General features: G+C 38.4%; 2 protein-coding genes across 2 annotated transcripts; both read left to right on the top strand.

Moving 5' to 3' along the window:
• The first annotated feature begins 122,944 nt into the window (after positions 1 to 122,944).
• On the top strand, positions 122,945 to 641,102 carry LOC113197473 (alpha-N-acetylgalactosaminide alpha-2,6-sialyltransferase 3). The gene is made up of 5 exons (XM_026409812.2): positions 122,945 to 123,050; positions 334,345 to 334,539; positions 432,714 to 433,123; positions 637,716 to 637,823; positions 638,898 to 641,102. Exons 1-5 carry the CDS (start codon positions 123,033 to 123,035, stop codon positions 639,082 to 639,084), a joined length of 918 nt encoding a protein of 305 aa, XP_026265597.1. The 5' UTR covers positions 122,945 to 123,032; the 3' UTR covers positions 639,085 to 641,102.
• A 244,453-nt stretch (positions 641,103 to 885,555) lies between these two features.
• On the top strand, positions 885,556 to 1,029,715 carry LOC113197691 (alpha-N-acetylgalactosaminide alpha-2,6-sialyltransferase 5). Its single transcript, XM_026410166.2, has 3 exons — positions 885,556 to 885,570; positions 886,379 to 886,618; positions 1,029,650 to 1,029,715. The coding sequence occupies exons 1-3, from the start codon at positions 885,556 to 885,558 to the stop codon at positions 1,029,713 to 1,029,715; spliced, it is 321 nt and encodes a 106-aa protein (XP_026265951.1).
• Positions 1,029,716 to 1,071,455: the final 41,740 nt, after the last annotated feature.

Consider the following 1,071,455-nt stretch of genomic DNA (forward strand, 5'->3'; position numbering starts at 1 on the left):
GCTGTTTTTGTTACTATTGCTCTGTAGTACAGTTTGAAGTCTGGTATCGCTATACCTCCTGATTCACACTTTCTGTTTAGAATTGCTTTTGCTATTCTGGGTCTTTTATTTTTCCATATGAATTTCATGATTGCTTTATCCATTTCTACAAGAAATGCCGTTGGGATTTTGATTGGCATTGCATTAAACCTATAGAGAATTTTGGGTAATATCACCATTTTGATGATGTTAGTTCTTCCTATCCATGAACAGGGTATATTTTTCCATCTTCTAAGGTCTTCTTCTATTTCTCTCTTTAGGGTTCTGTAGTTTTCATTGTATAAATCTTTCACCTCTTTTGTTTGGTTGATTCCCAAGTATTTTATTTTTTTTGAGGATATTGTGAATGGGGTGGTTGTCCTCATTTCCATTTCAGAAGATTTGTCGCTGATATACAGGAATGCCTTTGATTTATGTGTGTTGATTTTATATCCTGCCACTTTGCTAAATTCACTTATTAGCTCTAGTAGTTTCTTTGTAGACCCTTTTGGGTCTGTTAGATATATTATCATATCATCCACATATAGTGATAATTTAAGTTCTTCTTTTCCTATTTTTATGCCTTTAATTTCTTTTGTCTGTCTAATTGTTCTGGCTAGTATTTCGAGGACTAAATTGAATAGAAGTGGTGAGAGAGGGCATCCCTCTTTTGTTCCAGACTTTAGAGGGAATGCCTTCAATTTCTCTCCATTCAGAATGATGCTAGCCTGAGGCTTAGCATATATAGCATTTACAATGTTGAGGTAAGTTCCTGTTATCCCTAGTTTTTCTAGTGTTTTGAACATAAAGGGATGCTGAACTTTGTCGAATGCTTTTTCTGCATCTATGGAGATGATCATGTGGTTCTTATGGTTAAGTCTATTGATGTGGTGAATAACATTTATTGATTTCTCTATGTTGAACCAGCCTTGCATCCCGGGGATGAATCCTACTTGATCATGGTGCACAATTATTTTGATATGCTTTTGTATTCGATTCGCCAGGATTTTATTGAGGATTTTTGCATCTAAGTTCATTAGAGATATTGGTCTGTAGTTTTCTTTCTTTGAGGTGTCTTTGTCTGGTTTCGGGATCAGGGTGATGTTGGCCTCATAGAATGATTTGGAAGAGCTCCTTCTTTTTCTATTTCTTGAAATAACTTGAAAAGTATTGGTATTAATTCTTCTTTGAAGGTTTTGTAAAACTCTGCTGTATATCCATCTGGTCCAGGGCTTTTCTTGGTTGGTAGTCTTTTGATGGCTTCTTCTATTTCCTCCTTTGTTATTGGTCTGTTTAAATTGTGTGTATCTTCCTGACTCAATCTGGGCAGATCATATGACTTAAGAAGTTTATCGATATCTTCACTGTCTTCTATTTTATTAGAATATAGGGTTTCAAAATACTTTCTAATTATCTTCTGTATTTCTGTAGTTTCTGTTGTGATATTGCCTTTTTCGTCCCATATGTTAGTAATTTGAGCTCTCTCTCTTCTTCTCTTCCTTAGCATGGCTAAGGGTCTGTCGGTCTTATTTATTTTTTCAAAGAACCAACTTTTAGTTTTATCAATTTTTTCAATGGTTTTTTTGTTTCAATTTTGTTGATTTCCACTCTGATTTTAATTATTTCTTGCCTTCTGCTACATTTGCTGTTGTTTTGCTCTTCCTTTTCTAGGGTTTTGAGATGAAGTGTGAGTTCATTTATTTGTTGGTTTTTCCTTTTTTTGAGGAATGAACTCCAGGAAATGAATTTCCCTCTTAAAACTGCTTTCATTGTGTCCCATAGATTCTGATATGTTGTGTCTGTATTTTCATTCATCTCCAAGAATTTTTTTATTTCCTCCTTTATGTCTTCTGTAACCCATTGATCATTCAGTAACATATTGTTCATTTTCCAGGTGATGTAGGATTTTTCCTTCCTTCTTTTATCATTGATTTCCAGTTTCATTCCATTATGATCAGATAAGATGCATGGTATTATCTCCACACCTTTATATTTACTAATAGTTGCCCTATGGCATAATATATGGTCTATCTTTGAGAAGGATCCATGTGCTGCTGAGAAGAACGTGTATCCACTTGATCATGGTTGATATATTCTATATATGTTGGTTAAGTCTAGGTTATTGATTGTGTCATTGAGTTCTCTAGTTTCTTTATTCAGCTTTTGTCTGGAGGATCTGTCCAATGGAGAGAGCGGTGTGTTGAAGTCACCCATAGTTATTGTGTTGTGGTCTATTTGACTCTTGAACTTGAGGAGAGTTTGTTTTATGAACGTTGCCGCACCATTGTTTGGTGCATACATATTGATAATTGTTATGTCTTGTTGGTGGATGGTTCCTTTTAACAGTATATAGTGTCCTTCTTTACCCCTTTTGATTAACTTAGGTTTGAAGTTGATTTTATTCGATATTAGGATGGCCACTCCTGCTTGCTTCCGAGGACCATGTGAGTGGTATGATTTTTCCCAACCTTTCACCTTCAATCTGTGTATGTCTTTGCCTATCATATTAGTCTCCTGAAGGCAGCATATTGTTGGATTTGTTTTTTTAATCCAGGTTATTAGCCTATGTCTCTTAATTGGTGAATTTAAGCCATTAACGTTTAAGGTTACTATTGAAATATGGTTAGTACTACCCGTCATGCTTGTTTATTTATTTATTTTAATATGGCTAGTTTTTCCTTTTTGGTTATTTTTTTTCCTTCCCTTTACTGAGTTACTGCCCACTATTAGTTTTGGGTGCTGTTTTTCAATTCCTCTTCTTGTAGTGTTTTGCTCAAGATGCCTTGCAGTGCTGGTTTTCTGGCTGCGAATTCTTTTAACTTTTGTTTATCATGAAATATTTTAATTTCATTGTCAAATCTGAAGCTTAATTTTGCTGGATACAGTATTCTTGGTTGGAATCCATTATTTTTTAGCGTTTGAAATACGTTGTTCCAGGATCTTCTCACTTTCAACGTCTGTGATAAAAATTCAGCCATTAACCTAATTGGTTTACCCCTGAATGTAATCTGCCTCCTTTCTCTCATAGCTTTTAATATTCTCTCCTTGTTCTGTATGTTGGATATCTTCATAATTATGTGTCTTGGAGTTGGTCTATTACGGTTTTGAATGTTTGGGTCCTGTAGGCTTCCAGAATTTGGCAATCCATTCCATCTTTCATATCTGGGAAGTTTTCTAGGATTATTTCATTCAATAGATTGTTCATTCCTTTGGTTTGATCCTCTATGCCTTCTTCTATCCCAATGACTCTCAGGTTTGTTTTTTTTTTATGACATCCCATATCTCTTGGATAGATTGCTCGTGTATTTTAAGCATCCTTTCTGTGTTGACTATATTCTTTGCAAATTGATAAACTTTGTCTTCATTACCTGATGTTCTGGTTTCTACTTGATCCAGTCTATTTGTAATATTCTTGTTTGAGTTTTTAATTTGATTTATGGTTTCCTGCATTTCTAGGATTACTGTTTGATTTTTTTTTTTAAATCTCTATTTCCTGGTAGAGCTTGTTCTTTGCCATTTGAATTTGCTTATTTAATTCGTTTTCAAAATATACTTTCATTGTTTGAACTGCTGTCTAAAGTCTTCTCTAAGATTCCATTCCATCTGAGTTAGGTATGCCTTGTGTTCTTTCTTTGTCCATTTTTTTCTGATGCCTCTAGGTTCTCCTGTGTATTCAAGTTGTCTTGCATTGTTTGTACTCCTTTTTTCCCTTGTTTTTTCATGGTGCTCAAGTTACTTTCCAACTCTGTTTGACTGCTGTGTTTCTGTTTTCTCCTTTAAATTTGTTTTGGTTTTTATAGTTCCACTATCTCTCCTTTGTGTTAGGAGACAATGTTTAGATATGTTGGATTTAATTGTGATTTAAGGTAAATTCATTAGTTTCATTAAAGGCCTTCAGATTTTGATGGCATATAGAGAATTGAGGTTTGGACTTAGGATTTTATGTTAAGGTCGGGCAATTTGATGGTATGGAGGTTAGTATATGTTAGCTTCTTTGGGGGGTTGCTCAAATGCAGGCAGATATTTACAAGAGAATAGACAGGAGTACTTGGGGTTAGTTAAGGGCTTAGGCGGACTATAGACCTATTCACAGTATTCATCTATTTGCATTTAGTAAATTATATGTAATCTGGGTGTTCATGCTGTTTTATTGTTGCTATCTGTCAGAAACTGGTGATGGTGAAGTCAGCTCTCCAAGATGGTGGCCTGGCCACTGGCTTCCTTGGTGGACTGTCCGGTGTGGGGAATAGAACTGGACCGCTTCCTTCCCCCGTCTCAAACCCCGAACTCAGCCCGGAGCTCAGTGAGGGCACAGCCGGCAGGACTCCACAGAATCCACAGCGCAGTTTCTCTCTGCTTGCTGGCCACTTCTCGGCGCGCCCCACCGTCTGTAGCTGTGGGGCAGGCCGCGGATCAGTCAGCCTGGATCTCCGATGGCACAGTTCGCTCGAGTTTGAGACCCAGTAACCGGTCCTCGGTGATGGAAATCCTTCCTCTAGGTTTTGGTGCACCCCAATTTTGCTGGAAATTCCTAACAAGATAGCTTTTGGTCTTTCTAACTCGTTATTCACCTGCACAGTGACACGGTACATGGGGGTGATGCACTCTATTCGTGGCCATCTTCCCTTCTCAAGATACTCATTACTTTTTAGCTTCCATTTTTATTTTTATTTTAAATTGTATCATGTCAGATTGCTATTTAACTGGCCTCCTGGCTGAAGAGATGGTGACTACATTTCCCACTTAAATGGAAGGTCTCAGGGAAAGAGATGGAGCAAATTATGTTATGTACATGAATGAATAAGGCACAATGAATCTCACTATTATGTGTAATTATAATGCACCAATAAAAATAAAAAGAAGCAGGAAATAAACACTTAAATGTCTCCTTATAGCATTCAATAAGTTTTTTCCCAAAGGATTAAAGAGCATCTATTTAATTTGGCAAGTAAGGTAAGTCTAAGGAAAAGAGATTTTCTGCCATGGTGTGTGTGTGTGTGTGGGGGGGGATTTTGTTTATTATTTAAAAATACATTTGTCAGGTTCCTATTCTGAACAACATCTTGTTAAGTGTTTTATATTTATTAATGCATTTAGGCCCACAATAATCATCAGAGGCTTATTTCTTCTGTTTTACAGATAAGGAAACTGTGGAAGTGGAGTATATGACTTACACAGTCTGCAGATCTGTTTAACCAGAAACCAGGTGTTTTGAGCCAGCATCTCATTGTGTCTGTGTTCCATGTTCTGGGCAGACCAGACATTCTTGTGGAGAAGAGGATTGATTTCTCTTGTATTCTTCAGGGTTCCATCATAGTTCTCCGAAGGTCTATGTATTTGTGAAATTATTTGTTTAAAGTTAGAGAAGCCTTGAGCATGTTTCAAAGAATCAAGCAAGGATTATTATAGTTATTGAAGATGCTAGAGCTGAAGAAATTATCATGGTTTCAAGGTTAATAATCAACAAATTTATTGACTATATATTAAATATATATTCTTCTGCCTACTATATATTGAGATAAAGTAGGACAGAGCCCATAGGAAAAGTTGCCTTTAGAAAATCTTGGATAGATTCTTCTTTAAAAGCACAGGAGCAAATACACACAGAGAGATGAAGCAGATATACATAAATAGACAGAGGAGAGGGAATCCATCAGCAGTAAAGGAATTCCAAGGACAAACCAGTCTTGTTTCATTCAGTTCTGGGCAAGTATTTCATTTTATTGTGACCCAAAGTTTTACATATATCTTCCCATCCCTGTGGTGATTACTTGCATACCACTGCAGCTGCCATATTATGAAAATTTTTATATTTTACCACCACCTAGTTTCTATAGTCAATTTTCTTCACTATCACATCCATTTATCTTACATTTCAAAAAATCTGCAGATATCAATCAGCAAGACAGTATATTCTCATGCTAAGTATTTGTGCATATTAATTATACAGACTATTGGGGTTTATTGGGGTTTATTCATATGTACATAAAAATGTAATTTGATAAGTTTCACTCCTGAATACCTCCCCCACCTTTCCTATCTCTTTCCTGTTTATCTCCTTCCTATCTTAATAGTTTCCCTTCCCTTTTATGGTGTTCCTTCTTCTTCCTTTGAGCTTCCAAATATGAGAGAAAATATATGATACATTTTTCTTCTGAGTATGACTTATTTTACTCAAAATTATGTTCTCTAGTTCCATTCATCTTCCTGCAAATGACATAATTTCATTACTCTTTATGGCTGAATAAAACTTATCATGACTATATACCACATTGTCTTTATCCACTCATCTGTTGATGGATGGATACCTAAGCTGGTTCCATAACTTAGCTATTGTGAATTGTGCTGCAGTAAACATGTATCTCTATTTTGTTTATTTTTATGTGGTGCTGAGGATCGAACCCAGGGCCTTGCACATGCTAGGCGAGCACTCTTCCGCTGAGCCACAACCCCAGCCCCGTAAACATGTATCTCTAAAGCATGCTGACTTTCATTCTTTTTGGATAAATACCAATGAAATAGTTGAATCATATAGTAGTTATATTTTTAGCTTTTTGAGGAAACTACAGATTGATTTTCATAGTAACTGTATTAATTTACTTTCCCACCAATAGTATGTCAGATCTCCACCCCCATTCTTGCCAGCATTTATTGTTATTTGTATTCTTGATTATTGCCATTCTAACTGCAGTGAAATGGAATCTCAATGTAGTTTTTATTTATATTTCTCTGATGGATTAAGATGTTGAACATTTTTTTTCATATAGTTGTTGGCCATTTGTACTTCTTCATTTGAGCAGTTCAGGTCATTTGCCCATTCATTGGTTGGGTAATTTATTTTTTTAATGTTAAGTTTTTCAAGTTCTTTATATAGTCTGGATATTAATCCTTTGTTAGAAAAAGTAGCTGGCAAAGATTGTTTTCCTTTATGTAGGTTGTCTTTTCACTTTGTTAATCATTTTCTTTCCTGTGATGAAGCTTTATAACTTGATACTGTTCCATTTATTGATTCTTGCTCTTACTTCCTGAACTATTAGGGTCCTATTAAAGATGTTTTTGTATGAGCCTGTATGTTGAATTGTTTTCCCTCTTTTTTTCTTCTAAAAATTGCAAAGTTTCTGGTCTTACATTTAGGTCTCTGATCCATTTTGAGTTGACTTTTGTACAGGGTGAAAGACAGTGATCTATACATGGATGTCATTCTTCTACACATGGATGTCAAATTTTCCCAGCCCCAGTTGTTAAAAAAAGCTGTCTTTTCTCTAGTGTATGTTTTTGGCACCTTTATCAAGAACCAGATGACTGTAGCATACTCAGTAAAAGTTGAATGTGTCAGTACAATAAAAGGTAAATATTGTATGTTCATGTGTATTTCTGATGTTTATTTCTCAAAGAAGTAACTACCAGTAAAAAGTGATGTAATAATTTGTCTTTATTTTTTCAAGTAGGTCAGCATAATGTAAACAGGGGGTGGTGGTGGTCATTTTGAGTGTAATGTTCTATCCCTTTATACAATCTCTTGGAGTAAGTATTAATGGAGGGAAAGAAATGGGTAGGATCCTGGCCTCATGAATAAACCCCCTAGTCTATTTATGCTCTCTCTTAACAGAAAGGAAAAGCTTGATGCATGAATAAGGAAACCTACCCAGGAAAGAATATAAGGGTCCTTTGCAGAATTGATAAACGGCATGTCTATGTGACTCATTTGGGTTTAGCAGAAGAGAGTGGCCTGAGCTTCCCTTGCCCTGTTGTTGGTACACTGGCACATTCGAAGTATATCTTAAACCCAACATCTTGAGTTTGATTTTTCTATGTTATTGTTTGGCACTTATCCCCTCTGTGTACATAAATGTCCTACTTTGGATATTACATTTACTAGCATTCTAGCTTCAAAGCTACAAAGAGAGTTCTAGTCTCCTGGACAAGCTTTAATTAATTTAATTTAATTCACATTATCCTAGCGAATATTCTAATGGTTGGAAATTATTAGACTATAAAGATTTGACTATGGAAATATATGTTGAAATTGACCCAAAGATTATTGGCATTGGATAGATTTCTACTTGAAAAAGGCCCAAGGATTCCAAAAGAAAATGAAGAAGGACCTCTTGTTTTCAACAGGGAAAACTAAACCTTTTTCAATATGTATTTTGGTATTGGCTGACATAGGAACTGAGACAGTAAGTGGCTGAATAAGGAATTAGTAGACTAGCCTTCTGCCAAATCTCTTAAGCAAGGTAGACATAAATAGGAAAATATAACTGCATTCAAATCATTTGTCTGAACCAGAAAATACATTCTTTATGAATGCCACTGTATTTAAATAGCTTTCCTATGCTCATAGCCATGATTACCTAACTGCCTACTCTGAAGATTTTGCCAACTTACATTCCCACCCCTATTTTGTGGTATCCTTTTCCCTTCATCCTTGTTAACCATTGGTGAAAGTGATCTATCCCTTTTAATAAATTGTTTACATTTTTTAAAAAGAAGGCAGGTTGGCCAGGAGTACCCACCTGCTTATCGGGGCTCAGAGGAAATAATTAGGGGAATGTTTTCTAGATTTTCAGACTTCTTTATAATTTAGTAAATTAAAAATTTGGAAAATCCCCATTTATAAGACCTCCATTAATGGTTGATGTCTGGGTGCAAGAATTGGCTTGCATAGGTCCCTGTTTTACTTGAACAATGGGGTAGTTCCATATTAGAGTTCACTGGTAGGTCATTCGCTGATAAATCAGCCAATTCTCCAAACCTTACAAATGATTACTGATTTAGAAAGTGAAAAAGAAGTAGATTTGGAAATGATCTTAAAGCCAACAGTGAGAAATACTTTGTGTCAGTTTTCAGATAAGCATGACTGTCCATTAGCTCCCCTAGTCATTTAGTGAAACTGAGCTATTGCCCATGAAGCTTTCTGTTCAGGGTCTATGGAGAAAGCTCTGTATGGTTGAGTGAGCTGAAGAGTAGAATGTCCATCCTCTACATGTCTCAGGATCATCTGCAATGTCCAATTTTCCACCTGACCACACAGAAAATGGTTTTGGGTATAAATTATTGTTTAAGTGTCAGCAAATAAAGTTATCATGGACTACATTTTTGTAATATACTGGTCAGAGTTTTCATTTTTTAAAAAAATATTTTTGCATAGTGTATTTTTAGTTTTTTTTTCAGTAAATGCTGGAATGTCAGAATTGAACAGCTTCTGTTTAGCCACTTTAAAAAAAAATTGAAATTTCCTGCTGCATTTCATGAGAGTCCTAATATCCTAATCTAGTCTCAGTACAATGATTTTCATTTGTAGGATGAAATTGCAACCACAGTACCAAATTTAACTACCTTTTTAAATGAAATCAGTAGTTAAAAATTAAGCCCTTGAATAATAAACATGTATATCTTCAATATATGTAATAACATGTGTTTAACAGATTGTAGCTAGTTTACAGTGCCTCTTTATGCATATTTTAACCACAATTACTGCAATTCTTTGAAGTAGATGTTATTTTCTTCCATATTTTGCAGATAAAAATTGGGTCACAAAAAAAGTAACTTATCCAGAGCAGAAACCAATAAATAGCTGGTGGAACTGGAACTTACATCTATTTTTTTTCAGATACTAAATCCTGTATGTTGTCTCTTCAGAGGAAGAAGGAGTATGGGTTTGCTCACTGTTCATTTATTCAAGCATTCAACAAACATTAATGCATGCAGTGCTGGCAATGTGCTGTCTTGAAAGAAAAGAAGCAATGGGACACAGTCTTGCTTTGGTAAAGTTTACAATGTAATGGGGAAAGACAGTCAAGTAAAGAGGAAATGGTAACACAGGATGGTCCATGCTGTTAGAGAAAATAAGGGACTAATGGGATCCTGAGAGTGGCACTTCACCCAGGAGAACAGAGGAAGTAATGGATGGTACTAGCTGGAAGAGGCAATATTTAAGATGAGACAGGATAAGTAAATAGAATTTGTGGTGAGGAATGGGAAGCAACTTTCTAGACTGAGAGGTAGGCATGTGAAAGGCAAAGAAAGACCTGGTGTTAAACAGGCCAGCATGGCTCAGTCACTGAATGAGGATGTGAGTCAGGAAAGAGTTGGGGAAAACTGAGCAAGCTGAGCCTTGAGACCATGCTAAGGAGTGATTTTTAATCTGGAGAGTGATGCATTGGCTTTACTACTTGTATTTGGCTGCTCACGCTGAAATGAAAACACCACAGTCTCAGTGGCTTAAACAATAGAGACTTATTTTCTCACAGTTTTGGAGGCGTGGAAGTCTAAGATCAAAATGTCAGTAGGGTGGGTATCTGGTGAGACCTCTTTCTGACTTGTGGGTAGCTAGTCACCTTCTTGCTGTGTCCTCATATTAAATTTCCTGTGTGTGTGTATGTGTACAGAGAGCTGATATCTTTTCTTTTTATTATAAAGTTTTAAAGACCCTAATCCTATCTGATTAAGGCCCAACCCTTATGACATCATTTAACTTTAATACCTCCTTAGTGGCCACATCCCAAATGCGGTCACATTAGGGCTTCAGTACTATGAATTTGAGGGACATGAATCAATCCATAACATGACTTTAAAAATTCCACTCTGATAGGAGCACAGAGAATGAAAGGGAGAGAAAATGAGACTAGCATATGAAAGGACCGGAAATTAAAAGAGGTAGTGGATGACAGTGGCCTGAACTGATGTTTAGTGACCAAATTTGGTCATCAAATTTGGCATTTCCATTCAATGAACAAAAGGTAGGCCTGCCTGAACACCTGTAAGGCAAACAATGTAATAACAGGACACCAAGCACTTAAAACAACCCATCAACAACAACAACAAAAATGGGGATACCAATAGAACCAATTCTGCCCAGCTGGCCAGTCAATTAGTATGATTTATCTTTGAATTGGTTTGTCTTTGCCTACTTGCTAAAATTTGTCATTGCAAAAATCAATAATTGTAGCACTTTCAAAATCATTTGTGGTCATATGCCCAATGGATTTCCAGATACACAGAAACTCCCTCCTGGATGGTATTTTTACCAGCTTAGTCAAAAACACTCTGCCTATATGTAGCAGACATCATAGCCACTCTGACTAGATTGAGTGGTAGTTATCTGAGGATTAGACACATTTCATGTCTTGAATTCTCCTCAAGTCAAACACTTTGCCAAAACATTGTCTCCCAATTGTGAAATTGCTTAGTGAATAAATTTTAATGTGAACCTTTCAGGATAGCCATATTTAGAAAATGAAATTTAAGTAGAAGAAATTACAAATGAGACAGGCAAATAATTGCTCTTCGGAAATAATCATTTATATTCACCTGATATGACAAATCTGGGTGACAAATTTTTTCCATTGTGCATATGGCCACAAATGATTGCTACTCTGGCACCAGAGTAGCAATGTGGCAAATAGAAGGGAAGTGCAATTGAGAAGTCTATAGTATATTCAGTTAAGCAGGATATGATATCATTCACTTCTATTTACAGAGAATAAATTCTAACCTCCTTAGAATAATATATAGGGTCTTTCCCTCCCAGTCCTCTCAGTTTTAAATTCTTCCCATGCACATTTACCTCTTCCTAAAATATCTTCTGCTTGTTGCCTGTGGGTCAAATTCTGTTTATTCTACAAAACTTTGCTTAAGCATAATTTCCTCTCTGAAAGATTTTTCTGCCTCCCCTGAATTCCCCATTCACTGAATTATTAAATTTGCTTTCTCTGCATTTCCACTGTACCTTGTTTTGCTTCTATTACAGCAGTCACCCATTATGGATGCTGTCTTGGTTCATTTTGTTTTGCTGTAGTAAAATACCCATGGCTGGATACTTTATTAGGCCCCAATTTCTTTAATGAGACTCCTATAGAGCAAAAATTAGAACCAAGAATCAATAAATGGTATGGAATCAAACTAGAAAGTTTCTTCTCAGCAAAAGAAACAATCTGTGAAGTGAACAGAGAGCCTACATCCTAGGAGCAAATTTTTACCCCTAACACATCAGATAGAGCACTAATCTCTAGGGTATATAAGAACTCAAAAAGCTAAACACCAAAAAAACCCCAAATAACCCATCAACAAATGGGCCAAGGACCTAAATAGACACTTCTCAGAAGAGGATATACAATCAATTAACAAATATATGAAAAAATTCTCATCATCTCTAGCAATCAGAGAAACGCAAATCAAAACTACTCTAAGGTATCATCTCACTCCAGTCAGAATGGTAGATATTATGAAGACAAACAACAGTAAGTTGTTTGGCGAGGATGTGGGGAAAAAGATAACTCATACATTGCTGGTGGGTCTGCAAATTGGTGCAGCCAATATATGGAAAGCAGTATGGAAATTCCTTGGAAATCTGGGAATGGAACCACCGTTTGACCCAGCTATTCCTCTCCTCGGACTATACCCAAAGGACTTAAAAACAGCATACTACATCAATGTTTATAGCAGCAAAATTCACAATAGCTAAACTGTGGAGCCAACCTAGATGTCTTTCAGTGGATGAATGGATAAAAAAAAATGTGGCATATGTACCCAATGGAATTTTACTCAGCATTAAAAAAGAACAAAATCATGGCATTTGCAGTTAAATTGATGGCATTGGAGAAGATAATGCTAAGTGAAGTTAGCCAATCCCCAAAAAACAAATGCTGATTATTTTCTCTGATATAAGGAGGCTGACTCATAGTGGGGTAGGGAGGGAGAGCATGGGAGGATTAGATGGATTCTAGATAGGGAAGAGGGGTGGGAGGGAAAGCGAGGGGGCAGGAGATTAGCATGGATGGTAGAATATGATGGACATCATTATACAAAGTACATGTATGAAGACTTGAATTGAGTGTCAACATACTTTATATACAGAGATATGAAAAATTGTGGTATATATGTGTATTAAGAATTATAATGCAAAAAAGTACATGTATAAAGGCATGAATTGGCATGAACATTCTTTATATAGAGAGATTTGAAAAATTGTGCTCTATATGTCTAATAAGAATTGTAATGCATTCCACTGATGTCGTGTATTTTTTTAAAAAATAAAATCAATAAAAGATAAAAAATAACAAGAATTGTCTATATTTATTTATTTGTTTGCCTATAGATTTCCTTGAGAGACACTACCATCATTTTTGTATGCCTGATAATACATTTTGTTTTTTCTTCATTAAGGAGCAAGTGACAATTAGTTTGACTAGGGAAAGATTTAGGTTCATTCGCTTTCAGGACCTCTTTTAGGTATCTCTCACTGCCCCTATCCCATGAAATCCAGTCTGATATTTTGATTTGGGGATTCTCTTAATGCTAAGATTAAGGGTGCTATCAGTATAGGCTAGGTGGTTATACTAAGGTAACAAATAAATCCCAAATTTTCTGTGTTTGAAAAAATAAAAATTTTTTTTTACCATATGTTTTAACTGCAGTGGCAGGGGACAATGTTTATAATGTTCCTACCCAGAACCAGACTGGTGGAAGCTTTATCATTTCATAATATTGCTATTTCAACATAAGGTTTCAGGATTTTCTGTGAAAGGGGAAATAAGATTGCTTGAATCTTAAATACATCTGCCAGAAGTTACACATTATTTATTCTTACATTCAGTTGACCAAAAAAGGCCTTGGCTATGCCAAATTTTGAGAAAACAAGGAAGTGAAATTTACCAATATTCCTAAGTGGGTAGAAGAGAAATATTAGGGCCTTCTTGAAATGCCTACCATAATCTGATAACCATATTTAAGATTTATTTTCCCCTACCTTCAGAATATACATCTCCCAGCACCCTCAAGAGTGAGAAGACCAAATGCCCCTTGAGACAATGTGAACTTAAAAAAAAAGGTTATCTGTTTCTCTCATGTTGCTCTCTCAATAGAATAGGGATAGGGTAACTTCAATAACTTCACATTTGGTAGGAGGAAGAATGGGAGACACAGCAGTTAACTAGTCTGAATCAACTCTGAAAACTTCCCATTTACCTAGGAAAATTTTCCAGTCCATCAATCTTCACAGCCTTTGAATTGGCTCTCTCAAAGGTCCTTCCTTCTGTTGTTATCCTTGGCCCCATATTTGAAGTGGGCATTGGTTGATGCTGCCATCTCAACATGGGGCTTTTGGTATTTTTGTGGTAGCAGAAGTGGAGAATGAATGTCACACTGACTCTTAAATACTTCTGCAATAAAGTATATTATGGCATTTCACTGAACAAAGTAATACTTCAGTGGGAAGAGTCACATAATCCTCCCAGAACAGAAGAGTCTAAATACATTGGAGAACTGTGGTGTTGTTTCAACTCTTAGTTTCTGCTTACACGCTTGCTCACAGTATGGAGTTCCCACAGAGAATCTAAGGTTCAAGACTGGTGTTGCTATTTGCTATTTGCTTTCCCTGAGATCTTAAGAAATTATTAGTATGTTTAGTAGATTTAGGTTTTCTTCCCTATCAAATAGAGTTGATAAGAATATATCCCTCCCCCAACCCAGGTGCTTTGAGGATGAATGCATGTTAAGTACCTAGCAAAGTTCTTATAGTAAGTACTGTCAAATGTTAACTGTGTTTGTAACCTTCCTGAACACATTGTTCTCTATTGGAATATTTAGGTAGCAACATATTTTTTTTCACAGAATAGGTATTCTCTGTTGTGGGAAGCTGCAGTCCTTTCACTGGATTATTATTGGGTGTGGTAGGATGATGGAAAAGGATTTTTAAAGTCCTTTGTTGGGCAGGTCCTCTTTTGGAGAGTCCCCACTTGTGTGGCACCATGATATTTGCTATGCATCTCATTAAACATCTTCCTGGCATAGTATTTAGGGAAATGTTGTCCATTTAATTCATGTCTACCATAGCAAAGGGCACAGATTCCCTATAAACACCTCTATTTCATTGCTTGAGTCATTATACACAGAAGGATAATACACAGGATTTGTAATAAATGGGTGAATTTTAGCAAATTCAATAGAAATTTTAGGAACTTAAAGGATTAATAACACTGTGAGTGATGAAGCATTTTGTGAAGGATGTTGTCCTTTGAGTCTTCTGGATGTTGCTACTGACTTTCCCTTCTTTACTATTCAGAAACAAGATTTTATAATCAAGGATGGTTTATAATTCCTCTGCACAAATGAGATCCAGCTGACTCTCATGAATCATCTTGGAAGTTTGTGAGGTATAGGCATTATATTTACCACTTGGAATACAAAAACATACAAGATGTGGTTCTTTCCCTTGAGGACTTCCCAATCCAATGGGGAAAAGATGAAAATTCCATACAGAAGGGTTAAGGAAAAATAATATTTCAAGACAGCCCCAGGGAAAAACGGAGAGACACATGGCTCAGGAGGAAGGAGGAAAATTAGCCAAACATCAAACTTCTCTCAGTAAATCCTTTCTCAGTAACAATGGGCCCCGAGGGAAAAAATGTGAACTTTCTTCCTTTCCCTGAATCATTCCCAGCATCTTCATTGTGGTTCTCAACCACAATGGGTCCTGATGGGAGGAGGCAGATACTGGAATACTGGGCCCTCAACTTTTACCCTTTCCCATTGCCTTTGAGTCCTGGGAGGAGAAAGGCAAATAGTGAAGGTCTGGGTAACAGTAGTTCCCAGAGGAAGCTTTTCTAGGCTTTTTACAACTTCTTTCCTTACTGTCCAAACCAACATGTTCACAGTTTCCAATGATTAAACCACCTTCATTGTAAACTGTAAAATTCAAAACCTTTCTGTAACTGCCAGCCATTTTTGTAGCCAGAAAATGAGCCCTTCCAGTGCCTGATTGATGGACTCTACTGAGGAATAAAGGAAAACTTGCTGATCCATTTGAGGTCTGTTTCCATCCCGGTTATTTGTGTTTTCCTAATTCTGCCAAAACCGTGTTGGTTATTTTTGCTTACACATACAATATACAAAATATTCCAGCAGAAGAATAAACAAAATACAATGGGTTCTCCAACAAGAGCATAACTTAGTTATGCCTGTGTGTTAAGATTTACTGTAGAGGACTGTCTTGATCATCAAAGTAGAGTTGATGTTTGTTTACTGTGACCTTTGTATGCAGCCAAATCATCTTCATTTTAGTATTGTAGGAATTAAACCAACTGTCTGATTTGCCTTCTTCCTTAATATATTTTATAACAGCAAGGCATCCTGTTACATTCTTTCTTGTCCATAAATATCTCTGTATAAAATAAGACTCTCAGTTACTTTATATATTGGTATCTGGGTGTCCCTATTGAAAGACTATTCATGATTTACATTTCTAGTCTCTTCCTTGGGAAACTTAGAGATGCATTGATTAATGTTATCTACTGTCTTACCTTTCTTTTCCTTGGAAATGTGGAAATATATATTATTTTGACATGCTGAATTTGACCTTTTCCAGACCAGTTGTTTTGTCTGGGACAAAGGAAGTAACACAGGCTGTAAAAAGCAGGTCAGAGGGGAAGATTACTGATGAGAAAGAAAGCTTGATTCAGAAGGGAGGCAATGGCATCCACAGTGTTTCTAAAGTACTTAAGTTATTGTTCTCTCAAGAGAATCTGTCTTCAACAGGCAAAAAAGAATGTCAGGAAATTGTACAGCTCTTGAAAATAGCTCTCCATCAAGGAGTGCTAAGAGTGCTCTCTGAAAGCATGAACTTTGTGGATTGGAGAGCCCGGGTTATACCAAGACTGTCATCTAGCAAACTCTCTGAGACTTTGGCCATTATCTCAAAGTTGAAAAAAGTGGACTAAGTAAGGAATTCAAAATGAATATGGGTTAAAATTCAGAAAATAAGACAAATCAGACTCCAGTACCTCATTAGACAAAAGTGGTCCTAGGCAGAGCATCCACACCTCATGTGCCACCTTTAAGAGGACATCATTTACATCAGAGGCATCATAGACGTGAACATTTATTATTTTCTGGCAGATGGCAGCAAAGTGTCTTGTCCTAACAAATCCATGTGCTAGGACAAATTTCTAATAGGTGGATGAAAATATCTTGAGAAAAGGGCTACTTTTCTGATTTGCACAAAAGCACCATTTGGGCTACAGGCAGCCCTGGCTTCTAAGAAATAATAAGTTTGGGCATATTGCTTGGCAATCTTTGATGCTGTGTCCATTATGTTAGGATCCTGTCGCCTGACCTTATTCATTCATTCACTCACTATTCATTCAAACAAATAACTAACTGGATATCTGCCACACACCAGCCCCTATTGTGGGCACTGGAATACAAAGGAGAACAAAACAGGCTAAACTCCCTTTATGGAGCTTTGATTCTAAAAGGAACTCTGAGCTGAAGAAGTGGGAAGAATAGAGGACACAAGAATGTGATGTAGAGGAACAAGATCAGGATTTGAAGGGAGGAAAGACATTGCATTTAGTCCCAGCTCCACAGTGAGGTGGCCTTAGGTGCTTTGATTCTTCTCATCTTATTCCTCTATAGAAAAGGTTAGCAGTGCTTTTTTCATTGGGTTTGTTGGAAAAGTTAAAGATAATACATTTCAAAAAACTTTTAGTGTGGCTCCTACAATATAGAAAGAATACAATTGATGATAGTAATGAGTATTTTTGTTGCAGTTATTATCGGAGTAGTGATAATAGAATGGACAATCTGATACTGAGTCTACTCCTGGACAGCAGCATCTGATGATCCTAGGTGCCCTGAGATGGAGGGAGGGTGTTAGAACTAGAAGTTTTATTTTACTTCTCAGGGATTTATCTCTCTCCCCTACTGTGTAAAACTTGTTCTCTAAACCTCACTGAAGAAGTCTAGTATTAGTGAAAAGTGGACCTCATGACCTACATGCGAAAAGGGAAGGAATTAAGACCTTAATAACCTCTGTGGGAAATGGACGTTGAAATGAGATTCATCTGAGATGGCAAGGCCATGCTTAGTTATGTTTCTCCATGTTTCCAGAGGGGATGAGTTTTATAGGCAAGAGATTGAATCAGGAGGTTGTCACAGGTCAGTTCCAAGAGACTGACTCTGAGATGGAGATTTGCATGCAGGAGGATGATAGGATGTGCTCCTGGGATCAACATCTGTGGGAGGCAAAGAAAGCAGGATTGAACAGAAAGGGAATTCAACTGTGATGTACTGAAACAGAAGCCTCAGCCAAACTTACAGGAGCTTTGGAGCTGGGGTGGCCCTTTCAGCTTGTCTAGAATTGTAAAGAGGAGGCCAGGCTGAACAGTTAATGCATGCAGGCTGTCCTTGAGAAGGAAAGTGACCTTGAGTGAGATGGCTCTCTTTAACAGAGGGTAAGCCTTATAGAGGAACTGAGCTGCCAGCTGTCCCCACAGCTTGGAAACAAGTGCTTCATTCCTGGAGGGGGAGTCACAAGCTGTACATCCATGGCAGGGGTGAAGACCACCTCCAAGGCAAGCCCAGCCATAGAGAATCCTGCAGACAGATGAGTTAGCAGGACTTTTTAATCTTTTCCTCATTGTGCCAGGTTTAAAATAATAACATTCTGGATAGTGCATCGGGGAAAACACATTAGACTACTGATACCGCTGGTGATGAGAATCAATCAGAGCTCGTTTCCCCAGATGTGACGATTGAACCCCCGAGAAATGCCGAGGCAGGTGTAGAAAGCAAGTTTTATTTAAAGGATAGAACAAAGACAAACTTCTCGGCAGAGAAGGGGTCCCAGAGCTGGGTATCCAAAAGAGTGGGGGTGTTCTGCCTCTTTTCTACACTTTAGATTTTCTTTGTTCTCATGCTCTCTCCCTCCCCTTATCTTGCCTGTGTGACCAGGGATCAAAAGATAGATGAGCCAAAAGGTGAGAAGGAAGCCTTCTAGGGGTGCCTCTCAGGGTCAGGAGGTGCTTCATTAACAACATTTTTGGAGGAACAGTTCCCTGTAGGCAACAGCTTAAGGGGAGGCAGGGGAAGGACTCTGGAGGTATTAGCATTTCAATCCCCTCAGAGGGAAACCTCCATCTTCCCAGACCCAAATCACCTTCCATTTTTCCAATCCAACCCAATTATTTGTTATTCACACTGGCTGTCTTTTTGTCCCCTGGCCTCACTACTATGGTCAGAGACAGCAGACTCAGGGGCTCTGGCTGCCACACGACCCCCAAACCAGACAACTCTGAGGGCTCAGAGAATCAAGGTTTTAGCAAGTCCATTCATATAACCTGAGTCTAAGCACAAGACTTGGGAGATGCTGGATTAAGGTCTTAAAGGGAAAGTCTTTTTTTCCCGTATTTTTAAAAATTGTTGCATTATAGTTGTACATAATGGTAAGATTTATTGTTACATATTTGTACATGCACATAATATAACACTATAATTTAGCCAATATCATTTCCCAATATTTCCCCTTTCCCTCTTCTCCCCCTGATCCTTAAAGGGAAGGTTTTGGTGGATGCAAAGATATAGGAATCATTTGGGAAAAGCACTCAGTCACTGGCCTATAGGATCATAATTCTTCTTGTCACATTTGTGTAAGCCTCACTCTTTGGCTAAGCTCCAACTCATAATATCTTCCTTTTGGACCCACCTCCCAACCCCACCCATAACAAAGGATTTGAGATCCATGAATCACCCTGGTCAAGAGAAACAAATTAGTTTCTTTGGGACTGCCTACTACTTTGGAACCAGAATTCGGCTCATGATTATCTAGCCTGATTGAGGTATTTCTAAAGTGTAGTTTTGAATTCCTCTTCTCTTTTCTGTTTTTTATCTATCTATGGGGAGAAAAACCAATAAAACGGAGTAATTTTCATCTATTTTGTTCATTACAATACAACAAAAACTGGAGAGCCATGCTATGGATAGTAGTTATTACCAGATTGTTGCTGTCCATGGCTTCTCAAGTGATTGTCCTGTTGATACTTCAGTTATTAAGCAACACATCTGGCATCACAAACTGGCATTACATTTGTATTTTGTTGTTTGGCCCTCATAGTGTTAGTTAATATCTATATCTATATGTAGATATAGATATATATGTTATGTATGTATATAAATTAATGTTAAATTAGTTTTAGTTTTAAGCAGAAAAATAGTGAGTGATTTGTGAAAAAACCCAAACCAAACAAAAAAACAAAAAATGACAATCTGAAACAGGTAGGCCCTGATTTGTATTCATATGGTGATGACTGGTTCAAGGTGAGTTTTATTTAGGTCTTCTTAAGATGGAGTCTGGTCTCTGATTTGCCTCAGTACCCACTAGTGCCTCTCTCCCCAATTGCTTCAATCATTTATATTACTTGTTGATGCCTATATGCACAAGAGTTTGATATTTGATTAGTATCTATGGGGGGGCACTCAGGAGACTTCTAACAGGTATGAAGGAAAATGGTCAAAATTAATTTGGGGGACAAAATAGGTATTGTAATTGACTGATATGACTTTTATTCATCAGCAAGTGTGCAGTGTGGCCAAGATCATTGGTGTCCATCAGGGAAGAAGACTATCAAGCAAGAGATGTTGAAGGAAAATGGCTGTGGGAAGGGTGGGACAGGGGAGCCCTCCAATGGGAGTTAGCAAGGAAGGTTCATGGTAAAAAAAAAAAATAGGTAAATATGAAGCAGCTGAAAAATAAGTCAGAGAGTTCAGGAGATGAAGCAAAGGATGTGTTCCAGGTTACTAGAGTATGGGGAAATGGGCTTGGAAAAATGCATACTTGGCTCTGGTGGTCAGGGGTTCCCAACATTGGTCTTATATCCCTGTGTGTCAGACTCTGCCTGTGATTTCTAAGAGCATAAGGGTGCTGACACTGTGGGGAACTCATACAGCTGATAAATAGAAAAGCTTCTGATTAAAAACAAATTTGTTCAAGTAGTATTGTGTTCTATCCCAGTCTAAAATATTAATATGTGAACTGTTAATGACCAAATCAATGTACTATTTTTATAGATAGTGTAAGCATAGGAACGATTAAAATTTAAAAATCACGTAACATGTTGTTGGGTAACTATTCTAGATCAGGTCCAGGGGATAATGGATGAAATCAGCCCACTCCCAATAGCCACACATGAATTCATGAACTCAGTAGGAAACTTGCTGCTCTTTTCCTGTTTCTGTTCAGCTCTATACCTCTCACAAACATGAGGAGTTTTAAGTCATGCATTAGGTAAAATGCATGATGTTGGGTAGTCCTGCTTTCTACAAAAGCTTATAAATGCCTCAGAGCTTATTATCAATGAAGGAGTGGATACACCATATTCTGTGATAGGAGTCACTGTGAATAGTCTTGTCTTTCATATTAGACTTCTGAATGCTCCTGAAAAACAATGCCCACCTTGATTAGGCTATCTGCAACTCCCTCTGCCTCCCTTCTCTCTTATCCCCCTCTCTTTTTAAAAATTTTTTTATTATTATTTTTAAGTTGTAGATAGACACAGTATCTTCATTTATTTTTATGTGGTGCTGAGGATCAAACCCAGTGCCTCACATGTGGAAGGCCAGGGCTCTACCACTGAGCCCCAGTCCCAGCCCCTTACTCCCCTCTTGTCTTCCTTTTCTCCACCTGCCAACATTCACCTTCTCACTCCTCACTCATCTTCCATTTTTCCTCTTGTTGTTCCCTATCCCTTTCTCTGACAGATAACTAGCTTTTTTTTTTCCTCTTGCTAGACTTTAGAACCCTATACATTCTGTGGCTCCTTTCTCTGTTTTTATTCATTCAATGAGAACAGCAGTCCCTTGAGTCTCCTAGGAGTTGGAGCTTCAGAGACTGGAGTTCTCACTTCAGTGTAAGGCAGCTGACCCCAGTTCTCACCTCTTTTGGGGAATAGGGATTTCCCCTATTTCCTACTGTTTGGGTGGCCCATAGCCAGGTATTTGGGGCATTAGGGTGCAATTGTCAACTTAGTTGCATTTGAGCCATGGAAGCTTATCATTCCCAGGCAGGTTGTGGATCAGCCACAGTGATCTATCAACATGGGAAGCTATGAAGTCAGTAGGAGGCCAAGACATGACCAACGGAAGGATGACTCCATCCAATTATATCAGGACACAAGTTTTGTACAAGGATATACCAAACAGAGACAAAATATCTTGAGAAAGATCAGGTAGAATTTCATTTTAGTTTCTTTAATTACCTGTTCATGATTTAGGAACATGCTATTTAATTTTGGTGTATTTGTGTACTTTCTATTTTTATTGTTTAATTGTAATTTTACTACATTATTGTCTGAGAAGACATATGATATGATTTCAATTCTTAAAACTTTATTGATTGTATTTGTGGCCTAACATACCATGTATCCTGGAGAATATTTCACATGCTGATGAGAAGAATGTATGTTCTGCTACTGTTGGAGGAAATGTTTTGTAAATATCTGTTAGGTCCATTTGTTTTGTAGTATAATTCAACTCAGATATTTCTTCAATGCTTTTGTTTCTGGGTAATCTGTCTATTGAGGAAAGTGGGGTGTTGAAATTCCTTACTATTATTACATTATAGTCTATCTCTCCATTTAGATCTAATAATATTTGCTTTATATATTTGGGTGGTCTAAATTAGGTACGTACATATTTACAAGTTTTATATATTCTTGATGAATTGATACTTTTATCAATATGTAATGACATTTACTCTCTCTTTTTAGTTTTTGATTTAAATTCTATTTTATTTGAGTATAGCTACTCCTGTTCAAATTGGGTTTCCATTTGCATATCTTTTTCTAACCCTTTATGATTAGTTTATGTGTATTGTTACCAGTGAAGTAAGTTTCTTGTAGGCAGCATATAGTTGGGGCTTTTTTAAAAATTTCTTCATTTAGCCAATCCTGTGATTCTGGAAAGGTCAGTGGATGATGATCCTGGACAGGCAGAGCTTCCTGTGGCTTCTCTAGTTGGCCAGGTTGCTGCATTACTTCTGATGTTGGGTGAGGCTGCTGTCTAGTTGCTTCTTTCTGTTGAGAGCACTGGCTGGGCTCTGCTATCAGGTGGAGCTGCTGGGTGGGTACTGTGATGGCTTCTGGTTAGGTTGGTCACAGAATATATTTTCTGACCAGGCAATTCTATTTGGGGGGGTTTGAAGTTGATTAGGGCTGGAGGCTGGACTCTGATATTAGGCAGAATCACCACTTAGAATTGGTAAGGTATTATATTTTCTAGAAATGTGTGATTGAGGATTGCTTCCCTGTCAGGGTGAGATGTAGGGTGGGATTTTGGCTGAGCTGAGCATCTATATGACTTCCTAGGCTAAACAGCACAGGTCTGGTTCCTATATTTCTCTAAAATATGTGGAGACTGTCATCTTCCTACTTGAGAGAGGTCATTGGAGTGAACTTTGAGGCTGAGCATGAAAAGATTAGTTGGCTAGGGGCTCAAGCTAAGTTGAACTTCTCCACCATCCTTCTGAAGGCAAACAGCTCAGTTTTGCAAATGGGCTATGGAGTTTGGTGGTATCTCCAAATCAGATGCTCCAGCTGGCAGGATCACAGAGGTAGCAGGACATTTGTCTTTGCCTCCTCTTTTTTATTTTTTTATTTTTTTGAGTGCTAGAGATCAATTCAGGCCCTGTGGGCTTGTGTGCTAGGCAGGTGCTCCACCATTGAGCCCACATCCCCTTTCTTCATTTCTACCAGACCCTAGGCAGTCTAACCAAGCTATTACCACAGTGTCCTCCATAAGGTAGGACCAGTGTTCTTCCTGAGACCTGTCTTCAAGTTCTGAGGATGCTAAAGACTGCCTTGTATTTCCTTTCCCCCTTGTAGAAACCATGGGCCCAGGGAAATGCAGTCTTTCTGGTATTGTGCCAACTTTTGGGAAGAGCAGGATGACATGGTCAGAGTGAGGCTGTTCTTACCCTTTTATATTTTCATTCAGTTCTGTGGAACACGTAGATGTTTCGGGCTTGTTTCGAAGTATTAAGGCTTTCTGAAAGATGTTCATGTCTGTGGATTGTTGCTCATTGAACTTTCTGCGAGGGACAGTAGAGCCAGAGTCTTCCTGTTCTGCCATCTTGCTGATATCACTAAGGAAACTTTGTCACTTGCAATGACTGTATCATCTTCTCAGGAAGTACATGAGAAAAAAGAGTAATTATTCCCAAAGAATAAGAACAAAGTCATATTTTTTTCTTTCTGATCTTTAATATTTCCCTTTGCATCATCAGTTTGTATGTCTCCTTCCTTCTTAACAAAACAAAATAAAAAAGATTCATCTTTAACCATAACATTCCTTGCAGCTGTAGTTTTTTGCCCACCTCCTTTGCTGTACTACCAACCTCCAGACAGTGGCATCAACACTCATTGTTTCCACTCCATCACTTCCTGCTCCTTCCTCAACCTCTTGCAATCTGACTCACTCTCACTGTTCAATCACAACTGTTCTTTGAAAGATCAAAATGATCTAATTGCCAAACCCACAGATCACCTTCTCGTTATCCTCACCTTCCTTGCACTATTGAATGCTGTCCTATTAAAAACTTTTAAAATTTTTTCCTTGATGTTGTGTTCTGCTAGTTTTCCTCTTATATCTTTCTTTCTGAACTTCTCTTTCTGAGTTATTTTCATCTTTTGGTCCCTTGAATAGAGGGTTTAAAAAAGCGATTCTATTTCATACACATAAAAAAAGAATGAAGGACTAGGCATCTACCATCAAACCTATAAAAAGTTTCATAGCTTTATTGAGCTTCACCTATACTACCACTGAAGTCCCCTGTGTCCTTTCTTGATTGTTTTACCTCCTTTCCCTCAAAGAGGTAACCAGTGTCCTCAACTTGGAGGCTATCATTCTCGTATATGTCTTCATAGTGTTACTAAGAATGTTCATTATGATATTTCATATCATATCATTTCATGGTGCACTTGAGCAGCTGGTATTTACATGAGTCTGGGAGGCACTGTTTACAAAGGCTATGATAGGGAAAATATTCCCTAAAATAGTGCTATGTTCAACCTACACACACAAAATAAATGCAGGACATTCATTGTTTTGCCTGGCTTTGAATTTTTATAAATGGTTTCATACCATACGTGCATATGTATGCATATAACTTGCTTTTTTCCCCTGAATATTATTGTAAAGATTGAGGAAAACATACAAGACCAGTCTGTCTTCTGATACCAATTACAAGTTCAGGGGGTTCTCAACACCCCATATACACTAATTTGCTAATAAATTCACTTATTTCATTGAATGTTGTCATAGTCATGTTTAAGATATATTATAGGAAAAAATAGGTAGGATCAGCCAAGGGAAGAGGTATATATGGTAGAGTTCAGGAAAATGCCAAACATGGAACTTCACATCATCTTCTTCCCATGTTATCATGGCCAGTGTTTCTTTATCAGCAACCATATATGATGACAGTTTTATTCTCTAGCAACCAGATATGACAATATTCAAGGAGTTTAACCCACCTGGGAAGTTCATCCAGACCTTGGTGTCCAGAGTTTGTATTGGGTCTCCAGGGTTGACTGCCCATGTAGCTGAATCCTAGTCTCAGCCCATCTGGAAGTAGAGGGGATATTGGGGAGCCCAAAACTCCCCTCATAAATCACATTATTAAACTATCTGGTGGCAAATTAGGACACCTTTCATCAGCATGATATTCTAAAGCCCTAGAGTTCTATTCCTTCTGCCCAAGAGCCAAAGCCACACATCTCTTTGGGAAAGGTTAATTCTTTGGGCATGAGGAGGGCGGTTACCAGGGATTGAATTTAGGGGCATTCGACCACTAAGCCACATCCCCAGCCCAATCTTGTATTTTATTTAAAGACAAGGTCTCACTGAGTTGATTAGCACCTTGCTTTTGCTCAGTCTGGCTTTGAACTCGTGATCCTTCTGTCTCAGCCTCCTGAGCTGCTGGGATTCCAGGTGTGTGCCACTGAGCCCAGTGGAAAAGGTTAATTCTTGACTGCACAATTATGTTTGGGACATTTATTCATTAGCAAACTTCAGGTTGCTGAAGTTGTTTTGTTTCACTCTTAAAATATTGGGTGATTTCTGGGTTTTGGCTGTTAAAAATAGTGCTGCTATAAACATATGAATACATGTATCTTGTTGCACATATGTGAGAGTCTCAATGGGGAGAAAGTTGCTAGAGCATAGGCTATGTATTTATTCAAATTTACTAGACAGTGCCAAACTGTTTTCTAAAGTAGATTTACCAATTTGCATGCCAGCAGTGTATAAATTTACAGCTGCTCCATGCCCTCTCACAAACTTGCTATTGTCAGGTTTTCTTATTTTTTAATTTTTAATGGGTTCATAATAGTATCTCATTGTTTAAATTTGCATTTCCGTGATTACTAGTGAGTTTGAGCCTTTTTTTTTCCGTAAGAAAAAGAACACAGTTTTATTATTGAATAAGCATTAAACCAGAATGTGATATGTGTCACAGGAAATCTACTGAGAGATTGCAAAGACAGAAATAAATCTCACCCTTTTATATAGTTAAGCGAATTCAATCCATTACTTTTCATATTTTTCAAGATAAAATTTCTAATTTTCTCATATCTTTACAACTGGAAATAGACTGCAATTTGGAGTCAAGTGACAGCTGACAAATTTTCAAATACCCCAGGGTCAATATTGTACCCTTTGAGATCCAAACCTAGAAATGAAATTGCTGAGTTGACTCATGAGCTCTCCTTCAGCTCTATTACAGGCAGCTGTGTCTCTCCAAGTGGCCCTGCTGACTTACAGACCCACCCACAGTGGATTCTCAGTTTATTCTTGAGTTGCTTTATTTATTGATTTATTTGGTCTTGGGGGTTGAACTCAGAGGTTCTTTACCACTGAGCTACATCCCCATGTCTTATCATTTTAAGACAGAGTTTCCCTAAATTGTTTAGTGCCTTGTTAAGTTGCTGAGTGAGATTGGCCTCAAGTTTGTAATCCTCCTGCCTTACACTCCTAAATTGCTGGGATTACAGGTGTGCACCACTGTGCTTGGCCTGAGCTACTTTTTGTATTGTTGTTGGCTTTTGAGTTTTCTTTTCTAAGAATTGCCTATTTGTACCATTTGCTCATGTTTCATTTGAGTTGACTTTTTTCTTATCATTTTGTATGAATCTTTTAATACTATGATATTATGGGTACTATGCTTATAAAGTTATGCAAATTACAGATACATTTGCCGTGTGTATCTTTACATTTTATTGTATGTAATTAACTGAAATTGCCAATTTTAAATCACTTGAGCATATTAACATTTGCCTTCATAGTTAATGATTTTTGTGTTTTGTGTAAGAATCACAAAACCTATGATCAATATATTCTAATTTTTAAAAGTTTGGTTTTTCACATTCAAGTTTATAGTCACTTGGAATTTATAGTATGAAGTACAGATATAATTTAATTTTTTCCAGGAAGAAAACAATGTTTCAGCATGACATTTTGAATAGCTTTTCTCTACCCAGTGACCTATGATGCTACATATGTCATATATTAAATTTCTAGATATGCTTGGGTCAGTTTCTGGGATTTCTGTTCAGTTCCACTGATCTTTTGTTATTTCTGGCCAGTGTCACACTGTCTTAATTACTACAGATAGATGATAAATGTCACAATTACAAAGGACAAATCCTTTAACCTTGTTTTTCTCCTTTGAAATTTTCATTCCATTTTTGGTCTTTTGTTCTCTCATATGTATTTGAAAATCACTTTGTTAAACCCATGAAAACATTTGGATCCTTTATTGAAATTACAATGAATTAATAAATTAGTTTTAAGGAAATTGATTTATATTATTTATAATATTCAGGCTTTATTCACAAGCATTGTGCCTATCTCTATTTGGGATATCTATGATAGCTGATAATATGTAAAAGGTCTTCTGCATCTTTGGTTTGGATTTATTCCTTATTATCATATGTTTATATGTATAAAAATGTCTATAATTTTTTGCTGGTCTTATAAATGGTATATTTTAAAAAATATAGTTCTCTATTGGTGTTTAAAATGTAATTAGTTTTTATATAATGATCTTATAGTCTGAAATTTTTCAGGAAAATTGTTGTAAATGATTAATGATTTATTAATTTTAAATTTCGCTAAAGATAACGTCATTTTACTTTTTTAAAATTTTCTCTTTGTTTTGTTATTTTAGCTTGGGCCTCTAGTGTAATGTTGAATAAAAATGATAATAAAGAGTGTTTTTGTTTAGTTTCTGATTTTAAAAGAAATGCTTCTAATGTTATACCAGTGAGTATAAGGTTTGCTATATATTTTGGTAGACAGTCTTTATTTTTGTCTATTCCAGTTTGCTAAGTTTTCATTTAATATAATGAATGGATGTTGAATTTTATTGAATGTTTTTTCCTACATCTTCTGAGATAGTCATTTTTGGTTCTCATTCTAATTGGTAATAGAATAAATTATACTAATAGACTTTCTATTATTAATCCACCATTGAATTCATGGAATATCTTAATTGATATTCTCTCTCTCTCTCTCTCTCTCTCTGCACAAATACATACATTACTAAATAATATCTGCTAATATTATATTTAAGGTTTTCTTTTTCTTTTTCCAAAGTGAGCTTGGAAATAGTGCTTTTTTTGTCTTTTACTGTCATAGCTCTCTCAGATGAACTTCAGATCATTATCAATAGTCTTGAGATTGCTCTTGATCTTCAGACCACACATTTTCACTTGAACAAGTCATTTGCACATGCTCAAGAAATCATCTTCCACCACTGGTTGCTTTTTCTCTCTTCCTTAATTTAAAAAATCATCTTTGATCCCTCCTCTTTATTATATTTCATATCCTGTCAATTTCCATGATCTGTTAGCTCTGCCATGTGACGTCTTGACTCCCTCCATCTCTTCATTTCCCTCTGGACTGTCATAATCCAGGTCCTCATTGATGCTTCCCAAGATTATTGCAAGGGCTCTGTAACTAGTCTTTCTCACTTCCATTCTCCTTTTCTGTTCTACAAGTTGTGTCAGGTAATCCTTTAAAAGCACATCTCATTAGATCAATCTCAAGGGAATGCTGTGGCTCTTCTTGGTCCATACAATAGTCACATGCTGTGTGCTCTAGACTTGACTGTGCAATCATGGTTCCCATCTGTCCCCCTCAAAGCCTGTCCTAGTATTTTCAACTGCTGAGCTTCCCACATTGTACTTACAGTGTCTCTGGCTCAAAATCTGAAGTCATCATAGTTTATAGATAGTGTTCACTGGTGATATGCTCTCTTCCAGGTAATGATCCAGTTGCTTAATGGACATCCCATTTAGTTATCACCATGCTCCTGCAATGGTAAAAATTGTTGCATTTACTATGTGCTTGTGTGTTTCGGGCACTATTCTATAATTTAGTTTAATCCACACAGCAATTTGCAAGATAGGTTCTGTTATAATCCTTATTTTATAGATGAGAAGATGAGGTATAGAGAACTAAAGTAAATTTCCCAGGGCTGTTCAGTTGGTACATGTCAAAGCCAGACTTTGATGCCTCCCTGGAGGTTCTGGAGTCTCTGTGCCTTACCATTTTAGGTGAGAAAACTGAGGTGTGAAGAGGTAGTGCAACTCATCCATTTGTGCCAGGGAGTCAGGTACATTAGTTAATGACTCTCAGATTCTCTTCTTTCCCTTTTCAAACTTTCATTTCCCAACCAATTCTCATGTTTAGTGTGAAGTCTCATTTCTATACTAAATCCTTTATTCTCATAATACAATGGAACCCTGACACAGTCAGTAATTTCTAGTCTATAACACAACTCTCATAGACATGATCTCATTTATTCCAAAGCTTCCCAGGGATTTAAATTATTATTATTTTTCTTTATGAGTCCCCCTAAACAAGCCATAAGCTTCTCAAGAGTGCAGATGGTAAAAGATGAGGGAAATGCCCTTCCTGTAGTGCTCTCAAAAGCCTTAAGTGAGAAAATAGATACAATATATAGGAGTCATAGCTCACACATTTGCCGTATGAAAGTAATTCTGAACTTCCAGATGCTTTTTCAAGAAAGTGGAGGTTTTCAAGTCTGGAGGACAGCTCCTGGAGAGTGAAAATAAATTCTGCCACTTTCCGGGAGAGTTTTATTTCCTCCATATGTTTATACATTTTTCTTTCCTTATGTTTGTGATTCATCTCTGGCTTGAGAGGTGCATGCTGTTGGGGGGATTGATAGCTGGGAGGGCTGCAGGAACAGTGTGGACTGTTGTTGCAGTGATGTGATGCAATTCTTGGCATTTGCACAAGGATGGAGAGTTCAGACAGCCACGGGTGGTGGAAATAACTCTGGGAACCCTGACTTTTGCTGAGAAATCATTTTGATTTTACATGAGAACAGGAGATCACACACACAAAAAAAAAATAAAGAAAAGAAAAAGATTGGAAGTAAATTTTCTAACAACTCAGAAGAGTCATTGCTATGAATGAACATCTTTACTAGCAGTAACAAGCAGTAACAAGGATTTTAGTCCTTGATCAGGCCATCAGTGAAGGTTTCTGTGCTTGCTGTTCTCTTCTGCTTTTATGCCCTGTGACATATGAGATGTTCCTTGGGGATTAAATCTCCTTCCACCTCTAGAATACTGCACAGGTAACAGAAAGGAGAGGCAGACACTCTAGGCCTGGCCTAAATTGTTTCAAGGCATACGAGTAGTGCCACCAAGTGCACTGGGTAGTGGTGATGAGTGATGAGTCTAGTGTCATGAAAAGAGGAGGTTTCTATAAACAAATGTAATTGATTGTCCGTCATATTGCAGGTGTAAAAAATTTAAAAATAGTAAAAAATTTCTATTTCAGCCCTGACACACACCAGCTATGTGACCTTGGGCAAATTATCTAACCTCCTTCAGCATAATTTACTAATGGAATTTTAATGTCTCTGTCATAAGTTATACTCATAGGTTTAATGTGTCTCTTGTGAGGTTTGGATGAAATAATCTACACAGAGCATCTTGCACAATGTTAGACTCAGATACCTACTACAGTGTTTGCCACATAATAAACCACTGATTCATAGCAAAACCAGAAATAAATCTAAGGGCATCTGACTTCTATTCTAATGCCCTGTCCACAGTAACTTAAAAAAAAAAACAGTTATGTTACACTATGATCAATCACATATTGCCTGCATAATCCCATGTGGTCAAGCAGATGCACATGTTGTAACACCTCATCTTGTTAAATCCTGCCTTCCTGGCTCTATTCATTGCATTCCAACCTTTTTAATATCCTTTAAACTTTCTTTCTCTCCATAAATCTCTCTTTTTCCCCTCAAGGCTTTCCTTCAGCAGGGCACCTGTTTGTTGCACCTATTTATGTGGACACCAGGTGGCGCCCGGCATTAGATTTAGAGAGGCGGTTGTCAAGGGAACCAGGCCTTGGGCCAACTCAGGAGGCAGACAGCCTTTTCTCCTCCAGGGATGCTAATCCACACCAGAGAAGTTGCATGCAGGGCACACTAACCTTCAAAAATTCCCCTCTTGTCATTTGGTAGGGAAAGGAATTCTTTTTTTTTAAGGGAAACAAATTTTACAAGAAAATCCATCTTTAAACAGGGTCCTATTATATACCCTGCTACCAACTAAAACAAAATTGATATTTTTTTAATGTACATGCAAGGCCTTTACTGGGAAAGACTATTCAAAAGGAGCCTTTTATGTGGCAACAGGAGAAGGAAGTAGAACATAAGCTCTAACAAGAAAGGTAGTTACTGAGCCAGGGATAAAGAGACTCAGGGGGAACTGAATTACAGCCTTGAATGAGAAATATTGCCACATTTCATAGAAGCTTAGATGCCTCCCCATTGTTTTACTTGTACTGAGAAAGAAAAAGTCCTGACAATTAAATTGAATCATTGATTGTAAGACCCAGCCTGACTTCAAAATATGAGTAAAACTTTTTCTTTGAATCAATGAAATATGGTGTCTCTGAGGACAATATTCAGAACCAGTGGTCTCCCAGTTGTCTTAGCCTTCCTTGTATTCCATATTTTAGAACAAGTGTGAGTGGGTTTGGAAACTCTTAAGGCTACTAAACTGTCAAGAGAACATTCTTGTATTCAGTGAAATTAATGCAATTTACTTACTTCCACTTCTCCCTGGAAAGGTAAAGGACCCCAGTAGTCCATGACAATTCACTACAGCCCTAGGCACTGAAGAAATATGGTCCTTGGGTCAAATTCAGTCCAATGCCTGGTTTTGTATATCCCAAGCAGAAGAAAGGTCTGTATTCTTATATTTAATTTTTAATTTTAATTTTTAAAATTGTGCATATTCATGTGAGTACAGCATAACATATCAACACATTTATATAACTTGCAATGATAAAGTCAGGGTTATTAGCATATCCGTTGCTTAAAACACTAACCATCTATTTGTGCAGGAAATATTCACAATCCTCTTCTAGCTATTTTGAAATTATTGTCAATCATAGTCATGCTATCGTGCTACAAAACTCTAGAACTTAATCCTTGTAACTGTATTTTTTACCTGTTTAGCCAATCCTTCCCTGTTCTCCTCTTCTCCCTATCCTTTCCAGTCTCTGGTAACCACTATTCTACTTTCTACTCCTATGAAATCAACACTTTTAACTTCCACATGAATGAGAATATGCAACATTTATCTTACTCTTTTCTTATTTCATTTAACATAAATGACCTTCAGATTCATGCATGTTGCTGCAGATGACAGTGTTTTATTCTTTTTAGACTGAATAATATTCCATATATGTATATATGGAATATATATATATCACATTTTCTTTATCCATTTTTCCACTAATGGACACCAAAATTGATTATATGTCTTACATATTGTGAATAGTGCTGCAATAAACATGGTTGTATAGCTATCACTTTGGCATACTGATTTACTTTCCTTTGGATGATTCACAGTATTGGGATTATTGGATTATGAGGTAGTTCATTTTTAGTTTTTTTGGGGAACCTCCATATTATTTTCCAAAACGACTGGACTAATTTACATTACCACTGTCAGTGTGTAAATATTTCCCTTTCTTTTCATCCTCTCAAGAATTTATCTTTTTTTTCTTTTTGAGGCTAGCCAAAACATGGTTTTACAGATGAACCATTGCAATTAACTTGATATAGAAACCTTTACTTAGGACTCCAACTAAGTGAAATATTATCACCCCTAAAAGAAACCCAATTCTTGTCATGAGTAGATCTGTTATACTAAAAGACATACTCAGCTATTATTGTTATATTTTGAATTTCATCAATAATACATTTTGGAGATTGTCTTTTCTTACATAGATATCTATATAATGGTCTCAGATTTGCTGATTGGCCTGCAAAACCTAAAAATTTTACTATCTAATCCTTTATAGAAAAAGTTTACCCTCTTCCAGATCAAAATGAAAATTACAGATTAATCTGTAACAATTATTAATAGGATAACGAGAAGTCTGAGCAGAAGTTAGATTGGATAAATTAGCTGCTGCAAATGCTTAGATCCAATCAATGAATATCCATTAGGAATGTGGCTATCCAGAAATGAGTTTTAAAAAAACAACACTAGAATGAACACATATAAAATTAGTGCTATTCCACCCAAAGTACATACCTGGATGAATTCTGTGGGTATACTCAGATTCTCAGAATGATCTCTAGAACTAGTATATAAACTATGAAATAAAAACCTATTCCGACAAGAATGTCTTATATTTTAGTAAGCTTTTTCACTGCTGTGACCAAACAAGAACAATTTTAGAGTAGGAAAAGTTTATTTTGGGACTCATGGTTTGAGAAGTCTTAGTCCAAAAATGGCTTACTGCGTTCCTCAGGGTCTAACGTGAGGCAGGACATCAGGGCAGAAATGTGTGTAGGAGGAAAGCAGATGGGAACATCCTATTAGGAAGCAAAGAAAGAGCTCCACTCACTACAGACAAAATATAAACCCAAAAGACATGTCCCCATTGACCCAGCTCCTCTAGCCACAACCTACCTGCCTCTGGTTACTACCCAGTTAATCCATATCATGGGATTAATATACTGATTAGTTAAGGCTCTTATAATTCCAATATAATTTTACCTCTAGATTTTCCTGCATTGTCTCACATTTGAGCTTTTGTGGGACACCAAATATCTGAACCATAACATTTTGAATATGTGCTAGGTAGAATCTTAGACATTAAAAGTGGTAAAAGATTAACAATATATCCCTGGCTAGAACTTTATAATCATATTTCATTTTGACCTCAAAAGACATTTAACCAATTTTAATCACTAGATTTAACTTTACATGCCTTTGAATGGATTTCAAAAATGCAACGTCCAGAGATTTCATTTCAAATTAAAGATGATATTATACTGCAATCCCCAAAGACAATTATTTAAAAAATTTCAAAAATATCTGGAACATTGGCACCATTACACAGCCTCCCCAAGTGATGGGAAAGAAATACTCTCTAGACACTCTCTAGCATACACAAGCCTGATATTTTTGATGAAAAGTTCATTCTGGGGGCTGGGGTTGTGGCTCAGTGATAGAACACTCACCTAGCATGTGTGAGGCCCTGGGCTTGATCCTCAGCACCACATAAAAATAAATAAATAAAATAAAGGTGTTGTGTCCAACTATAACTAAAAAATAAAACATTACAAAAAAGAAAATTTTGTTCTGATATTTTATGATCACATTTCATATACTCATACCATAACAGATGACAACTTGCTTGCGGATTACCAGTTACATGTTTTAGTTGGAAGAAGCGCTGTATAGAAGGAGATGGGGTGGTTGGGGAAACAAAAATTTAACTCTTGATAGGGGTTCCTAGGTGCTATCTATTTGAGATATTGTAGTGCTTTAGAATTAATAGTCACATAACTTTCAATTCCCCATTCCTGAAACCTGAATTTTCTTTTTCTGTTTTTTGAATTTTTTTCTTTTTTAATTGATTTTTAAAATATATGTGACAGCAGAATGCATTATAATTCATATTACACATACAGAGCACAATTTTCATATCTCTGGTTGTATATAAAGTATATTCACACCAATTCGTGTCTTCATACATGTACTTTGGATAATGATGTTCATCACACTCCACCATAATTTCTTTTTGTTTTTAATTTGCTTTACTTAGTTGCACATGACAGTACAATGATCTTGACATATCATACATTTGAATCAGATGGGATATAATTTCTCATTTTTTCTGAGTATACAGGTTGCAGAATCACATTGGTCATGCAGTCACATATACACACACAGAAATAATAATGTCTGTTTCATTCTATTATCCTTCCTATCTCCCCAACCACTCCCCTCCCCTCCCATCACTTCTCTCTACCTAATCTAGGGTAATGCTATTCTTTTTTTTTTTTTGGTCATATCTTCATACATGTATTTTGTATAACAATGAGGGTCTCCTTCCACCATCCATGCAATTCCCTTTCTCCCTTCCTTTCCCTCCCACTCCTCTTACCTATGTAGAGGTAATCTTCTTCCCAAGCTCTTCCTCTCTTCCCTATTTGGAGTCACCTCCCTTATATCAGAGAAGACTTTTGGCATTTGTTTTTTTTTGGAATTGGCTAACTTCACTTAGCATAATCTGCTCTAATACCATCCATTTCCCTGCAAATGCCATGATGTTATTTTTTTTTTTAGTGTTAAAGTAATATTCCATTGTGTATATATGCCACATTTTTTTTTATCCATTCATCCATTGAAGGGCATCTAGATTGGCTCCACAGTCTAGCTATTGTGAATTGGGCTGCTATAAACATTGATGTGGCTGTGTCTCTGTAGTATGCTGTTTTTAGGTCCTTTGGTATAGTCCGAGAAGAGGAATAGCTGGGTCAAATGGTGGTTCCATTCCCAGATTTCCAAGGAATCTCCATACTGCTTTCCAAATTGGCTGCACCATTTGCAGTCCCACCATCAGTGTATGAGTGTACCTTTTTCCCCGCATCCTTGCCAGCACTTGTTGTTGTTTGTCTTCATCATGGCTGCCATTCTTACTGGAGTGAGATGATACCTTAGTTTTAATTTGCATTTCTCTGATTGCTAGAGATGATGAGCATTTTTGCGTATATTTGTTGATTGACTGTATATCCTCTTCTGAGAAGTGTCTGTTCAGGTCCTTGGCTCATTTGTTGATTGGGTTATTTGTTTTTTTTTTTTTTTTTTGGTGTATAGCTTTTTGAGTTCTTTGTATACCCTAGAGATTAGAGCTCTATCTGATGTGTGAGGGGTAAAAATTTGTTCCCAGGATGTAGGCTCCCTATTCACCTCTCATATTATTTCTCTTGCTGAAAAAAAAACTTTTTAGTTTGAATTCATAACATTTGTTGATTCTTGGCTTTAATGCTTGTGCTATAAGTGTCTTGTGCTATAGGAAATTGGGGCCTAACCCACGTGATGGGGATTAGGGCCTACTTTTTCTTTTATTAGATGCAGAGTCTCTGGTTTAATTCCTAGATCCTTGATCCATTTTGAGTTAACTCTTGTGCATGGTGAGAGATAGGGATTCAATTTTATTTTGTTGTGTATGGATTTCCAGTTTCCCCAGCAACATTTGTTGAAGATGCTATCCTTTCTCCAGTGCATGCTTTTAGCACCTTTGTCTAATATAAGGTAGTTGTAGTTTTGTAGGTTAGTCTCTGTGTCCTCTATCCTGTACCATTGGTCCACCAGCCTGTTTTGGTGCAAGTAGGATGCTGTTTTTGTTATTATTGCTCTGTAGTATAGTTTAAGATCTGATATAGTGATACCACCTGTTTCACTCTTCCTGCTTAGAATTACTTTAGCTATTCTGGGTCTCTTATTTTTCCAGATGAATTTCATAATTGCTTTTTCTATTTCTGTGAGGAATGCCATTGGGATGTTGATTGGAATTGCATTGAATCTGTATAGTGCTTTTGGTAATATGGTCATTTTAATACTATTAATATTAATTCTGCCTATCCATGAGCAAGGTAGATCTTTCCATCTTCTAATGTCTTCTTTTATTTCTCTCTTTAAGGTTCTATAGTTTTCATTGTATATATCTTTCACCTCTTTTGTTAAGTTGATTCCCAAGTATTTTTTTTTTGAGGATATTGTGAATCCACCATAATTTCTAACCCCCTGCCCTCTCCCATCCCCTCCCACCCCTCTGCCTATCTAGAGTTCATCTATACCTCCCATGCTTCCCCTCACTGCCCCACTATGAACCAGTCTCCTTATATCAGAGAAAACACTCAGCATTTGTTTTTGTTTTTTTGGGGGGGGGTGGTTGGCTAACTTCACTTAGCAATATCTCCTCCAACTTCTTCCATTTACCTGCAAATGCCATGATTTTATTCTCTTTTATTGCTGAGTAACATTCCATTGTGTATATATGCCACATTTTTTAATCTATTCATCTACTGAAGGGCATCTAGGTTGGTTCCACAGTTTAGCTATTGTGAATTGTGCTGCTATAAACATTGATGTGGCTGTGTCCCTGTAGTATGCTGTTTTTAAGTCCTTTGGGTATAGACAGAGGAGAGGGATAGCTGGGTCAAATGGTGGTTCCATTTCCAGTTCTCTAAGGGATCTCCATACTTCTTTCCATATTGGATGCACCAATTTGCAGTCCCACCAGTAGTGTATGAGTGTACCTTTTTCCCCACATCCTCACCAACACTTATTGTTGCTGAAATTGAATTTTCAGATGATTTCATCAAAACTAATACAGACTGCCTAGGAGTCATTGAATAAGTTAATTGTGACTAATTCAGACCATATTTCTGAAAAGAGAGATTGAGAATAGGAAAGCAGTGAAGAAAAGAGAAAAACATACATTGAGAGAAAATGAGACAGAGAGGGAGGAGGGAGATTTAGAGAGTAAATAAAAAATGCAAGAGTTTAGTGTGTTCTGCATGTGCTTGGGAGTTGGGATTGGATTTAAAGTTTGATTAAAAATGAGAGGGTCACTCCATCCTCCTATCTGTCCTATTTATTGAACTAGGGATACAAATAGGCAAAAGTTTACATCTCTACTTATTCCACTTGGCCTGATACACTGTCTAAACTGATTTCATTCTTTTTAGTAATTATTTGTTCTTAATTTCTTTCAAAATCATGTCTCTGAAGAGAACCAGGGGAATGCTACATTCAGGGACCACTGTAAATTCACTATTATCTATTATCAGTTAGGATCTTTTTTTTATTGGTTGTTCACAACATTACAAAGCTCTTGACATATCATATTTCATACATTAGATTGAAGTGGGTTATGAACTCCCAATTTTATCCCAAATGCAGATTGCAGAATCACGTCGGTTACACATCCACAATTTTACATAATGCCCAATTAGTAATTGTTGTATTCTGCTACCTTTCCTATCCCCTACTATCCCCACCTATCCCCCCTCCTCTCCCCTCCCATCTTCTCTCTCTAACAGTTAGGATCTTGTAGTGAGTAAATTTGATTTCTTATGACTTTAGCTCACCTGGTACTGTTATTCATCTCTGAAGTCTCTGGTTTGGGGGCATGGAGCTGGGGTCTTCATCAAGTTTTTCTTAAGATCCAGATATAGAAGAAATATCAGTATAATTATATAAAAATGTACAACTTTCTTAGGCATTTGAAAATAATATTTTATTATTTAGAACTTCAAGGATGCTTGTGTCAATTATTTTTCTTTGTTAATCAGCTTGTACTAACAAAGGTCTTTCACTGAAAATGTTCTGGTACAAGAGAAAAAGGGCTCAGGAAAAAGCAAAATGTTAGGGAATGGATGTATTCCAGATCAGGGGGTGTAGTGCCCATCAACTTGCTAATGCTTTGGGGAACATGACAAGATGTACCATGTTCAAGCTGTCAGGTATCAGGTCTTTCTTGGCTTTTCAATATGGCAGTACAGTTAGGATGGGGTTGCAGACTTGCTAAAGTCTTTGTGGTATATTTCACCAAAATGGCAAATATCACCTTTAGATTGCTCCCACAAAAAGGCCCACAGTGAAATAACACTTGTGATAAAAGAAGTCACGAATCTTTTATGCATTGGTCTTTCTTTGTCTTAAGTCATTCATGCTAGAGTACAAAACCTCACCAGAAGCATACTTCATGTCACATAGCCACTCAAGTGTTTTATTTAGGGAGAAAATGGTTAGTGCTTTTGGTTTTGACATGTATTTAAAATATTCTGCTGCATACTCATCAGCTATTCAGGAGGCTGAGGTAGGAGAGTCATAAGTTTTAGGCCAGACTGGGTAACTTAAAAAGACTCTGTTTCAAAATAAAAATAAAGGGCTGGACACTACAGTGTTGTAGCCACATCAATGTTTATAGCAGCTCAATAGCTAAACTATGGAACCGACCTAGGTGCCCTTCAATAGATGAATGGATAAAAAAATATGTTACATATGGAATATTATTCAGCCTTAAAGAACAATGAAATGATGGCATTTGCCAGTAAATGGATGGAGCTGGAGAATATCATGCTAAGTAAAATAAATCAATCCCAAATAACCAAAAGCTGAATATTTTCTCTGATATGTGGGTCCTAATTCACAATAAGTATATGGAGGGGGGCTAGGGAAGAATAGAAGTACTTTGGCTTAGACAGGGTAGTGAAGGGATGGGAGGGGGTACAGGGGTAGGAAGGACAGTGGAATGAATCAGTTATTATTATCCTACGTACATACATGATTATACAACCAGTGTAATTCTGCATCATGTACAACCAGAAGAATGAGAAGTTATACTCCATTTACTTATGATATATCCAAATGCATTATACTGTCATGTATAAATAATTAGAATAAGAAATAAATAAATAAAGGGAGAGAATGTACCTTAGTGTAGATCACTTGCCTAACAAGCATGAATCTCTGGGTTCAATCCCCAACACCACCAAAAAAATAAAGAAAGAAAAGAAAGAAAAGAAAAGAAAGAAAATTTATGTGCACAGAGCTGCTTGAAGCTGATTATTCACTGACAAATTTAATTTTTGGCTATTTTTAATGTTCATTCAGAAGATTCAACCCTGTCTCAATAGATAAAAATTTCATATTTATACATTAAAACATTTTAATAACTATAAAATGCAGAAAAGTTGAAGTGGCTTTTTAATAAATTGATGCCTGTTTTATTTCAATTTGGGAAAGTCATGAATTACTTGCTTTCTACTTCTACAGAGGCTTGTGTGATGTGTCCTCTGTTCACATGGTGCACAAGGCAACAGCCTCTGAAAGTGGATATCAGTGAGAACAGGCCACTGGGATAGTCCGTTGATACGTCTCTCTCTAATAATATAAAGAAATATTACTCTAAAGGATTTAGCACTATCTAGATAAGGTATTCATAATGAAATCAGCACATAAAAGCTTTAAGTGACACCTGAAAATGTTAACAGCTGTGGGAGAGATAGAACTAAGAGTACAATGGTTCATGATTGCCAACTTAGAATACAAGGATACAATTTATTCTTTTATAAACTCTTCATAACCTACTGCATATTTAAACCTTTCCCCTAATATCAGTGGATAGAAGAGAAGGCTTTATAGTGCTTTGGTTTTCTTCCTAAATCATATCTTATGGACCATAGAACATTCTCCTATTCAATCTATTATTAACATTATATATACTTTTATAATAAATTGCATTATTGTTTGGATATATAAAATATATTGGCTAAATATACGTATATTATTTATATATTATTGCCTACACAAAAATTTGTAGGTACTGTTCCAAGCAATTTCCATGTCTTAATTATTTAAATTCTCAAAACAACTCTGAGTTATATGTCTTTTTCTTTCCAAAGGGATGGATACCACTACCTAGTCACATACTAGTCAGTGCTAGTAACTTATTGATTTATTCCTGTTTTTCATATTTAACTTTTGAACAGAGCCACTATGGGTAGGAATCTTTGGTATTGCAAGATGCTAGCAGGAGAGACACAGCAGATGGTAGTTCTGGCATCCCTAAAATTTCATCCTCCTCCTTGTCACATTGGCCATGCACACTGGCCTGGCATTGCAGATATTTCCTGGAAGATTTCACAGAATCATGAACCATGGCTAAGGCACTACGAGTCAAATAGAGCATTTTGGTTCTGACGCATTTTTGTCACATTGCCTATTATAGCACTAATGCTAGATTTGAGAGATAAAGATTGCCTACTTTTGTAATTTTTTTATTATTGTTTGGATAAAGGGGGCCATGGGAGTACAAAGTTTTATACAGTAAGTATACATTTTATTTAGTCAGGGTCAATGCTAATTTTTATGTTTGAAAATTAACTATTATTAGGGTGTCATTTGAAATTTTCTAAAGGATGAAAAATGGCTTTAATGGAGACCTCATCTGCAATCATGCCTGTAAGCAAAAGCAATCTCATTCTTTGACATCTATTCACATATTTGAAAATTATATAGGTTGGTCTTAGAAATAAATTTAGTGTGTCATTGTTTGAATATGAGATGTATTAAATATTCCAAAGGAAATGTAAAATCTTTCTTCTTAAACTCATATTGAATCAACATCTCGAATCTAAAAGAGAAACCTGTGAAAACCGAGCAGCCACCAATTTAACAAACTGCAACAGAAAATCTTTACTCAGAAAAACTTTCTTCCCAAACAGATTAATATGTAAATAAGCCAATCAAGGGGCTGGGGATGTGGCTTAAGCGGTAGCGTGCTTGCCTGGCATGCGTTTGGCCCGGGTTCGATCCTCAGCACCACATGCAAACAAAGATGTTGTGTCCGCCAAAAACTAAAAAATAAATATTAAAATTCTCTCTCCCTCTCTCTCTCTCACTCTATCTTAAAAAAAAGAGATTAAAGTTTAAATTTAAATTAATAAAAATTTAAAAAAAAATAAGCCAATCAAGTGGTTTGCCTTAAAGGACATAGTCATAAACATAATTAACCCCTCTGTGGTTGTTGCAAATTCAAATTTTGTGTTCTAGAGGACTGAATATCTCTTTTTAAAATAAGATAGTGAGTGACTTCATTTTGAGGAAAACTCTGAGAGTGAAACCTTGGGTATTGAAAAAAAAAAAAAAGCCCCTGTGGTTGTAAATTCAGTTGAATCCATTTTGAATTTATTTTATCTTTACATTTTGGATCTTTTTGTTTGAATTCTTCCTTCAAAATTTGCTTCTTCCCTTATTGTTATTGCCCTTAGAAAGGCAAATACTTAATTTCTTTTAATTTTAATGAGATCTTGCTTTGTCAATAACCAAGTAACTATTAATAAATACAACAATGAAAATAAGCAATTTCCCCCTTAGAGTATTTTCATTCTTTGCTTTCTCATCCATGAGATTGTCAGTTGGATGGAACTTAATTGTAAATCTGCAAAACATTTGGTTTGTTATTAAGGAGGGTCAAACTACAAAGTGCTGGTCTGCAGAGTTTTAGAGAATCCCTGAGAGAATTCAGAGGTGCTATTTTGGGTGGTATTTTAGAGGGATGAGTGCTCCTGGAAATAGCTGTTAGGATGTTGGTCTTTAGAGCTTTAATACCTTAATTTTCTTGTCATTTTTATTTCCAACTTCCTCTCGCATTGTTTTGCCTGGACAAAATTCACCCTTCAGTCAAGAAACATTTAAGATAATAGTTGTTGTCAGGAAATCAACTTGTTTCCAGGAGGTTCTTAAAAATGTTTCAATTTCTTTAACTACTCTAAATTGATGGGAAATGAAATTTTTCTTGCTAATATGCAATTTATTAAAATATTTAAAATTTGCTACTAAGTATGAGGAAGCCTTATCATGTTTGGTTTCCTAACTCGATTTTACCATTGCTTAGTCAAGAGAGAAAATTGAGAAAAGTCTTAGAAAAACACATTGTACCTATATTTGTTCATATCATATTATCTCTTAGTGTATCTCTGAACTTATGAAGTCAAGAGAATATTTTTCCAGATTTTACCAATATTTAGAGCTCATTAACAGTTTAATTGAGGGAAAAGTCAATTGTTATTTCTTAAAATGAACTTTTACATTCTTCCCTTAATATCCGGGAGATGGCATCTTGTTGGTTTTTCTCCTACCTTGGTAGTTGAGCCTTCTTAGTCTCTTGTAGAATTGGAGCAGTTCAGGACTCAGTCCCTGATCCTGTTGTGTGCTCTGGGCTTATTCACTCTTGCACTCTCAACCAATCTAATTGCTTTAAGTACATTCTATATGCTGATGACTCCTAAATTTTATCTCCAGGCCACTCTTCCTCCCTAACTGTAGACTTGAAGAACAAAGCTCTTATTTGACATTCCCAGCTTGATTGTCTTGTTGACATCTTAAATTCAACATACCAAAATTGAGCTCCTGATCATGCTTTTCCAACTCCTCCAAAGTGAAGACTTCCCCATTACAGAACTTCATCCTTTCAATTGCTCATCCCAAACACTTGGGGGAAGCCTTGATTTCCTCTCTGTTTCTCAAACTAGAGAGTCTATATAATTTATTGTGCAATCCAGAGTACTTTCAGAATGAAAATAAGTGCAATTACCTTACTCCTGGAAAACAGGTTTAGAGTGAGATCGTCTAGAGCAAAGCATATTTGTGACTGTTCTACTAGCCTACTCATAAACCATGAGGGAATGTACTGTGCCTTCAAAATGGACCAAAATCTACTTCTTGCTCCCCTGGATTACTGCAATAATTTCCTGATTCCACCACTTTCTTGCCCTGCCCAGACTCAGTCCCAGATAGGCCCTGCGTGGCTAGGCCTTTGTGTTGGCACTTTCTTAGTGTCTCTAACCCCTCTTTTCTTGGCAGCGAAACAGTCTTCTATTCATGGTGTGTCTTGAGTGGAAGAGTCCCTTTCTCTCCCCTACTGGTTAGAAACCTCAACAGGGAGCTATGGGATTGTGGGCTTAGAACTTTTCCTGTTTCTTCTCCATGGATGGAGGGTTTATTCTTCTATCCTTCTTCTGGTAGCTATAGGTCTTTACATGTGAGTTGGGGAAGTACAATAGGATTTGCTGTCCTTCTTCATTGTTTTAAAGCTTTTGCTTCTTATGGCATAAGGGAACCAGGAAGGAATCCAGATTGGGTTCTTCTGTCTTCAAAGTGAATTAATCCCCTTCTGCACACTTGCACTAACTCAGCAGGCTCTCTCTAATCTGTCCTCACTTTTACGTGTGGCAGTTGGGGACATGAGTCTACCAGGAGCATAAACTCCCCTGTGTCTGGGGCTCTTAGGGTTCATCCCTGTCATGCTAGCTCACACTTGACCTTTGGCAACTTGTTAACATTTTAGTTGATTTTTCTTGCCCAGTTGCACAGTGGCTAGTGCCTCTTTCATCCATGCTCTGCTTCAGGGATGCCAGTCTGTGAATCTTACTCTCTTTGATGGGGCCTGCCTCTATTTGGAATTAGGGTAATTGTGTTGCTTTGCTGCCTTAGTCCTCATTATTCAGATAAGGATGACATCATGGTTTCCAGTTCTTTATGCAACAAGTAAAATCAGAACAAGGCTTTTATTTTTATGATGGTCATTTGATCAAAATTTTCTGGAACCCTTTTTTGAGAATTCTCTTCTACATTGAATATCCCTGATTTTAAGCAAAGTGAATTTACTCTAAAAAAGAAGCTTAAAGTAATTTTGAATGAAATTTAGCAAAAAGGGAAAAATAAAGTGCAATCATGCTGAATACTGTTGCTTTTTAATAACCACAGACTCTTATACGGATTTAGTTAGCAGTGACCAGAAAGACTTAGTCCAATACAAGTTTATTTCTTCTAAATATTGCTTTGATCTAATATTGAGACAGCTGAACTGGGAACTTTGAAAGATCACTGAGACAAGAGAAGAAAATAAGAGAGGAGAGAAGAGGAGGGGATAAGTAGTGAATAAGCATATTTTAAGGGGAAACTCCACCTACCATTTGCCAAATCAACATCATCAAAAATTCATTGAATTAATTATAACAAATTGACTTTAGTCAGTCAGGCACATGCCTACCTACCTTTATAAAGTGTGGTGGATAGGAAAATAAATTTGAATGTGAAGGTCATCTCTAGTACTGAAAGTTGTGAACCTCTAGCAAATCATTCAACCTCATGAGTTTAATTTCCCATTCTAAGAAAAACAGAAGCATACTAGTCTTATAGGATTGTTGTGAGACTCTATCAAAAAATATATATGGGGAAGTGCTTTGAAAAGACCTAATCAAATGTTAGCAGTTAATAATGAAATTCCATTATTTTGTTTGTGAGAGACCTATCACCATCATAATTACTACCAATGATAAATGTTTATTGAATACTTATTATATTAAGCTATGAGGTTAATAAAATTATTTTAATGGCTCTACTTGATACTAAGTCCTTTTTTTTTAAAGAAAGTATCAGCTCACTCTCTGTTGGGATATATCTGGGTCTTGAGAAACTCCCTTCTTACTCTCATATTATTTATAAATTTGTAAAATTAACATGTTAGTTCCACATCAGACTTTTTATGCAGTTGTATGTGTTTTTCACATTGGGAGACCTTTTATTATCTCTGTATATTTCTTTGTTTTGTAGGATTTGAACCATATCTTTATTTGTCAGGTAATTTCACAGAATATGCTAGTTTTATTTAGCTTTTTGACTATTTTCATATATATCTTATTACATGTATTTTATTGCATATAATGTTTATTATAACATTTAATTTTGCTTGGCTTTATATATATAGCTGGAATATATCTTCATATGTGTTTATGAATCATTGAATATTTTATATATGTTGATCTTTCCTAACATATATATATGTATATATATATATATATATGTATATATATATATATATATATATATAAATTTAATCATCTGACGGTAGTAGTATTCCTATTTTACAAGTGAGAAAACTGAGATATAAAAAGCTAAATTATTTGTCCTGATCTTATACTTACAGAGTGGAGGAGCTTGACCTCACCACTGACTATAGATTCTCTGCCCACTAACCAGTATGTAAACTCTGCAGGGACTTCACAGATACAAAATGCTCTGACAGTTTACTTAGAATTTTTCTTGAGCTTTTAGCTATAAGAAGGTACCCTTTCCCTTCCCTCTTCTGTTTTCAGAATAGAAGATAGTCTCTGCCTTCCTTCCAAGTGACTGGCTTCTGCTTTTGCATCCACGACAGGCTGGTTGGTAGGTGTTCAACAGAGATTCAAATCTCTGTTGAGGCCTTTCTAACTAAATCAGGAATAAAAGTTGGTTTTGACAATAAATCACTATTGTTTTCTTCTGTTTCAACAAATCACCAGGACCCTGATCCTTCCTATGTACCAGAATAGGTCTCTGTTCAGGATGCAAGATGCAATGAGGTAATGATGAGGTAGGTTCTCTATCTTTGATGTTAAAGTGAATGGATAATAGTGAGTTGGCTCAGTAAAAAGAGGTATTCAATTGTGTTTTTTTTGGGGGGGGGGCTGGTTGCTGTTCATGTTCATTTTCTAAGTCAGTTTAGAAAACTATTGGCTTGTCCAATTTCAAGCCCACTCAGACACCCATCACCAATAGGCAAATTGATGCTGTGCAGTGATACGAGTGACATTTCCCATTGGAATTTAATGTCTCTTCTTGGAAAATATCCCCAGCTTTTATGCATATGTCTTTTAATTCCCCTTTTGGCTACATTTTGCAAGTGGTAACTTCATCTGATATTGCATAAAATTTGGTTATCTCATCTTTGACAAGTTTGCTTGTCAAGAGCTTTCATTTGAATGACTTCTACGATCTCTGGTAATGCTATTGGCTTAAAAAAAAAAAACTCTCTGTAGCCTCCAAGGAGGTGCATAGGAGGTTTTCTCCTGTTTTTATTAATGAATTTTCAACTTGAAATAGGAAAGTGGCTACATTTTGTAGCATTTGGCCTGTTAAATTTTATTAGTGGAGATTCAGGTGACAACATTTCTGGATATTTTTGAGTTTATAGCTTTGTGGAGTACAGCGCTATCATTCAGAATCTGCCCCAGGGTGGCATTGTGGTTCACCTAAGAAGCCAGTACTTTCAAATTGCTATATGTGAGATTTTAGAGTTGTTTACAGTGCGGATTCAGTTGATGTTTAATAACATGGTCTGGTATCCAGTCAATGATATATTTACAGAGTCTTGAACAAATATTTGAAGCAAAGAAAGTCCAAAAAGAAATCTAGAACCTGCATTGTTCAGACCTAAGAGTACATAATGTCCATGAAGAACTTTATTTCATGATGAAGCCATAGCCAGGGAAATAAGTAAATATTTTCTCCTTTTTTCCTGAGTAAGAGAGAATGCCGGCAAGGTGCAAGCCAAGAGAGAGATCTTATTGAATTTTAAATTAGTTGTCCATACCATTAGAAAAAGAACAGCAAGAGAAGCAAATAGCTTGTGTGAAATTCCCTGTCCATAAAAGGGTATCATTGACTAGAAAGAACTGTCTTTCTTCCCCAAAGGACAGACAGAGCAGCAAAACCAAAGAGAAACCTTGCATCAGACAAGGGGGAAGCCTCCACCAAATTGGAAACCCACTGGAAATCCTTTGGAGTTGTTAGTTTATTTCTGTGTCAGACATTTTTGTGTACTCAGGCAGAGCTCAAGTGTGCCTGGAGTGGTGGCCTTCTAAAGCAGGCCTCAACTCAGTGGAGGGTTCCCTATGGGAGGTGTCTAGGCCATATCAGACTTCCCAGGAGATTGTTTTATGCCCAGCTCTTCCTTGGCATTCTCAGAGGTTTTCAAGCATCTTGATGAGCCTAATAGATCCACATAATAAATATCCCTCGAAGTACTCATCTCTACAAGTAGGATAACATGAATTTAAAATTGCCATTTCAAAATCATGACTGTAATGGAAGAAAATGACCACAGTTTTAGTATCAAAGTGATAAAGTGCATTACTTCCCTGGAGTTACTTCATGACCCCTCCAGATGCTCCATGGTCAGTGAAGGGTGATGAATGAACACCCCACCTGTCAGGGTCACTTCAGGAGCTGGTCAATGTCAGTGCATTAATTAATGCCTTCTTTCACACAGCCAGGGGGTTGAATGAAGATGCAGCCTCTCTAGTCTTTTCTAAGACAAGAAGAGAAGAATATCCTATCACTTGGTTATCCCCTAGTAAAGGGGGCCTTGGTGGAGAGAAAGGGTAAGTTCAGACAAATGACAAACTGCTATAAATAGAACAATTAAAGAAGCTGGGAGGAGGTTTACAGATCTACAGTTAAGAGTGATCATCAATCAGACGTTGTTTTGCTTTGCAGAAGTAGACACAATTAACAGTTACACGGGACTGTAAAATTCTAGTATTGCCCTGAACTGGTGTGAGAAACAGACTCCCCGTAATAGTCACATGGTTATCACCTCAACTTCACTCTTCCCTTTGTTCTATAGTCATGTAGAGAACTGTTCCCCCATCAGGCGAACCCTTCCTCCTTCAGAGACAAATAGGTCTTAGCCCATTTTCCTCTCATAATTATGATTTTAGTAATAGGAAGTCTAAAGACAAATCAGGACAATGAAACTCAATGAAAGAATTGCTAGAGGCTTCTGGGAAGGAATATCATCACTCTTGAGACAACTTCTAGAAATCACCTTCACCTGCTGTACATGAACAAAGCAATGTGTCATACTGATTGCTACCAGAAGCTTTCCATGTCTGTGAGGGAAACCAGCCCTAGGAGGTTTCCTAGGAGGTGAACAGGAGAGTGGTGACATGGAAAAAGAGCCTGGGTCCTTGATGACAGTGTTCGAGTCCCTGGATAAACCAATGCAGATACATGCCTTAATTCTAGTCTTCTTTTTACATGGGCTGATGTATTTCTTTATGTCCAGTATGAGTTTAACTAATTAATATTGCTTCAGAAAACATCCTGATATGCCTTTTTTTAAAAAATCAGATACTTAGGCAAACACCAAGAGAATTGACCTCTCTGGCTAGGTCAACAATGAAAGAATATGATGGTTGTTCAGTGCACAAAGTATTTAAAATTGTAACATGTGAGATTTCTAAGAGGACAGTAGTACACTTGGGTGAGTCAGTTAGTGTATAAATATCATCAGTCACAAGAAATATTTTGTATAATTGATTTCTGATGTGGTAGGATTTGTAGTCCAGGAACCAGACCTTTCTAGATGGAATTAATTATGGAGAGAGTAGCAAAAGTCAGATGAGATATTACTAGTCTTAAAACATTCTAACAGTTTTCAAACAGGGGCTTGAAAATATTGATTGAGGTTGTCCATTGCATGGGGGGTAATGGTTCACAGGTGGTACAGAAAATATGTACATATTGAGGAAAGGGAGCACCACTCTCCATTGTGGAATGTCATGGGAACACTAGACTCAATGCACCTCTGTTCTCAGGCCAATGATAACAGAAAGTCATCTAATATTAGAGGTGACATGAATTTATAAGATATGTGAGGCAATTTATTAGGAAAATTTTCTGTTTTTTCAAAAAAAAGGCTAGAAAGGTCTCAGTAAAGCTTATGCTCTTTGTGTGTGCATGCTTTTTCTTTCTCTCTGCCTGTCCCTACCCCCTGTCTCCATCTTAAAATTGGCTCCCTTTGCTTTGCTTCTGTTACCTATTGAAAGAACTGATTCCTGGTATCAGGAATGAACCATGGAAAATTCTGGTTGTTTTAAGACAAAAATCATTGATGGTCTCCAGCTAGAACTACAGCAAAAAGAACAGACATTTGGCAAGACCCAAACAAGATAACTTTAAAATCAACATAGCTAACCATTTTCAGGTATTCTCTCTGTCACAAACCTTTCTTGAACCTCTCAGTGATAGACAATCATTTTATCCTTTGTTCTCTCCTATACACCTTACCTGTGTCTCTATTCTAAGATTTGATTCTGATTTACAATATATATTTTGAGTTGTCCTTTATTCATCTCTGTATCCTGGCAGCTGGTATAGAGCTAAATTCATCGTACATTTGGAGTTAATACATGTCTACAAGAATATGGAGGCAGTTAGACCTCATTCACACAAGTAAATATTTACTGACCACATACTCAGTACAAAGCAACATTTTAGGCACTGGATATACTGTGATGAGTGGAGTAGTCAAATTCTCTGTCCTTGTGGAGGCTTCACTGTGGTATGGGAGACTGAAAGTATACAAATATATATATTTTGTCATATAGTATAGATAGATGCCAGTCAGTGAAATGTTTGCAAGGAAAGAAAGGAGGCTAAAAGGAAAAAATGGGCAGGAATAGGACACTATTTTAGGAGAATTTATAAGAGATGACAAGAGATAAAGGAAGCCATGCAGATATCTGAGGGAAGAGCTCCAAGCAGAGGGGATAACAAGAATGGAGAAGAGCAAAAGGCCAATGTGACTAGCAAGAATGGTCAGAGAGAAAAATCAGCTCATGGAGGATTATAATCCATGCAAAGATTCATTTTTAGGGTAATTATCAAGAATAAAAAAATAAATGCTGATGAGGATGTGGGAGAAAAGGTACATTCATACATTGTTGGTGGGACTGAAAATTAGTACAACTGCTCTGGAAAGCACTATGGATATTCCTCAGAAAGCTAGGAATGGAACCACTATGTGATCCAGCTATCCCATTCGTTGGTATATTTCCAAAAGAACTAAAATCAGCATGCTAGAGTGATACAGCTACATCAATGTTTTTAGTAGTACTATTTACAATAGCCAAGTTATGGAACCAGTCCAGATGCCCATCAATAGATGAATGGATTAACAAAATGTGATATATATATATATATATATATATATACACACACACACACACACACACACACACACACACACACAATGGTGTTTTAATCAGCCATTGTGTCAAATGATGGAAATCGAGAATATCATGCTAAGTGAAATAAGCCAGACCCAGAAATTCAAGGGTCAAATAAATTCTTTCATATGTGGAAGCTAGAAAAAAATAAGAAAAAAGAGAGAGATTAATTCTATGAAAATAGGAGAAAGATCAGTGTAACAGTGGAAGGAGAGGAGGGAAGGAAAAAGTGAGGAATGGTGGAATGAAATTGACCAAATTATCCTATGTACATATATGAATATACCATAGTAAAGTTCACCTATATATATATATATATATATATATATATATATATCACTAATTTTAAATTTTATTAAAAGATTTGTTTTTAGTATGTTGAGAAGCTAATGGAATATTAAAAGATTATCTTGGATGCAGAATTCCAGGAGGGATTGTAGTAGGGTATAAGTGGTGCAAGGAAACACATTGCAAAATGTGTTTTGCAGAAGTGAACTAAAATATAGATGACAAGTATGGTGAACTGTGGTTAGATTCATCACATAGTGTGGAGTTCAAACTATCAGGACTTTTTTAATTTTTAATTTTATTTATTTGTTGTTTTTAGATATACACGAGTAGAGTGTATTTTAACATATTATACACACATGGGGTACAACCCATTACAATTTTGATCCCCTCTTGTTGTTGAACATGATGTGGAGTTACACTGGTTATGTATTCATATATAAGCATAGGAAAGTTATGTCTGATTCATTCTACTTTCTTTTCTGTTCCCATCCCATGTCCTTTCTCTTCATTTATCTTTGTCTAATACAATAAACTTCTATACGTCCTTTCCATACCCTTCTTGTTATAGGTTAGCATCCATATACCAGAGAGAACATTTGACCTTTGGTTTCTTGGGACTGGCTTATTTCACTTAGTGTGATATTCTCTAGTTCCATCCATTTACTGGCAAATGCCATAATTTCATTCTTCTTTATAGTTGAGTAATATTTCACTGTGTACACATACCATATTTTCTTTTTTCCATTCATCTATTGAAGGGCACCCACGTTGGTTACATAACTTGGCCACTGTGAATTGAACTGCTATAAACATTGATATGGCTATGTTGTATGTAGTATGCTGATTTTAAGTCTTTCGGTTTAAGCCAAAGAGTGGGATAATGGGTCAATAATGGTTCCATTCCAAGTTTTCTAAAGAATATCCATACTGCTTTCTATAGTAATTATACCAATTTGCACTCCCAACAGTAATGTATGAGTAAACATTTTCCCCCATATCCTTGCCAACATTTATTGTTACTTGTATTCTTGATAATTGCCATTCTGAATGGAGTGAGATAAAAATCTCAGTGTAGTTTTAATTTGCATTTCTCTACTTGCTAGAGATGTTGAACATTTTTTCATATATTTTTTGACCATTCATATTTCTTTTTCTGTGAAGTGCATGTTCAGTTCCTCTGCCCATTTATTGAGTGGGTTATTTGTTTTTTGGAGTTAAATGTTTTGAGTTCTTTGTATATCCTAGAGGTTAATACTCTATCTGAGGTGCAGGTGGTAATGATTTTATCCCATTTTGTAGGTTCTCTGTTCACGTTCTTGATTGTTTCCTTTGCTGTGAAGAAGCTTTTTTGTTTGATTTCATCCCATGTATTGATTCTTGATTTTACTTCTTGTGCTTTAGGAGTCTTAACTGAGAATAACATAGTTGAGCTGACATAGTTGAGATTTGGGCCTACTTTTTCTTTTAGTATGCACAGGGTCTCTGATCTAATGCTAGGGTCCTTGATCCACTTTGAGTTGAGTTTTGTGCAAGGTGAGATAAAGGGGTTCAATTTCAATCTATTACATATGAATATCCAGTGTTCAGGACTCATTTTTTTAATATTTATTTTTTAGTTGTAGGTGAACACATTATCTTTATTTCATTTTTATGTGGTGCTGAGGTTTGAACACAGTGCCTCACATGTGCTAGGTGAGCACTCTGCCACTGAGTCACAACCCCAGCTCCATCAGGACTTATTTTGACTTACTAAAATATTCTGTTGTAAAGTTTTACTTAATGGAAGTTACTCAAAATAGAAGACCAATATTTGACTTCTTGGCTGTAATTTAACAGTGATTCCTAAACTTTTAGGACCAAAGACTATGAGACCCAGAGGGTTTTTGTTTATATGAATTAGATCTATCAATAAATACTCTAAAAATTTATTGATTGATTTATTAAAGGACAATAATAAACCATAAACCCATCACATGTAAATAAAATAACATATTTTTATGAAACTAAACATATCATCTAAAACAAAAATAATAGAATAATGGTACTGCTTTACATTTTTATAAATTTCTTTAGCATCAATTAAAATAACTATATTCTCATATCTCATGTACATTCTGGAAAACTTCACTGAATACAGTGAAAAATAAGGGTTAAAAGGTAAAAATGTAATGGAATATCAACATTTTAAAGACTGTCTCTCTGAAAGGACTTCAATGACCTACAGAGTTCCTTAGACTGTGATTTGAGAACTACTGATTTAATGGAAAGGTGATCTTGGTGACAAGATTTCAACTCTAACTAAAGGAGAGATGTAAGCATCAATCCCATTAGTTATAATGATAAAGCACTATTATTTATAGTTACCAACATTGAAGATCTATTGAAAACTAGAGAACAATTTAAAAGATCACTTTAAATTATAAGCCTGTTACTATTTAGCCTCAGATAAGGTTAACAGGGTAAAGCATGAAACAGCAAAGATACAGAGAACAAAGAAAGAAGAAAAAGAAACAATCATAGACCAATGAGAAAAGAATAAATGACAAAAGATAAAGGATATATATATTATGGGAATTGGGGACTAATGATAAAAATTGCCTTTGGATGGCTCAGTGCCTCTTATATCCATTATCCATTCTGATGTAACAGGTCAGCTTTGCTTAGAAAGCACAGTTCCAAATGGTGTGCCCTGAGGCCTTCCCCTCAGAAGGGCCCCAAAGGAGGAGACACTCATATGTCGAAAGCCATATGTTGGTGTAACATTCATTACTTCACAGGGAACAAAAATAACCTCTGCCTAAGCTTTTCCAGCTTGAATGCCAACACTTCATTTCTCCAAGTGAAACACTCTGACTTTAATACCATAACTGTCATTAAAATCCACTGGAGGTGAGTATGACCAAAAATAAAATAACCCAGTGTCTCATTTGCTTGGATCAGAAATCCAGGGAGATTGATCAGACAGCCTCAGGAGTGAGGAAAGAGGGAAAAACATCATCCCCTCCAATCAGAGCATAGGCCAAAACCAGTGTTTCCTTCCAGAATATATAACTGATCAGTAAATAACATTTAAAAATCAAAACTAAATTAATGTTCAACTTTTGCTGTAAGGAATCACAGGATTCTACAACACTGTTTCATTGCCTTGAACTTCAAGGTGATACGAGACATTCCAGAATAGGTTTTAAGGGGCCAGGAACAGGTTTCCAAAGACGTTCCCCTGGGTTCTACTCAGCATTATAGAACAAATGGTCAACTTCTGGTAAAGGTGAAGGAGCTTGAAATTTATGTGGTCCATAAATAAAAGTCTTTTTGTGCTGGTTCAAAGTTTCAGCGACCTGTTTACTCCTCTTGCTGGCCTGGCTCTTGGTATTCTGCCATACATCTGATACCACTGAGAAGGGTTATTTAAACTTATCAGGCTAGTGTCAAAAATCTAAATGCCTAGATTTTTTTGAGCTAGAACATGTGAGTCCCAATGGATTGTCATCAGGTTGTATGGAATTAATTAGTTTATTCTTTTTAATTTGGCACATGTCCTGCTCTTCTTTCTTTTTTTAAAAATGCAAATGAATATGGCACTGGTGTCTCAGGGCTCCAAGAGGAGAGAAGCCTGCTGTGCAGTGATCCAAGGCTCAGGTCAGGCATAAAAGGTAGACAGAGGGACGTTTTTAAGAGCAAAGTGCAAATCCACAAGTTTAAGAAAGTCATGACTCACTTACAACTTATTTGCCACTGATGTCATTAAAGCTTTTATAGGTTTTAATAAGAACAATGCATGCATGTTGTTCTCTTTGGGAAAATAAGCATGTCTGAAGCATTCCTGTGATTCTTGTAACAGTTATCACTTTGCTTTATTTGTAATTCCAGGTTAGCACAAAATATAACCTGAATGTCTCTGAGTGAGAAGATTTTGTGTTGACATGGTCATCAGATAAAATTCGGTTCTATGTTGTGGAAAGAGTCCAAACTGGAAGCACTTAGCCAATGGTGGTGTTGTATTAGTTCATTTTGGTTCAGTCTAGTAGCATTGGAGACATTCATGAAATGGGGAGCCAAGGCCACTTGCTGGCAAATTTATAAAATAGAAAGAGATTCTCTTTGGCTTACTTCCTCTTAAAGGTAGTGAGTATGGTAGTGATAGTGAAAGAAGTTTTCTTCACATATTTTGCAATCAGAGAGATTGATAACCAAATTCCATCTAACCATTTATTGACTCAATAAGCATTGACTACCTAATATGTGGTTTACTCTGACCCAGACATTGGGATGTCTGTAGAAAACACCAAACATTAGTGCCTACCTGCCAGTCCCCATGGCAGCCAATATCATCCAAATGACAGGCTCAAAACTAAGCCTTATCGCTGAACTAGTTTTGAGGTTACAGCTTTTCAGCTGCAAATGTGCCCTTCTAGGCACAACTCCATGGGGCTGGGCTAGAACTCTAAAATCTCTCTCCATTGCCTGCTGGCATTCCATAAGTGTTCGCTAACAGGGATGCTAGCAGGGTTCATAGGGAGATGGAGAAGGGACTTTCCCCTCTCTGTTTTCTCATTGTTCTTAGCATCATCCCAGCAGTGGCATTCTTGCATGGAGACCAGCTGATTCTGGGCTCATCTCCATTGTAAGTCTTAGAGCCACCCTCACCCCAAGTTGGCATGTTCTCAGAAGTACTAACAGTAACTGAGTCATGCTCCTCTTCAGGGTCTGAGCCCCAGCTTTTTAGGACACTCTGAACTGTGGGTAATTCCAAACCCTTCCTTGAAATAGCAGCTGCCCCTTCTGTTGTATATTAAAGTTACCTTGGTGATTCCTTTTGCCCATTCATCATCTGGGAAACCAATAGCCCTGTGGTAAATTTCATGTTCAATGCCTCATGAAGTTTTTGTTTTCTTGCCTAGACCCTGACATACACATACCACACCAGTTTATTTCAGGATATTTAAGATTAGTAACAAGGATGCTGGGAATATTAATTAGTTATGAAGCACATCATCTTGACATATTTGCCATTTTCAATAATGAAGAGCAAATGAATAGTTTCAGTGTCATATTTTGCATGATTTCCAAGAGAGAGAAGTAAAAACATCCATGTTTCAACAAATCAACATTACATTTTTGCAAAATGAAACATATGATAACACACATGTGTTTAGATTGTAGAAGAAACAATATCTTGACCTTTTATCAAAAAAAAGATATTATAAATCTATACTCCCCCCACTTTTTTTTTTTTTGCCTTAGGAACAGGGTTCTGCTTGCTGTCATTTTTCAACCTCTTTTCTGCAAACTCATTTTATTTCTGTCATCTCCTTACATAATTAATTTAACCAGAATATGTGTGGATTCTATAGTAAAGAATGCACTTACAATAATGATTAATGCACCCATTAATATACCCATATTCCCTTTTAAGTTCTTCCCTATCACTTATTGATGTTAATTGCTAAAAATTTCCCTAAATGCAACCTGGCATGTAATGCACTGGACTTTGGAAAACCAACTTCATTTACATAGAATCATTGTCTCTGCTGTCCCAATTCTGTCGTAATAATTATTATACACTTAATAATCTTCAATTATGAAATGAAAATTATCTATCTATATGAATATCAAGTGTCTGTCTCTCTATCTAAATTTTAAACAGATTTAAAAGGTCATGTCAGCTTGTCATGACCTTTTAAATTTGTTTTAATACGTTCTAATAAGTGGATGTTTGACAAGAAGGTAAAGGTCTTTGTTTATAGGCAATAGGAGAAGCCTAAAATGTACAAGTTCCAGTTTTGTCTAACCTTAAGGAGGTATAAAGAGCCTCTAGTGAAAGATTATAATGAGTTTAATTAATAGCTAATAGTCATTTGCTAAATCTCTAAAAAGCTTTTTTGGTTTGCGATTGTTCCCAGAAACTAAAAAGTAAGTCGTTGTAATGACTTGATAATATACATTCTTTTTTTTTTCTTTTTTGATATATATATATATCAAAAAAGAAAAAAAAAAATATATATATATATATATAGAGAGAGAGAGAGAGAGAGAGACAGAGAGACAGAGAGACAGAGAGAGAATTTTTTAATATTTTTTTTTTAGTTCTTGGTGGACGCAACATCTTTATTTTTATTTTTATGTGGTGCTGAGGATCACGGGGCGAGCGCGCTATCGCTTGAGCCACATCTCCAGCCCCTATACATTCTTAAAAGTCAAAATCTTCACTTCCTTGCTAGCAACAAAATTGAAGAGAACTCTTTGATTTGTTAGATGAAATGTTATGAAAAATAATTGTTAGTGATAGATCTTTGGTGACTTTTAGCATCTAACTTAGGAGTTTAAAAAGCTAAGTAATTATTTTAAATAAACTTCATCTGTTTCTACTGAATGATCCTCAGCCTTTATGTATATTTGTATATTAAAAGATAATTCAGATTGAACTGATGTTTAATTTAGCATTAAACAATATTCACTCAAACTTAGGTGAACCAAGGAAAAAAATCTATTGCATTAAGAGGTGGTTTCTCAGAAGCATTTTACCTTTTTTTTTTTTTGGTCGAATTATTACATTTCGAGATTTGAAACATAGCTATTTTTCCAATGAACCATGTACAACTAATAACTGTTAAGAATACACAATACAGAAAAATAATTTAACACTCAAAGTTTTATACTTAGAAAAAAAAATAATTTTTGGCCTAAAAATTTACAGTTTCAAAATATATTTGTAACAGAGCAATATAAGTCGATCAATAAAATGTTTTCAGTTATAACACTGTATTGCATTAGCATCAAATTTTGTGAGGGAAATGGAGTGGAAAAACTTTACAGTTATGTAAAACATCCAGCCATCAAAGAGCATGTTCATGTATCTTTGAAATAGGCAGTGATGGTTGTCACCAGGGAGGTCTGGGGAGGTTCTGGAGGAGAGACTTCTTCAACTTAGGACAATGAGGTCCTTGACAAATGCTATAGAGAAGAATTTCTAGATGTGTCAGATCTTGAGGCACTGAGATTTATTTAGGAAATTAAGGAATATACATTCAAGAAAGAATGCAGACAGTCTCAAGTAGAAGACATTTTGGGGGTACTCAGGCATATATATATATATATATATATATATATATATATATATATATATATATAAGTTGTTAGTTGTAGGTGGACTTAGTACACTTATTTATTTATTTATTTAGAGGGGGCTACCAGGAATTGAACTCAGGGGCACTCAAACACTGAGCCACATCCCTTTTGTATTTTACTTAGAGGCAGGTATTGCTGTGTTACTTAGCACCTCACTTTTGTTGATGCTGGCTTTGAGCTCGAAATTCTTCTGCCTCAGCCTCCCCTGCCGCTGGGATTACAGGCGTGCACCACCTTTCCCAACTATTTACTTATTTTTATGTGGTGCTGTGAGTCAAACCCAGTTCCTTACATGTGCTAGGTAAGCGCTCTACCCCAGCTCACCCAGGCTCTTCTTTCAAAGGAAAATTGGTGAGGGTAGGGCACAGAAAAGTATATGGGATGACATTGGTTTGGTGATCACAAGATGGTTAACGGTGGTCTGGCAGTTCTCAGGATCTTTAGGTTGATGTTTCTATGTGATAGGCAACACTGAAAAGTACCCCCTATATTGTAGTTTCTGGGGAAGTACCCTAGTATAAGTTTTATATTTCCCCTTGCTCAGTCTATTCTAAAAATGCAAGTTTTAGTGGGCTAATTAACAGTGCACAGGGCAATTTTCAGTAACTTTAAGATTGTGAATAAAGATTTAGATTTCCAAGAAATTTGGGAGTGACAGGCCTGGAAGCGAGAGCTGGCTTGGGGAATGACAGGCATGCGTGGGAGGAACACTGGCTCTGAGAGCAATGGGATGAATAACATTAGCACAAGGCTTCCAGATTAAAGTGATATTTTCCTCATCTTTCCTTTTGTCTCCTTTCTCCCTTTCATTTTTTAATTTATTCTATCCAACCTCAGTGGATATCAAATCATTTTGATATTTAGATTCCATTGTATTTATCTAAACATACAGTGAAACACTTGCTATTTATAAATGTGAATATTTGCAATATGGAAATTGTGTTCTTGCAACTACTTAAGTTGATATTGAAATAGTCTAGTCTGTGACTATATAGAGGCAAATCTAGGTTTTTATATTTATTTTAGGGGACATATGAGCAAGAAAGTTTGAATAAAACTGACATAGAAAGACCAGCAAGTAGCCAGTATGGAATAGCTAATTCAGTTTTTACATAGTAAATGCTGCCTATGCATCCAGAGATCCTGCATTCAGCAACAAGGAATCATTCACAGGATTCCCTTTTTTTCAGGGGCCAGGATACCATTTCTTAGAGCCGGATTACCATAAAACAATGTGATTATAAAACTGCATTTAGTATTTTTCTTTGGTGGTGGATGGGGTAAGTGGGGATTGAACTCAAGGATGCTTTAGCACTAAGTTACATCCCCAGCCCTTTTTACTTGGAGACAGCTTTTGACTTAGTCGTCCAGGTTGACATTGAACTTGTGATCCTCCTGCCTAAGCCTCCTGAGTCACTGGCATTATAGAAGTGTGCCACCACCCCTGGCAGCATTTGATATTTTTCTTATACATACAGGTTAAAAATAGCTTTTATAACTTAAATATTATTTGGCATTCTATTTTTAACACCATATGCAATGTTCCTGTGTCATACACTACCAGAATGGATCAACAACTTGGTATGCTATTTTAGTCCAATCCATTAGTAAACATATTATTCCTTGGCACACAGAAAATATCCAGTGAATCTTGAGTTTAATTAAAATAAAGCACAGTTCTTTATGTTTTAAAAAAGGCAGACTTTCAACCTCAATACATAAATAAAATTCTAAGAAGGTATAGAAAACTGGTGCTTCATTCCATAGCTAGCACAGTTTAGTTAATGTCTTCGAACTAGCCAAGTTGAGCTGGTCAACAGAGGAATACTGGCCACCTGTTACTTTTCATTCTATGCCAGAATTGAGAGATCATGGATGCTTAGTTCTGAATGAAACTTTTAATTTTTCCAAAAGTTGTACATTGCTGAGCCTAACGACCTATATACCCTGAACCCTGTAAGATCATGCCTGAATTTATAGATTTTTGTCATAACAAATAGATTATAAAAACCATTACTCTGGGCTGATATACAGGTTTTTTTTATTTTTGCAATGCATATAGTAGTGGAAAATTAAATTTACAAATGTTATTGGAATATAATTGTCAGCATTTCTTCCGTTGGGTATGAGCATTCACAAGCTCATTTTCTTTTGAAAAGCAAGACCTCAACTCTAAAAGACAAAGGCAAAAAATGAAAATGGTTTCAATATCTTCTATTTTCGAATGTGCTTAGCATAGGTTCTGTCAAGTCTCAGAATCCAACTTGAGTCATTCTGTTTAAATAAGTTGTCAGTATCTTCTCTCTTATTTTCTACCAAGAAGTGACTGTATCCTTGAAACTGCTATTCCATGAGATTTTTTTCCATTTCTTGCCTCTAGCCTCAAACATTTTTGCCCTAAAATTTATTCCAAAAAGCAGCCAAAAAACAATACTCACGGAAAGTATATTCCATCCCAACCCAGCCTTTCTAAAATGCCAGAAATCTTTTTGCCCTGGGATTCTGCATTCCCATACCATAAATAGCCCGTTGCTGATAGTATGATTCTTCTCACTGACACCTTTACAAGGCTGGTGGGGCCACTGTTCACCAAAATAATTTCACCAACTAAGATAGTCACAGTGCCTGCATACATGTCAGGATGTCTGTTAGTTGTAACCAAGAATTAATTCTTTATTTCCCTAACACAACCATGAGGATTGAGGAGGAGGAGGAGCCAACACAGTGGTTGGGGTCTTTTGCAAGAACCATAGGTCAGGAGTCCAAACTGTGGATTTGACTTTGTCCTTGCATATGTTATTTGAAAAGAATTTTCTTAAAAGTATTCTTGTAAACACATTCACTTCCTCAGAATTGTAAATCTAATGAGTCTAGTTTGGGTTTCTGTACTGCTCATGTTTTCAATAACCTCTGTCCTTGAGTATCATATTTCAGTAGACATGTTTGTTGGAAGATCAGGAAAAGGCAGCATTTCCAGACCTAAAGGGATAAGAGAACTCATATAAAATATATATATATATATATATAGCTTTGAATTCAGACGTAACGGGAGATAGAACTCCTCCCTCAATTTATATGACCTCTCAGTGGCTTCTACAAGTATCTCTCCTTCTAAATATTTCATTAACCAAATCAGAGCATTCAGACATATCTTCAGTAAGAATGGATTTTTAAAGTCAGAAATTCAAAACTATTAGTGAGTCTGATTGCAATGCTACAAAATAATGGAAACCCTTAGAAAGACCCAACTGGTTTAGTGCTGCTTAGTGTGGGCAGGTCAAATGCTTCAAGTAACCCCTTCTGCAAGTGACTTAAGTAGCAGTAAGATGTGCCCCGGAGGGTCTGGGTCACAGCTGCTCCTGGCCCCATCCGAGGAATCAATCCTGACTGCAGACTCTTGAGCACTCGCTATTTTAACCACACAATGCTCCAGGAGCAGTTTAAGCTGCTCATGTGATGAGTTTCGAGGTGCTTGAAACTTCTCAGGAGAAAGATATTTTCTGGGCATTGATCACTGCATCAGTGAGGAGGAACACGTGGCTGCGGAGGTCAGAACAGTTAATAGTCTGCTCTGCTAAGAGGGGAGAGGGTAATAAATTAGAGAGCACTTAATATTGACATCACTGAAGATGGGATGGGAAATGACAGGTCTAGGGGTAAGGGAAGATCTTGTGCCACTATTAACAAAACTCCTGAGTCTTTAAGCTCTCTTCATAGAATGTTGCTTGCCCCCTTATATCTGGGCGGAAGCATTCTCTGCCCCTGGTGCAAAACTGCCCCCCCCATCCTTTTCATGCAGGCTATTTCTTCCCACAGTGTGCACACCACAGGTGGAAGGAAGGGAGGGCTCACGTTCCCAGGGACCCTGCTGCCATGGTACACAGGCATGCATCAGCTTTGTGTAAATCCTGCCCTTCAGGGAGGTTGATACCACTAGGCTGTACCTGGCACACTGTTGCTTATGGAGCCCCAATGTCATTCTAATTCACAAAATCCCTGGCTTCCACTATTCGTAATTACAGGTATTTCAGAATCCTGGAGGACAGATGTTTGACCCCTATTAGGAGTTCACAATTTCGCCGGATTTTCTCTACTCATTCTACTTCATCCCTTTAGGTAGAAGCCTGTGGATTCTGCTGGACGTTCTCCTCTCCACATCGAGCCCTCCCTAATGGCCTATTGATTCTTGAATTTGTCTTTCCACTCATGCCCAGTTCAAAATCTGATTTTAATTTTATCTCTCCACTTTCTAATATGTTCCTCCCAGTCCCCCTTCTGCCTAGCCACCAGTGTGATACATTTTGTTCAAATGTAGTCGTGTTTGTTCTTTAAGTTCTTTAATTGCATTTCCTACCAGTTTTCTTCAGGGCAGTTTTAAAAATCTTTACCTTGACATGGCTCCATGAGTCAACCTCATGAGCTGCTTCCTGCTGATCTCTCCAGCTTCTCTCTTCATGTTTACCACTCTGTGCCTTGGACTTGTAGGCGGCAACACTGAATGGACATTTTGTGGCTTGTTTTCATGCTTTTACTCATGCTGTTCCCTGTACCTGCACTGCCCCTGCACTCTCCCCTTTCCTGAACTTCCATTTGCCCTTTCTGACTTCCTGCGTGATATTCACTGGGAAGCTTCTCACAGCCCATGAGCTAGATATTTGTCCTCCAAAGTCACAGAATATACCAGGAACCTGTCCATCATTGCTCTCACTACTTTCTGCTTATTCTCTTGTTGGGATTGTCTCCTCATGTTTCTCTTTCCTCATCTAGTCTTGAAAGTGTCTTTTTCAAATTCCTATTTTAGTGCTTAGCAATTACAAGGTGATTATAAGTGAGAAATAATGATAAAAATATAACAAGATAGGATACAATATGAGAGCTACTTATATAAAGATGAGGCATGTGTATTATCTATCTGATCTTGTTAAATGCTCACCACTGCTCTTAAATATAGTGTTTATTATTTCCATTTTGCAACAAGGAAATTCAAATTCAGAAAGATAGAGTATCTGGACCAAGGTTTCCCTGCCAGTGAGTGGCAGAATTAGGATTTGAATCCCTCCATTTATCTGACTCTAAGAGCACACTCTTTGCTCTCTGCAAACACATGTGTGGTCGATCATCCCTGCTTTGATTCCTCAAGTACGATGAGACGGAAGGCAGTGAAACCTGCCGATAAAGTCAGTGCAGTGAGCGTCTGGCAGGTCACCACACCCCAGGGCCAGGGCACCATTCCATCGCTGTTTGCATTTCTGCATCCTTCATTCAGGATAGGCCTGACTGAGGACACTCAAACATATTTCACTGGCTGACTTGGCTACCAAGTCGAGAATGGCACACAGATTTTGGTGATGTGAGGATGCTTGTAGCCCTTCCAGAGAAAGGCTACCTTGCAGACACCATTTCACTTGGGGTTGTTTTTCCCCCACGATTTGTTAATTTACTAATATGAAGAATTCTTCAATATAAAATAAAAGTTATCAAAACACATTTTATTTTGAAAAGAACAAAAATCTGTGGATTCAGGAGTGTTCCAGAAAAATGGAGAAAACATCAACATTGTATCTTAAGAACCTCAGTGTACTTACAGTAAGCATTATATTGATGGAATCTATGGGTGTTTCAAAACAAAATTTCTGTGACTTAAATTAGTATCTGACATTATGACAGCTGCAAACCATCCCCAAAGCCTCTCATCTTTATGTGGATTCTAAGCCAGCCCATTAGCATCAGATCAAAATCCCTCTTCACTATGCTGGCAAATCGATCTCATTTAATTGAAGAAATCCAACAAACGTTTACTGAACATCTGTTGTAAGACTTGAGCTAGGCATTGTGGATGATACAAAGATAGTACATCTCTCCCTTAAGGCTCTTTCAAAACAGTTTCAGATCAAAAGTTAACATGGAATACAAGGTGTTATATTGGAAGTGAGTGGCACAGACAGTGAATAGTAAAGATTCTCCTGCCTCAGCTTTATATTTCCTCAGCACTACTTCCTGAAATCATGCTATATAAATATGTCTATTTGTGTGTGTGTGTGTGTGTGTGTGTGTATTTGTTGTTGTTATCACAGTCTCCCCATTTATATTTTAAGTTCAACAAGAGCAGGGACTTTGTGTGTCTTGATCAAAAATACATCCTCAGCAACCATAACAGTGTCTGGCACATAGTAGGTGATCAATAAATGTTTGTTTATTGGACAGGTGAATTTGGAGAAGAGAGAAATTACTGTAAACAGAACTGATTAAGGAGAAGGGGGCACATGATGAAGTTTGTGATGAATGGTGACTACTGGGTAAAAGGCAGGGAGGCATTTCAGCAGTGGGTTTAATGAGAGCAAAAGTTTGGGAGTGGTAAGGAGCAGTGGGTAGGCCTGCCTAGCTGGAGGTATATTTCCTGTTGTGGATTATTTAGCCATAAGATCAGTAGGGGGTAAGTTGACCAAGTAACAAATTACTTCTGAAGCGTAGGCATTAGAATTATTTGAGAGACCGACTCCTGTCAAGCAATTTTGTTTCCCCAAGTTGGAGACAGTCTGTGTTCATAATTATGGTTTGTTGTACCTACCTGGGACTACATGTTTATTGTTTGCTGACAGCAAATGGCTAATAAGGCCTATATTGAGCATTGGTTCTGAATGGTTAAGTGTTGTACTCCACTGAAAATAACACTTTTTCACCAATATATTTTTTCAGAAAAATACTTCAGAGTGGTAACAATGGTTCTTTCAGTGTGTTTTAATTCTAATAATTTCCCCACATGCTAGAAGATACAGCTATCTTGATTTTTCTCCCAAAGCACCTCCAAAGATTAATAATCAGCAATTGAGAGTTCAAAATCCCAATGTAGCTAGGAACTTAGCTCAGGAGTAGAATGCTTGTCTAGCATGTGCAGAGCCCTGGGTTCAATCCTAAGTATAACACACACACACACACACACACACACACACACACACACACAATTCACTTGAAACCCCAGTGCATCCCATTCACTCCTCCAGATATTTCTGCATTAAGATTCAGATACCTGCCCTGCTGAGTCACTGTCACGAAGGTCATCTTTAAGGAGGATTAAGTTTATATATCCCCACTTTAAATTCTAACTTTTGATGATGCAGGCATTCCATGGATCACTTGGATCCTATGTAGAAACTCTAAGCTATTAATTTTTTAACTCTTTTACATTATTCTTTGCTCCTGAAGTTTTATCAAATTTGATTTTTGCTTCATATTCTTGCCTCAAGTTTTAAAAATGAAGTACAGAAAAGCTTTATATTTTACTTATAAAGATAACCTTAAAATTGCCCAACATGTATAGGATCATAGGTTAATGTTCAAAAATAGACTGTTTGGATGGAATCCTCTAAGCCCCAGCAATATATAGAACAACAGAATAGAATTGCTCTGGTCAGAGAAGTGAGCTAGAGCGCCCTCTGGTGGTTGTTTCTCTTCTTCGTCCCCAACCTCACCCCATGGCAGACACCATTCTTGAATTCCACTAAATACCACTTGATAGCCACGCATTAAAATGATACAAAAAAATACTTCATTGTGTCACTATAAGTACGTTAATTCATCCAGGGTAGGATCTAGAGTAATTTCCCCTACTATTCTTTTCTCCCGTGACAAATTATGCCAAGTGCTTATCCTGCAAAACACCTTCTTCACATCCTGGGAATTTAACATGGGAAAGCACTGCCTGCATCATGTTCTAACCAAACTTTCAGCATCTTTGAAATAAATATAAATGGTTCTTGTGGAAAAAAATATTTATACTTGCAAAATTCTTTAGGTTTTTCCTGTACTCTTAACATTTTGATCATTTAGTACAAATCTACAGTTAGTCCACAAAATGGGTGATGGGTCTGAGTTAGGAAATGTTACACAGCCCTTTCATGGCCACCAGGCCCTCTATTATTTAGAAGCTTTTGTTAATCTTCAGTACCACCTCCCTCTCCTGTTGGTTAGTGATGTTGGTACTCCTGTATAGATGGTGCATGTGGCTAGGGAGGATGTAGAAAGGAGATGAGTCTTAAGACAGACAGGTACGCAAAGGATTGAAATTAGGTTTAGCTTTTACCCTTTTATTTTATTCAAGAGTCATGATCCTTTCATGTCACCCACAGTGATTTTAATCATGTTTGAAAACACAACGTACTATGTAAAGTACTAGTTCAAAGTAATTAAACAAGAATTTACCAAAATCACATATAACTAATTACATTTGGCAAAGGGAAGCCTTGTGTTGAGGAGGGGTAAACAAGGTGACCCAAGGGTTGAGAGAAGAAAAAAACTAGGATATATTTAAATGTTTATAGTATTTTATTTTTCTAATTTTGTATCTTTTACACTAGAATTATAATTGTGCAGCAGCACCAGTTTATAATTTAAGGATACATACCTATATATGTATTGAAGTATGTTCTTGAAAGATTTTAGGGATAGAAGAACTATTTCACGTGGCTCTCACTAAAGAAAAATTATTCACCACTTTATCGTTTAGTAGTTCAAATGAGTACATAGCCACAAAGAGGGACATAAAGACACAATGAAGACTCTCGCACTACACAAACCTCGGTTCAAATCCCAACTTGACTTCTGCTGTGGTTTGTTCTGATGGGGTTTGTCCCCCAGGGTTCATTTGTTAGAGGATTGGGCCTCAGTGCAGCAATGGGGTAGAGCTTATGCAGTCTTCTAGAGGTGGGGCCTAGTAGGAGGTCCTTAGGTCACTTGGAGGTGTGCCCTCTTAAGAGATTGTGAGACTCCAGTCTCTCTCTGGTTACCTGTTTGCAATCTGTTCTTTGCCTCCCACGTGAGTTCCTGCCCATGCCCCACCTACCCACCCATGATCCAGTGAAGCTGAGAGGGCCCTCATCAGAGCTGAGGCAATGCCAGCGCTTTATCCTGGCAGTTCCAAAACTATATGAGTTAAACAAGCCTCTTTTCTTTATAAAGTTAGCATTCCACAGGTAGTTCATTATTGTAATGAAAAAAATGAATGAACACAGCTGCTTACCACCCTGGTTATCCAGGACAATTTTATATCTTTGAACATCAATTTTCTCGTCCGTGGAAAAGGGATAATAATCCCATTATTTTAAATGGGGTAATTCATTTAAAGTGTATACTAGAATGTTTGGCACAATAAATGTTATCTATTTTCATTTGTAAAATCCACCATTCAAGTTGTCATCCAATCTGCCACATTTTCAGCTCTGTCCATGTAATATGGTTACATTAAAAACATAAATAATGTCTAGTCCCTTTGACTAGAATGATACATAGAATTTCTTGTCCTCTTCAACTCTTGGACCACCAAGCCTACATCCTGCACTTATTAATTTGTGTGTGGAGGGAGGAGGTCTGTTGGTTCTTGTCTTCAGTGGGCTCCGTTCTGCTCTGCCGTGGCTAGATTAATGCATGTCCACACCCGCATTGCAAGATTCATTAAGAAAAGAAAAGTCAGCTCACACTATGTGGTTAAAGATAATGGAAATTTGCTTATTAGAAGTCTTCCGGAGAGCAAATTTCTTAATTACTTGCTTTTGATTAAAATGAAGGTAAATAGAAGCAATTTTCAAGTGAGCCTGTGATTGTGTTTTTCCGAACACAGTGTGGGAGTCTGACAATTAGGAAGCAATTTCCTCCAGTTCTCTTACATTTGTCTGAGTCTCAGACAGTTTACAATCAAACTAATAAACAGGGGAGTCACTGAACATACCTTTTAGAAGAAGGTGATATACAAGTGTAGACTTTACCAAGAGCAAATCACAGCAGATCCGTCTAGAACTTTTTATTGGGGTTTCTAGGCCAGTTAGTCAACAGAATGCTACAGACACAATGGGTCTGATTTCAGAAAGGCAGTTACTATATTGACTTTGTAGTCAACATGGGAAAATGTGGTCCTCACCATATGAGGTTTAGGTACATAGGATCCCAGTTGACAAAGGACATAAAGTGATCTCTTAGGTAGTAATGCTCTGAGTGATTATTTCCAGGGGCATGGTTAATGATACAACATTTTTGCACAACAGGGGATTCTATTTTTTGGTATGGACTATAAGAAGAAAGTGATTCTTCTAGTTTTCATATTTAAAATGCTCCTTAAATTACTACAAGTTTTAGAAAACTCTGATTGCTTGAGAAAAAATATAACCATGGAAGAAAATGCAGACAGACATTCCACATAAAAAGAGATCCAATAGAAAAAAAGAAAGAAAAACTGTAGTTCCTCCATTGCACTTAGCAGTCAGAAGAAAGAGCTATCAAGCCATGAGAAAACATGGAGGAAGCTTAAATGCATATTACTAAATGAAAGAAGCCACTCTGGAAAGGTTATATACTGTGTACTTCTAATTTTATGACATTCTAGGAAAGCTAAAACTGTGCAGATGGTAAAGACTCCTGGTTGCAAGGAGTTCAGAGAGGGCAAGGATGAGGAGGCAGAGTACAGAGGATTTTTAGGGCAGGGAAAGCATCTGTACTGATGGATGCAGATACTGTCATGGTGTGTACATGTCACCATACATTGGTCCAGACACAGGCTGTACAGGATCTGTTGTTGCTCTTTTCAATGCCAAGAGTGAACCCTAATGTAAATTGTGGACTTTGTGTAATCATAATGTGTCCATATAGGTCTACCCATTGTAACAAATGTCCATTCTAGAGGGGGAGGTTTATACTGAGGGAGTCTAGACATGTGTGGGGAAAGATAATATATGGGATATCTTTGTACTTTCTGTTCAATTTTTTCTATGACCTAAACCTGCTGTAAAAATAAGTTCATTAAAAAAAGAAAATAAATGAATTTTAAAAAAACCCACACACACAAAAGAACTCCAAAGTGGCCTCACCATGAAATCATTTTGTTTACAAGTAAATCAGAGGATGAGATTCTCCCACAGTAATCAGGGTTTAAAAAATGATTACTATGGTTGAAGGCATGAGTAAAGACTATTCTTCTCCTTAGCAATGAAAAGTCTTGAAGAATCATGTGCTGGTGTTTAACAGCAAGATATTTGGAAAAATTGTGTGAGTATGAATATCATAGAAGTAAATAACCTCGAAACCAAAGGGAGATCAGTAGAGGAAAGGGCCCAGGCTAGCGGGTGAAGTGCTAGGGAGTGATATTGGCCCATTATACTGTTACATTGTGTATATACATTGTGTATATTCAATTTATGTGGATATGTAACAACAAATCCCATCAGTATGTGCAACTATAGAACACCAATAAAAAAAAGGAAGTCAATAACCTCAAGTACATAGATAATAGTAAAACAATTAGGAAGTGATGAATTTAGAGTATATGTTGCTGTGAAAGTACCTTTATTATATTTATAGCAGCACAATTCACAATAGCTAAACTGTAGAACCAATCTAGGTGCCCTTGAATAGATAAATGGATAAAAAAAATGTGGAATATTACTCAGCAATAAAAGAGAATAAAATCATGGCATTTGCAGGTAAATGGATGTAGTTAGAGAAGATAATGCTAAGTGAAGTTGAAAAATACCCTCCCGCCAAAAAAAAATGCCAAGTATTTTCTTTGACTTAAGGAGGTTGATTCATAGTGGGATAGGGAGCCGGAAAATGTGAGGAATAGATGAATTCTAGATAATGCAAAGGGGTTGGAGGGAAAGGAAGGGCATGGGGTTATTAATGATGGTGGAATGTAATGATCAGTATTATTCAAAGTACAGCTATGAAGACACAAATTGTTGTTAATATACTGTGTATACAGCCAGAAATATGAAAAATTGTGCTCTGTATATTTAATAAGAATTGTAATGCATTCGTCTGTCATATACAAATAAAAATAAATTAGAAAGAACAAAATAAACTTCATAGGGTAAATAAAACAAAAAATCTATTGAACACTGAAAAAAAAAAAAAAAAAAAAAAAAAAAAAATAAAAACTTTTAGAACTCAATATTTTAAAATAATTTTAGAATTACATAAGAGGAGCAAGATAATACCAAGAGATCCCATGTACCTTTTGCCCAATTTCCCCTATGGTTCATGTGTTACATAACCATGGTTGTTCATCAAAACTAAGAGAGTAACATTGTTTTAATACATTAAATAATCTACAGACTTTGAATTCCACCAGTCTTTCTACCATTGTTCTTTTTTCTATTCCACTATCTCATTCAGGATACCATGCTGCATTTAGCTGTTATGTCTCCTTATCAATCTTTGATCTGTGATAGTTTCTTAGGCTTTCCTCAGTTTTTCATGACCTTTAATATAATTCACTTGTAAGTTTATTTTTTATTTAGGTACTTTATAGGTTAGTAACTTATGAAAGCACAATACCCAGAAAGTAATTTCATGAATCAATGTCATATAGATAAGTTTCTAGGGTTGTGCTCAAGAGAATGCTGCTTATCTTTTCCCTCTGAAATTTTTATTAATAATTTATAAAAGACAATCACTGCCATGAGAATCATATTGGCAGATGGTAAAGATCTGAAAATATAACAAATATCTTAGACAATAGTTGAGAACCATGGGGACTACAACATGATAGACAAATCTAACAGCACGAAGTTTTACAGGGATGAATGTACTACCCAACATTTGTGTACCCAAAACTACTTTCATAAATACGCCTGTGGAGATGTGCTTTAACCGTGCATGTTAAAAACATGGGTAGGGCTTTTTGGTCATCCATGTACCTATAGTGAACAGAACAGGCACCCTGGGGCCTGCCAGGAAGTAACTTGGAGGCCACTGTGCAGTTCAGGAGAACTATTACTCCTGGATATGCAAGAATAAATCATAGCAGATCAGTCTAGAACATTTCCAGGGACATGCCATTCCAAAATCAGATAAGTAGTCTAAAATGTGATATAATAAAAAGGATATAATTTTCAAGGGAGGGCTCAGAATTATAAATAGGTGCTAGTAAGGTGTGTAGGGGACTGGAAAGAAGAGACAAGGCAAAGTTCCCTTAGTCAATAGCCACAGAGGCCTTCCTCAGTAGCAAAGGGCAGGGTGTGCCCCAGGGCTGGAAGATGCTCTGGATGATAAAGGCATAAGTAACCAACGATAAGTACCACATGAGCCATCATGGGAGTTGACTGTCTAAACCTACCCAGCCTATTCTGTACCCACAGAAATGCAGTGTGTAACTCTGAGGACCTGATAGTCTCACTGTATCTACTACCCTGAACATTTTACAGAAATATAGGCTGAGCCATTAGAGACTCTAAGCAATGCCATTTGAGAAGCATATATAAAATCGGGATGGCTTGGCCTGATGAAGAGCAGGTGGTGAGGATCAAGATTACCATTTCTGAATATCTAAACAGCTCTCTGTCAGGTGGAAGCATGGTTGGATATGGATTAATGGGTAGGCACCACAGAAAGACAAATTTCACCTCAGTGTACTTAAGAGCTTTTAATTATTACAGCTCTCTAAAAGTTGAGTGGGCTATTTCAGGCTAAAGTGTTCAAGTAGAAGCAGAATAAACACTTGGAAGAAATGCTATCTAGAAGATTGATTTAAGTCTCGTATGATATGACACGTGTTGCTAAAAGTGACTTAGCTCTCAGGAAGCTGTTCGCTCCTGGAGTGGTTTCAGTTTAACATATACATTATGTTGGACTTTCAGGACCTTCCCCAGGCCTTCGTTGATTTGTACCACCACTAAATGCAATGTGCCTCCCTCCACTGAGCACAGCAAGTCATGGAGAACAATGCAGCTCCCTTGCCTATTCAGTCCAGGGTCCTTGGGCTCAGCTTGACCATGGATTCTGACTTAGAAGTGCTTATTGTGCAATTCTTCCTGGTCTTTGTAATTTTTAAAACTTGGTAACCTTTTTCACACCATCATAAAAAAAAACTCCTTTTTCTTTGTTCCTTCCTCCCTCCCTCCCTCTGTCTCTTCCTACCTTCCTTCCTTTCCCCTTCTTTCCTTCTTTTTCCTTATTTTCTCTCTCTCTTTTTGCATTTAACATTTTAAAAACCAAGCTAGTGTTTTTCTATTACTATTTTGCTAATGTTTTTCTTACCCAGTCGCATATGTGTTCAGCGGACTATCCCTATGTCTATTGTGCCCACAAGCTCAGGAAGTTTTAGTGTGATTTGGAAGACTAAATGGTGAGAGAACAGAATTGTCAAATTCTTCAAAACTTCAGCCTCCTAAGACTCACCTCCAGTGTCCCAGAGGCAGGACCTGTGACATTGTATTTTTTTTTAATTTATTTTTTAGTTCTAGTTGGACACAATACCTTTATTGTATTTATTTATTTTTATGTAGTGCTGAGGGTCGAACCCAGGGCCTCACACGTGCTAGGCGAGTGCTCTACTGCTAAGCCACAACCTCAGCCCGACAATGTATTTTTAACAAGTTCCTTTGTAGCCAGCCTGGAACCGACTGTGAAGCTGCACTTTGGAATCACTAGACAGATGATCTGTGGCTCCACAATTCTATGATGCCACCCACCTCCCCTGACATCTATTAAGATGAGACATATGCTATCCTTGAAATAGTAAAGGCACAGAATAAACACTCCAACGTTGACGTTGACAGCTGCCCCGACTGCAGGGAATTTTAAGTGTCAAGCACAGTGTGCATATTAGAGTCACGGACATTTTGCAAGATAAGCATCTCTGGTTGAAACAGCCTTGAAGTCACAAAAGTCTTCATATTGTTAAATTTTAGCTCTCAAGAACATTGTGTTTATTGGGCATATTTAAAAGGTGAGTTTATCTTTCAGCCAGTCAGAAATTTAAACAGATGAGGAATATTCTGAGGCCAGAATGCAAATTGGGAATTAGACTTCAATCCGTGACTATTTTCATTCCAGTGAATTCTCCATCAGCATGGGCATTTTGACATTATCGGAAATCTTTATGTGTGAGAGCTGTTAGTGGAATAGGAAGGGCCGTGGGTGGAGGGGGTCAGCATGGAGGTATGTTGACTCTGCAGCTGGTCGTTGGCCTGGGACTTGCTCAAGTCGATTTTATGGCCATTAATTTCAATGCCCTGCTTATAAAATTGACTTCAAAGTCCATTTGGATGACATCTGCTCCCCATTTCAATCTGGTCTTTCCCCCTCAGTAAACACATTTCCACGACGGCTGCTTAACTGACAATTTAAAGCCAGCAAATCTTGAACTTTCCACGTTAAATAGGGATCTAACTTTTTAGGAAGTTATCTATAGCAGTGAAATGTTTTCTCGGTCTTGTACTAAAGCACAAATAGGCAGCTGAGCTACAGGGCTGCTGCTGTTGAATCTTGATAAGAGAAATGCCAGGAGGTTTGAAGAGGAATAAGAAAAACCTGATACAAAGCTGCGCATCAGTACTTTCAGTAAATTATAGGACATTTATAACCCATCCCCGGTTGCCTCATATGCAGTAGGTTTATTGTAGCAGAACAGAGATTATGCCCTCCCCTGTGTACTTCGGATGTTTGGTAAAACACATTTAAAACAGGAAACTTAACTGAAAAATCAAAAATGAAAAAGAATTCCTTTTAAATATCTTGAAATGACTAAGCTAATTTGACAACTGCCTCAACTGCCACAGAATCCACATCATGTCAGGATGACTAGTGACCTGGTCTGCAGCCAGGAATGCTAGGCTTTGCAGTGACTTGCCCCAAAGTTGTTACCACCTTCTCTGACTTCTTAGCCTCATAGTCTTTACAATAATGGATCAGGTCAGAATTGCATATCTCCAGTTCTTTTCTAGAATAGCATGTGCACAAAATCATATTTTCCTGGATACATTTCCATAGGTAAGACAGAGAGCCAAAGATTTATCTAGATAACCAGAAATGAATGATTTGGGAAAGGGAAAGAGGTGAAAGCAAATCCCTAGTAGAAACCAGAATCCTTGTCACCCTCTACTCTGAGCAACTAGGTGAGGTTAAATGCAAAAATTTACCGAACCCTACACCCCTTTAAATAAGCAAACCTGAATTGGAACCTTCAGTTGTCTCTAGGCTATTTCTTCCTTCCTTCCTTTATTTATTGATTGATTGACTGATTGATTGAGATGAGGTCTCACTATGTTGCCAAGGATAGCATAAAAGTCCTAGGCTCCAATGATCCTCCTGTCTCAGCCTCCCCAGTAGCTGGGACTATAGGTGGGTCACCATGCCCTGCTCTCTAATCTACTTCTTAAATGAAGAACCCTTATCAGAAACAATCAATGATTTCACAGAAAAATTACTAAAAATATGGACAAAGAATTAGAGGAGAGGAAGAATAGAGAAGGTTAAAAAAGGGAATAAAAGAAAAGAATGAAAAGAGAGGATAGTATTTGATGTGTTTTACTATATTTGGTGAATTATGTACTATATTTGATAGACTGTATACAGAAACTTCTTAGAAACATCATTAGAAAGTGACTGCTCTTTTTCTAGAGAATTAAGTTAAGCACCAAAACCATTTTGTAGTGAGTTTTGTTACTCTAGTATGAGTTCCTGCTATTGAAATTAATTTTCTAGAGTACTACCAGAAACCTAGTACATAGTAGATACTCAAAAATTGCAGGTGCTATTTGCTTTTTTATCTTATTCACCTGTATTGTGGATTGAATTGTATCCCTCCCACCCCAAACCCATAGATTGAAATTTTAATCCCCAATGTGACTGTATTTGGAGATAGGAACTTTAAGGAGATAATTAAGGTTACTTGAGGTCATAAGGGTGGCCCTAATCTGATAAGACTGGTGTCCTCACAAGAAAAGGAAGACACCAGGGTGCACATATGCAGATGAAAGACTATGTGAGGTGCAGTGAGAAGGTGGTCATGTGCAAGCCAGGAAGAAAATCCTCACTGAAGACCAACTCTGTTGGCACCTTTGTCTTGCACTTCCAGCCTCTGTAACTGTAAGAAAGTCAATTTCTGCTGTTAGGCCACCCAGTCTGCAGTATTCTATTATGAAAGCCCCAGCAGACTAAGACAACATGGTTCTAAGATTAAAAGGTAGTAGTGACAAGTCTCCCTGGGCACTTTCTCAAATGATTATATCCTTTCCTACCTGTGAAACAGTGGACAGAATATTCCTGAGTGATTTTCATGTAGACTCATGACTAATATGTCTAATGGTAACCGGATAGAAACTAACATGCTGTAGGACAGTGGTGTCCTATGACTGTGAGGCAGCGGGGCTTTGAGCCTTCATCCTTTTTACTCCTACATGGTTGTAACTTTCAATTTTGGAATTTTGAAAACTGGGTTTTAATTTTTTTTCCCTCAGACATCAGCAGTTATTGGGCCTATTAATGTGCTTCCCATAGCATCTGCTACAAATATTACTGATAACCAGCTTTTAAAAATCTTGATTATAAAATAGGTGTCAGTAGGATGTAAGGAAGAGGCAGCCTTCTCTGTAGGAGGAATACACGAGGGCTTTCATTTTTATTTATTTATTTTTTTGGACTTTTGGGGAGTCTTTTGCCTTTGTTTTCTAGTCTCTGGCTATATTCTGGGAATTGGGGTTGCCAAAGAAGTAATTTCCAGTTAGTATTTTGTATTTATAACTGACCAATTCTCCTCCATAATTCAAGTGTAAAATTGGCTCTGCCAGGAGAAGATATTGGTTTGTCTTGTAGCTGAAACTTAGGGCTTTGCCTTCGAGAGTCATTTCACAAATGTCCACTTATTCTCAATGCCATCAGTTGAATATTTATTCCCAGATGAATTGATACACAAATTAAGCTATTTGATGCAAATGTGACCAATTGAGTAAGGACTTCCTTCCTTCAGTGTGAATATATCTACTAGACATTCATGTTATGCTCTCTAGAAAGGGCCATAGTGAGCAGCACTCAGGCTAAGCATGAGATTTATAGGGACTGTCTTGTCACCAGAGGGGGTCTAAGGAGATCCTCAGAGAAAGGAACCCTAACTTGGAACCATCTAGGTTCTTCTTTTTTCTTTTCTTTCTTTTATTTATTTATTTATTTATTTTTTTTTTTGGTACCGGGGGTTGAACTTAGGGGCACTCGACCACTGAGCCACATCCCCTGCCCTTTTTGTATTTTATTTAGAGACAGAGTCTCATGAGTTGCTTAGCACCTTGCTTTTGAACTCGCAATCCTCCTGCCTCAGCCTCCTGAGCTTCTGGAATTATAGGCATGTGCTACCACGCCTGGGTCCATCCAGTTTCTTGACACTTGTCACAGAAAGAATTTCAAGAGGCATCAGTATGCAAGGCACAGGCAAAGATTCATCAAAGGACAGCAAAGAAGGCATGTGGGTGATCTTTGTCGTTAGGAGAAGATAAGTGACACACCAAAGTTTAAGTTGTCTGATTGGATATATGCCTTTTAGGACATCGAATATGAAATTCTAACCAGGTAAGCCATTGTTAGATTTGGAAAATATTCACAAACTTCCTTAGAAATCAGATCTCATGGTGATCAAGTTGCATGATGACCTCTCATCATGGTGATCAAGTTCCACAGCAATCACCATCTACTTGGAAGGCATAATGTTCCTTTTTGGTCAAACAGTCTAGCCATTAGTCACTCGTGGGCCCTTGGTTAAGTTCCTCAGGTTGGCGACATTTTAATTAATGATATGTCTAATTTCTTATAAGCATACATCAAATGTTCTGTTGATCTTTAAACAAACAAAAAAACTTGAAATAACTTGTCCTGTTTTCAGAGGTATTCATTTACTAAGGGTCTTCCCACAAGGACCCATTTTAGTTTATCTACCTTACTCTGAACCACTGACTTCTATGTACGATCACTGTCATAGATTACAAAGTAGGAGAAAACTGTTCTTTAATTCTCTCTCCTAGTCCAGAAAGGAAGGAGCAACTTTCTTGCTTCAAAGCTGTGGAGTGAGGCTCAGATAACTTTTATTTCTCCAGAAATCACTATTCTGGAAATCCCGATTTAATCAAAGGTTTATCATTGCTAAATAATCTGTCTCAAGAGGAAGCAAATATCATTCTTTTGTTCATTCTTTAAGGTAGATTACAGCATTTTTTTTTTGTACTATGAATTTAACTCAGAGGTATTTGACCACCGAGTCACATCTGCAGCCCTTTTTTTGTATTTTATTTAGAGACAGGAACTCACTGAGTTGCTCAGTGCCTCACCATTACTGAAGCTGGCTTTGAACTCATGATTCTCCTGTCTCAAACTCCCAAACAGCTGGGATTATAGGCATGTGCCACTGTACCCGGCTAGATTACAGCATGTTTTATCCTATGATAGGTTTAAAAGAAAACCTCATCCCAAAACTGTTTATGATAGAGAATTTGATACTTAGAAGAATAGTAAGCTATCTGGAGTATATAGATTCCATATATAGAATATATCTGGAATCTTTAAGACCAGTCTAGAAATTTCAGTTTTGCAAAAATCTCTTAATACTCCAGAATATGCACAAGGAAGTCACATTCTCTTTGTTGGATTAAATCAGACTTTTGGGATATCTTTAGTGCCCAATGTAATAGTTCATTTAGAGTGATCTGTGACATTACCTCTGGAGTGACCAATAGCCTTAAAGATGAACATTCTACTTTAGCTCAGAAAAGCCACCTTGCCAGTCTTAGGTCATCCTTCATGACTATCACCTCAACTGACTAATTTATTTTTTAAATTAAATGATTTGTCTTCCATATAGTTGGAGGAAATCAGTTATCCTGAAAACATCACTGTCTTCTTATTGGGTATCTTCACTAGTGACACACAAATACACATAGGACAAAGAATGCTTCTCTGAAGGTCCTGATGAAGGTAGGGTTCTTTTAAAATGATCCAACTCAATACTCAACTTCTCAGCAGGGAGCTGATGTCCTTCCTGTGAGAGGAAAATTCCATATCCAACAAATTTATTGAGTTCCAGTCCAGGTCTCAAGGCACAGTGAATGTAGTTTTATACTTTGCATGAAGTCACATGTAGGGAACAGACACTTCCTTTATGCATGTGACACCTTAGGATAAGGGACACATTATTAGGTAATGAACATTGTATCACAGGCTCTCCATGCAGGAAAAAAATTTACTCTGGTTTGGAGGTGATAGTGGGAGAGTTGGAAGCTCAGGGAAAGCCACACAGGACAACAGCTGCATTTTGGTTGGAGGTGATTTCCAATGCTTGAAGGTTGTTTGTGTCATATGGAGCAGTTAGGGGACATGTGTGGTGAGGAGAAAGGTCTACTTGTTCATTTTCCATCTCCAGTGTAGTATTTGACTTCTGGGAGTTCAAGTTGGCATTTTAGAAATTTCATTTAGACCAGTCTTATGGTTTTCAATTGGCAGTAATCTGAGATGTCCCAGATGATCTTTTACACTTTGGTTAAACATTGTGATGATGCCTTTATAGCCCCTGCAAATGGCTGAGCCACTTGCCAAATTTTGAAATGTAGATTGTTAAACCAAAGAGTATGACATTTGGTTCACATACAAAGAGAATTACAAATGCAATTTTAGCTCTAGACTCTTCATCTAAAACAACTTGCCAGAACCCTTTGCATAATTTAATAGATAAGATTATTTGTGAACTTTTCAGCAATCTAAAAGTGGAACTTCTCTGATTATTGACTGTGCACAGACATCAATAAGATACAGTCTATTTAATGTGTCCTATTGATATCCTGAGACCACTGGAGAGACCCAGGAATTTTCAGGAAAGGGTTAGTTACCTCTAGGAGTGTTGTTTCTTCCCCTTTCTCAGATCACCGAATACTTTTGCATTATCTTGCATTACCTCTATAAGAAAGTAATCTATTTGCTCTATTGGGTCTTTTATCTGTGATATCTTATGGAAAGATAATTCTGCTGAGTTTGCTCTTAAATTTCTGTGAGTTCACTTAACACAGCCATAATTCTCTCCCCATCTGACTGAGCAATGTTCTTAGACTCCCTTAATCATTCGGGACTGCATTCTTCCAGTGTAGCAGCATGTTTGTAACTCTTGCTTCTTACTTCTTCACATTTGGAGTTTATCACATGATATTCAATGACCACCTTTCATGGAGTGAACTACATAATATCACATATATGATATCATATATATATATGATCAAATGAGATGATGGGCCAAATGAGATAGTGAACATTAAACATTAAACATGTATGTATATGTATATGTGTATGTATATATATATATATATATATATATATATATATATATCTGGTTGGAGGTGATTTCCAATGTTTGGAGGTGTGTGTGTGTGTGTGTGTGTGTGTGTGTGTGTGTTTGTGTGTGTGTATCTTTTTACAGGTGGTGTGGTGGTAACCACACTTCAAGGACAGTGACCCAAAGTTACTCATCTAATGAATGATGAGTTTGGGACCACAGTCTTTAGTTTCCAAAGTCTATTCTAAGACTCAAAATAACTCTTCGGTTTAGCTAAGGCCGTTGCTTATTTACATAAAGCACTTTGAACTTTTTAAGTATCTTATTTCAAAATATTTTGACTACTATTGAAAAGGCCTCACATCAAAGCAATTTAGTAAAACAAAACAAAAACAAAAGAAAGGAATTTATTTATATTCAATTTTCTGCAGAAGAAAGCTGAGGGTAACCGAGAGCACGCACACAGAGACCAGGGATTCTTGCCCTGCCTGGCCTCTCTTGCCTTTTCTTTTTGCATACCACCTTCAGTGCTTTTGTTTTTATTTTTGTTTTTCCTCCCAGACAAACTTACTCACATAGTGGGAAACAAAGCCTCCACCAACAGCCTGTTTTTTTGCATCACTTACTCTCTGGACTCATCAATTGTGTCTAAAAGAATAGGGTCCTATAACATTAGGTTTCCATCAGATCCTTCCCGTATCTGGAATCAGGGAGAGAGAAGCATTCCACCCTGAAGGAGGGTGGCATGATCTCCCTCCTGGGAGACTTCAGTGAGATGTTAAATTGAAAGCTCCAACCTCACTGTCCCTAATTTCATAAGAGGTTATCAACTTACATCTTCATAGGGGTAGAAATGCACTTCCATGTCCCTAATTTAAATCAGAATTTTGAATCTTCTTATGCCATACCCATATTTCCTTGTGTGACATTGCACCTAGCACAATTCTTGACACCCAGGTGTTCAAGCACTGTTTGTGAAAGTGTAAATACATGTCACCATTTTCACCTTCAGCCCACTGCCTCATCACAGATGTGTCATGCCTTCTCATATTCCATCTAAATGTCTAAAACATGGTTTAGTACCTTGTGAAATACGGCAGTTTTTTTTACTACCACCACTCTAAGATAGTATGCTAAATTGTAAGAATCCTGTGGTTTTCCTAGGGAGACATCTTTATATGTAGAAAATACAGTGTTCTATCACTAGCTGCTCATCACCAATAGCCACAAACCCAGTTCTCACTCTGGCTCTGAAATTTCTTAAATGACATTAACTTCTCAACATAAAGGTATAAATGCAACAGGAATCCAAGCCAGAACAGAGTTTCAAAGAAAAGAACTCCAGTCCTTCAAACAAAGCTAACTAAAAACAACTCAAATTTTTATCAAACTTTCAAATATAAACATGTTGACCTAATTTGTAATCCCACTGTACTCAGATTTTCCCCATCCATTCCTCTTATTCTTAATTAAGTTTCAATAATATTTATTAATGTCTCTTACATGTCAGACATGCTCTAGAGTGAACCAAGTTTCCATTGAGCTTGCATATCTCCCATCCTCTCAAATCTCCTGACCACCCCCTTGCATTCAAGTCTCAACTTCAAACTGACCCAGGTCCAACCAGAGGGCTCCTGACATCCTTGTTCTCCCTTTCAAGGTCTTGCACTTTTCTTCTTTTAGTTTTTTATAGCAAGAACCCTTCTCATTCTATGTAAAGTCTATGACCTCATGGGCAGCTCTCGTCCTCCCTGGGGAGGTTTTGGGGGTGGTAAACAGAGAAAAAGAGCTATGCTGCCTAGGAAGGGATTTCTTGGGTTTGGGTGTTTAGTAGATGGGGATGTGGGTGTGGGAGGTGGCAGAGAGCAGACTTCAAACATTAACCAATCCATCATCTTTTACTTAAGGGATATTTTCAACAAAGTTTTTTCCTAAGTTCCAGAGACCCAAGAGGGGGACAAAAACAGGTGGGAAAATGGTAAGAGAAAATAGGAGAATGAATCTTGATAAACTGAAAGGAAAAGAAGAGATTTCAGCTTCTAGGTAAGCTCTCTTCACCTCTGGTTCCTCTCTTCATTTTATTTCATCCCTCCCTACCTTATACACTAGCCCCCTTGTCCACAGGTGACTGTCATGGGGGTCATGTAGCATACCTGTCTCTTACCACTGAGGGAGAGAATTTCATTTTGGAAAGGTGTGTGGTGGGGGAAACAGTGGCTGGATGCCAAAGGAGTCATAGGAGTTAACCAGTAAAATTGGCTTAAAATCAAAGTGCAGGTGTGGGGCCATCTAGTGGAGCCTAATCTGGAAACTTCCCTTGGCTTTTATCCAGTCAGGCATCTCTTTTCCAAATAGTTCAAAAGAAAGTAAACTAACAGCTTTCGAACAGCCAATTGTCATGTACTTGAATGAAATGTACAGGTTTCATTTCTTCAAGTCCAAAGTCATTCCTTTCCATACTCATCAAAAATACGTCTAGATTCTTGAGAAGAATAAACCTTTATCTGAAAGAAAGACAGGTAGCAGCTGTTTCAGGATGGAAGGAGAACTGTCTTGGAGTTGATGCTAAGCAATGTGAGGAGACTGTGTGTATTTTCAAATAAACTTTAAACACTCTCGAGATTTGGGGAAGGAGGCAATAATACGCTGCCTATAGCTGAGCCTCATGGAAGCTTTCATGGGGTAGAAGAAATTGATCGAAGACTCACTTAGGGCTAAGAGATCTTTTATTGGAAACTTCTGCAATTTTAGAGGCCCCTTATGATTTAAAGACTGAGTTGTAGTCTAGTTAACAAGCAACTAAACCTGGCGGTAGAAGGAGTTGAGAAGAGTTTTTAGTAAATCTACCTACAACCTCATCAGATTTTCTTGGTGCCTTCTTATTTTTGACAGTTGCCTTACTCAAATTAGGGCAGTCTTAAATTTCTGCTTAAAATAAACTGGCATCTTCAGGTACATTGGCATCATTTTATTTTATTTTTGGTGGTGCTGGAGATTGAACCCAGGGCCTTGTGCATGCAAGGCAAGCACTCTACCAACTGAGCGATATCCCCAGTCACCATTGGCAGTATTTTAAAAATCCACTTTTTAAAGAGTATTTGTGTAAAGAAATGTATATGCAAACTTTTGTATCAGGCAAGTTTCCTGCAGGATGTCTTCATGTGTCTATCTATAGCATTTGGCAAATACCTAGTTGTCACTCATACAAAGGGCTAATGTTCAAGTTCATCTCAACTACCTACTCAAAGTCTGATTTGTTTTTGCCAAGCTGGCAAAAGAAATGAAGCAGTTTCTATGTGAGGAATAGCAGGGAGGGGAAATAAAAGGAAGTGGTTCCAGTGATTTAACTTAATTCATATACTTTAAAATTTACATTGAACATTAGAGACTTCTTCAAGCAAATATTGAATATTAGTCTGTCATTTAACATTAGAAGCAAAAATGCTTAACTCCTCAAACCAGATTGTGTTAGTCATTCTTACTATTAATCAACTGCAATCTTCAGGCCCAAATTCTTTATTTACAGTCATGAATAGCCAAATATTAATGGCCAGCTTTGCTGACTTAACTCTGTGGATCCTAAGTCTACAGGCCATTTGAGGATCAAAGTAAGGGAGTTCTCGAGGTGTCATGAGGCTCAAGCAGGGCTGCCACTCACTTCCTTATCTCTGAATTGTATTCACAGTGGACAGCCTGGGTGTGATGAGGACTGACTCTATTGAGTGCTTTTGGTTTACCTACACTGTATCCTTTTCTTTTTTCCCTGATTTAGGAATCTCCTCCTCCATGCAGTCATGTGTTACACAGGACTTAATCCCACTTAGGGCTAATCCCAGCCCTAAGGGTGGGTGTGCTGGGAGAGACAGGGATATCATCCCCTGGCTAATGTTTGGTTCAGTGGTTTGTATGTGACTCAGTCCTGACAAGTGACGAATAGGTATCTTCTGCTGACTGAGGGCAGAAAAATAGTTCTGAAGAGCATTCCTCAGAGAATTATAAAGATACATACATGCCTCTTATTCCTCTGAATGCTGTTGTACTGGGCTGTGATGCCTGGAGGTACTGCAAGCTCTGTTGAGACTGGCCTGAAGATCATGCTGAGACTGAGGAAGGCATGGCAGAGCTAAAGAGCATCTATCTCCTCACGGACCATGAGAGGCCATAGAATCAGCTACCTCTACACTTCTTTCTATGTGAGATAATAAATTTCCCTATTGTTAAAATCACTAGGTTTCTTTTACTGCCAGCCAAATGGACCATAACTGATAAAACTGTCCAAGGGGATTTGGAGCCTTGGTCAATTCAGTTGCTGAAATCGCTTTTTAGTGCCAGAACTTATAATAACATAGACTTTAACTATTCTATCAAAGATGAAAGCTGTATGAGACAGCTAAGTTGAGTGTAGACCATTTTAGAGCAAGAATCAAAGCTAGTCTGTGTGATCTGGGGTGATCCAACAAACTTCAGTGTCACTCATTAAATTGGGTGAAAAGAACCTCTATTTCTCAGGAGTGCTTTCAGGATAAATTCAATTATACGGTTTTAAAGCTCTTTTAGAAGAAAGGTATGTCATGAATTCAAATAATGATAGCCTTTTCTGACATGTCTTTATATCCACATAGGAACAAAGGCTACTAACATTTTCTTTCACTTGAGTCCACAGAGTAATCATGCTTGTACGCCATTGCAATTTCAGTGGTAGCAAAGAAATAAATAGTTAAGAGCTTCATAGAGCAAATCATTATAGAGATGTATTTCCCAGATCCATTCCCATTATATTAAAACCAAGTATCCTCACGTAAGCAACACATGAAGCATATAGTTTCAGAGCTAGACTTTTGGAATATTAGTTGATGGCTTGTTCTGTGACATCATGCAAACATTCACAGAATGTTTTTTGAAGCAAGCTTGAAGAAATAAAGTTATGATTTAGTTATTTATTTTAAGAGGAGAAACATACCATTTTTGTGAACAGAAGGATTCAAATGGAAGCATGCTAAATTTTCATGAGCAATAGAATGATGAGTGAATATAACAAGCAATCTTATACATTTACATAAATGGATCACACTTACATAACAACGAACAGAAAGGGAAAGTTGTGGAAGAATGTGCATAATCTTATTGTATTAATGTAATGCATAGGACCATGTAACAAAATATTTTTGAAATAGGCATGTTTATAGCAAGTATAAAGAAACCCATGCTGATGGTAATCATTGCACTCAGGATAATTGAGTGTTAGGAAAGGAAATGGGATCAAAGGGAGATGTACATGGAAACCTTCTTTTTTCCCTCAAGTTGAATTAGCACGTGAGTCTGCAGTGTTGTTTTAATAGATTTTGTGTTAGTGTGAAATTTTATAATGTGTTTAAGACAAAACAAAAAAAGAATCCCTATTTCTCCCTGTCAGGCAACACAATGGTTCTGACAATGTCCTTGGCCAAGTGAGAATGAGAGACTCACTTTTTAAAAAAAAAATGATATTTTCACATTTTTTATTGTTTTATTTTTTTTAGTTATACATGACAGTAGAATACATTTTGACATAATTATAAGACCATGGAATATATCTTGTTCTAATTCAGTCCCCAACGTTCCCTTCCCCTCCCCTCCCCCACCACCTGCTTCCTTCCCTCTGTGGATATTTCTGCCATTTGCCCATAGTTACTTTATTTTTTTAAGTTAATTTCTTGTGGATGTTCACAATATTAAAACTCATTGTGGTGTATTCATATGTGTACATGAGAAAGTTACATGTTAGATTCATTCCACTGTCTTTCCTCTTCCTATCTCCTCCCTTCCCTTCATTCTTCTTTGTCTGCTCCACTGAACTTCTATTCTCCCCACCTTACTCCCACATATCAGGGAGAACATTCAACCTTGGGTTTGGGGGGATTGGCTTAATTTACTTAGCATGATAGTCTCCAGATCCATCCATTTACCAGCAAATGTCATAAAGTCGTTCTTCTTTACACCTGAGTAAATAGCAGATTCCAGGTTCCCCATTTATTGTCGTGTTTTCTAACTATATTTACACTGAAGCTCCTTGATACTTGTACAGAAGAGCTAGACTAACAGAGGCCATGGTGGGTTTCTTCTCATTGATTTTCTTCTAATGCACTGGACAGAACCCTAAAAGGCAGATGATGTCAGTTGGGTACTCTATTTCTTGCCAGTTAATTGTGATGGCTTATTTTATAGGTTAATTTGTCAGAAAATACCCAAACAGCTGGTTAAACATTATTTCTGGGTCTGTCTACAAGGGCACATCACTCTCCCAATTCTAGCATTTTTTTTTTAAATTTTCTGGAGAGCTGATTTTCTTTCTTTCTTTCTTTCTTTCTTTCTTTCTTTCTTTCTTTCTTTCTTTCTTTTTTTTTTTGAATTTGTGGATGATGGAAAGTAGATGACCTTTCCCAAATGTGGGTGGACATTCACTAACCTGTTGAGGGTCTAAATAGAACAAAAATGTGAAGAAGCTTCAGAGTCCACCCACAACACCCCTTCTCTCTCTGTTTCTGTCTCTCTCTTCTCTCTCTCACCACCTAAGCTTAGACTCAGTCTTCTGCCCTTTGACTGGGTCTTGTAGCATCAGTGCCCTGGCCCTCAGGGCCTTTAGACTTGGACTAGAGTTTACACCAGTGTTTCCTGGGTCTCTAGCTTGCTGATGGCAGGTCATGGGACTTCTCAGCTTCTGCAATCATGTGAGCCAATCCCTTACAGTAAAGCACAGACACATGGTTCTATTTCTCTAGAGAAACCTAATACAATAATTATAACAATTTTTTCTTATACTACTTTGGCTCATTGTCCCACTGCCATCTTACAATAACTTTTCACCACATACTTCTCCTTCATGGTATTGAGTGTAGTTGTATCTTAATTATTTTTTTAAAATTATTTGATCAATGTTTGTCTTTAAGATAGGACTGTTAGCTCCAAAAAGGCAGACAATATCAGTTTTTTTTCATTCTTGTATTCCCAGAACTCAGTAAAGTGTCTGGCACAGAAAAAGTGTTCAATGTATATTGGCTGAGTAGATGGAATAGAGTAAAATACGACCAAAATGTTTTTTTTTTAATTTTTCTTCATTGCAGCCTACTGACATCAAGACCTCAAATTTTCCCCAATGACATGAGAAAATAGTTTACTATCTTCCTTTTCACCAAATCATTTTTTTCTTGATCATTTTTAACACTATTTAATTATTTTATTTTGTTTCATCAAACAAAAGCCTGGCTTGGGTTCAAATGGTACCAGAAAAGATGAAAAAGGAAATGGGATGAATGAGACAGTAAAGAGGAAAAGCCACAGAAGAAAAGTGACCCAGCTCCAGACTTAAGAGGAATGGGCCCAGAAGTCCATACCACCAACTGACTAGCGGGCCTTTATTCCCTGAGTGAGGAACTAGAAATTAAGCAACCTAGAGGAAAGACCAGTCAAGCCAGTTGGCCACTACTTCATTGCTTTGGTAGGTTCTGGGGACTTAATGAGATTTGGTAGCCAGCCATAATTCAGACAGGTATGATTTTGAGTTCTGCCTCTGCCACTCTACTTGTTGGGATGCTTTGGGCTGCAGGTAATGGAAAACTTGACTCTGAGAAACGTAAACAATAGAGGAATCTATTGACCTAGCTGAAAGTTCAACATAGGGTAGCCTTCAGGTCTGGCTTAATCCAGTGACTCTGGCTCTTTTCTTCATTATATTTCTCTCCCTCAAGGAAGGAAAATCTCCAGCTTGTTCCTCCTTGATGACTCTACATGTATATCACCCTCCCAATTCTAGCATTTTTTTATTTTCTGGAAAGATTATTTTGTTTTAAACCTTCCTATACACTCAGGGAAGTCAGACCCTTTGCAATTTAAAGGGGAATTTTAATTAAACCAAATATGGCAATTCTACTCTTCTTGCTAGAAATTGTGATGCAACTATGGCCAATGATTAATAAGAGAATTCTTTTGGAATATTATTGAAAAGTTTTCTCTTGATTGGAAGGAGATACACAGGAGGAAATATCTGATTATCTCAGGAGATACTGTTGCATGCACCTGTGATTTGGAATATAGGATCGAACCAACATGCTAAGCATAGATAATAAATATGGGAAAACATGGGTTGGTTATTTTATTGCTAAGCCATTAGATTAATCTCCATATACCTAATCTTGGCCTTCTATTCATGAAACAAATTCTCCCTATTGTGTATGCTACTCTTCATTTGGTGCTTATTTGCTGTCAGAAGTAGTTCTAACTGATACCAGGGCACAAACCTCTTGTAGTTCCAAGCTTTATGTCTGCAGATGACTGTGTTCATGTAAAAAGAGGGACTCGATTACAAGGGCTGTCCTTTCAAAGTAGGGAGACTCTTGCAGGAGCTCCAGGCAGACCTGCCCTTGGTGCCTCATTGGTTAGATTAGGCAATATTCCCATTCTTGAGGCAATCCCTGTGTTTAAGGAAATACCAAGTGCTAAGAATCATAGCTTTGGGATCAATTACTGTGTTGAGGGTGCTGCTGGTGGTGGTGGTGGTATTGTTCCTTAGATACATGAAGGTCTTTTCCTGAAGGTCAGGCTGAAGTATGATGGAGGACATGGAGTAATGTTAGACGACAGCTGGATGGATGCTAGGCAAGCAATGTCTCCTTCCTATAGCACTTGCAAACCATAGCTATAAATGAGGCTCCTAATTATACCATCCTTATATGAAATAACATTCATCCTTAAATGAAATAACATTCTCACACTTAGCATAAGTGCTAAACAAGTGTTTGTTATTATTGTTGTTGTTGACATTCAGATGTTTCTCTCTTTGCATAGTCCAGAGGGCATTCAAATAGCCCATGTTTTTTTTTTCACTTTACAATTATAAATTTATTGATATTCATTTCACATTGTGATTTGTAAAGAAAATACAGTATTGGTAATGAACACAAAATTTCATAGTGATACAAAGGATGTAGTATGAACAACTTGATTATATCACATCATCTATAGGTTCAATCATTGCAACTTCTTTCAGAAATGTTAAGAACTTTCTTTTTTTTTCAAAAAATTTTAAATTTGTTCTTCTTAGATATATGTCAGTAGAATGCATTTTGACACATTGTACACAAATGGAGCACACACACATTCTCATTCCTCTGGCTGTACATGGTGCAGTCACATCAATAGTGTAATCATACATGTATATAGAGTAATAATGTCTGTCTCATTTTATGGTCCTTTTTATCCCCACAGCCCCTCCCCTACCCTCATTCCCTTCTGCACAATCCAAAGTTCCTTCATTCTTTCCTCCCCCTTCCCTCCATCTATGGATCAACATCCATTGATCAGAGAAAACATTTTATCTTTGTTTTTTGGGGATTGACTTATTTCACTTAGCGTGATATTCTCTAGTTCCATCCACTTACCTGCAAATGACATAATTTCATTTTTCTTTAAAGCTGAGTAATATTCCATTGTGTATATGTACCACATTTTCTTTATCCATTCATCTGTTGAAGGGCACCTAGGTTGGTTCCATATTTTAGCTGTTGTGAACTGAGCTGCTATAAATACTGATGTGGCTGCATCACTGTAGTATGCTGATTTTAAGTCATTTGGGTATAAACCAAGGAGTGGGATATATGGGTTGAATGGTGCTTCCATTCCAAGTTTTCTGAGGAATCTTCATACTGCTTTCCAGAGTGGTTTCTCCAATTTGAAGTCCCATCAGCAATGTGTGAGTATACTTTTTTCCCCCAACATCCTCACCAACACTTGTTATTGCTTATATTCTTTATAATTGCCATTATGACTGGAGTGAGATGAAATCTTAGAGTAGTTTTGATTTGCATTTCTCTAATTGCTAGAGATGATGAACATTTTTTCATATGTTTGTTGATCGATTGTATTTCTTCTTCTGTGAAGTGTCTGTTCAACTCCTTGGCCCATTTATTTGATTGGGTTATTTGGTTTTTTTGGTGTTACATTTTTGAGTTCTTTATATATCCTTGGAGATTGGTGTCATATAGCCCATGTTTTTAATTCCATCTTATAGTTTGGCAATTTTAATAGCAAAGAACAGAGAGAAGTTCATTGAATGTTTGTTAAGAAAAAGAGAACTTAAGTAAAGGGTCCAGATAATCAAAAAGTTATGCCTCTCTTTCCATACATCCTTACTTTAACAGTACTAACTGTCCTTGGGGCATTGCAAATATCTCTTGTTGATTAAGAGAAAGACTCCAAGAAGTGCAGGAATCTCTAAGCCACAATAAGGTGGGAGAGATGAAGAAAAGATATTCAGTAGATTTGACAAAGGGGAATGAAGGAAAGGGAAGGGGGAGAAGAAAAGGAAGGACGGTGGAATGAATCTGAAATAATTTCCTCATGTAAATATATGAATATACCATAGGGAATTCCACCATTGTGTATATCCATAAGAATAGGGTACTGATTAGAATAAGATATATCCTGTGCTTGTATAATTATATCAAAATGAATTTTATTGTTGTGAATAACTAAAAAGAACCATTTTTTTAAAAAAAGCAATGCAGGAAACAAAGCACATCGGAATGCTTGGGAATATATCATCCTTATTACAAATATCCTTAATATAAGTAGCTGAAAAAGAATCTAGTTGCTTTGGTTCTCAGTTTAAACCATGTCATATGGGTTACTGACTCTCTTGGTTGGGTGTCCTCCTACACCAATCAGCTATAGAAGACTGAATTACATGATCCACACAAATGGCAAATTTCATGGGATTCTGCATGGGGCAGCAGGCAAGATGGTTATACTGAGGCCTTCCCAGGCTATCAAACCAAACTGTGGTCACAATCCTTCATCTCCTCTTGTTGACTACTGTTCAGCTACTTCCTCCATCCACACCTTCCTGATGCTTCTGGCTTGAAAGAGCAGACATCCCCCAACACAGAAACTGGAAATGCAGGTGTTGCCAGCACATTTTACACCTGCAGAACGAGCACATGGTCTTAATATGGCCAATGACACCCGAGCTCTGTACCTGAGGTCTAGAAAACATTTTCCTTCCTGACACAAAAATGAAATGATTTTCTCTCTCTCTCTCTCTCTCTCTCTCTCTCTTTCTCTCTCTGTCTCCTCAGTCTCTCCAGAATGTGTTTTATCTGAATATAATGCCTACAACTGCTGTGGCCATCTTACAATCAAAAAAGAGTGAATACTGATGATATTCAGGAATTTGAACAAAAAATATGGAAAATACTGAGTCCTAGACCTCTTTGAGCACTGCAACAACCTTGGGACTGCTGAAACTCTAGCCTTTTTGTTATGTGATTCATCAAACGTCCTTAGACACTTTTAGTTTACCATTTTGTTCCTCAAAGGCAACTCCCTTCCCTGTCCTTATAATCTACTTACATCATTCTATCTTCATTTTATACACCATCTAGTATGTGCTTCAGGCTGATATGCTATTTGTCACCCCAGAGTCTGCTGTTTGACATTGAACTTCCATTGTTCCTGCTTGCTGGTGCAAGGCCTTGATGGGCACAGATTAACATTAAAGGAGGATTCAGATATGACTTGAGGGAATAAGAAGGTTAAAGAAATGCTTTTAGTGAAAGTAGGAGAAACTGAGCATGCTTTAGGCTATATCAAAGGAGGTGGCACAAAGGCAGAGACGAAATCAATGAAGGGGGGAATATGTATCCAGAGATATTGACTGAGCGCTGATGGTATCTGGGCACCATATTAGGGACTGAGATACACAGATGCGTAAGACACGAGTCTTTTTTTTTTTTTCATTTGTTCTAATTAGTTATATAGGACAATAGAATGCATTTTAATACAGCATATATAAATGGAGTGTAACTTCTCAATCTTCTAGTTGTATATGATGTAGAGTTATACCAGTGACAAGACTCTTATCTTTGAGAAGATTTCTATGAACTGGAAGATACTACTATTTCTACCACTACTACTACTAATAATAATAATAATTCAAACTAATGTGACAAATTTATGATGAAGTTTTGCACCAGAGAGTGTAAGTCCAGAAGAACTGAATGAGCTCTATCTGGCTTTTTCTGCTTTTAATCTTTGCCTAGGGAGTCGTCACTGATGGAAGTCAGTAAATAGACCCCCATAAGATCTTACTGACATTAGTTAGAACTTCACTGCTATTTGGAAATTTTTATGCACATTTAAGTGAGCCCAGTTTTCACTATTTAAAATAACTGTTTAAACCCTTTGCCATTCCTTAGGCCTTGATCTCACTCCCACAATCCACATCATTGTCCTACCTTTTAATGACAGGCCTTGACTCTCATCTCATGAGCTGTCAGGATTGCTGCCTCCATTTCTTCAGCACCCTCTTCATCCTCCCCTGCCTCTGAAAACGTGTCCTTTGATCTCTCCCAGGCTAATATTTTCTCCTACCTCAGCGCCATTCATTTAGCAAACATTTGTTGGGTGCCCCCTATATGTGAAGAACCAAGATGAAAAAGATACAGATTTTGCTTTCTGAGAGTTGATATTTATTTACAGTATCTAGCCTTGGTCTGACACAAGTCAGTGTTCAGTAAATGTATTTTTTTTCTTTTTTACCTTGATTCCCTTATTCCCCCTTATTCCCCCTTATCTCTTCCTTTCCTCTACCTCCTTCCACACAACCTAAATCATGCTTGGGTCTTCCTCATTTCACTAAAACCTCTCCCTTGAGTCACATCTGACTCCTTTAAGGTTGATCTGTGCCCATCAAATTATCTTCTTTTCCCCTCCTTTTTCATTTGTTCATGCCCTTATCATATCTGGCCTAAACCACCGCCATTTCTTCTAGATGGTCTTCTTAATTATAGTCATCTTTCCTGCTCCAATTCATCCTGTTTAAAGCACCACTTTGATCAAGTCATCCTCTGGTCAAGATTCCTCAATGAATTGCTATCCTTGCAATAAAATCTGTCATTATACACTCACTACCAGAGTCTTCTACAACACGGCCCCAAACTGCAAATGTGGCTCACTTTTCCCTATAGTTCGGCACCACACTATCCTCTGGGACATCTGCTCTCCTTTCTTCCTTCTCTGCATTCTCATAATTCATCGACCTTTATTCCCAACTATCAAAAATTCCTGGCTCTTTACTTTCTGATGTGTATGCCTAGACTAAGAACCTTGAAAAATGGGAAATTCACACACTCTCACCAGACAATGGAGGCAATATTTTGAACAAAGGAACATTTTGGTGCCTTTCATGGTTTGTACATCCATGCCTAGGGAGACGCAGTTATGTAGAATGGCCGGCAGGAAGGAAAGGTGTTGGGAGGAGGGTTAAAAGTATGACAAGTTAGAATTGAGGGCTTCATTTACTAAATCCTGGATTAACATGGCTTTGCAACTAATGTTATTTGAAGTTTCAGTAATGTTGAATTTGTGTTGAATTCTAAACTTAAGTAAGAACCACAAGATTTTGTGGAGTAAGTCTTATTGAAGGCTGAGAACAATGGCATTGAAATCAGCATCAGTGGCCCACGTAAGTCTTATTTATGCTATTTTCTTTGGACTAAAGTTCACTGGCGCTGCTCCTGGCATCTTTGTAAGGTATGTCTGCTGTATAAGCACTTTTGAGTAATCAATTGAATATTCACTGCTGTGTTTTGGAGGGTTCCATAGCAGGAGATATGACTAAGTAAGGACTAATTTTACTTACGTAGCTTATTGAGAAGCAAGTTCTTTATTTTATAGAACATCTCAAATTTCAGCATATGAGGGAATTAATCAGCTTGCAATTTTAAACATGGAAATATTAAATTTTTCTTATAAAATTGTATTGGTTGATATTAAGAATTTGGAAGACACAGAGGATAATAAATAAAAATTAAAATGATTGCTAATATCACTAGTAATTCTATTTTGGAAAATTTTTCTATGAACTTTTTATATTACATGTACACTTTCAAGATATGTCTATGTTGGTTATCTGTATATCTGTCTCATAAAGTATGATTAAACAGTTTAGCTTTTATTTATATTCAGTTGAGTTAGCCATATTTAATTTTTTCTTATTAGATATTTATTAGGTTTTTAAAAAGATGATATTATATATATCTATATTTTTATATATGAAATTTATATAGTTATTTAAATCTGCATGGCCAGGTTATGTTTTTTATGTAAAAGTATTAAGTGTAAGAAATTTTCTTGCAGTTGATAGTATTTTTTTTTTTTAGTTGATAGTACTTATCTGTACTCAGTGTACTTACTTGGTTTGAAATTGACTATTAGTCCTCCAGTTTTGCTTTTTGTTGTTTGATGTTAGATTGGAGAATAGCTTGCCTGAGGCCTTCCTTAACTCACACTGAAATCATTTCCTTGACTGGTGATTTTTATGTCAAAAAAGTTCTGTGAACTTGTATCACATCTGCTCCCTGGTGCAGCGTTATCGTGCTATCTGGGGAGCTCCTGGAAACATACATTTATGAGCATAAGGATGGTAAATTGATTGTGGAGAATTCCCTATATACATATAGAGGAAATACTTTCTAACAGTGTATAACTCCTAAGTCTTAACACCGCCACGAATATGAAATCCCAAATCTCTAGCCTGTGTAAAGGTGTAATTATCTGTGAAACTAGATTTTTTTTTGCCTTGCCTTTTCTTTTGTGTGTGTGTGTGTGTGTGTGTGTGTGTGTGTGAGAGAGAGAGAGAGAGAGAGAGAGAGAGAGAGAGTCAGGATGCAGAGCTTGGTCCCCATCACCTGTAGGTAATTAGCTGGGATTTCAGGGTGCATGTGGCCATCCTTTTAAACATCAGTCTCTGTTATGTAGAACAAGCAAGGGTTTCTTAGCCTGAAAACAACCCTCCACTAACCTTGGTGAAATAGCAGTAGCGTTCACAGCAGCTCTGCTTTGATTAAAAATTAATGGTGATGTGGGCACTGGGAATTAATTATGAGCTGTGAAATCTATGTCTGATACATTTAAGAAAAAATGAAAACTATGACTGCTCAAAATAGACTATTTTCAATGCATAATGAATGTTCCCTTCATACCAAAAGAAATTTAATGGATTTTGATAGTGGGTTTTTTTTTTTTTTTTGCTCTTTTTATTAATGAACACACAGTGCTAACTGCTTGTTTTGCTCTTCTATGATTAAAAGAAAAAAAATCAAATAGTATTTCCTTCCAAATAATTCTTTATAATAAAACTGGTAATGTGTTCTTAATTTTGCTGGCAATTTGGATACAAGAATGCTAATTCTTATTGAAGGCTTAGAACAATGGCAATGAAATCAGAAGAGATTTGTTGTTTGCTGCTCTCTGTTAATTGTTTAATATTTGTTTCTGTTAATTATTTGAATTACATGAAATATGTTTTGCATGAAATATTTCAGTATGAAGGAACAGATGCTTGGGAAGATAGAAAACAATCCTTTTGCCTTGGGAATTTTTTTCTCCCATTTTTCATGATTTGGTATTTGGTACTTTTCCAAGGTATTCTGGATGCTTAATGAGGTCTGGTAAGGATGAGATGACAGGCCTATAGAAGGTGCTAATTTTTACAAATGCTTTCTTTCAGAATCTGCCCTCAAGATTTTACTACCCTACATTTTAAAATAAAAAGCTCAGAGATACTTGTGTGCTGAAATATCTGAGACGCACATTTTTTTTGCTCTCACTTCCTTCCCTCCTTCTTTCCACCCCTCCCTTCCCTCTCATTTGTTTATTCCTTCCATCATTTATTTATCCTCCATATTGATTACCTCAGGTGCTGCAGGGGGTTCTCTGTAGGAGGAGAGGATAAAACAAAGCCTTACTCTTCTCTAATCCTTATAACAACCCTTGGGTTAAGGTTATTATTATTATTTCCATTTAAGAATCAAGGCTTAGAGATTTTAAGTCCTTTCATGCCCAGGGTCACCCAAGGTAGTAAATGATAAATCAGGATCCCTTTTTCTATCTCTGCTTTCCCTGGAGCAAACCCTCTTTCTGTGTGTCAGAGAGAGCTCGGAAACTAGGTCCTTTGATTTCCAGAACATAGGCTCATTACATTACACTATTATTTATTCTGTATTCACACACAGAAAAATGTTTGGAAGAGGAAAAATCATTTAGACAAATTAAGCTAAAATTTACATAAAAACATGCAGAATAAAACCTTCAGGAAGTTAATGTTAAGAAGAATAAGTACCCTTACTGAGTGCTATTATGTTCAGGAAATATTTACATTTGCCACCTCCCATTCTTCCAGCAGTGCTGCAAGGGTTGAACCATCTACAAGTGGAAACTGAGGCTCAGTTTGAAGGATTATCTTTTTGAAGATCACAATGCAGTTCTAGGAGGATATTTTGAATGTAGGTGTTTAGGTTCTTCACAGGACAACATGTATCTTTGGAGGACGAAGTCTTAGCAATTTGGTGTGGCAGAGAGAAATCCACCAGTCAATCTTTTACATATTCTCTGTTGAGTGCTTGCCAAGCCCAAGCAACAGTGACTGTGGACAGAAGAATCTTCCACTCACAGAACCTTCTTCCAGTCCTTCCAACATTGAAATAAAAGCTGGTTTTTAGCTCGATGCCTACGGGAATATTTTTTAAATGCTTAACTCTTTTGACTGCAAATGGTGCATTAATAGGGTCATAGTTTTGAAAATGTTAATTAGGAGATCAGTTTTCTGTTTTCATTAAGGGCAAGTACTTTTGGTAAGGAAAGGGAAGAATAAAAGTTAGTTTTTAATGAAACACTGGGCTACACTAACCCTCACATTATTCTTAGGAAGAGAGTTGACTTTGGTGTGAAGTAGTTGGGGATTTTTAAATGTTTAGAGCCCTCTCGTAAAAAAAAAAAAAAAAAAAAAAAAGTCTCTTTGAAGTTGCTATGGTTACACCTTATCCACAAAGGTGAAATAGTTGAGAAAGTGACCTAAAGACAAGATACTGTGCCACACATCTACATATGTAATTTAATGTAATCCTCACACCAACCCCAACAGATAATCTTAAACTTCCCATTTCACAGAGGAGGAGACTGAGGCAGGGAAAAGTTAAGAAGTATGCCCAAGAATCATGGGAAGGGTGGATATTTGAAAGCCTAGGTAGTTTATGATCCAGACTGATCAAAAGTACTCAACAACTGCTCATCTGTCTTTTTATTTTTGCCAGTGTATTTAAACATAGCAGCATTCATTAGCTTAATTTAACAGACAATTTTGCTTCAAGTTTTCTATAAAGTGTTATAATTATTTATTGTTATTTCAAAACATTTATTTAGCACCAACTACATGCCAGACCTCATACCAAGTGGCCAACACAGTGTTTGGCAAATGCTAAGGTAATGTTTATGTTCCCAGATTTTTTTATTCAGGTCCTACAATGTTGTATCTCCTCATCTTTCTGAGAAAACTACAAGCCAGCTGCAAAATGTCAATGAGTCATTCCTTTCAGTCCTTTCGTCTAAGCCATAATTCATATTATGGAAAGGGCTGATTTCTAAGTTTAGGTGAGGTAACATAACACATGTGGTACTCATTCACAATTTAATTTTTACAGCTTTCTAAAATCCATATAAGAACTCCAATCCATTTTGCTTGTTATTATTATTATTATTGTTGTTGTTGTTGTTGTTGTTGTTGTTATTGTTGTTGTTGTTATTGTTATTATTATTATTATTGAAGGATAAACTAGAGATGAGGTAAGAATGAGGTCAAGGAAGCAAGAGTCCAAAAAAATTCATTGACAGGCTTTGGTTATTGTGGCGAGGTGCAATTGGACAGTGGTTAGAGAAGGACCGTTGCAGCATCCTGTCTCCTCACGTGGGCAGGAGTGAGGTCAACACTGAGCTGCCTGTTTTCAGGCCACTCCCTATGGATTTGATGTGCTGTGTCTGCATGTCATTCCCCAGCTCTGACCTCCAGCACTTCATTGTCAGATACCCTGCTGCCTCTCACTTCCATCATAGGGCCAGCCCTAGGCAGACTGTTTTAAAAAAGAAATAAACCCATTTTGCTTCTCTGCAGATGGAACATTTGACGTGAGAAATACTCCAGCTGAGTCTTTGCTCCACAGTTGGAATAAGAATGAACTGGTCTGTGGTTTAGTAGTGGTTTGGGTCAGGAATGTGCTAGGCCTGTCAGAAGAACAGGAAGTTATGGTGGGAATCTGTGAACTTCTGGTTTGGGGTGGACACAATGTGGTCTGGTAGTGTTAGGTGTTGATTCTAGAGTTGGACACAAGGTCAGGTTCTCATGTTATTCACTAAACTAGTATCTCTCTTAAGCCTTAGCTTCCTCTCTTATGAATTCAAAAGTTAACGCAAGGAGAGATAATGTGTTCACACAGAGTTTAGAATATTGTCTGATACATGCTGAGTGCTCAGTTGATATTATTTTTCTTTATGATATTTTGGATTTTATTTCCTAAAAAAAAGGAAAGTAGCCCACTTGTTTTTAAATCTTCCACCGAAGTACGGTCACCAATGTCCTATAGAGCTGCTAACAATGTTACCGCCTTCACATAAAAGTCCCCTTCCTGCTGCTGTTATTCCTAGTGTGCTTTGCTGTCTAAGCATGTAAGTATGAGAGGACCTTCTACTGACAATAAATCGCCTTTTCACAGATGCCACAAATGATCCTCTTAGACTGTATTTCAACAGCCATCTCCTCTGTTTTCTATATCCTTACTCATTTTTTCTGAAAGAAGTACTTTTAAAAAATTGTACGAAGATGGTGGATTTTAAATTTTCTCCTTGTTATTTTGTCAGATTTACTTTAAATGCCCTGTGCTTACATTGTTAGAAGAATGCAAATTTATATTTATTTTACTCCCCTGGAGTAATTGTAATTTGATGCTGCTTATTATGCACAGTCCCTTTTAAACTTGAATAGTACTTTCTGATTCAAATTTTCTTTTGTCTAAAATTAATATTGAAGCATCAGTTTTCTTTTCCTGTACAATGAACTATTTCTCAGCAATAAAAAGAAATGAACTAATGATATGTATAACATGGATGAATCTCAAAAAACATTAAACAGCATGAAAGAAACCAGACGCAAAGATTACATGCAATGTAATTCCATTAAAAAATGTAGGGAAAAAATGATCTAATTTATAGGGACAAAAAGCAGATTAGTGGTTGCTTGGGGCCAAGAGTCGGGTGGGAAATTGCCTGGGAAGAGACATAGGAAACCTTTCCCAGTGATGAAAATGTTCTGTATCTTGATGGCAGTGGTAACCATTGCAAGTTGTGTTTATTTGTCAAAGCAGTGTACTGTCAAAATGGACATAAAATAAATTTCAGCAAAGTTGAGTAATAGAAAAAATCTGAGTTGATGATTTCTCTCTTTTATAAGGTGAATTTATTTTGCCGTCTCATAAATGATAGTTTTTGTTATCAGATTACTAAATGAATAGCATTTTAAACATGTCATTTTATTATATACATATTATTGCTGGGGAGAAACCAGTCCGTCCAATTGTTGATGTGTCTCATTTTCCTTCTCTAGTAGGTTTGAAGATTTACTTTTTAGTTTTGGTTGCTGTGCATTTTCCCTAAATGAGTCTAGTTGTGGATTTTTTTTTTATTTGTCTTGCTTAAAATGTGGTAGGATTCATAAATGTAATGACTTCGCTATTCAGAAAGTTCTTGAAAATTCTCAGCCATATTCTCTTTGGATTTTGTTTTTTCTTCATCCTCTTCCTTCCTTACTTTTGGAATTCCTATTAGATGTATGTTAGATTCTCTTATTTTAATATTCACGTTTCTTAAAATCCCTCTAATAATTCACATTTTCAATATTTTTATCTATTTTTATTATACTGATGCTGAAATTATTTCCTCAGGTCTATCTTACATTTCATTAATTTACTTTTCACTATGTTGGGATTCTTATTTCAATTAATATGTTTTTTTTTTTACCACTACAAGTTCAATTTCAGACTTTTCAAACATGCCTATTTGGTTCTTATACTGTCCAGTTCCTGACTCATGACTTCTGTTTCTGCCTTTAGCTTTCTGCACATTTCAGAGTTTAGAATATTGTCTGATACATGCTGAGTTCTCAGTTGATATTATATGTGTTTATTTCCAACTCTCTTTATTTTCTTCCATTATTCCATGTCCCAGTGTGCTGTGCTAGCTGTTGTGTCTGTATCTGACTTTCTTATGTGGTTTCTGACTTTTGATCACAAGCTCATTTTCAATGAGGCTTGTTTACCATGTGACTACCACAAGGCTTGTGCTGCTGAAGTGGTTTTGTGTTTGCCTCTCCCAGGTTCCTAGAGGTTTTATTGATCCCAGCACAATTTTTATGTTAAACTGCTATGGTAGATTGTGTTTCCAGAGAAGGCCACAATAATATCTCCCTTCCTGAAAGCTCTTTTGCAATTGATCTTGCCACTCCTCTATCAGGAGGTGGAATTTATTTCTCCTTCCCTTGATTCTGGGCTGCCTATGACTGGTTTTGAGTAATAAAATGGGACAGAAGTGATACTATGTGACTTCCAAGACTGACCTTATGAGATTCCTGAGTTTACCCTGACCACTTGGCATGCTCCCTCTTGGAGACCAACCATGCTGCTAGAAGTCTCCTCTGAGGCCACCATGCTGTGGAGAAGCCCATACTGTCTACACATAGAGAGAGAGGCCAAGCAGAGGAGCACCAGCACACAACCCTGTGAGAGACTTCTTGGTCCTTTCACCCTCTCTCAACCCAGTTGAGCCGACTGCAGATGAATGAATGACTCCAGCTTCAAATAAACAGAAGAACTGTTCAGTCAAGCTTGGCCTGAATTCCTGACTAACGGTTCATGAGCAAATAATGTGACTCATGACACAGCCTGAGGATTCTGATTCCTACTGTTAGTACTTTCCCATTAAAAGTGTAGGTGATGGAAAACTGTGGTGGTGCAGCCCCTCAAGCCCATGAGATGATTGGGTTATGAGTCTCTTAACTGGATCAGTAAATCGATTCCCCTGATAGGATTAAATGAGCTGTAACTGAAAGCAGGTAGGGTGTGACCAGAGGAGGAGGGTCACTGGGGCAATGCCTTTGGGGTATATATTTTGTATCAGGCAAGTGGAGTCTGTTTTCTGACCATCATGTGAACTGCTTCCCTCCACTACACTCTCCTGCCATGGTGTTGTTCCTCACCTTGAGCCCCAAGGAATGAAGCCTGCTGCCCATGAAACTGTGAGCCCTCAAAATAAACTCTTTCCCCTCTAAAGTTGTTCTGGTCAGCTCTTTTAGTCACAGCAGCAAAAAAGCTGACCAAAACAACGTTGATCATAATAAGGACAAATGAATAATTATGTCCTCTCTCATGACATCTCTCTGCCCACAAACAGATAATATTTTCCAAATACCTATGAAATGGAAGTTTTATTTTTAATTTGAGATATTTTTACCAAAAGAAAAACCATTGTTTCCTATCTCACTGTTCTTTAAATATCTGTGCCTTAGTCAGACTGAACCACCTCCTCTTCCTGTACATATCCTACTTCACAGTCTGCCTCCATAATTTTGCTCACATCTTTTCTCTTTGCATGAAATATCCAACCTTTTGGGGATCACATCTAGACCTAACTCATTTCAGGCACTGCTAAAATGCTTCCTCTTAGATACAGCTTTTTTTTTTGATAGCTCAGACTATAACAACAATTTAAAAATATATAACTGTCTTGTAATTTTTACCATCTTCTGATTGTAAAGCACAGTGTTTTAGAGGAGAAGTTGACAAATGACAGCCCACCAAACAGATCCAGCCAATGTCTGTTTTTGAGAATAAGGTTTTATTGGAAAACAGTCACACTCAGTCATTGATATATTCTCCATGATTACTTTTCCACTACAACGGCAATGTTAATTATTTGTGACAGAAACTGTATGGTTGGTAAAGTCTAAAATATTTACTCTCTGGCCAATTACAGAAAAATGTTTGTGATCACTGGTTTAGAGCATGAGAACTGGACTTTGCATCACCCCTTAGGTTTTCCTAGCTGTGGGATACAAATGGGCTATTTTGGAAATTTTTTTTTTTAATTTTTTTTATTATTGCTCTTTCAAAATATTACATAGTTCTTAATACATCATATTACACGGTTTGATTCAAGTGGGTTATGAACTCCCACTTTTACCCCGTATACAGATTGCTGAATCACATCAGTTACCCTTCCATTGATTGACCTATTGCCTTTCTAGTGTCTGATGTATTCTGCTGTCTGTCCTATTCTCTACTATCCCCCCCTCCCCTCCCCTCCCCTCCCATTTTCTCTCTCTACCCCTTCTACTGTAAATCCTATCTTCCATTTGTATTATCTTGTCTTACCCCTCCTTTCCTTTTATATGTCATTTTGTATAACCCTGAGGATCGCCTTCCATTTCCATGCGATTCCCCTTCTCACTCCCTTTCCCTCCCAACTCTCATCCCTGTTTAATGTAAATCTTCTTCTCAAGCTCTTCGTCCCTACCCTGTCCTTGATTACTCCCCTTATATCAAAGGAGTCATTTGGTATTTGTTTTTTAAAGATTGACTAGCTTCACTTAGCATAATCTGCTCTAATGCCATCCATTTCCCTCCAAATTCTATGATTTTGTCATTTTTTAATGCAGAGTAATACTCCATAGTGTATAAATGCCACATTTTTTAATCCATTCATCTATTGAAGGGCAACTAGGCTGATTCCACAGTCTAGCTATCGTGAATTGAGCTGCTATGAACATCGATGTAGCAGTGTCCCTGTAGCATGCTCTTATTAGGTCTTTAGGGAATAGACCGAGAAGGGGAATAGCTGGGTCAAATGGTGGTTCCATTCCCAGCTTTCCAAGAAATCTCCATACTGCTTTCCAAATTGGCTGCACCAGTTTGCAGTCCCACCAGCAATGAACAAGAGTGCCCTTTTCCCTGCATCCTCTCCAGCACTTATTGTTGTTTGACTTCCTAATGGCTGCCAATCTTACTGGAGTGAGATGGTATCTTAGGGTGGTTTTGATTTGCATTTCTCTGACTGCTAGCGATGGTGAGCATTTTTTCATGTATTTATAGATTGATTGTAAGTCCTCCTCTGAGAAGGGATTCAGATTCATTTTGATGCAAATGGATTTCTAGTTTTCCCAGCACCATTTGTTGAAGATGCTATCCTTCCTCCATTGCATGCTTTTAGCCCCTTTATCAAATATAAGATAGTTGTAGCTTTGTGGATTGGTTACTGTGTCCTCTATTCTGTACCATTGGTCCACCCGCCTGTTTTGGTACCAGTACCATGCTGTTTTTGTTACTATTGCTCTGTAGTATAGTTTGAAGTCTGGTATCGCTATACCACCTGATTCACACTTCCTGCTTAGCATTGTTTTTGCTATTCTGGGTCTTTTATTATTCCATATGAATTTCATGATTCTTTTATCAATTTCTACAAGATATGCTGTTGGGATTTTGATTGGCATTGCATTGAACTTATAGAGAACTTTGGGTAATATCGCCATTTTGATGATGTTAGTTCTGCCTATCGATGAGCAGGGTATATTTTTCCATCTTCTAAGGTCTTCTTCTATATCTTTCTTTAGGGTTCTGTAATTTTCATTGTATAAATCTTTCACCTCTTTTGTTAGGTTGATTCCCAAGTATTTTATTTTTGGGGGCGGATATTGTGAATGGAGTAGTTGTCCTCATTTCCGTTTCAGAGGATTTGTCGCTGATATACAGGAATGCTTTTGATTTATGCGTGTTGATCTTATATCCTGCCACTTTGCTGAATTCATTTATTAGCTCTAATAGCTTCTTTGTAGACCCTTTTGGGTCTGCTAGGTATAGGATCATATCATCTGCAAATAGTGATAATTTAAGTTCTTATTTTCCTATTTTTATGCCTTTAATTTCTTTCGTCTGCCTAATTGCTCTGGCCAGTGTTTCGAGGACTATGTTGAACAGAAGTGGTGAGAGAGGGCATCCCTGTCTTGTACCAGATCTTAGAGGGAATGCCTTCAATTTTTCTCCATTCAGAATGATGCTGGCCTGTGGCTTATCATAGTTTGCTTTTACAATGTTGAGGTATGATCCAGTTATCCCTAATTTTTCTAGAGTTTTGAACATAAAGGGATGCTATACTTTGTCGAATGCTTTTTCTGCATCTATCGAGATGATCATATGGTTCTTATTTTTAAGTCTATTGATATGGTGAATAACATTTATTGATTTCCATATATTGAACCAGCCTTGCATCCCAGGGATGAATCCTACTTGATCATGGTGTATAATTTTTTTGATATGTATTTGAATCCGATTCGCCAGAATTTTATTGAGGATTTTTGCATCAATGTTCATTAGAGATATTGGTCTGTAGTTTTCTTTCTTTGAAGTGTCTTTGTCTGGTTTCGGAATCAGGGTGATGTTGGCCTCGTAGAATGAATTTGGAAGGTCTCCCTCTTTTTCTATTTCCTGAAATAGCTTGAAAAGTATTGGTGTTAGTTCCTCTTTAAAGGTTTTGTAAAACTCTGCTGTATACCCATCAGGTCCTGGGCTTTTCTTAGTTGATAATCTTTTGATGGTTTCTTCTATTTCCTCTATTGTTATTGGTCTGTTTAGATTGTCTATATCCTCCTGCCTCAATCTGGGCAGATTGTATGACTTAAGAAATTTATCAATGCCTTCACTATCTTCTATTTTATTGGAGTATAAGGATTCAAAATAGTTTCTGATTATCTTCTGTATCTCTGAAGAGTCTGTTGTGATATTGCCTTTTTCATCCCGTATGCTAGTAATTTGGGTTCTCTCTCTTCTTCTCTTCGTTAGCATGGCTAAGGGTCTGTCAATTTTATTTATTTTTTCAAAGAACCAACTTTTAGTTTTGTCAATTTTTTCAATTGTTTCTTTTGTTTCAATTTCATTAATTTCAGCTCTGATTTTAATTATTTCTTGCCTTCTACTTCTTTTGCTGTTGTTTGGCTCTTCTTTTTCTAGGATTTTGAGATGAAGTATGAGATCATTTATTTGTTGGTTTTTTCTTTTTTGGAGGAATGAACTCCAAGCAATGAATTTTCCTCTTAGAACTGCTTTCAATGTGTCCCATAGATTCCGATATGTTGTGTCTGTGTTTTCATTTAACTCTAGGAAGTTTTTAATTTCCTCCTTGATGTCTTCTAAAACCCATTGATCATTCAGCAACCTATTGTTCATTCTCCAAGTGATGCTTGATTTTTCCATCCTTCTTTTATCATTGATTTTCAGTTTCATTCCATTGTGGTCATATAAGATGCATGGTATTATCTCTACCCCTTTATATTGTCTAAGAGTTGCCCTGTGACATAATATATGGTCTATTTTTGAGAAGGTTCCATGTGCTGCTGAGAAAAAAGTCTAACTACTTGATGTTGGGTGGTATAGTCTATATATGTCAATTAGGTCTAGGTTGTTAATTGTGTTATTGAGTTCTATAGTTTCCTTATTTAACTTTTGTTTGGAAGATCTGTCCAGTGGTGAGAGAGGTGTGTTGAAGTCTCCCATGATTATTGTATGGTGGTCTATTAGACTCTTGAACTTGAGAAGAGTTTGCTTGATGAACGCAGCTGCACCATTATTTGGGGCATATATATTTATGATTGTTATATCTTGTTGGTGTATGGTTCCCTTGAGCAGTATGAAGTGTCCTTCTTTATCCCTTTTGATTAACTTTGGCTTGAAATCTATTTTATTAGATATGAGTATGGCCACTCCTGCTTGTTTCCGCAGTCCATATGAGTGCTATGATTTTTCCCAACCTTTCACCTTCAGTCTATGAATATCTTTTCCTATCAGATGCGTCTCCTGTAGACAGCATATTGTTGGGTCTTGTTTTGTGATCCATTCTACTAGCCTGTGTCTCTTGATTGGTGAGTTTAAGCCATTAACATTTAGGGTTATTATTGAGATATGGTTTGTTCTCCTAGCCATGTTTGTTTATTGATGTTACTAAACCTGATTTGTTATCCACTTTCACTACTTTCCCCCCTTTACTGTCCTACCTCCCATTGTTGGTTTTCAATGTTATTTTCCATTTCCTCTTCCTGAAATGTGTTGCCAAGGATTTTTTGAAGAGATGGTTTTCTAGCTGTGAATTCTTTTAACTTTTGTTTATCATGGAAGGTTTTAATTTCATCTTCTATCCTGAAGCTTAATTTCGACGGATACACGATTCTTGGTTGGAACCCATTTTCTTTCAGAGTTTGAAATATGTTATTCCAGGATCTTCTAGCTTTCAGAGTCTGTGTTGAGAGATCAGCTGTTATCCTGATTGGTTTACCCCTAAATGTAATCTGCTTTCTTTCTCTTGCAGCTTTTAAAATTCTCTCCTTATTCTGTATGTTGGACATCTTCATTATAATGTGTCTAGGTGTGGATCTTTTATGATTTTGCACATTTGGCGTCCTGTATGCTTCTAGGATTTGGGATTCTGTCTCATTCTTCAAGTCTGGGAAGTTTTCTCGTATTATTTCACTGAATAGACTGTTTATTCCTTTGGTATGGAGCTCTGTGCCTTCCTGTATCCCAATTACTCTTATATTTGGCCTTTTGATATTGTCCCATAATTCTTGGATGTTCTGCTCATGGTTTCTTAGCAGTCTTGCTGAGCTGTCTATGTTCTTTTCCAGTTGAAATACTTTGTCTTCATTGTCTGATGTTCTCTCTTCTAAGTGGTCTACTCTGCTGGTAGTATTCTCAACTGAGTTTTTAAGTTGGTTTACTGTTTCCTGCATTTCTAGGATTTCTATTTGTTTGTTTTTTATTACCTCTATCTCCCTGTGAAATTGATCTTTTACTTCCTGGATTTGTTTGTCAATGTGATCTTTCATTGTCTGATTTTGCTGTCTCATGTCTTCCTTGAGACTCCAGATCATCTGAAGCATATATATCCTCAACTCTTTATCTGACATTCCATCTGTTGCAGCTATTACCTCTTCTAAAGTTGAGTTGACCTGCATTGCTTGTGGTCCTTTCTTTCCTTGTCTTTTCATACTGCTCGCGTTTCTTTCTGCTTGGTGCAACTGTTGTGTTTTTGAAATTTACCCCCTATTTATTTATTTTGCTCTTGTATAGTTGGGCAGTCTCCCTTGCAGGGCGGGTAGTGGCTCTGCTCCTCCTCTAATTAGGGTGATCTGTCTACCCCGCTGATTGGTCGCAGGTCTGCCCCCCCTGCGGGCACGGGTGGCAGCTCTGCTCTGCCCCCACTCCAATTGTGGTAACGTAACTACCACGCCCTGGGGTCATTGGTCCTGATCTGGATGTGGGTGGCGGCTCTGCTGGGTCCCCACTCCAATTGGTGTGACGTGTCTACCGCGCTGGCAGACCTCTAGGCCGGTGGGTCGCAGTTCTGCACAGCCCCCACTCCCAATGGGGGTACCTGACTACCTCTCCAACGGGTCGCTGAGCCCTCTCCGGACCCTGGCGGTGACCCTGCTCCACCCCCACTCCAACCAGTGTGACGCGACTGCCTCGGTGTTGGGTGTCCACCACGCTGGCAAGCTACCTGGCCTGTCTTTCCAGTGGGCCGCAGGTCTGCCTGCCCTGCTTGCTCAGATGGCAGCTCTGCACAGCCCCTACTCCAAATGAGGTTGCTTAGCTACCGCGCCTGGGGTCGCTGGTCCTATTCTAAGCGTGGGCGGCTACTCTCTTCAGCCCCAGCTGCGTTTGGTGTGTCATGATACCACGCCGGCGGGTCACTTGGCCTGCTCTGGGCGCAGGAGGAAGCTCCACTCTGCCCCTCCGCACCCAGCAGGAGCCTGACTGAGAAACAGTCACCTCTGGTTCCCTATCCTTGGGCCGAAGCAACTTCGGTAGCCAGAACCCCGCCTCTCTGATCCTGATACACTCACCACTGGGAGCTGGCTCCAGCGAGCGACCCCCACTGGTTCCCCTGCCCCCAGGCCAAAACTGTTCCGGGAGTCAGAACCCAGTCGCCCCAAGCTCAGCGCACGCTCCACTTGGAGCTGGCCTCCACCGGCAGTCTCCGCAGTTTCCTCAGACCTGGGCCAGGTTAGCCCCGGGAACCAGAATTCAGCTGCTCAGTGCCCGGCGCACGCCTTGCCAGGCACGAGCCCCTAGGAGTATTCTCCACAAGATCCCCAGTCCCGAGCCTGAGCAAGAAATCTGTCTGCTAGATGCAGGCCAATACCAGCCTGAAATCACCTGTTCCGTAGCTTAATGAGCTGAGATCCCAGGAGAGCACTGATGGCGGATGCCGGCTGCCGGTTCGGGCGGGGCGGGCCAAGCCGCTCGGGTGTCAGCCGCTTGCAAAAGTGGCCGCTGGTTTCCGGACTCGACTTCAGCACCCGCCGCGGGGCCACCTGTGAAGCCAGGTAGCTGTGGCAGCGTGGTTAGGTACCGGCCGCGTGTTTAGGAACAGGGCGGGTGAGGCTGCTGCTCCCAGAGCGAGCTCTATGCCTCCCAGGGGAGCCCTGATGGCGGAGGCTGACTGCCGGTTCAGGCGGGGCGGGCCAAACCCCTCGGGTGTCAGCCGCTTGCAAAAGAGACCGCTGGTTTCAGGACTCGACTTCTGCACCCGCCGTGGGGCCACCCGTGGAGCCAGGTAGCTGTGGTCGCGTGGTTAGGAACCGGGCAGGTGAAGTGGCTGCTCCCAGAGCGAGCTCTAGGCCTCCCGGGGGAGCTGCTTGCCGAGTGGCTGATGGCTGGGGGACTAGACCTCTGTGCCCGAGTGGCTGACCAAGATCCACTTCTCTGGGACGAACTGTCACTTCCAATAAACCTACCAGTTCACGGCTGCTCTCCTCTTAAGGGAATTATGCTAGAAGTTCCTCCGTAGGTAGGCTGCAGCTGTTCAGGTGGGTCTTTCTTATCCCGTTAAAGTGGAGACGTTGGAATCGCTGCTTCCTCGCCGGCCGCCATGTTGGATCCCCTATTTAAATTAATTATTCTACTTAGATTCCTAATTCTGAATTTCAGTTTTATCATCTGCAAAATGGGCATCATCACCATCACCATCAACATCATTGTCACAGGAGAGTGGGGAACTGAAACTCCAAACTTGGTTCTTGTGTTCTAGATCTGGAGACAAAAGTTTGGGAAACAGCTCAGTAAGTAACTAAAAAGTCCAAGAGACGAAATCATCTTCAGTCTGAAATCCATTCCTCCATCGGACGAGGGTCACAGCATTAGAATTTTAACATTATTATTATTTATTTGTCCACTTTTTGCCCCACATGTTTTCTCTGTTATATCAGAAACAAAATCACCGTTGCATTAGTCACCCAGTAAAGGGAAAGGAACTGTCGCCATTTGCATGGGATTCCACCATGGCAGAGAACTCTATTTTGGAAATTTTAAAGCACGAAAATAGAGAATTACCATTGTTGTTACTTTTGCTCTAACTTAAAGTATGTTATGGTTTGCTTCTAAAATAAACAGCACTTACAAAGAAATAAAACCAGATCAAAATGGCATGGTGGAATGTTAGATGTTGTTTCATGCTTTTTACAACAGTGTATATGTGTGTACCTATGCAGTGCTCTACACATAAGCTTCATTAAGCAAATACCCAGTTTAAACTTAAAGAGATGGAAGAATTTTCCTCAGTAAGCTCTAACATGGAACATTGGGACTGCAAAAGATACAGGTTAGTGTGTACCAGCATGTCTTTGGTTGTTTGTGCAAGATGTCCATCTAAAAATTAGGTTTAGAATCTCAAGAAGTTGACATGCCCATGTCTATCTCTCAGCTTTTGTGGTTTTGCAGAGCCAGATTTTGTAAAATGGAATGTCAAAGTTTTATCAGTATGGGTGAAATAAATAAGAAGTCACTGCTACAAACAAACAAACATAAGAAAAAAAAAACTGACTACATACTGATAACTCAGAAAGAGAGGTGTATGGAGACCTCTTTCGAACCAAATCCCCTAGTCAGTGGTACTTTAAAAGGAGGAATCATGTGCCATCAGGAAATCTTGCCTCCTTAGCTTTCTGGAATGTTATTAATTTTTTTTTCTACCATGAAGATTCCAGCAAAATACAAGTTGTTTTCTCTATAGTTTGTGCAGTGAGATGATGGGTTGGGGGAGGGTGTGCAAGGAGTCACATTCTGCAGAGCATCAAGCCCTCTTTAATTAGTGGGAAGCTGTCAGGGAAGATGGACAATGTTCCCTTTGTTAGGGCAACACAGTGTCTTTCAAAATCATATTTGTTTTTAAACTTGGTGTATTTGCACACAAACACAATGAGAAACACAGTTTACACCGTGCATAAGAATCTGCATGGGAGTTGTTTGCTTTCAAAAATAAAACAAAAAATGATGTAGGATTTTGAAAACCCAAAGTTGCAATGAGAGTGCTGTAAAAAGTTCACTCTAACTTTGAAATTTGCTGGTAAATGAGTTATATGGGCTTGAGGGGAACCATAACACACATGGATACTTTGAATATGAAAATGGAATGGAAACTATTCTCTTCTGAAAGTGGAAGTACATTTTATGACCATAGATTCTTAGTTGCTTTTTTTCTTAGGCATCTTTGATTCTAAGCACATTTATACAACAGTAAAATGCTATAAATTGTGAAAACTTTTCAATATCTAGAAATTTCATTGACTTGGGCAAGAATGTTAAGAAAGGTTGCTGTCTCCCAGCAGCTTAGTGATGAAAGTCACATCATCCAAGAAATTTTATTATCTACAACAAATGGTCTATTATGGATACTCAGTAATATACTGATATCTTTATTAAATTTTCTCTGAGTGAAGTTACCCAGGGGCAGAGTCAGTTGTTGAGATTCAGCCCAGTTCATTGTGCATTTAAAATGCCTTACATTGTGTTTGTTTGTTTCAATGTAATTCTATCATATGCAATGCTGTAATAACCATTGGGCAAACTGAATTATTCTAAAAACATCAACAAACTAGTGGCATCAAAAATAAGACAATTGGGGTGATCAAGAAATGGATAATGCATGTGTGTGTGTGTGTGTGTGTGTGTGTGCGCGCGCGCGCGAATCATAATGTACAGAATATTTTCAAAGCTTAGGGCTTTTATGAGTCACAATCAGACCTGATGACCTGCCTTACATTACTCTACGACTTTCTGAAGCAATTAAAGAAAAGACACAAATCATTCTCACAAGGAGCCTATGACCTACACAAGTATGAAACATACATGCAGAAAACAATTACGGATCTAGTCAGTATGTAATTTAGTTATAATTGTCTTTAATGTATTATGTGATTTGACTATATTATTAACTTTCATATTGATGGAGTACTTTTTAAATTGCTAAATACCCATTTGTTAGAAATATAGATGATTTTCAGTTACTGATTACATGCCATGAGAAATGACGTACCACCCTGTAAGCAGATGATCAAAATCTTCTCATGACAACTGGAGTTTTCCTGGTTGTAACCTGGTAGACTAATGACCTTGGAAATAAACTGTAGGCTACCCAACTAACTGGAACCTTCAAATAATTGAATTTCCTTCCTTGTATTTTTGTTTGATGAAAAAGAAACCATACCAAGACAATAACCAATTGGAGACATTTTTCAGCAAGTGCCTGAACAAGGTTCTAGAGCACTCTATATTAAGTTCAACTTCCAGTCTATATTAAGTTCACCTCCATCTATGGCTCGGCTTAGTGAAAACTATTATTGCTAGGAAAATTCAACTTTCAAAGACATATTAATTTTATTTGCACTACTACACTTAATGAAATAGACAAGCAGATTCAGACACATTTTCTCAGTCATAATAAATGAGGCAAAATAATTTTTGATGAAATTTTTAGTTCATTTTATTGAAAATACAGTTTTTCTTATTTAGCTTTACCTGTACCATTGTGGTAATTAAGTTTTATAGTGTCTGGCAATATGCTCTCTGGCCTGACATCTTTCTCAGTATTTCTAAGGGTGGTGATATCTCCGAAAAGACCTACCAAAGAGATCCATCAATAAGCCATGTATATGCTGAAAAAGGGCTTTTCCAGGGGAAAATCTTTATCAATGGAAAAAACTCATTGAGCTCAAACGTGAGGTTGGATGCTGGTCTAGAAAAGAATCACAATATGGGGAACTGTGACTGTGGCTCAGCAGTAGAGCACTCATCTTGCACATGTGAGGCCCTGAGTTCGATCCTCAGCACCACATAAATAAAATAAACAGGTATTTGTGTCCACCTATGACTAGACAAATATTAAAAAAAAAAAAAGAATCACAGAACGGTAGGAGAACAAATGTTTGGTGAGCACCTAGTGTTTACCCATTAATATGTCCATAGTTCTTCATTTACTTCTCACAGAAACTGTGTTTCATAGAAGAATGCTGCAGCTCTATTTTTGCTACAATATTTAATCTAAATCTAATTATAGAGAAACAATCAGACAAACTAAGTTTGAGGGACGTTTGGCAAAACGACTGTTTCAAAACAACTGTTCAAGGCGACTCTTCAGGGTTAATGGTGTAGCTCAGTGACAGAGCACATACTTATCATGTGTGAGGCCCAGAGTTCAATCCCCAGCACCAAAACAAAAAGACAAACAATAACACTCTTCAAAATAGTGAATGTCTTGAAAGACAAAATGGAGGAGAGCTATTCTAGATTAAAGGAGATGAAAGATAAATGATAAATCAAAAGCAATACTTGAGCGATCTTTCTTAGATCCTGATTAAAAACAACAATGCAGAACATTATTGGTACACATCAGAATGTTAAAATGTGGACTTAAATGTAATAATGATATGGGGTAATCTTCTAACATCTACTGAATGTTAGAAGAGATGTGCTAAGGTATTTAGGGGTGATGTTTCTTAAGGTCTACAACTTATTCTTAAATGTAGATGTGCATGCATATGTGTATGTGCGCACATACATGCACATGTGGGAAGAAAATGGGACAAACTGCTAAGAGCTATTGAATTTTTGTGAAGTTGTTCCATGTCTTAGTCTTTCAATTCTACTTCAGGTTTCAAGTTTCTTAAAATCAAAAACCGAGCTTCAATACTGTGGCTGGTGATATGAACTGGGTTCATAGGAGCTGGCTGTGTCAATAACTAAGAAAACAGTGAAGAAACCATGCAGCATAGGAACATAGGTTTCTAAGGCACGATGGCTCCGCTGATGACCCCAAGGGTCAGCTCCAGTGCTGGAAGGAGCAAGAGAGAACATGCCTAAAAACTTCTATTTATTGGGGGTAAAGACATTTGAGAAAGTTCCACCCAAATAAGGCAACGGATTGGGTTCAGGGGGTTGCTTGATGGTATCCTGTGGTCTGGTCAGCAGATTGATTGTTATCTTGGAAAGCCACACCCATCTCAGGTGCCCTGCATCAAACTGCCCAAAGAGCTCCCATTTGAACATGTCCTCCCACATGCTCAAATGCGCATAGCTCTCACACACAGCCCGTGAATGTCTCGCTACAGTAAAATAACCGGCTGCAAAACTGAGATTTAAACCCAGGTATTAATCCCCTTACCAAACAAAAATGAAAACAAAAACAAAAACAACCCAGGTGTTTCTGTCTTATCTTTGGCCTCATCTCCCTGTATGTAAGTTACCTACCATTTGGATGGTAAAATGAGTGATCGCCCTCAAAAAATTGGCTTATGAGATCCACTCCCCACACTTATTTTCCCTTTTTCTCTCTGGCTTCCACATATGTATCTCCTCACAATATATGAATAAGTATATCCTAACTTCCAAATGACTCAGAGTTACAGTAAAGACCCTAACAGTGCAGAAGAGGAATTGAAGGCTGCCAGCACCAGAGGCTAGGAATTATATCTGCCTCCTTTAGGGTTACCTGTCCAGCTTCTAGCATATAGTAGGTGTTCATAATTAGTTGAATAAATATCTCCTATTTGGGTGCTCATCATATAGATTGTAGCTTTCGAATTAGGCATTTAAAGGTGAATTGAATATTGATTGCTGAAAAGGAGAAAGGAGAACATTTAGGTAGAGGGATGGCATGTGAACAAATACAGAGGTGGGAAGAAAAGTGAGGAAAGAAGGGTGGGAGAGAAGACTGCATCAATCTGGTAACACGATTTGGTGGATTACCCTTCTCTCTTAACTCATGCTTAGACTTGAGGATGATTTTAGAGAGATTTTGTGTTTGAGTTTTATTTCTTTCTACATATTGTTCTTATTGCCATTCCCCAACATACACTTTTAGATTAGGAGAAGGACTATTGCTTATTGCTAGGTTCAGCTTGGATTTTAGCCTTAACCAAAAATAATATCTGGGCACATCTGTTCTGAATCGAGAGCTAAATGAAGGCTTTGAAAGACTCCAGGAATATTTCATCTGACAGAATATCTTTGCTTTTTTCCGGGGTGAACCCTTGGCTAAATTTTATTTTGCTAATCCTAACTCATAAAGAAGACACTTGAGGTGCCCCTAAAGAACACCAGCATGCCAATTGTTACCATGGCCGGATGGGTGCATGAAGTCTCTGTCACTGTGTCCCCCACGGAAATGCCATCTCAAATGCATCATTTTGCTAAGTGCCCCCTGCTCAATGCCAACATTGATTTGTCTTTTGAATAGGCATGCTTCCTAGAAATTACCCTTCAGCTGACCCCACAGCACACCACACATTACATGCCTAGTCATGTCACTCCCATTCCCTGGCTGCAGACAACAGATGCCTGAGAAGAGGAGGAAGTCTACCATTAAAGGGAAATGAAGAGTATTTATTTGATGTCTCTCATCAGAGGCTCAATGCCAGACACACATATTTCAGGACCCAGTGCACTATGCAGATACATATGAATTCTGTGGTGAGAGTGTGGCAAAGTCAAGTGGAATGTGGGGCTAGAGAGAGACTGGAAACTCTTGAGTTATGTGTAACATGAGAGCATTAATTTGTTGCAAGAAAAATTTCAGGTTTCACATAAAGGACGATTTTGGAAAGATTGTAGCTATAGAAGCTGAGGGTTCCTAAAGAATGTTGTAAAATTTCCTCCTCAAATATGAGAGGTTCTCTTCTTTCTGAGGTAGATTTAGTAAGTGCCATCTTGCCTAAAATCTGGGGGCTAATTTAGATATCTGCTTAAGACATTGTTATAGTTTGGGATCTGTAATGTCAAAGACTCATATGTTCAGGCTTGGTCCCCAGATGGTGGTGCTATTGGAAGGTGATGGAATGTGGGGTGATGGATGGTGGACCTAGTTGGAAGAGGTGGATTATTGGGGTGTGCCTTTGAAGGGTTGATTTTATCCCTGGGTCCTTCCTCCCTTTCTCTCTCTCTCTCTCTCTTTGTCTCCCTTTCCTTCTTTCTCTGCTTTCTGGCCACCATGAGCTGAGCAACTTTGCTTTACTGTGTGCTGTCCACAGAGCTGTTCTGCCTCACAACAGGCCCAGAAACAACAGAGCCAAAAGATGAGCCAAAATGAATCTTTCCTCTTTTAATTTGTTATCTCAGGTATTTTGTCACAGTGACAGAAACCTAGCTAACACAGACATTAGTAACATTTGTGTGGTAACCAGACTCATGTGACTACTTTATATCACTAAAAAAAAAAAAAAAAAAAAAAAAGAAGAAGAATATTTTTGCAAATAAAGGGCTCTGTTATATTTACTTTCTCTGGCTCCTTCCTGGGTAGGGCAAGTAAAAATTTTTTAGTCTCCTGAAAACAAGAGAGGAGGAAAAAGAAATGTAATTTAGAGGGAAAATGCCTACTTGAGAAATATGAGCACCTTTAATGTTTAAACGAGTATTAGCTAAGTTATTCAACAGCAATTCAATCACCATTCTCTGCATAGCTAAAATTTTAGAAATATTTTATGTAATCTCTGGTCAAGAGAAAGATAGAATGTGTATGTTTTTAGTAGAAGAAAATGGAAAGAAAAATAAAATAAAGGATGTTTTTGGAGTCAGTGGGTACATATTTCATTTTAATGCATAGAGTATTTGAATAGAATATGATGTCTAGGACTTAAAGAGAAATAAAATATGGACATTGGGTATATTTTATAATTATTTATTATGATTGTTACTTTTAAAAATTATGCATACTAAAAAGTTATGAGGTAACTCACACGCATTCAACAAACAGAACTGAATGCTTCTTAAGTGCTTTTCCAGTTGCTTAGATTTAATAAAAGCTTGTACAGAGCACATGGACATTATCAATCACAATTCATATTGACATATATAATGAATGTGACTCTAGTAATAAACAGTTCACAGTGGGTTTTTATGTTTCTGTATGTTTTGTGAAGATGGCATAGAACACCTTTGTTTTACATTGGTTTTTCAGGGATGTTTGTATAGATATGAGTCATGGAAGACAGTGAAAGTATTTCCCTGAGGTTTAAAGGGCCAGCATGCCTAAGCCCATTAAAAAGGGTTTGAATTCCTTAAATTCAGAGCTTTTCTCTTCAGCACAACTCACAGTGGGCTGGCCTTGTTCAATTTGCCTTGAGGGAACTGGGGCTTGGGAAATGGGTACAAATGTTGATTCCCTGCCAAGGAGTAATTGCTATAATAAATAGTACTATGAATGTAAGTCATTAATCCTGCATCTCTGATCCAGAATGGGGGTCTCATATCTTTATCCAACAACCATAAAAATGTGTAGGTAATTTCTTAGTTTGCATGTAGGACAAAATTTCAGACCCTTCATAAATCTTGTCAGTTGCTTTGAGTATTTGCATTTTATTCAGACAAATACTTGAGCCAAGCTAGTACTTTCTCAAGGCAAACTATCCCCCACCCCCACGGTATGTTTCTTGTTAACTTTCACCTGGAAAGGGTTAAAGTGGGTTGTAAAAGAAGAAAGAGACAAAATGGAGTAACAGGAATACCAAAAGTAGTGGGGGAAAAACAGATCAAACAAAAGAGTCGAGGATAAAGCATTTTTTATATATTTGGACAATTTTAAACTTTAGATTCATCCAATGGCTATGCTAATAGTGTACTTTTATTGAAAATACAAAGCGGTTACTTTATATAGAGAGAAGTGAGACATCATTTTTAATGTATTTGGTTTTTAAATGGCAAATTTTTATTGCAAGTCAAGAATGAAGACAGATATGAATAAGTCTTTTAAAATATAAGCCTATAAGAGAAGAAGGAGGGGCTGGGGATGTGGCTCAAGAGGTATCGCACTCGCCTGGCATGCATGGGGTGCTGGGTTTGATCCTAAGCATCACATAAAAATAAAATAAAGATGTTGTGTCCAACGAAAACTAAAAAAATATATAAATATTAAAAAATTTTCTCTCTATCTTTAAAAAAAAGAGAAGAAGGAAATAGACATTTTTCTAATTTTCTGATCATGCAGTGCTAAATATTGCTCAACTCACCACTTGAAAGGAAAACTAATCTTAGAACATGCCATTATTTAGTATGTAACATCTTTCTATTTCTTAATTATAAAGGTGTCAGCAAAAACTGCAAACTCAGTTATTTAAATGTTTGTTGCTTTTGAAAAATCTAGATCTCTCCTGATATTAGACAAAATAGATTTATTTATAAGACTCTTTATTTTATTTTAATGAAGATAAAGTGGAGCAAACTGAAAAAAATCAGAGTAAATCAGTGAATCATACTCAACTAGAATAAATATCGGATAAACATAATGCACTGTGACTGATTAAAAAATATAGTACAGTGATTTAAAAAAATGGTGGAAATAAGGCAGATAACTACTTAGAAGCAAAGCATCACTGATTTCTCAATCAACTGATAACACCCAAAGGGATAATTACAGGCCACTCTTGTCGTTAAACATGGACTAAAAAATCCATTTAAATATGTAATCACCCCATTAATTAAAAAATAAAATACAAAGATGATCTGATACATTCCTTATAGAGAATTATTAGATAATTTGACAATATCATATGTGATGAGGAAATTAATAATAAACCAAAATTCTTTACTCAAAAGTTTTGAATGGCACCTAGAATTGTAAGACAATTTGGTTTTCAATTTTATAAATTTATGGTTGCTGACATCTTGTCACCTGACATTGTTAGTTATCTCTTCAGAGTTGAATGAATCAAATCAAATTAATTGGCATTTACTGAGAATATTAGGAAATGTATTTTCTTGCTGGGAGCACAGATAGGTGAAGAATGCAAAGGAAAAAAAGAGAATGAAGCTTGCAATCTATTTGACAAGTAAGGCCTAAAGTAAAAGCAAAATGAAGATGAAATAATAGGTCAAGTTAATATTAGAATGAATGCCAACAGATGATATATGATTAATTGCCAGAATAATTTTGCAAAGATCAGTTATTGGAAACCAAGGAGGAGAAGCTATGCTAGAAGAGAGTGAATTAACAAGACATCAAGAACCAAATAGGTTTTGAGTTGGGCTTGAAGGATGGTGAAGTCTAGATGAATTAAGAGTGCAAAGGTAAAGCTAAGGGTTGGCAAATCTGCAGGGACCAGCAGATTGTTTGTGTACTCTGAAGAGCCAAGAATGGATTGTGTGTTTTTAAATGGTTGAGGGAAAAAAAATCAAAGAATGAAATATATATTTCAGTCTCCATAAATTAAGTTTTATTGGAACACAGCCATTGCCCATTTATTTGTATCTATGATGGCTTTCATACCCTAATGGCAGAGTTCAGTAATTGTTGTGACAGAGACCAAATGGCTCCCAAAGCCTAATATTTATATCTGATTTTTTACTGAAAAAGTTTTCCGACCTCTATGTATGACAATAATGGGTCTTCATGGTGGGAAGCAGTGTTGCAGGACTATAAATATATCAAGCTTTGGTGACAAAGAGAAGCAATTGCAATTTCAATATAGGAGAAAGCTCATTCACAGTAACAGTTCTTGTGGTTAAGGGATTCTCTAAGAGTGTATTTAGGTGATGCCCCCTTGGAACTTTCTTCTTTGGATTACATGTTGTTGTTCTACCTTTCCTTCAGCAGCTCAGACATGTACAAAAAGTGAAGATTGGAAACAGTTCCCTAGAAGAGGTTGGTATTGACACACAGTATTACCAAAAATCTTACCTCTTTCTGGAGGGTCTGTGAGGCCCAGATCACTCAAGGGGAAAAAATGTGTTTCAAGCAAACAGACTGCAGGGGGCTCCTGTTAGACCCCCTTCCTGTGAGTGTTTCCATCAGATCCACCATGGATGCATTTCAAATACCAAATTTCTACTCTAATGTTTTTAGGGAAGCATGTAAGAGGAGGCATGACTCAGAGCAGAAATCTTAGATGAGTGTTGAGAAACACATGGGAAGAACCTCATAATAAAAAGAAAATAAACTCTGGGAAACGTGGTTTAGAAAATCAGACTCAATTAATAATGGAGCCTTCAATAGCCCTGGAGAAATCCAATACAAACCAAATTCAAACTACATGCCAGTGCTTCTGGCCATATTTACCTTCAATTTATTATGTTTAAAAAAGATTTTAGGGGGGATTCTTTAAGAAAAACAAATTTGGTTAAAAACTACATTTTTCTATGAAATGAAAATTAGGTAAAGAGCATTAATTTTAGACTTCTCTTTAAATGAGAAACAGATTTCTTATTTTTTCTTATTTGGTTCATTTAAAAATTTTGAGAAAAGATGAGAACTTACAATAGTAAAGACAGAACTAAGATGAAGTTAAGGGAGAATGTAATGGAATGGGAAAATATACAGTATTTAAAAATGCAATTTTAAGTCATGCATAACTTGTCTTGGAGTTCATCCCAGAGGAGTATCAATACAGACAGGGATAATGGTGAAATCTGAATTAGAACTGTGCAAGGTTTGAAATAGCAATAAGCTTAAGTCTTGGGAATGCAAACTGGATAACATTTTGGAATGAATGCTATCCAAAATGAGGGGAATGAAACTTAACCCCATACCATTCTTATTATATATACCTTAAAGGCACAACCACAGAGGCTTTTGGATACAGATGTAGATATAGACATACATAGGGTTATGGATAGACAGACACCTGCTTTAGGGTATCAATTAGTTCCTAGGTCAAAGTTGTAATAGTGCAGCAGTTTCTAGGGGGGAAAAATCATTTCCTATTCTGGCTAAGAATATTTAAAAAATGACTTTCCCATAACATTTTCTAATGGATCTTCCAGTCACAGTTTCAGTCTTCTATGGAAGCATAATTTATGTAGTGGATGACAAGAAGAGTTTTATGATATCTGGAATTCATTTTAAATCTGTAGATGGGAAAAACTGAGATCCAATTAAAACCTTAATAAATGACTGTGTTGAATATAAATATATTAAATTAATATGTATGCAGGATGAAATTGAAAAAGTTATGGGAGTCTGCATTTTAATTCTATCAGGGAACTGTATGTTATAACTCTAAGAATTACTTGGTAATGGGGATGTTTACAATGAAACTAAAATGAATTTAAATAGCAAGATTTAGCCCATGACTTGCCATAACTCATAAGGTCTCAGTCTTAAGGCAGGTTGAGATCTCACTGAGAAAAAGCCTCAAGGAGAGGGAAGATGTAGCAAATGAAAACAAGAACCTTTGAGGCTGATGTAGGGATAGGGCTAGTTTGCAAGATCTTGCCAGAAAGGGAAGCAAGGCCAGGCAGGCTACTATGTGGCAGACCCCATATAGTAGGTAAGATAAAGCAGGGACAGTCTTGGATGGGAAGAAAGTCTCATGGGCGGAAGGTGGTAACAGTTTGGTTGTGTGGAAACCTGGCTGGAATGTGCAGAGTTTTTGTTAAAGTATTTCCCAGGGGCTAAGGGTTGAAAAATATAAGACCGTGTTTACATTCAGATAGAATGTAACTATCCTCCACAGACTTACATACTAAACCTACCTTTTGTATCTGAGTATGTATCCTAGAAATGTTACATTCTTATGTAGGTGTTCTTATGACCAAACCTAAATCTGAATGGTTCTAAATGGTAGAGACTGCCCTTCTCACATACTGGCCAAGTGAGTATAGCAATGAAGAAGACAGATCCAAGCTGGGCGTGGTGGCACACGCCTGTGTGGCTTGGGAGGCTAAGGCAGGAAGATTGTGAGTTCAAAGCCAGCTTCAGCAAATCAGCAAAGGCCTAAGCAACTCAGAGAGACTAGGTCTTTAAATAAAATATTTAAAAAGGCTGGGGATGTGGCTCAGTGGTTAAGTGCCTCTGGGTTCAATCCTTGGTACCAAAAAAAAAAAAAAAAAAAAAAAGATCCAAAAGTATGTGGGTTCAAGCCCCTGGTCCCCGACTTACCAGTTGAACATGACATCATCTACAAATGTTGGAGGGTCAGATGAGACATTGCATCTAACTCCAGAATGCTTTAATTTTCCTATCCTTATTTTTGGAACAATCTATTAGCTTTATATTTTACAATTTGAGGGTTGAAAATTTATTCTACACCTATGGGTTAGCCTAAGCTATTCCTGTAGTTTGGCTTGTTTTGAAATAAAAAATATCCTGAACACATGCTCCCACCTTCCCACTTTCATTCCCTGGTTGATTCAGAACCTGTTTTCATTCCTATCCAAAATATTTTTTGAATGGTCCATCTGAGACAGTGATTGTTAATACTATTTTATAAATTTTCTGGTCCAGATTTATTCTAGAATTTATAGTTTGTTTTTATATTTATTTTATGAATGTACCTTCATTCCTAACTATATTTGGGCATAAGTTCTGGATGCTAGTAAAAATTAGCATTTTGGGAAGTGTGGACATGGTTGGTAGGAGTTTGAGAAAGACTAATGTTAGAGTTAGTAAAGCCCTCATCACGGCATACCCAAGTCACAAGATGCTAAATGTTTGCCCCTTGTTATTCATCCTTCTGAGACACCAGGAAGGGATGGTAGTCATCATCCTATTCATCTTCTGCAATCTATCTTCAGTGGAAAGTTTTCTTCTTTAGATAATGAGCTACCATTTAAAAAAATTCTTGTAGTGACAGGAATTGAGTGCATTCACAAACATTTTTTTATTTATTTTAATAGGGATATACACTATTATATAAGGTAAGGATAAAGAAAGGTTAAGACACTTGGTCAAGCTCACTAGAGTCTGATGTGTTGCTTCCCAGATGTGCAGGCTTTCTGGAGAAACCATGATGTGCCCTGCCCACCCTTGCTCCTCCTTTCTTAGAGTTTTGCTTCTGCTTTGGCTAAGGCCCTTACCATATTGTGTTCTCATGCATCTTTTATCTTTCCCACTTAACTGTGAGCTCACAGTTAGGATAATATTAGAGAGCATGAAAGTTTTTCTCATTTCCCTGACAGGTCTGATAGTGTCTTAATAAAGATTTTTCCTCCAGTTCATCATAGCTACAAAAAAAAAAAAAAAGTTTATTCTTCTATTTACTAGTACCTCGAAAAGTTTGTTGATTAATTCAAGGAATTAAGGAATGGATGAATGAATGAATAAAATAAAATAATTGAGTTTTCTGGCCTCTAAAGACCATGAGCTAAAACATCAGTTTAAAGGATACACACAGTCCAAGAAGTTCTTGCTGAAAATACAACTGATCTCCAAGGAAGAGGGAGGGCCAGGAAAAAGGGTTGGCAGTGCAGGGTTTGGTTTCCCAGGGAGCAAGGAGTTTGACCAGCCTCCCTCTTTTCTGTGGTTCCTCCAGCTCTCTCAGGATTTTGAATGCTCTCATCAACAAACTACAAAGTCCCTTGGACACCTGGTTTCCACCTCTTGGTTTGTGAGCCAACCACTACCAGCCCGCAGTGCTTTTCCTAACTCCATGTCAGCAAATTAATCAGGGTTTCTCCAAGGGAAACTTCTTTTGGGTAAATATTTTGAGCTACTTTTTTAAGATTTTCTGACAAATCAAGTGGGGAATGTATGGATATTTGCAGAATTCTCTCTCTCTTCTGTATGTAGTGTTACTTTCTTTGTGGAAATGACTGCTTCTGTTTGTTGGCTCTGGCTTGGGAATCTGGCTTTCCTTTTTATTGTCAAAGAGCACCTAGAGAGAAGGAGTGGAGAGAGAGGACTGGGAACATCTTTTCCCTGACCACCTGACTCTCAGGTAAAGCTGCCATATTGTCTTTAGTTTTAGTTACAGTTCAACTTGGATGCTTGAAAAACGACCTTCTGGATTTCCAAGTCTATCAAGAAAGCTTATATCTAGTTTTGTTATGAAATTGTAACAAACTTCTTTAAAATCCTAAACCTGTAGAAGGGAAAAGTCCTGTGTATATACACATATACTCACTTCATATACATATACCATCAATATATATATATATATACACACACATATATAACACAAGATATATATGTGTATACATATATATACACACACATACGTTGTTTCTACATAGTATTTTTTTAAATAAAAACTTTTTCATAAACTTAAATCAGAAAGAGCAATGGCATGTGTGTTATGAATTGCACACGTAAGTATATGTGTGTGTATAAAATATGTTTTTACACACACAGTCTACCACTGTATGGTTCATGACTTCTTTCACTGATAGATATTTGTGCTCCCTGATCAACAGAGAATATTTTTACAAATAATTTTACGTAAGCCCATCACAAGAGTCTTGCAAAGTGAAGCCTCCGTTCTTTAAGAGCCCAGGGAAAACTTGCCTTGCTACTTCGAAGAATCCTTTGATGCGCCCAAAGCCTTGCAGAAGGGCGATGCCAAACCCGTTTAACTTTTTCAAAAAAGTGTGAAATGTCTGTTAGGAGTTCTCTGATGTGTGAGGGGGGACCGAACCGAGAAGAAAAGGCCGCTTTCTCTTCCCAGCGGGACCCACATCCCTGCCTGCTGCAGAGAAGAATTTGCAGACATTGATCCACACAGAACATTTACGCGGGGGAAGAAAAAAAAGAAGAAGAAGAAGAAAAGAGGTAGCAGGCACCCAGGGCTGCGGCCGCCGGCGCCGGCGCCCGGGACGGCACGTGACCCGGGGGCGGGGCTGCGCGGGCCGCGGGCCAGTGGACGGGGCCGGGGGCGGGGCCGCGGCGCGGGGGGCGGGGCCTGGGGCCGCGCAGCTCGCGCCGGGGTCCCCTTATTTGGATCTGCGGGAATGTGGGCTGGAGTGGTCCTGCCACGGTACCAGTCTCCAGCCCGCCGTCGGGACTGCCCCTGACCCAGGCGCGCCCGCTGCTCGGTGGCAGGAGGGCCGGCGGAGCGCCATGGCCTGCATCCTGAAGGTAACGACTCGGATCTGTGGCTCGGACGCGTGGTTGGCCAGCCCCTGGCTGCTAAGAGGCACCGAGTCAGCCGCGGTCCCACCGCATCCTCATCTCAGTTGTCTTTTCCTGGCGTTGATTTTCTTTTTGTTCCTTTGGCAAATGCATATGGAGGGAGATTCTGAAACATGCAGCTGGCACAGCTTCTTTCCCCACCATTCCTGCCTGCTCGCGCCTGCATTGAAGGAGCTGCAGACTGTTGGCTCCAGGGGAGAGCAGGGTTGTGTGCCGAATAAAGGGGATGGCAGAGAGAGGAAGGGGTGCTCCCGCGAATCCCCGCAGCTCTGTTGAGCCCGAGGCCTTTCGGGGGGCCACCGACCGAAGAGGAGTGCCTGGGCGTGGGTTGTTGCTAGTGAGGGGCTTCGCGTTTGGAATGGGGGGGAGGGAGAGCAAGGGAGTATTTGATCGTGTGAAGACAAAAACTTCTGGGTTTACAGGTAGTCTCTGAGGAATGAGTTTTCTGTGAAATCTGCTCTCCCTATGTGACATTAGCTCTACTTTGGAAAAGTTCATAGGAAGATATGTTCATCGGAAGAGGACCTTGGGCTTCTGTAGGTTCATGAATTTGAAGGGACGAAATGATTTTACAACCTATCAAAGTTCACCCAACCACCTCTTTTTGGTTGAGTTCCTTTCTCCAAGTCTAAGTTCTTCACCTGTACTGAGTATCTATCTGGGTTCACAGCCTTGTGGCTTCAGGTGATGTGGGGGCTCCCTTAAGAAGAACTTTCTCTCCATCCCCTGGAAGTGCCCCTCCCTTCCCCACTCCTTGCCCCATTTGCTGCTCACTTCTATTTCTACATATGCCTAACCTGACTGCATACTTGAAACATTCACAACGTGAAGGTTTCCTTGACCTTGACTGGAGAAATGTGAAAGCCTGTTTGTTCCCAGCTTGAGGAAGCTGTGTGTGAAAAACAAACCACACCAAAAGACAATTTTTTTGGGTTTTGTTGTGTTGTTGTGAAATAGCTTTTTGTTTTGTTTTGTTTTTCTGTAGGATGGTTTGAATCACCTACTGCTCTTCTACCTGAATCATCTTCCAACATGGCTTGGTGTTAATGATGCAATTAAGAAAGTAACCTAGTAGAGTTTGTGTCCCTTTCTTGGAAGTAAAGGAGATCAAACATTTCCTGTGACTTTTCTGAACTTCCTCTGTTTGTTTCAGAACATATTCTGGGACATAACAAATGGTAGTGAAATCATGAGGAAATAGTATGTGTTATAATACAGGATCTTTATTTATTTATTTATTTATTTTTTTCATGCAATGAGCAGGAGGGAGTTTATTGAAGAGGATCCTAATTCAGCGCGCTGAGGCTCAAGGCTCACTCAGGAAGGGAGAGCGGCCCAGAGCCAATACAGGATCTTTAACCTCAAGACTCTAAGAAATGAATATGAGTAATTTCTACTACTTTTTTATGCTATTCACTGTGGAATAAATTGAGGGACATAACATTTATTGCCCCTTTTGTATCTTGTGTGCGTAATTCTGTACATAGGTTTTTTTTTTTTTGAGCAGATTGCTGGGGATGGAACCCAGGGCTTCACACATGCTAGGCTAGGCATGTACTCTACCATAGAGCTACACTCCCAAATCTTTCCAAATATCTTTAATGCTTATCCCATGTTACATATGAGTATAATCTAACCTTTCACTTCTTGCGCCTCATGTTGACCTATATTAAGGCATATCTGATTTTATTTATCTTTCCTCAAAACTAATCTGGGATGCTAATACTGCAAAGAGCAAAAACTTTGGATGCACAAAGACATTAGTGTGCAACTTATATGACCCTGGACAAGTTAGTGAAATGGCTGTGAATCTGTTTTCTCAACAGAAGATCAAACTACTAGCACCTATTAGTGGGGATGAAATAAATTAGGATAGGAAAAATACTTTGTAGCACAAGTATTTAATATTTGCCAGTTTTTCTTGATATATAATAATAACAAATGTAATTAGTACCATATCCTTAGAGTGTTTCATATAACTCTTATTCTTACATAGAAAGCCTGAAGAGGTACATATCATTGTTTTCAACTCCATTTTATAGATCAGGGAGCTGAGGGTCCTAAGTTTAAGAGATGTGCCTAGGGTCACACAGGGTTAAAGACAGAGTGAACTTGGATTTAGACGCAGGAAAGTCTGCCAACTTTCCTTTTACTTTAAAGCCGTTCCCTTTACTTTCCCAGATGACTTTCTAAGATGCCGTAATACCATTTAGTCCTTGCTGCCTTTCTGTTTGATGGACTAGATGGTCTGTGATGGGCCTTTACCCCTTGTTGTCTTTGAAGGCTACACATAGTAGAGTGGTGAGAACAAGTTTCCAGAGACCTGCGTTCGGGGCAAGCGTGGCTTCATGCTATGTTTGTAGACAGTCATTTTCAACTTGGAGCCTTCCATTTCCCCAAGTTGTAGAGTATGTACAATTATAATAATTTCTAAAAAGGGTTATAGTAAAATAAAATGTTTTTATTTTATTTTTTGCTATGAAACATTTTCTTCTATATTCCGGCCCTAGACAGATGTTGGTATCTGCGAGGGAGGGAGAGGAAAGACTCTCTTAGCTTCTTTGCCTGAGCCTGATAATCAAACTGACAAAACAGGAGAAAAGCATACAATTTTCATTTGATATTAATATTTTTATGTGTGCAGAGACGTCTTCACATGTATAAGAAATGAAGACTCAAAGAAAGTGATAGGCTGAGAGCTTATACACCATTTTAACAAAAACTAATGAACTGTGGAGATGTGAAGAGACAAAGGTAAAAGGGGGTTTGGGGCTAGAGGTGGTAAATTTTAGGGAAGAGGTTGGGGAAACTAATGGAAAATAAGTTTTTCTTATTGTAAGTTTGTACAGATTTATCTTAGTGTTGACCTTCCACCTTTGATGATAAAAAAGTTCTTCTCTTCCTTATATAGAGAAAATACCTTTGTCATGGGAACTTATATGCCCTTCTTTTAGGTAGAGGGAGACATTAGAGGACTGTTCTTACATCTGCTTTTTCTCAGTTGCCTTCCGCTCAAAATAATCAGTATTCCAAAGCAGCATATATTGGAGTGGCATGTCCTAATTCCCTTCATATTACAAGATATATAAGCCATTGACCCCATTTTCAAGTGGCTTACCATATAGTAAGGGAGATGGAAAAGCAAATGATTGCTTATGTTATAATGTGAAGAACAAAATAGCATCAGTTTCTGGAAGCATAATAGAAGATAGAGGAGGAGAGCAGCGAATGCTGTTAGGGAGGTCGTCAAGACAGGCTTCATACTGATGATATTGGAGCTGAATAGGATTTATTGCAATGGAGCTTTTGTTTTAAAAATAACTTTAGAGGTGATGTCAATTTTATTCTGTGGGTGAAGATTTTAATTTTCTCAAAAAATTATCGGAGTAGATTTTACTGTTCACTTTTCCATATAAGAAAACCAAGATATAGAGATATCTATGGAAGTATAATTTTGCCTATACAATGGTGACTCAAAAAATGCTTATCTTACCTGTAATCCCAGTGGGGCAGGAGGCTGAGGCAGGAAGATCGTAAGTTCAAAGCCAGCCTCAGCAAAAGCGAGGCACTAAACAACTCAGTGAGACTCTGTTTCTAAATAAAATACAAAATAAGGCTGAGGATGTGGCTCAGTGGTCGAGTGCCCCTGAGTTCAATCCCCAGTACTCCCCCCACAAAAAAAAAATGCTAATCTCTTACTAGCTGAGAGGAGAAGTTCATGTTTGGTGGCTAATGTTGCTCTTTTAAGGAATGGAACTGTTCTTCAAGGCATTGTGCACACCCAGGACCCATTCTGTCCATGCACAGGGCTTGTTCTCATAACAGAGTGGTGGTCTCCTCAATTATTTAATTGTGGGGTCCAAATTCGCTCCACATCACATGGGCCTTCAAGCCAAAAATATGTGGGTTTTAATTATGTCTTCACCTCTTTTTACCACTTATTAATTATAGAACCAGAGCAGGGTTTTTTTTTTTTGTTTGTTTGTTTTGTTTTTATTGAGAATGGGTTATTGTAGGAGTTAAGTGAGGTGATCGGTATACTCATTATCCTGAATACACAAAAACAAAACAACTCCAAATCTCAATAGGTTTATTTCTTGCCATACTCTTCTGGTAACTCTGTCACAGAGTGAACAAGCAACACAAGGATTGGTGTCTTTAGACAAATTAGTCATTTGTCTTTCTTCTAAGTTGTAGATGTTTATAATTTTATGTGATTAAAACTGCATATATTGTGGTCTTTTATGATTTCTACATTTGGTCAGCAAGTACTTTTTGAGCACCGTATCTTGTACAGTTTCTATATTTAACAAACATTTGATGAATTGTATTGAATTTTTATTTGCTACTGAAGTGAACATTGAGTGGATATGTGGGTACAAAGTACTTGTGAATTATTTCTGCCTTAAAGAAGATTACAGTTTTGCCAGGTTGATGAGGATTATGAAGATGAGGCAGACAGAACATGGTACAGTTGGTGCATGACTGACCTCCTGTTATCTTTTCTCTAGTCATGTGTCCTTGACTATTTATCGTGATTGATAGGAAATTGGATGAGTTGTGATCTCAAGTTATGAACTTAGTGTCTTCTCATTTACTTGTTTTCCTCTTGCCCCAGATCTAATCCTCCACCATATTGCATCAATTCTGACTCAGGAAAGTCTTTCAGATCTGCCCTTTACTCTGCATCTTTATTCCCTTTGCCTTGGTCTGTCTTTTGAAGTAGGCTCTTTTCTTGAGGCTCTTCACGGTTCCGCCCATCTTCCTTATCACTTTCAGAGTATTGTGTAAAATGCAGTACCAACTAAGCATTTTTTTTTTGTATTAAATGCTGATTTTGCCTCCCCAACCCCTGAGTGATAAACTTGTTTAGCATCCTTCAAATTCCTTTAGAGTCTGTCCCCTGCCCATGTATCTGGCCTTACCACTTATTGATCCAGACACATATTTAAGTGTCTAGATGTATTTCTTCCCTTCACACAGCTCTTTGCTTTTGTAGTGTAGCATAGGAACTGGGAGCCTGGGCTCAGGATAGACCAGTGTGTTCTACCAATAAGCTCTCTAAGTCTCAATATGCTTATCTATGAAATGGGAGCAAAACTGGTGGCTACAGGAAATAAGAGTTAATTTCTATAGAGGAGAACCTGATGTATATTAAGTCCTTGATAACTGTGAGCTACAGATATTGTATATCTGTTTTCTTTGCAGAAAATTACCTCTGTTATCAGTTTCCACCACTGACAAACATTCTACTCATCTTTCAGCTCCTAGTTCAATATTCCATATGCAGTCAAGCCTTCCCCTGATTAGCAGGCTTCCTCTGTGCTCCTGTGGTGTTAGCTCTTATCTCTGAGGCAGTGGATATTATCTGTACTGTCCATGAACTGTTTGCATATTCACACTCTTTTGATTATAAACACATAGGGGTAGGAGACTTCTTTAGGTCAATCAGACTTATTGGGAAAGCAAATAATTCAACTAATAATTAAAAGTATACAAACTACTGGTACACCAGTGGTGGGGGAGTATAAGGATGGGTTGTAATAGTTGCTCAGTTGAGTCTCAAATGAGAAGAAGCCTTGTCTTATCCAACTTAGTATCCCTAAGAACTAGCCTGGCTCTCAGTAAATGATTGATCTCTAAATGTTTGTTTAATATATTAATGGAGTTAATTTTTTTTGAAACTCCAATGACAAACATGAGCCTGAACTAACTTTAATAGACAGCTAAATTCTTCATGGATATAGCATGGATTTTTTTTTAACCTTAAGAGATGATAGCAATTTAGAGTTTATCAATTAGTTTGCTCCTTAAATTCCTTCTCAGTGTGTTTCTTGTAGGTCTATTATCTCTCCTTGGAGCCAATTTAAAATTTGGTGGGAGGGATGAGAGAACTGGACGGGATGGAAGAAAGATTGGAAGTATAGGAATGGCATAACTTTTCTCATGATCATTTATTCCTAGATTAGTAAAAACATACAATCAACCCCCCCCCAAAACAAAACAACAACAACAACAACAACAACAAAAAAAAAAACAAATAAAAAAGCAAACACTCATGACCATACAGGAGTATGGTTTTGCTAACTATGAGGTCTCAGAGCATTTGAAAGCCATATGGCTTCCCTGAGCCTGGAACATCACACAGACTTTGCAGGTACACAGATTGAACTCTGAAACTTCTGGGACAACTCCAGCAAGTAGATAAGACAAAGACAAAGCGTCCTGTCTAACACATCAGTGATGACATTTCTTACCTGTGCTCAAGATGTCTGAAGTCTCAGTAGCTGCCTGGTCTAATTTCCAGTCTTTTGTTGACTGAACAGATGCTGTTGCCATGAACATGAGTGCACTTTGGGGAGTAAGTGACTGTAAAAGTAGTGCTTTGGCTGAGTTGATAACTACAGAAGCTGTAGTTGTGATTTATGAAACAGTTAGAATGCTCAGGCTTGGTCTTGTACTAAGGAAACTTATTACAAATGAAGATACCGAGGTTTAGGAAAACTTAAGTAACTTGTCAGACGTCCTGTAAGTGGTGGGGATGAGCTCAATTGACTTTCTGTGGTCACACTGAGTGTCTTCTCCCTTCATTGTCAGTGAAGTGAAAGCTTGGAGGGCCTTTGAGTTTATTTCACCATCTTCCATCCCCGGCAGTTCTCAGTCTAGACAGCTTCCTAACAACCGCCTGGCAGGGGCCACTTTTTGCTATGTTGGTTTTTATTTGTTCCTTCCTCTGAGTTTCCTTTGTGACAAGGGGAACTAGAGGGGCCAGAGAGACTAGGGCATGAGAAGGTTTTAATTCTGTGTCTAACACTGAATAATAGCCCCTTGACTCTGGGCAAGTCACGTGAATGCCCTGCCTGAAGAACCCACATGTGCTATCAATTTGGAAGCATGCATTTGGAAGCATGCATGGAGGCGAGGGAAGGGGAGGGAGGGAGGGGGCTGTACAGAGTAGGAGTTAACTCAGGACCCCTCCAGGGCTCCGGAAAAGGCCTTAGCACTTTTGTAGTTATAACTTTCTATTCATTTTCTCAAAGAGACTCACAAATTGTGTTAACTTCAGGTTCTTCTGCCCCTGAGGTAGTGTTGACCAAAAGAAAGAGTGCTTGAGTGTATATTTTGCAGATCAGGATGTGCTTGTACACATATGAAGGAAAAATGGCCCATTATTATTATTAGTATTAATAATGATAACAGCTGGAATCAAGAAAACCTATATTGGGGACTAGTGGGGGAAAGAAGGGGTTTAGGTCAAAAGAGAATAGGGGAAGCCCAGGAATGACTTCCAAACTCATGAAATCTCCTCTGAGCAAAGTTATGAAATCTCTTCAGGAGGAAAATTTCTATCATTTATCCAAATTTAAGGCACACATGCCTGAGGCCTGGGAGTTGGATGAGTTCATTTTTTTCTTTTTTCTTTTTTGTTTTTGTTTTGTGGCTTTAGGGAAAAGTGGTAGAAGGCATTTCTTTAATTGAAGAGAGTAGATTTACAAGTACTACCAGGATCCTATTACCAAAACCTGCAGTTAGCTCTTGGTTATTAAAAGGCTCATTATTCGGGTTATGGATTATCCAGACCCATTCTCCAGCCACTCTGATGTACACCTTTTATGTATTTTACTGCCAATTAGCACCTCCACCTAAGCTGGAAAAGGAAGAGGTGTTAAGCTTCAAATTGGTTAATTCCTTTCCTTGTTAGCAGCTCTGTAAAGGTTTGTCAGCAGGAACATGGTCCAGGTGAAGGGATTATCAGTGCTTTTACTATTGCTGTCTCTCTCAGTTCAAGAACTGAGAGTGGGCTCTGGTTTTGATTTTAAATAGACTTAGAGTGGCTAAGTCAGAGACCTTGACCCAAAATCTCAGGAGATTTCAATAAACAGCAGCCTGGGGGTAGGTAACATTTTTTGAGAGATCCTTTGTCCCACACTCCATATCTCCAGCCACTTTTTAATTTCCTGTGAGATGTGGAAGGGTGGGGGCCTATAACATCTGGTCCTTGGGTGAGTCCAGAAGTTAACTCTAAAAGAGAGTAATGGAGGACCAGTAAAAGGGGCCCCTGTCCTAGGGTCATTCTGGTATTTGTGTAAAAACTGTGTCTCTGTGTGTGTACAGTAAATATAAATATACATCCACATTCATAGTCTCATTTCTTATTATTTACTCAAATTTAAAAACTGTTGCATGTAAAATCCTTTTCTGGAAAAGACTTCTTTCTAATTCCAAAGACTATTTTGTTTCTTGGTGAATTTCTTAACTGTGCATTCATCAGACATAAAATAAAAACTTCCTTGGTCAGTTGTAAAACCTATGTTTGAATCTTACTCTTAGAAGAGTATTATCACAAAGGAATTGGAAGTAAAATTTGTTCGTCCAGAGGTGGACATGAGTCATGATCTAGAATTAAAAGCCCGTCCTGGAGTTCATCTTAGATTTTAAGAACTGAAATGAGCAAATTACTTTTGATGTGATTCCTCTCCTTGAGGCAAGTGGGAAACACACCTGTGGAGAGCAGGGTTGGGTTACCATTTTTGGTTGGCCTTAACAGTGGCTGGGCTCAAAGAGCAGTGAAAACCTTTCAGTGAAGGGTTGCCCTATCAATCAGGGAAAATTGTATCTGAGAAGAGAGCAACTGTTCTCTAAGCCATCAGCAGTAAAAAGACCAGGAAGTGCAAAGGTCAGAGCTGAACAGATTTTATGTCTGATTCTAGCTTTATGGCAGAGGTGATGATAAGTTTATTTAACGTTATGAAGCAAAGCTAAAAGTCAGAAATCTAATGTAGCACTTATGCAACCATACCTTTTTCTAAGAGCCACATTAAAAAAAAAGCAAAACAAAAAGAAGCATGTAGAATTACTTTAGTAATGTATTTTTTAACCCAACATATCAAAAATGTCTCCATTTGTCCATGTGATCAATCGATAAAAAATTATAATTAAATGTTCATTTCCCCCTTTTCATAAGAAGTCTTCAAAATTTGGTATATCATGTACAATTAAAACATTTCTCAATTCACATGCTAAATTTTTATCAGAAATACTTAATCAGTATTTAGATTTTACTAATTTTAAATGAAAAGGTAGATTCACATATTCACGTTGCTCACACATATTTAAACCTTTTCCAAAGGTTGAGTGCAGCATCAGTTTTTGAATATAAATTCATTAAAATGAAATTAAATAAAAAATGTGGGTCCTTAGTTGTACCAGCTGGGCTTCAATGTTCAGTAGCCACATATGGTTAGCAACTGTTGTATTGAAGAGCATGCCTGCAGGTATTTCTCCTCACCATCAGAAGAGCCTGCCCAACCCAGAGACAATGGGAGTAGTGTGAGGGGATGGGGGAAGGATTGCCACTGGGTTGGGATCAGAAGGGGAGGACACACCTGTTGGTTAAACTCTTGGCAGCCAAAGGAAGGCGACTAATGAGCAAATAATGAGTGCCTGACCCCAGGACGTATTTCAGCTTTTGAGGAGCCCTCGAAATCTCATCTCTAGATGAAGTCCTAGGTTTCTCCATATCCGGATCCCAATTCCCCTATCCCCAGATGTTGTGCAGCTGTGAATTCTCCCTCGGGGTGCTGTAGTGTGGGATGTGTGAGTTGGCTCTTTGGTCTCAGTGTGGTGGTGTGAACTCCTGGAGGCTTTGAGGTTAGTGATGGACTTTATACACTTTTATTGGAGTTGTTTCATTGCTGCAGGAGGGTAGTGCACATATGGGAGCAATTTAGATGTCCAAAATAAACCACATCTTCTTTTAAGTCCACAGACTAAGGTGATTAAAGTTCCTTTGTATATTTTGCTTATTTTTCACCGCTTATTTGTGTGTAAATAAGTTAAACAATATGTTAATAATAGATGCATATCCAGTGGTGACTAGAGTGAATAGGTTTGTAAACTTACAACTCTGTTTTGCTTACACTTTTGCATTGTGTTTCTGTCCTGCTCCGATACTTTTCCAATTTTCCTAGATTGTAGTGTTAGGCTTCTTTCTTTCTTTTCTTTTTTTTCTGTGAGCAAACATTTCATTATAATAATGACAGTGGGTGCCATTTGCCAAGTGTCTTCTTTGTGTCAGGCAGCTTACCACATAGTTTACAGATATTTATTTTCACAACAAACCTTCAGAACAGGCAGTGTTACTTTCACTTGACAGATGAGAAAGCCCAGATTCCTATAGCTTAATAACTTTACTTAAATGAGAGTACTAGACCAGGGTCAGCAAAGTATAGCCCCTGAGGCATATCTGTACATTTAAATGGTTAAGACACACACACACACACACACACACACACACACTGAATAAGATCTCATGACACAGAGCATTATATGAAATTCAAATTTCAGTGTTCTTTATAGTTTTATTGGAACGTAGCTACATTTATTCATTTCCCAGTGCCTATGTCTGCTTCCTGCCGAGGTGACAGAGTGGAGAAGTTAAGACAGGGACCATATGGCCCACAAAGCCAAGGATACTATCTATCTCTTTACAGATGAAGTTTGCCAACCCTGTGCTGAGAGTTAGGGTCAAGGGCCATGCGGATCTCTTATGTATGGCCACCACTATTCCTGGTGCCTAGTACCATGAGTGTTAGGGACATTTACTGAACATAAACCCAGAGATCTTCTCTTGGGGAGGGATACTGGGGATTGAACTCGGGGCACTCAACCACTGAGCCACATTCCCAGCTCATAAACCAAGTATTCTATATGAAGAAGAGACAGAAGCTTAGAGAGGAATAGTAACTCCCCAAAGTCTCATAGTGGAACTGGAATTCAGACCAAATGTCGGTGCTCCTAAGAGATGTGCTGACAACAGCATGTTCTACTTCAACTGCATCAGAAATCCTAAAGGGCTTATTATACTAGAGATTGCCAGGACCTGCTCCCAGAATTTCTCATTCCATTTGTATGGTGTGGGACCCAAGAATTTGCATTTCTAACAGGCCCCTAGGTGATGCTGCTGATGCCCATCTGTGCGCCATACTTTTGGTAGTCCTACCATACGCTCAAGAGATAGTTGTTGAGTTATGGAAGCTCCAAAGCAAGGAATTGAACCCATGCGTCATCCAAAAGAAATTGACTAGAAATTTACATCAGTTTAGAAATTTAAGTCCTACATGTTTCAGTCAACTTTTTAGACAATATAATCATTTGATTTCAAATGATTGTTGTCTTTAAATTGTTCTCTTTAAATTACCAGCTTTCTGATTCTCTGGGGGTTCAGGCCACATGCATATTAAAAAGATTGTGCCCAACAGCAAGGGGCTGGGACAAAAATTAATCCCTCGCCCATAGTGTCACTTGTGCATTTCTGGAAAATCAGTTTATAATGATTTATAAACCAGGGAATTTGGTTCCTGCTGACAGTGTGTCAAGTCTCATTCTGTGCCCCCCGCCCCCATTTCTCTTCTGGCTAACAGTAAAGATTGGGGGTTCAGAAAGCAATCTTTAGTTAACTTGTGTTAGCTTTGGTCATAAAAGTTAATGACCTGATGTTAGAGTTCACTATCTTAATTATTGGCTCAGCCAGTCTCATATTTAAAAAGTCATTATTTAAGGATTAGGAATGGGGAGAGTGAAGACTAAGGAGAGATGATACTTATTTTTTTTCCATGTTGACAATTCAAAGCTTTGTTTGGGATTTTAATAAGTAACAAAGAACATTGGAAGCGTCTGATTTAATCTATTCCTTTAAGCTCCTATTACTGTCAAGAAGGAGAAAGATCTGTAAAGTTTTCCATTTGTTTCTCCTGGTTCTCAATTTCTTACGCCTCCATCTGTTGTGCAGCTCACTTTTCTGATTTTCCCCCTTTATCTCTGGCTTCCATGTCCCTTTCTAATACTGGCATCACAGGGATCATTAATTTGCCTAAAGAGCCATCATCTCAGCCCCAGAGCTGGGAGGCTTGTAGAACTCTGTAAATGGATAGGTAAAGCCTTCTTGCAGAGTCCCAGGAAGCCATTCCATTAAGAGGCAAGAATTCTTTGGGAAATGTGCATCATTTCTATGCCTGGTGTAAAGTCATTGGCCTGATGTTTGTGACAGCCTACAGGTGTCATCTCTCATACCTATACTGTGGCCTGGAGGCTGACTTTACTACTACTTGTGTTTGCTCTGTTATTGCTGACCTTCACCACCCTGTCACCTTCCTTCCTCCCTATTTTTAGGAGGACATTCATTCCCCAGAGGCATCGAGGGCTTGCACCGTGGCTGCTGAAAGGTTGCAGCCTTATTGATTTTTCCTCACATTCTGTCATCTGGGAGTTTGAGAACCTCTCTCACCTACCTCAGTTTATGTCACTTAATTATTTGTTCCTTGGCAGGTTTGAAGTCTGTTTAATTTGGCCATGATACTTAATCTCAGCAGCCTGGTTAATGTCTGGATTTGAGCCAAGATTTCACCATGTGATTTCTAACTTGTTGGTAACTTAAAAGATTTTTTTTTTTTCTTCTGACCCATATTTGACCCAGGATATTAAAGTCTTATTGAAAGAAATGCTATCCAGACCATATACAAGACCTGGATTTCTTTATCAGAACAACTGAAATTTACTATATATTCTTCAAGATATGTAGGTGAACAGGGTCTGTGTTTAAGCCCTCCCCACCGCCAACTTACCTTTAGCAAATAGAGATGTATGAAAAGGAAGTTTATCAGGCACTTAGAATCCACTCACTGTGAGTAAGAGGAGAGGTAGAAAGAATGGAGTTGAAAGACAAGTAGAAAATCTGATTCCTTTTTAAGGGAATTATGGTCTGGTATGAGTGATAGAATACTGATAACATTTGCTGAGTGCTTGTATGTAGTTTGTTGGGGCTTTATAATTGTGCATTAATTCACTTAATCCTTACAAATGTCATAAATTCCTATATAGATGAGGGAATTGAAGCTCAGAATAGGATTGGCTTCCCAGTAAAAGAGTGGCCACAACAGACATTCCCTTCTGCTACTAGTAAAAGACATGCTAGGATTGGAATCCGGGAGTTTGGCTATCATAAAATGCATTTAATAGAGTTTAATTTTAAGGTCATATACAGACAAACCTATTTCCAACTTTTTCACAGTAGCAATAGCTTTAGTTAAAAAATAACATCTAGTTACTATTGTTAAGATATATACATGATCTCCTTTCATAGTCAACAGTCTACTAGATAAGTACTTTTGTCATGTTTATTTTACCTGTGAGAGAACTGAAGCTTAGAGAAAACTCTCAAGTGTTCTGCTCAAGGTTCCATGGTAAGTGAGTTACAACAACAGTTGGGCTGGGTAGCTCATGCCTGTAATCTCAGTGGGTTGAGAGGCTGAGGCAGGAGGATCTCAAGTTCAAAGCCAACCTAAGCAACTTAGCAAGGGCATAAGCAACTTATGAGACCCTGTCTCAAAATTGAAAAAAATAAAAAATAAATAAAAAGGCTGGGGATGTGGCTTAGTGGTAATAAAGCACCCAGGATTTAATCCCTGGTACTGCACAACAATGACAAATCAGATCACACATAGGAAGACTCACCAAGGGCATATCAGACCTGGCAGAATTATTTTCTTTGCAAAGGTGGTTCAAGGTGGTGTAATTTGAACTTGAGCCCATTGTTCTGGATGGGTAGGGCAGTTTTTCTGCTCCAGCTGTCTCCTTGTTCTCCCTGTCATCACTTATCCCCCGACATAATGCCAAGAACAGCCAGAGTCCTTGTTTAAATCTTTTGATTCCTTTCTGTTTCACTTTTGAAAAATCTGAATTCCTCCATCAGGTGCACAGTGCTCGTGACCTTGTTCCCACTTAGTCTTGAGACCTAATTTCCTGGACCTTGGTCCCCTGCTTCTCTTCATTCCACCGGTTCTTGGGCCCTATCAAATTCCTTCCTGTTTTGCTCTCCTGGCTACTGTACTTTGCCCTCCACTTCTTTGCAAAGGTGGTGCAAGGTGGTGTAATTTGAACTTGAGCCTATCTTTTCCCCCACCTTTCAAGCCCCCAAACATAGCTTACTGCCTTTGCTGATTATGCTAATGAAATAGATCTCTTCTTGATACCCCTCTTACACTTCCTTGTTTATTAGTGTTGATAGCATTTTCTTAGCATGTGAATACATGCATATTTGTTTGCCTATCAGCTGTCAAACTTAAAGGGCAGCGTTCATGACTGTGTTGTTCATCACTGTGTGTGTAACATCTAGCACAGTGTAGTCAACAAACAAGGGAATGATAGAATGAATTAATTTCAAGCAAATGAAATATCATATGCAAAGATAAGATGCCATGAAGGAACAAGACATTTTAGGAAAGTGAAAAATTGTGGCTGGCTGGAATTGAGCTGGTTTTGAGAGCTGAAAGAGATGATATAGTTGGGGGCCAGATCTCAAAGGATCATGTGGGTTCTGTGAAGGACTGGAGATTTTGTCCCCTAGCCACGGGGACACACTGATGGTTTTTAAGTAGAACATTAAATCAGTGGAGGTGTTGAGCAGAAGAGAATACTCTATTGTCTTTTCAAGTACTCAGAGTCCTCGGGTTGACTCTGGTCATTGTTCTTTGTATTTTGAAATTACTTATCTCAGTTCCGATTTTATGACAGTGATTACATATAATTTTAAACAGAACGCTGACAATTAAAATGTGTCAAAGATGTAAGTGTGCCTGTTTAAGGAAGAGTTTGGAGTTGTATGTATCAAATTGGGCAAGCCAACATAAAATGAACTTAAACATTTTATACAAGTAACTTATTAGCTATTGTTCAAATTGTTGAATTTTCCATTTAATGAAGGGAAACTTAAGATTCATCATTATTTCTTGTCCTGAGAGTCTATATATGATTAGCAACTGTCTTTGAGCCTTGCCTTGGGAGGACAATGTTATCATCTTTGTAGCAGCTACAGTTTATTGGTCAGCTACTATGGCAGGTGAACCATTATATTATGTGGGCAAAATGTTACAGCATCCCTTTGAGGTATGTATATCCTCATTTTATAAATGTAGAAATTGAGGCTCAGGAAAGCTAAGTAATTCTTCCAAGTAAGTGGCAGTATAGCAAGTTAATCCAGTTTAGATCTATCTGACTCAAAATGCCCTGCTTTTAACCATTTGCTTTTGGAGGGAGGAAATCATACAGAATTATTGAAATGAACTCAACATCAATATATGTTAAAGCAACTTATGGAAATAATTTTGATCTGAGTTAAAACTGAATATTAAAAAATCAAGGAATGTTGTGAATTTTTTTTTTTAACTTGGAGAACTTTCAAGCTAGATTACACTTGGGAAAGTAGTTCTTTTTTTATTATTAGGACATTATAATAATAGATCATATTGGTATTCATTGCACACACACATAATTTAATTTGGTCAATTTCATTCCCAGGACCTTTTCTTTCCTTCCCCGTTTTTTCTCCCTGACTTCATTCCTCTACTCTACTGGTCTTCCAGTAAGGTTGTTTATTTAACACTTAGCTAAATTTGGATCAGTTTCATCAATGACCAGTTACTTGCATATAATCTTGATGGATAGGTATGAGCACCTGTTATGCTCGAATTCAGGATCCCCAAAAGACCACCAGAGACCAAGATCGATGTAAACAGCAAAGAGGTGTTTATTGCGAGCTAGTGGTCTTCCACGTGCACATAGCAACTGGTGATGCTGAGAGGCCCCCCTGAGAGGCCCCGAGCCCAGGGTTTGCAGCAATTTTATACATTGTTTGGAGAAGGCAGGGACCCCCACATACAACATAACATCTCTTAGCAAATCATCACACACCGCGGGGAAATCAAATAACAACTCTAAAACATATTAGCACATTCACTGGCGGGAACAAGTTGGGTAGGGGTGATTGGTTACTACAAGAGGGGGATTCGTTTGAACTGATTGGTTTAAGCCAAGAGGGGTGTACATGCTGAACTACATAGTTTCCCAACACGTGATCAACCACCATAAACCACTGGGAGGGTCATCTGGCATCCCAGGTATTTCCCTGTCTCATGCTGATTGGTGGCTGCTAGGAGGTTGCTATGGGTCCCCACCTAGCCTGACTGAGTCAGGGACACCTGGCTCAGCAGCAGCAGATCTCTCCTGTTATTTGTAGATAAACAACTCAGCAGGGTGGGTATGTGCCTAAGAGTGCTCTGTGGGTCTTTCCAAGGACAAAGGTCATGTCCCTTCCTTGGACAGGCTTTGCTCTGAGGTAGAGGCTGGTTTTTCACACCTTCAAGCTAACTAGTTGGGATGGCTGTGCAACATACATACACTGCCCATTCCCCCAACCCCTAGTTTCTTCTTCTTTGTTCGTGACTCTTGTATTAGTTCTTAGCACAGCACCTAGAAGGAATGTTTTCAAAGTACGGATTAGATTATCTCATTCTCTCTCTTCAGTGGTCAATGTCTTTCCTTTTCATTTGAAATAAATTATATTCTTTTTATCATGACTCCACAGGCCCACATGACATCCCTCCCAATCTCCTCTAAAGCACTCAACTTCTCATTATCTTTGGTCTCATTATTTTGGGTTCTTTTCAGGTCTTGAATCTAAAACATGACATTTGTGGAAAACAGTGGGCACTTCTGTTTGGCTGGAGCTTAGTCTGGACTCTAGGGAGAGGTGGGGTAGACTGAGTTTGACCTTGACCTTATAGGTAATGGAATGCCTATGCCTTTGAGACATTTTAAACACAGGAATAAATTGTGGGAGAGCAACTGAGTTGGGCAGTAGAATATCCTGTTGTCTTACTGCCTTTTTATAATGCTCGGAGACCTTGGGTTGGCCCTACTTTGGTATTTGGAAATTAGTTCTGTAATCATGACTGCCTTAGTGATAGCACAGGCAGAATTTCCACCAGAAAGTTATAAGTTAAAGCATGGCAATGGCACCTGGGTAGAGTGCAGTCAGGCACATTTAAGGCACATGCTTCTAGAAATGAATGAAACTGAACTGACATTTTGTATTGGCCCCCAGAGCACAGTCTGGGTGACTACTCTTCAGTGAGAATGTCTCATCTATAAAATGAGGGTAAGCAAATATATCAATCTGTTTGAAAGTACTAGTAAAGAGTAAAATATTCTTGGCAAATTAAGATATTGATACAGGTGTTGAAGTTTTTATTTGGTCAGAGCAATCCCAAGTTTGAAAGTGATCTTTTGTACTTTGATTCTTGATGGACAGTCAAGGTTCTTTCTCATATTATTGAATAGTCCATGCTTGGGATTTTAGGCTGTAATTTGGGGGGAGTAGGGTATTTCTGGTCCATTGTGCATTTAATGCTTACTGTTTGTATCCCAATACCAGCTTAGGGCATGGTTCCATATTATTGCCCTCAAGGCAGCTATTTATGAGCAGTAGTATGTGCCAAGCCTTGAGCTAAGCTCTGCACTTTGTATATATCAGTTAAAGCTTATGAGAACCCTGTGAACCTGTTTTTAAATTCCTCTGTGAGTTTGGATGGTTAATGAGGAAATGCAGGCTTATAGAAGTTAATTGTCTGAGGTCAGAGAGTTGGGGGATCTAGAGGCAGAGAATCCAACTCAATTCTGACTGACACCAAAACTTGGCTATTAACCCAGCCCCATCAAAGACATAATAAGCTCATCCTACAGATAGGCCAGAATGGCATGTGTATAAACAGAAAGGGAGATCCTGTCCTTGTAAACCTTAAATTAAAATATCTCTTAGATCATCTTGTCTGAAGCCCCTCTTCCTTTCCTGGGTTTGCTTCTTTGATTAGAGTCATCCTTTGTTTTGCCCAATATGTTCTCTTTTAGTAAGTAGCCCAGGCATCAATCTTTTATAAACTCAATCAGAGTTAAATAAGGAAGTTTGCTACTTACAGGATCTTAGGACTAATTCCTTGGTGAAATAAGAATTATTTGTAACTGAATATTAATGCCTTATTTATTCTATTTCATAGGTTGACATTTAAAAAATGATAATGGACAAAGCTAACATTTTTTATGCTTTTCTCCCTATGCTGGGGTTGAACCCAGGGCCTTGGCACATGCTAGGCAAGTGCTCCACTACTGAGCTACATCCCATGATGCTTTTGTAAACAGTTTTTGGGAGACTTTACAGCATTCCTTACAGCATCCCTTTGAGATTGGTGCTGTTTTTGTGTCTATTTAACAGTGGAGGAGACGGAGGTGAGAGGCTAGGTGTCACACACTCTGGAATCCCACAGGAGCACATGCTTAGAAGTGTTCACTCTTGGTATATAATATTCTGTAATTTCTGCCTTAATATTCTTTTTAAGTTTGAACATTGGCTTTGCATTTTACTTTGCATTTTACTTTCCCAATTAGGTTTGTAAGAGAGCAGCAGTAAAGATTTGAACATCGGCAAGAATTGTACATCCCTGTGAAAAAATCATAGCTTAGAAAAAGATGGGAATAAATTGGATACACTGTAATGTATTTGTTTTGAACAACTTTAACGGGGAGGAAATGAAAAGGAGCAAGCGTTAATGCATATGGAAAGCAGGCAGCTGCATAGCACTGCTTAGCTGTGTGTGCTGCGGACTGGTGACACTTAATTACCACATACAGTTTTATGGACTGTTTTACGAGAAAATGCTTTTTAGCCTTTTGTGGACTGTAGTAAAGGGAAACATAGAAAGGTAGAAGAGAATTTCTGTCACTGTGGCAAAAACTATCTTCCATGTTCTGTGACTAGTGCCTGAAACTACCCAAATTCCATCCCTCAGCTTGTTCTAGAAACTTTTGGGGAAGAGGCAGAGGCCAGCTAGTCCTGAGAGCTCAAAAGTTTAAGACAGTGCAGGTAAACAGGCATCGTCACTGCAAAATAGGTGTCTTTGTCATAAAAATAATTTTTGAGGTGAAGGAAATGAATAAGCAACAAATGGAGGAAAAATTCTGTCTCCCCAATTTTCTGCCTAAAGACAACACCACATGAAATTCTTCTTTCCTGGTGACAGCTCTAGATCTTGTTAGCCTAGATACAGCACCAGAGGAATCTACAAACAAACCCCATTCCATTAGTTTCCTCCCATATATTTACCTTCTCAGAGTTGAAAACTGCTTTCTTTGCCCTGTAATTTCTCTATGAATTTATTGTTCTTTGTGGAAGATGCTGCATAAGCCAGAGTCGCTAAGTCACCACTTTCTGTTTACTTTTCATGGAAGTTTTTTCCACCAGTGATGATTGTGTGTGTGAATAAACTTGTTTGTCTTTTGCTTGTTAGTCTGTCTTTTGTTACCAGGGTGTGCCTCAATAAAGAACTCATGGCGATTAGGGAAAAAAAAGTTATTTTTATTCCTGGATAGTCACCATAGGTGATGGGGGATCTGATAGAGACAACGTGGCTTTAGGAGCACTGGGAAAGCATCCGATCCAAGTTAAGAGGAAGAAACTCTAGGGAATTATCCTGGCAGAGAAGTGGGAAAGTGTCCTGTTGGAGAGGATGGGAGGAACAAAAGCAGAGAGGCGAGAGAGGGTAGCCAGGGTGAACTGCAAGTGTATCAGAGATGGTGTTTGAGAGGAAGGTGGGGATTAAACGCGGGTGGGTTTTATGTGCTAAGTTAAGGGTTGTGGATTTACAATTATGATGATGATCATAATAGCTAATATTTATTAATAGCTAGTATTTATTAAAAACTACTATTTATTAAAGAGCTAGGCACTATATAGCTTAATAATATTGTTATTCTTAATACCCTTCTGGGGTTGATATCTAATCTTTGCAAAAAAGGAAACTGAGGCATAGAGACCTTTAGTAACTTGCTAAGGTCATAATGGTATGTTTCAGTGCCAGAATTGTGAATCTAGGAAGTCTGACTCTAGAGAGAGTTAGATGCAATATTGCACTAGTGCAATATTGTACTAATTCCAGTGAAAATGATTTTAAATAGGGAGAAAATGTATATAATTTTGTTTGTATACATTAAGATTGTTCCAATGGAAGTGTGTTCGTTAGATGCAAGGAGCTCAGGTCTTTGGATTTACCACTACAGGAGGGGCTTTGAAGGTGTGTTCTTCAACAATGCCTTCTTCTCTTCCTCCCCACCATGGCATGCTACTGAAGTCAGTTTAAATAACTTTCCCCTCTGTTTCTCAGACACCTTCCTTTCTCTGCTTCTGTCCCTTACCCACTGACCTTTTGGCTACTTAGCTATCATTTGACATCACTCACCAAACCTTCTTTCCTTCCTCTAGTGATACTGCTACATATATTATAGATGTTCATGTGGTTTCTCATCACCTGAGATGATTAGGTACCTTGGAGCCAGGATTGGAGTCCTTGCTTTGTTTTTTACATTTGTGGGATCTGGAGACAAGTAGCAACCTCTTTGTACTTTATACATTAGAGAAAAACTGGCAAAATAATCACATCTGCTTCACAGGTGGTTATCAGGAGCAATATGAAGTTGGTATCACTAATGTTTACTGGTTAATTGTCTCTAGTGAAAGAAATTTTATTACTAGGTACACTCTTTTTGTATCATTCATGGCAACTTCACATATTGATTGTATCATTTCAAGCTAAAAAAAATTTAGGCAGGCAGTGGCTAATTAGTTGCCTTTTAGGAAAACCTGGTAATTCATTGCACTGATGGAGATAGGGTAGACCTGGAGGCTAACAGTTTTCTCCAGGCTGGATGTGATGGTTCAGCCCTGTAATCCCTGCAATTTGGGAGGCTGAGGAGCAAGGATTGCAAGTTCAAAGCCAATCTCAGCAACTCAGGGAGGCGCTAAACAACTTAGAAAAAAAGAAAAGAAAAGCACTGGGAATGTGGCTCAGTAATTAAGACCCTCTGGGTTCAATCCCTGATACCAAACAAAACAAAAACCAAAAACTAAAAAAGCAAAGAAACAAAAAAATTAGTTTTCTCCAGGCCAAGAGCTGGTCAGACTGTTCCCGAGGTATGATGTTGGAAACATTATTGAACTTATCTGAGCTTTAATTTCCCCCTGAAAATGAAGACAAAGCTACCTACATATAAGGACAACCGTGAAAAAGATTAGATGATGTGTGTGTGTGTGTATAATATATATTAGATTATGTATGTATATATATGCATATATTTATTTTAAAACATACATAAATATGCATATAGCAGGTATTCAATGAATGCTATCATTATTTTTATTCTGGGAAAGGAAAGAGTTAATCTTCCAGGGTTTGGTGTAGGAGGAGTTGGTGTACTTCTGTTCCTCTCCTTGCAGTTGTCCCCTTCACTCCCTCCATTTCCAATTTTTTTCTCCCCTCAAGGATGAATGAAATTGGATGTCTAGTAAGGTGAGCAGCCTTGCCATGAAGCCCTTGGGTATGCCCTCCTGGCACTCTTACATAGTCAAAACATGAACAGCTGAGAGCCACTGGTTGAATTTTCTAACTTTCACCCACACCTGTGCAGGAATGGTGCCCACAGTACCTGGTGAACCTGCCTGGACAGATGACAGAGCTGGTGGTTTCAGGGCTTGCTTACCCAGGCAGCGATTACCTAGGCTGATGACAAAGGGGCTGTCACCTCTGCCTGATGCATGCAGAAGTATATCAAGTTACAGGGGAGATGGAAAGAAACAATTTTCCCTTGAAATGAAGTAGATGCAGGTGTTAATTTCTTTTGAATGGCAGCTAATTTTCTGTTTTCAGAGAGGGAGGGTAAAGCTTACATATAAACTTCTAGCTGAAAATACTCCATTTATGAACCTGGCAAACCTCTTAAGAAAAAAAATGTCCTGGCCCAGGGATTGTTAGGCTTCCTGTCTTTTCCAGCAGCTTATTGCATTTATTTTACTGCTTTGGGGGATTAGAAAATAGTCTCTGAAGGCCATTTCTTTAATGACTTGGAATATTAATGTGGAAAACTTGCTTGCTGGATAATACAGCAAATGCTATAGCTTTTGTCTCTAATTGGCTATCAGGTCCTTCACTCCCTGAAGCCTTTTTTTTTTTTTTAAAAAAGTATTTTCTTTATTGTGAAAGATAATGTACATTAAGGAAAATGCACTGAACAATTAAATAGGGCAATGATTTATCATAAAGTGAATATGTTTATGATCATTGCCGCTCTCAAGGTCAAGATAGAACATTACTGCTATCTCAGAAGAGCTCCTTCTACTCTTTCCCAATTCTCACCTCTCTTGCCTGTACAGGCAACCACTATGCTGACTTTGAATAACAAGCAAAGAAGTTCTTATAGAATCTTTGTCAACTGATTGTATATTTCAAGTGGTTTACTTTTGTTTCTTTTTTTAAAAAAAAGATTTTATATAGTATTATTTTAAGTCTGGCTTCTTTTTCGCAGCATGATTAGTTAATTCATTAACTAATGAGGGAACCAGGAAGGTGTTATAACTTGTTCAAAGGAGAATTGAACGATGTAAAGACCCACATAAATATAGGCAGTAAGAGAGGTGGTAGTGAATTTATGAGTAGATGAAAAGTGCTGTTTACTCACAGGGCATTTCATTCCACCAGAAAATTCATTTGCATTTCTCCTGGACAAGAAGTTTTGCTGTTGTTACCAATTTTCTACAATTTAACTAGTTGTAGAATAGTTCAAAGACAATGAAAGGCAAGGTAACACAGAATGGTGCACTTGACTGGACACTCAGTCCTATTTTTTTCTCCCCATTCAAAGCCTTTCACAATTTTTTCCTGATGTCAGATAATACTAAACTGTTTCCAAAGTGATTATATGAATTTATTCTTCCTCCAGAAGTATAGGAGTCCCTTTCTCTGTATTCTTGCTAATAGTTGACATTGTCAACCAACCTGCCCCACCCCCCTTTCTCTGGCACTGGGGACCAGTGAACCCAGGAGCACTCCACCATTGAACTACAACCCCACCCCTTTTTTATTCTTTGTTTTGAGACCAGGTCTCACTAAATTGCTGAGGGTCTTGTTAACTTACTCAGGCTGCCCTTGAACTTATGATCCTCCTGCCTCAGTCTCCCAAATATCTGGAATTACAGGAACGTGCCTGTGCCTAGCCAAACTTTTAAACTTTTGCCACTCAGGAGGAATTTAATGCTATCTTTTTATTGTTTAAATTTGAATTCCTCATATTACAAAATAAATTGAACATTTTTTTTCAGATGTTTATTAGCCATTGGAATATTTTCTTCTTCAACAGCCATTTTTAGTGTTTTTCACATTTAAAAAAAAATCTAATTACCTGTCCTTTTCCTTTTTTGGGGTGTGGTAGGAATATATATATATATATATATATATATATATATATATTCTCTATGTTGATATGGTATATAATTATACTAATTACATGTGCTATAAATATGTACTTTAGCTTTTTAACTTGCCTTTTCATCCCCTTACTGGTGTCTTTGATGAACAAAACAATTTCAATGCAGCCTATTTTAGTAATCTTTTATAATGACTTTTAAAATACCTACCTATGAAATTTTTCACCAACTTGAATTCATGAAAATATTTTAGCATATTAACTTCTGGAAACATTTTGCCTTTCAAATTTCAATCTAAAACTCATTTAGAATTTACTTTTTTTTGAAAGATGTAAAATAGATTTTCAGCACCCCTCTCCCCACCCCCCTGCTAGCTAATTTTCCTGGAACCATTCATTGTAAAGACTGTCATTTCACTATTGGTTAGCAGAGGTGCCCCAATGTTCATGTATGTTTAGAGCTATTTCTGGACTTTGTTAAATTCATTGATCCACTGCTCTATTTTATACTCCCATACTAGTTTTTTAAAAATATTTCTCTCTCTCTCTCTCTCTCTCTCTCTTTAGTTGTAGTTGGACACAATACTTTTACTTTATTTATTTTTATGTAGTGCTGAGCATCGCAAACCCAGGGTCTCGCACGTGCTAGGCGAGCGCTCTGCCACTGAGCCCCAGCCCCAGCCCCATATTAGTTTTTTATAAGAAGTTGTTTGAGCCAGACTTCCCAATTTTCTCTTCTTTTATAAGGTCATCCTCACTCTGTACATTTTCTTTTGAATTTTTGAATTAGCTAAGTTCCACAAAAGCAAAGGAATTTTTTATATTGGGTTTAATTTAACAGTGCATTGAATCCTCAAAAATTTTCCTCCTATTTATCTAAGAGAAATAAAGACATAATGTCCACAAAGTATATATATTCATAGTAACTTCATTCAAAATTGCTCCAAACTGGAAACAATCATCATATTTATACAATGTAAAATTATTACTAAACTATTAGTTATTATTTATATAAGGAACAAACTTGCACTGGACCATGAGTGAATCTCCAAGACAGTATGTTAAATACAAGAAGTCAGACACACAAGAGTACCTATGGTAGGGTTCTATCTAAATAAAGTTTTCCAACAGCTTCAACTACGTTCTAGTGATGACAATCAACCAGTGGTTGCCTGGAGTTGGGTGTGGAGGGAGGATTGGGGGATGAACTACACAGGGGCATGTGGGGATGGATTGGGTAGCTATAGAAATCACCAAGCCATATCCTAAAAATGTGACCATTTTTTTTTTTTGTATTTCAATTAAGCTTTCATAGTTTTTTTTTTTTTTAAGATTCCTTTAGTTATAGAATTAGGAAGAACTAACATTTTTATAAATCGACTCTTCCAACCAATGAATAACATGTATAGATCCAAATATTATCTTTTAATTCTCTCAATGATCCTTTATTGTTTTATACATACAGTTATTTTACATTTTTTTTAGAAAGGTTAATATGTACTTTTTTTCTCATATTTTTGAAGTAATAATGAAAATTACTTTTAAAAGTTTCTTTCTGTTGATAGCTGGTGTATAAACAAGTAGATCTTTTTGTTTACTGACCTTTATATTTAGCAGTTTTGCCCATCATCTGCTAACAATAACACTTATTTTTTTCTTTTCTAATTTTTTAATTTATTTTTCTTACCTGATCACAGTGGCTAGAACTTTAAATAGAGAAAACATTTCCCATTTCATCAGTATGTATCAGGCTTGCAGGAGGCTTTCTGAAGACTTCCCCCTTTATTCTTTTGCTCAGAGTTTTAAATCATCAATGGGAGATGAGTTTAATCAAAGATGTTCTTGCATCTACTAAAATAATTATATGAATTTTCTTCTTATTTATGTCAATATGATTAATAAAGTTAAAAATGTTAGAGAACCATGCATTTTTAAAAGGGTCAAGGTTGATTAATATCTATATTTTGCTGTGTTTGGTTTCCTAGTATTTTGTTTGAGCTTCTAATATTTATGTTCATGAGCAAAATAGACCTGAAAATTTCTTTCCTCACAAAGTTCATGTCAGATTTTGGTTATGAAAATTATGCTTAAAGTGAATTAGGAGATGTATTTTCTTTTTCTATTCTCTGGAGGTATTTGAGAATTGTCAGCGTTCTTTTAATTTCTCACAGAATTCTCTGGTGGTTATCAGGATGTTTTGTTTGTGTAAGGTTTTAAATTACAAAAGTTACAATTTTTGATGGACTGTTTTTTAAATATTTGGCTATAGGTGGACACAACATCTTTTTTATTTTATGTGGTGCTGAGGATCAAACCCAGTGCCTCATGCATGCTAGGCGAGTGCTCTACCTTTGAGCCACAACCTCAGCCCCTGATAGACTATTTTGTTTAGAGAAGTTTTAGGTTCAGAGCAAAATGGAGCTGAAGATAAGAGATGTCCCATGTACTCCCAGCCCACAGGCACATACAGCCTTGTCATAGCAGCACCATTCCACCAGAGTGGTGCATTTGTTACAGTTGATGAACCTACATTGACACATCATGATCACATAAAGTCCATAGGGTTTGTTCCTTTAAAAAATACTTTTATTAGTGCATTATAATTATACATAGTATTGGAATTCCTTGTGACATATTCATATATGCACATAACATAGTTTGCTTATTTATTTCCCCAGTACCTTCTCTTCCCCTTTCCTCTACTGTTTCCCTTCTATTTATTTATTTTTAATTGATGCATTATAATTATACGTAAAGTGAGACTCATTGTGCTATATTTACACTTGCATAATTCAGTTGATTTCATTCCCCAGTACCCTTTCCCTCTTTTCCTCTTTCCTCCTTGATTCTCTTCCTCTTATTCTAATGTTCTCCCTTCTGATTTAATGAAATTCTTTTTATGTTTGTTTATTATATATTTTCTCTCTCTAGCTTCTGCATATGACAGAAAACACATTCTACAAGTTGAACAAATATATATAATGACTTGTCACTATCATTGTCGTATTATAAAGAATGGGTTTCACGGACCTAAAAATTCTGTGGTCTGCCTGTTTATCCCTTCCTTCTCCTAATTCCTGGAAACCACTGTTCTTTTTACTGTCTCCATAGTTTTTGCTTTTCAGAATGTCATTCACTTGGAGTCATGCAGTATTTAGCCTTTATTTAGACTGAGTTCTTTAACTTAGTAATATGCAGTGTTCTTTGCATGGCTGGATAGTTCATTTTTTAGCAGTGAATACATTTTGTTGTCTGAATGGCCTACAGTTTATTTAGTGATTCATCTACCGAAGGACATTTTTGTTGCTTCCAGGTTTTGTGAATTATGAATAAAGTGCTATAAATGTGTATATAGATTTTTTTTTTTTTTTGTGTGTGTGTATAAGTTTTCAGCTTCTTTGGTTAAATACTAAGGAGTGCCAGTGTTTGAATCATATGTTTATGTTTGTAAGAAACTTCCAGACTGTGTTCCAAAGAGGCTACTCCAGTTTGTATTCCCACCAGCAATGAATGAGAGTTCCTGATGCTCCACATCGTCATCGGTATTTGGTCTTTTCAGTATTCTGGATTTTGGCCAATCTGTGTACAATGGTATCATATGGTTTTAATTTGCATTTCCCTGGTCACATGTTGTGGAACATCTTTTCATATACTTATCTCCCATCTGTGTACCTTCTCTAGTGAAATGTTTGTTAAGGTCATTGACCAGTTTTCTAATTGGTTCGTTTTTGTTCTCATTGCTAAGTTTTAAGAGTTCTTTATATATTTTGAATAATGGTCCTCAACCTAATATGTCATTTGAAAATATTTTCCTCTCAGTTTGTGGCTTGTTTTTCATTATCTTTTCAGTGTCTTTTCACAGAGCAGAAATTTCTGATTTTATTAAATTCCAGCTTATCAATCCTCATGGACCAGGCCTGGAGTGTTGCAATTAAAAGGTCATTGCCATACCCAGGGTCCTCCAGATTTTTCTCCTATGTTATCTTTTAGGAGTCTGTATTCATATTTAGATCTATGATTCATTTGGGTTAATTTTGGAGAGGGATGTAAGGTCTATATCTAGAATTGTCTGTATTTAGATTTTTTTTGTATGTACATTACAGTTGAAATATTTATTGACACATGAGAATCGTGCATAGTTGTATGATTTTGTTGTTGTTTGTATGTTTTTTTTTTTTAAATTTTTTGGTGGTGCTGAGGATTGAGAGTGGTAGGCAAGCACTCTACTAATTGAGTAGAGTGCTCTGTGATGTTTTGACGTAGGTATACAACTGTGTAAACTGTGTAGTGTTCAGCTCAGAGTAAGCATATAAGTGTTCTCAAACACTTATAATTTCTTATTGTTGAAAATTTCAAAGTCATTGTAGTGTCTTTTTAAAAACTATGCAGTACATTATCATTAGCAATAGTCATCCTACCATACAATAAAACGCTAGAACTTATTTCTCCTAACTGTAACTTAGTGCTTGTTGACTAACCATTCCTCATTTCTATCTCCCCTCTACTGTCCCCAGACTCTGGTAACCACTGTCCTACTAATAACTTCTATGAAACTCATTTTGTTTTTTGCTTTCATGAGTGAGATCATGTGGTATTTGTTTTTCTATGCCTAGCTTATGTCACTTACCATAATGGCCTTAGTTCCAGCCATGTGGTTGTAAATGATAGAATTTAATGCTTTTTATGGCTAAATAATATTCCATTGTGTGTGTGTGTGTGTGTATATATATATATATATATATATATATATATATATATAATATATTAGATTTACTTTATTAATCATTTGATGGGCACTTAGTTTCATTCCATTTCTTCATTATTGCATGCACTATAATTTTTAATAGGTTTAAGATTATTCAGATTTTCAGATTTTCTTTGTGTCCATTTTAGTGAGATTTCTTTTTCTGAAACTTTGGCATTGCATCTCAGTTTTCATGTTATTAGCATTAATTTTTTTGGTAATATCTTCTTCTATATTTGATGCCTGCATGATCTGTGGAGAGGTCACCTTTTGAATTTTGAACGCCATCTTTTCCTGATCGGTCTTTCAAAAGGTTTAGTATTTTATTTTTAATATTCCCTTGTTCTAGTTGTTAACTTTCTATATTGTGTATTTCTTTTTCATTTCTGCTCTTGTTTTTATTCATTTTCCTTTTTTACTTTCTTTGAAACTTGAGTAGTCTTAAAATGAAAGGTTTGATTTGTAGATTCTCAGTTTTCATCTTAATGTAATGTAGATTTTAACTAATAAATTTCCTTTTAAGTACTGGTTTTGTTGTAGGATACAAAAAAGTTTTATATGAAATCACTTATATGACTCTATAAAATTATTTTATATGATTTATATAAACTCATCTTGTAATCATTCAGCTAAGAGTATTCTAATTTCTGCTGAGGATTTCCTACCCATCTTTTTGCTGTTCATTTTTAGCTTCCAAGCCTTGTGAGCAAAGAGCAAACCCTGCATTGATCACTACTTTGGAATGTGCTGAGATGTGTTTGTTTTCATAGCATATGGCCTGTTGTACATTTCCTATGTGCATGGAACTAATGTGCATTTTCTAGTTATCTGTGCAGAGCTCTATACATGTTTATTTGGTCAACTTTGCTGTTTATGGTTTTTTAATTGTCTATATTCTTATTGATTTCTTTTGTCTTTTTTGTTTTATAAGTTTCCGAGAGAGATCTGTTAAAATTTCATACAATGAGGGTAGACTTATTATTTTTTTCCATTACAAAGTGACTCTCAATATACCTAGTAATACTTTTTTTCTTAATATCTATTTTATCTGATTCTAACAAAGCCACAACTGTCTTTTGGTTAGGATTTGCCTGGCGTGTGCATGTGTGTGCAGGCATATAGTATATATGCTACATATAATAATATCTATATTAATCTTTATATATACATATATAAATCTATTAATTTTTTAAGTTTTTACATTTATGTAGCCTGATTCTTTAGGTATGTCTCTTGTATGCAACATATAGTTGTATTTTTTTTTTTTTTTTGAGGTGCTAGGGATTGAACGCTGGTCCTCACACATACTAGGCAAGTGCCCCACCACTGAGCTACACCACACCCATAGTCTGTCTTTTTTTTTTTTATACATTTATATATTTTTAGTTGTCAATGCACCTTTATTTATTTATTTTACTTATTTATATATGGTGCTGAGGACCGAACCCAGTCTCTCACACATGCGAGGCAAGTGCTCTGCCACTGAGCTACAGCCCCAGCCCCCCCATGATTGTCTTTTGATTAGTTCACTTATTTTTAATGTAACTTCACCCAGAATTGGGCTGAAATTTACAATCTTCTTTCTTTTAGTTCTGCTTTTTCTGTGTTCCTATTTCTCCTCTTTTCCTCCCTTCTTTTGAGTTGTTGTTATAAGTTTTGCAATGTTATCCCTCCACTTTCTCTCTCTATGAGCTTGCAAGTTTTGTATTCTTTCATTTCGGTGCTTACGGTGGAAATTACAGTGTGCATGTTTGGTTTATGTCTTAGAATACTTCCTGGCAGTTTTCTCTCTGGCTTACATGTCACTTATGTGTGTTTTGCCCCTTTCCTTTCCAGGCCCCAGATGTCTCTACTCTTAGAGACTACTCTGTTTAGAGTAGTGCCTTTGGTTTGCTTGTACAGTCTTTCTTCTCTTTGCACTCTGCTTCCTGCTTCTGATATTCCACCTGGGATCACTTTTTAAAAAATTTTGCCTAGAAAGCACTCCTTAGTGCCTTCTGTATTGAAGTCTGCTGCTAACAAATTCTTTCAGCTTTTGTTCAACTATAATGCTTTATTTCACCACCATTATTAAGGATATTTTCTCTGGGCATAGAATTCTAGACTGTTAAATATGTTCTTTCAACACCTTAAAGATTTTTCTTTGCTTACTTTTGATTTCCTTTATTTCTGTTGATAGTATAGCTAGAAATCTAATTTTTGTTCCTTTTTCTCCTGTAGACTGATTTTAGGTTTTTCTCTTTGTAGTTTTAGCAGTTTTATTATAATGAGCCTAGATGAAGTTTTCTTTTTATATAGCATGCTTGGGGTTTTTAGGCCTCCTTGTCTGGTTTCTGTGAGGACTGATATCTTCTTTGGCTTGGGAAAGTTCTCAGCTATTTATTATCTTATCACGTGTTGCTTTGTCCGCCCACTCTCCTTTTTCTCTTGGGCTATAATTACATATGTGCTGTTATACCTTCTTACTGAATTCAATAATGTGTTTTATCCTATTTTTTCCATTCTTTTGTCTTTCTGTGCTTTATTCTCATTGTTTTCTTCTGGTTTCTAATTCCTGCTTTGACTGGGTCTCTTCTTCTAAAGTTAAATTCATTTGATAAGTTATTAATTATAGTTAATATGTTTTTAGGTCTCAAGTTTCCATTTGACCCTCATTTTTGAGTTCATCATTTATATTGGTTTCATGGGACTGATGTAACAAAATACCAAAAACCGCATGGCCTAAACAATAGGAATGTATTTTCTCAACAATTCTGGAGGCCTTTAAGTCAAAGCATTAGCAACCATGTTCCTTCTAGATGCCTTGGGAAGAATGCATTCTTTGCCTCTTTCAGTGTCTGGTAGCTGTGGGCATTTGTTCATTTGTGGTTGATTCTCTCTGTTCATTCTTCACATTACTTTTTCCTCTGTGTGTCTGTCTTAAAAACCTGCCACTCTCTTATAGAGATATGTGTGATTGCATTCAGAGCTCATATCAATGATCCAAGACCAGCTCCTCCTTTCAGCATCCCTAATTTTGCTATTTGTTTTTCCATAAAAGGATGTGTTTCTGTTTTTGTTATTTCTGGTCATCTTTGTTTATATCTTCTTGTCTCCCCATGAGCTTGGGTATTTATAATTGTGTGAGATTAAATGTGTACAGTATTTTATAGATAGAATTTGATACGTGGGGTATTAGCTTTCTGGAAACACCGTGCTTCAGTTTTTTAGACTAGGTGGTGTGAAGATGGTCTGTAGTCCTCTCTGAGGGCCTACTAGCCATCTCTTCTCCCTTCCTGCTGGGGAACAGGTCCATGGGGATTCCAGTCCAGAACAAATGGCATGCTCAGGTATGTTCTTCACCCCCAGCAGGACTTAACACAAATACCAATTTCATTAGCTCCTAAATGCACACTCATACATTGCTGGTGGGACTGCAAATTGGTGCAGCCAATCTGGAAAGCAGTATGGAGATTACTTGGAAAACTTTAAATGGAACCACCATTTAACCCAGCTATCCTACTCTTCGGTCTATACCTGGAGGACTTAAAAACAACATACTACAGGGACACAGCCACATCTATGTTTATAGCAGCACAATTCACAATAGCTAAACTGTGGAACCAACCAGATGCCCTTCAATAGATGAATGGATAGGGAAACTTTGGTATATATACGTAATGGAACATTACTCAGCATTAAAAGAGAATAGAATCATGGCATTTGCAGGTAAATGAATGGAGTTGGAATTTATATTGCCAAGTGAAGCAAGCCAATCCAAAACCAAAGGCCAAATATTTTCTTTGATATGAGGATGCTGACTCATAATGGCAGTGTGTAGGGGGGAGCATGGGAGGAATGGAGGAACTTTAGATAGGGCAAAGGGGAGGGAGGCAAAATGCTGGTAGGAAAGACTGGTGGAATGAGTTAGACATCATTACCCAAAGCACATGTCTGAAGACACGAATGGTGTGAAAATACTTTGTGTACAATCAGTGACTTGAAAAACTGTGCTCTATGTGTGTAATATGAAATGAATTGCATTCTGCCATCATGTATAACAAATTAGAATAAATAAATAATTTTTTAAAAACTTGGAAAGAAAAAAGAAACTTCCACAGAGGGAAAACAGGTTCCTAATTCCTTGTTCTTTCTCTGGACTTCTCCCTTTCCTTGCTGGTGGCTTAACCCACCCTTCAATCTTATTAACTTTCACATGTTTCAAAGCATTTAACAAATATTTTGTTTCTCTTTCCTACTTGTCTTTGATGAGAAGGTTTATCTGATATACATAGTGGGTCATTGTCAAAGGCAGAAAGTCTGTCCAAAGCTCTTCTCCTCTAAAATTTGTATGATTAGTAATATCAGATGTCACAAAAGTAGGGAAAATAGTGAGAGAAACCTCCCTCCCCATATCATCAGCAGATTCAACCATTATCAAGATTTTGTTATGTTTGCATGGAAATTTTTTTTGTGACATAAACGAGGAGGAAGTTCTAAAACAGGGCAGAGTCTCAGCTCACCTCTGTTCCATTTGAGGTCCAGCGTCAGACCAGGGGCTTCTGCCTGGTTGCTGTGGTGTCCTCTGCCCCTGGCACAGGATGTGCCTGGTTTGTGCTTCTTGAACTGTTGTGGGATAAGTGGTGAAGCTTGAAAGGGTCTTAACTTGTCCTGGTGAACCTCAGTTTACAGATGGAGATGTTGAGATCCTGAGATCTGGGATGTGCTGTAGGTCACAATAGCACATTGTTGTAGAGTTAGGCAAGGTCTTATCTCAGGGCCCTCTCCTCAACTTGCTTGCTTGTTAAACTTGCTTGCTTGTTAAACCGCCACTTTTTCTTCTCTTCTGATAACAATGCAGTTTGAAAACATTTCATTATACGTGATGATCTAATATGGCATTAAGACATGACAAGGCAGGTTTTATTGGCCATTACTACTTGCCACGAGTGAGTGGCAAAGCCTTTGACCACTCCAGGCATATATTAACAGCTCTATAAAATACATCCTGGATTGCTGGTGCTATTATCATGTGGCTATTATATTTCCAAAATTATTGTACAAGTACCACCTCAAACAATTTTCTTTCATTCTTTTTAAACTGGAAAGATTAGCTTCCTTTTATGAGAGACAATTCTTCACATGGTAGAGAAATAGAATTGTCATGTTAGGTAACTTGGAAAAAAGCTGAGCTTTGGCATCAAACTGATCTTTGTGTAAGTATATGCTCTGCTATTTACTAGTTTTGTAGCATAAGGCAAAAAAAAACCCAAAAAACAAAACAAAAACTTAACCTCTTTGAGGCTCAGTTTTCTCCTCTGTCAAATAATAACAATGGTATTTGACTTTTAGAATTCGTATATACAAAAACATCCAGGCTGGGATGTGATAAGCAGTCAGTGAATCACATTTTTTGTTGTTGTTATGGTGATGATAATGAAAGCGAGTGGGAATCTCTTTTAATTAATTGGCTTGTTTGTAAGATTAAAAATTGTTGTTATTATTAACAGATATTCTCTTTCAGAGCAAAATTTCCATGTTTTCTCTCCAGCCCTCATTCCATGAAAAATGAACTGAACAATGTTGATATATGCAAGAGGGGCTGATAAAGCAGTTTTGAAAAGTACATAAAATGACCTTGGAAACTGTGCTCTTTCCTTTCCAACATATGCTTCTAGGAGGTTGTGCTGTGACTTTAGTGCTGCACCTTGGGCCTGTTCTTTGTGTATTTTGTTGATGACTCCCAAAGCTTAGTGCAGCCCATTTTCCCAGGAGTTCACCTCACTTGCAGGGTGAGGCAGAGCAACAACAGCAAAATACATTGCTTTTTCTTTTTCTTTTTTTCAATTAAACAGAAAAATCCATAGTTTGAATATGAGAAACATCAAGTGGGGGATGGAAGAGCATAGATCTCATAAGAACAACATCAAAAATCCAAATAAAATTTATCCAACGGAAACAGTGGCCTTTCCCAAGTGTCTCCCCCAGCTCGCTGCATCATGGGAGGTGTGTGTGGGAGCACTCACCCTGAGAGGCGGACACGGGCACGGATTTCCTTTTGTTCAACACTCATATGTTCTAAGGAGCCTGAAGGAGTTTCCTTGCTCTCTGCCTAAGAAATTAACTTCTCTCTTTTCCTTCCTGTGAGCCAGGATAGTCATCCTCACATGCTCCTGTCATGATTTTATAGGAAGAAACACAGGCTTCACTTGGGTCTTCACCCATGGGGTAGGTTTTACTTGGTCATGTGGGGAATTTTCCTTGCTGGTTTTCCATTTCTGCAAGTCTGAGGTGAACTGGGCTTCACTTTCCTGACTGACTTCTTCCCTGACTAACCCAAAGAGAGCAATGGCTGATGGGGGTGATAGCAGATAATGGTAAAAAGGACTAATCAAAATACACTGTTCTTTAAATGCATCTTCATTTTTTTCTCATAATAATCAATAATCCAATGAGATCTGATCTGTATGTCCCATTTTTTTTTCTCACTGTTTCACTGAGGAATAAACAGGGACTCTGAGGAGTGAAGTAATTTGCTCAAGCTTCCACTTTTAGGAGGTACAGCTGGCCTCAACCCCAGACTGGTCTGCCATAGAGTCACATTCCACATTCTTAACCACTGTATTCTTCTCTCTTGATACCACGATGGAGGGATCCTGGCCTTAAAAATCTTCTTGTCTGTGGTATTTGTTTTCTTATTGCTTATGCAGGGTCTAGCCTAACATAAGGCTTACATAAAACAGTTTCAGATGTAATTTTAGGGAATTTGCAGGCCCTTTGAAGCCCCTCAGAGGACCGTAGCTGGAACACTGAGCTCTGTGATGTGCCCCTGTCCTTGTTTAATCATATTTCTCCCCATCAAGGCTTTTTTTATTTTTCCCCATCATGAACAGAGATAGAAACTCAGCCCAGACTTGATGAGTTTGTAGCACATACATTTCTTCAAGTCTGTTCAACCAAGTTCTGTATGCTTATTGCTGAAATTTTATGAGATGGTTAAAAAAATAAACTAACTGTGTTGAACAAGTCCTGGTTAACAAGGTGTACTTAGCAAAAGCTCCATTCTTCATACCAGCTGTGGTCTGAGCCTTGGTGTGAAGGATGTCTAAAATATTTTATGGGAGATTTAAATCCCTGGATTGAAACACATGTTGAAGGAGGGAGGAAAACAATAATATCAGTAATAGATGCAATGGGTTAGGTATTTGCAAACGTCTTGGTCATTTTGAAAAAATACCTGTATAATGAGTTCTCAAATCTGTAGGGGTGTGTGTGTGTGTGTGTGTGTGTGTGTGTGTGTGAAGAAAATGAAATTTTCCACATCTAAAATGAAGGAGCATTTTTCCCTTTGCGGTTCCTTGCTCAGAGCAATATGACAGCTAATCAGAGAACTGCCACACTATGATTCTGTTTTCATATTATTTAATTAGGTGATTTATAGTTTCTCTGACAGATCTGGTGCAGCCTCTGTGTTCCTGGGAGGAATCGTATATAACTTGGAGTCCGAGAATACAGGGAGAGAACAACAGTTGGTAGGCCTCACTTGCTCTTGTGTTCCATGTTGTTGACTTGATAGGTGTGACTTCCATCAACACAAATATGAGTGGGCTGATGACAAAATAGAGTAGACATAGTTTTTTTTTTTTTTTTGCTGACTTTCCTCCTAGTTATACAACCACTTCTCCCTCCTCATTAAGAGTAATGGAGAATTCCTGCACTAAAGTGGTACTGTTTCCATGTAGAAAACCAAAGCCTCCTAGAAACTGAGCTGGGGGAGACGGGCATGAAACCCAGGGGCAGGGGGTTAGTCCCTTGTTGTTAGCAATTATAGCATAGTTGGTCAAGGGGCTCATTTTCAAGAGCTACCTATATGTTATTTTGGAATGTTCTGTTCAAAGGAGAAGCAGCCAAATTCCATCTCCACATGCCCAAAGTTTTTGGGGAATGCTGTCCATTGGGCAGTGTGTGTGTCCTGATCCATGCCTGATAGTTTTGATGCAGCATGTGGATAATGCAGCTTTCATCTGGCCTGGTGGGTCAGTTCTCAGGCTCAGAGGCAGAGCACAAAGGCTGAGCCAAATCTGTATTGCTTGCTTATGGCATTGCCTGTCTGCCAGGGCACCACGCAGAGTCTGGGCTTTCATGTACACTTTGGGTGAAGTCATTCTTCCCTGAAAACCAAGATGGGAAATCATGAAGGAACTGATGAAGAAAATTAAGCAATGCTAGCTGAGAATTAGGCTGGGGAGTGTGTTCTTTCAAGCATAGGTTTAGGGAGGTGTCACATTGCTCTTCTATTGTTTCCTCTACTAACAAATTATTAAGGTAAATTTCCATGGAAAAAAAGGGCCAGTATTTGAACATGTACTAAATTGCACATTCATTTTTCAAAGGCAGACTATGAGAAGACTATACAGTGAGCCGGGAGTTATCATGGAAGTTTGATTGTTTACTTGTTTGTTGAATATCTGGATGGAAGCCTGCAAACTGACTATTCTCAGTTCCTCTTTTTCCTTCTTCTGCCCAAAGAGCTTATTGTAATGTTGCCCATTTTTTCTAGTATCCAAATATTCCCCACACCCCTTCCTCCCCTGGAATCCCGTTCTCAGGAAAGAAATGGATCTCAATCACTATACCTTATATACCTTACCATTCACAAAAGGATATCATGAAATGTGCATATTGATACTTCCAGATCCATTTATTACGAACTGTGACGTAGAAGACTTTAGCTCCATTACAAAGGAGGTAGAAACCAGTACCTAAATATATTTCAAACATAAGCATGTACCTTTTGTGCTTTGTCCTTTTTGAATTGTCTGCATTAATACTGTGACTCGGTGAGCACAGAAATGTAATTGAGGAACCCTTGTTAATAGGACTATCCTGGGAGAGATGTGGACCTGTGAAAGTCTGGCTTGCCACTAACTTGCACTGTGGCTGTGGGAATGTCAGCTCACTGCACTTCTATAAAATTAGAGGGTTGTGTTAGATAATCTCTAAGTATTTTCCTAGACCTGAGAATCCAAGGATAGAATTGAGGCTTGAAAGAGCAGGCTGTGTGGACAGATTATAGATGTCCACCAGTGGGGAGGGGGCAGTTTGGAGAAGCAAGAACTGCCTCATCATGGTCTTTGGTCCTTACCAGCCCAAAATACAAAGAGGAAAATAGTATAATTCTAACAGCTGACACCAGACTTTTCCTGAGAGAGGGAATTGCTTTGTTTGGGAAAATACCATAATATGTCATTTGGAAGAGATGGTAAAACAATGAAAATATTGGTATGTAGGGACCCAGGCCACAAAAAGAGATGGTTAATCTTTTGTAGTTGAGAAAGTAAAGGGAATTTGTGTTTTGTTCAACTCTGATCAGTGGTAGAAAAGAAAATGGAGGAGCAGAGACAAGAGAGGGAATTGGGGAAATTGGCAGAAGACTAGATGCTGTGTTCTAAAAGGTCAATAAGGGACACCTAGAGATACCAGGGACTATAATGTCTAATGTGAGATTTTCAATTAGTTTGATATGTGCTGTGCTATCTGGTTGATTATGATGATGGTGGTGGTGGTGGTGATGATGATGATGATGACGATGACCATTCTTTAGTAACTATATTTACTTACTTTCTTACTTTCTTTAGTAAATATATTTACTCACAGAGGGTTTTTGAGGGAATTATTTTTGTGGGAACTGAAGAAAACATTGAGATTTTGTGTCTAGATTAATGGGAATGGGTGAAACAGAGATAGCAAGTGTGAAAGTGAAATTTTCTAGGCAAAAGAGACAGAGAACACCTCACAGCTCCACCTAGAACATTGTAGATGTCTTAGTTAAATTTCCATTGAATGCAGAGTTTTGCAAACCCTCCCAATCTTACCTGTATTTTATGGGGCAGGGCAAGTTGAGGAGATTTCCAATGATATTGTTATGAGGTCTTATCAGCAAACCCAAAGCTCTGTGATAAAGTAATGGCCTTTTCAACGAATTTGCAAGAGCCTGGAAGAAAGAAAAAGAATCTGGAATGTGTTCTTATGGACTTTCCATTGTGCCTTTGAGATGAAGTGATGACCTCATCTTGCTCACCATACTGGCCCCCTTTTGGCCAGGGGTGATTCAGTTGCTTCAGAGAGCTACAGAAAACACAGTTCCTTGATTTTTATCTGTGGTCAATTGTAACTCAGTGATGGCTCTCTTGCCACCCATTGTTTCCTGGGATTTCTGAGGGAAATTCTGAGACAAGCAACTCCCTTGTTTGTGAAAGTTAGCTTTGGAAAGGACAAATGAAATTTCTATTGCAAAGTAGTATGCACTGTGTAACCCAGCTGGTAAAAAATAATGTATACCCAACAGTTACAATGGAAAAATATAGGAAACATGGACCTCAAAATATAGAATAATAGATCTCATCATGTTTTCATAGCATCCTAGCCTGGATATTTACATGGTAGCATTTATTAGAATTGAAAGTCATTACCTGTGTGGTTGGCTATCAATTTCTTTCTTGGAATAGGGACAATATGTCCTGCACCAGGCCCAGAGTAGTGTAAACAAAACCTCTGAGTGGTAGAATGAGAGGTGCCTATTTTCTTCTTTCTGATTTTTTTCTTAGATTTAGTTTCTACAATGAACATATTATTTTCCCTGATTACAAAATAGGAATCTTACTAAATAAAGAGCCACATAAGTAGTACTCTATTACTTTTAAGAAATTACACCTGTACAGTTGAACAAGAAGCTTCCATGGAAAGAACTGGAGAAAGGGGCAGACTGTGGAGTATATAAAAATGGTAGGTTCCACTCCTGGATCCATGAGCTGGAATAGTAGAGGAGATATCCTAAAGAGAATTCCAAGTGTGCTGAGAAAGCAAAACAGTCCACACCCATAGTAGCCAATAATCCAGGTGGCAGCTTTATCTGATCTTGAAAACAATGATAGGCTTTATATTTTGTTTTCTTTACCTTTTAGGATTGACTTGTATTTTTTTCAAGGAAAAAAAAATGAGACTGCTCCTATAGGATCACTTGTTGAATATATTATGTTTTAGAATTTATTTCCAGGCACGGCATCCTGGAAATTTAACTGAGCTTAGGCTTATTTTTGTTGTATCTTTCTACGTCAATATATTTTACTACATCTCTAAGTAAACAGGGACGGTCCCCACTCCCCACCATCTCAGCACCTCACCACCTGGCATGATTCACCACTGATTTGGGGTAGTTGTAATTTTATTTAAGATGTTAATTTGAAGGGGAAATTTTTTAATATATGCCAACCATGTTCCAAAGCCACAGTTAGTGTGAAAACCACAGAAGGAGTCATTTATATTTAGTGGGAGCTGTGGGTCTTAAGTAATGACTGGTGATATATCTTTGGACTTTAGGTTAAAAAGGACCTTGATATTCGGGATTTCTGGTTTTTAGATGAGTGGTTGATGGCCTGTTTTTTGAAAATCCCTGGGATGGGAGCGCACACTTGGCCTCCTCCAGTGTAGGAGTTCTGCTTCTTGGTGGACCACAGTTTGACTTTGTTTTCAGGGTTGCCTTGGTGTAACAAAGCGTCCCTTATGCCTCTGGGATTGTCCTTGCCAGCCGTCACCTGCCAATTGGTTCCTGTCTATGTAAGTGTTTTGAGTTGGAAAATGAGGTGTGAGAAGTACTTTGTTGAATTCTAGACCACACCTCCCTTTTGGGTACTATTTGAAAGTTTAGGACTTGGCCTCCCTCACTTGTTCACTTTTTCTCTTGAAAATATGCGTTAAGTTTTTTCGAGCATTTACCATCACAGGGTACTGAACCAGACACTAGAGAATTAGATACAAACTGAAAGACAGGCTTTGCCTTCACGAAGCTTGTAGTATGAGAGAAAAGAAAAAAAAAATCAGCTCAGAAGCTGCCAAACTTTGTCACTGCAGTTGTGACAGTCTGCTCTGGAAGAGTGGCCCCAGGGTCTCCAAGAAGATACGCTGAAAGGAGGTGTGGTGTGGGCAGAAAGCAAAGGCGACCTTATATAAAGGCCTTGACTTCAAAAGAGGCTCCACCTCTGAAGAGATGAAGAGAAACTCAGTGACTAGATCCAAGTGCAGGAAGATGAGTGTGTTCTAAGGGGGACAGAGCCGCATCCCGAGGCCCCTGAGCCATGGTCAGGACCTTGGTCATGATGAACTAGGAGCTTTCTGCCTACTTAAGAAAAGTGTCTAACTCAGGAAGGTGTGGAGGGGACACATGTTAAGGCATTGGCCTGCAGCCTGACCACGCTTCCCTCAGCCACCCTTCCCATTCTGGAAATTGCTTCTCTGTTATTCTCTCTCCATAGTTACCATGGAAGCAGCCATGTGGCTTCAGGCTGCTCTCGTCCCAACCACAGTTGATCCATCCAGGGTCTTTTCTTATTTGGTTCCTTGGGGATTGGAACTAGAGTTGAGAAAGAGAAGGTAGTTTCCTGCCTAGTGGCTAAAATAAGAGGACCTGAAAAGTGAAGAGCTGTTGAAGTCACGTTCTGTCAAATGGCCGGAGGAACTGAGATGGAGGAATGAAGCCAACCCACAGAGCACTTGAGGTGAAATCAGCCGGGGAAAGAGAGTGAATTCCTGGGTCTTCCACATGCCTCAGGCCCTGATTCTAGCTCTTTCCAGCATATAATCAAATCTTGGATTCTATAATATAATAGTATTCCTCTAAAAAATGTCCCTTCTCCACTTTCTGTTTATATTAGCCAGTGTTAGTTTCTGTTACTAAGTAAAATTATTTTCTCTATGTATGCAGATATTTTTAGACATATATAATTATCATGCTTCAGGGCTGATTTTAAAGGGCTTCAAAACTTAGCAGTTCATGGAAAGTCAATTGTCTACTACTTTAGGTTGAAGATACATACAAAGCATCAGGAAAAGTTAATTTCATGTCATGGTTTCCAAGAATGGAAGCATAATGGAAGGGAACTTTTCTGCATAAACAGAAACACTTGAACAAGGTAATTTATGGGGTTGAGTATAAAAACTTAATAAGAAATGAATTTTTACCTGTGATATTCTGAGTCTTAATAATCCACTGAAGTCTTTCTTTTTTGAAAGTGATGCAAACAGCAATAGTGTCAGCATAAACCTAAAATGTGTGCATTTGCAAGCGTGAGCAATTTCATTTTCCTAATGCTGTCTTTGCTGCCTTCTTAGCTCTCAGAGGAAGCAGCTTTGCAAATGGCGGGGCCACTCCTGCTGGACTGGTCTCTGGGCCTGCTAATATGAATGAATGAACAGAACATGCCAACTGCTACTGAGCTTTCAGAAAGTCCAGCCTACAGATGGGCAAATTAAAGACAGTTTCACACTGTGATGTGATAATCAACTAGCCGAGGTACCTAGTGTCTGAGCTAATTGGGAGGCAACAAGAGCAGACTCCGTGGATTCAGCCCTGTGCAGAAATCTTGCCTCTGGGTGACGTGGGCAAGTTATCGGATCATTCTGAACTTCACCTTTCTTCTTGTTAAAGTGAGACAATAAGAGTATCTATTTTATGGGGGTGTTATGATCTAGTAAAATATTATTCATGAGGCACATAGTAAGTTTTTAAGTATTAGCAATGGTTATGAATATTTGTAAAACAGTTACTCCAATATCTACAATTTGATGAATGCTATGGTTCTTTTACCCTCAAAATGTATATATCCTTATCTTTGAAACTTCAGTGGGTACACATCTCCCCTGACTTAGCTGTCTCTTGATGGCAGGTTAAGACGCCCTGGTGGGCGTATGCCTATAATCCCAGTGACTCTTGAGGTTGGGGCAAGACTGCAAGTTTGAGGCCAGCCTCAGCAATTTAGCAAGGTCCTGTCTCCAAATAAAATAAAATGGGTTGGGAATGTAGCTCAGTGGTACAGTGTCTGCCTAGCATGTGTGAGGCACTGGGATTTCAATCCCCAGAGGTAAAGAAAAAAATAAAAGGGGGTGGTGGTAGTGAGAAAAACAATCCTTGACATAATCCAGTGTCCTTATTTTGGGACAGGGAGATTAGAACTCAAAGGAATCAAAGATTCTCAAGGTCAGGCAGTGTCTGGCAGAGCTGGGTGAGTCCAGGGGCCAGTCTCCTAATTCAGTGCTATACTGACTACCCTGCTTATTTCCTGGGCAGAAGACCTGGAGCTTTCTTTGGCTTCATTGATTTATATGCAGAGGACACATGACATTTGCAAAAGGTACAGTTAAGAGACCTTCACCAATCTCCAAACTTGTGAATATGGAAATATTTGTATGGCACCTTGCTTTTCCCAAATCACATTTCTATAAATATTCTCCTGTCTCTCGTGCAAATCCTTTTATGTAAATGTAATTTTACTAAAGTCTTGCCTTTGCTCAGTGGCAAATTTTTGTAAGGAAGCTGAGTTTATAATCACATTAAGGGCGTTATTGTACCCAAGGACCTGGAGGAAATCTCAAGTTTTGTTGCCTGAAAAATGCTGGGCCCTTGGGACCTAAATAGCTACTCCAAACATTGGTTGTATCATCTCCAGGATCCAAATTTACACTTAAGTGAAGTTTCACACACACCGGGTTATGCCATGTATCTTTGAAATTTGGTGGTGAATAATTGAAACAATGAGTCCTTTAATGCTAAATATTTGCTCTACGATAGTCCCAGTACACTTGACATCGATCAGACCGCTGTGTTCCATCAAAGGCCATGTTTTAAGAGAACCGTGGCCAAATGTAAGAACCCATAAGAATAAGCAGTGAGGATAGGAAGGAGTTCTGAGAGTTATTATGAGGGATGGGAAGGAAATTGGCTCTGTTTTCCCTGGAAGAGAGGTGGAGAGGGGTAATGAAAGCCTTCTTCAAATATTTTAAGTCTGTTGGAGGAGAAGGGATATGACTTACTCTGTCATAATGGAGATTTCAGAGGACCTATTTTTTGACTGATTTAAAAAATTGGGGTGAAAGTTTAAAAACAGTAATAATTATAATGATTAAGGCAACTAGTTACTGAGCTTTGAGTGAGTACCTCGCATAGATGTAAAGCACTCTCCTGGGATTGTAATCCTAGTTCATGGATGATAAAACTGGTTTGGTAATTGATGGACCTGCTACTGAAGGGACCCCGGCCTCATCAAGAACAAATGTTTCCCTTCCTGGGTGGAGAAGAAGTGGTAGGAAGAGTAGTTCCAGGACTACAGGCCTTGCCTGTTCTAGGCCCCATGGGTGAATGAATCCTGTATTTGGAGGAAGCTTGGGCTTGTCTCACTGGACTCCATAGCCTTTTCAAACTCACTAATCATTTTAGCAGTCAATAAAATACACATGCCCGCTGCTTGGCTGTTGGATGTCAGTTTGTCACAGTTAACAGTCGGGCAAGGCTGGACTGGAGGAGTGAGTGTCCCAGTCACCCAGAGCTCTGAGGGTGGGATTTTCCTTACAGTTCAATTAATTGGACATATCCAGAGTGATCGGGTGTTTCCCTGAAAATTGTAGCCATTTACTGCCTAAGTGCTATTCTCTACGTTCTGTGGAGCCTGATGGGATGTAATGAGCTTTGTGGAGACAGAAGACTTTAAAAGGTCTCTGTGAGAAATCACTACCACTGTCTTTGGGTTAGAGGCCAATTTATCAGAATAACAAATACCTTATATCAGTGGCTCACTTTGAGCGCTTGCATACACTTCTCCCTGAATCTATCTCCTTGAGGTAGACGAGGAAGATTTAACCCCCAGTTTAGAGAAGACACTAGTGCTTACAGGAATGAAGGGACTTGTTCAAGGTCATGTGAAGAAGTTACACTTTCTCTAGCTCCAGAGTTGGTCATCATCTGTTCACTTGGTATCTCTGCTTGGAGAGATCATGGGCCTCTCAGATCCAGCCCGACCTCAGCAGAGCTCCTGACTCCTGCTCCTTTCCCAGTGCTCTCTGTCTCAGTAACTGACATTCCAGGGAACCCAAGTACATTAGTTTCCTTTTGCTGCTGCTGCAAGTTACCACGAATGGAAAGCAGCATAATTTTATTATCATTTATTTATTACAGTTCTGGAGGTCAGAAGTCTACCATGGATTGGCAGCACCGTGTTCCTTCTGAAGGCTGTGGGGAAGCTGCTGTTTCCTGACTTCTCCAACTTCCAGAGCCTTCTCACACTCTGTGGCTCATGGTCTGCATCCCTCTGACTTTTGCTGTCATTAGCACATCTGGTTTTCTGACTCTGTCCCTTGTGACTCAGCCTTTCTGTTATGGGGGTGCTGTGACGATGTTGGCCCACCCAGCTAATCTGACTAATCTCCCTAGACCAGGCTCCTCTTCTTCATCCTGCCTGCAAAGCCCCTGTACTGTGGAACATAACACACTCACTGGTGTTGGAGGTTAGGATGTGGAATCTTTGGGTGAATGATTTGCTGGCTGTGCCAGCTTCTAGGGCCAAACCCAAGTGTCACCCTTTGTTCTTTTATCAATCCATCAGCAAATCCAGTTGGGATCCCTGTTGCTACTGCCTGCCTCTCCACCTGTCTCACCTGGACTATTTATGACAAAACTTCCCATCTGCATCCACCCTTGCCCCTCCACTGCCTGTTCTCCTTGCAGCCATACTTTCAAGTGCCAGTCAGACCACACCACTCCTTGCACACAGGCCTTCCAGAGGTTTATGTCTTACTCAGAAAGGAATACCCAAATCCCTCTCCCTGGTTCTGGGCCTTGTCTTCTCCCCTCACCCCCTGTTGGCTTTGCAGTCCCTCCCTCCTCTCTCTCTTTTTCTCCTTGTGGGGGGTGTAGCGGGGAAGGAATAAATAAATAAAAACAGAAGGAATAAATAAAAACAGAATGTAAAAAAAAAAAAAAGAGGAGAGACCAATAAAGTAGAAGAAGGCTGGATAGGAAGGCATGGGGAAGTACTGGGGAGCATACTACAGTGAATCATGTATATAATCATGATTGCAGTCTTCCTCTACCTCCCCTTGTCTCATTGTGTATACACACACACACATATATATGATACACTAATTTAAAATAATAATATTAGTAGTAGAAGTAGAAGTGAGAACAGTAGGGTAGAACAAGCAGATCAAGGGGAGAGAAAGAAAAGGTAGTGGGAAATAAGATTGATCAAATCATGTGCATGTATGAATATAGCATATCAAATCCCATTATTATATATCATTATAATGTGCCAATACAAAGATATAAATAAAAGAGTGGGAGGAGTAAATGCACTGGCTCAGGGAGGGTCATCAGGTCTGTGTCAGTGTGTGGCAGGTAGGGAGTTAAAATGATGACTGAATAGGAAACCTAGCAGAGTGAGGTAAACCTTGAAGGAAGGAGTAAATATTTGAATACTACCACTAGTAATCACAGCTCTCGTTTATTGATTACTAGATAATGGTGTGGTAAGTGCTAGCAATCCCTAGTGTGGGTCTCAGCATGCTCTGGGCCCAGTTCTAGTCCTAGTCATTTTAATTTCCAATGCACTCACTTTAGTGCATCAACTCATTTTAATCTCCACGTCTCTGTGAGGAACACACAGTCAGTCATTGTCCTGGTTTCTTAGAAGAGGAAGCTCACTTACCATGGTCAAATAATTGCCCAAGGTCACACAGTTAGTAAATGTTAGCAATGGGACTTGGGTTTGTCATCAAAGGGGGGTGTGCGTGTGTGTGCATGTGCGGGGTGTGGGAGAGTGAGACAGAGGGAGAGAGCGAGTGCCCACTGGCTGTGAAGTATTACTAAAGGCCAAAATAGGAGAAGGTATGGGCATGTGGGCGAGGAGGTTGGAGAGGTGGACAGGAATCTGCTTCCATTTTCCAGGTGTAGGGGTCAATGTTTTGCTCTTTTGCTCTCTCACAGGTGAAAGTTTCAAAACAAAACAACTTTGGGGGTTATCTGAAGAGAAAAAGAATGTTCTTGGTCCAGGTGCAGCTGTGAGGGGCTCAAAGCTGGAGAAGAGAGGAAACAGACGGTGGCTGGGCTCCCGAGGGGCTGCTGGAGTGCCAGGGGACTCTCACAGTAGTCCATTTGCCTTCCTCCCCTGGAGCCTGCCTTGCCGGAGGTAGGGGGCCCCAAAGTGAGTCCTGCCGGCAGCCCTGTGACAAGATGTCACACGCATTCTTTCAAAGTTACGTGAAGATGACTAAAGGATTTTGAGTCTTCCAGACAGAAATTTTAGGTGGCATTGATGGGCTAGGGTGGGGACCTGTTTTCGTGGGTAAGTTGCACTGCTCCTCTACTTTGTATAAGGTGGCATGTCCCTTGATGGGGACAAGCAGTACTCCACCCACCCTGTATTAAAAAGCTGTGTTGTTATTTCTAACAGAAGACTGGCTCTGACTTCCATTTCACAATAGCTGTGATGTTCTGTACCATTCAGCAGAAAACACAGGGTCATCCTGTCCCCAACATTTTGTGTGTGTGTGTGTGTGTGTGTGTGTGTGTGTGTGTGTGTGACACACCCCAGTTGTCCCAATTTTCCTATATCTGGACTTGATATTCTGTCTGCTTTTCAGAGAGTTCCTGTTGATTGTAAATTCATCAGAATTTTTTTTATTTGATTAATAAAAATTTTGAGAAAAGATAAAGTGCTTGTATATAAACCGTGAGGTAATATATGAACAGCCACTGTGAGTAGTTGTACTGTGGATATTGTGAGCCAGATGTGTCAAAATAGTAAGACACCCACCAGCTTACAAAGAGGATACCAGAAATGTAAAATACCTGTCCCATTAATAAAGAAGGTAAAATATCTCATTGATAATTTTTATATTGATTTCCTAATCAATATTTTAGAAACATGGGTAAAGTATGTAAAAAACTAATTTCACATGTCTTCTTGTTAATGTATCTACTAGAAAATTTAAGATTGTGTATTTCTCTGAGAAAGAGAAAATGACAAATTTCATATTGCTCTGGGACATCCTCTTTCTAAACCTGTTTGGCCAGGAACAGCCAGTCAGGTTTCTGTCTGCCAGAATTGATATTTATAGCCAAAGATCAAGTAAATTTAATTCCTCACTTAGGGCTTCCCCTTCCCTCCTCCTTGTGAGTTCCCTGGACTGTTGAGTTTTGGGGCACTCAGGCTGTTGCTCACGCAGTGGCTGCTAGTTGGCCCTTTGTCTCATCTTCCTCATCCTCTGGCCTCTCTGGGACTCCTCAGCAGCTCCTAAACGTGAGTGAAACTCACAGTGCTGACCTTTCCACCCTGCCCACCCTTCAGCTCCCCACTTGTGGTTCAGGACTCAGATTCACACTGAATCCTTTTCAGCTGGCCGTGCAAGTCTCTGTGGTGCATCTGGAAAGAGCCATAAAGCATCCTTTGTCATCTTATTTTAGTACCTAGGGTATACTGAGGAGATCAGAAGCTGGTCTCTGTACAACAAGGCATGTGTTTCCCATCAGCAGACAGCAGACTCTTGTAGAATCTTTGTTGTTGGCTGCTTCTGGCATCTTAGCTTTTACAGATCTGGGGATGATCCCTTTCAGTTTCTCTGGCTTTTCTTTAACACCAAGATCGCCTTCACCCTGATGTGTTTTTAAATACCAATCAGGATATGCCACTTGTGTCCATGCCAGGTATTCCCTGGCACCCCCAAACCAATCTCCTACTTTATTCCCTGCTTCTGTGTTAGATCCTGTTTAGATGGATGGAGCCAATTGAGCAGGCCCTGAGGAAAGCCATATTCAGTTAGTGTAAATCTTCCTGCTGCTGTTGGACATAGCAGGCTCCCCTGGGATTCTGTCTGGAAATCTTATTGGATTTGCAGGACTTAAGTTGATATAGAAACCCCCCAAATAGTATAGGGCCTCATTTCTTTGCCTTGAAAGATGTTTTTAGAGGTCTGTCTCAAGAGTCTTGCTGATAAGGAAGTTACTTCTAATATTTCAAGAGGAACAAAGAACAAAAAGTCTTGTATTTTCTTAATACTTTTTTCTTTCCATGTATCTCCCTCTCTAGTGCCTCTTTCTTGCATCTCTTCTACATTCTTTTCCTTCTTTCTCTCACTCACACATTGACCTTATGCTCCTATTTCAAATGGAATTAATTACTACGAAACTTGGTAAGTGACAAGCTTAAGGAAAAAGCCTCTTAGTCTTTTTGTCTTTTCCCCTCAACCTCCTTCCTTCCTTCCTTCCTTCCTTCCTTCCTTCCTTCCTTCCTTCCTTCCTTCCTTCCTCTCTCTTTCTCTCTTCCTTCCTTCCTCTCTCTCTTCCTTCCTTCCTTCTAGACATGTGTGAATTTGTTGCATCATAAAGTGTTTCTTATCTTTCTCAATCAAGTCAGCATCCTCCTCACTCACATAAAGGATGCTGTTCACTGACTGTTGCTCTGGGAAGAGTGTGGACCTTGGATGAGAGCCATGGGGTTGAAACCATAGCTCTCCCTTTGTCCTGGCAAGTGATACCCAGTCTCTGTATTTCCATTAACTTGTCTGTACACAGGGATGATAATCTCTACCTTGCATGTTGTATTAAGAATGAAAGGACACATAAAGTACAAACACCTAGTGGACTTTCAAACCATGATTCCAAACAACTCCCACGAGGATCTTTGACAAATGTGTCACCTTTCTTGAGTCCAGCAAGGATGTAACCCTCATGTCTTTGGTTAAAAACACAAAATGATTGCAATAAAGTTCAAAACTTATGAGTGCTATAGTGTGATGTTTTGAGGTGGGAAGTAGATTTCTGAAATCATCTTCAAGATTTTTATGAGTTCCTTGTGATATGGAGTGAAAAGCATGTCCTCCAAGATGGGAGGGTGTTTGTGTAAATGAGGAATATGGTGTCACTGGGCATGAGTGGTACAGAGGGACCCTAATTAGTGCATATGGGGAAGACTGACTGCTCCTGGTGCTTTTTTTTTTTTTTTAATTTTTTTTTTTTTTTGAGAGAGAGAGAGAGAGAGAGAGAGAGAGAGAGAATTTTTTTTTTAATATTTATTTTTTAGTTCTCGGTGGACACAACATCTTTGTTGGTATGTGGTGCTGAGGATCGAACCCGGGCCGCACGCATGCCAGGCGAGCGCGCTACCGCTTGAGCCACATCCCCAGCCCTCCTGGTGTTTTTTATCAGCATGAAAAGACACCATGGGGCCCCAAGCTGTTAGTATATTTTTATTGGCAGCAGAGAATACTGTATCTGCTTGGCTTAAAAATATAAACTTCCTGCTCTCTTATGATAGATGTTGGTGAGGGGTGCATGGTAACTCAAGGGATAATGACAAGAACTATTTTGCTCAGAGTGTAGACTTTTGAAACGGAAATAAAGTCAAGGCTGTGTTTTCATTTATAATAAATTTTATGTATTAAATGGACTTGTGTATTCTTAACATTTTACTGTGACAAAATAATAAACATTTGTTATGTGCAATGGCATTCACTGTGTTTAATATTTTACATGGATTATCTCACTTCTTGCTTGATTTTAATTATTACTATTTTCAGTAGCACTGAAAGTTGGAATAAAGTCTGCCAGGGGGCCTGGTGATACATAAGTAATGCACATCTTCTAAGGTGGCAGTGATGAAGGGCTGACTATCCATTTAGCGAGGCAGCCATGTCTTCTATTAGTTTCCAAGAGCCTTAACTTGTGTGCCTGGAGACTCCATCAGCACAAGGTAGGTGACCACATGCACACCCTCCAGTTATACTCATCATATCAGAATAGCATCTGCACACTTTACTCACCTTGAGGGCCTTGCATGATCCAACTTTATCTTCTGTTCTCTCCATGTCCTTCTTGTTTCTTACCCTCCATCATGTTATTGCTATCTGATGTTATGGTATATGCTGAGCAGGAAAGCTCAGCTCCCAGTACCAATTAAGGGTTCCCATCCCACGGAGGATGGCACAGAGTATAACAAGCCAGCCACCAGAAACAGGAGCCCACTGGCCTCGGCCCAGTGTATCATCTATAGGTTTGGAGTTCCCAAGGAGGACTCAGCACACAGGGCATTGGGTGGAATAAGGATTTATTCACAGAAAGGAGAAGAGACAGAGCAAAATCAGCATGCGCAACATGACAGTCTCCTATCACAGGAAGATGGACTGCAAGTGAAGACCTCATTCCCTCCTAAGGGACAGGATATACAAGAGAAGTGGGCCCTGTACCACTACCATGACATTCGCACTTAAGCAATATAAGGAAATTGCACATCCAGAACAAAGAAAGATTTCTCCTAAGAGGGAAAAAGAATGAGGGAGTTAGTGGCAGCTCCAGGGTCTGGATTGAGACAACAGGTCAGGCAATGGCTGTTTCCCCCAAAATCCATCCCCTGACCCTCATTGGGATAGATGGAGGGAAAAAAAATACAAAGCATGTTGCACTTGCTAGGACCAACAGCCAAACCTGAATGTGGTTTACTTCCAAATGTACCATGGAAGATAGCAATGTCTTTGGTGTGTTTGTGAGTAATTCATGTGATTCAGAGTCGTCCTGCCCAACTGAGGTAACAGAGCCTTTTAGGACCAGCCTGAGGAGGATGACTCCCTCCTTTGCTTATCTTCTCTGAATAGTGGATGTACACACAGCAAGAGGTGTTGACCTTAGCACAGATCTTGCTCTGTCCTGCTGGCAGATACTCAAGGTCAGTCTGGCTCTCCATCACTGTTTTTGCTGGCAAGTTCAGTGAGCCTTTAAAAACAACAACAACAACAACAACAACAACAACAAAACATTTATTTTTTAGTTGTAGGTGGATACAATACCTTTATTTTATTTATTTATGTTTATGTGGTGCTGAGGATCGAACCCAGGACCTCCTATGTGCTAGGTGAGTGCTCGACTGCTGAGCCACAACCCCAGACCCTCAGTGAGTCTTATTGGTCTTCAGTGGCTCAGGGCTTTGGTGTTAACCATTTCTGCTGTGGTCAAGGAGGGTTTTCCTATCATCTTTTTCTAGTATTTATATGTTTGTGTCTTTGGACAGGTGAGTGAAACTAACTGTCGGTTTTGTCCCTAGGAAGGTTATCAGATGTCACCCTACAAAGGACAAGCAGAGGGGGTGTCTCTGAATCTCTGTTTCACCTGGTCAGTGCTCCAGGAAAGTAAAACCCTTATCCAGGAGGAAGGCATTTCATTGCCCATTGAGGTCCATAAAGAGACATATCTTGGGAAGTTACTTATTGTCTCTACTTGTTGCCAGATTGTGGCGTAAAGAGAAAAAGTACACATTGATTGCTGCCCAAAGTGCCAGCATGCATCTGTAATGCCTGACCCATGTGGAGTCCTTTCCACTCATATTATATTTGACATTAAAGCAGGTGATGCTGGAAAAATCCAACACCCAGTCTTATGTCAGTGGTGGTGATTGGTGGGTGGATCTATTGATGACCTGAGGAAGTCATGTATTGGCCATATTGCCACAACTGAGATATGAGACGAAAAGACTTTCAACTTGGGTGACAGGCCTGGCTTTGTTTCAGGTCACCTTCCTTCACTATGGTCATGTGATTTTGATTAGGATATCACTAGGGAGGAGGAAGAGGGAGAGAGATCAGCATCCTCCACCCCAGGACACACACAACTCCATTATTCCTTCCAAGACCAGAGATGCTCCTTTCCTATCACTTGAGATATGCAGTTTCTGGGGATTATCATCCAGGCCAATTGTTCTAAGCCAGGAGCCACTACCTTTACAAGAACACATTGATTTTGCTGTTTGCCCAAACCTGTCATCCCTAAGCATTTAATCCAGACAATGAAATTATGTCCTATACAAATTTTGCATGCTGGGAGTTCCTGATGCTACCAGGAGGAATCTGATACTGTGGTGTTCTGTGAGCCTTTCCTTTCCCCTTGGGGTCCCAAAGGAGGTAAGTACCCCGAGGCAGCTTGACCTCCAGGTTAGGGTGGAGGGTGGGGGAAGTCAGTGTCATGGAATGCTAACCACCCTGGACAGAGTGTACCAGAGGGAGAAAAGCAAAGGAATGCATGGATATGCTGAGTTTGGGATCCCTCAGGCCTGGCCTAATCAGGGGACTGCCTGGTCAAGCTCAGTGTTCCCCAACACACATTCTGACAATGAGCTTGCCTTTGGTTGAAATGCAGTGTGGGTGTCCAAATAGCCTTGATGACGCAAGGACACTACCCTGCTAATAATCTTCTTGATGTCCCTTTTTAAATTGTGGTTGAATTTTCCATTTCACTACTTCATGGCCCTGTTAGCTTATTAAGTGTGGAAGGTCCAACATGGATTTGGACCCATTGTTTTGAGCCTTGTGCTATAAAAGAAGTACCCTGATCTGACTGGATTTTGGTAGGGAAGCCAAGCTCATGCAAAGATTTTTGTTCAGGGCTACTGTGGGCTACTGTGGTGGTACTGTTCTCTACTTGCTACATGGAGATGACAGTTCTATATCCAGACTAGATGTCAACTGCTGTGAGAAACCAGCCCAAACCAGAGGAACCCGGACTGTTAAATGTGGTCAATCTGCCAAAAGCAAGCCTGCTGATGCCCTTCTCCAGTATGTCCTAATTCTTGTCCTCCTGCTGGGACTTGTTGGCAGCAATTACAAGACTGCATCACATTCATGACTTCTGCAGCTTCAAGGATTACTCCCCTGAAATTGGCCCATTCCTGCATTTGAAGTGTGGTTTCAAGACTGGTTTGCCAGTGCTCTCCACAGGTGACCACTGCAATGTTGTTTTTCATGGGCTTTGTCACCTGGGGATTTCTGTTGGAAAGATCCTTTGCTGTGAGGATCCACATGAGTTACTAGGATTGTATCTGATAGGTTATGCCATAGTCCTTCTCCCGAACACAGGAGTGTGTGTGTGTGTGTGTGTGTGTGTGTGTGTGTGTGTGTTTGTATTATTTATGGACCTTTATTTTATTTATATGCTGTGCTGAGAATTGAACCCAGTGCCTTACACATGGCCAGGCAAGTGCACCACCACACACACCACACAGGATTCTTAATAGCCCAGTCACTTAGTCATCATTATCCTGACCAAATGGCTACACTATTTGTTAGGACCCAGGAATCAGTAAAAATGCAATAAGGCTGTGGACTGAGATGACTTACCCAGCCATCATTACTATATGAAATTCAGCCATCAGGCCACACATCTTCCTCCAGTTTCAGATAAGAAGTGGTTGTCCTTGGGGTGCACGGCTGTGGTGGCCTAGCAGGCTCCATCAGCTTCCAGTTTTGTGGAATCATTAGTAAACAGGGCATTCCTTCAGCTGGAACTTTTTTAAATTGCAGCCCCAGGTGGCTAGGGGAGGGTGCAGGATTCTGTTAGCCCAGCAGGGTGGCCTCCTCATGGGTTTGACTGACCTCTTGGCATCCCGGCTTGTCTCAATCTTGGATGTACCAGTTCCATTTGATGATGCAACTCCACTGGGCTTGTCCAGTTTTGTTAGTGAGATTGTGAGAACACAGGTAAAGATGGGCATCTCAGGCCTCAGAGTTACATAGTATGCTTTAGTGATGAGATGTTCTGTCTCCCACCCTAGCCCAGGAGCAAGCACGAAGCTGCCACTTAAAAAAAAAATATATATATATATATATATCTCACAGCAGTTGACATCTAGTCTGTTTATAGAACTGTCATCCCCATGTAGCAAGTAGAGAACAGTATATATATATATATATATATATATATATATATATATATATAGAGAGAGAGAGAGAGAGAGAGAGAGAGAGAGAGAGAGAGAGAGAGAAGAAAATCAGGCAACAGCTTCAGGCAGTTTGGCCAGAATCAGAGAGTTGGCACTTTAGTGGTGGTTTCTGTGTGCTGGGGTTGTGGACAGCTGCAGAACCACTGGATTATTAGGCTTCAAAGGATGCTCCTAGAACCAGTGCCTGGGCCATGGCTTGTTGAACAGCTTTCAATACTCATCATTGAGAAGGGTCCCTTTCAAAGGTGGCTAGATTGGAGCGTGAGAAGTATACCCAGATGGAGGATGTGTGAGCTTGAGTATGCAAACAGATCCCCCAGCTGCTCTGCTTCCTTTTTGTTAGTGAGTAAAGCCAGAGGCAGTAACTTCTGGTTGATCTTCTCCATAATGCTCTGGTGATTTCCTGCCCAGATGGCCCTGAGGAATTGTTGGGTGGGTTTTGAATCTTATCTGGACTTTTGACCCAACCAGCATTAGACCACCTCGCAGTGGTGATTGAGTGAAAATCCAAGGCCACTAGTTTCTTAGTGCCACCTACAATCAAAATGTCGTCTATGTAATGTATGAGAAAAACTTGTGGTGAGACTTGGACATGCTGCAAATTGAGTTCCTACCTGTCAGTGACAAGTGGCAGGGCAGTTAAGGCAATCTGGGGGAGGACAGTGAGTGTCTTGCAAGGCATTCCACTGGAATGCAAATTGGTCTTGGTCTTTCTCCTGCCGGGAAATTGAGAAAAAGGCATTGGCCAAGTCCATGATTGCATACCAATCCCTGTTATGTGCCCTCACTGACTGGAAAACGGTGATACTATCCAGCACTTAACCACCAAGCCACCGGTCATCCTGTCCTAGTTTGCGGCAGCCTCCATGCCCTGGAGGCCTTTATGACCAGACTGTTAAATTGTTACAAAGTAGTCAAAAGCTTGGATTATCTCCGTACCACTGTAGGGGACTGGGCGGTTATGGGCAGGGGCAGAGTGTAGCCCGCGTGGCTCAGATATTGCCCTGGGGAGGTGCATATCCATCATGTTCACATCCCAGGCTGCCAAAACATCAGTGCCTATAATGCTTATAGCCATGGGACCTGTGACCATCAGTGCCTGAAAGGCATAAATACATGCCTGTTCGTCTTGTATGGGTTACTGCTTCGTCCCCCAAACCACCTACTGTCTCAACTGTCTCTCCCAAGCTGTATGTTACAGGACAATTTCATGCAGGGTCTTGGAACCAAGTGGCTGAGTCCTTTATCTTAATGGTCAGATGCCTTTCTGAACCATTTTCCAGGAAAATCCCCCGTGGTGGATGCACCATTGTCATGCTCCCAGTCTCCTCAGTTTATCATGGTCACATCATGCAGTCCTGTTGGGCACTGGGGAAAATGTGCTATTTTAGAGAAGGGGTTGGCAACCTCCCCCAAATAGGCTTTCTGCCGGAGACATCTGAGTCTGCAAGGCCTTCTTATCAAACAGACACACTGACCAGGCAGCAGGGATCTCTGGCTTCTGCCCATACCTCTGTTTTATTGTCTTTATCTCACTTCCAGAGAATGAGCATATTTCCATGGTTTTGTCTTCAGAGATACCACTGATGTTCAGCCTTGTGTGAAAACGGGTCTTGTGTGAGTAGCTACTGAGAGTTGCTGCTTGGAGCACAATCCTGGGGCTTTCAGTTTGCATACATTGAGATCCCAACCATTTGGGTCATCAACATATAAGCAATGAGGTAATCAGCAGCCAGGGGATAGACTCTCTGATCTTTTGGGGTCCCACTTTCTATATCTTCACCCTAAGCTGTTGACCCAATTCACCTGTTTATGGAGAGGTGTATTGAATTCCTTTTGTCCTCGAAGGTCTAGAACATGGTCCAAATTTCCCTTATCCCATCACCCTCAGGATCTGGCAACAGAACCACAAGCCCTTGCTTTCCTCTAGGCCATATAAGTCTCTTTGGTAAACATGCTAACCGTGAGAAACTGTCCAACCGGAAGATTCAGCTACCAATCCCAGATGAGGATCCGCATCACCTGGTAGTCAGCAGAGAGCATGCAAAGTCCACCACCAGAAGTAGAGCCCATGGATCTCTGCCCACTGCATCTTCAATGAGTTCAAAATCTCTAAGGACTCAGCACATAAATCTGGTTGGAACAACAGTTTACTCATGGAATGGAGACAGGTCCCTCCTGGTAGTCAGTGCAGGGTGATGGACCCACATAAGCTGCAAGTGAAGATCCTAGTTCTCAACCCCATTTCTTGAGTGGACAGATGTAGAAGTAAAACTGTCCAGGTGCCCTTGTCCCCCACACTAAAGTGGTGCAAGGAAGTTCTTCACTGGGTGCCCTCAAAAGAGAACTATTTTTCCTAATTAGGAATAAGACTGTGGGGCTAAGGGATGACTGGGCACCTGACCTTTAGAGAAGGACTGTTCTACTCCTGGGGCACTGACTGGGCAGTGGTGGGGAATGGCAGGCAGGGTGCAGGATGGCTGCTTCTGCAACATGCATTTTTATCATTGGCTCTCCTCTCTGTTCGTCCTCCAGGGGGCAAGGGTTTTGCTCACAGCTGTGTCTCCATCCCTCAGCTGGCTCACAGAGGACACCCAATTGAAATCATTGATGAAGCCAAGAATAAGTGAACGTCACTGGGTCGTTTTTAGGTTTGAAGCTCCTAATCTATGAAATGAGGGCTTCCGAGAGATGACCCCTAAGTTTCCTCCTACTCTAACATTCTGTGACTGTCTTGCTATTGAGGGATGTCCTACCTCAACCAGTTGTGGAGTTGGAGATGGAGGTAGGATTTGGTTGTTTTCTGCCCCATTTCCAGAAGTCCTTTTCTTTTCCTGGCCTCTTCCTCCCTGCTTGCCCCTGGGTGTGAGCCTTTCTGGGCATGGCCACTGCTTATTCCTGGGTATGTGTCCCTGACTACGAGGGGGCAGCAGCTGTGCTCCCATCATGCTTAGTGTATACTGGCTGCTGGAGAATGGTGTTGGCCTTGTCTCTGTCATCAAACCCACCCACCTTCAGCCTTAATAACTACCGGTTACTAAAATCATACAATTTTGTCATTATGAAAGCAATACTTTCTTCTTAAAAGAGAAATTGGAAAAGAAGAAGCTGATCACTCCTCCACACAGAGGCAACTTGTGCATTTCCTATTCTATTTTGTATATATGGTTATTGCAAAAAGCTGTATTTGTGCTGGTTATTTTTTTTTTAGCTTAACATATAAGTATTTTGCATGTTGTCACATAACTTATTTTAGAAAGGAGCCAAATAGTAAGGATTAACTTACAGGATCGAAATTCAACTGGATGTGTTCACATGAAGTAGCCCATTTACCACAGCACACTAATGAGATTTTTGCAATTGAGGGAACTAAGTCTTAAAATGTTTTTTTGTCATTTGCTCAGACCATATAGCTCATAATATGGACCAGAGTCAAAATTCATCTGACTTGGGACTGACTTCAAAATCCTGTGTTCTTTTGAATTATGGATTTTAATTTTATCACACATCCCATCTAATTATACCATATTGTGAACTAAGCATCAGAGGAGGGGCGCAAACTGGAGCTGCCTGCCACCCAAGACAGAAGTCCTTTCTCCAGGCTGCTTTGTCTTCAAGGCCCATGTGAGCGCACAGACACATGGGTAGAAAGGTAATTGCATTCCCTCCTGGCATAGGTTTCCACCCATGGACCTCATCTCTAATCTTGGGTACACATAATTGATTCCAGGTGTCACATGTGTCCCTGTGTGTGTTGTCTTGAAGGAGCCCCACAGCAGTGTGCTTGAAAGGCTGGGCTCTTGAGTTGTGCCCTGGAATCTGTGATTTGATTGCAAACCCCAGGCTTTTCTGCTCTGGCTGCATGAAAGGCCTCTTCTCAGGATGGGGGCCCTTTTGAGGTCAGGCCTTTGTGCTTGCTCACGTGCAATCAGCTGCAAGGGCCGGAGAGCAGCACTGCTCACAGGCTCAAGGTAGAATTTTTAACACAGGTGCTTTATTTTAGAAGTTTATACTCTTCATTGTAAATAGCTAATAAAAAGAGAAAGCTACAGGCCATTTATAAATGCACTTCCAGAAACCAAATTCAGAGGGTTTAGTAAATGGCAGGAACTGGTCAATAGTTGTTTTAAATGCATTTATTTCTATTGGGAGACAAACTTTCTCCAAAATAGCTTTGTTGTCAATAGACTCTTTGTTCCCTGATATACAACTTACAAATAAATGCATGCATAGGACTTGCTAATGTAAGAGGGTTTTGAAATTTGTGCCAAATTTGCAATCTATAATGTATCATCTAGTCATATTTGACAAATTCAATTTTAATCTCATTAAGTGCTACCTTTTGCGATTCTGTGAAGTGATCTCTAAGCTAATTCTTCCCCAGTTGGTTTTAAGAGGAGAAAAACAAAATTTGGAAGGGTACTGATCAAGTGTGTGTGTGTGTGTGTGTGTGTGTGAGAGAGAGAGAGAGAGAGAGAGAGAGAGAGAGAGAGAGAGAGAGAGAGAGAGAGAGAGTGCATGTGTGTATGTGTGCTTGTGTGTAAATATCTTTTTTAGAGAAGCAAACCCAAAAATAATTTTCACAGTTGGCTAACTACCAGAGTTAGAGAGACAACTGACACCCACATTATACAGCATCTTGTTCCATGCCAATTCTAGGAAGCTTATTGTTGCTTAGAAAAGGTTTAAATGTTTGGAAGTTTATTTCTTCTTTTCACTCCCTTGGTTTGGATGATTGGGAATTGCAGTCTTTGTCAATAACCCTTTCGTGAGATTTTTTTTTCTCCCCAAATCTGCCAAATCTATGGGCTCCAGAAATGGCAGTTTGCATACAAATCCTAGTAATGATCCTAACATTATTTACCCACTGTGAGTGTCAATTCTAAGTACTTGAAAAAATACATCTTATTTAATCTTTACAATAGCTTATGAAGTTGATATTTTGAATTATTTGATAAAAAACATAAAAACCTAGAATGATTCATTAACTTGGTCAGGATGACAGAGCCAAGATACAATAGAGGAGGGATTTGAAATAGGTTCTTCCCACTTGGGAGCCCTTGCAATTTGTGTTTTCTCTCTCCTGCTCTACTTCGTTGCTTCTGTGTGCAGAGAAGAGGTAACCACTAGGCTAAATGACTACTTGGCAAAGAACTCCATGGTATGCGTCCTTTATGTTTTATCATATCTGTCTGGGAGGCCTGAGTATTTTCAGAGATTTTTTTTTTTCCTTTTTTCACTCACTGTCAGCCATTAACTGCTACGCAGATCTGATGTTTGGAGGAGATCTGGGGATCCAGTGGTGAGTTTCACCCAGATGTGACTTGCTCTAAATAAACATTCCACAGTCAGGGTGTGTTGATAGAAAAACATTTCTGAGAAGCAGGTGATGCACAGATGGCAATCAAGAAGTGTGAAATAGATGGAGATGATATTCAAACAAATGCAAAGAAGCTTCTAGTAGAATCTTACTCTCACTCACCTCCATCAGCTCCAAGGAGATTTTGATTTAATAGTTCTTAGTCTTTAATAGTGTCATCTTCAATATTTGAGCAAAAGGCTTTTCTGGCTTTCCTTCTCATAGCTTCCAAGTTGAAGCTATGTCTCCAAAGAGAACTAGTTTGTGTGTGAGCTGCCATGGATTCAAGATGTTGGTTCTCTAGTAACAAAAGTGGCATGATATTAGCACCAAAATAGACATGTAGACCAATGGTACAGAATAGAGGACACAGAGACAAATCCACATAGTAGACAAAGGAGCTGAAAACATACACTGGAGAAAAAGACAGCCTCTTCAACAAATGGTGCTGGGAAAACTGAAAATCCATATGCAACAAAATGAAACTAAACCCCTATCTCTCACCATGCACAAAACTCAACTCAAAGTGGATCAAGGACCTAGGAATTAGACCAGAGACCCTGCGCCTAATAGAGGTAAAAGTAGGCCCAAATCTTCGTCATGTCAGATTAGGCCCTGACTTCCTTAACAAGACTCCTAAAGCGCAAGAAATAAAATCAAAAAATAATAAATGGGATGGATTCAAACTAAAAAGCTTCTTCTCAGCAAAAGAACCAATCCGTGAGGTGAAGAGAGAGCCTACATCTTGGGAGCAAATTTTTGCCTCACTCATGTCAGAGCACTAATCTCCAGGATATATAAAGAACTCAAAAAACATAATACCAAAAAACCAAACAACCCAATGAATAAATGGGCTAAGGAGCTGAACAGACATTTCTCAGAAGAGGATATACAATCCATCAACAAATATATGAAAAAATGTTCATCATCTCTAGCAGTTACAATTCACCTAATCCATTTTATCCCATCATCTCAGAGGTGAAACACCTATAAAAACTAATATACAAATCGCAACTACTCTAAGATTTCATCTCATGCCAGTCAGAATGGCAATTATCAAGAATACAAACAACAGTAAGTGTTGGTGAGGATGTGGGGAAAAAGGCACACTTACACATTGCGGTTTGGACTGCAAATTGGTGCAATCACTCTGTAAAGCAGTATGGAGATTCCTTAGAAAACTTGGAATGGAATCACCATTTGAACCACCAGCTATCCATCCTCATTCTGTACCCAAAGGACTTAAAATCAGTATACTATGGTAATGCAGCCACAGCAATGTTTATAGCAGCTCAATTCACAATAGCTAAACTGTGGAACCAACCTGGATGCCCTTCAATAGATGAATGGATAAAGAAACTGTGATATATATATATATATATATATATATATATATATATATATATATATATTCACAATGGAATATTACTCAGCATTAAAACAGAATAAAATTATGGCATTTACAGGTAAATAGGTGAAGTTGGAATGCTAAGTGAAGTAAGCTAATCCCCCAAAACAAAAGGCTGAATGTTGTTCTCTCTGATAAGTGGATGCTGATCCATAAAGGATAGTGGGGAAGGGGAAAATGGAGGAACTTTGGGTAAAAGGGAGGGAAGACAGGGGGAGGGTGTATGAGGGTAGAAAAGATGGTGGAATGAGATGGACATCATTACCCTAGATACATGTATGACTACACATGGTGCGACGCTACATTGTGTACAACCAGAGAAATGAAAAGTTGTACTACAGTTGTGTACAATGAATTGAAATGCATTCTGCTATCATATATACTTAATTAAAATAAATAAATAAGAAAGATGTTGGTTCTCTAGGTTGGGAATCTTTTTGTTTTAAATTTTATTTGTTCTTAGAGATACTTGGCAGTTCAGTGTATTTTTGACATACATACATGGAGTATAACTTATTCTAGTTAGGATCTCATTTTTGTGGTTGAACATGTTGTGGAGTTACACTGGTTGTGTATTTGTATATGAACACAGGAAAGTTATGTCTAATTCATTCTACTGTCTTTTCTATTCCCATCCCTCTTCTCTTTCTTTCATTCCCCTTTGTCTAATCCAACGAACTTGTCTTCTCCCTTATCCCCCAACCCCCTCCCCCCACATAAGAGAGGACATTTGGTGTTTTTTTTGGGGGGGATTGGCTTATTTCACTTAGCACAATAGTCTCTGGTTCCATCCATTTACCAGCAAATGCCATAATTTTATTCTTCTTTGTGGCTGAGTAACAGTCCATTGTGTATATATACCACATTTTATTTATCCACTCATCTGTTGAAGGGCACCTAGGTTGGTTCCATAGCTTAGCTATTGTGAAGTGAGCTACTATAAACACTGATATGGCTGTGGCCCTGTAGTATGCTGACTTTAAGTCCTTTGGGTATAGACTGAGGAGTGGGATAACTGGGTCAAATGGTGGTTCCATTCTAAGTTTTCTAAGGCAACTCCATACTGCTTTCCAGAGTGGTTGCGCCTATTTGCAGTCCCACTAGGCTGAAAATCTTTTCAAGGAATTCAGTCCCTTACCTGAAGCCAAGATGCTTCTTTGGCTGAGCAGAGAATGTCTATTTGAATATAAGTTTTCTTGCTTTCAGCCATCACTCTGAATTCACTGGTGCCCTAAGAAAGATTTCCCTAAATCCTTGATCAAAATACTCCTTGCTAGACCACTGGCATAGCCCAGGTGACTTAGGGTATTAATCTAGACGTCGCTGTGTAACTGTGAGAACAAACCTTCATTCTTTTGTGGCAAAACTTCACTTTACATTCAGGCATATGTTAAGCAGTATCTCCATTCACCTAATCCAGTTTATCCCATCATCTCAGAGGTGAAACACCTATAAAAACTAAAATACAGCATATAATATGTAATATAATAATATACAATAATACCAATGTAATTATGACAATATCATTATAATAATGTATACAAACTTGAGATTCTTATTTCCAACCATTTTTAGTGTACTGGTGTCAATTTTGTTGAAATATTTGCAGAACTTGAAACTTGATATGTTAAACATATGCCATGCTGGGAATATAGAGTAAAACATGTGGTCTTTGTTCTCAAAGATCTTACAGTCCAGTGAAGAAGTCCATATTCTGAAGTCTCAGAATTTCAAAAAAGGCTGGTTGAAAAGATGTCACCTTTCCTTAAACATGAGAAAAGATAAAATTGGTTCCAGAAGGACTTATGGAAGGAAGATCTCTGGATCTTTAGAAAGAAAGGTCATTGAACCCCTAGTGCTTTAGTGAGATGACAGAGTGATGTGTCCCCTGCAAGCTTCTTCCTGAGGACACAAGGTGGGGTGCTTCCCAAGGACAATATTGATATAGCTTGCCTGAGCCTGGTGAGGTTGAGAGGAGCCAGGAAGTTCAAACAAATGCATGATTCAAGACCAATATTTAAAAGAGGCTGCATTTGCCTCAGGACCAGAGCCGGTGCTTAGATCCTTGTGTGTCACAGCTGTCCTAACAGTCTTCGCGGGCACCTCCCCAAACTGGTTGTTATGTGCAATTTTAGATAACCTTCTAAGTAGAATTCTGACTCCCCAGCTCAGCAGATATTCAGCAGCTTCTCTCTCAAACAGGGAGAAGTGAAGCCTCTGGAGTGTTCCTCTACTTGTGCCGTTGTCTGTCACGTTTCTTCAGGCCTCGGTTTGTTCTTTGGTGTCTTATAGTGGATTTTTCTATCCACCAACCACAATGAAAAGGACTACCAGCTAAGTAGACCCCCGCTCCTTGCCCTCCCCTATAAATGCTTCAGCATGAGGAGGCAGAGCTTTGTAAAGGCAGCCAAAAACAGTTTGTGAAGATTTCATTTCTTCCTTTTTTTCCCCTTATGAAGATGAAGTTTTGATACATACACCTGCAAATGCATGCATACACAGAGAATCACATGCATATATATGCACACTTATATAAAAACCCCCACAAAAGACACTCACACACAGTCACACCTCTTAGACTCATATATGTAGCACCTACATGCTCTTACATATGCGTGTGTGTGTGCGCGTGTGTGTGTATACACGCACACACAAATAGGTGCACATATAAACACACACACTCTCACACTTGTACTGTTTCCTGAAAAAATGCTCATTCAGTGACAGTGGCTTCCGTTCCTCTGCAGCTTTGCTCCTTGACCTTCATTCCTGTGGGAAGCCAGGCTGAAAGTTGTCTTGATAGCCTTATCCTGCCGATATAGATTCTGAGAGACAGGGAGAGATATTAAAGAAAAATTGCCTCTACGAAAATCAAAATCTTTCTCAAATACGTGTCTAGTGCCAGGTTTCTGGGCTCAGAGTGGATTCGGATTTACCGAATGAGAATCTAGGGCCTGAGTTCTAGTTCCGACTTTGCCACAGCCCAGCTGGACAAGTCACTTACCTTTTTTTTGAGCCTCAGGTTCCTCACCCATAAAATGATGCTCTCTCACATTTTAGCTCTGAAATCCTATGCATGTCTCTTTCCCTGAGACCACAGAACAGGGTAAGACTAACCCACGAAAAAAATCTAATCCTCACCCATCCTCACCTCCTCTAACTCAGGAGGAATAAAATCAATTCTAATACCCAAACGACAGAACCTCTTTATCCTCACTGTTTTGCTAAGTGCTCATCTTAGATGTAGCTATCAATCATTGCTTGATTCATATGGTACCTCTCACTGTGAAATTTAGGCTCTTGAACAATACAATTATTCTAATTTTGGTTCTCTGACTTCAGAAGCGGATGCTTCCCCTGCCTGTCTCTTGTATCAACTTTTATTGATTTTGATAGTGAAAGAGATTAATCCGATGCTCCGAGAAAGTAGATATCAAGATCTCTTGAGCACAGAGAAGTTTTGCATTCTGCCTGTTAGGTGTTTTCAAGGTATGTCATTAACACTGTGGGTGAGTCACACTCCCCCTCTTTTTTGGCTGCCCTTGCAGTGCCTCTGAAGGATGGCAGGTCTTTCTTTTGCCAGGTAAGGGACAAGAAAAGGGGTGAGTCCAAAGCCCACCTGGGGCCTGATGGGACTCCTGTTGTTTGCCGCCCCTGATAACCAGATGACCCCTGCTTACATTTCTGTCTTCATCTTGAGCTATTCCCATTGACCCTTGAACTTCTTTTAGCAAAGTGTATATCAGAATATATTGAAATTGCCTGCTTATTTCTGTCTCCTACTAAATGGTAAAACCTTCAAAGATGGACTTTGTCTTCTTTCTTGTGTAGTTGGTAATTTGCCTACCTTAGGTATTCAATGAATATTTCTTGAAATAATTAATGACTTTACTTGGGTGGAAGCAGGATGGATAGAGAATATTTGGGGGTATCCTCTTGGAGGCTTGGTTTCCATGCCCCCTTCTGGGGTGTTCTGGGTAGCTCCTTCTACTAAGCAGGCACCAGGGTGTCTAGCAGTTTCCTTTGGGACAGGTCTGGAGTGTGTTCCTGTTGGTCATTGTGGTTTATTTCACAATGCTGAATTGCAATACTCTGCATAACCAGGGGTTTTTATAGGGAAGACTAGTTCTAAGGGCTGGTTTCCAGAGTAGAGAGGTTTCCTCTTGTCTGTAACCCAGAAAAGAAATGAGTTTAGGTGTCCATCTGCCCAGGGTCATGTTGAGAAATGGCCTCAGAAACTGGAATGCCCAACTCAGAGAGTCTAATATTCCTTCCCTGACAACCCATAAAGCAAACTGCCCTTCCTAGAAGCCACAGGCTCCTGTGACGGTTCTCCTCAAGTGATTTGAACTCCTAGAGAATCCAGGCCAGAGGAAAGCATGCATTTAAAAGGAATTGTGAAAGACTAAAGCTTATTTTTTTTTTTATACAGATGGTCAGCATCATGTTTACTTGTGTCAAAAAAAAAAATTAAAATCAAATGGGGACTTTTGTCTTTTAAAGCATTTGTTTTATACCCAGATTTAAAACAATGTTTCAGGAGGATATTAAACATCCAGCCTTTCCTGTCTAGAAAAGAAAGGAAGAAGAAAAATGGATCAAGCAAGAGACTTTGTCATAATAGGAACTTTGTTTATTTTCAGTACCAGGGATTGAAACCGGGGACACCTAACCACTGAGCAACATCTCCAGCCATTTTTGTTATATATTTCTTTGAGACAGAGTCTCGCTAAGTTGTTGAGGCTGCCTTTGAACTTGCTGTCCTTCTACCTCAGTTTCCCCAGCCACTAGGATTATAAGTGAGGGCTACTGTGTCTGGAGGGACTTTATTTGTTTGCATTGGGGACTAAACCCAGAGGCACTTGGTTACCACTGAACTACATCCCCAGTCCTTTTTATTTTCATTTTGAGACAGGGTCTTGCTAAGTTGAGGAGGCTGGCCTCGAACATGCCATCCTCCTGCCTCAGATTCCCGAGTCACTGGGATTACAGGAGCGCGCCACCATACTTGGTTTACCATAGGGACTTTAGCATGTGCTTCTGCTCTTCACAGTAACCCAGATTTAAGAATAGGGAAAGTAAAAATCAAGAGTCTGTTCCCCTGCCCTTTTCCAGGCCACAACTAAGCTCTGGAGTTGATACCAAACCAAGATTCCTGCCTGGGTCTTAGGCCTTTTCCATGTGGGGCTTGGCCCTCCCATGAAGACCCTCCCAGGTGAGACCTGTGCTTGTCAGTACCTGATCAAGGGCCAAAGCTTCACATCCAAAGGGCAACAGAAGCTGGCTGAGAGGGAGGGAGGAGAGCCTGGGCCTTGGAAAATGGAACATTGGTCAGGAAGTGTCCACTATAGACCAGCTATGGCAGGTCTCCCCAGGTGCCAAGATGTGGAGATGGGAGAGAAGGCTGGCAAGGGTGGAGAAATTCCATCTTTGTTGGGATAGAGTCAAGGAGGAGTGAAATTGTTGAGGAATAGGCTAAGTTGTTATAACAGAGAGATTAAAAACACCTGTCGTTTAATGCAAACAGACCTAGGTTTCTCTCTCACATGACAGTGCAGGGGTAGAGGGGGTCTGGACAGCGCAGTGGGCGCGGCTCCAGCTGCCTTCCAGGAACCCAGGCCACTTTCATCTTGACTGTACCATCTCCTAGGATGCTGCCCACGTCCTTGTCGTCACAGCTGGCTTCCCGCAGCTGCCAATGACCAGAGAGAAGAGGTCACACTTCTTTTAGTGAAGTGTGAAGATTCAGAGGACACTGTCAGCCTGCACCCAGAACTGAGGTGTCAGGACACCTCTAGCTGCATGAGGGACAGAAGTGTGGCCCCCAACTAGGTGAAGTGGGAGGATTTGTTTTTAGAGAAAACACGTGACATCTATCTCTATCTCTGCCATCGTGAGATGTGTAGGATGGGAATAAATACTGTGAAAGACCTTTGACCCCTCCAGTGAGAACCAAACAGTCTAAAGACATTGAAGGATCACCTTTTGGACGATGTCTGCCAGTGAGTGGTGGCCAGCCTTGGCTCTCTGGTGACAGCAATACGCAGAGCTTGCTGGTGGAGGCCGCGCTTCCCTGTCTGGAATGCCTGCCTCCTTGTCTTTTAACATTTTGCATCTGCTTCAGGATCACATTGCTGTGAGCCACATCGGGTCAATTCACATGGAGGATTAGATCTGGGTACACCCTGTCTTTTACTTCTCTGACTCTGTTCTGCTTGAAAATGTTGGCCTGCAGCCAGAGCAAGGAGAGGGCAAAAGAGGGATTACTTTCTTATCACAAGGAAATTAGATGCCTAAGCTAGTGATATTGTGACTTTTTTTTTCTTTTAAAACAATTTTTAGGAAAATTGAACTCATCCCGTTTTACCCTTATGGCAGGCTTTTTGGGCAGTGGGAAGGAACCTATTTTTGCACTTAATGAAATGGATCTTGGCAGTAAAGGGTTTAAAACTAACTTCGGATTTATTTAAAAAGTAATCTCCTTACCACTAGCTTGTCTTCTGTCCTTAAAGGGAAGAGAATTTTTATAGTGCTTATAGAACATGCGATTCTTTCCAGCTCTCTGACAGTCCCATTAACAAACTCATTTGTCAAAGCCTTGCTAGGTGATTGCAAGGGTGCTTGTCCAGGACCTAAAATGGACCTTCTACCAAGGGATGTGTGTGTGTGTGTGTGTGTGTGTGTGTGTGTGTGTTTGTGTATGTGTGAGTCCATTTGTTCACATGTATATTTGAAATGAAGTGTTTGGGGCATATGACAGTATAGAGAGACTTAATGCACTCATCTATCTTCAAGTGGTCCCCTGTGAAAAAAGTGTGTTCTGGATGAGGACTTAAAACATTGGGGAAAAAAAATTCATCCAACAGTTCATTTGGAAAATAGTACCAAATGCTATGTGATTATTATTTTTGCTTCCTTATGTTCTATGAATATTTTTCAAACAATTCAATAAATTACTCTTCAGCCCACTCCCATGCTGAGAGAAAAACTTTTGGAAAGAAAAATTACTACTTAATAGCAGTGTGGGGTCTTTGAAAAGAAATCAAGACTCTTTCCCACTGACAAGTATGAGAATGCCTGTTTACAGGCTCAGGTGCCGCTTGTGTCTGGAGATGCAGGCTGAGGATCTGATGGTAGGGCAAGGACTGTGGCTACTGAGAGGCAGCTTGGAGCGAGGTGAGGTGAATGTTGGGCTTCCAGATTCAAATTCTGTGTGGCCATATCCCGGATGGCTGCTGTGGGCCTGTCTCTAGCCTTCCTGGGTCTCACTCTTCCCATCTGTGCAATGGTGAAATACCACCTCAGTACAGTTGGGCTGAGGATTTGGCTCATTGGTAGAGTGTGTGCTTAGCATGCACAAAGCGAGAGAGAGAGAGAGAGAGAGAGAGGAGAGAGAGAGAGAGAGAGAGAGAGAGAGAGAGAGAGAGAGAGAGAGGGAGAGAGAGAGAGATTGATTCATTGTTGATCCCTGGAAAGTGCTCAGAGTAGCATCCAGCACATGGAAATGCTCAGTAATTGATCCAGGCTCTCAAACTTCTGAGCCTTCATTTTTCCCTCTTCACCACTTAGAAACATGGGCTTGGGAATAGCAGAAGACTCTGGCACAGAAGGAGAGGATGGGGAAGCATGTTCTTTGGCCTCAGTAATAAGAGGAAAGTCAAGGAGCAAGGTCAGGAATGCCTGCTCAGAGGCCGAGGAAAGGAAAAAGAGGAGGAAGCAACCAGAACATCAAATGTCGCAGGAGCAAGAAAATTTTCTTTCCAAACAACTGATTGAGAAAACAGATGCTAACCTCTTGAGGTCAGGGACTATATCTTTTTTATTTTTATATTTATAGCCCCTGGCTCCTAATAGAAGCTCAATAAATGTTGGAGAATGTTGGCCTATTCCTTGTTCATTCATTTGCTAATTATTCAACAAGCACCTAGCACAGACCAGTCACTGCTCCAAGAGCTCACAGTCAGTACTGAAGGGAACAGCCATGGGACAATCCATTTGCCCTGGTTCCATCTGGGAGGGCGGATGGACAGTGAGCCCATGGTGACTTCTGATTCTCATCTCTTCTTTTAATAAATACCATTCCACCTTATTATTTATTTTATTTTTATTTTTAATTTTTAGTACCAGGGATTGATTCCAGGGGCACTTAACCACGGAGCCACATCCCCAACCCTTTTTATATTTTATTTAGAGAGTGTCTTACTGAGTTCTTAGGGCCTCACTAAGTTGCTGAGGCTGGATTTGAACTCCTGATCCTCCTGCCTCAGCTTCTTGAGTTGCTGGGATTACAGGCATGCAGGGCTGTGCCTGGCTTTCCCACCTCATTTTTTAGAGTAACTTTCTGTATAGTTCCTGGTATTTTCCTTTCTCAAAGTTTTGACCTTGATGTGAATTGTGTCCCAGAACCTGGCAGTTTCTATAAATTTCTCAAATGTTGGTTGCCAGAAAAAAGGTTTGGAATCACCTTGACAAGAGGTGTCATTTGGGGGAAATGGCTCTTTTCTTGCAGTCAGAATATGTCCTGCATTTGTACTTTAGATCTGTGACAAGTTGGGTGGCCTTGGGCATCTTTTGAATTTCCAGTTCCTATTGCAAAATGAGAAGATGGCCTCTATTGCTGTGGCTTGTTCATAACTTGCTTGGTCCTAAGAATCAGCTGGGCAATGTTGAAAATCCAAATCCTGATCCACTCTATTACTAGTAGTGCAGAATAGATAGTTGCTCACCAACTGGACAGTGTCATTCCAGTTTCCTGTTTCTCCTTACTATTATCCCTCTACATTTTGCACATGTGATTTCAGAAACTGGGCCTTCGAGTCTTCCTAGATGGCAGGAGGAGGTGGTGGTGCTTTTCTGGAGAGTCCAGGAGGAATCACTGTGCAAACCAAAAAAATAAGTTGGTCCCTTTAACCAAGCTTAATTCACCAAACCATGCAGACATCCTGAAGTCCTGGAAGATGATCTGTTGCCTGGCTGCTCAAAGTGTGGGGCATGGATAAATGGCTTGCCCTTGTCAGAAGAGTGAACTCCCAGACCCCATCTTGACCCAGTATCAGCATCTAAATCTGAACAAGTTCTTGGTGTGCTATCTGTGCACCTTGTGAGATGCTCCAATCTGTTGAAATACCTCCACACCAAAAGACTATTTGGGTGTGTTGCTCTTTTCAGTTATGTTTTTAATGAGTGACTTGAAACTCACTTCTGACTCAGTACTGCACAGCTATTTAAGTTGGCATATGCATTAATGCTGTGGTAATGACATCACAAAACAACATTTATGAATTAGAAAGTAAATTCTTTTATGTTTTGAAAAGTTGGACAAATATGAATTTACATGTCAGTTCTATATAGACTTTAAAATTTGAAGGGGGGGGGAGTATTGAACCCAGGGGCGCTTAACCTCAGAGCCACATCCCCAGCCCTTTTTTGGACTTTATTTAGAGTTAGGGTATCACTAAGTTTCTTAGGGCATCACTAAGTTGCTGAGGCTGACTTTGAACTCATGATCCTCCTGCCTCAGCCTCCTGAGCTGCTGGGATTACAGGTGTGCGCCACTGCACCTGTCTGGCTTTAAAACTTTAGCATGTACAAGTCATTATCTATTTCTTAATGGATTTTACTGAGCAGTGGAATTATTATGTTTTTAAAACACGGACTTACAAGTGGTTTAGTTTACAAATTTGCTCTCTGGCTAAGAGGTGACATTGATTCTCTGGGCCTGTACCTAAGACAGCTTGGCAAATAAACAAAAATGACTAATTAATTCTTTGCTTTTTAAAACTTACAGTCATCTAAAAGGCATAAAGGCAATTTAATAAATACAGACTACCTGCTAAAGAGCCAAGGAAAAGAGGTGCCTGAATTAAGAACGTCTGTGTGAGTGGACAAAATGTACTTTTTCAAGATTAATGACTTAAGATGTTCTTTACATTCTTACCCTGATTAAACAAGGCTTGATTCTGAGCAACACCTTCTCTGTGTCTTTGCTTGGTCAGAATTCACCGTCCTTCTCCATCCCTTCAGGATTGATTGCAGGGTGATCTAGGATGGAGCCTGTCTAAAGCCTTAACTTCTCCCTTTTTTTTTTTATTTTAAATAAAAGGAAGATTATCCCTTTCTTAATTCCTTGTTTTCATTGCTGTCAGGTGGGAGGCGCTCGGAAGAGACTTAGCATTCACTGTGCCTTCCCTGAAGGTGGCTCAACTTTTGATTGAGATATTCTTGAGGATTCTGTGTTAGTGGCTCTTGGCACCCTCCCATCCTCTCTGACTTTGACAGTTCCTCCCTCCTCCTGCCCGCCTGCCCGCACTCCTGTCCACCCTCCCATCCAGCACCTGCCAAAGCCTGCCATTTAGTTCTCTCTCTCATCCGCCCTCCCCTCTTTCCAGTTTTTAGGATTTGATGACTTTTCCTCTTGATCAGCATTTCACAGGGTTCATGCTGCTAAGTTTTAATAAATACTCTGCCTCCTCCGGTCCCTAAACAAATTAAGTAAGTGGTCAGGAAAGAGTGGAAAAAGTGGGTTCAGAGTTAAACATGATTTGTTTGCTGGTTTATCTATAGGACAGATCAGAACCTTTAAAATGCTGCCAGGAAGGGGTTGGGTGGCTGACTCATTTCTACATTTATTCCCAGTAGAATTGTCTTGCAAGACCAGTGTTCAGTGAAATGTACTTTCTGGCCCCCCTTTTTGAGTACCTCTCTGTCCCATAGTGTGTCTAACACTTCCACCTGCTGCTTCCAATTTAGCATCCTCAAAGGTACCCCCAAATTAAACACCACCACCAACAGCTGACTTCTACTGATCACTCTCTCTCACTGCCAACCCCCTTAAGGGTATTTTCTCAGAAAAGCTCCTTTGGCTCTTTGATGTCCATGAAGTCAAGTTCAGATGCCTGAATCTGCGATTCAATTGCCTGTTCTTGAGACTAGCAACTTGCAAGCTTCCTTCCGCCTTCTCCAGAACTCCTTTTCCTCCTCTGTGCTTTCTCTTTGTTGGGGTAAACATTATAGCATCCCTCCTAATATACCCATTTACTTATTTATTTTGTTTTCTGTCTGTCTCACCTCAGCTAGAACATATGCTCCTTGAGACTGGATGTCTGTTTTGTTTGTGTTGTATCCCAGGCACCTACAACAACAACGTCTGCCTAATAGGTGCTCAGCAGATGTTTCCAATGCAGGTTGAGTGAATGTGCCTTTTCCTTTCCATCTCCTGCTGGTGCTCATGCCTCCTGTATCCCTTGCTCTGTCCTTGCCTCGTTCTTAGTCCTCAAGCCTTCATCCGTCATCATCTGTCTCTACTCGGCAGAGTCTAACTTTCTAAGCAGCATCTCTTCCAGAAAAAGTCTTCCCTAATCTCTTTGTATGGTTTCCTCTCTTTGGAGGATGGTCATTTATACCTGCCTTATCAGGAAGCACATTCTGCTGTGTAGCAAAGTTACTTCTTAGTTGAAAAAGGAAAATGGAGTATTCATGTTTGCCTCTTACATCACTGTGGAACATGCTCAGTAAATTTATAACGAATGGAACAAACCCAACATTGTGCCTCCAGTGGCCCCCAGTGGTGTCTGCCCCATTGGACCACTGCAGTGGCCATATGATCTTCGTCCTCAGTTGAGCATTTCAGATGAAAGCCTGAGATCCTCAGGAGGCTGTTAATGGGGATTTCTATTTCCCTGAGGTTTCTTTTTCCTAAAAGGTATTTCATTAATAACAAAGCTCTGTTGCAAATATATCAGCTGCTGACCTCGGAAGAATAATCTAGGAATTCAGAGATAGAATTTGGAGGGATTTGAAGTTCCTAATTTCCTTTTGGTTTTTTTTTTTTCATATTTTATCTACTTTTTCCACTTTGGGGAAAATACGTTGCTCTTATTAGGGAAAATCTGTTTGTTTTTTCTCCCAGTATCTATTTTTCTTTTTTTTTTTTTTTTTAATTTGTTTCTCCTTCATTCTCTGAGAATTCATATACTCTCCACAATGAATAAACACATGCTGGGAAATGGCAGTGCTATTTTTGCAAAGTAAGCCTGTGTGTGTACCAGGCTGCTGACTCTGGATTTCTATCCAGCCACAGGAAAGTGTGTCATTCTTTTTCTTCAATGGCAAAACTCCTGTCCCCAGGGGGCTCAGCAGAGGCCAAGCAGAAACCAACCCCCAGAAACCAAGCCCTCCCCAACCCCCCAGGTTTCATTCTCATATCACCACCTGAATTTTTTTTCTGTTTGAATGGGGAATTCACTAAATGAGTGAAAATATGCATTTATTAGAGAGGCAGGTTAGATAAGGCTTGGAATCCAGGAGATTGCACTGTAGCCTCAGTTTTTCCCACTCACTAGTTGCAGGACCACAAGCACTCTACTACAGAGCTACACCCTCAGCCTCTTTTTAAATTTTATTTTGAGTCAGGGTCTTGTCAAGCTTCCCAGGCTGGCCTTGAACTTGCTACCCTTCTACCTCAGCCTCCTGAGTAGCTAGAATGATCACACCATCTGGTTTCTGTTAGTAATTCACTTTTCTAAGCCTTCATTTCTTCATCTGTAAAATGGAAACAACAATACCTGCCTCATTCTTGCTGGAATCATATAATTAATGCAAAGTTTGGGAGAGAGTATGTGATACCTGGCTGTCACTCTTTAAATGACAAAGGTACTGCTAATGTTGCTGTTTCTTGTGGTATGTGGGGTCCTCAGTTTCAAATCATTTTCATTTCTGTGTGCTTGACACATAATCGTCCAATCATTTTTTGCTTGAAAGACAAATAGGCAGAGTCTGGCCATAGCCAGCCATTCCAACAGGCGTGGTGAGCAGCTCCTGGTTCTGCCCTGTCTAGGCTCACATGTGAAGGCTGCTCCTGGAGTGCATTGTGAGAGCGTGTGTTCCGAGAAGCCTGAATTTCCTATTAATATATAAGCACACCTGTAACAAAGGAGCAGCTCCCTGAGATATGATTGACAAGCAAAAATTGTATGTCTACGTGGGGTCCGCCATGGTGTTTTAATGTATGCAGGCGTTGTGAAGGGATTATCACAAAGAAGCTAATTAATATGTGCATTACCTCACATAGTTATCCTTCAGGATCATCCCTGTTGGTGCAATTGAGAGGATTTTCTTTTTTTAAATTGAATAATACTTTATTGTATGTGTAGATCAATTTTTTTTGTTAGCCAGTGATTGTCCATAGATACTTAGGTTGATTCCCTCTCTTGACTGTGAACAGTGCTTCCATAAAGATGCTGACTTCATTTCCTTAGGATGTGCACACCGAAGTGGATTGCTGGATAGTATGGCAGTTGCAGGAGTTGTTTGATGTATTGGGTGACATTTCCCGAGTGATGTAGTGAGATTTTTAAGTACCAGGGATCTCCTAGGGTTGAGGGGAGTTAACCTGAGTTTATTCTTCTAGGAGTGAAACTGTAGCACAATGGGGTGACCTGGCTGTCCAGTCGCTGTTAAACGGATTGCATGTCCTTCTCTGCACAATGAGGAGGCTGGGTCAGATTATCTCTAAGATCTTAGAGCTCTGCAGATCCTATACCTTTATTTACAGTCCCCATTTAAGAGCCTCTTTATTAAAGTTCCTGTAAGGGCATCTTCATGAATCACTGCCCTGGTGGGCTGGCTTTTACAATGAGTGTTGAGTGCTTTGGTGGGAGAGGTATTCTTTCAAGTTAACTTTAACTTTCCTCTTTAACCTTTTCTCCTTTGTTCTTGCTTACTTTTCTTCTTAAATGGTGTCAAGTAAGGTCAACAGCAATAATCAGGTTCACTGGTCTTTTGCAGATTGGAAATCAACGAGTGGACTTGGTTTCCACGAAGCTCAGTCTGGGTAGACTCTAGTTCCTCCTGTCTTCTACCTGTTTTATTATTCACATCTCCTGCCTTGGTATTTCTGTGAAGTTTTACCATATTCTCCCCTTATCACAACCTTCCCCCACACCCCCATGACTTCAGGTTTTCTGTGGACAATTCCAGTTTCCTGCTGCACAGGGCTCAGTAGATTCCCTCCCTGTGAGGTGGCTTGTGTGTTGGCATGACGGGGACATCGCCCAGTGTGTGAGTCTGGAGGGTGATAAACAGGGTCCACTCCCTGCTTGGGTCCCACCTCTGTGTCATCCAGACATGGCAACCAGAGCACCTTCCACAGGCACAGAGATTTCTCCAGGAATGGTCTCATGGTGGACTATGTGCACCGCAGATTAGGGACAGAGCTGGCTATTTCAGAAGATCCTTGCTGCTGTTGAGTTTTTTTTCTGCTCAAACAGTGATAATCTGGAGCTCTGCCTTTTGTACCATCTTAGCTGACTCCTGCTCCAGTGCTCTTCCACTTGGCTACTCGCAGCAGAAATTTAAATTCGTGGTGACTCATGAGTCCTTCTGTACCTGATTCATGGAACAATATTTCCCTTCCCACCATGGATTCCTTTGTCTTTCTCTGAATGAAAAATTGTCAAAGGGATTAACTTCTCATTGAGAGCCAGAGAAAGCAAAAAATGGCTGAGTGTATAAATAAAGTCTCCCAGGAAGATCACATTTTTTGAAGGCATTTATTATTTATGTCTGTTTGTCATTGTCACGCCTTAAGTGTTGACTTGGGCTTCTAGCTTTTTGCTTTTCCAAGGACACTGTTGATCCATTCTAGAAGAGCCCCACAGCCATTGCCTTAACAAGGGCTTATTCCTGTTCAGGTTATTCTTGATGTGGAGAAAATATTTATCACAGAGAAGCAACTTTTAAACATGCCCCATCCGCTGGGTGATGAGGCATGTGACACCTGCCCTGTGCCCATCACATTTGGGGAGCTCCTGGAGGTGAAGGGTCAGGGTTGTTTATGAGGCATTGCAGGTAAAGATGGACTCTTTCTTAGATTGTGAGATGCCCACGGGCCTTTGGCAAAGCTCAGAGTGAAGCATTTGTGTGACGCCTGTGGCTGTTGACTGTGGCCTCCTGACAGAAACAAAATGACCCCTATAAACCACAGTCCTTTAATTTGGAAACAAAATGCTTGTGTATGATTCTCAACTTGTAAAACTACCTAGAACCCAAACAGGTCATTGGCAGAAAAGGCTCCAACAATACTTGTGCTAATTCTTTAATGCTTTTTGGCTGTTGAAATCTGTCTTTGTTTTCTTATTTATCTGGAGCCATGAGTTTAAATCCTACTGTGTGATCCATTCATAAACTTTTAGAAAAGGGATATTCATGTTGGAAAAGGCTGTTCAAGTTTTATTTTAGAATTCCCAGAAGGGAATTGCTGGGTCTTAAGATATGCACATTTTTAAAGGTATTGGATACATCTGGTGTCCAGAAATGGGAAACCCATTTTTATACTCCCTGTAGTAGTGGTTTCTGATGTCTCTTTCCTCATCTCTCTAGTAACAAATATGTCAGTGTGTCTTTTTTTTTTCGTGATAGGTGAAATCATATAATGTCTTTAATTAGCATTTCTTTGATTCTTTGAGAATATATATATATATATATATTTTTTTTTCTTGTGGCTACTGGCTATTTTCAGATCATATGAAGCTGCCTGTTTTGGAAGCATACTGTCAATGTCCTGCCCCCAGCCCTTTCTTCTTTTGTTGACACAGTCACCTAAACAAAGCCAAGTGCTCCATTGCTCCTTTCTTTGGGCTCCTATGCACCTATGGCTTTCCAGAGAGTCCTTGTGAAACCCGGGACAGAGGTGCTACCCCAGAGCTGCTTCAGCTCCTGGCCTCACCTGTGTGGGCATGTAAGTTAGACCAATGGCTGCATCCAGTTAGCAAGCCTGTTTGGGGGAGGGAATGTCAATCGGGCATATGGGCATATTCAGTATTCCTTGTCCATTTCAGTAGAACCTGGAATGAATTCAGGCAAAGGAGTGTTTACTTTTTATGTTCTGAAGTCAGAATTTTCTAGGTTTGCTGTTGATACAGTTTTTTTCCTGTGTCTCTAACTTTTAAATGGAAATTATATTTTGGATAAAGCATTCAACATGACTTTTTGAGTGACTTATTTTTGTCCTCTAATGTGTCCTCTAATGCGGTTAGTCTTCTTCTGTATCAGGCAGAGCTTCTGAACCCTCCACTTTCTCATTTTCCTTTGTCTGAAATGAGGCTGTTGCCTGCTGAGTTTTGACGGTGTCCAGAGGTGGGGTTCTCAGAAATGGGGAACTTTTCCTATTTCTGTGTGTTCATTAAGAACCTTCCCCCTGGCTTAGAGTTGGCTTGGTCCTTATGAATGGTACTGAGATGCCATCCTTGGGGTCTGAAGTGAGGATGGCTCTCTTAGTGACGAGGGTGAGCTATACACCCAGCCAAAGGCTGACTGATGAGAGAAGTGAAACCAAACTTCCCCAGTGCACCTGAAAATGGGTCTATTCATTTCCCACAGGAATTTTCTTGTGCTTAAGTGAGTGGACCATTCCCTTTCGGAACACCACAAAGATTGTGCAGAGGAGAAAAACAGAGCAGGAACCAACTACACGAATTTGAAGAGCCTGCCTTGACCAGGAATAGTGTGCCTGGTCCAGCACAGATTTGCACCCTGCATGCAGGGCTCAGTCTTCTCCACAAGAGGGCACTCTCGTCACTCTCAAAGCAGCAGTACTGGGAAAAACTCTGGTTGGTCCTTAGGAGCGCACTGCGTTTAAGATGCTAGGTTGTGTCTCAGCTTCCACTTTCCAGGTGTGCTGAGAACATGAGGACACTCTCCAATCCAGCCAAGCTGGGGAAGACGAATGTCTGGAAACTCCTGTTGTAAATTAAGCAGTCCCTGCTTATTTGTGTTTCATTAATGAAATGTGATTGTAACCCAGGGGCTTTTTACACTTGCAGGAACATTCACATTTAGCACGCTGCCAGTGTCTGCTCTTCTCTTTCCCTCCTCCCACGCTTCTGGTTTAAACGTGGCAGTAGCATGCTGGTACAGAGTTCTGACAGGAGATGAGCACTCGGCTTAGCGTGTTGTTCTTGCTCATTCTGGAGAGAGCCGGAGTGCCCGTGGTTGGTGTGGTCAGTTTCCCAGGAGATTTCCCACTTAGACTGGAGTTTAGATTTCAGCCAAGATGAATATAAGCCAAGATGCACTAGTCAGGAGTGCTCGAAGGAAACCACGACTTTGACTTGTAGGGTTTCTAAGTCATCTGGCAGTGCCTGGGGGGTCCGTTCCTTGGTGCTTGTCAGAAGTTTTTTCTGCATATGAAGCATCTCTTGATTGAAATCCGTCCATTTCTACTTTGTGGGGGAGGGGGTCAGTGCTTCCAGTTCTTTTACCTTGGAGGATGTGGGAGTGACCTCCCCTTAATTTGTGCGGATGGGGAGTGCCCTGTTCCCTAGAAAGGCTCCAGTGTTGATCCACAAGGCTACTGGCAGCACTGCTATTCCTGGTGCAGAGTTTGTGATCCTTTGTCCTGTGGTGGCCTCACAGTGACGACTTCCTTCCCAGGCATTTGAACTTAGATTTTCATAGAAGAAAATAAAGGATTTGCTTAGTAAGTGCTCGCTATCCCAGCCATGAATACCACCACCATCAGTACCAGCTAATCATGTACAGAAGTGCTGTGTGCCAGGGATGGTTTATTTTTGCTTGTTTAATAAACTTTGTTTTAAAGCCATTTTAGATTTACAGAAAATCTATGCAGACAGTACGGAGTTCCCCAGTTTTCTCCATTCATGTCTTCCATTAGTGTAGCACATTGGTTACAATTAGTGAACCCTATTAAGTTTGTTAATAACACTCTAGATTCAAATGTCTACTCTTTACTCAGATTTACTTAGCTTATGACCTCCAAGCGACCATGCAAAGCATTTGCTTTCATGTCTCTTTGGGATGCTGTTGGCTGTGACGGTTTTTCAGGTTTTCCTTGTTTTTGAGCACCTTGATAGTTTTAAGAAACACCAGGGATTTCTCTGTTGGAATCTGTCTTGAGATTTTCTCATGATTAGACTGGGCAAATGAGTTTTTGAGGAGAGGTTCACAGAAGTAAAATGCCATGCTTAGCATATCTTAGTAGAGTACATGCCATCAACATGACATTTCATTGTTGGTATCCCCCTTCTAAAGTTGCTATCTTCCCACCAGCCCCCTTTTATACTATACTCCCAGAAAAATGTGGCCACCTGTGGTCCAAACTCAGTGCATGGGGAGTTACCCCCACCTTCCAGTGGGCAGAGTATCTACACAAGTTCTTTGGGATTCCTCGGCACAGGAAATTTGTCTCCTCTCCCTCATTTATTGACATATTCAATTATTGTTTTTCTATAAGAATGGATTCATAGAGAATTACTCTATAATATCCAGAGAGTAATTTATATTATCGAAATATTATAATCTAATATATTGGGTTTTAATCATTTATAATTTTATTTTGTTTATTTTGTTCCTGCTTTGGCCACCGGGAGATTGCCTCCTGTGTCCCTTTGACATGCTGCTGTTTGTTTTTGAACACTTTCTTACTTTCTGGCCCCACAGAATACTCCAGGCTCATCTGACAAGTACATCCCCTGCCCTAGTTCACAGAGTCTTGGCTTCTTTTATTAGAAGACGGTAAAACCAAGATCTGGGGTCCTAGTGGCTTGTTGGTACTGGGTGATATTGTTTCTCAGCCCTGACAGAGCAAGGAAATATATGTGTGCATATCAATCTACAGATGTGTGTTTTCTCATCTGTAAGTGGCAAAATATGAGTTCATATGCATGTCTCCAACTCTAATCCATCTGCTCATACATCATCTCAGCCTCTCCCCTTGCTTCTCTGTAACCCCCCTACTCCCAATATGATAAACTTTGCTCCCTGCATGTGCCATGCATGTATATGATTGTTCAATTCCAGTATACATATTTAGCAGTATCAGAATTGTTAGCCTGTACCCCTGTGGGAAACAGCTTTGTCCACTGGAGTACGGTGCTTATGTGCAGTTTATTTTGCCTTTGGTTTTACAGATTCCACTCATTTCCAAAGCCACTTGCATAGCACCTTTTCCTCCACCTCATTCAGTGAGGGTGGCCTCCTCATTTGTAACCCAGTTAGATTGATTTGTCACATCCTGCATTTTATCCTTGGATTATCCTGACTCCCTAAGTAAATTTTCTTTAAACTTTACATATGTTAAGGTTTACTCTTTGTGCTGTGATTTTCAGTGGGTTTTGACAAATGCATCCTGTCATGCATCCACAATTGTGGTAACAGGCAGAATAGCTACGCCACTCTAAAAAGTTTGAGTGCAGCATCTCTTCACCTGTTCAGCCCTCCTCAAATCCCCAGTGATCACAGGTCTTTTTCGCTGTCTCTATGGTTTTGCCTTTTACAGAAAGTCATGTAATTGGAATTATATACCAAATGGCCTTTTCAGACTAGCTTCGTAGTGGGATATATTTAAGATTTATCCATGTCTTTTCATGCTCGTTATGCCTGAACCATGTTCCATTGTATGTATATAACCAATTTGTTAATCTCTTTCCCTATTTAAGGACTTGGTTGCTCCTAATTTTTAGTGATTCTGAATAAAGCTGTTGTAATGTTTGCAGGCAGGTTTTTGTATGGATATAGTTCTCAAATTATATGGGTAAATAGGAGTGCAATTTCTCTATAAAGAGTTGCCAAACTATTTCCAAATGCCTGTACCATTTTGCACCACCACCAACAATGAATGAGGTTCCTGTGGCTCCATTTCTTTACTGGCAATAGGTCTTTTCAGTTTCTTAACTATTCTAATAGGCATGTGGTTGTATCTTGTAGTAATTTTAATTCAAAATTGCCTAATGAAAAATGAAGCTCAGCATTCTTTCATATGCTTATTTGCCACCTATATTTCTTCTTTGGTGAAGTCTCTGCTTAGATCTTTCATTCAGTAATGATTTTTTTTTATTGTTGAATTTATGAGTTCTTTGCATATAAGTCAATGATCAGATACCTGTTTGCAAATATTTTTTCTGGACCTATAACTTGTCTTTTAATTCTTTTAAACAGTATCTCTTATATCATGGAAATTTTCCATTTTAAAATAAAGTCCAACTTAACAATTTTTTCTTTCATGGAATAATTTTTTTTTTCATGGATCCTGATTTTTATATCATATCTAAAAACTCATCTCCAGTGGTCACCTAGATTTTCTCCTTTGTTCTCTTTTAAAATTTTATAGTTGCATTTTACAGTTAAGTCTGTGATACATTTTGAACAATTTTTATGAGATGTAAGATCTGTATTAGGTTATTTGTTTATTTATTTATTTTGTGCATAGAGATGTCTGGGTGTTTGAGTACTTTTTTGTCAAAAGGACATTTCTTCATAAATTACCTTTGGTCTTTTGTCAACAGTCTCTTGCCTTTGTGTGACTCTGTTCCTGAGTCCACTATTCTGTTCCATTGGTCTAATCTAATATGTATATATATATATATATATATATATATACACACACACACACACACACACACATGCATACATATATATATATTTTTTTCTTTCACCAATTTCAAGCTCTTTTGAGTACAGTAGCTTCGTTATCAGTTTTCAAATTGAGTAGTGTTATTTCTTCAGCTTAGTTCTTCTTCAGGGTTATATTGACTGTTGTGGATCTTTTGCCACACGCATGGTTTTAAGTTCTTTCAATACTTTAAGAAGAGTCCCAAGGAGTTAAACAACACTCAGTCACAATGCTAGTAAATGGAGGAGGGAGAATCCAGGCCTGGCAGGGTGGCTGCTGCTGGCTCACAGCCACCCACGAAAGTCCCCTGAAGGTAATTAAGGTTGCATTGGTGCTAAGCTTCTTAGAGAAAATATTTGTGGGGTGATTTCCTGGACCCAAATTTCTTTGGAAAGTAGGTTTCATAGTGGGGAGATTCCAAATTCTTGCTTTAATACCAGTGACTTATCTTGTCACCTGGCTTCACAATTACAAGCCGTGGAACCTTGGGCAAATGCAGGCTCTAAGGTCAGACCTTCACCTGTAAAATGGGAATAAAATAGACTTTTTAAATGGTGTCTTTTGGGCTCACTAGACAAGCCCTCTTTTCATTAATATGTACCACTGGTCAATTGGCTTCTCTGGCCTAGGGATTTGAAAGCATGAGATAGGGCTCCATCTCACTGGAGACACTACTCAATTTGAAAACTTAGAGTGAAGCTGCAGTACTCAAAACATTGGCAGGAGGTGCTTTTATATCTTCAGTCTGGGGGGCGGGGCCATCTGCACCCACCTCTGCAGCTCCTGGGAGCTCCTGTGCCTGCCTGGAGTTATTAGTTCTTTGAGCAACTTCAGCATCTTGTAAAAGTCCATTCTCTCTTCTCCTTGTCCTTGCTTTGGCTGCTGCTGTTGTTCTACTTTTGTTCCTTCTCCTCCTCTCGTCCTCTTTCTTTTTCTTTTAGCTTAGGCCAGGCAGAATCAGCCTCTCTTGGTTACAGTTACCTTAATTACTGTGGGAGATGATGGCAGCTCTTCTGTTGGTTACAGGATTAAATAAGATAAAGCACAAAGCACTTAGCGTAGTGCTTGTCGGTGAACGAATACCTGGTAATTAGTAGCTTCTACCAACATCTACTAATAGCTCTTGCTATGTACTTGGTGCTTTGTACTATAAACTACAGATTCTTGTGTTGCTTGCTTATCCCCATAACAAGTGGATGGAAATGGTGTCTCATATTACGGATGAGGAAATGGTCATTAATGTTTAGGGCTTTGCCCCAGATCACAAAACTGGCCAGTGGCTGAGCTAGGAATTGGCCCTTTGCTGGCAAGTCCAGGGCTTTCGCCACTGTGCCAGGCTCCTATGTTTGAAGCAGGGTCTGAGCGACAGTGGCTGGGGAGGGCAGGCAGATTTCCTTTGCATTTTCTGGGACCAGAGTGGAGGTTGGAAAGCACAGATGCTTTCCAGGGAACAGAGAAGAGAATAACAGTCTGAGTTGAGGGTGGTGGCTATTTAGATATGTGACTTAAGATGGGGAACCTAGGCCTGGAGTCATTTTCTAAAAGGCCTCGGATGGTGGCTGGAGTCACTCAGCTCCTGGTTCCACCCACCTGTATCCTGTTGCATTTCTTGTACAAACATTTTATTTAGTGCCTTCTATGGACCAGACACTGTGCCAGAGTAGATATGAAAGCTCTACCTTTCAAAAAGCTTACAATGCATTGGATAAAACAGACATGAAAACAAGTAAAATACAACATAATATCAGAGATATGGCATTTACAGAGAGAAAAACCTGTGAAGTTCCCATCATTCCTATCCAATGTTCACATTATAAGAAGTAGTAGGGACACATTAATTTACAGAATACTCACTGTACATTGTGCACTTTTCAAATACTTTACATAGATTAAGTTCACCCTCATATCAACTCACAAAGGAAGTACTGTTATTGTTACCATTTTATAGGAAAAGGAATTGAAAGATGTTACATAACTTGCCCAAGGATGTCCAGATAGGAGTTGTGAAGTTCTGGAGTTAATAATGTTAATAGTGATGCCAGTGAGGTGCTTCCCAGCAAGGACTTGGACACAGTTCATTTTGGGGTAGTTGGTGAAAACTTTCAGAGGCATTATGCACTGGTAAAGGATGAGTTCAGCGGATAGAAGGGAAAGAATATTTGAAGCAGAGGAGCAACGTGAGGGAGGTAAAGCACAGAGGGATTTAAGAACGTGATGTGCTCAGGGAGTACCTGATAATCCCAGGGGTGGAAGAGGGGCAGAAAATAATTGGTGATCAAATTCAAAAGGTTAGGGCTGATGCAGTAGTCACGGGAGCAATCCCAAAGGATTTTAAGCAGGGAAGTGAGTGTTTAGAAATGTTCCAAAAAGATGCTTGGAGCTGTGGAGGTTGGCTTGGAGCATCTGGAGTTGAGCAGTCTACTAGAGAGCACTGCAGTTGACTAGGTGACGCCAGGCAGCAGCTTCTGCCTGTGACAGTGGATGGGCCTCCTCTGGGAGATTTTATGGGTTGGAGCTTCATGCGTGAAGAAAGAATTGTTACATGGTCATTGGAATCTCATGTGCCTATAAGTATAAAACCCAATTTGCTGGGCACAATGGAGCATGCCTATAATCCCAGTGGCTTGGGAGGCTGAGGCAGGAGGATCATGAGTTCAAAGCCAGCCTCAGCAACTTAGCAAGGCCCTGAGCAACTTAGTGAGCCCCTGTCTCAAAATAAAACATTAAAAGGTCTGAGGATGTGGCTTAGTAGCTAAGTGCCCCTGGGTTCAATCTCTGGTACTTCCCCACCAAAAAAAAAAAAAAAAAAAAAACCACCCAATTTATTATTTTCTAACATTGCTCCACAAAGTGGCCCTTCTGTTTATTACCATTTGGACGAAGAGGGTTTTGCGCCAGAATGTAGATCAGTGTGCACTTCTTTCACTGAGAGTGTCCTGCATGAGAATGCCTGCTTACAGCCACATGCACACAACCTACTGAAGTCAACTGTGTGCTCAGTGACAGACTCGCTTTAGATCCTAGTGCAAGTTCCTGTCTCCCTGCAGCCTGATGACGATTTGTGGCCCTTCACCAGTCCAGAGCCATAATTACAACAACACTGCCCTGTAATCAATTCATTTTATTTGTTACATGGAAGCCGTATACTTTAAATATCTTTTTCTCTAGATCTGAATCTGGTATATGAAAACTTTGTTTTAAAGTCTCAAAATTGAAGTTTTCCTTTCACTCCAGGCAAGTCATTTTTTTGTAAGGGATTCATTTTAAAAAATTTTGCTTGGAATTACATGACTGCTTAAACTTGATTAATAATGGACAGCTCTTTCCATGGCGATGGGCTGTGACCTCTCTCTCCTCTAGTATTGTTAAGATTTTTAAAAGCTGATGCCTTTCAGACTTTGGGCTCTTTCCAACCTCCAGGCCTTGGGTTATGATGATTCTTTCTCCAAGGTTCTCAGAGGTGCTAGAGCACTGGAGAGGGACTGGAAGCAATGATTTTCCCAGCACTTGGGTATAAAGTGTAAACTCAATTGTCACTTGGCAGTCATGCTATGAAAGCGATTCAGTTAACTGTCTGGACTAATAAAACCTTGAATATTCTTTCAACTCTGAGATTCTCTGACTTGTCTGAGGTCACAGAGCTAGTGAACAGCAGAATGGGACCAGCATCTAGGTTTCCTGCTTCTCTATCACACTATCCAGGCCCCCACCCTTATTCCTTCATGTAGCACTGCAAGACAAGTGACAGGTTCCCCAGAGGATGGAACAGATGCTGTGGGTCTTCATTTAATGATGGGAATTTTGCAGGTTTTCCTCTCTGCTAATGACCACAGCCTAAAGATTTCTTTGCATTCTCTATTGACATCTAAACTTACCTTGCAGGTGGGCTGAAACTCATGTTCCAAAGCCCATGCTGGGAAGATAATACCCAATCTCCTGAGCAAAGAAGTGTCAAATCCAATTTTATTGCAAAGCTGATCCATAACTTGGCTCTTACAACTCTGGCTTGCCCCAGCATTGAGCCATATAATTTGCCTGGAAAGGCCACTCCTGATTTGGATATAGTCTGAACATCCCCCAGTTCCACAGAGTGCCTAATGCTGTATCTTTGCTTTTTCATTGGGCTGCCTTTTCTAAGTGGTATTTAATTTTCATAATGTTCATCAGTTAAATATTATCAGGGTTTGGTCAACAACACTCCCTGAAGATTGGGATTGGTCAGAAAAAGTTGTGGGAAACTGACATCTCTCAGTGCGAGTTGACCAAAGAGTCAGCATTCAGATTGGGGGACAGGGTTGGGGGTAAAATCCTCCAAAATCTTGTTGGTGCATAGTTGCCCAATTTATAGCTCAGCATGTTGACTTTGCTGCTTACCAGCTGTGTGAGTGGTCTTGGTACTTAGCTTCTCTATTTTTCTATCAGTGAAGCAGAGAGGATAAGTTCAAACCTGGAGTGATTGTGAAAATAAATAAAATAACCTATGTGGTGCTCAGCCTAGAGCATGACATGTGGTAGGTACTCAAAAAATGTTCAGTTTGAATCTGATGCATGTGTATTGTCCATCTCAGACAGATAAGCCTCCTGGTACCTGGAAATATCCCTTCCCCTCTGGTTGCTGCATTTGTCTACCAGGTGGAGGGCTGGAGACTGTGACCCGAATGGTCAACAGCATGGTCTTTGGTGGTAGGCACACCTGGCTGAAGTCTTATGTTTTCTCTTATGGGACTTGGGTAAACTAATTTGTCTCTCTAAGTCTCAGTTTCTTCAATTCAAATAATGGAGGAAATAATGGTACTGGGTTTGTCATATGAGGATCAAATGAGATCAAGCTTGTGAATGTTTAGTCTTGACAATTAAAAGCCAACTTGTAGGGCTCCTGTTATGTGTCAGCTCTGGAGGCCCAGTGGTGAGCAAATGGGACAGCCCCTGACCCAGAGTGGCTGGCTGTAATGGATGTATAACCGTGAGCAGTTCCAAGTCTTGAAGTGAATAATTATAAGAATTACAAAGTGGCAAAGCTTTGGAGTGCTATGGCATCGTTTAACCAGAAGCCCAGTCTCTTCTAGGGATCACATAAGGTTTCACAGAGGATGTGGTATTGGAGGTTGATGTCAGGAACAAAGAGGAGGAAACAGGACCCAGAGCTGGGGGAAGGCTGTGGCAGGCAGAGGAACAGTACCTTCTTAGAGGTACTGTTGCTGTGGTTCAAAGACAGAGAAGTCCAGCATGCAGCTGGTGGGTATGGGTTATTATTCTAGATTCCCTCTTGGGCTATTGCTAACTGCTTTGGGGGGCTTTCCGTAATCTCCTTGTTTTCTCTGTTTAAGGAAACTTTCTTTGACTACCTCAGAAACTGATTCTACTCTACTTTAAAACCCTACAGCATTCATCTCACTCCAGTCAGGATGGCAATTATAACACAAATAATAAGAACACAAGCCAGGTGTGGTGGCGCACACCTGTAATCCCAGTGACTAGGGAAACTGAGGCAGGAGGATTTTGAGTTCAAAGCCAGCTACAGCAAAAGTGAGGTGCTAAGCAACTCTGTGAAATCCTGTCTCTAAACACAATACAAAATGGGGCTGGGGTTGTGGCTCAGCGGTCAAGTGCCCTTAAATTCAATCCCCAGTAGCAAAAAATAAATAAACAAAAATGAGAACACAATAATTATAACACAATTATAGCACAAATAATAATAAATGTTGGTGAGGATGTGGGGGTAAAGGTACACTGATATATTATTGTTGGTAGGACTGCAAATTGGTACATCTGCTCTGGAAAGCAGTGTAAAGATTCCTTAAAAAACTAGGAATGGAACTACCTTATGACCCAGCTATCCCGCTCCTTGGTACATATCCAAAAGGTCTAAAATCAGCATACAGTAGCCACGTCAATGTTTATAGCAGCACAGTTCACAACAGCCAAATTATGGAATCAGCCCAGGTGCCTGTCAACAGATGAACGGGTAAAGAAAATGTGGTCTATAAACACAATGGAGTTTTACTCAGCCATAAAGAGCAACGAAATTATGGCATTAATGGTCAATGGATGGAAATGGAGAACATCATGCTAAGTGAAATTAGGGAGACTCAGAAAATCAAGAGTCAACTTTTTTCCTCAAATGTAGAGCAAAATAAGGGAAAGAAGGTGGGCAGGGGTGGGGGTGAATGGGATATCCTAAATATATAGGGAAGACCAGTGGAGTATAGGAGGAGATTGAGAGGGAGGAAAGACGAGTGGGAAAGGAGAGGAAATTCAGAGTGAAATCATATATATATATACCACAAGAAATTTTACCTTCATGTATATGTAGACAAGTACAAATAAATAAATAAATAAATAAGGGAAAGAAAGTTTAGTAGAAGAAGGAGAAGAGGGGGAGGGTAGAGAGTAGGGAAAGTGGGGGAGGAATGGGGATTGAAATCAAATTCCTTGAAAGTATGGCTTTCAAAATGAACCCAACTAATATGTATAATGCACTAATTTTAAAAAAGTATGAACTTTTTGTCTGTGGTACATGTGTGGTACAATTTTAAAATTGTTCATAAAGTTTTACATATTTTTCTTGAGTCATAGAATTAATAGAAAGGGCTGGGGTTATAGCTCAGTTGGTAGGGTGCTTGCCTCGCTATGCACAAGGCCCTGGGTTCAATCCTCAGCACCACAAAAAAAAAAAAAAAATGATTGAAAGTTCATCAGTGGGAAGAACTGACTTTTCGTGTTTTGCAAGTCTCCAGAGGCCTTAGCACAATAAAAAATCTGCAGTGACCAACCAATATGTAATGTGTGATGTTGAAAAGAGATCATCTACCTAAAACCTTGTAGTGCCCCCTGGGCAGCATGGGGAGGTTGTGCCCTTGGAGATCCCAGGTGAATGACTTCACCATTTTCTGTGGATGTAATCTTTACAAGTCACTCTTTTCAAACCTAAGTTTCCTTGAATTAAAAAAAAAAATGAAGCTAGTATCACAGTTCATTGACTGTAAGCTTCATTCTTTCTTTCTTCACATTTTAACATCTTCACATTTTAACATCTCTTCATTCTTTTTTCTTCACATTTTAACTTGGATATGTCTTATACAGAATGGCATGTTATAGATGGCAGTGTTTTTTATCCTTTCTTGGCGATATGTTAAATTAAGCTGTCTTACATTCAGTGGCATTTTAGATTTGATGAAATACAATAACCTTTATACTTTAGGGTTGTTATGAATGTGCTCAATTCTTCTGCCCACAATTCATTTACATGATGTTGCCATAAACGTTTAAAGGTAGCTATAGACTATAAAAACCAATCCCATGACCAGTACAAGCTTGCAACCTGCCAAAGTTAAAAACGGTTATGGCACATTCTTAGTAAAGCATGCCAAAGCTCTAAGCCACCACACTTAGCCTCAATCCCTAAAAATGTTTTTTTTTTTTTTTTTTTGCCAGGTTTACATATTGTTAAGGTTCGTGGCAGAATGTTCAAGTTTTGGGGGTGTTGGAGCAACTCTTACCCTCCTACCAAATTGAGAAATGAGAAGAAAGAACCAGCAGATGGAGAATCAAAATGTCACCATTCTAGATTGGAGTGGGCAGCTTATACTTGTGGTTAAGTGGGTTTCCTGGTACTGCAGCCCAGGATTACCTAAGCAGTCACTGGTACACTGAAAGACCAGTCAAATGGATGAAAGAAAATTAGCTTACAGGCAATCTTTACATAGAGTATTCAAATTGTGTAGTTACATCAAGCCCATAATAATCTGGCATTGCAAACATAGGGATTGCTATTGTAATCTTAAAAATAGAAATAATAGGAGCAAATAGATTAGGAAAAAGAAAGAAGGATGGTAGTCAATGCCAAGGCTGTTTTTGTAGAATCAGAATAAAAATATGTAGTAGATTGAAAAATGGGGACATCTTTTCCCCATGCTTTTATTTAAAAAAAACACAGATAGAGGTAATTAACTGCATTGCTGGAAAAAGGGGGGAAAAAGGATTTTAAAAAGAAATTATCTCAAAGGTCTATGCAAAGCTTTGGATTCTGTAAAGCCCAGTTCAATTTATCTATCTATCTATCTATCTATCTATCTATCTATCTATTTATTTATTGTTGGTACCCAGCTTATTCATCTCCGCACAAGCCTGGGATTCGGCATGGGAAGAGAGACCAGTGGTCCTTAGAATAAGCCATGAGTGCGGTTTGCACTGCACATGGTTTAGCTGCGTTCCTGTATCAAACAAGCTCTTCTAATTTACAAATGGAGTTTTGATCCACTCAGGATTGTGAATAAATGTTGGGGTGGGTGTCTGGGGGAAGCAGACAAGCCACAGTAGCTCATTTCCTTTTATTGATCTGAGCACAAAGCATTGCTCTTGCATCTTAGAAATTAAAATCCTTGATTCACAGAATAGTTTGCTGCAATCTGAAAAGATGTTGTGGTCTCTGAGGAGTAAATAATATGAATTTTTAAACATTCCCCAGGAATAATTTACATGATTTCAAGTGTTCTAAAGCAACAGGATGTGTAATATTTCTTACAGTACAGCAAACAGCCAAATGCTTTGGAAAAATATGAAGGTAGAACTGTGTGTTTGTAGGAATGCCTTTTTAAGCACTTTTTCTTTTGTTTGTTCTTAATCAAACAGTTATTTGTGAGGTCAGTGTGTGTATTTGTGTGTGTGTATGTGTGTGTGTGTCCATGTGTGCTCTGGGGAGAGTATTACCCCAAATAGCATCATATAGAGTCAGCTACAATTCAGACTTGCACTCTCCACCCTTCCACCTGATGACTTTCATCTCCCACCCTCTCTTGCTGTTTCTCTACTGGACCTATTGGTATCCCTGTTTTTAGTGGTCCTGATGACTTTCATCTCCCACCCTCTCTTGCTGTTTCTCTACTGGACCTATTGGTATCCCTGTTTTTAGTGGTCCATATTAAATTTTTAAAGTAACATTTTCTAAGTAATTATAGAATGTCTTGTTTAATTTTGTGGTTAGTAAAGAAATCCTAAAAATCACAGAAAGCATGCACACAAAAATAAAATAAAAACCCAGAGTTAATCACTGTTCACATTTTTATAAATGTCTTTCCAATATTTTATATATTTTGTAAATAGAATAAAATAAATCTTACTGCTCATAATATATATTTTGTGTATATTTTACAGATTTTATGTAAAAAGTCTTCCTTTTTTTTTACTTGGCACAAAGCAGGAAAATAAATATTTTTCTATGCTATATTACTTAACAGTACTTGTATATTTCATTGTATGGAAATTCTGTTATTTACTTAACAATCTGTTCTTGATGGGCAATTAATTTTCAGGTTTCTTTATTATATAAACAGGACATCTTAAACATCTTTGTGCATGTTTTCAATTGTTTGCTTTGTCTGGTTTTTAGTAGTCGATGGGTCAATGTTACACTCACATTTCTTTCTTTCTTTTTTCTTTTCTTTCTTTTTTTGTTTTTTTAAAGAGTTTGGTTGTGGAGAAGCAAAGTGCCTCCAGAGAGGTTGAACAGTTCAGGCTGCCTCCAGGAGTTTTTTGGGAGTGTTTATTTTTCATACCCTGTCATGCTGCATAATGTTATTTTTTTTTTTGTTTTGCCATTTTTAGCCCATTGGATGACAATGTATGTTCATATTTTTATTTGCATTTCTTTGACTTTTTGAGGCTACATATTGCAAAGTTATTATTTTAGACCCAAGCAGGGAACATGTTGTCTTGTTTGATCTGTATCTTGGTCTGATACATTGGCTTTGAAGGACTTGAGGCCAGCTTCCCAGAAGGATGACACGTCACTGGGGGTGGGCTTGGCCAGGGTGGGAACCCAGCTGGGAAAGAAGTGAAATTACGGCAGTTTGAGAGAATCATGTCCTTAGGAGGCAAGTACCAGAAGGTGGGTAAGAAACACAAAAATGGGAAAAACAAATAAATCAAAAATTTTTTTTCCTCTTTAAAAACTTCTCCCAGGTCAATGCTTTCTCATGAAAAGAAGGAAGGAAACTTCTTTCTAGTTCTATGGGTCATTAACCCTTGACCACTACTCCAGATGTCAGGATAGGCTATTTGTCCTATGCTTTGGCTACATATAGTTGACATTTTTGTATGCTCTTTTTAGGAGTAAAGATTCTAATTGCATTTTTGACATGGGTGTTCAAAAAAAATTATTTCTATGTTAGTAACTTTGAGAACATAAGTTATTGATCATTCGACATACCCTCTTATTTTTCCAAATGAAACATTAACCAAGGCAATCTGAGCTTTGCCTTGTTTTTTTATTCTTTTGAGTAACTTGATTCCCCAATTATAAATAATGATTATTTAATGTCTGTTAATTCTTTCACAGTTTAGGGTGAATTCTAATTAGCTATCTCCCTAAGATATGTGGTTTGTGGCTTGAGAGGTTTTCTAATGCCTTCCCTCCCCAGAACTAATGACTCAGAACTGAGAAAGACTGACAAGAGCTTTATCTTGTGCTGGGCCTGCAAATGCTCCAGAGAGCACCCACGCCCTCCTGCAGGCTTGCTGTTGGATGAAGACAGAAATCCACCATCCAGCCTGCCTCACTACTGCACCTGCTCAGTTCTTACATAGAAAAGCCCTGGTTTGACTCGTGGTGTGCTCATTTATGGGAGCCCACAAACACTTTTTTAGGATGGAGGTTTGGGTGGTCATTTTTCCTAGTGCTTTAAAGAGATTAAAATATGGTTTTATCATTATTCATCTCCCAGATACTTGTGAAAACAGCTCTGATCTTAATTGATGATGGAAACTGATTCAGAGAGTCAGTATGGGAAGGTTTTTATTTGCAGCTTCTAATTCATAATCGGCTAACCATATCGATTGGTCACTCATCTCGATGCATTGGCTTGTAGAAATCTGAGGCTTGAACCTGACTTTCTGGAATAAAATAAGAGTCTTTCCTAAGTATAATGTATAAATCAGACAAATATGATATAAAACCATAAAAGAAGATAGGCCTAATTTTACACTATCTAAGGGAAAAAAAAACTCAGCCATTTTATTTAGAATGAGGATTTCTATTTAGTTGAATTTTCTGATTAAGAGTAAAATAGAGGAGGAATGACAAGTTATTGTTTATGGTACAGAATTTGAGTTTTGCAAGATGAAAAGAATACTGAAGGTAGACGGTAGTGATGGTCATGCAATGTTGCAAATGTTTTGTTTTTCGTGTGTTTTAGTACAATTTTATGAAAAGGGGTAAAATGGGGACCTCTTTTGTAGAACTTTTTGGTCTGGACTTCGACTAAATATAATTGTACATTTGTTGACTGTTGGAGAGTAATTATTCTGGATGTCTGTTCTCATCTTTTAGGACCGGAAAAGATAAAATGTGTTTTAGACTCAGAACATGTTTGAGAAAGAGCTAAAAATTTCTTTTTGTTGTTATGCATTCCTGTGATACATCCTCCTCTGAAATATACAGGGAGAAAAGTAATTTGGATCTTAATTAATTGGATTCCAATTTATCTGGGGGCCCAATTGAAGCTGTATATTAAAAGATCAGCGACCTAACGTAGTATTTCATTTTAACTGGTTTTCCATCTTACTGTACAGGAGAAAAAGGGCTTACATAAGGCGCTCTCCATCTCCAGGACTTCCCTCGGCCACTGTGCTTCATGTTCTCAAGGCTCAGTAAATGTTTTTGAAGGTCAGCTCTGGTGCAGAGGAGAATTAATATTAAAATGCATTTAATAAATAAGCTGTCAGATGATTCCCTGAGATACCGTAAGCAGCAGAAAGTCTTCTTTCCTTTTCTTCCAAGTCCTGGTGTGCAGAGGGAGTGATGGTTGATGTGGAGTTTGCCGGCTTCTCCTAACGGGCCTCCAGTAATCATTTCTAGCCCAGTGCTGCTCCGCTGATTTCATCCCTCTTGAGTGACGGAGCCATTTGCTCACAGCATACGGCCCCTCCCTGGGAAAGAGGGAGCTGAAATAGTCATCCACAGTGCAACAGTGGAGAATAAAAGGAAAATGATGGATTTGGCAGAGAAAGCCTGCACAAAGTGACCCAGCGTCCCTCCTAATCTGAATGGGGACTTGGGTTTTGGTCTTTCCCCTGAATTATTGTGATTACTTAATGTCAAACCTGCAGAAGATCATGAGCCAGTGATTTTCAACTCTGCCTTTCACAGGCTCTGCTTCAAGGCACAAACACGGGAAGATTAAACGTTAATTAGAGTATTTATATGGGAGAATAAACAGTATAAAGAAGTAGAAAAATATCTGGCTCCCCACCCTCCCAAGGACAGCCATTTAGAAAGAGTGTTCTCGGATTGGACACTGGCGACAGATGGAACAGGCCTTCCCTAGACCCAAGGGCAGGAGTGATTTCTCTGGAAAGTATTCAGCCTCCGATTCCTCAAAGAAAAATTGGAAAACTCAGTGGATTTGGGACCAGCTCAGAAGCCCCAGTTGGTACAGAGTGGAAGGAAACCTGACCATGCTCAAGTTGTGAGCTGCCCTTTCCAAATCATGGAGTGTTTCCAAACCGGAGTTTCTCTCCTCCCTTTAGGTTTTAACTTGGTACATCTGATTCGTCCTGATAGGTTTTGTGCAGACTTCTCAGCAAATGGCCCTTCCTCAGAGACATTCTTACCTCTGTCTTTCACTCCCATATCTACATAGCAAATTCTATACAGTACATCAGAAGCCCTCTATTTTCACAACTTCCATTGTGAATGTCTGAGTCACCTTTCTCCATTGTCAGTCCTCTGACTCACCTGCCACCTTCTACCCTGTTTCTGGAGTCTTTCCCCAGCATAGGGTTTACAACATAACGCGGATCTCTTGCATCTTTGCTCAGAACTCTTTGTCTCTTAAACTTCCAACCAAGCCTTTATAACAGAGTCCTCTAAAGCCATATCGTAGAGTCTTTTTTTAGGACTCTGTCATAATGTCTCCCATCCTGATCTCTCTCACCTCCTCTCTGACCTACTGGTCCTTGATCACTCAGCTCTGGACATAAATCCCTCCTTGCTTTTTCTCACTGGGACAAGCCAGCTCTGGACCACTTCTCTTATTTCCTGTGCTAAAAGATTTTTTTTTTTTAAATCAGGTATTTGTATGGTTCTCTTACTTTCTTCAAGTGTGACTAATTTTGCCTTATTAGAAAATTGGTTCCAGACCAGCTTATGTGAAATTGGAACTCCCTCTCTTAATTTCATATTTTGTCTTTTCCCTTACTGTTTTATTTTTCTGCATGGCATACTTGTTTTTATTGGCTTGTTATTTACAAAGCACTAACAAAGACATTAATATAAGCTCTGTGAAGACAGGGCCCCTACTTTGTTCACTGGAGATCCCTAGTATCTGCAAAAGTACCCAGTACATAGAAGGTGTTCAAAAAGTATTTATAAATGAATGTATTATAAGTAAATCTGGGTTTTAAATTTAGTTTTGTCATTTATTAATTGGGTGATATTTGGCATTCTCAGAATTCTGGTTTTGTCATTTGTAAAAGAAAGATAGCTGTATTTTGTGGAGTTGTTGCAGGGTAGAATGTATGCTTGTTTCCCAACTAATGTTTTAAATTAGGTTTTTACTAAAAATACTGTAGCTATTATTTCTATTGTTATTGTTAGCACCGACTGAGCTTTGATTTAAGTCTGAATTTATTTGGGTATGAGAGGTTCCCTGGAAGTGGAATCCAGGAACTGGCTCTAATCCTGACTTTTCTGGAAAGTTTCGATTGCTTCTGTTTTACTTCTTTGAGAAGAGTGTGGTGGGCTGCCTGTTAATGGCTCCTGGGTTTCTGCTTGAGTGGTCTTTGACTCCATGAGGGCTAAAGTATAAATTTTCCCATTATTCTTAGACAAGTCATTAAAATTAAATATAACTGTAGAATGGAGAGTAGTCTGTTCTTTCAATTACATAGGATTTGTTAAGACTTTCTTTGTCTTCTTTTATTTAATCAACATTCAGTATTTTATGTACTTTTATCATTTTTGTGTTAAGAAGTTAATATTCACATTAAGTAGCTATTTTTTACATTAGCAAAAAGAAATGTGTTTAGAGCTCAATTCTGTGAAGAACATGCATGCAGGTACTTTGCTTATTAACCAGATTTGGTGTCAGCCACACACTGATAATACTAATAATTGCTAGCTATTAATATTATAAATTTAGTTCAAATATTTTAAATGTTTCTTCTTCTAAGACTGAATGTTAAAATTAGAATTTAGAATTGAGTACAAGTATGTATAAATCATTTTGAACAGAAAAAAATGAATGCAAATCAGAGACCAGCTGGAGGCAGATTTGCATGATTATTTTAATGCTATGACAGGACATGAACACTCAGAAATTTGAATTAGAATGCTTATTTCTCATGCTTCTGAGGGTCACTGAAACTCTCTTATGATGGGGGCCGGTATCACCCTGCTATCAGCAAACCCTACTGATAACAATTTGAAAGTCCAGTATGAAACTTACTCTGCCTATTTGTTTTCTCTGCTCCATGAATTTGAAGACAGAAATGAAATAAGCAGTTTCACTGTGGCGAGCTCTGCTTATCGTGAATGTTATTGGGGTTCCTTAGAAATTGCCCCATGGCTTTTCAATAGATAAAATGGTATCTGATTATCAGCAATCACTTGTCCAAGCAGAACCTAAGTACAGAATATCCACTGTGCACTGGCCAGCCACTCTGAAGAGAGCATAAAAGAGTAGCAACAGGTCATTTTTTGCAGACAAGTCTAGACATGGTCTCTTCTGCAGCATGAAACTAATATCTGACTGATTGAGTCTTGCTGCACAGATCGTTTCTCATACATGTACTAAATCCTTTAGTGCTATTCATAAAACTGTTCATAATGAAGACTTTCTAAGAGTTTTTTTTTCTTTTTAGGGATTTTATCTGCTTTCAGATTACCCTGTTGTGCTTATAGTGTGTGATGTGGGTGTCCATGAGTTAGCATGAAAATTGTGTGCGTGTCTGTGTGTGTGTGTGTGTGTGTGTGTGTGTGTGTTGGGGGAGTATATGCTTGTCTTTTGCAATTATTTTCATCTTAGCTACTCAAATGAAGAGCTGATTAAAAATAAACTTTGATGGTCATGAAAATGGGAGCTGATTCTGGTTTAAAAGAATAACTAGGCAGGTATTTCTGAAAAGAAATAAATATGGCTATCATGCTGTATAAATAAACTGATTGATTTTTTTTTTTTAGGAATAGAACAACTGATGCATTGGTTGCTGCTTCAGTCTGACATGGTATTTGAAGAACATGAAGTTATAACATAGATTTTCATTTTAATGGGAGTGGTGTAATACCCTCATAATTTTTTTTCACTTCTCATTAGTTTTTACAACCTATGAATTATCTAAAACAACTTCAGTCATTTGAATTTTGACTTACCACTTATTTTACTATGTGCAAAATTGTCATTTGAGAAATGGAGTATGTATTTATGGTATTGGTGTCTAAGGTTAGACATTAGGCCTATTACAGAGTTTGTAGATGCTGCCTGTATAATGCAGTTCTTTTTTTGGGGGGAGGGTCTGTTCAGTGATTATGGAGAATAGAAAAGAATGTCAATAAAGGGGTAGTTAGGGCAAATCTTGTGGTAATGTATTGAGAATTTAGGAGATTTTTCTTTACACCAGATAGATCTTCTATTTGTAGTCTCATCTAGAGAAGATCTGTATAGTATATCTTTAAAATTTTTTTTTTTAGTTGTAGTTGGACATAATACCTTTATTTTGTTTATTTGTTTTTATGTGGTGCTGAGGATTGAACCCAGAACCTTGCACGTGCTAGGCGAGTGCTCTACTGCTGAGCCACACCTCCACCCCCTATATGGTATTTCTTAAGCTTATTTATAGCTCATTCATTCATTGGTATATTATTACATTCTTATTTACTTAAGAAAATGGCCCACACTGTAGGACTTGAAGACTTAATATCCTCTTTTCTACTATCGTTGATTGCCACACTTAATTTCAGATCCACCTGTCTTTTATCTCTTGGGTGTGGGAGGCAGATAATGACTACACAGTGCACTCTCCATCTCTCCATATCTGTGAGTTCCATATCCTTGGATTTGACCAACCATGGAACAAAAATATTCAAAAAATTGTGCCTGTACTGAACAAGCACAGAATTTTTCTTGTAGTTTTCACCTAAATGATACAGTATACAACTATTCACACAGCATTTTTTTAATATTATGTTAGGTATTTTAAGTAATCTGGTGATTATTGAAAGTATATGTGAAGATGTGCATAGGTTACATGCAAATACTATATCACTTGATAGAAGAGACTTGAGCATCTATTGTTGTGGTATCTTCTGTGGTAGGTCTTAAAACCAAGACCCTGTTGATACTGTGGGATGACTTGTATATGTGATTATATATATTTCACACATACATATTATTGAAATATATATTTTATATGTATTATTAAATACATAAGTCGGTGTTTGAGTGGATAGAGATACATAACAACTCTATATACATATATATGTAACATATCTCGTTGAAACCTCAGTTCATTGCAGTATATACACATGTATAAAAATATGGTTCTACTTACACATTTGGGTAAAGCTAGATCTACTGATTTTTCTGTTAGTCTCTCTTGTTTATCTTTGCTATTTCTCTCTCTACCCTGAGCCCATTTATGTAACCTACTTTAATAACTACTTATATATTCTTTTATTTTATTTTTTAGGAGTAGAACAACTGATGCATTGGTTACTGCTTCAGTAATTTTCTCTCTTCTAGTTTATTGGCAGTCACTGTATTATTGATCATACCTCCTGTGAACCAAAATCATCTCATTAGAGATATTTCACTGAGAGGGTCATTTCTACCTGGTGACAGCTGACCTCATCAGCTTATCTGAGTCACCAGAACTGAGTCAAAAAATGCAAGAAATGTACAGACTTCCCAGAGGTTTCTAGCTCTTCAGAATTTGTGTACACCTAAAAATGGAAGTGCAGACTTGAGAACTGATCAATTTAAGATGGTCTCCAGGAGCACATCAATAATGAGGATGAGTAATGGGAGCTGATACAGTTCAGAACTGGACTTGAACTCAAGGTTCACTCCAGAACTGATCTTGTGACTGACATACAAAACAGATTCTGCCAGTTTGTGTATGTGTCGTCCTTTAGACATAGAAATTAGCAGGGGAAATTCTTATGTACCAAACTGTCTTTTCATGAGTTAAAAGTTTTACAGGTGAGGATTTGCTCTAATTTTCTATTCACACTCTCCTACTGAGCACAGTCATCTGTGCTCCTGATGAGGAATAATAATGACAGTGATCATGAGAGCATCAGGTACCATTTACTGACCACCTGGTGCCCTCCTCTGTACTAATTATGTTAAAGAAAGCTCCTCTTTTAACCCCATCTTGAACTCTATATCACTAAATATACTTTACAGATAAGGAAACTGAGGGTCAAGGTGGAAAAGTAACTTGCCCAAGATCACCAAGCTGGTTAGTGTTAGATCTGAGACTCAAATCCAGGCCCACAGTACTTCCTATTCCAAGTCAATGTGCTTCTTGACCTTTTGAGTTCAGTTCAAAAAATATTTATCGTATCCTTCCTGTAAGCCTATAGGCACGTTGGCCAGTACTGAAGACTCTGGTTGACCAAGACATAAGCCCTGCCTGGAGAAACTCCTAGACTAGTGGGGAGACAGACATATGAACCATTTAAAGTAATGTAACAGAATGTCACCAGTATATAAGCTCCAAATGATGAGGACTTTATTTTGTTCTGAAGCACTTTACCTAATTTCAGTAATGTAGTAGATGCTCAATAAATATTTGCAAAATGTATGTATGAGCAGGTGATGGATTCCTGTCCTGAGGGGTAGCAGTTTTGGCTTTACCATCGTTTTGGTTGTGTGTGTTCACTCTGAATCCAACTCCCGGTTCCTGATTCCTACCTAGATGACTTTGTCTGTAGCTCCTAGAACACTCTGATGTCTTTCCACAGTACTCTGAGAGAACATACTGTGTTCCAGGTATCATCTTGGAACTAGGAACACAGAAATGGACCAGACTGGACAAGTCCCATCCCTTATATAGAAATACTTTTATACTTGGTTCTCCTTTAGGTATTCCTGATTCAATCTAGCTTCTTGCCCACACACATGATTTTCTGTCACTCCCTGCCTTTCTATCTTTAGCATCATTGCTTCCTAGGTGTCTGAATAGCATGATAGTCCATGCACCCCAATTCTGACTTGCCCAGAGGGCACACCCAGGAGTTTCTTTATTTAGAACTCCTGCCATTAGAGTCCAAATCTATTTCTTGCTTACCTAGGATGCCCACAGATGGAAGAAACCAGACAGGCCAAAATACAACCAGTGACTACTGAGAAGATAAAGAATATTAACTCAAGTGAGTCACCTCCAGAACATGCCAGGCCAGGTTCTGGGGCTTTTCCTCCTTCATTAGATTTCACAGTAAGTGCCTGAGAAGGAAGGGGTGTTGTCTTTGTTTTTCTGGGTGAGGCCCAGGGAGGTTAGTAGGGTGTCAGACTTAGAGAGCTAGTACGTGTAGAGCTGGGCTAAGAAAGGTAGATTGGTCTCTCTGCAAACCTGCTTACCTGGGACTGAGGTGTATTCTCAAGGCCACTGGAAAGGACCAAGGAAAGGACCAAGGAGCGGGGGAGAGTGAGCTGCTTTGTGCTGCCTATTTATATCCATGCCTTGGAAATTGTACACGTAACTCATTACGGCGGTCGTCTGCTTTCCGTGCCCTTGTGGGGGGCCTTTTCTCGTGTTCCTCTGCAGATTTATGAGCTCGTACGTGGCACCTCCACTCTGCAGCAGTCTTTAGGGTTCCCTGAGGATTCTCATAGAGATCACAATTATTTAGGTTCTCAATTACCCTTGTCCGGCTTTAAGCAGATGAACAGTTATTTTCACCCCCTCAACAATGATTCCTGAGGCTTATTGCTGCAATAATATCACATTTAGTTTCCAAGGAAACGGCCTCTCTGTCCCATCCCCCCACCCCTCCCACTTCCTCAAGCCTGAGTTTTTTTTTAAAAAAAAACTCAAAATGTGCCATTTCAACCTCTTGCCATTGTTAAAGTTTTAGTTCTGGCACCCGTTCCTAGGAAATTACAGTTTTTCCTCTGATCTTCTTCTTAATGTTTTGGATGCTTTTCTGCAGAATAGCTGTGCATTCTAAATGGCATTGAAATAAATTACTGCCTTCATTATGACACACAATAGATGAATGTATCATGCTTCAGAGTCACAGCTTCTTTAACCAAAATACCCTGGTTGTTTTCCATCCTGTAGTTCTATAATTACTTACTTGATATTTCATTGTGTGGCCTGGGAATAAAGTAAAGGGTAGACTACAGAGTATATGCATATTTTTTACTCTCAGTGTGTATGTGCATTCCAGTTAACTGGGTAGATTCCATAAATTTATAACCTCTAGGTAAGTTGATTAAGTGAATCCAAGCATCATTTCTGTAGGTTATGCTACTGGTGACTAAAAATACTCTTGGGCATTGTAGAGACCACTCAATGCAGGCAGCCATGTTTAATGTAACAGGCGATGAAGTATTTACTTGCTGCAAAGCATTGTGGAGTATTTTGTAATCCTGCTGGGAGCCAGGGGGAGATATATGACATAGGCATGTGAAGTCACAGGATGTCAACATGCAGTCCCACTGCTTAGACCATTGAGCTTAGGCCAGTGACTTGACTCTCTTCATTCTTCAGTGTCCCCCACCCTACATGCCCGTATGCATTTCTGTGCACACACGTACACACACACACACACACACACACACACACACACTTCCTGTTTTAGTCAGCTTTTCCTTTAACTTTAGAAGAGTTAAAGTCTATTTGGTACTTCTGGTTTCAGAGTCTCAGTCCGTAGATGGCTGGCTCCATTGCTCTGGGCCTGAGATGAGGTAAAACATCATGGCACAGAAGTGTGGTAGAAGAAAGCAGTTCAGGACTTGGTCATAAAGAAGCAGAGAGAGAGCTCCACTCACCAGGGACAAGACACAAACTCCAAAGGCAAACCCCCAGTGAGCTACCTCCTCCAGCTGCACCTTACCTGCCTATAGTTACTGTCCAGTTAATCCCCATCAGTGGTTGAATGCACTGATTAGGTGAAGGCTGTCATACCCCAGTCATTTCACCTCAAAACTTTCTTGCATCATGTCACACAGGAGCTTTTGGGGGATACCTCATGTCTAAACCCTAGCACTTCTCATTTCAGATGACAGTGGTTAGTCACCCTGGGTTTACAGGGAACCACTCCTGGCAGCATCTGTGCAGCTAACTTCTGATCACTGTGTTCATTCCAGAGTTGCCATGAGCCTGCAGGCCTCCCCAGGCTCTGGGTTTTTGATATAGAGACCTAACTTTAGTCCCCCCAACCCCAACCCCAGCCCCATAAAATGTCTCTGAGATTCTACCCTTAAAGAATGTAGAACTCGGGATCTGATTTGTTTTCAAAGAAAGGAGTAACTAACAGCCTGTGAATAGATAGACTTAGATTCAGAAACAAAGTGGTTGCATTTTGTAGGTTAGGGTTCAAATGATAATTATAGCACATGTGGAGTAGGAGGGGATTAGCACCTGTGGGATTAGATTAGTGAGGTCTGTCAAGGGATTGTGTGTGGGAAACTGATCTCCAGTTGCCTTGTCTTTTAAGTGTGTGGGCCTGGCTAGGGTTCTTACCAGACACTAGCTGCCGGTGGGCAGCAGGCATGGAGCCAGTCTCTCCAGTAGAGTTACACGGTGCCAAGAGCATATGTCTCTCATTCCATCTTCTCCAAAAAGAATGTAAAAGGGAGCTTCCTCCTATCATCCTGCCCTGTTACGCTGTATGAACCTGTGTGAGCTCCTGGGGGAAACACAGTGGCTGTGTTCATTTTTATGCATGAAAATTCCTAATTCCTTTCTTACTGTAGCATGATTTGTATCCTTGGCCTGTATATACCAACACCCCTTCTGTGATAAGTGTATGGCTCCTCAAACCCCAGGGCATGAGAACTTCACTGCTTTTTTGGGTATACTTCTGTGTGCAGTCACTCTGAGCTTCTTGGTGTCCCCTAACATGGCCTGAGCTAAAGCCAACACACCAATAGACAGTGGAGTGAAATATGGATGGACTCAAGATCACTTAAGTCACAAGTCATTGTGATTAGTCAAATGCTGTAATCTCAGACAAATATACCCTTGGAAGGGCAGTGAGCAGAATGAGTAATAAGAGATCAGAAGCCCGCAAAGAGTAAATCTAATAAGAAGAGTCAAGAGTGAAATTTCATAAGCTTAAATGGGAATGCCAGCTTGTTTTGCAAATAGGTTTGTCTTCTGCCCTCTCCTGCCCTCCCAGATCCCTTGTGTGTGGGGGGTGGGGGGTGGGGTGGGGAGGGAAAGGCTCTTGAAAGAAGTATTAGCTATGCAAGTAGAGAGGGAAAGGGCCACATTGCTATAGAGACAGGTGGGCCAGGTTCACCTACAGCTCCGGAAGGGTATTATGGTCTAGGCTACAGTGTTTAAGCATTACCTTGGAGGACCCCCGAAGGCCATTAGTGAGGACTGACATTGTAAGACCCCCCGCTACACACACACAAATGTGGCTGGGGATATGAGTTTCTTCAAGTTACTGGGTCACAGTGGATTGTGACTTCTGAGAGCTCAGTGGCAGGTTATGGAAAGTCTATCAGATGGGTACTCATTTCCATGTGAGATGGGATAGAGCTGAACAAATCTCTTTTTAAAACAATTCATTGTGTCTAATTGGTAATTAATGCAACAAAAACAATGTAGTACATGACACTCATGACATTTCACCAATAAGGTCATTCATTATTCTGTGATAAGCCAATAGGACACAGGGTCTATTTTACCTGCTGTTTGCTCATTAGAGGCTAGAGTTGGAGAGAGGCAGATTGAGAAATATTTCTGCATGGAAATGCAAATCTGTTAGAAAAGTGCATGGAACTCCAGCCTTCCTGTTTAGTGTCTTCTTGTTGCTTTTGAAATGGTTAATATTTCCTTCTTTGCAAGCTTTGGGATATTATGCCTAGATGCTGGAAGGATTTGGTTTACATTGTATTGAAAAATAAAACAAGACAAACAAAGTAAAATTAAACAACATCAAACAATAAGATCCATACGCAAGCATAAATAAAATGATTTAGTGAGGCAATTTCCCAGAAATTTCAGACTTTTTTACAACTGTACGGAAATCGTTTTTGCCTGTGACCCACAAGGCTTTGAGACTTTAACCTACCCTGGCTGACCAGATTCCTAACCCAATGGTTTCCATGGTTTGTTGAAAACACTCTAGTTGGTGGATTTCTGGAGTATTTGTTGATTTCCTCTTTGTGACATAAAGCTGGTTAGCCATCCAGTCGCAACCCTAGAACTGAAATGTTATTTATCATTGCTCTTACGGCCATGAGATCACTAAGAGTATGTTACATTTATTTAATATTTATACTCCCATTTCTAGAAGCCCATTTAAAAAGTGATATTAATTTTAGTAGCAGAAATAGGGAAAGTGAACTTAGAGCACAAAAACTGACTTTTCTGAGTGAGATCTGCAAAATAGCAGGCAGTGTCGGTATCTCCCTGGAGCTTGTTAGGAGTTTGGAATCTCTGCCCTGTCCCAGACTTCCTGAATTAGAACCTGTATTTGACTGTGGTCTCTAAGATATGTGTGCACATAGAAGTTTGAAAACCATGGTGTAGGTTGGGTGTGGTGGCACATTCTGTAATCCTAGCAGCTTGGAAGGTTGAGGCAGGAGGGTTACAAGTTCAAAGCCAGCCTCAGCAACTTAGCAAGGCCCTAAGTAACTCAGCAAGACCATCTCAAAAATAAAATATAAAAAGGGCTGGGCAGCTTGGGAGGCTGAGGCAGGAGGATCATGAGTTCAAAGCCAGTTTTAGCAAAAGTGAGGCATTAAGCAACTCAGTGAGACCCTGTCTCTATTAAAATACAAAACAGGGCTGGGGATGTAGTTCAGTAGTTGAGTGACCCTGAGTTCAATCCATGGTTCACCCCCTCCAAAAGGGGGGGGTACTGAGAATGTGGGTCAATGGTTAAGCACCACTGGGTTCAATCCCTACTACCAAGAAAGGAAAAAAGGAAGGAAGGAAGGAAGGAAGGAAAGAAGAAAGAAACCACAGTGTGGACTGTCCTTTGAAGAAGACTGGCTGTACAGAAAATGGGATGGGTGTGGAGAAAAGTCCTAGCTGGCAATGGGACACAAATCAGGGCACTGGAACATGTTCATCCTTGTAAAGGAAGCGTTTGGCACTAAGAAGTGGAAGAAGAAGGAAAGAAGAGGTGGCTGAGGTCCCTGTGGAGCTGGAGGGGCTGAGATGCAGGCACAGGAGGGAAATTAGGTTAAACTGGATGAGTGACACTTGTCCTTCAGAGGTGGGTGGGAAGGATGAAAGAATGGAGCTGCATATAATTCAGTGTGTGTGTTGAGGAGGTCAGAAAATTGGGAATAGGAAAACATAAGGGCTTATTTTACTGACAATGAAGGTGATATCATCTCCTGAGTATAAAGAGCAGATCTGGTCATGAGACTTAAGTGCAGGAGCTCCTGTGGGAATACAGCAATGGAGCCACCAAGAGTAGATGAGAGTTACACCTTGTGCTGGTCACACTCTTGGACCATTCAGAATGTCTTCTAGATCTCTAGAATGGAGAGGCGGTCCCCTACATCTATGTATATTGAATTCCAGCTTTGAACATGAGATAATTGAATACTGGTGCAAAATGTGGGCCTCTTTTGATTCTGATAATGCATCTTATTTCTAAAAATCAGAGCTTCTTTATAGATGAAATATTTTTTTTTTCAAAAGCCATCATCCTTGTGTGAGACATGGCAAACCTTGGACATTAGAAACAGCAAATTTTTCCCATGATTGTGAACTGAGATTGGTACCAGGCTCTGCTGAACCCTGACCACAGGTTCCTTCCACCAGGTTACTGACATATCATGATTTATCAAGAACCTGCACTCTACTAGACGTTGAAAATTTTTTTTTGAAGATTCCTGCTCTCACAGGGCATCTGTGGGCATGTGGAAGGAAAAGGTGAAGAGAGACATACTTTAATATTTTATTATTTTGACATGCAGCCTCAGAGGTCCCCTCCATCGTCTCGGCCAGCAAGAAGGCACGGTTGCTTTCATTTCTCTGTTGGCTTCTTGTTGCTGGGGCCTGTTTTGGTGAGAAGATGTTTTGTTACTGAGGACAGGTGGTTAAAATACCCTGCCTTAAATGGAATAGTTGCAGTTATGTACTCTCAGTCCTGTGGATCATTTTTTAAAGCTTTCCATTGCTTCTCCACTTTGATCAGGAAAAATCACTTAACAGTGAGACTGGAATCCACTTTCATAGACTCCCGTGTGTCCTTGTTCTCACCTACTGGTCTTTTCTTCTCTGAAGAGTCTGACCTTATGAATTAAATTTTTTTCTGATTGTAACATTAGTCAGGTGAATTGGGAAACTGGGGACTTTTGTTTATTGATCCTTTTATCTTTAGCCTTTTTTCCTGTAAAGGTCATTTTTCAATTTCCCCAGAAGGTAATTCTACTTCTCTTAGTAATTCTCAACGAACAGCAAGCATAGGCCATTCATACAAAAGCCAGAATAAACATTAAGTTTAGAAGTGTCATATAAAAAGTACAAAATAAGCTTTTGTGCTTCTGAGTGTAACTTAAATCAGGTAGAAAAAAATATCTAATAATGAATATAGTCAATTCTTTCACCCTGTGAGGCATCCATGAGGCAAGAGGTGCCTCTTTTCTCTAGGAGTCTAGACATGAAAGATGTCTATTCATCTTTTTGTGACAGCATATATATGCCACTTTCTCAAAGATGCCTTTCTTGATGTGTAACACCCAGTGTAAATTAGTCTCCCTTTTCTTTGAAAAAAATTGCTTAATTTTTAATTGAACATTGAATATATTTATCATGTATAATATATTATTTTGAAGGATATATACACTGTGCAATGGCTAAATTGAGCTAATTTTGTACACATACCTCACTTTGTGTCTCCCTTATTTTTTATCTTCTTTTAGTGTCTTTGATTTTTTCCTCAACATTTAACACCACTATAGGTAGATACTTATTTGAATGATTATTTATTTAAACATTCATTGATCTAGACTTAAATGCCACGATAGCAGGAGCCTTAATAACTATAGTAGTTAATAAGCATTTGTCCAATGAATAATAATAATGATAATAATAATAATAGTAATAATAATAATAAAATATTTATTGTGCTCACTATGTACCAGGAACTGTGCTAAATGCTGTACCCATCATATCTTACTAATTGCTTTGACTAGGACAAGGACTGGGTGACTTGAACAAGATACATTAATTTTCTCACAGTTCTGGAAGTTAGAAACTAGAAACAAGGATCTGGCAATAGTTTCTAGTGAGAGAATTCTCCATGGCTGCCTTCGTGTTGCATCACATGGTAGATAGAAAGAGAGAATGAACTCTCTCTGATGTCTCTTTTTGGCAAGGATGCTAATCCCAGAAGATCAGGGACCCATACTTATGACCTCATTTATACTTAATTACTTCCATACTCTAAATAAAGCCACATTGGTGATTAGAACATCAATATATGAATTGGTGGAATCTATCATCTATCTATCTCTATCTATCTATCTTTGATCTATCTATTGATCTATCATAACACAATGTATATTATAACATTCCACACCTGACTCCTCCAAATTTATCTTCTTGTACACAAAATATATTTATTCCATTCCATTAGTACCAGAAGTCCTAACTCATTCCAGCAACAACTCATCCAAAGTCCAAAGTCTCATCCAAATATCAGATATAGGTGGGCTTAAGGTATACCATTTTGAGACAAAATTTCCTCTCCAGTTGGGAGCCTGAAGCCAAACAAGTTATGTGCTTCCAAAGTACAGTGGTGGGATATGCATTGGCTAGCCATTCCTATTTCAAAAAGAAGAAATCAGAAAGAATCAAAGAATAATGGGTTCCAAGACAGTTCCAGACCTAGCAAAAGAAATTCCACTAGTACTTCAGGCCCAGACGTAATCCTCTTTGATTCAATGCTCTGCCCTTGGACCCATGAGGCTGTCTGCGTTCATGGCCCTGGGTGGTGGTAGCCTGGCTTGTTGAAACCACTGCTACTGCTGGTGTCTCTACCCTGTGAAACTGAGGCAGAGACAGTCCTGATGATCTCTAAATCATCCTCTTTCTTAAAGGATAGTTTACACAGCTGAACAGCTCTGTGGTCTTGTTCTGTTCAGTCCCCAAATCCAAGAGCCTTCATTTCATCTCATCTCTGCATTTCAGTTCATATTAGCATTGTTTCTGCTCATAGTATCCCATAGCTTCGTTATACAGAGTCTAGCCATACCCTGAAATATCTCTTCCCAAGGGGACTCTTTCCTATTTTCTAATCTGAAAAGGTTATTTTGAACATTCAAAATCTTTAACTTCTGATTCCTTTTTGGTTTACTAATTCCATCTTCCATTTATCTTTCTCCTCTCACTTTTTATCAAAAGCAGGCAGGAGGACTACCTTGCTCTTTCAACATTTTGCTTAGACATCTCCTCAGTGAGTATTCAATTTTATTGTTTAAAAATCCTGCCTTCCACAAGACATTATAATACAGTTCAGAAAGCTTTTTTGCCTTTTTATAATGAGGATTACTTGTCTTCCAGTTTCCAATAACATTTTTCTCCTGTCTAAAACCTCACCATTTTGGTCTTTAATGTTCATATTTCTACCAATGTTCTGTTCATGATTATTATGTATTCTTGACAAGACGGATACCTTATCACCAGCTCTCCTCTTTTCTTTTTGAACCCTCACCAGAATCATCTTTAATGTCTATATTCCTACTAACATTTCCTTGACAGCAGTCTGGGCCTTTTCTGAAATGGACTTAGAAACTCTTTCAACTTCTAACCATCACCCAGTTCCAAAACTAATTCCATATTTTTAGGTATGTATAGAAGCAGCATTGATTTCTTAAATACCAAAATATGTAGCAAGGGCTGCTATAACAAAATACCATAGACTGAATGGCTTAAATAATAGATTTTTTTTTTTTTTTTTTTTTTTTTTTTACAGTTCTGGAGGCTGGAAGTCCAAGATCAAGGTTTTGACTGATTCATTTTCTGGCAAGGGCCTTTCTTTTGACTTGTAGATAGGACTGTGTCCTCATATGGTGGAAAGAGAGAGTTCTCTGGTGTCTCTTCTTACATGGACCTTAATCCTACTGGATCAGAACTCTACCCTTTGACCTCAGTTATCCCCAGTCACTTTCATACACCTAATACAGCCAAGCTGAAATTCAGCATATGAGTTTGGGGTGTTAATTAATAGACAACCAGCCTATAGCTCTAATGAAGGAGGCTTATGATTGTCTTTGTTTTGCAAATGGAGATTTTAAGGCTTAGAGCAAAGAGTTTTCCTAAGGCCACTGTAATGAATGAACAAGCTGTACAATACAGGTCATGTTATTCAAACTTGGGCTTATAGATATATAAAGATCTGAACTATGTTGCATGCGCTATAGAGGATTACAGAATAAATAAATTTATTGAGTGGAAACCAGGGAAGACTTGGAAGAGAGGTAATTTGAGCTACTGAGTAGGAGCATAAGGAGGTATATGCAAAGAAAAAGGTCTATAGGTTAATGACAGTAGTTCTTAAACCTTCTGTATTAGGAAATCTTTACACTTAAAAAAAAATATCGAGCCTGGCGTGGTGCCTATAATTCCAGTGACTCAAGGAGGCTGAGGCAGGAGGATTGCAAATTTGAGGCCAGTCTCAGTAACTTTGTGAGGCCCTATGCAACTTAGAGAGATTGTGTCTCAAAAAATAAAAAGGACTAGGGATATATATCAGTGGTAAAGTTTCCCAGTATCAAGAAAAAAATAAATATTGAGAATCTCAATAATTTATATGAACTTCTGTTTATATGAGTCATATCCATTGATGTTTCTAGTATTAGAAATTAAATTTGGGAACATTTAAAAATTTATTAGTTCATTTAATAGTGATAATAATAAACTCATTATATGTTATCACAAATAACATATATTAAGGAAAAATAGTTACATTTTCCAAAGTAAAAAAAAATAGCAAGAGTTTTAGCATTTAAAACATTTTTGCAAATTCAATGTCTTCCGGTATGGCAGACAGCTGGATTCTCATATTGCTTCTGCATTCAATCTGTTGCAATATGTTGTGTTGGTGGATGTAGATGGAAAAAAATCAGCTTCATGGAAATGTAGTTGGAAAAGGGAATATTTGAATAGCCTTTTCAGATTATTGTGGACATTCTGCTTTTTACTACAGCATAACTCCACTAGGTAGTTTTTTAAAGGTTAGTTGCAATGTGGAATCTGAAACCAAATCAATGAACTTTTCATTTTCTGTCACTTTAAAACCCATTGGTCTAGCTTGTCCTTTGGGTTTTTCACCCATGCATGATTTGGTAGCATCTTGCATGGTCATTTGAAAATATTGGCTCACTAAGTTAATGTAGCTCTTTCAATGTTATCATTTCATTCTATGATAGCAAAAAAACAAAAACACAAACAAACAACCCCCCCCCCAAAAAAAAAACACATCCCTTAATATCACCACTCAAGTATATCATCAGAAAAGAATTTAAGTACTGAATAGTTGCCAAGGTCATGATGGCAGAGACAAGCTTTTATAAAATCCTAATTTTCACTTGAAAAACTAGATATTTGTCATTGGTATCAAATTCTGTTAGTTGTTTTTCTTAACACGATAGGATGACTTCATTCATTTTCAAGTAAACATCTGCCAAAAGGCCCAAGTCTAAATAACTTTACTTCATTAGTTTTCCTTTCAGTAAAAATTATGTTCAATAAAAAGCAACTAGTTGAACTTGTGACTCAAACAATTATATGAGAGTGTTTCTTTGTGACAGTTTTATTTATGCATGCAATAGAAGTGCTTTATGCATTTTCCCATTTCATCACACAGAATATTAAAAGCATGTGTACTCAAGGTTTAATAAAATTAATAATTCTTACTACTGCATCAAGAACTTCTTAATTGAAACCAGTACTTATTTTATTGAGAGTACATGACCATGAGGAACACAATGGCTACTAGTACAGTTGGGAGCTGCTGTAGTAATTCATGCCAAAGTGCTGGCACTTCTACCTACCATTGTTTTGTATCCTTGGTGCATATTTCCGCATAGCAGCAAAGGCAAATATGCCTTAGTGTTATCACAAAAACAGTTTTGATCTTGTGGTTCCTTTGCAGGGTCTAAAGGATCTCTCCCTGCTTTCCCCAGGGGTGCATTTGAGAACTATTGGTCTAAAGGAAGTAGGTCCTGGGGATGAGTTCTATATAGGAATTAAGGAACAAGCATGTATTTGGTGTGCCTGTAAAGTTCAAGGGTCAGGGAATCTGAAATGAATGTGGGGTAAGAGACAGAGAAGCCATAACTGAGGTTGGTAAGAGGGAGAAAGGTTTTGCAAGGAGTCCTGCTGCTCAGAAGGTCAGATTCTGGCTAAGTTATCTTCATGGGAAACCAGGAGTCTCTATCATTTGTTGAGAAGGAATAACACTGTGTTTCCTCATCTGTGAAGTAGGAACATCATAGTATTATTATTGTGTGACTTAAGGTATGAACAACTTAGAATGGGGTTTGGCACATAGTAGGTCTTATATAAATGTCATTATTTATGAACATGGAGTTTTGCACTTGTTGTCTGATGTCCTCCCACTTCAGCCAGTGGCAGGATGCTCTGGAAGGCTTGTGAAAACAGATTGCTGGGTCCTGCCTCTGAGTTCCTGATTGAGAGAGAAGGTTTTAGACAGGGCCGTGAATCTACACATTCCTTAAGTTCCTGGGTGATGCTGATGCTACTCCTCTGGGTAGCACATGATAAGAAACTGAGTCATAGGAATTCATATGGCGTCCTTTTATGTCTGTTATTCATGTCCATGGATGGAAAGTCATGTCCCACTAATCCTTCCTGTTTCACTTGATTAATTTTGCCCAAGAATCGAAAATTTCCCCGTGTTTTATTTTTATGTGAGCAATAAGTTGGAACAATAACTGATTCAATATTTGTATCTTTTCGAACATGTTCTATTTTGCTGTGCTTAATTGCTATTATAGCCAGATGACTGAATTCCAAAGATGTGCCTGACTGCCCACAGTTTTACTCACCAGCATGATTTTTACCAGTCTTTAGCTCCCCTAATGTCACAGGGCATTCTTTGCCACTTTCTGAATTTATCCAAGCTTATTTTCTTGTGGAGCTTGGGATGCATACTAGTTTTCAAGATTGCTGAAACCATTGTGCTTAAATGGGAAATGTTAGTAACTTGATGAAGCTGATTTCAAATCGTACATTCATTGAACAAATATGTGAGTGCTCACTCTGTGCGAAGCTTTGTGCCGGAAACCGAGAATGATATAGAGGACAAGATAGGCATGAACTCTTATTTGTAGTCTGGGGAGATGCTGATAAGTCAACAGGCAATTATAAAACAGTAGGATGACAAGGGAAGGGCAGAGAGCTAACTGGGCTGATGGGGCATCTAAATCATGGGGCAGGGTCAGGTTCCCAGGGTAAGTGATGTCTGAGCTGGAAGTTTAAGGGAGAATTTTAATTAGGTAAAGAAAGCAGTATGAACAGTATTCCAGGCTGCACTAACAGTGTGTGGTGAGACAAGGGAGAAGGAGAACACAGTGTCTTTGAGAAGGTTAATTTGGCTCATGGAGTTTAGCTCAAGGTGGAGACGTAGAAGGGAAGGAATGATAAGAAGGTAGAAAGATCAGGCAGGACCCTCTCTGCCTTTCGTGTTTCTCATTCTCAGCACTATTGACATTTTAGGCTGGGTAATTCTTTGCTGAGATGGGAACAGGGACTGTCCTGATCATTGTGGGATGTTTAGCAGCATCCCTGGGATCTGTTTTAGAGGTCACTAGCAACTCCCACTCTTTCAGGTTTTTTTTTTCTTTTTTTCTTTTTTTTGTACTGGGGATTGAACTCAGGGGCACTCAACCACTGAGCCACATCCCTAGCCCTATTTTGTATTTTTATTTAAAGATAGGGTCTCACTGAGTTGCTTAGTGCTCCGCTTTTGCTGATGCTGGCTTTGAGCTTTCGATCCTCCTTTCTCAGCCCCCCCAGCCACTGGGATTACAGGTGTGTGCTACCATGCTCAGCACCCCTTCAGTTCTGATAAGTCAAAATGTCTTCAGATATGGCCAAATGTCCCTTGGGGAAGTGAAATTGCCCCTGGTGGAGGATCCTTATTCCAGAAATTCATGTTTATTTCAAGAGCAATGGAGGGCAGTTTTAAAGTATACTCAGTTGGGTGACATAACTGGATTTATATCTTTGGACAATCACAATGGTTGGTAGCTGTCTGGAGAATGAAATGGAAGTCAGCAGGATTCAAAGTAGGGAACCATTAGGGGGTTATTGCAGTTGGGTGGAAAAAAATCAGCCTGGTGTAAGGAAGTGGACGTGGAATGGAAAGAACTATTAGGCCTCAGGTACAAGGAGACTCAGTAAGGTTTGGTGACTAATTGGATGAACTGGTGAGGAGAGAAAGAGGAAGCCAGGCTGACTTAAAGTTTTTGGCTCAGGCACTGATGTAGATGGTGATGCTGTTCACTGATAAAGGGAACACGGGGGGGGGGGGGGGGGGGGGGCGGGGAGGCCAGATTTATTTGGGAAGATCAGATGAGTATGGCTTACATTTTAAATATGTTAAATTAGAGATGCCTTCAGAGAGCCAACAGGAGATTTTCATCTATTGGTCAAGCTCTGGTTCAGGAACATAGGAGTCAGATCTGAGCCACCCAACAACTAGATGGTTGAACTCTGAACTAGACTGAGAAAGATGCCTTGTGTAGGAAGGCCCGGAATTAAGGGCAGATCCTGGCTGACACCAGGTAGAGCCTGGCAAGAACAAGAGGGGCTGACAGTGAGAGGGTGGTGTGGAAGAGCCAGCTCAGTAAAGAGAAAAGAAGCACATTTTCCATCCGTGGTTCAAATTCTTTCCTTTCCTTCAATGGATGAGAGTTTCTTGGGTCCCCGTTGCTTATTGGGATCATTTTGAAGTGACTGGGTCCCGCAAGAAGGGTATGGCTGCTTATGGAGATTGCCACATTTATCTCTGGTATAACCCAAGTCAGAGCTCTGATTATAAAATCTAGACTTGTAGGACAGATGCTGTGCCACCACCACAAGATTGATGGTGAGCCAGGATGATTGTTATGGTTTAGATGTGGTAGCCCCCAAAAGCTCATGTGTGACACAATGCAAGAGGGTTTGGAGGAGAAATGATTGGGTGACAGCCTTAACCTAATCAGTGAATTAATCCCTGATGGGATTAACTCCAGTGGTAATTGGAGGTTGATGGGGTGTGGCTGGAGGAAGTGGTTCACTGGGTTCATGGCTATGGGGTATATATTTTGAATCTGGAGAGTAGAGACTCTCTCTCTCTCTCTCTCTCTGCTTCTTGTTCAACATGTGAGCTGCTTCCCCCTGCCATACTCTTCTGTCATGATGTCCTGCCTTATTTCAAGCCCTGAGGAATGGAGCCTGCTGCTTGTGGATTGAGACCCCTGAAATCGGGAGCCCCTAAATAAACCTTTCCTCTTCTACACTTGTTCTGGGCGGGTCCTTTCACCACAGTGGCAAAAAAGCTGACAAAAATAATGTTGGATTATGTAGGGGGCTTTGTATTGGAGGTATATCTCCCCAGCCAGAGATCACTGGCCACTTCTCTTCTTAAGGAGAATTCCTTTTGAGTCGATGAGTCGTGGGACTGCATTTCTGCTTAATAAAAGCTACTTCTGATGAAAAATTAACAATTTTAATTTAGAGATTGTACAGCTATTGCTGAAGGGTTATGATGTCATATAACCAAGTCTCAGATATCAGTGTTGTACAGTGTTGCGTAATTTTTTTCCTGAGTGGTGTGTGTTGTAGACACTTGACCTTTGAAGGTGCTAATGTATTATTTACATGAAACTAAGGCCTAGTGCATTCTAAATGGCTGTGATTTATCACGACTATTTCAGAATTGGGTCCTGTGGCCATATGCTAATTTGACTTGAAGGAAATTCTGTGCTGTGTGCTTGAATTTCATGCTTAAGAATTTCAGCAATAGTTTCAATGCTCCATTAATTAAAGTAAAATGCTTCATAACTTTTTCTGCATAATATGGAATGCATTCATAGCTCATACTTGAATTAAAACCCTTAGAAGCCTTACATTTTCTGGTCTGGCAACCTTTGTTTTTCTAATTTATGTTTCCCATTTGTCCTGAAGGAGTTGGGAAGTTGAGATTTACAGTCATCCCAACTGGGAGAGTTAAAATTCTTGATTAAATGAGAGCTTGTTTGTGTATTCAAATGGAAAAATGTGATTGAACCAAATAAAATTTGCATTAAATCTGTTGTGGGTTATCTCCTGAACTTAATTCAGTTTCTTCTTTTCTGATGCTCTACCTAAATAGCCACGTGGTAGGTATTTTGTATAATACAACTTTTTTTTTTTTAAACAGCAATGGATTGGATCCAAATTATTCTAAGGACCCCCCCCCCCTCCCTTCATAAGGGGCTTTTGGGGCTTTGTCATTGGTTATACCAGATTCCCAGTATGTCTTTCTGTCATGGCTAATTTCTGCTGTAGGTGTAGAGAAACTGCTGGGCACAGTGGCACATGCTTATAATCCCAGAGCCTCGGGAAACTGAGGTAGGAGGATTGGGAGTTCAAAGCCAGCCTTGGCAACTGATGGAGACCCCAAGCAAGTCAGTGAGATCCTGTCTCTAAATAAAATATATAAATAAAAGGGCTGGGAATGTGGCTTAGCAGCTTGGTGATTAATCCCCAATACCCACCCCAAAAAGAGAAACTGTGAGATTGTGTCTGCAGAGACAAATGAGGGTGGGGTATGGAGAGAACGGGGAAGACAGAAGATTCCTAGGGAGTTCTCTGTGACTAGAAGAGAATCATGATTTCTTCACTTAGGAAGTCAGGATGTGATGGTAGGGAAAAAAAAAGACCACAAAGAAAAGGATATTTCTATTATATTTCTGTAAAGCCACTAAATTAAAAGAATAAGGAGAGAGGGAAGAAGGAGAAAAAATCAGAAGGACAAGAAGATCTCTTTGAAGCCGAGTGGCAATCTCACTTTTACAATTACCAAAAACCCCCATGTACATAACATTCAGCATGGGCAAAACATATTGGTAAATTCATTAGCAAAATTTAAGTACCCTAAAGCCTCTGGGAGCATTGACTCAGTAAAATAACGGAACCTGCATTAAAGCAAAAGTAATTAACTGACTCAGCACTCCTTCTGAGTAAAGTGACCCGATGTCAGAGATACCCTTGAAGGATATGAAGAAAAAAAACTGGTGAATTTTCTGGCTACAACGGAAAGGGTAACACACAAAGAGAAAACTATGCACGTGATTTTGACTTTGAGTTTTTAACTCAAAGACAATGTTTTTTTACTCAGAGAGCAGATGAACACCATTGATGTTTCCAAAGAGATCCCCTTTAAGAAAGCAGGGGTGGTATATGCATCTTATGGGGTGTGTCTATGTGTACGTATATACAAGTATAGGATTAGTTTCAAGACATTAAAAGTAATCAGCACAAATATTTATTGTGAACCTTGATTGTATATGGCCTCTACAAGGTCCAATGGGGATCCACACATAGTGAAGCCTTAAGCCTTGCTGAGAATACAGCATGTTCCCACCTCCACCCCACGTTCTCTTCCCACATTCTTATAGTCATGGCTTTCGGGAAACTCTGCAGTTGCAACTCATGAATGCTAAGTTGTTGGAACAGGAAGCAGAGGTAATGCTTAGACAACACGGAATGAGAGGGGCAAAGTGTCAAGTGTTTGCAATCAGAGACTTCCTGTTAAGTATTAGAAGTTGAGATTTTTGTGTGTGTGTGTGTGAAAAATCTGTATACAGTCTTAAAATTGCAGACAAGTCATCTATATGTGGCCTTAGAGCATAGCATTTTTCAATGTACTGATTTATTAGATGTATTTTGATGTGGCCTTTGGGTCCTTGATGTTAAATATGGAGATCAGTTCATCTTAATTATGAAGAAATTACCTGTCAAGGAAGTAAATACTCTTTGAAATAATCAGTCCGCAGCTTTAGAGGGATCCAAGTATGGTAACTTTTAAAATATAATTAGACTTTATTGGTTCTGATTAATTTGTGTGGAATTGTAGAATTGGGATTTAGAATATTTTAAATGAAATTGTTTTATTATATATTAGAAAAAAACTTAAAAAGACACCCAATTATGTACTTACAAATACTGGGCCAGGTCCTAGGGTATATGTAAGGACATTCTCAATCTTCATGTTAGTCACGTGGAGCACTTTAGAAAACTCTTGAGATGCAGGCAACACTCAGATCAATGGAGGAGGCACTCAGAACAGTGATGGCCACATTCAGATCAAGTGGCACTCAACTTACATCTCTTCCAGGGAACTCATGCATTGCTGTATTATAACCACCCCCACTCTGCCCCCATACAGTTGTATGTGAGAGAACTACCACAAAGTTCTGGGAAACTTTTAAAAATCACCTCAAATCAATTTACAAAACAATTTCTGGGGATTGGGTTTAGATTGGTAGGTTTTACAGGCTCTTTTTGTGATTGTTATGCACATGGATGATTCAGAATCAATGATAGTGACCTTGCCCTCCAGACTATTACACTCAGTAAGGGAAAACAGTGACTCATGTGCACTTTGCTGAAGAAAAAATACATGAAAGTCTATGCTTGAATGCCAAAAAAAAAAAAAAAAAATGAACAAAAGACAACAAAGAATGATAAGAAAATGTAAGTGGTAAACATTTAATGAATAAACTGAAATGAGTTGTATTTAGCATATTAATTCAGATGGAAGTTGTGTTTTTAAGTGTAGGAATTCTTGAAAATACTTTTATCCACTCTATTCTATTGTGGTTTTTAAACAGATCACAGTGGCAGTTGCAAAGATTGGGTGTTTTACTGGTGGCACCTGTATGCTCTGGAGAGCTTTTGTCTTTATCTGTTACATGGAGGCCCAAACACCATGATAACTTTGCCAGCTAGACAGGTGTTTCCAAAACAGGTTCTGAGCTCATCAACAGTTCTTTATCACATACTATCAGATTTTCAAGATGGAAGTGGCCCTGCTTAAGTCATTTTAGGAAAAGAACTGTCCAGAAAAGTACAGGGACTTTGTCAAGGCCCTTCTAAGAACCGTGAGCACCCTACTTGAAATGAAGAACTTTCCTCAAAATTCCCATTTTTTTTTTCTTTTGAAAAGGGTGGATCTGGACAAGCAGGCAAAAGCAGTGTTTAATATAATGGTGTACTCCAATTAGCCTAAGCTGTAGTAGCCAGTGGGAACAAACTGATTAGTGGGTAACCTCAAAGTAGAAGCCAGAATGGTAAATTCACTCTTCTTTGAGGACATCCAAACTGACACTAATATCGACTTGCAATCAGATGCAATCAGATACAATATCTATATATTATAGATATTGCTTTAATAAAATATCTATCGCCTTCCTTTATAAAATTGGCAGTTGGAAAAGGACTGAGAAATGCTAGTGTAAGAGGGTTTTTTAAAGAAAAAAGAAAATACTTTTATCCAGTATATGTTTTCACCATGTATCCTGTCTTAAAGAGGGAAGTTCAATTCTCTTAACTGACAGAATTACTTAAAATTCTTAAGTGGAAGCATTGGAAATGAGAATCAGGTACTTCATCTGACCTCTAGGCAAGCTGAGTGTCTGTTTGCAGAGCGGAGTGACATGGAGCTGAGTGCTCTGATGGACTGTGATGGAGGTGAGGTAGGGTGAGGCTGGGCAGTGTTGTTGCCTGGGTGTCAGAGCTGTATCTCCTATTGCAGTATATATATCGTGATGCTAAAATTCAGGTAATTGCAGGTTTTTTCTATGTGCTGTAGGGAGATTTGACAGAAATCTTGGGAGAATTTCTCATCTTAAATTTTACTCCCCTAATATTCTCCTAGCCCTTTGGCAACAACTGCTTCTGATAGAGTCTTAAGAAAATAAAATGAGAGATGCCATGAGAAAAATCCTTGACTTTCCATAGCACTTCATCTGAGTCCTGATAGCCTTGGATTCTTATAGGAGACAGTACTTTACCTCATACTTAGTTGACTTGATATATGCAGACTCAGATCAATTGATATAAGAAAATGTGCTGACGACAGCGTGGGGCAGACACTGAGCACGCAGTGAATGGGAGCAGTTGTACAACTTCCCACCACTGCTGTTCTTCCCACCAGAATTTGCTTCCTGGACTTCGGGGTCCTTGGGAGCAGGCAAGAGCTTCTCCTTGTCTTTATTTCCCCCAGTTCCCTTGCATGAAGCTTGGCTCAGAGTTAGCACTGTTCAGTGTGTGCTGAGAGCAGGACTGGCCAGCTAAGATAGAATTTAGCCACCAAGACACTTATGAAATTATTTTAAGAGTATTCTATCAATATTAACGCTTTATAGGTGAGTGAAGAGCTTTGTATCTTCCCAATGATCTGCCACGTGAACTCTGGAGAATGGCTGCTCTACTCAGGTGTCCATAGCTTCCCTTTGACCATCCTGATGTAGGCAGTCCACTACTCCTCCCCATCCATCTCCCTGCCTGCTCAGGGTCCCTAAAGCATAGGTCGGGGGACTCACTGTGCCTACAGAAGAACTGACCTCAGGGCCAAAAGAATGATGTATGTGATAGAGGAGAAGGGGAGAGGGAGAGATACTAGTGATGTGATAGCCATCACTGAGTCCCCTTTCAAAAGAACATCTTGTTTGGTCCCATCAGGCAACCTCAGAGGGAAAGTTAGTGTGCATTGATGAATGGGACCATTGCTGTTGATTTTATGTTATAAAGGAGGAGAGAAATCTACAATGGCATTGAGAAATAATGAAAGTACATATATATATTTTTTTTCCTCCCAAAGAAGCCAAAAGCATTTCCATGGCTATATTATCCAATGCTGCCAAGTTTATGCTTCAAATAATTGAGAATGAATACCTGGCAGTAAGTACTAAATCTGTGTGTGGTGATTGACAGATTAAGCACTAGGGACGTTAAAGAAGATTAGACCATGGATTCCCCCCAACAGTGAATGTCAGTGTTATTTTCCATCTTGGAACTGAAGGAAGTTGCCTTTTATGTTTCTCACCATACTGGCAGCACCATTATCTCCTCCCAGTTTGGTTCTTACCTTACTTCTCTCTTTAGAACATCATTCATTTATTCAAATAGTCTTTCTTGAGCTCCTTTCATATATGAGTTGATGCTAGCTGCCGAGAAGAATATCACAAAGTAGGAAACGTAGTCTTTAGAACCTAGAAGCTTGTATTTCAAGAAACAGGAAAAAAAAAAGAGACCATAAAATAATCCCAGGGGACCTATGTGGTGAAGTGCTATGTTGCCTTGGTGAAAGGATTCTTTGAAGTGAGGGGAGCAGCACAGAAAATAATGCCACTTTTCAGGATGAGCACAACTGTGCCTCTTCTGTTGTCAGTCTGAGACAGCAGAGGAGGGTGGCTTTTAACTCTCTAGGTTGTAGAGGGTGGGGGCTGGAAAAGGACTGTGGTCCTGAGAGTGATTTCTAGATTCGAATCCTGACCCTGCTGCTTTCTAGCTGTAGGGCATTAGGCAGGTGACTTGATATTTCTGAACAATATTAAATACATCTACACCTTTCAGAGATGTGAAAAGATGTCATTTAAAAGGCTCTCTATATGTGGTCAGTGTTAAGCATGATTGATAACTGTAAAGATATTTCTTTGGGGCCATTAAGCTCACACTTAAATGGGAACTTTCAGCAAAACAATTCCATTCACCTTGCTCAGGTCCCACTGTCTTTCTTTATATTCATGATTAGTACCGATTTGGGGGTTGCCCTTCCTCAGTGTCTACTCTCTGCTCCTGTCTGTATGAAACTTAGTACCATTTAGGAGATACACATTAAAGATGGTCTCCACCCCCTTCAAATCAACGCTAAAGAATGGATGTTAAATCTATCTTGTGTCCATTGTTGATTCCCCACAGTCCCTATTCTTTCTCTACTGTTAAATTTTTCCTTACATGCCCCAGATTGCCTAAAATAGAAAATGACCTTGAAAGCATCTTCAGGAAAGTGCTGCACCATCTTTAGTCAAGGGCAGAAGGAGCCAGGCCCTTCACCTTCCCTGTGCTGCAGAGTTGCCTGCATTAGCCCTCTTCTGGCTGCTCCATTCATGGATGGTCTTCTCCCTAGGGCCAAGGAAATGGCTTACCAGTACCTAGGTACCGTTTTATGGCATTGGGAGCCAGGATCCCAGAAATCCCCATTTATATAGGCTTTACTCAACTTAGTGCCTACAGGGACCTTCCCAGGCCCGCCTCCCAGAGCATGGCTGGGCACCACTGGTGGGAGCACCCCTTGTCCAAGGGGTACAGGTGCCTATTGGGATAGTGCTACAGCTTCAGGCAGTCTGGATGATCTTGGAGACAATGATTCTGTATGAAAATGCTTTGCAAATGATAAGGTGTCATGCAAAGTTAGTCACTGTTTGTTAATTTCTACTTTATCCACAAAAGTTCATGTTTTTAACCAATAAACATTTGGTTGGAGAATTACCCAGTGAAAGGACCAGGGTCTAGTAGGCCACAGCCTACTAGATGCAGAACAGAGTCTCAGACCGCACACTTCTCCTTCTAGAGTCTTACTCTTCATATAAAGTTGATGTTCTGGGATTTTCAGTCTGACTCTCTGAGGGAGGCATTCAGGGGACATGTAAGCCTCAGTCTTAGCATAAATAGTACTTCCTGCCTGTGTCCAGGGTAACCGATTCCTGGCTCTCTATGACCTGAACATCTCCTTTTGCAAATACCAATTTGAAGACACCTCCTGAGAGTGGGGCTGGATGTGATTTTGATTGCTCATCATCACCCAGGAAGTCAACTTAACAGTGTCAAGCCAATGGTTCACACCTCGGAATGCTGAATGGGCCCAAGCGAGTCTACCACATGAGGGTCTGGAAAGATCAGTGGGAAACCCCACCTGTCTCCGGACTCTTGTGCTCAGGTGGGATCTGAGCCCCACTGCGTTTTATGGGGCAGGATTTTCTTTCCATTACTATGATGTGTGTCTAAAGGAGTTATTGACTTATTTTTTTTTTAAACATTTACCTCCATTATCTCCAGTTACACTGTGCCTGGAGTCATTTGTATCATAAATATTTTTTCACATATAACAGCCTCTTCTATTGGTTTTTACCTGAATTCTTAGGTCTTTACTTGTTTTTTTTTTTTAATATTTCTCTAGGGCCAATTAAAGCTAATAAGGATTTTTATTAGCGCACACTCTCTCTTTCTCTCTTGCTTTTAATTCTTCTTGACTCAGTTTAAACTTTCTTTGGTCTCCAGAAAGCTTCCATGCTTCGTCTGGAGAGGTACATTCATCTTTTGTAGTTCTCATCTCAAGGCTTTTGTGTTTAGTGGTTCATTTTGCCTGTTTGCTGCAGCTTTCTCAGGCCTTTCATTGTCTGCCCCTGCTATTCTCAGAGATTTTGTAGACTGCGCAGGCAGTTACTGTAATGCTTACTTGGTAAATTGCTATGTTGCATTGTCTTGAGAATAGGTTCATGATGTCGTGCCAGTTAGAATGGCTGCTTTCATTCGGGTCCGTTGGAGTTGGACTACTTCTTAAAGCCACTGAGCTTGTGCTGTGATAAAAGTTTGGGTGTTTTACTGTCTCATCACATGGTGGCTCACAAGGCCGGCTGCACAGGCTCAGGTTTTTACATCAGTTTCCCCTATGTTTATGCAGACTGTGTCCTGTTCAAGCATGTTGGGGCCTGGGTGCCAAGTTGGAGGTAAGAACCAGCCTGCATTTCCTGGCTAAGCCTTGCACCTGGCATAGGGCTGCATCTTCACAGGGACACCTTTGCCTGATACTCATGAAGGTGTCCTGTGAGCTAGTAACTGTCCTCCTTTCACTTAGCCATTGGCCCTGAGGGGAGAAGTCTGAGGAAGTGGTGGGTATTTCTCCTGGGGATCCAAGCTCTGCTTCCTCACCAGGAATCTTGAAGATGAAGTCATTAGAGACAAAACAGCAAAAATGCAAAAAACTAAAGCCAACCCAAACAAACAAACAAAACCTTTAAAAGTAGCTAAAGAACTGCTTGGCATTTGCCAGCATTTTATATACCCAGGATGATTTTTCAGGTTCCATGAGCTATTCTTTACTTGGTGCGGAATTTATAGACACAACAATTCTGATTTCAGCCTGTATGGCCCCTGGATCACTCTTGCTATTAAACCAGAGTCCCACTTTCCCTAGGGAATTATCCTGGGGTTTATTTTGGCTCTTGGCCTTGAGTCAGAGTTGCTGCCCCTCAAATTATAATCAAACAACTCCATTCCTATAACCATATTCCCAGGGGGCTCTGACCAGCCACTTCTATTTTCCAACCTGTTTGGTCAGTCAGTGCCCAGAGTAAAGCCCACTTGCAATTAGGATAGCATTTTCTAGAAGTCAGCAATAACGTGTTTTGAAAGCCTTCTTTGGCCTCTGATAGTTGTAGCTGAGATCTGCATGTACATTATTTTTTCGTTTTTGTTTTTTTCTTCATGTGAGCTGCAGATACCTTTTCTCTGACTAGTGTGCCAAAATGGTAGTGCCAGCATTCCTGGTGTTGCCCTTCATTCTGAGATCTATGACTTGGACCTTATGTGTATTGGACTGAGTTTGATTTGTGCTCACCTGGACACCTGCGCTAACACAGTTGTCTTTATGTATTCACCCTTATGTTAATGTGGTAGGGGACATAACAAAACATTGTATGGACTAGGTATCCTAAACAAAAGAAATTTATTTCTTTCTGTTCTGAAGGCTCAGAGCTAAAGATGAAGGTGTTGGCAGGTTTGGTTTCTCCTCAGGCCTCTCTTCTTGGCCTGCCAACAACTGTGTTCTGTGTCCTCACATGGTCTTTCCTCTGTGCATATGGATTTCCCAGGGTCTCCTCCCCTTATAAGGCCACTGCCTCTATTGGATTGGGGCCCCAAGTTTAAAACCTCAGTTAATTTTAATTAACTCTTTAAAGGCCTTGTCTCCAAAGACAAACACATTGGGGATTAGCTTCAATGAAGGAATTTGGGGGAGGGGACATAATTCAGTCCATAACAACTTTTGCTTGCTCAGCTTGCTCACTTAAACACGTCCAGTAGGTATTAAAACAGCAGAAACACTTCTGTTACACCCTTTCTGGCCATTTGGGCTCTTGCAGCCATGTTGAACAGTTTATTTCCACCCCCCAAAAAACACTCCATTTAGTAATAATTATACTTGGATTCTGCCCCCTAGACAGCTTCCTAATTGTTTTATCCAGAAACCTAAGCCTCATTTTTGGAAACTGCTCCCCTATGTTAAATGTAGTGAAATGCTTCCAGACAATCTCATTTTGTTGAAATTAAATTGGTGTTTTCTGGACCGCGTTTGTCCCATAAGCGGCATTCTCAAAGGGCTCGGCAGGCTGGTGCCCCAAGCCTGTGCTTTCAGTAATCATGTTGATTTTTAATCAAGAGCCTTCATTTGGCAGCTTCTCTTTTTTTTGATTGCTTGAAAAATACTTTTTGATGGCTTGGAGTTTAGAGTCTCGGATGTTGGATCACAGAGAGGTTGAGGCTTTATTTTTTTTTTTTTTTAGAAAAAGAACCCGACTGGTGCATAATATTAATGTGCAATTTTGGTAATGATGATAATGAAGACGATTTGATTATCAATCCCAAACCTCTAAATATTTAGGGAGCATAAGGATATATTTCCACTTTAGCATACAATATTAAAGAAATTTCAGCAATTGATTTTTTTTTTCCGTAAGAGGATATTTTTCAGGTCACTTTGGAATGCAGGTACTTCATTAAAAACTTCATATTCTTTGAGGATTAATCATGAAATGCCTCAGGGTTTTTATGAGGAAGCTCTTCAGTCTAGTGAAATAAGGACCACCCTTTTCATCTATTTATACTACTTTGTGTGTGTGTGTGTGTGTGTGTGTATTTTACTCACTTGATAGTATTTGTGGGAATCAGTGACAGGTCTAAAGTATACTAGGGAGACAGCTGAGGCTTATGTAATAAAGTCAACTTGTTCTGTGCTGGAAAGAGTTAAATTTACTGTCTCTGTGTCAAAGGAATAACTGAATGAGTACATTGATGATTTCATTAATTCAGGCTGGCCTGTCTTTCCAAATAATTCAAATTAGTGATAATGGCAGAGACAATACTGCGTGTTTCCTTTTCTCTCCGGCACATAGCTGGAATTGCATAACCCGCTCTCCTGTGTTGTCAGGCAGGGCCAAGGGATTGAATTCTGATAAACTTCAAAACCTAAAAATCTACTGCATGACCCTCCACATCTTCTCTTTTCCCTTATCTTCCAATTGGATGCAGAAGGTGCAGTGGGAGAGCCGTAAGATGGAGGCATACTGGATCCCTGAAAACCCTGCATAGAACAGAGGCTCTATCTACTTACAGAGGCTGTGATGTGACTTGAGTGAGAAATAAATATTTATTGAGTTTTAAGCCACCAAAACTTGGCTGGGAGGTTGTTCGAATGGGTTGTGTTGATTACGAAAATTTCATTATAGTTTCCCAGTATCATTATGCTATAAAATGTGGAATCTGAAGACAAAGAATGCTACAACCACATCTAACTATGCCAGGTTCTGTCCCATTCTAAAACACATTTCTTTTGTTCAACTTATTTCTAGTAGAATCATGAGGGTGTGCTCATTTACAGGCCAATTGAGCATTTGTCACATATACACATTGAAACAACCAACCTGCTGGGTGCAGTGGTGCATGCCTGTAATCCCATCAATTTGGGAGGATGAGGCAAGAGGATGGCAAGTTTAGGGCCAGCCTAGGTAACTTAGTGAGATCCTGTTTCAAAATAAAATCAAAAGGGTTGGGGATGTAGCTCAGTGGTAGAGCACCCTGGTTTCCATACCCAGTACTGCAAAAGCAAACAAACATGCTCTCTGTAGAGAGGTAAATATTGCCAGGTATCTATTCTGATTGAAATATGCCCAGCAGCCTGCTTTCCCCAGGCACAGCTCTGGAGATGAAGTCATCTACCTCTGGTGGCTGCCACCACCTGATGGATTAAAGAAAGGTAGGAACCAATTCAGACAGCTTCTCCTAGACTGAAAATCAGAGGCAGATTTTCAGAGGCAAATTTCATGAATTCCATGTATGACCTGATTTGTTTTAGGTCCTAAGTGAAGGCGTACTGTTTATGATTATACTAATGGCATACCAGCCTCTCAGAATGTTTTGGGGAAAGATAATTCAATGTAATTATAAGAAATCCTAGGATAAGCAGTGACCAAAGGCCATACCAAATAAATTTATAAGGTTTTATTTCTCTTTCCTTCTCTTTTGAGAGTTTGTCAATTTTTAATGTAGATCCCTCCAGAGCTGTGAAGCCCAGGATGCCTGCCACTGACTCATCAGATGTGATGGATAATTTTAGATTAATTAAAATTAAATATAATGAAAGCTTTATTTTCTCAGGCACACTAGCCACATTTCAAGTGCACAACAGTCACATGTGGCTAGTGGCAGCCTTAATGACAGCCCAGATACAGAACATTTCTGTTATTTCTGGAAGTAAGACAGCACTGGCCTAAAGAGCTGGTTTGGATATTTTCATCTTTTCATGATGCAAGCAAATTCCCAGAATTTCTCACTTCTCAGATTCTTACGAGCACTATGTCGTTTACTTAAAGCAGGTGAGATGTTGTTAAGATTGTTGCAATATAAATTCTGGAAAAGGTTTTGAAACAAATTATAAAAGGTTGATTTCTGAGTACTTACAAAAGGAAGTTGTGATAAATAGAAGCCACCAAGAGTTCACTGAGATTAAGATATGACAAATTTACCTCATTTCCTTCTGTGATTGGCATAACAATGTAAGCATCAATAAAAGAAGGATTTTTCCCCCCATGTTTTCTTCATTGCTGAGTCCTTATCATTTGCAGGGCAGGCATGCATTAGATCGTTAATAAATATTTTTTGAGTGACTATCAGAGAAATAAAGATGATGTGGTTAGTTTCAATTTTATCCAGTTAAAAGGGAAAAGCTCTCATGCTATCCTTGAAAAAATGGCTGCTGAGTAAGAACAGTTGAGTTGCTGATTAATTAACCAACCATGAGAGGCAGCTAATGAAGAGAACATGAGACTTGGAATCAGATATAGACTTCTCTTCAATTCTTGGCTTTCTCTTAACTTCTGTGATCCCAGGCAGTCATTTCACTTCTCTGAATCACCATTTCCTTCTCTTCAAATTGGATGTAACAGTATCTACCTCAAAAGGCACTTGTATCAAGTATGGTGATGTGGAGGGCTAAGCAGGATGACTATCCAGAAGGAAGTCTGTAGCGTTCTGTGGTGTGGCTCTTCACTCTGGCCTAGCCAATGTGTATATCACTGATGTCAACAATAATAGAAAGACTGACTTTGTGGATGACTCAAGTTGGAGGAAGAATCAGAATTCAGAAGGACCTTAGTAGACTTAAAAGATAGGCTAAATCGAATCCTTCGGTGTTTCCTAAGCAGAAACATGATGATTGCTTTTGATTTAAAAGAATTCATGACAGTAATGGACAGAGGACATATGGCTTAACCTTAGTGTACATTAAACTGGGGTTGGAAAAAACATAGTGTCATTCACCCTGTGAATGTGTGGCTCCCAGAACGTAAGCTTCAGCAATGGGAATAATGAAATCCAGAGCTACCTACTGGAACTCATGGGAAGTCAAAATGATGCTGGATAGGTCATTGATGGAGATTCTGAATTAGAGGGTATAGGCATAGTTAGGCACAGGAGTTTTTAATGCCCTCTCCCACCCTAAGTGATCCTACTGTGCTGCTAAGTTTGAGAACTAGTGATGTAGGCTGAAGGAGGCCCTGCCTACTTTTGTTCACTTCATATTTGTGCAGTCTATAAGTGTTACTTGCATGGAAAAATGCATGCTGTCTAATTTCTGAATGCCCCACTCTAGGCTTGGGTTATATTTAGGAATCGTCAGGACAGTGTGGTTTGGCAACTATAATGTTTGAAGGGAAGAGTTCAAGAAAACAAAGAAGTTTGTCTTGGAGGACAATAGAAAGAGGTACAGTCTTGATTATCTCTTGCTTGGTCTGTCTTAAGGAGCCAGATTCAGTTCTTCTCTCTGGGTTTCCCATTGTAGAAAGAGATCTGTGCAGCAGAAGCCTCAGAAGTGGATGTGGGGAAGTACTTGGGGCAATAGGGCTTTCTAGTGGGACTGCCAGGCCCTGGGAGTTTACAGAATCCCACAGACTTACACATTCAAAGGGACTTTAAATTTCTTCTCCTGACTTAGCCACTGTGGTCTCATGGATGTTATTTGAGACCTCCAAACACCATCTCAGGATCTTCAAGTTGTTCGGTTGTCTCAGGCCTTTGTAGTCGCTGCCCTTCCTGGTCCAAACACTTTTCCTCCAGATACCTGCTGAATTGACTACATCTCCTTCTGGTTTTTGCTCATATTATAATCTCTCCCTCAATTCCTAGCCTTACCTTTCTTATTCATTTTTCTCCATCATCATCTGAAATTACACACATACATGCATGTGCGCACATGCACACACACCCCCCCCCCCACACACACACAAATATGCATTAACTTGTATGTCTTCCACTAATGGATTCAAGCCACACATGGGCCAGCATTTTTATCTGATTTGCAGCCATTGAATGAAATCCAATGTGTAAAGGAAATCCAGAACTTTACTGCAGTGTAATTTGTTTCTTCTGAGCTGCTTTGTGTACAGTAAAGGTCAATAATGCACAGGAAAGCTGGGTTTAATTTCTTTGATGTGTGAAAATTAGTGCTTCGTCATCAATTACAGTTTCAGGAGGACAAATCACTGGCACATTAAGTTGTTCCTGCTACATAAATTACAAATCTTGTTAGGAAAAAAATATTGGCATCATCCTTTGTTATTTTAGAAATGCCAGCTCTGATAAACAGTCAGCCTTGGGCATATATTAAAATCCTTGAATTGTACTAAAATAAATTTAGCCTTTTAAGATAACACCTCATTTTAATTTCATACATGATTAAATCCATCAATTCAAAGGTCTTTTAAGATATAAGTTTTGAAATCATAATAGTACCCTTTAACTCGCTGTGGGAAAATTTTAAAACCTCTCTCTACTTCTTTAATAACAATCTTTATTGACAGAAATGTTTAAGAAATCCTCAGCTACTTTGTTTTGTGTTCCTGTGTGTTTTTCTCCAGAAGAAGAGGAAATTAAATTGTGATCCTAAATCCCTTTCATTTTTAGAAGTAGGTTTTTCTTTTTAATCGTAGTCCAGAAGGAGGGTGAAGAAGCTTTGTGAATCAAATATTTTCTCTCTTACATGATGGGTAGTCTAAATTATTGTTCCAATCCAGAAATATCTTTATTCCTACATCTGGCAGAACTTGGGAGTTTTTCAGGTGGAGAAATAGAACTTCTTCTATATCCAGGGTGACTGCTCCTCAGATTCATTGTAACCTGTAACTTTGAAAAGATAAAACAGATGGGATCACCAAAGGTTGGGCTTGGATATGATTCACATGGCCCCTCCTCACCCAGGAGTCCACAGTGGACCCAGCAGCTAGCCCTGCAGCCTGTCTAGGAGGAGACAACCTCCTGCCGGTGTCAGAGACAGTGCAGGTTGGAATAGCTGTTCTTAGGTTCTAACCAAAATCTCCTGCTGAAGCTCAGTCAATAAGTCTTTATATTGAGTATCTTCAGCACATCAGATTCTGTGCTGGGGGCCAGAGATACAGTGGTGAGGAAAGCAATATTTTCAATAAACACCTGACGGAAAGAACCAATACAACATTGCATTACTATTTCTGGAGAAAGAAAAGCTGTTTACCATTCTGCAGAAAAATTTTATATATATAAAATATATGTAATTTTATATGTGTATATTCCTATGTTTTCATATGTATCCACATTTATCAAATATTTATCTTGTTCTTTCCCTGCTTTTCCCCTTTTTCTCTCTCTCCTTTACTTTCTTCTTCTTTTCCTTTTTCCTTCTGCCCATGGATCCATCCATTCCTGCATCTTAATCTTATTATCTAGGTAGTGTTATTTATGGATTGTATGGGTCAAGAGCAAAGTGTTTAGAGTTCAGCATACCTGTGTTTGATCTCTTTCCTCTGTCACTCCATAATAATATTGTTGTATTTGTTACTACTCTATTATCATTGTTGTTTTTATTTTTATTATAGACCACAATTCTGGTACCTATATTTATTAGTCACTTACCGTGTCAGGCATTAAGGGATTTGTATGTATTTTGTATTTAATCCACACAACAATCATTTGATGTAGGTGATATTTTATCCCCAATTTTGGCTAAGGAAATTGTGTCTTGAGATTTTGTGGAAAATAGTTGCCAAGGTCACATCGTTAAATAAGTAAAGGAACTTAGTGGCTAGCTTTGGGCTTAGAACACTCTGAGATTTGCTTCTTTCTCTGTAAAATGGAGATACTCATTCCAGCCATGGGAATTGGCTGGAGGATTTGATGAGATAAAATAATTTGCATCTGCAGTTTGATTCCTGCTGAGCAACATGTGCTGATCCTGCTTCACTTCAGCTGAAAGTTTTAAGTTTTAAGGAGGAATGATATGCTCCCTCTCTTCTCTCTCATCTATTTTCTAGCCTTTCACTTAAGTTTGAGACTATTCTTTTCATTACTATAGAAAGTTAAGCAGAGCCAGAAGTATGGAGGACTCTTGAGATACTTTCAGGTTCCCATTGGTTCGGTGACCAAGGTCAAGGGGGCACAGAGGTAGACCTCTGTGTTCCTAGATGTGAAATTTGGGCCAGGTGCTTTCTCAAGTCTATATCTGTAGCACAGCAGGTGCTGATGGCCAAGAGATTCCTCCAGGCCAGCATTCCTCTGTGCACAGAAGTAAGCTCTTTTTAGATGCACTGTGTGAGCTTCTCCAGTGATCAGGCCCCCTGAAGCATGAAAGGATTTGACCACATGCAACTAAGTGACATGCAGCAGCTGTGGGTTGGATATGGTGGACGTTTCATAAGACATATGAAGTAGCATTCTTTATTAGTGTGCCAGTATCCATCTGTAACTGAATCTTTCTATGGTAGAAAATGGCCCATGCATAGACTTGATCTCTAACCTAGTTATAATTCAAGTTGGGATTGGAGAGTTGGATTTCTAGAGGATGGGAAAGTGGTTCTGAATCTTGCTCTGAATTTCTCAGTTGCTGCAGCATCCCAGCTCTGAGAAATTCCTGCAATGCATGGTGATTGTTACATAGAAGGTAACTTATAATTTTAGTTTGTAAATGCCATTTTTGGTTAAGAATCCAAGCAAATGGCTAAGGTAGAAATGTTTTTCCTAATTATTTGCTTTTTTGGTGGTAATTTTCTTTTATTTTTTGAGGGTTCTTAAATCAACATTTCACAATATCTCATCTAATAATCTGATAAATTTCATCAGAAGTATGAAGCCAGAGTAAAACTTTCTAAAAAAAAATTTCCTGCAACTGAATAGTCTGTTTATGGAGGATTTCTTAGAGAACAATTTCCCTAATTTTGTATGTTTTGTGAGACATTAGAGACAGAAAAATAAATTAGTTTTGAGGACCTGACTATTATATAAGGGAATGTCCCTTGTTCACAGTTATTCTTTCAAAAGCAAGCATTTTACACAGAGTAAAAGTCTTTCAGCAGTTTGAATCATCGTTTGTTTTTTTTTTTTTTTTTCACAAAAATCTCATGCCTGGATGCATGATTGGGTTTTGTATTCCACTTAGCTATTATTGGAGTGTCTACCATCATACCAGATAATGGGACTACTCAGGTGTCACATTTCTTGTAATCTATTGATGTTAATCAGGTGATTATAGTTTCAGGAAAAACACTGTGATAGTACATGTTGAGATGGCTTGATTCTGACTTGGAAGAAGGGGCAAGGATTTCCTCCTGAGAAGAGTGGGGTTTAAGCTAAGTTCTGAGGAAGCAGTGAGCAATAACTTCTAGGGTAGAAAAGGAATTTTGGATGAAAAGAATAGCTCATGAGGATACCTGGAATTGAAGTAAACCTTTATGTTATTGGGGTCTTCTTTGAAATGTTTATAAGAGCAAGAACTTCAGGTCATTCTTAATTGTGACACTGCAGATTTAAAAATGATGTAAAAGCTTTCTGAGAAAACCATTCCAGCTTTGACAGATGCAAAGTCTGATTATGTCCAAAGTAGCACTTGCCACCCAGGTAGTCGCTGTCCTTAAAAGCCCACCCAGTGACCAGATTGGTTTTGGTGCAATTGAGCAGTTCATCCCCATTCAATGACCAGATTGGTTTTGGTGCAATTGAGACAGACTGGAGTAGCCTCAATTAGGAAAGTTTAATGAATTTCCCTAGAAACCTTAAGACTATAGTCATAATACATCAAAAAATTACAATTTTTTGTTTGTTTGTTTTGTTTTGACCAAAGAACCCCGGGCTTGGGAAAAGTCTAGAAGGCATGATTTTAGTTCCAACCACGTGCCCTGGGGCAATTATTTAATATGCTCTAGTGGAAGCTCTTATTGTCATTTTGTACACCATGATGGGTTTGATTGTACTAAGGTCGGCTGCTGGATATCAGCTACCTTAAAATGATGTGGAAAACAAATGTGGCTCTTACCCAGCTCGAGCCTGTACCTGGGTTTCATAGCTTCTCTTCCCCAGTGCTGGAATATGTCACTCAGGTCATTGTCCATCCATCATTCCAAGTCACAGTCCCTTGCCTAAGAGATTCTATAACCACAATCATGATTCATTTTTTTTAAAAAAATTGTTATATATGAAAACAGAATGCATTACAATTCATATTACACATATAGAGCACAATTGTTCATATCTCTGGTTGTACACAAAGTAGAGTCACATCCTTCGTGTCTTCTTACACATACTTAGGATAATGATGACCATCGAATTCCACTGTCTTCCCTACCCCTATTGTCCCTCCCTTCCCCTCCCTCCCTTTTTCCCCTTTGCCTTATCTAGAGTTCATTTAATCTCCCACCCCACCCCCACCCTCCACCCCCACATATTATGGATCAGCATCCTTAAATCAGAGAAATCATTTGGCATTTGTTTTTTTGGAATTGGTTAATTTCACTTAGAATTGTATTCTCCAGCTTCATCTACTTACCTGCAAATGCCATGATTTTATTCTCTTTTAAAAGCTGAATAATATTCCATTGTGTATATATACCACATTTTCTTTATCCATTCATCTACTAAAGGGCATCTAGGTTGGCTCCACAGTTTAGCTATTGTGAATTGTGCTGCTATAAACACTGATGTGGCTGTGTCCCTGTAGTGTGCTGTTTGTACTATTTTGCCTGCTTTCTCTCTTACTTGCATTTCATATGTTCAGCAACTCAAAACAACAATGGATAAAAGTCTGATGTACATGCCTTGTCACACTTGAAAGTAAACTTTGGTAAGATCAGCTTTGTTTTTGTTTGTTTTCCAAATAAGTGATAGAGTTCTCATTTAATTTTATTTAAGTGCAAAGATCATTGTTAAGTGTTATTAAAATAAAAGTACTTTTGACTCAAGAGTATCTTGGCTATTATTTCATATTCCCTATAAAACTTTATTTATCCAGCCTTTGGTGTGAGCTTTGATTGTGTTGAAGGAATAAACTTGTTTTTTGGCTCTGTAATGTGAGTAATGGAGGGGGAATGATTTCTCTGTTGCTGGGAGGCCATCTTCTTGAAGAGGAGATTCTAAAATTTTGTTTTTATCCCAGTGTATGTATTATTGCTTTGTTTTCTGCTTTTGGTTAGAAAGTGAAAACTCTATCCCTAACTGTTAAAAATTAAACATTTGAAATGTGCTTTTGGAAGCATCCAGGCCAGGTCAGAGCTTATATAAATCCGTGTTACTGTCTTGCAATTGTCAATACAGTTAAGAACTTGTGCAATGGTTTTCTCCAGAATATTCCAACAACTTTCTGTCTTCCTGACTCTACTAATTAATTCTTTTATTCTCTCCTGCTTTATTAATGCTGGTATGATTTTTTTTTCGGAAGAATTTTATCATGAAGACCTTTATGGCTAAAACCTCTCTACCTTTACCATTGTCACTAGCAGCCGGAGTTTGTAAACCTGTGTCCATAAATAACAGTCAAAAAAAAATTGTTAAACTCTCTGTATGTAAAATTTTATGTGAAGAGGATCCAGAGTTAGAATCTGAGTCTCCAAGGCCTTCTGGACTTATTCCAGAATATCTTAACATTTTAGTGCAAAGCCGAGTTCTCCAGCCTCACAGCACCACCAGCCATCATCTGATGTTGACTGCACACTGACCACTGTTCAACCCTTCCTATTTTTTCTGCCTTTGAACCTGATGCCGATTCTTCTTGTAATATCCTTTCCTCATCCATGGCTTTGCCTGTTGAACTTATGTTTTACCTTCAAAATTTTACTCCAGGCCACCTTGTCTCAGAGATTTTACCTACTTTGTCAGAAATAAAAAAATAAAGTGTTGCTCTCTCTTCTTTTGCTTTATTCAGGACACTCATTACATCTCTCTGCTAAGTATGAAAACAAGAAATGTATTTGTTGATCTTTATATCTGTAGTCCAGAGAATGGTGTTGGTCCAAAATAAATGTTCACTAAATATTTGTTGAACATATAGGAAAAAGGATAGAAGACACATGCTTCACTCAGTTGGAATTAAGACAGACTTGGCCCGAATCAACATGGTCTTGTTGCAATGAGCATTTTGTGGAATCTGGACATCAGGTTGCCTGTGCCCTGGATGAAATATTTTGGTCCCCTCTATTAAATAATAGCACATCAATTCTCTGTTCAGCACAAACAGATTATAACAAATACCTCTAAGTTTTATGAAACAAAAGATTTCTGGTGCTAGAGATTGATTTTGGTAGTTATAAGCTTCTCCGTAAATCTCTAAAGGGATGAAAGGCCTATGTGGATAGAAAGATTTCCCCTAAATCAGCCTGATAAAAAGTTCTGCATGACAAGATGACTTTGCCTCATATTAAAATGCAGTTTTCTCACCAAGTGATTCAGGCAGGACGGTGAATCCCTTAAGAATAGAGAGAACTGGTCAGGCATCCTAGTCCCCTGGAGATTTAGTTGATATTGAAGGCATCTGATGACAGCAGAAGACCCAGGAGTGGTTTATTTCAGGCTGTGTGGATGTCAACTTGGTGCTATAAGACAGGGCCCTGCCTGGGCAGATGGCTGCTTCCTGCCTGGTGGCTTGGGGATGCAGGCTGAGGAATGGCCAATACAGTGACACTTTTTTAACACTTTTCTGAAGCTCTTTTTTTTTGTTTGTTTGTTTTTGTTCTATTGAGAAATGGTACCCAACTGTCTATCCAAAGGCAAAGTCATCTTATTTCAAAGTATATTTGATGCAATCAAAATTCATTATGCTGGAAGACTTTAAAAGGCCTCTAAATTTCCTGAAATGGGATTTAATCTGATGTTTGCCATCCAAAGAACGACTCCTCCTCAGACTCCATTCCTGTATATGGATGCCAGAAATTTCATAATTAGAACTTTGTTACTTTAGCTTCAGGCTTGGTCCCCTGTGAAGAGCGCATTATGCTTTTTAAGTGGTATGTGTATTAGTCTGAAAGACTCTGTAAGTTCCTTTACTGAGATTAGCCATTGATGGATGCAAGAAAGAGACCTAGTACAGAAGTGGGGGTGGGGGAGAGGACCATTAAAGAAGGAAAGAAACCCCACCCTATCCTCAAGTAGCATTTAAGGCCATCCTAAGCAGCCTTTGGCTATGTCACTGTTTGTTCTGAAGGCAGTTTCTAACCTGCCATATGCTTCACTGGATTTAGAGAGCCTAGTTAATGTTCTCTCATTTTGTAAGGAAATAATATCACTTAGATAATAGCTTGTGGAAAAGTAGGGGAAATAGTCTGTTAATAAGTTGCATGTGTCTATGAATTGCACAATGGAGAGGAAATGATGACAAATTGGGATGAGAGGACAGTGAGTTTTGTATGGGAGCAGGCAAGATTTAAGATCCGATAGGAGCCATTTTATTAAGAGCCTACTTGCTCATCCTTACCCATCCTAGGGTGGGGACTGTGTTTACCCATCTTAAGGCCCCATCACTACTTACTTGTCTCTTTCTACCCTACTCTACCCACCCTTATACACCCTCTCACCAAGAATCTCACCAAGTGGTTTCCTTTAACATTTTTCTTGTATTTAATCCTCATGAAGGTTAATAAAGTCCTCTCTCTCTATGTGGTATGAAAGCATAACTGATGACTTTATTGGTGCAAATATATTATGGCCGCTTTGACATTTATGTTTTCAGGCCCTGATAGATGAATGATTCCAATGAAAGTAAATCAATTGCACCCAGACTGTGGGTATAAAACACCACGTTCAGGGTTTTTCTTCTTGTCTGGCAGATAGTGGAGGGTGTGAAATATTGAAATTTGACTTAATGCTGTGTGTTTCTTCTGAAAAAAGGAATTTACTTTGTCTCCTAGAATACTTCTATGATCAGTGTTTGGACTGGCATTTCCTGCCAACCCAGGAATGGAGGTAAACAGGCTCCGTAAGAAAGGAGCCTGTTTACTCTCCAGGGGGACCTCTGTGGCTTCCTGTGGTCTAATTGGAATGACTTCTTTTTTCTTATAGAGTGGGTTGCATTGTATCATAAATGATTTTACAGATATACTTGTTAGGAAAATTGTTGGGGATGGTGAATTGAATTTTACTGCATTCTCAACAATTGGAAAACCCAGAGAATGATTCTAGTTCTTAGACACTAGGTGGGGTTTCACTGACATTTCTGATAAAAAGATAAATCCTTTTCTTTTTTTTTTTTTCCATTGCTGGGGATCAAACCCAGAGCTTTGCACATGCTAGGCAAGAGCCCTACCACAAAACTACATCTCAGCCCTGAGAAATATTTCTCGATCATGCAGACATACTGGTATTTGTTGTTGTTGCTGATTTTTTTTTTTCCTTCAAAAATGATTCAGGAGCACAATGGAAGTCAAAGCCTGATACAACTGTAAATATCAACTGATGGTTCAGACTGACAGGTGAACCCAGGGACTTTATCCCTACTTTTAAAAATTCCGTGTCCTGGAAGGCCCTTCTTTATGTGCCTTCCACGTCTGCATTCAGGATGCTATGGCCCTGATGAATCAAAATGGACTTCGGAGGTAAACAAGACCCATGGTGGTGGTTCCATGGCTGAATGTCAGCCTTCCCTCAACCATTCTGGAAGAATTCATTAAATCTTCATTTGGGAAGTCTGAGAACTTCAAGATCAGTTTCTCTTGTGGCAGTTATCACATTGTATTAAAGTTATGTGTTTGTCCTCCTTATTTTCCCTCTAGACAGTGAAGTACTTGAGAGTAGGGACTGTATTCACCCATCTTTGTATCTTTATCATCGACCTGGGGTCCAGGACAGACAGCATGCTGGTAAATATTTGCAAAAATTAATTAAAACTATAGAGGATATTTATGATTTTTATTCAAAGAAAATGCAAGTATGTCAGTGTATCATGCACATATTTAAATTCCACTAGTGGAATATATCGTAGCAGCAGTTGAGTCTGCCACCCTAGCATTGATTGGGTATATATCTTATATTTTAAAAATCCCTAGGGAAAATTCCAAAACCTCCTTGTTGTTCTTTTTAAATGTTCAGTGACAGCAATAATCAGCAGGTACTAACTCAATAGGATGTTTCTACTATTATTTGCTCTCAAGAGACCATATATTATAGTACACATCCAAAGTGTTGCAAGAGATTTAAAGCTATGACTATATGGAAAACTTGGAAAATATTGTGCTGAGCTTCTTTTGAAAGGGATGTGCTTTCTAGAATCTGTTTGGTGGGAAGGAAAAAAAAAAAACAAAACCTAAAACCTACAAGTACTCATTTGTGGAACATTTAATTTCATTACTTTGTTAACAAAGTGTGTATCTGGAGGTAAACACCAATCAGCTGCAATTATGCTTCAGGCCCAAGAGAATTGAGGTTAGGATGTCAAGGCAGAAAGATGTCTATTGTAGCAAAATACATTTGCTCTAGACGAGGATTGATTTTCCTATTGAAATGTGGAAATGGACCATTTTATAGAGCTTTGTCTACCACTTAGGAATTTTTAAGAACATTATGGTTCAGGGGTGCCAAATTTTAAGCAAAGCCCTGCGGTTTCAGTAATACTATAAATAAAATCATGACACCTCTAAGAACAATCTCTCTCTTTACAATATAACTTTTTCTCATATATACATTCTCATATTATAGGTCTTCTGTCTTTCATTAATCTAAATTTATGGCACAAATATGATTCTTTTCCCCAAACATTTGTATTAATTAGGTTAATTTATAGGTGACTCAGTAACCTTGGAAAGAAAGGTCATTTTGAGGTGGAACTTTGTGAAGCCCTCTTTCAGATTCATTTTTGGTCTACTTCACGTCTGACAATCTACCACATTTTCTGATCTACTCTGTTCTCTGGGTCAAACCACAGCAGCACATTTTAAAACTCAGTAGGAAGTGGGTCTCAGAGCTCCGGAGGTACTATTATGTCAGTCTTATAAATTATTTTTTAATTATCTATTCCTCAGATATCTCATTGGTTTCCTTTTAAGAAAAATGTTATCTCTATAAATGAAAGGTGCTTTCTCCTGTCAAGAAACATTAAATGTGTAACCTTTTTTTATTTCAGCTGAAAGTAGATTTTGATTCAAATTGTTTGCCCATGTCTAAGTTTGAAGCAACATAAACAGTAGTTTCTGCTCAGAGGGGTTCATGCCAGTCAAGATAAAAACCCTATGCATTGATGATCATCTTTAGATGATAAATGTTGATAGACACCTGAACAGATACAAAGGCAGGGTGGGGAAGGGAGCCATCCTCTGTCAGGCTTTATCAAATTCAAATTACATTCACCAGGTTAATGCTCACGGCACCTGCTCTGGTTTCATTGAGTGCTGAGAGGCTAAATATACACAGACAATGTCCAGACCACGTATAAGAATAGAATCCTGACCCACAACCTTCAGCATCCTGTCTAGGACTTCAGCCCCATATCCACAGTCAACAGTCCAGGAAGCTAGCTTGCTATATAAGCTATTCTTTAGGAATTCAGACTGCCATCTCTAGTACCAATCCTGGTGGCTATACAATAACTTCTGTAATGATTGGTCCCAAATGGCCAGAATTTGATTAACAACTGGCAATTTCTGTCTCCACATTCAGCTTTAGGACCAGCTAGAGAAAGCCTAACCCATCACACAGGATGCCCCTCTGCCCATCTACAGCTTCCCTTTTTCTGCAGCCTATCAGGGCACACTGGAAGCTTTCCTTTTTTTTCAGGATAAAGTTTTCCAACTTCCCTGGCTAACTCCCTGGCTAGCAAGCTCTGAATAACTAGCCTTTGCTTGTTCTCATTTGGTTGGTTTTCATTTATTTCCATAGGGCTTTGTTGGGCAGGCAACAATATTGTCCGGGAGCACTTTTTAATTGTGTGGTTTCTGTAAGTGGACAGTTTCATATATTGTTGTTCCTTTGGGTACATTAGCATTTACTAGCTCTGGAGGGGAGCTTTGGCTGGCATGAGAGAGATGCACCAGGGGCCTCCATTTGCCATTCCCAGTGTGGAAAGTTCTGAGAGGTGAAGTGAATTACTAAATGTCAATGCGTGCATTAGGCATTATTGTCTGACCCTGAACCCATTCTCATGCTACTGAGTAGGGAGGAGCACAGGGGCCTTTTTGTAACAGAAATCAATCGCCAATGGCTTCCCCCCACCTTCCCTTTTAAAAAATGTAATAGTATAAAGGAAAACCTTTTCAAACATTATTCTCAAAAGATTTGGAAATTGGAGATCTGAGCTTAGCAGGTCATCAAAAGACTAGGGCATGCTTACATAGGAGTTAGCTTAGAAGTTCCAACTATCCCATACCTTTGCTTATATGGATAATAGGGCCAGATAAAACAGGAGAAACAAAGCCAGTTGTTCTTTTATCTTTTTCTAATCAAAATTCAATGACATTTCAGCAATGACTTCTCCCAAACCTTAAAGAGTACGTATAAATGTTAAGATGAGAAGTTGGACCAAATGCCTAAAAACAGTTTGAAATCAAATTGCACCTTATTTTACTATATTTGATTTCTTCTGCATTGAGTTTATTATCCATATTCACTCTGTAACTTTTATACTTAAGAACTGCAATTATGGAGCTTTAATATGATGAAAGAAAAGAAGGAAGCAAAAGTACTTAAACATTGTTCATAAGCAAAGATCTACATTGTTTTTGAATTATTCTTTATTTTATCAGTTGAGCCTTTAGGATCTTCTGGCGATATACTAGGGTTCAAGTATTTTTTCAAATTAATTTAATTTTATGTAAGATTAGGTGAACCTACTGAATTGAATCAATTTATGGAAAAAGTGTGTGATAAGCATTATTAAATTTCACAATGTGATATTTGGTTTGCATTTATTTAGACTTTAATTTGTGAAATACAGACTCCTAATAGTAACTGATGTCTTTTCCTCTTCTCTGATCAAAAGAAATATATTAGAAGGTCTCAGAATCAGTCTGTCAATTGGCAAACATTTCAGGAATTTTAAGAATTGTAACAACCACAGAAATAAATACTTGTTAAGTGCTCACCAAGTGTGAGCCACTGTTCTTAATGCCCTAAGTGGTAGTGTATTTGTGAAGAGCTCTATAATAATTCCTTCCCATCTCTATGCATGCACATTTGCAATGTAAATTTACTGTCTGCCTCTCCCTCTTCATGAGGGAAATCTGTTTGCCCCTTCTTTGAGTCTGGACTGGCCTTGTGACATTCTTTGACCCATAGACTGTAGTGAACCTGACATTTTGCAGCTTGCAAGACAAGGCCTCAAGAGACCTTGCCACTTCTCTCTCTCCCTCTTGGAACACAGATCTGGAATGAAAGACCATGTGCAAATGGAGGCCCAGCTAAGAGATAGCACCAAGCTATGCAAGAGATGCCGTCTTGAACAACCCAGGTCCAGCTGAGCTACCAGATGGCTGTGGGCAAGGAAGAGCTTAAATTGCTTTCCACAGAATTAGGAGTTAAGAAAACGGTTGCTTTTTAATTTAAATTTTTATTGTTATTTTATTTTTACACTCTGGTAAAATATATAGAATGTGAAATTTACCACGTTAATCATTTTAAGTGTATAATTCAGTAGTGTTAAGTACCTTCACATGGCAGTACAACCAAATCTCCAAAGCCTTTTCATCTTGTAAAATTGAAAACCTAGCTGTTAAATAACTCCCAACTTCTCCCTCCTGCTACTCTCTGGCTACAACCAGTCTACTTTCTGAATTTGACTACCAAAAAAAGATGTCCTATATGAGGGAAATCATGCTAGAATCATGTTATTTGAGTGACTTCCTTATTTCACTTAGTTTAATGTTCCTTAATAATTCATCCATGTTGTAGTATGTATCAGAATTTCCTTCATTTTTAAGGTGGCATAACATTCCGTTGTATGTATATATCGCTTTTTAGCTTTTCCTTCATCTGTCAAAGGACATTTGGGTTGCTTCCATCCAAATGGTCACTGAATATAAAACTGCTATGAACATGGGTATACAAATATTTCTTTGAGACCCGCTTTCAATTCTTTTGGATAGATTACATGGAAGTTCAAATGATGGATCGATCATTTAGAAATTATATTTTAAATTTTTTGACAGTGTTGTTTTAAGCTATTAACACTCAGGCTGGTTTGTTGTGTGTGATAGCTGAGACATCGGATAGAATCTTGACAATGCTTATAGGCTGACACTCTCATCATTCCCATTTTACAAGGGAATACTCGACTTATCCAAGCTTCTATGCTTTATATAGAATAGGGCCAGGCTTTGATGCCGTTAAGTCTGGTTCAAGAACCCAATTCTTTAGCACCCTGTAAAACTTTACAAAAAAGCATCAGCATTGCTTAACCTATAGTGATCAACACTGCACAGAGAGAAGCATTAGCAACTGGAAATATTGAGAAGATGCCTGTCTGTGACTAATGTGGTTCAAGGAAGCACCTTATCTATCATATGTGGACTTGAGTTCATTTCTGTGTTGTCAGCAGTTTTACCCCGCTGTAGGTAGGAATGGTACTGTGTGATCTTCCAGGAGATCCATTTACCCCACCTCCAGGGTTGTCGGGTATAGTTGAGCAATTTTTACCTGAACCAAGTCCTTTGCTGGAGGGAGCATAATTCTGAATCTCAGCCCACATTCCACTCTGATAGGACCAAACCTGTGGTCTGGCCATAGGAGTGTAAAGGGCTCTTTTTCTGATTGGGCTTCTACAGTTTGTGTAGTTCATCTGACCAAATGAGCTCCTTTCTCTATGTTTCTATTCTCCTGCTTCAGGTCTCTCTTGCTCAGGATAACTGGGCTGTATTTGGACATGAATAAATCGCTTCACAACTTCTTCTCCTCTCTGTTAACAAGTCCCTGTTTTCCAGTGCAGGGAAACTTGTCCCCCTCCATCATGAGGAGTGTCTGCCATATTGGATCAGACAATCAAGTCTCAACAGGATTGGAAAACTACCTACTGCCCAGTCAATACATGTTTGCTGCTGCCACACTCATCCTTCCTGGTTCTTTCCCTCCCTCACTCCCTCCCTATTCCTCTCCATTAATAATATTAATACTGCACCTATTACAACTAAAACCCCTCCTACTACTTCCTATAATATGAACATTGGATGAGGCCAGTTACAAACAGTGGTATCCAATATAATGAAAGTTAAGAGAGTTATAAATAAAGATCTGCTATGAGTCCAAATATTCACCTGCATAAGCATAAAATACATGATAGGGGGATTAACAGCCTCTTTAAGACTTATAAGTTTTAGGTGAGAGTAATTTAACATGCATTGGTCAAATAAAGCACATGAGCCTGCCAAAAAAATCAAAGTGGCGAAGGACATCCACCAACCAGAGGACCAAGGTAAAGTGTGGGTGCATAGTGCTTCCATAGAATTGTGACCTGTAGTTCAGTCTATCTCATGGGATATGCACTGGTATGGTTGACCAGTTATTTAAGGTGTTTATCCCTTTTACATGGGCAGTGCCTGTGCTTAATCAGTAAGACCAGGGTAGAGACTGTTGTTAAATATTTTATGTTGTTTCTGCTGCCAAGCAGTGTGTGGAGAGCTCCATCTACAGTGTAGCATTTACTTATAACAACAACCATATACAATGTGCATTTTCAGTGGGGTAACATTGCCCCTGAGGTCAAAAATTACTCCTCAGAGCAAAGGAGTGTACTTTTTAATGTACAAAGCACAGATAAAAATATAGTATGTCAACAGGTCACTGCTTTATCAGTAGCATTAAAATTTAATGAGGGGGCAATTAAAAATATGTCTAAAAGAGCTCCTTAGTGGGTAATATGCAGCCCAAGAAGAAATGCCATTCAATATTGTTATTTTTATCAAATGGATGTGAAAATGTAGACTGAGAGGTTAAATAATTTGTCCAAGAACATAAAACGATCAGAGGGGAAGGCTCTGACTCCAGTGTGCTTCTGTGTGATACCAAAGCCTGTGTTTTTATCCACAGCATCACATTCCCTCCTGGGTGCTTGCTGCTCCTTCTGCTCTTCGATCTTCTATGTCTCTCCAGGTGGTTTTCTGCTTTCTTTCCTCCTAGATTCCTCTGCACCTTCCCCTAGCAATGGACTGGGTCCTTCTAAATGGCTGTTTCATAGTGTAGGTTCTGAGACTATGTTTTGGCTTCATTTTCAGCTGAGGGAAATGAAGGAATGTTCCTATTATGGTTTAGATATGAGGTATCCTCATAAGGTTCATGTGTGAGCCAATACTAGAACATTCAGAGGTGAAATGATTGGGTTACGAGAACCTTAATCTAATCAGTGTGTTGATACACTGATAGGGATTAACTGGGTGGTAACTGTAGACAGGTAGGCTGGGACTGGAGCAGGTGAGTGTGCCTTTGGGGTATATATTTTGGGGCTGATGAAAGGTGTCTCTCTGCTTCATTGTGGTCATGTTCCTAGCTGGTTTCCTCCACCACACTCTTCTGTCATGATATTCTTCCTCACCTCAGGCCAAGAATTATGGAGTTGGACATTTATGGACTGAGACCTCTGACATATTGAGCCCCAACTAAACTTTTCCTTCTTTAAAAATTGTTCTTGTCTGGTCTTTTGGTCACAGCAGAGAAATAGTTAACTAAATCAGCTCCCAGGGAAAGTTTTGCTCCTTAGCATAGGTGAGGCCCTGGATTCAATCCCCGGCACCAAGAAAAGAAAATTTCTGCTCTTAGGTTGGAGGAATTAGTGTTTGCATTTTAATGCCCATACGGAGGAATTATCAAAGAACTGTGCTCTCCAATTGGGATTTCAGGATCTGTCTCTTCCAGTTGGAAGCAGTTTGGAACGGTGTGCTTTGTACACCAGTGAAAAATCATAGCAAGAAGGCAGATTCCTATCTGTACTGAAGCCCTATGTACTCCCGTATCTTCATCTGACCTCTTTTCTAGAATCCCCTGCTGTTACTCTATAAACTGGGCTCTACACCTGAGTTTCTCTGTATAGCAATTCCAAGAAAATTCAATCTTCAAAACACATTTTGTAGTAAACAGAGGCAGCCATGAGAAACACTGCTGTTGCTTTTAAAGGTTATTGTTTGAAAGGACTGAATAGTCCTTCTCAGCTTCTTAACTAGGTTTTTCTAGGACCAATTTATCAGGAAGGAATGAATTCCTTTCTCTTCTTCCCACAGGGCCTGTGGAAGATGAAGGATATGCATAATAGTAAATCAATCAAATTTACATTGAAAGGCATCCTTCCAAAGAGTAGCCTGAAGGTCTCTATGCAGGCAGTCAGATCTGATGTCTCCCACCACCCAAATACAGCTGCTCCAACCAGAGAGATTGGGCTTCAGCTTCTTCACAGAGATGGAGTTGCTTAAACCCCAGTTAGCAGGGTCCGGCATTTGGGCATTTCCTTGCAGTGTGCCAGGAGTCAGTCACTCTGCTGATGTTTTTTGGCTTTCAAGGGAAAAGCAAAAGCTGTTTGGAGCTATTGTTCAAAGGGGAAAAAGATTATCTCACAAATATCATTGCCCAGATGTATATAGGTGAGTGTCAAGTGATAAAGCCGGCCTGCATTGGATTCATTAAAAGCACTATAAGTAAGTAGGTATCTTTCATTGAATATACTGGATAAATTCCTGTGCCTCAGCTTCCCCAAGTTGAAATGGGGATTGTGTGAATACCTACCTGTATAAATTTGCAAGGGCTGTTGTGACAAAGTACTGCAAATGGGTGACTGAATAAGAAATTCACCGTGTTACAGTTCTGGAGGTGAGAAGTCTGAGTGTTGGCAGGGCTGGTGTCTTCTGTGGACTTCTGGTTTGCTGGCAATCTTTGAGGTCCTGCTCTCTGCAGGACATCATGGTATTCTCCCAGTGTACCAGTCTGTGTCCTGATTTCCCCATTTTATACGAAAATCAGTTGTATTGGATTAGGGATCCTTTCTAGTCCAGTATGACCTCATTTCGAGTTAACTAGTTACATCTGTCATGCCCTAATCTCCAAACGGTCACATTCTGAGGTGCTTGGATTTAGAATTTCAACATTTGAGTTTTGAGAGAGAACAGGTCAATCTGTGGCACTACCTCATAGGGTGAGGTTTGGATGACATGAGTATAATAAGCACTGTGTGAATTTGCCGTAGGTACTGTTGGTGAGGAGAAACCTTAAAGGACAACCGTGTCTATGATGCTCCTTGCTACTTGAGGACTACTGTCAGCCACTGGGTCAGCCTTCCCTCCTTCTAACCCTCTTAGGAACCTTCAAAGGACATTCTTTATCTGATTATCCACAGCTTACAGATTTCTCAACTGATAATTAGAGTGGTGGGATGATTTTGGCTTCTCTATTTCTTTGTGATTGTAAACAAGACTGTCATCCCAACCTGTGAAACTCTTTGAATGATGGCAGAAAATTTCACAAATTCATAACTATCTACTTTGGCTTTTGTATGTAAATGCGATTTTCTGAATAATGTATTGAGTTTGTATAATCAAGGTTCTACCGTAATTTTTAGATAGGAAGCTCAGTGGTTGCATTAAAAACTGTTAATTAAACAGACATAAAGTCGTCACTTTGATCTAGTAAGTAATGTATTTAAAATAGTGGCAAGTTCCTGATTCAGTTAACGTTCAGTAAACAGAGTCCCCAAGCCCTTGTTAAGAATGCCCAGACTAATAAAAGCTGGCTCCTGCCTTCAGAGAACTCGAGGTTAGTTTCAAGAGTGCCTTGAGAGGAAGGGCCCAGGGCCAGGCAAGCATCCCTGAGAGCCATGGAAGCAAATAGTCAAGTTAATGGTATCTGGGAGGGATGCAGAGGCTCACATGGAGTCAATGAACCACTTCAGACATTCTTATTTTAAGGAGGATCTTATTTGTAGTGCAGCAGAAGAAGAGAGGGCCTATTTGGGCTCATTAAAGGAACTATTCAATAAAGCTGAAAGGTTTATCAGGTGCATGATGCTCACCTGTGATCCCATTGACTCAGGAGGCTGAGGCAGGAGGATCGAGAGTTCAAACCCAGACTCAGCAAAAGCAAGGTGCTAAGCAACTCAGTGAGAACCTGTCTTTAAATAACATACCAAACAGGACTGGGGATGTGATTCAGTGGTTTAGTGCCCCCAAGTTTAATCCCCGGTACCCCCACCAAAAGAATCTGAAAGGTTTAAGGTATACTTAAGAGTATCCACCCATGACTGCTTTTCCAGAAATATGGTGGAAGCTAAATGTGTGTCATAGGCTAAGAATTCATAAGGTAATGTCTGTAAATGGAAGAAAGAAAACCAGTTTTCTCTTAGGGCCATCCCATGGGAATTCAGACTAGCATGGAAGGAAGTATGAGGATATTAAATTTACAGTCGCCCACTAGGATTCCAGATAGAATGAATATGCTTCTGGAGATTCCAGATAGAATGAAGATGCTTCTGCAGGATTTGGTATCATTTGGAACATTCTGTTGGGGACCTAGCCTGTGTGAGAAATGAATACAGTGTGGTCCTTGCTTTTGGAGAACTTATAGTTTAGCAGAGGAAGATGGATACTCTGAACTTTCCACCTCACTTGCCTGGATAGGAAATACTTCCTGCTACTGAATGAATTATATTAATGTTGATTAATGATAATGGAATAATATTACGTTGCATTTGTAGTATGCTTTTATCTTTTCAAAGTGCTTTTCATACTGTTTCTCCTGTCAGACTGCCAGACAAACCTGGTGAGGGTGGAGGCTGGGCGGAGGCCAGGATTGACATGGGCTCCCAGGAGTCTGACCTGGCTGCTACTTCTCTGAGGACAGTGGTGCTGCTTTGCAAATCCTTCCTGGCTTGCATCTTCTTGTCCTCCTCTCCATTTCCCACACTGCGCTTCCTTTGTTCTGGTCTTCTTTGCCGTTGCCTAGGAGTCTCTGCATATCCCACTGTGCTCTTTGGAACAAAGCTATTACAGAAATCTAATAAATAATAAATTTCATCACTCAGATCAATAAAATGCATGAAAAGAAGAGGCCATTATGGAAAATGAAAAATGCACGAGATGGATGCCCCCAGCATGAGACAACCTTCAGCCAGGAGAGGCTGAGCCTCCCGAAACACCAGCGACCAAGCAGGCAATCCTAGGGCATTCCCAGGCCTTCATTGGTTAGTGCATCCACAGACGTTGGTGAAGGGCTCGTTCCCTGACAGGCAGGTGCTGGGCACTGGACAGAAGCATCCTGTGTCCAGGAGCTCAACAATGTAGCGGAGGAGATGGATGGTGCTGCTCGGCTGGTTGTGAGGCTGCATCTCGGCCTCTGTAGACAATAAACAAAGAGCTCTGAGATTTCAGAGGAGGAGGAACCAACCACAGAGAGCAGGGAGAGGGTTTCATTACAGCCACTGCTTTGGACTTCAGCCACAAAGGATGAGTAGGATTTTTTCAAGTGGAAGAGTTGAAGTAGGTGTGAGAGGAAGCTATTTCCAGGGCAGAAAAATAGCACATGCTGTGCGTCTGAGTGTACACATCATAACAAATCTACGGATTTTTTTTTTTTTTTGGTCCAGACGTATTTATCAGGTATTTTGAGTCTTTTCAATCTGGGGCATTTTAGGTAACTACTTTTACTTTCTAAGACTGCTCCTGTATCTTGGAATTTTACTGTTTAAAAAGAGATAAAGCGGGCTGGGGTTGTAGCTCAGTGGTAGAGTGCTTGCCCCTTGCATGTGTGAGGCTCTGGGTTCGATCCTGAGCACCACATAAAAATAAATAAATAAAAATAAAGATATAGTTCATCTACCACTAAATTATATTAAAAAAAAAAGATAAGGAAGAAGTGAGCATAAGAGCCAGGGGTCTTTGGGCTCTAATGACATTGGCAGATTGTCCTGGCCACTGTGGTGCCCTGGGGTTCTTTGGGCTGGAGTCCTGGGACTGCCCTCTGTCCTTCTGCCCTCAATGGCCTCCTAGAAAGAAGCATCTGAAGGTCTGGCCTTATCATCACTCTGGCCACATGGAACAATACAACAAAGGAACATTTTGCCTCAATAATGATTTCTCCCCCCTAACTTCTGAATTTCTCAACATGTGATCCAAATCAGCACCGTTAAACTTGAGCAGCCAATGATACTCCTTTCCATGGGAGAGGAAAGGAAGATGTGGGAGGAGGGGTCTTGAATTCTCCATAATGAAACACCAGCTTCCAACCCCAACTTCCTTTAGCAATCTGATGCAGAGCCACAATGAGAGGCAAAGAGGTCCTGTGCTAATGGGAGGTTCTTCTATCACCACCTTTCATCTTTCTCTTCTGTATCCTCCTCCCTTATTTTGCTGACTATTTCTACTTCTAAGGCACAGGGCCTCATTTTTTACTTTCCCAAGTAAGGTGTCCATTGGTAAATTAATTCTGGAGAAGGAGGGTATAATTTGAAGTCAAATGTATTCAAATCTAGAAACTACCATGGCTTAGCTACATGACCTTGGGAAAATTACTTAACCTCTCTAGTTTCTAGTTTCCTTAAATGTAAATTGAGAAATAAATTTGTGTCTTTAGACTTTTCCAGGAAGATTAAATAAAATAATATATTTATATGTGTGTGTACACACATGAGTTTGTGTGTGTGTGTGTGTGTGAAACATGTACAATATATACTTCATGATATACTGCCTTATAGTTCAGGTATTCAACAAATGGTAATATATATATATATATATATATATATATATATATATATTTTTTTTTTTTTTTTAATTGCTGGTTCTTTATTATTGGTGTGGTATTCAGGAAAAAGCTTTAAACTGAGAGACAGTTATTAGCTGTTTGTCCTTGGACAACTTCTTTATCCTTTACCAGTTTTAGGGTTCTTTCTTTCTCTCCATCTTTTCTCTCTCTCTCTCTCTCTCTCTCTCTCTCCATCTCTTTCTCTCTTTCTTTAATAAATTGAGAAAAAAAGACACCATCTCATCAGATTTTTATGATGATCAATTGGGAAGAACACATAAAATATTAACATGTTGTTGTTTTATGTAAAAGGTGCTTTAAAATGTGAGCCCCTCCTCTTCTTTCAGGCCTATTTGAAGTTTCTAGCTTGCACTTTTTACCAGCATTTCTGTCTCGGTTCTTAGCGGGATCATGTCTACTTGGCTAATGTTGAGAATAAGATGCTGGCTCTTCACCTCAGTCCATTCTCCTATTCTTTTGTCTGACCATCTTCTCTCCATTTCTCAGCCTTTGTAGTGGTAGCCTGATGACCCATTCACCAGTAGAATGGGATGGGAGTGACATGTGCTACACCCACGCTTGGCCACTGACTTCCTGCCTGCAATCCTTGGTGTGCTTATCTTCCTCCTGGAAGCTGAGATGGGGGTGCCTAGAGCAACCTTGGAAGGCAGCCAGCTGAGCTGCCTCCTCAGCCGGAAGCTCTGAGTGACTAGTGAGCCAAGTCCCCTCCACCACCATTGATGTATAAACATATGTGTGTGCTAATGTGTGTGCCACGTGCACACATGGAAATGGAACATTTGGAAATAAACCATTTCCTTTGAGTCATGTAATTTTGGGTCTTTTTGTTCTGGCAGTTTATCTTCCCTTCATATTCTTTTTTTTCCCTTCTGTCTTCAAGTTCGACTGAGATAACTGGGAAAACTCAAACTATAAAACACTTTTGAAAAAGCACTGAATTTAGAAGTACAACTAAGTTTAAGTTGGCTTTGCACTTAACCACTATATGATCTTCCTATTTATTATTCGACTTTCTCCTTATTGAAAAGGAAAGGGTGCTATTCTATGTGATTTTATGGATCCAGTTTACTTTCGGGGCCTCAGATTATTCACTGCAAAATGTGTCATGGAGTTGTCTTGGAGACTAATTAGGATGATGCATGTCTTAATTTTATATTTGTAGAATGCTGTAGAGTTCCCCATCCAAAATGGTAGCCACTATATGTTGCTATTGAGTCATGAAATGTGTATACTTTATAAGTATACACGCTGTATTTCACAGAGTTGGCACACAGACACACACACAGACACACACAGACACACAGTTTAAGGCACGTTGAAACTTTTAATATTAACTGCATATTGAAATGAAAATATTTTGGATATATTAGATTAAATAAAATAAATTGTTGAAATGAATTCTTCCTTTTTCATTTCTAATGTAAATAATAGAAAATTTAAGATTACTACTATAGCTCACAATGCATTTCTTTCTATTGGACAGCCTTCTGGTGAACATTGAAGTTTTACTATTTAGTGTAAGCTCATGTCCTATAACTCCTCTGAATGTGGTCATGGGGATTGAGAAGCAAGATGTCTTTAAATGGAAATGATGCTGTTCAGCTTGCAGGGCGGTTATTGGGATTCACGATCTCACACGTGCAGTGCCTGGTATACAGAAGCTGCTCAGCAAATGGCAGCTGCTTTGATTCACCCACCCTTTTTCTTTTATCCCAAAGCAGTTTCCACAATCACAGGCTACACTGGCTTTGAATTTTCTTTTTAAGGAAAACATTCTCTTGTTTCCTCTTTGAAAAAAAAAAAAACTTTAAAATGTGTTTGTAATATCAAAGCTGAGACTGGTTTTGTTCCTCTTTTCAGCATTTGTGATGCTATCATCTCCCTAAGCATGTAGTTATAGCAGCTAACCTCTCTTTGGATCTAATCTTAGGAAACAGAGCAATTAGCTTCTTTGGTATTAGGGAAATGGGTTTCGAGTCTAGCAATCTCTACTTAAGGCCCTTGCTTAGCTGATGCTTTTCTTTAATCAAATCACTACCCCTTAGGTTCTAAAGTAGTGGGGGTGGAACTAAACAGCGATTATCTCAAATTGAAGAATGTGTGATTTTTCTTTGCTTTTGGTTGAAGATCCTTAATTTTGATGGTCTACACGAAGCGTGTGTTTTCAGGTCCTGATGTCTCAGAACTGAAGACTCGTTTCCCTCTCTTCCTTTGCCTTCCCTCCTCACTCCTTCTCCCCACCCTTCCTCTACCCTATTCTCTCATTCCCTTTTCTCTCTTCCATTCATGCCTATTCCTTTGTTCAAAAAGACAAGAATGGAAAGAGAATGACACAGTATAAAGCTGAAAAACCGTGCCACTTGAGGCCAGCTGGAAGCCAGGGGACACCAAAACTCCACACTAACAGTGGCTTCTCTGGGACTGCCTTGCTTCTCCTGATGGGGCTGTCTAGGTTCTTTCCAAGCCAGTGTCCCTTCTTACATCCTGAAAGGAGACTGTTCATGTTCTCATGTGCAGGGGTGACCCTGAGAGAATAGGACATTTAAAAAAATAGCTTTATTGATAGAAGGTCCTTGTTTAGCATCTGGACAGCCATCTTAAGTGACAGCTGTCATTTTAAGGAAAAGGTTTTGTTTTCCCACCCAAGGATGTTTCTAAGAAAGGCTCACCACTCCCTCATATCAACCCAAACTCTAACTACCTTCATTAGGACCCACCCGGTTCTGATTCCTGAACCTGCCCCATAAAAGTCCTGGACCCCAAGCCTGTTTTGCCTCTCTCTGCTATTGTCAACACTGACAAATGTCTTCATCTTTCATTTCTCGCTTATCCGTCTCTTGTTCCTGACTTTTCTCTTCAATTGAGGTAGAATCTCCTTTATAAAAAACACACCAGTTTAAATTTACCACTTAATGAACTTTAGGATAATCATGGAGTTTCACAGCCATTTCTAATATCTGAAGACCAAGCACGTTTTAGCACTCATTTCCTATAGTGCCTTGCTCAGAGGGGATGTTCCCCTCCCCGCCTACCCCCCCACCCCCAGATAATTACTAATCTACTCTCTGACTTGTGGATTTGCCTATTATGGACATTTTCTATAAATAAGATCATTTAATACAAGACTTTTTTTTTTCAACTAGTTTCTTTTACTTAGCATATTTTGAGGTTTATGCATATTGTAGTTTGTATCAGTACTTAACTATTTTGATTGTCAAATATATTCCACTGAATGAATTTACCATCTTTGTTTATTCATTCACCAGCCTTAGTCATTTCTAGGATATAATAATGACACTGCTATGAACATTTGGGTGGACATAGGTTTTTTGTTCTCTTGGGAATATATTTAGGATTGGAATGCTGCATCATATGGTAGCTTGATGTTTAATTGACAAACTGTTTTCAAAAGTGGCTGCAATTCTTCTAGAAATATATGAGGTATACATTTCTCTGCATCCTTGCCCAAACTTGTTATTGTCTATCGTTTTGATTTTAGCCATCCTAGTGAGTGTAAAATGGTGTCTTGTGGGTTTGATTTGCCCATTTCTGTTTATTACGAACATCTTCTCATGTTTGCCAGTCATTTTTATATCTTTAGAGAAATGCCCATTCAAATTCTTTTCCCCATTAAAAAAAAATTCAAGTTGTCTTTTCGTTATTAGGTTGTAAGAGTAACCTTGTATATTTTGTATGCAAGTTTCATATCAGATATGAGATTTGCAAATATTTTCTCCCATTCTATGGATTATCTTTTTACTTTCTTGATGGTATTTTTTTTGAAGCATACCTTTTTTTAAAAAAAAAATTTTGATGAAGCCTACTTTAACTTTTTTTTTTTCCTGTTTGTACTTTGGGTGTCACATTTAAGGAATCATAACCTAATTCAGAGAAGTTTCAGATCTTTAATAACAGAGCTATACAAAACGGGATGGTTTGTATTGTCTAACCAGCTCTTGTCAGGCCTCAATGGCTTCCAGACCAAGTTTTGGCTGAGCTATCAAGGAAGTGTTAAAATCTTATTTTCATAGCTCATTGATGGTGTGAGGATGGCACAGCTGCTAGGCATTTGGACAGTGCAGCAATTGCTTTAATTGGACATTCCTCAACCCTCTTGTCTGACTTGTTAATGGCTTTTTAAGTGAGACACACCAGCCAAGTGAATTAGACTACTTGGCAAGTCAATTCCTGCTCACTTGGAAGCGTTAATCCATGGAAAATAAGCAGAGGCCTTCAGCCAGGAGGAAACCTGAATTGTATTTGCAGAGGTGAAAGAGAAAGAGCTGTTGTCTCTTTCCAGCAGTTTCCAAGTGCACTTCCAAGGGCCATGTGGAGGCAGGGCTTCTTAGCCCTGGCTGCTCTCGGGATCTCACTTTCTTCAGTGCATTCCTGTTTCTAAGTGCTTATAAGCCACCTGCTTGAAGGCTGTCCTGGAGTCTGCCCTGAGGAGCTTCTGTTCATGCAAGAAGTAGAGAAATCACAGATGAAACAATTAGAAGTAATTTGCTGATGATGTAAAAGACTATACCCTCTCCTTTGTCTAGTGTATTCTGACATCAGTCAACCACTCAATTTTTTCTCTCAAAAGAACAGTGACAGCAGTAAACTCTTAGGTGCCAAACTTGATGATTTTCTAACCCTTTACATACAGCCTTGACCTTCCTATTGGGCTCCACCCTGAATTTCCATCTGCTGTGCACACTGTCTTTACACAGAAATCCTGGCAGCACAAATTCACACACCTAAAATCAAATTTCTTTTTTTTTTTCTTGACTCTTCTACTGCCATCCATCTGTTCTCTTTTGATCATGGCCTAACCACCTCCCTCAATGACCATGTCCTCCCATCGTTAGTCCCATGTCACTACCATAGTTATTTGTTATTTCCTTTCAATTCCCACTTTATTTCTTTCCTGAATATTATAAGTCGACTTCTTACAATATAAGGCTTCTTTCACATCCAATTTCTTCCCAAATCCTTTGTCTACATTTTTGCCAAAATTATTTTCAAAATCATTATTCTTATTCTGCCTTTTTCCCTTTTTTTTTTTTTTTAATGCATCTTTGTTACTTTCCAAAGCCTGGAGAGTAAGGTCTGATTTTTTTTACAGCTTATGTAGACTGTGTCAACACTCAAGGTCTGGGAAATGTGGTGAAGCATTAGACATCTTAGGATATTCCAGTGCACTTCTAGGGTGTGTGTCATATTTGGTCAAATTACACTCTTCTTGCCTCAACCTCCCTTCCTAGCCATGCCTACCTCATTCAAAATCCTTCACTGTTCTCTCATCACACATCGGTATAGTGCCTCCCTCAGAGGGGATGTTCCATGAAGGGCCTAAGGGATGGACTTACTGAACCAAATATGATTCAAACTACTGTCCTCACCCACCTAAAGGCAAATGTGTTCAAATTTCAATTAGTCTTCAGTGTGGTTTAAGTGCTTTTAATGTGATGATCGGTTGTCATTTGATGGTGGAGGGAGTGGTGATGGCAGGAATGGAAACCAGAGGACACAATGGTGAGAAATGGAGTGATGCCCACCGAGGGCCCTGCCAAGCCTGGAGTGGCTCTTCTGACCTTTTTGTGGTGCCAATCAAGGTGGGTGGCATTACAACATGGTAGTTACGTGGACACTGGCTGTAAATTCAAAAGGATTTTGAATCCAGGTTTATAGATCTCATTCGAGGTCATCTGCCTTGCTTTTCGGAACCACAGTATCTACCTTGTGATGTGAGACAAACACTCCCCAAAGGGGTTTGTAGGAATGAATAGGATAACAGTGTGCTATATTGAGCCAAGTTCTCTCTGTGGCAAGTGCTTATCAAATAGAGCTGTATTCTGCTTATGTTTAAGGGAGTGTGTATATGTGTGTATGTGGGGTGAGTGTATATAATGACACTAGTTTTTTGGGAAAAGGTGATATTTCTGATATATCTTGCCAGTAGTTCCCTTGAGGACAGTCCTTTTTCTTTATTTCTTAGGCTGGGGGCCGAGATTTCCTCTTGCTATGAGTGCTATGAGGGATGTGATGTTAAAGCCAGTGAATCGAAATGGTGCAAAGTGAAATTCTTCCTCGAATTTATCCTTCGGGGTATTTAAATAGCAATGTCCAAGGCTGTAAACACAGCTGAGAAATGCTGTTATTGCATTTAAGAATCTCTTTTCTGTAGTATTAAGACATCTTGATTTAATTGGTAAGCTGCTCTGTGATAGCGTTCAATTGAAATGAGGTTTGTGGAGTAGAGAATCATAAGGCAATCTCTCATGGAGCAAAGATTGCTGATGAAGTCTACCTTATTGCCGTGTGTCAGAAATTAAATCACTGTCTATTGTCATAAAGCGATCGATCAGATTCTCTTTTTTGATGGTATAACGCTAGTGGGGAAGATAGAAAAAGTAAGGATATAAAATAGAATTTTACCACTTCTCTATTGTGCTGCTTACTTTATGGTATTGGAGGTGCTCTTGGCTTGCTATACTGAAATATAAGTTGGTATTTTCATAGGACACAAAAATATAGACAACACAAACACACTAAAAGCTCGGAAAAGTGATTATATTATAGTATAAAGAGAAGTACAATTTGATCTTTAAAAATATCTCAGGTTTCTTGGAATTCTGTGACGAGTTATTTTCAATTTACACATTTTTTTTCTGCATCATTATTTCTTTAGTAAATTGGGAATAAAGAATCTGCCCTATTATTTTGTTTTTCCTGAAGAAAGAAGTAGAAATGTGTTTGCAGAGAGCCATGAAATCCTAGACTACAAAATAGTGTCATTACTGTCTTTGGCTTGCACGGAGATGAAGGTGCTCATTTAAAATGTAAAGCCATTTGCCATTAAAGCTTCCCATGAACCTGAACTGATATAGAATCAAAGGTTTTTCAAGAGCATGATGGAGAGATTGAATGTGTCAAGACTCAAGGTCTGGGAAATGTGGTGAAGCATCAGATATCTTAGGATACCCCAGTACACTTCTAGAGTATATGTCATATTTGGTCAAATTACAGAATTCTTTCATTGTTTCTTCATTAAGATGGGTTCAATTGGAGTGTTCCCTGCAAGGAAAAGTCATCCATTCAGCAACATTAACCCTGATCACCACAGTGCTGTCTAGCTTGCTATACACTTGATGGAAAGCACTGTAAGGCAGTGAAGCCAAGAATCCTCAACTCTTCTAGCACGGGTGATCCTCTCTGCACTTTCCAGTATTCTAGCAGACAGTCTGGGTCTCATCAGTCTCCTGTGCCCTAATTGACTCATCTCTTCCAGTGGGATTCTGTGTTAGGGTGGTGTGTGAAGCACAGGCCTTGGGATTCCTTGAAGAATTCTCCAAGCCCCTCAGTGGCCCATTGGCAGCTTAGAGGGAAATGGTGGTAAATGAGGTAGAAGCCCTCTGTGAATGGAGTAATGATCTGGAAGGGGCTATAAGTTTGGATTCTCATTCTAATAATTTTCTCTATGACCTTGGTAAATGACTTTATTTCTCTGCCTTTGCAGATGGAAGGAATCATGAAAATGCTTCTATGAAATCTTGAATCCATAAAATGCTCTAGAGATGCTAAATATACATCATTTATTATGCAGTTTTCCTGTGTTCTTAGGACAGTTACTATTTCTAGACCTAAGTGGATCAGAGGAGAATAGTGCTCTAATGCTCTAAGAAGAAAACGAATGTTAAGCTGGATACTGGTGTACTTAGCTGCAATTAAGGAAGCTGCTGTGGAATTAGTGACTCACCCTTCATCAAGATGGCAAAGCTGTCTCATGCCTTGTTTTTGATTTTTCTCCCCTGTTCAAAGTCTCTCCTTTGTGATAGGAGAAAATGACAATTATCCTCTGCTTGTGTTGTTTCCATTTTTGGTAAGCAGTGGGCAGAGTTGACATTGGATAAAATTTCAAAGACTGTTTTGTGAAAAAGCATTCCCTCTTAACAATGGTAAAATGGTAGGGGAGAGAGAATTGCTGGTTTTTATTTTACCACATTCAATTTTCTGCAAAGGCTAAATTCAAGACTGTCCCATAGACCTTGGGAATCTGGTTTTTGTCACTACTTGCATGTGAATTTACAGCTTTAAAACTGTTGGCTTATGATGTGTCAGAAAATGACCTTTCAACACATCGAGTTGAAAGATCTAATTGACTTTGATGAGCAATTCTTGAATCCGTCCTTTATATGAAATGGAAAGTTGTTGCCTTGGGTGTGGCAGAAGAGACAGATTTTTAAGATAGTTTGAGCCGAAAACAAGGAGAGAACACAGTGCAAACAAACAAAAACAAAACAAACAAAACCCCTAGGACTAACATATTTCATGTTGCTTTCTCTGCATAGGTTAAAGCAAAAGTGGCTTCCTTATCATGCTGACTCAGGTGACTGGGCCCATTCTGAATATGCTGTGAATATGCTTTTTGGAAAACTGGCCTGTTTCTGAGCTTGATTGAATGGCAGCTAGTATGAATGATTCCATTCTGGTAGGGTCTGTCTGTTGGGGCCTCATTCAGGAACTTAGTCCAATGCAATGACCTCCTATAAATTTCACTTCATAGATGTTGCCCACACCCCTGTGTCAATTTCATCACTTATGTCCGTTCATCACCCTGCCTCCTATCCCCCATAACTCACAGAGTTGTTTGTGCTTGGGAGGAATCCAAGAATCCAAGGCATTTTAAATACAGGGTTAATATGAACAAATTTTAGTTAAATGATAAATTTTATAGAAAAAGCAGAGCACACTGAGGCCATCTGCATACAAATTTTGGATTATCTGCTCTTTTGTGTTATCTATGCTATGATATTTTTCCATTGGTGCAAATAAAAACCAATCAATTGAATTCCCTGTTTGGAGAGAGAGAGAGAGAGAGAGAGAGAGAGAGAGAGAGAGAGAGAGAGAGAAAATGAGATTGGGAATAAAATCTTGCAGAGGCTGCAAACTGGTCCTTCAAAGCTGAACTTGACCCTTGTGTGTTTTGTTCAGTTGGTATGAATTTAAATATAAATGCATTTAAGATGCTTTCAAATTCAGTTGGCTACAGTCCTCCTGGCTCCTAATGTCATACATGCTGCCTGTTTTGCTGCTTTGCTACATGCTTGGTCCTTAAATGTTACTGAGTTTGCAATTCCTAGTTTAAAGATTTGTTCCTATTGAGCTGGGTTGTGGCTCAGTGGTAGAGTGCTCAGTTAGCATGTTCGATCCCACATAAAAATAAAATAAAGATATTGTGTCCACCTAACAAAACTAAAAAACAAATATTTTAAAAAAAAGATTTGTTTCTATCATGAAAATGTGGGTGTTTCAGATAAGGACTTAATTTTTCTCTTGTGTGTGGCATGGAAGTGTATCTATACCAGAACAATAATTAGAAAGTAAAAGAGTGCAAGGAAAAGAACAAAACTGAAAAGCAATACAAAAGGCAGGCAATAATGAAATGAGGAAAATATAATAGAGATTACGTTTACTTTTTACTATAAGAACATCTCTAAAGGAAATGGAAAAAAAGTATAGTGACCCAAGGCAACATTAAAATTAGAGAATTTTTAAGATAGTCAATAATAACACATGCCAAAGTACAATTAGGAAAAGCAACAGAGGGGTAGTGAGCCTAAACTGAAAGTATGCAATATTTTTGCAATAAAAGTTAAGGTACTTTATATTAGTTTAAAATGTATTTCTACTTTGTGTACAGCTGTACTGTTTGACCTGTTATAACAAGTATTAAATTACCTTTGTAATTTAAAGAAGAAAAGAAATAGGTAACAGTCTTCCCTCCCTCCAATTCTACTTTGGAAGAGCCATTGTTAAATAGATTGCAAATCTGTGCACTTTTCAAAATTGTAGTAATTTCAAAAGACAATCCTCATGTAAGAGAAGGCCAGGTATTTGGAATATTCCTTGATCATAACAAAAAGGCACTGAAACTCAGAGGCAGCAAGAGACCCCATTATGGGCGCAAAGAGTAGCAATGGAAATAAAAGTGAATTACTGAACAAGTTGCCTTCCAACTGGGTAGGTGTGTGTTAAAGTGGCATTGTAAGTGGCGTCCCACTGCTTAGTGAGTTTAAATTGTATCAACCAAATATAAAATACAAGCCAATTTAAAAAATGAGAATTTGGAGGATACATGTGTTTAGGTTAGAGGGGTTTTCTTTTTTTTTTTTTTAAGTAGGATTTTAAAATATCTTGGTATTTATTTTGGGTTTGTTGGATGGTGGCAGACACCTTCAAGGAATGATGTGGTTGGAATACATCAAGTATATAAAAATATTTGGAATTAAAAAAAAAAAGTCCAGGAAATTTGAGAAAATAAAAAGAAGTGCTGTTTATAAACAAGACTTGTTGAATAGTGTTTTCATAGAAACAGGGATAATATCCCAATCACAAAAGTTAAAATCAGTGTAGCATGAGGCATTCATAGCATTTTGAATATTCTGTTCATATTCAGGCTTATTGATTATATTATTTAAGTTTTCGGACTGGCAGTTGGTTTTGATGAACCTCCAAATCTCAGCAATGCAGAAATTTGACAGATGTCGGAAAGTAGGTAGGTGTTTCAAGTAAGCCAGGGAATTTTCTTATCCATTGCAAGGATAGGAAGGTATTGCTTTATAATGTCATGTTTATAAGGAAGGTTTCAGAGCATATGGTTCACTCCCCCAATCTTTAAAAATGACAGTTCATTTTCTTGGATGTTGAAAGGTGCTTTACTTACATGAATATGGTTTTATTATAACCAACCAAAATGTCTTGCTCTTTCTTATTTTAAAGAAATTTATTTTATAGGAATTACTTTGCTGAGAATTCATACCATGACACGGATGTGGTTTAGAGTAATGACTTTAAAGTTTGGATGTGCATCTGAGTAATTTGGGGGAACTTATTAAATAAACAGTTTCTGGGTACCTCCCAGCCCCTTGTGATTCTGGATTTAGTAAATCTAGAATGGAATCCAGGCATCTATCTTTTAGTAAGCACCATGACCAATTCTGCAGCATAGTCAGGTTTAAAAAGCATTGACTTGAGCAGAACTGATTTATTGAAAAGAATCTTCAAGCGTCCTTAGTTGTGCTCTTCAGTAATGATAGCTCCTCATAGTGCCATGCATATTCCATTAAATCTCTCCACCCTTTATTCTTTCATTGCCCCACTTTCGATTCTTCTGCTCAGTCCCTGTCTTTGTTAGTCTATACCCACAGTTCACTAATGAAAGCCAGTAGCTTCTAAAATGAGCTGAGATTCACAGTTGATACAAATTGAGAAAGAGTGACAGGTTATTCTGCTGAATGATATTGGGAAAAAAAAAAGGTGTGATAGAAGCCTAATGATGTTATTTTATTTTGGCCCCATATCTTTTACACTCTTGGTTGCTTTTCCTTTCACCAAATGGCATCTTATGCAGAAACCCACTCTATTGAGTAGACAAAAGAACAGGGAGCTGCTCTGGCTGGGAGCCCTGCCCTCTTGGCCTCTTCTGATTCAGGCACTGCTGTCCCCAGGCTCCTCTGCCTCATGTGAACCTGAAAACTGCTGTGACTTTTAATTAAGCTTTTGTGTCCCACATTAAGGCAATAAGCATACTGCAGTGGCCTTTTCATGTTTAAGTAGTGTCGGATCACTGTTATGTTCTCAGTGTAGAGTTGGTTGTTAATTTAAATGATTCATGTGTAATTTTAAGTGTTTTCATCATAAACCTATCTCCGACTTTTATAGGGAATTTCAATTGTAAAATAAGATAAGGTGTTAAGTTTAATTTTTTTTAGAAGGAAATATTCATTCAATAACTATTAAGCAGCTTCAAGTATGACACAAATTCAGGCTATAAAGTACAGTATACCTCCCTACAGAATTGTCTGATTTTTAAACTGGAAGGCAGGCCATTCTCATCAAAGATTGCTTTTTCTGGTCTTTGTTTCCTTAGCTCTTTAAAGAAATGGGCACCTTTAGCAGGGATGGGTTTATATCCAGATGATAATTCCAGAGCCATCAGGGCTTCAGGTTTGGCTGGGGAAAGAAATCAATTTTATTGTCACTTGAAGGCTCCCCTGGGATGTAGCAATATTGAAGAAAGCTGTGTATTCTAGAATGTCGACTTTTCAGAGGCTTGGAGTTTGCTTAAGAAGTAAATGATGTTTGACTTAATTAAACTCCGAGTCCCTACTCTATACAAGCTACTGTGCATGGTCTGGGCCCACATGGCATCGTAGGATGTGGCTTTGACCCTCAAGGGCTTTGCAGTCTAGCTGGAAAGAATATTCTGGCAGGAAGAAAACCCAGGAAGGTGTCAGACTGTGTTCTACAGAATGCATAATGTAATTGAAGTCATGGAAGTTGCCAGATTGTATCACAAACTTAAGAAAATCTAGCAAGTCTTTATGTATATATTTGTGACCCCCCCCCCCAAATTTACCACCTTCAAAATTTTCTGGTGAAGTGAGAAAACTCTTTCACATGTGGTGAGAGTGTTTGTCTTGTTTCTAGGAAAAGATTTATATTCTCCCTGTCTTTTCAATCCTGTTTTCCTTGTATGCTACAAACCAAACTTCATTCAGGAAAATAAAAGATGAATGCATGCTCTGAAAGAATACAGAATTATGATGCTCAGCTGAAATGGCCATGATTTCTTTTAGAAGATGAAAAAAATTAAGCATGTGAGTGAGAAGCATAAGAATGAAATTCTCTAGGTTGCCATGTGCTTACAAAAAAAAAAAAAAAATCAAAGGCAGCTGCAGCAATGGCGGAAGAAACCAAATGCCATATTTAGTGGGGGGTAAAGACTTTGGAGACTTAAATGAATGGTAATGAAGAGGAAAGCGTGTACAGTCTGAGGAGAGAGAGCCTGAATAGACATCCTGGCCTGATTGCTGACTGGAAATGGTTATGTGACCTCTCTCTGTCCCCATTTCACGTGACAATATCTACATGTGTTGTTGGGTAAAGCACTTAGCATAATGCCTGGCGCCTAGTTAGTCAGTGCTCAATAAATGTTAGCTGTTCTCATCATCACCACCAACATCATCATTCTCTAATAAAAATTAAGCCCTTCTCTCTTGGATAAGCCCATAATTTAATGCCATTGCCTTCTTTTAAACAGTTTAAAAGCACTAGCACTTTATAGATTGCAGTGGGGAAAATTGTAAGAGAAATGGGTGCCATGACCTTTCTGGAATTGGAAACACCTCTCTCTACTAGTGTATAAAGACTGGTGCTGAGTACATATACCCCAAAGTTTACTTGAATTTGGGGCAGTAGGATTTTTGGTGCTAATGAGCTTGTATTTATTTGCTCTGATTTACAACAGTGCTGTTTTTTTTTTCTCAAAAATTTGGAAAGGGAACCCTTTCCAAATTTAAAATTATATCCTTCCTCATATCTAGAATCCTGGGCAGCACTCCAGGGGGTGAATGGAAGCTGGACCTTCATCTTCTTTTCCTCCTTCTTGCCCTAATTTTGCTTCTTTTTAACCTTTATTTTCTAACTGAAATATAGAATAGCTGGGCTGAGTTTTTCAAGCTAATTACCTCACCAGCTTCAGGGCCTTGGAGCCCAAAGACCTGTGGGTGATCTGTGATGGAGGCAGGCAGGACGCTTTGGGGACCACGCTTCACATTTGGAAAAATCCTGGTTTGAAAATGTGGGAGGGAAGCTGGGCAGCTTGAGAGAACCATGTGGCTGCCTAATCAGAAAATGTTGAAATGGAAAGATGTTGGAATAGAAAATCAAATGTCATTTATTCATCGGCCCACGCTTTCACAAGTACCTTCTTGGAAGCTTAAGCGTATTCTTTTGGTGGTGGCCTTTTAAATGTCAGACTGCAGAAGGATTTCTGTTTTTAGTGAAGGCTGATCTCTAAGGCAATTAGATAATAGTTAAAGTAATAGCCACCCTGTATTGAGCACTTGCTATGTGCCAATTTCTGTGCTCAGCACTTTCTTTACCATGTTTCAATCAGAACAATATTCCTCTGAGAAGAAGGGCATTATTATCATCATTTTGTAGTCGAGGAAACTGAAATTTAGAGATGGATAAAGAGTCCAAGGTCATAGGAAAGATGTCTGTGAGATGAGACATGAACCTGGGTCTGTCTGACTTCAAAGCTTGTGCCCTTAAACACTTTGCTGTATTTCATGTACATGTCATGGGGTGCAGTTTCACTGAAAGGATGTTTTAGTTTGAAGATAAATCAGGCCAGGCCGAAAGATAATTAGGTGTAGACTCGGATTAAACTTAATATATTCATCTCTTTCTTGTTCCTGTTAGGCTCATTTACTAAAAAAAAAAAAAAATGTTTTCTAAAGGGTTCTTTTGTTTTTTAATCCAATATACTGTGGGTATCTATCGAGATTAATTCATATGTGACTTTAAAATTTTTAAAAAAGGTTTTTAATTGACCAATAAAGTTGTATATATTTATATGTGCAACGTGACATTTTGATATTCATGTGCATTTTGGAATGGCTAAGTCAAGCTCATCAGCCTATGTATTACCACAGTTACTTTTTTTTTTTTTTGATGAAACTACTTAAAATCTAACCACTTTGCAATTTTCACACATACAGTATATACTTGTTATATAATGTTATGAACTATTATCTCCTTTGTACAGTAGACCTCTTGAACTTATTCCTCCTGTCTAATTGGAATTATGTTCTTTGACAGATATCTCCCATGTTTCTGTATCTGTCTTTTTTTTTTTTTTTCTTTTTTCCTCCAGTGCTGGTGATAGAACCCAGGGCCTGATAAATGCTAGGCAAGTGCTCTACTACTAAGCTATAGCCCCAGCCCACTGTGTCTGTCTTTTCATGGTTCTGCAGAATGTGGTTTGGTTATACTAAAATTTACTATAATCAATCTTATATTGGTTTGGATACATCATAGTTTAGTCAACTATTCTTTTTTTGATGGTCATTTGTTCTGTTCCTCTGGAGAACCCTGACTGATACAGTGATTAATCCTGAGGTTCTGGGAAAAATGACAAAATATTCATATTCTGCAAAAGCAGATACTTTTCTGGTAACAGAATTGGTTTAGTTTCTAGGCTCCAGAGTTTCCTTCTTTTGGCAGCTGCTGGGAAAACACATTTTTGCCTCTCTGAACACCATCTTTCTTTCTCTGTTGTCTGACCCGAGCAGTTGACATGCTGTTTCTGTTGACATGGTAGACTCACTCATTACCTAAGTCAGGGGCACCCTTTGTGTGGGCCTGGGAAGGACTCTTTTTCACCTTCCATCTGTTGATGAACCTTTGTGTCCTGGTGGCATCTTGCAATGAATGGCATTTAGTGGAGGTAGAAAGAGGTTTGAACTGAAACAGCAACTGAGAGGCTTTGGATGGACAAGTTATATTAAATGTAACTGCTGCAATCAGGGTAAACTGAAGTGGGAAGATAAGAGGAGGTTGCCAAAAGTCCTGGGACAGTTGGATAAGGTGTTATTTCGCACAACATACAGCAACCAGCGTGTACTCCTACTGGTGTGAGGAGACATTACCCACATCCCCTCATTTTACAGATGAGGAAACTTCTTAGCAAGTTAGTAACAGTCTGAGATTCTATTACTTAGAACAAGCAGAGAAGTGTCAGGAAGGAGTTGGGGTTATCTCTAGGCAGCTACATCTGCAAAGTACTGGTAACTTTAAATTTTTGTTTTCATTACTGCCCTGGATTCATTTGAAGTAATGGACCTATCTATCTCTCTATATTATAGTCATCAAATTATCTTCGGTAACTATATAGGTGTTATTAGTTTAAACCTTTAAGACCCATGAAAATACTTCAGTTCTCCAAGCACGTCTGCCACGTGCACTTAAGAAGATTCTGCACTGAATAGTAATTGTAGTCGCTGCTGCCATGCTCTTGTAATATCTCCTATAAAAATAATAATTTGCGCTTCAAATGTCTCTTTCTGTGAGTTGCTCAAAGTGCCTTGCAGGAATCACTTACTTAAATCCATCTTTCAAGATGGTATGTGGAATAGCTTCCAGGGGAGCGGCTCAGTAGGAGGTGAGGATGAGTTCCAGAAGTGCCTGGAATCTAAACCTAAGCCTGGTTTTGCTCAGATGTGATCCTTACTCATCACTTAGAATAACAACTTCTGTGGTCAAGCTCTTGTGTTTATTGACTTAACTCACGGAACCCTGCCCCGAAATTGTAGCAGTAGATATTATGACCAGTCATTTTAAAAAGGTGGGGAAGTCATTTTTGGATGGCACATGGAACTGATTAGTGATGGAACCATACCCTAAGACTCTTGACTATAACTCAGTGCTTTTCAACTAGATTTCATTACCTAGAGATGCGGTGGTACCTTTAAGGAATGCTCTTTATCTCTCTGGTTTATAAAACATAAATTATCTATGCCTCATTAGTATGAAGCCAGTTAACAGGAGCATCACGACACAATTCACATATCTAGCAATAAAACTCAATACCATTTTAACTCTAGGAATGTGTATACAGTTGATATTTGACAATGACAACTGCCTTGAAAAGGACTTTTTTTTTTTTTTTTTTTTTGCCTGGAGGTTACCAGGGATTGAACTCAGGGGCACTCAACCACTGAGCCACATCCCCAGCCCTTTTTCATATTTTATTAGAGACAAGGTCTCATGGAGTTGCTTAATGCCTCTTCATTGCTGAGGCTGGCTTTGAACTTGTGGTCCTCCTGTCTCAGCCTCCTGAGCCGCTGGGGTTACAGCCCTGTGCCATTGTGCCCTACTAAAAAAAAGATACACGTGTGTCTATATATATGTGTGTGTTGTAGACGGACACAATACCTTTATTTTATTTTTATGTGGAGCTGAGGATTGAACCCAGTGCCTCACATGTGCCAGGCGAGAGCTCTACCACTGAGCCTGAGCCAAAGCCCCTGAAAAAGGGCATTTTTTTACTAGAGTAAATATAATAAAAAATTGGCTTGGTAGCTTCTGTGAGTCACGTGTGTGTGTGCACACACACATCTGTTTGGTACAATTCAATATTTTGAGACCAACTGTGGCTATATTAGCCATCCAGGTTACCTGTGTGAGTGATGGTTATATGGGATGGCGCTACTGGTACAGTGTCATGTCCTAAGTGTATTTGACAGTAATAGATGTAATAGATGTAGTCAGACACATGCCTTTATTTTATTTATTTTTTTATGTGGTGCTGAGGATCGAACCCAGGTCCTTGCATGTGCTAGGCAAGTGTTCTACCATGGACCCACAACCCCAGCCCAGTTGTAACATTTCACTTGGTGAACAAACATGCTCCTGCATGTTGCCATTCTCCTCCCTCTGTTTTTTTCTCCCTTACTGTTCTTCATATTGATAGGCTGTGAGAACATACACGTCTATCAGATGAAACCATATTTTCTCTCAGTTCTTCACCACAAACATATATTTTAATCAAAATTAAAGTAAAAAAATACTGAAAATGAGGCACAAAATATTGCACTTATAGCCAGCATTCACTCAACTCATTCCCATTTGTAAGAGCAGGGGTTTGGGCTTAGGCAGACCTGGGATGGATCCTGGCTCAGCTGTTCACTGGCCATTGTAACCTTATTTACATCAGTTTCCTTATCTATGAAATGAAGAGGCTCATACTTGCCTCATAGGGTAGTTGTAAGGACTAAATGTGCGTGAAGTTGCATGCTTAGTGCTAGAATGCAGTGTTGTTCCATGTTAAATCTCCATGTTTCTCACAGTGTGGCATTGCTGGATATCACCTGCATTCCTTGTGAGAACTTCTGATTCCTACACTTAGCCCTGCCACATACACATACACAAAGAGAATTTGGTGCAATAGGTCCCGTGAGGCCCCAGGAATCTGCAGTCTCACTGGTGAATGGTCTAAGGATCACAGTCAGGAATATCATGCTTTTGGTTCTAAGCAAATGGGCTGTATAATGAATTCTTCAAATATTTCTGGATTGTGGTCAAATTCTACAAATTTTGCAGAGGAAGAAATTATAACATTAACCAACTATAAATAGCTAGTAGAAGAAAACTGGATGTTGTAGAATCCATTTATTCATTCATCAGACATCATCAGGGCACCTTCTCTCTGTCAGATGCTCTCCTCACTGCAGGGAACACGATGATAAACAAAGGCAGCACAGGAGGCAGAGGACTAAATAAGTAACTTCCTTTCCTAGGAGCCCTCACCTGTATTTCCCAGGACATGCTGTCTTCCTCAGCTTACAGGTGACTCTCTCAAGTAGGTCTGTAGATACTCTAAAGCCTCCTCATTTCACAGAACATTTGCCATTTCTTCAGAAAGGTGGTGGGTCTCCAAGGAGACAGTCTCAGAGGAAGAACAGCCTGAAGCCCCTGTATATGGGGGGCCCGACCCAGCATCCCTGACTCAACCCAGTTGTACTTGTCTACACATGGAACACAGACTGCTGGGACAGCAGATGTCATTTCCTTCTGGAGCCTAGATGATGAGATTTGTTCTCTCATGGTTAAAGAGCCCCAGATGCTCCTAGGACATCATCTAGCAATTGGCTCAATGGATTCTATATGCAGTTCTCTTCCATCTGCTCCATCTCCTTCTGTCCAACCTTCTAAGTCTCCTGCTGCCACCCTCCCAGTGAGTATCCCAGCCACTGATCTTTCCCTTCTGTCCTACTTGGGGCACAGATAATCCAGATCAGAAAGTTGGAAAGTACCTGACTTCTCAGTCACATGTCTCCCCAGCTATGGATTATGTTCAGTGGCAGCACATGATCTCAAGTTCAGCTGCTCTATAGGATTAGCCCAAGTGGCCCAAGGAAGAATTTTCTTTGGGTTGTATCCTACGTAAGGCCAGGTTCAGGTCTTGTTGAAAGGCAGCATGTGAATGAATGGTGAGAGAACTGGCAATACCAACGTGAATGTCGTTCTGTTCAGTTTACTTTCCAACCTTGTCTGGGTGCCAAGTCACTCAGGAACATCCCAGTTTTCCTTCCAGCCCAGTAATACTCTGGATCATGGCAATCAGTGTCCACTGGGATCTCGTTCTTATATTCTGGTGATTCTGGTCCAGGTCTCTGATCCCTTCCTCAGTTATCTTCCTCAAATTATGGATCCTCAAGGTTCAACTTTTTGATCATGATCCCTTGTGTGTACCTCCTTCTCTCTCTCACTGACCTCTCTGGACTTGGTCATTAGTTCGCTTAAGATTTTGCTAGGTTGCCTCCTCTGTTATCTCCCTTCCCATCCTGTCCAAGATTTGCCTAAAGTGAGATGAAGCAGGGCTATATCATTGCTGTATTTTTTCCTTCAACTTTGCTTTTTTCTTCTCTTTGCTATAGAAGAGCACCTGTAACCATCTTTGCTGTATTTTTTGCCACCTTTTCTTTAACAACATGAAAATACAGTATAGATTTTTGAAGGAAAATATGTTAGCACTGAGGCTGAATAAGAATCTGATCTTCAAAATCCTAACATTTGAAAAGAATACACATTTTCTAAAGAAGAGTAGACTGTTATCTTAATTATCACCTCTGTAAAATTGCGAATGGTCAGAAACCCAAGAAATGGCTTTGCTCTGACTGAGTGTAATATGCAAATGAAATGAATTCAAGGCAACGGAGACCCCAGCTTTAAAACCAGCTCTTTGTGAATCAAAAGCAGCCAATATTCTGTAAATCCTCCCTAGATAGGATTTCTTACAGAAAGACTGGCTGACTCTGTAATGACTATGGCTGCTTTGATATGAGGATGTAGTCAATATCTCATGAAAAAAGATTTCAACTTTCTACTTTCTGCAGTATAGGGGAGAAGGGAAGTACGTGATGTTCTCATGTCCACCTGACTCAGCGACCAAAATGCTTTATAATTTTTTAATTGATTCATCTGAAAAGTCTACTCCCGGTAGCACTCACAGATCTCCATTTATGTAGGGAAGAAAATTGTAGTCCCATCCCCACAGCTGCTTGAAATTCCATTATTGATGTGATGAGCTCTTTGTTCCTCATTTTGATACAGATAAGATATTGAACTGAAGAAAATGCACAAAATATATCTTTCTCCACTAATAAACCAAGAAGTGGTAGCAGTGCTGTTTGTTAATTCCAGATTTGTTTTGCTTTGCCAAATGGATTTGCCATTAATTTCACTGAGGCCACACAAAACTCTCCATCAGTGACATGGAGAAATAGAGGTGGGATTGTTGAACAGTTGCTGAATTTGTCTTGATGATGCTTGATGCAGATTCAAGAGCGAGGGAGAGTAAAAGCAATCCATTCTGCCGGGGTGCTGAAGCTGGGAGGACAGGCTGCCACTGTGAGTGGGACCCTTTCCTTTGTGAGCTCTGCTGGGGAGCAGTCAGTCTTCCCTTTAGTATTGCATGAAACCAGTGGGGCCAGCCACGTACCAGTGATCTTGATTGGAAGAGAGAAAAAAGAAATCGAATCCCAATGTCTCAAAGCTTCAGTCCTCATTCACTAAGTTCTAGGGGGCATTTCATTCTTAACTAGCTTAGTGTTTCCCATAGTAGCTTGACAGTAATCCAAGTAAAGAAAATACCTAGGAAGCAAAATAGACTTGCTAGAAATAAAGGGTGTTACCTGATGGCTGAATAAATTTGACTCCCTTTTCCCCCTATTGTTTTGACACAATCCTCTTCTCTTTCAGGCAGTCTGTGGGCTGCTCTGCCCCAGCGTGATGCACCTGTCTTATGAGGCCTGGTTGAGGGACGCTTTGTCAGAACTCTCTATCTTAACAGCTTTCTCATCACTCCTTGATGCCACTCTCCCACCTGGGACCACTCCAATCACTTTGTCACCAGGACCTCACATTTTGGCACTTATATGCTGCCTTATATCATTCTATGTTAATGTTTAATTGCTTCATGGGATTTAATGTTATTAATAGAGTAAAACTATTTTATCTGGGGATGAAAATGTAACTTTTTATTGTTGTTGTTCTTGTTCTTAGACTATAAGCTATGGTGATCTGTTAAGAAGCCCAGAACCAAGTTTGCAGCCCATCAGCAAACCCTGCAGACCTGTGTGATCAACACTAAGGGTCATGACTCTATTCCTGGCTTCGTCTGATTGTTCCTTCTCCATCTTCCCTTTTCTCTTTGCTGTTGATCTTTTCTAAGCTTCTTTCCATCCTGATAGAAATTTGGCAGATGCTTATAGATGCCAGGCAGGTGGTGTCATAATCAGCCCAGGGAAGAGGGTCTGGCTGTCTGCCCAGCTGTAGTCACTGGTGTTCACATTGGAGTGAAGGTCCCCTCGTATATACATGTTTTTTAAGTGCCCCCTCCAACCTGAAAAAAATATTGGAGGGCCCTTTTTAGCTTTTTATATGTTGTAGAAATTTGGATTGTACCTTCCGATTTAAAGTTTTATTTGGTAGTGAATCAGTTGCAATGGAACCTACTATTCTACCATGACTCTTAGGACAAGACCATTCATATTTAGTCACTTGCCACATGCTATTTGCTGATCAGCCCAAGCTGTTGAAGAATTCTAAAAGAAATAGGAAAAATGAAAGCTAGTTGCTCAGTTCTCTATAAAGACCCTGGATTGGGTCACATCCACTGGGAGAATACCTTCCAAAATTCAAGATCTTGATAATGAGTCTTTCTTCTGTCCCAGACTCTGAGTATTCTGGAGTGCTGACTTAGAGGGGACACCATAAGGCATATGTATCTGACATGAGAGAGAGAGAGAGAGAGAGAGAGAGAGAGAGAGAGAGAGAGAGAGAAAGAAGAAGAAGAAGAAGAAGAAGAAGAAGAAGAAGAAGAAGAAGAAGAAGAAGAAGAAGAAGAAGGAGAGAGAGAGAGAGAGAGATCTTCTCTTTAGCTCTAATGTGAAGTATCCAGTTAGAATCACATTCCTGCTTCCCAATGGAGCCTCACAGTGAGAGCTCATCATTCCAGAGAGGAGGTTCAGAGACACTGCCATCAATGTTTCCCAAACATTGATTTCTAAGGAAATTTTATGACATACAATAAACAAGACTTTCATAAAATTAAAATTATTAGACTCATTTTGAGATTATGCACTTTTATATTTTTTTTTCTTGCGAGTATGTTAAAATATGCCATAGGTGTATTTATTTGACAGGATAGAATGTTGGCAGCCATCTCTCCTTATCCATTTTATTTCTAGATGGTGTTGTTCTGTGAAATATATGTCTGTGACCAGACTTGAGCCAGATCTGAATTAAAGGCAGGTCAGAGAGCTGGAGGGAGGGATGGGAATGGCCAGGAGCAGCAAGTGCAGGTGAGAATGTCCAGTCTCAATGAGATTGGTCACCTTTGCAAGGGGTGCATGTCCTCATTCAGTCCACACTTGAAAGAGATTTATCCAAAAGCTACTGCAAGCAGCTCAGGTTTGGGGGGATTTGACCTTTCTTAGTCTTAGAAAGAGAATGTATTACTCTTGAGAAACACAAGATCTTATTGTCAGTGTATTTGAATTCAGCAAACAGATCTGGAGATAGCCTCTAGGGATGATGGGCTTAAAGAACATAGATGATACCATGTAACTTTGACCTATGTCATATGAGCATGCCAAGTCTGCATCTTGGACCTGGCTGCCTTGTTTGTGTTATAAAATGGATCCTTGTATCTATTCCTTATTTGATGGCTGAGGAAAAGAAGTCACCCTCCTATTTCAACTGTATCTTTGTAGACTTGTCACATAAAAGTCTCTCCGACTCTTGCTGGGAATTCTGCAGGGTGCTGAGAGGGTAGGGAGCGGTTGGCTGGACTGGGAGAGGTTAGAGAAGAATTCCTATTTTCATTTTAAGATGCAGCTTTCCTGATTTAACATCTTAGAACCAGAAGAATTTATTGTAGGAGAGAGAGAAAAAAAATCTTTTTTTACAGCTTTGTAATTATTCAGTTATTTGTTGAGAGAGCACTCTGTGCCAAGGACTATAGTAACCTCTAAACAAAACAGACAAAAATGCCTGTCCTCAGTGATCTTACATTCTTGTGAACTGAATAGACCCAAAACAACACAGGCAAATGTAATTAGGGGTTTGGAAAACATGCTATTTCAAATAGGGAAGCTAGAGTAGGTGTTTATTAGGTGATGTTTGCATGACAACTTTATGCTTTAAAAGACCACTCCAGTGCTTTCTGTTGGAAAAGACTGGCATAGCTAGGGTGGAAAATCCATTAGGGGACCACGGCACTAATCCTGGTGGTGATTGGAAGCAGGGTGGTAGCAGTAGGGGTCATGAGAAGTGGTCACATTTCAGGTATACTTTGCAAGTCGAGCCAATGTGGGTTTTAGAGAGACTGGATAAATTGATAATGTTGGGAGGGACTTTAGAGATCATTTAGACCCTTCTGTGGACAAGTAAGTAGCACAAGTGAATGAAACCAGCTGCATGACAATAATAGGGACTTCTAGAAACAGAGTGCAATATCCTATTATGTTAAAAAGTTAAAACAGCATTCAAACCCAACTAAATATATCTGCATGATTTGCTTGTAAAGCTCCAAACTGTATTCTCCACTAGTCAAGCTCATTAATTTTAAAGATAAGATATTCAAGGTGCCATTAAGTCAATGACCTCTCCAAGGCATTCAAGGGTGAATCAGGATGGGATCCTCAGGCTTCCTCATGAATAGTCCAGTGTTCTTTCATTATACCCATGCTTGAACCTTGAATAGCTTTCCTACCTTAGTGACACTCTCTGAGCGAGTGTCAGAATGTCCTCTTTCTTCAACTGGGGCAGCATGATGAGTCTATTATCATCAGGTGCCATATTCTTAAATGGCAAGACCTTGGCTGTCCTAACCACCCCATGGAATGCTCTTGAAACCACCTGACCACTGTGAGCAATGAGAAGGCAGGGGGAATTCAATGGCCTCACGAGTTTGATGGGTCACTGTAGCGAGAAAATAACAGAGAAAGCCTAGATAAAACAGGAACTGAGGGCTGTACCTGGCTTTAGGGAACTTGATGGGTGGATCACTATTCACGTAATGTAGCTAGGGTAGGGGTGAGGAGAGGAAGAGCCATTTAAAAAAGTGACAAAAGGGTTCACTTTGTAGTCCTTACAGTGACAGATTTTTGTTGCATTTATAACCTTAAAAAATAGCATTTTTCTCTTATAAAAATATATCCTGGTACATAGAATAATTTAATATACCTGATAAAGAAGATATTGCCAGGATAAGAATGTTGATAAAATTACATATCTGGGGAAACATCAAGTTGTATTTTCATCTCGTTTTGTTGACAGAAATAAAAATCTACATGGATTAAAATTTAAATGGATAAAAAAAATCATAAAAAACTCCAAGGAAATTTAGTGAATATTTATTTGATCTCTGAATTGGAAAGTTTAAAAGCAAAGAACAATAGGAGAAATCAAATATTTATCATATTCAAAATTAACATACAAACCAGAAAAATATTCTCAAAGAATATTGGTTAGTATTCTTAACATAGAAAGTTTATGTATATATATATATGTCAATATATCTACATATGTACCTATATCTATATGTCTATTCAAACAAAAATCCCCAAACATAACAGGTAATAGAGCAGAAAGGAACAATTCATAATATCAGAATTACTGATATTGTAAATAAACTTCTAACAAAAGGTGAAACCCTTCCTAGTAATCAAAGGAGACAAATATTAAACTAAAATGATGACCATTTTTGTTTGTTAAATTGGTAAAAGTTTAAGTAGAATAAAATTCAAAATTTAATACTTAAAGTTAGTAAGTTAAGATGTATCTTTTAAAAAATTCCTGGTACGATTATTTGCTGGCATAACAATATGGAAAGCAAAACTAAAATAAGCATAGGAAGCTTAAGATACTGATATTACTGATCCATTAATCTAACTTTGGGAAATTATTTCTAAAAATAAAAAAACAAAATTTGAGCAAACATTTTTATAGCCATCATGTGTAACAGGGAAAATTGAAAACAGTCTATGTATCTACTCTTCAGATGTGTAAGTAAATTTTGCTACACTTCTGTAATGGAATGATGTTTCTAGAAGTTCATCTCCCCCAGGTACCATGTATTCTCTATGCCATACCATGCTTCATATTCTGTGCAAGGCTATTGCTAAACTCTCTAGCTACTGCCTCACTGCTTCATTCACCAGCAACATATTATATGACCTAGAGGCAAGAGTCCCATTTATCACAGGATCTTTGAAACATACATAAAACTAAAAGGAAGAAAAAGACCAACTTATAATCTTGACATTCAAAGTCAGATATAGTTAATATTTTAGTATTTTCCTTTCTAATTTTTTTTGCAAACTATGTTAATAGTTCAAGGGAGTTTAGCTTAGTTGTTATCTCTGAATAATGTAAAACTCCTTCCAACTATTCATAGATTATACATGTTTGCATGTGTGGGTAAATTATGTGGATATATAAAATACATAAGATATGCACATATAAGCAAGTTTACATCCTAATTTTCCAACCTGATATTAGATTCTGACTGAACCTGTTCCATCTCATCTTAAATCTTTAAAGATTTTATAAAAATTCTAATTGACCCACTTTTAAAAACATACTTGCTGTGCAGAGGTAAGATACAGGACCCCACTGTGAAATCTGTCTCTGTAACTATTTTAACAACACAGTGGCTGGAGCAAACCTGGGGCAGTCTTTTATGAGTTTGCCCCCACCCTCCCCAGTCTCAGTAATTCAGGCATTTCATTATGTTCTGCCTTATCTCTGATCAGCTTCCTCTCCCATTTCTCATCATTCCCCATCAGGAATCCACAAGTAAGCAATTCCAGAATCTTGAGTGGAACATGAGTGAAAGCTATTTCTGTAGCCCAAACCCCTTCAATCAATAGAAGAATGTCAGCAGTTCTCTAGTCTGAACTTATTACATTCTGATATTATTCTGATATTATTTTTAAAATGCTAGTGCCAGTCTTCTTGGTCTGATTTCTAATCTCTGAAGGAAACGGTAAATGCAAACAAGGGTGTTTTAAAGGATGGGAGTTGGGAGGGGGTGCTTTCCCATGGTGCTTTCAGAACATTTTCCTGACACACTCTTGTGATTTAACAGTTTCTGGTAAAGCCTGTGACCAACCGTTTGTTACTGTGACAGCAGAAGCACTCAAATCCAGGGAATGTCGAACTTTATTTTGGGGTCAGTTCAAATCTGGCAGACAGACATTGTTTCACCGGAATATGGGAAAATGTCACTCTCTGAGACCTCAAGAAAAGCAAACCAGGGCTCTGTTCTCCATACTGGTGAGCGAAGGAGGCTTCCCTGCAGACAGAGACTGACTATGCTGTATGGGGATGGTGTTTTCCAAAGTATGCTGAGTACACTTCCAGCTTCCTGATTTGTGACAGATATTCCTGTAGAATGTTCATTGCCTAAAGGCATTTAGGAAAAGATTTGTTACAAGATTTTAATATGCTAAAGCATCTTATCAATCAATAAACACAGGTTGCAATATGCAACATTTTAAACCTATGTGATCATGAACACTTCTTTAAGGAAAATGAGTGCCTTCGAAGGCGTACTTCAGGAAATCTGTGGTTAGGCCTCGGCCTGTGTAGTAGATTGGAAGATTGGCTCAGATATTAAGAAGTAGCATATATTTTGGAATACTGAATTCTGATTTTAATGCCCCCATTCCTCCCATGTCACAGGAAACAACTTTGGCCTTTCTTGGTGTTCTACACTCACCTGTTCGCACTGTGCCAAAGTTCTGGACATTTGTCCACACTGAACCAGTTACCCTTATCTTGGATAGTACCCAGGTCCCATGGATAATACCTGAGTCTTTTCTTGATTCTTACATGAGTTTTTTTCTTCTCTTGTTGAGTATGCTAGGCACTCGTTCTAATGCTTTGTTTTCTTCTTAATTGATGGTTTTCTTAGTGTTTAAGGAATGTACATGTCTTTAGTCCTTACACATTTTAGGCAATAAGGAGGTTCACTGATCTGTGTGTCTGGTTGTACCACAGGTAGTGAAAGCTTCAGGTTTGGTTTGGTTCCTTAGTTCAGCAGTGTTATCATCTACTAAATTCATTCTTCCTCTATGTTTTGTTGACTGCAATATGACATTGAAACTAAGAGATATTCTTTTATGAGAAATAAATGGCAGAAATATTTCTAGACTTTATTTTTTTATATCATATCTTTTCAAAGTAGAGACATAGAGGATTTGGGTACCTTTTCAGAATGTGAAGAAAACTTCTCTGAAAATGACTCCCATAAAACCTCTCCTAACATCTTATTGGCTTTCACTGTATCCCATAAGTTCATCAAAATCATTTGTGAATATTTTTATGCATATGAAACAACATGTGCACTATACAGTGTATGTGAACTACAATGTAATGGAAACTCATGAGGCTACCACCCACATTAGGAAATGGAGTTTTTACCATTTCTTTGGGGAATTCCTTTCAGTCCTCCATAGCTTTGCTTCCTGCATTCACTACCAGGGGAAAGGTTTCTTTGTGTTTATAGTATCTGCCTTTTCTGAATAGTTATACCCCATGTGCATGTATTTCTAAATAAGCTCTTTATTAGCATCTCATGTTATTGAATTTTGTATTCTTGGTACCATCTATGTCCATTGTTCTGAAAGTCACCTTTTTCATTTCACATGGTTTGTGATATTTGTCCACACTGGTGCATGGATGTGTTTATTCAGGTTTACTGTTCTACAGTATTCCATTGTATGATTGAGTCACAGTTGATTTGTTTACTATTGTTGGTAGACCTTTAAGTTAGTTCCACTATTGGACTATTCTGAATAATGCTGTTGAACATCTCTTGTAGATCTGTTGTCTGCATAAAAGGGGGGTCCAGATGTATATTTAAGAAAGACATCGTTGAATGAGATGATGCACAATTTTAATGTTACTATTAAGTGCAAAATTATTTTTTAAAATATAACATAATGCCTTTTATTTTAGAATACAATTCTTATTAACATAAGTAGACTATAAGAAGTTCTTTGCCAATACTTGCTTTTGTCAGCATTTTTAAAAAAATTGTCAAGTTGCTGTGTATGGAATTATACTTTGGTTCAATTTGCCTTTTTGGCAAATGAATTAGGCATGGAAGATTTTCGATTGTTTATTGACATTCCTGTTTCATCTATTGTAAAATGTCTGCTCGTAACTTTCACCCAGATTATCCTGTTATATGTGGTACACTATCTTCTCTTGATTTGTGGTTTATATTTTCACTTTTAAAAGTAATTTCTTTTAATAAATTAAAACATGTAAGCTGGTGCAATTATTAAAATATTCTTTACAATTATTAAAATATTTTGGTATCTTACTAAAATTTTTTTTCTACTGAAACTTAATATATGTATGTGTCTATGTGTATGTGTGCAATGTGGTACTGACACAAAGACAGATAAGGACAAATAGAAGACAGCAGAGAGCCCAGAAATGAATCCATACATATATGGAAACCCGGTAGATGACGGAGTGTCACTATTGATCCCTGGGAAAGGATAAGTAATGTTGAGACAACTAAAGTCCATATTCGAAATACAGATGGAATAGAACCCCTCCTTCAAGACAGGTTCATTAAGGGTGTGTGTGTGTGTGTGTGTGTGTATGTGCATACACATGTATGTCTGTACACATACAGGTGTTTATATATGTTTATGTGTATATATTTTTATATCTATGTATGTTTCTATATATTCTATATCTTTATAGTAAACTTTAAATAAGCTTTTAATAAGTATTTAATCTGATCAGACTGGTTTCTATCCACCGCTTCACCCCCTTCACTTTGTTCTTCAGGAATGTCATGCTCATCTGTTTGCTCTTGTACATATTTTAAAAATTGAATTAGAAATTTCTAATATTTTTTATTGAATTATAATAAATTTGTAGATATAGGGAACGAATGACATCTTTATAACATTATAATGTTGTCATCTATATCTCTATCTGTATCTACTCAGATAGGTCTTTAATATTTTTAGTTGCTATTATTAGTAGTGTCTTTCAGCATCACTACATTTTTTTTCAAATGGACTTTAGTGTTTACATATGTCATGAAGAGTTGTTGACATCTGGTTACTTCTCATTTTTGAGGGGCCCAAAGTGTGCAGAAAAAGAATGATAAGGTTTGCTTATCCACTTGAAAGGAAAAGAAAGAAAAAAGAAAAAGGGTATTGCGGGAGAGAAAAATGCAATTTTAAAGTAATTTTAGTCAATTTGCTTGTAATACCTACAGGATCCTATTTAATCCTCTCCCAGCCTTTCGTGTTAGCTGTTATTTCTTTTCTTGTATTTCCTTTTTTTTCCGTTTGATTCCGGTGATTGAACCTAGGGGTACTTAATTGCTGAGCCATGTCCTCAGCCCTTTTTATATTTTATTTGGAGATAGGGTTTCACTAAGTTGCTTAGGGCCTCACTAAATTGCTGAGGCTGGCTTTGAACTTGTGATCTTCCTGCCTCAGCCTCTTCTTTGGGGAGGCTCACACTGCACCCTTCTAAGTGTTATTTCTTCTATTTTATTAAAAGGAAATCAAGGTTTAGGAAAATCCAAGTAATTTGCTTTAAGTCACAAAGCTAATGTGTTTATGGTAAGCCCAGATTTTAAAACCAGGTGCATTTTGCTCCAAAATGTTTCTGTTCATCTCTGTGTGCTTTGCATCAGGCAAAAAGAATGTTTAGAATTTTCTAAGCATTGAAGTCAATGACTAGAATGGATAATCCATTCTGTGGCCCAATTATATAACTCTCCCCTCCCATCTCTAAAATCATCTAAGGTTTAATAACTACTTTATCGGCCCCTCTTGTCACTGTCACTGGCTGAGGAGTCCCCAAGGAGGGTCTTTGTATACCTGAGACGACAGATAGCAAACATTACCAAACATGTTTTCCTGGACTGCATTGTGATGCACACAGCAAAACCAGGAAATGGAATTGTAAAACCACAGTCTATGTGGAGTCCTTTAATATTTACTTAAACTGCGAGTGATGGAAAGCTGATAACAACTAAAGTGAGAGTAGGGCAGTGAACAGGCTCCTCTATGGATTTGATGAGAAAGGACTCTCTGCTGGATATGGCTCTGATGCCTGAGCCCAGTGTTCTTTCATGAGGAAATTGCCTCAAGTCATCTCCCTGTCTGCCATCCTCCAGGGTGGAATCTGCTGGAAGACATGCTTGCTATCAATCAGCCTGCACTTCCCAACAGGCCCCTAGAGCTTGGAAGGATGGCAGTGGATGTTGTTGCAGAAGAAATGGGGAAAAAGAGCCTTTGTGGGAAAAGGAAGACTGGTATTTTTCATGGCTTTCAGAGGCAGTAGTGGCTACAGTCAAGAGAGCATCGCATTTGAGCTGGGTTCAGAGTCACAGTGTCAAGTAATGTCCCAGGCACAAGTGGAGTCCACGTACTACAGCATTTTCCAGGTGACCTCTTCACTTTCTAGGACTGGAGCATAATCATGATGCCTGTACCAGCCAGGCCTCAGGTGGTCTTCCTGATTCTCTGCAGAATTCAAAAATAAAATAGCAAGACTTAGGAAGAAGTTTGTAAAACACCAATAGAGATCTTCACAGATGCCATTGAGAAGCAGAGTGTGTGCTATGACCTAAGAGAGTTCTGTTTAATCTATCGTTAGGGGTTTTGAGTCAGTGGTTGCTCAACAAACACAGTCTGTTTCTTCTGTCTTTACTCTCATCTTATGCTTTCTCTTCTCCCCCTTCTCCGTTCTCATGTTTTATTCTTATTTATTCTGCCCTTTATTCCTCCCCTCCTTTCACTTCTTCCCTCTCCTGTTTCTTTCTCTGCTTTTCTGTTTCTCCCTTTCTCCCTCCTCCCGTCTCTCCCTTGACTATGTTCTAAATCAGTGATTCCCAAGTAGAAAGTGGAAAGCCATTTCAAAACTTCTATTTATATTTGTTTTATTTTATCTGTTATAAATGTTTGGTTTTTTTTTTTTTTTGAGTAAATAGAGGATATGATCTCAAAAATCTGTTGCTTGTAAGTAAAGAAACACTGGAGGCTGATGCTCTCAAATGCCTCTATTTTCATCCCAGGGTTGTTATATCCTTTCCAGTTTGGTTGATGAATTGTAATTTCTTGCCTAGTACTTTCAGCATTTATTATTTTTAGTAAATGAATACCTAGTGTGCTCTTTGGGGAGTCAATTCATGCCTGTTGCAGTTGGGGGTAAGGACCATGACCTTCTGCTCCACTTCCCTGTTCTGGCCACTGGAGACAGAAGATTAGGTTGAATGTACTATGGGATATGTGCAGAGGCTGGTTCTAGCTGTGAATACCATTATTAATATGTGCATGGTATGATACAAAAGATTTGAATTCAATAGACCTCTGCTCAGATTCCAGCTCAGTAGCTTACTAGCTGTGTAAATTTGGGCAAGTCACTTTATTCTATTTGAGCCTTGGTTTTCTTTTCTATAAAATGGGATAAATAATATCTACTTACCAGTTGATCCTAGAGGTAACTAAGATAATATACAAAGTCACCTCACAGACTAGATGCTTACTGAATATTGCCTTCCTGCCCTCCAGTGATATGGTGTGCATATGTATTTATATTTATCAAACATAATCTAATGGTGTGCATATGTATTTATATTTATCAAACATAATCTAATGCTTACTTTGTGACATGTACTAATCTAAGCAATTTATAAATTTGATCTTCAATATCAAATAAATCTTGCAGTACTTTTTATTATTATCCCATTTTGCAGATAGGGAAGCTAAAGCACAGAGGCTAGAACACATTTTCAAAGCCATGTGAACAGTAAGTAGCAAGGCCACTAACTGAACTTGTGTGTGGATACCTTAATTCTGATTTTTTTTTCTTTTTTTCCCCTTTTAACTGAAGGATAAGTGAAGGTATCCTTGCCTTGAGATATTGCCTTGAAATCAATATGGATTTTTCTCTTGGGTGTGCACATTTTCTCTCTTTGAAGCCTTAGGAAAAAACAATATTAAGCGAAAAAGCACACTTACTTATGAGTTCATTTTCTGTGTTAGTAAAGTGGTGAATGAATGGCATAAAATATATTCTCCTTGGGCTGCAGTCTGAGGAAGGTGTCGGATTGCATTCCTGGCTGTGTCTCAGCAGGGAAGCTGGCCAGAGATGCCTGTAGCCTGCAGGAGACTGTGGCCAGCACCCAGCAGTGTGCCTGTGCTCCTCATCTGCACAGAGCACACAGTGTTCAAAGGCACACAGATGGGAATTCAAGTGGGGTCAAGGTCCCTGGGAAAACTGTTCGGAAGATGAAATCTGGCCAACAGACAGCACCCTTCTGTTCAACCAGAATGCTAGAGCAGGTCTAGAGAATAATGACTTGTGGCTTGGCTTTATTCAGCATCTTGTTTTCATTTTCAAATATTTGGCCCTTGGGAAGGTCCCAAACCTCACTGTGCTACACAATTACAGAGCCTGTTTAGGGGTTTTCAAGAAAAAGTTAGTAAATGTGGCCTGGATTCATTATTATTTAAGATCATTAACACAATTTGAGATTCAGTAGACAGGAGAAAAGAAACATGGGATGAGACCAGACCACGTGCCAGGTGCTGTAGGGGGTACTGCTACATCTGTTAGCTCAACTGATGATAGGAGCAAAGTGGAAATGTCTTCAGACTGTAATGGAAAAGGTAGCAAAGGACGAATGGAGAAGTAGGATGCATCTAAGTTGGTTTAATTCCAAAACCACTGCCCTCAAGTCACCTAAGGTGATTAGAAATAATTTATAATTACTCTAGATTTGAGAAGGCAAAAATTATGTGTTTCTCATCTTTTTTTCCTCCTTCCTACTGAATGAGATCTTGCTACACTTGTTCACTTCATTTCCTTCCTTTTGGCCTATTTTGAGAGACTGATTATATTAAACATTTGTGATGAATCTTGAGGGGAAAAGGGGAAAAGAATTTTTTGGACACATACATAATTGTGTATGAATGTGTGTATATGTTATATATATGATTTCATACACATGAAAAACGCATGATTATATAATACAATTCAACCTTAATCTTTTATCATCTGTTTTATGTATTATGAACGTTTTCCCACCTGAAATCATTTAAAATCACAGTATCATTTTTATTATTGTCTAAAAGTTTATATTGAGTATACACCAATATGGATGATCAGGTGGTTTCCAATTTCAGATTTATTAACAGTACCATAGTAACATCTGGAAGGATTTTCTTTCTAAGTGGTACAAATTCCTATTTCTCAGGAGCAGTTTTACTAAGGTTTTTCTAAGGTCAGAGGAATTACCTCTACCTTCAAACCATTTTTTTTTAAAGCATTGGACTCATTCTTGCAAGATTATCTTATGGATAACTCTTTGTATGAACCCCTAAAAATGGTACTTCTCTACTTTGTTTCCCCCTCACCTTACACCCTAGTGACCTCTGGGCTTCCACACTGCTTCAGAGTGTTCCAGACCCTGGCAAGACCTCTGAGCTAGATACTAACTCCACCCGCCCTCTGCTTGCCCCCCATGATATTAATACTGACTGATGTTACAGAGATTTGAAAATTTATTTTTTCCTCTAAAAGAGGAAATTTACCTTTTATAAATTCATATTGAGCTTTTATGTACTACTTTGTCAGCTGAATTGATAATAGTATTTCTTGTTCTTTTTTTATCAATTTAATGTTATAATGGAAACTTTATATTTAAATAAACTCAAATACACTCAGGCAGTCTCGTCTAGAGCTCACTGAGTTATACACATCTGAGCAGCACTACAAAGTCCAATCGATGTCTTTTATCCCATCAACTTGGGGGGAAGGCACGGTAGGTCAGGACCTACCAGATTTCCTGGAAATTAGGAATAAAAGGAAGATCTGTTCTGGTTGGTATAACTGTACTTCTCTATATCTTGCCCTTTTTGATTTCCTGCCTAAGATTAAGTTTGAGAGGTCACCCTTCCTCATCTTGTAATGAATTTAAATGGTCAGATTCTTTTCTCATTCAACAAAACTCCTTTTCTCCCAAGTTTTCTGCTTCTTCAGTACTCCTGGGGCAGGAGGAGGAGTGGAATAGAAACACAGGGATCAGCCTTAGTGTTTCTATTACGGCCTTTTGTTTGTATCCCCAAGGTGAACCTCTCTGAATGAGTCTGGTCATATCTATCCAATAAATAAATGTGTGGGTGTCTTTTCTTCAGGTATTGGCATTCAAAATTGTTTGGAAATTTCACAGATCAAGACTAATTTATAGACTTCATGTGACCACGTATAAGGGAACCTTCATGAATACGTTATTAGGAACCTAATCTCTTTGTCATTCATCCTTCCTGTGCCCTTGCTTCTTGGAAGATGAGAATTTTATGATTGGTTCAAACCAATGGAAAGGCCAGAGAACTGAGTTAGATATGCATAGGATGTTGAAAGGACAGAAATTTATATTTAAAGTATTACCATTATTAGATTTATAATTTTAATTTTTTTCCTCTGGTCTTAGATAAGGTGAATTGTTCACAAGTCTCTGAGACCAGAAGAAAATTAGGAGGTATATGTGTGCAGGTAACACCGAAGGATCAGAGAGGGAAATCCATTAACAAATGAAAGCAAATAGGAAGAGCATATCATTGTAGGCAGAAAGTGGCAAAAAAGGGAAGGTTTGGGGCCAGAAATAGCCAAATAATCTCTCCAAAAGTAAAAATACTTTTTAGAAAACACATTGAACATTTTTTCTATTTTATTGGGGCAAAGGAAGATAGATTAAAGTATTAACAGGTGGGATCTACTTGTTTTTCAAAGCTTTAATAAGAAAAAAAGGACTTTTTTTTTTTTGGTCCAATTAGCAACATTAAGATAAATTTAATGTGCTGGCTTCCTGGGATTTGCGCCTTCAATTTACAAGCTTTGCTGATAAAGAAGAAAAATCAATTTCATTTTATTCTATTTCCTAGGGAGATAGCAAAAAGCTTGGGGATTTTTTGGGGGGGAGACTTTTTAATTAGAACTATTATAAAAACAAGTTAAAAAACTGAATATCAAACCTAAAAACTATCTCTGGAGGATCCGGTGTGGATGACAGTTGGATTTGGAGGCAAACTATTGTTAAGAATTCTCACTAAGGTATCTTAGTCTTCACAAGCACAGGTGATCAAACCCAGTTGCTTGTGAGTCATATACCATGTGTCCTGGTCCTGCCAGTCCTCAGGCAGACAAACTCAGCCGTATTGCATATGAGATGCCGGGACTTCCTCAGAGAAATGATGGGGTCACGATGGGTCTCCAGCTTTGTGTTTGTGCATAGTCCTGCTGCCTTCACCCAGGTAGCTTCCTGGGGAAGGAGACAGGGGACAAGACAGGAAGAAGATAGGGGTCCTTCTTGGGTTTTCAGCTGCATTCTAAGGCAGGTGTCTGGAGGACTAGACCTGCTTCCAGGAGATCTTATACCTGATCTGGAACTATAGCAGCCAGGAACGCACTTAAGCTCATTCCTGTCCTGAAGCTCTAACCAGCTTAGATCTTAACATTCCAACCTAAGGAAGGGACAGGGTTACCACCCTAACCTGTGAGAAATAGCCCTGAAGCCCAGAGTAGAAGTGAACTAGCTGAGCTTGCCTAGTTTTCTAGGCTAAGATAGCAGACCAGTATCCTGGTTGAGAGAGAGACAGAGAGAGAGAGAGAGAGAGAGAGAGAGAGAGAGAGAGAGAGAGAGAGAGAGACTGAGACTTACCTGTGAGGTATCACAGGCACAGTGCCACAACATTTTGGGGGCTCCCTTGAAATGTTATAATTTTATTTTTTTTTAAACCAGGAGGAAAAAAAAATGAATATACATTAATGAATCCAGCCTGAGTTATATTTACCTTATACTGATGTAGTCATAAAATATATTTTAATATTCTTTTCTATGCTGGACGCAATTGAGCCCAGGGCCAGAAAAGTCATCATGTAGTAGTGCCTGTTGAATGCCCATGAGAAAGGCACTGACAGACAAGCTGAGAGAGGTGCAGAGAGGCACACACAGGAGAACAGAGCCAGGAAGGTGCATGCAGAGTAAAAGATAGTGACAGAGACAGAGCAGGAAATAAAGACAGACACACCCCTGGAGAGAATCAGACATACACAATCTCATACACACACATACACCCTAACAGAAACGGACAGGCAGAGAGGGACACAGAGAGACAAAGAGGTAAGAGAGACATCCAGAAGTGACAGATAACCGGCAGAGATTTCTCAGGGAATATTCTCAGGAGAGGCAGCCATCAACTTTGTATGATCTGGTTCCACCCTCCTGGATCAAGGGTGTCTGAAGGGTTAACAGGCCTCTCTAACCACTCTCTATTCCCAGGCAGGGAGAAAAAAGTGAGAGCAAAAACAGAGGGTCAGCACCCGCCCCAAAGCCTTTATTTTCTTTGCTTCCAGATCCATGTGAGTCCCAGAGGCAGGTTTGATGTCAGTGCCTGCCCCCTATCTTGGGCAACACTCCTCCACTTTGTGAATTAAACAAGATGCAATGATTTTTCCTCTTTCTCATGAAGTATTTGGCTGTTGCTCTGAAGCCACTGACCTTGTGACCATGCTTCAGTCAGGCCAGCTTGGAACTGTGAAGCCAAAATTGAATTGGGGAGGAAGTGTCCAGACCTGAGTACCAGGAGTGCTGCCTCAGTTGTGGGTGCCCCAGGAAAGGAGGACAATTGCAGCTTGCAGACCTTGTCATCTAATTGAAAGTCACACGGTTTCTTTTCACCTTTATTGTCTCTGCAAAAGTGGGGGTGGGTAGATGGGGGATTTTAAAATGACCCAGCGAGCTATATACTCTATTTAAAATGCCCTACAAGAATCCAGTGAAATGAAACAATTTACACTAAAAAGTATATGAACTTCAATCTACTCTGAATTCTGGTCTTCTAGCCTTGCCAGAGATGTTTGTAGAAATAAATCAATAATAGTTTTTTTTTTTTTTTTTTAAATAGAAAAGTATTACATCAGTGCTAGCTTGGCCTTCCCAACTTTCAGGGACAGAGAGGAAGCACTAGGCAGCACATTCTGGGAGAAAATGTACCAGTGTTAAGAATACTTGTACATCCTTGCTCATGGAAAGTGTTTTTAGGTGAAGTGATCCCTCATTTTGCATAAATGATCACAGCATGTGTCCACTCGCAAAGTTAGGCATAGTCCTCATCCAACATCATTATGAAGATAATTTGCTCAGTTAGGACAGTTGAAGTTCATTTTTAACTTTGCTTTTTGTCATTTGCAAGTCACTTTTCTGCTGTCTGTTGACACCAGTGGAGTGTGGGATGGTACATAAATCCCATCACAAATAGAGTTATCTGGTCACAGTAAACTGGGGCCTTCCCACCCCTAACAAATAACAGCAATTACTTGAGATTCATTTTAGCAGGTGAGAGAAGCTCATCTGTTTAGAAGATGAGTAGTTTATTTAGGATCCTCTGGTGGCATCAGGTTAATTAAAGAGGGACTCTTTCCTTTGGCCCAAATCACAGGCATTATAAAGGCAAGCCTGTGTGATGAGTGTCACTTGAGAAATGTGTCACTGATATCCAAAGAGCTAAAGCATTGTAAAAAGTTAGATCACCTCGTGGGTTTGTTCTTCCTTAACATTATGCATACATAAAAAGCATCAGCTAGTTCCTTCTTTTCTGATTATATGCACTTTCACAAACAGCAACACAGCTAGTAACGTGGTTCAGTGTGCCACATTTAATTATTACTACAATCTGAGAAGTCATTACCCCATTTCACAGATGAAAAAAATTGAGGCACAAAGTTAAGTAACTTGTCCAAGGTCAGATGGCTTATAAACAGCAGAGCTGGGTTTAGCAGGCAGCCTGCCATGGGAATCAGTTATCAATGCCTGCACTCCACTGCCCAGCTACAAGTGGCATGGAAAAACTACATCTCCTGCTCTGCTTTGGGGTATTGATTCATTTTTGGCCTGATGGGCACACTCTTCTGCTTGTAGAGATTTGAATCTGCTACCTTGATAACTTGTGGCCTAAGCTATGACTATGTCTAGAATTTTAGGAGGAAAAGTAAAATAACTGTGTAAAATCATTGTGGAAGCTGAATGCAGAAATATTGATCATTTGATCAACTCCAAAATTATATCCCCCATAATGATTTTAATCCAGTGGGCTGGTTTCTGCCTGCAGAGAGGACTTCTCTCCCACCAGATGTTTTAACATGCACATTCTAAACAGTTGACCATATCAGACATCAGTCTCCCCAACGTGGCATCTTTGGGGGAGTCACACTCTATGCTGGGTCTGGGGAGAGTTCCCAGAAGTGTAAATTCTATCAGTTCTCCACACCAAGGAACCTGTAGTCTAAGAGAGGAAGTGGCATACAGAATCATTCAGTCAACCTGTACAGCAAAAAGATTCAGACGAGTGGGGGACACAGTTAATACTGCGGAAGGCGGGATGAGGGACAAAGTGGAGCTTGCTGGGTGGTCAAGGTCTCCATGAAGGGGCAGGGTGTGGGCTTGTCTGAGGTTGGGATGAGATTCACTTTGAAGTAGACTCTCAAAAACAGGTCTCACTTGAGTGGAGAGAAGCACATTACTTGTGCAGACACATGTGAGCGAGACTCTGGGAATAAAAAGACAGGGCAGAGTTGGGGAAGTGAGCACTATTTTGGGAGTCCTGGATCACTAGTTGGAAAGATACCAATTGACCCAGACTCTACTATAGGGAGCAGAAAAATGGAAGTGTTGTACTTTTCTCATTTGGTATGTGAAGATGTGGGGCTCAGAATTTTTGTGTGTGGCGTATAGAAACAGTCTTTGCTGTCTCAAGTGTGTCCTGACCTATTGTATATGCTCATCTTGTCTACGAAGCTGTATTTTTTCAGTGCCATAAACCCCAATAAAAGCAGGTTTGCTCTTTCCTCCCACTTATGCTCCTGAAACCTATGTTTACAGGACCCTGCGTTACTTATACTCTGGAGTGTTACCTTTAATCTCAACCTCTATTTTCTACAAACACCACCCAAAGCTGACAGTTTCATTTGGGATAAACTCCATTGATCTTTCTCTGTGAGACAAGATATTTTTCTCAAGCATTCTTGGGCCCATTTTATTTGAGGCAACAAAGGGCAATGGTCATGAGCATAGATAGAAGTCAAACTGCCTGGGTCCGGATCCCAGCTCAGGCACTTAGTTTTGGAGAATCTAAAGTAATCACTTACCTTCTCTGTGCCTCAATTGGTCTTGTTGAAGTTTAAACATGTTAATTCAGGTGTAATGCTTTACGTGGTACCTGACACGTGGCAAGGAACCATTAGCACAAACCATGTGTTCTCAGAGGGGTTGGTGTCACTCACAAGGGAACAAAACTAAATTTTGTGAATGGTGTGACTAGGAAAACATTAACTAGAGAGTTTTTTTTTTTTTTTGGGGGGGCGGGAAGGAGGTACAAAAAGTCGTTTGGGAAATGCTGGATTAAACTAGCCCTTTATATTAGATCCAATGAAGCAATAAAATCCCCAAAGAGGTTCAGATCTCCTATTTTGAGGTCCAACATCCAATAGCCATTTACCAAGGACCTGTTATAGGCTCAGCCAGGAAGACTCTACATTCACTCTTTGGTCACCTGCACAGTGAGGTAGGTGTTGAAGTGCACACCTTCTTTCTTTCTCATAACCAGTGTGGGATAACAGCTGGAGTGGGACTGAGTTGCTTTGTCTGCATGTGTGCGTGTGGTTTGACCTGGGAGGGCTGATGGGAAAAGCTTACCTCTTCCCAGCCTTTTTTTACTTTACAGAGTAGTTTCACACACATTATCTCACTAGCACGCTTTTCCTTTTAAAATAATTTTAATAACACATTTAGTAAAGAAATACACAATTTTATAAGAAAATTGGAATATCACAGATAAAAGTAAAAATCCCCTTTGAGCAGCACTTCCATTTCCAATTCCCTGCTCTCCTCCACGGGGCTAATCACTGAGAATATACTATGTGTGTCCAGCACTTTTTTCTGTTCATTTATATACAGATAAATCTGCAGGGAAAGGAAGTACAGTATTGCTTCGTAGAAAACAACATTATAAATAACTTTCTACTATAAGCCTGTGTGTCTGCCTCGCCCTCTCTTGCTTTCTTCCCTCCTTCCTTCTCTCTTTTCCTTCCTCCCTTTCTTTCTTCTCTTCTGTATCCTAGAAATCATTTCATCATAAAAACACAGATCTTCTTCACCCCATTAAGCTGCCACAAACCTACAGAATGCATACCCATTATACATCTATTCAGTTCACCTTTTGGTGGATACTTAGGGGTTTTCATTTTCCACAGCTAAAAGTGCTATCTCTTTGGGTAGTTGGGTATGTTTCTACAGCTTCCCTTTAAAACAGATATGATTATCTCACAGCAGAGGACACTGAGGCCCAGGATGTGCCCCCCCAGAGAGAGAGAGTAGTAGGTCCAGAACCAGATCTTTTAGATGAGGATTGAGGTTTGATGGGTTTTCTTCCCCTCCGCTTCATGCCCATCTCAGGCCTGTGCCATTTGTGGTTGGCAGCTTGTTTCCTGGTAGTAACTTTCCAGGGTCATCCTGGGCATTGCTGCTGCTCATCTCCCTTCTGAGGATAGGTGAGCTTGTGTGTTGCCCTGGAGGGAGGTGGACGCCCTGTGTGAGTCACTGCTGGTGGTGGTGGTGGTGGTGGTGGTGGGGAACTCACAGGTGACTGACCCAACCTATTTATCACACTGCTGTGCTGCCCTGTCTTCCCCACTCATGGCTGAAGTTTGAAAGGTCCAGCTGAGAAATGTCAAGAGGAAGTAACTCTTAAATAATTAAGGAAGGAGGTCATAAAGTGAATGGAGAATAATAGCCCATGAGATTCTCTTGTTTTGAACAGGAAAGGAGGAAGGAGATGGATGTTCTAAGGGAACATCATACTTGAAAATAAGAGTGGTTCCTGGGGCCTACCAAAAGTTTAAATTTCAGACACTCCAAGCTTCTCTTTGATGATCAGTCTTCTTCAATATCTTGCAATGGTATGTTGACAGAATTTCAGCACATCTTAGGGGTGGGCTGATTGGGACAGTGGTGTCAGGGTCAGAGGGCCCACCTCTTTGGCTGTCCAACTGAAGGGGTAGCCCTGTAACTCTGTCAGAGGGGATTCCAGCTAGAGCAGAGGCTTCTGACAGCATGGGTCCCAGCCAGTTCAATGTGGCCTCACTGTCCCTGCCCAGCCAGGGCACTCCCTGGGTTCCAATTAGCAGCTTGGAAAATGCATCCAAGTGTGTTGCAACCACTAAGTTAAAGAGGAATAACAGGCATGAAAGATTCAAATGGGAAAAGAACATTTTGGATCCTGAAAGAGCGAGTTGCTTGTCAGAGATCTAACGAACCGAAACAAAATAAGTTGCTGCTCCTTAAGCCTCTTTCTAACACTGCTAGGATTGGTTAGTTTAGGGGAAAGTACCAAATTGGAAAAAAAAAAAAAGAAAGAAAGAAAAAGAAATACTTATTATTCCCCAAATGCTTATTGTTCTCATGTTCAATTTCTTATTTAATAACTTGGTGGGTTTTTTTTGTTTGTTTTTGAGAGGATTTAATAAAAAAAAAAACGGGAGGGCATCATTAATTTTAGAGTCTGCAAGAAAATGAAAAATGATGTGCTGATTAGTGATGTGCAATTTGTTCCTCGAACGTCTTCAATAATGTGTGAATGTCACATTACATAACACTTATAATGATTAAGCCAGAAGATGAAATAAGATAGGATAGATCTTGTGTTCTTCCCTTGACTAGTGGACAACTCATCTCATTAATCTCTCTCGGGCTTGCAGCCTTAAATTGAATAAGCAGTGTTGTTGGATGAGATTTATAGCCAAAAGACTTAGCAGCCTCACTGAGGAAATCTTGCAGCAGTACTTTGAGAACCCTCCAAGATAATTCTTGGGATTTGTATTCATTGTAGCCTGTCATAAAACATTGCCCTAACCAGTAATGAGCAGTGAACCTTCTCAGGAACTTAATATTCTGACAGCAACAGTAAAAATGGGCAATTGTTGATGCTTCATCTCCTGGGAAGTTGAAACACTATCAGCCCTGATTTAAAATTATTTTGTTAGAAATGGTGGTTCCAGTATAGTGGGAAAAGAGGCACTGGTATGGTTTGCATCTCTAATGTCTCCTGAAAAGTTCATGTGTTAATGCAGAAATATTCAGAGGTGAAATGGTTAGATTATTAGATTATGATCAGTAGTTAATTCATTTGATGGATTAATAATTTGGTCTACTGGGTGGAAATTGTGGACAGGTAGGGCATGACTGGAGGACAAAAGTCACTGGGGTCATGCCATTGGGGATTATTTCTTGTCTCATGAGTTGACAGTTCTGCCATACCCTTCCACAATAATGCTCTGCCTTACCCCAGGCCCAGATCAATGGGGGTTGGCCAACCAAGGACTTAACCTTGAACCCATGAGCCTCAAATAAACTTTTCCTCCTCAAAGTTGTTCTTGTCATGTATTTTGGTCACAGTGAGAAAAAGCTGACTGACATGGCCCGTGATATACCTGGACTCTGAGGAATGCTTATGAAAACAGTTGAGTTTTCCACATTACAAGGGCAGGGCTACCTGAAGCAGCTATGAGGAGGCCCTTATGAAACACTGGCTGTAAATGAACTGGTAACAGTGAATCCTCCTTTTTCATTTAAGTTCTCCTTATGACCTATGTCCTGGCACATTCTAAGTACCTTTAAGTAACATTGGCTCATTTTATGCAATTTTTAAAGGAAGTACCTTGCTACACCTTGGACCAGCAGCCTAGAATAAAAGTTAAAAGGAGATTGAATTTGGCAACTCACCTCAAATAAAATTTCGCTTTAAAAGTCATCAGTAAGCCTTACTTGACAACTTCCTCCTTTGGGGTATTCTCTGTCTCTCAATGTAGTATGTTTCTTATTGGACCCTGGGCTCCTCAAATGCAGGTCTGTGCCTGTTTCTGTAGCCCCACACCTCATTTATGCCCGAGGCTTATTAAACACACTATAAATGTTTTCTTATATATGAAACCAAAGTTATTATTAATATGAAGTCAAAATTCACCTCCTTGAACTTCTATTTGGAAGGCCTTTTTCTACCATCCAGGTACTCATTAGGTCTGACCCTGCTTAGCCTCTGAAGTCAAAAGAGAGCTGGCATGTTCAGGGGGGTGTGGCCATAGACTTGTGGACCTATTTCTATCATCTACACAAAAGAGGAATACATCAACTGTCATTTCTTTGATACTTAATCATTCCAGGTCTCTGAGGAATGATTACTTCTTAGTCCTCTAATTATTTTGCATCTATGTCCATCAGTTTGCATTTCCTGGTCAACTAAACCTTAGCTCTTTCTTCTCCCAAGTGATATCAAAGAAATATCAGGGAAACATTTCTAACCATCTTTCTATCCATCTTTTATTGGAGCAATTTTTTTTTGTGGTGGTGCTGGAAGTTGACTCCATAGCCTCATGCATGCTAGGCAAATACTGTACCACTGAGCTACACGCCCAGTCCAGAGCAATGGTTTTAAATGTTTGTAACTGAATTTGTGATCTGTCCTACTTATTATATCATTTAATGATAGTATTTTCTAGCCATTTTTCTATCTTATTTCAAGTTTTTCAAATACTGGCTTATCAATAATGTCATTGCCACAGTGTTATATGTTTTGTAAATTTAATCAACAGAGTAAGTAATGCAAAATGTAGATGGTCTGATAAATGCTGCTGGGGTCCTTTTCTCCCCTGATGGGAGCATGGATCTATCATATAATGTGATCATTAGGCCTGCACATATTCCCATATGGGGCTAGGAGTGACTTAAGGAAATATTAGTTCCATTTGTCCTCTTTACTGATTTTATATCTGAGGAACTTAAGTCCAAAAGAGCCCACGACCACATTGCTGGTTAATAGAAAACACTCAGGTTAGAACCAAGGCCAAATGATGGCAAACATGGGTTGCCTTTCCTCTACATCACAGTTGCCACTCTTTGTGTCATTTGCAAGGTCAATTCAATAAATGATTTTGTTGCAATCCCGACTTACTGTGTCAAGCTTCCTAGTCTTTTATACAAAGACTAGCAATTATATGTTAATTTGAAGGTGAAGAAAAAGTAATGGCCTTTTCTTCTTTCTTCTTTTAAGACTGTTAGTAAAATTTCTTCTGTTTCTAAGCATAATGCTTTCAAACAGGTTGGTGGTGTTTCCTAAGGATGCACTGGAAGCACAAGTATGTGCATGTTCATGTGTGTGTGAGGAGTGTGTAAATGCATTAGGTGGATGGGCAGGATGATATTTGGGTCAGTGAAAACTTTTAACAGGAAAGAAAATTGGCCACTTTTGTGAAATCATTTTTGGGCACATAGTCTTGCTTTGTGCTCACTCAGAAAGCTCTGTTTTGATGAGGGACTGTACATTTGTTCAATGAAAAGAAAGTCGCTCTTTGTACCTTGCTAACAGAATTGCTAACCATTCCTCAGTCAAAAATCTCATTCTTCCCATTATTCAGTATTTAAATATACATAATGTCACGTCTTTACTGCCATTAGTCAGTATTTTCAAAAAGCTCCTTTTCTTGAATTTCTGAAACCCAGGACCCAGGACCACTTTTCTCTTGGTTAGAATAGAAACAGTCAGTACAATTTCATTGTCAAAAAGCACTGAGGAAAAGAAAGTTTCCCTTAGAACTAAGAATCTTCTTAGAACTTTAGTATGAGAGCAAGATTTCTTAAAAAAAAAAAAAAAGCCAACCCAACCCTTTAAAAATCTATTGTTTCATCAGAATTGTTTCTAGGGAAAATGTAAACCTCAGTATCGTTTAACTGTGGTCCAACAGAGGACTATCATACTGCACTTCTAATCAAAAAATAAATTGAACATAGTGGTAGGCTTACAGAAAAAGAGAGAATTAGATTTGATTAGATTAGCTTTAACCTGCCTGGAATAAAACTGTCTGCCTTTCCTGTTATTTGTCAGTGTTTATAGCAGATTTCGTCTACAGTGCTTTCACTATTATTTCCAGGCGGTAAAAGGCAGTCAAGCAGAAAAGACACTCATAAATGTCAGAAAAGAGTAAGTTTTTTTGCATTTCAAGGGCTTCGAAGGTCAAGTTCAACCCACTTAAGGGAGGCAGAGTGATGGGTATGTGGTAGTGTGTTGTTAGCTGGTTTATTTAGGCATATAATTTATGTGAAGTTAATGCACTTGTCCATCACTCTAAGGAGGCAAAATGTCCTGGGAAGATTCTATTTACTTTGTATATTTTGTTCGCCTTTTAGATGGTAAAATAATTCACATTTCCATAATTTGTGATGAGCAAGGGAAGATGTTCAACTTGTTAAGAACTGATCAGGTTATGGAGTACTGTCATTCTGCCTCCTCTTGTTATAATTTGGTTCTTCTGTCTGGCAGCTGCCCCTATCCATGCTATGCAAAGGAAGAGCTCTGTTAAGACCTTTAGCAAATCAGTGAGAGGCCCCCTACCCCGACCTCTGAAAGCCTTTATTGAGATGTTTTCTTCTTCTTTTTCTTTATGAGACTTTCTTTTTTTTCCCACTAGGGAGCCTGAGCAATTATAGTTTAAAGCTACGAAAAATAGGTTTGTTCTTTGATATCAAAGAGCTTCTTGAAGATTTTTCAAACTAAAGAGACCCAAAGGTTGTATTTCAAGGTGCTGCTAGCATGGATCCTTTGTAGTTAAAAACTCTGAATGTTCTACCAAGTGTATTATTCTTTGTTTGGAGATATTGTCTTTAGTACTACTGCATTTGGTAAAAGGTAGGATGTGTGTGTGTGTGTGTGTGTGTGTGTATGTGTGTGTGTGTTTCCCTGCCTCTTCTCAGTTAAGTCACAGTTATAAGTTATATCCATCATGATGAAGGATGAATGCAGAAAGGATAGGGAGTAGTGAATGGGGTGGACATTTATTGAACACTCACTACATGCTAGATATATAATGTATGTAGGAAAGGCAAAAATTTATCTCTATCACTTTGAGGTTGTTTTTTTTTTTTTTCTTTTCCCCCTGCTAGGCCTGAAATCAAATTGACAGAAGAGGAATCAATAGGAGAGAGACATACAAATGTGTTTAATTCAGGCTTTATGAGGCCCAGGCACCTTCATGAGAACATGACCTGGATGCACAGTGTTGAGCACATAGTATTAATTGGACAAATAACAAAAAATGATGGAAAAGCAAATTGTTATGAGGGGGGAGGCTCAAAGGTAAGAGCTATTTCAACAAGATATATACAGGGTTCTTTCAGTCTGGACCTGCCATTCTTGATAAGAACAGTGCACCTGGCATTCACATGGGAATTTCATGTCCTGCTTCTAAAAACAGGAAGGAAGTTTATATGATCTCACTGCTGTTTTTTTTTTTTTTAAATGCTTTCAGCTCAAAATCATTCATGTGCTTAAGTGGCATATTTGGGGGTGGTTTGCTCTGAACTCTGTCATGTATAGAATTTTATTTAGTCTTCTCTTCAGTGTGAAAAGTGGCAGGTTACTATCCTCCATTTTCCAGATTAGAGATTCAGAGAGGAAAGTGTGCTTGTGTAGGGGTCAAACTCAGGATTTTCTGACGCCCATGGCTATCCCACCAGGAAGCATCTAGAAAGGAGGGATTAGAGAAAGATAAAGAACATCTGGAAAGCAGAACAGACTCCTTGAGAAAAGTTTGTGGGGCAGGTGGGAGGGAGAAAGTCATCTTCATGCATGGAAATGCTTTGAGAACTGTAACATCCCTAGATGGAAAAGTCCAGATGGTCTCTTTTCTTTCAAGGAAATGTGTTTGGGTCTCTTTACTCCACTTGCTACTTTCTTGGACGTCATTTCTTTTATTGACTCTTTTCCTCTTATTTGCTAGTTTTTAATTTGCAAATTTCTATTCCTACTCATCTGTAGAAAATCCACCCTTTTCCTTTTTATCCTCCACTTCCAGAGCATGCCTTATCTTAGAAACCCAAAGTGCCCATTGCATTTTATTAAATAATGATCCATGAATGTATAGTCCAGACTGGTGAGTGGAGCACCACCGTGTATCAGATGTCCTGCTAAGGTGATGCTGAGGCAGCTCAGACAGTCCCAGCCCCTGTGGGTTCCAGGCCTGAGGAGAATGAAAGGCATCACATTATTGTATAATAAATAACTGCTATTTTTTTCTCCTTTATGTTTTCCGCTACTGTCATTCTTTTATTTTATTTTTTTATTTCATGGGACTAAATTGAACTCAGATTCTATGATTTTCATAGTATAGACACTCAATAAACGTACGCGGATTCGTAGAACATAAAAAATCTTTAACCTTCATATTTTCTTCTTTTAAAAGTATAGTCATAGTTTGAATAAATGATCTTAGAAAAATCACCAGGTGTGGTTAGCCATCAACATCAGTGTAGAACTTGAGAGTTAATGAGGGAAGGAATTTTTATAGGTGATATCAGGGTCACATCTCATATATCTGTGAGGAGGGGTTCTTATCTCCATTTTCAGAGTTGAGAAATCTGTAGATAGGACCTAATTTGTCTAGTGTGGAGTTAAGATTAGAATCTAGATTTTCTTATCCAAATTTTCTTTTCTTTTGACCATATTGCCTCATGAAAATGATTAAAATAAGACACCAAAAAGATATACAAGCATATCCATTTTCACTCAATAATTTTTTAACCTGAAAAAAACACAAAGCAAATTATTGTCTTCACTTAATTTATTGATTTGGGCAATATATCCTTGTGCCTGGTATGTGCCAAAGAATGAGTTTTCAGGGCCAGGGATAGAAGATATGGTCCTTACATCAAGGCATTACACTTTATTAGAGCAGGTAGATGTAAGACTAGATAAGATAAGGTAGCCTTAAGATATAATACAGGGATCACCAGCTTTTTAAAGTCAGGATTGAATCTTGACTTCATTACTTACCAGTTGTTATCCTGGGCAAATCATGTATCCTCTTTGACCAGGATTTTCCTCAACTGTAAAATAAGGGTCAAGGATATTTACATGTATTATAAAGTTTAGAGGTGATATGTGTAAAGAACCTCACATCATTCAAGAAACATAGTAAGTATTTACTTATTGATTCTACCATTATAATCTGAAATAGTGAAGATTTATATATGAGTGTGTGTGTATGTATATATATATATATATACATACACACACATATGTACATAGATGTACATACATGTATATATCAGATTTCTTTTATAATTTTATCCTCTCTACACTGATTTAGTCAGCTTTATTCATCACTGTGATATAAAGACCTGACAAGAACACAGTAGAAGAAGAAAAGTTTATTTGGCTCATGATTTCAGAGCTCTTAATCCATAGATGGTCAGCTTCATTGCTCTGGGCCCAAGGTGAAGCAGAACATCATGGTGGATGGTCGTGGAGGAGGAAAGCTGCTCAGGACATGTCAATCAGGAAGCAGAGAAAGAACTCCCTAAACAAGGACAAAATATAAACTCTAAAGGCATGCTCCCAGTGACCTACCTCCTGCAACCACACCTTAATTCACATCAGTGGAACAAGCTACTGATCACCTTGAATCTATTATAACCCCCAAATCTCACCTCTAAACATTGTTGCGTTGTCTTACACATGAACTTTTGGGGGTATATCTCATATCTAAACTGTAATACCCTCTGTCCCTATTGCTGTTATTCACCAACCCATCTCTTTACCTGGCTATGGACTCCTCTAGAACTTATGAACTAATTTGTTGATTATAAATAGAAAAGCTAGAAGAATAAGCAGAGATTTTAAAAAATAGTCTAATGACTGTATTTTCCCTTCCAACTGAAATTTTACATGGAAAAAAAATTATACAGGTTGAGCAGCCTCAATTCAGAAAATTGAAATCTCAAATACACTGAAATTCAAAATTGTTTTGAGCACCAACATGATGCTTAAAAAAAAATTAGAGATTTTGGAGCATTCTGGATCAAATTTTTGGATTAGAGATATTCAACTGGTAAAGTCTATGGAAACATTCCACTCCCAAAAAACTCTGAAACACTTCTAATCCTAGGCATTTCTGATAAGAGACACTTAATCTCTACCAAGATACAAGGAGATCAAAAGCAAGGATTTAACTGAGAGCCTCAAGAAGGTTACTATGGCTGCAGTGTGAGGTTTGATTTGGGGGAGGCTAAGAGATGAGGCTCGATGAAGAATCAGAGGTCAGGTCACAAAAGAGTTTTTTTTTTAATATCATTTTAAGACACTCAGACTTTACTATACAGAGAACTTCCTCTCACTTGAAGAGAAATGGAAAACTGGGAATTGAAGTGCTTGAAATAGCATATCATGGTTTGTGGAATTCTTATGTTCATGGAAAGAAGAGGAAGTCTACTGAAAATTTAACCCCCAAATATATATATTGTAAAAAAGAATCCCATGATTGATGGACAGTGGAGAGATGAGATTATTATTCAAATATACTATCATTAGGACATATCTTAAACTGAATCCCAGAAGGAGCATGCAGTGCCAATATGTCCACGCCAAAGGACCCTGGGGCAAATTTTTTCCTTTACACAGCAAGTTCTGAAGAGGCAGGAATAGGACCCTGAGTGCCTGAACCCCAAATGGAACACTTGCATTTTTTCTCTGAAAGTCAGCATAAATATTTGATGTTCTCTCCCTTCCTATGAAGGGGCCCTCTCTCAGTGGGAGTGGTGTCTGGCATCCCTTTGCAGAATTATTTGTTTTTTTAAGCTTTTCTTTATGTCTTAGAGGTAGACTCTAAAAGCTCTTAAAGTATTTTGATTTTGAATTCTCACAAAAGTATTTTTTTCTTTCACAGTAATTCAATATAAAAGGCAATAAAAGTGATATATTCAGAAGTATTCAGGACCCACTATCAGCGCCACATGGGAATAAACTATCTTGCCACTTGCACATCCCACGGGAAAAAAAAAGAAGCACAATTCACATATAGGAAATATTGTGTGTGTTTGCCTCCGTTTTGCTCGTATTGTCTGCTCTGCTGAAAGGCAGATTTTTTTGCAGATAAAAGCTGCCCTGTCTTGCTGAACTGCTCATCTATTTTACTCAGGAAGAAAAGGCTTTGTCAAAACAGGAGCAAAGCCTGATTTGCAGAACATCACCTAAAAATAAAACACAAAAATGTCAAAATATGCTAAGAATATGGGCCAAACTTCATGCTTTGGAACATTACCTAATGAATTTGGTGAAAACAGTTTTTAAGTGAATGTGAATTACATGTTTCTAAGCATAGTTGGGTGAAGTGGTGGTTAGATGCTGGAGAGGAAAGAGGGTGTGGAGGTGGCTTTTCTTGCTACATCAAAGAGAGAGATCTGTGGTTAAGATAGACACACTGTGCAGCTCACACTCAGACCTGAGTACTGCTCCCATCTTCTAGGGTGTTTTCTAGGTTTGTAGACTCTTGGCTTTGGCTTGGTTGTTTTAGCCATGGAGAGGCACCAGTGAAGAAAACATACAAATTCAGGTCTCAGTCAACTTACAGCCCAGCTGGTCATTCCAGTGGTGATGAGAATATGTGGTAATGGTTCAGGGTGCTGGTAGTTAGCCCCTTGGGGTTTGTAGAAGTTTAGACATTGGGACCTTACTCTGCAAAAGAAGAATTTCCACTAAGGGTGGGACACATTGAGAGTCTTGGGTACCAGAGCTCATGTTTTAGTTAAAATATTAAGATTCAGCACAAACTAAGTTCTCAATAATTCAGTCTGTTTTCCAAATTTGGAGAAATGGCCTTTGTTTCTCCACAACTATTTATTGGTAATTCCTTCCCTGGGAACTAGCTTCATGTATATTTTCAAGATAATGTTTACTGAATAAATGTGAATATTTGGCTTATGGAATCAACAGATCATCTCCAGAGAAACTTCCATCTTTATGCAGTCTTATACAAAATATGAAACCAGCTTTCTCTCCTTATTTTAAGAAATAAGCATAGAATGGATATTCTGAGGCTCTTTTTTTGCTTCATGTAGCTCTATTTCCAAGAAGATTGCAAGTTTTCGACAAACTGGCTCAGTGAACATTTAAAATTCCCACTGTGATTGCCAGTGCTTAGTGGAAGTTGTTTGACCATGTGTCTTAACCCATCAGTGTCCGCTCACATATGAGAGAATGAACCCAATATCTATTCTGTATAACTGGGCAAAAAAGAAAATAGAGGCTTGCTCTCAGCCAAGGGTTAAAGAAGGAAATAATCTCTTTTGCTGCAAACTTTTTCTCAGCAGGTGCAAAATAGCAGCAATCAGGTAGGCTTTGGTAAGTGGCAGCTGCTATCTGCTAAGTTGAAAGATCATAAATTCTTACCCCGTTTCTATTTCAATTACGTAGACACCTAGACACCGGCTTCAATTTGCGAGTGTCTATAGGCATGCCTAACTCTGTGATAAGAAATGAGCCTGGATTCAGTTTGGTAGCCATGTGCAGAGCTATGCTGTGAACTTTCCTTGTTAGTGACACCAACTCTGGCTAATCAGGGTGGGTCATTATTACAGCATCATTATTAGATTTGGGAACCAGCAGGAATTCTTAAAAAATATGTATATAGATTAGGAAATCCTGGAGATACTAATGGTCAAACATGTGATCACATGGATTATAGATTTATTAAGGTACAACCTCTGACCTTAAGCTGCCACCTGTTTAATCCCGAGTGGTAACTTGATTAGTACCACCGTTGTCTGGAGCCTTGTGTTGAAAAGATTCTGAAATTGCATCTTGGCTATGGGGAAATGGTGCTGTGGTTGACTAGCAATGTCTGTCTGAGGAGAAGGAGAGGACATGGAGTGTAGTAGAGTTCTGAAGTTGGTGGAATGAAGGTTGATTGGTAACCAGATAATTACAACATGATTTGAAGTATGTTTGGATTAGAAAAAAAGTGCCTTGAAATTTTCAGGGACAGGCCAGTTTCAAAGATGACATTGGGATTTAGCCTTGAAGGATAAATAGCTGTTTTCCTGAAAGAGAAAGAAGAAGGAAAGAAGATGTTTCATGGAGAAAGAACAGCTTGCATAGGAGAATTGATATGTGAATTTAAAAAAGAAGATTAATGATCATTAATTGACTCCCATGTTGTGGGTGGTGAGACCCATTCTGTGTTATCTCATTATTTAATTTTCATATGATTTTACAGATGAGGAACCAGAGACAAAGAAAATTAAGATGTCCAAGTTCATATAGCTATTAAGTAGAGTTGAGAATTTAATTCTCAGGACTCCAAAGCAATTTCTGTGGGAGCTACTCAGGGACACATGGGTGAGGAAGATTGGACTAGGGATGGGCAGAACATTGGTCTGGATTTGGACTATTGAATTTGAGTTGCATCCAGGACATCTAGATTAAGGTGGGTAGAAAGCTGTTGGAAAAAAATATGGCACTGACAGATTTGGTGTTGATAAAATAAATATCAAAGGCTTGTAACAGACCTTTATCTTGTAATTTCCAATTTAACAGTGGGAATCTTTTTGCCTTTGCTATTCTAGCACAGGAGACTATTAGTAATAAACGAATATGCTTTATGTTGTACAAACAATTCAAATTACTGCCAATGCAATATTAAATCTAGAATTGATAGGAAAACTGTCCTACTTAGAAATTCAAGTGCTCTTGGTACAATAGTATTTATTATCACCATGAGACCTATGCTCTGGCAAAACTCGGCTTGTGTTTAAGTGCAAGACTGTTTAATATGTATGCTTTACTCTGCTAAGGTTCAACTTTGACCTACAAGAGGACAGTGCATATTCCTTAGAGAGATACTGGGAGGTGTCACAGTGGATTTGTATGCATAGGGATGGGATGGAATATGCCTGCCTGTGCAGGAGAAGGAGAGGAGAGTTTAACCATCCTCAGAAAAAAGGGGGTTTTTGTTTGTTTGGTTGGTTGGGTGGTTTGTTTTTTTGTTTTGTTTTTTTTTTCAGGTGCAATCTCAACAAAAAGAAAAAAAAAAGACCCAAAGGCTATTTTGCATTGGTAAATTGCATTGTCTCAGACAGCTTTAGTTATTCTTTCCTTATTATGCCTTCTTTAGGAAACAGGATGAGAGATAATGTTTAAAGTAATCCAGGCACCAGGCACCATTCCTGATTCTCTTTGTTCCTTAGGGGGTTGATGATAATGATGGTGATTACAACTATGACCATGAAACTGCTGCCATATTTCATTGATTTTTAAGATGTTCTTCCACATTGCACATATCCGAGAGTGGAGTGTATCTTATACTCAATACCACTTTGCAGTCCTTATCAGCCTGCAACAAAGTTTGATTCTTTTTTATTATTATTATTTTTTTAGCTGTAGTTGGACACAATACCTTTATTTATTTTTTAAAAAAATATTTTATTTTATTTTTTTTAGATGTAGATGGACACAACACAATGCCTCTATTTTTATGTGGTGCTGAGGATCGAACCTAGGGTGCGCACATGCGAGACGAGTGCTCTACTGCTGAGCCACAGCCCCAGCCCCCAAAGTTTAATTCTTCTAGGATTCTCCCTCAAACAGGATTGGTGTTGTAACAGATGGTCGTCTGGGATCACTACCCACCTGAGACCATTTAAAAATCATATTGGTACTAAAAATGTATCCAAAACCTGCATGAGTAATTGTTTGTGATTCAAATTCTCCAGGGAGATTATTTTTCCTCTTTCTCTTCTTCTGCCTCTTAGAAGAGCAGCTTTATTTCTAGAATATTCTAACTCTAAAGAAATAGCCATTTCAGCTTTTTGCAGAGGTCTCCTCTTAGACTCGCCATCTTATTTTTTTTTATCATATTGAAAGTAACAATGTGACCAGCAATTAATGGTGCCTATAGCTGATAAAATGTGATAATTGAAGCTCACATTTATTGAGACATTCCTTTTGCCAGACAGTGCTCTAAGGACTACGTGTAGTAATTCATTTAAATGCTTAATAATTAAATAATAGATACTATTGTTTTCTCCAATTTCAGGTAAGAAAACAGAGGTGCGATGGGCCTAAGCCATGTGGCAGAGGTTATAGGTATTGACCATTTAGTATCGCTTGGCCACCCTGAGTCCACAGGAACTCTCTTGGGAAAAATCCATTTTCATTCCTGAAGAGTACTTGGCATGGTACCTGGTACTGGCTGAGCAATAGCACACTGCTGCAAGTCTCTCCTCTTAGAAATGGGCTATTGTCCTTGTCAGAAGGACAGGATACTCTTTTGTTATCCATTTCTCATTCTATGATATAAGATTCTAGCCTTAAGTGTTATCATCCTCCGACAAGAGTTGATTTTCTAAAAAATATGTATTCTTGTAAGTCTTTTCATTATGTGCCATATAAAGAATGTTGCTGTAAGCAGGTTTACTAGTTTGCTGCCATTCAGATTTACAAGTTCTTTCAGGAACTTTGAAGCAGTTTCTCAGTGAAAAGTCCAGTTTAGCAAGTACTCAATTTTTTCTTCACTTTATATTCCATATCCTAAACTTCCCCTACTTCCCCGACCTTCCCACCATAGTCATATCACATGTACAAAGAAATTTCCAAAAGATGAGAAAAAGAAAAAAAAATTTTTGCGTTTTTTTTTTCTTTTTATACAAAACACTCTTTTTGCCCTCAATAATATTAATGTGAAGTGTTTCGGGTAATTTAGCACTTACAATGGAAAAGAATAATATTTAGTCTCTCCATCCTTCCTTCTTTCATTACTTCCCAGATATTTACCACCTTCTATGTTCGAGATACTGTGCTTGGTGCTGCCACTTAGGAGATGTTTCTCAGACTTTATTTATTTCTAGGAATTTTCAAAGGCAAAATTAAATGGCAATCTTTCTGTGCTAATTTTCTCTTCCTTCCTTCTCCGTGCACCTCCTCACACCCCACTCTCATCCCTGCAAATGGGAGCCAGGGAGGAATGAGGAGAAACCATTTGAGCTGAGTCATATTTGAACTTGTGGAGATGGAGCTGGTGAAAAACAGGAACAGGCAGGGAGAACAAGAAGAACAAAATCCCAGGATATATGCAGCAATGGGGCTCTGGAGAACGATGAGGAGTCCAGTTGGAAACATGGAGGGCATGGAAGGGAGAGGGGAGAGATTTTTAAGCACTTCTTATTTCACTGGTGATTGAGACTTATGTGAGGTGACAGTTTTGAACGTGTTTGAAAAGATCAATGCTGTATAATGTAAAGGTCATGTTGATTCATATAAAAATAAGAGTTCTCGGTTGATGTCCTCATCAGTGTTCCATTGAAGTCATTGTCATCGTTATGGTGGTTCTGGGTAGCACTCCTTCTCTAAGGACACTAGGGCTACCAGAATTAATGCTTCTGCTCCACTTCTGTGTCCTGAACACCTGGAAGTAAGAACTGGATTCTGAGAGGCAAATTGATCTCTTAAAGAGAAAAAGACACCATGTAGAAATTTGCATGTGCCATAAAAAGCCAATGAAGACTGTAAGGCGGCTGAGAATTGAACAAAAGCCCAGGTCTGATTGGGTTTGATCACCTGATTCCTTCCATCCTCCCTGGTTGCTCAGCACTTCTTTTCCTTCAGCCCAACTCCAGGGGCACAGAGAGTCCCTCAATGTGGCAGCAGGTGCTCAATATGGAACAAGATTTAAGGAAAAGAAAAGGAACTTTAGGGTCATCTGCTCTGTCTCTGTTGTTCTTCTCATCATCGGAACTAACCCCATGGGTTAAATTTCTGTGTGTCTATTTGTCCTGCCACACCAGGAGACTTTGCCTTCTGGGCCCTTCATACTGTGCATGTAGTATTGATCTTTGGTTCTATCCTGTGTTCCTGATGAATTTTGATTTCTTCCTGCTGTAGGAAAGAACATATATTGAGGCATTAGGATAAAGATGAGCAGGCCAAATGAGATAAACCGGGTTTTTATCATTTTACTAAGTAAGACAAACTCAGTGAGTGTGATCATAGTGATTTTCATGTGGTATTTTTTTCATTATGGTTTTAACATAGGTGTCAGAGAATTCAGCGTGACCTCTTGCCATGTCATCTGACAAACTCGTAATGCTCATGTTAGCTTGATGTTTGTAGCCACAGGAAGTCTTTGGGAAAGAAAAATCTCTGAGGAAATTCTGGCCATCTATGTGTTTTTCTAGGACTAGTTTCTGCATAGAAGAGTTGGTGCCAGTGGTGCCAATGAGATTGCTATTGCCTTGGTTTTTGTTGGATTGGTTATTTTTACTGACTGTACCCATGACTGCAGGTGACACGGTGACATGCGTTCCAAATTCTTAAATTTAGTAGATTGCTAGTTTGCAGGAGTTCTATTGCTTTTAAACTCTTTTCTTATAAAACTGCCAAACATTTTATTGTATACCCTTTTATTTAAATAAAAGGGTGGTAGAACTGAGAAGGGAAGACACCCATTCCCTCAGTTGGGACCTGCAAACTACCACAATAAGAGAGTACCTAGTGTTCTCTAATAGAAGTGGAAGCATAATTGCTACATTTTCCCTGAGTGCTAACCAAGGGTAACCTGTAGTTGTCTTTTTAATTCTGGGAATAAAGCCAGATTTAGGAAAAAAATGAATTAAATTTGTCCACAATTACTGATTTTGAAGTAAATGTAATTACCATGTTTCACATCAGCCTCTTAATTTTCCATATGAATTAGGTGTTGTGTTTATTGACAAACTACATTACCAAATCTATTTAAGGCTGGTACCAGCTCTTAAAATTTCTGAATTAGTTCTTTAAGAGTGTTCCCATTCGTATGAATAACAATGAGCAACTTACTCATTTCACACACTAGAGCCTGGTTCTGGAGTCAGAATATCTGAGCTCAAGTCCTATCTTTACATTTCCATGATCAGTGACCTTGGACAAGTCACTCAGCTTCCATCTGCCTTTCTTTGGGAGAAGGAGAGTAGATAAATATTTTTATACTGGATAACACTCATTAAATATTATCTTCTGTTAAGACTGTGTTAATCATTTATTTATTTATGCTCTATCTTAACTTATTCCCCTACAAGGTACCCCTACTGGGAGAAGAAAAGCCAGTCTCTAAGAGTAATAATTGTTGTTTCTCATGCTGATAATATCATGATGGGTGTCCTCTTCCAACTCCATCCAATGGCCACACCACTTCTAGAGGGAAATTTCCAAAGTCAGACCTGATCCTGTCTTTCCCAGGATCAGGTCCCTTTGGATTCTACTGCGTAAGTTCAGACTTTTTGGCATGACACAGAAGACTTTGCAGGATTATATCTCGCCCTCACTCCCTAGCGACTTTCCTCCTGCCTTCTTCAAAGCCTATCCTCAAAATCTGTTTACTGTATTGCATCCGCTCCATCAGCCTCCTGCACTCTCACATGCTATTAATTCTCCTCTATTGGTCTTGTTTGACATTCAGACTCTCTGGTTGATAACCTGTGCTTCCAGAGGCTGCCCCCATAAGCTCTTGCGTGGACTTGACCATCAGGACTTCTGCCTTTTTAGTACCCTCCTTTCTTGACCTCTATCCCACAAAAAATGTGTGAGATTTTCCCCAAAGTTCACTATGGCTTAATAAGCAGGATTCAAACTGATTGTTGATTCAACAGATAAAACAAAACAAAGGGAGGCTCTGCTTATATACTCTGAGCTTTGCTAATTTATCTTTGTGCAAATGGCAAGAAGCTTTATTGTATTTGGGGAGAATGAGACTTGGAGCTTGGCCTATGGTACAAGGTAGAACTATGATTTTTATATAGGAGAATTGTCATTTGTGATAAGATCACAAATAAGCAATGTGTAGGGATGTTCCAATATGTGGAGTGACTGAGCACTGCTATAAATAATCCAGTTGATATTGTATCTCAAATGTATTGGCTAAATAATAGCAAATGGACAAAAGTTAACTCCACTTTACCCTGGTAAGCAGCTATTTCGAGTCAATAGATAATATTACCTAAATACAAAAGTACACCTTTATACTGTTGGTCATCATTTATGGAAAAGCAAATTTTAAAAAATTCCACCAACTGACTGGATTAGTAGTTAAAGAACATTCTGTAACAAATGACTAATCCTGTGGTAGAAGGAATTAAAACATAAATAAAATTAATACAGTTTGCAAATTTGCTAGGTCTAAATCTCTGCAATTGTCTTCTCTCTCAAATCATGAGCTGTCTGTAGCAGAAATAGGCATTTTTGATATAAAGTCTGATAAGTGATATTCTGCCTTTAAGGAGTAAGCAACTGGAATGTCACATTTTTGATGCATATTTTTGCAATAGAGATGGGATTAAATTCTAAATTTTTTCAGCTGTGAAAGACGCCTTCAGATTTGTGCAAAATGAAGAATAGAAAAGGAGAAAGCTTTCCCTAAAGCTGTTCATAAGATCTATTTAGGCACAGTGACATTCTCCTGGAGCTTGTATGGATACATTGCACTGAGTAGTTCAAGGATTTGCAGCTGCTTGGAATATTTGAGAAAGAGATTCCTCTTGTTTTTATCATGTGGTTCACAAGGCCGAACCAGCATTTGCCAACTGGCTACTACCCATCAAGGATCTAACAATTAACAATTGTATCATGATAACATCTTGCATTTCTTGAGTGCTGACTTTGCGCTTCAGATGTGCTCTGTGCTTTCTACTCTGTGTATTATTTAATGTCCATGCTTCTGATCTTACAGGAATGGCCACTTATTACATTTATGTTTGCTTTTTGTAGTATGGATAATTTGTTAAACCAAGTCTGAACCTTTATAAGCTGACAGATACTTACAGTTCTTTGTTCCAACCTAACTGGTGGCAGTTGAATCTGAAGGATGTTCTGATGACTTCAATAAAGGCAACACTGATCACATCAATAAACAAATGGTTAGACACAGTGCACAGGTCTAAATAGGTGGAGGCTTCCAATTTTCTGAGCAGTGATGGACTCAAAACTGTTTCTAGAACAAGCCACTGATGATGTATATTTATTGATGGAATAAGTCAAACAACTGGAAACAGGACTTTAAGGTGTGTTGATCTGGTGCATTTTCACTTGATTGGAAAAGGGAAGATATTTTAGAATTATGAAACACAGCACTTTCATGCATTCATCCTCTCGTTATCTGAATATATAGTAGGTAGGCTAGATAAATGCATCCCATTTAATATATTTGGCTGATTGGTTTTTGTTTTATTATTTGATCTCTATTTTGTATCTTCTCTTGCCACATGGAATCTTTGTAGCCTTCTTACCAAATGACTTGGAGGTTTCTTTCATTTTCTTTTCTTTTTTTGTAGTAGGGATTGAACCCAGGAATCAGGCATTTAGCCACTGAGCCACATCTCCAGCCCTTTGTATATTTTATTTTGAGACAGGGTCTCTCTAAGTGTCTTAGGGCCTTGATATGTTGTTGAGGCTGGCTTTGAACTTGTAGTCCTCATGCCTCAGGCTCCCAAGCTGCTGGGATTACAGGCATGCACTACCACACCTGGCTGAAGGATTTTGATCAAATTATGGACTTTCAAACCACTGTTTTCTCTGCCTAGAATGTTCCTCCTGTCTTCACACTGCTAATCCTCCCCCACCCGAACACACACTCTATTCAGGCAATCATTTCAAGAAGTGTTGCCCCTCCCACAACACTTCCCTGGAGATCCCAGTATCCCATGCATACCTCCTGGTACCTCATGTGACACATGAGTCACTAAAAGTCACTAAATAACTCTTGGGAAGCATGGACTTTCTATTATAATTTCTGGACCCAATGAACAATTGTGACTTGAAAGTATGAATACATTCATGTAGATCATGTGTATTAGTACTTCGTTTGCTTCCCCATATCCTGCATCCCTAACAGACAGACAGACAGACACACACACACACACACACACACACACACACACACACACTCTGCATTTAGCTATGAATAGACTTCAAAGTGCCTCATCCATGGTTTTCACTGTAGTTGCTGAAGCTCAAGGTCATGATCAAGCAGAAGTGACTCTAGGAGAATAAAACCTTGGGTTAGGTTCTGTTGTCCTTGTCATCTGGAGCATAGAATGTGCTTCAAGTTCCACCTTTTCTAGTGGAGTTTCAGGGTGGTTTTGTGGCAGCACTATGACAATGCTTTCAGGTTACACAGGGATTAGAATCATGAAGAAAGGCGAATAATAAGGTCCAGGCAACACAAGAGGGTCTGCGCTGGAGGTCTGAGCTGGGAACAGCTCTGCCCACTGCAAAATGCCATTCCAGGGGGAGCACAGAGGTATCAGTGCCTAAATCTTACTCAGCTCTCTCCATGCTCATTACTTAGTTCCCTTTGATAGAACACAGGAGGAGGACATGGATTGCCAGGGAGCAGGCTTTTACCACTGTGATTTCATTCCATTTTGAAGTTTCTCTCAAAATGGTTGATTTATTTTCTTCTCATGGATGCATAATGTATGTGTTACTACTCGCCATGGGCAGATTCAGAAAGGCACGCCTTTGTCCCTAAACCCCCCACTCATGCAATGCAATACAGTAACTAAGAGAACCAGAGACCCATGCTGGGTTCTGGAATAGACAAAAGCACAGATCCCATCTGGGTCTCCTTCAAAGCAAACTGCTGTTTTGTAAGAAGCTACTGGATGGTGATTAAAAAAAAAAGAAAAAGAAAAAGAAAAAAAGGTTCTTACCTGTTTACTTAATGGGTGACTGGCCTCTTTGCTTTTATTTAGCCATCTGTTCTGGTCTATGTCCCTTTAAACTTGTAAGATCCATCACCTCATTTAAGCTGTTACCTTGACACATTGCAATGTTGTGGACATAATGATTCCACAGAGGAGCAAATTAAAACGGTTTTTCATGATTAGAAGGTTAAATGAGGTAAGGCTGTGGTAGTTAGTGGTGAGATAAGGGGTTTTGAGGAGGCAGAGCTCAGGGGACTTTCAGGTGATTAGAAAATTAGGCTGGCTAGACGGAGGAATGTAGGTTTTACAAATTACAAAAGCCAAGAAGGAATGAAGACTTTCTTTGGGTGTCTCCGACCTCCGGTTTTGCTGTACAGATAGCGGCTGGGCCCTCAGCAGACCCAGGGACCATCTTTGAGTTTCTTTACTTCCTTGGGGGATTTTGTGAGGGAAAAAAAAATGAAGTTCATTATACCAAGAAGTGGTAAATTCAACACACAGTCACAACAACAAATACTCAGTCATTCTCAGAAAATTATTGGCTTTCCTTAAGTTTGAAGAGAAATGAGAGGCCAAGTCCAATTTCATGAGGGAACGTTTCACTGTCTTTGCCCTGCCCTTGTGGCAGAGTTGTTCTTGAGGTCCACCCTTAGCTCATCTTTCTTCTTGCTCTAGCATTGACCTTCCCCCTGACTCTGTGACAATTTCATGAGGTTGATCTACCAGACCCTGAACATCAGCAACAAGAAAGCCAAGGTCATTGATAAATTCCTGCTCTGGGCACTCTGGTGTCTCCTGATACGACTGGTTTTTATTTGTTGCAATGCCTTAGGCTCAAAGTCTCGGTCGTGTATGAGTTTTGGGTCTGCCATGTGTGTCTCATCCATGGTCAGGTTCTATTCCTTCTATCTAAATTGAGTCTTTCATGTCTTTTTCACCTTTTATTTCCTCTGCCTGTGTCCTCGTTTCCATCCCTCGTTACGTCTGCCTTGACCAAAGAGAACAGCCTCCTAACTAGTCACTCTGTACCTTTATTCTCTCCCTGCTCCAAAGCATCTTAAACACTGATGTTTGATTATAAGTGTTACCATTAGCAAAATTAAATAAATAGACAACAACAAAAATCTCCTTTAGCTTTCTATTTCCTAGCAAACTCAGCACACACAGGTTTCTTAGCTTGGTGTCTGAGCAGTCTACCATAAGGTTATCATTTATGTCTCTAGCTTTTTCTCCTTTGTGCTGTACAGTTAAGACAGACTGCTCTGGGCCTATGAATTACCCCATGTTTTCTAGTCTGTTCTGTTTCCTTTACCTAGGTGCCCACACATCCCTACCAGTTTAAACTCATGCCTTTTATTAAGATCAATCTTAAATACATCTCTGCTTTCTCCCACCTGATAAGATGCATTTGCTCCAGCTTTTATTCCATTGCAGAACACTGAGCAGAATGTTCTTATGCTGCTTGGTCTGAAATGTTTCCTCCCTTTGTGGTTATCATTTTGATTTTCACTTTTGCACATGCTTTATTTAGCACAGGTCATTTCTGTTGGGTGTGTGGGAGACTCCCCGGATGAAGTTAAGTTTTCATCTCAGGAGAACATCACGGAATCCCTTACCCCTCCCCCTCCACTCCAAAGGGCGCCAAGCCAAAGAGCGCCAAATTCAAAAATTTTTTCGACCAACCCCCACAGGACACAGTGTTCACTCGCTCTTTCTGTGTCACCCTGCCAATCCAATCAGCACCTGCCACGTCCCTTACTCAACCCTTCTTAAGCCGAAGCTTGCAAGTTCACGCTCTCTACCCTCTTCCTCTCTTCCCCTCTTCCCTCTTCCTCTTCTTTCTCTCCTCTCTCTACTCTCTTTCTCTCCCTCTGTCCTCCTCCTCTTTTCTCTATACTCTCTGCCTCTCCTTTTCTTCTCCTCCAGGCAGCCCCCCAATAAAATCTCTTGGTTGAATCTCTATCTTGGGTGAGTCACTCGCCTTTCAATTTCCTGCACACAAAGGATTCTAGATACAAAAGCACAAGAGTGAGCCATAATGAGACTGAGTGCAAGAATGGGGAAAAAATGCATTCATTCATTCATTTCACTCAGGTATTTGTTGAATGCCTGTAGCATTGACGTCCTGCATTAAGGTCCTGGGATACAGGGAGTTATACCACAGAGTACAACCCAGTTCTACAGGAGCTGACAATCCTGTGGAAGGAGGATTCCATAAACACACAGTGTTGTGCAGAGATGCCTTTCAAGGAAAGCAGGGGACTGACGGGCCTTCTTGTTCCATTGGTGGGGAGGTGGGGGGTCAAAGAATGCTGGTGGGAGGGATTGAGCCATTAGGAAAGGCTGCCTGCAGGTGGAAATTTCTGATTTGGGTTTTTCAAACTGAATAGGAGTGTGCAAGGAAGATAGGAAAGTAAAGAGGAGAAGAGACAGAAGGGAGGAGTACAAGAAAACCTCTCTGCTTGATCTCAGAGGCCCAGCACACAAAGGTGACCTGGTCACTAAGTCATTATTTTCAGTCTCAAAGTGAAATATTCTAAGTGACAGAATCCTTTTTTTCCTTATGAAAGAAAAAGAGAAAGGAATAAAGGAATCTCCCTCTGTGACTGCTTTTAGTTGAAAGTCTTTTTTTTTTTTTTTTTTAATGTTTTGTAGAGAAAGTCTGTGATTGCGGTGAGCTTCATAGCTGCATTCCTCTTCCTGCTGGTTGTGCGCCTTGTAAATGAAGTGAATTTCCCATTGCTACTAAACTGCTTTGGACAACCTGGTACAAAATGGATACCGTTCTCCTACACGTACAGGCGGCCCCTTCGAACTCACTATGGATACCTAAATGTGCGGACACAAGAGGTAAGACCCCAGAGGTTACCCAGGATTCCGTGGGTATCCATGGTAACAGCTTTTCTTCAGGAGCAAGATGGCTTCCAACTCACTGAATTACCCTCTCTGTCCCAGAGAGCTTGTTTGGGTCCTCGACATCTTTTTTTCTCATTCTTAGACACTTCTGACACATGTCTAAAAACCTACCCCCCCTCCTACATCAGATCTTCCAATTCAGGGGCTTCCTATGGAGTCAAGGAAGCAATTACCTGTTTTCCTGGTGGTTTGTGGCATAACATATAGGTCTTTCCATTTAGAAACTCTGATCAGCACTTACCAGCTGGAGAACTGGCTGGCTTTATTTCCTCTGGGTCCACGGGTTGGGGACAGCTCTTTATAGAACTTCAGAAAAGCATTTGTACTCTTTAAAACTCTGTAATCCTTAGACCTGGAGCTAGGAAAGGCCAAGCTAATTTCAAAATTCTCAGTGGCTGCAGAGATAATGGGATTTAAAGAGTTTCCAAATTTAAAGGGGTTAAAATCATTTAAATCCTATAATCACTGAACCTTTAAATCTTTGTAGTCAACTGGTGGCACAGGAGAGGATGGCTGCATATTGACAACTAGAAAGCGCACGCTATGCTAGCAATTTTGCCAGCAAACATTTGTCTCATGAAATACGGTAGAGTAATGAACATCAAAAAATGTGTGAGGCATAGAGAAGTGGTTAATAAAATTGTTTTCACTGTTCATTGCTGTGGAGTGGAATAAATGTGAGGCTAATATCCATAGATGCAAAGTCTAAGCCTGTTTGATGTTGGTGACAAAGAAGCAGGCCACTGGTGTGTATATAGTCCTCTGGGGAGAGGTTTTGGATCAGATCCTTTGAAAGGTCATTTTGTAAAGATACTAGAGAGGAGAGGGGCCCAAAGGAGGCTGCCCCTCCTGAGAGTTATTCTTAGCATCCTGTGAGAGATGTTGCAAGCTGGCTTGGTTCATCCCTTTCGTGGGTAGTATCATACCTGAGTCATTGCTTCTGGTTAATTTGATTCTTTGAAAATTGTTTCTGTATCTACAGGATTTACAGGCTTTTTATTAGACCTTTATAGTTGGGGGGAAAAGCACCATTAATAACACATAAATTCTTGGGAGCCTTGCTTGATGTTTATCCTTTAATTGGTTTTAAATTAATTTTTTAAAAGTGCCTATTGCTTGAATTTGTTGAGTGTCCTAATAAATTGATTACCTATATAAAATGTGTCTCTCAGAGAATAGTTTGTCTCACTCTCATTTTTTCTTACTTTTATTTCTGGCTGTCATTTAATGTTCTACAACTCCACAGTATGGTGTTAATCATTTCACAAGTGCCTGTCACAGGCTGAAAATGAAACATGTGACTAAAATGTTCTATGAATTACTCTCCTAAGGGAAATCCCACCACATATCAAAGACCCTTTCATTTGTTTAAATATTTGTGATTTGGATTTTGAAGTGTTGAAAGAAAAATGGACCTAGGGATTTGGTTATTTAATTAGTTATATTAATCAGGCTACCTTTGAACTTCTTTTGATATAGTTTTTAATACAATGATTTTATCAAAGAATATCAAGCATCATTTTTCTCCTGTATGGGTTATTTCTTATGAAGAAATGTGATTACTGAAAAGAGATCAGGCTTTGGAGGCACCAAGGCATGGTTTGAGTTTTCACGCTGGGCTGTACTTACAAAAGGAGTATGTTTGTTTTGGGGTAACTTTCTTAACCTCTACGTCTCAATTTCCTTATTTGCAAAATTTGGAAACAGCATCCATCTGATGGTTATTAGGAGCCTTCAGTAGGAAAAAGTGCATGAGGTACCCAGCTCCAAATGGATGTTCAATGAATGGGTGTATGTTCCTTTGCATTCCCTGAACTTACCATCATGACACAAAATGTTCAGAATGATTCCTGTCCAAATACCAAAGTTCAGAGTACCAGAATTGATATTCACATTTTACAGACCCTGGACTTAGGTCAATAAACCTACAAAGTGCTTTCCAACCCCACTAGTACTCAGCATTCTGGAAATTTAAATCACAAAGAAAAAAATGTTTAAAGTACAAAGAATTATCCCTGTGTCCCAAATACCAGATTGGTTTTAAAAAATCAGAAATCTGCAAATATTGAATATTGGTGAGGATGTGGAACAACAGGAACTCTTATACATTAGTAGTGGGAGAATAAACTAGAACAACCACTTTGGCAAAGCCACTTTCCCATTATCAAGTAAGGTTAAAGTCTGCATTCCCTATATGACAGCATTTCTGGTGATCGGTATCTCTCAACAGTAGAGATGTTCATGAACTCAGACATGGGAGGCATAGACAGCACACACGGCACAATGGCCAGAATTTAGAGTATACTCAAATAGCTATCAGCAGGAGAATGGATTAAAATTCTGCTACGTACACTGGAATATCATACAGCAATGACCATGGAGACGCTGCAGCCGTATGTGACAACTTGGAGGGTAAGATTGTGCACACAGTGTGAATCTATTTGTAGCTCACAGGAAGGGGCAAAACTAAATGCTTTACAGACACATAGAAAAAGGGGAAAAAAACATCATTAAAGAAGTGATAGTAGCAATTACGTTTGTGAGGAACATGTGCTTTGTGGTCAGGCTGGGTTTCTGGGGCACCAGTGATATGCAATCTCTTGATCCTATTGGAAACACATATGTGTACATATTCTAATTATTTGTTAAGCATACATATATGTTTTTTGCATGTCAATTTCATAATAAAAGATTAAAAATATCTTCTGAGCCCAGGTAGGATACTTATTGAGTACTTACTGTGGACCATGAATCCCACAAAGCATTTCATCTAATGCAACAGCAAGAAACCACTAAAAAGAGGCAATAGGATTATTAAGCTATTCAAAGCAAACCAGAATTACTGAAAGAGGAAATTTCATTTCTCATAAAGACAAACATATAACACAACATATTCCTTTAGCTCTGATCTATGCATAATAGAATGAAAAGTCCCATATTCATGTTACAGATGAGGAGGAGAAAGGATGAGGAGAAAATTTTACATCAAAGTTGAAAAACAACATATGAACACTCAAGAGAATGGCAGATTTTTCTCAAGCAGTCCCAGGCTAAATTGGGGGTTTGGTGACTTTCTACCTCCCTTCTCACTGATTTCATCTTTCCCACTGAGAGTCCCACCACACATATTCCCATGTCTGGGCTTCACTCTTCCAAAAGTTTGTGCATTGATCCTCTCCAAATAATGGTCTCAGGGGCAATCTTTTTCAGAGAAAATTTAAATAAAATATTTAGGATGGAAAAGGCTTCAAGAGTCAAAGTAATTTAAGTAAAACAATACTTGGTGGATTCAATATTTTGGGGGCACATAGCTTCAATATTGACATTCAAACCATGCTTCTATAGGGGTGGGAAAGGGGGCTGCCCATTTCCTTCCCATCATTAAGATCGTGGGCAAACACCCAATAGTCAAAGACAGGTTAGCAAGAGAAAAGCACATTGCATTTATTTGATCATATTTTGCATGGCTGGGGAGGCTTCAGATTGACCATCTAAAGACCCAGGGTGAACTCTGAATTTTTTATGCTTGGGTTTGGTGACAAGTGGGCAGACAGGTAGAAATATGATTGGACAAGAAGGTATGAACCCATAGTACCAGACTGTGGGAGGGAAGTTCCGTAAGGCTTGCTTTCAGGTTCTTCTTGATCCCTCAGATGTAGCATTTCTTCCTCTTTGGTATGAAGCAGGACCGTTTCTGAAATGGGGAGCTGATGACTTCTCAAACAACGTAGGACAGAAAACTTCTTTATGTCAATTTTTACACAAAACATGTGGGGGAAGTTAGAATATTGTTTTTAGGTTTGATAGCTGGCTTTGGGGAAAATGGGTTCTGTTTTCTATGATCCACCTTGAGGGCATTCTAGTCTCTATTCTTGGCTTGGGGGATAAGAAGAGGTGAAAGAGAGTGATGCAGGAGGGGGTCGGAGAGAAGCTTGGCTACTGAGGCCTTGACTTTGAGCTGCACACCTCCAAAGCAGCTGCATCCTTCTGTGCCTCTGCCCCTTATGCTCTGATTCAAGAGACATGTCAGTAACCCTGGCTGAACTGAGGCAGGTATGATGATCTGCTTACTTCAAGGTCTTGATCCTTAAGGTTTTCTCATAAGTTTTTTTTTTTCTTATAAAATGTATATTTAGTGGCTTTCTAGAAACCACTCAACTTCCTAGAGTTGCATTATTATTTATTATTATTATTATTATTATTATTATTATTATTATTTTCATCTATGTAGATATGCTGGCAATGATTTCCAGAACCAAAGCATCTGTACACGTGTTGCCGTGGTAGATGGCTCTATGACATAGATGTTTATGAGCTGAAATGCTTATGAGAGGGAATATCTCTTCAGTACTATCTATAACAAGGTGGGGTGGGAGGTGACAAAGATTTAGTGTTCGCTCTGGAAACTTGGGCTTCCCTGGTGCAAAATTTGATTCTTTGATTATCTATAATCAAAATCCTTTGGATATAATCCCTTTGGATCAGCCCAACCAGAACTATAGGCTGTCAGTGAATCTATGACCCTCTGTCCCGAAGATCTCAAAGTACAGTAAATTATGCCCAGTTCGAGCTCCACTTCATTGTATCAGTAAATATTTGCTTTTTGAATAATTTTCTTCCAAGGGGCATGCAAAAGATAAAAGTATAAAGAACACAGAAAAGTAAATATGTGGCTTTACTTATATATTGAACTGAATATATGAATCCAGACTCATAAAAAGCAGCATATTGTGAAGACTATTAGAATTGAAATAATTAAAATATTCCAACTATAGTAAGGACAATCCAATAATGCAGTTGGTGATTGGTTCCTCTTCTTTAACCCGTAAGTACCCATTTGCTTTGTCAACCGAAACAAGCTACAATTCTTATCCTGGGGGAAAGAGAAATCTTGAGAAACAAAATGAGTGCAACAAACTAGGTGGGTACTGAAATATTGAAAGTCTTCTGGTTACAGAACCCAGAATTCCTCATTGGTACTTATATTTGAGCTGACAACAACCACGAGATGTTACCAAACTGAAACTTGGACCAGGAACAATATTGATTTTGCAACAGACTACCCCTGCACCCTACCTCTCCTTAATTTCTGACCCACTAGGAGCTCAGGCTTGTCCTGAATTCCATTATTATATCAATAATGCAACCCCCTATTTCTGACACTACTGAATATACAGACTCCACCTATAGTATTATGGCAGAGTTACTGTATTATCAGTTGACCTTGGACATGACAAAAATAATGCCATCCTTATGTGGTTAAAAAACAAACAAACAAAAAACTCAAAGCCATACTTGGAAACATATTGTGAACCCAGTTTTCTTCCAAACATAAATTTTAACTATTCATTTGAAATTATAGCAGATAAGGAAGGTATAATGGATTTAGGCACCTCAGGGCTTGATTCAAGGTGTCATTGTTTCATCCTGCTGAGATCATGGCAGATTTGGGGGAAAAAGAAGGAAAGGAACTTCAGGCTAGGTTCTGTCTGTAGTTTCCTATCATGGACTTGGTCATTGTGTTGTGCTTTTCTGTTATGTGACATAAAGAGGAGACCCTGCTCAGAGCAATCAGCTTGTGACCTATTTTCATTTACTTTTAGAAAACGGAATTAAGCTCTGATGATCAATGAATGGGATGCCACAGTCAGTCTTTCTTGTGATAGGTGGGGTGGCAGATGTATCCCTTGGATCTGTGAAGAGAACCATAGACTGCTGGAGCTGTGGAGGATTTCTGGTAGTAAGGGAAGGGCACAGTTTACACAGTGCCTAACGATGTGCATAGTGGAGAAGCACCGGATTTCCAGAACACAGCATTCAAGTGTAGGGCTTCATTTTCATTTACTGAGCAATTTAATGAGCTGAAACATGCCTCTTTTAAAAATGAGAACATTAGAAAGCCTCAAGTAGACTAAATAAGAATATTTAGGATCAGTTGGTGTGACAGACAGGCCACACTAGCCTAATTAAAGATGTGCATAACATATTGATGTTGCAATAGAATTTCCCAAATTATAGTTATAGTAACAATTAAGAAATAGAACTGACTTCCTTGGCCATAAAACCACACATTACACACATTCAAATAAATGTATACATGTAACTAATGCTGACATAAATGGGTTTTCTATATTTAGGAATATAAGCTTAGGATTTTACATAAGTATATCGAGAACAATTATATGCAAATGTATGTTCCAAAATTTCTTAACAGATCAATTTAATTGTTAAAAATCTGAATATTTTCATTTGTGTAATTGTAAAGCAAAAATTTTCAACTATTAAATTGCTTTAGAAAAAGAAACAACTAAATTAACATATAATAAAGATTACTTATTTGACATGTGCATATTTGATTCATCATTTAAAAATAGTAGATCATTTTTTCCAAGTACATGAGGGCATATATATATGTGAGTGGAGGAGAGTTGATTACGTTTCTCCATCTGGTTATGAAATAAAACTCTCCATCAATGGCCACATCTCAAGACAATGTATAAATGTGTGCCAAATGGGAGGGACAGAATGGGGGTTTGAATAATTCTAGGAAGCTTTCCCTTAAAAAGGAGAGGATTGTCCTGGGGCACCGAGAGAAAGTGTACAGTTGAGGAAAAGAGCAAAAACAAGAGTTCAGAATATACACTGCACAGTTTCCTTGAGCTCTGTCACTCCAAGTAGACCAAAGGCTCTACACCAAAAGTCACAGTAAACTAATATCTCTACCAATAATCAGATTGCCTCATAGCCCATAGATCCATTTCTCATCTTTTCTCTGGATTAACTACTTTTAATTCTAATCTTATGGTTCTTTGCTTGTTTGGCTGGCTACCCAGTCTTGGAATGTCTCACCCTGGTCTAGATGCCCTGCAACCTAAATAGAGGACCACTTTTACTAATGCTCTCTCTGAATCTCTAATGTGGACACAGTGCCTCTGTCCAGGAGTCCCTGAAGCACTGCCTCAGGACTACATGATGCTTTGATTTTCCAGAGAAGGAAATGAGACACATATAGGGGTCATAAGTAGTTCAATCCAGCTAGAATTAAACGTGCTCTGGGGTATGAAGAAGATAGAAAATGCATTCATTGAGTAATTAAAATCTAGGATATGAATAAGCTCCATTGAAAAGAAAAGACCACACTCATACATGCAAAGATAATGATACATATATACATGCAATGCAATATATATATACTTATATTCATGAACCAACATTTACACAAATGCAGAAAATTCATGCATGAAGTATATACCTGTGCACAAGTTCCCAGAACAATATCTACTTTCCTAAATACATACATACTATATTACATAATAAAATGGCTCCTATATAGAAGTAACTAGGTAGGTAGATATAGTGCCTCTTAACGTTTAATTGCCCTCTACTTTACCTTTATTAGAGAAACTGGCCTTTTCCTCCTAACTAGAGGGGTAAGCAAAAAGACTAGTGATCAACCAATCAAGTCATGGGTCAAGAGGTGGACACATGCTAAGGATGGGCCATTCTGAGCTCCACCCAGATTGAATGGTTTGTTTGTTTTTCCTTTCAGTCACACTTTTAGGAGGAACCCTCTTTTCTGGGGTATTAGACTTACCAAGATGCAATTTGCTGGATCTCAGTGGCTAAGTTCCTGGGAGAGAACTAGACCATGATGCTGAGAGGAGCAGAAACAAGTTACACCATTGGCTTGAGGTCTTGCACTGTATTCCAGATCCTGAGCCCAGCTGTTTTTAAAACCAACCTCCCCACACTCTGTGATTTGTGTATACAAACCAATAAACCTCTCTTTTTCTTTTCTTATTTTTGCTCTTTTGAGCTGTGTGTTTGTCAGTTACAACCCAAAGAGTCCTGACTGATGCATCAAAGTCATTTTCAACCACCGCCCAACATTCTGTACCTCATCTTTCAGCAAGTTGCAACCTGCAGACAAGAGCAGCTCTCTTTTCAGACCTGTGCTCTCAGACCTGGGAGTCTAGTGCAGCAGTCACATTTGTCAGTCGGCTTAGGTGTCCATAAGGGGTAGACACTGTGTATCTTTCTGCTGTGGTACATACTGCCTAGTAAACCAGCTTGTCCTTCTGAGAGAGATAATGAAGGCCACAATTTGCCAAGGTCAGACCACCAGCAAATGACTGGACAAGAATGATTACTTACTGAATTCTGGTCATACTCACTTAGTTTTAATATAATTATCAGATGAAATTTTGCTATTTCTAAGAGGCATCAGCAGTCAAAAGAGATTGATTTTCACTTTATGCATCATATCTGTTATTGATGGAAGATTCATTATTATCATAGTTTTTAATGCAGTAATTGGTTCCCCTGGAAGATGTAAGGGAATTTTATTTATTGAAGAACCTTGGGTAGAAAAATGCCCATTTGCCAATGAAAATGTTAACACATTTGAAAGGACCTTATTAGAAATGCAAATATCAAATTACATCATTTGGGGCAAGCAAAAGAAAGCGAAGTAGTGCACCTATTGCAAATACCTTGATTGAATAGAACTAGAGTCCTGATGGTCAGAGTTTCTGTTTAGCTTTTCTTAAGCTGATAGCCTGGCAGAGTAACTAGCAAAAGGGAAGACAAAAAAAAAAAAAAAGCATTCATCTAGTGGCAGTTAGTATTATCTATGAATATTAGTAAATCACCAAGTATTTAACAAGTGCTTACCCTGCTCCAAACTATGTGCTAAAGACCAGCAATGAACTCTACTTTTAAAAAAATAAAATTGGGGTTCATCCAGGAAGAGAACTTGTGGACTAGGTTACAAGTCTCCTGGAACAATACCACCTAGTAGGCATTGACATTTCAGCCTAGAGTTATGAAGTGTGAGTCACAGTGATCTTACATAACAGATTCATTCTGATGCTGCTGAGAATAGTGAACATTCAAAGGATTTCAATTAAGCAATTGTATTCAGTGTCTGGAAGATAATTTGTCACTAAGTAGATGGCTTCAAATTGTGATTTCTCATTTTTCCAAGTAAGCTATACAAAGGATTACTCACAAAAGAAAAAAAAATCACTGCTGAATATTTTATTTAACAAATAACTTTATAAAGTCAGACTCAGAATCCCAGCCATTTCGAAGGCTGAAGTAGGAGGATTTCAAGTTTGAGGCCAGACTCAGCAACTTGGCAAGACCCTGTCTCAAGATAAAAACAAAACAATAACATCAAAGAGGACTGGGGGTATAGCTCAATGATAGAGTAGCCCTCGGTTTAACCCTCAGTACCAGAAGGAAAAAAAGGAACTGTATAGCTCATATACCAAATATTATCAACAAGGCTTAGTAAAAGATATATCCGATTTGTCAAATGCTCTGATATTATACATTTTCCAAGTACTATGCTTTGAATGAATTTACCCTAAATATCTATGTATTAAAGGCTTGGTTCCTATTGGGCACCATCGTAGGTGATGTGGACCGTCAGGAGGTGAGATCTAGTGGAAGGTCTTTGGTCATTGGGGCTATGCCCTCAAAGGGGATTATGGAACCTGGGTCTCTCTTTCTCTTAAGCTTCCTGGCCATAGGTGAGCAGTTTTCTCTGCCACGCAGTCACACTGTGATATGCTGCCTCACCATAGGCCCAAAGCAATTGGCTGCTCAATCTTGTACTGGAACCTACAAAACTATAAGCCAAAATAAGTGCTTTTTTTCTTTATAAGTTATTTGTCTCAAGTATTTCATTTAGTAACATGAAACTGACTAGCCCATCAAGTATTTAATAAATAGATTATTGACTTAAAAGGAGAACAAAATTACGAGTCCTAGTCTGGCAATACATGATCTAAGATGACCTGACAGCCCTCCTGCTATACCAGATAAAACAGATGATAGCTAGCCTTGCCAGGAAGCAGGAACATCTTTGTATGTCAGAAGCTGAAAAGGAAGAAAAGAGAGGCAAACATAGACAAACAATGTGACTATGGATACCGAGGGCTTATCAGTGTCCATAACTGAGGGAATTGGGTCAAATGAACCCCCAGGACAGGAAGTGAGGTCTAAGTTCAGGCAAGAGAAAAAATGAGTTCCCTCTCATACCTACCAACCTAGTGCAGAGCATTCAGAAGCTAGAAAGAGCAGTAGAATAGCACAGAGAACAGATAAGGAAGCTCATATATTGAGTTGGTCTCTGAATAACAACAACCACCAAAAATTATCTCTGGAAAATCAAAATACGAGGCCTGTATTGTAGTGTGTGCTTAGTAGGAATTTTGCTACTTAAAGTTTAGAAACCTAGCAAACTGAGAAATACACCAAAAACTGGTCCCAGCAAGTGACAAACTTTGGCTAGAGACATTGGAAATTCCTCTAATGAGGACAGTGTTCACATGATCCAGACTCAGGGATTCTTAAAATGCACCATCAAAAAATTATAAAAATTTATAATTAATTCTAAAAAATTATAGAATGACTAGAAACAGTCTATTTATTGTGATTTTGCATCTTTGCTACAGAAAATATTATGGTTTGATGGCAACATGTTTCACCATACTCTGCCTTGATATTTTATAATGTGTTGTGTATTTGCTCTATTGTCTTCTCCAAATCTGAAAAATTTTGAATTCTATAATGTTCCTGGTCCAGATGACTTGGGATACAGGAATGTGAACCTGTGCAACAAATTCTAAAATGATTTTTAAAAAAGAAACCAAAAACTGGGAAGCCAAAGTCTAGTAAGAAAAAAAAATCACATAACTTTCCAAAATAATTGAATGTGCCTAGAAACAAATAAATGAATTAATAAATAGATAAATATGTAAAATGTTCCATTATTAAATTAAATGACATTCACTGCATTAAACAATTTACATGCAATTTCCTTTTAACCTTTACATGATATGTACCATAATACTGACGGGACTAATTTTCCAAGGCCCCAAAGTAACATTTCTATGCCAGTGACTCTGGTTGTCCTTTGTGGGCAAAGAAAGAGTCTGAGATTGTCTTGCTCAGTTTTAAATGGTTCCTCTGAATGGTTTTACAGAGGGCTCTTCAGTTCATGAAAATCTGAAAAATTTTGAATTCTAAAATGCCCCTGGTCCAGATAACTTGGGATACAGGAATGTGGACCTGTGCAACAATTCCAGAACCTAGCACAGTGCCTGGATAAAAGGATAAAACACTTTGTCTAAAAGTACCTAACAGTTTTTCATAATATTAAGTGGTAAATAATAGAGTCGTACACCCAGAGGATTATGCCAACTCTTTAAATATAGTCATAGAAAGAAGGTTTGGAGACAATACTTCAGAAACTAACTGTGGTGGCTTATGGGCTGTGAAATTTAGGTGATCTGTTTCTTAGATGTAATTCAATTTTCCCACAATGAATATATAGTGCATTTATTACTAGAAGACATATTTTAAAGCAATGTCTGTCTCTGAAACACTCCAGAGCTGTTCCTATCTTCAGAAAAATGGAACCTAAACTGTCTAGGTAGACATATTATTTGGAATACTTTTAAAAGTGAGTACTCTCCCATTGCTTAAGTGTGAGTCAGTCATAGTGAGTCCCTTGCAAAGAGGACACTATGAGATGGCAAAGTAATCATGTTACAGCATGACACTTGGAAACACTACCCAGCAGGTGATTGAGGTCAGCATCAACAGAGACAACTCTGTGGGCAGAATGCACTGTTGGCCTGATGTGATGGAAATAGTGCTTTGCTTCTGTAGCCTTCTTTCTCAAAACCCATAAGCCTGCCAAATCATGATAAAAATGCCAGACAAATCCAAATAAGGGACATTCTACCAAACATCTGACCTGTACCCCTCAAAATGTAAGGACAAAGAAAGCAAGCAAGCTGGAATCCGTGGATTGCAGCTGAGAGAATCCCAAGGAGACATTGCTATGAACTATAATGTGGTGTCCTGGGTGGATTGCTGGAACAGAAGGATGTTAGGTCAAAACCATGAAATCTTCCCTGTGTGGTGGGGCGGCCTACAATCCCAGTGGCTTAGGATGCTGAGGCAGGAGGATCTCAAGTTCAAAGTCAGCCACAGCAATTTAGTGAGGCCCTAAGCAACTTAGTGACACCTTGTCTCAAATAAATAAACAAACAAACAAACAAATAAATAAATTTAAAAGGGCTGGGGATGTGGCTCAGTGGTTAAGGCCCCTAGGTTCAATCCCTGGTACCAAAACCAACCAACCAACCAAACAAACAAACAAAAACAAACAAACAAAAACAAACAAAACTAAGGAATCTGAATCAAGCATAGACTTTAGTTAATAAGAGTTTATTAATACTGGTTCATTAATTGCAACAAAAGTATCAGACCAACAGAAGATAATGGAGACTATGTGAGGTATATGGTGAGGTATATGTATCTTTTCAATTTTTCTGTAAATCTAAAACTGCTTTTAAATAAAGTTTATTTTTTAAATGACTATTTTTTTTTTTTGACCGGGGTATTTGGAAAGGTGGAAATGGCATTGAATAAGATAAAGAAGACCACAGAAGTAGGTGGTTGGAAATAGTGTGAAATATTTTAGAACAGCTCCCTAGGAAAGGGGTAGATAATATATGTATTCAAATGTATTATGAATACATTCAAATGTATTATAAATTATTAAAATGTACTATGAATACTTATAATTGTTTTAATTTTCTATACTGAACGAAAAAATAGTTGTGGAGGAAAATGTTAGTATTCTAAAAATAATTCCTTCTCTGCTTATAAATACAGGTTCTTCAAAGAGCCCCCAATAACATACATGGAAGTTGCTGAGAACTTTTAAATCTTTCTTGTCTATACTCATACACTATGACAGTTTCTTATATTATAATGAAACCCATGTTTTTGTACTGTAAATCATTTTTTAAATTACTAGGAAGGAAAGATACAAAGTAAATAACTTTTTGATGGCTATGTATTGTATTTTGCCAATAACTGTTTCTTTGTAATAAAGTTCAAGAGTATTTATTGGACTGAGGACTCTAAGCTGCCTTTCAGTTATCTTTTCCAAAGCTCACAGAATATTTTCATCATGTTCCCAGAAATGATAACAGTCATAAAGTAATGACAGTAATAATGATGATGATAAAAATAAATTAACATGGTTCTTACTCTGTGCCAAACATTATTCTAAGTTCTTTATGTGGACTAGTTTATTTAAACCTCATAACAACCTTGGAGAATAGGTATTATCATCCCTTTTCACAGATAAGGAAACAGAGGCCCAAGATCACACAGCTCTAGGTGGAGAAGATGAGATTTGAACCTTGGCTCCAGGGTCTGTGCTTTTCACCACTAAGAACACTGCCATGTATACTCACAGCTACCACCTATTTAAAATATTTGTATCTCCACTAGGAGAGGACCTGTCGAACTTAGGGGTAGAGAGAGGACTGGTGCACAGATCATTGAGAAGACTTTCCTTCCTCTCCCATGTCTTTTCCACATTTTGCATGTGTGCTGGGTAAATACTACCAGAAGCATTCTGATCATCTGTTAGTATGGCCTCTATAGGCAATTTTGCACCTACTGTTAGTATGTGGAATTTAATATTTTTCTGGTTTTTGTTGCATCTTCTTGAGACAATCTCATTTAAATAGCCTGTTACACATTCATTTTCTATTTAGTCTTTCCCTATGTGCAAACGTATTTATGAAGTTATCACTGTGGTATATATACAGGTTTATTTTTATTGTTTACATCATTAACTATCATTACACTATTCTATAATCCTTTCTCTGTTTTGGACAGTCCACTTTAATATATGTAAATTGCATTTTTCTCATTAACTCTTTTTGGCATCATTTTGTTTCATTGTTGAAAACTTTACATTTAAAAAAAAATCAGTACTACTTGTGAGCTAGACCTGCTTCCTGTTTGCTCATCTGCCATTCAGGAGTTTCTAAATTGACTTATGTATTAATTTTAGCATCATTTTGTTGGATAAAATAAGAAATCTTGGGGCTAGGGATAAACTTAGTGGTAGAGGGTTTACCTAGCATGTGTGAGGCCATAGGTTGGATCCCTAGCACTGCCAGTAAATAATAATGATAATAAATGAAACAAAATGAAAAATCTTCATTGTGGGAACAACTATTTGCATAACACTGCTGCAAAACAAATCGCCCCAACTTGGCGATTTAACACAGCTATCAACTGGGCTACAGCCAACATAGTCTATGCCAACTGCACTTAATCCAGAGCAGCAAGTTGGTTTCAGTTCTGCCTCATGTGTCTCTAGTCACTGATGACTTTTGGACCACCTGGAACATATTCTTCTCATGGTGAAGGCAAAAAAGCACAAGAGATGAAACCCCACTTTAAAAGCACATCATAAGCTTTGGGTGTCTCATGTTTGCTAACATTCCTTCACCAAAGCCAAGCCCAAAAGGGCAGGAAAGCACATTCCACCTACTCTGATGCCCAAGCAAATTACACAGCCATGTCCAATATTAATGGAGTGGACAGTGCACCCCTCCTATGGAGTTTAGTGAGAAGTGAGTAAATATTTGCTGAAATAGTTTCATCTACAATTCTAGTAGGAGTTAATATTATAAAAATAGACATTACTATAACAATTTCTATCTATACAAGTGATTGTTGAGTTATTTATTGGAAAAAGAGCATAAGTCTACCTTTTAAGCATAGTTCTTGTGACATTTTGGGGAGTAATATTGGGGAGTGAACCCAGGGGTACTTAATTGCTGAACTTCAACCTCAGTCTTCTTTTGCTTTTTATTTTTTATTTTTTTTGAAAGAAGGTCTTGCTAAGATGCTGAAGGACTTGCTAAGTTTCTCAGGCTGACCTCAAACTTGTGATACTCTTGCCTCAGCCCCCTCAGTTGATAAGATTATAAGTGAGTATCACCAAGGCAGAAATGATGCTAATTTTATGTTTTTCTTGTATTTGGTCATGATGCTGAACTCTTGTGAGTTTCTAATTAAGTTTTATAAATTTTGTTTAGATCGTTTAGGTGTGCAATCTCAATTTTTAAATGATATCTTTCTCATTTTCTTCCAATATAGTTTATCACACCATAACAAATAACAGCACAAGATATTTAAAGAGACTGCTTCTAATGTTTGATTTCTCAAACATGTTTGAATGGACTCAGTTTTCTTTACCATATTAAGCAAGAATCCAAATGTTTTCAAAATCATTTTCCTAAAATACCTATGCCCATATGTGTTTAATTTTATCAAGTGACTTTTGTCATCTATTGAAATGATCATGTAATTTTTCTCTTGAAACTTAACAAGGTGGCACTTCCTTATTTTGAACTGCTTTTGCCAAATAATTTATTTTTCACTGGGTATGTATCAGGGTGCTCCAGATGAATAGAATCAACAGGATGTGGTGTGCGTGTATTTGTTTGTGTGTGTGTGTGTGAGTGAGTGTATGTATGTATTTGTAAAGAGAGAGAGATTTAGGAATTGGTCTATGAGACTGTGGAGTGAGTATCTGATGGGATAGGCTAGCAAACTGGAGACTCGGGAAGACCTTGTGCTTTTAGTCCAAACACAGTCTGCCTACAAAACTCCTTCTTGCTCAGAGAGATCAGTCTTTGATCTTGTAGGCCTTTACAAAATGAGATGGGGACTACCTATTTTATGAAATGTAGACAGATATACTCAAAAGTCTACCAAATTAATGTTACTTTCATCTAAAAAGAACACCTTCATAGAACATCCAGAATAATCTTTAGCCAAATATCAAGGCACGATGGCCTACTCAAATTTAGGTGTAAAATTAACCATCACAGGTATATAATTCTTTTATTGAACTCATGGAGTTTAAAAATTTCTCACAAATTCCTCTTTTGGTTATGTAAAATGATTATTCCAGGTTATAGATGAGGAAATTGAGGCTAGGACAAGTTCTAGAACTCACTCAGAATCACACATGCTCAAAGCGCCAGTGATGAGTTTTGAACCCTGACTATTATAGAGCCCCAGGTTTTAGTTTCATGATCAAGTGCAGAGAAAGAGCATCCAGTGTGTGGGCACATTATTCTCTCGATGGTCCTCCTTCCTTTGCTCAGGATTCAACTGCCTGTGACTCATATTTGGTTTAATCTTGATTGCTTTTGTGGAATCGGGGAACTTCATGGATGATGAGCACAGGAGTTGAGGCTTTTACTTTCTGATGTGAGCTTCTGTTAAGTCGGTTATCTTATTGCAGTCCACAGCTGGACCGAGTACAAAAGCTGAGCTCTCCTTCTGTCTTTGTACTCTATTGCACTGGTAGGGAAGAACAACCACAACAACACCATTCTTGGCATCTTGCTGATGAATTGACCTCATATTTCTCTCCCTACATTTTTCAAAAGAAATGGTGCTGTTTTGAGTTACTTAAGCCCTGTTTCAAAGGCAGTGTGGTTGATAACTCTGTTTCATCCCTGGCTGCACTGAGCCTTTTTAACCCTGTATTCTTGAAATAATATGAGCTTTCAGACAGGATGTGTTCAGGACAGGATTTCAGAGTGAAAATGTTGGCTTTCCCTAAATTAAAGAACTAGTGGGATATGGTAATATGTGCCCTTGATTTTAAATTAGGTGGAAATTGACATCGTTCATCAGAAATCCGCTGAAGATTAAAAATGAGGCAAAGTTTTAGGTCCTGAGCTATGTGCCAAATAGCCCTTGTGTTTCTTTCCTGAACATCTACTTCAAAGAGGCTCCTTTGTCTTTGATATCCATGGGCGCCACATGAATATGAACTGACTCCAATTGCCCTCATCATCTCCGGAACTTATTTATTTTTTTTAGTGCAAAGGCCTATGGTCAATTTGCTTACTGGCTTCTCAGACCAGCATGATCATTATAATTCTCCTTTCCATTAATAACCTCAGCCTGTTGTTATTATCCCTATGTGGAGTTTGGGAATGGACTCATCTAACACGAGGTCATTCTTTTCTTCGGTGAGTGATATGTCTGTGTCAAAAATTCTTATGTTGACAAAAACACAGGAATCGTGGCAACAGAATAATATTCACCATCTGAGCCACCTTGACATTTTCTTGCTGGTAGGAAGCATTCTTTTTTCTCTTTTGCTTTTAACATAGAAGAATGCATCTTGAATTCTGTAGGCTACATAATCATGCCCACGAGCCTTCTCTTTTCAATGCATCCTGCCCCCATAACCATTTTTCTCTGTAAGTGATGTTAACTATGCAGAAAGTCAATTTGGAGATTTCACTTAGCATCCCTTGCCTTAACTGTTCTCAAAGCATGTGTAGCATAAATGCTAGACAGAGATGTTAGAAAAATAATAATATATCTTATGTTGGTCCTTCAGTTCCTCACTGTCATGTCTTAGTTCACACTGGCAATTGTCTGTATGACATTTTTACTTGTAGAATATCTACTTATTCCTCAAAACCCAGTAGAGGTCATCATTTTGTCCATGGTGGTTTGCTTTTTTAATCAGCTTTTTCATCATTATGATCAAAATACTTGGCAAGAAAAAATAGGGGGTGAAAAGTTTATTTGGCACTCACAATTTCAGAGTTCTTGGTCCATAGATAGTTGACTCCATAGCTCTGGGCCTGAGGTGAGGCAGCACATCTCAGAAGGGTGAGGTGGAGGAAAGCAGCCCACGACACGTACACCAGGAAGCAGAGAGCGTGAGCTCTGCTCACCAGGGACAAGATATATATGCCAAAGGCATTCCCCCAGTGAGCTACCTCCTTCAGACACAATTTACCTGCCTACAGTGACCACCTGGTTAGCCCATATCAGTGGATTAAGCCCCTGTTAGGTTAAGGATCTCATAACCCAATCATTTCACTCTAAACTTTCTTGCATTGTCTCCCCCATGAGCTTCTGGGGTCACCTCATATCTAAACCATAACACCAATTCTCCTACTTAGCAGTCATGGCTTTCTCCTGTGAATTGTTTGGCACCTTTCTTGTTATAACTCATAATTATGCACATTTGTTCACTTCTTTGTGTTTTTTAAATCTGTCGACATCACAGTTGTTAAATAATCACATGGCCTTGATTACATGACTATATCCTCAATTTTCAACCACAAATGTTAACTAACTGAAGACCAAAGAGATTATGTAATTTGTTAAATGCCACATAGTTGTCTTCTGTCTTCTGACATCAAATTTCTTCCTTTAGTAGCTAGACCCTATGAGTCTCCAGTCATCACTATCTTAACTAACCCTTATTGAATACTTCTCTATGTCAGGCACTCTTCCAAGTAGTTCATATGGAGAAGCAGTAACAGGTAACATCTTCTTGCCAGATATGCAGTCTTCAAAGCAACTCTATGTAATAGTACCATTATTATCACAGTATAAGTAATCCAGGAGACAAAAAAAAAAAAAAACCCACTTATTCAAGGTCATAATGACAACAGGTTCCTGAAAGTGTAGATTTTTCTGTATCACAGGTCTAGGCAGTGAAAATGCTGCAAAATCACACAATGGTCAGAAGCCACCCTTCAGCCACCATTGCTACAGGAAGATTGATCCCATCTCCTGCATTTCAAATTCTGCAGTATTGCATTCCATCAGCAGTATCTAAATGGTATCAAATACTGTAGTGGCAAGAAAGTCTAGGACATGTAGTTGTTAGATTTCTATTGCTCTGCAGAATCAGAGGAAGAGTAGAAAAGGTAAAAATGGATAGTGAATACCAGTAGATGAGACTTAGAATAGCTGTGATAATGATGTGATGTTACTGGCATGTGACCCTGTTAATTTGACATCTGACTTTGTCATACAGTGGTATTACCTGATCACTAGGAGGAGATGAACAACTACATAGTTGGGTACTTTAAAGAAAGGTTACTTGTTAATGAGCAGTAGAAAAGGAATGAAAAAGAAGTGGATGGTGTCTGTGGCTTATGGGGAAAAGCTTATGCTATGGATAATTAATCAGGAAAACAAATGCCAAGAGGGCTGTATCCAGATGCATTCCAATTTGCAACCACCCAGTGGACATGCAACCACCCAAATGCTTCCTTAATCCTTCAACTGAGCAATGATTGATTAGGACCTGTGCTCTCCCTTTCCTGTTCAAATGTTACTTCATTAAAATTATTCACCATTTACTAAGTGCTCTGCAACTTGATTATGTAAATACTAGATAGACCGCCATCAGTTCCTCATCTGATCAGCCATTCATTTCACCCATTGCTTGCTGTATTCTGGTAACAGTTCCAGTATGAAAAGTTTCCTTCTGCATATTTTCTTCCATCTTCAGCTGAACAAGGCAGAGTTTGCTCTGCCGAGCTTATATCTCCAATGGGCCTTTGTTCCAGAAAGATATTCCTTTTATGGAGAATAAATGTAAATGTAGATATTTATTTACTAAAAAGAGTGGCAACTTAATACTTACTAGGCAATAATCACTCCATTGTGTCTTTTTGATTATTCCTCTGTTTTTCAAAAGAGAGCTGCCTAGACTATCTCATGGATTTTTCTCCCGTTAAGTGTGTGTTTCATGAAGTTTCCCAGACGATTGATTGGAACACAAGGATTTCAGTTCGTGGCATTCTGTTAATCAGCTCAGATTTGTTAAAGTCATTAATGTTATAAATTTCCTTCTGCTCACAATTTCTCTTACCCAGAGTTAATTCTATGCCAGTTTGTTGGTGTCAAAAGAGTATCTTCTGCCAACTCTGTGTTTATAATGGAGCTTACTAAGGTTAATGACAATGGGGATCCCCAAAGGGGACCAGGCACTTGGTTCAGATGTCTTGTGGGAGCTGAACCTGCTAGAATGCTCTTTTGGGGTCTCATCACTAATCTGCCAACAACTGGAGTCTGCATTCCATTAATTCCTCTTCACTGAAGCTGTGAGATATGTTTCACTTTCTTTATCTACTCATTCCTTTTTTTCCTGGTCTTCTAATTCGGGAAAGGGACATGGAAACATTTAGAAAAGTTGGAGCTTGGCAAATTGTGAGATTGATTTTCCCAGGTTCATCCATAGAGCTCAGATTGAGATAAGGTACTTAACTTTAGCAAGCTCTAAGCTGCCTTCTATAGAACAAAGTCAATACCACTTCCTTGGAAAGAAATAAGGCTGTGATGAGTCAGGGTTTTGCCATGCAAAGGCTACACTAAGTGTTTCAGGGCTAATGGAATTCTGTGAGGTAGTGGAAGTTGGTTACAAGATAGAGACTGTGTTCTGAGTCTATCCATATGTGGTTTTTGAGACTGTTCAGTGTGCAGATTCCAATATCTGTCCACCTTTCCAGGCTTATTATCACTCTTTAACCCTCTCCCCATGGTACCTGATACTTTAGCAATTTTGAATCACTTTGACTTTTAAAATTCACAAAATTCTTCATACTTTTCTGAGTTTTCAAATGCCTGCTCTTCCCCTCATTTGCCTGTTGAACTATTCATCTACTAGGCCTTTTCTAATTGCCTTCTTTGGGGGTTCTAAGTTCCTAGTGTATACCCTGTTTCTAGAACAGCAATGGGTGTGTATGTGTGTGTGTGTATGTGTATTTATTTATTTATTTTTTGAGAGGGAGAGAGAGAGAGAGAGAGAGAGAGAGAGAGAGAGAGAATTTTAATATTTATTCTTTAGTTTTCGAGGGACACAACATCTTCGTTTGTATGTGGTGCTGAGGATCGAACCCGGGCTGCACACATGCCAGGAGAGCGTGCTACTGCTTGAGCCACATCCCCAGCCCTGTGTATTTATTTTTGCCATTCCTTGTGTGTAGACTTGTCTCCCTGTACATAACCATAGCTCTTGAAAGTTCAGATCCTCTATCTCAAGTTCCTTTCCTCATATCCTTTCTTCCAGTGGTGCCTTCACTTGGAAAGAACACATCCCTAAATACTCTGATGTATGCATTTCACTGAAATATTAATTTCAATCCTAAGAGAAACTAAGATGACTTTTATCTAGATATGTGACTCTCCTAAGTTATGGTATGTTTGATGGGTAAGAATGCTTAGCAAGATTTGCATTTTAGCTGGGCATGGTGGTACACACCTGTAATCCCATTATCTCAGGAGGCTGAGGAAAGAGGATCAAAAGTTCAAAGCCAGCCTCAGCAATAGCAAGGTGCTAAGCAACTCAGTGAGACCTGCTTCTAAATAAAATAAAATATAGGGCTGGGGATGTGGCTCTGTGGTTGAGTGCCCTTGAGTTCAGTCTCTGGTACCCTTCCTCACCCTGCCAAAAAAAGATTTGCATTTTATAAAAATCACAAGAAGTGGGGTAGTGATTGGAAGGTTTAAAGGCAAGTTTGAGCTCAATATAAGTAATAAATTTGTGGGCATTAAAACTATCCAAATTCAGAATATGCTATATTGTCAAATAGTATCCAAGACTGGAAATATTTGCACCAAGGCTCATAGGAATGAAATCATATATATATTCAAATTGGTGTGGTATAGGGGCTTGCCAAGATCCTTTCCAATCTTAAGATTCTTTTTCTATGTCTATAATCCAGTTCAAATATCACTACCTTCTTATAATTATAATTGTAGTTTTTATAGAAATTAATTTATCTCAACTATCACTTGAAAACTTTTTACTAATCAAAGTTAATGAAAAATTATTTTTTGCATGATTCCCCAATGAACCTGGTTGTCCTTGTTTATCCATGTTTCCTTTCACTTCTCTTTATGTATCAGAGGATCTCTAAGATTTAAAAAAAAAATCTATCAGTTTATGTAAAATACTTGAACAATGAACTGGATACAATAGGAGATTGAAAATTTATGTACCCAGAAGCTATGATAATGATTTTGTTAGCTAAGTGGTATCAAATACTAACTGGCATTTTAAATTTATGAACTTATTTGTTTCCCACAAAATGTTCTATTATGGGCACTCTTTTCCCATTTTATAGATGATAACATTGTGGTAAGAAGAGACTAATTAATTTCCCCATGTTCATATTGTTATTAGGTGGAAGGAAATAAGCAATCTGATCTAAAATCTGAATTTTATACATTAAGTATTATTATCTCTTGATGAATTAATTTGAATCTCTTTCTTTCCATCAAAGATGATTCCATATGGTTGAAATTACATGTATTTAAAACCAGTCCTTGCTTTTACTTATTCTAAAAGTGTTTTCTTTCAATCTTCTCTGCATGGCTTTTTCTCTATATTATTCCAGCATTGGATGATCAAATCCATGTTTATCTTATCTGCACTATTATTGATGTTCTAAACTCATCTAACTACAAATCTTACTTTTGAATCATAGGGATGTGCTTTTATTTCAAGGACTGTGTTAGTTATCCATCCCTGAGACTTCTCCATTCATATCTTACTTTTTTAAAAACTATAATACCATACAATAACAAATGGATTCTTATTTTGGATATAGTTGTTTTTCCATATTACTGCAAGTGTTCTGCATGAAGAATGTAGTCCAGGAGTATGCAGAAGATGTATATATCCAATAAAGGATGCCATGTGAGAAGTACAAATTAGTATTGGACACTTGAAGGGAAATGGTCAATCACAAAAGTGAGCTTCACCAATATGCGTCATAAGAGTCTCCATTGGTATTTGTTTAGAACTGTTCATCATGTTGGTAATCTCACAACTGGCAGATAATTTACAATAATTCTTTCCAATGTTGACTGATAGACTCCTATAAGAACTCTTAAATTCCTGGGAAATATAATGTAGAGGAGTGATTTTTTTTAAGTTTTAACATGTCCAGATTCACCTGAAAATTTTGTAAAAACACCTCTTGCTGGCTCAGCCTCGGGGTTTCAGATTCAATAGATCTGAGGTCAGTGTTGAGACACTGTAACACGTCCCCAGATCGTGTTGCTGCTTCTGGTCCTGAGGCATACTCTGAGAACTGTAGATTTACAGGCTGGTCTGGGTCCCTGGAATCAGTTTATTTAAAAAGATGTGCAGGTGATTCTAATGCACATGCAGGAGTTACATATATTTGTTGTATTATTCCAAACCTTTCAAAGTGTTTAAGTGAATCTCATACAATCCTCTACTGACTTTGTTTGGTCCAGAACATTCTGTATTTTTTTTTTAACTATTTGATAAAGTGCCTGCATCTATTTGCTTTAAAAAATCATATGGGAGTTGAACTCTGCCTGAAACCTACACAACAAAGACCAAGCAAGCAATTAGTTGAGGGTTTTAGAACTTCCTTTCCCAGTTGTGTTTTCCATTTACTAAACATTGCCTGGCACATAATAGGTGCTCAAGTAATGTTTGTTACAATAAAAAAAAATACTCTGGCAGGCTAAGTTGACCGACCACATATCTGTAACAGTGTTAGAATAGGAGTGACTTATTTCTGATAAATGTTAGTAATTTTATTGATCCAAAAAGAGCCATGTAAAATTGTTTCCTCTCCTTGCTTGCTATTTTCATCTTTCCAATTTGGGCTCAGCCAGCAGTGCCAGAGCTGCACAGACTACATGGATTTTAATAAGGACTCATTTCTGGGAAGGATAATAAGCAAGTCTGGAGGGCAGGTCACATTCTCAAAGCCTTTCTGACAGGAGGCAAAGATTAAAATGCGTGAGCAGGCTGAGAAGGCCCGAGGAAGCTGCAGTTTCTCACTGTGGATTTCCTCAGAGTGCCATTAGCTTACCAAGAAGAACACAAGGTAGATTGCATTTACATGAGGCAAGCAAGGTAGAGCATGGTGATCTTGAATGTTTTTGGCATCATTTCAATTACTTGTTGGAAAATAGAACTTTGACCCAAAACATGTTTCTTAGTATAGTGTAGACTTGCTGTTCCCTAATGATTGTCAAAGGAATGCCCTTGAATTTAGTGTATAAGTGAATCCCAAGACAGCAGCATAGAGGTCTCCAATTCCAAGTCCTTGTGTACATGGTGGTATAAACAATGCTTGTAATATTCCATATGATTTCTTATCATTGATGGAATCTCAGCACATTAAACAGTTTACAATGCAGTCATATAGTTATTTGATCTTCATTAGAAATTCATGAGATAATCATTGAGATATTAACCCCAGAATATAGGTGAAGAAATTAAGTCACTTGAAATTTAAATGATTAGTGAAAAATAAAACCGCTAATGAGTCGCGAGGGCTACGGCAACATCTCAGGTTTTCCCTCTTGCTAAACACCCATGTTTTGACAAAGGACACATCCCCCAGCACCTTGATTAGGAGGGGTTCTTTTATGTCTAATTGTTTAACAAGAAAAATATGAGGCGGGGGCAGGTGAGTGACATGGTCAAGGACAGAAAGGATGACCTTGTGAGAGCTGCTTAGGAATCACATCTTTCAGATCTAGGCAGAAATCCCCCTGACACTGCCATACCAAAGGATTTCTTAGTTATTCCCCCTCCTCCTTTGGTCAGTGGCATGTTTGTGAACAGCAGCTGCATGAGCAAGTAAGCCAGGGCTTCTTCCAGACGAGCTAATGTGCTGGCAGAGTGGAGACAGGCAGGGCTCACTTCAGAGGCCCAGGAGGACATCTGCATTTGCCTCTCAGTCCCAATTATTCAAATCTGCTCAGGCTGGAGGGATGACAGGTCCCTCATGCAGAGCCCGGTCCCCAATCTCTGGGCTCTCTGTTCTCCCAGATCCATCCCCTCCTGTTGCTTAAGCAAAGGCCAAGCTGAACCCCCTTGGACTTGAGCACGTTCCCCAAGTGCTCTCTGGCTGCTGTGTCAGCAACTGGAAGCTGGCCCAGGCGCTGCAGGAGCTGCTGGCTTGGAGGCAAGAGGAGAGCCAGATGTGCCTGCTAATAAGTGGCAGGAGCCTACTGTGCAACTAGAGTGACACAGAAAGAAGTTGAGAAATTATCTCTTCACTGGGTCTGGAATCCAAGGTAACCAAGGCAGCACAAAAACTTCTGTTTCTGTGTGAGGTGCAGCCGGTGAATCCGTGGTTTGCATTCAGAGGTGTCCTCCTTTTGGAAAGAGGCCTTTCTGAGCAGTAAAGGTGTTAAATGCATGTCATCTAATACTTGACACCTAGAGCATGGACTGTGAGACCATCATCGGGTGCCCGTTGGATGTATGGAATCCCAGGGCCTATCCCAGATCTACCAAATCAAAACCTGCATTTTAACAAGATTGCTAGGGGATTTGTCTGTGTTTGTAAAGGCCTGCCTACACTAATGAGCCCATTGAGAGATGACAGGAGACCCTTGAGTCTGGGACACATATACTTTTGTAGTAGACACTTCTGTATACACTACTAGTGGGGATCTCCCCCTAGAATCTGCGGTGGGGTAGTACTAACCCTACTGTCTCTTCTGTCCCAGACTCACATATCCAAAGGGACGAATTGAGTGCTACATGTCCAGACAAGGAATCAGAAGTCACAAGAGCACTACAAAGCTTTCTCCTGGCAGCGCCTGAGCCACATGATCCTCAATGGGGCTGCTATATACTCTATTGCACCTTATAGTTAGAAAAGCCAACAGCTGCCCTGCATGGAGGACCAGCATAGCTAATAGAGGAGCAGCATACTGAAAATGATGTTGTGGCTATTAACATTTTTATGGGTGGACTGCTTTGCAAAGCTTAGGAAAAGTATTACTCTTCTAGGATTAATATATTTAACAAAAAGTCTGCCAGGAGAGGAGGCTTTTGCTGATAAATATAATTCAGCTGTTGATTTATCTAGTAATAGAGACTTGAAATTATAGGAATCAATGTGGATGTGAAAGCCATTGTCATTTGGTTAATTATGTTTTGCCAGCAGGATGGGAAAGCATTTTATGCTTGGTGTAGCCAAATGTCTTTCAGCCAGAATCCTATATTGTAAATGACAGGCACCTAAATGTAGAAAAAGACAAAGACTCCAATCATGCCAGATTCTTGGACAGGGATGCCCGCAGAGGGTTGACTGTCCCGCCCCCTGTCCTGGTGGTAGCCTTTGGCAAGGGTGGGTCTGATTTTTCTATAGCAGTGGTTTGTAACTGGAGTGATTTTGCCCCCTAGGGGACATTTGTGAATGTCTCGGGACACTTTAATTGTCACAACTCAGCGAGAAAAATTGGGCACAAAAGATGATGCTGATGCTAAATATCCTAAAATTTATAGAATAACCTATAACAAATAATGATCAGGCTCAAAGTGTCAATAGCACTGAGATGGAGAAACCCTGTTCTGCAGCACCCCGGCTTGTGGGTCTGACCCAAAGAAATGGACCAGATTCTGTTTGTCAACAGATAAATAAATTAGGTATTGGAATCACTTCTGGTTATCTAATATTATCTTTGGGTTACACACCCAGGATGGGAATACGATGAGTTTATGATACAAGAGACTAGAATGGTGTCCATCCACTGTCACTTGCCTAGAGAAGTCTGACATTATCATTGGTTCCCATTCTGCCATCAAGGTCATCCCAGTCTTCATTTCCCTTTATTCTGATGAATCAGCCATGAGTTGGAAACCTAACCCATACTATGGGCTCAGCTTAGCTCTGCTGTTTGACTTTAAGGGTAGTAGACAGTTAAATGGTCCCCAAACATGTTTATATTCTAACCCCTGGAACCTGTGATTATGTTACCTTCCGTGGTAAAGGGGGTTTTCATATGTGATAAAGTCAAGGGTATTGAGAAGCAAACATCATCCCAGATTAGCCAAATGGGTCCTTATTAGTAAAAGGTAGAAACAGGAAGATCAGAAGCAGTAATTTAAAGAGATTATGATGCTGTTTCTGAAGATGGAGTGAAGGTGGAGGAAAGGGCCCTGCTTGAGCCATGAAACATGACAAACTCCTAGAAACTGGAAAAAGGCAAGGAAATAGACTTGTTCCTAGAACCCCCAGAAGGAACACAGCCACCTGATACCTTGATTTCAGCTCGGTAAGGACTATTTCATATTGTGACCTCTATAACTGTGAGATAAAGATTTGTACTGTTTTAAGTCATTAAGTTTGTGGTACTAAGCTATAGTAATAAGAGAAAATAGTTCTTCCTCTTGAATTTGCCACTGTAAAATAAGGCTTGATCTACAATAAAATAGGCCTTGAATATTCATTCATTCCTCCATTCATTTATTCATTCAACAAACAGTTATTGAGAGCCAACTATGTGTCCATCATTCTTGGCACTTTGGATAGAGTAGTGAATACGGACCAAGCTCCTCTTCTAATCTAGTGACAGGAGACTGATAATAAGCTACCAAAAATACATAGATAAATGGGATATATAAGTGACAAATGTTATGATGAGAAAATGAAGCAGGGAAAGGAAGCTAGATTCTGTGGCTATTTCTTACGGGGCATTCAGAGGATTGTATAATATGGTGCCATTTAGTAAAAGCCAGAAAGAAATGAGAAAGACAGCATGTGAATATCTGAAGGAAGAGGAAACAGCAAGAACTTCACGCCCTGAGCTAGCAGGAGCTTCAGAGACTCAAAGAATAGAAAGGGCCCTGCCATGGATAATGATAGGAATTGCTTCACCAGGCTGTGGTGAGAATTTGGGGCAATATACAAGAAACCCTTCGAACTTCAAAGCACTATGCAAAAATTAGTTATCATTGCTGTGGTCCCTAAGAGTACATCTGTGGGCCTGACAAGTAACCTGTGGGGTGACTTTTATTTTTTTTGTCTACACTAAAGTGAAGAGCAACAAGCTGCCGGCCAATGTCCTAGAAATTGTGCACAGAGCCCAGAAATTGGAGTATTTTCCCAGCCTGGAGCGGAAGATGATTCTGTGTGTGCCTTTCACACAGGCGTACTTGAGGTGGTAGTGATGGGAGATGGCTGGCTTTGTGGCCCTCACACCTCCATGTCCAGGAGGGTATTCCCCACCAGTCAGGTAGGCTCAGAGAAGTTCTCTCACAGGAACATACAGACGTTCTAAGAGAGAAATCATCAAGGAATTCAAGACTTCTGCCCCTCTTGGCCAGGACCCAGCAAGAAGCACTTAGGATAGTCTCTGGTCCAGCCTTGCCAGCAACTGACCCTTCCAGAAGGAATCAAAGCTCTACCAAAAGATGAAACTGAAGCATTTGAAATTAACCCATATGCTACGTTTTCCAAGGTAGATGGTGAAATGGTCTGAGTTGTTTGTTTTACAAAAGGCTGCAGAAATGAAAGTGCTAAATTGTTGTTCTTGGCTTTTGTGTCTAGGAGTAGGACTTTCCTTAGAAACTGGGGTAGGATGAGAAGACACTCAGACTGTGGGGCACCCAGAGGACTCTCAAGGTCAAGAGCTGACCTATTAACACTTCAGGTTTCAGGAACTCTGTCAATGCCTTCTGTACCTCTAAGAATGAGCAAGGCAAGGTCAGGGAAACCGTGTGTGTTCTCTTTCCTTTACGCTGGAATATCCATTTATAAGTGAAAGGCATTTTTTTTCTCATTAATTTGATTATCATAGGAGAAACCTTTCTGTTCCTAAATGAGTTTCTCTAAGCTTATATTTCTCAACTTTTTGATAAGACGAATGAAATATTTCCAGAATTGTCTGAGTGGGAAAACTTTCCCTTTTTATATTCATAGTAAGGTAAGCAAACTGAACATCTTTAGCTATACCACTGCTTCCACAACAGGACCTCCCTCTGTGACCTGCACTTGGGTATCAGTTGCCTCTGCAGCCTGGAGGAGCCCTAAGAGGAAGGAAAGTACAGGAAGGCCAAGCAAGACGGGGAAACTCCACATCTGGAGAAAGGAAAATAGAAAGAGGGTCAGATCAGCGTGTTCTGTGAGTTCCGTGGGAGCTGAATCTGTATCCTAGAAAGCTCAGGAAAGTAGTCCAAACCAGAAATAAACCAGGCATGCAGCCAGGACGAACAGCTAAAAAATCTCTCTGGAACCATGGCCTGTCAAATGCTGGTGTGCAGGCAGCCTCCCCTGCCTGCAAGGTTAGAACAAACTCCTACCTACGGTACTTTTCCTTTCTTCTCTCCTTCGCATCTAAAGCAAAACCCTGCAGAGTACAAAGCAGGAATGGGGACCAAACAAGGACTTCCAGCTCAGAAGTCCTTTGATAGTCTTTGCCTTCTTTTTCTTTTAAAGCCTCCAAAGTGTGTTAATGCCGTGGAATAGCGGGATGCCCTTGCCTTGTATGATAAATGTGCTGGTGTAAAGCAATTGTCAGAAAAGTCTCTACAGAGGAATTAAGGCAGCTACGAGAATTGCTTCAGATGGTGTATTCATTCATTTATTCATCAAAGTGTTGTGGCATCCACTCCATGTCCGGCATCGAGCCCAGCACTGGATGAGGAACAAATGTGAGACAAGACCTTTTCTTGTGACTTGTGAATTCATAATGTATATGGTGGGAAAGTCAACTAGGCAAATACACAAGTATGCAATTAAATTGCAAATTGTTGAAAGTGCTATGAAGGAAACAGCCATGATGTCAAGCTAGAGTTAAGACAGGCAGGCAGAGGAAAAGGGAAACAACTTTAGACAGAGTAGCCAGGGAAGACCTTCCTGAAATTTAATCTGAGACCTGATGGGTGAGATGGAACTAGGTGTATTATTATAGGTCAGACATGGAAACAATTTTCACTCTGGTTATTCTGGGAACAGATGAAAGCATGTGTTTACAAAGAGAGATCTTGATTTACAAGGTCACCCGGTCTAAAGAGGAGAATTTCACCCCTATACTTCTGAAGAGGACTTTTCTGGTTCTCTTGCCTCCCTGCCTATATTTTATATTCCTTTTTACTGTGTTATTTTTTCCCCCTTGATATTACTAATGTCTGACACACTCTCTAATTTACTTATTTATCTGGTTTGTTTCCTTATATCAGTCCATGGTGTTGCTATAACAAAATGCCTGAGGCTGTGTAAGTTATCAAGAGGTTTATTTGGCTCACAATTCTGTTGACTGGAGGGTCCTAACAGGACAGTGTGGCATCCTGGCACAACGTGGCAGAGAAGCAGAAAGGAAATATGCGGTGTGCCCAAGGAGTCAAGCTTACACAGTGGCCTTGCTTTCTAAAGACCTGCTCTTTTGAGAAATTCACACCATCAGACCAGCACTAATCCTTGCTGTGAGTAGTGGCCCCATGTAGGAAGAGACTCTTTAAAAGTTCCACCACTTCAACTATTGAACTGAGGATTAAACTTCAGCATGTGAACCTAAAGGGGACATACTCAGGCCACATCCAAATCACTGCACTCCACTAGTGGACTGTGAGCTCTTAGAGGAGCTGAATTCATCTGTTCTGTTGGCGAGGACTGTGTCCCAGTGCCTGCAAGAGTAACTGGCATGGAGCAGGTGCTCAGTGAGTGCTATTGCTACTGCTCTGAGCGATTTCTCGTGGTTCCTCGCCTCCCAAGAGGAGAGTGATAGAGAAGAAAGATTAAGAGTTTTGAAATTGACCATATCTGGAAGAATATGCTATGCCTTACAGGGTTGTTAGATTAAAGCCAGAAAATGTACAGAGTAAATGAGTTTCATCGGGTATACATAAGAGCCAACTAAAGATCATTTTCTGGAGGTTTCCCATTTGTTTCCTCCCTGGCACATGCTGTGAGAGTGAGAGTTACAAGGCACTGGAGTAGGCGAAGGTGATGTCTAACACTCTCCATTCCCTTGCTGGGGTCCCCCTAGTTTCTTTCAGTGCCTTCCCACAGCCTCCCTCTGTCACACACCCCTCACCAGTTCTTCTCTTTCCTCTTGTCCCACCAAGAACTCCCATCTGTCTTCCTCATCCCTCAGGGTCCTTGCCTCTGGTTGACAAGAGAAAGCTGATTAATCTGCAACCAGTTTGTTCTAAACCCCGAGTATGACTGCCAGTCCTCGGTCTTGCGTGAGCAAGAATGGGTACAGCACGCAGAGACACGACCCTGCTGCTCCTGGGTTCAGGTTCCCCTTCTGCTGGGCTTGAGGAAACACTGCATCCTTACTTTCCCATTTCAAAGTTTGCTGACTAATCTCAAGAAAGCTTTTTGAATTCTTTTGCCTCAGTAAAGGGAAAGGAAGAAGGAAGAAAGCGAAGCTAATGGTTATGGAGGAGTAGAGGGAGTACAGAGAGTTGAGAGGAAGTGGGGGAGAGAGGAGATAAGGGAATGAATGAAAAAAGAAGAAGAAGAAAGGCAGAGAGTAAAGAGAGCCTCTTAGGTGTTGGCTTAGCTTTTATCTAGTGATGTTGACAGCAAGTTCCATGGAAACCCTAGTGCGGCATAGTAAATTGCTCTACTTTATAATAGTATTTCTAATGATAAAAGTAATAGAAAATAACTTTCATCAAATACCATGCCAAGAGCTTGTATTAGTTATCTTCATCAAATGTTCCATTCCTTTGAAGGCAAATCCAATCATGCCTCTGCTCAAAATTCTTTAATCTGCCCCATCTTACTGAGAGTGACAGCCAACATCCTACTAGGATCTGACCCCACCCCACCTCCTTGCCATTTTTGAGCAAACTAATTGTCCTGCCACAGGGTCTTTGTATTGGTTATTCTTTGGCCTGGAATAAACTTCTCCCAAATGTAGTCATGACTTTCTCCTTTACTCCTTTTAGACAGGTCTTCTTCTTTCACTTTCTAAGCAAACGCTCCCTGAACACACCTTATATAAGTCCACTCCCTCTACTGGCAATTCCTACATTATCTGCCTCCTCACTTTCCTTTAATGTCCTCTATACTTCTTATCACCACCAAGTATATGATATTACTTTATACCCTTTGTTTCTCTTTGGCTTCTAGCAATGAGTTCAGTGACTATGACAGATTTCTTCTTGATTCATAATGGGCACTCACTATTTCCTAGTGTGGTAGACAGAAAAATGAAGCCACATCAGGTAAGTCAACTTTTCAAGGTTGCCAACAGGAGGTGGCAAAGCTAGGCTTCCAGTAGTGTTGAGAGCCACAGCCAAAGGGGCCCCAACAAACTTCCAGCTGCCAGCAAACTTCCAGCTGCCGGCTGATGATTGGCTCACAGCAGCCCCAGCAACATCTAGCTGATTGGCTCCTCTGTGGTGATGTTCATTGGGCTGTTTCCCCGCCCTTCAGACTGCCAGCTGATGATTGGCTCACAGCGGCCCCAGCAACATCTAGCTGATTGGCTCCTCTGTGGTGATGCTCATTGGGCTGTTTCCCTGCCCTTTCAGACCACGGAGCTGCTCATTGGGGGACTTCTTTGGCTCTGCCCATGTGACCCAGCCAATCGGCCTCAAGAGCAGGAGGATTGTGGGAGGTGGAGAGGCTGGGGTCGGGGTGAGAGGCTTGTGGGAAGCCCGTGGTGGCAGTTGGGCTCTGAGGGTTTTTTCCTGAGGAGCTGTTTTGTTTGGCATTTGTAGTTCTAAAAATAAAGTTAGTTTCTTTTGACAAGTGGCTCCTGAATTGTGCCCAGCCAGACTGCAGCACAGTAGAGCTCTGCCTATGTCCAGAGCCCCTGCTCTTCACCCCTGTGCTAGAGGGCTCCCCAGGGGTTTTCCACACTGTTAGGACACCTGACCCAAGGGGCAGGTTGGTATTAGGAAATGCCTTTTTTTTTCACAGTCAAATGTAATTGTGTAAAGCAAGACCAGAGGGAGAGACAGCAAAACCTGGACTGTGAGGCAGGGTGGGTGGCAGCCCACGTGATAAAGCTTTGCCTGTCTGATTTATTTCGGCCATAGGCTGGGAAAGCAGTGGTGTGTGGCAGGTAGAGATTTGGGGAGATAGAAGTTATGGATTCAAAATCTTACTGATCTATTTCTTCAGTTTTGAGACTTTGGCCAAGTTATCTAATACTCTTGAGCATCCACTTTCTCCTCCATGAAACTGAGTTAGATAAAAAGGAAAAATGCCTACCCTGAGGGTGAATTTAAGCATTAAACAGGACAGTATACTCTATTCTCAGCACAGTACCTGGCTCATGTAGGGCTCAGTATGTATTATGGTTTAAATATCCGGTGTTCCCCCAAAGCTAATGTGTAAGACAATGCAAGAAGGTTTAGGGATGAAATGATTGGGTTATGAGAGCCTTAACCCAATCAGTGACAAAATCCCCTGATAGGGATTAACTGGGTGGTGACTGACATTGGGTATGGCTAGAGGAGGTGGGTCTTTGGGCCCTTGCATTTGGGGTATATATTTTGTCTCTGGGGAGTAGAGTCTCTCTCTCTCTCTCTCTCTCTCTCTCTCTCTCTCTCTCTCTCTCTCTTTCTTTTTCTCTCTCCTTCCTGATGTGATAGCCTAAGCCACTTTCCTCCACTGCACTCTTCCACCATGATGTCCTTCCTCACGTTGAGCCCTGAAGAATGGAGTCCGCCGTCTATGAACTGAGACCTCTGAAACCATGAGCCCCCAAATAGACTATTCCTCCCCTAAAATTGTTCTTGGTTACACCATTAAAAAATGACTCAAATAGTAAGCACTCAAGAGACTAATGTTGTTATAATCATTATCAAGTTTTTTTACTACCTATATATTGAGAAAGTTTCAGAGTGTGTGTGTGTGTGTGTGTGTGTGCGCACACACATGCAGAGACAGAAAAAGACAGATGGAGAGACAGCAAAGAGAGGAAAGAGAAGATAAAGGAGAGGAGAAGATAATGGTTATTTCATACTGGATGATCTACAAGGAAAAATTTGGTAGCATGTAAGCAATTTAAACTTTGGTGACCCATACCCAATACCTAGTTCCTTTGCTGCTACTCCTGATTTAATTGAATACTTATAGTAGAATTTACTGTACATTTGCTTGCTACATATCAGAAGGTATATCACAGTGGTTAAGAAGTTTGGCTCTGGGCTGGGGTTGTGGCTCAGCGGTAGAGCACTCGCCTAGCACATGTGAGACCCTGGGTTTGATCCTCAGCACCACATAAAAATAAATAAATAAATAAATAAATAAATGTATGTATTATGTCCAACTACAACTAAAAAATGAATTAAAAAAAAAGAAGTATAGCTCTGGAGCTTATATGCCTGGGTTTAAGTGTTTGCTCTGCTCTTATTAACTCTGATGTGGGACAAGTTTCTTAATCATATCAACAAAGTACAATTTTGAGCAGTAAATTGAAATAATGCATATACAGATGCCTCTCAATAACGATGGAGATACATCATAATAAGCCTATTCCAAGTTGAAAATATCAAGTCAAGAATGCATTGAATCACCTAACCCACTGAATAGCATTGCTTAGCCTGGCCTACCTTAATAATGCTCTGAACGCTTACATTATCCCCCAATTGGGCAAAATTATCTAACACCAGCCTATTTTGTAATAAGGTGTTAAATATTTTATGTAATCTATTGAACAGTGTACTGAAAATGAAAAACAGATTGGCTGTCCAGTTGCACTTTCTCATCATCATAGAGTAAAGCAATTTGAAGTCAAACCATCATAAGTTGGGGACCTTCTAAAAAGTGCTCAGCATGGAGTCAGTTCCATGATGTTTAATAGATGTTACTTATAAATTGTCCTTGATCTTTATTTTAGGAGCTAAATGAAAATGGAACTTTAAAATTTTGTTAATGTTTGATTTTAATACTCTCTCTGCAAATGCTGGCAATAATTGCACAACAACATTCTTCCTGCTTTTCATAGAAGCATACCTATGAGAATCTCTGGAAATAAGTGTTTACCATGACAAGCATATTTGGTTCTTAGAGAGCCCTACAAATTAAAATAGCCCATGCAGAATGGATTTGAAAAATGGCCTCCACTATTTATTTTCTAACTTTCTATACTGTGTTGCTGGCAGAGATAACTTATTATTTAGCAGCAACTGGTCTCGTCTGTAGTTTTATTGCCTTGTGCACTTTCTGACCCTATTGATTTACCCTGAAAGTCTAATTTAGTGTGAGAGAGACCACCTGTGATTTTTGTGCATTTCAAAACATGGAAGTATCTTTCCCAGCAACTTGTACATTCTGATTTCCTTTGCACATGAGAGTTGATGTAGAAAAGGCAACTGAGCAGAGGTTGGCAACCTTTTAGAAGTGCTATGCCAAGTCTCCATTTATTCACTCTAATTTAAGGTTTTCAGTGCCAGGATGAAACTCCTCTCTTCCAAACCACTGGAGACTGAGGACTCCCAAGACAGAAGGAGGCTACAGAAATTGAAATTATCATTGCGTGATGGATTTTCTAATTTCTTTTCTTTCTTGAAGACCAAAAATTTTGAAAACACTGATGCCAATTTTAGGCCAGCCAGAATGATCATATGTGGTGAGGTAGCTAGAGGAGGAGATTGCAGGAACCTCTTGACGTTTTATATGCAATATCTGTGCACTCATTTAGTAGTCCACTGATTAAATCAATGTTGATTCCCTGATAATGTGCCAGCCCCTTTGGTTATGGCATTGCAAATGCAATCCTTTACTGTTGAAGGATAAGTCAGACAATGTATTGAATGCAGCTAGCAGAGTATTCAGTAATGAAAACCTTTAGTTTTCATCTCCCTCTCCAATTTTACGTAAGTAATAAGTGTATATAGTAAATAGTACAGAAGGGTTATCAGGGGAAAAAGCAACGACTCCTCATGCTGCTTCTGCTTTCTCCTAGTCATTGTCTTCAGAGTCTTAAAAAAAAAAAAAGAATCATTCAGTTCTTCTAATTCTTATGGTGCATTAAATAGTACAAGCCCCTGAACTCTTGTAGGGAAATCCCCTGCTGGTCCAAGCGAAGCTCATCTTGGCCAGGGGCAAAGGTCCCTTTTTCAAGTTTTCCAGGTAAGATTCTCACAGGCCCCCATGATTGCTGGATACCAGAACAGTTGTCTAAGGAAATGAGTTGGCATGGGTAGTGCACAGGAGAGGACTGCCCATCTCCCAAGTCCATTCTGCAATGTTTTCCAAACTTACCTGGGGGGATCCCCTTTTGTCCTTTTTTTTTTTTTTTTTTTGAGAGAGAGAGAGAGAGAGAGAGAGAGAGAGAAAATTTTTTAAATATTTATTTTATTTTTAGTTTTCGGTGGACACAACATCTTTGTTTGTATGTGGTGCTGAGGATTGAACCCAGGCTGCACGCATGCCAGGCGAGCGCGCTACTCTTGAGCCACATCCCCAGCCCTCCTTTTGTCCTTTTGATATGTAATCCCTTGCCTGTTGCTTTGTTTCCCCGGTCCTCTCTTATGCCTTTCTTTATGTTTTGGGGTCTCCAAGAAGAGAAACCCTCAAACAGACTTCTTGATCTGTGACTTTGAATCTTTGTTTTCCCCTTCAATATGGAGGAGGGGAAGGTGCCTGGGGAAGGAAAGTAGCTCTTGGGGTACAAATGACACAAAAGCTCTGGAAGGAAATGCAGAGAACAGCTAGATTAATATTTCAGGACAGGACCATCCTGCTAGCATAGTCCCTGCTTATCCACAGAGGGTATGTGGCAAGACTGCCAGTCTTGTCTGAAACTGATACTCTGAACCCCATATATACTGTGTTGTTTCCCTGTCTTCTCTGTAGTGTGGCTATAGAGGACCAGAGCGCAATGATCCTTACGTGTTTTATGCACTGGTGCTTCCTTTGCAGCACTGCTATTTTGCATTGGGTATTATGAGGTGAAACAAGTGTTAGCTTGAACACAAGCGCTGAGATACCATGACAGTAGATCTGATAAAAGAGACTGCCACTGAGTGATCAACCGGTGTTTAGCTCCACTGCATGGGTGGGCTGCGCCCAGGGCTGAAGAGCTTCGGGGTTGGGGCAGCAAGAACTCCTGAGTTTTCATCACCACCACTCAGAATGGCGCATAATTTAAAATCCATGAGTTGTTTATCTCTGGTATTTTTCATGTACTATCAGGCCACTCTATTGACCGTAGATCATTGTGGAATGGGAAACCATGATGTTAGGGGATCTCTGTATTTTCGTATTTTACTATTCATTGATTTATCAACTTTAGATGTTATCTGTCGATGCCGCTAAAAAAAAGGGGGATTCATTCATACTTCCTTCCTAACTTCCTTTTCCTTCTCTTCCCAAAGTTTGATTGACAGTATTATTTTGATTTTGATGTTTTCCTTTGTAGTTTTTAGTCATGAACTGAGATCTCCTGTCACATCACCTAAGGCAGCCTTTCTTGAGTGTCCACCTGACGACGGGGCATTAGATCACTACTCCGCACTCTCCTTCTTTCGTTGTCAAGGTCAATGTTCTGTACTGCAGCCATATTTAAAGTCTGTAAGTTTTATAACAGCTTTATTATTATGAAATGCAGGAAATTGGATTTATATTATTATTTTGATTAGCACAATTTGGAAATGGACTGTAAATTAGAAAATATTATTTCAGTTAATTTTTCTGAATTTGTCATTAGATTTAGAATGTGCATCCTGAAAGATCACAAGGTCTGCAGTATATTTTCAAATAGTTTAGCAAAATATGTTTATGAATGGGACTGCAAATTGGTGCGGCCAATTTGGAAAGCAGTTTGGAGATTCCTGGGAAAGCTGGGAATGGAACCACCATTTGACCCTGCTATTGCCCTTCTCGGACTATTCCCTGAAGACCTTAAAAGAGCATGCTACAGGGATGCTGCCACATCGATGTTCATAGCAGCACAATTCACAATAGCTAGACTGTGGAACCAACCTAGATGCCCTTCAATAGATGAATGGATAAAAAAAATGTGGCATCTATACATAATGGAGTACTATGCAGCAATAAAAAATGACAAAATCATAGAATTTGCAGGGAAATGGATGGCACTAGAGCAGATTATGCTTAGTGAAGCTAGTCAATCCCTAAAAAACAAATACCAAATGTCTTCTTTGATATAATGAGAGCAACTATGAACAGAGAGGGAGGAAGAGCAGGAAGAAAAGATTAACATTAAACAGAGACATGAGATGGGAGGGAAAGGGAGAGAAAAGGGAAATTGCATGGAAATGAAGGGAGACCCTCATTGCTATACAAAATTACATATAAGAGGTTGAGAGGGGAATGGGAAAATAAACAAGGAGAGAAATGAATTACAGTAGATGGGGTAGAGAGAGAAGATGGGAGGGGAGGGGAGGGGGGATAGTAGGGGATAGGAAAGGTAGCAGAATACAACAATTACTAATTGGGCATTATGTAAAATTGTGGATGTGTAACCGACGTGATTCTGCAATCTGCATTCGGGGTAAAATTGGGAGTTCATAACCCACTTCAATCTAATGTATGAAATATGATATGTCAAGAGCTTTGTAATGTTGTGAACAACCAATAAAAATTTAAAAAAAAGAAAAAAAATATGTTTATGATTGCATGAGTGATCTGACCCTACTTTTTGTACAGAGAAGTCAAATATGGTGGTCCATTTGTGTACAGTGAATTAAAGAGCATTCTGCTATAACTGATTCAAATAAATAAATAAATAAATAAATAAAACAGATAAACAACCATTAAAATATGTTTATATAAAAAATAAGATAAAGTAAATGTGACAAAATGTTAATATTTGGTGAATCTAGGTGCAAGGAGTACCTGTGTACATTCTCTTATTCTTGTCACTTTTCTATTGGATTAATTCTTTCAAAATAAAAACTGAAGGAAAAAAAACAATCCATTTTGAAATAGAGATGTTTAAACAAGTTTAAAATAAATGAATGTAAACAGGCTTACATCCCCTTCATACAATTTACTAAGTACTGGAATCAAAAGGGAATGTTTAAGATTTAACTTTTTGAAGGTATAGCTGTCAATAATTATAAGATCAAGAAAAAAGAATGTGAAAATGTCCTTTGAATGACACATTTTAAAGCATTAACTTGAATCATATTTCTTCAGCTCAAGTGCAAGTAATAATCTTCATAATCATGATTAAGATGGGTAAAATGAGAATCAAGTCTTAAATTTTTAAACCAAGACAGGTTTGAAAATAAACATGTTTCCCATCTTCTTGGATAATTTTTCTATTATGCCAACCCTGACATTGGTTGCATTTATGATAATGGATTAAAATAATTGGTTTATCTTATCTAAACCATGAAATATTAGTGTCATAATGTCTTTTAGTATGTGTGCTATTATAAGGCCTGATGGTTGTGGAACAAATAGTAGCTTCTTAGAGCTTTCCCAAGCATGATTATACTGATAAATGATCATACTATTTTCAACACATCTCAATTTTCTATATTTATTTCCATGGCACTGGGGATTGAACCCTGGGCCTTGCCTGTGCTAGGCAATTATTCTACTGCTGAGCTATACCTCCAGCCACATCTCAATTTTCTGTCATATTTTTAAACTTTCATAATTTTTTAAGTGTATATTTCTTATACATTATTTTAAGTTTATTTTTTTTGTGGTGCTGAGAATGGAACCCAGGGCCTCACACGTGCTAGGTGAGCACTCTGCCTCTGACCCACAACCCCAGCCCCTACTTTCATAATTTGAAGGATTTGCAGCATCACATTCTTCTCTCACTCTCTGCTCATGTGACTGACAAAAGTGTTAAAACCGAGTACAGAAGTTCAGAGGGTAGCTTAGTGCTGAAAAGCAAGGCAGATTTCATTCAACCTCGATCTTGCATACTAAACAGCTTGTGCTGAGATGTTAATTCACTAGATTTTCTTTAGGATGTGCATGTCTATATTCAGACATGAGATTGGGTGAGAGTTTTCTTTATTGTGTATTAACTTTGTCACGTTTGGCATCAGGCTTATGTTAGTTTCATAAAATGAATGAAATAACTCTATATTTTGTTCAGCTTGGGAACAGACCAACTTGCCTTGTTGCATTATGTATTTTTAAGATTTAAAAGAATTCCTTTTCAAGGAAATATAAAGGTCTAAATTTCATTTTGAAGATATTTCATGGATAATATTTTTAATTTGCTTCATGATTGTTGTTAGGGTTTGGTTCGAGATGTCCTCCCGAAGCTCACCTGTGAGACAATGCAAGAAGGCTCCGAGGAGGGATGATTGGGTTATGAAAGTCTTAACCTAATCAGTGAGTTAATCCCCTGATAGGGATTCAGTGAATGGTAACTGAACTGGTAGGGTGTGGCTGGAGGAGGTGGGAATTGGGGCATGGCCTTGAGGTATATACATTTGTACCTGGTAAGTAGAGACTTCTGTCTGCTTCCTGATCACTGTGATGTGAGCTTTTTCTCTTTGCCACCCTCTCCCACCAAGATGTTCAGCCTTACTTCAAGCCCTGAGGAAGGGAGACAGCCTTCTATGGACTGAGACCTCTGAAACTGTGAGCCCTCAAATAAACTCCTTCTCTGTAATTGTGCTGGTCGGGTCCTTAAGTCACAGCAGTGAAAAAGCTGACTAAAACAATTGTTTGTAGCTATTCATTTTTACTCTCAAGTCAGTTTTTAAATTTTGTACATTTCTAGAAAATTATCTTTTTATCTAGCTTTTCAAATTTCTTAGTATAAAGTGTATATAGGATTCTATGATACATTTTAAGCCCAATGTGTCTATGTTTTTATATTCTGGTTATAATTTCTGATTTGCTTTTTGTTTTCTCTTTTTCCGTCTTAATTAGATTTTCTATGTTCACCCATTTTGTTCATTTTTCTGACATAGCAAGTCTTAGATTCATTTGTCCATTTTAGAATTATATATTGTCAATTTTATCTTTCACATTTTCTTTATTTCTTTTCAGATTTCATGATGAGTAGGATGGTCATCTATCCCAGGATATTCTAGCGTATTTCTGTATCCCAGGGTAGTCACCAGTAGTACCACCTTTTTTTCTCAAAAATTTGTCAGTTGGAAAGTAAACTAGATGGCCAATCTCATGATGAGTAAACTATATAATTTCCCCTAAACACAGTGTTATGCTGTGGATAGTTATACCCTAAGAGCTCATCATTAGAATAAGATAGCTATAATCTAATAAGTGGATTAATCCATTTGGTGGATTAATAATTTGAAAGGACTACTACTGTCCTGGGTGGCAACTATAAGCCTGGAGGAGGTGTGTCACTGGGTGTGCCTTGGAAGGGTTTACTTTTCCCATGGTCCCTTGCCCAGTTCCTCTCTGTTTCCTGGCTGCTGTGTCCTGAGCTGCTTTCCTATGCCATGTACTTCTTCTTTGATTCTCCTTCTCAACTCAATCCCAGAGCAATGGACTCTGCCAACCATGAACTGAACCTTGAAACCATGAGTCCCAAATAAACTTTTCCTTCTCTAGATTGTTCTGGTCAAGTACTTTTAGTCACAGCAATGCAAACTGACTAACCTACAGAGCAATAACCTGTAATTGTAATGCATGTATTCTTGAGCAGGGTGATGTCACATCCATAGAGGATATGAAAATTGATTCCCTGGGGGTTGGGGGGGATGAATTACAAGTTCCTTGATATTACAGTTTGTGCTATCTAAAGGGCAATAGTGCATAAATAGATACATAGCAGCATACACAGATTTAACCAACCATTGATTGAAAATATTTGGGGAAAATAATTGCATCTGTATCGAATATTTTTTTTCCTTGTCATTATTTCTTAAACAATACAGTATAACAATTTGCATAGCATTTGCATCATATTATGTATCATAAATAATCTAAAGATGATTTAAAGTATGCAGGAGGATGTGGGTAGGTTATATGCAAATACTACATGAACTTATATAAGACGTTTGAGCATCCTAGATTTTGGTGGCCATGGGGTGACCAGTTCTCTGGTAATGTATCAAGTGTTGACTGTAAAGTTTATCTATGGTATTAAATTTTCATGAGGGTGGGGGAAAGATGGTCTAAGCCAGGCCCCTTAAAGGGACGAAAGTGAAAAGAAAGTTAAAAAACATTGACATAATGCTGTTTAAAAGTTGTGTTTAATTAATTCTTTTTTAAAAAAACTTAATTGGTATTTAGGCATTTAATAATTTGTAAGTAACTTTAGCTCCTTTTAAGCAAGGCTTGCTTTATTTTGTGGTGGTAGGATCGAACACAGGGCCTTGTGCATGCAAAGCACATGCTTTACCACTGAGCTATACCCCCAACCCCCAAAGCTAGTCCCATGCAACACAGAAACACCCTTGTGGACATCACCAGTGACATTATCATTGCCCACGTGGTTATCCTTTCTGTCAAGAACATCTGAACAAATTGACTACTTCCTCCCGTGAATATTACCTGCCTCATAGGATAAAGGAAATTAAGACAGTGAAGTGCTCAGAATTGTGCTTGTCTCTCACTTTTCCCTCTGCCTAACTGGCTGTTTTCAGACTTGGCTTGCTTTTCCATCTCTGGCTAATATCTAACTGCTGATGTACTGAAGAGCCTGAGCCTTCATTTCTCTACATCCCATTCGTAGGTGACCTCATCTGATTTCATTACTTTAAATCCTTCTGTATAACTTTATGCCTGCAGCCATAATGAAACCCAGGGAAAACCTGACCAAACCCACTAGACTTAACCCATTTCACCTGCTCATAGTTCCTGAATAAGCCCTCTAGACTTAATCTGCCCTTAGTTAACCTCCAATCACCTTTCTCCAACCTCAGCCTAGAAAATATCCTTAAACCATATCTTTGGGGAGGTGGATTTGAGACTGGCTCTTCCATCTTCATATGCTTGGCTGCCTTGTGAATAAAGTCTCTTACAAAACTCATTGCTTCAGTGATTGCATGCTGTGTGATGGGCAGAGTGGGTCTGGTTAGTAATACTCGACACCTGTCATGAGTTTGTGACTCGCATATCCCATTGCCTGCTTGACATCCCCATGTGGATGTATGATAGTTCCTTAATTAGGCACATGTTCAAAATACAGTGTTCTCTTCACAAATGCTCTTCTCATGCCTCCTCATTTCAGTAAATGTTACTGCCATCTACTGAGTTTTTCAAGCCAGACACTAAAATGCATCCTAGAAATTTTGCTGCCCAGACTTCCTCCATATTCTATCCATCAGCATGCAGGTCAGTTATGTCTCCAGGCCTGTCCTCTCTCGACTTTCCATGTTCCTCTCTAACCCATTAACTTTTGATTTGGTTCCTGACTGGTCTCTTGCTTTCCACTCTCACCTCCCAGCCCATCTTCATAATTGATTCCCCACAGAGCCACCCAAGAGATCTTTGAAAGCTATAAAATGCAAATATAAAGATTACTTGATTCCTCTTCTTAAAATTTCTACTGGCCTTTCTCTGCAGTTGGAATAGTGGTCATCCTTCTCATGGCCACTCATGTACCTCCCCTCCAGCCTCACTGGCCTCCACCTGCTCCCAGAACATGACACACCAGTGTCAGCCATGGAGTTGCTGGCTGCTAACTCCATCCAGACACTTGAGGTCCCCTTCTCCAAGTGGCTGGCCATGCTTGTCTGAGAAATTTCAGTTTATATGTCATTCCTCCAGAGACTAGATCTACCACTACTGCCATCTCTTCTCCTCCAGTGAGTTAGTTGCTCTATCCAGTTTGTTTGTTTGTTTCGAATCAGTGTTTATTGCAGAAATTTGCCCACAGTTCTAGTTGTGTGGCCCAACTGAGGTTGGTCTGGGCCCCTGCACTGGGCAGGGCCGTTAGCCAGGATAGGGTGATGGGAGGGGGACTGAGTGGGTCTGAGTTGTGAGATGGTGTTTGAGGAGAGGCCTCAGTATGGTCAGGCCCACTCAGGGCTTTCATTATATGCTACCCTCCATCACTCCGGAGAAGCTTGTGATCCTTCATCCCAAAGAGCATCAGCAATGAAATCATCTAGACACAAAATTGTCTCCTTCCCAGAGGCTCCACATTGTGGGCTTGTCCCCAGTAGCCAGTCATAAGAACACACACTCAGACATGGACCTCCACGCCGTGTGGTCTTCAAAGGCTCACAGTATTCAAAACCCTAGCAGGTGGGTCTTGAACAGCCAGGGGCAATGCCCCAGGGACTCCAAACAGCACCCCTTTGTTGCCCTGGCACAGCTTTCTCAGATTCACTGGGTCCCCTTTAAACACCACTAACACGGGTATGACATATCCCCACCATTATAGAGACCATGGCTGGGGAGGCACTACTGAAACTGAGGATAACAGATATTTATTTACCCATCCCTTTCCAGTAGCTGTCCTATTCCTGCCAACTACCTCTGCTATGACTCCATGATGGTGGTCCCAGTGAAGGTCATGCCAATTCCACATCCCGTAGCAGGTATTCCCACCAGCTTCAGTGGGACCCTGCAGCCTACTGTCCTTCCTCCTTGGCCAGGTGTAGTCTGTCCTATATGGTCTTCTTAGAATTATCCTAATTTTTGGTATAGCTCCATGTTTTCTCCTGACCTCCTGCTGGGTCATGTCAACTCCATGGGGACTTGTTTCTACATGTTCAGCACATTATTTTTGTAGTATCTCAAACTGTGCCTATGTACATATTTGTGTGTATTTTTTTTTATTTTATGGACTTTGGGCTTAATTCTCATAGATGATGTCTATGAAATCATTCAGTATTGAGGGTTGACTATATTTAGAGGGTTTTTTTGATTGACCGGTTGGTTGGTTTTAAAATCAAGGTATCCATCAGGTATGCGAAATTTTGTGGAATTTGATGAGGTGTGTGCTGGTACTGGTGAGTGTACTGGAGAGAGTTTCTCTTTTATTTGTTTCAAATGACTAGTTATGCTTTGCCAGTACTGCCCCAGAACTTCTAGGATTGCTGGTTTTGGGGAAATGTATCTAATATAGACAATTCTGTGTATATCTACATTCAACTGTCAGGTTGGTTATTGAACTCTAACCCAATCTGCTGTTTTTCTTTTTCATTATGGTCCTTTAAAACAAAGCAAAGCAAAGTTGGGTGTGGTGGTGAATGTCTATAATCCTAATGACGAGGGAGACTGAGGCAGGAGGATCACAAGTTCAAGGCCAGACTGGGCAACTTATCAAGACTCTGTCTCAAAATAAAAAAGTAAAGGAAAAAGGACTGAGGATGTAGCTCAGTGGTAAAGTTCCCCTGGGTTCCATCTCTCCAGTACAAAAAACAATAAAAACAAAACTGTTTTGGTAAATAGGCATTGAGATCAGAAGGAACATTTTAAAGAGGTTAAAGCATATGAAACAATTTGAAATAATTTTTCATGCAGAGGTTGACTTTATTGACTAAAACTGAATTTAAGAAGTATCTATGAATTTGATGTAATGTACTTAGCATCACATCTGGGTGATTAGAATTGCTGGTGCTTTAGTTGTTTCCAAACCCATCATAGATTCTTTTTTGCTTAAATTCAAAATGATTTAAAATGAAATGCATCTCCCCAACCCCTTGGATTAATTTCTTCTCTCAATGGAGATGTAATGTTGTCAAAATTTCTTAAAAAACAACCTACAAGCTTATCCCCAAGCAGCTCTGGACCAGTGAACATTCATTAAAGAGAACCTTTTATTTTTTACTCTAATTGGAGAATAATATATATTCATTGTAAAGAAATAAAATAGAAATTATGTATATTCCTATGAAAGATAATTTCCATTTTAGTGTATTTCCTTTCAGTTATTTTTCTGATGTATGATCATTTTGAGAAATGCATTGTGATTTCCCTGTGTGATAAAGAGGATAAATCTGCTGGCTCATTTCCTTTTATAGACTGCCACCTTCTCTACCAAGCAAGAAAAAGTGAATTCTGGATTTTGCTTGGTTTGAAGCAATTTATGCTGGAAGAATTATAAAATGTAGAGTCTGTAATGTGAATTTGGCTCAGTCTGTTTCAGAAAAAATAACATTCACCACAGCCAGAGAGGAAACTTTACATATCACCCATACAGCCAAGGCTTTTGATACATATTTTATGATCACGGCTGAGGCTTTTCCAAATGCAGAGTGCTGTATCATTCATTCACTCTTTTAAACTACAAGATTATTTTTGGCTCTTCTTGTTGGCACGTAGGCCTTCCCGTTACTGATCTGCATGAACCATTTATCAAGTCGAGGGTTTAATCTATCAAAGTCAGAGTTTCTTTGTTCTGCCTCCCTCTGTCTCGCCTGCCCATATGCTATTGTCTCACATGTGTACACTGTTGGCTTAAAAAAGGTTATTTGGAATGCAGAGGTTTACCAGGTTTCTTCACTTTTACAAAATAATACATTATGGAGGGAAGTGATATTTTATAGGAAATGATATTATAAAGTCGATTAGTTTCTAGAACATTACTTTATGACATTCCAATTCTGCTTCTTTGCTAGAATTCCTGGATCTGTTTTTGCCAGTAGCTCCTACTTGTCCAACTCATTCATTATGAAACCCTGAATCATCTTTTGATTTCCTTCTCTCCCCTCTTCCAGACATTTATTGGACAGTCCATTCCTTTGGATTCTTTCTCCTGCTGATTTCTTGAGTCCACCCTCTGTTGTCCTTGTTTCCTGGACTCAGGATACTGCTGCTATCCTCATAGAAGGAAGGTGATCTGTTTTAGAATGCTTTGGGGTGATCCAGTTATAAAGTCCAAACATATGAAGTAATTAATAACACTGACTGCCTAACCTGCACCAAACTCCTGTCTAGACTCTGGGGATATAACCGTGAGCAATAGAGTTAAACAAATAATAAAATTACCTAATGGGGCTTATGTTCTAGAATCCAGACAGAGATAAGAGAAAATTTAAAAAGAAAGAAGATATAGTGTTTGGATGTTGTTAAGTGCATGAAGAAAAGTAAAGCAGTGAAGGATCATAGGGAGAGCTGGGGGTGGACAGGGAAGGTATGGATGGAAAGCAGATCATAAGAATAACAGTGAAAGGTAGTGAAAACTCCAAGGAGTGTTGTGAGCAAAAAGAATATATCAAAAAGCATCCTGATTCTATCACTTAGTTTCTTGAATCTCCTAGTCCTGATACCAAACCACAGAGATCACCTATGCCTAAGCATAATGCAACAGGAACTGCAAATGCTCCTTGACATGTGAAGGGAATATCTGATAAACCTACTGTCAATTCCACATACCCTAATCTGAAGAGGCATGGGATGCACCTGACCCTTTTAGCCTCACAGAGCAGCACTGTAGGGAGTCAGTTGTTTCCCCTTAATAGTGGGGCTGGCTGGGAGCTGTGGCTCCTGCCACTGCCCAGCATCAGGAGAGTATCTGATCACATATCTCTAGCCTGGGAAAATCTGAAGTAAGAATTCTACTGAATTCATGTCTCTTTCACACCACTGTGAAGTCGAAAACTCATAAGCATTGACAGTATTAAAATAGCCACCAAGCTCTTCTATCCCTTTGAGACAACTCTTGCTGCAGTTTGAGTCTGAAATGTCCTGTAAAATTCTGCCTGTGAAAGGCTTGGTTCCTGCCCATGGTGCTATCTGGAGGTGGTAGAACTTTCAAGAATGGGGCCCAGAAGAGGAAGTTAGGTGACTGAGCACATGCCCTAGCAGGAACCCTGGCCACATCCTGCTTGTTTCCTCATGCTTCCTTTCATGCCCTCATGCATCTTCCAATTCCTATCCCTGCTGCAATATTTGCTTTTCTTTCTTTCTTTTTTTTTTCCCCCTAGCTGGAAGATCCTTTTCTATCATCTCTTCAATATCTATATTCTATCTGCTTTATTGGATTCAGATTGGATATTTTCTCTGCTATGAAAACCTAAGAGAAATAATCTCCTCCTCTTCAGAATGTAAACAATAAACACCACTTTTTTTTTCACTCTGCATTGTGTTTACTTACACAGGTGTGTGCCTCCGTGTTTCTTTCAAGCTTAAAGGTCTTTGAGGGTGCGCTTCTAGTCTGACTGGTCCTTTATCCTTCTACCATGCCAGGACTGTGCAGATTGTAGATAAAGAAGCTATTAACAAATGTGCTCAGTGTTATATTCACTCAGTGACAATTAAAAAATATGGCCACACTGGAGTTCCACCAGATGAAGCTAAAATATAATACCTGCAATGGTAAAATGTGAGGTGCCTCACAAGTTAAAGACATGGAATGTTTGGCTTGGAGAGGAGAAAAATAGTGATAGACAAGATGCATTAGTCCCACCCTTCCCCCCACTTTTTCAGTCTTTTTCTTAACTGATCTCTGGCAGTATTTATTAATGATGATAACTTCTTCTTTTAAATATTGTTTTTTCTCCCCTGAATATCCATGATATATTCTGATCCTTTCTATCTCTTTCAGTGGCTTTTCTTTCCCTATTAAATGTTTAATCTTGAAATTAAAGGTGAACCTAAGTGCAGTCTTAGATACTCTCTCTTTCTCAGTTCTGACTTCCTGATGTCTGTGGCTTCAGTTTCAATCTACCTGATATGAATTGACAAATCAAAGATATTTCTATACATTAGTGATGAATCCTCGAAAGAGAAACTAAGAAACCACCTCATTTATTATACCCTCAAAAAAATAAAATAAAATACTTGGAATCGACTTAATTAAAGAGGTAAAAGACCTCTACAATGAAAACTACAGAACACTAAAGAAAGAAATTAAAGAAGACCTTAGAAAATGAAAAGATCTACCTTGTTCTTGGATAGGCAGAATTAATATTGTCAAAATGACCATACTACCAAAATCACTATACAGATTCAATGCAATCTCAATCAAAATCCTAATGACATTCCTCATAGAAATAGAAAAGGCAATCATGAAATTCATCTGGAAAAATAAGAGACCCAGAATAGCCAAAGCAATCCTTAGCAAGAAAAAGTAAAGCTGGTGGCATTACTATTCCAGACCTTAAACTATACACAGAGCAATAGTAACAAAAATAGCATGGTATTGGCACCAAAATAGACCTGTAGACCAATGGTACAGAATAGAGGACACAGAATGGAAACTTTGGTATATACACACAATGGAATATTATTCAGCTTTAAAAGAGAATAAAATCATGGCATTTGCAGGTAAATGGATGGAGTTAGAGAATATAATGCTAAGTGAAGGAAGCCAATCCCCAAAACACAAAGGCCGAATGTTTTCTCTGATATGAGGATGCTGACTCATAATGGCGATGTGGGGGGAACATGGGAGGAATGGAGGAAAAGGGGTAGGAAAGAGGGTGGGATGAGTTAGACATCATTACCCTAAGTACCTGTATGAAGACATGAATGATGTGAAAATATTTTGTGTGCAACCAGAGACTTGTAATATGAAATGAATTGCATCCTGCCATCATATATAACAACTTAGAATAAATAAATAATTTAATAAAAAATTATACATCAACCCTGGACAAGAGCTCTGAGCCCCTATTTTCCTAAGGTATCTCAAATGCTCCTTAGACTCAACAAGTACTTACAGAACTCGTGAACCTTTTCCACTCTTTCCAGTGTTAATGAATGGAAATGTAGGGCTCCTCACATATGAGCCACAATTCAGTAAGTGACTTCTGGCATCTTCATTCCTCATATCAATCTACCCCAAGCTCTCAATTTTACCTTCTAATGTATCTATTGTTCATTTAAAGATAGATCATCCTCATATGGGGTACCATGGTTCCATTCCTAGACTTTTCCAATATCTTGACACTCACCTCTTCTATGCTGTTTTCCAGAGTGATTTTTTTACAATGTAGTTGCCAGGGTGATTTTTTTTCAAATGCATATTTAATTATCATGTTTCCCTGGGTATTCTCAGTGGCTGCCTGTGCCTTCCTAGGATTCCTAGATATAGTCCACAGGGGCCTATTCAATTTGGCCTTCCAACTCCTCCAGCCTCCAGCCTCATCTCCAGCTGTGCTCCTTTGGCCGACCTTCAGTCCATCCTTCAGGCAAAGAGGACAAATCACTCCCTCTGTTTGGAATGCTGTTCTCTCCAGTGTCCACCTACAAACCTGTCAGATCTTGTATCATTCATATATATATATATATATATATATATATATATATATATATATATCTTTATTTTATTTTTATGTGGTGCTGAGGATCGAACCCAGTGTCTCATGCTCGAGTGCTCAACCTCCGGGCCACAACCCCAGCCCCTGATCTTGTACCCTTGAGGAAGCATCTTCTTATGTCCCTGATTAGGTCAAAACTACTATTAGACTCTCTCCTAGCACCATGTTGTAAAAACATTGCTATTATAACTTTATATTTGTTGCTGATTATTTCTGGGAACAGGGTGAGGAAAAGGAGAGTTGCAAAAGACAAACTAAAAAGAAAAACTAAAGGCCAGACTGTGAAGAATTTAGTAAACCAAGTTAAGCCAGGCCTAGTGGAGCACATGTGTAATCCCAGCAGCCAAGGTGGCTGAGGCAGGAGGATCGCAAGTTCAAAGCCATCCTCAACAACTTAGCAAGTTCTTAAGTAACTTAGCAAGACCCTGTCAAAAAGCTAGCATGGTGGCACACGCCTGTAATTCCAGCAGCTTGGGAGGTTGAGGCAGGAGGATCATGAGTTCAAAGCCAACCTCAGCAAACAAGAGGCACTAAGCAACTCAGTGAGATCCTGTCTGTAAATAAAATACAAAATAGGGCTTTGGATGTGGCTCAGTGGTCGAGTGCCCCTGATTTCAATCCCTGGCACCACCACCCCACCAAAAAAAAAAAAAAATACAAGCTGGGGATGTAGCAGAGTTTAATCCCTGGTACAAAAAGAAAGAGAGAGAGAGAGAGAGAGAGAGAGAGAGAGAGAGAGAGAGAGAGAGAGAGAGAGAGAAAAGAAGAATATAATAAACTAGATTTTAAAAGTTTTGGAATTTATGCTGGAAACCATGAGGAGCCTTTAGATCATTTTTAGAGGAAATGACAATATCATATTTACATTTTGCAAGTGTTATGGGTTGAATTGTGACCCCTCATAATTTGTTTTTTAAAGTGTTAACCCCAATACTTCAAAAAGAGACCTTATTTAGAAACAAGTCTTTGCAGATATAATGAATAAGACAAGGTAATGCTGGAATAGGGTGGGCATATAAACAAACGAGAGTAGTGTTTTTATTTTTACAATTGCTGTGTGGAAGAGATAAAAATGCACACAAGGAGAGCACTACGGAAAGATGGAGTTACAACTCTTCAAGCCAAGGCCCCGTCCGAAACTGTGAGAGAGGGCTGCAACCGTCCTTCACTAGCACCCACAGAGGTAGCCTGGCTCTGCCCACAAGGTCACCTCAAGCTTCTAGATTCCTTTGGTAAACAGTCCTGACAAACTCATATATTAAGGACAATTCAGAGCAAGCAATAATGGCTTGGAAGTGGGCAAACTGAATACGAGGAGATGATCTAAGGCTATAAAAATAAGAGATAATAGTGACTGTGGGGAAGATTAGAAAAGTAATTTGAAAGGAGAATCAATTGAGACAGATGAATGATTTGCCCGACCAAGTTGAGAAGAGTGGCTTGAGAATGATGGAGGATTTCAATTATCATTTATTAATCAATGCCTCCCAAACATGCATGTTTAGTTATGACTTCTCTCTACTCCTCCAGATTTTCATATGGGAGTGCTAATTCAACTCACTTTGCCAACTCTACATAGTCACTTTTATAATTAATGACTAATAATAAAGGTTACCATGTAGATGAGAAAGAAGTCTTAATATATAACTTCTCCAAGTAAAAGTTAAAGGGAAGTTAAAGGGAACTATACGTTCATTCTACTTTAAAAAAGAAATTTTCATCAACCAGAGCTTCCCAAAATGAAATGGGCTCTCTTAGGGTGTAGATTTCTATCTCTGATGTCAGTTCTGAATAACCACATGTCTAAGATTTTAGTCTGGTCATCCTTCTCTTCTGCATTCTTATAGCGTTTTGTTTATAGCTCTCATATTGTTCTGTTTACATTCTGATTATATAAAGGCCTAGTGATCTTCTTCGTTTTGTGGTCAAATTTCTAAGAGCAAAGACCAAGTTTTGTTAATTTTGCCAGCAATTGGAGCCTAATGCTAAGCTGTATACATAATCACTTAATAACTGCTGCTCTGTTGAGATGCATAAGTGTGCACCTCAATTTCAAATATTCTCTACCTCAGCTATTTCATTCAATATTTTAGTAATAAATATGCCTATCCATTTTCTTGCTTATAATGAAAATACAAAGTGTTGAGATAAAATATTTCTGCTAGCTAATCAATATTCCTGTTATCAATTATCCATGTGAGATCATATTATGCATTAATTTGGTTCTATGCTCTGCAGTATATGGTATATGTGTTGTGCAAAGGCATAATTGCTTATGTTCATACATAATAAGTAGATTGGGGAATTCGTCTGAAGGTATATCTTAGTTATTAATAGTGATTGTCAAGTGTACATTTCAAGTTTAGAACCTCATTGGTCTTCTGGGAATTTGTGCCTCAATTTCAAGGAAAATTTAAACCTTTCCTTTCATGTACTCTTGTTCATTTAATCCTGTCAAAATACAAAATTTTGTGTCTAAGGAAAAAGAGCTAGAGGCTAATTAAAAGACTGAAGGCAAGGGTTTCATGGCCTTCTGAGTCCTCTGCAAACAAGCGATAAATGTAAATGAGTCAGAAACATACCTTGGGTTTTTTTTTAATTGGGTTAAAATTTTTAATACAAAACTTACCATCTTCACCATTTTTATATGTTCAGTTCTGTGGTGTTAAGTGTATTCACATTGTTGAACTGATCTCTAGGACTTGCTCATTTTGCTGATCCATTAAATAGGGACTCTTTCTTTCCTTCCCCACACTCAGTAACTGTCATCTGCAGTGTTTGACTCTTGGGATGCCTATTTTATGTGTAATCATGCACTTTGTGTTTTTTGGTGGCTAGCTTTTTTCACTTAACATGAAGTCCCCAAGGTTTATTCATGTCCCTCTATATGACAGCATTTTCTTCCTTTTTAAGGCTAAGTAGTATTTAATTTTGTGCATATATTATGTGCCTACAGATATTTGAGGTACTTATACTTCTTTGCTACCCTGACTTTTTTCAGCTACATGTGCTTGAAAATATAAAGTTCCTAGGTCACATCCATTTTCAATTTTTCTTCTATAGGAAGGACAAAAGAATATTTTAATGCACTTGAAAAATTCTTAAAACTGTTTGTCACTTACCACTTCTTATTCTAAATTGTTATCCTCTGGTAAAAAAGGGTGCCGACCATTTATTTAGACAGAATAATATTATGAAAATCAGTATCAGAAACATTTAATACTCTGAAAATTACATATTAAATGTGGTTGTTAGATAGTTAAATAGACTATGGAAATAGTTTTTAAGTTCCCAAAGGACCAAGGACATTGGGGACAGATTTTTTTTTAAGACAAACCTATTCCTTTAAAAGAAGTCTTTGAAATTAAATTTCTTTCCACACTATTGAAGGTAAAGCTTTTACTTTTGCTTTAATACTATAGTGAGTAGAATTTCCTGTGATATCTTAGCTAATTCCATGAGTCACGTTACTGTAGTGTAGAAGCCTGTGCCAGTGGAAATCAGTGCCTTGTCACATAATCATAATCTTTTCTAAAAATTCACAAGGTCTTTATGTATGTAAAAATAAGTCCTAGCATTCTTTTATAATAATGACAAGCATAGTCTTTCAATTTTTCACATTCTGAAAATTGATACACTAACAGTACCATTTAACTGGTCTCTAATTTTCTGAAGATCAGTTTCATTAATTTACTCCATTGTTATAGTTCTTATGTCAACTGTATTGATGTGGCATCGATAAACAAAATCTTTCACTTACCCTCACTTTTCCTTCTCTACTGTCTCTCCCTCGTCCCTGTCTTATCCACAGTCCTTAGCGATACAGGTATTGGGTGTGAAGATTAGAAATTACTATTACTTTGCTATTTCAAACTGAGATCCTCTTTTTAAATTAAAATTCTTTCTTCACTTAAAAAAATTAATGTATTGAATTTGTTTTCAATGAATTCTTTTCAGAATCCCTTGCCCCTATGTCATGTTTCTTTATAAATCAACCTGGGCATAAAATATTAAATTTTCTACCTTGCTTAATTTTGTCCAGTGATCCTTTTTTGCTTCCATGGCAGTTAAGAACTCTGTGAATTCAAGCCCATGATCTTTAAAAAACTTGATCTGATTGACCCCTCCAAATTTAGTCTTTTCTCTTGGCTCTTAATTTCACCCAAAAATTAGTTATCTACTATTTTTGTTGCTAGAAGTTTGAAAGTAGATCTTAAGTGCAAAAAAAAATTTGCATAGTCAATTCTAGTTTATTCCTGTTTTGGGGGAAAGAACAACTCTGATATTTTCCCCTCATGAAGTCTTTACCAAAAGCATTAAATGACAAGAAAAATAATTAAAATAAAGTTACTGATTGCAGACTGCTATGTACTATCTTTCTCCCATTTTGAACATTTTTTTTTCTGACACATTTAAGATCCTTTCCTATTTTGTTTGATTTCTATGTAATCATTGTATAATGACAAAACAGAAAGTTCCTACCCAGCAAGTGTGAAGGTGCCCTGATATCATAACTTGAAATCAATCAATAAACCACTTTCTCTACTGAGTAAGAATTGTCTCCTCTTCTCCCTGGCCTGGCAAAAAAACATAGGTCCTGAAAACAGAAAAAATGATAAAATCAGCTAAATACTACCATTGCCAGGTATAAAACATGGAAGCCAGCACATTGCAGGGCAAATTAATGTAAACATACTTCCATAGAAATATTATAGTTAAATCTCTATAGTATAAATTATGAACCAAAGTTTATAAACAGAGAGATTGAAAAGGCTTCATAGTATGTATTGGAAATTCTGACATAAGAAAGTGACCACGATTGTGGGTCAGCATTAGAACATGACAGTGCTGACCTCCAAGGTAAAATCTGCAAAATCTGGGTAAAGAAAGACAGAACAAGATGACACTCTACCAGCAAACATTGTGAGTGGCACCAGGCTCAGTCCTTGGTGTGAAGGAAATGGGAGTTAACATCAGAAACATATGGCTTATTGTTCATGTAATCATGTTGGTTAACTATTAACTATATACAGAATTCTTATTCCAAAGTATAAATCAGATCATTATTAGTTTTTCCTTTTTGTTTATAGATTAAGTAAACATACAATGCAGACATCTCAGGCATGGAGCTACGGTGGTGAAAAGGATGTAGCTTTCCTCTCAAGGATCTTACAGGAATGGAGCAGATGGCAAGGACAGAGACATTATGTGGGAGCAGCAGGTGGGGTCACCAGTCTGAATCTGTGGGCAAAGGAAAAAAATCCACACTCACCAAGACCAAAGATGGACATATTCCAGAGGACAGAGGAGAGGGTTTCAGGCAGAAGCTGGTGTTAAATTTTGGATGGGCCAAAAGTTCAGTGAAGCTTTTGTTGTTATTATAAAACTCTGAAGTATATATTATAGATAGCTCTCAGCACTAGATGAATGCCAACTGTGACTTCAGTCAAGAACTGATGTTGGGGCCAGATGGAGTGTGCCATCCCCCTTTAACATTTTTTTTTTTTTTTTTTTTTTTTTTTGCTTAAGAGGTCTTGTGATGGAGCTCATCAGATAGTGTATTTATTCAGCATGATGCTGGAAATTTGAGCCTACAAACTAGCAACACAGATCTCAGTCTCAGTGGCCTGTAGTGAGTTAGTGGTCCCCCCACCCCACCCCCAGTCCCTTGGATAAAAATATATTCTACAAACAGGTTTCATGAAGTACAAACATAAAATTGTGCTATGAAAACACCTCTTCCTTTCCTAGTGCCATGGGGGCAATTGCTACAAATCTGACTTGTAAAGTGTGCAGAAAAGTGAACCTGTCGACTCATCCATTCTACTTTATACTACTGTCACCCAGCACCTGAGTGATGCTGAAGGAGCTGTGCCGAGAGATTGCTCACTGTCCCCCCATGCTCTAGCCCAGGGTTGGCAGTTTTTTTCTACAAAGAGCCAGCTAGGCTTGTAAATATTTTAGGTTTTATGGACCTCATAGCCTGTCACAGCTATTCAATTCTGTCATTGTATCATTGTAGTATAAAACCAGCTATAGTATAGAGATATGCAAATGAACGAATGCAGTTGTGTCTCCATAAAACTAAGTTTCCAAAACCAGAGTTGGGCAAGGTCTAGTTTATTGACCCTGTCTAATAGCCGTCTTCTAGGGCACTATGTCTGGACCCTAGTGCATACCGTTTCCATGACTGGGGGGGTGGGGGGTTTCTCCTCCCTCTCTCTGCCTCAAATCATGACCCATTCCTGGCTGGCTAGCTGGTGACTTCTCTCTCTGTGAGCCCTGGGAGGGCAGAAATCTGCTTGCTTTTTCTCTTCCCTTCGTCCCTAGCACCTAACACACAGTAGCTGGAACACAGGGGGTGCTTAATATTTGTTTAATGCTTAATAAATGGAATTATTTTTTACATCCTTACTGTGTTAAGATCATAAGTTTAGCAGAGGAAATGTATTTATAGCTCTACAGTTTAAGAGCCACATCACCATTTGACCAAACTGCAAGAAAACAAAGGCTTGCATTCAGTAGCATTCAGAAAGCTGTGGGAATCATTCACTCTCATCCTCTTTAGCCAAGTTAAAAAAGCTCTTCTGGCAAACGACTTTGCCACCTGCTCTGACATCCCTGTCCTGCTGCTTTGCTCTCTCTGGTGGAGGAAGCACTTCTCTGTTTCTGTCAGTGTGACTTTCAACTCTTTTTTTACAAGGGGCTTCAGCTTAGAACAATCTGTGCTCTGGTGTTCTATAGAATGTTTAGAGAAATATCTCTTTTCCATTTTAATGTAGCTCACTGTCACTCTGGTACCCAGACAAGTGCTTTTGATCAACCAGAATTAGATGTCAGCAGAAAAATTCTTCCCTCCACCAAGACCCGTGCTTTGTTACTGGGGCCAAATTGTTGGCTGGACCCTTGGGAAGCATTCTTCCTAGTAAACTTCTGTAACCCTCTAGGGCACATACTTCAAGGTCCTGTCCCTCCAGTGATGAGCATGCTAGACCGTCACTATAAATCCTAATGAGCTAGCCAGGACCTTGGCCACTGTCTTATTCCTCTCCCTCTTACAGGGGAAACAACAACTAAAAATAAATGTTTATATGTGCCAGACATTTACTATTTGTAAGTGATTTATTTCACCCTCTTAGAAATTTTGTCACATTCTTTTTATTTTATCAATGAAGAAACTGAGGCACAGAGAAGTTAGTCATATTACCTTAAGACATAGAGCTAGTAATTGTGGAGCTAGGAATTGAACTTGCATAATCTAAACCCATGCTGCTGGCCCAGTGATTGCTGACTACCTCCACCCCCATAGAATATCCAGCATCCACTCTACAATTTCTGAGGGTCTTGGAAAATAGGAATGAAGGAGGGACAAAAAAAAAAAAACTTAACAGCATAACTTGCATTAGAGGCTGAGACTTAACTGGAAATGTTCAGAGGCCATATTGGATATTAGCCAATGCTACCTCCATAACAGGTAGACAGTTCCAAGCCTGGGATAGTCTAAGCTTTGCAAATCATGAGGGAGAGGGAAATGCCCATGACTGGCTGTGCAGTTGTTTTTGTTTTTTTTTTTTTTTTTTTTTCAAAAAATGAGCTTGGAACACCAAGAGTGTATTCTTATTCACCAAAGTGATTCTCACTGTTAGAGATGAAGGAGAGTTTTCACTACAAATAAATGTTTTCCCTAAAATTGAAATCAATTTGTGAAATAGTGTGGAGAATATAGTGGTGTCCTCTCCAGTGGCAAAGCAGCAGGGACCAATCATGAGAAGCATGGCACCCCTGTTGGCCTTCACACTGGGTACACAAACGCTCCTTTCCAGAATGGGAGACATGAAGCCAATCTAATCCATGATGCAGATGAAAATGAGTCAGTGGGTAGGAGATGTTCAATGTGCTGATTTGTGACCCAGGAACTGGTCACTCTGGGTCTGAAGATACCACATTCCCGATGCTTATTGGAGGGATCAGGTAACTCATCCACCCACAACTTAAAAGGCTTCCTTCAGTCCACATAAACTTTTTCCTCCTAACAGATTCATCTTCAATCATTTATTCTCATTCTCTTTTGTAGGAACATCCCAAACTAAGACATGCTCTTTCTGACCCATGCACTGCTTCTTCACAAACTCTTAGGAATTAACATATTTTTTTTAAAGGTCATCCAGAGTTACTTATTTAGGGGCATCTGAAGTCAGAATAGTAATAAATTGAGAGATCCCATTCTTTGTTCTTTATTTTTCTAAGATTATTATGGATGAGATGAACCATCACCTTTTAGCTTCGGAAGCTGATTTATATAGAGAATGGAAAATGTTCTTGGGTGGTTTATTTTCCCACCCATAAAGCCAGTTTTTTTTTTTTTATATATATAGTGTAATGAATCCATTCACCTCCCCATCTACTCACCCATCCAATCTAAACATTCTGGCCCTTTCTATATTCCTTCTCTGCTTTATTTTTACTCCTTGCACTTTTCATCTTCTGCTATTTGTACAACTTTTTAATTTTGTTTATTGCCTGCCTCCCCCTTTGGAATGTCATGCCATTAGATCAGGAATACCAGTCGGTCTTGTTCATGACATGTCCTTAGGGCCTAGAATACTACTTGGCAATTAATGATAATAAATTTGAGGAACATGGAGTGAATTTTTATTAGCTAAATATTTCGTTTGCATCCAGTTCTTATTAAGGCACTGAACTGAGTACCAAAAAGGGTCTAAGATGAAATGGACATGAATGCCTGTCATGGTGATTCTAGACGAGTGATGTCATCGTTAAAATGAATCCTTTTAATGGCATCAGTATGCAGGAGGAAGATGTTTTCATTTGAGAAATGTAATGTGTTATTTATATTTCTGCCTGAGGGAAAAAAGAAAACCTTCCTTGAAGAGGTCGCATAAGACACTTTGAACCAAAGGAAGAAATTGAAATTGGGGACTTGTGGTGGAAAGACTGTCTAGGAAAAGGTATCAGTAGGAATTAACAAGGGGAGGTGGGGAATGCAGGGTATGTGGCAGGTGGAAAAGCAATTGTTTCCATTTAGAGTAAGCCTGGAAACCTTGCAGATTGTAATGCAAGATCTACTGGAAAGAGCAGTTGGGCCAGACTCTGGAGGACTTTGATGTTACCTGTTGCGAAGGTGAATTCACCCTCTTGGTCTCCCCTACATCATAACTTCTGAGGAACAATATTTTATGCTTCCTGTTTTGGGTTTCAAAGCAGCCACTTGGGCAGCCCAGTGTACTGGAGCCTGGAAGGAATCTTATGTGAAATGCAGATTTAGTCTTTGATCTACATTTTGTAGGTCAACAAGCTCAGTTATTTGGCAGTAATTACAGGGCTCACAAGGATGTTGCTCTTGAATAATTTATCTAATATATTAGCCACAAACAAACTCTCATTGCTGAGCATCTCACTTCCATGCTCTGGCCTTTCCTTGGGGAGCAATGAATTGTCCCCAGTTCCTAGAGATTTATGCAAAGTTGATGTGGAGTACTGATTTCTACCTTCACAGACGTTAAGCCTGCAGCCCTAGAGCGGTGTCATGACAGCGAGTGTTTTCCAAGGCTAGCCTCATTTAGGGAGGACACCAAAGGAGTGTTTCTATCTTGGCACATGAGCCTGTTGAGTGCAGCCTTGTTCCATAAGTGTACTTTGGCACCAGGAAGCGGAGGCATTGGCTTTCAGAGTGATGGGGAAAGTGGGAGATTCAGAGCTTCGCGCAGACGGACATGCTAAAGTTGTTTGCATTATCCTTGCCGAAATAACTTCAGTTGGGGCTTATTTTTCTTTAAACTTAATTTTTTTAAAAAAAAATTTTAATAGACAAAAGGTAATTGTGTATATTTTGGGGGTACAATGTAAGGTTTTGATACACGTATACATTATATTGTGGCATTATTTCCAGTAGCCAAGAGAGTTTGAAGGTTATAAGGGGAAAATTTCCAACTCAGGATCTTTTGGTAGTTTTCTCATTTCTCTCTTTCCAGATCCTTTCCCTCTAAGTTACATTCCTTGTCACTTAATGCCACCTCTGTCCTATTATCACAAGTGCCCAGATTTGAAACATGAATGCCAGTGGGAAAAACTGGTGATAGCAGTTTTATTTATTTTTAAAAAGTTCAAGTGATTTATTCACTTAAATAATAAATAAGAACAATTGGCTAAAGGCCAGCATTAATTTCCACAGCATGGATTTGGTTTTGTTTTGTTATTTTTGTCATATTTTCAGTTCATCTTCTTACATCCTTTTCCTTCCTATCTCTTGAACAAATTCTGTAGGGGAGGGATATCCATGGTGATCAGAGAGTGCTCACCTCTTACACTTTGCTAGATGTGGTTTATCTCCTCAAGAAGGCCCTTGAATTCATTTCACTGTGACTTTCCTATCACTAGACACATGCGCTCTTTGCCTTCTCTCCAGGAGCACATCCTAAGAGGAAGGGTACCATGTTTATTTACACTGGTCTTGCAGTTCTGACAACCATGGCTTTGATATATCATCCTTGTTGAAAGAGCTCAGGTCTGTGACCAGATATACCTGGGTCCAAAGGATGATTCTACTGCCTAACTGATAGCTTGGGACATGCCTTCCTGGGACTATTTTCTAATCCTTAAGATAAAAATAATAATAGTCCTCTTTTGAGGTTGTTGTGGAAAGTAAATGATACACAAAGGCACATGCATATAGCATGGGGCCTGGCAAATAGGTGGACAGTTGTTACTCTTGTGTTGTTTTACTAATATTAAAATGGAAGTTTCCCCAGAGGCAGAAGCTGCACCTTATACACTGTGAGGGGTAGGATGTTTTTGTTACTGTTTTTTTGTTTTGTTTTGTTTTGTTTTTATAAGCAGAGGTGAGCCTCAGGGGTAGAGTTTGGACACTAGTTGTTGACTTTTTAGCCTTTGCTTTTCATTTTCTAGTAGATTCCCTTTAGTACTTTGCCTCCTGGCAATGAGGAGGGGAAGAAGGCAACTCAGAGATGAATTTGGTTCAGCTAAATCGTTTTTCATCTCTGGACCATGGATGTCTATTTGCAGAGACACAGTCTGTGAGAACTAAACATTTGCTTTGTTTTCCAAAATGAAGCTAAAAGAAACAAGGTCTCTTTAGGTTTGACATCCAAAAAGCCTTTTCATGAAAGAGGGTGCTGTAAGTATTTTCATTTCCTTTTAAACATCCTAGAGGCTGAAAATGTGTTTTCTAACCACCTCCAAGCACCAGAATTCCTTTCTTTTGGCTTCTGTTGAAGATTACATTAGGGCAGGAAGGAACACTCCAGGGTGCCCAATTGCCTGCTTTCAGGGGCCACAGATGAATTTCTAAGTTCTTTCTCCTGTGATTTATGTTTTCTATAGTTTGACTACTGCTAGTTAGAGAGAAGGAAAGCTCACACATTTCTCAGTGAGCCAAGGTAAAAGAGAACTCTTTTGTCAAGGTAATAATAACACTTAGCACTTATATAGGGCTTTTTATCTTCAAAGGGCTTTCCAAACATTAGCTAATTAAGAAGTCTGCTCAATGTGCAGCAGCTGTTGAAAAAATAAATGTGATGCTTGGGTGTATTAAAAATGGGAGCAAAAACATGAGGACATCCTATATCAAGCAGCTGTGGTGCTCTGTCTAATTTGTTTGCTTCACCTGGTGGAATAGATCAGACGGTCCTGTTGTGCAGAGTCATTATGGTGAGGATAAGGCAGAACTTGCACACAATAGAATATCCTAAGGGTTACAGAATATTTACCCACAGAAGAGAAGCCAAAGAGAAACTTCCTCACCTAATTTTTATTAATCTTTCATAATCACAGACACATGCAAGACTAATGAAATAGACATGTTGACACAGGGGCACTAAGAACCCATTTGCAAGAAACAGGCATTCTCATTTATTCACTCAAATTCACACAACCAGTGTGTATTGACCATTTACTAGACACTGGAGATGTACATTTAAAATAACATAGGGACAGTTGTAAAATGATTGTGCATATATCATGGTGCACGTACCTTAACTTTACAAAAATATTGACACACATGCATGTGCACACACACACACACACACACACATGCACATTAAATCCATTCAACATTTTTGTTTGTTGATTAATTGGCCGAAATGAGCTAACCTCCTAGTGCAAAAGTTGAGTTGCACCTTTAGTGATGAAACAATTTTTTTTTTTTAAAAATGCTTTTTGTTGTAGCTTTTGGCAACGGGCATTGAGAAGGGGCCAGCTTTTCTTTTCCTTTTTCCTGTTTTTGGAGCAGTGTTTATTGATCTATACCTGATATTCTGTTTAAAGTGTAAATTCCACAGAGATGAGAGAAGGTGGTACATGAGAAAGAGAAAAGGATCATATGATGCAAAAATCTAAGTGCCTGCACCCCACTTGAGTGTGTACCATATTATTAATACATGTTTATGCATCTGCAAGGTGTATTAGAACACCTTCCTTTCAATATATTGAAGAATAGAATTACACTTTTGATTCAGCTGTTTGTCAAATGGGATTTGTTATGTTTTGGGTCTAGAATGTCCCCAAAACTCATGTGTTCAGAGGCTGGACTTTTAGGAAGTGACTGAATCACTGGAGATTGGACCTGATTAGTGGATTAATCCATTGATGGCTAAATGAACTACTCAGAGGTGGGATCTAGTGGCAGGAAGTCAGTCACTGGGGATGTTCAGCAGCAAAAGCCTCACTGTACTGTTTAACTGTCCCCCCAAAGAACTTAGAGAACTCAATGGAGATGGTTTGGACATTTTATTACTCATGTGCTCCTCAGTGACAGCAGGCTGGGACAAAAGGGAAGGCCACACTGTGCCTACAAAACAGGAAGAATACATAGGATAGGTCACAGGCCCACTGTGCAAATGAATTTCTTCAGATGTTTTATGATTACATTCTTTTACTTTACAACCAAGTTTGTTCTGCTTTGATCCCTACCTAAAGATTGGAGATAAGGAAGGTGACCAGTATTCCCTCTCCATTTCTTTTAACATCATGTTCTTTGGAATCCTTATTTTAGCACCAGGAACAACAGGTCTTCCTAGTCACTGATTTGTTTCTATCCCAACATGGGGTATGCTTATCTTCAGCCCCCTTCTCTCCCTCCCCCTCCCTCCCTCCTCCCTCTCTCTCTCTCTCTCTCTCTCTCTCTCTCTCTCTCTCTCTCTCTCTCATTCTCTCTCTCTCTCTCTCTCTCTCTCTCACTCTCTCTCTCTCCATTTCTGACTTCTGTGAGCTGAGTAGCTTCCCTCTATCATGCCCTTTCTACCATGATGCTCTACCTCACCTCAGGCCCAAAGAAATGGAGCCTGCCAACCAGAGACTCGAACCTGTGAATCCATGAGTCACAACAAATCTTTTCTCCTCTAAGTTGTGTGTACCACAGGTATTTTGGTCACAGCAACAAAAAAATGGACTAACACAAAATTTTTATAATAGAAAAATTATTTCCTCAAAGAGGACAAGTCATAAAGAGGTAATAGGAAAGTGATAAAGACAAGGCTATCATAATCATAGTCTAGGTATTGTGAGAGAATTCAGAGTGAAAATATTTCTATCTTGGAGAACAAATTGTCTGACAGAAATTATAAGTAGGTTCACTTTTTTTTTTTTTTTCTTTCTGGTACCAGGATTGAACCCAGAGGCACTTAACCACTGAGACACATCCCAAGCCCCCTTTTAAATTTTATTTAGAGGCAGTGTCTTCAGAGTTGCTTAGGGCCTCACTAATTTGGGTCCTCCTGCCTCAGCCTCCTGAGCTGCTGGGATTAGAGGCAAGCACCACAATAAGGTCCTTGCTTAGCATCTGGATGGTCATCTTAAATGACAGCTGCCATTTTAAGGGAAAAGTTTTGCTTTCCTGCCCAAGGCTGTTTAAGAAAGGCTCACTACTCCCTCATACCAACCCAACCCCTAACTGCCTGCATTAGGACCCACCCAGCTCTGATTCCTGAGCCTGCCCCATAAAAGTCCTGGACCCCAAGGTAATGTTTTGCCAGAGCTCTCCGCTATAGAGAGGTGGCATTTATTTGTCAGTTCTGACAAACTCTTGTGTGTATCTCTGCCTGATCTCTGTCTTTCATTTCTTGCTTACTGGTCTCTTGTTCCTTGCTTTCCCTTCAACCATTGCATCCAGCTAGTAGGTTCACTTTTGCTAAGTAAAATTTAGAGTCCTAAAATAAAGTAAAATAACAACAACAAGATGCCAAGTGATGCAGAGTCTCGGTCATAATCATGAAAACAAACAAGACTCTGCTCAGCATCTCCTAAGTAAACAGAGTGGGGCCCTGTGAAGTGATTGGAAAGCCTAGACCTGGCTCCCAGAATCCCAAGAGTAAGCATTGCATTGCAAAGATATTTGGATGGGATGGGATGACATGGTTAGAAAAAAATCATTTCAATGATCACTGGATTACACTGGAATATTGTTTATAATAGAAAATATTTAGAAATAAACCAAATATCTCTTTTGTATCGGTTCATGTTTTTTCTGTGGAAAAAGGATTGAATTCATAAATCAAGATTTATTCATAGGATGGACTACTATGCAGCTATTAAAAACAAAGAGCTTTGTCACTACTTTTTAAATCAAATGTAAATTGATTTAAAAAGAAAGGGGCGGGAGAAAGTGTTGTTAAGGTTTAGATATTAGGTGTCTCCCAAAGGCTTATGTGTAAGACCATGCAAGAAGGTTTAGAGGTAAAATGATTGGTTGATGAGAGTCTTAACCCAATCTGATTAATTAACCTTAACCTTAACCTTCAGATGCCACCCAGTTAATCTCTATCTTAAGGCAAGCAGGGTGTGGCTGGAGGAGGCAGGTCATTGGGGTTGTGCCTTTGTGGTATTATATATTTTGTATCTGGAGAGTGGAGTCTCTCTCTCTCTCTGCTCACCAATCATCATGTGAGCCACTTTCTTCCCTCTGCCACATCTTCCTCCAAGATGGCCAGCATCACCTCAAGCCCTGAGGAATGGAGCTGGCTGTCTATGGACTGAAACTTCTGAAACTGTGAACCCCCAAATGAACTTTTCCTCCTCAAAATTGTTCTTGTCAGGTCTTTAAGTCACAGGAAGAAAAAAGAAATTAACAACACCAAAACAGTATATAGTGTTAGATTTTATGTAAAAACTGTAAACTTATATGAGTGTGTACATCCACGCATGTTGATATGTGAAGAGAGTATAGACTATCTGTGGAAGGATATGGAAGAAAATGGCCAATAATCATTCCTGGGAGGAGAATGGAAGGATTAGGAGACTGGTTGATGGGAAACCTGCTTTTCAGTATACATTTCCTCCCCTCCCCTTTAAAAAAAAAGAAAAAAAAACTTTTTCTATTTTTAGATAATTACAGATTCATATGCAGTTATAAGAAATAATTCAGAGAGGGCTGGGAGTTGTAGCTCAAGGGTAAAGCATGCGTCTAACATGTATGGGGTCAATCCTAATCAGAAAGGAAGAGAGGAGAAGAAAAGAGAAGGAAAGGGAGAAGAGAGAAAGAAAAGAAATAATACAGAGATCCGATATAACTTACATCCATTTTCCTTCAAAGGTGACATGGTGCATACATTCAGTTTAATATCGTAACTAGAAAGATGATATTGATATAATTTACCCAACTTGAGTTTTATCAGTTTCACATGCATTTGTGTGTGTGTTTTAATGTTTTGCAAATTTGTCATGTATTTGTGTAACCAATAATATAGTCAAGCTATAAAACAGTTTCATCACAAGTTTATCATCAGCTGCCCCTTAGAGCCAAGCCAACTTCCTCCTTCTCTCCCCTCCTTACCTCTGGCAACCACTAATGTATTCTCCATAGCCATGATTTTTGTCCTTTCCAGAATGCCCTATAAATGGAATCATACACGATGATATCTTCTGAAATTAGCTTTATAAACTCTGCAAAATTCTCTTGACATTCATCCAAGTTGTTGAATGTATCAGTTCTTATAGACAGAACATTGTTGGAATGTGGTTTTTCATCCATTCTGCAAATCTGAACTTTAATTGGGTAGACCATTCACATGAGGTAATTATTAATATGTTAGGGCTTAAGTCTACCATTTTAATATTCTTGGTTCATCATTATCTCAATTTCTCATGCTTCTCTTTTTTTCTTTTCTTATCTGTCTAAGGGTTGCTTGAACATTTTCTTAGGATTGTATATTTATTCATTTATAGTGTTTTTGAATAGTTTTCTTGGTGGTTACTCTAGGTATTATAATATACATATACGAATTAACAAATTCTATCAATATACATTCCCTGTTTACCTTTTGGGTTACATTTTATTATCATACAAGTTAAATTTAAGAAAATAAATAAATCTAGCAAGCCAAAACACTCCCCCATCCACACTCACTCAAATAAATCCCACAAACAAACATTCATTTAGGTACAGTCAGGTTGTAGACAAGGAAGAGAAGTGAAGATTAAAGCCTTTCAGATGGAATAGCTCAAAGAAATCCTAAGAAGAAAGCATTAAAGGAGATTTTTTCTCCCCCAGGGGAAGCCTAAGAAACAAAATCAAGGGCTGCCCAGAACTTCTGAGGCATGGAATTGAGTACCAGTTCTTAGGTCCTTAGGACCTGCCACTTACTATCTGGGTGACCTCACTCCAGCACTTAAACCCCAATTATAATGATAGAACCTCCCTCCTAGAATCACTGTAAGGGTTCACTGATGAGATGATATATGTAAAGTTCTTCGTGTCTTGTCCGTCAATGAAAATATTCAAACACATTATTATTGTTATATAGCTGAACTTTCCGGAGGGTCCACTGGGGCCCCCAGGTTGCAGGTGCACAGGGACATGTGCCATTCTTCAGCTGGGGAAGAAAGCACCTCCAGACATGCATACAGATCCTTTAAACACTGGTCATTCCTCTGACTGTGTGGATGGCATCCTCCAGCATTTCCCAGGAAGGCCAGATGTTACCATATCCTATGCTTGGGGTGAGGAGGAATTTACTCCAGGCCTTTTGGCCCATTTCCCTATCCTTAGACTAATGGCTTTGGTATTTGGTATGTGAAATAGTAGTTTTGATATGAAAAAGAAAGAGTCAAAAGTAGTTGAATGTGAACTTATATTTTGTTACCGTGGGAGGATGAGAAGTTGTCAGAACTTTATCTCTAGCAATAAGAATTCTGATCAGTCTTTTCCATCTTCTCATGAATACTTGTTAATTGATCTTTGGAAAAAAATCTCTTGCAGAAAATATGTGAGATTTACTTATTTTATACAGGACCCTGGAAGTATATAAATAACTCTTTGAAGTATTTTTTGTTCTTGTTTTTTGAGGGCTTTTTATGGGTATATGTGTGTGTCTGTGCGTGTGTGTGTGTGTGTGTGTGTGTGTGTGTGTTAGAAAAGATGGTGCATCAATCAGAATGATTATCCTAATCTCCTCTAACCACAAAGAGGGTACTTCCTTGAGAGGGTCTTTCTTTCATTCCCCTAATTTCTTACTTGATATACAAAATTATAGTGTGAAGTCCTGGCTCCACTTCAGACCAGCAAAAAAAAAAAAAAAAAAAAATTATCTTTGGACCTAAGACTATTTCTCTCTCCTTGGGCCTTTTCCCCTTATGGGCCCTTATCTTTTGTTTAACCAATTCTGATTCATTTTATCATCTATCTACACATTTTCTTTCCAGGGCTGTTCTTCCATTCATCTTTCCAACATCTCTAATCCCATCTCACTCTCCAACAGACCCTGCTAAATCTCCTACCATGAATTTTATTCCCAGGTTAGAGGTTTGGCCCCATCTTTCATGTTACTGAGCAAACTGCAGAAAGATTAATACTAAGGGCAGTTTAGAGTCAACAAGAACTGAAGAAACTTGCAGCTGGTGGTACCATCTGTGCCTGTCAAACGGTGGCCAAGTAGTTTTCCATGGTGGCAAAAGGCAGAGAATTTGATAATGGCTTTTGCTTTGGGGTTAATGAGAAATGAGTCCATTCTGGAGGAAGTTTGGGAAGCTGGGAGGCAATGTGTGGCTCCTCTCCCAGAAAAACAAGCTTCTCCTGGCAAATGGTCAAATTTGGCATCTGAGACCTGAAAGTAGCCCCCTGTGGGTATCCTCTCTCTCCTAGTCCATCTGCAGAATTTAGTCCTTGCCAAGTGCCCAACATGGCACAGGGGAGTGGTAGAGTCACGAAAAGGAATTTTTAAAAACTCGAAGAAGGTACAGGAGATGTCTGAAGGAAGCTCCCTGGGCTTTGGTGACTCAGAAACAGGAGGATGGTGGACGGCCATAGTGGGGAGGGAGTGGGAAGGATACCCAATGGCTGCCTCAGTTCCTAAGCTCTCTTGTCAGAGAGAATCTGAGTATTGGAAGAAGCAAAGAGATAAAGAAAAAAGTATGGCATCCAGCCCATGTCTCTCTACATTAAGGAAAATAAATGAGAGGAATTTGGGGAGAGGGTCTTGAGTGAACATGAGAAGGACAGAAGGGGAATTTTAAGAAGTGTTCTTAGAATGGACAAGAAATGTGAACAGGTACTTCACACACACAAAGAGGGAGAGAGAGAGAGAGAGAGAGAGAGAGAGAGAGAGAGAGAGAGAGAGAGAGAGAGAGAGAGGAGAGAGAGATATGAACAAAAAATAAATAAAAGGGTACTCAGCCTTATTACTAATCAAGGGAGTGCAAGTTAAAAGCCTAATGGCATGGAAACATTCCCATAATTGCTAAACCAGACATGATTGACAAAACCAAGTGTTGGTAAGAATATGCAGGAACTGGAAACTCTTTTGCACTTGGTGGCGTGAGTATAATTAGTACAACCTGTGTAGTCAACATTTTTCCATCTGCTAAAATTGAACCTATGCATATCCTACAACCTAGCAATGCTACTTCTCAGGGTATACTCAAACACAATGAGTACATATGAGTGCTGAATATCATGTACATAAATTGCGTTAGTAGCATTATTCATTATAGCCATATTTAGAAATCATAAACATTTTCATTGACAGTGAAACGAATAAATAGTTTGTATAGTTATTATCATGGAGCAAAACATATGGACCAGTCTCACAATGATAAGAACAACAACAACAACAAAAATCAGATGTTAAAAGCTGTATGATTCCATTTATACAGAATTCAAAAGCAGTCAGAGCTAATCTGTGTTTGAGATAGTTGTTGCTTTGGGGGAGCAGGGAGAAGGTAGTAACTGGGAAAGGGCCTAAGAGGTTTCTGTAGACCTCAGACCATTCTATTTTAAAAAATTTGGGTGGTGGTTACACACCTATGATCAATTGAAATGGTCCATTAAACTATAGACTTATGATTTCTTTTTCTGAATTTTACACTTCAACTTTAAAAGTTTATATAGGGAATAAGAGGATGAAATTATGAATTAGATATCTTTTAATATACTTGTGTATTTATTTTTGAGTAACTGACTTAGAATGGAATTGTTTTAATCACTGTTTTTGTCAAACTCTATTCCTTACAATCCAGTCTCACCTGGGACCTAGAAGGTTCACCTTTCTGTACAGCGTGTTTGCTTGTTGGTCATTTCCCTCTCTCTCTCTGTCCTTGTGTTTTCACACTGCACACTTCTGAGTTGTCCTCTTTAGCCATGAAGAGCATCCTGAGTCAGAGTTATTGTGAGTGCACAAGATGACTCTGCTGCTTCATCTGGTCTTGGTTAATTCTGTAGGATAAATGGGGCCAGTACATGGGGCATTACACATGTTTAGCACATTACAGAGGAAGTGTAATAACCTGGATTCTGCTGAGCACTCCAGAGATGGAGTGATATGTATAAATCACCAGAAATTTTGGATGAACCATACTGGGCCTTTATATAATGAGACCTAAACAGGATAAAACACCTGGTAATGTTTCCCAAATTATGGCATTAATGTTTAAGCATTATTTTTCTCTAAAAGATGTTGTGTCCTGAAATTGTCACTAGTTTTGCAGCAGTTTTCTTAATATAGATTGCACAAAGCTCTTGGGCTCCATGACTAAAACTCAGGAGTGTTTATCTGTTATTCTGTCTATCTTTCTATCGATCCATCAATTGTAGGGAAGGTTGAGATAGGAGTGAGCAAAACAGGCACCTCTGGATTCATTTCTTGGAGATCCGCATAAAATTTTGCTTGAAAACACTTTAGTCCGCTACAAGAAGACAATAAGAGATTTCAAGACACCTGGAAAATCTGCCGCATAAGGCCAGCTAACCTAAAGCAATATCTGCATACTACAGTTCCAGGACAAGTGCTGAAATAAAGAACATTTGGAATTGGGATTTTTGGAGTAAGGATATTCCTGATATAATTCATTAACAGCAACAACAATATTATCAGTAAATATTTATTCACGATATACTATCATTTAGTAAAGTTTGCTACTTCATATGTATTATTTAATCCTAACAAGGCCACAGTTGCTTGCAGTCGTGATGGAGTAGCTGTTTTCAGGCTAACCTTCTCACCGAGAAGCTGGATAAGCTACCATTTGAAGGGATCAGAGGGCACCCAAAAGGGCTAGACTTTGAAAGTCACCACCATGAACACTGAGAGAAGGAAATCCACTGAGGTAAGAAAGACTTCTGTGGCTTTTTTCCTATAATACAACTGCAATACATAAAGGGGAAAAAAGGCCTGACCACAAAGAGTGGCCTCGATATACAGGAATTCTATTGGGCATGGTAGAAAACAACAAGGAGGGCCAAATCCTAAGAGAAGGGAATCACCGAGATCTGAGGCAGCATTCTGCACTTGACTTCCCTGAGGAATCTGTGGACTTCTGCACTGTGCAGGAGCAGACTGAGACACTGAGAAACCAAGAAGATGTAGCAGTTAAAAGCCTGAAAGTCTAAGCAGAGAACTCCAAAATTCTATGCAATCCCATAGAACTGAAGGGACAGAAATTGTAGTCCAGAGTCCCCCAAGGAAGAAGGACACTAGTAAACATCCTCAACTCTCAACTGAAATCCTGAAAAGCCAAAATGTAATTGCAAGGGCAAACTTGAAACAGACCATTCTCTACTGGATTAAGATAACTCTCTGTGTTCCAGCTTCCAGAAGAAAATGGAACCATTCTTGTAGGAGGATAACATTATCCAGAGGATATAAAATTGTTTCATTTACAATGTACAATAGTCAGTAGAAAATTACCAGGCATGTCAGAAAACAGGATCAAATAACTGTATTTCTAAGAGAAAATAGAAATAAATTATAGGTTATTGATTTAGTGAGATTATCATACAGACTTTAAAATAATAATTAACATGCTCAAGAAAATAGAAGCAAAGGTTGATTTCCTTCACAGTCAGAACCCATGAACACCCTAGAATTAAAAACTTTAATAATGAACATAAAAGATATGTATAGTAGCAGATTATACATAATAGGGTCAACGAATAGTAAAGTTGAAGACGTTAAAAAATAACAAATTGAAGAATCAAGAGTAAAAGGATCAAAGATAAAGAAGAGTACAATAGACGTGAGAAAAAAACAGTAAAAAATCTAGCATGGTACTTCTCAAGGTGTGACCATTTCTAGTATAAAGAAAGATAAGAAAATAGGTAAGTATGTTTTTTTTTTAAACAGCAATTGACTGTCCCACATCTTTAATTTTATGACATAACTAATTTTATGACATAACTAATCAACAAAGGACTGTAGAAAAATGGAAAAAACTATTTGTTTCAAATTGTTTGAGAATCAGATACAGCATAAGTATATTTAGAAGCCCCAGAAATCAGAGAGAGAAAGAATGAGGCAGAAGTAACATTTGAAATGTATTGACTGAAGATTTTTCAAAGCTGATAAAGACCTCAAGGTACAACTTCAGAATCTCCATGAATCCTAAGCAGCATAAATGCAAACAAACCAACACCTTGGTACATCAGAACGAAAATGCTGAAAATCTGGAACAATGATAAAAATTTTAAAAGCTTCCAGAAAAATGAAAAATCTTCAAAGGAACAATAGTAAGATCGAAACAGTGTATTCCAGAAGTCAATGGAATGGCATCTTAAAAGGGCTGAAATAAAATAACTGCCAACCTAATTCTACATCAAGTGAAAATATCCTTCAAATGAACAAGAAATAGAGATATTTGCAAACAAAAAGAAACAGAGAGTTTATTGCAGATCTGCCCTAAAATATTTAAAGGACTTGATCAGGCAAAAAGAAATGATTCCATATGGAAGTCTAGAGATGTAAAAAGCATTGAAGAGCAAGATACTTGGATTGGTACAAAGGAAAACAGAGATAGGCATTGTAAAAAGCAAAAATGATAATGTCTGGTGAAATTTAAAATAATGCAATAGTAGCCAAAAATGCAGGAGCAGGATAAGAAAGGTGTAAAGTATTATTATGTCTCTACAATGTTTGGGAATTAGTGAAAGTACTGAATTATACAGTAAAACAAGGATGAATATACAGTTTCTAGTGTAATCACTGAAAAGAATTTGAAAAAGAATGTAGAAATATCAAAAATGGCAAAATTTTTTAAAGATTCTTAATTAATTCTTTAAAAAAAGAGAGAAACATAGGAACAAAGAACAAATAGAAGTAGAAAATGAAGAGGAATGTGGTAGATTCCAATCTAAATCTAACATGTATATATCAAATATTAAATTAAATGCCCTAAGTGTTCCCATTAAAAAACCTATTGCTCAACTACATAAAAATAACTTTAGAGTATCTAATGAGATGCACTCTAAATACTAGGACACATAAAGGTTGAAAGCAAAAGAATGGAAAAAGATATGCCATGCAGACATTAATCAAAAGGAAGCTGGGTTACCTGCACTGGTATTAGGCATTGCAAATTTTAAGGAAGGAAGTCTCACTAAAAATGAAAGAGGCCCTGTCACAGTAACACAATGAACAATTTGACAGGATTATCCAATAGCACAAAATGCTTAAAGCAAAAAATGACAAGACTAAGAAGAGAAGTAGGCCATGTGGTAACCATAATTGCAGATTTTAAAGCACCTTTCTCTCTTTAACTGCTAGCATTAGCAGACAAGTTATGAATAAGGATATAGTGGATTTGAGAAGCACAGTTTGAAAAAGTTGACCTAAATGATATGTCTGCACCTAAAAGCTGCAAAATAAACATACTTTTCAAGTAAATATAAAATACTTAATGAAATTGATTTAAGATGGTCAATAAATTAAGTCTTTAGAATAATTCATTGGATTTAGTTTGCACTCTGATCACAATGGAATTAAGCTAAAAATCAATAACAAAAAAGATAACAAGAACATATACACATCCTATGACCCAATAATTCCATTCCTAGATACCTGACACACATGGGTACATTTGACATGAAATGAAATGAACAATGATGTTCATAAAAACTGAACATAACACCATGCACATCAACAGTGGAAGGGAAAAATTGTATGTTATACTCATGTGGTAGAATAATGAATGAACTACTACTACTCATAATAGCTTGGGTGGTCTTGTGGATGCAACGATGAGCAAAGCCAGACACAAAAAATGCATACTGTATTAATTCATTTACAAGCGCTAAAACAGGTAAAACTGATCAATAGTGAAGCAAGAAAGAATAGCATTTTATATACATGTCATTGCTAAAAATTAATTAATTAATTAATTAAAATCTCAAGATTTTAAAAAATTCAGAAATGTTTCCAACGGAAGAAAGATGGCAAACACTAAAAACAGGAAATTTTGTTGGGTTCAAGTTACATACACTCTACCCCATAATAGCTATTATATATTATAGAAATGAATATACCTGCTAATGGTATTATTTAAGTCTCAAATCTTTTTTCTCCCCATCTGGATTACGTGTGGGTTAGTATAGGCAGCAGTTAAGGGCATAACCTTGGAGACAGACTACTTGGGTTACTCTCAGCTCTGAAGTTAAAGCAAATCCCTTCAATTCTGTGTCTCAGTTTCCTCACTTGCAAAATAAAAGTAATAGCAATACCTATGTCCTCGTTGTGTTTTAAGAATTAAGTGAGTCAATAATTATTTAAGACAGTATCTGGCACAAAAGTCAGCACTCTACAAATGTTTGTGATTGTTGCTATAATTACCTTGGCAGATTGGATCATTCCTTATATTTGTTTTTAATCCCTCTAATCTCTAGAACTATGCTGAGCAATCAGGAGGATGGGCTTTCTGGAAAGCTGGAGGCAAAGATATTTTGGGAACTGACTGTTTTCTCTCTGTGGATGAGGATGAGTTTACACTGATGACAAGTTTGGCTCATGAACCAGGAGCTTTCATAGAGCTGCATAAATCGATGTGTTAGGAATAAGACATGAAGAATTTGTTTTCTCAAGCCTGGCTGGCCCCTGCGACTCTGAGGAGGGTCCTGAGCAGCTTAGTGGTCCTCTGCTAAGGTAACCAAGGCTGAATGTCAGGGAGGTGTGGCCCCAGAGCCTCCCTAGGCAGACACTTGCTTTCACTACACTCTTCATTCATGGCTGAGCAAGGTGAAAATGTCTAGAAAGGGTATGTGTGTTGTTTTGGAAAATATGCAGGCTACCTGAACCATGAGAAAAGTCTGTGGATTGGATTGGATTGAATTGAATTGTACTGATTGGGACTGAAGTGAATCTAGAGAGATGAGAAAAATCCAGAAAGGCTTAGTAGTTTAATTCATAGGCTTTGGAGTCCAGATAGATTTGAGTTTGATTAACCAGATGCGTGAACTTTCACAAGACACTTTAAATTCTCAGGACCCCAGCTTCCTCATCTGTAATAGATGGCTAATAATCATAGGAACCCCACAGGAATTGTGTAAAGGTTCAGTAGGAAATGTGAGTGGTCTACGTTTAAGCATTTGGTAAATCATGATGTTTTTATTTCTTTCAAGAGGATCAGACCAGGCTGAATGCAATTGTGAAAATTAGCTAGGTAAGCTTTCAAATGTGTCCCTTTCTTTAAAAAAAAAAAAAAGTCTTTTAATTTATACAGAAAATGTATTTCATTGTGGCATATTCATACAGGCAAATAGTATTTGTTTTTATTTCCCTGACAAAGCTGGGGAGAGAATAGATGTGTTATGTGCAATGAGCCTATCAGGCAACAGAGATAAAGATAACAGAGTTTGCTGAAAATCTCCAAACTATTGATGTTCTAGATGAACCTAGAACACAAGGGTCATCAATGCCAATTTTGAGATTTTTATTCCTTTCCTGTTTTATCAACATTCTTTTTTTTGAATTTTTTTTTTAATATTTATTTTTCAGTTTTCGGTGGTCACAACATCTTTATTTTATTTTATTTTTATGTGGTGCTGAGGATCGAACCCAGCGCCCCATGCATGCCAGGCACGCGCGTTACCACTTGAGCCACATCCCTAGCCCCATTATCAACATTCTTATTTCCTAATACAGCCAGTAAGGTGATATTCATCACCTCTATGTGGACAATTCCTGAAAGAGGAGTATTATCCTACATTGCTAGGAAAAGGAAATCTTATTTGTTTAGATATAGTAGTTATATATTTGTTTTAGGTTAGTAGAGCTTTTTAAGAGGTCTAAGAGGCTTGGTGTCCAGATTTCCTTTAAGGACTTGCCATTCTCAACCTCCCACACTGGGGCTCATTTTGGCCTCAACCTCTTCCCTGCAGGACCTTTCAGCTTACTGCATTCTTCTCACTCCTAGGTGGGCTTCTGCAGGTTCTCTCCCTATCTGGCTGAAATTGATTATTTCCCGTTTCTCAAGATATTTCCTCTTTATTTCAAGCCATCAGTTGAGACTTAGCAATGATTTTTTACATTGGGGACTCTGGGGCTACAGGAGGTGTTCTTCAGTTTTCCCATCAGCACTGAGTGTGAGCTCCATAAGGACAGGGACCTTGCTGTCTGTCTTCCCACAGAATCCTTCAGGGTATGAAACAGAGCCCAGCACATGGTGAGGGCTCATAGTAATTTGCTGAATGAAGGGATAAAGTCCCAGCTCAGAAATCCTTCATAGTTTACTTGCATTTATATTTTTTTAAATCACTTTTTGAGGTACATTGCTGATTTTCCAATTCGATTCCATTTAGATGCTTTTGGGTTTGTTTTTGGTATTGGTAAGCTTGGGATGGCTATAGAATTACTCTGAGTTCTAGTTGGATTTTAAACTTCCTAGCTTCCCAATAGAGTTTCTTGACTAACCCTTGATTGAAGTGTTTATGAGCACAAACTTACTGCTTTTGAAGATTGGATTTTGTAGTACATAAATTAGAAATAGTCATTACTTTGTTTTAATGAATTCCAGCACTAAGTTATTTTTAAAAATTTAGATACAGAGTTTTCTGTTGACTAAAGTAATAGGATATTCTTAATTTTTTTAAAAATCTGTAGCTGCTGAGTTGCTACATTCTATTATCCTTCCCAAATCATATGGAACAGCATTTGCTACCATTAGTTGTATTTGATATTCCCTTACAGTACATTTGGCAGAAGCAGCCTTTTCTGGCCAAATAAATAGATAAACCTAAACAAACAAACCAAGGAGAGAGAGAGAGAGAGAGAGAGAGAGAGAGAGAGAGAGAAAAGTAGTGAGCTAGCTTGCCCTAAGTCTCCAGGCAAGTCTCTGGTAGATTCTGGTCCAGAAATCACAAGTTTCCTGACTCCTTTGCCACCCGACTCCCTCAAAGGTGCAAGGGGAGATTTGCTCTACTTTCCTCCGGTGTCAAGGCAGCCTGGGAAGCTTTTAATCCACTCTATTTTAAACAGCTGCAAGTAGAGGGGGAAAAAATGTCATGGGAATATCCAGACTTGGGCAGATAACAACCCTACTCTTTACATCCTACTTATTAATCCATAGGAAGGAAGGGTGAAATGGTCTTTGGATGTTAGCTATCCACACACAGTGGTTGGATGCTGAGCCCTTTTCAAATGTACTCAGAATAAAAATGAAACCCTACTACTTGTTTTGCCCATTAGATAGCATTATCTCCATGGAACACCAATTCATATCTCTTTGTGCTGTGTGTGGTTCTCACATATGGGATTTTAATAACCTCCATGCTGTGCTATGAATTTATAAGCAGAGCTGATAGAGGAAAAGCACCACAGGATTTTATTTTTTTCATTATTACTCTTTTGAAAAACAGAGTCTGCCTCATTTTTGTAAGGTTCCTCTGACAGCACTGGCGATGTTGTGGCTAGAGGTATAGTTGTTACTATGGAAAGGAATAAGCTCTTTATTTGCTGTATATTTTTTTTCCTGACTCCCTTTCTCACCTCATCCTGGCTTTAGCCACCTCCATAATATCCTATGGCATTGTACTTGCAGCTTCAGTGAACTGATTGAACAGAAATAGGTCCTGTTCTACTGCTCTGCAGTTCATCTCATTTTCTGATTTCTTTTCCTGCACATCCTTTTAAATGTGGCCACATTTCTCCTCTGTGTAGTTCTGCATGTTCTAGAAGCCTGTTTAGAGCAGCAATTAAGAAGGCAGACTCATGTGGTCCTGGATGTGAATGCTGGCTTTGCCCTCTGATCTTTGAGAAATTATTTAGATTTTTGTCAACTTTATATTACCTTTACAGTGGTAATAACAAAACTTCCTCCAAGGTTGGAGTGATTGTTAATTGGTTTATTTTCTAGGAGCTGCTTAGCACAGTATTTGACACTGTTAATTGTCATCATTATTAGTCATTCAACAGTATTTATTAAGTGCCTACTAGATGTCAGACAGTAGTCCGGATGCTGGAGTTATACTGAAAAAAGTAATAATTTCCTGGCTTTTATAAGACTTACTAATTATTAGTATCAATGAAATTGCGATTGAAAGTTACACTTTGTGGCTTTTTCAAATTACACTTAAAAACCTCCCTTTAGCCCTTATTTTTTTTTTTTTTTTTTTTTTTTTTTTTTTGGCCTTCAAACCCCTCTTCTCTTTTCATGTTGCCAATTTGGACTAAACTGCCCAAATAAGAAAAATTCTGTGTCTTGCTTTGTGTGGCTTCTGCAGTTATCATAGCCTTTTTATTACAAATTGAAGTCTGTGATAGATTCACTCCCTCTAACTCAATATTGCCCTTTATCTGAAATTTCATATTCGGTCTCATGGATGTTAAAAGGAAAATGCAGGTTATGGAAACAATTTTTGAAAAGTTCAGGGTAGGAAAGGACTTGGATGCTAAGCCCTCACATATCTACTTCAGGACAGTCTGTCTAGCAAGAGCCCCTGACTGCTTATAGGTGTGTTTTGATATGTGTGCTCATATGCTCATATCCATGTAGACATGTATCCGTGTGCTTAGTCACTGACTATACTGAATATATTTTATGCTATTTCTCAGTTCAATCGGAAGTGGATCAACTGTATGCCCTAATAATAGCAGAGGTCCCCCTATTCTTGGATTCCTCAGAATTCACTTCACTTGAAAAACAAAACAAAACAAAACATTGAAGTCATATGTTCTGAAAAATATCACATGCTGTGCCAATAAAGTGGGACTTTACTTAACACTGATGTGGATAATGGTGTTAAAACCACTCTATTGGTAAATACATCTGAACTTTTAACCAATGTGAGATTTATGGTACATCAGACTCTGCTCCTATATATTCAGAAATACTTATTGAACATGTGCTTTGAGCCCGGCCTTTGGTTAGTGTTGTGTATACAGCGGAAAATGAAATGTTCTCTTCTAAAAAATCTGATGCCTAATGGGAAAGACTGACCATAGACAAATAAATGCAACAAGAAGAATTTGACTATAATTACAATAAATATCTCCAAGGACACAACAGAGTTATATGCAAGGGCCTAATTGGGAGCATTTGCCCTGAGCTTCATTGGGAAGTCAGGAAAAGGCTTCTTGGAGAAGCTGATGTTTTAGCTGTGTCCTGATGCTGATAAGTACCTGGAAAATGGGAAGGGAAGTGAAGGACAAAGAACTCCAGAAATAAAGACAGAATGTGCAAGTTCTTAAGCTGAGGCAAGAACAGGGCATGACTGAGAAACCTTAAGAACTTACATGTCCTGGCTCACTATGACAGAGAGGGTAGGCTCCCAAAAGCATGTGAGGGGTTTGAAGTTTATTGGACACACTTTGAAAATCTTGTTAATTTTTGAGTTAATGTAAGTAACAAAGCCATTTCCTTGAGATTTTTTTCCCCTACCAAAAAGTGCCAGAAAACTGTGTCTTGCTTTGTGTGGTTAGTGTTTTGATTCATTTACTTTTATGGACTGATGATATGCCTTGTGAGAGTAAGAGATGTGGATTTCAGAGTTTAAAATCTCCACAATTATTTTGAGAGCTAATTACCACAAATATGTTTTTAATTGGTAACTGTGTATCTCAGACACACTTCATTACATTTAATCTTTGATATCACTTTAACTTCATCTTCTTAAAAGAAGTTCTCTTTTAAGAAAGTATGGCACACATCAGTGACATTTTAATTAATTTTTTCTGGAAGATTTTTGTTTTGGACACAATTTATCTGTCAAGGAGAAAGTGAAAAAGAATTATCATACTTTGGGGAAAGAATGCAAACTAAGGCCAAGTGCCAGACAGTTCAGTGCATTTGTTTTCTGGTTGATGTAGTATTCTACAGCATTTATATACTCAGCCTTAGCTTTTGGGGTACTATTTATTAAGAATGTACATAGCTTAATTTTTCCTAATAGTCGAAAATTTAAAGCAGCTGTATATTTGCTTTCTCCCCTATGAATAATCTGCTATCACGTCCTATCATTGTATCACACTGACCTTTACTCCAGTTCTTACATGCAAACTCAGTTTCATACACACACACACACAGACACTTCATTATGTAGTCTAAGTTCATTTTATATATATGATCCTTGTTTTTAATGGGTTTTGATAGATTTCCCTGTGCTCATTTATTCATAGAAATGATTTATTATTTATGTTGGTTTCATGGTATTTTTATTTATGTGGTTTTATTGTTTTGGTGGACCACTTCATATTCTAACAATTATTTCTTCATTGGATATGCATGGATTCTGAATAAGCTATTCCATATAATTAATGCTCATAATTCTTTCTTCTATTATCTGCAACTATTATCTTTAATCTCCAGGGTTTTTTTTGTTGTTGTTTGTTTGTTTGTTTGTTTTACTTTTGGAAGAAACATTTTGAGTCAGTGAGAGGGACGTTGGTATTAACTAAATAGAGATGATTGCCTCTCTCTGACATCTACATTATTAAAATGTAATTGACTATCAAACTCTGGTGACACTAAGATTCTTCAAATTTCAAAGGGTAGCTATAGTTGACTAAAACCTCTACTCCTGGTAATCAGCTTTTTAGCTAATGGAGCATATATTGAGTTTTTGCAGAGAGGATGGTTCCCTCCCAAGGGCTCTTGGCTCTGAAGACTAAAGTGTTGCTTGGTGGCTTTGGCAGGACTCAGAGGAGCCTGGCTGCTGGGAACTGAAGTGCTGACAGCTTGCCAACCTGAAGCCATTGTGTGCTTCACAGCTCTCCCGTGCCAGGAATTTCTGTGCCAAGGAAACAGAAACCTGTCTAGAAAATAAACTGTTTTCTCTTGGACTTGTCCTCTAGGAAGAATAGAAGAGGGTGAACCTCTAAGTTGTTTTATGGTTATGAAATACGTTAGGACTTCACATTGGAAGTTTGGTGTTATCACCTCATATGTAAAACAAAATGGTATATTAGGTTGCTCTCCAAATCACTTAACTTCCAACTACCAAAATGTCTACTGATTTTTTAAAATGGCCATTGTAGTTGTTGGGATGACAGTCATTTCAGCCCTTTCACAAAGGCCATTTCTGTGTGCGAAATTCTTCTGGTGTGAGTGTGTGTGTGGTGAGTTTGTAGCAGGAGATGAAGTAGAGAATAAGTTAGCCAGCTAATACAATCCTTGCAGAATTGAAGATGCTTTAGACACAGGTTATAAAGCTAATAGAAACATCCATGTTTCTCCCTCCCTCCCTCTCTGTTTTTCTTTTTGATCTAAAACATTAGGATTGACTCTATTCACTTTCATTCAACCATCCTATCTCCCTTTCTTATTTGCCCCGTGTTTCTCTGCTTTTCCTACCTTCTCCACCAATACATATTTTTATCCATCCAATTTTCATCACATATACAAAAAAATGTTCTACTTATCACAAAACTGAGATATAAATGTCCAATCATATGAAATTAAGGGTTGACCTACCTTTAGTACAATTAGCATTGTTCTAAGAAGATAAACTCTTGTGGAAAAAAAAAAAGATAAACTCTTGGACCAAAAAGAGATTAATTTCATAGCATTTATGTAGTCTAAGTTCATTACACCGATTGCCAAATTACTTAAGAGGATTCCTTTCTTTCTTTTGGATATGGGTTTCCCAACATCAGTACTGTTGACACTTTAGACTGGATAACTCTTTTTTGGAGAATTGATGCCATACTCTTTATTGTAGGATCTTCAGCAACATCTTTGGCTTTTACTCACAAGATGCAAGTTAGTATCCCCCCAAATTTTAATAGTCAAACAGTCTGCAGACATTGTCAAAGGTCCCTGCAGGAAACAAAATCACTCCCAGGTGAGAACAACTATTTTAGACCCAGGTACTTGGGCAAATGATAATATGCATCAATAAATTAAGTATAGGTTTTATTTTAATAAATCAGTTTTTAAAGACTGAATTAGCCCCGTCTTTGCTCATTATTTCCAACAGCATTTGGAATTCAAATTCAAATTCAAAACCAGATGTCCAATGCTAGTAAAGTCTGAATAGATAGAAAGTAAACATCTTCCTTATTAGATAAGATGTCCAGCAATGAAAATCCCTGGATTTAAAGAGCTTGTTAAGACGTATTATGCCAGATGAAAAGTGCTATTTTAATAACTCATTGTTATTCTTAGCATGGACCTTTTATTTTAGAAAAATGGATAATTAGCATTTTGGCTTATCACTTTCTCTCCATGAATACAAATAATTTGATAGACAGACAACCAAGGGAGACTTCATTAAATAATAGGTCTAATCAGCCTGGACTGGAGTAAATTAGAGGTTAGACTTCCAGCCGGAGAGCTGGAACTTCGGGTTTGGTAGTAATGTCATCTCATTCATCCAGGATGTTTTTGTTGATTGACCTAATGTTGCAGTAAAAAAAAAAGCAGAGCACAAGTCAATTGATGAGAAATATAAGTCAAAATTCAGCTTGGGACATTATAGGCTACATTGCGATTAACTTGCAACTGGATAATTGTAAGAACACATTCAAAGCTTAACTACAAGGCCTGTAGTGTTCAGACTTAGCTGCTTCAATTTCTAGATAATGGCCCATTATTAATGTGGAAGTATTAGAAAGTTTTCCAGGGGGAAAAAATATCAGCCTGGAACCATTCCTCTTTGCATACATTATAAACTCCACTGCCATCTGTAGTTATCTATAATACCCATAATACCCTACCCGTTTTCCAAAAAGGACCACAAATAACACATTATATTTTGAGAACAGTCTTCCTGATACCCAGCCAGGAAATCTATTTTGAAATTAATTTTCTTTTAGAAACTTGAGGATATTATATCCTTTTATTTTTAAGAAACAACACCCTATGCTCTGTTTCTGCAGTGATTTACAACTGTCTTCTGGTCACTCAGGGGAGACAGGTACAGTTACTGGAGTCTTCCAGGCCTTGGTTATCTTTTGAAACCTCATGCAGTCTTAACAGCAGATCAGGATTCTTATTTAGGATTTCCTCTGTGGGGCAGTGGGAGAACTTAGATCTGAAGAATTATTCCCATCATGAATTGGAAGGAATGATTTCATTCACAATTCGTACTCAGCATTCATTATCCAACTCACATAAAAGCGTTAGCTCTGTGTATCCTTAAGCTGCAGCTGACATTCTACCTCCTAACTAGCATTTTTCTACCAAGCAGACGATGTGTAAAAAATGAAGGTATCAAGTATATAGTGTGTTCTGAAACACATTTAACTTTATTACCAGCATCTTCTAAGAAAAATATGAGTGCTAAAACAAAAACAGGATGATTTTATAAGTCCTGAGGGATCCTCATGTGATAACAATGCAGGAAGTTGAAGGCCCATACTTGTTGTAGAATGTGTATGGCTGCACTTTTATTTATGAATCATGATTTTATATTGATAAGGCCCTAATATCGCCTAAGAAGGGTAGATCATGATTACTAGAGAGTCTTTGGTATGCTGAGTAATTGACAGCTATGAGGTCACAAACTTGGAGAAATCAGGAGAACTGAACCACTTTGTAAAGAAATGGAGAGGGTTGGGATTATCCTCAGCACCACATAAAAATAAATAAAATAAAATAAAATAAAATTTAGTTGTAACTAAAAAATAAAAAGAAATGGAAAAAAATAGAATCTGGGGTGTGTGGCTTGGGAAATATGAAGATGTGGGAGGAAATACTTTCTTCCATATCCCCAGAGCATCACCAGCTAAGTTTACACCATCTGCAATGCTCTGTGGGTTAGTTTTCCTTTAGTGGGGGATGAGTTGTAGTAGTGAATTTTCCTCATGGCTACTATGGGACAAATGCAGAAGCTGCTTATGAGTTACAAATAAATGGGTTGCAGAACTTAAGAGAGAGAAGTTGAGAAATTTATGTGAAAGCACAGAGCTTGACAGTAGCAGAGTTGTACTTGAACCCAAGTCTGATGACAGACAATGCTTGCTTTTATTCTTCTGTGCTGCTAGAAACTGGCTGTGTTAGTCAGCTTTCCATTATTATGTCACTATAACAAATACCTGAGATAATCTACTTCTCTGGAGAAAAGGTTTCTGTTGACTCACAGTTTCAGAGGTTTCAGTCTGTGATTGGTTGGGGTTGGTGCTTTGAGCACACGGCAGAACACCATGGTGATAGTGTGTGCAGAAAAACAAGATGGCTTACCTTGTGAGTGGGAAGTGGAGAGAGGAGGAGAAGGGGCTGGGTTCCACAGTTTCCTTCAAGGGCACTCCCCAGTGAACTAAAGACCTCTCACTAGGCCTACCTCTTAAACTTTCCATCACCTCCCAATAGCACCCCTTTGGGAACCAAGCCTTAAGCACATGGGAATTTGGGGCACATATAAGATCCAAACTGTAGCATTGCTTCTATGATAATTTTCACAAAACATCAACTCCTTTGAGGTAAGAGGGACGTGGAGTATGATGAAATTTTCAAAGTTGTATTGAAATTATTCTATACAATTGCATGTTTCTTTCACATTAGATTTTCAAAGTCCTGGTGTTAATAGCTTATATTTTAAATCATGTCTTCATTGTTTAAACCATACTGACAAATATCACTTATGTGCAAATAAATATATGCTCTTGGCCCCCAAAAGATAGAGAAATGATGTGGCCATAGTATGTTAATTTTTTTCTTCTCTACTAAGAAATAAAACATGTATTTGAAATAAGTCTCAGTGTTTGAGGTGTTTCCTATACTCTGCCTAAAACTCTATGCTTGATAATTAGTCACAGTTATTTGTAACTGACAACCAACAAGCACTTTTGTTTGTTTATAGTAGTTATACACATGCACAAGTTTTAATAAAAATTAGAACTTTTTTGAAACCGTAATTTTCTTTTTGTTGTTTCTGCTTTTGTCAACCCTTTTCAACCTATAAAACCCAGCCCTTCTGCTCAGCTCATAGGAACATCTTTCCATTTTGCAGATGAAATATTACTTGGTTCATGAGTAACTAATGAAAGCCATTTAGATCTTTGAAACTAAATTTGGTGAAATTTTATTCTCTGAAACCAGCATTAGATTTTGACAAAACTATCCCATGTTGAAGCATCAATTTGAGATCCATAGATTTAGGAGAATGTACCAAGAGTCTCCTGCTATGGTTCGAATATGTCTCTAAAAGTTGGAAAGTTAATCCTTAATGCAAGAGTGTTGAAAGGTGGGACCTTTGATTTCTGGTGGTGGTGGTGGTGGTGGTATAGGAGGAGAAGGAGGAAGAGGAGGAGGAGAAGGAGAAGGAGGAGGAGGAGGAGGAGGAGGAAGAGAGGAAGGAGGAGGAGGAGGAATATAGAATGAATGGATTAATGATCTTATTGTGGAAACTGGTTACTGACTTCCAGAGTAGTACCTGATAAAAAGGATGAGTTCAGTCCCTTTCTCTCTCTCTGATTCATGTGTGCACATGTTGTAGTAGACTTCTGCCTTTTGCTTTCTGGTATAGGATGACACAAGTAAGAAGGCCCTCACCTGACCTTGGGCTTTCCAGGCTCTAGAACTGGAAGAAGTAAATCAGTTTCTTATAAAATTATATGATCTCAGATATTCAGTTATAGCAGCACAACACAGACTAAGACATCTACTAAGTATGATATATCTTAAACCTGTGGCAAAGATGCACCACAGCATCTGACACAGCACTTTGGCTTACTCACCCAATGAATGAATGATCATTAATTTATTGTGTTTTTGATCTTCTAAGCTCTGAATGTAGTTATAGTTTGTGTAGTTTCAGCAGTCTTGGGTAGTCGAAGGATGGTCATTTTCAGTTTTAGCTAATAACCATCTTTACATGGTCACAGGGACTGAGCATTTTGGAATACCACTTCATTAAAGCATTAAAAACACTGTGGGCTCAGTAATTTCATTTACTGGGTCAATAACCCATGATATCTAAAGGAAGATTTAACATAGTTTAAAAAATAATTATTCAAACAAGAAAAGGATTTTAAATTATAATTACCATGGCAGCAAAGGAATAGGAGATGACAAAGCAAGCATAAATATTACATTTAAATCTTAATGTCTGAATCTTATAACTCGACAGGTTTAAGCTCTTCCAAATGTAAAGATCACAAAACCTTAAACCTGAAATGAACTTCAATAAGCATCTAGTCTGGATATAGAGATTAAATTTTTCTTAAAAACTTTTTAAATTAAATATTCAAACTTATACCCCATTGCAACTTGTTCTTACGTAAGGTGCTCATTTTTTTATAGAGTATTTGCATATTTCTTATTCAGTATGGCCCCATGTGGTTTGCATTTTTGTTTCTATTATGTATATTAGATTTCTTTCTTTTTTTTTCTTTTTTCTGAAGTTCTGTGATTTTGTGTATCCATGTCATAGTTGGTCACCATTTTATATGCTATTAATTATAATGATTTTCTTCTGACTTGTTTTATTTGCAAGGAAAACTACTATATCCTTTGTAAATAACAATGACTTTTTCTTCCTTTTTTGGGTATTAATACCTCTTTTCTCTCCACTATTGGATTTCTATTATTACATTGAGTAGAACTTCAAGAACAATGTTAAATAAATATGGTATCAGTGGGCATTCATGTCTTGTTCACAACCCTAATAAGAATATGGCTCAGAATTTCCAGTTTATAATCCAAACCATTATCCCACAAAATGGTAATTGATTTCTTAGGGGGTTGTGGGAGGCTGAGGTTTCCAAATAATTTTCTGAAACTGAATTAACTGAAATGAGACTGATTTCTTCAGTGAATGAGCCTTTTAGCTTTTAGCATTTAATTTCTATTGTTAATCTTCTTGAGAAGGAGAAAGTATCCACCTTTTCCCAACATATTTATCCAAAGAACATCATATTTGAAAAACAGCTACTAACATCTTAAAAAATAATACACTAGTACTGCTCTGATACTGTTGTGATGTTGGTTTTGATTTCAAAATGATATTCTTTAATGTGTTAAGAAAATATCCTGCTCTTAACTAGTAAGATAGTTATATAAATAGAACCTTCTCTATCTGGCTTTTGCTCAACATGATGTTTTTAAGATTTATCCATGTTGCTCATTTGTTTTCAATGCAGGATAGTATTTCCTTGCATAAGTACACTGATAAAAATTTGTGTTGTTTGCAATTTGAGTGTGCTATCAACAATGCTACTTTGAATATTCTTCTATACAAATGCAGGCACATAAAAGAATGGATTTTAATAGGATAGCACATATCAGAATTCCTGGGTTATGGTTTATGTGTGGCAGGGGTTGGGGTCACAATTTTCTGAAATGTTAATGATAAATAAACACTTCCACCAGTCATTGCACCAGACTTCTGGTCTCTGTTCTGTTAGCATTCCGTATTGTCAGACATTTTATTTTCAGGTTACCTATAGATGTGTGGTACCATCTCATTGTTTTAGTTTGCTGTTTCCTGGGTTCCAGTGATAAATACCTTTTCTCATGCTTATTTGAATTTCCTCTTTAGGAAACACTTTTGTCTTGTTTCATTTCATTGTATTCTCTGTTTCCTGCCTTATTTTTCTTTTTAATGTTCCTTGCTTCTACCTTCTGCTTCATTAATTCTTTCTTTAACTTTATCTAGTTTGTTATAAATGTGTTTATTGAATTCTACATTTCATGTATACTTGCCATTTCTAGAACTTCTAAGTGTCCTTTCTATACATATGTTCAATTAATTTTTATAATTTTTCTTTCCCTGCTATAATTTTCACTTGAATTTCATCACCTTCAACATGGTAAACACAGTTATTTTAGTCTATTCTGTAATCCCGAATGTGTCACTCTCATGTGACTGTTTTGGTTGCTTTTCCCCAATGATTTATTTTTTATCATTTGTCTGAGATTTTTGTGCATCTGACATTGTACTTAAAAAAATTATTTGTAACAAAACTTTAGGCCTGGGATGACATTAAGTTCCTCCAGAGCATATTTTTCTTCACTTGTGACAGATATCTGAAGTCATTAATTAGAAGTCCAGAACCACATATTATAATTTCCAAAACAGGCTTGCGGAGATGACAAGAAACATGTAATAAAGTGGCAAAGTTTGTAACACTTGTTTATTTCCAGTTCAGTCTTAATTTTAGAATACATCTTACAATTCTAAGAATCCTATACAAAGTAGATGTTTATTTACCCTTTTGGGGCAAATAAATAGATTCTGATTTCTGTCTTCTTCCAGAGCCACAAATGCCCCTGGAGAAAAAGTAACACTTAGCTCTTAGTGAGTCCCGCTCTTCTCTATCTTGTTAGGACTTTGATTGTTTTAAAGAGATGTTTCCCCCCACCCCAACTCTTGAAATTATCTTCTCCCCCCTAAGATAATCATACTTCTTATCTTTTCAATATACACATTTGCCATGATTTCCTTCTGCTTTCAGTTTTGATTTCATATTTACTAGTGCCATGACTATATGTCAGATTCAAACTTTGAATACAAGAATTGCCATAATCTTCAGCCCTGGATCAAGCTGGGTACCTTTTTTGTTTGTTTGTTTGTTTATTCTTGCTTGTGTGCTCCTGAGCACTATTGGAAAAAATATATACTATCACAGGAGGTTCATCACACATCTATAACTTCTAAATCCCAGCTGAGACATTGCTTACAGTCCTTTTTTATTCTTAATATCCTTACTCAAAATATTCTCTTCTTCACAGCTCATCTATCTGAAGCCTGTAAATACCCTCCTCTCAATATTTAAACCTTACTTGCTTTATAGGAATATAAGGGAATCAGGAGTAAAATCTAATAGCTGTCCTGTCTTGTAAAATCATCTGTTTCTCCTTGCATTTCTAATTGTAGTTGTTTTCCTGTTTTATCAAAAGAAGCAACTCTGCCTTTTCAAAGGCTATCCATCCAGCTTTGATCGATTTTTTTTAAAGAGAGAAAGAGAGAGGTATTTTTTTAATATTTATTTTTCATTTTTCGGTGGACACAACATCTTTATTTTTTATTTTTATCTGGTGCTGAGGATCGAACCCAGTACCCCACGCATGCCAGGGGAGCGCATTACCACTTGAGCCACATCCCCAGCCCCCCAGCTTTGATCTTAAATTATTGAGTCTTATCTTCCATATGTTCTTATCCCACTGGTGTACCCTATAAATCACTCCATCTCTACCAGCCTCTGCAACTCAAATTCCAAACCCACAACAATATCTTCCAGCTAAAAACAAAAACAAAATGAACCAAAAATTCAGATCTAATAAATGTCCATGAATATCTAAGTTACCACAAGCTTCATATGCTGATGGGAATGGCAAATGACAGTTAAGAGAATTTATATAAGGAGAGCAACTAAGAACAGAGCAGGGAGGAAGAGCATGAGGAAAAGACTAACATTATACAGAGACGAGTGGTGGGAGGGAAAGGGAGAGAGAAGGGAAACTGTATGGAAATGGAAGGAGACCCTCATTGTTACACATAATTACATATAAGAGATGGTGAGGGGAAAGGGAAAAAAAAAACAAGGGAGAGAATTGAACAACAGCTGATAGGGTAGAGAGGGAAGATGGGAGGGAAGAGGAGGGGGATAGCAGGGGCTAGGAAAGGTAGCAGAATACAACAGTCACTAATATGGTATTATGGAAAAATGTGGATGTGTAACCGATGTGATTCTGCAACTTGTATTTGGGGTAAAAATGGGAGTTCATAACCCACTTGAATCAAATGTATGAAAGATGATATGTCATGAGTTATGTAATGTTTTGAACAACCAATAAAAAAAAGAGAATTTATAAAGTAATGTAATTCTCCTCATTTCCAAAGGATATTTTAGCCAGACTATAAAACATATAAGTAACAATGATCTTACAGGAAATAAACATTCTCAGGCTTAGTACCACATGTTAATTTCCAATATCTTCTTTTGCTCTTCAAAATCTGACGGATAGCACTGATTCCATGTGTAACAGCTGCTCATCAATTTGTTATATTTGAGGTATAATTAGAAAGATTTCCTACCCCAGTATCTTCCCCATCTAGAGCCCCAGGGATGCAAATTTTACTATTTTTTTCCATCCCTTTGATAAGACAGTATGGTTTCCTCTTTTCATTGCTAATTCCTCTAGGAAAACGTTCCTAAAACCCAAATGCCCATAGGAATTGTGTGGAACTTTTAAAGAAAACACTAATGGGTAGGTGCCAAACACAACATTTGTCTATGTCATTTTGCCTGAGATGGATTCCAACCATTACCATTTATAAAGGATATCCTGATCATTATACTGTGAAGCCAGTTGAGAACCATGTCCCTAATTGAGTGACATGTTATGACACTAGTACCATAGCAAAACATCAGTTTTCTCACTTGTTCTACATAATGTATTTGGATCATATGTAAGCAGCAGGTTCTGAGTTTTCTTCCCGAAAGAAGAGAAAAAATAATATAGAGATAAGTTGGCCACAAATATATCCTGATTGTGATGGTAGAATATCAGTTACTTCTTTTATTCAAGGCAATAGGAGAAAATTCTTTTCTGGTTTGAGAAGCCTTGTTTTTGCCTCTCATTCTGGAGAAAGCAAGCTGTTTGCCTTTGGCACACCTCCATGATTATACAGATCCATTCCCTCAAGGAGCTTCCGAGTAAAGGGAACATATCAACAGTGGCAACTGAGAAACCTAGGTTTTATGTTTCCTGTTGTAGAATTATTTCTCAGCATTAACATTTTTATGCACCCCCATATTAAGTTTTATGCTTTGGATATAATGCCACCAGGTAGAAACCAAGGTAAATACCATATCCCAAATCCATAGGGAGTCGGAGCCTAACAGTGGGTTATCAAATCTGTGTTTTTATATGCTGTTTCTTGTAGTGTGTGATTTATACACACTGTTTTTGAAAGCTGTATTAACCGGAAGATGCTGGTTTGTGGAGGGGCAAAGAAGTACATTTACAGGCTGGCTTGACTGAACTGTGTTGATTTCTCTCTAGAACAGTCTTCACAATTCTTTGCTCACAGTTAGAGGTCTGCTGAAAGTGACTCAGTGTAGATGAAAACAGCTTGCTTAATCATTCCTGAAACACGGGAAAAATTAAAATACATTTTTTTTTCTTTGTTAAGCAATAAAAACAATGCCAGATTGTTAATGCCTCTTTTGTACCTTTCACTTGAAAGACCTCAAAAGAACATCAAGGAGAATAAAGGCAAAATCTATTCCCCAATGGCATCATTATACATGTTGAAGCCTCTAAAACTAAAACTCTAAAGACATTCAGGAAGAGTCGAGGAATAAATGACAGCAAACTGAAGAGTGTCTCTGGAGCTTTGTTCAACCTGCTTTGTTCAAATTCATTCAAATTGGATGATGAAAAGCAAAGATCTCATTTGTTTCAACATTAAAGTAGTAAATTAGTGAGTGGCGAGCTGCTAATTGTCCTGTAAGGCATTAAGGTGCCGTGAGCGCCCCATCTCCCGATTTTTAAATTGCTTTCTTATGGTTGAAATGAAAGCAACCATTAGAGTAGTGTAAAACAATGTTTTTAATAATTTAGGCTGGTTCGATTCAAACATGATTCTTGTTCTGAAATATTTATTGAAGCTCCTGTTTTTATTTGAGATGAGCAAGTTTCATTTTAGATTTCAAGACATCAAAGGGAAATTTGTTTTTAGTGTAGTGCTAAAGTAGGGGAAAGATTAGAGCTGTCCAGTGGTTGAGTTCCATCTCTGGCTATTTCTGCTTGCTATGAAGGTATAGAATTAGCAGGTTTGGTTGAATTTTGCTTAGATTTTTGGTGACCTTTTCTAATCCTGACTGTCTCATAATTTAGTGTCTTGACCTTCATTTTCCATAGAGCCACCTTAATGATAAATGCAGAGATTTAATAACTAGAACTAGTTGACAGGTGACCTTTTACACATGGCCATTCCTTTTTGCTGGTGAAACCACACTGTTTTGTAGGTTTATTTCACAGATTTTAACTGTCCATTCTATTGTCTATAAACTTATTCAGAGAGAAAAAAGTAAAGGTTAAATATTTCATTCTTCTTACTGATTAAAATGTAAAGTGCTTGACAGTTGTCCCCAGTATATCATTCAAGAAGGATAGGGCAATTGTCAGATTCATACTCCAGGAAGAGACAAGAACATTTTCCCAGGTCTCTTGGTGAAGAGCAGGATGAAGGTTGAGTTATCCCATCAGCTGGGTGAAGATGGTGGAGTATATCATTCTGAACCTGTGTGTGCAAATTTAGAACAGGGAAAGAGTGACTTAACTATACCCAATTGAAGAAGAAAGTGACTCAGTGAGAGGTGAAACTTGCCCATCGGAGTGAATGACCTGTTAGTTTAGACCACTGATCTCTTTTCTTCTTTACTTTTTGTTTTGTTTTGTTTTTAACCAGGCAAGAATACATTGGGAATATCCTGGTAAATTGATTTCTGGAGTCTACATGCAAATATTGTTTAAACACAAGGAAATAAAGCTGACTGATTATAAACATGCCAAGGACTCTTAGAAAAAGGATAAGAGTATCTATGTATTTACACCTTTCCTCCCACCCATGGTCTCAGAGAACAAAATCAATTCCCTAGTGCATGCTTTCTTCAGCATTTTTCAAAAAAACAGAATTTGTTTTTGTGCCTAAGACTCATGCTCATAATAAATTTAAAATAAAAACATGCATGGTGTAGAACAAATCTGTAGTATGAGCAGATGATCCCAAAGCCCCAGTTCCTCATAAGTATAGAGGAGAAAGCAATTAGCTCATGAGTTGGCGGACGAGACAGTGGATTCCCAAGGATTTAAAATAGGCAGCATGGATGTCTAGAGAGAACACACCTCAAGGAGGCTTTAGAGCAAGGGGTGGCATTCCTTTTAGCCATGGGACCAGCCTCAAAAGCATCCTCTGCCAAGGTCTGTTGTTCTCCCCAGATGTTGATGGTAATCATTTATTGCTTGAAAAGGAAAAACAACTCACTGCTGTTTGTGAAAGAAACAGTTTGAAAAGCAAATTGAGTAAACAGATGTGAAGGACCATTTTAAAACTAATAAAATTGGTCATGATTAGTTTATCTCAGACTGAAATTTCAGCCATATTAGAAACTGAAAATATGGAGAAAAAAATACTCACATAATTTCTCATACCATGTCAGTACTATTGCCAGAAAAGAGAGGTTGCTTTGCTTATGAACAAAGCCTAGCATGCCTGTAGAGCTGTTCATCAGCAGAAGGACTTTGTCCTGTTCAGGTGAAATTCTTGGCTAGCTGCATGTTTAAAGCATTAATCTATAATTTATTATAAATAGTTTTGATTTGATACTGGCTAATATTTCAGGTGCTTGTGTATATGTATATTAAGAATACAGCAAATTGGGCTGAGGATTCAGTAGTAGAGCAATCATGTAGCATGTCAAAGTCCCTTGTTCCATTCCCAGCTTTGCAAATGGAAAGAATATTTCAAATTAACAATGCTTATTTCTGTATATCCCCCATTTCTTAATGCTGCTTTAAGTTCATTTCATAAATGACAACATATATTTTATATGAAAGATCTAATCCAGAGGATGTCATATTTACCTTAATTTCTCTAACTATATAATGGGAAACAAAAAATAAAAACAAACTCATGTAAAATAAATCTATTTTGAAAGTTAAATGGGATAATATAAGAAAATGCTGAAAAGGATGACTATCCCATAATAGGCAATCACATGTATATCAATAAATATGATACACTATGTTTTTATGTCTTAACTCATACCATTTCTTCTCCTCCTCTCTCACCCTCCTCCTGTGGCCTAGCCAGCAATCAAGAAGTTCTCTTTTCTTGTAATAAGGCAAAATGTCAATGTTCATTTTACAGAGAAACACCTTGTTTTTCAAGGCAATCCCTTAGGCCTCTAAAATCACAGAGGCATTAACCTTAGTTGGTCATAGAATGGCCCCCTCACATCTCAGAGCTGTGCACCAAGATTAAATTTCACCTTCATTAGAATTTTAAAACTATTTTACCTTTATAAAGCATTGTGCACAATAGGATCTAGATAAAAAAATATTTGATTATTCAATAGATGTCACCAAACTTTTAACTCCCCCCAACATGAGTGTTTATAACCAAATATGTTGGCATAGAGTTAGTATACTACTTTGGCAAAGGAAGAAAATATCTGAGACAAATATCGTGCTGTTTCCATTAAAAAAAAAAAAGTATTCTATATCTCAAATAAAGTGAAATGTTGAAATTTTTGGACTTTTTTTTTAACTAGGGATATAGTTGCTCAGACAGGATTCATTAAATATTTGTGGTGCTCTTGGTTTAGACACAGCCCAAGCCTTACCAAAGTATCTTGAATGATGTTTTGAGTATACAAGAGACAAGATAAAGAGGACAAGTTTTTTTTTTTTTAATGAAAATAAACAAGAATAGCAACAATTAAGTTGAAAAGGAGAATTTTAACTTAAGGTAGAGCTTAATAAATTGGAACCAGATAAATCTTAAAGGTCTGGGAAAATCCACATCCTCAATCTGGAAAGGAGGGGTGCAGGGACAGAGAGAGAGAGAGAGAGAGAGAGAGAGAGAGAGAGAGAGAGAGAGAAAGACTGACTGAGGCAGTCAGAACTGAGCTAATGGAAACATATGGAATAAACTTTCAAGTAAGGCCCCCAAATCAAATAATAACAATGTGTTCAAGAAACAGCAGTACATTTCAACAAAGAAAATTGAGATCAAAAAGATGAAAACAATAAAGCTAATAAAAGAAACTGAGATAACTAGATAAGGCAGCTCTGGGGTCAAACCATCCATTCATACCTAGGTATTTCTTTCTTTTTATCCTGAGTTACTGTAGTTTGAAGGTGCCTTCAAACATATAAATGAATCACTTGGGTCCTTGCCAGCTATTTTTGTGGCCTGAAGCATCTGATTATGATTAGGAATGTTTCATTCATGGGGCCCTGCACTCCTACCATACTTTACAAATGGTTCCTGCAACCAAAAGCTAAATAGAACAGTTGTCATATTCAATCATGTCTCCTGATACTTCCTGCAGGAAGTCAGATGGCTAGGCAGGACTGTGACCAAATACACACATGTGAAATTCTCTTTAAGACTCTAGCCATGATGACTGTGTGGCTTAGTGAATAGTAAATACAAGGGGACAATTTAAAGATCATCATCAACCCCCAAAGCCATTGCATTTATGGCGCTCTTCCCAATTACATATTTATCACATAAACAAGAGACTGTTCCTAGTATTTGCCCTCAAGTTGTTAGTCAGCTGCTGACCTCATAATCTGCACAGCTGTGGTATCCCAATATGTTGTCATGGAACAGATTGTGATGTCTTAATTGATCACTTTCAGAGGTTGCGATTGTCAAGTGAGACCAGTATGCTGATTCTTATTAGTTAAATTAAGCCTTGTTATAGCAGAACCAGCTAATTCACTCTAATGACTGGGAAATCCAACACAAATTGCTGCATTTTATCAAACACATCCAAGCCTTTTTCTTTCTTCTTTTTGATTTTTTAAAATTTTGTAGAGACTCTACTCCAAACATGTTTTTATTATACAATGAAGCAACTTGTTGGAACAGTAAATGGAACATAACCTCCGCGTACCATATGTATCTTGGTGATAAGTTGGAGGGTGCCATATGACACACACAGTTTAAATTAGACATTGATTTGCATGACTCTGAGTGAGCTTGGGGGACTTGGTTATATGTGATGGGTATCAGGCCCTGCCACAAATTGTTTGGCCAGAAGAATATTGTGTTCTTCCTTACTTCCCCCCAAAATGTAGGCTCCTAAGTGGATGAAGGACAGTCCTAAATTAATGCCTGATCCTAAGAGGCATGTTCTTGGGCCTCCATCTGGCCACTAGTGAAGTCTTCATATGGCACCAACCTATAAAACCCCATTTTCAAGTCCTGGCATACTCACCCACTTTGAACTGACAGCTCTGACCTGGTCCCTGGACTGTCGGCTGCTGGCCTTAGTTCAGCATTCTGACAGCAGCAGAGGCATCAGACAGCCCCTTTTGCAGCAGAGTTTTAAGACACCTTATAAAAAGACCTTTGCGGGTTTTGTGAGTCGTGTTTTTTTTTTTTTTTAATTCTTGGTTTGGACAAATCAAACAGATGTCTTTGTCAGTCTAGTATATTTTATAGGAACACAATTAAATCAAATTAAAGAAACAAGTCTAAATTAACATGTTAGCATCCAAAATACAGAAGAAGCACAAGGATATTTATCCAAGTATTTTTTATGGTAGGATAAAATAATAGCTAAATACCCAGCGGTAGGCAACTAGCTATGTTATGGTATATCCATATGCCATATGGATAAGGGAATAATGATATGGCACTGAAATTACCCCTAAGAACTACTTACTGGCATGGAAAAAACTAATTATTTAAAATTAAATGAAATATCAATGCTGACAAATAGGATAAATGGTATTTTTCAACCTATCTAAGGTAATAGATATGGAAAGAGGTAAATATAAGACATAAATATAGTGGTTGTCAAGTGATAAAAATTTGGAAAGTTTTTATTCTTTTGTCTATTCCTTTTTAATTTTTCAAGTTTTCTATAATGAGCCCATATTACTTTAATAATCTGGTCTGGGAAGTTCTTGAAAGCAGTGTGAGTAGTTTTGTGATAGTGCTTGCAAAGGTCTGTGGCAGGTGTCTTAGATCTTACCCAGTTGGGGAGGAGGCCTCACTTTCCTCTCTGCTCCTCTTCCTGAAGCATGCCTTTCTCCTTCTCAGTTAAAGGTGGCTCCAGGCCTCCAGTTGCTTAGGCTAATTGCTGAAGTCATTCTTGATTCCTTTCTTTCTTTCACACCCCACATTCACACATCCAGTCTGTGGGTCAGTCCAGTGGGTGGTACAGTATGTTCAGAATGCATTCTGCCTCTCTCCATCTCCTTTGCTCTCACCATGTTCCCAGCCACCATTGCATCTCATACCTTTGCCTCTTTTTCATCAGTTTTCCACACAGCAGCCAAAATGATTAAATACAACTCAGGTTGGTCACTCTGTTTAGAGCCCCCCCCCCCCGCCCATTGCACAGGAAGTCAAAGGTCCTAACTGATTCTCCTCTTCCATGTTTGGCCCCAAGATCTACTCACTGTCCTCTCTGGCTCTGCCAGGTCACAGTCCTCTTCCTTATTCCTGGTTGACCTAGGTACTTGCATAAGCATTCACATCTCTTTATTCATGACTTTTCTCAGTAAGGCTTTTTTTCTGATCATTCTCTCTCTCTCTCTCTCTCTCTCTCTCTCTCTCTCACACACACACACACACACACACACACACATACACACACACACACACATACACACTTGCTAACTTCCTTCCTTGTTTAAATTTTCTTCATTTAAACTTCCTTGTTTAAATATAAGAGGATGTTGATTTATTTATTGTTCCCACCCCCAAGTTGAATGCAAGTTCTATTGTGTCAGGAATTTTTGTTTATGATTTTCCTAGCTCAGTTCTAACTCTTGGAATTGAACTACGCCTGATGCATAGTAGGTGTACACTAACTACTACAAGTTCCTACCATGGCTAGGAAAGGTGACTTGTTGCATTTGTAGCGTGATTGCATGATTGTCAGATGACTTTGCTGAGGGACTTCCCTCTCTGTTGAACTACCCGGGTTATGACATCTGGAGTGATCTTGAAGACCCTCTGTGTTGATATGTTTCATTTGAATCAACAAGTCTAAATTAATTGGAAAAGCCCATTTGTTTGCCGGTATTAAATTCAATGCTCAGACTCCTAATAAATTATTTTAACTCAATTTCTTTCTTTTCTTAACTTCACCAATCAAGCACATACTGTATTCCAGAGTCTGCTGGGAAGTGGGTTAAAATGAAGAAGACAGATGTTGTTCTTACAGAATTTATCTAGAAGACAGACATAATTCATCAAGTAAAATAAGGCCTCTATTTGGGAAAGAGCTGTTTCCAAGTAGGCACAATAAAATTCAGGGTCAAATTCAGGATCAAAATGTGGACTCTCATAGAAGGGAGATGAGGAAGATGTGTATCAACATTTCTTTAACAGTGTTGAAGATAGGGTGACTTTTTCATGTGGGACTGAAGCAGCAAAAGTAATGTATGTAGCTGTTTTAGGAGGAAATAAGGCAAAGAATGATGGAATGAGCAGTGGGCTTAGAGTTTGAAGACCTGCATTTAAATCTGCCACTGCAACATTGTCATTTCTAGGTTCTGAAAGCTGATGCTTCACTTTGCTGAGTCTCTGTAACCTCCATGGTTAAATAAAAAGTGAGGGAATTAGACAGGCTCTAGAGACCCTCTGTGTACATGTCTTCCCTGAGTTTTTAAAAGAGGCCTTTCCTGTCCATCTAGAATAAATGTAGGCACAAAGGCCAGTTAACATGGTGACTTGAAAGAATTTTTTTTGAGTCTGCTCAATATTTTGGCCAGTGTGGGGTTTATCTTAATGTAGTTCTGAAAATCTTCTTTAGAACTTCATCATGTGCTGAACTCTTCATATTTTTATCAACGGCTACCTATCCATGCATACATATAGCTAAAATGCAGACTTGATACCTAGATATGTTTTGTTCGTATTTTTTTATAGCCACCAATCACTTTATTCCAGAAGTCAAAATTTTCCATATTTCCTTATTTCATTTGAAATTGCAGTTCTAAATTTAAAAATTCATCATTTATAGTGGAAAACAAATGAATATTTTTTCCACATGATTTTAAACCAACATGTAAGGATACGAAAATTTAAATTATTTTAAGAGTATACATTTTCTTTTTTAATGGAAGTATTCTGCTTACTTGATAACCTATAGCAGAGACTGTAGGGTTGGTTTATATATTTCAGAAGTATTTCCATGTTCAGAAGTTATGCCACATCCGAAATTTTTTGTCTTCCCAAATACTATATTGACTAGGTGAATTTACCAGCTGCTTTCTTTCTCTTTCTGTTTTTCAGCCTTTGCAATTGGACTGTGACCTTTGCGCCATAGTGTCCAACTCAGGTCAGATGGTTGGACAGAAGGTGGGAAGCGAGATAGATCGATCTTCCTGCATTTGGAGAATGAACAATGCCCCCACTAAGGGTTATGAAGAAGATGTTGGCCGCATGACGATGATTCGAGTTGTGTCCCATACCAGTGTTCCACTTTTGCTAAAAAATCCTGATTATTTTTTTAAAGAAGCAAACACTACTATTTATGTTATTTGGGGCCCTTTCCGCAATATGAGGAAAGATGGCAATGGCATCGTTTACAACATGCTGAAAAAGACGGTGGATGTTTATCCAAATGCCCAAATTTATGTGACCACGGAGAAGCGCATGAGCTACTGTGATGGAATTTTTAAGAAGGAAACTGGGAAAGATAGGTGAGTCACCTCTGAAGCAGCCTTATTTTCTTGTATGTTAAATCTTTGCTGAGTCCTTTTGCCAGCTATCAAATGAACAGAGTTATTTTTTAAGCTGATCGTTGCGTGTTTTTGACTATTATGATTACTTGATGAGCCAGCAGCCAGGTCCCATTAATTCCACCTACACTACCTTCTGTTCTCTTCATTTTTAATTGGCTTGATACTCCTAGAAATGCTGGATGCTTCTCCAAGATATCTTTAGATCTTTTTATAATGTGGCTCCATTTGCTATTGATTAAATTGGATTTTAGCTGAAAGAGGAAGTCGACAACATTTCTGTTTCAAAACATAAAAATATTAAGAAATTTCAGGATTATGCATTGGCCTAAATGCCGCTGGAAATTGTGGCAAATTTTTTACCTACATCATAAAAAGAACAGGCTATTGATTCTCTAATAAGTTTGCAAAGGGCTGGAGAATATAGCCCAGTGGTAGAGTGTTTGCCCAGCAGGTATGAGGCCCTGGGTTTGATTCCCAACACTGGGGGAAAAAAAATTGCAAAGCTTCTTGCATGCAAATATATTCTCTGATCTCGAATACCATACTTGGTATCTAGCACGTTAAGCAAAATACCATATTGAAATTATGCATTACTTAAAAACATTAGCAGTTGGATTCCTGAAGAGAAACGAGGTATAAATATCCTTCACTCAATTATCCTAAAACCAATTTACATTTTTTATTACTTCCATTTTTTTCTGCAGCATGCTGTAAACCATCCTTTCCCTTTTTCTTTTGGGTCCTACTTACCTCATTCTTCTTCCTCTCCTGCCTTCTCCTATTTCCTCTTTGCTCACCTTTTAGATCCTTTGTTGCATGACTTTTTTCTTCCTTTTCAGAAAGATAATCAATAAAAGGGAGAGAAGATGAATTACAAATCAATCAAATCTTGATTCATATGTTTTAATTTAATAAAGAACTATTAAGGGAAAATACTGAGACCAGTGGCTGAAGTTTGAAAGTATCTGTGAATTTCTCTTATTTGTAAAATGGATAAATTGAGCACCAACTATAATTCCAATATTCACATTGTGATTTTTCTCAAAATGTGTATATTTCCTTATTCAGTGTTGTCAAATCTACAGTGTTAACTATACTGGAGTATGGTTTTGAGGATGGCAAGTTCCCAGTATCTCTGGATGTAATTTCAATGCTGATAAGTATTTTAAAATCTTTGATGGACTAACTCTGCTGTTGATAATGTGGGTTGATTTGAATTTAGCATTTTATGCTTCTAAGCACTAAAATGCACAATTTCATATGAAGTGTAAGACAGAAAAATGTATGATACAGGTCCCTTCTACTGGTAAGTATTGGCGAGAACAATCCTAAAGGTTAGGTGTGAATCTGCATAGCATAAGCTGTCCAAAGAGACAGGCAGGAGAGATAAAAGAACGAGTCTGGTGCTTCAAAGAATTGCACTCCTGTTAGCACCATTCTATATAAATATGACCATTCTCATGAGGTTTTGGAAACCTCTGGTCTCTGATTATCCCGGAGCAATGCAATTAATTAGATATATTTGGTTTTTCATTAGAGTTAGTCCTCAGGGTATCCCTCAGTCATAACTCCAAGGCCTAGAATCCTTTGGGGGTACCAGAGAAGAGCTTAGTGTGGTGCTTGTTTCTGTGTGTTTGTATCACGTTGGTTTTTGCTATGAGCAACACTGTCACAGATGTGTGGATTATACAATAAGAACTGGAGACAACAGCATTGGGAGATTGTTTTTCTACTGGCTATGATGAGAACAGTGTTTTTATAGTGAGAAAATTACTTGGCAAATTTACTTGCTTGGTAAAATTAATTTTCGGGTACTATCAATGGGTAGAATTGCCAAAGTAATTTTTTTAAAGTACAAAACAATTTTATGATACATTCTTGCTGTTGTTTTTCATTGAGTTCATTGCTGTGTGCTTGCCCTGCCGGGTACTATAACCAGACAGAAGGGGTCAATTATGTGAGTGTTTTAGCAAAGGGATGATTTGAGTAGAGTCTGGTCAGACAATAAAAGGTTAACCAAAATATTCTCAAAGACTACTCTCCCCAGTTTGATTTAAATCTACATCCTATCAATATGCTAGAGACATATTGTCTAAGGATTACCCATGGTGTTCTGACATTCATTGACAAATTTCAACCAACAATATCTACAAATACTTTTAATGAAGAAAAATATTGAACTTATAAAGCAGAGAGACTAGGAGTTCAGGAAACCTCTGTGTAGCCACCACTCAGCTTGATAATTATCAACTCATACCTGATGATGTTCCATCTATCCTTTATATACTTTCTCCCTCCCAAGCATTTTGAGGCAAATCTCAGATATCATATCAGTTCATTTATTAATATCTTAGTGTATATCTGCAAATGTTAATCAAAAAATTCAATGTGACTATCCTACAAAAAAAATCAACAATATTTTCTTACTATTATTATCTGTTTAGTCAATTTGAAAATTTCTCCAGTTGTCTCATTAATAAATTTTTAACAGTGAGTTTGAATGAAGATTAGCACAAGTTTCACATATTGTGATTGATTGATTTGTTTCCTGCATTTCTCTTAACCTGTATGGCTCCTTTTTCCACACTCTTTTAGGCATTAGTCTCATGTCTTCTACAATCTAAATTTGCTAATTGCAGCTTGTGGTATTTCTTTTGAATTAATATTTCTGCATTGGGGATTGATTGGATTCAGATTCGTTTTCTTGCCAAGACCATTAGTGGTATTTCTATCAGGAGTAATACTTTCTTACTATGTTAGAAGTCATTAACAATCATTGACTAGACCCAATAATTTATTAGGGTGGCAAAATGGTGATATTTCATCATAACTTTTCATTTATTATCTGAAATACTTTATAAAGAAAATGTGCCCTCATTTGCCATTTGGTTACTATGAGACATAAGATAGTACCAGTCTCTTCTCTTTATTTACTGGTTTTAACGCACTAGTTTCATAGCATCTCCCAAATCTACCTATAAGTTTGTTATTGTTAATATTTATATATTGATCAACAGACTTAAACATATTTGAAGTAGAGTATTTCAGTTCATTAAAATTATATCCTTATGCTAAAATTATCCTACATTGGCCTATAGCAACTTCTTCAAATTGGCTTTGAATCTTTTCAGTGTTCCTTAGTAATGTTTAGATCTCTGCTTCCTGGTGTTGTAAGATGTTTTTGGTCTTCTTGAATATAACCTGAAGTAGACCTGCATTGAGACTTTTTTCCAAAGGACACCAGTTTCTTTCAATCATTAAAAAAGCATTATTTTGGCACTTTTGGAGCCCATTGTTGCTGAGTTGGTATTAGTTTCATAGTCCTTACAGTGGATGAAGCTGGAATACAAACAACATATGACTTGTACATTATTTACATGTAAAATAATTATGAGTTCAAATTGAAACTTTTTATTCAAATTGTGGGCCACTAGGTTTTTATTCATGTGCCTTTCCACCATGCCAACAATCACAGGTCCAAGCAACACCAATGTAATTATTCATCTGCTTCATCCTGCAACGTACACACAAAATCTTTGAGTAAGAACAACGTCGCAACATGCTGTGGGATTATTACAAACACTTCAAGATTATTTTGCATCAAAGAAGATGATTTCATGTCAGGCGTTCAAGTAGGTCTATACTCCCAGGGTGTATATTGGTTATTACTAAAAAAAAAAAAGTTTCTAATATTTCCCCCCCAAGTAACTAGGAACAAATCAAGTGATCTACATCATTGTAGGAAAGAGGGAGTAAGGAATAAAAGGGTGTCCATTTGACTTTAGTTTTGTTGTAAAGCTTTTTTGCTTGATTAGCCTGGACTTATTGGAACTTGACAGCAATTCTCATTTTTGTCATTATGTTATTTTTTCTTTTTTAATGGAGAGATCATGTCAAGATTATGTATAATTTATACAATTTTTTAAAAAAAATTATAAAGTGATTCATGATAGAAAAATTACTAGCTAAGAAAAATACTCTTCTTAGCTTCTTCAAAGTAGTCAAAGTCCATTTAGCAAAAACAACTTTCCAATCTAAAGTGGGCATCTTTTCATTTTCCAATGTTTTTATTTTTGTCTTAAGGGATTCCTAACTAAAGAAACATAAAGTACTAGCAGAAATGCATACACTGTTGAATTTTTTAGAATAAATTTAGACCAAGCATGTTAAAGTTCTTTTTCAAACCAAATGAAATTTAATTTGTTTTCTTTTTATTTACTCCCTACAATTATCTGGCTTGTCAATTAGAGAAGGTAGCTTTATAGAAAAGGCTGGCAGAGTAGAACAGTAGTTCATTTGCCCTTTATCTTCTTCTTATTATTATTATTATGGTATTGGGGATTGAACTCAGGGGAACTCAATCATTGAGCCATATCCCTAAACCTATTTTGTATTTTATTTAGAGACAGGGTCTTACTGAGTTACTTAGCACCTCGCTTTTGCTAAGGCTGGCTTTGAACTTGCAATCCTCCTGCCTCAGCCTCCCCTGATGCTGGGATTACAGGCATGCTCCACTGTGCCCGGCTGTCCTTTATCTTTTAGGACCCAATTTTCTTTAGAATTGTAGGTTTTCTGGGCAGCAGTCACCTTTATAGTTTCACTTACCAAATATATTTCTGGAAAATTAGAATTATAAATTCTATAGAACTTTTATTTCTTCCAGAAACCTTTGGAATTAAAGGTCTTATATTCAAGACAATCTGACCAAAATGAATCTTTTTTTTTTTCCTTTTGAATGTTGGTATGCATAAATAATATTAGCCTGCTGAATTTTATACATTTGAATTAATACATCTTAAGACAGAAATGCCCTGGAGGTGCTGTGGGGCTGACAGCTGCACATGGCGCCACACTCAACACTGAAGAACGTGAGTATGTGCCTGGCACGTGCGGATGCGAAAGGAATGCTAACTTTTCTGGCAAGGCAATAGAGAGCTGTCGTGAGGTATTTTGCTTACCTATGGCAGGTGGGCAATTTCAGCTCTCACTGCACTTTAGGAATTCGTTGGCAAATGTAGGCACATTATTTAATTAAGTAATAATTGAGAAAACTACAGTGCCCATTAAAAGAGAAAAGCTAATTCTAGTCTGATAAAGGACTCTGTGCTGCCCTAAATAGGTCTTAATTAGCTGGCACCAATGTGGCTCCGCCTTCAGGGATGGATGAAATTAATGAAAGCTAGCAGCAAATAGATCAAGGTTTCAAGATGTTCCTGCCTCAGGTTGAAGAGGGTAAGACGAAAGGGAATCGCTCTTAAGGATTGTTTAGGAAGCCAGATGCACAAGTCACTTTTGGAAAACACTGACAAAAATGGGACACTGATTTGTACTCGTCAGAGTTTCTACCTGGCTCCTCTTGGCCAGTGTGCTCTATCCATTCCCACTCAATCTTGAGGAGAGAAAAAGAAATCAGTGATGTGTCATTCCTCACTGCTGTTTGTGGTGACAGTTTTATAATCTAGCAAGGGTTTGAAGTGCAGCCCAGGTTTCGCTATTTCAGCTTGGCCATTTTGAAAGCTTCTTGTGCCATTGCGTTGATTGACTGTAGAATGAAATTGGCTCACATCCCTTAGGTTGGCAAACTCATAGTAGTTTCTAGAGTGGGAAGGGGTTTCAAGTCTTCTCCCCTGAGAACTTGAGAGCTCTTCCGAGTTCCTCTGTCAGCACAGGAGGCAAGCTGTCTCCACAAGCACAATGAGGCAAGTAGAAAGACAAAAAAAAAAAAAAAAAAAAAAAAAACAGAGACAAACAACGCAACTGTGCCAGCCCTGGGAGTCAGCCACAGGCACAGACATGTGCCAAGTTTATGCAAAGGAATATTAATACTGGACCTGGACTCTGAATACAAAGATCTAGTTATTCCAACTTCAAATAAATAGCCCCTAGCCCCAGGAAAACCTGGATCAAGAGAAAACAGGCAAAGTGGAAAAAAAAAATCTTGGATTTGAAGGACAGGACACAGTAGTAAAAACAGTATCATTTTTTTTTTTTCATTTTGAAGACTGTCTTTGCAAATATAGCATCTCAGCACTTTTTCAGGAGCATCGTTGACACTCTTCTGTTAAAATGAATTAATGTTCCTACCCCCGTTGATATATTTGGCAGGAACAATAAGTTCACATAGCAGTAGAGGGCAGGCCCATAGGACTCCTGAGTCAAAAAGCATACTAAGGCATCCAGGGCTGCGTTCTCATTGCTAACAAGCATTGGGGAATAGGGACTTCCTTTTTCCCATTATTCAGGATGACATCCAGTGACCTATATTGAGCCTCCTCTGTAATATACATGTGTTAGGAATTAAAAATTCAATAAAAAAAGAAAAGATCTATTTTAACAGTAGGAAGATAGAAGGGATGGTTTTGATTTATCAAGGCAGCAGTACCAACCTCTCATGTTTAAAAACATACATTTACTTGTGCGCATGCAAGCTACATTTGACAAGACATTCACTTAGGATTACAACAAGAGCAGCATCTCAAATTCAATGAGTAGGTTTTTAAAAGGAAGGCTGGGCAGGTCACCCATAGTTGTGGAAATCAAGATTTGCCACCAGTCCACTGAGGAAAATAAGGTTCTCCTGGGCCAGATGATATGCCTTGACAGCCAGTTGAACACACAGCCAGATAATACTATATAGAAAGCCCCAATAGACACATGTGCTAAAAAAAGACACACTTTGGAACATTACAAAGAGTGTGAACCTCAAAGACAAATATGTCTTAAATTGGAAGTCTCATTAAAAATATATCCAGACTTTTAAATTTTACACACACTTCAATCATTAATTATCTGTCATGAGATGTACCTCTTCAGTTCACTGAACTCCTGTTTTCTATAATTTGGATTTCTTCTTTTTTAGTTAATGATTTTCTTTTCTTGGGCCCTTTTCTCCCTTCAAGATTAGGTCAACATTTAAAAAACTAAGAATGATATATAAATTTTAAAAATATATGAGCCAGAAGCAGTCTCTTTCCCCTTCTATTCTTGTCTTAACTCTTTTTCAGAAAGAGTTGATCATTTTGAGAACTTTCATTTTACATTATGTTCACCTGTACTGTAAGATTTTTAATTGCTAAGACAAGCATTCGAAAATACCATTCCAAAATTGACTTCCCTATTTAACTCTTTTTAATGAAGAGGATGTCCTTTTAGATCATGATAGTACTTTCAAACTTTAATGTTCATCATGTTGCCTATTGATTCAGGTGATCTGGGACAGGGCCTGGGGGTTGGCATTTTTAGCAAGATCCAAGGCCAGTCCAATGCTGCTAATTTGTGCAATTTTAGCTTGCTTTGAACAAAAGAACAAGACAGTATTTTATTATTTCTTGAACTGGAGAAATATATAATTCAAGCATAGCTATTTCACAAATAGCCTTGGTAATCTGTAATTGAATTCCAATTTTGTGATCCTGTCTTATTCCTAAGTTTCTTAATGATGATGCTCAGAAATTCTTAAGAATTCAATAAGGGACTTACTTATCAGACTTTTTATATTACTTTTCCATTTCTCTCATGGGACAATACACTTAAGATTAGTGATTCTGCCTGTCTTCATCTTATTCTTAGACCTTGTATAGGACCTATGCCTCCAATATGTCAAAAAAAAAAAAAAAGGATGTTTTTACTCTGCTTCATTCAGCTAAGTGGCCTACAGCTTTTGCAAAGTTACTTTGCTCTGCCTAAATTGTACTTCCTCTATCATGTTGACTCAAAACAGCCCAGACATTATGAACAAGATCCGAGGCCAAATCAGATGTTACTTCTTTCATGAAGTCTTTTGTAATATCCCTAAATTGAATTCATATCCTTTGAAAGCCTCTAGTATTGTAAACTAGAATTTTTATAGGAAAATCACTTTTTACCATGCATTCTTTTTGTCTGTCTAATGTGTTCAAGTGGTACACAAACCTCTTGAGAGAAGCTCTCATGTATTTGTTACCCTGAGTGCCATGACATAATGCTTGGCTGTAACAGGTATTCAGGAAACGTTTGATGGATGAATGAAGAAAAAAAAATACCATCTGATAGTTTTTCAAATTTGTCATTTGGTGAAATACTTGTAAATTTCAAAACACTTTCATTCAGTAAAGAAGAGTCACAGCAACGTGACATATTCTAGGAGTTGACTTTGGTAAAAAAGTTTCCACTGTTCTCTTCAGAGAGATCACCCTTGCTCTATCTTACCCAAAGGTTGTCAAATCCATTACCTTCTCCAGGATTTTTGTGACTGGGCACTGGGTTTTTAATAAGTCGTTGACAGAGCCATTCCTCAAATACAGGTTTCCATTTTAGTTTCACTTCAGTGTAGAAGCAGATTCCAAAACTTCATTCACAATTCTGTTAGCTTAGTGAAAAAAAGTAGCCATAGAGCCAAACCCAAAGTTACACCCTTGAGTCTTAAGAGGCAAATATGACTCTCACCTCAAAGGGCGAAAACAGAAGACCCACATGGAAAAGAACTGAGAACTCCAATAAGAACAAGCTGAGCTTCACTTCCCAACTTCATCTTTTAATAGTCTCCAAATCAACAAACATTTACTTCTTTGATAACAAAGAACATGAATTTCCCTAGTGGGAACCCTTTTGAATAACTTTATGATGAACATAAAGAAAACACAAAAACGGAAGCAGAGTTTTCTAACCCCTGGTATATATGGCTGATGAATTTGTACATAGGCTTAGAGAAAAATTACTGAAAGCGGTTTTATACAGTTCAGATCATGTCATTCTTTTCCTCAAAACCCTGCAGGAGTCCCCTTTTATCTTAAAATAAAAGCACAAGTTGTTTAAGGCTTACCATGACAGCCCTGGTGATCTGACCCTCTGTTTCCTCTGACCTTTATTTATTTGTCTTCCCCTGTGCTCACTTCCTCCAGCCACTGGAGGACACTCACTGCCAGGCACTCTTTCTCCCATAGGTTGCATGACCAACTTCTCTAGCCTTTGCTATTTTCACCTGTTCAATGAGTCTACCATGATATTACTTAAAATTGAAATCTTGCCTCACATACGCAGCATTCCCAATTCTCTTTACCTTATTCTGCTTTTCCTTTTGTTCTCCATGGCATTGTTTATATTCTAATACTTTACTGATTTTATTCTTAATTGCTTTTTATATGTCTCTTCCACTAAAATAGAGGTTCCTTAAGAGAAAGGATCATCATACGTTTTGTTCAGCAGCGCAAAATAATCCAAGCATCTAGAATAGTCTGTGGTATGCAGTAGGTCCTCAGTGTTTGCAGATGGAATGACTTAGATATGGAAAACAATTAAAGAACTTAACGGATGCAGGCAAACCTGCAAAACTTGTCATGCAGGGTCTAACAAAGCAGCTTAAAGAAAAAGAAACTGCACACTTTTATGAATAAAGTAGAAGTTTAAAGTAGTTTGTTCTGTTCTTGTTCTACAAAAGAGTATGAGAATGGGAGCTCTTTAATTCAAAAATAACATCATCTCACTCAAGGAACTGGAGTTACTGAGTTTTATTCTTCAGTACTTGAACAAGTTGTTTAAAGAATTGACCCAAGTAGTTAATCTATTTGTTATCCAGTAGAAACAGCAAAACTTTCAAATTCTTATTTGGATTGATACAACAGTGGTTCTATATGAGCCTATGCCAAAATCACCAGAAAAGCTGATTATTCCTAGATCTCTAGGCTTACCCCTAGTTTCTGAGTTGGTGTCTCTTTGCTATGGCCCAATAATTTTGCATTTCTAACAAATTTCCAAGTAATGATGTTGCTGCTGGTCCTGGGGCCACACTTTGGAGACCAATATGGTAGAGAAAGATTTTAAGATATTAGGAAGCACATTCACTTATTTTGAAAGCATTTGGTCCTGTGATCTTTTTACTGTTTGTGTATTGTAATGTGAACACCTACCATTGTTTTTTGCTATATTTTTAATGAAAAACAAAAATTTAACCTCTGGTGAATATCCTCCTGTAGCTCTGTCATTGTATGCTTTACTTTCTTAAGATCTTGCTCCTCTGTAATCATGCCAGATGGTGCTGCTCATTAGCTTATAAGAAAGGGATGCTTTATCATTCTGGATAGAGATACAAATCATTCTGTTCTCTGACTTTTGAGTAAAGAACCAACATTTCGGTGTATGTTCAGCCTACTATTTGCTTTCCAATTTTGCTCATTAGGTATTTATTACCCTGACAATGTATGAGCTTGTCATTTTTCCTCTGTCATGTATTTCCTTTAAATTATATTCATTTAAAGTTCAGATTGGCACTGTTTGACAACTGCTATCACCACAGCATTGCCTCTACTAATATATAATTTCTATTTTGCCCAAATTATCTGGCTGAGGTAGTTATCTAGAAAGTATGTCCATAAATTTAAGACACTGAATAATATTCCATTCTTTGACTCATTTCTAACAAGTGGATCTTGGGGGCCATTCCTCTGGAGCTGTCCCCTCTGGGGTTTGCATTCCTGATTTATGAGAAATAGTAAAACCCAAGGACAAAAAGCATTATGACAAAGTCAAGCATTATTGGACATTTATTATATGTTTTCCTATTGATAAAGATGGAATGAATATAGCATATGACTTAATGAAAGCATTAAAAAAACTGAAACACTTATAAACCAGCAAAGTAGATGTGGATGGGAAACTTTTCTAGAAACATAGAAACCACACGTGCAGTAGAGAATGGGTTAGAATTCAGGACATGGTAAAACAGTCCTGTATGAGATGTTCAATCATTGGAGCAAAACACATTTTTCTTTTTTTTTTTAATAATGTGCACTAAAATAAAAATTAAAGTCATTACTAGATATCTCATGCAAAGATACTATCATAGTCATAGATGTGCAAAGTTTTAAAATTGAACTTGTGAAATTTTCTTGAACTGTTATTGATTGGAGGTGGAAATAGAAGGGACTTAAATGGGGGGCTTCCAGAAAGCGTTGCCAATCTGGCTTATTTTTTTCTAGTTGAGAGTAGATCTTTGACCATGAAATCTTTCTTAACTATATGTTAATAACATCATAATGAAACGAGTGTCCCATGGAATTGTGGGATTAAGCTCTGAGGGTAAATTCAAAACAAAGAATAGTTGCTATTTCAAGGTGACAATTTTTGCTCCATGTTTGTTGTTTCTGATTCAGTTCTATAGTCCCAACTGTCAGTGCATAGCAAATATAGTTAGTTTTACTTAGGAGTGCATTAATTTTTCTTCCATCAATGGAGTGTATTTCACTTAGGCTTCATGATGACTGTAATTAATTTGCCCTTTATCTTCTTTTTGTCTTCATCATAACTCATCTGCTAGCTCACCATCCTACCTTAATTAGGAAAGAAGACCCTTCCAAAAGTGAACCATTTGCGACTCTGTTACCTGGAAAAAAGTACATGAAATATGTTAAAAACAGAAATGACTATAAAACCGGCTCATCATATTTCCTTAGCAGGTGGATTCTTGGTGGGTAGAGAGTGTTTTTCTGGTGTTTTTGATGCCAAACACATTGTGGGTGTTCAATAAATATTAAATAATAAGAAGAATTTGCTAATTAAGATGAACATTTCTCTCTATTAAGCAGATGGTGCTCAATAGGAGTTGCCCATTATTTACAAGTGTGACACAAGGTGCTGGCAATTGTCTAGGAAATCTGGCTTTCACTTCAGATGCTGATTATATGTTAAAGCAAACTTTTGTGTCTAACAGCTTGATCAATATTGGTTAATGTTTGTGATAAAAACTGTAAAGAGAGATGGACTTTGTGTGTATACGTCTGCAATCTTGCTGTTTTGATTATTAATATTGGCTTCAATTATGTAAGTCTTTCTTGCTATTTGAAGCAAAACAAGTTTTGGCAAAGCAGTGTGTACCTGATTTTGTACCATAGGCTCACCATCTTATTTGAATTCTCATCATTGTCTGATTTATAGTGACATCTTCCTTTCAAGTCTTTGGAGCATCTCTGTGGTTACCAAAGCTAGATGGAAACACCTCTATGATATTTGCAATGCTTATAGCCGTAGCTGAAACCTCGGTGGAACTAAGGAAAGTTAATTAGGTGTTCCCAAAATACACATCATTTTATGATTTTGCAGATCACCCCGATGAAAATAACGGTCTAATTTCGTCAAGTCATGTAAATTACAGTGAGAGGGATGATGAGAGTAGGCAATTCTCAGTTCTTTGGAGGAGTTAATTTTGTTGTCAGCACATCCACATTTCCAAAAATCACAAACCATAGGCAGAACTTTCTAGCACAAGTGAGATTTGGTGATCAGATACTATTTCCATTTCTAACGTCTGTCTTCTATAAAGGGTCTATGCAAATAGGGGCTTTCAAGAATGTAAAACTAACAGCTTCCCCTATTAGGAGCATAGCAAGCAGCTGCCATGCTTTCTCATAAAAGATAGAAAACATCCTGTTTACTAACATAACGCCCATATGCCCTCTCCCACACACACTCACACCAAGCTCTTCTATTTAGGGGGAGCTTTTATTTTGGCATGAGACAGGGAGCCCAGAAATGGAGCTTCATTCAAGTCTTTTGCAAACGTTTTTTGAGCACACACTCCCGGGGTGCTAAGTAGGTGTCAGACATTGTCCTGGATGGGAAGAATCCACTGATGTTTGAAGCATACTCTCTGGCTTGACTGGGAATCTGTTGAAGGTTCTGGAAGTGTTGGCAGGTTCTTTGCAGCCGGTCTCACCTCCTTATTTTTAATATTTATAAACTATGCTCATCAAGATGTCAGTAGGTAGGAAATGAAAGTAGCTGAGAAACCCTGCCAAGACAGCACAAATCCCAGAGTGAGCTAAATATATATGGCCCACAAGGATGTACGGCAAACCAAGATATGCTCTTAAAGCAGAAAACTAAGTTTTGTACCAAAGTCCAGGTAATGATCTCATTGTCAGACAATCAATGGGCTACAGATTTCACCCGCATTCCCCACAGACCTGTTAAGAAATCAAGACCATGTACTTTTTCTATAAGCCTGGAGTCTGCCCAGAATATGAGCTCATTCATGTGTTAGCTTAAGTAAAACTCATGATAATGTAGAAGATGAATCATCTCCCTATTTTGAAATGCATATATTCTATAGCTCAATATTTCTGGAGTCCCTCCTGATATCTAAATGATTTTTCTCCTTTGTTTCTTTTAGGTCTTGATTCAAATGCACCTTATTGGAGAGCCCTATCTTTTTGGGGGGTCAGGGGTACTGAGGATTGAAATCAGGGGTATTCTACCACTGAGCCACATCCACAGCCCTATTTTGTATTTTATTTAGAGACAGGGTCTCATTGAGTTGCTTAGTGCCTCACTTTTGCTGAGGCTGGTTTTAAACTCATGATCTTCCTGCGTCAGCTCAGGAGCTGTTGGGATTACAGGCATGTGCCACCACACCTGGGGAGAGCCCTGTCTTGACAATAACTCCCACTACTCCACTCCCAATCTGCTTATCAAACTATACTTTTTCCATGTCACTTATTATAGCCCAATATATCATGGTGTGCTCTTGTCAGTCTTTCCTGTAAGATTGTAAGCATCAAGTGAGCCGGACTTTTGTTTGCCCAGCACTGTATCCCTGTACCCTCAAAGAGCACCTGACACATAGGTGTCACTCACTACCCAGTTTTTGAGGGAGTACCCAGGGTGGCTGTTTGGATTGTTAGTTTACTAACTTAAGAAGCAACATTAGTCAAGAACTCTTAGAGTTAGATCAGAATTTAGGAATCTCTACAACCCTGTGTTACAATATCTTTCCCTCCAGTATTCCTTTGTACAATTTTACCACTGTGATCTTTACACTTTGAAAGATGTAACCTGGAAACTACATTTATTAAGTAACATTTCATTCTTTCTCCATTTTTATAAATTTGAGACAAATATAACTGCTCTCAGAGTTCTGATAACCAGAGGAACTACATTGAAGTGATGTAGATCTAGCCCCGAATGAAAAATGCAGATATTTCAATGTTTCTTTTTTCAATTTTTTACTAGATCTTTGTGATTATACATAGTAGTTGGGCTTATTCTGAAAAAAATCAGACATGCATGGAGATTGATTTCAGTTCATGATCCCCCCTTTTTCTCTTCTCCTTTTCCCTTCCCACCTCCCCGTCCTCTTCTCCTTCCTCTATTAGACTTCTTTTCACCTGTCTATTAATTTGTATTTGATTGATTCTTTATGTAATCTTATCCTCCCTTCCCCCTTTCTTTTATTTTACTCTAGTTTCCACATATGAGAGAAAACATTTGACCTTTGAGTTTGACCTTTGAGTTTGGCTAGTTTCATTTAGCATGATCAACCCTGATGCCCATCAACAGATGAACTGATTGGAAAATTTTTGTACATATTGTATACAATGGAGTTCTCTTCAGCCATTTAAAAGAATGAAATTATGGCATTTGCTGGTAAATGGGTGGAAATGGAGAATATCAATAAGGTGTTTTTTTTTTATTAGGTAAATAAGTGACGACATTTATCCTACTTGACTTTTTGAGATTTCAGACATAGTTTAAGAATCTCTGTTGCCAACTTCTTGGGCCCTTAGTTGTACAGATATCCTGGTAAAGAATCTGGGAAATGAGCCCAACACACTCATTTTATAGGTGAGAAAACCTAAGACCAGGCAAATTTAGTGACTTTCTCAAGAACCCTTGTTGTAAGGCTTCACTGACAGGGACTTCTGAATCCTAGGCAGAAACTGTGTTTATGGGTCTGCGTGTCTCTCAGCTATTGAACTGAGCACCACCTGTAGTGTTTCTCAAGGTGTTCTGTGGACTACCTGTTTCAGAATGTTCTGGAAAGTCTTGCATAGCCTCTTGGCCCTGCAGATTCAGAATTTCTGGGAAGAGGACCTGAGACTCTTGTCAGTTATCAGTTCTGCAGGTCTGTCTTATACATACCAGAGTTTGAAAACCAGTCATCTATTGTGTGCAAAGATTCTTGATTCTTCTCCACTGGGATGGAAAAATTTAAATTTTTTTAATCATATCACCAAATGACATGAATGCATATTTATTGAGCACTTTGGTCAACAGCTTTTCTCAAGTAGGGAAAATGGCCTGTTGAAAATCTGGTTGTCATCAAATTAGATAATATGACTAGTTCATTAATCTTGGTAATTTATTCATTTCTTCTGCAAACTTTGTAGAGTGCAAGGTGCCAGGGATTCACAGATAGTCTTTCCCTCTTATAGTTGGGGGAGAGAGGCATGAGTTCACAGGGCTACAGGATGAAGTAGTGCAACTAGCAAAGGTCAGGCGCTTATTAGGCCACATTCCTGAACTTCTTCACATACTCCTAACATCTTTCCAGATCCACCGAATAGTCTCGGTCTTTAACCAAAGAATAGGGAAGAAGCCTTCTAATTTAAATACAAAAACTCTATTCATTGTGTTTTGATTACTGCTTGCTACTAGTTTGCAGAAGCTATTCCTAGCCCCTTGGTGCTATAATGACTGTCCAGTCCAATCACCCTCCGCCTTTGTTCTAATAAATTTTCACCACTCTTCATCGTCTTTGGGGCAAATCATATAGTTCATCAGCATTTCACTTCTTGACATACAAGCCTGAAATTGAACAATTCAAAAAATTTCCCAGAAATGGCCTTTGTGGGATTTTAATTTAATTCTCTGCATGGTGAAAACTGCTGAAGACATTTTTCAAAGGCTAGACTATTGAATATTTTATACCATGGAAACAGTCTGAGGAAAGGGTTGGGGACTTAAGGCCACAAAAAAAATAATGGAAAATATACTTGGGGAAACCTTGTAAATGAGAACTTCTCATAAGAATATTAATATCTTATTTTCCTCCTCTTGAAATTTCCTCAGGCGTGTGCTGAATGAGCTGCTTCATGGTTGTAGTTTTGTTGTTCTTTCCATGTTACTTTGAAATTCTCCCCGTGGCTATCATATTGATTTCAACACTGTGGTCATCACTATAGGAAAATGGAGGCATTAATAACTTGGTCTCTATGGACAGATTGTAATAGAAAACCTTATAAATAATTGCCCACTAATGGGAAAATTGAAAATATGCACTGTATTATATTGGTCATAATGTAATCATTAAAATTACAATTATGTGACAATGAAAGAACTCATTACGCATTAGTTTATCTTTACATAATGTTAATAGCTAATGAAAGTGTGACAATTACATCTAATTAAGCTTAACAACATTTCTGCACTTCTTATAAACTGGCTATATTTTTCTCGAAATACTTTATGTGGAGACATTAAGTAAAGCTGAGGTCTATCTTCAATATGAATTTTGCAATGTAACAAAAGGTTCCTTGAAACACTGTGACTTACTGCTTTTTTATCAAATGAACTGAAAATATGAGTTCTTACCATTGATAACTTATGCAAAGGTTTCTCCAATTGTGTCATTGATATAGTTAAAATGATCTGGATGTGTACTTAAATCGTCTTTGTTCTGTTTTTAGCAATGGATTTGTTATACCAAATTCTGAGATTAGAGGAGGTTTACCTAAATTAAGACTAATTTTAGAAGGAGCAGTATTGGTTCTTGCTATAGATTCTGGTGCACCACTATTCACCACATCCTGTATGATCTAGACCAAGGGTAAACTTTCAGTTTTCATGTGTTCAAAATGAGGATGAAAGTAATACTGTATTCCATCAGCATTTTTTTAAAAAATTATACTAAATATTTATAAATTTCATAGCCATTGCCTGGCATGTGATAAGCATTAGTAAACATTATTATTATGAATTAGTGTATCCATTTTATAATATTATATCTGTATTATAGTATCCAAAGTATAATCCTTAGCTATTGTCACATTTTACTCTAAATAACATTTTGTTGTATATTTAATCACTTGGAGTTTTATTTTTCTCTCCTTTATTAAAAATCTTTAGCTATATAATAATGAAAACAGCATAGAGTCCCTCAATCTGCAACTGACATTTGTATTCTTCAGAATGGGCTTTGAAGATTGGAACTCTGAAAGACATTGGCCAAGTCACCAAGGTTTCCAACAGGTTTTCAAGTCTCACTTTCAGATTGGTAGACTATAGTGCTCCTTCTGGAGAATGGGATGACCTGTGACCACCAGCATCAGCTTTGTATCATTGTTCTAGAAAATCCAAGTAGATGTTTGCAAACTCAATTGGTGGCCTCTATCCATCTAAGAAGCCATGATGCTGGTCTCTATTTTTTTTGTTGTTGTTGTTCCCTTTAAATGTTCTTACCAAATAAAACATTTTCTGCCCAAGAGGACTCATTCACTCCCATGGTGCCAAAGAGCTAATATTGTCTCCCTTTCTGAAACACTCCTAAACATGGTGTCTTCAACTAGATTGGCTATTGGGCATTTTCTATGTGAATCATGATCTTTCTAGGTTTGGATCAACTTTCCAAGTCAAACTCTGACTGAGTTACCAGGTCCACAACTACTTCCTTCATAATTTCCCTTGATTATAGGCTTTATTTATATTTTAAGGCTCTTATCTCACACCTAGTTTGTCATAATATTCTCCACCTTTTCTCATTTCTCATCTTTTGACTTTCATTCCACATTTTGTACACCTACCAGAATAATCTTCCTAAATCTCTTTGCCTGTCATTCATCTACCCACAACACTTTGATGGCTTCTCATTGCCTATAATCTTTCATCTGGCATTCTTGTCCTTATGAAAATTTTACTCAACCATTTCTCTAAGTTTATGACCATCCAGTCCCTGCAGATAGTCTGTAGCCTGAGCAATTATGCCTGCTCACGATTCCCCAGGACACATTCTGAGCCTGGATCTTGGCTGGTTCCATTTTCCAAACTGAACTACCCTTCCTTCTATATTCCTGTCATATAAATCTTTTAAGGCACAGCTCAAGAATCAATTCTTCCATGCAGCTATCTCTAACAACCCCATTTATCTCTCCTTCCTATGCGTGACTTAAGAACTTATTTTTCCTGCCCTGTATCTTGTACCTTGTACAGACTGGTTTGACTGTCTATCTTTTATGTATGCTTCTGGCTGACCAACAAGACTGACAATATTGGAAACCCCCAAAGCTCTCTTTCAGAATACCCGGTGTATATTAGTTCCTCAACAAATATTTGTTGATGAGAATGTCAATTTTGCAAGCACTTGGAAGCGATACTCAAAAGCCTTTTTGCAACTAGTGGAATCTGCCCGAAGCTGATTTTATACTGAAAAGTAATTTTTTCTGAGCCTTGTTCTTACAGGAGTCTTGTAAAACCTCTTGGCAGAATCAAGCACAATCCCCTCTGGCCTGAACTCAAAGACCTTCTCCTTGGGGAAGTATCATTTTAGCTGAGAGTTTATGGGCAAGGATGGACAAGAAGGGGTCAGCATCACAGGTCTGGCAGCCTCTCACCTGCTGAGGAAAGCAGTCACAATCTCCCATGCTAGAAAGGTCCTTAACTTGCTTGGTTTCTGCTAGAAGCAGGTACTGGATCCTTTCTAGCTAATGCTACTTAGTGAATCCCAGAAAAATACAAGGGAACACTAAGAATGCTTATTTCAACTAGCTAAACTTTGGCAGGTCACATCCTGCAACCTCAAGGATTTATTTCCTCTACTCAAAAGTGGGAAAAGAGCTCCAGAATTAAAACTGAATGATAAAAAAAATCATAACCTGTATAGATGCAACTAAAATGAAAACTGCATTTTGGTTAAAATATAAAATTCAAGGAAAATCCACTTGATTTTTGTTTTTTGTAGTTTGTTATTTCATAGAGGTGAACCATTACAAATTCTTCCCTTTTCTCCCCTCCTCCACAAATACAACAGGTAAAATTTTCTACAAAATTGTTTTTTTTCCAAGAAATTTCTTCCATGCTGTTCTCTCATCTATGAGGAGTTACAAATAAAACAGAATAGAGGGATAGGAAAAGAGGCTGATCCCCCCCCCCTTTGAAAATGTATTATTTATTTATTGGAGGGTCTGCTTTTTTTAAGACTTTATTTTTTAGACCAGCTCATGCAAAATTAAGCAGAAGGCATAGAGAAGCCCCACATGCCCCTGGCCCCACACATGCTTACCCTCTCCCACTGTCTACCACTCCACCAGAATGGTACATTTATGACATCAGCCTGCATCCGCACACCATGATCTCCCCAAGCTGACAGTTTACCTTAAGCTTCACTCCTGGTGTTATATATTCTGGGTTTGGACAAATGGTTGAAATGGTATCCACCTCTCTAGTACTCAAGCCCAGAGTATTTTCACTACCCTAAAACTCCTCTGGGCTTTGTCGATTCATCATTTGCTCTCTCCCAATCCTGAGCACCTTCTGATCTTTTTATGTTTTATAGTCTTTGCCTTTTTCAGGTTGTCACCTAGTTGGAATCATTCAGTATATGAACTTTTCAGGCTGCCATCTTTCACTCAGCAATAGGTATTTAACGTTCCTCCATTTTTTTTTTCATGGCTTGAAACACATTTCGTTGAAATATTGGATAATATTCCATTGTCAATACCACAGCTTATTTATCTACTCACTGCTGAATAATATTTGGTTGCTTCCAAATTTTGTCAATTGTGAATAAACATTCCTCTGCAGAGTTTTGTGTGGACACCAGTTTTCAACTCCCTTAGTTAGAAATGTTTTATTAATACACTAAAAAATTCCAGTTGGCCTAGGTAGCTAAGTAGCCTTTATTGATTTTTTTTCTTTAATTCTGAATGATTTATCTTTTTTTTTTGACTGGTGGATAGTGAATATAATAAAGTCTTTTCCTTCCTTCATACCATTAAATATGTTTTTGTTGCTTAATGAAATTTTTTTCAAAACAGAATCTGGCAGTCCACAAGCCTCTGAAGCTCATCCTAGATGGTAAGCTGTGGGGCATCTTTCTTCTCATGCTGCTTTTTCTCTTCTGGCAAAGACCTCTTGCCATCCCTCCTGCTTCTACCTCTCATGTTTTGTCTTTTCTCTCCTCTAATACTTGTTCACTCTGACCCTCTGTATCTCTTTTTGTATTTTCTCAGAACTTTTTAAAATATTTATTTATTTATTTGTTCGAATTAGGTCTATATGACAGCAGAATGCATTTTGATTCATTGTACACAAATGGAGCACGACTTGTCACTTCTCTGGTTGTATGTGATGTAGAGTCGTACTATATGTGCACTCATACATGTACCTAGGGTACTGATTTTCATATCATTCCAACATCTTTCCTGCCCCCATTCCCCCTCCCCTCCCCTCCTTCACCTTTTCCCAAAGTTCCTTCATTCTTCCCATGCCCCCACCATTATGGATCAATATCCACTGATCAGAGAGAACTTTTGGCCTTTGGTTTCTGGGGATTAGCTTACTTCGCTTAGCATGATATTCTCCAACTCCATCCATTTACCTGAAAACACCATGATTTTATTCTTTTTAAATGCTGAGTAATATTCCACTGTGTGTATATACCAAAGTTTCTTCATCCATTCATCTATTGAAGGGCATCTAGGTTGGTTTCACAGTTTAGCTATTATGAATTGTGCTGCTATAAACACTGACATGGCTGCATCACTGTAGTCTGTTGATTTTTAAGTCCTTTGAGTAAAGACCAAGGAGTGGGATAGCTGGGTCAAATGGTGGTTTCATTCTAAGTATTTTAAGGAATCTCCATACTCCTTTTCAGAGTGGTTGCACCAATTGCAGTGCCACCAGCAATATAAATGTACTTCCCCCACACACATCCTTACTAACACTTATTATTGCTTGTATTCTTGATAATTGCCATACTGACTGGAGAGAAATGAAATCTTAGAGTAGTTTTGATTTACATTTCTCTAATTACTAGAGAAGTTGAACATTTTTTTATGTATTTGTTGATCTATGGTTTATCTTCTTCTGTTCTGTGTCTGTTCAGTTCCTTAGCCCATTTATTTGATTGGATTATTAATTTTTTTGGTGTTAAGTTTTTTGAGTTATTTATATATTCTGGAAATTATTTCTCTATCAGTTGTTTGTGTGGTAAATATGGTCTTCCACTCTGAAGGTTCTCTCTTCACATATTGATTGTTTCCTTTACTGAGAAGAAGATTTTCAGTTTGAATTCATTATTTATTAATTCTTTATTTTATTTCTTGTGCTTTAGGAGTCTAGTTAAGGGAGTCAGGAGCTAATCCAACATGATGAAAATTTGGGTCTACTTTTTCTTCTATTAGGTGCATGGTTTCTGGCCTAATTCCTAGGTCTTTGATCAGCTTTGAGTTGATTTTTGTGCCAGGTGAGAGATAGTGGTTTCATTTCATTCTGCTGCATATGGATTTTCAGTTTCCCCAGCACCATTTGTTGAAGGGTCCCCTTTTACAATGTATGTTTTGGACACCTTTGTCTAGTATGAAATAACTGTATTTATGTTACTTTGTCTCTGTGTCTTCTATTCTGTACCATTGGTCTACATGTCTGTTTTGGTTCCAATACCATGCCATTTTGTTTGTTTGTTTGGCTGTTTTTTGTTTGTTTGTTTTTACTATAGATCTGTAGTATAGTTTAAGGTCTGGTTTTGTGATGCCTCCTGCTTCACTCTTTTTTTTTAAATTTTTATTGTTGGTTGTTCAAAACATGACATAGTTCTTGACATATTTCACACATTTGATTCAAGTGGGTTATGAACTCCCATTTTTACCCCGTATACAGATTGCAGAATCACATCGGTTACACATCCACTGTTTTACATATTGCCATACTAGTGTCTGTTGTATTCTGCTGCCTTTCCTATCCTCTACTATCCCCCCTCCCCTCCCCTCCCCTCTTTTCTCTCTACCCCGTCTACTCTAATTCATTTCTCCTCCTTGTTTTTTTTCCCCCTTTACCCTCACTTCCTCTTGTATGTAATTTTGTATAACAATGAGGGTCTCCTTCCATTTCCATGCAGTTACCTTTCTCTCCCTTTCCTTCCCACCTCTCATCCCTGTTTAATGTTAATCTTCTTCTCATGATCTTCCTCCCTACTCTGTTCTTAGTTGCTCTCCTTATATCAAAGAAGACATTTGGCATTTGTTTTTTAGGGATTGGCTAGCTTCACTTAGCATAATCTGCTCTAATGCCATCCATTTCCCTGCAAATTCCATGATTTTGTCATTTTTTAGTGCAGAGTAATACTCCATTGTGTATAAATGCCATTTTTTATCCATTCATCTATTGAAGGGCATCTAGGTTGGTTCCACAGTCTAGCTATTGTGAATTGTGCTGCTATGAACATCAATGTAGCAGTATCCCTCTAGAATGCTCTTTTTAGGTCTTTAGGGAATAGACCGAGAAGGGGAATAGCTGGGTCAAATGGTGGTTCCATTCTCAGCTTTCCAAGAAATCTCCATACTGCTTTCCAAATTGGCGGCACCAATTTGCAGTCTCACCAGCAATGTACAAGTGTACCCTTTTCCCCACATCCTCGCCAGCACTTGTTGTTGTTTGACTTCATAATGGCTGCCAATCTTACTGGAGTAAGATGGTATCTTAGGGTGGTTTTGATTTGCATTTCTCTGACTGCTAGAGATGGTGAGCATTTTTTCATGTACTTGTGGATTGATTGTATGTCCTCCTCTGAGAAGTGTCTGTTCAGGTCCTTGGCCCATTTGTTGATTGGGTTATTTGTTATCTTATTGTTTAATTTTTTGAGTTCTTTGTATACTCTGGATATTAGGGCTCTATCTGAAGTGTGAGGAGTAAAAATTTGTTCCCAGGATGTAGGCTCCCTATTTACCTCTCTTATTGTTTCTCTTGCTGAGAAAAAAACTTTAGTTTGAGTAAGTCCCGTTTGTTGATTCTAGTTATTAACTCTTGTACTATGGGTGTCCTATTAAGGAATTTGGAGCCCGACCCCACAATATGTAGATCGGAGCCAACTTTTTCTTCTATCAGATGCTGTGTCTCTGATTTGATATCAAGCTCTTTGATTCATTTTGAGTTAACTTTTGTGCATGGTGAGAGAAAGGGATTCAGTTTCATTTTGTTGCATATGGATTTCCAGTTTTCCCAGCACCATTTGTTGAAGATGCTATCCTTCCTCCATTGCATGCTTTTAGCCCCTTTATCAAATATAAAATAGTTGCTTCACTCTTCTTGATAAGAATTGCCTTGACTATTCTGTGTCTCTTATTTTTCCAAATGAATTTTATGATTGCTTTTTCTATTTCTATGAAGAATGTTGTTGGGATTTTAATTGGAATTGAATTAAATCTGTATAATGCTTTTGGTAGTATGAGCATTTTGATGATATTAATTCTCAAACTATCATTACTTGCCGATGACATGATTCTATACTTAGAGGATCCCAAATGCTCCATCAGAAAACTTCTAGAATTTATAAATGAACTCAGCAAAGTAGCAGGATACAAAATCAATATTCATAAGTTAAATGCATTTCTATACATCAGTGATAAACCCTCTGAAAGAAAAATTAGGAAAACTACTCCATTCAAAATAGCCTCAAAAAAAAAAAATACTTGGGAATCAATATAACGGAAGAGGTGGAAGATCTATACAATGAAAACTACAGAACAAAGAAAGAAATACCCTGGCCCTACGAAAAAGATCTCTTAGAGCTATTGACTATGCAACTTGGGCTGCTTCATGCTGCCATTTTTGGAGATGGACAGATTTGATCAGTTTTTTCTTCCTTCTTTTTAAAGCTTTCTCTGTCTTGAATATCTTTTAGGTTCCTGATGATGCTTGTCTTTCTTACTAGATTTTGTTCATGTTTTTACTTCATTTTTCTTTGAATTCTTTTTTGTTTGTTTGGGTTTTTTTGTCATTGTTGTTTTGGTTTTTTGTTTGCTTGTTTTCTAACTGTAAGAGAGAGAAGGGGGTTTTATCCCCATTCTTTTCCCGGGTTTTCCTCCATTGTATTTTGTAATGTGGATATATAATATGTTCAAAGTCCAAAAGAATAACCATGGGTAGGGGGAGTCAAGCACAATTTCTGAATTCTTTTTTACAGCATTCTATGTTTTCTGAAATTGTCTTATACAAATATAGGTAGCTAGAACACACTACCTAGTTATTTATATTTTGTCCAGGGGAAATTTTTTTTTTAAAAAAAGAAAATTATTGGTGGTACTGGGGATTGAACCTGGATCTTGTGCATACTAGGCAAGTGCTCTACCACTAACCTACACCCTGGCCCTAGGAAAACAATCTTAATGAGCACCTGGCTTTAGGTCTGGCTTCTAGTTTTCCCTCAAACCTCCTTTTCCTTGTCTGCCTTCACCACCAAACATAACCAATGGCTGGCTGAGTTGGATATGGGAGCAGTCCTTGGGAACTATGGAAGTGATCTGATGGTTAGCAGGACCTTCACAACTGCAAGTCATGGGTCACTTCTGTTGATTCCCCAAGGCTCAGCTCCAGCTGCCAGTTGTTCCTAACTGGAAGAAACACATGGAAATTAGTACAGACTGCCTTATGAAATCCAGGACCCTTAATCCAATACAACAATTCTTTATAAAAGCTGCAGATGATAGCAGATAGGGGTAAAACATAGTGATGCTTATTCATTAGATAATGTTATACTGTGATCACAGAGTTTATTTTTATTTTCCCTATTCAGTCATTCATTTATTTATTTTAGCATTCTTATTGACTACTCTTATTGACTACTGCATCCTCATTTAGTTTCATGATTAGTGTTGCGATTTCACTCCTCACATATAACCTCAAATAGTAAACCATGGCCGGTCACCCAGTAACTAAAGAACCCTGAATAAAATGTAGATTTCCAATTTTCCTTCCAACTGGTGGACTCATTAACATTGGTTAGCTCCTTTCCAAGGAGGCAGGAATCAGAGACAGATGTAATAAATCTTGACCAGGCACACCTTAACATGCTTACAAATTGGTTGCCACTCCTTGTATTCACACTCCACTATGACTGTGGTGCCGCAGTCTGGCTGGGCACAATTCAGGAGCCACTTGTCAAAAGAAACTAACTTTATTTTTAGAACTACAAACGCCAAACAAAACAGCTCCTCGGGAAAAAAACCCTCAGAGCCCAACTGCCACCACCAGCTTCCACAAGCCTCTCCCCACACACACCAAACCACCTCCCACAACCCTCCTGCTCTTGAGGCCAATTGGCTGGGTCGCGTGGGCGGAGCCAAAGAAGTCCCCCAATGAGCAGTTCCGTAGTCTGAAGGGCAGGGAAACAGCCCAATGAACATCACCGCAGAGGAGCCAATCAGCTAGATGTTGCTGGGGCCACTGTGAGCCAATCATCAGCCGGCAGCTGGAAGTTTGCTGGCAGCTGGAAGTTTGCTGGGGCCCCTTTGGCTGTGGCTCTCAACACTGTGGCTTGGTATTTCATGAAAATCAACCATTCTGTTCTAAAACCTTTGGGTGGTTGGAGTATTAAATAAAAGTAAGCTTCTGTCCTCATGAATCAACTCACATATTCTCAAAAATCAACATTTCATTTATTTATGCAACAAACATTTATTGAACATCTACTATGTGCTAAAAATCCTAAAACAATGAGTAACATGAAAATTTCCTTGAAGAACTTCTTTCACTGAGGAATGCAAACACATTAGTGAATAAAAGGGCAGCAGAATTATAAAACCGTATTGTGGAAAATGTAGCTATTTATAGGAGGGAGAAGGAGAGGATAGAGTTAAAAGGCTGTATATTAAGCTTTCTTATCATTGTATGAACAATATTGTCTTTGAATTGAACTCACTAAAATTAGTTAATATATTTATATATCATGAGCTATCACTGGAAGATGCCTCTTTATTGCCATTTTATATTTTGGTAATTCACATTTAGTACCTCTAATCACTTTGTTTCTCAATATCTCAGTTTTCTTATTTTTGCAGTTAATTATTTATTCAACATTTTACAAGTATGTAGATTAGGCCAATTTTAAATACATACTTACATATCAAAGAGGTAATTGAAAATATCAAGTAAAACTATGAACCTAAAAAATTTGAGAATGATAATGACATAATGTAAAGTACATATTATAATTATTATTACCTTATATGGGAGGGGGGCGAAAGTGATAAACCCAATATACACATAAAAGGAAAATTTATGAAGTGAATATATGCATATGATAAATGGTGAGAAAAATCTATTTTCTATTTTTTTTTTCTGTCTCTATTTTCAGAAATAAGGAACACTCTTATCCATTTGCTACAGCAAAGGCTAAAGGAAGTTTTAGAGCCTTTAACATTTCAAAGTCTGAATGATAGATCATAGATAATAACTGTCCTGGATGCTGGGTAAATAATTGAATAAATCTAAAAATGGGAAGTGCATTATCCTTATTATTATAAGGCCCTGGTGATACTCTTCCTGAATAACGTTATTCAGTCAAAGCTAACAAGACTTAACTTTAATTCCCTCCCCAAATTAATATTTTTCTCCTTCCTGAGAAAGTAGTTTCCAGATGATTCAGTCAATATTGCAATGTAACTTCAAAATAATAATAGTTTTGATGTGTTCATGGTTATATGGGTAACTTATTTTCATTGGTAGTTAAATTTCTATGACACAGAGAATATAGATCAATAGTAGCCTTGTTATTACATTATGTCTTGCCCTTTTATAAAAATCTTCAATATGGGATAAAATCCAAAATTACTTTTTTCATTTTTAAAATCCCTTTGAAGGAATTTGTAACTTACTCTTTTGCATTAAACTATTTTAATGCAAAATATAACTTTTCTCTGTCAATAAGCAATCTTCTAAACTCAAGCTGCAACTGCTAATATCACAGGAGACCCAGTCCTAAGTAGATTAAAGGACAGCTGATTGAAGATGACAGCAATTTCTGAAGGATCTGAAGGTCCATCAGAATATCACCTCTAGGAAACTGCTGGCCATTAAGCCATTGGGTTGCGAATTTAAGCTTAAAGGGACATTGCTTTCTTTTAGAATAAATTAATCATATTATTACTGAGGTATTCTGAGTCCCAGTTTTTTAATTTTGATGAAAGCTACATAACTCTTAAGAAGTCAAAGTCAATATTTTTATGTCTTACTCATTTGTGGTCCACCAGTCATAATTTAATGTGTAAAATATTGGAAATAAGTTCTTAACCCAAACTATGATGGTTATATAAGTATTAGGTATTTTTTAGAAGCGTTTAATGAATCCTGGAATTTGTACGAAGCACAGTTCTAATTATGTTCTTACATTAGTTCATTTAATTCTGACTGTCACTTCACAAGGGAAACAAATTCCTTCTTTCCTCACAGATGAGGGAATTGAGACACAATGACATTGTCCTGGATGCTAAGTAAATAATTGAATAAAGAAGCTATGCTAAGTCATTTTCTTTTTCTAAGATATGATATATAGCACAATCAGGGATTCCTTTTCTTTTTCTCTTCTCTTTTTATTTTTATTTTTACCCTTCTGAGGACTGTAAAAATGAGTCCTAGGCAAGTGCTCTATTACTGAGGTTCACCTCCAACCTTAAGGAAAGCTTCTCTTATTTAAAAACTGAAGGAAATTCTTGATTATGTCAGCACCTTTCTTGGAAACTGAATCTTTACATATACTAGGAATTTTATAGCAGTCTCCAAAATCCTAGTGGCTTGTTAGAAAGCCAACTCTGGTTCTATCCAGACCTTTAGCCCAGGTGAGCATAGGTTTTATTTACTTTTTAATCTTTATTCTTTGGTACCAGAGATTGAGCCCAGGGTTGCTTAACCACTAAGCCACATCCCCCAGACTTTTTTTTTTTTTTTTTTTTGAGACAGGGTCTCACTAAGTTGCTTAGGGCCTCACTAAGTGGCTGAGGTTGGCTTGGAATTTGGGATCTTCCTGCCTCAGCCTCCTCCTCAGTCTCTGAGATTCCAGGTATGTGCCACCACACTCAGCTCAACACAGGTTTTAAAAACTCCTTTTTAAATCTAAAATCCCATGCAACTCTGGGTATACATAACTGAGTGCACAGTGCTTCAAAAATGAGGGGAATTTTCTTTCTGATACTCATTTCATTATTATTCCTGAGGTCTTCACTTAAGGAGATATATTTCATAAATCAAGTCTGAATGAAAAGCACAAGTCCCACCCACTGGATAAGAAGACTATGTACTTAGAAGGTGGTTTCTTCAGTCCAGCTTCCTTAAGACTCTCAAGATGGTGTTGATAACCCTTTTGGGGAAACTCTACACCCTCAATTTGAGCATCTCTGTCAGATTTCAAGTCCTTGCCTCTCAGCAACCTTGCCCAGTAAGATTTTTGGTGGTCTCATTGTTTCAAATGATCAAATGTTTTTTGTGATTTCCAAAATGAATTATTTTCTCTGATAAATACAATATTCTTTGGTTTACACTAACTGTCCTGTGAAGCCTTTTTTTTTTTTTTGATTTGCCAAATCACTTATTACAGAAAAATACATACAATTTCTTTATGGAAATAATATTATTTTGTTTCATTGGGCACTCTTATTTTTGTATTTTCTCAATTTCTTAAAATCAATTCTAAGAGTTTACTTAGTAAATAATAGATAATTAATTATTTATTTTAAAAATTAAGGTCAAAATGACAAGACCTAAAACATTAGGTGTGCATGGGCTTAATTCAAACTTATTTTGGTCTAAGATAATCATTCCTCTAAATTTTTTGAATAAAATCTTGATTTTTTAAAAATTTGTTCTTAGTTGTTATACATGATAGTGGAATATATTTTGACATATACTTATATGTAATTCTCATTCTTCTGGTAGTACACCATGTAGAATTACATTAGCCATGTAATAATATATGCACATAAGATAGTAATGTCTGATTCATTCTACTATCTTTCCTTTTCCCATTCCTTCTCCCTTCCCTTCATTCCTCTTTGTCTAATCTGAAGTACTTCTATTCTTCCCTCCATCCCCCCTTATTGTGAATTAACATGTATATCAAAGAAACCATTCATCTTTTATTTGCAGGGGGATTGGCTTATTTCAATTAGTATGATATTCTCCATTTCTATCCACTTACTGGAAAGAATCATAATTTCATTCTTCTTTATGACTAATATTTTGTTGTATATATATATAGTACATTTTCTTCATCTATTCACCTGTTGAAGTGCATCTACTTTGGTTCCACAGTTTAACTATTTTGAATTGAGGTGCTACAAACATTGATGTGGCTGCACCACAGTAATCTGCTGATTTTAAGTCCTTTGTGTATAAACCAAGGAGTGGGATAACTGGGTTAAATCGTGGTTCCATTCCAAGTTTCCCGAGGAAAACTACTTTTCATATTGGTTGCACCAATTTGCAGTCCTACCAGCAATATATGAATGTACCTTTTTCCCCATATCCTGACCAACACTTATCGCTTGTATTCTTGATAATTGCCATTCTTACTAGAGTGAGAGGAAATCTTAGAGTAGTTTTGATTTGCATTTCTCTAATTGCTAAAGATGATGAACATTTCTTTGTATGTTTGTTGATTGATTATATTTCTTCTGTGAAGTGTCTGTCCTGTTTGTTAGTCTATTTATTGATTGGCTTATTTGGGTTTTTTTATGTTGAGTTTTTTGAGTTCTTTTTATATTCTGGAGATTAATGCTGTCTCTGAGGTGCATGTGGTAAAGATTTTCTTCCATTCTGTATGTTCTGTCTTCATGTTCCTGATTGTTTCATTTGCTGTGAAGAAGCTTTTTAGTTTGACTTCATCCCCTTTATTGATTCTTGATTTTAATTCTTGCACTTTAGAAGTCTTGTTAAGGAAGTCATGAAATTCATTTGGAAAAATAAGAGACTCAGAATAGTCAAAGCAATCCTTAGCAAGAAAAGTGAAGCAAGAGACATCACAAAACCAGACCTTAAATTATACTACAGAGCTATGGTAACAAAAGGCACCAAAACAGACACATAGACCAATGGTATGGAATAGAAAACACAGAGACAACCCCACACAAATATGGCTGTCTCATATTAGACAAAGGTGTCAAAAAACGAACTGTAGAGAAAAGATAGCCTCTTCAACAAATGGTGCTGGGAAAACTAAAAATCCATATGTAGCAAAATGAGATTAAACCCCTCTCTCATCATCCACAAAACTCAAAGTGGATCAAGGACTTTGGAACTGCAATAGAAAAAAAAATAGAAGAAAAATTTGTCCCAAATCTACATCATGTTGGTTTCAGAATTGATATTAGTTTTTCAAATGCTTATAACTTGTGGTTTATTTAGAAAGCTTAGAATTTTTCTTAGTTCATTCTGACACCATTAAATGAAATGCTATCAAACAACATTCTTATCTTTCTAATAAATAATTTACTTGTATTTCACTCCTATAGTCCTATGCATTTCTCCTCCTGCTATAGGCTCTACCTTTCTTATGTAAAGGACATTTTTTTCTTTCTCTTCCACACTCTTTTCCTTTTAAGTCATGAATCATCCTGTGCTCCAATGTAACAATATTCCTTTTCTGCACATGAATATTTTTTTTCTAATTATCATTCCCATTCCCACACCTCCTCCTTTGCTCTCCACCTAGCCAACTCCAGTGTTTCCTTGATGCCGAAAAGTGGCTCCACTGCCATGGACCCTCCCTGCCATGTCTGTCTGTGTCTAGGCAGAATGGGCTATCACATATATAATATCAACATATAATACAACAGAATAATCATTTGAGCAAGGATCCTCATCACTAACTAGAATGACAGGCTTCTTGAGAGCAAGTGGCTGTGTTATTCTTTTTGGATCTGTAACACCATACTCAATAAATGTCAACTTGGAAATCAGAAAAGTGATATTATGATGCGTTAAATGCCCCGTGATTTGCTTTTTTAATCATTGAAATACTCAATTTTTCATTGCTGCATACTTTTCTTAAAGACCAAAGTGGATATTGAGATGTTGTCTTTGAAGATATATGATAATTTTCCATAGTAACATGGGGACTCTTTACCTAAACCATTGGTTGAAGTGAGTGATCTTCAGGGGAGGACATCAGCTGTCATATATCATTGGTTTTCCTTTGATGGCCAAGTGGAGCAGAGAGTCCTGGAGGAATGGTCCAGTAAACAGTCTTTGCAAGAGTTACTATCAAAACTGAATTAAACTGTTTTGAGAGGATATTAACCCTCTCTAATATGCATGGCTTAAAATAAAATGTAATGTATAGAAATGAAGAAAGGAAGTTTGTTTATAAAAGTTTGGGACTTTGAAAAGCTGTGTGTTATGTTTTCAGTCTCTTCTTGTATGCTTCAGTAACTCTTCAGGATTTAGAAGTGTGTGGGGCATTTGATTTTTGCTGTGGGTTGAAGGATGCACTTTCACAAAAGGGTGCCATCTCTAAAACGGTTTATGTGCTTTCGTCTGCCCACTCTCATTCCTATTCAGTTGCCACGGAACCCAGTTTTTGCAACCAAATGAAGATGCAGGAGCATACCTGATGTTGGGAAAATCTGTAGAGAATGTAGCTGTGTTTTTCTTATATGAATTCATTCAGTTAAAACACTAGCCAATTATGAGGTTCAGTGCTGGGCACTGAGGATTCAAAGGTAATGAGAGAAAGAACCCCTAACACATCAGACTGTAACAAGCACTGAAATGGCAATATAAGCAAGATTCTCTACCTGAGGAGAGAACAGAACGAATTCTGACAGACACAAGCAGCTGCCACTTACCCTCAGTGTGACTGTGGCACATTTCTTCACCTCTGTGTGCCTCACTTTTTTCTTCTGCAAATAGAGATGATAATAATACCACCCCATAGAATTCTAGTGGAAATTAAATTAGTTTAAGTGTTGTAAGTGCCTAGACTAGTTCCTGACACTTAATATGTACTCAACAGAACATAACCTTGGTAGGTTTTATGAAGTACACTGTGGACTCTTTAGGAGAAAAATGGGAAAGGACTTTCTCTACAGAGGTTAACAGCCTGAATAAAACACAAAAGCCTGGTGTATGGAATGTTCTGGAAGAGCTGGTTGGTGGAAATGCTTTAGTGGAAAAGAATGGAGAGATGTCCTGGAAATGAAGGTAGGCATCAGGGAACACATTGTACCTTGGATTAAGAATGTGTGACCCTGGGCCAGGTAGAGAGACACATGCCTATAATCCCAGCAGCTCAGGAGGCTGAGACAGGAGGATTTCAAGTTCAAAGCCAGACTCAGCAACTTAGCAAGTCCCTCAGCAATTTAGCAAGACCTTGTCTCAAAATAATAACAACAACAACAACAAAGGCTAGAGGTGTGGCTCAGTGGTTACATACCCCTGGGTTCAATCCCTGGTTCAAAAAATAAGAAAAGAAACAAAGAATTTGCCACCCGATGTTTAAATTTTTTCAAAGTGATGGCCAATAAAATAATGTAATTTTGTGACAAGTCAAATCATAGAGCTCAGTAAGGATGATGGCAGAAGTGAGTGGGCCAGGATGGGGACATGCAGTCATAATGACAAACATGAACAAGGTTTTTGAAGCAGAAGCTACTACGTGGCCAAAATACTCACTACAGGTTTGTCCTTTCCCTTTTCTAGAAAATAGAATTTTATCTGATAGAATCTTATTGTTTTTTAGCAAATTCTATTTTAGACTTTTACCTTCAAACCATCCAGGAGCATAATAGCCTTGTAAACTATAATTGATTAATTTTATGACTCACTATTTAAAATAAATGGAAATTTAAAACACATTTTTATCATGCAAGACCTGTATGGCAGGAACTAGGCAGGAAAACAGGATAAGAGATGGACTTCTTTCAGGATCTGCAAGTAGAATGAGAAACAACAAGCCTAAGACTTTAAGAAAATGTAAGAGGGTGGGTTTGTTCAACAACTACTGACAGATATGTGGACCTATAATTATTATTGCAATTATCATAAATATCATTTATTGAAACCATGCCAAATACTGGACCATGATTATATGCTTTATCTCATTTGATCATCTCAAGTACCCTGAGAGGCAGGTGCAACTATTATATTTATTCTTTAGCAAGGCAATTTAGCCACAGAAAGATTGTGCTCCTTACCTAAGCTAGCCTAAGCTAGGAAGAAGGATGGTCAAGGCAGGATTCAAACCCATTCTGATTATAGCACCCACATACTTAACTGTTTTATACTGAGAGCCCCCAAAACACTAGCATCAAATACAGTTCTTTCCCTCATCAAGCGCCCAGAGAATCCACTTTGAAAGAGTAAGCTTCTCCTGATGTCAGTCTCAATCTTCAAAGCATTTTAATTTTTGTAAACAACAATTTGAAACTATCTTGCTCATCAATTATTAGGGTCTTTGAGTGTTTATTTATGTTCTTCCATTCCCCCATGGTAAGTGCATTTGCATGGGACAAGTGGTGTAACTGGTAAGAAAACAGAATAAGAGGTATTGGCCTGGTGTGGTGGTGCGCACCTGTAATCCCAGCATCTCAGGAGGCTGAGGCAGAAGGATCGCAAGTTCAAAGCCACCCTCAGCAATTTAGTAAGGCCTTATGCAACTTAGTAAGACCCTGTCTCTAGACTGTGTGTGTGTGTGTGTGTGTGTGTGTGTGTGTGTGTATAAAACAGGCTTGGGATGTGGCTCAGTGGTTAAGCTCCCCTGGGTTCAATCCCCTATATCCAAAAAAAACAAAAACCAAAAACAAAGGTATTGTGTGTTCTAGCTTAGGTAAAATAACTTGTTGTTCTTTCCTCTTCCTTGAAATGATTTTATGTATGTCTCCCCTTAAAATTTAATGATTTGCCAACTCTAAATTTTCCTCATGGAATTTATCTACAGAAATATCCCATTTTAGTTTGATTTATTCCTCTTACCCTAATTTTCTCCTCTATCAGTTGATGTATTCATAGGGGTTTCACACTAACTTCCACATTTCCATAACCAAAGCACACAGGTAAAGGGGCACCTCTCAAGTAATACTGTATATACTGTAACCAAAATTAAGTGATTTTCTGATTTCGTACTTTGAGAACCTCTACATTGCTGTTTGCATTCATAAGCATGACAGTTTGGAGTTGGATTCTATTAGGTTTACTCCAAATATGCCCAAGTGACAATATGCTGTGACATAACTGACCCATTTCAGAGTTTAATGAGTCACGGTTTGGACATGGGAAATAAATATTATGTACTTCTTTTTTGACCAAGAGCACACCATACTTTTTTACAAGTGTTCCCAACAATAGGTCTGGTATTTGATGAGAAACCCTGATTTGCACACAGCCTTTCTTTCCACTGAGCAAGATGCCTGACTTAGTGGTACACCTTCACATTGTCCCTTTCAGGACTCCTTTTTTGAGTTTGACCAACTCAAAGTGACTGACAATCAGAATATGTATTTCTTTAATGGAATTTAAAATTCAAAATTTTAGTTGAAACAGCTTAGCTATTCCTCCTCCATCAGACTCCTGCTGAATTCAGCTCTCATTTCTTCATACCTAAGACAGATAACAAAGATCAAAATGGTCTCCTACTGTGTTTAAGAGTTTTACTTTTTCTTCTTTAAAGTACTGTCTTTCTTTAACTTCCTTCTGTGATCTCTGACATCTATAGTATTACAATTATGATTACTCAAGATTTCTTGTCCTTAAAGTCTCATGGCTGATGTCTTGAGAGTACCAGTCTTGGACTTATTCCAGCATATTAACTAATATAAGTTTTAATTGTAAGATCCAAGTGACTTGGCCAAACCAAAGCCAAAGCAGACCTGTCATTACTAATTCAGAAGCTTCTGGGATAGGTAAAGGCAGTGGCATCTAATTTGGCTTAAAGAGTGAGGAGTCTGTGAGTTCACTGAGCCTGGAGTTGGGAGGGGTCTGTCTCCTGACTGAGCATGCAGGGAACAAGGCAGGCTGGTCAGAAGTGCTGATAGGCACAGGGGATCTACGGTCCCCTATAAATCCTAGGCAAATTCTCTGCTCACTCTCATCAAGAATTCCAGCACCAAAAAGGATTTTGCTTTCCATTTACATTATCTTTGGCTAAAGCATGAGGGAGAATGTACTTCGGCTCTCTTGAACTTTTCACATTTTAAAGCACTCAGTCTGATGCTCTGTAAAATTATTTTAAGAATTTTGAAACAAAATTATTTGAAAATCAAAATATTATGATAGAAAGTAGCCTCCTAGTTTTGCCTTTTGCATGACAAAGAGGTCAAGTTCCCACCCAAAAGAGATGGCAAGAGAGTTTTAGTTCACATAATTATTGTTTAACTCTTGAGAGACTCTTGAATGGCAGTTAAGGCAATTTGGCATCTTAATAAGTGTACATATGCAGAAAAGACCATCTCCAACTATTTCTCAATAGAAATTTTCATTAGAATAGCTGGGACCAGTGTTTCAGGTGATTGGAACTGACCTACTTGTCGTTCCATCAGAAGCAACAAAAGTTGGCACCTTTCTAGAGAAGGAGGGTCATTGTTTAATTTATGAGAGACTCGGCCAACTATTGGTCGTCACTGTGTCCACCAGCAGGGATTTTTCCTCTCCTAAGGAGTCACTGATAACTACTAACATCACAATCCGTCTTTCACATTCACATTTCTACTCTTTAAAAGTAGACCTGGTTATAGACCTTTAGAGTTAGAATAAGGGCTATCAGAAGATTGTTTTCCAACTTGCTGATGCTATAGGAAAGAATATCTCTTGTGTCCTTTAGACACAAGTTGCCAACCTGACCATGGCTACAAGTATTTATTCACTTACTTGACAACTCAATACTAATTTCAGACCTGAAATTTTTGTCCTTAGGAAAAACTTTAAAAGGTTAGAGTGAGAAAGAAACTAGCTGGCTAACACATGAGCAGAGATTAATTTTTCTGATATTTCCTTAACATACTATGCACCTAGAGATGCTTTGAATGTTGCAGGAACTGTCTAGTGCATGGCCCAGTGTGTGGACTCTGCATGGAGCTACTAATGTTCCTTCTCCACTTTCCACATTTGCCTCTCCTCTGGAGAAAGGAACAGAGGGACAGCATCGCATAGTTAGCAGGGAGCTGCCCTGGCTGTCTTGTAACCATCTGGCAAGTGTGTGTGCTCTCTCTTTATTGGACTGAGTCAGGACTCCCTTCCTCTCATCAAAGATACGAACTTACTCTGAACACTCCCAGTCATTTCTAGCTTGGAAGATTCTGTTTGTCAAATTTCTGTTCTTAAAAATAACATTTTTATGAGTCTATTTCCTTCCTTCCATAAAAGTGCAGAACACTGACACTGATTTGTATGAAATACCCAGTGGCAAGTAGACAATTCCAGTCCAGAGCAAGAAAATGTGGCATTCAGAGTAAGTATGGGCAACCTTCTTATTGGTAAATAAGGGATTTCCTTTAAGATCTGTTAGTAGCTTTCCAAATTTTTGAGAACTATTCAGAGACTACTGAGAAACCCTGAAGATATAATTTGGGACCATCTCCACCAGGAAGCCTTGCCTGGCCTCCCATGCTGGGCAAGGTGTATCTGAGACCCCTGCAGGTAACCATCTCCATTGTGTAAAGTGGAGTCCTAGCCCAGCAGCAGCTACAGCCCCAGGAATGTGTTAAAGATGAAAATTATTAGGCTCCCTCTCAAAACTGCCAAATCAGAAACTCTGGGGTGCAGCCCCTGAATCTTTGTTTAAAGAAGTCCTCTAACTGATTCTGAAGCACACTCAAGTTCACAAATCCCTGCATCTGATTAACAAACTCATCACATTAAAACTGTCAGCTTTTATCTGAACCTTTTACTTGATTGGAAGTTTTTTGATGGAATTGAACATTAATTTTTATATCCACAGTATACACAAACTGTGTGTATTTGTGTTTAAAAAAATGGAATCACACGATATCTATACTCTTTTCACTCCTTTTATTTTTATGGTGTCAATATATTGTGGACATTCTTTCTTTTGGATGCAGATATTCTTCAAAATGTTATATAATGAATATGTTGTATCTTATTTCATTGATTATTTCAGAAATATTTGAATCCTCTATTATGGGACACCATGGAGTGATTTATTTGTTTGTTTGTTTGTTTGTTTGTTTTTGCCATACTGGGGATTGAACCTAAGTCGTTTTGCATGCTAGGCAAGTGCTTTACCACAGCCCTGAAATTATTTTTAAAATTAACATTTTTAATAATGAAAATAATGCATGCATATACTTAAAAATATGTTTAAAAATAGTAGCCTCCTGCAACTCATCTTTCTTTCTTCTAGTGACAATCACTTCTGAGACCTTTGGCTGATGCTATTTATCTCCATTTTTCTAAGTGGCATATGTATACTTCTTTTGTGTCTCAATTTAGATATTATCTATGAAATTCCTTTGATGGCATTTTGAGAATTGATCTTTCATGTCCCCATACACCTTATTGTCTCCTTTTCCCAATATAGCTTTATCATAATTTTCAGTTAAAGCAACAGTTCAGCATTTTTAACTGTGTAAATGTTATTCATTGAAAGAAACAAGCAATATGCTATGGTTATATTCTTTTCTTAAAAAAACTTTTTTTGTGTGTGATATTACTTGTTTTTTTTTTTTAAATAGGTGTCATTTTTTACAACCATTTTAGATTCACAGAAAAACTGAGAGGAAGATCCAGAGATATCCCACATGCCCCTTTTCCCACACATGTTCAGCTTCTCACAATATTCCCACCAGAGTGATGAATTTGTTACAGTTGATTAACCTACATCCACCCATTGTTGTCACACGAACCTCGTTGTCACACGAAGTTTATGTTTGAGTTTCACTCCTTGTGTACATTCTGTGGGTTTAGACAAATACATAATGACATGTACCTATCATTATAATATCATGTGGAATAGTTTTACTGCCCTAGAAATCCTCTGTGTTTCTCCTATTCATCTCACCCTTCCATAAACCCCTAGCAACCCCAGATCTCCACTGTCTCCATAGTTCTTCCTTTCCCAAAATGTCATGCAGTTGGAATCATTCAATGTGTAGTCTCTTCAGACTGGCTTCTAGTTTTAGACAGCTTCTTTCACTTCTGTGACCAAAATACCTGACAAGCACAATTTTAGAGGAAAAGTTTATTTTGAGGGTTCACTTGACTTCAGAGGTGTCAGTCCATTGGTGGTCAACTCCATTGCTCTGGGCCCAAGGTAAGACAGAATATTATAGCATAAGGGTGTGGTAGAGGAAGACAGCTCAGATCATGGAACCAGGAATCATAGAGGAAGACTCCCTTCACTATGAACAAAACATACCCCAAAGTCATGTTACAATGACCCACCTCCTCTAGCAACATCCTACCTGCCTATAGTTACCTCCCAGTTAATACCTATAAGAGGATTAAGTCACTGACTAGGTTAAGACACTCATAACCCAATCAATCACCTCTAAACTTTCTTGCATTATCTCACACATGAGCTTTTGAGGAACACCTCATGTCTAAACCAAAACATTTCTTTAATTAGTATTGTGCAATTAAACTTCCGCCATGTCATTTCATGGCTTGATAGCTGCTTTCTTTTTAGTACTGAATAATATTTCACTGTCGGATGTTGTATCACAGTTTATTTATGCATTCGCCTACTAAAGAGCATCTCAATTGCTCCTTTTTTTGGCAAGTATGTACAAATCAATATCCTTATGCATATTTTTGGGTGTACATAAGTTTTAAACTCTTTTGGCCAAATGTCAAGGAGTACTATTGCTGGAATATGTTTAATTTCATAAGAAACCTCCAAACTGTCTTCCAGAATGGCTGTATCATTTTGCATTGACTGAAGACATTTTCCAGTGACAGAGTTTCTTTGGCCATCTAATACATGTGTGGTATGATCTCAATGTTGCTTTAATTTGAAATTCCTTAATTACATGATTGTGAACATCTTTTCAGAAACTTATTTGCCTCCTGTGTATCTTCTTTGGTGTTTAGATAATTGGATTGTGAGTTTTGTTATTAAGTTTTTAAAGTCTTTTGTATGTTTTGGATAATAGTCTTTTTTCAGACATTTTTTTTTTCAAATCTGCCTTGTTTAGGTATAATAGACATATACAGATATATCTTTTGTAAATATTTTTCTTCTCATCTTCTAGGTAATGTATATAGTGTATATGTAAAATGAAAGCTTTTAGTCTTAATGAAATCCAGGTTGCTGATTATTTCTCTTAAGGATTGTGCCTTGGATGTTATATTTAAAAAGTTACCATCATACCAGATCATCATAGTGTTCTCCTTTGTTAACTCCTCATACTTTAATAATTTTGCATTTTAAAATGAAGGTCAGTGATCCATTTTGAGTTAATTCTTTGTGAAAGTTGTAAGCTCTGTTTCTAGATTTGTTTTTTGGATGTAGATTTCTAGTTGTTCCAACAATGTGTTAAATGGTTATCTTTGTTCCATTGTATTGCTTTTGCTTTTTGTCAAGGTCAGTTGACTGGGTCTGTTTGTTTGGGTCTGTTTTTGAGCTCTCTATTCTGTTCTGCTGATCTGTTTGTCTACTCCTTCATCAATACCACACTGTCTCAACTACTGTAGCATTAGAGCAAGTCATGAAGCCAGATAGTGTCTGCCAGTCCTTTTTGACTTTGTTCACTGTTTAGTTGTTCTTCTGGGTCTTTTGCCGCTTCAGTTTGCTGCACATATTATCCTACAGGTTATTTTGTGCCATTTCCTTATTTTATGAATATTTGGATTTGTTGGCTTTCCTTTTGACATATTTCCTCAATTTATGGTCATTTTCTGCTGCTGATTTATATTATGGAATAAAACAATGATTAAAAGCTGGTTAAAAGCTGTGTGATGAGTGGTGGGGTTTGTGTTCCTTGTAGCTTGATTTTGCTGAGTCAGCTCCTTTAAAGGACTCTTAATTTTACTGCAGGGAGACATTGAACTTCTTTAGAACACACCACAATCTCTTATGTGTAGGCATAACTCTGGCTGCTCGGATGCCAAGATCCTTCCATTCACTGTGAAGATTTGGAGGTTTCTGCTACAAGGGTTCACCCCCATCCTCAGTTGTGCCTACTGCTCTCTTTATTTTTATTTTGCAGAAGAACCCTATGTCTGTTCTGTGGAGTACATTGGATATAAGTTTCAACCAGTACCCCACCCCCTCTCTGAACCCAACATTTTGCTTCTCCTTTTAGGGTAACTTTGACTCTGAGTCAGACTGTCAGTATCTCTATAAATGAAAATTGCTTACATTTTCCGAGCCTTCTTATACTCATCTATAAAATCACAACCCCACTAGGGCACTGGCAGTATAGAATGAATAGAATGTGTAAAAATACGTTGGCAACTAATTCTAATGCACAATACAAAGATTGTGACTTCTCTGTGGCATTAGACAGGACACTAGAAATTTTCCACCAGCATTATGTGTCACATTACTGCAAATTTGTGTGATCTGTTGCAGGTCACAACAGAGACATGTAAGAACATGTTTCTAAAGGCAGAGGAGAATGTATGAGTCCTTTCAGAATCTAGAGGCTAATGAGAAATTTCTTTTAAACCTTGTATGATATTAAAAACTCACATGGATCTTGCATCTTGCTCCATAATGTATCTGTTTTAATGTGAAAATTATGTTTTTACATCCTCTATTTTGGATTGAGATCAATGATTCAGGAAAATAAATGATAATTATTTCCCTAAAATCTATATACAGCCCAGCATGTCTGTCAACCTCCCCATGAATTCGTATACTTCTAAGTTGTAAAGAAAAAACTTCTAAGGCTTCAATTTTGAGAAGTTTGGTTCCTTTCATTGCCATGTTTTTAAACTTAGATCCAGGATGGGCTGACAAATTAAAATAGTGTCCTTGGACAATAAGGCATCACTGCTTAATATAGAGAAAAATTTGGGGATAGGATGGAATTGACTGTTGGCTGCTGAGAGGAGTAGCTTATTACAAGTGTGTAAAACTGCTTGCTCCCCTGTTGTTATACAGAACAATAAAAATTGCTAGGGGAGTAGAGAAAAAAATGAACAATGTCTCCATATTGCAGAGGAGAAAAGTGAGGAGACAGGGAACAGAAATTGAAGGCTAGCTATGCTAATATAAATAAATAGAGGTTATGAGACACAAATCTGTTGAACAAAGTCTGTTATATTCTCAGGGCATCTACTACAAGGAATAATATTCCATATTGATTATTTTACATTTGAAAATCTGGATGCCTCTATTAGGTGTTTCAACATTGGTGGGGACATGGGGTGATTTCCTTATTTTGCCTTTCTTTTTTCTCAAGCCAAAATTTTTCAATTTTTATTTTATTATTTTAATTTTTTTTTCAATTTTCCCCTTTCTTAATTTCCATGAGTCACTTCCAGACATTCCATCAAAATAATCAGCAAAAGTCATATTCATTCTGAGGGACTTTGCTTTTGAAGCAGCCCCAGCCTCTACAACCCTTTCAAACAGGTGCCACCTTGCCCACTTCCTTCAATTCTTTACAGAATTTCTGGAGCTGCCATGGTATAATGTGTGTGTTCATGTGTGTGTGTGTGTGTGTGTGTGTGTGTGTGTTGTGAGCTTTTTTTTCATCACTCTGACTAAATACCTGATAAGAACTACTTAGAGGAAAGAAGATGTCTTTTGGCTCCCAGTTTCAGAGGATTCGGTCCATGGCCAGCCACTTCCATGGCTCTGGGCCTGAAGTGAGGCAGAACATCATGGTGGAAAGGCATGGTGGAGGAAAGCTCCTCAGCTCATGGCAGCTAGAAGGCATAGATATCATTGGAAGTGGGGGCATCAAGGGGAGGAAGGAAGGGACTGAGGTACTGAGGAGGAGACAAACCCTTTTGGGGTATTCCACCGTTACCTACTTTGTCCAACTAGGTCCCACCTCCCCGTCATCCATTCAACTGTGAATAGATTAATCCACTGGTGAAGTCAGAGCCCTTGTGACCCAATCACTGTCTAAAAGCCCTGCCTCTGAACCTTGCTGCACTGGGAACTGTGCTTCAGGAAGAGACTTTGGGAGCCTTCCAGATCCAAACCATAACAATGTATATATTAAAATACAAATGATACAAAATATGCTATTTTAAAGTATACTATTCTGTACCATTTAGTACATTTACAGTATTGTGTATTCATCATCATTATCTGGTTTCTGAGCAATTTCATCACCCAAAAGGAAATGTCACACCTACTAAGAGGTTCCTCCCCATTTCCCCTTCCCTTTGGTCCCAGCCAATAGCTCACTAATCTGCCTTTTGTCTCAGTGAATTTCCCTGTTCTGTATGGTCCCTAAGAATGGAATCATAATATTCCATTTATACACACACATATGTGTGTGTGTTTGTGTGTGTTTGTGTGTGTGTGTGTGTGTATCTCACATTTTTATTCAGCCATAAAGAAGAATGGAAGAATGACATATGGCATTTGCTGGTAAATGGTTGGAACTGGAGACTATAATGCTAACTGAAATAAGCCAGTCCCCCGAAGTCAAAGGTTGAATGTTTTCTCTGATACGAGGAAGCTAATCCAAAATAAGAGTGGGGGGAGTTAAAAAATAGAAGAAAGATCAGTGGAGTAGATGAAAGGGATTTAAGGGGAGGGAGGAGAGATGAGATAAAGAAAGAACATGGAATGACCTAACTTTTATATGTACATATAGGAGTAGACCATAGTGAATCTCATCATCATAAACATCCACAAGACAGTAATTAAAATATATATATATATATATATATATATATATATATATCAGAAGATCAATAGAGTAGAAGGAAGGGAATTGGGGGAGGGAAGAAGGGTGAGAAAGGGGAAATACTGGAGAGTGAATTAAAACAAATTATATTTCATGCTTTTATAATTATGTCAAAATGAATCCTAATGTTATATATAAATAAAAATAACCAATAAAAAGAAAAAAAAATCAAAGATACCAAGGAACATGAAAGATGGCCATCATAAGCCTAATAAATGTCAATTATAAGCAAAGTAAATGGAATCATAAATATGTGGCCTTTTATATCTGACTTCTTTCACTTAGCATGCTGCTTTCAAAGTTTATTCATGTTTTAGCATATATCTGTATTTCATTCCTTTGTATGGGCAACTAATATTCCATGATATGAATATGCCAAATTTTGCTTATTCGTTCACCAGTTGATGGACATTTCAGTTGTTTCCTCTTTTGGACTATTGGAAAAAAAGTGCTACTGTGAACATTCTTGTACAAGCTTTGGTTTGAACACCTGTTTCTAATTTTTTTGAATGTGTACCTATGAGTAGAATTGCTGGACCATCTGGTTATTCTACGTTTTACTTATTGAGAAAATGCCAGACTATTTTCTACTGTGATTGCACCATTTTACATTCACAGCATAGGAAGGCTCCCGTTCTTCCACATCCTTGCCAAAACTTGTTATTTTTCACTTTTGTTTATTTTTAATAACGATCTAATTAGCATCTCATTGTGGTTTTGATTTGCATTCCCCTAATGACTAGTGACACTGGGCATTTTTTTCATGTGCTCATTTATCATTTGTGTTTCTTCTTTGGAGACACGTCAAATCCTTTGCCCATTTTTTTAACTGGGTTGTTCGTGTCATAGTGTTTTAAACACAAAACTTTAGATGCATAAGAGTTACTTGTTGGTCATTTTTTAAGAAATCATACAACTCAAAAAAAAAAAGTCTCAAGGGTAAATTTTCCCAAATTCTTCATCCACTATTCACTAAGAGGTCCCTTTCCTAATTCTTTCCCTTTGATCATTGGTCCTCTAGTTTCACCTGTCAAGAAACAAGGCAGCCTTTGATTTTAGCAAATAAATGAGACACTGCTGAACTGAGTCCCATTATTGCATCGGAAACGTCTCTCACTGTGGGTTTCCAGGAGTCAGCATTACCATCCAAGACAATTGCTAAATGGCCCTGAGTTCATTATTCTTCATTTGCATTAGCAATTGCTCTAAGCAGTAACAAGATTATAACCCAAAGCTGCCGCCCGTTATCTATCATTTATTTGATTTAATACATAGAAATGGATGTCTTTTAAAGAGCGTTTACTTTTCTTCTTCACATTCTCTTCCAAAATCATTCTCAATGGAAACATTTAGCTTGATAATATGGAAGAATTCCTCTTTTATGTCCAAGGACTAGGTGGTAGACTCAGAATTTCTGATTTTGTTTCAGCATTTTGAGTAAATGGGCAAGAGGGAAATGGTGACAGGCTTTACAAGGGTTGGGTTAGACTTCTATAGGTTTCGGGTGAGGTGAGTGGGAGTAATATTTGTGATCATTTTATTTGAATGTCTTATTTATTAAAGTAAGTTCACGGCATGAAAAGACCCAACTCGGGAAAGCTGCAGGCAGAAACTGCAACCTGGGAGTCAAGATTGGTCATTGTCTTATTTAATCTAAGTCTGCTTTATTCTTCCTACTATAAAATTGTTCTTTATGATACTCCGTATCTGCTGGTAGTTCATATCCTTCACAGAATCCTCTAAATATTCAAAACACATAGTGATCAGTGATCAGTTATCATTTGGATCTTTGTACAACTTTAATAAGCTGTGTTTTATATTTAAGCAGTTTCTCCCCTAGAGGTTGCCCACGGCAGACTTTGGAATCTGATAGCTCTTCACTCCTTTTTTTTTTAAAATATTTCATCTCCAAGTAATTAGACCCTGTGCTATTAAGCCTTAAAAGCACCAAAATATTTAAAACCACACAATTAGTTACTTTACATGACAATGTTAGAACTTCGGGGGAAAAGACATTCACTTCAGAACAGTGGCGCCCCCTGCTGGGCACTTTATTCCACTTCCTTCCCAGAAAACATTGGGCTGAGATTTCTATCTCCACATGGGCCTCTGTGGGGCTTGTTAGAAGCTCAAGGTGACCCTGGCTAATAATGTGGGATGCTGATGTGTGCAAGGGAGCTCTTGCCACTAGCTCTGAGAGTACAAGCAGATGATCTTGGTGTTGACAGCAGTTGTATAACAGCAGTGACCATGTGTTGTCCACTTGGTGTTGTGGTAGACTCCTTAGGTACACGGCCCTGCCTAATCCCCACGGAAACCGCACAGGTTGGTGTTCTTAGCCTTTCATTTTACAGATTCAAAGACCAAGGCTCTGAGGTGGTTCAAAGACATTCAGGTAGTTCATGGTCAGAATAAGGATTCCGACCTAGGTTATCTGACTGCAGCCTTGAACAAGACAGCTGGGCATGTTCTTGAAGATACCTCCTGTGTATTTAACTGTCATGTCCTCTGAGTGAAGTACCTGAGTTTCCCCATCAGACCGGTTGTGTGGCCTTCTGTTTCCTCAGTGCCCTGCACGTGTCCCTGAGGAGCTGTTGTCGTCTGCATAGTAACCGGCTCCAAACTCATCTCCATTTTCCCAGAACATGGACTTGGGAGCATGACACTTTTACCTCCACACCTTCAAGACCCAACAAAGGGTGGCAGCCTTAAAATCTAACATAAATGGGTAAAATATAAGAAGATGTGCATATGTAAATGAATAGGTTGTTTCTTACTCTCTCTCCCAACTCCTCATATAAAAAGGATCCAGCCATTTCTATGGGTCCCACAATAGATTACTGCATTGCATTCCGACCCCCTTAATTCATTCAGTCCCCACTGTTTTTATTTCCTTTAGACTACCTTGTGCTTTCTTATTTTCTACCTTTGGCACTTATAGATGAGCCAAACAAAGCAAACCTTTTGAAACTGTAGCATCCTACCCATTACCAACTCTTAAAATTAATTTAGTGGATGACAGCAGTTTTTTTTAAAGGAAGCAAGTGGAAAAGAATACAAGTCATCGGCATCCATGGTATTTAAAAAGACATAGTGTTTGTTTCAGATGGATAATTAAATAGCACTGATTAAATATCATTCATTATGGCAAGCTTTTAAGCAGAGTAAATGTCACATTGGGATGCTTATTTAAGATAGTGATTTTCAAAATGTCTGACCACTGTGCACACTAAGAACACATTTGATAGTGAAGGACTGGGAGTTTAGCTCAGTGGTAGAGAACATGTATAGCATGCACCATTGTGACCCAGTACAAAGCTAAGTGTATACCAAATTACTATGTGAAGTATATTGCTTATTATTTGAAATTCACTGTCTCAAATGACATGTTTGACTTATGGTTAAACACCACTTGCCCTGCTTCAACAGATTTTAAAGTCTCTTAGTTCATCAAAATTATTATAAAAATTATCACCAAAGTTTTAACAGATTAATCCAAGTGCAGTTATTTCAATGGTGTTAAAATATAAATACTGCAGAAAAGCTAATAGGAAAAAAAAATACCACAGAAAGTTCTAATAATTTTAATAGTGAGAGCTTAACTCTGAAATTCACAGAATTATTTCATTTTGTACTCTTCTTTAAATTTGCTTTTCCAAATGTTAACCTAAAAGCCCTACTGCTTTAGGTAAATTATGGGGGCTCCATTTATATCAGCCAATGGAATTAGGAAAGGATTTAAACTTTAACTTGCTGTGAAGGAGCCAGACTTTTCTGGGGAATGTATTCATGTGCAGAGCTGCCTTGCACAGCTCATTGGAGATAAGACAGTTTTGACTTCACATGCCAAACTTTTGTCACTTTGTCTATTTTCATATTTCTCTATGACTCTGCAGAGACATGCTTTTGATCGGTTGAGCAGCAAATTGAAAATGCTCTTCTTAAAAAATCTAATACTGAAGTGAATACCAAACAATGCTGCCTCTGCTGGACCAGATATTTGTTGAGTACTTACTCTGAGCTCAGAAATTGCTGGACATTTGGGTTACAAAAGTGAACAAGATTAATTCTCTGCTCTAATAGATATTTTGACCCAGGGCTTTCCCACCAGAGGGCATGGACTCATCTTGCCTGGGTATATGGGCATAATAAAGATTTTCTGTTTGTCCTCCGAGGCCCACTCTGAGTGTCTACCTTCTTCTCTTCCCTGAGACATTGACCCTTATGGATAGGATGCATCCAAGAGCTATCTTCTGTCTGCCTTCTGGTTGGATTTAGCCAATGGAAACATGATTTAGTCCATTTTCTGTTAATATAACGGAACACATGAGATTGATAAAGTAAAGATGCTTACATGGGCACACAGTTCTGGAAGTCCAGAACATGGTACTAGCATCTACTAAGTCTGGTGAGGGGCCCCACGGCTTCAACTCATGGCAGAATGTGGAAGGAAAGAAGGCACCTGAGGAAGAGACGAAACAGGATGGGCATCCTTTTATTATAAAACCCATCTCATGATCCATTCCTGAAAGTGAGAATTCACTGGTCTCTGTGTGACAGCACTAATTGATCTATGAGTGCTCCTACCCCATGACCCAAGCACCTCCCACTAGTCCCCACTCCCAAAACTGCTGCTTTGAGGAATTTAGCCGTAGCATGAGTTTTAGTAGCAGAAGACAAGCAGGAGAGGAAAAAGAGAAGAGGAAGGTTGGCGGATGTATTTCCCCCAATCCCTCTTTGCAAGGTCCCCACAGGTTCTGTCTCTCTATGGGTTCCCTCTCCGTGCATTAGTTTATGTCTCTGTGTCCCAGTGACTGTCCCACCATTCCTTTTGATCTTCTGCCCCACACTGCTACTAGGCCTGGGGTACTGTGCCACCCCTCATGGTTTTGCTACACCTGGTCACACCTTGATAAATTACCCCTTTGGCAGTGACTGACACCTCACTGAGCACCACTTAAACTCTAAGCTCAGGACTTAAGCCTTATTTTGTCTTCTGCCATACACAGTTGAAACAATTTCTAAAGACTTATTTATTTTTATATATGTTTCCAGGAAACCACCTCCTTAATCAATATGGAAAGGTATTTAAAACAACAGCCTCTGGTTACCCAAAATATGTTTTATTTTTAGCCAACTGATACATGGAAAGCACAATAATTATTTGCTGTTGTGGGTGATGGTGATCATGACCCATGAATAGGTCAGATCCTTCGTTGTTAATTACCCGGTTCACTGGGCTTTGTGGACAGGCTGGAAGTAAATGTCCTGGAAGAAAGAGTCTTGCAGAAGAGTAATGGAACTCAGCACCTTGCTGGCAACTGACTACCAGCCTCCACTCTGGGAGCCCTATTTTGAGTGTTGCCATCTGATCTCAGGGAAGAGTGGAAAAAGAATGAGATAAGGATTTAAGCCTCTGGCCACAGCAATAGCAGAATTAGTGGCCATTTATTCATTGCATTCTGGATGCCAGGCATTGGATTTGATAGGTGCATTAGTCAGCTTTGCATTCCTGGGACCAAAGGACCCAAAGGCAGCAACTTAAAGAAGGAACAGTTTACTTTGACTCTCAGTTTCAGAGGTTCAATCCATGGTTGTCCAACTATAGCTCTAAGCCTGAGATGAGTCAGAATAACATGGCGAAAGGGTGTAACAAAAGGAAGCAACTCAGGACATGACAACCAGAGAGCTCTGCTCACCTTGGACAAAATAGAAATCCCAAAGGTGTACCCCAGTAACCTACTTCTTCCAGTCACACTCCATCTGCCTACAGTTACCACCCAGTTCATCCATATTCATATTCATATTCAATTAGATGACAGCTCTCATAAACCCATCTTTTTACCTCTGCAAATTCTTGCATTGCCTCACACATGAGCTTTTGGAGGACACCTCACATCTAAACCATACCAATAGGCTTCACACTACAATCTTTAAATGATCACCTTATATAATAATCACAATTACTCTATAAAGTAAATTTTAATTCTGTTTTATAGAAGGAGAAGCTGGGAATGATAAGGATAAATAACATTTTTAGGCATGTACAGCTAAGAATTTGCAGGGCCAAGATTTGAACCTAGCACCGTCTAACTCAGAAAGGTTTCTTCTACTAATTCAGCATATACAGCCTGTTTTGGGCATCAACTTTGTCAAAAGTCATGTTTGAAAACACATTTGGGCCTATCAAGTCTTCAAACACATTTTTTAAAATGAAGCATTCTTTCAATTGATTCATCTCCTTCTACTGGAAAAGAAGTAGAGGGCATGAAATTGAGGAAGAAGGAGCAGGAATAAATGAACTGCATATTAGATTTAAAAAAAAAAGCTTCAGAAACTCATAGTGAATAACAGAAATTGAATTTTCTGCATTTTAGATTTTGAGTCATTTGCTCTGGGATCCAGTGAGCCTCTCTTCTGATTCCAGATTTTAACTTGTGTCCTTAGGGAATAACAGGAATTACCATTGCCTGGCTGAGTTATTTCTATGTGGTTTTAGAAGAATTCTACCTAACTTTATTCCCTTGATGCAAGTATTTCCTACAGTTCCTGTACTAGGTGAAGGACTGGGGCTACAGGAAAAGAGAAAGCCAAGACATCTATTTGCAAACTGTCACCTCATCTCAATGGGGAGTAATGATGTTTTGACTTCCCTGAAAAAACAAAAGAAAGCAATCCAATGCCTTATAAATTTAATTTATGAAAATAATACCGCAGACCTCAAGGCATCCAACAGTATAGTCATTGATTCTTTTCTCTAGTTCCTGGGAGAGCAGTTACTGTATTTGATATGGTGGACTTCAAATTGTCTTACTTTATCATTTAAATGTCATATCAGCCGAACACTGAGGGGTTGCAAATGTACTGGGAAAAGACAGGAGAACATTTTTTCATTTCTTTGAAGGAAAAACAAAACAACAACAACAAAAACTTGCTTGTTTGACAGATTTTCCCTATTGGTGCAGATTGATTCTTTTTTCCTAATTTTTTTCCTCTCCTTTGTTTTCACCACAAAGTTGCATTTCCTTGATTCTGTGTGAAGTATTAGAAAAGGGTAAATCATGGTGTTCCGGGTCCATAGTCCTTCTTAACCTCTGGGATTATTTTCTTGAACAGAGTTGTTGGAAAGTCAGCTGTTACCTACCAGAAAATAAAACAACCGATTTTTCATCACAAGTTAAATAAACATTGAAAAAAATCAGCATTCTACAAGGACCATTAGCTTATGTATCACTGTAAAATGTTTTATGACTCTTGGTATAAAGGATGTTCATATAAAAATAAATTGTGTCGTAACAAACATGTCTCCCTGTCATGGTTGGTAATAGCCCTAATCTCAAATAAATCTAGGTTGAATATTGTTAGTCTCCAGCAAAACTGACCTTCAGTTTCAAATGGTTGGATTAAATCATTGTGATGATGGCACCGTCTCCAATATAAGGAGATACAAACTTGTATCAACTCCCTGGATCATCTTTTATTTAGTAGCGATGTCTCAATGAACTGGAATTGCTCTTGAGTGACCCATTTTACTTCTATGTCTGTTTATTCTAGCTACCAGATCACACAGGGAGCCAAGGAGAATTTTGCATATAGCTCTCCAGGGTTCTTGAGAGAGCAACCCATAGATATACATGGATTAAAAACCTTGGGCAATTACCATTGTACATCTGTCAAATGAGAAAACATTTTTAAAGTGCAATACTTCCTGCTGGTACAATATTGGTGAAGCTTCTGGACTCGTATATTATTGTTGGCAATGTAATGACTTTGGAAAGTATTTTGGCAATATATGAAGGTGCCCATATCCTCCAATATTATAATTATACTTCTAGGAATTCACACTAGGAAATCATTTAGAAGAATTTTAAAAGCTAAGATGTTCATTGCAGAATTTTTTACATATGAACTGTTGGAACAACATAAGTACTCAGAAATGGAGACTTTGGGGGTCAATTTTTGTAAAACCTGTTGTGTTATTCTGTGAAGTCTAATTGGTGATATACAAAATTTTATGATATAGGGTCAGTTAAAAAGTATGGCCACAGTTATTACTGCATACACATGAGGAATGAAATTTGCTAAACTGTATTCAGACTTAGCATTTAAATTTGTACTGTTATTTTCTATTTAACAATAATTAGGATCTAAAAACTACTTGACTATGAAGAATAATAGCATGGAAATTTTGTTTCTTAACTGAAACTTTCTTTAGATGAACTTTTGAAGCCTGAACTTGTGAAGGATTTGGAGAATTAACATTTAAATAATTAAATTTACAAGGGGAAAAAAAAAGGACTAAAAGAAACCAAATAAATCAACAGAAGGAGAAGAAGTTCTTTCAAAATAATCAGATGTCTTGTCTGGTTCTTTGTGGGGTTTTAAAGTTCGCACCCAAAATAAGACAATCTCATCAGATAATTTAGACTGAAGTAATTTCCTTTAACATGTTGAAATGGTGTAGCTTGTAATCATGAACTTTGAAGTGTCTTGATATGAATGGGGTGTAAGCTTTGTTGAAGGGACTGTATCCCAAATAACTATTAGACAGAAAGGAAATATGAGTGTAGGTGATCTTTTCCTGATAGCCTTGAATCAGACTTATAAAAATCTCATGGGAAAAAAATATCTCTTAGAAACAATCTAAATACCCAACAATGGAAGTTTTGATCAAGTAAAGCATGCTATACTCATATGGTGACCAGTTAAGGAGGCATTGGAATTAAAATAAACAAATAGATATTAATTTGAATAAATGTCTTCAGTAAAGTTATGTGAAAAGGGAGTATAAAACTCTGCATAGAATAAGATTCTAATTTGCATACCCTCACTTAAAGGAAAAAAATTAAAATGACATAAACCTGTCAATAATGGTCATAGGAACATTGGGTAAAAGAAAACTAATTCTCTATTCATGTCCTCATTCTTCAATTTTTTTTCTTCTATATATGTGTACTTTTAAAATAATTAGAAGAAAATTGTTTGTAATAATTGTTTCTTGAATGGAATTTAATACAGATTCCCAAAAGCGTAATGAATGAACTGTTGCTTAAAACAAATTTAAATAGGCAAACATGAAAATTATAATAAATGAAACACAATTTTTATTCCATTAGTTAATAAAAGTCTATGGCAATGTTCAGGTCAGGATATTCCTTGTAGTATAATTCCACTGGTGAGGAGCTTGTATGGAAATGACAAATATTGGTATTTATTTATATATAATCTCTATCTGACAATCTATTTTTTTAACTTTTTTAGCGAAAAAGTTCTGTTTTATATATACACCATTTTTTTTTCTTTATTCCTTTCTCTCTTCCATCTTTCTGCCCTCTTTTCTTCTAATTTTAAAATCATAGGCAGAGTGAGTGGGGGATGACTTTATCATTTTTTTAAAGGTCTTGGGTTCATAAACTCCTGGGGAAGGAAAATGATGTAGCAGACAGCAAAGACCCTCATTTAAGAACTTACTGGCTAGCAACTAGATCAGTCTTTGTCCCTAAGTACCTAAATATAGTGCCTGTGATTTAAATAGCTATTTGTGGCATGTTTTAGTCAGCTTTTTGGTCAATCTGACCAAAAAGACCTGAAAAGAATAACATAGAGGAAGAAAAGTTTATTTTGGCTTTTTCAGAGGTTCAGTCCATGGTTGGCCAACTCCATTCTCTGGGTCTGAGTAAGGCAGAGTATCATGGCAGAAGGGCAAGGCAAAGGAAAGCAACCAGGAAGCAGAGAAAGCTCAGCTCACCAGGGACAAAATACAAACCCTAAAGGCACATCCCCAGTGAGGATCTCCTGTAGCCACATCCTACCTACCTACACCCTACCTGCCTATAGATACCACCCAGTAAATCCATATCTGTGGACTGTTGAACCCACGGGCACTTTATCATTGAGCTACATCCACAGTGCTTTTTATTTTTTATTTTGAAATGGAATCTTGCTAAATTGTTTAGGGTGTCGCTAAGTTGCTGAGACTAACCTCAAATCTGCCATCCTTCTGCCTCAGCCTCCCCAGTAACTAGGATTACAGGTGTGTGCCACCATATCCAGCAAGCTTGCCCTTATTGTTTGTGAAACCAAAATATTTGTTAAAGGTTACTGACCTCCAAATTTGCCAGTTTCTCATCACCAAGTATGTTACCCCTGAAGTTAACAAAATGATACAAATTCTACAAAATTTTAAAGTCTGCTTTCACACACTTGTCCAAATGTACTAATAAACAGGGAGTTTATTTATGGTTCTGTGCCTGAGCTTTACTCAGTTTTTACCAAAAGATTTTTTTTCCTTATAATATTGGAAGATCTGGATTTCTATCATCCCAATGGAGGACAAAGGACTTTAGGATTCCCTGTTTCACGGTGTGAGGGGCCAGTGTAGTTAATCATTAGAAGAGATTTCTAACCAATATAATTTAACAATATAATTAGCAAAACCTATGGAAATTTCTTCTTCTTACCTCTTTATTGGTTGGCGATAAATATTTATGAAATGAAGGAAGGAAGAAAGGAAGGAAGGAAAGGGGAAAGGAGGCAAGAAGGAAAATATTCTAGAGTCTCAGATGAAAATATAAACTTTTGCTAGGCACAATGGTGCATAACAGTAATCCCAGCTACTCTGGAGGTTGAGGCAGGAGGATCACACGTTTGAGGTCAGACTGAGCAAATTAGTGTCTCAAATTAAAAATAAAAAGGTCTGGGAATGTAGTTCATGGGTGGAGTGGCCCTGGTTTCAATCCCCAGTAGTGGGGGAGAGGGTCTTTCTGTTCCACTGTGTATGCTGATGTGGACTCATTTGCTTTTTCTACCTTGGTTATTTAAAAAGAAAGCTTCAAAAATGAACCTTATGGATTATTACAATATCATTTGCTTGCTAGTGTAAGAATGTTACTTGTACCGATAGCAATTATTGTATTGGTTTCTTTTAAATTCTCTGATTACATGTTGCAATGCCTTAGATTAGGGGTGAGCCAAAAATGATTTTTCTCCCTATTAAAAGACTATTGATGAAAGGCTACTTCTCCCCTATTTAATGCTACCCAAATACAGCTCACCTCCCCCTTTTTTCTCTTCACACCCTCAGCATTTGTAGTTTTGTGGCTTCCTTGTGTATTTGAAGGATTATCTAATAGTACAGAATGTGGGATTGCCCCAGGACCTAAGTGTCTTGCACAGTGTAGGTGTTCAGTAAATACGGAATTAATTAAAGTCAGAACCCTGAAGAAAAAAGTCACACATGTATCAAATAAATCACAAAGAGACATTCCCCTGACAGCTAATCCAGTTAACTGTATTAAGGTAAACTGAATCCTGAACAAGTTTCAATCCATTTCTGTTCTTATAAGAGTTCTGTTTAGTGGCTGGAACACTTGTTTCTCAGTATGTTGATCGAATGTGACTTGTGCCAGAAAGATTCACAATAAATAACACCAGGAGGTTTATGAATGATGTATAAAGCCCGCGAATATAACAATAGGTAAGGCAGAGATGAGCAGTTACTTTATTTCAGAACAGCCAAAGCCTTGGAAATGTAATGCACCCGTGAGAATACTGAGTGGCTGTGTCCAGCTTGTAGTTAGCCCCTAGAATGAAACAGGTTTGATGGGTATTTGATGTTTTGCATTAATGGAGCCCTTGCTTCAGGTAAGCACAAATGAAAATCACTCCTCTTGCTCCTCTAGCAGTTACCAGTGGAGGTTATTTGAGTCAGATGAGTGGTATTTACAGTATTGCACATTTTTTTCCCTTGCAGTGAAAGTCTATTCTTTTTATGTTTAGCAACATTAATATACTAAGATTTTAACTACTAACAAAATATCCTTATTATTATTGTTATTATGACTGTAATTTAAGACAAGTGTCACCATCTGGAAGAAAAGGGTGAAAGTTAACTTTTCACTCCTTGTTGCTGTGCCAGGGCCCAAACTGATGGTTTGTCGACAACAGTGATCTGGATCCTACAGCTAATACTTTTTTTTTTCTTTTACTAAGAGGATCCTTCATAACTTGTTTTCTTTCTAAAATCTAGGTTCTGCAACAAATTGTCCAAAGGACTTAGTGCATGCTACTGTGTGCCTAGCTCTATGATTCTCAGTGATTGATCCATTGAAACATAGATCATCATGTTAGGAGATGAATCATGGCTTGTAGGTGAACAGGATTCCACAGGAAACTGCTGATGTCTAGAGATATCGCAGACTGGCCATCCAAAGATTGGGGTCATCTCCCACTAGACTATGCTGTTTCCATATAGAACCCAATTGCCTGTTTTATGTCAGTTCATTAAATAAATTTCCTATTGTATCAGTCAGGATCCTTTTTGATTGAAAATAAGAAGTGAGGAAGATATTATATCACAAATGTGAAATGTGTTATCTCCTCTTTTGCCTTCATTTTCAAACAGGTTTTTGTCTTAAGGTTCCCCAAATCTAATAAGAGGAAAATTAGGGGCTTTTTTTTTCTCCTAAGAGTTTAGTTTAAAAACTCAAAACTTTATCTCAGTTCAAATTGGGTCATTGTCTATCCTAAGATCTTCCATCTTAAGGATCCTGCACTGAGGCTAAAGGACTGCCTGGGCCACAGTTACTGGACTCATCTGGAAGGAGGTCAGCTCTACATGAACTAAGATGGACACAGGGCAGGAATGACTCTGCAAAGGTACTTTTAGCAGAAGCAGAGGCTGAAGACTTCATGTCAATGACAGACATGCCCTATACTTGCCAGAGTCTGCAGATCATGAATACAGAGGCAGACCTGAGTTGATCTCCCCTCTTAGAATCCCACCCCACAGATAACTGTGGCTCAGTTAGTTATCTGCTTATGTCAGAGTTCTAACCCTGTCCTTCTATCTTCAATAATGTTGCTGGTTCCTTATTACCCATTCATCAAAACACTCGCTCCTTGGTTAACCTCCCTTTTATCTACCTACCAATTCTGGCAAAAGCAACTGGTTATGTATCTTTGGGGATCCCCTGCCTCTCTGACTTTGTCCTGGAATGGGTGTGCCTGTCACCAGTACTCTGAATCTCTTTAAGGCCCCGTTCAGATGCTGTTTGTATGAAACATCCACTTCCTTCCACCTAACATGTGCAGCACTTAGCATGGACCTATTTTATAATGCTTACTGTTTATTTAACAAATATTTGGGAAATGCTGACTCTGTACTTATTGCGGTTCTAAGTGCTTAAAAGTATGTTTTCTACTTTGTATTATTGATCATGATGTTTTTGTCCCCCTGCCAATAAGATACAAGCTCACTGAAGGAGGGGGTCTTAAAAGCAGTGACTTCTGACCCATGGTGGACAGTCAGCATCTGCCTCGTGAATGTACAAGTGTCCATCCAATTCACACATTGAAAGAGCAAGCGGCATTTAAGGCCTAGGAGAGCAGAGCCCTCTTCTCAGGTCTCTCTCTGCACAAAGTATGGTGACATGACTGTGGTCAGCACACAATAAACATTTGCTGACTCTTTGAGTTAGAAATGTAACAGATGCAAATATCTAAGAATAAACTACTCCCCTTGGTTTTTCATTTTTCATTCTCTTGGCATAATTTTTGAAACTCTGTGTTGTCATTATACTTTTGCAAGCGGCTTTCACAAGGATGTCTATTTCTGCTAACTTGGGCAGGATCTGACCTTTTTATTTTTTTCTAAACAATGGTACTTCTTTGAATAATTGTACATGCCAGCACTGTTGACCCATCGTTAAAAGAGTGGGTTTTATAAAATGTATCTCATAGCCAAAGGGCTTTCCAAACCCATGTTCCATGAGGTATTATTAAGAATTCAGTGGCCCTAGCATACTTGGCGTTAATGAGGTAAAACTGGGTTTGTAAAGTCTCTTGCAAATACTTTTGGGAGACCTGCCTTCACTTGTGAGTTTGTGATCTGAATTGACTAACAGTTCAGGTGTGGAAGTTTGGTCTAAAATACCTGAAACATAGGTGAGTAAGAAAAAAAGATTTGCTTTCTTGGTCTTAGCCATGCTGGACTAGACAGTCTCTCCTGTAGGAGAGACTAGAAGCTTCTTTTCTCTTTTTATTTTTTCTTTCAATTTCTCTCTCTGTTGTTCCTCTTCACATACAATTTTTCAGCAGAGTTGGACAAGGACCAATAGGTATTAATTGATACTGGCAACTAGAATGAAGTTGGTGACCTGGAGAGCAATTCCACTGGGGAAGGCAGAAGGTGAACTGCAGGGGACTAAACAGCATTTGAGTTAGTAATCTAGTGAGGGAGTCATAGACTCTGGAGCCAAGCCACTCAGGTTAAACCGAAACTCAAACTCTCACTCACTAGTTGTTGACTACGGATGGGATACTAAGTGTCTGTCTCTGACTCTTCTTTTTGTTTTTTCCTCTCTTTAAAATGGGAATAAACATAGCACTATCTCAAAGTTGTTATGAATAGTAAGTGAGCGCACATGGGGAAAATGCTTAGAACAATGCCCATTTTATTACGAATCCTCGGTAATGCTAGCCATTGCCTTTGATGAGTATGTTAAGCCTACAAGCTAAGACTACTTTGGAAGTTTGACTATAAAGATTGAAGAGAAAATGAGAGCATAGTTGGATAGTGGGCAAGGATTAGGAGTCGGGTTCCTGATAGATGAAGGATGAGTGTTTCTTATTCTGAAGGAAAAGTGGCACTCACAGAGTGGGATGTTGTCGATCAAGTATGGAGAGAGGCTGGGGATGTGGCTCAAGCTGTAGCGGGCTCACCTGGCATGCGCAGGGTGCTGGGTTCGATCCTCAGCACCACATAAAAATAAAGATGTTTAAAAAAAAAGTTTGAAAGAGATTAATGGATAGAGTAAGATGACTGAGAGGTGAGGAGAATGTGGCTCAGATGTGATGTGGATGGATAGATGGGGGGGGGGGACCTTGGGTAGGAGGGACTTTTTTTCCCTAAGGCTAGGGTGAGGGTAATAAAGAATAGTAGTGAGCTGGGACAGTAGGAAGCATTCAACACTAACAACTGTTGTCCTTGTAAAATAGTCCCGAGCTCATCTGGTGGGAGACAAGAGGTAGCAGGAGGGAGGAATAGGGTAGGATAGATAAATGAAGAAGTTATACAGCAGTCATTTCTGGCGACAGGATGACACTAGCCAGAATGTGTAGTCTGACAAGAGGAGTGAGAATTCTCATTTGATAAGAAATTGCTCACAAGGAGAGACACAGGTGTATTTCCACAGGTGGCACATTTCTGGGTGATGACAAGTCTAAAACCATTTGACAATGTTTGTGATCTGCAGTGTGAAGTTAGAATTTAGGATGATTTCTTTAACCACAGAAAAATGACTGTTATATCCGTACATTTCTTGATTTATTGATTTCTCTCTCTTTCTTACAAATTTGCGATACTATTAGGATGGTAGACATTAAATTTGAATTAGATCCTATCTCTATTCCTCCCAATTCATCCTTGAAAATGCTTGTAGATGGGAAGTTCACCTTTTATTAAGCAGGTCATTCTATTTTTAAGTAGATTCCATTCATATTGAAACACATATGATTTTATCTTTCAATGATCACACAAAAGCCCTCTCATTCCACATGCCCTCTTGCAAAGCTGTTTTGTTACTCTTTCCATCAGGAAGTGGAGTCTGTGTCCTCTCCCCTTGAACCTGGGCTAGGTTTACGAATTGGTTTGATAAAGATGAGGCAAAAGTGACAAATTGGGCCATAAGAGACATTGCAGTTTCCACTCTTGCCCTTCTGAAATCCTGAGCTACTATGTAAACTTCCTGGACTTCCTGGAGTGTGAAAGAGAAAGAGCAGCCAAACAGAGGCCCTGGAGGACACAGCATGGGAAGAGAGAGGCCAATGTGGTCCCAGAGGGTTCAGTTACACCCTAGCAGAAAGGCCAGAAGCATTATCACCAGCTCAATTCCCACAGAGCCAAGTCCAGCTGCCCCAGGTTTCACCCACCCACTCTCCAATGCATGTTGTTGTAGAGAGCAGCCACTGCCATTGAACTCTACCCACCATGCAGAGCTTTAAGCCAGTAAATGGTGGCTGTGGCTTTGATCTGAAGAGTTTTGAGACCTTATTATGCTGCAATGGGGTATGAAGGGGTAGAGTCTTCATTATAAGGAGGAAAATTAAGACGACTGATATAAGCCGGACTGTCAAGTGGCAAATGAAAAGTACAGAAAGAGAGGTAGAGGAAGAGGTGGGAGAACAGTAGGTGGCATGATCTGGTGACGGGATCAGGGGCAGAGAATAAGGAGAAATAAAGATCATTGTGAAAATCTGTGACTAGGAAAATACTGTTGTGAGTGGATGGCAATATGGCCTAGATAGAGATCTGGATGTTTGAGGAGGATGCCTCCAAAGTGCAGTTGTTATTTCTTGACAGGATAGCACAACCACCATGGAAAAAATGTGACATCAGCAGTTGGACGTGCTGGCTGGGAGCAGGGGGTGGAGGAGGGGCTGGGCTCTTAGAGGCCTCAGACAGGAAGACACAGCTGGTTCTTCTTCCCTGTTGTGGTAGCCTAAGATTTTCTAACTCCCTTTGAACTCCTGTATTTAATAGTAAACATGGAGGTAAAAATGAAGGTGGAAGGGAGAAAGAAAGGAGAGAGGGAGAAGGACTCAAGTGAAAGGGAAAAGCCAAGCTGCCATCCTGTGGGACTGCGCCTCCTTTTAGTTCCACCTCTTGGCAGGCCTTATCGCTGAGGCAAAATTAAGGATAGCAAACACACGCTCTCAACCAAAAGCATCATCGTTACTCAAAGGTTTGTCCTTTAAATAGCACCAAACCAAATAAGAAATCCTAACCTCAGCTTTTTAATTCACAATGAAAAGAACAAGAGACACCTTCCTTTTATGGATTTTAGAACCTTCCAAAAGTTCCTTTTGTTCTGTGTGTGCACTCCAGGGGTGGCTACAGATGCAGAAGTGGGGAGGTTTCACCCACCCACTCCCCAAATGGTGCAGTATTTGCAAAAAGAGTAAAGAATAAAATGTACTGTCTCTGTAGAGGGAGACATTGCAGCACACAGAGCACAGTGCTGTCCGGCAGCTCACGCTGAGACCTGACCAGCTAGAACTGAGTTCAAGTCTTTGTCCTAATGCTTAGTAACTGGGAGACCATGCACAGGGTATTCATTCCTCTGAGTCTCAGTCACTTCCTCTATGAAATGGGAAGAATGTATTATCTGTCTCATGTGGTAGTTTTGAAGACTGAAGGAGATGCTGTATGAGAAGCACTTCATCTGAGATGAGAACAATACAGGGTGACGATAGTCATTGAAAAGAGTCACAATTTGAGCCTTTCATGTATTGAGATTACCATGGAGACCATTTTTCAGTACTGTTTAGAACAAAGGAAGGAAGTCAAACTGCATTTTGGTCAATGATTTCAATGTGATCAATGTCCAGTACAATATAAGAAATATAATATTATATAGAAACAAGTCATTTTGCAATTTATAAATGTCATAAGATTTCCCTCTTGGAGGACCAATTCTATTGCTTCACTGAATTTTTGTAAATCTTCAGGCAAACTAAAACTGACATCATACTGGCTATTCGTGTCCTTTTTTTTTTTTTTTTCCTTTCATAATCTTAAGACTTCTAAGAATTGTAAGAAGAAACAGTATTGTAATGCAAGAGTGCAAACTTTTTCTGTGAAAACTAATAATTTAGCCTGATAGGCCACAAATGATCTCTATTGCATATTATTTTCTTTGTCATTTTTCCAAACCCTTTAAAATGTAAAAACTACTCCTAGCTCTTAGTTCAAAAGGAGCCACTGGTTGAATTTGACCCACAGACTATAGTTTGCTGATCCCCACTGTAGTGTAAATTTATCTGTATGAAGGTGCTCATGCCAAAAAGTATTTTAAGAGAGGATGAGAAAATATATTAACAAAATAACATTTAAAAGATTCAGGCATATGCTGAACTTAAATGAGACCATGGATTGTTTTCCTTAATGAGTTAGGACCATTTTCATTGAAATGCAATGAGATTAGGTATGATTTTGAGGAGTAGGACCCGTTCACCACATTAATTCTAAATAATATCCTTGTGTTTTGCACAAATTTCTTTCTCTTTCTCAGAGGAGCAGTTTGGATGCAGGGCTTTATGGCATCAGGCAGAAGCTGCCATTAAAACCCTAAAGTGAATATCATGCTGCCCTTTATGTAAATGAGCAGCTGGTCAGCCCCAACCCACTGTCCACCCTCAGCTCTGTTTGTGTTTTGTGCAAATAGCTTGAACATCCCTTCACAATCAGAAGTTTTTAGGACATTTTTCTATCAACCATTAGGAGGACATTCTTCAACCACCAGTTTGCATTTGGTTTGGTCTTTGCCCTTACTTTGCCTCTGTCCCTCAGTGGACCCAGGAGTAAAATATTGTCCCCAAAGCCATGATCCAGGAATGCTGCTTCTCTCTCTCTCTCACACACCCCCCTCTCTCTCCTTCCTTCCTTCCTTCCTCACTCCCTCTCTTCCTTTCTTCCTTCCTTTGTTTTAGTACTGAGGATTGAATGCAGAGGGCTACTCTGCTGAGCTGTATCCCAGCCCTTTTTATATTTTATTTGGGGACAGGGTCTTGCTAAATTGCCAAGGCTGGCCTTAAACTTCCGATTCTCCTGTCTCAATCTCCTGAGTATCTGGGATTACAGGTGTGTGCCACTACATCTGGCCAGGATTTAGTGATCTTTATTTTCTCTCTGACCCTTGCCCCAAAATATTTCCCTAGTGGTACCGGTAGAGCCACCCCCACCTCGCCTTTACCCTTTTACTGCCTTTCTCTCCACTTTCTATTGACTACTAAGACACATATAAAGAAGAAATAATTTTCAAGCACATCAAGTACTCCAAAATATCTATCCCTGGATATGTTGAAAGCAGATAAGACTCTTATCTTTCAATCCAGCATGTTTTTGATGGATGCTGTACTGTATGTTTAAAAAGACAATGGAATCATGACTCACAATCTGCTTCTCCTGATCCTGCCCACAATAGCCAGGCAGAGGGACACCTTGGCTGGTGAATTGGCTCCTCACCTGAATGCAGGTCTCTGTGAGCCATGCTGGACCTGAAGAACCTGGGTGGGCTGGTCTTAGTGGAAGGTAGCCAGAACAAATTAGGTCACACAGGTTTCTTGTCCCTTTTGCCCTCAGCCTACACTGGAGCCTGGCTTTTGGCATCTCACCAGTGAAGGAAGGCTGTCTCAGGAAAAGTACACTTTCCAGAAGATAAACATCTCAGTACCATGTGAGCCTTAGAACATCCGTCCGGGTGCCTAGCACAGAGCTGGCCTGGTCTGTCTCACTCCATCTTCTTGGGGCTCTTCACCCCAGGGATTCTGGAGCGAAGGGGTACACCAAGGGACAGGGCACCCTCCAGGCTCCTCTCACTGATGCATTCAGTTTCTCATTCACTCAATACAGATTTAATGAGTATCTGTCATGTGCCAGATGCTGTGGTAAGTACTAGTGACCAAGCAGTGAACTTGAGGGACAAGATTTCTGGTCATTTTATTTCATACCTTATTCTGAAGAGATCCTTCTGAAGATATTGCTTTTCCATGGGCTCTAGCCTTGATCACTTTTGTTCTGCATTGTGAAATAACCGAGCTTGTGGCCAAGAAAGTGTCTTTGAACTGGACATATGCGTGCCTGGCCATTTTTGGAAGGGTAGGTAGTACCAAGTAAAGAGAAGAGAACTGTGAGCTGCTCCTGCAGAGGGGTCTGGCTTCTTACCCTGGATACTAGAGCTCTCATTCCTACCTTCCTCCAGGTCTGGAGAATCTGTACCCTCCTGTATGTTTCTCTCCTAATCGCCTCTGTTTGCCTGGCTATGGACTGACTGCCCTTTTTGTCTGCATTGTGATTTTTGAGTTAGGTCTCAGCCTTTTTGGGCCTGGGCTGTCTCCCTAACAGCAGTTGCCATCTTCACCATGATCTGGCAGCCCGAGGCTATTTCATTTCAGTCAGGGAAGTTGCTGAATGGATTGGAGACCACCTGTCTTGCTTTTTCAAACATTTCCTTTTCTGTTTTGTGGAGTTCTTTCTGGCTTATTCTCAACAAAATTCTGTGGACTCCAAAACTGAACCAACACTTGACCTGTTTGCTGGATCCAGGCTTTTCTCTTCCAGTTGATTTACTGTAACTAATATCAAGAGAGACTTCAATTGCTCAGTGAAGCCAGGTGCCTTGCCATCAGACCCAGTACCTCTAACTCTCATTCATACAGAGACTGGATTTTATTCCACAAGAGAAAAGGACTTACTTTCCCAATTCTACAATCTAGATACCCTCAGGACTATCATTTTTTTTTCCAGTCATGTGCATCTAGATGCTTTTCCTCTGATTGACCTTCTTCTCCATAGTCAGATTTATAGTCATAGCCTTGCCCCTAGTCCATCTATTCTAATACCTTCCCCAGAACAGTATTGATGTGCTTAAAATGGTATTGTGGAGACATACAGCATAACTGAAATGCTTTCCATGCCACAGGAGAGAATATTTTGGTCTGCATACTTTTTCACACCACTCAAAAAAGTTACTTCAAGAAGTAGGTTGTGGGGAGGGGCCATCAGAATGCACAGATGGACAAAATCAAAATGCTTCCCTCCTCCCTGAGACTCATAAAGCTTCATACAGTTAATCAAGATCTTGGTGTCCTCTTGCCAAACTTATCCCTTTGGCTGGTCAATCCACACATAAAAATTTTTACATTTTTAAAAAATAACATACTAACCTGAGCATAGTAAAGTTGTCCGTAACTCTTGGTTGATAAAGACAACAGAACTGATAGTTCCTGGGTCTGTAATTAAATGCATCAAGCTAACAAATAGAAATAATAGAGAAAAGTATTTTTTTCTTCATCAGTCATGCTGTGACATCAATTTGTATTAAATGAGAGAATGAGAACTTAGAGGATTTGCTTTTCATTATAGTGCAATTTGATGTTCCACTACCAAACTGAAATTGATTTGCATAAGAGTTACCACTACCAATAATCATTTGAAACTCATTTTAGCCAGATAAATTAGAATCTCTAGTGATAACAAGCAAGACTTATCTTTGGCATTTCTGAAAAAAAATTAAAAACAATAGCAATTTCTTATAACTGGATCTTGAGGTTAGACATAAACTACAAGTGGCTTTCCCTATCCAATCTTCAAATTCCTTTAAGTGTAAACATGAGTGAATGCTACACGAAGCAAAATTTGAAGATGGTGTTAGATAGACAAAAGCCAGAATATCACAGATGTGAAGGAGATGGAAATGTTACCCCGTCCAGTCTCCTGGTGGGGGATATAGTACTTCTAGCTGCTATCAACACTTCATCTCCAAGAAGAAGAAAGAAAAAAACCCTTCACAAATCAGCAGTACTCCTCTCATCTCTGCTTGAATACTAGTCCTCCAAATTCTCTTTATAAATGTAATTTTTATGTATGTTTATATCTTAAATAATATATTTGCTAGAGACGATAAGGGTGGTAATAACAAGCAATCATTATCATTTTCATTTTATTATCTTGCAAATATTATGTATAAGAAAAAAAAAAACAACCATAATGAGTAAGTGAGATACTCCTGGGTCCTCATTTAGCAATTCTATAGTACCTATTGCTAATGTCCAAGAATATGCAGAGTCTTAAAGAAAATAAGGGATTTGCCCAGTTCTAGTTTAAAGAGACAGAGCTGAAGTTCAAGCTCAGAGTATACATGTCAATCCCCTCTGCCCCTGCTTCTTGGTAGAATAACAGCATCCACTGGAAAACTCACATAAGGTCCCCCGTGAGCTTTCTGAAATTGAAATGATTTTGCATTTCTAATGTGGTGTCACAGTGCCATGTTCTAGCATTAGTCATTTGCAGAGGTGTATGGCATGCAGTTACTTTCATTCCATCAAGAAAATTAGCCTCATTGGTGGAAATTGGGGTAGCTGCAATTCTTTGAGGGTTAAACACTAGTATATGTTGCTTAGGGAAGTTTTAGAGTTTTTTGTGTTATTTTTTCCCAAAAATCTAAAAGAAAATACAAATAAAATTTGCATGAATTCTAAGTAGGACCTCAATTTCTTTATTTGTAATATAAAATATTTGGCATAGGTGATCTCCTTTCGGTCTCCCCCAGTCCTAACATCCTACAAAATTGTAACTTTAAGTAGGGATTGGGTGTTATTACCTTTCAAGGTCCTTTTTAGACTTTTGCTTTTATGCTTGAATGATTCTTAACTTTTCATTGGTTCAGATCCACCTTTTTAAGTTTCTTTCAAATGGAGATCTCCTAAGAGCCATTATTTAAGGATGTCTCAAATGTGCAACATAGAGAATTAAATGTAACTTGCATTTAGTACTTCAGCAGTCAGAGCTCATCGGCACTCTCTGTTCATTCTCCTATGTGATTATGGTTAAACAACAAAATGGTATTTCTTCATCAGGTTGTATTTTTAAAGTGCATTGTGTATGTGACAGATGGGAATCTTATAAATGCATTAGGCCTGCTTATTTTAATATCTAAGCATATGCAAAAGTTCTAGGAACATTTTACATGCAAATGTCTGGGGCTCCACAAGGGCCTATAATAGAAATCCATGCTCTGTGACTTCAAAGCCTTAGTCTCAACACCTAATCACTTGACTATTTCCAAATCAAATTTCTTCAAACAAATCAAAGGCATTTGTCCTACCCAAGAACCAAGTTTGGTGGCACGTTTGACATTTGAAAATCATGCTGCTTATTGAGATATTCTTGCACTGAAAAAGGCACCCAAAATTTCTTTCAAGGGAAGAGAAACACCTTTTTTTTTTCCATGCTCCAGTGACTCAGACATTTGTCAAAGAGAATTTTATCAAATTTTCTTCATACAAAAACCTCACCTTTGCAGTCAGAGTCAGCATTCAGAATTTCAGCCCAAGAGATTTTTTCATTTTCTGAAAGGTTATGAGCCCCTGAGATTTCACTCCTTTTGGAGTTATAATCACCATGTTGCTTCTGAGTTGTTAACAATAACACTGATTAAGAGGAGAAAAAAAAGAGGAGATATTTCACATACTGATATTAAGCAGCTTCACCAAGGAGAAATATTTCAAACACTACAGCATTTGTGCTGAGTAGAATAAAGTGCCCAATTTTCCAGGAAGTGCAGCAGAAAAGAAAAGAGGAGAACAATAATAACAAATAACTAACCTGTACCCAGAACTTCTTATGCACAAGGTCCTGGACAAGGGCTCTACATGCATTATTTCATGCCCTCTACCTAGCAGCCACCTGGCAAGGCACATTTCTACCTGGGAGGAAAGCAAAGTTCAGAGATATAGAGTTAGTCTACTGGAGTCATCCAGACCAAACCCAAATAGGGTGTCCACAGCCTTGTCCATAATTGTTCAGCTACCCTACCGTCTTCTCCTAAGAACAGAACAGAAAGCCTTGGGAGGAACAGATACCTAAGATCCATGAAGATCAAGGTGTGCCAGCTCAGAGCCAACATTTAATAAATATTTATTGAGTGAATGACCATATGGATGAAAGCAAGACTATTTAAGACAACTTACAGGTATTCAGGCCCTTCGGTCCCCACTAGTCATGCTTTCTAGCCCATTTGAGCATTCCTCCATCATCCATGATTCTGTAATACACTTTGGCTTCCACTCCCAGAAACAGTTCTGCACAAATACATAAGGAGCAAAATGCTTGTTTGCTTCCTCTGCCCTCTCTCATTGTTTGCTAGAACTGCTGTTTTCCAAGCCTGTGTTGTCCCTCAGGCTGGCCTCTGGCCAACCAGAATTCAGTAGAACCAGGGTAAACCCTACTTATGAAAATCTATGGTCGTCTTTCTTCTTCCTCCCTTTCTTCTCTTCCACTCAGAAGTTTAGCCTTTCTAGAAGCAATTGCTTATTTTCTGGTCTGCCTTCCCCTTTGGACAGTAAGATCTGTGAAGACAGGAGTTTCCTCATTGTTACATCTCCAGTCCTCAGCATAGTACCTGGGATAAAGTTGTTGCATAGTGAACATTTATTGCATGAATTAGTGGATGAGTGAGTGAATGCAAACCTTGATTATGAAGATTGCAGGTAATTGGATATTATTATCATTAGTAATTACTAGAATAATATCTTTATTTGGAAATATTATTTAAGGAGCTTTATACATTCCAGAGTTGTAGGTGTGTGTGTGTGTTCGTGACATGCTATTCATTTATTCATGAAATCTTTTATTGAATACCCACCCTGTGTCAGGACTCTTCTGGGCATTGAGGTAAATTATTGTTGACCATTATCAGTTGATAGACCTAACTTTTGTCTTCCACCATCCCCTTAAGTATTTTAGAGAAGGAGTTCTCATTCCTTGCTATTGGATGACAATTCTAATAGGCTCTATTATTTCTTTGCTCACTCATGGAGGATAAATACACTGAAATGCACTGAAGTCACAAATTTGGTCTCAATTCTGTTAATTGTCATTATTATCAGTTTCATGGAATAATCAGAACTTGAACTTGAACATATTCTCTTCTTCCTAAGATAGGGCCTAGGCTTTCTCAGTCCTCTCCTTGTTCACCTCTTTTCCTCACCTGATCACTGCTGTATCAGATTCCCCCAACCCAACCAGTGTTAGACAAGAGACAGGAAAGAAAAGACAGTAATACCTTAGTCTCAGTTATTACTTGGCTCTGAGTCCAGTGGATGGTTCAGATTGATGTGCCTGATGGAGGAAACTTTCATGGGCTTTTCAAAGATTCTCCTGTTGGGCCACTTCTTCTGAGGGCTCATATCCCAAGCATCTGTTCTAGTCTAAATGGTCGCTGTTGTTGGGGCTGGGGATGTGGCTCAAGTGGTAGCGCGCTCGCCTGGCATGCCTGTGGCCCAGGTTCAATCCTCAGCACCACATACAAACAGAGATGTTGTGTCCGCCGAGAACTAAAAAATAAATATTAAAAAATTCTCTCTCTCTCTCTCTCTCTCTCTCTCTCTCTCTCTCTCTCTTGAAAAAAAAATAAATAAAATAAATGGTCGCTGTTGGCCCTTCACTCAGTACCTACAAGGTAGAGGACATATATTCAGTCTTGAAGCAGGATTTTGTGGGTGATATTTTTTAAATCCCCTATTTGCTGTGTCTTCTACTTGATTCACTAATGCTCCATGGGAAATGTTCACGTCTTACAAACAGCCTCTGGGAGGGGAGGCTGGTTAGTCAGAGGCTGGTTGGGCATCAGTCTTCTCTGTCCCCTGACCTGGAAATGTGGCTCACATGTCTCTCAGTAACCCCTAAAAGTTCCCCTCATCATATTTGGGGAGGTGAAGATTGTCAGCAAGTCAAGAGCTTTCTGATGAGACTCCTTCACCTGGATCCTTCTTACCACACTCTACACACTTGGGTTCTCGAAGTAGAGAAGTAGAGAAGTTAGTTCTAGGATTTGGGCACTTTTTTTTTTTAATCTTCATATGGTGAATCGGACTTGGAAATTTCCATTTTTGTTGACACCTCAGTTATTTTTAAATTCTATTTTGTTATATATGACAGCAGGATTCAATTCAATTCATATTACACAAATAGAGCACAATTTCTCATGACTCTGATTATACACAAAGTAGAGTCACACCATTTGTGTTTTCATACAGGTACTTAGAGTAATAATGTCTTGTCTCATTCTCCCATTTTTCTTCTAACCCCTCCTCTCCTTTTCCTCTCCTTTGCCCTATCTAAAGTTTCTCTATTCCTCCCACACTGCCCCACCATCCCCATTATGAATCAGCATCCTTAGATCAGAGAAAACATTAAACATTTGGCTTTTGGGGATTGGCTTACTTCACTTAGCATTATATTCTCCAACTCCATCCATTTACCTGCAAATGCCATGATTTTATTCTATTTTAATGCTGAGTAATATTCCATTGTGTGTGTGTGTGTGTATAATATATATATATATATATCACAGTTTCTTTATTCTTTCTTCTACTGCAGGGCATCCAGGTTGGTTCCACAGTTTAGCTATTTTGAATTGTGCTGCTATAAATATTAATGTGGCTGTGTCCCTCTGTAGTATGCTGTTTTTAACTCCTTTGGGTATAGACCAAGGAGTGAGTTACCTGGGTCAAATGGTGGTTCCATTTCCAGTTTTCCAAGGAATCTCCATACTGCTTTCCATATTGGTTGCACCAGTTTTCAGTCCCACCAGCAATGTATGAGTGTGCCATTTCCCCCATATCCTCACCAACACTTATTGTTGTTTATATTCTTTACAGCTGCCAATCTGACTGGAGTGACATGAAATCTTAGAGTGGTTTTGATTTGCATTTCTCTAATTGCTAGAAATGTCAAACATTTTTTCATATATTTGTTGATTGATTGTATATCTTCTTCTGAGAATTGTCTCTTCAGTTTCTTGGCCCATTTATTGATTGGATTATTTGGGGGGGGGTTGGTGTTAATATTTTTGAGTTATTTATATATCCTAGAGATTAGACTTCTCTCTGATGTGCATGTGGTAAAAATTTGCTTCCAAAATGTAGGCTCTCTATTCACCTCACTGATAGTTTCTTTTTTTTTTTTTTTTTTTTTTTTTTATTGGACGTTCATAACATTACATAGTTCTTAATACATCATATTACACGGTTGATTCACGTGGATTATGAACTCCCGCTTTTACCCCGTATACAAATTGCTGTATCACATCAGTTTCCCTTCCATTGATTGACATATTGCCTTTCTAGTGTCTGATGTATTCTGCTGTCTATCCAATTCTCTACTATCCCCCCTCCCTTCCCCTCCCCTCCCCTCCCCTCCCCTTTTCTCTCTCTACCCCTTCTACTGTAAATCATTTCTTCCATTTGTATTATCTTGTCTTGCCCCTCCTTTCCTCTTATATGACATTTTGTATAACCCTGAGGATCGCCTTCCATTTCCATGCAATTTCCCTTCTCACTCCCTTTCCCTCCCACCTCTCATCCCTATTTAATGTAAATCTTATTCTCAAGCTCTTCGTCCCTGCCCTGTCCTTGTTTACTCCCCTTATATCAAAGGAGTCATTTGGTATTTGTTTTTTAAAGATTGACTAGCTTCACTTAGCATAATCTGCTCTAATGCCATCCATTTCCCTCCAAATTCTATGATTTTGTCATTTCTTAATGCAGAGTAATACTCCATAGTATATAAATGCCACATTTTTTTTATCCATTCATCTATTGAAGGGCATCTAGGCTGGTTCCACAGTCTTGCTATCGTGAATTGAGCTGCTATGAACATCGATGTAGCAGTGTCCCTGTAGCATGCTCTTGTTAGGGCTTTAGGGAATAGACCGAGAAGGGGAATAGCTGGGTCAAATGGTGGTTCCATTCCCAGCTTTCCAAGAAATCTCCATACTGCTTTCCAAATTGGCTGCACCAATTTGCAGTCCCACCAGCAATGAACAAGAGTGCCCTTTTCCCCGCATCCTCTCCAGCACTTATTGTTGTTTGACTTCCTAATGGCTGCCAGTCTTACTGGAGTGAGATGGTATCTTAGGGTAGTTTTGATTTGCATTTCTCTGACTGCTAGTGATGGTGAGCATTTTTTCATGTACTTATTGATTGATTGTATGTCCTCCTCTGAGAAGTGTCTGTTCAGGTCCTTTGCCCATTTATTGATTGGGTTATTTGTTATCTTATTGTCTAATTTTTTGAGTTCTTTGTATATTCTGGTTATTAGGGCTCTATCTGAAGTGTGTGGAGTAAAGATTTGTTCCCAGGATGTAGGCTCCCTGTTTATCTCTCTTATTGTTTCTTTTGCTGAGAAAAAACTTTTTAGTTTGAGTAAGTCCCATTTGTTGATTCTATTTGTTAACTCTAGCGCTATGGGTGTCCTATTGAGGAATTTGGAGCCCGATCCCACAGCGTGTAGATCATAACCAACTTTTTCTTCTATCAGATGCCATGTCTCTGATTTAATATCAAGCTCCTTGATCCATTTTGAGTTAACTTTTGTGCACGGCGAGAGATAGGGATTCAGATTCATTTTGGTGCAAATGGATTTCCAGTTTTCCCAGCACCATTTGTTGAAGATGCTATCCTTCCTCCATTGCATGCTTTTAGCCCCTTTATCAAAAATAAGATAGTTGTAGTTTTGTGGATTGGTTATTGTGTCCTCTATTCTGTACCATTGGTCCACCCGCCTGTTTTGGTACCAGTACCATGCTGTTTTTGTTACTATTGCTCTGTAGTATAGTTTGAAGTCTGGTATCTCTATACCGCCTGATTCACACTTCCTGCTTAGTATTGTTTTTGCTATTCTGGGTCTTTTATTATTCCATATGAATTTCATGATTCTTTTATCGATTTCTACAAGATATGCTGTTGGGATTTTGATTGGCATTGCATTGAACTTATATAGGACTTTTGGTAATATCGCCATTTTGATGATGTTGGTTCTGCCTATCCATGAGCAGGGTATATTTTTCCATCTTCTAAGGTCTTCTTCTATGTCTTTCTTTAGGGTTCTGTAATTTTCATTGTATAAATCTTTCACCTCTTTTGTTAGGTTGATTCCCAAGTATTTTATTTTTTGGGGGGATATTGTGAATGGAGTAGTTGTCCTCATTTCCGTTTCAGAGGATTTGTCGCTGATATACAGGAAAGCCTTTGATTTATGCGTGTTGATCTTATATCCTGCCACTTTGCTGAATTCATTTATTAGCTCTAATAGCTTCTTTGTAGACCCTTTTGGGTCTGCTAGGTATAGAATCATATCATCTGCAAATAGTGATAATTTAAGTTCTTCTTTTCCTATTTTTATGCCTTTAATTTCTTTCGTCTGCCTAATTGCTCTGGCCAGTGTTTCGAGGACTATGTTGAACAGAAGTGGTGAGAGAGGGCATCCCTGTCTTGTACCAGATCTTAGAGGGAATGCCTTCAATTTTTCTCCATTCAGAATGATGCTGGCCTGTGGCTTATCATAGATTGCTTTTACAATGTTGAGGTATGATCCAGTTATCCCTAATTTTTCTAGAGTTTTGAACATAAAGGGATGCTGTACTTTGTCGAAAGCTTTTTCTGCATCTATCGAGATGATCATATGGTTCTTATTTTTAAGTCTATTGATGTGGTGGATAACATTTATTGATTTCCGTATATTGAACCAACCTTGCATACCAGGGATGAATCCTACTTGATCATGGTGTATAATTTTTTTGATATGTATTTGAATCCGATTCGCCAGAATTTTATTGAGGATTTTTGCATCAAGGTTCATTAGAGATATTGGTCTGTAGTTTTCTTTCTTTGAAGTGTCTTTGTCTGGTTTCGGAATCAGGGTGATGTTGGCCTCGTAGAACGAATTTGGAAGTTCTCCCTCCTTTTCTATTTCCTGAAATAGCTTGAAAAGTATTGGTGTTAGTTCCTCTTTAAAGGTTTTGTAAAACTCTGCTGTATACCCATCCGGTCCTGGGCTTTTCTTAGTTGGTAGTCTTTTGATGGTTTCTTCTATTTCCTCTATTGTTATTGGTCTGTTTAGGTTGTCTACGTCTTCCTGACTCAGTCTTGGCAGATCATAAGACTTAAGGAATTTATCTATGCCTTCACTATCTTCTATTTTATTGGAGTATAAGGATTCAAAATAATTTCTGATTATCATCTGTATTTCTGAAGTGTCTGTTGTGATATTGCCTTTTTCATCCCGTATGCTAGTAATTTGGGTTCTCTCTCTTCTTCTCTTCGTTAGCATGGCTAAGGGTCTGTCAATTTTATTTATTTTTTCAAAAAACCAACTTTTAGTTTTGTCGATTTTTTCAATTGTTTCTTTTGTTTCAATTTCATTAATTTCAGCTCTGATTTTAATTATTTCTTGCCTTCTACTTCTTTTGCTGTTGTTTTGCTCTTCTTTTTCTAGGATTTTGAGATGAAGTATGAGATCATTTATTTGTTGGTTTTTTCTTTTTTTGAGGAATGAACTCCAAGCAATGAATTTTCCTCTTAGAACTGCTTTCAATGTGTCCCATAGATTCCGATAAGTTGTGTCTGTGTTTTCATTTGACTCTAGGAATTTTTTAATTTCCTCCTTAATGTCTTCTAGAACCCATTGATCATTAAGCAACCTATTGTTCATTCTCCAGGTGATGCTTGATTTTTCCTTCCTTCTTTTATCATTGATTTTCAGTTTCATTCCATTATGATCAGATAAGATGCATGGTATTATCTCCACCCCTTTATATTGTCTAAGAGTTGCCCTGTGACATAATATATGGTCTATTTTTGAGAAGGTTCCATGTGCTGCTGAGAAAAAAGTGTAATTACTTGATGTTGGGTGGTATAGTCTATATATGTCAATTAAGTCTAGGTTATTAATTATGTTATTGAGTTCTATAGTTTCCTTATTTAACTTTTGTTTGGAAGATCTGTCCAGTGGTGAGAGAGGTGTATTAAAGTCTCCCATGATTATTGTATGGTGGTCTATTAGACTCTTGAACTTGAGAAGCGTTTGCTTGATGAACATAGCAGCACCGTTGTTTGGGGCATATATATTTATGATTGTTATGTCTTGTTGGTGTATGGTTCCCTTGAGCAGTATGAAGTGTCCTTCTTTATCCCTTTTGATTAACTTTGGCTTGAAATCTATTTTATTAGATATGAGTATGGACACTCCTGCTTGTTTCCGCAGTCCATATGAGTGGTATGATTTTTCCCACCCTTTCACCTTCAGTCTATGAATATCTTTTCCTATCAGATGCGTCTCCTGTAGGCAGCATATGGTTGGGTCTTGTTTTGTGATCCATTCTGCTAGCCTGTGTCTCTTAATTGGTGAGTTTAAGCCATTAACATTTAAGGTTATTATTGAGATGTGATTTGTTCTTCCAGCCATATTTGTTTATTGATGTTACTAAACCTGGTTTGTTATCCTCTTTGACTACTTTCCCCCCTTTACTGTCCTACCTCCCATTGTTGGTTTTCAATGTTATTTTCCATTTCTTCTTCCTGTAATGTTTTGCCAAGGATTTTTTGAAGAGATGGTTTTCTAGCTGCGAATTCTTTTAACTTTTGTTTATCATGGAAGGTTTTAAATTCATCTTCTATCCTGAAGCTTAATTTCGCCGGATACACGATTCTTGGTTGGAACCCATTTTCTTTCAGTGTTTGAAATATGTTATTCCAGGATCTTCTAGCTTTCAGAGTCTGTGTCGAGAGATCAGCTGTTATCCTGATTGGTTTACCCCTAAATGTAATCTGCTTTCTTTCTCTTGCAGCTTTTAAAATTCTCTCCTTATTCTGTATGTTGGACATCTTCATTATAATGTGTCTAGGTGTGGATCTCTTATGATTTTGCACCATCGGCGTCCTGTAGGCTTCTAGGATTTGGGATTCTGTCACATTCTTCATGTCTGGGAAGTTTTCTTGTATTATTTCACTGAATAGATTGCTTAATCCTTTGGTTTGGAGCTCTGTGCCTTCCTGTATCCCAATGACTCTTAAGTTTGGTCTTTTGATATTATCCCATAGCTCTTGAATGTTCTGCTCATGGTTTCTTAGTAGACTTGCTGAGCTATCTATGTTCTTTTCAAGTTGAAATACTCTGTCTTCATTGTCTGATGTTCTATCTTCTAAGTGATCCACTCTGCTGGTAGTATTCTCAATTGAGTTTTTAAGTTGGTTTATTGTTTCCTGCATTTCTAGTATTTCTATTTGTTTGTTTTTTATTACCTCTATCTCCCTGTGAAATTGATCTTTTACTTCCTGGATTTGTTTGTCAATGTGATCTTTCATTGTCTGATTTTGCTGTCTCATGTCTTCCTTGAGACTCCAGATCATCTGAAGCATATATATCCTGAACTCTTTATCTGATATTCCATCTGTTGCAGCTATTACCTCTTCTAAAGTTGAGTTGACCTGCATTGCTTGTGATCCTTTCTTTCCTTGTCTTTTCATACTGCACGCGCTTCTTTCTGCTTGGTGCAACTGTTGTGTTTTTGAAATTTACTAGCCTGAAATCACCTCTTCCGTAACTGAATGAGCTGTGATCAGTAGAACATGGGGATGATTACATCATCTCTTTGAAATGGCGGCTGTTGTCCTCCTCTGTGGTCCGACCAGTGTCTGGAACCAAACTGGACCACTTCTCTCCTCTGTCTCAAAGCTGAAACTCCGCCCTAAGCGCTGCCAAAGTCCTAGCGCCAAACCGCTAGAGGCCGTTCACAGACTCAGCCCTGCAGGGCCCAGATCAGCTGCCGCCGTGACCGGCAGGATTGTGTTCCTGATCCGAGTTGCTCCGAACCGGCTGGAGTGGGGTGGGGTGGTAGGAGTGTGGATCCTAGCGCTGAACCACCTGAGGCCAATCCCAGACTCAGCCCTGCAGGGCCCAGATCAGCCGCTGCCGTGACCGGCGGGATTGTGAACCTGATCCGCGTCGCTCCGAACCGGCTGGAGGGTGGTGGGGTGGTAGGAGTGTGGGTCCTAGCGCTGAACCGCCTGAGGCCGATCCCAGACTCAGTCCTGCAGGGCCCAGATCAGCCGCTGCCGTGACCAGCGGGATTGTGAACCTGATCCGAGTCGCTCCGAACCGGCTGGAGGGGGTGGGGTGGTAGGAGTGTGGATCCTAGCGCTGAACCACCTGAGGCCGATCCCAGACTCAGCCCTGCAGGGCCCAGATCAGCAAACGCCGTGACCGGCAGGATTGTGTTCCTGATCCGAGTTGCTCCGAACCGGCTGGAGAGGGGTGGGGTGGTAGGAGTGTGGGTCCTAGCGCTGAACCGCCTGAGGCCGATCCCAGACTCAGTCCTGCAGGGCCCAGATCAGCCGCTGCCGCTGCCGTGACCTTCGGGATTGTGACCCTGATCTGCGTCGCTCCGAACCGGCTGGAGGGGGGTGGGGTGGTAGGAGTGTGGATCCTAGCGCTGAACCACCTGAGGCCGATCCCAGACTCAGCCCTGCAGGGCCCAGATCAGCCAACTCCGTGACCGGCAGGATTGTGTTCCTGATCCGGGTTGCTCCGAACCGGCTGGAGGGGGGTGGGGTGGTAGGAGTGTGGGTCCTAGCGCTGAACCGCCTGAGGCCGATCCCAGACTCAGCCCTGCAGGGCCCAGATCAGCCAACTCCGTGACCGGCAGGATTGTGTTCCTGATCCGAGTTGCTCCGAACCGGCTGGAGGGGGGTGGGGTGGTAGGAGTGTGGGTCCTAGCGCTGAACCGCCTGAGGCCGATCCCAGACTCAGTCCTGCAGGGCCCAGATCAGCTGCTGCCGTCACCGGCGGGATTGTGACCCTGATCCGCGTCGCTCCGAACCGGCTGGAGGGGGGTGGGGTGGTAGGAGTGTGGATCCTAGCGCTGAACCGCCTGAGGCCGATCCCAGACTCAGCCCTGCAGGGCCCAGATCAGCCGCCGCCGTGACTGGCAGGATTGTGTTCCTGATCCGGGTTGCTCCGAACCGGCTGGAGGGGGGTGGGGTGGTAGGAGTGTGGATCCTAGCGCTGAACCACCTGAGGCCAATCCCAGACTCAGCCCTGCAGGGCCCAGATCAGCCAACTCCGTGACCGGCAGGATTGTGTTCCTGATCCGAGTTGCTCCGAACCGGCTGGAGGGGGGTGGGGTGGTAGGAGTGTGGATCCTAGCGCTGAACCGCCTGCGGCCGATCCCAGACTCAGCCCTGCAGGGCCCAGATCAGCAAACGCCGTGACCGGCAGGATTGTGTTCCTGATCCGGGTTAGTCCGAACCGGCTGGAGGGGGGTGGGGTGGTAGGAGTGTGGATCCTAGCGCTGAACCACCTGAGGCTGATCCCAGGCTCAGCCCTGCAGGGCCCAGATCAGCAAACGCCGTGACCGGCAGGATTGTGTTCCTGATCCGGGTTGCTCCGAACCAGCTGGAGGGGGGTGGGGTGGTAGGAGTGTGGATCCTAGCGCTGAACCGCCTGAGGCCGATCCCAAACTCAGCCTTGCAGGGCCCAGATCAGCAAACGCCGTGACAGGCAGGATTGTGTTCCTGATCCGGGTTGCTCCGAACCGGCTGGAGGGGGGTGGGGTGGTAGGAGTGTGGATCCTAGCGCTGAACCACCTGAGGCCGATCCCAGGCTCAGCCCTGCAGGGCCCAGATCAGCAAACGCCGTGACCGGCAGGATTGTGTTCCTGATCCGAGTTGCTCCGAACCGGCTGGAGGGGGGTGGGGTGGTAGGAGTGTGGGTCCTAGCGCTGAACCGCCTGAGGCCGATCCCAGACTCAGTCCTGCAGGGCCCAGATCAGCCGCCGCCGTGACCGGCAGGAATCTGTCCCTGATCCGAGTTGCGGAGATTCAGTCGCCTGGGACAAACTGACCCCTCACACAGACTTACTAGTTATCGGCAGGTCTCCTTCCCGTGGAATATTGTTAGAAGATCTTCAGCAGGTCCCATGCAAGTGTATTTATGTGTCTCTCTGATCCTGTTACTGCGGAGGTATAGGAAATGCTGCTTGCTCGCCGGCCACCATGTTGGATCCCCCACTGATAGTTTCTTTTGCTGAGAAGAAGCTTTTTAGTTTGAATCCATCCCATTTATTGATTCTTGATTTTAATTCTTGTGCTACAGGAGTCTTATTAAGGAAGTTGGGGCCTAATCCAACATAATAGAGATTTGGGCCTGCTTTTTCTTCTATTTGGTGCAGTGTCTGTGGTTTAATTCCTAAGTCCTTGATGCACTTTGAGTTGAGTTTTGTGCATGGTGAGAGATAGGGGGACTTTTCCTTTTGTTGCATATGGATTTTCAGTTTTCCCAGCACCATTGTTGAAGAGGCTATTTTTTCTCCAATATATGTTTTTGGTGACTTTGTCTAATATAGGATACTGTAATTATGTGGGTTTGTCTCTTTGTCTTCTATTCTGTACTATTGGTCTACAAGTCTATTTTATTACCAATACCATGCAGTTTTTGTTACTATTGCTCTGTAGTATAATTTAAGGTCTGGAATAATGATGCTACCTGATCCACTCTTCTTGATAAGGACTGCTTTAACTATTCTGGGTCTCATATTTTTCTAGATGAATTTCATGACTGCTTTTTCTATTTCTATGAGGAATGTCATTGGGATTTTTATCAGAATTGCATTAAATATGTATAATACCTTTGGTAGTATGATCATTTTGACAATATTAATTCAGCCTATCCAAGAATAAGAGGGATCTTTCCATTTTTCTAAGGTCTTCTTTAATTTCTTTCATTTGTGTTCTGTAGTTTTCATTGTAGAGTTCTTTCATCTCTTTTGTTGATTCCCAAGGTGTTTTTTTTTTTTTTTTTTGAGGCTAATGGGGTAGTTTTTCTCATTTCTCTTTCAGAGGATTTGTCACTGATATACAGAAATACCTTTGATTTATGGGTATTGATTTTATATCCTGCTACTTTGCTGAATTCATTTATTAGTTCTAGAAGGTTTCTGGTGGAATTTTCTGGATATAGGTTTAGAATCCTAGTATATCCTAGGTATAGAATCATTTCATCAGCAAATAGTACTAATTTGCATTCTTCTTTTCTTATCCATATCCCTTTAATTTCTTTCATCTATCTAATTGCTCTGGCTAGTGTTTCAAGAACTATGTTAAATAGAAGAAGTAAAAGAGGGCATCCCTGCCTTCTTCCAGTTTTTAGAGGGAATGCTTTCAATTTTTCTCCATTTAGAATGATGTTAGCCTGCGGCTTAGCATAGATAGCTTTTACAATCTTGAGATATGTTCCTGTTATACCTTTTTTTTAATGATCAACATTTTATTCTCTTGCCTTTTTTTAAAAGTTGTAGATGGACACAATATCTTTATTTATTTTTGTGTGGTGCTGAGGATCGAGCCCAGTGCCTCACACATGTGAGGCAGGTGCTCTACCACTGAGCCATAGGCCCAGGCCCTGACACTTCAATTTTTTAGCAGACTATTGTATAGGAAACACACAATATACAGGTATGTGTTTATGTTTGAATTATGTTGAATAGAAACAACATATTTTTTCACCTCTCCCTTTACAATATATTTAATTCTTTCCCTGCTGCTGAATGAAAATTTAACTTGGGTATTTCCATGGGATTCTGGATATTTTTCAGATAATAACATGTATTCTTGTTACTTTAAAAAAATATTTTCCCAGTTTGGTACCTTAAATGTTTGGTCCCTTGTCACAGGGAAACTTCCAGCTTCATTCGAAATTGAAGCTGCTTTCTATTCTCCCAGTGGGTCTGCAACCTGAGAGTGTAACGCCTTTGGTTCCTTTTTTCTCTTTCTTACTAGCTGCTAGCTGCTATTTATAGACCATTTGGAATTGGAGCAAGAGGTAAGGATGAGAGGCAAGTTCTTACATCAATGGTTCTGCTCTAAGTTGGCCTGGTGCACTCTGGACCTGGCCAATATTAAACTGGTCTCTCATGAAACAATTTCATGGTTTCTTTGGGATCCTCCTCCCACTCCTAAGGCTGAGAACCTCTCATCTGCAGTTCCATTTCAGGTAACCTATTTTCCTGTGACTCATTCCTTACCCATCCACAATCCCTAGGAATTATCTGGGGGCAGATATTCATCTCCAGCTTCCAGTTGCTGAATTTTCATTCTGTCTCAAAGCCTCCCCTTGAGCAGAGTGGTGGTAGCACAACTTTATTCTTGTTCCCTCATTTACTTAGCCTATGTTTAATCTAAGGAAACACATATCTCTTGGCCCAAGAACCTGCAGGAGACACTTTTGCCATTGTTGCTAGTGGCAGTGAGCTACTAGGTCTCTATGTCTCCCCAGCTGCAGGAGATGGAGAGTGCAATTCCTGTTGGTCCCATTGAGCCAGCTCACTAGAGTGGAAATGAGGGGTCAAGTACCATTTTGGGGAAGAGACCTTAAGGCACAGTTCTTGCCAAAGAAATTCTCCCTTGAATTCTTTTAATTCTCAAAACGTTTATGCCTTCATTGTGGCTAAATTGTTTATGAGCCATGTAATTAGCTAAGTTGTCTCCTTTTTAGTGTCTATTATCTATATGAGCTTAGTGTTCAGCCCAAACTTCCAACCCTGATCTGTCTTTGCCTTTAGATGCACAGATATCCTAGATCATCAGTAGCATATACTATCATTTTTATTTGACCTATGAGTGAACTAAGTTTCAGAAAAGCCATGTAACCTGTACTGTGGTTAATTAGTTTTTCTTACCCCATGACTACTCCTTACCTGCCTGTAAGTTAATTAATTTCCCTTTCAAGAATGAACTGGAGGCCCGTTGAGAAGTTAAGGGTGATGAATCCTACAGGTGTCACATAGGCCTGCAGAAATACTAGGAAGACCTAGTATCAAATAAACAAAATTCCTAAGAAATGGGAAGTAAAATAAAATAAAATAGTAGACTTGATGATGGTGTAGAATTAATAGCCTTAATTGAAGAAAATATGCTTACATCAAAAAGAAACAAAACTACAAACTTTAAGAATATGACCATGGGAAAAAACAAAATTTAAAAATCACCTATTAGTGAAAACAAAATAACTGATTATTTGATGATAAAAATCTCATTTTATTGAAAAGAAATAATAATGATGATGATCATGATCCATAGCTTATCGCCAATAATCAACTCTACTCATGCCATGACAAGTATTTGAGGACATCAAACCCCCCCATACATTATAATGGTAATACAAAGATGAATATGTGTGTGTTAGTCAGCTTTCCATCACTATAACAAATACCTGATACAATCAACTTAAAAAAGAGGAAGGGTTTATTTGTGCTCACAGTTTTGGAGGTTCTATTTTGGATGGATGGACACCTTGCTTTTAAGTCTTTGGTAGGAAGGTGGCACATCATCGAGGGAGTACATAGTGCAGCAGAAAAAAAATGAGAAAGAGGGAGGGAATGGGGTCCCACTATCCCTTAAAAGGCATGCCCCAATGACCTGAAGACCTCTCACCTGTTAAAGGTTCTACTACCTGCCATTAGTGCTATGGGTGGGGACCAAGCCTTTAACATGGACCTTTGGAGGACATTTCAGATCCAAACTGGAGCCATGTGCAAACCTAACTTAAATATGGAACTAGGCCATGGTGTAGGACTACCCAGCATACATATAAAACATCCAAGGAAAGTGCTGAGCAAGAATATAGCTGTTCTCAAGCTAAAAGAATGAATAAAAGAGGGGTCAAGTAGGAATTAAATCAATATGTAAGGTTAAGCTCACGGTTGGAGAAATTTGGGGGTCCTACAAATCTGTTGCAGGGTAATGTCAATAATGACATTCATGAATGAACTTTCTTTACCTGTTCTACCAACTGGTTGATTTTCTCAAATGGAGAGGTCTTTTCTGGATACCCTGGTATTGGAGCAGTCTTTTCTAATCCTGCAGGCTTGCACCACTTTGAGGCTTGGATCAGGGGAAACAGAGGGGGGATGATGTAAAACAGAGTAGACATCTTCTTACTCTTGTTGAATTATTTTGTTTTTATCTTTCCACATTTAAAAAAATTGTTACATTATAGTTGTACATATTGATGGGGTTTGTTGTCATGTATTTGTACATGTTGTCATGTATGTATATATGTATACAATATAATAATATAATTTGACCAATATCACTCCCCAGGACTTCCTCCCTCCCTCCTCTCCTTCCTCCTCTTGGTTCTTTTCTTCTAGTGATCTCCTTTTGTTTTTCATGAGATTCCCCCCCTCCTTTGTTTTCCTTCTTCCTTTCTGGCTTCTCCACATGGGAGAAAATACAGGATCTTTAACATTCTGAATTTAACTTATTTCCCTTACCGTGATGATCTCAAGTTCCAACCATTTTCCTGAAAATGCCATAATTTCATTTTTTGTTATGGCTGAATAAACTGCATTGTGTATATATATATATATATATATATATATATACCACATTTTCTTTATCCATTCATCCATTGATGGACACCTAGGCTGATTCCATAGTTTGGCTTCCTTTTAAAGTACCTATTTTATTTCAATGTTGGGTTTCTTATTCATTTGGTTACATTATTCAGCAGCCTTTCAAAATCAAATGCTATCTTTGGAAGTAAATAATGTCTACAACAAAACTACTTGTGCTGAAGATTTTTCAAGTTGCTAAAGAGGCAGATGCTGCTGTGAAGCATTGGCAAAATCCAAAAGATGGTAACTATGGGCATACCGGACCTGGAGAAGCTAGAGAGGTAGTACTACAAAAATAACCTTTGAAGGGAGACTTGTAGGCAAGAGAGAGATTTGGGAGATAGCAGAAGCAGCAATGTGATCCTATTAGGAAACGAAGACACAGAATCTGCAGCTCTAATCCTTCCTCTCCAGTCTCTTTTCTCAAGTCTACCTTTTGCTTCGGATGTTTTTGCTGTGATCTGAAATCACTAATTGCAGATTTTGATTAGTCATTTCTCAAAATACTCTCCTCTTATTTCAAAATCTTAATAGTTTTCTAAAATGAGCTTTTCTGGACCATTCAAAGGGAATGCTTGCTTATCTCTCTCTTCAAATGGAATAACAGAGACATGTTTTTCATTCTTCAAAATAACAGGCAATGTAAATCTGGGTGTGATTTATATTTTTTTTATTATTCAGTCCTTCCTGAGTTTAATATTTATGTAACATGTATTGATTAAATAATCATTTTGTCATTTTAGTATTGTACTCAAGAAGAGAAGTTGTTTTCAGTCATTCAGAATGTTCTACAGTGGATATCAACAAACATATCTAGAAACTTCACAACTGGATTCTGTCGTGTGTGCCAGGACATTTCCTCAGGGGATCTGAGTAGATCCCACATCTCTATATTTGCTTTTTTTTTTTTTTTTTTTTTTGGAGGGAGGCCAATATCAGGGATTCAACTCAGGGGCACTCGACCTGAGCCACGTCCCCAGTAGTCCCATTTTGTATTTTATTTAGAAACAGGGTCACACTTCAATTAATAGCCTTAATTGAAGAAAATATGCTTACATCAAAAAGAAACAAAACTACAAACTTACGAATATGACCAAAGGAAAAACCAAAATTTAAAAATCACCTATTAGTGAAAACAAAATAGCTGATTATTTGATGATAAAAATTCAATTGGTTTTGTTATTTAAAAGAAATAATAATGATGATGATCATGATCCATAGCTTATCACCAATAATCAACTCTACTCATGCCACTCCTAAGGCTGGGAACCTCTCGGCTGCAGTTCCAATTCAGATAACCCAACACTGAGTTGCTTAGTGCCTTGCTTTTGCTGAGGCTGGCTTTGAACTTGAGATGCTCCTGTCTCAGCTTCCCAAGCTGCTGGGATTACAGGTGTAGACCACCATGCCTGGCCATATTTGTTTCTTTTCTCATCTTGATTCCTTTCTCATCTCTGCCCAGCCCTTAGTGGAGCTTTCTGCATGGTCAAGTGTCTCCATAAACTTCTGCACTCTGTCTCATCACAACCTGACTTGGCAGCCAGATTTCTAGACACATTTTCCTAACGTTTCTTGTCCATTTTGAGAACTAAGTGATATCTTGATCACGTCTCATGCATTCTGAAATCAATACCACCAAACTCTCTGGCAGTCTCATTTCTGGCATTCTACAGGGGGATGGGTCCCGTTTTTAAGTAAAGTTGCTTTTCTTTCTTAGTTTGGTAGCCTCTTCATAGTATTTTTGCATATGGATTAGGCAGATATTTAAGGGTAGGGTTTCTTGTTCTGAAGTTGGAAAATACACTATGACTGCCTTTGTTATCTTCAACAATTGTAGGAAAATTCTACAATATTCAGGTAAGTAATGCTAGGTACTATGAGAGTCACTCCCTAGTTTAATAAAAAGTTATTTCTTACTTTCTTCACAGTCTAATAAAAGTCAAAAAGACTTCCTACATAGCTTCACCTCCAGTTGGAAATCCAGGTTCATTCCCCATTTTTATATATAAATTTTTAAATCAATGAGTCTATAGTACTTTGAACCTCAAAATTATGTATTTAATTGATGACTGGCTCCTATAATTTAGAAATTACTTTATTGGGCAAATAATTTTAATTCGCTGATGATCTCCTAGAAACCAATTAGGAAGAGTCAATGCTATTGAAGTAGTAAATTCAACATTCAAGGACCTTAGTTACTTGGGGTAACTTCTTTAATGTAGAACTTTGGAAATATACAGACTTGTTAGTCCAGTATAGCAGAGGAAACCTTCCAATTGTGTTTTTGGTTCAAGTACCAAATTTTCATCATCAAGCCTGGTAATCTGGGCAAATAAATCCGCTCTGGGCCTTGTTTTCCTCATTTGAAACTTAGGATGCTAGCCATATTTTTTTCCCAAGGTCACTTCAAAATCAAAATTGCAATTATCCTAATTGGACAAACCTCCCTTTAGATTTGGTTCAATGAAAGGTCTACTTGAAGCTCTGAGACACAGCAGGAAGATGGTAGATGGCTCCTCCATTTGTATGACAATCCGTCTGGGATGTAGACAGGTTTATTCAAAATAGTAAGTCCCCAGAGCAGAAATCGTGGTACAAAAGTGCCCTGTAAGAACAATGCTAAGTTCCCAGGTCTCATTTACAGAGTATTGGCTGCTTGTCAGTCATCAGGTTCCAGCGATTCAGCTGGAAAGCTGAGGCAGAAGGCAATTCTGTAACTCTGTCCCTATCACAGAGCTGCATGAGGGAGGCATTTGAACCCACTCCAGGCATTCTGGCTTCTGGTTAGATTTTAGTGCTAGATTAGATGTCCTTTTAATCTTTATTCATTGTTTCAATCTGTTAGTATTGTTATATTTCTGAGCTCCATGCAGAATGCAGATTTGCTCCACTGAATCCCAAGAACTTGCAGCAGGAGCAATGAAGACTGACCTGGTGACATCCCTTTGCTGTGCCTTATGCACGATGCTCTCAAGGAGTCCTATGGACACTGCCCAGGAGCTTTCTACCTGCTTGTGCTTTGCTGCAACCCCTAGGGAAGCCACCCCTTTCGACAGGTTTCCTTTCCTGTAAAGCGACAGGTATAATTAAATTGTGTCCCAGCAGTGAAGGTTCCTTAATGATGATGAGCCACTACTAATTGTATTGATTTGTTTATCACTGGCTTAGGAGGCCCATCAAACAAATGGACTGAGACTATTTCCATATTCTTATCTGTTGGGTAAATGAGAAACAAATGACCTCTCCATATGTCTGCATCCGAAGTCCATGCCCTCTAAGGCTGACTGCTCAATGGCCTCTGGTGGGAGTGTTGGGGGCCACTCTGTTGTCTTGCTACTTCATCTGGATGAAGAAACTGACAAGGCTGGTATCCATTCTTTTATTTTTCACTTATTTGGGGGAATTTGATTTTAATATGTACAAGTTGGATCCTTGCCAAAGGTGCCAGATGGTCTGCTTTCTTCAGGAGACCTGGTCATGAGTATTAATAACCCTAATTAGGGATTCTCTGAGGAAGGGGGAACCACAATTTCTGTGATGACAGGAAATAAGGAATCATTGAAATCAAATGAATTCAAAGAAAGTCACTCTCTATTCCTGGCCAGGAATATATAACTATAGGCAGGCAGCTTTGTGGGAACCACAGGAAGAAAAGAACCTGCACTTACTGGACACTGTTGATCTTGGGGAACCCACCCAGGCTATTGCTCCACAAATTAAGAACAGTGGGGAGGACTAGAGGAGGAGTGTGAAGAAGACCGTGGTAAAGTCCAGGATTAGATTCTTGAGCTCAAGAGAAATAGCATAAAAGAAATGATATAGTCATCCCCCCTTGCCCAAAGGGGATATTTTAAGACTCCCCCAATGGATGCTCAAAACTGAAGATATCCCTGAACCCTATACCATTGTACCTCAGCATCCATGGGGGATTAATTTTAGGATTCCCATGAATATAAAACTTTATGGATGCTCAAGTACCTTCATAAAATTGTATATAGTATTTGCATAAAACCTGTGTACATCATCCAGTATACTGTAAATCATTCACAGATTACTCATAACACCTAATACAATGTAAATGGTATATAAATAGTTGATATACTATATTGTTTATGGAATAATGACAAGAAAAACATCCAGTACATGTTCAGTACAGATGCATTTAGAAATATATATATTATTTTTGATCCATGGTTGGTTGAATCCACATTTTTGAAACCTACAGATCCAAGAACCAACTGTGTATACTGTGTCTTTTCCTATACATGCATACCTTCAATAATGTTTAATTGACAAAATTGGCACAGTAAGGATTAACAACAATAATAATAAAATGGAGCAATTAAAATAATATCCTGGGCTGGGGATGTGGCTCAAGCAGTAGCGCGCTCGCCTGGCATGCGTGCGGCCCGGGTTCGATCCTCAGCACCACATACCAACAAAAAGATGTTGTGTCCGCCGAGAACTAAAAAATAAATATTAAAAATTCTCTCTCTCTCTCTCTCTCTCTCTCTCTCTCTCTCTCTCTCTCTCCTCTCTCACTCTCTCTTTAAAAAAAAATAAATAAAAAAAATAAAATAATATCCTGCAATTAAGGTCATTTAGAGTATATGAAATATTTATCTCTAGAATTTTCCATTTAATATATTTGGACCTTGGTTGACCATGGGTAACTGAAACTGTAGAAAGTAAAACTACAGATCGGGGGAAACCTCTGTATTTAGCTTCAAAAATGTGGATCTGAACAGCAAATTGGTCTGGTTGATCTGTGATTTAGGTTTAGAGAAGGTGATAAGATTTTCCACATTCCCCAATATCTCTTATCCTCACTAAAGCTGGTACTCTATTTTGATCACCAATTGGCTTCTCCATTCCTCAATTTTTTAGAATCCCTAGAGAGAAGGAATGAGCGATTAAGGTTGTTTTTTTTTTTCCCCCCTAACCAACAGTCTGTAGTATTAATGAGAATGTGTGGATCATTTGTGTGGCCTGATGGCTTAAAGTGTCTGGAATGGAGAGTTTTGATGCTAACAGGCTTTAGAAAAACCTCTTTTCACTTTGTTTTAAACTCTAATTAGTTGATTCTCCAAATTTGTATTACTTTTTACCTAATTCAAGGAAGGTATTCCTTATATGAAAACACTTTACATTTTGTCATCCCATTTGCAGATATGAACTACTTTGTTATTTATGTAGATCATGTGAGGTCAAGAGTCTTTGAAACCTTGCCTCATTCAATTATCAAAACAGCAAAGAGAAACAGAGAAGTGGAAAAAGTTTCCTCTTTGTAAAGGAGGAAAATTATGGAAGTTTAAATGACTTTTCCAAGATCACTTGACTGGTGAGTGGCTAAGGATGAGATAATTTTCTCTATTCATTCTGTATAAATTAACCAGGTAAACTTCATCTACAACAACACTTCACAAACTCCAGAAAAATATAGTTTTTAAAAAATGATAGATTTGATTACATCAGCATATAACTCTGCAGAGCCATAAGTACTAAGTAATTAAACAACCTAAAATGATAAATAATGAACTGAGTAGTAATTTGCCCCAATTGACTAACAGTTAATTTGCTAATATATCAAGTTCTTTATAATATCAATTAGAAAAATATAAACAACCAAATATGAAGTAAGTAGGCAAAGAAGAAAACATATTATTGGTCAAAGACCATGAAAAGATGCTTAAACTTATATAATTAAATTGAGATATTTTTTGCTAATTGGCAATAATTAAGGAGCTTAATGATATGAAATGTTGGTGAGGCTATGGGGAAAAAAAAATGGTGGAGTATAATTTGAGATAGTTTTTCCGCAAGGGAATTGGCAGTATTTATTATAAAATCTTAGTAATGTCCACATTATCTGGTAGGATGTGAAAGTCAAGTACCATCACCAGAAATAAAATATTCATGGAGCATAGAGGAAGGAGTGAAATACATTTTCCTCTTCCCTTTGGGACATTTATCAAGCTAGACAGAGTCTAACTCAGATGAAAATAAGGAAGCCTCTTCTCTAGTCTCCTTTTTTAGTCTGTTTCTGGGTTCTCTCCCTTCCCAGTTGGTCTTTTTAATCCTTCAACAGTTTCCCAGGGTTTGCTCAACTGTCTTCAGTTCTCGTCTGGTGGGATACTATTGTGCTCTTTGGGCCATGGACTTCAGTGGAGAGGAAGGCTCCCTATGGTCTTACGAATGAAAATACATAAGAAAATAAATCATTTCCTCTGCTGATTATGACAACCACTCACATTGTAACTCAAATACGCTATACTTAAGCACCAACATTTTGATGCACAAGAAAGAAAATAAAGGAGTAGAAAATTCTAGACAACTACAATATGAATTAACCCAAAAATGACTCTTGGAGGAACTTTTTCCATAGACATCCTTGCAAGAGCACCTGAAATACATATGAGGAAAGCAATTACAATCTTGATAGTCACTACAGACATAAAATGTAAAAGGTCATCAATAAACTGACAAAATAAAACATGGTGCATCTCTGTTATGGAACACAATGCAACTGGAAAATGTGGCAAACATTTGTTGCTTAGAATATAGAATAGTCTCATATTTTCCATTGTAGAGATTTTTTTCAATGGCTTCAACCAACTGAAATGCACATGCTTCTGAAATTATAAATAAATTTTTTAAGTATGTATTTATATTTATCAATCTAGTTATATATTCAAGATTATACATAGCTATATATTTAGTATACATAGTTATACCATTTATGCATATAAAGCTACACATTAAAGATCACATATGACATATTACTTTAGAAATATTTCTACTTTTTGCAATCTTGATTCAGTATTGCTGCTATACTTCAGTGAATCTTTGACATTAGTCTCTTACAAACTGGGACTGCTCTCTGAATCATCTGACATATTTTTCAGAGTACATCTGCCTCATTTCCATCTGTTACTTGAAATGTACCAATTGTGGGCCCACATACAGTGCTCTCCCTAGAAATTTTATCCCTAACCACAAGTAATGTTCAAATGAATACCAGAATATAATTGCTTTATTATAATTCTTTCTGTAGGTGTGACTGCAAGATTTCACAATACAACCACTTATTTTATTGTTTGTTAAATGATCTTTAGAAGTTTTGTTATGCAGTCTTTAATTTTTTACTTAATCCCAGGTCTAAAGACTAATATATGATACATTGTTTGTCCCCTTTTAAAATCAGTGTCATCAAGCAATCCTAGTAGGTGTCAAAACATACTGCTTGAAGTTTTACAGACTAACACATCTTTCCCCAAACAACAACATTTTCTTCAGAATTAAGTAATGAAGAAAGCTTACTATAATCTCAGACACTTTGAAATGATTCAAAGATGATTACCTTTCCTTTCTGAAGAACAGTTTTAGGAAAGTAACTTTGCTTTTTACTTGGACAATTATGGGATGTATATAGTAGTGGAAAAAGCATCCATGACATATTCTCAAGTATAAGAACAGATTGCAGAATATTTACAGTGAACCCATTTATACAAAAATAAGAGGCTGTGCCACTAAATGTTACCTGTAATTATATGTGACCACATATTTGCAGACCTTTTCTGGAATATTGCATCACGGCAATGAGGGGAAGACCCCTGGAGAGCGAGCGGGGAGATGACTCTGCTTCTCTTTTACCCTTATTCTTGTGTTGGCAGTGGTGTGTTAAATGGAAATTAGTTTAGATACACTCCCTTCCACTCCTCTCTCCCCTCTTTCCTCCTACACTCCATTTCTCATTTTGGAGTTTTGCATGCTATTACCTTCAGTCAAATTAAGCCATTGACCTTGTGGTGGATAAAGCCAGAGCCTGCTCAATGACTCTAGCCTCCTTCCCATCCATTCTCTCTGTAGCCACTTGCCAAAGCTCTGGTCATGCTCTGTCTAATCTGCAAATTCCCAAATGTATGCATGATGGCTTAGGAGGCAAATGATTCAAAAAGCAAGGTCCTTATCCCAAGAACTTACATTCCAATTCTCAGGAAAACAAACACTAAGAAAGAAGAAATCATTTTGTTGAGCTGAAACAGCAAGAGAGTAAGTCAGTTTGTGGAAAATGGACTGAAGGAAGCAAATTTTATGAAGCGGGTCAAAGAAAAAAGAACATGCCTATTGGGCAAGCTAACTGTAGTTTTCCCAAATAAATGGAAGCAAAGGTAGAGAAGCAGGATATCAAGGTAGCCTAAATGAGCATGCATCAAAAGGAAGAATGTGGACCAAAGCTACAGAAGCTGCACCAGGAGAACAAAGGAGCAAGGACCCAGTGTTGACTGAGTGCTCACCATGGAGCAGCAGTCTTGTTGCTTCAGTTCATTCTGAGAACCCCTGACCAACAGTGCACAAACAATAGATGTCTATTTTTTTTTTCATTATTGAAGCAGTCTGGACGCAGGCAGTCACTGGAATTGATTCAGCAAATCAATGAAATCAGAGCTCCCGATCAGTTCAGCATTTCTGTGATAGTTTCGGCCTCCCCCATGTCCACACGTTCTGAGGCAGCTGCATCAGCATCAGGCTCTGCATCCTCCCATGATCCACTTCAAAGCCTGAGATGAAGGGCAGCAAAGGGCAGCACTGCTCCTTCCTGGGCGCCTCTTATCAGGGTAAAAAATATCTTTCTCAGAATCCCCAGCAGCTTCCCTGTACAACTCTTCAGCCACCACGGGGTCATGTGCTCATCCCATTTCAGGGATAGCATCAATCTTTTCTGAGATCAAGGAATCTCATCCTGATGCCTAAAGAAAGATCAGAGCTCTGTTAGAAAGTAAGAAACAGAGGTGGTCTTGGAGAAAGCAGCGACAATGTCGGCTACTGGGAGCCATCCTTGGTCCTAGTGTATGAGCTACGCACATTTGAGCGATATGAGGGGACTAGTGTGACATTGCTGTGTGACACATGTGTGCCTTTTCTATCACTCTGCCTGTGATCCCACGCAGCACCTGAGATGGGCCTGACTTGCCAAAATGTCAATCAGTCTGCTGACTACAAGACATCACCAAGCAAGACACCACCCTTCGAAACCCAATCCCTTGCCTTATTTGGGTGGAGCTTTATGGAATATCCTTTCCCCAATAAATAAAGAGGTTCAGGGTATGCTGGCTCTCTTGCCTCCTGCTTCCCTTGCTCCCCTTGCCCTCCAGCATGGGAGCTGATGGCTGAGGTCTCAGAGCTGTCCCTGACCCCAGCAATTGAGCAAAAGTTATTTTCACATTTGTGTTGTTTCTTCACCATTTTCATATTTATTGATAGAGCCAACTCCTTTGAGCCCAGCTCATCTCGTCAGCCTGGCCAGCTGGCAACAGTCTGCCTCTCAATCTTTGGAGGCATCACTACTGCCATTTGTGTTAGTTTGGTAAGCTTGCCATTAACAAGTACCACAAACCAGGTGGCTTCACATCAGAATTTTACTTCTCCTGGTTCTGAAGGCTAGAAGTCCAAAAATTAAGGTGTCAGCAAGGTTGGTTCCTTCTGAGGGCTGTGAGAGAAAGATATGTTCCAGAACTATCTCCTTGACTTGTGAGTGCGAGACTTTTTCTACCCATCTCTTCCCATTCCTTTTCATTTCTGCATGTTTCTGTGTCCAAATTACCCTCTTTTATAAGGACTCCCTCATATTTGATTAAGGATCACTGCAACAATTTCATTTTTACTCCATTACCTTGTAAAGATCTGTTTCCAAATAAGGTCACATGCTGATATACTGAGGCTTTAGATTTCAACATATAAATTTTGGAGGAAAAAAAATTCCACCTAAAATACTATTGCACAGAAGAAATTAGGGCTCATAAAGATTAGATAACCTGTGCAAGATCACGAGAGCTTCCAAACTAGTTCTGCCTTACTACTAACTTGTGTTCTTTTCTCTGTAACACAAGAAAACAAGTCAATGCTTGAGAAATGGAGTGAGAGAACAGAACTGCAGTGTTTCTAATGTGTGTGACTGAACAACTGTTGGAATATTATAGGGATGTGTGGCAAAAAAAAATACAATTTCCAGCTAACACATTTGAATTAGTATCTCAGTGTAGATACAGTTCAAATTATAGTTGTAGATCAGATAACTTGAAACATAATTTAAAACTTGTATGCTTTGAGCTCTATATGCTAAAATGAATTAAACTAGTGAAAAAAAATTGAAGGCAGTAGAACCAAGAGAATAATTGGCCCACAGCATACTATGAGCAAACTGGATTTGCCAAAGGTAAAGGACCGATGCTGAAGACTGTCCTAGAGCTCATTCTCCTTCACTTGTTTGGTTGTTTATTTCCGAACTTGTGTCTCACTGATTGTCTCATCCCACCGATTCTCACCCTGATCCCCCAGCTCCCCTGTATTTGGCTTAGCTCTGTTTCAACCAGACAGAGCAGATGCCCCACTGTGACCTATCCATTTGTTTTAATACCACTGCCAAGTAATATGCCTCTCTTTCCTACCAAAAATAGGTAGGTGTTTTAGTCCATTTGTTTTTTCTGCTGTGACTAAAAGACGTGACCAGAACAACTGTAGAAGAGGAAAAGTTTATTTGAGGGCTCATGTTTTCAGAGGTCTCAGTTCATAGACAGCCAACTCTATTCCACAGGGGGCTCAAGGTAAGGCAGAACATCATGGCAGAAGAGTGTGGCAGAGGGAAGCAACTCACTTGAGGATCAGTAAGCAGAGAGAGAGAGAGAGACTCCAATCACCAGATACAAAATATATACTCCAAAGGCACACCCCCAATGCCCACCTCCTCCAGCCACACACTACCTGCCTTCAGTTACCACTCAGTTAATCACATCAGGGGATTAATTCAGTGATCAGGTTGAGAGTCTCATAACCCAATCATTTCTCCTCTGAACATTTTTACATTGTCTCACATGTGAGGTTTTGGGGGAGACCTCATATCCAAACTACAACAGTAGGACTCAGGTAATAACTATTGGGTGAATTCCTGCCAAGGTATAACAGACAGCCAATTACAAAGTATGTTCCTATTTGCAGGACAAATATATATTTTTATAGAAAAAGATCCAACCTCAATCCAAACAAAATGATTCTGAAATTCCAGACCCTCAAACAAGATGGGTGTTAGAAATCAGCATTTCCAGTATTTCTAATGTCTAAAAATAAGGTGAAAGACTTGCTCTACCAACTGGAAAATGAAAACTTATAGTCAGCTCTCTATTGAAATCTTTATTTATTTGTTTGTTGGTTTATTCCTTTTTTTATTGTGAAGTGAATGGTCTGATAATACCTAGTGGGAAGGGACTTTGAAGAAGTCAGAGGAATCTTGAAACCAGAAGAATGTGGTAGCATACTCATGATTGTTTGCTCTAACATTCTGTCCTCTGCAGTTGCATAGTCATTGGTTGTAATGTGTTTGGTGTTAAGTAGGATTGAATGACCTAGGAAGACTTCATAAACTCAGCTCCACTGTTGCCTCTTCCTGCAGGCCTCCTGACTACCTCCTGTTCACCTCTGTTTGGTTGTCCTCCTAGGCATTCCCCCAGTTCCTAGCAATCCCAAAGGATTCACTGGTTATTCCTCTTATTTGACCACCAACTCCCAGGAGAAGAAGCTGGCATTTTTCATTTTTGTATGCCCAGCACCAGGCACATTGTTGATATTTGTATTAGGTTTCTGGGTTAGCATAATAAATTACCACAAAGTTGTTGGCTTAGCACGGCAGAAATTTATTTTCTCACAGTCCTGGAGACTCGAAGTCTGAAATCAAGGGGTCTGCAATATTGGTTTCTTTTGGAGGCTCTGAAAAGCAATCTTTTCCATGCTTGTCTTCTAGCTTCTGGAGGCTCCTGGAAATCCTCAAATGCCTGGATCGTAGGTGCATAACCCCCATCTCTGCCTCCATCTTTCATGTGGTGTTTTCCTCTTCTCTGTGTCTGTTTCTTCCTCCCTTTTAAGAACTTGTCATTGGATTTAGGACTCGCTTAATGCAAGATGGTCTCATCTCAAGATTTCTACCTTAATTACACCTGCAAAGACCTTTATTTCTTGAAACATATTTTTTAGGGAGGCAAAATTCAATCCAATATAATATTAAATAGAAATCTAAGGGAAAAAAATGAAAAATAGTCAATAAGGCTTTAATACTTAATGTGAAGAAATGTACTATACGAAAGTAACATGCACTGAAAAGTGTACAAAAAATTAAATACGAATCAAATAAGCAAGTAGCATAGGACACCCAATGGGTACTCGAAGAACACTTAGATGCTTGTGTTAGAGGATAACACCACGTTGTTTTTTTTTTTTAAGTCTTCACTGTATGGAGTGATACATTTTATAGAGCTTAATGTAATTCGTGACCCAGTAACATGATAGATCATATTACAGTGAAATTTTACAATTGCTAAAGATATATTATTTGCCTTTGGAGCTTTTTTAAACTACTAAGTCCTAGCTGAGTGTGGTGTTACATGCCTGTAATGTTAGTGGCTTGGGAGGCTGAGACAGGAGAATGGAAAATTCAAGGCCAGCCTTAGCAACTTTAGTGAGACCCTCAGCAACTCAGCAAGATCCTGTCTCAAAATCAAAAACAAAAGGGACTGAGTGTGTGGCTCAGTGGTAAAGCACCCCTGGGGTCAATCCCCAGTACCAAAAGTAATTTTTAAAAAAAGAACTAATAAATAGTACTATCTACTAGTATGATACTAGATAATTGGTTATTTTTAAAAGTTTTAGATTTTAGAAAGGCATTCTGATGAATGTAAACTTTTTCATAGGATAATGCCCACTGTTATTTTTTTTTCTAGCTTACTTCACATGTGGCATTGTTCAAGGACAAAGAGAGGCTCTAGCCCTCTCTTCTTACTGTAGTTTCACATATGAAACCCAACATATACACTGAGGTGACAGATAGCTTTAAATCATAGTCCTACTAGAAAACTGTGCTCTATTGAGTAACATGGCAAATATTTTCAAATAACTAGTAAAGTGTTAAAATATTTTCATTTGTGATAAACTACTTAGGATACTTAGACAAGAATTGAGCAGCCAAAACTATTATTGAAAAACTCAGGGTAATATATCAGAGCACTTCTAGACATGTAATCAAACTCGACCTTGTCCTACATCAATTATTGACATTATGAGGAATGATTGTTCTTCACTTTATTAATAGAATGAAGTAAAACCTAGACTGGTAAGACTTAGTCTGTCTAACTTGAGAATTTTATTTCCAAGGAGACAAGGTCTTCAATAATTTTAGAGGCAGAATTACTTCTGCCTTCCTAGAGGCAAAAGTTCCTTTGGTGGGACATTTTTTGAGATGCAATAGAATCTATTAAAGGCACTGAAATTGAAACTCTAAATGGAAGACCTTAGACTATCCTATCATCATCTTCCACCTTTGCCAATACTAACAGTTAAAAATAATTTTATATGGACATGTGAAATAGCATGTGCACCGGGATAGACTTTGTCACTTAGTTTCAGTGTCTACCATTGTTAATTTGACTGTTCCTACTTGTCCATAGTTGCTGATGTGAATCTCCTTATTGAAGAACACAGGAAAATAGTTCAGCTCCTACTTGGAGACATGATCTTTATTTTATAAAGTGCTATATATGAAACTTAACACATCATATGTTAATTATCTCCAGAATGTTGCTGAGGTTCTTTGTAGTGGAGCCTGTGAGATTGTAATGGGATTCTGTGTAGGTGACACATAGTCCCCTTCAACCTTCTGAATCTTGGGGTCCTTACAAATTTTTATTCGCTGCTGTAAACCTGGGGTAGAGGAGGTAGAAACCACTTCTAGTACCACTGAACTATAACAGAAGTTTAATTGTAGTAGAGTGATATTATATTGACATGGAAGAAAGACAGTCAGTATTCATGTCCTAGTAAGAAAGGAATCTGGTCCCAATGGTGAATTCAGAGAAAGATCTCTTCCACCAAAACCTTATATCTTCTTTAGCAGTCCCCTTCTCCCTCCCAATAACCCACTTAAGTAAATTACAACTGCCCTGAGGTTCCTCTGGCTCTGTGCATCTTCCAGTCACCTTTGCTGAGGTTATGAACACAGCAAAACCTTGCCTAGGTTCTGCCACATGCTATAGACTTCCCAACCCATTCCTAAAAATATTATTGAGTAATTATTATGTTTGACTTGATATTGGGAGATATGTCTGTCTAGGGTATATCAATATTTTTTTCTTCCTGAATCACATTAATATTTCAAAAAAATTTTTTTGTATTGGGGATTGAACTCAGGGTCATTTTACCACTGAGCTACATTCCCAGACCTTTTTATATTTTACAGATGTGCACCACCAGGTCAATTCTACTTATTCTAACATAGAGACTAATAATGGGGTGTTGGGGTCTGAGGCAGGTGGTTTGGATATTGAAAACTGTAATCTGCAGATAATTTGTCTGTCTTGGATCAGAAGACAACAATCAGATCATTTCATAAAGGCAGATGGTTTTATGTAGGGCATGGCCAAATGACTAGGAGTGACTAGAAGTCAGAGGAAGTAAATACATATGAATATTGACATAATGGAGTGTAGCCTTGGAGCATGAGTGGACAGGAACAGAAATAAATATTTAAGGTGAACATTTCTAAGAAAATAATGAAAAATGGCTTGCATTTTGATTTTGGCAGGAGTTTTCAGGAAGAAGCCAGTAGAATCAAGCAAATGCTTCTGCTGTTGGTTATTTCACAAACTAAACAAATAAAATTCTGGCCAATCTAAATCTGGGACCTTAGGAGCTGATGCTGATTTTGATTCTGTCAACTCAAAGTAAAACATGGTGAGGCTAATGGTAGAGGTGGCTGGATGAGGCAACATGAGCAGTTAACCAATGAAAGCTAACTAAGCATTGTGGGAAATATCCATTTCTTCTACTTCTTAAAAAAAAACTCTGAAGTTATAATTCACATGCAACATAATTCTCCCATCTAAAGTTCAGAATTCAATAACTTTTGATATATCTAGAGTTGTAAAATCATCACCATAATCAATTTTGGAACATTTGCATCCAAAATGAACCCCCAGGCCCCTTATCCATCCTCCCTCAGTAGCCCTGCTCCCAGCACCCTCTAGCCTTAGGTAATCACTCATCTACTTTCTCTGTATAAAATTGCCTACTCCCAATATTCCATGCACATCTCCTTTGTGTGTTGTCTCTGTCACTTGGCATAATATTTCAAGATTCATCTATATTGTAGCATGTAACAGTACTGCATTCCTTTTATGGCTCAATATATTCCACTAGGTGGATATACCACATTTTGTGTACAATCTCATCAGTTGAAGGACATTTGGGTTGTTTTTACTTTTGTCTGTTATTTATTAATAATGCTATTATGAAAATCCATGTACAAGATTTTCTGTGGGCTCAAGTTTTCATTTTTCTTGAGAAAGTGTTTAGGAGTAAAATTGCTAAGTCATATGGTAACTATAGACTTTTGAGGAAGCAGTAGACTTCAGTACCTTTTTACATTCCCTATTAGCAGTGTATGAGGGTCCCAATTTCTCCACATTCTTATTAGTACTTGTTACCTCTTTTTTTATTTTAGCCCTCATGGTAGGCATGAAGCGCAATCTCACTGTGATTTTGATTTTGATTTTCCTGATGGATTATACTACTGAGCATCTTTTCATATGCTTATTGGATCCTTTTATTTTCTTTTCTTGGTTAGTAGACTTGTCTTGGAGGAATTTGGCCCATCACAAAGGTGAAGTAATGTCAGGAAAGTTTTAATATTCTAATCTCTACAACAGCTTCTGGAGTCTGTGCAGAAAGACACAGGAAAGTTGCATCATTGCATTTTGCCACCTGGCCCCACTATTGCTAAGTTATCACCTGCAGAAGTCTGTCGTAGCACCTTAGAGTTGTTGGGAGGTACCTAGAAGAGATTCCAGAAAAGTATGGAGAAAGGGAAGGGGGCTTTCCAGCAAGCATCAACCCAGGGCTGAGCCAGATCCCAGACTCCTGGGAAAATATCAGGCAGCTTGTATCCCATGATCTCTTTCCCATTTTATGCTCTAAAATTTTACAGCTACTAGAACACACTGACGCTTTTATGTTATGGAAATGTTGAAATTTTTCAGCTGATTTCTGAGACACAGGGCATATTTCTTATTTAAGAATCAATAAGAAAGTTTTTTTGTCACATAAAAATATATGTAAATTGCCGGGAAAAACCAGATGGTGAGCTTAGAGTGTCAACTTAGTAAGGACAATGTACATAGTATACATACCTTAAGTAGGACAGAATTTTCTAGGTCTGGGATGATGATTCTAATGTAAGAGTCTTAGAGTTGAATAGCTTCTCATCTTTAAACTCAGTGGAGAAATGAAAATGGAATTGTTTATTCTAGAAAGACCAAGAGAGTTATTCTTTAAGTTTTGATTTAGTGTAAAAAGATTTGAATATCAGTGGTCCAAGAAGATATCTTTATTACTCAATGAAGCTCCCCCCCAAAAAACATTCAAACAGGGAAACACAAAATGAAAGGTAAAGAAAGGGGGTGTCTAGCGGTGATTGTACTTGCTGATACAATTTGCATTCAGAGAATGGTTCATTAAAAAGAGATAGAGAATATATTGCCAGGAGTTCAGTTTGGATCAAATTGAGTTTAATATTAAAAACAGAGAACTTCTAATATTGGGATTGTTCTGATTTATACCACACCTGTTAAGGTCTGTAAACAAGTCAGGATGGCCCCTGGCATTTTGCCAGAGGGAGTGGTTTGTGAAGTCACGCCAGTGATCCATTAAGTGTGGAGATTCCTTATTGGTTGACTGCTGTATCTAGTTTATGTTAAATAAGATAAGCTGTGTGGAATGTATATATACCCCTCCTGTCCTACAATAAACAGCTCCCACTCCTGCTGTATCTATTTACACAAGTTGTTCGTCACCCCCCGGTTAGTTTGCTGCAGCTGACACCCATATCTTACTTAGAATTATTTAAAAAAAAAAAAAGAAGAGAAGAAGAGGAAGTAGCAGCCATGCTAATCTTGACACTTCAAAAGGTAAGAGCAGTTCTTGAGGGATGGGAGCTTCATCCAAGGGAATAAAGAGACTGGAATGAACTGTACTGAGTATGTGTGACTTGGGGAAAGTGTTAGGTTCCCATTGCTGTGGTAACAAATTACCACGAACTTAGTGTCTTAAAACAGTACAGATTTATTTTCCTGCAGTTCTGAAACTTAGAAGGTAGTTCTGAAGTTAGAAGCCTTAATGGGGTTGGCAGGGCCGCATGCCTTCTGGAATCTATGAGAGAGAATCTGCTTCCTTTCCTTTTCTAGCAAGAAGTGCAGGGCTGTCCACATTCCCTGGCTCCTGGCCCCACTTCACTCTGACCTTAGCTTCCATTTGCACATCTCCTTCCCTGACTTTCCTGTCTTCCTCTTCCTCTTTTAGGGAACCCTGTGATTAGGCCTCAGTAATCCAGTATAATATCTGCAGTTCAAGATCCTTAATTTAAATACAACTCTAATGTTATTTTGCCTATGTAAGGTAACATTCACGGGTTTCAAGGGTTACTGTGGGAACATCTTCAGGGGGCCATTATTCTACCCACCACAGGGAAGAAAGGATTTTCTCAGTCTGTTTGAAGGTGTTTTTTTGAGGACTGAACTGGACTCTACAGGGACAGTTAAAACATAGCAAGCTACCTGAAGTGTCATCTGCTGCTGCTGAAGTCAAAGGCTTGAATGGCATAGCTTTTCCATGTTACAGTAACAGATCCCAATATAAATATGGACCTGATTTCACCTACAGCATACTAGGAGCTCTAGACAAGAACTTTAGAATGGATGTTCACACTAAGTTTCATTTCTTTACATTTGAAGGCCTCTTGAGCTAAAGAGAGTATGTGTAAAATATTTCAGCCTTTGATTCCTGCTTTTACCAAAAATATCTTGAGCCCCTTGCATGAAGTGATGTGCTCGGTATGGGTAAGGAAGTACAAATGAAATACTGACTCTGCAGTCTGAAAGCCTGCAGCCAGAGACGCACATACAGTATCAGAATGTGTTATGACAGGAACAATAGAGTGAGCTGTGGGACCAGAGGAGGTATGCGTTGGGGGAGGATGGTCCTACAAGAGGAAGCAGAAAGTATAAAGAGACAGAGACAGCATGGTGGATCCAATAATCATAGCCACAGTTACACAGTGTTTCCTATATGCCACGCACTCTTAAGATCTTCCTTGATGTTGGCTCATTAAAATCCTCCCAGCCCAAGTCTGGTAAACTGACCTCCTAGAGAGGTTTCTCAAACACATCCTCACCCTCCTTTTGCTACCGTAATGCGGGAAATCAGGGTCTTTTGCCACTTTCCTAACTGAGGTCCTTGCCTTCTTCTACTATCCCACACCAGGGTTATCCATTTATAAAGTTAAATCTAACACTGCAACTTAAAAATCCTTCGAATTTTGCCCAAAATAGAGCTGAAGCCTTTAACTCTCCATCTGAAGCCTGCAAGAGTCAGTCAGACCTTGGTCCACCTCTCTGGCCTCACTTCCACCCCTCTCTTTCCCACCTGTGTCACCAAGTACAAATCAGAAAGAGAGGCTCTGCTTCCCTGCAAGCAGCCCTGCTGTTTCATGCCCATGCACCTGCCCTCCACCTTCTTTCTACCTTTTCACCCTAGCTAACTCCTGCAGCTCTGTGCATCCCCAGCCTGCTGGTCTGCCCCTCCCTTTTCCCCACAATGCCCTGAATGCAGCTCGGATGTTTCTGCCTCTCTTCCCCAGGATTTGAAGATTCTCCAGGTTGAGGACAGGGGGTTTTCTTCTTCCCTTCTCAAGGCTTCGTCATCCAGGACTTGGCACACTAAAGCCATGCAGGCGACATTTGCTGGATTCAACTAAAATGAGCAGGGAAATGTCGCCCTTTAGTGTGGCTGTGATTTTTGCCAGGGTGGCAGTACAGTCGTCGTGGGTGATTTGAGGACACTTAAAAATGGAAAGGCTCCACATCGAAGGCCTCTTGAATGTCACGAAATGGATTCCAAAATCAATATGCTGCTCAGTTTAGGGATATGAATAAATGATTTCAAATGAATTGAATCTTCCTCTCCACGTTAAGTGGTAGAACAAAATGAATTATTAGATAACATATTTGAAGTAATAGCTCTCTGCTGGCTTCCCTGAAGATTTGTTTTTACTTCTCTCATGGACCTCTATACTGTGTGTCGTGACAATCAGAGAAACATTTCCCTCTCTCCTAACCTCTTGAGGGACGGGGACTGGATCTCAGGCTCCAACTTTGGACTTGTCTCTTGGCATTAGTGTCTTCTTTCCTTGTGCTCGCAGAAAATAGTTTCTTCTTTATTTTTTTTTTAACATGGAAAACATCATACTTGAATGTTGTGATTTTTGTGGGGATGGAGTGTACTACTCTGAAAAATAGAATAAAAAAAACATGAAAGTCTGCTTCTAATTCTTCAAAGTTGTGCTGTTGTTCACAGGTCACCCCTAATAAGAGTCTAGCCCTGTTCTATGGACGTGCACACACATGCACACTCAAGGCACTTACATGTGTTTGTTCATTCTGCTGCTTCAGATATTCTGCCATTCAAATATTTAAATATTTTAAAAATATTATTGTCACTATGTCTTGGACATTACATAGAGCTAAACGCACACATATATAGACAGAGATAATGAATATACACACACATGCACATATATACACATACACGTACACACTTCTTTTTTCTTCTATTTATTTTTAATGAGTATGTGGTTTTTCTGACTGTGTTTCTGCTTAAATTATTTGAATTCATTTTCTATAGCTAGCAACTGAAAAAGAAATCCTCCCTACATTTTTTGCTATTACTGAGAATATATGACTTTTGGATAACTGCAAGATTTTTGTTAGGAAACATTTCTAGAAGTGAGATTGCTAGATCAGGGAGTATGTGCATTTTATATTTTGATAGCTATACCCTGACAGCTTTCTTCTAAAGGAACTGTGCCTGGATAGAATCTGATCTTGCTGTTTTTGTCACATTCTAAAAAACTTGAGCAATTTTTTTTTTTTTACATTCTCAATCTACTGAGCAAAAGTTACTTTCTTCTTATTGTGATTTTATTCCCCTGTACTAGCAACCTTAACAAATTGTGCATGTTTTTTAGCCCATGTACTTATTTTCTTGTGACTGGTCCTATGCTCAGGTATTCATTGGCTTGTCTTTATATTTTTAAAGAACCATTTAAAAGGAATATTATGGCTTTATTACTCATAAATGTTGTAGCTATTTCTTTCTTGTCATCTTTTAACTTTCATTCATTGTTCATTGTCGCTTTCTCAATATTGAAATTTTTAATACTTTTATTATAAAAACTTTCAGGCTTTTCTTTTGTTTGTTCTGAGTCCTTTTATCATTTTTCTTTAAAATTCAATTTCTGCTAAGGCAGATCCTGATGAATTATGTTTTAATCTCAAAATTTTCCTCGGGATTCTTGCACATTTTATTGATTCAAATAAGCTAAAAGACCATTTAAATTGATTAATAATCATGGGATTTAGATTGAGATTTTATTGACTCTATAGCCTTATATCAGGAGAATCAACACATTTAAAATATGTACTTTTCTCCCTCAAGAACATTGCTTCGTTTATCCAAATCTCCTTTTATGTCTCATAGTAAAATTTCAACATTTTCTTCATATAGGTCTTGCACATTTCTGGTAGCTTTATAGTTTTAATATTTTAGTGACTATGACTTTTTAAGTGTGCTTTCAATGTTTTATTTTTGGCGTGCAGAAAAGTTAATCATTTTTTAATTTGGCTGCACTTACAGTTTTTCATTAGACTTGTCAATTTTTTTGTAGGTATTATTCATTCTAGTAAAATGTCACTTTTAACTGTGATTAATCAAATCTATCTTTTTAAGATTTGCCATCATTATTATTGTATTTACTTTCAAACCTTATAAATTCTTTTCTTCATTTGCCTAATTGATTATTAAAATTGATTATTTTTAACATTTTTCATTATTATTAATTGGTACATTCTAAGGCTGTGCTTTTTCTTCTGAGTTTGTCTGTGGACTAGCCCACTTTGATATGTATTCAGTGCTATTCACTGCTAAATAAATTGTGATTTTAATTGTGATTTCCTCCTTAATTCATATTAGCTTTCCATTGCTCTGAAAAAAAGACCTTTGATAGATCAAATTAAAGGAGGTAAGGCTTATTTTGGCTTTTTGGCTTACAGTTTTAGAAGTTTCAGTCCATGGTCAGTTGATATGTTGCTTTTAGGCTGTGGTGAAGCAGGAGAATGTGGTGGAACAAGTGCTCTCCTCCTGGCAGCCAGAAAAGTTCTAGTATCACCCTCAAGGCTACCTATTTCCTCTCACTAGGCTCCATCTCCTAATGATCCCACCACCTCCCAATGGCACAACAGACTGAGGACCAAGGCTTCAACACATGGGTCTTTGGAGGAAATCCCAGATCAAAACTATAGCAAGTCATGATTTAGTAAAAGTGTGTTTTTTAAATATTTACAATTTGGAGTTTTCTTGTTTTTGGTTTTGGAGGGTGCAAAAAATAAATAAATAAATAAATAAAATATATATATGTATATATTTATATTTTATATTTATTATAACTACATTTACATTTATCATATATGATATATAATATATATTGAATCATAAAATGTAGGCCTTAATTTCTACTTTTTAAATTGTATGAGATTCTTTTGTGACCTTAAAGAGTAAGTTTTTATAACTAATTTAGGGATATTAGAAATAATTCATTTTTGTCTATTAGGTATAATTTTTAGTACTGAATGCTCTGTAATACTACTTATTTCTGACTACTTCACTTTTATATCTTTAAGAGAGGTACATTGCAGTGTCCAAATATAATCATAAATTTGTTTAATTTTCCTTATAGAATTCTGAGAGGTTCAACTTATTTTTGATGCATATTGCTCAGTACAGCCTGCTGTATCCACAAATTCTACATCCTTGGATTCAACCAACCACATTTCAAATGTACTTGAAGAAAAATTGTATCTATAACTGAGTACATACAGACTTTTTTTTCTTCTCATTAATCCCCAAAATATACATTATAATGCACATTTACATGTAATATGGAATTTATTTAAAATACACAAAAGGATATACATAGATTACATACAAATATTATGTCAGTTTAGATGAGATTGACAAGTGTTCACTAATTAGAGAAACTATGTTCAACTGTTGTGTGCCAATTTCACATAGGTATGACTATAGTAAAGGGCATATAAATGAAATTATTTTGTGTCCCCTAAATGGCTCCTATTTTAAATAAAGCATTTTATTTAATTTACATTTATCATACTAACTGAAATATTGTATCTTATATATTCTAATTATTTCATTTTCCTCCTTTTTTATATTATTTTGGTTTTGTTGGGTTATCTGTTTTCTTCTTCCTTGTTTGGTAATTATACATTTCATTTTTTTCATGAATTATACATTCATTTATTTATTCATTTTTTAAAATTTATTTCAGTGCTAGAAATTAACCAGGGCCTCATGCATACCAGGCAAGTCCTTACCACTGAACTATATCCTCAGTCCCCATGTAATATATATTTAAATACACTGTGTAATCTTACAATTTCCAGTTCTGTGTTGACACTAAGTACTTTCTTCAACTGCTTCTTCTAAATTAGACTCTTAATACATTTTCACTTCCCTTCCACCTTCCTGCCCTTTTCTATATTTTGTTGAAATGATTAGATATTGCATATTCATTTTGTTCTTCAAAAAAAAAATGTCTTAGGAATTGTTCTGGAGGAAATTGCCTTAAGTATCATAGCCTTATTATTATTATCCATATTTTAGACTTCTCCAAGTGCATTCTGATTAAATTCTTACCCATCTTTTATTGTATCTCACTTAGATTCTTTTCATTTTTGGTGATATTGTTGTTTTTGTTTTTTCCTGAATGTGTCTTCAAGTAAGTACTCCCTTAAAAAAAGATCCTATGGAGTAAAACATCTTGAGATCTTGCATCTGAAAATGTCAGTTCTATCTTCACACATTAAACATGATGTAAAATTTTAGAATGAAAATCATGTTCTGATCAAAATTTGAAAACATTGTGCATCCAAATTTTCTGCTGAAAAAAAATGATGTCAGTCAGTTCCCTGTTCTTTTGTAAGTAATCTCTTCTCACTGCACTGTTCAAAGTGGCAGCCACTTATCATATGCAGCTCTTGAGCCTTTGAAATGTGGGTAGTAAATCGAGGAACTGAAGTTTTAAAATTGATTAAATTATAATTAGTTTAAAAAACCATGTGTAGATAGTGACTATTACATTAGTTCAGCTTTACAATCATGGAGATGTGTTGCTTATTAAACTTTACTGATGCTCAATATTGGCTTTCATTTTCCATGACTTATATCTTCTTTCAACTCCTTTTTCTGTTTGTGCTGTTTTCTGGAGGAGTCTCTCATTTTGAACTTCTAGGTCATTATTCAATTTCCAACTGTTCTGCTAACTTATCAAGTTTATGCTAATTGTGTCTTTAATTTCTGAGGACTTTTCCCACTTATTTTTCATTGAAGCCAGTTGCTTTTATTATGGATATTTATTAAATTTTAAGGTATATAAATATGTATCTATATTCACTCACACACACACACATTGTTTCCTATGTTAGTGTCTTTTTCCTGATTAATTCTTCTTTTTATTGAGTCAATGACTCTTTTTTTTTCATTCTGTAGTTCCCTATAATATTTAGAAATTCATGGATGCTTGCTTATATTTGTATATGAGAATCCTGATTGAAAAGTATTGATAGTGACATCTCATTTTCTCAGCACAGATGAGAATCCCTATTGAACCAGCAGCAAATATAAACTCCAATAACAGCAAAGGAAAAGAGATACATAACTAGAAAAGTTCTTTAAGGAGATTTCATAGCCTCTCATCTTAGCACAGGAGAACATAACTTATCAGAGGTACTTTTCAGAATTCCCACTTATAAAATCATATTTTCAGTATATTTCTAGAAGCATACATTGCAGTCAGCAGCTCTAAGAGCAGGGAATTAGCAGAGTATATATACATATGCACTTGCACATTCACACCCAATCTACTACTTGTAGCCTTCACTACTACTTCTGATCTTGTAATTACTTAAGAGTTTGATTTTTGAAAAAAAAATCACTTATTTTAAAGGCTCTCTTATTCTGTATGACTTAAGAATCTAGGATCCTACTAATTTTTTTTTTAACCTGATATATCTAGAATTCATATATCTTCCTAGTGTTCTGGCACTTTATCTTAGAATATTCTAGTAACACTTTGACTTAATTTTGGCTAACATTAGTATAGTTTCACCACTTTTCTTTAGTTAGTAGTTTCATGGCACATGACACTCCCTTACTGTTGTAAACACATGATTTTTGAAAATTTTAGTATTAAATTATTCATCTTTTACTTGGACCTTGAAGTAAAAGATACTGATGATAGTCTTGAACTTGCTATCCTCCTGCCTCAGCCTCCCCAGCTGCTACAGGTGTGTGTCACCAAATCCAGTCTATGTGAAGTTTTATTTAAATGTCTTTTGCTTTCTTGCTTTATTTTGGATTAATCAAGTTATTTTTACCATTCAATTTTTTCCATTCTCTTATTAGTTTTACATCTTAACAACTCTTATAATGATTCAGAGTCAAAATGTGCACCCATGACTTATTATAGCCTAGTGCCAATGGTTACTTTTACCTCTTTTATAGTAATGATAGAACCTGACAACACTTTAACTTCATTTATCCCTAGGGTTTATTGTTACTAAGCATTTTACTTCTCTGTATATTTTAAATTCCACAGACGTAATCATTGTATTATTTTATGCCACTAATATTTAAGTAGATTTTATATATTTATTTTTTTATTATTTTTTATTTATTCCTCCATTTCTATATTTTCCTCTATGGTTATGTTCTTTTTTTGCCTGGACAATTTCCTTTATTATTTCTTTTCAGTTCTTAGCTCTTTAGCTCTACTTTGCACACCGTCAGCATTTGGTAAACACTTTGAGGGTGAGTCAGTGGCACCCTCAGGCTCCTCAGGTGCTTAATTTTGTGACTTCATTCCATTGAGATACCAAGAGGGTACTGTTTCTCAATCTCTGGCAGTGGCCCCCTTCTCAGTGAAGGCCCAGCTTCCCAGGTGACTGATGGCAAGTATCAGCCTAAGCTTCTAGGGAAAGGGAAACTAGAGATCATTATCACACCTTTCCAAGAGACTCCAGTTCCCATTATTTTAGTGTCTCTCATCCTTATTTTTTCAAACACTTTTTAAAATAAATATATATATATATATATATATATATATATATATATATATATATAATATATTAATATAATATATATGCATGTATATATGTGTATATACATATATGTGTGTGTGTATATATACATATATATATAGTTGTAGATGGACACAATATCTTATTTAATTTATTATTTATTCTATGTGGTGCTAAGGATTAAACCAAGTGCCTCACATGTGCTAGGCAAGTTCTCTACCACTGAGCTACAACGCCAGCCCAGTCTCAACCATTTATCATGTAATTTAAACATGATTCTTGTGTCTATCTTAGTTTTATTTTTCTTCTTAAAATTCTTCTAATCAGGTAAATCGACCTAAAGAAAACTATCTTAGTCTTCATGGAATTAGTACACTCATCAATTTATGATGTTTTTCCCAAAGTTCTGTCAACATGTGCTCTGCCTTAGAGAGACAAGTTTTCCCGTCTTGCCGTGGCATTTACAATGGTTTGTTAAAAAAAGTTCATAGCAGTGATAACTTGAGAGGGAAAAGAGGTAAAGATGTACCCTCAGCAAACCACATTGAGATACAAATCTAATAGCATTTTGAATCTTTTGCCCTATATTAGAGAGTACCTGATAATATTGTCTCTACTACTATATTATAAATTAATGGCAAAAATACTTTTAAAAAGTTGTTAATGGCAAAAACTACGCGTTATGCCAGGTGGGTGATGCGTGCTTATTATCCCAATGACATGGAAGGCTGAGGCAGGAGGATAGCAAGTTCAAAGCCAGTCTCAACAACTTAGCGAGACCCTTAGCAACTTAGCAAGAACCTGTCTCAAAATAAAAACAATTAAAAGGGGAAGCTGGGCATGGTGACACACACCTGTAATCCCCTTGGCTCAGGGGGCTGAGACCGGAGGATCGAAAATTCAAAGCCAGTCTCAGCAACAGCAAGGCACTAAGCCACTCAGTGAGACCCTGTCTCTAAATAAAATACAAAATAGGGCTGGGGATGCCCCTGAGTTCAATCCCCAGTATCCCAAAATATAAATAAATAATAAAAAGGGCTGGGAATGTGGCTCCATGGATAATCACCCCTGGATTCAATTCCTGGTAACAACAACAACAAAAAAAAACTATATGTTATTCATGTTTGTTCTTACCATAACTCTTATCAAAGTAGGTGCTTATCATTTATTTAGTTAATAATTATGAAATAAGTAATAAATGACTATGTGAAGTTCATACTCAATGGTTTCACTGATATTTTTCATACAATGAGAAGTATTGCTTTTAACAGTCCATAATATTATATATAACATTAGAAAAATGGAATATTTTGATTCATTATAGACCTAATATATTCTATATCCCTAACAAAACTTAAGCAATAATGAAAACAATCCATCTCCACCTTCTGAGGTTTCTCAAAGCAAGTTCTTTAGAAATGAAAAACTTTAATCATCTGGTGCCTCTAGATTTTTTAGTAGTTCAAGAAATGTATGTATGTATATATGTATATATATATATATATATATATATATACACACACACATATATATATATATATATATAAAATTGTTCTATATATTTTAGTCCTCTCCTGACACTTATATTTCCCTTTAGAAAAGACAAAACAATCACATGAAAGGAGAAATTGAAGAGAAATGTTACCTAACACATAAAAAGTCATGCTTTTCAAAGATTATATTACCATTTCTACATAATATACTCTCATTATGAAATCATCAGTGCATTTTTAGTCATAAACAAGGCACTGAAAAGAAAATGAATAGCAATGTAAATGACTTTCTGGAAAATGACATCTACTCCAATTTCAGTAAAAAGTTAACTCTCTGAAATATTAATTGATCAAAATGAGGAGACCAAAACTTTATCTGTACAGAGGAGCCAGAGAGCACGTCCCACAGGTCTGCAGCTTGTGTGAAGGTACTTATGAACTCCGGCTTTGAATTTAAATCGAAAAATAAATAAATATAGATCAGAGTTTCAGACTGTCAACTTGAAGACCTTCAACAAAGAATGCTATGCTTCTCTTCCTTTGCAATTCAAACACGGAGGAAGAAGAAACACACTTCTATTAGGAAATGAAATTGTCCACATTTCTGAATACCAGAAAGGAATCATAAAAATGTCATGATGTCTCTGATTTCCTCTAACTTGCAAATGAGTTACTAATAGATCATCCCAGGAGTCAAAGAACAAGTCTCCATTTTTGTTTGTTTGTTTTTGGCAGTATTCCAACCCTCAGGAAGTGCTATTAAACTAATGTCTTTCTCACAAGTGGTTCTAGAAGAACCACTACTGTCTACAAACTTCCCTGCCCCTTTTAATCCTCACATTCTGGACTTTTGTCTAATTTTTCCCCATATATCACTTTTTAATGAAATAATTATTTTTCTCACTTGTTTTCAAGGATCAAGACAATTTATTCATCATACTTCCTCCAAGCACTAAATTTTGGTTTCCAGAGACTTTAAAACGGACACACCCCTCTCAAGTGAGCCTAATACGTGAAGATGTTAAAGATAGAAGCAGTCTGTCAAATTCCGAACTCAAGAGCAAATGCCCAAAACAGTGGCAGACTCAGCTGTGGACTTAATAGCATTCAGAAAAAGATGGCTGAGCTCTCTGCATCTTTCATTGACTTCTGAGTTTACTACCATTATATTTTAGAATATAAACTTAGTGGAAGGTAGGCTTGTCTTCATTCTTTTGCTCACCATGGTAATAGAATTTCCCCCTCTCTCCAGTGTTTGTCCTGACTTTATCATTCACAGCACTCCTAGATCAATTGACTAGTGGATACACAACTTCATCCCCAGCCCTGTGAGCTACAGAATCAAAGGGGGAAAATTGTTTTAGAATCTGGTCCAAGAAACATGATATCCTTGTGGTTATAGCTTCAGGTGGTTTTAAATCCAAAAAGTGAGTTACAGCTCTTTCCAAATATTCATGCATGAAGCTCATTAATCATTTTCTTCTCTCAGTAACTGAAGATGAATCCTTTAATTTGAAGTGGCCTTAGCACTAATGAGTCATGTCATTACTCTGGAATCCTTTAAGTTGATTTTTTTTCTCATTGACTCGGTGAGGTTGAAATTAAAGACAGCTCCCATTAGCTCTATATATTTCCTGAAACATCTGCTCATGGTTGCAAATTGATCCATCCTAAATATTTATTTGTCTGCAAATGCCATTGAGTGAATTCTTCACTTTAGACTTGTCTCTTTCTTTTATCTTTTACTCAAATGCAAAATTCCTTTTAAAAGTTCCATCAATAACATCATTTGCAATTTAAATGCTTTAAAAATATGATCCTTCCTGCTGTGTTTTTGAATACTTCCTTCATATTTAATTGCTGTAGACACTTTAGTTTCTAATTAAACTTTATTGTTTATGATGTTGCAGTCATTAATAGATGTGATAGCAAAAAAAAAAAGTTAATTCCAGCCAATTCTTAATACTTCCCATAGCCATAATGAACTCATGAGGCTAAGAGGAGGATGGGTAGAAAGTGAGACACAAAACAAGTACACAATTCATGTTTTTGAAGATTTACTAGATGTTCTGGAAGACAAGCTTGAATTGGACTTGAATTGAATTGGACTTCTTGATTTGTAGGGGAGATTAGCTTAGAAATAGCATCTCAAAGACTTGCAAGATGAATATCCCCATTTTTTAAAGCTCTTTTTTTTGTGCACATCCCCAGGTTTTGCATTGGTGACAGAGAGAACCATATATTGCACACACAAAGCTTCCTTCATCCTCAGAGTCTTAAAAGACTTTTATTGTGAGGGAATGAAGACACTTGATGAATCTGATGAGTTTTGGTCATGGAAAGATTCGCTATGAACCATTGCATCAAGGTTGAAATGCCCAAGAGGCTGACAAGCTTATTGCCCATTTCAGAGATTAAATAGTTTTGAAAAAATTTTATGCCCTGGCAGTTGTAATTGTGTCTGCAAAATAAGTGTTCATCCGGTTTCAGCACTATCGTTTGAATGCTTCCTTCTATTTTTTTCTTCCAATGGACAAATTCTTTTTTTAACAAAAAGGGGGTGTACTTTATTAGATATGGAAAATTAACCCATGAACTTGATAACACCTTCCCCAACTCCTAACATCCTTGCATGTCTCAGGTTAAAAAGGAAATCTGAGACATTACCATGTTCCTTTATCATGTATTATCTTGGTAGCTGTTTGAAAGGAGGGGAAGGAGCTGAAAAATCACTCTTCCAAGTTAATAATGTGATTATAGAAAACAGGCAAAAGCTAACATTAGGAACCTTTAAAGTCTTAAGCTGCCAGAGTAGTGCTCATGCGTAGGTAAAGTGATCATTTATTTGTTGAATCTTCCAAGGCAGCTGAAAAGCCCTCAATTTCCCCCCAATAAAATAGAATGAGGACAGCATCCCAAAAAGAGGGAACAGGGCACTAGGAGAAAAAAATATAGGCTCGTGATAGACAAATCGTCTATTGCCTGACTTTGCCCAGGGTCGACGTTGCATATTAGTCTGCTAACTGCTGACAAGTATCTGACCTTTTGGGTGATTTAGAGCATTTCTGTTGCCAGCCATGTTGGATAAAGATCCTTATGCATTAACGCAGACCACAGTATATTCCTGTTTCATAGGCCATAGGCCATCATAGCTAGAATTCTTGGGTTTATCATTTTCAGGTAGTTTGAATATCATACCTTAAAATGGAATTTGAGACTATGAAAGAAACCTGGAGACAGTAAATCATATTTACTTCTGAGCGTTCATTGCATTCCCCACTCTGTGCTAAGCCAATGAATGATTATTGAATCTTACCACAATTCTAGAAGTAGGCTCTGAGGTTATTCTGTAGAAACACGCTCAGAGAGAGTGAGCAACTTGCCTGAGGTCACATAGATACTCATTAGTTTAATCAGTTTGAACCCTGGTCTTCCTAATCCTAGAATATGAGTTTATCATTATTGTCCTTTGCTGCCTTCCCTTTAATCTTTAGCATCCTAAGAAGGCAAGAATGAGATGATGCTAAAAAGAAGATATTTCTTCACTAACCAGACATATGCACTGTATGTCAGTCTGGTTTGGGTTTGATTTTAATGTCATTCTATTAATGAGAATGCCTCCAAGTTACTTGGAAACATAAAGAAATCTATACCCAGCACAGTTAAAAGCATACCAGATGTTAACATAAAGCAAATTTGTGTGCTTTTTGGTTTCTGTTTTTTTTTTGTGTGTGTGTGTGTGTTTGTGTGTGTTTTTTTAAGAGAAGTAGAAGTTGGGGTGGGAACCAGGGCTTGGAATGTAAGTATGCAAATATGAAGAAAACTTATAACTAGAAGCATTTTTTTAATCAGTAGAGATGGCCATTTATAGGGTCAAGCTATTGAGGTATAGGTGTTTGATGTTGAAGATGCAGCTTGGTTGCTGTTTTCTTGTAGTTTTACCAATCAAAGGTGAATAACTGTTATTATGTAGACATTGCATGTTGAAAGTTTGTGTCAAGGACAAACCTCTCCAAAGTCAGAAGACACTCCCTTTACATTCTCTCCCTCCCAGTCTCTGTCATTCTCGTCTGCACGTTGCCTTGCTTGGTTTATTTAATTCTTTTCTTCCTTCCTTAGGCGGCCAAGTGTTTAGATACCAGGTGGTAGAGAGAGATCAGAGGCAGTATCAGGAATCTTTCCTGTCTGACATGGATGTTGTGGGGATTAATGAACTAACATATTCTAAAATGATTTTAAAAGGTGAAGTGCTATATAAGTGTCAAATATGATTAACTAGCAGCCAAGTTATTAGGCACCTGAATATTATGCATCTTTTCTGAATTTCAGAAAAATGGATGTACATATTCATTTTCAACAGCACTATTATTTGAATGATATTCAGACACTCAAAGTCTAGCCTGATCCTAATTATCTCTACTCTTCTTAACAGTCATGTAAACCATAAGATGGCATATTTATGCAACTATGACTAAGATAGACCCAATTACCAGTCTTGTAGAGTCTTCAGTGCATCAAGGAAAAGATGCAGAGGACAGAGCAAAATATGAGTATTTTTGCTTTTTTGATGGTGCAGGAAAAATGGTCAGGCAGCATGGCCTTGTGGTTGGTGTTATGAACTCTGGCCCTACCACTAGTTTTTTGACTTTGGGAAAGTTGATTTTCTTTCTCTGCATCATTTCACTTATGTGAAAACTGGAAATAATGATAGTACCTATTTCACAGTCCATATGTATGAGATGTTAAGAAAGCAATTCATGACATATAGTAATCAATTGCTCCTTCAGTGTTAAGTATTATCATTATAGTTGTCATTGATACCAGCCTCAGCAATTTTTGCCCTAAAATAGAGAAATAATAAATAGAATTTGATAGCTGCTCTTTTAGGGCTCATAGATAACTATTGAAGGTTTATAGGACACATTCAGCACCACTGCATGCTGGGACCTGCACACCTAGGTATGGAGGAATAGTTTTTATTTTCATCTTGTTTACTCCACAAGGATTTTTATCCCTATTCTTCTGGTAGCTCACTCTGACTACTACCTTTTATATGCTGTGGTGGACACGACTCTACGTCTGATTTACCTATTTGATCCCATCCTCCCAAATGTGGAACAACTATAAATACTTAAACTGAGCAATTAATATATCATTTACTGTAACTTTGAAATAATAATTATGTTTTTAAAGATCTCTTTTTTTGAGGCAAATAATAAGTGAATGATCAGAGAGTTTGAAAATATATATGTGTACATATATTTTATTTAGATATGAAAATTTATATGAAGGATCTATAAGCTCTGGATTATGATTTCCAATCTATTTTAAAGTGCCTGTGTCAATTTTATTGAAATATTCACAGAATTCAAAACTTGGGACTGTCATAATGGACCTCTTATCCTGTGATAAGCATATAAACCAGCAGGGCCAACCTGAGGCCTCCTGTGGAATACTATCTAAGCATTAGATTTGAATGCAAAGAATAAGCACCCTTACCTGTGGGTTCATCATGCTGTAGGAATGTGATACTGGGACTAAGAGACCCAGTGCATTGATAAGTGATGAAAGTATTTCTTTCTTCAATGGATAAGTGTGAAGTCTAGTAGAGATGAGCTGAGAGAGACATGAAGGAAGAAGTGGATTCTTTTTTTTTTTTGGAACCAGGGATTGAACTCAGGGGCACTCAACCACTGAGCCACAACCCCAGCCCTATTTTGTATTTTATTTAGAGACAGGGTCTCACTGAGTTGCATAGGGTCTCGCTTTTATTGAGGCTGGTTTTGAACTCATGATCCTCCTGCCTCAGCCTCCTGAGCCACTGGGATTGGAAGAAGTGAATTCTGGTGGCTTTACTTTGATCCTAGCATTTGAGGCCCTGGTACCCATACTTTGATTTGTATGATTTGTTCGTATAGCTTAATAACCGTCCTCGCCCTGTAGACCAATAAAGATTCTTTGTGTTTCTCTTAAAATAGTTTGAAGTGAGTTTTTGTCTCTTACGACTTACAGAATCTTTAGAAGACACCCGTTTCATAGATGAGGGGATAGGGGCCCAAAGATGTTAAGTGACTTGTTCATGATAACATTACAAGTGGTTTTCAGAGGCAGAATTTTATGCCCTCAGTGATGACCTCAAAGCCTCTATTCCAGTCAAGAAAGGAGTGTCAGGCTGCTGGAAGAGGGAGCTGGTTTTTAATGCAACAGATAGAAAAGTTATAGGGCATCATCAATTCATGGCTGTTCTCATAGCTAATTTGTTCATGGATTTGTCAAAAATTTCTTTGGGCATTAAGGAAAAAACTAAGGCAAGTTGTTGAGAAAATGAGTGGTCTGCTCGTACCACCATACCTTACCAGTGGCCATCTGCTGGAAGACACTGTGCACTGAGTAAGAGGTAAGAAGCTGCAGAGCCAGCCTAGCCTATTGTTCAAGGTGCTATTCCAGTGAATGCAATATTTGCAAATACCTGGGCCTTTCAGAAAATTGATTATGGAGTTTGCTCCTTCCTTAAAAAGCAAGCTTTTGTTTTTATTAGCATGAGTAAATATGGAATAACTTTCTAATGCAAATATGGACATTTTATTTTTCTGACATGTTTGAAAGCAGCCCCCGGGCAGGGTGGCAGGGAATCAGTAAACATCGTGAGTAGTACATTGGGAATTCATCAACTGTGCACAGTATTAATGGGCTTATGCCATATGTTCCATAATAGCATGTTTGCTAACATGGAATTGGGTTGCCTGGTTGTATGACAAAGCTGCCATGTCAGTTTCTTGATGTATAGAAACAGGCTCTGTTAGCCAGACGTAGAAATTTAGCAAGGTCATTTTAGGAGTAATTTCCATTTTGTGTGCTTTTTTTCCCCCTCATTGACTGTAAGAGAATGTGATCTGCTTCATTACAATGTGATTCCAGGTGCAAAACACAATAATGACCTTTATGCCAAAGGCAGAAGTTCACAAAATTGATCAGATAGACTCAATTCAGCAATGTTGGAAACCATTAGCGGGAGGCAAGAACCGTGTTAACTCCTTGGCATATGAGGTCAAAGGTCAAGGGGAGGGCCCCAGGCTTCCATCAAGACTTAACTCAGGTAGAAAGAGGAAAACAGAACTTCCCAGCAGCATTGGAGTTTGCAGCCTTCCCTGGGAAAGTCAGAGAGATGCTGGAGCCTGTGGAGAGCAAAGAGGAACTTTATCAGCCAATTCCAGCTTCACAGTGAGCTCGAACCACAGCCTCTCCAGGCAGCGATGCCATGATGACCATCCCCTGCTTCTCTTTTCAGATCCTTACTGATTTCCTCTGCCTCCCTTCTGACCCCAAAATCATGCCGCTTGTTTTGAAGCATGGATTCTTTTTCTTCTCCTGGTTTCTTGAGCATTGGTGCTCAAGTGGGAAGTCGGGAATGTGTTGTGAACTCTTTTCAGTAACTTGGGAAACTTAAGGATTTCATTTCTCCTTTCCCAGGCAAGAGTTGCCTGCCAAAACCAGGGGGTGGTTTGATATCAGTCTTATTAAACACGCATTAACAAATGGCATCTGAACATGAATGCCATGCCAGGCCTTACAGCCCTTCTATAGCACTTCTGCTAGAGTTAGGAGATACTTAAGGCCAGCTCTTGCATCCCCTTTACTCTGTTTGCAGTTTGAGAACACAGTGTTTCTTATCCTCCATACACTGCAAGAACCCAGACCTAAGAGAAAAATGGGGAGTGAAAGGAAAAAGGGAAAAGTCACACATTATCTGAAAGCTGGAGCTTATAAGTAAAGAAGGAAGTAAAAAAGGAACCAGGATGTATTTGGCAAGAAAGAAAGAAGTGTGAATTTGAGAGTAGTAGGCGGAGGAAGAAAAGTGATGAAGCTCATGAGATGTTTTCATTCCTGGCACCATAAGTATCTCTGTCTGACCTTGGGTTCAAGGTATTAAGGAGGGGGACTATAGAGGATGTCTATCAATGTTTGATTTCCAGAGTTTCTAACCCAAATCAAGGACAAAGGCTGCATGTTCTGTGGATGCTCATAGATGAATAATGCTTTTTTAAAATATTACCAATTCTACTGTCATTTCAGGACCCTAGAGACTCTGCTTATTAGGATGGCAGGCAAGCGAAGAAATGAGGTGGGCATAGAGGTGGCAGGGGTTAATTTCATATTTATCATGAGATCTTGCATGATTTCCCTAAAAGATATTTAATTTCCACTGGGCATAATAACTTGCAGCTGCTGGATTGTGCTGTGTACCAGTGGTGAGTTCTTGTCTTTGGAGATTTATGCAAGTCATTATTTAAAAATAGAGATCCGGGAGTTACAGCTGGCTAATTAATCTACCACTAAGGAAAACTAAGCAAGTGACCCACTTAACTGCTTTTGGGTACCACGGCTACTCAGAAGCAAACTTTTGACAATGTCCTGTACAAAGAATCAAACGATTACATCCCTGTAGCATCATGATCTTCTCGGGGAATGCATCGGTTTTATGTGTTGTGTTGCTATAACACAATACCTGAGACTGGTCATTTAAAAGGAAGGAAGTTTATTTAGCTTATTTGGTTATGGAGGCTAGAAAGTCTAAGGACATGGCAGTAGCATGGTGAGGACTTTTTATACATCATCACAACATGGCAAAAGGTGAAAGGGCAAGCAAGCACCCAGAAAAGAGAAAACATGAAAAAACAGTCTCACATTATAATGATTTACTCTCCAGATAACTAATTCAGTCCTCTGAGAGTAAGAACTCACTACCATGAGAAAGAAAGTTATCCTTCTCAGTGACCTAATCACTTCCTAAAGGCCCCATATCCAAAGCTGCCACAAGGGAAATCAAATTTCAACATGAGTTTCAGATGGAACAAACCAAATTCAGACCACAGCAATGCTCCTGGTTCATCTCTCTCTCATTCCCCTAGTCACCACTATTTTAGGCCCTCATTCATACACAGTTAAATGTCCACAGCTTGGATTCCTAGATGCCTTACCATCCCGGTCTTTGTCCCTGCCTATGCTGCCAGACTCCCCTTATTCTCCTTTATCTCTGCACCATCCACCTTCTTGGGAACTCCACTTGAGTCCTTGTTTTCTACCACATCTACTCTCAGGCCTCAGTCTGGCTTCTCAAGATTCATCTAAAAGGACCAAGCCACATATCCACCCATATTTCCTCCACTGTCTCTACTGCACGAGGACAGCAGGTCTTTATCTTCTCATCCTGAGGGCCTTTCTCAGTCTTCTCTTAGCCTGAATATGGCCCATATATCCTTTCAATTTATACTGTGTCTGTTCCAGACTCCCTCGAGTTTTTTCCTTGGACTTAATGATAGACAATTGACGTAATCAGGTCAGGAAGCCTTGGTCTGCATGGACACTGATTTTTTTCAATGAATCAATTAACTATGGCACCGATTATCTTTATTCCTATTCTTTTACTCCCTCTCTGTACAAGCAAGCATTCCATTATATTTCTTATTCTTCCTCCTCTCCTCTTCCTTCTCCTTGTGCTGAGGATTGAACCCAGGGCCTCATTCTGTTATGTGTTATATGCATCTTTTCTTATTGCATACATTCTTCCCCCCAAAAAATATTTTGTTAAATGCACATTTATGTTAATTTACATAATGATATGTTAAAACCCAGTTGTCTCTTACTTTATTCACTCAGCCCTATGCATTCAAAGTACACCCATGTCTCTGCATCTGTAGCTGAGGCATGCTCCACATAGGCAACCATTCCATTCACGTTTGCTCTCTCACAGTGCACACACTCAGATTTCATCTGTTTCTTGGATTTCCCTGCCTTATTCCACTTACTCCTATATTCACAGAATTCCACAGACTGGGTAATTGATAAAGAAAAGAGATCTACTTGGCTTATAATTCTGGAGGCTGAGAGTCCAGGAGGATGGTGCCAGTGTCTGATGAGGGTCTTTGTGTTGCCTCATAACATTGCAAAAGGGCAACAATCAAGCATCACACAGACTGAGAGGAAATCAGGTGGCATTTTCTCTCTTAGCAAACCTAGTCTTCCTCCTAATTACTACTCCCTCAATGACAACAGACATCCGTTCCTGAGGGTGGAGTTCTTCTAACTTCATCACCTTTGAAAGATCCCAACTTTTAATTCTGTTAGGATGGAAATTAAATTTCATCATGAGTTTGGGAAGCCATAGCATAGCACTCCCCTTCTCTGAAGTCCCTTGGTAGTCACTGTCTACACGACTAAGCTCATAATGATATGTTGTTTTGTGTTTTCCTGCAAGTATTTCATGCCTCTTCTGTCTTTTATGTAACCCTTTTGAGATCAAGGATAATTCTTTACCTACCTCCTTGCCTACTTCACCCACACTATCTCTGAAGAACTTCTCTAAAGCTCAGGGCATACAGGGGACTCAGTAAATCCCTATTTACTTAGTGATTTGAATAGCATAACTCAAAAAGTCTTCGTATTTTCTGTCTTCATATCTCCAGTGTATAAAATGCCTGGCATGCCATAGGTAGTTAGGAAATAAGTTTGAAGTAAAGGAGTTCCTCATCTTTCATATAAGAAAAGGATGTGGAATAAGCAAGTTAGGTGTGTGTGTGGGGGGGGATCAGGACACTTGTGTTCTAAGTTCTGATTTGCCACCTGTAAGATGTGTGACGTAAGGTATATCAGGTAGCTTCTCTGGGTCTTGGTTAGAACAGATGTTTTCTCAGATCCTTGTCCAAGACTGTAAATTCATAAGAATTTTTTCAATATGAAGCGGGACCATCTACAATATGAAATCATCTCCATGAACCACGCTTCAGGCAGTAGGCCTGGGAGAGGCAGTGTTGGGGAAAGGAAGAGCATGTTCTATGGAAAAAAAACCATGGAACATTCTCTCAGAATGGCTGAGGGAACAAAATGAACTACTACCTGTAAAATGTTAGAAAAATTTCTGACACACAGTAAGTGCTCTGTAAGTGTTTACTAACATTTTGGCGCATTTAGAAATTCTGTGTTCTTTGTGATAATCTCTCGCCTGGCATTTGGAAGACATGATTATGTACAAACCAGGATACCAGGAATTGTAGCATCACTGTGGAACTTTATAAGTGTTTTTTATAGAAAGACAATCACCAGACAATAGTATGATTTATTTTAGGCCCTGTCTTCTTTCTGGTAATCCATAAATGCCAATTTCCATGACTTCTTCTTTCTGGTAATAGATAAGTTCTAATTTCCATGACTTTTGCAAAGTGAAGGAAAAGAAAGAATGTTGCCCTTCACAGTTACATAGGAACAAAGAAAGATGTTGGAACCAGAATGCTGAGCTCTGTATTTGCTATCCACCCCCAAATGAGTGTTTCTTCTCTATAGCAGTCACTTAGAAATGGAAATGGAATAAAACTGTGAATTTATTGATATTGTATGCAGATGATATTTTTCCCTTTAGTAAGGAAGTACTAACTAAATAATCTAATTTGGTTTCTCTTATCCTTAGGGAATTGAATCCAAATATTGAACAAACCATTATTAAAATTCTGAACAGCATTTAAAGCATGAGCTTGTTTGTTGCTGTAAGCCTTCTTTTTCTCTAGGTCAAAAGGTAAAGCTATTTGTCTCAAAGAAAACACATTAAATGTATTGATAATAGGCTGCAGGTTTTATAACTTAACTATATTTGCTTCATGAGCAAAAATGGCATTTGATAACGACTATTCTACTGGGCAAAAGAAGTCTTAATCAAACATCATTTCAGTTTAATGTTTTTACATACAAAATCCAATTTGTGAATTCATCTGCCATCTAAAAGTTAATCAAAAAATCAGATAAAAATACAAAAATAAGAATTGGCAACTCCATATGGACTAGTAATTTGTGGATAAAGGAAGAATTAAAACTTCTACTGAAATGATTGTAGAAATAGGTAAAATACTCAGTTATCAACATAAGAAAATGACCACACACTATTTTTAGAACTCAAAATGGAGTAAACTACAAGACTTCAACATGGTAAATTGGAATTTCTTGTTTTTTAATTCCTGAGCTTAATTTGGGGGACAGTCATAATTCCTTATTAAAATAATTGTGGGCTGTGTTCTGATAGCCTTTGTGCTGTGTTCTTCAGATGGTTCTCAGCTAAAGTGTCCCTTTTTTAATAAATTAAAATATGCAGTTTACTATGAGTTAAAGGAGATGTTATGTAGGAAGGCAATTTGAAAAATTCCAAATCCTGTACATGTATTTGTTTATGTCAGTATTTTATTGCATAAAAATCAGAAAAGTGCATCCTATGTCCTAGAATCTGCTTCAGGCACTTAGGGATTCACTAAGAAATAATAATATAGACCTTTGTCCTTAAGGATTTCATACTTATATTGGGGAAACAGATGTATAAACATGATGTTCACGTAGTGTGGTGAGCACAATGATAAGAGACATGCCAAGGTGCTTGGTGGCATAGAAAATGATCCAACTAAATTTTTAGAGTCAAGGTGTTCAGAAGAATTTGGGAGAAATGGGGGAGGGGAATCAGGGTTGGAGGGAGATGGCAAAAGTCTTGCTTTGAGATAAAAATAGTATGGGGTATTCTGAGTCATTAAACCCATTCGTATTACTGGAGCTTAAAATATCAAACAGAGACTAGCAGAGGATGAATTTCTGGAGGTGAGATTATAGGAGGTCTGTGTCTTAGGTTAAAAGTTCAGATTTTATCCTGTTGGTGATGGAAAATGAAACAATAATGAAACAATAATGATGGTTACTCAGTGATAATGTGGTCTTTCTGGGGAAATATGGAAGGTGGATTAAAGGTTCAGGGAGAACAGTGAGGAAGATATTGCTATAATGTAGGTGAAAGAGCTGAATTAGGAAGGGATAATCGAATGGAGCAGAGATGACTGATTTAAAACATAGCCTAAGAAAGTCATGCATTGTGACTGATTTGATGAGCATTGGTGAGGATGACCCTCAAGTTTATAGCTGACTCACTAGACAATTTGTTCTACACATGCATACATATACTGAAGAAGAATCCAGTATAGGGGATCAGGTAGGTGCTCATTTTTGTCATGTTTACTTCAAGGTTTCTCAAAGGCATTTGAGAAAATATGTCCAAGAGGCAACTGGATATGAGCCCCTGAGTGGTGAACAACAGTTCCTACTAGGAAACTCGAATTCATAAATTATAAACACCTAACACCCTGAGAGAAGATGAGGCATCAGAGCAGAGGCAAGAACAGAGTCCTGGCTTCTAGAGTGGACCAAAGAAGAAGGAATTAAGAAAGAGTGGAACAATGAAGATGGGACCCACGATAGTGGCATGTCACTCAGGCCAGAGGAACAAAGGTGGTTCAGAAAGGTGGTGTGATCCAAAGTGAAACTAAAGCTTTGAGATCCAAGATCAGGGCTTCAAAAACCCTAAACTTAGAAAAGCCATGACTTCAGGTGACTGCGTTAGAGCAATCTCGCTGCAGGAGTGGCTGTAGCCAGTTGAGGAGAGAATGTGGAGAGAGATAGCACAGAGTCCTCTGTGAAGAACTTGGGATGGGAGGAAGGAGGGAATGGACAGGATGGTGGCTGAAGGAAGTGCAGGGTTGATCATGGGTCATTCAAAGAGTGGAAAAGCTTAAGCCAGGCTGAGGCTGAAGAGAAGGAACCGGCAGTAGGAAAAGGTAAAAGAGAGGAAGAAAAAAAAAAAAACGAATATAACATGGTCCATAAGAAGTGGCAGAAATGGTGGAATGGGATCCAGAGGAAAGTATGGCATTAAACAGGAAGAACCTAAAGTTTTACACTTCTGCCTCTAGAGGGATGGGTGGAAGGAAGGGAGTGGGCCATGGGGAGTGGAAGAGGAAGTGAGGTAGGTCATGCTGCAAGGCTGCAGGACAGAGGTGGTCAGTATCATTTCATTCCCCTGAGATTGAACAAAGTGATTACACAGGGCAACCCCATCTTGAGAAGTGTCTTACCATCCTTGTCAAGATTCTCTCTCGCCCGCTATTTTAGACAGCTATTAAATTGCTGTGACCAAAAGACCTGACAAGAACAATTAGAGGAGGGAAAGTTTACTTTGGCGCACAAGCTTCTGAGATCTCAATCCATAGATAGCTGACTCCATGGCTCTGGGACCAAGGAGAGGCAGAACATCATGGCAGAAGGGCCTGGCAGAGAAAAGAAGCTCAGGACAGGGAAATGGAGCTCTGCTCACCAGGGACAAAATGTAAACCCCAAATGTACAGCCCCAGGGTACATCTTCCAGCCATACCCTACCTGCCTACAGTTACCACCCAATTAATCCATATCAATGAATTAATCCACTGATTTGGTTACAGCTCTCATAACTAATCATTTCACCTCTGAACATTCTTGCATTGTTTCACACATGAGCTTTTGAGGACACCACCTATCCAAACCTAACCAAAACTCCATCATTTACTCATATTTCCATGCTGCTTCCTAGGGTCTCCGCCCAAGCGTTTGGTCCCCTCTCTCATTCATGCATAAGTTTTACTCCAGCAGTGCTAGAGACCCTTTGCTCCCACCATCTTCCCCTTAAAACAGCTACTGATTTCATTATGAATGATTTCATTTTAAAATATCAATATCTGTTACTTCAACTGGATCAATCTTCTCAGGAGTGTCTGCTTTTTCCACTGGTTTTCAGGCCTGATCATACCCACCCCCCTCTATTTAACCTGTCTCCCCATAACTCCATCAACATACACCCTCTGCCCTGATCATGAATAACTTTTTTCTTTTGCAAAAACTGAACCACCTGGTATGAAAATCATGGGCCTGGAATAATTATTCGGACAGTCAAGATTTCCTGAGGTGTGCCCATTGTCACATCTGATGAAGAATGCCATAGACAGTTCTGTGCAGTGGGTGCCACTGTTTCTGAGATGTCATATTTCAATCTATGTTACCTTGATTCATTATGAGTTTTCAGATAAATATGTGGAGTATTAGTCACCCCTTTTCCTTAACAGAGTCAGGAAATTTTGAATCAGTGCTACTTTTAAAATCAGCCTTACTGCTATTTATGGGTTACTATTAACAATCACAGGCATAAAGGCAAAGCCATTTCATCCTAAAAATAATAGTGTTTTCCAACATGTCTAAACCATATACAAACAAATAGAATATTCAATAAATATTCATCCAAACGAATACCTGGAGGCCTTAAACTCAGATGTACAGCTATACCAAGGCTAACAGAATGGACGACTGCTAAAAATACTCTGTTGTGTTTGGACCTAAAATGTACAGGTTTATGATTAAGGGTACTAGTTTTAGAGTCAAACTGATTTGCTTCCTGATTATCACTTGCAAGTTGTGAGACGTCTTAATGGGTTATTATTGTGAGGATAAAGTGAGATTGTGAATTTAAAGAGCTCAGCCTCACTGCTGGGACATAGTAAGTGCTCAATAAAGGGAGTCTGCTATTGAATTAATACTATTACTAATTTATATCCTGATTTAAGAAACTGCCTGTTTAACCAGCTGCAGGCAGAGCTGGGGCTGCTTTCTCATCCAGCTTCACTATGCTACTGTGAAATGGAGTTTCTTTTTCAGATACACATCTATTTGCTTCCCACTCATCACTGATGCCTACTCTCAGTAGTCAATTAATATGGTCAGCCACTTAGGCTAATCATTTCCCTAAGAACCAAATGTGCTTACATTCAGTGGCACCCACTGTAATGCAATTAATTTTTTCCAATAATATCCTTCTGATAGATAGGCACATTAGAAGTGAGAGCTGTAATGATAAGCTACCTCCTGTTTGCTCATTTTGAAGAGACTCATTAGGGACAGTGGTCCTCAATGTTAATGAAATGGCACAATCCAATTAGAGAATTGCAGTTGTATACGGTGGTGCTGGAATGAGAGGAATTACCACCTCACCATTAACGTCACTGTCTGAATCTTGCTCTTGCCCTCCTTTATGTTGGTATTTGTTTTAGTTAGTTTTTTGTCACTATGACCACTATCTTTGCCTTTCCTCAAGCCTCTTTTGGAATTCAGCCCTCTTCTGAATGCTGAAATGCCTCAGCTATACATGGCTCATTTTTCTATAGAGAAACTTATGCCAAAAAAAGTTGGTAATGAATTCAAAATTTCTTTTAATGGAGTTTTTAATTACAACTCAGATAGCAAATACCCCATTCATATGTAACTTTGACAACGATGATAAGCCATTTTATATTATTTGGAGAACATTGCCAAGTGTGGGACCCTCCAGTTAAGTACCGACTGCTTTGATTTTGGACAGGAGTACCTGTCAGCCGCTCACTAAGGGAAGGTCGGGAACCAGAACATCTGGATCCCAATAAAATGTTTGATATAACCATCCAAGTGCTAGAATACAAGCTGCTGCTAGGGATGTCAGTCTGATTGGCTGGCTTAGAATCTTGCTTTTCTAATTGATAGCCCAAAATTATGAAGTGGAATACTGTGGAGCCAAATGGTATACGGGCACAGTTTCACTGTAAATAGATCTTTCTTTCTGTAGAATTTACCAGCAAATCAGACACAATTATGCAGCAAAATTCCTCCAAAATGCAAAACTTAAATTTGACATGGATACAATGTGTATTTATTCTTTTTCTTTTGGACACACTTAAGAGTTTTAGAGCCATGCCCAGCATCTAGAGCTCTGGAAGTTCTACAGCTAGAATTAAATTTAAAAAAAAAAATCCATCCAGAAAGCAGAGAACCAGCCCACCATTAGCTATTCCTATTAGCACCTCCCACAAGCTCTAAAAGACCATTTACTAAGAAAAGATGCTTACTTTTTTCACTCATTTAGTATTTGTTTTAGTTAGTTTTTTGTAGCTATGACCAAATACATTACAAGAACAATGTACAGGAGGAACAGTTTACTTTGGTTCAAGGTTTAAGAGGTTCAATCCATGGTACCCCAAAGGCATGCCTCCAGTGGACTATCTCCTCCAGCTATTATACCCTGCCTGCTTACAGTTACCACCCAGTTCATTAAAATCAGTGAGCTAATCCACCAATCAGGTTCCAACTCCCAAAATTTAATCATTTCACTTCTGAAAGTTCTTACATTCTTGCACATGAGCTTTAGGGGGATACCTTAGAAACAATATACCCTAAAAACAAATATTCACTGAAACAATATTTCAGTGAATATTTACTGAACACATTCTATTTGTAGCTACTAAAATGTGCCTTGGGAATGCAATGAAAAACAAGCTAGATACAAGTCCTAAAGTATCATAGTCGGATGGGGGGGGAATATTTCAATCAATTATATTTATATGTGTTTGTTTGTATTTCATGTTGAGATAGGTTCCCATATAAATAAACATCACCCTGTGTGAGCATGTAACAATGTAACACATCGATTTTGTATGGACAGAGAGTGTCAGGGAAATCTTCCCCTTTAGAATCAACACTTGTAGTTAACAAACCTGAGACTATGCAGGGCCTTGTAGGCAGTGGTAGAGATTGTGAACTTTATGCTAAGAGTAATAGAAGGCCATTAAAGAATTTTAAGCAGGATCAATGTTTTTAAAAATTCCTCCAGATGCTATTAGAGATGGGATTGGAAGGAAGCAAGAGTGCAAGGAGCAATTGGTATGAGATTTCATTGGCCTAGATATAACTGGTGGGTGACCATGATGCTAATCACTAGCTGGATTTGAAACATATTTTGGAACTAAAGTCACCGAAGCTTATTGATAGATGAGGAAGGGAGAAGGAAAAAAGAAGGATACTTCCTATATATCTGGTGGCCAGAGCTACTTGCCATTTAATATAGCAGTTTCTGAGACTGAAAACCAAGAGAAGAACATGTTAAGGAAAAAAGGGTGAGTTAAGGATTCCTTTCTGGATTTGATAAATTTAAGGTGCCTATGAGATATCCAACGCAGGAGGGTATCCCTGTGGGAAGTTTGAGGACCATTTTGCCACAAGACATACATTTAGGAGTTATCAGCATTATCAATGGTGTTCAAAGCTATGGAAGATAAACTTTCACAGCAATAAGCACTATGGAATTTACTTCAAGACGCAATCTAAGAAGGGATATCATCAGAGCATCTTTTTTTATGAAAGAGATGACATTTTAACACCCACAAAATCGAAAGAGCACACAATATCAGTCCTTTAACTTAAGAACTCTTGGTTGCATGAAATCCCATCTCCACTGACCTTATTCTCATTTTGCTGCAGATAAGTGAAAACTTTGTCATGGGACAGCAGCTTCTTACCAGTACCAAGGACTTTCTGCAGCTATCCTAGCCAGGAATGACCTCATTTTGGTAGCAGAAAATCTTACCCACACCTCTTAGACTCCAAGCTTAAAATGCACCTGGAGTTTCTGAATCAATTTAGTAGGAGACCAAAAGTCACAGAGTGGTACAGCTCCTACCACAGGACATCAGATTCTTCCTATCCTACAACACAAAATCAGTTACCTCCTGTGCACTTCGTGCCATTCCCAAGGCAGAAGATCCCATTGCACACAGCAGCTTAGTTATGTGTATTTTGCAAGGTCAATAATCACTTGCATAAGTATCTCCTCTTCCTGCCCATCCATGGTATTGGCATTCATCACAGTATTCTCTTCTATTGAACCTACTACATGTTTCTGAATTCTATAATAGTACCCAACATAGCTGTGGTCAATAAGATTGACTATGGGCAATAATAGTAATAATAATGATTTCATTATTATACTTACAGTTACTATCATTAATGACAACATTCTCAGTACTTTGTATTTCGCATGGCAATAAGTATTGTTTAGCCTCTCACTTAGAACATTGGTGCCATTTTTCAGATGAAGAAACTGAGGGTGAAAGATTGATAGTCTAGGTATATATTTCATTATGGTTCTTACATTTCATTATAATCACATGCCATCATATGTACAATGAAAACTCATAAAGGCTGTTTGGAATCTATCTAACAATGCTGGGATCATTGAAGATGCTTATTAAATATTAAATTATGAAAAAAATTAATTCCTCTGTAGTGAGAGAAGCCTTTTGAAGAGCAGTAATTGTGTCTTACATGATTTGGACTCTCTCAAAGTACCTAGCATAATACTCAATAAGTATTTGCAAGGTTGAGTATGTAGATTTAAAGTTGGCTAGAAAACTTTAGTAAACTAAGAAGTTTCAGAGTGGTGATGCTGGTGGAGAAATTACTATTCAAAGAGGATCAAGATGCGCCACCTAATATGTTGTTGCCTCAACTGTGGTTCTGACTGTTATTTAAGCATTCTTATTCATGACCTGGATGGAAAAAGGGAAGAAGCTGCTAGTTTTTGGAATTCACTAATGATTCCAATTTGGAAAGGATTGCAAACAGCTCGGGCAACAGAAATAAAATGTAAACGACCTTTGAGACTTGAGGTATGTAGGCTGGGAATAATAACTTTGTGAGCATTTGAGAAAAAGGCAAGGCAGTGAATACACCTGGGGAAAGAGAATCCAAACACAGAGCTGTTCTCTGCAAAGCAGACGCCAGATCGCAGAGTTGCCAAAGTAGGCCCAGGAGGCGCAGTGGTCTGCAAATTAAATTCAGGCCAGCCATGCAGTCTGGCAGGATGGGAGGGAAGTCCAGGTTGAGGCTGGCTGTGCAGAAGGACACAGCATAACAGTTCCTTTGTGGACAGTTCTAGCTGAGCAGCACCTGGCACCACACATAGTGTTCCCACCACTTCATTACCAGGGAAGCTCAAGCAGTTTGGAGGAAGTGCAGAGAATAGCAACAAGAGTGAATAAATTCAGGAGCCTGAGGAAAGGATGCCCATGAAAGATTAAAAGGATTAGATAGCTATAGTTTAGCAGCAGAAAGCGAAGGAGAAGAGAAAGGACAGGCCTGGAAACTAAATTAAAAAAAAAAAAAAATCCAGATCTGTTCTAAACTAGCCAATAGAAACTTGCAGAATACCCATCAAATTAAGATTTTTTTTTTTTCAGATGAAAATGGATATTTCCTTCCAAGCAATAGGCTTCTTGCCTGCAACGGCACTCTGCTTACCCAGGTGTTCAGTAAATACTATCTTATAAAATCACCTTCTTTTTGCCAAAAGAGTATAGGATCCAGGAACTCGACCAATTGGAAGCATATTAAAAAAATCAGCCAACCCATTCCTTAGTGCCCATTGAGGACAGGATTAAGGGAGCTAGATTTTTGTTGCGTTACTCAGGTCAGGCCTTTCAACAGTGAAGCTGACTCTTCCCATTCAGACAAATACAGCACAAAATAGAAACCTTTGTAACACAGGGAATGCCTCAGACACGGTTGGCTAGACTGTAGTTAAATCCTATCATTGCAATTTATTTTATGTCAAAGAGAACAAGATGCTAATCCCCCACCTACCACCCCACCTTAAGCAGTTGGGAGGGAGTGGAGAAGGCTATACTCCTGGACTCAAGGAGGACTTGGCAGACTTCACTGTCAAAAGATCAACCTACAAATATCCAAGTAGATGAATTAAGGGTAATTCTTTGTTTCATAGAAAGGAGTCTAAAAACAGCAACTCCCCTTGGTGCGATTGAATTGGTCTTTGTTTACAGATCATTAACTGCACTGTTCTTAACCTAGCACCTAAGAGAGTCAAATATCCAGCTTCCCAGCCAATTACAAAGCACTCACAGTGCCATTATTAAGCACCTGACTCAATGGGTTTCCTTGAGTTTTTCAAAGGTGCCAAACTTCTGAAACCTACTGTTCCTCTCTTTGCTAGTGTTCCCTCCCACCTCCTTGTTCTTTCCTGTTTTCTGCATGGTTAACGCTCTCATTTCTTGCCTCTCAACTTAAATGTCACCTCTTCTAAAATCCCACCCTATTTTTTGTGTATCTGTTTGGGATCATTTGAACTGCAAAAAAGAGAAAACTGTACTAAGAGAGGCTTGAGCCCATAGGTATTAATTTATGTGTCTGAAAAAAAGTACAGTGCAGGTGCCCCAACTCAGCAAAGTCACCCAGGACCTAGTGTCCATCTATTTCCCTGTTCCACTCCCACACTTGGCAGTGGCTTCCAACTTGATTATTTTTTTCCAGTGGGTCTTTGCTTTTGTATTCAAGAAGGGGCATTGTCCCCAGAGACTCTGAACTCTATGTAATTGGTGAGAACTGTGTCACTTGCACAGAATATGCAAAGTCATGTTTAGCTTTCCAGTCTCCAGGGTAGAGATGGGCAAAGAAGAAGGAAATGTCAATCATTTTCCAGGGTCACCAAACCTTAGTGTCTGCCAAGACACAAGCGTCTCCCACTCCCCACCCCACTCCAGTTACCCTCTGTCATAGTTCCCTGCCTCTTCTCTTCATGACATCTATCATAATTTATGGTTGTACATTTATAATTTGGAATTATAAGTATATAAGGACACAAATCATGATAGATACAGATGTAGATATATATATATATATATATATATATATATATATATATATATATATATATATACTCTATATCTACAGCTGGTTCTATCACCACTGCAAAACCTAGCTGCTAGGTCAGACTTGGATGGGTATCAGAGGTCCAGGTGTGAAGGCTTGGTCTTCAGGGTGGTGGTACTGGGAATGCTATGGACCTTCCTAGTGGGAGGTCCTTAGGTCATTAAGGACATACCCTTGAAGGATATTGTCCTGGCTCTATCCTATCTCTACTTCCTGGCTCCCTTGTGATGTAAGCAATTTGCTTTGACACTCCTACCATGTTGTGCCACCCCTGCCAGAGGCCCAAAGCACAGGTGCCACCCAATCTTAGATTGAATCCTTCAGAACTGAAATAACCTTTTGCTTTGTATAGGCAATTTGCATTACTTTTCATAGTAATGAAAAGCTGACTAATACACCAGTTTTGTCCCGATGAGTGGCAGGCACTTAACACTGCTTCATTTGTGGACTAGGTGACTTCTAGAAGACAAAAGGAGGAAAAAAATACCTCTGAAATTATCATACAGTCACAAACACCTGAGAATATAGGAATCTGTCATCAAAATTCGGTGTACATATTCCTCTTTTGTATTTATTGTAAACATTTCAAACATAAAGAGACATTTATATACATATATATATATATATATATATATGGAATGAAATAATGAGCATTAAAATGTCTACTGCTCAGCTCTATCAAATTCACAGATTTTACCCTAGACCCCCTTTTGGTGTTTTCATCATATTTTAATAAGTGAAATATCTCATGCTATTCAAGTCCCGAGTCTCTGTCCCTGGTTCCATGCCCCTGCCTTTCCCTCTGGAAGTAATCCCTGCCCTTAAGTTGAATCAGACTACTATGTGTTTTTGTACTATGACAAATTGGGTAAATATCCAAAGCCATATGAAATGTCAAGACATTATTTTGCATATTTTTAAGCTGCATGTAAATATTATGTCATATAAACACTATAAAATTAATAAATATTAAAAGTCTGATCATTTCAGTCAACTTGATTCTGATGTTTAAGGACAAATTTGCATGTGTCTGTGTAATGTTTTATTATATGAATATACTGTTATTTAGTTTTCCATTTTTGCATTGATAAACATTTTGATGTTTATAGTCTTTCCCTTTTGCAAATAGTATAACGTACAATTAACATTCTTTTATATACTTCCCTGTGACACTTGTGAGAGTTTCTTAGTTTAAGGTTAGGTACCTATAAATAAAGTTACAGGGCAAGAAAGAGATTTCTTCAATTTTATTTTGCCTAATGTGTTCTATCAAATAATTGTTCTAATTGATACTCCCACAAGCACTGGATGAGAGGAACTTGTTTCTATCCTCAAAAGTTCCTATTATCAAGCAGATTTTTGTCAATCTATTAGTGTCAAATAACACAACATTATTTTCAATTTTATAGTTCCCTGACAATGTGGAAGATTAAAGATCTTTCAATAGATATGTTGACCAATTAATTTTCCTTGTATGAAAATTACCTGTTTCATTGCCCTTTTTGGGGGAATGGGATTTTTTTTTCTTAAAGATTCATAAAGTTCTTTATATATTCTGGATAGTAACCCTTCGTTGTTCATACACATTGCAAATATCTTTTCCCAGACCATTGCTAGATTTTTCATTTCTTGCTAGATTTTACTTTATGAATCAGAGTATTAGATTTTAATATAGCAAACATTATCAACTAATTACTCTATGATTTGGGGTTTCTATTATATTTTTATTTAAACTGACACATAGTAACTATACATATTAGTGGAATATAATATGGCATTTTATTACACATATAAAATGTGCAATGATCAGATTGGAGTAATTGGCATTATCTCTCACCTCATTTATCATGTCTTTGTGCTGGGAATAGTCAAAATCTTGTCTACTGGCAATTTTGAAATATTCAATTTATTATTATCAACCATAGTTATTTGCTGTGCTGCAGAATGTTAGAAGTTATTCTTCCTGTCCAATTGTTCTCCTCTATGTGTTAAACATCTTCTTTTCCCAAGCTACAAACTTCCAAGGCTCTGGTAACCAGCCAACTCCACTTTTTTAAGATCAATATTTTAGCCTCTCTATATAAGAGGGAACATGGGTGTTTGTCTTTCTGTGCCTGACTTTATTTCACTAAATACGATATCCTTCATTTCCATCTATGTTGCTGCAAATGACAGAATTTCATTCATTTTTATAACTGAAAGACATTATATTGTATATAAATGCTGCACATTTTTTCTTTTGTTGATGGGCACCTAGTTTGATTTCATATTTTGGCTGTTGTGAGTAGTGATGCAATAAACATGCAAGTGCAAATGTCTCTTCAACATACTGATTTCAGTTCCTTTGGACACATAACCTGTAGTGGGATCTTTGGATCATGTGTTGTTGTTTTCATTCTATTTTTGGATTTTTGAGGAACTTCCATCCTATTTACCAGAATAGCTGTATGAGTTAGCATCTCATCAATGGTGCATGAAATTTCCCCTTTCCTCACATCCTTGCCAGCATTTGTTATTTTTTGTCTTTTTGATAATAGTCATTCTAACTGGGGTGAGATGATAATTCATGGTGGTTTTCATTTGTATTTCCCTGCCAATACCATGCTCAATTATGTGATATATATAAACTCAAATTTTTATATATGTATATATAATTTATTATATAATGTTGGAACTAAATATAAATATATGTATATATATATATAATACTGGAACTATATAAATACATATCAATTATATATATATATATGAACTAAATCTCTTGTCAGATAAACAGTTCGAAAATATTCCCTCCCATTCTTAAGTTTCCCCTTTACCTTGATGGTTCTCTTTGTTGTGCAGAAGCATATTAGTAATACTATTAGTAATTAGTAATATTATTGATGTAATACTATTTGTAAATATTTACTCTTGTTGCTGTGCATTTAGGTTCATGTCCAAAAAGAAAACTCTTTGCCTAAACCGATGTCCTGAAACATTTCCCTTGTGTTTTCTTTTGGCAGTTGTGGAACTTTGGATCTTACATTTAACTCTTTGATCCATTTCAAGTTGCTTTTCATACATGGTAGAAAAAAGGGATTTAGTTTTTTTTCTTCTACATGTGGATATCCAGTTTTACCAGAACCATTTGTTGAAGAGACTTTCCTCCTGTGCATTCTCTTATTGCCTTTGTTGAAAATCAGGTGGCTATACATATGTGTATTCATTTGTGAGTTCTTTATTCTTTTTCATTGCCCTACGTGTCTGTTTTCATGCTAATACCATGCTGTTTTGATAATATATTTTAAAGTCAGATATTGCCTCCAGTATTTTTCTTTTTGACTAGGATTGGATTTGGCTATTTGGGGCCCTATGTAATTCTGCATAAATTACAGGGCTGTTCTTTTCTTTCTATTGTTGCAAAGAATGCCATTGGTATTAAGTTGGATAACATGAACATTTTAGCAATATTAATTAACTCTGATCCATGAACATGGTGCACACATGCATGTGTATATTTGTGTTTGTGTTCTTCAGTTTCTTTTATCAGTGGTTTGGAATTTTCATTATAGAAATCATTCACTTCTTTGGTTAAGTTTACTTTCTATATTCTTTATTTTATTTTATTTATTTTTAGTTAGTTTCTCAAGACAATACAATGATCTTGACATATCATACATTTGATTCAGATAGGGTATGAATTCTCATTTTCCACATGTACAAATTGCAGGATCACATTGGTTATACATCCATGTGTATACATACAGCAATCCTAGTGTCTAACTATTATGAATGAGATTGCTTTCTTGATTTCTTTCTCAGCAATTTCCTTGTTTCTGTATTTTAAAAAGCTACCAGTTTTTTTGTTGCTTTTGAATCTAAAACCTCACGGAATTCATTTATCAATTCTAACAGTTTTTTGGTGGAGTCATTAGGTTTTTCTATATATAAATCATCTTGTCTTCAAACAGGGATAATTTGTTATTTTAGGTAGCTTTTCATCACTGTGGCCAAAAGAACTGACAGAAAAAAATTAGAGGAGGAAAAATTTATTTGGCTAATGTTTTCAGAGGTCTCAGTCCATAGAAAACTGAATCCATATCTCTGGGCCCAAGATGAGACAGAACATCATGGCGGAAGGGTGTGACACAGGAAAACAGCTCACGACATGGCCTCCATGAAGCTGAGAGTTCTGCTTACTGGGGATAAAATATAAATCCCAAATGCATGTCCTCAGTGACCTACCTCCTTCAGCTACACAATACCTTCCTACAGTTCTCACCCAGTTAATCTATTCATTTATAAATCTCATAATCTAATCGGCCTCTGACTATTTTTGCATTGTCTCACACATGAGATTTGGGGGGACACTACCTATTCAAACTGTAACGTTTCTCCTTCTCCTTTCCTATTTGATGCACTTTAATTTTCTCTCTTGTTTTGTTGTCATGGGTAAGACTTTATATTAAATAAGAATGGTGAAAGTGGATTTCTTTGTTTTCTTCCTGATCTTAAAGCAATATCAGCTTCTCTCCATTTGGTATAATGTTAACTATGGACTTGTCATATGTAGCATTGATTGTGTTGAGGTATATTTCTTCTGTGCCTAATTCTTTGAAGTTTTTAGTTAAAAAGCATTGTTGAGATTTGTCAAATGCTTTTTCTGTATTTATTTTTCTTGTCTTATGTTTACTGAGACCTTTTATTATTAGAGGAGTGGCAATAGCAGTAGCAATACTATTATTCTTTCAATTTCTATGCTTTTAAAAGCGTGGAACATTTAAAGCTTATATAATAGTAGCAAAGGTATGAACAGAGGGAGATGTGGAAGGTAGAAATGTTAGGTCTGTTTATTTTAGGCCGTGGTTGTGAAAGATGAGTAGAACTCCTCAGTAATCCTGAGATTTGAATATCCGCCAGCCAAGGAATTCTGGGATAACTTGGTCCAGTGCCATAATTACCCTATTTGCTGATGAGGTGAATTATGCTGGCACCTGCTGATAACTGCATGTAGAATCTTTTAGGATATAAACCCTTAATTTTTCAAGGTAACTAGGTTCTATTTGTGAATTGGGTGAGCATGTCTTCTTAGAAGTTGTCCTAGGTGGCATTGGTGATGGCTTGTGATGAAGACTGGCTCTGCTCTTTTTTAATATACTTATATACACATAAAATCTTTTGTAGTTTGGATGCTTAGCAGAGCAACTATGTTCTGCTCAATAATTAGAGCTTCAATATCACAAAATTATTTCAATGTAATTGCTCTTGGTGGTAAAATGCCAAGCCAATGTAAAAATATGGTTTTGATCGTTGCTGAGCAGTTCTGTTTCTGAATATCTGTCCTAATTACATGCACATATTCATACAATTACTGAGAAATTACTGTACCAAAAGAACTGTGTACACACAGTGATAATAATGTGATGACCTGGTCTGTTGACTTTAAAAAAGATTTCAGAAAATTGATTGGAACATTTAATGCTATTTCTTCATTCAAGGATTTGTGAACCAAATACCTTATTCCAATTGGAAACATGTTGCAAAGAGAATATTCTTTTCTCCTTCCCCCTTATCATGTGGAACATTGGGAGAAAGATACCAAAAACTCCTGGGAGTTATCTCCTTGATTAACTGTGAAGTAATAAACATAGAAAAGCAGCAACAATTCATGCAGTTGGGTACTAAATCTCCACCTTTATGGCCTGCATTTGCCAACTGTCTCCATATTTGACAGATAAAGTGCATCTGTGAATTTTAAGCTTCTCAGGTTACAGTTAAGATATGTAATTAGATTTCCAGATATACATCTTCCCCAAAACTTCTGCTACAGGGGGGAAAAGCCAATTAAGCTAGCTTTACTAGGCTTCAAGAAAAAAAAATACTGCAACCTGAAAATTGATGGAAGAGCTTAGCTAATGAGGATGCTTTACGTGGGTCATGTTGTTTCTTGAGAGGAAGTATGCTCTGGGACATAGGTTCTTCCTTCTCTGGAGGCTGGAGTCAGAAGATTTACTTGGTTAATAAAACCAGCCCCTTTAGACATGTGGCTTGATGTGGAGGTGGGTGAAAATTAGTGTTTTCTAACATTTGTTGCATATACTTTTCTAAGCATGTATAGTTATTGGAAGAAAGTTAGCAATCTGGGAAACTCTATTAACTCAAAAGGCTAATGAAGAGCTGCTTCAATGCCCTGAAGCAAAAATACATTCCAATCCTTGGACTGCTAAGGACTAATTCCATCCTAGACTACTTCCAACATCGGTAATGACTATGATGATAAAATTAACTAATATTTCCCAGAAGATATGACATGCAAGCACTCACTAAACACTAAATAAGTACTAACTATTTAATACTTAAGAAAACATGCAGAGTAGGTATTAGGTCATTTTAAGTTAGAAACTGAAGTTCAAAAAGTTTGAGTAATTTTCTCTAGGATACCTAAATGTCTCCTTGAGCAGATTAAACCCTTTCTCTTCTGTAAATTACAAACAGACCAGTTCATTACTGTCATTTATAAAATAGCCTAAATGCTCTTAAAAGTAAAAGCTTCCTTAGGTAATATAAGGAGACAATTCAGGAAAGCACTAGAAATGCAAGCTTATTAGAGTTAAGTATGTATTTTATTGTTAACAGGCACCAAAAATAATCACATGAAATCAAGTTACTATAGATCCTCAAGAAGATTATTATCTAATCAGACAGAAAAAACAAATGCACAAGGAATTATTCGAAATAATTAAAGAATAAAATGTCAACAAATGCAAAGTAGGTAAATACTAGGAATTGAATTGTCATTTCTCTAGACTTCATTAATATGAGCAAGAAAATGATGGGATGGGGCAGGAAGCTACTTTCCCTAAAGGATTCTTCCTGTTCCCAAATCTCGGTTTGTTACTCCAATGAGTCTCGATGAACAGATCAATAGAAGGATGCACATCAAGTGGTGCATGATTAAAACAAATTAAGTCTGGTTATTAAAGTTCTCCTGGAGATGAGGTTCATGGAGTCCAAATGTAAAAGCTACAGCCATAGGTAGCAGTGAACTGCCAAAGAATTTTGAATGTGAAACAAGATGAACTCTTGGATTTGTGTGAGAAAAACCACTCTTTCAACAAATAATGTTAGGGAAATTGCACATACACATGAGAAACAATGAAATTGGACACTTACATCACACAATACACACAAAAAAACTAACTAGACCCATGGATAGGAACTCAAATTATAAAATTCCTAGAAGACAATACAAGAGTAAGTTGTCACAATCTTGGGTTAGTCAGTGATTTCCTACATTTAACAGTAGAAGTGAAAGCAACAACAGTTTAAGAAATAGATGAGCAAGACTTTATTAAAATTTAAAAATTTTGTGCTTCAAAGGACACCATCAAGAAAGTGAAAAGACAACTCAGAATATGAAAAAATATTGACAGATTATGCATCCGATTAGAGCCCTGCATGGATAATAAAGAATTATTGCAACATAATTTTTAAAATGGTTCAAGGATTAGAATAGACATTTATCTGAAGAAGATATACAAATAGCCAACTCACATTATTAGGATGCTCAACATGATTAGGCATCCTGAAAATGCAAATCAGACCACAATGAGACACCTCTCCACACCCACTAGCATAACAGATAGCAGCAAATATTGGCAAGGACAGAGAACCTGGAGCCTTCACGAGCTGTTGGTGGCATGTAAAATGGCACAGCTGCTGTGAAACACAGTCTGGGCATTCTTTAAAATGTTAAACATAGAGTTTCACCCATGATGTAGTCATTCTTTTTCAGGAAAAATGGAAGCATTGCCCACACAAAAATTTGTAGATGAATGTTCATAGCAGTATTATTCTTCATGGCCAAAAGGTATAAACATGTTCATCAACTCTCAAATGGATGAAAAAATGAAGCATATCTATATAATACAATATTATTCAGCAATGAAGTACTGATACTAAAAAGCATGGAGGAATCTTGAAAATATTATGCTGAGTGAAGCAGACTGGTCAAAAAAGACCATGTATTGAGTGATTCTATTTACAGAATAGACAATTCTATAGGCACTCAGGAGGCTGAGGAGGGAGGATTTCCAGTTCCCCTCCAGCTGTGGTAACATAGTGAGAACCCATCTTTTTTTAATATCATTTTTTAGTTGTAGTTGGACACAATACCTTTATTTCACTTATTTATTTTATGTGGTGCTGAGGATCGAACCCAGGGTCCCGCATGTGCGAGGTGACCGCTCTACCACTGGGCCACAATCCCAGCCCTGTGAGAACCCTTCTTAAAAAAAAAAAAGCAAAAGAGGGGGATAGTAGAGGATAGGAAAGGCAGCAGAATACAACAGACATTAGTATGGCAATATGTAAAACAGTGGATGTGTAACCGATGTGATTCTGCAATCTGTATACGGGGTAAAAATGGGAGTTCATGACCCACTTGAATCAAATGTGTGAAATATGATATGTCAAGAACTATGTAATGTTTTGAACAACCAACAATAAAAATTAAAAAAAAAAAAAAAGCAAAAGAAAGCCGGGCATGATGACTCACACCTATAAGCTCAGCAGCTCAGGAGGCTGAGGCAGGAGAATCACAGGTGTGAAGCCAGCCTCAACAACTTAGCCAGGGTGTAAGCAATCTAGAGACACTCTGTCTTAATGTTAAAAACACTTTTAAAAAAAGAGCTGGGGATATGGCTTGGCGGTTAAGCACCCTTGAGTTCAATCCCAGGCACCAAAAACCAAAACAACTACAACAACAAACCAAAATAAATAAATAAAATCAGATTGTGGTAAAACAGGTACAAACATGTTCATCAACTCTCAATGAGAGTTGCATTTTTTTAAAAAATTTTTTTAGTTATTGACGGATCTTTATTTTATTGATTTGTATGTGGTGCTGAGAATTGAACCCAGTGCCTCATGCATGCTAGGCAAGCACGCTACCACTGAGCCACAACCCCAGCCCCCTGAATGCATTTTAAATGGGTAAATTATTTGGTGTGTGAGTTACATGAGAATGATACTGTTAAAAAAAAATAATCACTAAATATCCTGGTGGAGGGCAGCCCATAAGGGATCATAGACAAGGAAACAAGCAAAGAAAAAAATGTGGATGCAGTCCAGGGAAACGATAAACAGGGCTCGAGTTAGCATAATGGCAGGGAGAATGATAGAGTAGAAACGGGTACAGAATTATATGGAGGTAACTAGGCAGGCTATCTCAACATTATCAACCTCAACACCATCTCCATTGGGCAGTAACCACTGCTTTGTTTAAAAACGCCCAGTGCTAGTGTCTCTCCACCACCTCCTGAGTTAGTCTACCTAGTGAGAGAATCATTCTGACTGATTTTACTGTTTCAGACAAAGTTCTGTAACAACCACCCCATTATCATTGATTCTGCCTGGTTAAAATAGATATTTTATCATGAGCACCTTTGAAAACTTTTGTTAGTTTAATAAGTGATCGAGATCTGTTGTGGATTATAGAAGGAATAAATCTTTGCACAATAAAGGTCACAGAGACAATTTCTGCAGTTAGCATTCTGTTTCTAAAAATCTAAATTGTTAGATGCGCAGATGAAGGAATGGAGCCACACGAGGGATTGGGCAAGCTCTCCCACTACCAATGCATCCAGGTTGTGCATAAAAGGCAGAATTGCCTCAGTGCTCTGTGGGGCTTTCACTGATGGTAGCTTTCTGGAATACTGAGAAGGTACTCTCAATACTCCTGACATTCAGCTTAATCAAGATGTGACCCTTTCAGGCAACCCAACAATATGTTTACATTACACAGACAAAATTATTCTCTTAAGATTTCATTAAATATTTAACTAACACCACTAAAGAATAATATAACCAGCAATGTAGCTGTATCAAAATGGGAAATCAATCGGTTTTCAATCTTGTTTGGCAACTTCTCACGAAACCAGGCGGGCCAGAGATACGGAAAACAGGAAGAGGGCATGTTAGGCTTTGAGCCAGTGATGAGATTAAACCTTTGTTGATGCATCTGTTTTAAAGTTTGCATCACTTTCCATGTGCGGACAGAAGGACAAACTAGGAGAGGCCGGTGCCTGATGCCTCTTATCCAGAGGTATCTCTAGAAGTCATAGTAATTGTTTCTGGAACTTTCTTTCACCCATACAATTTTCTTCATTATTCCCCAAAGGAAGATAATCCTTGGATTTTCAAGTCTCAGCAACACTCTGGTGGCAAAGTCAAGCATATTTAGAAACCAATTTAGCTTTCATGCCCCAAAGCAGTAGAAATAATGACAACAATAACAATAATAAAATAGTTTTACATTTATTTAGCAGAGTATTGTTACAATGTAGTTCACATATATTGTCTTATTTCATTTACCCAATGGAGAAAATGGTGGTGTTTAGCTGTTCCATCTATGTTTCGTTTGATTTTCGTATGGAAAAATATGAAGCAAAAAGTTCTTCTCCATAGAAAAACAAAGCTCCTAGAGTGGTTATTGATGCAGCTTCTGAGAGAATGCTCAGCAAATTCTCCCTTCTGCCCCTTGAAAGATACTTAGACTAACAGACAGGAAATGCTCCCAATAATACCTCAACATTAGAAAATTGTTTTTATTTGCTCCAGTTTGTGCAAGAAGGATCCACTCAGCACCCCAAGTCCAGGAAGGAGAAAAGGGTGCCAAGAAGTAGACAAGAGGTACAGGAGGGAGTACTTGATGAACTTGACCCCGTTCCCCTGGTCTGCTGGTTTGTTCCTAATGAGACCACAGATTTTACCTGGACCATGGGTTCCTGTAGAAAACAGGATAACCTATAGAGATCCAGAAGTCTCTATTAATATGAAGCTGATGTAGTGTAAGCATCAGTGTCCCTCACTTGCAAGGGCCCCACCGAGAAGAAAAAAGATCACAGAAGAGAAAGAATCTCCAGTAACTTTCTGTGATTTATTATTTAACGCTAAATATTTTCATTTGTACCTGATTTTCACTTGTTCCTTTAATGACCTTCACTCCCCACTCATGTAGGTTTTAGGCCCCCCACAAACTGGATTGACCCCTGCAGGGGACTTAATTCAAAAGAACACCACAGCAAATGGCTTTACCCTTCACTGCAAGGCCAGATTCAGGATTCAATGCTAGCGAAGGGCCCACTGACAAGGCCAAACTGGTAAGATCAAAAAATAACACACCAGACTCAGAAAAGTCAATGCAACTTCTTCATTTCACTGGAACTGATCTAATTTTTCATGAGCACTCAGCTACATACTAGGTAACAGAAAAACTTCAACTTGGTGGTTGTCTTAGTTTTTTTTTTTTTTTTTTCCATTTAAAATACTTCTCTGGGGCTGGGATTATGGCTTAGCGGTAGAGCGCTCACCTTGCATGTGCAAGGCCCTGGATTTGATCCTCAGCACCACAAATAAATAAATAAAAGTTATTGTGTTCAACTACAAAAAATAAATAATTTAAAAAAAAAACAATAAAATACTTCTCTGCAGGAAAATTTAAAGTCTTTTCACATTTCTTTCTTACTTTTCTGTTCCCAAAGATGGTGTCTGGGTATGTTGGAAGGACTAGGCATGGTCCTAGGTCCGAGGGGACAGGAGGCCCCTCTGATCCCATTGATGGGGCCAGTGTTTTCTTTATGGGTTCCCATTGGGTGAGCAAGCTTTAAAGACGCAGGCTATGCTGGGAACAACTGAAGGGAAGTCCCCTCAAAGCTCATCAGGCACGCTTCACCTAGAGTCCAGAAGGATGCCTCTGGATACCCAGTACATTCACAGGATTTGAGGAAGACTTTGAAGATCTAATCTCAGGCCATTTCACTTATGTGGGGCCACTACTGTGGTCTCCACCTATGGCACAATGGTCCCTTCCCCTAGGAAACAAGAGGACAGGTCTTCTCTTGACTCCTCCTACCTCACTTTCTTCTTGCTGGTCCCCATAGGGAAATTCTTCAGGGAAAGAGGAGCTCCTTTACTTTCTCTTTCTCTCTTGAATGAGCCTCTAAGTCATATCCTTCTTCTCAGGACACCAAGCCTTACAGCTCAGCTGAAGTGGTAGAAAAGGTGTCCCCTCCACATTATAGAAAAGATACAAACATTACTGGTTTGTGTTTCAGGCCTACTTCTTAATGTGTGTGTTAGCCAGCTTTCGACTACTGTGACAAATTACCTGAGATAATCAACTTATAAGGAGGAAGGGTTTGTTTGGGCTCCTTGTTAGAGGTTTCAGTCTAAGTTCTCTTGGCCCTGTTGCATTAGGCCTGTGATGGCAAAGTATGTCATGGTGGGAGCACAGGGTAGAGGAGACCTGTTCACTTTATATCAAGCAAAGACAGAAAGGAAAAGCAATGGGCCAGGGCCCCAGTACCCCTGTCCAAGGGCATGCCCCTAACATCCTTTCTTACCTCCTAAAGATTCTGCTAACTCCCAGTAGTGCCCCAGGCTAGTGGCCAGGTCTTTTAACAAAGCTTGGCTTTGTTTAATATGTTTGACTTTGAGATCCAAACCAAAGCAGTATGTTAGTTGAAGCCAACAGATCCTGGAAAGTCTTAGTCATTTCCAACAGATTAAGTTGTTTAAAACTATTGTCTTGTTGCTAGTGCCAAAAAATCTGGATGTTCGAACCTATATACTGACTCCTCTTTTACCTTTGCAACCCTGCCCAACATGCCTAACCACACCCCTGCCCCTCCGCCTGGAGCTAATAACTGGAACAATATGGGGGCGTACACACAGACATTCAGAGCAAAAAAAAAAAAAAAAAAGCACATTAATACAATTCAAAATTATTATCTCTACCAAACACTAGTCAGAAGCCTCTTTTCAAATTTTCTTTTGAAAGTGTTTCTATTTTGAACGGGGCTGTCTTTTTATTTCAGTTATTGTTCCAAGTGACAGTTTGGTATTCTGATATCACTTAGAGACTAGGTCAGGTAAATGGCATTTAAAAAAAAATTGGTTAACAAAGATTTTGTTTCTGAAGATTTTGTTTTGTAGTGGATATTAGGTAGCAGTGAATGGGGGTGCCCTCATGAATCCCTGGAGCAAAGGCAAATCCCAAACAGGAAGTATCCCCCTGATTCTATTCTGAAATGATAACATATCCCAATATACAGAGTAGCTTGCAAAGGGATCTGGCTCGACAATCTTTTATAGAAGATGAAAAGCAATTTATGTTCAAAACACCCAATAATAGAAGGAATATGAAAAACTATTAACTATTTTCCCTGCTTCTATTCTTCCTCCTGACTTATTCTCTACACATCCAAAAATCTCCTTAAATGATCTTCACCCTCCAGTGGTTTCCTGTGGGCATTAAGAAGGAAGGCTTCAGCTCTGTAGAGTGACGGGCAGGTGCCATGTCCTGCCTCCACCTCCCCTCGGTCCACTTCAGCCACACTGGCCTTCTTCCTCTTCCTTCATACTTCCAACTCTCTCCTGCCTCAGAGTCCCTCCACAACAGATGGATTTTTCCTTGTGCTGTCCTGTGTCTCACCCATCTCCTCCTTCACACCCTGCTTGATGCCACCTAACCAGAAAGCTCTGGTCAGACCACCCGAAATAAAAGAAAAATTTCTTGCCTTACCCATTTCTCTCTTCCTCTGATCCTGTTTTATTCTTCTTCCTAGCACTGACTCATGTTGTTAGAATTTATTTTCTTTCCTGGTTGGGAAGTATCCTACATGAGAGAGGGACTGCTTTATTCAACGCTGAATGTCCAGCTTCTAGAATAATACCTGGCACATAATTACAATGTCCAATTACAATGTCCAACTCGTCCCAATTTGCCCAAGAATTTCTGCTTTAGTAAGGAAAGTTCCACATCCTCCACTTCAGGCAATACCAGTCAGGTTGCTGCCTGCCTGACTCTCAATAAGTAGATGATGAGTGAAAGAAAGAAAAAAAGGCGAGCAGGAAAGGAAGAGGATAGGAAAGACAGAAAGGAGGAGCAAGATAGAGCAAGGACATTAACATTTTACTGTTACATATGAGGAAAGCAAGAGAAATATTTTTTACTTTATTTTGAGGAGATGTCTGGATCAAATTAAATATGTTGTTTATAGTCATAAGATCTTCTTATTCTTTGTTTTGGTTGTTTCATAACACTGTAACACATCTGATTGGAATTTCAATACCAGGTTTAATATACCATGAAAGCTAGAGTAAGCTCTAAAATTATGCATATCCATGGGATCAATCACACCCTTACTTTTGAAATGGCTGCCAAGGTAAGTTATCAACAAGACAGCAATAATCAAAGAAACAGGGGGGAGTATCAATTGTTATTTACTTATGACATTTTACTAGAAAAACAAGCAAAATGGAAGATCATTTCTAATGATATAGGAAAAATAACAAAACATGTTATAAAATGTCGCACTTTTCATTCCTTTTAAGCAACAAAGTATTTTAAAGCAGAACCATGAGGCAGATACCACCAGTTGCAATAATATCCATATGAGAAGGTAGTTAATAATATTGCAGTTTGAAATACCCTTGGTATTTCAAAGATATCCTTTGAACAGCCCAAATCAAATCAAACTGATACTTATGAGAAATAGGTATCTCTCACAGATATCTCTTTATATTTTGGTTCCCAACAACCCCCTGTGCACTTGGGTTATTTACCTTGACTGCAGCCTGTCCAGAGTGTGTAGGATGTGATAAGGGAGACCCTGCCTTTCCAAACTCCCAAGCAGGGAACTGTCAATTTGGTGTCGGCACCACAGGCTCTCTCCGACGAGGAGGAAATGTTTTATTTGTTCTGAGCAAACAATTCTATACCTCTGTGCCTCAGTAGTTCTGCCTGTGTGGTCAAAGGAAGATTATTGCTACCTTGAGTTCTTATGACAATGGAAGGAGAGGCTTTAGAAACTGAAGAAAGGAAGAAAACAATTTAAACACAAGACAGGTATCCTATCTTACTCTGTATCCACAGTGCCTGGAGGAAGACCCAGTTGACTCACTGGGGGATGTGAGGAGAATTCCTTATCTATTATGTAGTTTTATCTCCCAAGCCACCTTGTGAAGCAGGTGTCATTGAACCCTATTTGCAAAGTTCACTGAGGTCCAGTGGCTTATCCAAGATCGGACCACAAGGATCCAGTAGGGGCCTGATTTGAACCCTTCCCTACTTGCTGCAGTCTGTCACTTTTTCCAGTCATTTAACTGATTTGTATGTTAAGCATTCCACGTTGCTTTAACCCACCAAAACTTATCTACAGAAATGCTCCGGAAGGTTTGTGCACAAGCCGGCTTCTGTGTCATGTATATACTTTCTTCCTGGCACTCTTTTTGCGGACCATCTCTGTCTCAGCATGAGAGCTGTCTATAAACCCTGTGCAGTCTCATTGTAATTTGGAATCTCTACAGGAGCCCAATGACACTGAACCAATGCATGGATTAACACCTACTTCAACACCCACAACCATCCCCCATGTACACTGGCAGCTTTACCCCCCCCTTTCCCTTCCCCCCAAAACAATAGCAGGCTGAGGTTCTACATTGTGAAGAAGAGGTGATGGAAAGGCACCGTGGAAACACTGACACACGGTACATTACTTAGCGTGCAGGTGCATTAATGAGCTGTTGCCTCAAATCCCAGGTTTGCCAAGACTGTCACTGCCCATGCATCAAAGCAGTCATCTTGGGTGTGAGTGAAAATACTAGTCCTATTCCTGCCTGCACTAAACATTTCCTAGAACCCATTACAAAAGGTTCATTTTCCAAATGGATTTTGTTAATTTAATTTATTTTGTTCTTTTTTCTTTTTTTCTTTTTTTTTTTTTTTTTTTTTTTTTTTTTTTTTTGCGGCTAGAAACCTAGAGGAAAATTGAGAAGAATAAATGGGGTTAAAGTGCCCCAGGGGATGGCTTGCCTGCAAAACCATCCCTGGCATTCAGAACTGCATACCGAACAGACCTTAATGACTACTGCTTGTTAGAGGATCTGAAATGCATTTTGCAGAAAAAAAAAATAACTCCTTTTATAGCAGTTGATAAACCATTCTCTAGGGAAATGAGTGAAAGGCCATATACTCCTGTCTCTGCTGCCTAAACATACACTTGTTTGAAATAAAGGCAACGAAAACAAAGCAAAACAAAAACCCTGCTGATTTCTCTACTTTCAAGTTAATGTTTTCTTCCCAAGACATATTTTTGTTGGATTGGTACAAAAATGAGTTCAGTGAATGCAAGAGGGAGGAAATATTCCAGCCCAAATATGAATTTTGGCTGGGCAAAACTGAGTTAATTGAAATATGGTGGGTCACTTCATTTAACCAAGGACAGGGGTTGCAGGATGAGCCTTGTGTGAGCTGAGACAACTATAGAACTTTCTGTGTTTGTCCTACTGTAAAATTAGCCCAGGCAAATCAAAACGACACTCCTAGGCAAATCAAAATGACACATTCAAAATAAAATCATGTTAATGCCAGTTGCAAATGCAACTTTATTAGCAAGTCAACTTTAGAAGAAGTGCTGCCTGGATGTGAAAATCTGATTGCTTGAAAAACACACATATCCCCTTTCCAATTAGTTACTCTCCTATTAGGATTACGATTAAGACCACATAAGGCAGCACTTAAGAAACTTCTTCTTCCTTCTTTATATTATTCCATATATTATTTACGGTTAGAGGTTTGGTCATACCCCCACGTCATATTTCTTAATAGAAACAACACTGAGTAATTGGGTGCTGCAGGGCCTACTGTTCAATACTGACTCAGTCATTTTGATTAGGCACATATTTTATCATTTGTGCTATTAACATCAGAGAATTTTTGTAAGCTATGAAACTCCTGTGTTTTGGGATTTGATTTTCAAAAAATTACGGAAATCAGTTTCTATCATCTACTTTTGAAAATCAAGTGACTTGACATGTCATCCATGTCAAGGCGGTCTAACTCAAAGATCATTTTCTGTCTGAGGCGGGGTGTAAAACTGATCCATTTTCTGTAATAAAGCTGCAAAGTTAAAGAAGGGCTGTGTCATGCTCTGAATATGGAAGGAAGGGATCTAATTTAGAGAGTTAATCCAGCCATTTATGAGTAGTGTGCACTCATGTTGGTTGAGCTAATAATGTCCATCTTAAATCAATAAGAATTTTAAACCTTTTTTGAAATATCTATATAAAATATCTTTGTAAAATAGAAAGCTTTATGGAATATCATTAAAAATGTATGTAGAGTAAGGGGTGATTCTTCACCTGCACTCCAGATCATCTGTCCTCAGACCAAGGGGCATTATTTTATCTCCTGTCTCCCTTTCTTTCTTCAGTTACTTCTCTGTACTATTGATTTTTTTCCCTCTTGCTTTATATGAAGCTTCTTAATTCCATCCATCTTTGTTAATTTTTATTTTCTCAATGATGCATCATCCTCTATTTACCATGATAAAACTCCTTCATGCTTCAAAGCAAGCTACTTAAAGAAGTATAAGAAGTAGGTACCTCCAGTCTCCTTCCCTAAATATTCATTCACTTCTAATTCATACAACTAGATTTTCATACTGCCACCACAGTAGGTTTATCAATGACATGGACATGGGCATTTTTGTTTGTTTGATTATTGTTGTTGTTGTTTGCTTTTTGTTATCTTTTGAGGGCACCTAGCTCACATCCCTTTATCAAAATGTTCTCTTCTCTTTCCTTGAGGAATACCAATCAGATAGTTCTTTCTTTGTCTGATTGATATTTTTTTTTATCTTCTTCTTAATCCAGAAATATCATTCACAGGATTTTCCTTTGCTTCTCTCTTTTTCCATTCAGCACCAATCCCTGGATGACTTCAAGCAGACCATGGCTGTAGATACTACTCATACCTTCATATTCTCAACTGAAATCCACTGGCATCCCAACCCAAATATCAGTGATCTCCCTTACATCAGTGATGTGCCTTACAGGCGACCAAGAATCAAGCTGTCCAAAGTTGAACACATGCTCTCCTCTTCCAAAACTGCTCCCTGGCTTATCTTCTGAAACTTGGTGATGGGAGGGGCTTCTATCCAGGAAAAAAGCCAGAATCTCAGTTCTCCAAGTTTTTTCCTAAGTTTTATCTTCATGTCTGTATAGTTCTCTCTCTCTCTCTCTCTCTGTGTGTGAGTGTGTAACTGAGAATAAATCCCAGGGGTGTACCTGAGCTACCTCCCGAGCCCTTTTTATTTTTTTATTTTTATTTTGAGACAGGGTCTTGCCAAGTTGGCCAAATGACCGCTATGGTCCTCCTCTCTCAGCCTCCTTGGGATTACAGGCATGTGCCACCATGCCTGTTTTGGTGGTGGTGGTGGTGGGTCCCCCCCCCCCCGTCTTTTGTTGTTTTGTTGGGAAAAAAACCCACCACCACTTTTTGTGGTATCAGGGACTGAACCTGGGGCCTCATACACACTAGGCCAGCGCTCTACCACTGAGCCACATCCCAGCCCCTCCCACTACCATTCTACTGCCATTTCTCCACTGAATCCTACAATATATTCTGGAACATTTTTCTTGCTTCTGGTACACCCTCCTCCAAAACACAAACCCAATGGTCTCCACCCTGGGTTAAAAATCTCTCCATGGTTCCCTATTATTCCTAGACCTTAGGTTAGCATATGAGACTTTTTAAAAAAACTCATCCTGAACTAAGTTTCTCCTGCCCCTTGGTTTCCTCTCCCATCCCTACAGCTGCACCAACTACTTTTATGTTCACAGTTATGGTGTATTTTAACTATACTGCCTCCTTTTGCTGCAAGGTAATTCCTATACTTCAACCCTCTTCTTTATCTTCTTAGATCTGCCATCACTTTCACGGAGAAATCTGGTTTAGAGCCCCCCCTGCTGTTCACATACCCCTCAGCACCCCCTGAACTTCCTGTAGAGATTCCACTTGGCTTCATAGTCCTTTGATCTTTAACAGCCAACTCCTCTAAGATATTTAGTGTTTTTAGAACAAATGAACGTGCTAATGGAAGAGTGAATAAATGACTTAGCCTATCAACCAAAAAATATTGGCTACTCAGTATCCATCTACTTTTAAAAAGGATAATTTCCATATTTGTAAAGGCCAGTAATCCTTGTACCAGTCGAAGAATTTTCTCAGCCATGATTTTATCACAGGTTATAGAAACTGGATCGTCTTTCTTTTAGAAATCACATTTTGTTAAATTCTTCACCTTCATTAAACTTTAGTTTAAACCTTCAGAGCACTAGAATTATTTACTATCTTGTAAATGCAAACATTTCTCTTTCCTAGATAAAGGAATACAAAAATAGCTAGGATCATAAATAGGAAAGAAGGGTCCATTCTGCCTGAGTGAGGTTGTGTTTCTTATTTGTTATATATAAAGAGTGATTGAACTCATTACCACCCTGCTAGATATGTGTTAATTTAAAACTCTTGTGATACTCATTGCACTTTGTGCTATTTAGATCTGATGCTTTGTAAGGTAATGATTATTCGATATCTGGACAGGCTTATCTACTCCAGTAATACCTTAGCATCTAATTTAGTTTGTAAACCAGATATTTTCTTAATCCCATAGCATTCCTTTTCCTTGTTTATAATGAAAGAAGATAGTTGATTGTACTGCCATGTACTGAGCGCTTATTAAGTGCTCAATAAATGTTGCATGACTGAATGATCTCAAGCCATGTGTCTCATAAGGGCAGAGAAAATTAAGAGTGAAATCATGATTAGTAGTTTTTTTTTTCTCCTCCTTGGTTTCCATCATCTCTTGGTAGTCTCCCCGAGAATTGTTAAATTATCCATGTGACAAGGACTTTATATCCTTGTGTTACCTGCTTCTGCTCCCTTCCCTCACCAGTTTTGCAAGAATTTTGCCAGATCACCAGATGCACACTGTTAGCTACTGAAGAATCTCTTGTCTATCTCTTTAGTTTCTCTATAAATACACCCATTTCTTCATTTGTCTTTAAGGCAATGCTGTATGTGTAATCATGTGTGAATCTTTATTGAACACTTATGGAATGAGCCACCTGTTCTCACAAATTAGCTGCGTTCTCAAGAAGGCCCAAATTAGTGAATTAGTTGATGAAGGAAATTTGTTGCGGAGACAGCAGACAACTAAGGAATTTCTCTGCTTGTCAAAAGCATTGTTAGTCTCGCAGCCTGGCAAGAAGACAAGAAGATACCACCGTGAACAATTGTAGGTAGTGACTTAGTACCTTAAACTCACTAGGAGAAGAAAATGAAATCTCTTGTCTTATCATTTAAAGAGAAGCTTTGCTGATCTCAGGCCACAGCTTAGAACATTAACCAAGTTTTGTAGAAGTGATCATCTTTCTTGAGCAATCCATGTGGCTAGATTAGCAACGAGTCCACAGGGGACTTTTGGGAAACAGGTTCCATCCTGCCATTATACTCCTGAGGGTGATGCTGAACCAACCTGAGAGATCCCTTGGCTATGTCTCATCCAGAAGTAGGGCAAGGAATCTTTTGATGCCCATAGACACTTTTTAAGTGATTGCCAGTACCAGTGAGTAGAATTACTTTTCAGGTCCTCTTACAAGCATCCTCTGAAATGTCTGAGGCAACATAAACCTGATGATAGGTCATTGTGTCAACTTCCACATTAGAAATCCCCTTGCTGCTTATCATATAGCAGTATATGTCACATAACATCAACATACAGTGGTGTTATTCTGAGGGATCAGGGCTCTGTGTGTGCCTTGTATAGTGGGGGAAGGGGGGCAATCCATGAAGGGGTCCTAAGTGCTTAGCTCCCTCGCTGCCTATATCATTGTGTGATTCTGTGACCTAGGTCACTTTGCTTGTGCTTCACCTACGCAGAGAATAGGAAAAGTATCTCTTGATTCCATCTTTCCAGAGACATTGGCTCAGTTTGTATGACATTGCGAAGGCAGGATCTTCCCCTTCCCTCTCCTTTTATTTTTTTTTTTATCAAACAACGAATAAAATTTCATTTCAGAAAGGAATTATTAAAAAGGGAAAAACACAAAGAAAAACATTGCAGAACTTTATATACACACATATATATATATGCATGTGTGTATATAACATATATATGCATATATACATATATGTCATTAACATTTTAAATTTATCTTCTTGTCTTGTGCTTTTGAGAAATTTTGAGTAGTCTGGTCACATTCTAGGATTCCTTAGAGCAAATATGAATGGGCATGGGTGGGTGGCAAAGCAGTAGAGAAGACTCCAAGAGAGATATTTGCTCTGGATAGATAGATACCTTTATCTTTTTCATTCAATCTTGTGGGTAAGAAAATTCTCATAATTCAATAAATATTCATTGACTACCTACTGTATGCCAAGGAGTGTTTAGATATACTAGAAATACTTCCATGAATAATGCAAGATTGCCTTGATGGAGGTAGAAGAGAGAGGGGAGAAATACAAAATTTGACAATCTGATAAAAAATTTTGTAGCCAAATTGCTTTAGATAAGCACTTATAGGACCTGGTATCTGGCACAGTTTAGAATGATTAAGTGTTAAATTCAGAATCAGGGATTTTTATCTAAACTATGTGTCTAAAATAGTAGATTACATAAAGATGAGACAGTCATATCAGTCTTATTTCTAGATGATATTTTATAGCTTTTGACATTAATTTAAGTCTACACGTAGAATCTAGCACCAATTGAACAGAATCTATTAGGATCACAGAATCGCAGGGATGAACTTACATGGCATGCCCTCCTTATTCCTACTACCCCACACTCCTTCTCCCCGTGGCTGTCTTCTCCCTAACCTATTAATCTGCAAAGATCAGCCTTTTCTTGAAATCTCAGCACAGGAAGCTCTATACTTCTTAGGCAGCTCATTCTCCCAGCCAGTAGCTACAGTTTTTAAAATATTCTCCCTATATTCATCTGGAATCCACAGGCCCATAGTTTCTTTGGATAATATACAAGTCCCTGGGAACTGCCTCAGACAGCAGAATCAGGGGATGCACATATTTCCTTCCCCACCTTTCAAGTTTAAATAGCCAAGAAGAGCCCTTAGATACTTCTAAGATGCTAAATATTTCCATAAAACTGGTGATAAAAATAATAGGGTATACCAATGAACACCAACATCACATGGAAGGACTGGTGATGACATCAGTCACTGGTTATAGGCAGACCAACTGACTCATTTGAGTCAGGTTGAGAAGGTGGCCCCTTCTTCTCTGAGTCTCTGGATGAGCTAAGGCAAAGAAGTTCACCTTCCAAGCTCTGTCTGGACTCTTACATTGGTAAAGGTTACTTGAATAGCTGAATCATTTTAGTAGAAACTCTGAATATGCAATTGCACTTGAAGCAGCCAAATACCGGATTCTATGGCTGGGGAAAGACTCTTGAAATGCAGAGCATGCTATCATGGAGAAGCCCATGGTGAAATGTCTTGATTTGAGCTGTAGAAAAAGTTTATCTTTTTGTGCAGAGGAAATGGAAATCCATTTTAATTACCAATGGGAAGATAATCATTCTTAGGTTCTTTACCAACATCCATTACAAATGTACTAACAGTTTCCTTGTTTTTTAAAAAAAAAGGTTCTCTCTCAATCTTGTGGTTTCCAGTAGCACCCAAATGCTAGAATAATATATTTTATGCTTTTAATGACCAATGAGGAGAAAGACTTTATTCTAATTTGCATCATTGATTTATTTGCCAAACATACTTTGAGAACTGAGGCTGTGTCACACTGTCATCCACACTGAGGATTCACAGATAAGTTAAACAAAGCACTGCCAACTCCATCCTCCAAAGGAGCCCACGGAAAGAATCAAGTAAAGAGTTATTTTAGAGGTTAGCACAGGCAAGAAAAGACCTCTGTAAGATGTGTGCACAAAGACAAACCAGGGTTACTAAGAAGGGGAGTAGCATTTCAGTCAGCACTGGCAAAAGGTTCCTGCATCATCTGAAGGCCTAGAGTTTCTGAAGGGTCTGGAGGGTGGGAATAACAATAGCGGATTTGGATTTCACAGCAATCATTTGGACTAGAGAGTCTAAAGACAATTAAGAATAGGAGTAAGGATAAAGGCAGGGAGATCAGGTACAACTAAGAATAAATTGCTATCTATTTTCTATAATCCCAATGAAAATAACAAGTCTAAAATCAAGTAGTAGAGTGTGGGTAGATTGGAAAGGACAGGGTTAGAAGACAACAAGGTGGGAGATTTGATGGTAACTAATATTGGTGTGGTAGAGGCTCAAGAGAAATTTTCAGAAGGGAATTGGGAGATGAAGATGGCCATCCAAACACAGGTAAGAGGTCATGTTGTGAAGGAGTGACATACTGAAGGATATCTGCAGGCGGTGGCCAATGGTCCAGGCAGTGGTGCCTCAGGGTCCAGGAACTCTTTCGTTGTAAAAGCCTAGGCTTAATGGTGAGGTGGACTGCATAGTAAGGGACTAGAATCTTTTCTTTGAAGCATCCACTTTCCTTTTTTAAATAAGAGCTCCTGGTTAAAAGCTGTGTGTCAGATCCCATATGGGGGCTCTAAGATCTAATTTTACTTAAGGGTCCCAAGGCACAGAGGCTAGCCAAGATTCTGAGAAGATATCAAATAAAAATCTTGGAACCAATGGAAAGCAATTTTCATAATTAGGAGGAACACAGCACCCCATATATCATCGTTAGTCTGAGACAAGGAACAGAAGGTTGGTGGGGGGAAAGGATGGTTTCTCTGAACAGGGAACAGGTGGCCAGTGCAGTCAGGGCCAGCGAGGGAAACCTTAGGCAACTCTGCTCAAAGAATTTCTCTGCTTCTCCCCTGGGCACTGTCAAATGCAGCAGAGAAAAGGATTATTAGTTATTTGGCAGTGGGCATTTCTGACCATGATAGTGCTTTTATTCTTGCAGAGGTGCATATAAAGACCAGGGAATAGAACTTAACGGCATCCATAGACATTATGGAAAATGAAGTGTTTTTGCATCTCTCCATAAACCAAAGTTTCAATATCACAGAATGTCCAAAAAACAAATTTGGCTTTCATTTGAATGGCTACCTGAAAAGTTAATTGTTTACTCCCAATCCATAATTGATGATAGCTTTCCCCCTGCTGCCATTAGACCAAGGAATCTTGGCAGCCGAGTGCTATAGAAGCCAAACAAAAACAGGTAGTAACACCCCAAGAATAGCTAAAATATTAGTTTCCCGAGGTGCAGGCTTGCAAATTTATCTTGTTTACAGAAGAGACATTGGTTACCTCTTAAAACTTAGTTTTATAAAAGTTGTATAAACACTGGAATGCATAGTACACTTGTCAGAAGAAATGGCAGAGGTGAACACGGGAGCCTGATAATCATTTCCAGGGTGGTCATCAGGAATGAGAGTCTTCACATAACTAAAGAAGTTGAGGGCTGCGGATGTGGCTCAAGCGGTAGCGCGCTCGCCTGGCATGCGTGCGGCCCCGGGTTCCATCCTCAGCACCACAAACAAAGATGTTGTGTCCGTCAAATACTAAAAAATAAATATTAAAAAAATTCTCTCTCTTACTCTCTTTTTAAAAAAAAAAAAGTTGATTTGCTTATATCATATGTTTTTTGAATCTACCAAGTTTACTCAAGATCCACCAGCTCCAAGTGCTGTTATTGATCAGCAGGATCTCTTGCCAAGAGTGCGCCCCTCCTCCTCTTGTAATTGTCAAAATTCTATTGTCTTCAGTGCCCTGTGCCTGCCTCTAAATCTTCACCTCTTTACGGAACCCATTCCTGACTGCTGAGGATGTACTTGGTTTCCTTCTCCCTGAACTATTTAGACTCTGCATCTTACTACAATGTGATCATCCACTTGGAGAGCTTGTTCTGTCATGTTACTTTCCCCTCCCAACCTACACCTGGAGACCAAAACCAGCTCTGACTTACTTCTCCAACCCAGTCTAGAGGTCTAGCAGGCAGAAAGGATGCAGTGTTGATTGACTGAGCAACAGCCACCAGGCACCCTTTCCCCTCCCAACCCCCACCCCAAACAAAGAAGGAAGGAAAACAGAAAGAAACTAACCAAGACCATTCTGGGTTTATGCCGAGTTCTTTACCTTTATAAACTTTCTGCCTAATGAATGAGATATCATGGCAACAAAAAAGCAGGAGATTATGCTCAGTAAATATTTTTTTAGTGTTTTCACTTCTTAAATTTGTTTTGATTTACCTAATTTGTTCTCGTTAAATTTTATCCACGTAGAACCTGTTCATCTTCCCATTGCTCTGATTTTGATTACAAGACTGTAGAGTGGAGAAGGTTTTAATTCCCCCAATTGAGTGGTTTTGTAGAAAAAGGCAGTGCTAGGTTTCTGTCTGCCCTGCCTCCTTCTGCAGGGAAGGTAACCTTTAGCAAGAGCTATGGCCCCTTAATCCTTTAGTGGAAATTGCTCTTGTGAAAACGAGGCCCGATAGTATCTTGGCTCACTAATTCATGCCATGTGGGCCAAAATTAAAGCATTAAAATTTCATAGATATAATATCATTTATAAATCATGTCATAAAAACATTCATTTTTCCCACAGACCTTGAAAACTGGCATGTCTTCTTCTCCCAGCTGTTGCTTAAAGTTCATTACAGCACAGCAGGATTTGTCAAAAACAAAACTGTAGCATGATGGGGAAATATTTAGCATCAGCTCCCTCAAAACATCCAGGCATTGCCCTCCCAGCCCTGTGCCTGCACACATTGCCCCTAGTAGCAGTGGTGCAACCTGCAAGCACACCAGGCAATAGAACCCCAGCATTTCTGCATTAACCAGCTCGCAGCTCTGCGAGGGCAGATGTCTCATTATTTTTATGCCCTATTCTTTTCGGTTGGAGAAAGAGACTATTTACTATTTTCTCCAAGTTTCTCTCCTATAAAATTTCAATATGTTTAGTGGGTGAGGACAGCAGACTAATGAAGTAGATGGTCAACATTTGCCACATTTAAAAAAAAATGACAATGACAGAGGATTCTTTTCTAATATCCTTAGATAGCAGATGGGAAGTTGATAATTGTTTAAGTGACAGAAATAACTCGCCCTAGTTTACTACCCAGTTTTGTCAAAGTTGTCATTGGCTCTGCCTGGATAAAAATCCTTTTGTGTGCTTGAAATAGTGAAAATTAGACCATCCTCACTGAGGAGTTTTTGGTAGGTATGTGACATGTCTGTTTGGCTTGCAGATGCTAATGGATATATAATCACATTTGCCAGCCATAAAATCCCTGTTGGTTAAATACTTTCATCTGCAATAATCCAGGACTGTCATGAAACATGCTAATTTGCTCTCATAATGCAGGGATCCATAAGGGTTCCTGTGTTGTGTAAACAGCTAGATGTGGCAAACAAAAGGAAAGAGGCTATTATATTCATAATCTGGACTTTGTTACTTTTCAGGAGCTCAGGGCTTTTCGTTTGTTTGCATTGTCTTGCTTCAATTTCATTGTGCTAGAATTTTATAATGTACTATGAAGATGGATGCTTTGACCTTTAATATGAAAAGTAGGTGAGCCATCTTTTTATTGCCTGATTTGTTGAATTGCAGAAGGTTCTATATTCTCAGTATCAAAGTGGAACCCCAGAAAGCTCAGAGCTAGTCTAAGGTATGGAATTCCTGGATCCAGTGCATTTTCTCTAGACGGAAATTGACCTAGACACAGCCATTTTATAGAGCTCCCTTAAAGTTTGAGGCGTAGTGTCTACATGGTTATTCACTGGGACTCATTTTATAAACACTAGCTACCCAAGCCACAAAGATCATTTGTCTGGTACACAATCTGAATTGTGTTTTGGTGCTAATTGAAATATTGGTTTATTTGTGGTCAGTCTGAGATGCCTTCTCTGACAAGGTTAAAAATGGTTTCAAGCAGAATATCAATATTATGCATCTTGGGATGTATCTATGCATACATAAATTTGTGTGTATGTGGACATACATGTATTCTGCACGGACATATGGAGAGAGAGTGTGTGTTCCTGCTTGCTTTCTGTCAGGCTTATGTATTCAATATGGATTCTTCCACATTAAATATAGCTATGAATCTGAGAAAACCAGACATTTGTAGGTAACTTCTTTGGAGAATCTGAAAGAGCATAAAGTAGACAGTTCCTGCTGGTATTTTGTTTATAATAGTTTATACCTCCATTAATTTTTCCCTTTTTTATGGAGAAATTCCAAACATACACACATGTAAGCAGAATAATATATAATGAAACTTCACATGTTTATCACCAGCCCCAACAAATATTAACTCAGTCTTCAGTGTCCCCACCCCATTTCCATGATCAGTCATATCTCCACAACCTTCATCCACAACCTCCTATTATTTGGAGGCAAATACTATATCATATTAGTCGTGCATCACTTAGTAAAAAGAATGCTTTCTTTTTTTAAAAAAATTATTTGTTCTTTTTATTTATAAATGACAGTAGAATGTATTTTGACATATCAATATACGTGGAGTATAACTTCCCATTCTTGTGGTTGTACACAATGTGGAGTTACACTGATCATGTTATTCATATATGAACATAGGAAAGTTATGTCCAATTCATTCTACTGTCTTTTCCATTCCCATCCCCTCTTCCTCTGTGCCCCACTCCACCCTGTCCAATCCAGTGAACCTCCCCTTCTCCTCTCATCCCCATTGTGAGTTAGCATCTACATATCAGAGAGAACATTAGCCTTTGTTTTATTGGGATTGGCTTATTTATTTCCCTTAGCATGATAGTCTCCAATTCCGTAACAAGTATGTTTTCTGAGAGATGCATTGTTAGGCAACTTTGTCATTATTGAAATGTCATATGGTATGTTATGGCTGTGATGTCACTGGGCAATACAATCTGTGGGACTGCCATCACAAGTGCAGTCTCTCATGACCAAAATGTCATTATGCAGCTCATTACTGGAATTAATAGTTATATCTGGAGTTTTGATCATACTCAGATTTGATGGTTTTGACAAGACACCTACATATCTGGTATTGTTGGCTGAATAGAAAATACCCAATACCTGTGCCCTGTCTGGAGAGGTGAGCCGTAGTAAAAACGTCCTATATCTACTCTCTAGTTAATAGTGGTACACTGTTTCTACAGTGAATGTAGAAAAATTCTCAATGGAGAGTAAATTCTCGATTCTGTATTTCACAGTTTTGAGTTATTTCCCTAGCAGTCTCCATCAGAACTCAGTACTTTTTTATTATCCTGAAAAGAAATGGATTTAAAGTTCATTAAAATATTTCAGTCTGTTATATATATGCTTTCTCTATGCTTCTCAAATTATTCTATCTTCACCTAAACAGGAGAGCTTCCCCGCCCCACTCCACCCCCAGCTTTTTGCACTGCTGGGATTAAACTCAGGGCCTTGGTATCTCCAGGCAAGCGCTCCACCACTGAGATGCATCCCAAGCCTGAGAGGACTCTTCAGTTAGCTCCTGGGTTCTTTTGACATGTTCGTGTCTACTCTTAACTCTGTTTGGGACATTATATCCCAGGGGCTTTAGAAGTGGCTGCCGTTCTCTCCCTTCCACTCAGTCTCCTCCTTCTTTCTCTTGCTCTTTGCAGGTGTTCTGTCACATGATTTTAACTTTGGGATAGCTTCTGCAGGGGCTAGTTTTCAAATGTAAATTATTGAGATACACCGAAGTGCTAGCACACATTAGTTTTTAACAGCCTGTTTTAATCTTCTCACATTTTACCTTATCTTAGGGAACCAAATTCACCTGGTGTTTGGAATTCTAATTTTTTTTTTTTTGGGGGGGGGTCCTTAGCTCCAGGTTGCAAATTGCTACATTCTTCTGGACTTTTGTTTCTTCATCATTGCCTCATAGAGAGTAGGAACTTGAATTCTTGCTAAATGAGTCTGTGACTGAAAGAACAAATGAATAAGCCAATCCATGATCTCCTTTTAGTTTGAGGCATAAATCTACTTTTGCATATTGTGCTGAGACTGTGGACTAACACTACAGATTGCAGGAGCAGGTTGGGAGTTCATTTCCTGGGACCTTTGGGAGGAAGGCCTCTGCAAAAAAGTGTCCCTTATGGTCAAGCATATCCTGTGTGGTCCTCCAGGCACAAATTTTGAGAAGCACGAAAGCAACACGCATGCTTTGAAGTGTTAGAAATTTTGTGCCAGGAGGTTAAAATAATTTAATGAATTTGAAGAAGATGGAGGTGGCATAGGATTATGGTTGCTTATCCATTTTTTTTTTCTGATCTATTTGGGTGATTTATCTATTCAGATTTCCCTGAATTATTTAGTGCTGAGATTTCATGGAAATAGGTGCTCTAAAAGCCACTAAATATTGTTTTTTAATTACCTCACGGCCTCAAAGGAACAAGTAATCCTCATCTTCTTTTTATTGGCACTAAAATTCTCTATAACCACCAGCTCCCATAAAAATCATTCTTTTTAAAGCCTTGTTTTTTTCCTAAGGAATGTTGATTTTCTAGATAGATCACTGCAGAATGGAGTCAAGCAAAGAATAACCATCGTCATTCAAGTCAGTGTTTCATAATCTATCAGGGCACTAAGAACCACCCTGACTGGAAAGGACCCATGCATTATGGTAAAATTATTTATCTCTCAGACAAAGAAAGCAATGATTTTGTAACATGTGGTGTATCAGTTTTCTCAAATACACAAGAGATGCAGACTTGGGAGCAATCATGCATTTTTTTTCCTGTGCACTTAATCCCAAGTCCAAGTTTATCATGTGTCTTATTCTTTGAACCCGTGGTCTGTCTGCTTTTTTTGTTTTTTTTTTTTAACTACGTTCATCCTAAAGGTAAATAGTTTATAAGCTCAATAAATAATATTGACCCACATGAAATTGACATTCTGAATATCCAAAATAGTCAAACAGGACAATTTCACATTTTTGTGAACTTCTTTTCTTATTTCTTATTTATTAATACACGTACATACGCTGCTACAACTATTTAATATACCAAAGCACAATAACTCTTCAGGTGAGGAACAATCAGATAGTGGACGTAAATCTACATTTCAGATAATTTCTTGGATAATTTAATATTGTTAGTTCTGATCAAATCACATCATCACAGCTTTGACTCCGATGCTCTGACTAGCTAGAAGCTTGACTAAAGACACCCATCCGCTCAGTGGATTTCTTCTTGTGTCCAGGAGCTTGCATTGTTACTTTATTTTTGTCAACTCATGGGTTCTTTGTAGGAATCTCTTTAAGTCCATTGTCTATTTTGAAAGGAAGGACAAATCAAGAAGTCAAAACTAAGTCCTATAATAAATATATAAACAAGTTTGACTAGACCACCTAAATCAGAAAATGCCGGAATACACTCAGAGAGAGACGTTAAGTATGTTGACTCCGATGTGCAGATGAATGATGGCACCACAGTCAAGTGGGATATTAAATTTTAGTAGAACTTAATTTATTTCTAATTTTCCAAATGACAAAATGAATATGAATGAATCTGAACACTTAATTCCAATTATCTTGCCCAAACGTGATCTTTCCACTCTCCAATTTCTCCCAGCACGGTGGCTGGGTTCAGAGATGGAGTCCCTTACATACGCATTCAAGAAAGCGAGGTGAATATTGTCTAGACTCCTATGATCTAGCCTTGGAAGTCACATAGCGCCATTGTCACATCCTTAATTAAATTAAGACAATTACAAACCCACCCAGATTCAAGAGAAGGGGCTTCTTTATGGAAGGAATGTCAAAGAGTGTGTGGCCGTCATTGATAAACCAACACCCTACTCATATACAGATATGGCACCCATAAAAAATGATCATTCTGGAGATGGCAAGCTCCTTATCATGGAATATAAACCATTTCTTGGTCAGTCTTTATTAAATATTAAAAAAATCTCATCTCAAACTGGGAAAAATATGCTTTCTTATCTTCTCTAGTTTTTGTGACTCCTACTGCCTTCTGGAACAGGACAGAGCAAGTTTCCCTGTTGTGCTTGAAAATAGCTTCGAAGTGAACTGTGTTTCTTTGGGGAGGTTCATATCCCTTCTTTCTCTAAGTTTCCTTTCATCACCTGGTTATCTTCTCAGCAAGAAACAGCTTATCATTATCCCCCTTGAAGTGCTACTAAATTCGAACACATGTTTCATTTAAAGCTGCCCCTTGCTGCCTGATTTATTTCAATAGTATGTGTATATGAAGTAGTTTTCCCCAAAGAAATATCTATGTATGTATAGAATATTCATTAGAGCATATTATTAATACATATTTTTTCACATCCGCAGAGCACCGGCATGCTCTGAGCCAATGAGAGCTGACATGGTAGATTGTACTAGATGCTTTCAGGCAGCAAATGTTTGTGCCCCATATGGCAAATGTTCTCAGCCAGTGAACACTCTACCACACCATACTGAGTGGAAAGTGTTCATCGGTGTGTTGTATACCCTCAGGAGCCTCTCTTTCTGCCATATATTTGTGTGTTCTGCTGAACTGTTTGAAGCCATAATGGAAGACAAAAATGTATGCAAGTGGTAGTGCTGAGGCTGAGGCAAAGCACGGGGAGAATATCACACTGCGTGTTAGCATGTGGGGCTTCCAGCAGCTTGAGGAGCCTTTGATGGAAAGGTCAAGGCAACAGATGGTAAAGATCAGCAGGAAATTAGGGATTGGTATAAGTCCTTTTGACATTCTGAAGGGCATTGTAAAGCATCCCTGTAGAATTGGCCAATATGTATCAGAAAAATTCTTAGAAAAAAACGAAGGCTAGTACATGCCAAGCATTCTAGTGACTTAACAAAAACGGGAGTGGCTCACACTGTGTGATGCTGGGAACTCATCTTCACAGAGACTGTGTGCTTAAGACCATGTGTCTGGCAGGGACAGTAGCAGGTTCTCCTCTTCCCTAAATGAGTGTCCCACACCCAACAGAACATTTCTGTAGGTTAAGCATGTGGTGGTAACAAATGTAAGTTTTGGCCAGGGAAGACTGACGTAGAATTAATTTGTTCTTACAAGATATGATGTTCCCTCTATTATTTGAGTTGAATTTAGCTTTTCAAGTAGCTCCATCACACTGTTGATCCATCTTAAGCTTCTTCAGTGATGATCACCAGATCTTTTTCACATGCAACTCTTCAAAGCCAGATTCCCTTTCTCAGCACCACTCTGACGTATGCTCTTTTTATGGCTGGGATGAGGACTATGATTAGTGTTTACTGGGCACTTACTATGCTCCAGGAACAACTAAGTGCTTTTTAGTATCTCAAGAAGTCTTCACAACAAACCTGTGGGGTAGTTACTTCTATTCTCCCCACTTTATGTAGGGGGAAGAGTATAGAAACTACATAACTTTCTCAAGGTGTCTTATGGTCAGTCGATGGGAGAGCTGGAATCATGTAGCAGTTGGGATGATGTCAGATGTTGAATATACAATATAGGATGTCCATCAGCTATCCCACACAGGAGGTCTGTCATTTGTAAATTTCATGAGAGCAGGATTCCATCTGGCACAGTGCTTGCTTGTTTGGTTCATAGTAGATAATAATGAATGAATGATTTTTCTAAATGCAAGTCATGTCTAGCACTTTTTTGGGAGCGTGGGGTGGGGGGTACTGGGAATTTAGCCCAGGGATACTATACCATTGAATTACATTCCCAGCCCTTTTTATTTTTTAAATTTGAGACAGGGTTCCACTAAGTTGCTTAAAAGCCTTGCTAAGTTGTCCGGGCTGGCCTCAAACTTGTGATTTTTCTTTCTCAGCCTCCTGAGTTGCTGGGATTGTAGGTGTGCACTACCATTTCCAGCTATATCTGTCACTCTTAATATATGCTGCAAATGTTTTTTCTGAAGTTAATCTCTTAGTGGGATACTGGGAGAACCAAAAGCACCAAGGCAAGTTATCCTTCTGTTTAGGATATGTTTGATATCTCTGCTTTCCAAATATCTAAAAAGCTAACAAATTAAAGCTAAATTAAATTATTTAACAGTCATTCCTAAAAGAAGGAAAACCTATTTTGAAAGAACATACAAGAAATCCTACTTCTGGTTCTCAGTGATTAAATAAATTGATTAATGTCATCTATGTATCCATCATTGAAATCACATGACAAAACAAACTGAAATGAGATTGTTGAGTTGAGCTTTCTTAAAGGACAATTGACTTATTTTGTCCAATGGCATGTGAGAAGAAGTGATCTGTGCTACTTCCAAGTAATATCTTCCAGAGGCCTTGGATAACACATTGCAAAAAGGCTTTTCTTTGTCATAAGTCCAATGGTGTGCCAAATATGAATATTCCATTAGCCTAGAACCCACAGTAAGATTGACATCTAGCAAACCCATTATCATCTTGTAAAACTACCAAGAAATTAGTTGTTATACATTACCGAGGACTTGGGGTATTTGTTACCACCACATGCTTAACTAAACTGACTAATAAACTATGAAAATGCTTGAGGAAATCTGGGTTAATGTAGAGAAACATGAGGCTTCAGAGCAGCTTGCAGTTCCAGGAACTTCCAGCAGGGGAGAACTGAGCACAGGCGCAGTCTCTGACAGCATAGCTGGACAAACTAAGGTTGGAGGCAGAAAGAGAGGATGCAGTCTATTCTGGAACCAGGAACAAAACCCAAGCCCTGAGAATAATGTGAAACAAGATGGTATCTTCCTTCTTGTGACAGAAAGTAAATAACATTTACTTCTGTTCTTATTGCTTCTTCCCTATCATAACTAATTTCACAAGACTTTCCTTCTGAAATGCATAGCTCTCTACCATCTGTCAGTGCCTTCAAATCATTACAGTATCTTAGAGTTAATCAAATACTAAATGGATTTTTATTTACTTATTTATGGGTTAAAATAGTAGTTTTATATTGTGTGCGGCAAAGTCTGCTGTGCCATTGAGAAATCAGGGGTCTAGATCACCCTGCCTCTCTGCGCAAATCAACTGACCCATTCCACTTCAATTTATTTCAAATATCTGGCCTCTAATTAGAATTCCTTTATACAAAAGGCTCTGCAACCAAAAATGCTTGAAAATCACTGCCTCAGAGGAGGCCATGGGATTATTTCAACTATTTTGAATGTTTATCATCAAATTCTGTGGACTCTGCCTTGGTGGGTCCTAATCTCAACCCTTGTTTTCTGAGCATGTGGCAAAAGAATCTTTGCTACCCAGATAAATATTCATGTGCATTGCATTTTGCTTACAGGCACTGTATAAACTATATTTAGAACTCTGAACGTTGAGATGTACTGTGTCAACATTGAAATTTAATTACTGTGATGGACTTTAAATCCATGTACCTCCTTGCACTGTAGAGTGAATATTACCTCCTGTGTTTGTTCTTTTTCCTTTATGCTCCTTTAGGAGAAGGTTGCAATCTGTTTAACCAGAGCACCCACCTGCCCTTCTCCTCCAAATGAATGAAACGAACTTGCAGTTTTATGACTGTTTTATCTTTGTATTGTGAAAAAGAAATATTGTCTTGCTAAACTCTTTGGACACTTCCCAATATGTGCTATCTCTCTGCTACTCCTATTATCACTCATTCTGGTAATAAATGATAATGTTCATTGCTAGGATTTGTAAAGTGCTGTCAAGTTAGCCCATTATTTTAAACTCAGGTTAAGGTAAGGAATTCAGATTTATTTAAGCCCGGTGCACTTTCATTAAGAACCAAAGACATTTTAATTTCTCTCTCTCTTTAGGCAAGGGATTTTACATTTCTTAAATGTTACATTAATCAGTGTTTTAATATTTCTTCAAAATGTATCTATTCTCTATATGCTATTTACTATCTTTGTCAAAGTCAATGAACAGGAATAAAAAGTATCTACATGATATAGAAACTGCTGCCTTTTGGGCCCTGTGTAAGAGTTAAGTGGATGCTGTTAAAAATGAATCTATCCATGGTGTTTTCTTCCCCATTTCTGTATAGGATTTTGATTTCATTTAAAAATGAATGGCATAAATCCCTGGACTGAAAACTAATAGAATTTCTGCATTTACCTACTGATCCATAACCTTTAGGTTAGATTATGTGTCAGTTTGCAGTCAGTTAGTTGGATGAAGCAATGCTTTCAAACTGAAATGAAAAGATTTCTGTTATATTCCAGACACCAGATATGAAGGCTAGTTTGGGTGGATTATTATTAGAATGATTTTATATTAGTCCTGATAAATGATACAAAATAAGCTGTAGGAAGTAGATACAGTCCCTTAGATGAGAAGAGACAAGGAAAGAAATGTGTTTGATTACTTGACATGGATTTGTTCTGTGAGATGGAAGGATAATGAGGAGCCCAGGGACTGGGCAGCGTGTTGTGAGTCCCAGTTAGTACACAGGGTGTATCTGTCTCCCCGTGAAGATGTTCCTGTCCGTCCAGTTCTCCTCTGGTTATGTGTGTCCACAGCTCTGACTCTGGCTTTATGAGAACTGGTTAAAGGGCAAAGTTCTCCAGATGCTGAGAGCCTGGTATAAATAAGGAGGAACCTGTGGAATTGCTGCTCTGTCCTGGCCCTGGGCTGCCCAAGACAGTATAAATGTGCACTTGCACACAAAGAACGCAGTTCCAATCCCGCTGTGGCTTACTGGTCAGAGACTTTAAGCAAATTAACCTCAAATCTGTCTCTGCACCTGTAAACTGCTATCGGTGTGGAGATTACATAACTGCTATCAGTGTGAAGATTACATGAAATTATCCCGATAAATCATCTAGTCAAAGTGCTAGGCACATCATGGCTCTTGGAATGGAAATTCTAAAGCAAGCTTGGACTTCAGGTGGCCCTATTTAGATTTAATGAGCTCCAGCAGGACAAGAAAAATGGCATGTGGGTGGCAAAGCCTGGAGGCTGGGATTGGTGAGAGGCAGGTTCACAGCATCAACAGGTGCAGACAGGTCCTACTACTGCTGTGGCAACACAGCTCTTGGGAGCACCTGCCAGGGGGCATCTGCCATGGCTTCAATGACACTGTGGAGGCCAGTAGAGGAGCTATACCTGGGAAACCCGGCATGATCCAGGAGGGGACAGAGATAATGAATGGCTACAGTATTATTTGCTCCTTTTCCCTTTCCACCCATAGCTATTCTGATCATTGCAAGAGCAGACCTAGCCTATGCCCATTCCTCTTCCTTCTCTGTGTACCCCCAAAGCCACCTAAAACTAGATGATGGACCCAGTGAACACACAATAGTCACAAATATTTTCCTTTCCTTTTTCTTTTCCTTCCCTCCTCCCTTCTTTCCTCCCCTTCCTTCCTCCCTTTCTCCTCTCTCTCTCTCTCTCTCTCTCTCTCTCTCTCTCTCTCTCTCTCCTTATTTCATCTCTCATCCTTGAATATGGAGTCTATCAAAAGAAAGGTAACTTTCAAAAGAAATAGAGCATCCCACCCAATTTTTCTTAATGAAGCCATATCCAAATAAAGTGTACAACACCTTTTCCATGTGTCTCCTCCCTTAGCTCATCTTCCTGATCTCTGCTTTTCTACCAGAGCAAACTCCAGCATTTTTGTGTTACACAGGGCACACAGTATGTGTCAATAAAAGGCACTAAGAAACAGAAACAAAGCAAAGAGAAAAGTGAACTGAATTCTCAAGCTTACAGCACAAAAGTAATGGTACTCTGTTCTCAGCCTGTGTGTGAAGGCTGGACAATTTGCCAGCGTGTCCTTAGAATCATTTCCCACTCTTTCTCCACTCTGCTATTAATCATGGGAAATACCATTTGTCAGGCTCTCTTGACAGCCAGTTTCCAGGTGGTTCTGACCATAATAGGATATGTCTTAGTCAGTTTTGTGCTGCTAAACAGAACACCTGAAGCTAAGTACTTTATAAAGAAAAGAGGTGATTTCACTGATAGCTCTGGAGATGAAGAGCATCACATGGCATCTGCTCCACTCTGGTGAGGGCCTCATGGTAGATGGTATCAAAATGGCAGGGATGTGTGCAAGAGTGGTGAATGGTACATGCAAACCAAGGACTTAGGGGGAGATCCAGGCTCCCTTACAACAACCCATTCTCAAGAGAACTACTATAGTGCACAAGACCTGCCTTAACCCCTTTCAGGGGCAGTGGTCCCATGACCTAATTATCTTCCAGTAGGCTCCATTTCTTAAAGGTTCCAACATCTCAATACCTCCACACCAGGGAAGAAGTCTGTAACACGTGAGCCCTAGGGGACCAACTGTAGCAGTGTACTTGCAGAGCATGCTAGGAGAGGAGAAGTTGAAGTAATTCTCCCTCTGCCTTGGGGAAGCATCTCCACCAGAAGATGTGTCTCCTCTGGTTTCACACACACTGGACATCCCTTACTTCCATGGCCCAGCTTCTGCTGGGCAGTCTCCACCCTCCACCATGGTACACGGTCCAACTTGATCATACCAGTTGATAAATATGCGACTTCCTTCTGGAGTGGCTTCATGCCTTTGCTTGGCTTTATGTTATTCCATCTTCTCTGTTTTTTTTTTTTTCTGGCTTTCTATCATCCATGTAACCAATTCCAGGTATTAAATTTTCTCTACCTGAAGTACTTACAGTAGTTTTGGTTTCCTGTCTGTACTCTGATATACTCACTACACATGTGATTTGACTCTATTTCTGTCCATTGAGTCTGGAAAATGGGAAAGTCAATATATAAGCAGATATGTGTCTCCACAGCTTTGAATAAAAATGAGAATACACAAGTAATGTACCAAGACATTCCATCACAGGGAAGCACTGCTTTGTTCTTTAATATTTCATGCCATTTATAAATATCTCCCTGTTTGTTATTCTGGAGATTTTTTCATTAGGACTAAACTATTCCATCTGACAGATGAGAACTTTTACAATAGTTTGCGAGAATTCTTCACTTTCTCTGGGTACAAAAATGGCTCTGAACTGAATTTTCCCTTCACTCTGTGCTTCTATTTCTTACCCCGAGAAGGTCTGCCCATTGCCCTAGTGTAAAGGAATTTGCCGGACCCACAGGAAAAAAAAATGTGCCCTTGCCTGTTTTTCATCATCCTCTCTGAGTCAGAAAGCCTAGAGAGATTTTTATTAAGTAAAGAATAAAACTTGCTAATTCTTGTAAGAATCCAGACAATGGATGGCTTATAAAATGGGCCATTAAAGTAATTCATGTCTGAAATTGAGCATTAATATGATGCAACATGTCAGGTGGGGAAATTGACTCCTCAGAGCTCTACTCCTGACTGCTCCACTTCAGGAGTAATATTAGAAGAGCACATCTGAAAGAAGGGAATAGAAATACTGACTTGTTTTTAAGTGTAGTTTAAATTAGCTTTGAAAAAATAAGATTCCATCAAAAGTAGATAAATTGGGCATTGAGATACCCAGTGAGTTAGAAACTAATTCTTCTATGGCAATCAGTACCCCTTCATGCACACAGATTTTTTTTTCCATATCAAACTTGGGAAGTAGGGAACAACTGTAGTTCTGACTGTCTTCTGGAGTCTAGTTCCATTCTTTTAGTTCATTTTGTATTCCATTTCGCCTTCCTTTTCACCCTACAACTGAGTACATTTCAGGCAACTCCAGCGGAGTCCAATGGCAGCAAATGATCTTGGTAAACATACATGCTCCATGTCGCCATGCTGTATCCCTGTGGTTTCTTTGTATTCAAAATGCACCTGGGTCTCTGCTCCCCATTAACTGGAGTCTGTAGAACTCTCTGTGACATCAAGACTCAGACTTTCCTGAGGCTCTGAGCAGCTGCCCAGCATGGCCACAGTTCATCTGCTGTAGCTTTTCAGTGTCTTTATTCAGGAAGAATACATCCATTCTGTAGGAGAAATAGGATTAGGATTTTAAGAAGGCTATAAAAGAATGCAACAGTAAATTCTTCAATACCCAGCTGTCAGATATGTTTCATTAAATTGCAAATATCAGATTACTTTTTTAATTATTTCAAACTCACACCAGGAATTATACAAGAATCATATATTTGAGAAAAAAAGCTAGGCTTGCATTTTCTATTGTTAGACTCCAGGCACCCTATGGATCTTCAGCAGAAATTTCAGCAACACTGTTGATACTGACTTATTTCCAATCAGAGCTGAGAGATCAAAAAAGACAAACCCTCTGTGAATCCACTCGTATTTTTTAACTCATGTTTAAAATTGATAATTTTCTTAGGCCTTCAACAGTGAAAAATAAAACTGAGCTCATTTATTTAAAGTTTTAAAATAGCTGTAGATTAGTTTTCTGTGATACGGGAAGCAGAAATCCAGCAACTGTCCCAGGATTTCATCCCTGACTGTGTAACCTTGGGCTAGTTACCTAATTATACACAGTATCCATTTTCTCTGGAAAATGCATATAATAACAATGTTTACCTTGGCTAGTTGTTATGAGGGTTAAAGTAGATTGTTCACTTGTGTATTATTCAATGTATATACTCCATGTATCATACATGAGCATATCCTATTAAAATTATGGTTTGAAAAGGAAACTAGAAAATAATCATGTGATCATATACAAATATAAGTACAGATGGATAAAGCCGATCAAAAGGAGAGATTTGATTCTAAATGAATACATGACAGAGGAATTTCACTTAATCTGGGTTAGGTCCAGGGAAGGTTCTCTGAAGAAATGCAAATGAGATATGAAAGATTAGCGAGAGCTAAGTAGGCAGGAGGTGTGTGTGGGTGTGTGCAGGCACATGCACATGCTCCAGTTCCCTATGGAAACCACGACACTTGAGGCAACTGTTATTAACCTCCCTTTCAGTTCTGTTTAGTTTTATTTTTCAGCATGATGAATTTTATTTTGATCGAGAAATTTGTGGAGTTCCATTGACATTAGGTATGTGGGTGGGATGAGTGGTTGCCTGGAGATGTGCCTGCATTTTCTTGAGAGTACAGGGTAAGTGTATATGAAGCAAATGTATCCTAGACACATATGATGAGCTCAGGTTGTCAATCACCCGAAAATATTTATCAGGTACCCACTGCATGCCAAGAACTACCCTAAACACTGAGGCTACACAGATAAACAAGACATGGTCTGTCTTTTTTAAAGACTTCAATCTTTATTTTAGTGAGAGGAAGAATTAACAATGCATATATTTATACTGTGTCATATCAGAGCAGAGGATGCGAGATGAGTAAAGTCTGGTTGCATGGAAAATGACCTGGCTGCCTCTAGCCAGGAGGGTCTGTGAAGACCGCACAGAGGACGTGATATGTGAGCAGAATTTTAAAGGAAGCCTTACAAGGGCATTCCAGAAGAGCATGTGCAAGGGCTCTGCACCTGTATGGATCTAGAAGAATGTTTGACACATAGTATCTAAAGAACAATCATGTCTTTTAATTCACAAATGGAACCATAATGTTCAAACATACAATGAAGGTCAAGGAACAACCTGCAGTATCAGCAGGGTCAGAAGTATCAGCAGGGATGAAATTCTGAAGATTTTCTTGCACAAGGTGAAGGACACTGGATCGTATTCTGTAGCCTAGATGGTAGAAGGCAATCGAAACATTTGAAGTGGAGGATGTCGTAACCAGATCTGTATTTCAGAAAACTCACTGTGGCAGCAGCTTAGAAATTAGGTAAGTGGGAGAAAAGACTAAAGGCAGAGAGATCATCTTGAAGTGATTATAGTTGTCCAGCTCAGAGACAATGAGGTTCCAAGTGAAAGAAGATGGAAGGAAAAAATTTAAGAAACATTTTTTTAAGTAAAATCTAGCAGTAATATGGGGGAATAAGGGAGAACAAATAAGATGATGAGGAAATGTTTTCAGCCTATAGGACTCTGATGTCATTTTTTGAGATGAGGACACACAAATTGGAAAAGGTTTGAGGAAACAGGCAAAGGTCCTTTGGGGGCATGTTGTAGATGAGGCACTGGTGTACACATGAAGGAAGTGCCCAGATGGAGGAGGCATCCAGAGATCTTTTGGCGGCTGGGAGCAGAGCCCAGTGGTAGAGCAAATGCTTAGCATGTCTAGGCCCTGAGTTCAGTCCTCAGCACTAAAAAAAATACAAATAGAAAGAAAGACCCTTTGGAGCCCGACTCTTGTTCTGTCATCCCCTATCCCTCTTCACCCCAGGCTCCTGGGCATTCCTTTTTACTATTCTCTGAAGACTTTTTGAACTGGCTCAAATCCCCCTCTGTCCAAATGCCTGCCCTTGCCCAGCCATTTTCCTTGGACAGATTAGCTATCACATGTTGACCTTTTAAAAGACAAGAAAGCCAGTAAAATTGCTGAGCCATCTTGTCTCTGCACAGCTGCTGGGGATAGAGAGGAGAGGAAGTTGCACCTGATGTAACTTGAACCAGCAGGAATTGGAGAACTTGACACAGAAGCCAAAGAACATTTTATAGCACCCATCTGTTTTTAAGATGGCAATTCTTTTCCACACGCAAAGACACAAAGATCAAAAATTATTTTGTTTTCTTCCCTTCTTTGTTTTAATGCATAGCCATTCACAATTGCTAAGAATTAAAGTTGTCAGCATGATTTCTCCTAAATAATTCCTTGGGAAAAGTACTTAAGCCTTCCATTTATTTTTCCAAATGTAACTTGAGGACAGGAACAGAAGAATTATTTCAGAAAGAAAATAATCAATGAATCATTTATCAGTTTCCCTGCCCTTTGTATAACAAACTGTAATTAGTATGATGTCTTTGTTGGCAAGTGCTTATCAGACGGAGTGCAGTATAGAAGCAAAGGAAGCTTCTGTAAGGAACTGTGTTGTTTCCCAGACCTAATTGTGATGTTATCACTGGAATTTTGTGTGGATGCTTTGTTAATTTTTAATTTGCAATCCTTAATAGTAACAAGGTTATTAGCACCTACCTAGAGCTCCGAGTGCCCACACTAGATAACAAAATTTTGGCATGATGAACATGGGGAAAATTGAAAAGGGGTCCAGAGGCTCTAATGGCCTTGGATAGGGCATAATTTTGAGAAACTGAACTTGACGGAATCAGAAAAGATTTTTTATCTGGAATCTTTCTCTATGACTTTTATATTTTCCCTCTTTGGTAAAGAGTATCAAACTCTGTCCAGGCTTTTACAATCACCTCCCAGACACTCTGAGACTGTTTGCTCTCCTTCCCCCAAAGTTCACTTTCCTTCCAAGAATTAGTCATTAAATGCCTACTAGTTGTAACACTTGTTGGGAAATCAAAGATAAATGAGACCTAGATTCTGTTCTTAAAGTATTTGCATGGGATCTCATGGGAACCCAGGCCTGTAAACAAGTGGTTTTGGCATAATGCAGGAAGCATGCTGATGTGGTGGTGAAGGGGACAGGACTGGCAAAGGAGAGGGACTGACTCATCTGGAAGAAGCCAGCTAGTCATGGTGGAAATCTCAGAGGGTCGCCCAGATCCTTACAGAGCTCATCACAAAGAGTACAGGAAACAGCAGAGGGAGATGGGTCCTCAGGATTCCCTAGTTCATCCATAAGAATCCCCTGGAATGGCTCTGAATATGGAGTAGTTTTCAGTGGTTCCTGAAATCCAGTCATATGACCACTTGAGTTTAGTTGTGGCCTTGGGAAAAAATATACTTTTCTGAGAGCTGTAAAGAATGAAAAAAAATACTAACATAAAAGCGGAGCTATTAAAAAATGAAGCTACTTCTACACATCCAGAACTATTTTTTTAAATTAAACAGCTAGCAATCCTATCAATCACTATTAAAAATTATATATCTTATTTTTCCATATTTAATATTATTCATGATAAACAGAACACACCTCATCTACCCAACTCTAAAGGTTATTACTTTTTCTTAGAAATATGTTTATACCTAATCTCAATACCTTTATTGACTTTGAGGACTTTAGAAAATACTGAAGATCTCAAATTCCCTCTTTTTACTTCTGGTTTTTCAGAGGACCTGTATTACCAAATCAAACTCTAATGCCAAACTCTGATTTGGTAATACAGGTCCTCTGAAAAATTTTGTTATCTAGTGTGGGCACTCGGAGCTCTAGGTAGGTGCTAATAACCTTGTTACTATTAAGGATTGCAAATTAAAAATTAACAAAGCATTAACAACATTCTAATATTGTCCCCCCATGAAGGAAAATGCCAATAACAATAGATGGGTAGATAAATGGGTGAATGAATGCATGGTGAGATGCATAGATAGATAGGTGGATAGTTGAAGACAGAGACAGACACATGCAGGCAAAGAGCAAGTTGCCCCTTTGGACTCTTTACTTCTTTGACCATCTTTGCATAAACTATGATACCACTGAATCAGCCCAACAAATACATATGCCACCACTAGTCTCGTTTATGAGACCACTCAATTGCTATGTCTGTCTGTGTATGACAAAGTAATATACCACCTGCCATCTGTCTCCGTCTTCCCATGAAGGTCATGATACAATGGTCAATATCCATCAGGTGGCAGTCCTACAACAGACTCACAGTTCTCCCATAGGCCACATTTAAAAATTTGGGTACTCTGGAAACTCTAGCACAGGACATACAGCCTGCCAAGTGAGCAGCACCAGGCTCTTCTCTTGGGGGGACACCTTGAAGAATCCACATGGCCTTTCTTCCAGGAGTGATTCTCTTGGCATCTAGGTAACTGCTTACATTTAAGGAAATGAACCTCATGTCAGGTAGGTATGGAAGCTTCCTCGATTCAAAGCAATGTGTCTTATTGGAGTCCATATCTCTTGACAACTCTCAGGGATAACTTTGATGGCCTCCGTCACCAAGGATCATGTTGGTCAGAAGTGGTCCCTACATTCAATGAAGCTAAGGCTTCCTATCAGATGTTTATAATTCTCCCAGCTCAGATGAAATTTATCAACCAGGTGTCATTTTATCATAAGCAATGTTGGCCTAGCAACATAGCTGATATTCTATCTTATTAGGTTAAAAAGGGAGAGAGCTAGAAAGTTAACTGGAGGTCAAAATCTCATGTGCTGGAAGGTGACACTGAATGATGTATATCAGCTTCAAAGATAGAAAAGGGAGATTTTTAAAAAGAAACTTTGAAAATGTTCAACGGTCTTGGATTTACAAAATATTGCCAAGACTGTAGTATAGACAGCATCCCCTTTATCCCAACCTAGTTTCCCATATGTTAGCATCTTATATTTTTATTTGTTACAGTTAATGACCCAATATTTACATATTACATTATTATTACTTCCATACTTTATTTAGATTACCTCAGGATTTTTTTGGGAGGGGCTGGGTACTGGGATTTAAACTCAGGGGCCTTCAACCACTGAGCCACACACCCAGCCAAATTTTGTATTTTATTTAGAGACAGTATCTCACTGAGTGGCTTAGCCCCTCACTTTTGCTGAGATTGGCTTTGAACTCACAATAATCTTCCTATCTCAGCTTCCAGAGATACTGGGATTACAGGTATGTGCCACCACTCCCCACTCTCAGGATTTTTTTAAAGGGGGGATTTTAATTGGCGACTTAATGCACTGCACATTGAAAATGTTCCGAAGCCTCTCGGGATAGTTGGAGGTAGGAATCATTTCAAGTACTTAAAGCCCTGAAGTCTCCAGCACGTGAGAGTCTTCAGGTCTAGATACCGATGTGTAACTCTCAAAGCCTAGCCAGTAACAATCAATAAACAACATTTATGACTATCCATAATCAAACCCAAACAGGCATTAACAATTGATTTTTTTTACCTTGACTGCAGTTAGGTATATAAAAGAGAATTTTTGAAGTTTAAACCTTTGTGAATCCTTTCTTTTCAAGGACACGGATCGTTCTGCTCTATCTCTTACCCCTTCCCAAATAAAGGTCCCCTTGACTTAGGGCATAGAAAGTTGGTTACAATACTGGAAAGTGTTTCTCAATACTAGTGACACAATCAGAATCACCTGGGAGATGTTTTAATGGTGGTGGTGACTGAGGACTGAGGCTCACTCCAAGGATTCGGGTTTAATTGGTCTATGTAGTCCCTTCATCCCCAATTTTTTAAGAGCTCCCCGGGTGACTAATGTGCAGTTAAGGCTGGGCACCATTGAAAAATGCAGGGTTTATCTTTCCAAGTCAGATAAACACACAAAATGCAGATCTTGTTCATTAACAAGAAGCCTGGAAGACTCCTGGAATACTCTTCAAGGACCTCTGCTTCAGCTTTTGTTTCCCCTTTGCTGCCCAAGCATAATTAATTACTTCCTCCTTAATGATTTATTCATGCCTCTTTCCTTTTGTTCATCTGGTGGATTTGTAATTATTTTTTCAGTGCTCATCTCCCCATAAGATAGTCGGTTTTTCTGAGACATGTCCTGTTTATGTGAGATAGCCTCAGCCTTCGACACAATTCTGGCACATAGTAGTTGCTCAATAAGTGTAACTGAGAATAAATCTGAAAAAAAAAAAAAGATCTATAGTTTTGTACTAACTGAAAAAAAAATTCTTCTTGGAAAAACATTTCTAATTCCAAGATATTCATCAAAGACATATTTGTACTTTCTCATACCATTACTTGTATTTATCAGAAATATGACAACTATCAAATATGACAATAACTAAACTTTAAAGAATTTAGCCCAGTAAATTATTTCTGGAAGCAAAGCAACATCTAGTGAGACAGAGATTTCTGACAAGTGAATGACTAGTTCCATTAAGCCTTAATAAAGTTAAAATAACTTTTCCCTGCAAAACATCGGTTATAACTATTGCTATTGGTGGTGGTACTCTGGCCGGCCGGGGTCCTCTGGCATTCCATACACAAGGAAATGTATGGCATGCCATTATTTAGTCTCTTTAGACCCCAATTCAATTTTGAATGGACATGTTTATCCTTGTGAGCCCATAATTATCCTTGAGTTCATTTTAAGAGATGATTTCAAAGGTTTCCCTTTCCCATCTTACCGTTACAATGTTTTCAATGAGATTTACTAGCCTGAAAGATTTCTGAGGACATTCATAAAAGAAAAGAAAACCCAAAGTTGAGTCTGAAAGCATAAAGCAAGGGAGTGTCGATTCGCTTTTCACTGATTACTTTCCCCATCTGAACCAGGAGGAAGTCCTGCTCAACACTAGAGGGAAATGGAAGCTCCAACATGATCACAAAGAGCCAGCTGTTCCCATTTGGCCAACTAGTCATTTAGAACCACATTATTCTTTAGTAACATCCTGTTTGCTTATCATGTGCAATGCCCGGTGATGGTGGTAGTGCTACCTTGCCTTTCTAGTGGGAAGCTATGACTATAGGGTGACTGGAAGTTCTACCACACATGGCCCAGGCATGCACACCATGTCCATATGTTTGTGTCCCCACAAAGTTCACAAGGAGAAAACCTAAACCCTAAGGTGATGATGGTACTAGGAGGTGGGGCCTTGGAGGAAAACAGGATTGGTGCCCTTATACAGGAGGCTCATGTAAAACCCCTGACCTCTTGGGCCATGTAGAAGACCACCATCTTTGAAGAAAAGGTTCCCCCATCATTGACTCTGCTGGAAGCTCGATCTTGGGCTTCCCAGTCTCCAGAATGGTGAGAAATAAATTTCTGTGGTTTATAAGCCACCCCAGTCTGTGGCATTTTGTTATATGAGCCTAAACAGATGAAGAAAACACATACACATGCACCCCACTTTGCCTCACTGTGCCATACAGAGCACTTGGATGACCAGCTTGTCTAAACATCTGGTTTCTCTCTCAGAGGAGAAAGGCATGGGAGCTGCCTTTTCATGGCGATTTTCCAAATTATAAAATATGATGTCTGTCTCCAACCTGTTTCTGTCTCTCTTTACCTATGTGTCTCTGCAAAGGATACCAGAATTCTTGAAGGATCCAGAATGCCCTCAACCCCTCACGCACACATGCTTTTTGCTTATTGTAGCTAGTATTTTATGCACAGATCGATGTCTGTCACTGCTCACCTCACTTCCCAAGCAAGCTGATTTGTCCTTAGAGCTTTTCTTAGTATATGATTCATTTCTAATGATTGCCAGAAGACAAAAATGAGGGCAAAACAGCATATGCTCTTTTGTAGGTACTGTTCTAAGAGCTATAAATTAGTTCAATGTATCTTCATGATAGCCATGTGCCCCTACTTGTCTATTATTATTATAATGTCTATTTACAGATGAAGAAACTGAGGCATAGAGAGGTGGTCAGCACACAGATTAGTGAAGGGCAGAGCTGGGATTTGAGCACACCCAGTCTGATCCAAAGTCCATGCTAAATGAAGTAACTCTCCCAGAAGGCAAATTAACAGGGAATTTTTGAAATATAATACTTGATCCTGTTCAAATGAACCAGGGAATGTAATCAGATAGAGAGGAAGAAATCAGTGCAGGCACCCTCCATGACATCACAACCTTCCGTAAAAAACTCCTGCTGTACATGGATAATGGCAAACTTGCAGGGCCCAGGAGAGACATTCCTTACTCTAACCTACCTAAGCAGGTTACCAGCAGAACTTTAAAAAGGAACGCTTCAATTGTTTTGCAGCAAGCATACTGATAAGAACTCAAAAACTAATAGCAATATTGGATGAAAGGAATGAATTGGTAGAGAGCCCATGACAGGCTTACAAGCCCCTCTGCACTCCATGTGGTAGGAGAAGTAACTTCTTGTTCCCCATGAACACAAAACAGCTTCAGAAGTTGCTGAGAAAGAACAGTATGCTGTTTTGTTGTTGTTGTTTGTTTGTTTACCATGGATTACATGGATCAGTGACCAGAGACCCATTGAGGATAGGGATATCTAGGTAGACACCAGCATGCAGGTGATCAGGACCAAGGATCAGATTCACTGCATAAACCTCAGAAACAAATATGCATCCTTGAAAATGAGGAATGGGGTAATGCCAAGTTGACTGAAAAACCCCTGAATTGATTGTGATTGCATTTGTGTTTCCTGGAAAAATGGAAGTTTAACATAAAAATTAAGAAATGTATGTCTTAAACATCTGATTTTGTGTTCTGAAATTCAGACATACTATACATTCACCCAGGAATGGTCAAGCAGGGTTTGAGAAGCATGGGAACATAGCTGTTCTCCTGAGCCAGGGATGGTTCCATGGTTCAGAGACTGCAGTGGAGTAGACACTGAGAGCAGAAACTTCAGCTGGTGGCACCCTCTTGGATCATTGTGAGCACATTTGTAAGAGGACATGAGTGGGACATGATTGTTTACCTTTTTCCTCAGAGTTTTTCCTTCACGAGCAAGTGCATTTGGACTACAGAAAAGCAGGGAGGCCACACATTCACATGCTCCTGTCCACCCCACAGCATCCATGGTGATGACGGGTTGAGCTGACCTCAGGTCTGGGGTCCAACTGACAGCTAGAAATGTTTTGCAAATTGCTTAGATTCAGAATTTAAACTGATGAGGAGGACTTGGGAAAAAAGAAGTATGAATTTTATGTTGATATTTCTGGACCAAAAACCCATTTTGAATTATTCCATTATATTCCGTGATGGAAAAAAAGTAAAATACTTTTCCAACCCCCCACTAATCCTTTTATGGATCTCTTCCATACTCATGATTCAGGTTTGCTTTATAGACAAGCTGAGATCTTCACTGCTTATCCCTGCCAAAAATTGAAAAATAAGTGCTAAGCCTCTATTACATCTGAGACAGAAAAGGATTCTTTGCACCAGTGTTTAAGCAAGAACTGATTAGAGTATATCTTCGATAGCATCCATTTCTACTATATACCTCTTCCTGTATCTATATAAAAAATAAATTTCTGACGAAAAATATGAATATAACAATTCTAGCAAAATATATGAGAATCTAACAATTTTCACTATTTCTGTGGGTTTTTTTTATGGAAAGAGAAAATAACTTGATAAAAAGTTTGGTATTGAAATATGTACTTTCAAAAGTAATCTAGCTTTATTAGTATTATTTGCTTCTGGTTTTTTCCCCACTCTTATAGGTTCACTGTATTACTCTTTTTTTCTTCTGGGTAGTTTTATGATTGTTTATTTCCATAAATTTAATAGAAGAAATACCATTAATACTTCTCATTTATTTTTCATTAGCTGTTCACATTAAAATAAATTATCTTTTGTAATTCTCTTATGCATACAAATAATTGAAAGGTTTATATAAGATTTCTCGGTAATTTTTTCAGCTTTAGAGTATGGGCTTATTGTAAAGAGACTATTATAAACATTTCATGGAGAAAAGCATCTAAGTGTTATACCTACATCTGAAAAATAAAATATCCTTCTACCTTGAAGGATGAATTACCTAAACTATCCAAGTAATTATGATAAAATATATTGTTTATTTTATTACTCCTCTCATTTTAGCCCATTTTTTATAGGAGGGAAGGAATGTAGCTTAGACAATGTGGATAACTACTTTCATTCTTCATCATATTTTATTATTTTGGGTGATGCACATCAATGAAATTATAATTGACACACAATTTTCAGAACATACAATTTTATGTTTTATATGCTTTGTTTATTCTCTAAAGCTAGAAAATTGATAGGGTGGCAAGAGAGAAATAGGTAGGCATTAAAATCCACTTTAGACCAAAGGTGATTTTTAAGGTAGATGTTATACACCAAATGTTTGTATAACTTCAAACTCTTATGATGAAATCTTATGACGAAATTCTATTTCCCAAGTGTGGTTAATACCTAATGGAGGTAGGGCTTTTGGGAGGTAATTGAGATTAGATGAAATCATAATGGTGGAGCCCTCAGGAAGGGGATTAATGCTGTGATGATTCAAGAGAGCTTGCTTTCACCCTGTGAACCAGAGGAGAAAATAAAAAGTTGAGTCCACATAACTAAGAGATCCCTCACCAGCACTCAACCATCCTGGCACCCAAATCTCAGACTTTCAGTCTCTAGAACTGCCAGATATAAATTTTTGTTGCTTATATGACACAAAGTTAATATTATTTTCTTACAGCAACCTAACTGACTAATACAGACTGGTATAGAAATGGATCAAATAAAGAGTCATTTTCATTTCCATCCTCATATTTAGTCCAACTTTCTCTAAGTACATACATTTTGCTGGGAACTAAGAACTCAGGTAGTGATAAGACAAGATCTTTGCTCATTTTTCTCTGCCCCTTCCCTTCCAAAAAATCTTGAGTAGCATGCCAGTCTCTACCTCATCCAGTATATAAATTTGTTCTGACCCTGCAGCTATTTCACTGTTCTCTGAGTGCATTGTGCTGCATCTTGAAGATGTCTGGTACATTTTAAAACATGTCAAGGTTATTATAAAATAAATGCATCAAAGAAATAGTTTTTTCCAGCTTTCAGCTTATGCATATGGATTGGCTTTAGTAATTAGATTAGAACAATACTTAGAACACTACTTCAGAAGCCATTTATCTAATGTATTTTTCCAGATGCCATTTCACTGATAAATTTCATGGAAATGGTCATCTACCAAATGGATAAGACATATTAAGGTGTAACATACTACCTACAACATCTTCTTTTTCAGGAAAACAGCATATTCAAGTTCACTAATTTCAGTTCTTTTTGCTTTTTATTTTCTACCTGTCTTTGGAATAAAACTGATGAAAAGTAAGAATTAGATGAGTAAGAATTAGATGAATTGGCTGGGGTTGTGGCTCAGAGGTAGTGTGCTTGCTTAGCACATGTGAGGCACTGAGTTTGATTCTTAGCAGCACATAAAATAAATAAATAAAATGAGTATTGCATCATCTACAACTAAAACAAAAAAGTAGATGAAATGAGTAAGGTAATTTGAGGGATGTATATAGTTATTTTTAATAAAAGAATTAGGACATCGGGCCTTGGTTGAAAAAGATATAATTATAGGATAGAAGTATTTAAATCATTAAGAAGCAAAATAAATGTATTTTTCAAAGTTAAAAAAAAGATTAAAGAGGAAGTTAAATTAGAGGATTATAAAAAGCAAACTTACACATATAGAACTCCCACCATGTGCCTCCATGAAGCTCAGTTTCAAACATTATGTTGTGTGTAACCCTGGCAACAATCTCATGGGTAGGGATTTTTTTTTTCCATTTACAAGGACAGTTGGCTCAAAGATTTCTTGTCTTTCTTACTGACACCGGAACAACAAGTCAGTGGTCACACCAGAATTCTAGCCTGTCTCCTAAGTAAAACCATTTGGAGTCCGTTAGCTAGAAACTGCAAAGAAGGAAGCTAGTGAGGAAGGAATGGGAAAGGAAATAGAGATGAGCTCAGTGCTGCAAGTGAGTAGCTAAATATCATATACTGATAATAGTGAGGAAATGGAGAGTTTTCAAACAAGAAGAGGAAGTCAAAGTGGAAGTAGGGGTCCTGAATATGATCTTCCACCTTCTAGAAGATATCTTTCTACCCAAATGAGCAAAAATAGATAACAGATGCAGAAAAATTGGAATGATGGGAGGTCAGAAAGGAAGACATTGCAGAGATTTTTAAGCAGTCTCTCATGGCCTTGCAAAGTAAGAGGTGAGGTCATCATGAGAGAGGTAATCAATGTTGATCAGGCTTCAGGAAAGAAAAAAAGGATTTGAGAAAAAGAAAAGAGAGCCTTATCTACCAACAGCTTGGCTAAGGATTTATTCATAGCAAGCTGAAGTGTGGAAGTTTGCTAGTGCCAGTTTACCAGAGTTAGGGGTGGGAACACTTTACCTGGGAGGCAGAACTGCAAATGAGTTGGTTGGAGGATCTTAGAACAACAGGGGCACACAAAAGTGTGTGTGTGTGTGTGTGCCTGTGGGCATGCACATGCATGAATGTGCACACAGAAGGAAATCCTGAGTGTTTCATGGGTTGGTGAGAGAGAGAGTTTAAGTAGATAAACCAAAGGAGAGACAGGAAGGGGAACAGCAGGAAGAAAAAAACAAAAGTAAACTTGAGACTTCCCAAGCCTTTATATTTGTAAGTTGTTAGCATAATAATATTAAGTTGGTAAGGTAACAGACTTGTGATTTTAAGTTATAGGACAAGAAAAAAAAGCACGCTATAAAAATATCTTATATGTATGTACATATGTATCAAAACACCCCATCATATTCCATAAATGCATGCAATTATGATGTGTTGATTAAAAATAAAACACTTTTTAAAAAATCTTAAATTAGATATCAGATTAGGCATGAATTTCTTAAAAACAGCACCCATGCACAAACTGCACAGGAAAAGACCCATACATGTGGTTACTTTTGTAAATTTATTTTTATTATTTTTATTAACACATTATGTGTTGCTTTATTTTTATTTAGTCATTTTAATTAATTGATTAATTTTAAGATGTAACGTTTCAAAGAAAAAAGTAAGAAGACAAAGCATACTGAGAGAAGACTTATAACACATTCAAGTGGGAGAAGCATAAAGCACAACTAAAAACTGAAAGAAAAGACAAACAATACATTTGAAAGAAAATAAGCTGAACTGGAATTTCTCAGAAGAAACATGACCAAAGGCCAAATGTTTTCTCTGATATGTAGGTGCTAATTCACAATAAGGGGAGATTGGGTAGGAAAGAATGGAGATACTTTGGATTAGACAGAGGGGAGGGATAGGAGGGAAGAGGGTACAAGGGTAGGAAGGATAATAGAAAAAATTGGACATTATGACCCTATGTGCATATATGATTACATGACCAGTGTAACTGTACATCATGTACAACCAGAAGAATGAGAAGTTATGCTCCATTTATGTAGGATTTGTGGAAATGTGCTCTATTATTATGTATAACTAATTAGAACAAATTTTTAAATTTTTTAAAAAAATGATTTTTCAACCACATTAGTAATCAGAGCAATGCAAATTCAAACCAAAATTAAGTATAATTTTATACCCACAAGATTGGCAAAAAAAATTTTAAGTCTGAAAATACATATTTTTTGAAGATGAAGAGCAGCAGGAGTTCATATGTGCTGTTGATGGGAGTATAATTGGTCCCCATTTCTTGAAAAACAATTATCTTGTAGTTGAACATTTGCTTACCTTTCCACCTAACAATTCTGCTTCTAGATATTTCTCTAGAGAAACATTTATACAAGTTGTTCGTTTTCAGAAAGAAACTGAAAGCATCTCAAATGTCCATTCACAAAAAAATGGATAAATAAATTATTATGTGCTCATATGGATTTAGGGTGATAGTTTAAGAAATGAATAAAATTTTGCTACAAGCATTAATAGAGATCAAGTTCACAAACAAATGCTGAGTGGAAAAACAGAAATCATAAGCATACACACAAAATTATGTTATATATGCAATGATGAGAAACAAAACTAAATAATATTTTGACCAAGAACATATTCACATATAGTAAAATTTGAAGGAAAAAAATGAATGATGGATCTAAAAACTAAAATAGTGATCACTTTTGCCAGGGATATGGGATAGGAATCTAAATGTTTGAATTGATAATTCTTACTTAAGCTTGAGTGTTTATTGCTCTATAGACCTATGAACACATTACATATGCATGTCATTTAAATGTATAAAATATTTTACAATAATGATAAATGTAGATCTAGAAAAAATTGAATGGGAGATGAAAAGTCGCCCATATAGAAGAAAATGTGGTGGTTGTCTGTGTACATACCCTGGTTTCAAGGTTATAAACCTATGTGGCTCTTACTTTCCAGTACATAAAGAACTAAGTAGGCGTTAGAAAGTCACAGTTCTTTGAAAGAAGGGTTGAATATTTGAATTGTGAGGTCAGATCCTCTCAGTGTTTCATTTGTAATAAGTAAAAAATACTTTATCTGTCAATTTAGCTTCTTTAACATAAGATTACCAAAAGTATAGTTTAGTATTTTCCTAAACTATGTTCTATGAAACACCAGATATCCAAGATTCTATAAACAAATTTGTTCTGGAAATTCTGGAAACTGTAGTCACTGTTGAAATTCATTAAGCACCTATTATGGCTGCCATATTAGTTTCTCTTCTATTTAAAAAAAATTAATGAAAATCAATACTGTTAATGAGAGGTGATGAGTCTATAAATGTAATATCTAACAAAGCAAAGAGAACCATTTATCAAAGGACATTTCTACCTGTGTCTTCTCCATCTCTCTCTTTGGCCTCTTACTTACTTATACATCATATCCTTGTGGTCCCCTTAAGATCTGATTTCTTGTTCCTCTTCTTGATTTTTATTCTTCCACATTCATAATACAAACATTGCAAGATCTTTCTCTATTCAGACTTGTTTCTGTCCAGTATCATATTCTAAGTTCATCTTGGAATTTCCAAAGCTGTGATCCCAGACACACCTCAAAGTTAACACCAGACTCCAGTGTTGTCTCATATCCTAAAATAACCGGAGTCTATGTTTCCATTATGGTATCATCATCCCACTAGTATTTCAAACTAGAAATCGCTTTAGCTTGACTCTGCTGCATTCAATTTACTAGTTTTCAGGAATTTTCTGTGATTTGGGTCTCTCTTCTCTCTAATCCTTTTTACAACTTATTTCCCATCTTTATAATGCCTTAATTGGACCTTCTATCTTGTCATTGTGTCACCAATGTTTCCCAAATGCGGTTTATAATTCACATGGATTGTCATAAAAATTTAATCATGTAATTCCCTGTAAATATGAAATAATGTATTACGTTATTCCTCCTCTTAGGGAGTGCCTGGCTCTTCCTTGCTTAAAAGACAAGCTTAGCACAGAAGGTTCTCGCGTAGTCCAACATTTCAAAATCATTCTCTACCCTCATTTCCTGCTACTCCATCATATATACCATATGGTGTAGTTATGTTAAACTCCTTTTCATCCCTTGAATGTGCCACAATTTAACTTCTCTGTCTTTTAATCATATACTCACCCCTCTGTTGGGAATGCTCTTACTTCATCTGCTAGGCAAACTTCCACTCATAGTTAATACCCCTAAATATTATTGTTCAACAAATACCTCTCCAACATGTCCAATAAAAAATGATCACTTCCTTTTCTAAACTACTAAAATCCTGTTGCATCCTGCACACATCACCTAACATATAGTATAGCCTCCTATTTCCCCATAACTTACTAGCACTTGGGAGAATCTCATTAAATGTGTCAATTCACAAATAGAAAAATCAATGGTACTTCTGTAACATTTTTATTATCAATCTCCATCAACTTTGGATTTAAACTTATTCAGAATCATTCTTAAGGTTATAATCTCAAGATTGGGCTCACTTTGGTCTCCCTGTTCAGAAAAGTTATATTTTTATTAGGCTTATTGAGCTTTATTAGAATGAGATTTTCTATCCTAAATGCTCTTTAGGAGTGGCTCTTCTCAGGACCTTTCTTTTTCCCTCACAAACAGCAAAGGTGCTAGTTTTGAAATCTCTGATGATTTCCTTTTGTCTCTGCCTTCTGAAATAATTTACTTAAGAAAATCTTGATTATTAACAGCCCCAATGCTATCATTATCCCTAGTCTTTTTGTACAATTGAAAAAGGTGCCCCTCCAGGTAAGGGATTACTTAAAGATACCCCAAGGAAAAAACTTGTTTCTCTAGGCTTAAGGACAATTTTTCTATGCCAAATGTGTGAGATCTTTTTGCACATTCAACGAATTCTCAGATACCATCCGGGTATCCTACAATTCTATTCAATTCTCATGCTACCTAGCAAAAGTTAGTGTAGATCCTACAGGACTCAGTCCCACAAAATTGAGATGCCAATTGCAAATCCAGGCTTCTTGTGCTTCTGACCAGCATCTATAAACTGGAGGTGTCTACCTATCAATAGTTTTGATAATCTGCTAAAGTTGATCATAGAACTGAAGAAAACAGTTAACTTGTTATTACCTATTTATTATAAAAGGTAGAACTCAGGAAGAACCAAATGGAAGAGATGTACAGAGCAAGGTATGTGGGGAGGGGCGTGATTTCCCACTCCCAACAACTCCTTGTATTCAACAATCCGGCAGCGGTCTGAACTCCTTTATTTATAGGTTTTATGGTGATTCTGTTATGTAGACATAACACTGACCATTGGTAACCAAGCTCAATCTTGTGATTTTATCCTGGTCCTGGAATGAGGTTTAAGTTCTAACCCTCTAATCATATGATTGGTTCCTCTAGCAACTAGCCCCCATCCTGAGGGTTTTTTTTATTGATTTTATTTTTTTTAAATACACGACAGTGGAATGTATTACAATTCTTATTATACATTTAGAGCACAATTTTTCATATCTTTGTATAAAGTGTGTTCACGCCAATTCATGTCTTTATACATGTACTTGTTTTTCTTTTTTTGCATTACAATTCTTATTACACATATATGCCACAATTTTTCATATCTTTGTTTATATATAAAGTAGGTTGACACCCAATTCGAGTCTTCATGCATGTACTTTGGATAATGGTGTCCATCACATTCCACCATCCTGAGGTTTTCTAGGAGCCCCAGTCATCAGTCATGCCATTACATACCAAAAGGCGCTCATGCCACTCTGAATATTCCAAGGTTTTTGAAGCTGTTGTGACAGGAATCAAGGTCTAAGACCAAATATTATAACAAAAGTTGCTCTTATCATCCTACACTCACTGAAAAAAATCACTGAGTTTAAACTTGAACTCTGTGCCAGGAACTGGGGGAAAGAATCCCAAATATTTATTTCTTCTTTCATCACAATAGTTTAGTATCCCTCCCTCTGGGCTGATACAGCCAGAATGAAGGAGCAAATCATGGCTGAATACAGGCAGGATTTCAAGACACATGTGTGTCCAGCCTCTGTCTTGGCCTATACCTTTATGTAGGGGACAGGCCTTTCAGCTAAAACCTGACCTCTGATTTTGACTCTGCAGTCCTGCTTCTTATTTAATCCTAGGACTGCCCCAACCAAACCTAACGTGGCCAACAAATTCTCTTAGTTACTAAGATGAGATAGTCTGACAAAATGCCCCCCTCATAGGCCTTGATAGGTTCCCATTAAAATATAGTTTGTAACCAAAGTTTTAAAAAATATAATTTCATTACAAAATAGCAAGTTCATTCCAAGCCAAATAAAGTAACCCTAAGTTGTAAGGCATGAACATGCTGATATGAATGAAAATGACAGTCACCCATAAAATACATTATCCAAAGTGTTCAATGAATATAGGAAATACTTAGAATTATTAAAGGAGAGTAGATGGTATTTATTCACTTAACCAAAGCATATTTATTGAGCTTCTGTTATATGATGATTTTTACTCTAGATCCCGGGAAAACATACATTGACCAAATAAATGATACTCGTGAACTCCGCAGTCTAGTGGGAAGAGAAAGAATCAATTTAAAAAATCTGTACCATGTCAGGTGGTGATGAATAGTTTGGTGAAAAATGAAGTCAGATGAGAGACTAGAGCTGCCACTCTAGTGGGGGTGGTTGGTATCTGATATAAGCTGTCAGGAAACACTTGCCAAGAAAGTGCACTTGTCAGAGTAAAACCAAAGGTCCTGAGCTGGAAGTGCCAGGTGGGTACACAAGCCCACTCTGCAGTGTTTGTCCTCTTTCAGTCATTTAACAGATCCATTGTTATGTTAAAAACATTAACCCTTCAAATTCCACATGTTAACAGCATTTTTCCTTCACTTTATCAATGTGTTTTCCTTTTTTATGAATATTTTCACATCAGTGGAATTTTGATCAGAATTGCATTTAGACTTATTCATTAACTTGGGAAGAACTGACATATCTTCCCATTCAGTAAAATTGGTAGTTCAGTCTTGAAAGTCCTGCAAATTTTTATGAAGATTATTCCTTAATATTTTGCATTATGTTGCTGTTATTATAAACCTAAAGTTATTTTGATACATTCTATTTTCTAACTAGTGATTCTGGTTATAAGAGAAAACGATCCGTTTTTTAAATATATATTTTATATTTAATCATTTTATCTAACTACCTCGTTCTAATAGTTTTTAGTTTTTAGGGCATTATAATTGTACATAATGGTGGGATTTGTTGTTATATATTTTTACGTGCACACAATATAATGATATATTTTGGCCCACGTCATTCTCCGAGATTAACATTTTACTTTTCCCTTCTCTCCTCCTTTCCTCTAGTCCATTTCCTCTAGTCCTTCAATTTTCATGGTATCCCTTGTCCACATGTTTCTTTTCCATTTTCCTCTCCAGTTTCCACATATGAGAGAGAACCTATGAACCTAGACCTTCTAAGTTTAACTCATTTTGCTTAACAAGATCTCTTGAGTTCCTTCTACTATTTTTCATTTAGACATCATTATTTCATTCAGATTGAAGATGCATTCAGATAGCTATAAGATTTGTTTCTTCCCATTATGAACAATTATGTGTTGATTCCATTCACTAAAGTTTCTAGAATAATGTTAGAGTAAAACAACAGTCTATGCATTTCTCGTTATTGACTTTAATGACGTTTCTCTAACATTTAACCATGACTTACAATGTCAGCCTTTATTTTTACTAGCAGTGTTCTTTATTAAGGATTAATGAAAACATTTTAGTCACAGACTAAAACATTTTTATTTGGGTTGAATATTGAATTTTGTCAAATTCTTTATGTCATCTGTTGAGAAATGACATAGTCTTTCTTCGTCGAATAACTGATACTTTGAATGAAATGAATACAGGATCCATCAAAAAATGTTTGCCAGAGACATTCATTCCACAGGCTGGTCCATGAAAAAAAAATTGGGGTAGGGATCTATTGTCTGGATCAAATAAGTTGAGGAAATGCTACTTAGTATATTTTCTTCTTATAGATTATACTATCCCATTACCAAATGAAAGATAGCCCAGATATCCAGCAGCCAAGAAATCCAGTTAATGTTGTTAAACTCTTCATTTCTAAACATTACATGTTTCCCTGTCTTTCATGTAAGGCCGATTGGCATGCCATTGACAGGGTTCAACCTCCCACTTGTGAGAAGTGTTTTATTAATAGCTTTCCTTGTATTAAATCTTCCGGGTATTCCTGGAGTAGACACTGCTTGGCCATAGAGTATGACCTTTTAATTTAGTGCTAAGACCAGTTAGTTAGGTTTTAATTGAGGATTTTTTGAGTCTGTAATTATAAATGGGATTGTACTGTCATTTTTTCCCTGTACCCCCTTTTGGCTGTCTCTTGAATTTTAGTATCAATGTGATACTGGATTGGTAATATGCATTGGGAAATGCTCCATATTTTTCTGGGCTCTGTAACAACTTATGCAGCATGGGAATTATCACAGGATTTTATTTTCTTAATTTGAAATATTTTCTATAAAATATCCAAGAGAGAAATGAACCCAAACACAATGCTAACTGGTTGTCAGTGAGCTTGTAATTAAATTCCCCTGTTAGTTTTATTCTCTTTACTGATGAGGCTTCAAGTGTCTCCATTTTTCCTCACTTTAGTAAACACACTTGCTCTTTGCTCCAAGGGCTAACAGTGCGGACAGCCTACTCTGCTTAGAGGCAATAACTCCTTGCTCTTGTCACCCCAGTTCATCGCAGAACAGGGAAGCATCAAAGTCAGGTCAGGGAAGCAGAAAATGATAGAATCCCAGGCAGGAGAATCAAGCTTCTCCATGGGTATGCTGTCCCCGATGCTGGGAACAAAGTGAGGTGACACGTATGTGGGCCTGGAGGGAGGGAGGCAGCAGAGCCAGGTGAATTGTGGGGCCCAGAATCCCAAGAAGAAGGTCGAAGAATATTGATCCTGTTTTTAAAACACTTTCTTTGAAGTGGCGTTGAGAGGATGTTGGACATTTGTGGCCTGTAAGGGGAGAGAGAGGGTGTTAATGCCATTTTTGAGAGCAATTCCTAAGTCACAGAACCCTTTATTCAGAGAGATGCTATATTATTATAGACAGTGCTTCATGGATCAGCTAAGGGCCCAGCAAAAAGATGTTCATGCACTTTCTTTCCTGACGCAGGAATTACTCCATACTGAAAAGCAAAATACCTTAGCTATGTGGTGCCTGACTCATAGCAAGCTGCTTGCTATACTTGCTGTCTGTTGAATAAGGGCATCGTGTTTCCTAAATAGATATATGTGATTTCATCCCTCAATTTTGTGAAATATTTGTGCTCCTAATATGTAGAGTACAAATTAAATTGTACTTTTTCTTCAGGTGGTTATAAATACTATAATTACACATATAATATGTGTATTACTTATAGTATATATTATACTATATAGATATATAAAATATACATATATCTCTATATAAAATGCCCTAACCAATAAATATGTGTTTGCAATCCTATTTTATGTTTTTGAAGCACTGAAGCTTTTTTACCTCTTTTTGTCACAGAACTCTCAATGTATAATAACGGTCTTAGATATTCAATATACTGAGTAATTTTAAATTTTGAATATATTCATATTCAGAAATATTTTTTTCTAAATTAGTTATTAAGTTATTTATTTTCTCTACTTATTTCTTCATACACCAGGTAGGCTACAAACAACAACAAAAAATAACATACCTCTCTCTAAAATATAAGTTGCCCATGAAACAATTCTTTAATCAAAATGATGTATTACTTTTGAGACACACACACACACACACACACACACAAACAAAAAGAGAAGAAACTGCTGAGATTACATATCCTTGAGTTACTCTGAAATAAGAAACATGTATGTTAGAGAGAAAAATAACAGTGATCAATAGGAAAGTGGTTCCCTCTGCAGCCTCTCCCCTCTTCAAGGAAGCAAGTGAATTGTTGGGAACAACTAATAGTCCACCCATCCACCCAAAGATCCTTTTTATTAGTAGTTTGGGGGCCTATGTTTAACATACTTATTAAATGGTACTGCTTGTCTAATAGTGTATAAAGTCTAAAAAAATTAATAATAATCAAAAGATTTTGTGGCATGTTACAATATAAAATTGGGATTTAAATGGCTTTCATATTTTAACCAAACACTGAGTTCTTTGAAGTTCCTTGATTATCACAAAGCTAAAAATCATTCCTCACCCTTGATTAGAGAAAAATCCGATTTTCCTTTTGCATTACCTTCTTGAAAGAGATGATGTGGGAAAGTACCATGATGAATTGTCATGGCTGAATCAAACAATATTGATTTTGTGTCTAACTCAGCGTGTAGTTTCTCAGTTCTAACACCTCACCTGGAAACACATAGAGGTGGTTTCCACCATAAATTCACCTGTTAATACAAAAAAAAAATTACTGAGTAGGAAGATAGGAAAACATATCTTTCTCCATAGTCATACTTGAGTGTTTTTTTTTTAAATTTACCTCTTTCCCCACCTTTAATTATTTGTGATTTGTAAAGACTGTGCCACAACTGCAAAAAAACAAGAAGATGGCACCCTGGGACCTGATTCACTTTTGTCACCAGTCCAGCCCCACCTTGTTCCCCAATTAAAGGTAGCTATAGATTCCATAATTGCCACAGCGGGCAGAGGCACTGATCTGAGGCCTATCCCAGCCTCCCTGTTACGGAGTGTAAAGCAAAGGGAGAGATGGATGCCAATGACGACATGAAGAAAGAATTTGGAGCACCAAGCAGAAAGAAGGGAAAGTCAGGCGTCCCATCCATAACCTTGAGAATGATGGTGCCACTGCGAAGTGGACTAACAGATTGATAAAATCACCCAGAGTCACTCAGGGACGGAGCCACTTACCACCTAAGATGTTCTTCGGCTGCACTGACATCATGTTTCATTCCTGAAGTGCCAGCAAAGGAAACAGCACTCACAACAATGGTTGTGAGCACTTCAAGTTTTTCTTCTCTCTCATGGTGCAAGTCAGCGGTTGAACTCTTAAAAAGTCTCTTCAACAAATCCAGTAAGGATCTCCAACACATTAGTCCTATTAACAGAAGGTTTATATGAAAGAGTTGCTGTAAGCTCGGCCAGAGGAGAATAGCAACTGCTCTTGTGGTCAGGGTTACTCAAAGAAAGTGGCAGGTCCAAAGCCATTTAAAAACTGTAAAATGACCTTCTGATGAATAAAATGACATTTCTGAGCTGGACATAATTGAAAGAGCTTTGTGCTAACAGAAAAGCTCAGGAAGCTTTCCTATGGGAAGCTAGTGTGCAAATGTCATTTCCGGCCTGTGTGAAACTGAGGACCTCAGCAGCAAGAGGCAAGCACAGTGGCAGCAAAGGTAGAGAGGAGCAAGTCTCTCCTTTGTCTGGGGAATGACCTAAGATCAGCTGCCATGAGAACCCACTGGGGAGTGTGCTTTCCTACTCCAGGATGGGGCAAAAGGCACTACTAATTTTCTGAGAGTTTGCTTTGCAGTGAGGATTTAATTAATTTAGTTAAATTGATATTTTACCTCATCATTTCAGGGATTTAGCAGTGATTAAGCTTCATGATGTTGACACATCTTCTGTGCGTGAAACTAACTATGGAAATATATCTTTCCAGCGTTTGGAGCCCCAACTTTGTTCCTTCTTTCTATTACATACAGTTTGTGATCAATCCTTCACAACAATTTCTTATTTATAAAAAAGTAGAGAGCAGATTTCAATCCTAATAAAATCAGAATTGCATCTGAGCTATGGGTTAACTGACGAGGAAAAAGGAGAGTTCTGGGGCTGGGACAGGGGCTCAGCAGTAGAGAGATTGCCTCGCATGTGTGAGGCACTGGGTTTGATCCTCAGCACCACATAAAAATGAATAAAAATAAATAAATGTATTGTGTTCATCTACAACTAATTTTTTTTTAAAGGAGAGTTTAGAACTTGATTCTGGAGGTAAATGATGACAAGAGCTGCGTGTGAGGCTCATGGGACTTTTAGTGCTGACTTGGCCTGTGTCTCTGGCGTGTCCCTAGTATATCCTCAGACACATCACACTTCTATCAGGAAGTATCTGTTACACCATCATTGAGATGATAACAGCAAAATGTTTTAAAAATCCTCAGAGAAAAAATATGTTGGCAGTTTCTTACTTGGAACAGGCTACTTTCCAAAAATTATTCAACTAAGCTGGACAAATCGAGTGCCCGCTATCAGCTAGACATGGCTGACTCAGATAGATGGGGCACCTTTGCCCACCAACATCCACTGGCAAGTTTCCAGTCAGGTTGGAAGTTGGTTATTTATAAACTGGGACACATTTTCCTAAAGAAACAACTTTTAAAGGAGTGGCTAGATTCTCAGGCCAATTCTCAGAAGCTAATTGAACTTATAAGAAAGTGGAACTCAACTTCTAATAGAATCTTCAAACCTAACTACCATTTACATCAGTGATTTTCAGCCCTGGTTGCTATGCACCATTCTATAATCACCTAGGAAGTTTTAAAAAGTTATTTTTTTTAAATAAGTACCAGTACCCAGTCTATGCTGACAGGACAATAAAATCCAGTATCAATAGCAGTGGTGGAGAGTAGAGCTGGAGAAGAGGGGAGAGGACTCAGAAACAGTACTTCTAGGGAGCCGGGGACTGTGACCAGGAGGTAGAGGCCAGGGATCCAGGGGCAGGAGATCCCTCAGGGATCCCCAAGGAGGGAGCTAGTTAAACCTCCACTGTCAGAACCCCTTTCCACTTCCTTTGTCGGGCTCACGAGGAAAAAAAGAAGCTACCTTTAATCCATGTTCTTATTTTGGGGGTAAGGCTTTCATAAAATGTTGTCTTGTGTTTCACCTCCATGTAGTTTTTTATATTCTTTTGCTATGATTATAAGCACTTAAGGATTCAGCTTCAGAAGTAAGGAGAAGGAGAGGGGAATGGAAGGAGTACAATAAGAGGGCTTCAAATACAGTTATCCAACAGCTTTCAGAATTCAGTAGTCCCCCTGGTCACTTCCCTGCAACCCCTTTAGTCAGAATTTTAGAGTGCAGAAACATGAGCATACAGCAAATGTGCCAGACGGAGGATCTCCTTCCCTGTTTTGTGGAGTCCTCCTCTTTTTTATAGTTGGGCATGGAGATTTCTTTTTCTGACATTCTGTGACTGTTGCAATATAGGAAAATCTGTGGCAATACAACATTCTTGCATTTTAATCAGTTGCTTTCACATAAAGAACATTTTCTAGGTTCTACTTTGTATATATATATATATATATATATATATATATATATATATATATATATATATATTTTTGTCTTGGCATTTCCTATGATATACTGCTTTGGCTCTGTGTTCTAGTTTCCTCTTTATAGCATTTTGGCTACTCTGGATCAACAAAAATATAGCACTTGAAGAATTTCAGAGACACATGAAAATTATATCTTTTGTTTAAAGGAGGAGAATTACTGCTCTCATCTTCCTCTGATCAGAGAAGTAAAGAACTATGCCTTCTTGAAATTTCTGCATATTTCTGATTTTTCCCTTGACTTGGGCAGAATAAATTATTGTGAAAAGAGAAAGGTCCTCTAAATTTCTGGAGGTTCTGGTAGTCAAAGGATCTGGTCAGAACAACTATTATTTGAGGGCTCACAGTTTCCAAGGTCTTAGTCCATAGAAGGCTGGCTCCATTTCTCCAAGCTCAAGATGAGGTTGAACATCATGGCGGAGTGTGTGGCAGAAGGAAGAAGCTCGCATCATGGTGATCAAGAAGCAGAGAGAGAGACTCCACTCTCCAGATACAAATATATACCCAAAGCCATGCTCTAATTCCCACTTCCTCCAGCCACACACTACCACTTCAGTTACCACTCAGTTAATACCTATCAGGGAATTAAATCACGAATTGGGTTTAAACTCTTACAACCCAATCATTCCTCCTCTGAACCTTCTTGTATTGTCTCACATATGAGCTTTTGGGAGACACCTCACATCCAAACCCTAACAGTAGGCAACAAGTGCCAGGCTTTCCCCACCAGTGTTCAGCCAAGCTCTACAGCAGCATGGTGGAAAGGGCACTACCTCCACCAAAGATTCTTTCCTTCACACAACAACAAATCTAAATCAACAGGAAAATCTGGATGAACACAAATAAAACATTGTATGCTCCTAAATCCCATCTCAACAGGCATCTAAAAAAGAGAGAAAAGGAACTTTTTTTTTAGAATTGAAATTTCTGGCAAATTTTAATTGAAACAGCATTCTGGTATGGTGGACAAATAGCTTGTTTTAATAGATGAGAATCAATTACCCTTGACAGTTTCAAGGAAGATTCCATGGCACTAACTTGTTGAACTTCAGGTATTCAGATAGAGCAGGCTAGAGTAGGAGCACTAGACCAGCCTGTTTTCATAGGCTTATGATACCCTGCCTTTTGGCAAAGATCTTACACATAAGATAGTCAATTCATGTCAGCATACTGGGAAAATGGCAGGCTTTAAAGCCTCTCCTTTAGGTTAGAGGCGCTAAAATTCTAAATGCCTTAAGACTCATATGTCAGTTGTTGCTTCTGACCTTTTGGGATTGAATGATTTTCCTTTAGTGAGCCAGATAAAAACAATTTTAATAGACGGTGAAAATGGTTTAGCTTGGAGTTTCCTATTGAAAATAAATATTCCCTCAAAATAATTTATTCCAGGACTTATTGAGCCATACAACTCAGTCAGAAAGATGACAATAGCTTTGAATAAGCAGGATGTGGCTGCAAAATTAGTCTTTTTTTTTTTTTTAACCAGAGGAAGGTCAGAGCTGCTTTGGGTTTTTTAATCTCATTGTTGTGTGAGGCTAATCACTTGGGCTCTAGCTGAGGGTGGTTTAATGGTGATCTTAGAGGTACTGGAGGAGCTAGCAAGACTTGGATCCCCAGTCTCCTCTCTGGGGTAAAACAACTTCAAACCACTGTTACAAATCCTTGTTTAAAATTTTAGCGACTTAAAAAGTTATTTTTAAATCTAAATTTTCATCTCAAAAGAGAACACAAATTCAGAAATCATTTTTGTCAGGAGCAAGTTTTAGTCTGTTGCTGTGCTAGAACAATTTCTGATGGAAAAGCTTCGCTTAACTCAAGCTCTGGTTATGTCACAAAGTTAGGGGAAAGTAAGTCATTTCATTTCTCTTCCAAAAAAGGAAAATGGAGGAAAAGTTCTTTTATCTGTTTAGACATGAACCTATCTGATTATAATCTCTCCTTTTTCCCCCCGCCTTAAGTCATAAGGAAAATATATGCATAAGGTACGGCTGATAGAAGAGCTGGAAGAGAAAGACAAACCCTTCCTTTAATTACATTTATCAGGTTAGCTGAGAACAGGCACCTGTGCCTTAGGTAGAGAAGCTGATTAGCATTCAGAATACTGAAGCCCACATCAATTTAGGAAGGGCATGATTTCAAGATAAGTTGAAGGGTAAGCTGAGAAGAAGCAACTATTTTAAGTCCAAGTATAAAAGTAAGATCAGATCAAAGAAGGGTTGCTAATAAGAGTCAAGGATTAGTTGAAAGTAAAGTCCCTAATTATACCTAGAATATTTGATGGACTCAGTTGTGCTGGAAAAGATCTTAGAGGTCAACCGATCCAACTTCAATCTTTGGTTGCAGAGATGAGACTCCTCCTTCAGCTGACACCAGCCAAAGAGGGGGATTTATTAAAAGTTGATAGAAACAAAGAATTGGAAGGAAGCCGGGCCTAGGGAGTGGAGTGGATCCAGGAACTTCATCTTTATTTCAAGACTTACTATCTCTTTTAGTTAATGCATATATCCACATCAGTGGCATAAAGCTATTGTTTGAACAGGTCCACAGCTGAAATTCTGAAAGTGCTTTGAACTGAAGTTACAAGGACAAACTTATAAAGTGGTGATAGATATATTCCTGTACTAAAAATACAACTGTACATTTATAATTTCTCTAACGTGGACTTTTATAGAATTGCAGCTAATGATGAAAGAGCCGAAGCAGATCTTCTAATTCTGCTTTCAGAGAAGCCATAGTCCAGGAAGAAGTGACATGTCTAAGATTTCCCAGAGGGTTAATAGTGGAGCCAGAAGAAGAATTGAGATCCTTTGCTGGCTGATCTATCAGACATGCAATGCCTCATACACCACTGAGAACAGTGACCAAGAAAGAATTTATTTAAGAACCTGAGTTCAGACTATCCTTGGGCAAATATAATACTTTGTACAACCTTGAATGTTTATTTGTATAATGGGAATACTAACATTCCCTAGAGGGAGGGGGTTTTATGAGCATTACTTCAGGAAGATAATGTACAATTATGACAGCTATAGATCTGGCACATATAAATTCTCTGTAAATCATAGAAATTATCAATTGAAATATCTTAATCAGCTTTTGATGTATGACAGATAACTCTAAAACTCAATGATTGGCAAAAACAGTTCTATTTCCTACTCATACATCCCTGATCAGCTATATGTCCATTAAGCTTAGCTGGATTTGGTTTTAGTTTTGGCTCACATCTGTTCTACAAGGTCCCTCCTTCCATGACTGAGGCCAAACAAACACCTCCCCTAGATGTGTTATTCTCATGATGGAGGAAAGAGTATGAGAAATGGGAAACATGTAATGCATCTTAAAATCCTTACAATAAATATCACAGTATTTATTTCTACTCATCTTTCAGTCTCAACAAGTCATTTGATTAAGCCCAGAGGCAATGAGTCAGGGAAGCTACTGCACCCATAGCAAGCCATGCTCAGAGTAGGGGACTATCAATAACACCTAGTAGAGGGAAAAAGCACAAAAACCTTTGGTCATTGTGATAAGGATCTGTAGAGTAGCATGAGTAGTCTGTAACTAGTACCCACCCAGACTTTCTGCATGCCATGGATCTTCAAGTCTGGGGTCATTTAGGAAAATCAGAGATCTGGAGAAGATAATGAATTTATTTAGGGTAGAGATTGGGGTTACAAAGGTGCATAGAATCATTCCTTCTCCTAGAAACCTTACTAGGTGTAGGAGATATTTACAAGTCATTAAGTTCAACATTTACAGGTCTGAAAGGTATAACAAGGTATTCACATGCTTAGAGGAGGAGTATGTCTTCATTTCTACGTAAGTAAATTAAGAACTGTTTCCTTTGTCAGTGGAATAGTCATGAACCTCCAGGTGTGTACTGAGGAAGCCTGCCTGGTGGTAAGTGGAGGTTAGATGAGTTTGCTAATGATTTGTAACTTAGTTTATAACACAGATGAGCACTACTAGGTGCATTCATCATCACACATTTCGAATTGTTTTTATTCTTCGTCATATGTTGTTTACATTTGTTCTCAACTCTGAATTAATGAGGAATTTAATGAGGAAGAAAAAAACATAATTCTGCCAATTTTCTTCTGGATACTTTTCTCCAGACCCATAAATTTCCTACATCTGAAAAAATAACTATAAAAAACATCAAGATATCTACAATATTTCAAAACACAATGTAACACTGAAAAATAAATCAGTGCTTCTTATGCATCCTGTCTCTAGCCAACAGTGTAGTATGGAAATAACCGCTGATGGTGTTTGAGGTCCTTTTCAGATTAGGGGACAGAGCCTCACTAATCTCTATTCCCATTATTCTGCATGAACTGTTCCCTTAGCCTGGAAGACTGTCTTTCTTATCTTTTATTCCTAGTTTCTACTTGATCTTCAACTCTAGCTTAGCTCCTACCTCCTGTTACAGAAGGAATTCCACAATTTCCCCATGATGTTTCTTGCTCTTCCCCTGATACTCCCATAACACTTGCAGAATTGCACACTTGATAGCCCTAGTTTTGAGAAGTTTTCAAGTCTGGTCTCCCTGAGTCGAGCCTTAGCTGAGGTGGGTAGGGGGCAACTTGTTATTTCTATGGACTAGGTCATCTTTTGGATGTGTGAGAGGAGGCAGATTTGAAGCTCAATCAATTAGAAAATGGAAAAGTCATTTCAGGAAGAGGAAAATCATTCACAACCATAAAAAGTTCAGAGGTTAACATGTACTAGGTGTGCTTAAGGAGAAACATGTGGGCCCAAATGACTAGAGCAGAGAGTTCAGGAAAAAGAGTCCTGGAAAAAAAACAAGGTAAGTTTAGGTTTGTTGGGAGGGATCCTTATAGGATACCCACTATCTTAGTTTTCTCTGGCTGTCATATGTCAAATTACCATAGACTTCATGACTTAAACAAAATAATTTTTTAAATAAGTTTTGAAGGCTGCAAGTCCAAGCTCAGGGTACCAGCAGTATTGATTTCTGGTGGCTTTCTTCCTAGAGGTAGATGGCTGCTTTTTTGCTGTTCTTCATGTGGTAGAAAGAGGCAGAGCTCTGGTGTTTCCTCCTCTCCTTACAAGGAAACTAATATCATCCTGAGGGACCCACCCTCATAACTTCACCTAAAGTTAATGATCTCTCAAAGGCCCTATCACCAGATATCAAATATACCACACTGGGATTAGGATTTCAAAGTAAGGATCTGAGGGAATGCATTTCAGCCCTTAGCACTCATCCATTTTGAGTGGCTGAGAAACTGGTTGCTGGTAAATGAAGGGGTCAAGGAGCTCTCCATCGCCCATCCCTGCCTTTCCTGGGGTTCCATTGTTCATGTAAGGAAATGAATGAAATCCCAGAAACCAGCATCTCCGATTGAAAGGGCATTAAAGCCCAAGGGCAAGAATGAAATAACCTTTTAATTTTTGAGATGAATGAACAAAGTAATTTTTGTGAGTGGTATCTTCTATTTCTACAGCAGCCATAAATCATACCTTTGGGAGCTGTACCATTTTACTTTTAAATGTACATTTTGAAAAGAACACAGTCGTTTCTTATTACTCTTCTTTTGTACAATTTCATTGCATTCATCACTAGTCAGAAGGTCCTGTTGATTCTGTGGCAGGAAAACTATTTGTTATATTCCCAGTACAAATGCCTACTGATTAACACAGGCCTTCTGCATCAGCTGAGGGGGACAGCGGTATAGTCTTCCTTGAAGATCTACACTGTTTTTCTTCTTTTTATCCATGGTAATTCTTATTATTTTCCAGGCCTGAATTCCCTAACTTGGTACATTCTCTTAAGAATCGTCACCCATAGGATGATGTTTTTATCCATTTGAAAATTTCATGTCCATTTGCAAATGATTCAAACCGAGACTGAGAATTCTGCTGCCTGAATTGCAGAAAGTTGTTGCTGCCTAAAGAATTTGCTGGTCATATCCCACTGATAGATAGTACAAATATACAGTGTTAATATAATGGGCAAAGTCTGGAGCATTTCCATAGCTCTGGACTATCGAATAATATACAAAAAATATATGATTTGGGGACAGCTGAAATTATTTCCACACTTTGAGCTCTGCTTCCATTAGTCTGGTTCACAATATTAGATTGAATCCCAAGGTACTACTGATAACCATCAGCTGTTTTTCTTGCCTAGTCTCTTTGTTTAAATGTGTTCTTTCATTATCCATGTGCTTTTGAAAAAAAAAATGGAGGAAAGAATGATTTTAATTGAATAATCTGTATTCTGCCAGGTATTCCTTCTTCCTAGGAAGGCATCTGCAAACTTACTCTGCTATTTTTATTTATCCTGCCAGTGTAGTATATTGATGAGAGAACTGAGGTCCAATAATGTTAAAACAAGACATGAAATATTGATTAATTCTTTTTTTAAATTCCCTTTTTACTCCAGAGTATAGCAGATTTCAGAAGCTGCTGCCAATACTGTGCTCTCCAATAAACCTCCATTATTGGGAGGGTCTTGATCCCCTTCAGGCCTTGATAAATGCTTATTATGCTTCTGAAATGTTAGCTTTGAGTGCCCCAGGATTGGCTTTCATTGGTTCCTGGAAGAAATGGTAGAAATGACATTGAAAAGTTTGAGTCATAGGACCCCGAAGGAACTATTCCATAAAGGGAGGCAGAGACGGAGGCTCCCAAACTCCTTGTCTTTGTTCCCACCTGATGCTCTTTTCCTTTCCCTAGTGTGCATCCTCCATTACAGATAAGGACTTGCCCTTTGGTCAAGTCCAAGAGACAGGGGTTGCTCATTCCTAGGGTTGTGTGAAAAGGTAAGATAATGCGTAAGGTTGGGTCAAACCTGAATGGTTTCAGATAGACTTATAAAGGAAAGAAGGAAGAAAGATGCCAGTCTGGATCAGGAAAGTCTGAGGAACAGTGAGAAGACAAAATAGGAACCATAGTTAAGGAAAACTTGTCATTTCAGGATCAGGGGCACCTTCAGAGGAAACCACCCTATGCTAGGATTAGGCATGGGAGCCAAGAGTTCTACTGTCCTATTAGGACCCAGGTGAGCTTGCAAAAGAAAGGAATCTGGAAAAATGAGAGAACTGCACTGGAAAATCCACAAAACAAAAATGGTCTCATCCAAAATTCCCAAAGTGCTGAAACTGAGAAACCCTGAACTGGAGGAAAGTGCTATTATTTTACCCATCAAAGTATCAGCTTATTGAGTTCAAAACCCAATAAAGTGACAGTTCTGAATAATTAGCAAAGCATCCTGTGAACAAATAATAAATTCAGCATAATCCAGTTTTCTTTTGAAGAGTAACCTTTGCAGAGTACTCAGTTCATCCTCTGAAATTACCCAGAACAAAAATGATACTCTGTAGAAGTTTCCAGCTTGCCAGGTAATAGGAGAAAAGTGCCTCACAATGTTTCCAGAAATAAGGTATATGCTGAAAAGCAGGCAAAGGAAAGATGTTGACAGCCAGAAATATTGAGAGTGGTAAAAATGAGGATAGTTTGACAGACAACGAGTCCTTGTATTTAGGTGATGGCCTTAAGATATCAAAGAATACGGGTAAACATCAAGGGGTAAAGTTGCTTACATTTTATCAGTAATAAACTAGATGAAATTTCATATTTTAAATGATATGCCTCCAAGCATGTGCTACATCAAGGTGTTGACAGCATCATTTTTTCCAAGGGATGCACAGGTATATTTAAGTAGTTTCCAAGTTATAAGTATCTTGATTACCAAGGAGCAGTGGGAGGCAGAACCTGGCCAGTGAAAGCAAATGATTGATAGCTTCCTGGTAATTCTTCAACCTTTATTTTCCCCTCCCTGGCTCACTGGCTCATTATTCCACTGCATTAATTTAAGCTTTTTCTATTGTACTGAATTAGGAGCTTAAATTCTCTTATCATCCCTATGGGAATCTTGATTGTTTATTTGTGGATGACAATAATTGCTTTTATTGATCCTTAAATGTGGAAGGTATAAAAAGTACTATGGTTGATGGCCAGCTGATACATAGTGGCGTATGCATGACAAAATACAATATTTGGCCCCAGAATACACTGTTGAAGAATTTTAAGCCATTTGATAGTGATTACTAGGTCTCTTCAAACTGAAAAGTATAAACAATTTCAAGTACATCAGCTCAAGTCTTTGTGTTGTTTTATTGAATCCTGAAAGGCTTCCTTGGGTATAGTTTATACTCTTTCTAACACATGTAGTTGCATATGGTACAACTACAAGAATTACTGGAGGCAGGGCCATCCAGGCCAGTGCATTCCTCCAGGGACTCAAAACACCAGCTATTTGTTTGGAAGAATTCCTGGATGGAGCTAGCATTTGCTAGTATGCCATTCAAGCATCTTTGTAAGGACATTTACTTTGAGCATTTTGAGAACAAAGCACTCTGAAGGTCTCAGCATGTACTACAGGTAGGAAACCTCATGCCATTTCATAACCCAAATATATGACAGGCATTAGGGGGGAAAATGCAACTGTCTAATTAAGTGCTGTTTTTTAGGACAGGACACTTGGGCAGTATGAGCCTCCTGCGTCTGAATCAAATGCAACACACATTGTTGGAAGAATTTTTGGGCTAATTAGCATAGACTATCTACCCCGAAACAAAATAAATCAGGTTAGGCCTAAAAGGAATCAAGTATCATAAGTTCTTATTAAGTGGTAAGGTTGAAAGATATTTGAACAGATGTCAAAGCCTGTAATTCCTGACCCCTTTCCTGTGGTCAAGTGAAAAAAGATAGAGGAATCACGGAAACAGTTATGTCCTATTACCCTTTAAGGACTCCATCTCAAATGCTTACTGTTGAACTCTCAGAATTGACTATCTGGGCTGGACCTGAATAAGTCAGGAGAGCTACTTTTACAGAATAGTGGTCCATATGTCACACAAAGGATCCCCCTTTATCTTGACCTGGAATGCCATCTGGATTCTTGACTGTTGGCAATTGTGTGGAGGGACTGTGTCAGAGGAATGACAGTTTACCCCAACTTATATTTATCCTCATTCAAATTAAGCTTAACCCTTAGTATCATAGTCCAGTTGTGTCGTCTGCCTTGGACAGTCATCTTGTATTTTCCTGAATGGCAGTGAGAAAAGGCAAACACAGAGCTCCTCCACTAAAATTTTTAGTGATTATATCATTGCAAGTAAAACATTTCTGTACACTTTTTTAAAAACTTATATCTCATGCATTTTGTATCACACCCAGCACACAAGTAAGCACTAAATGTAATCTAACTAATGTGATTGCTATTTGCAACAATCCAACATGCACAGAGCGTGTTACTACCTAATGGTTAATGCTTAATCACAGATTGATGATGGAGGGTGATGATCACAGAATCATCTATTTTAAATCTGGAGGAAGATTTACTCATGACTTAGTTCAACCATCTCATTTTAGAAACAAGGTTTACTCATGACTTAGTTCAACCATCTCATTTTAGAAACAAGGACACTAAGACCCAAAGAGGCTGGCTGTCCATAGCCTCTCATTTAAGCAGTGGCAGAGCTAGAATGTGAGACCAGGCATCTCCACTTCAGTTCTGTACTCCACTCGGTACTGACTCTGAAATAAATTGGCCCATGCTTTGTTGTATTGTATTGTGATCAATTGTATTAATGTGTGTTCCTCCTCCATTAGATCATGGGCTCCTTAGGAAAATATTTATCAACAGCTTCTCGAACAGTCAGTGACACATAATAGGATACCAATAAATATTTGTTGGAAAAAAAAATAAGTGGGTGAAGAAATGAGACATATTTTTCTCATTATGTCCAAGCAAATGCTGTAATTTTCAGTGATCTCTACTAGTGCTTATCTAGGCTAGTAATGAAGAAGGAGAGAGAGGATATAAGAGAGTAAAAATGTGGGGAAAGTAGCATGAGAAAGCAAGGAGAGGAGAAGGTATACAATTCCGTGAAAATAATAGCCAGACAAATTCAGTACATAATACCTGCATTCTCTTAGGGAGCTTTTGGTCAAGCATTTGCCTCTTCTGATATCTCCCAGTTTTCAAACTAGCAGATCCCATTATTGATGCTCCTTCTCAGACTCTATACTGCAAAATGACAGTAGGCTAAGTTTTATAGTAAGCAAAGTGCTCCATAGTCTATCTTGCGTTCCTCTGGAACCCCTTCCCACCCACACAGCACATACTCCAGATTTGCATTGCTGCTTCTCTTCCTATCACAAAGGGAAGTGAGTATAACTCAGTGTGGTCCAGTTTCTGGAAATGAGTGGCCCCAGTCAGTGCTACATCTAAAGGCATCAGCTGCCCTCCCACCTCAGCGACTGTGCTTCCCAACTCCTCATTGGACATCCAAGCGCATTTCTATTTTTGCGATTTTGCCCTTGTTGGTTCCTCTTCCTGAAATATTTTTCTCTAGTATGGTCTACGTGGCTTCTTCTCATCTGCCAAACACTCCCATCCCCACCCCCACTCTCAAACCTTAATACTATTTTTTAGATTTTTGCTCCTATTATCAAAAAAAAGCCTTCTCTGACTAATGTTTATAGCACAGTTGCCTTTAAACTTAATCCTCTGGGCTCCATAAAGACCTGAATGGATGTTTGGATAACTGCTATATTCCTAGCATCTAGAATAATGATTAGCACATAGTAGGTGTCCAATAAAAATGTGTTGATGAGGTTGGTAACATTGTTCTTACAAGGGAAAAGTCCTGTCTCACAATACCTGGAAGACAGTTTAGGAAAATTTTGGGTGCTTCCATAGGCTAAGCCACTCACCTACACTGCACCCCATTTACGCATAAAAATCCAAGAAGCCTTTGAGAAAATAATCTGTCCAGGTAAGCACAACAACACCATTCCCATTCAGTTCCCAACAGGGCTCCAAACAACCTTTAGAAAACCTGCTCTCTGATAGAGAGCACTAATTTGTGTCTTATGGAAAATCAAATAAATTATTTTTCACCTGAAGGGAGCAGGATTATTTGACTTCAGATATTTGCCATATGGTTTTTCTATCACACAATGTAGCTTTGAGGCTTAAGGTAGTAAGAGCAGGAGCATGTCTATAAATTATTCAGAGATAATTCAAAATAAGTGTGCATCCTTGACAGATTGTCAAGTTTCTTAATGCTTCTTGGTAACAAGTGCTATGTTTCTGATGAAGTGTTGCTTGTTTCTCACCACACTTCATTTCTGCTCTGTGTATGTTTTCTGTGTTGTTTTGTTTGTTGTTTTTGTTCCCCCCACAGAGTGCAGTCTGGCTCTTACCTCAGCACCGGGTGGTTTACCTTCCTTCTGGCCATGGACGCCTGTTACGGCATCCACGTCTACGGGATGATAAATGACACCTACTGCAAGTAAGATCACAGGAAATTATTTTTATGCAGCTCCAATTCTGATATCTTGTCAAAATATCACAATTCATTTTAATGTCATAAATCTGAGAAACAGATAAAGCAACAATTATTTCCTGGTGTTCTTTGCTGACATGACATTTTATTGTCAAGTGCATCAAGTTGTGACTTTCAGGGGTGATAAAAAGAAAAATATTTACCACAGTCTAATGTCAAATGTCAGAAGGAACACTTTTTCCTTAATCAGCGTCATGTCAGGGACTTGTAGCTTGGAAATTTGGAACAAGTTTAGAGGCAATTTAATTTGCAAAAGTGAGTTTGTCATCTCTGTGCTCTAATGGCTTGATGGATGGCTATCCACTCGATGGTTATATTTGATCGTGAAGGAAAAAATGTCCTGAAGCCTCAGAGAAACTGACAGCTTAATAAGAATTCCTGGAAAATTATATTTCACTAATAAGTGAGTAATCTGCCAGGTCCTTATTTAAAATGAGTGTGTTTATCTATAGTATATCCTAGCTGGGGGGAGAGTTTCTAATTAGATAATAAAACAAACACTGTGTGCTTCATCAGGGTAATGAAATATATTCTCTACCAACGATTGGCACATTATAACTCAGAGACTGTTTTAATCATATTGTCAAAATGGTAACTCTCAGCCACAATCTTCATGAACAAAATATTTCTACCCTAACTATACATATAGTAGAGCACAGATGAACCCAAAGTCTTAACTGTTGAAAAAATCACAAAATTTCTTTAAATTCTGCAAGAGCATCAGTCTGCCCAAGTTCGCTTCCATTATACACCATTTCCTCTTTCAAAGGATAGCCATATGTTTGAATGTAATTGGTGTGATGTATAAATTTTCCTTGATCTATGAAAGCACTAAAAACCTGGTACATCTTCCTAAAAGCTTTCATACATAATAGCTTTTAACTGAGTTCATCAACAAGAATCATCTATGGGTTTTCAAGTAAATGCATTTACTGGGCACCTAATGGATTCTTGTAAGTGAATGCTTCATTCTTCATCTCAATCTTTCTCTCCCTTTCCTATTTTTTTTTTCTTTTCTAGGACAGAAGGTTATAGAAAAGTCCCCTATCATTACTATGAACAAGGAAGAGATGAGTGTGATGAATATTTTCTTCATGAACATGCCCCATATGGGGGACACAGGTTTATTACTGAAAAGAAAGTGTTTGCTAAATGGGCCAAGAAACACAGAATAATATTTACACACCCAAACTGGACAGTGTCTTGATGTTGGATTTTCTGACCTTGCCACATCACTTGTCCTGATGGTGATATAACAATTGTGATGCTGGTGATGCCAATGACCATGATGGTGATGATAAAGAAGACAGCAATGATGTTCAAGTCCCTGTACATTCTCCGATATGGATGGTGACTCTGCTAGAAATTTGAACCTGGTGGGATTCCGTGGAGGGTGGTTGTACACATTATGTTATTTCTGAAGGTTCAACACTACATACTGCACTTTATAATTTAACTGGAATTGAAATGAAGGCCAGTGATATGACAACTGTGACTTAAGAAATGGAAGATTACCCTTCAAGATAGCTGCCCAGAATTCTTCAACAGTAACTTGTAAAAGTCATGGAATTTGACCTCCTGAAGAGAGATTACTGAATCTGTGGCCTCCGGAGCCTGGGCAGCTCCACCATCTTGAAGAATGGTTAACTGTCAAACACTGTCCCAAGATATGCTATCAGGGTACAAGTATCTTACTGCAGTTTACTAATTAGCCTGAGGAAGGGAAGATATCTCTTTGATTATGACATCTTCCCTCTTCCTGTGGTCCTTCCCAGAGCTGAAGCCTCAGGCCATTACCTAATTAGCAATGAAGACGTCAAGGAAGTCTTACAGATCAGGGTCACTTGACTGTCTCAACACTTAATCTGAAATGTACCAAGTAGCAAATCTTGAGGAATCTCCACTCTGACCACTTCATGCTTACTACTCAAAACAATATAACTAAACATAACATCAGAATTAGTGTTTAGTTATTTTGGCTGAGTCCAAAATATTTGTGAAGGCTATTTAACATGTAAGATACCAACTTCAACACTGTAATAACATATACTGTGAAACTTTCCTAAAACGTAACCAAAGGGTTTCCTAACTCTGCTTCAACATCCAGCAACACAAAATTATACGCTTTTTAAAATCATGAAACAGGGAAAGCAAAGCATATTTTTACATCAATTTGTATCCTATCATACTTCATAGTATATATTTGTATACTCAAATTTCTATTTTATAGGCCCAAGATGTGTCTTTCCATACATTACAGTATCATTGCCAAGTGCCAACTGTTAAACATGGGTGATTCCTTCCTTATATAACATCTGAACAGAACTTTTGCCTTCTTGGGGTTAATTTTCCCCATAGTTTATCAGTTGTTATACCATAATAACAATAATGATGACCTTAATGTCCAAAGTGCTTTGTTGTTTAGAGTCCTTTCCATATCCTATACCATGTGATGCCCGTGACCACCTCACTGAATTATCGCCTGCAAATTCTGCCACCTCTTTTAGTAGTTGATCTGTAATTTGATGATTGTTCTGATATACACCGAATTTCTCTACTTGCTAATATTTGCATAGACTAGCATTTATATAGATTAGTAATCAATTGATTTCAGTGCCAAATACAATATATTATATCAAGGTTATGCAGAAAGTACCATAAGGATGGTCTTGGCCATAGACTAAGACCCCTATGAACTTAAGTACTTTTGATTATTTTCTTTTGTTTGTCTGTTTTTTTAATTGCTGTATTTAGATGGGGAAATATGGGGAATTAGGGACAATAGAAATGAATGAAAGTAGAGAAATAGTTTCCTATTCTAGGTTTAAGAAAACTGTTCTCTGTATTCTTGTTGCTCATTAAATATTAGAGGGTTTATTCGCTGAGACAGTAGCTAGGAGCCTAGATACTTCCTTGCAGAATGATTTAAAAGACAAAAGCCAGGCTCAACTTAAAGAACCTTTAGGAGGCTGGAAGAAATGATGCATTTCACCTCAGGAAGAGTTGGCATGTATTTACCAGTGCTAAATATCAAGATGAGTTATCATTAAAATATGCTGACGTGGTAAAAGCCTCTCTCCTGCTCCTCTTCTGCCACTTGATAACCCACATCCATAAAAATACCCAAGCTCCAATTGCATCATGGAAGTGAATTGTTGTTCTTTGGTTGTTTCCCCATATGATTTTCAGGTCTCTGAATATTAAGATTTTTTTGATGAATAGAAATGTCCACTCAAAAATAAATAGATACAAATGTCAAAAATTGTAATACACTGTTTTTCTCCTTGTTGTGATACAAAAATTCCACTTTTAAATAAAAAGGAATCCTTGATTAATCAGAATGCTTTGGGGAATGCCATGACCTGATTTGTTTCATTTCCCAGTAAATGGAGGGCTGACTCGTTTGTTTTTGCCTTTACTGATGAGAAATTGTTGAGATATGCTGCTCTCTGGCCTCTGTCTATGGTTCCCTGATGAAGGAGACTGCAGTGCTCTGTCTCCTCACTGCGTGTGTGGGAAAGGCAGGCACTGGGCCTGCACCGCAGAGGTTGCTGGCTTGGGCATGTCCTCTCCTCTCTTCTTTCTTCCCCTCTTCCTTCCCTCTCTTCCTCTTCCCTTTTTTTCTTTCTTTTTTTGTAAACTACTCTGCATTTTTATTGTTGTTTTCTTTCATGTTTTTTTTTCTAAAATCGAGAAACAGATTTTAGAAATTTTTATTTTATTCTCAAATTGGAGACCCACTTGAATTATTCTCCAGTGTAATTGGGTTTTGACAGAAACTCACGACTTACTTGCCTCTATCGTCTTAATTTTCTCTGCTTTCATTTACTATTTCTTCTTCTTTAGGTATCGGGTATAGAACCCGGGGACACTCGGCCATGGAGCCACATCCCCAGTCCTATTGGTTGCTTAGCATCTCATTTTGCTGAGGCTGGCTTTGAACTGGTGATGCTCCTGCCTCAGGTTCCCAAGGTGCTGGGATTACAGGTATATGCCATCATGCCTGGCTCCGATTTTCTTATTCCAGCTTCCTAATTTTAGTGGAAATGCAGTTGACTTTCTCCCATGTGGGGAAGAAATTTTCCATCGCGGATTTGCTGATAGAGAAGTATAAGGCAATTTCTAGACAATTCCACAGGTTGTGGTCAAATGAAAAATATTTCATCCAGAATCTAAACACTGGAATATGTAGATGAACTCGTTCACCACCAAGGTGCACCTATCCTGAATGTTAATTAATATCTGTGAAAAAGAAAAGTGGTTCAATATCACCTGAGACTCTAGGCAAAACTATGGAAAATGCTGTTATTTTCTGAAATCAGTATAAAAGAATGCAAGTTAAAATAATAAATTCTATTTCTAGTTCTGCAGAAACCTAGCAAAAGTAAGTTTTAAAATGATTTTACAATAAATGTTTGAATTCTATCTAAGTTAACATAGTGACAAGTAGTAATGATTTGTATTATTATGATGGTCACACAATTTTACATTGTTACCAAACCTATCAAAGAAAACAAAATTTGGTAGGATTTGGGATGATATTTGAATATATGCTCATAAAGTTCATTTGTGTGGAATATAATTATATGCATAAATGTACATATATACTCATAACTATATATGAAAGCATACATGTAATCCTATATTCTTCACTGATAATGTGAATCACAAAAAAACCCTATTTTAGCCTCCATCTGAAATTTGTTGGGTTTCATTTTGAATCCTATGAAAAAAGCAGAAATTCAAAGTAAAAGTACTGATTGCTGAGAGTACATAAAAACATATTCAGTAGCTGGTAAGAAGGATAAAGCAAGATAAGGCACTAAATCTAGAACTGGGAACACAATTAGATGCCACAGTTGTCACAAATCAGACTTGTAAGTATAGCAATCTGTATCGTAAGGCTCTGCCGATTACAGCTTAGCTAAAATCACATGAAAAACATTGCATCAGGCTTCATTCATGCAGAAGTAAATGAACACTGGTCCCCTTATTCAAATAAGCCAGTCTTTAGCATAAGCAGGACTCAGATTTGCATGATTTTTATTATATAGCTAGAGAACTGTGACCATTGTGAAAAAAGAAAATTATATAAGGAGATTGCTCTTTGAGGATTTGGTATGAATCAGCTGGTCTGGGAACAACAGTCTGAATTGGAGACCTGCTGACCTTCCAAGAAGTATAAAGCCATCAGAAGAGAATCACTCATGGCTTTTTTAGAATAAAGACAACACTGGAGTACTTCACCTGGCGGTGTTAATTAGATGCTAATTATGAGATGAGTTTAATTTTGATAAGCAAGAAGATATAAACAGATGGCTTACTTTTTTAAAAAACAAACCCATCTAAGCTTTAAGATGACATGTCAAATGTCAAGAATCAACTTTGTTGTCCAGTTTCAATTTGCATGTCTGAGCATAGCAAATGAGTTAATGCCCCTGGAACACAAGGGAAAAATACTTTGAATTTAACTCCATTTGTAAGTGGCAAGATCTCATTATTTTGATAGTGTACTGAAAAAACCAATGACTGAAGGCACCAGTGCTAGGCTTTCTAAGTAGTCTGAATTTTTAGAGCTGAAAGGTCCTTAAAGACCAGCCGGCCCACTTCCTCCACCTGAGAGTTGAAGACCAGACCCATACAGAATGAAGTGGTTACCTGTCACTAGAGAACAGACTGATGGCAGTACTAAGACCCAAACTCTTATCTCCTGTCTCCTTCTCTAATAATTTTTCTACTATACATTTTTTTTTTCCTTTCAGTATTGGGGATGGATCCTGAGGCATTGTATCGCTGAGCTATATCCCCAGCCACTCCCACACCTACTCCACCATCATCATCATTTTTTTTTTTTAAACAGGGTCTTGCTAAGTAGCTCAGCCTGGCCACAAACTTATGAGCCTCCTGCCTGAGCATCCCAAGTTGCTGGGATTTTTATGGTGTGCACCACCACATCCAGCTCCACTACATTTTTTCAAAGCACGGAATAGCAGCTGGGAAAAAAATGCATATATGTATATTAAAAGAATCTACATTCACGGAAAAACAGACTCCAATTTGTGTTGGTTCTACTCAGGATCAGAGAATCCCCACAAAGAAGTATAAGAATATTTGCATAATTGAAGGAACATAACCCAGTAATTTTCTATATTCTCCATTCTCTATGTTTTTTTCTAAGACTAGGCCATGTTCTCATATAAAGAAATTCTAGCCAGCCAGGTTGGCATATACCTGTAATCCTAGCAGTGTGGGAGGCTGAGGCAAGAGGATCTCGAGTTCAAAGCCTCACAATTCAGCAAGACCCTAAGCAACACTTAGTGAGACCCTGTTTCTAAATAAAATATAAAAAAGAGCTGGAGAATGTGGCTCGGTGTTTAAGTGACCCTGGTTCAATCTCTAGTACCAAAAAAAAAAAAAAAAAAGAAAGGAGGGAAGAAAGAAAAGAAATTCTAAGACTAGTGTTAAAAATAGAAAGATGAGTCCATGAGTTGTTTCTTACTTCCTTTTGGTGTTGAGGACAATTAAGCCATGGATACACCATATTATGGTCTGGATATGAGGTGTCCCCCAAAAGTGTCAATGTGCAGGAATATTTCAAGGTGAAATGATTGGATTATGAGAGATGCAATCTAATCAGGCTATCCCAGTTTGAAGGGACTAGGTGATAACTGTAGGCAGGTGGGACATGGCTGGAGGATGTGACCCATTGTGTGCATGCCCTGGAAAGGTTCAACTTCTTCCCTACGTGTTTCTCTCTCTCTCTTTCTCTCTCTCTCTCTCTCTCTCTCTCTCTCTCTCTCTCTCTCTCTCTCTCTCAGTATATCCATGGCTTAATTGTCCTCAACATGAAAAGGAAGTAAGAAACAACTTATCGACTCATCTTTGTATTTTTAACATTAGTTTTAGAATTTCTTTCCTTCCTTCCTTCCTTCCTTCCTTCCTTCCTTCCTTCCTTCCTTCCTTTCTTTTTTACTTTTGGTATTAGGAATTGAACCAGGGTCACTTAAGCACTGAGTCACATTCCCCAGCTCTCTTTTTTATATTTTATTTAGAAACAGGGTCTCACTAAGTTGCTTAGGGTCTTGCTGAATTGTGAGGCTTTGAATTCGAGATCCTCTTGCCTCTCTCTCTTTCTCTCACTATCTCTCTCCCTACCCTGCTCTCTCTCCTTCCTGAGCAGAGCAGTTTCCCCTGGTCATGCTCTTCCATCATGATGTTCTGGCTCACCTTGGACCCAGAGCAAAAATGTTGGCAGACCATGGATGAAATCTCGGAAACTGTGAGCTCAAAATAAACTTTATCTTAGTCTCTAAGTTGTTCTGGACAGGTGGTTTTGGTCCCAGAGATGAAGAGCTGACTAACATATACCCAGAGCTGTTAGATGATGAAGGGGTGACCTGATGAAACTGTCAAGTGCTACTCTTGACTATTCCACAGAGCAGAAGTGTCACTCTCAAACCACCTCAGCTGCCTGTGTTAGTAAAAATTGTGCATCAGCAGTGGCCAGTGAAATACTACCCTTTGGTTTCATTGCTCATCTTTGCAATGCACATACTCTCTGAGCCCACATACCCTTCAGAAAGGTAAATACCAGCCCCAAATGCCCCACAATGTCCCATAGGACTTAATCAGCATGCAAAACTGAAAAGGGCTTTCTCTTTATACTTATATAAAAGTATATTTATATATAATACATATTTATATAAAAGTATAATAATTATATACTTTACATATATATGTAAATAATATCTCTACATTTATATATAATGCAATTTATATATATATATATATATATATATATAGTATATATAATGCAATTATATATACTTTTTTACTTATACGATACTATTAGAAGTGGAGAGTTTTGAAGCTATATGCACTGGGGCCTGAAAATGTTTCCTGTGGCTCAGAGATGGTGTATTGTTCTGGTGCTTGTTTTTTGCTGAACCTTAGAGACACCACCAGAATAAAATTGCATGTAAATTGCTAAGGCATCGAATTGAAACTGTCCTTGGGCATTGTAACACTGCAAAAAATCTCATTTAGCTCTTTTTAAGTTCTATCACCACCTTTTTTTTTTTTTTGGTCCTTTTCAGAATATACATGATTTGTTTTTGCGGTAGAAACGTTCTTCTTTCTCCATATATACGTCTCCTTTTGTTCATGCCTTGGAGACTTCAGAAAAATAGAAGCTCAGTTTCATAAAGGTAAAGAAGATCTTGATGAATAAATAGCCAACTTCCAAATTCAAGCATTTGCCTACAGAGAGCAGCTTCTTCTAAGAAACTCCAAGGGACTAGAACCAAGGCTTTTCATGGTTCCTTGTTACCCAACCTGAAAGCACTAATTTCCTTGGGTTTAACTTTGTTGTCACTGCTACTGAGTAAATACCCATTTCTATTACATATAGTATATTTTATGCTTCACTCATTTTTCTGAGATCACACAATTTTGCTGTAGTCTCTCATTCACTTTTAAAACCTGTAATCTTCATCTATTTACAGAGGAGACTGTAAATGCACAGCTCTACATTAGGTGAGGGATTTTTTTATGGTATCATATTGCTTTATTTATAGGCACTATGTCTTCAAATACAGCTTTCCCAGTGTCAAAGGGCTATTAGCATTTTTCAGGGTTTTTTTTTTCTTTTACAACTGGACAAATAAGGATATGTTAACAAAGCCAGAGACTATTTGTTATTGAAAGAAAAAAAAATGGTGGGAGTATTCAATATATTCAATATTTAAGGCAGAAAGGTATCCAAAATTCTATTCTGGACAATAACAAGAGAAGATGTTGGTCAATTCTCAGAATTTGTTTAGTCCACCTTAACTGTCTTAGGCTGAGAGAAACTTTCTTCCAAAGTCAAGTTGGTACATATGAAGCTTAAAATAAATCCCCCCTTCTAACTTTCCTTTTAACCATTATTTTCTTTATGTTTATATAGTTCCTCATTTTACAAATTAGCTTATATTACTTGATCCTACTCACTACATATTTGGATGAGGTTTCAAATAAGTATTTTTTGTTTTTGTTTTTTGTAGAGGGGGAGGGTTACTAGAGATAGAATCCTGATCTATACCTCCAGCCCCAAAGAGTCTTCTTTGGGAATCACTAATAGTAACTTATGTTCCCGGTTTACTAAAGGACTGTATACCTCATCCAATCCCCCGAATACTCTGTGAAGTATATGTTGTTATTGTCATTATTTCACATATAAACACATCAAAGCACAGAAAGTTGAAGTAGTTTACCCACCATCACACAGCTAGTAATGGAATGAGGTTAGAACAAAAGCAGTTTGGCCTAAAGTCTATATCCTGTTGCGATATGCTAATAGATATAACCAAAAACCTCCCAAATTTAGTGGCTCTGGGTTCCACGGGGCTTGGGGGCAGTCCTCTTCAACCAACCAGTTGCCCTCCAAGGGCAACTCAGAGATGAAGGCACATTGCATCATGTGGCTTTGCTCTCCCTTTGGCCTTTCAAGTCCTCTCTATTTGACCTGCTAATGCAAAAAAAGCAAAGAGGACCGAAGTTGGAGGGTCTTACAGGCAAGCGTGTAAGTGCTGAACATCACACCCTCTGCATTCCACATGCCAGATTCAGAAACATGACCAAGCACTTAGGTGGGCTATGTTGTCTAATTGTGGGCCCAGTAGGAACAGAACAAGGGTTTGGTGAAGATCTAACAATCTCTGCCACAGTATTCTTGTTAATGATGACATATAGCCAAAAGAAAAAGAAAATTCACTCAGTTTTGTGCACCCATGTGGAGAGTGGTTTGCATTAGTATTTCTCTGCATGGATGTCAGCGCCCACACCTGAGACAGAATAAACTCAGGAACAAAATATTGATCTAGGTTACATTATGCCAAGAAGAGAGGATATGATTTCTTTTTCCTGAGAAAGCAGAGAAAGAAACTGATAAGCAGGAAACACTTTTAAGTGATTTTAGTGAACCAACAATAGAAAACATGACTTTTAATGTCTTAATGATCTGTGGTTAAGGTAAGGTAGATCCAACCTCACCTCTGATGAACCTCTTCTGTCTCTTCCTTTGCCAGATGACACCAACAATAGCCTCTCTTTTCACCTCACCTTTACTTCAGGTCCATGCAATGCTGTGATGGTTTTTTAAGTTAAAAAGGCAATTTCTGGTGCTCAAATTATAACATTGCAAATATCCCTCTCTTGCCCCTCTTTTTCTGTGTTCTTAGAGGCATATGAACTTGCTCAACAAAGAAAAAGTACCAGTATGCCATAAATGGACTGGCCATCATCAAAATATAAGGTACATGCCAAAGAAAAGAGGTGTCATGCTTTCTCTCTCCCCTACACTTTCTTTCTACCAGTTGACATTATTTTCTTCAATGTATCTAGAAATCCTTTTCCCTTAACACAAACAGAACTTGGCATCCTAAAATTCTTTTTTGCCTAATAGGAAACTATTGGCTGTCTTGGGAAAAGTGCTTTGCATGTTAGCATATAAATTTTCTTAGTTTGCCCAAGAGAGAGATTAGCTGGAAGTCTAAAAGCAAAATAATTGGAGAAAGGAATCTGCCAGTGTTTACCTTCTTCCAGATCAATGTGAAATTTCTTGTAAGGACAAGAAAGTGCAGTGCCTGGAGTTGGTAAGTGACAGATTTGACTCTGTTTCTAGAGGTTCTAGTTGGTGATAAGATTTTATTATGGTTCTTCACAGGGATAAATTATTCAGTTTTATCAGAGTGGTATTGTCACTATCCTTATGTCCATAGCTAAAATTCTGGAGTAATACAATGCATACCATAATGTAGAAATTTACATTATGCATTGAGAGTTCTTGAACCTACAACTGATAAAACTTTTCAAATATATAATTTTCAGTGCTTATGAAATCACTTAAAAATCTGTATCATCATCCAAAACTTTCTACCACATGCCTAAATTTCTCTAGCAATAGAACACATACAATAAAATGTACGTATAATGGTCTTTCATCTTCAGTGTCAGGATTACTTCAAATTAAAACAGTTTAGCCAACACATCATTTGCTGACACTGATTATGATAGGTTTCCTCCCCAGTGAAAAAATAATATACTTCACCCTCTTTGATGGAGAAAAGGGCATTAGTGCTAGATAAGGACATTAATGTCATGCAGATAAAGCTGTGAATCATATTGAACTATGAGGGGCTGCTGCCTACGGAGCAACAGAAATAAACTAAACAACATTCTGAAGCACAATATATGAATTTAGTGAAACTCAATGATATGTCATAGGAACAAATATAAAGCCAGGACACTTTGGTTCAAAAAAAAAGAAAAAGAAAAAACAGAAACATGACTTAATAGCAGTAGTTCTGAAAATACTTTTGGAGATTTTAGAATACCCCATTAGAAGAAAAACCAATTTAAAAGGTCACTAATACCTTTAGATATTAAGATCAGGATATTAGCATCAGCAAGGATCAGAAATGATCAACCCATTTCTCAGTATATTTTTAAAACTTATTTTTATTCAATTTCTGGTTGGAAAGTAAGATATTAGAATATGTAAAGGCTGGGGCTGGGATGTGGCTCAAGCGGTAGCGCGCTCGCCTGGCATGCGTGTGGCCTGGGTTCGATCCTCAGCACTACATACAAACAAAGATGTTGTGTCCGCCGAGAACTAAAAAATAAATATTAAAATTCTCTCTCTCTCACTCTCTCTCTCTCTCTCTCTCTCTCTTAAAAAAAAGAATATGTAAAGGCAAAAAGGTTAGAATGCCCATGTTCGCTGTCCAGTATTCATCTAGTGTTTTTTCTATAAATATTAATAAAATTTATGTGTGTAGGTAGTTTATAGCTTTCTTTGTCTCCTCAATGAAAAAAATTTCAAACATTTTCCCTGATGTCATCAGATTATCCCAAAACATTTTCAATACCTATATTGTGATCATAATCTACTTAACCATTCCTCCCTTCTCACCTTTCCCTATGTGGTAAATAGCTGTGGTTCATGAATTTTTGAACACTTCTCTGATTTTTTTTTCCTTTTAGTTTACTAGCATATAGTGGTGCCTGCTGCACTGAACTCTTGCAAAAATGGTAGGTTTTTCATTTTTGCTAACTTTATATATACCAAGGGTGAGGGGGGGAGTTTATAGTCTTTTAATTAGCATTTAACTAATTACTATGGAAATTAAGTTTTTGCATATTTATTGGCAATTTACATTTTTTTTCATGAATTAGCTCTTCCTCTATGTTTGGTCCATTTTTCAATTGCAGTGGGAGTCACCACACTCTAAAGATGCCGACAAATGAGAATCTAGTCAAAAGAGTTGGAATAAGGTTGAGAACAATGAGGATCATGAGGAAACTAGAAATTTTATTGCACCGGGAGTTAGAAACATGTGATCACCTTCATAGAATGTTTTAGAAAAAACTAAATTCAAATATTTAAAAGATATTAATTCAGGTGCAAAATTAAGTTCTGTGGCTTTACTGGACAGAATTAGAGCCAATGAATAAAATATCAGATTTTTATCCATGGAGAACATTTAGAGGAGGAGTCCAAAATTAGACTGTGGATTTTTAGAGTGGGTGAAATTGTTATAAAGTGTTTGCAGATAAATCAGACTACACCATTTTTCAGTGATTCCATTGATTAGAGAGTTGAACTCAATAGCCACTAAAGATCTTTGAAGAAGCCACCAAAATTCTATGAAATAGGATGAAACTCCCAGGCATAAAGGCTACCAAAGCTCTGAAAAAGTGTGCCCAATATGTGTAAGCTTTGGGAGACTCTTATCTTAGCAGCAGTATATTCATAAGCTATCTCTTAAAACAGTCATCTGCTGATGACAGATTTTATTCAGTTCATGTTCAGAGATGGTTCCCAAAATTTGGGAGTACCTTTGATAATGGTAGGTAAACACACACACACACTCCCCAGAACCCTCACACTACCATCATCATTTCAGCTCCATGACTGCCTATTCTCAAGAAGGTATAAATTTCTTTGCTTCCTGTGGAGGAAATTTGTTCACATTTCATACATCCGTATTTTTATAAAATTACTATTGTGATATGTCTTTGAAATATAATGACTCAAGAAAATTGCATTTAGTATCATAGCATTCCTCATGTTGGTAATTTATGATAATGGATGTCACTGTAGATTTAGGAACCATTTATATTTTCCACCTTTGCCTATTTCTGTTAGAATAAATAAATTCTTCATATTGAGTTTTGCTGCATTTTTCAGTTTTCTGGTCTGTACCACTCACTTTCAGTACATTTATAATCCTTTTATCTGGTCTTTGTAGTTTCAAAATGATACCTTGGATATTTTAAGTTTTAAGCAATCAATGCCCTTTTCAAACAGCCCTCTTAAGGTTTTTGTAAAATAATATTTTCCATAATACAACTTTAAATTACCTGCCTTTTCCTTTGCTAGACTTAATCCAAGAGAGCTAATTGAACATAAAGCATTCTAATCATCACACCGTGTCAACCTGTCTTCTCAGTAGGGAGGATTGGAGAGGCCATGAGTTTAATTGTATTCCTAGCACCCATAGTGAAAGTTTGATAATATGCTTAGGGTATAACTGGGGAGTTAGTTCCAGTCTTTATCATATCAAGAAATATCCAATGGATATAACCAAATTCATGGTACTGCATTAGAGCTTTGGAGGATATGGAGATGGGTAGGATGGGTAGGCTGCAGTATTTATGTTTTTTCAAAAGAGTTAAAAAAATCTAAATTCTAAATCACTATAAGGTGACTCAGAATAAGGTAATGCACATAACAGTGATGCAAACAAAATGCATCATGTGTAATACAGAAGCATAAGAGGCACAAGGAAATGATGATTCTGATCTAAAAATTGTCATTGCATCACGTATATGTGCAGGTAATATTCCAGTATACCTACATGGTGATTTAGACTCTCGGGATGATGCAGTACATTCTGGGTCTCAGGAAGTACATCTTGAACTTCTATTAGCAATGCCTTATTGAAATGGCTAATATAGGAGACAGCCACCAAGACATAAAAACACTTTCATCTAACATAAGATGAGACTTTCTGACAGCAGTGTCTTGTAGAAGAGCAATGTTTATTCGAAAATGTAGAGGTTATTTTTGAAAAATGAAATGAAAACATCCATAGTATAGTAAAATGCTAAGAATTCTTTCCTATCTTATCTGGAATTTGCTAGAGGGGCCAGGGTTCAGTTGAGGCTCTGGTACTATTTTTACATGTATTCATTGAACAAATAGCACCTTTCAAAGGCATTTCAAAGTAAGCTGTGAATTCAAATAGCAGAGGATGTGGAACCAATTTAGGTGTAAATATGGACCCATTTTATCCCTTTTATCCATGTAGATCAATTAGTCTTGTGTTATTATTCTTGATATGCATTCACTCTCAGCTTTAGGAGTTACCATGAATGTGAATTATCCTGATTATGCTTTTCTTATGATGGTTTCATCTATACTTATCTACAGAGCTTGAATGAAAATTTCCTAATGTAATGATAGCTGTATGCATCTAATTGGAGACTTCAGCAGAGCTCAGAAACAAATTGGGAAAGCAAATTTCATAATATGCCCTAACTCAACTTTTACCTGTTGCTAAAGAAAATCTAATGGAGAAATTACTGTCTTTTATTTGATTAAATGACTTACATGTTCTAAATAACCTACTTTTATCTTCTTGCAAGTGACCCATTAGATCCCAGGAAAAATTAATGATATACTGTGAGTAGAGAAGAAGGGTAACCAGGGGGAGGAGATAGCTAGTTGAGAGATCATACATCAAGATCTTTCTATGTCTTTTCTCAATTTCTGCTGAACTTTCATTTTCTCCCTAAAGATTCTTCTCTCTTCCATATCAGCTAAAGGGCCACCCAGGTGATTCCATGAACTCTGTCCATTTCTGTACTCTAGAGTCCAGAAATAGATCCACATTATATTTGGTCAAATGATTTCCTATAAATATGTGAAGGTAATTCAATGGGAGAAAATGTTTTTTCAACATCTGGTGCAGAAACAAAAAGATATCCATATGGAAATGAATGAATATCAAATTCTTACCTTATGCCATATGGAAAAAATTAACCTGAAGTGGATGATTAACCTGAACATAAAAGACAAACTCTAAAATTTCTAGAAGAAAACAAAGGATAAAAATCTTCATGATTTGGGGATAGGCAAAGATCTGCAAACACACACACACACACACACACACACACACACAGAAAACAGAAATCATGAAAGAAAAACATTGATAAATCGGACAAGACCAAATTTTAAAACTCATTTTTGAAAGATGCTCTAAGAAAATAAAAAGATAAGCCATAGGCTGAAGAAAATACTTGTAGCACACATATCTATATCCATCTGCATCTCTGTGAATCTAAGGACTCTTTAAAACTCAATAATAAAATGATAATATCTCTGCTAAAAGTAGGCAAACAGTTTGAATGGAAACTTTTCAAGAGAAGAACTATAAATGGCCAATAAGCACATGAAAAAATATTCAATACAAGAGAAAAATAGGAAATACAAATGGAAACCGAGCATTCTGGTAGGCATAAAGGATCCACTGGTGAACACTTTCAGTGATGTTTCTGCTTTTATGGAGTTTACAGTGCAATGAGAAATTCCACGGGTAGGCAGCTCTAAACAATGGTTTAAGTACTTGACTGGGAGAAATGCAGGTGCTTTGGGAGTGTTGCATAATGTAGGACGTCTTCACGCAGACAATAGTGTGGGTGGGCAGACAACCCAAGATAATCAAGACAGCCTTCCTGGGGAAAGTGGTTTCAAACTGAGATGGGGATGATGAGCAGAAGTGAATCTAGCAAAGGGGGATCTGAAGAGGCAAGCCTGGGCAAGAAACAGCAGAATGCAGGGAGTCCTGATGAAGAGAAAAAGCACAACACGTTCCAGAATCTGAAAGAAATTTAGGATGGCTGGTTGGAGGAAAACCTCAGAGGTGAGAAGTGGATGGTATTAGAGATAAATGAGCAATGTGATCAGAGTCCAGATCACCCAAGTCCTACAGGCTGCGGTATGAATGTTGAAGAGCACTGCATGCAAAATGTGGAAAGTTTCCAAAGAAAAAAAGGAGTATTATATCTGACTTTTTCTTTAAAGGATCACACAGAGTGGATAGAGAAATCGAGGGTGGTTTACAAGTTTGGGAGGTTGCTGATCCTACAACCTAAAATAGTAAGCAGAGGAGAAGATTTTAATTGTTTTAGATATGGTCAGTTTGAAGAGCATAAAGGACACTGAAGTAAAGTGTTACATACAAAGTTCAGGAGACAGGACTGGCGATAGATAGATAGATAGATAGATAGATAGATAGATAGATAGATATTCCTTTGCACAGTAGAGAATAGGTTCTGAAAATGCTGTGATAGAAATATGTACAAAATGTCATAAAAGCACAAAGGATACAGTAGCCATTTCAATTAGTTATTGATTGCTGAGCAACTAATTACCACAAACTTGATTGTTTAAAACAACATATATTTATTATAGCACAGTCTCTCTGGGCCAGTAAAACAAGCATGGAACATATGAATCTTCTTCCTTAGTGGCTCTCACAAAGCTCCATTCAAACCAACCAGGGCAGATATTTAGTCTGAAAGCTCAACTACAGAGGGATTCGTTTCCAAGCTCATGTGAGTTTTGACCACAATCAGTCCTGGAGGGCTCTTGATGGTGCTGGTCTACCTCCTTGCCATGCGTATCTTTGCTAGAACAGCTCACACCATCACACCATCATTAAACACATGAAAATCATCTAAGAAGATGTTAAGGGAAGAGTTAAGGGAAGAATGTCTGCTGATAACGGTCATAATCCTTTCTAATCTAATATTAGACATGATGCTCTCTCATTGTTGAGGTATTCTACAGGATAGAGGCAAGTTCTTTAAGGGAAGGAAATTATATAAGACCAGAAAGCAGAATCATTAGAAGTTCCCTTATAAATTACCTAACACTCCATCTATACCTATACAAGGTTAAAAAAAAAACCTTCACAATAAGAATGACACTTGAATCTGAAAGCATATATATGAACTAAATAGTAAAAGATGAAAAATAAGTAAAATGAAGACTTCATCACCCATTTGATATAGATTAGCAAAATTTCCATATTTCCATGTCCACAATGATGATAAATCAAATTTACCAAAATATACAAAGTTGGAGTAAATCTAGTATATCTAGTATATCATTTTTATTTTTGCTTTTGTTTTTATTTTTATTTTATTTTTTGTACCAGGGATCGAACCCAGGGCCACTTAACCACTGAGCAACATCTCCAGTCCTGTTATGGTTTAGATGTGAGGTGTTCCCCAAAAGTTCACGTGTGAGACAATGCAAGAAGGTTCAGAATCGAAATGATTGGGTTGTAAGAGTCTTAACCCATTCTGTGATTTAATCCCCTGATAGGTATTAACTGAATGATAACTGAAGTGGTAGGGTGTGGTTGGAGGCGATGGGAATTGGGGCGTGGCTTTGGGTATATATTTGTATCTGGCCAGTGGAGTTTCTCTCTGCTTCCTGATCTTCATGTGAGCTGTCTCCCTCTTCCATTTTCTTCTGCCGTGATGTTCTGCCTCACCTGGAGCCCTGAGAGATGTAGCGAGCCTTCTATGGACTAAGACCTCTGAAACCCTGAGCCTCTCAAATAAACTATTCCTCCTCTACAATTGTTCTGGTTGGATCATTTAGTCATAGCAGTGAAATAGCTGACTAGATGAGCTCTTTTATTATTTTTTTTTATTTTGAGATGTGATCTCATTAAGTTGCTTAGGACCTTGATAAATTGCTGAGGCTCGTTTTGAACTCACAATCCTTCTGCCTCAGCCTCCCAAATTGCTGGGATTACAGGTGTGTGTCATCCCACCCAACCTAGTATATATCTTCAGAGAATGAATCCAGTGAGAAATAACCCATGGAGTTGGCTTTACAAAGACAACAAATATCAGAGGGTAAAAAGGACTCTTAAAAGAAGCTACCCTGTTTACAAATATACAAATAACAGGTGAAAAGAATGCTACCTATTTTAAATGGAGATTTGTGCTCTCCACAAGGGTCTTAGCAGAAAGTGCATGTAAGAATGAAGGAGTAGTAGTTAGTCTCTACCAAGAGTTAAGGGAGTAAAATCTGGTTCCAAATATGGATTTTTTTGTGATGTGGCTTCCCAAACAAGAGCAATCACATTGTGAATTGAAAATCCCTGGCACACTGGCACTGGGTAGGTTTTGAGATGATGGAAAGACAGAAAGAATGAGAAATGCATTCAAGTTTTTAAAATTGATGTGATGTCAAGAAATGCTGTTTCCAGAAATTCATGAGCCACAGGCCAGAAAAAAAGAAAGAAGAAAATGCTGAAGTGACATTTTAAAATTAGAGTTAAACATGCATATAATGTTGTATATAGAGGGGAAATTGCAGGATCTCTAAAGAAGATGAAAAAACTTTGATATTCTGAATGAATAGTATTGATCAAGTACCAATCATTCCTTTATTCACCTAACAAATATTTACTGTCAGTTAAAAGTTTAAGTAAAAATAGTTTGAGACAGTTTTTGAAGAAAGACACTATAACATTTCAAATTAACACTCAGGCCTGGTGCTGGGTTATCTATATCACAGCTGGAATGTGGCAAAAGGATGGAGAAAAAATGAAATAAAGAGCTTTCAGATCTGTACCACCTATGGCTAAAATGAAGTTGAGATTTACTTTCTGGCTCTAATGATAGAAAATATTCCTGACTTGGGGACACACAGTGACAATTCAGAACTCTTGACAAAAAGAAGAAAGTTTAGAATATACTGTAAGTAATAATTTAAGAAACTTCTCTGATTGTGATCTCTCTCAAAGGAAAAACTTAGTGCCTGGATTTTTAAAATATCAGATACCCAATCACAAGAAAATATAGGAAAATAAACTCAGGTATGATACTTTCATTAGCACACAATATTAATTTGGGGTAGTTGTTATTTCTCCTTTCCCAGCACACATTTTTTTTTCTCTGTTCATCTACTAACAAACCAAAGGGTGGGCCCATAATCCAGGATGGGCCAATCTTTGTATCATGTCATAGTTACCATGGTAATTGCTTCAGAATAGGCATCTATCCCAAGCGTGGACAATTCAAACCCTTCCCTACATGTATAGATTCTAAAATAAAGGAACTGCCTCTTTCCAGTGATACTGTTATAAAGGAATATTGACAGCCTATCTGGCCAACAATTGTCTTCCCCTTAATGGGAAAAATGTTCATGCTGCATGTTAAATGAAGAGACAAAAAGCTAGTTGGGATATTTTGAACACTCCCACCCCTACCCCACCAACATCACCACCAAAGTGACACTGATGCCTGTTTCGGTATCTTTTTCTCAATTGCATGAGCAAATAAATGCCCTCCCCCCACTTGAAAAACTGCCTACAATATGAACTGGATTTTCAAATTTTGTTATTTGCTGTTCAAAATAACCTAAAGTAAGAAAAATCTACAAATATCATCAAGACTCTATTTTGAAAGATAATGTCTACTGTATTGCATATATTAAGTTAAAAGTAATTTGTTTTACATTCTGAGTAACTGAGAAATTTTATGTCTATTATAAACTTGGAGTCAGGATGAGAACACTAGAATTACTAATTGACTTCATGGAATTCCTGCTAAAAGGAAAGAAGTTCCATGCTTCATTAACTTTTAAAACTTAATCAAAGGTAAACATATGACTTCTGTGAAGTTTCTTGAAATATTACAATAGTTTTGAGACTTACATGACTTTCTGTAGAGCACTTAGGATTTCAGAGACCGAAGTATGGAAGCCATGCTCCTAAGGACAAATATCTCATATATCACTTTCAACATAGTAACAGGTGGATTACATGCCTGTCTCTTCTATTAGATCTAGAGTTTTTTTAAAAGCTAACTGGTATGCGATAGCTATATATATATATATATATATATATATATATATATATATATATATTCATTCTTTCTTGATTACAAAGCCTTTTTTGGCTAGCTATAATGTCATTTACCCTATCAGTTTATATGTTCATATTATCAATTTCTGGTCAATGAGAAGTACGCATGAGATGGAAATTTTCTTAAGAGATAGCTGACAGATTGGGCTTCCATTTAAGAAGTGAGTACTCACCATTAAAAGAGAGTAAAATTATGGCATTTGCAGGTCAAAGGATGGAGTTGGAGAATATCATGCTAAGTGGAGTAAGTCGATCCCAAAAAACCAAAGACCAAATGTTCTCTCTGATAAGTGGGTGCTGAACTATAATGGGGTCGGGCCGGGGAGAATGGAGGAACTCTGATTGGGCAGAGGGAGGGAAGGGAGGGAAGGAGAATGGGGGTAGGAAAGATGGTGAAACGAGGTGAACATCATTAACCAAGGTATATATGACTGCATATGTGGTACTACTCTATATCATGTACAACCAGAGAAATGACAAGTTGTGCTCCATTTGTGTACAATGAATCAAAATGCATGTGCTATCATGTATAACTAATTAGAACAAATAAAAAAAATAAACACACACACACAAAGAAGAAGTAAATACAATCCACTCTGTCTCCCATGGATTACAGCTAAAATTTCAAGACACAAACATATAAATGAACGACCTAGAACTTCAAAAAATAATCCATGACAATTAGATTGAAGATGGAACAATAATTTGAAGAATATCCCCTAGAGCAATGAATTTCTCCTTTTTGTTTTTCTGTGAATTTTTTCTTCTCCTATCTCCTTGATTTCACTTAGGGTAGCAAAAGTCCATAATAATATACCATACATGGCTGGAACTATCTCCAAGAAAAATAGTCTCTCTCCTATCAGAGGACTAGAAAGGCAAGCTCCTATAGGAAAAAGTCTTTGAATTTTTCACTTTGAGGTGAACCCAACTAGAGGAAGTAAACAATGACACAGGGAGGCCGAAGGTCTGGATTTCTAGACATAGCACCAGAATGAGAATCAGTGTGTGGGAGAAATCACAGAGAGGAAGGAGGTGGAAAAGGGAAAACTTTAAATGTTATAAGAAAAGGGCATCTACCTAAAACATACAACCTAATATCATTTGAATGGTGAAAGACTGAATGCTTTTCTCCTGTATTTGGTAACAAGGCAAAGATGTCTGCTTTCACCTTTTCCTATTTGTGTTTGTACTAAAGGTCCTCACCAGTGTGATAAGGCAAGAAAAAAATACATAAGAAAGGAATAGGAGAATAAAACACTCCATATTCTCAGACAATAGTTTTTTTAATGTAGAAAATTCCAGAAAATATTATTTTAAAAAACACTCTAGAAATTCACGAGGGACTTTAGCAAAATTGTAGGAAAGATTAACATTTTAAAAAGTCTTGTTTTTAAATACTGACAATAAACATTTTAAAACTAAGGAGAAAATGATAATTTTAAAATCCATAAAAATATTTAAATATAATTAAGGCATAATTTTCTGGGAACTATTCTTTACATGGGAAAATTTTGCTCTGAGAAAGACACTCTTAAAAATGATTCAGAGTTTAGGGAAAATACTTGCATATCATACATCTAACAAAAAGATTTTTATCCAGTATATATAAAGACTTCTCAAAGTTCAATAAGGCACAAAAAAGTACAATGCAAAATTGGGCAAAGGAGTTATTCAAGGTTTTCCAGAGGAACAGAACCAATAGAATCTCTCAAAGACTTGACTCATCTGATTGTCAAGGATGATAAGTGCAAAATTTGTAAGGTAGGTTGTCAGGCTAGTGACTCAGGGAAGAGTTGATGCTGCAGCTCAAGTCTAAAGGCAACCTGTTTCAGAATCTGGCAGGATTCCCTCTTCCTTAGAGCAGGTCAAATTTTTCTTAAGGCATTCAACTGATTGTATGATGCACATACACATTATAGGGGATAAACTGCTTTACTCAAAGTCTACTGATTTAAATGTTACTCTCATTAAAAAAAAATCTTCACAGCAACATCCAGATGTGTTTGATGTACCAAGTAATTGGGTACCACAGCCTAGCCAAATTGAAACATAAAATTAACCACCATAGGCAGATATTTCTTCAATGAAGATATATAGATTGAAATAAACACTTGTAAGGATGATCAACATCATTAGACATCAGAAAACTGCAAATTAAAATTACAATGAACTACCACCATATATACATCTATTAGAATGCTTAAGAAAAATTCAACAACAAAAGCAAAGCAACAAAATATCACATATTATGTGATGATGATAACATGTAGCAACCTGAACCCTCACACACTGAAAAACAGAATACAAAATTGTACAGCCATCTGGAAATAGTTTAGCCATTTCATTTAACATTAAGTATATACACTTACTCTCTGACCCAATGCATTAACGAAATAATTTATCTATAGAACAAAAACCTGTACATTAACCTGTTTATCAATAATATTCATAATTATCCCAAATTGGAAGTAACCCAAATGTCTGTCAGTGGGTAAATGGATTAATTATGGAGTTTTCACCCAATAAAATATTGCTCTTCAATAAAAATATAAACTATCCTTCACACAACATGGAGAACTCTTGATTGCATCATGCTGTGGGAAAGAAGATAATAGTAAAGGGTTACATAGAAATGATTCCACTTACATACTAAAGAAGATAATAGTAAAAGCTTACATAGATATGATTCCACTTACATGATAAAGGACAGGTGAGTGGTTTCCAGGGGTTTAATTAGGTTTGTGGTGCCTACTGGGGTAGCATGAAAGAGTTTGGGGGATTATAATATTGTTTTAAATTCTCTTTATGGTGGAGGTTATAAAAATCTATACGTGTATTAAAACTCAAAACTGTGTGCAAAAACTGAATTGCATTATACAAACTACAATAATAATATTTAAAAAGTTAAAATCAGGGCTGGGGATATAGCTCAGTTGGTAGAGTGCTGGACTCACATGTATAAGGTCCTGGGTTCAATTCCCAGCACCACACACACACAAAAAGTTAAAACTGGACAGCTGACACCCACCCTTTGCATTTCTACTTTGTAATAAGTATGTGAATATCTGTTGGACAATGAAAACATTAAAAAATCTCTGGAATTAAGCAACATATTTCCCCTGGACTACCTATTTCTTGGAGATTTTCTATTACTATCAGTGAAAACTGTTCTAAGTAACAGTGACTATCTTTCACTTATAATTCCCCAAGAATCTTGTAATAGTACTAGGCACATTGTATTACCAAATAAATCAGAGGAAAGAAAGATTAATATAATGAAAATTTACCTCTGAATTATCAAAACAGCACATTCCTCAGTTCGGTCAGTTATAAAATACCAATTCAATGAATTGAAAGAGAAAGTGTTTACCACCATCTTTTTTTTTTTTTTTTTTTTTTTTTTTTTTTTTTTTTGGTAAAATGAAGGACTTGGTTGAGCTCATCTTGTTTCTGTGGACCCAGAACACCAAAATAATTCACTCAACTTGTTTAAAACCATTCTATCAAAGGCAGTCAGATGCTCTACTGGTTCAGGTTTGTGGGTCTGACTTGTAAGCTGATAGGTTGATGTACTGAACTCTCTTTACCAAAAGATTTATTGAAATCTTGAATATTTTTTCTTTTGATGTAAATAGGCAAAAATTCAAAGATGCTTTTATTTTTACAAATCCTATAAGCCTAACTGACCATCTTGATGTGACTTCAGATGAAAGCAACTAGGATCTAAGCACTATCTGCAGCAATTAAAACTGCACTCCAACAATTTTTCTAGAAATCTATTTGTTCATCTAATAAACATACTTTTCTACAAGGCTTCTATCTGGAAGCTGTCTACTCTTCATTCTGTGTATCATCACACACACACACACACCCTCCCCCATTTGGAAACAAGGGTTCTATCCCTACTTCTCATGTTCCCCTCTCTACGCATTTTTATGGTAATTAGACCATGATAAACATTAAGAATATTTCTTAAATGAATAACAATAACGCAAACTAGAATTCAAAAGACTTAAATAAATATTGTTTCTGAACAATAAAGAATAACTAAGCCAAGGAACCAAAGAAACGGAAGAAGGAAGTGGACAAGCATTTTCAACAACACATCCATCAGTTGTCTGCCCCTCACAGGGCCTTTGGTCTGTGCATAATGATTCCTCTGGTTCCGTGGCTGCTGCTGGACTCTGGAGATTAGGCCTCTTTTCTGAAATGGATCAAAACCTGATTATGGTTTTGGATCAAAATCAGAGCAGCACTTTGAGGCCTTAAGGTTTCTGCACTCCAACAAGATGAGGATGTTGGATCAAAGTGTCACTAGGAGAACTCCTATTTCGTGTAGAATGAATAAATCCTGGGGAGTTAAAGGTTTTCAGAATTTCCGTGTCTGACTCGCTGACATTATTTTAAAACTTTGATGTAGTTTAGCTGGTTCACTTTTCTGAGTCTATATTCATTTATCACAATGACTCTCTTAACTCATTTTTATATGAAATTTTAACTCCTGAATAAAATGAGTTCAGCATTATTTCTTTTATTGGGGGACTCCCAATTAAAAATTCATTTACTCAGTCAGTCAGTATCAATAGAATGAATATGCACTGTGTGTCGGTCAAGGTATTACAAGTAAAAAGAATCCCTACCTTCTAGGAATTTACAACCTAGTAGTAAATATAAACTAGCTACATCAAAAAAATTAGAATTTCAGAAGCATGAGAAGAGTTTCCATTTCCAGTGATGGCATATTAACTTGCACAAGGATAACCTTTACTGCCAAGAACAACTGGGAGGGTTGGATAAAATATGAACAAAAAAATCTGTTGGGAAACACCAGGGAGCTATCAAGGAACAAAGATATTAGCAGCTAAGTTTCTAAGAGACAGAAAGTGCAAAGAGGTAAGCCTGACATTCAGTTCAGCTTTTCCCTTGAAAGCATTTGCTCATTACTAGGCTGGGAAGCTAAGTCAAATTTTTAGCAGTCTCATAGAACTGGGGAGCAAAAAAAAAAAATTCAAGTTCAGGTTCTGACAAAGAGAAAGGGTTCTAGCAAACATCTGAGGCCCTGGAAGGACTACTCACTAGAAGAAAGGCTAACAAGAAACAGAACAGCCCACTGGAAACAAAATTCTCATCATATCATCTCAAATTTAATTAAAGTGATCTGCCACCAGGCTAACTGCCTGCCAAGAAAAAAATGAATCCTCTCTGAAAGAAAATAATATGATCCAGAATCAAATTATTTCTACATATTTTCATATGCAAAATTTTAAAAAGTTAAATTAAAATTGATCAGGCAAGCCAGTAGAAGGGAACAAGAGAAATAGCAATGGAAATGAACTTATGATAAATATAAATATTAGACATCATACAACAAATAACTGTGTCTCATATATTTTTAAAAAATATATGAGAAGATGAACAACTCACTGGACAACTAGAGAAATGTAATGGAGATTCTACAAGAGAAACTTGAAAACTAAAAATAAGAACTCACTAGATGGGCTTCACAGAAGACTAGACATTTCTGAAGAGAGGACTAGAGTACTAGTACTAAACATTTAGGCTGAAGCAAAGTTAAAAAATTAACATATACATAAATGAAGTCCTAGATGGGAAAGACAGAATATTGGATAGTAAGTAATCAAAAAAAATTTTTTTATAATAAGAGAGACATCAAACCAAAGATTCAAGAAGTAAACTAAATTCCAAGAAAGATAATTACAAAGAAGAAAACCACTCAGGTACCTCATACTATCACTGAGGAAAGGGAAAGTACATTGAAGGCAAAGAGAAAATCTTAAAAGAAGCCAGAGGGGGGAAAAGGCACATTAATTTCCAAGCAGCAATAATCATACCGACAGTTGACTTCTCCATAGAAATAATGAAATCAGGACAAAAATGTAATATAATACCATCTCTGATCATGCCAGCCTTAAACTTTTACAGCCAGTACTAATATTCTACATATATGGAGTTAAAACAAAGACATTTTCACACAAATAAATTTCTCACTAATAAACCTTGGCTGAAATAAATAGAGAACTTTTCTTAAGACAGAAGATAAAGGGTTGGGGGTATAGCTCAGTGGCAGATCACTTGCCCAGCATGCATAAGGTTTGGGGTTCAATCCCCAGCACTGCCCAAAGGTTAAAAAAAAAAAGGACAGAAGATAACTACCTGACTGGAAATAGGAATGTAAAAAATTGTGAATAATGGAAAGAATACAAATGTTTAAAAAGTGGCATAAAACAATAATAATGATAAAATCAACAAGCTAACCGAAATGGTAAACTGATAACTTTAAAAATGTAATCAGAAAAGAAAATTGTAATTAAGTTAAGGAGTTAAGCAGAGGAAGCTGCTCAGTGGTACAGCATACACCTAGCATGTATAAGTCCTTGAGTTCAGCCCCCAGTGCCACAGATGAATTATCAGGTAGCATAAATCTAGGAGACATGAGAAAGCACCTAAAGGTCCATAAGAAAATTGAGTTAGAAAATTGGTGCAAAATTGTTTGAAAATCCCCATAATCATATTCCAGTCCTATCTGGTTTCAGGACATCATGGGGCTTCTCATTATCTCGGGTACTGGTTCTGTTGCTCCAGGTGCTCAGCCTTGCCGTAATCTTAGAGCTCATTCACTGTATGGTCAGAAGAACATTTGTCATAGGTAAGACATGAGTGCAGCAGAAACGGGGATGGAGAATTGCAGTCCATCTAAGAATAATGTACAGTAGGTAAGAAAACTAAAAAAGACATTAAAGGAGATCATGGAAGTCAAAGAAAACTAGAATATAGGGAGTAATACTTAAGTATAAATCTAACAAAATATGTACAAAATCTATAAGAGTAAAACTATACAACTGTAATGAAAGACATCAAAGAAGTTCTAAATAAATGGAGAGATATTCCATGTTCATGGATAGAAAGACACAATTGGTCAAAATATAAGTTCTTTCCAATTTGGCTTACAGATTTAATGCAATCCTAGTCAAAATATCAACAGGTTATTTTGTGAATATTGGCAAGGTAATTATAAATTTAATGAGAGACAAAAAACTTAGAAGAGCCAACAGTCTTGAACAAAAAGAACAAAGTCGGAGGACTGACACTACCGATCTTTAAGATTCACTATAAAGCTACAATATTTAAAATAGTGTGATACTGATGAAAGAATAGACAAATGGAAAAAGAACAAAATAGAGAGTCTAAAAATGAACCCATATAAATATAGTAAACATATTTGTGATAAAGTATCAAAGGTAACACAATGGAACAAAGACAAAATTCTCAACAAATGATACTGGAAAAACTAGACATCCACATGAGGGGAAGAAAGAAGGAAGGAGGAGGAAAGAATAGAAAGAAAAGAAATAAGAAAAGGGGCTTTCACTATTCACAAAATTAATACAAATGAATCACAGAAGTGAATGTATGACGCAAACTGCCGCAGTCTGGCTGGGCACAATTCAGGAGCCACTTGTCAAAAGAAACAAACTTTATTTTTAAAACTACAAACGCCAAACAAAACAGCTCCTCAGGAAAAACCCTCAGAGCCCAACTGCCACCACCGGCTTCCACAAGCCTCTCACCACACAAACCACACCACCTCCCACAATCCTCCTGCTCTTGAGGCCGATTGGCTGGGTCGTGTGGGCGGAGCCAAAGAAGTCCCCCAATGAGCAGTTCCGTAGTCTGAAGGGCAGGGAAACAGCCCAATGAACATCACCGCAGAGGAGCCAATCAGCTAGATGTTGCTGGGGCCGCTGTGAGCCAATCATCAGCTGGCAGCTGGAAGTTTGCTGGGGCCCCTTTGGCTGTGGCTCTCAACAGCAAACTACAAATTCCTGGAACATAATAGAAAAGAAAATCTAGATGACTTTGGGTTTGGCAATGACTTTTTAGATACAACACCAAAAGTAAAATCTGTGAAAGAGAGACTTGATAAACTGGATTTTATTAAAAATTTATTAAAAATACCATATCTAGTATCCTGATATCCCAAGAGGCGAGGCATTCTGCCCTTTTTATATGTCCTAAGTTTCCTTTGTTCTCCTGCCTTTTCTATGTTATCCTTCTCCTTCCTGCATATATGGCTAGGCCCAGGAATGCTTGATGGGAGGGCCCAAAGGTGGGAAACAGGGGGGCTGAAGGGGGAAGAGCAGGAGGGAGTAGCTAAGGACACATTAACAATCTAATAGCTCCCTGTAGGAAGGGGAAATTCCTGGGACAGGTTACCTTGGAAGCAGGTTGGAGCAGGGGCAGGTTCTTGATAAGGGTGGAAGAAGGGATCTGAAGGAATTAACATTTTAATCCCTCAGGGGACAGTCTCCACCTTCCCAGACTCACTCAAAATTGGCCTCCTTGATCCAGCCTGACTCAATTTACCTATCTACACTGACTGCCTGTCTAATTCTGGCTTCAATTCCATGTCCTCAGCAACTTTTCTCTGCCACACTCTTCCACCATGATGTTCTGCCCCACCTTGGCACAAAGCAATGGAGTCAGCTATCTATGGACTGAGACCTCTGAATCCATGAACCCCCAAATAAACTTTCCCTCCTTTAATTTTTCCTGTCACCCTTTTGTTCACAAAAGCAAGAAAGTTGGCTAAAACAGGTATCTTTATCATATTATCTAGTAAACACAGTCCATAAGTTGAAAATTATGTCCATGTGAAAACATGCATGTGAATGTTCATTGCAGCTAGATAATTGATCACACTTGGAAGCACCCAAGATGTCCTTCAATAGGTAAGTGGATAAATAAATTATGGTACATCCAGACAATGAAATATGAAGCCAAGAAAAGTCACGAATTGAGCTTAAAGGCATATTAATGAGCAAAAGACACCAACCTGGAAAGGGTACATACTGTATGATTCCAACCATATGACATTATGTAAGAGCAACAAGATGAAGAGAGCAGAAAGATCAGTAGTCACAAGGGATTAGGGAACGGGCATAGATGAATACAAGGAATACAGAAGATTTCAGGGCCAATTGTGATAGTTAAGCCAAAGTGACTCCATTTGGTTTAGTAACTCCATTTTGTAAAATGGCCATGCCAAATAGAAAGATCATGACTGGGGCAAGTTGTTTTTTTCCTTTTGTTATAGAAACCCTTAAGAGCAAGGAACTACCTAAAGGGGCATTGTTTCTGTAAGTAGGGTAACCAGGCTCTGTTTCTGTAACTGGGGTGACTGGGCTAATTGTGATTGGTTAAGCTTCCCGCCGCCTGACTGCAATCTCCTGCTTCTATAACTTGGCTTGCTTGCATTGTTTGAACCCCCAAACATCCCTTTTGTGGTTTTTAGGCTTAAAAGGGGTGCCCTTGCAATTGTTCGGGGCTGATCAGGGAACAGACTTTATGTTCGCTGTCAGTCATCACCAGTGTGCTTCACTAAAGGCTTGATTTGATTATACATGAGTGGTCTGGAAGTCAATGTAGGAAACCCCGGGACATTGCTTTAACTATAACACACTTACAGAGAAACAAGGCCACCAGGGATTGTGACAGAATAATATATATCAACTTGTACAGATATATATATAGAATGTACAACACTGAAAATTATTGTAAACTATGGTCTCTGGGTAATAATGATGTAACAAATGTCCCACGATGGTGTGTGAGGGGGTGTTTATAATGAGGAAGGATATGCATATGGGGGGGTCAAAATTTAATGGGAAATATTTATCTTCAGCTCACTTTTGCTGTGAATCTAAAACTTCTCTCAAAAATTAAGTATGTAGAAGAAGAGGGGGAAAGGAGAAGATCTAGGAGGAGAATGTAAAGATTTCACCAGTTAAGTGGAAGGAAAAACTCAAGAGAAGTCCTTAAGTGGCAGCAGCTACAGCTTTTGGTGGCACCCTGGAGTAGCTGATCTGTAAAGGACAAGGGTTCAAGCACAAGGACTCTATCCATTGTTGCTTTGGTTCCTGCTATTGTCTGTCTGTCTGTCTCTCTCTTCTCACCCTGGCTTATTGCTGTATTAGTGGTGTGTTTCCTTTATTCTCGTGTGTGTGTGTTTGTGTTTATGTGTGTGTTTGTGTTCATGTGTGTGTGTGTGTGTGTGTGTGTGTGTGTGTGTGTGTGTATCCTATGATCCATGAAATCATCTGGAAACTTTAAGAACCCCACCCCTAACCCAAACCTCTGCCCCAGGCATAACAGGGTCTTTGATCTCTGTGGTCACATTTCCCTTGTTATTTCAATTAGTGCAAACAACCAAAGGTAATCCAATAAGCACCCACATACATTTTCAGATGAGAAAGCTGAGGCTTTTCATATTTTCTACTTGTAAAATACACAACTTTGCTTAGTAAATCTTCTCTCTCTAAGCCTCATCTACAAATGCTATAGTAACTAATTTCTGTAGCTATTGACATAGTTAAAGAATAGATGAATATAATAATTTGGATCTTACTAAACCCCCAAAACTTATCTGCCACTACTATTATTATCACCCTTCATTTTTCCATATGCGAATTACTTACGTATGATATAAAGAAAAAAATGATCAGTTAGATGGATCCAAGAAGTACAACCAAATTGAACTACTTAGACCAAAATATTAATTTTGATATAGATGTTATCCATTTCAACTTTCTAATATAGAAGCAGGATCTAAGGTACAAATATAGCTGTCAAGCTAAAGATGAGCAAATATTCTAGGATCTCTTATAAAACATTAGAAATGTCCCTGGTTCACCTACGATAATTAGGCAGAGATGCACCTTCCTGCCTGCTTCCCCACTCCCACTTCCATCCTATCTGAGGAAATTCCAGGTCCAACAACCCTAGCCCACTTCATACCCTGTACTGTACGTGTTCTATCAAGCAACTCTTCAGCTTTCCCACTAAGGACCACACAAATGCAGACACCCTTTCCTAGTCCTTTTGTTTATCCTCTGGCTATCTTTGGTCTCAGAACTCCAGAGAAAAGAAATCAATACAGTCACTACTCATTTTCATCTATCATGACACCTCAAAGAGATGACACCATCCTATTTTAATGCTTCACCCAATGTGTTCTTTTGTCTCATTAATAATTTTACTAATGATGATAAAGTAAGTCCTGAAATTCAACTTGCCTGTCTGTGGTCCTGATTTCTGGTGATTCCAATTACGAGCAGATATTTTCATCACCTCTCCAACCCCAGATGTTCACGAAGGAAAAGAAGCATTCTTGATTTCACTTCTTGTTGCTGATAGTGTGCTATTTATGGGAAAGATGATTAGTTCCATGTTTTTACATGGTTATGTGTTTCATGTTTCTGGTTCTAAATGTTTTAGTTTAGCTTTTAAAAGATCCAATAATATTGGCCAGCACACATGCCCCAAATCCCTTTTCTCTATCAATAAATGACAGAAATAAATTTAAGCCCTCTTACCTTTATATATGCATAAGATTATATTTTCCAGAAAGTAAATTATAAAAAAAAAGAATCTAATTAAAGACTTCTTTTCTGATCAAGATAATAGGAGTCTAGGTTTGGTTTTCCACCCTGAAGTAGCCAAAAATAAATAAATAAAGTTTTAACATAAAATATTGGTTTTCAGATATTGGATGACAGGCAACAAAGGACATTGGTCTCTCAGAAATGGAAACAAACCAGGTGAGCCTTGTTACCTTGAAAGAGTTTCCAGACCGTGTCTCAGGGAGGGAAACCCAGGCAGAGTCTGGTGGACACCTTGAGTAGAGGAGAGGAAGTTGAGAGTTCAGAGAAACAAGGCCACCAGGGAGGGTGACAGAATAAAGATGGAAAGACAGGTGAAAGGAGCAAGGTGGCAGATGGGAGAAAGATGAAGAGGGAGAACTGTGGAGATTTGCAGAGGGTCCCTAGCCTTCAGTTGTGTGCTCATCAGCACACACATGAGAGCTTAGGGAATTAACCAGTCAAAAGGATCAGAGGGAACCATTGCCAATACTCATGCAGGGCTGGGAATAATGCCCATTCTCACCAGCAACTAGAAAGTCTCATAATATATAGGGCATTAAGTAAATATCTCGGAAATTTCTTGACTGAGTAATGGGGAACAAAGCCCTAGGCTTAACAGTGCCCTGTTTCATGTAGCAAACCTCAACAGCAAAATCCAAAATATTAAACTGCTTCCTAGTAATTTAAATGCATCCAAAAATAAGGATTGAGAATATATGAAGATGATTACAATGATGTCCAGTACCCAAAAAAGTAAAGTTAACAATGTCTGGAATATTTAAAAACTTCTGCTAATTCAAAAACAGCAAGAAAATACAAGGAAAAATCAATTTTAAAAGACCCAGAATTGACACAGATGTGAGAATTAGCAGACAAGGATATTAAAACAATTGTTCTAAGTATTTTCCATATGTTCAAAAAGCTAAGTAAAGACATGAAAGATATTTCAAAAGCCCTATATAAATTTGCAGGAATAAAAATCACTATGTATGAGATTAAAAATGCCCTGGATAGAATTAAAATTAATAGTAGTTTAGACTAACACAGGAAAAAAGAAAACAAACAGTGATCCTGAAAATAAACCCATAGAAGCTATTCAAAGCCAAACATAGAAAGAAAAATAAATAAAAATAAATAGATGGTGGTCAGAACATATTTCATGGAGAAGACAATTTTTAAAGCAAAGTTTTGAAGGAGACAGGGACATTTGGCATGTGGACTTCTGAAAGAGATCCTCAGACACTACTGGAAACAGTGAAACCAGAGATAATTATTGTGATTAGCCTTTAATGCTCAATTTAAGGACAACAATTTTCATAGATATAATCACTTGTAATTCTCACACAAGTCCTGTAAAAAGGATAATCCCAACTTGTAAAGAATAGAGCAGGAATTTGAAGGATTGAGATATTGACAGAATATCACCCAGAGAACAAGATGAGACTCAGTCTTCTCTGAGTTCAAATCTTAGACAGTTTCCATTAGTCTACAATCCTCATATAGAATCTGGAAACTTGGAAAAAGTTAAATAAATGTTCCAAGCTCCCACATAGCCCTGTTTTGCTCAAAAGTCACAAATTCAAGTGTAGCTGCCATGACAAAAGTTGTGGGCAACAAAGAAGAGGGGTCAGAAGCTATTTATTATTCAACTCTTAGTTGAACTTGACATGATTAGAGATAGGCCCAGGGTTGCTTGGGCTTCATCATATTTTCCAAGACAAATAAGAAATCTATGAAATTTTGTTTTTAATTTGTTTATGAAATTTCTTCATTTGTGTAATTTTTCTGTTGTTAGCCATTTGAAAGATAACTTATGATCCATCCTAAATTTGGATTTGGAAGCACTATTTACCACTTTTGGCCTAAGTTATTCACTAATTTACATAAATATAAACTTACTATTATAATTTTATTTAAATGATAATCATAAAAATATTCAAGTGACACACAAAGTATAAAAGTTACAGAAAAACTTACTGGAATTTCTACATGTAATAACCAATATGCCCTTTTTAAGTATATTTTTTCAAGGATAATATATATTGTATTAATCAGTTATTGCAGGTCTTACAATAAAAAAACTTGAACACTTCTTGAAATAAGGCATCCAAATGGCCAATAAGCACATGAAAAAGTGTTCGGTGTCACTAATCAAAGGGAAATGTGAATCAAAACCACATTGAGATATCACTTCATACCCAATAAGGTGATGATTATTAAAAAGAAAGAAAGAAAGAAACAAGGAAATAACAAATGTCGACAATAATGTGAAGGTATTGAAAGCCTTTTGCATTGCTGGTGAGAATGTAAAATGGTCCAGCCACTGTGGAAAACAGTATGATAACACCTCAAAATAGTCAACAAAAAAATCACCATATGGGGCTGGGGATGTGGCTCAAGCGGTAGCGCGCTCGCCTGGCATGCGTGCGACCCGAGTTCGATCCCCAGCACCACATACCAACAAAGATGTTGTGTCTGCCGAGAACTAAAAAATAAATATTTTAAAAAAAAAATCACCATATGTTCCAAGAATTTCATATTGGAGTATATATTCAAAAGAAAGTGAAAGGAGGGACTCAAACAGAGAATTATGCACTCATGTTCATAGCATCATTATTCATAATGGCCAAATAGTATAAGCAATCCAAGTGTGCATTGACAGATGAATAGATGAAAAAATGTTGTACATACATACAATGGAACATTATTATTCAGCCCTTAAAAAAAGGTAGAAAATGTGGTATATATATATATATATATATATATATATATATATATATATATAATGGAATATTACTCAGCTTTAAAGAAGAGTGAAATTATGACATTTGCCAGTAAATGGATGGAGTTGGAGAATATCGTGCTAAGCAAAATAAGCCAATCCCACAAAACCAAAGGCCAAATGTTTTCTCTATTATGTGGATGCTAATTCACAATAAGGAAGGGGGGCACTAGGGAAGAATAGCATTACCTTAGATTAGGTAGAGGGAAGTGATGGGAGGGGAGAGGAAGGGATGTGGGATAGGAAAGATAGTGGAATGAAATAGACATTATTACTGTATGTATATACGTGACTGCATGACCAATATGATTCTGCAACATGTACACTCAAAAAATGAGAAATTATATCCCATCTATGTATGATATATCAAAGTATGTGAATGCATTCTACTGTCAGGTATAACTAATTAAAACAACAACAACAAAAGGTGTGTGGGGAGGGGAATTCTGGTGCATGTTACAACATGACCAAACTTTGAATACATTATACATAAAATAAGACATCCACACAAAGGTCTCCTCTTACATGATTCGCCTTTTGTGGGGTTCCTACCGTAATTAAATTCATAGAGAAAGTGGATGGTGGTTGACAGGAGCTGGAGGGAGAGAGATAAATGGGGAGTTAGAGTTTAATGGGTGCAGTTTCAGTTGTGGAAGATGAAAAACGCTTGAAATGGATAGCACTGATGGCCACACAACAAATATGAATGTACATAATGGAGAATACTATATACTTGTAATTAGCTAAAAGGGTTAATTTTCTATTGTGTTTATTTAGCACAATGAACACAAATACACATATACATATGCAAACTCCAAAACCCAGTGACCTATCATAACATTTGTGTTCGCCCTCATAAGTCTGTGGGTAGACTGGGGTGTAGAGTACAGCTGCAGTACCCTGGGCTTGGCTCCAGTCTCAGGGCTGGAACCAGGTCTGCTCTGTGTTTCTTTCATACCATTGGATAAGCAGCTCGCCGGGGCATGCTGTTCTTATGGTGAGTGACAGAAGCATAAGAAAATGAGTGCAAGCACATGATGCTTTTTAAAGCTTTGTCTTTGAGTTGGCTCCTGTTCATTTCAGCTAGCATTTCATCAGCCAAAACAAGTTAGACAGCCAAGTCCCACATCAGTGGAGCAGAGAAACATTCTGACCACTCTTAGGAGATATGTTGTAAAACCTGCATGGCATGAGGTATGGTTGTAAGATGTTATCATCAATGTTATCATCGAGAGGTAAAGAACTGAGGACAATAATTCAATCTACTAGCAGAAAGATATATTTATATAGTGTTACATGCAAGACATCATGCATATCTAATTCATTTTTAATAAGCTACTATACAATTGGAAAAAAATTTGATTCCCATCTTTAAAGCTCCCAAACACTATAAAGTTTACTAATAAACTTGGAAATATATGAGAAGGATTAAAATCACAGCTTCTTTAAAAAGTTGGCCCTAATCTCCATCACGTGGGGTCAGGGCCCCAATTCCTTAATAAGAAACCTATAGCACAAGAGTTAAAACCAAGAATCAACAAATGGGATGAATTCAAACTAAAAAGTTTTTTTCTCAGCAAGAGAAATGATATGTGAGGTAAATAGGGAGCCTACATCCTGGGAACAAATTTTTTACCCTTCACACATCAGATAGAGCTCTAATCTCTAGGGTATGCAAAGAACTCAAAAAGTTAAACAACAAAAAAATAAAAACCCAATCAACAAATGGGCCAAGGACCTGAACAGACACTTCTCAGAAGAGGATATACAATCGATCAACAAATATACGAAAAAATGCTCACCATCTCTAGCAATCAGAGAAATGCAAATTAAAACTACTGTAAGATATCATCTCACTCCAATAAGAATGGCAGCCATTATGAAGTCAAACAACAAGTGCTGACGAGGATGCAGGGAAAAAGGTACACTCATACATTGCTGATGGGACTGCAAATTGGTGCAGCCAATTTGGAAAGCAGTATGGAGATTCCTTGGAAAGCTGGGAATGGAATCACCATTTGACCCAGCTATTCCCCTTCTCAGACTATACCCAAAAGACCTAAAAACAGCTTACTACAGGGACACAGCCATATAAATGTTTATAGCAGCACAATTCACAATAGCTAGACTATGGAACCAACCTAGATGCCCTTCAATGGATGAATGGATTTTTAAAAAATGTGGCATTTATACACAATGGAATATTACTCAGCACTAAAAAATAACAAGATCATGGCATTTGCAGGGAAATGGATGGCATTAGAGCAGATTATGCTAAGTGAAGTTAGCCAATCCCTAAAAAACAAAGGCCAAATGTCTTCTCTGATATAAGGGGAGTGACTCAAAATGGGATAGGGAGGAAGAGCATGAGAAGAAGATAACCACTAAATAGGGAAGAGAGGTGGAAAAGAAAGGGGAATTGCATAGAAGATGGAAGGAGTTCCTCATCGTTATACAGATTACATGTATGACGATGTGAGGGAAAAAAATAAGAAGTGTGTCACATTAGATTGGGTAGAGAGAAGTGATGGGAGGGTGGGGGGGGAAGAAAGGATAGGAAGGGCAGAAGAATAAAATAGACTTTATTATGGCTGTATGTATATACGTGACTGCATGACCAATGTGATTCTGCAACCTGTACACTCAGAAAAATGAGAAATTATATCCCATCTGATTCAAACATATGATATGTCAAGATCATTGTACTGTCATGTGTAACTAATTAAAACAAATAAAAAATATCACAGCTTCTTTGATTTTTGATAAAAATATAATTTTTTTATTTGCTACCTTGCACTTGTGGGTTTCCTTAGAGATCAACAAATAGGAATCAAAATAAACAGTGGGACAAGTAACCTAGATAGTAAATAGGAAACATTATGCATGGGAGGCTTTAACTTCCCAGAATCTACAAAAATACACTAGCCCTTTAGGAAGCGATATGATTTTCAGACTGTATTCGGCCCTAGATCAGATGGGTTTATGGAGAGAAAACGAACGGTATTTTCAAGATATCCTAAACCCAAGGGGCTCTACCTCAAATGGAAGGACTGAACTTAAGATATAAAAAAAAGAAGGGATGGAGAACAGGAGGTAAAAACATGACATTTTCTTCTTAAGAGCGAGACTTTTATAAAATGCTTCCATTTGCCCAAGGTCAGAAACCAACAAAAGAATTTCAGATCTAGTATATTCATAGGCCAAGCAAGAGTTTCTTCAAGCCTAAAATATTTATTTCCCATCTAGATTATCAGACAGCAGGAGAAGGAAATATAAATCTCAAGTCATCAGATAGCCCTGTTCCTATTAAAATACAATATAAAGTATTGATAAAATTAAGCTCAGTTTGGGGTCTGCTGGGGGCCTAACCTTTGTCCCGAGGGGAATTTTTGAGAAGGGTGTCAGTTCATAACAGTGATGGTACGACCCTTTATCTTCTCAACACCCTGGACACAAAGACCATGGCATTAATTACACACTGTGAGCAACAATTCATGAATATTTAACATACTCATCTATACTTAATGAATAAATTTGCATTTTGACACTATTATTTAATGTGCTTTAAGGAAATACTGCTCATTACCTTTCAATTTTGCAGATTAGTTGAATGTAATCAGAATGATAAGGCAGGAGAGATATAGTATTATTTAAATAACATTGTTTTTTATGACTGCTTCTGCTTCCATGAGTTTTTTATTTTTTTTTTCCTCCCCTTTCTTTTAAGCAACTGGGTTTATTTCATTCTATTCTGGCCATTCTGCCTTAATCATTTTGCCTCTGTGCTCCTTGCAGAAGGGAGTTTCTTTATATTCATGGAAAAACAATGCAAATTAAATAATCAGTGTTTTGCTTCCCTCTGTGTGTTCTATAACAGGGCATTCTCTCACACAAATATCCCAATGCAATTGGCAGTAATTGTATCCTGGGCTGGCAGTCTCAGCAAGGCTGCCACAATCTGCACAGCAAGCAGGGGGCGCTGCATAATCAGCGGCAATGAACAAAAGTCTCTGACTTCCCCTTCCAAAGACAGAACCCCGAGGAGCTCTAGGCTGAAAAAAAACTGGCAAGGATGTTGTCAAAGATAAGCTTTGGTGATTGTCTTTTGATCATTGACTTATTGTGAGAGCTTATTCTCATAAGCAATGGTCCATGTTTGTGAAGTGGGGGCATATTCACTTAGGATGTTGGGCATGATAACTTGTCTCTAGGAATGCTTGTTGCATGAGGGTCCCATGCTTTTTGAACTAGATGGCCATGCTTTTAAGAATCAGAATTAAGACTTCCTGTTAAGGTTTGGATCTGGAATGTCCCCTTGAAAGTTTCATGTGTGGAAGGTTTGGTCCCCAGTGTAGCAAGGTTCAGAGGTAGGACTTCAGGAAGTGATTGGATTACTAGGGCTCAGATCTCATAAATGAGTTAATCCAAAAAATGGCTTCATAGCTAAATGGATTATTGGCAAGTGGTAAAAACTGTAAGAAGTGAACCTCTCTTAAGGGAGTGGGTCCTTGGAGGACTCTCTTGTCCTGGGACCCCTCCTCCCTGTCTGCTTTCCATCTGCTATGAGGTGAGCAGCTCTGCTTCACTTCACTCTCTCCACCATGATGTTCTGTAAAACCCATATTAATGGGGCCAGCCAACCATGAACTGAAACTTCTGAAACTGTGAGCCAAAATAAATCTTACTTTGATTTTCTCAGGTATTTTGTCACAGCAATGAAAAGCTGATGAATACATTTCCCAACAAACAAAAAGGACAAAATAGGACAAAAGCAAGAGGAAGACAGAAGAAAGTGAAGTCTAGATGCCAGACATTGTGTCAAATGCTTACACATCAAATTTAATTCTTATCTGGGAGTTCTCTGTTCTTGTCATTTTTGTTGTTGTCATCATCATATCATCATTGCCATGAGGAAACCGAGGCTCAGGTAGGATAATAGGGATAATAAAAATTAGATCTAGGATTTGAATCCAGATCGGTTGAAATCTAAAATTCACATGCTTTCAATAGTTTTCTACCAATGGAGTCTTCAAAGGATTTTGCTTTCAAACCTAATCAGTCACCTTGGTTTATTCAGACGGTTAGAACAGAATACCAAGAGACCAAGTGGCGTACAAATAGCATAAATCTCTTTCTCAACTGTTTTAGAGTTTGTGAAGTCCAAGATCAAGTTGGAAGAGGTGAATGAGCTATCTGGGGCCTCTTTTACAAGGACACTAATTCATTCATGAGGGCTCCACTCTGAGAACCTAACCACTTCCCAATGACCCCACCTCCAAATACCATCCCACGAGGACTTGGAATTTCAACATGAAGTTGAAGAAGACACTAGTATTTGGTCTGTAGCAAAAATGACACTACTTCAGAGAAGATTCAGTGAAGAAACCCACAAAGCCATCGAACCCTGGGTAGAACAATGCTTTGCTCATACAGAGGAGAAACAGAACAAGAGCAGCTTCAGTAGTGGATGTTGGTCCCCCATGGCCACCGGTCACAGGCAGTTGGCCTGCATGTACCCCTCTTGTGCTGTAGCAGAAGGACCCACCTCTCACCTAAGAGGAAAATAAATAGTCAGCTATAGTACTAGTGTTGACCAGGTGCTGTATGACACACACATGAAAAAGGAACAAGAAATTGACAAGCAAAATGTGGCATAGACATACAAAGAAACATTATTCAGCCTTAAAAAGGAAGGAAATGTTGGTGCATACTCAACATGGCAGAACTCTGAAAACATTGCATGTGGAATAAGCCAGCCATCTACTGCTTACATAGGATGAAGTGGTACACATTGAGACTGAAATAACTAGAGAAAGAAATAACCACACAGCGGGATAGCTCAGCACAGAATGTGAGGACTCTTCCGTTCTTTGTAAGGAAGTGTTACAGGCCTGAAGCCCGTTATTATACAGCCTTGTAGGATCCAAGACTGCCTTTCCCAAGAGGAGTTAGCTGTATCTGAAAAAAAAAAAACAAAAAAAACCAAAAAACAAGATTTCTGTGCCCCAAGTAACATGAAAAAAAAAATTGACCCAGGACCAGTTTTCATTAAGAACTGAACATATAACACATATACTTCAAAAAACAACTTGGCATCCATGAATGCAGTCCAAATATCTCCCCTACAGTCTCAACATCTTTCATAGTAAGTAAACTTAGAATCTGTGTTGGTGTGTAGAGGAGGTGCCCCCCCCAAAGCTCCTGTGTTAATGCAGGAAGAGTCAGAGGTAAAGTGATTAGATCATGAGACCTGTAACCGGATGGATCCATCATGGTTGGAATGGACCATCTGGGTAGTTACTGGAGGCGGAAGGGGTATGACCAAAGGAGGTAGATCCATGGGAATATGTCCCCAAATGGATCATCTCCTCTGTATCCCTTTCCCCTTTCCCAGCTGCTGTGAGTTGAGCAGCTTTCTATCACTGCTGCCCTTCTACCCTGAAACTCTGCTTTACCTATGGCCCAGAGCAATGGAGTTGGCCAACCATGGACCAAGACCTCTGAAACCGTAAACTCAGAATAAACCTTTATTCCTCTTAAGTTGTTCTGATCGGGCATTTTTGTCACAGTAATGAAAAGCTGACTCACATAATTGCTAACCAGACACAGCTGGATAATTGCCTTACCTTGGGAAAAAAAACTGGAAATAAATACAACATTGAATAACTCGAGCCTATCGTGTAAAGGCTGTTGCATTAGAATCAATCTAATCCACATTTCTTTATGCAAATTGCTCTAGATTATCTTGACATATTTAAAAATCTGAAAAATTAGACTTCTGGTGCCAAATTTGAATCAGTAATTGATTTTCGGTTTCTGATTTAAGTCGGAAGCTCTACAAGAGTTTGACTAAGTTTGTAGACAAATTGGAATTGTCATGTGAATTTGAAATTTCCTGTTTGTATAAATTTAATTTATTAGATTTATAAGGATTGCTTAAGTATTAAGAGATTTTTGCTTATCATGAGTTTAAAGTTTGCTCTTTGGATCATTTTAAGGGCTTGAAAGGAAACTTAACGGTATTAAGTCATAGGTGGAGTTCAAAAATCTGAGCATATATAAGGGATTAGGTCTGAAAAAGAGACTGCTTATTAAACCTATGCTGCATCATATGGTATACAAATGAGGGTCCAAGGGCCACATCCTGGAGGGCATTCAGGATGCAATTCAAAGATTGAGTAAATGAGTTTTTACCTATAATAGGGGATTGGAGTCATAAGAGAAATCTAGGTAGAAGCAAAAATCCTATAAAGACACAGGGATTGCAAATAAAAGAAGCAATCTTACCTTAGGTGAGATCCAGCATGCAGGAAAAGAAAAATCCATCCCTAGGCCCAGATATTGCTTGTAAGGACTTGACCCTGGCTTACTGGGCAGCAGAAAATTCAGTTTAGTGTTCTACTGGTGCAACTTTCCGGAAATCCAACCTCTGGAACTTTCCAGAAATCCATTCTCTAAGATGTCAGCTGTTTATAAAGCATCTTGCCAGAAGTATGCAGCTATAGACCCTCCTGAGAGGGTGCTGGGGAAGCTGCTGGCTGCCAGGTGCTGCTGGCTGCTGTGCACTGCAGGAGTCTGGAGGTGGCAAAGCCACCTGCACCAAGAGCTCTAGACTCGAGTAGGCAACCATCCCATAGTAGCTGGGCACTTAGAGAAGCCACACCTGCTGCAAGAGCCTTCCAAGAGGAACACACTGGAACCAGAGAGAAAAGCCCTTTCCTGCTGCAGCCACTTCAGTGCACACTATTGACAAAGTTCAGCGTCATTCCAGCTGGCTGAGGACAAGGTACTCACAGAGCTCATTTAGGATGGATTTCTGAAAAACAAGAAATGAAGGGTGGAGGGTGGAGCCGTCCAACTGATAATAGCCATGTCAAATTTGTTAACTTGAATTCATCAACATTAATAAATTTTTTTAATTTTATGCCAAAAATCACTAAATTCATAAACAGAATAACAAAACTTGAAGTTCCATTTAAAGGCTTAAAGCATATTTGGTTTTTAAATAAGTATTGACTCAAATAATTTAAATTATACTAATTTAATTCAAATAATATTAATTTAAAACCCAGGCGATCATAAATAATTTGAGTTCTTTCTCTGCTAAAACGATACCCTTGTATATGAAAAAGTTCCTGTTGACACAGAGATTTCACTTATTCTGAAGACAAAGTTTTGAGAAAAAGGCTTAGCAAGCAATCAAAGGTGTGGGAAAAAAAGTGGAAAACAAGAAGGGATTTTTGACAAGTGTTTCTGTGTTTTGAATGGGATCCCTTTTACTGTCCTTTAGACAATGCAAGTAAAAATCAGAACACTGAAAGGACTTTTTAGTCATTTTGGTTGCTGGGTTGTGTTTAATAGGAAACGTGGTGAAACTGAGTTCTGTGAAACCCCAGAATCTATCTGATATCATTTTAAAAATTAAGTTTGAGTAATTATTCATTTGAAAAGCAAATGCACTGCAGAAACCCTTCCCAAGATGGCAACTTTGGGTTTCTGAGGGCTGCATCACTGGCAGCATCCACCATTCAGGGTGTGGCATCTGGACCCTCATTTGGATACCATGTGATACAGAGTGAGAAAAAGCCACTGTCCTCTTACCTTTGAGGGTCAAAAGAGCTAATCCTCAACCTTTCCCCACCCAAGTTCAGAATTAAGGAAGAGGAAGACCCAGGGGTCAGATTATAGATGAGACTAGTGATTTAGGACTACTTGCCCAGTGAGCATAGGAATCCTTGCACAGATTTAAATAGGTGTGCCTATCCACTCACTGGAAGTGCTGAATGATCATAGGCTTCCCCTGGAAAGGAGAAGCAAAGCAGATCACAATTTATACTTTTTGTCAACAACGGTCTCTGTCTTTAAGAGAGAGAAAGGTGCTGAATCTTGTGAACACAATGCCACCAAATGTATCAATTATTTGATATTCCTTCAGAAGGAAACACGAAGCTGAAGAAATGAGATTCTGTCCAGATATTCCCTAAGCTAAGGGTCAACCAAAAGAGTGACTATTCTTTGGGAAAAGAAATAGCCCCTTACTAACCACTAGTGGGTAATTTAGACGTTGTCCCAGAAGACTCTAAAGAGGGTCACAACAGTAAAGGACAGGAAAGTACAAGGTCTTTCTACACTCACAACTGAAAATCCACTCTCCTACTTGATTCCCCCACTAAATCATGTCTGTCACAGCGTCTGATTTAGCAATTCTGCAATGAAGTTGCATGACCTAAAGATGCTCCAGTAACTGCAACCTATTTGACTGCAACCTATTTGAGTTCAAACCTCTTCCTTCATGAAATTCCCAAGAAGAAATTAAAGTTTAAATATTAAACTCCCAAAGAATCAAGGGCTATGCTGAACACTAAGGGCTCTTGTCCTTCCATTGGGCCCCTGCAAAACCATCAGTGTGAAGGAACAGAGGGCAGCCAGCTCCTCAGAAGAGACAGAAAGAATCAAGTCATATCTTTTCTGATCCTTCTCCCCAGTTCATCAACCTGTGAAACTCTAGTAGGGATCTCCAAGGAATAGCTCCTCCACCAAACACACACAAACCATACACAAAGGGTATCCCAACCACCTTTTCCAAAATTATTATCACAAGTCTGCTATAACTTATAAATAGGCAATAAAAAAGAAAAATAATTATTTGCATAGAATTTTGCATCTATTCTATTTCTTGCTGAGACTTGGCAGCTTAACAGTCTGGTTGATCATCCCATATTCTATACAGCTCCCCTCTTCCTGCTTTCCTTAAACATAGGAATCCCTTACTGGGACAGCCCTTATCCTGCCTGCTCTGTTCCTGAATTTGGATGCTAACTATCACCTTCCCCTAATCTCTCAGTCTGATCAGCCCAATACCAGATCTCAACTTCTAAGAAAATTAGCCAAAGATGCTAGTTACAATCATATGCTATGAATTACACTAGATATATATTTTCCAAAGTTTTTCCTGATCCAAATTTTTTTCATTAATGAAAGGAAATACCAAAACCTGTGTAGGCACAAAGAATATATTTTGATTTTAAAATAGCTTATAATATGACCTATAAACATTTTTATTTCTCCTTGAACAGACTATCTCAGCCAAAGGAAAAAAGAGGGGGTATTGATTAACCTACAACAATGATTCCAGATTCCGGGACCCTGGGTCCCAGGGACAGGAGCATGCACTCTTAGCTGCAGTAAAGGCGTCAGGGGGCAGTAGCTCCCCTAGAACTCTTGAAGAATGCTTTTAAGAGTTATTCTAATGTTCTCCTAGTACCTATTCCAGTAAGCCTTCTGAAACCCAGTAACCCAGTCCCCCACTGTAGACTCCCTTTTCATTTTAAGTATTCAGATTGGTTCTGTTTCTCAATGATGAATCTTTGACCAACTCATTATCCTTAGCTCCAAAAACACATAGCCCATCCTCTGCTAACTCCCTTAGTACTAATTCAGCCACCTGTTCTTCTCTTAGAACTTCACTTCTCATCTATTTTTGGAATTGATGCTGAGCATTCTTTATCATCCAGGTTCTTTTCAAGGCTATGGGACAATGACATTTCTTTGATACCACCTAGTTCATCTTGGTGAAAAAGGACAAAATGTAAAGCGACTTTGCCAACTATACTACTCAAAGCAGAAGTGTGGTTTCCACCATACAAAGCAGCCAGAGTGGGTCTAGAAACTCTTCACTTGGCAAAGGTATTTAAAAACTGATCCTTAAAGAATTTAACTTCCAGTAAAGAACTACTTTCAGCAAATCTCTATTGCACATTTTAAAAAAACTAAGTAGTTGAGTCATATTTATAAAAGTAAAAATAATTAAAACAACCCAGGTGTCCAGAAGAAAGGATGAACAAAATGTAATCTCTAGACACAATGGAATATTATTCAGCTATGAAAATGAATGAAGTTTCCATATATCCTAAACATGGATGATCTTTGAGAAAACTGTGGTAAGTTGGAATAAGCCAGACATTAATGGACAGATAGCATAGAATTCTGCTTATATGAAATATATATGAAATATATCTAGTAGGCAAATTAATAGGAACAGAAAATAGATTACAAGTAGATTATAAATTAACAGAGACTGAGAGGGAAGAAAGATAGAGAGTTTTTGTTTCATAGTCTGTTGGGTGATGAAAATTTTTGGAAATAGTGAAGATTATGCAATATTGTGAAAATAACTAATCCTGCTGAATTTAATAGTACATCAAGAAAAACAGTTAAAATAACAAGTTTTGTGTGTATATAATCTTACCACCATCACAACGACAAAAGATTAAGTAAATGGTAATTATGGGTAAACGTAGCATTTAATTTCCTGGAGATTTTCTGGTAACAGCTCTAGAGCATGATGATGATAAAATGCATTTTTCACCAACACATGGGCTTCACATCTGGAGAACATCTCTTTAAAAGGTGACTGCAAAAGTCAGTTTTACCTGGTAAAACCCATGCCATTAGAAACTTAAAATCAGCAACCAAAATAGTCTTGAGAAGTGTGGGAGGAGGACAATTTACTTAAACAAAAGGAACTTAGAAAAATTCTCTGTCTTGGAAAATGTCTTTCAATCTCTCTCAGATCAAAATACAAAGCTTGATTTGCTTACCCGCCTACATATTTTTCCTTTTTTTTAAATCTTAATATCAGGATAGCATAATAGCCCTCAGACAAATCTCTCCCTGACAAAGAAGCTTTGTCATTATATATGCCAGTGCTGGACCACACCATAGCTCCTGTAAAGTCAGAATCTCAAGGTTAAGTAGGTTGTTAGTCATTGCATTCTAAAAATAAAAAATGATATTTCTTGAAATTCATCATGCTTTTCATGCAGCTGAAGGTAATTTTCTCCAGATTTGTAAGGTTCTTTAAATTGGTATTCTAATCACTGACCTTAAGCCCCACAGGTGATCTCTGGGCTGGAGGATTTGTTGTTTAAACTATGCAACTGGCTCCAACCAAGATGATATTTTTTCCATGTGACCTATTAATGTGGGATATGACTGAAAATACATCATCCACAAGCGGCAGGATTAATAGCGGTGCTTCTGCCTGGTACCAAGGGGATTTGGTTTGCACCCAGCCCCCAAGTTTATTTACAAAAGAAGCCTACCTTAGTGTGGCTATTGGATCATTACTATGATATCTACAATTTATAAAATTTAAATAAACCCCTAACAAGGGGGAAATCTTATAAAATAAACTCCTTCCCCAAAGCATTTTTTTATATTTACGAATTTAATTTTTTTTAATTTGTACTTTTAGATGGACAGCATGCCTTTATTTTGTTTTTATTTTTATGTGGTGCTGAGGATCAAACCCAGGGCCTCACATGTGCTAGGCAAGTGCTCTGCCACTGAGCTACAGCCCCAGCCCTCTATTTAAGAAATTAAAAAAAAAAAAACATTTCTCATCCTCTCCACCTTCTTCACAACCCCCAACACACCACATACCCACCCCCCACACACATACACACGCAGAGTAACACCCTAAACTAGTTAAGGAATTATTTTACAACCTGCTCCTATGAGAGAACTGAGTGCTTTTGGATGACAGAGACACTTGTCAAAGTGATTCGTGACAACCCTACTCCATTTTAAGTTGTTAAAATTTAGGGGGGGCCTTTAGGATAACAAAAAGATCCAAGGGAAAATCAGAGATGATGTGCTGGTGACAAGCACCAGGTGAACAGAATAATATGCTTCAGACTCGATACTTCAGGCTCAGTCAGTTAGTGCAGAGGCAGAAAGAGCTTGGAGAGCAGTGTGCCTTGGGTTCAAGAAGAGGCGTAGGGTGTACTGTGGATGCGGAGTATCCCTCACAGGTCCATGTGCTACAGGCTTGGTCCTCAGCTTGGTGCTATTGGAAGGTGGTGGAATCTTTAAAACATGGGGCCTGGTGGGAGGTTTTATGTTGTTGGGATGATACTCTATAGAATCATGGGACACCCCTCTCTGATTTGCTTCCAGGCCACCATGAGGTGAGTAGCTTCCTCCACCATGTGCTCCTGCCAGGAGGTGCTCACTTGCTACAGGCTCAAAAGCAACAGAGGCAACTGACCATGGACCAAAATCTCTGAAACTGTAAGCCACGGTGAACTTTTCTCTTTTTAAGCTGATTATCTCAAGTATTGGTTGCTTCCACAGTCTTGCTATTGTGAATTGTGCTGCTATGAACATCGATGTAGCAGTGTCCCTGTAGCATCTTTTTAGGTTTTTAGGGAATAGACCGAGAAGGGGAATAGCTGGGTCAAATGGTGGTTCCATTCCCAGCTTTCCCAGGAATCTCCATACTGCTTTCCAAATTGGCTGCACCAATTTGCAGTCCCACCAACAATGTACAAGTATACCCTTTCCCCCATATCCTCGCCAGCACTTGTTGTTGTTTGACTTCACAATGGCTGCCAATCTTACTGGAGTGAGATGGTATCTTAGGGTGGTTTTGATTTGCATTTCTCTGACTGCTAGAGATGTTGAGCATTTTTTCATGTACTTGTTGAGTGATTATATGTCCTCCTCTGAGAATTGTCTGTTCAGGTCCTTAGCCCATTTGTTGATTGGGTTATTTGTTTTCTTATTGTCTAATTTTTTGAGTTCTTTGTATACTCTGGATATTAGGGCTCTATCTGAAGTGTGAGGAGTAAAGATTTGTTCCCAGGATGTAGGCTCCCTATTTACCTCTCTTATTGTTTCTTTTGCTGAGAAAAAACTTTTTAGTTTGAGTAAGTCAAGTATCGGTTACATTCATGGAAATTTGGCTAAAATAGGGAGGCCTAAAGAAGTTGAAAAGCTCTAGTCCAGGCCAGAGCACGGACTCTCTGGGAGGAGTCCCTTCATAGAGTTGAGATGCTGTAGATGGTGGGTCACTGGTTCCGGGTTGCCATCCCTGTACTGCCTACTGTTGATGATGCGGCACCATCAGGAAAGGATGACAGAAGGAGATGGAGGCAGAACAGGTACACGCCTGTTCCTTGCACTCACGGGTAAACAGGCCACTGTAGAGGTGTGATGGCCTCTTGCATACCTGCACAGTTTATAAATTCTGACCTGGTGAGCAGAACATGTAGATTCCAGCCTTGACTAATACTCTTTGCCCATCCCTCCATGTTCCCTGTGACGGAGTTCTCCCAACTTTGATGCCTAACATCCATAGCAGGCAAGGAAGAGAGTAGATACCTGACTAACCTTCACCAGGTGAGCAGCAAAGCACTTCATTCAGGAGGAAAATAATTAAAATTTACTCTGTCATCGAGTAGGATGAAGGGAAAACAGGTTTCTTCCGGACCAATGCTGTGGAGGGGGAAGGTTATTTCATACTGTGTACAATGGCTCCATTTCTTGAGTTTGCAAAATTTACTGAGCTCAAGAAAGAAGAGAAAGGAGAAGAGGGAGGGGTGGTAAAAGACAAAGCGTGTGTGTGTGTGTTTGTGTGTGTGTGTGTGTGTGTCAGAGAATTGCTAAGATTTTTAATTCCAGAGAAGCCTTATTAAATAATTTCACTCTGCTAAATACTAAGTGGAGTGCTCAACCAGTGCTGTCCCCACCCCTGCTGTGAACTTGCCCTTTCAAATCTCTCAGGATGTGTGTGTGTGTGTGTGTGTGTGTGTGTGTGTGTGTGTGTGTGTGATAACTCCCTTGGAGAGGTTATTTAGCTTTACATTGAGTTCCAAGCCGTGCCAGGTCTCATTACCGTGACATTGCGCAGTGATCATTGTCATCTGAAGCAGTCCTGCATTAGCTGCCCTGATGAATCTCGGGGAAGGGCCCACAGGTCTGAGTGTTGCTATCTACATCTGATCACTCTGCTCTTGTCAGCAGAGGAGACTGACACCTTGGTCTGTACATCATCCTCACAGCAACACAATCATCTCAAGTGGGATTCTTTTCTTCCAGTATTCATTGAAACTAATTTTAGACTCACTTAGTATTCCATTTCCAAACACAAAGGAAACGCCAGGCAGGTAGTGGCACGCTGTTTACCCATGACCAGGAGGATGGTCAGAAGGACTAAATTCCTCCTCCCATCTTCCTACTAGCATTGCTCCCAATGTGATCACTCAATATCGTATGTGACATTTCTGTATCTGAAAAAAAAAAAAGATGAAGTTAAAAAAGCTTTTTCTTTCAGTGCTAATTAGTGAGAGATGTTTAAAATGGGAGCAGACTGTCCAAATAGAAACTGCATTTCCTTAGAATGAAAAGCTGGGTTTGGAGCCCAGCTTCCATTCATTCAATAACTAGTTACTGGCAGCCCACAATTTTCCAGGCCCTGTTCTGGGAGTTCTATCACTTCCCAGCTCTGTGACCTGGACATGTTATTCAATACTTTCCCACTTCATTTAGGCCCAATCCCTTCAGTGGCAGGCTGTACATGGCAACCCAAAGACGTGTGTTCCTTGGCCATTGTCCCTGTGTGAAAAGTAAACAAAGGCACAGGTCAGCTCCCTAGGGCAATACCTGCTATTGACTCTGCCTACAGCAGAATAAGAGAGAAATGGGGGTGGAGACCCTACACATGTAAATTCCAGGTCAATAGTTCCACTTTTACAAGTTAGTCGGAAAAATTGGGAATGAACCCATCTATGTATATATAAAACTCAAAGGTCTGTATATTAAACCTTGCTAAAGAAATCTCTCTCTCCAGTATTGGGGCCACTGACTATATATATGGCCCAACCCAAGTTACTTAATATCCATGGGCATCTGTGGGGCTCATCGATGTTGTCATTGTCATCATTTTTATCATCCTCATTAAACTTTATGGTAAAAAGAAAATATAATTTGGAGACTGTACCTCTGGGTTCTCCAAGATACCTTTTCTGGGTGGTCAGACTGCTGAGGTGAGTGGGGGATTCCATCCTCCTCTTGGATACCTCAAGCGTGGAAAGGTTGTCTGCCCATCAGAAATCTATTTGTGTGGATGCCTCCTTTGAACAGATGCAGAAATTTAGGACTAAATGGGGATCACAGCGATGAGTCCCACTAAGGAAGAAAAGCCAGAGCTCCTCATTCTTCTATTTAACAGATAGCAACTGGCCTGGTCGCTGGCTATGACAAATACTAAGAAAGCCAGAGGAGCCCTCGCTTTAAGACAGTCCTCAAGGATCAGTCCTCTGACTCTAACACTGGGGGTACATGAGGGCTTTGCTGTACCTCACATCTGGAGTGAGGCCGAGAGGAAGGTTCCCAGCCCCACCCCTGCTCTGACAAGATCTTTTACGACCACATGATTGTCCAATCCCTACACCAGATATACCCTCCAGCAGTGCTGATAACCAAGTGCCAAGGAAAAGAGCATTTTCAGTTCCTATCCCTATAATGATAGCCCCCCAAATTAATTTCTTTAGGAAGATCGTGTCAGGGGCATTGGCAATAGGAGCAGGAACCTCTGACCTCCTCATGCCGGCTGATGAACCTTGTATTTTTAATCTCATGTGTAAAGGTGCTATTGTATCCCCTCCCCCACTTCAGTCAATGCTTGTTTGAGTTTTTATAACCAAAAGGACAATCCTGGGAACATGATGTTCAAGTCCCACCGCTGGAGGTACTGAGTCCAAGTTGGGCGGGGGGTGAGCTTCCAAAGATGGATACAGGGTAGGATCACAGGTTGTGCAACACTGTGAAGGTTCTCGTATTGGTTGGCCTAAGCCTACTATAACAAAAGTTTTTATAGTGAAACAACTCTTGCTGCTTACTGGGACTTGGTGTCTAGGCCTCTTTTTAGCATGTTAGAAACCAGTTTGTTATCCTTGAAAATTAATAACACTGATGCAAGTAGCTTAGATTGATAGATAAGATGAAAGGCCACCAGAGACTGCAAGAAGGAGATTTGTTCTCTTTGAATAACAGCTTCTTTGTGAGTAACCAGTGATCCTGCAAGACACTATAGAGGCTTTCCACATACGTGACAATGCCCTCACCTAAGCCAGGTGTCTTTTCAAATGCCTGTGCTCCCTCGTCGCCTTCTCGAGGAATTTGCCCAAGACCATGGTTTCTGTCAATGATACAGCCATGCTAAGTACCACATGACCTCATTCTGTCGTAGTGGATTGTCCCGAGGTGAGCATCTCTCTCGAAGGTGGTCCAAACTAAAAAGACCAGTGACCCAAGAATTCTGGGGCTAGGATCCAAATAAGGTGAGCTAGGCCAATAAGATTCCTTTGTAGGGGCTGGGGATATAGGTAAGTTGGTAGAGTGTTTGCCTAGAAGGCACAAAGCCCTGGGTTCAATCCCCAGCAGCACCAAAAGAAAAAAGATTTCTTTGCAAATAATGGAACTGGGCAACTGGAGGCTACTGGTAATTAACAGGGGATAGAATAATACAAGCCCAGGGTGACCCCAGGGGTTCAGGTGTAGACTGAGGTAATGGGAGTGGGTGCAGGGCCCTGAGTAAACAGAGGGAGGTGATGATGGAAAGAGGGGCATGAAGTAGGGAGAGGCAGAAAGAAACCATGCCACAAGGGAGAGGAGAAGAGATGCCTGAGCTATCCCTATGCCCATGCTGTCCCTAGCTTTCACCTTCCAGGCACTTCCTCCTCTCTGCTTGCAACTAGCACACACATGCTGTATGGAAAGCACCACCTCTGGCCACTCCAGGGACCAGCTGGCACACGGCAGGCGATTCTTTAGGGCAGCCCCTTGGAGGCACACCTGTCAGCTCCCAGCTAGATGGGCATATCTGGTCTCTTACATGACACGGTTTTATTTTCTGTTCTTCACGGGCAGAAAGTGCTTATGCTTGCACACTCTTGACATTAAATATATGGTGCAGGCTTCCAGGTCAGTTGGTGGAAAGCGGTGGCCTTTACCCCAGAAACTGATTGTTTGATCACAGACTTATTAGAGTTGGAAAATATCACTTTTGAAATGATTCTTTGCTGCAGTCTCGACAACAATCACATTTTTCTTCCTAAGGGACACATTTTTAAAAGCCAGATGCTGCATATGCTACAGCAGAACACTTTGTGCTCTCTCTCATCCCCATGGGTGAGTCTCAATTTCTTTCATCCAGAGAAATATTCATATGCATTTGTTTAGCACTATCCCAAATATCTCACTTGGCCCTCAAGCAAGGAGGTGGTGGAAGCTGATGAGATATTCTTTCTCACAAATTGAAAACTAGGTACCTAAGGTAAAGAAATACAGGGACTTACAGAAAGTCACATAGTACTAACAAGTAGCAGAACAGACTTGAACCCACTCCTTCTAATGCATAACCAGTGTTCTTAGCACTACAATGGCAGGTGTTACTGGGTTAATTTTCTATCGGATGTTCTTTAATAAACTAAAGACCCTAAAGTATGATTAGGCTGACCCGAAAGCCTTTTACCGTTGGATGGAATATCTTTAAAGTATAGGTATATGTTGAAGAGTACAGGAGCTCCTCTCTACTCATCTCTAGAGGCCAAATAGAATTCAAACCCATGATCCTAAGTTGACAATTAATGAAAAATCATTAGTATGCATAGTGTCAACTGTAGTATTCTTTCAGTTATTCCTGTATTAATTCATTTAAAGAATTCTGATAGGGTGCTTTCTATATACCAGGCATTACTGTATGGACTATGAGTAAACGTGTGAATTGAGATACTGTCACTATCTTTACAGAACTACCTTTGAGGGGGAGAGAGAGAGAGTGAAAATTATCTCTGTATTTGATATTACAGTGAAAAAAAAAGCATTCAATGAAATAGAGAGTGCCAGGAGAATCATAAGGTAGTCAGGCAAAGATGGAGGAGGTGATGTTTGGGTAGAAACCTGAGAGAAATGAGGAAGCAGAAGGAAGAGCAAGCACAGAAGCCCTGGGCTCGGAGATTGCTGGTATGTTGGAGAAAGCACAGGATGCCAGCAAGGCTGGGGCTGCACATGGCAGGGGACAAGTGGCAGGAAATCTGGAAAGAGAGTTAGCCAGAGAGGATCTTACAGGTCATAGAAAGGACTTTGGATATTGTTTTCAGTGTTATGGGGGGAGAGCATGACATGATTGGATTTATGATTTATAAACGTCACACTCAAGGAACACTTGGAGAAAAGACTGTAGGATGCAAGTGAATGTAGGGAAACAACTGAAAAAGGCCTGGCAGGCAAGAGAGGACAACGGTGTCATCACTCTCGTTAGCATACAAGCACACTGCTATCCTCTGTCTCTCTTAGTCCATGTCCCCCACCAGCTGCCGACTTATTTCTCACCCCCTCTTTGAGACACATCTCCCGCAAAGAGCTGTCTAGATTCACTGTCTACAATTCCTGTGTGCTCAATCCCTTAGACTCTGAACATTCACGTGTTGGTTATCACCCTTCCTCCAAACACACCTCCTGTGCAGGTCATTAATGGCATCCACATTGCTAAATTCAAGGACCAATTCTTGATCTTTATCTTATCATCACCTCTGAGGATTGCCATGTATAATTGCACTGGCTGTGCCTGCCCAGGGGCTCCTGAAAAGGGGAATTTAGTCCACAGTGCATTTGCTGAGTAGCAGATTTGAAGCAGCTCATCCACCAGAAGAGGGTATCTTTTTCTACTTTACATGAGGCACTACCTGGACTAAAAGCAGTGATATATTAGCAACTGTTGGCATAGTTACCTTTTCCTTCCTCCTTAACACACTTTCTTTCCCTGGCTTTCAGGACCCAACACCCTTGGTTTTCCTCCCAATTTAACTGGTTTCTCTTCTCAGTATTTTCCACTGGTTCCTTGGTGGACACATTCAAGTAGGAATGTGTCAGCACTTTCAAGTCTCCTTTCTCACCTGTCCACATTTATACCTATGTGGTCTCCCCCATTCCTTCACTTTTATGATATTTTTACCCCCTGACTCCCAAAATTCCATCTCCAGCCCCCAGGCCCATATTTCTGGGCCTCTCTCTGAACAGGCTCTTAAATCCAGCTGAATTCTCAACAGCACATGCCACAGGGACTACTTTTGAGATCTCCGGTTGGATTTTTAATAGAGATCTTGAACTCGACACTAACTGAATCCTGATCTCTGCGTCCCCAAAAAAGTCTTCCCATCACAACAAAGCAACTTCTCCCTTCCAGATGCACAGTCCAAATCCTCTGAGTTCCCTTTCACTCTCTTATTTCTCTTGCACACCACGTATAACAGCGTGTACCTTTGGGACTACCTTCAAAATCGGCCTAGAATCGAACTTCTGCCCACCTTCACCATCTCACTCCAGTTTGAGCCATCATCACTCTTGCTACTTGACCGCAGTAGCCTCCTCACTGGTCTCCCGTCTGCTTTTTTCCTTGTGTTCTATTCTTGATGTAGCACTCAGGCAGATCCTGTGGCACAGAATTGTGCAACTCTGGCTCAGAACTCTCTGGGGCTCCCAGATCTCCTCATGAGGTCCTCTTAGTTTCTCCCTCATCTTCCCTCTTTGCTTCTCTGACCTTCTCCTATAGTTCTCATTCTACTATGCATGCAATACCCCCTGGGCATTCCTCCAATATGTCAATTATACTCTGAATTTGGTATCATTGCCCTGAGTAATTCCTCTGCCAGAACTCTTTCTCCAAAATATCTATGTGGTGACATCCTCTTCTCCTTCAAGATTTTCTTTGACCTTTTAAAACCACTGCCCTGTCCTCTATTTCTCTGTTCCTTTATCCAACCTCACTCTCTACCATGGTGCAGTCAGCATTTATTTATTTATTTATTTATTTTGCTTAATATTGTGGTCTGTCTCCCTCAATGCAATTCAAATTCCTTGAAGGCAAGAATTTTGTCTGTTCCATGATAGAGTAGAAGTATCTAGAATAGAGTCTGGCACATAGGGATTGTTCAAGAATAATTATTGAATGAGTGAAAGATGAGAATTTGTTACAAAATGCCATATAATTTTTGCTCTAATGTCTCCAAAAATATAATGCCAGGCATCTATGTAAATTGTTGCATGAGAACATTTAATGGTTTAGAATTCTACTAATATACTAATAATCTATTGCTAAAGTTTTTACAATAAAATTTCAGGAAATTAGGTATAATATGATCCCATTGTATTTAAACAGCACATATACTTGGATTAAAAAGAATGAAAGAAAACATTTATGTGACAAATATTTTTAATTGCATACTATGCATCATTCTATGCACTATTGCTAGTTCACTCTCTCTGACGCAAGGTTACAAATGGTTATAATTTCTCCCTCTTCTATTAATTTTATAATAAAAATCATCATACTGAATGCTTTAATTTTCTTATGTGCTTTTGAGTGGTGTGTCTTTGGGCAGCACATTTTCTTATGAATGAATGGTCCTACCTGATAGTGGTTTACTGTAGTATTAGTGAAGCTCCCTACTAAATTCCACTAATTAGAGAGAATCCCAAATCTTATTGCTCATTCAGGAAAATGCAGAAACAGCTGTGACATCAGCAACCAACACTCCTCCAGCAATCTGGGAGATGTCCCAGGCAATATATAAACCACGAGGATCGGAGCCGACATTTTGCCATTGCCCACCCATTCCTGGTCTCTCTGCAATTTAATTGCTTGTTAGTAAGACACTTAGGAAAGCCTTGAACATGAGAAAGACAATACACAGTAAATTCAGTATAATTTCCTTGTATTCATTAAATCACTACCAATTTCAACATGATTTCCTCTGCAAAGGGGTACTCTATCATTTCCAAGAGTAAATTCTATGTAGAGGTTCGAAGAGCAAACTTTGTCTGGAGTTTATTCCCTGGTGTATTTCTATAACATGCTATTTGAAGATTCCTCTCTTTCAATTTTTAAAGCCTCCATCTGCAGATGCTGTCCTAGGCTGTGAATTCCTTAGCATTAGAGTGGGACAGATGTTTCTCAAAGCTGACTATTTTTTTTTCCCACTGTCACTTTGTGCTTTGTTATATCAGTCAGATAATGGAATGCTTAATTAGCTCTTTTCTTTGCCACAAGATCATTTTATAAAATAGTAAATTAAGAGCTTTGGAAATGAGACATCTCATTTAGCACTCAGGTATCTAACTAAGTCCAGGTGTGTCCCCTAGCCATTTTTTTTTTTGTCTAATTAAAGTACTCATGTGGGGTCTCTTCTGGTTAGACATCAGATACAGGCTTCTATATAGGTAGGCATCAGTTGCTGGGGATGATGGCCATACTAACACTCCTTCCTGAGCAGCCCAAATATTTTGTTTCTTTTCTTTTTATAAACAACCAACTGGGGGAAATCAGCAAGTGGGATTGATTCTGCTAGTTGAACAAAGACTTCCAGTGAAGCTCAGTCTAGAAGCTTTGGCTTGACAGTGAAAGTTCTCATCCGTCTGTGAAACTGTATTGAACAATCCAATGGGAAGGTCAGTAGCCCTTTCCCAGTGGGTTCTTGTGCCTCAATTGAAATTCACAGGTATAATGTCCCTCAATTCCTCTAACCTTAAAAAGGAAAAGATATTTTTCTCCTCTCACCCCACCTATCTGTCACTTATGGTACCCACCTTTGCACTTTGCTATTATGCAGACCATGTGCTTAGCCAGCCACCGGTCCGTGCTTCCTTTCCCACTTAGCCTTTTTGGCCCTGGGAGTGAACAAGGGTATGCTCTGAACAGGTAATTATTTTCTCTGTGGTCACACTGGGATTTCTGGTGTGAGTTTTTTCTTCCCCCGCCTCTCAGCTACCAGATATTTGTTCAGGGAAAAGCTAGTGGGCAAATCAGCTGACATCTCGCCCGAGGTGACCAGTCTAAACAGGAGGCCTTCTCAAGGTGTTGCTATAGCTACTGTTTTAGACTAGAGGAAACATTCCTTCTGCTATCAAATAATGGTAATTTGGTTGGGTTCGGTAGCTCCACAGAAAACAGGAGCACAACACTGATCTCCGTGAAGCAGACCTGGGATGATGGTGCATGCATTGATCAGCAGATCACACTAATGTAGAAGCACATTCATTTAATGTAGTCAAGGTTAAGGAGGTCTTCGTCTCTGTGGCACAAGACAGGAAACTCAAAATATTATGTATGCCAGCAACAAGTGCCATGATTGATTTTTGTTATGAAATTAATTTGTCAAGAGTTGCAGCTTCAGGATTGCTGCCATGAATTACATCTCCTGTTTGGCTGGAAGACACAGAGAAAAGGGCTAAGCTATCATTGGCTACCTGCCTTAGTCGGAACTCTGCTAAGTGCTGCTGTTTGCTGCTGTTAAGGGGAAATAGGTGTGAGGGCTGGAGCTAACCTTTATTCCATTTAAAATGCAATGAAAAAAAGATGACTCCACTCTCTTCCCCTGCCTATAGTGACAGCCAGACCAATGTGGATGAAATATGAGATTTAGTTTCTTAACTTCTGAGTTCCATCTTCAGAGACTGACTTAATGCACATAAGTGGAGCTGGCTTTTATTGTTGTTGTTGTTGTTGTTTTTATTTTGAGACAGGGTATTGCCAAGTTGCTTAAGGCCTCACTAATTTGCTGAGGCTAGCTTTGAACTTGTGATCCTCCTGCTTCAGCTTCACGGAGTCTCTAGGGTTACAGGCATGTGCCACCACACCTGACTGAGCTGTGTTTTAACAAACATCACAGGTAGTCAGCTGCCTCACTTAGCAGCAGGTTTAAGGCATTGGGACTTGAGCATGGTTACTGGTGACTGATAGAGTTTGCATGTCATACTGTCGACTTGTGGGGGCTCTTGAGGGGTGTCAGGCCAGGGAGAATTGGCATTCTAGAAGAATGCCAGGCATGGTGGTGCACACCTGTAATCAAGAGGCTGAGGCAGGAGTATCTTGAGTTCAAAGCCAGCTTCAGCAATTTAGTGAGGCCCTAAGCAACTCAGCAAGACCCTGTCTCTAAATAAAATATAAGAAAGGGCTGGGATGTGGCTCAGTAGTTAATCCCTTGGGTTCAATCCCTGGTACCAAATATATGTATTTTAAAACACTAACAGACTTCACATTTGTTAGTTGTTTAATCCTCACAACAACAATATGAAATCCACATTAATCTTGCTTCTGTTTTAAAGGCAGAGAAACTGAGGCACTAAAGGCGTAGCTTCTAAGGGGCAAAGTTAGGATTTCAGTGCAGGCAGTTTGTCTACAAAATGTGAGCTCTTAATGATTATGCCCTCCTGCCTTCCATGCAGCAATGCAGGTGTTGCTTGAGTACACTCCATGCCAGCATGGAGTACTTCCAGTTGACTGCTGTTACCTGGCTTCTGAAATCGCATTCTTGTCAGTTCTGCTGGCTAGACACTTCTTCTGATGACCTAAATTCTTATTCTTGGATATCTCTACCCAATGAGCCCTCTGGAGTAATAAGCATAATCTGTTGCCAAAATATGTTTTTTTCTGGGAAATCAAACTTGTGCCCCAAGACCTAATTCATATGTCATTTCCTCTGTAAAACTTGTGTGGTAACAGTTAAAAACAGGTGCATTATTTTCTCTTTTATACGAAGTTCTGTTGGTCCCACTCCAGGTGTATATGTAATTGCTACTGCATTTGCATGAGTGATGTGGTTTCTTTTTTTTTTTCAGTCGTTAAGAATAGAACTTTAAATATTTCCTTATTAAATTTTTATCAAGATGGAGCCTATTTGCTGCAACCTATTGAGATCTCTCTCTCTCTCTCTCTCTCTCTCTATATATATATATATATATATATACACACACACATATATATAATATGTATATTATACACATACATATATATATATATACTTCTACCTCAAATATTGCCCATTCGTTCTGGTTTCATGTTATCCCAAAATATAATGAAACATGAAGGAATCAAGGTTTGGAGAGGTTAAGTTGTCAAGGTCTTAGAAAAATTTGCACCCAGTTATCTGATTTTAAAATGCAAGTGAATCCCTAGTTCTGTTTTTCATGACATCTGTTTCTGACTTGCCCTGTTCCCCAGCCCTGTCCCTTCCTGGTAGTAGAAAGGGGCTGACTGGCAGATTTCCTCTTTTCAACAGCCACCTCTCTCTCCATTCCTCATTTTTATTTGACTTGAATTGTGAGAAGAGGTGTTGTCCTGATATATTGCCTCATCACAGTGTCGTTTTTGGCTTGATACTGACTCTTTTAGCCATCTCAACTGTATTATCTGTAATTATGTTTTTTTAATAAAAACTTAATTAAATTCAAAATGAAATTAATTCACTGCTATGCTGGTATTCAGAAAAAGTTATTCCAAAGACCAATGTGAATTAGTAAGAGGGTTTTTAAACCTCTATTATTGGTGTAGGGGATAATACAGTCAAACTGCCAGCATTATTTTTTCAAGGCAGAGCAATGCTTAGGAAGGTATTTGCAAGTTGTATAAACTAGATAGAAATATGCAACTGTCAAGCAGCATGACAGCTTGTGCTAAGAGGAAAGGGTGCAGTGACAGTGGAGATCACCTCCAAGATCACTCTGAATCCTAAAAATAAGGACAGAGAAAGGGAAGAGAAATAAAATAGAATTCTCACTGCAGGATCCTGAGGTAATTTCCAATCTTCTCCAATTTTCCTCTCCCTTCCCCATCACTAGCATGCATTTGTGGATCTAGGACATTCTTTGCCATTGTTTTAGAGGGGCTGGTTTCCATTTTCATCTTAAATCATTTTCTTCACATCCTTTCTTCTCTAACCAACTTATCAAGGTTTGATCTGTACCAATCTTACAACTATGCCAGTGACACTAAATGATTTATAGAAATATAACTATAATACCTTTTTCAGAATTTTAAATCATCTGCTAAGACAGAACACAAGAAAGGAAACAGCCCACCTACCTACTTATATTTGGTATATCATCCCAGACTGAACCCATCATGCCAGATACATATGCAATGAGAATTCATTTTTCCTAAAGACATTTAATGAATTCCTCCATGTACAGGACACTGGCAGAGGCCTTCAAAAGCAAAGAACTCAGGGATTTACATGCTACTGGGACAGATAAACAATCAGAAATGAGCACAAGTTGGGCTTTGCATTGGGCCTGGAAAGACAGTAGGATTTTCCTGCATGGAGAGCAGAAGAGGTAATATTTCCACTCAGAAGGAGGACAAGAGAAGTACATGAGGGTGATAAAGCACATCTCCTGGTTTTTGTTTTGTTTTTTGTTTTATTACAGAGGGATTACTATGGACTGAGGAAACCAGCCTGGTTGGCAAGACCCTTTGTCTGAGGCAGTGTGGTCACTAGGGTCCTGTGTTTTGGAAGAGGTGTAGCAAAACACTGGGCCTTACTACAAGTGATATCTAGAGCATTCATTTATTTTTATGCCTTGGATTTTACATATACATGCATTTTTATGACATTCCTTTATACATATTTGAGTCTTAATAGAGTCCACCCACCTCCCATATCTCATCCTAATATCTAGAACCCAGAGTAAAACATTTAAATATATTCAGTTTATAAATCATCTAACAAAATGTTAAATAAAAACTGTTCTAACTCCCTACCTTGAAAAATATACCTTCATAACAACTTGGAAGACCTGTTTTGGGTTTAAGAGTTCTTGGAATCCTCTGAGTTCCCTGCTGGAATATGGTAGTTTACAGAAATCCCACCAAGAGCCCACTGCCTGCTCTTCCCACTCCTGATTCTTTCCTACACAGTGGGATGTTCAAATGCATCTGGACACTCTTAACTACTTTCCAAGTTCCGGCCACCACCTACCCACTTAGTTATCCCTAGGGTCTAGAGGGATGTTCATTTGAGGTAAAGTCTACTCTCGGGAAGATTAAGTCAGAAAAGTTTTGCACAAGCCCTTGTAGCAGGCTTTGAAGTATGGGTCTCAGGTACCCAGAATTGGCCTTGAAGATGGTGGAGAGTGTGGGGGAGATGTAGGTTCTTGGGGATCTGAACATTTTCCTCTGGGATCCCTAAACCAGTAAAAAGGGGTATAAACAAAGAAAGGTATAGACTTTAGGGGCCAGTTAGGTCCTCTAAAATTCAGGATACTGAACAAGGGCAGTATCTGGGGGTAATACCTCCCCATCAAGTTGTACTAGTTTCAGAAAAGCCCTGAGAGAACTAAGGACTCTTCATACTGGATGTTTCCAAAGTTTCCAAAAAGAAGGCCCTTTCACTTAGCTGTGCATTTTAATATCCTCCTGCAGACCTTTCTCTTGAGTCCAGCTTCTTCCAAAGCACTCCTAGGGACCATTTATGCATGTAGGGGAGAAGAGTCAGGAGTGAATTCACTTTTTTTAAATAGGCTATACATTGTGGATTATTAATTATCAACATTAAACTCTTTTCAAACTTCTTTAGTTTGTAGTTCATCACATGATTCTCCACCAGGGTGGAGAAGAATATCTCCCCCCAACACACCAGCCAGTGATAACAATCAAACCCCGGGCCTTGCATATACTAGGCAAATGCCCTACCAAGGAGTTGTAGCCCCAACCCTCAGAATAAGTCTTTTTGCCACTGAGACGGGAAAGGGAGTAAAATAATACAGTTTAGGCAAAGAACAAACAAATGAAAGAAAACTCTGTCCTTTCTGTCTTCTAGAAAATGTGAGCAGGAATGCACCCAAAGAAGGGAGGGGTGGTGGTGAGAATATTTTGCCTTGAGCTGTATCCTGAGAGGAGGAGGGTCTTTAGATTATGGACCAGAACTGTGAGGGCACAAGAACTTTTGCTCCATTCTCTTTATAGGCTTCTGGAAGAAGATAACCTCAAAGGCTTTTGCAAATCATTGTGGACACCACATCAGAGGAAAGGCGAATGCGCAGCAAGGTTAGCAGAGAATGAGAGCCTGAGCACATGTATCAGGTTTCCCCTTCTTTACAGCTTTTTTGATGGCAAATACAGAACTCAGCACCCTGAATTCTAGCAATTAGCAATAGCTACTGTCTGGCGCTGCTGATTCATAGAACTTAAGCTTCAATCAATGGAAGTCTTTTGTGTCTTTTCCTGTCTTTCCAACCTATAAATTCTGGAGTGTTTATGGCTAAATCCACAGGCTTTTTAATTATTTTCACTCTTTGTGTTATCACATCTGGTCTCTTGGTGTGGAAGAATGCAATGATTCCAACATTTGCTTTTCCACATTGAGTCACCCCTGTCTCCAGGAGTGTCCTGTCTCCATATGTTCATTCACATATGTGCATTTGGTTACTGAAGGGTTTGTTTGAAGGTTTATTATTACTAAAACTGATATTGACAATCTACTATGATAATGAGGTACTTAAACATAAAGTTGTCGATAAGTGAGAACATAATTAGTCAAAACTGGGGATAAATGAAACAGCACAATGAACGATTTAGAAATAGCAAGAAAATATACCCCCAAACTCCAGAACACACATCTTTTTCTGGTACATATGGAATATTCATGAATATGAGTGATGTTTTGGACACAAAGTGAGTCTCAATAAATTTCAAAGGATTAATACCAACCATAACTTATTTTCTAATTACAATGCATATATTAGCTAGAAATCAATTTTTTAAAAAACTAGAGAACCCGAAGTGTTTAGAATTTAAAGTCATACTTCAAAAAACTTATACTTCAAAAAAATTACAATGGAAATTAGAAAATATTTACAACTAAACAATAATTGAAGCAGAATTTATCAGAACTCCTGGTATATAAACAATGCATTAGTTAGAAGAGAATTTATAACTTTCTAAATGCTTATGTTTAGAAATAAGGACAGCTAAAAATTAATAGATATATATTTAACCAATTTAGTTAGAAACAGAGTACCAAATAATCCAAAAAAGCAGAAGGAAGCTTCTATGAACAAATCAAATATTGATTCTTTTTTAGTCTGACTTTTTAATCTTTTTTATTAGTTCTTTTTATTTATAAATGACTATGAATTCATTGTGATATAAATATACAGTCATGGAATATATGTTATTATAATTAGGACCCAATTCTTATGAATACATGATGGTGGGATTGACTATGGTGTATTCTATGTAAGTACATAGGAAAATTATTTCAGATTCATTCCACTGTCTAGGAAAGGTAAGTTTCTTCAAATTAGGCAAAGCTTTAGAAAAATAATTACAAAAGACAAGTCACAATTGAGTAATTTAAGGAGGCAAAAGTGTGATATACGTACACCTGGGAAGAGAGGTTACACATTTATGTGCCAAAAAACATCTGCAAACTGGGATGAGCTAAATTGTTAGGCAAATATAAGTTATCAAAATTGACTTATATATAAATGAGAAAATTGAGTAATAACAAAACCATCAATGAAACTAAGGCAGAATTTTTTTCCTGGTTTTACTGGCATTGCCATTAAATACTCAAAAGATAAATTATTTTCATCTTATAGAAAATGTTGTTAAAGTAGAGAAAAAAATAGGACTATTTTATTTACTGAATCTGACATAATTTGGATAGAAAAATATGACAATGATAATACAAAAAAAACAGTTACAGTTCAATATATCTTATGAAAATAAATACAAAAATACAAAGTTATAAGCAACAAATTTCAGACCATAATTATATATAATATTCACAACCAAGTTTAATTTATATAAAATATTGAAGATTGGCTTAACTTTGGAAAGATTCATAAATAAAATTCACTTACTAACCGATAAAAGAAAAAAGCTGCTATGATCATCTCAATAACTACGGAAAAATGTATTTGATGATTTTCAACAGAGCAAGAAACATGATTGTTATTATTTGCCAATTATGTAATTACATATAGCAAAAGACTCTAAGTTATTAAAGTATTTTCAACATTTCTATACATCAGTAAAAACTGGCTAAAAGTATGATTTTTTACATGTATATTTATATTATATATTTAGTAAACTACTTTCAAGGATAAAATTATAAACTGTTCCTGAAAGCCCTAAATTTATACAAAGTAAATGGAGAACTTACAATGTCCATGGATAGGAGACTTCAATATTATAAAATTGCCTTTTGTCCAAAATAGAAAGTTCGAAAGTTTCCCTACAGGGTATTTAAGGTATCATAAAGCTACAGGCATTACTAGCTTTATATTGACTCAGAAGCAGATAGCCCCCATAGAACAGCAAGAGTGTCTATAAATAAATCTACTTCATGCAGAAACCTGATATATGAGAAAACTGACATTGAAGGCTAGTGGAGCAATGATGGATTATTAATAAAAGGCATTGGGAAAATTGCCTATTCAAGAAATAATAAATTAAGCTGGACACTTAACACATAACAGACACAAAAATAAATTACAGATAATTTAAATATTTACATGATAAATGAGAATTTTAAAACTGATAAAACATAAGATAGGAGAATCTCTTTGTGACTTTTGCTAGTAAGGATTTCTTAAATAAGACATAGAAATTCAATTTGCAAAACAAAGAACAATCAACTTGATTACATGAAAAAACTCTAATTTCTTTTCATCAAAAGACACAATGAAGAGAATGAAATGAGAATTTAAAAGCTGGCAAAAAGACATTTGCTACATGTATCTCACAATGAATTAGTACCCCCAATAAACAATAGGAAAAAATATCCCATTGGTAATTATGGAAACAATGAGAACTCTCAAATATAGCTGGTAGAAATGTAAAATGGTGTGAGCTTTTTGGAAAACTGGAGTTACATAATAAACTTGAACATGTCCATTACCTCTGACCCAATATTTCCATTCCTGTTTATAGCCAAAATAAATTTGCATCTGCATTTTAGGAGGAATATTCAAGGATACTTATGGTAGCAAAATCTAGAAATAATCCACTCTCCATCAATAGTAGAATGAATAAATTACAACATTTCTTTTTTAAAATTTTTTTATTATTAGTTGTTCAAAACATTACAAAGCTCTTGACATATCATATTTCATACATTTGATTCAATCGAATTATGAACTCCCATTTTTACCCCTTCTACATATTGCAGAATCACAACATTTCAAAATTTGGAATAATTTAAGGCAGTGAAAATGAATGAACAACAGAAATGCACTTCATATGGGTGACTTTCAAAAAAATTCTGAGCCAAAAAGTGTCATTGATATACTATAAGACTACATATATACAAATTATAAAAAATAGCAAAATAAAAAATATATATGTCTTGAGAGATATATACTCATCTAGTAGAACTATTTGGAAGCAAAGGAAATGACTAACATAATGTTCAAGAAAGAAGTTACCTGAGGGGGAAGTAGGTGGTGTGATGAGAAGGGGAACATACTGGGGTTTCTAATATACAAATAGTATGTCTTTAAAGCTGAGGAATAGGTCCATAATTCTTCATGTAGATAAGTATCTTGATTGGTTTGGCATATTTTATCATTAAAAATTAATACCAATGTCTTATAAAATTGGGTCAAAATAGGTCACTTCATATCCACACTCCCTTGTTCAGTGCAGCATCATTCATAATAGCCTTAATAGGCAAGATATGGAATCAACCTAAGTGTCTATCAACAGTTGCATGAATAAAGAAAACATGGTGTACATACACAATAAAACACGATTCAGCCTTAAAACAGGAATTTCTGCAGTATGTGACATTAGTGAACCTAAATGTCATGTTAAGTGAAATAAATCAGACATAGAAAGATAAATATCACAGGACCTGACTTCAATGTGGATTTCAAAAAAGTTGAAGTCATAAAAGCAAAGTAGAATGGTAGATGGCAGAAGTTTGGGGGTGAGGGGGTTGGAGAGATATTGGTCAACAATACAAAATTCCAGTTAGACAAGAGGAGTAAGTTCACAAGAACTACTGCACAATAAGGCAACAACAGCCTTGCTGTATTCTATTCTCGGAAATCTCTAAGAGAATATATTTTAAGTGTTCTGACCAAAAAAATAAATATGTGAGGGAATGCATATATTAATTTATTCAGTTTATTCCTTCTTCAATGAATACATATTTCAAAACATCATGCTGTAATCATGATAAATGTATATGCTTCATCAACTTAAAAATGAATAAGTAAATTTTAAAACGAAAAGAATAAAAGCAACAAAAAAAGGATGTAATCAACCAAACTGTGAAAAAAAATAGTAGATGTCCATCTAATTACCTTTTGCCAATATTAAGCATGTGTAAACAACATAAACATTCAAATTAGAGGTTTGGTTTAAAAGATTACAGAATAAGCAAATCCATAGAAACAGAAAGTAGACTAGTGGTTTCCAGGAGCTGGGGGAGAGAGAAATGGGAAGTGGCTGCTAATACATGCAAGGTTTCTTTGGGAGTGAGAAGTGTTCTAAAATTAGATTATAGCGATGGTTGCACAATTGTGTGAATATATTAAAACCATCAAATTGTATACTTTTAAAAAACGATTGTCAAAATGGATGGGGAAGAGACAATTTTAAAAGATAGTTGGAAATTTGCTTCTCTATTTTAAGAAAAGAGAGACTGAAATGATTGTAGAAAACACATAGTGGATATAGTTTATGCAAGAAAGAGAAGATTATTTTAATCAATATATCAATATACAAATGAAAGTATAATCTTTGGATTTACATTAAAAGCTAGGCAAAACAATGGATATGCATATGTTTAAAGTTAAAATCCTTACTGTGTATATTTTTATGATTTCCTGCCTTGCTAAACTTTTTCAGATAACCATCAAATGTTAATAATGAGCCCATCATTTAAAAAAGATTAATCAGCTTTTTCATGTTTACTTCTACTTTATTTATCATCTTTGTATTTAAAAATAATCCTTTGTCAAAAGGAGATGCTCTCTAAAAATTACAACAGAAAGTGTTGGAAAAGCAAGCCCCATACTCCCTGGGCCACCAATCACAAGTGCCTTTAACTTGTCCTTTGTCCAACTCTCCACTTGGATCCCAGATTAATACTCTCAGCTCTGAGATAGAAGCAAAAAATTTATCTATCATTTATAAAGTTTAAACGACAAATAGATAAAATTTGCATCACTATAATAAAGCATTTACATAACAAGTAAGAACAGAGGTCTTTTCTCTTTTCCCAAAACCTTTAATGTAAAAAATAGCCAACAAATGAAAACTAGAACATCACTGTCTCAATCTAATAAAGACTATCTTTTCAAAACCTATAGCTAATCAGCTTTTCATTGCTTTGATGAAATATTTGAGACAGACTAACTTTATAAAGAAAAGAAGTTGACTTTGTTCACAGTAAGGTTTCAGGTCATGGTGCTGGCACTGACTCAGCTATAGTGTGGACCTTCCTGATTGTATCACATCATAGTGAATGGCAGAGACCACAGGGACCACCTGTGGGAGGAAGAATCATGTGGCCAGAGAGGAAGCAGTGAGGGACTGGAAGGAGACAGTTCAGGTTTTTGTAACAATCTTCATGAGAATTAGCCAGCATCCCACAAGAAATATCTTATTCCCTTTTGAGGGCCTGCCCCCAATTGAACTAAGAGCTCTGACTACGCCCCACCCCTTAAAGAATTTATCACCTCTGAACACTGCTGTCCTGGGGACCAAGGTCCGAACACAAGAACTTTTGAGGGCACAAACTATATCCAAACCATGGCAGAAGGTTCTGTAGAATTGTATCATTAGTTTTAACTGAAATATCAGTTCATTTTCTTTCCTATTACCTAGTGGATGGCAACTGGTGAAAACCAGTGAATTGGTTATAGTTAAAACATATATCTGTAAACAGTGTGGTTGAAAATGTTAAATTCTATTTGTAAGTACCTTCTGTTTTCTGGGACTACATATCTAACTTTTGAATACCATGTCTGTTTAATCATTGTTGACTATTATGACAGAGACTGCCTGCTTTTCTCCTTCCAAAATAACCTCTAGAAAACATTTCCTAATTCCCTTGCAGTTGGATATAGCCACATGACTAAGTTTTGGTCAGTGCAATAGAGATGGAAATGATGCACACAACTTCTAGTCCTATAAAACACCCACCATGAAAAACTCATAAATAGGATCTTCTGTGAAACCCTCCCCTCTGTCTGACTTGGATGGAGATGACCCTAACGGGTAACCTGGGAGCCCCAAGTAAAGGCAATGGAGAATCCTTAGTCACAGACATAACTTGCATAAGAGCCAGCCTGACCAGGCACATCTACACCGAACAATGCTACCAGGAAGGAATATACTCCACAATAAGGTGCATCAGATGTGTTCAGGTTTGTCTGTAACAGTCACTACAATTCACCCTAGCCAAAATGAGGAATGCTATTTTTTTTTTGCAGGGGGTGTACAGGAATTGAACTCAGGGTCACTAGACCACTGAGCCACATCCCCAGCCCTACTTTGTATTTTATTTAGAGACAGGGCCTCACTGAGTTGCTTAGTGCCTCCCTTTTGCTGAGGCTGGCTTTGAATTCTGGATCCTCCTGTCTCAAGCTTCCCAAACTGCTGGGATTACAGGTGTGCAGAAATGCTTTTTTTTTTTTTTTTAAATAGCAAGAAAGAGACTACAGTTGGATGTCTTTCTCTTCTCCACAGAGACCAGGTCTGGGGAAGTTCCATATCCACCAGCTGGGAGGGCAGAGCCAGAGAAGGAAGAGGGCAACTCTGCTCATTTGCTGCTCAGTGATCTTTATCAGCTATAGAAAAGTCATCTTTGACAAAATTATATTGTTACATTGGGCCCCATCAGCCACACAGGACTATTAGAAGCTTGAACTGAATTGACTTTAACTGAATTCTTTAATTCAGCAAATATTTATTGAGGAGCAACATTTACCTGTCAGAAATTGTGGAAGTTTCTGAGAATACACTACAGTAAAAGTGCTTTCCAAAGTGGAAATACCCAGCATATATATATGGCACCAGCGTGAGTAATATCAGAAATATTGAAATTATCTAATTTAGAATTCATTAATCCCCAAAGCCCTATGTACTCTTGGATGATTTCTTTGTTTTCTTAGCTACATTTGGACTTTGCTCCTCCCCATGTGCATTAAAAATATATAATTCTGGTCTTTCTTAAGATATGGCTGAGAATGTTACTACTAAAAAAATATCCATGAACTTCACTGCATTTTTCCACCCATATACTTCTAGGTGGGGTATGTGACTAATCCCTGCTAGTGAAGGAAGTCTGCATCCTGTCTAATCTGAGGCCAACAAGAGTGGATGGGCATTTCTCACTTGCACTTTCTGTTTTCTAAACAAAAGGCTGAAAGCAAAGGTTTCTGAGATTCCTGAGTTGCAAGATGGAAATCAGCTGGTCCCCAAGTCACAGACTGGATGAGAGCCATTCAGGGTTCTCACTTGACTCCCACTGAACTGTGCCATTAGTGAGCAATAATAAACATGGACTGTAGTAATCTAAAGAGATTTGGGACTTTATTTAATCTAGCAGGACACTGACAAATACATATGACTGTGATATGGACTAAGACAAAGAAAAGCAGTAACCATGAACAGGATTTATAAAAGGACTAGAAAAGGAATTAAGGAAAAAAGGTACAATCTCAACCTCACTGTATACTGTTGAAATTGGCAAGGGAAGGTGCAAACTTAGCCCCTTCTAACACCTAATGAACTTAAGGAACTTCTTCCTTCCTTAAACTGATCATAAAAACGCAGCACGTAGAAGCTGAAATGGAAAGGTTTGCATCACCACATTCAAAGGCCTTATTTATTTACCATGTCTCTGTGGAAGTGTGAAAATTCAGCATTGAAATAATTGGAAAATTTCGTGAGTCGATGTGGAATTACTAATGATTTCTTTTTAGCACAAGGGAATTGATTTAACTGCAAAAGAGAATTAAAATTCTTTATTAATGTTGCTAATATAATTATCATTAAATATTATTAATACAGTAGTAGTGATATATGCAGTGATCTTTTATAGGGAGAGTAAATGAGAAAAAAAAAATAAAGGCCTTGCCTAATTTGTTAGTTTGAAAGGGCATAGCTATTCCTCAGTGCAGGAGTTTTTGTATTATATTTATCAAAGAAATATGTTCTCTTCCCAAAGTCTGCTCGAGATAAAGGAAGCCAAGAAAGGGTACATAGGAAGCAAACAGCTACTTTCCTCAACATGAACACTGAATGCTAGCTCAGAAAATATTGAAAAAATGATCTGCATATTAATAAAGCAAGTTTTTCTGCTTCCTTTTTCTGTAAACAGTTTACCTAAATCAGTGTCATGGGCTTGAATGGTTTTCCTTTACTGTTTTTAAATTTTTCTGTCAATAATCAATAAATCTTCACTCTTTATTCATAAAGAGCTACATTTGTTATTTTTAAAATATATGAGTTCTCTAAGAATTATGCTGACATCACTCCATTGATAGCTGCATTTATGAGCCAATTCAACATCCAAAATATTTACCTTGGCTACAGGGAATACACATTCACAGAGGTATTTTCTTGCAATATAATTTTCAATTTCTTATTAATCACCTTTCTGAGCTCCTCGTTTGCCAGCCTTTTGCTTTATTTCTGTACTTTCTCATCCACAAAATACACTTCCTAAAGGGAACAGCTTGTGCCGTTTGTTCATGACGACAAGTTTCAGTGCAAGCAAGCACAGTTGCTGGGTACTTTCAACCAACTCCCACTGTGATAAGATAAAATGTGTCTAAACACGGAATCATGATCTGCAGAGGTAGACTAGGGCCAGCTTCACACTTTCAAAAATCTCATCATAACAACCTAGGATGGAGCTGAGTTCTGTTGAAAAAAAAAATTTTGCATAAGTTCCTCAATAATCACAAACCTTACTTCTTTAAATGTTCCTCAGACTAAGTTCCTACTACTGTGTAGTGACATGCCAAGTGAAAATAAGCTTTTGGTATATTCAGAAAATCAAGGACTCCATTGTTGTATTTGGATATTAATTTGCCTTAAACATGTAGATACAGTGTACTCAGACAACAAAACATGTCAGATTGAGGTCTTTTTTGTTGTTGTTTATTTGTTTTTTATTTTTGCATTAATTAGCATAAACAGTATCATGTTGTTCAATAATTAAAACCACGGGATCATAAAAAATTTAGATCTATAAACATCTTAATAATATTATAATTGAATTCCTATATATTTTTTAAAGATTTCATTTTAAAGATGGACACAATATCTTTATTTATTTTAATGTGGTGCAGAGGATAGAACCCAGCACCTCACAAGTGCGAGGCAAGTGCTCTACAGCTAAGCTATAACCCCAGCTCCCAATTCCTGTATTTTCTAAGGGGAAATAAAAACATCCCAGGAGGGAGCAGTGACTTCCTCAAGACTATTTAACTAATTCATATAGAGCTGGGACCAGAAATGCAGATTGTTTGACATTTTTATGGTATGATCATTGCAAGAAATTGACCAGTTGAGTCCTGAGTGAGGAGAAGCCAATTCACTTCCCCAATGATCCCTGGGGATACCAACAGGCAGCACTATTGGTTGGTTTGCTACAGGTGTTTGGAGAGCAACTTAAAGATGCACTTTTCTTTGAAAACTCACTGACTTTGTATTCATTAAAGCATGTTTATTAGGAGTTCAAGATGGTGAACTAGAGGGAGGCTGCACTCCTTGTCACTCCGAGACTTGGGATTCAAGCAGAGGAAATACCGTTTTACTGGGAGGCAGCCCTCACTGCCCACTGATCCTCTGCTGTTTGCCCTTCCGCCCACCAAGCAGACTGCCCGCCTTTTGCAGCAGATCACTGGCTGACTGCCACCAACCATCTGCCCGTTTGCCTTCCTTTTGCCTGTGCATCACCCACAGCCTACTGTCCACCCACCAATCACCCATCATTTATGGTGAATTGCCCCTGGATTGCCTGCTGCCTGCTGCCTGCTACTGTCTGGAGGTCCATTGTCAGGGTCCCCGCAGGTTTGGTTACATTCAGCAGCCACCATGTTGGAACACCCAAGTCCAGGGCCAATTGACCTGCAGGTTTGCTGCTGCCACTGTTGCCAACTTGGGGAGCAGCCACCTTAGTCTGGGGACACCTGCTGGGTCCTGGAGATACATTGTTGGGATACCTGCAGATCTGGTTGTACCTGATGTCTTCCTGCTGGGTGTGCCAGTGGTGCCTCTTTGTGGGGTGGCATTTTATGTGAGCACATCCCTGGTGGTCTCTCTGCAAGTTGAAATGGCCCTGAGATCTTGGGACTGCAGCAGGCAGAGCCTAGGGAATCTGAAGCCCAGGTGCATTGGATTGCAGGATGGGTCTGCATGGGCAAGTCTGGGCCTAGCAAGCCTCTGGAAAGCTGGAGACTGGGGACAGTTCCCTGGAGGGGGCACAGGTTGGAGAAAACCAGGCTCTGTCCAACTCAGTGAGTCCTAAAGTATGCAGGGACTATAGGGGCCAGCTTCAGTGGGAAGACTGGAAGAGAGTATAAGGGCATCTAAGCATCTCAAACAAATGAAACTTCAGACAAACCCACCTGTGGGTGAAGAAGGGAAGCTGAGAAATTTTTTGAAAGCCAACAAAAGCAATGATTCAATTTCCCATTGAGACTTCCATTTGTATTTCCCTTCTCTCTCATATCTCTACCATCTTTGAATCCAAATAGTTTTCATGCATCAATTTATTGAGGAAAGGGATGTCTTAATAGTATATTTCATTTTTGTTGTGTATTCTTATATTTTTGCTTTAAATCTGTACATATTTTTTCTCTCACTTATCTGTCTCCCTGGATTCTCTTTCTGATTTCTCTCATGCTAACAGTGAACCTCTATTAATTCCTCCTTTGCTCTTACTACAAATTTAACCTTTAAATTCTCTCCTTTTCCCTCATAAACATTATATCCTATACTACTTCTGTTCCCTCTTTGTCCATCACTTGAAATGGTAAGTCCTTTTAGCAAACTTACTGATTATATTGTAGACAATAATTGAACACATCATTTGTGTTTATTGGACAAAACTGTAGATGCCTTAATGGGGCTTTTTGGTGTAAAGCTGTACATTGTTTGCATTGGGTGCTGTTAATATTGGTCTCCCCCTTAAAGGTAAAGGTACTGGAAGCCTTCAGGGACACTATGAGTCTATAGGATACAAACTGTTCTGCCTCAGATCCATACAGCTAGATGGGAAGACACACAAACAAAATGAAAAAATAAGGGAACAAAGCTAGATGTTCCAACAAAAGAATACATAGACAACACAGTAGAAGAAATATCAGAGAAGGAGTTTATAAGGTACATAATTAGACTGACCTTTGAAATAAAGAGAAAATATAGGAAGAACATTCTCAGCAAAATATTCCATGAGAAATAAATGAAATAAAAAATTAAAAAAAAACAACAATGAAAACCAGCAAGGAGAGGAACTACAACTAAAGTCAAGGTCAATCAAAGGATACTTAGTTAAATCCAGTTAAAAACCAAAATGACTGGGAATACAAATCATATCTCAATAATAACCCTGAATATTAATGGCCTAAACTCATTAATCAAAAGACATAGACTGACAGATTGGATTTTTAAAAAGACCCAACAAATGCTTCCTTTGAGATACTCATTTCCCAGGAAGACATCCACAGACTGAAAGTGAAAGGTTGGGAAAAAATATATCACTCACATGGACAGTGTAAACAAGAGAGTTTTCCATCCTCATATCAGATAAAGTGGACTTCAAACCAAAGTTAGAAAGGATAAAGAAGGACATTTCATACTGTTTAAGGGAATCATACATCAACACAACATAACAACTGTAAATATTTATTCCCAAAACAATGGAACATCTATGTACATCAAACAAACCCTTCTCAGTTTCAAGAACCAAATCGACCACAACACAATAACACTGGGTGACTTTAACACACCTCTCTCACCACTGGATAGATCTTCAAGACAAAAACTAAACAAAAAAACTATAGAACTCAATAATACAATCAATTATTTAGACTTAACAGACATATATAGAGTATTTCATCCATAATTGACTGAATATACTTTCTTCTCAGCAGCACATGGATCCTTCTCTAAAATAGATCATATATTGTGTCAAAAAGCAATGCTTAGAAAATACAAAAAGATAGAAATACTAACCAGCATTCTATCAGATCATAATGCAATGAAACTAGAAATCAATGATAAAATAAAAAATAGAAGCTACTCCAATACCTGGAGACTAAATAACATGCTATTGCTTGACATATGGATAGCAGAAGAAATCAGGGAGGAAACAGAAAAAATACTTAGAGGTAAATGAGAACACTGATACAACATATCAAATTCTCTGGGACACTATGAAGGCAGTGCTAAGAGGAAAGTTCATTGCACTGAGCTCATTCATTAAAACAATAAAAAGTCTACAAATAAATGACCTAATATTACATCTCAAAGCCCTAGAAAAAGAAGAAAAAAATCAATACCAAAAGCAGTAGAAGGCAGGAAATAATTAATATCAGCTGAAATCAATGAAATCGAAACATAAGAAATAATTTAAAAACATTGACAAAACAAAATGTTGGTTCTTTCTATAAATAAATAAAATCGATAAACCCTTAGCTACACTAACAAAGAGAGGGAAAACTCAAATTACTAAAATTTGTGATGAAAAAGGAAATGTCATGATGGTCACTACAGAAATATAGAAGATAATTAGAAACTGTTTTAAAAATTTATACTCAAATAGAAAATCTTGAAGACATCAACAAATTTCTAGAGACATATAATCTACACAAACAGAATCAGGAGAACATACACAATTTAAACAGATAAATTTCAAGCAATGAAATAGACGATGCCATCAAAACCTATCAACAGAGAAAAGCCCAGGACCAGACAGATTCTCAGTCAAGTTCTACAAGACCTTCAAAGAAGAACTACTATTAATACTCCTCAAGATATTCCATGAAGTAGAAAAGGAGAAAACTCTTTCAAACTCATTCTATGAGGTTATTATCACCCTGATACTAAAACCAAAGAAAGACACATCAAGGAAACAAAACTTCAGACCAATATTCCTGATGAACATAGATACAAAAATTCTCAATAAAATTCTGGCAAATTGCATACAAAAATATATTTTTTAAAAAAGTGTACCATGATTAAGTGGAGTTCATCTCAGGGATGCAAGATTTGTTCAACATATGGAAATCAATGAATGTAATTCATCACATCGATAGACTAAAGACAAGAATCATATCATCTCAATAGACAAAATACAAAATACAGCACCTCTTCATGTTCAAAACACTAGAAAAACTAGGAATGGTAGGAACATACCTCAACATTATGAAAACTATCTATGCTAAGACCAAGGTCAATATCATTCTTTTAAAAGCAGAAAGATTGGAAGCATTCCCTCTAAGAACTGAAACAAGACAGGGATGCCCTCTTTCACCACTCCTATTCAACATAGTCCTTGAAGCTCTAGCCAGTGCAATCAGATAGATGAAAGAAACTAAAGGGATACTAATAGCAAATGAAGAACTCAAACTATCACTATTTGCCACAACATGATTCTGTATTTAGAAGATTCAAAATATTCCACCAGAAAACTTCTAGAACTTATAAATGAATTCAGCAAAGTAGCAGGATATAAAATCAATTCCCATAAATCAAATGCATTTCTATACATCAGTGATGAATCCACTGCAAAAGAAATTAGGAAAACTACCCATTTACAATAGCCTCAAAAAATAAAATAAAATACTTGAGAATCAATCTAACAGAAGAGGTGAATGATCTCTATAATGAAAACTACAGAATGCTAAAGAAACAAATTGAAGAAGACTTTATAAGATGGGAAGATCTCCCTTGTTCTTGGATAGACAGGATTAATATTATCAAAATGGCCATACTACCAAAAGTGTTATGCAGATTTAATGCAATTCTTATTAAAATCCCAATGACATTCTTTATAGAACTTGAAGAAGCAATCATGAAATTCATTTGGAAAAATAAGAGACCCAGAATAGCCAAAGCAATACTTAGTGAGAAAAATGAAGTAGGAGGATCAGAATACCAGACCTTAAACTATACTAAAGAGCAATAGTAACAAAAATAGCATGGTATTGGCACCAAAATAGACAGATAGACCAATGGTACAGAACAGAAGATGCAGAGCCAAACCCACATAAATACAGATATCTCATACTAGATAAAGGCACCAAAAACATACATTGGAAAAAAGATAGCCTCTTCAACAAATGGTGCTGGGAAAACTGGAAATGCTGATGTAGCAAAATTAAATTAAACCTCTATCTCTTACCCTGCACAAAAATCAATTCAAAGTTGACCAAAGACTTAGGCACTAGAAGAGAGACCCTGCGCCTAATGGAAGGAAAAGCAGGCCCAAATCTTCATCATGCCAGCTTAGGACCTGACTTCCTTAACAAGACTCTGTACAAGAAGTAAAATCAAGAATCAATGAATGGGATGGATTTAAATTATAAAGCTTCTTCTTAGCAAAGGAAACAATCAATAACATGAAGAGAGAGCCTACAGAATGGGAAAAAAAATCTTTACCACACACACCACAGATAGAGCACTAATCTCCAGGATATATAAAGAACTCAAAAAACTTGACACCAAAACAAACAAAGAAACAAACAAACAAGTAACCCTCCAATAAGTGGGCTAAGGAAATGAGCAGACACTTCACAGAAGAAATACATTTGATCAACAAACATGAAAAATTGTTCATCATCTCTAGCAATTACAGAAATGCAAATCAAAACTATTCTAAGATTTTATCTCACTCCAGTCAGAATGGCAATTATCAAGAATACAATCAATAATAAGTGTTGGTGACGATGTGGGGGAAAAGGTACACTCATACATTGCTGATGGGACTACAAATTGGTGCAAACACTCTGGAAAGCACTATGGAGATTCCTAAGAAAACTTGAAATGGAACCACCATTTGACCCAGTTATCCTACTCCTTGGTTTATACCCAAAGGACTTAAAATCAGCATATTACAATGATGCAGCCACATCAATGTTTACAGCAGCTCAACTCACAATAGCTAAACTATGGAACCAACACTATCTGTGTCACTCTGCACCATGTATAGCCAGAGGAAGGAGAAGTTGTGCTCCATTTTTGTAGAATGTGTCAAAATGCATTCTACTGTCATGAGTAACTAATTAGAACAAAGTAAAAAAATAAAAAAAAATTAAAAGGTAAAGTAGAAAAAAAAGAAAAACACGTTTACTAAGACGACATAGCCAGGCACAGTGGCACATAGCAATTCATGGGGCTGAGGAAGGAAGATTACATGTTTGAGGCCAGCTTTGATAACTGTTCTGGTTTAGATATGATGTGTCCCCCAAAAGCTCATGTGTGAGATAATGCAAGTAAGTTTAGACAATAAAATGATTGGGTTATGACAGTCTTTACATAATCAGTCCTTTAATCCCCTAATAAGAATTAACTGGGCAGTAACTACAGATAGGAAGGATGTGGGTGGAGAAGGTAGGTGTACCTTTGGAGTTTATATCTTGTCCCTGGTGAGTGGAGCTCTCTCTGCTTCCTGGTGGCCATGTCCTGAGCTGTTCTCTTCTGCCACACCCTTTTACCATAATGCTCTCCTCATCCAGGACCACAGCAATGGTATCAGCCATCTGTGGACTGAGACCTCTGAAATCATGAGCCCCCAAATAAACTTTTCTTCCTCTATATTCTTCTTATCAAGTCTTTCATTCAGATCAACAAAAAAAAATTGACTATAATAGCAAGTTAGTGAGACCTTGTCCCAAAATAAAATAAAAAGAGGGCAGAGATAGCTCAGAGGCAGAGCACCCCTGGAAATCCCAGTTCTGATGGGGGAGGGAGATTATACTAGGTAAAGTCATAGAATCAAGGAAATTTGGCATTTTCTATTTTATTATTGAATAAAACACTTTAGAACATTGTCATGAAAGCCACACCATGTCTTTTGCCTATTGTAAGTTGCATATATATTCCTCCAGATACAATTGAGCAATAGAAAGCAAAAGGAAAAACCTTTTAATTTTCAAGAGGAGAAAAGAAAAGGATAGCAAAGGGATTGTGAAAAAAGACCAGCCTCTTCATGGATACCTAGATAGAAAGGCCTGTTCCTTTATCCTTTTTATTCCCCCCACCCTTTTTTTTTCATTCTCCTTCCTCTCTCTTTTTCTTTCCCCAGGGCTTCCCAGTAATAAGTGGAAGTCTAGAGTATTTTCTTTTCTTCTTTTCTTTTTCAAGTATATGCAAAGTATATGCAAATACAGAAGTGACAAATCAGGAATATATGTGTGTGTGTATGTATATATATATATATATATATATATATATACATACATACATAGATGTGTATATATTAAGCTGGCATTTAACAATTTGATCATTTTAATACACACACAATACAATATAATTATACCATTCATAAGATAATTATGTTATTTGAAAAGAATGACTGTATTTCATTGCACAATAGGCACTGGGATCTGAAACTATGAGTCTCAAATTGTAGGATGGATGCCATCTTTCTAACCTGCATTTCTAACCTCTTTCTGTACTCTCTCTGTGATCAGATAAGAGAAGCCAGAAGATTTAATTTTAGTATACTGTTGTGCACATGCTGACCGAGTACCCTCTTGTCCCTTCTCCGTCCTGCCCCACCTTAGGCATTATTCACTTTCCTTTCCTTCCATTGCCTACACCCAGGATATTAGAATGAAGTTTTGAAATCATGGCCATTCTCAGTCCCTTTTCTGAGTTTTAGCATATGGTAGGGGAATGGATCTAGATATTGTTCGGGTAATTGCAAACAGAAAAGAAGGACTCACTCAAGGGAGACTAAATGGCTATTCAGGGGAACAAAATCTAAGAGAAAACTGGGTCAGAAAGCAAAAGAGATGATCAATATTTTGATTTCAAGAGCAGATCTAAAGTCCAAGGAGAAACCTGAACAAAGAAGGGTGGAGGAGTGTGGGCATCAGGAGGGCAGACATGGAAATCAGAGCAGAGCAGATGCAGCAATGCAGTGCACCATGGAGACCCCCAAAGGGAGTGACCTTTGCCACCCACTTTTATTGGCCTCTCTGAAGTAAGGACATCTCATTTTTTCCCCTATCATCTTGAACTTGGATGGAGAGAAGCTTGGTTCAGAGGTCAGACAACAGTTGTAGAAAAAAATGGACAAAACCATTCTCTCATCTTTCATCTTTCCATTCTCTCAAGACTAACAGTCAACTTTCATTACTAGGCCTGGTCGTCTAAAGACCTCTTTCTTTGTCCACTGACTGGACATTCTGATCTCTGGTGCTCTCTCTACCTATATAAACATGGGAAGAAAGAAAGAGTGAACTTCAAACCAGCCAGAATCTGACGTGGTAGGAAGTCTAAAGAAAACTGTTTAACCGCATTTTTTAACTGTATGAATGTAATTTCCCCACTCTCCCTGGCCTTCTTAAATCAAATGTTTGAGAACTGGCAGTTGCATAAGCTTTATTTGGATAAAAGGCTATAGAAGTTGATACTCCTACTTCTTATATAAGTTTCACTCTAGGACTTCAGACTTCCTTCTAGGTTTCTAGCCCTGGAATTTCATGTAAAATAACTATATATGTGCATCCTGGGGGGTGATTATCTACAGAGTCCATTGAACCCCCCCCAAACAGGTCTGTGACCATAAAACTATAAAAATATCTTATTTTAGAACCTCATATTCCTTGTCTGCCCAGAGCAACTTCTTTCCAGGTTAAAAGATAATTTAATGTGTTCTTTTTTACATATGTCAAATATCAAAATGTCCTAGACCAGACAAGAACACTCCATTTAAAACAGCCTCTTCCCACATTAGCTTGTTAGGTAGAGCATGCAGAGCACAACCCAGCTTCAAGCTCCAGGCAGGGAACCAGACTGCAGCATAATGCACACTGCAGTAGGTGGGACTTCCATACACAAGAGTGTTCCAGGCAAGTGGAGCTTCAGTCTGGCACCATGCTTTAATCTTGTTCCATAAATTTATAGGACAGTAATAAGAAAAGGTACACTTTTCCTCCAGCAGGGGGCAGGGGAGTGAATCCAATAAACATTGAGTCCTCCATGCTAAAAAGATTAAAATGAAGGACTGTCTCCCCTATTTTAGATAGTTTAAATATGGTCCTGCCAGGGAGCAGAGGTCTGGGATGGATCAGAGGACCTCCCCAAAGATCTCTGAATTCCCAGAATTCTGTGCAGTTCAAGCATTTACTGTACATCATTCCAATCTACCTTGGAAATGGCTAGTGACAACACCTAATGTTATGTTATGAGAACATGGCTTCCCTTTCAAAATCAATCTCTGGACAGGTTTCGAGGTCCTGAGGGACTGATGTACTTAGCACAGTTTTCTTACATTTCATCTGCACCTTAGTGCCCAACCCTTTATCTGGATTATTGTTTTCAAGCAGCCCGGTATTTGGCTATCTCCCAGGGTTCTGATGACTACATTTAGAAGGATATAGCTGAAAGTGGAGAGGGCCATATAAATTGCACTTAGAAGTGTATACATTTGAAAATGCAATGGGACACATCCATCACTCCCAGGCACTGAAATGATGATTTCATAGATCATGTAATTGTTTTGAACACCTTCTCTTGACATTCCACATCTGAACTTGTATATATTTTATTTATTGCAGCTATTTGAATCAGTTAAAATTTAGACCACTTTTCTGCAGGTGATTTATTTAGTGTTTATAAGGCCATTTTGACATCCTCTTCCATTTCTTTCACCAAAAAGATCTCACCCTTATGGTCTTAGTGGAGACATCATTTACAGCTAGAGAGGCATATCTGAAAATGCATTACCTTTAAATAGTAGGATTCATCATATCTGAGTTCATATGTCTGATAGCCAAAAAGTGCCATTTCATTTCAGAAGAAAAATTGCTTCTGTCAGTGTAAACAGAATGCATTATCCCCTTTTAATAACCATTCTTAAGTATGCTGCTGTATTACTTTTTCACAGCTGTATTCCAATAAGCTGTAGAGTAATTGCCAGTTCTCCTGTCTAATAGGTTCATTATTCTTTTGCCATAATTGCAGCCATTAAATGTTCAATTGTTAAATTTCCACTCCTACGTTTACTTAGTGTTACATTTTATAATGGGGCATGTCATTACAGCACCCCAGTGGCCATGGCTATTGTTCAAACATTTCTAAAAGTCAATGAGATCCCCATGAAATATGTCTTTGTTTTGTATTTGTTCAGATATCCACCTGTTCCCCCAAACTGCCCTTCCATTTTGAAAACTTCTAGAAACAGATGCTCACAAATTGGTAGATTTTACTAGATATCTGAGGACATGACCTAGTCTAGGAGTCATGAAGCTGAGGTCTAGATGTCTCTAAGCATTGCTTTCTCACTTTATTACCATGATTCATATACAACAATGTGATGTGGAAGATTTCACTAAGGAAATTAACACTGAAGAGTTAAAGATTTTTTCAAGAGCTCTGATTTATCTTTTGTCATGTTGAATTTGTGGGTCTTTTTCTTTGAATGGAAGACATATCAGGCAGGGGTTGCAGGATTGCTACTTCAACATCGGTGATATCCATGATGATCAAGTGAAGTCCTTCCCTTTATTGCTTGAGATTTTGGCATATGTCACTTCCTATGGCCTAGTCTCACCTGTTCTGTGTGATGCAGCAGATTGTACTACATAGAGAGGTTATATCAATGAAGATGGATAGGGAAATAATAAAAGACTTGAACTTATTGTATATAGTTGAACATCTTTTGTTTGCTTGGTTTTGTTTTGTTTGCTTGTGGGTCTCAATGTAAGTGTGAAATGTATTTTATAAGACATTCAGTATTGCTTAAGTACTCAAACATTAACCGAAAGCTTTATTATAGGTCCCATTTCATTTTTAAAGAGTTTTCTAATCATCTTCTCATCAGTTAATCATCACTTCCAAGATTATTTTATTTTATTTCACTTCCATTCATTGCATCAGCTTTTATTTCCTTCTGAAGACAAAAATAATTTTTACAGTTAATGGATTAGCATTGTAATTTCGCCCAACTAATTTCAGCCCTACATTCCTTTGGGAATCTACTATACTTTAGATTTAATTTTTTGGTATGCACAATAGAATCCTTTTTAATAACAAGGTTTATGGTATCAGATGTGGCAAACCTCAAGTTTTACCCTTTACACCATAACTACTGTTAAACATATCCAACCCTCTGCTCATTTGCCCTGATGTTATTAACAATAATAACAAACATTCCTTGAGTATTTACTCTTTTCCTGTATCTGGACTATATGATTATATGCATTTTCTCATTTAATCCCTATGAGGTAGGTACATTTATTATTCCCACTGTATAGATAAGGAAACTGAGACTAACTAACTTGCAAAAAGTCATAGCTAATAACTCTTCAGTACAGAACCACACTGACTTCTTTTTGACACATTGTAACTGGGGTACTGCTATGAATAGTGAAAGGAACTTAAATGCATTCATAAAACAGAAAATGTTAAATAACTCTGAGGAATTCCATCACTTGCCTGGGCAGACAGATAGGGAAAACAACTTGCCACAGCTCACTAGGCAAAGCTCACACCCAGGAAAGAATTCTTCCACTGTCAGTTTTCTTCCACAATAACCCTAATCACAAAATAGGCTTTTGAGAGTTTATAGTTTATTGACCCCAATAACTTTCCTGTAAAGAAAAACAAATTGGCAAACATTTAACACATATATGTCATATCAAAACTGTCAAAGTGTCTCATCTCTAAATCTCTACCATATCAAAAGCTCTGTCAATCAGGGTATTCCTGTTGTTAATATTTTGGTAATATAAATCTTACAGTTATAATTTGATAGCTGATGATGAACACTGAATGATGCTTCTTTTTCTCTTCCTTGGCTATATTGGTTTTACAACATTAACAAAAATGAATATTTGCTGTTGCCAACAATCAGGCAGCTGTGTCACTTTGGAAAGAGATACATGGAGTAGGATAGTGTCACTTTAACAATCACGTTCTTCCAAAGCAACATAGTAAATGCATCTTATTTTACTGGTATACTCACAACACAATAACAAAGATGGGAAAAAAGAGGGCACAGCAGAGAGGTAGGGTCGATAAGAAAGCCATACTGTGTGATTAACAAAAAGAGGGACATTACCTGATGAAGTCAAAGGATCCACCCAGAGAGAATGAGACTGAAATGGCTGCAGAAATAATTGGAGAAAGAGTGAAAAGATGAACATCCACATGTCTGAAAGCAGGTTTCCTACCTGTCTCACTACATAGGTGATCTTTTGGCGATAACATATTTTAGAAAATGGTCAGCCACCAAAATGAAAAGTAGCAAAAGATTTGTCAGTCACAGAGTCACTATCATTAAGGTTTGTACAGTGAAAGATAAATTTAGCTAATCAACTCTTTCAAGTTTTCTGAAAGGATTTGGTATAAAGTAGTTATACAAAAGGGTTTTCTCTGTTCAAATTCTCTTTACCATTTGAGGTGTCAGAGAAAACTGACACAATGAAAAGAATATATACACAAGAGCCATCAATATAATGTACTTGGTATATTCAAAAGCTCTCATTACATCTCTGAGAAAGCTCTAGTAACAAACATTGTGATGATTTATTTAAACTAACTATTCCAATGGCAGGAAAATGTAAAAGTCCTTATTTCAGATAACTACCTATGAAAATTACAAATGATGAAACTGAGAAAGGAATCCTTTGGTGATCTCCCACCCATTCTATAGCAACATTGAGTGACTTAACTCCTTCTCAGATCCTTGTTTCTTAAAAAGAAAAACAAAGACATACATGTTAAATAGGAGACATTAAAGAGACTTAGAAAATTCTAAACTGATTTTTACCCATACTTCATTCCATTCTTCAAGTCCAACCCTGGAGTAATCCAGAAGCCACAGAAGGTTCATATTCCTCAAATATTACAAAAGCAATGTGAGAATCTCTTGGAGAGATGGAAAATAGCTGGTTCCCACTATGTGTTGGGGTAGGAAGGGATGGCAAAGCATCTAGAATGGAAGACAAGTGAAGAAGTGGGAGAAGGTTTTGTGGAGTTCATTTTACCCCACCTTACATTGCCCTAAATAGGGTAGAAACCCAGCAGCTGTAAAGCAACTGAGCATTCCATTGCTGGTGAAGAAATGCAATCTTTTTTCTATATTGATCTTGTATCCTGCAAACTTGCTAACTTATCTTATTTTTAAACAAGGCCATTCTGTGCCTTTTTATACATTTTAATATTTCTGAAGTTGAAGTGAATCTTAGAATCTAATTTATAATTTTTACTTCCTAACAGTCCTCATCACCTGTGAATGAGTGAACACGGTCATTGTTACATGTGCTAAGTGTAATTGTCGATTAAAAAGTCTTTACAACAATTACACTATTATTAGGTTTTTGGAAAGAAAAGTTACTGAGTACATGAAAAAGCATAGAAATAGAGCAAGAGAGCATAAACTACATATTAATATTCATTGTGGAAGTAAAAATTGAAATACATTTACTTGTAAAATAATAATAAAATATCCAAAAAGAAAAAATATCCTTAAGTGGTACAAATTGTGTGATGTTATTACTGCCACGAGTGCAGAATAATTATCTGTCACATTTCATGTAATAAAACTGAGGTCAGGAGAACTTCTCTCAACACCACAATGTCCAGAAAAACTGACAAATCTCTCTACAGAAGCAAAAACTAAATCACACAGCATGTAGGACAATTGTCAATGTAGTTTCAGAATTTAATTGGCATTTTTTTCTTTTTTAGTTGTAGAAAATAATCATGAGTTTAACTATTGATTTAAAAAATTATAGACCCAGAAATGATGAATTGTAATAGTGCTTATTATCATAGTTGAAAAATGACAGCTGTGTTTCTTTTATTTCTTTTTCCTACTTTTTTGTGCTGGCTGGGATCTCCAACAAATACTAAAAGAAGAGAGAATGAAAACTTATTCCCTTTTGTTGATTTCAAAGGCAAAGCTTTCAACATTTCACTTTAAATGTGAGATTTGGTAAAAAAAAAAAAAAACTTCATAAATGCTTCCATGAATTAAGAAACTTACTTAGGAATAATAGAAATCTATCTATTAGATTAAACAAAGGGAAATTAAAGGAAGGGAAGGGGAGGGGATTGGGAAAGATGGTAGAATTAATTGGTCATAACTTTCCTAGCCTTGTATTTGTATACACAGCCAGGGTAACTCCACATCATGCACAACCACAAGAATAGAATTCTAAATAAAATAAGTGAAACTGTCTATAAATTATTTTAATCTCTTTCATGTGTATAATTTCTATGTTCATTCCCTTTTATATTCTTCAGTGAATTTGTGTCATTTCATCTTGTTTCTTCATTCTTATAAGTTTGTCAATTATTTTAGTCTTTTCGAAGAAACTCTTGCCTTTTTTAAATTATATAAACAAATATTTCACTCAAAATAATTTTTATTGAGTGCTAATATGATTTCTTTTTGAAACATGGGTTTACTTTAGAAGTGTTTAGTTTTAAATTTTCAAATGCTATACATAATTTTTAAGTTATTAATTCCTAGGTTAATTTTATTGTGCTGTGTATGATTTTAATTTTAGGATGTCTCTGTATGATTCAGATCCTTAAATACGTTTTGTGATTTGTGAACAAGAAAATTTTGAAATTTTGCTTGTGATTGAAAGAATACATTCCATGTAATTGTTGAACATAGTGGCCTATCTATGTCTGCTGTATGAATTTTGTTAATCCTTTTGCTTAACTCCAGGAAAAATCAGCCAACCTCGGTGTGACACTTGTTGTCCTTATTGATGAAACTATATGGTAAAGAACAGAACTGGATGAGAAATTACTCACAGATGGCTGTATGTTCACACCCTCCAGTAGCATGTTCAGTCCTCACCAGTACTGTTACAGAGTTATTGGTCATATATTGACCTACTTCTATTATCCTTCTCTTACCAAGGTCAATCTTCATGACAAGAGATTTTTAGAACAGCATTATGTTGTCCTGACACAAGAATTTTTCTAAACATGTGAAAAGCAGCCAGTACATGTTAATTAAAAGAAACTTAACACCATACATTGCTGTGAACAATATCAATAATATTGTCTGATATGACACAAATGAAATGACATATTTGCTAGAAGCTGCTTCAGAAGCAACCAGACTAAAGTGCTTTGAGAATGTGAGCATCTCCCACCTGACACCTGCTGAAAAAACATTCTCCCATCATTGCAATCTGAGGAAGAATCTGAAATTATTGTGCATAAGAGAAATGAAAGCTGAGATGCAGATGAAATTTTTGAATGACTTCTCTTTTTATCTTGAAAGCTAATCACATTGTTACAATGCCTCATTTCTAAATCCAACGTTTAAAGACAATTTTTTTTCTCAATTTTATGGATGTAGGAAAACTTAAGGGCAAAAATGCTAGAAGGTTAAAATATATGAGTAAGGATATTAGCTTTAAGTCTACTTCTAGAAACAGACATAATCTTTTTTAAGCAATACCCAAAGCTTTAGTTTGCCTTGTTTAAATTGCATCATCACTGGAACACATTTTCAAGTCTGTGAGTTGAAGTGAAGCTTTGTCTTTATAGCAGTGCATTGCCATTAAAAAGAAAGGAAGACATGACAAAATTGGCTCCAGCATTTCAATCAGAGAATATAATATGTTCGCTATGGCATTAGCAGATTGGCCAAATAATACCTGTGTCTCATCTGACCCTCATTCAAAGTGTCTATTTAAAGATGTAAAATGGTGACTATAGTGTCACCAACAGAACTGAAAATAATCAGCGGCACCAAGAAATGTGTGCCATTCCAAATGTTTAAAAACTTTACAGTCACTTAAAATTTTAATAGTTAAATTATGATAATTACATTTTGATATACAATTTCCGATTTTATCCCCATATAATAGAATTGATGGTATTCTGATGGCATTTATGTTTGGTCTCAACTTTGGTTGAATATTGATTTCAAAACCCTGCCAAAATGTACATTTAGTGTGCCTCTAGAATGTAAACTAGAGAAATTTCTGTTTGTGTCCATCCAAAAACATGTTCCAGATTGCTCATTATCAGCACTGCTCATAATTCTAAAAAACAGAAACACAAGTGCCAATCAATATGAAATTAAATAAATAAGCTATATATCCGTACAATCAAATGCTTCTTAGAGGTGAATGTAAACAAACTATAGATGTAGACAATAATAGGAATGAAGCTTATAAACCATTTAGTGGGGGGAAAAACAAGTTGCCAAGGAATACATGTTGTATAATCCATCCATATAAATTCAAAACCAAACAAAATTAGATGCACATTGTCTGAACATACACATGTCGTTGGTACGGCTATTTATAAAAAGAGGACAAAATGAATAATACAATTCAGGATTCTGAATAATATGCAACTCAAGATACCTCTGTCGAGGAGGCAGCAGAGTGGAGCAGTTGAGGAGCATAAAACTGAGAAAAGAAAGCTGAGTTTAGTGGTTCTTTAGTTAGGCAATAAATTCATGAGTTTCACCAAATCAGTATGAAATGAAATGAAAATGGAGGGCTATATGTACACCAACTTATGGCAGAGTTCCATAAGCCAAATATTATGATTAAAGCAATTCTGTGTACCTGAGACCCATGAGAAAAAGCAAACACAACTGGGGAGTGATGACTCAAAAAGATCAGAATTGATGTCAGCTTCTCATCACTGTGATCAGAACAGAGAGCAAAAGTGTATTTGGGGCTCACAATTTCAGAGGTTCAGTCCATAGTTGGCAGGCTCCATTACACTGGGCCCCAGGTGAGAAAAACATCATGGTGGAAGGGAATGACAGAGAAATATGCTCAGTTAATGGCAGCCAGGAAGGAGAAATAGAGAGAGAGAGAGAGAGAGAGAGAGAGAGAGAGAGAGAGAGAAGCTACATGTAAGGCATAGCCCAAGGACACTCTCTCAGTGACCTACTTCCTACAAGCACACCTCAGTTGCCAACCCATTGCCCATTCAAATTATTAATCCATCAAACAGATACATCCACTGATGAGGATACAGCTCTCATAATCCTATCCCTTCACCTCTGAGCATTGCTACATTGTCTAATATATGAGCTATTTGAGGGACATTTTTAGATCCAAACTATGATACTAGGGCTTCCTAATTATGGCTACTACTAATGAATGAGAGAAGGGGCCATGACTGATAGTGTTTAAGGGATTGGCAATATTCTAGTTCTTAGTCTAGATGGCAGTTATGCAAGATGTCACATAGTAATTATTGGTTAAACTGTGCCTGTATGTTTTATACATTTTCTTGTGTGTAAAGTTTCATAATGTTGAAAGGTAAAAACACACACAGAGGAATAAATGCAAATGCAAGGACACATGGATAGTGCATATTTAGCTGTATATATTAAATACATTGTAGTAAGTTTTGTTGGAAGTGTACATGGTAGGAGTTAGGAGTCAGCAATTTTGTATTATGCAATAAGCTAGTAGCTTTGCCAATTTCAATTTATGTTCCATCTCTGTAACTGATGATGATATGAAGATTACTATACACTTAATGCTCAGGCTTAGAACAGTTCTATTGGATTCATACAACCAATGTGACCATTCTTGTTATAAAAGATAATCTATATTACACATACTTATGATGATTCCCGAGCTAAAGCAATAAAATTTTCAAAAGTACTAAATAGCATTCCAACATATATTCTCTTTACCCCATTATTTACTAGTTTTATATCCCTTGACAAGTTATATTTATTACATTTTATTCAAAATATATTTATAATTTATTAAACTCAATTTTTTAAAACTAAAAAAAATTATCCACAAGCCTTACAAAGTAACATAACTATATATGGTTTTGCATGTTTTCTTTCCAATCTCATGCACATTTTAAACAGATGCAATCATAATTTACATAATATCCTAATCCCACTGTTTCCTTTTAACATCATAATATAAGCATTTTTCCTTATCTTTCTTGGTCTTTATAATTTTAATGGCTGAATAATATCCTATAGACTATATGTTTCATAATTTACTAAACAATTTCACAACTGTTTTTTACATATATTATTTCTTAGAGACTTTTGTATTTGTTGTTATAAAGCTGTTGTAATGAATACTTTCCTGCATAAAGATTTTCTGGAAAGTGATAGAGTGCCAGGGATCCCAGCAGCCTGCAGCAGGGCCCCGGAGATCCAGGCCAACTGATTCGCGTGGCCTGCCCTGCGGCTACAGAAGGCGTGGCGCCTCAGTGAAGCCATTAATTGGCAAGCAGGGAGGTTAGGGAAGGCCATTAGGTGGAATCCCACCAGCCAAGCCCACACGGACCCTTGGGCCGAGCACGGGATCTCAGAAGGGGAAGGAAGCGGTACAGTCCCATCCCCCACAGCGGACACTCCACCGAGGCAGTCAGCGGCCACCATCCGGGAAAGCTGAAGGATACACCGCCACTCTCCTTCAGAGTGCAACATCAAAACAGCGGACACTCCATCCAGGCAGTCAGCGGCCACCATCCGGGAAAGCTGAAGAATACACCACCACTCTCCAACAGCTTGCAACATCAAAACAGCCAGCAGCAGGACCCCGGAGATCCAGGCCAACTGATTCGTGCGGCCTGCCCCGCAGCTACAGAAGGCGTGGTGCCTCAGAGAAGCCATTAATTAGCAAGCAGGGAGGTTAGGGACTGCCATTAGGTGGAATCCCGCCAGCCAAGCCCACCGCCCACGCCCGGAACAGGCCCAGCGACCTGCCAGCATTGTAGTCACGACACCCCAATTGGAATAGGGACAGAGCAGAGCCGCCTTCCACTCCCGGAACAGGCCCAGAGAGCCGCCAGCGTGGTAGACACGTCACCCCAATTGGAGTAGGGGCACAGCCGCCGCCCGCACCTGCAAGGGAGACTTTTCAAGTATACAAGAGCAACATAAATAAATAGGGGGTAAATTTCAAAACACAACAGTTGCACCAAGCAGAAAGAAACGCGAGCAGTATGAAAAGACAAGGAAAGAAAGGACCACAAGCAATGCAGGTCAACTCAACTTTAGAAGAGGTAATAGCTGCAACAGATGGAATATCAGATAAAGAGTTCAGGATATATATGCTTCAGATGATCTGGAGTCTCAAGGAAGACATGAGACAGCAAAATCAGACAATGAAAGATCACATTGACAAACAAATCCAGGAAGTAAAAGATCAATTTCACAGGGAGATAGAGGTAATAAAAAACAAACAAATTGAAATTCTAGAAATGCAGGAAACAATAAACCAACTTAAAAACTCAATTGAGAATACTACCAGCAGAGTAGATCACTTAGAAGAGAGAACATCAGACAATGAAGACAAAGTATTTCAACTGGAAAAGAACATAGACAGCTCAGCAAGTCTGCTAAGAAACCATGAGCAGAACATCCAAGAATTATGGGACAATATCAAAAGACCAAAATTAAGAGTCATTGGGATACAGGAAGGCACAGAGCTCCATTCCAAAGGAATAAACAGTCTATTCAGTGAAATAATACGAGAAAACTTCCCAGAATTGAAGATTGAGACAGAATCCCAAATCCTAGAAGCCTACAGGACGCCGAATGTGCAAAATCATAAGAGATCCACACCTAGACACATTATAATGAAGATGTCCAACATACAGAATAAGGAGAGAATTTTAAAAGCTGCAAGAGAAAGAAAGCAGATTACATTTAGGGGTAAAACAATCAGGATAACAGCTGATCTCTCAACACAGACTCTGAAAGCTAGAAGATCCTGGAATAACATATTTCAAACACTGAAAGACAATGGGCTCCAACCAAGAATCGTGTATCCGGCGAAATTAAGCTTCAGGTTAGAAGATGAAATTAAAACCTTCCACAATAAACAAAAGTTAAAAGAATTCGCAGCTAGAAAACCATCTCTTCAAAAAATCCTTGGCAAAACATTACAGGAAGAGGAAATGGAAAACAACATTGAAAACCAACAATGGGAGGTAGGACAGTAAAGGGGGGAAAGTAGTCAAAGAGGATAACAAATCAGGTTTAGTAACATCAATAAACAAATATGGATAGAAGAACAAACCATATCTCAATAATAACCCTAAATGTTAATGGCTTAAACTCACCAATTAAGAGACACAGGCTAGTAGAATGGATCAAAAAACAAGACCCAACAATATGCTGTCTACAGGAGACGCATTTGATAGGAAAAGATATACATAGACTGAAGGTGAAAGGTTGGGAAAAATCATATCACTCATATGGACCGCGGAAACAAGCAGGAGTGTCCATACTCATATCTAATAAAATAGATTTCAAGCCAAAGCTAATCAAAAGGGATATAGAAGGACACTTCATACTGCTCAAGGGAACCATACACCAACAAGACATAACAATCATAAATATATATGCCCCAAATAACGGTGCAGCTGTATTCATCAAGCAAACTCTTCTTAAGTTCAAGAGTCTAGTAGACCAACATACAATAATCATGGGAGACTTCAACACACCTCTCTCACCACTGGACAGATCTTCCAAACAAAAGTTAAATAAGGAAACTATAGAACTCAATAACACAATTAACAACCTAGACTTAATTGACATATATAGACTATACCACCCAACATCAAGTAGCTACACTTTTTTCTCAGCAGCACATGGAACCTTCTCAAAAATAGACCATATACTATGTCACAGGGCAACTCTTAGACAATACAAAGGGTTAGAGATAATACAATGCATCATATCTGATCATAATGGAATGAAACTGAAAATCAATGATAAAAGAAGAAAGGAAAAATCAAGCATCACCTGGAGAATGAACAATAGGTTGCTGAGTGATCAATGGGTTTTAGAAGACATCAAGGAGGAAATTAAAAAATTCCTAGAGTTAAATGAAAACACAGACACAACATATCGGAATCTATGGGACACATTGAAAGCAGTTCTAAGAGGAAAATTCATTGCTTGGAGTTCATTCCTCAAAAAAAGAAAAAACCAACAAATAAATGATTTCATACTTCATCTCAAAATCCTAGAAAAAGAAGAGCAAAACAACAGCAAAAGAAGTAGAAGGCAAGAAATAATTAAAATCAGAGCTGAAATTAATGAAATTGAAACAAAAGAAACAATTGAAAAAATTGACAAAACTAAAAGCTGGTTCTTTGAAAAAATAAATAAAATTGACAGACCCTTAGCCATGCTAACGAAGAGAAGAAGAGAGAGAACCCAAATTACTAGCATACGGGATGAAAAAGGCAATATCACAACAGACACTTCAGAAATACAGAAGATAATCAGAAATTACTTTGAATCCTTATACTCCAATAAAATAGAAGATAGTGAAGGCATAGATAAATTCCTTGAGTCCTATGATCTGCCCAGATTGAGCCAGGAGGATATAGACAACCTAAACAGACCAATAACAATAGAGGAAATAGAAGAAACCATCAAAAGACTACCAACTAAGAAAAGCCCAGGACCGGATGGGTATACAGCAGAGTTTTACAAAACCTTTAAAGAGGAACTAACACCAATACTTTTCAAGCTATTTCAGGAAATAGAAAAAGAGGGAGAACTTCCAAATTCATTCTACGAGGCCAACATCACCCTGATTCCGAAACCAGACAAAGACACATCAAAGAAGGAAAACTACAGACCAATATCTCTAATGAACCTTGACGCAAAAATCCTCAATAAAATTCTGGCAAATCGGATTCAAATACATATCAAAAAAATTATACATCATGATCAAGTAGGATTCATCCCTGGGATGCAAGGCTGGTTTAATATACGGAAATCAATAAATGTTATTCACCACATCAATAGACTTAAAAATAAGAACCATATGATCATCTCAATAGATGCAGAAAAAGCATTCGACAAAGTACAGCATCCCTTTATGTTCAAAATGCTAGAAAAATTAGGGATAACAGGATCATACCTCAACATTGTAAAAGCAATCTATGATAAGCCACAGGCCAGCATCATTCTGAATGGAGAAAAATTGAAGGCATTCCCTCTAAGATCTGGTACAAGACAGGGATGCCCTCTCTCACCACTTCTGTTCAACATAGTCCTCGAAACACTGGCCAGAGCAATTAGACAGTCAAAAGAAATTAAAGGCATAAAAATAGGAAAAGAAGAACTTAAATTATCACTATTTGCAGATGATATGATTCTATACCTAGCAGACCCAAAAAGGTCTACAAAGAAGCTATTAGAGCTAATAAATGAATTCAGCAAAGTGGCAGGATATAAGATCAACACGCATAAATCAAAGGCATTCCTGTATATCAGCGACAAATCCTCTGAAACGGAAATGAGGACAACTACTCCATTCACAATATCCCCCCAAAAAATAAAATACTTGGGAATCAACCTAACAAAAGAGGTGAAAGATTTATACAATGAAAATTACAGAACCCTAAAGAAAGACATAGAAGAAGACCTTAGAAGATGGAAAAACATACCCTGCTCATGGATAGGCAGAACTAACATCATCAAAATGGCGATATTACCAAAAGTTCTCTATAAGTTCAATGCAATGCCAATCAAAATCCCAACAGCATATCTTGTAGAAATAGATAAAAGAATCATGAAATTCATATGGAATAATAAAAGACCCAGAATAGCAAAAACAATACTAAGCAGGAAGTGTGAATCAGGCGGTATAGCGATACCAGACTTCAAACTATACTACAGAGCAATAGTAACAAAAACAGCATGGTACTGGTACCAAAACAGGCGGGTGGACCAATGGTACAGAATAGAGGACACAGTAACCAATCCACAAAACTACAACTATCTTATTTTTGATAAAGGGGCTAAAAGCATGCAATGGAGGAAGGATAGCATCTTCAACAAATGGTGCTGGGAAACTGGAAATCCATTTGCACCAAAATGAATTTGAATCCCTATCTCTCGCCGTGCACAAAAGTTAACTCAAAATGGATCAAGGAGCTTGATATTAAATCAGAGACACGGCATCTGATAGAAGAAAAAGTTGGTTATGATCTACACGCTGTGGGATCGGGCTCCAAATTCCTCAATAGGACACCCATAGCGCTAGAGTTAACAAATAGAATCAACAAATGGGACTTACTCAAACTAAAAAGTTTTTTCTCAGCAAAAGAAACAATAAGAGAGATAAATAGGGAGCCTACATCCTGGGAACAAATCTTTACTCCACACACTTCAGATAGAGCCCTAATAACCAGAATATATAAAGAACTCAAAAAATTAGACAATAAGATAACAAATAACCCAATCAATAAATGGGCCAAGGACCTGAACAGACACTTCTCAGAGGAGGACATACAATCAATCAACAAGTACATGAAAAAATGCTCACCATCGCTAGCAGTCAGAGAAATGCAAATCAAAACTACCCTAAGATACCATCTCACTCCAGTAAGACTGGCAGCCATTAGGAAGTCAAACAACAATAAGTGCTGGAGAGGATGCGGGGAAAAGGGCACTCTTGTTCATTGCTGGTGGGACTGCAAATTGGTGCAGCCAATTTGGAAAGCAGTATGGAGATTTCTCGGAAAGCTGGGAATGGAACCACCATTTGACCCAGCTATTCCCCTTCTTGGTCTATTCCCTAAAGCCCTAACAAGAGCATGCTACAGGGACACTGCTACATCGATGTTCATATCAGCTCAATTCACGATAGCAAGACTGTGGAACCAGCCTAGATGCCCTTCAATAGATGAATGGATAAAAAAATGTGGCATTTATACACTATGGAGTATTACTCTGCATTAAAAAATGACAAAATTATAAAATTTGGAGGGAAATGGATGGCATTAGAGCAGATTATGCTAAGTGAAGCTAGTCAATCTTTAAAAAACAAATACCAAATGACTCCTTTGATATAAGGGGTGTAAACAAGGACAGGGTAGGGACGAAGAGCTTGAGAAGAATATTTACAGTAAACAGGGATGAGAGGTGGGAGGGAAAGGGAGTGAGAAGGGAAATTGCATGGAAATGGAAGGCGATCCTCAGGGTTATACAAAATGTCATATAAGAGGTAAGGAGGGGTAAGTCAAGAGAATACAAATGGAAGACATGATTTACAGTAGAAGGGGTAGAGAGAGAAAAGGGGAGGGGAGGGGAGGGGAGGGGAGGGGGGAGAGTAGACAATAGGACAGACAGCAGAATACATCAGACACTAGAAAGGCAATATGTCAATCAATGGAAGGGTAACTAATGTGATACAGCAATTTGTATACGGGGTAAAAGCGGGAGTTCATAATCCACTTGAATCAAACCGTGTAATATGATGTATTAAGAACTATGTAATGTTATGAACGACCAATAAAAAAAAAAAAAGATTTTCTGCTTCTGTGGAATTATTCCTTAGGATACATTCCCCAGGGTAACATTGCTGGGGTAAGGGTATGACCATCTCTACAGTTCTTGCTTTGTGTTAACATATTACTTTCAAGAGGATTATAGTAGTTTACAATTGTTTCCATAAAGGTAGAAAAGTGCCAATTTAAATATAACCAGCTGCCATTTGTGAGATTATTCATCTCTGCTGTCCTACATTTTTTTTTCTCCCAAGATAGTTTTTGACTCTGCTTTTCTCCTCTTTTGTAAAGTTAAAACTTCCCTGAATTGGGTTTGTCCAAAGTTTTTTCACCAATTATATTGACTGACAGCACAATAGTTGTTTTTCTTTTCTTTTTTGATTGACAAGGAGGTTTATTATACATTGATACGATATCATATTTATTTATGACAATGACTTTTTTATTAGAGCTTTTTAGCTATACATAGTAGTTGTAGTTGTGTTCATCCCTACAAACTCATGCAACAGTTTTGATGTGGCCCAACCAAAACCATATCGCTTCCTACCTCCCCACTTCCCCATCTCCACTGTATGCTGCTCTTCTGTGGTCAGAGCTCATACTGGATGCCAAAAGGTATTTTTTGTAAGAAATTCACATTGCACAGGATTCCTCCCTTGCCTAAGTGTATCTGAACAGTTTCTTAGCAAGATTTTTTCAAACATCTTCATCCCTAAGTGGACTTTCTTCATTGACTAATGTGCTTGGTTTTCTATTTTAAATAGGACCTTCACCCTCTTTCTACACTACTTTTAGCATATACTATTGAAAAACATTTCTTTTCAAAGGTGCTTTCCTTTCTACCAGCCTTTCCATGTACATGCTCAGGAGTTATTTCAAGCTAGCACCTGACTATTTCACTTTCTGATATTCCTTATTTTGAAGCACCACAGCATTAGAGGTCAGAACAATGATGCACTGACTATACCCATGCCTGAGCTTCTTTGTTCTAATGACAGCTCCCCACACAAGCATTTTGGTGGCATTGACTCCCTGTTTACTGGGCCCACCCCAAAATGCCCCAAACATGCACCTGCTAGTGAAACTCAAATGCGAAAATACACACAGCTAGTGGAAGTTTAGAGAAGGCAACAAAAATGACCTGAGAAATTTGGAAGCAATTTTATCATTTTCTAAGAAAAATTTCTAACTACATTAATTCCTAAATTCTTTCATATTTTTTCATTGTACTCGTCCAACCTTTTTTTGTATTTTATCTACTTCTCAAGTATACAGTTGAATTCTGGTACTTTTTCAGAATCCCATAAGTAAACAGAATCCCTGAAAAACTCTTTTCAACCCTAATGACTCATGGTACTGAAAATAGTTTGTGTGGCAGCCTAAGAAAGGGACACCAACAAATATTGTTGATCAAAGAATTTAAAAGCATGTTTCATTGTACATGATGTTAAAATTCCAAGAGAAGATGACTTGTCCTTTTTTTCACATTCCATGTGTCAGATCAAACATCTGTCAGAATATGCTATGGAAGGTTGTAGAAACTTGCATTCACAAACCAGATTTTCACAAAACACATCTACTCCAGATTAGTTCTTATCTTTTATTTCCCCTTGTTCCTGCTGAATATTTGGGAAGGGAATAGCCACTCCTTATGCTCAGCATACTAGGTTCACACACACACACACACACACACACACACACACACACACAAAGTCACTTTAACTGCTTTTAATCAACAACTGTGGCCTTTCATAGGATGGCTGCAGTTTTAATGATATTACATAATTTGAGAACAACTCACAAAATGGGCATAATAATGCTCCTTTTGACACCATTATCACTCTCTAATATCATTCCTTTGTGTCTGTTTAAACCTCAGATTAATTTTTATAGGCTATAATATTAACCAGTAAGTATATGTCATTTCTATTTTGGAACTGTGGTTCCTACCTGAAACATTTTTCTTTTAGAACTAGCTATAAAATTGATATGTGATTTCAGAACATTTGTATACTGAACTGTGAAAACCAATAAATTATACTGGATAGCTCTCTGACAACTCTAATTCTTTATAAGGAAAACTTTTAGCCTATTTTTTCTATGTAGAGTAGAAATTATTGGTAATAAGTTAACACATTGTTAAACCTAGTATTGTTAAACAAGTAACATAAGCTTGTTATTTGTTGCAGGGCTCAACATCCTGCAAAAGTAGGTAAGAGCCTTTGTCAGACTGAATGAGGAAGTTCAAAATGCCACAACTAAGGAAGATGCAAGTAGAAATAGGAAGGACAGAGGTAGGCCTGGGTCAGAAAGCCTCTGTGTGGCCAGACCAGGCCACACTCAGCTCTGAAGGAAATCTGTTTTCTATATTTTTTTGGATTTGTTTGTTGTTGTTTTTTCCATAACACTAGAATTTCAAAACTGTATTTCTCCTTCCTCAGCCATCAAAACAATTGCATTTTGGTTCATGGAATATGTGCATTTCTGAGCTCCAAGAGAAACAGAAAATGCTAAATGCTCCTAAAGAGGTAAAAACAGACTGTCAACAAATTGCTACTGGAAATCTCATACAAAACACTAAATTCTGAAAAACAATAGAGTGCTGTCTTCAAGGAGTATCTCTTTTGAACATGAATTTGTTTGCCAAACCAACAAATGAAGGAAAGATGGGATAGTTTTACACGTGCAAAGATTTGGAAAGTATACCTCCCGCAGAACCACACCTGACAAAATATACTTCAGCAAAATAAAATACAGATCCAAGCAGAAGGAAGGCATGGGATAATGGAAAACAAATGTTGACCAAAGGGCCAATAAATTAGAATTGTCTACATATGTGTTAATGAAGGTGTTAGGAAGCTTTCTGGCCATGATGACCAGCTAACCATTTTATCTTAAATAACTGGAAAACCAGGTAAAAACATCAGTTTTCAGCCACTGGACAATAGGCAATACAGGTTAGTGCTGGTTGAGAGTAAACGGTGTGGGAATCGGGGGACAAGTCTTACAATTTCCCAGTTTCTGCTTGGGGTGAGTTTCCAGGCTCAGTCCAGGAAGGAAGAAGCAAAATATCTCAGCAGTTCTGCTGAGCTGAGGAGACATTTCATAATTCATACGTGCCAAATGGCAAGAATTTGTGGAGCCAAATAACAGAGGAGAGACTCACCCAAGGCACAGAATCAAGAGATCTGCAGTGATTTCAAATCTTTGCCTGAGTACCAAGATACAAATTCATGGAAAAAGCAAATTCCTAAACCCCAAGAAGCAATAATGAAAAGGACTAGATGGAGAAATCCCTGGAGTCTCACAGGACTGGGAATAGTTTAGTTCTAACCAGCCAGAGGGGGAAACCCTCTAATACCTGGCGCATTGGGTAGAATCCTCAGGACCACCTGAGTTATGGAGTGATCCATGATTAAAGACCATTCTGGATCTATATTCACAGAGTTTAAGGATAAGCCCTCACAGAAGACTTATTTCAAGTAAATTAATTTCACCCCAGAATAAAGCCCAACATTATGTACTTGAATACAGAAGAATCCAGCACCTGACATTATAAAATTCAAAATATCTAGTTCTAATGAAAAATCATGACTCATTCAAAGAATCAGGAAAATACAACATTTAGCAAGAGAAAAATCAATTAGGGGAATGACATAAAAAACAACAGGGTAAAGAAATCCAAATTCTACCCCTCCATAAAAGCAATAATAACAAAAAATAAAAATAAAAACTTTCATAATCAACTTTTCCAGAACTCTGGAAATTAACCAAAGACTTAAATCAACCTGGGATTAAGCCAGGACATCTCCCAACTTCACTTTTGTGCAATTCTGAAGCTGACTGAGTCAACACTAGCTTTCTGCTTCCCTGATGGTGCAGGGTTTAATTGTAATTAAAAGTGTAGTGCCTTTTCTCGGCACCATCAGGAAGAAGGTGGGATTGTGAACCTTTGTTCTCGAGCAAGACATTCCGGCATACTGCTTGGTGCTAGCCTAGCTCTTGGTCTGTAATTACCTGTCACATGCAGGAGCTATTAGTTTCCCTTTCCTTCCTCAAAGGACAAATGTGAAACACAGAAGCATCCATCAAGATGAGGGATTAAAAATATTTTAAGAGATGTCATTATTTACATACCACATGGCCCTCCACCAGGGTGACAGATCCAAACAGTATCCCAGAGAATTCACAGCTTGAAATTTCAAAGCTTCATCCACCAAAGACTGGCAGCAGCATTTAGTGGACAGAAGGACAGGTGACAATAGAGAAAGAAAACTGGAAATATTTTGGCCTCTACCCATCTAATTGGGTCCGTGTAGAAACAGGCTTCAGGGAAAGAGTGTTAGACTGGTTGTACACACCGATCAATAAAAGCCAAGGTAAGAAAATGAATGTTCACTGAGTGCAAGCTACTTTTCATAACAAGCACATCTGTTCTTTACAACAGCTCTACCAGGTAGGTAAACCTGCCTGCATTTAACAGAGGACAAAACTGAGACCCGGAGAGGGACAAGGTAACAGGACTCAAAATCATTTCTTTCAGATGCAGGATTCAAATCATTTCTTCCTTTCTACAACTCCTACTCTCTCTTAACATTCAGCACCTACTCAGTTTATACAAGTATCTACAAGTTTTTCCCAGTTACTATCTAGATATTTCAGGCAAAAGAAGATTCCCACGTACTTCCCATCTTGAAGATATTTGAGTGAAAGGTGGTGACTTAGATTCTGAAACTCTGTCTCTACATTCTCTCTCTCTCCTTCTTTCTCTCATTCATCACTAGTCAATAATATATGAGGGCAGAAGAAAGGGTGAAAATAAACTCTGAGAAGGCATGAAAGTCAGATTTTCTACTTATAATTGGCCTCCATCGAGAGCTAAGTGCACATGAGAAAGTGTGGAGCAAGCCATTTATGTACAATTATCAGGAAAATAATTTCTTGGAGAGGACACCTGGTTATTCTGTGTCACTGCTCCTGCCTGAGACCCTGTGCTGCTTATTTTCTTATTTTAATAAGATTCTACCACAGTTCTGACAACATAACCCTTACATCTATGAATAAACCACTGCATTCCAGACTCTACTGCACATTTCCAATAATTAGCTAATTCCTACTAACTGACAAAATTCTGGGGAAAGTAAGTAATTTTTGTCACAAATGCTAGCAAGTAGAAATGTTAAATAGCATTGCTACACACCACAAACCACTTGGTAGCTCTTTTTCTAGTTTCTCTCTTGGACTTTCCTTTTTCTCTTTCTTTTTTCCTTGTCTTTTCCTTTTTCTTTCTCATTCTCTCTTGTTCTACCTATCATCTATCTGTCTGTCTGTCTATCATTTATTTATCTATCTACCTTCCTTATTTTCTGCTCACACTGTCTTTTTTCTCTCTCCCTCTTTCCAACATCAACATCAACATCTCTTTCCAACATCAACACTGCTAGTGGCTAACAGAGTTTTCTTGTTCCTAATTAAAAAAAAAAATCCAAAAGTGCATATGGGTTTTCTTCTTCCCAAGAGCCCATTGCTAGATTCTGCCTATACATTACTTACCTTGGAATAAGTTAATACCTCTAGCTGATCTGAATAAACTTTTTCTAGGGTAATGGTTGGAACTCCTGGCTCAAGTCATTACCATCTCTCTTAAGGACCACTTTAATGAACTCTGTAGTGACATCACTAGTTACTCTGCTCTCCCCTGCAATCAATTCTCACTCGGCAGCTAGAGTTTGGGGATTTTTAAGTACACAAATCCATTCTTGCTATTCCCTGTTTAAAACACTTCAGTCGCTTTGACCACACATAGAAAGAACTAGCAGAGAACAACTGGCCCTTTTCCTCCTTCTCTAACCTCATCCCATACTTCTCTCCCTGTCCCATCTACTGCAGTTAAGGCCATTTCTGTTCCTGCAGCCCCAAACCACACTGGTTCCCTCACTGAGCATTTGCATTGGCTGGTATCTCTGCCAGGAACGCTCTTCCTAAATCTTCCCATGGCTGGTTTGTTTTGCCATTTGATCCACTGTTTAGCAGTATTTTGTGAAAGAAGCCCCTCTGCTCATCCACCTGTGGTGCTTTCTTCATATTTTCTTGTTTCTTTATTTTCTCTTCTCTTTAACCACCCCCCACTGGAAAGAGTGCCTTAATAAAGTCTGTATTTGCCTCTTTTGTCCACAACTTGCCATGCCTGGAATAGTGCCTGGAACACAATAGGTGTTTAATGTGCAGCAGATGAATACACATTCATGATATTGTTTGATGGGGCACAATTTCCTAACTGTGACCATGGAACCATGTTGTATACCTGTGTGTATCATGTATATGTACAGAGAAAACATTAAGGTAGCAAAAATGGTAACAGTGGTTAGTATTTCTAGATAATTACAAACACTTCTCCTTTTATTCTTATATACAACATCTTAATTTCTAAATGTTCTTCAATTCCAATTACCAAGTCAGGTCTTACTCCATAATATTTCTTTCTTTTTTTTTCAGAGCTGGGTATGGAACCCATGGCCTCATACATGCTGCTACTGAGCTATAGCCCAGTACCATCCCCAATATTTTTGTTGGCTCCACGTAGTGGTGCAAAGCAAGGACCAGTCTGACTCTAGAGCCTAGTAGTGTCCCCTTCAATGTGAAGGTTATGGCACCTGGGAGACCAGCGATTAAGTAGCTCCCCTCATTCTGGCATGTATGACAGCACAGTTGACACACTAACACACTAAGACAACCACAGATCCAAGCAGAAATCAAGCTGACAGTTAAATGCATATCCCAGTGGGCTTTCAAGCACAAACAGAAACAAGGTGTATACAAATCACATGAACCCGAGTCCCTAGCAGAGAGCTTGAAGCATGCATACACTCAATAAACCTCTGTTGAACAGAATGGAATATTACAGGGTTTAGTGTCCACAATAAAATAAGAGACAGAACACACACGGCTTGATGTCCCTGTCTTGGAACAGCTCCAAGGTCTGTGCCCTTGGCAAAATGACCCCATCAACTGGTAAACTTTGTGATTTGAAGAGGATGGAAATTGTGCAATGAAAGTAAAGGTAGCCATGGCCCTGGTGTCATTTTGCTGTCACTTCCAAGATATCTACTTCTCACTTCACAATGAGGAGCTGGCAAGACAGCTCAACTGGAAAGAAAAATTAGAAGCTTTTGAGTTTTGCCTTTCTTAACAGTTCTTCAGGGACCCATGGCATTCAGCTGCGACCACTGTCATTTTCCCTCTCCCAGTAATGACAGCCAAATCAGCTCTGGTTATGCAGTTATGCAAAATCAATTGTTCAATACCATAATTATCAGCCATACTGGAGAAATTGAATTTAACGATGAGAGTCAGCAAGCCCAATGCATATGATATATTGGGGAGAAAAGCATGAGTTGTTAACTGTTCATTGAACATACTCGGACCTCTGCAATTTTCATTATGATGAATTGTTGACCCAGGAGAGATTTTCTGGCCTGTCTGCTATCATATCGTTCTGCTAGGGCAATTCCAGAGTAGGCAATGGTGGCTGTTACTGAAACCTGAGGGGGGTGGGGGGAATGAAGCTAAACATTACCAAGCTAAGGCACAGCCTGTTTTCAGATCAATAATCAGCACTTGTGCAAGTGATGTTGGAATATATAGAATGAGTCTCTCTGGTTCATTTTTATTAAGGTGAAGTGGATTTTATTGCAGCTGTTATGATCAATTGATGGCAAATAAGGAGAGGGAACCTCCACAGAGAAAAGGAGGGGCTCCTATCAAGGGCAGCTAGGAATCCATCACATCAGCCTAATCGCTCCCAATACACTATGATCCTGGGGATTCTTGCACCAGTGGGTTTCCATCTGGACAGGAGCAAAGGGAACAGCGTGAGCTTCAAAACTGCAGAAAGTTTCCCCGTGAATTTCTCCCTCCGCAGTCTTACTTAAAAGTATTGTGTGAGATAACAAAACGAACATTGTTATGGCTGAAACTGGAATCATAATCACATGTTTTCCACTCAAGTTCAGCATAATTATACACAACTCTGCCCCATAGGGTGGGGGGTGAGTATGTAAACAAAACGATACAGATTCTTGGAGAGAAATTGAAAACAGATGGGAAATGTATGATTTGCTTTTACAAACACGACAATGAGGTACCAATAGGACACAAGATTGAGCTCTCTCGTCAACATTTGTGCCACCTCAGCTTTCACTTGTCTGCGGAGGACATAAACGATCCTGAAGACAACAGCTTCATGGTGAGGCTTCATTGATTCTCTCATCACTTATTTCAAGTTTACTGAGTTCAGAAGTTTACTGTTTGTGACATTCTCTTCCCATCCTGGGACACCTTTCTTCCTGACACTGCTGGGCTAGCCCTAGCACCACCCTGACAACACACCTTGCCCCTAGTCCACCTGCTGCTGTCCCACCTCACTGTTGGCCTCATGACTTTCATGCACCTTGAGATGGCTTTTGCTGGGCTCTATCAGAATTCTCTGCCAAAGTTATTAAAACACAGATTGCTGGGCCCTATCCCAGAATTTCCCTGTCCTCTGTATTACTCCTCATCCAGTAACCCTGCAGAGTATACCCTGCCACTCACAAGCCATGTAAGCATACAAAATGGCTTAACCTCTTAGTGTTTGAGTAATATAAGAATAATTACAGTAATGCTCTCACCAGGCTTTATGAAAATTAAATTAGATAATTTAAAACACTTAGCACCATGACTTATGAACATTAGTTTTCAATAAACATTATTATTGCTCTCTTTCTTTTTTAATCATAGCATACAATTTCCTTTTAGGAAACCAATTTCCTCTGCTTTTCAGTTCATTGGGTCAGGTAGCGTTGACGGAGAATCTCATGCCCCCATTCCTTCTCTCTGGCACATGACAAGCCAGGTCAAATCTGTCCCTCTGTCTCTTTGGTTGTAGTGATTGATTGAAGGATTGTTGCATCATTGCAATTTATGCAGGACTACTGGGAAAAGGAAGGTTCTTTCCACTGGATTTTCTGAGTGGTAAGATGTAAACTTGAGGCTGTTGATTGCTACAAGAAAAGGCTTTTTCTGGAAATGAAGACAGAACAACTAAAATCATTGGGAAAGAGAGAACATGCAGTAGAGTCTAGATTACAGGGTTTGAACACCTGTATCCATTTGTGCCTGCAAATAATCACTCCAAGTGATTGTCAATAGAAAGAATTCTGATTGATCAAGCTGCTCTGCTCCTTGCATCTCCAGGACACAAATGGGCAAAGCCATGATAGCATCCACCACTATTAATTATGCAAAAGAACTGCTCAGTGTCTTAACTTATTTTTAAGTCACTCCAAACCCAAATGCCCCCCAATACATGGAGGAGCATGTCCTCAGCTGTACTGGTGCTTTGCAACCAGGTTTGCACTCTGATGAGGCAGCTCTTCTTTGTAAGGTAAACAGTGGCCTGAAGGTCACATCTTTTCCCATTCCTAGTAAAAAGCCCCTCTACCACCCATATTCTCATGGAACAACCATGGATGGAGAGGTGCATAGTAGAGCCCCTTAACTCTCCTCTAGATACCCACACACCATTCCATGAGATGGAAGTGAAGAGATGCCTCATAATCTGAACCATCAGGCTTTCACTGACTACTTTCCTTCCAGAGACAATGAGCACTGCTCCAAGGGTACTTCACATCTCTGGTTTCCTCACACACCATCTGATAACCAAATGGACCATTTTCATTCATCACCACTTTCCTCCTTTTTCTCCCCAAATATCCACACTGCCCTCTAACATCTAGACTGCTATCAGTAATCTCCCCTCATCTTAACCTCTTCTCTGAAACTTCTGGCTGTAAGTCACTAGTCGTCAGAACATGGTCCATGAATCAGCAGCATGAGCAACATTTGGGAACATTTTAGAAATGCACATTGGCTGGCCCTACCCCAACCTGCTAAATCAGAAACTCTAGGATAGGGCCCAGTAATCTGTGTTTTAATAAGTTCTGCAGAGGATTCTGATGCTCTAAAGGAACCAGGATTTCCACTAGAAATTCTGCTTTCCTGGCAACTCTCCCAAGATTGGAGTTTCCCCCATATCTACCTTGCCCTATATCTCAGGCATAGAAGTAGGTGTCTTGATTGCTCTGTTTTGCTATTCCCAAACCACTTGTTCCCCTTTTCCTCAGACCCATTAAAGCATAACTCATCAAAATCTGGCACCTTCTATTTTTCCTACCAATGTCCAGGTCCCTGCTCCTTAGTCATGGTGGCTATAACATCTTAACCTCTGTCTTCATCTCCACCTCTGGTCCTGAAGTGATTCTAATTGACTATTATACCCAGGGAGGATCAGTAGCGAGTTCCTAAATGAATGCCTTCCACTTCAGCACCTCCTTCCCATGTGAATTTGTTATTTCACAAATAACAAATACAATCTCTCAAACATCCTACTCTTCAAATACTCCTTCTACTCTCCAGCTCTCTTACGCTGGTTCTTCCAGTTGAACTCTCCTTCAACCCTATAGGAATGGCCCCACACCTACACTTTTTCACTTTACTCACGATTTCCATACCTCTATCTTCAACCTCGATCCTGCCATGAGCTACATACAATTAAGACTACCTATGAGATAGTTCCATTTAGATGTCTAAAAAGCTACCTCAAATTTAGTATATTTTACACTAACCTCTTTTTTTCCCTCAGTGTTCCCTAATCTTAGCAAGTGGCACCACCATCTAGGAATTTCAAACCCAAACCCCAATGTCACCATCTTCCAGTTTTCTCTTTTTAACATACCATTTATTCAATCCTTCAGCAAGTACTGCAGACCTGACTATCAGTGCACATTCCACTCCAAACAGTGCTCACCATCTCCAGCTTCTAATCTTCAGTTAGCTCTTATTAAGACAAATGCATTAGTTCTGATTTGTTTCCCTGCTTCCCTTTTAGCCACCCCAGTTCCATCCTCCAGATTGCAGTGAGAGATGTCCTTAATGTATAAATCACGTCACCCACCACTGTCTTTCCATTGCAAGAGTATCAGGAAAGGCTTAATTTTCTGCCAACCTCATCTCCTCCTTGCTCTCTCTCTCTCTCTCTCTCACTTAATATATTCTAGCCACACAGACTTCCTTTCTGTCCCTTGAACACATCATTATCTCTATCATGCTGCAAGGTCTTTGCACATGTTGTCCCCTCTGCCCAGAGTCCTCCACATACCAAATATTAGTTTGGCGATCTTGTCACAGTTTAGATCTTAGATCAAATCACATCATCTCAGAGAGTCCTTTGCTAATACTCTAAAGAATCTTCATTCCTCTAAGTAATTCCCATTCTAACTTCCCATTCGGTATGTTTTTAGTAATATAAAAATGTGTTGTTACAATAAATCTTCTATCTCATCATTCCCCACATATCAAAATAATGAAAACCCTATGAGGTCAGGAACTTAGAATGTATAGTTCCTCCTTTATCTCAAACCTAGAACAGTACTGAATGCAAAGCAGATTCTCAATAAGTATTTGTTGAAAATGAAATCAATAAAATTAAATTGAGAAAATGGCCTGCAATTTAACACTGTACTGACAGATAAAGTGGTGTACTTCCAGAACAATAAAATACATACACTAAATTTCAAAGAAGATGTTTGGGTGCATTGTAGAGTAAAGCTTTTGAATACATTTGAAGCAACCATTTTTAAACAAACTTTGTGATCATCTAAATGGTTATGCTGATATTTCAGCTTAATAGCTATAAATAACTTCTTTATTTCTATGTTATGGCAGGACAGCTATCCAACATCATGTTCTGACATAACCCAGAGCTAGCACAGTGACGTTTGTAATTGTTTTAAGAGACCCAGAGTTCAGACATTTTACTAATCATTCCCAACTGGAACAGTTTTACTAGACATGATCCTTGCACTATATGTCAATATGACAAGGCTTATTTTAAGTACCTAACACTGCAACAGTTAAATGAGTATTTCAAGGGTGCATGTGCCACCAAGGTGGTCAAAGATAGCATGCCAAATATTGGTTGGCAGCCTCCGCAATTTTAATCTGTCATTTTTTTCAGCACATGTTTATAGAGACATAAAAAAATGACTGATGAATTGAAATGAATTGTTGGAAATCATTAGCTAACAATTGACAGAGCTTGCCTGGAGCTGTGCATAGAGTGGAATTGTACTGTCTTTCTAATCAATGTTTAAATTTACCCTGTACCATGAGTGTTTAGGTAGTACAAGGACATGTTTGACAGTATCCATTTTTGTTTAGAACCTGAGGAAAATATGAAAACATTGAGCAGAAGGGAATTTCTATTTATAGTCAGAAACAAATATTAGTCCTTAAAATTATATCCTATAAAAAATAGGATAAATCTCCCATAGTAGCCTCTCCTCCTCCTTCTATGACTTGCTACCCCTTAAGTTAGATAAGCCCCAAAGAACAAATTCTTTAATCATCATTTTATCCCCAGTGCATATATAATGCCTGCCTAATGCATGATAGGAACATAGGTAAGTACTTGATATGTAACAGGCATGCAATGATGACTTAGTCAATCAGTGATTGCATAGGTTATTAATCAAATTGTCTCTAAGATAGGAGATGGCATTAGGGATTTAAAACTTGCTTTTTCAAACACACAGAAGATGTGATGTTAAGAGTTCCAAGAAGAACACAAATAGTGAAAAATCTCTTGGAATTTCTTATGAAATAAAAACAATGGTTTAAAGAACTTCACTTTTATATGTTAGGACATATAGACTGCCTAAAGCATATGTTTGCTGCACTCCTTTTTAAAAATATATTTTTATTAGAGCATCATAATTATACATAATAATTGGGTTAATTTTGACAAAATCATACACACAAGGAATTTGACTTCAAGCCCCATCCCCCCTTTTCCTCTACCCTTGTAAACTTCCTTTCTTCTGCATATTCATAAAAGTGAAATTTCCTTTGGTATCTTTCAAAATGAACTTAAAATAATTTTGTGAAATCCATTTCCTTTATCATCCCCTCTCTCTTCTTTCCCTCTTTCCTCTCCCTCTTCTACTTTTCTGCATCCTTAGTTGACTGCATTTGTTCCATGCTTCTTCAGAGCTCAGTGAATAGTTGATTCCAGCCAAGTGCCTTTATATACCCAAGGTTTTCTAATGATTCAAAAAAAAAATCTCACCGCTTCCACCCATTGCTTTTTCCCCTAACTCATGTCTTATTCATCAATTTATTCATCCATCTCTATTGCTTTTTAAATGAATGGCATTGCTATTTCAAGCATTCTTTTCATCAGATAGTAAGATCTCAGTATCAATTCAGAATTTTCTCTAGCAATTTATTTCATCTCATTGTGGTAAGAATGTGTAATATGAGATATACCTTAACACATTTTTAAGTGCTTGATACATTGCCAATGACCATAAGCATAATGTTGTGCAGCATATCTCTTAAGTTTGTTTATATTACTTGGTAAAAACTTTATGGCTGCCAATTTCCACCCTCATGTCACTGTTTCTTGGCAACCACCATTCCACTCGGAATCTATGAATCTGACTATGTTAGAAATCTCACAAAAATTGTCAATTTTTTTGAGTATTTGTCTTTCTGTGTATGGCTTATTTCAGTTTACAGTATATAAATGTGCACACACACAAAGAGGTTACACAAGAAAAAGAGAAAGGAATGTCCATATTAAAAAATCAATAAAACTCAAAAGAAGACAGCAAAGGAAGAAAAGATAGTAAAAACACAAAAAATATAAAACACCCCCAAAATGGCAGTTTTAAATCTTTCCTAATAAATAACCACTTTAAATGTAATGGGATTAACATTCTTAATCAAAAGACATAGAATGAATGATTAAAAATATGAGATCCAACGATATGCTATATACAAGAAACTCACTTTAATATTAAGGACACACATTCTGAAAGTGAAGGGATGAAAAAAGCGTTTCATGCAAATGATAACCAAAAGACACAAGAGGTGACTTTTACATGTTTTATAATAATAAAAGTGTCAAGCCACTGGGAAGATATAACCTATCCATTTAAGATAAGAGCATCTAAATATATAAAGCATAAAGCAAACATTGAAACAACTGAAAGGATACAGAGCAACACAATAATTGTAGAAGGCTTTAATACTCTAGTTTCAATAATGTACAGAATACCCAGACAGAAGATCAATAAGTAAACATAGTATTTGAAGAATACTGGGGCTGGGGATGTGGCTCAAGCGGTAGCGCGCTCGCCTGACATGCGTGCGGCCCGGGTTCGATCCTCAGCACCACATACCAACAAAGATGTTGTGTCCGCCGAGAACTAGAAAATAAATATTAAAAAAAAAAATTCTCTCTCTCTCTCCTCTCTCACTCTCTCTTTAAAAAAAAAAGAATACTGTAGTGCAAATGGTTCTGATATAAATATTAAGCTTCTACCCAATAGCAGCAGAATACACATCCTTCTCAAGCACACATGGATCTTTCTCTAGGAGAGATCACATGTTAGGTCACAAAACAAGACAACACATGTAAGAAGAATGAAATCAAGTATCTAATCCACAATGGATGAATAGCAGAAAGAAAATAAGAAAATTCACAAATATGTGACAATTAAACAACATATTCTTGAATATACATTGTATTAAAGAAGAAATCAAAAAGTAAATTAGAAAATGCTTGGAGACAACTGAAACAAAACTACAACAAACCAAAATCATTAAAAAATGGACACAGTAAAACAGTGTGTTGAGAGCCACAGCCGAAGGGGCCCCAGCAAACTTCCAGCTGCCAGCAAACTTTCAGACTGCCAGCTGATGATTGGCTCACAGCGGCCCCAGCAACATCTAGCTGATTGGCTCCTCTGCGGTGATGCTCATTGGGGGACTTCTTTGGCTCCGCCCACACGACCCAAACAATCAGCCTCAAGAGCAGGAGGATTGGGGGAGGTGGTGAGGCTTGTGTTTGTGTGAGAGGCTTGTGGGAAGTCGGTGGTGGCAGTTGGGCTCTGAGGGTTTTTTCCTGAGGAACTGTTTTGTTTGGCGTGTGTGGTTCTAAAAATAAAGTTCGTTTCTTTTGACAAGTGGCTCCTGAATTGTGCCCAGCCAGACTGCGGCATTTGGTGGCTCCCATGGGGAGCCACTGAGGGTAAGTGATAAGGTAAACTGCTTGCCCCTGAGGGCAGGGCGAGAGGATGGGTAGCCATTTTAAGATTCCTCTTTTGTTTTGCTTCACTTTTGTTTTAAGTTGCCTGTCCCTGGAGATGAGTGAGACGGAAGAAAAACCGCTCACATCTGAGGAAAAACTATTTACGTCTGAGGAACAGATAGGGAGAAAGGACGGATGCACATGTCAGGAGGATAGAAAGGCTATAATGATTCTGTGTTGTTCCATTTTTATTTCATTCTGTCTTGGTTTTGTTTGGTGTTATCTTGTTAGGTTGTATTATAGTAGAAATATGGGATCAGAAATTAGTAAAAAACAAACCGAAAGACTGTTAAGTAAATTGTTAGAGGAAGGAGGCATCCCAGTAAAATCAAGAGCAGCCAGGGCATATGTTGATACAATACAAAAATGTAGCCCATGGCTTTTTGAGGAGGAGTTGTTGAATATATCACAATGGAACCATCATGGTGAAGATTTAAAAAGAATAGAAAAGAACAGCCCAGGGACTATGCCAGTTGGCACATTGCCATTGTGGATGTTCGTATCTGGTTTGCTTAGTCCAAAGCCTTCAGTTCAGACAAAGATAGAGGAACAAAGCTTAGAGCAGAAAAAGCCATCAGGGGGAAAGTTACAAAAGGAGACTGCTACTAACAACTTTCTATCACCAGAGGGCGTAAGTGTCCAACCAACAGCACCACCTCTACAGGAGACTGTTACTAACACCTTTCTATCACCAGAGGACGTAAATGTCCAACTGACAAGGCCACCTCCATATGCTGGGAGGCCCCCAACCCCCGCAGTTGATAGTTCGGATCCTGAGACAGGATCTCAAGTATTAACATGCCCTGTATTTGAGGTAGGAGGGCAGCGAATTCACCATGCTTTAAATTTCAAAATAGTGAAGCAGCTAAAAGAGGTTATAACAACCTATGGTCCTCAAGCACCCTTCACTGTAAGCTTTGTCGAATCCACTAACAACTTGAACATGATGCCAGCAGATTGGGCTAATATGTGTAAAGCTGTGCTAAATGGAGGTCAATACATGTTATGGAAGGTTGCCAATGAGGAATTTTGCAAAGAGACGGCTAGGCGAAATGCAGCAGCTGGTTATCCTCAGAGAAATCTAGATATGTTGTTAGGAAAGGGACCTTATGAGGATCAGCAGCAACAAATTGCATATGATCCTGGCATATATGCACAAATTGCTGTAGAGGCGGTTAGGGCATGGAAGACTTTACAAGGACTTGGAGGTTTACAAGGTCAATTATCTAAGATAATGCAAGAAGCTAATGAATCTTATGCTGAATTTGTAGATAGGCTTATCCAAACAGCTACCAGAGTTTTGGGGAATACAGAACAAGCAATGCCATTAATAAAACAACTGGTTATGACCAAGCGAATCGTTGGTGCAGAGATATCATTAGACCATGGAAACATGAAGATTTAAACACATATATTAAATTATGCAGAGACATTAATGAACAAGAGCAAGTCATGGCAACTGCAGTAAAACAGGCTTTAGATGCCAGGCCAAGAACATGCTACAATTGTGAACAAACAGGACATTTTAAAAAGAATTGCCCCATCTGAGGAGGGTTTAACAAAACTAGGTATCAAAGGAGTAGAATACTGGGTATTTGCCCACGATGCCATAGAGGGAGACATTGGGCTAATGAATGCCATTCTCAAACCACCATAGAGGGTACTCCATTATCAAAAATGAACAAGGACCAGGTGTTTATCCACAATATCATGGAGAAAGGCATCGGGCTCTGTTGCCAAAAAATGGACAGGGGGCCCCAATGCTCCAGGGCCCCAAACCACAAATATACGGAGCACTGGAGGAACCCAGCAACCCCATCAGGGTAGTGCCCAGGACACATTGTCCATCAGATCCCTCATCAGACAAACCAGAGGGAGCGCAGGGTTGGACATCTGCACCCCCGCCAGAGTAGTACTAACTCCAGAGATGGGAGTTCAAATCATTCCCACAGCGAGTAAAAGGACCTCTTCCCAAAGGAACAGTAGGCTTATTATTGGGACGAAGCTCTTCTACTCTAAAAGGACTTATGATAAGTCCTGGGGTAATTGATCCCGATTATGAAGGTGAAATAAAAATTATAGCCAGTTCTCCAAAGGGTATATCAGTAATTTCACCAGGAGATAGAATAGCACAGTTACTAATAATACCAAGCCTACATGATAAATTTTCCAGTCGTGCTGTAGAAAGAGTTTCTAAGGGATTAGGCTCCACAGGTGTAGATTGGGCTATGCTTTCTTTAAATTTAGATTCTCGCCCCATGCTAAAGCTAAATATTCAAGGACATGAATTTCATGGGCTACTGGATACAGGTACAGACCTTAGCATCATCTCTCATCAAGAATGGCCAAAACATTGACCATTACAACAAGCCACTCAAATGCTTCGAGGCCTAGGAGTGGCAACTAATCCCCATAGAAGTGCAATGGTATTAGATTGGAAGGATCCTGAATGATGTGAAGGAACTATACAGCCATATGTATTGGATCATCTTCCCGTAAATTTATGGGGACGAGATGTCCTAGATCAATTAGGTTTGACATTAACAAATAACATCAATCAAAATGCACCCACTATTATGACTAGACAAGGTTTTAGGAAAGGAAAAAGATTAGAAAAACAAGAACAAGGTATAGCAGCACCAATACAAATAGATTAAGGAACAGACAGACATGGGTTGGATTTTCAGAAAGAGCCACTGAGACAATACAAATTACATGGAAATCAGAAAGACCAGTGTGGGTTCCTCAGTGGCCCCTGACTAAAGAAAAGATACAAGCAGCCCATGACCTGGTCAAACAACAATTATCAGAAGAACATATACAACCTTCTGTATCTCCCCATAATACTCTCATTTTTGTCATCAAAAAGAAATCTGGTAAATGGAGATTATTGCAAGATTTAAGAGCCATTAATAATGAGATGGTTATTATGGGACCTGCTCAATCGGGGATTCCTCAATTGCCTGCTTTGCCAAAAACTTGGTATGTTTTAGTTATAGATATTAAAGATTGTTTTTTTTTTTCAATTCCAATTCATCCTGAGGATAGTCCACGTTTTGCATTTACTATCCCTGCACTGAATCATGAAGGTCCTGATCAGAGATATGAATGGAAAGTACTCCCTCAAGGGATGGCTAACAGCCCAACTATGTGTCAAATTTATGTTAACAAAGTAATCCAGCCACTTAGAAATCAAAATCCTGCACTACAAATATTTCACTATATGGATGATATATTATTGGCACATAAAACTAAAAACACATTGCTAGAATGTTATGCCACACTTACAAACTTATTAAAAAATTATAATCTAGAGATAGCAATAGATAAAGTACAATTAAATTTTCCAATTAATTATTTAGGAGTTCTATTATCCTCAACCATGGTCCATCCACCAAAAATTCAAATACGAGTAGATCAACTCAAATCACTTAACGACTTTCAAAAGTTATTAGGAGACATAAATTGGATAAGGCCTTATCTAGGTATACCAACAGGAGAGTTGGGACCTTTATTTGATATCCTAAAAGGTCCATCAGATCCAAATTCACCCTGAATGTTAACGCCTGAAGCAAGAAAGGCATTAAAAATCATTGAAACATATATGGAAAATATGCATTTGGTTAGAATTGATATAAGTTTGCCTTTATTATTTATTGTACTACCAACAAAAAATATTCCTACAGGAGTATTTTGGCAAGAAGGTCCATTATTATGGATACATTTATCTTATTCTCCTAACACTATTCTTACTAGGTATCCTGAGGCTATAGGACAATTAATACTCAAAGGAATAAAAGCAGCAAAGGGAGTGTTTGAAATTTCTCCCAATAAAATTATTACTCCATATACTATGAATCAAATTGATGAGTTAGCTAATGAGTTAAATACTTGGGCAATAATCATGTGCAAATCTAATGTTTCATTTGATAACCACTTACCATCTAATCCTTTATTGTCTTTTTGGTCATTGCATCCTGTAATTTTTCCAAAAATGACAAGAAAAACACCTATTATGAATGCTCCAAATATATTCACTGATGGGTCAAATAATGGTACAGCAGCAATAGTTACACCTGATCAAACTTTTACATTTTTAGTACCCAAACAATCAGCTCAAAAGGTAGAGCTTAATGCAGTATTACAAGCTTTTGTGATGTTTAAATATTCTGTATTTAATTTATTTTCTGATAGTCAGTATATAGTTAATACTATAGTATCCCTTGAAGATGCTGGTAGGATTTCCCCTTCCTCTACTGTTTTCTCTTTGCTTTCCACTATAAAAAGTCTAATCTGGGACAGAAAAGATCCGTTCTTTATAGGACATATCAGGGCACATACAGAATTGCCTGGAGCCCTTAGTTTGGGCAATGATTTAGCAGATAAAACTACACATGACATACATATTTTCTCTACACTAGAAGAAGCTATAAATTTTCATAAAAGGTTCCATGTCAATGCTAATACTTTACAAAAGCATTTTAAAATAACTAAGGAACAAGCTAGACAAATAATAATACAGTGTCAAAATTGTGTGACCTTTTTACCACAAGTTAATCTTGGAGTCAATCCTAGAGGATTGATACCTAACCATATTTGGCAGATGGATGTCACACACTTGCCAGAATTTGGAAAATTAAAATATTTGCATGTTACAGTTGATACTTCTTCTGGATTTTTGATGGGCTCCCTTCATTCCAGAGAAAAAACTAAAGATGTTATAGCTCATTGCTTACAAAATTTTGCCACTGTGGGCATTCCAAAACAGTTAAAAACAGATAATGCCCCTGGTTATACTTCTACCTCTTTTAAACAATTTTGCTCATCATTTGGCATTACTCATATAATGGGAATCCCATACAATCCACAGGAACAAGGCATAGTTGAAAGAGCACATTAAACTATTAAAATGTACTTATTAAAGCAAAAAGATGGAATTGGGAAGGGGTATATATTCCCCAAAGATAAACTTAAAATAACCCTTTTTACTCTAAACTTTTTAAATTTGGATTCATCAGGACTTAGTGCTGCAGGAAGGCATATGTGTCCAAAAAATGTACATAAGCCCAAGGTACTTTGGAAAGATATTCTAACAGGACAATGGAAAGGTCCTGACCCAGTAACTGTCTGGAGTCGGGGGTCTGTTTGTGTGTTTCCACAGGAAGAACAGCAGCCAATTTGGATTCCGGAGAGATTAACTAAGGTCTTGACCCAGTTATTGTCTGGAGTCGGGGGCCTGTTTGTATGTTTCCACAGGGAGAACAGCAGCCGATTTGGATTCCAGAGAGATTAACTAAAGCGATTTCTACAGACCAAAAAGAAGATGATTTGGTTCAAATCCATAACAGCTGATATCCAAAACTCCAGTTTGGCTATCCTTACATCTGCGACAGAACCAGGATGCTTTTTTCAATATCTATTTTATTATTGCCCTTTCCCACACCATGAAGTTCTATTTTGTTTTTTGAGCTCATACAGACCTAGGTTAATGTTTTGCTGATCAGTTCTATTTTTTGACTATAGAGTTTTTAAACATTGCAATGGAGATTTCACCTGTAAAAAGTTATAAGGCCTTTACTATTATGTTATGTGTTGTATGTATTATATTATGTGTGCACACTTGTGTTTTGTGTTATATGTTTAAATGTACGTATGTCCATATATCATATATGATGAGCGCTCATGAAAAAATGGATCCAAATTTTTTTTTTATTCACATGATTTAGATGGTTTAATTTAAATTGGGTAAACAACTGTTGAGGATTGTTTTAATATGTGAACAAAAAAGGAGGTTAACAGATCTGTTTGTTTACTTTCACCTTTCCTTTTCATTATATTTAATAATTCTCTTCAAGACGATGTAAATTGTTAAGAAAATTGTTTTCTTTTAGTGCCTTCTGGAATGTTACATATTTTTTTCTTTAGCCATTATTGCCAGAATTCCTGTCTTCATCCCAGTGCCGGTGAAGACAAAGATAAAACCAATCTACAGCTTCTGCAATAGCCATCACTGAACTGCTTGCAGAACTTGCCTGGACTATGTATCACTTGTATGCATTGTGAATTCACCTGTATGGGATTGTGAACTATCTGTTAGTGCAGCGACTTGTGGTAGTGTTGGGGTATTTTTGCTGATGATGTCATCGGTGGTACAATTTTTCCAAAAGGAGCCATCAATTGGCTTGGTGTATCTTCCTCCCTTCTGCTTGTCATGATCGTTCAGCTACAATTTGGGGGCCAACAGAGATGAGGCAAAGAACCTCACCCCCCTGCTGGTACAAAGACCTCTCCACAGTTGTGGCTGTATACTGGACCGGTAGTCAGTGACGGGTAAGATCCAATTGCAGTGGTACCAACCTAAGACAGGAGGCTGATGCCCTGAGGTCAGCTCATCCGATAACGGGTAAGGACCATATGTACTATTGGACAACCTAAGACAGGTACGGTCCCTAAGCCGCATGCTTGTTGTTTAAACAGAGAGGGGGAGATGTTGAGAGCCACAGCCGAAGGGGCCCCAGCAAACTTCCAGCTACCAGCAAACTTTCAGACTGCCAGCTGATGATTGGCTCACAGTGACCCCAGCAACATCTAGCTGATTGGCTCCTCTGTGGTGATGCTCATTGGGCTGCCCCCCCCCTTTCAGACTGCCAGCTGATGATTGGCTCACAGCGGCCCCAGCAACATCTAGCTGATTAGCTCCTCTGCGGTGATGCTCATTGGGGGACTTCTTTGGCTCCACCCACGCGACCCAGCTAATCGGCCTGAAGAGCAGGAGGATTGTGGGAGGTGGTGAGGCTTGTGGGAAGATGGTGGTGGCAGTTGGGCTCTGAGGGTTTTTCCTGAGGAGCTGTTTTGTTTGGCGTGTGTGGTTCTAAAAATAAAGTTTGTTTCTTTTGACAAGTGGCTCCTGAATTGTGCCCAGCCAGACTGCAGCAACAGTGTCAAGAGGGAGGTCCTAAAGACCAATAGCCAAGTTAAAAAAAAAAAAAAAAAGAAGAAGAAGAAGAAAAACACCTAACCACCTAATTTTATACTCCCAGGAATAAGAGAAGCCCAAAGTTAGAAGAATGAAGGAAATAAAGACTAGAATAAAATAAATTAAATAGATAACAGAAAATAACCAATGAAACTAGAAGTATTTTTTAAGAGAAAAAAAATGGTAAAATGTTTAAATCCATTTTGGGCTATTACAACAGAATTCCTGAGGCTGCATAATTTATAAAGAAAAGATTTATTTCTTAGAGTTCTAGAAGTGGGGCAGTCCAAGGTCAAGGGGCCACACCTGTCAAGGAACATCTTGCTGCATCATCCCCTGTGAAAGAGGAAAGGGAGGATAGCACATTCAAGAGAGAGAGAGAAAGGAAGAAGACCAATCATCCTTTTGTGAGGAAGCCACTCCCATGATAACTGACCACTCCTTTGATAATGGCATCATTTACTCATGAAGGTTGATCCCTAATGATTTAACCACCTCTTAAAGGGCCCACCTCTCCAAATTGTTGTTTTGCGGATTAAACATAAACTTTGGGGGTATACATTTAAATCCTAGCACAAACTCTTGGCTACACTAAGAAAAAGGAAGGAAGGAAAGAAGGGGGAAAGAAGGAAGAAAAGATCAAAATAAATAAAATCAGAAACCAAAGAGGAGACATAAGAGACTACTATAAACAATTAAATGCCAACAAATTGAATACACTAGAAACTATAGAAAAATTTCTAGAACAAACAACATATCAGTTGTAAATCAGGACTTGAAAATTTGAAAAACCTATAAATAATATGGAGATTGACTTAGTAATAAAAAAAACTTCCCAACAAAGAAAAATTCAGGAACAGATGGCTTCACTGGAGAATTCTACCAATCATTTAAAGGACTAACACCAATTCTTTTCAAACTCTTCCAAAAAATTCAGAAGGAAACTCTTCCAAACTCAGTTTAGAGGCCAACATTACCCTAGTACCAAAGCCAGAAATAGATCATAAGAAAAGAAATCTAAGAGATTGGTACTGTAGCTCTGTGGTACAGCTCTTGCCTAGCATGTATGAGACCTTGGACTTGGTCCCCAGCATCACTACAACACAGCAACAGCAACAATATCAAAGCAAAGAAAGAAAGAATAAACAAAATAGGTCAACATCGTGATGAAGATAGATGTAAATAGTCTCAATAAAATACTAGCAAACCAAATTCAATAGCACATTAGAAGGATCATACATCATAAGCAAGTGGAATTTATCTTTAGGAGGCAAAGATGGTTCAACATATGAAAATCAATATATAGGATTCACTACATTAACAGAATAAGAAGATGAAATCACACTGTCTTCTCAATGGATGCAGAAGAAAGCATTTGACCAAATTCAACATCCTTTTGTGATTAAAAACTCAGTGAACTAGGAATAGAAGGAAATTACCTCCACATAATAAAAGTCACATATGAAAAGTCCACAATTAATATCATGCTGAGTGGTTAAAAACTAAAAGCTTTTCCTCCAAAAAGCAAGAACGTGGAAAGGATACCTACCCTTGTCATAATACTATTTAACATAATACTGGAATTCCTAGTCAAAGAAATTAGGTAAAATAAAGAAAGGAAAAAAATGAAGCAAAATAGGAAGAAAAGGAAAAAAAAACCCTGTTTGCAGATGACATTATCTTATATGTAGAAAACCTTAAAAACTCCACAAAACATTTTTTTTTACCAAATCAATTTATACACTAGCAATTAACTACCTGAAAAGGAAATTAGAAAAACATTCTCATTCAGAATATTACCAAAAAGAATAAAATACCTGGAAATACGCTTACATAAGGAGTTAAAAACTTGTACATTAAATACTACAAAATATAGACGGGAGAAATTAAAGGAGCCACAAATAAATGGCAAAACCACTCATGTTCACGGATTAAAAGATATAGAAGTTTTGAAATTTACACATTGCCTAAGACGATCTGAATGTTTATATATCCTACCCCCAAATTCATACGTTAAAATCCTAACCTCAATGTGATGGTGTTAGGAGGTAATTGGACCTTAAAGAGGGGGCCCTAATTAATGGGATCAGTACCCTCAGAAAAGAGGCCCTAGAGAGACCCCTTACCCCTTCTGCCAGTGAGGTTACAGTAAGAAGTCGGCTTTCTATGAGAAATGAGCTTTTAGCAGACATACAAGATGCTGGTGCCTTGATCTTGATGGTTCTAACTCCAGAACTGTAAGAAATGAATTTCTGTTGCTTATAAATCAGTCTATATGGTATTTTGTTACAGCATTCAGAATAGACTAAAGTAATGCCCAAAGAAATTCATAAATTCGATGCCACTTTTAGCAAATTCAAATATTTTACAGAAATATTTGATATCAACTCAAAAAATCACATAGAACCACAAAAGACCATAAATACAAAAGTCAGTCTTGAGGAAGAACATAGCTGGAGGCATCATGTATTCTCATTTTAAAACGTTTTCTAAAGCTACATCAGTCAGTATGGTACTGGCATAAGGACATCCATATAGACCCATGGAACAGAATGGGAAGCTCAGAAATAAATCCATACACATATGATCAACTGATCTTTGACAAAAGTGTTAAGAATACATAAGGGAGAAAGGATAGGCTTACAACAAATTGTGTTTGAAAACCTGGATACCTACATTCAAGAGAAGGAAGTTAGACTTTATCTTATACCATGAAAACAAAAGTCAAATAACATAGAATAAAGATTTAAACTGAAGACTTGAAATGAAAATTCCTTGAAGAAAACACAAGGAGAAAACCTCATGTCATTGTTCTTGGTAATAATTTCATGGACACAACATCAAAAATACAGGCAACAAAAGCAAACATAGAGCAAGAGGGGTGGCATCAAACTAAAAATCTTCTGCACAGCACAGGAAATAACCAACAAAGTGAAAAGGTGACCCACACAGTGAGAGAAAATATTTGCAAACCATATACCTAATAAAAGGTTAAACTCTAAAATATGTAAGGAAATCCTATAATAATAGTTTCCAAAAAAAGTAATAAAATGAAAACTTAGGGTCATTTTAAACCCCATTTAAAATGGGCTAACAACCAGGTACACGTTTTTCAAAGAAAACATACAAATTGCCAATAGGTATATGGGGGAAAATATCCTTCATCAGCAGAGAAATGCAGATCAAACCACAGTGAGATATTACCTCACACCCATCAGGATGATTGATTATATAGAAACAAGAACAACAACAAAAAAGATCCTAACTGTTGTTGGGGATGCAGTGGATATTGGACCTCTTTCACTCTATTGGTGGGAGTGCAAATTGGTACAAACTACTATGGAAATAGTATGGCAATTCATCAAAAAATTAAAACTAGAGCTACCATATTACCTAACAATTCCAGTTATAGTTATTTATTAAAAAAATAAAATCAAAACATTGCAGGATATTAGGACCATATTCAATGCTACACTATTCACAATTGCCAGGAAATGCAAACAAACTAAATAGTCACACAAAGATGCATGAATAAAAAAAAATGTAATGTGCATGCACACACATATGCACACACACATACAAGTAGAATAGTCTACAGCCTCAAAAAAGAAGGTATTTCTGTATGTACCAACATGGATGAACCTTTGGAACTTACATTTTCCCTTTGTTTGGAATATTTGTGATTGGCTCTTTATTTTCCGTGTTAATATTTGCATGTTAGATAAAGTGAGCTCCTCTTCTAGTCTTCAAAGACTGGCCTTGTAGAGAAGAAAATCTACCACTAAACCCATTGAGGTTATGAGACCTTCTGTTAACTCTTATCTTCCTCAGGAAGAAGGAGGCAGCTGTGATTTTGTTGGCTTGCTCCGCAACAAAACAATGGGGGAGCTATATAACCTACCTGTCCAAGCTGTCATCTCCACTTTAACACCATTGAAGACCCTTGGTTGGTCTAGTTCTTTAGATAGTACCAGACACGTTGGATTACTGCATGTGTGGATCAATGCCTTCTCTTCCCAGGGCAGATGGGAGACCTGGAATTTTCCATCCACTCACTCTTTACTAAGCAGGGGAGAGATTAGTAGCACCTACTGGCTGAAAATAAACACCTGTGTTCTTCTCCAGATGCAGAGACAGCACCATCAGGTCTCCAAGACTGACAAAAAGAGAGCCAGGCATCTAAAGAGTCTTGCCAAAGTTGAAGTGATGAACATGTAAACCAAGTTCCTACCTCCCCTGGGTGAAACTCCAGGCTACATAGCCTTTCCTCATCACATGATGCTACACGCCATCCAGACGTCAGAGAGTACCTCAAATTTCCTTACTGGCTTTGGTGAGTCTGGTTTTATTTTAACCCAGCATTCACAGCCTTTCAATTAGTTTCGGGTTTCTCACAAAGGTAATTTGCCTATGAATTGTAGCTGAATTAGTGTTCTGTGGTAGTGAAGAGGGTCCAGGTCTTCCTATTTCATCTTGTTACTGAAATCACTCCCAGGACATTTATACCAAGCACATACTGCAAGCCCAGCATGATGGTCATAATTTTAGATGCATCATTGCATTTGATCATCACAATGTTCTCACAGGTGGGCTTTTATTATCATCCAGATTTTGCAGACAAGGAAATTTAGGTTTAGGAAAGTTGAATAATTTGTTCAAGATCACAAAATTAGCAAGTGAAAGCAGGAATTCTAATCCAGATCTGTCTAGCTACTAAACCATGTTTAAAGCACCGTGATATTCTGCTTCTGCACAGAAGGTAAAGAAAAGTAAGGAAAAGAGAAGGGAGATAAGCCATCACTTCTTCAGAGCACTTTTCTGATGCTTTGGGGTAGTAGCAATATTACCAATCAAGTAAGAGTTAAATTTGGTGTTATAGATAGGAGGTATTCCCCTAGAGATAACATGGAGTCCTAACATGGATTCTATAGATAAGACATATCCTTATACTGAGTATGTCATATATAGTCCATGCATGTATGCCTTAAAGAACAAGAACAAGAACAAGATCATGAACAAGATCAATGTAGAGTGACTTAATTGAAAATAAGTATATATTTAGAATTCTCAAGAAATACTGGGAACAGTCATTTGATACAGTCTGGATTCTAGAAAAAGCTTCCTAAAGAAGCTAATGTGTAGGAGTTAGGTATCAGAATAAAATTGATAAGGGATTTCAAAACTTAAGGAACAGGATGTGCAAAAACTCAAAGACTTGAAGTTATATTGTTGGTACAAAAACCTAAAAATACTTGAGTATTCCTCAAGTCTTTAAATTAGAAATTAGAGTAGATCACTAAGAAGAGCGTATGCCTAGATTCTCCTGAGATGGTCTAGTTTTATATCTGTTGTTCCATCTCAGTTATCAATTAGCACCTCCCTCCACTTCATACTAAAACATATTTTTGGTTTGGGTTATAAATTTATAGTCAACTTATGATCACCCTGTAGATGAGACCACCTAGTAAAAAAAAAGCCAGATCACAAAGACACTTATGTCATACTAAGAAGTTTCTAGAAGTGTGCAAGATTTACCACTGATATAGGAGAGATGATTTTATGTAGTATAAATAACCTTTTAAATATTAATAGTTATGTATAAATTTTAATGGGTATTAAGGAGAAACATAGCTAGCCCCCAATTCATGATTTCACCAATTCAATTGCCCTAGATAGACTAAAATACTGACAATGCATCCTACCCAAACCCATGAATTCAGGCTTAGGGCTCTGAGAGGAAATCTTGGAACCAACTAGTACTTCTCTCACAAGTCTTTGAAAGACTGAGAAGAACACGTGCTCTGGATTGGTTGTTTAGAGTCTCCTATGTTCTATGTATGTATAATTACTACACTATACTGTCATGTGTATCTAAAAAGAACTAATTTTAAAAATTAGAATAAAGAGACTATGACACCAAAATGCAAAGACTATGAAAATAGCTGAACATTAGGAAGCACTTAGTGGGAAACAGGAAGACGTGGGAAGGTTCTAGCTGGGATTTCCATTAATATCTCACTACTTTACTCCCCTCATAAAGCTCCTCACTCTGGTCCTGGGTTGTCAAAAAGAAAGAAATACTGAGGGAAGAAAATCTGGGAAATAAATTATTTTAATAATTCAGGTAAAAATGTGGTAAAGCTTTTAAGCCAAAAAAGTAGTGGGCTGGAAAGAAGAGAAATCTTTTAGATATATTTGAAAGTTAAAATCAACAGAACATGATGCTTGAGCAGAGGTGAGAGAGAGAGAAAAAAAAAAGTGGTATAATTTGAGTCCTGAGTCTCTGCCTCAGACTACTGAGCAGAAAGTGGTTCCACCAACCAAGACCAGTACTATAGTCTGGGGACTACAGAAGCAGCAAGTTTAAACTGGAAGACAGTGAACTCACCAGCTGTCCAGGTACAACATGATCACATAGAAAGAGGACGCAGATGAGTTGTCTAGAAAAGAGCATCAGATGTACATTCAGAAGAATTTGGTTCAAATTTTAGTTTTGTCATTTACTCCTAGAAAAATGTGCATAATATATTAGAAGGTTGTTGTGAGAATTAAATGAGAGGCTATGTGCAAAAGTACTTGTAAATTGTGAAGTGTCAGTTGTTATTTTGAAGTAAATAAACAGAAGTGATAATGAATTCTAAGAGTTTGGAGATAATAAGGCTCAGAGGCACACTTAGGGAGGCAGACCGCATGCTCTACTCTTACTGTGCTGTACTTAAACTGCCTCCCATTGATGGGAATCTATTTTTTTTAACTCTCTAGAGAAAGTAACCTTATTAACACATTTTAGAATTTCAAAATTCTATTTTACAATGTGTTGCTTAATTTCACGGTGTTCCAACTCCTTTTATTTCAAATTCTTGGGTCCTTCGTATTCTTGAAAATACTCCATGAGGGCTTTCAACCTTTTCTTCAGGGACCAAATGAGACTATCTTTTAAGCAGTCTACAAGCTATTGCATGCATGTGTTTCTCAGAGTACTAAGTACTAAGAATTCCTCACCACCTTAAGCCCTTTCTGAAAAAAAAAAAACAGGTTCTGAATTAAAATAACTTACTGTATACTGTATTTTTTCAAACCTAAATATCAAACTTTGCCACTTATAATTTATGTGAACTTAGATCACTTGCAGGCCATCAACGTCTATCTTCTTAATCCACCAGACGTGAACTCAGTGATGTCTGCTGTAACTCTATCACAGGTCAATGGTAGGGCCAGGGTGATAAGAAGAACTAAAGAGAGGAACAAAGGAAATGAAGGCACTAGGCAAATTGTAAATACCTACACTGTGCAAGAAATGTTTATCGTGCATTCTCTTACCTGACCTTCTCTACAGCCTCGGGAGGCACATTTGCACCTATAATGTCACCATTTCAGAGATAGGAAAAAACAGACAGGAAAAGGTCAAATCATATGCTCGAGATCTTACAGCGAATCAGCGATGGTGCCAAATCCCAAATCTTCTCACTCTTATTCATGCATTCACTCATTAAATGTGCTCTTTCGAGCTCTTGCTGTATGTGATACATTAGATGCTTGGGAAAAATAAAATTCCTGCCCTCCCTGATGTCTTTCCCACCCCTCGCCAGATCTCACTGACTATTAGAAAAAAGAAATAAATAAGGCCCTTGAGATTTAGGAATAATTTCCACACCAGCAAGTTTGTCAGACTCAGGTTATCTGTATGCTTTATGTATCAGAAGCTTTAAATAACTTCTGTGATGAATCATCTGGAGCATCAAAAAATTCTAATGAATCTGGAAGAAAATTGTAGCCCACATTTTATAACTTGAGAAAAGTACAAGTTGCTTGACCAATGCCCTCATCAAAATAGTATTCTCAGTGTTTCTCACCAATAGAAACAATAAGACGGCTATTGGCTCCTTTTCTGCCCAAAGATAAGGAAATAGAAATCTATTCAGTTATGATTTTGGGAAAATCATTGTTTTCCTGATAAAATAGACTTTGCCAGCATGTCTCTTTTCTTTCCTTTCTCTCTCCTCAATTGCCCCACTGCAGCATGATTTCTTCTTGGAGTTGAATATGATGCCCAGAAGGAAAAAAGTCATCTTTTGAACATAAGCAAGAAAGTCAATTCAGTTGGGATGTTAAAGCAGAAAGGTGGGTGGAGCCTGAGTTCTAGATTTCATCATGGAGCCATATTTCAGCACTAGCATATCTGCCTCAAAACTTGAAACAAAAAAAAGAAAAGAAAAAAATCATAACAAAATATATTATGAAAACAAACAATAAAATTACTTCAGTACATAAGAAAAATAAAGCCCTGTTCATTAAACCAGTGAGGTCAGCCTTCTGTTACACGCAACCAGACACAATTGCCAGTATAAAAGCAATCCTTTTTTTATTAGCAATGAGGGGACCGACCAGCATTCTCTGACATAAAAGAACATTGATAAATGTCACAAAACCTCTTAAACTTTGATTTTCTTTCTGTACTATGTTGGCAATTTAGGAGCAATCAATGAAAATAATCTATAATAATAAATGTTCTTCATTGAGAACTTTATAATTTCAGTTGATAGGGCTGCTAGATCACAAGTTCAGCAATGGTGTAAGGGCGATTGGCTGGTGTCTGTGAAGAATTATTCCCTGTGTGCCTTCATCCTATTTATGTGATGCTCCTCCACTGAGGTGACACACAGAGTGTCTTTATTTACTTCAGGGTGTATATGAGATATTAGAGACCCAGTATCACAGAACAGATGCCTATGTAGTCTGATGATAGGGATGCAAGACAGGTTTTCTCCAAGATTAGTCTATTTATATGGAGTTATAGATTCACACCATCTGGATTCAAATACAAGCATGCTTTAATGTCTCGGTCCTGCTGAGAGCCAGTAGAAGTAAGAATGAAGGATCCCTGCCAAGCAAGAGATTAAGGTTTCAAGTTTCTTACCACTCCAGGCAGGGTATGAAGCATCCTGCTTGTGGGTGTTCTTCCGATAACCACAGTCCTCTGAGATCTTTGGAACACTTTTTCAGTGGGTCCCAACTGGTATTGGAGCAGAGCATTGGCTGGCTGAGTGTCGGCTGCCTCAGGCTCTCCTGGAGAGTTGGCCAAAGCACCCTCTTCTAAGGAGGTTCACTGATGGTAGTCCTGGCCCTGATAAGAAGTGTCAATGTGATCAGAGAATGAGTATCTAGTTTCATCAGCAGAACCTAAGTCTCAACTAAGGTAACTCATTCTCCAAGCTTTTAAAAACATGTCCCTAAAAGTCAACTATACATTGCTTTTCAAAAATAGCATTGTGACTAAAGTTCAAACTGATGTATTACATTCTGATAGCAACAGCTGGTTTTATACCCAAGACGAAAATTGTAATATTTTTATACCATTTCAGGATTCAGTCTGAGGAAAGGAAGAAAAAAAAAGGAAGAGGATTTCTGTGCCTTCTTACCAAGATAACACCCAATAAAAATCAAACAATATTGAATAAACCTTTTGCAGATTTTCAGTGAAATAAGGAATCCTTACTTAAATAGAGAGGAAAAATTCATTTTATTTAATGAATATTTTGAATGCTGATTCTATTGGGTCTGGAGCTTTCAATTTTATTATCTGATTATATGGTTCATTCCTAACTGTGCACATGAGAGTTTTGCATCATAGAGGTTGTGAGAGGCAAGTTTTTACCCTGGCCTGAATCTCCAGCCAGGCAACATGCTGCCTGGCTGCTCTCTTCCCCTATATTTTTTTATTTCCCTTTCTCCTACACTCTTTCCATCTAATCCACCTGCTGCCAAATATCTTTTAAATGCAGAAGGAATACACACTAATTTTATTATTAGCTTAAGCAAAGCAAATAAGATGCAAATCCTCTGCTAAAGAAGTCATACAGTGCATTCCAAAGCCCAGTTCCATGTTCAATTTTAAAACGATGTACTATTTGGTATGATTCATGGCTCTGTTCTCCTTCCATTAATTCAGAGTTAATTATATGATGTCTTCTTTTCTGCAACTAAGATTCTAGAATTGAATCCAGCCTGCTCAGGGACCCTGCTTTTCTTTGCTACTCTCAACAGTCACCATCATTGTACTAATAATATACACAAAAAGTCAAATTGTTGGCCGCCCACCCCCAATTCCACAAGCAATTTGCCTGGTGCTTGTATATGACCTTCAAGAACTAAGCTGAATTCACAAGATACAGGCACCTCTTCAGATCACCAAGTTCATGTGTCAGTACAAAATTTCACAACAACTAGATGAAAAGATGATGGAGTCATTCTGAAAACAACATTTAAGGGTCCAAACTGATCTCCAGAGACAGCGTCTCATAACCCAAAGTTTGTGCCATGGAATTCTTTTAATGCAATTAGGATTCACTGACTCTCCAAGTCTCTCCCTCTCATTCAGATATCTGTTTGGTGGTCTGGGTTAATTTTCCTAGGCATTTTTCATTTTTCTTTATTTTTTCTTCTTCCTTTTTCTCCTCCTTCTCCCCTTGGTTTTCTTTCTCTTTTTCTTCTTTCATCTTTCTATCCCCAATTTCTTCAAGTCCTATGACTTTCTTTGTCCCAAATGACATTTGTGAATGCTTCCAATTTAAGTCCAAAAGCAAATTTAATTTTTTGGCTGCTTATGGAGATGGTATGCATAAAATGTTGGCCAGTGCCTTTCTAGTATGTAAATCTGATCATATCGCACTGCTGCACAGAATTCTTCAATTGCTCTTATTATGCACTCCAAATAAAATCAACTTCCTTAGCATGGGCTGCATGTATCCATTCAATCAAACAAATGCATTTTTACTGAGAGAATGTTATGTGCCAGACATGATTCTAGCACACAGAGATATAATATTAAGCAAAACGTCTCATTTCTTCATGGAATTTATGCTGCAATAGAAGAGAGACAGAGAAGCAATAAAAATATATGAGTAATATAATTTCTGATATGAAGTATGAAAAAAATAAAGAAGTTACAAGGAAAGGGAGTGAATGGGGTGGGCCCTCTGTAGTTTGAATGGCTAAGGATAAAATCTTGGAGGCAGTGACATTTGACCTGCAACATGAATGCTAATGAACTCTTTAGATCAAATTGTTAACTACCTATGAAATTCAGTAGTGTGAATAAACTTGCTACTTTAAGATATGAACTTTACTTTGTAAGAATTGTTTTGAGTAACAATCTAACTTGTCTATTTCTATATACTGCTTTTTTAAAAATATTTTTTAGTTGTAGATGGACACAATATCTTTATTTATTTATTTATTTTTAAGTGATGCTGAGAATCAAACCCAGTGCCTCATGCATGCGAGGCAAGCACTCAACCACTGAGCTACAACCTCAGCCTATATATATATATATATATATATATATATATATATATATATATATATATTGCTTCTTTTAGACGAAATTTTTGTATTTGTGCATGTCCTTTAAATTAATAGAATCTGATAGTCTGAGAGAGAAATTCCTCTCCTTCCAGTAAATCCTGTTACTCAAAGTATAGGCCTTTCTGGGCTTGAAACCTCTAAGTGTTATGAGACCTGGTGTTGACTAGATTTTCTTTTCAAGTAGAAAATGAAAACATCTAATGTGTAAGACCTCTTCCCAATCTAAAATGCATAAAATGTCATTATTTAATTTTAATTTTATGGTTACCATCTACAGAAAACAAAACCTAAGTAATATATAAAAATATATAGTAGCTAAGGAAATAATATCTTAAGAGCATGGAAGCTATTGAACTTAATTAATAGCATATTAATGTGTATTAATAATACTTGATGAACTTACAAAGTTTTAAAAATTAATTTGTGGCTTAACGTATTCTAGGTTATCTATGCTAAGAGACTTAGAATTTTGGTTCTTTATGAATTTCAATGGTGATGATTTTCAAAAACCTAAAGAATGACCTTAACTTGGAAGTTGCAAATGAAATAAATAAGGGAATAATAATATAAGTAATGATAGCTAACCCTGAATAAAATCTTATTAAGAACCATTCTCTGTTGAAAGTTTCTATATGTGAAAATTAATTTATCAACAACACTGAGGTAGATAATTATGCCCTTATTACATGAGAAGAAATCAAAGTTTGAGATTTTAGTACTCCAAAACTATTCAATGGAAAACCTGGGATTGATCCTCAGCAGTTCGATGTTGGAACCTATACTTTTATTACTACTCTGTAGTACACTCTCTAGATGAAGTCAAATTCACATTTAATAGAGCTATGCTAAAGAAAGGAACTAGAAAAGTTCTTACTTCTTTTAAAGTTTTCATTTTAAGATACACACATCTCCACATTAAAATAAGCAGTATTTGCTTTAGGAGTAAGAGCTAAGTACACCATATAATACCCTTTGGTGAGTTAAAAATATACAGGTAAAATAAGAGAAAAAAATGAAATTCAAATAGCTCTTCAAGACCTTAGTATGAGGGAAAGGATCAAGACAAAAACTGAAAATGATAAAGCAAGTACATAACACCAATAATTAACTTGAAAGAGAGGGGTAAAAGAGGAAGGAGTTCAATTCACATCCATGCTGAAATGAGCTAGATCTATGCCCAATTTCTGGTTTGATGGGCATAACTTAATAAAGGTGTGATCAGTAGACTCACACTAAAGAGCAGTGAGATTGGACTGCAGGTACTCTATTACATGTGTCCAGTGAGCATCATGAAAAATCTTGCTACAGGACAATTATGCATAAGAAATGCAATTTCACACGGGGTTGTCTTTTACACCCATAAAAGGTAAGCGAGACACTAAGAAATAAAGATTATGATATAAAATATATGCTGCTGGTTCTAAGAAACACTTTTAAAAAAGAAAAACAAGGAAAGAAGCTTATATCTACCCTGCTGAAAGGGGGAAATTGCATTGGGTCTACTACAATAACTCACCAGAAGAAGAGAAGACCCAGTGGGCACTGAAATCCAGACTATTATTGCTCAGCGAATAGACCCTGATGGCAGATGCTTAGAGGAGGGATTACTGCCATCACTCTGCCTATTACTGACCAGTGGCCTGGACCTAACAGGCAAAGCCTCATGGGGAACATCTCCCTGCCTAAGTCTTCATGATAAAAGGATACCTATTGACTTCCCCCCAGTGTTTTCACAGTCCCACAGTCTACCGTCAGCCTAGTCCGCGTTGTTTTCTTGCAGCTAGAAAGGTCTACTTACATCCTGCTCAAGTCAATTTTAAAATCTTTACTATGTCCAAGGCATTTGAAATTGGACATTAGCAGTAGGATGCAAAAATAAATAAAATGTAGTCTCTGTTCTCAAAAATCTGATTAAAATATGTAATTATAATGCAAGACAAAGTGAAATTCATGTCATCCCTACAGAGAAGCTATAGGACAGATTCTTTAAATTTTGTGTGTCACATGGAATTAGGATGTATCACTCAGTTGCATCAGACAGTTGACAGACAACCCTGGCAAATGTGAGCAGAAAATGAATTTAATAAAAGGGTATTGGGCAGCTTACAAAATATCTAGGAGAGTCAGGCATGGCAACTCTTCAGACAAAAGCAGTGTCCAAAATCACATGCTGCAAAGCTGGTCTGCAAAACAGATTCCATGATGTGCTTTTCTAAGCCCGGGTTGGAAGACACAGCATTATGACCACAGAACCATTCTCTGCTGCCTCTAAAAACTGGATGTTGCCACTGCCACTCTCACCAGAGTAGAGTCTGTTTAGTCCCTGTCGCTCCCCTCCCTAGCATCCAGCTGTAAGCCTGAAGTAGCTATCTCTCCATGTCAGCGACGGGGTCATGTGCCCACACCTTAGCATCCAGGGTCTGGGAAAATAATCATATTTGCTGTCTCTCTAGTAAGAACCAGATTTTCACTATTTGATTTCAGTTTCGCGCGCGCGCGCGCACACACACACACACACACACACACACACACACACTGAAGGGTATTCAGACATTGAGAGGCCAAAATTCATTGCAACAGTTCACAACATTCAGCTGGACACCACACTTCAGGGGAGGAGACCTGTAGGCAATCCATTTTGGCTTGTCTGTTCTGTTTTTTGTTGTTGGTGGTGAGACTATACTTTATATCACATGTTACCACCTTTTATTTCCTTTATCTTGGAGTATTTTCAGTTTGCTTTGGTGAAACAATCTAAGCTGGGACTCTCAGATTTATTTAATCGTGCTATTTTTGTTTGTGCTCAGGATGATAAGCAAGACTATATTGAAGGGCTAAATGTTTAATTAAATATAAAAAAATAGTAATCCTTTTAAAATAGAAGACAGTGTGGAAGAAAAGTAGATATTATACATATTTTCAAACTAACAGTTGAAAATAATTTATAGACATAGACACTTCATCTCCCAATCAAGATGCATTTGAAACTATAGATGTACAGGTGAGCTATCTGTTTTCTGGGAAAGGACAATATAAAATATAATAAAGAAGGCAGAATTATTTCAGGCAATGGGAAAGTGCATTTGATAAGATAGTATGGACCAGGTTTCCCTAAGAGGCTCTGATCCACTAATAAACACTCTCTTGATGTCCGTTAAGTGGAAAACTTTCACTAACTAAAAGAATTTTTTAAATGAAATGATCACGGAGCACAAAGGGTGATACAAAGAGTCAAGGCATTCCCTCTGAATTTCAGACTCATACATAAAAATATCTCCTAGAAATCGTTCTTGGAGACCTCCAGTACATAACACTCAACACCCCCATAACTGAATTTGTTATCTTCTCACCAATCCCTGATCTCTTTGTAATGTTTCCTTGGACGTCGTCATGCTCCCAGGCAACCAATGAGGTACCAGCTGATTATGGGCAGGTCTCCCTTGTCTAATCTGTCACAATACTCCTCAAATTTTATGCCTTACTATATTTTTGGTCTATCTGCTTCTCTCTGCCCTCGTCACCACATCCTGGTGCAAGTCCCAGTCTCAGAGCCATCAGGATTTGTGGTCATCCTTGTGTCTCCAGCTCTGCACCTGGTGGTCTGAGAGCCATCCCCAGGCAGCCGTCAGAAGTGTGAAACAGATCACTGATCATGGCTCTTCCTTCTGTGTGTTTTCAAAACCAGATTCGTCTGGTTTTGAATTCTGACTTCTCCACTTACTAACATGGTCTTGGGCAAGATACCCAACCTCTGTCGGCCTCAGCATCTACATTTTAAGATGAAAAAAAAAATGATGCTATTAAAAATGGAGATTTCCCTAAGTATTAACTAAGAAAATGTGTTAAAAGCGCCTACCCCATTAGCCAGCATAAAGCAAATCCTTCGGTGAAACTTTCCATAATCATTATCAAGAATTAAAGTCTGGTGTGTCTTCCCAAACAGGGGAGAATTCTAATATAAAGTTTTCTCTGTTTTTCTAATAAAGAAACAGAAAGGACAATGGATAAAGTATTATTTGCATGCCATAGGAGTATCTTGTAACTAATGACACCCATGGCATCTCCTAAGGGAAAAGGGGGCTGTTTACTCCTTAGAGGGAGCTGTGTGCCAATGCAGGGGGGGAAAAAAAGGAAAGGAAATGAAAAAAATCCACTGAGATGCATGAGGAGTGACAGCAGCAACAGCTGCGGCACCATTAAATGTTTTACAGGTATTCATTCATTTATGTATTCATCAAACATTTATTAAGCACCTACCATGTGCTCTATGCTCCTTGATAAGAATACCAAGACTGGAATTTAAAGCATGCTTAGAGAAGCTCACGGCTTGTCCAGGAAAATCACCATACGATGTGCTTCATATGACAACAGAAAATACATCCCACATCCTCTGAGACTTCTGTAGGGAGGGGAAAGAATGGACAGAGTGACAAGAGCATGAGGAAGATGGAAGGGAAGGAAGGACGTCCAAGACAGCAGCCCACTGACAGACTCAGATATGGGAGAAGTCCTGGAGGACAAGTCAGCAATGGGTCAAAGGTGGCTTAGACAGGTGCACCCAGCTGTGGCAGGCCCATAGTTGTACTGAGACACCAATCTGGAGCAATTACAAGTTTAATGCCATTGCCTCTGGAGTTCAGTTCATCCGAGGTGCCTTCTGGATCATGTGTCTCTCTAGTATCCAAGCTTGGTCATTCAAAAGACCAATGTTCTTGTAGCCCCCTCATCACCAAAATGCACAAAAGGAGTGAAATTGGCCCTTCTTTGGGGCTTCCACCTGACCAAACTCCCCAAAAGACTCAATACAGTGCAGCATTTTGGAGGGATAGCAGAGGCCCCAAAGGGAGGAACTTATAAAGGGTCACGTTTCAAGCAAATTATATCCTTGTGCCAAATAATGGGAGGATTTTCCAGATGGTCTCAGTGACTCCCAGGGTCATTCACTCCATCTGTATCTGAGATCTTGTATCTGAGATTTGTATCTGAGATCTCTTTCTGCTCCCTTTCCTTCTTCTTCCCCTACCCTCTCTTCTCCACACCCTTCCTCCTATCTCTGTCCAGTCACTCAAATGATTATTTAAGAAATAACCTCCTCCCCATAAAACTTCCTCCTATAAGTTCTTGCCTCCGATACTCATGGAATTCTCTTAGCCCAGATATCAAAAATCCCAGAGAAAAAGGGAGGGAATATGACTCTCTCAATTCCAATCTTTTCTCCTTCTCAATAACACCAGCAGGTCCCCTGATTTTTTATAAAAACACAGTAATATTAGCTAAGTTTTAATTTCAGACTTGTGTCTACCTGTAAGACCTTCAGAAAGTTAATTTAATCTCTTTGTGCCCTGTCTCCTTCATACATAATGTGAAGAGAATCATACTATCTACCTGACATTGTTTAATGAATGAATAAATTAATACATATAAAGTGCTTGGAATAATACCCAACATATGGTGTGTAGTAACTATTATCATTATTTCCTATGAAGTAAGCACACTTCACAGAAAAATAATTATTAATTTTTATAAGAAAAAATCCATGCTTTTGGAGGAAAGAACATTTTGGCTATTGGCATAATGTTGGACTAACCCCCTAGGTTCACTATTGTACCCACCTCCACACCTCATACTGAGAAACCCTTGGGCTGTACCTGCCCTGCCAGAGCCTGGCTGAGGTGTGAGGCAGACCAACATCTGGATATTCTCCTTGTTGCCCAGGAGGAAAGACAACAGCTGGGATGCTATGATTCAATTAAAAGCTTTGTTCTCTTGCAGCCAGTTTAATAATATCTTAAGATCATCGTGAGGGCCTATGGATCATACCAGGGAGCTCAGATTTTGATCCAGAAGTAGTAGCTCCACCAAGATTCTTGAAAGAGAAAATGATGATCAAAGTTTCATGTCAGAAAATGAATTCTGGAAGCATTTTATATGGATGAATTGAAATGAAGGTAAGAGAATTTGGAGGTAGGGAGGCAGTATATAGCATACTACTGAAATATTCCAGGCAACAGATGATGACGCTTGGCATCAAGCACGGCAAAAGAAATGGATTTCTTCTGAAGTGGATATAATAGAACTTAGATATATAAGAGAAAAGCAGGAAATGCTTAGCTTAGTGGAGTGGATGAAAATGCTTTCAATTGAGACAGGAACTAAAAGCATCTGGAGGATGGAAAACTAGCCCTCCTATCCTCATGTTGAGTTTGAGGTATCTCTGCATGGAGATATTGGAAATATATATCTGCCCTTTGGAAGATCCAAGGGAGAAAGATGTAAAGGTATTGTTATGCCAGATTCGTGGGACCCCGGTAGACCTCCAGGAGCCAAATCCGATGCAACCACACAAGAGTCTTTATTGCAAGTTCAAGCCTGGACTCACAACCATTCTGGACGTAGCGGTCCCAGGAGTGAGTCGCGGTCCTTTGTTCAGTGAGATTTTATAGGTTTGGGGGGGATACTCTATGCATCACAACATCACACAGCAAATCATTCCATACCACAGGAAAATCAAACAACAACTCTTAGCATTGATTAGCACATTCAATAGCAGGAACAAGTTGGGTAGGGGTGATTGGTTAATACAAAAGGGGGATTCGTTTGAACTGATTGGTTTAGGCCACGAGGGGTGTATGTGCTAAACTACATGGTTTCCCAACATGTTATCAACCACCATAAACTACTTGGGGGTCATCTGGCATTCCAGGTATTTTCCCTGTCTCATGCTGATTGGAGGTTGCTAGGGGGGTTGCTATGGGTCCTCACCTAGCCTAACTGGGTCAGGGACACCTGGTGCCACAGACCTCTCCTGTTATTTACAGACAAACAACTCAGCAGGGTGGCTATCAGCCTAGAAAGGCTCTGTGGGTTTTTCCAAGGACAAGGGTCATGCCCCCTTCCTTAGGACAGGCCTTGAGGTAGAAGCTGCTGTTATTTATTTATTTTTTAAAAATGGAGTCACATTAGTTTCTCAGTATCACCATATAAGGGAGGGACAAAGTCATCAAAAGGATTGCCCAAGAACAAGATGTGAAGTTGGAGAAAAAAGGAGCAAGGATGAAATTCTTATGTTCCAGGGAGATGAAGTAGATCAAGTGCAAGCAAGAGACAGTTTGGTCAGGAAGAAAGTAGGAGAACTAGAAAGGATAGTGTTATACAGAAGCTAAAAGATAAAGGGACATTCAAATTCACTCATTAAGTCCAGTATTTACAGAACTTCTACTACTAGCAGGGCACTTAGTACAGCTACAAAAATTACACCTGCAGACAAAGAGGATGAGCCCCAGCTCTCATGAAATTATATCGTGTGGGAGACAGTTCAGGGATAAGTTGATACATGCTTTGAAAACATCTAGAGTAGTTAAGGAGATTGAAAATTATGGGCAAAACCAGTGCCATTTTAGATAGCAGTGTTTAGAAAGGGCTACTTTAAGAAGTGATGTTCCACAGCGATCTGAATGCAGGAAGAGCCATGCGAATATCTGGGAGAATAATGTTCAAGGGGCAAGAATAACAACATATGCAAAGATCATGGAGTAGCACTGCTGTTTGCAGAACAGTAGGTAGGTCAGTGGAGCCAGACAATAAGTAAGGGAGATGGAACAGGAAATGAGACAAGAGAGTTGGCCTTGGGCCAGACCATGCAGGGTCTCCATGAGAGGTCAAGTGCAATGACTGAGAAGATGCAATTGTATTCAACAATTAACAGAGCATTGATGACCACCATGAGAGCCATTCAGTCAAGTGTTGTGGAAAGAAGCCAAATCAATGCAGGAATTTAACAGTGAATTGCACAAGAGAAAGGAGAAATAGCTCCTACAAACTCTCCTTCAAGATGTATGTCACCCACCCAAAGAAGAAAAGGCAGAGCCTAGTGGGAGTGCAGCCTGGACACAGGGCTGGAAAAGTCCTTACTAAGAGCAAGCTGACTGGATGGATGAGGCAGAGTGAGACAAAGTGAGAGGAAGTGACCTGAAATGAAGGAAGGGGCTGGGAAAGTGACAGCCCACAGCTATGACATTTAAAAAGGCAGAAAGCCTATGAGAGAGTCTGAGAGTTCCTGCATCTATTAAGGGTGGAGGCAGAAACTTGGAAGCTGGTCAGGCCAGAAAGGACACCATACAACAAATGGGAAGAGACAAGAGAGGAATAAGTGGCAGTTGGAAAGCTGATGACCAAGCACTATTGCCAACATTTGGTGTGAAGAAATTGGTGGTTGACAGGGAATCCCACACTGCACAATCTCTATGCATTTAACCTTATAAATTCACAACTAATTAAATCCATGTATAATTTGTCCACATCCAACTATTTCCTTTGTGTCCGGAGTTCGGGTAAAGCAGCTCTTTCAAACACCATTAACTGATAGGTACTTAAAATTGAAAGTATTTCAGCTTCAGTTATCAGGATACTACAGAATCAAGATTAATAATGCAATCCCTAGCACCAGACTGCCTGGGTTTGAACCTTCTGACATTTACCAACTCTCTTGTTTTTAAACAAGTTATTTAACCTCTCTCTGCCTCATTTGTCCTCACTATTAAATGGAAGTAATTATTACTACCCTAGTATTACATCTACCTTCATAGGATTGTTATTAATATTTATAAATCACTTAGAAAAGGGTCTGTCAATATGATTTCTGTATAAATATTTGTTAAAAATTGAAATTCTCAGCTTGGGGATGTGATTCAGTGGTACAGTGATGAGGCTTTGTGTTTGATCCTCAGTATCACAAAAAAAAATTTTTAATTCTCTTTCGGACATTAATTAGTCTAATTTTCATTAAAAAGCTATTCTAAAGGTTTTACTCCTTCCAAATAAAAATAAATGAAGCAGTGGATAAGTAAGTGACTACTATATTCTGAATGTTACTGTCCTCCCAAATTTCATGTGCTGAAACTAATCCCCAATGCGGGATTGGAGGAGGTTGGAGGAGGGTTTGGTGGTGATTACATCAGGAAGGCAGAGCCCTCGTGGATGGGGATTAGTGCCCTTATGTGCCCCTTTTACCACATGAGACACAATGAGAAGGTGTCATCTGTGAGGAACAGGCCCTCACCAGACACCCAACCAGAAAGTGTTTTCCTCCTGGACTTCCCAGCCTCAAGAACCAACCCCAGTTAATGGTCTTTTTCTTGTCGCACCCTGAATGGACTAAAACATTGAATTTTCCAAGACCCCACAGCAACAACGCATAGGAACCCATGTTTTACCTGTCCCCAAAGCATGTCCTTTCATTAAATCATGCTGCAATACAAAGCTCTTCCCTTGCAAAAGCTACGCCTATGTGGTAAATTCCAGATGCAGAAGGTCATTTACGTGCTTAATGTGATTTCCTTTTGAGTGGTTTATGTAGTGTTTCCATATACATCCTGGCTATCAAATCCAAATCACATTATATACACATACACACTTGTATGAACACACACACACACACAGACACACACACACACACACACACCGATCTCAACACTGAATCACAGCCCAGGTTTTGAGGTTAAGTTTAAAGTATTTTAGTTTTGGTTTGGTTGTTTTAAACCTTTAATGGTATTTGATACATTAACTTTCTGCCACCCTGCAGTATTTTCAAAATGTCAGCTGAAATGATTGATTTGTACTCACCTTTTAGAAGGTTGCTCAAGTCCTACCACAAAACACAGATGACTGATGAGAAAAATGAGCCAATTCCCCTAGCTACCTTAGGAATTCCCTCCATAAACACACAGTACATTTCCATTCTGGACCTCTTGCTGGCACGTGGGTTTGCAGCTACAATCTGGGCTTCCTAAATCCAGGCCAGACTGCCCCGAGGATGTTATCACAGATCTGTAGTAAAGGGGGAGAAGCAGGATAAAAACATGCACACACACACACTCACTCCCAGGCACATCTGAGTAAGTTAGCTGAGGTTTCCTTACAGAAAGAATTACCTCATCAGAGATTTAAGATCATCTGATGTTCAGAATCACAGAAACATAGTCTCTGGGGGCCTGTCTTGTGGATTCAATACCCAGCCTCAACACCTAGCAGCAGATAAACCCAGTCAACTTTTAAACCCAGTACTTCAGTTTCCTTGCCTATAAAATAAAGATTGTTTCAATCTTACAGTCTTTTGTGTGGAGTAATTGAATTTATACACATAAAATATTTACAACATGCCTGGCACATAACACTCCAAACACATAACCCACTAGGACACCATGACAGTTTTCTCTTTTGATTCTTTTGGTTTTGGAAATATCCTGTACTTTTAGAAACCATCAAATTAACTCATGGTTGTTCAAGTTGTTTATATTTTTTGGTACGTTTAGTCATTTGTTTTAATATTTCTACTTGGCAAATTTAAAAGTTTAAATGATGTCGCTAGCACACGGTAGTTGTTGATTCTTGTTTATTTTCTCAGTCACTGTTGTTTTAACAGGCTTACTTGACAAAAGGAAAGTTTACAAGTCTCTGTCAGTCTCCAAATTAATTTTTAATATTTACTAGACCATAAAATCCCCAAGTTTGGGTTATCATCATTCAACCTTGGAAACTCCTTCAATAAAATAGCTGCACTGCCTGCTCATGTGCGGCCATGAGTTGCAGGACATTCAATTTAATTCAAGCCAATGGGATAGAGGAATACAATACAGACAGGCTAGGGTAACTCCTGGGACAATTTTGCCAACCCATGTAATTAAAGGCTGCAGCAGTTATTCGGGCAAGGCAGAAAGATGATCATGAGCTTAAGTAATAAAAGTAGTTTAATAATTCTAGTATTTGAGAATGCAAGAGAGCAGTGTTTCCATTTGCTTTATAAAATATATAGTTGGCCTAAGAATTTTCTTTTAAATGCAAATGAACATCATGGTTGTCTGAATTAACTCTACCCAGATATATATAGAAAATCTTCTATTGAACCTTAAACTTCTTAAAATCTTAAACTTCTGTGAATATGTTCATGGTCTTCTATAACTACTATCATGGTAAAACTGTTAAATAGTATTTGTTCCTCACACAGTATTCCCTTGAATATTGTTAGTTTCCTGGGGCTGCCATAACAAAGTAGCTTAAACAGACAGACCATGCCTAGTTCTGTAGAATGAAAGTCTGAGTTCAAGGTGAGGGGTGACTATGCTCCCTCTAAAGGACTGCAGACCTTTCTCCAAGCTTCTGATATTTCTCTGGTCTATGACAGAATAACTCCAATCTTCCCATGGCATTCTTTCTGTGTGTGTGTCTGTCTCTATGTCCAAATTTTTACCTTTTATAAGGATGCATTGGGAGTTTAGCCTACCCTGGTATGACCTTGTCTCAACTTACTACATATGGAACATCCCTGTTTCCAAAGAAGACTACATTCTGAGGTACTGGAAGTTAGGGCTTCAATAATATGAATTTGAGTAGGTTTAATTCAACCAACATCAAATGCTCTTCCTAAACAGGGTTCTAAGGGCAACATCATTGTAAAATTTTGTAAATTCTAATTCATTACCCACCTACAAAGCACGTTGATGTATCAAAAATGTCAAGTCACTTAAAAAAAAAAACTATGAAACGCAGTGATTCTCAAATTTAGTTGACTTGGGAATTTATTTTCCTAAGGGATACCCATTTAAATCCCACTAGTGTTCCATGCAATTCCTCTCAGAGAACACAAGCAAGCCCAAGGTGAGAGCAGCCCAATACCTAAACCATGGTCACTGTCTCCAACAGCGAAAATAAATTCCAGGGAAGCCAGCAAGCCTCTGACAATCCATAACCCTCTCGCCTCCTCTGGTCTCTTTGGGAGAACAGCGGGAAAGTGTTACCAAGTCCTGGACATAGAAGCTCTTGGAAGCAATTACGACAGATTCAAAATCAAGTGGCAAAGAGAGACGCCATCATTAAACGAGGAGGGGAAAAACAGGACGCTGACATTCCGCCAAACCTCTTTAAATGAGGTCGTGCACTCGAGTGCAGACTATGGCTGATGACTGGCAGTGCGGGGAGAAATTGGTAGGAAACAATAGAGCCTGGTGGTGGCTGTTTCGTAAGTGGAAGGAAAATGAGAGGCGGACGGGCTCCAGAGCTGCCCTTGCTGCTGCCGCTAATCAGATCCACAGCTGGCTGCCTCGGGCAAGCGCAGCAGCAGGTCTCGGGCCCCAGGCACACACGGACCAGAGCTCGCTGCCGCCCTGGCAACCGCAGGGCGGTGGGTTGTAGCCCGGCTAATCCTGCTCTGCACATCCCTCTGCTTGACGGAGCAGGAGAGAAGTCACTGTGCAGCGGCTGTTGTGCTTTCCTTTTCAAGCAGCTGCTGCTTTATTGGACGCCTGACTTTGCGATTAACTTTGGCTTATTTTTTTGCCATATGCCTTTCCCAAAGCTGCTTTAGTTCCGGGTGCAAGCTGAGCGCGTGCGATTTCATTAATCCGGGACTGTCTGCTTTCAGCAGCTCGGTTTACCACTGCGTCTGCAATTGGCATTTTGCTCGCCTCCTTTGGCCTGGCTAGAACAATTGCTGGCCTATTTGTCTCGACAGGCTTATTATCGATTTAGCCCATGGACTCATATCAGGCACTGCAGAGGCACCGACTTCCTCTGACCTGATAGAAAAAAAATATGCTAAATATGACAACACCTGTGGAGTCTTCTTTGGTCCTGATATGGAAAGGGGACAAACGAACAATTGCAGTGCAGAGGAGAAGAAAGACAACCAGGGGCATTTCATTGGAAAGCACACTAGCCTTAGGTATGTGAAGATGTGGGAAGTGATATCTGAATTTTGATGAGAAACAAATATTGAATAAATCATTTGAAAACAGATGGGGAAAATATACAAAGTCTTTGTTGAAAAGAAAAAAAAAAAAAAAACCTCAACTGAGCTCTTCCAGGTACACATAAAAGGGGATATGATCCTATAATAGAAGGCAATTGGCATCCTCTGGTTAAAATTAGGCTTTGCAAGCAAACTTCTGGGGCATTCAATTCCATCCTCTAAATCCCAAACATATCCACACAAAACAGCTGCTTACCAGGTTAAACGATTAGCTGAGCAGAAAGATCAAAGATTGAGATGCCAGTAAAATGTGTCATGAAACTCAAGCAAGCAGCATCTGTAAGATAAGATGGAGCTCCCACTTGGCCATTATTTGAAGCCATAGAAGGTCCATTTACTTCCCCTATCCCACACCCCGAAAGACTCAAATGCACACACCCATACATACACGCAAACATATGCATGCATGCGTGCACACACAGACACATGTGCGCGCGTGCGCGCGCACACACACACACACACACACACACACACACAGCAATATAGTTGGGGTTTCTGCTATCCCATTTAGAAAAAGAAGGAAAAACATGTGCTGCTTTCACAAAGGACTGTTCATGTACTTATCTTCCCCATTCATTACACCTTAAGGGGAGATATGGACCAAAATTAACATGGAACATATTGGGAGAAACTATGGGAAAATGTTTCTTGGTCCTCCTGGTGAGCAAGACAGTTGCATAAAATTGAATTGTTCTTCAGTCAGCAACATATCATAAATTCTGCCTTAGAAACCAGACCAAAGTATTGCAGAAAGCTCAGAGACCAGAAAGGAAAACAAAACACAGGAGGGTGGTTAGTGATTCCCTCCAAGAGGTCTAGGGTGTTCTTTAAAACAGCATCATTATGACAGCCTCCCTGCAGGGCTTTTTCTAAGCAATTCCTCCTAAATGCCTCAGAGTCGAAACATCTTTTCAGTTCAAGGAAGAATGAGTATCTGAGATAGAATACACAACCTCTTTGGGATCTATGAACCAGAGGGTGGTGCAGGAGGGCATTTGATTCTAGGCATTAGAATTGCTTCAAGAGATAAAATATGGTGGAAATCCAATTTTGTTTTGGCAAAGTTTTCAATATTTTGTAAAGCTTTTATAGGCAAAGAGAAAAAAAGAAATACTTCTAACTGCATTTCTCTTCCCTGCCACAAAGTCACCCATTTTTTAAATTGTTGTTTACACTAAAAATATGCTCACGACAGCACAGAAGAGCTGAGATGGTGCATTTCTATTAAAACATACTTTATTTTGTTACCGAAACTAAATGTAAGTGTGGCAGCTATGGGCCCCTCTGATCGCTTTCAGAAGGCAATGTTCTCTAATCCAGTGATTTTCAGTCTTGGCTGAACATTGGTGTCCGTCACCTAGGAAGTTTTATTTAAAAAAAAAAAAAAGTGATGCCTGTATCCTCCCAACCAGAAATTATGGTTTATAATTGGTCTGGCACTGGGAATTTTTTTAAGCTCCCATGTGATTCTAATTTTCAGAGAAGGCTGAAAACCCGTTCAAGTCTAACCCCTAGAATTTGGGTTTATAATTATTTCAGAGATATTTTTCTAGTATCCTCTTCTAGCCCCCTCCTTACTCCTGCTCCCAGGATTCCCCATGGACCTCTCTCCTGAACCACCTCCAATATCAAGAGTCTCTGAGTTGAAAAACAGTGAATGGCCTGATACGTTTTACAGCATGAACTAGTACAGCTCCTGTTTTCTACTGCCTGATCTCTCAGTCTCCCCAAATTCAGTCCACCAGTCTGTGTATCAGATAGATGAGAATTTGACAGGAGAGTTAGGGCAGTTTCAGAAAGTAGTTACTAATCTAGAAAAGAACAGAAGGTTCACTAAATTGGGCTTTCCTGAGCCTTGAAAGGAAGGCATCCCTAGTGGGTGTTTCTCTCACTCTTTACCAGGGCTCCCTGCCATCCATAGCAAGCTCCTTTCCAAAGGTCTTCCATCTAAGGGCTGGGGATAGAGCTCAGTTGGTAGAGCACTTGCCTTGCATGCACAAGGCCCTGGGTTCGATCCCCAGCACCCCCCCCCAAAAAAAATGAATTCAAAAGGTCTGCTATCTAACATCTCTCAGTAGAAATCTCCATCTTCTCCAGGAAAACTCAACCTCCTCCCACTCCCAGATGTTCCTCACTCCCCTCTCATACATTATAACCCAAATGGCATTTCTGCAGCTTGAAAAGTGTTCCTACGTGTATGCCAGGTGGGGAGTGAGACTCTTAGCCTTCCCCATTTTTACTTGCCAGGGGAGAACTGGGGCCTAGTCCTACAAGCAGGGAAGGTCCTGGATGACCTAGCTGGGTTTTCTTTCCTGTAACTCATCTCTACAGTAGTGGTTGTACAGTGATGTCAACTAGTACTTCTCAGGCAGTTTATCCCAAAGGAGATCATTTGTCCCTCCCTACTCCCTACAAACCACAGGGCTCTCAAACATAAGTGACTTCAGACAGAATTCAGAGTGACAGAGAAATAAAAAATGAGTTGATGGTGAAAATTACTGTGGTGTTCAAATAAAGCACATTTTATGATGTCATCCCACTGAACCCAGTTTTTGAACTCTTACCTACATACATAGTAAATAAAACAAAGAACATTTCCTCATTCGACCTTCAAGGTGCATGTCCTAGACTTGGAGGTAATAGAAGTTGCTACTGAGCTCAAAAAGGTGTTTTATTGTTCCTGCAGAAGGAAGAGAGGCCACATGAATTATCAAAGGGTTACATTATCACTAGTGAGTACACTCTCTGTCCCTACACTTATCTTCAATTTCAGCTCCTTGATCCATCAAACTTCCCACTTCCATTCCCCTAACACCTATTTATACCTCAAGTTCCAATGTGTTACTTTATATGCCCTACTTTCAGGCTAGTTTGGCCCTCTCGTAACACTTTGCATATATGGGTTCATAGAACACTTCATAATTTCAAATATCAGTTCTAGGTACACTGACAAGTATAGAAACAATTTGAAAGTTAGATGACACTGATTGTCAGTGGGGTTGTATAATAAGATAAACTGCTCAACATAGTAATGACACAGAAATTCAATTATGTGGTATAAACCACAGAGAAATGATTTCAACTATGTGCAATGAAATATTGATAAGAATGTCCATAGCAGTATCATTATTATGCACATCATCAGGGACATGGATAATTAAAACATATCAATTAAAGTATACTCATAAAATAGCCTACTATTTAGCACTAAAAAAAAGCTACATATACTAAAGGATCAATCTCATAAGCAATTCCAAGAGAAAAAATAAAGTCATGGAAAACTATTTGCAACAAAATATAATTTATGTAACATTTTAATATATGTAAGAAATTTTCAGCTTGTTTAGGAATATATACAGATATAGTAGTTGTTGTACTTTTCCAGAGCTGCAATAACAAAAAGTACTATAAACAAATGGCTTAAATAACAGAAATTTATTGTCTCCCAATACTGGAGACTAGAAATCTCAGACCAAGGTATCAATTGGATTGGCTTTTTCTGAGGTTGTAAAGGAAAATCGCTTTCCTCTCCTCTATCTTCAGGTAGTTTTCTGATAATCTTTGCTGTTTCTTGGCTTGTAAGTGCATCAGCCCAACATCTTTCTTCATTTTCAGTTATTGTTATTCTGCTTCTGTGCGTATAAGTCCAAATTTCCCCTTTTCATAAGATCACAGTCATATTGCTTTGGGCTCACACTAATGATTGAGTCTTAATTTGTTCATTTGCAAAGAACTTATTTCTAATAAGATCACAGTGAGGAGTTAGGACTTAAATATACTAAAGGGGGTACATTTCATAATGTATAAAGAAACGTATGGCTACTTGGAGTGTAGCTCAGTAGAAAAGGGCTTGCTGGCATATAAGGCTTTAGATTCCATCCCTAGCACCATAAAATATATATATATAACATGGGCTGGGGATGTGGCTCAAGCGGTAGCGCGTTCTCCTGGCATGCGTGTGGCCAGAGTTCGATCCTCAGCACCACATACAAACAAAGATGTTGTGTCTGCCGAAAACTAAAAAAAAAAAATATATATATATTAAAAATTCTCTTCTCTCTTAAAAAATATATGACAAATTAAGGGAATTAGTTACTTCAGGGAGAAGTAAAAATTAAGTGTTCAGAAAGAAGTTATAAGGGTCTTCAACTGCAATGGAAATATTTTACTTTTAAAAGCTAACCATAACTGACAAATTTTCACTGCAAGTTATTTAATTTTAAAAGTTGAACACAAGTGTTTCCAATATTATTCTTTATAGTTCTTTTTACATCTAAAATACTTCCTGTTAATTATGAAATATGTACTTTATGACAATTCAACTACATCGTACCATAAAATGTGTGAGGGTAGGGTCACTGTATCAGAATCCTAGTGCAAAGCTTGGTGCATAGGAGGCATGTGTTAGCTTTGTGCCACTGTGACCAAAACACACAACAAGAACAGCTTAGAGAAGGAGAAGTTTGTTTTGTCTCACGGTTTCAGAAGTTTCAGTCCATGGTCAGCTGGCTCTATTGCTTTGGACCTGAGGTGAGGCAGAATATTGGGCAGAAAGGCCCAGCAGAGGAAAGCTGTTTAACTCATGACAGCCAATAAACAGAGAGGAAACCAGAGACAAAATATATAACACCAAGTCCTTCCCCTGGTGACCCACTTCCTCCAGCCATGCCCCCCTGCCTGCAGCTACCACTCAGTAATCCACTCAAACTATTAATCCATCAAATGGATTAATGCACTGTTAAGTTATGACTCTCATATTCTAACCATTTCACTTTCTGCAATAACACAGGAGCTTTTAGAGGATACCTCATATCCAAACCATAACATCCTGTCCCTGGCTCCCAAAAGCACATGTTTATCTCATAGTGTAAAATGCATTAAGCCCATCTCTAACATTCCCCACAGTCTTAGCAGTTCCAGAATTATCCAAAAGTCTGAATCCAAAGCAAAACCTCCTCTGAGACTCAAGGTAAGCTTTTGGCTAGGTTTCATCCCCAGCACCTACACCGAAGGACAATCAGGGAGACCAGTCAAAGCAGGATCTCCTTTAATGAGAAAACACACACAGCTAATATAATGTACAGGAGCCAATCAGGATAAAGGTCAGCAGGGTGGGGAGAGTTCACATGTACACCCATCCCACAGGCAGTAATGGGAGACACGAGCTGACCACAAGGGCGGAAGGGTTCTGAGCCTCTCCTAGAGGTGGTCCGATTTTCCCACACAACCCACGGCAACACCTTCTGGCTGATCGCCAGGCGCTATCTTAGCCACATGTGGCCCCAGGACCGGGAAGCAGGTAGCAGCCAGCAAATTAGGTTTCCTCTTTTCTGATGCAACCTGCCCTACATGTTAAATCATGCCCTACAACAAATGACAAATTAAGGGAATTAGTTACTTCGGGGAGAATTAAAAATTAAGTGTTCAGAAAGAAGTTAACAGGGTCTTCAACTACAATGGAAATATTTTATTTTTAAAAGCTGACCATAACTGGAAATTAGAGCCCCTTGTGCATGTGTGGGGTAAGGGCTTGTTTTTGATACACACACAAACACACAAAATATACAATCACACAAAGTATATATTCCTATTTCAAAAGGAAGGAATAGGAGCATAGAAAGAAGGGATGGAAGCAAAATAAGACTAAAACCCAGCCAGGCAAACATTAGGTCCTGTAGTTCTATGTCCAGCATCTGGAACACATGGCGGCAAAACGTGAGTTCCAAATGGCTTCTGTAGTTCCATCCCTGTGGCCTCGCTTCTTTCAGCACACATGAGCTCTCTCTTAGTCTGGCTCTGCTCACAGCCAGAAGCTTTCCTCAGAAGATGTTCCACATTACTGGCCTCTCTCAATCTGGGAGGTGTCCACTGCAGCTTCAGCTTCCCTCTTAGAATTTTATGTGTCATTCTCTTAGGGGCTGCCTATGGGGATTCCGGTCCTGCCACATTTTGCCTGGTCTCCAGTGTCTTCCTTTGAAAACTTGATGGAAGTCTCTTTGACTCCCTAACTCCAGTATCCTCCGTTCCTGACAATTTAGTGCCATATAGATAAAGCCATGGTCTGTCAACAATTTGAATAGTGGTTGAGCTCCCTTGGACCATGGATGCCGTGGTCTCTAAGTGCCTGGGAAGGCAAGCATGGTCAATTGAATCCTAAGGAAACTTCCTAGATGCTCCTGTGTGAACAGGATAGGATGTCTCTTCTCAAAGGAGTTTTACATTTTACACCCTTGAACCTGTGATGGGCATGTTTTTGCTGATTTCTGAGGTGTCCCCAAGGCATCTTTCCTGTCTATGCAAAATAGTTAGCTTCTCTGTAAAAGTGGTAATCTCTTCAACACTCATAACTTTATTGGCCCCAATTTTACATGTACTTTTCTGACCAAATTTAAGTTTTTAAAAATTTTCTTCTCTGTTTTATGTTCCTGATTCTCACAGTAAACCTGACTGAAAACTGCCAGCAATATTCACAATACTGCCTAAATGTTGGGCTGACTTAAAACCTCCAGTAGATTAATTAGTCTATCACTTTTAAATTCAGCCTTATACAAAGTCTCAGGACATGGGCAAAATGCAGACAAGTTCTTTGCCAAAATATGATACTTGTGACCTCTAGTCCAATTCCCAATTGAGTCCTCCTTCTCCTCTGAAACCTCATGAGCATGGTCTTTACTGTCCACATTCCTAGCAGCCTTCTGGTCTTCTTAGTTCACACCAGAATCACCCATTAAGCTCCACTTACAACATTCTAAGACTTCTCTATCCTGCATTTCCAAACTTTTCCAAAGTTCTTCCACAAACAAATTACAAAAGCTTCGGAGCATCATGATTAGGTGTGTTACAGCAACAGTTCCTATGTTAATCAGCTTTTCATATCTGTGACTAAGATAACTGACCAGAGCAATTTATAAGAGGAAACACTTATTTTGAGCTCATGGTTTTAGAACTTCAGTCCATGGTCAGCCAATACCTTCAGTGGGCCCAAGACATGGCAGAGGAAAGCTGCTCACCTCATGATAGCCAGAAAAGAGAGAGAGAAATAGAAGCTTCAGGGACAATACATATAATCCCCACAGCTTGCCTCCAGTGACTCATTTTCTCTAGCCATGCCCCATCCTCCTGTAGTTACCACTCAGCTGGTCCATTTAAATGATCAATCCATGAAATCCACTACTTTGGTTACAGCTCTCATAATCTAATCATTTCACCTCTAAACATTTCTGAATTAACACAGAGGCTTTTATGAGACACTTCACATCCAAAGAATTGTGGCATATAACAAATCTTCAAATTAATTAATGAGTTGGACATCATTATCAATACCTATGTATGAGAAAACTGAGGAGCAAATGAAGAATCAAAGTAAGTCATCATAATTGCACAGGTGATCAGCTGAGTTAGCATTTTAACTCCAGTGCTCTAACCTTCCAAATATTATCATCCCTATTTCTTGGTGTGTAGGAGGAAAACTTAAGGCTCCATAAATCTGAAGAGACATTGCTTCTTTATTCTTGTCACTGGATGCTCAGTTATTTGGGCAGAGATACACAGACATTCATAGGCCTTGGCATCTTTACTGACAAACCCATTTTTCAAGGAAGTTAGAGATCAAGATATTAATATGTGGAGATCTGTAACTACCCCAATCACAGTGCTTGTCCCCACATGAATCTGTTCTGGGTGAAGGTAGTCAGCCTTAAAGAATGACAGTGATCACATCTTTCATATGACAAAATCATATAAATAAAGAACTGGAAGGATCTAAAAGGAAGAAAAAGGTATCATACAGCACATCACTAGGATTGAGGTAGCTAGTAAGTGTGTTCAATTCCCAATTCTCTCTTATTATTTGGAAATTATCTCTTGGTCCACAGAAGTGGCTCTTCTCATCAAGTTTATACTGTGTCTTTAATTCATCAGTTGGGGTTAATTAGACCAGGCATGGGCACCAGACCAAAGCTTACAAGTAGATGTGGATGAGAATCTGGGTCTGAGAAGTATCAGTCTCTGAAGCTGAATCAAACTGCAGTCTCAGAATATAGATGCTCTGGGGTGGCCATATTCTGGGATAGGAAGTCCAGAAAAAAAGGTCTTTAGAGAGAGAGAAGCAGAGCAGGCATTCCAATGACTCATGATAAGAAAAGATATAGAGAAAGGAAAAACCTAAAGACTTTTCAAGTGCTCATTTCTGTTCCTTCCTTATACCATTCCTGATATTTCTGTTCTTCAGCTTTGTGAAAGATACCATGACCTTATAAATTTCAAATTAGTTTGTTACTTGAGCTAGTTTGTTACTTGAGTTAGTTTGTTGCAAGATCAAGTTAGTTAGTCTGTTACTTGAGCTCTTTGGTTAAAGAGACCTGACTAATATAGCTTGGCAGATGGTGGTAACAAAGCACAAAAGAGAAAGGAACTGACTTTCGCAGCTAGCAGGTGGCAGGAGGGATGCACCCCATCTTATTCTTTCAGCCTCACCCACTCACTACCTTTACATCCCACTCTGCAGACAAATTTCCATTTTTTTCAATGCAGAGTGAGAAACAAATGAAAGAAACAAATCCTTCTAAATTATTAGTCTAAGCCAAATGGAGCTGGACAGCCTCCAGCTACCCACTCAGCCACCTTCAAGCAGCTGTCCCCCAGAGCTAAATGGGAACAAATAAGCCAGTAAGAATTTTACTTTGGGTGCACACAAGATCCAGAGAAGTAAGACATAGAAGCAGTCAAGGGAGTGTAAAGGGCTTTAGGTTTGAATGACAAAGGTAGGAACCAGCAAAAAGGCAGGAGTGGGCAGAACCACCAAACATCTTCTTTAAACTCATTAAGGGCCATATTAATCACTATTGAATGAGTCAGTGATAGTTTGCAGTTGAGAAAGAAAAAAAGCCAAATGAATTTATTGATGTGTCTCCTTGTCTACCAACTACTCCACCCACACTGGCAACAGGCTTATGGATAAACAACATTGTCTTTAAGGAATTACATAGAATTAAACTGTGTTGGAATGATGAATACCAATGGTCTTAAATTTTGTACTACAGTTACTAGCCTGATGCCTAGTAGATTTGGTTTAGATTTGGTGCTTAATACCCTGTGCTGAATGTAATTAAAACCAAACTGAATGTGCTGTTAAGATGACCAGCTTAGACATGTCCTCTTGACTTAGCCACTAAAGCTGAATGTTTAATATTACTACACAAAGCCTATGTTTCCCCCCAAAAAAGGGAAAAAATGCATTCAAAAATGTTCAAAATGTTGTCCCCTACAATGTAGTATAACTAGAAGACAAAACTATAGAAAGAAGTCCTGAAACACCCAGATTATAAAGAGACAGCTTCAGCACTGAGCAAAGTAAGACAATGAAGTATTCCCTACAAAAAAATTGGGAACACAGTGCTTCTCCGCTATGCAATCCACCCATGGTCCCTTCCACACTCTCCACATGTGTGCCAACTTAAAGGTTTTCATTGTTTGGTTAAGAGAGCTTATGACGGCTGGGAGTGTAGCTCAGTGATAGACCACTTACCTAGCATGTGCAAGCTTCTGGGTTTGATTTCCAGTACACACACATACAAAACAAAAACAAAAACAAAAACAAAACAAGGGCTTTCCAGAAGGGTTGAGAAATGCCCAGTTGAGACACTTCAGAGGGAGCTCAGCCAAGCTGCACTTCTGACAGACAACCCACCAATGGTAGATGACCTGGAAACAATTACCAAAAAGGCCCCACCAGAAATCAAGAACAACAAAAGGGCTAACATGACTGTAGCCAAGATGATGGGCATTGCTTCCCAGAATCCTGGTGGATGGTCTGCATGACTGGTCTTGCTTACCTGAGGCCCTGTTCCATTGATGAGGGTGGCATTAGTCTCCATTTCCCTACCTGTGGCTTCCTTAGTGGGGACCCTCCCCCAGATCCTTCTCTAAGCCTAGATCCATTTTCTGTTCCTTTCCAGGTCTCAGTAACCCTCACTTCAAGCCAGGACCATCTGAATCTTTTTGCTTCCCTTTCTACATGACATTGGGATTCTGGAATAATCTTTAGGTACTGCATGTTTGAGAGCTTTCCTTATAATTCTCAGTGCCTATCCATCCTTCTATCCATCTCTGTATTTCTCTCCCTCAGCACTGGGGATGGATCCATGGCTCAGGTATGCTGGGTAAATACTCTATCACTAAACTACACCTCCAATCCTCTTCTCTTAATTAATCTCTCCTATCTCAAAAAAAAATTTGCTTTTCAAATGTTTCTGTCATGGATTCCATTAGCCTCTTTTGTAAGTTAAAAAAAACTTCACTTGGCCTTTTTTACTCTTCATTTCTGCTATAACAATTTTCATTTCTTTCAAGGCAGGGTAGATGCCTCCAACACCCTAAAGAACATTTCATTCATTTTCAGGGAAATGCTGATGACAAAAGTAAACATTTATTGACATTATCTTCATGTAACATCTTAACAGGAATCAGGAGACTAGCATTTTGCAAGATATTTTTGAAGGAAGAAAACTTAGTAATATCATTTCTATAAGATTGTACCTAAAGGGATTTCAGAGCAGGGTTGTAAACAAGAATTTTAAAAGGCTGTAGTCTTTGCTAACATTTCATAACCAGAATCTGAAATCCCTGAATCCTAGGTCCTATTTAGGCTTCTAAGTTACAGAGAGGCTCAGGAGAGACCTCAAAAAAAATATAAGCTCTTAGTCACTTGCTGGATTTTGCTCCAATTTTATTTCCCACAGGATTTTTAATCTGGTGAACTGTGTTAGTATGTATGAAAACTGCAAGAATAATTTTTCAGGCAAAAATCAAGGATAGAAGTTAAGATCTTACCTTCATCTTAGAGCCTTTAACTCCTTGATCTTCTAAATGATGATCGGCCTAATAAATGAGGTATCCTCCAATATCAGTGGAGATGGAAGGAATGGGAATGAAAGAGAAGAACAGAGGAGATAGAAATGAGGGAAAAGATAACTTTTATGTCTCTTCTGTCCTCCAACTCAGTTATATCCTTATCAAAGTAACCTCACTGTATATGACTTGAATGTTCTGTGTTGTCCTTTATCTAACTAAATTTCCTTTTCCTTACACTGCCCACTGGGGTAGCCATGAGCCACCTGTGGCTATTTAAATTCAAATTTCAACTAAAATTGAATTCAGTTCCTCAGTCATACTATCCACACTGTAAGAGGTCAGCAGCTAGATGTGATCAATGGCTACCTTTTGGAAATCATAGATGCAGAACATTTCCATCATTACAGAAAATTCTAACAAACAGTGTATAATCTAAGCAATATAGAGAAGAGGAGAAAAATGGAGTTCTGTCGAGTTTAGTAAGTATGATTCAGTGGTGGTGGTGGTGGTCATAGCCTGGCATTTATTGAGCACCCACCTAGGAAGGTACAGGGGTTGTTTCCATTTTACAGACAGGGACAGAAAGGTTATGTCCAAGCTTACACAGCTAAGAGTAGTGGAACCAAGTTTGAATTCAGGCCATTGAGTTCCAAGAACTCATTCTCTTAACCACTCTGCTCTAGTGTGTGACATAAAAAAGGATCCCCAGAACCAGAAAGAGGAGTTTCTCATACCCGGTCAGACAGAGCCTATTACAGTGGTATTTGAAAAACAAAGGCTAGGCAAAAGCACTGGCTACAGGTTTCCATCACCTACTTAGAGGGAAGGGTTCAGACATCATCAGTACCAGCACCCAGCAGTGTGTCCTTTATGCACATATTTTCAGATGTCAGTATGTTATAAAATGAATGCTCATTAATTATCCATAATCTCTAATAATCCTTTAACTGTCACCCAAGACTTCCTGAATTTTAAAATTTACGGAGCTGGGGATCATGTATGTCTTTGACATGACTGTATCATCATATTTATATCAATATTTAACGGAGTACAGAGTATACGGTAGCCTCTCTAATAGCATTTTTATAAGAACAATAAAGGAAAAATAAAAATAATCTAACCAAGTTTTGTTATGCAAAGATATGTGATAGTGGGATACACCTGATTGTTAAAGTCAGACTGTAGTGTGTACTATAGGCAAAACCATGCACTCAGTACCCTTTTTTCAGAATATCCTTTAACTTAATGGATATTTGTAGATTTGGCATTCAGTCTGCATCCCCCTTCCTAAGATAGCTACCAAAGTTCCTATTTAGGAATTGACTTCTTCCACATTAATATACCTGGATTATTGTCAGTCAAGGAAACATTTCCTCTTCTACGTAAATGGCAAGCCAACATGGACCAGTCAGTCAAACGCTGCTTTTGGCTGAGAGTGCCGAGTGGAGCAGAACAAACATGGATATGCATTTGGAACAGATTCACTGTAGCTATGAAGCCTTTCAGGTTATTCTTTGGTTGCCATTCCTGGATCCCTGGCACATTCTTCATTTCTGCCTTTTCTGAAAATGTTTTTTCAGTCTTCCCTTCAGTTCTATGGGTACCCTGTATCCTTCCTAAACAAAACAAAGCAAAAGATAATAAAATAATTTTCTACTTAGCCAAGTTGATTTCACTTTCCTTACACCAAAAAAATTCAACCAACGCACCTAAGGAGACCTTTCCCTATTTGTATGTGCTCAGCATCTCAGCACCACCACACAACTTAGGGTTGACTATGTAATTTGAGGGATCCAGTGCAAAATGAAAGTGGGAGCTACTTATAAAAAATCAGGGGAAAAGTATTAAGATATTAAAATATAAACCTATTTTTATTCTATAACCTCTCTGAGAACTCATCATGGAGTTTTTTCTTTACTATTTAGTGCTCTAAGTAAAGAAAAATCATGAACTTAGATTATAAATTTTACCATTTATATTTATTGTACAATGTCTTTTTAATGCAAATATCAGAGTATTTAACCGACATGCAAAATTACCAAAATTATACAACTCTTATTTCATGGCTCATACATGTAGCAGAATAATGGAAATATAGATCCACACTTGTTCTATCCTCCTGGGGTATTAGGAAGGCTACATATGGATGAAGCAAACATATACTTCCTTCATTTCCTCTGCTCAGACACCTATACCAATATCCCAATGGATTTTACTGAAAAAAAAAGTCCAAGGATAAAATTATTGAAAATTTCAAGACAGTAACAGCAGACTCTAACCACTTCTAGGCATGAGACCCTATACTACTGTAGGCCAAATATCATAAAAGCCAGACCTGATACCAAAACTTTCTCTTTTTTTCCTTTTTTCTTTTTTCCTTTTTTTTCCTGCTCTTCCTCCCTGCTCTGTTCATAGTTGCTCTCATTATATCAAAGAAGACATTTGGTATTTGTTTTTTAGGGATTGGCTAGCTTTACTAAGCATAATCTGCTCTAGTGCCATCCATTTCATTTGAAGCAATAGCAGTCAAACCACCTATCTTCTCATCAGCTCTTGTCCTAATGTCTGTTGACCTGTAATCACATCACTGTAAAGAGTTATCTCTGGTTGTTCACTCCAGTATTCTTTTTGCAGAATTCAGGGAGAGTAAAAGGAGATGGAGTTTCTATGTTTTCCCTGTTTAGGTGAGTTTCAGAGATGTTTATATAACCCTTCTGAAGAAGAAACAGGGGAAAAAATCCCTGAATATTCTTCTGCTTTCTGTAACTGCAAATGAAGGTCAATTTTACATGGCAGGAAAGGATTCAGAGTAGCTTGCTACTAAAGAAGACAAGATCATTTCAGGAAGCATCCTCTGCAAAAAGGCTGGAGAACAACATTCCTCACTCCCAAAGCCTCAGCTCTGCCCTCTTATGGCAATTCAGATGCATTTAAGGTGCATTGAAATCACAAAATCACATGATTTTGAATTGAAAGGGAACTTGGAAGGATCAGCTCTATCATTTTACAGATGAGGTTAGGTAATTTTCCATAGATCAAAGTACTATTTAATAGTAGCACCAAGCAAAGACCTGAATTCTTAACTTTTACCCCCACCATTAGCCATAGCATTGTTTCTCCAGAGGATAAAATTATGATTTTATTTATACAATATTCTTGAAATGATAAAATTATAGAAATATAGAACAGATTAGTGATTAGTACTACAGTTATAAAGGACATTTGTTTGAAAAAATAGGCAAAGGGTACATAGGGTCTCTTTATATCTTACCACTATATTTGGGTCCATAATTATCTCAAAGTTAAAAGTTTAATTTGAAAAAATTAATAAAGGGCACATTTACAGTTTGACTTCACTCATTTAAGATAAATAATAATGGAAGTCAAATATTAAATTGATGATAATGGAAATATTTTATTAGCCCTATTCTTTTACATGAGTAACTTGGGGTTGTATTTTTGACTATAATTTTATGTGCTATTCCTGAACTTTCATATAATTATTATTAAACCTTGTCCTTCAAAGTTATTTCGCTTTGGATGCTATTGGACAACACATTTCCAAAAGAGCAAGAAATCCTAGACCCAGAATATACACAGTGGAGGTGGCCTCAGTATCACTAGTAACCAAGAATGTTTATATTGTGTTAAATCCAGAGAGACTGCAAACATCAGGCAGCACATATAGATAACATTTCATCTCTTCAGATGTCTTAATGCAGGAGAAGACAAAATTTTAAAGAATATCTGTTGAATACAAAACTACCTAACAAAGTTTATTAAGGCCATTTGGGGCTGTTAGAGCACATCCCCAAAGAGGAGAAAATAATATTAGAGTGTTCTAAATTTGTCAGAGTATTAGTTTATTTTCCCTTGCTGTAACAAAATGCCTGAGGCTGGGTAATGTATAAAGAAAAGGTTTATTTAACTCAGGGTTTTGGAGACTAAAAGTCCAACATCAGAAAGCCTCATTTGTTCAGTCTCTGATAAGGGTTTTATGACAGATGGCATCACTGTAGGAGCTGGATCACCTGGTGAAACAGGGTTGCCAGAGATTGGGGACAGGCCAGTCTTGCTCTTGAGGAAACTAAGTGGGACTCCACAAGAGCTATGCTAATCTTTTCCAAAGGATGCATCTCCAATGACCTAATTATCCAACTGTACTAAGCCCCGCCTCTCAAAGGTTCCATACCTCCCAGTGTCACCTCACTGGGGACCAACCTTCCAACACATGAACCACTGAGGGATAGACTCTAACCACAGTAGTCAGTCTCATCTCAAATTAAACAAATCACCATGGTGCCATTTCCCTGAGTAAAAATAGTCTCAACTCAGCCATCTGTACCAACTACCATCAGAGAAGAATTATTCATTGCTTGATCAGATATATCCTCCATAATAGGCATTTTAGAATGTAACTTTAAAGAAAGAGAGAAAGAATGGAGACATTAAAATTCACAACAAGAATAATGAATTGGCTTCAAAGGAAGTTCTAAACAGAGGAGCTCTTTGTTCTACAGAATTCCCAGTGGGTCAACTTTGATTCCATCTGGAGGTAGAGCTAAAGCATATTCACTAAGAGGCAGAATATATTCAAGGATGGCTGTGAACTGCCTTTCCACAGACACGATTGCTTTATAAACAATCATGAAGCAGAGGTTACCTATGTTATTAAAATCATTAGGAGTGTGAGTATATGACAAAAAGTATCAGTGCACCAGTTGGGCATTTCTCCTAATTTTTATTTTAGTCTACCATTTGGGACCAAAATGAGGCTGGTTTGGCAAATTTGGACTCACTTAAGAAAAAAAAAAAAAACTATTTCCTTCTAAAAGGAAAAGGAAACAAAACATTTGTTTAACTTATTTATCCACGCATTCTGTTTTTACCAAACTACTCTACATAAGCACTATATTAAGTCATGGGCTACATTTGTGAAGAATAATAATAGCAGCAGACACTTGCCTAGTTTACATAGGCATCAGGCACTAATCTAACAGATACTAAATCATGCATTTTTCCCAAATCCCTGTGAAGTAGCTATTACTATCATCCTTGCCATATGGCTCAGGAGACTGAACTTCCCCAAGGTTACAGAGCTACCAGGTAGAGAAGCTGGAATTTAAACACAGTAATCCTAGCTTCAGAGCCAAGTTCTCCACTAACACACTTACACAGAGATTGATTGGTACAGTCTCAACCTCATGGAGCTTTTCAGTTTATCAAGGGAGACAGACATTAAACAAATAATGTTAATGGATATTAAGGGCTGGAAGTTCAATGTATGATGAAAATAAACCAAGGGGAAATAATCCTCTCTCTTGCTCTTTTCCCAGAATATCTTGCCCCTCCTCCTCTTTAGTACAAAGTCCCTTTTGCATTCATGATTTGTTTTTGTTTTTGTTTTCTCACTGATTAAACGTGGTGGAACAGGCATTTGCCTTGTGTTGGATCTATACTGTCTTCAGCATGATACATCTGGAAGTCCATAAATTCTCCATAAGGAAAGATTAATTCTGGTCCATGTAAATAGCAAAACTGTGAAACATGCCTAGAAATCAGGTATTGATTTCCTAGCTGCTTCTTGGTGAGCATTTTCAAAAATTCTTCTGTTACTATTTTCTATTTTTCTTACTGCTGTTATTTTCCTGGAAAACTGTTTCATTAATTTGAGGATTCAAAATGACAATGTGAAAGGAGAATTATATAACTTTTCCATATTATAAAAACCTTCATGTGTGGGAGAAATGATTAGAGCTCAATCTCCATTGCTCATTGTGAGCCCCAAAGCCTAATTAACACTGGCTTGTAATCAAGGCTATTCTTCTGGTGGCTACTTCCTTCATGGGTCTGCAACCCAGCACTTCTGACCCTGCCTCATGTTTTCAAGTTCACACAATAGATCTTTTCTAAAACGTCTCTTTTTCCCCTAGGAGAATAAGCTAGTGGTATTAGCCATCTCCCCCACTGCTTTTCTTTGCACATTCTTTTTTATTATTATTATTATTCCTAGGACTCTCTCTGGAATGAAAGTACTTTTTCTATTTTGCAAAGGCTTCCTTTCACACTGGAAAAATTGGAGTTTGGTACTCAGTAAAGTGGAGGCCCTCTGACAGTCAAATGATTAGAAAGCACTTTGTTGAGAATTCTAATCCCCTGCCCCACTGTGAGCACAGGATTATTCCCCAGAACACGTTCAAGGGGCCCTGCAGGGAAGTGGAAGGACACAGGGCTCAAAGGGAGATGGATTTAATGTCAAATTCTAAATCCATCACTTTTCAACGTTTGACCTTGGATGGGTACGCTGAATGTGCAAAGCCTCAGTTTCCTCATCTGTAAGATAGAGACACTAATGTCTCCTTTGAAGAGCTGTTTTTACAATTTGGTGTGTTCCCGACAGTGCCCACAGCAGGTGCGTCCTTTTCTTATTGGGAAAGTGGGAGTAAAGGTCAAGGTCAGGGTGTTGGGTATCAGGCAGAGAGAGTTAAAGGAAGGCAGAAGAGAGCATTATAAAGAGCAGCAGTCATCTGGGAGTCAGGGAGTCAGTGACCACAGTACAATCATCAAGAGAGGACTGGGATGAGGCTCTGGGAGGATATTCACCCCCTGGAATCTAACATACCTGGGTTCAATCAAGTCTTTGCCATTTATTGGTTGTTTGATCTTTTCTTCTCCAATAGTTTGGGGAAATTGATTCTGTTTCCAATGGTAATTATGAGAATTAAATTGGGTATTTGTAAAGTGCTTTAATCCAGTGTGTGGCACACAGTAAGCTCTCAAAAACTGTTAACTCTTTCTATTAATACTGGTAGCAACTAGATATCTGTTTTATCTTCAGTGAATTTCTAAATCTCCTTAAGCCTTAATTTTCTTATCTGTGAAATGGGTGTAGTAGGAACGGTCTCATGTTGCTATAGTCAAACTAGAGACAACTCATTTAAAAACTGATGGCATTGTACTTGACCCCTGGTAGGTAGTGAATAATTGTGTCCCCTCTTTCTCACTCTCAGTCACAATACACCTGGAGGCTTCCCTTTTGATTTTGTGAAAATGTACCTCCACGAATGAATACTGCCACTTACACCCATGTCTCACAAATTCTCGCTCAATGCTTCTCTCTGACTCTTAGAAGCTCTGTGTTTTTCTATGTTATTCTCAGAACCTGGAAGATGTGCCTGAAGTTTTCCAGAAAGGTGGTCCTTTCCAAAACTATGAGTCCTACACTTCTGTTAGCAATTTCCACACCATGTTCTCCATAGGATAGAAATTCATTTCAGTACTTCAATTTCAACGAGTTTCATCAGAAAAAAATTTTTTTTCTTCGTCACAGGAAAACTCAGGGTTCTGGGAGGGATGAAATGCTGCAGTAAACAAAGCATTTGAAAGAAGAAATTTCACAAGGAAAGCAGGAGGGGACCGTTTCTAAAGGACACAAACTTCTGATTTTTCACTGAACTTTAAAAAATGAATGAAGTCTTCCCAGATGTAGCTTCTGTGCTTCTCCCTTTGTCTCTGTCTCTCTCTCTCCTCCCTCACCTCTCTTTCCTCTCTGCTTCCTTTTCTCCCTCTTCCCTCTCTCTTTCCCTCCCTTCCCTCTTTCCTTCCCATTCTGATTATTTGTTTTCCTCCATTCAAAGGACTACTGCTGTCTCTGTTTTCACTCAGAATGTTTTTGACTGCTTCCCATCCCCCCACCCCTTAGTTCAGGTGTGGTTTTTATTGCCTTTGCAGTCCGTGTGCTGACACAGCACCACACCTCCTCCATTTCCCAGTTATATCAAATACTATGCAGAAAACTCATCCTACTCAATGTCAAATGCCACCTCCACTTTGGATGTGCATTACTTTTCTTCAGGATAGGTTTCACTCTTTTCCATCATCACAAACCCCCACAACCGGCTGGGGATGTGGCTCAAGCGGTAGCGCGCTCGCCTGGCATGCGTGCGACCCGGGTTCGATCCTCAGCACCACATACCAACAAGGATGTTGTGTCCGCTGAGAACTAAAAAATAAATATATATATAAAAAAACCCCACCACACACACACACACACACACACATATTACCTGATCAGTAAATCAAGAAACTGCCTATTCTTCCTTTAGAGAAGCATGGAAATATTATATGGTAAAAGCTAGATGAGTGCAGCGTGCATTAGTGCTCAAAAGCTAAGAAGAATGGAAGCTTATCTAATCAGATTTTTTTTCCCCTGAAACTTATCCCAGCATTTGAATTTGTAAAGTGAATGAATAATTTGGTGAGAAATAGATTTCTCAGAGGATTTTCATAGTTCCCAGCTTCTCCTTAGGCTGAATATTTCAACTTAGAACAATCTTTCCTCTGGCCATTGTAGAACTTGAGGTCCAGGGAAACAGAATGGACTCACTACAGAATGCACACACAGCTGATGGAGACACATGAACTTGCAGAAATATTAAGGGAGTCTGTCATCACCTCCATTTGAGCCCAATACAGAGATCTGGTATTAACTGTCACTGGATTGAGGAGCTAATTTGTAATCTGTGACCAAAATTATTACAGAATCTACTTGTAAAGTGCCCCCACAACCTGACCCCAAACAAATAATTCTTTGGAGACGCCAACAGTGAAGTGATTTAGATTTAGTATATGATAACTGTATTGCTATGCCTCTGTATACCCTCTGGAGTATATTTTCCTTGCAGGAAGTTTGTGTGTAACTAACATTCATCATCTCTGAATTCCCAGTCCAGTGCACACAGCAGGGCCTCAATAAATGCTTTTTGAGGAGAGCTAAACTGAGTGGAAGTTAACTAAACCAATCTTAATGAGTGACATTCAAGATGAATTGATTGAAGGTTCAAGTTGCAACAAGTCTTGTCTTATTCCATCCACTATGTCCTCCCAGCCATATATTTTTTACCCCTTTTGTAACAATATAATGCTACATCTATTTGGCTTGTTGCTTAGCTGAATTGTGCAGGCAATGCAGTATCACCAGACTGTGAGTTCAGACAGTCAATTTATGTGCAAGCTGGAAGGATCCTGGGAAGCAGTCATGTTGCACTGAAGTAGTTTTGTCCTGACAGGAGCCCATTTGCAATGAGCTCCATCACTCCCAGGAAGATTGGCCTTTCTGACACCAAAACATGGCTATTCTTTGGAGCATCATTTCTCATAGGAAATGAGGGAAAATTGGGGATCTTGGTTTCTAGTTCTCTCTCTTTCCATACTTGACTTTTGAACCTTGAACAAATCACTAAACCACTATGGACCTACCAGTGATACCTTGAATCTCTGTTTTTACACGTTGTCTTTTCTTCCCTTAATGCAGTTCTTTAGGTGAGATATTACTATCCTTGCTCTACAGATTCTTCAAAAGCATACATTTCTTGAGTTTAACCACATACATGGCACTGTTCCAGGAGATGGGATGATCAAATTAAAGCCAAGAGGAGTTTTGTAGTAAGGCCACCACCTAAAAACTTCTTCCACCAACAGTTAATGTTTTCAGGAAGTTTTTTTTTTTTAATAATCTTTAACAAATTGGGCTGATCAGGAGAAGAAATAAAAGATCAAGTTCCACAGGGGGCTATACCACTTACTATGTTGTAGCCTACATTAAAGAGGAAAAAAACCCCCAATTTATCCTATTGATAATGATCTAGGATTTTTAGTCAACCTTTTCACTGAAAACAACACAAAGTCAGGATGAAATATAAAAAGCATCTTTCTAAAGTGCCTAAGAGCTAACAACAGCCCAAGAATGACTCAGTCTGAATATAGAAGGAGGTAAAGATCCAGAGGAATAAATCCAGTACTCAAAGTTGCTTTTGTCTTTAGCACATTTGGATGAAAAAGCTGCAAAGACAAATTGTGGTCCTGATAGCCTTGAAAGATGGGAGGGAAAATAAAACCTCCATGCCTGTCTCGTCTGGGAAGTCTGACAACCCTCCACATAGACACGGGGACCCCAAAGTGCCTCAAGAGTGAACCAGAAATAAACCAACCCTTGCCGGACTTTCAGCCCATGTTTATAGAGCAACTAGGAGGTCTATGGAGCCTCAAAATTTAACCTCTGAATAATGTCATCCAAGATCAGTATTTCTCCAGGCCTCAAGATGAGACCAACAAAAATTCTCTTTGGAGGAAAATATCATTTCCCTAGGTCTTCATTAACTTACATAAATATCTCTTTAAATATAGCATGTAGTTCATAAATATAACTAGGCAATAAGGAAACATGGTACTATACTCAAGACAAGAAGAAAAAGAAAAAAACAGATAACAGAAAAACTCACAATTTTAATGTGGAATTCACAGGTCAGGATTTGAGTGGAAGGAGCCTGCGGGGAGGTTGAGAAGTGAGGCAGGGAAGGAATGAGGAAAGACAGCCAGCAAGGGTTGTACTGCCAAGCTAGTTACCTCTAGGAGGTGGGAGTTCAGTCCTGCTGGGGCACTCCAGGGTCAGGAAAAACACAAGCCACAGATTTATCTACTTTAGGGATAAGAGAGCAAAAGCAAAGCTATTCCCAGGGGATGAAGGTGATGATAGTTGTCCAGAATTTGTGGGTTTGGGTTATTAGAAAAAGCTTTCAAAAAGATGCAGGTGTTGGCAGTGAGCAATTTGGACTGGTATGCACTGAAATGGTAAGGTCTGCAGGCAACAAGAGTTATCTTCTACCCTCTCAGAGAATTGATATGTCCAAATTCACAGACACAAATGATAAAACAACACATTTTGCTCTGTATTTAAAAAAATAAAAGGCATGCTAGAAAATAACTACAAAAAAAACATGAAGCTATAAAAAGATTTGCGAAGAACCAAATAGAACTGCTAAAACTTAAATTACAATAACCAAAATTAAGAGCCAAGTTGTCGTATATGCACTATGTTAGATCCAGCTGAAGAGATAATTAGTGAACCAGAAGGGGAATCCGAAATATTGTACAAAATGTAGCACGAAGAAGGCAAGTACACATAGAAAAAAAAGGGGGAAAATACATAGAAGCTACAATGAGATCATCTGACAGATATTTATCAGATTCTCATAAGGAGAAGAGAGGGAGAATGGATGCACTCTTTGAAGACAATGGCAGCTGATTTTCCAGAAATGGAAAAATTAAACTCAAGACTTGTGGCTCCAAATGGTATGTGCCTTTCTTGTACTTGGAAGAAACAGATCTCTTCAGCACAGCCTTCTTTATTTTACTCTCCCTTATCTATTCCTTCATGTATCATCTGTATTTGCCTTCTAAAGAGTGTGTAACATCCTGGTCCTCAGAGGAATGGAGATGATGCAGCTCCTTAGTCCCTTTAGCGGGAGACTCACCACAGACTCACTATAATCAACGCCAAGATATAGATCCTACAATAAAGTGTCTTTTAAAATAGTGTTGTGGGGGGACATGAAGCAAGAATCAAACTAATTCTGCCATGGGAGCTTGGAAAACCTTCACTGGGGAGGTGAGATTTTAACTGTGTCATGCAGAGTCAAAAGGAGTGAGTGGGAGTTTGTCTGCCTAATAAGGTGGAATAGGTATCCTAGGCAGAAGGCAAATGTATTTTGACATCAAAACATTATCATTCACGGAATGTTTGAGGAAAGAGAAGCAACTCATGTGGCTAGAGGATAGATTATATGATAGGTGAGGGGGTATGTCTGCCAAGAAAGCAATCTGGCATTTAGTGTAGTGGCCACCTCTTTAAGGAATTAAAGTATTCTGGCAATACTCAAACTGGGGTCCACAGACCCTTAACACAAGATCCTTAAGTGAGGGAACACTCTTGGGAAAATTCTCAAAAAAAACATTGATGTGGCTGCATCACTATAGTTTGCTGATTTTAAGTCCTTTTGGTAAAAACCTAAGCGTGAGTTAACTAAGTCAAATAGTTGTTCCATTCCAGGTTTTCTAAGGAATCTCCACACTGCTTCCCAGAGTAATTGCACCAATTTGCAGTCCTACTTGCAATGTATAAGTGAACCTTTTTCCACACATCCTCGCCAACATTTATTATTACGTGTATTCTTGATAATTGCCATTCTGACTAGAGTAAGATGGAATTTCAGTGTAGTTTTAATTTGCATTTCTCTAATTGCTAGAGATGTTGAATATTTTTTTCATAATTTTTGACTATCATATTTCTTCTTCTGTGAAGTGCCTGTTCAGTTCCTTTGCCAACTTATTGATTGGATTATTTGGTTTGTGGGGTGTTGTTTTTTGGTGTTAAATTTTTAAGTTCTTTGTATATCCTGGAGATTAATGCTCTATCTGAGAAGCAGGTGGTAAAGATTTTCTCCCATTCTGTAGGCTCCCTGTGCATGTGCTTGATTGTTTCCTTTGCTGTAAAGAAGCTTTTTAGTTTGATGCCATCCCATTTATTGGCACATCAATATTTATAGCAGCTCAATTCATAGCCAAGCTATGGAACCAACAACAGATGAATGGATAAAGAAAATGTGGTATATACACATAATAGAATATTACTCAGCCATAAAGAAGAAAGAAATTATAGCATTTGCCAAAAAATGGATGGAACTGGAGAATATCATTCTAACCTAAATAAAGCACCCTCCCACCCAAAAAAAGAAAAACCAAATGTTCTCTGATATGTGGATGCTAAACCATAACAAGGGAGGATCAGGAGGAGAAGTATAAAAGTTTCTTGGATTAGACAAAAGGGATTAAAGGGAAGGGAGGTGGGATGGGAGTAGAAAAGGCAGTAGAACAAATTGGACATAACTTTCCTGTGCTCATATATGAATACATGACCAGAGGAACTCCACATCATGTTCAACTACAAGAATGGAATCAAAACTATAATGGGTTGTACTCCATGTATTAATGTCAAAATATATCCTACTATCATGCATATGTAAAAACAAGAATTTTTTTAAAACTTCTCAGAAAAGCTTTTTTTCCTCCTCTCATTTTTATGAGACTCTAAACAAAAGAAAACAAAAACACACAAAACCTCTAAAATGAATACATGTATGCTTTGGATCATTTAGTTACTACCATAATTGGAGTCCATGGTTACATTATGGTCACCTTGGATGCAGTGTGGGAGTTGACAACTCATTTGTAAATAAATGATTTTTGTAAATAAATGATCATGTCAGCTTCAAGACAGTCAAGAGTGGCGGGGTCCATGTATTCTAGAGGTTATATGCCTCAGCTTAAAAGTATTAAAATATGATTTCAAAAGATATAACTGTGCAGTCCAAACAAAATACTGTACCACCAGCTTGCAACCCTAACCTAAAGTGACAGTTTTTAACTTTTAATGAGTTAGTAAATGCATTTGATTGTACAAGGTGAGATCAACATGTCCAAATGACAAAATGATCATTGTCCTATGCTGAGTTCATTGTATTTGTGTGGAATCATTTTACCAGTTATAATGACACTGATAATTAAAATAAGACACATTTTCCTAGGATGTGATTTTGTCTCTTTAGGTAGACAATAAACTGGGACTTTAATGTGAAATTGTGATAAGAACATTGCACAGAGGAGCGGTTCCTTTTAAATGTTTCTAGCTTATAACAAAGGAACAAATTTATGAAGTTAAATGTTTATTTATGCCAACTAAAGGCCAAATAACATCCTGGGACACTACATAAAGGTAGTTTTCTACCGAGTTTGAATATGCTTTCTTCCAAATTTCAGACACAATGGAAATAATGACAGAAAACCTGATTTGCAGTCAAGTCATGCCAATATATTTTGAACAGATCACTTATTGTAGTATTTACTGATATCTTTCCTCTGGCTCTCTGCTGGGGCCATAAATATTTTTTCAACAAGTATAAGAAACAAAAATTAACTTGAAATATTATTTTCCTGTTCACAAATCTTATAATAATTGCATTAGGTAATCATTTAATACAGACTTAAATATACCATAATGATAACCTTATCTTCAAGCAAACAAGATAGTCGCCCAGGGATCAAGGGACAGTTCATTAAAATTGAATATGATTTTTCTACAGACAAAAATAGAATAAGTAGGTAGTCTGAATATGCTAAAATAGTAAACAAATAAGTAACAATGCTTAACTCCACTGTGAACAACCTTCTTAAGTAAACAGCATTGCTCTCTTCAGTATTTTAAATTAAAGGTACAGAAACAAAGATAGAACATACAAGTATACAAAAATTTTCTTTCTACTATTAATCTTTCATACATTAATGTTAATTAGAATTTTATCTGTTTTGTCATTTGCTTATATTTAATTATATGCAGTCATACACCACATGCCATTTTTATATGTATTTCCTAGTCATTGATGGACCTTTATTTTATTCATTTAATTATATGTGGTGCTGAGAATCGAACCCAGTGCCTCACACATGTCAGGCAAGTACTCTACCACTGAGCCACAGCCCCAGACCCACTACATGCCATTTTGATCAATATTAGACCCACCTAACACAGTGGTTCCTTAAAATAATATCACTTAGTGACACAGCTGTCTTAGTTTACATTGTGTTATATTCACAGAATGATGAAATTGTCTAATGGTACGCTTCTCAGAATGTTTGTCCATCATGAAGCAACACATAATTATATTTATTTGGGGGTTAGATTTATATATTACCTATGAGAAATAAAAATTGTCACACATAGTCTTATGTGCTTATAGATTTTGTTGATGTTACAATAAATAATTTTAAGTCCACTGGGAATCCAGAATTTTTTTTTTAACAGAAACACTATCATAGGCTACTGAAAGATTTAAAATGAGGAACATATAGGTGATCTAATTTTTATTTTAAATTTCCCTTCAGAAAGTATGTGAAGGTTAGGAGACAGACAGGCACACTCGGAGGCAGCAGTTCAGATAGGAAGCTGTTGCAGTTTTCCTATTGAGAGGTAATGAGATGTTAACAGAAGATGTTGCTTTGGGATACAGAGGGTAGGCGGGGATTGTGGCATGCCAGGTGGGTCCCTTGTGGTTCACCTCCTGCTATGTACAACAAGTTGAGGCATATTTTTGCAAGGGCACATGGCAAAGGCTAAGGAATAAGCTTTATTGGGGAACAAGATAACTTACAAACTGGGATAAGAAGAAAGAAAAAGCTCTCTGCATCTTAACACTGTTCCATAGAGCATTATGCTACAGACTAAGCTCTGCCAGATATGCATTTTGTGTTTATGTCCCAGTGGAAATATGCCCCCCCCAAATTTCCATGACTCTCTCTCCTAATAGAAAATCTCCAGAAAACAAACTTGTCATTGGAGGAATATACAAGGTACAAGACTGCTTGAAGTGGAAGTGCCACCAGTTTAGGAATTGACTGGAAATGCCAACTCTTGAGAATCTGGAAGGCTTGGGGCAACACATGGTGCAGTTAGCCCAAATGAAGGGAAGAAACCTCTTGATCCATGGGAAATGAAGCTTGGGTAGAGATCCTTCCTGTAGGAGAACAACCACTGGTTCCAGCTAATTCATTATTCAAATAAGGGTGAGTTTCCAGCATCACTGTTGGGCTGTTCTGTTCATTACACTGCAATTCAGAAGTTATTACTTAGAAGCAATTAGCTAGACTTGGCTGTTAATTTAGGGTGTCAGTAAGATGGGGGAAGAGGAGTGGAGAATGACTTTGAAGTTTATACTTTGGCTAATTGAGTGTATGATGGCTTCATTCACTGAAATAAGCGATACAAGAGAATAGGCTTCATGGGAGGAGAGATGACATATTCACTTTTGGATATGCTGAGTTTGAGGTTTCTATGAGACTTTTCATTTGAAAGACATGGAGGGCTGAGGGTACCAATTTAAAAGTAAAAAATATTAGTTACAATTGAACTAATTAGTTACAATTGGAAGGAGAATGACAATGACTTTGTTCTACATAGATGGGGAAGCCAAGGGAATTTTAACATTGAGAAGGCAATTTCAGGGAAGTAGATTAGCTGTTGAATGGGGTGGAGGTCAGGCATGGAAAGGGGAAAAAAACATAGTCTAAAAAATAAAGATTTTTAGACTTTGGAATAAAACATTATTTTAGAAGCCAAAGAACTGTCAACAAAATGAACCATTTAGAGAATGTGAGAATTTTCAGGAAAGCAGTGAAAGCATATTTTGCCATTGTTTGAGAAATGGCTGAGTTAGAATAAAAATGACTTCTTTTCAGGAAGTTTGCTGATGAAGAGGAGAGAAAGAGGGAAGATGAGCTACGAACCAAAGGGAAGAGAAATATTTTACTTATATTTCTTATATTTATGAGACTCTGGGGTTCACATTATATCAGAAATATGGAAGAAAGTCAAGTCATGTTTGCCGGCCTCAACTTTTTTTCCAAGGATAATTATTTTTAACACACCAAAAAAGTTTACTTCAATGATAAGATACATCTTCAAATAGTTTCTCTATTTCAATACTCTTCTACTGATCTCCTTGACTTCATTTCAGTCTATCTAAATCAGCCCTCCCCTTAACTTCCCAAGACCATGGCAATCTATTCAAAGTAAAAATCCAGCCACCCTATTCAGGTTTTCCATGATCTGGTTCTGGCCAGATCGAATATCCACTAAGCACATGTACATTGCACTCATCCTTGTGCAGTTTAGGGTGAGATTCTGAGAACTGAATTAACATTTGTACCACTGCATGGTGCCAGCTACCACTGGGAAGAGCCTCGCAAACCAGGTCCAGAGAGTTCCTCAGCATGGTGTTGACTGAGTTGAGACCCAAGGGAGTGTCATCTTTTGTAAAATGCCTTCACTCTGCCCTGGTCTTTCACTTTCAGATTTCCATGTCTTTGTATGTGTTGTTCATCCAGTTGAAATATCTGCCTTTATCCCCATCAGTCTGAAGAACTCTTACTTGTCTTCCAGACATTACACACCACCTTTCCCTTGAAACCTTCTCTTACACCTAGGCTTCTAAGCTGAGTTCAATGCCCCAAATTTGTGGTCCCAACAGAGGCTATAATCCTTTCTCCTTAGACCTTGTCACCACATGTATCTATGTGTGTGCTTTTCAAGGGCAGGATATGTCTTTAGTTCCTTCTGGGGTGGTGCCTGGAATATGGCAAATGTTCAGTAAATGGCCAAATGAATACAAGTTGTTTGACAAGTCTATTCTAGAACATTTTCGGATTTAGGGCAAGGCAGTGATGTGGACCTTGGAAAACTTATTTATCGCTCTGATTTTCTCTAGCTCTGTTCTTGACTATGGATTACTAAGGTCCTTTACCACAATAAAATCTTGTTGCTATTTGATTCTGTGTCTGTGAGCTCATATAACGTTTGACTGATGAAACACATCTTCTTTGGCAGAGTCTGATGAATTCATTCATTTGACATTCAACTAATATTTATTACATATTTACTTTATACAAGGACCTCTGCTTAGTGTAATTATCAACCAAGCAGATAAAGAACTTATCCTCATGGAATTCATGATCTAAGGAAGGAAACAGTGAAGAAATAAACTTATGTGTAAATGTGATTTGGAATAAGAGCTAGGGAAGAAAAAAATAACATGATTCAGGAAGAGCAATGAACAGAAGAGACCTAATTAAGATTGTGGGGTCAGGAGCTGGGGTTGTGGTCCAGTGGTAGAGCACTTGACTAGCATGTGTGAGGCACTGGGTTCAATTCTCAGCACCACATATAAATAAATGAACAAAATAAAGGTCCATTAACAATTAAAAATACATTTTTTTAAAAAAAAGACTATGGGGTCAGAGTAGGCCTCTATGGGGAAATGGTTAGAACTAAGACCTAGTGGAGTAAGTATAGGAAATCATTTCTTACTAAGGGAGGCATTGAAGGAGACCCTTTGACAGGAAAGTTGGTGCATTCAGAGCCTGGTGAAGGAGGGCCAAGTTCCATAGGATGGAATTGAAGAGGTTGTCAGAGGGCGTTGTGATTTATGGGCCAGGCTAATGATTGAGAAAAGTTATTGAAGGGCTTTGAATAAGAAAATTATATAACCATTTTCTGTTTGAAGGATCACTTGCATATGGTGTAGAAAATGGATGTGAAGAAGCAAGAGGGAATAAGAGAGCCCGATTAGATTTATTGGTTAGAAATTTGGGTTCGGTTGCTTATAATAGAAAATCCCAGAGAAGAATGGAAGAAGCACGTACAGTTAGGCGCTTGCTCCACTCTCCTGTATGTGAAGCCAGGAAAGGCCATATGGGGGGATGCAAGGGCTCAGAGGCTTCCTTGTTTGTCTGAGCCAATCTCCTATGGGATGGTTATCCCATAAGATAATGCATCTGCCAATCCAAGCACCTTTCAGTCAGGAAGAAGGGAGAGGCATTAAGGCAACAATAAAGCAGCATATCATCACCTCAATACAACTGCCCCAGAATCCCTAAAACTAAGAAGTTTTATTCACATTTCACTGCCCAGAACTAGGTGACATGGCCTCCATGATTTGCAAGAGAACCTGAGAAAAGTAGATTTTTCTTTTAAAACGAAGTCTATTACCAGCCCACCCTCAAAAATCAGGCTTTGTAAGGAAGAAAAAGTGGATATTTGATGGGCAGCAAGTTGCCTTTGTCCCTGTCCAGCCCTTTTCATCTCTTGGAAGGGAGGGTAAGCATGGTTCATTCATATGAAAGATGTAGCTATACTGTGCTAACAGAGACATAGTGTTGTTTCTAAGATTAATCATGGGCAGTAAAATGTACTTGAATAGTAAAGGAAGCCTAGCAAACATTGTAAATTGGCTCTCTCAAAACCCACCCAGTTTTCTTCTAACCTGCTTTCCTGAACTAGATTCCTTTGCAGCTAGGAGAATGGCTTATCTTTTCAGTTAATGCCTATCATAGAGTCACCCAAAATTTGGATGCAGAAGTGAGCGAAGTGTAGGGCATATCTATATTTATAGGGATCCATAGGGGCTTATTGGCTTTTCTGGCAAGCAATTGGCAGAAACATCTGGTCTTCCCGATACTGTCAGAGTTCTGTCCTCAGTCTTAAACTTCATAGGTACCAAAAAGTCCAGGGTATAGTTTGGCATTTTTCCTGTGTTTTGCCCCAGCTCTGTTATTCATGGTTATGAAGTCTCCAAAGATAGTCTTTTAGCTCTATTATAGATTATTTGAATTAACCAGTTTTCTCCAAAACTTCAATGTTACAAATAGAGTGGATTCAGTTGTCTACAGTTAAGGATCCTGATAAATACAGGAAGTACTAGCGTATGGAAAAGTATATAAGCAGTTTCTTGTATTGTGAACATAAAACAATTATATGATGTAATGAATACATGTCATTTTATTAAAGACTGCATGCCAACTACCTATTTAACTCCCTTATTGTTTTTCTTTTTTTAAAAAATTTTGTTCTAATTAGTTATAGATGACAGTAGAATGCATTTTGACACATCATACATAAATGGAGTACAACTTCTCACTCATCTTATTGTACACAGTATAGAATCACACTGTTCATGTAATCATATATGCACATAGGGTAATGATATCCAGTTCATTCTACTATCCTTCCTATACTCATATTCCCTCCCCTCCTTTCACTCCCCTCTGTCTAACCCCAAGTACAATATATTCTTCCCTAGTCCCACCCACTTATTGTGAATTAGCATCTGCATATCAGAGAAAACATTCAGCCTTTGGATTTGGGGGATTGGCTTATTTGGCTTAGCATGATATTCTCCAGCTCCATCCATTAACCTGCAACTACCATAATTTCATTCTTCTTTAAGACTGAGTAATAGTCCACTGTGTTTATATAACACATTTTCTTTATTCATTCATCTGTTAAAGGGCACCTAGATTGGTTCCATAGTTTAGCTATTGTGATTGGAGTTGCTATAAATATTGAAGTGCTGTGTCACTGTAGTATGCTGATTTTAAGTCCTTTGGTATAAACCTAGGAGTGGGATAACTGGGTCAAATGGTAGTTCCATTTGAGGTTTTCTAAGGAATCTCCATACTGTTTTCCAGAGTGGTTGCACCAATTTGCAGTCCTTCCAGCAATGTATGAGTGTACCTTTTTTCCCACATCCTCGTCAACATTTATTGTTGCTTGTATTCTTGATAATTGCCATTCTGACAGGAATGAGATGGAATCTCAATGTAGTTTTGATTTGCATTTCTCTAATTGCTAGATATATTGAACATTTGTTCATATATTTGTTGATCAATTCTTTTTCTTCTTCTGAGAAGTGTCTGTTCAGTTCCTTAGCCCATTTATTAATTGGGTTATTTGTTTGGGGGTGTTAAGTTTTTTGGGTTCTTTATGTATCCTGTAGATTAGTACTCTATTAGAGGTGCATGTGGTAAAGATTTTCTCCCATTATGTAGACTCTTTGTTCACATTATTGATTGTTTCCTTAAGTCTCTTCTTGTTGTCTCAAAGATACCTCAAACTCAACATGTCCACATGAGGAACTCTTGATCTTTGCCATTCAACTTTGCTTTTGTCTTTGGACTATATAATTCAGAAATTTGGTAGGTATTGTAGGCATTACAGTGACATTATATCACTGTAGTATGCTGATTTTAAGTTCTTTGGTACAAAGGACTCACACATTTGTTCCATAATCAAGTTCTATTTTGCTTCTAAATATCTCTGGATTCCATATACTCATTTTTTTTTTTGGTTTGCTCATATATTTTAATTTTATTGGTTATTTTTAGTTATACATGACAGTAGAATTCATTTTGATATAATTTTACAAGCATGAACTAGATCTTATTTTAATTAGGACCCATTCTCATGGATATACATAATGGTGGGGATTCACTATGTTGTATTCGTATATGTACCTAAGAAAATTATTTCGGACTCATTCCACTGTCTTTTCTTTTCCTATCTCCTCTCCCTTCCTTCATCCCCCCTTTGTCTAATCTACTGAATACTTATGCTTCCCCTCTTATTATGGGTTAGCTTCCACATATCAGCAAAAACATTTCACCTTTTTGGGATTGGCTTATTTAGCATGATAGTCTCCAGTTTCACCCATTTACTTGCAAATGTCATAAAGTAATTCTTCTTTAAGCCTGAGTAATACTCTATTATTTATATATATCATATTATACATTTCTATCATCACCATCTTCATTCAAGCTACCATGAGCTGTTTCCTGAACTCTATATTAGTCTCTTAACTGATCTAATTGTATCTTCTCTGGACTTCCTCTAATTTAGTTTTTACAATGTGTACAGATTTTCAACATGAAATATGATCCTATTCACAAATAGTTAAAATTCTCAATAATTTCACACTGTTCTTGGGATAATTGATACCTGTTCTTACCCAGAGAGGTGGTATTACTCACTGACTCAATCAAGAATCCACGCACAGAGTGGCCCTTGCCCTCCCTTCTGAACGCCTGTCTCCCTGTTCCTTGTTCTTCATGTGTCCACTTACTTGCCACATTTTTAGGCTTTGCACATGCTACCTTCTCTTCTGGAGCATCTTACTTACCTTCTCTCCCTGGAGAACTTGTTTATATCCTTCAGAACTCAGTTTAGGCACAAATTCCCATTTACCTAGGATTAATTACTTAACTAGAAAGTCATCTTTTGTAGCATGTATCACAAGTGACAATTTTTAACTTATTTGCTATTATTAGGTTAAAACCTAGTTAAATCAACTAGACTAAAAGTTCTATGTAAGAAGGAAGAATGATTGATTTGGTTCTCTCTCTAATGAATATTGTTTTATTAACTTTCTTAGATTACTGATATTGAACACATGCAAGTCCTTTGGAATATCGAGTAAAATAATGAACGAACCAGCTAATCGAATATGTAATTGATAATCTTTGTATCAAACTTGCAAAGTAAGCATGACCTACATATTGGTCCCACTAAAAATGCATGGTATAGGTGGGACTTAAGTCCAAGTGTGTCCCTGAATCCAAAACCTGAATTCCTCCCATTTCACCATGCTGACTTCCTTTCTTAAATGAGACGGTATATGTTGGAACACTTTGTAAAACATATTACTCAATGGTGGGTATTTACATCATTTTCATCTAGGCTGGGAGAATGAATAAGGGACAGTCCTGAACAAAGGGCCCACTATCAACATGAAGTACCAAATAATGCAGAGAAACTTCCAGCATCCCCTGTCAGCCCGGCACCACACTGTCAAGCATCCTTGCATTTTGCTGGTAGCCTCTGGAATGGAGTATTTTATTAGGTGTCCTGTGAAAGCAGCCATTCAAAACACAATTCATCTTGATTATTAATGTCTCTTGAGTATTTCTATAATAAATATAGTGTTCTGATCCAAAATAGATAAAACCAAGAACTTGATTCAGCTCTCCCCATCTCAGAAACCCATAAGTCATCAAGGATGACTTATGTTAGCAACGACAAACAAAGGGGTGGGAACCTGAGTGCAGATGCAACCAACTTATCATTTTCTTATTTGTGAGCTCTTTGCCCTTCCCACATTTCTGATGAACTCCAGCCAATTACTTTGATTTGTAACTGGGAGTTGGCAGCCTCCAAACAAACATATAACCTACTCCTTCCACTCAGCAGAGTAGCAGGAGGGAAAATGTGGAGTTCTTTTGGGTCTCAAGAGGACTCTAGTCCTGAGGGCAGTAACAAAAGCAGACTGGGATTTGAGGGCTGCTGCCAAGGCAGGAGGAACTGGGACTCTGAGAACTATAAATGTCATGGCTTATTGACGACCAGCTCCTTCAGTCCTTCATCTCAAATGAGGACAGGAAAGAAACAAAATCAGGACAGTTTTTCTGAGATGCACAACATGACCCAAACAACTTGACAATTAGTAAGATGAATGTCTGGAATGCACTTTTTAAAAAACAAAATAACATTTATTATTTTGCCATTAAGAATTTTAAAGAAAGGATAATGGAAGAAGTAGAAAGACACCAATAAAAATCAGCCCATTATGATGGATCAGACATATTTACTTCCTGTATTTTATGTGACTGTCTTCACATAACTGTTCACAATCTAAATACACAATTTCATATTTTTATATGATATAATCCCATCATTTTATCATGTCACTAAAGAGTCTTCGTAAATATAATTTTAAGAGTATAGTATTTCATTATAAAGGTATATGTATTCTACTTAACCAGAATCCTAATTTAAGATGCTTTCCTTTTATTAAATAATGCCATAATAAACATTTTTTGCTAAGTCTTTGCCTGTATATTTCATTATTTTCTTAAGCCAGATTATGGAAGAGGGATTTTCGCATCAAAGTATATGAAGAATAAGGTTTTAAATACAAATTTCCAAATTTCTTTTCAATGACGGCGTAAGTTTATTTTTTGTCGTATGTTCATTAGTTCTAAATATCATTTTTTAAATATTCCATTTAGTAACAGTTTCAATTAGTTTTCTTTGATTACAAGTGGCCTCAGTAAGAATATTTATATCTGATGTTTATATTTCTCTTTTGTCAAATATGTTTATACACCATTGGGCCATCCTTGTATTGGGCACTGCTCATTTTCTTGAAGATTCATGTGAGCCCTTTATATACTTATCTTCATATTTTTAATTTATTAATATTTATTGAGATGAATACAATTTTGAGAGCAAAGCAGGAAACTCTTTTACAAAGCAGCATAGTTCTTTTGATGCCTTTCTGAGCCCCTTTCAATACCATCTTTCTTTTGGTGGATTTCTAATCATACCCAAAATACTCAGGCCCAGCCATTTTCCGTATATTCTTAGCAAGTGTATAGTTTCATGAAGCTACGATCTGTGTTTCCTGAAATCAGTAGAGTTTGGAGATATATTTGGCTCTACTTTGTGTGAATTGTCACTAACATTTTAGAAGATAGCCAAAAAGATCAAAGAGATTGAGAAGACTAATTAAGCAAGCCTAAAAATTTTTATCTATAACCAGTGATCTTTACATAACCAGGATGCTAACAAAATAGGCTTCTCCTTCTTTTTCTTCTTCTTTTTCCAGGGGGAGAGAGGAATTCTAAAGACTCTTAGGGTCTGAAAAGATTTACAATAGCTGCCTTCAAGTAAAAATCTCATTTGACTTCCTATTTAGGTGATGGCCAATTATGAATGTCAAAAAATGCAAACAGATCAGCAGGCAAGCAAATTAAGATGAGAAAAAGAAGAATGCCTTCTATGTTGCTTTGTATTGCCAGGATGATGGGTTCCTAGACAAAATAAATTATCCAGGCACCGAACAATAAAAAATACTCCAATGGTGCAGAAAGCAATAAAAATCAAATATTAAAACTGACCTGGAAGGTGGGAATTGTGTGTGTTTCCATTCTTATGCTTTTTCCCCCCAAGTAAATGTGTACTACTTACAATCACATAAAACAATAAAATTATCAAAAAGAAGCCCAGATTATTGTCAAATTGAACAAATTTAACACAATTAAAGTAAGGAGAAAATAAAACCATGAGAGCTATAACAAATAGGTGTAATTGTATATGAAGGGAAGTTTGGAAGCAGCATCACTTCTAACGCCAAAGAGATATGCATTAAATGATGAGATAAACTTACAACTTCCAGAAGGGAGAGCTAAGAGTGTGCAATTTGAGTAAGACAAACCTAGACCCAGAACTCCACTTGTTAGCTGAGCAGTCTTAGAGAAACCCCTAAATCTCTGGACCTCAGCCTCCTCATATGCAAAACAGGCTAATGTGTACTTGGAGGATGACTGTGAATTAGTGATGAGGATTGCAACACATTTGGCATAAGCTGCTACAAAGCCAGTACTTAGTAAATGAATAAATATCATTATTTTTTAGTACTATCATTGTGACATGAATATGGCACAATTTGTACTGACACAATGAATCTGGAAAATATCCACTGACTTTCTGGAGGGAAATTCAAGATATGTACCAAGCATCTAGCACAGAGAATAAGATGGCTTGGTGTAAATATTATTTCAAGTCACTCCTCCTTAGTCAGTGCTTGCTGTGAACCAGGCATTGGCCTAAGTGCTTTATATGTATCATCTCATTTCAATCCTCAGATCAGCATTTGAAATAATTTCTGGGCCCACTTCATCAGTGTCAGATAAAGACTCTGACATTCAGAGAATTTAAATAACTTACACAAGAGTTGGTAAGTTGTGGAATGGGATTCAACCAATATACGTTTGACTTCATAGCTGTGCTCAGAACCACTGAGGTGTTCAATACATGATACCTGAATGGATTAATAAATACTGAATAGAATGAGAGTACCCCAGAAGCCAGTGGTGCAACCAACCAAGAGAAACCTGGATCTTATCCCTGGTGAAATTGAAATTCTAGCTGGGAAACAGGAGGACTTGGGGACCTGTGTGCATTTTAATTCATTCTTCCAATGAATGTTTCTGTCTGTGTATGAGAAAAGGACACATTGAGTCAAACACCTCTATGCAGAGTAATCAGATGACAGGATTTAGCTATTGAAGCCGACTTCTGACAAGAGATGAAATATGTATCACAAAAGCTAGAAGAGTGTGTTTGGAAGGAGACCCAGTAACCTGTCCAAGAGTGGTTTTAAACTGAGATGTGAACAAGAGAAAATAAAATAAATAAACCCACCAAGCTACATTCAACAGAAGACAGCAGATACAACAAATAAAGGTGACACATTGAGGGTACACCTAACAATTCTCCAGAAAAGACAGGCAGTAGACCGGCCACAGCATCACAGTACTGAGCATGTTTATATGCTCCAGGGGAAGTGGTGACATGTGTCAGGAAAGACAGACAGTATATAAAACTACACCCGGAATGAAGGGAGCTGAGAGCTTGGCATAGCAAGGGAACTGCTGATTTGAGCTTATACCCAGGATTCAGTAGAGCTCCAAGAGGCATGATGTACACAGAGCATTATGACAAGGATCTGGGGAGACTGACAAGGTCCAGGCTAAAATAGCTAATTCTAGTCTATGATGTTTGAGTTTTATATTGAAAAAGAAGAGGACCTAATTTCAAATTTTAATAAGGGCAATATGACCGATTTTGAATATTCTTATGGTAATGGGATAGAAAGATGTTATGACAATTGGCCATAGTAGTGGTTAGGAAGCATGAAGTAATTAAGACAAGGAAAGCATAATGACTTAAATGCAAGTCCATGCAGGAGAACTGAAGAAGAGAGGCAGACTCATGAGCTGTTGAGGAAATAGAAGCCATAGACCTGGCTTGTGTGGGATGTAAGAGGATGAGGCATTGCAAATGACTCATCAAACATGAAACATCTGCACTTGTTCTTCTTTCTTCATGCCTCTGTTAAAAAGTCATTTATTCAGAGAAGTAGATCCTAACCACCTTATGAAAAATAAATTCCTTCCTCAATTTTTGTCATATCACCCTGTTGATGTTTTTCATAATAGCAAACTTAACTGGGAATTATTTACATGTTTATTTATTAGCTCTTGCCTGTCTCTCTCATAAGTCACAAATTCAATGAGGAAAAAGACCATTTATCCTATACATCACTACAGGGCCAGGTATGTACCAGAGATTTGTATTCATATTCCTATCCTGGGCAAAGGAGAGATGGCGGCGCCAATGATTGAGTTATTAAAATACAAGGAAGTAACAGATTTTCATGGGTATGAGGAGATAAATGAGGAATTCTTTAGAAGTGAACCATTGTAGGTGTTTGTAGAAATTATAAATGAGAATATATAGTGGCCAATTGATTTCAGCATATACAAAACTCGGCGCACAGTTGTAGGCTAAGATGGGGATTTAAAAGCAACTTTCTTAAACAGCAGCAATGGAACCATTCATCTGACAAGGTGCTTTGCAGTCACTGACCCAAGGGGATAAGTGGAAGCTGAAATTTAGCCTGAATGTGGCTTGTCAAACCTTATGCTCTGTAATAGACATGAGGTCCCTATAGAAAAGGTTGTCTTATTCTTCACCAAAAAGGACTGTTTGTTGGACAAGAAAAATGTCCAAGAAACTGTGACACCCAAGCAAAGGGGAACAGTGTTTTCTTTCTTTCTTTTTTTTTAATTTGTAAAAAAAGCACAGTGTAGGCAAACAGCATGCCTCAACCTAAATGCAGAATATTCAGGGAATATGGCAATGTAACTCAGTGGTAGAGCACTTGTCTAGGATGCACAAGGCTCTGGGTTTAATGTCCAGCACCACTAAGAAAATAAAATAGATAGACTGGCAGATGATAGATAGATAGATAGATAGATAGATAGATAGATAGATAGATAGAGTAAGAATGCCCAAAGAAGAGGGTAGAATGGGCATCAAGGGACTTTGTTCAATTCTCACTAAGCTGGGCTCGATTCCAATGCATGGGTGACTACTTCAGCTGAGCTGAGAAAAGCTGTATGCGAGTTCCTGGGTATAAGCTCAAATCCCAGTTCCTGTGTTCATTATCTGTTACCCCAGGAAAGCCACTGTACCTCTCCAGTCTTCATTTTTCTCATTTTTAAAATTAAAGAAATAACAGTAGATAATTTATAAGATTCTAGAAAATATCAGATGAAATAATGTCAATAATGCACACAGCATGATTCTTAGTATAGACAAAGCTCTGGAAAATACTGATTATCATTATTATAATTGTGGTGAACCCTGATGTACCATCATGTGGGCACTTCAGAAAGTGACTTATTCCCAGTAGAGAGTGCTAATGACAGAATGGTCTTAGCTGTCAGCCTCTATGGAGACAGCCATGCACATAGAGTCACTTTTCTGTAGTCACAATACCTGTCTCAGAGAAGCTAGCATTGAAGGAAAAATTCATATGGAATATAAAGGTCCAGCCCCTTCACCACAACTCAGGACAACTCTGAATGCTGGTTCCAACTTTAGAACTCTTCTTAGGATCAGTTTGATTTCCACTGAGATTGTATTTCAGTTCAATTTCTGCTTCAGCTCCACCAGGCTTCCTTCCACAGTAGATAGCATCCTCAGTAACGATTATGCACATTAATCTCCACTTCAGAATCTGCTTCCCAGGGAACCAACCTGAAACAGTTGGTGCTGGGGGTGATTGGAGGAAGAGGTACAGGAACAGGATCTTGGCGTTTGATCACCCACCACATTCTGGCAATGGGAACCTCAGCGCTGGTGGTGGTAGAGCACAGATAGTCCCTGGTACATGATGAATTTTTAAAAAACTTTTTCCAGTGTTAAATTGAGAAGGTACATCAGTGGAAGGCAATGCATTAGCTGGTTGATATGCCAGGCTCTTGAGCAATAGGAGAGAGATAATACCTAAGTCGAATAGAATTGGGTAGTTATTGTCAAGCTGAAATGACCTCCGGAGAAAGATAACAAAAGGTTAGGAGGGCTTAATCATCAATTAAAAGGTTAGTGTGAAAGCCAGAGGATTTGTTGGGAAGCATATAAACATGCTCCTACCCTCTGCAGTGAGGAGGCAGAGAAGTCTGAGGACCAATCTCAGAACTTCATTGGAAGAACAGAAGAGTTACAAAGAAAGTTGAATTCCTAACCAAGAAAGGTCTTCTGTGCCAAGCTGAGAGTCCTGTTGATAAACAATGACCTTGATAGGTAGAATGGGAATATCTGAATTGATACATCTAAAGATGTTGAATCCCAGGTTACAAGGACTCTCTGAACCCTCAGAAGTAGCTGAGTCTTTTTAAGAACTAGCAGTCTTCTCTTGTTTAAGGATGAGACAGAAGCCACTCTCCAATACAAAATGTGTGTCTCTTCAGCAATGCCCCCACCTTCTTTCAGGTCACTAGACAAATAACTAGGGTAAAACTGTGACATAATCCAGCTAGAGACATGTTGGACTTGATGGAGAGGAAAGAGAGCATATCCCAAAGGAGTACAAGGCAGAGCTAGCATGTGGTGGCAGGCCTGGGAGAAAGCACACGGGACTGGATTTGAGGGTGTTTCATCCAGTACGTGAAACATACTGTTTGATAAGGAAGAGCTTAGGAATTTGAGAGCTCTCTCCAAGGATATAAGATTTAACACCCTGGCAAGGATTTTGGAAGATGATGTGTGTATGGTACTAGGATAACACCTAGAAGAGGATAAAAATGATGATCCACTCAAAGAGAGCCAGAATAACTATGACAGATGGTAAAATAAAGGAAAAAGAAACTCAAAAAAAAAAGTGGGCTATAATAAAGCAGATATACTATGTAAGGCCAAACAACTATGGACTGTCGTCCACGGGAAAGCCCAAATGATACAACAGTCACCAAAGTAGTAAGGAATGCACTGGTGAAATGGACACAAGGATCACTTAGGGGTTTCTGGTGATTCTCTTCTGTCACACAAAACTAACAGCTAAGGATTCCATTACAGCATTGGGCTCACTAGTGGCATGGGAAAGACAGGACCCTGAAACATTAAGGTCCACATGAGTTTACTAATGGTGAATGAAAAAATCAGAAGGTCTGCCAGTGGATTCTCCCCTACAGAGAATATGGAGATGGCTAATTGTATAATTACATTCCTGAGGGGGAAACAGATGGGCAACCAAAAAAAAAATGGTAGCAGTCAATACACATAATAAAAATAAGTCAACGAAAGAGAAAATGATACCTTGCAAAGATGAAAATCAAGGAAGAAGGCAGCCACCTCAGTAAAAGTTTATAATTCTAGGCTCAGTTTCCAGGCCTGAGTCTGGTTTCCCAGACCCAGATTCTATTGACTGAAAGAGATGATGAACCACAGGAATGGTGGCCATATAAGGCCATACAAATGTACATAATAATGATTTCCCCTCAGGAACTATTTTAACTCACAACATTTCCAGCCCCAAACTGTAGGGTTTCACTCTCTCTCTCTCTCTCTCTCTCTCTCTCTCTCTCTCTCTCTCTCACACACACACACACACACACACACACACACACCAACAAATCGACCAATTTTTCAACATCAGCTGGGTGTCCTACAACTCAATTCAATTCTGACACCATCTACCTGGAGTTAGTATTGAATCCCACAATTAAGGGCCAAGTCCCACAACCCTTCCCCATGTCAGTTGAAAATCGCAAGTCCACGGCCTCCCAAACTTCTGATCAATCAATTATAAATTGAGAGTTGCAATGACCCCCCCCCCACTGGGGGTTTTGAAAATTTGCTAAATGGTTCACAGAATTCAGGAAAACAGTTTACTTACTACTGCCAGTTAATTATAAAGGTTGCAACTCATGAACAGCTTAATGGAAGAAATTCACAGGGCCAGATATGAGGGAAGGAGTGTTGAAAGCTTCCATACTGTCTTTGGGCAGCCAACCCTCCCAGCACCTCTGAATTTATCAACTTAAAATCTCCCTGGACTCTATTGTTTGGGATTTTTGTGGGGCTTCTATCACAGGGACATGATTGTTTAAATCATTGACCATTCATGATCAAACTCAAACTCCAACCCGTTTCCTCTCCCTAGAAACTAGGGAATAAGGATGAAAAATCCACCTTCTGAACCAGATGTTGGTTTCTCTGGCAACTGGGTCCTGACTTAGAACTGTCCAGGGTCACACCAAGAGTCACCTCATTAGCATAAGCTTCTCCGGTATGGTTGAAAAGAGCTTATTAGCAATAATAAAAGATATTCTTCTCACCCCAATGGCTCAGGAAATTATGAGAGTTTTTTTAGGAGTCCTGTTCCAGGAACCAGAAATAAAATCCAAATATATATTTCTTAATATATCATAATATAACACTTCCAAAGTAACCTACAGCACTTTAATAATGTGTACACTGAAGAAAGGATATTACTCATATATTGAGAGGACTCTTGGATGCAAGGTCTGTGTTGACATTAATACCTGGAGAGCCAAGGTGTCACCATGGTCCTCCATTAACACAAGGATATAGAGACATCAGGCAATATATGAAGCCCTGGTTCAGGTTTAGGTCACAGTGGGTCTATGAAATTCATTACCCATCTAGTACTCAGTTCTTCAGTCTCCAAACCTACAATTGTGATGAACACAAGTAGTAGTTGGCACAATTGATACAGGGAATGCTTAACCTATAGGGCAAGAGCTATCATAGTAAGGAAGACCAGGAGGAAGCCTCTGAAATCTTTCTACACTCCATGCCCAACAGGAAATTAGAAATGAATAACACACCTTAGGGAGAACTGCAACAATTAGTTCCACTCCTAGACCTAAAGGATGTAGGTACAGTGATCCCCATAATAACAACACTTATGTCATCAGTTTGGCCTCTACAGTAAAACAGATGGATCCCAGGGGATATAGTAGGCTACTAAAAACTCACAAAGCAGGAGCCCCAATTTCAGCTGCTATGCTAGGTATGTTATCTATGCTAGAACAGATTAACACAACCTCAGCTCTATGTTGTAAAACTAGTGATCTGGTAAATGAACTCTTTTCCATCCCTATCAGAAAAGAGAATCAGAAATAACTGCCCACCTGAATAGACAGCAATATGTATTTGCAGTCTTGTCCTATGACTCTGTCGAAGAGACAGAACACAGAACATCAAATGTCTATGCAGCCAGAACTGTCCATCATGACCTGAGTTCTCTCAGACTCACCAGCTCATAAAATTGGATGGTCCCAGCAGCAATCCATCTTAAATTAGAAGTAGTACATCCAAGATTGAGCATGAGCAATTCTTCAGTGCATAAACTACAAGAGAGCTAGGACAGATCCACATGTCATCCACCATTTTTTGCACTAGCACATCTATCTCCCTTACCTTATATTACTCATATATTGAGAGGAACCCTTGGGAGGTTCTTCACAGCCCACTCATAGACATGGGAAAGACTCTCAGCCTTGATTCACAGGTAGGGTCACTTGGGTACAGGAGTGAGATGTGAAAACAAACATGGACAGCATAAACCTCATTAGCAGCGTTCCTGATAGATGGTCATAGGTAGAAATCCTATCAGTGGGTAGAGCTTTGGGAAGATTACTGGGACATCCAATTTGTGCCAAAAGAGAAGTGGCTCAAGATAAGAGCATAATGGATGTGTGGAAAGTTGTGAATGACTTGACAAGTTAGTTGAGGACCTGAAAGGAAAAAGACAAGAAAATCAGGAACAAGAAGTTCTACAGAAGAGGGGTTTGAATAGTGAGCACTGAGTGATTATAATACACCAAGGTTATAGTGCAACTCACCCCGACACAATCCTTTTTGCTACCTTTCATGTCCCTGTATGTTGAATTTGGGAATGAACCCTAATAAATCTCCAGCATGGAGGTTGCTCTCTAGGGAAACTATCCCACAAAAATTACCTAAAATATTGAAATCCTATTTCTGTTCTCTGCTGTAATGCCTAGTAGCTATTTCTGCCAGACACATATAAATAAGGTTCTCAATAAATACTTGTTGAATAAATGATTGAACTTAAAGGAGGCTGATTTGACAGGGCCCACGGCAGAACAATTTCAGAGTTCTGTACCCAAATGTAAATTCTTGCATTCTTGGCTCTAATGCAGGTTCAGTAGCCTGAGGAGAACATCAAATAAGAGTAAGAGAATCATCCTTGCTATTTTCTCTCTCTCTCTCTCTCTCTCTCTCTCTCTCTCTCTCTCTCTCTCACACACACACACACACACACACACACACACACACACACCAAAAGACTTTCCAAAACACATATCTGCACAGTAACACTACTTATTAATAATTTGTATCTGGGCACATTGTGGTACACACCTGTGATTCCAGTGTCAAGAGACTGAGGCAGAAGAGTTGCAAGCTCGAGGCCAGCCTCAGCAACTTAGCAAGGCCCTAATCACCTCAGTGAGACCCTGTCTCAAAAAATAAAAAGCACGGGGGATGTAGATAAATGGTTAAGAGACCCTGAGTTCAATCCCATGTACCAAAAAATAATAATAATTTGCAAAGTCATCATTAACATAACATATTATTATAAAAGATAGCTATGGAACTTCTGTTTCAGTAAATTGCCTTTAGAAAAATATCATTTCATAGATAACTAAATTTTTGAAAAGAAAAAGAAATTATTTTGTGGTCAATGTTCCTACCTTCAAATTTTCTGGTGGACACCTATTAGTACAGTAAGAAATGTCTTACATCTTGTAAAAACATTTTATTTTCAAATTTTCAAAATAATAGAAGTATAAATTTTGCTTATGTGTAGTGTTAGTTGCAAGGTTATTCACTAAAGACAAAACTGGAAGGGAGCATGAAAAATGTTCTTGGTATTTTAAATGTCATGCATAAAAGCATCCTTCCTCAAATGGGAGGCATTAGCCACCTGCTTTTGGTCAAGCTCTCCCCATAACTTGCCCTCACACTCCACCTGTCTGAAAAGAGGAAGAACTGGAAGTTCTCTTGCACAACAATATTTGGGATAATATGAAGTCTGATTTTAATAAAAATCATTTTCTACCTAGAGGGGCCAAAAGGATTGGTTCAAGGTGAGGTTCTTATATAATTTAATAGAACTATAATTACCCAATCTGGGTGTAGGAAGTGATAGTTATTTCCAGTGTCCCACATCTGGTGGCAGAAGTGGCGATATCCTACCATCCTGTTCTAATTGTGTAACATCCGGGACATTGAGGAAAATACATTTCAATAGTTAATTCTAAATGAAAGGTAGTAATTCATATATCCCAGGGTTTTTCAATGATAATTTGGTCTGAATTTAGTTTTTGGTCTGGTCATCTCTATTACTGGTCTATTTTTGTTTACTTTTTTTAAAAGAATATCATTATGATTACTATCTTATAGAAGTACTACTTTTATAAGATTGCATTAAAAAAAGTGCTTGGAGTATGATTATGGTTTTACCCTTCCCTTCCTAATTCCATCATATTTTATCATTATAAAATAGGTAATATGGGAAGGCCTATAAATATTTTATATGCATTCATTTTAGGGTACATGTGATCATGAAATCATCCCAATTTTCATGCCTTTTCAATCTTTTGCTTTGGTTTGAATTTGGGCTCTACTTTGTTTTGCAGATTTTCATTTCTGATCTTTTGATAATTCTCCCTGAGTTACTTTCATAACTATGTGAAATGCACATATGTCTCTGTCTCTCAGGTCATGATTTTGTACTGAATCTTCTCTTCATTCCTCTCCAAGTCCCCACCACTCAACATTGTGGTTTTGCAGTTGTATTATTACTTTTACTTTGTCAAGTATAAGATCATTTACATTTTAGCCTGCAATCATAGTAACAGTTTACTAGTCCTTTTTGCTATGATTTCCTAAGAACTCTTCATTTTGATTTTCATGATTGGCTTGACTTCTTTATTGATTGTAGCTCAAATGTTTCAGAGTACAATTTTTTTTTTCTGTCTTTATTCACGAATAACTTGGCTTGACACAAAATCTTGCATCAAGATTGTATTCTATTTTCCTGGGTATCTAAAATTATTGCTTTAATATCTCCAAAATTTAAGGCCACATTGATTTTCTTGTCCTGAATATCATCTGTTCATATATATATATATATATATATATATATATATATATATAGCACTTTTTGTTTTTCTTAAAGTTCATTGCTTCAGCAGGCCATTCCTTGATTTTATCTATACTTCTTATTTATTTTTATTATTTTTTTTAGGTTGTGTTTCTGAAACAACCTGAAGTGAGGGCATATCAGTCTCCTGGAGGTCAGAAGACTTAGGCATTAGAACTTGACATGAATGGATAGATTTGGATAAGTCATGGAAACTCCCTGAGACTTAATTTTCAAATAGTAATATATTAGTAAAGATTATATTATCTCTAAGGAATCTTCTAGCTCCCAAAGCTCATGATACCCATTCGGATGCATGGCTTTATGCAATATTTATTAAGCCATTGCAATCCTTGCTACACTGAGAGTATTATAAGAATTTTAAGTTCATTATAATGAAGAAAAGAGAATAGATATGCAGATCTCTTCAGCTCTTCCTCCTGGCTATTTATCCAATGGGTTATATATAACATAAATAAATGTTCATATGGGGGATATTATAGAGATATGAAGAGAATTACTAAGATGAGGGGTAGAGAAGGCCTCTGGCTTTATTCCTAGGGTCAATGTCCACCCTTTCTTTAGAGACATCACAGAGAGTGTGCTGGTCTGAGTCTCGAAGTCTGGATTCTGGTCTTATTCATGTATTGACTCATTGGTAAGAGTTGGGGCTGTAGTACCAGATAAACCCAGGTTGACCCCTGACCTCCTCTTCTCTTAATTGTATGGTGTTGGGCAAATTACAATTCCTCTCTGAGCCTCCTTTTCCTCGTGTTCTGATAGTTATTCCAACTTCCTAGTGATAGTGTAAGTACTAAATGAAGCACATTTATTTAAGTGGATGTTTAGTTCTCCACTTTCAGCTTTCTCTCTGATCTCTCTTCCCATTTTAACATTCTATGAGTCTAATTAAAATTGGGATAATATAGTATATAATTCATTTTCTCCCTATTTCTCTGTAATATTTTTGTAAAGCACTTGCCATTATAGCTTGGGCATAATATTTTTCTATTACTTGGAAATCTCATTTTTAATGAAATATTTGCTGAAGATCCATTTATAGTCCCTAATTAGGCATGACAGATGGGTGTCCCTGAGACCACCATTTAGTAATTGCAAAACAGATACCATAAAAATACATAAAAAGGAAGAAAACCGCCTGATAGCAGCTGATCTTTCTCATTCCCCTACCTAGCAATTTCATTAGATTTGAGGAATTCTCTGAGGTCAAAAAGAAATTAGATGTGTGAATAAGAAACTTGACATTTTATTTCTAAACAATCCATTCTCAGAATCTGAATTTGACATGAAATCTTGCCTAATTAAAGAAAATAACAAGTTAAATATAGTATATTGCAAACAATAAACAGGTGTTGGTGAATGTTCCATATTCTGGTTCTATTGGAAATGCAAAAGAGAAGTAAAATATATGTTTAACTGCTTTAACTACTTTAATTTTGTTTCCTACAGCCATATATCATCTGGCTAAGTGATTGATGATATCATTTAAATTCACTTCTCAAAAAAAATTATCCCATTAGGTTGCAAATAAAATTGTCATATTTTCCATTTACAAAAAGAAAAGGTAGGAGATGGATAGATTAGGAGCCTCCTATCCTCCCCTTAGGGAATCTTACAGTAAGTCTTCTTAAAGTAATGAGCAGTGTGCTGGAATCAACATTGGATCAGCTCTATTTACTAGACGTATGACCTCAGGCACATTGCTCATCGGCCTCTGGCTTCATTCTCTTCATCTGTAAAGTGGGGACAAAAATAACAAGAACAACTAAAACTTCTAAGGGCTGTTTTAAAGACCATATTAAGACTGTAAGCTTTAAAGGGTTTTGTAAAACAAAGTGACATCATTAATAATGGCTGATGATTAAAATAAAATCTTGGCATCCTCCTTGGTTTTTTACTTCATTTCCTGACAACTGCCAAACTAGAATATTTTTATATCTTCTCTTTCTCTCAGTTTGTAGAGAGAAGTATAAATTTAGAGAAACTGTTGTGATTTTAGCTTCAAATGTAAATCTTTAATTAATATCCATCTAATCAAATCAACACATCTACATTGAGTCTGTCATGTGTGCAAGGTCCGGCATTAGGCCCTGGAAGGGGAAGAAACAGACCGGCATATTAGTTTATGGGACATTATGACATAGAATTACATGAAGCAAAATGTTTGATATAAATATATAGATACGGACATAGATGGTGCTGAACCCTGAGTCATCCTTATATAAGGACTTCTTTCATATCCTTCTCTTTTCCCCTAATCCCCTGTACTGGGTATCTTTGGCTTCTACAGATCCACCTCTCTGCTTTACCATCTTGTTCTCTCCCTGGAGGCTAACATGTCTGCCTTCAGCAGATCCCCTTCCTGAGTTTACTCAGTGAGGAGCCAGGAGAAGAAACGTGGTTAAATGAGGGGTATTTCCAAGTCCCCACCTGTACACTGACTGTGTCCCCTGCTGAAGGTCATGGATTCTATTCTGCTCTATTCTACAGATGGATTCTTCCTTCCATTCTTGCTAAACTAGGGATATTAATGGGATTTGGGTGCCATGCTACTCTTTATGATTTACACACTGTGAATCTTTGCAAAAGTCTCTTTTGGACAACTCCTCAAATTACTTTATCTGAAGATCCTTCTATTCTCTGTCGAAACTCTGATCAGGCCAGGCATGGTGGTGCATGCCTGTAATCCCAGTGGCTGGGAAGGCTGAGGTAAGAGGATCATCAGTTCAAAGCAGCCTCAGCAAAAGTGAGGCACTAAGCAACTCAGTGAGACCCTGTCTCTAAATAAAATATAAAATAACACTGGGGGCATGGCTCAGTGGTTCTGTGCCCCTGAGTTCGCTCCCTGATACCAAAAAAAAAAAAAAAAAAAAAAATTCCTCTGACAACTTCCTGCTTGCTTCCCAACTCTTCCTCTCCTTCATCCACTTCTAATTCTAGGTCCTTGTAGGAAAGGCAGTATTTCTCTTCTATCCTCTTTGAATTTCTAACTAGGCCTAAGAAATAAGCTAACCAAAGAAAAGCAAACCAAATTTCAATTGTTTTTACATGACCATGAGAGTCTTCACAAGAAAAATGAGCCCCAAGGAAGCAAAGTTGAAAGCTGCTGTAGTGAGTTAGACAAAGAGCAGTAAATGGGGAAAACACAACCGGGCAAAGGGACTCAAGCTAGAGAACTAATGTGAAGAAATAGCTAGGAAGATAGGGTTCATCTGCCAAGCTTGGTGTGTACAGACTTCTCTTGGCCTCTATTTTCCACCCTTCATTATGAGAATGTTTCTTACTTAGAGATGGCATCTTTCTCATGGGAGTTTCACCTTTTTCTTTTGAGAAGAAAAAGGAAGTTCAGAGTGTCCTTCTGCATCTGTGGATTACCAAGTGTTTTTAACTTAAAATAGTCAATATGCCAGAGTGGAATATTCGAGGTGGCATGTTCTGAACTCCTTCATTCTGCATGGTTTCATGCAGACTTAGGAACTTGCAGACCCCTAGAAATGCATTTAGAGCCTCTCAGGAGTCTATGGATACCATTTTATAAAGTATTGTTTTACCCAGTTTTCCATTCACACTCCCCAACAAAAGAGCCCCACCGGTTCTTTTCCTATTTAAAGAAATCTGACCTTATTTGAAAGAACTCAAAACAATAATTATATGTTTTTGTTGTTTTAGTTTTATAACATTACATTTTTTTTAAATCCCAGTAGTCTATAAGACCTTAAATTTTAGGACTAAGGGGAAAAAAAAACGTTAAATAAGTGCTTTCATTTTATAAATGGATGAATTCAGATAAAATAAATGATTTACTCGGTGATGTGCAGTTCTTTTTATTGAAGCTGTGTAATATTTATTACTTTTGAGAATATATGTATTTGAATTCCTTTCCTTAGAGCAGTGGAAATGTAGTTTTTATCTGCTCTTTTTTGTGAACATGTGTTAATTGTAAGATTGGTGGGTGTCACTGTCATTTCCATCTATGCACTGATCATGTGCACTCTCCATTCTCCCCTCTCTTCTACAATCTGCTTTCTAAGTCCCACTTAGGAAAGGATCCACTGTCATTTTTTTCTCCCCACACCATAACCAGCTCAAACTATCTTATGTAAAAAATGAGAAAATGATGTGTGCCTAAATAGGAAGAATTTTCTAAGAATCTCTTCCTAAAAGCAAGAGAGATAGTTTAGATTTCCAAAACAGTAGGCCTAAAAGAAACTTTCAGAGTTTATAGACAGGGAATCTGATCCTCAGGAAAGATCACTACCTGTACATTGTGTTCCCATATTTCCTGGAGTATCACCTTGCATGTTCTCCGGCATTTTCCAAATCTCTAAGGGTACTCTAAGTAATTTCAAAACCAAAATGTCTACAAACATCTATCATTTGTCTTGATGGTTAAGATTTTCAGACTCAAGGAGGTACAATAGTAAGATACAGAATGAAAAAAAAAGCAAAATATGCCATCTGATAGACAGTGTCACAAAACCGACCTGTAAACTGAAGTGTGAATTAGTTAGCGGTTCCCTTTCTATCAGCTCAATGATGACTGATGAGGCTTTCTGAAGTAGGACATCCTTGACTGGTGAGCCCACAAAGTCAAGGTGCCGTGGTAACGCACTGTTCGTTAGTGGGCATTCTGCTGCTAGTGTTTGCATGGGACGCCATCACCAGTGCAAGACGCTCAAGATGAAGTTTTCAATCTCCATCTGAGGAAGGAGCAACTGCCATTCAATCCACCAGAGCACTTTCTCAGCATTGAAAGATGCTATTAACTCTGGGCAGGCATCATTTTTCATCTTAAAGGGGATATTAAATAAGCACAGTAAATTCATACAGGTGAACCCACGTGTACTACCCATAAAACGGCACATTTTTCAGGTTGAATTCTTTTATTAATGCTTTTTCTTTGAGTAAATTGCCAATAACTTTGCCCAACTGTTGATATCTATATGGAAGAAAACAACAAATGTCAGGTTCATGGCCCCCGCTTTGCAATAATTGGTTCTAATTTTCTTTTCATGACACATTGGAATTTGGGCAAAGATCCTTGAGTTTTGTCCTTAGTTGTCCCTTTAAGCTATTGCTCATCTTTGGTATCTGGTCATTTATCCTTTGCTCACCTGGAGAACTGAAAGACCTTTTTGCCCTGTCAGGTTAGGACTTCTCCATTAGAACATGAGACAATCGGAAGAAAAAAAGAGGTGAAATGTCTTCATATCAGAGATTGTCTTCAGAAAATTCATAGATTATAAAGATGAGTATGTTGGATGATCCTCAAGGTTTCTTTCAATTCTCTAGGGCGACAGCCTGTGTTGTAAATTGATTATAGCTGAATATAATTCACAGCAGCTTGCTTCAGGGTAACTGAGACCTCTGAGGCCTGTCAAACATTTTAGTCCCCTTCCCCCACTCTATTCTCCATTCTGAATGACAGTGGGCTGTAGGCAAAGGAGGGTCCTCCTAGGGTTGCAGAGGATTTCCTGGGCCTGTGCAGTTGCTTGAGAATCCTCAATTGGCTGCAAAGCAAGAAAGTCCAGGAGTGCAACCCAGAGAGACTGACAGAAAGCTTCACTTTGTTTAGTGCACAGTGAGATCCCTGGATTCATAATTTTAGGTCTGAATCCTGACACAACCTTGGACCAGTGGATTAACCTCTCTGAGGATCAGTGCTGTCATTATCAAAATGAATACAGGTATTCACCCAGTGGGGCATATGGAAGGGTTAAAAGAAGAAATACACGAGGCTTTCACTGAAGCTCAGCTTCAGTCCTGGGGTTTATCCAAAACCTGGACCTTGCTTCCAGATTGGCCTTGATCTTTGGAAGGCACAGTCACAGTTTAAGTGCTCCATCATCATTTCTGGCATCTCCACCTTGAGAGTGAGCAATGATTGGATGCTCTCATCAGTTACATGAGATTGATTCAACACACGAGACAGGTAATAACAGCAAGGGGTTCTATTCAGATTCATAATTAGTATCTATATATTCATCTCCCAGTGTGGGTAAGGTATTGCTGACCCTGCTTTATCTTTCTACCTAGTCCTTAACAGTACCCGATCTAATAATATAATAACATTAATGTATTTTCTGTTCATTTCTATGTTCCTGACTTCATTTAAACTAGATGCCATGGCAGGCATTTCATCTGTCTTGTGTGTTCCAGTATTCCAGACCTAGAAACAGTATCAGTCACGTCATTGGTGCTCAACAAATTATTGTTGGAAGAATGAATAAATGAATAAAAGAACCAGCAGCAGATCCTGATCTCTGTTCCCACACTCAGGTCTGTAAAAGCCATCTGTTTTCTTCCCCCAACAACTAAACTAAGCTGCTCTTTCGCAGACTGCGAGTGTGGAAATCAGCCCTTTTCTATGGTAGGGTTGTCACACCTAAACCCTGGGGGTGTACACGGTGTCATGGTGTTGGGAGGTGGGCGCCAAGTGGGCACTGTCATCTTTTCATGCTGACACCCACAGAAATACCCTCGCTGGTCACTGCTGAGTCATTTCTCTTACTCCAATAAACATCGGGGGAGTAGTAGCTCTCTTTCTCTGCTGTTTCTAGGACACTGCAGGACACTGCGGGACACTGCGGGACACTGGGATTGGGTAGCAGCTTTCATGCCGTACTGGAATTCAGGGGCATTCTGAGTACCTAAGGTGCTGCCTGCCTAGACACCACAAACTCACCGCTCTTCTGGAGCCTGTCAGCTACCCAGGCTCTACCTGGGAAAGAGCAGAGAGACCTTGCTTCAGACCTCAGTGGTCCCATCAGCAGTGGCCTGGGACTGGACCCAGGGCGCAGGACACACAGTACTTCTCTCTCAGGGACTCATCAAAGGTGCTTCTCTGACATCTGTCCCTGGTGAGAGAATGCCTGTCCAGTCTTTGTGAGCAGTTTAGGGATCTCTTTTTCTCTTTTCTATATGGCTGTGTTTCCTTGTGGGGCCGCGAACACTGATAAAAGTCTAACTGGTCAAATGCAGGAGAAGGGTCAAGAATTAAAAGGAAGAATAAGGAGAAAAACATTAATTAGTATTTCTGAAGTATTCTCTCTCTCCACACACACACAGACACACACACACACACGCCCCTGAGTAAATTACAAAATACCAGTCCAGCTGTTCCAGCCTGTCAGTGAAAAGCTCTCTTATTTAGGAAATGGCAGACCAATTTAAGTAAGAGCTCTCAAACCCTCTTTCTAATAAACTTGTCTAGGCATTGCACACTGTGTCTGTAACTACACTGCAAACTCCTAATGGAGCACCACACTAGGTGGCAGGCCCCTCAGCTCATCCTCTCCTTAGCTCATCCTCTAAGAATCCTTTCTGTTCCCCTAACTCAAAGGTCTCCAGTCCCTACTTTGTATCCCTCACTGTATCCTGTTACATTAATTCAATTAGGGGAGGCTGAAAATTTCAGACAATTCTGAAGAACCATGACTTCAACAAAAAGATAGGCTTATTGTTCTCTCATACAAATGAAATTTGAAGATAAGTAGCCCAAGCTAGAGGCTGGCCTCACGGTCACCAAGGACCTCAATTTGGTGGTGACTTTTCCCTGCAAGACTTCCACCTCAGGTTGAAGATGTTGAAGAAGGATGCTCAAGCTGCAGTTATCGTGTCCACACTCCAGATACCAGAAAAAGGAAAAGAGGCAATAAAGAAGCACCCCTCAGCCCTGCATGGTGGCGCACACCTGTAATCCCAGCATCTCAGGAGGCGGAGGCAGGAGGATTTCGTGTTCAAAGCCAGCGTCAGCAAAAGCAACTAAGCCAAGCAACTCAGTGAGACTCTGTCTCTAAATAAGATACAAAATAGGGCAGGGATGTGGCTCACTGGTTGAGTGCCCCTGAGTTCAATCCCTGTACAAAAATTAAAAAAAGAAGCACTCCTCCACAATTGGAAAACATCCCAATATTACACATAGAACTTGTGCTTATTTTTTTATATTGGCTATAAATTAATTGCAAGGCCATATCGAGCTGTAAAATGGACTTTGGAGAATAGTATTTTAACCAAAGCACAATGTTTTCAATAAAAATTTGGGATTCTTATTTGTAAGAAAGAAGAGAAGATGAACACCAGAAATCATCTAGCACTTTCTTCTATTCCTCTTTATAAAATGGTTCCCACATTTGTTTCATTGACTAAATTCTCAGCCAGGTAGCATCTTCTGTGACAAAAAAAAAGTGTCTGTTTTATCTTTCTTTCCCAAATTCCAGCATAGGGCCTAAGTGCAGGAACACTCAGTAAATGTTCATTAGTAAAGGAGAATTGGGAGCATCTGCAATGTACCAGCATCTGATAATTAACCTCTAGTTCTTCATTAAGATATGATATCCAGGCATGGAGGTGCATGCCTATAATCCCAGTGACTCAGCAGGCTGATGCAGGAGGATCCCAAGTTCAGGGTCAGACTCAACGATTTAAGTGAGGTCCTATCTCAAAATAACAAACAAAAAGTACTAGGGATGTAGGGGATGTAGTTCAGAGGTAAAGTGCTTCCAGGTTTAATCTCCAATATCAAGAACAAAAATTAAATAAAACAAGCTAAAAAGAACCTGTTTCCATACCATTCCATTAAAAAATAGAAAATCAGTTATCAAAAATATTAAGTCACTTAGGCAAGATTTCATGTGCTTTGAGTGGCAGAGCTTGAACTTAAAGCACTTCCTGACTCTCAAGTCATACTCTTTCTGCTGTGTGGGACCCCACACTCTGCTGCTAGGGTTTCCTTCCCCACCTCAATGGTGACAGTGCCCAGGGTCTGGGGTTTTAAACCTTGGTTTAATAACATGACCATGACCACTCCAGTGAGCAAAATGACTAGTAATAGTAGTGTTTTTGGACTTTTGAAGGTGAACACTTGGTACATCCCTTTTTTTAGTGCAGGTTAATTGTACAGAATAGTGAGTTTCATCATGGCATATTCGTACACGTGCATAACATAATTTGACCAATTTCAGCTTCCCAACACTTACCATACTATCCCCTCTTCCTTCCCCCTGTTCCCTTCCTCTTCTCTCATAGGCTCCCTTCTGTTTTTAAACCATCCTCTTCTTCCTTCCTTCCTCCCTGCCTCCTCCTCCTACAAATGAGAGAAAATATATGACACTGTCCTTGCTGTGCCTGGCTTATTTCACTTAACTTGATGCTCTTCAGTTCCATCCATTTTCCAGCATATGATATACTTTCATTCTTCTTTATGGCTGAATAAAACTCCATTGTGTTTACATACCACATTTTCTTTATTTATTCTTCTGTTGACAGACACCTAGGCTGATTCCATAAGTTGGCTATTGTGAAATGTGCGGCTACAAACATGGGAATGCATGTATCTCTAAAATATGCTGATCTTCTTTTGAAAATACCAAGGATTGGTATGTCTGAGTTATATGGTATTCCTTTTTATTTTATTTTATTTATCTTTTGAAGGACCCTCCATACTGTTTTCCACAGTGGCTGTACTAATTTATATTCCCATCAAAAATATATTAGAATTTCTTTTCCCCCACATTTTCACCAGTGTTTATTGTTATTTGCATTCCCTTTTAAAAAAATATTTATTTTTTAGTTATAGGTGGACACAATATCTTTATTTTTTTATTATATGGTGCTGAGGATCAAACCCAGTGCCTCTGGCATGCTAGGTGAGCACTTTACCTCTGAGCCACAACCTCAGCCCTGTATTCTCTTTTTTATTTGTTCTTTTTAGTTATACATGACAGTAGAGTCAATACTTATACAAACATGGAGCATATTTTATTCTGTTTAGGATCTCAATCCTATGGATGTTCATGATGTGGAGATTCTCTGTGGTGTATTCATATATGTACACAGGAAAGTTATGTCAGATTCATTCCACTGTTTTCCCTATTCCCAAACTCCTTCCCTTCCCTTCATTCCCCTCTGTCTAATCCACTGAACTTCTGTTCCTCTCCTCTCCAACCCCTTGTGTGTTAGCACCAACATATCAGAGAGAACATTTGGCCTCTGGTTTTCTGGGATTGATTATTTCACTTAGCATGATAGTCCTCAGATCCATTCATTTACCAGAAAAAAATCACAAAGTCATTCTTTCTTATGGTTGAGTAATGTTCCATTGTGTATATATATCACATGTTCTTTATCCATCATCTGTTGATGGACACCTAGGTTGGTTCCATAGTATGGCTATTGTGAATTGAGCTGTAGTAAATATTGATGTGGCTATGTCACTGTAATATGCTGATTTTTTAACTCCTTGGATATATACTGAGAAGTAATATAACTGTGTCAAATGGTGGTTCCATTCTAGTTTTCTGAAGAATCTTCATACTGCTTTCCAGAGTGGTTGCACCAATTTGCAGTCCCACCAGCAATGTAGAACTTTTCCTCACATCCTCACCAACATTTATTGTTACTTGTATTCTTGATAACTGCCATTCTGATTCAAGTGAAGTGAAATCTCAATTTAGTTTTAATTTGCGTTTCTCTAATTGCTAGAGATTTTGAACATGTATTTATTGAGCATTCATATTTTTTCTTTTGAAAAGTGTCTGTTCAGTTCTTTTGCCCATTCATTGATTAGATTATTTGTTTTGTTTTGGTTTTGGATGTTAAGCTTTTTGAGTTCTTTGTATATTCTGGAAATTAATGCCTTATCTGAGGTGTGGGTGGCAAAGATTTTCTCCCATTCTGTAGGCTCTCTCTTCACGATCCTGATTATTATTTGTATTCTTGATAATTACCATTCTGACTGGAGTTAGATGGAACTTCATTGTAGTTTTGACCTGCATTTCCCTGATGGCTACAGATGTTCAATTCTTTTTATGTAATTATTGATAATTTGTGCTTCTTTTGAGGCGTACCTAGTTAGTTCATTTACCCATTTATTGAGTGGGATTTTTTGTGGGTTTTCTGTTGTTGTTTTTTGATGTTGAATTTTTTGGTTATCTGTATATTCTGGATATTAATCCTCTGTTCGAAGAGTAGCTGGCAAAGATTTTCTCCCATTCTGTACGCTGTCTCTTCTTGTGACTATTTTCTTTGCTGCTGTGCATCAGCTTTTTAATTGATGCCACCCATCCATCAATACTCAGTATTATTTCCTAAGCAATAAGTGTCCCATTCAGGAAGTCATTGCCTGTGACTATATGTTAAAGTATTTCCTCTGTTTTTTCTTCTATACCTAGGTCTGTTGATCCATTTTGAGTGGACTTTTATAAAGGAAGATAGGAATCTGGTTTCATTCTTCTACATATGAATACCCAGTTTTCCCATCACCATTTGTTAAGGAATATTTTCTCTAACATAAGTTTTTCACCTTTATCGTGAATCAGACGTGGGTTTGTCTCCATGTCTTCTTATCTGTTTCATTGGTCTACATGTCTGTTTTTATGGCAGTACCATGCTGGTTTTGTTACTATGGCTCTGTAGTATAATTTGAAAACAGGTATTGTGATGATGCCAACATTTCTATTTTCTCAGGAGTGATTTGGCTATTCTGGGTCTTTTTCTCTTACACATAAATTTTAGAATTGTTTTTCTAGTTCTGTAATAAAAGTCATTGGCATTTTGATCAAAATCACATTGAATCTATAGACTTCTTTTAGTAATATAACTTTTTTAAGAATATTCATTCTGCTCATCTATGAATATGGTAAGGGTTTCTATCTTCTAGTGTCTTCTTCAATTTCTTTTTTCAGCATTTTTATTAATTTTCTAGTACAAATTTTTCACCTCATTGGTTAGATTTCTTCCTAAGTAGTATATATGTCCATAACACCCTGTAGGGGCCTGATTTTGTCTGTTCTTGGAAGCTAAGCAGGTTGGCCTTGCTAAGTTGTTGAATGGAAGATTTATTCCTCGGTATTTTTACTTATTTTTTATTTATCTATTTACTTATTGAAGCTATTGTGAATAGATTTGTTTTTCCTGATTTCTTTTTCAGTAGGTTCATTATTTGTGTATAGAAAAGCTATTGATTTTATATGTTAATTTTGTATCCTTCTACTTTGCTGGAGTTGTCAAATTTAGAAGTCTTCTGGTAGAGTCTTTAGGATCTGCTAAGTATAGGATCATATCATTTGTGAATAGGGATAATTTAATATCTTCCTTTCCTCTTTGTATCCCTTTTATTTCATTTTCCTATCTAATTGCTCTGGTTAAAATTTCAAGTACTATATTGAATAAACTGATGAAAGTGGATATCTTTTTTTTGTTCTTGATTTAAAACAAAAAAAAAGCTTTCAGTTTTTCCCCTTCCATCTGATGTTGGCTTTGGGTTTGGCACATACAGCCTTTATTATGTTGAGGTAAGTTCCTTCTATACCTTGTTTCTTCAGGGTTTTTATCATGAAGGGCTGTTGAGGTTTGTCAAAGGCATTTTTTGCATCTATTAAAATGATTATATAATTTTTGTTCTTGATTCTAAGTTGTGTCTATATTGATATACACATATATTTATTGTGGTATATTTATTGATTTGCATAAGTTGAACCATCCTTGCACCCCTAGAATAAAGTCAGTTTCAGCATGCTCTGTGATCTTTTTAATACGTTGTTGAATACAGTATGTAAGTATTTTATAAAGGATTTTGCATTCGTGTTCATCAATTATACTGATTTCAAATTACTTTCCTTGATGGGTCCCTTCCTGGTTTGGGTATTAGGGTGCTACTGGCTTTGCAGAATGTGTTTGGAACCATTCCTTCCCTTTGTATTTCATGGAATAATTTGAGGAGAAATGGTATTGATTCTTCTTTAAAGAGTTGATGAAATTAAGCTGATAATCCATCTGGTCTTGGGCATTTCTTTGTTAAGAGGTTTCTATTTTTGCTTCAACCCATTGTTTGCTGTAGGTCTTTTTTTAAGTTTCTAATAACTCTTGGTGCAAATTTAGTAAGTTGTATAAGTCCAGAAATTTATCCATTTCTTCTACATTTTCCTATTTATTGGGATATAAGTTTTGGAAATAGAGCTTAATGATCCTCTGGATTTCAGTGGTATCCATAATAATGCTTCTTTTTTCAATTCTGATTTTATTTATCTCTTCTCTCTTTATTTTGATTGTTTGTCTAAGGGTTTATAAATCTTGTGTATCTTTTCAAAGAATCAACTCTTTGCTTAATTGGTATTTTATATTATTATTTTATTCCCAATTTCATTAATTTTAGTTCTAATGTTTATCACTTATCTCCTTCTACTGTTTTGCTCTTTTTTTCTAAGCCCTTAAGATGTGACATTAAGTTGTTTATTTGATATCTTTTGATTTTTGTTTTATGTGGGCACTCACAAGCTATAAACTTCTTTGAACTACCTTTTTTATATCCCACAGATTATGAAATGGCTTGAAATTTCTTTCCTGATTTCTTTGATGACCCACTCATCATTCCAAAGTATATTATTCAGAGCTGGGGATGTTACTCTGTGGTAGTGCTTGCTTAGCATGCATGAGGCCCTGAATTCAATCCCCAGCACCACACATACAAAAAAAAGTATATTGTTAAATCTTCATGTGTTTCCGTATTTTTCTTGCTGTACATTTCTAATTTCATTACATTATGATCACATAAGGTGCAAGGAATTCTCCCTCTTTTATGTATTTGCTAAGATATGTTTTGTGATCTAATATGTGGTCTATGTTGGAGGAAATTCCATGAACAGCTGAAGAGAAGGTGAATTCAGCTGTTGTTGGATAAAATATTCTGGAGATGTTAAGTCCATTTTATCTATAATATAGTTTATCTCTTTAGAATCTTTATGATTATATATCTGAATGACCTATCTAATAGTAAGAATGATGTATTAAAGTCACCACTATTATTGTATTGGAATTTATCTGTCCTTCCATGTCAGGTAGTGTTTATTTTATGAAATTGTATAACCAATGATTAAGGCATAAATATTTACAATTATTATATTTTCTTGTCATATTGTTGCTTTTACCAATACGTAGTGACCGTCTTTGTCTCTTCTAATTTTGACTTGAAGTCTGCTTCCTCAGTTATGAGAATAGCTACTCCAGCTTCCTTTCAGATTCTATTTGCATGAAATATCATTTTCCATCCTTTCATTTTTAGTCTGTGAATATCTTTATTATTAAGGTATGTTTCTTGTAGACAATATACATTTGGGTCATTTGCCTCTTCTTTTTAATCCAATCTGTCAGTCTGTGTCTTTTAATTAAAGAATTAAAATATTTACATTCAGTGTTATTATAGAGAAATATCTATTCATTCCTGTCATTTTATTTTATTTCTAAAGTTGGATTCATTCCCAATTCTCATTTGCTTATTTACTCTTCTAATGAGATTTATTTTTTCTCAGGCTCTCTTGGTTGTTTATATCTTTTTCTGTGCATGGGATTTCTTCAACTATCTTCAACAATTTCAGTTTTTTTAGTCATGAATTCCTTTAGCTTATACTTATCTTGAAAGGTTTTTTTTATTTCTTTTTCAATTCTCACTGATGGTTTTGTTGAATATTGTAATATAGGTAGGCAGTTATTTTTCTTTGGGGACTTGCAATACATTATTACATACCCTCTTGACCTTCAGATTCTGCTAAGAAATCGGTTATTCCAATAGGTTTGCTTTTATGAATTCCTGTTATTTTACTGAATAAGTTTTCTTATTCAGTTTGCCATTATATGTATCTCCATTCCTTCCTTGAGATCTAAGTCTTAAATTTAGTCTTTTAATGTTGTCCCAGAGCTGTTGTGTATTCTACTCTTAGTTTCTTACTTTTTCTTCATTACTGTCTGAACTATAATTCATCTATCATATCTCCAAAACCTCACTTTTTTTTTTTACTTGACCTAGTCTCTTGGAGAAACATTGAACTAGGTTTGTATTTGACTTATGGTGCGCATTCCCAAGATTTCTGTTTGGTTCCTTTTCAGAATCTCTGTCTTCATCAAAATGGTCTTTCATATCCTACATTGTCTTCCTTGGTTCCTTTTTAATTCTTCGTTTAATTAATTGATCATTATAACCATCGATTTTTTAATTCTTTGGCATTTCTTTCACTTTACTATTTATTGATTCAGTTGTTGGGGAGCTTTGAACTTTTGGAGGCATCTTAGTACATTTTGCCATGGTATCTGTGTTTGCATGTTTGAATTTGTCCTTCTGTTAGGATGGACATTTCTACCACTATTGTGTGAGCGTCTTTTTAATCTGCTGCTTTCTCTTTATGTTGTGTCCCAATGTAGGGTTTACCTCAGGCTCAAATCACCCACTCAATGTGTTAAAAGTATTATGCTCAAAGTGCTATATTCAATTCCTGACACTACTTTGGGAGGAGACAACAACCATTAATAACCTCTACAGTTTAAAAGCAAGACATATATCAGCATGCAATAAAAACTTATTGAAAATTTTCTCTACGACCTGATTAACCAGAGAGAGGAAATAGGGAGCAATTTAAAGACTATCTTGAAAAGTTAGTAATAGAGAAAGCAAAATAAATATTAAGCTCTATAAAACATGGAGAGAAAATAATTGAAGGAAAAAGGAACAAAAGCATTTTAAGAATGTGAATAAAAAGAGAAAGGAGAAAAAACTGGATGAAAAAGAAAGGGGAGGAAATAAAAATGAAAGAAAAGAGAAAAATTTAATTCATGAATTTTTAAAATGCATAAAATTAGATAAAAGTATGAACTAACAAGTAGTGACAGGAAACCAATCAACACAGAAGACAATACAAGCAAAATCAAAAACAAGTATGAAAAGACTAAAAGCCTTTCCTGCTGAGGTGTTTCAGATGCAGAAACTTCTTTCACACACTTCCAGTTTTAAAATCCACCAAGGTGAAGGACATGGCCAACATCCAAGCCCCCACAGCTGTTCTCTGATTGGCTCTGGGTAAGGAGACCACGACTGATCCATTTGGTTCCATGTTGGGGTACAGACTTACGGATCTATTTTTTCCCCTGTCTGGATCATTCTCTGACTTCAAAAACTGCTTGGAGCTCAGTCACCATAGTCTATTCACCCAGTCTTTACCTTGGCCTCTCTGGATGTTCAGTTGTGGTCCTGTGAGCTTTAAGGGTGTCCCTCATGGACTATGTCAGGGCATCCCTAGCCAAGTAGCCAAATACCTCCATGGCCAGCAGTGGTTTCAAGTGCTCACAGGGGATTTGTTGTTGCATGGGGAGAAGCACCATGCTCTATGTTGATTATGAAGACTTCACCCCGCTATCCTCCAACAAGGACTTAGGTGGCTCTGGAAACTCTAAAGATGGTCTTGGAAAGTGGGGACTCCCTGGTAATGTAGAGGGGCTTGGTACATTCGTTTTATCCACCACAAAATAGTTCTTCTCCATTTTATACTTTACCATCTTCTCCAACCATTACTGTACTCTATCCCAAACTCTGCTCCTAGTGCCAGCTAAGAAGATCACATTCTTCTGGGCTTTGGTGATTTTATTTGCATGTAATTCTGTACCTCTCTATTTTGATAGAGCCTTAATATGGGTGACTATATAAAATCTATTCCCCCAAATCCAGTAATTTATTATTTTCTAGTTCCAATAATAAAACACAAATTATTTCCAAGTATATGCAACCACATAATTAATCGTTAAAAACATTCCAACCAAATACTTTTTATACACATAGTAATCAATCTACTTACCAATAAAGTTTCATACTGATCATACTGTATTACATATCACATCACACTTGCCTCTCACACAAGAAAATCCTTAAACACGTTTAGCTTATAACTACGTAACTACAATCAGTAACAAATCAAAATTAGAGTGTAAACGATTTAGAAGCATGGACCCATTTCCTATTCTCTGGCTCAAACCTCACCACACATCATGTATCAGCGATCATTTACTTCTCAGGTTGATACACATGGAAGAGCAAAATCTACAGTCAGTGAACCAGGCCCAGCTCTTAATGTTCTTTGCCGTCTCTCCAAAATAAATATTTTCAAAGAACTAGTTACATTTGGGAAAAATCAAATTTTGTTCATGTTTAGGTACTGTGTTTTCTGACTAAGGAAATGATAATCAAGAGCAAAAGTTTTCATCCAGAATAGCAAACTGCCCAATCAAGGGTAGTCATTTCTCTCTTTCCTCTGGGAATGTGTCTGAGTATCCTGCCATAATCTCAATGTTAAATAAAAATTAAAAGAGGTCATTAATTTTGACTAAGCTCCTGAACTAGCCTTCCAAAACCAGACCAAAACCCAAAATGGAGTCACTAATACTAAAGTTCCATGCCACCAAACTGATATTGAACTTGTTCTGACCTTTCAAGAAATCAAGAGAGAGAAGCTCAATTTCCCAAATAGGCCAGTTTTAGCTAGCATGACAATAAAGGTCCCTTTGTTGCAATCCTTACAAAAATAAAAGTAACCTACTGTTAACTCATCAGTTATTTTTCTATCATTCTGCCTCCCTGTTCACACCTTGCAAAGAAAGTCGCTTTTAGATGACCAAACCACTCTTTGTGTTTTGTTTCTGCTCTCTTTAGTCCTCTTCTGTCTATTAAATCAACCTCCTCTGTTCACCTCATTGAAACACTTATTTGACTCTATGGAAAAAGAACTGCCTGATTCAGGAATCGCAAATAGAGCCAATTAAGATATTGAAATTGTAACTTTGTCTTTTGACATCACTAAGTCTCTGATTGTATCCAACAAGGGATAAGAGCAACAGAGGGACAGAGTAGGACACAAATTTTAGGAGCTTTCAAGGGACTAGGACCTGGAAGAAATTTGAAAATCCAAAATATAAAACCATTAAAACAATTCTCTTTAAACTAAATTCAAGAAATGTTTATTGAGTGTCTACTATACAATAGAAACCATAGTAGACACCTGGGACACATAGACAACTAAGACACACTTCCCATCCTCAAGTTTACAAAATATAGAGGGAGACTGTGTTAGAGACAATTAGCTGATGCGTATCACACTGTGACAGGAATTCTAATACAGTATGGATGATGATAATAATAATAATAACATAAATAAAATACAGACGTGGCTGATATTTGTGAGTGCTTACCGTGAGCTCTAAATGCATGATCGTGTTTATCACTCATAGTAAGCTGGAAGGTAGGTGTCACTACTCTCTAATTTGCAAACAAGGAAATGCTATTGGGATGAGCAGAAGGAGATAACAAAATCTGCCTTCAGGCATTAGCAAAGGCTTCACTGAGGAAGTAACATTTGTTGGGATCATCAAATCAGGTTTCTGGTACAGCCCCCAGCAGGCAGCAATAGAATTTCATAATAAAGTCACTAATAGAAATTACATACTGGGGGATTTCCAGTGAAATTGCTAATGGGGAAACTGCCTATATTAGATAACTAAATATGTTGTTCTGGGTCATTAAAATTGTATTATGCATATGCTGAGGTTGGGATTGGCTAATATAGTATAGAAAGCTGCTAATCTGATCACTAGACCATGTTCTGTAAATTTGTTCAGGGATGAGCCAAAGGTAAAAGTATAAATCCAGCTGTAAATAAGGAAATAATTGAACAGCATGAATCAGCTGATGGGAGTCTGTGGCTAGCTGGAAACTTTTTAAAAATTTATTTTTCATGAAATATTTCATATATTCAAAAAACCCGGTCTAGTGAACAGATAAGATATAAAGAATAACAAAGTGAATATTCATGTGCCCCAAACCAGCATTAAAAAAATAGAAAATTGCTAATTCTAGTAAAGCAGTTGAATCCTTCCCCCTCAACTTTTATTTCCCTCCTTCCACCCAAAACTATGGCTCTTAGAAATAGTTTTATTACCTAATTATGTAGCTCAAAAGAATAAATTACTCATTTTGTATTTTTGAGCTTTACTGAAGTGGAGTTATACTCTGAGTGTTCCTTTATGATTTGCTTTCTTCACATTGTTTTTCAATTTTTATCCATGTTGAAGCATTTAGTTGTACTCAGTCATCTTCACTACTGTAAAGTATGCTATTTATTGATCAATTCTCCTTTCAATGGACATTTAGCTGGACATTTGAGTAGACATGGTATGAATATTCTTATACATTATGCACATGAGCAAGAACTTCTCTACAATACCAATCTATGAATGAGATTTCTAGGTAATAGAATGTGCTTTTCTTCACATTTAAAAAATTATTCCACCTGCATGTAGAATAGTGATTAGATAGAGGGAGGATGGATAATGGATACCAAAACACAGTTAGATAAAAGCAATAACTTCTAGTGCTCTATATAGTAAGGCATAATTCACAATAGCCTAATATATATTTTATGAATAACTAGAAAATAGGAGCTCAAGGGCTCCAAAGGTAAAGATAAAGAGATGGAAATGTCAATTACCCTATTTTGTTCAGTACACATTGTACATACATATCAAATTAGAATACTGTATTCCACAAATATGTACAATAAAATAAAAATAATGCCAAATAATTTCCCAAAGTGGATATATGATTTATACTCCACAAGAACTATGTGTCTCATTTTCACTGATTATTACTACGGTCCAACATTGTCAGTCTGAGGGGTATAAGATGTTGATTGATTGCCATTTTGATTTGCATTTTCCTGATTACTAATTAGGTTGAATATTTTCCTCATATGCTTATAAGAATTTAAATGCCTTCTATGATTTATCTTTTTCTGTACTATGCCCATTTCTCACTTAGTTTTTTCTTCTGTCTTCTGATAAACACATAATCTTCTGTTAATGTGAACAAATTTATTACTTTTTAATCTATGGTTTAAATGTTGTGTGAATTGTTTAGAAATACATCCCTACCATGTGGTATTTTATCCTACGTTCTATTTTGAAAGTTTAGACTTGTTTTTACTTCTAAACTGTTAATTACCTGAAATAGACTTGTTTAGAATATTAGGCAGAGTTCCAGTTCTTCTTGTTTGCACAGAGACAACCCATTGGCCCAACAGCATTGATGGCATTATCCATTTTCCCCTTTGATGCACACTGCAAGCTCTGTGTGTACCAGGATTCTGTAAATGAGTGGGTCTATTTCTGACTGTCTATTCTGTCTCAGTAATCTCTTTATGTACCCAAATATATAGCTAATATCAAGCTTTATAATGCTCTGGGTAGCTGGCAGGTAAAGTTCCTCCACATTTTTTCTCTTTTTAGAATATTCCTGGCTGTTATTTTCTCTTCCATCTATACTGTAGACGTTTCATAAAGAATTCAATTGATATTTTAACAGATCAACTATGGGAGACCTGGTCACCATATCTAGAAACATGCCATGCCTCCATTTACTTAGATCTTCTTTGCAGTAATAGTGTAAAATAACATTTCAGTAAAATTACTACACAAAGGACTTTGACATCTTTTGTTTAAATTGATTCCTTGGTACCATACTTTGTTTATTTTAAAACAAATTCTACTTAAAATTAAAATTTGTAGCTATTGGTTTTCATTATATAGCAGTGCAATTGACTTTTCCTTTACCTAGTAATCTTATTAAATTCTCTTAGATGGTCCGTGTGCATATTATGTCTGTATATATTGGGCCTTTATTTGTATATTTCTCATATCACCTCTGAATAATCAGTTCTGTTTATTTTCATTACTGGCAACTTTTTTTTCTTGCTATACACCAATGGCTGAGTCCTCTAGTACAATGTTAAATAAAAATAATAACCTTTGGCTTGAAAAAAAATCAGAATGCTTCAATAATATTTTTAAATAGGAGCAATGCTAGTAGTCTCAGAATCATTTTATTGCTATCCTGTGTAACACCAAAGGGAGACATCTATAAGTTCTCTCCTGGTGACAGTTGGCCCCTCCTGGGTAGATATGCAGGGACCTAAGGGAACTGCACAGGTGGAGTATACTTTCTGAAAAGGGAGAAATCACTTCCTTCTAGGACAACAAGTTCCAGCCCTTGGACTAGAATCAGCTCTTTAACCTTATCTCCCTCTTGACCATCTCCTTGAAAAAACTTAGAAGAAACCATAAGATTTAGATTGTGTTCTCTTACTTTAATCACCTTGAAGAGTGAGCAACATTTCTGCTCCACAGGAGCAGGAGAGCACAGGGGAACAGAGGATCAATCCTCCAAAGGATAAATTTGCATTAGATGCAAACATGCTTGATTTTCTGGCCAGCCTTCCATGTGTGGTCTTTATTATCCAAGTAACCAAATAAACGTACCTGGGGTTTTCAGGAGGCAGTCTCTTGCCTTTCCTTTTTCTCTACCATACAACTGAGAATTTCAGCAGCCAAAGGCAGATTTTGGTCCATGCTACTTTATCTTGGCATATGGGAGGAAATTGAGCATTTTAGTTCAACCCTAGTAGCTATAAACAAGGAAACTTTTGAGAATGGAAATAGTTGCTAAATAGAGAAGGAGCCTAAACATGGGCATAAACTGGGACTATCCAAAGAAACCTGCATAAATAGCTAACCTCCAGCTAAAATACTTATAAATGATATTTCTTTCTCTATTTCCTCTCCCTCCTGATGTTTCTTCCTGCCATGTTTCATCCCTAGTTCAAACATGTTTCAGTTATCTTTTGTGAGGGATTCACCCAACCACTATCTGACCTACCAGTCCACTTGGAAACTGTGAAACCACAAATGAGGTGTAGCTTAAGTACCTCCTGTAAAATGATTTCACAGAACCTCTGATTGACCTCAAATGCTGTTTCACATCCTTTGTAGTGCTGCAAAAGATAATGCTCTAATCTTCTCATCTGCACTTTCTTTTCCAATTACACCATCCAAATTTCCTGTTATAGTGGTTGGCATATATTACTTAAACACACATGTACTCACATAAAATAAAACATAAATGAAGGTTTTGTCCCTAATCAGGGAAATTTGCTGCAAACAGCACTGCATCAATATGCTCTTTTGGTTGTGCTTTTTGTACTTTATTGGTGACACTCAGAGGAAAGCATTTCAGTTGTTTCCAAAGAACACTGGAGTGGTTTTCCCAGCTAATTCTGCCAACATGACAGGCCTGCTGCGCTGCTTCTCTCTGAATGCCTCTGACACAAGCCAACATCATTCTATTCTGAAGTTATCACTTATTAATTGCATTTTAATTGGTCTCAACCATTGCCAGCTAACAAGAGGAGATGACCATCAAGTGTGATAGATGCAAACTTGAAAGAGTGGAGTAGAGACTACACAGAAGTGGCCAATTGGAGAACTGGCTTATCTGAAAAAGTCATATAACTTCCACAACCACACTTCCTGATACTCCAAATGGTCTCTTGATGGTCTCCAGTTTTATATTTACATGGGATTATAATTGTTTATCTGTCAAGAAGGATGAATTCAAAGAACTAGATTCAAAACTAACACTGAGTCTAGGGTTTTACCAGTACATGGAGAATGACAAGCTCACAGAATAGAAAATGATAATAGTTAACAGTCATTCCTACCATATACCAAGGAGTTATCATGTTAAGGATTTAATATATATTGTCTCATTTAATCCTCAGAATCCTAGGATAAAGATACTCTTGTTATTTCCATTTTACAGATAGAAAACTGAGTAACCTGGTTGAGGTCATACAGAAGAGTGGTGGGGCTAGAACCTGACTCCAGAGCTTGTACCCCAGTATACATTATAGCTTATGGTATATATACATGAAATGCCAATCCACTGATGCTTGCCTTCAAAACTTCTTACCACCTTACTCTACAGACTCACCCAGTATGCCTAAGGCATATTTTTACCCTTGTCCTATGACTATGGTAAGACACAAGTTTACTTAATCAGTCACACAGCCATTAATTCACTAAAAGGTAAACTACTGTAGCTGTGTAAAAAAGGGAAGCCTTCTTACAGACTGTGATATAAACAAAAGATTTCATAGGTGAGGTTATAGTTAACCTGTTTCTTCTAACCATAACAATGGGAATATTTTAATTGGAGGAAATAGAATGTATACAGCGTAGAAATAGGAAAGCTCAGGATTGCTTAGGAAACATGGTGGTTCCGTGGGGACAGAGCATAATGTACTGCGATGGGAAATTCATTTGGAAAGGTGGTTTGGGGCCAGATCACAGAAATTATCAGACTAAGCCAGGCAGCCATGCACACCCAGAATGACTCATAGTTCCTTTGGGTTATGAACCATGACATTCATTTTAGTGGTTCCCTACCCCCAATGGGACACTGCATGCTGTCTGGCTCATTGCAGGCATTTATAAATATGCTAAACATCTAAAGGAATGAAGTGTCAGTCTTCCCAAGGCAATGTGCTTTTTAAAACATGATTCACAGCTATAAAGGAAAAAAACATTTAAGTAGTGTAGTTGAAGTATTATAAGAAGATAGAGATGAATTTAAAGAGTTAGTAGGATTTCACTAGAATTTCTAAAATTGCATGAATTAATAATAACTAACATTCTCTGTGCTTGTGCTGTATGCTGGCCAATGTCCTCACTGTTACATTTAGCATCTTATTTAATCTCTACAAACTGTACAAATCCATGCAATTATTATGCCCAGTGTCCATTCACAGATACTAGTGAACCATTAGTAATCTTTGTCACATTAAACTAAAATTAGTTGTAACTGGTGTGTAACTAGAATTTACAGAAGCTTCTAATTTAGGATTCAACTAAATACGTCCCTTGAGGCTTGGCAACATTGGAAACATTCCACTGCATGGACCTACAGTAATTAAAAGTCACACTGTTTGCAGGAAGAAAACTTGTAATTAGAGAACCACTAGTATTATCTTGATTAGTCAGGGTTTTCAACAGGTGCTATTCTTTGTTTTCAAGAAATATTATTACTTCACCCTCATTGATTTTACTTCAAATTTTTATGGGCTAATAAGGTCTAAAATTGGTGATGATTTTTTGGCTTAAATTTTTCAGTAACTGTCTTGGAAGAATTTAAGTATGGTTTCATCATATTGTTCTCCAATTTTGTATCATCGTAGGGTATTTTTTTTTTACATTGGAATGTGGGAATTATTTAGATGAGTCCAGGAAAGAGAGAGAGAGAGAGAGAGAGAGAGAGAGAGAGAGAGAGAGAGAGAGAGAATATGGAAGAAAGGAGAAGAGAGGAGAGAAAAGGAGGGAAGAAATCTCCTGGAAAAAAAAAAAACACTAAATAATTGCCATTCATCACCACATCCTGCTCCCACAGCTGACATTGCTATCTCCATGGTGCACTTTCCCGTGATCTAAGATGCATCTTTCAGAGTCCTTCTCAGCCCAATATCCTAGATAGCATATGAGGGGGGGAATAAAGCCCTATTTGCAATCTCTATCCTAAAGTTGTTAACAACTCTAATTTTTTATTACGAAAAATCCACAACATACTTACTGCTTATACATTATGATTTTTGCCTGGCACTCTTAGGACTTGTCAACATAATCAACATCACTACTCACACAGCCATGTTTAGGCATTCATGCTAACAGCTTCTTGCATTATCTCTTATAGTCTTCACAATAACCATATAAGGCAAGGACAACCAACCTCCAATATGTGATAGTTTCATAGTTTAATCGACAGAGGCAAATCTTATTTCCTAGCTGTTAACTCCACTGTAATCCCCAAAACCTAACAATTAAGGCATAGCATTTTGTGGGTAAAGAGAGAAATTTCTAAAAGAATAGTCTAGAAAAATGTCAGAAAGCAAATATTTCAGCAATCCTGAAGAAATGAGCACCGATGCAATGAGCAAAGAATATGTGTAAAAGACAAGGAGGCTGCACAGTGGACGTTTTCAAGGAAAACTAGGTTAGAGCTGAGATTAAGCCTTCAGATATTCATAAGGAACAAAGATTCTGCACCAGTCTGCATTATGTCATCACACTTTATCTCCACAACCACCTACAAAAAAGGAAAACAAAATTCAGTGAGATTAAGTCACCTTGCAAAGTCTCACCAACAGGCACCAGGATTCAAACCTGGTTGCCTGAACCCAAGAGCTATACCTGTCCTACAAGGAAACCTGACAATGAGTGAGTGCCAGTTGGAAATTATTTGACTGGCCTCAGACAGCAGTCGCTAACATTCAGAGTCATTCAGAGTCCCATAGTTTGGAATGGCTGAGGTCTGTAACAGACTGAAAACAAGATCTAAGCAACCATTAGGGTTAAGTACAGAGGAGGGGGAAATAAAGTGATCCCACAGTCTTATCCAAGAATTTTATTTTAATCATATATTTCTTCTCCCTTCTACAGCAAACTCTTATCCTTTCTCCCTCAAAGTACAAGTTGCAAGGGCTGTCATCATTCATTTTACTCCATTGTATTGTCATCAGACAAATAATGCTGGTGATTATTTCTGCTCAAGACTTGCCACTGAAGATGCATCTGAAAATGTCAACCTTCCATTTCTCATCTTAAAGACAACAACATTAAATTAAAGAACAGAAATTCACACAGGTGAACCCATCTGTGCTAAGCATAAAACCACACAATCTTCAGCATGAATCATTTCAGCATTTGAGCTTTTTAAGTCAGATGGCCAACTTTGCCAAATTATTAATGTGTGGGGTGTTTATATCTTTTCTCAGGAACAGACTGAAATTCAGAAGGAAGTTCTCACCCACACCCCCTTAGAATCTGAAATTTAAATTCAGGTTTTCAATGGCTTGGATTTTTTTGACATTTTGAAAGCAATCTGGGTTTAGAGAAACAGCACCCTTTTCTCTTCTCGTGCTTCATTAGTAATATATGTCTTTCTGTTCCCCCACTCACCAATGGGCGGCTTCTAACTGTAATGTGCTTCCTCATCTTTCTGCATCCCCCAGGATAATAAAATCAGTCAAAGTCCATTCAAGTCTCTCTTTGTTGATGTTACAGACATTGCAGGGATGCAAGACCTTCTAAGGGACCAGAAATGGAAGGGTGTTACTTTTCCCTATGGCTCACTTCGTCTTAATGTTCACTAATTGAGGGCAAATATCTTTCTCTTCATAAGACATTTCTCCAAATGGAGTATGACTTGTACACCAATAAAAAAGTTCATAAATTCTTCCCCTAGAAAGCAGATTAAGATGAACTTACAAGTGTACTTATTTAAAGAGCAGGATGCTCTATTTTAATTTTAGTATTATCGTCACAATAACAAAGACCAGTATTTTCTGAATTGTCACCTTTCATTTTGTATCATGTATCATAAGACTCAAATTTAGGAGCGTAAATGGAAAAATTTAGATTAAATATTATTACCAAATGTCTGATCCCCTAAATAAATATCTTTGTTAGCACTTTCTCTTATCCCAAGAGCAATACATGCTTCTTGGAAAGGTTTTGCTACAAACAGAAAGTAAAAGTCAAATTCACTGTACTCCGCTCTCCAAAGTTAAGCTCTGCTGATATTTTACTGTAGGTCTCCCTGTCTTTCATCATTCCCTGTGAATTAATATACAGATAATGAATTCAATGGATGTGGGCAGAGGAAGCCTAATTGAAGTAATTAAGTAAAAGGGGGATTTATAAAAAGGATAATAGGACGTCTTCCTGAACTCATAAGCAGAAATGTACCAGGCCTTAGAAACAGACTAACATGCTGCAGGGAATTGGAACAATCTGTTTTCTGCATCTTTACCTCTATTTCCCGATCCTGTGACAGAAAATGGCCAGTACCAACGTCTTGTGGTTTTATATTTCCTCTATTCAACATCACAGCCACACTAAAACCATACACACTTGTCCACAATTTCAAAGTCCTCCAGGAAGGAACTACGGATTCATCAAAGACCCCATTCCTGATCCAAGTACCTACAGACAGGGGCATGGATATGTTCTATAAGCAGAGCTGCTTCCATTGCCACTTTGTGTTAAAGAGGGACAATATAGAGAGGTAAGAAATCATGCCAACTGGGGAGACAGCCACACATAACCAGTAGTGGTAGTTTCATATTTTTATTTTGTACAAGTGAAAACACATGTTGTTTTATAATTCCCACCTTCACTTAATACATAATGGTTAGTGTTCCAATAAACCTCCTTTATTCCCCTTTATTTTTGTGATGGATGAAACTTTCTAAGCATATTTATTTTCCTAATGCAGTGCTTCCTAACTTCTTTTAGTTTATAGCACAAATACATAGAAAATAATACTTGGGTGCCCACCCCCCTGAATAAACCAGAAGAAATATGAGTATATAGAGTTTAGTGTAAAATATATTTTCTGTATATTATAAAATTATGAGTAAAATGTAAAACAGTAAGAAAAGTAAAATACATATTAAATATTGAATTTATGTAAAGTTTTCAATTAAAATTTTCTCAGCATGTTTAATGCATGAAAACTTGAGCTTGCTTCCACAGTTCTAGCTTTTATTTATATTAGGGTTTAGGTTTGAAATAACTACACACAATTCTTGATGAAGAATTTTTCATGATGATATTTTCAAATTTTCATAATGAGAATGAGAATTTGAGAAACTTAGTTTGCACAGGAGGGTGATAAAAATTGTAAAGCATTTTTACAATAATTCAAAAAGGTCCGTGTTTAAATTATATTTAAAGAAACCAACAGCTCTTCCTTTTCTTTTATCTCTTAATGTAACGTGGAAATTTCTTGTAATAATGTGGATGGATTTTGAACCTCTTGAATTTTTTTTTTTCATATTAAGTAGTTAAAAGTAATGGTAGTGCTCTCATTTTCAGAATGAGCATAGATTCTTAGGCCATGCTGAAGGTACCTAAATTGCCACCACAAAGGCACTCTGCTAGAAATGGATAGAAGTTTCAGATACGTGAATACTGAGATTAGGATTATTGCAGGGAGCTGTATGCATCCGGAAGTTCCACCTCCAATCCTCGCCTACCCAGGACCAAAGCTAACTGGGACTTGTGCCATACCTGCCCCTCACACAAATGAACACACATCTTACTAACACTGACTGCTGAAAGAGCTATTCAGGTAATGAGAAGACTTCTGGGGTGGCTGAGGGGTACACTAACAAACCACTTCACTCTTCAAGGAGCCCTGGATAAGGCAGCTCAAGGTCAAAAGCAATGGGACACCAGTTGCCTCAGGCCTGCTCAGCCAGCCACTCCAGTGTCAGAGATCAATATTTCAGGGCACGTCTATAACCCAATCATACACAACACATTGGTAAAGGTTTTATTCACTTTGTTCAGAAGTTTTTATTCACTTTGTTCTACTACAGCAATAACTTTCAAATTTTAAACATTAAGTTTCAGAATATGGTTGCAAGGCCTCAGAGCCCTCGTGTAAGCAAAGGGGAAGCCTAGGCGTTAGAGTCTTAAGTTGGCTGCTCTTTCTCAGAGCAGTCTTCACTGTTATGTCTTTTACATTCAGGTGTGTTGGTGAGTGTGGGTAGCTTAAGGAGAATTTTATCTGTCAAAAAACTAAATGATTTTTAACCTTGCTATTGGTGCATCTTTAAAGTTTTTGAAAAATAAAAACAAAGATATACATAAATAAACATATACATATATAAAAGTATATAGACAACATCAAGTATGATGCACACACCCCACCACTCAGTTTTTGTTTAAAGGGTCTAAGAATTTAGATCTCAATTCTTTTTAGGACATTGTTGTTGTCTTCTTCTTTGTTTTCGACATTTGAAGTAAGCTTCATGTCTACATTAGCAATAGTAATCTAAATTTGATGCTATTTCACTTGTTCTGTCTTTCACTGCATTTTCTTTGATAAATTCTGATTTCTAAATTCTTTATTATGATTAATTTCTTGGCTCACTGAAGCACTTATTCAAGTAATTTTTTCAGGAAGAATGCACTAACATATGCTTTCTGAAGCCTTACACATTGCAGATTGTCTTTCCTCCACCGCTCTATGTGAAGACAAGTGTGGGTAGGACTGGATTCTGGGAGCGTAATATTTTGCCTCTTGAAATTATGTGGACAATGCCCTGTTATTTTCTGCCAGTGTTCATTTTAAAGAGAAGAATTTTGATGTCAACTGTATTATTTTTCTTTAAAAATCAATCAATTTATTTTTCTTGAAGCTGCATATTTTAAATGGCTAAGAAATCATTTAAATTTTAAAAACTTTGCCCTAGCGTATCCAGTCATTTTAATTATTTCACCCCTAATATTCAAGTTTTATCTCCCTTAAAATATTTTTCTTTTATTATTTCTGATTGTTACTTCCCTATAGTTACTTAGTCCTCTTCTCAAGGTGTTCTAAATTATGTCCTATCAGATCACAACGATCAGACCTGTGTCTCCTTTCTCTGTTTTCACTCCTTTATGCTTTCTTTACTGTCTATAGTCAAGTATCAACCTTATTTCTCATGCAACAATTCAGTTTTCTATTATGCTCCATTAACTGCCTATTTCCTTCATTGCATAAATTGAAAATTAATTATTTCTCATGTCCAAGAAACAATTTTGATTCTTGGACTCTCTTTAAAATTGTCCGCATCTTCATCCTAAATGCAATGCTCTCCTATTGAAACTGCCAATGAGAGATTATTTGAGAGTTTTCTTCTCATGACTTGAAGGGTAAATTTGCCTCCATCTTTTGAGTGAGTTGCTACTGCTTCTGGCACATCCAGTGAGTTTTGTTTGCCACTCTGCAAAGGGACAGCTATGTTTGCCCAGCATCAACAGTTCAGACAGATTCTGCCACAGAGAAGATGGGTCCCTGATCAAATATTTCAGGCTCAAGACAAATAGAAAAGGAGGAGGATTTAGATTTCTGTAGTTTCACTTCACAAGATGAGACATCTGGCTGTCCCCAGGAAATCAGGAGGAAGCTGCAGCCCTAAGGCAGTCACCTCCTGGGGCCTCACGGTCTACAGCAGCTCTGATCCTGTACGTCAGCCACCAGAACACGAGCTGGGGCTCCTGTTTCTCTTCTCTAACTGGCACAACTGCCTTCTGTAGGAGGCAGCACAATTTTTCTGAACCACTCAGCCAATTACAAACTGGGAGCAAAAAAATGAGAGGAGTGGGTCTCCTCATCTGCACGGGAATTTGATGCTACTTACCTCACAATCGTATTGTGATAATGCAATGAGTGATGATGTGTGAATGTGGAAGGCTACCTCCTGTGATAAGTGCTATGTCAGATAGAGCTAGCCATTTCCATGTTGGCGGCACTCTGGGAATTCCAATGCCAGCTACCATCTTCAGCAGATTTAAAGTTTGGATCTGAAATGAGCCCCAAAGGCTTATGGGTTAAAGACTTGGTATCAGCCAATGGTGCTGTTGGCAGGTGGAGGAAACTCTAGGAGGTGGGGCCTATTTGGAGGAAGTAGGTCACTGGGAGCATGCCTCTGAACTGTGGGTGGGGAACCCAGCTGGGTGAACCCAGCCCCCCCCCCCTTTCTTTTTTGTTTCCTGGAAGCCATAAGGTGAGTAGTTTCCTCTACCACATGCTCTTTATTTATGTTCTGTCCCACCACGGGCCCAAAGAAATAGGTCCAAGTGACCATGAACTGAGATCTCTAAAACCATGAGCCAAAATAAATAATCCTTCCTCCTTTTAAGTTGTTTGTCTCAGGTGTTTTGTCACAGAGACAGAAATTTGACTAACACAGTGGGTAAGTATTTCTGTCTCTCTGTCTCTTTAAATATAAATATATCATACATACATGCACACACCCCTGTCATGTGGAGTGCCCACTGTATAGGTTAGAGGCTGTTGTGGACTTCCACTGTGTCTCCTCTCCTTCACCCACAAATGTGCTTTTCCTCCACTCACAGCAATTTCAAAGCTAGGCAGCATTTTGCTTGTTCTGCATTTACCATCTTTTCCAATTACATTAATTTGCTCTTTCCAGTGAAAATTTGGACGAGGGAGTAAGTTTTTACCCCACACTGACAGTATCTGGCACATAGTCAGTTCTTAATTTAGGTCTCTTGAATGAAAGATTATTCATAGCATCAACCCCTCTCTTAATTCTAAAACTTTCCTGTTTATAAGTGTGAAGAGGTGACCTAATGTCACCTCTAGAATGTCAAGGCTTACTGAAAACAGTTTTATCACAGTTGGCAGCAGCTGACACCAATCAAAGTCCAATTAGTCGATGAGAATGTCAGAGAAATGATTTTTAGACTCCTTTAGGGCTGGGAGTTGGAAAGGCAATCGGTCAGTTGTGTTATACAAGAGGCTTGGAAATTTACTAAAGAGTTTTTAAAAGAGTTGGAACACCTAAATGAACATATCCTAATCAAAGATAGACTGAGCTGCTAAAATCTGTTCAAAGGTTTTTAAAGCTTCGACACTAAGCTAATTTTAATCACCATCTTTAGATAAGAGAGAAATAAGCAGGTCACTTTGGACCATTTAGAAATGCTATGTGGAGTTTAAGATTGAGAGTTAGAAGCTGGAATACTTGTTCCAAACCTTCCCCCTATACCAAGGTTGCAGGAGTCCAAGTATCTCTCTGAATCATAAGACCAATATTCCCCCGAAGTTTCTGGAATAAGTTCAAAATAATATTGAATTTGGAAAATAGAATGGGATTCATTTTGGAACAACCAAAACAATCCTTCTTTAATGATTAAATTGGTGGTACAACTCAGGAGACTGGAGGCAGGAGGATCACAAGTTTGAGGCTAACCAAAATCTCAAAATGGTGAAAGTCAAACTATATTTTTAAAAGTCAATAAAAAATAAAATAAAATAAAACATCTTCTGTAAGAATGGAGGAGCAAGTAGTAAGCAGCAAGGAGTTGATGTACAAAAAAAAAAAATCATAACTCAGACCTTCATGCAGTCCCATCCCAGTGGACTTGGTTAAATATGGTATAAACAGAAGTTGGCCAGTAAGTTAAAAGCTATAGCTGTTCATGACAGTTGATTTAGCAATGCCTGAAAGGAGGCTATATCCTAGAAAAAATGAAGTTCTATCTACCCTAACTTAATCAAGAGCATTAAACTCTTTTTGTACTAAGCCACTGAGATTTAGGGATTTATGTATTACTGCTGTGCACTCTAGCTGTTCCAGTCAGCTTTCACTAAGTTCAATGCTGTGAAAACAAAAGCCACAAGGACCAGTGGCATATAATGCTTTAAGATGAGCTCACATCAGATGCAGCTGGGGATTGGCTGTGTCTCTCCTCTATGAGTTATCTGCACTCTGGGATTCAGGGGAAAGAAGCAGCTCCCATCCTCAACAGAACTGATCTTATGGGAGTGGCAAGAGGGCTGATGGAACAGCATAGTGGCTTCTAAACCTTCTGTTCAGAAGTGGTGTATTACACATCTCCCATTTCATTTTTCACAGTGAGTCACATAGTGACACACAAAACTGCAATCCTTTTACAGGAAAGGGTAACAAATAATTGGAGACAATAACAGAATCCACCACGGTCCCACTTTGACTAATGCACATATTTGGAACAGAAATGATGAACTGTCACCAAATAACAAAACAAAAACAAATGAACAACAACAAAAAAAAAGCCCTGTAATGTGGCACTGGCCTAGTGTTGAGATAATTGCTAAATGAGGTTGGCGCGAGGGAGATCTGTGTGATGTATTGAGTAAAATCGTCTCCTGAGGAAACCTGGGAGGCAGATCATGTGGCTTCTGGTCAGCCATCTTAAGAAAAAAGGATGAAAATCTGAAATTTTGTAGTCTGTGTTTGTTGTTATTGGCTGTTTGGCAATATTACAAGACAAATAATACCTCAGGGGGGAAAAAAACATTGAGCAATTTGTAGCAAAAAAATAAAATGGATAGAAAGTCTAGAAGTCTAGAAATGTGTAATCCTAAAAGATCAGAAAAACTGGATGCTTTCAGGACTCAAACAACAGAGAGGGAAAACCAACCTCCAGTGACAAAATGAAAGAGAACTCCAATTATTTTTGGAGAACTGCCTATTCACCTTGGCCCATTGACCCATCTACTTGAAGACTGTTACATAAAAGATAGACACTTATCCTATGAGAGCTACTGTGTTTGGGGGTCTCTTTGTTACAGCAGCCTAGCTTGTGCCCTGATGAACACATAACCATAAAGTCACTCTAAGTACCATTTCTTCCAAGACTGAGATTTATAGTGGACCTCATGGAGCCCAGAACAATTGTCTGACCTTCTTGAACATCTAATCTAACCGTAAGTAGCTTCTTGTTCATTTAGACTTATAATTCTCCAAAGAGAAGATGGTATCTAATTTGTTTTCCTATTAGGAAACATGACTCTGAGAGAAATATCAAGGAATTTTTAAGGCAAGTTCACTGCTCAGTGGGAAATTATAATCTGGTATAGAATTTATATTGAATTTGAGAAAACCAATGGAAACGGAAGGTCAAACCTAGGTACTGAAATCATCACCAAATTAGTTCAGATCTTCAAACATTTATTGCAAACCAGAGAAGTAGACAGATATACAGATTCTTCTCAAGAAGGCTACAGTTGACAAAGGAAACATCACGTCACTCACAGCTCTCATCTAGTGCAATAAATGGTCTTGCAGAGCAAGATAAACAGGGTGCTGTGGGAGCACAGCTGTGGATGGTTATCTCAGTTGGAGGCAAATACTCACGGCAGGTTTTGCAGGGGAGGTATCCTAGCAGAGTCTTCAAGGAAAAAAATGAAGGAATTATCCTAGAAAAGAGGAGAAGGATAGTGTTCCAGTGAGAGGGAGCCAAGTGATCTAAGTCAGTCTGTGGAGGAGGTATCTTTGCCCTTACCCCAGGTTCTCCAGTTAAATATTTTATCCAAATCTGTCACTCTGTAAGCACCAGGCCACTAAGATTCCAGAAGGTACCTATTGTGTTTGCCTTTCTTTTCTTGGGGAGCCATTGCCAGAAGGCCAGCCTTAGAAAGTGTCATTAGTTATGCTTTGTCATGTGTGTAAAGTTGCTAGAGGCTTAATATTCTTTCTTTCACGTGTTGATCCACCATTCTCCATAATGTTTCTGTTATGTCTTCTATCAGCCTTTGTCGGAATGATCTTTTCAAGGATATTTGTAAAACAGACAGCTTTTGAATCCCACAAGACAGAAAGCATAGTTGTTTCATGATCCAGGATAAGAATATTAGAAGATAATGTCTGCTGGGGAAAAGATTGAGCAGGTTTACTAGAAGCTCTCCATAAAGATAGAGGTTTCCTCATCTGTAATGCAACATCCCTGGGTGCACAGCATCTCCTAGGCCTGCCTCCATACCTCCGTGGGACACAGCAGCAAAGAGAGCCAGTGTGAACATAAAGCTTGTGCTTGTGCTGCTTGTGTTTTCTGTCATAAAGTCTTTTTGTCTCTGACCCAGAAGTCTCAAGTCTTCTTCCCTCCTCCAGGAAATTGTGGCAAGCTAATTTGTTAGCTTGCAAATGAGTAAAATTTCCGAATCCTTGCAGTTTTTGATAATTTAGAGATATTTTCTTTCTGGGAACAGGAAACATGTTCTTATATCAAAGTGACGAATTTTTGTTGGAGAATTCAAACATTAGCAGAAATATTTTTTTAAGCAATGAATTCTTTCATGGCATCATCACCTTGTCCAGATGTGTGTTAGGACAGCTTTGGCTGAGCGTTTCAGCACATGCTCACCCTCTGAAGTGAAGGGCCAGGAGAGTCAGGGTGAGAAGAGACTTTTGAAGGAGATGTTTACTGATGTTTCTCAATGTATTGGGGGAAAAAAAAACACCCTGAAAGCCTAGCAATATTCAAATGTGTGCTAATACCTTTCCTATTGTTGAATGTAGTCTGTCATGTTCTAGATTGTGGATCTGTAGTTACATCAACCCTGTGGGAAGCCATATATGTCAAACTCCCTGCCTTCTGAACTATAAGGGCTCTGCCATCTCTGAGGAAGTGGCCCTGGTCATGTAATCAAAGGTCTCTCAGCAGCACAGTGCCCATTTCCAGCCTGTGGGGAATCAGAAAGGGAGACGTAGAGATTTGTACAAATACAAAAACAAAAACGTGGAGAGAAAAACACCAAAGAGAGTTAGCTCTCTCTTTCACAGACTGAAAATGTAATAATCTACTCTACTATGTCCTTGCAATAGACCCAATATCAAAAGTAATCTTAAAGGTAAACAAAGTCCATTCCTTAAATGCCCAACCAATACATGTATAAGTCCTCAACAGGTGCTTTTTAATCTTTGTGTATGCAGAGTGATTATGACAGCCCCTGGGAGTGTCTATGTAGCTCTGGGGAGCTGGTGGATGCCCACATAGAAGTGAAACAAAAACCCAGAATGCCTGGCCAACTAGGCTAGCTTGACAAAGACAACTTCCTATCACTCCTGATGAAGAGTAGGGAACACTTCTGTCTCATAGCAATACCATAGATTAAAAGCCACTGGAGGCAGAGATGGCAGGGAGAGGGGAATAAAGAGCCACGAGTAAGGATCCACTCTGAAAGTGGTGTATTTCAGATTCTAGTGGCACATGTGTCTGTCCATTTAAGGAATGGACTTTGGTTACCTTTAAGATTACTTTTGATATTTGGGTCTATTGCAAGGACATAGTAGAGTAGATTTTTACATTTTCAATCTGTGAAAGAGAAAGCTAACTGTCTTTGGTGATTTCTCTCCACCGTTTTGTATTTGTACAAATCTCTACAACACCCTTTCTGATTCCCCACAGAAGGTCTAAGCTGCTGGGCTAAATTGCTCTGTTTGAGCTTGCATAAGAAGACCATGAGAACAGGAAAGAAGGGAAATTCTTTTTTCCCAAAAAGAAACAAAGAAGAGAAGCAATGTTCATATAGGACCACCGGTCTGTCCTTTCTCGGGTAATCACCTAAATAATTCAGCAACATATATTTTTTGCTTGATGCAGAAGATGCAGTTTTAAAAGTGCCAAGAAGTATTTTATTCAAATATTTGAAAGAATTTTGAAGTAAGGTACTAAATTGATTTGGATCTCAAGAGTGATGCAAATTCAAGTTAAAATAATAAATAAAAACTGACAAGCCCAAGCCCTGGATCAGTGTTTATATTTGTTAAGTGGAAACATACTCCACTAAATAAAAACTAAGTTGGGAGCCTGGTGCCATCAGCACAATTCTCATTAGCAGATCCTAGCCTGAGGGAAAGGCACCTCCAGTAGTTTAGCCCTTCCACAGACAGCACCTGTGCCACTAGAATCTGAAATACACCACTTTCAGAGTGGATCCTTACTGGTGCCTCTTTAGGTTGTTGGCAGGTTTTGCTCTGTGCTGTCAATTCTGAAACACCCCTCCTTCCTGTACTCTCCTTACCTTTAGTTATATATTCCTTTCTCCTCTGGTTCCTTCACATGGTGGCCAGTATAATCCTTCTAAAGACAAATCTCACTCTCCCACCTGATTATATTCAATGACACCTCATGGCCAAGGATGGGGATTAGCTACAGGTTCCCCACTGTGACACACAGAACTAATGTCATTTAGATTCAAGAACTCACCCTTTGCTGACCCAGGCCCATTCCCCACATTTGGTGGAGAAGAAAAGCAAACACTTGTCAGAAACATTTGTCAGGAGAAAATTAAGTATCTGTAGGACTGAAGGGCCAGCAGCAGGCTTCAGGAGATGACTATGGGGCGGTCAAGGAGGTAGAAGTGCAGGGGAGAGGACAGTGGGACCACCAAGGCAGCAGAGGGGTCACAAAGGTGGCAATAGAGCCAAGGGCAAAGAGACAGTCAGCAGGATCCAAAGATGGGTGACAAGTTGGAGGACTGAATAAATACTACACAATATACTGAAAATAATGGGAGTCAAGGTTCTTGCTGACAACCTAAAGGATTTAAAATACAATAAGGTGGAAAACAAGAAAGAAAAGGGGTTGGACTGGAATTGGAGGTGTCAGTGTGAACTCACGGATTTTAGTGGATATATAAATATTGATACAGGTGTACATAAATACTTCTCTTTTGAGGCTGAAAAATATCCCATCATATATATACTTATGTTTATACCTTCCCTGTCTTTTATGATAATTCCTCATTTTCTTTATTCATTCATCTATCTATGAAATGTAGGCTTTTTAAAATATGTTCATACCTTGGCTATTGTAAATAATGATGAAATGAACATGGTGATTCACACATCTCTTTGAGAATCTGATTTCATTTCCTTTGGCTACGTACCCAGAAGTGGGATTCCTGCTCAATAGGGTAGTTGTATTTTTAATTTTTTTAGAACTCTCTATACAGTTTTCCATCATGGATGTACTGATTAACTTTCCAACCAACATTGTACAAGAGTTCCTTTTTCTCCACATCTCTGCCAACATTTGTCTTTTATCATTTTAACAGATGTAAAATGATATCTCACTGTAGTTTTGATTTGCATTTTCCCAAGGGTTGGTGATATTGAACATCTTTTCATAAACCTGTTAGGCATTTGAATGTCTTCTTTAAGAAATGTCTGTTCAGGTACTCAGCCCCTTTTATAATTGAGTCATTTGCTGCTGTTGTCTTGCTTTTGCTATTGAACATTTTTAATTTCTTATATATTTTGGATATTAACTTGTCATCAGATATTTGACTTGCAAATATTTTCTTATCACCTTTTCATCTTTTGATAGTTTCCTTACTCTTTATAAAGTTTTTAGTTTGGTGCAAATCCCACTTGTTCAATTTCTGCTTTTGTTGCTTGTGCTTTTGGTGACATAACCAAAAAAAAAAAAAAACCATTGCCCAGACCAATGTCAAGAAGCGTTTCCTGGGCTGGGGATGTGGCTCAAGCGGTAGCGCGCTAGCCTGGCATGTGTGTGGCCCGGGTTCCATCCTCAGCACCACATACAAACAAAGATGTTGTGTCCACAGAAAATTAAAAAATAAATATTAAAATTCTCTCTCTCTCTAAAAAAAAGGAAGCTTTTCCTTCTAGTAGTTCATAGTTTTGGACTTCATATTCAAGTCTTTAATCACTTTTGAATTGATTTTTGTGTATAGCATGAGATAAGAATCCAATATACTTGTTCTGCCTGGGGATGTCCAATTTTGCTAGCATCGTTTATTAAAAATACTCCATTCTCCCCATTGTGTGTTCTTGGCACCTCTGTCAATCATCAACTGTCTTTAGATGCATATGTTTGTAATTGTTATTTTCTCCTGTTAAAGTGATTGTCTTATAATACAATGGCCTTCTTTGTCTCTTATGATATTTTTTTATTTAAATCTATCTTATCTAAGTATAGCTTTGCCTGCTTTATTATTTGCAAGGAGTAACTTTGTAAATCCCTTCCTTTTCAGCCTATCTGTATCCTTAAAACTAAAGTGATTCTCTTTAGGCAGTATATTGTTGCATCTAGGTGTTCTTTTTTTTTTTTGTCGGTGCTTTATAGATATACATAAAGCATAAAGGTGGAATTCACTGAGGTGTATTTATACATATACATAGTGTAATTCTGTCATATAGATTTTGCTTTTCTTCCCCTTTCCTGTCCCCCACCTCTCCTCCTCAATTTCCTTCTTCTATTCCATTGCTTTCCCTTTATCCTTATGAGATCTGACCTCCTCACCATTTTTTCTCCCTTACTTTGCTCTTTCTTTTGCATATGAGAGAAAACAATTCAACCCTTGATTTTCTGAGTCTGGCTTATTTCACTCAGCTTGATATTTTCCCATTCCATCCATTTATCAGCAGATGCTGTAATTTCATTCTTCCTTATGGGTGAGTAAAACTTCACTGTGCATATATAGCCCATTTTCTTAATCAGATCATCTCTTGACAGGCACCTGGGCTGGTTCCATAACTTGGCTATTGTGAATTGTGCTGCTATAAATATTAATGTACCTGTATCACCAGAGTATATTGATTTTAGATCTTTTGGATAAATACTGAGGAGTGGGATAACTGGGTCATGTGGTGATTCTATTCCTGTTATTTTGAGGAGTCCTCCTATCTGCTTTCCAAAGAGGTCATAATAATGTGCGGTCCCACCAAGAATGTATGAGTGTACCATTTCCCTATATACTCACCAGCATTTATTTTTTATATTATTGATGATTTCCATTTTGACTGGATTGATATGGGATCTCAATATAGTTTTGATTTGCATTTCCCTGATAGCCAGGGATATGTAACATTTTTTCATATATTCTTTGGCCCATTTGTGTTTCTTCTTTTGAGAAATGTTTGTTTAGTTCTTTTGCCCATTTGATTGTGTAATTTTGTTGAGCTCTTTGTATTCTTTATAATATATTCTGGATATTAATTCCCTGTTGGAAGGATAGCTGGCAAATATTTCCCTCCATTATGTAGGCTCTCTCTTCACATTGTTAATCATTCCCTTTGCTGTGTGAAAGTGTTTCCATTTGTTGCCATCCTACTTATTTATTCTTGGTTTTATTTCTTGAGCTTGAGGGGTCTTGATAAGAAAGTTAGTTCCTATGCCAATATATTGAAGTGTTGACCCCATCTTTTCTTCTAGCAGTTGCAAAATTTCTAGTCTAGTTCCTAGCCCTTTGATTCACTTTGATTTGACCTTGTGCAGAGTGAGAGATAGGGATCCAGTTTCATTCTCCTAAATATGGATATCCAATTTTCCCGGAACCATTTGTTAAAAAGGCTATCTTTTTTCCAACATGTAGTTACATTTTTGGCACCTTTGTCAAGTGTCAAATGACTGTAACTCTGTGGGTTTGTCTCTTTCTATTTTTATGCCAATACCATAGTGTTTTTGTTACTATAGACCTGTAGTACAATTTGAGACCAGCTATTATGATCACTCCAACATCACTCTCCATTTTAGGAGTGTTTTTTCTAGGTCTATGAAGACTATCATTGGTATTTTTATGGTGATTGCATTGAATCTGTATAACACTTTTGGTAATATGACCATTTTTGATATTAATTCTACCTCCAAGAATATAGGAGGTCTTTCTACTCCAAGATCTTCTTTAATTTCTTTCTTCAATGTTCTGTAGTTTCCATTGTAGAGGTCTTTCACTTACTTAATTTGACTTATACCCAAGTAACTTATTCTGAATGGGATAACTTTTATGATTTTTTTCTCAGCATATTTACTATTGTAGTATAAGAAAGTTATAAATTTGTGAATGTCGATCTACTATCCTGCTACTGTGATGAATTCATTTATCAACTCTAGAAGTCTTCTGGTGAAATTTTTTGAGTCTTCTAGATATAGGATCATGTCATCAGCAAAGATTGTTTGATTTCTTTTTCTGTTTATATCCCTTTAAATGTCTTTTCTTGCTTGATTGCTCTGGCTAGAATTTCAAAAATGATATTGAATAGTAGTGGTGAGAGTAGAGATATTTGTGTTGTGCCTGATTTTAAAGCAAATATTTTCAGGGTTTTTTTTTCCATTCAATACAAGATTGACCTGGGTTTGTCATATGCAGCCGTTATAATGTTGAGATAAGTTCATTCTATCCTTAGTTTCACCAGCATTTTAAACATGAACAGGTACTAAATTTTATCCAAGTTCTTTCTTGCATCTATTGAGATGATTCTTGTTCCTTAATTCTGTTTATATGGTGAATTATATTTATTGATTTGTGTATATTAAACCAAACTTGCATCCATGGGATAAAACCCACTTGATGATGGTGTACTATCTTCTTGAATGTGGCTTGCTAATATTTTATTAAAAATTTTTGCAGCTGGGTGCAGTGGTGCACACCTGTAATCCCAGTGGCTTGGGAGGTGGAGGCAGGAGGATGCCAAGTTCAAAGCCAGCCTCTGCAAAAATGAGGCACTAAGCAACTCAATAGAGACCCTGCCTCTAAATAAAAATACAAAATAGGGCTGAGGATGTAGCTCTGTGGTTGAGTGTCCCTGAGTTCAATCCCCAGTACCCTTCCTCCAAAATTTGCATCTATGTTCATCAGGGATATTGATCTATAGTTTTCTTTCCTTGATTTGTCCTTGTCTGGTTTTGGTATCAGAGTTATACCATCTTCATAGAATGTATTTGAGAGTGTTCTCTCTTTTTCTATTTTGTGGAATGATTTGAGAAAGGCTGGTGTTAATTCTTATTTAAAGGCCTGGTAGAACTTGACTGAGAATGCATCTGGTCCTGGGCTTTTCTTTGTTGGAAGACTTTTAATTGCTGCTTCAGTCTTATTGCTTGATATTGGTCTGTTTAGGCTTTCTATATATTCTTGGTTCTATTTGGACAGGGCATGTGTATCTAGAAATTTGTTAATGTCTTCTAGATTTTCCAGTTTATTGACGTATAGATTTCTAAAATAGTTTCTAATGATCCTCTGGATTTCAGAACTGTCTGTGGTGATATTTATTTTTTCATCTCTAATCTTGTTGATTTGGGTATTGTGTCTTTTCTTTTGTTAGTATGACTTATAGTTTATCAATCTGGTTTATCTTTTCAAAGAAACAAGTCTTTGTTGCATGAATCCTTTGTGTTGTCTTTTTTATTCTCAATTTTATTAATTTCACCTCTAATCTTCATTGTTTCCCATCTTCTACTGGTTTGGGCCTTGAGGTGTAGTCTTAGATTATTTGGTGGGTATCTTTCTGCTTATTTTTTCAATATAGGCAATCAATGCTGTAAACTTTCCTTCTAGGGCTGCCTTCATACTGTCCCAGAGATTTTGATATGCTGTATCTCTTTTCTAATTTGTCTCTAAGAACTGTTTTGTAGTGTTCAATCTCCATGTAGACTTCAATCTCTTATGTGATTTCTGTGAGTTTTCTTGCTGTTGATTTCTAGTTTTGTTCCATTCTGATCTGATAAGATGCACAAGATTATATCAGTTTTTTGCATTTGCTAAGACTTACATTATGATCTAGAATGTGGTCTATTTTGGAAAAGGATCCATATGAACTGCTGAGAAGAAAGTGAATTCAGCTGTTTTGGGGTGAAATATTTTGTAGATGTCTATCAGGTTCATTTGATTTATAGTGTTATTTAGGTTGGAAATATCTTTATTGATTTTGTCTAAATGACTGGTCTATTGGTGAAAAGGGTGAGTTTCATCAGTATTAGTGTACTGGGGTGTACCTGGAACTTAATGTCAAGAAGTAATTTTTCATGTAATTAGGTGCACTGGCATTTGGGGCATAAATATTTATTATCATTGTATCTTCTTATTGGATTGTTCTTTTAGTCAGTATGTAGTGGTATTCTTTGTCTCTTCTGATTAAATCTCTTTTGCTTGAAATCTGCTTTGTCAGGTATGGGAATGGCCACTACTGCTTGTTTTTAGAGTCATTTGCATGGAATAGTTGCAAGAGAAAGGTAACATACGATTGCTACAAAGGAGTATAAGAAATAACCAAAAGTAATAAAAGAAAGAAAGAGGGAGAAAGGAAAAAAGAAAATTTAGCTCTGAATAGGGGAAGAAGGGTGATGAAGAGGTAAAAAGAAGAGCAAAAACCAAGATATGAACAAATAAAAAAAAATCAAATCAACATAAAATTTTATCCCACCAAAGGGAAACAAGGCTAAATAATAAGTGGGTGAATAAAAGAAAATTTATATATTTTTCTTTAATTTTTATTTATATATCTATGTTATATATTAATTTAATTATACCAAACACACACACATTCTCAAACCTAATAGCACAGCAAGAATAAGTGCACACGTGCGCACACACACACACACACACACACACATACACACACATAAATATAAGAACACAGAATGGAAGAAAGCAAAAAAATAAAAATAAACAAAATTTAAGTTTAAAAAAGAAGAGTGAGATAGGAAAAAAATTTGTAATGAAAAATAAAGAGCTTTTTTCCACTGAGGTGGTCAAAACTGTTGGTAAGGATGTTTGTTCATTGCTTTTACTGTTGTGTCATTCTTTTGCATTTCTTTTGGGGCTCTGGAACCCTTGTGTCAAGGGCTAGGGGTTGTTGGATCTCATTTATTTATGTTTATCACCAAGCTGCCAGCCACTGTGTCCTGAAGCCAAAGCTGGTTGTAGTAGCTCTCAGCTTCCTATCTCACAGTTTAAGATAGGATAGACTGGGGGTACTGAAAAATACTCTACTCTTAGAGCAGGGTTGACTAAGAAGATCTAAACTGGAAGTTCCAGCAGTTGAATTTTAGCCTTGGCTATCATTTGGAAGTCTCTTAGAGGGTAGTTGAGATTAGATCCATGCCCTCTGTTTCTGGGCAGATGACAATCTCTGCTGGACATCTAGTACTCAGGGACCTTCCAAAAATCTCACTCTTAGTTCTCCACCTCTGTAGGTCTCACATATTCCCCAGTCATGGATGTGAATTACCCATGATTGGACCTGGAATGCAGACATGCCTGTCTGACCAGTTGCTGGCATCTTCCAGTTGCTCAGATGAGGTGCCAGCAACAAAGGAAGCTCTTTCTCCTCAATCGTCCCATCCTGGATTACTCTAGACACAATCCTCTCTGCACCTGATCCAGGCACACTCTTAACCCCACAACATACAAATGCTGGGCAGCTGGAAATTTCATTTATAAACTCTTGGATCTCTGACCTCTATTCAATGCTCCATGGCCACTTAAAGATGGTTCCCATCATGACTCAGGTTCCTGTCATGACTCTTGTCCTGTCAGCTCAGTGATTTTGATCACTTTTGACTTTTGACAACTTCCCCTGCCAGTTTTTTCCAGTTAAGACCAGCCTTCCTCTCTACCCCACAGGTTCCTCCAAGCCAATTTTATCCACTATGCTTTCCTCTCTCTTTCTCTCTCCACCTGTGCTCCCCCTCCCCTTTACAGGGGGCTCCTGGGTGACCATACTGCCAAGCAAGCTGGCACATCATTAACATATTGTTTCTTATTTTATTTTCAAAGCTTCCAACTTTCAGTGTCTGTGATTATTTTACTGTCCAAGGTTGAATTTCAATGAATTCCCTGATTCACCCACCTCACTGGGGAGCAATCTTCCCAATACTTGAATCTTGAGCTGAGGAACAGCCTGAGAATACATACCCTCCCTGTAATCTGCCATGTGATCCTCCTCCTCTGTTTTTTTAATCCCATTCAGTCACTCTATGCCTTTTAATTAGATAATTTAAGCCATAGTAATTGTTGAGAGATAAGGACTTATTCTTGCCACTCTGTTAATTGCTTTAAGGTATTTTGTAGTTCCTTTGTTTCTTTTGTCCTTTTTAACATCTTCCTTTGTGATTTGATGATTTTTTTTTTTTTTGCTGTACTACAAATTGATTTCTTTCTCTTTAACTTTTGTGTACCTACTGGAGATTTATTTTTTGTCCTTATGATTACCATGAGGATTACAAAAATCATAACATAGTTATCAAGTCTATTTTAACTTGATTACAACTTAATCTCAGTTTAAACTTATAAAAACTTCACACTTTTGCTTCCCACGCCTCCCTCCCCCCCCCCCCGGATTTTATGCTATTGATTTCACATTCACACCACTTTATATTAGGGATATATTAAAAATTATTTGCTATTTTACCTATAGTTATCTTGAATTTTCATACGGAAGTTATAAGTGTTTTATGACCACCGTGACAGCTCTCAAGTACTCTGAATTTGACTGTATAATTACCTCCCTTAACAGGGAGCTGTATACTTTCTTGTTTCCATGTTACCATTTAGCAGCCTTTTGTCTCAACTTGCAAATTTCCATTTGACATTTCTTATAGGGCAGGCCTATTGGTGATTGACTCACTCAGCTTTAGTTTGAGAATATCTTTTTCTCCCCTTCATTTCTGAAGGACAGCTTTGTGCAGTATATAGTTCTTGGTTGGCAGTTTCCTTTCTTCCTTCAGCACCTTGAATATGCCATCTTACTAGTCTGCAAGTTTCCTGCTGAGAAATCTGCTGATGGCCTTTTAGAGGGTCCCTTTGTACTGATTATATTTTGAATGATCACATTTTAAATATAATGATTTCAGTAAGGATAACTATTGATTTCACCTGATTTTCCTTGATTTTTTTTAATGTAGCTACTGGAATAAAGCTGTCTCAAAGAATGAAAGTTCTGCACTGTTTAAAACTATCTTGGATGTAAAAACAGAGAAGACTAAAGAACTGTTCCAGATTGAAAAAAAAGTGGAAAAAGAAAGCTTAAAAAGGCACAGAACCACAGTCTGTGTTTATATAGCATTTTCTCATGACCAAACTCATGCATGCATTCTTTACAAAAATACTATGGAAATAAATTATATATATATATGAATAATAAGTACATAGTATATATTGTTACCCATAATACATATTATACCTATGATGTATTATTTTGTATATTATATGTGATATAATTCAAATGTATGACTTACAAGAGAAAACAGGGTATATGAGGTAAAATGTTCACAATTGGGAGATTAGGTGAAGAATATTTGGGAATTTGACTGTTTTGTTAACTTTGTGTAAGTTTATATTTTTAAAAAAAATAAATAATAAATCTACCATAGATAAAATAAAAAACAAATGGGAAGTAATGATGGAACAACAACTCACAAAATAGAATCCACCATAAGAATGTATTGCCACTAAAATCATCAATGCCACATCAAGACCAGTGACTCACCATGCTTTGTGATTGAGATAGTAGGGGTAGCAATTTGTGTGCAATTCTTAGAGTAACAGTTAAAATTCGACTCCATTTTTCTCCATTGAAGAAGACAACAGATTTATAAAAAGGACAGCTTGAATCTGCTCTAATTTACAAAAGAAGCAATGTGCCTATAAACCTTGACATTTCAACTAATATTACTATCAAATTCCACCATGATAGACAAGCATGTTAATCACTTTATAGCTGAGAACTGCTGACTTAGTCCAGTTGTTCCCTAATATTTTGAAGGTAAAATCTCTTGTACTTTTAATATTTTTATAGTACCACATAATAGTGATTCCATGGATTTTTATTCAATCTATAGATCAGATTTGGTCACATATAAATTATGATAGATTTTGGTTTTAGACCATGTAATACACTAGGGATCCATGACCTACATACTGGGACCCACCAAATAAGAATAAAAGCCCCTTCATTGTTAATTCTGTGCTGACTCTACTGTCAGTAACTTTGGGTTATTCAGACTCATTGTACTATTTGAGACCACCACCACTTTGCTCACATCCTCCTATCCCAGAAATGCCAGGCTCTCCTCTCCGTGCCCACTGTAAGACTTTGTATTCTGGCCTAGCCTGGGTTATTACACTCTGTGTTTTTAGTTGGTTCACAAGACTGAAGGAATTTATTAGAAGAACGAAGCTCAAATGAGGTAAATACAAGAAAAGCTCTTGAAATCCTGGTGGAAGAAGACTGTCGTTGGTACTGCCACCATGGAGAGGAATCAACTACAGCCAGATTTTGTTTCCAGCTTTGCACCACTCTCTACAAGCTCTCAAGTCCTGGAAGGGAAAGTCTGGTTGACCCACGACACATGTGCCAGACCATGAACACACAGATCAAGGCTACTCATTGGTAGAGGAGAATAGTCCCTTGGTTAAGAATGCCATCTGGATTACACAAATGGGGAAAGAAGAATTTTGCAAAAGAAATGAAGAAGAATGGATTCTGAGCATCAAGAAAACTAACAAACTTAATTCTATAACATTTAAGACTTAATCCATATCTTTCTCAGGTAAAAAAAATGAAGTCATAGCAAACCAAAAGTGGACCCACTCCTCCACCCACAAAAGGAAGAATATATCAACATAACATGGTTTTAACTTTTATTGATTCTAGTGCTACACTCAGGTTGTATTCTAAAATTGGTGAGGATCAAATTTCTCATCTTTTTGAGATGAGCCAAAATAAAGGTCAAATTCAAGAGTGATGCCTCACATTCATTTGGAATTTGATTGGTTCAGAACATACTCTGTTTATAACAGGTGGTGATATCCTGCATAACTAATAATTGAAAACATTTCCTATTATTTTATAGTAACTAAAAGAACAAGAAATATATTTTTTTTCATTAATTTTATAATAACACAACTATGTTTTTAAGTTTTGAGCTCCACTTTTTGTATTTTAACGGAGTTGTACCATGTATACATATATATGAAGACACACAGATCAAAGCTACACATCTGTGTTCCCTTGCTTGAAAAATCCCAATTCAGCTTCTTTGTTCAGTTTTCATCAAGGCAGATGTTTTATTCTTTAGGGATTTGAGCACTTGGTGGTTCTGCCTATGAAGGGTTGTAAAGGTTAAGAGTCCATGCAGCATCTTGTGTTTCCATGCCTGCTTTTCACTACACTCATTGTATAATAGCAACTCTGTTTTGCCTTGCTACTCAGAGTCAACCAGCCCAGCTGAAGTGTAACTTCTTTTTGTGTGATTGCCTAACAGCATGAAGAACTGAAAAGGTAAGACAGCAATGGCAGCTTTCAACTCAAAGGAAAAAAAACAGAACCCAGAGTCATAAGGACAGGCAGCACAAATGTTGCTGGAAGGCCATTAGCAGCAACTATGCAAGTCACTCCCCATCCCATAGGTGCTGGTTCCCAGATGTGTGTCTTATTCAAGGAGAGAAGAAGGAGGAAAATAGACCATATATTGATCTCTGATTTAGAGCAACATATAGAGCACACCAACTCTGGAGGATGTTGACATCAGCCAAGAACAATAGTCTTCAAACTCCATTTCTCTGCTATAGAAGAGGCTCTGCTCCCAAGTATTGGAGTACGTGATAGTGCCAGTGATTTCCCATAAACATCCAATTTTCCTTTATTCTGTTCTGATGTGTATTCTTTGGTCTGACAATCCACACCACCAGAACACTGCATAAAGTAGTGTTCCATCAGTACTGACTCCATCAGTACGCCCAGAGTTGATGCTGACAGAAGCATGAAAGTTAGGGAAAAAATTCCAAATCCTCTTATCAATACCATGATATAAATATTATTATTATTCCCATTATGTATATGAGGAAACTGAGACAGAGGTCATACAGTAAGTCACAAAGTCAAAATTCACACACATTGACTGTCTCCAGTTCATGATCTAATCTACTAGGTCTTTCCTTGGAGAAATTAAGTGATTTAGTCAATGCAATAAACAGGACACTGGTCTTCTAATTACTTCCTTATCATTCTGTACTTTCTGCTGTACTACTTGTCTACCGGGTGGGCCCTGGAAAAAGAGAACACCAAAGATTTATAATCCCTAGGAAAGAAGAGTAAACATTCTTTACATAACCACTGAAGGTACTAAACACATCATGTTGTTTATTTTACAAAGATGAAATGTGAAACCTCATTAATTTTTAAATAGCATAGATTTAGTAGCATAGATTTTCACCAAACAGAAGTAAACTAAAATCATTGTCATCCTCCTCCTTCAGCTATTCCTACAGTCTTTAAAAAAGTACAAATTCCTTAACCAGGCAAACTTTGTGAACTGGCTCGTGCCTTCATCCCACACACTTCCACCCACCCCTACCTTACTACTCATGCTGCATCCGAACTGTGGATTCCAAACACGTTGAAGTGCAACCATCTCTTCCAAGCACCTGGGCATTTGCATAAGATGAACCATCTGCCCAGGAGGCACTTTTCCATCTGCTTTAGCCTTGTCCTCCTGGCTGCCCTGACTCCACATGGTTGTATTAACTAAAGTGTTTTATTTTGTATATTTTGATGCTTTGACATCTTGGGCCATGCTTCCTGGAGGGTTAGCTAATTCCTAGAGAGAGCAAACAGCCACAATGGGAACACATCTTTAAAATGCAAACTAACCAATCCAGAGCACAAACCCCCAACAGAGTTCTTCATCAGCTCTCATCTACCTACCTAACACCCCAGGGCCAAGTAGCAGACAACGAAGGACAGCTCTTGTGCTCCACAGTGACTGCAATTACTTTTAAAACTGTCCAATTCTGAACCTGCTTACTTTGCCTCTCACAACCACAAGGAGGGCTCTCGCCCCCTTTACTCCTTCTACCAACCACCCATGCCCTCACCTCCTGCCCAAACCTCTTTACCCTGGTGGGCCCCCAGAGCATGATATGTACCTTTCTTGGAATCTCTGAATATAACAGACTGTCCTTCTAAGGCCATCATCTCTGGATCTATCAGCTCATCATACCCAAATAGCAAAACATATTTTACAACATGTGAGTTGATCACTCCTGTTTTTTTGCTACTAACATACCATGAACTTACAGCTATCGTTGCACTTTCCCGTACAGTATGAAATCCTTCATGAACCCGTCTCGGATAGCCTGAGGAAATCTAACCTTTGTATTACCAGGACCCCTCCTGTGGTGGTTGGTCACAGTACAGGGACACAATAAATGCTCAATAGGTGAAAGAATTAGATAATTAATTAGTTAATCCTAGAAACTACCACATGTCCAGTCACCTCTATTTGCATCTCATTACTTTTCAATTGGCCTTTCTACTTATGGCACATATAAATCCAGGCACCAAATTTATATGTGAAAAATGAAAACTACTCATTGGTACACATAAATAGCTAATTACATATAAAACAATGTCAACCATAGCAGCAAATGTTCAAGATGAAAATATCTTCTACAGGGCTGGGAATGTGGCTCAGGCGGTAGCGCGCTTGTCTGGCATGCGTGCGGCCCGGGTTCGATCCTCAGCACCACATACCAACAAAGATGTTGTGTCTGCCAAAAACTAAAAAATAAATATTAAAAAAAATTCTCTCTCTCTCTCTCTCTCTCTCTCTCTCTCTCCCCCCTCTCTCACTCTCTCTTTAAAAAAAAAAAAAAAAGAAAGTATCTTCTACAAATGTGAATATTATAAGGTTACAAAAATGTGCCTGAAAGAAGTTCTGAGCAAAAGTGTAGGATGGAGCTTTATTGCCTCAATTTTATGCTATTCATCCCAACCCCATGAATCTGAGGGTTCATAAATTCTCTCTGATGATAACTTACGAAAGGAAGAAATGACCTCCATATATTTAAGGCCTTGATGTATAACAACACATAAATTGTAAATGATCACACAGTATTTCATTCCAGGTACTATGTTCTTAAGGAAGAGGGGAAATGGCTTGTAACCAAGGGCCTGGCGTGTGCCAGGATGGTGCCTGGTGTGAGATGAATTATTGAGGTGGAGCCTCAGGATTATCTAGCAAGTTGGGCGTTAGAGCAGGCCTGTCCCTTCAGACTCGTCCTGTTAAAAGAGATCCCAGCCTTCTATTGACTTGAAAAAGAAATAAATTCACAAGAGAAGTTAGCCCTTGCTGGAAAGCAGTGGGAGAAAAATTCTGAAAATAGTGAATGAAACAATACATTCTCTCCTGGAAGAGAAGACAGAACCATTACAGAACATGGAAGAAGTAAGGGAAAGACATCAGTGTCTGGGTTGAGATGGAGCAACATCAAAGTGGGCATCTGGACTGTGCACAGGGGACATGAGCAGGCAGTGGGTCATCTGCAGGTGACTGAGGAATGAGGTGACTGAGAGCAAGGAGGTGTAAGGTTATACAGCCAGGTTCTGCCTCTATTTCCCACCTGTCCTACAACCATGTCTGATTCAAACTTTGTCCTCCATCAATATTTGCCGAATGAATGAACAAATGAATTAACATTTTTCAAATAGTTTTTGTGATTTAAGGATAAATTTTAAAGCAAATCCATCTGGTTGTGCCTTTGATATCCCCAAGTTTGTACCTCATAAAAACAGGCCCAAGAAAACATTGTCATGGCTCTTATCTTGTTTGTCATCTTAAGAGATGTAGCTGTTTATTGGTGGAAGGACGAGAGGTAGTTAACATCTGAAGTATCCAATAAGACTTATAAGGCAGGACAAACAGAATATATCATATAGGGATTTGTGAGCCTGCCTTTTTTTTTATTATTAATGCTTGATTTTCTCTATCAGCTGCAGTAAGGCCAATGGTTTCCATGTTTGTTTTTCAAGGAACTACCTCAGTGGCTGTCTCAGGGAGCAGGGAGAGATCTGGGTTTCCCAATTCTAAGTCAACCAGAGCAGTTCCAGTTTTAATTCCCAGAAAGAGACTCCAGGTTAGATTTTATTGTAATGGCAATAGTACTTAATAAAGATTTTCTTAAAGTTTTTGGTTTGTTTTTTTTTTTTAATGTGTCAGGGCTCAAATTACCAACACTAACCCTTAGAAGCTACGTAACCATGAACAAGATACTATGCCTATCTCTGCCTCAGTTTCCTTATGTGTAAAAAGGAGATAATGACAATACATAACTAATAATATTATTATGAAGATTCATGCTGCTTTGGATATGGTTTGAGTATCCACCTAAAGGTTCATGTGTTGCAGGCTTTGTTCCCAGGTGGCAGTTTTGAGAGATGGGATGGGCCTTTAAGAAGTGGGATCAGTGGGAGGTCCTTATGTCAGTGGAGGCATGCCCAGCAAAGGGAATGCTGTTCCCCCAAAATGTGTTCTTGCAAGAGCAAGTTGTTATTAAAGCCTGAGCCTGACCCCTGAGTCTCTCTCTGGCTTCTTGTTTCAAGGTGCATTCTCTTCCTCCCACATGCACTTCCTGCTGTGACACCAGCAGTCATCCACCATGAGGTTCTCACCAGAGCTGAGTCAATCAGTGTTTGTACTTTGCCCTTGAATCAGCTCGCCACAGCTGTGAGCTAAAGAAACTTCTTTTCTTTATAAAGTTAGACTTTCTCAGGTATTTTGCTATAGTGACAAAAAATGGACTAATTCAATTAAATAGAGAGAAAATGCTATATACATATTAGGTATTCTTATCATTACCTCATTTGATTCCTCAAATGGTTGTTCTGTGGAAGGCAGTATTTATAACCATCTACTTTGCATGGAGGAGACAAGCAGAATATACAGAGATTTAATATCTTATTCAAGGTCGCAGTCCACAGGGGTAGAATTGGGACTGAAACACAGATCTAGTGGACAGTGAAGCCTGTATTCTTACTCTCACATGGAGGTGAAGTGTAGGTTCTACAGATAAAAATGAATTTCAGAATCACCAATTTAAGTCTTCTGATGAGAGGGCAAGATTTAATTTTTTTTTATTTGACTTTTTAAACTTTAACATTTCAATGTTGCTTAAATTATGTATTTTAAATTGAATATACAACATTTCCAAACAAAAGTTAAGAAGACACAAGACTGATATAAATAAGCGTAAGAAGAGAGGCACATAGATCAATCATACATTTTATATTACCAAAAATATGGCAAGGGCAGGCAAGAATTTATTTTTAATTCACTTTGAAAGCCCTCTGGGATCTCCCCTGTTGCAACTGCTCTCCTTCCATTGCATGCTGTATTAGAAGCAGAAGGAAGCCTTTCTTCTCCATGGGCCAACACCACCCTTGACTTCCTATTTCAGCCAGGATGCAGGGAGTTTGAGCACACATTCTCATTCAGTTTCAGATTGCTACATTGGGCCCACAGGGCTAGTCCTTTGATATTGGGAGAGGGAAGAAGAAAAATGTTTTCTATTATGAAGAGCCATGGTGTTGTCCCCAATTTGTGGTTCTCCATTTTATTTTGAGACATTATAAATATTTTTAAAAATAATTCCTAAGTTGTAAAGCTCCCTCCACTGAATGTCATGGAGGGCTGTTGTGGTCATTGGTCTACCCTCAACTACGCCCTTCCTGTTGTGCCATGGATATATTTGTATAGTTTAACTGGTGTCTTTTCCCCTCCTCTCTTTTCCCCTATTTCTTTTCTGTATTAATGTAATTTCATAACAGAACTGAAGAATAGCAGACATTGTGCAGTCTCCAAAATGGATTAGTAATTGAAAAGACTGAGTTTTTTCTCTTGGGGAAGTGGGTGTATTGGGGGACATATTCACACTATATCCAAGGACTTTATAAAAAGTGATCAAACGTTTCTGTTTGGAATGGCAGCTGTGGAGGAAGGAGGAACTGGCCTCACACTTTTCTGTTTCTCAAGGTTATGGGGCGTTCAAAGGACATAATGAATCTGAATCTTTTGAAAACTCAGAAGGGCAATTTGCATGTGCAGCAGATGCTGTCATGAGCCTTCTGTGTTCCCATGCCTTTGCCACTTCAGGGCAAACCCGGGACTGGAAACCTCCAGCACCTGCGTGTCTGCTGCGGGACTTTGCAGCCTCCAGAGCCCTCCCGCTTCACCACCTGTGCTGCGCAGTGCGTGCCAAGCAATCAATGCACACCACCCCGCACAGAGCAGTCGGCAAGCGCAGAGATCCCACTGCTCTCTCTCACCCTGGGGGCGGGGGGGATAACTGAAGCCCTAGTTTTATATGGCTGCCAGAATTTCCTCTACAGAATTGGGCTCCAGTTGCCTACAGTAGTAACTTGTTGACAATGCACTGTTCCTGGCTGCCTTCCCCCGCCTGTGACAATCTCCTACTCCCCCAGTGGGGGTTACTTTACCTGCCAAGTAAATACTTACAAGTGGGTCCTTATCCCAGGGTATGCTTCTGAGAGAAGTAAAACAAGATATAAGCCATTTATTATTATTACTGTATATCATTCTGAAATGTGACCACAATTATAAGCACTATTTTGCATGAGAAAAAATCAATGCTTCATCTTTATAAATCTACTTATGAAACATTAGGATGTCCTCCACTCTGGCCATTTTAATACCTGCCTAAGAATCCATCCTGAACAACAGTGCTCTGACCAAAAACTTCCTCTCTCACTGGAACTTCTGCAATAGTCACCTAAATGCTCTCTGGCTCCAGTCTTTCCCTCCACAAAGGCATCCTTTTTGCTAACTCCAGAGACATCCACCTAGAGAGTATATTCTGAGCAAACTACTCCCAGCCCAAACAACATTTATGTGCAAATTTATAAAAACTGCAGTTACTTTTGTAACTCTATGTTTATCTACTGGGGAAAAAATGTTGTAAAGTTCCAATAATTATAAAGTAAACTACTTGGTCACTACTTTCAGGGAAATTGATTAAATACACAGGTCTGCACTTCTGTGATGAGTGATGCCTATTTAGATGAATATCCTTGTGCATTGCACAACTGTATGGAGCTACCCTGGTTCTTAGATCTCCCTGCCTTGCTCACAAATGGCTTGTCCGTTCCTATCACCTGTCATGAGGTTCCAGGCTTGCTTCTGTCCCTGATGTCCCACTGTTCCAGGCCTATTTCTAGTGGATCCTTGAAAACCAATTTTCTCTTTGCCAGAAAAATTATATCTGAAATGGCTCTTAAATGGCTGTGTGTTCCTCCTCTTCTGTGCACCTTCTACTTCTTTGTTCATAACTCAACTTTTACACTTAGCTCATTGGATTGCAATTATCTGCTTACAGGTTTGTCCTCTGCAGTGAGGGCTGCCTTGCTTATCAGTGCACTTCCAGCATCTTGTAGGGATCCAGATCTAAGGTCAGATCATTTTGAAAATAGTGGAGTGTGGAGGCTGTGAGAGATGGCTCTGCAGTCAGACAGACCTGGTCAAATATTGAGGTCTGTCATCTTCTAGCAATGTGACCTTGGACAAATGGCCTCACATCTCTACCTTTTGGTTTCCTTGTTAGTAAATAGAGATGTTGCCATCATTGGTCAGAAAGTCATTGTGAGGATTAAATAAGCTCTCCCTATAATGAACACAGTGCCCGACAGCAGGCACAAATATGTATTAACTATTACTTTTATTGTTAGCTCAATAAACATTTGAAGGATGGATGTGACTCCATCTACACCAAACAGGCAGTCCTCTATGAAAAATGAACCTTTAGATTGATCCATCTGTATACCCAGAAGAGTGATGGACACTTTACATAATTAGTGTATTTTGTCTACACAGACAGTCTGCTAGAAAGGTTGGACTACCCACCTATTATAAATGAGGGAATTGAGAGCAGTGATCAATGGCTTCTCTTGGTCACATGAGAGTTAAATGTCCGAGGCTGGGCCAAACCTGGTCTATGTGATTCCAAGCTTGTGCCTGAAGCATAAAAAAAGGAGCCTTACTTCTGCCCAGAGGTTCAGGAAGCAAAGCGGCTGGGCTGGGGGAGGTATAGGTTGATAGGTGAAGGAGAAGGAGGCACAGGGACTTCTGTAAAGCATTAATATGGGACAGTAAACTCAAAGAACAGGTTTTATGGCTAGTTCCAAGTGTTCCTGTGTAGAAAGTCAGGAGATGAGCTCAAAGAGAATGGTAAGCATATAGTCTGGAAGGATTCTGGATGCTAATGCAAAGATTTTCACTTCTCATGAACAACTGTAGAAATCCCTTGAAAAGCACAAAGACATCAAGACTGGTCACACCCAGTGCTGAAGACAGTGTACAACAACATAAACCACCCTCATTGTTGATGGGTTTATAAATCACATTGAAAAACATTTTATCAATTTCTTCTAAAGTTAACCATACACCTAATCATCTGGCCCAACCATTCCATTCCTAGGTATTCAAACATGAAAAATGAAAGCACACAGCTATAAAAAGACCTGTATAAGAATGTTCTCAATACCTTTATTCATAAGAGCCTCAAACTGGCAACAACCCAAATGTTCATTAACAGGAGAATGAATTTAAAAATTGTGCTGTATTCACACAATAGAATAGTACTTGATAATAAGAAAGAACAAGGTATTAATATATTCAAAAACATGAATAAAACTCAAAAATATTATGCTAAGTGGAAGAAGTCAGACCCAAGGATATATACATATGGTGTCATCTATGTACAGACGAGGCTAATGTATAGTTATAAAAATCAGAACAGTGTTTCAGTGCTAGCTTATGGGATGGGGTTGGTACAACCGCAAAGAAGCATGAAGGTGCCTTCTGGGGTGATGGAAATGGTCTCTGTCTTGACAGTGCTGCTGATTAGCAGGTGGATGTTTCTGTTAAAACTCATCAAAATTGTATACTAAAATGTTATGCACTTAACTGTGTGTATATATCTTGAAAAATAAAAGGAGCAAAAATACATCACGAAATGAGAAACTTCCTTTACTTATACTATCTAAAGATTGGGTTTTAACCACATTCTTGTAAGTCAGACCAATTCAGAGTTCAATAGAAAACTCTTGCAAAGCTTCTATTCATTCATTCGTTAAGAGGTATTTATTTGTTTTAACAAATATTTATTAAGCCCAACACTTAATATGATCTGGGTAACTTGAGGCAAATGACTCTCTGACTTGGGATTCACTCATTTGGGAAATGAAGATAGTAATAACATCTATCCCATGCAATTGCTATGGGCTCTAAGTGAGTTAATATATGTGAAGCTTTTAGAAAAATGTTGGCACACAGTAAGGGCTAAATAAATGTTAGTGATTAATATTATCATCCTCAGTTTGTGCCAGGAATGGTGGATATAAACAGTAATAGGACATAGTCCTGTTCTCAAAAATTTATAGGTTAGAAGGAAGGATCAACAATAAATACAAAAATAAACATGACTAAACCTGCTTGGTACGATAATAGAATTTAAAAAGTGCTTTGAGAACATAAATGACTAACTGCGTTGGCATGGGAAAACCATTCAAAATGAAAATCATCAGCCACCTACATCGTAGCAGATTTGGATAGTCATTTGTTGTTTTTCAGTGTTAGGGTGACTATTCAGGAGAACTCTTTTCCTGGCATCTGAAATTTGAAGCACCCAGAACTCAGGCCTGTGACTTCTCTTCTGTGTCCTGGCTTACTCAGGGAGTTCACATCCTTTCATGCTTGTGATATCCAGGGCATGTATCACAGCCCAACGTCATGCCTGAACTCTGTGGCATGACATAGCACACTGAGGTATCACTTATAAATGATGTTACTTCTAAATACAAATTCTCCACCTCTGGCCCCCAACACCTGCTTCTCCAACAGCACTCCCTACCTCGGAAATACAGCCATGCCATATCCTTCCAGATGCCCAATGTCATATCCTTCCAGTTGCACTGTTATTTGCCTCTTTACTTGTATCTCATACCCAGTAATCAGCAAATACTGAGTTCAGTCATTTCTTAAAGCATGATGACCTCTTCTTACCTAGACTACTGCAGTAGCCTGATGGGTCTCCCTTTTGCCACTCTTGCTTTCCCTAAAGCTCATTTTTTGCACAGCAGCCATGCAATCTTTCCAAAACATCAAGAATCCATTACCTGCATTGAACCCTCTGTTGGGTTTCCTTTACATTGTTTGTTTCATGGCTGACAAGGGCCAAACCATCTGGACCTAGGCTATTTCTCCATCCCATCTCCCTTGCACTCTCCCTCCTGCCCCATCTATTCCAACCAATTCAACCTCTTTTCTGCCCCGCCCCCACCATGACCAGCAAGCCCTTCCTTACATCATGGCCTTTGCATAAGCTATTCCTTTTGCATAGAATGCCCTTTCTCAGGATAGGTTCACTGATCAAGATAGGTCCACATCTCTGCTCAGTTGTCACCATTCTAAACGTTGACCTTAGTTTATGCAAAACTTTACATTTTGCAAAGAAATCACATAAACAAGACCTTAATAAGTAAACAATCTGCAGGATAGATTATCTTATATCTATTTTGGAGAAGAGTTAAGAATGATGAATAAATTTATAAATTCCTTGCCCTAGGTAAGCTCAAGACCTGGTACTTTGCCTTGAAGCACAGTTTATTAATTGTACTCATAAGATACTATTAACAATCTATTAGTGTCAGCCCAGACCTAACACCTATAGTATCTGATTTAATCTTCCCAACAATGCTTTGAAGTAGGTACTATTTTGTACATGAACACTAAGGCACAGCTCAGTGAGGTACCCAAGATCACAGAGATAATAAATGGTAAGGTCAAAATCTGAGTCCTGGGAGCCTGATTCTAGGAACTTATCCTCAACCAACCAGCCTACTGAGCCTAAACTCTGAAATAGAGTTAAGTAAATTGCAGGACACACACACACACACACACACACACACACACACACACACAGAGAGAGAGAGAGAGAGAGAGAGTATTGAACTTGCTTTAGGATTTTCTGTCATTATTTGTTGCATTTTGAAGAACTTCCTTCTTGTTCTTTACAACTATAAGGTGAAAAATAATTGTATCTCAAATTTAGTTTACATTGTGTTGTTTTCTGCTTTCCATCCACCTTTGAAATTGTGAAATGCTTGTTCTGAGTTATTAGTCAATTCAGAATTGGGGCAAGACTCCTGGATTTCCAGAACCCTTTCTTCCTCCTTTGATAGTTCTGGCCTTGTGCAAAGCTAGCCTTCCCTCTGAGCTGCAGATTCTACCTGTTCCCTCATCGCCCCACGACATGCCTTGTTTCATAAATTCTCAGCTTCATTTTATCACATAACCTACATTGTAGAACACTCAATTTCTTTTCAATTCTATTCCTTTCTTTCTTTTTTTTTTCCCTTCAAAAATAGGAATCTATTTGATTGGATGTGATAGCACCAGAGGCAGAAATGTGGCAAAATTTTAAATGGTGAGAAATCCATCTCAGCTACATGGGTTTTGAGAAGCAAATTGTGATTCCTCCACTCATTTTGTATTGAACTGTGCAAGTTAGATGAACTAAAAATGCTTCATTGACTTGTCTACCTGTCTGCTTGTCTCCAAGTCAATCAAGTATTTGTGAATGCTGCCTACCTATTTTCTGCTGTTTCTGGCTATTCAGATTATTATTAACTTAAAGGTATGCATAAAATTGCATAAATGTAGATGGATGCCCTTGAAATCTCAAACCTCTCAGATCTTAAATAAACAGACTGTCTAAAGTTGAAAAACAAACAAACTAGTTGATTGATCCTAGTTCTTTGTAATATAAAAGCTCATAGTACTTATCTGGGAACAGACTATGAATTCCTTAGAGATAGAAGTTCCCAATGCCTGGCACATACTAGGTGCTTAACAGAGTAGATGCTTAACACAGTAGGTATTTGATAAATATATGCTGAATCTATAGTACTCTGTCTGAAATCACCTATTCATGGACTTGTCTCATTAGACACATACACACACACACACACACACACACACACACACACAGTAGGTTCTAAACCCTCAGAGATTAAAAATCTCTGTGTTTTATTCATCTCTGTGTTCCCTAATACAGACTCATCAGGTAACAGGTGATCATTAAATCACCATCAAATTGAATTAACTTATTTGTTTTATTTATATGCCCCCCACAACCAGAACTTGTTCATTTTGCTCTCAGATCAGAATGCCTAAAATAGTTGCATCAATCTAATAAAACATTTGAAAGTCAGACACCTTGAAGTCATTCAAATGAAGCTCAGAGTTAAATTTTTAAATTTATCCTGGCCATTTCATAAGTAGATTTTGCAAGTAACTAACTGCTGTCCCAGGAGGGGGAAAAAGCATAAGCTTAATGAATTTGGTCAAACATACCGTGTAACAGATGTCCAACGTGCTGCCATGAGTTTAAATCATAAATATGATGGCTCTGTTTGGCATGGCAAAATATATTAGAAGTGTTTTATCGGTCACTGGGCAACTTGCTAGATGGAGGGAGAACAATCCTGAAAAATGCAAGAGCTGCATCTAGTAGCATCTCAAAAAGAACCCTGGAGAAACACAGATAATCTGCTTGCAATGATTCATCAAGTTGGTCCTTTGTTTCATTAATTTGAGTGTCAAGTGCAACCATACAATAAAGAATTGCCAAGACTCGATAAGATTCTCCTCTGGCTGCTGCTTTTCCTGCCCTAACAACTGGTACTATTCATGCCTAAAGCACAAATTGAATAAATAGCTTTAAGGATGGCAATGTTGGACAGTGTTTTCAATTTTTTTTTGCTTTTCCTTGAAAGGCTAAATCACATGGGTTTTTTGCCCTCTCCCTAACAAGTTGCACTGATATTCATTATTGAACCAATCATTTTAGCTTTCTTAATATGAAATATGGAAGGATGCCTCATAAGTTAAAAATAGTTCCTGTTGTATCATCAGTCCAGCAGTAGATTAGTGAAGATTAAAAAAGGATTGTAATGCCTTTTTTGGCCTTGAGAAAGCTCTTATTGTGCCCATGGTTCAGTTGGCCTGTTGATCATTTCCATCTTAATGTAATCTTTAACATTACACTGCTACAGGTGAAGTGTTAAGTAACACATTAAGACAACTATTTTCACTGAGCAATTTAACAAGAAATATGTTTTTAGCTAAATTAGACATTTAACAAATGCCACTTGTAATTTAATGCAGGGAAGAGAGTATTGTTAAACAGGCTATTGTGAATTGCCCAACACTAACAATAATGATGTTTTTAATTTTAATCAAAGTTCTGAATGTGAAACCACGCCCTTTCAGATCAATAGGCAACACCACGAAAGAACCAAATTCATTCATTCTTATGAAATAAACCATAGCATTTCCATCTCTAGAAGCCGGAAATTCTTCATTAAAATTAGGAAGAATCTACAGGTTGAGTTAATCACATGAATAAGATGTGCCAAATGTTTAAAAAAAAAACTTTAAAATCACTTAGATAAACATTAGGAACTTCAGAGATCAGGTTTCAGAAATATAAATGTTAATCTTTGAAGCAAATAATGAATGACATAATTTAAATGAAATATCATGATCTAAAGATTGCATGAGAATTGCATAAATTTGGAAAAGTAAAACTAAGGGGGGGAAGAGTAAATTAGAAAGCTCACAACTGGAAAACTGAAAAAATACAATAGTTTAGGAAAAACAATTCCATGATAGATTTCTCCAGGCCCGTGAATATAAAATGCAAAAGCTATATAAATAGGGCTTTGACTTGTTTTTATCAAAATCACAAAACATGTAATTTAGTTTGCAAATTTTCAAATCGCTATCACATTCAAGATCCAATTGGGTTCTCCTTCCTTTTTGTTTGTTGACTTCATAAAAGATAAATAAGTCCTTGAACCAAGAAGGGGGTTCAGCGACAAGGTTAACTCTCTCGCCCCAGAAATTTCAGTCAGCTGAAAAGATTACTATTTGGGGGCGGGGTGGGGGGAATGATGAGGTCTTTAGGACCCAGCAGGCGGCGTCAGGCGGCAGTTGTGTAGATCACTGAGAGACTACGAGGGTCCGGTTCAGTTTTAATTCTGTCTCTAATCTCTGCAACAGCAGCGCTTCCCGGGTCCCGCGGCTCCCGCACTCGCTCAGCCGCGGCCAGCTGCCGGGCAAAAATCGGATCCGCCTCTGCTCTGTCACCCACCATGGAAACCCTCCAAGAAAAAGTGGCCCCGGACGCGCGTGCCTGAGGATTCCGCACAAAAGAGGTGCCCAAAATGAAGACCCTGATGGTGAGTCAGTTGTTGCAACTCTGCTGGGCAGAAGCGAGAACCTCAAGCTCACCGTACCCAGGGCGCACCGGAGAGGCGCGAACGGTGCCTAAACCTGTGTCGCGAGGTCGCCTGTTACAAAGGGACAACTTTCCACCTGCTCCGCGCCCCCTTCTGATTCCCAGGCTTTTCCTGGCTCAGAATCCGGGAGGAGTACTCGGGTTGCTTGGGCTCCCGAATCTCCAGCGAGTAGTCCGAGGGGCCGGCGGAGAGCTGGAGGAGCGGTGAAGGAGTGGGGAGATTGCTCTGGGGCAGGGGGATGCCCAAAAGCAACAGTCTGACAAATACGAAGAGGGGCGGGGAGGGGGGACCTTTGCAGACTTTCTTGGTTTCCTTGCGGGATTTCAAACTTGCAAGGATCGCAGGGGTAGAGCCCCAGGGGCCCAGGAAAAAGGGTGTGCACGGACTAAAGATTCCAGCAGCCTGGCTGTGGCAGAAGGTCCCCTTCCCAAAGTGCAAGCCCACCCATGCCCTCGCCGCGGGCGCGCTCTCCCTCCGTCAGCTGGGTGCAGCGCACTACCTGCCCTCTACCGAGAGATCGGGGCTGCAGCGGCGGCCGAGAGCAGCGACGCGCAGGGAGCATCCCCTGCCCTACTCGCTGGGAAGGTCCCTCTTCTGCCCCGGCTGCGCTCACCGGAGCTGGGACCCCGGCCACCCCCCGCGGGTGGAGCTCCTTCGCCGGCGGGACCGCTGTACCCGTGTCCCCGCGGGGCACCTTCTTCCCGGGTCCACACTCAGCTGTTCTCTTCTTTCTCCCTCCCGCCCGCAGCGCCATGGTCTGGCAGTGTGTTTAGCGCTCACCACCATGTGCACCAGCTTGTTGCTCGTGTACAGCAGCCTCGGCGGCCAGAAGGAGCGGCCCCCGCAGCAGCAGCAGCAGCAGCAGCAACAACAGGCGCCAGCGACCAGCAGCGCGCAGCCGGCGGCGGAGAGCAGCCCCCAGCCGCGCCTTGTAGCCCCCGCGGGACCGCGGCCGCTGGACGGCTACCTCGGCGTTTTGGACCACAAGGTGACTGCTTGCCCGCCAGCCTGCCCGCCACTCAGCCTGGGGATCCCGCACACCTGAGCCTTCCCCTTTCCCGGGGCTGGGAGGCGCCGTGAGTAGGGTGCCGTTCTCGGAGGTTGGAATGGGAAGTGGACCAGCTCGGGTGGAGCGGGCTACTTCCTACTTGGTAGGAATTCCTATTTGGAGAAGGATGCAAAGTTTTTCAGGGAATAGGGATGCGGTGACTGGATCCCAAAGCCTAATTCTCTAGCAGGAACCGGTCCTGAAACTAGAATCCTCTGAGCACCGGGAATGCAGCTAATGGTGTGTGTCCAGTTGCTTAAACCTTAGGTTTGGCAACCAAGTCTCGCCCTGATGAGAGGAAAACCCAGAGGGTGCGAGGAACAGCCCCTGCATTCCTCCCTTCGGAACCAGAGGGGAAGACGCAGCCAACCTAGCCAGTGGTCGCTGCTCAGCCTCGCAGGTTCCCCTCTGATCTTTCCTCCGGATTGCTGTGGGCTGAATTACCTCAGCCCTGGGGAGCGGTGCCCAGGCAGGCGCGGAAGACTTGAGGCACAAACTCAGCTTCTATTGGCTTGAAAGCCTGTTTTCCTCTGCCTTCCGGGAAGCTGCTGCATGATTTGGCTAATAATTAATAAGATGAATTTTTTAAAAATTGAGCCTTCTTTCCCTGGTATAATAAATCTCTGGTTTCAGTGTATGAAGCCTTTGGGAGAATCGTAATCAAGTTTCCTGATTTTTGAAGATAATTTTAATGCAGTTTAAATGCATCCCTCACTATTTGAAGATGCTAATATATTTTTATTAAAGCATACTTCCACTCTGTATCTACTCTATAAAGCTACAGAATTTCTTGAAATTTCTCAACTCTTTTAATTTTTATATTACCAAATTTTATGGTTGTGAATCAAAGTAATATTTCACAGGTGCTCCTTTTGTATGAAAACAGCTCTTGGCTTGCGTGATAAAAGCAAACTTTTAAAAAGTGACAATAAAAATATTGCCATTCACCTGTGCAATGAATAATGCTAAGGATTTAGTGGGCTCAAAAGAATTCAAGGCAAAAACCCCCGTCTTTGGGGATCTTAGAATGCCTGGGTGTGGAGGTGCAATGTGTCCTGAAATATGTATAGACAGATAAACCATACATAAATGTATATTAAATGCGAGGTATAAACAGTACTGTGGGGTGCAGAAAGGAGAAAGACCACAGTCCTATCAGAAGGAGCATGGGAGGTTTCTTTGAAAAGGTGGAACTTGTACTGAAATTTCAGGGAAGCAGAAAGGAGGGGGCAATTTGTGTAGAAAAAGATTATTTTGTTGGGGGGTGGGGTCTGGTTGACTTAAAATCCAAAATCAGAGGATGGTAGGTTTTATAATCACAGTTTCAGCTTTCTTTCTTGGTTGTCAATTGACTATATACTTTGGATCTGCTTGTGCAAGCAACCCCATAAGGGCTGAAGTTCTAGGAAAGTTTTGACATTGGCTTCTGACTATGGATGTATGTAATGTTTATGTGTACTGTGTCTGATGAATCGAACTTGTAGGTTTTCATGGCAATTGTTGAGTGGAAATGGCTATCTAACATTTGTGAAGTTTTGATTAATAGGAATGCCAAAAAGATCAATTTACTGAAAGATTTGATCTGCTTTTGGCAAGATATTTCAAAAACTTTCCTTTTTGTATTCTGCTGCTACACAGATACCAGTTAAGAATATGGATAGTTTCTCCTTTTCAAAATAATGTTTATTCACTCAGACGTTTAATTCTATCTATTTTCAATGAATCAGACCTTATGCAGTTAAAATTAAGAACATTCCTTTTCTACTTTGGAAGAAGCATTGAAACTCTACATGAAAAAAATAAATAATTTATAGTTAAAGAATTTTATAAACTGTGAAGTGCTATGTGAATGATAAATATTGTGTGAAAATCTTTGGAATTCTTGGCAAGAAAAAGATCTTTTATGCAAATCATTATCATTATCAATGGGAGAATTCTTTCATAGAAAACCAACATATCACAAAATTCCATATCCAAGTTCTCAAGGAAGTTTATCCTGTTCCAAGCAAAGGAACAAATGCATATTTAAAATCCATATTTTCTCTTTACTCAATATCCCGAATTGTCCCACAGAACTAAATATAACTTCTGCTCAAAATCTATTCACTGAACCTCTTTACTGCTACTATTTAGCTGGCTGGAAATTAGGCAGAGTTCCATTTCCTTTGGCCATCTGAAGGTGCATGTGTAAAATGTTTATGTCTACTCCAAAACTTGTTGTTTTATTAGGTTTTGTTTGACATCTTCTTATAGTCTTTCTTAGGCAGATGCGGAAATCATTTGTTAAAATATTGCTAAGAATTGTTTTCCATGATTAACACCAGGGAGGGTAAGAAATGAAAGCCTTCGTATTCTTATTATATTGCCAGATGATACTCAGATTGCTTTTTTTTCACTCTCACATCAGGCCTCAGAAAAATTATAGGATCTGCTGAATGTGATGACCACGAAGCCATATGCTGCTGCATATTGAATCAGAATTCCAACAGACTTTTTATTTGCCATTGATTTACAGAGTCTTGAGAGAGTTACACATACTATTTAGGAAACGGTTCACATCTCCATAGCTGGAGGTCCCAAAGACTGATAAATATGTAGTGTTTATGTTCAGTTACATGATGGTATTAACATTATAACTCCAAGATTAAATTCAACAGGTGGTCCTAATCCCCAGCACCTGAATTTTACAAATTACAGCCTGTCTGCAATGATAGTCTTGTCTCATATGGCTGCAGACTAAATTACTGTTGAGATTAAATCACTATGTGCTTTTTGTTGTTGTTGTTGTTGAAAGATACCCTGCAAGTCAAGTCAGTGATGAGCTGTATGTGTTGGAGCTTAAAATACCACTTTCCATGGTCACATTCCCTATTTCCTCTTTCACAAACGATGTGAGCTGCAGTTGTAATTCCAGTGTGACTAACTGAAGGTTACTCAGAGTTTCTTGTAATAATGAAGGCATTTCGTTTGTCTCTTAGTCTTTCTCAGTCCTCTTCTCAGACCTTTTTCCCACAAATATTCCATCAATTCATTTACATCTTGTTGGATGTCCATCACTGCAGCTACTGTATCTGTATTCTGCCATTACTATCCTAGTTTTTATTTTTGGAAGCCATTGATTTCTAACTAGATTGGCCAGATATAATTGGAAAAAAAATTTTTCATGGCTGTGAGAACTTCTGCATTTAGAACTGTAGCATAATGGATAACCAAATTCTCTTTCTCTCCCCCACCCCTACCACTCTTTCATAGACACACACACACACACACACACACACACACACACACACACACAAACTATCAAAAGACAGGTCCAAGTCTTGTAGCAGAGTGTATGGGGACACAGAATGCAATTCAGTTCCCAGTCTGGATCTGGTCGGGGTAGATAAAGTCATTTGCCATCTGGTGGACCCTGTGAAATGAAATTGTGAGCAGATTCCCCTTTCCAGTGGACAGGCCCTTATCACAGAAGGCCCATGTCACATGGACTGCCCTTTTCTGAGATGACTTATGAAAGGGCCGAGAGTGATCAAAGGGGGCTGAAGCTGAGCAGCTATCTCCCCACCTCAGGAGTAGCCCCCAGGGGTAGTTTTCACACATACCAAAACCATGGCTTTGTCCTTGGCTCTTTCCTTCCTTAGGCACTCAGTTATTCAGACAAATCAAAACTGCTTAGAGGTAATGGTACTAGTACTATCACTATGAATCCTAGATGTCCAGTTAGAAGGATAAAACAAATCAATGCAAGAATTTTTTTTTAATTATCCAAAGCCGAAATAAAGGAACATGTCATATGACTTTTTAAAAAATATATGGAATAAGAATTCCCCTTTTAGAAAATTCATAGACAAGTTTATGTCATTCGTTAGACCCTATTTGATGGCACTGGAATAATCCAATGCCTGATAGACCATTTGGAGCTCAATGAAATTCAAAGTGAGCTAATTTTCAGTGAGCAGGTATTACAAAATGTGATCTGCTGCTGCTGATGAAGTCATCGTCACAAAGCATCAAACAAAAGGAATCAAGAAATGTACTATTTTTAATGGATAAGGAGTTACAATAAGGTGGTTACTTTTAACAAGAGAAGTGTTTGTTTAACATTTAAAATACAAAAACTTCTTTAATTCCATGACAGCTAGGAGCATATTTCCAGATTCCCTTCATAGTAATCCTAGGGCACTATCATCTTCCTGTTCCTAGCAGATTAGTTTGACCTGGCTCCCTCTGAGTTCTAGGAATATTGGATTTCTTGCTAATTTCCACCCCCTCAGGATCTTTGCACTGCTGTATCCTTTTCCTGGAAGCTCTTTCCCAAGGTTTTTTTTTTTTTTTTTTTTTTTTTCATGATTTGTTCATCTGGCCATTCATTCCTCAGATAACATGTCATCTTCTGTGAATCACATTCTTCAGTCCCTCCTCAACAGTCATTCTCTATCATATTAGCCTCTTTTATTTTCCTTGTAGCATAGTAATGTCCAGAAAAATCTTAAAGTGTATTTGTCTCTGGTCTACCCTCCCCTAACTAAAATCTAAGTGCTATGACAGCCAAGTCTTTGTACGTCTTGTTGACCAGTTCAATTCCAGGACCTAGACTAGTACCTGGCACTCAGTAGGTGCGCGATAAATATTTATTGAAAGAGGCCAGTAAGGTGGGGAGAAGTACAGAGCTACTTCGCCTTTTATCTCTGCTTGAAACATCAGTGTAATCCTAAAGTCCTAGCTGTCTCATTTTTTCCAAATTTGTTTAAAAAATAATAATAATAACAATAATATTAACTATGGGGTGGGATGAGGGGAATGATTTAAAACAAAAGAATGTTTGAAAATATGATGTAGGAATCTACATTTTAATGAGCTTCTTTTGCAATTCTTGTATACATTCAAGTCTGAGAATCACTAAAATTTTGTATACATTGAAGTCTGAGAATCACTGAAATTTTGCAGTTTTTTACATTTTATTGCTATTGGAGATTAAACCAAAGGGTTCTTTGACACTGAGCTGGATCCTTGCCCCCCACTTTTTTCTATGAATCCATCTTTAATAATATATATATATATATATTTTGTACCAGGAATTGAACTCAGGGAAAATCTACCACTGAGCCACATCCCCAATCCTATTTTGTGTTTTATTTAGAGACAGAGTCTCAATGAGTTGCTTAGCACCTGGCTTTTGCTGAGGCTGGCTCAGCCTCCCAAGCCACTGGGATCACAAACATGTGCTACCATGTCCATGGCCCTTTTTATCTTTTATTTTGAGACAGGGTCTCACTAAGTTGCTGAGGCTGGCTTCAAACTTGCAACCCTCCTGCCTCAGCTCCCTGAGTCATAAGGTCACAGGTATGCACCATCACTCCTGGCTGTTTAAAGTTTTTAGTCATCATAATGAGTAGTTCTGAAGTTATTCATTTTGAGCTTGTTGAACTAATCATACCTGTTAATAAATATTCATCAAAAGTCTAATGGTTTTTAGATTGAGCATTCTAGGGGAAGAACACAGTTTCTACCCTCAAAAACCTTTGAACTAATTGGATAGAAAAGACAAAGAATTAAGAAAATTTAAATGCAAAGCAAGTGTTGAATAATAGTATGAAACCAGGAAACAATAAGTTAAGAAACTGACACTAAAAAAGAGGCAATTTCTGTGATCAACTATAAAATAAGTTAAATACTATTATTGCCTTAGAAGTTTGTAAAGTTTTAAAATTAGCATTCCATTATTTATTGACCCCTTATATGGATTTGTGTGTGTGTGTGTGTGTGTGTGTGTGTGTGTGTGGTGTGTGTGTGTGACATCCAGTGAATGGTTAGTAACAACTTGGGTATCAAAGCAACTTCAAAACTTTATTGATTTAACATTCAAAATATTCTCTTTATGATTTTCCTTTTGCATGGCATAGGGTTTCCTGGACTCTTGGAAGGAACTAACCTGGTCTGACCATCTCTGTAACATATGGTAACCACCACATCCAAGCTAAATCTCATCATTTGTGCTGATGAATATGAATATAATTGTGTTGGTCACATGACAGAATATTTGCAACCAGATCTGTCCTGGAAACGTGGTACCTGTTTTTTAGAGGTGAATTTCCAAAGCCTCTAGGGTTAGGTGGCCATGAAATATAATTCTTGTCTTGCAAATATTAGGATAAAGAGAGATTAAAAATGAGAAGAACCTTTGAAATGTTAAAACATATCATCCATCAACAAGTATATCCATTATATACTCTTTGAGAAGCTGTGTAAGATCTTAAGTACAGAAAGACAGTTAATGATCATCTCTTAAATAATATTATCACCCACACCCTTGAACTTGATCCAATAGAAGAATTCCCTTGGGGGCCAGTGAATTTATGATCAAATGATTACTAAAACTTGGGGACAGGGGCATTTATGAGATGTACTCCAATACTTTTCCACAAGCTCTTTTAATCTTAAATGCTTATTCTGGGCCTGGGACAAATAAACATTTTTATTGCATGCTCTATTTTTCCCAGATAAAAATCACAGGGATGTATGTTCTCAGCTTAGACAGCTCAGCCACAGGGAAGCGTTCCCTGACATGTAGCCCAGGTTAGATCTGAGCTGTGTGTTTTGTCTTCATAGCTGGAATCCCATGGTAATACTTATTCTGGTTTATTGTTATTTCTTGTCTAAAATAGTCTGCCTTCCCTGCTAGACAGGCAGCTTTTGGAAGCTGGGGATTTTTTTTTCTATTTTTGTGCCATTGTGTTCCCAGGCCTTAACATAATGCCTTAGCCTTCAATAAATATTTGTCAAATGAATGAGTATTATCTATGTAAGGATTTTAAATCTTCTAACATAAGCATACCTCAAGAGTTTCTGACCACATTAGAGTTACTGAAAAGGAGTGACTTCAAATCATAAATATCCATTTCTCCCTCCACAGTTTGTAGTTCTACCTTCATGCACTAATCAGATCTCTTAAAACATACTCAGAATTTTCAAGCTACATGGGATACTTAAAAATCATCAAAAGGAATTAATGAGTGATTGTATGATTTGCCCAAGGTCATGGGTTAGTGGAAGAGCTAGGGATAAAATGTGAGTCTCTAACATGAACATCACTACCATAGGGAAATTCAATGCCAATATCTTTTTAAGCAGCAACTCAACGTTATCTGGACAGAATTTATTAAAATGAAGAGCCCTGGCATACCCAGTTATAGGAAAGAAATAAATATTTAAAGATCTTATTATTCTAAAATGAATATAAGAAAATGCCTCTAGATAGTTAAAAAGCCCCTTCCACCAATGACTGACTTTGCAATGGGTACTCTAAAGGTGGCATGAAATGCATGGTACTAATTTAATTTGAGCAATTTGCAAATAAGAGTGGATTTTGCCTTTAAAAAGTCCATGGAGCCAAAAGGAGTGTCATGTTTAATTATTTGCAGAAAATGCCATGCCCAGACCACTCATTTAGCTGAATTACCTTCTCCACAGTGGGGAAGAAAACATCATCAGGAGACTCAGTTAACCAACTGTTTGAGGAACTGCCATTCTGCAAATATCATTGACTCCCCCTAAATTCTGAGATAGAATACTTACTCTGAATTACTTCAGGCAAATAAAAAAACCACTTTATCTATGGTAAGGAAAATTAACCTTGATAGTTGTTGTAGCTCAGAATGAAAAGGAAACTTTTTAAAAATTATTATATTTTCTCTTCTTGGGTAGGGAGGTGTCTGTAGAGTTCCTAGGAACCTCACAGAGTCTGAGTGTACTCGGGTAGCCTGAAATGCAGAGTTAAACAATTATTTTTTATAAGGGAAGCATATTCTGGAAATTAATTGCACATATGGGACGTCTCCACTGGCTGAACTGCAAGCGTTGTTGCACTTCTATTCACAGATCTGCTTATGTTCTTTGCATGCTTCCAGTGGCTTCCCGTTGCCTAGAGGATTGAGTTCAAACACCTTAGGAAGGCTCGACAGGGTCTGCCTGGCCTACTTTCCAATCTCACCTCCCACAGTTCCCCTCAGCCCAGGTTCACATGCCCTGGAAACACAGCTCGCTGATTCACACTTAGCAGATTTTCTTTCAGCAAGAACTACCCATTTCTCCTTTAATTTGCCAGGTAAGGAACTAATCATTCATTAAGATCCAGCTCAAGCATCTCTTTTCTAAAATGTTTCCCATGTATAATCTTCATGTAGAGTAGATCTGACATTCCCTGAGGCCACCCATGCATCAGTCCATCAACCTTGTATTGACTGAGTATCTACCATGTATTGACATGATGGGGAAGAGGAAACAAGATGAAGTACCTAATTCCTGACCATGGGTAAACCATCCAAGGAAATAAATTTAGTCATGGCACTTAACCATGAGGACTCTTCTTGGAAATGCATCTTTAGGCTATTTCATTCTTATACAAACATCATAGAATATACTTACACAAATTAAGATGGCTACAACATCACTTGGTGACATATCCTTATGAGACTCTGTCATATATGTAGTCTGTCATTGACCAAAATGTCATTATACCATATGCATGACTGTATTATAATTAGTATGCTTTGGCAAGTACTGAAATAGTCTTGGCATCTTGTGCCTGCCTCTGATCACACAATTTCGCAATTCTTTGTCCTTACACTTACTCTAGGAGTAGACTAACTTCTTGAAGCCAATAATGTAATTTATCCATGCTGGTATCTCCAGAACCTTGAACTATTTCTTATATGTGTCAAAATTCAATAAGTCTTTGTTATATGTTGGGTAGGCAGAGTCCTGTCATGATTATAGCAAGTCGCTCATAGACTTTCTTATGGGAATGGACCGAAATGATAAATGGGGGCAGAAGGACTTTGCATAAATGCCTTGCATAACTTTAATTTCTTCTCTCCCTTTAAAATAGAACATCATTTGATGACCCTTCCAGAATGGTAGAACAGGTGTTGAGATGCAATGACACCCATATTTGAGAACAGTTTCTGAACCTGGGAGGCAGGGGGACATACCCAAGCTTTTAACTTGTAAGTCACATTACTTCTAGGCCTCATCTAGTCTGGAGAAGAGGTTAAACAATATTTGCTCACACCCTCCTTTATTAAAATAATATCTTGTGGCTAGCACTGTGTCCTAGCACTGTGGCTAGTCCTGTGGCTAGCACTGTGCATGCTGGTGGTGTCCAGGACCCAGGAGGCAACAGATGATGAATAAGGTGTAATCTCTGCCTCCACAGAACTTAAATCTATTAGAGAGGCAGAGAAGTAGAATTACAGTGCAGATTTTGATAGAAATCTTTACATTGCTACAGAGACTGGATTTTATCCTGAAGGCTTTGGGGGAATCTGTAAAATGAAAAGCATATGATAACTCCATCAGATGTGTATCTTAATGGGTCACTCTGGCTTTGACATTGCATAGATTGGCGTAGTCCTGGGTTATGAGAAGTGGGACCAGTTAAAAGACTGCTGTTGTGGTTTGAGGGAGTGAGTGATCCAGAGGTGGCCAGAGGATGAAGACACCTAAAGTTTCTGCCTACCCTAAGTTTCTGTGGTTGCTCACTCTACTGTGTTCATGCAGACAGACAGAATGAGGCTGCTCCAATAACAGAAGGTTTGTGGTTCAAGATTGCCTCCCAATAATAGTTGGTGAAAAGAGTTTGAGGATGATTCCCAGATGGCACTTTAACTTTGCCTAATTTCAAACCTTACTGTGCATCTTAATACCACATACTGACTTGAGCAAAACGGGAAGCAGTGGTGTTATGGTTAGGACTAAAACAAGCTGTTCATGGAGACTCCATAATGCATGCTGGTGGCAACAGGAATTAAACCCTCCACCTGCAGCAGAGCCAGTGGGATATGAAATAAATGTGCTGGCAGGAACTTTACTATGTAACAATTCTACAGTGGGGTAGGCAGACTTTATTCTAGAATAATCTTGTCAGGGGAGATGGTTGCATAATAAATCTTACCAGGTGTAGATCCATTGGATAAGTACGGGTAAAGAGTGGTTTCCTCTCCTTTCATTTCCCACATAACTATAGAGAGAGCAATTACCGTTCTTTTAAATCACTTAAGTTTGTTAACAACTTCTAAGGAAAGTTTCCATTCCACTTTCATCAGAAGGAAATTGGCCATAAAGTAATGTAAAACTTGTCAAGAAGGAGTCTGGTTCCTAATTCACTCAAAAGCGTTTGATTGGGAACAAAAATGTATACTGTACATCTAAATGAACTTCAGGTTTATGGGACCATATCTGGAGTTGTTGGCATTGTCACACCTGCCAGGCTGCTATCAGGGATATACTCAAGTTGTCTCACATTACCTGAAGTGGTATCTGTTCCACTCTGCACTGAAAATCATAAAGCTGATTCATTTCATTTTTATTCCACTTATACGAGTTTTGAACAATGAAAGCACAGAAAATGATAACATGCTGCTTATAGTCCAGTACACAGAGAAGGGAAAAGGGAGTGGGAGCTTGTGGGTAGTTCCCATTCCCAAGGCTCCAGCCACAGCAAGAAGATTTACTTTGGTGCCCTGGGCATCACTAATTCCTTGAAGAATTATGCCCACTGCTCTCATTAACAATTGTATGTGGGTTTGGGCTCAGCAGGAAATGTGATGAGTTATTTAGTCCAGAAATTGAGAAATAAATCTCAGAGAAAGATACCTTGAAGAATAGGGTATCCTCACTGAATAAGCCTGCAGTGGTGAAGTGTTGTCTTGATCTGTTTGCACTGCTATGACAGAACTACAAACACTGGTAACTTATAAAGAACATATATATTTATTTCTTATAGTCCTGGAATCTGGAAGTTCATGATCAAGCCACAGGCATTGGGTTTCTGGTGAAGGCTGCATCCTGCAAGGGTGGGGAGGGAGACCATGATCTCATATGGCTGAAGGTGGAAGGATTCCCTCTGTGGAATTCCCTGGTGAAGACATCTAATCTCATTCATGAGGAAGGAACCCTTGTGGCCTGGTTCCTCTTAGAGTCTCGCCTTCTAATACTGTCACTTTGGCAACACCTTAAATTTGTAGGTGATACATCAAAGCCATAACAGGTAAAGATAATATAATTAAACCTAGAACCAAGAAAAGAACCAATGACAAATAGCATCTGTTGCTTCTTGCCTATGTACAGACATGAAATGTTGATTGGGTCCCAAAATGGCAAGTAAGGGTGGATTGTCAGGGACTCTGCAGTATCTAGAAAGGCTCAGAGCCATGTGATGTTATTACATTTAAATATGACCTGATGTCCTGTTTGATAATAGATTATCAATGCTCAAAAGAGGAACTTAGTCAAAAATAAGTTTATCTGACTAGAATCCATGACAACTGGGGAAGAGTAGCAACTGGCTTTTTTTTCTGGAATGAGCGCTATAGTGCTGCTATACGATAAGCAGGCTCTGGCCCTCGAGGGAGTTATGAATCTCAATATTGACTAGTCTGCAAGTGAAGGACTGTTCTTAATGGCCCCGTGGAGCGTCCAAGCCTTTGGAAATTTTGAAGGATGGAAAGGGATCAGAAGTTTCTTTATCAGTCTTCTGGGATTTTGTGCCAACCTAGGAAGACCAAAACTCAGCAGTATTTCATGCAAACTATGACTGTAGACCATCTTAGAGAATAGGGAATGTCTTTTTCTGGGAAAATCTTCCTCCGCTTCATCCCCACTGTAGCGGGCCAAAGCAGAAATAAGGAAGAACAGAGCCACAAAGCTAGTTTGGAAGGACAAAGGTTACCCCTCCCAGTGGTAAATGCATAGGTATTAATGTCTCCTCAAAGTGGCAGAGGGCAGAAAGAGGAAAGTAGCGATTATTCATAAATCTACCACTAAAACATAATTACTGTTGATACATTCATGTACTTCTTTACAAACATTTTCATAGATATCAAGATGTGTTTATATAACTCCTTATTATATTTCCTTCCCATTTTTGTACATCTGTGCTAGATATGTGGTATCTGTGTGTGTGGTTTGCCAATATGATGTGATGGATGGCATAAAGGTGGGTAGGTATGAGTTTTACTCTTAGATCCTAACTATAAAGACTTCACTTGTTTAATACTTAAAACCAAAGTATATTCCATTACAGTTGGAATTATTAGGAAATGTGTCATGGTCCTGGTGCTGAAGTGTCCACATGCTGATCATGAGGTACACTCATCCTCCCTCCTGTCCACATGCCCCTTCCCCCTTCTCCCCTGCAGCTCACATGCACCCTCCAGCCCTTTTCAGTGTGGTGGTGCATCCAGCTCTCTCCCCGACTCCAGCCAGTTTGCCCAGCTGCAGAATGTGTTCCAGACAATGATGTTTGATGCATCATTTCTAACAGTCCCTTAATTCTTCTTGCCCCTTTTCTCTAAATTTCCTCTAACCTGTCAGTAGCTGCTTCAGGGTGTGGCTGGTGGTGATGGGGGCCCACCATGGCACTTCAGGACACTGTTAGAGGTGATCACTAGCTTTTTGGTGTGTGGGGCAGCCCCTTTCACATATACGGCCTCAAATATGCCTTTATTTTCTGGACATAGTCTCTGTGATTTAATTCCTTGTTCATAAATAGTTCGAATTCAGTCCCCTATGCGTAGATAGGGTAGGTTTGCTTTGACATAACTGTCTCTTCTCAAAAAAAAATTATAGCATGATTAAAAGTATTACCTTCTTCTTAATTAGTGACCTTGTCTATATTTCCTTTTCATCTTCTAGTTTTCTAAAACACTTTAATTCCTTATTTTAACCCAACTTATTGAATTCTATGACTATTTTTCCTTACTTTATTTATTTATTTATATTTGATAAGATCTCTGAGCTACTCTTTATTTCTTACGATTTTCAGAATGTGCTCTGATACCTTGATTTGGACATCATCTCAGAACTCATTTTTCCTCTAATCCATGGATAGAATAATTCTGTCATCAGAGACAATGGGGCCTCCCTCTCTCATGGAAGTCTACTGGCAGGAAAGATGTGTATGTCTTGGTTGGTGGCTTCCAAAGAGTCAAGTCTAAATAACACCAGAGAGCTTTGACAGCAAGCTCTGTATCAACTCAGTCCTTTGCTTTACTGCCCAAGTCCTCCTTTATACTCCAGATTAAAGAATCACTTAATCTTTAATAATTCCTCTCCTCCTCTTCCTCCTCCTGTTCTTCTGAATACTTTTATTATGTGTATATTATATATATATATATATATATGTGTGTGTGTGTGTGTGTGTATGTATATTTGTATATATATCTTAAAATTTGACATTTTAGTCATTTATAAATGTCCCATTCATTGTTCACACTTGTCTTATGCAACTATCACTACTACTTCTTTCCAAAAATTTTTACTATGCCTAACAGAGAAGCTGTAGATATTAAGCAATAACTCACCATTTTCCCATCCCCAAGTTCCTGGTAACCTGAATTTAACTAGTCTAAATATTTCCTTTAAGTGTAATCACCTAATGTTTGCCATAAAGGAAGGCCTCACCTGACTGAAGGTAGGAGGGCAAGAGAGAACCAACTTCTCCATCAAGCCCCTTATAAGGGCATCTAATCCCATCTGTGTCTGATGAACACCAGTTAGCACAGTATTTTCAGGGTTCCTCCATGTTGTAGCAGGTGTCAGAACTTCATACCATTTTAAGACTGAGTACTAGTCCATTGTATGGCTATACCACATTTTATTATTCTGGTCATCTGTGGTGGATTCCTGGGGCATGTCCACCTTTTGGCAACTGAGAATAGTGCTATAGTGAACTTGGTGATCCTTTTTCCTATCTACAGGATCGTCCTCCTTTTCCTCCTTTTTTAAATATGTTTTTGATATCAGGGATTGAACTCAGAGACACTGGACCACTGAGTCACATCCCCAGCCCTATTTTGTATTTTATTTAGAAACAGAGTCTCACTGAGCTGCTTAGCACCTCACTTTGGCTGAGCCTGGCTTTGAACTCATGATCCTCCTGCCTCGGCCTCCCAAGCCGCTGGGATTACAGGCATGTGCCACCACACCTGGCTCTTTTCCTCCTTTTTCCTTTTCTTCAATCCCATGGCAGCACCTGAATCTTGGTTCTCAGACCTGTGTGGCTGCTCTGCTTCCAGCTATGCCACCTCCACACACACACACACACACACACACACACACACACACACACACACTCAAGCAGAAATAGAAATTTTAAAATAAAGAGAAGTCAATGATTGCACTAATTATATTTCTTTGTCTAAAAATTATCTAAAATTTTTTGAAAAACTATGGAAAAATTAGAAGAGGGAGAATGTTCTCATAATTCTACCACTTTAACATAAGTGACATACTTTTAATATAAGTGATATATTATTAAATATAATTATTTAATATAAGTGAATATATTTAATATAAGTGATATAATTTTGATTTACTTGTGCCAAATTTTACATTGAATTCTTTTAAAACCTTTTTTTTGTGAGCAGATTAAATTGCTTTTAAAATTGTGTATGGTTTTTGTTTTGCTGATATGAAAGTAGCTGTTAAGGTTTCCTTTGGTAGTGCCTGCCTCTTACATCTTTTCCATCCTATAATTTTCAGTCTTTCTGTGTACTTACATTTCATCTATGTCCAGAGCTGTCTCTAATATTTCAAGGCTTACCAAGAGCACAAATGGAGAACCATATACATACTGATGTCTTTATTCAGTAAAATCACTGAGGAAAGATTTTCAAATTTCAAAGGTTTCATTTGATCTATTCCAGTTATGGATTTGATCAGAGTACTTCGCTTGCTCAGTTTTATTGTTTTGATTAGTAACTGAATCTTCATTAAATAAAAAGTATCATATGCTGCTTGAGAACTTTTATAGGGATTGCTTGACCGAAGTCTATCCATTTTCATTATTTTCCATTTCCAAAGTGTAAACAGACTGCCTATTTATCTTTTCAGTTTTTCCCTCTAAGATTCCTTTTATTTTTTTTATTGGTTGTTCAAAACATTACAAAGCTCATGATATATCATCTTTCATACATTTGAGTCAATTGGGTTATGAACTCCCATTTTTACCCCAAATACAAATTGCAGAATCGCATCGGTTACACACTCACGTTTTTACATAATGGCATATTAGTGACTATTGTATTCTGCTACCTTTAAGATTCCTTTTAATTCTCTTTTACTAAAACAATCTCAAATTCTGCTCATTCTCTGCCTCTGCCCCCTCCCCTACACTATGAAGCCACGGCACCATCCACAAGTCAGGGCATTTAGACAGTAGTGGCCTTTTGCTTCAAAGATATGTGGAGAAGCACTTTTTCTGGACACAGCTGTGGATGTGTGAGATTATAGATGGTGCTGTGACAAGAGTGACAGAAGTGCCCTGGGGTCTTTGATACAAGTCCTGTGTTTGGGGTCAGCTGTGCCACTTATAGCTATGCTTCTCAAACATTTGTGTACACACAAATCACCTGTGGGGCTTATTAAAATGCAGATTCTGAATCTCTAGGTCTGAGTGGGACTTGAGAATCAGCATTTCTAATGGCTGCTGCTGTTAATCCATGATCCATATTTTAAGTGGAATTACTTAAGCGTAAAACCTAGATCAGGGATCCTCCCTTGCCTGATATTAAGAAAAACATTGTCGTGTCCTATATGAATTTTACATAACTTGGACTTTTAAATTTAAATTTAGGAACTGTGTTTAAGATTATATTTAGATCATTTACATTTATTGTGTGGGGGGATTTTTTGGTTTTATTTTGTTTATTTTTTTTTGTTTTTTTTTGCCACATAATGCTGATATGTTGAGGTTTTTCCTATCATTTAATCATTATTTTTGTATCTGCTACTTTCTTTGCTTTTACATATTTAAGTCTCTCTTTCTTCCCTCCTCTGGGTTTATGCATTTTATTAATTTTGTCCTCACTTATTCTGTTATTTAACCTGCACTGGTTTGGAAGTTAAACTCTTGATTTCTACTCACTTTATGTTATTCTTGAAATTTTAACATGCATAATTACCAAAGTCCTAAGTTTTCAATTTATTTTTTTAAATTGACAAATAAAAATTATATATATATATTGTGTACAACATGATGTTTCAATATATGTATATATTGTAGAAAGGTTAAATCAAGCTAAATAACAAATGGATCAACATATGTACCTCTTATGTGGTGAAAACATGGAATATCTGTTCCATTAGCAATTTTCAAGTTCATGATAGATTATTATTCATATACAATTTTCACCACATTGTACAACAGATCTCTTGAACTTATTCCTCCTAACTGAAATTTTGTTTCCTTTGACCAACTTCATAACATCCCCTCTTCCTCCCTCTTCCTTCTAAACCAAGTCAATCGTTGGTGTACACCATTCTACTCTCTACTTCTATGAGTTCAATTTTTTAGTTTCCACATATACATGGATTAATTAATATCTTTGTCGCACTTCCAGATAATCCAAGGACATTAGCACTTGAACTCTGGTCACTGACCTATATGTCAGTATGTTGTCATATTTTAATTGCCTTCTATTAAGCCTAACAAATTGGATGAATACTAGCAATATTATTGTTGTTGTTCCAGATAGCAATTATTTATACAGATTCACCTGCCTATTATCCATTTCTTTGCTTATTATTCCTTCTTTCAAATTAGATCTCTTTCATCCTTCTTCCTGAAATACAGTTTTTGGAAACTCCATTGAAGAAATTCTATTGGTGGTAAACACAATTTTAGTTTATCTAAAAATATCTTTATTTTGTTCACATCAATTATTTTCTGTCTCAGTGTTTTGAAAATCTAATTTCTGTGTTTCCTTCTGGTCATTGTTGAAGTTGTATTATTTGCTGTGAGGCTATTGTCATTACTTTTTAGTTATATAAACCATATTCTCCTGAAATACTATATCTCTCCCTGTTCTGTGCTCTTCATATTTGTCTCATTCTGCTGCATTCTGGGAATTTTCTTCTGATTCTTCTTTCAGTTTTCTAATTCTCTAATTAGCTGTGTCTGATCTGCTGTGTAACTCATCCATCAAGTATTTTTCCCAAGTATTTTATTTTAATAATTCTATTTACCGTTTCTACAATTTTTTTTTTACACATTGTCCTGGTCTATTTTTTGAAGTGCCTTCTTCCTTATTTACATTTTATTTCTGTGTCTGGCAACTTTAATATCTTAAATCTTTGCAAGTCTGATTTTTGCTTTTGGGCTGGTTCATTCAAAGGAATCTACTATGTTGTTTGTGTATGTGTAGGTGTGCATGTTACAGTGACTTCGTGTTCATCTGGACTCTGTTTGGGGAAGTCCTTAGTGACCTGAAACTAATTCCTGAAAGAAAGATTGCATTTTCTTCTGCCAGATTCCTAGGGGACCCACCATCCAAGACCTCCCACTCTAAAAGGAGCCCAGACTTTCTGCAAACGTGCCAATTGTGTAAATGAAAAACACAAATCTGCGTGGTTTTCATGAATTCTCAATTTTTATAATAAGAGGAAGATATTTGTGTCTTCTTAGAGCCAAGGACTGAACAGACAGGTTTTCCTTTATTGTGCTTATGCTGGATCGATCTCTCTCTCTCTCTCTCTCTCTCTCTCTCTCTCTCTCTCTCTCATATTGAGATTGAACCCATGGGTGCTTGAGCACTGAGCAGCATCCCCAGTCCTTTTTTGTATTTTTTATTTTAAGACAAGGTCTTGCTAAGTTGCTGAGGCTGATTTTGAACTGTGATCCTCCTGCCTCAGCCTCCCAAGCCCCTGGGATTACAGGCCTGCACTACCATGTCCAGTCCTAGTTTTCTCTTTCTCACCTTACTGCTCAGGCTCAAGACTCTGCCTCCTGTCCCTCCACCAGCTGTGGAAATGCAAGGCTCTGAGCTAAAAGATTATCAATTACCCTTAAATTAGCCACCGTCTCCAGCTACTGCTCACTTTGCTAGGTATATACTCCAAGTTCCATTCTAGAGCTCTGTGGATCTTCCTTTTAACTCATCATAAGTTATAAAAATCGGGGAATATTTTCTTAAGATATTTTTTTCTCCTTATAATGTTACATAGATGAGATCACACCGAATGTATATCAATTTAAGCATACTTAAAAGATTTCACCAGTGGCAAGGTGGAGAATTACAAAGACAGACTGGCAGCAATAATACTGTCTTTCCAAATGAAAACCTCCATCCTCAGATCCTCCAATCTGAAACTTCATCGTGTAGTAATAAGGTATGTTTTTAACAACAAACTGTTTATTATACAGATGTCTATTTGTGGAAGTACAGCTTTCTGTGTGGGATACAAGGTTTTATTCTCCTTGGGTGGAAGTTGCTGAATTGTATTGTAACCTGAGGCTTTGCCTTTTGAGGATCTACCAGTTTTCCAAACAGGCTGCATCATTTACAGTCCCACCAGCAACCTGTTAAAATTTATGTGCATCATTGCCAACACATGTTACCCTGCCTTTTTTTTTCTTTTAGCCATTCTAGTGGGTGTGAAATGATCTTGCTGTGGCTTTGATTTTCATTTCTCTAATGAATGAAGATGTTGAGCATCTTTTCATGTGCTTATTGTCCACTGGTATATATTTTCTGGAGTAATTTCAATTCAGATCCTTTATCCATTTTTTATTTGCCTTGTCTTTTTGTTGTTGAGTTGTAAGTATTCTTTATATACTTTTCACATGAAATGCACTATCTGAAAATTATGTTCTTTTTCTGTGCATTATCTTTTTACTTTCTTTCTCTACCCCACCTCCCCAGTACTGGGAATGAACCCAGGGGTGTTAATTTTGATTTAAAACAGGGTCTTGTTAAATTGCCAAGGATAGACTTGAACTTGTGATTCTCCAGCCTCAACCTTCTGAGTAACTGAGATTACAGGGGTTATAAGCCTGCACTACCATGCCCATTCCTAGCTTCCTCTTTCTGTAGGGCATGGCCTCCAGGTCTCTCCTTACTGCTCAGGCTCAAGACTCTGTTTCCTGTCCCTCAACTGGATATGGAAATGCAAGGTTCCACGCTAAAGGATCATCAGTTACCCACTACACTTGGCTCAGTATCTCCGTAGTGTCTTTTAGAGCACAAACATTTTTAATTTTGATGATGCTACTTAATCTATTTTCTTTCCTCACTTGTACTTTTGGTGTCATATTTAAGAAACTATCCAAGATCATAAAGAATTGCTCCTGTGTTTTCTTCTAAGAGCCTAATAATTTAGCTCTTATATTTAGGTCCATGGTCTGGTTTGAATTAATTATGCCTATGATGTGGTATACAGATTCAACTTTATCTTTTACAAATGTATATCCAGTTGCCCTAGTATTATTTGTTGAAAAGACTGTTTACTCCCCTATTCAATTGTCTTGGCACTCTCATCAAAAATAAATTGGAAAAAGGTGTATTTTAGATACATAGATAGATTGATTGATTGATTGGTTGATAGATAGATTATTACTAACCATGGAGAAGAATAATGATCAAAATGATTCTATTCAAATGCCCATGCAGTTAAGAGTTTGTTTAGTTTATAAAAACTAAGATAAGAATAGGTCTACTTTGTACACTATTGAATAAGTAACATTTGTGGAGTTTGATTTCACAACTTGTACATGACAGTTTCAAATAAAAGTATTCCCATGAGAGTGTCACTATGGAGAGGGACAAAGACTACAGTGTTTGTGGCTGCTATTTTTATTTAGGGATTCTTTGTTTTTTTGATGTTGTTATTTCAAAAGATCATACTTTGCAATATGAGCAGCAACACCTTATCATAGATCTTAGAAAGTACTGTTTAGGACTGTTTGTCCCTTCAGTTAGCATTCACCATTGTTTATAAACAATGAAGACAAACATGGTTTCTGATACTCATCTTTATGAACAGGAATAAGACAAAGTCATGGTCACAAACTTTTCTTTTCATCCTAGAGACATCTAGATGCATTTTATATACTCCACATAGATTAATTTCACTTCTAAATAAAACCTATGTGTCTGAAGTCAGAGAATAGAAGACTCCTTGGCAATCTCACACATGGCATATTTGTCAAAGAAGTCACGTGTGGCTAACATAATGAAAATTTAGGAAAGAAAAAAATCAACTACATCTAGAGTTCTTTAAGCAATGAACAAAGGAACCCACATAAAATGCACATGGTGAGCCCGGCACACATAATTGAATCTCTTTTTAAAATTTTTTGGACCTCCGTCTGCCCAGTTGTACAAGAAAAAGAGGATTAAAAGTGCACTTTAGTAACATGTGCCTCTAGCTGCTTCTTAAGCAGCTCCCCAAATGAATGAATACATGCCCTTGCTCACCATAACTTGTTTGTTCTCACCAACCAGTATCATGTACTGTGGTGTCCAAATTTATTGCTGTAGCCTCAAGCATGCAAGGTTCCTGGACAGGAGGATTTTGTTCTAAATATCATTTATGCATTCATTCTTCAGTTTATACCTGAGGTGTTGGAAGGCATAACGAATATCACAATGAAAAAAAAGATGTAATCTACCCTCAGGATCACAGAAGCCTTGGAGACCCAGCACTCAAAAGATAGCTTGGCATAGAATGTTTTGTGAAAGTTTGTTAATAGGGAAGAAAAGAAAGGAGGAGAAGGAAGGAGAGAGGAATTGACATACTCATATTCTATCCTTCATACCAAAGAAGATGAAAACAGCCTACTGAGACATGGAAGTGGGGTGAGAAAGAGGAAGATACGAAGGCATGAGAACCAGAAGAAGAAAATTAAGATCCGATGCTGAAATGCACTGATTAGTTTCAGACGAGGTTTGGATTATAGATCTGACATTCACTGGCTAGGGTTTTGGGAAATTCACTTAATTATTCTAGAACCTCAGTTACCTCTAAAACATGTAAAAAGTAGCCATACCTATCTCATTGCATTATTGGGGGGACTTAAGAAGAAAATGAGTATTACCTCTTTAGTACACATAAGAAGATGTCAGGAAATGTTAGCAATTAATAGAAAACACTGCTTGCATCCAGCTTCCTTTAACTCTGAAATGTGGCCATGGTAACAAATGTAAACATTTTCAAACGCTTCCTGAGTGGTAGGCATTTAGATTTTTCTTTACCTTTAAAATAGGTTCAAGACTATGCTATCATGGAAAGCCTCTGCAGTAGAATATATATGTATAAATACACACCCACACATATGCATATGTACATACATATATATACACACACATACACATTTGCTTTTCTACATACTATATACATGGTAATATCCACATGCATATATATACTAATACACACACACACACACACACACACACACACAGTATCATTTGCCAATCTAAAACTCTGTCAAATCTCTAAAGTTTATCCCTTGACCTTCCTGGAAGTTTGAATAGAAACAGAATCATCACAAAAATTTTTGAAGTTGGCTTTGACTCTTTTTTGGAGCTGCCTGAGTGAGGTCTGTTGATGGCTGGCCTCCTGTCAATCCAAACAGGGCCACTCCAGTGTACTGAGTGTATATACATTTTTTATCTATTTTTATACATTTTATACATTTTTTCTCTTCCTCTGCCACTATGGAAACAGTGTTCAGGATCCTAAGGAGCTTTATGTGTGGTATTGTGACCAGTATCAGCCCAGTGTAGGTAATATCAGGTGACACAGGAGTCTGAAACATACAAGAGATGGGAACTGCAGGCCAGGAGATGTTGTATCCCGCTGTGCCCATTGGGCCTTCCCTGTGAACTTGGGAGGCACCCAATTGTCACTTGTCACTCAGTAATCGAGGTCACATTCAAGGAGAAAACAAAATTGTTTTCTGTCATCTTTCAACAATTCAGCTTCAGGAGCAAAGATAGTGATAGTCCAACAGTTAATCCAAACCCTTTAAAATAATACCAAACACCTTGCAGGTGGTAGGTATGCAATACAAGCAGGAATGGTAAGTATTAGAATTTATTCAAAAAGTGAAATTCTAGAAGTCAGCAGTTTTTGTTTTGTTTTGTTTTGTTTTCATCCCAATCATTAGTAATGACCAGGACTTTAGATTCCTAGCTACATTTATTAATGGTTGTATAGGCCTCAACATACTAGAACTATTCATTTCTCAAACAAACCTTTAGTGCCAGCCCAGAATGAGAATATACTTTGTTTCTTTCTAGAACTTTAATAAATTTAATTTTAATAAAATTAATTAAATAAATTCATTTAATTCAGTATATGCTGAATTGAATCAGTGTAATTGATTTAATTCAGCTTATACTGAATTAAATGAAAGTAGGAAAGTGGCCATTCTGACTTCAAAAATGAACAAAACTTATAAAGATGATTATCATTTTAAATCTTTCATTTTTATACTTTGAACTTAGGAATAGCTTTTCTTATATATGTATTTCTCATTTATTCAGTGATTAAAATCACAGGTAGCTACATTTATTACTAAGGAATATTTTTCATAGTTTAATAACTGGTTTGTTGGGAATTATCTGAGTATATACTTAATTCAAATAATGAATTGTGAGCATTCTTATGGATTAATATTTGCTCAGGACATCAGTGTTTTAGCAACTAAGATGTTAGAGTCAGCACTTTATTAGCTTCATTACCTGTCAATGTAGTTCTCACTTAAATATTTTATAAAGTTCCTCAGTTTTCTTGAATTCAAGAAAATGTTCTGTTTTAGAGAATAAAGGTTGAGAAAATGGAATAGTTGACATAAGTATTTGTGGTACATAAATCTCAATTTCTTTTCCTAAAAATACATAATTGATTAATTTTTTACATCACTAACAGGACCACAATATATTCCCAGGACATAAAGAATTGTGGATGCATTTTGATTCCTTAGTCCTTGGTGTTCTTTTGGTGGAATATAATGTCATAGTGTATATCATGACATACTGGCCATCTTTTTAGGACATTTCCTGATTAGATTCCCTAGCCCCCATTGTATTCAACCATTTCCTTTTTTTTTTTTCCATTTTGCTATTATAATAAAATTTTGGTAAGCATCCTGGTACATATATTTTTACATACTTTTCTGTTTCCTTAGAATAAAGTCCCAGAAGTGAAATTGGTTGGTCAAAGGGTATCTGGGGGAAAAGAGCACATCAATTAGGATTTTCAAAAAGAAGCCTGGTTACTCCTCCTGCTGTCTACCCATGCCCTCTCTCGGCATCTGCCACGAGAGGGCAGCACTGAGATGGTCTCAGGCCCGGACCCAGTGAGCTGTGGTGAGTATGGTTAAAATCTGAGCTGTTATGTGCAGAATCCGAGTCAGGCTATAGTGATATATGTTCTCATAGTCTACTGAAGTATCATTTTAGCACTTTTATTACAAGTCATCAAACACTGTTTCTGGGAAACATGAGGATAAATTATGGTGTGTTCAAAAACTGCTGATAAAATAACAAGAAAACAACAGAACGGGGCATTGGGGGAATATAAGACCTTTTGAATGAGAAATGTTTTGTGCTGGCTATGCGTGATTTTTGTGCTTGAAGAGAAGTTCCATTGCATTGGTTTTCTAAACTAGTTAACATTTTCCTGATTGTTTGCCTAGTGTAGCTAATAAAAATACTCTTTAGTCTTTTGGGGAATTTCCAAAATGTCTTTATTGATTTGAATTTTGCTCTCTCACCTTGATTTAGCTGATTTTAAATTTCTTTGGGTTTTTCATGAGGTACCATATAAAACGAATCATATAAATGGAACCTATTTCTACATGCAATTATTACACTTTTGTTTGTTTGTTTATTTTGTTTTGTTTTCATTCTGCCAGATCAGTTGTACTGTCAATTGAGAAGGTAGAATGTTTGACATCTATCCTGCATATCTTTGCAGATATTCCCACAGGGTCAGAGGATGCTATCATCCTCTGTCCTAAAAATTGATATAAAATGATACTTGAAATAATTAGTTTCCTTTTTTATTGTGGTTACATTTCTTTTTTAAAGGGCAGGGCATGAGCTTATAAAGAACATCTTAAAGAGTGCACTAAAAACTGCTAAAACAATAAATGAGTTCAGCCAAGTTGCAGAATATAAGATCAATATACAAAAGTCAATTGCATTTCTATAAACTTACAGTGAACAAAATAAAGGAAACAATTCCATTTACAGTAAAATCAAACAAGGATTAAATATTTAGAAATAAATGTAAGAAAAGTACAAAATCTGTAATTATAAAACATTATAGAAAGATATTGAAGAAGATTATAGGCTGTTTCCCACGGATTAGAAGACTTCTTATTTTCAGGATGACAATACTCCCCAAACTCATCTACCGATTCAACACAAAACCTACTGGAATCATATAGGGTTGCCAGGGACTCCAAATAGTCAAAACAATCTTGAAAAAGAGTAAAGTTGGGGCTTTCAAATTTCAAACTTCCCAATTTCAAACTTATAACAAAGAGACAGTAATCAAAACATTTGGGATAGACATGTAAACCAGTAGGGGGTCCAGAAATGAGCACATGTGTCCATGTCAACCAAGTTCAACAAGGGGATCAAGACTCTTTAATGGATAAAGAAACTGTGGCATATATACACAAAATGGAATATTACTTAGCACTAAAAGAGAATAAAACTGTGGATTTGCAGGTAAATGGATGGATTTGGAGAATATCATGCTAAGCTAAATAAGCCAATCCCCAAAAACCCAAGGCCGAATGTTCTCTCTGATAAATGGATGCTCCATAATGGGAACCCAGGAGGCATGAGAAAAATGGAGGAATTTTGACTGGGCAAAAGAAAGAGAGGGGAGGGGGGATTCATGAGGCCAGGAAAGATGGTGGAATGAGATGGACAACATTACCCTAGGTACATATAGGACTGCACATATAGTGTGACACTACATCGTGTACAACCAGAGAAATTCAAAGTTGTGTTGCAATTGTGTACAATGAATCAAAATGCCTTCTGATGTCATATATACCTAATTAAAATAAATACACTAATTTTTTAAAAAGACTCTTTAATGGAGAAGGGATGATCTTTCCAAGGAATGGTGCTAACATGACCAGATATACACATGCAAAATAAATGAAGTCAGACCCTTACCTCTTGCCATGTGCAAAAATTAATCCAAATGTATCAAAAACATAACTGTAAAATGTAGGTAAATATAAGTATATAGAAACACTGAGAAGAAAACTTAAAGGTGCATAAATCTACATGACCTGAGATTTGGCAATGAACTCTTAGGTATGATACCAACAGCATGAGGAATGAAAGAAAAAATAAATTGGTTTTCATCAAAATTTAAATTTCCTGTGCTTCAAAAGACACTATCAAGAAAGTGAAAAGGCAATCCACAGAATGAGAGATAATATTTGGAAATCACATGTCTCATATGAGATCTTTTTCTAGAATATGTAAAGAACCCTTACAATTCAATAATCAAAAGAAGTAATCTAGTTTAAAAATGGGCAAAAGATCAGAATAGACATTTCCCCAGAAAAAATATACAAATGGATGATAAGCACATGAAAAGATTCTCAACATCATTAGTGATCAGAGAAATATAAATCATAGCCATAGTAAGATATCACTTCACTCCCCCTAGGATGGATGTATTAGAAAGATATAACAGTGCATGTTGGCAACAATATAAAAAATTGAATCCCAGGCTGGGAGTATAGTTCAGAGATAGAATATTTACCTAGCATGTATAAGGCCCTGGGTTCAGTCCCCCCAGCACTACAAGAACAAACAAAAATTGGATTCATCACACACTGCTGATGGGAATATGAAGCCAGGCTGCCACTTTGGAAACAGTTTGACATTCCTTCAACTGGTTACACATAGAGTTACCATATGTCCCAGCAATTCCACTCCCAGGTATGCACCAAAATGAATGACGGTATCTAGATGGAAAAAGACTTGCACACAACTGTTTATACCAGCATCATGTCCATCAGTTGTTGAATGGACAACAACTTGTGGTATAGCCATACAACTGAATATTATTGGGCCATAAAAATGAAGTACTGGTAGATGCTACCATGTGAATGAACCATGAGACCATGATGTTAAGTTTAAAAAGATGGTCACAAAAGACCATATATTATGTGATCCCATTTGTATGAACTGTCTAGAAAAGGCAAATCCATGGAACCAGAAAGTAGGTTCATGATTGCTCAGGGCTAGTGGAGATAGGTAGATAGGAGGGTGATAGCTAAAGGGCAAGGGGTTTCTTTTTGAGGTGTTAAAAAAAAAAGTTCTAAAATCAACTGTGAGGACAGTTTTGTACACTGCTGAATTGGCTGGCAAAGTACTCCATGATGTGGGTAAATGGTATCTCCATGAAGCTGTTGTAAAAATAAAACAAAGCAAGAATGTGATGCTTTAAGTGCCTCGGGCCCAGACAATGTGCTCCTTGTCTCTTCCAAGGAAGGAGTCCCCTGATGCAAGGACTGCAGTCAGGTTGAAGTTTACTTTCCTGGAAAAAGATGAATATACACCAGAGGTGAAGAGCAAAAGTCTACTACACACTACGCAAGTCCTTGAGCGGCTAAGAGTACTGATCTTTACAAGCGGAGGGTGAGGTTACATCATTGAAATAACTCAAAGAGGGTAGGGAAGGATCTCAAACTCTGTTCTGGTGCTATAACAAGCATCCCCACATTCATTAAAATACTCATATAAGAATGTCCACAGCAAGTCCAATCATTAGCACCAAACATCCTTCAGTATTTCTGTGCTGTTTACCTGAGATGTTCACTGTACAAACATTCACTGAGAGGTTCCCTTTTTTATGTCCCTTTCTCTAAGTATGTTATACTCTGATAAAAGGGGAGGAGAGTATAGAGATTTGTTTACTCTCTGCAGAGATAAGCAACAAGTCATGCTTATCTCCAATGCAGGGGAAGATACTTTGTCCAAGGGCAGAGTGGAGGGATAATCACTTACAGTGATCAGAGTTATGGGGTGTTTGCTGAGCATGGAAAGAACAGAGCACCTTCCAGTTCTCATTATCTTAGAGACAAACTGTCCAGCAGTTCTTCCAGATGTTCAAGTTAACAATGGTTGTGGTCATCTCTTGCCGTATCGGTCAGGCCACACTGAAATCTTCCCTCTCAAATTTACATAGAGATGACAGGTTTAGACAGGGGTGCAAAATGAGGTAAGGAATAGAGTGTTTTTCTGTACCGTGGGCTTATGTCCAGATGACATAATTGCTCATTACTCATTAAGAAATAGAAAGGTTAGTTATCAGGGCACTCCTCTTCTAAGTGTGACTGGAAGGAAGGGGTATTCCTTTGAATTCTATTCAATGTTAAAAATTCTGTGCCTTGATAATGAATGAGCATATTTTTTTCTACTTGTAAAGACAAAACTTCTGTATTTCAAAGTTATTCTCATAGACTAAAACCTTAGTTTCTTAAGTCCATATTCAGATTTTTAGGAAGGCCTGCCTTCCCAGGAGATGCAGTAGGGTATGTCTAGGTTTGTTTGATGTGCAGGGAGCATTTGGGCAAGGAGAGTGATACCGTCATCTTTTGCATATGCTGCAGGCTCTCCATAGAGCAGAGATAGTTTTTCAGCTGGTGTTCAGGTTGAAAAAGATCTCTTCTATCTTGCTCGATGGAGCCACCTTCTTCTCATCAGCATGCAGAAAGTGAGCATGACCTACCTGCTTGAAATCAAGCAGAGTGCTCTAATCTTACATGGATTCATCATTTTGGAGGAGGAAAAGTCATAATGAGCCCTTCTTTCTCTCTTTTTCTTAACTGAAGAGTACCAAATGGAGTTTAAGCTGTTGTTTAGCAACAACAACACCGAAAAAAAAAATCCAAGCTAATGAAAAAAAAAATAAATCACCTGCAAAAATTCCTTTCTACTGGGCGGTCTTAAGGCCAAAGTGAAAGTTCTTTCAAGATGGAGACTATGACAAGTGGCACACCCCTAACCAAATCAGGCTTTCCAAGAGCTTCCAGAATAAAGGCATTCTCATGCTTTCTCACAGAAGTGTTTTGTTGGCAGCATTTTTCAGGAATCGTTTCCTCCGTGGGGGAAATAAAGTGGCAGCGTCTTTTATGACTGTTGGAAAAGGTGCAGGAAGAATTTGAATTAAGAAAGGCAGTTAAAATAATATCTGAACTTTTGAACTTCCTGATCAGGTAATTATTCTTGAAAGTCTATATAAGATGGGAGAAAAGAGTGAATGCCACTTAGTATGTTGAATTTTAGAGGAATACCATCATTAAAGCTAGTACTCCTCCGATAATTTTTTTGATCTTCAAGTACAGGCATGACAGGGATTTCAAGAAGACACTTCTGATTGATAAGATAGAGCATAAACAGAACACTTTCTTAAATAGTAAGGTGTCTGTGCTTGGAAATTGCACTTGTCTCTTGCTTAGACGTGTGCGCGATTAATGCAAGACATCTGTGTGTGTCAGCACTCCAGGTCTCTCTCCTGAGCTGCAAATTTGCATATCTAACTACTTACTGGATACAACCCCTCAAATGCCCCACAGGTATCCTGGTTCAATATATTCAAAATAAAACTCACCAATTCAGCCTTCTCCTGCCCAACAATATTGTCCCTTTACTAGTGTTTCCTATTTTGTTTTCTGTTAAACTTGTTTCTAAAATCATGTATCTAGGCATCGTCCTTATGTTCTGCTAACTCCAGTGTCACACACCCCAAACAGTCACCTTCCATTTGTCTCCAGGACCCACCCACTTTCTACTTCCTCACTGTTCTATCTAGAGGTCACTATCATCCCTTCACTACTCCTCCTAAGTAGTCTTCATATGGCCATCCACCCCTCAGCCCCCTTTAATCCATTATCATCAGAGGGCTTGTCCTAAATTCAACTTTCATTACAACATTTCTCTATCTAAAAACATTCATTCATTTCTTTCACCCTTAGGATCAAATCCTTACTGTGGTTTATAGGATTCTGTCATGATCTTTTTTTTTAAAAAAATAGTTTTTAGTTGTAGCTGGACACAATACCTTTGTTTTATTTTTATGTGGTGCTGAGATTCAAACCCAGTGCCTCACATATGCCAGATGAGCACTTTACCACTGAGCCACAACCTCAGCCCTCTGTCAAGATCTTGACCTGCTTACTGCTCCAGCCATTGTGGACCACCCCCCACCCCCTGTTCCTGTTGATTCCGAGCATGCCAACCCCCCTTTGGTGGCAGCAAAGGACTGAAAGAGTACTTGGGGTAGCATGCTGTGAGATTTGCTGATAGCCTAAAATTATTAAAGCCTAATGACTGCAAAAGCCAATAAGTCTGAGACATGCACTTTCTGTCAAGTGATGGTGAACAGTACAGTACGACAAACATTTACTTGATTTTCTCTGCTTGCACTAATGACAGAAAACCCTTCTTCACAATTTCTGACATCACCAGATTCTAGGAAGCCCTTTTTTCACTCATGTGATTCCCACATCAACTCTGAGTTCAGATTCTTCCAACTCCATCAAAGGGTCCACATTACTGTATCCCAGGTTACTTAGCTCTTCATTTACATAAGGCATATTCCTTATCAAGCACGTGGAGAGTGGTTCTCTAATCACAACCATTGAGACAAGTGCTTGAGCTTAGTCTTTGCCTCTGTTTCCCTTTGTGTTTTCTAGTTATATCCTTAGTTACTTTAGCTTTAGTTCCAAGATCATCCCAGTCCCCTTCTTTATGTTGTTTTTATGTTTTCATATCTCTTGTTAACCAGGAATGCTACAAACATTAATTTAGTTCCATTTCTATTAAGATAACAGGTGGGCTATTTGTACCCTGCAAAGCCAACTGCAGACTCTGCAAGGGTTTGTTTCCCATATGCACAATTTTAATTTTTAATGCAATGGTTTCTTTCTGATGGCACTATTACTTGCCTCTCACCATTTTCTTTTTCCTACTGAGGGGCCCAAGCAGATTAAATTTCTCTCATGTTCTTATTTTTGCTCTTCTTCCTCTCTTTGTTTGGTTTGTGTCTCTATTTTCTGCTACTAATAACATGATCCTGGAGACTATGTAAGTTTCAAAGAAAATGTTTATTTTGGTCCATGTTTCTGGAGGTCCAAGGTCAAGAGCCCGCATCTGGTCTTCCTGCTAGTAGAGTCCTGAGGTGGAGAAGAACACCACACAGTGTGCACCTGTGCTATGTTCTCTTTTTTTATGAAGCCCCTTGTAGTCAATCATGGAGCATGCAATAATGAACAAGAAAGTAGCACGCTCCACCAGATAACATCATCTAATCCTAATCATTTCCCAAATGCTCCACCTCCAGACACCATGGTTGGGTTGCTTCCATCCTCTCAATACTTCACCGTGGAGATTAAGTTCCAACATGAGTTTTACAGGGGACAAGCTTTATTCAAACCATAGCAGGCTGCTATAACAAAATACCATCAACAGGATAAGTTATAAACTATAGGAAATTGTTTCTATTGTGGATGTGTAACCGACGTGATTCTGCAATCTGCATTTGGGGTAAAATTGGGAGTTCATAACCCACTTCAATCTAATGTATGAAATATGATATGTCAAGAGCTTTGTAATGTTGTGAACAACCAATAAAAATTAAAAAAAGAAAAAAAAAGAAATTGTTTCTAACAATTATGGAGCCTGAGAAGTCTAAGATCAATTGCCAGCGGATCCTTTGTGTGGTGAGGATCCATTTACAGCAGTCTTTTCACCATGACATTTCATGATCAAAAGCAACAAGGGATCTTTCCTGTTCTCCTTTACAAAATCACACTTATCCAATCACCTCCCAAGGCCTCACCTCCTAACACCATTACATTGGTAATTAGGTTTCAACATATGACTTGGTGGGGCGGGGACACAACCTTTAGAGAACAAAGCAACTCTTTTCTCTCAAGACTTACACAACAAGTTACTTCTAGACACTAAGATCTTAGCCGTCCTCTTTGCTTGACTATTTCTTAATATCTACCCACATATCTCTTTCTCCAGGACGTCTGGATTAGAGCTTTCCTGTGCACCTCCATAGCCCCTTCCCCCTCCTTTCACATGACACCAGCACAAGCTATTGGGCTGCGCTGAGGGAGATGGACCCATAATGGCTACGTTCTTATCTTCCTTGTTCATTACTGCATGCTCAAAGCCCCTGCAGCACCTGGCCCAGAGCAAGTACTTAATGGATTTTTGTTCATAAACAAATAAATAGATTATTCCATTAATCATGTAACCAGCAAATCAATAGATTTATAATTCCATGTAATTCATTAATGCTCTAAGACGTTGAAATTTTATTTTTTGAATTATATATTAGTTTCATTTCTCTAAGGAATCTAATTTATTCCCTACTTTTAATCATCCTACCCAATATTTATTGAGGCTATGCTGGTATACGGTAAAATACATGACGCATCTAGCACCACTGTAAGAAAGCATCTAATGCTGCATTCTTTTCATAGTAAAAACTCTTCAGGATTCTCAGCCCCTTCACTTTACACAGAAATCATTGGCTTTCATGTCTTTCTTACCTACAGACGTTAAGTGCCACAAAGTATTCATCCTTGTCCACAACCTCAGATCTAGCACAGTATTAGAAGTCAGTAAATGTTTATATAAATGCTTGTAATGGGCCCGTTCACAGCGTGGCTCAACTGCTTTGTAATCTCTGACACCCATTTCTGTACTTATGCTCTCAAAACCTCTGTTTTCACATCTGTATAATGGGGAATCTGCTGGTAGAAAAGTTCATCTTGAAGGGTTGCCAGGAAGTAGTACATAAAATATAATGTAAAAAAGCAATACAGCATAGTGCCTGGGACATATAGGAATTTACAAATAAGCCCTACTAAGGATTCTGGTGTAAGGAGATCTTAATTTTTCACCGTCACAGGCTAGCAAGACATGGCCTCAGATCTAATAAAATAATTGCAAAAAGAAATCAAAGAGACAAACTTCCCAGTTTTTATATTAATGATATCTGTCTGAAATACAAAACAAAGTGAGAAATTGGGATATAAATAAAAGACAAGAGAGGACAATTTATAGAGAACTCAAAGGTATGAGCCACATAATTTATCTTGTGAATGTATTTTTTTTCCTAAAAGGAGAATGAATTGGACAAGCAACATTCTCAGGCTATGTATTTGTGAAAGTGAGATATACACTGGAGACAGATTATAAGGAAAAGGACAAGAAAATCATACCAGGACCTGCTCTTTCCTAATTAAAATTCCATAGAGTTGTGTGTTATTATTCTAGTAATTATCTTTCCTCTAAAAGGTTGTCCAATCATAATATGTTTAGGAAAGTCAAGATGTTAAACAATCACATTATAGGCCTAGGAAGCAAATTTAAATGAAACAAAAGTGTATCCTTAAACTTTGGGCCTCAACTTTCCCAGTATAACATCTTTCAGTTTGCTAGGACCTAAGGTGTTTTTCTAAATTGTCTTCTGTCTTATGGTTGGATTCATCTTAAAGCACTTTCTTTTCTCATATTGGTTTGTCTGATGATTTTCATATCATTTAGTCTTATTTTAGAGGGAATTGGTAATTTTTTTTCAATTGTTGCCTATTCCTCTGTAATTATTGTAATTGCATCATTATATAATTTGTGTAAATACATGCAATCATGGAATTAGAACATGCGGGTAGTGATATGCAGTGTCACAATTGCAATGGTTAAAGTGTATAATTTTTTTCATCTTTGAAAAAAAAATAAAAGCATGTTAATATAGTAATTTCAGGGGAAAGCATTTAGCTGTCTAAATTGATTGCCCAAAGAAATCAACCAAACACTTATTTAGACATAAATAAGTGGTTTTGTTTTTGCCTGTTCTTACCACTTACAGATCTGGAAATCTTAGTTTTAAATAATCAGTTTTAAATAAACACAAAGTTTCAGTATTAATTAATGTTAAAGCATTAATTTTAAAACATAAAATACTAAGGATTGTAGGCTCTTAATCATACTTTTACTGTAGGTTGTTCTCAATACAAGTTTCATGAAACATTTGCTAATATCCTGAACTAGCTGTATGCTATCAGTATTGACACCTCTATTCATAGAGCCATTTATGTTGACATAGATAAAGATACAGACAGTGCTGATTTATATGGTTTTCAAAATCCCAGTGACTGTCTGTGTAAATAGTACATTTAAATAAGTGGTCAAGGCCAAAACAAATAGAGCATGGTTCAAGTTCAGCACCCACTGGAATCCTGGCTGATTAAAACCAAGCTTTAGTCAAGCTAACCCCATATGCTCCAGAATTCCACGTGCACCAAGAGCACAGTCCATCAAGCCACGTTCATCTATAATTAAAGAACTGCTCTTAACTGTCTGTCAGAAGAGCCCAGATGCTCACTCAGGGAAGCTGAAGATGGTCTAAGTCTCTGTTAAGATTTTAACACGTTTATAAAACTTCCTTGGTGGTAACGATCATTTTGTGTATTTGAGAACTTGGGAGGTGAAAAGAAAACATGTTTTCTACCAAAATAAAGGCAAGCTTGATCTAGTGATCTGCATGAAAACAAAAAAAATGGACTTGCTGAAGTGCTTGTGTAACACAGATCACCTCCTGATTTTCTGCATTGAGAATTTTTAGGAGAAAAGTATCTTTTACCTTTGAGTCAATAAGGGAAACTAAATTTTGGTGAAAACATCTCTGAGACACAGAGTCTTCGGGTGGGAACCTGGGACATACAACGCCTCAGGGAGGAACAGGACTAGGCCAGCCTCACACAGCTGTGCACAAACACTTCATCCCTTGTTCAGCATATCAAAACAGCGGTACCTTCCCAGAGAGACCCTCATCTTCTTGTTTTCTCTTTAGAAGAAAACGACAATAACAACTCTGTTTGCCCTATTAAATGCCATACATTGGTCTCAGGGACTGAACTAAAAACTTTCATGATGGAGAAATTTTCTCTTCATTTTGTGATCTTATTCTAAATTTTATTCTTCAGTGCATGGAAATTTCCTTAAACATCAAGATTTTGGTATCTATTGGAAAGTGCATGATTTATTATAAGGAATTAACTCATATGATTATGGAGTCCCAAGACCTATCGTCAGTAAGTTGGAGGCCCAGGCAGGCTAATAGTGTAAGTTCTAGATCGGAAGCTGTTCTGTGTGAGACTAAAGAAAAGTCAGTTTTTTAGTTTGAGGCCAAAGACAGGAAAAGATCTGTTTCATTTCAAGCCTCAGCAAGAGTCCCTTCTTATGGGCCTTCTTGTTCTGTGCAGTTCTTCAGCTGATTGGAGGAGCTCCACCCACATTATGGAGCACAATTTGCTTTAGTCTGTTGTTGTTTCAAATGTCAATCAATCTCATCCAGAAATAGCCTCACAGACATATACAGGATAATCTGAGCACTCCATGGCCCAGTCAGTCAGCTGACACACAATTAACCATCACACTAGGTCACATACAAAAAGTTACTTTAAATAAGGACAGAAAGAATGAGAAAAAAAAACAATTAGGTAGAAATTATCACCTTTCTAGAAAATGAAGTCATAGATGAGGGTCAAGCTGATGATGTGCTTAAAATCTCTTTCCTATCTTCTATGTCAGTTTGAGAAGAAGGGAGAAATCTCATAAAATGCCTCTAAGGTATGGGTCATTTTTTGCTGCAAAATCATTGTTGGAGAGTTAAGTCAGGATACCCCAAGCAAGGCACCAATAACTCCTCATGCTTCTTTCTGCTTTAGTATTTGCCAAAATTTGATACTTGTAGACAAATGCTCTCCTGAGCTGGACAGCAACACAAATAACGCTTAAATTAACTATATAAAACACACACACACACACACACACACACACACACATACACACACACACACACATTCAAAATGAGGTTTGTATACAAGAACTTGCCTCTATAACTGAAGGATCGTAAGGATCATTTTCTACCCACTTCCTGTATTCTTATAGTTAAGTTTACTGGAAGATCATCAGGATATTGTTAAATAGCATCAAATAACATCCTTCCTTTTAATTTTCTCAGGTAAACCCCTCTCTACTCCTTTACTAGTGCTTGGTTCTTGGGACTTAATTTTTTAAGTACAGAGTTCACTGCCTCTGGTTTTACCCCTGCAAATTCATCTTCTGTGCAATGGACTGACTGATCCCTCTGGAGAACCAGTAAGAACATGGCTCCCTCAATTGAAATGGCTCCCAGACTCCCCCAATAACCTGAGGATTGAGTGAAAGCTCCTCACCATGGCTTGGACAGCTCCTTCCATGCTGCCCTGCTCACCTCTCAGCTGTTCTCCCAGCCAGGCAAGTTATTCTCCAGAAACATAAAAAGTTTGCAGTTTTTCATGTGCATCAAGGAAAGTCTGTGCCATTGTTCTCAGTATTTATGTTCACTCCTTGCATCTCCTGACATCCCCCAAATCCCTGTCTTCTTTCAAGGTGTGACTCAGGCATCTTGTCTGAAAAGTTTTCTCTGACAATCTCCTTCCCTCTGTCATCTGTGAGGAGATTTGCCAGTGCCATATTGGGCATGTACTCAACTGTCACATCTGCCAAGCTGTGTGGTCTTTGATTTTAAAACCCGTATTAATTCATCTTACATCCCTAGTGCCTCACAGAATGTAAGCACTGAGTAAATTTAGCTGAATTAAGCTAAATTCCCAAAGATGAAGTCAAGAGTTCTTAGTTAATTTTTCTTAAAAAATTAACTTCTGATCTTTCCTCATTATTATATTGGCAAACTCAGAATACCTTTGCCCAGAAATAACTCTGTAATCAGGGAGTTAAAGCTAAGAGTGAGAATGAGAACTGTAGTGTCCCTGAATGAATTCCATAGCAACATACCAGAAATAATAGAAAAGTCCCATAACTGGTTTCACGGAGGACTGCTAATAAAAATGAAAAAAAAAACATGAATATGGCACTAGGTAGAAAGCTAACTGTGCTGAAGCTTGAAGATGGAAATACTTGTGAAAAAATAAGATAGTGAGGAATAATATCCTGTATCATGTTTTGACATGCTGTGTCCATCTTTCAGGTGATGACTTTATTTTACATGTAAATTAGAAAAGGAGGGGCGTGTATCCATACCATTCATGTCCAAGAAAGGAAAGTCAACTATCCTTGAACAACTTCTTGAGTCAGCTCTACCTATATGGGATTGTGAAGTGCTCGTGAATTTTTAATCCGGCCTTCTACAAAGAAATAACAAAACTTAGAAATTTTTAAAATCCACCTATTATAAATTCAATGACTTTCCATGAATTAATCTCATTATTTTTGACATTGTAAAGGAAAAGAGCCATATGACTGATAATCTTTGTTGAATTTCAGATGCACATGCCACAGAAACTGTGAAGAAATTTAAACATAAAAGTATTGTTAGTTGAGCTTTTAAAAACTTGCCAATTCAGATATAATGTCTGCCATCCAATAATCCTCTTATTTTCTTTACTAAATATGGCCCAAATCTGGAATTCACATCATAAATATACCCAATTTGAAATTTTAGATTGTGCTTTACTCTTAGTGCTTCTTGAACCCTCACCCTTAACCCCACCTCACCCCCACCTCACCCCAAACCTTCTGACAAGTTTCTGACTCCTAGTTACCAAGCTAATTACCTTCTTGGTCTGGCCACAGCTGATTGGATGAGAGAACAGAAGCAGACCCAAAGTCAGCCTATGGGCTCTTCTTACAAAAAGATATGGCCAATCAGGCATTTGCAGTAGTTAGCCAACCAATCAAACGCTGTCATGTGCTGAAACACAAAGGGTAGAGTGATGTCACACCCACATACAAGCTGGGAACAGACAGGCAGCATCCACAGAAAACAAGACAAGGAGAGAAAGAAGAGAGAGGTCAATTGGTTGGAACAGTACAAACCATCATTTAGTGGACAGTTAGTGTCAGAAGAAATAAAACCTGACAAGCAGAATCCGAAGTAAACTGAGCCATGAGTAAGTCAGTCATGAGAAAAGGCAGCAGCCAGAATGAATGAGCAATACAGTGCACGTGGAAGACAATGCAGACAACCTGCTAGAGAAATTTGGTGGGGTGGGTGGGTAATAATAGTTTAAATTGTGCCTGAGGGATTTTTTTCAGGGTAGAATAGAGGTGGAAACAAATTTATAGTTGAAGAAGTAGGTTAAAAATAAAAGAGAAAGCAAAGTTAGGGAATGTGGCATGACTCCAGAGGAGAAAACCGAAAACTGGAACAGAAGAGTTTGATCTTTGAAAGGAGGAGAAAGGGGCTTTCCTCTAACACAGATAGGATGAAGAAAAGATGGGGAAAGAAAAAAAAGAAAGAGAATGAAAGCAAAAGAGCTCCTCTTTTTTTCCTGTCTTGAGAGCTGATCTTCAATATAGAGTGTGAAAAATATAAAACAAGAAAACAACAGAGAAAAATCAATGAAACAAAACCTAGGTTCTCCAACAAAAATCAATAAAATTGATAAACTTCCAGCAAGACTGATGAAGATATAAAGAAAGAAGACACAAATTACCAATATCAAGAATAAAATGGGGATATCACTATGAATTCTGCATCCATTAAAAGGATAATAGTGTGATACTGGGAGTAACTTTACCTTCATAAATTTGACAACTTCAAAGAAATAGACCACCAAATACAAGACTTAATCTGAATAGTCCCATCACTGTTAATGAAATTCAATTTGTAATTAAACAGCTCCAGAAGTGTGCAAAATGAATTCACCACTTGAAAGCCAATCAGTCACCATATTAGCAGGCTTATAGAGAAAAACATGATCCTATCAATTCACAGAGAAAAGCATTTAACAAATCCCAATATGCAAATTTAATAAAGGCCCTCAGCAAACTAGGAGGAGAAGTCATCAGCTGGAAAAATAACTTCTACAAAACAAAAACAATAGCCCTACAGCTATTATCATTCTTCCAATAAAACACTGATTGCTTCCCCTCTAAGCTGAGGAACAAGGAGAGGATGTTTCTTACCATTCTTATTATTAAGTCTAGTACCAAAAGCTCCAGCCTCTGAAATAAGATAAGAAAAACAAAATTAAAAAGCACATGCATTGAACAGGAAAGAATGAAACTCTCTTTATTTTTTAGATGACATGATTATTTATGTAGGAAATACAAGGAATTTCTTTTAAAAAGAAAAAACCCTACTAAAACTAATAAATACATTGACTGGGTTGAAGTGTGATCATGGGGGAAAAGACGGACATACACAAAACAACTTTATTTCTATTTATTCACAATGAGCATATGAAATTGAAATTTAAAACTCAAAAATATTTATGAATCACTCCAAAGTAAGTTAAGTGCATACTTAGGTATAAACTTAACCAAAGCATATATAGAATCTGTATGCTAAAACCCACAAAAACAATAAAAGAAATGTAAAAAGGCCTAAATAAATGGAAAGATGTATTGTATTCTTGGGTTGAGTCAACACAGTAAAATGTCAGTTTTCCTCAATTGATTGTGGATTTAACACAACTCCTATCAAAATAAAACAAGATTTTTTGCAGCCATAGATAAGCATATTTTAAAGTTTTTATGGAAAGTCTCAGGTCTTAGAATAGCATAAACAATTTTTTTAAAGAAAAATAAAGTGAGAGTAGTTTTCCTACTTGATATAGCTACAGTAATCAAAGTAGTGTGATATTATCAGAGGGGTAGATACATAGATTGATGGAATGAAATGGAGAACCCAGAAACCAGCCCACACAAATATTTCCAACTAAACCTATGAAAGGGCAGCATGAAGCATCCACATGGATGATGTTTGTATCTTGATCATATCAATGTGGCTACCCCAGCTGTGATATTGTTCTATATTTCTGCAAGGTGTTGCAATTGGGGAGTATTGATACAAGGCAACAAGAACTCTATTATTTCTTATAACTACATGTGTGTCTGCTATTATTTCAAAATCAAAAATAAATTCTGTTTAAAAGACAATACATAAAGAAAAGAAAAAAGTAAAGGATCAGGGAAGGCGATTAGAGACTTACAGTGACAAGACAGGATTTGGAGCAGTGAAAGGAACTTGTTTGTCAACTGAGATGAATATAAGGCTTACCTTATTCGGTCACTTGCATCAGAACACTAGACATATTTATGTGTATTTGCAAAAGCGTGATCCCAAGATATGACCATCCTCTATCTTATCTAATGATATTCACAGAAATTATAATGTATCAGCTTTGACACTTTAAAAATTAATGTGCCATTCCAAAAGAAGTACTGCATGCTGCACTCCATGGCTTTTGAAAATGCATCAAATGGAAGTCCTATTGAAAACATGGTCAAATAAACACAGCATGATGGTACTAAAATGAGCATTAGAGCCGAGTGGGGGAAACTCAGCCCTGCTGTGATACCACAGAGTGGGAGAGACAGATTGCTGTTGGGTTGTCTTAATTTAAGTGTGGGTGGGTGTGTGCCAAGCCTGAATTAAGAACCTTTACTTCCAAATAAAAGAAGTTATTATTTATATCTTCAAAGCCCACAAACTAGGGTCTGTTCAGTGGCCTTGCTCTCTCCCTCTCCACTAAACCTTCCATTCAATTTTCAGCAGTGAATAGCCAAAAAGCAGGGCATTGATACTTTGTTACACTATTCTAGATACAATGTTTCTATTTAGAAGTTTCTTCAAAACAAGTTGCTTGAGGGCTGATCCCTCTCATGCATCTTGATACTATCAACCACAGTTACTTTTATAGAGGCACACAAGTATTTGTTGAGTGATTAGGGAATGCATGCATTAGTGAGATCAAGCTTTTGCTAAAATTTATTGGACTTTATGGAAGATGCCAAAACTTTTCATACACTGTCCTTTTCCTAAAATGTTAACAACTAGAATTTGTATGGCTCCTTTTCTTTGCAATGACAGCATCACTGATGGACTAGTGAAAACACACTTGTCTGATTTTCTCATGTACTTTGACACACACAGCCATGTTCCTCTATGGCCTATCCCTGGGGCACAACAATGGCTGAAGCATCTACAGTTCTCTGAGCTCAAACCCTCAGAGTTTCAGGCCATAGGTGATTTCAGTTTAGGAAACCAACAAGGTCCAAGAAACCTTGAAGGATTAAGAAATGTGTGGGGCTTGAGTTCAAACATTCCTGACCAGTACAGACCCACATGCAGTAATCACTTTTTTTGAACCCAGGTGTTCAACTGCTGAGCCACATCCCCAGCCTTTTTATATTTTATTTAGAAACAGGGTCTCATTAAGTGGCCTAAGGCCTTGCTAAATTGCTGAGTCTGGCTTTGGACGCACAATCCTCCGGCTTCAGCCTCCCAAATTGCTGGGATTACAGGTGTGCCCCACCCAGCCTTATTCACTTTGGTTTTGTTGTTGTTGTTGTTGTTGTTGTTGTTTTGTTTTTTTGAAACTGAAAAGAGTCAGCAATTCTAGATAATCTGGTTTCCTTAAAAACTCCAGCAGTCTATTTGAATTTGCCAACTCAAAACCAGACATTTTTCTGTTTGTCATCAGAGTAACTCATACTTGAAGATCAGAGGACTGAATGGGCCAGAACAGAGTCCATTTTTCTGCTATCAGTCAATACTGTACTCAAATTAATTCCAAATAAGAGCAGTCTGACCTTTACTTTAAACTCTAAGGTGACAGAACCTCTAATGGAAATGCAGTCAGGAGTTTTAAGCCTACATCATTATGTATAATCACTCAAGCCAAATATTTGATAAAAAAAAAGCAATTAAAGAAACATGATTGTCCCACATGATACATTCCATCATTAGTGATGCGTTTAAAAACAAGTGTATATTGCCTTTCTAGTGTCTGATGTATTCTGATGTCTGTCCTATTCTCTACTATCCCCTCTCCCCTCCCCTCCCCTCCCCTCCCCTCCCCTTTTCTCTCTCTACCCCTTCTACTGTAAATCATTTCTTCCATTTGTAATGGAAGGGAAACTGATGTGATACAGCAATTTGTATACGGGGTAAAAGGGGGAGTTCATATGATGTATTAAGAACTATGTAATGTTATGAACGACCAATAAAAAAAAAATATTAGTGTCTTAAAAAAAAAAAAAAAAACAAGTGTAGAAATAGAAACTTAAATTCTATTTTTTCAGAAGTTCTGTTAATAAATGTAAACATTTTTTTTTGCATTCTTAAACCTGTGAGAGACACAAATTGCCAGTTCAAAAACTGTTTGTTTTGCATGTGTTAACTTTAGAGAGACAATATATAAGACAAATGTAACAAAACTCTCTGGAAAAGATGGCTGAGACCTAGGCTGATACATTTTAATCTATAAACCAGAGCTTTTAACCCACATGCAGCTCTTCAGGATGCCACATGCGGGTTTTATGGGCTCTCAGTTATTGATACCTGACCAAGTCAGCAGAACATTGACACCCCTGTTCCTCCCACTCTAGATAACACATTTGTGGGAAAATTAATCTACTTCCCCTGATGCTACATGGATCTGCCATGTAGCGTCAGGGAAAGTAGACACCCATGATTCTATGATCTTGTTATTTTATTTCTGTTGTTATAAAAATAAAAGGAAGTAATAGTAAAATTTTAGAAAATATTGAGAGTGCTAAAAGAAAAAATGTAATCTTACTATCAAGTGAAAATCATTCTTATTTTGCATAGAAATATTTTTTAAAAAATAAAGTACTTATTTAGAAAATTCAAGCAATATAGGAAAAAAAAGTATGTATTTCATTCATCACCCAGAGCAAGCATAGTTAAAATACCGATGAAAACCCAGTTATCTTTTTATCATACCCACACACAGAGTTATCCCTGTAATTTATGGAAGGCATTATCTTCTATATCATGCCCTGCATCTTGTGCTTTTTATTCAGTTGAATTTTAGGAAGCTCTTTCCACTCCAGAAAATATAGAAAAACATTCCTTTTAATGATTGCAGATAATTCCATTAAATGGATAGGTATATGTTTTAGAATGTTATGCAGCTAATACCTTATTTTTGAGTAGGAAGGTTATTTCTGTTCTCTGAAATAATGCTCCAGTGAAATTTCTTGTGCTTAATTTAATGTAATAGATCCTTGAGATAAGTTTCTAGAAGGGGAATTACTGGTTTAATTTTGATTTTTATTTCAGGACTGTCAAAAGAAAAGTTGTGAGAATTTATGCTCTCACTAGCATTACATTTTTTACAAAGTGGAATCTGCAAATCCTGTGCTGATAAGGATTACTAAAATCTTACTAATTTTTCCCCAATTTGCAAGGAGAAAATGAACTATTTACTACATTTGTTAGGTTAAAATGATGTATTATTTTTACTAGTAGTTTTTAATTAACAGTGCAGTCAAATGTCTTTTCATATATCAATTGACTTTTTTTTCAAACTTCCCATTTTCAAGCTGAGATTTTCTTCTTGTTTACAAATGCTTTGTGAAGTTTTACTTTTTATTATAAATACATATTTATGTCTATTGTGTATTGCAAATATTTTCCTGATTTGTTGTTTATCTTTCAACTTGTATATAATGTTCTTGCTGCACAAAAACTTTAAAATTGTGTGTGTGTTTTATTACCTTCTAGTGAGACCTAATACATAATTTCATAACTGACATTTGTTGTTTTTGCTTTTGTTTTCCCATGATTGAAATTCTAACAAAATATTTCTAATAAAATAATATTTTAGGAATGTACCGTTGTCCCTTGCTGTTGGCATTTTGGTGGTGGTGGTAGTGAGGGGTTGGTTGGTTTGTTTGCTTGTTGGTTTGTTTGTTTGTTTTCAATTTCTTACCACTAAAAACAGTGCTGTATTTAGAGGGTAGTGAGGTGATGAGCAGAGGAAAAGAACGAAGTAGGTTTGACCCTCAAATTTCTAATAAGAGGGCTGGGAATATAGCTCAGTTGGTAGAGTGCTTGCCTCACATACACAAGGTACTGGGTTCAATCCCCAGCAACACACACAAACACACACACACACACACACAATCTAATAAGAAAAGAGATTGAAAGAGAACTGAGAATGTTTTTCCCCCTCTCACCATTGGGGATTCAGCAAAGGCCCAATTGTGATATCTTGAAAAAGAAGATGCTCATTAAGAAGAAGTGGCCCTGAAGGAAAAGATAATTTTGCATATGTGAGTGACAGAGAACTATAGCACATTTAATTTGTGTGTTTTAGTAGACTTACGATTTTAATTGGGCCTCCAGGTTTTTCCTTTGTGCTGGTCCCTTTTGTTTGAATGCAATATGAGGCCTTTTTTATCCTTAAACGTGGGGTCCCTAATGATCTCTATCTCATTTTGTGACTCTTGGCAACAATAAAATGTATCCATTCTCTTTATGCTTGTCTAATAAATAGCATTATTGCATTACTCAAGCATTTAAATTTGATTGATGAGTTTATACATAGAGGTTGTTCATAAATCTGTTGAAGTCATTTATTTGTGATTCGGGTATAATTGTGCATGCCAGTATTAATGCTGCTTTCCAGAAGACTAACCATATGTTGTAGGGCCCAATTTGGGGTTCAAAGTGGAAAGTGCTGATCTTTTCAATGTATGATTTATTGGAGGAAAGTGAAGCCTGATGGGGACAATATGGGAACACACGATTTGGGGGGAGCCCCCAGATAGGCCTCAGATTACTTTGCTGTTATTCATCAGCTTTTATTGTGGGACTGGGTGAAATTTAGGCTCATGTTTTACCATTAGCTCTGTTGTTTCTATCTCTTCTCCACTAAGACCAGGGAATAGAACATAAAGGTTCACCGCTTTATCCTGATCTGAATTGTTTTGAGTGCTGAATTGTTTTAAGTATTTACATCCTCCATTGCTTTTGAACATGATGTGAAACATTACAGCAGTTCTCATTAAAGTGTACCACATCAAAATGATGCTTTTGGTTGTGTGACTTTTGCTAAAAGAAAATGTTTAAAATTATTTTTATCATATCAGTTGTTTCACATCAAGTCCTTAATATACTCATTTTGGTAGGGGTAATTTTTTTTCTAATTTCTTAACAATAAATACAGTACGTTGGTTCCACTGCTTTACCTAGGTTTGATAGGTGTTTTGAAACATTGGGACTTTGCTTATAATTTCCATGGCATTTCACCTACATCAGCTGGGTGAGCTTACCCCAACGAGTCAGGGCCAGGTGTGTAATTGGATAGCTATAGTAAATGAGAAAGATGCCTTATTTTGCACAAGTTTATGTCTTACCTAGCCTTATCATTTATCTTTTTTTTACTTTTCAGGACATGGGTTCTTGCCATCCATAGTCCCTACCCTGCCCCTCTGAGTCACTAATTTTTTCCCCAGACTGTCCAGGTTCTATTCCATACCCATATGATAGTAGTATATCATATGATAGTTAAATTGTCTTCATATATATATATGATAGTTAAATTGTCTCTCTCCCTTGTGTGCATCTTAAGGGTAAGGTCTGGGCCTGCCATCTGTGTATCCTCAGGATTTGGTGTCTTCATAGGCTAGCACAAGGTGACATTTTGATGAATTCAACTGAGTAAAGCCAATTTCCCCAACTTAACATGTTGAGCAATTAATGCATGCTGTTGATGGTTCAAATAAAAAAAAAAATCCAGCTTCCTTCAAGCTCTCCTTTCTTCCTTTCAAAAATATTTGTTGAGTGCATGCTATTTTGTGAACATTGTTCTTGGCATGGAGAACATAATGGTGACAATGGTAGAAATAACCCCTGCCTTTGGGGACTTAAAAATCTAATGCAATAGCTCAGTGGTCTCATTGCACAATCACATGTTTCAAGCTTCAGTTTGGATGAACAAATCAAGTATTCCCTCATATTACAGAAATAAATTTTAAAACTGCATCTGGGAAATAAAAAAATTTTAAAAATGTAAAATCTATTAGGATATGAAAAAAAAGATTTAAGTTGCTTCCAAAATCTCACTGTTAATAATAATGTTAGAGGGGCTGGGGTTGTGGCTCAGTGGTAGAGCACTTGCCTTGCATGCATGAGACACTGGGTTCCAACCTTAGCACCACATAAATTAATAAAAAAAGATATTGTGTCCATCTACAACTAAAAATTGAAATAATAATAATAATAATAATAATGTTAGAATATCTGTGCATATACCTTTTTGTGCACATTTGCAAATATTTCTAGGATAAATACCTATGAAAAAATAATGGGATTCATATATCTCAATTTTTTACTAGAAACTGATATTTCTCTCCCAAAAGGATTGAATAAATTTTTAAGTATGCTCTGTCATTCAATTGGGGTAAATTTTTAAAGCAAAATTTCTGTGTCTAAGACAGTTTCTTAACCTTGGCACTACTGACATTTTAAAAAATATATTTTTAGTTGTAGGTGAACACAATAACTTTATTATTTATTTATTTTATGAGGATTGAACCCAGTACCTCACACATGCTAGGCAGGTGCTCTATCACTGAGCCACAACCCCAACCCCAATACTGACAGTTGGATGGTTTATGTGGGGAATGTATGATTGCATCAAAGGATGTTTGACAGCATCCCTGGTCTCTCCCCAACCCAGCTGTGAAAACCACAATATCCCAACATTGTCAAGTGACCCTGTGTTGGGGCACAAAACTGACCTCCCCCACCTATTGACAACTGCTGATTTAAGAGAATGAATATATTAGAGAATTTTAATAAATATAATCAAACTTACATCTAGAAAATGAACTAGTTTGAAAACTTATGTTATTGTATGGGGAAGCCCCATATAAATAATACAGGTAATAAAGTATTACCCCTTAAAAATTTCAGCTCTGCAAAACACACTGTCAAGAGAATAAAATGACAAGCCACATATTGGAAAGAATATTCACAAAAGACTTATCTAATAAAGAACTGTTAGTAAAATAAAATTTAAAAAGAAAACTGCATCTGGGGCTTTGCTACCAATGACATACTATAGTAGGAAAGTGTGGTGTGGAGCTGTTGCTACCTATTGCAACAGTCACTAGCCAATGCAGCTATAAAACACAGCAGATTTTGAAGATTTGGTATCGTTTTAAAAATGTAAACTAGCTCAATAATTTGTAGATGGATTACTTGTTTAAATAATATTTTTGGCATTTTAAGCTTCATAAAATGTTATTAATTTCCTCTAGTTCTTTTAATTTTTATATGCCTACTACATAATTTAAAAGTACAGATGTAGTTTGCATTTGTGGCTTGTATTATATTGCCATTGAGTTATGCAAGTGTAGGATGACACTCGGCATAGGCTGGGGTAGACTGCTTCACTTCAAATACTGATCCTTCCCCTCTCCTGGTTTTGCAGACAGAGTAAACCATCTTCAAGTATTTGTAGAGTAAGCAGATAAATCCACTGGTCAACTTGCATTTTCACCCTAGTAGGTAGAATTATTAAAGAAGTAATCAGGCGCAGTGACACATGCCTTTAATCCCAGGCAGGAGGACTACAAATTTGAGATCAGCCCCTACAATTTAGTGAGACCCTCACCAATTTAGCAAACCCCTGTCTCAAATAAAATAATAATGAAATAAAAGTAAAAATTAATGTAGTTTTTATAATAGCAGTTCTCTGAATAACCTGACATTTTTCTGGAACCAACAGTAGCAATTGTAGACTGACACAGTGAAGAATTTTGATGGTTATTAGTTCAATTCCCTTCTCCCCACCCTCATCTGTCCCCCAGAATAGATGGAGGGGAAGGAGTAAAACACAAATGAATTAATTACATTACTCTCTAGCAGGCTCTTTGGGAGAAGGATGCTGAGATGAATGGCAAATCTACATATTTTTTTTCCTTCACAATATTGTAGTTCCCTATTATTTTGTATAGGTACCTTGAAAAAAATCTGAACTATGAAATTCCAAGCTTCTAATTTAGGGAACGGATTCTTTACAAAACAAACCCACATAAAAACACTGTTGGCAATCACTCACAACCTTATGTATTCCTTAATTAGCTGGAGAAAACACACCTTGAGGTCAAATTTAAGATATTTATGAAATCGTAAAGGAAAAATATAATATGCTTGCAGCAGAGAGATTCTTAAGCTGGCACCCGATTCTTGCCTCCTAGAACTCACCCTCCTCTCAAGTGTACACAGGAGCTATGACTTGCTTCTAACCAACAGCAAAAGTGGTAGGTGTTCATGATTACACATATGTGATAACATGACATAAAATGTAGCACTTTTCTCATAGTGTTCCTCCTTCATAAGTAGAGTAAATTAGGCAGTCCCAGCTGGGGAACTCCCAAAGCAAGAATTGCTCATAGCTTCTGTTAGCAAAGAACAGGCTCCGCCATCAATGAGCAAGCACTGCAAGAACAAAATTCTGCCAACAACAACTACATTTAGAGGTGGGTCCGTCCCCACTGAGTCTCTTATGAAATCACAAGCCCTGCCAACACCTTGATTTCAGATTCCTGAGACCTCACGCACAAGTCCACAGTAAAACAGTGCCAGATTCCTGATCACAGAAAGTGTGGCGCAATGGGTGTGTGTTGTTATAAGCCACATATCTGTGGTAATATTGCTATGCTCATATAAACCAAAATACTGCAACTTTGAGTTTGCCAGATTTAGCCTCTAAATGTGTTGTATGAGTAAAGCAAGGTATACACACTCAAATTTTGGGGTTAGAGATGCCAACAGTATAGAGGCAAAGAGAAGAGCAAAACAAAAGCAAAGAAAGACTGGAATTGACTGTAATTAGGATTTAGGTACTGACTGAACAGGTGGAGTGGCAGCTACTTTTCAGTGAGCTACTAAATAAGTTCGGATGAGGAAGTCGAGGTAAATATTCACTTAGGTGACAGCTTAAGGGGAACTTTGAGTCCAGGACAGAGGTATCTTTAAATGATGGAAAAGATATGTGTGTTTGTTGCTCTTGAAAAGTTACCAGAAGAGAGGTGGTCAATGTGAGATGGGAAAGGGATGGCTATTAAAGGGGGGAGCAGGAGTGGGTAAAAGGGCACACTCTAAGAGGTCAGTGTAAAAAAAAAAAAATGATCTTAGAAGAGAGAGAGCATTTCTTTCCCTGAGAGCAGAGGGAAGGAAACAAGCCTTCGTGGGAAAGTAGATGCAGCCGTATGTGTGGGGTGGGAATGAGGGAACCCACAGGACCTTAGCTTTCCCATCTGTAGAAGGTAAGTGGGTAAAGGTTAAGCAGAATTTAAGAAAGTGGGTACATTGCTGAAGGGAATTAAAGGAAGCCCACTACACATGAATGAAAATCTGGGTGAACAGAGCTAAACTTCTAAGAAGAGTTGAGAATCTTACAAATCTGAAATTAATGCCACTATGCAATCTCTGAATTAGAGGTGAATGGAATTGGGATTGTCTCTCCCAGAATTCACAGAATGAGAAACCTGAACTGGGGGAATTACTTGCAGTGCTGTTTCCAAGGGTACTGCCAAGGTCATATCTTCTGCACTAATGCAGACTCTTCTCCTGCATCTTTGCTGACAAACCAGGCTCTTTTTGTAATTTCTTTTAATTTTGTTTTGCTTTGCTTTGTTTTAAGAAGGAAAGATGTCACAAGAAGGAAAAAATGTAGGTCTTCAGGTTGAAAATGAGGAATTCCATTTGTAGGAGATGCTTCTTGCAGTGGGGTAGGATGTCCACTTTCTCATTGGAAGTGTTTTTAGTCCACACCTCTTTCCTCTCTCATTGTAAAGGAAATGGGGTAAGAGTCATATCATCTTTCTCTGGGACTGACTCTCTGAAAACTCTGCATGCATTATTACTCTTTAGAGGTAACATGTTTTTCTCCAGAAGCCTAAAACCATGAATCTGGAATTGTCTTCCATTTCATTTTTAAACAGAATCCTTAAACTTCCTCTCTGATGAAAACATTCTCCATATCTAGATCATCTATATATATATATATATATATATATATATATATATATATATATATATACATACTGCTCTGGTAATGCCTATTGCCTGAGCCAACATCCAGATTTTATGAAATTGCAGCAGGTTTTTCTTTTGCATAATATAATGATTACCTACTTCTCTTTCTGGTGCTGTTTTGGTTTCCTGATAAGGACCCCTGCTACAGGCATTTAATATTCTTGTGTGCATGTGGTGGGGAGAGGATTGAAACTGAAAATAAATATTTAGACAAGCAGGTAATAGAAATAAAGATATGTCAGGTAGTGGTGAGTGATAAGTCTGAACAAATTAACATAGGGAGAATTGATGGACACAGATTGGACAGAGTCTGGCTTGCACATCCAGAACCTACAGGATTCAGGAGATCTTCAGGTTGCAAGCAGATAGCAAAACAGTCTTTGAGTGACTAGGTGAGAACCTAAATGGCATAATAACTGCTGTGTCTATATGTTGGGAAAGCTAAGCTAAATCAGAAGACCAAAGTCGCTCGGTGAACCCAAGAGCAGAGATGCATCCTGACATCAATTGTAGTTAATATGGCTGACCCATCATTTCCTCCACAAAAAGTTTTTTTTTAATGTTCCAGAAAGCCAGGAAAGAAGGTGGCAGGAAGGCTTGTGGGTGATAAAAATTATTTCTTCAACACTCAGGCTCTTGTCAGTAAATAGTCCTCTCATCGTACTGGGGATTCCTACATTGTCTTGCACTTTTAATCAGTTTATTACATAAGGCTAATTACACACATAATGCCACCCCTCTTTTCTCAATCCTTACATAGATGACCTCAGACCTCCATCTTTTCTTTTGTTGTTGTTGTTTAGGTTTGGGTTCTTTAACTATGCTCAGACCCTAGAAAATGAAGGTTTCTGAGGTTACATTTGAAAGATCTTTGAGTGACAAACTCCTTTTGGCCACACAGAATTTCAAGAGTGGAATTTTTTTTTTAAAAAAAAATGTGGATTTAGTTCAAACTCCAGCAGCTTTTTCACCTCAGAAATGGAATCTGGCTGTGGTGAGCCCCAGGGAATGTCAACAGAGTCTACCTGTAATTAACCCTGGGCATTTCTTGTTCTCCATGCAAATGGAGTTATAATTGTATTTCCTTCAGCAGAACAAGAAAGCCTGTGTTTCAGAAGGGGAGCTGGCAGTTGCATAAGAGGACAAAGCTCTCTGTCTACTGTGACAGCTCTCTCCTATCTCCTTCTAGAAAACCTGAATGATAATAAAACTGGAGCTGCATTTGATGTAAGACATATGGTAATTACTATAATAATATTATCACCAAGCTTTTGCAATGGCTTTGTCAGTGAGGTGCAATTTCACATATTGTCTGCGATAAAATCCCCGTTTTTTGGTTATTGATAGCAACGCCTTCCTAAAACGGTATAGGTATTTTGTGACAGCTGTGAAGTTCCAGCTTCACATCCAGGTAATTGGGTTGAGAATAAGGCCTGCATGCTAAAACCCAACCATGTGAAAAGTGGCAAAAGCCTAGGGAATACTGTGAATATTTTGGTGGTTATTAACAGGCTAAACGGAAAGCCTTTATAGCCAGTTCAGCTGGAGCGATCTTGAGGAGCAAAAAAAAGAAAAGAAAAGAAGAAAGCATCCCCTTTTAGAAGGCCTCTTTGGGGGTCTTCAGTTATGAGTTTGACATCCTGAGTCAATCAATTGTATTACGAATTTATAGGTAATATTTAAAAGCTATATATGGTTTTCGCAAATTAGACTTTAATTACTTTCATCTCATTGTGCTGTTGGTTGTTTCATAAGTCAGATTTTACTTTGCTTAATTGCTGATTTAATGGAAGTTATGTCAGCATAATAAGTATGTGGGCATATAATAAACACTTTTATTTATTTGTCACAGAAGGAATTGGTTCTATAATATGTTAGCCAGAGCTTAGCTATGTATATTCAATTTCACGGCTGTTTCCAGGGAACCAAATTTTGAAGACTCTAATAGCATGTTAAAATAGGCTACTTTAAATCCTTTTTCAGAAATCTGCAGAAAATAAATAATAAATAATGACAGTGTGTCAAAGTGATTTTATTGCTTAGATTAATAAAAGGAAACTAATACAAAGTCTGCATAGGGGAAAAATCAGATTATAGGTTTTTTTTTTCCTTTTTAATGTCATCCCTTGTGCAGAATTTATTTTTTTTAAATCCCACCAAAGACCCATAAAACAGTGAGTTCTACTCAGGAGTTATTATTTAGGCACAAATCATCAGTAGTGGCAATATTCAGAGTGTGTCAGAGCATACTCTTGTTGAATTGAATAAATATGTATATATAAAGTGTAGATTGGCAAGGTACTTCTGCTAGAAAATGCTAAACAACTAGAAGTAATGTTATTAATTTGGGAATGGAATTGGCATTTTATTAGTTGGTTGTTGATTTAAATTTCTTAGTTAATGCCCTCTTTTTTTCTTGTAAAGGGGAAATTGCCCAGAATATCAAACAATTGAGTTGCACAGTTAACACAAAAACTATAAGATTGTTGGCCCTGGCATTTATAAGAAAACTTTTGGGGGTTGTATAAAAGACCTATGGCAAGGTAGTAATTCTAGTCATTTTGATGCAATTTGATTCAAGAGTTATAATTATTATTAAATGTCTTAAAAATCCTTTCTAGTCCCTGATGATGCAGCCATGAACAAAAGTAAGGCCTTACTTCCAAGAGTTGACATTGATTGGCATGACTTCGTTGCCTCACCCTATGTGTAACAACATCTCAAGTATACTTGCCAATCACTCTTTGAAGTATGATACCAATTTCTTACCAGAGGAAGATGAGATTCTGAGCTGTCATTTGTTAGTAAGAGGAAAAAAACAGGAATTTGTTCCTGTCAGACTCCCCAAGAACTCTGAACTGTCCTCTAGTGTAGCCAAGGGGTTATCTTCTACAGAAATAAAGATGTTCCTAATTTTCCAAAGAAGTTTGCTCATATAAAGCAATAAAGACACCTCTAGTTGTGTTATGCATTTTTCATGTATTTATTTACTTCTTATATTACCTCCTTTTGTAAATTGTCCTTTCACTATTTTCCAGAAGTTTTAGTGTTTTACATTCATTTGAAGCTCATTGTATAATTAGGATATTATGTTTTTCATATATACTATATTGTCTCTGTCACTTTATTTTGTTGGTATACAGCTTGTTAAAGCAAATGTCTGACTCATTCTCTTTAATTGGAAGCAACATAGCTATCTTCAAACTGGAGTAAGAACCAAATTTGTAGTTTAATTGGTTGTCCATAGTGTAAAATATACGAAGAAAAAGCTACACGCCAAAAATAGTGGCTGGTTTCATTTGAGCCTTTCCCACTGGAGCAAAGTCATGAGTAGTTTCCACTGAAGGACATTCTCTCAGACTTTCTGTGCTATTGGAGGATAAGGGATAAGGAATCCTTTTCATAAGGTAGTTAACTTTGTGGGATCAAGCCTTAATTTAGACAACAGTATTATAAGGTAATTCAATAGTGTTCGTGAGGTTGTCCAAGTGCAGTAAATTTTAGAATCACTTATACTTTGAAACTTCATTAATTGTTCAACTACCAATAATGAATCTTAGATATCAAAGATTTTTCTAAGGCTGAAAGCAGAAGTCATATGGTAATGTAGAAAGAAAAAAAAAACCACTAGACCATGTACCAGAAGATGATGAGGGTTTGCACATACAAATGAGAATATGGACTAGATGATTCTAAGTAGCATCTTTGCAATTTTTAGGACTATTGGAAAAGTCTTCCCTTTTTTAAAAAAAATAGGTTTTTCATTGTAGGTGGACACAATACCTTTATTTTTTATTTATGTGGTGTTAAGGATCAAACCCAGGGCTTCACACTTTCGAGATGATCACTGAGTCCTAGCCCAAGCCCAAATCTTACCTTTTTTAAACATCAGTTATTTTTCTTTTTTAAATGACTCTTTTTTCTCCTCCTTCCTCAACTAGTTTCAGTTGAAAAATTGTTAGAAAAATTCTTGATTCTTAGAAAATTCTGAGCTCTGTGTGTTTAAAGTTCATATCAACAATGAAAACTTAAGATACATATTTGAAGTTGCTAGTAAAAAAATGGAATACATGAAATTACAATTACAAGTGGACCCCAGACAAGCATCAACATAGTGGTTCTATAGAGGAAGAGCTGGAAAGGGAGGAAGAGAACCACATACCAGATTCAGAAATGCCATCCAGGGAAATGGAATAAAATATCATGGTCAGTGTCAAGAAATTAACAGACATACTAAATCAAGAAAACAAACTACTATGGTCTAAAATGATATAATAAGGTATTAAGATGACTGTGTAATATGTCTTTATGGACATACCTACTGTCTGAATTCCAGTGTAACTTGGTAGTTGGAGAAAGAGTCCTCGTATTTACTTTTTTTATTAGTGCATTATACTTACACATAATCTTGGGATTTATTTTGACATTACTGTACAAAAATGGAATGTAATTTGCTTCACTTCAGTCCCCAGTACTTCATTTTTCATATATACTATATTGTCTCTGTCACTTTATTTCTTATTTTTATTTATCTGTTCCCTTTCCTCTACTGCTCTTCCTTCTACTTTTTTGATAGTTTGTTTTAATTAGTGCCTTATAGATATACATAAAGGTGAAATTGACTGGGATATATTCATATATGTACATAGGATGGTTTGGTCACCTTCATTCCATCATTCCTCCCTTTTCCCATCCTCCTCCCTCCCTCTCAATCCCCTTCCTCTACTCCACTGATCTTTCTACTATTTTAACCTCATGTTCAGTTTTAAAGACAAGGGGCATCAGCAAAGTCTTCCAGAAGGAAGAAATAATTAATCTGCACTTTGAAGGATGATGGAAAAAAAACAAAGAGGAAGACCTACCAGGGAGAAGGAAACAACTAAGCCAGAATAGGAAAAGGTATAAACAGGACGTGCTCAGGAAGCAGCACAGGCTGAGAGGGCTCGCCATCCTCACATCAGAGAGCAAGGGCTGAAGTGGACAGGTAGGAGGGCCTTATTATGAGGAGTCTTAGATGCCTACATGAGGAGCCTATGCATAGGTATTAGACATTAACAGTGAATCTGACGTCTAGAAATGTGTTCTACATAATCACTTAAAACAAGGCTTTAAAAATATAGAAATAAACAACTTCCAATTATTAATTAAACATAATGAGCTAACACTTGAACACCTTCAGACTCACAGAGCTTCCTTTGAGTAGAAGCAGAAAGTACGACTAGAAGAAAAGGCAAAACCAAAGAAAGCTTCTCCTTGTGTTCACAAAGCCAAGGCCACCCCACATTCCAAAATCAGTTCCTTAGGCACCTCTGAGGAGCCAGAGATCTCCCAAATTCAATCTAGAGTTCATCCATCCAGGAAGCAGAATCAACATCTGACCAAATACCAGATGGCTCATCCTTTCTCTTTATTGATGGAAGGGTGTTAAAGCCAGAATCTGAAATCAGAGTGTTATGTGGGAGATTGTTGGGGAATATACCCTGATTTCCCAAGAGATCCCCTGATCTAAATGCCAAATGAGCAGAAAGTCAGCCTCGTACACTTTGGAAAGCTATCAATGGAGCCATTAGGTGATTCTCAGGATAGCCTGACTTTTTTCTCCTGACCTGTCTGACCAATAACATTTATCCCCACCACAAGAATTCTTCTTAGTAAGGACTCCAAAGAGCTGAGACTGATTCTGACAGACTAGAGGGTGAGAACCGTCGATTTTTCTCTCCTTAGTCCCCCTAGTCTCTCCTTAGTCTCTCCATCTATCTGAAACTTCATCATGGAAGATGCTTTGGAGCAAAGAAGGAATGGAGTCAGAGACACAGCCCGAGGTTGGTGGGTTACTTCAGCATCGAGGGCCATGACTATTGTGGTAGGCCAGAAAATCGAGCTGTAAGAGACTCATTTTGGACATGTTCCTTGGAGATTCATGTTGAGATGTATTGTAGATAATGAATATCATCCACCTCCCAAGAGCATAGTCTGGGCTGGAGGATTTAGGTCTCAAATCAGAAACAGCAGAAGTAATAGAAGCCAAGAAGAAACATAGATCATCTGGGAAAGAATACAGTACAGAGTTCCTAAACTGGCCCTTCAGTTTTTGCTAAACTGGTTTTGGTTTTTGCTTGTCATTTCTTTTCATTTGTGCTTTGTTTATTTGCTTGTTTATTTGATGTTCATCTCTGCAGGCTTTTCTGAAAAATAAAACTTTTACAAAAATCATACCCTAAAATTAATAGGACTTTTGAAAAAATAAGTATGTGGCAGACCACTCAAAACTCAGAAGTTTGTAACCATAACACTAGAAAATATAACAACAATATTATGAAATTATCAGCACAGTGAAATATATCAAATTTCCAGTAAACTTTTTCAAAGAAGAAAGAAAATGATTGATAGTTTGATGGAAGATGGTGGAAGAAAGAGTTGAGGCCTTTGAGTTGTGAAGGAAAGACAAACACCTGAGTCAGGATTTTGCAAACTGAAGGGGGAAAACAGGGAATGAATGCATTCAGTGTACTCAGGGGCTGAGTGCACCCTGAGCTCAGCTGCTGTCACTTCCAGGTGCACAACATTATGATGGCATGAGAAATGAATGTGAATACTTAAAACTGACAGCCCCTTAATTACCAGAGAAGCACATGGAAGAAACAGATTTTTCTTTTTCTCCTCTGACCTACAGGCCAATAATACTATATTTATGATTCATTGCCCTTAGTAAGGTCCCTGAAGAGATCAGAACTGTCCATATTCCAATCTGAATGCCATTAGAAGGGTGTTCCATATCTATTGGCCACAGGCCCCACTATTCCCTATTGTATTATACCCCCTCATCCCCTATTCATTTTGTACATTTATGTTTCCTGCCTTGTCTCTGTTAGATTTTCCTTCATAGGCTCATGTGTAGGAAGAAAACAGTTTAGGGGGAAAGCTCACATTTAAGGCCAGGGACAAGAACCGGTCCTTAGAAAAGTAGAAAAAGCATTAGGTAAAAATTTTATGACTGAAGTTGGGTGCCACAGCGCACGCCTCTAATCCCAGCAGCCTGGGAGGCTGAGACAGGAGGATCACGAGTTCAAAGCCAAGCTCATCGATGGCAAGATGCTAAGCAACTCAGTGAGACCCTGTCTCTAAATAAAATACAAAATAGGGCTGGGGATGTGGCTCAGTGATGGAGTCCCCTGAGTTCAATCCCTGGTCCCAAAAAAAAGAAAGATTTTAGGACTGAAATCAAAGAAGGAGATAATTTCAGACTAGAACTGCAAGTGTAAGATCCTGCAGAGAGGTCAAATGAAGGCTTGGGTTTGTGCCGAAGGATGGCATTGGTAAAAGAGCAGTGTTTGCATGGTACGGGGACAGAGCCAGGCTGTCACACCAGGGCAAGGGATCTGTGCAGAGTCAGGGAGCGAATGTACTCCACTCTCTCAAGAAGTTGATGAGTAAAGGAAGGAGAGAGGAAGACTGACCCCTTTTGTAGGGAGACATGCTGAAAGAATTCTTTTGGTAAGAAGAGGAACCCTTGAACGTACTAATTTTAGACTGAAGATAAATAGCTACTGACGGGGGGAAGGGAAATGACTAAAGATGAGAGCACAAGAGCAAAAGAAAAGAATAAATGGAACAACTGTCTCCAGAGAGCTCATTTCCATTACATCACTCACTAAACAAACATGGATTCATCTTTGTTTCCTTTCTAGCTCCTTCCGGGGTGGGGGGGGGAGTGTGATTTGTAGCCATATATTTATAGAATCTCCTCTGCCCCCTTTCAAACAAAACCTATAAATGTTCTCTGTAGCTCATTTGTAAAGATACCTGTTCTGTAGTAGTTTCCACCAGAAGACACCTGCAGGTCATGCTTTCTGCCCAGTGGGCATGAAGGGTCAGATCCCTAGAAGAACTAGGAAGAGTCGTAAGCCATTTTTTCAGTGACACAGACCTGAAGGTGCTTAGCAGATATTCAGCGTAAGTGGACCCCTTTATTACTGATATATCGCCTGCCTAATTATGCTTAACATTTCAAACACTATTAATTTTTAATTGTTTACATTTAATTATCTGCATTACTTAAGCATCCAAATTCCAATGCTAATGTTCTTGATGAAATATTTACTAAACAATCAACACTCTTGGATTCCACAGAGCTAAATGTTTTTTGATTTGCAGCAAATTTTCCCTCTGGGAAGCTTCTTTTGCACACTGGTGTTCCGGAGGTGACTGAAGTCTGGCGGTATTCTTTTCATCTCAGGGACACTGTCGACTCTGAGGGGACGGATTGCTGTGTGGCATGAGTAGGTTGAGCACCATTGGGACACTCATGTCATCTCTCTTCCCATTTCTCTTCCGTGAGGCCTGGAAAGCACATTAACAAGGATCCAGTTCTGGTGATTGGAAAGCCAAACAAAGTTAGCTGTAGTCAAAAGGCAGAGGCAGGATAAAAACTAATCATAACTGCTACAGGCAATAGTCGCTCACACAACTGATGGATCAGTGCGCTTCACCAAAGCAAAATCAGGACTGCCAGTGGGAATGTCTTTTCCAGAACAGAGGCCAAGGGAATAGGCTAATCCTCTTCCACACCCTTGACACAAATACTCTACAGCTCCATCTTACTTTGAGCAGAAGGAGGAGGTCATGCATGGTCAACAAAATGGGAATTGGTTTCAGTGGTTTGCATGTATGGAGATAGAAGGAGTTGTGCTAACCTACCTATCCTCATGGGAGCTGTCTCCCTTGTCACCAATTTTAAAAAAAAAAAATCACTTAAAGTGTCTATATAGTCTATATAGCATATAGTAGTTACAATGAGGGATCTGAATGAAACCCTCAGTCATTCCACAGTACTTATTGATCACCTCCTGTGTGCCAGGCACTGGGCTAGGCACCTGAAAGAGACACAAACAAGCTCAAAGAGGTACTACCTTCAGGGAACTTAATAGTCAAGTTAGTGTAAGATTCCCCAGATTTGAGTCACAACAGCTACCTACTAGCTAAATGGCTTGGAGGAAGTTACTTAACCACTCCAGGCATCAGTTTTCCTTATCTGTAAACTGGTAATCATCATGGTACCTTCCTCATAGGGTCATTTAATTCTTTATACATGAATAGGTATTTAACTCAGAAATTACAGGACTAACACTTGTTTCTCTCTGCCTTCCTTAGGTTGGCTTAGATTAGTTATGCATGTATGATTTCCCTAAACATTTGTATTTGAAGCCTAACCAAAATGAGCATTTTAACTAGAAATATTAAGTAAATTTATACTGGGCACAATTTTAGCAGTTGGAAACAAAAGCAGAAGACAAAGCTAAAGTGTGACCAGGTATTAGAGAACACAGATTTCTGAGTTTGGGTCAAGGGCCCCACACATTACTATTATACCTGATATGAAATAAGTATTCCGTAAATCTGGTCATAAGCCCTTGAAGACTTCACATTAGCTTAAAATTTATGACAAGGCTTGTGCCAGGTAAGTAAAACTGACAACAAAGCACTAGTGTGGTGCTTGTACACACCAAATAATTAATAAATGCTAGATGGCACACAGGTCAGTCACATCCACATCCCCAGCCACACACACATCAGTGTGCATTTCTGTGACAGGCTGTTGACAGCATGTTTTGAATGGAAGGGACCTTAAAAATGATGCAGTGGGGATCTCCCAGAATAATGGAACTTAAGATTAGGGAAATGAAGTCACTTAGCAGGCTACCTCGTGAGTGGTGAACCAAAAGCTAAAATCTGGCCTGTGCTCCAGCTGGGAAAGTTCTGCTGCCTCTCTACCTGCTTCATGTCATGTGAGATGGCATCGATCAGAAGCAGTATCTGCACCACAGTGGTGGATTACACATGCCTTTCTCTTTCATGTGAAGGTGAGTGAGAAGTCACCAATGGATACCTTCTCAGTCTCCCCCACCTTCCTGCCACCTTTTTGGGTTCGTAATGAAAATGAGACACAAACAGAAAAATGACAGGACTGGCAATCCTAGTGTGTTGCACCGGGTTGCTTTGGCTTAATTATGCCTGTGCAAGATTCACTGAAAAAACTTTTGTTCAGAGCCTCCCAAAATTAGCATTTTAATTGGGAGCATTAAATAAAAAATTGTCATTACTGGTCAAAGCTCTCATTCAGTAGCAATCGGAGACAAGATATAGAAGATGTGGCCATGCTGACCAGATGTCGGGATTGGCAGCTCTGTGGGTTGGGGTGTGGGTCAGACATTAGAAGTTTCTTATACATACATGAAGGTCTCTCCAGTGCTGCCCTTGTGCCTTTTTAAATATCTAACGTGCTTAGCTGCTCGCACTGAACATGCGACAGGCAGCAGGCAGGAAAGTCGATAGCCAGTGCCTTCTGAAGTGGACCAGGATTTATTTCTTCAACAAATACTTTCCCATGCCAAGGAGTTCACATTATAGCCAGCATAATAGGCATTTCACTGTGATCTTTATGTGAAGAAATGCAGGGTCTTGCTTGACCCCCCCACAGTTGTATTAAGAGAACTGGTGGCTATGCTCACTTGTTCTGGTGGACTGAACAGTAATGCTCAAAAAGATATTCCAACTTCTAATTCCTGGAGTATTTTATTTGGAAAAAAAAGAAAAAGTCATTGCCAACACAATAAAGTTAAAAAGATCTTGACATGAGATCATCAGGATTACCTAGGTAGGCTCAAAAGTCAATGACAAGTGTCCTTATTGCAGACAGAAGAGAAGACACAGAGAGGAGAAGATTTTGTAAAGATGGAGGCAGAGATTAGAGAGATGCCAGGAAACACCTAGAGCCCCTAGAAGCTAGAAGAGGCTTGGGAACCAGAACTATGAGAAAAGACATTTCTGTTGTTTTAAGTCACTAAGTACATGGTCATTTGCTAGGAAAGCCTCAGGACATAGAGACACCTGCCAACTGCCTGGTGGCTGTCCTCTGAAGGGGAAATGTTAGATGGGGCAGGGTCTCACTGGTTTTGTGGGTGATGAGCAGGTAGGGGTCCTGAAGGGGTATACTGAGTGGGATAAAGCATGGAGAGGCCGGGCACTGAAACTCTGTAGGAACATTGGCATGTTCCTCTACACAGGTGCTTTGCTTCTAAAGGAGCAGCTGACTTACCTGACTTTCATTTTTGTCCCTTCGTCACCTGTATACAGTGGGAGAACACCCCAAATAGGCCCTTTTATTCTAACTCCTTAATATAAGAACAACCAGGATACCCAAATACCTTAGCCAGCAACATCAGGAACAGCTTGCCCCAGCCGCAGGTCTAGACAGAACTCGAGATCCACAGCAGCTGATTTTCACTGGATTTGCCACAGATCCTTAGCAATCTGACAAACAACCCTGATAAAAGTACATCTTGAGCCATCACAAATTCCAAATACAACAACTTTTATTTCATCCTAAAGTGATAACTACATTTAAGTGCAGACAGTCACTCACAGAGAACTATGTAAATGGTAATTTGCTGTGGAAGCCCCAGGAAATAGAGACACTTGCCAACTGATGAGCCGATACAGTTGTTTTTTCATAAGCAATCTCTAGCCGCAACGAATGTTCATTGAGTCCTACTGCTCTAAACATATTAGGTGTGTTAATTTATTTGTTTCTCACATCAACCTAAGATTGGTGCTACTATTTCCATTTTACAGGTGAAGACACTGAGTTAAAGAGAAGTTAAGTAACTTTTCCAATTTTCAAGGCAATTAAGGGGAAACGCTTGGCTCTGGAGTCCACGGTCTTCACCATCATACTAGACCACCATCACAACACCACAGCAACATGCATTGTTAGCCTGTCTGGGACTGAAGTTTGGTTAGCTAAACAGCAACCAAACTGCAAAGAACCCAGGTTCTCCGACTACAGGTATTGATCTCTCTCTGCTTAGAATTATAATTTTAAAATTGTAGAAATGAGAACAATTGAATAGTAAAGTACCACGGCATGACATTGAAACCATCCATTTGACTGGTTAAAAGTACCCCTGATCAGAGAACATCGTTTCCCAAGCAAGCACTCTAGGCCCTGAAGGATGAGACCTAGCTGCACTAGTTTCTGCCATGGAGTCTGAAATCCTGAAGCATTTCCAAAGGTGACCAGGCTCCCCCCCACCCCAATAGTCCTCCTAACATTCTAGGGAGGAAGCTATCTAATTCTTTATATCAATGATCAGAGATACAAGTAGCATTAGAGTTCAGCCAGAATCTTTTTTTCCCCAGGATGTCTCAAAATATAATTCGTGCTTTTAGTTCAGTATTTTGGCAAGGTGATGCATTTCGTTCATAGAAATTACTTGTAAACTATGAAGGCCTATTAATAAATAAGATTCAGTAGAACATATCCCAAATGGTGTGAGGTTTCTTGGGATGCAATAATACTTCAGTGTTACATCCTTTAAGAAAAGTTAGCACAGATGGAGTTTGCACAGATAGGGTGCAGGAAAGTTGTGGGCTCAGCAGGTAATTTATTTGGTGGTCATGTGCTGAGTGGCACAAGGGCTCAAATGTAGGCAGATCAAAAGAGGGGAGAACAGTGTGTCCCTGGTGTTGCTTCTCTCACCCCAAGGCTGCCCAAGGCAATAATTTTCATCCTGGTAGAACGCACAAGTGCTTCTCCTGATATACAGAACCAGAAATCTAGAGGAAAACGTGTCCCGGTTCTGTCTGAGAACACTGGCAACAATTCCTTTGGAATTGCTTTCATTTTTTAAAAGAGAAGGAAATGGCTGTTATATCACTTCTGCAGCTAATAGTTTATAGGTCAAGAAGATCTGGAGCTACAAAATGTGATATGCATTATGATACAGCACAAAGCAGAGAATTTGTTTGGTAGAGAATTTTTTTGTTTGAACACAATCCCAAAGGGAATGAGTACAGAGAGCTATTTAGGGTTATAAGAATAGATGAGATTGCCCCCTCTCTATTCCCCTCTCTTATACTAATAATTATTTGCCCCCACCCTTAGCCCCCTTCCAAGAATGGAAGGCACAGGAAAGAAGATATTTCTGTCCATTTTTGTTTTTCGTAGTATCCCCCAGTGCCTTGAACAGGATCTGGGGTATAGTCTGTAATCAACATATATTTGTTGATAAGTGAATGAATGAACAAATAAATGGCAATCTGAAGAATTATCCTTCCAAAAGAATTCATTTGTTAAAATTAGCTGAACCATTGTCTCCAAAACAGCTTGCTTGATTAGAGGACAAACTCTAAAGTTAACAAGAGAGTTAGTTTGCAATTTCAGCATCCACTGCTTTTCCATGGGAAACTCTCTCTGTTTCCCTCCACCAGGTGTTCTTTCCCAGTATTTGTTTGGGATCTATAGTTTATAACTGTTTCCACCCAGAATTCACCTAAGGGAAAAAATGTGTTTTCCTTATATTTAACATTTAGCAAATTAAGCAGCCAACTTAGGTGAAAGTCTGGCGATCTTTGGAAATGTAAAATGTCTGGAAACTCAAAAGACAGAGGAACCACTGCTGCTTTGGGGACCATAGGCAGGTTGAACCCAGCTTGGAGTGGTTCTCTGGGGAGTAGGGGCTGCCTCTGGATCCTGTCCTGACCCAGCAGAACTGCCTGGACAATGCCAGAGTCACTGGGTCAAATGGCCTCAGGTAATTCATACATAGTGAGGGTCTGTGAAACTCTCCCTCTGACCTGAGCCAGCCTGACATTCAAAGATTCTAAGATTCATCTACACCTGATGAAAGGCTTGCAGAGGCCTCGGAGAGGAAGTTGAGTTGTTCTTCAAGTACAAGATCATGGTTGCCAACAAATTGCATTTAAGATGCCTGAGACGATGTTTGTGGGAGCAAAGAAAAAAAAAGAAGATTAAAAATGCTGTGTCAAAATACTGTTTTGATTAGACCAGAAGAATAATTTTAGAAAATGGAAAATAGAGGGAATGTAGTAGAAACCATGCCTGCAGCCTGCCCTCCGGGGATGAACCAAGGTCATAAATCATCCCTCTCTACTGCTGATTTTTCAAGGGCAATGTTTCTATATGGTGTAGACTTTCATTTCCTACATTGTGAAAGTAATAACACACAGCCCCATATATTTAAGCTTCTATTCTTATATTTGCAATCTTTTTTAATTTATGGAGGATATTTAATTTCTCCTTTTCAGGAATATATGATGCTCCTTCTTTACTTTCCTGTGAAGGAGATCAAGTTGAACAACACGCACCTTGCTTTGGGAAGAACTAATTGATAGATTAGTTCTCCCCTGTTCTCCAGGCCTGTGGCAGATAACTTTCTTCCTGACAACTGAACTTTGCATCCCAGCCTCCATTCGTCTTAATAGAAGCCCTGCATTCTCTCCCCCTCGCTGTGATATCAGAATAATTTTTCTTCTGAGTGGAATAATGGTTGCAAAGTCATTTAGGTATTCACAGAAAAAAAAATAGCCTTTCACTGTTGTTTTTTATTGATTCCGAGAATGAGGCTAAGAGAAACCTGCTGCATTTTACTGTAAATACTATTAATCCAGAGATGAGTTCTTAGTGTACAGAAATGATTGATTTGAATTTAAATGAGTTAATATTCAGAGTTTCCATCTAGACTCAGACGAACAACAAAATTATCCAGTGACTACGGCTAGATTTTAGAGTTGCTACTTTGAATGCCTAAACAAAAGCTTGTATTTTCAGTGAACCATATGAAAAAACAGTAAAAGCTATGCCCCACCATTCTGATTAGACACTGAAAGTATATACTTCACCTACAACATCATCTGTTTATTCATTTCTGACCTCATTCCCTGAGCAACCCACCCATTTCCTCCACAAAGTTTGCCCTCAGAAAAAAACCAGATTGACTTTTTTATTTGACAAAGTAGAGAATAGGGTTATGATGCTGTTTTTAGAGAAAAATTTTAAAGGTTTGATTTCCAATCTACATAATAATTCAATATAACTTAAGGCTGTCTTTAGCACTTTGCATTAGCAGCAAGTAATTACCTCCAACTAGAATGAAATGAGGGTCAAGGGTAGTTCCAAGTAATCCAATGGAAGTGTTGCTTGCTTTACTGAACATGCTAATACAAAGCTGTATTTGGAAGAATCAAAAAAGAAAAATGCCTCCAACCAAAATTGCCTTGTGAGTTTTTTTTTGTAAGAGTGGTCCAAAGTGGTTGATAGATGAGGAGAAAAAAAGAAAGAAAAACAACTTAAGTTGGAGTTATTTAGTCTCAGCCCTTTAAATAAATTCACTAAAGAATTTAAATGATTTTGGATTTGTTCTTTTGTCTCTCAATTTGATGATGCATTCTGGATATACCAGGATAAGCACATATACTTTTCTGTACATGTAACCTACCTACTTTCAAACTGGTATGCCTATCACTAAATGTATAGGTTGTCACCCTAGCAGATTAGAAAATTAAGAGATATGAATTAAGCTGGAGACTGTGGTACATGCCTGTAATCCCAGTGACTCAGGAGGCTGAGGCAGTAGGATCTTGAGTTCAAAGCCCGCCCTAGCAACGTAGAGAGGCCCTAAGCAACTTAGCAAGACCCTATCTCTAAATAAAATATTTTTAAAAGGTTTGGGGATGTGGCTCAGTGGTTAGGATCCTCTAGGTTCACTCTCTAGTACTAAAAAAAGAGATGAATTATTTGGTTTTAGTATGTGAACATATTGACTGAGACCAATTTCCTGTTGTGAAATACTAAGCTTACAAAACATGCTTATCAAAACTCAAACACATTTTATTAACTCATAGTCATCCACAGTTCTAATCTGCATTGGCAACAATTCAAATTCATAACAATAAGTTATTAGCAGCAGATTAACAAAAATGAAACCACAACTCATGCATTTGTCTTTCTGTAATTAGATATTAACCAAAGTTTAAGATGAATATTTTTTCCTTTTTTAAAAAATTTTTAATTGATTTTTATACATGTCAACAGAATACATTACAATTCATATTACACATATAGAGCACATTTTTTTTTCGTATCTCTGGTTGTATATAAAGTGTATTCCCACCAATTCGTGTCTCTTCATACATGTACTTTGTATAATGATGTCCATCACATTCCACCATACTTGCTAACCCCATGGACCCTCCCTTCCCCTTCCACCCCTCTGCCCTATCTAGGGTTCATCTATTCCTCCCATGTTCTCACTCTCTACCCCACTATGAAACAGTCTCCTTATATCAGAGAAAACATTCAGCATTTGTTTTTTGGGGGATTGGTTAACTTCACTTAGCATTATCTTCTCCAATACCATCCATTTACCTGCAAATGCCATGATTTTATTCTCTTTTATTGCTGAGTAATATTCCATTGTGTATATATGCCACACTTTTTTTATAAGATGAATATATTTTATACATCTAGATTGATGATGGAATAAAGAATGCTTTCCTGACACCAATAACTTATAGCTATCTTAAAATTTTCCTTCATCATACAGCAGGAAATAAGTAGAAATTAAGTTTTTCCTACTTAAAAAAAAAACTTGAAATGGTAAACCATTCAGGTTATTACATCATGCTTATTGAAAAGTTTCAAAAGTATTGAACATTTCAGTATGAAACCATCTGAAATATTTAATTTACTACACAAATTTTATTTTTCATCTAAAAGGCTTTTTAAAACAGGAACAATTAGGGGAAACTAGGTGTTTAGGAAAGTTTTGCAGCAGAAGAGAAAATAAGATCATTCACAAACTTCCCCTCAAATCCCTTTATCCTGAAAAACATTCATATGCCTAAGCAAGATAGCAAGAGAAGATCTCCAGACCAACACAAAGTCTAGAATACTGCTGAAGTCTCCTGCCCTGCATTCTTGCCTCCTTTTCATCCTCAGACAATTCGGGCTTGACAGATCAGAAGAAAAAGTTAGGATAGGATAGGCTATGCTTCAGTGACAAATAAACCCCAAAGAGAGACAGTGTTTAGCACATGAGTTTACTTTGCAATCAAATCCCAGAATGCATTTGATGGCCCTTTTCCATCTCAGAACCTGCCAAGTTTCTATGAAAGAGAGCACTAAAAATTCACAACAGACATGTGTGCAAAGGTCAGGTTTAGAAGTTCCCTATGACACATGCTGCCACATTTCCCTCATCAGAGCTTAGTCATGTGATCCCATTTAAGTCAAGTGAAGTTGGGAAGGGTGTGGCCAGCAAGAGGACATAAAATGGGACTTAGCACTGCCTTCTCTGCCACAGGAAACTTTCTAACTCTTTACACTCATCTAGCTTTACTAGGCACCTCTTTGTATTCTCTCCTCAGGGCTACAGTGTGGGCTCCAGATTCACCAGAACCAACTCAAAAGGAAAAAAAAAGTCCAGTTAGAGAGAAATAGAATGAGAGCACTGGAACTCATCTGAGGCCCCAAACACAGATATACAGAGGGGAATTCATCCCACACATCATGTTCTCAGAGAGAGAGAGAGAGAGAGAGAGAGAGAGAGAGAAAGGGAGGGAACTATTGATATAAGAATATGCACTTATACTCTTGAAGCAAGAACATAAGTGAGAAGTGAGAACATAAGTGAATATCTCGCTTTACTTTCTTTCCTCCCATTTAACTACTCCCACCACAGTGAATATAAAGTATATGTCCCATTTCCTTACTCCAGATACATATCAAGAAACTTAAGCTTCCTTCCTGAGTCACTCATTTTTCTTATAGGGTAACTACTGCTGAGCCATTGCATAGATTACTGCATATTCTGTGACACTGTGGTCAACACCATGAGGGACACTTTCTGGACTCACCCAATCAAAATTTTGAATATCTGCCAAGGGCCAGACTTCATGCCATGGGATCCTGAGGCTCTGTCCTCCCAAGGAGCTCATGGTCTAGCTGTCAACTTTCAAGTCCTGACAGATACATTTCAGTAAACAACCACTGTTTCTTGTCAGTCTCACCCTAAGCAACGCTGCCAGGCAGATGCTCAGTCAAAATGAAAAAGCTTCAGAAGCACCAATTGCTTACTGCTCCAGAATAATCACATCCAGAATCCAGTGGCACATATTGAAGACAAGGACTGCTATTCTAATAGGAGTTAAGAATTGGAAATTAGTTTTTTCCCCAAGATCAGCTTCAACTCTACCCCACACTCTTGATCTATCAGACCATTTTTGAGAATTGGGGGCTGGCAGAAGAATGAGGTTCTGAACACCGCCTATCTGTGCCTGTTTGCCATCAGAGATACTCCTGTCCCTCAATGGTTGTGGCTGCTGGGAGGAAGAGACTCTGCAAGCCAGGATGTGTGCTCTACAGACCCAGCTCTGCCACTAACTCACTCCGTGACCTTGGGGATGTCCTCTGGCCTCTCTGAGCTCCAGGTTCCTCATGTGTAAAATCGAATGTTTGGATTAGACAAGGGCTCTTCCAGCTGTGACATCCTGTTATTCTGGGCATCTGTGTTTCTGTCTCTGTAATTGAGGTCACCAGTCCTCGCAGGTTCGGTGGGAAGGATGAATTGGAACGGTGTCAACAGGTTGATCAACTTGAGAGGCATCCCTCCCACAGGACTTGCCAAGAGAAAAAACATTGGATACGTCACCTCTGGAACTCACTGGTATTGATTCTTTTCTTCTATAACTTCCAAGTGGTCACTGTGGTCATAAACAATAATCCTTCTTTAGTCAGTACAGACACTAAAGAAGAGTGTCGAGTACCTTTTCACCCACTAATATACCACCAAGACAGCCTTAGTCCATTGGTGAGAGAGAGTCCGTGGGTTTGGAGAAAGGAAGTTGTAGAAGGCAGAGAACTAGGAACCCAGCTGGGATCCAAGCTCAGCCTGAGGAGACTTATCGAACAGCTTTGTACAATGACAGACCTTTAGAATTACAAAGAGGCTCAGCCTTCTCCGCATGTTCATACACATTTTTCGTACAAGGGAACTGAATTCCAGAGAGGCTTACAAACCCAAGACCATGCACAGTAATAACAAGAGGACTTGCATCTTCTAAATTCTGACTCTCAGGCCAGTGTTCTTAGACTACAATGCTCTAGATAACTCATGGACCCACGAATCTGTATCAACCCTATTAGTATGATGATGATAGTGCCACTAAGGCTAACTAAATGTATCATAATGATGTTAAAAGTGTATAATATGTGTTATATTACAAATTGCATATCTATAATCTTTTATCATTCTTCCGGCTTACAAATAAGAGAACTGAGGCCTAGAGAGGTAATCTAACTTATTCACCTGGTGACTTGTAGTCCATTCATTCCATGAAACCAAGTTTTTAAGGTTTTTACTACATATAGGCATTAAATGAGTCACTGTGAATGGAATTTAAAGCTAAATTAAGAAGGATGCAAGCCACTACATCCATAACAGTAATGTACAGGAGAAACAGGACTGACGTCAGAAGAGAGGTTTGGCAAGATTTACAGGAAATTCAGGGAAAGAATTGCATTTTTCCATCCCAAATGGATTAAGGAAGGAAAGACAAAGGAACAGGCAACTGAACTGAATCTCATAAGAAGAACCGGTCCTGGGTGCTAGAATTGGAAGTGAAAAGCCAGAAGAAGCCTGAAAACTGTGAATCATACATGGGGCCAAACAGCATATCAGTTGAGAAATGAAATCTCTGATCAGTTCATGGTCACAACAAAGAGATAGTGAATGTAAAACATTTAGTATTAGGTAAAGACCAAATACAATTAATCTCACGAGCCAACCCCTTACTTTAAAGAAATCTTGCTTTCTGATTTTGTTATATCAAAAGAAATAGAAAAACCATTGGAACCTTCATAAACTGATATGTAAACTACAAGCCAATTGGAACTGACCCAGCTCCCTGTTACACTGAGGGGAAACTGAACATTTTCCTATAGAGTCAATAGGGTCTGGAGTTGTAATAGGCCATTGATTCTGAACACACAAATCTGAACAAGCCATGGGTCAAATCAGTCTCCCTGAAACATGGCATTTGCAAAAGGTGAAAGTCAGATGCAAAACAATTAACCTACATCACCACTTTAAAGAGAGCAGAGTTGTGGTTGCCTCCACTGAGATAAGAACAAAAAGAGAAGACTGCATTTAAGCCAGTATTGTGCTGGTAAGTGTTTGAACACTGACTCTCTTTAAAATGTGAATATATACAGGGTTAAATTATTATTAATTTTACTAAAAAAGTAGCATGAAATTTACAAAAAACAGTAAAATGTACAATACTCTTTGTGATAAATTTCATATAGCCAATCAGTTCTGGAAGCTTTTTTTTTTAAGCCAAATATCTGCAGCCAATTTGTGGGTTCAGTTGATAAATGAATGTAATTCCGACATGAATATGGTTGATATTTTTGCTTACTGACTTAGAAAAAAGTTCAACAAAAAAAAATCTGTGTTAGAAATTCACTCACTCATTAATAACATAACTTCTTTTTACTGAATCAAATAACTGTATTCAAATAATAGAAGACCGTTTTTCCAAACTTACACTGCTCACAATGCAATGGTTGCCAACAGGACAACTTTTAAGTATAGTCTATAACATTCATATTTTCTCCACCACTTTCTATTTGTTTTCACTTTGTACTTTTTGATTGATGCAATGATTGCATAGTTCTACGGGGTACAATGTGATATTTCAATACAGGCATATATTGTATGTGATAATTGAATCAAGCTAATTAGCATGCACAGCACCATAAACATTTATCACTTCTTTGTGGTGAGAGCATTAAAAATCTTGTCTTCTGGATATTTTTAAATGTATAGTTCGTTATATATAATACATTATTACTAACTATTGTGCAACAGGACACCAGAACACACTTATCTGTCTAACTGTAACATTTCACCTATTTACTCTCTTATTAATTTGGTAACAATCAACAGTAGAGAAAACACACCAACTTCTGCTTGGTTTATTTATTTCTGTGATATAAATACTCTGTGGCTAGTTTCCAGCTACCGATATTACTGAATGCAGATTTGGGAAAGGTACATTAGCAGACCTCATAAAATATTTCCATTTTATGAACTGAATGTTTATATCCTCCACCACAAGTTTATAAGAAGAAGCCTTAATCATTAATAATGGTATTTGGAGGTGGGGCCTTTGGTAGGTCATTCGTTTTTGAAGAGGTCATGATGATAAGATCCCCATGATAGAACTGGTGTCCTTAAAAGACCAGAGAGTTTGAGTATTCTCTCACTCTCTCTTTTCTCCTCTTCCCTCTCTTCCTTTCTTCTTCCTCTTTTCCTCCACCTTCCTCTTTTCCAACAAAAAAGGATACAGTGAGAAGACAGCTGTCTGCAAGTTAGGAAGGGGCCCCTCATCGGGAACTGAACCAGCTAGCACCTTGTTCACAGACTTCCCAGACTCCAGTACCATGAAAAACAAATGTCTGTTAGTTATGCTATCCAGTCTATGGTATTTTGTTACAGCAGCCTGAGCTGACTAGTACATTCACCATGCAGATGCTGTAAATAACCTTGTGGCATGGGTAATAGTAAAAAAAGGTAGAACAATTGGAAAGTGATGAGTTTTTTAGTATTCTTTCTGTTTTCATTTACTTTTAATTTTAAAACAATGATAGGTTGTAACAAGAAGTTGTAAAAAATAGAACACAGATTGCCACATACCTTTCACCTTGTTTTCTCCAATGCTGACAGTTTATATGACTTCAGTATAGTATCATAACCAGGAAATTGTACCTGGTATACTGCTACTAGGCTATGACCTTATTCAGCTATCACCATTCCTATATGCATTCATTTGAGAGAAGTGTATATGTGTGTGTGTCTGTCTATCTTCTGTCTACGCTATTGCATCCCATATAGAGATTCATGTAACCACAGCACATTCAAGATACAGATTCTCCATTCACCAAAATGGAACTCTCTCATGCTTTCCCTTTATATTACCTTGCTCTCCTTGTCCTCTGATAACCACTTATGTATTCTTGATCTCTATAATTTTGTTATTTCCAGAATTATATGACTGTAGAACCACACATTATGTAAACCTTTGAAACTGATTTTTTTTTCACTAAGCATAATTCCCTGGACTTTCCCCTGCATTGCTGCATATAACCTTCACTTGGGTAGAGATCAGAGTGTATCTCACTCTTCGCCCTTTGATGGGTATTTGGGTTGTTGCCACTTTTTTGCTACTATGGATAGAGCTGCCATAAACATTTGTGTACAGGTTTTGCAAGAGTGTAATTTTTCATTTTCTGGGATAAGTGCCCAAGAGTGATGGCTGGGGTCCTACAATCAGTACAAGAAACTTCCAAACTGTTTCCAGTGGGGTTGTGCTTTTTCTTTTTCACCAGCACATATGAGAAAACAAGGTTCTCTGCATCCCGGCCAGCATTTTGTGCTGTTGCGGATTCTCATTTTCGTTGTTCTAATAAATAGGTATGTACTGACATCTTGCTGTGGTTTTAATTTGCATTCTCTAATGGCTGATGCTGGACATCTTTTCATATGCTGATTTGTCATCTCCTCACCTCTTTGGTGGTACATCTCTTCATACCTCTTGCTGATTTTCTAAGTGGATTGTTTATTTTTCTACCATTGAATCTTAAGAGTTCTACATATCAGATATTTGTCCAATATGTGGTTTGCAAGGTTTTTTTTCTCCTAGTCTGTAACTTCTCTTTTCATCCTCTTACAATGGTCTTTTGAAGCACAAAAGCTTTTAATTTTGATAAAGTGCAGCTTATCTATCATTTCTTGTATGGATCATTCTTTTGGTGTCATGCTTGAGAACTCCCCACCTAGCTTTAGACCTTGAATATTTTCTTCAATGTTTCCTTATAAAAGTTTCACAGTTGTACATTTACATTTAGATCCATTTTGAATTAATTTTTATACGGTGTGAAGTTTTAAATCAAGGTTCATTTTTTTTTTCTTTTTTGCCCATGGATATCCAATTGTTCCAGTTCTGTTTGTTGAAAAGATTATCCTTTTTCCACTGAAAATTTCCTTTGCTTCTAAGATAATTTATTTCTTTTTAAGTTTAATTTTTAATTAAACAACTAGCTCACAAAATTCCTAAACATTTATCAATGTACTTCTCTCTGGGAAGGCAGTACTGGCTGGTCTCAGCATAACATTGGTTGATACTCTGATGTAGGTTATGGATTCAGAGAGAAAAATCAGTCACAGGAATGATTTATGGGTGGTGAGTGTTTATAACTATTGAAATATATAGTGTCATATATTATAAAAAGCATCAAGTCCCAGAAGTGGCTTTACCACTGTGTTGTAGAAAACTAAAACTCGGGTTTAAAACTCACTGTATTTGTCTCAAGGATAGAGAGAGGGAATTCAATGTAATCCATGCTATTAATTTGAAATTGCTTAATAAATAGGTTTCCTTCTAACTCATTGCAGAGTCAGGAAGCTTGGTCCATCGTGGACTATCATGGCCTCTGAGGCCAAATGCAGCTGGGTCTGAATATTGGTTCTCACATTTACTGGCTTTGAGGAAACCTTTCATTCACCCTTAGTTTCCTTTAGTGTTAAAATAGGGAGGACACCAAGAATCCAGAGTGTGTTCACTCATTTAACAAATATCCAGTGAGTTCCAGGGCATGTGGTAAGCAACTGGGGAAATAGGAGCAAGCGAGTTTTGCCCTCAGAGAGTTATGGTCCAATGAAGACGAAGACAGTGACCCTTTGAGCACACTGGTGAAATAGTATTACGCTTGTGATGAGTGGCAACAAAGAAGAAAAGCAGGTGCTGTGACAAAAAGCTCAGCACTGTTCCTAGCGCACAGAGGTCACTAAGTGGAAGCTATTTTTATTACAGATGAGGGCAATAACCGAGTGGTAGTGCAGACGGACATTTGGAGGTTTCATCGGGGCCTGACACCTGCCGTTTATGTTAGGCATTGTAATACCTACTTTATGTATAAAACCGAATGGAATTCTTCTACTCCAAGATTCTGACCATCAGATGTAATTTGATGGTCAGATTCATTAAATTGTTTATGTAAAAATGCAGGTAAATTCAGCAATTGGTATGATAATCACTGGACCAGATGCCGTTCATATTCATATTTTTAATAATATCATTCCACTATGATTTCCTACTCATTGTACCTTTCCCAGAATAAGCTAAATTATGATACAAGACCCGGGGAATTAGAATTTTGAAAACTAGGCTTCTGAGAGGAGTACTGAAGTAATTAATTTTATTTTCAACTGTGGGTTCAAGTTGTTGAAAACAAGTTATTGTTAATCAATTTTTTTGTTTTGTTTTGCTTTGCTTTGGTAATGAAGTCCATAAATCTACATTAAATTAGCATCCAAACTTATTGATATACTTTTGATTTCTTGCTTGACTTTCTTTATTTTTATCAGAATAATCTACTGAACTTGAAGTCTTTTTTCTTTTCTTTTATTATTTTATATTTTGCTGGGTTTGCACCAAATCTTTTTCTGACATACTGGGCACGCAGCTGCAGCGCAGTCTGCCTGGGCAAAGAGGGCAAGAGCAGGGGCTGTGCAGGCATCCAAGTTCCTCTGCCTCCCGACTCAGGTTCTTATTGTTTAAAATAAAGTAAATAATCTTTCTTTCTTAATCTCCAGTACCTCTATTTTTCAGCTGGAAAATAAGGAAGAAGAAGGGCATGGTTAGCTATTTTCTATGTCCCTTCTTTATTTTTTTTCTACAAATCAGTACTGCCTTATTATAAGAAATTTGGAAAATAATAACTACAAGGGGAAAAAATAAAATTTCCCATAATGCTCCTGTTAGCAGTCTCCTTCTCCCATATCTTAAAATTGAGTGTGATGATTCCAAAATGTCAGGGTTAAAATCTGTTAAAATAACCACTTCTGCCTGCAAGGCAAGTTTGAAACTACTCGAGGAAGCCATATACCTAACTTAGGTCCAAGATCCAAAAGGAAAACATAGGTAAAGCCTACAGTGTTGTAGGAGCTATTCTAAATGCATTCCAAATATATTTTTTACAACAACCCTATATGAGTACTATTATTACCTCTACATTTCTAAACTCATCATGGCCACAACAGGCAGAAATCTAAATTCATAACCAGCGAGAGTAGATCCAGAGCCCATAGTCAAACCAATGTAGCAGAGCAGCCAATCCCAACCTCTCCTCCCTTGGCACATGCCCTCCTGTGTATAGCCAGGCTTTGTCTCAAGCCAGACCTGATGTTGGCTTTGTTCATATTTTGACTTGTTATGTGATATTGCCTATCACTCTTGGGCATGAGGATCTGTTTCGTCCTTTTATCTTCCTTACAGGGCCTTCCCTCCACTCCCTTCTACAGAAGACCAGCTGCCTTTCTACGAACCAGCAGTGTAATTCCAAACTATCACCCCAGTTCTCAACATCTGGAAGTTTTGCACAATAAACAGTTGTACCTGGGAGCATAGGTTTGAGGAGGAAGGAGGGAAATGACTGAGTGCACTTGTTAACTAATAGGGGTTGAAGAGTGTTTTCCAGGTTCCAGGGGGGCTGAAGACTCCTTGAAACCATCAGGAAGAGAGCTTTCATTGATAGGTACATTGCCTTTTTCCCCCCTTATAAATACAGTTTTTAAAAGTTTGGTTTTGTTTTTTTATACCCAACTTGTGATTTTGAAGCAACACAAACCTACAGCAAATTTGAAAGTATTTTCACTGAACTCTTTTTATCTTTACCCACTGTATCAATTTCCCAGATTTTCTGTAACAAATTATCACAAACTGGTTGACTTAAAACAACAGAAATTTATTCTCTCATAATTATAGAGATGAGAAGTCTGAAGTTGAAGTGTTCTCGGGTCTATGCTCCTTCTGAAATCCTAAGGAAAGAATCCATCCTTTCTTCTTGTGATGGTTGCAGGAAGATCTACTGCCTAATTTTTCCTCCAAATACTGGGGATTGAACCCAGGGTCTTCCCCTACTAGCAAGTGCTCTACCACTGAGCTACATTCCCTGTCCTTTTTATTTGATTTCGAAATAGGGTCTCATTCAGTTGCTAAGTCTAGCCTCAAACTTATGATCCTCCTGCCTCAGCCTCCCAAGTAACCGGGATTACAAGTGGGCACTAGCTCTATCCCTAATTTCTGATGGTTGCTGGAAGTCACTCCTTGCTTGTAGATGCATCCCTCCAATCTGCCTCCATCCGTCACGAGGCCTTCTTCCCCAGCTATCTCTCTACATTTCCTCTCGTCTTCTATTAAGGAATGAATATCCGACTTAGTGCCCATCCTAATACATTCAACTATGACCTCGTCTTAATTTAAATACATCTGAGAAGACCCTATTTCCAAACAAGGGCATATTCTGTAGTTGTAGTTGAACATGAATTTTGGAGGTGCACTATAATACTCACTATGCCTACAGCCATGAATCATTAACATTTTGATGATTTGTTTTATCTTTGACTCCCTCCCTCCATCCATCCATCTATGCCTCCATACACACAGATTTTATTGACATATCTGAAAGTACTAGCCATGACACTTCAGCCCTAAATACTTCCTCCAGCTAATATCTCATAAGAAAAAGGACATTTTTCTACATAACCACAATATAATTATTGCAACATAAGAAATTTAACTCTGACACCACAATATTATCTGACATAGAGATAATACTCAGTTGTCCTCCTTTGTTCCAAAAATATTCTTTACATCAGATGTGATATTTTTCCCCACGTCAGGATCAAATCATGATCAGCTATTCCACTTACTCATTATTTCTCTTCAGTCTCCTTTTAGCTAGAAGAAAATTTTCACTCATGTCCCCACATTTTTCCCTTTCATTTAACTGTTTTTTTTTTTTTTTTTCTGAGTCCAAATTAGTAGTTTTTTGAGACACAGTCTGGATTTGTCTGATTTTTCTCTTCATTATTATATTCACCACATTTTGGGAGGGAACAGTACACAGGTGACCCTGAGCTCTGACACCACACCCTGGGGCTCATGCTGCTTGTCTGCTCCATTGTCATTGAAGCTGTTGTGATGCGCGGCTCAGGTGCGACAGTCCCTTCTCTATTGGGATGCACATTGTTCCCTGGTTCTTTCGACTCTGTTTTCCTGTGCTCTCTTTATTTGTCTTTTTCTTTTCGGAGCTTTTGGGCTTCTAGTTAGAACTATTCTTAAAATATCTGTAAGTGCTTTTTTATAGACACTTAATTTGATACACTTTTCTTCTGCTATGCGGTAGTTTGGGGGGGAAGAATTTTCACCCACTGAAACACTTTGATTTTCACTTTCTCTAGTCGTACTGTGGCTTTGTGGGGGTGTTATCTGCTGTTTTACTTTGTCTTGCATTTTCCCCAGACCAGCAAAAACAGAGGATTCCATAGTTGGTGATAAAGTTTTAGGGAGGCCCCCTGGCTCTCTAGATCAGGTGCCTGTCTTCTGTTGATAAAGCAAAGTGCATGTTTTGTGTGGCGGTTGGGGAGCAGTGGTGCCTTCTCTTTCTTTCTGAAGAATTTGTAATTTCTTGCTTCCTTCCTCTTTTGCCCACCTAGGCTCCAAGGGCACCTCTTCTCCAAAAGAGATCCCGTCCCTAGATCGCCACCTCCGGACCTGTGCACTTTGAAGCCCCTCTTTTTATGTCCTATTAGCACTTTCTATGACCCGTCAGGTCACACACCTTTCTCAGTATTTATGCTCTCAGAGTGTGATGTTTTTCTGCAGGAGATGAGTTCGCCTGTGTTCTGCCACTGCCAGCCCCTGCTGCCTTCTCTTCTCCTGAACATTCACTGACTCTCAGTTCAGCAATGGCTTTAGGTTTCAGATTATTTCCCTACTATGTGTAAAGTAAGATTCACAGTAGATTCTGTCTTCCAGTGCAGGTAGCAGTTATGAGGTTTTGTTTTGTTTTGTTTTGAGAGAGAGAGAGAGAGAGAGAGAGAGAGAGAGAGAGAGAATTTTAATATTTATTTTTTAGTTCTCGGTGGACACAACATCTTTGTTTGTATGTGGTGCTGAGGATCGAACCCGGGCCTCACACATGCCAGGCGAGCGTGCTACCGCTTGAGCCACATCCGCAGCCCACGAGTGGTTTTATTTGTTCTTCTTGTGCATCTCTGTAGGTTTCACAGAGCACTAAAGATCCATATTCAGTTAACATGTAGAAACTCCAAGCCTGCATATATTCATTGTACTTTTTTGATGTTTTAATGTAAATATAATTTTCACATTTTAAAAAACCGAATACCATAATACAGTCATCTCTGTCTTTCTTTCTTTTTTCATGGTTTGTTTCTATACTTAACTCTTAATTCTCTTGGAATGATTCCTTGCTTTTGACTTGTTTCTCTAGACCTTCTGCTGTAGCCTGTGGGCACCGCAGAACATAAGGAATCATGGCCTCATTTGCTTAGAAATGGACAGATGCTTAGAGAAATGAGGAGCAAGCCGGGACCTTGTTCAAATGTGGTCCAAATGTGGCTGATGCTTTTTGAAGCACAAAATGGACAAGGGCAGAAGAAGGCTTGATTGCAAATTTCTTAGAAATGTTGAGCTGCCAGCCACTTGGTACTTGAGGCACTCTGTCCTGCTGAGATTTTGAAGGACCAACTGCCCTTCAAGTCTGGCTGCTCATCAGATTCCTCAGATGGGCTTTATGGATTGTAACATTCTTGTCACTCTCTTACATCTCAAGTTCTCCATTTAAGGTTTCTTCTTCTCATGAGCAACTACTACATCCATCTCTCTGAAGTTATCAGGCTATTCAGTCCCCTCCAGAAGCCTCTATCTCAAGATCACAAGGGGTGTGACATCAGAAGCACTTTATTTTTCCTTGGAGACTGATAAAAATAAATAAAATAAAAGCATCTGAGCAGGCATGAGGACAGAGGACTAGTGTGCAGGGCAGCTTCTGCACAGCCTGACTCTGTAACGTCTTCGGGCCACTTCATTTTGTTCAAGAAGTGGTGTAAAAGAAAGGCTGCCAATGTCCTCCTTTTAAAGACATATTTTATGGGTATATTTAACAACAGTCACTTAAATATCTTCTGAGGCATTGCCCATAAAGTTCTTTGCAAGCGGCTATGTTATGAAACCAATTAAGAAACTCTGTATTGTGAATTCAGAAGGTCTTATCTCAAGTTCTCAGAGTTATCCTGTTTATAATTGTTATTCATAGTACATACATGTCCCTGGAATAAAAGAAAGAAAACAGACAGGGGAACATGAAAGTTGGATGAAGGCCTTCAGTGGTTTCCCCTGCCTTGGAATGAGGATCAAATCCTTAACAGGACCTAGGAGAAAGATCCTCCAGGGTCTGCCTCATGCAAACTTCCTCCAGCAGTTCCTGCCATCCTGGCTCTCACTCTGTGCCCCAGTCCACATTGGCTTCCTTTCAATTTCCACTAAAGGATGTTTGTACAAGCTGCTCCCACTCCCTTGAACGCACCTAGTCTGTTTCTTAGTATTTGGTATCACTCAGATCCAGGTCAAATATCACTTCTTCAGAGAAGTTTCTTTAAATACATCCTCATAAGAACTGGTACATTCAGAATAGTTCTTCCACTTGTAATTTTGTGACTTTTACATGACTTTTCACAGATAATTTTCTCCTCCCTGCCCCAGGAGATAATAATCTCCATGAATGTAGGAATAGAGTTTATTTTTGCCACACATTGAATTCCACATGCATAGAACAAAGGCCTACCCAAAGGAGGTGCTAAATAAAGCTTGTGTGGTATGCTTGAGGGAATAAATTACCATCAAGCAACTGATGAGGGTTTTAATGTCCCAAATGAAACAAATATGGAACAACCAAGAAGGCAGATAATCTGTTGGCTGATTTCTTAAAAAGTCATTATTGGATAATCTTGGACAAAGGTGCTGAATCAACTGAACGTATACTTAGCCTGAGAAACAGATGAAATAACAGAGTGAAAGCTGAAGAAGAAGGTTGAAAAAAAACATGATAAAAAATTCAGAGCTACTCACTGGTTGTGTCTGAAAGCAATATTCATTTCTAGTCACATCACTGCCACTAGAAGTTGAAAGACAGTGAAGAGAAGAGCCTGGGAAGGGCAGCCTAGATGATCCCATATCAAATGTCAAGCAGCTCACCGAAAGTTTAGAGACTGAGAGCAGAAAGTCAAGAGGATGTGAAGGAGATGGAATGATATATTTGATGCTCAAAGGCTGCATATGATAAGGTCACCTCTTTCATTTTAACAAATACCTGTTTACATAACATAGATCCTAAAGTGGAGGTCTGGGGGAATTCAAAGCAAATCTATGAAGTATTTTTTATTTTCAATAGCAGCTAAAGGACATAAAGGCAAAAGGTATAACGTGAGGCATTCAAGTTGCAATTCAAGGAGAAAGCCTGGTTGAATCTGTGAATGAATTCTCCTCTTTCGCATGTTCACAATACTCATTTGTTTCAAGAGAAGTATTTTTTTAAGAGTATAATGAAACGATAGTTTTAATTTGGAGCTTTGAAAGCAAGATACTACAAATTAGTCTTGCATTTTAATCAGCCTTTTTTCTTAGTTTTCTGAAAGAAACAGAAATATGGCTGTTGTTTTCCACTCATTAGTGTATTCTATTGACTACAAAAGTGAAGGGAGAATTATAAGTCCTTACTGTTTACTAAGAGCTTTGAAAGAAATAGCTAAACATTGTCTTTTTTTATAGAGTTGTTTACATTATACGTCACACTAGTGTGGCGATAGAACTGGCTTCTCACTGTATTGTACTTGAAATTCTATCTCTTCCACTCTGTGGAAATAGTGTGCATAGGATTATTAGGAGCATTTGTGAAAGACCTGGTGGGAATGGAGAGGGGAGTTGGTAGGATGACTGGGAACAGATAGAGCAAAGGGGGTGGTTTGGGCAGGATTTTGGTCGTAGAAATCATGCATTACCTAAAACTTATCTAAATACCTACTACCTTAAAGAATCTGGCTAAAGGCTCAAAAAGCTGTATGGTATTTTTTTCCAGCTAGAAAATAAATCAAATTGAACATGACCAGTGAATGCTGTGTTGACAATAGGCTAAGATCACACAAGGATGCTCTATATAACAGCTATACAACCAGCACATATAAAGCACAGCATTCTACCTAAAAACCACCATGCAATTGGGCATGACCAGAAAAGAGCCTTTGAGAAGAGAAGATAAGTAGGACTGAGTAAGATGCGGACTAAGGAACAGGCCTGAGTTGAAGAAGGCCTGGTTTGGGTGATTATCGTGTACAAAATGGATCAGGAGTGTAATTCAGTAGGTAGGTAAAGGCTACTGGAGGCCTCCAGATTGCTGCTCAGAGGTAGGGGTGTACTTTTCTCTCCACTTCCCCTTCTTCTGTGGTAGGCAGAATGAAAGTGCATAAAGATGTCCGAGTCCCAATCCCCAGAATTTGTGAGTAGGTTCCTGTACAATTCCTTGCCTTACCTTACCAAAATGGACTTTGCAGATATGATTAATGTGAGTGACTTTGACCTAAAGAGATTATCCTGTGATTCAGGAGAACTCAACCTAGTCATACATGTCCTTAAAAGGGAAGACCTTTCCTAGCTGAAGTCAGAGTCACAGAGAGACGTGACTACGGAGGAGTGGTGAGTTATGCAGTGTTGCCATTTTTGAAGCTGGAGGAGGAGACCAGGAGCCAAGAAATGTATGTGGTCTTTAGTACCTGGAAAAGGCAAAGAAGTGGATTAGAGTTCCCAGGAAGGAACATGGCCTGCCAATACTTTGATTTTAGTGAGGTCTGTGTCCAATCTATAACTTACAAAACTATAAAAGAAATTGTGTTTTTTAAGCCCTGATGCTTGTGGTAATTTGTTACATCATCAATAAAAAAAACAACACAATCCCCTAATACAAGCCACTAGCATTACCCATCCAAACTTCCTTCAACAGCCCCCTAAGCAGTTTCCCTGTTTCCTCTTCTGTCCTTCCCAAACCCACCAGTATTCAGAGTTGTCCTCTTTAAAAATGCAAGTCAATTGTGTTTGCTGGCTTAAAACTACCCAATGAGTGCATTGTCCATAGGATAAAATCCAGAATTCTTAATGGTCTCAGCCTCAGGTCACCTTGAACCTCATATCATGCTGATACCTCCCCCCTACCAACTATGGGCCCAGAAGTTCCCCTCAAAGGTGACTTGTATGTCTTTTATAACTGATTCCTTGCTTTTCTGCACAATGTAATTGCTTATCTATATGTCATTCAATTACATAATTTCATTTTTTCAATTTCTTGAACATTATACAAATGAAATTATATATAACTATTCCTTGGAGTATGACTTCCATTCAATACTATCTTTGGAAAGCAAATTTTGCATCAGCCAGACTTTGTCCTTTTTTATTTTGATAACTCACATTTAATCATTTTGGAATAAGCATGCCATCTATAAACAAAGAAATTTTTGTTTCTTCCTGATAGGATTTGAATGTGTCCCCCCAAATTTCATGTGTTGGAAACTTAGTTCCCAAATTTATTTCAATTTGAAGGTGGGGCTTTGAGAATTAGAATTAGATGAGATAATGAAGGTAAAGGCCCCATTATGGCATTGCTGGCTTTATAAAAAGAGGAAGAGAGACTTGAGCTAGGAGATTACTTTGTCTTGCCATGTGACACCCTCCACCATGTCACCATGCAGCAAGAAACCCTCACCAAATACTTAGCAGTTGCCTTCTTATGCATTTGGACTGGAGCATGAGCCCAACACACTTCTATTCTTTATAGATTCTTCAGTCTGGGAGTATTCTGTTATAGCAATAGAAAACAGACTAAGACACTTTTCAAAACTACTTTTTTATTCCTTATTGACTACACTATTAGGACCTCCAGTACAGTGATCAATTAAAGTGATGTCTGTGTGTGTTTGTGTGTGTGTCTTGTCTGTGTTTTCTATTTTTACTGGTCAGGATTTTTACAACCATCATAAGTGAGCTTGTCTCATAATTCTCCTTTCTTCTAATATAAGATTTTACTGTCAAGGTAATGCATGCTGCCTTTATAAAGCAAGTTGCAGATTGACCCTCTTTTTCTTTTCTCTGTAAGAGAGTAATTTCTTCCTTAAATGTTTAATGAAAACCACCAGGGAAATAATCTAGGATTGCAGTTTCATTATTGGAAAATTTTCATTGGAGATTTTCAGATTCTCTATTTCTTCTTGTGTCAGTTTCGGTAAATCATGTTTTTCTAAGAATCTGTGCATAAAGGTATTAAGAATAGCCTCAATTACCTTTTTATCATGTAGTATCTGTAGTAACATGCCCTTTCTTTCCTGGATATACCAATTTGATTAGTCCCTTTAGAGAACAAACTGTTGTGTATCAGTTTACTGTTTCCTTAATTTCTGCTCTTTATTATTTCCTTTTATTTTCTTTTGGTTTAATTTGCAATTCTTTGGAAATATTAAAATGGATAATGTAAAGTCACATTTTTTTTTCTCAAAATATGGGTTTAGATATACCTAACAAATTAAATTTTTATTTTCACTTAAAGGATTTTTTCTCATCATCATTTTTTTTTACTTATTTTTTGTTTAATTGTTTTAAAGTCAAAGAAAATGTACTGTATTTTGATCATTTAGGACCTAGCATATGGTTGTTATTTATAATTTCTTGTATAAAATGTACAGATTACAGTTACTGTGCTTTATAATTGCCGGTTATAAAAGTTGCCATATCATTTTATTCAAATCCTCTATAAATTTGTGTAATTTTTTTGTTTGATTTTTCTGTTACCAAAAGAATGATATTAAAAATTTTTATTACATTACCAGGCTAGTATTAAAATCTTTTATTGTGATTATTGATTTATCTTTTTTGACAAATTTTGCTTTATATTTTAAAGTATCCTATTTGGGGGGAGGATCAAATTCAGAATGGTGTATCCCTAGTACATTGATCCTTTTATCATCTAACAATGCCTTTTATTCTCTACTTTGTAGTTAAGTATAGTTACACTAGATTTCTTTCATTTATTGTTCCATGATATACTTTTTTCTATTTTTTTGATTTATAAGACTTTTGTCTCTATATATTTTAGATGTGACTCCTGTTGGGATACTTTTTTAACACAATGTGCCAATTGTTGCCTTTTAATTGAAGAATTCGGTGCTTTTCAATTTAACAAAATTAATAATATCCTTGGGTTTAATTCTGTGCTCCTTAAAAATGCTTTCTGTTTGTTCTTTACAATTTCATTCCTTTTTCTCTGTTTTTGTTTTTATTTTCTTTGGAATCAATTGCATAGTTTCTATTTTTCCATTTGGTTTCTCTGTTAACTCATGAATTATATACTCTTTCATTATTCATTCAGTAGTTATCCTAAGACAAAAATTCTAAAACTTTAAGCTCCATGGAGGGCTTGTTAAAATACAGACGTCAGGGTCCATCTCTGGAGTGTTTGATTCCATAAGAGAGTCTGAGAATTTCAAGTTCCCAGGCAATGCTGATATAACTACTCAGGGACCACACTTTGAGAACTTGTATAAGAGAGATTAAAATTTGCATTGTTAACTGATTGAAGTCTATCCAATACCAATTGGCACTTTGACCTCTTTCTGAAAATATAAATGTCTTTTAACTCTGTTACCCCAGACCAGAATTATATGTAATGGCTATCATGTAGCATAAAGCTCTAGAAATTTTAAAATCCCCTACTGTTATTATCTTATACAGCTAATATTCACTTAGATTTACTCAAACAATTTCATTGCTTTTGCTTTTTATTGTTGTCTGTTGCTTTCTACATTTCCAGCCTTCCATCTGGGATCATTTCCTTATGCTTGAAGAATCTTTTCATATTTTTAGAGTCACTCTGCCAAATAACAAATTTGCTTCATTTTCAATTGTCTGGAAATATCTTCATTTCACTTTCATTTTTGAAAGAGATTTCCTCTGGGTGTAGAATTCTAGGTTGACAGATTTTTTTTTTTTTTTTTGTTATCATCTTAAAGATACTACCCTGTATGTTGTCTTCAGGTTTTTGGGGTGTGTATGTGTGTGTGTGTGTGTGTGTGTTTAATTGAGAAGTAACTTGTCAATCTCATTGTTGCTCCTTTGAAGATAGATACTGTGTGATTTTTCTCTGGTTGCTTCCTTGTTTTCCTCTTTTCTTTCTTTCTTACTTTATTTCTTTTGTTTCCTCCTCCCTTCTTAACAGTTCTAGGAATCAAAACCAGAGCTACTTATGCTAGACAAGTGCTCTACCACCAAGCCACATCCTCACTGTGCCTTCTAATTGTTTTTCCTTTGTTTATTTGTTTATTTGATATAATATTTTACCATAATGTGCTTAAATGGGAGTGTTGTTTTATTACTATTCTGCTTTGTACTTTTAGAACCTTTATAGTCTGTGGCTTCATTTTGGGCGGGGTGGATTTCAGCCATTATCTCTCCAAATGTGGCTTCCACCCCTATTCTTGTCCTTCAAGGATTCCGATCTCCTGTCTGTAAACCTTCTCAGTGAAGCTTCTACATCTCTTGCCCTCACCTCTGTGTCTTTAGTCCTTTTTTTTTTCTTTACTCTGTGTATTTTTCTTTGACTTGTAATTCATTAATTGCCTTTTCCACTTATGTAATCTTTTGTTAAATTTAATTACTGATTTCCTAATTTTGGTTATTGTAGCTTTTTAGTTCCATAGTCTGCATTTTATTCTTTATTTTTTCCAGTTCTATACGAAAATTCTCAACCTTGGCTTTTTTCATCCACAAAACAACTATAGCTATTTTAAATTCTGAATCAGATTTTAGTAGCTTTCTGTTGTGCCACTGTGCTAGGTCATCTCAATTGCCACTCCAAAATTGGCAATGGCTCTAGAGGAAAGTAACCCTAAAACCCAGATTCCCCCTTCTCGAGTTCTTGATTGCCTTGATATCTTAATTGGTGAACTTTACTTTGTTAGTTCTCTAATGTTTCAAGAAATGCTTAATATCTTTTTCTTTTTTTCTTTCTTTTTTTTTTTTTAGGTTTTCTAATTGACCTTGATGGGTAAATCAGTCTAAATTGCCTAATTCTCATTGTTGGAACTAATTCAATTATGAAATGGACTCCTGTTGTGTTTCAAATAAGTTCAATATGTATATTGCTCTAACATCAGATAGGATAAAAACATTACAGAGTGAAAAGTCTCCTTCCTAATACAAACCTTCATCCACCCCATTTCCATTCTACCCCATTTCCATTCCTCTCTATGTAAGTTTATATTCTTTTTTGTATTCAGTCAGAAATATTTTATGCATATATACAAGTCAATATTATCTGATACAGCTAATATTCATTTAGATTTACTCAAACAATTTTATTGCTTTTGATTTTTATTGTTGTCTGTTGCTTTCTACATTTCTATTTTACCACCCGTCCATTTTTTACACAAGTTATGCATACTTTTCAAATTATTCTGCAACTTCTTTTTTAAAAATTTGTATCTTTGTTTTGCATATCTGTACATTAAATTCCTCATTAGTAATGTATAGATTTCTCTCATATATACGTGCCAAACTTTATTCAATCAATCTTCTATTGTGAAATTTGGGATTATTTCTGATTTTTTGTTTTTATAAATATAGAAGCATAGTACATGCATATGTCATGTTGCAGGAGAATATATTATCTAAGGGATACATTTCCAGAGTACATTTGTCATCCTGGTAGATAATGCCAGTTGTCTTCCATGTGAATTATACCATTTTGTGCTTTCATTGTTAATAACAGACACAGCCTGTTTCCACTTGTTCTCATCCTTAGTGGCTCATCCTTTTAGATTTTTGTCACTCTGTAGCTAGGAATGGTAATTCTATGTAGCTTTGTTTTTCATTTCTAATGATGAGTGAGAATAGTTACCTTTTCAAAAGTTCAAGAGCTGTATTAAACAGTTTATTACTTGCCCATTTTCCATTGGTCCATTGGTCTTTATTGACTAAGAGGAACTCATTCTCTATCAAGGACATTAATCATTTGTCCAAATAAATGTTTTCTCTAGTGAAATATACTTTGACTTTACTGATGGGGAGAGGTTTGGTTTTGTTTGGTTTGCTTGCTTCTGGTTTTGTTTGGCATACATTTTTTCTTTATAGATACTAAATGTTTTTCAGGTTCTTCTGTACCAGAAATAGTTCTGTTCAGAAATAGAACCAGTAAGATGTATATAATTAGAGAGAGAGAGACTTACTGAAAAGGAATTGACTAACACAGTATGGTGGCTAGCAAACCAAAAATTTGCAGGGGCTGCTGGTAGAATAGAGAGCTAATGTGACAGTTCAGGTCCAAAGATAATATGCTGGAAGAATTCTCTCTTTTTTTAGTTGTAGATGGACACAATATCTTTATTATTTATTTGTTTATTTCTATGCGGTGCTGAGGATTGAAACCCAGGGCCTCACACATAAGAGGCAAGTGCTCTACCACTAAGCCACAAGCCCAGCCCGAATTCTCTCTCTCTCTCTCTCTCTCTCTCTCTCTCTCTCTCTTTCTCTCTCTCTCTCTTTCTCTCTCTCTCTCTTTTCTCTCTCTTTTTTAGAGGTAATCAGTCTTTTTTTTTTTTTTTCTGTTCAGGTGATCAACTAAGTGAATGAGGCCTACCTACATTATGTAAGGTGATCTGCTTTACTCAAAATCCACCAATTTGAAGGATAATCTCATCCCAAAACATCCTTACAGAATTATCCAGAATAATGTTTGACCAGATATCTGGACACCAAAGCCCAGTCACATGGACACATAAAATCAACTATATACTTTCCCTTTGGTTTCTGGATTTTTGTGTTGTATTTAGAAAGCCCTCTTCCACTCCAGAGTTATAAATGAACCTTCACATTTTTACCTCTAATGCATTTATGAGTTTATTTTTATATATCCTTAATTTTCTTGAAGTTTTTCTTGTGTGTGAATAAACAAAAGGTATCCAATTGTTCCAACATCAGGTATTAAGTATAATCACAATTATTTTCCCTGTCTGATTTAAGATGCCAGCCTCTTACTAAATTTCCATGTGTGTTTAAATCTCTTTCTGAGCTTTATGCTCTGATTAGATTGATTTATCTGCCTTATTATGTTGTTTAATTATGCAACAGAACTGGACTGCTTTAATTACCACAGCATTAAGGAATATTTTAGCTTCTGAAAAGCTAGTTCTTCCTCTTATTTGTTTTCTTAACTAATCTAAATTATAAAAGGGAAAATCAACTGATCTTATTACAGAAAAAGTTGGTATTTCATTAGGTTAAATTAAAATTATAAATTAGTGCAGATTGACACCTTTGTGATTTTTGAATCATCTTTTTAAAGAAGTAGTATGCCTTTTTTCATTTGTCGAAGACTTCATTTGTATTCTTTAGGTCTGTTTTTGAGACATTTTATCCCCTAACATAAACCTGAAAGTTTTCTCCATAAATTGATTCATAGGTATTTTATTGTTCTATGGCTATTGTAAATGGAGTCTGGTGTGAAGATTAGTGATTTCTGCATGTTTATTTACAATCTGGTACATTATTGCATTTCTGCATAAAAAATTGTATCATTTTTTTCTCCTTTGCAATGTTTATACCTCCAATTATTTTATCATTATAATTTCCTGAGTTTGTAAAGCTAGCACATTGTTAAATAGTTATGTCAATACTCAGTGTCCTTTCCTTGTGAAACTACTTCTAATGTTTTTCCATTAAGAATGACACTAGCTTTGGGAAACAGTGAATGCATTATCTATTATTAAGCACCATATTCATTAGTTACTGTTTTATTGAGTGTTTCTCAGCATACTTGGATTTTTCAAATGGTTTTCTGTATTTGTAGAGATCATCATATTATCTTCCCTTTTGACCTATTAAAATGATAAATTATATCTATATATCTACTAATTTTGAACCATCTTTGCATACATGGAATAAATTGCTTTTGTTTGTAATACTGATTTTTATTCTGCAGGGCAAGAATATTTAGTGCAACATTATTTCTAATATTTGGAGACTGGAAATAATCCATCAGTTTATCAGCAAAATAATAGATAAATTGGGGTATGAAATATTTTACATGAATAGAAATTATCAGATTACAAATATATGCACTTAGAGGGATAAACCTTATAACTTCTCATCCTCTATCTACTCCCTGGGGGGGGGGGGAACCCGACTCAAAAGAACACACATGGCAAGATTTCATTTATATAAAGTGTAAATATGGGGAAATTGAACTATAATGTTTAGGACTGTATATTTTAAGGAAAGAGTTTGTATTAAAATGAAGATAGTAGCTACTTTTAAAGACGGACAAGGGTGATTAATAAGAGGTGCTGGCTTATTTGAGTTCTCGACCTGGATAGCATTTGGATAGGCATGTGACTAATAATATTTCATGGAGCTTTACATTCATACTTAATGTAGCTTTCTCAATGTGTGTGTATTGTATGTTGAACATTTTTTTCAAATTATTTACCAATAATTTATTTAAGGTTCTTGTATCACTATTCAGAAGTAAAGATGTCTATAGTTTCCTTTTGCTTTTATTTATTTTATTTTTTGGAAGTTTAATGTGTTGATTACATAAAAAGAACATGGAGATTTCCCTTATTTAGCTTGATTCAGCAATTAAAATCACCTGCTCTTTAAAGATTTAATTGAAGTGTCCTGTGTATCCACCCAAGCCTGTTGTTTTTCTTGATGAAGAAGAAATAGTTCTTAACAGCTATATATTCTTGTTGGTCTGCTGGGCTGGGGCTGTCGCCCAGTGGCAGAGTGCTTCCCTGGCACATGTGAGGCACTGGGTTTGCTCCTTAGCACCACATAAAAATAAATAAATAAAGGCATGGAGTCCATCTACAACTGTAGAATGAATGAATGAATGAATGAATGAATAAACGTTTTTAAAAAGTTGGTTTGCTTAGATTTTTCTCAATATTCTGGGTCACATTGGATACACTAAATTTTCCTGAAAAGTTGTCCATTTTATCCTAAAGCCGTCCCTATATAATTTTAGTTTCCTCTATTTTATTTTTCCCACTGTATCATTTTCTAGTTGCAAATTCATACTTTCTCCTCTTTTTCTTCCCTCAATTAATAAAACTTAACAGTTTTAGGGGTTTAGGTTTTCTTAGAACCAGCATTGGGCTTTCTGTATTAATTTATCTGATTATTCTGGTGTCTAAGTTAGTCCTTTGATTTCTGTACATATCACCAGGAGATCTGGTTATAATACTGATTCTGATTCAGTAGGTCTGGGTCTGGGTTAGAGCCTGAGATTCTGGACTGGTAACAAACTTCCAGTGATATCAAAGTTGCTGGGACATGGCCACATGGCCAAACTTTGAATTACAAGGTTCTAGTGCATCTAGTCATCTTTTACATGTTTTTATTTGTATTAATTTTTTTCTCTCACTTTTTCTTAAAGCAGATATTTAATAAATTAATTTGTGGTTCATTTCCTTTATCACTAAGTAAAACTGACTTAAAATTTTTTAAGTAAAATTAATTAATAAATTATTAATACAAATACTTCTATGAATTTCTAAGAATTGCTTTAGTGATATTTAGCAGATTTTGATATGTGATATTTTTACTGTCTTTTTTCTAGATTTTTGAATTTTTCAATATTTGTACCCTCTCTGGCATACACATGTGTGAGGGCGAAGTTTTAACAGCTAAGTGGCACTGATGTCTGTTTTCTGAACTGAATTATTTTCTCTCTCTCTCTCTCTCTTTTTTTTTTTTTTTTGCATTGGAATCAGACATAGTGACCATACTGTTTCTCCTTTTAAAAATGTATTCAGTCTTCCTTTGAGGTCTAGAATGTAGTTCGTTTCTGTTACTATTATACAAAAAAAATATATATGTGATCTTCATTTTCATCATTTAGAGATTGTAGCATCTTAACTCATCTAGATATTACATTATTTAGAATTACATATTGTTAAGTATTTCTATGCCTTATCTAATTTTCCCCACTTATGTGTTATGAAAGAAAGGAGCAAATTAGTCTCCTTTAAATTGAGGAAGACTAGTTTTAAAAAAAATGATGTGAAACAACTGGACATCCATCCACATGAAAAGAACAAAGTTGGATCCTTACCCCACACCATACCCAGAAATTGACTGAAAATGAGTGACAGATTCCAATGAGGGATGTGCAGCTCTATGAGTACACTAAAAAACATTGAGTTGTTCACTTTAAATGGGGAAAGTGTATATTATATGAATTACATCCCAATATAACTGTTAAAAGTATGAAAGTCTCCTTTACTAAAGTTTTCCTGCTTATTTTTCTTTTTTAATATCTCTTTTAGCAGTTACTCTACCAATCTTTTTTCTCATTTGATGGTTTTTGCCAGGATATGCAAGAAATATTGTCATTGATCACAAAATCTGGGTTGACCAAATTTAAATTCTGACATTTCCACTTTACTGCTTATGTGTCTTTGTGCCATAGTTTATTTATCTGGGGGGGGGCATAATGAGAGTAACTGTCATTTGGTTTGGGGAAAGATTACGTGTTTGTATTTATAAAGCACTTGCAATAATGCCTGGAATACTGTAAGAACTGCATAAATATTAGTTTAAATCAACTGTATTAAGTTCTACTAAAACCGTGACTCCTGCAATCTTTTTATTCACAGCCACAGCCCCATCTCAGGAGTTTTTAATCAAATTTTTAAAATTTAATTGTGCACCCTATGGTCTGTTTTCTTCATTTAGTTTTCTTTGTGAAGTTTTGATGGGCTTGTTGTTGTTATTGTTTTGTTCTTCTTAGAACATTTATATTTTTGTTCTACTAGCTATCTTTATAATTATAAATTACTCTTAGCCCTCTACTTAGTGATTGTCTATTCTTGTTAGTTATAAGTCTGAACAATTAAGCAATCAATGTATATATTCCTCTTCTCTTTCATCTCTCCTACAGCGTAGTTATTGTAGCAAACATTATTTTTCTTGGTGTTTGCCTAGACACAGTTAAATGTTTGATTCATTCTACTATCATTCTACCCCACACCCCCTTCCCCTCCCTTCACTCCCTCCTGGCTAATCCAAAGTAGCTTTATTCTTCCCTGGCCCACTTCCAGCTTATTGTGAATTAGCATCTGTACAGAAGAGAAAACATTTCACCTTTGGTTCTTTGGGATTTGCTTATTTCGCTTAAGCGTGATTTTCTCCAGTTCCATCTATTTACTGGCAAATGCCATAATTCCATTCTTATTTAAGGCTGAGTAATATTCCATTGTGTATATATACCACGGCTTCTTTATCCATTCATCTGTTGAAGGGCACCTAAGTTGTTTCCATAGTTTAGCTATTGTGAACTGAGTTGCTATAAACATTGATGTGGCTGTGTCAGTGTAGTATGCTGATTTTAAGTCCTTTGGGTATAAACCTAGGAGTGGGATAACTAATTGATGGTTCAAATGGTGGTTCCATTCCAAGTTTTCTGAGAAATCTCTATACTATTTTCCAGAATGGTTGCACCAATTTGCAGTCCTTCCAGCAAGGTATGAATGTACCTTTTTCCCGACAACCTCTCCAACATTTATTGTTGGTTGTATTCTTGAAAATTGCCATTCTGACTGGAGTGAGATGGAATCTGAGTATAGTTTTGATTTGTAGTTCTCTGATTGCTAGAGATGTTGAACATTTTTTTCATATATTTGTTGATTGATTATATATCACCTTCTGAGAAGTGTCTGTTCACTTCCTTTGCCCACTTATTGATTGGGTTATTTGTGGGGTTTTTTTGGTGTTAAGTTTTCCGAGTTCTTTATATATCCTAGAGATTAATGCTCTATCTGAGATGTATCTAACACACATTTCTTGTATTTTTAATGGAATTGGGGGGTTTTTGTTTGTTTTTTTCTTAATTTTTTTTAGTTATAGATGGACACAATACCTTTATCTTAGTTGTTTATTTTTATGTGGTGCCGGGGATCAAACCCAGTGCCTCACACATGCTAGGCAAACACTCTACCACTGAGCCACAACTCCGGCCCTGGAATTATTAAATATATTCAGTCTTTACCAAATTTTCCCCTAAACTATTGATTGACTGAATTTTATCCTTTATTGGTTTCCATAAAAAGAGATCAACAAAATAATATCCCTCACATATCTGCTGCACCTTTAAAACTGTTACTTGTAACCTTTATTTTTGAAGAGTTGGTGTATATCATAATCCTTATCTCATAATCTCCTTCTTTAGTTATTATATTTGGTGTTCAATATTACTGTATAGAAACATGAGTCGGCTTAATGTTTTTCTCCTTATGAAATTGACTTGATTTTAGCCATGCACAGTGGTGTATGCCTGTAATCCCAGCAGCTCAGGAGGCTGAGGCAGGAGGATCGAAAAGTTCAAAGCCAGCTTTAGTAACAGTGAGCCGCTAAGCAACTCAGTGAGACCCAATATAAATAAAATACAGCATAAGGCTGGGGATGCAGTTCAGGGGTTGAGTGCCCCTGAGTTCAATCCCTAGTAGCCCCACCTCTGCAAAAAAAAAAAAAAAAAAAAAAAAAATCGACTTGATCTTTTCCAAGGGTTTTTTTTTCTTTGTCTTAGAAACCCAGTACATGACTCATTAGTCATTCTGGGTCTGTCCTGATTTTATCTGATTTTATTACTTTTTTCATACCTATCCTTTATGAACCAACTGTTTATATAATATCTATTCACTTTTTTTAGAGAGAAAGAGAGAATTTTAATATTTATTATTTTTTTTTAATTTTCAGCAGACACAACATCTTTGTTGGTATGTGGTGCTGAGAATCGAACCCAGGCTGCACACATGCCAGGCGAGCGCGCTACCGCTTGAGCCACATCCCCAGCCCAAATCTATTCACTTTTATGCTCCTTTTGTTTTCATTTCTGTAATTCCCCTACTTTTTCTTTTTCATGTTTTTATTAGTGAATTATAGTTATATATGTTTTTTGACATAATTCATTTTGACCTCATCACACATACATGGAATATAATTTGCTCCATTTCAGTCTCCAGTGCTCCATCTTTCCCTCTCCTTCTCCCTCCCCCACTCCCCTTCCTCATCTCTTCCAGTCTTCTATTTAGTTATTGTTTTTTAAATTTGTGCTTTATAGATATACATAAAGGTGAGATTCACTGCACGTGAATTCACATATGTACATAGCATAATTTGGCCAATTTCATTCCATAGTTCCTCCCTTTTCCTGTTCTCCTCCCACCCCTTCTATTCCCTTCCTTTACTCCATGAATCTCCCATCTATTTTCATGGAATCTCACACACATATCTTTTTTTCTTCTTCTTTATTTTGGTTTAACTTCTGCATAAGGGGAAAAAAATTCCACCCTTGACCTTCTGGGTCTGGCTTATTTCACTCATATGAATGTTCTCCAGTGCCATCCACTTATCCACAAATGCCATAATGTCATTCTTCTTTATGGCTGAATAAAGCTCCATTGTGTGTGTGTGTGTGTATATATATATATATATATATATATATATATATATATATATATATATATACCACATTGTCCTTCTCTGTTTATCTGTACATCTGTTCAAAATTCTGTCAGCTCATGTCTTGTCCCCCGTTATTCACCCTCACTTCCCTGCTCTGCCATTACTGTGTTATTGTCTACCTTCCTGGTGACACTTTATTTTCCCTCTGAACTCATGGCAAAACATTTTTCACAACCTTCATCTACTAGAGATAATATTTTACAGAAAGTTATAGTTTGTTCATAAATTTCGCCCCTTTTTTCTCTTTTGTCATAGAAGTATATTTGAATAGCTGACATGATAGCTTCTTTTTCATTATTCATCACTGAATGAGTCCCCTTTCCCTAGTCCAGGTGTTTACAGCATGAGGGTCACCTTAGAAACCTTGAGGCAGAGCCAGGACAGCAGTCATGCCTCACCTGGTTTCACAATACACAGGTTCTCTCCTGACTCTTCATTTGGTCTTGCTGCTTCTTTTTCCTTGAACTCGCCGTGGTCCTACTGGGCTGAAAAAAATGAGCTGTTCCAGCCACCCTTTTGCCAGCAGAGGGAACAACTCTGCCTGTCAAGGAGCATGCCTGTCTCCTTCTGAAGTGCCTGTGGAGTGTCCTGAGCAATGTCAGGGCTGGGCACCTATCACTGAGACCTCAAGAGTTCCCCACTTCCTCCAGGGAGAATGCAGTTGCTTCTAGATGTTTTATTAAAAAAAAAAAATTTGTTTTGACTATTTCCATTTTTCATTTGCTTTAGGGGGTTTCCAGGCAGAGAAGTCTGCGGAAGGCTGTTACCCAGCCATGTGTATATACTGGCAATTTCCTTTCTGTTCCCAACCTCCACAAAAAGATAGTCTTGTATGCTGTTAAATATTCTTTCTCCGGCCACTTTGGTGGTTTTGTGCAGTGGCCAAAAATAGTACAGGAATATATCCTCTTTGCAACTGCAGGCATTGCTCATCATGGGGCAAGCTGATTTATAGAACTTCACCACAAAATTGATGGTGCTGAGCATGAACTCAAACAGCAGTTACCTGAAAATCCAGACACATGAGGCTTCGTCCCCCCCACCCACCCAATCTGTCAGCTCTGCCCGGGTAGAATGTGTGCCTTCGCAGCCTCCTGCTGTCTCAGTTGCTCATTGCTAAGTGGTTGAGTAGAAATGTCTCAGAGGAATGATCTGGGAGCTGGCTCCAAGACTCTGCAGACAGCTGGACTCTCAAAGAAGGCAACCTGTGCCTCCCCCTGGTGCGTCTCTGTTCTCTCTGCCACCTAATCTTCTCAAACACACTCCTCCTTCAGTGCTAGTCTTGGAAAAATGGGCCACTGACAACAAATTATTGTGTGAACTAATCTCTTCTTGGCAGCAAACCAGTTTGATAGCACACTCAATCTGGGTGATTAGAGAGTTTAATAAAGGGACTCTTCATTAACCCTGTGTGGCCTATGAACCCTCTTTCAGAGTTTAGAGAAAGCCGCCAATGGGTACTTTGGATTTTGTACATTAGCAGGGAGCTTTTACCATGTCTGGGCCTGAAGGGAGCAAGAATAGGAATAGTCCAGGACCCTGCAGAGGATGTTATATAGACAAAGCATCCAGAAAGGAGTTGTGGCCTTCAATAGAGGGGTGTAGACCATAAAAATCGAGGTAGAGGGCGGATTTCAACTTCTCTGGCTTGAACTTTCTCAGCTCTTGCCAGTGCCTCCCACTAGACAAACCCAATTGAAAGCCAGATGGCAAAGGGAGCTGATGGATCAATTCATAAAGGTTAGCTTCCCAGGACACAGGGGAAGAGAGTTCGGGAAGGCAAAGGGAAGACAAATAGCACTCTAGGGATCCGCCAATCCACAAAACAAAATTTGAAAAGGGTTTTTTTTTTTTTTTTTCATAGCAAACATATTGCAAAGGTTGTTGTCTTGCAGAAAGCAAGTAGAATATTATTCTTTTTTTTTTTTTTTTTTTTGCCCAGTACTGGAGATCAAATTAAGGCTTTGCACAGGTTAGGTAAGCACTCTGCCACTGAGCTACATCCTCAACTGTAGATTATTCTAAAGAAAATGCAAGTCAGAATCCATATGTAAATTACAAGGTGAATTTTAGGGCCAAAAAAGAGTTATATATTATTATGTTCAAATAAGAAAACACCTAGATTTGAAAGTTAAGGATTTGACTTATTTAAAGCCACACCCTCAGAACATTATCTGAAAATCAAGGTGTTTTTGTTTGTTTGTTTGTTTGCTGGTTTTTGACATTTTATTCAGAATCTCCCTTCTCATTCAATTTCCATAAACCATCCTGCTCTTTCCACCCTTATTTTAATCCTTATGTTTCCTGCCTCTCTGACAGTTCCACTTTCTCCTGGGAAGGTTTTTTGTTTGTTTGTTTGTTTCAGTTCTTGAACATTAAATTTTACATCTTCTCTAGTGAGAATCGAAACTATTTCTCCAGCTCAGCTCTGTATTGGTGAACTCCTAGCCCAAACACTTTGCTGCCTGCTGGGCATTTGCACCTGAAAGTTTTACAAGCATCTTAAATTTACCTGTGGAAAATCTAACTCCTTATCTTAAGCCTTCTCACCCCTCGCCCCCACCACACACACACACACACACACACACACTCCATACTTGCTGCTGAATTCTCAAACTCAAACATTTTGTAGACTTAATTTTAGTTTTCTAACAAAAATAAATAAATATTTGAAGGGAAAAAAAAATTGGGGGTAGAGAAACAGGTATATTCACAATTTTTCATCAGTGCTTCCTATTATAAGGAGGAAGCCAGCTATTTCTATAGTCTGTATAGGGGTCAGCTTCCCAAAAGCATGTCCCAGAAGTGATCCTCAGTCTCTTCTTCGTGTCCCACATCTGGGTGTACATTTCCCTTCACTGTAGCAAATTAACATTTCTAAACTGCGACTCTGGTCCTACCATCCTTTTTTTTAGACAATAAAATAAGGCTCTCCCTGCCTCTCTCCTGTTTGCTACCTCCCTGCCACCAAAGCTCCTGTGTGTTTGCCCCCCTGTTGTGCCTTGCACTTAAATCTGAAAGCTTAGAGCAGTTGCTTCTCTAGGTACCAGCTGGCCCCTGAGCTGCCTTCCAGTTTGCTGCCTCTCAAAGACCCACTCCTTGGCCTAGTAACCAGCTTGCCTCTGTAGCCTCATCTCTCTCCTCCCCACTCCACTCAGAAGTTGGACACTTGGACCTCTCAGAGTCGCCTCCACAGTCTCATGCCACGTCCCCTCCCCTTTAAGAAGCACCTCCTTCAATAGCACCCCACACAACGCCTCTGTGAACTCCGTAGCGTTAGTTGCACCGTCTTCATTGACTTTGTAGTACTCTGTCTATCTCTGTGCTGCACAGTAATTACATCCTTATATTCCTGTCTGGCCTGCCTAAGCCCCAAAGGCCCAGACTGAATTGCCGTTTTTCTTCATCATCCCACCCTCAGTGCAAAATTGGAAACATAGCAAGAGCTCAATCAATGGATGCTAAATTAATGAACATTTTATTAGCTTACATTTATGGTGCATTCTTAGTACCCATTAAATAGTACCATCTCTCTCCTGTCTCAAAGTTATGTTTCACTGTAGCTTTCTCTAATGGATTTTTGTGAGAAATATGGAATACTGCTATACTGTTCTTTGGTCCCATGAGGGTTTAATTCCTATTTATGCTTTTCTTGTATTACTAGAAATAATGGCTGTAACTACTTATCTAGCAAATCTCTGAGATTTCTGTTTAAGGAACTTGTTAAATGTTGGAGAAATGTGCAAAGCCTGCCTGCCAGGGCCCTACTCCTCGTATCTAAGCAGTTAATTCTCCACTGTGTTATGTTTAGCTTTCAGCTCTGGAAAGTGCTTGTTGTACGCCTCCTTTTGTGCAGATTTATCCAACTGTCTCCTCTTTCTTTCATTAAGCATGCCCGGTAAAGCCATATTCCTTCTGTTTTCAATTGTGAATTTCTCTCCAATGAAACTTCTTGACAGAATCTATTTGGGGAAACTCTGTTTGAAAAAGAGAAAGAGAAGAAAATAAACTCTTTTAAATTTTTTCCTCTTTCACCTAATATTGGAATTTCTTTACAATTCAATAAATTGGTTATAAAATAATATATATGATGAAATACACATGGAACCACAATGTGGTTATAAATATATTTTTCTTATCAGAGAAGGCAACAGGCAAATCAACCACTCTTGCGAGGTCATATTTCACAAAGACAGCTGAATTCACCCAGAGTTGAATTATGTTATGAAGCCGGTGATTTAGCATTGTCATCTATTTTGATTGACACCAAGAGCCTTCCAGGACAGTAAATGTAAAGACGTTAGGAAAAAAAAAAATCACTTACAAAATGGCTTGATAGATCCTGTTAATGAGTTTTAAAATGTAGTATAACAACTTAATCAAATCCGACAGCTCCATAAAAGAATTAATTTGGTCATTGGCACTCTTTCCAAAATGACTTTGTTGTACTCATGAAGGTGAGTTTTTCTGTGGCCAAAGCATTCACAACTGAAATCAGAATGACATGTCCTAGGGTAGGCTATATATTTTCCAAAAATTCTCGGGAGCTGATGTGACCACTTGAATGAGCTATACACCTTTTCTTAAGTTTCATTTTAGTAAAAGAGAACATGAGGGCTGGAGTTGTAGCTCAGCAGTAGAGCACTTGCCTTGTACGTGTGAAGCACTGGGTTTGATTACCAGCACCACATATAAATAAGCAAATAAATAAAGGTCCATCAACAACTAAAAAAAGTTAAAAAAAAAAAGGAAGAGGAAGATAACATGAATGATAAGTATTAAAAATCATGAGCCCACATTTAGAACATCCATATTGGAAATGTGGAACTAGCCACCATTGTTAGTGTGCTTATTAAACTTATATTTGCACCATCTCTGAGATTGTTGGTCCCATGAGGAAAGAGTCCTTGTCTCTTTGGTTCACTATTTCATTCTCATGAAGTCCAGGAGGAACTGAATACATCTTGATTAAATTAATGAATTAATAATTTAATTGATTAATTAATGAGAGAGACCATTAGCTGTCACTGTCTTTGAAAGTTCTGCTCTTAGAAAATGTGGCTCAATCATGTCCTGTGTGACTTTATCATTTACAAAGAGCTTTCACAAACATGGTCTTATTATAAAGATGGCAGCCATGATTGATTCCCTGCTCCATTTTAGAGAAGAAATTGGGTCTTGGAAAGGCTAAAGGACTTGCCCACGGTTGCATAGCTAACTTGTGGCAGAACCAGGTCTTGAACCTTCATCCTCTAACCCTCAACTAGACCACTTGAAGGTCCCCATTCCAGGGGGGTCTTTCCTACACTTCTGGCAACTCCTCTATATCAGAGCATGTGAACACTGTGTCCATGTTAAGTCATGATCATGCCCTCCCTCACTCAATAGAGGTGCATTAAGTGCTTACCTCTACTCCAGACATTGCACAAATCTTCCAGGTGGCAAACATGGATGAGTTGTGGTCCTTGTCCTCAAAAACACTCACCGTCAAATGCCAGAAGAAAATTTTGAATATGTAGATTTCTAACTTATAGCACTGAATATTTTTGTGGTTGAAATCCTTCCCTGCCTGCAGTTACAATAACATGTGGGTTAAATGGGAGGAAAAGCAGAGATTGGTGGCTTGCACATACATTAACGACTATTGCTTCAGGCTTGAAACAAGATTTTAACTATTCTGCACATGTGTTTGGAGGCCTCACCACAGCGTATTTATCTCTGCAGAGCTGAAGCCAAGAGGCTTAAATTTTGGAAACAGCTGTGGAATTTCTTTCAGCATGTACAGTTGGAACGAGGCTGGCATTGTTGAGGAGTTGCTCTGGAGAAAGCAAGCACATTTTGTCTTTTCCCTTATTCCAGTGTTAGGGTCTCCATAGAATTCCAAGTGAGAAAAGAACTTGCAAACGTGTGAGGTGGAAATCACATTACATTTGAGCAGGTGAGATCGTCAGAGATGACAGGAAAGAAAGTGACAGTTTCCGGCACAAGAGTAATCTTCCAGGATTTGTACCAGGATGTGTTAGGTTTTAATAGAAAGAGTTCCCAGAAGAGTCAGATCCAGAAAAGTCACGTCAGTACCAGGAGAAGGAGAGATGGTTAATCAGCTGTCACACTCACAGCTTGTGGGGTAAAGAGAGAGGAAGTCACGAGGTCCCATGAATTGCAGCTTACAAAGCTAATGCATTTTTTTTTTTTTTGCTTCACAATAGATGACTTTGAAACAAAAAGACAAAAATAACTCTAAGTCTGTAGAAACCCAAGAAGTAAAACTGACTGATAGAATTCAGTCTTTAGAGTAGGAGATGCACACAGGTTTTATATAGTTTCTTAGTTTGAAGAAAAGGTAGAAGAATGGAGAGGAGATCATTGTGAACAATGGCACATGTTGGAAGTGAAGGAACATGGCAAAGTCCTGAGGGTTTGCAGGCAGTGGTGTCATGAAGTGTGGAGGCTAGCTTTGGTTTCAAACAACCTGAGAACCTTCTATAGAACGTTTCCAACCAAGCAGTGCCATGTTACATAAGACCCTGCCCTGTGGACTGAAGCTTTTCCAGGACATTGAACAGTTGATCTCTCATAAATAGGATCCAGGCAACTAAATGACCTATCACCGAAAACTATAGTGGGTATTATGTCAAGATTCAATTTTTTTCATCTTATACTAAAGAAATTAACTGTCTACAATGCAAGTAACATTTGAAACTAATAATTTTAATTTGTACCTAGCAATAAAAGCACTCTGTAAATGACATTTTAAAGGGAAAAAAATGTTGAGGACAACTATATTGTGTACTTGAATAAAATGTGCTCTTATTTTATATCCAATGACAAACTACAATGACTGTAGACAAAGAGATGACTCATGTTCACTGCTGAGCAAAATGAAGGGCATTCTTGCAGAAAGAAAGAAAACCTGGTTTCCTTTACATGCCGTTCGCATATAGTTGTGGGTTTTTTTTTTCTCATTAGTAGAACTTAAATTTTTTAAAATTTAGAGTGTTCAACTTCCCCCAGAGACTCCTGCAAAACCTGAACCATCATTGAGTCGTCCATCAGAACTCCAGAGGCATTGAAAGTTCCATGACTAATATGTGTGAAATGTCTGAAGATGAAACTCTCTTTTGTAATTATACACCGCAGAATATGGAATAGTTTCTGCCGTGTGAATTACCTACCTGAGGATACTATTTGAAAGTTCTGTCTTGCGTGAGTAACATTCAGTCTCTTATAGAAGAGAGGCGGTGTTTTCATATCTGGAATGGAAATTATTTTAGAATCATTTCCATGCAACCTTTTTCATTGCTACTTAGATCTAGTGACTATGAAAGGGAAGTAAACTCACACAGCTGGTTCTTTTCAGACAGTGATTCAATTTATTCATGTTCCAACATTGTAGGAAAATAAAAAAGGTTAGAATTACCTTTTGGATTCAATGTGGTATTTCCCATGAATACCTAAACAAATGGAAGTCAGGCAGCTTTCCCAGCTTTGAACTGGAAGAAAGGAAGGAATTTTCCCCTTATAGTTAGGTTTTATCTGAAATTCAGTGCTTTTCCATAATTAAGTGAGGAATTTGCACATGGAATTTAATCTTTTAAACCCAGCCAATATCTTGTGATTTTTCCAAATCTTTCCCTGGTTCATAAAGAAGCAAGTCTTAATTTTGATCCAGTGTGTACATGGGTTTGAACTATACACAAAAGCAGTGTGGGAGATGGGATGGTCTAGCACAGACTTGCTCCTACCCTAGAGATGATGACCTAATTAATTTGGGATCAAGTCTAAAAATGTGTATGCTTTTTTTGTTTGTTTTTTGTAATTGTGGCAAAACATATACAACATAAAATGTGCTATTTTAATCACTTTTAAGTATACAGTTCAGTGGAATTCAGTATATTTGCATTGTTATGCAATCAACAGCACTATCACATACAGAACTTTATCATTAGCTCCTACAAACCACTCTCATACCATCTGTTCCTATGAATTTGACTGTTCTAAGCACTTCTTGTAAGTGAAATCATACAGTATTTGTTCTTTTGCATTGGAATTATTTTATTTAGACATTTTCAATGTTTTGCATGTTGTAGAATGTATCAGATTTTATTTCTCTTTAAGGCTTAATAGGTTCCATTGTGTGTATATATGCACATTTTGTTTATCCATCCACATCTCAGTGAACACTTGAGTTGATGCCACCATTTGGCTATTGAAAAGAAATCTGAATCATATGGAAATTCTACATCTGATTTTTTGAGTAACTACCATTCTAAAGGAATGGATAGTTTTTAACCAGTACTCCAGATGGTCTTAAGATCAGTAAATTCATAAACACTTGTATATCAGTTACTTCTTTTTTGGTGGGAGTGGGATACTGTGGATTGAACTTAGGGCACTCAGACACTGAGCCACCTCCACAGCACTACTTTGTATTTTGTTTAGAGACAGGGTATCAATGAGTTGCTTAGCACCTCACTTTTGCTGAGGCTGGCTTTGAACTCGCGATCCTCCTGCCTCAGGTTCCCAAGCCACTGGGATTACAGGTATGTACCACCATACCCAGCTATTAGTTACTTCTTGCTTATAAAACAAAGCAATTAGTGGCTTAAACTCACATCCATTTATTTAGTTCACAGCTATGCTAGGTGACTCCTCTGTCCTGAACGGGGCTTTCTGATTTGGGTTGCTCAAGTTTTTGAGACCAGTTAGCTAGTCAATCGAGTGTATTCATTCATTTATTTAATAAATTCTTACTGTGAATCTTCCAGGTCCTGGGGATATAGTTATCAACAAAATAGTCCAAGCTTCTATTGTCTCAAGACTAGCATTCTATTGTGGATGGAAAAGCTTGGGGAGTAAGAATAAAAATAACTGTTTAGATCCCCACCCCTACCCTGCACATATCCAGAAAGTTGGTGTTTTTCCTTTGGTTTGGTTTGGTTTAAGAATAAGAAAAAGCCTGGATAATATTCTTCATTTCCTATTCATCACTTCTTTGTACTTTTTATATTTTAGTGTAGGAAGATGGTTCAGTTAATTAGAAGTTCCAGGTATTTGAGCGCCAGGAAGGAGATGTCAAGCTGTGTTAGGACATGAGAATTGTCTTTTAACTTGTAGTCTTTGTATAAGACAAATGGGTTTGTTTCTCACCTTCTTTATGCTTTTGCAAGGTTTAGTGGCTAAAACTGAGCTCTGTAGGAGCCTGAGGGAGGGTAGCAGGTCTTCACAGCTCAAAGGACACTGAGGAGTCACCCACAGATGAAGAGTGATGGATGTCTAGAACAGACATTTTCTTTGGACACTTCTTTCTTGTTTTTATTATTTTGTGTGAGTTTAGTCCTGTGGGAATAGAATGGAATTCTATATTTTTAAAGTAGAACTGTGCTTTGTTGGAAATTGTGATTTTTATAAACTGACAGTATATGTGATCAGCTGGATGCCCAGCCATTGGTCCAGAGGTGCTGGGTCGGTCACTCAGCACAGGTAACTTGGTAGACTAAAACTCCTTCACACACAGAAGCTTTCTTTGGATACCAGTTCAAATCTCATGTTTTAGTATGAGTGGGCATCCTAGTAGGGTAGAAAGGAGGTGGCCTGTGGGGTATTTAAGCATGCTTTAGAGTTAGACAGATGTGCCAATTACCACCATCAGCCTTAATGACTTAACCTTTTGAGTCTCAGTCTCTTTATCTATAAAATGGAATGATAACACTAGCTTCCTCATGAAATTAGAAATGCTAAGAGAACACATGGAGAATTTTCAGCAGTCTGTAACAGGCACTTGGCAAAAACATTAATCAAAGACTGTCTTAATAAATGCTGTTCTGACCTATAGTTTCATAACCATAGTTTGAAACTATACATTTATTTAGTATGGTGGTTACTCAAAAAAAAAAAAATTAAACAAGGGGTTTTAGAGCTGGATCTCAGTGCTAGAATCTAAGCTACAGGGAAGATACTCTGTGAACCACCCTCGTACCCTTCAAGTTGAGATAAAAACACATATGAAACCAATTTTTGTTCTTTATATGAAGCCAGGCAGGGATTCCTATTTGGGTTACTGTCCACTATTTGAGCAAATTTTCTGTGACATGGAGCGGGCATTGAAGTAGTCCCTCCACGACAACAACAAAAAATAGCACTTCACACACTAGAACCTTGCCTGGAATGATTTTAGGAATGTTAAAGACCGCCAGAATATCTCCTTTGTAACTGGATTTCCGAGCTCCCTACCAATATGTAAGTTTGATTGATTTCTTCCTTGGAATTTGCTGGACGTAGCTGCTGGACCAGCTAGGAGTTTAGATGAGAATACATGTGGATGGATGGAAATAGGAGTCTTACGAGTGAAAGAGATGAGAGAAAATGTTGGATCCTGGGTATAAAAACCATGCAACTTGGGTGATTTCACCGTGAACATGTAACTCACATGTTTGCCACTACTAGGTAGACAGACAAAATTACAAGGCTTTGATGCTGAGGAGAGAAGGGAAATAAGAAATTAGGGCTAGAAGATGCATCCAGAGAGAAAACGAACAAGGGTGAAAGGCAAGCTTTTCAGCTGAGTTATATGAACAACATTAACTGTAACAGGATGTGAAAAAAATACCATCTTCCTGTCCTCCCCCATGTGACAGGAAGTTGATCTGCCTGCCTGGATTTATTTCCCTCTGGGGCTGTATTTCTCCCCTTGATTTTGCCTCACCTCCTATCTTGTTATAGGTAATCTTTTCCCCTGGAGGAAATCATAATTCTATCACTGTGAAAATTGAGGTCCTTCAAGTTTCTTACTACTCGTATTTTCTTAGAACAAATCGCCAATTTCCTTTTTTATAGAAAATACTAAAATACATTTTTTAATAGAATGACCTTGATCCCTTCCTATTTGCTGTTCTAATTTCCAAACTGAAACTAGAAAAGGTCAATGAAGGAAATGAAGGGGTTGGCAGCTTTAGTGGCAACAACCACATTAAAGGGCATTGAGATACTTGTCCCAGGGTCTTTGGAGCAGAGTCCTTGAGTGGACACCGAACTTCATTGTATCTGTGTTGTCCAGGCCCCAACTCTGGGCCTGAATGCACAGTCAGTGCTCAAAAAATATTTACCCAGTGATTGGACAGATGGTGTATGATTTTAAGTGACAACTTTTCCAAGTGTGCTTGCAAACCATCAGGTTCACACTTCCAAGAAGAAACCCTTGGCAGCTCCGGGTAGTGTTTCTCTCCTTCCTGAGATCCCATCCAACTAAATGTGCAGACCACAATCTCCATCTTTGGAAAGTTCAGTGTATGACAATCATTTCAGCCATGGCTCCAGGACACCTGGGCGTTCTGGGCCGAACACTCTGCTGCTCCTCACCTAAAAGATCATGCTGTAATTAATCTGGAAAGGGAATTTCTTCGGCTATTCCTCAAAGCAATTGCAGCCTGAAGACAACTGTCCAGTTCTCCTGATATCTCTCCATATCCTGAAAGTGATATTTGAAAGGAAAGTTGAGCTCTCTATCTTCACACACACACACACACACACACACACACACACACTCTCTCTCTCTCACACACACACACTCTACATATCATTTAGATGTTGAGGATCCTCAAAAGGCAGAAACTTCTTTACCTTCTGATGTTTCAGTGCAGATTAGAACCTTGGATCATTTTCCTTGAAGTCTGAAACTGCCGCGGATAACCTCTGAACAAAGGACAGAACACCCTAGCATTTCCGGAGGGTCGATGGCTCCTTTCTGGGAAAAAGCTTTGGCAGGTCTGCTAGTGATGTGGGAGTGGCTCTCAGTAGGACAATGACAATTAGAGCTAAGGAGAGCGTCTTTGCTGTGAGAAGATCTCACTCTCCAAGTAGAATTAAGAAACACTGACACATATTTGTTTTATGTGCTTGGTTCATATATTCAAACTGGAGAGAAGACGGGAGTGTGATTGGCAGAGGGAACACCACGTTAACCTCTGGAGTAACAGAGGGCTCATTTGCTGTGAGAGAACAGAAAAGCCATTAGAGACTTTCCCGGGGTTTGTAGTCTAGTTATTTTTGTAAAAAATACCCCCAAGTGATTCTAGAACATTATAAGTTTTGAGAATTACTGTCCTCGAGAGGAATCTCCCTTTTGCAACTTACATAGTTGTACCTTAGACAAATTGAGCTTGCTTTAGTTTTATTTTTTATATAAATAATACTTTGGTTTCATCTTATATACAAAATAACTTCTATTTTTTTAATTTTTATGGGTAGCATATAATACAATATACAGTTAGGTCTCCATATATGCTAGTTCTGCATCAGTAGATTCAATAAACTGAATTTAAAAACTGAGGTGGGGGGGATTGATCTGTATGAACATGTACAGATGTTTTTCCTGTCATTATTCTCTAAACAATATAGTACAATAACTATTTACATAGCATTTACATTGTATCACAGGCATTATAAGTAATCTAGAGATACTTAAAGTATATGGGAAGATATACATAAGTCATATGCAAATAGTAGACTATTTTATGTAAGAAACTTGAGTATCTGTGGATTTTGATATCCTTGTCAAGTTCTGGAACCAATTTCCCATAGATCCTGAGAGATGACTGCAATTATTTTGTATCTAATGGTTTTATTTTGTAATAGATTGATAAGGACAATATACTAATTATACATATAATCAGCACTACTTATATACAAGATATTGTTTGAAGTGTTTTATGTACATTAGCTTAATTAATTCTCACAGTGACTTTTTGATGGAGGTGGTATTTATCATTTTATAGATGAGAAAAGAGAGGCCCAAAGAAGCTAAGTGGCTTGTTCCATAACTGGCTGGTGGTAAACTGGGACTATCACCCAAACCTGGAGATTCTGGTGCCTGAGACCTTTAGCTGCCACCTCACACTGATCCAAATGGCCAGGTGGTTTTAGAAATTTGATTGGACAGAGTTGAATTGTTAGGCAATAGAGAGGTACTACAAATCTGTGGGAAGGAAAAAAAATGTCTTCTCTGTAGAAATAATGTGTAGAAGTTTTTTGAGTCATCAATAAATTAGGCCATCTATTTGTGGCCAGCAGTGTACTCCGTTGATTAATGTCAAGCCTATAGAAAATCAGACTTTGAAAAACCTCCGCAGCCCGTTGCCCAAAGGAACATCAGAGCCACAGGAATTCCAGGTCAGTACTTGCTCTAGAAATGAAGATGGAAACTCGTCCTTATGAAGCAATTCCTGGGCTTTACCCAGCCTGAGAGTGGGAGGAGGGCTTTCCTCCAAACGCCAGTTAAAACTAAGGACACAGAAGAAAGGATACCAAACACAATGAGGTACATTGCTTCCCTGATTAAAATCCTAGGAGGTTTTTCTGTTGTACTGAATTGATAGGAAAAAACTAAAAAGATGAATCCTAATTGGATTGACTGGGCCTCCTCTTGGTGGGTAGCCATGGGCCAATATGAGCAAGAATAAGAGCTTTTTTAGCAGAAGATGGTCTAGATGCATTTTAGCTGAAGTTCCAGAAGGTTATGCATGTTTTATAACAGAGTTTAGGGTTAAGTTGTTCATCCATAAACATTCACTGAACGTTTTTGATGAACCAGATAGTATTAGTATTTCCAGGAGATACGGAAAGAGAAATGGTGGAAGGGGATACAGAAATGAAAGGGAAAGCTTCTCTGTTCCCCCAAGAACCTCACAATTGAATGAGTGAATGACAAGAAATTCAGCAGCAACTCAGTGAGGTGTTCACATAGACAGAGGGTCATTGCGGTATCTAGAGGCAAGGGCACTTAAAATGTCTTAAGGGTAGGAAAATCAGGTCGAAGAATGCCCCCTAAGGAAGGAAGCTTTGAATTATACCATGAAATGTTTGCAGTCACCCAGCTGCTACAGGAGGGTGTCCAGGAGGCAGTGTGTGCACGGGAGGTCAGAAGGCAAAGGCACCCCACAGGCCTGCAGCTGCAGGATGCCAGTCACCCCAACTATTTGATCTTTGGGTGGAGTGCTTAAATCCAAATCCAGAGCCTCAAGCACCCCAGGCTAGGATCTCTGCCTCAGTGTGAAGTCAGACTCCTGGTTTCTAGAGCCCCCTCTATGATTCTTTATACATATAAATACACCTGGACAATGGATGGCATAAAAAGCCATTCGACCCCTTTGGTGGAATTAGACTTGCTGGGGAGAGCATCTAATCTTTCTTGAGTAGTCACTATAGTCTTGGCAAAGGATAGGTGTTTTTTTTATTTTTCAGTTTTCATTTTTATTTTTGTTTGGGGGGTTGTTGGTGGTGTGTTTATTTTTTATCCGCTCCCATAGCTACTATCACTAGCCTTGATCACTCATGGAGAAGGACCCTCTCCTAACCCAGAGACAAGTCCTGACTGTGGTTCTTACATTTGCATTTGGATACATCTCCTTCCTACAGGAGGAGAAGCCTTCCCTAAATCCTAAGCTTACCTTGTTTCTTCAAGTGCCTGGCTTCACACCCAGCTGTCATTCAGCCCTTTGGGACTATTACATTTATTTACATTGACGTGGTGGCTCACCGCCTTAAACGAAAGGATAAACAATTAATGTTCCAGCTCCTGGCAGTAAACTGGCTTTTTTGGGATGCCATTAGGACTTGTCTGGGAGAAGGCTGTGCAAAATAGCTGCTCAGACTGAACTTTAACTAATTATTCAATCAACAATTTGGCAGGTCAGTCAATAGGAAACGATGTACAGTCGGCTGAAATTGATCACACTTCATTTCCCATCAATTGTCAAGCCAAATTGTGGGTAAAGTCATAAGTAAAGGATCATTGCCTGTCATTCTTGGGACTCTATTGCCCCATCCTCTCCACTTACTTACACCCCAGGCTGATGTGTAAAAGCAAGAGTCATTTGCTCTTCCAGAGGAAAGCAGAATAAAATGTTTACCACCTTCTGAGATGGAAGGGGAAGGAAGAGTATTTTCTATTTCATAATTGATGTGGCCACAGCCATAGAATCCCCTAACCTTTTCAGGCAGCTCAGATGGGGAGGTTGGTTTTAAATCCCATGATCCATTATGCATCACTTACTTCCACATCTATTACTCTTCCATCCGCCAAATGACAGGTTTCCCCATCAGGGCCTTTGACGGTGTGGGGCTCTTCAACTTTATGCCGGTGGATAGGCATGTAGAACTTCACACGTGGGTGATTTACAGGCAATTATCAGAAAGCAATGGCAGATTTAGTGTCACTTTTCTGAAAAGTTATGAATAAAGAATGTAAGGAGATTCTCTCGCCCCTCCCCCCAAAAAGGCTTAGAATTTTGTGACATTGATTACTCCCTCTCAGATGTTATAAAATGCAGTCTATTCTTGATTAAGTTGACTGGCAGCTTCTAAAACCCACCCCTTGCCAAGATGGATAGAGCTCTACTGGGTGGGCCAATTGATCATGAAGAAAGCAGGACCCACATTCATATTTACCTGCACAATTCCCCACCCCCTGTGTGCTCCTAAACCAACTGGTCTCTTACCTGTCTCTCAGGTGTCTGATGGATTCTTGTGCAAAGGCCTCTGGGACCTGGGCATGAGTCACAAGGAAATAATCATATTGGAGTATTTTAGGAAACATGGTTGCATGCAAATGATTCTATTTTTTTTTTTCTTACAATGATTTGTGAAGTGGAAAAGGAAGGTTTTCAAGTCTGTATTTTCGTAGCTTAGGAAACTAAAGTCTAGAAATTTTAGTGACCTCACCAAGGTCCTATGGCTAATTAATGGCAAAGCTGGGTTTATGTTTTAGGTCTCCAGGGACAGATACTTTTTTCCCCTAATTATATTTCCTCTATCAGTAGATTGTGATGTACCCATTTGCTCATGCATATGCATGTCCTTTATTCTTTAAACAAATACTTATTGAGAATTTACTCTGTGTTGGACCTAGCATTAGGTACTTGAGCCAGTGGGTACCTGACTAATGCTGAATTAGTCAGGAGTCTCCAGAGAAATAGGAGAGAGAGAGAGAGAGAGAGAGAGAGAGAGAGAGAGAGAGAGAGATTTATGAGAAACTGGCTCAAGCAACTTTGGAGACTGAGCAGTCCTGCAATCTGCAGGCTGCAATTTAGAGGTTCAAGAAGGCCAGTGTTATAAATTAGTCCAAGGCCTGAGAACCAGAGGAACTGAAGGTTTATATCCCAGTCCAAGAGTAAGAGATGAGATGAGATGTCCCATCCAAAGCAATGAGACAGTAAAAGGGGCAGTGGGACTGATTCTTCCTTCCTCCACCTTTGGTTCTATTCCAGATCAAATGATACCAACTGCAGTACACTGAGTCCACCAACAAGTTGAGATACTGATCTTACTGGAAACACCCTCACAGACACAACCAGAAATGATGCTTCATCTGGCACCCAGTGGCTCAATCACACCCACCTACAAGAAGCCCACAGTCTAGTGGTGCAGACTGACCAGCAACCCCCAAGGGTTTGAAGTGGTGGTGCTTCAGGAGTACAGAAAACTGGCACTAATTCAATGGGGGGGGGGGAGGATCTAGCAAAGCCTTTTCCAAGGAAGTGATGGTCTCAAGGACAAGCAGGGAGTTGACCAGATGGAGGGAACCTCTTAGGCAGAGGGAATAGTATGCACAAATCCCAGAAGCAGGAGTGTTTAGCAGGCAGATGGGTGGAGCTTAGGATACAAAGGAGAAAAGGGAGAAGGGAGAGCCTCAGGAGCAGGTTCATGGAGGAGCCTGCAAACTCGAGAGTGGCTTCTGTGTCTGGGCACTCCTGAAAGGCAGGGACCTCAGCTTCACTCCAGCCCAGCTCAGCCTCCTTTTTCTCCTTCTTGCCAGAGGAAGGCAGATTCTCTTTGGGTTGCCATCCAGCACTTCTCAAGGCAATGCCTCTGCTGCAAAGCACACGGTAGTGGTTGCTCACTCAAATGCCCCTACCCACCCACCCCAAAAAAAGTGATGCGGGTGGAAGGATTTTATTACAATCACTTCTGTAGGCAGAGCCAAGCTGGGATTGGAGGTCAGGCTTCCTGACCCAGCACTAGCATGGCAGCATTTAAATGCATCCCTCTCTCCATTCAAAACAATCACTATAATGCACATTCTTTTAAATTACGTCTTTTTTTCTTTTTTCCACATTGTTTCATATTGGAGATAATAGCATGGTCCTCCAGCCTTTTGAACTGTCCTCCATCCATAAAAGGGAGGAGGGACGGTGCACTGAAATTAGGATCTTCAACAACTTCTTAAATGTTTCCTTTTTAATTGGATGAGAGTAATAGATGCATAATTGTTCTGAAAACAATGTGGTAAACCTCATTATTAAGACTTCTTGTTTCTGAGTGACGTGAGGGATTAAAAGGAAGGAGAATTAGCCATCGCCTATGTGAATAGTACATTATGTGCTACAAGCCTGGGTATAATCTCTGAACAAAGAGACAGAGATAGAGATAGGGAGACAAGAGATTGGAGGGCCTTACGGTAAATATTTCAGAGTTAGTGAGCATGAAGGGAACAAGAAGCTCAGTCCAAGATGGTGTTACACGCTCTCTAATCAGGAAAAGGCAAAAAGCATAAAGAAGAAAAGTAGAGATGAAATACCTGCCCACTTCCTCCTGAGCTGTAAACACTGGGGGGCACTTGTACTGAGACACATTCTGACATCAATTTTTATTTCCTTCAGCATCAGAATATCAATGAAGTAGAACAGAGGATGTTTCCACAAGATATTAAAATGACAGAGTCTTACTTTCTGTTCACTGGAGGACAGAGCTGGTAGCTCTCCAGTCTGTATGACTTTAGGGGATACAAATACAGATGCCTATGGGAGCCAGGAAGGAGCTATCAGTGGGTCAGGCTGGCCTGGGGCAGTGTCAAGGGCATCTTGGCTGATGCTCAGTACCACATGACTGGGAGCCCCAAGGGAAGGGGATCTGGTGGCCAGATCCTCTGAATTTTTGAGGGAAGCTAAAATCTTTGTTTTGTTTTGTTTTTATATTTTTAAATGAGAAATCTCCTCATTTTGAAAGGTTGCAATGTTTTGAAATTTACAAAGTAAGGCTTACATCCTTAATTATTAGAAGGAAAAGAGATGGTTGACTGTGTATCATGGGAAGTTCTTATGCAAGACTTTGGAAAACCTTAATAGTATCAGAAATAATGAATGTGGGATAAGAATTTGGTATTAAATATTGAAAGCAAGTTTTCTTCAAAATGTAGAAGCCATACTTCAGAGACAATATGTAGAGTAATACAATACAGGGAAAGAGCACCGGAGGTGGGAGTGTCCACAGGCAAGGGCTTAGTTAGCACTGTTCCAGGTTTTTCATCTGAAAACATGAAAAGATTTCATTCCGATTCTATTTAAGCTTTCTTTTCACTTTAACCTTGGTGAACTCCACAAGTACATGCACAGTGAAATCCATGTCATTCCTCATCATGCATCCTCCATAAAACAAGCAGTCTTAGTTTCATTTTGTACAAACAATAGGGTTCTCTTTCACTATGCAACTTCAGACAACAAGAAGGTTCTATCAGAAGGTGTTAGGCAGATTTCCATTACTGTAACAAAATACTTGGGAAAAATCAATTTAAAAAAGAAGAAAGTTTCATTTGTCTCACAGTTTTGGAAGTCTCAGTCTGTATTTGGTTAACCTTGTTGCTTTTGAGCCTTTAGTGAGGCAGACATCATTGCAGAAGTGTGTGGAGGAAAATGCTCACCTCATAGCAGCCAGAAAACAGAGAGAGAAACAAGAAAGGGCCAGGGCTCCAGTATCCCCATCAGGAGCACACCTTCAATGACCTAACGTCTTCCCACTAGGTCCTACCTCCTGAAGGTTCCACCACCTCCCAATATCTCTGCTGGCTTGGAACCAAGCCTTCAACACATGTGCCTTTGGGGGAACACTTTAGATCTAAGCTACAGCACAGAGGTTCATAGAATAAAGAAAAAAAGAAAGATGGAAGGAAAGTTCAAGAAAGAACCACCTCTTTGAAAAATTCGGATGCACCTTTATCCTCCTGCCATCAGGGCTTCCCATTTTCTGGTACTAGGTCTAATCACTTTAGAAATCATAAATCAGCCTCCTATCAACCGTTAAGAATCCTAACAACAGTTAGGAATTCAGAATCCTAGCAGCAGCCTGCCATCCTGTCAAGCAGGAGAGCAAGGAAATCACTTAACAGATGAACATGACATTTCACAAGAGAGGCAGGGATGGGGCTAAGAAAAGACCAGGGCGGCCTTGGCCCTGCTGACTGGCCAGATTACCTTCTCCAAACCCCAGGGAAGCAATGAAACCACATTAATCCCCCTGAGCTTCTGGGAGGGGCAAAATGCCATCCTTGCTTAAATCTTTCCACTGTATAGAAATCACATCCTTTAGCTGACAGGGCAGAGGAAAAGCACCCCTGGGTCTTCAGTTACAGGCATAAGAAGTAAATGTTCCCCAGCTTGGTAGCATAGAACACTGGAAAACATGTCCTCTCTCAAGACAGGACCTGTGGGAGGAAGAGGAGGTACCCTCTTGCCAGCTGAATGCAGGGTAGTATGTTGCACCTACCAGTGGCACAGGTGGCATTGGAAAGGAGAAAAAGGCCTTCCGCGCCAGGTTTGTTTTCACCGCTGTGTTCTCCTCACATTGGGATGCGAGATACTCAAAGCTCCAGGAGTTCTCATCACCAGAGCTGCATCTTCATAGCTCAGGGGAAGTAGAAAGATTGAAAGCAGTTCAGGCAGCAGTTCCTGCAGAAAGCTCCCCCGACTATCTGAGCCCTATCTCAATTCTCCACTTCAAGTTAATTCTAAAGGCTGGCCTGGAGGAACTTCTGCGCAGAATTTATAATTAGCCTGGCTTTGTGGAAAAGTTAGACCTGGATCCTTTGTTCTTAATACAAAATAGCAAAAGGGTTCCTGAAAGTTCTGCCCAGTTGCAATCGTCGTGTTCAGAAGGCCCACTCTCTTGCACTAGAAAACCACCTTGGCATGTGCCTACAACCCTGGGACATGTTTTTGTTGTTTTGTTTTGTTTTGTTTTGTTTTTGAGCCAGGCATGGTAGTGTGTACTCATAGTACTCAGGAGGCTAAGGCAGGCAGATCAGTTGAGCCAAGGAGTTCTTGGCAAACCTGGGCGACAAAGTGAGACCCTAACTCAAAAAAAAAAAAAAAAAGTGCTTGCCACATTTAAAGATCGCTGTTTTGCTCGTAGTTATGGGAATGCAGGCGTATCTGACGTTTCATTTCACCTGCCCAAATTCCTGTCTTATCTTTACATGGCCCTGACAGCTGAATGGACTTAGAATCAAACCACAGATAACCAGATATGTTGCCCAAAACTCTGTTTTATCAAAAGACCTAGACCATATTCTACACAAAAAAAATCTCCTCAGATTAAGTCTAGTGCCATCAAAATAATGCAAACGACCGAGCCACATATTAGTCTGAGATGAAGAACACTAGTTGAACCAATGACACTGAGTGAAGGCTTCATCAACAACTCTGAACTGTGAGTCGAGGGTGTTTTTCAACTGTGGAAACTGGGCCAGGTGAAGACACCAGTGGGTTCGAGGGGATTCTCACATTTAATTCACATTGTTAAGTGCCTAGAATGTGGTACGAAGAGCCACGGGAGGCGGTGGTCTCTCACTCAGGGGACAGTCCCTCAGTATTTTCAGCTTCCTTCTCATTGTAGACGGATAGTTTCAGGAGACAAGAGTAGAAATGGTATCTATGCCATGTCTCCTGCTAATGTAGCAGTGACAAACCACCCCAAATGATCCAAAACCACAGAATCATTTATTAGGATCTCTCAGAGTCCTAAGAGCTAACTAAATCCAGTGAGGCAGGTTTTCCTCCAGGTCGCGTATGCTGCAGTTAGTCAGAGGCTAGGGATGGAAGGCTAGGTGTAAGGCTTCTCCCTTACACTTCGGAGGGCGGATGCTGGCAGCTGGCTGGGGCCTCAGTAGTCGTTTTTGGCCCAAACACCTACAAATAGCCTCTGCATTCCCTAAGCTTCCTCACAGCATGGCTGCTGGGTCCCAGAATTGAGAATCCAAGGCAGAGGACGCAGGCAGAAGGCATCTCTCCGTTTCTAACCTAGCCTCCGACGTCACACAGCGACACATACCCCAACATCCTTTTCATGACAAGGGCAGCACTAGTATCAGGCCCTACTTTAAGGGCAAGGGGCATTAGACTTCAGCTTGATGGGAGAAATGTCAAAAAGTTCCAGGACATAAAAACTTCAAATCAGACTTTTCTGAAAAAAAAAGTCGTCAAACCTGCCTCTCTTTTAAAAAGTGATTAGATCTTTCCTCCATCCCCTGCTTATCAACTCACATCCAGAGGAATAACAGCTCAAATAATTCTCCCAGACTCCCACAAATCAAATTGGTTGGGCTGAAGTCTGTTGCTTTTATTGTTTCCAAGATGAAGTTGTCTGGGAAACTACAGGACCGGCTCCTCTTTTAGAAGCCTCTGGAATTAGCAAATGATTCTCAAGCACTACAGGTAAGACTCCCGAGCAGTGTAATGACTTCATTACACTTTGGTGCCACCATATCTATAGTCAGGCTGCTTGATGTGATATGTCTGTCTCCTCCCATTCTCCTTAAGATAAGCAATAGGCAATATCCATTGTGTGAGAACCCGCATTGTTCAAGCGAGCCTTTGTCCTGGCTAACAGCTCCTGTTCATCAATGTGATACATTGCACTCTGATTTTCTACTTCTGTCTCTCTTTGTGGATATTCCTTTCTCCTCTCTGATTGCTTTTTCTTCTTAGACCATTACTCTAGTTGATAGTGCCAGGTTATCATTGGATCCCATCTCCCTCTCCAATAAGCCTGTGATTGATACTAATCTTCCTCATGGGACACATTTTATAGGATGCACAGTGGAAACCACTCTCTAAATCTTAGCTTTCTATGCCCTGACAATTTACAAGGTTGCACCTCACACACATCTCAGGAGACTTAAGAGGAAATTTGAGAACCGTGTAATCAGACCTCCTAATAAGAATAGAAATGCTTTTCATACCCAGACATTGCTGTGCTATTCAGCAGTCAATGCTGCACCCCATTTGTATTTTTTTTTTCAGTCAACAAAATGCACATCTAGTAAGTGCTATTTGGGATGTGACCAGTTCCTAGAAACCCAGTATGCATCACTTCTCTCTTCTGAGGAGAGTGGTGTTTTAATCATTCTAATGAAAGCTTTAAATTGCCATTAAGTCCATAACAACAGAAAATTAAGGTGGTTGCAAACAGCTCATTAAAGCAGAAGCCTTGCTTTATGATATATCTGACCCTTAAATAAAAGAGTTATTGATAAGTTTATAGACATCGGAGGTTACCCTCTCATTGTAACATGTGCTTCTGGGTTGGAATTTTATTTCCTCAGGCCACAAAAGTATTTTGTGAAAAGTTTCATTTACTCATGTAAAGTCTGTACCCTAAATATGCAGGCCAAGAAAGCCAATGTCATGCAATATTTGCATGTGGTAGAGATAGTATAGGATTCCGTGTGCTCATTAAATGAAGGCTTGTATCCAGAAAAGACAAGGGACTCATAGGACTCACAACCCAGGCCATATTCACTAAAGCTTCTCTCTTCTACCTCAATATGGTCACACTGTGGACCAGTCAAACTTGATGTTATCTGGGTTTCTTTTATATATTTTAACTTAAAGATTCAGATCTAGCTGTATCTATTGTGATAAACAAATATATATATATATATATATATATATATATATATATATATATATATATATATATATATATAAAACAACTTTGCTGTTTAATAACTAGATTTCACTCAACCTTGTTCTGCATCTCAAAGTTGGGTGTTTCCTATAAGTTGAAGAGCTGGTCTCTCAGAAGATTTTTTTCTTCCTTTAATATTTTTGTTCTTTATAGATAAGTATTTTTGAGTAAACTGGGTGTTCTTAACTGAATTGTGGCCACCTAAAATTTGTATGCTGAAGTTTTAATTCCCATAATCTCAGAATTTGACTGTACTTGAAGATCAGGCTTTAAGTAGCTAATTGAGTTTAAGCAGTGTCTTTAGGAGGTCTTAGTCCAACATAATTGGTGTTCTTAGAGAGGTTTGTGACACAGACAGCACAGAATGAGGAGTGGCCCTGTGAGGACACAGTGAGAAGATGGCCATCTACAAGCCCAGAGAAAAGACCTCAGAAGAAACTACCACTGCCAGCACCTTGATCTTGGCCTTCCAGCCTCCAGAGCTGTAGAAAAATAAATTTCTGTCTGTAGTGTTTTGTTACGGCGGCCCTGGCCAACATTTATTGGAAGTTTGTTTTTACATGGAATAGAAATTTATTTTTCAGAGTAACCAACTTAAAGTGCCTTGTGCATGTCTCGGCTCTGTTCTGAGAAGAGTGGTGTTTTAATTATTCTAATGAATACTTAAATGTTTTCATTTTAATTATGAACAATGGTAGGCTCCATCTACCATTTTGGAACTAGGGTCATGGCATTCCTCCACAATAGCTCAGATCCCCTGGAGTTGGGCAGAGCTCAGGCTCCCACCAAGAGGTGTGAAGAGTAGCTGGAGATTTGGAGTGCCACTGCAGCAGCAAGTAGTAGAGCCCAGAGCCATCCCGAATTGCAGAATGACATAAGTGGTGGAGGAAGCTCCATAAAAGCAGACCTGAAATCTAGGACAGTCTCAGATATTGTGGGCAGAGAAGGAGGCGGGAGCTTTCAACTTAGAATTTAGGATTGGCATTCTTTTCTGTATCCACTGCACTTTATTATACTAGATCTACACAGTGCAGGCAGAGAAGCACGAGGCTGAGCACAGGGTATGGTAGAATTGGGCCACTAGCAGAGCGGAGCATGAGCTACAAAGCAGGTGGAATGGTTTCAAAGAGACCAGCCAGTAAGCGATGTGGGTGCCATAGGCAGATGTCCTGCGCTGATGCTGGCAATTTCAGTCCACACACGCTTGTTTAATATTTTAACTACAAAATTCAGACAGAGTTATATGTTTTGGAGAAAATAGACATGGAAAAAAAAGGGTCACCCTCAGGGGAGAGTGCTGAGAGACAAGGCAGCAAGCTACAGCCCGGGCTCAAGACAGCAGGGAAAGAGGCTGCCTGATGCATGTGGGCTTAGAAGCTTGAGAGTTCTCAAAGCCAAGAGCCCAACTTTATTCTTCATTTAGCCAACAGCCTGAATCAGCTCCCCCTAAAACCTTCTCATCACACTCTGCATTTTTCTTTTATAGTATTTATTGCTGTTTGTAATTTTGTATTTGTGCAATTATTTTATTATATCCATCTTCCCCACCAAACTGTATGTTGATGAAGGTAGCTGCTTAATACACACACACACACACACACACACACACGCACACGCACACACACACATGCACACACACGTGCATTTAACCACTGAGTTATATTCCCAGCCCTTTGTTTGAATTTAATTTAATTTTGAGATACAGTCTTGCTAAGTTGCTTAAGACCTCACTAAGTTGCTGAGGCTGACATTGAACTTGCAATCCTCCTGCCTCAGCCTCCCAAGCCACTGGGATTACAGGCTAGCCCCATGTCTACTCCCCCCCCCCCAAATATTTCTTGATTGAACTTAATTAATTAGTATTGATATCACCTTCCCCCTTCCAAGTTGGTCAGAGCCTGGCCACTGGTAAGGAGCAATGGGGGATGCATACAAGGGCAAGGACAGGGGTGGAGTCTTTCCAGAGATAAGCTGAGAAACCTGTGCCTCACATAGCATCAGGATCCCAGATGGTGGGGACCTCAGGGCAAAAAAGGAGACGATCTCACTCCTGGCTGTATAGTGTGCTCTGCAAGGTCTCAATAGTGGGATCTTACTTTGCATATTTCATAAAGGACTGACATGTGAGGCCTAGAAAAACTACACAGAAGAAAGGGGCAGAGGACCTGCCTATGGAGCCCAGACCAAGATATGATCTAGGCAGGCAGAGATGTCGTGCACATGGCTGTTCAGCAGCCTCCAAGCCTGACTTGGGGCAAATCACAGAGCACTGGAGTCCCAGCTAGTCTGTTCAGGCATTCAGAGAGGCTTCCTATCTTCTAATTCCACCTGGCATGACCCACCTTCCTAGGTTACCACAACACTGGGCACAATATCTCCCTGGCCCTCTGGCCCTTCTAATTTTTTCTGCATCTATCCCTGGTCCCTGAATCCTCTATGTATTCTACTGATCCTTAATAAGCATTAAGAGGTGCAGAAAAAGCCCCTCTGATTCTGAAGTTTTTCACACCATCCTTTGTCCCATGAAAGATGCTAAAATACTTGATATTTCACCACAATCCCTCCTTTGGCTTAAGGAATTGAATTCTTATACCTGGACATGATTTACTTTGTGAGAATCATCTATCTCTGGGTACCTGAAATAATCTTTAAAAATGGGTCATGGAATAGATAAATTTTGATCAGGAACTGGGGCTGAGAAGGGTCTGGAGCATGGGGAGCATCTGTAGCCACAGTGGGATCCTGGGGAGGCAGGCAGCATGCTCAGGCTGACTATGTGGCGGTACGAATAGGGGGTGAAGAGGAAGTGACGCACAGAAAAGGAGAGTGGGAGAAAGGGTCCAAGGAAAGACACAGGTCTGCCGGACCTCGGCCTCCCTCCTCCCCACAGGCTTCTCTTCCTTTCTGTGCAGAACTCTGCCTGCCAAGGCCAGGAGCCAGAGGTCTAACTGCCCTCATTAGGCAAGGAACAAAAATACATGCTGATCAGTAGCTCATAGGCATAGGGAGGCTCCGGCTTGTCCAGAACTGATTTCAGAGAAAGACTATCACTCCCCAAGATATCCTGTTAGGAGGCAGGGAACAGATTGCAGACTTTATCCCAAATTCTAGTCTGGGCTTCTTTGGCCCTGACTCACCAGGTGACTTTGGCAAGTTCCTTCACCTCCAAGGCCTGCTCTTTCTTCCCTGGTTCTTAGTGTGGTTTATTTTAGAGGCCACATGCGTGCCACCTTTGATCTGTTTGCTGCCATTTTCATGGATAAAAAATAAAGACCTCTGGGACATCTTATTAAGGAAAGGTTCCTGGCTGTCAGCCAGAGGAGGGGACCTTCCTGCTTAGACCCTGTGAGCACCTTGGATCAGCCTCAGCAACTCTCCTACAAATTTTTCCCTCTTTCTCACCGGTCCTGCTGTCTTTGTATAAGGGCACAGCATGGTCAGCTGCATTTACAATTGCTTTCTAAAAGGCACACACCTGCATCCTGGTGGGGCTGCCTTTGTGTAGAGCTGGAACTGATTTATCTCAGGGGCCTAATTCCAGCCTTGACATTGGCTTAAGAAGGTGTCATTGAGAGGGGTTCAGAGGGCTAACCTTAGCAATTCTCCAGGGCAGGCGAAATAGAGCCCTGATTCCATGTGCTAACGAGCAGCATAATGTGCAGGGCTCTGTGTTGTAGTCAGCTTCTGCATTGCTCGAACCAAGAGACCAGGAAAAGTTTATTTGGGCTCATCGTTTCATAGGTTCAGTTCACGGTCAGCTGACTCCTAGGTCAGGGCCCAAGATGAAGCAGAGCATCATGGCAGAAGGGCATGGTGGAGGAGAACAGCTCAGAACATGACGACAGGAAGAAGAGAGAGCTCTGCTCACCAAGGACAAAATATATACCCCCAAAGCACACCCCCTTGGGACCTACCTCCTCCAGACACACCCTACCTGCCTATAGTTACCACCCAGTTAATTCATAGCAGTGGGTTAATACACTGATTAAGTTAAGGTTTTCAAAACCTAATCATTTCACCTCTGAACATTCTTGCATTGTCTACACATGAGTATTAGGAGGATATTGCATATCCAACCCATAACACTCTGCAACCCATAACTTTATTTATTTATAAACTTTATAAATAAAGTTTATTTATTTATTTAAAATAAATAAATATACTTTATTTATTTTTGGAAATAAATACATGTCCAAATGTATCAACATTTGGACATGTATTTATTTACCCATTTACTGTTCATCTCCCCAATATGTATGTAGCCTCCATGTTGGTAGAGATTCTGTCTAGTTACCTCATTCTCCTATCCTTAACATGAAGAACAGTGCCTGGAATAGTAGACTACTAAGAAATAGTTTTTTGAAGGAATGAATGGGAATGTGTTAGGTATCAGTAGGGTCTATTCCCCACTCCCAATGCCTGCCCTTCAATTTATAAAGAGCAAGGCAGGTAGAGGTCCCAGGTCATATGTGGAGCGGTTTGGGTTATCAGCTGCCCAAGAATACTTTGCCCCAATACCAGGTGGTGGAGGAGTCTGGAAGGGGTGGTGCTGACAAAGGACTCTGACAAAGGAGTTCTTTCATTTCTGCTGCAAAGACAGAAAGAAATGAATGCTAATGACACACAGGCAAGCAACCAGTGTCAAGGCACAGTGCTTACCAGTTCTTTTACTGATCCGTAATGCAATTAACCCCAAAAGATATAGTCCCTGCTCCTTAATCACTTTCAACAAAGATAAAAATGGTCCTTTACACTGAATGTGAGTTAAGATGTGTTTTTAGAAATCCTTTTTGCTTGAATGTGGGGCTGATGACCCCATCTCAGGGAGCCCACCCCTGGGAGCAAGGGCGAATGTCTACTTTCTCATTGGCATCTTCCTATTGCTAGAAGCCTAAGCTTGAAATGGATGAGCATTGATTATATGCTAAGCTCTGTGGATAAGATCATATCCCCAGATTGTCTGGAACCTAGTGAGGAATGCTAGCAAATAAACCACCACTGCTAAAGAGTTGGAGTCATTCAGCTGAGCCGCAGTGGAGAGCTGAACTGAGGAGTTGACCGTGGGAAGGGAAGAAAGCGAACAGAGAGAAACTGAGGATGAAGGCTGGCAGGACTTAACGACTGTTTGGTTGAGGTGGAGAAGGAAAGGGAGGGCTTTGTGTGACCCCTGAGTCACACAAATGAGCCTGAAGCTATAGGTGGGGATGGTAAGGTTCCCACGTACCAGCCAAAGGGGAATCCATCAGGAAGTGAAAGGATTTAATGTCAGGTATCAGTTCCAGTGTAGGGAAGTTTCATTGCTTTAATATTTTAAAATTTTAATCATATTCTAGAGAGACATGTCATCCAGTGTTTGAAGAAAGTCTGATGTACAGTTCTGATAGCCCCTGTAGGTCTTATTTTTTAACCAAACACCACATCAGCCCCGAGTGCAAATGAAAGTGAGCCAGGCCAGGCCAGTGGGGAATGCGGTCTGTCAGGCTCCGTATTTAACAGTGCTTCTTCATGGCCTCTGCTGCCCTGCACCTCCACACTGTCAGCTCCAAAGGACACTTAGTCCTTGCAGCCTCAAATTATTTAACCCTTCTGTGGCCTCACAATGCGAATCCTATCTCTAAAACCTCAGGCACATCGAGGAATAGTGTAAAAGAAGAAAGTAGCTAGCCCTGCTCAACCTGGCCAGCATGACTGTCAGTCACTTTGAAACCCAAAGGAAACTTCTTAGTAAATCAGATCCATAAAGAGTTCAACAATCCCCTAGGACAACAGAAAAACGACCAAAGCCTCTTCAAAATGTCAGAATATTAATAAGGTCTTACTGCATTCCGATAAGAATTCAAACTGGAGAAAAATAAATTTTTTTGGAGTTCTCTGATCAAAGCTTGAGTGAATGGAAAGATGAACCCACCTCTTGCTACTTCAGAAATTCATACATTTATTCATTCAACCAACATTTATTGGACCTCTTCTCTATTTAAGCCATTTTGTGAGCCAGTGGGGGACACAAAGGTAAAAAATGACTGTGTGCCTCAAGGAGACGGCACACAAATGGCTGAGACTGTGAGGAAGTGACTGCAGTGTGACTCACTGGTGGCAGATGAGCAAGCAGATCTCCACAGCGGATTGATTCCTGGGGCTCTCACAGCCTATGAGGCTTCCTCTCGTTATCACTATTGTATAGATGAGGACACCAAGACCCAGGGAAGTTCGAGAAATTTCTCCAAGGTCAATAGTTGGTAAGCCATGGGATTTGAACCCAAGCAGTCTTTACTACAGAGGACTCTGTTGGGTAGAAACCTGGTCTTTCCAGGGGTCCTACAGTGGGGAATCAGCTCTCAGAGAGGGGGCCAGGAGAGCACTGCACTCCAGTTTGCGGGAGTTCATAAATGGGCCAGTAAAAAATAAGCTATGGAGAGCTACTTTTATCACTGTAGTCTTCCCTCCGTAGGTAAAGGGGAGTTACAGAAGCTCATTGAGTGTGAGTGATGTGATCAGGACTGGAGCTGAGAAAGAAAACAGGTGTCTGCACTCTAGCCTCTCACTACAGTAAGTACAAAACAGAACACAGCCTGGCTGCCTGACATCATAATTACAGGTAAACTGCCCAGGGTCACAAACAGATCCCAAAATATGTAGAAGAGCTTAAAAGTGACAGCATGTTTCTTGTTCACATAGTTAAAAAAAAAAAAGTGAGAGCTCATAGTCATCCAAGAAGTGGTCATAGATTTATTCCCCCTTTACTCTCTGGCTCTGCCACTTTGGGCATGTGGCTTCCAGCCCACTAAGCTATGTTAACAGAAGCATCAGGAGGGGAGAGCGTTGGGGAGGTATCTACTTCTTCAGTTTTCCAGTGATCTCTGCTCCAACTCCATTGGGAGGCACATGGCTCTTCCTGGAGTCATGGTCCTGGAAACTTTATCCCTGGCTCAGCAGCCCCTTCCATCTGACTCTACATGGAAGGGAAGCCTGATTTTCTGGAAAGTCAGTCATCACTATCATACATGAGTGAATGCTTATTTTCCCTTCAGCCATAACCTTTCAAATCCTCTAGCACCTCATTTTGAAGCATGGTGGAGGAATGAGTTTTACGAGCAAATGAGGCTTAAAATAATATAAACACAGTCCCTTTTAGCACCAAATCTTGTTTGTCTAAATTATTTTTGAAGGTTCCAAATTGATTTTATACTTTCCTACCTAAGTGAACAACGCTTAACTTAATTTAAGCTTTTCTTGATGAGTTGGGATCACCATGATGAATACCACTTATCGGGATGCAGTGCGCTGTATACCAATGGCCTTGGAGTGGGGGAGGGGTGTTTGTTCTTGCACTGAAGGCCTCCTGCAATCCGCACTGTTCTGCTAAGCTTCCTCTTTAACCTTTCTAACCCCTCAGAATTTTGATACTCACGGTGTCTTCTCAATGCTTCTAATTTCTACAGTTCCCCATGCTAATTTCACCTGCCATATTTGTTACCGACTTGTGCCTCTCCTCTGCAGGTTGGCCTTTATCTTCTTTTAGGGTTTTCCAATCTTCTTTTCTCCCCAGTCCTCCCACTCATTTCTCTTTGCCTGTTGTGGTAGAGAGAACACGCAGACTCTCAGGAATAGCATTTGCCTAGGTGTCAGAAACGCTGTGACCTTGGGCACCTTCACTTGAGCCCATTTCCTCAAGAGTAAACTAAAGTGATAACACAGGATTACCGAAGGTCTAACTGAGATAATAATAATAACACGAACATTTCTCTGTCAAAATTTGGTAGCCATTGTTCTATGGTAGGGGCATTTATGGGACTGTTTTCTATTGTTATCCTCAATAGAAATGAAAAAATGTCCACAGGATCCTGAGAGCTGGAATATAGGCACAGGCAGAGGAAAAGCTGAAATAAGTGACATTCACATGGAGTGAATCGCAGAAGCCATGAGTCTGGCTCCTAAAGTCTCCAAGGAGTTATGAATCCACTAGTATCCTGAGCAGAATCTACAGAAAGCTCTCATATAAATGGGTGCAGCCCAAAGAGGAGTAAGAAGCAGAGAATCTCCCTGTTTCTTAAAAAGGAAAAGGGAACTTTTCTAAACCAAAAATTCTCGTACGCTGTCAATCCTGTCTGCCTCCATTCACTCCCAGGCTGCTTGAAAGATCAGGGATGCCCGCCTCTTGTTGTCAGCAATCTGTTTCATAGTATTATACAGCCCTCGCCAAGTCCGGGAGTAGCCAGAAGAGTGAAGACAGTTGTGTACTGGGCATCCTGCCTAAGAGGTTCCATTACATAAACAGTAGGTACTTAATAACTACATGCTAAGCAAATGAAAAAGGAAAAGAAGAAAATGTGATTTTTCTCTAATACAGAGCAAGCCATTGTGGAGCCCAAAGGACACATCACACTTAGCAAGATTAAGGCAGGTGGCCAAGCACCTCGTCAGTGTGTCCATCACAGCTAACGTCCATCAACAGTCAGTAAATGAGAAACCTGTGCCTTCCCAGTAATCCTGTCAGAGCCTCATGCTTTATTTATTTAACTAATGTCTGCCTCGCTAGTAGCTCATCAAGATGGTGTTTACTGAGCTTGGCAAAGTGAAAAATTATGAATTTGTTTACTCATATGTTTCCAGATGGGGTGCTGAGTTGTTACCCAGGCTGCTGATGACCATTCCTGCACTCTCAGAGCCCCTGAAGTAGGCAGTTCAGTAAACAAACCATCAGCTTGAGAGCCACAGTGTCAACAAGGACACAATCTGGTTATTTGCTGTTTGGCGGTAGTCAGTTTCAGAACCTCACAGCATGACTGGTTTTGGAAACCCTCTTATGCCTAGATGATAGAAAGACTTAGGTCACATTGCATGGGTTTAGTTGGTGTTACTATGTCTTCTACTGGTCCCAAATTAAGTATTCTACTTCGGACGGATTTGTCTCTTGGTCTACATTCATGCATGTTGAATATAGAATGGAAAACAGAAATGGGAGAGGCTATGACTTGGAGTGATCATAATTTAGTTACTTGTACAGCAAATATTTGGTGAGGATCTATGGGGATCTAGTAGGTCCTGGGAGTATCGTGATGACCTAAACCCACAGACATGAACCCAGTTCTTAAAAACCTTGCAGTTTCATGGGAAAGACAGACACTGAGTTAGTGATCATAGACACAATAATTACAAAGGGAGAAACAGAGTATTAAGCTAGTCTTAGAGTTTGGAGACGTTTTCCTGAGTAAGTGACACTTTGAGAGATGAAAGAAGTTACAAATTTGTATATGGGGAAAGGAGGCAGAGAGGAAAATTTTGAATATTATTATTTTATCAATTAAGTGGCAAAATAACTCTGCAAGGTAGGTATCATTGTTCTAGTTTATAATTGAGGAAACTCAGATTCTGGAAAAAGCAGGTGCAAAAGCCCCATAGCAAAGCTTTCTGAATTGCACCAATTGCACCACTGAGAGCTACGAAGAGCTACAAGGTCAAAGTTGGTGTAGCTGGAATATACAGAGCCAAGAGAAAGTGGGACAGAGGGTCTTGGCAAGGTATCAGGGCCTAGCAAGCACTAAAAGAACCTCATCCTCAAAGCAACAGGAGGTCACTTAGAGATACAAAGCAGAGGGAAGTCCTCATCAGGAGTGCCTTCTAGAAAAGCCAGTCTGGCTCCTGGGGAGAATAGAGAGACATGGATGTGAGAGGAGGCTCCACAGAGAAGGGGCAAAGAGGAAGGAAGCAATTCACAGGTGGATGGAAATGCTAAGCCCAACAGAGACAGAAGACGGAGTCCGCAGGGTCAGTGAGTGACTGCAAGTGAAGTGAGAGGGTGCGGAAGGTTTTCAGGGGGGCTCTTTTTAAAGAATCAAGCCATTGTAACCCTAATATCTACTGGCCAGTGAGTGTCTACCCTGACCATCTTACACATGACAAAGCTGGGAGTGGGAATTTTCCAACAACAAGTGACTGGTTTATACCTAAGCCCAACTCCCAACTCCCAAGCCAGTGCTCTTTCCATTTATCACTATAAATTTACTGTCTTGTTCACTTAAATTTTTTTCTCATTTTGGTCGACTGAAATCCCAGCCACCTCCTCCTCCATTTAATTCAGCTACACATGCAACTCCAAGCTCTCATATTTCTCCTTCCTTTCTCAGTTATCTTCCCATGTTTGGGGCCATGCTGTGTTTATCTTAGGCCCCTTTCCAATGCAGTTCAAATAAGCCAGTATTGTAGAATCAGGCTTGTCTGGCCACATTAAATATCACCTCACTCTAATGAAAACTCAATTGTTTGCTTTAATGAGCACATGGGGCCTTTAAATCTGGTCTTCTCTCAGAGGAAGTAATTGCACATGAGTGACCTTTGAACAGGAAGTTATTTGAAAGTGTCAAAGTGAGTCATTGCATGCCATTAACCAGTGTGCCAGCATCCAGAGAAACTGGCTCTGGAAATTGGCGCATCCCATGAGGAGCACCCCTGTGGGACACAGGAATGTCATTGACTGCATGCCAAGAAAGTGAGAGACTGAGGAAGCAAGAAATTTCTCTCTCTTGAGCACCATGCACCACACACCATCCCTACCTTCACAGAACTCAGGTTTTTCATGGTGGGAGACAGAAGATGAAGAAATAGAAAATTTAATCATTGAAGACTGTGCTAAGTACCATGAACAGGATCATGACAGGATTAATTTTGCTTCTACTTTTGCACCTAATAAGACAAAGATGAAAGTAGAATTTACCTCTTAGGGCTATTTTCAGGATTAGATTAGATAATTTAGATTTTGCACTCAGAACTGTGCCTGACACATTAGTTGAACATTTTATCAGCATTATGAATGGTAAGTATCTTTGTTACAGACGAAGTGAGGGAGGCAGTCAGGGAGGTCCCCCTGGAGGAGATGACTTTTGAACTGAAATCTGAGAGTTAAGAAGGAACCAAGCATGTGAACAACATGGGGACACAAAGACCAGGGACCAGAGTAGGAACTGCTTCTCTTAGGAACTTCTTCAGTAGGAACTGCTTCTGTCTCAGGAAGAGAAGGGAGGTGGGCAGTCAGGGAGCTGGAGGATCGCAGGTGACAGGGGAGTGAAATGAGGTGACAGCCATGAAGCAAGCAAGACTCCAGACCAGGTAAAGGACTTGAATTTTATTCTCCAAGCAGGGCAGATGCATGGTGTCAATCATGCTTCCAAATTCCACTGTGGCAGGTGTGCAGGAAATGACCTGTCCAGGTGAAAGCTGCAAGATGAGGGATTAGGACTGGCAGTGGGGGTATTGGAGGGAGGCTGTTAGGCAGAGGGTCACCATTTGTGGCAAAGTATTCGTTTCCTAGGACTGCCAAAACAAATTATCCTGAACTGGGTGTCTTAAAACAAAAGAAATATATTGTCTCACAGTTCTGGAGACTTCAAATCTGAAACTAGGGTGTTACCATGACCCTGTCCCCCCAGAAAGCTCCAAGAAAGAATCCTTCATGATGTCTTCCAGCTTCTGGTGGTTGCCAGGGAATGGCTCGTTGGCTAGTAGATGCATTACCCCACTCTTCTTATCCCTTCACCAGTGGCTGAACTGAAGACCTGCCCTAGTCCTATATGACCTCATCTTAATTTATATCTTAATTACAACTACAAAAACCCTATTTCCAAATAAGGTCACTCTTACAGGTAGTGAGGTTCAGGGGTTCAACATCTCCCTCCACAATAGAGAGGGGGTTCCTAACTGGACAAACTTCAGAGCGGCTGTGCTGATCCAAAGGAAGCTCCAGTGGCCCCCAATATTTGAGGCAGAAGCAGCCCCAGCCACGCACAGAGGCATTTGGGTCTTCCCTGCAATCAAGGCTAGAGATGCTCTCTAGCTATTCCTGACTCCTTATTCCAAAGGAACAGCAGGTGGTGCAGAGGCAGGCATCTGCCAGTGAGGGCAGCATGTCAAAGCAGAAGTATCCCTTCTAACTTGTCTATCTCCATAAATCAACTTAAGTTTAAAGGTACTATTAATTCATTATTTGTTTTCAGTGAGTACCCCATGACTTTAAATAGCCAGCCTATGAAAGTAAATGGATTTTCATAATTTTTAGGAGTGAGGAGTCCTGGTGTTCATAACAGGTGCCGCCTGTAGCACATGACCTTGAATGAATCCCAAATTCCTTGACCTTTAACTTCCTCTATAAATGAGGGTCCTTGCTTGTCCTAGTGGTTCTCAACACTGAGGACGGGTCAGAATCACCTGCAGGGTTTAAAACACAGACTGGTGGGCCCCAACCCAGAGTTCAGTAGGTCTAGGGTGAGGTCCAGGAATTTGCAGCTCTACCAAGTTTCTGGGTTTAGTTGTTGCTGTTAGCCTGCTGTTGCTATGGGAAATACTGGCCTAGATTACCACTGAGCTTTTTGCTGGACATACTAGTCTGTGATTTCATGAAACACATTTCAGTTTAATAGGACTAGGTAAAATGAATTGTTAACAAAATTTGATTTCAGTGTAAAAATATATCCCAGTCACTGCCCATCTTACTTCACTTTGGATTTCTCTCTCCTGTGTTAAAGGTATTGATTAAATGGCTCCTCTTTCTTTTCTCTGATGTAGACCATTCACCCTCCTCTGGCTATTGTATTCAACACACACAACTCCTGCAGAGGTCAGCTGACTGTTGACTCAAGTTTAATAGAATCACCTACTCTCAATGCCACTTATTCAGGGTGGAAGGTGGGGCACAGTAGATGGAATTAGAAGCCTCAAAATCATGGCATAAATAAGCCCATTTAAAAATAAATAAATAAATAAATAAATAAACCCATTAAAAGATGCTCAACATCATCCGTCATTTGGAAAGTGCAAATTAAAAGCACAGTGAGATCCTTCCTCTCATCCATTAGACAGGCTGTAATAAAAAAGAGACCATATTAAATGTTGACAAGGATAGAGAGAGACTGGAGCCCTTATATTGTAGGTGGGAATGAAAGATGGTTGAACTACTTTGGAAAGCACTTTAGCAATTTCTCAAAATGTTAAACAAAATTATCATATGAACCAGAAATTCCACTCCTAGAAATAAAAATGCATGCCTACATGAAGATCTGTATATGACTGTGCATTATTCAAAACAAGTAAAAAATAGAAACAACCCTAATGTCTATCAATTAGTGAATGGATAAACAAATGTGGTATATTCATGCAATTGAATAGTATGGAATAGTATAGCAATAAAAAAGAAACAAAGTATAAAAAGAAACCAAGTACCAATGCATAGCATAGGTGAACCTCAGAATCATTATGCTAAGTGAAATGATCCGGACACAAAATGCTGTCCACCCTTCTTCTTGGGGCATACATTCCAAAACACCCAGTGGATACCCAAAACCATGGAGAATAAGAGCCCATATATACTATGGTTCTTCCTATACCTATGGTCTCTGATAAAATTTAATTTATAAATTAAGCACAGTAAGAAATTAACAATAAGAAGAACAATTATAGCAATGTATTATAATGAAAGTTATATAAATGTGGTCTTTCTCCTCCAAAATATCTTCTGGTCCTGTTCTTACCCTTCTTGCGATGCCTGAGTGATGACAGGAATCGAGGGGCATGACATAGACACTGTACCTGAGGCTTCTAAGGAGGGGTCACTTGGACACAAACCCTGCCACGGCACAACAAGCTGAAAACCCAGACCACTACCAAGGGACTAATGGTAGGGCAGTGTGTATCAGCCTGGACGCCCTGGGCAGAGATGTTTTCTCTCTTTAGCAAATTGAAACAGGACAGCACAAGATTTCATCATGATGCTCAGAATAGCAAACACTTATGAACTGTTATTTCTAAAACTTTCCATTTTTGGACGACAGTTGACCATGGGTAACCAGAACTTCAGAAAATGAAACCACAGATAAGGGAGACAATTTTGTATCATACAATTCTATTTGCCTGAAATGTTGCTAAAGGCCCATCTGTAGAGATAAAAAAAAGTAGATCAGTGGTCACCTAAGGCTGGGCATGGAATGGAGAGTGACTATAAATGGCTGTGAGGTCTCTTTTGGGAATGATGGAAATATTCTAAAATCAGATCATGATGATGGTTGCCCAATTCGTGTTTAAATTGGGTAAGTTTATGGTATGCAAATTATATCCCAGTAAAGCTGTTAAAACACATTTAAAAAAATAGAATGCAATTAAATTTTAAAAACTAATGGGATTTCCTGGGTCTCTCTTTGAAGGTCATTTAGTGATGAAGGTGGTTATGAAATATACACAAAATCTAAATACTGTGTTTTAGAAGAAAAAAACTAGTTACCCAGTCAAAAAGTATCAGGAATTGATTACCAACGGAATGGTGATCCTTTAATACATTGAACACAAGCATTTCACATTCTTTGGATGTCAGGCACCACAGGAACTGCTTTACAGACTTTATCATTCAATTATTTGTTCAAATGTATTTGCTGAACACCTCTGTGTGGGCACTGGTCTAGGTGCTGACAACATGGTGTGAATACGGTAATGCCCTCCTTTTGTGGAGTTAAAAATATCAGGAAGGGAGAAAGGTGAGAATATATGGATACAAAAAAAACAATAGTTAAGATTATTTTAGATAGTGACACATGAGTTTAAAAAACAAAACAAAAAAAAACCTCCATAATTGGAGTGACAGAAGATGGGAAAAGTGTCTGGTTTAGATTGAGAGGTTAGGGCAGACTTCCTGGCAGGGAGACAGCTTGAGGTAACACCTGAAGGGTATAAAGGAAGCATCATGCAGAGATCAAAGAGTGGCTTGGGTGGGGGGAACAGCCACTATAAAGCACATCAGACAGCAAGCAAGGGGGAGATGGCAGTGTAATCAGGGCAGAATGTTATACAATTTGATGGTGGAGGTAGATGACAGAAACTGCAGATCGTAAGGGCTGTGGTATCAAGTTTGATTGTGAGTTTGGTTTCTTTTTCCTAGTGCAAAAAGAAGCCATTGGAAGATTTAAGCAGGTGACTGACATAATCTGATTTACATATTAAAGGTGACCCCAGGCTTCTAAGAAACAGAGAGGAGAGGAAGAGAATGAAGTAAAGTGAAGAGTTCAGAGTGCTATAGAGCTAAGTAGAGGTGGTGGTGGCCGTAGGTGATAGCATTGGGGATGTGCATGTAGGAGAATAAATAGTTCTAGTGGGACCTAGGGGTTGTAGGGGCTAGAGAAAGAGAGGTATCAAAAATGACCTTTGTGGGGCTGGGGATGTGGCTCAAGCGGTAGCACGCTCGCCTGGCATGTGTGAGGCCCGGGTTCGATCCTCAGCACCACATACAAACAAAGATGTTGTGTCCACCGGGAACTAAAAAATGAATATTAAAAAAAATTCTCTCTCTCTCTCTCTCTCTCTCTCTCTCTTTAAAAAAATGACCTTTGCATTTTGGCTTGACCAGCTGAGTGGAAGTTTCACTATCCATTGAGATTATAAACCTCCCCTTTGGGATTGGCTTTACTATGTTCATGTTACACATGAAAAAATGTGGCTCAGGAAAACTAAGCAACTTTGCCCAAAATTACCCTCTGGGAGTGGAAGCAGCAGATTCAAAGCCAGTGACAACAAAGAGCATATTTTAAACATAGCTAAGTATTGCCATCTTCCCAGGGAAGCTTGTCCATTCTTAGCCAGTCAGTGGGTGGAAATCAGATCAGGCATCACCGGATGGATCGAGGAGGTCTTCCTGGCCTTGATGGGTAGGTGGGTGGGCTTGTCATTCATTAAAAGGGAAAAGAGCTTCTCGGAAGAACAACATTTTTCTAGTGAATCACATCAAATAATCAGCATGACTTACACCCGGTGTCAGCCTGCACTGAGATTGACAGCTAATAAAAGCCTAGTAATTACAGGAAAACATCAGATTGGAAAATGCAGAGATTCTAGAAACACCTGAAGCCTTTCAATATATCTTATGTTTGCTCCAGACCAACAGGCAGCTCCCAGAGCACGACCAGTCTCATTACTGAGCTAATGGGCATTATGTGCTGAGGTTCCTTTCCCTCTGCCAAATAAATCAGAATTTTAAAAAGTGAAGCCTAATATCGCTGTGCTGCAAATGTTTGCAAGGACATCACCGAGTGTTTTAGGTGTCAAGTTTAATTTGACTTGGCCTGGTCTAGTCTCTTAAGAAAGGCTTCGGAGGCATCAGCTGGGTCACAGAGAGAATTCCAGCTGCTTTGGCTTCTCGGGATGTGGCAGAAATCAGATCTTGATTTCCTGAGTATGTTTCCCCAAAAAGGGATTACTCCTGTCACTGCAGCCCAGAGGGGTTAGTTGTAATGAAAGTTGTCATGCTTTTCTATTTCCTGAGTTTGGAGATTTGTTTTTGTGCTCGGTTTGGGGTTTTGTTTTGTTTTATTTTAGGCAGGAAGATATGGTAACGAAGGCACAGAGACTCATTCACACATTCTAAAATACCCTAAAACATTCATGAACCTTGCTGTAAGTTTTTAGATACTGTCATAGGTTCTAAGATGATGGCAAATACTTACAAATTATCAAAATGTAAAAAGCGATAATAAAAATTAAATTATAAGCTCTGCATGTGCATGTACATGTGTCTGTGTGCCCACGCTCCCTCTGGAGGACCATGGCCTGCCTTGGACAGACTGCTGTGCAGCACACTCACCTGCTTGTGGAGGCCTGGACTGCAGCTCAGAGGCCCAGTGGCCTGGAGAACGGGTAACTCCTCCATGAGCTGTGGATTTTGGGGGGCATTTTTCACCTCACAACAGCTCTAATGACCTTGGCATCAAGCTCTTACTGGGGATTAATAACTGGCTGGGCTTAATGGCCCTTACTGTGTCCTGGGCCATTTTCCCAGCCAGCCATTAATTCCAGGCAGTGCCCTGAGCTCTGACCATTATGACTCCCTGGGCTGAGAGGCTGCCTGAGGCAACTGGCCACAGCCTCCTCTGCAGACAGAAGTTTCCATGACCCACTCCTTCCACCCCCCCCCCATCATTACAAAAGACCAGGCGTAGAGACTAATTATTTGTTAGGGCATCACATTATATCTACATTTTATGACTCAGGAAGCAGGTTTCTCAGAAAACAGAGAGGATAAGAGGCTGGTTTTCATTCCCTCATTTATCCACCTTCTGTCTATTCAGTATTTCTAAAATGATTTTTGAGTCAGGATGGAAAAGAGATGACCAAGATTGGAGTGACCTAATATGGGTGACTTTGTCTTCTACCAATGGATGAAGTTCCTCACCAAATGGGACTTTAAGAAAAATGTCCCAAAGGATCTGGGAGGTGAAATACTATGAGGAAGAAGCTAAAGAGAAGGTATTTTTAGGCAGAGAATCCATTGGGAGTCACCTACCTCCGGTGCCCTCCTCAGTGACGCTTCATCGCCTAGGCTGACAGCAGAGCCTCGAGGGTTCACCTTCTCATGCTCTACACAGTGACTGGTCAGCCCAGCATCCTAGAACTTAAGGAAGGAACATGTAAGCATTGCATCAAGAATCTTGACTCACCATAGCATGAGTATTTTCACCTGAGCCATCAGGACACTAAGGCTCCTATGGGTACTTAGCCATGGAGGAACATGGCTGTCTCTGAGAATGCATCCTAAGAAACAGGGTCACACAGTTTGTGTGATTTTTAATCATTCTGCTTCCAAGACATCATTATTCCCTCTGAATGCAGAAAATAGATTTCATTTCCTCCTTTGGAAGTGGTTCTGCCTTGGGTACATGCTCTTCTCAGCTGCTGGGAGTAAAACATTAGGTTTAGAACAGCTATTGTCATTTTATTGGCACCACTCACCAAAAGGCACTTAAGGCGTAATTCAGACTTCAGTCTTTCTGCATTGTTTGGTGCATCTGCACAACTCAAAGAATGGGTGTCAGTGTCCAAGGCAATTGGTAATACACAGCTCAGGCCAGTGGGCAGGACCGATGGGGGAGGGCTGTCTGGGATCAGGTCAACTGCAGTGTGCTCTGGTGGCATCTGGTAATCAGAGAGTGTGGCATGGTCAGGAAACCTAGCCCGCCCTGAAAGGCAGGTTTCAGCCTCCACTCCTCACTTCTAACCACAGTCAGACTGTCACCTCTGTTAACTGAGACTGTTTCAGTCAAAGTCATCAAATCCAAAAACACTTCTGAAGTCTTGTCCTACCATGGCTTATGACAACATCAGCTGCTCTCTCCCTTTTAAAATTGCTTCCTATGTTAATTTCCATGGCAGGATTCCTTCCTGTCATGCTCCCACTACTTGGTTCTTTGGACAGGCTCAAATGTTCCCTTATCTTTTTTGATCCTGTGGCCCCTTGTGCCTGATTAGTTATGGTGCTCACTGTGCGGTAATTGTTCGTGTGGGAGCACCCTCCCCATGGATTGTGCGCTCTCATTGATCATTTTATCTATAGCTCCAAGTTCAGTGCCTGGCACATAGTAGGAACACTATCATTGAATAAATCACCACTGAACTCTCCCTCATCATTATTCTACACGGAAAGGCAGGTAAAATGAGGAAGAGGAGTATAAAGTATTTCCTCATCCTTTGGCCACTGAAATTGCCCCCACCCCAGCAGTTCACCTAAGGGATTCAGGACTCCATGTTCCAGCAGTTTCCTGAGAAGAACAGAGGCCACTTTCTGGGCCACTGGAATGTGGCTTTTCCTCAAGAGGCAAGTCAGGCCTTAACCATGTTTTTCCATCATGGTCTTAAGGGTTTACCTGGACAAGTCTACTGTGAATGATCCTCCAAAGAGTGCAGGTATTGGATAGAAGACCTTCGCCACTTACTGCATCCGTCCCAGCCCAGTTTCCTCAGAACAACAACTCTACTGGTTAAGAAATAGTATAACTGGGTTTCTGGGAGGGAGGAAAGAAGGTGGGCAATGAGCCAAGCAAACATCCTGTGACTCTCTGTTTATTCTACTGCACTGCAGTGGCACAATGCTGGGTCCCATTGGCTGTTAAGTCAGATTCCCTGAGTTCTAATCCTAACTCTCCCATTTCCTAATTGTATGATCTTGAGCAAGTTTCTTTACCTTTTTATCCTTTGATATTCTCATTTGTAAAGTGGAAGTGATAATATAGTATCTACCTTATAAAATTACTTGAAGGATTAATATACTGTATAAAAAGCTCAGACCGGCCTGGCATGTGGAAAGCACCTAATAAATATTAGCTACTTGACTCTTTATACTCTCAGCTTTGCTGTGCTCTAAACAACCCTATCACTCATACTTCCATCAGAGCCCCCTCCTCATCCCCTGACACACATTAATGCACTCTCACTGACCCACCGTCCCTCACAAAAATGCAAGCTTTCAAGGATTTTCTCCTCCCTATCTTTGCATTCAGATTGCCTAGCACAGTGCCTGTCATCTCAGAGCAATTGGGTGTTGTATGAATGATGAGAATTTGCAATGGTTGACTCTCCCTTTCACAAGCCCATGTGTCAATTACAAACCCGAAGTGCTCAGCACTGATTTAGTGAGTACTTACCATGTGCTCCTCACTAACTGATAATTCTAAGAGCCTCTGTCATTTATTGAATGATCACTGTGCCAAATCCTATGCTAAGGATTGGATTCAACCACATGCAATTGCTAATTTTGCAGATCAAATATTGGCAATCAAATGACTCAATCTAACACTCTAGGTATCTACTTTTGCTAATTCTACCCAGGTAAAGTGGGGCTGTTTTCCTCAGTTAGAGATGAAGAAACAGGTTTATGGAGATTAGTGATTTACCAAGGCTCCACAGCTAGTAGGTGGTAGAAAAAAGCTGGACCCATCCTGCCACAGCCAAGAGCCTGTGTTCTTGGGTCCTATGCGATAAGGGAAGGCAGCTGCCCTCAGGTGCTCTCATTCAGGTTCTGAAGTCAGGGCCATGGCTCTGGGAAACTTCCAGAGTAAATACAAGACTGAATATATGTGGCACTAAGTTGGGTCTGCTTTCCCAAACCTGTGTATCCAGTGTGTCCTTCTCAAAGCTAGAGAAGTTAGAAGGGCAGACTCTGGGTGAAAACCAACAACGCAGCTTTCCTTTGGAGCATCTTGATTGTTTTCTTTTGCACTTATTGGCCTTGGCCTCAGGATCTAATTTCATTATCTTCTAAAAGCAACTAAGAGATAGTTCTCATTAAAGATGAACAAGGGGACTGTTTAATTTCTTAGAACATAGGTGTTCAGAAAGCAAATCACTAGTTCAGGATGTTGAACTGAGCACTGCTGTTGGAGTTGTCCCTGGTGGGCACTGCAGCCAGGACCTCCCAGGGTACAAGTTGACTGCAGATGAGAGAAGAACCCAGGCTCTGCAATTCCTGGATGAGATCTGCAGCTCTGAATTTAGACTTTCCTCTCATTTGTGAAAAACAGACCAATTCAGTTTCCCTCTCTGCTTCCCTGCCTTTTAAGTGGCACTAATGATCCTAATTGTCATTTCAAAATTATGGCACTGAAGGGGTTACAACCTGCATGACATCTTCATGTGATTCCTATATGATGTTTATTTAGAGTAAATATGTTTGTACCACATCCAAGAATATTAGTAAACACACGATTTTTCAATAACAGCATCAAAACCAGTGTCAGAGCAATTTGCAGTGTGGTCTTCTCTTCTGCCTAGGGGTAACTTTGAATTCAGAAAAACCTAGTTTTGAGACTTTGCCTTTGTTACCCATCTTTGGGAAAATTTCTTAACTTCTCTAAGCTTGAGTTACCCTCCTCTATAAAATTACCATGATGGCAGCCCCACTGGGTAAATGTGTCAATGTGGTTTTTTAACATCAGGAAAGCCTCTAGCCAATGTTTAGCAGATCAGTGTGCCAGCTCCTTCTCTCCTGTCCAAACTTCCCTGTCACCAGTTCAGAAGAAAACGTAAGGATCCATGAATTCACATCAGAATGGCATATAATCTGGCATGGGAGAGAGAAGGGAGTTGGACACCCTGACCCTGCAGCAGGAAAGTAACCTGCTGGTAGCCACTGAAGGTTATGTCCTTTGCCCTTCATCCTGACAGTGTCCTTCTCTCCCCTGCTTCCAGCCCCTGAAAATGCACTGCAGAGACTGTGCCCTGGTGACCAGCTCAGGGCATCTGCTGCACAGTCGACAAGGCCCCCAGATTGACCAGACAGAGTGTGTCATCCGCATGAATGACGCCCCCACCCGTGGCTATGGGTGTGATGTGGGCAATCGCACCAGCCTGAGGGTCATCGCTCACTCCAGCATCCAGAGGATCCTCCGCAACCGCCACGACCTGCTCAACGTGAGCCAGGGCACCGTGTTCATCTTCTGGGGCCCCAGCAGCTACATGAGGCGAGATGGCAAGGGACAGGTGTACAACAACCTGCAGCTCCTGAGCCAGGTGTTGCCCCGGCTAAAGGCCTTCATGATCACACGCCATAAGATGTTGCATTTCGATGAGCTGTTCAAGCAGGAGACTGGCAAAGACAGGTACAGAGGCTCAGGTGGAGGGAGGCCAAGGGTGCAGGGATGGAGCATGTCAGTGTTGACTGATTCACCAGAGGCAAAGCTTTTGCAAAGGGCCTGTGTCGTGGGCCCCACTGCTCACGTCATTGAGAGAGCTCATCCTTAGGGTTCTCCTGGAGACTGGGATGCTCAAGCTGAATTTATAAAGCACAGTGAAATGAAGCATTGAGACCACTGTATGGATAATTTAGGGCCAAATCCCTATTTTTGAGGAAAAGGCTGAAAAGCTGTGACCAATATTAGTTTTTAAAAAAGTGCAATATTTCATTATTGTATTTTGCTTTACTTATAAGAACATTTATCAAAAATAAGTGTATGGGTTTGTTTTTCCCTTTCAAAAGCAAAGTTTTACTCAGTCAACTGATATTTATCGAGTACCTACTACTTGGTCAGCATTACACCTGCCACTGGGGATGCATTCAAAATCAAGATCCTGCCCTCCAAGAATATAGTCTTAGACATTCCCCAAGCAGTGGCCAGTGTGCTGAGGGTCATGTAAGGGGAAGAAAATGATGCTGTAACATGTAAGGCAGGAAATACACTATGGTCTAGGGCAGTGTTTTCCAAAATGTTAATTAAAACTGAAAATATATTAGTTAAAACAGTATACTAAAAACCAGGGGAGCCTGGCATAGTGGCCATACTTCTAATCCCAGGGAATCTGGAGGCTGAGACAGGAGGACAAGTTCAAGGTCAGACTCAACAACTTAGAGAGTCCTATCTCAAAATAAAAAATAAAAAGGGCTGGTGGAGTATGGCTCAAAAGTAGAAAACTCTTGAGTCCAATCCCCAGTACTGCAAAAAGAAAAACTACTTTAGAAAAATAAACAAAATGAAACATTTATATTTATATACACACATATGTACATATTCTATGCACATATGTATGTATTTTCAATCATGATATCAAATGTATTTCTCACTATAGATTGAAAATTTTTTAAATTACTGAGGGAAATCTTTCTGAAAAAGGTATACTTAGGCTGAGACCCAGACCAATCAGGATTTATCCAAGGAAGGAAGGAGCTGGGATGGGGGGAGCCTCCCCCCATCAGTTGAGAGAACAGGAAGGGGGTTGGAGAAAAGCCTCGCTGTGGCCGCCCTCAGGAGGGCTGAGGGAAGGAGCACAAGACAAGGTCAAGAGATGACGTGTCACCAACCAGGCAGATCTAGAGGGAACAAAAGACAGAGAGGCACCTAGGACTCCAGTGTAGTGTGGTCTAAACTTACAGTGGAAAGTCTGGTGTTATCACGTGGCCTGTACATGTTATCAAATATTTTAGAGACTGAGTGAACTTACATGTGAAAGTGACTACCAGTCCTGGACTGGTTTAATGATTAAATTTCCGTGATTCCTTAATTCTAAAACATGTACTTGTGTGGTTAATGTACATTTAGTGATGTGATTTACTCTTATTAAAACTGTTGTTGAATCAGTTTCTTATCTTAAAAATACAGAGATAAGTGAAATAAAGAATATAAATTACTGAATCTATTATTTGGCTGCATAGTCAGCATATTATTGGAGAACACTCTTAACGACTAAAGTACACCATCCCCAAACTATTTGTGTGAAAGAGCTACCTTTGTAAATCCTGGAAGCCTTGTGATGGTGTGAGGGCTGGCATTGGCAGGGTGGGCCTGGGGTCCAGGGGAGAGTGGAGAGGCACTGCTGCTAGTAACCACATGGCCCCCTTCTAGGAAGGCCCAGCAGCCCCATGGTTAGACCTGACCATCATTCCAAGGAGCCACAAAACCCAGTCATGTAAATCCCTTTAATATCTACAAATAAGAGAGACTTCTACTCGTGTGAATGAGTTATTTCATCAAGAAAGTATTTTATAAGAGATGAAGAAGGAGGGGACTATGTGTGTACGCCTTGATTTTACTGGTTGGAAATTTCAAAATAAGTAGAAACTCTTCATTAGAAAGAACTTCTCTCTTTTTTGTTGAATGGTTATTTGCTAAATTTAAGTATTCCTGAGACTCTGCCACAGAGCTAGTCATTGATGATCACTATACATGGCTCTGAATCTTGTTAAGGGATCATGTTAAGTAGATAACATGGAGACAACCATCCCAACCTTTGCCACTTAGGATCTTCAGGAAACAATCTCACACCAAGACACATCCTACTTGTGAAACCTTTCTGCTCACTGCTTCTACCTCCCTGGTCATCCCAGCAAAATCTTTGCAGATAAGCTCCTGAGTCTCTTTCCACAAACAGTTATCTACTGGGACCACTCAATCCTAGTTGGATGGATCACACTTATAAATTTGTATTGACTCTTCTGGAAGCTTATGCTTTTTACCTTTAGGAAACTGTTTTTATTAAAAAAAAATGGGGGGGGGGAGGTACCAGGGATTGAATTCTAGGGGCACTTAACCACTGAGCCACATCCCCAGCCCTTTTCATTTTTCATTTAGAGACAGGGTCTCACTAAGTTGCTTAGGGCCTCACTAAGTTGCTGAGGCTGGCTTTGAACTCGTGATCCTTCCTTCCTTAGCCTCACGAGTCACTGGGGTTACAGATGTGCACCACTGCACCTGGTGAGGAAACTGTTTTCAAAAAGCTCATATTGTTGACTCAATCTTTTTATATGTGTATTTTCTTAACCTGCAGCCTGCTCCAAACTAAAAGAATCAAGTCAGAAATAGTCTTTCAGAATAAAACTATTTCTGTAAATTGAAGCACAAAACACTTAGAGTGTAACCATATTTCCTCTGTGTATGCATTTCTTGAAACCCAATAAAATAGTAGCATGCATTGAAGGTACATAAAGTATGGAATATCTAATTTGCAAATCTCATGATCAGGACATTTATTTCAGGCTAATATTTTGAATAAATGTGATAATTCAATAGATTTTGATTTATAGAAGTCTCACCCTACTTAAAAGTGGAGGGAAAAAAATGGCTCAGGAACAATCTGCAATTAAGAAGCATGACAAATGACATAGATGGCCAAGTAGTATTCTTTGATATTAGAAAGTAACTGTACTTGAAAATAACTTTATAATTGAATAAGGGTACATTAGGAAAATATGATTCAGAACCAATATTATAGTAATTAGATAAAGGAAGCATAAATGAAATAACTGCAGGAAGAATATTTCCATAGAGATTATAAATGAGATTCTGGTGGAGCAGAAAGGCCTTTAATTGTAATTTAGTGTGCACTATAGAATTATCAGCTCAGTGTGTTACTTCATCATATAAAAGAATATCTGATAATTTTCCCTAATAAGCACATGACAGCTCTTCATATTCTTTCATTACAGCTGATTAAGTGTAAAAACAGTAGATATTCCTTTGTTGGAAAAAAAAAGAGTTGAAATCTTTTTAGAAAGAAAGTACAAAGCAGTTGTATTTCTATAGCACGTGATCCCAAAAGGCTATTATTTAGGAAGTCTGGGGAATTTTAAGTGGCACTTTAAAGAACTCTCACTGTAGTTTCTTTACTCCTCTACTTTATATTCTCCCCATTTTTACCCATGAAGCCCTTTTCTGTAGAGCCACATCCTCCTGTGTTGAAGGCTGTGGCTTGTGATCTCCACTATATCACACAAGAGAACGAAAATTACAGGACAGCCTCCACCCCCCGGGGAAAAGCCCTCTTTGATGCTTCCAGTAGCTTTAAAAGCATAGGGGACATAGGCATGATTCCTAGATCAAGATGCCGTGGATATAAGGGAATGTCATTGTATTCCAGGGCTCCACATCCTCCCAGTTATTATTCACCCAGATTAGAACTGGCCAAGACATTATCACAGCACAGAGGCAAAGACTGGCTTTCACTTAAGGGAAGTCACATCCTCTCCTTACCCTTAACAGTTCAGTAAGTTGTGCTCCATGCAATCTCCTTCAGCCTCCAAGTCTTTGTGAATATAATAAGCCCTGGTGAGAATTGAGGGAGACTGTTAATTCTTCTGTGGGCTGGAAGCTTCTGAATTTTATAATTGCTGCTCTGACTACTGATGATGGCTTCTACATAAGACCCCTGTAGCACAAGTACTAGAAGGATTTTCTTCATACTAAAAAGCACGGAGAGGAATGGTTGAATTATTTACTTCTAGCAACCAAAAGAGATGGAAGGGATCATGATGGATCAACACACTACACTGAACACTTTTCATGGGTGTTCTCTCATTTAGTTCTCAAACAGCCCAGAGGACAGAGCTTCCTGTGTCTGCCTTATAGATAAGAAACCAAGGGTCAGAAATCAGCAACAAACTGCCTGCCTCAGGTCATCCAGCTGGCTATGATAGAAACAGGAAAGATTCAAGCCTGTGTTGTTCCCATCTTCAGGAGCATTTAAATGCACTTCCTGGAACATTACTGGATCAGGATGGGATGGAATGGAATGAAGGGGAAAAAAATAAGCAAAGGGCTTAAGAACTAAAAAGTTGAAACCCCCATTTGGAAATAACTGAATCACCAATGCCTGCCAGGTATTTGATGAAACAAAGGACTCCTTAAAAAAAAATTTTTTTTTTTTGGTTCTTATTTGAAATGGAAATAACGCAGACTGCTTAACAAGTCTTCCTTCTTCTCAGGGAGGGGTGCTACACAAGGCCAATAGAAAAGCCTTTCTGCAACTTGGTTATTCACATCACATCTGGTGCTGTGGCTGGGCAAAGTCAGACAGTCTGACCTTGGGGATAAGGTGTTTGAAACTGGCTAATGAGGCATGCCGTAAGCACTGGGAAAAAAAGCAAAAGTGGCAACCCCCAAAGAATTGAAATTAATATCCATAGCAGCGTAGCATGGGAGACCGAGCCATCTCACAGGGTCAAATTAGACCTTGGTGTTAGGTCTCCACAGTTATCCTTAGGCTTGGCATATTGCTCAATGCAGCTGTGTGACCAGGAAAATTAATGAATGTGGAATACACAGATTCATTCCTTAAGTTTGTTAATTTTTGACTGCCCATAAAAATTTTCAGAAGGCCTTGAGTGTTCTAAGAGAAAATAAAGCAAAGGCTCAGTTAAATATAAGCAGTTAAATAAAAAAAAAACATATAATATGGTTCTTTTCCTCTGTCATTAGCCCCTTCCCAAATAAGTATATTTTTTCCTAAGATGTTCCATCCCAACATTGGTGTTAATTTGTTTACTTGAAGGCAAGCTTTGACCTTGAGATTGATCAATTGATCAATAGATTGATAGACCTATCCACATGTTTGCTCATATTTAAATTATTCATTGTCATGACTGGAGATGGAATCAGTAGTACAGCACTTGCCTCACCTTCATGCACAAGGCCCTGGATTCCATCCCCAGCAATGAAAATTAATTAATTCTTTATCTAGCCATCTTGGAGTACAAGGGAAATTTCTACTTAGACTCAAATAATCTAGTTAAAAAAAAATTGTCCCACAGACACCTTGCCATCTTATAAGAAATTGAGTTATGATAACACATATGTAAACATTGAAGCATTAATCATTTTCTTTGGTGATATAGAAGTCTTCTGAGCATCCTTTAGTGTCACGAACCCACTGTGATAGTATGCCAACATCTGTTATGATTATACCATGTAGTATGGTGCTGTTGATAAGAGAGATCAATTTGGTAAAGTCCTGCATATTTACCAAGTGGAGAGAGAGAGAGAGGGAGGGAGGGAGAACATCTGTATCTGTCTGTCTGTCTGATTACGGTCAGCCTTGCTCCAGAAAGAATTTAAGGTGGTAATGGATTTGATGACTGTTTTACCAGACTGCAGACTTAATCACTGTTTCTTCCAGGAAGATCTCCAATACTTGGCTCAGCACTGGCTGGTTCACAATGACGATTGCTCTGGAGCTGTGTGACAGGATCAATGTTTATGGCATGGTGCCCCCAGACTTCTGCAGGTAGGATTTATTCTGTAAGTGTAATTTGTCATCAGTGTTGTACAGGGCTTATAAATATTCTGCTTCTGAATATCAACCATGAAACATGTCTGTCTTCTTGAAGCAATTAATTAGCATGTCCCAAGTTCTAGTTCTAAAAACAACAAACAGCACTTAATTATGTGATATAAAATATTGAAAGTTTTTGTTTGTACTCCCAGAGAATTAATCCATCTTATGGGCTTCATTTATGCTCGGAATATTTATCAGCCAAAAGTAATGCAATAATTGGCATAATATTAACAATGAACAAGCATTAAGTAATATTAGTTTTCTTCTCATTTGAAAGGAAGGTTGTATTTTTAAATGAATTAAAGAGGGAAATTCCTTGAACAGTGAAGCCTGTTTTCTAAAATTAAAATATCCCTCTGAGCCTCTTTCTCTTGCCACATCAGTAGCCTCAGTTTGCAGTTCTAAGGCCAAAAAGCACAAGCACAAATTATTTTGATGTATCACTTTAAAGGCAGCATGTGCACATGTCTGTGGCTGCCTTGAGCTCCCTCCTGGCATGTGCCCAGGCAGTGCGTGTGTGCCAGCAAAGCCTCACAGTATTCGGGGCCTGATGTGTAGAAGCCCACTTAAAAACTCACTTGTAATTTTAAGTACTCAGGTCAATAAATTCAGAAAGCACCCATTTTCAGGAATGCCCAATAGCCTACACGTGGCCTCACTCCTGATCTTCAAATGGTCAGACCTGGGGCTGTTGTATTTTAAACTTGCTGGTTAAAATTCATGCTTGCCTATGCCTTCATGAGTTTTAAACCCAACAATGGCTCAAAGGCCATATAGATCATTGGGCAAAGGCTACAATTTGGAGGTTTGAAACAAGGATGAGAAAGAATATTTAATCATGCCTGGAAATTAATGATGCTAGTCTGCTTTCTGTTGTTATAATTGAATGCCATAAACTGGCTATTTATAAACAATGAAGCTTTATTTAACTCAGGGCTCTGGAGGCAGGGAGGTACAAGGTCGAAAGGGTGCATATGGTAAAGGCCTTCTTGCTGATAGGGCTATGCAGAGTCCTGGGGCAGCACAAGGCAACACACAGTGAGAGGGGTACACACAATACACCAACAAAGTGGCTTTCATAACAGACCCACGAGATAGCCCATTAATCCACTATCCATTAATCCATTAATCCACTATCCATTAATCCATTAATCCATTTATCCATTAATCCATTCATGGGGGCAGAACCTTCGTGACCCAATCACCTCTTACAGGTCCCACCTGGTTTCCCTTCTTAATACCTCACTAGAAGGATTAAACTTCAACCCAAGTTTTGGTGGATGCATTCAAAAACCATAGCAATGCCATTACCATTTTGCCACTCTTCTCCTACCATTTTTAATGCAAAAGTTCAACACAATAACAGAGCTGGTGAATATGACAGAGTCACGTCACAAAGAGGGAATGGTCTGGACACAAAAACCTAGATGCAGGGTGTCCTGTGCAGGGCCAGACTGCAAGGATAAAGCCCAGTTTAGCACATGCCAACCTAGGGTGCCCTTGACAAGGCACTTCATGGCTCTATGTCTCAGCTTCCAGACCTGTGAGAGTGGATGTGATGGTGATAATAGACTGCCTCTGAGAATCGTGGGTGGACTAAATAAGTTAATACATGTCTTGGAACAGCGCCTGGTACATGGCAGCATGAAGCAAGTTAGCTTGGATCCTCACCCAGTTCCTCATCACTTAATTCACTGGCATTGTTTCCCTGTTTAACAACTTATGTGCAAAAAGTAGGGAGGCTGGTACAAAAAAGCAAACTGCCTCTTCAAACCAACAGCCTAACAAAGGCAGCGAGAACAGCACTACAGACATGCAAAGAGTCCTCAACGGTTATATGGTAGATATAATTATGTAATACATTTCCAAAGCTTTCAGCAAGGACTCTTCAAAAGGATCCCTATTCTTGGAGTCCTGTCAGAAACATGGAGAAGTGTTGGGTATCACCTGGAAGGGACGGGCTGGAGAGAGCACCCTGCTGTCAGTACACATAGGATTTCTTTTCAACAAAAGAGCCCTTGGCAAATATGCAGCTTGGCAACCTCTGGTCTAAGATACAATCATCCTGCTTTACAGTATAAATATAACTCTCACACACTTTGCAGAAGAGTTTGACCATCACCTTCTTATTTCCAGGAAAGCTGAGGAATAGAGAGGCAAAGCACTGAACTCACTCCCATCAAGACATCCAACAGGATGGGGTGGTGGTGACTCAGAGGGGATATCAGCCACCTGGGTGATGTGAGGGAAGGGAGGCAGTGGGAGAGAAAGTGGGGCCAGATGACAGCTCAGAGAAGCCAACAGCTAAGCAATGCATGAGCTTCAAGTTAAGGGTGGGTAGGATATTTACCCCTACAAATCTGAAGCTCTCCTGGAGCTGTGGCCTTCTCACCCCACCCAACTGGCTTGAATTACTTCCAGGATTATGAATAGATAGATTATATATTAGATATATAAATGGCCATGTTGGCAGATGAGGGACATATTCAAGACCTGGAAGAATCAAACACTGACTAAAAGTCATCTGAGTGGCCAGAACTTTCCTTCTTGGATTTGTTAGCTCCATCGCCTCCTGACTGCTCTCTCCAATCCTGATCTTTTTCTCTTCAAACCTCACTGTGCAGCCAGGGAACACCACAGATCTGACCTTTGCCACTTAAAACTGCTCAGTGGCCCAGCCCCAAAGCTTTAAAAATAGAGTCTACGTATCCAAGCTTAGCACTCATTAGCCCTTCAGAATCGGGCTTCCACCAGCTCCTGTAGTCACGTCTCCTCGACTCACACAGATTTATTTGAACCACACTGAAAATCTTGTCAAGGAAATCACACTGCAGACACCTTCCCTGTGCCCTCAGCTGGGAAGGCCCTAAGTTTCTTAATCTGGCTGATGACTACTATTTCTTTACTAATAATATGAAATGGCTGAAATTTTGTGTGCACCTATCTCACACCAGCACTGTGCCTAGCATGAATGCGTGTGTTATTCCGTTGAAGTCTGAAATAATCTGATGAGGTGAGCATCATTAGTATCACTATTTTATATAAAGACTAAATCAGCTCGCCAAGGCCTTACAGCAGATAAGTGGCAGACCCAGGATTTAAAGCCAGGTCTCTAGGGCTCAGGCGCCAAAGTTTTCAACCTTCCACTTCCTCAAATCCTCCTGGACACATGTCAGAACTTTGGGGTCCATTGAGCCTTCCTCCACCTCTATGCTGCCCAAACTCAGTGACCAGTTGGTCTACTTCCTTCATTTGTTTCTTGGCCCCTTAAGAAAAGGGGTCATGTCTCAGTCCCCATTTGTATCTTTAGCCCTTGTCACCGTGTCTGGAACATAGTATATGTTCAGTATAGGCTGGTTCCATGATAAACAAAAGGCTTTTCCTTGGGGATATCTAAGAGATTAGTTCAAAACTTTTGTCCCAAGACAAAAAGTGCCAGGTGATTGAAGAGTGTAATTAGCAAACAGCAAATTCAGATTTTGAGGGAGGCCCAGAAGTCAATGGTAGCCCTACTGTCTCATTCCCAGCCAGGGCCAGCATTGTGTCCTCATAGGAGAGCTTAGGTATCAGCTCTGACCCTTCCCCCATTGCCAGACTTCATGCTCATCAGTGTTCAGAAAGCTGGAGAAAATAAATGCCATGTTGCACCAGAGACAGCATTGAAATATATTATTCTGTGGACAGTAGACACTTAAATCATGCCATATCTATGTAGGAAGCCAAATCCTTTCTCCTTGGATGGACTATAAATTGCACTATAAAGATCTGTTATCGTTGCTTTCTAAACTAAGTTATGATGAGTATTTTTAACCTCATTTTCCATTGTAAATTATTTGCGATAGTAATGGGCCAAGCATTTAAATTCTACCTAATAATCTTATTTCTGGTCATACTTAGCACATTACCAAGTTTACAACTCTCTGTTACCCATCATTTCTTGAGTATTAATTAGTGGGGTAATGATTCAGAGTGATCACTGTCATGGAACTAAATTAATATCTCATCCATAATGTGAAGGACATCTCAAAGGTATCGTGAATACCAGAGAGTTGATTCTGCTAGAATTCTTAGCTAGTGAACATTAATAAAACTGCCAGCAATAAGTACCAGGGAAAGTTCCTACTTGGAGATAGTCCACTGTGCAGAATCAGATACTTATGGTGGACAGGTGTGGAATGGTATTGCCACCTATGTGATTTATATTTTATGAGGTAGAATTAAAGCATATTATTGTATTTCTTCCTGAAAGCTTATTGTTTCCTCCAGCTTTGCCATGATTTGACCAACTCTTGCCAGTCACTGGGTGTTTTCATTACCTTCCTCCGACTCCCATGGATATCACTGGTCCATTCTGAGATGTTATGATATCTCCCAAAGAGTCTAAATTATGGGGGCTCTAAATTACGTGGGGCTCAGGTGACTGACTCATCATGGCTCTTTGTCATATGAAGGATAAGCAGATACAGGTTCTTGTTACTGTGTGCTCCAGATACATGTTCCTACCAAGATTTGCAAGTGTGCAAACAATTCCATTCTAAAGAGGTTCCAAAGCCAAGAAATCAAGGCAGCAGAGTAATTGTGAATTGGCAGGACTTCTGGGCCTACAGCAGATAATTTTTAATGTTCTTTTTAAAAATGTGTTCCTTTTACTTATGCATGACAGTAGAGTGTATTTTGACATATTATACATACATGGAGTATAACTTAGTCTCATGAGGATCCCATTCTTGTGGTTGTATATGATGTAGAGTTCCGCTGCTTGTGTATTCATCTATGAACATAGGAAAGTTCTGTCAGATTCATTCCACTCTCTTTCCTATTTAGGAAAGGGTGTTGTAGGTACATTTTCTTTTGAATATACTACAGGGTGACCCCAAAGGCTTCTGACACAAGCCAACTGCAGAACAACCTAGACACTTGACAGCTATTAGCTCAACTGTATTCTTCAAACATTTCCTGAGTACCAACTATAGCCAGGCACCACATCAGAAATAAAAGTACACATAAAGGGAGTGAGCACTCTAGAGATAGACAAAGATGTTATGCTTTCTTTGGAACAATTTCAGCCTTTTGGATAGTTCGGCCCCAAACCCAATGAGCACGGACAACCTAGATGGTACTGTGGATGAGAAAAAAATCATTTCCTGTCCTCACTCATCACAAGGTCCTTGACTGAGGATCCCATAACAGAAGACAAATTAACAACAAAGAGCATACACATTTATTTAATGTAGGATTTGGGTGAGGAGCCTTCAGAAATGGAGACCCAATGAAATAAAGGAACCTGCATATTTTTATGCTAAGTTTAAAGAAGAGGAGGATAGTAGTGGAGAAATATGATAGGGCAAAAAATGTATGACCTAATGATGAGGCATTGGGTGGGAGTTAGCAGATCTTAACTCAGACTCCTCTTTGCATCTCTGGGTCTTTGAGGATGAGGATGTTCCTTTCCTCTGAGTGTGTGTGTGTGTGTGTGTGTGTGTGTGTGTGTGTGTGTGTGTGTATTCCTGGATAAAAGCTTTATGATCTACTTTAGAGGAAGGTCAAGAATTTCTTTAAGATCTACTTCATGGAAGAAGGGTGAGGGGAAGGTGGGAGTGACCTTCTTGCTTCTGTTGCTTCTTCAAATATTTTGGGGTAGCATATGCTGAACCTCATCTATACCCCAAAATTGAAGTATCCTCTCTTGCTTGTTAATATTGTGAGGTTTCCTCCCAATTGTACAACTTGCTTTGGAAGGTTAAAAAAATGTAGATGCATGCTGCCATTCACAGTAGTGAGCAGAATTATAAACAAGCCTGAGGCATCTACTTACCATCATGACCAGTGGCACAGAGTAAGCATCACACATGGGGCACCTCTGTAGCAGGGGGCCTGGAATAATGTAGCCTAGACAAGCTAGCTCCCAGTCATGTGCTGATGATCCCAGCAGAAACCAAGTCACTTTAGTTCAGCTATCCCACCTGGGGACAGGAGCTTCTCTAAGACATAGAACTTCACTCTGAGTATAAAGAGTCAATGGTCAAACAGCTCTGAAATGTCTTTGGTTTTTCTGGGCATGCCTTTTCTCATCTGTAAAATATTAGTAATAACAGTATATCTCTTTCAGGGAGTATTGTGAGTGTTAAAGTTAATATCTGTAGAGTGCTAAAGCACTGTGGTCTGGGCTGAAATGCTCAAGTACTGCAGCTTGGATGGTCCATAGTGAGACTGTGTGCCTGAAGCCAGACAAAGGAATCTCTCCCTGGGTGCCACATGCTTAGATAGAAAGGGCATATCATTAGTTAAAAACTGAAGCTTTAGCAGGTAACTTCAGTCTTCTCAAGCCTGTTTGCATATTAGAAACTCCTAAGGAGCTTTTTAACATTAGAACTTCCTAAGGAGCTTCTTTTTAAATAATATATATTTATATATGTATATATAAGCACGCATTCAGATGTGTATTATTTATATAGTAACATTTGTTTTAAATAATTTTAGAATTAGAGAAAACTTGAGTCCAGGTACCCTTTATCCAGCTTCCCCTAATGCTGACAGTTTTCCTAATTAAGGTCCAATTTTCAAAACTAAGAAATTAACAGTACAATGCTTAATTAAACTGCAGGCTTTATTGAGATCTTACCAGTTTCTCTGATAATATCCTTTATCTCCTCCAAGATCTAGTCAAAGATTCCCTTGCATTTACTTATCTTATTTCTTCATTCTCAAATATTTTTCTTTCATGACCTTGACACCCTTGAAAAGTCCTGGTCAAGTGTTTTGTAAAATGTCCCCCACTGTAGGTTTTTCTGATATTTCCCCATGATAAGATTGTGGTTATGCATTCCTGGGAAGGATACCACTGATGTGCTAAGCCCTTCACAGCCTCTCCTATGAGGAGGTACATGACAGCAGTATCTTATTACCTTATTACCAGCCATGTTAACCTTGATCATTGGGTTAAGGTGATGTCTGCTGGGCTTACCCATTGTAAAGTTATAATTTTCCCTTTGGTCATTAATACATAACTTGGGGAAAAGCTTTAAGACTATGCAAATAACCTATTTCTTTTCCTTTTCCCCACTAATATTCCATTCATTGGTGCTTCTTGCCCATAATAATTATTACGCTGTTCTAGGGTGATTTTCTATTCCCTCCATCTTTCTACATTTACTATTTGTAATTCCTTTGTAATGAAACACTATTGCTTCTCCCATTTATTTATTTAGTCAGCTATTTATTATAATCAGCATGAACTCATGGATATTTTATTCATTTTATGGACTTTATTATCCAACACTGCCATTATTTATTTTGATGCTCAAACCTAAAGCACTTCAAAAATACCTGTGTCTGGGACCTCTCCAAATCTTTTAACCCAAGAGCTATGGGAGTGGTACACTGGTAAGAGCATGTCTTTGAAGCTCCCCAGGTAAACTAAATGTTCGTTCCTTCACTCTCCCCACGTGCTCCTTCTTAAAAAGAAAAAAAAAATTTTTGCATTGTGCAAGACTTGTGTCCACATTGGCTGTTAAGAGTGAGCTACTCAGAGAACTGGCTCTGTGACCATCTCCCCATGCAACGGTCCACTACTCCACCTCAACTCATTCAGCTTCACTGGTCCCCTAACAGGAACTGGGGCACTAGAATCCTTCCTTTTACAATAGTCCCTGAACTGGAAATTATGCCCATGTTCATGACTGTTTTCTCTGGAACTGGTGAAGGAATTAAAAGTTATGGCAGCCTTTAGAAAGTCAGGTTTGAGAAGAGATCTCAGGAATTATGACCCGAAGCTAGGAAGGGCTTTCTAAACCAAAAGGAGGGAGATCTTCTTGCCTCCTGCGGATCTGCCTTCCCAAATCCCGAAAAGCACTTTGCTGCTAGTTGGACAGAGTGTTCAAGTGTGGAAACAGCTCTCATTTACATGAATAGCTCATTTGGACACCTCTGAAATCTTGATTCCCAAATACATACATTTAATTCACCCTTTAAGTGATCAATATGGAGCCAGATAAGTTTTCATTCAAAGAGATGGTCTTCCTGAATAAGGAAATTGATCACATAGCATCCTTTAGCTGGTTTCCAATTACCCTCTATTCCTAGGTGCTGAATCAATCTTGTGATATTTTTAGAAACCTAATTGTTTCTTTAGTCAGATTGATGCCAATAAAATGTCCAAAATATAGATGAATCAGATTTAAAACCTGATTTGAGATGGAAAAAAAACTTAACCCCAAATATACTGTGGATATGACTTGGGCACAGTTTCCAAAATTATGCCATGTGAGCCTGTGGAGGGTTAACTCATGAGTTTCTACTCCTTTTTGTTCAATTTTTCTTCATGTGGTTAATTCCAGTCTGAATTTTCCCTGGCATGCATTTTCTATATTGAAAATACCTTCTATTAAATTTTAAGGTAATTCCAATTTCTAGGGGAAATAAATCTGTGAAATCCATAAAAAGACAAGAAAGGATCCAGAGTTTCACTATACTCCCAATTCAGGCCTTCTAGAGAGGCAATGTGTTAATTCAACACAGCATCCAAGCCAGGATGAGCAGTGTTTAGATGCTACATGACAAAAATAAATCTGTCTTCCTGGAAGAACTTTAACCTAAGAGGAGAAGCTGCTCAAAGGTTTATTGTTGTCAGAGCCACAAACTCGACACCTCTCTTGATAAAAGATTTCGATCTCTGACCCCAGTAAAGTTGCTACTCCAAAAGCCATTTGTGTATTGATCTCCTCTGAACAAAACAAATAGGTGGCTAGCAGGATGAGCATCTTTGGGAAACCACGCTCCTGTACTTAGCGCAGAGCCCAGTGATTAGAGGGGGACCCCAGTGCATCGGGCTCTGAAAGACCACTGGCATTCAGAAGCGGGGAACGTGGGCCTTTTCTCCTCTTAGTCTGTGCACCAAGGCCTATTGGTAAGTGTAGCTCAAGGTAGAAAAGTATGTCTGCTATGAAACTGTGACTAATTTTATCATCTACTCTTTAAAAGACAGAAGAGGTAGGGAGGACTGTTCTAGAATGAACACTAGTCTGCAAACAGGGCTCTTTAGCAACCCTACAATGAGACACAAACCATCCCTACACATTCATCCTGCACATACCACCTTGAAATAAGCCAGTGTTTCTTGTTTGAGGCTGATGAGGGAAATAGATGCAAAAACATGCTAACCTGTCAAGCTACCCATCCAGGATTAAGGACTTGGGATTTCCAGACCAAGAAACCCTAATCCTTGATTGAGTACAGGGGACATTGAGAGTGGCATCTTGCTTTCTCTCTTCCTTTCTCTCCCAACAGGATAAGTTTAGGATCATCAGCTTCATACTTGAAGGAAGAACTTTCTTAAGAGGCTTGATGTTCAGCTGCAAACTGTTCCTTCAACAACAGAATTCAGAAATTATTCATTGCATCCCTAGAAGGCACTGTTCCAGGAATGAGACAAATCCCTTTCCTAATGAGCTGACAATCGACAAGTAAATGACAACAGCAATTTCAAAGAGAGATTAACACTATAAAGGAAATAAAAGTGAGATGGAGTGAAGGGAGGAGGGGTCAGATGAGGCCTCCAAGGAGGATATACTTGAATCGATACTCAGTGGTGAGCAGGAGTGAACTTATGGGGGACAGTGTTCCAGGCAGGTGACCCATTCTCAAGTGCAAAGGCCCTGAGTGAGGGCAAAATTGATGAAGTTAACAATCAGAAAATCCAGTGTGGCTGGAACAGAAAGGGCAAGGCTGGTTGGGTTAGGAGAAGCCTCCAGAGAAGAGCCAGATCATGTAATATCCTATAGGCCACAGTCTCACTAGAGCCAGAAGCACCTGAAGGGTTTGGGATGTTACAGTTGGTATAGGGAAGGGTCTGTTTTTGTTTCATAAATGTCTCAATGGCTAATTGTACTAAATTGACTATATGGGGCCAAGAATGGAAATAAGAACTGTAATTGTGACTATGAATATGTCATACCTACATCCCAGAAGTTGAACATGAACATCTAGCCACACTTTTCTTTCTTTCTTTTTTTTTTCTGGTGGTGGTGCTGGGGATTGAACCCAGAGCCTTGTGCATATTAAACAAGCACTCTACCAACTGAGCTATATACTCAGCCCCTGCCACACGTTTTTAATCTCTTTGTTTGACAATGATGGCCACTGCATTTAGTTTACAACCTGAAACCTCTCCACTTGCTTATTGCTTAAACATCAGAAAACCCATTTACTAAAATTTATTTGACTAGAAAACATGATCTGTGCTTATCAGCTTACTAAAGATAACATCTTGCCTGAATCAGTCAAAAAAATTTTTTTTTTGGCTCTAATCAATTATCTCATTTTCCTCCTACAGGGATCCCAATCATCCTTCAGTACCTTATCATTATTATGAGCCCTTTGGACCTGATGAATGTACAATGTACCTTTCCCATGAGCGAGGACGGAAGGGCAGTCATCACCGCTTTATCACAGAGAAACGAGTGTTTAAGAACTGGGCACGGACATTCAACATTCACTTTTTCCAACCAGACTGGAAACCAGAATCACCTGCTATAAATCATCCTGAGAATAAACCTGTGTTGTGAGGGATGAGCATGCCAGACCATAAGGCCAGGTACCCACTGTGTTAAGACACGGGGCATTGAACTTCTTGAGCCACCAGCCAGGAAAAGGGAACAGAATTAGTAGCTTCAACTCAATACCATGGACAGATGCCCAGCAGGCATGACCACAAGACAATGCTGCTGGTTTGTAAGAACATATTGCCGAATTAATACACCTGAATGAATGCTGTCCCTTTGAAAGAGGTCACCCTTAGGAACTGAGCACTCATTTCAGTGATGCCACCATGGCTAAAACCACTTTGGATCTCTTTAAGTATTGCCTTTGAAACTGATACATGAGCAACTCAACATTAGTTGCATTCCTTTATAGAAATACCATGTCAAAAGATGTTTTTCTACCAAGTTGTATTCTAACCTGACTTATAACCTTTGTCATATGTCAGACTCTGTTTGTGTGATTTGTAAAAAGCAGCCTGAAAGTATGGACATGATTTCTGAAGAGCACATCTCCACTGGACTTTCATAAAGCAAATGTCCAATATTTATTTATTGAGAGTTTTTTAGTGTACTTCTAGGCCAGTATTTTTATAGATTATAATTATGTGGTAATTTATTCTTCATAACTCTTTAATCCTGAATGATGGTTGGAAATGGCCTAGAATAGGGTTGATGAGTTACTGTGTTCACAAAGCCCATTGTTAGCATGCGATTGGTATTTGACTTGGAAATGTTGTGTCGCATTTTTGGAACTCCTAGGCTCCAGAAAAAAAATTGTTCTTTCATAGCAAGAACAGCTATAAGATTTTCTAATGTACAGAAGTGTTCCAAAAGGACAAATTCGATAACCAAAAGTTGTGTTATTAAAACAAAAAGATGCTAACTAGAGAAACTTAAAGACAGTTTTCTTCAGTAACAGTTGATATAAGTAGTTTCTCTTAAGCCCTCGTTTCTTTTTCTTCAGAATGATGTCACTGTGCCAGAAGAATTCTTAGGTTTTTATTCCAAATTTAAAACTCTACAAGCTTCTTCTCATTGATGTATTGGAAGACGTTACACTTGGAATGACAGGGCTCCAATCGTATCAGGAACCTTATTTTGGGAGATGTTTTATATTCCTGTATGACTTATCTCCCTCTGTAGTTGAAAACATATTCCTTTCTGAGTCTTCATTGACTAATATCCACCCCCTTCTTCTCTGGAAGCAACACCCACACACACACACACACACACACACACACACACACACACACGCTTCTGAGATATTCCCTGGCTACAAGTGCAAGGATGAGTCCTCCTGTGAGAGAGGATCATTACAGCAGACACCCTCCCATCAACGCATTAGCCTGTGAACCATCTGGACTCTCTCACTGCACATCTTCTTAGATTTACTGTGTTTATTCCTTGGTCTAAAGGAACATGAAGGACTCATTTCATTCCAAGCCAAGATCAATTAGTATAATAAATTTTCATTTAAAGAAGTAATATTGTTTAAAAACTAGTTTTTAGCATACTAATGTTTTCTTTATAAATGGCATAGGAGGCATTAGTTTATCTAATGCCAAATTTGAAGGCACCAGCAAGCACTGTGTATGGAGACAGACACCATTTTACCCAGAAGACCTGGCTTGTGATTAAGGCAGTTCTCTCACATAACCACTTCTTTTCCTTCTTTTAATTAGTAATAAGACTTCATTTGCTTCCAATAGCTAATACTATTAATTATGTGGAGCACTGTTGTTGAAATGCAAACACAGTCCAAATGTTCACACAGCAAAAACCAAGTTAGTATTACTGTGGTGTGACTTGAGCTGTCAAAAGCAAGTAAAAAAATTGAAATGGCTATCCAAAGCATGCTGAATTCATTCTTTAAAATTTCCCATAGTTTTTAAAGGGACTATGAATTTTATTTGAACCCAATATCTTCTGCAGCACAGATTCTGAACACACAATGTTTTTATGAATATATAAAAAAGTGTATGATTTTACACAATTGATTTATGGCCACCATTTACAATCACTTGAAGAGATTGTGTTGCTCATATGTAAGCAGCTCCTTTAACAACTCCTATATTTATGGAAATTTGGAAAAGCATCGTTGCAAGGCTGAAACTATATTACCTGATCTAATAATACCTCACATGTCTGTGTACCTGTGGGTTTTAGGTTTTTTTTTTTTGTTTTTTTGTTTTTTAAATCAAGTTTGTTTCATCTCTTTTATAATTTCTCCCTTTCACATACTCAAAAAAAATGAAAAGAAACTACATTCTGAAAAGTCCTATTTTCACTGGGAAATGTTTTAAATCTACATGTAGCGAGAACACATGAATTCATGCTTTGTTTAGAATACGGTATAAACAGGTATAAGAAATTATCACTTGGATAGTGGTTTTATTGCAGCATTAAAGAAAATGCCTAGAATTCTGATGGATTGTGCTTGATGGACCCGGTTGTGGGCAATTGAACTCTTGTCTTGCCACTATCATTTCACAATTGTCAGACTTAACACCATTCAACACCATTAAACATAAAACTCCGATATAAAAGATGTCTACAGAATCACGTTTACAGACCTCAGTGGTTTCAGTTGTTTGAAGCCTAAGTCATACTTGTTATGCTACATACCTTTCTCTTCCCTTCCCAGCTGTGTCATCAACCTCCTCCTAGCTTTTAAGACCACAGTAATACAATGCCACAGCTGGCCGATCCATGGCTTCTGTTATTTCAATGCAAGAACATTTGGCAGAGGCCATTACAATAGATAGCCATTATGGGCAAAGAAACAGGAATTCACAAACAAAATCAATCACTTCAAATGGCCCATAAAGAGAGGAATCTCACATTTAATATTCCACAGTAAATATTCACCCACGAAAGCAGCGTACATTAAAAGAACGTTAGGAGGTAAATATTCAGTGTGCCGCGTGGGGACTTAGCTGTGTGATTTCCATTACGGTTAATGGGTGTTTGGCGACTCGGACCCTGTGCTTTGACAGCCCTGGTGTGTACTCCGGAGGGCTAGAAAATGGGAGCAGTTCAGGAACGCCAAGGTCCTACGGCTCCAAAGTTCAACCCTTTCTTCCAAAAACTGGCTGAAAGCAAGACACAAAGTACTATACCTAATGCAGAAATTAGGGAGGCTTCTTGGAATCCTTGGGTTACTAACATATTTTTTGTAGCAGATTCCAAACACCACCTCTCAACACAGATTACCTTTGTTTTCTGCAAGTCCTCTGAATTACAGATCCACTTGAATTACGTAAGAATGGAGGAAAACAATCTTATTGTGACACAGACATTCCTTCAAAAATCAAAAATTATTGATTTGGAAGCTCAGTGAACGCGAGGTCAAAGTGGAAGCAAAAAGTTGAAATTAAGAGAGTGCTCTTTAAATGCATATGTACATATTTAGTAGCTGCCCAAATATTTGCCCTTGTGTAAGAGCAATCTTGTTTCACAAATATACTCTGGATTCTACTAGAGTGATTCGAGTTGTAAATAGACCTACTGAGAGAAGGCCGGTCTTCCTCTTCTGTCTGCGTGTTACACACCTGACCCAAGTCACTGCTTTCACCCTCACGGCTTCTCTTGAGCCTCACTCTCTGTCCGCCATCATTCTCTCCTGGTTTCCTTCTGTGTTCCTTGTGCTCTCAAACCAGCAGTCTTGGGGCTGTTAAGGTCTTCCTTATATGTTTTTAAGCTAGAACCCCGTCTGGGAGACAGACTTGGGGTAGGTCCTACTAGAGCATTGACCACAGTATGTGGGAGGAGCCTCTGGTTTGGCCCAGGGTAGGGAGGAGGGGAGGGGAGAGAGTTCCAGAAGGCAGGCTTTCAGTTCTAAAACCAGGGCAGTCCTGCACAAACGGGGGCAGTGGGTCTCCCACTCAGAAGCCTCCTCAAGGGGACCATCAGAATAAGGCTGGGGGGGGGGGTGGACAGGAGGAGTGTACAGATTGCTTAGGGTTTAGCATGTACCAGAAGATGCTTTGGAATGGAAGAAGGTGAGAGAGTGGCTATGAGGCTTAAAACTGAACAGGAGTAACCCCTCTATTCTTGCTCACTCACCCCCACCTACTCAGGGTATTGAAATGCAAATGCAAAAAAAAGGCTGAAATCCTGTTTGTTTCTACTTGGTGCCCTAATATTTATTATATGCTACCTTGGATTGTCCTTTGTCTTTATATGTATGTGTCCTGTTAGATTAGACTGTAAGCTCCTTGAGGGCAGGGACTGTTTTTCCTATGTCTTTGTAGCCCCATACCTAGTACAGTGCCTTGCACACAATAGGCGCTCAATAAATGTCTGTTGTTGATGATGATGACCTCTTTAATGTTGACCCATTGGATTGGTGTTTGCATACAAATATATCCTTCTATTTAAAAAAGCAAGAGGAGCAATAGGTAATGATATAGTTAAATCTTATGTGGGTTTTTATAGGGTCAGTTCCCAAAACTGTAACATGTTTAATCAACAGAGCTGACCTAGATTTGGGTAGAATAATGTTGCTGAATTTACTAAGTTTGCTAACGTTGGCTGTACTGAACACACAGGCGAAGTAAAGTTCAGCAAGCTTTGTGTTTTCACTGTTAGTGAACTGCTCTTCGCCCAAATTAAATTTAATATTGACAAATGCTACACCATATGCAGAAAGACAGAGAAGCAGCTTGGGTTCTGACTTTGTGGTTGGACAAAGGAAGACTAAAATGAGATAAGGATAACCTGCCTTAAAATGATTGCTTCCAAAAGCTGCTGGGAATCCAACCGGTGGTTATTGAGATCCATCAAAATTAAGTACACATTTGTCTTAAAAACAAAATGAAACAAAGACAGAACTTTTGTTTCCATGAAGCAGATCCAGAATGGTTTTATTCCCTACCAGGAAGTGAGAGAAAAGAGAACTCTAGGAAAAGGTGTTCTTGGGTGGAACATCTCAGGCTTCTGACTCCTCAGATGGCAGCAGCTGGTGTCTGGTTACCCCCAAGACACAGCAGAGGGCAAGAGAGCAGGATGAGTCCAGGGGAGTTAGCTGCCACTGGCACCTGGGCAAGGGACAGTAATCACCTCCCCCTTGAGTGTGTGCACACTGCTGTTCCCCTCTTTTATCCCCTTATTTAATCACACGGTTTCAGTTTCATTTGTTAAAGAACAAGTGCTAGAAGTCACACGTTACGCTGACAAGGGTGCTGATTTCTGAATGTACAGAATTACAGATTTTCCCACATTTTCAAAATTTTTATTACAATCATAAAATGTTATTTCTTAAAACGTTAAGGACATTGTAACAGGATTCCAGAATCCCAACAAGGATGTTATGAAAAATCCAGTCCATCATGTCTAACTACTCTTCTTCCCCCCTCCCCCTTTGGTACTGGGATTGAAATTAGGCAGGGAGGGGGACATTATGACTGAGTTACACGCCCAGCCCTTTTTATACTATCCATTGCATGGCCATTTATGACACATATTTCACCATAATTCTATTATCTCATGTTTCGAATAAGTAAACTGAGACTGAAGAGAGGTTGTGTATCTGGCCCCCTGGGTGATAAACGTCAAGCAAACACACAGCAGGCCATATTATAGAACTCTGCTAAGTGCATTATATCTGTACATGCACAATAATATTTATATCACTAAATCCTCACAATAACCTCATAAGATTCTTTTATCATTTCCCTTCTGCAGGTGTGAATATTGAGGCACAAAACACTTCGGTAACTTCCCCCAGGTCATGCTGCTGTTAACAGGGAAAGGCAGATTAGAGCCAGTCTATGGAGTCTGTCCTTCATTACTTTGTATGACTTGGCAGAAATTTAATCTTATAGGCAATAATTTCTATTAGCATATTCATGTCATATGTGAACACATACTAAATAATACGTACAAGTATGAGGACTTTTAATGAACCAAAATTTTCAGTTTTAATGGAGTCATGTTTTCTGTCTCATGTAATGTGAGCTTCTCATGTAATAACTTCTCGCGTAATAAGATTTCCCACTTCTCCTGATTAGTATTTTCCTACATTTTATTCTGAAAGTTTCAAAGTTTTTTGTCTTTCACAGGGCAGTCAAGGCTTTAATTTATTTTTTGTATCATGTGAAGTAAAAGTCTCTTTTTGATCTAGATACTAACTGTCCCAGCACACTTTCCTGAAGAATTCATCCCTCCCTAGTGACCTGCAATCCCATTTCCACAAATACAAGGATTTATTTCTGCTCTATGTATTCTGTTCAATTCTAATCAAATTGTCTACCCCCGTTCTAATACCACACACACCTTATTGTAATTACTACAATTTTGTAATGAATCTTAATATATTATACACATTCTCCCTTTCAACTAATTCTTCTTCTGAGGAATATCTTTTTTAGCCCACTAATTTTGACTAAAGTACAATTTTCATTCATCAAGTTTATGTATCTTATGTATATAGATTAATAAGATTTTATATAGCTACCAACTCATGTAGCCACTACCAGGATAAACATACCATACACTCCGGGACCACAGAAAGACCACAGAAAGCTCCCGCATGCTCTCTCCAGTCTCCTCACCAAGGAGAACCACTTTGTGAAAAATAGATGTATTTTGCCTTCTAAAAAAATTTCGTACAGATGAAATTCTAGGATGTATATTTATGTCTAGATTCTTTCAGTCAAAATTATATTTATACAGTCTGCCCCAGCTCATAATGCAGCAATAGCGCTTTGATTCATTGCCCTATAGGGTAACACTGCATGAGAATTACTAGTTCTAGTGTTGGTAGTCTTTGGGGTTTCCAGGTTAGAGCTACTATGACTACAGTTATAATGAACGTTCTTATACATGTACTTTGGTGGACTATCTTAGTCCATCTGAGATGCTATAACAAAGTGCCATGGACTGAATTGCTTATAAACAACATAAATTTCCATAGTTCTAGAAGGAGGAGAAATCCAAGATCACAGTGCCAGCATGCTTAGATCCTGGAGAGGGCTCTGTTCTGTACTGCAGACTGAATCCTCTTTTATCCTCAGAAGAAAACAGGGTGAGAGCGTTTTTTGGGGGGGTCTGTTATTAAGGGAACTAGCCCCACTTGGGAGGGCTCCAGCCCATAACCTAAATATCTCCAAAGGCCCCACCTTCTAGTACCATCACCTTGGAGTTAGACCTTCAGCATATGAATTTTGGAGGAACACAAATATTCAGTCCATGATAATTGACACAGCATTCATTTCTATTGGATATACTGTCACGAGTAGAATTTCTGACTCTTAGGATATACCTGTTTTAGATCTTAGTAGATAGTGCCAAACAATTTTCCAAATTAGTTATAGCCATTTACACCCCATCGGCAATAACTGAGAGTTCCTATTGCTTCACATACTTGCCAACATTTGGTATTGTCAGTCCACATAAATTCAATCTTTTGCTGGCTGTATAGTGGTTTCTCATTATGGCTATAGATTTTTCTATGATGAATAATGATGTTGAGCATATTTTCATATGCTTATGGACCATTTGCTTCTTTTCTTTCCTTTTTTTTTTTTTTTGACACACCTGTTTAAAGCCTTTGCCCAATCTTTTAATTGGGTCGTCCTGTTTTTTTCTTATTTGTAGGAATTCTTTATATAGTAGTGATTCAAGTCTTTTGAACAGAGGTATTGGACTATATGGCTTGCCTTCCCATTGTCGTGGGGCATATTATAATAATAACTAAGAGTTCTTAATGTTCATAAAGTATAATCTATCAATATTTCATGTATGATATAATTGTGTCCTACTTAAGAACATTTTACCTAGTCCAAAGTTATGAAAGTCATGCCTTACATTTTCTTTTAGAAGCATATTTTCTCCTTTTTATATTCAAATTTATGATCCATCTCATCTTACTGAAGTACAATTTTCATTCCTGAGGTGCTCTTGGGGTACTCCAGTTGACACAGCACGGTTTGTTGAAAATGCCACCCTTTCTCCACTGATTTAGAGTGGTGCTTTGGTGGTGAGGAACCTCACCACGTGTATGTTGGATGACTTCTTGACCCTAAATTCTGCCCCAGTTTTTTATCCTTTCACTGTTACCACATAATTATTAAAACTTCATGAATCTTGATGTCTAGAATTAGAAGATACTCAGTGTACTATTCATCTTTTCAATATTGCCACTATTTGTCACACTTCATATTTCCATACCCAATTTTAGAATCAAAGTATCATTTTTTATATTTAATAAAATTTGATGGGATTTTCGGTGGCATTGATTTCTATGGATCCGTTCAGGGAGAACTGATGCTTTATTAATATCAAGTCTTGCAATTCATTAATATAATTTGAAATGTTCCATATAGACGACTTCTTTCACGTCTTTTCATCTACTTATTCTTTTTTTGTCTTCTTCTTTTCTTAATGAACTATTAAGAACTCAGGAGCACTCTTCCACTGAGCTACATTCCCAGCCCTTTTTATTTTTTATTTTGAGACAGAGTTTTGCCAAGTTGCTGAGGCTGACCTCAAACTTGCAATCCTCCTGCCTCAGTTTCTCAAGTGGTTAAGATTGAGGCATGTACAACCACATCCCACCTGTTTTTTTATTTTTCCTTAAGTGGTTATTCTGTGCTGTGATATTCATAAATTGACTTCTAATCTTTACTCATTAGTACTTCCATACTTTCAAGAAAATGTCAGAGCATCAGAATAGCTGGACTTCATCAACCCCCTTTCATGTTTTTGTGTTATTATTTTGCTTTACCTTTTCATTATTATAATCACAAAACAACATCATCATCATCATCATCATGACCATCATCATCGTTGTTGTTGTTGTCTTGAACAATCATCATCTTTCATATTCATTCTCTCATGTGTTTGCCATTTCTGGTGTTTCTCTCCTTCCTACAATTTATTGTTTCCATCAGGATTTTTTTCCCTAGTTTTAAGAATTACTGTTACTGTTTTTTAAAGCCAGATTTTCTGGGGATGAATTTCCTAAAATTTTGCTTGTCATGAACATTTATATATATACTTTTTCATTGTTGACTCATATTTTTTTTCTAGGTTGTTCAAAACATTACAAAGCTCATGACCTATCATCTTTCATACATTTGACTCAAGTGGGTTATGAACTCCCATTTTTGCCCCAAATACAAATTGCAGAATCACATCGGTTACACACTCACATTTTTACATAATGGCATATTAGTGACTGTTGTATTCTGCTACCTTTCCTATCCCCTACTATCCCCCTCCCCTCCCCTCCCATCTTCCCTCTCTACCTCATGTGCTGTTGTTCAATTCTCTCCCTTGTTCCCCCCCCTTCCCCTCACAACCTCTTATATGTAATTTCGTGTAACATTGAGGGTCTCCTACCATTTCCATATGCTTTCCCTTCTTTCTCCCTTTCTCTCCCCACATTCATCTCTGTTTAATGTTAATCTTTTTCTCATGCTCTTCCTCCCTGTTCTGTTCTTAGTTGCTCTCTTTATATCAAAGAAGACATTTGGCATTTGTTTTTTAAGGATTGGCTAGCTTCGCTTAGCATAGTCTGCTCTAATGCCATCCATTTCCCTGCAAATTCCATGATTTTGTCATTTTTTAGTGCCGTGTAATACTCCATTGTGTATAGATGCCACATTTTTTTTATCCATTCATCTATTGAAGGGCATCTAGGTTGGTTACACAGTCTAGCTATTGTGAATTGTGCTGCTATGATCATTGATGTGGCAGTATTCCTATAGTACGCTCTTTTAAGATCCTCAGGGAATAGTCCGAGTTGGGCAATAGCTGGGTCAAATGGTGGTTCCATTCCCAGCTTTCCAAGAAATCTCCATACTGCTTTCCAAATTGGCCTCACCAATTTGCAGTCCCACCAGCATTGTACAAGTGTACCCTTTCCCCACATCCTCACCAGCACTTATTGTTGTTGGACTTCATAATGGCTGCCACTCTTACTGGAGTGAGATGGTATCTTAGGGTGGTTTTGATTTGCATTTCTCTGACTGCTAGAGATGGTGAGCATTTTTTCATGTACTTGTTGATTGATTGTATGTCCACCTCTGAGAAGTGTCTGTTCAGGTCCTTGGCCCATTTGTTGATTGGGTTATTTGTTATCTTATTGTCTAATTTTTTGAGTTCTTTGTATATTCTGGATATTAGGGCTCTATCTGAAGTGTGAGGGGTAAAAATTTGTTCCCAGGATGTAGGCTCCCTGTTTATCTCTCTTATTGTTTCTCTTGCTGAGAAAAAAACTTTTTAATTTAAGTAAGTCCCATTTGTTTATTCTTGTTATTAACTCTTGGGCTATGGGCGTCCTATTAAGGAATTTGGAGCCCAACCCCACAATATGTAGATAGTAGCCAACTTTTTCTTCTATCAGACGCAGTGTCTCTGATTTGATATCTAGCTCCTTGATCCATTTTGAGTTAACTTTTGTGCATGGTGAGAGAAAGGGATTCAGTTTCATTTTGTTGCATATGGATTTCCAATTTTCCCAGCACCATTTGTTGAAGATGCTATCCTTCCTCCATTGCATGCTTTTAGCCCCTTTATAAAATATAAGAAAGTTGTAATTTTGTGGGTTGGTCTCTCTGTCCTCTATTCTGTACCATTGGTCCACCTGCCTGTTTTGGTACCAGTACCATGTTACTATTGCTTTGTAGAATAGTTTGAAATCTGGTATCGCTATACCTCCAGATTCACACTTCCTGCTTAGAATTGCTTTTGCTATTCTGGATCTTTTGTTTTTTCCATATGAATTTCATGATTGCTTTATCAATTTCTACAAGAAATGCAGTTGGAATTTTGATTGGCATCGCATTAAACCTGTAGAGAACTTTGGGTAATATCGCCATTTTGATGATGTTAGTTCTGCCTATCCATGAACAGGGTACATTTTTCCATCTTCTAAGATCTTCTTCTATCTCTCTCTTTAGGGTTCTGTAGTTTTCATTATATAAATCTTTCACCTCTTTTGTTAGGTTGATTCCCAAGTATCTTATTTTCTTTGAGGATATTGTGAGTGGTTTTCCTCATTTCCATTTCAGAAGTTTTGTTGCTGATATACAGGAATGCCTTTGATTTATTCATGTTGATTTTATATCCTGCCACTTTGCTGAATTCATTTATTAACTCTAGCAGTTTCTTTGTAGACCCTTTTGGGTCTGTTAAATATATTATCATGTCATCCGCAAATATTGATAATTTAAGTTCTTCTTTTCCTATTTTTATGCCTTTAATTTCTTTTGTCTGTCTAATTGCTCTGGCTAGTATTTCAAGAACTAAATTGAATAGAAGTGGTGATAGAGGGCACCCCTGTCTTGTTCCAGATTTTAGAGGGAATGCCTTCAGTTTTTCTCCATTTAGGATGATGCTTGCCTGAGGTTTAGCATATATAGCTTTTACAATGTTGAGGTAAGTTCCTGTTATCCCTAGTTTTTCTAGTGTTTTGAACATAAAGGGATGCTGTACTTTGTCAAATGCTTTTTCTGCATCTATCAAGATGATAATATGGTTCTTATCTTTAAGTCTATTGATGTGGTGAATAGCATTTATTGATTTCCGTATATTGAGCCAGGCTTGCATCCCAGGGATGAATTCTACTTGATCATGGTGCACAATTTTTTTGATATGCTTTTGTATTCAATTCACCAGGATTTTATTGAGAATTTTTGCATCCAAGTCCATTAGAGATATTGGTCTGTAGTTTTCTTTCTTTGAAGTGTCTTTGTCTGGTTTCGGATCAGGGTGATGTTGGCCTCATAGAATGAATTTGGAAGAGCTCCTTCTTTTTCTATTTTTTGAAATAGCTTGAAAAGTATTGGTATTAATTCTTCTTTGAAGGTTTTGTAAAACTCCGCTATATACCCATCTGGTCCAGGGCTTTTCTTGGTTGGTAGTCTTTTGATGGCTTCTTCTATTTCTTCCTTTGTTATTGGTCTGTTTAAATTGTGTGTGTCTTCCTGACTCAATCTGGGCAGATCGTATGACTTAAGAAATTTATTGATATCTTCACTATCTTCTATTTTATTGGAATATAGGTTTTCAAAATACTTTCTAATTATCTTCTGTATTTCTGTAGTGTCTGTTGTGATATTGCCTTTTTCATCCCGTATGTTAGTAATTTGAGTTCTCTCTCTTCTCTTCGTTAGCATGGCTAAGAGCCTGTCGATCTTATTTATTTTTTCAAAGAACCAACTTTTCGTTTTATCAATTTTTTCAATGGTGTTTTTTGTTTCAATTTCATTGATTTCTGCTCTGATTTTAATTATTTCTTGTCTTCTACTACATTTGCTGTTGTTTTGCTCTTCCTTTTCTAGGTTTTTGAGGTGTAGTGTGAGTTCATTTATTTGTTGGTTTTTTCTTTTTTTGAGAAAAGAACTTTAAGAAATGAATTTCCCTCTTAAAACTGCTTTCATTGTGCCCCATAGATTCCGGTATGTTGTGTCTGTGTTGTCATTTGTCTCTAAGAATTTTTTTATCTCCTCCTTTGTCTTCTGTAACCCATTGATCATTCAGCAACATATTGTTCATTTTCCATGTGATGTAGGATTTTTCCTTCCTTCTTTTATCATTGATTTCCAGTTTCATTCCATTATGATCAGATATGGTGCATGGTATTATCTCCACGCCTTTATATTTACTAAGAGTTGCCCTATGGCTTAATATATGGTCTATCTTTGAGTAGGATCCATGTGCTGTTGAGAAGAACGTGTATCCACTTGATGATGGTTGATATATTCTATATATGTCGGTTAAGTCTAGGTTATTGATTGTGCTATTGAGTTCTATAGTTTCTTTATTCAGTTTTTGTCTAGAGGATCTGTCTAAAGGCGAGAGCGGTGTATTGAAGTCACCCATAATTATTGTGTTGTAGTCTATTTGACTCTTGAACTTGAGGAGAGTTTGTTTTATGAACGTTGCAGCACCATTGTTTGGTGCATACAAATTGATAATTGTTATGTCTTGTTGGTGGATGGTTCCTTTTAACAGTATATAGTGTCCTTCTTTATCCCTTTTGATTAACTTAGGTTTGAAGTTGATTTTATTCCATATGAGTATGGCCACTCCTGTTTGCTTCCGAGGGCCATATGTGTGGTATGATTTTTCCCAACCTTTTACCTTCAACCTGTGTATGTCTTTTCCTATCATATGAGTCTCCTGAAGGCAGCATATTGTTGGATTTGTTTTTTTGATCCAGATTACTAGCCTATGTCTCTTGATTGGTGAGTTTAGGCCATTAACATTTAAGGTTACAATTGAAATATGGTTTGTACTTCCAGTCATGTTTATTTATTTATTTATTTTAGTTTGGCTAGTTTTTACTTTTTGGTTATTTTTCCTCCCCCTTTACTGAGATACCTCCCGCTGTTAGTTTGGGGCACTATTTTTCAATTCCTCTTCTTGTAGTATTTTGCTCAAAATGCTTTGCAGTGCTGGTTTTCTGGCTGCGAATTCTTTTAGCTTTTGTTTATCGTGAAAGATTTTAATTTCATTGTCAAATCTGAAGCTTAATTTTGCTGGATACAGTATTCTTGGTTGGAATCCATTATTTTTCAGTGTTTGAAATACATTGTTCCAGGATCTTCTCGCTTTTAAAGTCTGTGATGAAAAATCAGCCGTTAACCTAATTGGTTTACCCATGAATGTAATCTGCCTCCTTTCTCTCATAGCTTTTAATATTCTCTCCTTGTTCTGTATGTTGGCTATCTTCATAATTATATGTCTTGGAGTTGGTCTATTACGGTTTTGAATGTTTGGGGTCCTGCAGGCTTCCAGGATTAGGCAATCCATTCCATCTTTCATCTCTGGGAAATTTTCTAGAATTATTTCATTTAATAGGTTGTCCATTCCTTTGGTTTGAATCTCTATGCCTTCTTCTATCCCGATGACTCTCAAATTTGGCTTTTCTATGACATCCCATATCTCTTGAATAGATTGCTCGTGAGACTTAAGCATCTTTTCTGTGTTGACTATATTTTTTTCAAGTTGATAAACTTTGTCTTCATTATCTGATGTTCTGATTTCTACTTGATCTAGTCTATTTGATATTCTCGTTTGTGTTTTTAATTTGGTTTATAGTTTCCTGCATTTCTAGGATTACTGTTTGATTTTTTTAAGATCTCTATCTCCTGGTAAAGCTCGTTCTTTGCCATTTGAATTTGTTTGTTTAATTCGTTTTCAAAATATACTTTCATTGCTTGGACTTGCTGTCTCATGTCTTCTCTAATATTCCTTTCCATCTGAGTTAGGTATGCCTTGAGTTCTTTCCCTATGCATGTTTCTGATGCTTCTAGATCCTCCTGTAGATTTAAGTTGTCCTGCATTGTTTGTACTCTTTTTTTCCCTTGTTTTTTCATGATGTTCACGTTACTTTCCAGCTCTATTTGATTGCTGCGTTTCTGCTCTCTTCTATAGATTTGTTTTGGTTTTGTGTATCTCTGTTGTCTCTCCTTTGTGTTGGTAGACTATGCCTGCTAAAGTGGATTCCACTGGGAAGAAATTCCGACGGCCGAGCTCCAGTGATGTCACCTCTCTGCTATGGCAGGCCCCAGGCTCCTTGCCCGGGTGTCCGAATGGGGGGGTGGGACTGGACTGTCTCTGGTTGGTTTCAGCTCCCATTCGCCTGCGGGCGGCCGGTCTCCAGCGGCCCAGTCGCGCGGGCAGCGGGCGGGCTGTCGCTGGCAGGCGGGCGATCTCTAGCTGCCCAGTCGCGCGGTTGATCGCCAGCAGGGGTGTGGACTCCACTCGCCCAGTCTCACGGGCAGCCGGCGGCGATCGGTCACCTGTGGGCATGCGGTCTCCATCCGCCCAGTCACGAGGGCCTGGCCTCTAGTCCCCTGGTTTCTCCTGCTAGTCCTAGCTTCTCCTGCTAGACCAGTCTTCCCCTGAGTGATGCCTCTCAGCAGTTCAAACTGTACTCTGGGCCTGCCGTTTGCTGGGTGTGGAGGGTGGCTATTGGGAACCCCGGCACTCTATTTTGATTTTTTCCCACTTGCCCCTCGCCCAGCGCTGACAAGACAGGTTTTTTTTTTTCGCCGCTGATGGGAGGGTGAGTTGAAGGTCAGGTGTCTCTAGCTTTCCCTGCGTCTTTATGCAGGCTCGTTCTGATAATCCCTCCCCCGGAAAGCCTGGGAGAGATTTTATGCGAATTCCCCGCTGTATGGGAGATGAGCTGAGTAACACACACCTGTTTTATTGTTGCAATCTGTCAGAGACTGGTGGTGGTTACGTCAGCTCTCCAAGATGGTGGCTGTTGGTTTTCTTGGTGGAGTTTCCGTTGTGGGGGATAGAACTGGACCGATTCCTTCCCCGTCTGAAATCCCGAACTCAGCCCAGGGCTCAGTGAGGGCTCAGCCAGCAGGATTCCACAGAATCTGTAGCAATGTTTCTCTCTGCTTGCTGGTCGCTTCTCAGCAGTGCCCCGCCGCCTGTAGCTGCGGGGATCAGTCAGCCTGGATCTCCGGTCACACAGTTGGCTCGTGTTTGAGACTCAATTACTGGACCTTGGTGCTGGAAATCCTTCCTCTAGATTTTGGTGCACCCCAATTTTGCTGTAAGTTCCTAACAAGATAGTTTTTTGCTGTTCTAACTCGTTATTTACCTGCGCAGTGGCGCGGTACACGGGGTGTGATGCACTCTACTCGCGGCCATCTTGGAGTCACCAGTCGTTGACTCATATTTTTAGTGAGCAGTGCATTCCACTCTGAGAGCTATTTTCCTTCAGCACTTGATGTCATTCCTTTCTATTGTCATCTTGTTTCCACAGTTTCAATTTAAGCTTTTTTTTTTTGTCATTAGTATTTAGCAGTTTGACATATGTTCAGGAAAATGTTTACTGTTTCAACTCTAAGTATGAATTTTCTTATGAGGACCTCACAAATATTTTCAAGTTCAGAATCAATCTTGTTTCTTAATTAATTTAATTAGATATTTGATTTTCATTATCTTTTAAAATAATCACTTTTTCTAATTACCGTTTGTTTTCTATTTGATTACTTGCTGTTCTTATCTTTATATACAACTTCTATTTTATTTAGGTTCTGGTCTAATGTCTTACCTTGAAGAAACTAGGGCATTAATGTCTAGCCTCTAATTTTCTACTAAAATTTTATAATTATATATATTTATACACATATTATCTTGCTACCTATATATAGACACATATGCACACACACACACACACACACACACACATATATATACACACACATATTATATTATGCAAATTGAATGTTCAAAGGTCTTTGGTTATTGAAACAGAGAGAAGGAATATACAGATGTTGATTAATCATAGAATTTCTAAGATGTTAAGTATATATGAGAAAATTTCAAGAGTGACCATTAGCAGAAGGAGATATAACTAGGAAAAACTAGAATATATATATATACCCACCCACACACATATGGAGAGAGAGATCTATTTTGATTCTCTGGAAAACCCTGATTTAATACACTAAGACAGACAATTCCTCACATTGCTCCACAGCAAAGTTACTGTTTTTCCCTTTATCAAGAATCTTGCAGGGTGGTATTTTGAAAATATGCAAATATCCTGTTTCTCATCATACCTTTACTCACTAATTTTAGCATTGATTGATGATTCTTGCTACAACAACTATTAATGAGATGCTTGTCAAATACTGATATTTTGCTATTTTCATCATTTATTCTGTTTTGTCTGGAATTTAGAATTGAACTGTAATAAAGAAACATCTCTTCTCCCCACTTATTCAGATATTTTAAATTTCCACATGTATAGAGCTTTGCTAATCTTTTTGTGTTGCTATCTCTATTAATTGTTGTACTTAGAGATACAGTTAGCATTATGCTAATCCTTTGAAATATTGAAGTTTGTTTTATATAGTTAATGACCAAGTTGTATAAGTGTTTCATGTGTACTGGAAAAGAATGTGTATTTTTAATGCTAGGGACTCAGATTTCTACATATGGCCATTAAATCAACCTTGCTAACTATGTAGTTCAAATTTTTACTAACTTTAGTGTGTTGAGTGAAATAATAGTTGAAAGTGTTTTTTATTTCCCCTCAATATGATATTGAATTTGTTACTTTTCCTCCATAAGCCCACAAATGTTTTCCTTAACAATTTTAAGGTACATACAAATTTGTAATATCTTCCTGGTAAGATTAATTTTTAGCATTTGGCATCAATGATATATTGCTTTTACCTTAAAATCCATAATTTTTCTGCCATTAACATAGCCACTTCAGCGTTCTTCTCATTGCTATTTTCTGGTAATATCTTATTGTCATTCTTTTTCTTTCAAATTTTGTGCCCCTGTATTGTAAGTACTTCTCATATATTGTTTTCTTTCTCAAAACTGACAACCTGTCTTTCATTATAGAGTTGAGTTCACTTCCAATTTGAGTGGATTAATAATGTAAATTTAGCTGGTTACTACAATCTTCCTTCATAATTTGTGTTCATTCTTCTTTTTTCTAAGCTCTTCTCTCCTTTATTGTCCATTTTTTTTCAATTGATTGTTTGTTATTATTCTAGCTTTCCCTTTCTGTTAGTTTGAAGGTTATAAACTCTTTCTATTAATGGTCATCTTTCAAATTTTATCATATAACTCTTAGAAATTCTATGATTAGTTAACAGTTGAAAATTTCTTCCCCCCCTGCCTGAATAATCAAGGACCTTAGAACTTTAATTCTCAATCATACCCTTCCCACATGCAACCTATTTCCATCTGACTCTTTTCCAATGCCACACATTAGAATTTATTTTTTCTATCTTATATGTGAATTTATAAATCTATTATTTACATTTATATGTCTTTACTTGTTTTTTACTATTTCTTTGTGCAATCATACCCTTCCCACATGCAACCTATTTCCATCTGACTCTTTTCCAATGCCACACATTAGAATTTATTTTTTCTATCTTATATGTGAATTTATAAATCTATTATTTACATTTATATGTCTTTACTTGTTTTTTACTATTTCTTTGTGCTTATCCAAAATTTTCTGATTTCTATTTTTCTTCAACTAAGTTCTGTAGTAGTTGCATTGGTAAGAATGTTTTTGTAGGGAAACAATGCAAGATTTGTATGCCTGAAAATATGCTTATTTCATTTTTCTCTTTATGGATATACAATTTTAAGTTAATAGTGATTTTCTCCCGCCTATTTCAAGATCTTATTCAACTATTTCCTGATTCATGTTGCTGTTGGAAAATCTTCTGCTATTGACTTTGATTATTTCTTTTGTACAGTCTTTGGCTGCTTATGGGATCTTCTCTCTGCCTTTAGAGTTCTGAAGTTTCCATATGTCTAAATATGGATTTTCTTTGTTCTAGGTGTATGGATTATTTTCCACATCTATAGATTGACATCTTTTATCAATTCTGGAAAAGTTTTAAACATTACCTCTTTACTGATATCCTCTCCTATATTATCCAGAAGTTACTGGGACCAAGTTAGACACACATTACATTTTCTATTTTATTCTCCATGCTCTTAATCATTCTTTCGTATTTTTCATCTACCTGTCTTTCTATGCCACATTCCAGATAATTTCTTCAATTCTATTTCCCAATTTGCTAGTTTTTTTTTTCTTTTCTGATCTAATGTGTTATTTAATTCAACCTAACCGATGTTCTAGGCAATGTTCTTTAGCCCAAATTTATATTTTGACTGATACACTTTGGGGGAAGCATTCCTGTGAACATACCTCATTAGACATTTATATATAAAATCTGTATAAAAAGCATTTGGTATCAATGATATAATACAATACAATTTCCCCCCAATATACCAAGGAAAATATACCAGCATAAGGGAGATTCAACAGAAACAATGAACAAGAAGAAAAAACTTTAAAAATTCAAACTATTAAATAACAGAATAAAATAGTACATATGGAATATTTAAAAATATTTTATATGGATTTTTGTTTTGTGTTGGTGAGAACTGAACCCAGGACTTCATACTTTCTAAGTATGCACTCTACCTCTGAGCTACACCCCACTCCCTTAAATGGATTTTAAAATGAGTTAGTTATAACTCAACTATAATTTCTAGTAGCATCCTAGTTTGGGATGCTACAACAAACTACCATAGACTGTATGGCTTAAATAACAGGCATTACTGTATTTCTCACAGTTCTAGAGACTACAAAGTCCAGGATGATTGACTCTAGAGATCCAGTGTCTAGTGAAGGCCTTGGTCCTGTTTTGGGGATGGGACTCTTCTTTGTTAGGTCCTCACATGGTGGAAAGCAGGAAGATCCTGCATCTCTACCTTCTAAAAGGGAATATATTAATCCTGTTTGTGAGAGTTCCACCCTCATGACCTAATTACTTCCTGAAGGCCCCGCCTTGTGACACCATCATATTGGGGAATAGGCTTCAACATCAAAATTTTGTGGGGATACAAATGTTCAGTCCACGACACATCTTCCTATGATTCTGTATGCCAAACACACGACCACAGGAGAAAAATGATTACTCTAAATAAAGAATTTAATGTTTATCCATGTTAAATTTATCTGGTTGGTCTCTGCCTGCCAAAATAATTTTAATTCTGCATATGTTGTATATCTAATCCCTTATTATTTAATTGAGGATAAAGCTGATCAGCATATTATTAAGAGATGACATTCCAGTTAAGCTTTCCCATGGGACAACAGAAGCCTGCTATTTTGGCTACAACTGATCTACTTGGTATTTCTTACCTTGATCCAGAACATATTTCACTACTTTCTTTTTTTTTTTTTTTTTTACAAGGATGCAGGAGAAGACTTTTGCAAACTTGCTGCTGAAATACGAACATTAGCTATCTACATCATCACCCTGGCCTGTCATCAGTCTAAAATGAAAACTAAGCTGGCACTTGGTGAAAGCTCTTGAGTTCTTGCTTCAAACAGAGAATTTTCAAAGCTCTGTTTGATAACTCACCTCATTTACAGCACTACCCTTCCCTACAGTATTCTACTTGGAGTTTCAGGCTCCTCTATTTGCTGTGTTTGTAACCAGGACCTTCCAGTTCTTGGGCCCACATCTGCCTCCTTTCCCTGGATTTTAAGAGATGTATGAATATCTTTTTAAACTGGCCTGGAATTTTTAACAAGGACAAATGAGAGAAGGTGGTGGGATGGGGTCATCTTGGTTTGTGGTGTACCTTACCTTTTCACTGTGAGTCCTTGCTGTCCAGAGTTCTTAACAAGGTGTGGGACTGATGGTTACCCAATGGTCCATCCCACCAACAGCCTCTCCTTGAGACTAGAGCTATTCTTTTGAACCCAACAAGAAGCCTAGAAGGGGAGGCCTCTCCAGCAAGGCTTATTTACATAGTGAGAGAAGAGAAGACCATAGACATTTCACTGGCAGGGGGATGTGTACCCACAAATATATCAAATCAGGGCTTTAGTTTTCAGGAGTCCTTAGATTTCTACCAACTATTTTTGGCATAGATAGGAATGTCCAAAGCTCTAAGTTTCATTGAGAAGGTAGGACCATTGCTGAAGGTAAGTAGAGAGAAGTGGGCAAGGACAAAGAGGAAGAAAACTACTTGAGATGAAAGAGAGAGCTTGGAAATAAAACTAGAAAAAACAACCTATGGTGAAATCATTGCAGAACGTGAATCCTACTTTGAGGGGTGTGGACTTGTTGATGTTAGCAGTTTATCACTGAAGTTCTGTTAAGCATGGAAGTCACAGAATAAAGCAATACTTCATGGGATTCTAGAAATATTAAAAACTTTTTTCTGCTAAGACTTTTTTTTAAAATAAAGGCATCAAAATGACATTAAGAATCACTGTTTCAATTTCTACAGGATCATCCCTTGTTCTCAATACAACTGTGACTCAATGCACAGAGAAACAAATCTTGTTTGACTTATTTTAATAATGATAAACGTATGTCCCTAATATTACATGTCTTTCCCTATACATTAGCCATCAACCCTGGCTAACTGTGCATGTGTGAGTGTGTGAGTGTGTGAGTGTGTGTGTTTGTACTTCATTCTGATTTCCCATAATGGGCTTCTTCATTAAGCAGATGTAAAAACTGTTGGGTTGATTCTAGCACATGGAAGAAATGGCCAAGCCAAGGACTCTTAAGAGTACCCCAGTTTCTCAGTCCAATTGAAATCTAAAAGCAAAGTCACTGAAAGCACAGAGAAGGGTAGCTGTTAGCTGTATACACTAATGGAGCAGAAGAACCATGAGCCAGCACATCTCAGAAGCCCAGCACCTGCTTATGTGTCTCCTCTGAAACCAGAGATTTCCTATCATTTCTATTGTTCAACATTGTATTAAGAATAAATAAGAATAAATGAAAGGTTCATGTAAACTATAAATTGGTATATTGGCTTTCACCAGACAATCCCAGCATAGGCAGAGACGGAACCAATTGCCTGGATCCAGGAACTTGGAGAGGCCTCTGAAAGAGGCCTCTGTATATTTCTGTAGACATCCACAAGGTCAAAGTCCCTATGTTCAGATATCTATCTCCCAGATAAGTACTTCTCAGTGGCTTTCCCTCTTTCTATCCACCTTCTGTGGCTACTTGTCTGTTAAGACGCCATATGAAGGTTGCCTCTGATGAAGCATTTCCTGTTCTCCCCTTGTACAGTGAACCTCTCTGCATATCACATCTACACAGATGTCTCACTGCACTTATTAAAAGTCTAACTTCCCACATTACACCAGGGCCTCCTTGGGTTCATGTCCAGCTGGGATTCATCTCCACATCTCCAGCACCTATCACAGAACTTGTATCAAGTCCTTGGCAAAAGGATGCAGAAGGACAGAAACAATTTTTCTCAAGGACACACATATGGGAGTGCTAATTCAACACCGTTGGAATCAGTATCCTACAGGATTTGACAAATTCAGACCAGAAGGATCTAGGGAGACCTGTGCAGCCTATGTGGTGAGTTCAAATGTCCTTGGTCTCATTTGTTAGAAAGTAATTCAATCATTGAATAGTTGGGACTTTTGTGAGTTGCATAAACAGGAGCTTACTTGTTTTTCAAATAAATGATTTCTTCCTTTTTAGAAAGGAAAATTTTCAGGAATCATTTAATCTTTGTTTGAAACCAGTGAAAATTTAAAGATCCCTTCCTCCTCTGCACACAGACTGGGAAGTTTCCTGGGCTTATAAGATAGAGAGGTACAGAACTTTTGAACCAATTTCCCTCTTCTCTGCACACTCCCTAGCACTTGGTCAGGCTCTCAGCCCACTCTTGCCTGGACTACTGTGATCTTCCTGGACTGCTTTTCTTCCATCATTCTGCCCTTTCATCTCCTGAAATGCCTATTTTACTTTACTTTCTCCGAATTCTGACTAGCTGCTAAATTTAGTCCTTGTTCCACGGCCTGGAATTCAGAACCCACAATCTGTCTTAGCTCTAGTCTCATGCCTCACGGTGCCTGAGTTTGTCCTGAAGCCCCAGCTACACCAGGCAACAAGGGTGGCTCTAGACTTCACTCATGCTCCTCCTTCCATCTAGAGCGCAGTCTCTTTCCGTGTCCCCCAAGTGGCAAGCCTTCCCTGTGAGAACGTTTTCCCCATTGTCACAGTGCCTGTAAGGCTCAGTGGAGTGAACTCTTGGTATTGGCTGCCTGGCTTCCATTTTCCCACTCTCCATGTCACAGTTCCCCAAATTTTCTTTGGAAAACCTCTATGGGGTATTTGCTCCATACACAACTCCAGGAGTAGACCTTGGCTAGCTTAATCCCTTTGGCATAACTTGCCTCCCAAGACAGAGTAAAGGGTTCATGGATTTTTCCTTGGCTGTGGTTCTCCTTGCTGTCATTGAGCTGGCATGCTAGGAAGCAGAAAGATGTGAGTATAGTCACATATTGTTGGGAATCCATAAGCAAAACTATAACAACATAATAGAAAATTAAAAGGGGTACTATATGAACAGTCAACATTGTTTCACAAGTTTCTTTTAATTATCTAGATGCATACCTATATGTGTGCGTTGGACACAATGTAAAATGTAGTTTTTTTGTTTGAATGGAAGCAAAATATTTTTGAAAACCATTGATCAAGTTCCCATTGGAGACAATTTGATGATACAGAAATGCAGAAGAACAGGCAATAATAGAGTACATGATATTAAAGAGGGTTTTATTTTGTAAAATTTCTTTTCTGGTCTTATAGATATCTGCATATACAAGTAGAGTCACAATGTGAAGTGTATTTCTGACTCTGGGTAGTAGGCAAATTGGTTGAAAACCACCAACTTGCTTTTTTACCTGGGGCAAGAATTATTACAAAACAATATGATTGTCTGAGCTCTAACACCAGGTTGTGGGTTGGGTGGGGAGAAGGTCCTTAAGAATGTCAGCCCAAAGAGCTACAGAGGTAGGATATATCTGGAGTATTTCTCCTGGGCTTACACAAGTGCTGAGGAGCCTGTAGATAGGACTTTGTGTGGAGCCTAGGCAGAAAACAGTGCCAGCCCCAAGAGGGCAGGTATCACTCCAGCCTGCTCCCACACCCAGCTCCTCTAGGTAGTGAATAAAAAACCACACAGACACAGGAGACTGGAGCCTGTGAAGAAGAGGGATTAGAAGCAGCCTAACATTCATAACTGCTCTGCCACTATGGCTTTGGCTTAAAGGAATCCAGAGGATGCTTTGCAAAGATCCTGACCATAGGGATCCAAGGTACAGAGGTAAGCTACTAGAATCCATGGCTACATTAGTATCTGAAGAATAATTGTAACAGAAGTCAGATGTCTTTAAAAGGCAGATAATTTGCTTTTTTGTTTTGATAAAGAAATGTTTGCTCTTCTCACATTTTAAATTATTCATCTCTTATCTTTTTTCTATATTTTATTTGTTTTGTTCTCTAAGTGCTTACCAGTTAGAGAATGTTATAGTCCTTTGACTAATTTTATCTTATTTTAAATCATCCTTTAAAATGCTTCAGCTACCTGGTTTTCTTTTTATATTTCATTTAATTTTTCCCCTCTATTGTTTTTCACTTTAAAAGATTTTTGTTTCCTTTTTTGTTTTAGCTTTGTTCACAACCATATCTTTGAGATTGTAAGCTTCTGACTTCAACATCTAAGTTTTAAAATTCTTTCATCACATTTTTTACGAGTTAAGCTCTAATTTCTGAGTTTCTGGTTTTGTTCTTTTAGCCTGTTGAAAGTGTTATATTTATTCCTTTCATTTGGTTATTCTTATTTCAGCCTCATTTCTCTCCCCAACCTTTGGTTTTAAAATATATTTCCTTATTTGTAATTTTAATCATTCTGTGTCTGTATAGTGTGCATTTATCAGTCTGACCACAGAATGCAAAGCTCAGGCTCTTCACCTCATATTATTCTGCTGCCTTCATCTTAAATACCTCTATAGCTTACTGAACTAGAGTATCTCCTACTTCTATCTGCTCTAGCATGTTTTTTTCTCTTTTGAGAGATATTCTCTGCTGTCTGAATCATTCCATTTCCTTGTACTCACAGAAAAGGAAAAGAGGCACTGTCCAGAGCTAGAAGGACCCAGGGTTTTGAAGGTGGTTAATGAGCTCCTTGCTAGTGGCTTCCACCTATCCACAGGTCTGAGCACTCCCTCAGTCACCTCCAACATCTTGTGATATCCAAGGGTGGTGTTGCTTTCATCTTGATGCCTTCAGAATTCACGAGAGGATCCAATACTGTAAAAGCTATATACACTAAACCCAAGGCCAACATCATTCTAGAGAAAACCTGAAAGCATTCCCTCCAAAAACTGGAACAAGACAAGGATGCCCTCTTTCACCACTTTTATTCAACATAGAAGTAAAACTCTAGCCAGAGCAATAAAGCAAAAGAAAGATACTGAAAGGACACAAATAGGAAAAGAAGAACTCAAACTTAGCCCTATTTGCAGATGACATGATTCCATATTTAGAAGACCCAAAACTCCACCAGAAAACTTCTAGAACTCGTAAATGAACTCAGAAAAGTAATGGGATATAAAATTAACACCCATAAATCAATTGCATTCTTATATGCCAAGGATGAATCTGCTGAAAGAGAAATTAGAAGGCTATCTCAATAATAATAATAGCCTCAACAACAACAACAACAAAAACCACACCTGGTAATCAATCTAACAAAAGAGGTGAAAGACCTCTACAAGGAAAACTACAGGCACTAAAGAATGAAATTGAAGAAGACTGTAGAAGATGGAAAGATCTCTCATTTCTTGGATAGACAGAATTAATATTACCAAAATGGCCATACTTCCAAAAGTGTTATACAGATTTAATGCAGTTCCCACTAATATTCCAAAGACGTTATTCATAGAAATAGAAAAAGCAATCATGAAATTTATTTGGAAAAATTAGAGACCCAGAATAACCAAAGCAATCCTTAGCAAGAAAAATGAAGCAGGAAGCAACCCAATACCAGACCTTAAACTATAATACAGAGCTATAGTAACAAAAACAGCATGGTATTGGCACCAAAACAGATAGGTAGACCAACAAAATAGAAGACATAGAAGGGCTAGGGATATAGCTCTGTTAATAGAGTACTTGCATGCACAAGGCCCTGAGTTCAATTCCCAGCACCACTTCCAAAAAAAAAAAAAAAAAAAAAAGAAGAAGAAGGCGACACAGAGACAAAGCCACATAATATAGTTATCTAAAACTAGACAAAGGAGCCACAAACATACATTGGAGAAAACATAGCCTCTTCAACAAATGGTGCTAGGAAAACTGGAAACCCACATGTAGCAGAATGAAATTGAACCTCTATCTCTCACCCTGCACAAAATTCAACTTAAAGTGGATCAAGGCATTAAACCAGACACCCTGCACCTACTAGAAGAAAATGTACAGGAACCAACTTCCTCAACAAGATTCCTGAAGCACAAGAAGTAAAATCAAGAATCAATAAAAGGAACTGTATCAAACTAAAAAGCTTCTTCACAGTGAAGGAAACAATCAAGAACATGAAGAGAGAGCCTATAGAATGGGAGGAAATCTTTACCACCTGCACCTCAGAGCATTAATCTCTAGGATATGTAAAGAACTGAGAAAACTTAATACCAAGTCAATAAACAGGCAAAGGAAATGAATAAATACTTCACAGAAGAAGAAATATGAATGGTCAACAAATATATGAAAAAATGTTCAACATCACTAGCAATTAGAGAAAAGCAAACCAAAACTACACTGAGATTTCATTAGAATGACAACAATCAAGAATACATGTAACAATAAATGTTGGTGAGAATGTGGGGGGAAAGGAACACTCACATTGCTGGCAGGACTGCAAATTGGTGCAACCATTCTGGAAAGCAGTATGGAGATTTCTGAAAAAATTAGGAATGGAACCACCATTTGACCCTGTTATACCACTCCTCGGTATATACCCAAAGAAGTTAAAATCAGCACACTACAGTGACACAGCCACATCAGTGTTTATAGCTGCTCAATTCACAATAGCTAAGCAATGGAACCAACCTAGGGCTCTCAACAGAGAATGGATAAAGAAATGTGATATATCCAAAATGGAATATTACTCAACCATAACAAGGAATGGCTTTATGACATTTGCCTGTAAATGGACGGATCTGGAGACTATCATGCTAAGTGAAATAAGCCAATCCCCTCAAACTAAAGGTCAAATGTTTCTCTCTAATATGTGAATACTAACACACCACAAGGTGGGGAGGAAGAACAGAAGTTCATTGGATTAGACAAAGGACAAGGAAAGTGGTACAGGAATAGGAAAGACATAACTTTCCAAAGTTCATATATGATTACACCACAGTGCATCTCCACATCATGTACAGCCACAAAAATGGGATCCTAAATAGAATAAAATATAGTGCAAGTTTATAATAAATATGTCAAAATATACTATCATATATAACTAAAAAGTATTTTTTTAAAAGCACATTTTTAAAAATTAAAAAAGAAAAAGAATTCAGGGGAGGTGGTAAGACATGTCCTTTGTTCTTCTCTTTCAGAGTTTCAATGGGAAGAGACTTTCCTTTGAACCAGGGATGTAATTTGAACAACTTAAATGACCATGGCCAGAAATTTCACCACTTGATGTCACCTGGTTTCTCTTAGGTGAGTCAAGATCCAGTCAGGAGACAAAAAAAAATCACATAGTAATTTGAAAAAGCAATTCCTAGAGTAAGAGGGAGTTTGCTTGTGAGAGACCACTCAGCAAAATAGAGGAAAGGCAGGCATTTGGAGCAGCATCTACCCCTAGGTCTGAGACTTAGGCAGGCAATCAAGGAAAAGCCCACCCTCGAGGGGCTGATATCCACATGTTGGATGGAGGAGGTGGACCTAATCCACTGGATGACACAGCCATGGAGGGTTATGTGGAACTTTCTGGAAAGCTACTCTCTGGAATGCTAGCGAAAGCCATCCTCAGGAAGGAACCCTGTGTTGGAATTCACTGAAGAGCCACTGAAGGGGGGTAAGGTAAAGTTGCTCAAGGGGAGGTGCCTGATAGCAGCCCTCCAGGATGCCCAAGGAGGAAAGTTCACAGGAATGTGCCCACCACCCACACCCCCTGCAAAGATGCTGGAGCTAGGATGATGCTCTGTGCTATCAGCCCCTGGGCACTGCTGAAAGCCACACTCATCTGTTCACTTATGTGCACACACACTCTGCAGGAGATCATCAGACACAAGAAGAGAAGCTCGTTGCTCCTCCAGTGGAGCACTCTAGCACTCTATATCGGAAAAAAAAAATACTTGATGTTGTGTTCATTGTGAAGGAGAAATGCTTCAAGAGTTTGGCTCCATTATCATAGAACAATAATGAGTGGATTTGGAACTGAAAGACAACAAATTGATAATGGTAACAATATACTCTTTGCTATTTGGCTTCCACAGTCACCCTTCTTAACACATTTGAGTTCAGTACAATGAAACAACTCCATATTTCCATCTAACAAGATATCACTACTCTTTACAAATGAAGAAATTCTCACCCTTTACCAAAATAAAGAGATGCACATTCCAAACAATCACTGAATCCATTACTGGCTGTATTAATCACCCTTCAAATTCCATCGTAATTGCACTGAATATTTTCTTACCTAAAGATTATGTGGTAGTTTTAAGTACCACTAACTTGCATTAAAATAAAAGTGAAAAAAAAGAGACAGGAAAATAATGGCATACACACATAAACACAGAACAAAGATAAAATACACAAAGCTACTCTGATTTTTGCTTTAGCAGCTGGTTCAAATTTTTCTTGCCCTCAGCCAGAAGCTCAGTGGTCAGTTTCTTTCTCTGGTAGAGAGAACCAAATCTTCACTCCAAAGAGTGAAACCTCCATGGTCTTACCATTTTTTGGTTATTATAGTCTTTCATTAACCTTTACCATCAGTCATGGAATTGCTAAGGGGTACTCCAGAGAATCCCTTGGAAGCTATGAAATCCACCTTGTCCCCACTGTAGAGCAGTTAATCAATTTCCTTTGGTTGCTGAAATCGCTCACTCCAGCCAATATAGTAACACCTTATTGTGGGCCTGGAGGTTAGTGGTTAAAACACACACACACACACACACACACACACACAGCCTCAAAATAACCAGGTGGCAATCTTCTCTTCAAATTCCAAGATGTTGCTGTGACTCCTGATGAAGGTATTCCCCCTGGGTAGGAGGCAAAGAGGGGACTGATTTCCAAATCAGCAAAGCTCAAAGTTTTCAGGTAGAAGAAGCAAACATTCTATGAATGAATTATTGGAGAACCCACTCTCACCTCTACTCTACTCCTTGTTCACAGATCTATGCATTTGGGGGATACAAAGCTCATACTGTACCCAATAAAACAATCCTCTCCTTTCAGAGTGTTGTATCCCAACTGGTGACATACTGAGTCTTCAATAAACCATTCTATCTTCAATTAGGCCAGCCACTTTCTGGGTTTGGAGGCATATGGTAAGTCCAGTTAATTTTGTGGCCACACATTTATTGCTGCACTTCCTGTACTGTGAAATGACTTCCTTGTTCAGATCCAGTGCTTAGCAGAGTGCCATGATGGCAGGGTCTGAATCCACAGAGGCCGATAGAAGCTGGAAAGCAGGGAATGCAAATCCATACTCAGAATTGTCTATTCCAGTGAGCATGGATTTCTGCCTATTCTATGATGAAAGAGACTGGACATAATCAACCTGTTACTAGTTTGAGCACCTGGAGAATGGATGCACCAACCCCGCTGGTGCCTGAGTTTCAATATAGGTCTGCATTTAGCATTAGCCAGATCAGTGTTAGCAAGATGTCAATGTTTTAGAGTCCATTCATACTCTCCATCCTTGCCACTTTTTTCATGAGCCCAGAGAGCCAACACTGAGATGCTTAAGACAAACTAACTGACGTCTACCATTTTATTCATCTTTCAACATCCTCTACTGCCCTTTAGTAGGCATTACATGGGACACCTATCTTCACAATCTGTGGTCACTCAGAGAGGATTTGGAATAGAAAATATAAAAAATAAAATAAAGGAGGAAAAGCTAATAGAATGAGAGAAAGGATGATAAGTTCAGATTAGGATATACTGAGTTTGAGATTCCTAGGGGCTTTCAAGCAGAGAGATAGGTTCTTCTGCCATTCAGGAGAGATACCTGAATAAAGAAATCTGGCTGCCAATGATGGAGAGGCAACTGTGGAAACCAGATGGGGATAAAAACATCAGGAACAGTGAAGAACCTGAAGAGTTTGGGAATGAATTCGGCAGAATGTCTGGAGTGGGCTGCCGAAGAGAACACTGGGAAAGGCTGAAAGGAGCAGCTAAATGCAAAAACCCCAGAAGAGGGCAGCAACATGAAGACAGAGGTAGAAATGTTTAATAAAAGTGGGATTTATTAGGGAGAAATTAAAGGATATAGAAAGAGCAGTTTCCATTTGATTTGGCAATAGGAGGTCACTGATGTAAAGAGATGTTTCAGAAAAAAGGTAGAAGAAGCCAGATGACAAAAAGATTCATGATGACAGCAACACAGGGCAGCCACATCAGTGAACTGAGGCCACTCATTCAAAATAAGAGCTCTAAAATGAATCAGACAGGAGTTCTGTAGAGTACTTAGAAGAGAACCTGATCTTGAAAAGAATCTTGAAGGTGAGCAAGATCTCAACATTTACAAAATATAAGGGGAACCCCGTCCGTCTCTGCAAAAAGAAATGGAAGAGTGAGAGATAATGTCACCAGCAAGGAAGATCCCCAAGAAGGACCAGGATCAATAACTCAAAGTGAAGGGGTGTCTACCTCAATCTCTGAATCCAAAGAGAGGGAAAGGAATGAAGAAATCTAATCCGGTTGTCTTTAAACATGGCCTCAGTTCAACATCACTTCCTCACTGGAGTGTTCTCTGACCCTTCAACTGCTATAGCAAATAAAACATTAATAATATATCTATATGACCAGTAGAAATATGTTTCTCTTTCAAGTTTTTTCATGTGTATTTCTAGAATCTACTTATTACTTTTTAAGATTATATATTAAAAAACAACAAAACACACACACACACACACACACACACACACACACACACAGTTTTTTTGGTATGCCTGAGAAGCATATCCCAGAGTGTGTAACACAACACAATACTTTGGCAACTATTGTATAACAATTATTCTAAGATAAGTGTTTCCCTAATTATTATCCTTTGGAGTTCTGGAGATCAACTAGGTGGGTCTCACTTGGGGGTCCCTCCCTCACATCTCTGAAGCTTGATATTGGCGCTTGGCTGAGGACCTCAGCTGGATTGGCCTCCAGAATACACTGACATGGCTTTTCCATAGAAAAGCTTTCTCAGAGGATGGTGCCTGGGTTCTGAGAGCAAATGTCCTGAGAAAGTGAACAAGGCAGATGCTACCCTTTTATGGCCAAGCCTTTGAAATCAGGCAGAATTATTCTGGCACATTCTATGTATCAGGATTAAGTCATAAGGCCAGTCATATTCAAGGGGATGGAAGTTCAGACACTTTCATGAGAGGAGTGTCAAGAGTCTGCAGATATCCCAAACATGTAAATGCTAATTAGACTCCTGTTTTAAGCATTTATTACATTTTGAAAAAGGGAAGGAAAAAGAGACAATGACAGTAGCACAGAGGCTTAAAATGTTTGAATAGAAGTCAGTGATAATTCTAAAGAGTCAATAATATTAACTATAAAATATGCTAC

Source organism: Urocitellus parryii, chromosome 11 (assembly GCF_045843805.1).
Source record: "Urocitellus parryii isolate mUroPar1 chromosome 11, mUroPar1.hap1, whole genome shotgun sequence".
NCBI lineage: Eukaryota > Metazoa > Chordata > Mammalia > Rodentia > Sciuridae > Urocitellus > Urocitellus parryii.

What these genes read in the sequence shown, in the direction of transcription:
- LOC113197473 (XM_026409812.2), top strand. An exon ending in TAAATGTGCGGACACAAGAG is followed by an intron (nt 334,540 to 432,713) that starts GTAAGACCCCAG and finishes TCTGTTTTTCAG; the next exon opens with CCTTTGCAATTGGACTGTGA. An exon ending in AAGGAAACTGGGAAAGATAG is followed by an intron (nt 433,124 to 637,715) that starts GTGAGTCACCTC and finishes TTCCCCCCACAG; the next exon opens with AGTGCAGTCTGGCTCTTACC.
- LOC113197691 (XM_026410166.2), top strand. An exon ending in TCGGCGTTTTGGACCACAAG is followed by an intron (nt 886,619 to 1,029,649) that starts GTGACTGCTTGC and finishes TGTTTCTTCCAG; the next exon opens with GAAGATCTCCAATACTTGGC.